General features: G+C 44.1%; 12 protein-coding genes and 1 long non-coding RNA gene across 56 annotated transcripts in view; 7 read left to right on the top strand and 6 right to left on the bottom strand.

The window, feature by feature from the left end:
* Positions 1-9806, top strand: part of LOC138743783 (solute carrier family 2, facilitated glucose transporter member 9-like) — a 27495-nt gene extending 17689 nt beyond the window's left edge. Inside the window, exons 7-9 of the mRNA XM_069899387.1 lie at positions 2092-2161; positions 5911-6038; positions 9536-9806. Of these exons, the coding sequence (XP_069755488.1) occupies positions 2092-2161; positions 5911-6038; positions 9536-9805 (468 nt within the window). The 3' untranslated portion in view covers position 9806. The remainder of the gene's footprint in view (positions 1-2091; positions 2162-5910; positions 6039-9535) is intronic.
* A 150305-nt stretch (positions 9807-160111) lies between these two features.
* On the top strand, positions 160112-183217 carry LOC138744356 (fibroblast growth factor 8-like). Of its 2 annotated transcripts, none has more exons than XM_069900385.1 (5): positions 160112-160873; positions 161016-161052; positions 162292-162436; positions 178195-178301; positions 181418-183217. In XM_069900385.1, the coding sequence occupies exons 1-5, from the start codon at positions 160842-160844 to the stop codon at positions 181697-181699; spliced, it is 603 nt and encodes a 200-aa protein (XP_069756486.1). In that variant the 5' UTR covers positions 160112-160841; the 3' UTR covers positions 181700-183217. The 2 variants fall into 2 exon arrangements, with proteins under 2 accessions (XP_069756486.1, XP_069756485.1); XM_069900384.1 differs by having other exon boundaries at positions 162259-162436.
* Positions 183218-232076: 48859 nt separating this feature from the next.
* fbxw4 (F-box and WD repeat domain containing 4) lies at positions 232077-350418 on the top strand. 2 transcript variants are annotated; one of them, XM_069900382.1, is made up of 9 exons: positions 232078-232358; positions 252307-252402; positions 253138-253323; positions 255445-255577; positions 262333-262427; positions 313800-313865; positions 345626-345766; positions 348464-348605; positions 350105-350418. In XM_069900382.1, the coding sequence occupies exons 1-9, from the start codon at positions 232165-232167 to the stop codon at positions 350270-350272; spliced, it is 1221 nt and encodes a 406-aa protein (XP_069756483.1). In that variant the 5' UTR covers positions 232078-232164; the 3' UTR covers positions 350273-350418. The 2 variants fall into 2 exon arrangements, with proteins under 2 accessions (XP_069756484.1, XP_069756483.1); XM_069900383.1 differs by lacking the exons at positions 255445-255577; positions 262333-262427 and having other exon boundaries at positions 232077-232358.
* A 318-nt stretch (positions 350419-350736) lies between these two features.
* On the bottom strand, positions 350737-366392 carry dpcd (deleted in primary ciliary dyskinesia homolog (mouse)). The gene is made up of 6 exons (XM_069900387.1): positions 366274-366392; positions 360351-360431; positions 355446-355570; positions 354600-354733; positions 351068-351170; positions 350737-350956 (listed from the first exon to the last, which is right to left on the bottom strand). The coding sequence occupies exons 1-6, from the start codon at positions 366335-366337 to the stop codon at positions 350852-350854; spliced, it is 612 nt and encodes a 203-aa protein (XP_069756488.1). The 5' UTR covers positions 366338-366392; the 3' UTR covers positions 350737-350851.
* Positions 366393-366538: 146 nt separating this feature from the next.
* On the top strand, positions 366539-392568 carry poll (polymerase (DNA directed), lambda). Of its 7 annotated transcripts, none has more exons than XR_011345450.1 (10): positions 366552-366588; positions 367994-368108; positions 368636-368778; positions 370664-371157; positions 372702-372986; positions 374799-374972; positions 382772-382900; positions 385303-385471; positions 388185-388692; positions 391828-391896. XR_011345450.1 is itself a non-coding variant. In XM_069900368.1 (10 exons), exons 2-10 carry the CDS (start codon positions 368068-368070, stop codon positions 391906-391908), a joined length of 1782 nt encoding a protein of 593 aa, XP_069756469.1. In that variant the 5' UTR covers positions 366552-366588; positions 367994-368067; the 3' UTR covers positions 391909-392568. The 7 variants fall into 7 exon arrangements, 5 of the variants coding, with proteins under 5 accessions (XP_069756470.1, XP_069756469.1, XP_069756467.1 ...); XR_011345451.1 differs by lacking the exon at positions 391828-391896 and adding an exon at positions 386891-387276 and having other exon boundaries at positions 388185-388242; XM_069900368.1 differs by having other exon boundaries at positions 388185-388450; positions 391828-392568.
* A 2383-nt stretch (positions 392569-394951) lies between these two features.
* Positions 394952-462713, bottom strand: oga (O-GlcNAcase). Of its 4 annotated transcripts, XM_069900362.1 has the most exons (17): positions 462122-462694; positions 443816-443867; positions 442211-442308; positions 438807-438937; positions 438479-438650; positions 437291-437389; positions 436379-436663; positions 434067-434225; positions 427693-428309; positions 424025-424199; positions 422268-422321; positions 418303-418388; positions 417249-417353; positions 406995-407083; positions 406015-406207; positions 398221-398380; positions 394952-395156 (listed from the first exon to the last, which is right to left on the bottom strand). In XM_069900362.1, exons 1-17 carry the CDS (start codon positions 462381-462383, stop codon positions 395020-395022), a joined length of 2874 nt encoding a protein of 957 aa, XP_069756463.1. In that variant the 5' UTR covers positions 462384-462694; the 3' UTR covers positions 394952-395019. The 4 variants fall into 4 exon arrangements, with proteins under 4 accessions (XP_069756463.1, XP_069756465.1, XP_069756464.1 ...); XM_069900364.1 differs by lacking the exon at positions 437291-437389 and having other exon boundaries at positions 462122-462695; XM_069900363.1 differs by lacking the exon at positions 422268-422321 and having other exon boundaries at positions 462122-462692.
* On the top strand, positions 462235-556875 carry LOC138744354 (LIM domain-binding protein 1). Of its 9 annotated transcripts, XM_069900378.1 has the most exons (15): positions 462235-462250; positions 463235-463321; positions 469320-469453; positions 471917-471996; positions 485378-485460; positions 531284-531386; positions 539030-539074; positions 542745-542820; positions 543731-543833; positions 545062-545234; positions 547091-547213; positions 550289-550372; positions 552440-552563; positions 553844-553992; positions 554661-556698. In XM_069900378.1, exons 6-15 carry the CDS (start codon positions 531367-531369, stop codon positions 554889-554891), a joined length of 1128 nt encoding a protein of 375 aa, XP_069756479.1. In that variant the 5' UTR covers positions 462235-462250; positions 463235-463321; positions 469320-469453; positions 471917-471996; positions 485378-485460; positions 531284-531366; the 3' UTR covers positions 554892-556698. The 9 variants fall into 9 exon arrangements, with proteins under 9 accessions (XP_069756479.1, XP_069756475.1, XP_069756476.1 ...); XM_069900374.1 differs by lacking the exons at positions 462235-462250; positions 463235-463321; positions 469320-469453; positions 471917-471996; positions 485378-485460 and adding an exon at positions 485491-485590; XM_069900375.1 differs by lacking the exons at positions 462235-462250; positions 463235-463321; positions 469320-469453; positions 471917-471996; positions 485378-485460 and adding an exon at positions 515631-515744.
* Positions 556876-572405: 15530 nt separating this feature from the next.
* On the bottom strand, positions 572406-641836 carry LOC138744351 (CREB3 regulatory factor-like). 9 transcript variants are annotated; one of them, XM_069900353.1, is made up of 11 exons: positions 641740-641836; positions 630080-630158; positions 600423-600501; positions 596263-596449; positions 594562-594687; positions 591920-592892; positions 589267-589458; positions 585636-585825; positions 582057-582130; positions 579676-579798; positions 572406-576961 (listed from the first exon to the last, which is right to left on the bottom strand). In XM_069900353.1, the coding sequence occupies exons 4-11, from the start codon at positions 596269-596271 to the stop codon at positions 576873-576875; spliced, it is 1776 nt and encodes a 591-aa protein (XP_069756454.1). In that variant the 5' UTR covers positions 596272-596449; positions 600423-600501; positions 630080-630158; positions 641740-641836; the 3' UTR covers positions 572406-576872. The 9 variants fall into 9 exon arrangements, with proteins under 9 accessions (XP_069756454.1, XP_069756453.1, XP_069756459.1 ...); XM_069900352.1 differs by lacking the exon at positions 600423-600501; XM_069900358.1 differs by lacking the exon at positions 600423-600501 and having other exon boundaries at positions 589303-589458.
* A 10542-nt stretch (positions 641837-652378) lies between these two features.
* On the bottom strand, positions 652379-666594 carry LOC138744350 (V-type proton ATPase subunit e 2-like). 4 transcript variants are annotated; one of them, XR_011345449.1, is made up of 5 exons: positions 666438-666594; positions 664066-664113; positions 661904-661998; positions 656567-656637; positions 652379-653289 (listed from the first exon to the last, which is right to left on the bottom strand). XR_011345449.1 is itself a non-coding variant. In XM_069900351.1 (4 exons), the coding sequence occupies exons 1-3, from the start codon at positions 666539-666541 to the stop codon at positions 661905-661907; spliced, it is 246 nt and encodes an 81-aa protein (XP_069756452.1). In that variant the 5' UTR covers positions 666542-666594; the 3' UTR covers positions 656102-656637; position 661904. The 4 variants fall into 4 exon arrangements, 3 of the variants coding, with proteins under 3 accessions (XP_069756452.1, XP_069756451.1, XP_069756450.1); XM_069900351.1 differs by lacking the exon at positions 652379-653289 and having other exon boundaries at positions 656102-656637; XM_069900350.1 differs by lacking the exons at positions 652379-653289; positions 656567-656637 and adding an exon at positions 657709-658898.
* A 3358-nt stretch (positions 666595-669952) lies between these two features.
* Positions 669953-708316, top strand: pyroxd2 (pyridine nucleotide-disulphide oxidoreductase domain 2). 2 transcript variants are annotated; one of them, XM_069900347.1, is made up of 16 exons: positions 669953-670019; positions 674987-675006; positions 676881-676974; positions 681493-681566; positions 682378-682533; positions 684948-685101; positions 685865-685926; positions 687257-687354; positions 687674-687815; positions 688489-688623; positions 693142-693214; positions 695980-696136; positions 699650-699804; positions 702292-702398; positions 706409-706529; positions 707591-708083. In XM_069900347.1, the coding sequence occupies exons 3-16, from the start codon at positions 676896-676898 to the stop codon at positions 707773-707775; spliced, it is 1698 nt and encodes a 565-aa protein (XP_069756448.1). In that variant the 5' UTR covers positions 669953-670019; positions 674987-675006; positions 676881-676895; the 3' UTR covers positions 707776-708083. The 2 variants fall into 2 exon arrangements, with proteins under 2 accessions (XP_069756448.1, XP_069756447.1); XM_069900346.1 differs by having other exon boundaries at positions 670004-670139; positions 707991-708316.
* Positions 708317-708603: 287 nt separating this feature from the next.
* Positions 708604-796852, top strand: loxl4 (lysyl oxidase-like 4). The gene is made up of 18 exons (XM_069900331.1): positions 708604-708673; positions 712557-712700; positions 716756-716963; positions 717873-718050; positions 721678-721998; positions 723476-723654; positions 732517-732725; positions 750577-750615; positions 751661-751874; positions 754303-754486; positions 767193-767344; positions 770168-770335; positions 771880-772045; positions 772816-773059; positions 785882-785997; positions 789792-789928; positions 791455-791566; positions 794377-796852. Exons 5-18 carry the CDS (start codon positions 721698-721700, stop codon positions 794445-794447), a joined length of 2292 nt encoding a protein of 763 aa, XP_069756432.1. The 5' UTR covers positions 708604-708673; positions 712557-712700; positions 716756-716963; positions 717873-718050; positions 721678-721697; the 3' UTR covers positions 794448-796852.
* Positions 792825-1063831, bottom strand: r3hcc1l (R3H domain and coiled-coil containing 1-like). 13 transcript variants are annotated; one of them, XM_069900333.1, is made up of 9 exons: positions 1063746-1063831; positions 1050680-1050752; positions 981510-981555; positions 930640-932295; positions 913323-913498; positions 897099-897169; positions 862654-862749; positions 853098-853238; positions 792843-794391 (listed from the first exon to the last, which is right to left on the bottom strand). In XM_069900333.1, exons 4-9 carry the CDS (start codon positions 931993-931995, stop codon positions 794084-794086), a joined length of 2148 nt encoding a protein of 715 aa, XP_069756434.1. In that variant the 5' UTR covers positions 931996-932295; positions 981510-981555; positions 1050680-1050752; positions 1063746-1063831; the 3' UTR covers positions 792843-794083. The 13 variants fall into 13 exon arrangements, with proteins under 13 accessions (XP_069756445.1, XP_069756446.1, XP_069756434.1 ...); XM_069900344.1 differs by lacking the exons at positions 930640-932295; positions 981510-981555 and adding an exon at positions 1060630-1060735 and having other exon boundaries at positions 792825-794391; positions 1063746-1063793; XM_069900332.1 differs by lacking the exon at positions 981510-981555.
* A 32875-nt stretch (positions 1063832-1096706) lies between these two features.
* On the bottom strand, positions 1096707-1111679 carry LOC138743919 (uncharacterized). The gene is made up of 3 exons (XR_011345115.1): positions 1111560-1111679; positions 1101767-1101900; positions 1096707-1099119 (listed from the first exon to the last, which is right to left on the bottom strand). It is a non-coding gene; the product is annotated as an uncharacterized lncRNA (long non-coding RNA).
* Positions 1111680-1117454: the final 5775 nt, after the last annotated feature.

Here is a 1117454-nt window from a genome sequence, read left to right as displayed (position 1 = left end):
TGTCAATGACCTCTATAGAAACCTAGGAAAAAAATAACCAGGGTGACTAAATTACAAAAAAGGAAAGAACTAAAAACAAAACTAAAAAAGCACGTCATCTGCCTCAAGTTCTCCTTCCTTAATCCCACTCATTTCCCTGTGGAGACTACCCATAATTTGAAGGGGGCCTAGTCAAATCTGCATACCGATGTATTTCAAATAGGGTTGCCACACTCTAACGAATGTTTCCTCCTTAGATTGTACGTGATTTTCTCCAGGGGAATGAAACTCTGCATTTCCATATTCCATTATGTGGTATTTAGTTGGGAGTCAGACCTCCACAAAATCGCTGTACACTTCCTGGCTACCGATAAGGTGACCTTCACGAACTGAATTTGGTATTTGGGGAGCCTAAAATTCCCTGAAGGTACAATTCCAGGTCCTGTGGAAAATCCACTTTTTAAATTTTTTTCAGAATGTCCTCCAGGTCCTCCCAGAAGGATTTCACCCTTGTACATAGACAGATGGAGTAGACAAGGTTTCCAATCTCCACGCCACACCTAAAACATTTTTCTGAAATTTCTGGCTGTAATTTATATAATTTTTGCAGTGTCTATTTTAGGCTTCTACCGTGCTGTAAATAAAATGTGGGGGGAAAATTATGAGCAGGAGTTGGTCTTTCAGCCTGTCAAGTCTGCTCCACCATTCAGTGCGATCGTGGACTTATCTCCACTTACCCGCCTGTTCCTCACAGCCTTCCATTCTACAACGAGACAAAAATCTCAGAGCAGGGTCTTAAATATGTTGTAATGTTAAAATTGTGCCTGCATCCCCTTAAACTTTTTCCCTTTCACTCTTAACCCATGACCTCTGGTTTGTATCTCACCTACTCTCAGTGAAAAGAGTTTACTATATTTACTTTGTCTCGACCCCCCATAATTTTAAATAATCTATCAAATCTCTCCTCATTCTTCTATGCTCCAGGTAATAAAGTCCTAACCTGTTCAACCTTTCCCTGTAACTCAGTTCCTGAAGTCCAGGCAACATCCTAGTAAATCTTCTCTGCCCTCTTTCAATCTTATTGATATCTTTCCTGTAGTTAGGTGTCCAAAACAGCACACAATACTCCAAATTTGGCCTCACCAATGTCTTAAACAACTTTACCATAACATCCAACTCCTATATTCAATACTTTGATTTATGAAGGCCAATATGCCAAAAGCTCTCTTTACAACCCTATCTACCTGTGACGCCACTTTCAGGGAATTATGTATCTGTATTTCGAGATCCCTCTGTTCGACCGCACTCCTCACCATGTATGTCCTTTCTTGGTTTGTCCTTCCAAAAAGCAACACCTCGTACTTGTCTGCATTAGATTCATTGTGCCATTTTCAGTCCATTTTTCCAGCTGGTTCAGATCTCTCTCCAAGTTTTGAAAACCTCCTTTACTGTCCACAATGCATCCAACCTTTGTGTCATTTGGAAGATTTTCTCCAGAGCGCCATAGACCTAATGGAATTATAAAATTATGAGAGGTAGAATCTTTTTCCCCAGGGTAACAAGTTCATTTACGAGAGGATTTATGTTTAAATTGAGAGGGAAAAATATGTGGGGCACGATATTTTTACCCAGAGGGAGGTGGGTCCCTGGAACAGGCTGTCAATGCTAATGGTGGAAGCAGATAGATAGTTGTGCTCAAGAGGCTTCTAGATCAGCTGGGGAGGAGGAAATGCATCAGATGCAGGCAGACCATGTTCAACATAGGCTTATGGGCTGAAATGCCTGTTCCTATGTTGTGCTACACTGTGTGCTGAGACCCCTGGGTGCTGTGTGAGTGGGGAGAGAGTGCCCCAGGGTGAGCAGGCCAGAGTGGTAGATGTTAGACTCAAGGAAGAGAGCTATGCAAGTGTCTGAATCGCAGGTCAGAGATGAGATTCAGTCCCAAGGTCATGGGGAGCTTGGATGCACTGAGACCACTGTATTCACACAACCCCAGGAGTGGCTACCCAAAACATTCCCTCCAACCATGTTGACCAGCAACTCTGCTCATGTTCATCTTGCCAGTGGGATTGCACCAGTGACTGACCCTCTTCTCCCCGCCTGTGGTTCCAGGGACAATGGATGCAGTACGGCAGCGTGGCCTGTGTGCTGGGAATCATCGCCGGCTTCTGCATTGGACCAGGTAGGTACCCCAGGGGCAAGAAAGGGACCTCCAGTAGGGATACATCCCCACCCGACCTCATCCCCTAACCCACCCTCAGTCTCTCACCCAAACCCTATCCCCCTCCATCCCCACTCCCAGGGGCAGGAGAGGGATCTCCAGTATGGATATGTCTCACCCCCTGACCCACCTTTGGTCCATCACCCAAACCACCCCCAGGGACAGGAAAGGGACCTCCATAAGGGTACATCCTCACCCGACCTTACCCCCTGACCCACCCTCAGTCTCTCATCCAAACCCTAACCCCCGTCCCCCCTCCCAGGGCAGGAGAGGGTTCTCTAGTATGAATATATCCTCATCCACTGACCCACTCTCAGTCCATCACCCAAACCTCCCCCCAAGGGGCAGGAGGGAGACCTCTGTCATAGAAACGACCCCTTCCCACAGACCCCACCCTCTGCTGCAGAACACAGCCCTGCCCATCCATGGACCTATCCATCTCACCCCCTCCCCCAGAGCCACCCCTCCCCTACCCCATCCACTACAGAAACCAGCCCCATGCACCAAACTAACACATCCCAACATTCCCCCCGCTCCCTCCCACCACCTCAAGCCTGTATCTAATGCCTCCCCTCTATTCTTGGCATCGGGTCCTTTTCCACATCGAAGGACCTGGGTCACCTCCACCACCCCTCCTCCTCCCACCACCTCCCATGCTCTCCGACCTTAACACTGAATGAGCATGGTTTTTGTTTAATGTAAACACCTTCCTGCTTAAATCAGGACTATTAAACCAAGGGAGCCTGTTTTCCTGCTGAGTCAGCCTGAGGAACTGCTACCTCACAGCCCTAGAGAGCCCAGTTCTGTCCTGACCTCTGGCGCTGTCTGTGTGGAGTTTGCACACTCTCCGTGACCCCACAAAGATTTCCCCCATGTGCCACAGATGCACAGAGCAAACAGCATTAGTGGGAGGATGTGTGGGTCAGTGGGTTCATTACCTGCGATAACCTGCCCCTCGTGTTAGTAAGTGGCATGAGGGATGTTGATAAGATTGCTCTGAGCCAGAAAATGATGATGGGCTGAAGGGTGGATTTACGTGTATGGAGATAGGCAGTCGTGCCAACCTTGCATCATACTGCAGTCTTAAACTCCACAGTCCGTAATCTGCTGGGGGGATCAACCAGTCAGCCAGCATCCATGGGGAGAAATGGTCAATCAACTTTGTGTTGGGACCTTCATCCAGACTTTTAGACCCTCTCCAGATCTTCCCCTCCCTTTTAATATCACTCCATTCCAACTTTAGTCTCAACAAAGGTCGCCATGTAGGTTGATAGGATAGTTAAGAAGGCCTATAGGATGCTGGGCTTTCTGAGTCAGGGGATTGAGTTCAGGAATTGAGAGGTCATGTTGCAACTCTACAAATCTCTGGTGACACTGAATATTGTGTTCAATTATGATCACCTCATTATAGGAAGGATGTGGAAGTTATGGAGAGGGTGCAGAGCAGATTTACCAGGATATTGTCTGGATCGGAAAATAAGTTTTATTATTTTTTTCTGCTAATAAGATTAGCAGAGCTGAATTTTTTCTCTCTGGAGCATAGAAGGATGAGAGATGACTTGATGATCTACAAGATTCTCATAGATAGGGTGGATAACCAGCACCTGTTTCGCAGGACAGGAGGTGCAAACACGAGAGGACATGTTCAAAATGAAGGGAGAGAAGTTTAGGGGAGACATCAAAGAGTAGTGGGTGCCTGGAATGCATTGCCAGGGGTGGTGGGCCATTTAAGAGACTCTTGATAACCACATGGATGGAGGAAAACTAGGGGGTTACGGCGTAGGGAGGGTTTTGTTTTTGGTGAGAATATATAGGTCGGCACAAGGGCCTGTACTGAGCTTCGTGCCTTGTATTCTATGTTCTAAAGGATCCCATATGGAAAAATTGACCCTCTCTCCCCACGGATGCTGTCTGACCTGCTGAGTATCCCCAAGGTTCCAACACCCACAGCTTTAATGTTTCTTTATGACAATGGCAGATGGGCCAGGCACCAGTAAATTCAGGCTGAAAATAAATACCAGTCAATCAGACAGCCAGTCCTTCAAAGTGTGCTGTGATTGAAATCTCCAGGGCAGGCACCAAGGTGGGGAGGTGTGACTGTGACCATGGATCTGATGATAGATCTGACATTCTCACTGACACGTTGGCCCATTGCATTCCTGCTCTGACCCACCTCTTACTTCCCCAAACACACACCGGTACAACGCTAAAAGAGGGCACAATGAAGGAGTCATTGTTGCAGTTCAACCGAGGAGTTTCCTCCTCTGGTTGTGGGAGAAGGAACTTCCAGAGTTTGGAAACTCTGGAATTTCAGAGGAGATGGCGGCCAAGACAGTGATTGAAATCTCATTGAGTGACAGAGCCTTCCATTGTCTGAAGGTGCTCCCTCATCGGAGCTTCAGTAAAAGGCCACTGGTGTCTGTGCTGGCATTGACTCCACTCAACCTCCCCTCCCCTCCATGTTTCCCCATCACCATTGTGACTCTCTGTTCCCTCTCTTGACTGTCCAACCTCTCCCTCAACCTATCAATTACATTCAAGCCCCATATCACAGTCTCACCACTCTCTGGGGATAGGAGTTTCTCCAGAATTCCCTGCAGGATTTCTTGCTGACTCTCTGACGGCCATCAGAACCACTCCCTCTGCCTTTTTGCATCTCCCTTCCCCTCCTCCCATTCCCGGACTTCCCGCCCTCCTGTCTCCACCTCTCTCACCCTCTGCTCCCCTTTGCCCTTTCTCTGCAAGAGAAAATCTCAGTTTGTCATTGTGTTTGCACTGAGTGGGGAGAAGGGCTATGGCTGATTTGCAGGCAGTGGATGGGGAAAGCCATTGATTCTGCCACACGAACACTGTTCACCTCACTACTCCCGGCTGGTCTGGAACTTGGAGGCTTGGGAGCAACAGCAAATGCAGTGCAGCAGGGGAAGCTCCGAATGATAAATGTGGATGTTGGCATTTTAGGGAGTTGATGTATTGGTGTTGTCCATGAAGAATATATTACATTTACAATTGAGAATGTATTCAGTGTAATTACATATTTAATTGGCCCTTTTCATGCATCATTGTTTATCAACAATGATAAATATAATCTTCTCTTTTATTCTTAATGAACAATAGCGTTCAGCACTGGGTTCAGATCCATTCTATCACATTAAGTTCTGCCATGCTATTATGCAAAAATGATGCAAATTCGGACTAAATTGTTGCTAAACTCATCCTCTGAGTATTAGATGAGATTGCTGTCTCCATCTCGATTTCAGTAAATGGGGGGTTGAGCCAAGCAATGGAACGCTCTGTTGCAGATGACATTCCAACAGTCGCCACTGTTTGGCTGGCAGCTTGGATGGGACTGAGTGGAGGGGGATTGGGCATGGTGGGAACCCTAATCATTAAAATGAATGCCTTCTCCAATCCCTCCCTTCCCTCCAACATCTTCCCATGAGCATTGCGCTGGGAGAAACTGGTAACGGGATAGTCGGGCACAAAGCATGTTGTATGTGGGTGGGTAGCATATGACAAACCCGAGTGGGCCTGTGTGTGGGGGAGTGGAAACACTGATGGACCTAACCCGAGTGGTCCTGTGTGTGTGGGGGGGGGGAGAGTGGGAACACTGACAGACCTAACCCCTCTCCCCCTACCATTCCCCGCTATCTTCCCCCTCTTCCTCCCTCCCCCTTTCTCTGCCCTTCTCTCTGGTGCTTGCCTTCCAGCGGGGGTTCCCTTCCTTTTGACAGCTGAGCTCTTCACACAGTCACACCGCCCAGCTGCATACATCATCGGAGGCTCTCTCAACTGGCTCTCCAACTTCACTGTGGGATTTGCCTTCCCGTTCCTGCAGGTCAGTACCACAGCACCAACTAACATGGACCATTAGTTGTTTTATACAGGTGCATTGGTTTTTGTTCCTCTTGGAGTAGATATCTGGTAACATGTAATATATTGCTAAATCATATACAAGTCTCAATATATGGTCCTAACAAAAATGCTGACAGTCCATCTCTCCCCAAGGATGCTGCCCAACCCATTGAGTCCCTCCAACGACTCAAGATTCGACCCTCTGCAGCTCTTCTGTTTCCCTGTTTTTAAATCATGTCCTGCACCCAGTAACATGCATCTTCTGATCTATAAAGAATGCTTTAAGCCTATAACACTGCTATATTGGGTTCTGTGATATTGTGTGAAGTTGTGGTCACTCGATTACAGAAAGGAGGTGGAGGTGAAGGGGACAGAAGAGATTCACCAGGATGTTGCTTTGATTAGTGGATACAAGTTATGGGAAGATGTTGGGCAAACCTGAGTTGTTTTCTCTGGAGTGTTGGTGGCTGAGGGGAGAGGCATCGACAGGCAGTCAGAATCTTTATCGCAGGGTAAAAGAGTCCCAGACAAGAGGGCATAGTATTAAGTGATAGGTAAAAGTTTAAAGGAGATGTGTGGACAAGTTTTTGATGCAGAGAGCGGTGGGTGCCTGGAACGAGCTGCCAGGAGTAGTGATGGAAACCAGCACAATAGTCATGTTTAAGACATAGTCATGAATGTGCAGGAGATGGAGGAAGGCGGATCATGTGCAGGGATTTAGTTTGATTTGGACATCCTGTTCGACACATGGGCTGAAGGGCCTGTTCCTGTGCTGTACTGTTCTGTGTATGGTGTATAATTTGGCAAAAGGTGTCATAATTAAACCTAAGGGGTGTATTACGAGGTCCCACCCTGTCCCCATGGACCAAACTAGTCTGCATTTAGCCCATATCTCACCAAAGGTTTCCTATCTGGAGTATTTCCAGGTGGCATGAGGGAGCCCTAACCCCAGCACCAATCACTGTGAGAGCCCTATGGTGACTCCGGCACCATTGCAACATCATCAGCCTGCCCCTAAGCAACCGCCTTCAACAGCATTGCCCTTATGGAGTGACTTATGGAGGTGGAGTGACTCGCTTCACCTATGAGACTAACCCCCTATTGGATTGGAGTCCACATCCAGTATTCGCTGTTGGTGTTTTTATAAAGCAATGTATCTGCCTTTACATTCACTTTATTTTCACTCCTAAACATGATCCACATCCCTTCATCTTCATGCCTCACATATACTCTAAACTTTTACCCTTCTCCTTCCATGTCCTCTGGTGTGTGACATTTTTACCCTGGGATAAAGATTCTGACTACCCATACTATCAATCCCTCTCAATTTTATAAAGCCCCCATCAGGTCTCCCCTCAGCCTCTGACACTCCAGAGAAGCATCCCAGGTAAAAACACTTTGCTGGAGAAGTTCAGCAGGTCAAATAGTGTCCTTTATATAGCAAAGATGAAGATACAGAACCAACGTTTCGGGCTTCAATCCCTTATCAAGGTATGAGCAAAATGTAGGCATGTGCCCAAACAAAATGATGGGGGGGAGGGGTAGGGGGAGAAGCACAGACCCACAGGCAGGAGGTAATAGGTGGGTAAAGGAGGGAGGGCACAGCAGCAAACGGGGAGGAGAGATGGCAATGTGAGTGGAGAGGGAAGGGGGTGGAGGAAGGAAAGGGAAGGAAGGGAGAATGGAGAATAGGTGTGCCCTCCTTCCCTTATCCACCTATTACCTCCCGCCTGTGGGTTTGTGCCCCTCCCCCCACCCTTTTATTCAGACGCCTGCCAACATTTTGCTTGTACGTTGATGAAGGGCTCAAGCCCAAAACGCTGATTATGTGTCTTTATCGTTGCTTCATAAACTACACTGTTTGATCTGCTGAGTTTCCTACCTGAATACCAACATCTTCCAATCTCTTACCATGTAAAAGAACTAACCACCTCTCTATTTCCAGTGTAAATGTCTGGACTTCTGCCCATAACAAACTCTGTTTTCCATGGCTGTCTCTGTTCACGTCATTCCTAGCTGGGAGTAATCCCCCTGTATTGCTTTAGTCATTGTGCACCTCTGGACATTTCACTTTAGGTGTTTTTATGGAGTGATGCCACATTGGGGGGGAGAAAAGTGGACTTAACTTCTTATGGCCTATAAGACTGCTTCAGCATTGTTTTTATAGAGAGCAGTGTCAGGAGCCATCCTTGGGAGCTGAGGGAGGCGGGGTGAGTGGTGCAGCAGCATCGCCCATCGCTGTGAGGTCTAACATACGCACCGAGCAAAGGCTGTCTTTGTTACCCATAATCCCCCATGCAGCTTGAAACCTCTCTGGGAAATGCAGAACAGTTCCAGCTGCGTGAGGGTTTATGGGTAATGAAGACAGCCATTAATCCTTCTTCCAGCTCTTCTGCCTGGTGCTGCCCCTCCGGCATGCTGAACACTACTTTTCTCTCCCTTCTTTTGTCCATTGGACTGCCCGGCTCTTCTTCTCTGTCTCCACCCCTAAGCCTCTCTCCTCCTTCCTGGGCCATGGAGCTCAGCACCCGGATCCCTTCACCCTCTGGCTCTGGAAGCTTGGCGAGCTCCGACCCTCATTGCTCCCCCAGGACCAGACTCCCTCCATTTCCACTCTCTCTAGCTCCTCGCTGCCCTCTTGCTCCTCGATCTTGGCGGCCTTGGTGAAAGAGAGCGGGGCAGAAGGGAACAGGAAGAGGACATTTCCAGGTGGCATGAGGGAGCCCTAACCCCAGCACCAATCACTGTGAGAGCCCTATGGTGACTCCGGCACCATTGCAACATCATCAGCCTGCCCCTAAGCAACCGCCTTCAACAGCATTGCCCTTATGGAGTGACTTATGGAGGTGGAGTGACTCGCTTCACCTATGAGACTAACCCCCTATTGGATTGGAGTCCACATCCAGTATTCGCTGTTGGTGTTTTTATAAAGCGATGTATCTGCCTTTACATTCACTTTATTTTCACTCCTAAACATGATCCACATCCCTTCATCTTCATGCCTCACATATACTCTAAACTTTTACCCTTCTCCTTCCATGTCCTCTGGTGTGTGACATTTTTACCCTGGGATAAAGATTCTGACTACCCATACTATCAATCCCTCTCAATTTTATAAAGCCCCCATCAGGTCTCCCCTCAGCCTCTGACACTCCAGAGAAGCATCCCAGGTTTGTCCAGCCTCTCCCCATAACTCATGCCCTCTAACCCAGGCAACATCCTGGTAAAAATTAAACGCGAAAGTCTGAAGACACTGTCATTGTAGTCAAAACACAGAATTGATGGAGGAACTCTTCAGGTCTCAAGGTGTCCATGGGAGGTAAAGATATATAACTGACATTTCAGGCCTGAGCCCTTCCTGGTAAACCTTTTTCTGTCCCCTTTCCAAAGCCTCCACCGTTCCTCTCATGGGGTGACCAGAATTGTACACAGTACCTTGCATAGCAGCTGGATGTGACCCTGGCCCCCTCTCTGTTCCAGATGTCTGCTGGTGCCTACTGCTACCTGGTCTTTTGCGGTGTTTGCTGTCTTATCTGCATCTACGTCCACATCGTCATTCCTGAAACTAAGAACAAGAGCTTCACGGAGATCAGCCAGATGTTCTCCCACAAGCGCCCCATGGGCTTGCACCTCTCACCCAATGAAGTCCCGCTGACACGGTTCAGCATCTATGGGACCTTGCAGTCAAGATCTTCACTTGTTGAGAGTTCCACGTTTTTCGAAGAAGCAGTGTTAACGGGCAGACTTTGAATCCGGTGTTTTTGGTGGGGGGGGGGGGGGGGGGGAGGAGGTTAAACTGAGATGTCCCACCATAGTTTCTGTTTGATGTTGTTCAGGTTTTCAATCATGAGAATGTCCCTCCCCTTTCCCACCACCCTCAACTGTCCCAGAGCATCTGCTGGGTCACACCACTGTGTTCTTCATGTGATGTTTGCCCTCCTCATCCTCTACTCAATCTTCACCCTTGATCTCTCCTCCCTCCTCACCTCTCCCTCTTGGCTTGTCTCATCCTCCCTCCTCACCCCCTCAGCCTTCACCCCCCCTCCTTGTGCCCTCCTCTCCCCTCCTTGATACCTCCCTTCTCACCTCTCCCTCTTGGCTTGTCTCAACCTGCCCCCTCTTGCCCCTTCACTCCCTCAGCCTTCACCCTTTCCTCTCCCCACCTCACCTGTCTCTCTTGCCTTGTCTTGACCTCTCCCCTCCTGGTTCCCTCAGCCTTCATCCCCTTCCCACCCCCTCCCTCCTCTCCTCTCCCTCAGCTTCTCTGAGCCTCCCTCCCCTCCTCACCCCCTCACACCCTCTGCCTTCCCATCCTCGCCCCCACTTGGCTCCTCATCCCCTTTCCTCTCCTCACCCCCTCCTTGTGTCACTCCCTCAGCTCCTTGCCCCCTCCCTCAGCTTTTCTCCCTCTGCTCCTTGATTCCTCCCTCCCTCTTTGCCTCCTTCCTCTCTTCCTTGCTGCCTTCTTCTCTTGAAATACTTCTATAGGAGTCATCCCAGATTTGTCTTGGTCACCTGGGGTCACAAAGCAATTTGCCAGACCCTCTCTGGACCAAATGGAACCAGCATGGAATGCCAATTGGGTGAGCAGGAGCTAGTTGGGGTGAAGGGCCTTTTCAGTGCTGTATGACTCTGACTGAATACCCTGTTCTTGTGCTGTTGGAAAGAGTGCGGGAGCGGGGTTTGGAGTTGATCTCCTTATTACAGGGCTGGGAGAGTTCATAGGGGCATTTGTGCAGAGACGATTTATTCGGATGTTGCCGGGATTTGAGGAACTAAGTTACCGGGAGAGGTTGAACAGGTTAGGACCTTATTCCATGAAGTGTCAAAGGATGAAGGGAGATTTGATAGAGGATAGAGTAAATGCAAGCAGGCTTTTTCCACTGAGGTTGGGTGAGACAAGAACAAGGGAACATGGGTTAAGGATGAAAGATGGGATGTTTAAGGGGCACATTAAGGGGAACTTCCTCACTCATAGGGTGGAGGAATGTGGAATGAGCTTCCAGCTGAAGAAATGGATGTGGGTTCATTATCAACATTTAAGTACAGGGATGGGAAGGGAATGGTCTGGGGACAGGCCAATGAACTAAGGCAGAGGAACAGCTCACCATGGACAAGATGAGCCGAAAGGTCTATTTCTGTATTATAGTTCTAAATATCTAAGAACATGCTTGATCAAGATAAAGGGGAAAGCCCACTTCCAGTGGGATGGGAGCTGGTGAGCCAGGGCAGGCTGACAGAGTGGCAGATTGTATAGAAACTCACAGCACTGTTTAAGCAAAGATATCTGGAGCTGAGGGGGTGGAGAACTGGCATAAATCTGTAGAGAAGAGGGTGAGAGCACCAAGTTCCCTTAACTAGTGACCTGTTGTAGATACACGTCTCCTCGTTTGTCAGGAATCTGTCATCCTTCTACAGGAGCTTTATCAAGAATGTCCAGGCCAGCTGCATCACCGTGAGGTACGGTTGCTGCAGAGAAATGGATCGGAGGTCAATCCACGGGACCATAAAAATGGAAAAGAGGATCACTGGAGTCTCCCTTCCCTTATCAACATGATCTATCGTGATTGTTGTCTGAAGAGCATGTGTAAAATCATCCTGCTGCTCCCATCTGTGAAGAGATCCAGGAGTATCAGAGCCAGCACCACCAGGCTGAGGAACAGCTTCTTCCCACGGGCAGTAAGAACACTGAACGACCAAAGGAACCGCTCATACTAACCATCCAAGACTCTCATAATCACGAAACAATATTTATTTCTTTATTTATATTGATGAATACTTGTCCTGCAAATTGGGATTGTACTCGCTGGAGTTTAGAAGATTGAGAGGGGATCTCATAGAGACCTATACAATTCTGGCAGGACTGGACAGAATGGATGCAGATGGGATGTTTCCAATGGTGGGAAAATCCAGAACCCGGGGCCATGGTTTGAGGATAATAGGCAAACCATTTAGGACCGAGATGAGGAGGAATTTCTATACCCAGAGGGTGGTGAATCTGTGGAATTCATTGCCACAGAGGGCAGTGGAGGCAGGTTCATTAAATATATTTAAGAGGGAATTAGATGTATTTCTTCAGTATAAGGGTATTAAAGGTTACGGAGAGAAGGCGGCGACGGGGTACTGAACTTTAAGATCAGCCATGATCTCGTTGAATGGCGGAGCAGCCTCGAAGGGTCGAATGACCTACTCCTCCTCCTATCATCTATGTTTCTATATGTATTGTTTGTCTTTATGTGTGTCTGTGTGTTTTGCACTGAGGACCGGACAGTGCTTTTTGTCCAGTTGTACTTGTGCAATCTGATGACAATAAACTTGACATGAGGTTGATGTCTGGGGCTGAGGGGATGGTGGGAACATGAAATGGATAACTGGGACACGTCAGTGTCTGGGCCTGAGGGGACAGATTTGGATGGAGAACTGGGACAGTGACATTTAGCTGAATGCTGGCAAAGCCAGATATTCCTTCCACATGCTTTAGCCCTGCTCTGTTTCAAGGTTTTCCTCCTCATTTTCCAATTCCTCTGTAGTGCCCATCCCTGTGTCCCAGTTCCGCACCCCTTACTTCTCCACACACCCTGATCATTGCTCCTCCAAAGGTGGGCAGAAAACATCAAGGATGTACGAAGCCTCCTTGGGGAAAAGCTCATATCCCCTAGAAATGCTAGACCGTGGTCATTCCAAGTGGAGAAAGGGCATTGGGAAGTTACAGAAGACCTCAAGGCATAGGGAACCAGGATCCATGAGGGTGCTGATGACCAGCAAGCCTTCCAAATTGTCTCAGGTGCTGAAAGCTCCCTGATTGTATCGGACGTCAGGAGCCATGGACCAAGGAGGACTTGAATGGCTGGAGCTCGAGGCCATTTGAACCGGGTAGGAGGCTACAGGAGGTGCAAGAGGCATTTGGAGGAGGTGATGCAATCCACGGGCACTTGATGTGTCAGGAAGTACTCTCTCTGCTCCCTATCTTGGTGGAGACACTGTTCTAGGGGCACCTCCTTGTGCGACTTTACAGCGCAAGCAAAACAAATGTGTTTTGTGAACATGACAACAAATCAAATCTCAAGAGACATAAATCCTTGCCAGATGGCCTTTGACAAGCTGTTAGTGCCTGAGATGGAGGTTGTGATGCTGGGACATGTGTTAAACTAGACTGGTATCACACACAAATCAGAGAGGGAGAGTAAGTTGGGGAGGCCGAGAGAGGCCCAGGACATCACAGGCAAAACCTTCCCTACAATTGAGAACATCTACAGGGAACTCTGCCATCAGAGAGTAGCAGCAATGATCAAGAATCCATACCATCTAGCACATGGTCTCTTCTTTCTGCTGCCATCAGGAAAGAGGTATAGGTGCCAGAAGCCTGCACCACTAGAATAAGGAACAGCTGCTACTCTTCCACCATCAGACTCCTCAATGACAAATTAGGGACCATTTAAGATCTCTTGCTTTGTGCATTATTTATTATTAAATATTTATTTTCTGCATTGCACAGTTTGTTTGCTCTTCAATTCAAGTCAAGTTTATTGTCATTTATTGTACAACCCGACGAAACTGTTCTCTGGTCCTCGGTGCAAAAACATGCAGACACACAACTAGACATAACACACATACAGACAAATAATACATATGTAGGACAAGTATTCATCTAAATAAATAAATATTGTTTCGTGAATACAAGAGTCTCGGGTGGTTAGTGTGAGCAGTTCTTTCGGTTGTTCAGCATTCTCTCTGTCTGTGGGAAGAAGCTGCTCCTCAGCCTGGTGGTGCTGGCTCTGATACTCCTGTATCTCATCCCTGATGGGAGCAGCTGGAAGATGCTGGGTGCAGGATGGAAGCAGTCCTCAATGATTTTGTGTTCCCTCTTCAGACAACAATCCTGGTAGATCACATCGATTGAGGGGGAGGGAGACTCCAGTGATCCTCTCTGCCACTCTTGGGGTCCTGTGGATTGGCCTCCAATCCATTTCTCTGCAGCAACCGTACCACACTGTGATGCAGCCGGCCAGAACACTCTCGAAGGAAACCCTATAGCAGGTTGACATAATGGTGGCCGGTAGCCTTACCCGCTTCAGTCTTCTCAGGAAGTGGTGTTTCTGTTTGTGGTGAATCTCTGCTAAGCTGTCTGTCTTCCCTTCCCTAGAGCCTTGCTGTACTAACATTGGCTGTGTATTATCTCTACCATTAAAGACACTCCCCTTGGGTATAACTGTGTATGTACCCATTGTCTTTCATTATTGTACCGTTAGTTTCTGCTAATAAAATTGAAGTGCCAGTTGATGAAGTAGACAAAGACGATGTGATCAAACAATAATCATGGCTAGAGTGACTGCCCGGTTTTAGGTTAAGGGCTCCTTCTCCAGCAGCCTCTGACGGATGTAACGAGCCAAAACACTGAGAAGTGCTATGCAGTCCAGTGAAATGCTAGAAACCGAAAGGGGAACATCCTGGAGTGCTGGAACCCCGAAGGAAAGAAAAGGGCGAACGCCTGGCAAATGCTACTTCTGTGGTAACAACTGGCACTTCAATTTTATTAGTAGAGATGGATGCAGCCCTCAAGCCAGAGCGGCTGATAATCGACCCGTCTGCCCCTCGGGGCAGAGAAATTTTCAACCACTGGATTGCTTGTTTTGATTACTAGATGGCTCGAAACAACATGGTCGATGAGGCGATACAGTGGGGCCACCTGAATTCCCTGCTGGGTGAGGTCCCTTTTGCCGTAATACAAGGAGCTACCACTCTGGCTATAGCCTGGCAATGTCTGACTGCTTACTACACGGCGCCACGGAACGTGGTGCTTGCTCGACACCAGTGGCTGACTTGATGCCAGAAACCCGGGGAAAGTTTTGCTGCCTATGCACTGGCTCTCGACTCACTGGCAAATGAATGTGAAGCTGGATGCTTTTGTCAACAGAATCGACTCCAGTTACATCTGTCAGAGGTTGCTGGAGATGGAGCCCTTAACCTACGACCGGGCAGTCACTCTAGCCATGATTATTGTTTGACCACATCGTTTTTGTCTACTTCATCAACTGGCACTTCAATGTTGCACCTTCCTGACAAGTGAGTGTTCACGATAGGTCACTAGTTAAGTGAACTCCAATTAACTTGGCCTCTCCACTCTCTCCACTACAAAGTTGTTGATGAGTTCTGGTTCTCATGAAGTCCGCGACCATCTCCTTCATCTTGTCCACGTCGAGTCTCAGATTGTTACTCTTGCATCATTTCACGAGATTTCCCACCTCTTCTCTGCAGTGCGACTCATCATTGTTGCTGATGAGGCCAACGACTGTCATTTGCAAATGATGACACTGTTGGAGCTGGATCTGGCACTGCAGCCAAGGGTCTATAGTGTGAACAGTAGTGGGCTGAACACACACCCCTGAGGTGCACCAGTGCTCAGTGCAAGGTGCTCGACATTCTGCTACTGACCCAGACAGACTCAGTCCAGGATCCAGTTACAGAGAGGGGTGTTGAGTCCCAGCAAGGACAGCTCCTCCACCAGCCTCTGGGGAATGATCGCTTTAAATGCCGAGCTGAAGTCAATGAACAGCAGCTTGGCGTTTGAGGTGTCATTGTCCAGGTGGATCAGGGCACAGTGGCAAAGGCAGATGAAAGATGGAGAAAAAACAGAGGAGACCGCAGCAATGAGGGGGAGAAGGGACGGCTGGGTGGGTGGATGAACTGGAAAGAGGAAAAGGGGGATGGGAAAGAAAAGGTGAGCAGGTTTTAATGGAAAGCAGTAAAGTTAATGTTAATGCCATCTGGCTGGAGAGTGACCAGAAGGAAAATAAGGTGTTGTTCCTCCAATCTATAGGTGGGATAGTGCACAAGGCCATGGACAGATGTGAGCTCGGGACTGTGATTCAGAATTGAAATGGTTGGCCACTGGGAGGTCGTTGTGGTTACAAATAGAGAGAAGGTGCTGAGTGAAGTGATCTCCGAATCTGCAACCAGTCTCTCCGATGTAGTGAATGCCACAAAGGGTGCATTGGATGCAGTAAATAAGTCCTCTGGATGTACAAGATGTACACTTGAAAGGCCTGTTTGGGGCTCCGGACCATGGTGAAGGAGGAGGCGTGGACCCAAGTGTTGCACCTTCTGTGGACAAACAAGAAAGTGCCAGGGGTGCAATGGGTGGGGAGGGATGCGTGCACAAGGGAATCACGAGGGAGTGGTCCCTATGGAAGGCTGAGGGGAGGAGAAGGAAAAATATGTCTATGGTGGGGTCCTGTAGTAAGTGCCGGAAATTCTGGCGGATAATGTGTTGGATGCAGAAGCTGGTGGGGTGGTTGGTGAGGATGAGGGGGATCTTATGTTTTTTGTGTCGGGGGCACCAGAGGGGCCAGGGCAGATGAACGGGAGATATGGGTGACAGCTGAGTTGATAGTGGTGGAAGGGAAGCCATGTTTGTGGAAGAAGGCAGATATTTTGAAAGATCTAGAAGACCTCATCTTAGGAACATACAATGCTGGAGAAACTCAGCAGGGCAAACAGTGTCCTTTATGTAGCCAAGTTAAAGATACATAACCAATGTTTCAGGCTTGAGCCCTTTATCAAGGTATGAAAACATTGCAGGCAGGCATCTGCACAAAATGGTTGGGGGGGGGGGGGAAGGAGGGAAAGGGGAGGAGCACAGTCCCAAAGGCATCCTCCCTGTCCATATCCTTGAGGAATGATGTAAAGGACATCTGGACAGGTGCATGGAGAGGAAATGTTCAGAGGAATGTGGCTGAAATGCAGACAAACGGGACTAACTGAGCATAGATGAGTGGGGCTGAAGGGCCTGTCTGTACGCCGTATCACCCTGCGAAGTTCATTCAGCGTCGGCAGACAGAGTTGGATCGTGCCAAGCAACCTCGCCTGCTCATTGGGAGCAGAATTGTTGGTGTGATCTAATTTGCAATCTGCTTCCAGCACAGGCATTTTAACGTGGCCTGCAAACCCTCCCTTCCTCTGGGCTCCAGTGTGTGTGTTGTGTCCTATTATATGGGCAGTTGAATTTAATGGGAATTGAAAGTGAAACTCCATTTAAAGACTCTGATTTTATTTTTGCAAAGCCAACAGTATATTCTCACAGTAAATTAAAAAAATGAATCACCGGCGCACTCAGTTCTCCCAAACCACTCATGTTGTCAGACTCTCTGTTCTCTTCATTTGTATCACCTTAATTTAGTGTTAATTATGTTCCTCATTTGCAGAGAACACGCATTAGCAGCTCGTCAAGGGAATTAGCAGCAAACAGAACTTATACCAGGAGACAACCAGCCCCATTAGTAAACACAGCGCAAAGGGTCGGAGGCAGATATAGCATTAAACAGGTAGTTCAGAGCAAGATAACCACGTTGTACAATACGGTGTCTTATGGGTAAAGCCATGAAGGCTTGTCCAGCCCCTCCTCCACCAACACCGGCGAGCGAGGCAGAGAGTCCATCTGCAATCTGTGGCATGCTGCTAAATAATGTGAAGATGAGCAAGGGGGTGGATAATTACTGCCAGTGTATTTTTCCTATTTTGGATAAAGCTGACGGAGCAGATTAGGCATCACTGGTGGCCCCCTCTCCATCAAGACCTGGAATTGAGAAAGGTTTTGTTTCAGGAAGCAGCCAGTCCATAAAACCAGGTGGCAACAGGGGTTGAAATTAACACACAATTCACTGATGCCCAGAGGAAAGGCGGTAGATGAACAACATCGGCCGAAATGGAATGGTTTGTTCATCGACCGCTGCATTCACATAAACGCCTTTCATATATTGAAAGGCATGTCAAGTGCTTCACAGAAGCACCCTGGCATAAAAATTGGCCTTGAGCTGCAGAAAGAAGGATGAAGCCGGGGGTCCGGGAGCTCACTCTGACACAGACTTTCGGAGGCATCTCATGTTCAGAGGGAGGGGCAGGGAGGTTGGAGCAAGGGAATTCCAGAGGTCAGGGCAGAGGCGGCTGCAGGCACCGATATCAGCTGCAGAATTCAGGGGGGAGCAAGAGGGCAGAGCTGGAGGAGCACATTGATCTCGGAGGGTTCGGGGACCATGGGAGGACAGGGAAAAGTTTGACCTGTCAAAGGATGGGTTGCGAGAAAGGAGTGACAGACACAAAAGTGATAGGTGTGGTCATCTCTGGGAAGTTGTGAGTAACGGACAATTGGACGCGACAGGCCAGGGAAGGTCAGTGTCAATGCTCCGTAAATTGTGGCAAGCCCCGTACACAAGGCTAGAACTGGAAGCAGGGGCAGGCCATTCAAATCTACTTACACAAGTACAGTACCACCTGACTGCAAAACGTGCAAACATACAACCAGACATAACACACATAGAGACAAGCAATACATATGCAGGACAAGTATTCATGTATATAAATAAATAAATACATATTGTTTTGTGAATATGAGAGTCTCGGATAGTTAGTGTGAGCAGTTCCTTTGGTCGTTCAGCATTCTCACTGCTTGTGGGAAGAAGCCGTTCCTCAGCCTGGTGGTGCTGGCTCTGATCCTCCTGTATCTCATCCCTGATGGGAGCATCTGAAAGATGCTGTGTGCAGGACAGAAGGAGTCCTCAATAATTTTGTGTGCTCTCTTCAGACAACGATCCCAGTAAATCACATCGATGGGGGAGGGAGAGAGAGAGAGAAGGGTGTCCTGTCACCCCCACGATTCATTATGTTCATGGCAGATCTCAGTCCTGCAATAATCCAAATCCTTCATCCCCCAGAAAAGATACAAAAGGGGAATAAAACTCGATAAAACTCTTGTCACCTTAACAGCACGGTGTGCAGCTGTAGGTGTCAGTCATCATCACTCCTCCCGCTGACATCCAACTCCAGTCCATGGGTCTGTCCCAACTCTCAGATGATCACACAGATGTCCCTGCCAAGCAACAAACCCTACAAGGTTAGCGAGATGAGTAAAACAATGGTCTCCCCATCCATCTGGACCTCAATGTTCCCTCTCACCATCACTCAGAGCTGAAGAGCCTATCCTGGCCCACATATTTCACCTTCAACAACTTTCCACCCCAATGAATTGGAAAACTATAAATAGAGTTCACAAAACAAACTGCTGATGTTTTCACACCAAATGTCCCTGTACTTCATCTTCCACGAGACTTCCTGGCAACTCTTAACTGTTTCCATAAAAGCATGAGATGTGGATGGTGAGGCACAGATGGAAACAACACATGACAGATAATACAAGGAATGACCCTACTCAGGATTCAGTCAGCTGGGCCTGTAGAAGGGGCAGTACTGAGGGGATGGGGGTCACACTGCAGGCAAGGTAGTACAGAGGGAGTTGCTCCTCAAGTTCTGGCTGCATTTCAGACCCATGCTCCTGATCTTTGGACACCTGGTATGGAGGGGGGGGGTGGAGTTGGTCAAGGGACATCCCGGTACTGGACCTGGCCAAGATGGCCATCCATGGGTCCAGGCAGTGGGCAGTCGAGGGTTCAGCTCGGCTGACTGCCTTCCCCTCTTCTGAGGACACCTGTGTGCCCATGTGTCCCTGGAGAAGGAGCACTTAGTTGGGAGGGTATCAGCAAACAGTTGGCCCAAGGGTTTGATGGCATTGACAGAAATAATCATGTTTCAATTTATAATATATGTTTTGTGTGAATAGCCTGAATTGTCGACGAATGTAGTCCTTGTAATTTTTGGATTAAGAATAATAAAGGGGCTGTATTAATTTACCACCAAAAGTGCAAGAAAAAATGGGCAGTCCTGAGGGAGCACTGCACTTAAGTCATTGTGATCAAGGATCCCAACTCAGGACATCACTGCATTGTCCTGGGACCTTCAATAGTTCCACTCACAACCTTCTCACTATGAAGTTAGGGGTGTTCTCGGTGAGGTTGCAGTGTTCATGATGAATTTGGAGTGCTCATGGTGATGTTGGGATGTTCATGGTGAGTTTGGGGTACTCATGGTGAGGTTGGGGTGCTCACAGTGAGGTTAGGGTGGTCATGGTGAGGTTGGAATGCTCACGGTGAGGTTAGGGGGTCATGGTGAGGTTGGGATGCTTACGGTGAGGTTGGGTTGGTCAGGGTGAGGTTGGGGTGCTCACGGTAAATTTGGGGTTGTCACAGTGAGGTTAGGGTGGTCATGGTGAGGTTGGGGTGCTCACAATGAGGATGGGTTGGTCATGGTGAGGTTGGAGTGGTCATGGTGAAGTTAAAGTGCTTGTGGAGAGGATGGGGTGCTCATGGTGATGTTGGGATCCTCATGGTGAGTTTGGGGTGTTCATGATGAAGTTAGGGTACTCACAGTGAGGTTGAGGAGTTCACAATGAGGCTGGGGTGCTCACGGTGAAGTTGGGTTGGTCATGTTGAGGTTGGAGTGCTCACGGTGAGGTTAGGGTGGTCATGCTGAGGTTGGGTTGGTCATGTTGAGGTTGGGGTGCTCATGGTGAGGATGGGATGGTCATGGTGATGTTGGGGTGGTCATGGTGAGGTTGGGGTGGTCATGGTGAGGTTAGGTTGGTCATGGTGAGGTTAAGGTGCTCAGGGATAGGTTGGGGTGCTCACAGTGAAGTTGAAGTGCTCATGGTGAAGTTAATGTGCTCATGGTGAGGTTGGGGTGTTCATGGTAAGGTTAAGGTGCTCACGGTGATTTGGGGGTTCATGGTGAGGTTAATGTGCTCACGGTGAAGTTGGGGGTTCATGGTGAGGTTAATGTGCTCACGGTGATTTGGGGGTTCATGGTGAGGTTAATGTGCTCACGGTGAAGTTGGGGGTTCATGGTGAGGTTAAGGTGCTCACGGTGAAGTTGGAGTGTTCGCAGTGATTACACAACGGGCAGCTCCATTTACAAATACTCAACCTGTCCTAGTCCGCCCACAGCAAAGCCTGAACCACCATTAGACACTGTTAGCTCCACTAGCAGCAACTCCCTCCAACACCCTGATCTTCAGTGACCTTGCCAACACCCAGTCTCACCAGCATCATCCTGGGGTCTCCAGTGACCAGAGACTCTACTGGACAAGTCCTTATGCAGGGTTCCAACTGGAAATGTCGACCAGCCTCACCTTTCATAGCTGCCGGCTATCTCGCTGTCTTCCTCCAGCAGTTTGTTTGCTGCCCCACTGGATGTGGCCTGGGGTTCTGGTGGTGAATGGTATCTCCTGATACCATAAGATAAAAGATCCTGGTCAGGAGTGTGATGCAACACTCTATACCTGCCTAGATGAGCGTAGCTCCAACCATCTCTAGCTGCCTGACCCCATTCAGACCAGCTGCCTGATGCTCCCTCACCACCTGAAGCACTTTTTTTAACATACAAACTTTATTTAAAACTATATTATAAGACACAAAACACACAGAGCTACAGCTAAGATCAATTAACATGTGGCAAAAAACCTCGAGAAGCAGTAATCATGACCGCCTTTCTATTACACACATCAAATTAAAATGTGATTTTCATCATTAACCACACACACTGGCAGTTGAAAACAGAACAAGTTTCAAGAATGAGAAATGCAATTAAATTAGAGTTGAATGCAACTACCTGTAAACCTCAAGAAATTCATGAAGATTTTAAGCAATTTTATTCTAAGTTATATAACTTGGAGTCGCAGAGAAATGATAACAAACTAGAAGATTTTTTAAATTACAAATAAGTCTACCAAGGTTAAGTTTACAAGAGCAAACAGAGCCAGATGCCCCTTTCACTCCAATGGAGGTGAGGGAAGCATTGAGCTCATTACAAAGTAATATATCTCTGGGAGAAGATGGTTTCCCACTTGAATTTTATAAAGAATTTAAAGATTTGCTGATTCCTCCTTTTATGGAAGCATTAGGTCAGGTGGAGGTAACACACATTCTCCTGAAATCTTTTTCTACTGTGATAAAAACAGTAATACCAAAAAAAGACAAAGATCCTTTAAAGCCATTGTCTTGCAGATCTATTTCACTGTTAAATGTAGATTATAAGATAATTGCAAAAAATGTTAGATAATAGATCAGTGGTTCTCATCCTTTTTCTTTCCACTTTAAGTATTCCCTATGCCATAGGTGCTCTGTGATTAGTAAGGGCGATATGGTGGTATGTGGGTGGAAAGAAAATGGTTGAAAACCACTGTTTTAATTGTCCCTAATTGACTCATTATGTGCAGGGTTTCATAACTCCAAAGGAAATGGGCCAATTATAATTTTTCTCAAGCAAAATATTTCAGTAACAAGTGGGTCTAGAGCAATGGCTCTCAACCTTCCCTCCCCACTCACATACTGCCTTAAGCAATCCCTTACTAATCACAGAGCACTTATGGCATAGGGATTACTTAAAGTGGTGTATGAGTGGAAAGAAAAAGGTTGAGAACCACTGTAATAGATCAACGAAATTCTTACCAAAATTGAAAAATATGGACCAGACAGGGTTTGTTAAAAAGAGGAAATCTATGGATAATTTAACTAGATTACTTAGTATAGTATATCTAGCATAAAATAGGAGAGATTTAAGTGTGGCAGCGGCTTTTGATGCAAAAAAAACATTTGATAGATTAGAATGGGACTTTTTGTTTAAGGTGTTTGAAAGATTTGGGATGGGACAAGTATTTGCAAATTGGATTAGATATAATGAATCTAAAGTCATTAAAAATGGGCAGGTTTCAGCACTGTTTTAGTAGACCAGATCTAGTAGACAAGGATGCCCATTATCATCTGCTCTATTCATTTTAGCAATTGAACCACCTGCAGAATTGATTCAATCTGATCCTGATATTAAAGGATTTAAAATTAATCAAGAGGAATATAAAATTAATTTATTTGCTGACAATATTTTGATCTACTTGACAGAACAGTAGGTTCACTATGTAAATTATATTCAAGGCTGGAGGAATATGGGGAAGTATCGGGTTATAGGGATAAAAGTGAAATGATGCCCCTTACTACAGGGGATTACACTCAGTGTCAACAAAATATCCAATTTAAATTGTCAATGAATGGAATAAAATATTTAGGCATACAGGTAGGTAATAAATTAGGTAATGTATATAAATTGAATTTACTTAAGAAAATTGCAGAAGATTTGAATAAGTGGAAGATACCGCCAATAACATTATTGGGTAGGGTTAACTGTGTTAAAATAAATATATTTCCTAGAGTACAATATTTATTTCAAACACTACCAATAATGATACCACAAAGTTTTTTCAAGAATTAAATAAATACATCAGAAATTTTCTTTGGAAGGGTAAAATGTCGGTAGTTTCTTTAGATAAATTGACATGGAAGTTTGTGTTAGGAGTTACAAAATTTTAAAAATTATTATAACATGGCTCAAATGAGACTTTTGGCTTCATTTTTTTGATGAGGGAGAAAAAAACAGCCTGGATTAAAATAGAAATCGATGGAATAGGAGAGAGGATATCGGAAGACTTCATATATAAATGGGAATCAAAATTAATATCTGAAAGCACCCTTGTTGAAGCATTTGATGAATATTTGGAATAAGGTAAATAACAAAATTGGAATGAGGGGGGCTGTCCTGCCTAAAATGCCTTTGATACAGAATCGACTCATTTCATACTCAATGGATAATCAATTTTTAAATATTTGGTCTCTGAAAGGAATTAGATATATAGAAAATTGTTATGAAGGAATAAATTTAATGTGATTTGAACAATTAAAAAAACAAATATGGGATGCAAAATAACACTTTTATGTTACTATCAATTATGGGCTTATTCTTGAGTCCAACAATGTTATTACTGAAATGTGGTGACGTGGAAATGTTGATACGTAGAAGACATTTTTATTTCAGTTTGCTGCACCTTATTGCAAACAGGGGATACATAAGTTCAGACAGTGATAGGAGACGGAGCTAAATATTAACAATGATAAACAAAATTGGTCAGATTTATGCTGATACTATTTATGACAAATACTATAAATGTTGGATACAGATTACTTCAATATAATTTTTTACATCAATTATACCTCATTGCACAGAAGCTAAATAGTTTGAAATCAGACTTATCAGACCAGTGTTTTAGATGTGGCCAGGAGATGGGTACCTTTTTACACTCTACTTGGTCCTGTCCTAAAGTAAGATCTTTTTGGTTAAAATTGGCAATTTTTTTACAGCAGGTTACAGGAATTAAATTCCCATAAAAACCTAATGCTATTTTCATTAGGTAATATTGAAGAGATAAGGCCAAAATTGAAATTATCGATATATCAAAAAGAATTTGTAAAGATTGCCTTGGCAGTAGCAAGAAAATGTCCAAGCAGTAACATAGGAATTGGGTTCCCAGCTGGGTATGGAGCGATGGAACGCAGAAATGTACAGTTGCGTTCCTCTTGAGAAGATCACATAAACTGAGAAATAAATTTAATGTATTATTGAAATAAAGACTCGAATGTTCGAATGCGGTTCATAGACTTCAGCTCAGGATGCCACACAATCACACTGCAGCACCTGGTTAGGAAGTTGAACCTGTTGGGCCTTAACACCTTTCTCTGTAACTGGTACCTTGATTTCCTGACTGGAAGACTTCAGGCAGTCCGGATCGGAAACAGCTCTGAGCCCGGGGGCCCCCCAGGGCCACTGCTATTTACCCTGCTGATTCACAACTGTGCAGCGAGATACATTTCTAATCACATCATCAAGTGGAGCTCATAAGCAGTAACGATAAGTCAGCTTATAGAGAGGATGGGCAAACAGTAACAGACTGGTGCAGAGACAACAACCTACATCTGAATGTCAACAAAACAAAGGAGATGGTGGTGGACTTCAAGAGAGCTCAGTGGGATCTCCCTCCACTGACCGTCATTGGCTCCATCATCGAGGTAGTCGAGCACCAAATTCCTTTCCGTGCACCTGGAGGAGGATCTCTCCTGTGAATTTCCAGCTTGGCCAGCCCCAACAGCAACCCCCCACAAGGAGATCCTTCGAATGCTCGACCCCTCTCCGCACCAGATGACTGTAGATCAGGAGAGGGGGCCCCACTGTCGCCCATCCGGACAGGTCTAACCTCTGGATCCCACGGCATAGGTAACTCACAGATGGAACCGCCACCAGCCATTGACGTGTTCAAGTGGCCTCTGTCCAGATGGATGGCATGTAAACCGGGGACAGCATGTCATTATTAGCTTGATGATATCCTGCTCATAGCTCTCCCCGTTGTCCTCTGCTTAATCCCCGTGAATGATCTGATTGGCTTTGTAAAGAATTATATGCTCTCTACAAATCGGTCTGGGCCGACATTGATGAATGTTTCATTAATACTATCAGCCATTGCATTCTCAGCCTTTTTGCTGCTGCTGCAGTGGTTTAACTGATCTGCAGTTAGTTGCCTTTACAGATTGTCCATTCTCAGACATGCCTCAGAAAATCAGTCCATGCCATCCTTACCCCCGCGCTCTCCCCACAGACCTGTAGCTTGTCCTCTCTCCAAGCCATTCCAATTCCCTTCTGAAGGCCCCAATATCATATCCTGAAATTGTGCCAGACCACCACTAGTGCCAGACCACCACTAGTGCCAGACCACCACTGTTCTATGTCCTGTGTACCATCCTAAAGCAGAGTCTATTGAGATCCAGCATCCACTTTTGAGGTACTATGTACCTGTATTCCGACAACACTCTCTCAGATCCCTACCATTCACTATGTAGGTCCTACCTATGTTAGACCTCCCAAAATCCAACACCTCACATTTCTCTGCATTAAATTCCATCAACTATTCCTCTGTCCACCTCCTCAACCAATCAAGATCCTGCTGTGACCTACAATACCTGACACTTTAGTGTCATCTGTGAACTTATTGATCATGCCATGTACATTTTCATCTAAATCATTGATCTAGATGACAAACAGCAATGGGCCCAGCACCAAACCCTGTGGCACTCCACTAGTCACAGGCCTCCTGTCCAAAAAAAAATCCTTCCACCATCCCCCTCTGCTTTCTATCAAGAAGCCAATTTTTAAATCTATTTTCTGCTATTTCACTTTGGATCCTATGCGATCTACCCTTCCAGAACAGCCTAAAGTGCAGAACCATATATACAACATTTACAACTCCACCCTTGTCAATCTTCTTGGTCACAGCTTCAAAAAACTCAGATTTGTGGGACATGGCTTCCCAGTTACAAAATCGTGCTGACCATCCCTAATCAGCCCTTGTCCATCCAGGTGCATGTACATCTTCTCCCTCACAATACTCTCCAGTAACAGACACTACGGATGTGAGGGTCACTGGCTGGTAGTTCCCAGGCTTTTCCCTGCAGCCCTTGTTGAATAAAGACACATTTGCCATCCTCCAGGCCAGTATGCTGTTACATGGTGTCCCAACCAATGAATAAAAACCTGCTAATCGCCTTATTTCCTACACAAAAGTGTGGAAGGAACTGGGCCCATTGATGTTTGTCATATATATTAATGATCTGGATGATAGTGTGGTAAATTGGATTAGTAAGTATGCAGATGATACTAAGATTGGTGGTGTTGTGGACAGCGAGGAAGGTTTTCAAAGCTTGCAGTGGGATATAGGCCGGTTAGAAGAGTGGGCTGAAAGATGGCAGATGGAGCTTAATACTGATAAGTGTGAGGTGCTACATTTTGGTAGGAATAATCAACAATGGTAAATGGTAGAACAAAGGGGATTAGGAATTCTGGTACATAATTCCCCGAAAGTGGAGTCATGTGTAGATAGGGTGGTGAAGAAAGCTTTTGATATGTTGGCCTTCATAAATCAGAGCATTGAATACAGGAGTTGGGATGTCATGTTGAAATTGTATAAGGAATTGGTAAGGCCAAATTTGGAATATTGTGTGCAGTTTTGGTCGCCAAATTATAGGAAGAATATAAACAAAAAGGAGAGAGTACAAAGAAGATTTACAAGAATGCTGCCTGGGTTTCAGGGAAAGGTTAAACAGGCTAGGACTTTACTCTCTGGAGAGTAGAAGATTGAGGGGTGATTTGATTGAAGTATTTAAAATTATGAGGGGGGGGACAGATAGAATAAATGTAGATAAGTTTTTTCCATTGAGAGTGGGGGAGATTCAATCAAGAGGACACGGATTGAGATTGAAGGGGGAAAAGTATAGGGGGAACATGAGGGGGAAAATTTCTTCATTCAGAGGGTGGTGAGATTGTGGAATGAGCTTCCTGCCGAAGTGGTAGATGAGGGCTCGATTTTAATATTTAAGGAAAAGTTAGATAGGTATATGGACAAAAAGAGTATGGAAGGTTATGGGCTGAGTGCAGGTCAAGGGACTAGGTGGGAGAAGGTGTTCGGCATGGTCTAGAAGGGCCGAACTGACCTGTTTCTGTGCTCTAATTGTTATATGGTTATATAGCAGGTCATGTAGTGTTCTTTATGGGGCAAAGATATGTAACCAATGTTTTGGGCCAGAGCCCTTCATCAAGGTATGAGCAAAGGGAGACACCTGAATAAAATGGTGGTGGAAGGGGCAAGGGGAGGAGTACAGGCCCACAGGCTTGAGATACTTCCCCAAGTTAAATTTCATCTGGCATTCTTTTGCCCATTTTTGTTGTATCCTTCAATAACCGTATACGGAGTCACGGAGTCCCACAGTATGGGAGCAGGCCCACAGGCCCAGTCTGTCCGCACCTGACCACATGCACTTCTGCTTTAGCCCCACCTGCCCACATTAGGCCCACCATCTTCCCATCTCTCTCCCCACCCCACCCATCCTTAGAATAATCCAAGGTTTTCTTAAAGGAAGCTAACATCCCTGCCTCCGCCACATTGACCAGCAACTTGTTCCATGTGTCTAGCACCCTCTGAGTGAAGAACTGTCCCCACGTCTCTTCTAAATCCCACCCCCTCACCTTATTGTTATGCCCTTTCATCTTAGATTCTCCCACTCGAGGATACAGGCTGTCACTGTTCACCTTATCAATGTCCTCTCAACCTCCTATGCTCTTAAGTAAACAGGTCTAGTTTCTCCAGTCTCTCACAATAACTCAACTTCCCTAATCCTGGTATCAATTTTGTAAACCTCTTCTGAACTCTTTCCAACTTTATAATGTCCTTCCTGCACTTCAGAGACCAAACACTGTGCACAATATTCCAAGTGTGTCCTCACCAGGATCATGTACAACTTCTACATGACATTCCCACTCTTGAACTCAATTCCCCATCCAATGAAGGCAAGTTTCCCATACGCTCCCTTCCCTGCTCTGTCTACCTGTACTCCCGTCTTCAAAGAGCTGTGTACCTGTCTCCCTGTGGAGAGAGAAAAACAAATTTCATGTCAACAATCCTTCATCAGTTCTCTATTTAATTCAGTTTCTTTTTCCACAGATGAAGCCTCACCTCTGAGTATTTCCAGCATTTTCCTATTTAATTTCTATTTTTCAGTGTCTGCAGTATTGCTGTATTTAAATTGACTTTATGGGTGACCTGTGACCTGTCTCTACAAGGATGCCAGGTAAGTGAAGAACTGCTGGTTGAAGGTACAAATCCAACAGAGGATGGTGTAGGAGAGGTGTGTGCCAAGGGGTGGTGTCCGATTTCCACATGCTCCCTTACCCACCCTAACCCCAAGACCCTCAATATTGACATTGGGTGTAAAAGTGACCAAGGACTTGATATCTGTTACCACAATGGAGAGAGTCCCAAGTTTCCTGTACCCACAGGGGATAGAAGTATGCCTACACTTCCCTCCTGAAATCTGTGCCCCACTCAATCCCAAATTCTCTGAGTCTTCCTTCAAATATGTTGTTAATTCCCCCCAGTACCTTACAAAGTAATCACATCGCTGTTTTATCTTTCAAGCTCCAGGGAATACAGCTCCAGTCTGTACGATCTCTCTCAAAGCTGCAACCTTGGAATTCAGGTGTTCTCTTGTAAGTCCCTACTTCATAGGGCTCAGAATCAGTGGACTGTGGGGAGGGGTGTGTGACCCACCATGTGTCCCACTCTGCTCTAGCCAGAGGTTGTGCGCAGCTGTGGATCCAGCACACAGTATCTTCAACCCACCACCATCAAGAAGGAGGTACAGGAGCATCCAAACCAGGATTACAAGCTGGGAAATAGCTTCTTCCTACAGGCTGTGAGATTGATGAACAGTATCCTGTAACCATGACAATCATCTCAAATATTTGTTGGTCTTCAGGCTTCTGTACCCTTTGCCCAAAGGGAGCAGAGAGAAGAGGTTGTAACCAAGGTAATGGGGGGGGGGGGTCCTTTTGATTGAGAATATTACAGAGTCAGTGCCTTTAGAGAGGGGAGAGGTTGGAGAGAGTGATCGGCCTTCTTGTTCAACACGTGAAGGGACTGAGTGAGAAGGAAGAAGGCCATTCCACTTCCTCCAGCCCCCGAGGAGTGAGTGGGGGTCTCCTCACACTACTCGGAGATGAGGAAGCTGTCTTACAAGGAGGCACAGGAGCATCAAAATCAGAACTGCCAGGCTTGGAAATAACCTGTGAGATTGATGAATGGTGTCCTGTGACCGAGTAAATCATCGCAAACTATTTACATGCATTTATTTTAAATTGTATTGCTATGTATATGTGTGATTATTATGTACTGTGTATGTGAGGGCATCGTGGACCTGAGAAACACTGCTTCATCTATCTGGTGATTCAAGATTCTTTTATTGTCATGCAATAAAAGGAAAATGTAATATTACATGAAATTCCCTTTAGTCTGCCATAAGGCATACAAGGAGTTCCCATTAGTATCATTCAGTGCCCCTTACAGTCAGAGAAAGAGAAGACGGGGGGGGGGATCATTCTATGCATCTCATGTCTCTGCATTCAATGATCTGCCCTCCTGCCTGGATGAAGAAACCCAGTGCAGGAGTGCAAGGCTTTTTTTTATTCAATCAATGTATTAAAAACAAGATATTAATTCACCAACCCAACAAAAACTCTGTCCTCCCAAACCACAATGTCACATTTTCAGACCATGAGGAGCAGCGTGTATTATGGGGGTGGGGGTTGGTGGGGGGAGGTGTATTTCAGCACAGAGCCTCTTCATCAAGTTATCCCATGATCCAGCTACAGTGGCCACAGTGAAGAAAGTCCCCATCTCTCCCTCCTCTGGGTGAAAAAGTGGTTTAACACCCTGCCTCAGAACCCAGGGACTCTGGCCCACACCTGATCCCTGACCCTGGCAGGTCTGATCCGTTGTTTGTCCCCTGCACTGCCCTGACTCGCACTGACCTCTTCCCTCAGGTCTGGTCCTACAAGGGAGGGAGCTTTCTGAAGGAGCATCTCAAGCCCCAAATCCTGGTTCATGGTCTTCATTCTGACCCCCAAACTTTCTTTGCCAGAGTCATGGAGTCCATCAGCGTTTAGAGAGGCGCAGTCTTCATGGATTTATTAAAGGGCATCCTGATTGGCATCTGCACAATTTTAGCTTAAGTCACATGGCTGTTAATTGCCAAAGCAAATAAAACCTTGAGTAAAAGATTAAGCCCCACTTGAGTGTTACAGCTTTTATGTGGTACAGGCTGTTCAGCGGATGTCTTGTACTTTGAGTTGGAGTTTGTATAAATGAGGCTCCTTTCAGTAGCTAGATAAGTAGGCCAGAGCTCTGATGGTTGTATATATTTTACCATGAATTGCTCTTCCTCCGGGAATTAGCCTTAGAGCAGTCAGAGTAAAGCAGCGTCCCTCTCTTTCATAACTGAAGACTGGAGCCCTTCCCATTATCCTCTTTAATGTCCCCTTGCTTTGATGAATTATTCTCTCTCTCTCTCTCTCTCTCTTTCTGTCTGTCCCCTCTCCCTCTTCCTCTCCCCCTCCCTCCCTCCCTCTCTCTCTCTCTCTCTCTCACACACACACACACACACACACACACACACACACACACACACACACACACACACACACACACACACACACACACACACACACACACACACACACACACACACACTTTAATTAATGGCAACAGATTTCCCCCTCATAAGGTCTTTAATGTGCATTTATTGCTGTCTTCTCCCTGTAGTTTTAGAAATATTATGTTGACTGATATATTCCGTCCTTGCCTCTCCCTTGATGGAGCCAGCTGTCAGACCCTGGATGATGACATTAACAGAGAGAGAATGGGATGACAAATTCCAGTTATCAGCGAACAAGGCCAGTGACAAATCGGATTTCAACTTGTGAGAAGGCCCATTACACTGTAATAAAAAAAGATGGATGATCTCCCTGTTGGGGCCCGTCTTAATGCGATTTCAGTGGTCTCACCGGGTTCCAATTAAGCCAGAACAGAGGGAGAGAACTGCAAAAACAGCAATGCATGCTGCACTAATTGTCCCTGCACAGCCAAAGGCACAATCCCCTCCCCTCAGCTGTTCCTCTCACTGTTGTTCTCTCTGCACAGAGTGTCATGGCAATAAAAAAAGATTCCTTCTAATCAACCCAGTCCACAGGAAAATCTGTTGAATAATTGATAAAATTAGCCAAATCTGCGGTTACACAAATAATGCAATCCCCCTGGCTTCGATTATGTTCATTGAGATGTCTCTCATCTGTCTCCTGTTCCCTCTCCGTGAACCCGGCCAACCTTCCATCACTCTCACCTGCCCAGCACTTCCCAGGTTTGTCTGTCCCCACACCCATCTTTCTGCCTTTCCTACCACTGACACTCGGTGTTACCCACCCACCATAAATCCCTCGGCATTACTTGCACCCGGTCTCCCAAGGAGCGCAGCCGCTAATGGCATGAGTATTTCACAGTGTCGGAAAGGCATCTGAAGGCTGAGTAGTGGGTCAGAGCAGGAGAACTATTCACAGAGTAAAGCTACAGCTGAGATTTATGGTATTTATTTGTCCATCAATCATTGGGCTCTATCTTGCCATCAATCTCTCCGTCACTCTGTCCATCCTCTGGATGCCTATTAGTCCTGTCTTGTATCTATCCATTCTAGTTATCAATGCGGGATTCATCCCTCTATCTGTCTATTAATCTGTTCATCTGAAAAACCCTCTCCTCTCTCACCATCCTTCGACCAATCCCTTTGTTCCAGGAAATGACGTTGAGATATCAATAGATCCAATAATTAAGGGTACCACTGTGTCAGTGGAGAACCTCTGCCACATATTGGGCTCCTATCACTCATTTTTGCTTCTCTCTTTCTGTCACAGCCCAGGAATGATCTTCTCCCACCCCCACCTCCTCTTTTCCTCACTTACTCTCATTCTCTCTCTCTCTCTCTCTCTCTCTCATTCCCTCCCATCCCTCTCAGTCGCTCACTCTAACTGATGCCACACTCTTTGCAATGAACAATGCATCACCGTGAGACATTATCTTTGTCAGACATAATCTTGATATGATTACTTCCTAAGAAGAGAAAAGGGGTGTTGACCCACAACAAACCACTGAACCTCCAGACCAGCTCCCTTCTCAAGTTCATCCTCGTTTATTATCACATGTTTCAAGATTGCAGTGCTAGAGGTTATTTTGTGAGCAGACCAGTGGACATCTCATGCATAATACAACAGTAAATCACTGTACAAAGTGCAGAGTTACAAAGAGAGATCAGTTGGGATGGAACAAATCCAGTACCATTTTACTATCTTGGGGATCATTCAGGAGCCTGATAACAGTGGGAAAGAAACTGTCCTTGAATCTGGGGTTGCGTGATCTCACCCTCAAATCTTCTACTTGATGGGAGGGAGGTGAAGAGGGTGTGGCCAGGGTAGGGTGGGCCTTTTAATGTGTTGGCTGCTTTTCCAAAGCAGTGGGAGTTACAGATAGAGTCAATGTAGGGGAGGGGGATATGCGATGGAGGGGAGGGAAGGTGGTGTTGTGTGAGGATCTGAGCCTTGCAGTTTCTTGTGGTCTTGGGCGGAACAGTTCCTGTCCCACGCAGTGAAGCACCCCGACAGGATGCTTTCAGTGGTGCACCTGTGGAGGTTGTTAAGGGACGTGGGTGACATGCCAAATTTCCTCAGATGACTCTGATGTTTTCCCCTCCAAGCTGGCATCCATCGTGGAGAGCACCAAGGATGCAGTAGATTTACAGAGACGGGTGCCTAACTGGCTCATGGTTCTTTCACTCTCCCTGCGGAATCCGGAATTGTACCTACTTTGTGGCATCTTGGTGTCACTGGACAACATTTACTATCCATCTTGGGGGGGGGTGGGGGGGGTGCCAAGCTACCTTCCTAAACCTCTGTTGTCCTTCAGTACGCGGGAGGGAGTTCCAGGATTGAAACTGGGTCAAATTCTAGTTGCCCAGCTGTTGGAAGAGTAACAAGAAATCAGAAGGAGTACAGAGGAGATTCACCGGGAAGTTGCTGGAACCAGAGGGAGAGGGTGGGGAGGCTGGGGTGCAGGAGGCTGAGGGGGGACCTTACCAAGGTTTATAAAATCATGAGGGGTAAAGATAAACTAAATGCTCAGTCTGTTTCCCAGGATAGATGATTCTAGAACTCGAAGGTGTAGGTTTAAGGTGAGAAGGGAGCAACTGAAGAGGGACCTTTTCATCCCAAGGGTGGTCTATATCTCGAATGAGCTGCAAGGAAGCTAAAGAAAAGTGGGTGCCATAACAATGCTCAAGGCACTTGGACAGATTTATGGATTGAAAGTGTTTCAAAGGACATGCACCAAATGTAAGCAAATGGGAACCACCCAGAATGCCAACTCATGGGTGATTTTTAAATGCTTTGTTAATTTAGACATACAGCACGGTAACAGGCCTTCTGGCCCACAAGCCCGTGTCACCCAAATATCCCAATTAACCTATGACCCCGAATCATTTTGGAGGAAACTGGAGCACCAAAAGGAAACCCCCACAAAAAGCACAATTTACAGAGTGTGGGAAGATCAATTAGCACCAAGCAAGGGCAGTATGAGAGCACTGTGGTGGGGTTCATTCAGGAGCCTGATGGCTATGGGGAAGAAACTGTCTTTAAACCTGTTGGTGGACATTTTCACAGTCCTCTCCCTGACGGGAGGAGGGAGAAGAGTGTGTCCAGGGTGTGATGGGTCTTTCGGCGTGTCAGCTGCCTTTCCCAGGCAGTGCGAGATGTAGACGGGGTCCATGGTGGGGGATGGGGAGGGGGGAAGTTTGCGTGATGTTCTGAGCTGCATTCACCACTTTCTGCAGCTTCTACTGACCTTGAGCAGAGCAGCTCCCGGCCCACACTCTGATGCACCAGCGGGTCTGCTATCAATGGTGCCCCTGTAGAAGCTGTTGAATTATCCATCCCTCTCTGAATCTTCAAACCAACTTGTTTTTTCTGAGTAAAACATGAAAGTCTGCAGACACTGTGGTTGAAGTAAAAACTCAACACTGGAGAAACTCAGCTGGTCAAACAATGTACTTTATAGAGCAAAGACAAAGATACAGAACTGATGCTTTAAGGCTTGAGCCCTTCATCAAGGTGTGGACAAAATGTGGGCAGGCGCCTGAACAGTGTGTGTGTTTATATAAACACACTCATGTGTATATATATATATATATATATATATATACATATATATACTATGTGTGTGTATATAACACACACTCACACACACACACACACACACTATATTTACACATAAACTGTAGGCCATCTCGACATCGGAGACACTGAACGTAGACTGGGAGATCAGTTCGTTGAGCACCTTCGCTCTGTCTGTATCAGTGACAGGGATCTCTCAGTGGCCAACCATTTCAATTCTGTGCCCCCCTCCTGCGCTGACATATCTGTCCATGGCCTCATGTACGAACAAACCAAGGCTTCCTGTAAATTGGAGGAGGAACACCTAATATTCCATCTGGGCACCTCCAACCAGATGCACCCAGCTGGCCCACTCCCTGTTCTCCCTCTTTTCTCCATCCCTCTGTCTCCTTTCCTCCAGCTCTCAACCCCCTCCCCTCTCCATTCACAGAGCCATCCCTCCTGTTTTCTGCTTTGTCCTCCCTTCCTTAACCTCCCTATTACCTCCTGCCTGTGGGACCATGCTCCTCCCTCTGCCTCTGCCTCCCACCATTTTGTTCAGACAACTGCCTACATATTACTCGTAACTTGATGAAGGGCTCAAGCCCGAAACGTTGGTTATGTATCTTTATCTTTGCTATATAAAGTGAACTGATCTGAGTTTCCCCAGCTTTGTGTTTTGGCTAGTTTCTCTGAGATCTAAGGAAGGGTCTTAATCTGAAATGTTAACTCTGTTCCTCTCCTAGCAGATGGTGCTTTCCCTGTTAAGTTTCTCCAGCATTTTCTGATTTTACTTCAAATTTGCAGATGTGGACTTGCAGCCTTCAACCAGAAGCTGATCATTGTTTTGCCTGTCAGAGGATTTGAGAGTTTTGTGTTGAGTCCACTTAATTGCAAAATCGTGGCAAAAGCCAGGCACATCGCACTCAGAGGGAGAGTGTGGAAAGGCAGAATGGCCTCTCCTATCCCATCTTTGTGCCTCACACATAGAATGGTGCAGGACTAAACCAGGCCCTTCGGCCCACTGTGTCCGTGCTAGCCTTGCTGCTAATCTGCCTGCACACTCTCCATCTCCCTCTACCCTTGTCTGAATGCCTCTTAAATGCTGTTGCCGCCTGTGTCTCCGCCACCTCCCCAGCACCCACCACTCTGCGTAAAAAACCCTGCCCTGTAAATCTCTGCACACCCTCTCCCTGAACCAGTGCCCTCTGGTATTTAACATTTCCTTGGGAAAAGACTTCATCTACCAGCTGAAGTGGTGAATGCGACCTCTTCAAAATTTAAGAAAGATTTGGACAGGGACATGGATGGGAGAGGTATGGACAGAAAAGGTCCAGTTGTAGGTCCGTGGGACTGGGCAGAAAAACAGTTTGGCATAGACTAGAAGGGCCAAAAGGCCTGTTTTCTGTGCTGTAATGTTCTATGGTTCGATGGTACATTTCATCAATTTATAGAAATTTATATGAGCCATTAAGCCCTTCAAATCAATACTGTCCCTTTACAGAAAAATCATGTTCTTCCATTCTGATTCTTCATTCCCTGTGGTTGTAAAATATTTATCCAGTTCCCTATTGAATGTCAGAACTGCAGCCGGACCTGATGTGGTTTTGGGATGATTATGGCCAGGAACTTTCTCCACCCAGATCCTTGGATCTTCCACCAATCACTTTAACCAGCATCTGCGCTGACCATGTCAGAGACTTCTCCGGCTTTGCCTATTGCCCCTCAGCTCCACCACTGCATTCCCCATTGCTGCTTGTATTACAGCAATGAATGGATTCACTCCAAGTGGAGCCGGTTTGGAACTCGGAGCGAAGTAAGAAAATTAGAGAGAGGCAGTCTCTGGTCACCTCCCCCACCCACTCCTGCCTGCACAGCAGTGGTCCAGTCATTAGTTCATACAGCTGAGAGGGAGTGCAAGGTCAACATGTTCCACATTGCCCATAAATAACTGGAAACTGCTTTATTAAACTGGGAACTAATAGGGAAGCCCAGTTCCAACATAGCGCCACAGCAGGCAGGCTGGGCAAGGGCTTCCCAGGAGCTGTGGGGAGATTCTTGGGTAGAGGCGGTTGGCGTAGTGGTTAGTGCAACGCTGTTACAATGCTATCAGTCGGGAGCAGGGTTGGAATCCCCACATTGTCTGTAAAGAGGTTGTACTTTTCCCCGTGTCTGCATGGGTTTTCCCCAGGGGCTTTGGTTTCCTCCCATCGTTCAAAACATACTGGGGATTGTAGGTCATTTGGGTGTAATTGAGCAGCACGGGCTCGCGGCCCGAAAGGGCCTGTTACTGTGCTGCTTATCTAAATTTAAATTTAAATAAGATGGAGGACTTTCTGTATGTGGACATCTGTGTCTGTAAACATTTCCTTCTGTGTCTGAACATGTGTGTGTAAATCTGCATTCATGTGTGTGCATGTGCCTGTGTATGTGTGTGTGTGTGTGTGTGTGTGTGTGTGTGTGTGTGTGTGTGTGTTATGTGCTGTGCGCCAGTCCTGAGATCCTTGCCCTTGACTTGACATTGGGAAGATGCGGGATGTCTGCCCCCCTGTGAGGGCCCTTCTCCCTGCACTGCAGGTGTTCCAGAGAGGTTCTGGAGACTGATGGATGGATAATGTCGTCACCTCGTGCCTGGGCACGGACAACTTGCCAGTGGCCACCCCATCCACCTGCTCAGCTGTGCCGACACACTGCTCCCTGAGAGGCTTTTCACCCTCAAGTCAAACTCCTTCTTGCTTCAATAATATCAATTAAACGCTCAGCTCGGAGGCTGGCAATGTTCTTGGAGGCGATTGTGCCTCAGCCAACCAATGGTGGTTAACCCTTGCCTATCTGCTCTGCCGTGGTGTCAGACTCTCGTGTGGCTGATCTAATCATCTGTTGTGTCTCCAACCTACTCTAGTGTTCTCCACTCTGCTGGGTTCCACTGGGGGATCGGGGTCAGATTCCAGCCCTGGCACCTCAGAACAGAGGGTCTCCATCTCTACAAACTCCAGGTCAACACTTGCCCTGTCGATGCCAAGGCTATCCCGCCGTGGGATGGGCTGTTCTGAGGGGGGTATCGCACTGGGAGGAGCAGTATTTCTGGCCTCTACCGACATAAAGTTTTAAACCATCTCCTGCAGCTTCTCCACTATCACATCCTGACTTGGAAATGTATCACCATCCCTTCATCCTCCATTTAAATCCTGGGGCGATTGGCGAGTGTAACGCTATTACAGCGCTAACGACCCGGGTTCAAATCTGCTACTGTCTGTAAGGACTTTGTACGTTCTCCCTGTGTCTGAAGAGGTTTCCTCCCGGTGCTCCAATTTCCTCCCACCCTTCAAAATGTACCAGGGTTGTAGGTTAATTGGGTGTATTTGGGTAACGCGGGCTCATGGGCCAGAAGCGCCTGCTACCGTGCTATATATCTAAATTAAATCTACCAAGCAACGTGATGGTCAACGTTCAAACCAGAACATTTATAAAGCAAAGTGATCAACAAAACTTGGTGATGGTTCAGAGCAAGGAAAAGTGTTGCAACATTAAATGATATGCACGGGCATGCATTTATTAACATCTTTGGCTTGGCTTCACAGACGAAGATTTATGGAGAGGTAACGTCCCCGTCAGCTGCAGGCTCGTTTGTGGTTGACAAGTCCGATGCGGGACAGGCAGACACGGTTGCAGCGGTTGCAAGGGAAAATTGGTTGGTTGGGGTTGGGTGTTGGGTTTTTCCTCCTTTGTCTTTTGTCAGTGAGGTGGGCTCTGCGGTCTTCTTCAAAGGAGGTTGCTGCCTGCCGAACTGTGAGGCGCCAAGATGCATGGTTTGAGGCGATATCAGCCCATTGGTGGTGGTCAATGTGGCAGGCACCAAGAGATTTCTTTAGGCAGTCCTTGTACCTCTTCTTTGGTGCACCTCTGTCTCGGTGGCCAGTGGAGAGCTCGCCATATAACACGATCTTGGGAAGGCGATGGTCCTCCATTCTGGAGACGTGTACAATGTACATGGGCCCCAAAATTATGCAGCCAGACAGGTTCTTCATTTAAACAAAGAGCCTTTATGGTGTTGGAATGGTCCCTGATCAGTGTAACAAGAGGAGATTCCAGGTGTGAGAGCTGTTTGATAAAAACCTCTTGAACCTAGAAGTAAAAACACACCGAAATGCTGGAGGAACTCAGCTGGTCTTGCAGCATCCTTAGGAGATAGAGCCATAGAACATGACAGCACAGAAAACAGGCCATTTGGCCCTTCTAGTCTGTGCCGAAACACCATTCTGCTAGAAATATATATTTTTGGCACTTTGGCATGAGCCCTTCTTCCAGAGTCGGTGCCAAGAGGGGGGGGCGGCACTGGCAGGCATTGCCACCCCAAACGAGGTGCTGTGCCCCTCCCCATATGGACACAGCCTTCGCTGGCCAGCAGACCCACCCCACTCCCTCCCGCGTCAGTGGCGTCTAGGTTGTCGCACACTAGTGACTCTCCACCCGCCCCCGGCTGTGTCACTAACATGCGTCAAATGTCAGTAGTGTCTAGTGACGCCCAACACAATAAAAGGAGCCACACGTTGGAGGGGTGGATGGTATTAACGACAGGTAGGTTCCACCCAGCACTCACCCACACATCCCACCATCAAGTCGACAGGTCCCTGCCAGTACCCTCACCCCCCGCTAAAAGAGCTCCCCTCAAAATCGCTAATGCCTCCCCTTCTAACATACGTTCTGGTGCCAACCCTGCCTTCTTCAAGGAATAGGCAAAGACTGAGTTCCTACAGCATTTTGGTGTGTTTCTACTACAATCACCCCTTCTGAACCGAGAGGTGCAGGTCCTCAAGCTTCTGTACCTTCTGCCTGAAAGGAGCAGTGAGAAGAGGTTGTGACCAGGGTGATGGCGGTCCTTCATGATGTTGGCTGCCTTCTTGACTCAAATTCTCAGACTAGGCTATGATGCAATTGCCAGTACACATTCCACAGAGCAGCTGTGGAAGTTTGGATTCAACAGCATGCCAAATCTCAGACTCCTTAGAAATTAAGGATTGATGTGCCTTCTTCATGGTGGCCTTGATAAGCTGACTCCAGGAAAGGTATCCTGAAATGCAGATTCCCAGGAACTCAGTTCTGACCCTCTCCACCTCTGTCCCAGCGATGCAGTCAGGTGAGTGGAATATACTTTGGTTGAGCACTGATAATCTCTCTGGAAGTCTTCAACTGTTTCTCAAAGGTCCGACCACACAGCTCATTTTCTCAGTCTATGCCACCCAACTCTTCCCTCCATCCATTGTTGCCTCCCTCGTTTAGATTGGAATCACTGGTTTTAGATCAAATAATTGCACTGTATGAGAAATTCAATTGGACTCAGAATCATAATTTATTGAATTTTGTGGCATGTACATGACAATAAATTCTGATTCTGAAATTGAATTGAAAAGTAATGACTCTTTCCAAGAAGATACCCAACTACAGGATAGTTCATTTTACTTGTCTTGTTTTCCGGACCAGATCTAAGATCACTGGTTCCTGTCAGTTCAGTAAGGTGCTGGTCAAGAAAACCAACATAGAACACTACAGCGCAGAAACAGGCACTCTGGCCCTTCTAGTCTCTATCAAACTATTATTCTGCCTGATCCCACTGTCTCAAAATTCAAAGTTCAGATATTTTGTCAGAGTGGAATGTTACAGAACAGAAATGGGCCCCGTCGGCCCTTCTTGTCAAGCCAAAACATTATTCTCCCTAGTCCCACTGACCTGCTCCCAGTCCATAGCCCTCCACACACCTCTCATCCTGTCCAAATTCTTCTTAAATATTAAAATTGAGCCCCCATTCACCACTCACTGTGTGAAGAAGTTCCCTCTAAACCTTCTCCCATCACCCTGAACCCATGTCCACTGGTTTGTATAACAGTGGAAGAAGCCTACCTACATTTACTCTGTCTATCCCCCTCAGAGTTTTTAATATCTCTATCACATCTCACCTCATTCTGCTTGGATGCATCCTATGAACCCACAGCTGCCCATTGCAGCAAATTCCAGGGGTTTGCCCCTCTCTGGCTAAAGAAATTCCTCCACATCTCTGTTTTAAATAGACGCCCTTCAATCCTGAAGTTGTGCCCTCTTGTCCTTGACTCCCCTACACTGAGAAACAATTTCACCACATCTACTCTGTCCAGGCCTTTCAAAATGCTTCTATGAGATCTCCCCTGATTTTTATGAACCCCAAGGAGTATAGTCCAAGAGCCATCAAATGTTCCTCATATGCTAACCCTTTATTCAAGGAATCATCTCTGAACCCTCTCCAATGACAGCACATATAACCATATAACCATATAACCGTTGACAGCACGGAAACAGGCCATGTCGGCCCTTCAAGTCCGTAACCAGTTCACTTGAACAACTCCACTAGCTCATCCGCAAACTCCTGAGGAATTAGAGGCTTTCTTCATGATGCCATTGGTGTGTCATAAAGATAAAAAAATGAAAAATGGAAAAAGCTATGCTCCGGAACTATGAGAAATACAATAAGCACGAGGTTACGCATGATACAATACAATTGGCTACACAGGCTATACATCACACCCCAAAAGCTCCTATGTGAAATATAGAGCCCCATACTCCAAGTGAAGCTTCACCAGTGCCTGCCCATCCTTCCGAATTACACCAGCAGCTATATTTCATTAGAAGTTTAAGGAGATTTGGTATGTGACCAAAGACTCTTGCAAATTACAGGTGTCGCGTGGAGAGCATTCTGACTGGTTGCGTCACTGTCTGGTATAGACAGGACAAGTAGAGGCTACAGAGAGTTGTGAACTCAGCCAGTGCCATCACAGGCACCAGTCTTCACTCCATTAAGGACACCTATGAGAGGCGGTGTCTCAGGAGAGCAGCCTCTATTATCAAGGACCCCCACCACCCAGCCCATGCCCTCTTCACTCTGCTACCATCAGGAAGAAGGTGCAGGAGCCTGAAGACAAATTCCTAACAGTACAAAAACAGCTTCTTTCCCTCCACCATCAGATTTCTGAATAGACAATGAACCTCACTTTTTTCTCTTTTTGCATGAATTATACTCTTTAAATTTTGCATTTAAGGAATTGTAATTTATGGCAATTTGGCACCTGTAATGCTCAATGCTGTTGGAGCAGAGCATCAAATTTTGTGACACGTTCATGACAATAAACCTGACTCAGATTCTGATATCCTTAGATATTTAATTCTCAGTCATCTCCATCCTGTAACCACGTTTCTGTCCTGGCCACTTTGCACTGATCCTTGTTTCAAATACTGCAGGCTGACCTCACATTCAATGACCTCAGTAAAATCACATCTGAATCTCCCACCACTACTTTCCCACCCAGGACAAGTCACTCTGCCCAAAATTCATCTGCCGTCATGCCCTAGATATTCACATCAGCAAACTTACACCCTACTGACTCTTCAAGGGGAAACTATGAATTGGAGTGAAAGGAGAGGGGGCCATTTCCCCACCCTCCATTGGTGTGGGCTGGAGAGACTCAATGGGGGGTCAGGCAGCATCCGTGGAGAGTCATGGTCAGTCAACATTTCCATTTGGGTACCCTCTTTCAAGTAGGAAGGGGTGATAGCAAGGACGGGCAAACAAAGAAGGGGAGAAGGATTTGGGAGGGGGTGAGAGATGATAGAGCATTGGGCAGAAGGTGGGAGAAGTGGAGAGACAGAGATGGGGAGAGAGCCCTGGGAGGTCAACAGCTTAGACAGAAATGTAAGGACACCTTCTAAAGCTTCTGCCCCCCTCCCATTCTCACTCTCCCTTCTTGTCTCTCTCTACCCCTGCCACCCCTTTCTAATACTCTAACACCTCCTAACACCCCCACTCAGATTCTCCCCACATCTCTTTTTTCCCCTCCATGATATACTTATCTCCCCCCCCCCGCATCTCGATAAAGGGTCTTGACCCGAAGCATTGACTGACCCTCCCTCTCCACAGATGCTGCCCGACCTGTTGAGTCTCTCCAGCACCTCTCTGTTCATGCCATGTCCCAGTGTCTGCCATCTCGGTGCTTTTCTGGAAGTAGGTCTGTGCTGGGCACAGACGCTGGTTAAATCACCTGCCCAACTGAGCACATCGCGGCATGATGGTGACTGAAACAGTGCTCGTGCCGTTCCCCCTGGACCAGAGGGGCAGCATCCAGAGGAAAATCAATGGGACATGACAGAAAAACCAGAGAGTGAAGAGGAGAGAGGGGGAGAGAAAGACAGAGAGAGGGGGAGGGAGAGAGAGAGTGGGAAATAGAGAAGAAAATACAGAAAAAGAGAGAGGGAGAGAAGGAAAGGGGAGAGAGAGAGAGGGAGGGGAGAGAGGGGAGAGGGAGGGAGAGAGAAAGGGAGTGAGAGGGAAGAGAATTGAGAAAGTGAGGGGGAAAGAGGGAAAGGGGAGACAGGGAAGGAGGGAGGCAAAGACAAAGGGAGAGAAAAAATGGGAGGGGGAGAAGGAGGGAAGGAGAAAATCAAAACAAGGGTACATTAAAGTAAATAATGCCAAACAGGATCCAGTCTTCAGAAGAGCAGTACTCGCAGTTCCTCTGACTACTGATTACATAGACTTTATTCTGTGTGAGAGGGAAAAGAGAGGAAGAGAGTGAAAGAGTGAGGGGGAGAGAGAGGGTTCAACAGAACAGAAAGAGGAAGATGAACAAAATAAATAATTAAAATTCAGCAGTATGGTCTGGTCCCTGAGTGCACCCCTCCCTCCCAGAGTTCCAGGGGAGAGGTGTCAGGTATCTGATTGGACTTGATAGGTGTCAAACACAATGAAGAGAGAGTCAGTGAGATTCTATCAGTGTGGGCCTCAGAGCATTAATCACACAGCAGATGACAGTAATTTAAATGACATTACATTTCCATCTTTATCCAGTTAGCACAGATCTCCTTTCCTTGCATTCAGCTGGGAGCTGGGAATCTGCAGGCACCAGCCATCGCCTTTCCACCGTGGCCAGCAGAGTTGGTTGGCTCAGTATTTCCCTGGCTCCCAGACTTCTTCAGAACTGCTCAGCCAAAGACCCTCAGCTTCTGAACTTGCTGCAGATTCCACAGTCTGGAACCGACATCCTTCAGGGAAAGATCCTCAGCGCCTGAGCTTGCTCCATTCTCCCCCCCCCCCACCCCCCCAAGTCTGTGACCGACATCCTTCCAGGTGAGAGGTTCCTGCGTCCCTCCCTGCTTCTCTATGAACTAGTTTGTTGCCTGTTGTCCTTCTGCTGCCCCTATTCCTTCTCCATATATTTCCTCTTCAGTTGTAGTCACAGCATGCTGACTGCCCATCTACACTCACCCTGCCTGCCTATATCAGGACCATATCCTTCTCCGCCTTGCAGAGAACAGAGATGGTAGCATTACTGAAGCTGCTGCAACATCAGTGCTGCTGCTGGACCCGGGGAGAGCAGGGAGCCAAGTCACAGCCCTGCATTGAATGGTTCAACCCCCCCCCCCAGTCCTGATGCCAGAGGCTCTGGACAGGCATTAAACAACCTGTTAAAGGAGCCATTGTTGTTTTTACACTAAACTCCCGCAACTATGGGTCCAACCAAGGAAGCAGCGGTTGCGCTCAGTGGTGGCCACGAAGGATTGCAGACTCTGGGGAGCAGCGGAACACTGCAGGGTACCAGAAACGGGGAGAACAACCCCACTGAGAAACAGAGATGACCCCACAGGACGTTGAAAACGGTGACAGGCCAGCGAAGGCCTCAATGGCTAAGGGACCCACACAGGCTGCGGGCGACTTGCAGTCCAGGGGACCCGCACAAGCTGTGGGCTACTGGAGAGTGGCTAATGGTATCTGAGCCGGGATTTGTGAGGGTGCTGAGGGCAAGAAGGTGTCCCTTAGGGCCTTGGGCGCTGAAGGCTTCCTGATCGTGTCGGAGGGTTGGATCTGGAGCTCGGGTTGTCAATGGATCGAGCAGGAGTTTGTGCTGCTGCAGAGGCTGCGGGTGCACTGGAGGCTCTGAAGGGACTCCCATTTGCTTCTCTTCCGGTTGTACTGTAAGGGGCGCTGGGCCGCATTAGTGGTGTGTGAAAAATAAAAAAATTAAAAAATTTTTTTTTTAAAAATGGTGAGACTTTGCCTTCCTTACAGCAGGGAGAGGCAGTTTTGTGTAATATTACATGTTCTGTACTATTACATGACAGAAAGGAATTTTGAACCTTAAGGGTCTGAGAAGCATGCACCTGCTTCATGCAGACATGGTGGGCCAGCCCTTAAGCTGAGATGCCACAGTCATGCCACAACACAACCTTCCTGGACTTTATCCTTGACCTATCACTCCGGTAGAATCTTCTATCTTTGCCTGTTCTGAGCCCACAGTCTCCTCAAAATCATCATTTCCAAAATTAAAATACCGCTAGTTGCCAGAAATCCTGACCATGCTGGGAATATCGTAAAATCCTCTTTGCTTTGAATCTTAGCAATCTTTCACCTGATCCTAGATGAGATTGGAAAGGTGGGATGAATGGGATTGTGTTGATCTCCCACCTATAGTGTCTCCATGTTTCCCTGCTCCTGCCAATGAATTCAGCATCATGGAGGCCCCACTGTGTTGGGCCTGGAGCGATGCAGCCTGAAAACAAGCCCTTTGGCCCTTAGAGACTCTACTGACCCAAAGGGAGTCATGGAACGATGCAGCCCGAAAACAAGCCCTTTGGCTCTTAGAGACTCTACTGACCCAAACGGAGTCATGGAGCGATACAGACTGAAAACAGGTCTTCAGCTCACAGAAACTGTACCGACTCCAACCTGGAGTCATATAAAGATACAGCATGAAAGGCCCTTCAATCCTCAGAAACTGTACTGAGCCCTACCTAATCATGGAGAGATAAAGCCAGGAAACAGAGCCTTTGCCCTGCGGAGACGGTGCTGACTTGCCATTTGCAATGATCCTACATTAATCCTGTTTTATATTCTCTCCATTACCACCCCAAAATCTACCTCTCACGCACACGCACTGGGGGCAATTTACAATGGTTAATTACCCCACTGACCCCCGTGTCCATGGGATGTGGGAAGCCCCGGGGAAAACCCACACAGTCACAGGGAGAATGCAAAGATGGTGGCAGAGGTCAAGATCGAGCCTGGGTCTCGGGCACTGTGAGGCAATGGCTCTACCTGCTGCCCAGAATCAGAATATCTAGGTGATCCACAGCTGAGTGAAGAGCAGTGATTATTGCATCTACTCTTTAACAAATGTGACGGTAGGTGAATTGCAGTATGTCCTTTACTGAGGTACATGTTAATCCTGGCCATGACTAAAATTTCAAAGCCTTTCATTACTGTAGATGTTAGTGCCACTGGGCGATAGTTGTTGAGGTAACTCACTCTGCCCTTCTGGGCCAATGGGCTGAGTGATGCCCTTTTGAAGCAGGTGGGTACCTCCGACTGCAGCAGTGAGAAGACCATGAGGCCAAGTCTGTGAGTTGTCAGGGAGGACATGAAAACGCCACAGACAGCACCCGAGGTCAAGGTTGAACCTCTGCCACTGGCACTGTGAGCAATAACTCTACTATCTCTGAAGTTAGTGTACTGGGACCTGTTTACAAACTCAGTCCCTGCCACATTAGGTCCATGTGGCTCTCTTATCAAGGGAGCAAGGTGGTAGTCAACACCCTCACATCCTGACACCCAAAATAGTGACGTGTCCACTGTTCAAAAAGGATACTTTATTGATAAATAGTTCCACTTGGAATCAGTGAGTAATTGAGAAAGCTTAACATGGAATTTGAGTAAATATTGAGAACGGATAGGTTTGTATTTGAGAAAGCTTCAGCCAATTGAGCAAAATGTGTCTTTAACATTGTTGTCTGGAGTTAAATGTGCTTTCTATTATTTTGGTAGTAATCATTGATTGTCAGTGAGGAGGAGGAGACATTGCTTCTGATTCATACTGACTGATATCTTCCGATGAGGAGATCAAGGATCCCGTTGCAGTAGAGAGGGTGGGTGGGGGGGGGGGGGGGGAGGTGTGGAGGCCCAGGATTTGAAGCTTCTTGACCAGTACTAAGGGAATGATGGTGTTGACTGCTGAGCTGCAGTCAGTGAAGAGTAGCCATATGTACAAGTGGTTGTTGTTTAGATGATCCGGAGCTGAGTGGAGAGCCAGTGATATTACATCTGCTGTGCAGTGATTGTGATGGTGGGCGAATTGCAACAGGCCCAGTCCTTGACTTAGGGTCATGTTAATTCTGGTCTGTGGAGAACGAATAGGCTCTTTCCCTCAATGAACCACAAAAACATAAACATGAGTAGAAGGACGTTTAAGGTGAGAGGGGAAGATGTCCGAGGGACCTAAGGGGGTGGGGGGAAGTTAACACAGAGGGTAGTGAGCAATGGAATGAGCTGCCAGAGACATTGGAAGAGTCAGGGAGAATTGTGACATTTGAAAGACCTTTCAATAAATGGGAAAATTTAGAACATCTTGCTAAAGAGTCCCGATCCAAATTGTTGACTGACTATTTCTGCCCCGAGATGTTGCCCAACCTGCTGAGTTCCTTCAGTAATTCTTTGTCTGAGTCTTGATATTAGGGTGAGGGGCCAGAGGATTGGAGGTTAGCTCACATTATAACCATGTAACCGTTGACAGCACGGAAACAGGCCATGTCGGCCCTTCAAGTCCGTACCGGTTCACTTGAACAACTCCACTAGCTCATCCGCAAACTCCTGAGGAATTAGAGGCTTTCTTCATGATGCCATTGGTGTGTCGTAAAGATAAAAAAATGAAAAATGGGAAAAGCTATGCTCCGGAACTATGAGAAATACAATAAGCACGAGGTTACGCATGATACAATACAATTGGCTACACAGGCTATACATCACACCCCAAAAGCTAAATAAATGGGACCCAACAGTATCTAATTATATAATTCTTTAACAGTATTCAATCTCTTGATCTACCAGCTTAGACTTCTCAATATTCATTGTATATGAATGCTGTTTAATAGGTTTCGCATATCCAACAAACTAAGTTGTTCTAAAAAAAAGGCTCCAAAATAATCCAGGATATTGTATTCCAGTGAGCCTGATGCCAGCCGTAGGTAAATTATTGGAAAATGTTCTGAGATCAGATGTACAAGTATTTGGACAGACAGGGACTGATTAAGGGATAGTTAACATGGCTTTGTGCGTGATGGGTCGTGGTTAACCAATCTTGGAGTTTTTTGAGGAGGTTACCTTGAAAGTTGACGAAGAAAAGACTGTGGATGTTGTCTTCATGGACTTTGAGAGGTTAGTCAGGAAGGTTCAGACGCTCTGTATTCATGGTAAGGTAGGGAAACGGCTGAACAGGAGAAGCCAGTGAATGGTGGATGATTGCTTCTCAAACTGGAGGCTTGTGATTAGTGGTGTGCCTCAGGGATTGGTGCTGGGACCATTGTTGTTTGTCATCGACATCAATGATCTGGATGATAATGTGGTAAATTGGATCTGCAAGTTTGCAGATGACACTAAGATTTGAAGCATTGTGGACAGTGAGGAAGGCTTTCAAAGCTTGCAGAAATCTGGACCAGCTGGAAAAATGGGCTGCAAAATGGCAGATGGAATTTAATGCAGACGAGTGTGAGGGTGTTGTATTTTAGAAGGACAAACCAAGAAAGGACATACATGTGAATAGTAGGGCACTGAGGAGTGCAATTGAACAGAGGGAACTGGGAGTACAGATACATTATTCTCTGAAAGTGGCGTCACAGGTGGATAGGGTTGTAAAAAGATCTTTTGACATATTGGCCTTCATAAATCAAAGTGTTGAGTATTGGAGTTGGGATGTTATGGTAATGTTGTATAAGACATTGGTGAGGTCAAATTTGAAGAATTGTATGCAGTTTTGGTCACCTAAATACAGGAAAAATATCAATAAGCTAGAAAGAATGCAGAGAAGATTTACTAGGATGTTGCCCGGACTTGAGTAACCTAGTTACAGGGAAAGCTAAACAGGTTAGGACTTTATTCCCTCGAGTGTAGAAAAATAAGGGGAGATTTGATAGAGGTATTTAAAATTATGGGGGATAGAGTAAATGTAAGTAGGCTTTTTCCACTGAGGGTGGGTGTGATGCAAACCAGGGTGAAAAGGGAAAAGTTTAGGGGGAACTTCTTCACACAGAAAGTGCCAGGAGTATGGACTTGGCTGCCAGTTGAAGTGGTGAATGCAGGCTCAATTTTAACATTTAAGAAAAATTTGGTCACATGCATGGGTGGGAAGCGTATAGCAGGATATGGACTAGAACATAGAACATTACAGCACAGTACAGGCCCTTTGGCCCACGATGTTGTGCCAAGCCATATATGCCTACTAATTTTAAAAAAACAAAGCCATTCCTACCTCATAACCCTCTATTTTTCTTTCATCTAGGTGCCTGACTAAGAATCTCTTTTAAAAAAATGCCCCTATTGTACCAGCCACCACCACCACCTCTGGCAATGCATTCCTGGAACCTACCACTCCTTGTGTAAAAATCTTACCCCTGACATCTCCTCTAAATCTCCCTCCCTTCACTTTGTACAGATGTCCTCTAGTGTTTGCTTCTCTCACTCCAGGTGCAGATCAGTGTGAACAGGCAGAATAATAGTTCAGCACAGACTAGAAGGGCCAAAGGACCTGCTTTCTGTGCTGTAACATTCTATGGTTCCATGGTCTGCAACTTCTGTTTTGAAGGAGATGGGCCAAAGGCCTGCAAATGGACCTGCTCAGGTAGGCAATTTGGTCAGCAGGGATGAGTTGGGCTGAAGGGTCTATGTGTATAAGTATTCAGCCCTTCAGCGTGTTCCGACACCGATCAGAATGATGGCTGATCTGACTCTAGTATCATTTCCTTGCCCTATCTTCACATTATTCAATTCCCTAAATGTCCAGACATCTGTCCCTCTTTTGAGACAGCCTCCAGGGTAGAGATTCCCACACGACCATCACCCACTGAGCAGCAAAATTCCACCCCCCCCATCTAAAATGGCCTGACCCATGTTCGCACACAATGCTCTCAGCCCTCAGTTCCTTGGCAGAAACATCCTCCCTCCCTCCAGCCTTTTGTTCAGGAAGAGCCTTAAGTTTTGACAAGACCACCTCAAGAGAAAGTGAAATGGTCCCAGTCAACTCCGTCTCTCCTAAAGGTTAAACCTGCCATCCCAGGAGCCTCAACACAATGCTGGAGAAACTCAGCAGGTCAAACACCAACTTTATTTAGCAAAGATAAAGGTATATGACCATTTTGTGATATGATATGTCCAAAATGTAGGCAAGCGGCCAAATCCAAAGGAAAAATTCTTTAGGGTAGGCATCCCTCAAAGAGTATTCACAGAGATTTACAGTAGACAGGAGTAAAACACGAAAGTCTGCAGACACTGTGAATGAAGTGAAAACACAATGGTGGAGAAACTCAGCAGGTCAGACAGTGTCCTTTATATAGCAAAGGTAAAGGTGCATAACCAACATTTCAGACTTGACCCTTCATCAAGGTATTTCAAAATGCAGGCAGGCATCCAAACAAAATGGTGGGGGGGAGGGCAGGGGAGGAGCTCAGTGTCAAAGGCAGGAGGTACCCTCCCTGTCCATGTCCTCAAGGTCTGGGTTGTTTTGCTGGACTGCAAAAGCTGGAGGTCGATTGGAGAGCGCGAGGAGGAAGATGAGGTGTTGTTCCTCCAATTAGTGGATGGTCTCAATGCAGCAGTGCATGAGACCATGGACAAATATGTTGGCAAGAGAATGGGGTGGGGAATTGGAATGGGTGACCACTGGGAGATCCACACTATTGGCCGAGGTGATCAAAAAAGCAACCTCCTAGTCTGCGTCCAGTCTCTCTGATGTCGAGGAGACCTGATGCAGTAGATGACCCCTGCCGATTCATAAGTAAAATGTTGCTTCACTTGGAAGAACTGCTTAGGGTCCAGAATGGTGGTGAAGGAGGAGGTGTGGGCACTTGTTCTGCCATCCATTTGCAGACACTTGAAGGGGCACCACTAAACCAAACAGGGTTATGATGAAAGATAGCTCAATGGCCACTATATTGGAGGCTCATTCCAGGTTAATTTACATTTCCAGCAGCTGTGCTGGGATTTGGACCTAAATCCTCAGATGAGTCACCCAGGCGACACATGAGAGACTGCAGATGTTACCTGAAATTGGAAAATTCTATGTTCACCCCACTGGGCTGATGGAACATGATGTCGTTCCTCTAGTTTACCTTGGGCCTCACTCTGGCAGTAGAGAAGGCCCAGGGCAGACAGGTCAGTCGAGGTGGGAATGGGAAGGGGAGATGAAATAGCTGCGACAGGGAGCTCAGGATGGTCACTGTGGACAAGAAGCGCCAATGCTCTGTGAAGTGGTCCCCAAGTCTGCTCTTGGTCTTGCTGACATAGAGGCCACATCAGGAGCACCGAATGCAGTCGGTGAGGTTGGAGGAGGTGCACGGTTCAGGTTGATGGTCTCAGCAGATGGACAGCAGATGGGCAACTGACCTGCACTTCCTGCTTTTATTTCAGATTTCCAGTATTTCTTCTTCTTTCTTCTCTGCTCACCAAAAAACGTTATGCTCTCCACTTTCTTCACGACGGAACTGTTGATGTGCGGTGGAGGATGGTCAACCTTCATCTCCTTTATCTTGGTCCACGTTGAGACTCTCTTCATTGTTGCTGATGAGGCCCCAACTACTGTTGCATCATCTGAAAATCCTGATGATTCTGTTGCTGCCAAAGCTGGTGGTGCAGGTCACGACTCAGCAGCGTGAACAGTAGCGGGGCTGAGCAGGCAGCCCTGAGGTGCATGATGGGGCTTGAGGTTTTACTTCCAACTTGGACGGGCTGTGGTCTTTCCATCAAGAAGTCTAGAATCCAGTTGTGGGGCCCATTCAGGAGCCTGATAATGACGGGGAAGGAACTGTCTTTAATCCTGCTGGTGCATAATTTCACACTCATGAGCCTTCTCCCTGATGGGAGGAGGGAGAAGAGGGCATGTCCGGGGAGTGATGGGTCCTTCAGTGTGTCAGCTGCCTTTCCCAGGCAATGGGAGATGTAGGTGGAGTCCATGGAGGGAAGGGAAGTTTGAGCAATGTTCTGGGACTGCAGTCTTGATCTTCAACCATCTTTGCCTCAGCTGTCTGTGCCGAGGACAAACTGTGGAGCTGCCTGGAGTGGGACAGCTGTGTGAGTGAGTGCAGGCAACTGAACTCAGAGAACAATTGTTGGCTGCTTCCCTATAGTCAGGAGTTTGCCCTGAAGTACACTTGTGACTTCAGTTAAATCTATGCTAAAAATAAATTGGTTGCAAAATTAAAATATATTAAATTATCTTTTGATCATTTAGTGCATTGGTTCCAAGGGAGGCTGGTCTCATGTTGATCTGCATTCCTCCAATCTTTGTTTGTTACAAATTACCAGTTATAATTTTGAATGTTGATAGCCATGCCTTCAACTTCCCAGGATCAAACCTCCGGAACTCATTCTACAAACCCCCCACCGTCAAAATGTCCCTTCTTCAATCGGGCCTGAGGTCGCTGGAGTCGAAGTCCCTCAGGAGTCCCTCAGCGGAGAGTCACACATGGATATGGAAAACTCTGACTGGACCATGCGCGTTGATGCAGGAAGACTGCTCCCCATGTTGGGGAAGTCCAGGACAACTGGTCACAGTCTGATGAGAAGAGGGGGGCCATTTAGGGAGAGATGCGCCTTCCTCAGACAGTTTTAAACTTGTGCAACTCCCAGTCACAGGGAGTTGTTGAGGCCGGTTCATCAGATGTTTTGAGAATTGGATGTGGCCCTAGAGGGTAAAAGGATCAACAGATGTGGAGAGAACTGGAATAGGGTACTGAGGTCACATGATCAGCCATGATCGTGCTGAATGGTCAAGTAGGCTCGAAGATCTGAATGAGCTTCTCCTACTCCTATTTGCAATGAACATCTGAATATTTATTATCTATCTATCTTTTAGGACATAGAAATCTGCAGCACAGTTCAGGGCCTTTGGCCCACAATGTTATACTGACCTAATAACCTAAAATGGCCCAGAATTTCCCCACTGCATAACCCTCCAGTTCCATGTATGTAGCTCACAGTCTTTTCAAAGATCCCATTGTTCCTGCCCCACCTGTACCTTTTTAATTCAATCATATATACTATTTTAGTTGTTTTGTTGCCAAGTACCTGTGTGGCTGCAGCATCTGTACATTGTACAATGTGTATGACGATAAACATGTGATCATTATCTGAGTATTGATGGTGTGTAAATGGAAAGCCCTTTATGGTGGAGAAGGTACGTGAACATGAAGCTGGAGTAAGTGGGTTCGTGTCAGGCTGGAGGGATGTAGCCAGCTGAGGGGTCATTTTCTTTGCCCTCATTTCCACGAATGGTTGGGAAGAGGGAACCAGTGTGAGGTCTCCAAATTTCCGATGGTGATCGACTTCTCCCCATAGTCTTTGATACCCTGACTATTCAGATACCTATCCATCTCTTCCTTAAATACCCCAATGACCCGGCCTCCACAGCCGCCCGTGGTAGCAAATTCTAGAGGTTCACAGCTCTCTGGCTGAAGAAATTCTTCCACATTTATTTTAAATGGGTGCCCTTCAATCCTGAAGTTGTGCCCTCTTCTTCTTGACTCCCTACACTGGGAAACAACTTCGCCACATCTACTCTGTCCAGGCCTTTCAACATTCAAAATGCTTCTATGAGGCCCCTCTCATTCTTCTGAACTCCAAGTACAGTCCAAAAGCCGTCAAACCTTCCTTATACGTTAACCTTCTTCATTCCAGGAATCATTCTTGAGAATCTTCTCTGAACCCTCTCCAATACCAGCACAGTCCCAACACAACCGTCAGCACAGTCCCAGCACAGTCAAGGAACAGTCCCAATACAGACCCCAACACAGTCCCAGCACAGTCAAGGAACAGTCCCAACGCAGACCCAACACAGTCCCAGCAGCATTGGGGCAGCCTGTACAGACACAGAGCATGGAAGGACAGGAGCTGAAGAATGGGATTTCAGTGTAGAACTGGGATTTTAATCCAGTCCTCCAGACTTTCCCAGGTGATGAAGTTGATTCCAGATTCAAACTTCCTGTCTCCATATGAGCCAGTGGGATTCGGACTCCTCTCTCAGTATGAGCCGGTGGGATTCAGACCACCATCTTTGAGTGAACCTGTGGGATTCAGACCCCCCTCTTTAAGAAAGCTGGTGGGATTCGAATTGCCTCTCTGTGTGAGCCAGTAACTTGGATACCTCACCCCCACCTCATGTGAGCCGGTGGGATTTGGGCCCCCCTCAATATGAGCTGGTGGGATTCAGACCCACTGGTGGGATTTGGGCCGCTCTCTGTGTGAGCCGGTGGGATTCTGACCCCCTCCTTCTTTGTGTGAGCCAGTGGGATTCGAATCCCCCACCCCCCCAATGAACTGGTGGGATTCAAACCCTCTCTGTGAGTGAGTTGTTACAGGAGCCCTGCCAGCCTCACCGACTGCCAGCAGCATATTCACCAGTGGTCACCTGCTGCCCTCTGCTGGTCGCCACCACATCAGCAGATCAAACTCTAGCAGAAGGAATTTGTTGTGGAAGGAATTAAGATTCAAGGTTCAATTTATTATCATGGTAATAAAACAGCATCATTTTACATGAAATTTCTCTTTGCCTGCTGCAAGGCAGACAGATTTGCCACAGACAGGAATTGCCTAAGCACCTCTTACAGTCAGAGAGAGAGAGAGAAGCAAGAAAGAGTCCCCCCAGAATCACCGAGTGTATGTAGATTTGCCTCCAGTGCTTCCGCAGCCCCCACAGCCCCCGCATCCCCTGCAGCCTCTGCAGCCACAGAGTCCAGTTCAAACCATTGGCAACCCAAGCTCCAGATCTGATCTTCTGACATAGTCAGGAACTCTTCAGCACTTCCTCGTATCCTGGTTCCGATACTTGGTACCCCTCGAGCCAGTCTCCAGAGTCCGCCGCCTGGCTTGAGTCTCCCGACAGCAATCTCCAGCAGCCCCCAGCTTCCATGAGTTCCTTGCCTCAAGCTGCCAGCAGCCCGTCGTATGCACTGATCCCTCAGCCACAGAGCCCCGGCACTGGTCTGTCACCATGGTCACCATTCCTGTGGGTCGTCTCCTCTGCTTCTCCTTCTCAGATGGGGGGGATTGATCTTCTCATCCTCTGGTGCCCTGCCCCAGTCCTCCGCTCCCCCGGAATATGCTGCCCCTTGAGCCTGCTGCCGATCATAAGCGCCGCCATCTTGAGCACAGACCCGCGGTCGTGGGATTTTGACTTAAACCACTGTCGGCACCCTCAATGGGCCGTTCAAAGCCCGTCGGAGCCAACGGCAGTCGACTGGGCAGCTGAACACTGCGGGAATGATGCATCTCTGCTCCCCACGGGTCCACACCAGCAGCAGAGCTGCCACTACAGTGGCTCTGGCAGCACCGCCATCTTCACGTGATGAGATGAGAGTTTACTGTCATATACAGAAGTACAGTGAACAGTGGCACTGAAACTTGGTAACAAAACAACTAGAATTAAAAAGGAAGGTACAGAATCAGAATCAGAATTTGTTGTTTTGTGACAGCAAAACAGTGCAAAAAAAAGCTGCAAATTACATTTTATAAAATAAATGACTTAGTGCAGAAGAAGAGAGAAAGTGAGGTCGTGTCTGTGGTTCATTGTCCGTTCAGAAATCTGATGGCAGAGGGGAAGAAGCTGTATTTGTGTCGTTGGGTCTTTGTCTTCCGGCTCCTGCACCTCCTTCCTGATGGTAGTGGTGAGAAGAGGGCATGGCCTGGGTGTTGGGACCTTGAGGATAAGGGCTGCTTTCTTGAGATGCTGCCTGTTGCAGATGTCCTTAATGAGTGAAGACTGAAGCCCATGATGGTACTGGCCATGTTAATAACCCTCTCTAGCCTTTTCCTGTCCTGTGCACTGGCGCCTCCATACCAGACAGTGATGTGACCTGTCAGAATGCTCTCTGTAGAAATTTGCAAGGGTCTTTGGTGACATACCAAATCTTCTCAAACTCCTCATGAAGAATAGCCACTGGTGAGCCTTCTTCGTGATGGCATCGACATGGTGACCCTGAGACAGGTCATCGCTGACACCCAGGAATACGAAGCTCTTTACCCTTTCCACTGCTGACCCTCCAATGAAGACTGGGTTGTGTTCTCCTGGTTTCCCCCCTCCTGAAGTCCACAAGCAACTCCTTGATTTTGCTAACATTGAGTGTAAGGTTGTCGTGACACCATTCAGCCAGCAGATCTATCTCACATCAACAATAGAATAAATTATCACAATAAGCCGACAAAGAGATAATAAATATAAAAATAGAGAAGTAAATATTTACAGTTGCAGTGAGTGCAAGAAACAAAGTGGTTTCCATCGTGTAGGCAGATGGTTTGTTGGTCCTGGAGAAGCTCATGGTTGGCATTAGGGTAGTACAAGGAGGTTCAGGAGCCTGATAGCTGCTGAATAGAAACTGCTTCTGAACCTAGAGGTGCCGGTCTTCAGGCTTCATAATTCAGATTTCAGATTTATTCCCAGAATAGAGAGGCACGATTGGGGTTGCCATTACAGCACCAGCGATCAGGCCCTGTGATTCGAATCCCACGCTGTCTATAAGGAGTTTGTAAGTTCTCCCCATGCCCGCGTGGGATTTCCCGATGGGCTCCAGTTTCCTGGATTGGGAGACACGGACTCGTGGGCCCGAAAGTGCCTGTTACCGTGCTGTATGTCTATATTTAAAATAAATTTTTAAATCACATACAACCCTGCAATTCTTTTTCCTGCGGGTGAGGGAGAATTACTACTTATTGGTAGTGCAGAGAAAAACTGTATACTTGTAAATAAATAAAGAAATGTAAACAAATTGTCTGTGCAACGCAGAGAGAAAAAAAATCAATAAAGTGCACAAGTGAGAGTACTGAAATGATTGAAGTTGTTGTTGAGGAGACTGAGGGTGGAGGGGGAGCAGCTGTTCCTGGACCTGGTGGTGCGAGTCTTGGGGTCCTGAGACCTCTTGATGATGGCAGCAGCGAGAACAGAGCGTGCGCTGGGTGGTGTGGATCCATGATTGCTGCTGCTCTCTGACGGTAGAGTTCCCTGTAAATGTACTCAATAGTGGAGAAGGTTTTGCCTGTGATGTCCTGGGCTGCATCCACTACCTTTTGCCGGCTTCTGTACCTTCTGCCCAGAGGTAGCAGTGAGGAGAGGTTGTGATCAGGGTGATGGGGATCCTTTAGGATGATGGCTGCCTTCTTGAGGCAGCATGTCTGCAGTGGATGGGAGGTCAATGCCTGTGATGGACTGGGCTGGGTTTGTCACTTTCTGAGGCCCACTGCATTCCTGGGCACTCGAGTTCCCAAATCAGGCTGTGGAAGGAATTGTGGGGCAGGCCATTTGGCCCCTCAACACTGTTCTGCCCTTTAATACAATCGTAGCTGATTGCACTCCAGGACCAATGACTATCCCTCTCAATGAGCAGTCAGAGAGAAGCCATATTGCGGGGTGGGGGGGGTGCAATTCCAACATCAGCTGTTAATGCTCCCTCAGCCACTAAGTGGGTTTTCTGCCACATCCCGAGGACCTGCAGACTGGAAGAGGGTTGGTGGCTATGAATTGCCCCTTGTGTGCATCTGAGGGGGGGGGGGGGGTTGAATCTAGGGGAGTTGTGAGAATGTGGAGAGAACAAGATGCATAAAAATGAGTGGGGAACGGGATTGCACTGTGAGCCAGCACAGAGTCAATGGGTCAAATGGCCATCTTCTATGTCACAAGGAAACATGGAAAAGGTATAGATGCTATCATTTGATGGGAGATGAGGTGTCACAGCATGGAACAGGCCATTCAGCCCAATATATGTGCTGACCCAGACAGCATTCTGGGCTAGTCCCATTTGCCTGCATTTGTTTTTTATCCTCAACCCTCCCTGTTTGCACATCTGTCCAAATGTCCAAATGTCCAAATGTCTTTGAACAGGAGGCTGCGGGAACGCTGGAGGCGAATCCCCGGACACTCAGTGACTCTGAAGGGACTCTCATTTGCTTCGTGCCTCTCTATTCTGGCAGGCTGAAGGTAATTTTGTGTAATATTAAAGGAATTTTAATCATGCCTGCAACACAGTTTCCGCTAGCAGCTCGTTCCTCAGCATGAAAGGGCACCCCTCAGGTTGGTCTTAAATCTCTTTGCCTCCCACCTTCAACCTGCGCCACTCCTGACCACAAGGACAACACTGTGACCATTCACCTTGTCTATGGCTCCCATGAGTCATAAGCTGTGAGGTCAGTGGTGAATTTGGGCAGAGCATGATCCCTCAAATAATGCATGCCCTGCTCTGTTTAGCATGGTGACGACAGCAGAGAGATAGACACAGGCCAGTGGATAGCAGGGAGACCACTTCCCTCTTTCCCAAAAGGCACTGGAATCATTGCCGAGAGAGGACGGTGCAGTGGCTCAGCTGGTAGCTGGTGGCGCTGCCTTGGGAGTGTCTGCCCAGAACACGGATGGAAGTGGACGTGGCTTCCCGACTTTGGTGGAGCTCATCAAACCCAACACTTTGACGGTGCTTAGGTGGAGAGAGTCGAAGTTCAGAGGTGAACATTTCCACTCATCTGTCCTGATCAACCCTCCTTGATGCCTCGGCCACGACACCGCACCAGCCCTTAGAAGGCCGAGGAAATCCATCCCTCAACAACCTCCACAGGTGTCCCACTGAAAGCATCCTGTCCAGGGTGCGTCACTGTGTGGGATGGGACCTGCTCCTCCTGAGACCACGAGAAATGGCAGAGGGTTGTGAACGTGGCTCAGACCCAAACACAATCCCCCTCCCCTCCATCACACACCCCCCTCCCCATCATACACCCCCTCCCCTCCATTATACATCCCTTCCCTTCCGTCACACATCCCCTCCCTTCCATCATACACCCCCCTCCCCTCCATCGCACACCCCCCTGCCCACCATCACACACCCTCTCCCCTCCGTCACACACCCCCTCCACTCCATTGGCTCCATCCATAACACCCACTGCCTTGGAATAACAGCCAACCATATTAAAAGACTCTCTCACCCCAGCTACACTCTCTTCACCCCCTCCCATCATGAAGAAGGTTCACGAGTGTGAGATCACGCACCCCAGATTCAAGAACAGTTATCAGACTCCTGAATGAACCCCACACTGGTAAATTTCTGCTGCCTTTGCTCCACCCCAACTGTCCGTCTCTCCATCTCTCTCTCTCTCTCTCTCTCTGAAACTCTGTGCTGGGTCTGACTGGCATGCTTACTATGTACGAGACGTCCACTAGACTGCTCACGAAACAACCTCTACGTTGCATGCAGCCACACTTGACAATAAACTTGAGCAGACTAAATGTGCTTTGTGCTTCCTCACAGCAGGATCTACTACACAGAAAGATCCCATGAAGGATTTCTAAGGATGACTGCTTTAGGAGAGATTCAATCACTATCCCGACCTTTGGAGCTCATGTGGACAAAGGGCAATGAGGCAGTATGGTGGAATGTTCCAGTCAGCTCCAGCCCATCAGCTTCTACCAGCTCATAGTCACCCAGCTTGTCCTCCCTGTTTCATGACCACTGTTTCACGAACTATCTTTAACACATCTTTAGCGACAAATTAATCCACTGACCCTCACACTTTCAGGATGTGAGAGCTCCCAGGGGAAAACATGTGAACGCCACACAGAGAGCACCAGAGATGGGGATCGAACCCAGTCCATGGTGCCTTGAGGCAGAAGATTTACCCTCTTCCCCACTGTATTGCCCAACCCTGTGGGATGTGGTCAATGTGGAAGGCTTGTAGGATGGTGGGCTCTTCCCAAGATCTCCTGGAATCCCTGAGGTTCTCACTCCCAACCAAGGCGCCCGTGGGACAGAGATTCCCAGCAGATAGAGGGGATGCAGCACTTCCTCAGGGAAGCTCTAAGCTCGACCTTGAACCTTCACCTCTCCACCGATCACCTGGACCCATGGCTGTGCTGTGACAGACACAGACAGGTGAGGGCTGAGGCCGGACCACCACAGACCACTCGGACACTGGGCTTGGGAGAGGGATTGGATCGCTCATCCTGCTCTCCGCCACATGGGGGCAGGCACGCTGCACAGAGCAAAGCCCAGGTGATGATGGAGAGGGAAAAGTGTCAGCCTCAATTCGGAAACCCCTCACCTCCTGTCCCCTTGGTTCCAATGCACTCACCCTTCCAGTCCCTGCTCTCTGACCCTTTGCCAGTGGGCAAAGCTTGCTCCCTCCATCTATTTCCCTCCACTCCCTCTCCCAAACTCTCTTCTTCTCTCTCTCCCTCCCTCTCCCCCTCTCCCTGTCCCTCTCCAAAACTCTCCCCGTCTCCCTCTCTCTCTCTCCCTTTCCCTGTCTAAAACTCATCCCATCTCCCAACCCTCCCTCCCTCTCCCTCCTTCCCTCTCTCTCTACCCCTCCCTCTCTCCCTCACCCTCTCCAAACCTCATCTCCCTCTCCCTCCCTCTCCTTGTCCCTCTCCAAAATTCACCCCATCTCCCTCTCCCTCCCTCCCTCCCTCTCTCTCTACCCCTCCTTCTCTCCCTCTCTGTCCTGTCCCTGTCTAAAACTCACCCCATCTCCCTCTCCCTCCTTCCCTCTCTCTCTACCCGTCCCTCTCTGCCTCACCCTCTCCAAACCTCATCTCCCTCTCCCTCCCTCCCTCTCCTTGTCCCTCTCCAAAACTCACCCCATCTCCCTCTCCCTCCCTCCCTCCCTCTCTCTCTACCCCTCCTTCTCTCCCTCTCCGTCCTGCCCCTCTCAAAAACTCACCCCATCTCCCTCTCCCTCCCTCCCTCACTATCTTTCTCTCCCCTCTCCCTTTCTCTCTTCCTCTCTCCCCATCTCCCTCCTCAATCTTCCTCTCTACCCCACTCTCTCTGCTCACCCTCCATCTCTCCTCTCCCTCTCTCTTTTTTCCTCTCCCTCTCTCTTTTTTCCTCTCCCTCTTTCCATCTCCCTCCTCATTCCTCTCTACCCCACTCTCTCTCTCTCTCTACCCCTCACTCTCTCTCTCTTCTCACCCACCATCTCTCCTCTCTCTCTCACTTCTCCTTTCTTAGGAGACTGAGGAAGTTTGGCCTGTCCCCCCGTCCTTTAACAACTTCTACACAGCAGATTTGCTGGGTGCATCACAATGTGGGATGGGAGCTGCTCTGCTCAAGATCAGAAGAACCTGCAGAAGGTGGTGAAGGCAGCTCAGAACATCGTACAAACCTCCCTTCCCTCCTCAGACCCCGTCTACATCTCCCGCTACCTGGGAAGGGCAGCCGACACTCTGAAGGACCCATCACACCTGACACAGTCTCTTCTCCCTCCTCCCATCATGGAGAAGGCTCTGGAGTGTGAAAGCTCCCATCAACAGGATTAAAGACGGTTTCTTCCCCGCAGCCATCAGGCTCCTGAATGAACCCCACCAGGTGCTCTCACGCTACCCTTGCTTGGTGCTAATTGATCTTTTCATTATCATCCCACACTCTGTAAATTGTGCTCTTTACACGGCTGTATGAATGTTAAAGATAACATGTTAGACTGCTCGCAGAAGAACCCTTCTCACTGCACTGGGTATTTTGCAACAAGTTTACAAATCAGTAACTTTGTAAACACGAGCTCTGGGCAGCAGGGTTAGTGCAGAGGATGCAGAGGCTGCGGAGAGCTGGAGGCAAATCCATGGGCACTCAGTGACTGAAGGGACTCTCTTTTGCTTCTTTTTCTCTCGTACTGTAAGGGGTGCCGGGCCACACTTACAGCAGGTAGAAGGCAATTCTGTGCAATATTATATGTTCTCTACTATTACATGGCTAAAGGAATCTTAAATCTTGAATCTAAATGCATCTTAGACACAGCAATGGCATCTGACCCCACCACCTCTGGTAGTGAGTTCCCGATATCAACCACTCTGTTTAAAAACAAACCTTGAAAATACCAGAATTGAATCCAGGGACAAAAGTCCCAGCCTATCCAGCCCCTCTCCTTATCACTCAAGCCCTTCATTCCTGGTGAATCTTTCTGTGCCCATTATAGCTCGATGACATCCTTCCTGAAGCTGAGAGAGCAGAACTGTACCCCACACTTCGAGTGTTCCACAGCTGCAAGTATTTTCTATTGTAACTTGTTCCCGCCCCATTCCCCTGGATTCTACCCCTCTCCTACACACTGGGGGAAATTCACTGTGGCCAAAATACCCCACTGACTCGGCCGTCTTTCGGACATGAGAGGAATCCAGTTTAACCGCTGCCGATGCATTTCCCATCAGCACACTCCCACAGAGCCATGTTCTGATCCATAAAGAATGTGGGAGATGAAACTCGCCCAGGTGGGCAGGGATGTTACCCATTCCAAGGTATCAGGGCTGCTGTCATGAAGGAATGATTATACTGGACAACAAAGCTTTTGCTTCCTGAACACTTTTGGGTGTATTTTATGGATTTTGGGCTGCTAATGTCAAAAATCATCTCAAAATTTTCCTATCATGTACTGTTTTTTAGATAATCCAATTTTTGTGATTTCCTGTCATATTTTAAGTCAAGTCAACTTCAAGCATACAAAACCATGTCATTGAAAATACATTTTCTACATTGGCAAGTGGACGTCTTCCCTGCTGATCTTGGTGCAGTCCATGACGAACATAGTGAAAGGTTTGACCAGGACATTGTGACGACGGAAAAGCAGTATCAGGGCAACTGGAATCCATCAGTGCTGGCTGACCATTGTTGGACACTGATACGAGAGGCATCAGATGATGAGAACAAACGAAAATCAGCGGCAAAACATTTTTAGGTCAGTTAAACTAACGCAATGTGTCAGGATCATTATGCGATTAAACATGCTAAATTCAATAAAATTTTGTTTAATGTTTCTTGAACTTCCTACATGATACAACACATCTGAAATTACCTTTGCATTCAGCTTGAAGTTGACTGCCATAATCCCCAATTTATTTTCAGGAAGTAAACCTTTTGAAGAAATTTGCTGTCCAGTCTAATCTGTGCCCCATTAACCATGTCCCAGGAGATCACTGACTGACCACTACAGTCCCAGGAGGATTGACCAATACAGTCCCAGCTGCACTGACCCCTTACAATCCCAGAAGATCTGACTCCTACAGTCTCAGCAGGACTGCCTTCTGCTATCCCAGCAGGACTGACCCGAGTCCCAGCAGGGATGACCACTACAGTCCTAGCAGGCAGTACCCTGGCAACGAGCTGCACCTGGGTTCAAGCTGACATATGTCACTACCTCAGTGGCCTGACCAGTATTAACCCCTCAACATCTGTTCCTCTGAGCCCTCCCACCTTGAACTCTGCCCAGGAGCATCCGTTGTGGAAGTTAACTACACATGTCCGTAGCTAGATGTTCTGATGAAAGGATGTCAAGCTGAGGCATTGACTCTTATTTCACCCTCCACAGATGCTGCCTGACCTGCTGACTACTTATGCGTTTTATTCTGGAAATCTTCGCCATCAGCTGTGAAGTTTGAGGATGTGGCAGGTGCTTTAGAAATGCAGGTTTTCCTTTCTTTCATGATCTCCCCACCTCCACTATGAGGAGGTGAGTGGTTGACATAACGATACGGACAAGAGCTTGTTCAGAGGGTTGAAGGCACAGAGAGAGGCGGGGAAGCCTTGGGCTGGTCAGCAATGGGGAAAAGTGAACTGGGGGCTAATCAGGAGGCTGCATCTCGTAGATGCAGTGGGAGATCCCCGGAATGGAGTGATGGGATTTGAAACCAAAGGGGAGATCATTTAAATGGATGGCTAGCCTCCACAGGTAGCGTATGCAACAGGAGGGAAATAGATCAGCTCGTTATGTGGTGTCACGCCACAACCTTGTGCTTAACGTTAGCGAAACAAGAAGATGATTGTGGACTTCAGGAAGGAGTCAGGGGAACATGACCCAGTCCTCATCGAGGGCTCATTAGTGGAGAGGGTCAAGAATTTCAAATTCCTGGGTGTCAACATCTCTGAGGATCTGTCCTGGAGCTTCCAATATTGATGCAATCACAAAAAAAGGCTCGCCAGTGGCTATACTTTGTGAGGTGTTTGAGGTGGTTCGGTATGTCACTGAAGACTCTCGAAAACCTCTACAGGGGTATCGTGGAGGACATTCTGGCTGGTTGCATCTCTGCCTAGTATGGAGGTGCCAATGCTCAGGACAAGAATAAACTCCAGAGGGTTGTTAACTCAGCCAGCGACATCACAGGCACCATCGAAGACATCTGCAAAAGATGGTGTCTTAAGAAAGCAGCCTCTATCCTCAAAGGACCCACCACCACCCAGGCCATGCCCTCTTCATTCTGCTATTCATCAGGAAGGAGGTACAGGAGCCTGAAGACGAGCACTCAGCAGCTCAGGGACAGCTTCTTCCCCTCGCCCATCAGATTCCTGAATAGCAATGAACCACCGACACTGCCTTACGTTGACTTTTCACGCACTATTTTTGATTTGTTTGTAAGGTGATTTACATGAATGTTTTCATTGTGAGACTGCTGTGAAACAACAAATTTTGTGACTTGTTCATGACAATAAATTCTGATTCTGGAACAGGAGGATTCACTGGGAAGTTTGCCTTTGAGACAGTGGAATCTACCTGTGGACACCCTCTCAGCCTGCTGGGGTGTAGGAGAGAGAGGGGTGGGCTATGATGGCCTCCGAAGTGTGTGACCAGGTACGCAGTGGGAGAAAACTTCAACAAGCAGCATTTTATGGCTTGTACGCTCCCAGCAGATGTGAGAGGTACTGAACTTGTTCCGCTGAAGTGGGTTTTACGAGTGTATCCCCCTAGGGATTGGTGACAACTGCAGGCAGGGCCAACACATATGGTGCCGGGGCCCAGGTGGGGTGATGCTAGTCATCAGGCCGGACACCCGGTCGAGCGTGTGTCCTGGCATCCTGACCCCCGCCCAAGGGGCCGACAGCCTGACAAGGTCAGCGGGCTGTGTTTGGAGAAGCAGCAACTGCACATTTCCATGGAAACATATATAGCACACACAGGACTACATAAACGCAAGCAAAGACTGCATCCAGAAGCTTGCATTGTACTAGTTCACCGCCTTTCACCAAGAGTGCAGCACGTGTGTGTGAATACGCACGTATGTGTGTTTGCAAGTGTGTGGGTGTGTGTTTGTGTGAGTGTGTGGATGTTTGTGTGCCTGTGCTTGTGCATGCGTGTGTGTGAGAGTGTATGTATGTGCGTTTGTGTGTTTGCGAATGTGCATGTGTGTGTTTGAGTGTGTGTATGAGAGGGAGTGTATGTGTGCATGTGCGCACGTGTGAATGTGTGTGTGTAAGTGCATGAGTGAGGGTGTGTGTGTATGTATGTGTGCGTGTGCATGTGAGTGTATGTGCATGTAGGGGATGTGTGTGTGCATGTGTGTGTATGAGTTTGTGTGTGTGAATGTGTATGAGTGTGTAGGTGTGAATGTGTGTGTGGGTGTGAGTGTTGGTGTATATGGTTGTGAGTGTGTGTGTGTGTATGTATGAGGGTGCGGACGTATTTGCATGTGTGTGTGTGTGTGTGTGTGTGTGTGTGAGTGTGCGAGTGAGATCAGGGTCAGGGGAAGTTCTGTCCCACCAAATAATTTGTGTCCAACTTCATGAACTGAGCCACAAATATCAGGAATAACTTTCCACTGTCAGACCAGTACCTGTCCCTCAGTAACCCTCCCCCCCCACCACCTCAGTACTGCCCCTCCCTCAGTACTGCCCTAGTTAGTACTATTCCTCCTTTGGTGCTGCCCCTCCTTCATTGTTCAGTGCCGCCCTCCCACAGAACTGCTCCTCCCTCAGTACCACCTCTCCCTCAGTGGATCCACCCCTCTCCTGTATTGGAGTGCAGACACTCCTGAGGGAGAAGCAGAGACCCCCAGTGTCCATTGGAGTTGGTGCCCAGATGCCCTCCCCACTCACTGCCATTGGGATCAGATGCCAGGCCCCTGATTCATGTGACCGCCCAGCGGTCTGGCCCTGGCTGTGTTCTGGGGGAGACAACTCCTCAACAATTCACAGCCTTTCAGCTACAAAGATCTTCATTATATATGTGGAGGTGTGGGGACTGAAGGCAGGGCGTTAGGTCATGGTGCCTCAGGCTGAGCCCCCTTCCCAGCTCTGTCTCAACCCCTCAGACAGATTGCTTCATCAACTGAAGAATGATTTGTGTCCTGTTCAAAAATAGCAGCCCATGTGGTGTTCTGACCCCCCTCTCAGTTCAGACAGGCATGCTGTGAGGAATTTGCTTATCAGTATTGCTTGTTTGAGCCTATTTCTGGTGGGGTGGAAAGTCTGCACCTCCCACGATGGGTTGCAGGAATGGAGAGCAATTCACCGTGGGCTGTCAGCGGACAGACCTGCCGAGGTACGTACAGTGTTCCTGGTGCGTGTCCCCTCTCCTGTTGGATGGGTTTTGTCTCACACATGGATATGGAATGACAAGTTTCCATGAATCCTTGTCCACCCCATCCCACCACACCTTCCTCAAAACTGCTGTCAGTTATTCCACCCCAACCGCTCACCTGGGACAGCCCATCACCCAACCGCTCACCTGGGACAGCCCAGCCTGAGAACAGCCCCTTCAGCCCATCATGTCTGCACTGACCATGATGTCATATAACCATATAACCATTTACGGAGCGGAAACAGGCCATGTTGGCCTTTCGAGTCCGCACCAGTTCACTGATTTTGTGCGCCCTCTTCAGGCATTGGTCCCAGTAGATCTTCATTCAATAACGATGGGCGAATTCAATGCAGCTGGAATCTTATTGAAATTGAAAGCAAGATTGTTGTCCTGGCACCCCACAACCAGATTCTTGATCTCCATCCTGCTTTCTGACTCATGCATTAGCTCTGTAGCGCTTGTATTGTCATAGAAAATTACAACACAGAAACAGGCCCTTCAGCCCTTCTAGTCTGTGCCAAACTAATATTCTGCCCAGTCTCACTGGCCTGCACCCAATCTACAGGCCTCCATCCCCTCCCCTCCATGTACCTGTCCAAATTTTTCTTATGCTAAAATCGAGCCCACATTTACCACTTCAGCTCATTCCACATTCCCACCACTCTCTGTGTGAAGAAGTTCCACCTAATGTTATCCCTAAATGTTTCCCCTTTCACTCTTAACCCATATTCTCTGGTTTGTATCTCACCTACCCTCAGTGGAAAAAGCCCATCAACATTTACTCTGCCTATCCCCCTCATAATTTTAAATACCTCTATCAAATCTCCCCTCATTCTTCTGCACTCCAGGGAATAAAGTCCTAACCTGTTTAACCTTTTCCCGATAACTCAGTTCCTGGAGTCCAGGCAACATCCTAGTAAATCTTCTCTGCACTCTTATTGATATCTTTCCTGTTGTTAGGTAACTAAAGTTGCACATGAAATTGAGAGGGGTGTAGGGATGGAGGGGGTTATAGATGTGGGGAGTAGTGTAAGGATGGAGGGGGGTTACAGAGGTGGGGAGTGGGATGTGGTGAGGAGGGGTGTAGTGATGGAGGGGTCAAGGAGGTTAGGAAGGGTGTATGGATGGAGGGGACACTGAGGTATGGGGGCTGTAGAGATGGAAGGGATGTGGAGATGGGGAGGGGTGTAAGGATGGAGGGGTGTAGGGATGGAGGTGTGGAGGAGATAAGGAAGAAATGTGTAGAGGCAGAATGAGAGCAGAGTGGGTTGAAATCAAGGGTTGGATTGTCTCATTGTTCACCTGGTCTAAATGCATCTAAACCTTCCAGCACAGTATAAGCCCTTCAGCCCAGGATGTTGTGCCAACCTATGTAAACCTACTCCACATTCTAACCCTTCTCTTCTTCACACCCATAATCCTCTATTGTTCATACATCCATGTGCCGGTTTCAGAGTCTTTTGAATATCCCTATTGTATCAGCCCCCACCATCCCCGGCAGTGCAGTCCAGGCAATCTAACCTACCTCTGACATCGCTCCTAAATTTACCTCATCTCACCTTAAACAGATGTCCTCTGGTATTTGCTATTGTTGCCCTGGTAAAAAGGTGCCCTTCTTGCCCTTCATAATCTTATACACCTTTATAAAGTCACCTCTCATCCTTCATCACTCCAAAGAGAAAAGCCCTAGTCTAGCTCTGTTAACCTTGCTCTATGAGGAACGTTCTCCAATCTAGGCAACATCCTCTGCATCATCTCAAAAGCATCAACATCCTCCCTGTAATGAGGCAACCAGAAATGAACACAACACTTCAACTATGGTCTAACCAGAGTTTTATAGAGCTGCAACATTACGTTGGGGCTCTTGAACTCAATCCCATGACTAATGAAGGCCAACACACCACATGCCTTGTCCACCCTAGGTCCCTCTGTTCTTCCACACTGTTAAGAATCCTGCCATTAACCATATGCTCCACTTTCAAGTTCGACCTTCCAAAATGCATCACTTCACATGTATCTGAATTGAACTCAATCTGCCACTTCTCTGCCCAACTCTGCATAACCTATGACAACTTTCAACACTATTCACAACACCTCAACCTCCGTACCATTTGCAAACTTACTGACCCACCCCTCCACTTCTTCAACCAAGTCATTTATAAAGATCATAAGGAGCAGAGGGTCCCAGAACAGATCCCCGCGGAACTCCACTAGTCATTGACCTCCAGACAGAATACGTTCCATCCACGACTACCCTTTGCTTTCTGCAGGCAAGCCGATTCTGAATCCACACAACCAAGGTTCCATGGATCCCATGCCTCATGACTTCCTGAATCAATCTGCCATGGGGGACCTTGTCAAACCCTTTACTGAATCTATATACACCACATCCACTCCCATACTTTCTTTAATTTCTTTTGTTACCTCCTCAAAAAACTCAGTTAGGCTCGTGAGGGATGGCCTGGCCCTCACAAACCCATGCTGACAATCCCTGAGAAAAATGCTTCTCTAAATGCTCGTAAAACCTGTCCCTAAGAATCCTTTCAAATAGTTTCTTCACCACTGATGTAAGATTCACTGGTCTATAATTCCCAGGATTCTCCCTATTACCTTTCCTGAACAAGTTTAAGAACTTCCTTAAAGTCCAGCAGAGAGGATAGGAAGGGAAAGACTGGGTTATTGAGAGTTGGGCAAGGAAAGCCTCGGCAAATGCCTGGAGTCAGATGAAAAATCTGTGTGTGTGTGTGTGTGTGTGTGTGTGTGTGTGTGTGTGTGTGTGTGTGTGTGTGTGTGTGTGTGTGTGTGTGTGTGTGTGTGTGTGTGTGTGTGTGTGTGTGTGTGTAGGTGTGTGTTTGTGTGGGAGTGGTGTAGGGATGTGTTTTTGTGTGTGCATCTGTGTGAACGTGTGTATCTGTGTGTGTGTGTATGAGCACGTATCTGTATGAGTGTATGCCTGTTTTTATATATGTATTTGTGTGTGCACACACACACGTGTGTGTATCTGTGTAATTGTGTATGCATCTTGTGTATGTGTGTGTATTTGTGTATGTGTGTGTTAGTGTGTGTATGTTTGTGTGCGTATCTGTCTGAGTGTATGTATGTGTATATCTGTGTGTGTGTGTGTGTGTGTCTGTGTATGTGTGTGTGTGTCTGTGTCTGTGTGTGTATTTGTGGTGACAAAGTTAGCGGGATAATCGGACATCATTTCACTAGAATTGAATAGTTTGCAGGGTATCTGTTGGAGTGTTGTGGGAATGTGATAGCTACTGATATCTAATACCTTGCAGAACATGTTTGCTTGTGAGTCTGATTTTAATTTACAATGTGATCCTATTTGTGTACACCTCCATGTTTACTAAGCACCTGTTGGTTTATTTCCTGATTAGTTTGATGGGCGCGTTGTGTATCTTCCGTTTACACAAAAGCAATGTCAAACCACACAAAGTGGATGTGACAAGAATCAATTATCTGTCTGCATTGCTTGCAGACATTTACCGCCCTTCCCCCTGCCCTACCCCTCACTCCAACACATCACTGCACCATTACCTGGCTTGTGAGGAGGGAGAAGGGGCCTCGGCACTGGCCCGTGGAAGGAGGGTCTCCATCTCCTGGGTGACTTGAAGTTGTCCTGTTCCAATAGCAGCCTCTTTGACACAGTAAGGGTGTAAGTGTGTGTGTGCATGTTCCCTGACTGTAATGCTGTACAATTAAGTCGAAATTTGGCCTAGCCTGCAGGGAAAAGAATCTCAGAGTTATATATGATGCCTTTTACGTACTCTGAAAATAAATCTAAACTTTGTACTTCATTGAGTTAGAAATGCCTTTCAATTTCCACACTGCCTTCCCACAATGTTCAAGGATGTAGCTGGTCTGGGTCCGAGATTTTTAGAACAGAGAACATTTCAGCACAGTGTACAGCCACTTCGGCCCACGATATAAATCTTCTAAAAAAACTCCTTCCCCACCACATAACCGTCTATTTTGCTTTTAAATGTCCCCATTGTACCAGCCTCTATCACCACCATTGGCAATGTTTCCAGGAGCCCTCTACTCTCTGTGCAACAAAAACTTTACCCTGACGTCTCCCCTGAACTTTCCTCCCCGCACCTTGTACAGATATCCTCTGTCCCAGGAACAAGGTGCTGTCTGTTCACTCTGTCTATGCCTCTCATAATCTTATCAACTTCTATTAAGAAACCTTTCATCCTTATTGGCTCAAAAGACGAAGCCCTAGCCCCAGCTAACCTTGCTTCATAAGACAAACTCCATCCTGGAGCATGCCTTTTGCTGTGGACTCAGGCACCACAGACGTTTCCATTCGAGGCTGGGAGCAGATGCTGGGTGTCCACGGATTTAGCTGAGAGGAGCAGGAGATGTTTGGAGGGGAAGGTAGGGGTTAGTCTGTGAGGCATGGCTCTCACCAAGTCACAGAGCCCAGACCCAGGCCCTTCAGCCCAACTTGTTCCTGCCAAACAACTCAGCATTCTGGGTTCATCCCACTTACCTGCATTTGGCCCATATCCTTCTCAAACTCTTCCTGCCCATAAATCTGTCCACATGTCTTTTCAGCGGTGTGCCAATGCCTTCTGCAACAGTTCCTCTGGTAGTTGATCCAGAGACACTTTCCAAGGTCTCATCACAGAGCTTTTGTGTCTAGGAGTTTAGGAGAGATGATACTTCAGGAGGCAAAATGTCACAAGCTGAGCAAAGCAACATGGTAGTAAAAACAATGTACTTTACGTAACAAAGATAAAGATACATAGCCAGTGTGTAGGCAGGCGCCCAAGTGAAATGGTGGGGGAAAGGGGCAGGTGGAAGAGCACAGTCCCACAGGCAGGAGGTAATAGGAGATGGCACACCAGCAAGCAGGGGGAAGAGAGATAGTTCTGTGAATGGCAAGGGGAGGGGGGTGGAGAGCTGTAGGAAAGAAGACAGAGGGATGGGGAAGAGAGGGAGAATGGGGAGTGGGCCAGCAGAAACCGGAGAAGTCAGTGTTAATGCCAATTTATGGGTGGCCTTGGTTTGGCAGCTCACAAGGCCAGGGACAGACATGTCAGTGCGGGAATGTAGCACAGAATTGAAATGGTTGGCCACTGGGAAGATCCCTGTCGTTGTTGCAGACAGAGCGAAGGTGCTCAGCCTGCTTTCTGTCTCTCCGATGTACAGAAAGCCACAAGGGGAGCATCAGATGCAGTAGATGCCTCCTGCAGATTCACAAGTGAAATGTTGTTTCACTTGGAAGGACTGTTTGGGGCCCCGAACGGTGGCGAGGGAGGAGGTGTGGCACAAGTGGAGCATCTCCTGCAGCCACAGGGGAAGGTGCAAAGGGGAGATTAATAGGAAGGGATGAGTAGACGTGGGAGTCACGAAGGGAGCGGTCCCTGTGGAGAGGGGAGGAGCGGGGAAGATGCATCTAGTGATGGCATCATGTTGTAGGTGATGATACAAGATGGTAACATGTAGGTTGGGCCTGGCCAGGGTGATCCAAAATAAAAGTCTGAGTTACCAGACACAAGACCATGAAATGGTCAGCTCTCTCTACTGACCTGGTGGCACCGTTCAGGGGACAATCTGGTGGGCATGGCAGAGATTGGGGGGGGGTGCAAAGCTGAGGACTGAATTTTCCTGGTCTTTGGCATTTCCAGAGGAATAACTGAAACGGGATCTGTTACTAAAGTTCAAGGTTGCTGCAGTGGGGAAGAGTGCCCCATGTGCTTTGTGGCTCAATCTGTTTGTAGAGATAAGAAACAGTGGTGGGGGGGGGGGGGTTAGACTTGTATAAAGACTTCCATCGGACAGGGATTTATCAAGGAATAGTTGGGTACATTTAAAAAGGTTCAATAATAATCACTGACAATTTTAATCATCAAATGGATTGGGCAAGGGAAGCCTTGAGGATGAGTTAGTTCGCGATGGATTTGGGGTATTTTCTTGAGGAGCATAGAACAGGTTAGTTCACAACTGATCTGAGTGAAACACGAAAGTCTGCAGATGCTGTGATTGTAGCAAGAACACACAGAAATGCTGGAGAAGCTACCTTCAAATTGGAGGAACAACACCTCATCTTCCGACTGGGCATCCGCCAATGTTTTCGTTAACCTCACCACCCCACCCCCACCTTTTCCTCCCTCACCTTCCCCCAGCTTTGCCTCTCTCTTTTCCCTGCCTCCTTTCGCACAGACCTAATAAATTCACACCTCTCCCCTTATCATATCCAATTAGCGCCTTTTGTTGGTCTGGACCCCTCCCCCAGCCGGCAACGGCTGTATTCTGAGACTTCCAGCTTCTTCCTCATTCCTTGAAGAAGGGCTCAGGCCTGAAACGTCGGCAATATACTTTTGTCTCCTATGGACGCTGAGAGACTAGCTGAGTTCCTCCAGCATTTTGATGTGGTTTTTACTAGTTCACAACTGATGCTGGGCATTCAGATGGATTAATTACTGTAGACGACCCCAAGGAGAGTGACGTCACCAAGTTCAGTCTGAGGGTGAGGAACCTGGCTCTAAAACTAGTGTCAAATTAACGCAAGGCAAACGTCAGAGCCGGCTTCAGTGGACAAAGTAAAAGGATTAAAGGCTGAGACCATTTGTCAGTAGCAGCAGATGGTTCAGAAATTGCTATGAAAAGCTTTGAATTGTGTGCTATCCAGATTAGTCAATCGTGCAATAATATAACAATGTAGTGTGCGGGGTGTTACAGTGGGGCATGCAGCAAGGGGGAGCATTAGACAGAAAAGGTGCAGGAGGCAGCGAGAAGCACAGATAAATAGTGCAAGGGCAGCATCTTTTTCGAATGAGAGTTCTATTTAAGAGTCGGCTAACAGCAGGAGAGAAGCTGCACCTCAATCTGGAGGTTCACGTTATCAGGCTCGCGTAGTCAGTCCTGGGGAGAGTTGTGGAACAGAATCAGAATCAGGGTTATTGCCATGAACGTGGTCACGAAATTTGTTGTTTGCAGGCAGCAGGATGGTGCAAATATTGCTCGAAAGTACATTTAAAAATTAATGAATTCGCACAAAAGAAGAGAAAGTAAGGTCGTGTCTGTGGATCACTGTCCATTCAGAAATCTGATGGTGGAAGGGAAGAACCTGTTTTTGTACAGGAATTTGGATAGGTTCATTGATGGGAGGGGTATGGAAGGCTATAGACTAGGTGCAGGTCAGTGGGACTAGGCAAAAAAAAATGGTTCATCACAGACTAAAAGGGCCGAAGAGGACTGTTTCAGTGCTGTAAAGTTCTATGGTTTTTTTTCTATGGGTGTTTGGCTTCAGGGTCCTAGACTTCCTTCCTGATGGTAGTGGTGAGAAGAGGATGATGAGGGTCCTTGAGGATAGAGGCTGCTTTTTGGAGATGTCCTGAATGGAACAAAGACTAATGCCCATGATGGCATTGACTGAGTTCACAACCCTCTGTAGTCTGTTCCTGTCAATGTGCATTGGCCCCTCCATTATCTCTAGTGATGCAACCAGTCAGAATGCTCTCCACGCTACACCTATAGAAATTTGCAAGAATGGTCACATACACGGGTATACAGTCCCATGAAAGTGGGATCATAGGTGGACAGGGTGGTTAGCTCGCTTGCTATCATTAGTCAGGGCACTGAGTACAATAGCGGGGATATCATATTACAGTTATACAAGCCATTAGTGAAAGCTTGGAATATTTCACACAGTTCTTAATTTAATTTAAAGATACAGCACAGTAACCGACCCTTTCGGCCCACGAGCCGGTGCCACCCAATTACACCCAAATTAACCTACAACTTATATACATTTTTGAAACAGTGAAGTAAACTGGAACACCCAGAGGAAAACCACAGAGCACGGGGAGAATGTACAAACTCTTTACAAAAAGTGCAGGAGTGCTACAGTAACCACCATACTAACCCCAGGGACAATCACCCCTACAGGGACGGTACCCCAGGGAGAGTCACCCCCTCAGGGAATGTACCCAGGAGAGAGTAATCACCTCAGGGACTGAACCCCAGGGAGAGTTCCCCCCCCCGGGACTGTACCCCGGGGAGAGTTACCCCCTCAGGAACTGTACCCTGGGGAGAGTCACCCCGTTAGGTTAACTCACTGACCAGTGTACCCACACAGTTAACTCACTGACCAACATACCCACACGGTTAACTCATTGACCAAAATAACCACACGGTTAACTCACTGACCAACATATCCACACAGTTAACTTAATGACCAAAATACCCACATGGTTAACTCAGACCAACATACCCGCATAGTTAACTCACCGTCCAATGTACCCACATGGTTAACTCACTGAGCCACATACCTACACAATTAACTCAGACCAACGTAGCTACACGATTAACTCAGACCAATGTGCCCACACAGTTAACTCACTGACCGATGTACCCACACGGTTAAGTCACTGACCGATGTACTCACATGGTTAACTCAGACCCACATACCCACATAGTTAACTCACTGTCCAATGTACCCTCACGGTTAACTCAGACCAACGTACTGACTGCTCGTGCGGTCAGATTGCAGCAATGGAGATTTCATTGCTCACCTCTGCAAACAGGACAATGACCCACAGAATCCACTGACGATAAGGAGGCCAGTAACCATCCCACAAATGCAGATGCTGTGACAGAGGAATTCCAAGTGTGTGAATCTCCGCCACAGATAATGGCCCCGCAAATGTCTCGCACACTCTCCATCAGCTCACAGTTCAGCAACAAACTTTATTTTGATCTTTCTTTTCTCTTGATTCTTGCTTGACTATTGCAAAACACTTCTCTACACCCCAGTACCCTCCCACCCCAGTACCCACCCATCCTCACACCCTAGTACACTCTCACACACCCTAGTACCCCCCCCACACACCCTAGTACCCTCCCACCCTCAAACCTCAGTACCTTTCACACCCTCGCACCCTCATCACCCTTACACCATCCCCACCCTTATATCCCACTCATCCTCCCACCTACAAAACACCCATTTACACACAGCCCACTTCCCCATCATACCCATGTGTACTCCACCCACTCTGCCCACCACACCCACACTGCCCACCACACCCACACTGCCCTTCTCACCCACTCTGCCCACCACACCCCTCCACACCCGCCACATTCTTTACACCTTCCGACACCCCATTACAACCCACCAGCTCCCTATATCTCATCATAACCCACTAAATGCCTCCATGGCTCAACATGACTGGCTCCAACTCTCAACCTTCTCAACACAGCACCCCTCAACAATCCTCCACAACTTCAACTCTCAGCCCATCCCCTCCCCATTCTCCCATCCCACGTCCTCAACTCAATAAGCCTCAATGTCAACTTCCTATTCCCCAGCTGCACTCACTCCCCACAATCTCCCTCACTCCTCTCATTAGCCACTTCTCTTACCTCATTCTCCTGCATACCTCTCTCCTCCCTTCCCTCCCCTCCCACAGGGACAGTGCTGAGTTGTTGGGTCAATATTCCCTTGGGCAAAGATTAGACATGGCAAGCCATTCCTTGGTAATGGTGTCTATGACTCCTACAACAACACCACAGCCCTGAATTCAGCAAACTGCCCCATGGTGGGAAGGAGCTCCTTCATAAAGATGTTCCCCTGAGACACCCCTTGCACCTCCATCATGTGTGTCCACCAATTATTCTCACACAATGGCAACTAAGTAGCATCCAGCCATTGCCTCAGCCACAGGGGTCTTCTCTTACCAATACTCATCCCACTTTTGAAAATGGAAGCTAAGAACCAGAATCAGAATTTATTGTCATGAACACATCATGAAATCCATTGCTTTGCGACAGCATCAAAGTGCAAAATTGATATAAATTACATTTTTTAAATAAACAAATAAATTAGTGCAAAAGAAGAGAAAGTGAGGCAGTGTCTGTGGTTCATGGCTCAATTTGGAATCTGATGTCGGAGGGGAAGAAGCTGCCCGTGTGCTGCTGGGTATTCGTCTTCAGGCTCCTGTCCCTACTTCCTGATGGTAGCAGAGTGACGAGGACATGGTCTGGGTGGCGGGGGTCCTTGAGGATAGAGGCTGCTTTCTTGAGATGCTGCCTCTTGTAAATATCCTTATGGAATAAAGACTGGGGCCTGTGATGGCGCCGGCCAAGTTCACAACTCCCTGTAGCCTGTTCCTGTACTGTGCATTGGCACTTCCACACCAGACAGTGATGCAACCAGTCAGAAAGTTGTTCACAGTATACCTGTAGAAATTTGCAAATGTCTTTGGTAACATAACAAATCTCCTCACGAAATATAGCCACTGGTGAGCCTTCTTCATGACTGCATCAACATGGAGACCCCAGTGATCCTCAGAGATGTTGACACCCAGGAATTTGAATTTCTTAACACTTTCCACTACTAACCTCTCAATGAGGTCTGGTTTGTGTTCTGATTTCCCCCTCCTGAAGTCCACAATTGGTTTTGCTAATGTTAAGTGCAAAATTGTTGCTGTGACACCATCAACACCGTGTGTTATTATACCCACCCTAACCATCAGATAAACGTCTATTTGGACCTTGGGGTCCAATTCCATACATCCCTCAAGGTTACTGCGCAGGTTGATAGAATAGTTAAGAAAGCCTGTGGGATGTTTGGCTTTATTAGTAAGAGGATTGAGTTCAAGAGCTGAGAGGTCATGTTGCAAATCTTTGGTAAGACCACACTTGGAATATTGTGTCTGTTCTGGTTACCTCATTACAGGAAGGATGTGGAAGCTACGGAGAGGGTGCAGAGGAGATTTACCAAGATGTTGCCTGGATTGGGAAATAAGTCTTATGTGGCAAGATTAGCAGAGCTGGGACTTTTCCCTTTGGAATGAAGAAGGATGAGAGGAAACTTAATAAAAGTCTACAAAATTATGAGAGGCATAGATCGGGTGGACAACCAACACCTTTTTCCTAGGGTAGGATCAGAAAACATCAGAGGATAAATGTACAAAGTGAAAGGAGGAAAGTTTAGGGGAGTCACTGGTGTAAGATTTTTGTGCAGTTGTGGGGGCCTGGAGTGCCTTCCCAGGGATGGTGGTGGAGGTTGGAACATTAGGGGCATTTAAGAGACTCTTAGATAGGCACGGATGGAAGAAAAATAGAGGGTTACGGGGTAGGGAGGGTTTAGTACTTATTTTTAAGGAATATATGGTTCAGCACAATATCTATGACAGAAGAGCCATTCTAAACTCATTTCAGAGCAGTGGATCTAAAACCTCTCTGCCTTGGCATTGAAGTGCACCTCCAGATAGTTCGCAAATGATGAGAGAGTCTCTTCCTCTAGCAATCTGTTCCAGATCCTAACCCCTCTGGAGGAAAAATCTCCTCCGATCCCCTCAAAATCCTCTCACCTGCTTACCCTGAGTCCATGGCCCCTCGGGTTTTTACTGCAGCAAGAATAAAATGAAATTTGGATAAATAAAGAGGGCAAGCAGAAGGCATTTAAAAAAAACACTGAAAGGCGTTGAGAAAAGGTTCTTCAGCACTACCTCGTTCTGAGGTTGATGAGGCTGATGCTGCTCCTTGCCAGCATCCCAGAACCCCAAGGTCACACCCATACTCATTTGGTTCCAGTGGGAAGGCCATGTCATTCATTTGGACAACACTAAACTCCTAAAACTGACACTGACCTCTGGCCTCCAATATGGAGGAAAGTGGAAACATCTCACCAGATCTCCTTGAGAAAGTGTGAAGTCCCCACTGACACATAACCACAGTGTGGTACGGTTGCTGCAGAGAAATGGTTCGGAGGTCAATCCACAGGACCATAAGAGTGGCAGAGAGGATCACTAGTGTCTCCCCACCCCCCCACCCCCAACCCTCCAATGATCTACAGGGATCATTATTTGAAGAGGGTGTGCAAAATCATTGAGGACCCCTTCCACCCTGGACACAGCATCTTTCAGCTGCTCCTGTCAGGCAAGAGATACAGGAGTATCAGAGCCAGCACCACCAGGCTGAGGAACAGCTTCTTCCCATGGGCAATGAGAATGCTGAACGATCAAAGGAACTGCTTACACTAACCGTCCGAGACTCTCATATTCATGAAACAATATTTATTTGTATATATGAATAATTGTCCTGCATATGAATTATTTGTCTCCATGTGTGTTGTGTGGTTGTGTTTTGCATCGAGGAGCGGAGAACACTGTTTTATTGGGTTGTACTTGTACAATCAGGTGACAATCATGAGAGGTGAACACTCAGAGCCATTTGCCCACAATTGGTAACCAGAGGACACAGGTTTAAGGTGAGGTGGAAGGGAGAGATTTACCAGCAACCTGAGGAGGAACTGTTTTAAACAGAGGATGGTGGGTATGTGGAATGGACTGCCAAAGAAGGTGGTTGAGGCAGGTACTATTAGAATGTTTGAGCAACAATTGGACAGATACAAAGATAGGAGGGTTTATAGGGATATGGGCAGGTGGGACAAGTGTGGGTGGGACATTTTGGTTGGCATGGGCAGATTGGGCCAAAGAGTCTGTATTCACGCTGTATGACACTGTGACCCTATGTGTATAACAATAAACTTGCATCTCATCTCTGCTTATCACGTCATTATCTATTTCAAAAGGAAGATAATTAGCCATGTGTTAAGCTGCATTAAACGGAGAAAGACCAATTTCAAGGAAGTGAGAAAGGATCTAGAAAGCGTGGATTGGGCGAGATTGTTTTCTGGCAAATGTGCTCGGAAAGTGGAAGGCCTTCAGAGGTGAAATTTTGAGAGAACAGAGTTTGTATGTTCCTGTAAGAATTAAAGACAAAGTCAACAGGCATCAGGAACCTTGTATTTCGAGGGATATTGGGGATCGAGTTAAGAAAAGGGAGGAGGTATCAAGTTAAGCAAGTATAGGCAACATGGAGCAAATGAGGTACTTGAGGAGTTTAAAAAAACGAGGCAAATCAGAAAGACTAAAAGAAGACAATGTGATGGGAAATTCTAAGGGTTTCTACAGATCTATTAAAAGGAAAAGAATAGTAAGGGACAAAATTTGTCTTCGAAGATCAGAGTTGTTGGCTATATATAGAGCCAGAAGAGTTAGGGGAGATCTTAAATGGGTTTTTTGCATGTGTATTTACTCAGGAAACTGGATGATTGTCTCTTTGACTGGAAGACTGTGGCTAGTGGTGTGCCTCATGGATCGGTGCTGGGACATTGTTGTTTGTTGATCTATAATCAATGATCTGGATGATAATGTGGTCAATGGATCAGCAAATTTGTAGATGACACAAAGATTGGAGGCATTGTGGACAGTGAAGTAGGTTTTCAAAACTTGCAAAGAGATCTGGACCAACTGGAAAAATGGGACAGAAAATGGCAGATGGAATTTAATGCAGACAAGTGTGAGGTATATTTTGGAAGGAAAAATGAAGGTAGGACATAGTAAATGGTAGGGCACTGAGGAGTGTGGTAGAACAGAGGGATTAGGGAGTACAGATACATAATTTCCTGAAAATGGTGTCACAGGTAGATAGGGTCGTAAAGAGAACTTTTGGCATATTGGCCTTCATAAATCAAAGTATTGAGTATAAGAGTTGGGATGTTATGGTAAAGTTGTATAGGACATTGGTGAGGCCAAATTTGGATTATCATTTTGGTCATCTAACTACAGGAAACATATCAAGTGCAGAGAAGATTTACTAAGATGTTGCAGGGACTTCAAGAACTGAGTTACAGGGAAAGGTTAAACAGGTTAGGACTTTATTCCCTGGAGAACAGAAGAATGAGGGGAGATTTGATAGAGGTATTTAAAATTATGAGGGGGATAGACAGAGTCAGCTTTTTTCACTGAGGGTAGGTGAGATATCAACCAGAGGTCATAGGTTAAGGGTGAAAGGAGAAAAGTTTAGGTGAAACATTAGCAGGAACTTCACACAGAAAGTGGTGGGGGTGTGCATTCAGCTGCCAACTGAAGTGTGAATGTGGGCTCAATTTTAACATTTAAAAATAATTTTGACAGGTACACAGATGGGAAGGGTATGGACTGGGGTGCAGGTCAATGGAACTAGCCAGAATAATAGTTCAGCACAGTCTAGAAGAACTGAACAGCCTGTTTTCTGTGCTATAATGTTTTATGGCTCTATTTAATGAGCTTACTGTGTGCCAGTTGGCTGTGCCATTGTCTGCATTCAGTGACAGGGACTTTCTTTTTAAAGGGAATGTATTGGTTGGGGAGAATGACAGGATGCATTGAAAGGCAAGTGCCTTTCATTCAACCTGGTGGCCCTCCCTCCACCCCTCTCATGTATACAAACCAGAGTCCGGCAGAGGATTGAGCACCACAGTTCTGCTTGAGGTAGTCCCAACCTCCACAACCTAGCCACAGCAGAGGACAACTCCATCCCACCACCAACCCTTTGCCTCCAGCCTCTTCTTAAGTGGCTGGTACTAAAACTTCCTTCTCATTTTGTTCCCATTTTATTACAGCATCTAATTACCACTTTGGATAATTAGAAAACCAAGATAAATAATCACATAAATTACCTTTTCCATTGGTGCCCTGCAGAGGAATCTCATTAAAAATGATGTACTACCCACTATCTAACTGCATGGAAAAGAGAGCAGTAAATCTTCAGGCAACAGTCTACAGATAAATTAGATGCAGACACTTTGAAGTGCCTCTCTCTTCTGTAACCCGATATCAAACACTTTAATTAGCCGAGAATTTGCTTTTAAATAAATCTTCATTCAGGGATGAAGGGAATCACCGTACTTTTTGTTGTTTTTTAAGAAAATAGGTTTGATTGTGTTGGTGTGTAGAGGAGGTGTCCTGAGTGGTGGATTTATTCAGGACTCTGAAATACATCAAACAGACTAGGGCAAGAAACCCAAGGCCATTAAGTTTTCCCAATGGAACAGCCACGTGAACGTCTCTGCTCTCTACCTCAGCTCCCTTCCACAACTCCGAGCGGGGAGAGGGAATAACGCCCAGCTTTTTGTCTGTGGAAGGTACAGTAACCAATCAAAATCCTCCATCGTGGTAATGTAACGTCAGTATCTGAAAAGTGTGAGCAGTCTCCCAAAATCCTTCAGCAGAATTTTATGAGACAAATTTTGTCAACTGAAAGTTCTTTTAGATTTTAGATTTATTGTCAGAGAGCATACATGGCATCACATACAATCCGGAGATTCTTCTTCCTGCAGATGAGGCAGAATTACCACTTATTGGTAGTGCAAAATGAACTGTACATTATGTATATATGTAAACAAATAAACAAATGTAAACAAACAATCTGACTTCTAGCAGATTCCCAAAAGTTTGGGCAGATAAGGATGTCATGTCAGAATCAGAACTTACTCTCATAAACATGTTACAAAATTCATTGTTTTGTGGCAGCATCACAGATGCAAGTATTCCTATAAGTAAATTAGTGCATAAATTAAAAAAATGATGGTGGATCACTGTCCGTTCGGAAATCTGATGGTGGAGGGGAAGAAGCTTGTTTGTGTGCCGCTGAGTGTTTGTCTTCAGGCTCCTTTACCTCCTTCCTGGTGGTAGCTGCTCTACAAACCTTTGGTTTGTCCGCACGGAACAGTGTCCAGTTCTGCTCACCCAATTACAGGATGTGGAGGCTTTGGAAAGGGACAGAAGAGGATCACCAGGATGTTGCCTGGATTAGAGGGCCTGAACTCCAGGGAGAGGTTGGACAAACATGGGTTGTTTTCTCTGGAGCGTCAGAGGCCAGAGACCTCAGAATCAGAATTTAATGACATGAACAAGTCACGAAATTTGTGTTTTGCAACAGCATTCATATAAATCACCTTACAACAATAAATCAAAATTGTGCGTGAAACGTCAAAGTGAGGCAGCGTCTGCGGTTCATTGTTCATTCAGGAATCTGATGGCAGAGGGGAAGAAGCTGTTCTTGTGAAACTGAGTGTTCGTCTTCAGGCTCCTGTACCCTTTACCTGATGTGAAGAGGGCATGGCCTGGGTGGTGGGGGTCCTTGTGGATGGAGGCTGCTTTCTTAAGGCACCACCTCTTGTATATGTCCTCGATGGAGTGATGTCTGTGATGTCACAGGCCAGGATAACAACCCTGTGGAGTTTTTCCTGTCCTAAGCGTTGGCACCTCCATATCAGGCAGTGATGCAACCAGTCAGAATGCTCTCCATGGTGTTTTCGAGAGTTTTTGGTGACATACCAAATCTCCTCAAACACCTCACAAAGTATAACTGCTGGTGAACCTGATAGCAGTTAATAAAATTGAGAGGTGGACAGTCATAATCTATTTCCCAGGGTAAAGGTAATCACAAAAGAAAGGACATGTGTTTAAAGCTAGGGGGAAAAGTTTAATGGAGATGTGAGGACAAGGTTTACACGTAGAATGGTGGGTGGCTGGAATGGAGCTGTGAGGGCCACACATGGAACATTGTGTCCAATTCTGGTTGCTTCATTATAGTAAGAATGTAGGGGATTGGGGAGGGGGAAAGAAGAGATTTACTAGGATGTTGCCTGGATTTGAAGGTATGAGTTATGGAGAGAGGTTGGACAAACCTGGGTTGTTTTCACCAGAGCGTCGGACAGAGGCTGAGGGGGAACCCCGAAGGAGGTTTTTTAAAATTAAGAGAGGCATTGGTTGGGTAGACAATTAGAACCTTTTTCACAGGGTAACAATGTCACCTACTAGGGATGTGCATTTAACGTAATTGGGCGAGGTTTCATGGAGTTGTGCATGTTAAGTTTTTTTCACGGAGAGTGGTGGGTGCCTGGAACAGGAGTAGTGGAGCAGATACAATGGTAGTGTATAAGAGGCTTCTAGGTAGATGCTGAGTTTATCATCTATCAGTCACCAGGTATCTGACCCTTCTATATGAAGAAGCTGGAAGGATATATATCATGTGGAAGCAGCAAAATTATAGCTTAAATTGTGCATTGTGTTTGGCATAGGGCCTGTTCCGGTGTTAGACTGTTCAATGTTCTGTGTTCCAAAACTCTGAAGCAGGAGAGAGCATTGGAGAGTGGATTCTAGAGCTCAAGGCCTGGGCAGCTTCGAATGTTCTATAGCAAATGCTCAATACACTGGCAGGGATGTATGCTAATGAGACTGTCGACTGTGCCTTTGGAGGCACCGTAGAGGAGGAGAGAGGGGCGGAGAGGTTTGGGAGGGGATTTGGGCACTCAGGGCTCTGGCAGCTGAAGGCCCAGTCACCAGATGGGAAACAGTTCAGTTCATTCATGAACAGGGTCAGAAATGAAAAATGAGAAAAAAAGTTTCAATAAAAGTTCGGTGTAGGAAAAATGGCAGCATGACTGGAGCTGCTGTAACAGCAGCACTGTCGCAGGTGAAGGTCCAGAAGAGCAGGGAGTGGAGGCACTGCGTAGGGTCTTACTGCCCAGTCATGATGCTGACAGCTCCGTTCCGCTTTCAACAGCCTGTTAAAGGAGGCAACAGAGTTTTTTTTAATCCTTGGGGTCAGTATCCAAGATGGTGGTGCCTGTGCTAGGCAGCGTACCACGAGGGGTTGCAGACTCCAGGGAAGGAGTGTGCCAGCACGGGGCCCCAGAAATGGGGAGAATATTCCTTCTCTTGAGAAAGAAGCAGAGGAGATGACACTGCAGGATAGTGGCCATGGTAGCAGATCAGCGAGGGGCTCAGTGGCTGAAAGACCAGCACAGGCTGCAGTCTGTTCGTGACTTGTGGTCGAAGGGCTCACAAAGACTGTGGGCTGCTGGAGACTGGCTCATGGGGTCTCTCTGCAAGCTTTGAAAACCTTCTTCACTGTCCACAATGCCTCCAAACTTAGTGTCATCTACAAACTTGCTGATCCAATTTACCACATTAACATCCAGATCATTGATTTAGATTTCAAACAACAATGGTCCCAGCACCAATCCCTGAGGCACACCACAGTCAAAGGCCTCCAGTCAAAAAGGCAATCATCCACTACCACTCCCCAAGAACCAATGTCAAATCCAATTCACTACCTCACCATGAATACTGAATGAATAAACCTTCCCGACTAACCTCCTTTCTGGGACCTTGTCAATGGCCTTACTAAAGTCCATGTAGACTATCCACAGCCTTTCCTTTGTCAACTTTCCTGATAACCACTTCGAGAAATTCTTTAAGATTTGTTGTACATGACCTACCACGCACAAAGCCACGTTGACTATCCCTAACCAGTCCCTAACAATCCAAATCTAAGAGCACATTCCACTACTGAGATAGGCTCACCGATCTATAATTTCCAGGGTTATTTTTGGAGCATTTCTTGAACAACAGAACAACGTGAGATATCCTCCAATTCTCTGACACCCCACCCGTAGCTAAGGACATTTTAAATATTTCTGTCAGAATCCCTGCAATTTCTACGCTAGCCTCCTTCAAGGCCCAAGGAAATATCTTAACAGGCCCTAGGGATTTATCCACCTTTATTTGCTTTAAGACAGCAGGACCTCCTCCTCTTTAATCTGTATAGGTTCCATGATCTTGCCACTTGTTTTCCTTACTTCCCTCGACTCTGTCCCAGTTTCCTGAGTAAATACACATGCAAAGAACCCATATCCCTAAACTTCTGGTTCCATACATGGCCGACATCTATGATCTTCGAAGACAAATTTTGTTCCTTACTATTCTTTTGCTTTTAATAGATCTGTAGAAACCCTTAGAATTTCCCATCACATTGTCTTCTTTTAATCTTCCAGATTTGCCTCAATTTTTAAAAAAACTCCTCAAGTACCTTATTTACTGCATGTTCCCTATACCTGCTTAACTTGATACCTCCTCCCTTTTCTTAACTCGATCCCCAATATCCCTCAAAATACAAGGTTCCTGATGCCTGTGACTTTGTCTTTAATTCTTACAGGAACATACAAACTCTGTTCTCTCAAAATTTCACCTCTGAAGGCCTTCCACTTTCCGAGCACATTTGCCAGAAAACAATCTCGCCCAATCCACACTTTCAAGATAGATCCTTTCTCACTTCCTCAAAATTGGTCTTTCTCCAGTTTAATGCAGCTTAACACATGGCTAATTATCTTCCTTTTGAAATAGATAATGACGTGATAAGCAGAGATGAGATGCAAGTTTATTGTTATACACATAGAGTCACAGTGTCACATAGCGTGGATACAGGCTCTTTGGCCCAACCTGCCCACGCCAACCAAAATGTCCCACCCATACTCATTCCACCTGCCTGCTTTTGGCCCATATCCCTATAAACCCTCCTATCTATGTATCTGTCCAATTGTTGCTCAAACATTCTAATAGTATCTGCCTCAACCACCTTCTTTGGCAGCCCATTCCACATACCCACCACCCTCTGTTTAAAACAGTTCTCCCTCAGGTTGCTGGTAAATCTCTCCCTTCCACCTCACCTTTAACCTGTATCTCCTGTTTACCGATTCTCCTACTCTGTGGGCAAATGGCTCTGAGTGTTCACCCAATATATTCCTCTCATGATTTTTGACACCTCTGTGAAATCGCCCCTCATCCTCCTGCACTCCACAGAATAAAGCCCCAGCCTGCTCAACCTCTCCTTGTAGCTCAGGCCCCACAAGTCCTGGCAACATCCTCATAAACCTTCTCTGTACCCTCTCCTTCTTAACAACATCTTTCCTGTAACACGGTGGCCAAAACTGAACACACTACTCCAAATCGGGCATCACCAATGTCTTGAACAACTGTCACATGACCTCCCAACTTCTATATGCAATGCAAATGCACTGACATTCTTCCTACTGGCTGCAACTACGCAGGTGTGTAAAATTCACTCAATCATCTATAAGTATAAATTAAATTAGCAACAAGACAATAAATATACAAAGGAAGGTGCTTTGATATCATGCACCACTTCTACACTGGCCCAAATGCTCCTTCTCCACTCTGAGTCAAGACAAATTTATTGTCACCTGATTTCACGAGTGTTCTCCGCTCCTCGATGCAAAACACAACCACACAACACACATGGAGACAAACAACTCATATGCAGGACAAGTATTCATATATACAAATAAATAAATATTGTTTTGTACACATGAGTCTCAGATGGTTAGTGTGAGCCGTTCCTTTGGTCGTCAGCAATCTCACTGCCCGTGGGAAGAAGCTGTTCCTCAGCCTGGTGGTGCTGGCTCTGATACTCCTCTATCTCCTTCCTGACAGGAGCAGCTGAAAGATGCTGTGTGCAGGGTTGAAGGGGTCCTCAATGATTTTGTGCAGCCTCTTCAGACAGCAATCCCAGTAGATCACATGAATGTGGTGGGGGTAGGGGCAGGGGGAGATTCTAGAGCTCCTCTCTGCCACTTTCATGATCCTATGGATTGACCTCTGATCCATTTCTCTGCAGCAACCATACCACACTGTGATGTAGCCAGCCAGGATGCTCTCAATAGAGCTCCTGTAGAAGGTTGACATAATGGTGGCTGGTAGCCCTCCACGCTTCAGTCTTTTCAGGAAGTGCAGTCGCTGGTGCACCTTCCTGACAAGGGAGGAGATGTTGAGTGTCCACGGTAAGTCACTAGTTAAGTGAACTCCAAGGAACTTGGTGCTCTCCATCTCTCCACTGCACAGTTGTTGATGTGTAGTGGAGGGTGGTCATTCCTGGTCCTCCTGAAGTGCTGAACTGGTAAATTAAGGAACATTCGAATCCCACCCTGGTAACTGGGAATTTAAGCTCAGTTAATTAACCATAGACTGACTCGGTGCTGGAAGGAAATCTACTGCCCTTTGCCAAGGAGCTGGAGATGTGGGTCGGACCCAGGTTTGAGAGGAAGGCAGAACCATGAGCTGCAGAGACAGAAGTGGGAGAACATGTAACCTCAGCATGGCTGGAACTGCAGTTGGATCTCCAACCCTAAGGGGTGAGTAAAGTGGAGTAGAATCCTCAGGGAGACTGCTCCAGGCTCCTGCCGGATTTCATAGTTGGAGTGAGTGGAGATAAAACAGAGAGTAGAATCAAGCCTACGTGGGTACTCCATTAGCACGGCACTCCCTTATTTACCTTGTTTCGGCTGTGGGGTCCACATGAAAGGGATTGTCAGGGATGGTGTCAGGTGTGAGGCATTCTCAGGAAAAGCTGCTTAACCGGGTCAGATTCAGGACGCTGCTTCTCTGCTTGTTTATTGAGGGTATTAGCCGGGCTCTCCGCCTAAATACAAAACACAAACACCAACAGCCTGTGACTCAGAGGCCCAGGGTGATGGACATCTGTCACAGCAGGCTTGGGACTATGTCCATTTTGATGCCAGCATTCAAAGAACACGATGGGAGGGGGATGTGGGGGGAAAAGATATCCTGGCTTTCTCCACCTTCAATGCCCACCACCCTGCAAATGACGGTGCATCATCTCCTCTTACCTGCAGGAAGAAGGTCAGTCATGGTTATGGGTGGCACAGTGGCCTCTTGGGACCCCGGTTTGATCCCAACTTTGGCTGCTGCCTCTGTGGAGTTTACATGCTCTCCCTGGGACCACGAGGGATCCCCACCCCCCCCCCCCCCCCAGTGCTCTGGTTTCCTATCACATCCTGAAGCTTAATTGGCCTGAGTAAATTATCCCTTTATGTAGAGAGGTGGCAGAAATGAAGGCATTGGCCTATGAGGAGAGATTGAGTCGTCTGAGACTGTGCGCGCTGGAATTTAGAAGAATGAGAAGGGATCTTATAGAAACATATACAATTATGAAAGATAGAGGTTGGTAAGTTGTTTCCATTAGTGGGGAGACTAGAACTAGGGGACGTAGTCTCAAGATCTAGGGTGGTAGATTTAGGACGAAGATGAGGAGGAACTGCTTTTCCCAGAGGGTGGTGAATCTGTGGAATGCACTGCCCATTGAAGCAGCGGAGGTGACCTCAGTAAATATATTTAAGATTGAATGGATCTTTTCATATTAAGAGAATTAAGGGATATGGAGGAAAAGGCAGGAAGGTGGAGGTGAGCCGATCATCAGATCCATAAAAAAATTAAAGGTTAAATTTAAAGTGGTGACAGAGGTAGGTAGACAGAGGTGAAGAAGACGTGTAGCCTTCATTGGACAAGGCATTGAGTATCTGAAGATTTGTCCTGGAGTCTCCATGTTGATTTAATCATGAAGGCTCACCAGTGGCTGTACTTCGTGAGGAGTTTGAGGATATTTGATATGTCACCAAAGGCTCTTGCAAATTTCTACAACTGGACCATGGAGAGCATTCTGACAGTTGCATCACTGTCTGGTATGGAGGTACCAATGCACAGGACAGGAAAAAACTCCAGAGCCAACACATGCACCAGTCTTCACTCCATCAAGGACATCTACAAGAGGTAGTGTCTTAAGAAAGCAGCCTATATCCTCAAGGACCCCCACCACCCAGGCCATGCCCTCTTCACTCTGCCACCATCAGGAAGGAGGCACAGGAGCAAAAACAGCTTCTTCCCCTCGGCCATCAGATTTCTGAATCGACAATGAACTGCAGGCTCAACCTCACTTTACCCTGGGTTTTTTTTTGGCACTATTTATTTCTTTTAAAATGTAATTTCTAGCAATATTTTCACTATGATGCAGCCACAAAAAAAACTTTATGACGTGTTCATGATAATAAATTCTGATTCTGATTGAGTTAGAGGAGTTGTGAGGTCATATTTGAACTGTGGAAGATGTTGGTGAGACCACACTGGGTGTGTTGTGCACAGACCCACTTGCCCAGCTCTGGTAAGAAGACATTAGGCTGGAAAGGGGTTCAGAAAAGATCATGAGAAGATCTACAGTGTGGGCACTGAGACAGCGTGGGGATGATGACAGTGTGGGCACTGTGACAATGTGGGCACTCTGTTAGCACCACTCCGGTGTCAGCCGGTGTCCTTGGGACTTTTTAAAAATATTTTATTTAACATTTTCCAAACATGTATGATAATATTCAACATTTTCAATATATAGCCCCCCCACCCAAAAGTCCCTCTGCCCCAAATCCCCCCCAACCCTCAAAATAATCAGTATGAGAATAAAATATAGTTATATAAAAGGAAAAAAAAGAAGAGACTTTCAAGTTTGCACAGAGGAATCTCTTCCAACATACGTCCTTTGGACTTAAACCTTGTCTGGTTCAGAGGTGAGAGATACATTCATTGTGATAGGGTGTGGGAACTAACGGGAGGGCTATGGTTCAGCTCAACCTGATGTCCTCCTTTTGACAGTATGAACACACATGGCTGAATGGCCTCATTGTGTGCTGCCAACATCTCCCATCCTCTCTCCTGGGCCCTGTCCAATTGCTGGCTTCAGTCAAGTGGATCGAGCGACATTCCACGGCGGATTGTTTGCCTGTTAGTTGCTGGTCCTAGCTGTCAGGGTGGACAAAGAGGGAGGTGGAGCAAGGGTGTGTGAACAAGGTTACCCACCTGTGATGAGGCACAACAGAAGGCTATTACCCGATCATCTTCAAAGGGCCGGTTAGCTGTGCGCATAGAACCGCTTCCCGTTGACACTCTACCTGGCAGCTTGAGTGCCTCCTCACCATTCCATTCAAGTGTCACATTACCTCCTGACCTGCCTTCGACCTCTGCATCCACTGAAGGAGGGAGCTTTTAAAGACTTTGCTCTGCCTGTGTGGGTACCCTCCGCAATCTCCATCAGTACCTGAGCACCACAGAGCTGCGCTCTGAGGCCCCTGCTCTACACGCTGTATATCTATGTGTCTTGGTATGACAACACCATCTACAAATTCGCTGACGATGCCACAGTAGAGGCTTGTATGAAAAGGGGATGATTGTTGACTTCAAGAAGGGAAAGCCAGAGGTGTGCAATCCAGTGATCATTGGGGGATCAGAGGTGGAGAGGATGTGCAAATTTAAGTTCTTGGGGGTTGCTATCTTGGATGATCTTTCCTGGACCCAATACACTAATGGCATCATGAAGAGAGCATGTCAGTGCCTCTACTTCCTCAAGAGTCTGCCAAGGTTTGGTATGACACCAGAAACCCTGGCAAATTTCTACAGATGTGTGGTGGAAAATGTGCTGACTAACTGCATCACGGTCTGGTATAGGGACACCAATATCCCTAAGCATAAATCCCTCCAAAAGGTAGTGGACACAGTCCAGGTCATTAGGGGTAAAACCCTCCCCATCATCGAGAACATCTACAGGGAAGGCTGCCTTCGGAGAGCAGCAGCTATCATCAAGGACACAGACAACCCAGCACACCCTTTGTTCTTGCTGCTGCCATCAGGAAAGAGGTATACATGCCACAAGTCTCACACCACCAGGTTCAGGAACAGCTGCTCCCCCTCCACCATCAGACTCCTCAACAACAAACTCAATCAGGGACTCATTTATGGACTCTTACTTTGCAATTTATTTGATTTTTTTTTTCTCTGCATATAACCATATAACCATAACATCATAACTAACTGGTTCATCAGAGAGTCAGCCCAGAGAACCAATGTCAGTAAAACTATACTCCCAGAGAGGGTCACAGCGTGAGCCCCTTCCCCCAGTGAGAGTCAGTGTGTGAGGAATTCTTCCACCAGTGAGGGTTCAGTATGTATGGGACCCATCCCCCAGTGAGGGACAGCATATGTGGGTCCTGTCCCTCAGTGCTGGTCGGTGTGTGTGGGGCCCTTCCCCAGTGAGGATCAGTGTGTGTGAGACCTGCCTTCTAGTGAGGGTGTTGTGTGTGTGGGACCCATCCCTCAGTGAGGGTCAGTGTGTGTGGGACCTGTTTCCTAGTGTTTTATTTAACACAGAGATAGATAGGTAACTGAATATTCAGGGTATCAAAGGTTATGGGGTGAAAGCCAGGCCAGGCAGTGCGAAAATGGATCAGCTCACGACGGAATGGCAAAACGAACTAGACACACAAAGATGAAGGGATGGAGTGATATGAACCAAATGCATACAGCAGAGTTTGAGTTTGATTTGGACATCATGTTCAGCACAGACATGTGGGATGAAGGCTTGTGCCTGCATTGGACTGTTCTATGTGCTGTCTGGGAGCTAATACCTGTTCCTGAACTCAGAGCAGGGCCACAGAGTGTGGATTGCCTGCAGTTTGTGGTAGCGCGCTGTGCCATAATGGCGCTGGTGCCTTCCTGCATACCGCCTCAGCTAATCGTCACTGTGTGAGGCTGCCTTAGGATGTCATGACAATGAATCCTCATGTATCTTGCTCTCCTTCTCACTTCCAAGTGTGAGCACTTTATCTCCTGCACCAGCGTCAGCGTCAGAACAAATCTAATGGGGGGTTAACTGCAGGGTACGGGGGGGGGGGGGGGGGTACAAACTGCCATTCGCTGTGAGTTGTGCTTGCTGAATCTGGACTGTGGGTCATTGCCCGTGAATGACCCCCCCCATGACGCTAACCTGCACCCCGTCACAACAGGAGGTGGCATGAAGACACACAGACCATCCTGAGCATGAAGGAGACTCCAACACTGGAGGAGGGGTCTCTATAGAGGAGGAAATTAAAACATCAGGGAATTGAGGGGATGGCCTGTGACCTAGGGGCAGATTGGCCATGACCGTGTCGAATAACACGAGGATGGCCGCGCTGCTGGAGCTGCTGTAGCAGCAGCGCTGTCGCTAGTGTGGACCCGCAGGGAGCGAGGGAGCGGAGATGCAGCACTCCTGCGGGGTCTAGTGACTGCCATCGACTCCGCATGGGATTTGAACGGCTGGTTGAGAGAGCCGATGGTGGCACCTATTAATTGGCAGCAGCCATGAGGGGCTGCAGACTCCAGGGAAACAGAGGACAGGAGCAGAGCACCAGAAAACGGGAAGAACAATTCCCGTCTGAGAAGGAGAAGCAGAAGAGATGGCCTATGGGCCTCTGACCACGGAGGTGGACCAGTGAGGGCGGTCTGCGGGGGTTGCTGGTGACTCGAGGTGAGGAACCCAGGGAAGCCGGAGATTGGCGTTGGGAGACTCATGCTGGGCTACGGACTGCTGGAGACTGACTTGAACTAGCTGGAGGGGTACCAGGTCTCAGAACCAGAATGCAAGAAGATGCCAAGTGTGCCGAAGGATCCCCGAGTGTGTTGGAGGTTCAGATCTGAAGCTCGGGTTGCCAATGGTTTGGACCGGACTCTGTGTGGCTGTGGAGGCTGCAGAAGTGCTGGAAGCAAATCTATGGTCACTCGGTGACTCGGGAGGGACTCTCTTCTGCTTCTCTTTCTCTGACTGTAAGAGGCACCTAGGCGATTTCTGCTGGTGCCGAATCTGTCTGCCTTGCAGCAGGCATAAGGGAATTTCATGTAATAGGACACTGTTTTATTACTATGACAATAAATTAAATCTTGAATGCTGGGACAAACTTGATGAACAAACTTGATGGTCTGCTCCTGTGTCCCTGAGCTCACACTCACAAGAAAAGGGCCTCATTTGAAAAGTCGCAGCTCGCGGAAAGTGGCACTCCCTCAGGACTGCGCTCAGTATATCAGCTGGAATCATGGGCAACTACCAATGAACTGGGATTGGATTTGAAGATAAGAGAGCAAAGACCCTGCCGCACCTCAGGCGTCAAGGGTGGGAAGAGGTGTGGTGGACTGTGGGGCGGGGTAAACAGGACAGGACAAACGTCGATCCAGCTTTGTGATGGACCTCGAAGTGTAGCTGATGGCAGGGAACACAAACAGAGCAGGGGGTGGTTATCAGTCTCTAAATAAATGGGCTGTCACCACAGCAGTGTTGATTAACACTGTGATGGGTTTGCAGACCGTCCTGGGAAATGGCAGAGATAAAGAGAGTGTGAAAGGACAGAGAGAGAGGGCGAGGAGCGAGGAATGCACTTCACCATCTCTGCAAAGCTTAAGGAATGTCTCTGAGAATTCCAAAGTAAATTCCACTTCAGTTCCACAAATGTCATTCCCATTAAGCACCCCCGCCCCCTTCTCAGTTCTGCTTCCAATAGTTAAAACCCGCTGGGGTGAGGATCCACAAGTCCTGCAGCTTCCTCCATCCCTCTCCTCCCCGCTGACTTCGTCCTTACCCTGAACATGTCCACTGGCAGCCGGATTTCAGTTTTTCATGGGCGTTCTGTGGAGGACATTTCATTCCCCCATCTCCTCACTCACTCACACCACCCCCGGTTCGTTGTGCCCCCGAGGTTACAATTCCTCATCTTTGTTCAACACCTTCGACTCCTTGCCCACCCTGTCTCCCGCATTCCAGGAAAGGCAGCATCCCATCCGGACACGCTCTCCAACCTCCTCCCTTCAGGGAGAGGACTCAAGTGGAAAATCCTGCAGTAGTCTGACACTAAATAACAATTGTTATATAGCCTCAGGCCCTTGACCCCCCCCCCCCCCCCCCCCACCCTCCCGTCACCATGAACTACTCCGGGAGCACCAAATGATCTGTCTGCACAAATGAAACATTTTTTTGTCTTGCACAAACTGCAACTGTGAATATTTATTCATCTTTTAGTTTTCTCTGTCTCTTTTTCTGTCTTGCATTTATAGTGATTTAAATATTTTGAATTATACTTGATATACCTTATGTACCTGTGTGGCTGTAGTAAGTAAGAATGTCAACACATCTGTTCGTTGTACTTGTGTCTGTGACAACAAATTTTCATTGAAGGACAGTTTCTTCCCTCCAGTCATCAGGCTCCTGAATGAACCCCACCACGTTGCCCTTGCTTTGTACCAAACTCATATTTTATTTCATCGTAACTCTATATTTTGTAAATTGTTTTCTTCTTTATTTGGCTGTATGAATGTTAGAGATAACCTGTTTGACTACTCAGAGAAGAGCTAAATATGATGTGACAAAAAAACTTCTGTTTAAACTTGAGCTCTGTGACTGCCTGCAGCCGTGCACCCCTTGGAGTTCCTCCAATGCTGGCCTTTCAGCTCATCCATAATGTTAGTCACTTCACTAGAACTCTCTCGTTATTTCTCCTCTCTCCACTTCCGCAAGATGCTTCTCAGTCACTTCCCCACCACCAAGCTTACAGTCCCTGCCAAAATATATCCTTGGCCATTTACTGTCACCCACGGAAAGCACTGTGGGATGAGTGAGAGTCAAACTTGGGGAAAGACACACCACTTGTGAGCCTGCCCTGGTTCACATCATAGAACCTTAGACTATTACAGAAAACAGGCTATTTGGCCCTTCTAATCTGTGCTAAATTGTCATTCTGCCTAGTCCCACTGACCTAAGCCCAGTCCATACCTCTCCCATCCATGTACCTGTCCAAATTTCATTTACATATTGCTCTGGAGACCGCAATCACCACTTCAGCTGGCAGTTCAATCCACACTCCTATCACTCTCTGTGTGAAGAAGTTCCCCCTAAACTTCTCCACTTTCACCCTTAACCCATGTCCTCTGGTTTGTATCTCACTTACCCTCAGTGGAAAAAGTCTATTGACATTTACTCTGTCTATCCCCCTCATAATTTTAAATACCTCTATCAAATTTCCCCCCATTCTTCTACGCAACTTTTCCCTGTAACTCAGTTCCTGAAGTCCATGCAACATCCTGGTAAATCTCTGCACTCTTTCAATCTTTCCTGTGGTTAGGTGACCAAAACTACAAATTTTGCTTCGCCATGTCTTAAACAACTTTACCAAAGCATCCCAGCTCCTGTACTCAAAACTTTGATTTACGGAGGCCAATGTGCCCAAAGCTCTCTTTACCACCCTATTTACCTGTGACGCCGCTTTCAGGGAATTATGTATCTGCCGATGGAAACCATTCATCTGTGCACCAAGGTTGTTCTGCAATTCTGCCCGCAGTGCATGAGACAGATTCCAGCCCTCACCTCACCTCCATCATCTCATTGGACAGCAGTCAAACCCAAAGCAAAACACGACAGGCTGTGCGAATCTCACGTGAATCAAGAAGTTCTGGAACTGCTCAACAGGTGGAGCAGTGTCCTGGCGAGACAACCTGTGTTGACATGTCATGGATCACCTGATGAAGAGTCATTGGCTTTAACATTGGACTGTTTCCCACCACAGAGACTAACAAACCTTGATTCTGCCAGTCCTGATAACCAGCTACGCTCGAGGACCTATTTGGGGTCGCAGACCCCAAGGATGGGACTTTCAAATCAGCTGGCATGAGGGAGGGTCACACTGTGGGAGGGGCGATAGTGAGGGAGGGTCGCTGTGGGAGGGGCAGTGTAGAATTCACAGTCTGCACCACTGGGAAGATGGAGAAAGATAAATGATTTAAACAGCAGAAATGGGATTTGAATCAAAAGGTTTGTGTGTGTGGTGTGGGAGTATCGGGCAGGCGTCTTGTTGTAGAGAAGAAGTCTGCTGCTTGTGAGTAAAGCTCTGCTGTCACCAACTACACTGTTCCAGCAATTAGCTGGCAGTTTGCCCGGGTTGATTTACTCCTCCGCAGAACTACCATCTTTCGACTCATTTTCTTGTTAAATGTTTATTATCTGTGACCCCACCACCAGTTCATCATCGGCGGTCGGTTATTGATGACTTTTTGACAGTCTCTTGAAGGCCTGAGAGCCCCAGCCTCACCTTCGAGAAGTTCGGGAGGCTTTGGCGGATTGCCAGGGAGCCAGTTTGCGAAGCAACTGGTGAATTCTGTTCATTGCTCTGCTATCTCATTGTACAGATAAAGGACTCACATCTATACTCTCATTTTGACTTGGGGAATATGGGATGGTGAGCTCTGAGGCGGAATGAATTAGCATGACTTAAATCAACATGAGCCTGCTCTCTCCTGTTGTGGACTATTGTTTTATACAGTGGTCTAGTTTGTTTATTTTACATAAATATGCTGGGCCCAACTTCTGAAAGGCCTGGTCCTACAGGAGTCAAGCTGGGCCAGCAACTTCAACGACCCCTGTGGCCAGGAATTCTCTCACATCACTGGAAGATGAGAATGCGGTCATGATACTTGTCCCCAACTAACACAGTTGGAAAACGAACAAAGGCAATGGTGGGGAGCGATGTCACCTCATCCATTACAGCGAGTGTGAAAATGGAAAGGAATCCGTTTTGTCCCAATGAAACATGAAGGCAGTGAGTCTAGTCAGGAGTTGTGTTGATTAATAGACTCACCAACCATCTGAAACTTCAGTGGCTTGGTTGAGATCATGTTTCATGGAGATATGGAGTGTGCAGACCCTGCTCGCGTGCTTGAAGGGGTTGCTCCTCAGGTTCTGGCTGCATTTCAGCCCCTCACTCCTGATCTTTGGGCAGCCGGTACAGAGGAAGGAGGGTCGATCGAGGGTTTTCCTCATCAGTCTGGTACTGGGCCTGGCCAAGATACCGTTCATGGGTCCAGGGAGCGGGCAGTCAAGGGTTCAGCTCACACTGACTGCCCACTCCTCTTCTGAGGACACCTGTGTGCCTGTGTGTCCCTGGAGGAGCACTCAGTGCTCAAGGGCAGTTGAGACGGTCTCTGGGAATGGTTGGCCCCTCAAGGGTTTGATGGTATCAACAGAGATAATCATGTTTCAATTTGCAACTTATGTTTTGTGTCAATAGCCTGAATGTAGCCGACTAATGTAGACTAATGTAGGACGATGAATAATAAATTGATTTACTGCCAAAAAGGCAAAAATAAAAGGGACAGTACTGAGGAAGGGAGTAGTACTGAAGGAGTGGCAGTACTGAAGGAGGGGTGGTACTGAGGGAGGGAGCAGTACTAGGCTGCAACCTCTGGTGCTCAAGGTTAGATATTAAATTGAATTTAACGGAGGCATTGCCTGCAGCCACTCCTGTGCCTACACACCTGGCCTTAAACCACATTGAGTATCAGCAGCGAGGAACCTGCACCACATCTCATGGACGTGGTCTATTCCTAAACCTGTGTCCTTCCTCATAAATTTCCCCTCTCCTTACTCCCCAGATAAACACCCCCTTATGACTTCACTTCATTCAGAGCTCCATTCCCTCCAAATTGGGCACAACCCCACTTCCAACCCTGCCACCCCTCTATCCCGACCTCAGCATTGCCTTGGAACCACCATGCAATGAATCCAGAGTCACCAATGCATTTGACAAGTAGCATGGGAGTTCCAGGACAGTGGAGGGACTTGCCCAGGATCAGTGCAGTGGTAATGCTTCCAACAGCTGTCCCACTCGATCTGACAGTGTTGCTGCTATGAGTTCAGTCCAGATATCCCTTATCTCACACAGTACAGTCAATCAACATCTGCCTGCAGCCATAGGCGTATAGGGACTCTTTGGTTAAGGTGGGGTAGGGGGGTTGATTTGTTCAAAATTTTACATGGGGCATGCACTGCGCCCGAGGACCAGGAAGGGGGAGAAGGTGGGGACTGGGGGGGGGGAGAGGAAATGGGGGTCGGGAAGGGGGTGGAAGTGGGGACCGAGGAGGGAGGGGGGGAATGGGGAGGGACAGAATGACAGAGGAGGGAGAAATGGGGACCGGGAAGGTTGAAACGAGGACTGGGTGAGAGAAACAGGGAAACAGGGACTAGAGCAGACTAGGTGCTATGTCTCTCGAGTTACTTTGGAAGTTCTTAAATAACTTAGAAATGGGAGATTTCATGAACAGAAAAGACTTTACTTACTTATGGCTTCCACCATCTAAGGAAAACTGTTCACACATATATACATATGCCACACCATGGTGCACTACAGTTACTACAGTGATAAGGGTGTATTCTTACACTGTTAAAATAGTTCACATTGTCCTGACTATATAACAACCCCACTTCTCAAGATAAAGAAAAATTTAGTGAACTCTATCACTTTCTTTCCAGTGCAATTTAAGTAACTGAACTTATACAATAGTTCTGGCAATGTTTGTTATAATGCTGGCATCCTTCTTCTTGCATGTCAGCCAGTCTTCTTCTGGTTTCCTCCTGGTCTTCTGGAGGGTGTATTTTGCTTGGCAGAGTTGTTTTATATCTCCTGCCATTTAGAAGTTCTGCCGGGGACTTCATGTCAGCCCTTAGAGGTGTTGCTTGTAATGATAGAAGAGCTAGGCCTGGGTCTTATTTTCTTTCATGACCCTTAACTAGAGTGCGTTTCACAGTTTGCACTTGGCTTTCAATGAAAGCATGACCTTTGGGGTGTACGGGGATGATGTAGTGATAACAAACCCATACTTTGCAGCCAGCTTTCTGAATTCTTGTGATGTGAACTGTGTTCCATTGTCAAATATTACTTGTTCGAGTATTCCTTGTTCAGCAGGGAGCATTCTCATTTCTGAGATGATAGTTGATGCTTTCAGGTCTTCCACCAATCTGACGAATGAAGAGTTAAGAGTAGAAACAGGCTACTATTAAATACTATTCTTGATTCTCAGTGAACAAGTCTGCTCCCACCGTGTGCCATGGCCTGGCAGATACTTCTGTGGAAATCATTTCCTCTTTTTGCTGTGTGTTTCTGTTGATCCTTTTGGATATCTTCTTCGTCTGGATCTCATAATTGACAGAGATCAACTGCAATTTCTGACAGCTTACAGACTTAGAACTGCTGGTCCGTATCATCTACCATGTAGAACGTACAGAGGATGTTCTTTCTCTTATGGCAACCATTGTTCTTAGCCCTCCCTAGCTGCTTGGTCCACCATAGGCTGTTAATGTGACATTTGCTGTTTCCAGTGCACCATTTTTTGTATACCCTTTTATTATGTCATCTGAGAACATCTGGCAGTAGAGTCTGAGTGGAAGGACATTGCCCTGTGATCCAGTATCCAGCTTTACCTTTAGGTTAAATATCGTAGGTTTGTTCTGGATTGTCCTCTGTATTTGGATCCTTGTGTGCAACTTGCTTCCTTCTTTCATCTCACCCACGTCTCATGTTCAGTATCTGGGTGTCGGAGTCCTTATTGTGGTTTCCTTTAATGTAGTGGATCTTCTTCTTATCTTCTTTCTTCACTGTTATTGCTGTTGTCTTCATACCTGACTTGCACATCTTCGCCCAGTGGTTTGCTTCACCACAGGCTCTACATTCAGAACTGTATGCATGGCATTTGTTTCGGTCATCAAAGGGATGTTGTCTGCTGCACCTCCTGCAGGTCTTGGGGGCTTTGCACTCTTCTGATTGGGTTCTTTATAGCATCAACCCTTCCTTCTCTTTGCTGTGGGTGGGTCTGCATAGATAGGGATTTCATTTGCATCCTTGTGACTTTGAAGGCTCTGGCTGTGTCTATAGCATTGGCCAGCTTCAAGCTCTCCTTCCCTATAAGAGATTTTTGCACTTCAGGATGGGCACTCCCCAATATTAGTTGATCAACTAATCTTTCCTCAATAGCTGAAAATCTGCATTTTGCAACAACACTTTTAGTCTATAGTGAGGAAGTTATCAACAGTTTCATCAATCTCTTGCATTAAGCCTTGAAATGCATAACTTTTAATTCAATGATTAGTTCTGGGTTCAAGGTGAGATGCAAACATCTGCTCTGGATCATTTTTCTCCACCTCTGTAAGCTCCCAGCTATTCAATAAGTCAAGGACCTGTTCCCCCATCCAGAGAAGTATATAACCGACATTCTCCTCTGCTGTTGTGTTTTTAAAATAGCTTTTGAATGCTAAATTGCACTTCTGCTGAAACTTTTTAAATCATTCAGCAATGTCTTCAGCCTCCCCGTCCATCACTGGGTGAACTGTTGCTCAAGTCATTTTTTTTCATACACTCTCCTATACATATACATACGCCACACAGTGGTGCACTACAGTTACTACAGTGTGAAGGGTGTATTCTTATGTGGTTACAAAATAGTTCACACTATCCTGTCTATATAACAGCAGTGACCAAGGAGAGGGGAATGGGGACTGTGGAGGGGGGAGCAGGGACCAGAGAGGAGGAAACAGAGCAGAGACCAAGGGGAGAGGCAGGGAGAGAGGGAGGGATGCACTAGCACCTAGCAACTCAGCACTGAGCCAATGTAGTCAGGACAGAACGAGGGGATTTGCATCAACAAGCTCCCTCCCTTGGGGAGCCACTATCCCAGTACCCACACTGAGCCCCTTACTCATCACCCAGCGCCTCCCCACAAAATTTAAAGCATTACCTGATCAACACATTCTGGTCGGGACACTCAGTGAGCAAGTAGCTGTCCTTGTCTGTCCCCGACTGTGCCCGAAAGTGGTCTGCACCCTAGGTGGCTGCCGAGTCCGCAAAATGGTAGCTCCAGCCCTGAGCACAACTAAGAAAGTCAGTCATTCCACAAGAAATCAGAATTACCTGACGATAGTCTGGAGTGAGTCACGTACAACAACAGATTTCAATAAATCCCCTGGAGAAAATCAGCTGCTTCCTGGTCCGATTATTTTTCTTCTTGCTTTGCAAAAACATTCCTGAATGTTCTGACCAAGCTTGAGAGGACAGTTGACCACCCCACCCAACCACTGGCATAGACAACACACTCTGCAGCTTTCAATGCAGGGTCAAGTTATCAGGGTCAGTGTGTAGGGGTTAGTTATCAGTGTCTGTTTGTGGGGGTTAGTTTTCTGTGTCTGTGTGTAGGGGCGGTTAGTTATCAGTGTCGTTCATCAGTGACTGTGTGGTGGGGTTAGTTATCAGTGTCTGGGTGAGAAGGTTAGTTATCAAAATCAGTGTGGTGGGGTTAGTTGTCAGTGTCTGTGTGTGGGGGGTTTAGATATCAATGTTTGAGTGTGGGGGTTAGTTATTAATGTAGGTGTTATCAGAGTCTGTGTGTGGGGTTTAGATGTCAGTGTCTGTTTGTGGGGGTTAGTTATCAGTGTCTGTGTGTGGGGTTTAGCTACCAGTGTCGTGTTATCAGTGCCTGTGTGAGGAAGTTAGTTAACAGTGTCTGTGTGAAGGGGTTAGTTATCAGTGTCTGTGTGTGGGGTTTAGCTGCCAGTGTCGTGTTATCAGTGTCTGTGTGAGGAAGTTAGTTATCAGTGTCTGTGTGTGGGGTTTAGCTACCACTGTCGTGTTATCAGTGTCTGTGAGTGGAAGTTAGTTAACAGTGTCTGTGTGAAGGGGTTAGTTATCAGTGTCTGTGTGTGGGGTTTAGCTACCAGTGTCGTGTTATCAGTGTCTGTGTGTGGAAGTTAGTTAACAGTGTCTGTGTGAAGGGGTTAGTTATCAGTGTCTGTGTGTGGGGTTTAGCTACCACTGTCGTGTTATCAGTGTCTGTGTGAAGGGGTTAGTTATCAGTGTCTGTGTGTGGGGTTTCACTACCAGTGTCGTGTTATCAGTGTCTGTGTGTGGAAGTTAGTTAACAGTGTCTGTGTGAAGGGGTTAGTTATCAGTGTCTGTGTGTGGGGTTTAGCTACCAGTGTTGTGTTATCAGTGTCTGTGTGTGGAAGTTAGTTAACAGTGTCTGTATGAAGGGGTTAGTTATCAGTGTCTGTGTGTGGGGGGGTTAGTTATCTGTGTCTGTGTGTGTGGGGGTTAGTTATCAGTGTCTGTGTGGGGGTTAGTTATCATTGTCTGTGTGTGGGGGGTTAGTTATTGTGTCTGTGTAGGGAGTTAGTTATCTGTGTCTGTATGTGCAGGTTAGTTATCTGTGTCTGTGTGGGGGTTAGTTATCAGTGTCTGTGTGTGGGGGGGGTTAGTTATTGTGTCTGTGTTAGGGAGTTAATTATCTGTGTCTGTGTGTGCAGGTTAGTTATCTGTGTCTGTGTGGGGGTTAGTTATCAGTATCTGTGTGTGGGGGGGTTTAGTTATTGTGTCTGTGTTAGGGAGTTAGTTATCAGTGTCTGTGTGTGCAGGTTAGTTATCTGTGTCTGCGTGTGGGGATTAGTTATCAGTTTCTGTTTATGGTAGGGCGGGCGTTAATTGTCATTGCCTCTGCCTTGAGTTAGATTTCATTCTCAGAAATTTGGAAGCCTACCGATTCTCACTGGCTCGGTTTTGTTCTCTGTACTGTTAGCTGTAATGATGCATGAGTGCCCACAGTTTTCCCAACTGAAACCTTCCTTGCAGATTGGTGACTCTTGTTTGTGTGAGATCTGAACATCCAGCAGATCGTGTGGGAGTGATATTCTCGGACGATTCCAGTGATTCAGCTCCTGTGTTATTGTGCACAACTATGCTGTTCTCGCGATATTTTTCTGTCATGCAAGATAATCAGGGGTTCAGAGAAGGGAGAGAGAGAATCTGTCTACGCTGGTGCATTGTTACGTTCTCGAGTCAGGAATTGAACGTTTTGGCAAAGGTAGTGAGGGGATTGAGGAAGATATTATACACCTCATGTTGTTAACTGCCTGCAGCATCAGATGTAATCAGGACTTTCAAAGGGATTTGGATCATTTCTGAGAGTGTGAGTGAACATCTGTCTTGTAACAATTATCTAGTTTGTAAACAACAGCTTCCGTTACAATTCCTGCTTCAGCACCGTAGGAACATCAGATCAGACAATGTTTACTGTCATGTCATAAAACTGAATCAGAACCTGAATTTATTGTCATGAACAAGTCATGAAATTCAGTGTTTTGGGGCTGCTTCATTGAGCAAATGTTCATATTATAATCATCTTACAACATTACTATAAAAAAAATTAAAATAATAGAGCACAAAATCTTTCCAAGAAACTTAGTTCCTGAAGCCCCAGCCACATCATAGTAAATCTTCTCTGCACTCTTTCAATCTTATTGCTCTCCTTCCTGTAGTTAGATTACCAGAACTTCACACAATACTCCGCATTTGGCCTCACTAACGTCTTGTTCAATTTTGCCATAACATCCGGACTCCTATACTCAATAATTTGATTTATGATGGCCTTTGACCTATGTGCCTTCTCAGCTGTCTCCTTCACTTTCGACGTTCTCTCCCCTTCCCCTATTTTAAATTTAAATTCTTTAATAGATTTAGACCTACAGAATGATAACAGGCCCTTTCGACCCACGAGCCCGTGTCGCCTGATTACACCCAATCAACCTACAACTTCCAGTACATTTTGAAGGGTGGGAGGAAACCAGAGCACCCGGAGGAAACCCACGCAGACACGGGAAGAACGTACAAACTCCTTACAGACGGCGCTGGTCCTGATCACTGGCACTGTAACAGCGCTGCGCTAACTGCTATGCCAACCCTGCTGCCATCTTGCACTATTTACATCTCCTTCAGTTATCAGCCTCTGCACCCTACCTCAGGTAGCACTATCTCATGGTCTCCACATGCCACAGACATTCTCTGTGTTCTCTCACCCCTTCTGTAACTTACGATCCACTGCCACCCCTCCCTCCTCTTCATCTAATTCTGATGAAAGATTGTCCACCTTAATCAGTTACTCTCTTTCCTTCACCACAGATACGGGCAGATCAGTAGGTTATTTCACCAATAAAAATCAAAACAACTACCAGCACTTGAAACATGAAATAAAATCACTATATGTCAGATTATGGAGGGAGAAAGAGTCCATGTTTCAGGACATCACCCTTTCATCAGGACATTTTTCAATGATATGTTATGAAGAGTATGATTATGGTTAGCCAGTGATGGTCTGTGGTGGATAAAAGGCCTGAGTTTAGAAGCACAAAATAAATTTGGCACATCTTCAATGTCTCTCGAGTGCCAAAGAGAAAGTCTCCTGTCAGGGTGCATCACTGCTTGGAATGGGAATTGCTCCACCCAAGACCACAAGAAACTGCATTCGCAATCACTGCTGAGACAATCACATCACCTCCACCTCCCCATCAACTCCATCGATCCCATCTGCTATCTCAGAAAAGCTCCAAATATTTAAAGGAGGCCCACCCTGATTACATTCTTTTCTCCCCCTTGGGCAGAATGTACATGAGTTTGAAAGTGCCTCCCTCCAGACTCTTTCCTGCTGTTATCAGACTCTTGAATGAGGACACAGATATCCCTGAGCATAAAGCCCTGAAAAAGGTAGTGGACACTGCTCAGACCACAGGCATAACCCTCTCCACCATCAAGAACATCTACAGGGGAATGACAACATTGTCTGACTGGCTTAATGCAACCTAAATTGTATACCTAAAATGGATGAGAGGGGGGGGTGGGGGGGTGGCTTGGGAGGAGGGGGGGGGGGGAGAAAAAGTCACTGTATATGTGTGAAAAAGAAATAGTGTATATCATGGCTAATGTGATTTATGGTGTGAAAAATAAAAAATTTAAAAAAAAAGAACATCTACAGGGAACGCTGCTGTCGGGGAGCAGCAGCAATCATCAAGGATCCACACCACCTAACACATGCTCCGTTCTCGCTGTTGCCATCAGGAAAGAGGTACAGATGCCACAAGTCTTGCACCACCAGGTTCAAGAGCAGCTGCTACCCCTCCACCATCAGACTCCTTAACAACAACTCAATCAGGGACTTTGAAGGACTCTTACTTTTGCACTTCGTTGTTTTTTTTAAAATTCTTTCGCTCTCTCTATTGCTATCTGTTTGCATTTCTTTATTTGTTTACATATATACAGTGAGTCAGGGTTTTTTTCACACTGCCAATAACTGGTAATTCTGCCTGTCCCACAGGAAAAAGAATCTCAGGGTTGTATGTGATGTAATGTATGTTCTCTGGCAATGAATCTGAAATCTGACCAATTCCCCTACCTCCACAGATGCTGCCTGACCCACTGAGTTCTTCCAACTGTTTGTTTTTGATTCCAGCATCTTCAGTCTCTTTTCTTTCCCTTGTATTTGGATGGACTAGTTCCGGATTTAACCCAGCCAGCAAGGAACGTTGGCAACAGAGGCAGGGTGAGGTGGTTTCACAGAGTGCAGGAGTCCTACAACACATAATGACACATTCAGTTAAAGTTATCTATAACCCTGCCACCGATAATGCAGCACAAACAAGATTTCCTGTCCACATGTGGCTCACTGATCCATGCATGTGCTTGGTGATGCAACACCTCCTTTTAAAATCCCCACCATTGCTTATTAGATTCAGAAGTTTGCAATCTGGAATAGATTTCTCTAAAGGTATCATTTATTTTAAAATGATCAGTAGTCTCCATACCATTTCCCATAAGAATCTTATTAATTTGGTTTTTAGCAGCCATTCCTTTCAGTTGGCTCACCAAAATCTTACCAGGCTTTTCACCTCTTACTCCTCAAAAGATAAGTAGAAAAAAGATCAAATTTAGTTTTAAATTCAACTCTCCTTTTATATAAATCAGGATTTTTATCTTGAGCGTATTGTAAATTAATTTGTTTAATCTGATTAATTAATTCCAATCTTTCCTTATTGTCTTCTTCTTTATATTAGCTGTCTAAGAAATCATTTGCCTTCTCAGATATGCTTTCATAGTATCCCATACAATCGGAGTAGAAATAGTTGGAGAAGAATTTGTAGTGAAGAAAAACTGGATTTGTTTTTCCATAAAATTCAAAACAATCTATATCAGAGAGTAAGGTAGAATTAAAGCACCAATCGCTTTTTGTGAAAGGAATGTTGGGAAAATTCAAAGACAAGATAACAAGAGCATGATCAGATATTACTATTCCTTGATTTTCACATGACTTGGTCAATGAAATCGATTGATTATCTATTAGAAAATAATCAGTTCTGGAATAGGAATGACGTACATTTGAAAAAGAAAGATTCTTTGTTATTAGGATTTTTAAAAATGCCAAAATCTGAAATGCCAAAATTTGTTTAAAAAGAATGGATTGCAGCTGCAGATTTACTTAGAATAGCCAGTCCAGAGGAAGAATGACCTAGACAGTATTCAGCCAACAATTAAAGTCCCCTCCCAAAATCAGTGAGTATTGACTTAAATCAGGTAGGGCTGAAGAAAATCTTTTAAAGAATTATGGCTCATTGGTGTTCAGGTCGTATATATTAGCCAACACCACCATTTTATTATATAATTTACCTGTATCGTATATATTAGCCAACACCATCATTTTATTATATAATTTACCTGTATCGTATATATTAGCCAACACCACCATTTTATTATATAATTTACCTGTATCGTATATATTAGCCAACACCACCATTTTATTATATAATTTACCTGTATCGTATATATTAGCCAACACCACCATTTTATTATATAATTTACCTGTATCGTATATATTAGCCAACACCACCATTTTATTATATAATTTACCTGTATCGTATATATTAGCCAACACCACCATTTTATTATATAATTTACCTGTATCGTATATAATAGCCAACACCACCATTTTATTATATAATTTACCTATAAGAATAATACAATGACCTTGTTTGTCTGATATAGAGTTATGAAATACAAATGGAATATTTTGATTAATGAAAATGGAAAGTCCTCGGATTTTTAGAATCAGAAGAAGAATGAAGACATTGTTCCTTCCATTTGGACATAAGCCTATCTTTATTAGAAGATAAGTTTCTTGAAAAAAAGAAATATCAGCCTTGAAATGCCTAGCATGAGCAAATACCCTATGATGTTTAATTGTCCCATTCATACCTTTAATATTCCATGATATAAATCTAATAGGGTTAATTGTGAGTCTTAATTATTATTAATTAATGCTATGAAACTGCTCCAGCTGCATCTGTCACCATTCCATGCTGAAACAGAACCTATGTAGTCCATGAAATACAAATAACCTTGCAAATCCCATAAAAAACCCCAACAAAAACCTTCCCTTCCCAACCTCTGAGCTCTGAAGAGTGCCAAACAAAGTTGCAACCAGCTCATGAAAATACATTGTAACCCCACTCACTTCTGCTGAAGATCTTATTATAGCTCTTTATGTTAAAAAAAACTGAATGATTAATAATTTTTTCCCAAACAAAGACAAATTCTACTAAGAAGAAATTTAACCAGTGATGCACAGTAGAGTCAACATGTGCAGCTGCATTCACATCAGCAAAACTTTAATCCTTAAACTTTCTTAATAACATCTACTCATTAAAAATTAAAAAGAAAGTTCCTTAAACTATAAAAACCCACATTTAATTTTCCAAACTCAGTTACATAAACACTAGCCCTTATATTTGATTATTATAACATTTTTTCAGACTTAAAATAAGTTAAACACGTATATGTTATTTCAATGCTGACCGTATTTACCCACGGTCATATAATAATCTAACTGCTCAAGCCAACTTTCCCACGATCGAACAATACACTACCTAAATCACTTGCCATGTAGTCAAAAGAGACAAAAACTATCAAAGTTACTGAGATAAAATTAATACCAAGAATAAACAAAATAAACTAAATTAAAATTTTAAAAAAACATAATTGTTAGATCAATTAACAAAAAGAAGGAAAAAAACATCAGATTTCCCCCACTAGAGAGAAAGAAAAATCCTCTAGAATAAAGAACTCTTCAGACACAGAGTATTAATTCATACTGGACTTGAAGTTCAAACGGAGTCAGCCAGAACTTTGCGAGCATCCTCCACTGAGTCTAAGAATTTCTTGCGGCCATTTTCCATAGTGATCCTCAGATGAGCTGGGTACAGCAGAGCAGGTCTGAGTCCTTTGTTGTATAGTGCAGCCATAACATCTCTGTACGTTTTCTGCATCTCCAGGGCAGAAATCTTCAATGAATCTAATTTGTTGATCCAGATAGTTCACTAATTCTGCTGCGACAGGCTTCACGGACAACACGCTCCTTTTCTTGGAAGTAATGAAAATGAGGAATTACCAGACGTGGACGATTTTCTGAGGTAGGCTTTGGAATCATTGACCAGTGTGCTCTATCAAGCACGGGCTCAGTAACAAAAAAACTCATTTTCTAAACACTTCCATAAGAAATATGGAGAAAAAGTCAGTTAACTGGCCTTTCTCAGAATCTTCCTTTAAGCCCAAAATTCGAATGTTTTGACATCTGCTCCTGCTCTCCAAGTCAATCACCTTTGAAGTTAACTTGAAATTGCTTGCAGCTATTTTTTCACAATGGGTTTCTAACTTCTCAATTCAGTTATTAACAAATACCAAATCAAGCTCCACAGTATCCAAACGATCATCATTTGCTAAAATTGATTATAGTGTGGTGGCTCACCACAAGGCAGGTGAACCAGCCCCGCTTGTAAGCCATGCGGCAGGGCAGCTGGCCAAAATGGGGCCGTCAGGGGGTTTCCCTTCTTTCCTGCATGGGGCTCAGAAACCCGCACTGAGGGACAACTTGATGCCCAAGTGACGTCAGCATCCTCCAGTGCGGTTCTCAGCCAGGAGTATAATGGCTGGTGTATAAGTGCAGCCCAGCAGCCTGCAATAAACTAGTTTGCTCACCAAGCTCAACACGTCTGGTTGTGTGTGTTATTGCAAGAGCAGAGTAGCTGCCATTACAATTAGTGACCCCAAATGGTTCAAACATCTTTGAACCCATCATGAGGGAGCCTGGGATCAGCGCTATAGCCGTGAAACTGCCTGAATTCTGGGTTCAGGAGCCGGAAACCTGGTTCGGCCATGCGGAGGCCCAGTTTCACCTCCACCAGATTTCGTCCGACACGACCAAATTCTACCATGTGGTCGCTACCCTGGACCAGGCCACCGCCAGACGTGTGCTGCACCTTGTTCAGCACCCACCCGCCGAGGACAAATACAAGACCACCAAGTGAGTGCTTACCAGGTCCCTCGGACTATCCAGACACCAGCGTGCTGCTCGGGTGCTGCACCTCGAGCATCTCATCCATCAGTTCCAACCCCCATTGCTGCCCAGGCATGGTACCCGCCTGTCTCACGTTCCTGGCGAACTGCTTTTCGTGGAGTACATTTTCATTCGGCGAGGCCTAACTGCATGACCTCTACAGCAACAGTACGAGGGGCCATACAGGATTCAACAGTGTTCCGGCTCGACGTTCAAGCTGGGCATGGGTGGCAGGCAGGAGCTGTTTACCATGGACAGACTGAAGCCAGCGCACCTCGATCCCACCAAGCCCGTGGTCGTTGCCCAGCCGAAGAAGTGAGGCCGCTCAGCTAAAAAGGACATTGGCGCTGGTTCTGGGGGGGGGGGGGTGCTGTGTGGTGGCCTGTTTATAAGCCACGCAGTGGGGCAGCCGGCAAAAATGGTGCCATCGGGGGGGGGGGGGGGGGGGGTTTCCCTTCTTTCCAGCATGGGGCTCAGAAACCTGTGCTGGGGACCACGTGATGCCCAGTTGACAGTTCTCAGCCAGGTTGGGCTGGGAGTATAAGTGCAGCCCAGCAGCCTGCAATAAACTAGTCTGCTCACTGAGCTCAATCCATCTGGTTGTGTGTGTTATTGCAAGAGCAGTGTAGCCACCGCTACAGTAGAACCTTTTCGAGTTTGGAATCAATCTCTTGTTGACATTCTTTCATCATTATTTCTTGTTTTTTCATAATTTCTGAGATCTGATGTCAGAGGGGCTGTTTCTTCTTTACCATTTATCATTGCCTTGGCACCTCTAGGAGCCGTCTTTTTCAGAAACAATGATATTAAATATTGAAGGAACAAAGTTTAAGCCACTTTGGTTAAATAAATAAAGTTGAATGTGTGGGAAACATTTGAAAGCTGGCAGGAGCTCTCGATTACTGCCCCCACACCACGTAGTCACCAGCCGGAAGCCAGTAAGAGCCTTAAAATGAGTATCTGATTGAGTTTGTTGTTGAGGATTCTGATGGTGGAGGGGTAGCAGCTGTTCCTGTACCTGGTGGTGTGAGTCTCGTAGCATCTATACCTCTTTTCTGATGGTAGCAGCGAGAATAGAGTGTATGCTGGGTCATGTGGGTCTTCGAGATTCAAGATTCAATTTATTGTCATGTAATAAAACAGTGTCATATTACACAAAATTGCTTTTGTCTGCTGTAAGGCAGACAGATTCACCATCGGCAAAAATTACCTGAAACACCTCTTATAGACAGAGAAGCAAAAAAGAGTCCCCCCAGAGTTATCGTGTGTTCGTGGATTCGCCTCCAGTGGTTCCACAGCCTCCACAGCCACACGGAGTCCAGTCCAAACCTTTGGCAACCCAAGCTCCAGATCCGAACCTCCGACACGGTCAGGAACCCTTCACACCCCTGTGGATCCCAATTCAGATATCTGGCACCCCTTCAGCCAGTGATAAGCAGCAGTCCGCAGCCCAACATGCGTCCACACCAGAGGCAGCGCTGCTGTTACAGCGGTCCTGGCAGTGTTACCTTTTTCATTTTTTGATGATTGCTGCTGTTCTCTGACAGCAGTGTTCCCTGTAGATGTACTTAATAATGGGGAAGGTTTTACTTGTAATGTCCTGGGCGTGTGCACTACCTTTTGGAGGGCTTTACGCTCAGGGGTATTGGTGTTCCCAGACCAGACCATGATGCAGCCAGTCAGCACTCTTTCCACCACACCTCTGAGGAAATTTGCCAGGTTTTCTGATGGCATACCAAACCTCCGCAAACTCCTGAGGAAGCAGAATGCCCAAACATTATGGTGTGCTGTCATTTCTACAGTGAAACCAAAATGTGTACAAATAACCTTGCATAAAATCTGGAAGGTGCATTTTAATCATGTGAATTGTTCAATTACAAATTTTAAAATGTGGAGCACAGGGTTAAATAAAGGTTTAAAAAAAGTGTCTTTGCCCCAAACATTATGGAAGGCACTGTATATTCCATCTTGGGTGTCTCCAACCAGACAAATTCAATCTCCATTAACCCCCTTCTCTGTGTCTCTTTCATTCCTTCTCTCTCTGTCTCCTGCCCTTTTATCAGGGAGCTACCCTCTCCCCCATCACTTCTCAGCTTCTACCCTCCCACGGATATCCTTCTATGACCTCTTATCTTTTGACCTATTCTCCTCCCACTGCCCCCTCTTCCCTCCTCATCTCTCCTCCTCCTCCCCCACTTGCCTGATTTTGTTTATACCTGACGAAGAGCCCAGGCCTGAAATGTTGGTGACCCTTTACTTTCTGTGAATACTATATGACCTGCTGAGTTTCTCCAGCATGCTTGTGTGTTCCATATAAATGAAAGGGTTATGAGATGGGGAAGGATTCGTTTACTGTGTTGGGAAAAAGGCCTGTACTGTACTGCAATGTTCTATGTTCCATGAAAGCTATTGACATCCTCACCAATTGTGAAGAAAAGGCAGGGGGTAAAAAGGAGTAAGTAAAGAAGAGGTATTCAAGTCAAGTTCATTGTCATTTGATTGTACAAGTAAAACCTGACGAAACAGCATTCTCTAGTCCTCGGTGCAAAATGTACAGACACACAACCAGACATAACACACATATAGGCAAACAATATATTTGAAGATCAAATATTCATATATACAAATAAATAAATAAATATTGTTTCATGAATATGAGTCTCGAAAGGTTCGTGTGAGCTGTTCCTATGGTCGTTCAACATTCTCACTGGATCGCTTTCTCGACGGGAATAGCTGGAAGATGCTGTGTGCGGGTCGGAGTAGTGGTGGGGTAGTTACTAGCTGAGGGGATTAGTTTCAGAGCTTCACAGAAGCAATCCTGCTCAGTAGCGTTTGCAATTAAAACATTACACAATTCTAGGCAGCGCACTGACATATGGATTATAAAATTTAATAGCTCCATCCATCCAAGTTCAATTAGTGCTGTCTGTGCAGGGTTTGCACATTCTCCCTGTCACAGTGTGGACTTCCCCCAGGTGTTCCTATTTCCTCACACATCCCCTAGTATATTAACTGCTGGAAGTTACCCCTCGGCTGGGTGTATGACATGAAAATAGCCGGGAGGGGATGGTTAGTCGACTTCACCCAAGGGGGCGACAAAATGGGATGCGTGTAGTCAGCAACTTGATGGTCAATGAGGAGGTGATGGGCCAAAGGGCCTATTTTCTATCTCGAACTTCAAATGTGCTTTTTGAGATACATTCGTTTGTAGCTCTGTAACACCCCCCACACACCCCCCAAAAAAAATCATCTGAGATCTCCCTGCTCTCTTACACCACCAACCTTCCCTCATTCCACTGGGAACCTTGCATTCAGTTCCCTAGTCCTAAAGCTTGAAAATATCCCCCTTCCTGCCCCTCCACCCCACCCTCTCCCTTTCCTTCCTTATTCCATTTAAGGTGCTCCTTGAAACCCACTGTGCTGGTTAAATCAGCTGTCCTAATGTCTAATAACAGTGTGACATATCTCTGTGCTGAAGGTGTTATCCAAATATAAGTAGTTGTTGTTCTAGCCCAGGGACATAGCCGCCACACCACACTAGATCCCCATACCCTCCTTACTCTAATCTGGATAAAAGCACTTAGCGACCCAGATTGATTCTTTAAAGAGAACTCTGATGGAGAGATTCCCTCTTTAAAAACCAGCAAAATAAACACTGACAATTTGCAAACACACAGCCCCCGAAAAGTTTAAAAGACAGATGTCTGTTAATGTTGTGTATGTGTGGTTTGGCAGTGAGAGATGGGGGATGGGGGAGGGGGAGGCAGGGCAGGAGGGGAGCATTATTTGAGCCCTCTATAACAGTGGCCTTGTTACAATATTGAATGGAAAAACAATTAAATGTCTTTGAGGGCAGGACAAACACACACAGCAGACAGCAATCTGTGTCCTGCTCTCTCTCTCTCTCTCTCTCTCTGTCTTTCTCCCACTCTGTCTGCTTCTCTCTCTCCCTCTCTCTCTCTCTCTCCCTCTCTCTATCTTTCTCCCACTCTGTCTGCCTCTCCCTCTCTCTCTCTCTCTCTCTCCCACTCTGTCTGCCTCTCTCTCTCTCTCTCTCTATCTTTCTCCCACTGTCTGCCTCTCCCTCTCTCTCTCTCTCCCCCTCTCTCTATCTTTCTCCCACTCTGTCTGCCTCTCTCTCTCTTTCTCCCACTCTGTCTGCCTCTCCCCCCTCTCTCTCTCCCCCTCTCTCTATCTTTCTCCCACTCTGTCTGCCTCTCTCTCTCCCTCTCTCTCTCTTTCTTTATCTCTTTCTCCTACTCTCTGTCTCTGCCTCTCTCTCGCTATCTCTTTATCTATCTCTATCTCTATCTTTCTCCCACTCTGTCTGCCTCTCTCTCTCTCCCTCTCTTTCTCTATCTCTCTTTCTCCTACTCTCCGTCTCTGCCTCTCTCTCTCTCTCCCTCCCCCTTGCTCTCCCTCTTTCCGCAATCTCTCTTTATCCTGTGTACGCTTCCACCTCCCCCAGCCCCATCTCCTCCACAGCTCTGGAACTGAACCCACTACTCCAATTCTTGTTCACGCCTCAGTTTACTCACCCTGGCAAATATTCCTTCAGCTGTCTGAGCTGCAAGCTCCAGAATTCCTTCTTCATCTCTCAGCCTCCTCCTCACTCCCAAACTCCCTCCCTCCAACTCACTCTCTTCTGCAAGCTCCCTCACTCCCTCCCTCCCTTTCTCTTCCACTCTCTCTCCTCCACAATATCTGTCTGTTTGGCCAAGTTTGAGGCTCCTAAATGGCCATAACTGAAATGTTGTTACTTCTGTGGAGATTCTTGGGCCTCTACCAATTTAAGGTTATACGTAGATGGTGATTAACATTGTCTTTCACCACATCTCACTCTTCAACTTATTCTCTTCCACATTCTGCTTCTCTTTCACATTCCTCAATCTCACACTCCATCCTCACTTCATCCCATTCCCCTTCTACCTCCCTGTTTCATTTTTACCAACTCTTCAATTTTTCCTTGTTTCAAACAATCTTGCTTAACACAGAACAATACAGCACAGGAACAGACCATTCAGCCCATCATATCTGCACTGACCATGATGCCATTCCAACTACCATACATAATTGTGTAATAATCAATCCTGGGTAAAAGTCGACCCTTCCCTATTTTAGCCCTGACCGCCTCCCCATCTGAGCTTCAGACCTTTGCTCCAACTGGCCGGCCATCCAAGTTCCCAACCACCCGCCAATCTGAGTTCCCAACGACCCAACCGTGGATCCTCGTCCCAGCTAGCCATCCATCCAAACTCTTGATAACCCGATTGCAGACCCTCACCCCAGCTGCCCTTCCATCCAAACTCCTGACACCCCGACCACAGATCCTCACCTTGACTGCCCACCCATCAAGCCCCCGATGTCCCAACCATGAATCCTCTCCCCAGCCACCTGCCCGCCAGAGCTCCCGATGCCCAGCCAGAGACTCTCTCCAAGTCCCAACTGCCCATCCATACAAGCTCCCAATGCCCGACCGTGGACTTACCACCTGGTCCTGTCCATCCAAGCTCCCGATGCCTTGAACAATGCTGGTACTTATTGCTGTCAAAAGTATGATCCGTGAAAAAAATTGACTGCCCCCAAAATTTGACCTGAAAAATTGCTCCAAAAAATTTTACTATAACACAAGTATTTATGGTAATCTCATCTGCCATAGTCCATCTCCCTCTATTCCCTGTTCCATCGTGGGAGCTTCTATTGCATTGTGCAGAGGGAATTGGGAGTGATCGTAGCATGGGTAGAGCATTGACTGATCGACAGGAAATAGAGTGGGAATAAAGGGATCTTATTCTGATTGGCTACCCATTACCAGTGGTGTTTCATAGGAGTCAGTGTTGGGGCCACTTCCATCGATGTTGTACGTTAATGATTTGGATTGCAGAATAAATGGCTTTGTGGCTAAGCTTGCAGATGATACAAAGATGGGTTGAGGGGCAGGTAGTGAAGAGAAAACAGAGAGGCTGCAGAGATACTTAGATGAGAAGAATGGGCAGTGTACGGAAAGTGTACGGGCATCCATTATGTTAGAAGGAATAAAAGGGCAGACGATTATTTGGATGGAGAGACAATTCAATATTCGGAGGTGCAAAGGGACTTGGAAGTCCTCGAGCAGGATACCCAGAAGGTTAACCTCCAGGATGAGTCAGTGGTGAAGACGTGAATGCAATGTTGGCATTCATATCTAGAGGAATAGGATACAAAAACAGGGATGTGATGTTGAGGCTTTATAAGGCACTGGTGAGGCCTCACTTGGAGTACAGGGTACAGTTTTGAGCTCCTTATTTAAGAAAGGATGTGCTGGCATTGGCGAGGGTACATTGAATTCACAAGAATGATTCCTGGAATGAAAGGATTAGCATATGTGGAATATTTGACGGCTCTTGGCCTGTACTCCTTGGAGTTCAGAAGGATACCAGAGACTTCACAGAAACATTTTGAATGTTGAAAAACCTGGACAGAGTAGATGTGGCAAAGTTGTTTCCCAGTGTAGGGGAGTCAAGGACAAGAGGGCACAACTTCAGGATTGAAGAGGACCCATTTAAAACAGAAATACAGAGGAATTTCTTTAGCCAGAGAATGGTGAACCTCTGGAATTTGCTACCACAGACGACTGTGGAGGCCAGGTTATTGGGTGTATTTAAGGCAGAGATTGATAGGTATCTGAAAAGTCAGGATATTAAAGGTTTTGGGAGAAGGCTGGGGAGTGGGGCTGAGTAGGAAACGGATCAACTCATGATGGAATGGTGGAGTGGACTCGACAGAGCTGAATGGCCTACTTCTACTCCTATATCTTGTGGACTCATGAACAGAAAAGCATTGGTTTGCAGTTGCAGCAGGTAATCAAGGAGGCAAATGGGATGTTGTCCTTCATTGCTGGAGGGAGTGATCTTAGGAGCAGGGACTTTCTGCTGCAACTGTACAGGGTACTGGGAAGGCTGGTGCAGTTCCAGTCTCCTTACATGAGAAAAGGTAAACTAGCTTTGAAGGCAGTGCAGAGGAAGTTCACCAGTTTGGTTCCAGAGTTGAGGGGTTTGGCCTGTGAGGAGAGATTCAGAAGAATGAGAGGGGATGTCATAAAATTATATAAAACTATGTAAGGGTTGATAAGATAGAGGCAGGAAAGTTGTTTCCACTGGCAGGTGGGACTAGAACCAGGGGACAAAGCCTCGATATATAGAGCTTAGTACATAGAACATTACAGCACAGTGCAGGCCATCCAGCCTCAATGTTGTGCCATCCTACAGTATATACACCTATTCAACAATCTAACCCTTCCCTACCTCATACCCAAATCTCTATTTTTCTTACTTCCATGTGCCTAAATAAGAGTTTTTTTTTAATGTCCCCATTGTTTCAGCCTCCACCACCACCCCTGGCAATGCATTCCAGGCACCCATCACTCTCTGTGTAAAAAATGTACCCCTGGCGTCTTCCCGAAACTTTCCTCCCCTCACCTTGTACAGATGTCCTCTGGTCTTTGCTGTTCCACCCTGGGAAACAGGCACTGGCTGTCCACCCTATCCATGTCTCTCATAATCTTGTAGACCTCTATAAAGTCACCTCCTATCTTTCTTCACTCCAATGAGTATTAAAATTGTGCTGACCAACTTAACAACGTATTCACGGACATCTTCAACATCTCACTCCAGCAGGGCATGGTACGCACCTGAAACAAGTGTCAATCATACTGATATCCAAGAAGAGTGTAGTAACCTGCCTTAATGACAATCGACCAGTGGCACTCACATCAACAGTGATGAAGTGTTTTGAAGGGTGGTGATGAAGCATTTCAGCTCCTGTCCAAACAGTTACATGGATCAGTTCCAATTCACCTATTGTAACAACAGGTCTTTGGTGGATGTCATCTCACTTGCTCTACACAAAGCCCTGGAACACCTGGACAGCAAAGATTCATACATCAGGATGCTCTTTATTGACCACAGTTCAGCATTTAACACAATCATCCCCTCAAAACTGATCAACAAACTCCAAGACCTGGGAGTTAACATTCCACTGTGTAATTGCATCCTGGATTTCCTCATCTCTAGACCACAATCAGTGAAGATTGGGAAGAACATCTCCTCCACAATCTCCATCAGTACCAGAGCCTCACAGGGCAGTGTTCTTTTCCACCTGCTCTACTCACTTTACACCTATACCTGTGTACCTCGGTACGACAACAAAACCATCTATAAATTTACTGAGAGATATTCAAGAAATATTCAAGAGAAAAAATATCTGTATGTATTTTGGTCAGTATGGTTTATAGTGTGAAAAATAAAAAAATTTAAAATAAAATTTTTTTTACTGACGATACTATGGAAGTGGGTAATGTTCCCATGAAGACATTCCCCCTAAACTTTTCCCCTTTCATCCTTAATCCATGACCTCTGGTTTGTATCTTACATACCCTCAGTGGAAAAAATCTACTTGCATTTACTGCCTACATTCATCATAATTTTGTATACCTCTATCAAACCTCCCCTCATTCTTCCACGTTCCAGGAAATAAAGTCCTAACCTGTTTAACCTCTCCCTGTAAACTAAGTTCCTCAAGTCCAAACAGCATTCTAATAAATCTTCTCTGCACTCTTTCTATCTTATTGATATCTTTCCCATAGTTAGGTGACTAAAACTAAATTCAATACTCCAAATTTAGACTCACCGATGTCTCATACAACTTTAACATAACATCCCAAATCCTGTACTCAAATACTCTGATTTATAAAGGCCAATATGCCAAAAATTTTCTTTACAACCCTATCCACCTGTGACACCACTTTCAGGGAATTATGTATTTGTATTCCCAGATCCCTCTGTTCTACCTCCCTACCATTTACCGTGTACGTCATTTATTGATTTGTCCTTCCGAAATGCAACACCTCACACTTGTCTGCATTAAATCCATTTGCCATTTTTCAGCTCATTTTTCCAGCTGGTCCAGATCCCTCTGCAAGCTTTGAAAACCTTCTTCATTGTCCACAATGCTTCAAATCTTAGTGTCATCTGAAAATTTCACCAAAACCAAGGAGCTCATTGTAGACTTCAGGAAGGGAAAGCCAGAGGTGTATGATCCAGTTATCATTTGGATGAGAGGTGGAGAGGGTGAGTGAATTTAAGTCCTTGAGACTCACTATCTCAGAGGATCTTTCCACACACTAATGGCATCGTGAAGAAAGCACGTCAGCGCCTCTATTTTCTCAGGAGTTTGTGGAGGTTTGGTATGACATCGGAAACCCTGAAAAATTTCTACAGATGTGTGATGAAATGTGTGCTGACCAACTGCATCACAGACTGGTATGGGGATACAAATACCCCTGAGCATAAAGCCCTGCAAAAGGCAGTGGACACAGCCCAAGACATCACAGACAAAACTGAAAATATCTACAGGGGACACTGCCGTTGGAGAACAGCACCAATGATCAAGGATCCACACCACCCAGCACACGATCTGTTCTTACTGTTGCTATCAGGAAAGAGGTATAGATGCCACAAGACTCACACCACCAGGTTCAGGAATAGCTGCTACCCCTCCACCATCAGATTCCTCAACAACAAACTCAATCAGGGACTCATTAAAGGACTTTTACTTTTGCACTTTATTGTTTGTTTGTTTTTCTCCTCTCTGTATTGCACAGTCAGTTTGTTTACATTTGTTTATTTGTTTACATGTGTACATTGTCTGCATTTTTTTTGCACCAATAAATTATAATTCTGCCTCGCCCTCAGGGGAAAAAAATCTCAGGGTTGTATGTGATGTCATGTATGTACTCTGGCAATAAATCTGAAATCTGTAAACCTTGCCTCATAAAACACATTCTCCAATCCAGGCAACATCCTGGTCAATCTCCTCTGCACCTCTCCATAGTTTCCACGTCCTTCCTGTAATGAGGCCACCAGATCTGAACACAATATTCTAAGTATGAGGGAGTGAATTTGGGATGTAATGCAGAGGAACAGCTTCTCCCTGAATACACTTAAAGCGTGGATAGAATTTTGTAAAGTAGGGTTATGGAGAAAAGCCAGGTAGGTGGAGTCCACCGTCAATCAGCCACTCCGGATCCTCTGTTCTTAAAACATAGAACATTACAACACAGTGCAGGCCCTTTGGCCCACAATGTTGTGTTGACCTATATATATCTACCAAAAAAATATCCTCCCTACCTCATAACCCTTTATTTTTCTTTCATCCATGTGCCTGTCTAAGAGTCTCTTAAATGCCCCTAATGTGCCAGCCTCCACCTCCAACCCCAGCAATGCAATCCAGGCACCCACAACTCTCTGTAAAAAAATGAACTCCTAACACCTCCTCTAAACTATCCGCACTTCATTTTGTACAGATCTTATGTCACACCATTAGCTCTGGCAGCCCTTGCCGATCACCTTCCACTGTCTGTGTAAAGAACTTGCCTCACACAGCAACTTTGAACTGCCCCATTCTCACCTTAAACCCATGTCCATATGTATTTGCCACTTCCACCCAGAGCAACAATTCTATCCTCCCTTTCCTCCCACACTCTCCTATCCCTTTGTTTTTTTCCCTCACCTCCTTTCTCCTACTCTTACCCTTCCTTTCACTTTCTTATTCACCCCATCTCTGCTCCCTGCCCCCTCACTCATTCAATCTCCATCTTTTCACCTCTTAGACTTTCTCTCTCTCCCTCTCTCTCCCCCTGCTATTTTGTTTCAAGCCTCTATTCCCTCCCCCTCTTTGGATTCCATCCAGACCCTTCAGACGCCTCAATTATTATTTTCTTCTGTTATTCTACTTTCTTCTGCGTTTGAATTCCAGATTTGGGCTGTGATGTCTGAACAGTTACAGAGGAGTCACTCAGCATTAGTTCAAAGCCAACGGCGCTATTCCCTGTAGGTTCCTGGCTTTAAGCGTTTTACCTTACTGCTAACTTCAGATTTTTTTAAAAACTTACTTTTATAATTTTTGAATGAGACAAATAGTCCAACCACGACCTATAACAAACCCCCCCCCCAAACAAATGTAACAAAGGCAGAACATGCAAATTGATATTAAAATGTGGGCTATTGTTCCCCTGAATCTACAGGGGTCATCTACTGCATCTGGTGTTCCCAATGTGGCCTCCTCTACGTTGGAGAGACTGGACACTGATTGGGAGATCATTCCATTGAGCACTTTTGCTCTGTCCGCTGCAATAGCAAGGACCTCCCAATGGCCAAGCACTTCAATTCCACATCCCATTGCTACACCGACATGTCTGTTCATGGCCTCGTGCTGCCAAGTTGTAGCCACCTGGAGGAACAACACCTTGTCTTCTGTTTCGGCAGTCTCCAACCAGACAGCATCAATATCGACCTCCAATTTCTGTTAACCCCCCCTCCCCTTTCCCTCATCTCTCTGGCTCCCTTTCTCCAGTTCCCCACCTCCTTTGTTTCTCCTACCTTTGTCCATCCTGTGTCCTCTTACCCCTCTCACTTCTCAGCTTTTCTCTTCTCTCCTCCCACCTGTTACCTGTAACCCTGTGTTCCACCACTTTCTCCTCCCCATTCACCCTCCCCTACTTTTTTTTTATTAAGGCCTGATTTTTGGCACTACTGAAGAAGGGCTCAGGCCCAAAACATTGACTGCCTCTGGCCTTTTGTGGATGCTGTATAACCTGTCAGCTTCTCCAGCACTTTTGTGTACTGCATTAGACCCCGGCAGATCTAGATCTTCCTCCCCTGCATGCCTGTCATTAATTTTTTTTTAGACATACAGCAAGGTAACGGGCCTTTCCAGCCCATGAGCTCATGCCAACCAATTTGCACCAAATTGACCTACAACCCCTGGTACGTATTGAAGGGTTGGAGGACACCGGAGCACCCAGGGAAAACCCATGCAGGCATGGGGAGAATGTACAAATTCCTTACAGACAGCATGGGATTTGAACACAGAAAGTATATCATGCACATTACATTTTTAATATAACCTGACAATAAAAGGAACCTTGAATCTTAGTGATATCTCACGGTGTGATCTTGGTTAGAGGACACACTGGATTTCAGTCTGAACAAACTGCCAAAGAAAGTGGCAGAGGCAGGAGCAAATGGCCACTGTGAACAGACATTTCGTGGACAGGAAAGGTTAAAAGGGATGTGGCTCAGGAAGGAGCCTTCCACAAGCTGGGCTGAGGGCCTGACTTCATGTTGTATAACTCCATGACTTTATGGCCCCACTATGCGTTCAGTGGCTCGTGTCTCTCCAAATCTTGTCGCTTTCTTTATCTAACACAAACTGGAACAGTGAATATTTATTTATATATTCTCCCCTATTTATTATCTCTCTTTCTATCTTGTGGTGTTTTAAATTTTTACCATTACAGCTGGTGTGTTTTACCAACCCGTGAGGCTGCACCAAGGGAAGAATTTTGGCATCTGTACATTGTCTGTGTGTAGATGACAACAAACTTGCATCGCACTTTGATAGAGTCACCCAAGGCTGGTGACACACATCAAACCCGATTCAAAATAGGGTAAAGGGGAATAGGGATGAGCAGCTTGAAAGGCCAGCATGAGTGTCTATCCTTATCCTATGATAACTCCATAGACCAGCATCTGTGAAGGCCCCTGTGAGTGTTCTTTGACCAAAGGATTCAGATAAATTAGGAACACAAAAGCTGCAGGTGATGCAAACCTGATAGAATGATGAATCGCTGGACTGAGGGAGGGACAGTACTGAGGGAGGGGTGGTAGTGAAGGAGGGGCAGGATAGAGGGAGGAGGTTGGACAGAGGGAGGGGCAGTACTGAGAGAGGGGAAGGACTGAGGGAGGGGGCAGGACAGAAGGAGGAGCAGTACTGAGGGGGGGAGGAACTGAGGGAGGGGTTGATACTGAGGGAGGGGCAGTACTGAGGGTGGGGCAGTATTGAGGGGAGGGTCACACTGCCAACGGTGAGTGAGTATACTTGGTGTACTTACACTTTGATGGGATGTCCTACATGGAAGATGGAAGGAGTTAAACCGAGACCTGCCTGTCTCACTTTGGGAATGAGCGATTGCATTGCCTTGTGCTACCCAGCAGTAAAAGATTGTCCACGTGATGGGGAAGCCTGCTCTGCACACCATGTGCTCTGCTGGATTTCCTCGGTCGCCGCATAAGTTCCGGCTGGTTTGGAATGATTTGGAGCATACTTCTTTCCCATGGTCTCTCCACCCTCCCTGTCGGAACATGTAGTCAACGCTCAGTGTTTCAGGTGATCCAAGAACCAGGGTAGATGAGTGGTCTGATACAAGACACTGGGCTGGCAGATCAGGAAGACTGGTTGGAGATGGCCCTAGGGTGCAAGAGCAGAATGAGGGTTTGTTACCTGTGCATGATTGCCTACCTTGTGCCAGCAGCCAGGAACAACTTGCTGACCCTCTTCTCCTGGATGCACGCGTGGCCCGCAATGAGCAGAGCTAACAGGCACGTCCCTGGAACTAGTGATCATTTAGAAGTCAGCGGAAGTCAGCAGTTTAAACAAGAGCCAGGCTCGGAGAGTGGGGGTTAAGGGGTGGGGCAAGTTGATTCAGGCTTTCCTCTCTTCCCCGGGGACTCTGACCACAGGCGAGCTGGCCCTGCCGAAAGTATTCTGTCAAGTTTATACCGGAGTGTGTCGGGTATTGCAGGGTCAGACGACAGCTGGCCAGGGAGAAGGTCGGCCTCAACCAGAGCCTGACTAAACGCAGTTGTCTCCACTGACCTGACCCTTCACACCCCCCTTCACCCTCACTACAGCTGCCATGGAGCTGCCATCAGTGGTGCAAGGAGGGGGCTGGGTGGATAAACAGCGTAGGCAGCTTCACCAAGAAGGCCACTCTTGTTTGCAGTCTGATTGCCTGCCAATCATGGCCACGTTGTGATGTCACCAGGAAGCAATGCTGGTACCCATCAGCAACAGTCCTCATGGTTACCACCCTAGCCAGTCGGTGACTCTCGCTGAAGTGAGGGATAGAAGGTGCAGAACTGAAGCCACTCGTTCAACCAATAGTTGGGAGGCCCCTTAAAGAGGGAGCAACCTTACATTTATATGTCAACTTTCATGACCTCAGGAGTCCCAAAATGATACTCACATTTGAAATGTGGTCACAACTGGAAGATCTAGATGATGGAATAAGAATATTGCATAAAAACTAGGAGCAGGAGTGGCTGCCTGTCCATTGAGCCTGGTCCGCCATTCAATGAGATCACAGCTGATAAGGCCATGGACTCAGCTCCATCTAACAACCTTTTCTCTAGAACCTTTTCATTCTCCTACTAAGCAAAGATCTATCTATCTGTGTCTTAATCCACGCATGCTCAGCAGAATCTCACATCAGGTAACCAATTAGGCAATGAACTGCTAATCTCTCTGGTAACATTAATGGTTGGAGGAATATTAGTTCAGGCCCCATGAAGAAGTTTGGGTAAGAATGGTTTCTCCTGGCTTTTCCCCCCACCCCTCACATCCCATGCCTCCCCTTTGGAATGAGGATGAGATGCAAGGAGCGAGTACTCCAGATTATGGACTGCTACATTTCTCACTGTCTCTCAGCAGTGAATGGGAAATCCATATGTAATGCGGGTCAAAAGAACCAAAGACTTGTTGATCCAAACCAAGGCTTTTATTAACTAAAAGACTGGAGCATATCACAAGTAGATCGACCAGTCCAGAATGACCTGGTCTGGCTAGGAGCAATCCTTTAAGACCTGCCAGTAGGTGTGGCTACACTCTCAGCCAATCACAGTCATCCTACACTACCATATATACATTGATGATAGAATCTGTACTATCACACCATACAACATCACAGGACAGAAAACAGGACCTTCAGCCCTTCTAGTCTGTGCTGACTATTATTCTGCCCATACCACTGACCTGCACCCAGTCCATAGCCCTCCATCCCCTACAATCCATATACCTGTCCAACTTTTTTTCTTAAATGTTAAAATTGAGCCTGCATTCACCACCTCAGCTCATTCCACATTCCCTCCACTCTCTGTGTGAAGAAGTTCCCTCAGATGTTCCCCTTAAACTTTTCCACTTTCACTCTTAACCCATGTCCTCTGGTTTATATCTCACTTACCCTCAGTGGAAAAAGCCTACTTGCATTTACTCTGTCTAGACCCCTCATAATTTTGTACACCTCTACCAAATCTCCCCTCATTCTTCTACACTCCAGAGAATACAGTCTAAACCTTTTTAAACTTTCCCTATAACTCAGTTCCTCAAGTCCTTGTAAATCTTCTCTGCACTCTTTCAATCTAAATGATGCACTGTTGTAAAAACACTTTGGGGGTTGTGAAAGGGTGCGTATACACAAGAGGAGAAAGTGAGTGTCAGTAGAATAATCAGTGAGGCCATTGCTACACAAGCCAGGAGTTGCCGCATTTACAAACACATGCTCATTGCATATCGACCCACATGTACACCACAATTAGGATCACACACACACACTCACATCCAGAAGGATTCACATGCACAGTCAGGCTCACACATAGGATCATTCTTCCAGAAGGACATGCACATGTACTCAACTTCAATCCTAATTCAAGTTCAAGTTTATCATCTGATTGCACAAGTACAACCCGATGAATCAGCATTCTCTGGTTCTCTGTGCAAAACATGTAGACACACAACTAGACATAACACATATATAGTTCATTTCGAGTATGGGTCGCTGGACAGCATCAATGAACCACTGAATCCCAATTCTCTCAGCTCACCCAACAGGCAGGTACCTGATAGGAGTGTATCACAAGGTTTATTCAGTATAACACAGGTTTATTCACTGGATCTATCCCAGAGGGTGTGAATCACGGTCGCACTGTCACAACATTTGTGCTTTTTCCACACGAAACCGATCCTAAAGTGTGTTGAAGTGTGTGAACCTCTGCCAATAAGTCAGCCCTGAGTTGTATGTGAACAATTTGTATTATGGAATGAATAGCTTTGTGGCCAAGTTTGTAGATGATATGAAAATAGATAGAGGAGAAGGTAGTGTTGAGGAAACAGGAAGGCTGCAGAAGGACTTAAATGAGGAGATTGGGCAGAGAAGTGGCAAATGAAATACAGTGTCAGAAAGTGGATGGTCATGCATTTTGGTAGCAAAAAAATAAATGGGCAGACTTTTTTTTAAATGGGGAAAATTGAAAATACCCTGATGCAAAGGGACCTGGGAGTCTTTGTGCAGGATCACCTGAAGGTAAACTTGAGACATGTTGAGATGGTGGGGAAGAAAGCAAATACAAGAGGAATAGAATATAAAAGCAGAGAGGTGATGCTGAGGCTTTATAAGACACTGGTGAGACCCCACTTGGAGTATGGTGTAGAGTTTTGGGCTCCTCTTTTGAGAAAGGGTGTCCTGACGTTTTGAGTGGATTCAATAGCAGTTCACAAAGATGATTTCGAGAATGGAAGGGTTATCATATGAGGAGTGTTGGACAGCTCTTGTCCTGTACTCGTTGCAGTGGAGAATGGGGGCGGGGCGGGGGAGGATCTCATTGAAATGTTGAAAGGCATGGAAAGAGTAGATGCAGAGAGGTCTGGAAGGCAAGAGGGCACAACTTCAGGATTGAAGGGCGTGTATCAATTTATATTTCGATGGAATGTAAATTTGTTGAGGGAATATGCTGATATTAAAACATCTATTAAAGGTATGGACTAAAAAAAATAAGATTTTAGGATCAAAAGGTAAATTGTCAATTTTAACTCCACTATAAACAATCAGCTTATTTCTTTTTCAATGTTTAATAGTCATTTAAAGAGTTGGGATTCTAAGGGTATAAAAACGTTTCAGGATTGTTTTGTAGAAGGACAGTTTCTTTCTTTTAATCATTTGAAAGAGTGTTTTGATATTGCTGAAAATTCTTTATTTGTTTATTATCAACTTCGAGTTTTGGTGAAAAATATGTATGGTAGAGAGATGATTTTACCTGCATTGACGAAATTAGAGTCTTTGATTTCTTCTATACCAATAAAGGGTTATATTTCTGTTATGTACCAAGTATTACAATACAATATGGATAAACTGGAATGGGAGAAGTCTAAACTTAAATGGGAAAATGATTTAGCTTTTGTTTTTCCTGAAGAATATTGGGCAGATATGTGTTACTAAATTAATGAATGCGCAGTATGGAATGGCTAATTATAACTTTCTACATCAGTTGTACTTAACCCCAGAAAAATTGAAAAATTATGGCTTTAGTAATTTGGACTCTTGTTTTAGATGTGGTGTATGAATTGGAACTTTTTTACATGCTGTTTGGTCTTTTGTGATTGTACAACCATTCTGGGAAGAAATTATGTTAATTTTGGAAAAATTATATAACTAAGTTACCATTAGATCCATCTAATTTTTTAATGGATTATATGATTCCTTTAAAGAGATTAGGGTTAGATAAATTTCAAATTGCATTTGTATATTTAGCATTGTCTGTAGCTCGAAAATGTGTAACAAGTACATGAAAAGATAACATAGTGATTAATGTAATGCGGTGGCATAATGAATTGAAAGCTTGTATTGTTATGGAAAAAATTACATATAACTTGCATGATAATAATTTTTTTGTTAATAAGTGGTTACTATATTTGGAATATATGCATTTAGATGTATTTTGATTTATTATATATTCTTAGTTTCTGTTTATATATTTTTGGCTCTCCTTAAGAGAGTTGGCTGATGGGGTGGGAGGGTGGGTGGGGATTTAATTTTTGTTAATTTTTTTTCTTACTTTTTTTATATATATACTCATATAAAATTCTTTTTATGGAATGTATTCTGTATTACTAGTAATCATCTTTCAAATAAATAAAGTTTTTTAAAAAAGGATTGAAGGGCATCCACTTAGAACAGAAATACAGAGCAATTTCTTCAGCCAGAGTGTGGTAAATCTGTGGAATTTGTTGCCACAGGTTGTTTTGGAGGCCAGGACATTGGGTGTATTTTAGGCAGAGATTGATAGGTTCTTGATTAGCCAGGGGACCAAAGATTATGGGGAGAAGGCTGGGCAGTGGGACTGAGAGGGAAAATGGATCAGTTCCATGATTAAATGGTGGGGCAGACTCGATGGGCTAGATCAGGGGTCTCAAACTCAAATTCACAGAGGGCCAAAATTAAAAACTTGAACTAAGTCATGGGCCAAACTAAATATTTATTGAAAATTTCCAACAACATCTGCATGTTTTCTCTTCTTTCAACATATGTAATGTTAAACTTTTTCTTATTCAAATAAATGTTTAATAATAGTTTTGGTTAAACTCTTTCCAGAAGAAGCATTAACAAATGAGAAATAAAATATTCAATAAATAATATTTCTCTATAGCCTTTAAGCTCCTTTTAAATGTATTTATTTTCACAAGCCAACAAGTCAAAAAAATAACAACTTGCTTCAATGACAAACAGGTTTGTCTTTTAAAATGATGAACATAGAGTCTGCCTCCCACCTATCTTGAAAGGTCCTGTTTTCTGTCTTTCATTTGGCCATTTTTCGTAAGGGGTTTATTACGTGTGAGTTGGGTGACAGGTCGCAGATGCTGATGAAAGTAAAGAGAGGAGGTGGGGGCGATTAGCGGGCTGACAGGCCGGCACCAACCCGTTTGCAAAGCATTCTGGGATTTGTAGTATTAGCTGTGCATGCGCTATACTGGCGCGGCGGCCAGTGGGCCAGCTCTAATTCATTAATTCATATTTGATATGATCTTGCAGGCCAAATATAATTATATCACGGGCCAAATTTGGCCCACGGGTCCTGAGTTTGACATGTGTGGGCTAGATAGTCTATTTCTGCTCCTATGTCTTATGGTCTGGTGTGTGTGAACCTTAGCTATTGAGTCAGCCCAGAGTTCTATGAATCTGCTTCACGTTGGATTGATCTCCCAACAGTCAATCCTTGTCCAGCACTGGACATCAAAGATTTTTTTTTCTGAATACTTTTGGATGTATTTTATGGATTTTGGGCAGCTGAAATCACCTTAAAATGTTCCTATCACTTACCATTTTTTAGATATTACCCATTTTTGTGATTTCCTGACATATTTTAAGTCAGCTTCAAGCATACAAAGCCATGAAGTGCAACATGTCATTGAAAAATTCATTTTCTGCGTTCACACGTGGACTTCTTCCCTACTGATCTTGGTGCAGTCAGCCATGAACACAGTGAAATGTTTCACCTGGAGATTGTGACCATGGAAAAGTGGTATAAGGCCAACTGAAATCCATCAATGCTGGTCTACTATTGTTGGACACTGACATGAGAGGCATCAGATGCTAAGTCCAAATGAAAATCAGTTGCAAAACATTTTTAGGTCAGTAGAACTAACGCAATGTGTCAGCATCATTATGCAATTAAACAAGCTAAATTTAATAAAAGTTCATTTAATTTTTCTCTAACTTCCTACATGATACAGCAGATCTGAAATTATCTTCATTTTCAGCTTGAAGTTGTCTATCATAAACCCCAATTTGTTTTTCAGGAAGCAAACTTTTAGAGAAAAATTTATTGTCCAGTATTACCTGAGTAGTTCCTGTTTTTTTTTGGATCATTATCGTAGTGAACCGTGTAATGCAACCCCTTTCACAGAGCAGATCCTGGGGAGTGTGTACCCCTGTCAGTCCACATCCCATGAAAGTGTCTTTCCCGGGAAGTCGTCACTCCTGCCAGTGGCTCATGGGGAGAGGCTGAATGGGGAAATGGAAAAGGCCTCTTCCTCACAGATGATTAGAAAGAAAAACAAGTTCTGTGCATCAAAGCAAAGGAAGACTCCTGGTGGGGAATCGGAGGGTAGGACATCGCCCGTGGAACATGAAGTCAGCTCCTCGGGGGTCACAGCATAGGCAAAAACATTATTGAATGAGCATGAATGGGGAACAGCGGTAATTCTCCAGGATATAGACAGTGAACACCACAACGAGCGGCTGTAGTTGTAATGAATTGCCCAGATGTTTGATGTTAAAGGAAGCTGAGGATAGTTGAAGTGGTTGGGACCACTGGGGGAGGGAGACGGATGCTAACCTCATTTCTTCTCAGATCTACTTCCCAGGGACTTCCCATTCTAAGGAATGCTTGCAACAGTCTTGCAGTATCCCATGTGGGAGTGGGATGTGACTCAAATCAAACTTCAAACAGTCCCCAGTAATGGGCTGCCCCTTCACCCCCTTCCGCAGTATCCATGGATAATTATCTGGTCTCAAAACCAAATATTTCTTCCTCCAGCAAGAGGGATTTACCTGGCCTCCTGTTCTCAGAGTGGAGGATTCGACCTCTGACATCACTGTTGGCTTCCATGGGAATGGGCAATGCGAGGACAATCCAGGAAGGCATTGCCTAACCTCCCCCCCCCCCACCACCACCTCCTCGCCAACTCCCACCCCCTCCCCTCTCCCCCAAACTACCCCAGCAGTATTTTGTAACAGGATAATTACTTCGCTGATAGGTTCATGCTTGTTGATTGGGACCGTTCATGGGGAACAGGGTCAGAGTTCGCTCCTCCCTCCTCAGATCTAAGGAGAAGCCATTTCCCTCCACCCTCCCTTTGCTCACTCAAAGTTCCAGCCTCTACAGTTTTTTATGCTTTTTTTCCAGAAATAGACGTTATTCACAATAAATTACTTACAAAAAAGGTAACTGTTTAAAGTCTTTTCACACCCACAATGTCAGCCATACCTATTCATTCCCAACAATGTATATTGTTACATTTGTTCTCTCAATGCCTTGTTACCACAACTGTGGCACCTTGTCACTTCTCTCCCCTCTGCTGGTTGAGGGGCTTCCCCTTGGTCTCAGCCCCTCAATGCCCAGTGATGGGAGAACTGTGGTTCTTTCCCATAGCACCCTCATATTGACTGCACGAAGCCTCAGTGCGTCCCTCAGCATGTATTCCTGAAGCCTGGAATGTGCCAGTCAGCAGCATTCCTTCACTGATATCTCTATGCTGAAAGACCAACAGGTTTCAGGCAGACCAACGTTTGCCTTTCACTGAGTTGATGGTCTTCCAGTTATTCAGGATATTTAATTCTGTGTGCGTCCCCGGGAATAGCCCATGGATCAGAGAACCCTCTGTCACTCTGCTGCTGGGGATGAATCATAACCAGAACCCTTGCAACTTTCTCCGCACACTCTTAGGAAATCTGCATTCTGCAAAGAGGTGGTCGACCGTCTCTTCTCCACCGCAGTCATCTGGAGGACAAAGTGCAGATCCATCAGGTACACTGTAACTGCTGCCCATAATGCTGCTCCTGACCCAAAGCCTCAGGGTTCACCCTCAAACTCACCCAGCTAATATATCCCATTACAGTCCAACAAACCATCAGGCCTTCAAAGAAATCCCATTGAAGTCTGTCCCAATGAAGAGAGACAAATCATCAAACCCTCCCCCCTTCCTACCAACCAAGTCCTTTCACTACCTTCCATAGTTTCCAACCCTATTGCTTTCCCTGACTCTCCACTCCCACTCCTTCCTTTTCCCTCTGTTACACCCACAATTGCACCTCCAGCCACACCTCACCTCAACGTCAGTTGCACAATCCATTCCCCAGCCACACCCAGATCACCAACAACCAGCCATATCTATTCATTCCCATCAATGGACATTATTACATTTGTTCTCTCAATGCCCCAATACCACCACTGTGGCACCTTGTTGTTTCTCTCCCCTCTGTTGCTTGAGGGGCTTCCCCTCAGTTTCAGCCCCTCAATGCCCGGTGATGGGAGAACAGTGGTCCTTTCCTATAGCACCCTCATATTAACTGCATCAAGCCTCAGTGCATCCCTCAGCACCCAATCCCCACACAATACTCTCCCAGCATGTCCCAGAGGGCATGTGTATGAGATGAGGACAGGAAAGTTTAGGGGAGGCATCAGGGGTAAATATTTTTATTCAGAGAGTGGTGGGTGCTGGGAATATATTGCTTTGGGTATTGGTGGAGGCTGGTACAATAGGGACTTTCAAAAAACTTAAACAGCCACATGAATGTAAGAAAAATAGAGGGTTATGAGGTTTGGATGGCTTGGATTGTTGAGTAGGTTTATATACAGTAGGACAACACAACATGGTGGGCTGATGGCCCTGTACCATGTATCCATGCTCCTAACCCACACCATCTTCTGAGTTTACCTCCCCTTCACACCCAAACTACTGACACAAAGATTCGAAAACTAGAGGGGTATTTGTATTGAGATATTTAACTTGTTGGCATGCAGTGCATAAATGTGCTGGAGCAACTCAGCAGGTCACACAGCATCCATAGGAAGTGAAAGGCAGTCAAAGTTTCAGGCCGGAACCTTTCTTCAGGTTCTGAAAATCAGGCAGACATCTGGGAGGTGGTGGACGGGGTAGGGGTAGGAGGAGTTGCACGGGCGACAGGTGGGAGGGTGAGGAAGAGAAAGGAGCTGAGGAGATGGGGAAAGGGCAGAGGGTAGCTCTCTGATAGGGGAAGGAAGGGAAGGCGGTGGGCAGCTGGAGGAAAGGTGACAGAGTGAAGAGGGAAAGAGAGAGACTGGGGGAGGGGGTTAAGGTAAATTAAAGGTTGATATTGATGCTGAGTGGGTGGAGGCTGCCGAGATGGAGGTGCAAGAGGCTATAAGCAGACATGTCAGTGGGAGAATGGAGAGTGGAATTGAAATGGTTGGCCACTGAGAGGTCCCCGTCATTGCTGCAGACAATCTCCCAGTCTGCATCCAGTCTTTCCGATATTGAGGAAGCCACAGCGGGAGCACCAGATACAGTAGATGACCACTGCAGGTTCACAGGTGAAGTGTTCCTTCACTTGGAAGGACTGTTTGGGTCCCCAAATGGTGGTGGTTGGGGAGGGGGAGGGTGTGAAAGTGTGGGCACAAGTGTAGCCTTCCTGTGGTTAAAGCGATGATTAGTAGGGAGGGATGAGTGGATGAGGGATTTCCGAAGGGAGCAATCCCTGCGGAAAACAAAAAGGAGAGGGGAGGAGAAGATCATCTAATGGAGGAATCCTGTTGTAGGTGGCAGAAATTGCAGAGACTCAGAGGTCGGTGGGGTGGTCAGTGAGGACAAGGGCAATCCTGTCTTGTTGCATCTTGGGCAGAGGAGGCCAGGGCATATGTGGAGGAAAGTGAGGAGATGCGGGTGAGGGCCGGGTTGATGGCAGCAGAGTTTGTTTTCTAAAAGTGTTCAGGAAGCAAAATCTTCATTGTCCAGTGTAATCTAACGGTTGGTGTATAGGTGGGTCTCAGAATCTTGGCTTGGCGTATTGGTGTGCGGCTCTTGGCTTCTCTGGAACATTCCCGAGTAAACATTTGACTCACCTTCTCTGGAATGTTGGCTCTGTTTTGTCTCATGAACCAAAATATAAAAAAACATTTCCAGAGGTTTTGAAAAGGGGATATTTTGGCCACCCACAGGCTGGGTTCAAGTCATGCACCTGCACAGGCTGGTCTGTGGTCAAACATCCCATCTGCCTCTGACTTCATCTGCCTTCCTTCTCTGACAACCATTTATATCAGCGATTCTGCTTCTCGCGTTCAATGTCCAGCAACAACGCAGCGCATTCAATGTAAAGAGGTGAAACACGAAAGTCTGCAGACACCTTGGATGAAGTAAAAACACAATGCTGGAGAATCTCAGCAGGTCACACAGGGTCCAGTACTTTATACTGTAAAGCAAAAATAGAGATGTATAACCAAAGTTTTGGGCTTGAGCCCTTCATCAGGGTATGAGCAGAATGTAGACAAGTGCCTGAACCTATGGACAAAATGTGTGATATATCTTTACCTTTGCTATATAAAGGACCCAGTTTGACCTGCTGAGTTTCTCCAGCATTGTGTTTTTATTTTTTAGTACAAGGTAGAGATAGTTGGCTTCATTGAGGCATGGGGTGAACTAGGCACTGCTCTAGAGGAGGGTTTTACCAAAACCTGCTCCTGGCAGAGGGGGTAGTATAAAGGGGCTTGGGGGAGGTGCTGAGTGTGGAGACCATGGCATTGGAGAGACATATCCAGGCAAGGAAATCAAAATGCACAAGTATGTGGTAATAGAGACCCCTTGATCTGTGGTCTGCGGTCTGGGTACTGGCAGGTACTCAACAATGGATGGAAGCACCTTTTGGCACACTCATATTCACACACACACAAACATACACACACACCCCCATGCGCACACACGAACACCCAACACACACCCTCACATTCACATGTATACCCACACACTCACACTCATGCTTGCACACTCACTCACACCCATGTGCACAGTTTCACTCACACACACACCCTCACTCACTCATGCACATTCACATTCTACGCACACCCACACCCCAAACACATTCTCACACTCACACACACTCTCATGCAATCACACACTCACTCTTGCACACACTCACACACATGCAGACATACCATCACACTCTCACATATTCATTCACACCCACACACTCAAATTCACACACACATTCCAAAACTCACACACAGAGTAACTAACACACTCACATATTCACTTACACACACCCAAACTCAATAACAAATACACACCCTCATGCACACATATACCCACACAACACACAAACTCTCTCCCTCACACACAAACACCACACACTTACACGCTCATACTAACACACTTACACACTCATACACATACAATCCCATGCTCACACACATGTATACACACACATGTACACACACACATACTTTCATACATTAACTCACAGACAAATGTATGCACACACACACACACACACATGCACTCAGACACAAATATATACAGATGCATAAGTATGAATATCTGCATATTCAGATGCACATGTACACACATTGACACACAAGCACACATACAAACACACTCACATACAAGCGAGTGCGCACATACATTCCTCTCTCTCTCTCTCTCACACACACACACACACACACACACACACACACACACACACACACACACACACACAACAGCACGGGTTACTGGATTATGTTTATTTGTCACAAAATACCGAATACAGTGACAAGCATGTCTGTTTGTGTGTGTATTGCACCTGTGCCAGGATATGATTATGTTCATTTTGTGAACAGGGTACATGTAGGAATGGGAACTCCAACGATATCCCTGCTCTCTAACTCAGTTTCAGTAGCCTACTCTCTCCTCCCACACCCCCAACCCCACTCCCCTCACCCCACATCTGTCCAGGATCTCACTGCCCTGTGCAACTCAGATCCACTCTGGGAAGGAATCCAACCCACAAAGATTGACATTTTGGTAATTTTCTGAAGGTTCTAAGCTCAGTCGTAACTCACAGCTGGAATATAAAGGGACCATTGAGAGCGGGGAACAGAACATCATTTAACGAGCAATTGTCTGCTCTGCCCGGTCCGAGATGGGAATACACCGGCAGGAACATCAGTTAATTTTTGCAAACTCTGCATTTTATTTTGCTGGAAAGAAATGAGAAGCGGTGGCATGGACACAAAGTCCAAGCTGTCTTTTAGAGACCGAAGGAACATTTATTACAGCCACAGCGCTGACTCCTCAATGACCTCTCCCTCTCAGGGGACAACTTTACTGTCATCAAGGGCAGTGCTAAAGTATTCCACAGCTCACACGCTCCCACTCACGGCAACTATCGGGGCGACCTCGGAGGGAGCAGCCAGTCGATAATAAATGTGCGCCTCTGTGCGTGTGTGAATGTCCATTTGAGTGTGTTTGTGTGCGGACATGTGTGTGTAGGTGCTCATGTGTATATGCATGCGTTTGGATATATGTGTGTGCATGTGTATAGGCGTGTGCTTGTGAGCGTGCGTGTGTCTGCATGTGTGCAAATGTGTATGCATGTGTGTTCGCATGAGCGTGTGCGCGCGTGTTTGCACAAATGCACTGTATACGTGTGTGTTTGCTTGAGTGTGTATGTGTGAATTGAGGTTGTTTCACATCGACATCAGGCACGCTCCCCTCACCCTGACAATTTGTATATCAGAATACCATCCAGTTCCTGTGGCAGCAATCACACCTGTGGGACGAGGGACTGTGGGGATTAGAATAGAAGGAGACAAGGCCGTAGGAAGACATTAAACGGGGCTCCCGGATGCCCTCCCGGGGAGGATTTGATGAAGAGAGGAGGGGTCCTGTCCCAGTGACATGAGGCAGCCCACGGTCCTGAACCTACCTGTGTCAGCACACCAGCCTTGGTCCTGTTTTGTGTTAGTACTGTTGTGGGATCTTTCTGTGCTCAAACTGCAGAACACTTTTCCCACACGCAGTAAAACTGTGCCTGGAAATGCGCTGCAGGGAGGCTGATCATCACCTGGGGGTCCCTCACTGCCCCACGCATCACCTGGGGACTCTCACTGCCCCACGCATCACCTAGGCACCCTCACTGCCCTACGGATCATCTGGGGAACCCTCACTGCCCGACGCATCACCTGAAGATTCTACATTTTTGCTTCCCTGCGGAGTCCGGATAAACTTACTCCCCTCCCCCGGAGAGCGGTGGGAACGCGGAGCTGACAATCGCAGGGAGAGGAGGGGAGGGAGGTGGTATCGGTGGTACGAGGAAGGACCATCGGAGCGGGGAGCAAGGCCGAGGGAGGGAATGACAGAAGGAAGATTCCCGCGACGCGTAAACAGCAGCCCGTAGTGGCGCGGCCGAGTGGCCTGCGGCTCGCGGCAGTCCGGGGCTTGCCTTGGAGGATGAGCCGCCCCGGAGGTGTGCAAGCGCCTGCCACATGCAGCCAGACACCATGGGACACCAAGGCTGGCGGACCGCTGGACACTGTTAAATGGGCCATTAACACAAGGGGAGGATCTTCGCGGTTTAAAAAAAATAATTTGCAAGAGAGAAAACAAACAAACGAGGGTAGTAACAAGATCAAAAGAAGCTGGTGAATCACTTAGAAAGCCCAACAAGCAGAGAGCCCAGGTTTCTGGAGGCTGAGGGAAAACAATATTTACAGAATTATATTTCTTAACGCTCGTTCCCCCAAATGGCCAAGGTTTGCTTAATGTTCCCACATAAGTTTGAAGGCCCAGCGATACTTAAACTGTTTGCTGAGGCGTCTCTTTTATCTGGGTTTTCCAGGCAAGTGGTGACCACCCAGCTTCTGGGCAGGGACAGCCTCAAGAATTTGAACAATTCAAATGCCTTTTAAACGATTCTATTTGACTCCTGTGCTGCCCTGCACCACAAGAGCTGATGTAACAGCTAATAGCCCAGCTGTGCGCTGCGCTTACAAACATTTAGCACATTCGCCTGAAATGTCTGCTATGTTATCCAAGACATTGCCTCATTTATCTATAAACAGCCCGACCTCTCTGGCTCAAACTAATATCAGTCTCAGGTGTTTGTGCGCCGAGATCACAGAGCAAGAGATCAAAGAAGTATTATTCCTATTTTTAAAAAATCCTCCTATTTATTTTTCCTCTGCCCCTGCCACGTGCTGTTGTTTGAGCCCGGCAAACATCGCCCATGCAGCCTCCAGCGCAGACAGCGATCATGAAAGCATTTTCGAGCGTCCAAGTCCTTAGCCAGTGTTGCATAGAGCCACTTTTCATCTGCGGACAGGTGCCGGGAGCTCTGGCAGGGACCTGCTCAGCACTGTCTGGCTCGGTCGAGTCAAGAAGCAACCTGGACGGGTCCCGGCATTGGCATAACAGTAATCATTTGCAATCCATGGGGTTGATGAACACAGGGGGGGGATTGTGAGTAGCTTTGAATGAATAAGGAGTGATGGAGAGTGAGCAACGGAGTTAATGGCAATAACGAAGGGGCATGTGGCCGGCCAAGCAGATAACACTGCCTTGAGTGGGCAGAACTGGTCATTTTGAGTCAGGCTGGTGCTATCAATATTGCATTGAATTGGGTAGAACTGGAGTACAATGGATGGGTAGAACTGGTAGTGGAGAATGTGCTCCATCTGCCAGGCCCTTGCCCATTCACTGAACCTATCTATATCTCTCTGCAGGCTCTCCACGTTCGGCACAATTTGCTTAGATGTGCTGCACTTGCTCCAGGAAGTCGTTAATGTACATTGTGAACAGTTGCGGGCCCAGCCTCAACCCCTGTGGCACCCCGCTCACCACTGACTGCCAACCAGAAGAACATTCATTTATCCCAACTCTCTGCCTCCTATTGATTGGTTAACCAATCCTCTATCTGTGCTAAATCATTACCCCGATCACCTGCACCATTATCTTATGAAGCACCATTATGAAGCACCTTATAGAACGTTGCATGGAAATAGTATACAACATCCACCTGTTCTCCTCTAAATCATTTCTCCCTCAAAGAACTCCAGTAAATTTGACAAATAGAACCTGCCCTTCCTGAATCCATCTGCCTAATAGAACAATTTCTATCCAGATCTCTCGCTATTCCTCCCTTAATGCAAGCTTCATGCATTTTCCCAATTACAGGCGTTAAGCTAACTGATTCATCACTACCTGCCTTTTGCCAACATTATTTTTTAAACAGCAGTATGACATTCACTGCCTTCCAATCCACAGGGAACTTCCCCAAATCCATAGAATTTGTCACTTTATCACCAGCGCCTCTACTATTAATTTTTGCTATTTCTTTCAGTACCCTAGGATGCACTCTATCTACACCAGGGGACTTATCGACCTTTGGACCTACTAGTTTGCTCAGCCCCACCTCTTTAGTATTAGCTATTGTCCTCAGCTTCCATCACATCCTTAACGTCGCGTTTTCCACTGTGAAGACAGAGACAATATAGCCATTCAATTCCTCAGCTATTCATACCCTATATTCATTTCCACATCTTCCAGGGCACCTACATTCACTTTAGCCACCCTTTTCCACTTTATATAATTTTTTTTAAATTACTATCTGTTTTTATATTTTGTGGCTGTTTATTTTCATATCCATCTTCCCTTTTTTATTACTCGTTTGGTGGTTCTTTATTGCTTTTGCAAAGTTTTCCCAATATTCCAATTTCCCCACTACTTTTGGTGACTGAATGCATGAGCTTTTAGTTTGATGCTTTCCTTTATTTCCTTAGTTACAAAGAGCATTCCATCACAGTACAGGCCTTTCTGCCCACGATGTTGTGCTGACCAATATAAACCTACTCAATAATCTAATCCTTCCATTATAAAATAAATTGAGATTAAAGTGAAATTATGCCGCTTACAAATGGGGACTATAGTCAATCTCAAAGAAAGGCTCAATTTAAATGGCCACTAAATGGGATAAAATATTTAGGGATCAAAATAGATAACTTACAGAACTTATATAAATTAAATGATCTCCCCTTACTTAAAAAGGTTGAAGATAATTTGAACAGGTAGATGACTCTTGCCAATAACATTAGTTAGTAGAGTGAATTGTGTAAAAATGAATATTTCCAAGAGTACAATTCTTCTTTCCTGTACCATTGCCTCAGAAGTTTTTTAAGGAACTAAATAAATACGTCAGAACATTTCTTTGGAAAGGTAAGATGACTAGAGTCTCCATAGAAAAATTAACATGGAAATATGAGTTGGGAGGATTACCACTCCAAAACTTTTAAAATGATTATTGGGCAGCCCAGACTAAATTTCTTATCTTCCTATTTGAAGGAGGAGGTATGTCTTCATGGGTAAAAATAGAAATGTATAAAGTAGGAGAGAAGACAGCAGAAGATTTTATATATAAATGAGACTCAAATTAATATCTGGTGAGAAAGAAGCCCCCTTGTTAAAAAGATATAATTAATATTTGGAGTAAAATAAATGATCAAATGGGGTATAAGGGGGTACTATCTCCAAAAACACCCCTGACTCAGAATAGATATACCCTTAACAATGGGTAATAAGATTTTAGATACCTGGTCCCGAAAAACGATCAGGCTCATTGAGGACTGTTATGAGCAGGGGAAACTTATGTCATTTGAACAATTAAAAAACAAGTTTGGTATTCCTAACAATACAATATTCTGCTACTTTCAGTTAAGAGCATACTTAAGGGATAAACTGGGCGCAACAATGACTCTATGAAAGTGCACTGACGAGGAGACGCTGATTCAAAAGGGAAACACAAAGAAATTTACTTCAGCGACATATTTCTTACTTCAAATGGGACCCCCCCCCCCCCAAACAGGGAGGTACATAGGTCTAGGCAGAGATGGGAATCAGACTTAAATAGGTGATCAAAGCTGGTCCGATTTATGTTGGGACTGTGTGATAAACACAACAAATGTATGATATAAAATGGTGCAATATAATTATTTGCACCAGTTATATCTCACACAGAAAAATTTAAATAAATTAAAATCAGACATTTCTGATCAATGCTTTAGGTGTGGTGAGGAGATAGGAACTTTTTTACATTCAACTTGGGCACGTTCAAGGTAAGACCCTTTGGGGTAGATCTGGGGGAAACTCCCAAATCAAATTATAGGAATTCAATTTCCACAGAACCCAGAACTATTCTTACAGGGGAATGTTGCCGGTGTAAAACCTAAAATGAGATTGTCCCAACATCAAACGATATTTGTCAAGATCGCATTGGGAATGGCCCGAAAATGTACAGTGATTACTTGGAAGGCTGAGTCCCATCTAAGTATAGCTCGTTGAAATGCGGAAATGCATAGTTGTGTCGCCATATATAACCATATAACCATATAACCGTTTACAGCACGGAAACAGGCCATGTCGGCCCTTCAAGTCCGTCCTGGTTAACTTGAACAACTCCACTAGCTCCTCCGCAAACTCCTGAGGAAGTAGAGGCTTTCTTCACGATGCCATTGGTGTGTTGGTTCCAGGAAAGATCTTCCGAGATAGTGACTCTTAATAAAGATATTTTAAAAATCTATAACCTAAGAAATAAGTGCCCCATCATACCCAAGAGACCCACGCTGTCGTCTCCTGGAGATATCGGAAAATCTTGGAAATTTGAAATCTGGGGTGTAGACAACAGATCTCCGATAATCCCTATTTCTTTTTTACTCTTTTCCTCTCTTTTCTTGACCTCCCTCTTTGAACTTTTCTTTTTTCACTCTTCACAGGAGGGTCGGGGGGGTGAGTGGGGTGGTGGGGGGGGTGGTTATAGTCATCATGTATCATAGATTATGAATTTTACTCTGTATTCAATTTTTTGTGTTTTTGTTGATTGGATGTTTGGCTTTAAATATTAAAATATTCAAAAAAACAATCCAATCTTTCCCGACCTCACACCCATAACCCTAAGAGCCTTTTAAATATCCCTATTGTTCCAGCATCCACCACCACCCTGGCAATGAATTCCAGGCACCCACCACTCTCTGTGTAAAAAACTTACCCCTGACAGCTTCCCTTAACTTTCTTTCCCTCATTTTAAACTGATGCCCTCTGGTATTTGCTCTTTTCATCCACTGATGGATCTCAGCACCCTCACTGTCCGGAATATACATTTGTTGACCACAATGACAGATCTTCATGGCCATCTTCCATTGTCCTTCAGGAGTACCACCATAGAGCCTATGCTCCCATTTGACACCATCCAACTGCTCCCTCATCCTGTTGATGAGAGCACCTTCAAATTATAAGATTTGGTCATTAGAGGTTTGGACAATGAGGACAGGTGGTGACAAGATGCTGAGGATGTACAATGAGCTGTAATATCACAGGCTATGTGACTAAACCCCCAGGATTCATGGAATAAAGTGCAATCACACTGTCCACATAACCAACAGTGGGGACTGGAAGTAAAACAGAACATCCTGGAAATACTCATCAGCATCTAGAAAGAGAGAAACAGACTAATTTCTACCAAGTCCAAAATGTATTGATAAGTCAAAATACAGAACAGAGATGGAGACCTTGGTTGGGTGCTAGTGACCCGGGTTGGAATCTGCCACTGTCTGTAAGGAGTTTGTATGTTCTCCCCATGTATACGTGAGTTTCCTCTGAGTGCTTCAAAAAATGTAGGGGGGGGTGTTGTAAGTTAATTGGTGTATTTGGGGGCACAGGTTCATGGCCTGGAAGAGCCTGTTCCCATGCTGAATATCTAAATTTTAAAATGTCAATCTCTGTGCCCATTGAGACTAATCCCATTTCCTTGTATGTGGGCTGCAGCCTTCTCTACCTTGGTGATTTCAGTGCTCTTCTCGATATATTTGTCGTGAAAGTGTCTGACCCCTACACCTCCTCAGACAGTGTGCTCCCAATTCCAACCAACTCGTTCCATTCAACCTGACCAATCACTTGCTGCAGAAATTCACCCTAAGCCTGTGTGCCCTGGTTTCTCACTCTCCATCCTAGTCATGCCCCTCATAGTATTGAATATCCCCTCAACTTCTCCTCCATATCTTTTCTTTCCTCCTCCAAACATTCAGTCACAATGATTGCAGGACCCCAACGTGCTGGAGAACCTCAACAGGTCAGGTAGCATTCACCAGATGGAACAGGAAGTCGACATTCTCTCAATCACAATAGTTAAATGGGTTCTCCACTGACTATCTTTGACTAATCTCTACCTTTCCAAAGGGAGATGACTCCTGGCCCCTAATAATTTCCTTTCCACTAACAGACACAAGCCTGTAATTACCTGACTTTTCTCTGCTGCCCACCTCGAATAAGAAGACCACGTCTGTACTCTGATGTCTTAACAGACCAGTAAAGATGCCAGGGCCTCAGGCATCTCCTCCATTGGCTCCCAGATCAGCTGAGAAACTCATCGGGCACTGAGGACCCTTTAACCCCACTGAAAGATCACATACCACCTATTAGTGGAAACATTCATGATTATCACGGCCTCTCCCTGAAGTCTCCACATTGCCCTTCTCAGTGAAGTGAGATGAACAATATTTTGCTGGAATTGCACATCCTGGGACAAGCACGTTGGCATCACAAGATCACAAGGGTCTGCTCTGCCATTTAATCATGAGCTGATCCTTATCATTCACCCCCATTCCCTGGTACTCTCCCCGTAACCTTTGATGCCCTGACTAGTCTAATACCTGTCAATCTCTGCTTTAAATACGCCCAATGATCTCACACCCACAGCCACCTGTGGCAATGTTCCACAGTCTCACGACTCTCCGGCTAAAGATATTTCTCCACATCTCTGTTATAAATTGATGCTCTTTTATCTTGAAGTTGCGTCCTCTTGTCCTAGGTTCCCCTACTATGGCAAACAACTTTGTCACATCTGCTCTGTCCAGGCCTTGCAGCATTCAAAATGCCTCTATGAGATGCCCCCTCATCCTTCTGTACTCCAATGAGTACAGTCCAAAAGCCGACAATCATGTTGGTCATGACAGGGTAAAGAAAGTTCCCCAACACTTCTTTTTTCTTTTATTTCTGTTCTACTTTCTCAGAAGACTGAGAAAGCTAGGCATGCACCTCCCCCCGCCCCCCACCATCCATCAACAACTTCTTTTAGGGCACTCTCAGGAGCAGACCTACTGGGTGCATCACAGCGTGGGTCAGGAGCTGCTCTGTTCAACTGGAAGCTGCAGAAGGTGATGAATGCAGCTCAAAACATCACGCAAATTTCCCTCCCCTTCGCAGACCCTGTCTACATCTCCCTCTGCCTGGGAAAGGCAACCAACACACTGAAAGTCCCATCACACCCCGGGCACACTCTCTTCTCCCTCCTCCCATCGAGGAGAAGGCTCATGAGTCTGAAAGCTCACACCAACAGGTTTAAAGAGAGTTTCTTCCCTACAGCCATCAGTTCCCTGAATGAACCCCACACAGTGCTCTCGCGCTGCACTTGCTTGGTGTTAATCAATCTTCCTTTTCATTGTAATCCCACACTCTGTAAATTGAGCTCTTTATACAGCAATATGAATGTTAGAGATAACCTGTTAGACTGCTTGCAGAAGAACCTTTCTCACTGTAGTTGCTGGAATTAATCCAGCTTACCCTAGGAGCTAGTGGAGGAGGGCTAGAGTTAGGTCATACTCAGTTTGACCTGCTGAGTTTCTCTAGCATTGTGTTTTTACTTCAATCACAGCTTCTGGAAACCTTTGTGTTTTTCCTTTTACATCAGGATCTGCTAGGATTGATCCAGGTTTACACCAGGAGGTGCTGACAGTTTGGGTCAGGGTGCCCAAATGATCCATGCCCCATGGTCTCTCCAATCCTTCTGCTGGAAGGGGCAGGAGTTGGCATGGTCTGGTCACACATGATCCATTAGTCAACCGTCGTAGAGTAGGGACGAGATAATATTGTAAAGGTGGCGCATGTTGGGATGGAAAGGCAGGAACGTCATCTAGGACTTTGCCTGTTGCTGCTCTGAGCTGTGACACATCTGCCAAGTTGCCAGACCAGATGCCAGTGCTGCTCTTTGCCAGAGCTCGGTGCCGCCCTCGTGTGGACACTGCAACCTCTGCTTCTCTCCCAATCCCTCACAGTTCTTACACAAAGCTTCTCCCAGCAAAAATCCCCAAACTATTTTCATGGCACTTGAAATGAGGAAAACCCTGGAGAAAAAAATAGACATTGGATGCTCATGAAATGAAGTTTACCTGTTCCAGAATCTGACCAGCTCAAAACATCCAGTTGCCAAGCAGAAAGTTTACAATATCCTTGCTCAAGGCTTCGAGTTAGTACCGGGGAAGAGAATTCTAGAGCATTCTTTTGGAACCTGGTTCTTTCTCCTCAGTTAACACTTTGTGTGGGGGTCAGATATAAAGCAGCAGTCACGGAGGAGAATGCTGCTTGGGCCAGTGACACTGCTTTCGACAAGACCCACTTGGACACAGAACCAACACTGGAGTTTGGGAGGCTGATTAAGGGGAACTGATATAGGAAATGTTGGAAAGTGGAGAGAATGCTACAGCAGTGAAGACAGCTGAGTAGACATGAGTAAAAGGCAGGAGAATATTGGATAAAGAGTTTCAGGTCAATAGATACATTACATCGAACATTCTTTCTCTCCCACAGACGCCGCTTGACCTCCTGAGTTCATCCACCAGTGTGTGTTTGGCTGTAGCTTCCAGTGCCTGCAGGCTCCTGTGTGTCTGGAGCATTGTGGAGTTTAGAAGAATTATCAGGGATCTCAAAGAAACAAAATTATGAAAGGAAAAATTAGATAGCAGCAGGGAGGTTGGTTCCACTGGGTGGTGAGACCAGAACTAGGGGACATGGCTTCAAGATTCAGGGAAGTGGCTTTAAAGCATTGCTGAGAACTGCTTCTTGTCCAATGAGGCTGTATCATCAAATGAATTGAGGACATAGAGTTCTGGAATAGTAGGAGAATTAAGGGTGAAAGTCAAAACACAATGCTGGAGAAACTCAGCAGGTCAAACAGTGTGGATTACAGATGGGGAACAGTGAGAGAAAATCCCACAGAACTCCCTTCAGAGAGCAAAGGAGAACTTCTTCAGGGTAGACCTCCCTCAAAGAGATTTCATGGAGTTGTGCAGTAGTCAGAAATAAAACATGAAAGTCTGTAGACCCCGTGGTTGAAGTAAAAACATAATGCTGGAGAAACTCAGCAGGTCAAACAGGGGAATTAAGAGTAATGGGGAACAGGCGGATAAGTGAAGCTGAATCCACGGCCGGATTAGCCATGATCTTATTGAATGGCTGGATGGGCCGGATGGATGACTCCTGCTCCTGTTCCTTGTGTCCCTATGTACAGGTCACAGGGAACTGCTGGTGATTCCTACCGTCTCTTGTGTGACATAATATTCCTAAAGCTTTCTTGGGCAACATTGTCTTCATCAGGGTCTGAGTGGATTCCCTTCAATATTTTGTTTTACAGGAGAGGGCAATATACATGTATTTTCCCCACCGTTATTCCGAGGTCGGTGGGGAGGGGGGGGATCCCTTCCCTGAAGGTGTCTGCTTTTACAGAAGAGCGTAAAGAATATCTGCAGTAGTCACTGGGGCTCCTGGATCCGAGAATTGTTCATTGTAACCCTCCCCTGACAGTCCCAAGATCTGCAGATTATCCTTCACCTTCCATGGATCTCAGGGGCACAGAATTCCATAGATTCTCTGCTCTCCAAGCGAAGAAATTCCTCCTCATCTCTGTCTTACACGGGGAACCTTTATTCCCTGCCTGCAGATTCAGATTCCTCCACAAAGAGAAACATCCTTTCAGAATCCACTGCCCTCAAAATAATTGGACTGAGGGGCCATCTGTGAATGTACTGGAAGCTTCTATGGGAACTGACCCCATTGCTAAACTAACAATCAATAGTAATTAAAATCACAATTTTATAGTTTCCACACTAACCTTGTCCCAATTGTGCAAATCGAAGCCAAAGTGCATCATTAACAATTTTAATAAAGTCAAGTTAAGTTTATTGTCATCTAATTGTTCACGTACAACTTGATGAAACAGCATTCTCCGGTCCTCAGTGCATAACCGAAAGACATGTAAGCAGTCATAACACATGTACGGATAAACAATACCTATGCAGGACAAGTATTTCATCTATACAAATATATATACAAGTATTGTTTTGTACATATGAGGGCCTCGGATGGTTAGTGTGAGCAGTTCCTTTGGTTGTTCAGCATTCTCACTGCCCATGGGAAGAAGCAGTTTCTCAGCCTGGTGGTGTTGGCTCTGATGCTCCTGTATCTCTTCCCCGATGGGAGCAGCTGGAAGATGCTGTGTGCAGGGTGGAAGGGTGTTCTCAATGATTTTGCATGTCCTCTTCAGACAATGATTCCGGTAGATCATGTCGATGGGGGGAGGGAGACTCCAGTGATCCTCTCTGCTAATCTTATGGTCCTGTGGATTGACCTCCAATCCATTTCACTGCAGCAACCATACCGCACTGTGATGCAGCCAGCCAGGATACTCTCAATAGAGCTCCAATCAAAGGTTGACACAATGGTGGCCTGTAGCCTTGCCCACTTCAATCTTACCAGGAAGTACAGTCGCTGTTGCACCTTCCTGCCAAGTGAGTAGATGTTGAGTGTCCATGAAAGGTCACTAGTTAAGTGATCTCCAAGGAACTTCGTGCTCTCTACACTCGCTACCATAGGGTTGTTGACGTGTAGTGGAGGGTGGTCATTTCAGGTCCCAAAAGGGTCCCAACTCGTAATGTTGTCTGAACATTACTCTCCCCGGATACTGCCTGACCTGCTGAATCCCTTCAGCAACAGATGCCTTGTTCAAAGACACGGAACTTGCAGTATGTATTTTTCTTTCTCACAGTTCCGCTGTCACGTGCCATAAAGTTGTGACTATTCTGAATCTTTGTTGGTAGTGTTCTCATCTCAGAATGAAGCCATCAGTTTCAACCCACTCCACAGATTTGACCCCACAATCCAGGATAATCCTTGTGTACCTATAACCTGGGTGTCAGCATCTCTGAAGCTCTGTCCTGGGGCCTCCATGTCATGAAGGAGGCTCGCCAGCGTCAGAGAGCAGCAGCAACCATCAAGGATCCACACCACCCAGCATACGCTCTGTTCTCGCTGCTGCCATCAGGAAAGAGGTACAGGTGCCACTAGACTCGCACCACCAGGCTCAGGAACAGCTGCTACCCCTCCACCATCAGACTCCTCAACAACAAACTCAATCAGGGACTCATTTAAACACTCTTACTTGTGCACTATATTGTTTGATTTTTTTTCTCCTCTCTGTATTGCACAGTTTGCTTACATTTCTTTATTTGTTTACATGTACATTGTGTAGTTTTATTTTGCACTTCTAATAAGTGGTAATTCTGTGGCCCACAGGAAAAAGAATCTCAGGGTTGTATGTGATGTCATGTATGTAGTCTAACAATAAATCTGAAATCTGACTTAGTGGGGAGTTTGAGGAGATTTGGAATATCACAAAAATCTCTCGAAAATTTCTACAGGTGGACCGTGGAGAGGATTCTGAATGGTTGCATCACTGCCTGGTATGGAGGTGCCAATGCACAGGACAATAAGACTACAGAGAGTTGTAAGCTCGGCCAGCAACATCACAGGCACCAGTCTTTACTCCATTAAGGATATCTACAAGAGGCAGTGTCTTAACAAAACAGCCTCTATCCTCAAGGACCCCCACCACCCTGGCCATGCCCTCTTCACACTGCTACCATCAGGAAGGAGGTACAGGGGCCTGAAGATGAGCACCCAATAGTACAAAACAGCTTCTTCTCCTCCGCCATCAGATTTCTGAATGGACAATGAACCACAGACACAACCACACTTTCTCCTATTTTTTTCCACTATTTGTTTATTTTGAAATGTAATTTATAGGAATATTTGCCCTGTTGAAGCTGCTGCAAAACAACAAATTTTATGACATGTTCGTGACAATAAATTCTGATCCCGATGTTCCCTGAACCTGCATTTCTCAGACATCATTGGGTCAAACTTTGCATTTGTCTGTCTGAACACGTACTTGACTATACATACTTGGGTATGATTGTGTCCGTTTAAGTTTGTGCTGACTATATATTTATATGCATGCACACAAAACAAAAGTCTAAATTTGAAACCGCAAGCCAGTTAGCAACTGTGGGAAGAGAAAGAGGGTTAAACATTTCAATAGCAAACTGTTGTTAGACCATTGACCTTAAATGTTAACTGTTTCTCGCTTTACAGAAGCTACCTGTCCCCCTGAGTACATCAGATTTTCCGTTTTAACCCAATTGTTAAATACATTGAGTACAAAAGAGTGCAACAGCGCACACCTACAGACATAAAGACATCTTCTTCCCTGCAACCATCAGGTTCCTGAATGAACCTCACAAAGGCTGTTGTAAATTTATATTTATCATTCTCACCCCCCTCCCAGACTCCAACCTTCAGATATCCCCATCCTAAATGCCATAACCTCCCAATCTCCCTCTCCTAATCTCCCCCTCCCAATCTCCATTTCCTTTCAATCTCCCCCTCCCCCTCCCAATCTCCATATCCTTTCATTCTCCCCTCCCAATCTCATATCCTTTCAATCTCCCCCTCCCAATCTCCTTATCCTTTCAATCTCCCCCTCCCAATCTCCCCATCCCAAACTCCCTCTCCCAATCATCATATCCATCAATTTCTTCCATCCCAATCTCCATAACCTCCCAATCTCCATAACTTCCCAATCTCCCTCTCCCAATCATCATATACATCAATTTCTTCCATCCCAATCTCCATAACCTCCCAATCTCCATAACTTCCCAATCTCCCTCTCCCAATCTCCCCATCCCAAACTCCCTCTCCCAATCTCCATAACCTCCCAATCTCCATAACTTCCCAATCTCCCTCTCCTAATCACCATATCCATCAATTTCTTCCATCCCAATCTCCATAACCTCACAATCTCACTCCCACCCTGGTCCCAGTCAGGTTTAGGTTCTTTCCAAATAATCATTAACTCTGCCAGATCATATTGCGATTTTCTATGAGCTCCTGTTACTTCCGTCAGCATTTTGCCAAGTGTACGTGGGCTTCTGATTCCTGGCATGATATTTTCCATTTTCCAATCTACGGAATTTGAGGCATTGTGAAAGATCAAAATTAATGCATCCATTATCTCCTCAGCTACTTCTGCGAGGATGCTGGCATGCAGGTCCCCCAATCCAGAGGACTATTTTAAAATTCAAATTTAAACAAACAGCGCAGTAACAGGCCATTTCGGCCCATGAGCCTGTGCCTCCCAATTGCACTTGGTTGACCTACAACCCCAGTATGTTTGAATGATCGGAGAGAACCGGAGCCCCCAGGGAAAACCCACATAGATATAGGAAGAATGTACAAACTCCTAACAGACAGCGTGGGATTCGCATCTTGATCCTGATGCTGTTACAGCCTTACGCTAACCGCTACACCAACCATGCCACCCTTCTGCACTTCTGTGCCTTTAATGCAATGGATGAGGGAGGAAATGCTAGAAAGCTCTTCAATTGAGGGCAAGTGGACAGAGTTTAGAAACCAAACAAAGGGCATTGGTGGGATGTACAAGAGATCTTCCCAATATAGTCAGGAATTTGAGCTGGTATGTAGGAAATCCCACTGCACAACTGGCAGTTCTGCATTGAATCTAAGAAAACATAGATGGGAAAATGATTGGGATGTCAGGGCGAGACAATAACTCAGTATGTTACAAGGTAGTTATAGCAAGGAATGTGCAGGTTATGGTTATAAGTCGGGACAGGTCATTTGCAGTATCATAAGGCAAGGATCTGTGCAAGGTAGATTTGGAGCAGCTACCACAGGTGGGTCCACAGTGACAAGTAGAAGCTTATTAGAAGTGAGGTCAATATGCATCCAGAAGGAGCTCATATCTACATTAGTCAGGGGATCAAGTTCAAGAGCTGTGAGGTAGTGTAGTTCTATAAAACTCTGTTAGACCACACTTGGAGTATTGCATTCAGTTCTGGTCACCTCATTACTGAAAGGATGTAGGAGCTTTAGCCAGAGTACAAAGAAGATTTACCACCATCTTGCCTGGATTGAAGAACGTGGCTTATGAAGTAAGGTGGACCAGTAAGAGGTTCTGCGGCTTAAGAACACACGGGCTGCGGGGCGACTCAATATGAGGAACCCATCGCATGCTGCAGGGTGCCAATGACTCAGTCAAAGGGCTCATACCAGGCTGTAGATTTTTGGAGACTGGCTGAAGGATACTAAGTATTGGAAATGGGATGCAAGAAGGAGCTGAGGCCACTAAAACCTTCCTGATCACATCAGAGGTTTGGATCTGGAGCTCGGGTTGCCAATGGTTTGGACTGAAGTCTGTGTGGCTGCGGAGGCTGTGGGAGCGCTGGAGGTGAATTCACGGACACTCAGTGACTCTGGGGGGTACTCTCTTTCTGACTGTAAGGAGTGACGGTCCATTTCTCCTGATGGCAAATCTTTGTCTTAGAGCAGACTAATTGCAGTTTTGTGTAATATTACCACTTTTTTTTAACATGACAATAAAATAATCTTGAATCTTGAACCTTGAAAATGAAGATCAGGATTGATGGTTCAACATTGCAGTATTTTCTTAGGAGATAGTTAGAAGAATTGAAAAGAAAGGGTAGGTGGTGTATTTATTAGAGAAAGATTACTGCTAGGAGAAGGGGCAATGTGCTGCAATAATCAATAAAGGAGTTCAAGTGAGTTGAATCGAGAAAGAAAAAAATGAACAAACTCAGTACTGAAGGGAAACTGTGAGACCCAAGTGGTGAGAGGGGAGAGATAAGGAAATGTCAACCAACTTCCAGGAAAGGTGAAAACCACAAGAACAAAGGCATGAAAATAAAATCAAGTAAAGGGAAATTTAGCCTTCTCAACAATAACAGGGTTACTGTAAAAACACAATGCTGGAGAAACTCAGCAGCGTACATTATATAGCATGGTTGGCATAGCAGTTAGCACAACACTGTTACGGCACCAGGGTTCGAATCCCACACTGTCTGTAAGGAGCTTCTGCGTTCTCCCCGTGTCTGCATGGGTTTTACCCGAGGGCCCCAGTTTCCTCCCACTGTTTGAAATGTACCAGGGGTGTAGGTCAATTGGGTTTAATTGGGCGGCACGGACTTGTGGGCCAAAATGGCCTGTAACTGTAACCCTTCATCAGTGTGTGAGCAAAATGTAGGCATTTGCCCTATCAAAGTGGTGGGGGGAGGGACAGGAGGAGGAGCACAGACTCACAGGCAGGAGGTAATAGTTGAATAAGGAAGGGAGAGCACACCAGCAAACAGGGGGAGGGGGAATGGCTCTGGGAATGGAGAGGGAAGGGGGTGAAGAGCTGAAGGAAAGAAGACAGAGGGATGGCGAAGAGAGGGAGAAATGTCAGGCACAATCTTTCATGCCGCTCTTCACCTCATTGTAATTGTTTCTGTCTTTGTCTCTGAGGATATCTTCTCTGAGGACAATGTCAGAGTATCATTCAAGAGGGTAAACCCTCTCAAGGTGTCAGGCCCTGATGGTGTACCTGACAAGGTACTTTAAATCTATGCCAACCAACTTGCCAGATTGTTCACAAAAATTTTCAACCTCTCATGGCTGCATTCAGAGGTTTCCACCTGCTTCAAAAGAGCATCAATCATCTAGGTACCCAAGAGGAATAGTGTGAGCTGCCTCAATGATTATCGCCCAGTGGCACTAACTTCTACTGTGATGAAATGCTTTGAGAGGCTGGTCATGACCAGAATTAACATGTACCTAATCAAATATCTGGACCCACTGCAATTCACCTATTGTCACAATCGCTCCACAGCAGATGCAAATATCGCTGGGTCTCCACTCAACTCTGGATCACCTCGTAAATAGCAATTCATACATAGGGCTGCTCTTCACTGACTACTGCTCAGCCTTCAATAGCATTATTCCTTCAGTGCTGGTCAAGAAGCTACAAACTCTAGGCCTCTGTACCCACCTCTGTAACTGGATCCTTGACTTTCTCATTGGAAGACCACAGTTAGTACAAATTGGAAATGTCTCCTCCTTACTGATCATCAACATAGGTGCACCCCAAGGATATGTGCTTAGCCCACTGCTCTATGCATTATACATCCATGCCTGTGTGGTTAGGCACAATTCCAATGGTATCAACAAATTCGCCGATAACACCATAGATGTCAGTAGAATCACAAACGGCAATGAGAAAGCATACAGGAGGGCGATAGATCAGCTCTTTGAGTGGTGTCACACCAACAACCATGGGCTCAACGTTAGCAAAACGAAGGAGATAATTGTGGACTTCAGAAAGAAGTCAAGTGAGCACAACCCAGTCCTCTTCGAGGGCTCAGTAGTGGAGAGGGTCAAGATCTTCAAATTCCTGGGTGTCAACATCTCTGAGGATCTGTCCTGGAGCTTCCATGTGGATGTAATCACAAAGAAGGCTCACCAGCGGCTGCACTTTTTTGAGGTGTCTGAGAAGATTCGGTATGACTCCGAAGACTCTCTAAAACTTCTACAGGTGGAGAGTATTCTGGTTGGTTGCATCACTGTCTGGTCTGGAGGCACCAACTCTCAGGGTAAGAATAAACACCAGAGGGTTATTAACTTGGCCTGTGACATCACAGGCTCCAGAATTCACCTCATCGAGGACACCTACATGAGGCAGTGTCTTAAAAAAGCAGCCTCTATCCTCAAAGACCCCCACCACCCAGGCCATGCCTTCTTCACTCTGCTACCATCGGGAAAAAGGTACAGGAGCCTAAAGACGAGCACTCAGTGACACAAGGACAGCTTCATCCCACTGTCATCAGATTCCTGAATGACCAAAGAACCAAAGACGCTGCCTTACTTTACCTGCACAATTATTTTAATTTTTTAAATATTGATGCCGCCACAAAACACCAAATTTCGTGACTTGTTCATGACAATAAATTCTGATTCTAATTCTGCTCCCTGTAATTTTGCTCTTTACATGACTGTATGACTATTAGACATATCCTGTTGTTCTGCTTGCTGAAGAACTGTACCCAGTATTTTGTGACAATAATTTAAACTTATTTAAATTTGCTTCAAGAGAATGCAATATAAAGCGTTGGTTACTGAGAAAGTTCAGGGAACAGACAGATCTAGAAGTACAGTTCCAAACAAGACTGATAGATAAGTTGCTTGAAAAATAGGACTGTTAAGCTTTCTTTGGCCAAAGACTTCTGTATAAGGCAAGGATGAAGAGAGTTGGGGATAACGTATTAACATGGATAAAGTGAGACACAATAGTCCGCAGATGCTATGATTGTACTAAAAACACACCAAAATGCTAGAAGAACTCAGCCGGTCTTGCACCGTCCATAGGAGGTAAAGATATGTACTGTTGTTTCGAGCCCAGTTGTATATCTTTACTTCCTTTGGACACTGAAAGAACTGCTTAGCTCCTCCTGAATTTCTGTGTTTTCATGGCATGGATAAAGGACTGGTTAACCAATAGATGACAGAGAGTTGGAATAAATGGTTCTTTCTTGAGCAGGCAATCGGTTATTAGTGGAGTGTCACGGGGATGAGTACTGGCCCCACAAATGTTCACAATATACATCAATAATTTGGAGGAAAGGACCGAGTGTAGTGTATCTAAGTTTGCTGATGAACAATATTGAGTTAAAAATTGAATTGTACAGGGGATTCAGAGAATCTGTAGAGAGATATGGATAGGTTATGTGAGTAGACAAGGGCAGATGGAGCACAACATCAGTAACTTTGGGAAGAAAAATAGTAGATCAAACAATTATTTAAATGGTGAAAGTTTGCAGCATGTTGTTGTGAAGAAGGATTGGGAGCACTTTTGCATGAATTAACAAAGGTTGATTTGCAGGTGCAGCGGGTAATCAAGATTGCAAATGGATTGTTGGCCTTCATTAGCCCTTTTATCACTGGCACCTCAGTTAATTGGCCATTCAGTGTCCCAGTTAAAGAAGTTGTTTTTGCTGTTCTCACTGGGCCACTTACAAATGTCAACCTTGGAGATAAGAAAGTCTACCTTCAACAATTGTCCTGGGATGCAACTTGTCCTTTTTCACTGGTTTAATCAGTGTGACGGTCGGTGTCAGCTGATGCCAGGGATGTGAGTGGGGATCGAGCCTGTCAATCCCCGGTGGGATTTTGCGTGATTTGATGCCGGCATGCCAATTGATTTGCTTTTCCATTGGATGCTTAACCAGTAAATTGCCCATCAATTCCTGGGACAAGAGGGATTGAATTTAAGAGCAAGGAGTTAATGCTGCAACTGTGCAAGGTATTGGTGAGGCCATATCTGGGGTACTTGAAAAAGGATGTACTGGCTTTGGAGATTGTGCATGGGAGGTTCGCTAGGTTGATTCCAGAGATGAGGGGGTTAATTTGTGAGGAGAGATTGAGTTGTCTGCCACCGTACTTATTGGAGTTTAAAAGAATGAAAGGGGATCTTATGAAGACATAAAATTAAGAAAGAAACCGAAACAGATAAGATATAAGTAAAAAGTTATTTTCATTGGCAAATAGATTTAGGATGATAACTACTTTTCACAGACATCAGTGAATCCGTGGAATTGTCTACCCAAGGAAGCAGTAGATGTTGCTTCATTGGTTGTATTTAAGACACAGTTGGATAGATTTTTGCTTAGTAAGGAGTTAAATAGTAAAGGCAGGTAAGTGGAGCTGAGACCACAGCCAGATCTACAGAATGGCAGAGCAGGCTTGATGGGCTGAATGGCCAACTCCTGTTCCTAGTTATTATGTTCTGATGTTCTAAAGGATGGAGAACAAGAGCACAGTGGCCCTGCTAGATCCACTTAAACATGAATTAGGCCAGAGCTGATCATCAGAGCATACAGGAAAGAAGGTTGCATTGGAGATTTCTGAGAGACACGAGAGGCTGCAGATGCTGGAATTTGGAGCGAAAACCAAACTGCTGGAGGAATTCAGTGAGTTAAGCCGCATCTGTGAAGGTAGAGGGACAGTTGACCCTTCAGGTCGAGACTGAAACAAGGTGAAGTGGAGATAGCCAGCATAAAGAGTGAGAGTGAGAGGTGAGGCAGGGTCTGGTGGGCAATAGGTGAGGAGGGGGATGATGGGTAATGGAATTCGGTGGGGTGAGGGAAGATAGCGACAGAGCCTGGGAGGTGATAAGTGGAAACAACAAAGGACTGCGGAGATGGTCTGATCAGAATGGAAGGTGATAAGGATAACCAAATATGGGATGGATGGTGTGTGGGTGAGAACAGTAACAGGAGGCGATAGGGGAACCAATGGAAGTGGCGTATGAGAGTGATGAGCAGATGGAAACAGGGAAAGTGGAAAGAAACTGGGTGACAGGAGCTAAGTTTGGAAAGAAGGAGAGATAAGAGAACTTGCGTGGATGAGATTTCTGAGGATGTCTTTGGAATTGGAGGAATGGCTTGGCTGGGTTTTCTTTAGATGTCATTAGGATGTGTAAAATTATACAGACTCTGGATGGGGTGGATAATGAGGGCATATTTTCCTTTGCAGAGAGCTCAATTACATTGGACGACTATTTTTTTTCAAAAGGTTTGCTTCCGGAAAAAAATTTTGAGATTATGATAGACAACTTCAAGCTGAACAAAGATAATTTCAGATTTGCTGTATCAGTAGGAAATTGGAGAAAGATTAAATTAACTTATTGAATTTAGCATGTTTAATCCCATAGTGATGCTGACACGTTGCATTAGTTCAACGAACCTAAAATATTTTGCCACTGATTTTCACTTGTACTCAGTATCTGATGCCTCTCGTGTCAGTATCCAACAATAGACGGCCAGCATTGATGCATTCCAATTGCCCTTATACTGGTTTTCCATGGTTGCAATCAATGTTCCCTCTAATTTTTAGAAGTCAGTGTGCCCAAAAAATTTTATGATGTGCAATTTTTTTTTCCTGTGACAAAAGCACTGAATGCTTGTGCAAATCTAAACTTGAAATTGTTTCAAGATTATTTTGGCACAGCCTATCTCTCATGGCTAATAAAACTGTATTGACATGTTTTAATATAATACAAGTATGATTAACTACTTGTTTAACCGACTAACTAGTTAGCAGAAACAGTTAACTAAGAGATTATTTTCAATATGTATAATTATTAATTACTACATTATTTTAGCTAACCAACCTTTTGTCCGCACGTTCATTTCCTTTGTGTGGTGGTTGCAAAATGTGTCTGCGCGCACAGTTTAGTGGTTGCAATGCCATGGTGAAACCTTTCACCGTGTTAATTATTGCCTGTGCCAAGATCAGCAGGGAAGAACCCCAAGTGCGAATGCATAAAATGAATTTTCAATGACATGTTGCATTTCATTGTTGAGTGTGCCTGAAGCACGTTGTCAATCAGCTGAATGTAGTTTGGTAAATAGGTTGTATGTGATCGAAGAATCTTGAGGTGATTTCCAACATCAGCCCATAATCCATAAAATACTCCCAAAAGTGTTCAGGAAGCAAAATATTTGTGGTCCAGAAGGACAGGTAATTATTATTAAAAAAAACTAACTTTCTAAACAAATCCTGGAGGCTGCAATGATCACCGCACTAAAAAAAATATTTGGAAATGCATTTTAAGTTAAATTTATTTTAAAATTTAAATTTGAAGAAATATGAACTATAGATCAGGTATTAATAAGTTGGATTAGTCTACTCTAGATAGGTCTTTGTCAGTTGGCATGAGCAAGATATAAAGAATGATTTCAATGTACCACCTCTATGGTGAAGAAACCTCTCCCACACACTGTACATGGACAATATTTCACTCTAAAAATCACAGTGAAGATGCCATGCAGTGAAATATGTAGCAAATATACCACTCAAAAGACAGTAAATGTACCTTCACATAAAATGTACCGGGAGCTCAACTTTCACATGGATTGTAATCAATTACAGCTTCCCATAATTTGTACAGTGAATATTGTATCTTGTGAAATATATGGTCAATATGTCATCCCATTAAAGAGGCAGAACACTCTTCCTGTGAAATAGAACCATGGAACTATAGAAAATTACAGCACAAAAAACAGGCCCTTTTAGTCAATGCTAAATTATTGTTCTGTTCTGTCCCACTGACATGCATCCATTCCATAGCACTCTATACCCCTCCAATCTTTGTACTGTACTTGTCTAAATGTTTCTTAAATGTTAAAATTGAGCCCGCATTCACCACTTCAGCTGGAAGCTTGTTCCACACCTCCACCACTCTCTGTGTAAAGAAATTCCCCCAATGTACCCCCTAAATACCTCTCCTTCCACCCTTAGCCCATGTCCTCTGGTTTGCATCTCACCTACCCTCAGTGGAAAAGCCTGTTACATTTACTCAATCTATCTTCTTCTTTCTTCTCTTTGACTTGGCTTCACGGATGAAGATTTATGGAGGGGTAATTTCCACGTCAGCTGCAGGCTCATTTGTGGCTGACAAGTCTGATGCGGGACAGGCAGACAGGGTTGCAGCGGTTGCAAGGGAAAATTGGTTGGTTGGGTTGGGTGTTGGGTTTTTCCTCCTTTGTCTTTTGTCAGTGAGGTGGGCTCTGTGGTCTTCTTCAAAGGAGGTTGCTGCCCGCCGAACTGTGAGGCGCCAAGATGCACGGTTTGAGGCGAATCAGCCCACTGGCGGTGGTCAATGTGGCAGGCACCAAGAGATTTCTTTAGGCAGTCCTTGTACCTCTTCTTTGGTGCACCTCTCGGTGGCCAGTGTATCTATACCCATCAGAATTTTCTCAAAGCTCACCTCCCCCTTCTATGGTCCAGGAAATAAAGTCCCAATATGTTTATCCTTTCCTTGATGTCAAAAATTATGAGTTATTGATAAAAACAAAAGTTGCACAAAACCTGGATTTGCAGTTGGAACATAGTGCATAGAACACTACACCATATACAGACCCTTCAGTCCTCGATGTTGTGCCGACCCATATATCCTTTTAAAAAAGTATTAAACCCACCCTACCCCATGATCCTCTATTTTTCCTTCACCCATGTGCCTAGTCTAAGAGTCTCTTAAATGCCCCTAATGTTTCAGCTTCCACCACCATCCCATGCAAGGCATTCGAAGCACCCACCACTCTTTGTGTAAAAAAACTTACCCCTGATGTCCCCTAAACCTCTCTCCCTTCACATTGTACAGATGTCCTCTGGTGTTTGCTGATCCTGCCCTGGGAAACAGGAGCTGGCTGCCCACCTTATCTATGCCTCTCATAATCTTGTAGACCTCTAATAAGTCTCCTCTCATCCTTCTCCACTCCAAAGAGAAAAGTCCCAACTCTGAGTGAAGTGGCATTAGAATATATTATTTAATAGGATGTGGAGCACAAGAGTAAGAAAGACTTCCTACAATTGTACAGTGAGACTGATCCCAGAGCTCCAGCGACAATTTTGGACTTTGTACCTAAGGAAGGATACATTTGCCTTTGACGATATGAGTCCTAGATTGAAAGGCCTTCAGAGAGGTGAGGTGGAGTTAGATGGATCTATTTTCTCTGGTGTTTTTGATTGAGAAGTTCTGTGGGGGATTGGCTGGCAGGATAGATATACAGAGATCCCTCCTCAAATTGGAGAGACTGGAACCAGGAGCGAGGAGTTGGCCATTTAAGATTAGAATGCAGATCTAACAGAGTGATGAGTCCCTGGAAATTTCTCATAGGAACATAGGAACATAGGAAGTAGGAACAGGAGTAGGCCAAAAATGGCCCATCGAGCCTGCTCCGCCATTCAATACGATCATGGCTGATCTAATTTATGACCTAACTCCACCTACCTGCCTTCTCCCCATATCCCCTAATTCCTCTCCCTATTCATTGAACATGTATGAAATTAATTGATGGATTGAAGCTTATGGGTTTTTTGGACTCTGGAGAGATTTGGGGGACGTGAGTTGGAAGATTGGACCTGACACACAATATTGGGCAATACTCCACAGGGACATATGAGCTACATGTAGAGTCACAGTCTTACAGTTACATGGCATGGAAATAGGCCTTTTGGCACAACCCATCCATGTTGACCAAGTTGTCTATCCGAGCTGATTCCCATTTGACTGTTTCACCCATATCCACCTAAACCTTCTCTAACACCTATCTATTGATGTCTTTTAAATGTTGTAATTGTATCAACCTCTATCACTTCCTCTGGCAACTGGTTCCACACACTCACCATCCTCTGCATGGCAAAGGTGCCCTTCAGTCCCCTTTTCAACTGTTCCCCTCTCACCTTAAACCTGTGGCTTCCCTAGCCCTGCAGAGAACACTATGATTATTCTGATACCCTCTTGATTTTATAAATCCCAATAAGGTCCCTCCTACATGCAAGTAAAAGGTCACTGTGTATTCAGGCTCTCCTTGTAACTGAGATCCTTCAGTCCCCATAACATCTTGTGAATCTTTTCCAATTTAAAGGAGTCTATCCAATCAGTGGGAGACCAGGGCTGTGCACAATGTTCTCTAACACCTTGTACAGTAGTAAAACATGAACATCTGCAGACACCGTGGTTGAAGTAAAAATTCAATGCTAGAGAAACAGCTGGATAAGTGTACCTTATGTAGCAAAGATAAAGACACATAAATAACATTTTGAGCTTGAGCCCTTCATCAAGATATGAATAAAATGTAGGTCAGAATTAAATGGTGGAGAGAGGGGCAGGGGGAGGAACACAGATCCATGGGCAGTAGGTAATAGATGGGTAAGGGAGGGAGGGCACACCAGCAAACAGGAGGAGATGGGATGGATCTGAATGGAGAGGGAAGGGGTGGAGACTGGAGGAAAGAAGACAGAGGGAGGGAGGGAGAACGGAAAATAGGCAGGCAGAAACTGGTGGATCTTAATGCCAGCTGGCTAGAGAGTGCCCAGATGGAATTGTTCCTCCAATTTACAGGTGGTCTTGGCCATGGACAGACGTGAACAAGGGAGATCCCAATCACTGATGTAGACAGAGCCAAGGTGCTCGGTTCATTTGTAACAGGATGCCTTTCTATAATCAAGGCTCTAACTGATGAAGGCAAGTGCGTCAAACTCATCACCTTGACTACCAGAGTCGCCGCTTTCAAAGCCTTTGTTTCTGCCCTAAAATAATACCGCAAAAAAAATGTACCGTGGGTAGATTTGAACTGTGATATGTTTGCCGCATCCGTGAAATGCGTCCTGTGAACCGTGCAATGAGTATACCTTAGTTAAACAAAAGCCGCAGGAATCTTGAGTAAAGAAAATTGCTGGAGGAACTCACCAGGTCGGACAGCGACGACGGTACAAACGGACATTCAACATTTCCCGATATCTTGATAAAGGGTTCAGACCCGAAATGTTCCCCCGCGGCCCACGATGCTGAGTTTCTCCAGCTATTCATTACTTGCAGCGAATATACTTTGCCCGAAACCTCTGCGAACTGTGCGTCCAGTGGTTCTCCAGTTTCGTGTTAGAAATTGCGACTATTTCGCCACTAGTTTCAATTAATTAGAGTTCAAAATCTGATGTCAATTCATTGGCAAAGTGTTCTCATCCATCTAATCTGAATGATACTATTAATCGTCGCTGTAAAAAACAGCACAATATTATGCGGTTGATGTTATGCTCCCTTGCTTCACCCAACTTCCATTTCTTTTCCATTTCAGTTTTATTAATAGAATATATTTTCAATAACCTTACAACTTTCTTAATAATCCGTTGACAAAGTTCCTTTCTGGAGTGAATTCTAGGGAGGGAAAGGAGTTGAAGGGAGTGTGTCCGAGGGGCACACAGCTCAACACAGTCTCACCAACATGTTACACAAGCTGACCAAGGTACATGCCTTGAGGCAGGAATACACACACACACACATATACTCTCTCTCACACACACATCCTCACAATGACACTCATGCGCACACACACACGCTTACACACACACACACACACAACCTAACACATACATACCCAGACACACTCACACTCATTCGCAGACACACATGCATACAGAGACACACATGCATACACAGACACACACACACAAACATACTCAAACACACGCACATACTCGTACACACACACTGCTGCATGCGTTCACCTCCACGACACATACACGTGCCCGGATTTAAAAAAAAACATTTCTCACGAACATACACTTCACATGCACGCTTGCATTATGTAGACACTCACATAAACATGCCCTTGTATGGCCATATTTGAGCTTGCTCGCTCACCTAGTCATTGATGGATGAAGGAGTCATTTCCACCACAGATCACGCGAAGACACCATTACACGCGCGCTCACAGTTACAAGCAGGCACTTGGATGCTTTCACTCTCACGCCCGCATACTCGCCGGCACTAACACAAATACTCGCTCGTGTGCGCATTGAAACCTTCTATAAACACCCATGCCGTTCACCCACAAGATAGTGTGCATTCTCACACAGTATGACACACTCGTGTACATGTCTCCATTCGTTCATGTGTATGCAGAACACTCCGGCTCATTCACAGACACGCCAGGTATCCGCCCAGGTGTGACACAGGCGTACACACCAACACTCCATTCACACCTCTCTCAGATGTCTCCAATTCTAAAAAAAAAGACCAGTGATATCCCAGTCGTTTTCATCCGACTGGTGTTCAATGCACATCTGGTCACATCACTGGTAATCTGGAAACATGCTGTGCGGTGTGTACTCTCCTGCCTGAGTTTGATCGAGTGTAAAGTTAGTCCTTCAATCAAATCCCAGCTCATCGCCTGTGTATAAATCGCTCAGAGTTGCTGAAACCTTTCTAGTTATTAAACAGCTCACGGTCTCTACATTCTCCTCCCCTCTCAACCTCACCCCGCCCCATTTTGTCGTCGTACACGGGGCTAACAGACAGGTGTGCGCGGTCTATTTAAACCATTGTTCGGGGAGGAGTGGGCAGGTCCGGTTCGCCCGTGTTTTAGCCCGAGGTTCATCGCCGTCAGTTCACAGCCAATTCGGCTACGGAGAGAGGGAGGGAGAGAGAGAGAGAGAGAGAGAGAGAAGGCTGAATGTGCAAGTCGAAGATTTCTGTTCCGCTTTACGGATGGAAATCTGGCTCGGGAGAACTGCCGAGTGAGTTGCCGGGGAAATCTGGACCAGTTCGACCACAGATTTGGGGAGAAATCGGACCATTGAGAGCTGACTGGGTGCAAGGCGAATTGAATAAAGTGAGGGGCGTGCGAGATCTGTCTCCTGCTCGCCGATAGAAACCTCTGCAAATTAACGCCACTCCGCGCTCTCCCAACGGGATACTGCGTAAATCTGTCCAGTCAATCGTCGATAGTTCACCCTCTTCGGAGTGAGATAATGAGAGCAGAGAGTGCGGAGAACATTTGGTGAATGTGGACCGAGCCGTTGGAACAGTCCCCACTCGAGCAGTATTCCACACCAGTTCTACCCCGAGCTCTCCCCGCGTTAAAACAACACCAGGATCTCGGGACACTCCGGGAGCGGGCATTCCTCTTTCCCCCGTCACGCTATCGCCCGCTGGATTAAGTCGGTTGTCGGGTGACATCTCGCAGATTACAGGAATACAACCCGCAGTTCCCTTCTGTCCATTTGCGGTCCGCAAAATCGTGCAACACACGCAAAATCCAGGATGCGTCTCCCGTCCACGCGACTGAGCTACCTGTGAGTCCAACAGTGGGTGGTTTCGTTTTTCTTCATTGTTTTATTGTTGAGTTAATAGTTTTCGGTCGTTGCTTCGTCTGCAGAAGTGTTGGTGTGGTAGAACGGCTCAGTGCGCCTCGTTAACCGTGTTTTCCCCTTACAGGTGTCTGCAGTTGTTGGCCCTCTGCTTTCAAGCGCAGGTTAGTACCAAATGTTTGTTTTTTTTTTCATAAATTTGATTGGTCATTTTGCTGTGTGAATTGTGTGTGTGTGTTTTTTTAAACCATTAAGCAAATGCCTCTCAAAGAACTGGGAACAAAACGGAATTCTCTGGGTTGAAGGTGGTGGCCGAGAGTGTCCCTATACGTTCGGATATCAGAGTTATTTGGGAAGGGGAACAGGCAGGTTTAGGGTCAGGACTGCAGACTACAGAACCCCCTGAGACGAGGTAAAGCAAAAAAAATACTGGAGGAACTCAGCCAGTCTTGCAGCGTCCATAGGAGGGAAAGATATGTGGGCGCTGAGTTCCTCCAGTATTTTGGTGTGTGTTTTAATGCAATCACAGCGTCTGCAGACTTTCGTGTTTCACCACCCCCACCCCGAGACGAAGGCTGCGAGAGGGGGAAAAGGGAGAGCAGATTGAGAGATAGAGTATTTGTATGAGGAAGAGAGAAGAAAAACAGAAGTAGATTGAGAGGGATAGGCAGTCCTATAACTGGGAGTAAAGGAATCAGATGTGGCGCTGAGAAGCGGCGGGGCGGACGGGTTTAGTGAGAGGAGCCGACAGACAGATGCGAGCAAAGCTGCCTGCCTTGTCCACACCCGGCCCCCCTCCCGCACGTGTTTATCTCATTAGCGGCCCGCGGTTGAAACTGCTGGCACTGTGCGAGGTTTTGGAAGCAGGCCGGCGGTCATTGAAGGGACGGAGTTGTCAGGACGCCCCAAAACAGGCTCCGCCTGCCGTGTCCGGGGACCAGCCTCCTCCCGCCGCCGTCCCGGGACATGCAGCTACTCCTATACATCCAGAGAGAGCAAATAAACCGCAGCAGGAGACTGGCTGGAGAGAGAAAATTTTCGGGAAATGGATCATTGAGAAATAAATGGGGGGGGGGAGGGGGAGAGGAGAGGAGGAACTAAGCTCAGGGAAACCGTCAGAGATAAGCCAGTGGGAAAGAAAGAGGGAATAGATTAGGGGGAACTGGCTGGTAAAAATGTCGCCGGGGATTCACTAGGGTTTCCTTCAATACCCAGTCTTCCCAGAAATTAAACCACTGAGGCTTCTGTTAATTGATTAAACTTTTTTTTGAAATAAACATTATGCAGGCGGTGCCTCGATCTCAAGGCGACTGTCTGTATGTGTCATCGTTTAATGTATATGTGTATTGTATATTGTATTTTCTTTAAAGGTAACCTATCAGTCACCGCCTAATTTTACACAGCACGTCAGGGAACAAACCAGGCAAACGGACCGACTCAGCAGGAAGCTAATCCGGATTTACCAACTCTACAGCCGGACCAGTGGGAAACATGTGCAGGTTCTGGGCAAGAAGATCAACGCCAAGGCAGAGGACGGGGACAAGTACGGTGAGTGAAGGAGCGGCAGAGAAGGCGGTGTGACTGAGGAGGGAATGAGAAGGTGGGTTGAGGGAGCGGGAGGCACGGCAGATTGAACCCGCTGTAGAGAGGGCCGGAGAGATTGTAAGGAGGGCGAGGGGCATGGGGGGGGGGGGCAGTGGCGGGAAGAGGGTGACCGTGAAGAGAGGGTGAAGGAGAGAGAGACTAGGTTGAGGGAGACGGGGGGGTGGGGGGGGGTTCGAGATTCTCTCTGAAGAGAGGGAAGGGGACAGAGGTAGAGACATTGGGGGCGGGGAAAGGGGTAGGTTGGAGGGAAGGAAGGAGATACTGACGGAAGGGAAAGGAAAGGGGATAAGGAAGAGAGCGAGAAGGAGAAACACTGTGAACGGGGAGGGGCTGCGGATGGGGTTTGAGCTAATCAAAGGACACAAAACAGAATGATTTGGGAAAATGCGGAAGGTGCGAAAGTGGAAAATAAAGGAGAGGTTTGATTAAACAAAGAGGCAACTGTGAAACGAGTGGGGATGAATGGGAGCCAGTGGCCTGACGGCTCTCCCCAACTCCGCCGGATTCCACTAACTTCCAGTTCACGTCGGCCTTAACCGTTAAGGGGAGGGTAAGGGAAAGAATTAAAATCTTCAGAAATCAAACAAAGGCCTCGCGTTGGGGCAGGAGTGGGGGCAGGAGGGCCGCGGTTGGCGGGGACGCCTTTGCGGGAAAGTTTGGCAGAAAGAGGTTCTCTCTCGTTAAACTCTAATCCCAACATTCATCTTCCACTGCGACGGCCGGAGGGTGGTGTAGTTTACATTATTAGATGTGCCCTTACTACACTGGACGGGACTTTAGCGCAGCGAAGCAACTATTCCTTTGAGACCCCAATCGCTGATCTGCCTGTAACCTTCTCCATCCTCATTTCCCTCCTCCTGTGACCACTCTGTGTATCCGCTAAATCAATACGCAAAGCCCTTTGCTGGCGAGCGAATCGATTGAGTTCGCCCCTCCCATGAATTCTCACTTTGTTTAATTAAAAGGGAATGGTTAGGTCCCCACCAACACCACCCCCACCCCCCCACCCCCGACCGCCGCTTTGGCGGAATTGATCAGTAGTTTTCATTGATCTTTCTTGTGGTGGTTTTGCTGAAGGATTGCTGTTTTGAACCATTGTTTTGAATTCCATTGGTGAGGCCAAATTTGGAGTATTGTGTGCAGTTTTAGTCACCTAACTTCAGGAAACGTATCACTAAAATGGAAAGAGTGCAGAGAAGATTTGCCAGAACTTTAGTCCCTGGTTTAGGAGACATTAGTCCCTGGTTTAGGAGACATTAGTCCCTGGTTTAGGAGACATTAGTCCCTGGTTTAGGAGACATTAGTCCCTGGTTTAGGAGACATTAGTCCCTGGTTTAGGAGACATTAGTCCCTGGTTTAGGAGACATTAGTCCCTGGTTTAGGAGACATTAGTCCCTGGTTTAGGAGACATTAGTCCCTGGTTTAGGAGACATTAGTCCCTGGTTTAGGAGACATTAGTCCCTGGTTTAGGAGACATTAGTCCCTGGTTTAGGAGACATTAGTCCCTGGTTTAGGAGACATTAGTCCCTGGTTTAGGAGACATTAGTCCCTGGTTTAGGAGACATTAGTCCCTGGTTTAGGAGACATTAGTCCCTGGTTTAGGAGACATTAGTCCCTGGTTTAGGAGACATTAGTCCCTGGTTTAGGAGACATTAGTCCCTGGTTTAGGAGACATTAGTCCCTGGTTTAGGAGACTTTAGTCCCTGGTTTAGGAGACATTAGTCCCTGGTTTAGGAGACTTTAGTCCCTGGTTTAGGAGACTTTAGTCCCTGGTTTAGGAGACTTTAGTCCCTGGTTTAGGAGACTTTAGTCCCTGGTTTAGGAGACTTTAGTCCCTGGTTTAGGAGACTTTAGTCCCTGGTTTAGGAGACTTTAGTCCCTGGTTTAGGAGACTTTAGTCCCTGGTTTAGGAGACTTTAGTCCCTGGTTTAGGAGACTTTAGTCCCTGGTTTAGGAGACTTTAGTCCCTGGTTTAGGAGACTTTAGTCCCTGGTTTAGGAGACTTTAGTCCCTGGTTTAGGAGACTTTAGTCCCTGGTTTAGGAGACTTTAGTCCCTGGTTTAGGAGACTTTAGTCCCTGGTTTAGGAGACTTTAGTCCCTGGTTTAGGAGACTTTAGTCCCTGGTTTAGGAGACTTTAGTCCCTGGTTTAGGAGACTTTAGTCCCTGGTTTAGGAGACTTTAGTCCCTGGTTTAAGAGACTTTAGTCCCTGGTTTAGGAGACTTTAGTCCCTGGTTTAGGAGACTTTAGTCCCTGGTTTAGGAGACTTTAGTCCCTGGTTTAGGAGACTTTAGTCCCTGGTTTAGGAGACTTTAGTCCCTGGTTTAGGAGACTTTAGTCCCTGGTTTAGGAGACTTTAGTCCCTGGTTTAGGAGACTTTAGTCCCTGGTTTAGGAGACTTTAGTCCCTGGTTTAGGAGACTTTAGTCCCTGGTTTAGGAGACTTTAGTCCCTGGTTTAGGAGACTTTAGTCCCTGGTTTAGGAGACTTTAGTCCCTGGTTTAGGAGACTTTAGTCCCTGGTTTAGGAGACTTTAGTCCCTGGTTTAGGAGACTTTAGTCCCTGGTTTAGGAGACTTTAGTCCCTGGTTTAGGAGACTTTAGTCCCTGGTTTAGGAGACTTTAGTCCCTGGTTTAGGAGACTTTAGTCCCTGGTTTAGGAGACTTTAGTCCCTGGTTTAGGAGACTTTAGTCCCTGGTTTAGGAGACTTTAGTCCCTGGTTTAGGAGACTTTAGTCCCTGGTTTAGGAGACTTTAGTCCCTGGTTTAGGAGACTTTAGTCCCTGGTTTAGGAGACTTTAGTCCCTGGTTTAGGAGACTTTAGTCCCTGGTTTAGGAGACTTTAGTCCCTGGTTTAGGAGACTTTAGTCCCTGGTTTAGGAGACTTTAGTCCCTGGTTTAGGAGACTTTAGTCCCTGGTTTAGGAGACTTTAGTCCCTGGTTTAGGAGACTTTAGTCCCTGGTTTAGGAGACTTTAGTCCCTGGTTTAGGAGACTTTAGTCCCTGGTTTAGGAGACTTTAGTCCCTGGTTTAGGAGACTTTAGTCCCTGGTTTAGGAGACTTTAGTCCCTGGTTTAGGAGACTTTAGTCCCTGGTTTAGGAGACTTTAGTCCCTGGTTTAGGAGACTTTAGTCCCTGGTTTAGGAGACTTTAGTCCCTGGTTTAGGAGACTTTAGTCCCTGGTTTAGGAGACTTTAGTCCCTGGTTTAGGAGACTTTAGTCCCTGGTTTAGGAGACTTTAGTCCCTGGTTTAGGAGACTTTAGTCCCTGGTTTAGGAGACTTTAGTCCCTGGTTTAGGAGACTTTAGTCCCTGGTTTAGGAGACTTTAGTCCCTGGTTTAGGAGACTTTAGTCCCTGGTTTAGGAGACTTTAGTCCCTGGTTTAGGAGACTTTAGTCCCTGGTTTAGGAGACTTTAGTCCCTGGTTTAGGAGACTTTAGTCCCTGGTTTAGGAGACTTTAGTCCCTGGTTTAGGAGACTTTAGTCCCTGGTTTAGGAGACTTTAGTCCCTGGTTATCAAATCTGGGAGATTTGATAGAAGTATACCAAATTTTCCACTGGGGGTAGGTGAAATACAACCAGAGGACATAGTTAAGAGTGAAAGGGGACTAGTTTGGGGGAACTACTTCACACACAGAGTGATGGGGGTGTGGAACTAGCTGCCAGCTGAAGTGGTGAATGTAAGCTCAATATTAACATTTAAGAATTTTGGATGGGAGAGGTATGGAGGGCTATTGGCTATTGGTGCAAATCAGTGGGACGAGGCAAACAAAATGATTTGGCACAAACTAGAAGTGCCAAAGAGGCCTATTTCTGCCTGCTCTGCAGTTGTCCTACCCTGAGCTCTGCTTTCCTGCTTGCGTCCATTGCCATCTGTGATCCAGCATCTCAGCCCTGAGTATTGTTCAATGACCTCTCTGGGTAGAGGATTCTAATGTTTAACCACCTTATCTACATGTTCATCTGAAACAGGCATTATCTCATAGAGTTGGGGTTCACAAAGCACTGGGATGCTTGCACCTGAATTTCTTGCTATAATTGGCTTTTGAGTGGGTTCCAGTTGCTGCTGCAGTGATTGACGGTGATGAATAGGTGGCACCATTGGTTGATTTCAGGTATTTGGCTTTTTCCCCCAGAGAAAGGATCTTGGGTCCAAAAAATAAATATCAAGACCTTGAGTCAGTTTGGGTGAAGGAAATGGCAGAAAAGTTTGGTCAAGATTGCTGATATTCCCCTCCCCCCCCCCCCCCCCCACTGCCTGTGCTCCCCAACAAAAATGTGGTGGTAATGTGGGCATAGTATAAGAGTGAGGAATTACACGTATTCAGCAAACCAAATCACCAGAAAAGTAATTCTTGAAATATTCAAGGAATGGTTTCTGGATCAGCATGCTGAGGGTGGAATGGGGGATAGAGCGAGCACCAGGTTAATTAATAAGGGGTCTTTAGAGAGGATTGATTCACGATAATGGTGGAATTTTATCTAAAGGTTAAAAGAGATTTAGCTCCATTTCTAACCTGCACCAAGGATGAAGGGACTGGGGTGCTGCAGCAAAAGTTCTGATCGTATCTCATTTCAGCGGTCCATTGTAGTTAACAAAATGAGTTAAACATTCATATTAGATTCAACCCTAATAATGCTGCCAAAATGAACAGTTGGCCTGAAGATCAGGAAAATTTCAACAAAGGTAGGCCAAAAAAATTGACTTAAGGGGTGGAAAAATAGAATATGAGGAAAAACAACTAAGAAATATTGAAAACAAATAAAAGCATCTAAAGAGTTGTGGGGAAAAGCATAATGCTTGTCCCTGACAGACTATGATAGGAAAATTTATATTGGGGACTAAAGACATAATGGAGAACTAAACAAATATACTGTCTCCACCAGTGTGGAAAAACAACCTCTCCAGAAATAGAGAAACAATGGTCTAGCACAGGAGAAAGAAGATGGCATCTGCAAGAGTGAAATTGAAAGCTTATAATTTCTGATGAGGTGCATCCTAAGGTAATGGGTACACAAGTTATCATCTTACAAACATTCCATAGATTCTGGAATGATTCTGAAAGAGAGGAAATGTAACCCAACTACGCAGGAGGGAAGGATTAACTGAAGATTTGCAGACCAGTTAGCTAACATCAGTAGCAGAGAACGTGCTAATATCTATCAAGGTGAATCGGCATTTGAAAAGAAAAGAAAAGAATTGGGCCATCAACATGGATTTATAAATGGAAATTGTTTGACAAACTTATTTGGTTTTTTTCTAACCAGCTGAATCGATAAAATAGAGCTGGTGGATGTGGATTATTTGGAATTTCAGATGGCATTGGATAAAGTGTCATGCAAAAGATTGGCAGACAAAATTAGGACATGTGGATTTGAAGTAACATACTGGCATGTATTGGGAATTGTGTAACTGAGCATAGAAAGCAGTTTGCCTTTGGGTTGGGTAGTTGTGACCAGTAGGGCGCCACACAGATCAGATCTGAGGTGTGAATGTTAAGGAGAGTGGGTTAGTATGGACTAGGCAGTGATAGAAATGCAGAGGGGCTTCAAGGGAATATAACTAGGGTAAATGAATGGATGACAAAATGGCAGGTGGAATGTAGTGTAGAAAAATCTGATTTTTAAATGGTGAGAGATTGTAAAAATTTTGGTGCTGTGAGAGAGAGAGAGAGATGCACAAATTGATTTGAAAACAAGACATTTGAGTTTGAGTTCTGTGGGGCTCTAGTAAGACTGACCCTGGAATATTGCAGAGAGGTCTGGACATGAAATTGATAATCTCAACAAACAGCAGACAATAAAGGTTCACCAGATTGATTCCTTCATTTGGAGTTTTGTTCTATAAAAAGGGATGAAGCAGATTGGAGCAGTCTGCACTTGAGTTTAAGAAAATGAGGAATGGACTCAGTAAAACATAATATATTGCAGTGAGAATTGATAGGATAGATGCAGGGATGATGGGTGTTTTCACATTGCGGACACAGGATAATGAGTCAGTTATTCTGGAATGAGCTGAGAAGGAAAAAAAAGTTCAAAGTTCAGATTTATTGTTAGAGTACATACATGATATCACGTACAATCTTGACTTGCATTTTCCTGCAGGCCAGGCAAATTTTGGTGGTGCAAAAATCTGTATTCAAGAAAAGATGCATGAACAAGAGAGAGAAATGTAAGCAATGAAAGAAGTGCAAACATACTGACTGTGTAATATAGGAAAAAAATATCCAATAATAAATAATGTGCAGAGTCCTTTAAATGAGTTCCTGATTGAGTTTGTTGTTGAGGAGTCTGATGGTTCCTGAACCTGGTCGTGTGAATCTTGTGGCACCTACACCTCTTTCCTGATGGTAGCAGTGAGAACAGAGCACGTGTTGGGTGCTGCGGATCTGCGATGATTGCTGCTGCTCTCTGACAGCTGCATTCGCTGTTGATGTTCTCAATGGTGGGGAGAGTTTTGCCTATGATGCCCTGGGCTGTGTCCACTAACTTTTGTCGAGCTTTTCTTTGAGGTTTTGGTGCACCCATCTCAGGCAGTGATGCAGCCAGTCTGCATACTTCCCACCACACATCTGTAGACATTTGCTATACCAGACCTTGTCAAACTCCTGAGAAAGTAGACACCAATGTGCTTTCTTCAAGGTGTCATTCCAGGAAGAGTCCTCTAAAATAGTGATTCCTAGGAAGTTGAATTTGTTCACCCTCTCCACCTCTGATTTCCCAATGATCACTGGATCGGTACACCTCTGGTTTCCTGTTCCTGAAGACCACAATCAGCTCCTTGGGTTGGTGACATAGAGTGCAAGGTGTTGTTGATGTTTCATTCAGCTAAGTTTTCATTCTCCCTCCTGTATGCTGACTCAATAGTCATGTGGCTACTGAGCCTCATCCAAACTCCATCATCCAATGAGCCTCATTCATCAGGCCCTCCTCTACCCTTGCTTCCCTAAAGAGCCCAAAAATCGATAGATCCCATACATGCTCAATAACAATACCCACCAACCTCTGGGGTAGAGAACCTTGGAGTCCCACCACCCCCTGAATGGAGAAATGTCTCCTTTCAGTTCAAAATGCAAAACCTGCTTTCTAAGTATGGCTGTGGTTCTGGACTCCTCTGTCAGGGTAAACAGTCTCTCAGCAGCCACTCTGTCATTAAATTAAATCGTCAAAGTATTTTCTATGTCTGGCTGAACTCACCTCTTAAGCTTAAACTCTTTGGTCTCTCACCATTTAACAATAACATCTTTTCACATCACAATCCATTGTCCATTCACTTAGCCTGTTTGTATCCCTATGAAGCCTTCCTGTATTTACTTCACACCCTATCTGCCATCTAGCATTGTATCATGAGCAGACTTGGGCCATCCATCCAAATAGATAACTGATCAGATTGAGAACAGCTGTACCACCCCCCTGGTCACTGCCACCCAACCCAAAGACACCCCTTTACTCCAACTCTCTGAATCTTGGCCCATTCTTTATGTTCTCCTTGTCCCAGGAATAAAGGAACCTTTGTTATGCCATTATTAAGGCAAATATCTCCTTTCTTAGATAAGGTCACCAAAACGGGAACACAGTATTCCAGGTGTGATTTCACCAAAGCACTATATAATTACAGCAAGCCTTCTTTACTGATGTCTTCCAACCCCCTTGTTATAAAGGCTAACATACCATTTGCTTTCTTAATTGCCTTCTGCAGCTACATGTTATCTTTCTGTGATCCTTGTACAAGGACACTTGTATCCTCAAAAATAACAACATTAAGTGCTCTCTCCTCCTTAATTTTGCTATTCTTCATACCAAAGTGAATAATTGCTCACTTCCTCCCACTGCCCCCACCTCAGTCAATCATTTAACTGGTTCATTGACAGCACTTTGTATCATCAAACGTTCTTTTTCTTGCATAATTGATTGTGTTGAGTGGCCTTGTTGATGAATTTGATTAATGTAGTCCCAGCAATTGGTACTCGACTGGTTGGAGCCCTTAATTGTCTGGAAGAGTTTCCAAATGTGCAACTAGATCTCCGAACTAATGCAGAATCCAAAATGAAGGGAGGGTTATAGAAAAATGAGTTGCTTGTTACTATGTGATTAATTTAAGTAGATTTCAAAACTGTAAAGTATTTTCTGTAAAGTAAGTTTAGTGGCCAAAACCTATTAAAGCTGCAGTGTTTCTGTGAGTATTCAAACCAAAATGTAATGTGTGGAAGGAAGCTGATTGTCTAGTCAATATCATGCTACCACCATATAATGTGAGGGTGGTTAGATTTATTGCACATCTATGGTTGGTGTGAGTCAGTGGCACTCTTCAGAGAGCATAGGATTGGGGGTCACCCAAGGCTGAGAGTTCGGATATGAGGGGTGATTGGTGAAGTAAGTGGGATTGAAGCAACTATTATGTGATTATTTTCTAGTTTAACTCTACAACTAGTGAAATGCCATGAAGGCATTTGAATACATTTCCTCAGAATTATTGGTCAGCGGGATCAGTTCCTAGTGCTAGGTTTTCAATTCAAACGGGATGCTATTAGGTGTTGACATCGAGGTAGCCATTAACATGTGCCAGTAGATAGTAAAATGAAGAACAGCACTTCTACCATAACTCTAGTATGGAATAAATCCAATTCCCTCCACACTATCAGAGTAAATACAGCTGTTGTTCCTGAGCTGATAACTGAGTGAAAAGGGGTGACATTGTCATTTTCCATTACTGCAGCCACAGCGACAATACAACTTCAACGTTTTCAAATGTAAGAAGACTCTCAAAGTTGATTTTGCAATAGCTGCAGTTTAATTTCAGGTTGGTGTAAAGTGTTCAGCTGAAAGAATGCACCAAATTTTGTTAACGATGGGAACTTTCTAACGTTATTGAAGGAAATGTGTAACTGATAACAAAAGCTGAAATTTCAGGAATACAGTGTGACATATGCAGTAATGGTTACAATAGAGTTCACCATCTTTACTCACTGTTGACTAAACTCTCATTTCCATCTTCTGGGTGATCACTGTGGATAAAGTTAACAAGCTCATATCGTGGGTGCAGGAGGCAGCATCAATGTAGTCATTAATGTAACAGCCCTTTGTTACTTCTGTAAAAGACTATTGCAATACTCTCACTAACTAGCCAGCCCCTTGTAACTCTGCTATCTGGGTCCTAATTCAGAAAATCCCATTTTACAATAATGAATGATCAAATTTGCATGTTTCCTTTTGAATCCTTCATTGACTAATGCCTCCCTCCCCATCATTTTCCCTAACTTTGTTGTAATCTTCCAAGGTATCTGTGTTCTCTCAGTTACCTCTTGAGCATCCCATTAGTGGTGCAATGTCTTGACCTGACAAAGTGACATTCACCAAAAACACCCTCTGGCCCCACTACTCACCACTTCTCCCTGACCATTCAAACCTCTACATGCCTCTACTTCCTTTTTACTGGCATTTAAAAATCTGTTTTTTTCAACTAAATTTTGTTCATCTCTTGTGGCTACGCATTCAATTTGATAACAGCCCAAGTACATTGGGACACTTCTGTTGCAAGAGAGTAAGCAGGCAGGAGGTGTGGGTTTTAGCAAGTCTGTTACATTTATCTCTCCATGTGTGGAAGGATCATCTGTATTACTGTGCCCTGGCTACACAAAAGTACTAATATATGTAAGAATGTGTATGGGTTTACTTATGTAGGAAATTGAATAGATAGGTCAATATATTTACATTGTGTGCTTATGTGTGAACCACAAGATTGCAAGTAACTTAAGATGAAGGAATTAAAACAGTACATTTTTAAATCATCCCAACACAATTTTAAAAATTACCTTTTAAATCACCTCAATTCTATAATTCCCCTGCTGTTCAGGAAGTTCATACCATTGGGTTGTAGACCACCTAGGCAGAATATGAGGTGTTGTTAGACCATAAGACATATGAGCAGAAATAGGTCATTCAGCCCATCAAGTCTGCCTTGCCATTTAATCATGAGCTGATCCATTTTCCCACTTAGCCCTACTGCACTGCATTCTCCCCATAACCTTTGATGCCCTGGCTAATCAAAAACCTATCAGTCTCTGCCTTAAATATACCCAATGACCTCGCCTCCACAACTGCCCGTGGCAATAAATTTACCACCCTCCGGCTAAAGAAATTCCTCTGCATCTCAGTCCGAAGCTGACGCCCTTCAATCCTGAAGTTGTCCTTTTGTCCTAGACTCTCACGTCATGGGAAACGATCTTTCTTCATCTACTCTGTCCATGCTTTTCAACATTCAAAATGTTTCAATGAGATCACCCCTCATTCTCCTAAATTCCAACAAGTACAGGCCAAGAGCTGTCAAATGTTCCTCATGTGACAACCCTTTCATTCCCTGAATCATCCTTGCATTGTGCCTTTCTCTGGCAGTGGAGAAAGCTCAGGACAGATGCAGGTGGGTGTGGAAATGGAATGTTACAGGTTGGATGCTTACTGTGTTCTCTCAGCTGGTGGTGTATCTGATAGATTTCACTTGATGTTATTGGGGTGAAGGGCCTATCAATATTTAGTGTTTCTGTCTTCGAGCATGTGTACAGATGTCAGGTGGTGAGCAGAATGGACTTGATGGAGATATCCAGAGCCAAACAAGAAAAAAAGGCTATTTGGTAGAGGTACCTGAAGAATAAACACTCCTGCCAGGGTCTGTAGTGAAAAACCAGGAGGCCGGAGAAACAAGTCAGGCAGTGCTTCCCCCTCCCACCACTTTCCCTTTCCCAAGAAACTCCCACATATGAATCCTAATTACTCATGTGGAGTAGACACCTGGATCCTGCCCCAATATCCACAGGTGTATCTTTTGGAACTATGCACGCCTCGATCTTATCTGGACTTTGATCGTTAACAAGAGCCTCTGTTCCCTCAACATACAAAGGGATTGCCAGTTCTTGTGAATAAGCAGATGTAGTGTTTGTTTCCAATAACCTATATAAATGCTAATATATTCTGTAACATACACAGTAACTGTGATAGGACAGTAATCTAACAGCAGCTTTTATCTGCAGTAATAAACACAAAGGCTTCTTTGCTAATAATATGAATTGACATATAATCCAGGATAATTTTTCTAAATTGATCATATTTCTTAATTCGGTTATGCTTCATTTGAAATTAGCCAGAAGAAAGAAATTGCATTCCTCAGGCCCTTTGGCTTTCTGAAGTATACAATGAAGTCGAGCATAGCTGCCAAAATCCTCATATTGTATGTGAGCCCCTACATACTGATAGATTAGTTTGAAGACATTGGTTATTGTGATTTAAATTTTTTTAATTTAAATTTAACATTTTTAATAGGTCATTCAGCCCATAAGTCTAAATTTACACCCAATTAACCTACACCACCCCACCCAGTACATTTCATACGGAGGAAACCGGAACCCCAGGGGAAAACCCATGCAGACATGGGGAGAACGTACAAACTCCTTACAGACAGTGCGGGATTCAAATCCCGATCACTGGCGGTGTAACAGCTTTGCGCTAACCGTTACACTAACCTGTAAGCTGAAAGACAAATATTGGCTGGGAATCGGTGACAAACTCTCCTGCTCTTACCTGCTCATTTCACATCACCCTGATAGGCCAGAAACAGAAATTTGGTTTAACACCCCTTGGGAAAGGCGACATCTTCTGCTGTGGAGCACTCCCCTCAGGGCAGTACTGGCATCTCAGCCTAGTCACATTGACTCAATCTCTTGACGGCACAGGAGAGAATCCCCAGCCAGAGAATGCTGAGCTGACTGGTGTGAGATGCACAATGTAAGGCGTACCTGTAACTAAAGCTATATGAAACTTAATTTGGGCCATGCTCGGAACAGCATGTGCAATTCTGGTTGCTTTATTATAATTAGAATGTAGAGGATTTGGGAGGAGTACAGAAGAAATATTCCAGGATTTTGAGGGTATGAGCTATGGGGAGAAACCTGGATTGTTTTCTCTGGAACTGAATAGGCTGAGGGGAGACCTGATAGAGATGAAATTATGATAGGCATAGATAGATCAACAGAATCTTTCTCCCAGGGTAAAATGATCACACACTAGGGGCATTAAAGCATAGAAAATTACAGCACAGAAACAGGCCATTCAGCCTATCTAGTCTGTACCAAACTAATTTTCTGCCTAGTCCCACTGAAGGTAGGTGAGATGCATATCAGAGGACAGGAGTTGAGGGTGAAGGAGGAAAAGAGAGGGAACTTCTTCACATAGAGAGTGGTGGGAGTGTGGAACAAGCTGCCAGCTGAAGTAGTGAATGTGAGCTCAATTTTAACATTTAAGAATAGTTTAGACAGGTACATGGATGGGAGAGTTATGGAGGACTATGGACTGGCTGCAGATCAGTGGGACTGTGTTTCTGGTGAGACAATGTATGATTGGTTTTTTTGCACAGAGTGCCTGGATCAGGCTGCCTGGGGTAGTGGTGGAAGCAGACACAATAGTAGTGCTTAAGAAGGTTCGAGATGGACACATGTATGCAGGAAATTGTGGGTTATGGATCATATGCAGGCAACAGAGTTTTTCAATTTGGGCAGCACTTTCAGTGCAGACATGGTGGGGGCTGAAGGGCCTGTTCCTGTGTGTGCTGTTCTAGTGAAGACCGGTCCAATCCTGGTAGTGTCACCCTTCAGTGTCAAATAGGTGGCCATAAATCAAACCCAATTTGCAAAGAGCAAGTGCCACCCATGATGTCACAACAGGGCAAACAACTACTTTAGAAGAAGGGAAAGAGCAGAGTTTTGCTGTCATTGAAAGCTCAACTTGTTGATTGGCTGCACATGAAACATTTAACCTTGGATGGTATGTAGATCAAGGACATAGTCACAACTGATAAACTGCTGAAGCCTTGCCCATAAGTGCCCTGGCCAATGTTTATCCCTCAACCTGCTTACTTGGCCACTATCTAACTGCAATTGTTGGACCTGGCTAAGCACGAATACGGCCGCCAACTTCCCCGTTCTTAGACTGTATCAGCACCCCAAAAATAGGTTATTCATTTAACATTATGGACACTGAAAGAATGTTTCCACTTCTAGTGCAACGCTATTACAGCACCAGCGACTCGGGTTTAGATCTGCTGCTATCTGTAAGAAGTTTGTTAATTCTTCCCATGTCTGCGTGGGTTTCGTCCAGCTGCTCTGGTTTCCTCCTACCCTCTAAAAAATTTATAGCGTATGTAGGTTAATTGATGTATTTGGGCAGCATAGGCTCATGGGCCAGAAGGGGCTGTTACCATACAATATATCTAAAAAAATTTTCAAGTGAAAATTAAAAAATCCTAACTGGGGGTTATTTTAGTAAAGTACAAGGACTCAATGAGGAATCTAGCAGAATCCTCTTCACCCAAAGAGCAGTGAGAATATGGAGCTTGCTTCAAGAAGGTGCATTCAAGGCAAATAATATAAATGTCTCTTTTTAAAGTCCACTTTTAGTTGTGGGGAGAAAAAAGAGAATAAAGACTCCCAGTGACAGATTTTGATGAGAAGATTCAGGAGGTGCGGGTGGCATATAAATACTGCCCTGGGTCCTGGCCATTGCTGGAGTGTGCATTCTTCAGATTCCTCTATCACTTTTCTTGCCTGATTGTGTTCACCCTGTAAACATCGCAACCAAACCCAATCCACTCATCTCCTCACATCTGCACACATGCCTGTTACAACAGGAAACACTCAAGCACTTGGTCTTGTTCTGATGCACTACATAAAGACAGGATCTCCCTTTCTTTGTTTTACATTTAATAGCTTCATGCTGTACTGCAGGTCAGCACTTTGCCTGGTGTAGTGTTGCTTATACAGACAGCACCATTTGGGCTCTTAAGGTAGGGCTTAATATTAATAATTTTCCCTTGCAACTGAGCCTGCCTGTCCCCCATCGGACTTGTCAGTCACCAACGAGCCTGCAGCAGACGTGGACATACCCCTCCATAAATCTTTGTCCGCTAAGCTAAGCCAAAGAAAAAAGAATATTGCTAGGTGGTGGAAAATTCCAAGTGGACAATTCTTCCTGCGTCCTCCACTCCGCTCTCTGCCTTTAAACTGTAGATTCAGCAGTCGGACCTGACTCTTCATGTGGCCCACAAAGTGGACATAACTTGCCTTGTCTATTTATTTCTTCTTTACTGCCTAACTTGGTTAAAGGCTTGTTTTGTTTTCCTTTTGTTTTCATACTGACAACAGCTTGGGATTCACAGGGCTAAAGAGGAATAACAACTTGATAGGTGTCCCATAAAGATAAGGATTTAGTGTGTTGAAGTATGTTGGAGAAGTCAAAAAAATTAAACCGAAATCCCTTGTAATACACAGAATGAGAACCTGAATTTGCAGAGAGTGCCGTTTTTGGGACTTGGATCTGTGATGACTTTCTACTCAAAAATGTTAACAATAAACATAGATAATTGTAAATGTAGCAAATCATCCAAATTTGTTTCAGAGAAGCATTACTAGAAAACTTTGAATGAGGCTTAAAAGGAAAAGTTAAGTTAAATAACCACATGTTTGGCCAAAGAGATGGCCATTAAGGAGCACACTAAAAGAAGATGAGGAAGGAACTCTAGTGAAAAGGGGCTTGGTTAAAGATATGATCCCAAGTAATGCAGCAATTAAAGTAGGGATAGCCAAGAAGACAAATCTGGAGGACCACAGACACTGAAGAGTCGTCGGGTTAACGACTGGTCCAAATGTACAAGACTATTGAGACATTTGAAAACAAGGATGAGAATTTTTAAATCAAGGGTTTACTTTGAGTCGATGCAGTTTTAACAAGCATTGAGAGAAAGTGAGGAGAACATTGTATATTAGGATAAAAGATGAATATTTGGATGACTTCAGGTTTACTAAGGACAGAACAATGGACAGGCTTGCAGTCAAGGCTGGAGGCAGCATGGATGAAAATTTTAGCAGCCGGTGAGCTGGAGCAGAGTGGAGTCAGGGCACATATTACAAGGTCCAAAACACACTCATTCAAGGTTGGGAACATTTTGGATCCAGTTCTGACTTGCCCGGAAGAGAGATGGAGCTCGTAGTGAGGAGATGTAACTTGGGACAGGAACTTAAGTCAACAGCTTCTGTCTTAGTTCACTGGAGTGTATGGTGGGTATATAGAGCTTTACACTACATCAAATAGAACATAGAACAGCACAGTATGGACCCCTCAGCCCATGATGTTATGCTAACCTAGATACAACTACTCCATCATAAATGTAAGCCTCCCCAATCTCACAGCCCATAACCATTTTTCTTAATTCCATGATCCTATTTAAGAGTCTTAAATGTTCCTATTATACCAGCCTCCACCACCACTCTCAGGAATGCATTCCAATCACCCACCACTCTCTGTCTAAAACCAAACTTCACCAAAGTCGATTCCTTCTGGGTGTTACAATGGGAGAGAGTGTGGCCACCTCCAGTTAGTTGCTGCTGCTCAGAAGCAATGCCATTATATTTTCAACCATATGGCAGGTTCAATCCTGTTACTATTGCAGTGACATTAGGGTTTTTAATCAAACACAGCCTTTGGCATCTAACTTTTTTTTTCAGTAAGTCCAGTGCTCTTCTTGCCCCAGGAATGTGTGATGGGACAGTGTAGAGAGAGTTTCATTCTGTGTCTGATCCATGCTGACAGTGTTTGAGGATATTTCAGCAGTATTTCAATACAATAGATCTCAAATGGTCACTCAGTGTCCTGTTTCTTGCAGCTAAACTGATTGTAGAGACGGACACTTTCGGAAGCAGAGTCCGCATCAAGGGAGCCGAGTCTGGATTTTACATCTGCATGAACAAGCGAGGGAAGCTGATCGGAAAGGTAAGGGTTGGTGGGAGTGTCGAGAGACTAAGGAGGAACAGAGGAAAAAATGCGAAAAGGTGGTGGAGAGAGCAAAATGGGGAGAAAATAACCCAATTTTCATTAACGCTTGCAGGTGGAATTTCTGTATCAACTGGAATAATTATGAACTGCTAATAACAATCAGACCAACACCAGCTAGTTTATACTGTTCAGTGTGATTGCAGAGCTGGAAAACAAGGAGCAGAGAGAATAGAAGTGGTGAGGGCAGATATATTGAGTACAAGAAATAGATGCAGTAGGTGTGGCACATAGCAGCAGGATAAAGCAGGAATCTAACCAGAACACAGCCATCTTCCCAAATGATATCAACAATGAGTTAAAGACCATAATTCCATAGGAGCAGAAATAGGCCATTCAGCCCATTGAGTCTACCCCATCATTTATCCTTGAGCTGATCCTCTCAGCCCCACTGCCCAGCCTTCTCCCCATAACTTTTGCCCTGGCATTTTACTGATACCTGACCAAAATTCTCACTTACTGCAGCCAAACAGGTACATTCAAGATTATTGTCATGTAACAAACTCTATTCAATATTGCACAGAATTTGCTTTTGTGTGCCGTAAAGCAAACAAATTTGCCATCAGCAGAAATTGCCTGAAGCTGCCTCTTACAGAAAGAAACAAAAGAGAGTCCTCTGAGTCACCATGTATCCATGGATTCGCCTCCAGCGCTGCTGCAGCCAGAATCCAATATTACTGGGAGCAGAAAATGATTAGAAGGTGCTAACGTAATGGGCAAAAGTAAAAGACAGCGTGAGGTGGAGAAACAGGGAGAGGAATAAACGGCAGAATGCGAGGAAACTAGACTTGGTGGAGGGGCACGAGGCAGGTTCACGGTGATGGATAGGTGGGGAAACAATGACAAATTGCGATTGGGGCGGAGAATTAAACTTGTTGCTCTCTCACCAGCTCCGCCCAATGAGCAGAGAGCCAGCACTTGCATTTCTGTCCATCTCCCATGTGAAACTCCAGACTTGTTTGTTCACTTGGGGTGGGCTGGGGCTGAGGAGTCGGGAAAGTACGTTGAAAATGCTGATGACAAAGCAGCCACTGCCCCCAGCTCCCCAAGCTTCAACACTACACCGATCCTCTGCCTGTTCCCCCTTCCATCCTTCAGGTGTAGACCTCACTCCGGACTAAGTGGTCAATGGAAAATGCAAGTATCCCACCTCCTGTCACAGTGCTGCCCCCGGTCCCAAGCTTTAAAATGTTGCTCTGACAGTTGCCTCACCCTCTTCTCCTCCCAACAAATATATACAATCTGTGTTAAAACAGGCGGAGATGGTGTCCCACTCACTGCATGCCACTCCTCTGTTCCCCTCTTCACCCTCCTATTCTAAACCTGACCCAGATTAAATGATCAGTGTAAACTGCCAGAATCCATTAGGACTCTAAGATTTGAAACAGCAATCTGAGCCAATAGCCTGTGGGAAAATCCCCAAGACATCCTCACCAGCTCATACCATAACTCGTGGCGTCCAAGTGTCTGACTCAAAGCTGATTGGACTTCATCTACATAGACGAGTCTCCCTGAGATCTTGATGAAAGTTACTTGTGGAGGGGAGTAAAAACACAATGGTGGGGGGAAAAAAACTCAGCAGGTCAAACAGTGCACTTTATATAGCAAAGATAAAGATACATAACCAACATTTCAAGCTTGAGCCCTTCATCAAATTCTGACACCTGCCTACATTTTGCTCATACCTTGATGAAGGGCTCAAGCCTGAAACGTTGGTTATGTATTTTTATCTTTCCTACATAAAGTGCACTGTTTGACCTGCTGAGTTTCTCCACCATTGTGTTTTTACTTCAACCACGGTGTCTGTAGACTTTCATTGTTTTTACAACTTGTGGAGGAGAGTTGTGAGGAGTACCTTTTCTATAATGCATAGTTTGGAACTGTCAGTGGAGTTGGTGGACATAATCGGTGAAAGGACATAACTCTCAAGGCTACAGGGAATGGGGCAACTAGATCTGATAGCTTGGTTCCATTGGCCCAGGTTCTCCCGTGCCACATTCTAATAAATCTTGAAATTTAGGAATGCACAGGCATCACATGACAGAAAATAATAATAGTACACATTCTATATTGCAAAAAACAGACCTGCTGAAGAAACTCAGCAGGTCACGCAACATCCTCAGGAAGTAAAAAGCAGTCAACGTTTCAGACCCGAACCTTTCGTCATCCCTAAGGACTCAGACAAACCTGGTTTTCTCTAGGGTGTCGAAGGCTGATGGGGGGGAGGGGGGATGGGATGGGGGACACCTGATAGAAGATGATAAAACTGGGAGAGGTTTTGATGGGGTGGACAGTCAGAATCATTTTCCAGGTTAAAAATGTTATGCATTTAAGATGAGGATGGGGGGGTGTGCATGGTTGGGTTTAAAGGGTATGTGTGGGGCAAGTTTTTTTTTTTTTTTTTTTTACACAGAGTGGTGGGTACCTGGAATGGGCTGCCAAGGGTAGTGGTGGAAGCAGAAACAATAGTAGCATTTGAGAGGCTTAGTGGTAAACCCATGCATATAAGAGGGATGGAAGAATATAGGGATGTGAATCATGTGAAAGTGAGAAAGTTTTGTTTAACTTGGGCATCATGTTTAGTACGGATTAGTGGGCCACTATATGTTTAATATAAATGACCCTTTAAGTAGGCTAATGGCAAAAGGAATTGGGGTAATAGGGGCAGGCATGAACACGATGGCATGAATAGCCCTTTTCTACGTCATTATCTGGATAATATGGTCATTGCTATCAATTGTCTGTAGTCAGAAACATTTCCTTAAAAATATCAATGGAAAGACTAGATGCTGGAATACTCAAATTAAAATGCTGGAAACACTCAGTGGGCCAGGCAGCTGCCGTGGAGAGAGAAACAGTTAACATTTCAAGTCTTCAGGTCGAAGACTCTTAGTCAGTTCTGACAAAGAGTCTTCAATTTGAAACATTAATTCTCTTGCTCCTTCCACAGATGAAGCCTGACCTGTTGAGTTTTGTTCAGCATATTCTGCTTACCATTTAAAGATGATGTACCACTGTTGGCTAATCCAAGGCTTACTATTCTCCTCCTTTTGCAGCGAAGTGGGAAGAGCAAGGACTGTGTCTTCACAGAGATTGTCCTGGAGAATAACTACACTGCACTGCAGAATGCCAAGTATGAAGGGTGGTTCATGGGCTTCACCCGCAAAGGAAGACCCAGGAAAGGATCAAAGACCAGGCAGCACCAGAGGGAGGTGCATTTTATGAAGAGGTTACCCAAGGGTCACCTTTCCACGCTGGATCATCACAGACACTTTGAGTTTATCAACTATCCTTTCTCTACCAGGACTAAACGCACCAGGCACTCCAGGCCTCGATAGAGACAGCCACCACCTCAACTGTAACCTCTCTCCAATAACGTCAACCAGCAATACCTGACTATCCCCGCTTTTTTTGAGAGAAATAAATGAGAGGCTCTATTTTTCTACACAATGTAACTGAACCATCTGGTGTTTGGCAAAAGAATTCAGCAAGTTATGCATTTGAAAGAGAGAAGGTACACGTGGATTCTGAGAGAGGAAAAGGAAACCATTCAGACTCCATCAGCCCAAGCTGCTCCCCACTCATGAATTAGGAATAATGGTGTATGTATATAATGAGCTAGTTCGACTTTTGAGGAAGGAGAGCAAAAGAGAAATGCTCACACTCTCTTGAAATGCTGCTTTAGGAACTTGTTCACTTGAGATTGACATCCAGGAGAGTAAAAGACCAAGGAACTTACCAAAATGTAGGTGCCTTCTATCCAGCAGCAGGATATTCCAGCTAACCCTCCCCCTGGATGCTGCTATTAGCCATTCACTGTCCAACTGCATTGATTGAAACTCATAAGAGACCTGGGCCAGCTACCTCGCCTCTGACTGTCTTTTCAATGCCTTCTTCAATTGCTTCATGACCTATTTTAGTAAAACACTGTACCATTGCCAAGAAACTGGCATAATTTTTATATCTTTTTTTCAGATTTGTGTAAGATATTTTTAATGGTGAGATATTTATTTAATAACTGTATTAAATTTGTATTAGATTACAGAAAGGAAATTCTGCGTGATATCCACTCCAACGAGGGGCATGTTAGGTACAAGTGGTTGTTCAGCAAATGACAGGCCCATTCCAATAGTTACTGAGTAACTAAGGGAAGACCGAGGGAGAGCGAGAAAATAATGTAGAGGGGCAGAGAGCAAAAAAGAAAATAAACCAAAGAAATGGGAAGGAGGAAAAAGGAGAGTTGAAGAAAGTTAAGGATAGATATATATCCAAAGCCACTCCTTTCAATACATTAACACCCATCGTGGAATCTTATTGCATTTGAAAAAAACCCTCCTGTATTTTAACCTTGGTTTCCTTATGAGGGGTTGTTACAGTTATCACATAATACATGTTCTAAATTCACTCTTTTATAAAAAAAGTAAGGAAGAGTGACAGATACACAGGAATTTTTTTTTTTAAAGTAGATTAAGGTGTATAAAGATAACTGCTACTATCTGAAGGGGTGGGTGAATAGATAGGTAGACAGATAGGCAGGCAGTTAGAAACTGAGACAGGTGAATAGATACTTAAACACTAGAAATCTAGTTTAAAAAGTTGGGAAATATTTCCTTTTCTCTTTGGGATAATCATAAACCATGTTATACTCAAATTTATATTTCCACACAAAATTGAAGAGTTGAAATTTTCCTCCCTATGGTTGCACATATCAATGGGTATTGAATCAGAAAGATATTATTCCAGAGAATTAAAACTGCAGCTAATTTGAATATACTTCTAACTGGTGACTTTGACCATGACAGCTGATCAGTGTTATCTCCGCCAGGCACTGTGTATAAATCCTACACTTTACAACACTGTTTGAGGTTGCCTTCTTTTTGTTGTACCCATCTTGGACACTTCCTTCAACACACAGGGATTATATGTGGCATTTTGCAACAACCTTGCAATGAACCACTGACAGTGGTTCTCAACTTTTTTTTCCACTCACATACCTCTTTAAGTAATCCCTTATTAACCACAGAGAACCTATGGTATCCTATGCCATAGTGTTTAGTGGCTAACGGGATTGCTTAAGGTGGTATGTGAGTGGGGGTAGAAAAAGTTTGAGATCTACTTCACTATGACACCAAATAAAAGTGGCTTTGAAATTTTACTGAATACATTTTTTTTAATTTAAATTACATTTTTTTAAAATTTAGACGTACAGCATGGTAATAGGCCGTTTCGGCCCACAAGTCCGTGCCGCCCAATTTACACCCTGGAAAAAACCTATGCAGACATCACTGGATTCGAACCCGGTCCGTTCCCAATCACTAGGACCGTAAAGGTATTGCACGAACCGCTATGCCATCCGTGCCACCAGAGAAAAAATTATCAATGTTGGGAAAATCCAGTAGTTCTCAGCATTTCTCTTTCCACTCACATGCTGCCTTAAGTAATCCCTTACTAATCACAGAGCATCTATGGCATAGGATACCTATGGTGCTCTGTGGTTAGTAAAGGATTACTTTGTGATCTGTAAGTGGAAAGAGAAAGGTTGAGAACCACTGATCTAACCCATTACGTTCCTGCCCTGGGAGTATTTGATGGGACTGTGTAGAGAGAGATTTACACTTTATTAGTTCTTGCTATCTTTTCTTGGGAGTGACTGTTAAGGGAATGTAGAGGGAATTTTACTCTGTATCAAATCCATGTTGGCTGGGATTGTTTGATGAGGCAGTGCAAAGGGAGCTTTGCTCTACTCCAGCCATTCTCAACCTTTTTGTTCGGCTATGGCCCTCCCAGGACTCTGCTTGAAGTATATGAGCCGCATTCCCTGTGAAGCAGACAAGGTTTGGTTTCTTCCGTATGTCTCCCCTACCAACTATATTAAAAAAACATTTTAAAGATGTTACCTGAGGTGAAAACAAAGCTTTTACTTAAATGTGCTTTGCCTTCCATTGAGAATGGCTGCTCTACACTTAACTAAGGTATGTGAGCAGAGACACTGATCCACCTAACGTCTCCTATCACTCCTTCCTCAATACTCGGGAGTGTTTTGTTCCTCACATTTCTTTGTTATTGCTCTTAAAAGTTCTGTCTCAGATGGAAAATCTGTTTTAAGTTTTAAATTTTTAAGTTGAAGTTTATTGGTCACATTATTCCTAGCACAGTGAGAATGGTTCTTCCGCGAACAGTCTAACATGTTATCTCTAACAATCATACAGCCGTGTAAAGAGCACAATTTAGAGTGAGGGGTGACAATGAAAAGAAAGATCAATTAGCACCAAACAAGGGCAGTGTGAGAGCACTGTTGTGGGGTTTATTCAGGAGCCTGATAGCTGCAGGGAAGGAAGTGTCTTTAAGCCTGATAGTGCGTGATTTCCACTCCTCTCCCTAATGGGAGCAGGAAGAAGAGTGTGTCCAGGGTGTGATGAGACCTTCAGAATATTGGCAGCAGGAGATGTAGATGGGGGCCATGGAGGGGAGGGAAATTGTTATGTCCTGAGGTGCATCCACTGCTTTCTGTAACATCACAATCACAATTGTTCGCGAGTAGTGAATGTCTTGTGGAAATAATGTAAAACACAATAGCCTACAGACACATCATGTACTTTATATAGCAAAGATCAAGATACATAGTCAATGTACGTTGAAGTACGAGCAAAATGTAGGCAGGTCTCCAAATTAGGCTGAGTTTCTCCAGCACTGTTTTTAAATGAAAACTTTTTTTTGTACATGACTATAAAGGAATCTTGTCACTTGATAGGAAGCTATCTTGGAGGGGTGAGTTAATTGGAAAATCACTTTTCAATCAGACAACTAGCAGTAACAGGCAGGTAGGATCATTTTAATTCAGCATTACGTCAAGTGCAGATGTTGTGGGCTGTTTTGTTTTCTCTTCTAGGCCTCAGCAGGCATTGAGGGCACCAGGTTCTGTGGAAAATCTGTAGATCGTTGAGACAAAAGTTAAAATGAGACTGAGTTGATAGTCAAAGGGGACAGGAAACCATGGACCATATGTGTAATAGGATGGTCATTGCAGCCTCCATCACTCTAAGCATTGCCACACAATATTGGAAATGCTTTAATGACCTTATGAGGGGAGCTAAGGTTAGGCAATGCATACTTCCCTGTGAGCTCACTCACAATCTTCATCATCATGTTCCTCTCTCAAGTGACTGAATATCAGGAAGGTTTCCAGTTCAGTGAACAGAAATCTCTGTTGTACACAAACACTTCTATTCATGTCCCTCATGCCACATTCAACCCATCACAAGGAAACAGCAAGACTTTCAGAATATCTTGGTCAAAGGAAAATTGCATCTCTTACTATCATGGGTGAAAAAATGCTGTCATTTTTGTGAAAATGCCCATTCCACGATTTAGCTTTATCAGAAAAGGAACTCATCTGTCCCAACCCATCACACAAAGAGGAAGTTCCCCAGAAACAGCCTAAGAGACATAAAGCTGTGAACGGGTCAACAAAGTGTTATTATGCTTATTTAGGATGCTTCTTTGCAAAAATGGGGAAAGTACACGTTAGACCAGATCTAATTTGGCTACGCTAATTCACTCTTGGTGCCCTTTGGAATCATGAGTATCTTGAAACAAATTTATTTTGAATACTTTTTGAACTGTAATCAGTGTTGTACCATAGGAAGCAAAAGAGTCAATTTACCAGCAAGGTCCCACAAGTACTGCAGTGAAAGCAACCACACCAGTGGCTTATTCTTAAAATGTGGTGATGGATGAAAGGTAGCTGGAACTTTGGACTGTGTTTCCTTCCAAGGAATGGTGTGGAATCTTTTATGCCCAATTTCATTGATGGATGGGTGTCATTTGAGCCATGGCAATGGTGGGAGATCAATGCTCCATTCTTACTGCACTGGGAACATCAGCATGGATCATGTACTCAGGCCTTGCAATGTGACTTAAATCCACAATATAGTCAGTCAGGAAGAAGAATGCTTCCCAGCTAGTGGTATTTGTTTATAAAGCAATCAAAATCATTAAAAGGCCACCAATTTAATCTGATTTGTTTTTCTGCCCATGATGTGCATCGGCCTGAATCTTATCTATTCCAGCCAGCACCTTATGCACACTAATGAATGATCAGCTGGCTAATTTTCCGATGGCTAAGAGAAAATGTGAACAGAGTGCCAGGAGAGCTACCTGCTCTTCAAATAGGGAAATTAAATCTTAAGGTCTGTAACATCCAGTCAGAGTCACCTTAAAGAAGGGCTCAGGCCTGAAATGTCAGTTATATATCTTTACCTCCTGTGGATGCTGCAAGACCTGCTGAGCTCCTCCAGCATTTCTGTGCTTTTACAACAGCCAGTCAGAGTCAGGTCTTATCAACTCAACTGAAGAATAGCACATTCCCTCAGGTCTGCACTCCACTGTCTCCTAGTATCACAGGCCCAACATTTCTGTGTGACAAACGCTGCCCATACAGTTTGCAACTCCATACTTTTAGTTCTTCAAATCAAATTTGAAATCATGAATCACAATATAACAAGTGTTTCTACAGTGCCTCTAAGGTAGTAAAATACTGCAAGCTGTAATATGGGAGTGTGAACAGAGAATTTTTTTCACTATTTCACATTAAATGATATTGATTGGAGCTTGGTGAAAGATGTAGTAGGCTTTAAGGAGTCTTAAATGAGGAGAAGGGAGGTGCAGAGGCAGAGAGCTTGAGGGAATGAAACTGGGAGTTTCACACCCAGGCAGCTGAAGGTATAGCAGATATGGTCATCATCAGTTGTAGTGAATCTTGCACCTCTGGGGATGGATTACTACGAGCAATCATCTGCTATATCTGAAGATGTGATCATCAAAGAACTGGAGACTTCACAATACACTGCAGTGAATAAGCTAGCAATGTTTAAATTGCAATCTGCAATGGGAAATTATTTAATTTACATCAACCCTCCATAACCAGGTTGCTCCAACTTTAGTCATCAGGCTGCCAGTACGCTGGTGGTACTCAAACACACACAGGTGCTGGAGGAACTTAGCCGGTCTCGCAGCTTCCATGAAAGGTAAACATACGTAACTATTGATTAGGGCCTGAGCTCTTCTTCAAGAAATGAGCAAAAAGCAGACAGGCACCTAAATAAAAAGGTTAGGGGAGTAGGGAAGCAAGTGTAGAGGGAGGAGCACAGGCCAACAGGCAAAAGCTGATAATTGGACATGGACAGGAGAGCAGGAGACATTTGTGTTTCGATACACTGATGATGATTACATATCCACATGATTGGAGGGTGGGCTCCAAGTCATTCTTGACCCATTAACTTCAGCCAATGAGAAAGAGGGTCATCAGCAAAACAGTAACAATCTGGCCCTGGCACAACATCACCCATAACAATAGAGGTTATTTGACAAGAAAACATAGGCTGCTATCCATTTCTTTCATCTCTCAACATTGATAATCAAATGTATCATTGACTTCAGTGCAAGAACTATTCATCAGGAACATGCACATCCAACACAAATAGCAAGGTGAACAAAACACTTGCCAACATCCCACCTGCATCAAGGACTTCTGGCCTCAAATTGGCCTCACCAGCCATAAAAATAGAATGGAATATACTCACCCCCAACCCCGAGATTGAAATATTGACATTCCTCCTCTCAACAATAGTCATTCTAACGTTTCTCCGCAACATCATCAGGGTGAGCGTGAAGTAGAAATGTCGCAATAATTCTGTTTTGGATTCTGAGGCTGTAGGTATGAAACATAGTTGAACAAAGGTAGGTTCTTCTTTGAATTCAGGGTACAAATGACAATAAAAACACAATGCTGGAGAAACTCAGCAGGTCAAACAGTGTACATCACAAACATTTTGGGCATGAGCTCTTCAGATTTTCGTGTTTTACTTTACAACTGACAATAAAGTGTTTCAGGTCTTAATGAAGAGTAGCCATTCTCACTGGGGAGCCATACATCCTTCCTGGGCCACAACAGCACATTTAAGGGAGTGAAATCATTTAAAAAAAATTATTATTTTTATGTGGTCAGTAGGAGAGAAGTATGGAACAAACCAACTAAAACTGCTTCACAGGGGAGGCAGCCCATAAACTTGGAGCCCCCATAAGGAATCAGAATAAAAATTTATCATCATGAAATACGTGGTTTGGTGGCAGCATCACAGGTGCATTTTTACATTTTTTAAATTACATTTTTAAAATATAAATAAATCAGTGCATAAAGAAGAGAAAACGAGGTAGTGTCTGTGGCTCATTGTCCATTCAGAAATCTGATGGCAAAGAGGAAGAAGTTGTTTTTGTGCCATTGAGTCTTCAGGCTCCTGTGTCTGCTTCCTAAAGGTGAAGGGGGCCATAGCCAAAAAAAAGTTGGGACTGTCTGGTCTAAAGGAAGATTTAACCTGTACTATCCCTGTACAGGAGGGTTTTGATTTGAATAGGATTGAGGATATCTAGCCCAAGATCTGGAGAGTGTTAGACGGGACAATTTGGAAGGGGATTCAGCAGTAATATTGTTGCTGATTTTGACATGTTGCTGACTGCAATCTCCATTGCCTGCATTTCCACACAGGCTATATGTCAAAATCATTTCATTTTCTACAAAATACTTTGGGGTGTTCTGAAATTTAAATTAAATTAACAGGCCATTTTGGCCCATGAGTCCATGCCACCCAATTAACCGACACTCCCAGTACGTTTTGAATGGTGGGAGGAAACCGGAGCCCCCGGGGAGAACCCACGCAGACACGGGGATAACGTACAAACTCCTTACAGACAGCACGGGATTTGAACCCCAGTCACTGAAAAGGTGTTGCGCTAACCACGACGCCAACCATGCCGGTTGTGAAAGGCAATATTTAAAAAAATTCAGGGTCCTTCTTTGACTTTGCATTGAGCTAAATCTGACTCTCGCTCATTAAATCCAATTCAGAAGTCAGAGGTCTGAATGCAAAAGTGGTGCACCTGAGAAATGGGTGGATTACACCAAAACCAAAACTGCTGGAAACAATCAGAGCCTCCAGTAGAATCTATGTTAATGTTTTTATCTGAAGACCTTTTGTTCCAACTCAGTCAGTGTTAGGGTGGTGCTAGAGTATTGGAGGTGTTGTATTTGAATGAGATTTAAAACAGAGGTCCTAATTGCTCTCACAGGCAGTTGCTAAAGATCACTATTTCAAAAGAAAAGGAGGTTGGCATCACTGGTCTCCTTGAGGAAATTTATGCCTTAATCGAATACTTATAAAACAAATTAATCATACACATTGGTTTGTTTGTGACAGCTTCTTGTGCCCTGCTTACATAGTACTGCTCCCAAGTTGTTACAGTGGCTACACTTCAGATCACTTAATTGTCAGGAAAGCGTAGATAAAAATCTACCCATTCCAGAATGTTCCTCATGAAGGGTAGGCCAACTCAACGTGGACACAAGACAGACAGGGGAGAAGGAAAAGCCAGTGATGGTACTTGGTTAATGATGTACCATCAATAATCACAAAAGACTGAAATTTTGAAATTGATAGGCTTTTATTAACTATAGACTGGAATAGCCATCAACTTCATTGATTGGAAAGGGGAGCAATGCAAAGGGCTATGGGTAGGATTGGTCTCGGGAGCCATGCCCAGCCAGCAGCAGCCAATCACAGCATAACAGTGGTTTACCACAGTCAGGCTGTGGGGACAAAATGTAAAAGAGTATTCAATCTATTGTGAGTGTAGAATTCCGATACAAATCTCAAGACATGCAAATTCTGATTCTGATGATTGAATAATACAATAAAGCTCACTAAGATTTAAGAATTGAGAGGTTAACAGTCAGGAAATATACCTCTGTTCTTGGTGTGAAACTGCATTGAAAACACTGCACTGGTATGCTCTGTGGAGCAAGAAACCCGCCACCTGTATCTGGGCTAGGTTTAAAAGGAGGGTGAAAAATGGGATACAAGTATACCTTTTATGTCAGAGTGATGGTAGACCAACATCTATCCTGCCCAAAAGGTGAAGCAAAAATCTATTTGTTGGAAGAATTCAACAAGTCAAACATTTCACATTTCAGATTTATTATCAGAGTGCATACATGACACCAAATACAACTTTGAGATTCTTTTTTCTGTGGGCAAGGCGGAATTACCACATACTGCTTGTGCAAAAAAGAACTGTACTCAACGTACACTTGTAAACAAATAAAGAAATGTAAACAAACAGTGCAATACGGAGAGGAAGAAAATCAATAAAGTGCAAAAGTAAATGTCTTTGAATGTGTCCCTGATTGAGTTTGCTGTTGAAAAGTCTGATGGTTGAGGGGTAGCAGCTGTTCCTGAACCTGGTGGTGTGAGTGTTGTGGCCCTATACCTCTTTCCTAATGGCAGCAGCGAGCATAGAGTGTGTGCTTGTGTGGTGTGGATCCTTTTCTTTAAATTTTTTATTTTTCACACTATGAACCATACTAACCAAAATACACACAAACATTTCCCTCTTGAATATACAGTATCATTTTCTCCCCCTTTCCCCCCCTCCCTTCCCTCCCTCCTTCACCACCCCCCTCCCCACCCACTCAGCGTTCATCCTATATGATACAGGATCCTTGATGATTGCTGCTGTTCTCTGATGGCAGTGTTACCTGTAGATGTTCTCGATGGTGGGGAAGGCTTTGCCTGTGATATCCTGGGACTGTTTTGTTGGGCTTTACACTCAGGATACTGGTGTTCCCATACCAGACCATTTTCACCACACACCTATAGAAATTTTCCAGTGTTTCCAATGTCATACCAAGTATACATGTATGATTTTGATGAGGCAGGGTAGCAGTTCTCATGAGATGTTATTATTTATTCATATTCATAATGTGAACATTGCCGGTAACTGTGAATAAGAAGATGTTAGTGAGCTGTCTTCAGGAACCACTCCAGTCTCTACAGTGAAGATGCTCACACAGTGCATTTGGGTAAGGAGTTTTAGGATTTAGACCCAACGATCATGGAGCACTGGTGATATATTTCCAATTCAAAGGTGTATGTGCCCAGAGGATGTTTTGTACTCATGTTCCCACTTCCTTGTTGGTAAACGTCATCAGTTAAGAGCTACAGTTGGAATAGCTAGGTATTCTGACTGCAGTTGTGATAGTAGGAGATTTTAATTTTCCATATATTGACTGGGATCCCTGTACTGTAAAAGGTCTGGATGGCTTGGAATTTGTCAAATGTGTTCAGGAAAGTTTCTAAATTAATCTGTAGAGGTACCAACTAGAGAGAGCGCAATACTAGATCTCCTTTTAGGGAACGAGACAGAACAGATGAAAAAAGGCTCCAAAAGTAACCCTGGAAATTATAGGTTGGTGAGCCTGACATCAGTAAAAGGTAAATTATTGGAAAGAATTCTAAGAGATCAGATATACAATTATTTGGATAGCCAGACACTGATTAGGGATAGCCAACATGGCTTTGTGCATGGTAGGTCATGTTTGACCAATCTTTTTGAGTTTTTCAAGGAGGTTACCAGTAAAGTTGATGATGGAAAGGCTGTGGATGTTGCCTACATGGATTTTAGTAAGGCTTTTGACAAGGTCCTACATGGGAGGTTAGTCAGGAAGATTCAGATGCTAGGTATTCATGGTGTAGTAATGAACTGGATTTGACAATGGCTGGATGGGAGAAGCCAGAGAGTAGTGGTGGATGATTGCTTCTCAGACTGGAGGCCTGTGACTAGAGGTGAGAGGTGTGCCTCAGGGATCAGTGCTGGGACCATTGTAGTTTGTCATCTCTATCAATGATTTAGATGATAATGTGGTAGATTGGATCAGCAAGGTTGGAGATGACACTAAGATCGGAAGCATTGTGGAAGCGAAGGAGATTTTCAAAGCCTGCAGAGGTATCTGGACCAGCTGGAAAAATAGGCTGAAAAATGGCAGATGGAATGTAATGCAGACAAGTGTGAGGTACTGCATTTTGGAAGGACAAACCAAGAAAGGTAAATGGTAAATAGTAGGGCACTGAGAAGTGTGGTAGAAGAGAGAGATCAGGGAATATAGATACATAATTCCCTGAAAGTGGTATCATAAATGAATAAGGTTGTAAAGAGAGCTTTTGGCATATTGACGTATAAATGAAAGTATTGAGAACAGGAGTTGGAATGTTATGGTAAAGATATTTAAAACATTGGTGAGCCCAAATCTGAAGTACTGTGTGCCATTTTGGTCATCTAACTATAAGATAGAAATAGTGCAGAGAAGATTTATTAGGATGTTGCTTGGACTTGAGGAACTGAGTTACAGGGGAAGGTTAAACAGGTTATGACTTTATTCCCTGGAGAATAGAAGAATGAGGGGAGATTTGATAGAGTTATTTAAAACTATGAGGGGGATAGACAGAGTAAATGTAGATAGTGTAGCAGTCTGCACTGATCCACAAGCAAACCGGGTCATGGAGATGCAAGTTCACACTGGGCTGATATCACAATGGTCCCGGTAGAGGTGGGGGTGGGGCGCAAAGGATCAAAGGAAGTCATGGTGATAAGCTCTCGGAGAGTTCCAGTAAAGTCAGTTGGTTGATTCAACTCACTCACAGCTTCCATGTGGTTTTCTTCTTTCGTTCGCTGCATGGCACACCGACAACAATAGGCTTTTTCTACTGAGGGTAGGTGACATACAAGCCAGAAACATCGGTTAAGAGTGAAAGGGGAAAAGTTTAGGGGAAGCATAAGTGGGAACTTCTTCACGCACACAGTGGTGGGAGTGTGGAACAAGCTGCCAGCTGAAGTGGTAAATGCAGGCTCAATTTTAATAGTTAAAAAGAATTTGGACAGGTGCATGGATGGGAGAGGTATGGAGGCCTATGGATTGAGTGCAGGTCCGTGGGACTAGGCAAAAAAAATGGTTTAGCACAGTCTAGAAGGGCCAAAGAGGCCTATTTCTGAGCTATAACGTTCATTCATTCTATATCCCTCCCATCCATGTACCTATCTAAATGTTTCTTAAATGTTAAAATTGAGCCTGTTCCTGCACTGTAATGTTTTTTGGTTCCATGGTATTTTGTATGAAGTGCAATGTATTTTGTATGAAGTGCACACTACAGGCTAAGTGGTTAAAAGGAGTCAATATTTAACATGTGAGATGCAATTCCAGACAAGATACAGAAATAATATTAGAACCAAACTCTTGGGCATTAATTTGGCGTGTATGGAAAATTAGGGTCAATTTTCTCAGAACCTCTGCTAACCAGACAAAATATGTTGGCAGCACTGACATGAAAAAGAACTTGTAAAAATAATTATTTTTGTATATTCTAAAGCAATGCAGTCAACAAATAGCATTCCTCTTAAACCTTAATTAATTCCAGTTAAAAAAAAAGCCCTTGGTGCTGCAAAAGATGGGATAGCAGCCACCTGTGGGAAATGTCACACTCACAGCTTGCACCCACTCACCAGCTTCAACTCTCATGTAAATGGAAGGTGTTAAACCCCACCCCCACCTCAACACCCCCACCAGCCCTTTCATCTCCCTCAGAAACACCATTGCTTTGCTATTAAACACTGCAATCTCATTTGATTGCATGCAATTCATCTCAGGATAGTGTGATCACCAAGTGTCATCCCATGAACACAGCAATTAGTCTTTTTTTACTGAAGGGAGCTTGGGACAGGGTGAGAAACAAACAGTAGGCCAGCAGTAAACTTTGCTCCTTTGCACCTGAAGGGCTACAGTGGGGTCTGCAAAAAGGCTGTAAACCTCAGCCGAAGGTTCCTGCAAATGTTGAAATCAGATGTTTCAGTAAAAGCTGGCTGTTTTTAACAGGACCAAAAAAAAGGAAAATGTAGTCATCCTAATTATCCCAATAATCCCAATTGTCATGAAGGAAGATGGAAGATGGGTTGTCACTTTCTTCGGGACCACTTCAAACTTAGTGGGATTGTGAAGTAAATGAGTTAGATCTACTGTTCCTGGGCATCAGAGGTCAAACAATAGCTACTGCTGGGCTTCCGCACCATTGTACAAGGTAATAGCATTCTTGCCTCAAAATGGGAAGTTTTAAGTTTTGGCTCTACCAAACTTTGGAGTCTACTTGCATCATGTCAGGCCAGGTAAAAGAGCCAACAACTCCCAATGCAGGAATGGGGAGTGTGGCATGTGGGCCACTCTAAGTTTTTGATGAAACATTACCCAAGGCTCCAGTTAGTCAGGAATGATCAAAGTCAGTAGTTCTCAACCTTTTTCTTCCACTCGCGTACCATGTTATGTAATCCCCTACTAGCCACAGAGCACCTATGGGTTACTTAAGGTGGTATGTGAGTAGCGGGAAAGAAAATGTTGAAAATCACTGATCTAAGCCAAAGAGGAGCAGAGTGTGATTTCTTGTCTTCCTGGTTACATTACTCCCTTAAACATTATTAAATAGTCAACTCATTCTTTTGATCTTGATGTGTAAATGAATAGTTTTAATAATACATGAACTTAAGAAAAGGAACCCCCTGTGCCTGCTCCATCATTCAGTAAGATCATGACTGATCTTTTACCTCATTGCCAGTTTTGTGCACGAATTTCATTTCTCTTGATTCCCTCAGTATCCTAACATGTCAATTTTTATCTTGAATATCTTCAGCAATGGACCCTCCATAGCCCTTTTGCATAAAATATTCCCAAGGTTCACTATCCTTCAGGTTAAAAAAAACCCTTCTCCTCTCTGTCCATAACCTTTACTTAAGTCTGTAACTCATGTTTCTGGATAGCCCAGTCAGGGGAAACATCATCTCTACATTTACCCTGTCAAGTCCATAAAAACTTTAAATGGTTCAAAGAGATTCTCCTAAATTTTAGTGTATAGGCCCAGATTGTTTCGTCTCTCCTCATAAAACTAACCCATCATCCCAGAAATTAATCTAGTAACTTTTTGCGGCACTCCTCCTACCACAAATATTCTTTTCTTGGGGAAAATTTCCAGAATTGCACACAAAACTCTCAATGTGGGCTCAGTTGAACTTGGTGTATTTGGAGTAAAAACACAAGGCTGGAGAAGCTCAGCAGGTTAAACAGAGTACTTTATCTAGCAAAGATAAAGATGCACAATTGACATTTTGGGCTCAAGCCCTTCATCAAGGTATGAATGTTTTACTGTTATATGATTTACTTGGTAAATTTGGAGCAATATGTCTCTGCTTTTTGCTCAAACACTTTCACAATAAAAGCCAAGAAACCATTTGCATTCATCATACACTCTGCAGCTGCATCTTATGTCCCCCTGAACATGAACACTTCTGTGTCTGTCACCCTTTGAAATGTTCTCAATTTTTCTATCAAATTGGCTGACAAAATTTTTCCACATTACATTTCATTTGCCATGCTTCCATACATTCTCTTAACCCAGTAGTTTTCAACTTTTTCCCCCACTCACATACTCACATAGCTGCTCTGTGGTTAGTAAGGGATTACTTAAGGTAATATGTGAATGGAAAAAAAGGCTGAAAATCACTTACTTAACCTGTGCAAAGCCCCCATCCCAACCTCCCCCCCTCCCCCCGAACTCTCTACACATTTTTTTTAAGAGTCCACATTGCCAGTCAACATTATAAACTTGGACACAATAATTACTGCGGTACTCCACAAGGCCAAAACTGTTCACATTTCTATTCTGTATTCTGTATGGTAACTAAGTGATAGATTAAGAAATTAGGTAAAGAAGTGACAAATGAAATACAGTGTTGGAAAGTGTATGGTCATGCACTTAGAAGGAACAAAAGGGCAAAATATTATTTGGATGGGGAGAAAAATTCAGAATTTGGAGGTGCAAATGGACGGGAGTCCTCATGCAGGATATCCTATAAGTTAATAACCAGGTTGAGTTGGTGGTGAAGAATGTGAATGCAATGTTGGCATTCATATCTAGATGAATAGGATACAAAAGCAGGGATGTTATGTTGAGGTTTCATAAGGTACTGGTGAGGCCTCACTTGGAGTATGGGATCCTTATTTTGAGATCCTTATTTAAGAAAGGTTGTGCTGGCAATGGAGAAGGCTCAGAGAAGATTCAAAAGAATGATTCCTGCTAGTTGAGTGGTATCACACAACAACCTTCCATTCAATGTTAGCAAAACCAAGGAGCTGATTGTGGACTTCAGGAGGAAGTCAGGAGAACATGAACCAGTCCTCATCGAGGGATCAGCAGTGGAAAGAGTTAAGAACTTCAAGTTTCTGGGTGTCAACATCTCTGAGGATGTCCTGTAGCCTCCATGTTGATGCAATCATGAAGAAGGCTCGCCATAGCTATACTACATGAGGAGTTTGGAGAGATTTAATATGTCACCAAAGACTCTTGCAAGTTTCTACAGGTGACTGTGGAGTGCATTCTGACTGGTTGCATCACTGACTGGTATGGAGGACAGGAAAAGACTAGAGAGAGTTGTGAACTCAGCTAGTGCCATCATGGGCACCAGTCTTCACTCCATCAAGGACATCTATAAGAGGTGGTGTCTTAAGAAAGCAGACTCTGTCATCAAGGACCTTCATCACCCAGGCCATGCCCTCTTCACATTACTACCATCAGGAAGGAGCCTGAAGACACAAAATAATGAATTTCATGACATGTCCATGACAATAAATTCTGATTCTGGAATTAAGGAATTAGCATATGATGGCTCTTGGACTGTACTCCTTGGAGTTCAGGAGAATGAAGGAGGATCTCAAAGAAGCATTTTGAATGTTGAAAGGCCTGGACAAAGTAGGTGTGGCAAAGTTGTTTCCCATAGTAGGGAGTCTAGGACAAGAGGGCACAACTTCAGGATTGAAGGGCACCCATTTAAAACAGAGATATGGAGAGATTAGTCAAAGGGTGGTGATTCTCTGGAATTTGCTACCACAGGCAGCTGTGGAAGCCAAATCATTGGTGGTATTTAAGGCAGAGATTGATAGGTATCTGAATAGTCAGGGCATCAAAGGTTATGGGGAAAATGCAGGGGAATGGGGCTGAGTGGGAGACTGGATCAGCTCATGATGGAATGGCGGAGCAAGCTCGATGGGCTGAAAGGCCTTCCTCTGCTCCTATGTCTTATGATCTAATCGTGAATCCATCCCACGATATTATCACTAGTACTGTGTGCTCCTCTTTCTTGTATGGACCTTCAGAAAAACTAATATCGAACATCATCTGTGAGTTATAATCTCAAACACCTCCAACAGATTTGTAAGGCATAATTTTCCTTTCATTAATGTTATTATTGTTTACTAATTGCCTTGTTATTACTTGCTTAATAATAGATTGCCAAATTTTCCCAATGCTGATGCTAGGCTATTTGGACATAGAAAGATATGGATCAAATGTGGTGAATGGAACTTGTATAGATAAGTGCAATAGTTGGAAGGAATATGGTGAGGTGAAGGATTTGTTTTCTGTGCTGCATTATTCTATGAGTCTATAACTCAATGAGATAACAGACCGTGGGGCTTACTGCTTTGGGATCTGGAAACTTCAAAGGTTCATTTAAATAGGCTTTGGATAAAACTAAAGATTTGGATTTTTTTTTAGCACTCAGCCACTAAAATAAGATAATAAAATTTTGCAAAAGTATCTGTCCCATTTAGCAGCTTGTGGGACTGAAATTCCACACACCAGCCTGAGTCATGATTTGAATAGCATTTTGTTTAGATATACCCTCCTGAATATATTAGATTTCAGATTTATTCTCAGAATACACGCACAACCATGAGATTCTTTTTCCTGCGGGTGAGGCAGAATTACCACTTATTGCAATGCAAAAAACTGTACTCAACATACACAAGTAAACAAATAAAGAATTATAAACAAACTGTGCAATACAAAGAGAGAAAAAAAATCAATGAAGTGCAGAAGAGTCCTTAAATGAGTCCCTGATTGAGTTTATTGTTGAAGAGTCTGATGGTGGAGGGGGAGCAGCTGTTCCTGAACCTGGTGGTCATATAATAATAGTGGGCACCATCACAGAAATTGTATGATTACAGAGGAGGAGGACCTTGCTGTCTTGAGGCAAATAAGGCCGGATAAATCCCCAGAATCTGACAAGATCCATTGCACCTTGAGGGAGGTTAGTACAATGCAGGAGCACTAGCAAAGGTATTTCACATGTCCTTAACCACGGGTGAGATGCCGGAGGATTGGAGGATAGCGAATGATGTCCCTTTGTTAAAGAAAGGCTCGAAGAATAATCTGGGAAATTATAGGCCAATGAACCTGACATCAGTAGTGAGTAAATTACTGAAAGCATCCTAAGGGACAAATATAAAAAGGTAAAGGTAAAGTCTATTATTATCATGTAAGTACTTGGATAGACAAGGACTGATTAGGGATAGTCTACTTGCCATTGGACATGGTAGGTAAAGTCTAATCAATGTTAGAGAGTGTTTCAAGGAGATTACCGAGAAAGATGATGAAGGAAAGGCAGTGGATGTCATTTACGTGGACTTTGGTAAAGCCTTTGACAAGGTCCTGCATGGGAGTTTGGCTCAAGGTTCACTTGCTTGGAATCCAGGATGAGGAAATAAATTGGATTAGACATTGACTTTGTGGGAGAGAGTGGTGTGCCTCAGGACTTGGTGCTGGGTCTACTCTTGTTTGCCATCTACATCAACAATCTGGATGATAATGTAGACAGCGAGGAAGGATCTCAGAGCTTGCTGTGGGATATGTACCTGCTGGAAAAATGGGCAATGAGTTTATTGTTATGCATGTATAAATACACTGTGTGCGGAAGCACTACAATATTTACTTGCTGCAGCTAAACACCAGCTACAATAGTATGCATTAACTTAGCCCATTATGGAAAGAAATAATAAATATAAAGGATAGATAGATCGATAAATAAATATTCACAGTTACAGTAGGGTATTTAAATCTAGATTGAGGCAGCATGAGAGAAGCATTAGCTAAGTGAAACATGAAAGTCTGCAGAGGTTGTGATTGTAGTAAAAATGCACAGAAATGCTGGAGGAACTCGACCGGTCTTGCAGCATCCATGGAAGGTAAGGATTTATTACTGATGTTTCAGGCTTCAGCCCTTCTTCAAGAAATAAGCAGAGAAGCATTAGCACCTAGCTACAGGCAGTTACATGGGCAGTAAGAGCCTTGATGCCAGCAAACATGTGACAGTGTAACAGCCAGATCACCCAGGGATCGCTCTGACCTTTAGGAGTACTTCATTGGCTGTGAAGAGACCCAGGCCATCCTGTGGTCATGAAAGATGCTACAGTTGACTCTCAATTATCCAGCAGCTGGATACCAGTTTGTGGGTTAACTGCACCATGGAAGAAATCACCACACTTACAGGCATAAAAACTGCCTTCACAAAATAAAACACTGTGCTTGAGAGTACTGTGAAAGCACAGAAAGAGTTTGGAAATCTTTCAAGCTTATTCAGGCTTTTCAGATTTTGGAATGTATAAATAATTAAAAGAATTATAAGTGCAGTACAGATTGTCTGAGAATGGTTCTTGATGTGATGGAAGATATATCCAGGAGAGTGATTGCATAATATTCCGGGGCTTGTAGGTCAATTGGTTGTAATTGGGTGGCACAGGCTCGTGGGCCAAAAGGGCCTGTTACTGAGCTGTATGTCTAAATTTGAATTTTAAAAAATTAGAATGCAAACATTTTAAATTTAAAAGTGTTAAAAGGGCTTGTAGATCTGTTACAAAATGTTGTTACTGAAGGTAATGATTTGGAACTCTTTTTCAATATCCTCATGGTTCTGGGTGCGATGGGACCAGAGCACAGTAAAGCCAATCGCACTGATCAGATCAAAATCATTCCAGAGGTGAGAAAATGATCATAATAAAAGCCCAGAAGATTGTTCAGCAACAGAGCTGATGCTGGAGGTGACAATGTTGATGCTGAGAACATTGAGGGTTGGCTATGTGTTAATTTTCACGAACCTGGTAGTGACTTGCTTCTGAGAGTGAGATTGTACAGTTGTACAAAATCCATGTTTTATGCAATCCCTTCTAGTAAGGAGTCACTGGATACAAAATGTTCTTCGAGTGCCTGTGGTCAATGTGGCATAACCTCACAGATGAGCTCCTCACGTCCGTCGAGGGGCTGATATTAGCACCTCAATTACCAGCAGCCTAAAGGTTTTCCCACGATTTCTGCATCATGACTCCATGTATCAGTAGCCAGTGCCTATGATAGAAAATAAGCTGCACACTTGTATAAACATTCACTGGAGCAATGGTCAAGCTCATTTTGATAGCAAGCCTCTTACAGAAATATTAAGCCAAATTAAAATCTGATCAGTTATGTTGTAAAGAGAATCTTAATGGAAGAGTGAATGGTGGAGAAGTTTAGGAAGACATATTGAGCAGTTAAAAGTAATTAATGGTGCAGGATAGACAAGAGTTTGGAGTGGATGTAGTTGAGAGATGTCAACGTGGGTGGGGGAGGTTCAGAAATAGAAAGGTGGGGAGTTCAATTTGATTATTTAAAGAGAAGAAATTTAAATTGTACAGAGTGTAATATTGGGGCAGGGGTTCCAGATTCAACCTGCCCTGTGTTGCTTTATTGGATTTTAGCTGGGATGATTGATTAGGTCAGGAGTTGACAATTACTGTTTGTGGTGATACAACCACTGGACTGTCAGTGATTGCCTGGGCCTGTCCCTACTGCAGGGGAAACCCATTGTACCTGCAGGGAGGTAACCTGGGAGACTGGCCTCACCTACTCCCAGCCAGTCACCAGCCCCATCAAAAGGCTCACGCCAGCTATAAAGGATAGAGAACCGTATGTGCAAGTTTTAAGCTAATTAAAGGCTGTAGTGCAGCCTTTCGTTGTTTGTGCTTGTTTGTTCACACTGCAGCGTACCACACGATTCCTTTTTGTTTGTAAAATATATCTCTGTAGACCTTGGTTAGAACCAGAGAACACTGGAGCATAAAAATAGGCCTTTTATTTCATCTAGTCCATGCCAAACTATTATTCCGCCTTGTTCCATCGATCTGCTTCCAGACCATCGCCCTCCATACCCCTCCCATCCTATCCAAATTTCTCTTAAATGTTGAAATTGAACCTGCATCCATCACTCCCGTGGCAACTCATCCCATCCTCAGAGGGAAGAGATTCACCTGAATGTTTTGCCTTTCACCCTTCACCTGTCCTCTCATTCTTGTCTCAACTTGCTTGCATTTTCCCCATCCATACCCTCATAATTTTGTACACCTCTATCAAATCTCCCCTCTTCTCTAATACTCCAGAGCCTCACCTCCCTTGGCCATTAACCAGTGGATCAATGACTCAACTCAAACACAGTGCAACAAGCTGAAATGGATGAAGCAATGAATTAATTAGCAGGGCTGAATGTGTGAGCTATGGGATTCATGTCCAGGAACATGGACAAATAATTAGATTAGAGTTATATTAGATTTCAGATTTATTGTCAGAATACATATATGACATCACATACAACCCTGAGATTCCTTTTTCCTGTGGGTGAGGCAGAAATGCCACTTCGTGGTCATGCAAAACAAAGCTGTACTCAACAGACTGTAATACAGAAAATTAAATAAGTCCCTGATTGAGTTTATTGTTGAGTCTGATGGTGGAGGAGTAGCAGCTGTTCCCGAACCAGTTGGTGAGAGTCTTGTGGCACCTCTTTCCTGATGATAGCAGCAAGAACAGAATGTGTGCTGAGTGGTGTGGATTTTGATGATTGTTGCTGCTCTCTGACAGCAGCATTCCCTGTAGATGTTTTGATGGTGGAAGCGTTTTGCCTGTGATGTCCTAGACTGTGTCCACTATCTTTTGCATGGCTTTACGCCCAGGGGTATTGGTGCCTCCATATCTGACCACGATACAGCCGGTTGGTACACTTTCCACCACATATTTGTAGAAATTTGTCAGGGCTTCCAAAGTCATACCAAAACCCACAGACTCCTGAGGAAGTAGAGGCGCTGGCATGCTTTCTTCACGATGCCATTAGTGCGTTGGAAAGTGACTCCCAAGAACTTAAATTTGCTCACCCTCTCCAAAATAGTGTAATAATAATGGGGTTACAAGCATGATAAAAACCAACTAAAAAGCTGCAAAACTACAAATCTCTGGATTATTTTTAGTTGAGCATAATACATCACAAGGATACTACCGTTACTGTATATACAGACAGTAAATATTCTAGTTTCTAATCCACTGTAATACACATTTATTTTTTAATATATCTAGGTGAGAAGAGATTGAGACCCTCAGAAACTTCTTAATGGCTCTGTCAACTAGTGGCTGCAGAATTAAGAGCTCAAGAATGAGTTCACACTTCTAGTAGAGCAATGAAACAAACAGCACAAAATAACTTTCATCACCAAACCAAATCACAACTTCCCCACAGATTTAATGACATGAAAATGAAGGGATTCTCTCTGTTGAACTACACATTTTGAGAATTTATTTGCTAAATCATTTTCACAGCTAGTGCCATGCTGGCCTTAATTAGCACCCTTTATATTCTGTTCCCACTTTTACCATTGATTCCAAAGTTTGTTTCTGTTGCCTTTAACTGATTGAAGCACTGATGTGGATTGAGTTTGTGTATATTACAGACACCCTAACAATGGGGAAGTAAGTACAGTAATGAAGAAATCAAGCTCACAGTACAGCTGTCACGCTTCACCACACTGAGCAGCAAAATTCAGATGGCATGGCAGCACAGAACTGAAGGAGCTAAAAGTGCCATCTTACAAATGAGATGTTAAACTGAGGCCCAATTTGCTCAGGCAGGTGGGTGCACAACTTGCTTTTAGAGAAGAGTGGGGTTTACTGGCCAATATTTATCCCTCACCCAATCTACAGGGAACACTGTCATCGGAGAGCAGCAGCAATCATCAAGGATCCACACCACCCAGCACACGCTCTGTTCTTGCTGCTACCATCAGGAAAGAGGTCTAGGTGCCACAAGACTCACACCACCAAGTGCAGGAACAACTGCTACCCCTCCACCATCAGACTCCACGACAACAAACTCAATCAGGGACTAATTTAAGCCCTCTTACTTTTCCACTTTATTTATTTTTCTCTCTCTGTATTGCACAGTCTATTTGTTTACATTTCTTTATTTGTCTACATGTGTATGTTGAGTACAGTTTTTTTTGTACTGCCAATAAGTGGAAATTTAATCCCGTCTGCAGAAAAAAGAATCTCAGGATTGCTTGTGATGTCATGTATGTACTCTGACAATAAAATTTGAATCTGAATATTACTAAAAACAAATCATTTTGTTATTACAATATTTTTGTTAGTGCACGCATGCTACATGCAAATCGGTGGTTGTGCTTCCTTCGTTGCAACAGTGAGTACAATTCAAAAGCGTCACTGGCAGGAAAGCACTCTGGAACATCACAAAAGATGTAATAGAAATGCAAGGTTCTTTTTCTTGTGACCAATAAGTACAGTATTTAAGAGAAGCATCTTAAGTGAACAAGATTTTTTTTGTGAGGGTTGTAAGTTGCGGTCTAGCATTTGACTGTAATCCACCCACTCCAGAAATTAAAGCACAAGATCTGGGCTGAAGGTTCACTGCAATACCAAATGACTGCTGGTTGGCAGGTGTTGGTGTGGGGAGTGATCGGATCCATGAGGAGTTCAGAAGAACGAGAGATCCAGTTGAAACATACAATAGGTTTTGAAAGACTGAGAGCAAGGAGGATGCATCACCTGGCAGAGAGGCTTTCTGGAACCAGCAGTCACAGTTTCAGGACATGGGGCAAAAAGTCTGAGACTGAGATGAAGAGAATTTTCAGCATTCAGACAATGGTGAAGCCATGATGTCCAAGTTAATGAATGTCAGTCAAGATTGTGGCCTTGATTAAAAAAAACTGGGGCATAAATGCAAAATCTACTGATTCAGACATCTGGGCCAAGCCACAATCCCTTCTTATTGATACACTTCTTATTTATGGAATCTATTTATTCCCATCATATAGTTTGTTAATTCAGCCTAAATTTATGGATCTCATTCCAAAATATCATGTTAATTTCAATGAATTTTGAATAGTCCAGCTTTGCAACAGATATCTTTCAAAACAGAAAGGTGGTAACCTAATACTGCAACCCAACATCTAAAAAGTGAAGTAATGGTCTGGCTTTAGCTAGTTTGTCATGAAAGGGCTGGGTAGAGTGTAGAAGTTGTTTCCAGCTGAGGGAGAGTCTAGGACCAGATGGCACAGGCTCAAAAACAAAGATGAGGAGAAATTTCTTCAGCCAAAGGGTGGGGAATTCATTGCCACAGACGGCTGTGAAGTCAATGTGTAGATTTAAAGTGGAGGTTGTAGATTCTTAATTAGTAAGGATGTCAAATGTTAAGGGGTGAAGGCTGGTGAATGGGGTTGAGAAGAAAAATACGTCAACCATGATTCAAATGCCAGAGCAAAATCGATGGGCTGAATGGCCTAATTCTGTTCCTATGTCTCATGGTCATATGGACCCCCCCCACATCTCCATCGGGCACACAAAACTCAAAACGGTCAACCAGTTTACCTATCTCGGCTGCACCATTTCATCAGATGCAAGGATCGACAATGAGATAGACAACAGACTCGCCAAGGCAAATAGCGCCTTTGGAAGACTACACAAAAGAGTCTGGAAAAACAACCAAATGAAAAACCTCACAAAGATAAGCGTATACAGAGCCGTTGTCATACCCACACTCCTGTTCGGCTCCGAATCATGGGTACTTTACCGACACCACCTACGGCTCCTAGAACGCTTCCACCAGGTTTGTCTCCGCTCCATCCTCAACATCCATTGGAGCGCTCACACCCCTAACGTCGAGGTACTCGAGATGGCAGAGGTCGACAGCATCGAGTCCACGCTGCTGAAGATCCAGCTGCGCTGGATGGGTCACGTCTCCAGAATGGAGGACCATCGCCTTCCCAAGATCGTATTATATGGCGAGCTCTCCACTCGCCACCGTGACAGAGGTGCACCAAAGAAAAGGTACAAGGACTGCCTAAAGAAATCTCTTGGTGCCTGCCACATTGACCACCGCCAGTGGGCTGATAACGCCTCAAACCGTGCATCTTGGCGCCTCACAGTTTGGCGGGCAGCAGCCTCCTTTGAAGAAGACCGCAGAGCCCACCTCACTGACAAAAGGCAAAGGAGGAAAAACCCAACACCCAACCCCAACCAACCAATTTTCCCTTGCAACCGCTGCAATCGTGTCTGCCTGTCCCGCATCGGACTGGTCAGCCACAAACGAGCCTGCAGCTGACGTGGACTTTTTACCCCCTCCATAAATCTTCGTCCGCGAAGCCAAGCCAAAGTAAAGTAAAGTAATATGGACAGTGAACATCCAGCCTGATTACTCAGATCCTCTTTTTGTTTTTGGAGTCAGTCACAACACAGACTAGCCTTCCACTTGGCCTGGCTGGTTTCTCTTCGCCAGCAGGGTGAGAATGGTGGACCATGGCTCTGAATGTTGCCCATTCCCACTTCTCAGTAGGTATCACCGAAGAGGGTGATCTAAAACAGAAAGGTGCAAACAATTCCTCGAAAAGTGTGGGCTAACTCTTGGAAAGAACTCTCTAATTGTTCCCACCAAGACCACAGCACACTAAAAAGAAAATATTTCATAGAAAAATAGCTGTATATTGTTCATACAAACACAGGTAATGGTTTACCTATTTAGATTCATGGAATTATACAACATGGAAAGAAACCTTTCTGCCCAGCTCATGCTTGCTGACCAAGATGCTAACTTTTATTTGCATTTGGCCCTTATCCCTCTCAAATATTCTGTACAAATATCTTTTAAATGTTTAATTGTACCTACTACCTTTATCACTGCCTCTAGCAACTCTATACCCACCACTATGTGAATAACTTGCTTCTCAGGTCCCCTTTAAAACTTTCCCTCTCACTCTAAACCAGTGGTTTTCAAACTTTTTCTTTTCACTCGCATACCACCTTAAATAATCCCTATGCCATAGGTGCTCTGATTAGTAAGGGATTACTTAAGGTAGTATGGGAGCAGAAAGAAAATGTTTGAAAAACACTGTTTAAATCGTACCTAATTGACTCATTATGTGCAGAGTTTCATAACTCTAAAAAAAAATGGGCCAATGACAATTTTTCTCAAGCAAAATATTTCATTAACAATTGGCTCTAGAGCAGAGGTTCTCAACCTTTGTTTCCCCACTCACATACTGCCTTAAGTAATCTCTTACTAATCACAGAGCACCTATGGCATAGGGATTACTTAAGGTGGCATGTGAGTTAAAGAAAAAGTTTGAAAACCACTGTTCTAAACCAATGTACTCAGAGTTTTAGACTCTCCTACCCTGGGTGAGAGACTGACCATTCTTTAAGGTCACACCTCAGCCTCAATGTGTGGGATGCTTGGGCTCAGCTGGCAGCATATATTCCTGGATCTTGTGGATGCAAGTTAGCAGCAATTAGTCCTGAGTGGCTCCTGCTTCCACAAAGCACTCAGCCTTCCATCAGCAATAGGTAAAAACATGACGCTGGAGAACCTTGGGAGGTCAATCTGTGCACTTTCTGTAGCAAAGATAACAATACATAAACTAACATTTCGGGCTTGAGCCCTTCATCAAGGTGTGAGCAAAATGTGGGCAGGCGCTGGTCTGTCCTTTCAAGTAAAGCAACACAATGGACAATCATTTCAATTCTGCGCCCCACTCCCATGCTGACATGTCTGTCCATGGCCTCATGTACTGACAAACCAAGAAAATTTGTAAATTGGAGGAGCAACACTGAATTTTCTGTCTGGGCACTCTCCAACTGGATGGAATTAACATTGACCTCTGATTTCTATTAGCCTACCTTCCATTCTCCCTCCTTTCCCTTTTTTTTCTTTCTTCCAGCTCTCTACCCCTTCCCTCTCTATTCACAGAGCCTTCCCCTCCCCCCCCCCACCCCTCTCCTTGTTTGCTGGTGTGTTCTCCCTTCCTTATCCACCTATTACCTCCTGCCTTTGGGACCGTTCCTCTTTCTGCCCCTCCCACCCACAATTTTGTTTGGCCACCTGCCCACATTTTGTCCATACCTTGATGAAGGGCTCAAGCCTAAAATGTTGGTTATGCATCTTTATCTTTGCTACATAAAGGCCACTGTTTGACCTCCCAAGTTTCTCCAGCATTATGTTTTTACTTCGACCACCGAGTCTGCGGACCTTCGTGTTTTATTCCAACTGCAATAGGTGCCTGTTACAGGTAACAGACTGGTGTTAATGAACTGCAGGAAATGAAGGGAGAGAGAATAATGTTTCAACCCAAAAGGTCAACATTTTCTTTTCCCCACAAATGCTGCTCAACCTGCTGAGTTCCTCCAGCCGTTGTATTTCTCTACAGAAAATAATACATGCCACTCCCAATCGCCCTTCAATGGGCCATTTCAGGACAGAATCATGAAGTGGACACCCCAGAATAATATTAATTGCACTATTTCTAATATTTTTTCTTTCACTAACTGTGAATATTTACTTATCTATCTTTTATATTTATTTTCTCTTTTTCTGTTTCAGCATATTGTGTACATTAATGTGTACAATTGTCGATGGTGTATCTGTGTTGCTGCAGCAATTAAGAATTTTGGTATTATGTATATGACGGTAAACTCTCATCTCATTTTATCTCTTGCTGTACAGCCATTAAGGCCAAGGGTTGTGCCCTAACAGTCATCCCAAATGCCAAGAGGTTCCTCAACTCACACGAGAAAAATAACATCCCAGAAACAACAGAACTCCAGATGCTGGAATCTTGAGCAACCCATGAGCTCCCAGAGGGATCTAGCCGATTAGACAGCATTTGTGGGTAGAAATGGTCAGTCAGCATTTCAGGTTGGGGCTCTATATTGAGACTAAAGTGAAAGGGGGATGATATTATGCTTGTGAAATCAAGAATTCCAGTGCATCTGTACATTGTACTCCTGTATATGACAATTAACTCACATTGAACATATGAAGGCAGAAAGAAGTTTTTCCTCTCCACCCCAAATGGTCTCTCCTTTCCTGCCCCATCAATGTGATCTCCAGGATCATTGTCTGAAGAGGACATGCAAAATCATTAAGGACTCCTTCCATCTGAGTGACACACAGCATCTTTCAGCAGCTCCGTCGGGGAAGAGATACAAGAGTATCAGGGCCAGCACCACCAGGCTGAGAAATAGCTTCTTCCCATGGGCAGTGAGAATGTTGAACGAGCAAAGGAACTGCTCACCTCACCATCCAAGACTCTCATATTCACAAAACAATATTTATTTATATAGATGAAATACTTGTCCCGCATATGTACTGTTTGTCTGTGCATGAGTTATTTCTGGTTGTATGTCTGAGTGTTTTGCACCGAGGATCAGAGAATGCTGTTTGGTCGGGTTGTACTTGTACAATCAGATGACAATAAACTTGACTTTACCTGTTTCTCTACCTCTCCCACCTTCTATCCAATACTCTGCCACTTCTTGCCTGCTCCCCCACAGCTTCTTTCATCCTTTATATATATAATATCACCTCTTTTTACTTTATTAAAGGGTCCCCACCCAAAATGTTGACTGACCATTTCTAAGCATGGATGCATTCTGACCCAATGAGTTCCTCCACCAACTCATTGTTTGCTATATAAAAAACACCTGACCAGTATCCATGAAAATAACACTTAATTTGAAGTTGTTGTACGTCAGTGAGATGTAGGTTACTGGGAAGAGATGAAAGGAGATGAAGGGAGGAGACATCCCTTTAAACAGGCATGGACAGTGTTTGTGTGTGTGTGAGAGAGAGAGTGACACACGGACAGCTGTGTGTGCTCAGTGAGTTATAAAGGGGGTGTGCCGATGTTGTCAGTGAGACCACTTTGAGTGCTCTCCTGAATGGCGTAGGGTCAAAGCCCCGCTCACAAGACAATCTGTGCACCAGTGAGCGGCATTTTCTCCCCATTCAGCGAGCATACGGCGTGATCAAACGCTGCTTTTGTAGCACTAATATAAACCGTGTTATACAATGTCCAAGTGGTACAATAACACAGAGAGAGGCTAGCATCAAAACGGCGAGTTGTCACAAAAATGAAAGAGCCGGCTTTCGCTTGGGAAGAAGAGACGGGAAAGAGATGAAGGAATGGAAAAGAATCCCGGGGGAGAGAGAATGGTTGGGAAGGGATTGAGGCAGGGAAGGAAGCACAGAGAAAATGAATTAAAAGCATAGACAGCAGAATATTCAGATGTTGTTAAAGGAATACAGACAACTAGAGGAAGAGTGGGAAAAGGTGAATGGAGAATAAAGAGATAGAGGGAGAGCAGACGTGAGAATGGAGAGGAGAGAGGGAACAAAGTTCAGAACCACTCCATTAGAGGAGCGACGGGTTGAGCAGCATCAGCGGGAGAAGAACCTTCCTGGTCTTGATGAAGGTTCAGAACTAAGTGTAGAGTTCATTGTGAGGAGACGAGAGATGCGGGCTGCATTTGGCCAGATTTGCTGCCGCTACGTTGGCGCTGGTGTGTTGGAGTGCGACCTCTCTGATCAGGTGCTCTCTCCCAGGCTGTTTGATGCACTGGCTGGGATAAAATTTCACCTCGGGAGCTCAAACATCATCAGCTCCTCTGCCCAACCCAAGCAGGGTGCAGACTGGCCGCCCCACCAAACTCTCCGGGTTAAATCCGGCTGTTCTGCAAGATAGGTTTCCAAAGACAGGGCAAATACATGTGGATGAGAATGGGAGGAAAGGGGGAGCATTGGTGTGAAGCTTCAAGAAGAAATGGAGAGAGGAAAATGCATTCAGAGAACGCACGAAATAAACCTGACACTAATTCCATGCTTATTGTTGGGGTCTGAAGGAAAATCTAGATGTGGCTCACTTATTTTTATTTCTCAAAGCATTTGGGGAATGATTGACATAATTGTGTTAAAGAAGGGAGAGTGAGCAGCCTTCTTGAGCCACACAGTCCTGATGGTGCTTCCACTGTGCCACCTGGGGGGGTTTAACAATAACACATCCCTACAGATGCACCAACATTCTTGCTGCAGTCAGTTGGTTGTGAACCACATACAGAAAAATATAAGGAATCATGGGCCAAACAATATTAAGTTGCACAATACAGTTACACTGTAAGAAAAACGGTGTTTTTAGTCCATAAAACATCTGTGCCATCGAACATGAATTTTCTATCAAAAAAATGTCAGGACACCACAGAACAGTTTAACTGTTGACATTACAGTAATTTATTAATGTGCTCACATATAGTAAGCATTTTTGTATCTGCTGCTCTTTAATTTAAAGGAATACAATAAAACTTTCAAATTCTCATTTGAAAAGGTCAAAATAATAAGCTGAGTGCAAAATCAGAATGGGAGAAAAGATCAAGAGAGGGACAAGGCAGTGTCCAACATTCTATAGTTCATGGGCCAAGTGTCCGCCTTAATGATTATGATCCAATGTGTAAATCTGCAGGTAGGCTATTAAAGTTAACAGATTCCTTGCAAATCAAACAAATACACTTCCCCTTGACTTCTGTGAAAAAGTATTCATTTTCCTCCCACGTCTGAAATTTTCGCTATTCCCTTGCTATTTTCCGTTTTTTCAGTTCCACCATGTGTAATCAACTGAGACACAGATGGTCCCAGAGTTATGATGGTCCGACACGATTCTTCTAAGTTAGGATGGTTCAAATCCATATTTTTGATTTTGAGTTCCCATGTGTCCCCGCACTTGTGATATGTGGTACGCTACTCTCTCGCGATGGCGACTCAATCACGCTCGCAGTTTCTGTATTCAACATTCAATATGGTGTATTCACTAAGGCACTGTACAATTACAATAAACCTTCTTTAGTTCTGTAATCATACCATTTTCCTTACTAATTGCTCATTGTATCTACACATTGGTATTCAATGATTTGTGTACAAAATACAGTGAAGTCCCTTGGGACATCAGACTCCTGAATAAACCACAATTACGTTGCTTTTGCCTCCTACAAACCGATCTCTCTCTGTAACTGCGTTTTTGTGACAGTGTCTTGCCGTTTATGAGATGTCCAGCATGACTGCTCGCAAAACAAACGCCATCACCGTATCTTGGTATGTGACAAGAAACTTGAACCTCAGCACTCCCAATGTCTCACAATTAGACACATTTTCAACGTTACTGTGATGTACATCCAAGAATGGAACAATTTCCATCATGACACCACTGTTGTCTATACTTTGTAGCACTTTGCTGATGGTTGAGATATGTTGCTGCTCAAACAGAATTTACATTTCCGAAGGATTAATATAGTAACAATTAATACATACAGATATGTTTACTAACACATTTCCCCAGATAACTGAACATTTCTCATAAATATGGAACATTTTCCAAATAAGATGGACTCACAGTTTCACACAAAATAACACACACACACAAAACCATAAAAGCATAGAACATTACACATAGAAACAGACCCTTTGGCCTCTCTAGTCTGTGCCAAACTATTATTCTGCCAAGTCTCACTGATCTGCTCCCAGTCCACATCCCTCCATACCTCTCATGTTACAGGAGAGACTGCAGATGATGGAACAACACTCTGATGAAGGAATTCAGCAGGTCGAGCTACCACAATGGGGGAGTAAAAGAATCCTCAACGTTTCAGGTCAGAACCCTTCATCAGGATAAGGTTATATCTAGACTCTGTTAGCGGAATGAATGCTTCAGAATCAGATCTCTACTAAATCTTAAAAAAAAAGAAAGCGATGGAAATCTTCAGTGAGTCAGGATCTGCGCATCTATGCATCACTGTTTTAATTTCAAATTTACAGAATCTGCAACTGTTTGCTTTTATAATTCTGATCTGTATCTTTCATGATTTCACAGAAGTTCCCCCTCTGATATTTAATTCATCTTTAATATGATACCTAATTTCCTCTAAGCTTAGATATGACATTACATCATGTAACCACTGTGCATGAGTCGGTGAGAGTTCATTCTTCCATTTCATTAAAACTGCTCGTCTGGCTATTAACGTGTTTAATTCAAATATCATGATTGTTTGATATATAAAAATAGACACAAAAAAAAACAAAAATATCTGAACAATTCATGGAATAAATTACTTGTCAGAATTTGTTTTATAGCCCTTATATGTGTTTTAAAAAGTTGACTTTGGATCCAAAAATAGACTTTATTTTACACAAAGAAAGCAAGGTTAGGAGAGATCAATGGGAATACAGAAGTCTTCACAGGTATTCAAAGGAGTGAACAGCCTCCTGTTCTACTATTTCAACAGTTATGTGTTTGTCCGAAAAAGCTGACTCTTTTACGATCTCATCTGATATCTGAAAAATGTTAATTGTGCCATTTTCTATCTTGGTAGGTGTGTTTAATCTTTAATAATAATAAGTTACATATATTTTTAAATAGTTTACAGAGAAAACAGGGAAGTCAGTAGAGTGGTTGGAGGAAGTGGTTCTGTACTTGGTGTTAAGGATGGACCATTGATGATCTTTCAAACCGTTATGACTTCCTAATCACCATTTAAAGCATTGAAAATCTACTTTGAAAGAGAGAACTTGGTTCAATAGTTGTTTGTGTGTGTCGGGGGTGGGGGGGGGGGGGGTGTGGAGTGGAGTGGATCTAATTGTAAAATCTTAGCTGTTTAACACAGAGATAAAAGACACCAGGAACATGAGAGAAAAAGAGAGAGAGAGAGAGAGACAGAGAAAGAAAAAACCTCAATTGCTTTTTAGCATGTTCAGGTCTGTTTGTAAAGCATAATAGGCTGAAAGTTTGCTGAACTCCAGAACTCCTCAATCCGCCTTTTCCCAGGCCACAGGATGCAGATCCATAGAGAGTAAGGGAGAGAAAAAAATGAGCAAACATCAAGGATACAAAAGATTTAAAGATTGCAAGGCTTCTCCTGGTCTGGTTATATTACAAGGAGATTGCTGTATCCATTCAAAGGGAAAGGTGAACACAAAGCTTTTAAGTGTTCTTACATTTAGAAGTGTCAGGACAGGTAAAACAGATATACACAGATGCATGTACCATGACTGGCCAGTCAACATCTCTGTTCACATCCTGGCACTCCATCCTTTTTATCCTTGATCTATAAAACAACAAATGTTGAGAATATACAAAGAAACCACACTATCAATAAATTGCAAAATCAAACTATACACTCCAACCCAACTCTTCCCCAGCCACCCATTCACACCAATTTCCTACATTATTATGAGTTCTACATCATAAAAGAACTTCATTGGCTGCAAGGTTTATCAGGAAGCAGAATGGGACAAAAAAAAAACACGCCTTATTTCATTTCAAACATCTTTTCTGTGGCAAGAGGGGATAAAAGGCAATTCAACTGTGGGCAGCTTCACTGTCAAACCTGGTCTTGACTTCATACAGCTGGCAATTTCTAGCAGAGATCAGCAAGTGTTCCCTGCTGAAGGAAATACCAAGGTCATTTACTGCCACCTGCCTGACATCAACTGACTGAGCTCTGAGTTGAACATAAACCCAAGACTTGGTAACTGTCTTATGGAAAGAAAAAGGTGCAATTTAGCCTCTTAAGATTCAAGATTCCTTTATTGTCATGTAATAAGGTCAGTGCAATATTATATGGAATTTACTTTTATCTGCCTTAAGGCAGACAAATTCACCATTGGCAGAAATTGCCTGAAGCGCCTCTTACAGAGAAAGAGAAGCAAAAGAGAGTACCTGAGTGTTCGCGGATTCACCTCTAGCGCTGCTTGAGCCCCCGCAGCCACACAGAGTCCAGTCCAAACCATTGGCAACCTGAGCTCCGGATGTGAACCTCTGACGTGATTAGGAAACCTTCAGCACCCTGTCGCATCGCAGTTTCCAATACCTGGCATGTCTTCAGCCAGTCTTCAGCTGTCCTCTGCTTTGTGTGAATCCCTCGTCTGCAGCTACCAGCAGCCCACAGCCTGCGTGGGTTCCTCGCCTAGGGCAGTCAACAGCCAGTGTGTTCTTCAGCTGCAGAACCCCTCACTGGTCTACCACTGTGGTCACTGTCCCGTGTGTCACCTCCTCTGCTTCTCCTTCTCAAATGAGGGGTGTTCTCCCCATTTTCTAGTGCCATGCATTAGTCCTCTGCTTCCCCGGTGTCTATAACCCTCTCATGGCTGCTGCCGATCATGAGCATCACCATCTTGGGTCCAGACCCCATGGTTTCAGAATTTTTAAATAAAATTCAATAATGTCATGGCTCACCTGTGATTGAATTCTTTACTCCGTCCTGTTCCCATATCTCTAACTACTCATTCTCAGCTATCAATCAAAGATTTGATAATCCACACTGATGCTCCCAATGTAGTTCTGAGACTTTTGCAACATCAATGATACGTAAAACAAGGGTTTGACAGTTTCCCTGGCCATTCTTTCAAATCAGAATCAAAATCAGAATTTATTGTCATAAACATGTGTCACAACAAATGTGTTGTTTTGTGGCAGCATTATTGTGCATTTCAGGTAAAAAATTGCTATAAATTACATTTACGAAAATAAAGTGTTTAAAAAAAACGAGTGCAAAAGAAGAGAAAAAGTGAGGTAGTGTCCGTGGTTCATTGCCCATTGTTATGGCCAATGAGATTACCACATTACCAACAACACAGTGAAGTATTTTAAAGGGTTATTGTTTCTTATTTATTCAGAGACTGTGAACGTTGCCAACATTTATTGACTCCTCTAATTTCCCCCCCCCCCCCCCCGAACTAAGTTGTTTGCCAGGCTATTTCAGGGGTGATTGGGTCAACCAGTCAGCAGGTACACATAGGCCAGACGCCATAAGCATCCTAAGTTTCCATTTTTGGAGGATATTTGAGAAGTAGGCAGGTTTTTAATGACAGACCACTGATTCTATAGTCACCTTTACTGAGACTAGTTTCTCATGCCAGATTTGAGAAGTTAATTTGTTCAGCTGCCATGATAGGGACTGGCTGGTCCCCTTGTCCCTCAACTGTGTCAAAGGGGGGGAGGAGTAGTGGCCAGTCGGGTAAAACCAGCCCTCTCCAGAAAAAAAGTTAGGAAAAGACAAAGCTCAACAAAAATAAAATATAAGAAATAGAAGATAAAGTTACAGAGAAGAGAAAGAAGATGGCACCCAAGAAGGAGAAAGTAAAAACAACCAATAAAAAAAGAAGAAAAGTCACCGGAGAAGAAAGAAGAAGGCCTTACCTGCACGAAGGAACAGGGAGCTGTGGTGGCAAGGTGCGCCCGATTGCCAAGGTTGGTGCCTGCCCTGTGGAGTCGCAACCTCCCAACCGGTGGACATCAAATTGGCTCTCGGAGCCAAACAAAAGTGCGCAATCAAAGGAAAAAGAGGAGACCGACGGGAGGGGGGCTCAGCAGAGGAGCGGGCAGCCACAGCACGACCAGCTGAGGGATACCCGACACCAGGGCGCTCAGCTGGAGGGTGAGGATGGCGGCAGAGGAGGAAGCAAGGAAACAGACAACAGAGAAAGACGCAGGGGTGACCGACAAGAGGATCAATGGCAGGAGGCCCGTCAGACAGGCAGCCCAGGAGGGGAGGACCAACAGCAAGAGGCCCGACAACGAGATATAAGCAGCTCATCAGGAAAAACAGAAGAGACACAGACACAAAGAAGAGAAGAAGAAGACCAAGATCTTTACAGAGAAATAGAAGGTAAAACTGATGGACAGAATATAAATAAAGCCTTTTTTGAAGAACAAATGAGATCACTAAAGAAAGGTTATCATTAGAATTTAGTGCAATTAAAAGAAAAATGAAAAGAGCAGAAGATAAAATGCAAAGTTTAGAAATGGTCATGACAGAAATAGGGAAAAGAGTAGAGAATGTGGAAGAGCGGGAAATGGCTGTAGAAATGGAAGTAAATGACTTAAGAGAAAAATTGGAAGAAAGTGACAAAATAATTAAAGAGTCACAAGAGTTGTTATCTCAAAAAATTATATGGTGGAAAATTATAGTAGGTGAAACAACATAAAAATAGTGGGCCTGAAGGAGGGTGAAGAAGGCACAGACATGAAGGAATTTATAAAAGGATTGATCCCGAAGGTCCTGGGAATGACAGAAATGCAGGAAGAAATGGAAATAGAAAGGGCACACAGAGAATTAGCTCCAAAACCACAGACATATCAAAAATCAAGATCCATCTTAGTAAAATTTTTGAGATATACGACAAGATAAAATATACTGGAGCGGGCAAGGAATAAAGTTAGAGAAGATAATAAGCTATTGGAATACAAGGGTCAAAAAATATTTTTTTTTTACCCAGACATAAGTTTTGAACTTGTAAAGAAGAGGAAGGAGTTTAATACAGCGAAAACGATTTTATGGAAAAAAGGTTATAAATTCATGTTAAGACATCCAGCTGTGCTTAAAATATTTATACCCGGGGGGCAAAACAGACTGTTCTCGAATCCGAAGGAAGCACAAGAATTCGCAGAACGTTAGCAGGACAGAAGAAGAGATGAAGAGATATAACAAGAATGAGGAACAGCGATAAAGTATATATAAAGATGTAAAAACAATGTATATGTAAAGAACTAAAGAGGGAAAAGAGAAGGGAAGAAAGTAAGGGGGTAAAAAGAGAGAGCTTTGTTATATATGTAAAAAAAAAGTGTTTTCTGGGGGGGGAAAGAATAACCGTCACTGCAAAATCAGTTGATGCTTGCAAGCAGGATTGCAATCCAAATGAAAAGGGGAGTTGTGGTTGCCCAGCAATGAATAAGGGGAACTCAGAGAGAGGGGGAGCATTTGGGGTTAAGGTATTATTGGGTGTGGGAATTGTTGGAGTATTTTATGTTTTAAATATGTTGTCGTACATTGAGTTTAATAAGGGAAAACTAAGAGATGAAAATGGGAAAAGGGGGGATGGAGGTGGCGAGGAAGTGAAAAGAGGTGTAAGCAAGATATAAGATGGCCATGTTGAACTATATGACTATAAACATTAATGGAATACATAACCAAATTAAAAGAAAGTGGCTACTAAATTTACCGAAGAAAAAAATAAATTATAGCATTTGTGCAGGAAATGCATCAAACTGAAGTGGAACATAACAAATTAAAGAGAGACTGGGTAGGACACGTAGCGGCAGCATCATATAATTCAAAAGCTAGAGGTGTAGCCATATTAGTTAACAAAAATGTACCAATCAAAATAGAGGAGGAAATAATAGATCCAGCAGGGAGGTATATACTGATAAAGTGTCAGATATATTCAGAATTTTGGAATTTGTTCAATATATATGCACCTAATGAGGAGGATCAAAAGCTTATGCAGGATATTTTTTTGAAGATTGCAGACACACAAGGAAATGTATTGATAGGAGGGGATTTTAACCTTAATTTGGATCCAATGTTGGATAAAATTGGACAAAAGACAAGCAAAAAGAATAAAGTAGCCAAATTTATGGTTAAATCAATGCAGGAAATGAAACTTATGGATATGTGGAGGAGGCAACACCCAAGAGAGAAAGAATATTCATATTATTCGAGTAGGCATAAAACATACTCAAGGATTGATATGTTTTTGTTGTCGGCCCATATTCAAGGGAGAATTAGGAAAAGTGAGTATAAAGCTATCAGATCATTCACCCCTGTTATTAGCAATAGAACTGGAGAACATCCCACCAAGAACATATAGATGGAGGTTAAACTCCACGCTACTTAAAAGGCAGGAATTTAGAGAGTTTATTGAATGCCAAATTAAAACATATTTTGAAATAAACACAGAATCAGTGAAAGACAAATTTATATTATGGGACACAATGAAAGCCTTCATTAGAGGACAGATAATAAGTTATGTAATTAAGATGAAAAAGAATTACAATCGGGAAATAGAGCAGTTGGAAAGGGAGATAGTCAGTACAGAAAAGGAAAAAGGGATGATATAACAAAAAAGAGAGAATCGGCGGACAAAAAATAAAATACGAAACATTACAAACGTATAAGGTGGAGAAAAACATAATGAAAACAAAGCAAAAGCATTACAAATTGGGAGAAAAAACACATAAAATATTAGCCTGGCAACTTAAAACAGAACTGTATTGGCATCAAGGAAAAAGGACAAACAAATTGCATATAACCCAACAAAGATTAATGAAAAATTTAAGGAATTTTATGAACAATTATACTAAATTGAGAATGAGGGGAAAGATGATAAAATAGAGGAGTTTTTAGCTAAAATTGAACTGCCAAAATTGCAAGAGGAACAAAACAAACTAATAAAACCATTTGAAATAGAGGAAGTACATGATATATTAAAAAAAGCTGCGGAACAATAAAACACCAGGAGAGGATGGATTTCCAAAAGAATTTTATAAAACATTTAAAGAGTTATTAATTCCTCCTCTCCTGGAAGTAATGAATCAGATAGAAGAAACACAAAACTTGCCAGATTCATGTAAGACAGCAATAATTACAGTAATACCAAAGACGGGGAAGGATCCATTAACATCAGCACCATATAGACCAATATCTCCACTTAACTCAGACTATAAGATAATAGCAAAATTATTAGCAAACAGATTGGCCGATTGTGTTCCAAAAATAGTAAAACAAGATCAAACTGGATTTATTAAGAAAAGACGAACAGTGGATAATGTCTGTAAACTTATTAATCTAATTCATGCAGTTCAAGGAAATAAGAAACCAATAGTGGCTGTTGCTTTAGATGCAGAAAAAGCCTTTGACAGAGTAGAGTGGAACTACTTATTTAAAGTATTACAGAAGTTCAATCTACCAGAAAAATATATTAATTGGATTTCTTTCTTTGGCTTGGCTTCACGGATGAAGATTTATGGAGGGGGTAAAAGTCCACGTCAGCTGCAGGCTCGTTTGTGGCTGACAAGTCCGATGCGGTTCAGGCAGACACGGTTGCAGCGGCTGCAGGGGAAAATTGGTTGGTTGGGGTTGGGTGTTGGGTTTTTCCTCCTTTGCCTTTTGTCAGTGAGGTGGGCTCTGTGGTCTTCTTCAAAGGAGGTTGCTGCCCGCCAAACTGTGAGGCGCCAAGATGCACGGTTTGAGGCGATATCAGCCCACTGGCGGTGGTCTATATGGCAGGCACCAAGAGATTTCTTTAGGCAGTCCTTGTACCTTTTCTTTGGTGCACCTCTGTCACGGTGGCCAGTGGAGAGCTCGCCATATAACACGATCTTGGGAAGGCGATGGTCCTCCATTCTGGAGACGTGACCCATCCAGCGCAGCTGTATCTTCAGCAGCGTGGACTCGATGCTGTCGACCTCTGCCATCTCGAGGATTAAAGCATTGTATAATGGACCATTGTTGAAAGTAGCAGTAAATAGATATGTTTCGAACCAATTTAAATTAAGTACGTCAACTAGACAGGGATGTCCATTATTCCCCCTCAAAGAAAAGTGAAGTGATGCCAATGAATAATGCAGATTATACAGAATTTTAAAAAGAATCACCATTTAAATGGCAAGCACAAGCAATCCGATACCTAGGTATCAGGTTAGATAATAACTTAAGCCACTTGAACAAACTAAATTATCAGCCACTAATAAAGAAATTGCAGGAAGACTTAGAACATTGGAAAGAATTACCGCTAACGTTGATAAGGAGGGTAAACTGCATTAAAATGAACATATTCCCAAGGATACAATACTTATTTCAAACGTTACCAATTCCCTTAACAGAAAAATTCTTTAATGAACTAAAGAGAATAATAAGGAAATTCTTGTGAAAAGGGAGGAAACCGAGGGTAGCATTAGATAAATTAACAGAGAGGTATAACCAAGGTGGTTTGCAGTTACCAAACTTTAGAAATTATTATAGAGCTGCACAACTAAGGTATTTATCAGATTTTTACCAGACATACCAGTCATACCCACACTCCTGTTCGGCTCCGAATCATGGGTCCTCTACCGGCACCACCTACGGCTCATAGAACGCTTCCACCAGCGTTGTCTCCGCTCCATCCTCAACATCCATTGGAGCGCTTACACCCCTAACGTCGAAGTACTCGAGATGGCAGAGGTCGACAGCATTGAGTCCACGCTGCTGAAGATACAGCTGCGCTGGATGGGTCACATCTCCAGAATGGAGGACCATCGCCTTCCCAAGATCGTGTTATATGGCGAGCTCTCCACTGGCCACCGTGACAGAGGTGCACCAAAGAAAAGGTACAAGGACTGCCTAAAGAAATCTCTTGGTGCCTGCCACATTGACCACCGCCAGTGGGCTGATAACGCCTCAAACCGTGCATCTTGGCGCCTCACAGTTTGGCGGGCAGCAACCTCCTTTGAAGAAGACCGCAGAGCCCACCTCACTGACAAAAGGCAAAGGAGGAAAAACCCAACACCCAACCCCAACCAACCAATTTTCCCTTGCAACCGCTGCAATCGTGTCTGCCTGTCCCGCATCGGACTTGTCAGCCACAAACGAGCCTGCAGCTGACGTGGACTTTTTACCCCCTCCATAAATCTTCGTCCGCGAAGCCAAGCCAAAGAAAAGACCAGACAAGAGAAAAACCAGACTGGACTAAGATAGAACTAGATAAAATAGGGGAAAACATATACTTTATAAGTGGGATGAAAAGCTGGTGCAATATAAAAACTCACCAGTACTGCATCATTTACTATAATACATGGAAGAAGATCCACTGAGAAAGGAAAAAAAACAAATGATCAAATACCAAAATTACTATTGACGCAAAATCCGCTAATCCCTTTTACAATAGACAACCTTTCCTTGAGAGAATGGGAGAGAAAAGGAATCAAAAGAATAGAAAATTTTTTTTGGGAAATAATTTATTAACATTTGAACAGTTGAAGCATAAATATGGAATAACTCATGGTACAATGTTTGCATATCATCAACTGAAAGCTTATTTAAAGGATAAATTGAAAAACAGATTGAGATTACCAGAAGGAAGCAGCTTTGAATATGTGATTACAGACAGAATGATAATTAAAAGATTTATAACGAACATGTACATTAAACTGCAAGATAAGGAAAATGATGAAATAAACTATAAACCTAAACAAAAGTGAGAAAAGGATTTAAACATAAAGATAAAAAATGAAGCATGGGAAAAGTTATGTTCTGGAACTATGAAGAATACAATAAACACAAGGTTACGCATGATACAATATAATTGGTTACACAGGGTATATATTACTCCTCAAAAATTAAAAGAATGGGATCCAACATTATCAGATAGATGTTTTCGCTGTAAAATGAAATGGGAACAACAATACATGCAATTTGGGCATGTACGAAAGTGAATACATTATCAGGTACATCAGGTATTAAATAAAATCACAAAAAATAACATACCAAAAAATCCAGAAATCGTTCTTTTAAGTAACATAAGTAAAGTATTAGGCCTCAAACTGGATGAAGCACAAAAAAGATTTATTATGATAGCCTTAGCGATAGCAAAAAAATGTATGTCAACTTGGAAATCAGAAGAGAGCCTGAGAGTACAGCAATGGTACATGGAAATGATTAAATGTATTCCATTGGAAAAAATAACATATAATTTAAAAAATAAAGTCACATTGTTTGAACAAATTTGGGAACCAAACATGAAACATAACAGAGAGAGCTTGCCTCGGACCTCCACCCCCTAAAATGATAAGAAGACAAAACGATTTGATTCAGTGTGTAACAAATAGATGACGCATTTTTCTTGTTTATTTTCCTTTGTGTGAAGATATTGTTTTATGGTTTTATTGTATTGTACATGTTGAATATTTATGGGTTTTGGAGGGGGGTGGGAAGAGGGGAGGGAGGGAAAGGGGGAAAAAGGGAGAAAATGTCACTGTGTATATTTAATGAGAAACGTTTGTACATATTTTGGTTGATATGGTTCATTGTGAAAAATAAAAAATTATATATAAAAAAACAGTGTCAAAGTGCCGCCATCGAAAGCAGATTTGATGGAAGAATCACTGTGTGGGACGGGAGCTGCTCTGCTCAAGATTGGAAGAAGCTCCAGAAGGTGGTGAATCCAGCTCAGAGCATCACGCAAACTTCCCTCCCCTCCATCAAACTGCTGCCTTGGAAATACAGCCAACGTACTGATGGACCCACTCTGGATGTGCTTTCTTCTCCCTCCAATTAGGATTAAGGCTCATAAGTGTGAAATTGCACACCCACAGATTTAAAGGCAGTTTCTTCCCTGCAGCCATCAGGGTCCTGAATGAATCTCACAACAGTGACCTCATGCTGCTATTGTTTTGCAGTAATTGATCTTTTTTCTATTGCAACTCTATAATGCATAATTGTGCTCTTGTTCTTCAACTTTATGTGACTTCATGAGTTAATCTATTAGACTGCTCGCACAAGAACTCTTTTCACTGTACCAGGTGTAATATAGCAAATAAACGTGTATCCAAATCACGTCAAGTCAAGTATATTGTTATCTAACTACATGAGTAAAACCTGATGAAACAGTGTTCTCTGGTCCTCATTGCAAAACACGCAGACACATAACCAGACATAACACTCATACAGACAAACAATACATATGCAGGACAAATTATTCATATATACAAATACAAATAAATAGATAAATATTGTTTCATGAATATGAGTCTTGGATGGTTAGAGTAAGCAGCTCCTTTGGTCGTTCAGCATTCTCACTGCCTTGGGAAGAAGCTGTTCCTCAGCCTTGTGGTACTGGCTCTGATACTCCTGTATCTCCTCCTCAACAGGAACAGCTGAAAGATGCTGTGTGGGGTGGAAAGGGTACTCAATGATTTTGTGCACCCTCTTCAGACAATGATCTCGACAGATCACATCACTGGGGAGGAGAGAGACTCCAGTGATCCTCTCTCCCGCTTTTATGATCCTGTGGATTGACTTCCGATTTATTTCCCTGCAGCTACCATACCACACTCTGATGTAGCTGACCAGGATGCTCTCAAATTGACCTCCTATTGACATAATGGTGGCCAGAAGCCTTGCCCTCTTCAGCCTTCTCAGCAAGTGCAGTCACTGTTGCTCCTTCCTGACAAATCAATTGCGCAGGCCCCTGGACATTCGTCCAGTTACCACACCATTGTGCTAATACCCATTGTGGTTATACAGATAATATGCAAAATTAAAGTTCTCTCCTCCATAACCATTCCTGCATTAGGAACACAAAGAAAGATGAAAAGAGAATAGCAGTTACAAGTGAATAGCCCATCACCTCAGTCAAGTGCAATTCTTTCTGAGGACTATCATGTTCATAAAACTAAAAAAATACACAAAATGCTGGAGAAGCTCAGCAGGTCAAACAGTCTCCTTTATGTAGCAAAGGCAAAGATACATCACTATAATTTCGGACTTGAGCCCTTCAAAGTATGGGAAAATGACGGCAGGCATCCGAAGATTGGGGGGAGGGGGTTGGCAAAGGCAGATGATTGCTCCTGTCCCTTCCTTTCTTTCTCCACCTATCATCTCCTGCCTTTGCAATCCCCCCGTCCCCCCCACCCCCCCCCCCCCCATCTTTGCATGCCTGCCATCATTTTCCCATGCATTGAAGGGCTCACAGGGAAGAGGGATAACTGGGTTCAGCACCTCCACTCTATTTGCCACCACAGCAACCTCCCAGTGGCCAATCATTTCAATTCCGGGTCACACTCCTGCGCTCACATGTCTGTCCACGGCCTAGTGCACTATCCCACCCTGCAGATTGGAGGAACAACACCTTATTTTCCATCTGGGAGCACTCCAGCCAAATGGCATTAACATTGACTTTACTGCCTTCCACTAAACCTGCTGACCTTTTCTTTCCCCTCCCCCTTTTCCTGGCTTTCCAGTTCTCCTACCCACCCAGTCATTCCCTCCTTCCCCTTATTGCTGCTGTTCCCTCACTCCTTTCTCCACCTATCATCTCCTGCCTTTGCCACCCCCCTCCCCCAACTCTTTTGTTCGGGTGCTTGCTGGCATTTTCTCATTCTTTGATGAAGGGCTCAAGCCCGAAATATCAGTTATGTATCTTTACCTTTGCTACATAAAGGACACTGTTTGACCTGCTGAGCTTCCCCAGCATTTTGAGTGTGTTTTTATTCCAACCACAGTGACTACAGAATTTTGTGATTTACATTCACAAAACTATGTACCTGTGCATCTCTGTTAAAAAGAAACTTTGTCAACTTATCTACGTGCCAATTGTTTTTACAAATTTTACTGCCTCTTGTCAACTTACTTAATTTAAGGCAGTGGTTCTCAACCTTTTTTGATCCACTCACATTCCACCTTAAGTAATCATTTACTAACCACAGAGCACCATTGGCATCCTATGCCATAGGTGCTCTGTGGTTAGTAAGGGTTTACTTAAGGTGGAATGTGGGTAGAAAAAGAAAGGTTGAGAATGACTGAATTAAGGGATATGGTTAACCTCAGCACATTGTCCATCCCTAATTAACCCATGAACTGAGTGCCTTGCTGAGGCATTTCATATGGCTGTTGTCAATCAAATTGATAATTCTGGAGTCACGTGTAGACCAGACTAGGTAAGGAGGCAAATTTTCACCTCTGAGGACCATAAATGATTTAGATATGTATTTGACTTCCTTCCTGCATGTTTATCTGGTGACATTTATAGTAGATCCTTCCTATATAAAGAGGGGTTAGTGGGCAAATTCGTATCAATCTTGAAATAGACCCTAATGCTGTAAGATTGAAATTCTGAAAAAATTGATTTTGCAAGTCCAGTTTCAAGACTCTACATGTTTTCAGAGTTACAGGCCTTCCTAATCCCAAAAGTGGATAATAAGACAGTACATTCAAATCTGTCAAATGGAAAAGGTTGAAGACTGATTCATTGTGGCTGTCATTTCTCAATTCTACAAATCTTATGAATAACTGTTGTTGTGTTCGCTAGAGATGACGACCAGACGGCTTTAGTATGAACCCATTTCCTTACAACAACTTTTATTTTTATGATTGCATTTAACATAATAAATCATCTTAAATATGCTTCACAAAAGCAGGTTCACCAGATTGATTCCAGAGATGAGAGGGTTGCCTATGAGGAGAGATTGAGTCGTCTGGGACTGTACTCGCTGGAATTTAGAAGAATATCAGGGGATGTAATGGGAATGTATAAAATTATGAAAGGCATAGCTAAGATAGAGGGTAGGTAAATTGCTTCCTTTGGTGAGGAAGGCTAGAGCTAGGGGACATAGCTTGAAGATTCAGGGTAGTAGAATTAGATCAGAGATGAGGAGGAACTGAATCTATGGAATTCATTGCCCATTGAAGCAGTGGAGGTGACCTCGGTAAATATATTTAAGACAAGGTTAGATAGATTTTTACCTAGTAAGGGAATTAAGGGATATGGGGAAAAGGCAGGTAGGTGGAGATGAGCCTATCATCAGATCAGCCATGATCTCGATGAATGGCAGAGCAGGCTCAATAGGTCGAATGGCTGACTCCTGCTCCTATTTCTTATGTTCTTAAAATCAGACAACAAACACTGGAAAAATTCAAAAGCACCAGAGGCTGGAATACTGAAAAAAACAAAGAATTGGTGGAGGAACTCAGCAGGCCAGACAACATCTGTGTTAAAAATGGTCTGGGCCTTTTTATCAAGACTAAAATTTGAAAAAAGGTGAAAACTCACATAAAGGGAAAAGAAGTTGGGGAGGAGCCCTGAGGTGATAGGGTATATGGGACCATAACTGGAGGGACAGGAAGAGGAAGAGACTATTAAGAAGGGAGGAGATTTAGAGAGAATAGAAAATAGTAATTACAGTAGTAGGTAAAGAAGAGATAGAAACAGTGGAACCAGATGGGGGTTATGTAATATCGATGTTCATGCCATTAGGTTTAAGGCTGCCCAGGCAGAAGCATGATGTACTATTCCTCAAGTTTACATTTGGCCTCACAATGGATGAAGATAGACATGTCATAGGAATGGTTGGGGAGTTGACTTTGTCCATATGATAGTCACGGTGCCATTGTTCCATGTAAAGGATAGAAATTCAAACATTTTCTCATCCACTTTTGTCCTTGATGGAAGGAAAAACAAAGTCATGGTCAAACCTGGAATGTTCCAGATCGGAATTCCTCCAATTCTGACATCTTTCCTTTGATGACAGGACAGAACCCCTACGCTCTGTAGGTCTAAACCTGAGCTTCCAGTAGCCAACCTTTTCAACTCCCTCAACCATTCCTATGACATGTCTAACTTCACCCTTATCCATTGTGAGGCCAAATGTAAACTTGAGGAACAGCAAGCAAATCATGTTTCCTCGTGGGTAGCCTTAAACCTAATGGCATGAACATCAATTTGACTAATATTACATATCCCCACTCCCCATCTGATTCCATTGTTTCCATCTTTTCTTTATCTACTTCTGTAATTACTATTTTCTCTTCTCTCTAACTCTCCTCCCTTCTTAATAGTCTCTTCCTCTACCTGCCTTTCTAACCCACTCGATCTATACACGAGACACTTCAATGCCACTGACCATTGACTGCTTTTATCGGTTCAGTCAGGGATGTCAATGAATGTCATCATTCTGTCTGCAAAACAGGAACTGTCACAGGAAGATGTGCATGCAGATTGGTCACCTCAAAGATCTTCTGGGGCAGAATATGCACTGAACAACTACAGCAAGGCTCACTTCTACAACAGCTTCCTTGAGTCATCATTTATGTTTTTTACACAGCTGCTGCGTTCCAGGAAATTATTCCCAATTTCCCAGAATGCAATCTGTGTAAAAAGATTGGAACGGGAATAAGGACTCATTCCCATTCTGACATTTTACCTCCTTGATCCCTAGTTATTTTCACAGATTGCCTACGGCCTAAATTGAACTGCAGGCGATCCATGAATAACAGGCAAATGAATAGGATGTCCAACCTCCTTAAATACCGCAATTCAGGTATTCTGTCTATACTCGTGATGTGATATGGATATTTGGAGTTTTGGTTGTCCTATGTGAATGGCCACTCCCAGAAGGTACGGAGACACTTCAGAATGGAAAAATTATTTAAGTTCTATGTAAAAAACATTAATGATTCCTGTGGAACTACATCCAAACACAAGTCTGCAGCTGGGGGCGGGGATGCAATGGAGTTAAGGGATAATGTTCGTTAGAAGTGTGTTCCTTTCTTCTTCTGTTGCCCTGAATGGAGATCACAGCACTTCACATTTATGTTTTGTTTTTCTCTTTCTCCTTTCTATTTTCTGCTTTGTCGCTCACAAAAACTCAATTACCTCAGTGGGTCCAGTCTAATCCACAAATCGCCTCCTATAGTAAAACATTTTTAATGATACAGTAACATGTAATTTTACTAACTATTTTCCAGCTGTCACTTTGGTGCAGCCACAATTGCAATAGATGCCGGCACCTTTGATCATGAACAAATAGAATAAAGTTAAAAAAACACATTTGCTAGTTCTCCCCCTCCCTCTCAAATGGGAAGCACTTTAGTTTATTGAGGTGTGAGTTCTGCAACATTCCTTGCATCTAATCCTTTCACTGATGAACACACAGAGGGTTGTTCAATAGCCAGGCCCCATTCAACAGTGTAATACATTAAATTACAGGCATTGCTGAGATATACTTGTATACTGTTACACAGCACCTGGGATTAGGCTCAAAACTAGCCCCCCATTCACATGAAAAGACCTCTTCTCGTATGACCTATCTTTAAATTAGTTGCACTTAAAAATAAAATGAAGTGCAGGTTTTACAGTAGAACCGATTGAAGTATAAAACTGGCATGTCTGTAATTGTGTTAAGCTGCAATTCAAAACACAAACTATTTCCTATCCCCAGCTATTGATTTCTGCTCCCTGTGACTGAACTGAAAAATTCTGTCATTTTGTTACACCAATTGCTCAAGTACAAATTCACTCATACAGGTCTTGTGAAGATGTTTCAACCTTCCAATGTTGGATGTACTGACCCTGTGATTGTACAGCCCTGTGTTTGAGTGATGGACTGGTGCTGTGTGATTATGTGATGCGATGCAGTAAGACTCTGTGTCTGAGGTGTGAACTGTAGGTCCTTTTGGCTATTTGATCAAAATTATAGAGGCACACCCCTTGGCTGTGAAAATGACTGATCTTTTGTAGTGATTCACTGTTGCTGTGCCACAATGGAAAAAGTCAGAAACTTTGCACAAATAATGATCTATTCTGTCAATATTTTATTTAAAAAAACTCAGAAAGAGATGATTTTTAAAATCAATTCATTGTCTTCTTGGGCAGTCTGTCGGAATTGAACTTGGTCTGACTCTACTCTGATCAGTGGACAACTGAAGTGAGCACAGAGGCCAACGTAAGAGCCGGAGATTTCACCGCAGAGCAGAGATGTTTGATGGGATGGGCAGGTGAACAGTTGGTGAGGTGGTGCACTCCTTCTGCTGATTATGCTGACCTTTCATTTGCTCCTAATGCATGGACTCAAGATTCACATCTCCAATGCTCTTTTTTGCACAGTCGTGGGCCAGTGATTTCCTGGAATCAGTGGGAAAATGGCATTTTTTCAAGAAGGCTTTCAGAAATTCTCTTTTTTTGGTGCATCAGCCTGATAATCTCTTTCTGTGACAGAGTTTGGAAAAGAGTGTCTGTTTGGCAAATTTGCAATTGGACATCCAAATAGTGTAGCTAGCTCAACAGAACTGAGTGTAGTTAGGCCCTATTGCTAGAGATGTTAGCCTGGAAGAAGACACTAACATTGATTGATTATTCTGCCAGTTGATTCGAAGAATTGTGCTGAGACAACATTGATAGTAGATCACCAATGCCTTGATGTTTCTGGCTGTATGTATTTCGTCTCAAAAGTACTTAGGAGGGTGGGGATTGTTGCTGCGTAGTGGACCATGAATTTTGCACCAGTCTTGAGATCTTGATTTTCAAATACCCTTTGTTTCAGATGGTCAATAGCTGTGCTGGTCCACTGAAAGCAATAGTGAGTTTCATCGCCAAGAGCTGAATATCAAGATATTGAAAATGGTCGTCCTTTTCAAAGATTGAGTCATGAATGTTTATTGCTGGAAGGTAGAGTTGTAAATGCAATCTCAAAGAAGGCTCACCAGAGGCTACACTTTGTGAGGAGTTTGAGGAGATTGGGTATGTCACTGCAGACTCTCGAAAACTTCTACAGGAGAGCATTCTGGCTGGTTGCATCACTTGTCTGGTACAGAGGTGCCAACACTCAAGACAGAAAAAAACTTCAGAGGGTTGTTAACTCAGCCTGCAGCATCACGGGCTCCATTGAGGACATCTACAGGAGGCGGTGTCTTAAGAAAACAGCCTCTATTCTCAAGGGCCCCTATCACCCAGGCCATGCCCTCTTCACACTGCTATCATCAGGAAGGAGGTACAGGGGCCTGAAGACAAGCAATCAATGCCACAAAGACAGTTTCTTTCCCTCTGCCATCAGATTCCTAAGTGAACAATGAATCAAAAGCACTGCCTGACTGATATTTTTCTTGCACTATATTTTTAAATTTGATTTTGTGTTTATAGAAATGTTTGCACTATTGAAGCTGCTGCAAAACAACAAATTTTATGACATGTTTAGGATAATAAATTGATTCTCAAGGATTGGTGGTTTGAAAGAGGGCTTTTACCTTGTGGATATTAATTATACAACAGATCCTCACATGTTTCAGTGAACAAGTCAAGGATAACTTGAAGTTCCACCTCCAAACACATGAAAGCATTGTACATGTACAGCAATTCGACTACTGAGGTTTGGGTGACCTTGATTCTGGATAAGAGGCAATACAAGTTGAACAGTTTCCATTTATTCCAACAGGATAGTTTCACTCCAGCAGGAAGTTCGTGGGGAATGTAGGGTAATGGCACTTTATCATTGAACGCTGGGAAGATTCTGACATTAAACATTTTTTCATATAAATAATCTCTAGTCATCCTTAGAAAGTGAAAATTATTTCTCATTGGCATGATATATATAAAATCACAACCATTTTAGTTTAATAGAACAGGCTGCTGGTGACCTGAAGTTGAAGGACCCACGCAGGCTGTGGGCTGCTGAAGAGTGGCTCATGGGAACCAGATATGGGAACTGGGATTTGAGAGAGTGCTACGTCAAGAAGGGCTCCTGAAGGGCCTTGGGCGCTGAAGATTTCCTGATTGTATTGGAGATTTAGATCTGAAGCTCAGGTTACCAACTGATAGAACAGGAGCCTGTGCGGCTGCAGATGCAGCAGGAGCACTGGAGGTGAATCCATGGACACTCAAAGTGATGCTGAAGGGACTCTCTTTTGCTTCTCTTTCTCTTACTGTAAAGGGCACCAGGCAATACTAACAGCGATACTTTGCCTTACGGCAGGCTAAAGGAAATTTTGTGTAATTGTTATATTTTGTGTTTTATTGAATGACAATGAAATTAAAGGCCATTCATCCCACTGCATCAATACGGGGCCAAAATGGAACCAAATGGATTGCTTCCATTTCCCAGCTCCTTAATAATAATTCAGTCATTCATCAAAATTGTTCTCACCTCCCTTCTAATTCAACAAGAATCTGAGTACTGACAAATGAAAGTTCAGTCCCTGTAACATACAGTGCCCTCCATAATATTTTGGACAAAGAAACTTTTCCTTTATTTGCCCCTGTGCTCCACAGTTTTAAATTTGCAATCAAACATTGCACATGCAATTAAAGTGCACATTCCAGATTTTATTCAAGGTTGGTGAGCTCAGTAATTGCAAAGGAACTGGTTTTCCAAGACCTCCATTGCTGATGACAGAATTCTCATAATGAAGAAAAATCCCCAAACATTTGTCCTACAGATCAGAAACACTCTTCAGGAGGCAGCTGTGGATATGACAAAATGACTACTGTCTACAGAAGACTTCATGAACAGAAATACAGAGGCGACACTGCAAGATGCAAACTACTTTCTGTTAGCCACAAAAAGGATGGCCAGATTACATTTTGCCACGAAGTATTTAAAAGTGCCTGCAGAGTTTTGCAAAAAAGGTCTTGTGGACAATTGAGACCAAGATTACCTTGTATCCAAATGATAGCAAGAACAAAGTGTGAAGGCACAAAGGAACTGCCCAAGATCCAGAACATACCACCTTTGCCATGGTTTGCATCTTGCAGTGTAGCCTCTGTATTTCTGAAGAGTGTTTCTGATCTGTTGGACATATGTTTGAGATTTACTGATCTCACCAGTACTCTTTCTTCTTAATAATGTTACAAGCTGTTGATTTTGGTAATCCTAAGGTTTGGGCAATGTCCCTTTCTGTTTTTTTTTCCAGCCTCATAATGGCTTATTTGACTTTCAATGGCACAACTCTGGTCCTCATGGCAACTACATACTGCAAAGGTGATCAAAAACTTAGAAGGAAGCCCAACTCTCTTACACCTGCACCAATGAAGCAATTAAACATACCCGAGTACTCACAGCCAAATGTCCCAAGCATTACGGTGCCCTGAATTGAGGGGTGCTATCTATAAAAAGTGCTGCAAATTCTACATGGTCAAATCAAAATGTATACAAATAACCTTGAATAAAATCTGGAATGTGCACTTTAATTACATGTGAATTGTTTGATTACAAATTTAGAACAGGGGCAAATAAAGGGGAAAAAAAGTGCCTGTCCCAAACCTTATGGAGGGCACTGTATAACCATCCCAATAAATAGAACATTATGGTATTAATAGAAAATAATGCACTGTACAGTTGCTTTCATCCCTTGATCAAGTTCAGTCTATGCTTACACGTGTCGTACTTAATAAATAAAGCAGCAATGCATTTTAAAAGCCATATCAATAATACACATGCTACAGGAACTCGTGGCTTGCACCACAGGGGAAGGTTCAGTCCCTGCCTGCTCTGTGGCTTGTGTGTGCGCGGCTGGCGGGTCGCAGAGGGAGGGGAAGAATGGGGGGGAGAGAGGGAGAAGGGGTGTGAGTTGCCGAGCTGCCGTGCCAGGCCGGCCTGCCCTGCCCAGGGAGGGCGATGCTGGCTCTGCTGCTGCCCCAGCTCCCCGACGACATCCTGCTGCTGCTCTTCTCCTACGCCGATGCCCAGGCCCTCGGCCGCCTGTCGCAGGTCTGCAGGAGGTTCCAGCGCCTCATCAGCAGGGACACGGTGTGGAGGAGCATCGCCAAACTCTCCCTCAACACCGGCCTCACCCGCCATGGCAGAGACGCGTGAGTGAATCGACAAACAGTCGCTGTTTCATAACCCGATTCCCTCGCAGAAAATGGAGGCGCGGCCTACCTGGGTCCGGGGCTCCCGGCGACCCGACCACCAGTCTCCATGGTTACCGCCCGTCACTAACCGTGGCTTTCAACTGACAAAATAATTAAACCCCTCCAATGCCTCAGAACGGATTTTAATAGATCGCTGCTTAATTTTTAATGTGCACTTTACTTTCAGTTTAGTCGCTCCGACTGGACCTTTTTTCGCTCTTCTCTGCAGAGAAGCTCGAGCCATTTGCTTTTGTGCTTTGATCTGTCACCTTGTGAGGTTGACTTTGAACATTTAAATCCCTTATTTAAACTTCACTTTTTGGTTCTTGGTTGGAATTTTCTGGACTCGGAGGGTGCATTTAGGCAATAAGTGCTGTGGTGTCCAGGGAAATTACAGTCTGGCAAAAATATTGGGTGGCGATATGTTCTCTCCGTTGTCTATAGTTATTGAAGGCTACTGTAAATATATATACATGTATGGAGGTGACCCGCCCACAGATGACTCTTTCCCCCCCCCCCCCCCCCAATCCTGGTCCATAAAGGTGGAGCCGCCTCTCCCTTCCCTCCACTCCTATACCTGGATCCGTCCTCGCCAGGTTCTTCTGTGTATTAAAGCCTCGCGTTCCCTCAGCCTAGTCTTGGTGGTTACTGGTAGTGCACGACCAGTTTGAAACTTGAGGAAAAGTATAATACTGTTTTAAAGAGAAATGAGGCGGGCCTTTGATGACAAACCATACCTGGGGAGCTGTGGTTTTAATGATCTTTTAATTCTGGTCTCTCTGGGAAAAATTGCTTTGTTTTTATTGATGAGAGTGGACCCTTGGGATTGTCCTCTTGCATTGAGACCTTGGAGAGGGCCAGTTTGGACATTTTGCTCTTCATCAAGTGAGCTCATTTATGCTGGAAATGCAAGGTCAACCAGACCATTGCATTCCCCTCTGCTGTAATAGTGCAGATCTCCCAGTGGTCACCTATTTTAATTCCCCATTCCATTCTCTTGCTGATGTGTCTGTCCATGGACTCCTTCACTGAGACCACCCGCAAAATGTTTCTCCAACAATACCTTGTACTCCGTCCAGATGCCCTCCAACTGAATGGCATTGACATCGACTTCTCTGACTTTAGTTAAAGCACTCCCCACCCACCCCTTTTTCTTGTCGCCTTTCCCCAGCTCTGTCGGGCTGTCTCTCCTTTTCCCTCCGTCCCCTTTCACAGAGCCAAAATCAATTCTCACCTCTCCTCCTATCATATCCAGTTAACAACTTTTGTTGGTCTGGACTCCTCTCCCAACTAGCTCTGTCTTTATTCAGAGTTGACTTGTTCTGTGCTTATTCTTTGTTTATTCCTTAAAGAAGGGCTCAGAGTACATGCATGACATCACATACAATCTTGAGATTCCTTTTGCTGCAGGCCAGACAGAATTACCACTTATTGGTAGTGCAAAAAAAAATTGTACATTTCACCTCCTTGCATCCTATGGAATTTGTGAGACCAGCTGAGTTCCTCCAGCATTTCCAAGTGTTTTTACTACAGACTTTCATGTTTCACCAGTATTATGTGAACTGGTTACAGAGGGCCAGGATTTGCCAGCTTTCACTAGCAGTAGAAAGATTTGAGTCCCTATTTGTGCAAATTATTAAAAGATCGGAAGGCAAGTGGAAGTTTAAAGTGAATAATATGGTGGAAACTGTATCAACATCTTCAGTTATATTAAAAAAAATGAAATAACTAGTAAAAGTTCATCTGGCTCTCCTTTTCAATGATACAGGAGAAATTATTTCAGGGAGAAATTAAACTATTTTTATTGTGCCAGTCATCGCCAAGGATGACAAAAATATTTCTGCGCATGGGGATAATAACTCCTCTCAAACAAATAAGTCATAGAGTTAAAAACAATCCGCTGGAGAACATCAGCGTTGAGCAGCATTAGTTGAGGAAAGAATTGTCACTGTTCGGGTTAAGGGTTTCCACCTGAAATGTCAACAGTTCTTTTCCCTTCCACTGATGCTGTTCAACCTGCTGAGTTCCTCCTGCAGGTTGTTCTTTTGCTACAAATTCCAGCAGAGCAAGGATTTGGGTGGGGTGTTCTTCTCATGCACCAATATAATAAGTTGGTTAAGTCATAGCAAGCCACCATAAGATTATACAAGTTAGAAAAATTGCCTTGTTTGGAGAGTTGTGTAGTATCTGTGCATTTTCCATGTGGTGCGTCTCGACCAGCACATGTGCTTTATGCATCCTGAAAGATATAGTGAACACACTGGGAAATGCCCAAATGTGGGAAGCAAACAATGTAATTGATTAACATTTGCTGGAGGCTTTGTTCACTTAACCTGGTGACTGATGTGTGTATTTATGGTCATGTGTTTTAACATGATGACATTTGTATGGCAAGGACTAAATTCTGGACAATGTTTAAGTTTCTGGGTGAGTGTATAGTGATCTGGGCATTGACCAGTGTGCCTGTTTATGTGGAGGCATGCACCTAATGGCTTAAATCCAAGACACTGTCAATTTGTCATGTATTAATTTTCCTGAAAGTCTCCCACCACAGAAGTTAAATTGACTGGTCCATAGTTCCTAGGCTTATCCTTGTTTCTTTTTTTTAAATGGAGGATATTTAAGGAATGACGAAAACGGATCTTGTGTCAGAAACTACAGCAATGTCTCCCAGTAAAAGCAGGGGTAATTTCTACAGGGTAAATGAAGTAAGCAGTGATTGTGGCATACAAAGTATACACACAAGATCACTCTTGGTCTTTTGTAGCAGGGCTGTGCTATATACTTTGGCTTGGATGTCAAGAACCAGATGGGCAATGCTTGGTATTCAGGAGTGGACTATTACAATATGGTACTACACCTCATTGGTGGCAAGCCATAGGAACTGTGAGCACAATGGATAGTACATCAGTTATACCCCATGAGCTGTCATAACAAATTCTCTACCTACTCTATGTTAATGATTTATCTGGTAAAGTTAATCCAGTAAAGCAGTAATAATGTTGGGTTTAATGGTGTTGTTTATTCCTTGTGGTTTGCTGGCATCGCTGAGTGTTGCATTGTAGTGTTCCCATAACTCTGAAGTAACATCCCCTTCATGTTCATAGAACAGATGGTTATTTATAAAAGCAGTGATTTATATTCAACCACAATTCTGGATACCCAGAATTTGGTTACAGCTTTGAAAGTAGGGTCGCAAGTTATTCTCATGTGAGAGAGACTTTATATCTTGATATGTACCATTATTTAAGTTTGGAACTGAACGTGCTCAGGTGAAAGTTAGAAAAATTAGCTTGCCCCACCTGATCTGCTATGCTTGTCAACCTGCTTTTCATTTTACAATTTCCCCCATTCTTTTGTCTAATTTCTTTTGAATTGAATAAACTTGCCGCATGTGAAAAAAAAAAGTTGTTTTGTGTGCAGTCAAGGTAGATCAACATGTACTTAAAGCACAACAGGTTATGCAAAACAAAAATGTTGAGTATAGTATTATTGTGAAAATGTTTGGTTACAACAGTGCAATGGCAGCATCATTTTACTAATGAGCAGTCCATTCAAAAGTCTGATAATGGTAGCCAACAAAACTCTCCTTGAGTCTTGAGGGTTGTTTTATTGAACTCCTCTATGTTCTGCTGGATGGGAGGGAGAGGAGAGTGTAACTGGGGTTAGATGAATCTTTTAACATGTTGGCTGCCTTCCTGAGGCATCATGAAATATAAAACTGAGTCAGTGGAGGGAAGATTGGTTTGCATAATGCCTGACCTATGTTTGCAACTCTTTGCAGGTTCTTGCTGTCTTTGGCAGAGCATTTCCCATACCAAGCTGTGATGCATCTGGACAGGATACCTTTTAAGGTACATCTATAAAAATTAGTAAAAGACATTGGCGGCATGCTGAATTTCCTCGTGCTTCTGAAGGTGTTGGGGTGCTTTATTGGTTATAACATCAAAGTGTTTGGACCAGGACAAACACATTGGCATGGTGGTCAAGAAAGTGCACCAACACCTCTACTTTCTTAGAAGGCTAAGGAAGTTTGTCATGTCCCCCTTAACCCTTCTACAGATCCACCAGCGAAAGTCTGGTAAAACACGAAAGTCTGCAGGCACCATGGCTGAAGTAAAAACACAATGCTGGAGAAACTCAGCAGGTCACACAATGTCCTTTATATAGCAAAGATAACAATACATAGCCTACATTTTGGGCTTGAGCCCTTCATCAAAGTATGAATAAATGTCAGGAGGCATCTAAATAAAAGGGTAAGGGGGAGGTGTGTTTGCAAAGGCAGGAGGTAATAGTGGAGAAGGGAGGGAGACCACAGCAGAGTGATGGCAAGATGAATAGAGAAGAAAAGGTGCAGAGAGCTGACTGGGAAGGGAAGGGAGGGGGGGGAAAAGGAGAGGAGGTTGGCAGAAATCGAAAACAGACTTGCTCGGTCAGTGGTTCTCAACCTTTTTCTTTCCACTCACACACCACATTAAGTAATCCCTATGTCATAAATGCTATGTGGTAAAGGATTGCAACAGTGTTATGTGAGGGGAAAAAGGTTGAGAACCACTGTGCTAAGTGAATCACAGTGTGAGGCAGGAGCTGCTCTGCTCAAGATTGGATGAAGTTACAGAAATTAATGAATGTAGCTCAGAACATCATGCTAAATTCCTTCCCCTCTATGGACTCCATCTACATTTCCTGCTGTGCAGGAAAGGCAGCCAGCACACTGAAGGGCCCATTGGACCTGGGCACACACTCTTCTCTATCCTTTTGGGGTGAAGGTTCAAGGGTGTGAAACCACACACCAACAATCTTAAATACAGTTTCTTCCTGAAACCATAAGGCTTCTGAATGAGCACCTCATCTTGCTGCCCTTGATTTGTACTAATAGATCTTTTTTCACTGTAACTCTATCCTCTGTAATTGAGCTCTTGTTCTTCTACTTAATATGGTGATATGAAATGTTAGAGTTGACCTGTTAGACTGCTTGTGGAAGAACCCTTCTCACTGTATCAGGAATAATGTGAAATAAACAGATAATGGATTAAATTGTTGGAGATGTTTATAGTTTAAAAATTAATGATCTTAGCACAGTTGATACAGACAGGGATATGTGTTTCAGCTCTTTTCCTGAAGATGATGACCAGCTCCTTCATTTTGCTGACATTGAGGAAGAGGTTGTTGTCCTGGTCCCTTGCCACTTTATTCTATCTTTCCGTAGTCCATCTTCTCATTGTTTGAGATGTGGCCTACAACTGTGGTATCATTTGCAAACTTGTAGATTGGGTTAGAGCAGAATTGGGCCACATAACCATGTGTGTGGAGAGTATGGTAAGGGTCTGAATATGCAGCCTTGTGAGGCACAGGTGTTAAACATTATTATTGGAAGAGTTGAAGACCCAGTTGAAATGGGGAGGGGGGTGCTGAAGCCTAAGTACAGGAGTTTAGAGATGGCTTTGTTTCGGGCAAAGGTGTAGAAGGTGGAAATTTAGTCAATAAATAAATGTCTTCTTTGGCACAACAATCCACGAGTGTTGCAGGACAGATCTGTATCTGGATAGCATGACAGGTGTTATTAATCCCAGGTACAGGTTGGTGCAATACAACTTCATGCATCACCTGTATCTCACACCATAAAAATTACATAATCCAAACCAGAAATCTCAGAAATGTGCTTTAGGTATGATGTGGAGATTGGAACTTTTAGCTGCTGCTGGGAAAGAACTGTGACCAAGACCCTTTCATCCTTCTTCACACACTCTTTGCAAATTTGCATTCAGCAAAGAGCTGGGTGACCGTCTCCACTCCACCACAGTCATCTCGAGGGCAATGTGTGTGATGTTCTGATTGTACAGGAGGGATCTGACTGGGAGGTCTCCCCTCACTGCCAGCCAGGCCAAGTCCTGGTACATGTTTGTGAACCATGGCGATGAAGCATTCTGCCAGATGAGCTGGACGGTCTGCTCGGGGAACTATCCCACCGGGTCCATTGAGTCCAGTAAACATAAAATAATCTTGTAAAATGAGTAGGTAAGCTCATTTATGTCTTCACCTTTGTTTATCCATTATTACAGGTTTTTGGTCATTATCAATTTTATATTTAATTAATCTTGCTATATGCAAATTGGCTGTGATGTTTTCTGCATTACAACAGAGACTTCTTTAGGTGTAAAACTGAAAGGGAACAGACACAAGACTTTTTTGTTCTTTGAGAGAGGACTAACTGCTATTTCAGAAAATTGCTTTGCCTTTCAAGCGACAAGCTCGTGATTCCATCCCCTTCCCCAACCTGAATCAGTAGACCCTGTGAAAGCAAATCATTTTCTCGCCTGGCTTTGATGATCACAAGAGCAAAGATGTGGAATGGGTGACTTTAAGTCAGATGTCTAGGAATGCAATCACACTAAAAAGAAAGTGTCAAAAGATATACAGGGCTCGGGGCAGGTGGAGGGTGGAGAGAAAGAGAAAAGAGAAGTGCCCGAGGCTATGGCAAGAGGATGGGAAAATGGAACACCGAGGCATTCTGTGTGCGAAGCGGCCACTGTAACGTGTGTTAACAGCTATGTGAGATGATTATTTACTGCCTGAATCATTTTTAAGTGGCCTCGGGGAACAATGGCATGAAACAAAAGCTGATGGGAATGTGGTTTGAAGAAGAAATGGAAGGGGAAGGGGGGGTTGGTGGTAGTGGGGTGGGGGTTTAGTGGAGGTGAGAAGCATTGAACTGTTTTATTAAGTCGAGAGGTGTATGCTGCGATATTGTCAAATTCTAGCAAATGTCATTAAGTGTAGGATGGCCCCCACCCCCCCCCAGTCAAAGATCTGTTTATCACATCCCCACCCCTGACCGACCGACCCCTCCATAAAGAGAATGTTTAAATTAAGATCTGAAACTATGTTTGTTGACTTTTTTTTGTCTGGTGGATTTTTTATTTGGCACTGGCTGGCCCCTCTGTTGACAATGCTGTTGCTATCATGCTTACCATCCCTACAACTCTGTAATTGAGAGCACCAAGTTCCTTGGAGCTCACTCAACTAGTGACCTATCATGGACACATATCTCACTTGTCAGGAAGAGGCAACACCAACTGCACTTCTGAGAAAACTGAACCAGGCAAGGCTACCAGCTACCATTATGTCAACTATCTAAAGCGGCTCTATCAAGAGTGACTTGGCTGGCTGCATCACAGTGTGGTATGGTTGCTGCAGAGAAATGGATTCAATGTCAATCCACAGGACTATAAGAGTGGCAGAGAGGATCATTGGAGTCCCCCTCCTCACCCCACCCCCCCCCCCCCCCGCCCCCGGCCCGATGTGATCTACTGGGATCGTTGTCTGAAGAGGGCACGCAAAATCATTGATGACCCCCTTCCACCCTGCACATAGCATCTTTTAGCTGCTCTCGTCGGGAAAGAGATACAGGAGTATCCGAGCCAGCACCACCAAGCTGAGGAACAACTTCCCACAGGCAGTAAGAATGCTGAATGACCAAAGGAACTGTTCGCACTAACCATCTGAGACTCTCCTGTTCACTAAACAATATTTATTGAATACTTGTTCTGTATGTGTATTGTGTGGTTGTGTGTCTTTGAGTTTTGTACTGAGGACCAGAAAACGCTGTTTCGTCAGGTTGTATTTGTGCAATCAGATGACAATAAACTTGACTTGAACACCCAACGGTATATAAACAGCTTCTTCCCCTCTGCCATCAGATTTCTGAATGGACAATGAACCATGGATGCTACCTCACTTTCCCTTCTTTTCCACAATTTTTAAAAAAAGGACTTAGAAAATTTGCACCTGTGATGCTGCTGGAAAAAAAAACAAATTTCATGAGAATAAATTCTGATTCTAATTCTGGTTAAGATGTGGTTTGATGGTGCTTTGATGATGCATCCCTGCAATCCAGTCTGGCTCAAACATGCCAATCAACTCCCTCTTGATCATTTTTTATTAACTTGCATTCATTGATCATTTTCAGCAGTTAATTAAATTATTGGTACAGTTTTTGGATATGGGATGAAACTGGAGCACCCAGAGGAACCCGTACAGTCAAGGAGAGAACAATCAAATTCCACACACACACAGCATCTGGGGCTAGGGGTCAAACCTGGGAATCTGGAGCAGTGAGGCAGCTGCACTAATTGCTTTTCAACTGTACCACCCGAAAAGGATTTCCTCCTGTCCGACTGTTCATTTGGTACTTAATTCAACTTGATGATCACAGTCAAACTCCAAGGTTTTCATCATCACGACCACTGATTTCCTTTCATTAACATGGCCCAATTCTACGGAGCTTTTGCCTTCTCAGTCCACTCTGATTTCCCAGCTTGCTGTTCTTTTCAAGGCCGTTTTGCATTGATCACGTCCTGATCCCAACAAAGGACTGTTATTCCCATCTCCAATACCAACACATGTCCTGTCAATGCCTTGAACTGATTTCCTACATTGCAGCAATGGCCACACTTCAAAGTACACATCTTCCCTGCTTCATGTACTATCCCACTAAGACCACCTGTAAATTGGAGGAACAACAGTTGGTTTTCAGTCTAGGCATTCTCCAGCCGGATGGCATTAACATTGATGTCTCTGGTTTCTGCTAGCTTACTCTCTGTTCTCCCTCCCAACCCTTTCCCTTTGTCTTCTTTTCTGTAGCTCTCCACCCCTTCCCTCTCTTTTCACAGAGCCATCCCTCCTCCCTCTTGTTGTTGTGCCCTGCTTTCTTCATCCACATACAGATAGACCCGACGTGATATTTCAAAGTTACAATTATATGATTCCATTTTGAATAAAGGTAAGTTGGGGTCTACCTGTATCATGCTTTGACGGACCCCATGCAGTTTAAAAAAAAAAGTGATTTGGAACACATGCGCAGATTGCCGTCGCTAGAGAGGGAGAGAGATTGAACACGGAGAGGAGAGAGAGCGACGGCAATCTGTGCATGTGTCCCAAATCACATTGTACGCTGCTGCCCCTAGTTACCTGGCTCCACCTTGGGCTCCCAGCAGGAGCAGAGGCGTTGGCCTCATCCCGGGACGGCAGCAGCGGGGACATCAGCCTCCCAGCAGGGACAAGGTAGAATTCTACTAATATAGGTAGCCCCAACATGATAATTTCACCTCAGGATTCAAGTCCCAGAACAAACCCCATCGTAAGTTGACCTCTATTACCTCCTGCTTTGGGTCTGTGCTCCCCACCTCCCACCATTTTGCTCATACCTTGATGAAGTGCTCAAACTGAAAACGTTGGTTATATATCTTCACTATATAAAGTATGCTGTTCGACCAGCTGAGTTTCTCCAGCATTTTGTTTTTATTTAAGTCACGGTGTCTGCAGAATTTTGTTTTACTTCAAAAGTATTTCATTGACTGCAAAATGCTTTGGACCTGTACAAAAAAGGCGCTGTACAAATCAACTCTTTTTGTTTATCTTATGTCAATGATAATCCAGCGTTCTCCTTGCCAGTTGTTAAAATAATTCATTACTAAGTAACTTGTTCAGGAAACAATGGCATGTTATGCACAAAACCTCACTTCACGAGCACCATCACTGATCTGCACCAGTTCCATCCCCCATCTACTGCACATCCCTGGTTAGGTTTGTGCATCCCAATCACCAACCCCTCCTCCTGGCTCTCTGCAACTGTGCCCCACATTATATTCATCCTGTTCTTGGACACTGGCCTTTGTCACTCATTCTCCTAGTACTCTGACAACAGTGGCAACCGTTCGCTGTCTCAACTCTTAGATCTGTACTCAAGAACTCCTTTTGTAACTCTTTCCTTTCTTCTCCCCATTCCTTGACTTTTTGTCTTGAATCTTTTTTATCTGTCCTGATATCACTGGATTTGCTTCCCGACCACTTTTGGATGTATTCTATGGGTTTTGGGCTGCTGATCATGAAAACTTTCTTATCACCTTGCTGTTTTTAAGATCTAACCTACTTTTGTGATTTCCTGCCTTATTTTAAGTCTACTTCAAGCAGACAAAACCATGAAGTGCACCATATCATTGAAAACTCATTTTCTGCACTCGCACGGACTTCCCTGCTGATCTTGGTGCAGTCAGTGACGAACATGGTGAAAGGTTTCACCTGGACATTGCAGTATCAGAGCAACTGGAATCCATTGATGCTGGCCGACTATTGTTGGACGCTGACACGAGAGGCATCAGACGCTGAGTCCAAATGAAATTTAGGAGCAAAACATTTTTAGGTCCATTGACTTTTAATGTGTCAGTCATTATGCAATTAAACATGATAAATTCAATAAAAGCTAATGTTTTCCAACTTCCTGTGTAATACAGTTCATCTTGAAGTTGTCTATCATAATTCCCATTTTTTTTCTTTCAGGAAGCAAACTTTTTGGGGAATAAATGTTGTCCAGTGTACAATATGTACTGTATTTCTTACTTGCACTTCTCTTCTTGTGCTCTTTCCTTTCCTCTGCCTTGCTTAGCTGACTGTTGCTCTTTCCTCCTTACTCTGATCTGTGTGGGACAATTTGTTGGCAATTGTGACAGGCTGCAAGCCAGAATTTTAAGATGCAAAAAAAAGTGGGCTTCTAAACATAAGCAAGCATGGGTTTGTGGTAGTACTTGAATGTTGTATAGCCTTCCAAATTGTTGCAATCTTATCCGGAGCTCCTTTTTTTAAAATCCTAATTGGCTCTTTGACACTGCTACAGTATCAAAGCAGCCCTGATCTAGCTAATTATAAAAAAAGAGAGTCCACACTTCCTACTTTGCAATATTTGACCCTGTGGCCATGTTGATTTCCTCTACCTCTTCTCCGTGGGTCAAACTATACTGGATTCTATCTGTTTATAGTTAGAGAATCACAGCAATGGGTAGTTCTGTAGTTATAAGGAGAAACTGGATAGGCTGGGTTTAATTTCTTTGGGATGTAGGTGGCTGAGGTGACCATATAGCATTTTATAAAATTATGAGGGGCATAGATAGGATAGATAGAATATTTGTCCCATGACAGGGAAGTCCAGAACTAGAGGGCATAATTTTAAAGTAAGAGAGAAGAAATTTAAAAGAGATCTGAGATGGTTGTGGATATATGGTACAAACTGCAGAGGAGGTGATAAAGGCAGTTACAACATTAAAAAATAATTTTGACAGCTTCTTAGATAGAAGGATATGTGGTTAATGCAGGCAAATGGCAGCATAGATAGTCGTGGGGAAGATAGGCTGAAAGAGCCAGTTTCTGTGCTGTACAACTCTATGATATAGATATATGTTCTGCTCTCTCACCATTTCAGAGAGTGGATGCATGTTTGGCTTCCCATTACTTCTCAACTTCTTCAGCAATATTGTCCTATCTCTTTGTTGTCAAGCTGTTGTTCATGGAATTTTGAATGAGAGGTAATGTTTTCGGCTAAATATTGGAACAGTTAGCCCAATAATTTCAGTTCCTGGGACAAATACTGGTCACAGACACCATCTTGCTTCCTGGGATCTGAGCAGACTGAAACAGAATTTTTTTTTCAATCATCTTTTAATTTCATATTTCACTGCATGGACATGGCTCAAAACCTATATTGATTTATTTATTTATGCATTAATTTAATAAATTTTAATTTATTTATTAAAAAATGCAACTTCAAATGCTACATTTTTTCCTTGGACTTCTTATAGCTGTCACTCTATTCATCAGTCTATCTCCCTTTTATATTTAACATACTATTGGGTGGCAAGGGTTTCAATGGCTAGAATTCGCTTCTACCGTGTGGTAAATAAAAAATAAAATATTTTTTAAAAATTTAACAAAGGTACCTGTTAGCTCTAGCATAAGAATTTTGGTGCAAATGTTCATTGTACTTGAGTGACGATAAACTCATTATGATTCTCTGGTCATGAGCCTCCCTTCCATAATATTGTTATCTGCACTGTTCTATCTCTCTTGGTCATTTCCAGTTGGCAGCTTCCTTAACCAAAAGCATTGGAATTCTTTCCCTAAATCTTTGTCTCATTCCAACTCTTAAGAAACTTCATAAAAACTTAACCCTTTAATTGAAACATTTTGGTCATTTTCCCCAACATCTTGTATCACTGATGTTCAGATACAGGTATTTGTTTTGAAATGTTTCTGTGGAGAGTTTTGGTTATTTTTTTCATGTTAAATTCATCTTATGAATGATCTTGTGGCATTTCCATTTTAGAAAAGAAAGTAAGGTTATTTATTTCCAGAATGCTGTACATGCCTCCCAAGAAGTTGATTTTCAAACCAGAGTGGATCAGGTGACACATGAGGAGCACATGCAGATTGCCAACTGCATGTCATTTTTGGAATGTAGCCAATGCAAAGGAAGAATTATGCAAGTTCAGGTTCCACACCAGATGCTTGAGCACTTGATCTAGGTTAACTCCACCAATACTGAAATGAGGAAATGTGGGTATCATCTCCCTGATAAGATGTTAAGAGGAGGCCCTGTTTAATCTCTACAAATGCCTCTGGAGAAGAGCAAGAGGATACTCCCTGGTTGCTAGCTAATGTTAATCTTTCAAGCAACATTACTAATTACTGTCTATGTTGCCATACATTGCTCTCCTATCCATCTGCCATGGAACAAGAATTATGTACGAAGATCAATGTATTAAGTAAAAGCCATCATCCAGAGCTCAGTGATGCTCTTCATCATCACTAGCCAAAAGACCCATGCACTTAATTTTGAAGGTGGCCTGGACAGAATAGTTGCAGCAAGGATGTTTCCCATGGTAGGGGATTTTAGGACAAGAGGGCATAACTTTCTTTAGTCAGAGAGTTGTAAGTCTGTCGGACTAGTTACCACAGGCAGCTGTGGAAGCAGAGTCATTGGATGTATTTAAGGCAGAGATTGACAGGTATTTGATTAGTCAGGGCATCAAGGGTTATGGGGGGTGGGTCTAAGTGGGTGAATGATTTGGGTCATGATTATGGCAGAGCAGACTTGATAGGCCAACTTCTGTTCCTATATCTTGTGAAGGCGATTCAACCAAGAAATTAGAAACATTTCAGGATGAAGCCAATGTAGAAGACTTTGACTTGCAATGTTCATGAGCATAAAAGTATGTCTGCTTGAACCATGGGAGATGTGGATGCTTGAAGCTCAGATGTGGATTAGTTGTGGTTCACATTGGAAAGAGATTGGAAGTGTTCTGACCATCGGTTGAATACTTGTCCTGCATATGTATTGTTTGTCTGTACGTGTGTTATGTCTGGTTATGTGTCTGCGTTGAAGACCAAAGAACGCTGTTTCGTTGGGTTGTACTTGTGTAATCAGATATCAATAAACTTGACTTGATGCTTTCTGTGGTAATTTGAAAGAGGATTTCTGAAATCTGATGGAGGTTCTGGGAAAGGAGAGTTGGGTAATGGGAGGTGAAAAGGAGGGATTATTTGCTTTGAAAACGTAATGGAGAACAGGGCATAAGTACAGCATGATGTGTGAAATGTGACAGCAAGATTGCCTGAGGAGGGTGTGGAACTCCTGCTCCACTGCAAACGCACTGATGATTTACAGTCTGCTCTCTGTGTGTGCATGCGTGTGTGAGATGAAGATCTATTGTTGGTGAACATATGTGTCTCACATTTGTTTCTTCAGAACAGCAAATGGCAACTGCTTAAAATAAGTGAGCTGCTTTCTGACCTTTGCACTTTGACCCAAATAGGTGTTTTATATTGGGGTTGGATGCTTTGGGGGAAGGGGTCTCAGATTACCAAAGATGTAACCTTGTATATTTTCTTTACAATCTTCCTTTTCTGTGCTCAAGCCATTGAGGGCATGCTTCTGCTCAGACAGCAGTTATTCTGTTTGCGTCTTCTCCCAAAGGGCCATGGACTGTGACTGTTGGCAAGTTACTCAACCACAACATGCTTCACAGTAGGCCCTATCTTCCACATCAATCTTTGAGACAATTTCTACCATCACTATGTGTTGTTATTTGGCTGTACTTTCCAGCGTAGCTCTGTGGACGGCACTCTTGACTTTGAATCAGAAGATTGTGGGTTCAAATCTAATTGCAGGCATGTTTATAGAACCATAGCGGATGTCCTCAAAGCCATGCTGAGAGTATTTGAGGAGATGAGACACTAAAGTAAGGTAATGTCTGCCTCCACAGATGGAGGTGAAAAGTTCTGTCATCACTTCAAAATTGACTCTTGGAGTTCTCATTGATATCTTAGCTAATACTTAATGCTAAGCCAACATCATCAGGACAGCACTTTGCTCTTTATGAGATCTTGCTCTGCAAAATTGAGAAGCAAGGGCCAGCCATCTGCCCCGAGGAACCAGCTCCACTATTCAATAAGATCATGGCTGATCTGGTCATGGATTAAGCTCCATTCCCCATTACCTTTAATTCCCCCTCAAGACTCAAAACTTTATACGTGTACCTAAAATCTAATAAGCCAGCCTCTACTGCTTGGGCAGAAAATACCACAAATTCACCACTTTCTGGGGGAATCTGTTCCTCCTCATGTTAAATGTGTTTCTCCTCATCTTAAGTCTACTTCCCTGAATCTTGAGGCTGTGTCCAGTGAAAACAACCTCTCTGCTTCTATTTTATCTGTTCCATTCATAATTTTATAATTTGTCAGCTTTGCCTCTTGTGTTATCAAAATTGACTCTGTTGGATATAAGGTGTGAGGGAATTCATGAAATCTTGAAATGCACTTTGGAAACTCAATTTTTTTTAGTCAACATGTCAATCTGAAGTTTGCTGTAAAAATTGATGACTCTGTGAATGAGAAAAGCTCTTAGCCATCTTACTTGGAAGGCATGCTGTGAGCAAACTCACAAAGCTCTGGCTGACGGATCCTAGTTGCTCCCTCTGGGGATAGCCCACAATTGCTGCTCCATGTTCTTTCCCTGCCCCCATCCACCTCCCACTATCACCAACGCATCCCTGCTACCACCGGCCCCATTCCCATTGTGATATTCTGCTACTAATAATATGATTCAGAAGTTTTTTTGCCTTCACACTCTTGGCTCGCTCTTAAGCAGCAGTTCTTATTATTGCCTTTTATGGTTTTTAAACACTTGCTTCCCTGCCTTGTCCACGAATCTGGATGTGTGTTGCCCCTATGAACTCTGACACGACACATTCCCGATCTCAGCTGAGTTGCTTTGAGGAGGGAGTGGGAGATGGTGCGTGGAAGACTGAGACCTCATACCAAGGAAGCAAGAATGATGACAGCAGGTGTTGCCCATGAATGCCCACTGCTCTCTTGAACTCTTTCAGACTTTTTCTTTTGCAGTGCTCATGTGCACCTTAGCCTACTCCAATGCACAAGCACTCTGCTTGTATGAATCGGCTCCAGGTATTTACAAAGCTTAGCAGGGTGGTCACAGCACTGCTGACAGGTCAGGTGACCCATAAGACATACTTCTCCACACCAGTTGATCAGTTTACAACTGCTAATGTTGTTGAATGTGTGACAAAGAAAAGTTTGAGTTTTTGTAACACCCCACTGCACATATCAATGCACTTACTATCCAGTCTATTACTTTTGAAGAGCTGTCACAATTGTAGACAATGTGGACTCTCCATAGATGCAAAGTGAACGATTACTTCATGGCAGTGTGATTGAGGAGCAAGTATTGACCAAAAAGCTCCAAGTCTTTGCTGCACATTTGCAATAAGGTCCATTTATTGTAGTAAAATGTACCAAGGTACTTCAGAATAGTAATCAAGAATTAATTGACTCTGAACCAAAAGAGATATAAAAACAAAAGAAATAGGGTCAAGAGGTGACCATATAAACTTGCTCTATCATTCTCGGCCCTAACTCTTGTTTCCTACCTGATTTCCACAATCCTTCATTTTTGCAAAGCCTAAAGACCTCTCTAGTTCAGGATACTTAATTGTTTCTCAGTATCCTCATCTCACTGGGATGGAAAATTCTAATAATTCATTACATTAGACAGCAATTTTTTTCCAAAGGTTTTCTTCCTGGGAAAAAAAAATTGGAATTATGATAGACAACTTCAAGCTGAACACAAAAATCATTTTGGGAAGGAGGGAGGGGGGAAAAAGGGGAGAAAATGACACTGTGTATATTCAAGAGGGAAATGTTTGTGTGTATTTTGGTTAATATGGTTCATAGTGTGAAAAATAAAAAAATTAAAAAAAAAAAAATACAAATCATTTCAGATTTGCTGTATCACGCAAGAAGTTGGAGAAACATTAAATTAAACATGCTCTAATCAATAAAAGTTAATCGCATAATGATGCTGATACACTGCATTAGTTTAACTGAACTATAAATGTGCTCAGCATCTGATGCCTTTCATGTCAGCATCCAACAATAGTTGGCCAAGCATTGATAGATTCCAGTTGCCCTGATACTGCTTTTTCATGGCCACAATGCACAATGTCCTGATGAAACCTATCACCATGTTCATCACTGACTGCACCAAGATCAGCGGGGAAGATGTCCAAGTGCAGATCCCAAAAATGAATTTTCAATAACATGTTGCACTTCCTGGTTTTGGACACTTGAAGCACGTTGTCAATCAGCTGGATGTAGATTAATGCCATTCAAGCATACCCAAGCTAAGACAACATTTACATAGCACCTGCACTGTGGGCATGGCTTGGCATGCTTGGACTGACCAAAACAGCATGCACTGTGAGAAGTAGACTTAAAATATGACAGGATATCCCAAAAAAATAGGTTGCATCTAAAAAAAATGGTATGTTATAGGAAAAATTTAAGGTGATTTTTATGATCAACAGCCCAAAATGCATAAAATACACCCACAAGTGTTCAGGAAGCAAAATCTTCATTGTTATCATCTGAAAGGAGACTTTATTTTTTAAATATTTTTATTGAGTTTAACATATAAATTTGTATATAAAATTTTAAGGAAAACTCAAGTCATCTCAAATACAAAAAAAATCTATGGAACTGTGGCGGCATGCCACTAGGCAGGCAAACTGGCCCCGTTTGTAATCCACGTGGCGGGGCAGCTGGCCAAAATGGTGCAGTTGGGGGTTTCCCCTTCTTCTCAGCACTGGGCTCAGAAGGCCGCGCTGGGGGACCACGTGATGCCCGAGTGATGTTGGCACCCCACCTAGCGTGGTTCTCAGCCAGGTCTGGGCTGGGAGTATAAGTCCAGCCCGGCAGCCAGCAATAAACCAGTTTTCTGCTCACTGAGCTCAACCCGTCTGGTTGTGTGTTCTTTCAGTAGCAGTGTAGCTGCTGCTATGGAACTACATTAGACAGTTCCTTGATCTACATGAGAAACAATTAATCTATGATAACCATGCTAACCCCATATTTACCAAGTTAATCAAAATAAAAATTGATAAAAAGAAAAAAAGCTTAAAAACTCAATCTAATGTACCCCCCTCCCTGTAATCAAGGGAGATGAGGAATTTTATTGAAATGGAAAGATGATTCTTTACCTACCCATACACAGTAGTTACATGATGTAATGTCCTATTTACTCTTGGAGAAAAATAAATACAACATTAAAGATAGAAAGTTTCAATTTGTAAAGACGTGGGGCCCATTCATAGAATACTATCACAATTGGAAGAATTAAGAATTTTGATGTTCTGGAGATTCTCTGTCTGGAGGATGCTATCTGATCCACAATTTTCCTATTTTTTTAAACAAAAGGACACTTTCTAATTATAAATATGTGATTCTTAATCTCCAACATTACCCAGTTGCGGATTCCACCATAAGCAAAACAACATGTCAGCATCAACTGTGTCACACCACCTCAGAATTTTATGTTTCAATTAGATTATCTTGTGGTGTTATGAACCCCAAGGAGGATAGGCCTACCTGCTTAATTTTGCATCACATGACATTGTGATTTGTCAAATGGTGCAAGAACAGGAACAATACAAAGGAGATAATCGTGGGCTTCAGGCGACTAAAGGTTGACCACTCTCCATGATGCATCAATGTCTCTGTTATGGAGAGTTGAGAGCTCAAAGTTCTGTGGTATGCATATAACGGATGACCTATATTGGACTCTCAACACCTCCTCATTAGTCAGGGATGTACAGCAGCACCTACACTTCCTAAGCAGGTTGAGGAGGGCAAGGCTGCTGGCCCCCATCTTGATGACATTTTGCAGGAGCACAGTCTGGCTGCATTATTGTGTGGGACGGTACCTGCAAAGCATCAGACTGGAAGTCAATACAGAGGATCATCAAAACAAAGATCATTGGGTTCTCCCTTTCCTCAATTGATGACATTTACTGGGAGCATTGCTTAAGTAGGTGTAAAGAATTATTGAGGATCCCTACCATCCATTACATAGGATTTTGACCTACTACCATCAGGAAGGAGCATCAAAATCAGGACATCCAGGGTGAGAAATAGCTCCTTCTAACAGGCTATGAAATTGATGAATGGTATCCTGTCAACGTGGGACTCTTATAAATGAAGCTAAGTAAATTATTTTAGAATATTTGTACATATATACTGTATGTGATTACTCTGTGAGAAATTTTTTTTAAATATTTTTTTATTTTTCACACTGAACCATATCAACCAAAATATGTACAAATGTTTCTCGTTAAATATACGCAGTGGCATTTTCTCCCTTTTTTCCCCCTTTCCCTCCCTCCCCTCTTCACACCCCCCTCCAAAACCCATAAATATTCAACATATACAATACAATAAAACTATAAAACAATATCTTCACACAAAGGAAAATAAACAAGAAAAATGCATCATCAATTTGTTACACACTGAATCAAATCGTTTTGTCTTCTTATCATTTTAGGGGGTGGAGGTCCAAGGCAAGTTCTCTCTGTTATGTTCCATGTATGGTTCCCAAATTTGTTCAAACAATGTGACTTTATTTTTTAAATTATATGTTTTTTTTTCCAATGGAATACATTTATTCATTTCCATGTACCATTGCTGTACTCTCAGGCTCTCTTCCATTTTCCAAGTTGACGTTATACATTTCTCTGTGAGAAATATTTAATGGAAAAAATGCCGTTGCTCTGATTGTATATATACAATTAGATGATAGTTATGTTGAATTTTAATTTGTTATAGTATCAAAAAAGCAAACTCAAAAAATGAACCTATATAAGGGCTCATGCCTGAAATGTTAGTTACATATCTTTACCTCCTTTTGATGCTGGGGGACCTGCTGGAGCACTTTTGTGTTTTCAATACAATCATAGTATCTGCAGACTTTTGTCCCTGTCTGAATCACCACTACTTGTAATGTGTCATCTGGAATCTTGTGTCTCCAAAAGTGCAGTTCTACTTTTATACTATAACTGACATCAGGGATAATTCTTTACTCAGAGCATGGTGAAAGTATGGAATGAACTGCCAGTGGAGGCAGTAGATGCAGGTTCAATTTCGGGATGATTGGCTAGGTACTTGGCTGGGAGGGGGCTGTGGTCTGGATGCAGGTCGATGGGATGAGTTCTGCATAGACGAGATAAGCTGAAGGGCCTGTTTCTGTGCTGTCATGTTCTATGATTCTATCTTCATCCCACATTGCTGCTAGGTTAATTTTTCTCTATTATAAGGAGTAAGTTGGAAAAGCGAATTGATCCTGTCAGTGTGGAATGGGTTAGAGTTCAACTCTGAGTGAAGTGTAAGCAAACCAGCTGCTAAGCCATATTACATTCTGCACAAATTCCTCTGACGTGGAACCCTCTGACCCTGTTCTCTTCAGAGTTGCCTCGGCTAGTTCCAAAAGATGATTGGATAGTGCAGGAAATTAAATCACCTCACACTGCTACACAAAATTGGCAGCCTTTGCTATGCTCTGTATGATATTTTCTATTCTTTTTAAAGTCGGAAAAGAAAAAAATTGGGCAGAATGTAAAACAAATTTATTGTTGACTGTTTTAGCAATACTGCCAAAACTGATTTCAATCTGTGTCACTGACACGACTGCAGTAGGTCCTCATTTCTTTTCTGCATTGTACTGTTCCAGGTTTCGCCAAATCGCTCTAAAAGAGCGTGTGAAGGTCTCTCAGAACTGGAAACACGGGAGGTGTCGTCAAGAGGTTACACTGAGATGGAAGTGCAAGTAAGTGGCAACTTGATATTTCCTTTTTTGTGGTACCATTTATTCCCAATATGATATATGCTGGGTACTAATTCAAAGGTATTGGCTTCCACTTGATTTGACACTCTGGGAGCCATTTACCAGATTCAAGATTCTTTTATTGTCATGTAATAAAACAAATGTGATATTTTATGAAGTTGCCCTTAGTCTGCTGTAAGACAAAGATTCACTATGAGCAGAAATTGCTCAGTGTCCCTTACAGTCAGAGAAAGAGAAGCAAAACAGAGTCCCTCAGAGTCACTGAGAGCCCGTAGATTTACCACCAGTGCTGCCACACCCTCTGCGATCGCATAGACTTCAGTCCAAACCATTGGCAACCTGAGCTCCAGATCCAAACCTCCAACTTGATGAGGAAGCCCTCCACATCCTTGGCACTCTCTCACATTCAGATTCTGATACCGGGATGCCAACAGAGTAATGACCCTGAGCATTACCTCATCAATGTTCCTAGGGCAGAAACAGTACAGGTAAAAGAGTAATGTTGCTTTTTTTAGGGGATGTAGCCTCATACTATCTACACATAGATCTGAGCAGCATTGTGGATTGATTACAATGCCCAAATCCGATTCCCATCTCTCCCTCGATCTATGTAGGCAAGATTTTGGGCATATATATTGGAGATAAATTTGGTTGCATCCCAGTTGTGCTGCCTTTTCATCCAGAGTTGATCGAATCAGCATTCTGATTTCTCTTTAGTTTGCTACCTTGGTTACAATTGGACAAGCAATGGCTCTACATCTCCCAAGCATCTGATATCCGAGCCTATCCACTGAGTTGCAGTAGTGTTGGTCTGCGGCGGCACCCTATCAATGTGTACACTGGTCATCAGGATGATGTATGCCGGTTTGTCGTCAACGAATCACATGTTGTCAGTGGTGGAGGGTAAGTGTTTAGACCATATTTTGGGGTTGAAAATTATATATTTTCACTCTAGTTTTGTAGATCTGCAAATTTTCCTACAGGTCGGCAGGTGATGCTTGAAGGGTTGAGTGGGTAGGTTGTGTGAGTATTTTGCATTTATCCTTTGTTCTTGACCAGGAATTTCATGGATGTTACTTTTTTTAAAGAAATCTTTGAGAACATCTCTGAAGCATTTACTCTGGTTTCCTGAAAATCATTTTTCTGGGAATCTAGTATCAGGCAGGTAGATGATGCACCCATGTTTTGAAGCTGCTTGAATGTTATCTACATTGACTTGGGATGATAATTTTGGTTAGCTTATCCTGCCAAAGCATGCTAGTACATTTCCAATACTTCTGTATGCCTGCTGTAGGTAGCCTGTGCCTTGAGGTGGGTAAAGATCACTGCTGTCTTGTAGACCATGAGTTTAGTGTTGGTGTTAAGATCTTGATCTTTGAACGTGAACATTTTTCTTTGCATAGCTAGCTGGTGCAGTAAAGGGAGACATGTGTTACCATCTCAGTCTGTCCATCCTGAGAGGTAGCTCCTGGAATGTGGAAAGAAATCTAGATTTTCCTGGTTCTTGAAGACGTTTTATGGTCTGAGGGTAGTGTTCAGTGGAGATTTGTGGAAGAAATTTATCTTGTAGATGCTTCAGGGAATTATCGTTAGTTCCCTGCAGCTCATCTCCAAGTATTTATAAGTGTCATCTACATGATGTCTGATTCTCACTGTGCAGGTAGAACGGTCTTCCATTTGTCAACCAGAGAGCTTTAGAAGGGAGATATCATTTTATGGTAAAGAAGATGGAGAACAAACCCTGATATATGTTTCACATCTTTGTTGTGATTGTCTTCAAGGTTGTGTGTAACTATGATTAGTTAAGATGTTAAGTGTTAAATGTTGAGGAACTCTGTAGAAAACTTTGCATAAAATTGATTATTGTAAATTGTAGTCAATATTGATACTGTTAACACTGACTTTGATGGATTTAGTTTAAGTTTGGAAAATCATAAATAAAATATTCCAAAAAAAAAAGATGGAGAGCAGATTGAAATGATGATCAGGGTTTGTTTGACCCCTATCTGCACTGGGATTGATTTGTTTGGATCATGGCTGCATGTCATCTTCTAGTTGACCTCGAACAGAACTTCTGAATTTGAGAAGGGTAATCCACAAATCCGCTTAGTTGACAGAATGAAAGAGTTTTGTGAGGACAGGGAAGACTGGTGGCTGATGCTGTTCCCTGGATTTTTCTTTTGAGCTAATAGGCTATGAAGATTATGCCCATCCTGTCTTCATGCAATCCGCTCTGCATCTTGACAGTTATGTGAGCAGTTCTTCGGTCTCCAGGATGGGGCAATTGAGAATTTCTTGCATGGACTTGCCCAATAGGGGACAGCAGAGGCTGTAACTACCATGAGATTTTTTGATCTCAAATGTCCTCTGTTATGCTCTAGTATTTCCAAATGGGGCAAGTGAGACTGTGAAATTTTGCCACAAGGACCAATGACTAATTCCAGTTCAGTGTCTTGCACTTGTTGACCCTTTCTTAGTTGTGTGGATATTATGCAGACATATTGAAGTGGTTACAATTCTCATGATGCTAGAAGGCTTATTTGCATCTTGGCATTAGTTATTATATTTCCATAGTATGGGTCAGATAAAAAGAAGCATTTCATTTTATTTTGGTTTTGGATTTTTGTTCAAAAGCTTATGCACATCTGCTCCCTCACTATGCCTGTCCCTGCTTGGCCCCTCTCCACCTCCCACTCAATCCACTCTCTCTCTCCTTGTGTGCAATGTGCTCTTACTGGTTTTCAGCTCTAAGGCTCCTTGTCCTTGCTCACCCACTCTGCCTCTCAGTTGTGTCCCAATTTTCTCTTTATCCAAGTCCAGTAATGATGGAGCATGGGAAAAAAATTACATTAAAGTCCTTTTTTTTTCTTTCTTTGTTGCGCACCATTAATTCAGAAAGTTTTCTTTCTCTTGTCTGAAATATTGCATGAGGCACATTCAGAACTATGTGTGTATATCGCTATACTAAGCTTAGTAACAATTCGGGTGTGCATTGCTAAGAGCATATGTTAAACCCCTTGGCAGGGATGGAAAGATCATTGTCCATGACTGTGGCAACTCGTTTTGTGCAAAGTACTCAGCACATAATCAAGAGGTCAACTGCATCGACAGCCGAGGACATGTCATCGTTAGTGGCTCAAGAGACAAGACAGCACGGGTAGGTGTGGAGAAGCAGCCTGGTGTTAAGATCAGCTTGGCAGTTAATCTAATTCCTATGAGAAGTGGAATTTGCACTATCTGAGAGGGGGGGAAGAGTATTTTTAACTCACTCTAAGGAGAAGATGAGGTCTTGGAATGCCAGCAATGAATCTTTGTTTTTACCATCAGCTTCAAGAACTGACTAAGGCTAGCAAAGAATTTGATTAATGTATAGAAAAGGGCAAATTGCACATTGGGCTGGGGGAATGGGTTATATAATCTTTATTAAAGAAATGTATGGTGTAGATGCAGGTCATTCAACCCATGACACTAATGTTGGCTCTGAAAAATTATCCCAATATTTTCACTCTGTACTCTTTCTGTCGTAGTGCGCAATAATAGTGTGTACTTGTTTTTTTTTTTAAATTACTCTTAAACCTGCTTCCAGCTTCCTTACATGTAGATACCTTATATCACAATAGGTTGTTTTTTAAAAATTCCTCTTTTCCTTGTCCTTTCTTACCAATTATCATAAATCTATGTTTTCTGGTTACTTAACGTTCTCTTGGTATGTGGAGTTTCCAATCTCTTCTAAAATGCAGGAAAAATCACCTCATTATTTGGAGCAGCCCTTTCAAATTGCCTTCTTCATCTTCTGTCCTCCATTTTTAGGATTCAAGATTCTTGCATTGTCATGTAATAAAACAGATGTAATATTACACAAAATTGCATGTAGTTTGGCGTAAGCCAGACAAAGAATCGCCATCAGCAGAAATGACCCCTTACTGTCAGAGAAAAAGAAGCAATAACTATTTCTTTCTTTTGTAACTTGAATTGGAAATTGATTTTGTAAATACCATCTTCTGGAAGAGAAAGCTCAATCTCTAGTCTGTGCTGAGTTACATGGAGAGTTTATTGGATGCAATACTGGACTAAGGAGGAGCAGTATAAAAGAGGAAATCATGTTAACACACGTTTATTGTTATCTGATTACACGAGTACAACCCAATGAAACAATGTTCTCTGGTCCTCAGTGCAAAACAGGCAGCCACATAACCAGATGTAGTATACGCAAATACAGTCAGACAATGCATGCATAGGACAAGTGTTCATAAATACAAATAAATAAATGGTGTTTCATGAATATGAGTCTTGGATGGTTAGTGTGAGCAGTTCCTTTGGTTGTTCAGCATTCTCACTGCCCGTCGGAAGAAGCTGTTCCTCAGCCTGGTGGTGCTGGCTCTGATCCTCCTGTATCTCTTGCCTGACAGGAGCAGCTGAAAGATGACGTGTGCAAGGTGGAAGAGGTCCTCAATGATTTTGCATACCCTCTTCAGGCAATGATCACCATAGATCATGTCGATGGGGGAGAAGGGAGACTCTAGTGATTCTCTCTGCCACTCTTATGGTCCTGTGGATTGACCTCCAATCCATTTCTCTGCAGCAACTGTACCACACTGTGATGCAGCCGGCCAGTAGCCTTACCTACTTCAGTCTTTTCAGAAAGTGAACTCCAAGGAACTTCGTGCTCTCCACTGGATAATTGCTTTTCAATGCAGATAACCCCATTGTTGCACCATATCATACCGTACTCCATTCTGTGACTTGAGTAATTTTGATCAAGAATTTAAGCTGATTCCAGGTCAATCTTACACACTGTGTCCCTTCTCACCAACAACATGGTACAATTCACCACAAAATTTCTTCATGGAGGGATTGTGATTCCCCCAGATAAAAGAGCTTTTGATCAAAATCTGGATTTGAGGTTTGATTATGAAGTTGAAGGGCAGTATTGTGCCACCCTTCCACATACTGAGTGTATTTTGTTTTTATTGTTCATGAATGATTAAGACGATTGCAGCAACCAGTCATGAATTCTGCTGAACTCTTGTCCTCCATGGTATTGCAGAAACTTGCATTGTTTAATCCAACAGGATGAGGAGGTGATGGCTCATACTATGCAAAGAAAATACAAATCAATCCAGAAACAAAAATCAATGGAAGCACTTGGGATAAAGATTCATCTGTGGAGAAAGAAGAAGTGAATGGTCATAAACCGAGCATTAACTCTTTCTCTCTCCACATACACTGCCTGACCTGCTGAGTATTTCTGGTATAACTTTTCCATTTTTCTTTGTAGTTGACTAAATTCAGAAACCACATATCTGTTTCCAAAGCATTGGATTATTGAAGCTAATCATAGCTCAAAACAGAGATTAGCAAACTCTTTAGTGTGTATATGGAATGTGGGTCCTCCCCTTGCATGTCTTCTTTGGCTTGGCTTCGCGGACGAAGATTTATGGAGGGGGTAAAAGTCCACGTCAGCTGCAGGCTCGATTGTGGCTGACAAGTCCGATGCGGGACAGGCATGTAAAGTAATCTGGAGAATAAAATAGACCTTAAGTAAAACTTGTACTTTTTGTTTTGGGAAGAACAAATGCTCCTTTAGTTCTTGAACGGTTCTGCTGCTACTGTAACCCAGAAATGTAATACTGACATAAAGCAGACTGCAGTCTGACCTCGAAGCTGCCAGAATGTACAGATACAGAATGATTTGAGTCTCAGTCTTATGGATAATAAAGCAGTACAATGACAGGATGGACACTACTTGGCCTCAAGATTAAAATTTAACACTTTGAGAACTGGGCCACAATGAAATGATGTTCTTGAATTTGCTTTTATCCCAGGAATGTAGCTCCATCAGCTTTTCCTCAAGTTGTGTGTATTCTCTTTCAAATGAAAAAGAAACAAGTACATTACAAACCTAATAGTTAAACCTGAAAATCACCAACTAATTCATTCTGGTTGATCCCCCCCTTGTTTGTGTGCTTTTATCACAGCGTGGAAATTACCATTGGCCAGTTGAGTATCCATACCAGCTCTATGGAAGAGCAATCCAACCAGTACTCCCTGCCCTCTTCCCACAACCTTACAAATTCTTTCTTTTCAGGTACTTATCCACATTCCCTTTGAACACGACAATTGATTCAACCTCTCAGTAGTGCATTCCAGACCCAAACCATTTGCTGTGTAAAATTATTTTTTTCTCTTGCTCTTTTTGGTAATCATCTAATTCTTGACCTCTCCAATGAGAACAATTTGTCACTGTTTACTAAATCTATGTTCTTTATGACTTGGAATACCTATATCAGATTTCTTTACAAGCTACCAGGTTCCAGTCTATTGACATTATTAAAGTCTGTCATTCCTGAAATCATTTTAATATTCTGTTTCTGGAGCCTCACCAAAGCCTTTACACCTCTTCTAAATTGTGGCACCTAGAACTAGACCCAATACTCCAGTCCTAGTGATGAATGTTTTTACATATGTTTATTGTGGCTTCATTTTTCTTGCACTCTTTTAATATTACTTAATTAGAGCTGTAGAGTCATACAACATGGAAACAGGCCATTCAGCCCACCACATCAATGCTGATAGGTGGATGCCCATCTCCCTGCACTTGGCCCACAGCCTTCATTGCTTGATTGATTCAAAGGCTCGTCTAGCGAGCCATTCTCAATTTTATTTTGGCTATGGGCCTCTTTTAACTCTGTTCAAAGTTTATGGCCTCCTTCCCCATGAAGCAGTCAAGTTTAGGTGGTTTCTTCAGTACTTCTGTCCTTCTGACTACATGTAAAACATTTTGTGACTTCAGTTCGGCCTCCCATCTTAAATGTATTGTGACACCGGTTGGTGGGGGGGGGGGGGAGATGGCCCCCACTGAGAATGGCTCCCACTGAGAATGGCTAGTCTCGAACCTCTTAAATTCTTTTAGTGATTCTGCTTTAACCATTCTTACCAGCAGTCAGCCACACTCTGGATGTACAAGATCCCCATAAATCTCTTTCCCATTGCCCTAAGTTTATGTCCTCTAGATTTATTCAGCTTTGATCAAAGGATTCACCCCATCCTATCTATACCCATTATCATTTTGTATACATCCAATCATATCCCCTCTGAACCTCCTCTGCTTCAGGCAGTCTCTCTTCATAACTTAAAATCTCCATCCCAGACAATATTTTGCACTCAGTCCACTGCTATCAATTTTGTGCTGTCATGTGATGATCAGAATTGTAAACAGTATTCCAGCTATAAAGTTGGAGCATCCCCATCCCCATTTTTGTATTCAGTTCCCAGAATAATGAAGGCCAACTTCCCATTATCCCTTCTAAATCATGTTAGCTACCTGCACTGTCATCTTCAAGGATATTTGGATGCCAAGGTCCCTTTTAATACTCTCAAGGATCTTGTAATTTTAGCATCATTAGTACTTCTAAAATTTGTCACCTCACATTGATCAGGATTAAACTCCATCTGACATTTCTCAGCCCATTTCATAAATGCATCGATATCACCTGTAGCCTGAGACTACCCTCCTCTCTGTTAGCAACTCCACCAAAATGCAGGTCATCGGCAAACTTGGTGATCATACCATCCATATTTATTTCCAAATTATTCACATATATTGCAGACAGCCAGGGTCCCCACATTGATCCCTGTGGAGCATCATGAATGATAGGCATTCAATTTATGAAAAAAAGCAATTCTCTATCACCAGCTTCTGCTTTATCTGGATCTAATTAGCCAACTTGTCCCATCTCCCTTTTGGACTAATCTCTCATGTGAGATCTAGATATAGCACTTACTGAAGTCCATGTAAACCACATGTACTCCATTGCTCTTGTCAATATGCTTTGTTAGCTCCCTGTAAATTCCGTCATTTTGGTCAGTTAATGACTATTTCTGATTAGTTCCAAGTAACTTTAATCAGTTTTCCAATAACTTTCCTATACTGAGGTTAGGCTCACAGGTCTGTAATTTCCAGGATTTTCACTGTTGCCTTCCTTAAAAAGTTGGTTAGACCATATTTGGAGCCTTATGTACAATTCTGTTTGCCATGTTATAAGGAAGAGAAGGTTCAGAAAAGGTTCACAGGGACATTGCCAGGACTGAAGGAATGAGTTATGAGGTGAGATTGGAAAGGCTGCGACTGATGGGGCAAAGGAGGCTAAGTGTAACTTTGTAGTGAATTATAAAATCTTGGGTGGAATAGATAAGGTCAATTTTTTTTTACCAGGATAGAGTCTAAAATGAGAGGGTATAGGACAGTGGTTCTCAACCTTTTTTTTTCCCCACTCACATACCATTTTAAGTAATTCCTTACTTACCACTAAGTATGGTTAGTAAGGGATTACTTAAGGTGGTATGTGAGTGGGGGGAAAAAAAAGTTGAGAACGATTGGTATCGAATTAAGATAAAAGGGAAAAGATTGAAAGTGGATCTGAGGGGAAACTTTTTCCACACTGAGAGTGGTGGGTACATGGAACGGATTGCTGGAAGAAGTGATAAAACTAGGTACAATTACAACACTTAAAAGACATTTGTACAGGTTCATGGATAGGAAAGATTTAGATCAGTAGTTTTCAACCTTTTCCCCACTTACGTACCACCTTAAATAATCCCTTACTAACCACAGAACACCTATGGCATCCTAAGCCATAGGTGCTCTGTGATTCTTAAGATATTTCTTGAGATGGTATGTGCATGGGGAGAAAAACGGTTCAGAACCAATGTTTTAGAGGGATATGAGCCAAATACAGGCAAAAATACAGGTTAAATCAGCATCTTGGTTGATATGGACAAAGAATCAGAATTTAATGAACATGTCACAAAATTTGTTGTTTTGCAGTGGCATCACAGAGCAAACATTTACAGTATATAAATAACCTTACAAAATAAATAAAAATAGTGCAACAAAAAGAAAAAAAATCAAAGTAAGGTAGTGTCTATGGTTCAAGCTGTCCTTGTGCGGTTGAGTGCTCATCTTTAGGCTCCTGTACCTTGGCCTGGATAGTGGGGGTCCTTGAGAATAGAGGCTGCTTTCTTAAGACACCACCAGTTGTAGATGTTCTCGATAGAATGAAGACTGAAGCCCGTGATGTCACAGGCTGAGTTAACCACCTTCTGGAGTTTTTCCTTGTCCTGACCATTGGCACCTCTGTACCACACAGTGATGCAACCAGCCAGAATGCTCTCCAAAGTACTCCAAAGTAGAAGTTTTCAAGTATTCGTTAACATAAATATAAGACACACAAGAGCCTGTTTACATGCCATTTAACCATACAACTCTATTTTCAGTTACAGTTTTCCAGTCGTTGGTTACCTCACTTGTGGACACAAGCATGTAAAAATCTCCTCTGGAGCATCAACAGTCTCTGCCCTTTTGTCCCTTACCATCTTGTGATAAACCTCATCTGATCCTGGGGGTGTATTGATCTTTGAGCCCATGAAAGGCATCAAATACCTCCTCTTTATTTGTGGAGACTTATACTAAAATTTCACCTTTCCCTTCACTGAGTTCTCCAACTGCAAATTCTATTTCCTTTGTGAATACTGATGAAAAGTGTTCATTTAGACATTTTGGCTCTACACAGGTTCCCCATGTCCTTTAAAGACCTTTATTCTTTCCATGGTTATTCTTTTGTCTTTAATACACATAAAATACCTTGGATTTACCTTGACTCTATCTACCCTTATTATTTTGTGTTCTTTGCCTTTTTATGGTGTTGTCAGCCCTTCCCATCTTTAGTTCTCTATACCTGCTATATATTTTTATCTCGTCATTCAATCTTCGATATCCCTTGACATCTATGGTCCTGTACTTGGGAAATGAGGAGTTTTATGTCAATGATCTGAAAACTGGAAGCAGATTTTAAAAAAATCCTTTCTACATTTTATAAATTCTTTAGAATAAACCCTCTCTTCAACTCTTAGATTTGGTCGCTGCGTTCGAATAGCTTGGGAGAATGCTTACACACAATAAGGACAGAAGATCGAGTTTGGTCAATCGCCATTAACCCTGCACTGAGGTACGCTGAAGTTCTCCTTTAATTATGTCCAGTCCTGTTGTGGCAGGAGTGTTCATTTCTGGAACAGTCAGGATAATTTGTGTAATGTTATCTTGCATATCTCCATCATACTAAAATTCTTCTATTGGGTTGTCTTGTGAGGAAAGGACGTGGATAAAAGGGAATGTGGAGATCTGGTTATCATCTGATCGACCCGATCTTACTAAATACTAAGTACTCTCGAGGGTCTGAGTAGCCTACACCTGCTCCTCATTTGTGGTTTAATAAATTTTATCACTTCTTCTTGACTGTTTTGACTCCCTTATTGTGACATTTCTGTCAACATCTTAGTAATCCATTTTATTGAATGCAATTTTCCCCTTTAATTAAAATAATGAATTTTATTCAGGCCATTGCATATGGAAATTTTGTAGTAGTTTGAACAAAATTCAAAATTTTAATAACTTCATTTTTTCCCAAAAGCTTGGGCAAAACCTGATATTTTGCCCAGAGTCTGTGAGCTGTTTAAACAGTAAAATTGTGTATATGCCAAGAAGCATATTTTTCATCCCTCCTCAGTACCTTTCTATGACTTGCAGAAAGAGAAAGACGTCGTCATAGGTGTAAGTATGTTGTGATGTTTCTATAACTAAAGTGCTTTATATTGTAAGCAGCATTTATAATAAATTCTATAAATAAGATCGTATTTCTAGATTACAGAAATTAATTGGATAGAAAATTTCTGTTTTGCCAATCCCTGTGGATTCATCTCCTCTTGTTATCTCCCTTTCTGCCAAAGGAATGAACCATGGAACAATTCAGCACAGAAAGCAGACCCTTCAGCCCTTCTAGTCTGTGCCAAACTATTATTCTGCCTAGTCCCACTGACCTGCACCCAGTCCATACCCTTCCCATCAATGTACCTGTCCAAATTTTACTTAAATGTTAAAATTGAGCCCACATTCACCACTTCAGCTGGCAGTTGAATGCTTCTCCTCTGTCTTCTTTTATAAGCCATGATAATTTAAACCAGGGGTGGCCAACCTTTTTAATTTTTAATTTAGACATACAGCATGGTAACAGGCCATTTCAGTCCATGAGAATGTACCAGGATTGTAGGTTAGTTGGTCAGCACAAAATTTGTGGAGTCAGGCAGGGTTTCTCTCGCTCGTGTCTTGTTTGTGTGCTGCATAGAGTTTAGAATTCAGAATCAGAATTTATTGTCACAAACACGATACAAAATTTGTTGTTTTATGCCAGATTACAGTACAAATGTTGCTATAAACTAAATAATTAGTGCAAAAGAAGAGAAAGTGAAGTACACTCTGTGGTTCGTTGTCCATTCTGAAATCTGATGGCAGAGGCAAAGAAGCTGTTTTTATGCCACTGGGTGTTCAACTTCAGGAACTTGTACCTCTTTCCTAATGGTAGCACTGTGAAGAGGACATGGCCTGGGTGATGGGGGTCATTGAGGATAGAGGCTGCTTTCTTAAGACTCTGTCACTTATAAGTCCTTGATGGAATGAAGACTGATGCCCATGATGGCAGTGGCTGAGTTCACAACTCTCAGTAGTTTTTTTTTCCTGTCCTATCCTGTGCAACCAGTCAGAATGCTCTCCACGGTACACCTGTAGAAATTTTCAAGTGCCTTTGGTGACATACCAAATCTCCTCACGAAGTATAGCCACTGGCGAGCCTTCTTTGTGAATGCATCGACTTGGAGGCCTCAAGACAGATCTCTAGAGACATTGACAACCAGGAATTTGAAGTTATTAATCCTTTCCACTGCTGACCGATGAGGACTGGTTCGTGTTCTCCTGATTTTCCCCCTCTTGAAGCCCACAATCAGCTCCATAATTTTGGTAACACTGAGTACAAAGTTGTTTTTCTGGCACAACTCAACTAGCTGATCCTCAACTAGCTGATCCATCTCCCTCCTTGTATGCTTCCTCATTGCCATCTGTGATTCTGCCGACAACCATGGTGACATCTGCAAATTTATAGATACGATTTGAATTATACCTAGCCACACAAACATGGGCAGAGAGCAACTAGAGCAATGGGCTAAGCACCGTGCACACAAAACTTTGCCTCTTGCAGAAGAGCTATTTAGGATCCTGGATTGGTAGAGGGAGGAGCTGCAAGACCTCACATTCAAACTTGGTACCCTGTTCCCTCTGTCTCCCAATATCCTTTGATCTCTCTGGCCATTAGAACATCTAATCCCTTGGCAAAAAAAGTTTAACTGATACTAATGCTCTCCTTGGGCAGCTCTATTCTGTGAGAAGAGTTTAAAACCTATCTTTCTGCTTATCTCTTGACCCAGTGGATAGTTGAATACAAAATAACAATATGTTTGGGTGCTTTGTAAGAGGATCTTACCAGTTACATTGGTCTGGTTAACTGATAATGTTCCTCTCCACTAACTGCACTTCAATTTCAGGAGATTAAGCTCTTAATCTAAAATTATATTTTGGCGTGACAATGCAGAAATACTACATTGTTGGAGTTAAATCAAGACCTTACCTCTTTGCTGGATTCTGAAGAGCCATAGCAGTATTCCAGCCTTAACCAGCTGCCCCTTCTGATGATGCTGTTTGTGGGATATTGCTGTGCATTAGAACAGCTTTTGCTCTTGATTTTGCTCTTGATAATTTCATTTTCTGTCAAGAGTTTTGGAATATTTGCAAGAGGCGAGAATAAATGGAAGTTTTTAATAAGGATTTTGGATTAATATTGGACACAATGCATTCAAGATGGCATCTGAGTCAGGGAGAATGAGGAACATGCTGTGAATTCATGCTGTCGGTGGATTAAGGAAAACAGTTAAAATTTCAGGTGTGAATGCTGCATCTAAGTGGTTCACCTTCTCTCTCCATGGACCTGTCTAACCATCTTATGTGCTTCTCTCACCTTCTGGTCTTATTTTGGACATTGAGCACCATAAAGGGTGCTTTGCTTTCCACTTGCCTGAAACATGTATGCTGCTGTGCTGTGACTAAGGTTGCAAAGCAAGTAAATCCAAAATAAATTTTTTAAACTACCCTTTGTTCATTGAATTAATGCCTGAGGTGAGGATTACAAAACATTTTGAGAGGTGCTTTGGTACAATTGTCTTTTGAAAGTACTAATTTCTTCAAACATATCACTGAATTTACTTTTGTTATTAATTTGAATGTGGAAACATCTGAAGGACAGAGTTAAATAATGTTATTGCTGGATTTGTATGCTCAATACTTGCTGCTGATCTGATCGTTTGTTCTATACCTTTTTAATGAACAGCAGATGAAAGGTGGCTGACACACGTACTCGATCAGCCATGTTAAGGAGTGTCCCAAATGGGATTGTGTGCAAAGATAACAGCACACGCTTGACAGCAGTAAATCTGGGTTTCTCCAGCACCCTGCTCTGATCATCTGCATCACTGCCTTATGCAGGCAGTAACCCACTCTGTCCATATTCTCCTTCTAAGAAGTTGCACCTCGGGGTGGGGAAGGAGAGTGGTGATGGTGATGAGACAAGAAGAATAGAAAAGAGGAGAGAAAGAGAAGGAGAAGTAGGTTGAGGGGGATAGGCAGTAGGGAGTAAAGGAATCAGATGTGGCAATGAGAACTGGTAGACAGGTTGAGTGAGAGGAACCATCAGACAGATGTGAGCAAAGCTGTCTGCCTTCTCCACACCTGACCTGACCTCCCTCCCGCATTTGGAGGTGTGTGTGTGTGTGTGTGTGTGTGTGTGTGAGTGTGAGTGTGTGTGTGTGTGTGTGTGTGTGTGTGTGTGTGTGTGTGTGAGTGAGTGAGCACAACTGTGAGTTCACTAGACTAGAGAGATCCACAAGAACCTAATAATCTCCAAGCTAAAGATGCCTACTTCATCTCCTGCTTGACTTTTCCGTTACCCACCACCCCACCCCATCATCGCCACACAGTGGCTAAATATTATATTTTCTGTAGCAATTTGCTAAGTCATCTTTAACTGCATTTTCTAAACAAGCACCAGTTATAAGACCATAAGAATGAGAAGCTGAAATAGGCCATTCAGCCCATCAAATCTATTCCACAATTTAATCATGAGCTGATTCATTTTTCCACTCAGCCCCACTGCTCAGCATTCTCTCCATAAACTGATGTCCTGGCTAATCAAGAACCTATCAACCTCTGCCTTAAATACACCCAATGACCTGGGCTCCACAACCACTCATGGCAACATATTCCACAGGTTTATCCCTTCTACTGAAGAAATTCCTCCACATCTCTGTTCTAAGCAGATGCCCTTTAATCCTAAAGTTGTGCCCTCTTGTCCTAGACTCTCCACATGGGAAACAACCTTTCTACATCTACTCTGTCCTCACCTTTCAACATTGAAAATGTTCCAATGAGATTTCTCCCTCATTCTCCTACACTCTCCTAAACTCCAATGAGTATATGCCAAGAGCTGTCAAATGTTCCTCATATGATGACCCTTTCATTCCTGGAATCATCCCTTGTGAATCTCCTCTGAACCCTCTCCAACGTCAGCACATCCTTTCTTAAATAAGGATTTAAACTGCTCGTAATACTCCAAGTGGAGGTCTCACCAGTGCCTTATAAACCCTTAAGATCACATTATGATCTGCAGGAACAGGAACGGCAGGTTTATAGAATCACCAGTTCCTCCAAACAGAGCCTTTTGTTTCCCTTTTCTCTGCCAGCATCCCAACATTAATTATTGACCCTTAATTGTCCATGGTTCAAAATGCAGAAACTTTACCTCATGTATTCAATGGTTTGAGAAGGCAGTCCTAAGCAACCTCTTATGGAACAATTAGGGATTGAGCAATAAATTGTTTTATTTTCATCCTGATTCCCCTTTTCTGTGTGAATTCATAGCAATCCAGAGATGATGCAGTATTCATCTCCTGTAGAGGGACAGTGAGATTGTTGATCCATGCTGCATCTTTCCCAGGAGTTTGATTGCACATTCTAAAGGGAGATTTACTCTATATCTAACCCATAGGGGTGTGAGCAACAGAATAGTGTAATTATTATTCATTAAAAAAATGTAAACCACCTACTTAGAAGCCTAATAGCCAGAATATGCTTGAGATTGTCTGATCTTGGAAGCTAAGCGGGCTCAGGCCTGGTCAGTACTTGGAGGGGAGAATGCCTAGGAACACCAGGTGCTGTAGGTTTCTGTGAGGGGTGCCGGACAAAATGGCAACTCTGTCTGCCTTAAGATAGACAAAAGTTGAAGAATTTCATGTATGTTACATTCTAAATGTAGTATTATGTGACAGCAGTGGAACCATTTTCCACAGAAGCATGTCATTTCATTACTGATCTGTGATATCTTATCGTATGATGCATCACTGGACACTTCTGGTTTTCTTGATGCTTGCTTTCTTTCCAGTTCTGTGGATTCTGAGAGGCTTGATGAGGCCAATGTAGAACCTACAGACATTGCCATAGCTGGAACAGGCAGTGCTTTACAGGGTGTTGGAAAAGGTGGATAGTTTGGGAAGTTCTACCATTTATACCTGCTCTCCATATTTTCCCACAATAGAGACCACAAGAGCCTGGTGTCTTTTTGAATGTTCTTTATTGACTGAAGCAATCATAGGCCATGGAATACTATGTATTGGTGAGGGTGTGACTTTTATCCAAGGATATTTCAGAATGTCCTTGAAGAGTTTTTCTTATCCTTGTGGAAATTTTTTGCCATACCAAAGATGAGAGAAAAATGTCTTCTTGTGGTGTGATGACCCAGCCACCGGAGTAGATTGAGCACGATGAGAGCCACATTTCTGGGGGAATAGCTCTAGGAGAAGCCACTCATGTTGGTGATATCATTTGAAAAATTTTGGCACTTCTCCAGTGCTTGGACATGCCTGCTGCAACCTGTCCACATTTCTAAAGCATGCATTATGGAGAAGATCACAGCTGCTTGTCTTCAGTTTGCAGCCCTAATGTTTCCGATGATGCGTAGGAAACAAAGTAAATCAGCTGGGAAGGTGGACCCAGGAGTGACAAATGAAATTTAACTCGGACAAGGGCGAGATGCTTCACTTCAGTAAGTCAAACCAGTAAATGGCAGGGCCCTGAAGAGTGGTCCTAGGGGTACAGTTGCATGAAATGCTGCTGTCCATTTCACTCCATGGATGCTGCTTGATCTACTGAGTCCCTCCAGATTCTATTGGTTTAATGAAGATTCCAGCATCTGCAGTTTCTTGAGTTTCTCTATCCTTCTCCTGTTTCTTTGTCTTATGGTGATATGTAGAAAGGGAAGGTTTACAAAGCAGGAAAAAATATTTAGATGGATCAGTCAGATGGAAAAGAAGTATTAAATGACCAAGAGAACTGTGCAAGGTACTTTGCTTGGAAAAACTTAACAAAGCAGGGGAAGAACGAATGGGTGTTGATTAACATGAAGAAATATGGGCTCCTTGGAGTGCATATCCACCCTTTTTGAGAAGTAGAAGATGAGGCGGCACAGTTGGCGTCGTGGTTAGCACACCTTTAGAGCACCAGCAATCAGGACGGGACTGGGGTTCGAATCCTGTGCTGTCTGTAAAGAGTTTGTATGTTCTCCCCATGTCTGTGTGGGTTTTCTCCGGGGCTCCGGTTTCCTCCCTCCGTTTAAAGCATACTTGGGGTGTAGGTTAATGGGGTGTAAATTGGGCGGCATGGACGCGTGGGCCAAAATGGCCTTTTACCATGCTTTATGTCTACATTTAAAATTTAATTTAAATTTAAAATCAATGAGGTTATTAAAAAGGCATTTGGAAAATTTCCTTATTAACCGAAGGACAGATATGAGAACAAAGAGATTATACGAGAATAGACAAATAAAATACTGCAGATACTGGAAATATTCTGAAGGTCAAACAGCATCTGGAAGAGTTAACATTTCAGGTTGGTGACATTTCATCAGAACGGTTATTTATCTGAAATATTAACTGTTTCCTTCACGATAGACATTGCTCAGCTACTAACTATTTCCAGCAGTTTCTGTATTTATTTGAGGTTTTGATGGGAGGTAGATGCAATGCCAGTGAGTACAGCTTGAGTGTTACATACATTTCTAGTCACAACATTACAAGAAAGATCTGATTGCACTGGAGAAGGGCAGAGGAATTTTATGGGGATGTTGTCAGGCAAAGTTGGATAAAATTAGGCTTATCTTTTGTTTATGTGGGAAATCTAAAATAAAAACAGAAAATGCACATAATACTCAGGCCATATCTACTGTTTCACATTGAAGACAGTTTGTCAGAACTGAGCTGAGGTGTATAAAGTTATAAAAACTCCCAACAGAATAAATAGGAAGGTTGTGTTTCCCTTAGTTGGGCCTTCAATGTAAAGTAATTGCTGGAAGTATCTGAGAGGAGGGAGAGAAACTGCTTTCACTCAAGGGGTTGTGGTGAGCTGGAATTTACTGCTTGAAAGGTGATAAAACATAAGATGTCACAGAATTTGAAGTATTTGAATGTGTTGCTGAAGAGCAATGACTACAAGGCTGTGGACCCAGTGCTGGAACAAGGGATTAGAAATGGGCAAGGATACATTGGGCCAAAGGACTTCAAAATGATTCTATAGCCTTTGATTGCTTCACTAACTTGGTAACGGAGCATGTTTCAATAAATCTTATTTGGTTCCTTGGCCCACTTTCCAAGTTCATCTCGATCCTGTTGTAATCTTGGATAACCTGATTTAGACACAGTAGCAGTTACAATCAACATTGAGATAATGAAGGTGATCAGTCAATCAGGCATTTAGTTTTTTGTTTGAGTGATACATATCACCCAGGATATCAAATAGAACGTCTGTTCTCTTTGGAATAGTGCCAAAAGATCTTTTACAACTGCCTGAGAGAACAGACTGGGCTTCAGCTTAGTATCTCTTCTGAAAAGCACCACTCCTTCAGTACTGCACTGGATTGTCAACCTAGATCTTGTTCTCAAGACTCTTAAGGATGAATCTTTTAGAAGCAAAGGGTGATGTGATGCCTTAATTTGTCAGAGCATTGAGTACAGGAGCAGTGACACCATATGGTAACTGTGTAAGATGATAACGAGACCACACTTGGACCGTTGCATACAGTTTTGGTCACCCTGCTTCAGATAACCTAACTTGTATAGATATTTGAAGTTGGTGATAATACAGGTATTTAAGCAGATATTAAAAGAGCAAAATGTATCTTCCTCTGGAAAGGGCCAAGCATGAGCCTAATATGGTAATTAAGTGTGAAGTTAAAAAGAAAATCAGAGTTATTGCATTTTCATTGTTGATTATCCTTTAATTCTTCTGGTCTGAGCATTAAAGGGATAGTAAGTGAGCAGACTGCCAACAGGAGAGCATTGACCATCACAAATTCACGTGGTCCATTTCCAGCAACACTCTCCCTTTTCTCAGTCTCTCTGTCTGCATCTCAAGAGTCATACTCTCTATATACATCTTCTGCAAACCCACCAGCTCCCACAGTTTCCTTGACTGCATCTCTTCACATCAACCCCTGTAAGGGTTCCATTCCTTTTTCCTCATTTCCTTTGTTTTCATCACATCTGCTCCCAGGATAAAGTCTTCATTCCAGAACATCTGAGATATCCTCCTTCAAAAAACCTCTACGGCCATCAACTTGGCCCTTACCCATATCTGTCCTAGCCCCTCTGCCCCTAGATGCCAAAGGACAGGATTTCCCTGTCCACTCTTAACACCACACCAGCCTTCGCATCCAACATATTATCCACTGCAATTTCTGTTAGCTACAACATTATCCCACCACCATATCTTCCCCTCTCCTCTCCGCAAAGCCACTGCCTCTGTGACTCCTTCACCCTTCCCACTAATCAGTCCCTCAGCACCTATCCCTGTGACTGCAGGAAATGCTACAATTGCACCCACATTTCCTCCCTCACAACCATTTGGGGTCACAAATAGTTTTTTTCCAAGTGAAGCAACATTTCATATGAATCTGCAGGAGTCATTTCCTGCATCCAGTGTTCCTGTGGTGGTCACCTCTACTGCGGAGAGACTAGACGCAGACTCTGAGATCGTTTCGTTAAACACCTTCTCTCTGCCTGCTGCAATAGCGAAGACCTTCTAGCGGCCACCGTGCCTCATTCACACATCAACACGTCTGTCCATGGTCATATGCACTGCTAAATCGAGGCCCATTAGACCCCTCCCCATCTCTCCCTCTTACCCTATCCCTCTTCTCCTTTGTCTCCTTCCCTCCAACTCCCCACCCCTTCCCTCTCCTACCACACCCCTCCCTCTATCACCTCAGCCTTTTTCTCTTCTGCCCTCCCACCATTAACCACCTATGACCTCTTTCCTGTTGGCCTGTGTTCATCCCCCTGCCCCTGTCCTCCAGCCCCTATCATTTTATTCAAAGGCCTGTCTGCTTTCTGCTCATTCCTTGACAAAGGGTTCATGTGAGGTAAAGGTAAATATTCCATTATTCTCACATAGTACTACATTTAGAATGTAACATGCATGAAATTCTTTAACATTTGTCTACCATAGTATCCCTTTGCTTCCTATAGATGCTGCGTTACCTGCTGAAGTTCTCCAGCCCTTTCTTGTATTGCCTCTCATGCCTTCTATCTTTCTTTTCTTAATCTGTTCAATGCTTTATTTGTCTAGCTGCTGTTATTTCCTTTCACATCTTTCTCTCTCCTGTTTTCTCTTGGTTCCCTTTTCCTCCTCCTCTCATTTTTCTCCCTCATTCCTTTTATTTCTCAATCCTTTTTGTCTCCCATTCCCTTCTCTTTCTGTTCCCTTTCCTGCTTCCCATTTCTTGGAGCCTTAGTTCTCCTCTCTCCATATTTTCTCTACATGATATTAATCTTTGTATCCCCCTCTCTTTATTGTGGCTTCCATGTCTCTATCTCCATTTTTTAAAATCTCCCTCCCTTAGTTCTGTCTTCATTTACCCTTTCAATTCCTTGTTCTTTTTACTCTGTAGTGTATATTTACCATGCTATCCCCCATTATACTCTATTTCCTTTCCCCTATTTGCACTTTTCTTCACATTGGCCTTCGCTTTTGTTTCTTTGTCTCTGTGCTTTTCAGAACCTTTGTCTTTCAGCCCCTCTTCCCTTCCGCATTCTGAAGCTGAACATTTTATTCCTTCCACACTTATTTTGTCAAAATATTGTACCATTTGCTATTTCCCCTTTTTTGCCATTTCCAAGAGGGTGAGGGGGATCTTTTTGATGTGCACTGCCACCCAGCTGGCTGCTTTGAAGCAGTCACCCATTTTATTAGGTACGGCGCCACTTTATGTCTTTCTGATCTTTCTCTCTTTGGCTCAACTTCTCTTCATTGCAGAGCCGGTATCAGAAGCGATTAAACAGCTCGTTAATTCTTCAATATGATGGTTGATATATTAGAGCAGAACAAAGCCAGACCTGTCAGATAACAGACACCTTTACACATTACAGTGGTGCCGTGGGTTAATTGAAGTTTTCCCTGGATAATGGTGTCAAGATGTAGGTTAAGAGATTTTTTTTTAAAATGAAAATGCCCATTCTTGTGTGAATATATCCATTAGTTTGATCTTTCAGAAAGGCGGGAATAAGAATATTAGCTGCTATTGATGTGATGACAGTGTCTTTACAGGTGTCATTGGGCACTGGTGAATTTTGGAAGATTTTCATACATGGTTGAAGCAGAGAGAATAACCAGCAGTAGCTGAAATATCGCTCGAGTTCTCCCGATAGATCTTTTACACACTGGCTATGTACTGTATGTGTTCCTGGGCTTGATACCCTCTGTAGTTCAATAGACTGTTAAGAATCATTATCACTCGCATAAACATGGCACTTTGACAAGGTGTCCAATGGCTGAAGACATTGCTCTTCTTTAGCACAAACCAACGAGCGAAAGCCCAGGACATTATGGGTAAAACTCTCCCCGTCATCGAAAACATCTACAGGGAACTCTTGATTGCAGCAACAATCAAGAAACTGGGTAGTGACCCATCAGATGCTCTGCTCAATGCTACCATCAGGAAAGAGGTATAGGTCCCACAAGATTTGTGCCATAAGGTTCAAGAACAGCTGCTCCCCCTCCACCATCAGACTCCTCAACAACAAACTCAATCAGGGACTCATTTAAGGACTCTTGTGCACTTTTTTTGATTTTTTTTTTCCTCCCTGTATTGCACAGTTTGTTTACATTCATTTATCTGTTTACATGTGTGCATTGAGTCTTTTTTTTGCACTGCCAATAAATGGTAATTCTGCCTCACCTGCAAGAAAAATAATCTCAGGGTTATATGTGATGTTCTGTATGTACTCTCACAATAAATCTGAATCTGAGAGTGCAATGGCTGCAGGAGCAAAGAAGAGAAAGCTGGGGTATCACTGATGTGTTGGCTGGACAGTTTTTCCTTCCTCCCTCTCATTGATCTGCAACATTGAGAAGGAGAGGTTCACCTGGACTTCAGCAATTCTAATCAACCTCTTGCTGGAATTCTGGATGCTGAAATGAGTAGCTTGGGAGTGACCACACCTCTGACAGATAATGTGGTTGGTCAAATACGTGGATCTTCTTTCTGGTGCCAAAGGTGAAGTTGGGAGATGGGTGGTTTGCAGTTATAGTTGGTAGAAAGAGGTGAGTGAGGAGGGAAAGAATGACTCTGTGATTACATCCAAGTTTCTCAAGGTTAGAAGGGGAAACATATGGATGTTGACGTGTGTGGCTGCTCCTTTAAGAATCGCCCGAGTAATGCACAAAAGCAAGAGTTCAAAGATAACTTCACAGTGGTGCAAGCTGCGTGCCGCCGTGGCAGCTTTTCAATGGAGACAATGGGGCAGTGACGGGTTAAGAGGGAAATTAGAGGGTTTGGAAGGTTTTTTCCAGGGAGGGGGTGAAAGGTTAAAAAACGGCCCTTTGTTCCAGCTCTAATTCTGAGGAACATGCTCTCCAAACAAATCATACAGGTCGGATGCTTTTGTTACCACTTTTACTGATTGATCTTTTACAAGTTTACTTTTCTGTTTAATGCATGTCTTTTGAAATTCTATGCAGTCTTGTTATGTAAGGTGTCTGCCTATTGACTGAGTCTGTGGGCAGTAAGGCTGTGCACCCAGCTTCAGGCATGAGGTGTAAGAGACTGATTTTTGTTTTCCTCAATTCTCTCCTGCTGAATGCACTGATGCCTGGCTGGAGCACATTCCAGTTATTTCCCACTCTTTCTTATCCCGATTTGATATTCCTGCACCTCTACTTCATCAGGAAGAGCACAGGCTTTCACTGTCACTCTGTGGTGATCTGGAAATGTTCCTGTTTCAAGATCCAAAATTCCTTTATTATCATGCATTAAAAACCCTGCACTATTACACAGAATTTGCTTTCGTCTGCCGTAAGGCAGACAGATTTGCTGTTGGCAGAAATTGACTGAAGTGCCTCTTTGTCAGAGAAAGAGAAGTAAAAGAGAGTCGCATCAGAATCACTGAGTATCTATGGATTCACCTCAACACCCCTAACACCTGCCTAAATTAATAGTACTGGGAGTGTAGGAGGCTCTGACCTCTGTCGTATCATGTGGGTAGTTGTTACTTCAGTCACAGCCCGTAAAATAAAGGGTAGTGGTGTTGGACTATGTTATTACATCACCTATTGGATGGGGGGAATTTTTCTTGTTCTTGTATAGTTACAAGTATATAAGTATATTCTGAATCAATATTTTCACTTGTTTTCTTTTGCCGGAGGAGAGGTGTTTAAGCATCCTGCGTCTTTTATGATAAAATTAAGGGAGGAAGATTTACAGGCAGAGGCGGAAGTAATATTAAAATAGGAATATGGGTAATATGGTTAATTTTTTTGGTTTAAGTGAGACCATGAAGAGGAAAAAGGTATTTTCATACCTACAAAAAAAGATGGGTGTAGATATAGCTTCTTGTAAGAAACTCATTTAACACAAAGAATATTTGAAATTAAAGAGAGACTGGGTTGGATGCATAGCAGCTTCCTTTTTCAATTCTAATGCAAGAGGAGTGGCTATTTTGGTTAAAAAGAATATACCAATTAAAATACACATACAGTGATGGATCCTGCTGGAAGGTATGCAATCATACATTGTCAAATATTTTCAGAATTATGGATACTTCTTAATCTTTATGCACCAAATGTAGATAATGAGAGATTTATTCAAGAGATTTTTTTTGAACTCAGAAGAAGAGCATGATAATATTGTAATAGGAGGAGATTTTAATTTTTGCTTAGATCCAATTCTAGATAAAACTGCAAGAGGAACAATAAGAACAAAAGCAGCAAAAGCGACATTGGTTCTAAGGAGAGGTTTGAATTTGATAGATGGTTGGAGAAGAATTCATCCTAGAGAAAGGGACTATTCTTTTTATTTGTACAGACATGATTCTTATTCCAGAATGGACTTATTTTTAATATCTGCTCAGTTACAAGTAGGATACTGGATATGGAATATAAAACGGGAATACTGACAGACTCGAAAAATCGGTATATAGATGGAGATTAAATTCAACATTATTAAAAAGGAAAGATTTTTGTGATTTTTTTTATTAGAAAACAAATTCAGTTGTTTTGTGATACAAATTTAAATTCAGTTGAGAATAAATTTATAATATGGGATACTTTAAAAGCGTATTTGAGAGGATAAATTATAAATTTCACAACTAAAATTAAGAAGGACAATATGCGCTGGGTGGGTCACGTCTCCAGAATGGAGGACCATCGCCTTCCCAAGATCGTGTTATATGGCGAGCTCTCCACTGGCCACCGTGACAGAGGTGCACCAAAGAAAAGGTACAAGGACTGCCTAAAGAAATCTATGGGTGCCTGCCACATTGACCACCGCCAGTGGGCTGATCTCGCCTCAAACCGTGCATCTTGGCGCCTCACAGTTCGGCGGGCAGCAACCTCCTTTGAAGAAGACCGCAGAACCCACCTCACTGACAAAAGGCAAAGGAGGAAAAACCCAACACCCAACCCCAACCAACCAATTTTCCCCTGCAGCCGCTGCAACCGTGTCTGCCTGTCCCGCATCGGACTTGTCAGCCACAAACGAGCCTGCAGCTGACGTGGACTTTTTACCCCCTCCATAAATCTTCGTCCGCGAAGCCAAGCCAAAGAAAAGAAAAGAAAAATAAAAGAATGAAAGAATGGTTGGAGCAAGAGATAACAATACTGGTAAAAGATCTTCAGAAACCCACTTCTGCAGATAAGCAAGATAGGCAATTAATTAATTTAAAAAACTTCAATATAACATATTACAAACTCCTAGAACTGAAAAAATGATTACAAGAACTAAACAAAGCTATTATGAATTGGGAGGATGTGCACATAAAGTACTTGCATGGCAATTGAAATATGAACAGGCTTCAAGAACAATTAATGCATTTAAAAATGATTAAAATATTGTCACCTATAAACCCCGAGAAATAAATGAAACCTTTAAGAACTTTAAGAACTGTATAGTTCAGACTCTTTAAAAGTTGATGATAAAATAGAAAGATATTTATCAAATATAAATTTGCCTACACTAAATTTAGAAGAGCAGACACAAGTGAATGCACGATTTATGCAACTAGAGGTAAGTCAAGCAGTAAGTTCATTACAAAGCAATAAATTGCTGGGGAAAGATGGTTTTCCATCTGAATTTTATAAACAATTTAAAGATGAAATGATCCCTATTTTTATGGAAATGCTGGATCAAGCATCGAGGACTCATACTTTACCAGATTCATTTTCAACAGTGATAATTATTGTGATATCGAAAAAAGATAGAGATCCCTTAAAACCTTTTTATAGGCCAATATCATTGTTGAATGCAGACTATAAAATATGGATAAAGATTTGGCAAACAGAGTTACTAATTTATTGCCTAAATTAATAAATATGGACCAGCCAGGATTTGTTGAGCAGAGGCTGTCAGCAGTGGCTTTAGATGCTGAAAAAATATTTTGATAGATTACAATGGGATTTTTTGATGAGACAAATTTGAGTTTGGTCAAATTTTTATAAATTGGATTAAGGCATTATATAATAGACCCAAAGTGAAAGTATTAACTAATGAACAAATGTCTAATCCTTTTTGTTTGGCAAGATCTAGTAAACAAGGTTGTCCTTTATCCCCAGCTTTGTCTATTTTAGCTATAGAGCAATTGGCTGAGGCAATTAGGAGTGATGTAGAAATAAAGGGGTTTAAGGTTGGTCAAAAGGAGTATAAGTCCATTTGCAGATGATGTCTTGATTTATTTGACTGAACCGGAGACCTCATTATGTAAATTGCATTTAAATCAGGAAGATATGGGAAGATTAAAGGTTATAAGGTAAACTGGGATAAAGGTGAATTTATGCCCCTTACACAAGGAGATTACTCTCTTTATCAAAGGAATACTCAATTTAAATGGCCAAAAGAGGCGATAAAATATTTGGGAATCCAGATAGATAATAATTTAAATAATTTGTAAAAATTTAATTATTTACCATTGCTTAAAAAAGTAGAAGAGTATTTAAAAAATTGGATTACCTTGCCAGTAACATTATATAGGTAGGGTAAATTGCGTTAAGATGAATATTTTTCCGCAGATATAATATCTTTTTCAAACTTTACCAATATTGTTACCAATAAAGCTTTTTCAAGAAATATTAGAAAATTTCTTTGGAAAGGAAAAATGTCAAGAGTATCTATGGAAAAACTAATGAGGAAATATGAATTTGGAGGTCTGCAATGCCCTAAATTTAAGAATTACTAACAGGTGGCTCAATTGAGATTTCTTACTTCTTTATTTGAGGGACTAAGAAAACTGGCATGGGTTAAAATAGAATTGGATAAAATTGGAGAGAATTTAGCAGAATAACATTTATAAATGAGATCCAAAATTAATAACTGGTGCGAAGGAGGCACTTTTGCTTAAACATATGATTAATATTTTGAATAAGCTAAATAATGAATTTGGAATAAAGGATAGTATCTCGCCCAAAATTCCTCTGTTTCAAAATAATCTTATACCTTTTACTAAAGATAATCAATTTATGAACATTTGGTTTCACAATGGTATTAAAGCTGTAGAGGATTGTTTTGAACAAGGTCAATTGATGTCATTTCAACAACTAAGAAATAAATATGGAACTTTGGGAATACACTTCTTTGCAATTTACTGTTGAGAGGATATTTGTAGGAAAAAGTAGGTCCAACTATTCATTTACTGGCTTGTGTGAATTGGAGGTTATAATTAGGAAAGATTATACTAAAGTTTATTTCTGCAATGTATCTTTTACTACAAGCAGGTACTATTTTTTTTAAAAGTTCATAAATCAAAACAGAAATGGCGGGTTGATTTCAATATTATGATTGGTGGGAAAAGATAGGCAGAACTTATGACTGTATGACATATTACAATTGTTGGGTATAGTCCAGTTCAATATAATTATTTACATCAATTGTATTTGATACCTCAAAAACTGCATAAAATGAAATCAGATTTATTAGATAAATGTTTTAGATGTGGTGATGAAATAGAAACCTGCTTACATTCTACTTGGTCATGTTCTAAAATTAGAACTTTTTGGGAAGATTTAGGAACATTTCTAGGACAGATCACTGACACTGCTTTTCCACAAAATCCAGATATATATTTGCTGGGAAATATAGAAGGAACTGGACTGAAATTAAACGTATTATTCCATCAAGTGAAATTTACTAAAATTGCTTTAGCAGTGGCAAGAAAGTATATTGCATTGACCTTGAAATCAGATGTGTATTTAGGTATGGTAAGGTGGCATTCAGAAATTCAGAGCTGTATTCCTTTGGAGAAAATTACTTTTAATTTGAAAATTAAATATATACTTTTTGCACAAATTTGGAGCCTGTATATGCAAAGGTTAGAGATAAATATGTAAAAATATACTTCCAGCCTCAGTAATAATCTTCTTCCCTACAAGTCATCATACATATAAATATTGTAAGATCCCAGCTAATTCACTGTGTGATTCAGAATAATATTATTCTTTCTATATTTCTGCTTTATCTTTATTGTATTTTTTCATATAACTATATTTTCTATCTATTATATAGATATAACTTTTATAGTGGAGGTTAAGGAGGGGAGGGAAGGGTGTCTTAATACTGTGTAATCATTGTATTCTTTAATTAAGCACTGCTTATTTAAAATGTATAATTACATGGTTGAAAATTTAAAATAAAATATTCAAAAAAGGGTTCAGAGGATGGCTACAATTGCTTTCCTCATCTAAAGATCTATAAATGCTACAATAGTTTTTGATTAATAACAAACCCAGTCTGCTGGAGCACCGCAGTAGGTGGATCAGCGTTTGTGTGTGGAAGAGGAGTTATTGACGTTACTAGCTGAAACCTTTCCTTAAGACCAATGCAGAGTTTTGAACTGAAATGTTAATTCTTCCACACACAGATGATGCTTAACCCAGAGTTTCTCCAGTCAATTGTATTTTTGGTCCAGGTTTCAGCATCTGCAGTCTCTTGTATTTCCATTACACTTAGACATTGGTGCGATTTACTTTAGCAAAGCATATTATTCTCAGTAATTTGAGTCAAGTCACTCGTCTTGAGTGCTACTGGTACCACATAACCAATACTACCTGTTGGCGGGGTTGGCGACTAATCTGGCTCCCCAACCAAGCTTGCCTGGTGAGGAGGGTGGCTAGACACCCTGCAGGATGAAAAACAAGTCCTGTCAAAGTGGAATTCATTATCTCAGAGGATCTTTCCTGGACCCAATACACCAATGACATAATGAAGAAAGCATGTCAGCACCTCTACTTCCTCAAGAGTTTGCCAAGGTTTGGTATGACACCAGAAACCCTGGAAAATTTCTAGAGGTGTGGTGGAAAGTGTGTTGACTGGCTGCATCATGGTCTGGTGTGGGAATACCAATAACCCTGAGTATAAATCCCTCCATAATGTAGTGGACATAGCCCAGGACATCACAGGCAAAATCCTCCCCACCATTGAGTACAACTACAGGGAACACTGCTGTCAGAGGGCACCAGCAATTATCAAAGACCCACACAGTCCAGTAAGCGCTCGGTTCTCACTGCTGCCATCAAGAAAGAAATATAGATACCACAAGTCTCGCACCACCAGGTTCAGGAACAGTTGCTACCCCTCCACCATCAGACTCATCAAAGACAAACTCCATCAGAGACTCTTTTAAGGATGCTTACTTGTGTAACTTTATTGATTTTCTTTTTTTCTTTCTGTATTGCACAGTTTGTTTTCATTCGTTATCTGTTTACAGTTCTTTTATTTGTATACAGGTTTACACTGAGTATTACCAATTAGTGGTAATTCTGCCATGCCTGCAGGAAAAAGGAATCTCAGGATAGTGTGATGTCATGTATGTACTCTGACAATAAATATGAATGTGTGTACTGAATTTTGTTGTTTTGCACCACCAGTATTGTGTAGAACAAGGTGCAAAATTATTATAAATTACAATTCTGTAAATAAAAGATTTTTTTTAAATTAGTGCAAAGAGAAGAAAAAATGAGGTACTGTCTAAAGGGTCATTATCTGTTCAGAGATCTGATGGTGGAGGGGATGAAGCTGTTTTTTGTAATATTGAGATGTTTAATGTAATGTCTTCAGGCTTCTATATCTCCTTCCTGATGGTAGCACTGAGAAGAGGACATGGCTGGGTGGTGAGGGTCCTTGACAGCTGCTTTCTTGAGGCCCTGTCTCTTAAAGATGTTGTTAACGGAATGAAGACTAATGCCCATGATGGTGCTGGCTGAGTTTACAACCCTCCGTAGTCTGTCCCTGACCTATGCATTGGCAACTCCATATCAGATGGTGATGCAACCAGAAAGAATACTCTCCAGTAGAAATTTGCAAGTCTTTGGTGACATCTCAATTTCCTTAAACACCTAATAAAATATAGATCTTCAGAAAAGTTCACACCCATGAATCTGAAGTTCTTTACCCTCTCCACTGCTGACCTCTCAATGTGGACAGCTTTGTATTCTGGTCTCCTGTTCCTGAAGCCCACAATCAATTCCTTAGTTTTGCTAACGTTGAGAAACAGCTCCAGTTGGACAGTGACACTGGTAAGTAGTAAAACATTACATGCACCTCGCATCAATAGAAACATTAGCAGGACTAAGAAAGAGTGAGGGAGTTGGACTAATTGGATGGCTTTTGCACAGTGATGAAGGCGCCAGTACAGGAATGGTCTCTGCTGGACAAGTCACATTCACAAATAAGGCTTGTTGCTCGGTCGACTCCAGGTGAGGGAGTGCAAGCAATGGTTCTGGTGACATTTAATTCCTTTAGATTTTGGAATTGGAAACTGCAGTCTCTGATAATAATGAGCAGAATGAAAAGGATGGGTACAATGGCTTTGTACAGATTGTTGTGACCTGAAAATATGTATGTATGTCATGCAAAATTTGGAGGAGGTTACTGAGAAAATTGATGAAAGCAAGGCAGTAGATAAGCTATACATGATTGTTAGCATAGCTTCTAACAACATCCCACTCTGTTGATCCAGACAAATTAGGATCCATGGCATTTGGCGAATGACACAGTCAGCCAAGGAGGCAGGGAGTAGTGGTGGAGGGTTGTTTTACTGGCTGGAGCGTGGTGATTTTTTTTTTACCAGCTGCTCCTAGTGGATTCTTACCTTGCATTCATTCTAACTTTTCTCTTGAGTGATGGAGAGGTTGTCTTGACTGGTGCACAAAGCAAAGTTTTTCATCGTATCTCAGTACTTGACAATAAACAATTCAATTTTCAAAACCAGTGCAGGGGCAGGTGCTGGGACTTTGTTGTTTGTTATATGTGTAAATGACTTGAATGAGAATGTCTATGGTCTGATAAGAAAGTTTATTGACCACAAGAGGATTGGTGGGGTTGTAGGAATCAAGGATTGTTGCCTAAGGATATAGAACATAGGTCAGCTGTAAAATTGAATAGAATCGTGGGTGATAGAATTTAATTCAGAGAAATTAAGTTCTAAATGGATCATCTAATACAATCAGAACATATAAAGTAAGCATCAAGAACCTTTAAGGTGTTGGTGCACAGAGGGCCTTTAGGTGCACGTCATTGCTCTGTAAACCTTTTGACACGTGGTAGTGAAGAAGATGTTTAGCTTGCTTGCCTTCATTGTCAGGCATATTGAGTAGAAATGTTAGGGTGCAAGTTAAAAAGTATGATCTCCAAGGATCTGATCTCTCGATGACTCCCAGTGCTACCTGCCAGTGAGAGTGGAATAGGAGGTCAGAGTGCATGAGCATGTGGCTGAGCAGTGTGAGGGAGAGTTTCAGATTTACGAACAATTGGGATCTCTTCTAGGGCAGAGGTTACCTGTACAAGAGACTGGTTGCACCTGGAGCGCATTGGATGCCCCGCAAAGATCCTCAACATGATTATCCAACTGCGCGAAAACCAACAAGGTCGGGTCAGATACAGCAATGTACTCTCTGAACCCTTCTCCATTAACAATGGCGTGAAGCAAGGCTGTGTTCTCGCACCAACCCTCTTTTCAATCTTCTTCAGTATGATGCTGAACCAAGCCATGAAAGACCTCAACAATGAAGACGCTGTTTACATCCGGTACCGCACGGATGGCAATCTCTTCAATCTGAGGCGCCTGCAAGCTCACACCAAGACACAAGAGCAACTTGTCCGTGAACTACTCTTTGCAGACGATGCCGCTTTAGTTGCCCATTCAGAGCCAGCTCTTCAGCGCTTGACGTCCTGTTTTGCGGAAACTGCCAAAATGTTTGGCCTGGAAGTCAGCCTGAAGAAAACTGAGGTCCTCCATCAGCCAGCTCCCCACCATGACTACCAGCCCCCCCCACATCTCCATCGGGCATACAAAACTCAAAACGGTCAACCAGTTTACCTATCTCGGCTGCACCATTTCATCAGATGCAAGGATCGACAACGAGATAGACAACAGACTCGGCAAGGCAAATAGCGCCTTTGGAAGACTACACAAAAGAGTCTGGAAAAACAACCAACTGAAAAACCTCACAAAGATAAGTGTATACAGAGCTGTTGTCATACCCACACTCCTGTTCAGCTCCGAATCATGGGTCCTCTACCGGCATCACCTACGGCTCCTAGAACGTTTCCACCAGCGTTGTCTCCGCTTCATCCTCAACATTCATTGGAGCGCCTTCATCCCTAACGTCGAAGTACTCGAGATGGCAGAGGCCGACAGCATCGAGTCCACGCTGCTGAAGATCCAGCTGCGCTGGGTGGGTCACGTCTCCAGAATGGAGGACCATCGCCTTCCCAAGATCGTGTTATATGGTGAGCTCTCCACTGGCCACCGTGACAGAGGTGCACCAAAGAAGAGGTACAAGGACTGCCTAAAGAAATCTCTTGGTGCCTGCCACATTGACCACCGCCAGTGGGCTGATATCGCCTCAAACCGTGCATCTTGGCGCCTCACAGTTCGGCGGGCAGCAACCTCCTTTGAAGAAGACCGCAGAGCCCACCTCACTGACAAAAGACAAAGGAGGAAAAACCCAACACCCAACCCCAACCCACCAATTTTCCCCTGCAACCGCTGCAACTGTGTCTGCCTGTCCCGCATCGGACTTGTCAGCCACAAACGAGCCTGCAGCTGATGTGGACATTTACCCCCTCCATAAATCTTCGTCCGTGAAGCCAGGCCAAAGGTAGCATTGAACCAGCCAACTCTACTATCCTAGTCTTCTTTGCCTGTGGTCTTTTTGATAGCTTCCCCCCACCCCGATTCTCTCCCTCGTGTTTTTCCACATTCCCACAGAAATATCTATGCCAGTCATTCAACCTATCCATTTCATTTATCCTACATCATTTAGACACTCTGGGACTTGAGTTACAACATCAGCACTTATATAAATGGCTTTATCAGCCATGTGCTGAAAGGTTTTGAGTTGCTCTTAACCTAATTTATTTTCCCCTAGACGCTTAGGGCAATTGTAGTTCCCTCCTGCACGGAGTTGTTGTCCCAGCTGATGAAGGTGTACTTGGTGCAAAAGCCGGAGCTCCCTTGCTGTGTGTGGCTCGGAGGAGCAATGCAGCATATTTACCAATGAGCCACAGTGAAAGTGCTAGGTTAACAGATGAGAGACCTTCTAGTCCATACAGTGCAGAGTCAAACACCAATCACTCTTCAGACAGGCTCAGCCATTTAATAACACAATGGACAATCTGATTGCAAGCTCAATCTACCCTCCATCTGCTTGGTGAAAATTTTCACACCCTTGGTTATTAAGTATTTATATATCCAATGCAAAAATATTCAAAGACTCTGATGCCACCATCATGAAAGGTAGATAATTCCAAAGACTCCTTTTACTGTGAGGAAAAATTATCACTTCATCATCACCTTAACTAGGCTTCCCTCTTCATTCACAGAGCCATCCTCCCCACCCCCTACCCCCCTTTCCCCCCCCCCCCCCCCATCTTTTGCTGGTGTACCCTCCCTCCTATATCCACTTATTACCTTCTGCCTTTGGGACTGTGCTTCTCTCCTTGCCCCTCCCCTCACCATTTGTACAGGCACCTGCCTACATCTTTTCATACCTTGACGAAAGGCTCAAGCCTGAATCATTGGTTCTGTTTCTTTATCTTTGCTATTATAAAGTGCACTGTTTGACCTGCTGAGTTTCTCCAGCATTGTGCTTTTACTTATTTTTTCACTTTGGCCCCTGGTTGAAAATTGCCAGATAAGAGGAACTATCCTCTCCAATGCCCCTCAGAATGTTGTATTTTGCATTCTCATCCTCCCTCTTCTAAACATTGGCAGATTCAAGTCCAGCCTGTCCAACCTTTGCTCATAACAACTCATCCATTCCTTCTCTGAAGTTGCTTCTGACACATTAACCTCCTTATTTCCTAAAATAAGGAAATCGATATTGCATGCAGCACTTTAGATGTGGCCTTCCCAATACCTTCTATATTGGAATTATAACTTCCTTACTTTTGCATCAATTTCCTTTTGCATTCTGGAGTTAAACAAGAAAGTCTACAGATGCGGGGATCTTGTGCAATACACAAAACTGCTGAGGTCACGCATCATCCATAGAAAGTAAAAGGCGGACATTGTTTTGGGCCTTAGCCCTTCTTTGGGAATCTGGAAAAACAGGTAAACGCCTGAATGAAATGGTGCAGGAAGGATTGATTTGAAATCCTTGCCCCAACCAACTCTCTATTAATAACTGATTCCAGCTGTCATCATTCCTTGTTGAAGTGGCTTCCAGACTTCTCACTCAGTTCATAGAAGCATTGGGTGGTAGACCAACTTTCTGCCAGAATATTTCCAACTCTTCCTTTGTAGTTGCAATTTTTTTCACATTATTCATTTATCCTACTCACTCTGAAGGCCCCATTGGAAACATTCCTCCACCATATTTGCAGGTTGTGCATTGCAGATTCCATCCAAGAACTCCTATTCCTCTTCAGTGACTTCTGGTGTTCGACCACAGAGCCTCCTGTTCTGTGCATTCAGTACCAGAATACCAGAAAATAGAATCCCAGCCCTCCAATCTATCTTAGTAACTGTCGACCTTCATCCAAGGAACCATTTTCTTAAATCTCATTGTGACCTTTTCCATTGCTTCCAAATTCCTTCTGTAAAAGGTGAACATAATTGAATATACTATTTTCAGTTGATAGAGCCCAGAATAATGCCTTGTCAAACCTCTTAATCAACCTGGCCATTACTTTCAATGACTTGTGCACCTTTACCTCCGGGGCTCTCCACTCCTTCACCACATTTAGAACAGCATCTTTCTTATTGCCTCTCTTTATTCTTCCTACCAAATTGCATTTCCTCATCTTCCTCTGCATTAAACTTCATCTGCCATTTGTCTGTTTATTCTACCAGCCTCTTTATATCCTGCCACAATTTATCACTATCCTTTTGCAGTTGACATTAGTGAGAGTTTTTGTGTCATTGTGTTGTGGCTTCCATTCCCAAGTCTATTTCATTAATATAGATTTTATTTTAAAGTAATGGCCCTAACAACAATCCTATTATCCTCCCACCTCAGGTCGAAAAATTATTATTTATTCATCACTCACAGTTGAGAACTTTGTATCATTCTATAAATGACCTTTTCTGCCATGTACATCAACTTTTTCAATGTTTCCAATACTATACATTTTTAACACACTTAGTGACTGAACCAGCTCTTCCTTCATTATTCTTATTGAGGCACCCTCTTATATAGGAGAGACAGATGCAAAATACAAAGTTCCTGCCTTAACTATGCCCACAGCATCCATGGGCACATTGCAATTTTTATGCTTTATAAGCCCTGCTCCTCCATGTACTATTGTGTAGCTGTGCACTACTCGAAAGAAGACATACACACGTAATGTAGTCAGGTTAACCTCTGAGTTTTATTAGGGCTCAGGCCCGACTTTTATACTTGTACTGTTCCCGCCATGGCCTCCCTTGGCTGATGTCACAACATGCATAACAAAAGCAGGTACTTTCCTGCATAACAGTGCCCTTCTTCCCCGCGTCCTGAACCTGTCTGTTGATGTGCAGCAAGGCCAGGGCCATTTTGGGGTTTCTGGACTTTTAAGTTGCCCTTGCCATTCACCTGCCGGATCACTTGTTTGGGCCAGTGCGTGCTGCTGGCCTTTGGTTACACTCACCACCCAGAGTGCCGGCTCAATCGCCACAGCGGCAGGCCACTACATGACACCTCCCCCCCTAGAACCGACGGTATTGTCCTTGGTGCCTGGAAGCAAAGACTCTGCAGCCTTCGGTTGCCTGCCTCTTCGGCATGGTGCTGGTGTCTCAACTGGGCACGCCGGGTTCAGGCGTGCTGGCTTCCTGCCTCTGACCTCCAGCTTGAACGTGGTCCTGTTGTTGCGGATGACCCGAAACGGACCCTCATATGGCCTCTAGAGTGCCTGGAAGGTGGAATCGGGGGCCAGGTTGCCGACTCTTTTCCTTAGCCTGCTGAGGAATGCTGCAGAGTCATCCTGCTGTCCGCCTGGGGATGGTACAAATTCTCCTGGGACCACCAGTGGAGTTCTGTAGACAAGTTTGGCTGAAGAGATGTTAAGGTCCTCTTTGGGTGCCGTACCAATGCCCAACAGCACCTCTGGTAGCTCGTCTACTCAGTTGGGTCTTTGGAGTCTGGTCATGAGTATGGTTTTGAGTTGCCTGTGGAAGTGCTCTACCAACCCATTGGACTGTGGGTGGTAAGCTTCTGTGTGATGCAGCTGGGCACCCCACAGGCTGGCGAGATCAGACCACAGACTGGAGGTGAACTGGGTCTCTCTGTTGGATGTGATGTGGGATGGTACGCTGAACCATGTCACCCAGGACGAGATGAAGGTCCTGGTGCACAAGGTTATGAATGTTTTTGCCAGCGAGACTGCTTCTGGCCACCTGGTGAAGCGGTCGACCATTCTGAACATATAGCAGAAACACTGGGATACTGGCAAGGGTCCTACTACGTCCACATAGATGTGGTTGAACCTTTGTTCTGTGGGCTCAAAGTGCTGAGGTGGAGTCTTGGTGTGCTGCTGTGTCTTGGTTGTTTGGCACTGCATGCCAGCCTCGCCCACCCTCTGACCTGTTTCCACAATCCATGCCACAGTTGCTCCAGGAATGTCTGCTCAAACACGATGCAGGGCTTGTGTTTGCCCAGGAGGGCCAGCATCTTGTTCATGAGGATTGACGGGGGCTTGTCCCCAGTCTGTCCAGGTGGAGCAGGTGTACTGCTCTCTCATGCCGTGAGAGTCCAAAGGTCTCTATCAGCAAATCCTTGAAGGCAGTATACAAACCTCCTGATGGGGGCTCCTGGATGAAGTTGGCCACCTGGCCTGCTGTGTCCTTATCCAGTGTGTGTGTGGAGGTACTGGGTGGATTCTACTGTGATCTGCCAGATCTGAAACTGTGCCTCAGCCTGGTAAAACCACATGCGTGGTTGATTCATCCAGAAGGTCGGCAGCTTGAGAGCAACCGCGTTGACTGCTGCTTGTTAGCTTATCGCTGGGTTTAAATGCTGTCTAAATCACCAGGGTCAACCATTGTAGCCGTGTGCTACTTGAAAGAAGTCACACACACATACTTTTATAAGGGATCAGGTCCAACTTTTATACTTGCACTGTTCCCACTGAGACCCCTCTTGGCTGACGTCACAACATGCATAACAAAAGCGGGTTTCCCACATGCAGGTATTTTCCTGCATAACAATGCCCTTCTTCCCTGCGCGCTGTCCCAGTCTGTTGGTTGTGCAGCAAGGCCAGTGCCATTTTGGGGTCACTGGCCTTTTAAGCTGCCCTTGCCATTCACCCGCTGGTTCACTTGTTGGGCCCAGTGTTGCTGCATGGGCTGCTAGCCTTTGGTTGCGCTCACTGCCTGGAGTGCCGGCTCGATCACCACCATAGCGGGCAGCTGCAATTGTTTAATTATTTGTCTTTAAAATACTTCTGAATTCCATTTATGTTAGCAGCTCATTTTTTTCTCATTTCTCTTTGTGCTTCTCTTTTATAATTTTCGCTTTCCTTCTGACTCTTCTGCAATCAGCCTATTTCCCACTAGATTCTTATCATAAGCTGTCTTGTTTTGCTTTGTCATCTTCTATATCTCTCTTTCCATCGAGAAAACTTTGTATTTGTTTATTCTTCCTTTCCTCTTAATACATCTCCACTAAATAACCATCTCTTACTTAAAGGCAGCCCACTGGTGTGGTACAGTTCAGCTTGTTAACTTTTGCGTTCAATTTTTCTGGGCAAGGTCTACTTTCATCCCATTAAAATTTGTCTTCCTTCAATTAATTATTTTTTACTTTGGATTGCTGTTTCTCCTTTTCTATTGCTAAACTAAATAAAGATGGGATTTGACTGACTAAAATGGAACATCCAGGAAGTGAGAACTTATGTATAAATATGGCCTTCCCATTTGTCAGAGCATCCCAGAGACAGAGTTGCCTAGTGAATTTCTCCAAAGTGTGAAGACTCTTTTCATGGCAGTACAAGCAGCTGTGAGATGGACAGCCAATTCATTAGTAATTTTTGTTTCTTTCTTACTGGTTCTGGGAGAAATGGTGGGTGATACGGACATTTGAAGAATGCTGACAGGTGAATACTAGTTAGAACACTGATCAGAAGCAGAATTTATTGTCACAAACAGGCTTCAGCGAGAACAGGTAAGAGATGTGGAATAGTCAGAGTGAAATTCGAGGAACAAAGAGGGTTCAGCAGGTAGGAACAGGTAAAGGCAGGTTTTTGGATATCATATATTTTGTTCAATCTAGTCATTCCCCAGCCAAGCCAGGGGAATGCTTCTCTTGCAAAATGTGGGTCGCCAAGGAAGTCTGCAGTATCCCTGACAATTTCATCTGCGAGAAGTGCATCCAGCTGCAGCTCCTGACAAGCTGAGTTAAGGAATTGGAGCTGGGGTTCGATGAACTCCACCTCATTCAGGAGGCAGATGGGGTGATGGGCAGGAGTTACAGGGACACTATCATACCTAAGAGGCAGGAGGAGGGTAGATGGGTGACGGTCAGGAGAGGGAAAGGGAACAGACAGGCAGTGCCAGGGCACCCCTGTGGCCATCCCCCTCAATAACAAGTATACCTTTTTGGATACTGTTGGGGGCAGGGGGAATAACCCATCAGGGAGATCAGGTCTCTGGCACAGAGTCAGGTTCTGTGGCTAAGAAGGAAAGGGGAGAAGAAGAGGCAAGATGTAAGATAGGGTATGCCATGGTTAGGGCGACAGATAAGAGGTTCAGTGGAAGAGATTGAATATCCCAGATGGAATGTTGCCTCCCTGGTGCCAGATTCCAATATATCTCACATCAAGTTCATGGCATTCTCAGGAGGGAGAGTGAGCAGCCAAATGTCGTGGCCCAGGTAGGGACCAAAAACATGGGTAGGAAGGGTGAGGAGATCCTGCAAGGAGAGTTCAGGGAGTTGGGTGCTCGGTTGAAGGACGGGACCTCCAGGGTTGTGATCTTAGGATTGCTACCCGTGCCACATGCTAGTGAGGTTAGAAATATGAGGATAATGCAGTTTAACATGTGGCTAAAGACATGGTGTAGGAGGGAGAGCTTCAGGTTTCTGAATCATTCCAGGGAAGGTGGAACCGGTTGTGACAGGACAATTTGCATCTGAACTGGAAGAGGACTAATAACCTTGTGGGACTAATAACCTTGAGTATAAAAAATGCAAGAGAAACCTCAAGAAAAAAATCAGGAAGGCTGAAAGAAGACATGACATTGCTTTTGCAAACAATATGAAGGAAAATCCTAAGGGTTTCTACAGGTATATTAAGACCAAAAGGATAGTAAGTGATAAAATTGGTCCTCTTGAAGATCAAAGTGGTCAGCTTTGTATGCAGCCAAAAGAGATGGGAGAGGTCTTAAATTTTTTTTTCATTAGTATTCACTCAGAGACAGGGCACAGAGTCGTGGGGAGTAAGGAAAACAAGCAGTGAGGTCATGGAACCTATACAAATTTAAGAGGAGGAAGTGCTTGCTGTCTTAAATCAAAAATGGTGGATAAATCTTCAGGGCTTGACAAAATATTCCCTCGGACCTTGAGGGAAGCTAGTGTAGAAATTGCAGGGGCTCTGGCAGAAATATTTAAAATGTCTTTAGCTATGGGTGTGGTGCCAGAGGATTGGAGGATAGCTCACGTTGTTCCATTGTTTAAAAAAGGCTCCAAAAGTAACCCTGGAAATTATAAGCTAGTCAGTAGTAAGTAAAGGCTGTGGATGTTGTCTACATGGACTTTAGTAAGGCCTTTGACAAAGTCCCACATGGGAGGTTCGTCGGGAAGGTTCAGACGCTAGGTATTCATGGTGAATTTGTGAACTGAATTCGACAATGGCTGGAGGGTGATGTGAGAGAGAAGTGGTGGATGATAACTTCTCAGACTGGAGGCCTGTGACTAGTGGTGTGCCTCAGGGCTCAGTGCTGGGACCATTGTTGTTTGTTATATGCATCAATGATCTGGATCATAATGTGCTAAATTGGATCTGCATGTTTGCAGATGATACTAAGATTGGAAGTGTGTAGCTAAGAAGGTTTTCAAAGCTTGAAGAGAGATCTGGCCCTGCTGGAAAATTGGCTAAAAAATGACAGATGGAATTTAATGCAGACATGTGTGAAATGTTGCATTTTGGAAGGACAAACCAAGAAAGGACATACATGGTAAATGGTAGGGCACTGAGAAATGCGGTAGAACAGAGGGATCTGGGATTATAGATACATAATTCCTTAAAAGTGGCATCACAGGTAGATAGGGTTGTAAAGAGAGCTTTAGGCAATTTGGCCTTCATAAATCAAAGTACTGAATTGAGTACAGGAGATGGGATATTATGTTAAAGTGTATTAGACATTGGTGAGGCACATTTGGAGTATTGTGTGCAGTTTTGGTTCCCTAACTACAGGACAGCTATCAATAAAATAGAAAGAGTGCAGAGAAGATTTACTATGATGTTGCCAGGACTTCAGGTATTTAAAATTATGAGGGGTACAGACAGAGTAAATGGACATAGGCTTTTTCCACTGAGGGTTGGTGAGATACAAACCAGAGGACATGGGTTAAGAATGAAAGAGGAAAGGTTCAGGGGGAATATTAGGGGGAAATTCTACACACAAAGAGTGGTGAAGGTGTGGAACGAGCTTCCAGCTGAAGTGGTGAATGCGGGCTCAATTTTAACATTGAAGTGGAATTGGGACAGGTACACAGATAGGAGAGGTATGGAAATCTATGGACTGTGTGCAGGTCAGTAGGAATAGGCAAAAAAAATTGTTCGACACAGACTAGAAAGGCCGAGAAGGCCTGTTTCTGTGCTGTAATGTTCTATGATTCTATGGTTCTAAGTCACGAAAGTCACGAAATTCGTTGTTTTTTTGGCAGCATCACAGTGCAAGCATTCATATAAACCACCTTACAACATAAATAAAAGCAGTGCATGAAAAGTCAAAGTTAAGACAGTGTCTTTGGTCCATTGATCATTGAGGAATTTCATGGCAGTGGGGAAGAAGTTGTCCTTGTGCTCGTCTTCAGGCTCCTGTACCTTTTTCCTAATGGTAGCAGAATGAAAGGAGCATGGCCTGGGTGGTGGGGGTCCTTGAGGATAGAGGCTGCTTTCTTAAGACACTGCATCTTGTAGATGTCATCTATGGAATGAAGAGTGGTGCCCATGATGTTACAAGCCGAGTTAACAACCCTCTGGAGTTTTTTTTTGTCCTGAGCGTTAGCACCTCCGTATGAGACAGTGATGCAACCAGCCAGAACGATGAGCTGCTGTGTGACAAATGAAAGCTATCCAGCTGATTGTAAAACACTAATGCAGGCAGATGGTGAAATGCTACTCGCTCAACAATTAATGTTAGAACTATCTCCTGTCAAGCATTTGTCCATCAAACAATATCCTATCACAAGGCAGCAGAACTGAAAGAGAAATTATATTTAAGGCAGCAATTGATGGTGGGACACTGGGTAAGTACCTCCCAACCTTAGAACCATTGAACATTACAGCACAGAAAACAGGGCCTTTGGCCCTTTTAGTCTGTGCCGAACTATTATTCTGCCTAGCCCCATTGACCTGCTCAGTTCATAGCCTTCCATACGCCTCCCATCCATGTACATGTCCAAATTTTTATATGTGATAATTGAGCCCACATTCACCACTTCAGCTGGCAGCTTGTTCCACGCTCCCACCACTCTCTGTGTGAAGATGTTCCACTATACTTTTCCCCTTTCACCCTTAACCCATGTCCTGTGGTATGCATCTCACCTAACCTTTAGTGTAAAAAGCCTATTTGTATTTACTGTGTCGATACCCCATTCATAATTTTGTATACCTCTATCAAATTTCCTCTCATTCTTCTACACTCCAGGGAATAAAGTCCTAATCTATTTAACCTTTCCCTGTAACTCAGTTCCTGAAGTCTGGCAACATCCAAGTAAATCTTGGCTGCACTTTTTCAATCTTATTGTTATCTTTAACTTTGTCCAGCCAGTGAATAGAAAGGGGGTAAAATTGCCATGGAACCTGACAGAAACAGAAAATACTGGAAGTACCGAGGCAAAGGTTCTGTGAAATGTGAATTCTGATTCTCTTTCCACAGATGCTCTCTAACCTAAAGTAAACATGAAAGTCTGCAGACACCATGGTTGAGGTGAAAACACAATGCTGGAGAAACTCGGCAGGTCAAACAGTGTACTTTATATTGCAAAAATAAAGATGATAACCGACGTTTCGGGCTTTATCCCTTCATCAAGGAATGGAAAAATGTTGGCAGGCAGAATGTTGGTTATTATCTTTATTTTTGCAATATAAAGTACACTGTTTGACTTGCTGAGTTTCTCTCGCATTGTTTTTGCTCTCTAACCCGTTCAGTGTTTCCAGTATTTTGTTTATTTTAATTTAAAATTTCCAGCATCTACAGTTTTATTTTACTCTTCCATATCACCTATAGTGAATTAAACTCTACCAAGAGGCAGTTCACAGAGCATAAGTTCACACAGTTCACATAGTAATTAATCAAGTCAAGTTTATTGTCATTTGATTGCACAAGTACAACCCAGTGAAACACGCAGACACACAACCAGACATAACACACAGACAGATAGTACATATGCAGGACAAGTATTCATGTATATAAATACATAAATAAAGCTTTTTAAGTATGAGAGTCTCAGATAGTTAGTGTGAGCAGTTCCTTTGGTCCTTCAGCATTCTCACTGCCCGTGGAAAGAAGCTGTTCCTCTGCTTGGTGATACTGGCTCCGATACTCCTGTATCTCTTTCCCAACAGGAGCAGCTGAAAGATGTGTGCAGGGTAGAAGGGATCCTCAATGATTTTGCGTGTCCTCTTCAGTCAACGATGCCAGTAGATCATGTTGATGTGGGGGAGAGAGACTTAAATATCTTGAAGCACTGTGGTTTATTGGATAGTAAACTGTTATCTTCTCTCTGGATGAACAAGGAAGTTCTTTCTGATGCCTTGGTTGATATTTATCATTTCTCCAAATCACTAAAACTGATTTATCGTGTTAATCATTCTTTACATTACAGAATTGACTATTCTTGTGATGTCAAGTGGTGTGGGATATTCCAAAAGGCACTTATGAAATGCCTAGGAAAGAGCAGTGGTGGGTGGGAGAAGAGAGATGCTGTTTAGTTGTCGGTGGGCTGGAAAGAAAATAAGATGAGGGTCTCAGAGATGAGGTGAAACTTGAAGCACTGGCCAGGATGAAAATGGGAAGAGACCAAGGAAGAATGCAAAATTGTAAAGGGAGAAGGGGGCATGGTTGGGAAGGTTAGAGATAGAATGGGGGACAGAAAAATAGCTATCCTCTGAGAAAGTAAACTTTACAGCTTCAGAGGACAGTAATAAGGTATTCCCCCCCACCCCCCAACCAGCCCCTGTATGGAGTTGGGGGTTGCTGTGAAGCTGATGAAAAATGACCAAAAAGGAGTCTCCCTGCTGGGATATTATGCCAGGGAAAGCTCACGTTGTGGGACAGTGGCAGTCAAGTGTTGAACCTTTTCATCGAGTGGATGGATAAAGGCAGTGACACTTCAGACTGAATGTCTCATTGTTTCGTCACTGAGAAAGCAGTTGTTTTTTCCCTATCCAGGGGCCTGCCTTGTAGTTACTTTCACTCTGCGCAGCTCTGGCCCTTTGTTTTTTGCCCTCCTTTGATCATGGCCCTGCCAATAGATAATTTGGCAATGGCATCTCCCAAATTGGAAGCGTGGAATTAATGTAAAACAGCTTCTCTTTACACTGGTTCACTGGTTGCCAAAGCGAAGCTAGGACCAGTCATAAATTTTCACCCAGGAGCTGATTAATTCTGAGGAGAATGAGAGACATGGACTGTAAAATGCTCACCTCCTCATCAAAAGACGACACAAATTGGGTGGACTTTTATTATTAACCCATTCTACTTATAATGTTTTTTGAGTATAGAATAGTCCCAGATTGCATTCCTGGTCTGCATGGATGTGATGGGTCAGAGCGTAATAATTTGGCCAGAACTGCGACCATTAATTATCATCTTCAGCTGTTTCGGGCTAGCTCTGGAATTTTCTTCCTAACTCTTTTAAAACCAACATTTTTCACACCAGTGAAAAATGTGTGACTCAGAATGGATCAGCTCAAGATGGAATGGAGGACTCAACAGGCCAAATGGCCTACTTCTGCTCCTATATCTTATGGCCTTACGGATTCAATGTAAACTTTAGATACTGATGTTGTGAATGATGCAGCTTTGTATGACTGAGAATGGCTATTGTAGACCCATTGGGTAACAGAAGGTTTTGCGTCCCTTCATGGAGAAAATAGGAGAAGAGTTAAATGTGGGGAGGATGCTTTGAAATCAAAAGCTGTGGTGAAGTTGAAAAAGATCTTTACTATAGTGCTGGCCTCTGCGTTTTTCTTGGAGTTGTTGCATGCCGAAGATCAATGTGAAACTGAACTGCTGCATTTAAGGTGTTGCTCTGCAGCCACTTGAAGAAATAGGTTCAGAAGAACCTTGACATTGTCTTTCCTGTGGCATAGACTCCTCTGTAGTTACTACCATTGGATTTGTCTTCGTTCTTTGACTGTTAATACATGCTCTTTTGTTGTAAAGCAAAATTAGACTCAGACTGGCACTTAACTGTTAAGGGTGTGATCTTCTAACCAAACTATTTGAACACACGTTTTGAATCCTTAATTGTAAGGATACAGAAAGAGATTTGTAATGAGGTTATGTGAAAGCATTTGAAATACATAAATGGTCATTTATACTCTGATAGACATTGGATTCAACCATGGAGTCACTCACAGCCAACTTGAGTTTGTTCTCCCTTCTTGTCCAGATTGCACATTTCTTCTAGTGGGGAATCTCTGAAAAGGTAGGTAAAACACCAAAATCTGTAGATATCATAGTTGAAGTAAAAACAGGATGCTGAAGAAACTTAGCAGGTCAAACAGTGCACTTTATATAGCAAAGATAGATACATAACCAATGTTTCAGGCTTGAGCCCTTCATCAAAGTATGGAAAAATGTCAGCACGCATCTGAACAAAAAGATCGGGGAGAGGGATGGGGGAGGAACACAGTCTCAAAAGCAGGAGGTAATAGGTGGATAGGGGAGGGAGGGCACAGCAACCATCTCTGAAAAGGGACTGGAAACTGCATGAATTCCCTTAGCTTTTCCTGGCTTTTTTCAGACACTATATCACATGTTCATTACTCAGCACAAGATCTTAAAAAAATCCAATTTGTGTTTATATAATGGATTAATTTGCTGAAAACACCCCAAAATACATCACTGGAAATAGTTTATATTGAGCATAGTCACTGTTCCAAAGTGGGAGCTAATTGATGCATGGCAAGGTGGCACAATGACTCTAGAGGGAGTCTAAAGGAGAAATGCAAGTTGCTAGGCTCTCGAATGACAGTTATGAAAAGTTGAGACTGATATGTTTTCTTCAAACAGAAGAGACCAAGGGGAGATTTAACTGAGTGGCATAAAATTAAGTGGCCAGGGAAAGAGAAGGAAAGGAACAGTTTTCCCTTGTGAAGAGATCCGCAACTAGAAGGCATAGATTTAAGTTAATTGGTAGAAGGATTAGAGGGGTGCTGAGAAAATATTCTCTCTTTCAACAAGCGATCGAGGCCTGGAATTCAATGCCTGAGAGGATAGAGAAGACAAACTCAGCCCACAATTAGAAAGTGCCTGGATAAGCACCTGAAGAGTCATAAACTGGAGATTGATGGACCTAAAGCTGGGAAGAGGAATTATTTGTTGGCATGGACGTTGTAGACCAAATAACCTCCATCTGTGCTTTAAATTTGTACATTTCTTTGAAGGTCTCTTGCCCACATTTTGATATTGACCAATGATGTTGAGGGAGAAATATTGACCAGCACGAGGAATAAATCCTCTGCACATGGGAATCGTAGGTGCCATGTCACCTGTATACACTGTACAAGATGATGGTGTTTGCATTGGTGCAGCATCTTGTGTCACTTATGCATTGCAAGTGTCAGCCTGCATCATCTGCTTAATCTTCACCCTGTTGATGGAGGAGACAACTGACTCACCGCTGGCATTTCTTTGCATCCACTGCCATTGTGAATGCAGCTGGCATTGAAAAATGGGATAAATTTTCCCAATGTTTTATGTAATTACATGCTATTCAGATAAGCCATAGCAGTGAAGACTTCAGAGAGTTTCTTTTACATGGTCTTTCAGATTGGGACCAGTAGAGGTTAATGTGATGGTTAACCAAAGTGAGCTAGTCTCTGTATGTTTCCTTCCTTTTGTACCGGGATGTTTTTTGAAACAGTTTGAATTCAATAGTAATTATTTGAAAGATGCCGAATCTGTTAGCAACTCCCGCGATGGCACTTGGCTGAGGGAATCTGAAATGCAGCCCAGCAGCTCTGACTTGTAAGGAGAAAGGGCTGTGAAATACAAAGGGCTCTGCAGTGGGAGGGGACGTCCCTTGGCCACTACAGCGATGGGAGGGTACAGAAAGCACTGGAGAGAGAAGTGTTCAAATGTGGAGGGAGGGGGGTCAAAGGAGATAAAACAGAAGAGAAGAAGCCTATTTTCTTGTGTGGATCCTGTCAAGCAAATCTACAGAATCGCTGCAGCCAAGTTTTCAAAGGCAACTGATCGTTTGATAAAACCCGCTCTGACTCACCGCTTTCTCACAAGTGAGGGGACGTGACCTTTGACCCTACATCACTTTGCTCTTCAAAAAAAATAATTCCTTCTCTCAACAATATTTTAACTTGTGCAAACCCATCACTCTCTCTCCAATCTGCACTCGTTTTGCAGCTCGTCTCTGCGTCCCATTCGCTCACTTGCCGTCAGAGACTGCGGGCTGTAATGAAGGTAGGCGCAGTCTCACAGTGTCTGTCCATAGCAATTGCCCCACATGTTCCCATCATTTGCATATCTTGGGAGAACAGCACAAATACCGTTGAAACAGGTGCCAGGAGTTGTGAAGCTCCAGCCAGAGACAGTTGGAGTATTGAGCAGGCAAGAGACAGATTCCTGAGAGGGGTTTCATTAGCAAATAGTTTTTTAAAGTCTTTGTAAATGTTTCTACGGTCTGTGAGTTTGTTATGCATGGGCGGACAGTGCCTTCTCTTCCCCACACTGCCCCCCCCCACCCACATTTCTCCTTTTCTTAAAAAAAGAATGCTGGCTTGACCTCTCTGTGTCAATTCTATTAAAGACCCGATGAGTCTAATTTTTTTAAAGTCATGGAAGTTGTATTAATGTTGCTAAGGACATGTTGCTAGGACTTGATGTTTCAAGGCCTGGAATGAGCAGAGCACCCGTTTACACTGAAGATGGAAGGAGGAAGGTGAGGTGGGTGGGGGGTGCGTGTTGAAGACTTCCATATGCATTTCCATGCATGCCCTGGCTAACAATGATGTGACCCTCTAGTCTGTTCATGAGCACAAGTACAAAGTCCTGGCTGTTAGACCCAATGCAGTGCTGACTGAGGTCCTCTCTGAAGGGGTGGCATATTTCATAACCAAAGTTAAATCAGTTTGTTCATTTCATGGGTGAATGAAACAATTCATTCCTTCGAAGAAAGCCCAATAAGTTCTTAATTTTTACCCTTTAGACAAAAAGACTTATTTAAAGTGATTAACTATTCATGATGGTACTGATTACAAGTACAAATTGGATGTTCCTTTGAAACTGCAATAACTGCTTCATTTATATAATGCCTTAAGAATTACCACATGCGAATGAAAGTTTGGTCAAACAAATTGGTTTTGAGAAGCATCTTGGAATAGGAGAGAGGTTAATAAGAAATTTCAGAGCTTGGTGATGTGAATGATCATGTCATATATTTCAAATGCTCTAGGACATCCCAATGACATGAATAACTAAATAGAAATACAAGCAATTTTTTTTTTCTTTATTTATTTTGATTAAAAAGAGAGAACGTTGAGTTTACATAATGACCACTTGGAAACATTATTGGTTTCTCCAATTAACTTCTGTAGTACTGTTGGAATAGCCTACGGGTGATGCGGGATGTTAATTTAAACTCAAATTGTAGATGATCGTGTGTGCTGCATTTCTCTATGACTATATGGACCTTGTATTAAGCAAATGTTTTACTTTAGGTAGTTCAACATTTGAAGAGGAGCTGTGGACATGCTTTCTTTCTGTCTTGGTACATTAGACCAGGAGGGTTTCTGTCTCAAGCCATGTAGCCTGATCAGCAAGTGGGTAACCAAAGTTGGTAGTGGCTTCAACCCTCCAGTGGAATGATGTAATAATCTGGGCTTCTTTGTGAGTGACCAGTAAGAGGCAAACTATCAAGTTCAAGGTCTTGTATATTGAAAATGCAGCGGTTGAGGTTGTTTTATGGGCAAACCAGTAGACATCTCATACATAGTACAAGAAGTAAGACACAGTACAAAAGTGCAGAGTTGCAGAGAGAGATCAGTTGGTACAAAACAAAAGTAACATAATTGTACTATTGCATGGTTCATTCAGGAGTCTGACTATGGCAGGAAAAAACTTGTCCTTGAGTCTGGAAGTGCATGGTCTCACATTGCTGAATTTATTTCCTAACGGGAGAGGGCTGAAGAGAATGTCCAGGGTGTGTGGACTGGGGAATGACCTTAGCCCCTCCTCTGCAAGTCTCTAACCAGCCCTTTCGTCTTGCTGAGGGAGAGATTCTTGTCCTGGAACCAAGCTTCTAATCAATCTTAAGTTCAAGTTTCAGAGTACATTCATGACATCAGATACAACCCTGAGATTTTTTTTCCTGTGGGTGAGGCTGTATTACCACTTATTGGTTGTGCAAAAAAACTGTACTCAATGTATACATGTAAACAAATAAATGTATTTAACCGACTGTGCCATATGGAGAGGAAAAAAAATCAATAAATTGAAAATGAAGGAGTCCTTTAAATAAGTCTCTGCTTTTTTTAGGAGACTGATGGTGGAGGGGATAGCAGCTATTCCTGAACGTGGTGGCATGAGTCTTGTGGCTCCTATACCTCTTTCCTGATGGTAGCAGCGAGAATATAGTGTGTGCTGGTTGATATGGATCCTTGATGATTACTGCTTCTCTCTTCTGTATTCTATTTTGTCGTTGGAGATCCTGCCTGTAATGGTGGTGTCATCTGCAGATTTATTGGGGTTGGAGCAGTTTGGCCACACAGTCCTGGATGTACAGGGAATGCACCTGGAGCTGTAAAAGTTATCTATCTTTAGAGTAATGGGGGAAAGGCAGGAAGACCGATTTTTCAACTGGGAAGAAGAAAAAAGGTTTGAGGGATCACGACTGGCTCTGCTTACTTGTGATACAGATTCAGCTCTCTGTGGAGTGTGTAAGAAAATAACTGGAATCAAGGCGATGCAATCTGGTTTAAATGTTTTTTTCTAAAAGTGCCTTCAGTAAATATTTTGATTTACAACAAGTACTGTGCCTTTCCCAGCCATGAAGTACTCATGAGGCATAGATAAGATACAGCGCCTTTTTCCCAGGGCAGGAATAGTAAACACCAGGGGACATCTCTTCAAAGTGAATGGAGGAAAGTTTAGGGGAGACATCAGGGGTAAGTTTTTTTTTAACACAGAGTTTTGGGTTCCTGGAATGCCTTGCTCGAGGTGGTGATGGAGGCTGAAACATTAGGGGATTTAAGAGACACAGGCATGGATGGAAGAAAAATAGAGGACTATGAGGTCGGGTGGGTTTAATACTTTTTTTTGGTTGGAATATATAAGTTGGCACAACATTGAGTCCAAAGGGCCTGTTAACTATGCTGTAATACCTGAAGTCTACTAGATCATTGATCTTTGATACATATTTAACATTAGGTTTGAAAGGGTTAACTAACTAGCGACGACTCCTCCTCCTCAGATATTACATTACGGTAGAACCGGTGGTGTCTGCAGACACAGGCGGCTAATGGAGAGAGGAAGTCCATTTCCTCTGATACACCAAGCCTGGGGCAGTTGACGGATTGCCCTGAAGATTTATAGGAGTATGGAACCTCTGTGCCCTGACACCTTGTTTCCATTTAGAAAAACGTATGCTGAGGATAGGAAGCAATTAGGGAGGCATGAGGAGAAGACAGAGAGGGGTCTGTGATGTTCCGCAGTGTATTACAGTGCAGTAGCTCACAGCCCAAGCTCTGACTGGGTTACTGGCTCAAGACGGGCGTTGATGGGTGATGGATCAGATGTATCATCCTGTGTGCTGATTGTTGTGGGTTTGAATGTGTTTGGAGAATGATTTTTGTCCTCATTCTTGTTTTCTCCTCTCTTCACCCCTTTCTTTCCCCCCCCCCCCCCCACCTTGCCCCATACAGTGATTGAATGGAAATTAATCAAAGATTTTAGATGCTCTATACAGCATCATATGCCAAAATCTAATTGAGGGTTTCAAGTGGTTAGGATCAAGGGGATTGGATGTAAGACAGCAAATCGTGCCTGAGACTCAATTTATATTGGTACTTGATTTATACAATTGATTATTACCGAAGCATTATATCATGCAAAACATAGATGCTATCTATCCAGCAGATGCCTGCTAGTATAACCACACACATAAAAAAAATGACAAAATTGTGGAGAATGAGTGTCCCCTTGGAGCTCCCCTCATCTACCCTTCTTGCGTCACTGAGTAACACGTTGGAATATATCAAAGGTGCAGAGTACCCTCATTGGCCATGGTGGTAACAGCCTTGTGTTTTCATCTCCACGGACAGGAGAGATTGGTATCGAGTGTTACTTGTAATGTAACCAGTTAAAGAGCAATTCGGCACTGGAAATGCTGCCCGCACATCACTTAGTTATGAGGGTGCTGCCTTTTAGGCACTTGAAGTGTCTTCACCCATAAAGTTTAAAAAGCAGAGAGGCTACAGTATCAGTCTGAATTGTGCCCTCAGGACCAGTTGAGTTTTTTTTGAAGATTTTAGTGATTTAGATGCAGGTATTTAACATTTCAGGGCAGCTTGATGTTGAACTTTATTTGCGATTGCTTTTGTGTTTTTAATCATTTCTATCTTGACGAAATATATCAGATTATCCAATGACCCCATTTACACAGTCTCTTTTAGTAACCTTCCATGAGAACAAATTATATAACTTTTTTAAAAAAGGTAATCGCAACATTTTTTTTGACCCTCATGTTTAAAATTCTCACTTCATCTTCTTGTTTAAGGCTCTCCACTCTTTAACTTCCTCCAGCAGTAAAATACTCAGAATTCTCAACTATCCTCCAGCCCATCTTTTGTGGATCACCAATTGTTTTCTTTCTATTCTGCCTTGCTTATCTTTCCATCTCCTTCTTGGAATACAACTCTTCGACTAGCCTCTTCACCTTTTAAACCAGTCATTTTCAATGGGGACCATATACCCCTTTCTTCCCCCCCCCCCCCACTCCCCCCGCTAGGGCGGCCACAGCACATTTAAGGGGGAACTACGGACTGAAGTCATAAATTGTTTTTTGATGTTGTCAGGAGTTAGGAAAATACCAACTAAACTTAACTGCTGCACAAAGAAGGGAGCCCATAAACTTCGAGCAGAGTCATCAGGAGGCAATAACCAACAAAAGGTTGAAAATGGCTGATCTGAATCATTATTTCTTTATATAGCTCAGGGGAAAATGGAGTGTTTTAGAGCATTTAGGCTGCTAAATAAATGCAAGCTGTTGTCATTTATGAAGGTGAAAAGGCTTAAAACAACTTTTTTTTTCCATTTCCAATTTTTTTTCATGTTAATTTTTACAGAGGTATCAGAAATTGTTTGGAGGTCAGGAGAGCTGATTAGGTTGCCAATGCAGCAAAGTCAGAAAGAAATAAGAAAGGAATGTCAGATGATATTTTAAAATGCTTAATGCCTCAGGGGTTGGTTCTGGGTCATTCATATCAATGATCTGGATGATAATGTGGTAAATTGGATCAGTAAATTTGCAGATACATGGAGTGTTGGGCAGCGAGGAAGGCCTTCAAAGCTTGCAGCAGGACCTGGACCAGCTAGAAAAATGGTCTGTAAAATGGCAGATGGAATTTAATGTGGACAGGTGTGAAGTACTACACTTTGGAAGGACAAACTAAGACAGAATATGCACAGTAAACGGTAAAGAAATGTGGAGTATGGCAGAACAGGAATCTGGGAATACAGACACATAATTCCTTGAAGTGGTGTCACACGAATATAGGGTTATAAAGAAAGCTTTTGACCTATTAGACTTTATAAATCAAAGTGTTGAATACAAGAGTTGGAATGTTAAATTGAATTTGTACAAGACATTGGTGAGGCCAAATTGTGTGGATTTTTGGTCACCTACCTACAGAAAAGTTATAGATAGGGTGAACAACCAGCACCTTTTTCCCAGGATGACAGTAGCAAATACTAGAGGACATTCTATAAGGTGAGTGAGGAAAGTTTAGGGGACACGTCAGGGGTACATTTTTTTACATTGAGAACAGTAGGTGCCTGGAATGCATTGCCAGGGGTGGTGATTGGTACAAAAGGAACATTTAAAAGACTCTTAGGCAGGCACATAGATACAAGGAAAATAGAGGGTTATGGGTGTGAGTTAGGACTCTGCTTGAAGTTTATGGGCCCACTTCCCAGTGAGCAGTCAAGTTTTGATTTCTTCCTAACTTCTCTCCTACTGACTACATAGAAAACGTTAAAAAAAATTTAAGTTGCATGATGTGAAAAGAAAACATGGCTTTTACTTAAATGTGTTATGGCCACCAGAGAGGGAGGGGTAGGCATAGGGCCCCCATTGAGAATGGCTGGTTTAGATTTTATAGTAGGTTTATATAGATTGTTACAACATCGTGGCCCTCATTGTGCTGGAATGCTCTATGTTCTATCAATGTTTGAAACAGTGCAGAGATGATTTACACGAATGTTGCCAGAGTGCAAAGAGCTGAGTTATAGGTATTGAATAGGTTAGGACTTTATTGCCTAGGCCCTCGGAGAATGAGGGAAGACTTGACAGAGGTATTCAAAATTAAGAGGGGTTAGATAGAGTAAATGCAAGAAGGTTTTTCCACTTAGGTTTGAAACAAGAACTAGAGGACATGGGTGAAAGGTGAAGAATTTAAAGGAAGCATTAGGAGTAACTTCTTTACTCCAGGGTGGTGAGAATGTGGAATTAACTGCCAGTGGAGGTGGTGGATGCAGGTTCAATATCTACCTTTAAGAGTAAAATGGATAGTTACATGGGTGGGAGTATTATAGAGGGGTATAGTCTAGGAGCAAATCAATGGAACTAGATGGAATAAATATTTTGGTGTAGGCCTGTTTCTGTGATGAAGTGTTCTATGGTTCTAAATAAGGCTCAGTTAGCTTTATTATTAATTGATGTGTCCTGGACATCAGTGATGATCTCCTTCATTAAATTGTTAACTTTAGGAATGAATGTTAGTGTTAGTGAATCTAGTGTTTCAAGGAAATATCCAGCTCAGTTCTTTTTCTCATCAGCTGTGTTCCAGGTATGCCTATTGTCAATTAACCAAGATGGTTGAGGTTGCTCTTGGTTTGCATATCTCCCATTTTGTTCTGCATTCTTTTTTATCTCTTGCCAGAGCGCTTCTTCAGCCCCAGCCCCAGCCCACACAAAGAGTCGTCTGGAGAGATAGACATTTTCTATTGATTGTAGTTTATAGCAAAGTTAGTGTCTGTAATGAGCAATTTTGGCAAAGACTGCAGAAGCAGATTGCACTGTAAATGGGATCGAGTTACAGTTTGCGAGTATGATTGGTCGATTAAAGTCTAGCAGGGCATTCACCTGCACCACCTGCTGATCACTGTCTTGTTTCTGTGCTGTTGCCTGCAGGTTTACCTTCTAAGGGGATCCCCTTCATAGGGGTGGCATTGTTCAATAAGGTTAGCGCAAACTTCACTCCCACAGCAACAGAACGAAATGAAATCAGCAGTGTTGTACTCATTAACTGGTTCACTCTAACAGCATACTCTGCAAGGTTTATGCTAATTTGTTCCGGGTCCACGTGGAACTTGAACCAAATTTTGTACAGAGTGATGCAGAGAGGAGCAGAGGTTGAGTGTTAGATACAGGGCGCAACAAACATAGGAACACAAGAAAGGGGAGCAGGAGGAGGCCATCTGGCCCATCATTTCCACTCTGTCATTCATTAAGGACATGGCTGATATGGCCGTAGACTCGGCTCTACTTGCCCACCTGTTGCTCGTAACCCTTGGGGAACAGAATGGTTTTATATATGTCCATTGTCACTGAATGGTGATATAAATGTACTTTTGTGAGCTCCATGTTCTTGAATAATATACAAGGTGTAGTCTTTGAAGCTGATAATGTTTAGGGAATGAAGCACGGAAGTCTGTAGATAGTGTGAACTCAGCAGGTCTTATAGTGTCCATAGGAGGTAAAAACATATTACTGACATTTTGAGCCTGACCCCTTCTTCAAGGAATAAGCAAAGAACAGGAAGGCATAAGAATAAAGACTGAAGACTGGACAGGGGAGGAGTCCAGACCAACAAAAGGTGTTAATTTGATATGAAAAGAGAGGGGAGAATTGATTATGGCTCTGTAAAAAAGACAGAGAGAAAAAGGGAGAGAAAGACAGAACTGGAGGAAAGGCAACCGGGAATAAAGCTGTAATTCTCAACTTTTTTCCCACTCACATACCACCTTAAGTTTTCCCTTACTACCACAGAGCACCTTTGGCATAGGATGCCATAGGTGCTCTGTGCTTAGTAATGGATTACTGTACTTGTGGTAGTATGTGAGTGGAAGCAAAATGGTTGAGAACCACTAGGTTAAAGGAATGCTGCTGTACCACATCTATGGATGGGCAGTGATACATAATGGCTTGTGTTGCACTGAGGCCTTGGTCCTTGTTATCTATTGGTTTTGTTAAGGTGTCCAGGCACAAATGAAGATGTAAGCTACCAGTTGTATTTACCTGCTGATATTTTAGCTTCATCAAAATCATTGTCACCTGATGTTGGTGGACACTCAGAATTTCTCCTCCAAATCTCCTCTGTTGTTTGGTCTGCAGATGTGGGAAGATGTATGCAGTGAAAGGGAAAAGAATGGGAAAGGAAGAGTGAGACGGGGATGGGTGCAGGGAAACGGAGAACCTTTGATTGGTGGGAGCCCGTTAACTTGGAAACGGCGAGCTGAATTTGATCCTAACAATGTTGGTACTGTGGCCGATGCTGTCCTGCTAGGAATGGCTTTGTATTTGTGTGACCCCTGGCAATAATTCCATGCCTCTGAGATACCTCAAATAATGATGTCAAATGATTAGGTTACCAAAAATGTGAACAGTGGCAATAGGACATGACATGTTCTAATGACTGCCGGGCACACTGGCAGATTCGATGTACCTGTGCTGATCTAACCTTTGCCACTATAATATCACTGGTTCACAAAGTGCCTCCTTGCACGTAAAACCCTTTTCCTCCTTCAAAAGCTGACTTAATTGCATTTTTTTTCTCCTCTCCATGTGGGGATCAGTGGGCTATAAATAATTTGAGTAATCGAGAGTAATAGGGTTGAGGGGGAGGAGAGGGGGGCAGGTTTGGGGAGGAGGGCGAGGATGAACTTTTCCTCTTTTGTATCCTGTGTCAGCAAGGGTCGGAGGTCAGGAGGCTTGCATATTCTATTAGGGCGAGTCGTAATTATTGGAACAAATGAGTTTACCCAACAGTGATTAAAGTGCCAGGGAAACTCGGCAAGGGTGAATGTGTTTGACAAGCTCTCTGGTGAACGATTTGACAGGCCTCTGAGCCTGTTCTTGCCAAATTGCTGTCGCTCTACGAGGATACGTGAAAATAAAATAAACTGGGCGAGTTATCCGTTAGCCTGCATGCTCCCAGTGATGCAACAACATGCAAATGAACTGCTTCTCTATACATGTTTTAAATGTACAATCTGTTTGTTTGTTGCCCAAGATCAGGCATTTGATGAAAGAAACCATCAAAAATCCCACCTGATCCTGCACTCAATGTTGATCACGTCTGTCACTCTCCAGAAAATTGCCACTCAGCTTCTAAATGCCAAGTGAGAGTGAAGATACTTTTATCACTTACCTACTCCTACAGTTCAGGCACAACCAAGAGTATAGGGCTACCACTGATAGAAAAAATGATAGCACCTTGGACAACGTCAGGACATACAACTATTGAACTCTTTGTGAAGTGAAATCCCTGTAAAATCGAGCTATCAATTTGCGCACAGTACGCTCTCACCAACAACTAGGCAGTGATGACCAGATAATTATCAGTGTTTGAGTTGTTGTTTGTAAGATGAGTAATGGCCAGAAGATCAGAAAGAATTTTTATGCTCCTCTTCAAGTGGGTTTTTGTCATCCATTTCAGAGCTGGACAGGACATGGTTTATCCAGTGTCCTTTTAGATATTGTGTTCAATTCTCTGGTCTTTTCAATTTGCAAAGAATCATGCAGCCTTTCAGATTATTTTGGCTGCTGCCTGGGCAATTTCCTTTTGGAATCCTGATCGATTCTGTTTCCAACACATTGCCCATCATTTAAATGCGCTAAATTTGTGAAGTCAGTGGACAAGAAGTTAATAGATTGAAGATCGCATGGGAAAATGAGAGGTTGTCCCCTGTGGAAGGAAGGGATGATAAAACTGTAGTTAATAGGGTCACTGCTTCACAGCACCAGAGAACTGGATTCAAACCTGCATTGGTGCTGTGCGGAGTTTGCAATTTCTCCCTGTGACTACATGGGCTTAATCTGGGTGCTCTAGTTTCTTCCCAAAGACGCGTGGATTGGTATGTTAATTGATTGCAATAAATTGCCCGTAGTGTGTGGAAGAATGGTCAAATCTGTTCAGAATTAATGAGAATGAGGGGATAATAACAGAAAATAGGATTAATGTAGAATTAGTGTAAATGGATGGTTAGTCCATCTATTTAAACAGAGCTAGGCAATAAAATGTGGAGGGTCACAGAGTATGAAACATAATTAGGTAGTTTCAAGATGGAGCAATTAATTAGAAAGATGTGGAATATTGGCCTTTATGGCAAAGGATACAAAGTTTAAAACAAGAAGTAGGGACATTTTGATGCCCCTCTACAGGGCACGGGTGAATCCACACTTGGAGTGCTTGATATGGTTTTGGTTTGTATATTTAAAGTTGGATGTGCTTGCTTAGGAGGCAATGCAGAGAAAGCTGAAGGGGTTGACACGAGGAAAGGTATAGGTTTATTTAATGGAATATAGAAAAATGAGAGGTGATTTTATCAAAACATATGAAAAATTGAATGGGGTTGACAGGGTGGATACCAAAAGGATTTTTCCCTGGTGGAGATATTTAGAACTAGGGACCCCACTGCTCTACTCTCTGTACACCCATGACTGTGTGGCCAGGCACAATTTAAATGCCATCTACAAATTTGCCGATGACACCACAGTCGTTGGCAGAATCACAGATGGCAATGAGGAAGCGTACAGGAGGGAGATCGATCAGCTGGTTGATGATGTCACATCAACACCTTGTACTCAATGTTAGCAAAACTAAGGAACTGACTGGACTTCAGGAGGGGAAAATCAGGAGTATACAAAACAATCCTCATCGAAGGGTCAGTAGTGGAGAGGGTAAAGAACTTAAAATTCAACATTTTGTTGATGCAATTGTGAAGAAAGCTCACCAGTGACTATATTTCATTAGGAGTTTGTGGAGATTTGTAATGTCATCAAAAACTTGAAAATTTCTACATATATACTGTGTAGAGCATTCTGACTGGTTGTATCACTGTCTGGTATGGATGTGCCAATGCTTAGGACAGGAAAAGTAAATTCAACCAGCGCCATCATGGGCATCAGTTTTCACTCCAGTAAAGACATCTTTAAGAGGCAATATTTCAAGAATGCAGCCTCCATCATCAAGGACCCTCACCACCCAGGCCATGCCCTCTTCTCACTACTACAATCAGAAAGGAGATACAGGAGCCTGAGGATGAAAACCCAATGGTGCAAACACAGCTTCTTCCCCTCCGCCATCCGCACTAATTATTTATTTTTAAATATTGTGTTTATAGAACCATAATTTTTTACAATTTTTCACCTGTAATGCACAATTCTGCTGTTGCAAAACAATGCATTTTGTGACACGTTTATGACAATAAATTTGATTCTGATTTTTCAGACAAACAGGTTATCCATTTTTGACAGCGATAAGGAGGTATTTCTTCTCAAAGGGGAATTTATGTATCTCTACCCAAACAGTGGTTGAGGCAGTGTCATTGAATAATTTCATGGTGGACTTTGACAGCTATTTAAATGAGTTGATGAATTTTGTGAGAGAACAGGAAAGTGGTTTTGTGCTCAGATTAGATCAGCCAGGATCTAAGTGAATGCTGAAATTCTGAATGCTCCTTCAATCTCAGTAGTCATATTGAATGAACTTCTGTCTATTTTCTTTGGATCAGTGGTGGCCTAACCAATGTCTTATAAAGGTTCAACAAAGCCTTCCTATTTTTGTTCTCTACCTCTAATTATGAAGCTTAGAAACCCATAGACTTTATCAACTACTTTCTCAGCCTGTGATTGTGCTTGCAAATCAAGACAGTATTGTACCATATCACTACATTGGTTGTTGACAGGCCAACCTGAAGGTCCTCACTGTCTATGGAATCTGAGGTGCACCGCAGGAAATTTTGAAACCAGGGCTCATTCTGCAGTCGAGGCCTGTAGGTTTCCCTGCCCCATCTTCTCATGGGTATGGCTGCCATATTGCTGGCTACCTTTATAATCGTGAAGATAAAGGAAAATAATGCTGCAAAGACAGTTATACAGTCACACAGCATGAAAACAGACACTTCAGGCCAACTTGCCCACGTCAACAAAAATGTCCTTCCCACACTCATCCCATCAATGTTTAGCCCATATTCCACTGAACCCATCTTATCCATGTGTCTGTCCAAATATTTCTTAAATGTTGCAGTAGTACCCGCTTCAACGCCCTCCTTCAGCAGTTTATTCCATGCACCCACCCTGTGTGTGTGTGTGGTGGGGTGGGGGGGGGGGGGGGGGGGGGGGAATGTTATCCCTCAGTTCCTATTGAATATTTCCCCACCTTAAACCTATGTTGATTGGTTCTTGACTTCCAATGTTCATGTAAAGTTTATTATCATCTGATTGCACAAGTACAACCTGATGAAACAGCATTCTCCGATCCTTGGTGCAAAACACGCAGACACACAATCCGACATTACACAAATACAGACAAACAATACACATACAAGACAAGTATTCAGACATGTAAATATTGTTGTGTGAATATGAAAGTAAAATGCAAAATGGTGTCACTGCCACTGATGTGGACCTGCAGATTGTGAGGAGCGGAGACACAGCACTCCCCTGCGGGGTCCAATCACCCACTCTGACTGCCATCTGCTCTGTACAAGCTCTAAATGGTCTAGTTATGGAGCTGACAGTGGCTTTAAAAATTTATATGACTACGGGATCTGCACCCAAGATGGTGGCGCCTATGATTGGCAACAGACACACGGGGATGCAAACTCCAGGAAGCAGAGGATTGGAGTAGAGTACCAGAAAATGGGGAGAGTACCCCCTTCCCATTTGAGAACTAGAAACAGAGGAGATGACCCACCAGACGGCGACTATGGAGGCAGATCAATGCTCTACGTGAAGGAAATTCAGGTGGTGGGCTGTTGGTAAGTTCGATTGAGGGATTCACACCAGGCAGCGGACTGCTGGAGACTGGCTGAAGGTATTGGAACACGGATGTGAGAGAGTGCCGAGGGAGCTGAAGGGTCCTGATTGTATCAGAGGTTGGATCTAGAGCTTGGGCTGCTGATGGTTTGGACTCTATTTGGCAGTAGGAGCTGCAGCAGTGCTCGAGGTGAATCCACAGTCACTCAAAGACTCTGAGGGGACTCCCTTTTGCTTGTCTTTCTCTGACTTTGTGGGACTTCAGGCAATTTCTGCTGATTGTGAATATGTCTGCCTTAGCAAATTCTGTGTAATATTGCACTGTTTTTATTACTTGACAATAAAGGAATCTTGAGTATTTCATTTGTGTGTTTGGTTAGGTTATGTCCAAACTGTATTAGTTGTGGAGACTGCCGTTGAAGGTTTAAAAATAAAGCAAAGGGAAAGATCAGCGAGGACGAGAAGCAACAACTCATTCTAGATATGTGGATAGAAAGTGTGGGATGACATGATTGGAAGACAGATGGTCAGAAATGGGGAAAGGCAATCCTGGTCTTGGTGAAAAAGAAGTCCCTGCAATCCTTGTGCTTGATGAGGTACAGTATAGCACAGGTACAGGCCCATCGGTCCACATGCCTGCACCCATCGTGATGCCCAAGTTAAACTAAAACCCTACTGCTTGCACATGATCCATTTCCTTCTATTCACTCCATATTCATGGGTCTTTCTCTTGTGTCTACTTTTGCCATTACTCATGGCAGCCTGTTCCCATTGTATTTTTAAAAAACTTGCCTCCCACATCTCCTTTCAACCCCCCTCCCCAATCTAATTGCATGTCCTTTAGCACATGACCTTTGTTCCCTGAAGAAAAATAGTCTGACTCTCTACCCTATCTACAACTCTCATAATTTTATCAGGTCAACCTTCAACCTCAGATGCTCCAGAGAAAACAACCTAAGACAGTCCCCTGGGTTCCAGGGGCACTGCTGGCACTTCATTTCTGTGAGGTTTGAAGCAGGTGAAATGTGAGACCTGCTGACACGACCACAATAAGGGGGGCATGTTTGACAGAAGATTGGTTGGGTTTGGAAGCTGGTATTCTGTTTGCTTCCAATGAAGAGGCCCAAGTTTATTACTGTCATCCTGAATGCTCCTCCAATCTAAGCAGTCATGTTGAATAAACTGTGACTGTCATTTTTTTTAAAACATCCATATTGAGTAAACCTTATCCTAAAACAACAATGACTCTCTGCAGTTACACAGGGGGTGATTCTTATGAATAAACGGTTACACAATGAGTGACTTGTACTTTGAACAAAGAGCGATGCTCTACAGTTACAGTGACCCATTTCAAACTGTAATGCTATGCAATTCCATAAAGCAACTTTGGATAAACAAACTCTATAGAGTGATGCAGTGAATCACCTTCAAAACTGAAAGAGCAAATCTGTAAACTTCCACAGAAAAACTATTAACCTGTTAAATAACCTTTGTGAAATTGCATAACATTCACTATGGAACACCCTTTTTTGTCTATTTTAAAAGCAGTTAGAATATTTCAGATATTAGTTCATGTGCCACTATTTGTGCCTCCACTTGGTGAATTGTTCTATTTGCAATCAGAAAATGGAGCTGATAAAGGAACCCATGGATATCTCTGCCCAGTTATCAAAGGTAGGGGTGTTCAACTGATCAAAAATTGTGTAGAATTTGGTCTTTAAGTACTAAAACAAATTTCTGAAATTGAAAATTAGCCTTTGTATGAGGCTTGAGGTAAGGAACTGCAGCGAGAGGAATAACCCCTTGTTGTGAAAGGTTTGGGATGGGGAGGGCTCAGTGTTGGTGGTCTGCTGGCCAATTTTAGCGTGGCAGGTTTTGTATGAATGGAAACTAAAAGCTATTAGTGTGTACATGAGTGTGATGGTCCCCCAGGGGCAGAGTGAAAGAAGCTAGGTGGTGGGAACACAGCAGGTTGTGGCTGGAAATGGGGAGGGGGTCTTTCAGGTGATCCACAGCCTGTGTGGGATTGTGCAAACTGCTCCACCCCTGTATTGTGTTGTGTAATAAATGATTCTGGGCTTCTGCAGCCTGCTAAAGAGCAGTGTACCAACTGTAGAACAGCTAATTCCAATTTCTTTGCCACATGCACCCCCCCCCAATCCCAGAGCCCCTCCATTGCATTCCCCTGCTCTTAACCATGGATCCAGGCCCTTGATTGGGATTAACCCATTCTTTGATTAAACCGGTGTGCATTAAACTTGTGTGCATAGTAGACCTGATCTTGTTTTTATTTTCCATTAGAACTTTAGAACTGACAATTCAATGAATCCCAAAATGCAGCTTGTTTCACAGAAAATATCTACTTCACCTGTGATCACCCCTTCTCTCCCCCCCCCCCCCCTCTGATGGCATATCATTTCAAACAAGGAGGATCTGGGCTGCTGGCAGCGGATAAGGTGAGATTTGATAAAGCTGGCCAATGTCACTGGGTCGATTACAATATCCCTCGGAACTTTGTTTTAAAGAGAATATTTGTTTTTCACTTCCCTTGCTATCCACAAGCCTCTATTCAGTTGGGTATATCAAGGGGCTGAATATCCTCCATGTGCAACAGCTCCTATTTCCAATTGTTTCTGGGGTAAAGTGAGGATGAGAGATCTACACAATCCCTCTCCACATACGTCCACTCTACGAGAATAGAATGCAGAAAGTGAAAAAGGCACTTTGTTTTGATCAGTTTTTTGTGTTTGTACTTTCTCTTTTCCAGCTCTGTCTTAACTGGGACTGCTTGCTGCGGCCATGCCTCACCATTACGTGTTTGGGACCTTCAGAGGTAAGGAAACCAGCCCCATGAATCACACAGCACAGCTGCTGTTCCGGTACACCACTAGAGATTGCTGGAGTCCTCTCCTTTTTAGAGGGAGGAAAGAATTTGCATTTGTTTACTTTATTTCACAACCTCCAGATGTTCTCACGTGCATCACAACCAATCACCATATATACTCATGTAAAAGTCAATAATGTGTAAAAGCTGACCCACCGCCGCGCCCCCCCCAAATTTTGCCAAATATTCTGGTATTTTCCATGTATTGTGTGTAAAACTCGACCCCCCCCCTCCCAATTTTTGGCCTTGGACTCTCACCTTGGCCCCAACCACCTGCCTATTGAAGATTCAAACACCTCGACTGCGAACTCTCACCTCGGCTGCTTGCTGATCAGACCTCCCAACGCCATGAACATAGACTTACTGCCCAGATCCAGCCAACTGCCCATTCATCGGAGCTCCAAACACCTTGATTGATGCAGGTACTTACTGCGGTCAAAAGTAGTGACCATGTAATCATCGACCCCATAAATTTAACATTTAAAAAATAGTCTACAAAATGTGACTTTTACACGAGTATATACAACAAATATTTTTAAAGCATGGAGACCATAATGTAGGAAACATAATGCCACTATTGAAGCTGATGAAGGACTGTATAACCCATTGCTGTGATAATAACTATGTCACCTGTTATTAGAGTTTAAGATATAATTATTGCTCACAACACTTGGAAAACTTCTCTTGCTACTTTCCATGGGCCTATAAGGTTCATCTCAGGGAAAAGCACATCCTTCAGTTAAATATCTCACCTCAAAGACAAGAGTGCAGCATTATTTTATTTTTGCACTGGAGCATCAAGCCAGATTTCCTGTTCAATTCATAGAGCCACACAGGCCAGAAATAGATCCTTAATCACACCCCATCCATGCCAAGTATTATACCCAGCTATACTAATCCCATTTTCCATCACTTGACCTTTGATTTTTTTTTTACCCTGACAATTTTTGCTTATTTAGGTGCTTTTTTAATTGTGAGAATGTCTGCCTCTATCACCCCTTTAGGCACATTCCAAAAAATCCTCTGAGTGAAAATAAATTTTTCCTCATATCTTCTCTCGATCTCCTACTCCTTACCTTAAATCTATGCTCTTTGATTTCAGACATCTAAGATATTTCTGTTGTGGGGATATGTGCCATACCATCTACACCATCTATGGCATTCATAATTTGTATACCTCAATCAGATCGCCCCTCCCATTCCCCCACCCCCCCCTCCCCCCCCACCCCAGCCTTCTCCACTCAAAATAAAGCAATCCTCATAAATGAAACATGCCTGGTGAATCTCCTCTCCATTGCAATCATGTGCTTTTTGTGCAGTGACCAGAATTGTACTTCGTGCTCTACTAATGTTTTATAAAATTGTAAAACTAACCTATCTTCTCTTAATGGAAGTGAATATTCCAGATGTCTTCTTCAACACTTTATCTGTCTGTGCTGCCAGCTTTAGTGATCCTTGGACTTGGATCCCTCTGTATCTCAGTTCTCCCTAGAGGCCTACCATTAGTGCTCCCTTGCATTTACCAGGATTGAGGTCCATATGCTATGTTATGCTTTTCTGATCAATAGTATGTTCACGCCTACCCTCCTTACTAACAACAAAACCAATTTTTTGCCATCAGTAAACTTTCTAATCGTATTAGTAATCGGGTTGCGTGATAAGCGATGTGGTTAATGCAACACTGATACAGCACCAGTGATCTGGGTTTGAATCCAGTGCAGTCCGTAAGGAGTTTGTATGTTCACTCCATGTCTACGGGAATTCCTTCCACCCTTCAAAATCTATAGAGCTTGAAGGTCAATTGGGTGTAATTGAGCAGCATGGACTCCTGGGCTGGAAAGGCCTGTTACTGTGCTGTATGTCTAAATTTAAATTTTACATTTTAAATTAAAATTTCTCCTATTCCAATCCAAATCATTAATTTAGAAAATGAGCATTAAGTGTCCCAACACTGACCTTGTGATATGCATCTGGTCACAGGTTTACAATATTTAAACCCTCAGCATCCTGAAGGGTGTGACTCACTTAGCTACCGTTAAAAAACCCTTGGAAGATTAAAGGAATGGAGTGATTCAGCATTATTTTCAAGGTGTTGAGGAAGAATGAGCAAACAATGTTGGTAATCAATCTGGATATCACCACACTGAGGAAGAGTATGCAGGGAGTTTTGGTAAAGAGGGAGATTGGCCTGTAATCATGTATCAGATGCAGGTAATAATCTGAAACTACCCACTTGAGGGGTGAGTAAGCACTGCCTGAGATCTTCAACCTTAAAAAAAAATTATTGGCCTGTTTTCATTGCAGTGAAAGATAGCTCAAGTTTGCAGCTGGGGAGCCAGAGTCTGCTTGAGTAACGAAGCTGTATTAGTCAGGATTAGGAATACGGATAGACAGGGTTTGAGTTTATCTAGTGAAGAGGCAAGCACAGGCGATTGAAGGAGATTAGTCTTGTCTAGTAGTTTAATTTCTCTTTTAACTGGCAATTGCTCTTCATTTGACTGGCAGGTTATGCAAGTGGTTTAGTGTCAAGCCTGCTGAGAAGGGCAAGTAACAGATCTATTTGTAATAGACAGGCGTTAAGTTTAGGTGTGTGAAGCTGGTCAAAAGCTTGGACAAATGATGTGTCCTTTTTCTCTTTCTTTAGTTTGGCTTTTTGTGCCCTCCCACATTCTATCCATGTTACTTGTCTCTCTTCCTTCTTTTCATGCTCTCTGTGAATGTATACTGCTCCTTAGTTCCATGTTTCTATATAATATTTTTTCTCACAGCATTATTTTCAAGGTGTTGAGGAAGAATGAGCAAACAATGTTGGTAATCAATCTGGATATCACCACACTGAGGAAGAGTATGCAGGGAGTTTTGGTAAAAACTTGTATTTGACTCTCTTTTCACAATTTGCTTCATATTTTTCTTTATTCTTTTTTCTTAATATTTCATTCTCTTTCATCCTCTGTCTCCATTTACTTTCTTGCCTGTCTGCCACTATTATGGAACTGTGACATCACATCATGGTTGGGGTTGCTTTCTTTCAGATGAGCTCAGGTAAACCATGCTGGCTGTGGGTCAGTGAGATGCCCTAGTTCCTACGATTGTGGGTTTGAGTCTCACTCCAGAGACTATCCCATTGTAGAAACTGAAGCATCCTGTGCCATGCTATGGTAAGGCTTGACTGTATAATCATAAAGTAGATGTAAAAGATTCATTGGAACTGTACTCTCTTGAAGAAGAATGAGAGAGTTCTCTCAGGTTTCCTGGTCAAGATTTATCCTTCATTATATGTTCAAGTTTATTACCATCTGACTAGATATACAACCAGACAAAACAGTGTATCTCCCTCGTGTGCTCGCGCACACAGACACGTACATAATCACATGGTTACATAAAGATATAATTTAAAATAAATCAAAATAAATATTTTGGAATGATTCATTTGGTTACAGGATACTGTTCATTAATCTCACAGCCCCCAGACAGAAGATTTTCCAGCATGGTAGTCCTGATTTTGATGTTCCTCTAACTCCTTGATAGTTGTGGGTCAAAGATACTGTGTGCTAGATGGAAAGGTCCTCTTTTATTTTTTGAGCCCCTTTGAGCAATGTTCATGGTGTCATCATTAGAGGGATAGGGAGACCTCAGTGACTTTCTTGGCCGTTTTGATGACAGTCTGTATTGACTTCCGGTCCAATGCTTTGCATCTACCATCCCATGCAATGATGCAAGCAGACAGAACACTCTCAATTGTGCTCTTATATAAAGTTGTCAAGATGGAGGCCAGTAGCCTTGCCTTTCTCAACCTCCTTAGGAAGTGTAGGTGCTGATGCATCTTCCTGACTAATGAGGAGGTGTGGTGAGTCCAAGATAGATCGTCCTTTATAGAAAGATCACTGGGCTATCCCTATCCTCTATTGGTGACATTTATCCACTTAAGCTTAAAAGGGCTCAAAGAATAATAGAGGACCTTTTTATAAGGAACTTTTTTCTCTCTACTTTCTCCACCATTGATGTTTAATGGAGTCCTCTTGAAGTGCTAAATGTGGGACCTTGCTGTGCAAAGATGGTTTGCCATCTTTTCTTCATTGAAACAATGGGTGCACTTTTAAACAAAATCACTTTATTAACTGTAAATTATAATTGGTCATCCTGAAAGGATTGTAAAAGGAGCTACGGAAATTTATTTAAAGGCTGAATTGCAAGCCTCTCTCTCCTACTGTATCGAGTGGGTAAGTGAGAAATGGATGGGAGCTGTGTGGAGGAAATGAACAGCAGTAGACTAACCATTCTCTTGAAGCTGCCCCATTTACCTCAAATCCATTTTCCTATTTAACCTCCAATTTTATTTCAAGGCTTTCAGAATGATGTGAATGAAGAAATGTCTCCCTATCTCATTCTGGCTAACTATTGAAACTATGCCCCCTTCTTAGAAACTTCCCATCAGAGACAGCCAATCAAAGCATATTCTTTTAATTCTTCCAAGATTTGTTTACTTTTCATTGAAATCACTCATTCTTTTAAAGTCAAGAAAGTACGTTTTGGAAAATTCAAGGCTCTACTTGGTGAAAACATATATTCTGATCATGGTGGCATATTTACAATGAGAGTTTGAAGTGAGCAACTCCATCACCAGCTATTGCTGTGTAATGTAAATGCAATGGTCAAGATTTATCCTTCATTATATGTTCAAGTTTATTATCATCTGACTAGATATACTATGCTTATTATGACTTGCTCATATTGTTTTCAACTAATATGTACCACACTTGCATATGGGTTATAATCCAGACTTGGCTATTGAAAAGAAATAATAATTATCAATAAATTATGTATGGTTGAAACCACAATTTAATCTGGAAAAGGGATTGTTATCTAAACAGGGTTATCAAATGATTTTTGTATTTGAATTAATACATATCTGGGAGTTAGTTTGTCTGGAATCTCAACTGAATTACAGGTACTTAAAATCTACGTTGTTGCTGTTCATAGTTTGGTCAGTGAAGATAATATAAGAATCTGGAAGTTTGGATTTATCTTTTCTTCCTCGTGGGGGCCAGATGGACTGCTGTGAAACAGATGTTTTGCTTTCATCCTTTTATCTTCTGTGTGTGTAATCATGTATGTTTTGTCAAAGTACAAAGTAGCCCTGGTACAGGTTTACCTTTGTAAGCCATTGTGATGGCAAATGTCTTGTGTGTGATTGTGTGTGTTTTCTCCCACATATAGGGGCCACCGGGGCCTCCCCTTTTTTTTTGTATCTTCCATTATCTGAAGCTTTTTCTCTGCGTGTCATGCTATTGAAGATCATGCCCAGGCTTGCGGTGCAGGTTCCCACCATTCAAGACAAATCGTCAGGTGTTCGGAAAGGGGAGAGCTCTTTGATGTAAACCGCTTAAGTCAGGAACAATCAAGACATAAACACAAGCTGCATTGAGAGGCAACAGAATTTGCCTTGGTGTGCAACAGCTGGACTTGTCTGCAATCTAATAAAAGTTGAGGAGAGAAAGAATCATTTTTATTTCTCTTGCTCCTTTTCTCTTCCAACCTCCCCATGTTGTTGGTGTTTGCCAGTTTGACCAATTGTCCAGCTGTGTGTATCATTGCTGAGTATAGATGGTGAATGTCGATCTTCACCTGACCCTGCCCTCATCTGGCAACACTGTACTTCCGTGGTCTTCACAGCTTTTTACTGACGGCAGCTAGTCTAACTGGATGCTACATGGGCTCACTATTGAAGACTGGATCTACCTATAGGCTCAGTGTAGTATTAAACTATTGACCCTATATACAGCTATTTATTGATAAACATTATGTTAGGTATGGTGATTTAAAAATACACCAAACATAATGAATGCACCTTTACATTTTACCTGCTGGGTTGTTTAACACTGGAAGAATGGACACCTGGTAATGTGTTATATTCAAGATGTTTGGGCTCTTTATATGTGGAATCGAGGTTACCTGAGTGCGAGTTACAGGGCAGAATGTAATTGAAGGGTTCAGAAGCTTCAATTATTGAATAACAAACCTGGAAGTGAATTATAGGATAGAATCTAATAGAAGGACTCAGGTAGTTTCTGTGTTGAGAAACAGACTGAAATCGGGCCTGGTCACCTATATCCATTTCTAAGAAAGGTTATGCATGTTCAAGCAGCCTCAGTTGGAGAAAAAGAATGGTCAATGTTTTGGGCCGTAACCTTTCATCAAGACTCCCTCAGGTTTCTGACCCAAAACGCCAGCCATTCCCCCCACCCCGTATAGATGCTGCTCGACCTGCTGAGTTCATCCAGCAGATTTTCTTTGCTCCAGATTCCCACTTCTGCAGTCTCTCATGTTTCCAAAAATCATACATGCCCTGGGATTATTTAGTGGGATTCTGAAGTTGTGCTGCAAGGAAAGATCAAGTAAGACTGGGCTTGTAAACTCTGTAGTTCAAAAAGAGAAATGATCCAACAAAAGATTCTGGGAGGCATTGCTAGAATAGAACGTGTCCTCTCATGGTGTCCAGGATGAAGGGAAATGGTGTCAGGAAAAGGATTAGCCATTTAGGTTTGAGATATGAGGAATTTTTTCTTTTCTGCAGAATATTGTAAAACTGTAGAATTCACTATTCCTGATAGCTGGATGCTTAATTTTTCCATATGAATTCTACCTGAATTTTTGGAAACTATGGGATTTAAGGAAAATGAACTTGGATGTAAGATCATCCAAGATATTACTGATTGGCCGAGCAGGCCTACTCCCACTATTATATTCTCTTCTAAGGGGTACAGGAATTATTATTTTGAATATCATATACCAGCAGTGAATATAAAGGTGGAATCTAATCAAGGAGTTTGAAGAAACAGGGTACTGAAGACTATGATCAGCTATGATCGTATTGAATGGTGGTTCAGGCTCAGGACTGAATGGCCTTTTCCTGCACCTGTTTTCTATATTCTGTGAATGTTTTATGAATAAGTATATATCCAGGAACAAGCTAAATGTGGTATGATGTGTTTGTTTGTTGGGCTGGTTTATTTCATTTCCCTTGCTGGGGGATTTTTTTTTAATGCTCTGCCATGTTCTCATATGAAATAGATCAATAGATTGTGGTGTGACCGAGGCTCCTTGATGTTGCATGGCCTCCAAGGTAGGATCTTTTGATGTGATTTCACCCTCATCCTTGGTGAACAAAACTGGAAGTTTGCCTTCTCTTTATCTCTGAAACCTTTGTAGAAATGAGATGGGTTACCACATCAAAGACATCTCGTTAATGACCGCAAAGATTCGGAAGTGCACAGATCCATTTGGCTAGAATCCAAAGTTTAGTGGATGCTAGGTGCTGTGGTTTCTGACAACACTGACCTTTCAAACGCCACTCTGACTGGACTTCAATCAGTCCAAGCAGATGAGCTTTCCTCTTAAAACCACCTGGACTTTAGCAAGGTCCTGCATGGAAGGTCGGTCCGAAAGATTAGAACACATTGGATCCAGGATGGAACCAAATTGAATAAAATATTAATTTGGTGGTAGGAGTCATACAGTGGTAGTGGAGGGTTTTTCAACATTGGGGGCCTGAGACCAGTGGAGACCTTTTGGAACTGCAGTCACATGGCATCAAGGCAATCAATTTGCCACAGGAAACTCCAAGAAGAGCAGCAAGTTTAAATGACACAAATCCAATCAAATACAGACATGCAAAAAACAGAAGATGCTGGAATCTGGAACAGTACAATCACCTGGAGGAGCTCAGCAGATCGAGCAGCATCAGTGGAAGAAAAAGAGCAGTCAACACTTGGACCATTCTTTTCCTTTACCCACTGAGTTCCTCCAGCAGGTTGTATTTAGCTTCAGATTCCAGCATCTGCAGTCTCCCGTTTGTCTCTAGTGCCTTACGATTTGATACATCAAACTGAATGGCAAGGCTGAGTTTAATGTCTCATCGTATAGATGACATCTCATAGTGCAACACTCCATAGTTGTTCTAGTTCTGTCAGTTGAGGTTGTGTGTTCAATTCTGTGGGTTTGAATTTAAATCCACAACCTCCTATCTTGTGTTTGAGAAAGTGCTACCCACAGCTGATGCCAGTTAGAATATTTAAAAAAAAAGGAAATCTAACCATAGTTTCTGAATAGTCTGTGTGAACATGAGGTTTGTGTAAGTTTAGCTTCAAAGGGCAGCTGGGGCTCAAGAGGGTAAGGAGTATATTTGTTGAAAGTATGACTTTGACATCTAAACATTCTTTGATGTGTTTTTGTTCTATTTTTGTAACTGTTGATTTCTTCAGATGAAATGAAGAAGAGTGAAAATCTTCCTGTAGTTTCACACTCCAGACTTTGTTTCCGGTTATTTTTTTGGACCTAATTTGGAATTCTTACTTGTACAAAACCCTAACAGGTGGTGCATTTTGACATGTGACTATCTTCTCTTATTACCTCTTTTTAAAAAATAGTTGCTGGAGTATCGATAGATATTTTCCATACTTAGATTGATAAACATATTAGGATATTAGGAAAAATAAATTAAGCTATGTTGTTAATGAAGTGCAAATTAAATTCAAGACTATAATAAGACCATAAATAGAATTGGGCCATTCAGCCCATCGAGTCCTCTCTGCCATTCAATTCATGGCAATGTATTTTTCTTCTCAACCTCATTCTCCTGTCTGCTCTCCATAACCTTTGACACCATTACTAATCGAGAACCTATCAACCTTTGCTTTAAATCTACTCACTGACGGCCTCCTCAGCTGACTGTGGCAACAAATTCCACAGATTCTGAAGATGGTCCTAATAATCTCAAAGCAAAAAATGTTTTCTGTTCTCTTATCACCTCAAGATGAACAAATGCACTTTACAGCCAGTGAAATACTTTTGTAGGCAAGATTGTGTTGCAAGTTAGGAAACTAAAGCAGAAATTGTGTAGAAAGTTCTACAAACAACACGTGATAACTTAAGAACATCTGTTTTAGTAATATTGATTGAGAGATCTGTAAGAACAGCAGAGGACTATATTCTTGTAGGACTGAGTTGCTCATACATTCCCCCACCGCCCCCCCCCCCAACCATGGGTATCAGATCACAGTAACCATGCTGTTATTTACCTTTTCAGCTTCCTCTTCTATTGTCTTTTTCCTACCTACATGTAGTTTCTTCTCTCTTTGCCTTTCTGGCATTGAGAGAATACTACTGTTGATACCATTACTTCTAGGTGGATTGTCACCTTATTGTGGTGGAGAAGCTTGTGTGGTCCTGAGATCCCGAGAGCTATCTTCTCTTATTACCTCTGATCTGGAGCTGTGCTCATGGTAAGGCCACCCATGGTGATGAGTTCGAGGGTGAGGTCCCTGACAAAGAACAATCCAACCAAGTCCTCAACGGTGGAACAGGCGGAAAAAGTTACTTCAAACTCAGCGGCTGTAAAGGCGGACGAAGGGTGCAACAAATCCATCATCTCCAATCATTGTGGTTTCCTTGCCATTGGAATTAGTTGATTAATTTGTGAAGATTTGTGTCCTTCTTGGAGTGCAACATTAAGAACATGTTAAACAAATACATGTACAGGCATCTTCGCTCTGTGGAAAATGTAATGAAGTCCATCATCCTCAACCTCGAGGGAGAGCCACAACTGACCGATGACTTCTAGGTGGGATATGAAACTGAGTGTCCATCTGGTTAGCCATGTAGAGACTACTGCAAAAGTGGCAGAAAGTGCTCTCAGGTAACTTGGTCAGTCTTCTCTCCATCATTATGTAATTTCTCCCTCTCCCCTACTCCTTCCTCATTCCCCTTCCCCCCCCCCCCCAACTCCCCCTGCTCTCCCCCCCCTCTCTCAAAAACAGAGGATTTGCATCCAATTTTTTGGGATTCTTGTGAAAAAGGATGGGGTCAAAATGTTCCTGGAGTATATTTGGGATGATTTTGGCAATTCTTCAATTTTCTCACATCGCCCGGTGTGTGTTTTTGTAATTTCTCTCCCATCCCATGCTTTCTTTCTCCTTTTGTGCTGCTAATTCATCTGCTGCCTTGGATTTTCTCAATTATTCTCATGCCTTCCTGGCACCCTGCATGTTATATAAATGTTCTCCCTTTAAATTTTCCAACAGATGATACCTGTGACATTCTTGTGCTGCCTTTAGCTTCCCTTCCCACCAACACCTGCCACCCCGATCTTAATGAGTTTAAACTTCACTCTTCTTTCCCTTTAACACAGCAGAGTCTGCCTCTGATCAGGCACAACGATGTGACCAAAGCTGTGTTGCTATGCAGCCATCAATGAAAAGAAGGCACCATTGAAAAAGCTAAACACAGCCTTATTGCACTTCCAATATGCCTCATCTTCCTCCAGCCCTGTCGCATTGTGTGTTTCTGAAGGATCGGAGCAGTGCACAGGGGAGCTTTAGGGTCTCTTGCTTGTAACAAGGGGGTTGGGGAGGCAGCTTTTGCTTTAGTGGTGGGTGGCCTGATGCAAGGCAGGCTGCTTTGTGCTTTGGCACATTGCAGCCACTGGTAGCAACAGATGGTCAATAAGGAGAGGGTACAGTGCCATCTCTGTTTGTTTTTGCGAGAGTGACAGGGGTTGCAGGTCGTTGTCCTTTCTCCACGTCAGCCCCAGTTGCGAGGGGGGGGTGCTGTTTCTCATAGCTGTGCAACATGACCGTTTACACACACAAACTTAACCTTTACAAGAGGGGTTAAAATAAAAGAGAGAAAAGGCACAGCAGTACCCAGTGGCTGTGGAGAGGAGAGTAGAGGAATCTGGGCTTTGTAAAGGAAGGTATTGCTTTTACTGAATGCAAGGACTCTGCAGCTAAAAGAAATCCTGATACGCTACAGGCAGCTCCAGTCAAGTGAATATTTCTAAAATGAAAAGCAAGTAAAATTCCCCTCCTCCATGTATTCTACCCAGACACATTGTGCTTGTTCCAGTTGATTGAATATTTGGTTTAAAACTTTTATTTTTAAGCTCAGCAAACTTTTTTTTCTAAATCGCTAGTTTCATCTTTTCAGATGATTTCCTCTACCCTGAAGTGTGGTGCACTCGGTAGATCTAATTCCTGACCGTAATAAGACAGTTTGCTTTTCCCTCGAATACCTATCCAAGAACTCTGAGCCTTGGTGCAAGATTCTGGACAATACAAACATAAGAGACACCTGAATCTGAATCCCGAAGCACTCATTCATACATTCTCACACTCAGACTTGCACAGGTGTGTCTTGCACTTAGATAGTCTCTCACTAACCCACACATACACAACTGAGCCAGTGATTAACTATATTTTTTTAATCTCCACCATCCATTCATACCACAGGATGGGAAACCATTTCTAAAATGCCTGCTGCTTTTCTAGATACTGTTTTGAATATTGCTTAATCTAAGACTGTTTTATGTATCATCCAACCTGAGGCCGTTTTAAATATCCTTCAATCTTGGACTGTTTAAAATGTTCTTCACTTTTAGGTGGCCTGTTTTACCATTCTTGATAGCACATTGTCATCCAGCTATATGACTCCTTTTAATCCGTTAATGTACAAAATTGTGGTAAGCACAGAACGTGGAGTTAACCTTTTAATCAGCAGGTCAAATTGCTTCCTAATTCTGCAAATACCCCACAACAGAAACTGTCTGACAACTTCCCAAACACATTGTACTAAGAGGTCTGCAATTAAAGGATGGTTTCCAATTTCAGTCTGGTCCTGCCACATTATCATGTTCTGTATGAACAGGCGTAAACCATTCAGCCCCTCAAGCCAGCTCCTCCCTGCAGAGATCATCACTGTTCTGCACTTGGACATCCCTTTCCATTTTGTGTGAGTTCTAAACTTCTAATACATTTTATGTCATCCAATTCACTCTTGATTGAACTGGCTCCGATTTTAAAGTTGCATCCCCTTGTCCTAGATGTGGTGGTAGTATGATGGTCATGTAACTGGGTTAATATCTTAAGGATTGGAGAAACTAATGCAAATTTAAGTTTGTCACTGAATGTATATAGTGAGAAAGGTTCTTCTCAAACAGACCAACAAATTATCTCCAACATCTGTGTAAAGAGCACAATCGCATGGTATAGGATTGCAATGGAAAGAAAGATTGATTAGCATCAAGCAAGGGAAGCATGAAAGCACTAGGACAGGGTTCATTCTGATGGGTGCATGTAGGACACTTCCTTCATGCACAATCTCACACTTGAGCCTTCTCCACATCCGAGGTGTGATGGGTCCTTCAGTGTGTTGGCTTCCTTTTCTAGGCATTGGGAAATGTAGACGAAGTCCATGGAGGGGAAGGTAGTTTGCATGATGTTCTGAGCTGCATTCACTGCCTTGTGCAGCTTCTGATCTTGACCAGAGCCGCTCCTGTACCATGCTGTGATTCACCCAGCAAGTCTGCATTCAATGGTCCACCTGTAGTTGTTGAGAGACAAGGGGGACTTGCCGAACATCCTTAGTGGTCTAAGAAAGTAGAGGCATTGGTGCACTTTCTTGACTGTTGCATCATACTCTTGTCCTAGGTCAAGTAATTGGAGTTGTTTATTCTAAAGAACTTGAAGCAATCTATTCTTCTGACTTCTCAGCTTTCAATGTGAACAGGGGTGTGGGCACCACCCCCTCTCCTGAAGTCAGTAATCATCACCTTCATCTTATTGAAGTTGAGAGAGATGTTATCTTGGCACCATGCCACTGGACTTTCATTATCTTTCCTGTGTTCAATTCCGTGATACACTACTGTGGAGTTATCGGCAATCCCCACTAGGTAATTAAATAAAGGTGATAATGTAGGAAAGTTGTTAAAAAATGGTTGTTGGGCATGAGAAAGAACAAGTTGTAGATCAACAGAAGAATAAGGAGGGAGGGATGGGTGCTGATGGGTTTGCTATGCCGCTTGTAATAAGTGAGCCAGTTACTAATTTATTGCTCAGTTGTAGTAAGTGAATAACTGTATAAAAAAACACAAGTAATTATGAATCTGCTGGGTTGCCATAAAATCTGTTGCCCTTACCTCGTCATCCTTCAAGAGGCAATTAGAATCAGATAATAAATTTATTTAAATTTTTTACATTAAATTTAAAAATTTTAATTTAGATATACAGCACAGAAACAGGCCCTTTCAGCCCATGTCACCCAATTACACTCAATCGACCTACAACCCTGGTAGGTTTTGAAGGGTAGGGGGAAATTGGGGCACCTGGAGGAAACCCATGCAGACACAGGGAGAACGTATAAATTTCTTTCAGACAGCACTGGATTTGAACCCCAGTCCTGGAGCTGTAACAGTATTACCCTATCCATCACACCCACTGTACCGCCTTGTGAATGGATAAGAAAATTTCCATTCACTTTATGTTTCAAAGTTCTCACCTTTCCACTGGTCACTTCCACATTTCCTACTGTATTGCTGAACGCAATTAACTTCTGACCATGATGAAAAAGTTTGTGATGTCTGTGTATATAGATTGCCCTTGTAAATTGGCTCAGGACAGGAAGATTATTAGAAAAAGAATGTTATCAAAGGAAAATAGGGATATATCTCAGGAGGCTGAAGCATCAGATAGTAAGTGAGGTTGGTTAGAAAAAATTAAACCATTGACTAAGGTCGTAGCTATAGTGCCGCAAGCTGAGGCTTTCATTGATGATGTTACAAGCCCCCCTTCCATACCTCCTGGGCTCTGTCTGATTGTGACATTCCCATAACAGATCCCCAGCTTCCAGAGAAGAGATGGAGATGCATTTCTCAGTGTGTCAAACACAGGACATTCCAAACCATTCTGCAACAAATTAAATCCTCAGGGGGAAAGTTAGGCAAACATCAATGAAATGATCTGCTCTGGTAACTAACGGACTAGATAGAGCTTCAGTTTACATCTCACCTGAAAGAGCCATGTGCAGAACTAAATCCTCACCCATCCAAAACACTAGAACGATGATGAGAGAAAGATACTGATTTTTAAACGATTTTTACTCATACATCACCGTTACAAGTAGGATTGTACACAAATTCCTGAATGTTTGCAAATTGAATCATTGCCATTGATTGCAGTTGACAGGGACAAAAAGGTTTAGATTCAAATATACGTTTGCAGTAAGCAGAATTTAATGATGAACTGAAACTTCTGCATGACCAGCCCTAGCTGGGTGAAAGGGTTAAACAATGTGACTCTTTGTTCTGGTCTGAGTTGGCATGTGAATTTTTCCATTGTAAATGAGAAAGAATCCTCCCCCTCCCACCAATTATGATTCATTGATTGCAAGTCCACTGGACTGATTCTGAAAGTGAGCTTCTTTGCCAATGAATCTTGGGAACTCTTGAGAGGAGAACAAGCAATGTGTATAAAGAAAGTATACTTCATCATCCTCAACAGTAACTTACCAGTCAGCTTTGGGGTATACCAAAGCTGACTGGGGAGTCCCATCCATCTCTCTTCTCTCCTCCAGCTCTTCACCCCTTTCTTCTCCATTCACAGAACTATCCCCCTCCCCCTGTTTGCTGGTGTGCCTTCCCTCCCTCCCTCCATTATCCACCTATTATCTCCTGCCTGTGGGACTGTGCTTCTCCCCCTGCCCCTTACCCCCACCATTTTGTTCAGGTGCTCACACTTTGACAAAGGGCTCAAGCCTGGAACGCTGGTTATGTATCTTTATCTTTACTATATAAAGTACATTGTTTGACCAGCAGACTTTCTTGAGCATTGCATTTTTACTTTGGGGTAGACCCTTCCTTTTTGCTTTCATGGGTTTATCCCACTTTGTTCAATGCTCCATAGAGAACCCAGGACCCATCCTTCCATCTTACAGGCCAGCTTCAGGCATTCATGTCCTGAAGCCCTTTAATTGCCTTGTGGATTTTGCAGTTGAAAGAAATGTCACATGTTCAGTCTTTTCATCCCCCTTCCCTCTGCTAAAGTTGCAGGATTTCACTCAGATATTGGTTTCTCAGACACTGGTCACTGAGCTATGTTTGGATCTGGGCTGGGTGGAATATTTCACCACTGAGTGCATCACAAAGCCTCCCTCAGTCTTGTCCTCTCCAATGACTGCATACAATTAATCTGCAGTAACACCTTTTGGAAAATAATGATCAGCTTTCTGTGTGTTTCTAGCGCTGGAGTGCTGATCAAGGATCATTTCTTTTCTGCCATTATCAGACTCTTGATTGAACCTCACAACAGTAAAGTTATATTGCCTTTGCTCTGTACCAACAGATCTGTCTGTTACTTTGTATTGTGTCTTATTTGATGTACTATGTATGAGATGTCCAGTTAGACTGCTCACCGAATAAACTTTATCACTGCATCTTGATGCATGTGACAACAAACTTCAATGAAATTGAACTTGAAATTATGCAGTTAAGAGTTAGCAGGGAGTCTCGAGGAAGATGACATTCAGGTACATTTGTGTGAAACATCATCATTTTGATGTTTTATCATACCTTGATGAAGGGATCAAGCCCAAAACATTGGTTATGTGTCTTTATCTTCATTTGACCTGCTGAGTTTCTCCAGCATTGTGTTTTTGCTTCAACTATGGTGTCTGCAGACTTTCATGTTTTACTAACATCGCCAGTTTTTTTTTGTGAACTCTATTTATAGTTTTCCATTTCATTGGGGTGGAAAGTTGTTGAAGGTGAAATGTGTGGGTCAGGATGGGTTCGTCAGCTCTGAGTGATGGTGAGAGGGAGCATTGAGGTTCAGATGGATGGGGAGACCATTGTTTTACTCATCTCACTGACCTTGTAGGGTTGGTGCTTGGCAGGGACATCTGTGCGATCATCTGGGAGTTGGGACAGACCCATGGACTGGAGTTGGATGTCAGCAGGATGACTGACACATAAAACTGCACAGCGTACATTTAAGGATTACAAGAGTTTTATTCCACGTTTTGTATCTTTCCTGGGGGATGAAGGATTTAGATTATCACAGAAGTGAGATCTGCCATGAACATAGTGAATCATGGGCTGACAGGACACCCTGAATGGCCCGCTCCTGCTTCCAGTTCTAACCTTGTGTAAGGGGCCTGCCGCAACTTCCAGAGCACTGACACTGACCTTCCCCAGCCTGTTCTTCTCGGTGTCTGCACCTGGCTGCTCTTTGTCTTTATCCCGGTAGCTTCATTCAGGTAGTCATGAGATTAACGTCATGTCCAGCCTCGCCGACTAGTTTAAAAATGGGTTATGTCCTCCTCCTCCCCTTTGCCCCCCCCATCCTCCCCTTTTCCCCCCATCCTCCCCTTTGCCCCCATCCTCCCCTTTGCCCCCGTCCTCCCCTTTGCCCCCGTCCTCCCCTTTGCCCCCGTCCTCCCTTTGCCCCCATCCTCCTCTTTGCCCCATCCCCTTTGCCCCACGTCCTCCCCTTTGCCCCCCCTGTCCTCCCCTTTGCCCCCGCTGTCCTCCCCTTAGCTCCCCTGTCCTCCCCTTTGCCCCCCTGTCCTCCCCTTTGCCCCCCATCCTCCCCTTTGCCCCCCCTGTCCTCCCCTTTGCCGTCTGTCCTCCCCTTTGCCATTTGTCCTCCCCTTTGCCCCCGTTCTCCCCTTTGCCCTACCCTCCTCTTCAATCCCCCATCCTCTCCCTCTTCCCCTGTTCTCCTCCCCCTCTTCTCCTCCTCCTCCTTTCCCCTCCATCCTCCTCCTCTCCCCTCCATCCTCCCTCCCTGTCTTTCTCCCTCCCCATCTTGCTCCCTCCCTCCCCCACCTCCTCTCCTCTCCCCCTTCTCCACCCCCCAACATCATCCCACTTAAATGATCTTGGTTGTGATTCCCTTGTCTGAGCTAAACCTTGATCCTCTGAGCCCACCCAATAGAATGGTCTACACTCTAACCCTCTAGCCACTGCCTACGAGCAGTGTGATACCTTGTGACTGCATGTGTACGCACACCGGAGGAAACTGGAGATGGCCTCAGACAGACAGCAGATTGTTTTGAAAGGTGCGTGTGTGGTATAAAGCATTTGGAACATTGTTGCTGAGGACAAAAAACAGCTTTGCAAAAATGAAAAGAGATCCTCACAGTGAGAGTGTTTTGTTGAAGTTGTTAAGGTATCAAGTTCTTCCCTCCCATGGACTTTCTCTCTCGCAATTTTTATTTTTCAATAAATATTGAACACCAATGAAATGAATGGATGCACTTGATTGCTGGTGTTACCAGGACAAGAGGGCACCCCACAGTGAGGATAGTGGGGAGCACCTGGCCAGCCTTGTGTCTTCTCTCATTCTTTCCCTCAACCACGATGTTTTGCCGACCTATATAAACTTACTGAAAAAATCTAAACCTTCCCTACCTCACAATGCTCTATTTTTCTTTCATCCAAGTGCCTGTTTAAGAACCTTTTGAATGTCTCTGTTGTACCAGTCTTCATTGCCACCCCTGGCAATGCATTCCAGGTACCCACCACTCTGGTTTTTTTTAAATCTTACTTCTGCCATCTTCCTAAACTACCTCACCTTAAATAAATGTCGTCTGGTGTTTGCTGTTGTTGCCCTGGGAAAAGGTGCTGGCTGTCCACCCTATCTATGCCTTTCGTAATCTTGATGGCCTCTATTGTCTCCTCTCATCCTTCTTCGCTCTAAAGAGAAGAGCCCTAGCTCTGTTAACCTTGTCTTTTAAGACATATTCTCTAATCCAGGCAACATCCTGGTAAATATCCTCTGCACGGTGCAGAGAATATAAAATATAAAAATATAAAGCAGTATGTTATCATCTATGTAGCATCACATGATAAAAAATAAAGTATTGTGTTATTAAATCAGAATTGTGGATCTAGAAACAGGCTCTTCAACCCCTCTGTCAATTCTGAATATCATGCCTATCTATACCACAATAATTCCATATCCCTCCATACCCTCTTATTTAAGTACCTGTCTGGATTCTCAACTGTTCCTGCTTCTGGCAGCTTATTCCATATTTTTTGTGGGGACAATTTACCCCTCTGATCTCCTTTAAACCTCATGTTAAACCAATGCCCTCTAGTTTTAGACTCCCTTACTGTGCTAAACAGACTGAATATCTGTCCTGTCCATGCCTCTCATAATTTTATATACCTCCTTTATGTTAGGTCTCAGCCGCCTTCACTCTGGAAAACAGACCAGCCTATCCAGTATTTCCTTATAACTTAAGCTCTCCAATCCAGTTACAGTATCGTTAGAACCAATAATACACTGTGTTTCAATGGAACAAAAGATCAATTAGCACCAAACAAGGGTAGAATGGGAGGGCTGTTGTGGGGTTCATTCAGGAGCTTGATGGCTGTGGGGATGAAACTGTCTTAAAGCCAGTGGTGTTTATTTTCACACTCTTGAGAAGAGAGTGTGTCTGGGGTATGATGGGACTTTTAGTGTATTGGCTGTCTTTCCCAGACAGTGGAGATGTAGATAGAGTCCATGGAGGGGAGGGAAATTTGTGTGATGCATTCACCACCTCCTATAACTTCTTCTGATCTTGAGCAGAGCAGCTCCCATCCCACACTGTCATGCACCCAGCAAGTCTGCTCTCGCTGGTGCCCCTGTAGAAGTTGTTGAGGGACGGGGGCACATCCCAAACCTCTGAGAAAGTAGAAGTATTGGTGCACCTTCTTGACTGTCACGTCAACATGCTTGTCCCTAGTCAAGTCATTGCAAATAATTATTCCTAACTTAGAGCTATCGACTCTTTCCACTTCAGTGCCATTAATGTGGACAGGGGTATGGACTTCCCCCTTTTCCTGAAGTCATTGATCATCTTATTGATGTTGAGAAAGAGGTTGTTATCTTGGCACCATGCCACTAGACTTTCATTCTCTTTCCTATATTCAGTCTCATTGTTATTTGATATCTGGCCCACAACTGTGGTGTGGAATTAGAAGATGGAGTTGGAATGGTATTTAGCTGTATAGTTGTGGGTGTGGAGGGAGTGTAGTTGGGGACTGAGTCCACATTTTTGAGCACTGGTGTGAAATGTGATCATGAGATGACATTTCCCAACTTCACTGATTGCAGTCTGTTAGACAGGAAGTCAAGGGTGTCGTTTCAGGGAAGCACTGAGGCCTAGATCTCAAAGTTTGGGGATGAATTTGCTGGGGTTGTGGTATTGAAGACAGAACTGTTGTCTGACATGCATGCCCTTATGGTTCAGGTCCAAGGGGAGAGCCAGGGAAATGGTGTCTGCCATGGAGGAAGTTCATGTGTTTAAAAAAAATCTTGAGTCTCTGGAATTCATTGTCAGAGTTGTGGTTAAGAAAAGTTTTGGGTTGGTGCACGGGTCAAACACAGGGTGTATAAAAGGGATGAGAACCGATTGATTGCATGTGTCAGGGAGAGGCGACCTGGGCCAAATTGGCTGTCTCTGTGTTTCTGTGTCCCTGAGCACATGCAGCAGGTTTTCATTTCACATAAAGCATGGGATGAGATCGACCAGGAAATATTAACTCAGGTGTTAAAACTTGGATTGTTTTCTGTGGAACATCATGAAAAGGAAGATTTTAAGCACCATCTTACAGGTGATGGGGTAGAGAGACAGAGACATTTAAGGAGGAAATTCTTGTGTGTTGGATCGTGCAGATGGCAGATGATTAATCTTGAGGGGAATGAAGAAGCAGTATTGGTGGAGTGCTGAAATCTTGAACAATTATTGTCTGGGGGAGGAAAGTCTCCCCACGCTCGCTGACTACGTACATTCTCCTTTTCAGCCCTGCCTCCCACTCTCCCCACCTCTTTGCTTTTCCGTTTTTAGCTCTTCATGAAGTGATGGAGAAAGACCGTGCATCGATGGCCCAAGGCATTTGTTGCCATCCCGCCTGTTTGTGTGTTTAATCACAGCATACGTTCTCTAAGTAATGCTGGTTCTGGGTTTTTTTTTTGATGTTCAAAGTGTTGACTGAGGATTCTTTCCCTTTGAATCTCTTTTATCGTGTTCCATCTCGTTTTGCACTCTTGAGTGACGTAATGAGGGATCGGCCTTTGCTCTGTTGCCCCAGTAGAGTGCTGCAGAGCAGTGCCCTGGCACAAGCCTAGAGACTGCGGCATGCTCACTCACAATATGTAAAACTATGGTCAAGCACTTGGAATAAAGTGTGCAGTTCTAGTTGCCCCATTCCAGGAAGGATGTGGAGGCTCTGTAAAGGGTTCAGAAGAGATTTACCAGGATGTTGCGTGGATCACAGTGTATGAAATTATGGGGAGAGGCTGGACAAACTTGGGTTGTTTTCTCTGGAGCGTCGTAGGCAGAGGGGAAACCCTGATGAGGGTTTATAAAATTTCGAGTGTCATTGATAGGGTGGACAGTCAGAATCTTTTCACGCACAAGAGGACATGCATATGAGGAGAGGGGGAGGAAGGTTTAAGGGAGATATGAGCAAATATTTTTTATCAGAGAGTGGTGGGTGCCTGGTATGGGCTACCTCATGTATACAATAGTAGTATTTAAGAGGCTTCTAGATGTATTCATGAATATGCAGGGAATGGATGGATATGGATCATATGCAGGCAGCAGAATTTTAGTTTCATGCAGACACGTGTGCTGAAGGGACTGTATCTGTTGTGTACTGTTCTCTGTTTTAACCTGGCACTCATCCTTCTGAGACCTGGTTTTAAGCATCGAATTATTCAGGTCAAGTCTCTCCTTCAGTCCTGTGAGAAATGGGTTTGCACCTCCTTCAATCCAGTGGATTAGATAGATAAGGCTACCACTTCTTAAGTCATTCTGCTCATTGAAGGCAGCTGACATCATAAAGGACCCCCGTCACCGTGGTCACAACCTCTTCTCACTGCCCCCTTCGAGCAGAAGGTACAGAAGCCTGAAGACCAGAACGTCTAGTTTCAAGAACAGTTTCTTTCAAGTGGCTATCAGGCTCTTGAAAACGTACTACCTTAAGTATAAACTACACAAAAAGACTTGTCTGCACTATTGGCCAGCACAGGGCCGTAGGCTGAAAGGGGCGGTTATTGTGCTGTATGTCCAAAATATATTTTTTTTTTAAATAATCAATGCTGGGGTAACTTAATGTATACTATGGGAGTTGGGTTTTTTTTACAAAGTGTGTGGCTGCAAGAATTTTAGTAGATGTATACACTGTTCAATGTGTGTGACAATAAACTCGTAATCTTTATCGCTGATCAATCTGCCCGGTTCATTCTGGTCATGAACTGCTGAGCTTACATTCCACAACAACAGTACCCAGCCCATCTTATATAATGTCTTCATCCCCGAAACATTCTAAAAGTAGCTGGGGAAAGACATGAAAGACGAGGGAATTTTCTCAATGAGAGCAGTCTCAGCCCCAAGGATTTGGGTGCATACCCTTCAGCAGACTAGAACTGAGGCATAATTTGGACTGTAGAGAATCGAGGATTATTGGAAACACACAGGGAGGTGGAGATTAGAACAGCCATCAGCATTGACTGGCAGAGTAGGTTTGAGGGACCATGACCAATTCCTGCCCATATTTTTGTCCTCGGCAAAATTTCCATGGCACCCCATCCGTGGCTGTGCTTTAAGATGTATGGTCCTGATCTCTGCAACTCCCTCTACACCTCTCCACTCCTTTCTCCTATCCCAAAGCCATCTCTGAGCAAACTCCTGATGTGGCTGCCCTTCCCTCTGAGCAAAGCAGGGCAGGAAGGGTTAAAATCTTGACTCCAGTGGGTTTTGGGTCACCTCCAACGTTGAGAATCTGCAACACAATAACACTCCACTCCAGGTTAATGTCAAGGATTAGTTGAACTACTTGACGATAAAGCTTGTCGAAGGATGCTTACAAGAGACTGTCGCTAGGGTCAGCACGCTGCTTTAGCTGGTTGCTAGGGGCAAGGTATCGAGGTGCAATGTAGTCATGCACAGTCATGGCCAAGGGGAGAATTGAAAATTGACAAAGAATTTGTTACTCTAAATAATCTTCCTTTTGGAAAGCGAGTGAGGTGCAGGCCTAACGCAGTGTGTGACCAGCTGTGATCAGAGAGTGTCGTTAGTCTCTGCACGGCCTGAGCTGGAGCGCTCCCTCAGATCTCTACCACGTCACTTCAACTAATAAGCAGCTTTTGCAAGCCATTCCCCTGGACAAAGGTGTTTATTTATTTTTTAACATTGCCTGGCCTTTTTTCTCTGCTCTACTCCAGCTTTTGGTGTGGTCTTCATCTTAATAAAGTCTGACCCTGCTGGATATGCTGGGTCAGTCAAATTAAATAGTCACCATTTTCTTTCTGCTGGTGTGCAGAGGGCTTGCTCTTGAGAATGTTTGCAAACTTTTGTCAGCTTTATTCAGTGTCACCCTGTGACTGTGTCTTCCCTCAACGTCGGGTGGAGTTTCACAATGATATTTAGAGCAATCAAAAAGCATTGCTTTACAGATATAGAACGCAGCCTTCCTCCCCACACTCCTGTCTACGCAGTCCCTTCCCTTTGCTCCATGGACATTTGTGATGCATTTCATTTCAGGCCATGGCTAGGTCTCCACTGGAGTATTACATGAGTGGGTTTAAACTACATCGGCAGGAGGGTAGGATCATATGTAGGACGGAGGCAGGTGAGAGGTTGGAAGTTGGTTAGGAACGACCAAAGGAACTGCTCATACTAACCATCTGAGACTCCTATTCACAAACCAAATTTTATTTATTTATTTATTTGTACATATGAATATAGGTCCTGCATGTGTACTGTTTGTATGGGTGTTATGTCTGGTTGTGTGTCTGCATATTTTGTTTCGTAGGGTTGCACTTGTGGAATCAGATGGCAATAAAAGTGCAGGAGAATGGGGAGTGATCTCCCAGTGGTGTTCAAAATTATGGGAGGAATAGAATACAGAGAATCCTTTGCCTAGAGTAGGGAATCAGTAACCTGAGGGGTAACTTATGCAGAAGGTGTTGTGTGGAACAGACTAATGGAGGAAGTAGTTGAGGTAGCTACTATTGCAATGTAGGGACGAGGGTGGCCTGCTTTGAATGATATCGATGCACACTGAGCACTGTTTCCATAAGTCTCAGAGCTTGATGTATAATCAAAATCATCCCAATTTCTCTTCTGAATGAAGTTACTTGGGGAATGCTGGGAACTTATTATCTCCTTCCAGTTCAAAAAGATCCCATTTATTCCACTTCTGATTTCTATGAGACAGCCAATTTTGAATCCATTCTGACATGACAGGCTTTTAATTTATTCATCAGCCTCTTCAGTTGTACCTTTACAAATGCCTTTTTGAAATCTAAATGCACCTCTATCAATGTTCGTTGTCACATCATCAGAGATTGATTTGTCGAACATACCTTTCATAAAACTGTTTTAATTATGTTCAGCTTTTCTAATTGATTTATTATTTCCATTTTGATCATTGACCCTGGCATTTTGCCAATTATAGCTGTTAAACTAACTGACTGTACTTCTGCCTTTCTTCTTTTTTGAACAAGATAGTCACATCCCCTTTCACACTGCTGATTACATGTGAGTTAACCCTCCAATTTGGTGGGTCAAATTGCAGTTTGAAATGACATAACCGGGGCAGGGTGAGTCAATTTCAACTGAGCTCTGATACATGGTGGGGGTGTGTATCAGAGCCCAGCCGAGTAAACTCACCAATTGGCTTCTGGCGGTGTGAATGGTCTACTTGACTTACCAGGTACCATTAATAACGTGCTTGAGTCAGTCTGACAGGTAAATTTCACAGCACAGCTGGCTGTGCTCTTATTTTTAATATTTTATTTACAAATTGTAAATCACAAATACAATTATTAATAATGAATTGTAAAAAAAAATACATGTGCTGTATATATATTTAGCCCTAATCGCTCCCTCCAAAAGGAGATTGTCAAAATACATACACAACTTCAAATCAAGAAATGTGAAGCTGAAAATCACCATTGGGATGGGTTATTGAGAGTTCTAAATCTTCAAACCAACATATCTTAAATATAGGCTCCATATTTCAAAAATAAATGATATTCATTACGTAAACTACAAGTTATTTTGTTCAAGTGGAATACAAGATCGTAACTCCGTATGCCATCTTTGCATTTCTAAATCATATCTGATTTACAAGTAATGGCTACACACTTCTTAGAAATAGTTAAAGCTAATCAAAAAAGTTCAATTTTATACATAGTTAATCTTAATTTAAAACCAACCGTTTTAATATTACCTGATTAAAAATAACATTGGATCAAGCGGGAGTTTTCCAAAAATATTTTCACTTGTATCCAAAAAGGTTTAACCTTAGTACATTGCCAGGTAGAATGAAAAAATGAACCTATCTCTCAACCATATCTAAAACATAAATCCGATAATGTTAATTTTTAAAAATATTTTTGAGGAGTTAACTATAATTGATGTAGAAAATTATATGGAACCAATCTTTATCTTACATTAATAATTTTCATCATATTATCTTTACATAACTGTCTTCAGTCATTCTCATCTATCTTCCTATCCAGGCTGGCTGCACTCTTGACAACCCTGGCAGCCATGCTCTGACAGCCATCCGCCCCACTGCCTGACAGCACCTCCCCACCCCGCTGTCTGACATCCCCCTCTCTGCTTTCTGAGCCCCGCTGACTGACAGCCCTCCCACCCCGCTCCCTTCCTCCTCCTTTCCCCTCCCTCCCCACTCCCTCCTCCTCTCTTCCATTCCCCCTTCCTCTTGCCCCATCCCCCCCCATTAGCCCCACACCGACCCCACTTCCCTGCACCATCCTGACAGCCCCATCGCCTACTGCGCTGTTCTTCACAAAAACCTTGTTATTCCTGATGCCAGCATAATACAAGCCACAAGAGGGCCCAGAAGCAAAATTAATGCATAGATCAATCTAGTTACTGTAAAATTCTTGGAATTGGGGCAACAGCTGCCATAGCAAGGTGCACTGTTGCACAGATATGACATCAGGCTGTCAAGGGAACACATGGTTCAAACGGCACCCAAATTCCCACACTATCCAAGCATAAACTGAGCTCCCCTCCGTGGCCACCACTTCCTCTTTGAATAACAATCATGTTACCCAGGGAAGTGGCGTGAGACTTTCCCCTCCAGAATGTTCTCCTATCACAGGAACACACTGGATGTGCAGGTATCAAACAGACACCTCCTGAGCCGCCCCAGCAGGGGAAAGTGCGGATTGTCCATTGCCTACAAGTAGCTGGGGCTTCTTGGCTACTCTCTCTGCTCTAGACAAAATACACTCACCCCTTTTGTACCTTTTCAGGCTGAACTGAACACGGAATCAGTTTCAAAATGAAATAGACCATTCTCTTAGAATGGTCCCTGCTGCAGCAAAGTTGGGTAACTCTGAAAGATTGTTTCTTCCCATTGAAAAATGATAAGTGAGCAAGTTGAGCCAAAAACAAGATAACTGGTTCTAACTCAGCACAATTATGTGCAATTGAAAAAAACAATGTCGTCAATCTAATTATGGAAGCTGAATTACACCAATCCGAAGCAGATACAAAGGCTAATTATGTTATGGCAACACGTTAGCAAAATAAACGTGAATGTTCTCACTGGAGAGGGAATAGAAGGAGTGTTTTTCGTTTTATACCAGGGAAGGAGATTTTCACTTACAGCTGATTTGGTGTGTATGAAAAAAATTATTGGCCATGAATCAATTGGCAGGATGGACAGCTGTGAAATGTAACTGTGCTGCCAGCTGGGCTGTCAGAGAGCTGTACGTAATATGTCACTTGTGATGTCACCGCTGGATGCAGGACCCCCCCCCCCCCCACCACCTTAAATTCCTGAGTTGCAGAGTTACCGGAAAATAATGCTGCAGTGTGAAAGGCTCCCAGGCTCAGCTTGCCCTGCAATTTTTCCAGTTTCCCGGAGGGTCGGCAGTGTGAAAGGGGCTATTGGATCTTTTCTATTCTTGTACCCTCCTGGAATTCAGTGAGTTACAAAAATTTCACTCTCCCTGCAGCCACTCCCTTTAAAATCCTCATGTGCAGTCCATCAGGTCCTGGTGACTTATCCACCTCTTGTCCACAGTTTCTCCAATAATCTATCCCTTGTATTTAGAAATTTTAAGTTCTATTGTATGACTTTGAATTGGACTTTAGATTTTAGTCAAAAGTTTGACAAGGTCTCACATTGTAGATTGATGTGGAAGGTTAAGGCACAAGAAATAGGAGACCAGCTAGACAATTGGCTTAGAGATTGGAGTCAGAAAGTGGTTGCAGAGGGTGGCTTTCAGCCTTAAGGCTTTCAGCCTTACTACTAAGACCTTTGTAACCTACGCAAATAATTTGGACAAAGATGTTTGTGGCAAGATAATTTTCCTGCTGACATGAAAATATGTGATACAGTGGGCAGTGGGGACACCCAAGTTTACAATGGGATCGAGATCAGACAGGGAACTGGATGAAGGAATGGCAGATGTGGTTGAATTCTGAAAAGTGAGAGGTATAAATTGAAGTAGGGCAAGTCTTTTAAAGTTTAAATGTAAAAATTTAAATGGTAACAGGCCCTTCCAGCCCACAAGCCCATGCTGTCCAATTACACCCAATTAACCTCCAACCTCTGGTACATTTTTGAAGCGTAGGTGGAAACCAAAGCACCCGGAGGAAACCCACACAGACATGGGGAGAACATAAGCGGGATTTGAACCTCTATCCCGATCACTGGTGCTGTAACAGCGTTGCGCTTAACCATTATGGTAACCAAGGCTTGCTGTGTAAACACAAGGTTCTGAAGAGCATCATGGAGCAGAGGGACCAAGGGGTGCAGATACACAGCTCTTTGAAGATGGCAGCACAGGTAGAGAGAGCAGTGAAGAGAGCGTTTGGGACGCTCGTCTTCATCAGCTGGGGCATTGAATACGAGTGTGGGGATGTCATGTTGAAAATGTACAAGATGGTGGAGAGGCCACACTTGGAATATCGTGTACAGTTTTGGTCGCTGAGCTGTAAGAAGGATCTTATAAAGTTGGAAAGGGTGCAGAAAAGGTTCACCAAGTTGTTGCCAGATTACGGGTTATCGTGAGAACGTGGAAAAACTAGACCAGTTTACTTCAAAATAGGAGGTTGAGAGGGAGGTTTAGTGAGGTGTATAAAATCATGATTGATAAGGTGAACTTCCTAGAGAAAAGGAATTTAAGATGAGAGGATATAATGTGAGGGGGCGGTGGGATTTAGAAGGGATGTGGGGACAGTTCTTTACTCAGAGGGTGGTGAGCACATGGAATAAGCTGCCCAACAATGCGGTGAAGGCTGGGACATTAGCTCCCTTTAATGAACCCTCAGATAATTCCATGGGTGGGGGGAGGTGGTGGTGGGACAAAAATAGGATGGCACGTTGCTGGGTGTGGACAAGTTGGGGCTATGGGCCTTTTCCCGTGCTCTGTGACACAAACCAACCTTTTTTTGGCTATGTGATCATCCCCCCCCCCCCCCCCACCTCACCCCCAGAACTCTGCTCAAAGTTTAGGGGCCCTTTCTCTGTGAAGCAGTCAAGTCTTGATTTCTTCCGTACTTCTCTCCTACCGACTACATAAAAAAAACATTTTAAAGTATTTATGTTACGCGAGGTGGAAAGAAAACAAGACTTTTACATAAATGTGCTGTGGCTCCGGGGGGTGGGGTGGGGGGGGGTGGGGGGCGGGCACACGTAGGGCCCTGTTGAGAATGGCTGCTTAGACTCCTGTCATGGGGATATTTGCAGAATCTTCCATGGTGGAGACTGATGAAAAAGATTTATTCAACAAATTTCCTCTTCCTATTTTTATATGACATAAGTTTTCTTTCAAAATTAATTTCCTCTCTTATGAGCATTTCAGTCTTCTGCTGGAGGCTCCTAGAAATGTCCCACTCCTCTGGCCTACCACCAGTCCTTGCCTCTTTGGGATACGCTACTTGTCAATGTTTCTCACGCAGTCCTGCTCTTTAATTGGGATAAACGTGCTGAGCATTAGCGACCAGCTGTTTGAAGATCTGCCACTGTCCTTACAGACAGCTAGTGTGCCCAATCCACCTGGACAACTCGTTCAAGCCATTATAATTGCCTGTATTTAAACTGAAGGCGCTGCCTATGGAACTGTGGTGTTTATCTTCAATCTGCACTTGCAATTATTTCACACTGTGATTATGCCTCCCTCACAGATCTTTAACCACAAGGCCCTTCATTAATTCTTCCTCAAGACACAAGACCAGATCTAAAGTAGCCTATTCCCAAGTGGAATCCACGGTGTACTGTTCTAAAAAGCAATCCCTAATGCCTTCCACACATACTTTTTTTGCATTGCATGAAAGAGTTATAAATCATTGGTTGGCCCTCAGTTTTGTGCCTGGTTGTGGGCCCCTGCCACAGCAAGGATGTCAGTTAGGGCTTTGGGGAGGGAGCAGAGGAGATCCCATCATTGAGGTCCTTCAGTTGCTTAGAGAGACTGGAGCAACTGGTTGACTCCAAGATTTCCTAAAAATGTTGAAAATCATCAAAGTTCTTGCCAGAGTAAAGAGGAAAAGAGGGTTTCCAGTGGTGGAGGAGAGGGAAGAGGGAGAACGAGAATCCTAATGAGAAAATGAGGCAGAAACATGATGTGGAGATCTGGAAGGCACTGCATGAGAGGATGGTGGCAGCAGATTTGATCGCGATTTTCAAAGGAGAATTGGATAAATACTTGAAAATTTTGCAAAAGGGCAGAGGAGTGTGAATAGCTAGGATGGAATTGCAAGGTTGTAATCATTACAGAGACTTGGTGCAAGGGGACAAGTTGGCAGCTGAATATTTCTTAGTTTGGTTGTTTTAGATGGGAGAGGGAGGTAAAAGTGGTGAGGAGTTGCACCTGCCAATGAAGGAGAGTGTCAGAGGAGATGTAAAGGTGGGCTTATCTCCTAAGGTAGTGTAAGTAGAGATGAGAAATAAATGATGCAAATTTGGTGGAGTTGTGGATAGTGTAGATGTCTATCATAGATCTTGAAAGTGGCTACACAAGTAGAGAATGTTCAAGAAGACTTGTGGTGTTCATCGGGTGGGGCATTGAGTACAAAAATAAGGAAGTCATGTTTGCAGCTATATAAAAACATCGGTTAGGCTACATTTGGAGTATTGGGTGCAACCCCTATTATAGGAAGAATGTGGAGGTTTGGAAATGGGATAGAAGAGATTTACCAAGATGTTGTCTGGATGAGAGGGTATGAGCTATGGGGAAAGATTGGCCAAACCTGGGTTGTTGACTCTGGAATGCAGGAGGGTGAGGGTAGATATATATAATCATGAGAGACCTTGACAGCGTGAGCTTAGTGTCTCCAGGGTATAAAGGTCACACCCTAGAGGGTATGCATTTACAGTGAGGGGGGGGAGTTTAAAAGGAGCTGTGGGGCAAACTGTTTACACCCAGTGTGGTGGGTGCCTGGAACAGGCTGGCAGATTTGGAGGTGGAAGCAGATACAATAGTGGTGTTTAAGAGGTTCTAGACAGACACATAAACATGAAAGAGATGGAAGGATATGGATCATGGGCCAGTAGCAGAGTTTCAGTTTAATATGGGATCGTGTTTGGCATAGACAAGTGGGCTGAAGGGACTGTTCCTCTGCTGGACTGGTCTCTGCTTTACCCACCAGCTTCAGCTGTGATTCAGTTAGTCTTTAAATCATTGTCAAACACCAGGGTGCAGTAATAAAGTTGTTTTTTGAGCAGCCCAGCTAAACATCTTAAACATAGTACAACATGTAAGACCCAGTACAAAAGTTCCAGTTAGGACGGAGCAAAGGCAGCATAATTTTATTGGTGTCAAGTTCATCCAGGAGTCTGATTACGGCAGGAAAAGAACTGTCCTTAAAGCTAGGGTGCGTGATCTCACACTTGATGAACCTTTTCTTCCTGATGTGAGGGAATGAAAAGAGAGTGACTGTGGAGACAGAGTCATTTCAGAGGATGGGGTGTAATGGAAGGGAGAAAAGGGGTGTGCGCGTGACGGAGGGGTGTGCGCGTGACGGAGGGGTGTGCGCGTGACGGAGGGGTGTGCGCGTGACGGAGGGGTGTGCGCGTGACAGAGGGGTGTGCGCGTGACGGAGGGGTGTGCGCGTGACGGAGGGGTGTGCGCGTGACGGAGGGGTGTGCGCGTGACGGAGGGGAGGGAGGGATTGCATGACAGAGGGAAGTGAGCTTGGTAATGCAGGGAGAGGGGTGTGTGAGGGTCTAAGCCATGTTCACGACCCTCTGCAGTTTCATGTGGTCTCGGATGGAGCAGTTCCTGTCCCACACAGTGACGCATTCTGACAGGATTCTTTCTATGGTGCACCTGTAGAAGTTGTTAGCTCTCATCAGCAAGGTATTGCAATTAATTCCCACTCTTATCCTGGGAGCCTATGGTACAGAGGGAATCACCTCAGGCCATAGTAACCGAGGAACTGACTCTTACATGGAGCGAAACACAAAAGTGCAGCCACTGTGGTTGTAGTAGAAACACACAGAAATCCAGTGGAACTCAGCAGGTCTCGCAGCATTCATAGGATGTAAAGATGTATATCCAATATTTGAATTTCAAGATATGAAGAAGAGATCAGGCTCAAAACACAAGACCATAAGATGTGAGCAGTAGCCCCACAGCCCAACCTTCTCCCCATAACCTTTGATGCCCTGGCTAATCAAGAACTTGCCTCATTGGTTATCTATCTCTATCCCAATGGACACTATGAGACCTGCTGAGTTCCTCCAGCATCACTATGTTTTCACTGACCCTGTATTGAAACGTTACACAGATGCTCCCCAGCCCTCTTGGCTGCCATGATCCCACAGCAACTGTTGTGAGGAGACCAAACCAACTCTTGCCACTGTCCATGCCTTTGTTTGTCCCTCAACTCACATCATAGAAACGAGAGTCAGTGAGAAATGGAGTTGGCGTGACAGATCGATCATTTTTCATCAAATCCACAAGAGGATCAGGTTTTTTTGGTGGTGTTAGTGGGCACAAATTAACTCATGGTTCCGACATTTCCAGTGTTGACTGTTCTCAGAAACCCTTCCCCTGCCATTAAATACTCTTCCACAAAATCTTGTGCAGCATGCCTCACTTCGAGGCTTGTGTGAAATTTTGGTTCCCCACTTACAGGAAGGATGTGGAGGCTTTGGAAAGGCTATACATGAGGTTTACCAGTATGTTGCCTGGATTAGAGGGTATGAGCTATGGGGAGAGGTGGTTAAACCTGGGTTATTTTCTCCGAAGTGACAAAGGCTGAGAGGAAACCTGATCAAGTTTTATAAGGGGCATAGATACAGTAGACCATTAGAATCTTTTTCCCAGGATAAAAATTTCACATTCTAGAGGAGGTGCATTTAAAGTGAGGAGGGGCTCTCTTATTACGCAGAAAGTGGTGGGTGCCTGGAACAGGCTGCCAGGAGTAGTGGTGGAAGCAGATACTTGTACAGTCGTAATGTTTAAGAGATTTCGAGACAGACTCATGAATATGAAGGGAAAAGTAAAATGCTGGAGAAACGCCCACGTCTGTTGACCTTTTGTCCATTCCTCAATGAAGGGCTCAAGCCTGAAACATTGGTTGTGTATCTTTATCTTTGCTCTATAAAGTACACTGTTTGACCTGCTGAGTTTCTCCAGCATTATGTTTTTACTTCAACTGCGGTGTCTGCAGATTTTGGTGTTTTACTTATGAATATGGAGGGATATGGATCAGAGTTTTAATGTGGGCATTGTGTTCAGCACAGACACATACATGGGCCAAAGGGCTGTGTGCTGGACTGTTCTCTGTAAATCAACTGGGGCATCCCAAGGCCACCAAAATGTGTGAATTTCTTGGTAGGAGTCAAAACTCTTCCTCAACACAAAAATCAATACGTCTGTGATTGCTTTCAGTGGACGGCTGGTGTCCAGCCTGGGGTTGGACTTTCGAAGAGGAGCTGGGGTCCTGGACATCCTGTATGAGAGTCCCTCTGTCGTGCTGACCTGTGGCTATGATGCCTATATAAGGCAGTGGGATGTACGAGCCAGCACAAGGTAAGTCGGGCTTTCTGTGTCCCTAATCTCCCTGCTCCTCCCCATCTGCACCCACTCATCCATGTGCTTCCTGGCCACAGGATCCTCAACGCCATTCTACAGCAGGAGTAAGTTGTTGTATCCAGGAAACGGCGCTCAAGTAGGCAGAGCAAGCTGGCACACACAGCAGGAGGGAGAGTGTGTATGATGGGGGCAGTGGTGGGGTAAGGAATGTGATGTGGGGCAGTGAGGAGCATTTTAGTAATCTGTTTAAACTGGAAGAGAAGACTTTGTCACTCAGATTACAGGTTCTCAAACATTTTTATGCATCTCGCTGACCAGAGAGAAAGGAACTGTAAACAGTGAAAGATGTCAGAATTCACTTGGAGATGAGTTCACCTTCACACCTGTGCAGACCAGTAAGGGGCTCGGTGGCTGAAGGACTCACGCATTGCTGGTGACCTGCAGTGGAAGGATTCACACGGGCTACTGGAGACTGACTCATGGGAACCAGGTATCGGATTCGGGATTCCAGAGTGTACTGAAGGATTTCCGATCGTGTCAGAGGTTTGGATCTGGAGCTTGGGTTGCCAATGGATCAAACAGAAGTCTATGCGGCTGCGGAGCTGCAGGAGCACTGAAGACGAATCCATGGACACTCAGCGTCTCTGATGGGACTCTCTTTCTCCTATTGTTAGGGGTGCTGGGCAATTCTCATGGCAACTCTTTGTTTGCCTTATAGCAGACAAAAGTTAAAGAACATGAAGTATGTTACATTTTTCATGTATTATTACGTGACAATAAAAGGAACATTGTCGTCGCTTTGGGGAACACAGGTTGTAACGGGAGACTAGTGCTGAATGATTGTCCTGTGGGGCACTGCTGCCATCTGGTGGTAGTGCAGGAACAGAGGGAAAGTCATTCATTGAGGTCATGCATGTACCTTGTGTGAGGGCAGGATTAGATGAAGGCTGAAGAGTAAACTACTTGCCTTGGAACACAGAAGCTTGCAAAAAGTGGCAACTCTAGCCTAGTCCATCTTAGGTACTAACCTCCCATCCATTAAAGACATCTACGCTGCCTCAAGAAGAGAGCCAATATCACAAAGGAGCCCCATCACCTTGGTCACAACTTATTGTTACTGCTCCCTTCAGGCAGAAGGTTCAGAAGATTGGCATGAAAGCTAACATGCAGGGGCTTCAGGCAGTGATCAAGGCCAATGCTGCCAGCCTCTGCTGCAAGAGGACTTGACTTCAAGGGCACAGATGTCTTACTGTGGTAACGTCGTACCCTGCTGAAGCCACACCTGGAACACTACCGAATGGCGTGTTTACTACAGGATGACAGTAGCAGAGATTCACTGAGCTGCTTCCTGCAATACAGGCAGATGGAGCAAACCGAGCAAACTCCTGATCTCTGGAGTTCAGAAGGAAAATTGATATTGAAAAATAACAAAATACTTTGAGGGCGTGGAGGAGAGATGCGGAGAGGATATTTCATTTGGCTCGAGAGTCTACAGGGAGTTAGTCTCAAAATAAGAAATAGACTAAAGTTTTTTCACAGAACAGGTGTCTCAAAGGAATCATCTCACTGGGAGGCCTGTGGGGTTTCAGTCACTGGGTGTATTCCAGAAAGTTGATGAATTTTTAGACATTCAGGACATCAGAAAATATTGGGCTAGTGCAGGAAAGGGGCACAGAGATGAAAGATGAGGCATGATCTTATTGAATGAGAGACCAGACATGATGGCTGAATGGCCTTCCCCGGTGTTTTGTCTACACTTGAGGGGGTGCTGTGCCTTTTGGATGAGACTTGAAACTCAATCCCCATCCACTCCCTCAGGTGGATGCAGACACTTTTTGGAGGGTTCTTCCTGGCCTGACGACCAGCATTCTTTCACTCAGTATCTGCTCATTGTCACGGTTCCCCTCAATGCAATCTCGTGAAAGACGGTTGACTGCAATATCCTGCATGTTGACTACATTTCAGAATTGTCTTAACTGCTAGATGTTGAGAAGGATACTTTATTTTTGGATAAAATTGCAAAATTTCCCACCATCTCAATATCCCTTGGTGCCTATTTCCTATCCTTTCAGAGGGAGAAGGGTGAAAATCCTCCTGATTTCCAGGATGAAAGTGTTGCCTTATGAGGGAAGGTTAAGATGGTTTGACCAATACCCTTCAAAATTTAGAAGAATGAGAGATAACCTTCTTTTAACATTATCAAATTCTGCAGGAAGATGACGGTGGGTGTGGGAGTCAAGGAGCTTCTCTTCAGAATAAGGGGCCAGCTATGAGAACTTTCTGCTTTGACCATCATGACCCTGGAAATCTCTACCCAGGAAGCAGAGTATTTAAAGTTGACGAAAAAACATTTTTGTGTTTTGGGGGGGGGGTGGGGGTGGGGATCCAGGGCAAGATCAGACAGAAAGTGGAGTTGATCAAATCAGTCGCTACTTGGCAAGGGGGCTCAAGGGGTTAAACTTCCAACTCCTGCTCTTGTCTCACTGTGAATATTCCCCAAACCCAGTCTCTGATCTTCATCTTCCTCCCCCATTTACTTTCCTATTTTACTCCCAATCCCTGCTGTTGTCATTCTTGCTGAAAGTGATGGCTGTTTATGTGGTCTCATGCAGCCAATAGTATTGATGCCACCAGCACTCCTGTTAATGCTAGATGAGATGCTGTTTCTGCTCTAACCTGCCTCGTGTAATTCAGGCACTGTGTGTTGGAATGGGAGGAACCACATGACAGCGCACTCTACTGCTTGCAGACTGACGGAAACTTCATGATCGCCAGTGGCTCCTCACACTATGGTGTTGTCCGTCTCTGGGACAAGAGGCAGTTAAAGAGTCTGCAGGTAAGACGGGTGAGGCATCTCACCTGAAGTCCCATACTCCTGATGCCAGGGTGCACAGATGGCTATTGCTCTTACCTCAGTCTGAAGGTTAAGGGCTCAAATCTAGAAACTCAAACACATAATCTAGATGGAGGCTCCAATCTCCAGCTAGTGCCCTTCAACTAAATCAGTGGTTCCCAACCTTTTTCTTTCCACTCACATACCACTTTAAGTAAACCCAATGCTATCGGTGCTCTGTGATTAGTAAGGGATTGCTTAAGGTGGTATGTGAGTGGGAAGGGAAGGTTGAGAAGCACTGCTCTAGACTCGATTGTTACTGAAATATTTTGCTCAAGACAAATTGTCATTGGCCCATTTCCTTTGGAGTTGTGAAACCGTGCACATAACGAGTCAATTACGTACGATTAAAACAGTGGTTTTCATACTTTTTCTTTCCACCCACATACCACTTTAAGCAATCCCTTACTAATCACAGAGCACCTATGGCATAGGGAATACTTAAAGTGGTATGTGAGTGGAAAGAAAAAAGGATGGAAACCACATTAAGGCAAGGTGCACATGAATGGACATTCTGGGACAAGGAAATGCAGGGTCTCCTATCTTGGCTAATTACACTAGACAATGAAGATTTTTGGGTTTATTTTATGGATTTTGAGCTGCTGATCACAAAAATCACCTTAAAATGTTTTTATCACGTACCTTTAATTTAAGATATAATCTATTTTGTGATTTCCTGTCATATTTTAAGTCTACTGGTACATTTCCCACAGAGCAAGCTGCTTTGGTCAATCCAAGCATGTCTGGGCATGCACTTGGTGCTCTGCAAATATTGTCTTAGGCCTGGGCATGCTTAGTCAGGATAGATGCAGACAGGCTACAAAAGCAGCTCACATATACAGATGCTGTGCATTACATTAATATAAATTGAACTCACATTGATGCTCATATTCTTCAGGCAATAACAGTGAGTGTACTTAACAATAGCATTTATTGTCTTCAGGAAGATTCAATACAGCAGAAATATCTCGTAAAGTCGCAACATTCTGTTACATTTGTGGCGAGTATATGTTTAAGGCTCAAAGACACAGCATGACTTTTCTCTTATTCAGAAAGCCTGAGCTCTACTTTGGTTATAAAATTGGTGACCAAGACAAACCCTGGGCTCCTCACATTTGTTGTGCAACATGTGCAGTCAACCTGAGAGCTTGGCTCAGAGGTCCTCAGAAGTCAATCTCACTTTCTAAATGCTAAATTCAATAAAAGTTAATTTAATGTTTCTCTAAATTCCAACATGATATAGCAAATCTGAAATTATCTTTGTGTTCAGCATGAGGTGGTCTATCATAATCTCCAATTTTTTTTTCAGGAAGCAAACGTTTTGAAAAAAATTTGTTATCCAATGTTATTTAGTCCAAATTTGTTCTATTGCCCTACTGTTAAAACCAGCAACTACGTAGTGAAACACAAGTTAACTGGCATTCTGCATCCTCTTCCTCCAGATGTTCTTCCTCTCCTCCCCCAGTAGCAGCCCTGTGTACTGCCTCCGATTTACTACCTCGCACCTCTATGCTGCCTTAGCCCATGCACTTTATGCACTGGATTTTACGTCCTCGGAACATGAACTGCACTTGGCACAAAATGAGACCTCTCCAGGACTGCACCGCTGATGTCAGAAGCTGTCCAGCACATTCACAGATGAAGCATTTGTGACCTTCCAGCTCTGTACTCACTGAAAAAAAGTTTGTGGCTTTTTTTTTTAAAATGTAGAAAGTTCTTTATTTGCAATAAATTTTTTATGACATGTGACTAAGTATTGTCCAGTCGCTGAAAGTGTCATCTGTAACTTGATGTGTGCACACAGAAGCTACTGCAGTTATATCAATGTCCAGATATTGGGAAGCAGTTTTTCTAATGTAAAATGTCTTGCATTTCCAACGAACACTCTCTTGTCTCTCAGACAATCCCACACAATGATTGGCCATTGTAATGCAAACAAAATCAACATCAAGATCCAAGGTGTACTACCTAGGCATGGTATTCCAGCAGACAATCAGTCTGAAGTTGGGTAGCGCTGTGAGGCCTCAGGAATGGTTAGTCATGACATTATCTAAAAAAATAAAGGTGCTCTGCATTAGAAAATTACCAGACATTTAATTGCATTTGTAAATACAGTGAAAGGTGGGTTTGTGGAGCAGATGCAACCAGAAGTATGCTGTCCCCTCCACGTCGATGCCATACGTGGCCTCTCACTGTGTTTTACACTCCACATCGCCCTCCTCCGTCATCTTCAACTTCTTCAGTTCCTCCATCACCTCCTGCTCCAGCTGCAGGATTGCTGAAGGCTTCTGATACTGATGGGAGAAAAGGGGAAAAAAATACCATTGAGGCCTCACCTGCGAATGAATGAATACTACCAGCCCACTCCCAACCCCAGAGCAGCTTGACAAGTAGATAATGCTCACTGTGATGATGAGGGTGTTGTTGGCATGTGTGAAACTGAGCGCAGAGCTGTCCAGAGGGAGCTGGCATCGATCCATATCAGGAATGGTAAACCTCTTGAAATATCTGGATCCACAAAGAACTTGGGTCACTCTCAACAACAAAGGCTGGCATTTATGTAAGTGTTAACATACATAGAAACAGCTTCCATCTTCATAGTCTCTAGGATGTCTCAATACATTTGAAAGAAATTGCTTCTGAAGTCTCATCACTTAGAGAGAAACAGGCCCTTTGGCCCAACCTGCCCTAAATGTCCCATCCACACTGTTCCCACCTACCAGTGTTTGACCCATATCCATTTAAACCTGTCCTATCCATGGATTCATCCAATTTTTTCTTAAAGATTGCAATAGTACCTGCCTCAACCATGTCCTCTGGCAGCCTGTTCCGCACACCCACCACTGGGTGAAACAGTTCCCCCTCCCCAACTCCCCTCATCTTATACCTGCATCCTCTGCTTACTGACTCCCCTACTCTGGACATTCACCTGATCCATTGCTCATAATTTTGTATTCTATGCTTCCTCTATATCACCCCTCATCCTCCTGCTCTCCAAACAAAAAAGCCCCAGCTGCTCAACCTCTCCCTATAGCTCAGGACCTGACAACATCCCGTAAATCGTCTCTGATTAATATTTTAATTTTTTTTTCATGATTCAAGGTTATTTTGTCATGTAATAAAACAGAAAATATATTACACAAAATATCCATCAGTCTACTGTAAGGCAGACAAAGATTCTCCATCAGCAGAAATTGCCCAGCGCCCCTGACCGCCAAAGAGAATCCCCCAGAGCCACTGAGTGTCCGTGGCTTCACTTCCAACATTCCAGCAGTCGCACAGCCTTCAGTCCGAAACCTTAGCAACCCAAGCTCCAGATGTACACTTCTGACATAACCAGAAGTCTTCAGCGCCCTCTCACATCCTGGTTCCAATACCTGGTGCTCCAGCAGTCCGCAGCCTGGTGTGAGTTCTTTGACCACAGTCACCAGCAGCCTCGCCTTGAGTCACCAACAATCTGCTGCCTGTATGTTCTTTAGCCCCAGAGCCCCTCACTGATCTGCTTCTGTGGTCACTGCCCCATCTTGATGTCACTCTCACCTCACGTCTGGAACCAAGGATTCTTGTTTGGACGAAGAATGAAATGAACTCTGGTCAGATTCCCAACCTGGGCAATGGTGACCACATTAATGGGTAGAAAGTGCCAATCTGTGGCTGGTACCTTTTTGTGACTGGATTCTGCCCGAGCAGTTTTTCACATTGTCAGGTAGATGGCAGTGTTGTACCTGTACAGGAACCACTAGTCAAGAACCACAGACTTCAGGAACACAGGCCTGTGGGATTGTAGTCAGTGATGCAACATGTGAACAGTTCCTCTAAGTCCATGCAGACCACCAACTACCAGTTTACACTAATTCAGCAACTTTCAGGCCCAAAACATTGGCTATATATATCTTTACCTCCTATGGACGCTGCAAGACCTGCTGAGTTCCTCCATCATCTGTGCTTTTATTACAACCACATTCTGCAGACATTCATGTTTCATTTACCCACATTCTCCTCAACTCTTTTCAGATTCTACCACAAACACACACACACACAATCTCGGGCTCACGTGAACACACACACACACACACTGCAACTAACCTGCCAACCTTACATCTTTGGTCTGTTGGAGGGAAGGCAGAGCACTCAGGAACAACCTAATCACAGGGAGAACTTGCAAACAACACAAAGGCAGCTCTGATCAGCCTTGTCTTTAGCACCTGCATACTTGGACACCACCATCCCAGAGGATGGGGATGTTCTTGGGGCCCCCTTCCATTGGCTGTTTAATAATTCATTGAGTCATGTGTGAGATCACTGTGCTCCACCTCATTGGTGGGTCTGGTGTCACAGAGGCCAAACCACACAAGGATATCTTCCCAAAAGAATGTTATATTTTGAATCAGATGAGCTTTTACAACAGTCGGGTAGTTTCTTGTGATGTCAGAGAATCGGCTGATCTGGTGATGGGATTGTAGCTCACCACGGGGTCTTCCAGTCAGTTCCCTTCAGTCTAAGAAGGCATTTATGTAAGTGTTAACATACATAGAAACAGCTTCCATCTTCATAGTCTCTAGGATGTCTCAATACATTTGAAAGAAATTGCTTCTGAAGTCTCATCACTTAGAGAGAAACAGGCCCTTTGGCCCAACCTGCCCTTGTAACCTAAATGTCTAAGTACTACAGCTCAAAGATCTTTGTTTTGGCTGTTCCATTAAAGCAAGTAGCTTGGTGTGTGGCCAGAAGCTGGTCACAATGCATCACCTCTGTGAATTATGACTGGAGCACAGGATTCACACTCCAGAACACATAGATGAAATATTACAGCCCACATTGTTGTGCTGACCTTTACAAACCTACTCCACAACAATCTAATACAATCATATTCAAAATTATGATGGGTATCGATAAAGTAAATGTAAGTAGACTTTTTCCACTGAGGTTAGGCGAGATACAAACCAGATGACGTGGGTTAAATTTAGGGGGAACTTCTTAAACAGAGTGGTAGGAGTGTGGAACGAGCTGCCAGCTGAAGTGAATGCAGGCTCAATTTTCACATTTAAGAAAAATATAGACAGGTACATAGATGTGAGGAATATAGGGAGTTAGGGACTGGGTGCAAGTTATTGGGACAAGGCAGAATAATAGTTTGGCACAGACTAGAAAGGCCAAAGGGCCTGTTTTCTATGCTGTAATGTTCTGTGGTTTTAATCTAATTCTTCCCTCCATCACACCCATAACCCTCTATTGTATTAACATCCTTGAGTCTTTGAATGCCCTTATTGTACCAGCCTCCACTACTACTCTGGCAATGGATTCCAGGCACTCACCACTCTGTGTTACAAAGCTATCTTTCGCATCTCCCCCAAACTTTCCTCCACTACATTAAACAGACATCCTCTGGTATTTTCTACTCTTGCCCTGAGAAAAAGGTGTAGTCTGTCCACCCATGTCTGCCTCTTATAATCTTATACTGTACCTCTGTTGTTACCACTCATCCGTCATCACCAAAGAGAAGTCACCTTGCTTCATAAGACAAAATTCCAATGCTGGCAGCATTCTGGTAAATCTCCTCTGCAACCTCTCCAAAGCTTCTACATCCTTTCTGTAATGAGACAACCAGAACTGAAAACATTCCTCGAAATGTGAATTTTATAGAGCTGCAACATACTAACTTCATTCGGTGCTTCTCCGGTGCTGGTCCACATCCAATTCTGCCTTGCCACATTCCTCCCTGTCTGACCCTGAGTTAGTGTTCAGTTGTCTGCTACTAACACTATCCACGTCCACCAAGCCAAACCCCACACAAGTGCTCCCCACACGAGATACCGCTCACATCAGCAATGGGAGACCAAATGAGGAGGAGGATCCTGGGCACAGAACCATCAGAGAACTGTAACAGCACAGAAAGAAGCCATTGGCTCTTTCAATTTACACCAGAGCCATAATTACTTTTTGTTGGAGGTCCTCACAATACAGCATCGCTGGCCAGGGTCGACGGTAACACTGAAGACCTTTTTGGGGTATGGTAGGTTTCGGATCCTCCACTGGAAGCAGGTCTTGGTGTCCTTTCTTGTAAATATGGGCTGCAGGGTTTTCAAAATATACAAGTTTGGTTTAGAAAATAATGATGGACTTAGCTCTCAGAAATATAAAAAGATGAGAGGTGAAGTTGCAAAAACATACAAGATTCTGAGAAGAGTTTAACAGGGAAGATGAGAGGTTGGTTAACCTGTGCTCTTCCCCCCTGCCCCTTCCTCCCTCCTCTTCTTCCACCCCATCTTTTTATTCGAATGCCTGCCTGTTGTTAACTCACCTTGACGAAGGGCTCAAGCCAGAAATGGTTATCCCTTTATTTCCCATAGACACTGAATTTCTCTAGCACATTTGTGTATTGCAAGATATAGATTCCTTGAGGCTATCCACAATCAAGGGATTTGGGTTCAGGATAAAGGGTCAACCACAAGACCAACTCAAAGAGGCCCTCTCAAGGAGCTGTGGATTTTAGAAATTTTCTGGCTTAGAGTTGTGGATGTCACTAAGGTTTCTGGACCACCACGAAATTCAGGGGTATAGGGAGTTGGAGGAACATGGAGTTGAGCCCATGAATGGTGGAGCAAGCTCAAGGAACCTTTTTTACTGCAGCTTTATTTTTAAGTTAATGGTTGAAGTTACCAACAGCCCAAACTCAGGTGCTTTCTGTTAAGTTCAGAAGGGTGTGTGACCTCCTTACACCACAGGGCTACTCTCACCAATGAATCCAGAGTCATTCACATCCCATGTGTTAAGTGCACTTACACTACTGACACTCTCCTGTATCTGCTGTTGCTCCAGGGTGTCCACAGCTCCAGATCTTGCTTCCCCCACCTCAAACACCCACTGCCCAGGCGATCCCAGTGCAGTCTTCTGCTTCCACTTCCTAACTGAAAGCAAAGGAGTCAACACAAATGAAAATGCATCATTCTGAGGAAACCATTCGAAAATTTATAGTAAAATATAAAATAGGCATTGCCTGGTGTCGTGCAGAAGTGAGTTTCTGGTGTTCACACAGCAGGATGACTATTCAGAGTTAGATTTTGGCTCCGGCTTCCCTCCTATACTGAAATATTGCTGAAAAGCCAGGAACAAGAGGTGAATACTGAGACAGGAACAGGCTGCGTGGCGTTGCTCCAATACCACAACAACACTTAATAAAAAGTGGAGCCACATCCCTGAGGCCTGCAGGGGACAGCAGTTGTGATACCCCCGGCCAATGCGGAATTCAATTAACCGAAGACACTCCTAACTTGGCAGAGTTTAATGGGACAGTGCAGAGGAAGCCTTGCACCAGTACCTGGGAATACTTGGTACTCACACTGATATCCAAGCCCAAATATAAATTTGTAAAAATGCTTGTCAAATTTTACATTGCAGAGCTGAGCATCAGACAATCCACAGAATCAGCATGGTTAGTGCCAAGCTGTTACAGTACCAGTGACCCAGGATCGAACCCTGCACTGTCTATAAGGAGTTTGCACATTCTTCCCGTGTCTTCATGGGTTTCCTCCAGGTGCTCCGGTTTCTTCCCACCCTCCAAAACATACGGAGATTGTGGGTTAATTTGGGTGTAATTGGACAGCATAGGTTTAAATGGCCAGAATCAGCTTCTACCATGCTATAAAATTTTTAAATTTATTTTAAAATTTTAAATGTTTCCAATGTATTTGCATCCCTATTTGTGTTTAGTGGCCATCCCCTTTGACCCAGAGTGGCAATGAGCCAACCTTTTGAATGACTCCTTCTTTATGTCAACAGTGGTGAGAGCAGGTCCAGATCATCAACGCAGGGAAGTAAAGAAACACTTCCTAAATGTCACCCTCAGACACCGTTTGAAGGGGGTGCTCAAATTTATCGTTACCTGTACCAAGGTGCAGTGATAATATTTGCTGTGGCTTCCCCCACAAGGTCATATAGTCCTTGTGGATAGAGACATTTATGTTTTAAAGTGGTTTTAAACAATCTTTCCCTCAAACTGTGGGCCAGGTCAGACCACACCACAGATGGAATATTAAACTAAAGTTAGTACTATTCACATTGAGGGCAAAATCATACATAGGTAATGCTCATGAGTAACTCACACAAGTATTACCTCAGGTGGTAGCCATTCAGGCCATCTCCCTTCTCAGCCCTTATAGTGCCAGAATATCAGGACTGCTGCTCACCTGTGATAAAAACAAGTGCCAGTTTTTACAGGAGGGAATAGCTGCCCTGCAGCACGGAGACCCTGGGCAACAGGGATTTCTTCCCATGAATGAGATTATTTGTGAGATGATTTATTATAAAATCCCATGACCACAGGGTCTGGCCCATGATGGTGTTGCCTATGATCAGCAGAGACCACAAAGGGTTGCAGACTCTAGGGAAGTGGAGGACTGGTGCAGGGAAGAAGAAGCAGAGCAGGCAACCCACAGGCCGGTATCTGCGGTGGTGGATCAATAAGGGGCTCTGAGGCTGAAGAACCCACAGGCAGCAGGCTGTTGGCAACTCGAGGTGAGGAATCCATGCAGGCTGTAGGCTGCTAGTGACTGCGGTCAAGGGACTCACACCAGGCTACACAGACTGCTGGAGACTGCTGAAGTGGTACCAGGTATCGGAACTGATATGTGAGAGGGTGATGGAGGCTTCCTGATTGTGTCAGAGATTTGCATCTGGACCTCGGATTTCCAATGGTTTTAACTAAAGGCTGTGTGGCTGTGCGAGCGCTGGAGGCAAAGCTATGGACATTTAGTGACTGGGTGGATTCTCTTTTTGTTCTTTTCTCAGACTGTAAAGGGTGCTGGACAATTTTTACTGATGGCAAATTTTTGTCTGCCTTATGGTAGAAGGAAATTTTGTGTAATATCACATTTTCTGTTTTACTACATGACAATAAAAATTTAAAAATAATCTTGAATGAATAGTTAGCATAAAAGAGATGGTCAGATGTTCAGTCTCTGAGCATCTCTCCCGGCCTCACTGCTCCTTCGTGGATGGCGGTCCATCCATCAGAGGTGGCAGGAATAAGGAAACTTCCTGATGTTCAGCTCCTTTCTCTGAAAAAAAGTTTGTGCCATCCCACAAAAACATTTAGATGTGGGCATTAAATACGGTGTGTATGTGCGAGAAGTGATCATCTCCAACAGGAAGATGGCCCACCATATCTCTGCTGGTCCTGATGACAATCTAAACCAAATCACCTGTCTACACATGCTCCCTATCCCTCCATTCTTTTGATGTTCATATGTCTCTAAATGCCTTCAACGTTGCTATTGTATCTGCTTTGAACATCTCGTCTGGAAGCACAATTCAGGAAACTACCATTCTTGGAAAAAAATAAATTTGCCTTGTACATCTTTAAACCATCCCCCTTGCACCTTGAATCTATGACCTTTACTACTGGACTTTTCCATTCTGGGAAAAAGACCCCCTTATCTACTCCTCTCATAATTTTATAAACCAATCAGGTCACCCCTCACCTCCAGAGAAAATGACCCAAGTTTGTCTAAGCTCTTCTTATAGCTAATACACTCCAATCCAGGCAACATCCTGTGAACCTTTTCTGCATCCTCTCCAACACCACCATATCCTCGCTGTAACATGGGAATCAGAACCACACACATTACTCCAAATGTGGCCTAAACAAAATTTCATACAGCTGCAATACACAAAAGTGTTGGGGAGCCGGTGCAATACACCAAAATGCTTTTGGAGGAACTCAGCAGGTCTTGCAGCGTCTAATATTGCATGACCTGGTGGTCTTCCAGCACTTTGGTATATTGTATTTGCTCCCCAGCATTTGCAGACTCCTTGTTTACCTTGTAAAGCTGCAACATGACTTCTCGACTTTTGTACCCAGACTCATAATCTGTGGAATTTGTTGCCACATGCAGTTGTAGAGGCCAAGACATTGGGTATATTTAAAACAGATATTGATGGGCTCTTCATTAGCCAGGGCGTCAAAGGTTATGGGGAGTAGGCCAGGCAGGGGGGCCGAGTGGGGAAATGGATCAGCTCAAGTTTAAATGGTGGGGCAGACTCAATGGGCTGAATAGCCTATTTCTGCTCCTATGTCTTATAAAGTTAACAATTTAATTTATTAAAGTTTAACAATTTATTTACCAACCTATCTACTTGTGTTGCCATTCTAAGAAAAGCATGGATGTGCACCCCATGATACCTCGTACATCAATGCTCCTACAGGTCCTGACATTTACTGTATACTTTCCATTTATATTTCACTTCCTAATAGCTCATTTGTCATGATTAAACGGCATCTGCCATTTCTTCACCCACATCTAATAAGTTGCTGTATTCTTTGCCAATCTTCCTCACAGTGCACAATTCCACCATGAGCAGATCCCCTTAACAGTTCCCATTCCTGCTGCCTAGATCCCAGCGCTGGTAGTGTTACTTTCCTGCTTATCACCCTCTACCTTCACCCTCTTCTCCTGGTTCCATCTGTCCATCACCTTGCACCTCTCCTTGATGTACCCCTTGCTCTATCTCACCCTACCACTCCCTTTATGCCAGCTATCTTTCCTCTCCACTCAATGAAAGATCTCAACTAAAAACGCCAACAATTCCATTACCCCCATACATGCAGCTCGACTTGCTGAACCCCTCCTGCAGTTTGGGTTTTTTTTGCTTCAGATTCGAAAGTTTGTGGTCTCTTTATATTTTTAAAAAACTTTAGATAAACAATGCTGTAACAGGCCCTTCCAGTACACAAGCCCATGCCACCCATAAACCCCAACTGACCTACAATACCTATACGTTTTGAAGGGTGAACGGAAACTGGAGCCACCGGAGGAAACCCATGCAGGCACAGGGAGAATGTACAAACTCCTTAACATTGACTTCTCCGGTGTCTGCTAACCTTCTCACCATTCTCCCTCCTTTCCCTTCCCCTTGACTTCTTTCCCTCAGCTCTCCACCCCCCCTCCCTACCTAGCCATCCCTGTGCTTGCTGCTGTGCCCTCCCTCCCTTCTCCACCTATTACTTCCTGCCTTTGGGACCATATTCCCCTCCTACCCCCCCCCTTTACCTTTTTGTTTGGAAACCTGCCAACATTTTTCCATACCTTGAAGAAGGGCTCAAGCCCAAAACGTTGGTTATGTATCTTTATTATATAAAGTACACGGTTTGACCTGGTGCATTGCTCCAGCACTTTTTACTTCAATTTTCTTAATTTAAGCATACAGCACTATAACAGGCCAATTGGCCGTACTGTCCAATTTACACCTCATTAGCCTACAGCCCAGTACGTTTTTGAAGAGTGGGAGGAAACTGGAACCCCCAGGGAAACCCACACAGACACAGGGAGATAGTGTGGGATTTGAACCAAGGTCCAGTCCCGATCGTTGGCGCTATAAAGGTGTTACGCTAATTGCTACACCAACCGTGCCGCCAACCACAGTGTCTGCATACTTCCAAGATTTACTTCCTTACAGATTCAGGGTTTGAATCCTGGCACTAATAGCTTTGCACTAACTATACATCTCATAAACCATGTCTCATAATCATGTGGCTGGCCCCATTGAGATCCTTATGGCACTCTAAGGAATGGTAATGCCAATGAATGTGGAAGGTAGTTGGGTGAACTCTCTGTTGGTGCTCTTCCATGGAACAAATACACTTAATATGCAGGTTACCAGGGAAATCAATGATTAGCTTGTAATACTCACCCTGGAGTTGGTCACTGCAAACCTCATACTCTTCCACCATCTCCGCACCATCAGAAAACATGCAATGAATCTTCCTCTTACCTAGGGTTTGCAGAGGACAGGGAGGAACAGAGTTAGCACTCTCTCTAATTATCAGCATAAATGGCATACATGATTCATTGAAAGGTTGAGCAAGCTAGGGCTTTCCTCTTTGAAGCAACTTAGGATGAGCAGTGACTTGATGGAGGAGTATAACATTACGAGAGGCATAGTGGAGTGGTTGTTTAGACCAGCAATTTTCAACCTTTTCAGTTTCTTCCATACTTCTCTCCTACTGACTACATTTTAAAATTTTTTTAATATTTTATGATTCCAGTCCGTGGCCCTGCTTAAATGTGCTGTGGCTCTCATTGAAAATGGCTAGTTCAGACTGCAGACAATAGCAGAAATCAAAAGGTTGAACATGGTGGGAATGATAATCTGAGTTGCATCAGTTTCGAAGCAAGAAGTATTGTCATAAAGGCAGGTGAGCATGGGGAATTATGACATTGTGGCCAATAGTGATGGGCAGGACTGGCACCTCAGTGTTCTGGGATGGCATTGCTTGTCAGGGAGAATGTCACAGCAGTGCTCAGATAGGACAGATGAGAGGGCTCGTCTACGCTGGTACAGAGCTATGAGAAAGAGATGACCATATTAATGGGATTATATTATACAGCACCCATTCCGATCACTTAATTATGGGAAGCGTATTGAAGCTTTAGAGAGGATACAGAGATTTACGAAGATGTTGCCTGGATTGGAGAACATGGTCTATGATGTAATTTGACAAAGTTAGGGCTTTCCTCTTTTTAACAACAAAGGAAGAGAGGTGACTCAGGAAGGATAATGAGAGGCAAAGAAAGGGTGGACAGCCAGTACCTTTTTCCCAGGAAAATACCAGATGACATTTGTTTAAGGTTTGAGTGGAGGAAAGCTCAGGGGAGAAGTGAGAGGTACTTTTTTTTTGACAGCAAGAGTGATGGATGCCTGAAATGCATTGCTTAGGGTGGTGTTGGGAGACTGATTCAAGAGGAACATTTAAAGGACTCTCAGATAGGACAATGGATGCAAAACAAGTAGAAGGTTATGGGTGTGAGGTAGGGAAGGATTAGGTTGTTTTGGGGTAGGTTTCTATAGGTTGGCACATCCTGGGCCAAAGGGCCTGTACGATGCTGTACTATAATGTTCTATGTTCATCTTGTTGATGGTGGAAATTTGTAGAGAGAGCAAACAGTGGCAAAAAACAAGGTTGTGATAGCAGGTGATTATAACAATTGACTGAGACTCATACTGTAGAAGGGCTGCATAGGTGAGAGTTAAAACAAGGAAGTCTGCAGATACTGGGCCAAGTGCAATGCTCAACATGCTAGATAAACTCAGCAGGTCACATTCGCATTGGGTTTAGTAAATGTGTTCAGGAAAGTTTCCTTAATCAAAATAGAGAGGACCCAAAAAAAGAGAGGGTAATATTGAATCTTCTAGTACAGAATTAGACAGGACAATATGTTTAAGAGAACACTTTGGATCTATTGATCGTGAAGGCATTAGCTTCAAGATAATTATGGAAAAGGATAGCTCTGGTTCTCAGGTTGAGTTGCTAAACTGAAGAAAGGCCAATTTTGATGGAATCAGAATGGAGCTGGCAAGGGTGGATTGGGGCATGTTGTTTTCTGGCAACAGTGTATTTGTTAAGAGGGACACTTCCAAGGTGACATTTCAAGAATACAGTTTGTATGTTCCTGTCAGGATTAAAGTTAACAGGCATAAGGAACCTTGGTTTTTGATGCATATCAATAATCTGTTTAAGAAGGAATACACAGCAGGTATAGGCAACAAGGAGCAAATGAGGTAAAGGAAGAAATGAGGTGGCTCTGGCGGACAAGGTGAAGGAAAATCCCATCGTCTTCTACAGATACCACAAAAAGATAGCAAGGGACAAAATTAGTCCTCTTGAAGATCAGAGTGCTCATCAATGTATTGAGCCGAAAGAGATGGAGAGATATTAAATGGACTTTTTGCATCTATATTTACTTGGAAACAGATACATATTCTATAGAAGTGAGGCAAAATAGCAGTGAGGTCATGGACCCCATACAGATTACAGAGGAGGAGGTGGGTGCTGTCTTGAGACAAAAAAAAGGCATGAAGAGGCTTTGGCTGACAGAGTAAAAATAAATCCAAAGGGTTTCTATAAGTACATTAAAAGTAAAAGATTAGTGAGAAATAAAATTGGACCCCTTGTAGATAGCGAGGGTAGGCTGAGTGAGAAGTCTGAGGAAATGGGGGAAATTTTGAATGATTTCTTTGCCTCGGTATTCACTAGGGAAAAAAATGTTGAACCAGTTAAGTAAAGAAAAATAGTGGGGAGGTCATGAAGCATACAAGGATAACCGAGGAGATAGTGATGGCTGTGTTAAAAAAGATAAAGGTGGATAAATCTCCCGGACCGGACAAAATATTCCCTAGGACACTCAGGGAGGCTAGTGGACAGTTAGTGGGGCCATTAACAGAGATATTTAGGATGTCACTGGCCACGGGGGTGGTGCCAAAGGATTGGAGGGTGGCGCATGTGGTTCCTCTGTTTAAGAAAGGGTCCAAATGCAAACCTGGGAATTATAGGCCTGTAAGTCTGACGTCTGTGGTGGGCAAGTTGATGGAAAATGTTCTGAGGGATGCTATTTACAAATTTTTGGAGGTACAGGGATTGATAGGGAGTAATCAGCATGGTTTTGTCAGGGGTAGATCATGCTTGACAAACCTGATTGAGTTCTTCGAGGGGGTTACAAAAAAGGTTGATGAAGGGAAAGCTGTGGATGTTATATATATGGACTTTAGCAAAGCTTTTGACAAAGTTCCCCACAGGAGGTTAGGAAAAAAGGTGGAGGCATTAGGTATAAATAAAGAGGTAGTGAAATTGATTCAGCAGTGGTTGGATGGGAGGTGTCAGAGAGTAGTGGTAGAAAATTGTTTGTCCAATTGGAGGCCGGTGACTAGTGGAGTTCCTCAGGGTTCGGTCCTGGGTCCACTATTATTTGTTATATATATTAATGATCTGGATGTAGGGGTGGAGAATTGGATAAGCAAGTTTGCAGATGACTCAAAGATTGGTGGTGTTGTGGACAGTGAGGTAGATTACTGTAGATTAAAAGGTGATTTAGGAAGGCTGGAGGTGTGGGCTGAGAAATGGCTGATGGAATTTAATACAGATAAATGTGAGGTGCTACATTTTGGAAAGGTAAATTTAAATAGGTCATATATATTGAATGGTAGACAATTGAGGAGTGCAGAGCAACAAAGGGATTTAGGAGTTATGGTAAATAGTACCCTCAAGGCTGATACTCAGGTAGATGGTGTGGTGAAGAAGGCATTTGGAATGTTGGCCTTCATAAATCGGAGTATTGAATTCAAGAGTAGGGAGGTTATGATGAAATTGTACAAGGCATTGGTGAGGCCAAATTTGGAGTACTGTGTACAGTTTTGGTCACCAAATTATAGGAAAGATATAAACAAAATAGAGAGAGTGCAGAGAAGGTTCACGAGAATGTTGACAGGATTTCAGGGTCTGAGTTACAGGGAAAGGTTGTGCAGACTGGGGCTTTTTTCTCTGGAGCGTAGAAGATTGAGGGGGGACTTAATAGAGGTGTTTAAGATTTTAAAAGGGACAGACAGAGTAAATGTGGATAGGCTTTTTCAATTAAGAAAGGGGGAGATTCAAACTAGAGGACATGGTTTAGATTGAAGGGGGAAAATTATAAGGGGAACATGAGGGGAAATTTCTTTACGCAGAGGGTGGTGGGGATGTGGAATGAGCTTCCGGCAGACGTGGTCGAGGCGGGATCATTGGTTACATTTAAGGGAAGACTGGATCGTTACATGGATAGGAGGGGACTAGAGGGGTATGGACCGGGTGCTGGTCAGTGGGACTAGGAGGGTGGGGATTTGCTACGGCATGGACTAGTAGGGCCGAACTGGCCTGTTCTGTGCTGTAAGTGGTTATATGGTTATAAGTAAGGGTGGTTAAATTACCAATGTCTGACAAGATATTCCCTTGGACCTTGACGGAATTTTGCATAGAAATTGCAGGGGTCAAAGCAAAGGTTTTTAAAATGTCCACAGGCAAGGTGCTGGAGGATTGGAGGGTAACTCATGTTATTTATTTGTTTCAGAAAGAGCCTGACATCAGTAATTGGTAAGTTATTTAACTGTGTTCTAAGAGAAAGGATTTATGAATATTTGCATAGTCAGGGACTGATTAGGGATAGTCATCATGGCTTTGTGTGTTATGTTATGTCTAACCAATTTTATAAAGCTTTTTGAGAAGGTTACTAGGAAAGTTGATGAAGGAAAGGCTGTGAATGTTGTCTGTGTGGATTTTTGACAAGGTCCCACATGGGTGGTTTCAGGAAGGTTCAGTGGCTTGGTAATTCAGGATGAGATAGTAAATTCAATTAGACATTGGCTTTGTGGAAGAAGCCAGAGTGGTGGTAGGTGATTGCCTCTCTTGATTGGAGGCCTGTGACTACTGGTGTGCCTCAGGAATCAATGCTGGGACCATTGTTGTTTGTCATCAATATCCACGACCTTGATGATAATGTGGTAAATTGGGTCAGCAAGTTTGCAGATGACACTAAGATTCAGGAAATGGTGGAGAGTGAGGAAGGCTTTCAAAGCTTGCAGCAGGATCTGAACCCTGTTTGGTCTGGTTGTACATGTACAGTCAGATGATAATAAACTTGAAACTGATAAACTGAAAATCTGGTAAGTAAAGAGAGCTTTTGGCCTTTTGCCCTTCATAAATCAAAGTATTGAGTACAGGAATTGGGATGTTATGGTAAAGTTGTACAAGACATTGGTGAGACCAAATTTGTAGTAGTGTGTGCAGTTTTGGTCACCTAACTACAGGAAAGATATCAATAAGATTGAAAGAGTCCAAAGATTTACAAGGATGTTGCCGAGACTTGAGGAACTGATTACAGGGAAAGTTAAACAGGTTAGGACTTTATTTCCTATATTGCAGAAGAATGGGGGAGATTTAAGAGGCCAAAGCAGGGCACTCCCAGGCCCACAGCCCCCCACCTCCCTCCGCCCTCCCAGGCCCACAGCCCCCCACCCCCCGCGCCCTCCCAGGCCCACAACACCCCCCAAACGCCCTCCCAGGCCCACAACACCCCCCAAACGCCCTCCCAGGCCCACAACACCCCCCCCCAACCTCACCCCCTGCACCCCCGGGCTCACCCCCTGCACCCCCGGGCTCACCCCCTGCACCCCCGGGCTCACCCCCTGCACCCCCGGGCTCACCCCCTGCACCCCCGGGCTCACCCCCTGCACCCCCGGGCTCACCCCCTGCACCCCCGGGCTCACCCCCTGCACCCCCGGGCTCACCCCCTGCACCCCCGGGCTCACCCCCTGCACCCCCGGGCTCACCCCCTGCACCCCCGGGCTCACCCCCTGCACCCCCGGGCTCACCCCCTGCACCCCCGGGCTCACCCCCTGCACCCCCGGGCTCACCCCCTGCACCCCCGGGCTCACCCCCTGCACCCCCGGGCTCACCCCCTGCACCCCCGGGCTCACCCCCTGCACCCCCGGGCTCACCCCCTGCACCCCCGGGCTCACCCCCTGCACCCCCGGGCTCACCCCCTGCACCCCCGGGCTCACCCCCTGCACCCCCGGGCTCACCCCCTGCACCCCCGGGCTCACCCCCTGCACCCCCGGGCTCACCCCCTGCACCCCCGGGCTCACCCCCTGCACCCCCCCCGCCCCTCTTCACCCTCGAGCTCACCTCCTCCGCTCCTCTGTACGCTTGGGCTCACCCCCCCCCCCCCCCCCGCCCGCCCGCCCCTCTGCACCCTTGGGCTCACCAACACCCCCTTTCCCCGGCGCTCTTGCACCGCCTGGCCCTCACCTTCTTGCACCACGCCGGTTTTCCTCGCCTCCCGCAGCCGTGCCATCCAGTCCATCGCCGCCATCTCGTCTCTATGGCAACACCGTCCGCCCTGACCCCTGACCCCTGACCCGCTGCACAGATTGTTCACCGCGGCCACCCCTCGCTCCCCTCCGCTGTCGTCAACCCCCCCGGGCGCTTCTTCGCTTCCATTCCTTGCACTGTTTATGAATTTAATGATCAATTAAATTATTGCGTGGTTGAGGACCTGGCCACGCCGGAAGTGGGTTTGATGCCAACGGACATTTCCGGTGAGCTGAGCTGAGCTGCGGTGAGGTGAGGCGAGAGCGGCAACGAGACCGGAATGGGGATCCTCCAAAATATTCCGTGGGGATAAGGATGGGGCCGAGATCGGCACCGATCAGGCGGGCGCTAGGGGCTTTGACCCCAGCTCTCGGAGTCTGGCCCCACATCCTGCTCTGATTGGCTCCCTCCTACTCGGCTATTGGTCAGTGTGGGCACCAATGGCGTTGGCGGGGACTGAAGAGCAGGTGCTGATGGACTGGAGTGTTGGGCCGCCTGGATTCGGGGCGGGGAAGGGGCAAGGAATCTGGTTCCCCCTGTTCACACTTGACTTGTGAATCTACAGGGGTCACCGACTGCATCCGGAGCTCCTACAGTGGTCTCCTCTCCGTCGGAGAGACTTGGGGAGATCGCTTCGTTGAGCACCTCGGCTCTGTCCGCCGCAATAGCGTGGATCACCCATTTCAGTTCCCCACCCCATTATCTTGCCGACATGTCAGTCTATTAGTCTCATGGAACACTACCGCACAGCACAGGCTCTTTGGCTCTCATTGTTGTGCCAACCTATATATTCCTTTTTAAAAAAGAACCAAACCCTCCCTACCTCATCACCCTCTATTTTTTCTTCCATCCATGTGTCTGTCTAAGAGTCTTGTAAATGCCCCTAATGTTTCAGCCTCCACCACTCCTGGCAAGACATTCCCATAACTCTGTGTAAAAAAAAAACCTTACCCCTGATGTCTCCCCTAAATTTTCTTCCCTTCACATTGTACATACATCCTTTGGTGTTTGCTATTCCTGCCCTGGGAAAAAGGCACTGACTGTCCACCGTATCTATCTCATAATCTTGTAGACCTCTATTAAGTCTCCTCTCATCCTTCTTCACTTCAAAGAGAACCGTCCCAGCTCTGCTAATCTTGCCTCATAAGAGTTGTTTTCCAATTCAGGCAGCATCCTGGTAAATCTCTGCACCCTCTCCATAGCTTCCACATCAAATGTCTCATGCACTACCAGACTGAGACCACCCACAATTTGGAGGAACAACACCTCATTTTCCAACTGGACACCCTCTAAACGGTTGACATTAACATCGACTTCTCACCACCCTCAACCCCCACTTCTTCCCCCTGCTGCCTTTCCCCTAGCTCTATGAGTACATGTGTGTGTGTTTCCTCTCTCTCTTTCCTCTGTTTCAAAGCCAAAATCAGTCACCTTTCTCTTTATCATATCTGATTAACACCTTTTGTCTGTTGGGGACTCCTCCCCCTTTCTCTCTCCAGTCTTTATTGTGGTGCCTTCCTGTTATTCCTTGACAAAGGAACATCAGTTATATATCTTTACTTCCTATGGACACTGCGACACCGTCTGAGTTCCTCCAGCATTTTTGTGTGTTTTTACTACAATCACTTCATCTGCAGACTTTTCTCATTCACCCCAGGGTGCAGAGGTTTTGGAAAGACTACAGAAGAAGATTGAAACACTAAAGCCTGCAGATGCTTCCATTGTAGGGAAATGCTGGAGGAACTCAGCAGGTCTTGCAGCGTCCATAGGAGGTAAAGATATATAGCCAATGTTTCACGCCTCTGAACCTTCTTGACTAACCTCCCAAATGTAGACAACATTCACAGCCTTTCCTTCATCAATGTTGCTGGTAACCTCCCCAAAAAACTAATTGTTAAACATGATGAACCACACGCAAAGCAATGTTCACCATCCCAAATCAATCCCTGACTATCTGATCTCATAGAGCACCTGTTGATTTGATCATTTTCCATTGGAGTCTCACACATTGGGCTAACTGTTAATGCACCATTGTTCATTAATTCCTACAAGGGGTACGAGGATATTTGGGTGGGGGGGGTGGAGGTCATTTTCAAGCTTGGACAGGGTTGCTGCAGGAATTGAATAATCAATCAGTGATTGTTCTCTGGGTTCATGGAATCCAAACCACCTCATGGCTGAGTTATTGCAGTGCCAACACATCCTCTGGCAAAAACCCCCAAGAAGTTCAGCAACTTTGGGGAGGAAATAGAGAACAGATGATGACTCAAGTGTGTTTTCCTTGTGAATTGTTGACTAGGTGGATTACCTGCTTGCCCCGACATCCATCTGACATGTCTAAGGGGATCGTGAAAGCATTTCGAAAGGTGAAGCGAGCCCAGGAGATCCAGGCGGCCACAGCTGAGGTGACCCAGAAGAAGGCAAAGCCAGAGGAAGTTAAAGGTAGAACTGGCCATGGTCTTCACCACTGTATACAGTGCGGGGTTTGAAACTGAAAACAAACTTGAGATTAGTGTGGGTTTATATCAAACTTCATGTTATCACAATGCTGTTTACAGGAACTTTCAGTGCACTATTGACTGCTGTGTTACACTTTGCTATGGAGTAACTTATTTCAGCTTATCTTCCCAGAGTTGCAAAGACTTTTACACTTAGAACCATAGAACATTACAGCATAGAAACATGCCCTTCGGCCCTTCTAGTCTGTGTCAAACTATTTTCCTCCCTAGTCCCACTGACCTGCACCCAGTCCATAGCCTTCCATACCCCACTCATCCATGTACCTGGCCAAATTCTTCCTAAATGTTAAAATCGAGCCCGCATTCACCGCTTCAGCTGGCATCTCATTCCACATTCCCACCCCTGTGTGAGTGAAGCAGTTCCCCCTCCCCCAAACTTTTCCCCTTTCACCCTTAACACATGTCCTCTGATTTGAATCTCACCTACCTTCTGAAAAAGCCTATCTACATTTACTCTGTCTATCTCCCTCATCATTTAAAAAACCTCTATCAAATCTTCTCCTTCTACATTCCAGGGATTAAAGTCTTAACCTGTTTAACCTTTCTCAATTCCTGAAGTCCTTATCACAAATATTATAAAAGTTGGAAGGCATGACAACAATGTGTTTGTTGTTGGCATGGAGTTATGTAAAGAGTTTAGAGGACAGCACTTTAAAAGAGGGAAAGAGGAAGTTTGGACAGAAACTCCAGAGCTGAGGGCCCAGATTGTTGAAGAGATGACTCCAGAGATAAAGTGATAGAAGTTGGGGGTGAGTAAGAAGCCAGAACTGGGGAAATGCAGGTTTCCCAAAGGACTAAAGAGAACATCAATTTTCGGGAGGGGCAAGAACATGTGGGTAGAGCTTTGTTAAAGTTAGGTGCCATGGGCCTAATGGAACTTGCAACAGCTTTGGAGCCGGGAGCAGAGTTTGGGATGGCTTAAACCTTTTGGAGTGTAGAACAAAGGTAGGCAGCGAGGACCATCAAGTCTCGGTTTCCAGCAGCTGGTGAGCCTGGAGTTGGGTGATGCAAAGGTGGTCTTGCCATGGTACAGATGCTTCCTCTGGAGCTGGAAATTGGGTGGCATGTGCCAGTTCGTGATTATCCAGGTGCAGCTTCAGGAGTGACGCACACCTCAGATCCCACGTAGCTGCTACACTGGAATAGCTGTGGTCTGTGGGATTTGAACCGATTCCTGATCACTAGTCCCCAGCCTGTGGATTAGTCACCCTGTAACTGGAATTCATTGCTGTGATCATCTGATTCCACCATCTTTTTGGATGGTTAGGTCAGATGGTGACAGCTCTAGGTGTGGGAAAAAGGGATGAGATGATATTTCTCTTCCAGTTTTTTGAAGACAGTGATCTCTAATTACTGATGCAGTTGCTTCAAGATCCCATTATTGTCATGTAATAGTATAGAATATGTAATATTACACAAAATTGCATTCTGCTTTTCCACAGTATGAGAGGAAGAAAAATTTAGACACACAGTACAGTAACAGGCCCTATCAGTCCATGAGCCCATGCCACTCAATTAACCTACAACCCCCCCCGTACTTTTTGAATGGTGGGAGGAAACCGGAGTCCTGGAGGAAATCCATGCAGACATGGGGAGAATGTACATACTCCTTAGGATTTGGACCTGAGTCACTGGTGCTGTAACAGTGTTGCACTAATCGCTACGCTAACCGTGCCACCCTTGTTGCTCCCCCCAATTCAATTTTGCCATGATCACATCATGCAGCCAAGCCCTGGTGACTTCCGCTTACCGCAGATATTGGTGGCAGCATCATTTTAATATTCTCATCCTTGCCTTCCTTCCCGCAGAACTGTGGTTGAGTGGAGTGACAGCACACATCATTCAGGCAGGCATCGGAAAGACCCGGACTGAGATCTTTCAGAAGCAGATTGCACAGAATGGTGGCAAGGTCAGCCTTGCCTTCAGCCCAGCTGTTACCCATGTGATTGTGGACGACGCGATGGGCTGTGACCGTGCTTTGCGCCTCCTGAAGCTGCAGAGACTACCTCCCAATGTCCAGCTGGTGCACTCCGCTTGGCTGAGTTTGTGTATCTCAGAGAGAAGACTTTTGAGCACCGCAGGCCACAGCATCTACATTCCGGACAGCTGTCTTCAACCTGAGCAGCGTATCTGTGCTCATAAGTCAGGCAATGAGAGCCAGCAGGGAAACCCATATCCTGAAGACAACAGACAATCGGTATTGTCATCACATGCTGGTTTGAACTCTCCAAAGCCAGAGGAGAATATCATTGAGCCCCCACCAGACACCACAGCAGAAACATTTCACATCTCTGCAGATAAGGTAGGGTAATCCTGCCCACTCATCTCAAACCTCTTCCAGCACTATAATCCTTGGACTTCTTAGTTCTAGTCACAGTTCCCTTTTTCAATCCGGCACTGCAGGTCTTCCCCAGAGCTCCAAGGGTTGAAACTCTGCAATTCCCTCACTAATAAATTCTCTCTCCCTTCAAAACAACCACTGTGGCCAAAAGGGCTATTTTAATAGGTCTTTGTGTGGCTGTAAATAATACTTATTTTCATAATGCTCCCATGGGATATTCTCTGTGCTCAATTCTTAAATGTTTATTGTTTGTCTCGGTTTTGGTACACTGACCAGTTCAATGTTTATATACTGTAATAGTCGAGTTGTTTTGTGCCAGTTTTTCAGGTCAAATTTAGGAGTGGGGGAGGCGGGCTTAGGGGTCAACTTTTACTTGGATCCTACTTTTGACTGTGTTAAGTACCTGCATCGTTCAAGGCGTCGGGAGTTCAGATGGCTGGGACTGGTGGTAATTCTGCGTTCGGGGCTTCGGGAGCTCGGATGAGTGGGTGGTTGGGGAATCGGGAGCTCAGATGGATGGGCAGCCGAGGCCCTGGAGAGAGTGTGCCCAGGGCGTCGGGAGATTGGATGGGTGGGCAGTTGGGGAGTCAGGAGCTCGGACAGGCAGGCAGCTGGGGCCGAGGAGGGAGACAGTGGCTGAGGCGGCTAGAGATTGAATGGGTGGGCGGTTGGGGTGTCGGGAGCTCGGACAGGTGAGCAGCTGAGGCCTAGGAGAGAGACAGTGGCCAAGTCATTGGGAGCTCTAGTGGGCAGGAGGCTAGGGCGAGAGTCCATGATCAGGGCATCGGGAGCTAGATGGGCCAAATATAAAAGGGTCAACTTTTACACTGGATCAACTATTACATGAGCGTTGCCCATCCCTTATTGCAGTTCAGAAAGGAGTAATGAGCATCCTCATTGAATCACTACAGTCCTGGGCTGTGGTTTGTTGAGAGTTTAAACCCAGCAATATTGATGGTGTGTGAATTGCAGAAAAACCAGCTGAATGGGGTGGTGGGGGGACTGGGTGGGAAGGAAATTCCTGTCCTTTTCACAGAGATTACAGTTTGGGAGATGCTGTCAGAGTCGCTTGCAATCCAATGCTGTTTACAAATGCTACACCATGTAGCCTCTGAAGAGCCTGTTCCTGTGCTGTATTGGTTATGTTCAATGTTAAATTTAAATTTAGACACATAGCACCATAACAGGCCCTTCCAGCCCACCAGCCCATTCCGCCCAAATACACCAATTGACCTACAACTCCCCATGTGTTTTGAATGGTGGGAGGAAACCAGTGCACCCAGAGGAAACCCATGCAGACATGGGGAGAACATATAAACTCTTTACAGACAGCGCCAGATTAGAACCCAGGTCACTGGTGCTGTAATAGTGTTACACTGACCATTAAATGCAAGCCTTTCTTGTATATTTACCAACTGATCCAATTGGGAGTGTCAGGGTTGAACAGAGAGTAGTGTATTGAAGTGTTTGACTCACACTGAAGCCACTGTGCAATGTCTTTCCAGTTATCCCATGCTGATAGCAGCAGCGACTCTGAAGATGATAACGTTTCCCAGCACGACCTACAAGCATTGATCTCAGGGGGCCGGCGTCCTACTTTTGACCACAACAAGTGGGTGTGTGCCCGATCATCAGAGAGTAAGCAAAAGAACCAAAACAAGGCCATCACAGACAAGCTGAAGGCTTTGGAGACTGCATATACTCACCAGGGTGACAAATGGAGGGCACTGGGATACAGCAAAGCCATCAATGCACTGAGCAGTTACCATAAGCCGATCTCCTCGTATGAGGTACAGCAATTTCACCTTTTCCAAAATGAAGGAAGATTCTATTTAGGGATAACAGTATTCTGACCAACCAAGTCAATGTAACTGATGAGATCCTAGAAAGAAGGGAGAAAGTCCTGCAGTTGCCAGAAACCTGAAATAAAAACCAAAACCACTTGCAAACCTCAGCAGGTCAGGCAGCAGAGAACCATGGAACACTACAACACAGAAACAGGCCCTTCGGCCTATCCAGTCTGTACCAAACTATTATACTGCCTAGTATAATAGGTGCAGATGCACCTGGACCATATCCTTCTACATTCCTCCCTATTAAAATTGAGCCCACATTCACCACTTCAGCTGACAGCTTATTCCACACACCCACCACTCTCTGTGAAGTTCCTCCTAATGTTCCCTTTAAATATTTCATCCTGAACCCATGTGTTCTAGTCCTTGTCTCACCCAACCGCATCAGAAAAAGCCTGTTTGTATTTACTCTATCTATCCATCATAATTTTGTATACCTCCATCAAATCTTCTTGGATATAAAGTCCTAACCAGTTTAACCTTTCCCTGTCACTAAGTTCCTCAAGTCCCAGCAACATTCTGGTAAATTTCTGCACTCTTTCTATCTTTTTGATATAATTCTTGTAGTTAGGTGAACAAAATTGCACACATTAGCCTCACCAATTTTAGCCTCCTCAGTTCCAGGGAGTAAAGTCCCAGCTTTTGCTTATAATTCAAGCCGACCAGTCCAGGAACATTCTTGTCAATCTTTTCTGTACCTTTCCATCTCAATGATAGCTGGGTGATTAAAACTGTGCACAATCAGTGTGGTTTCACCAACATCCTTGTGATGTGACATTCCTGCTCCTGTACTCAATGCCCTGACCAATGAAGGCAGATTTCTAGCATTTCCCTTGTCCTCACCTACCACCCCGCCAGCTTCCACATCCAACACATCCCCTGCCATTTCCAAAACCTACTATGTGATCAAACTACCAGTCAAAACTCCCTCTCCTCCTTCCGCAGGAACCGCTCCCTCCAGAACTCCCTCGTCCATTCTTCCCACCAGTCGCCCCCTTGGCGCCTACCCATGTGAGCACAGGAGATGCTTCACTTGCACCCACACCTCCATTCCCAAACACACCTTGCAAGTGAAGCAACACGTGTATGAAGGGATCATCTACTGCATCCTTGGCTCCCAGTCTCTATATCCAGTTTCTATATCGGAAAGACTGGACACAGATTGGGAGATCGCTTCGTTCAGCACTTCAGCTCTGTCTTCCGCAATAGTAGGGTTTTCCCATTTCAGTTCCCTGCCCCATTCCCATGCTGACACCTCTGTCCATGGTCTCATGCACTGCTAAATTGGAGGAGTTAACATCTAATATTCTGTCTGGGGCACCCTCCAATTGGATGGTATGAACATCGACATCTCCGGTTTCTGTCTTCTCCACATCCCTGTCCTTGCCTCTTAATAATCTCTCTGTCTCCCCCCCCCCCCCCTCACTGATCCTGTCCTCCTATCTGTTTCCAATTATATTCTTTGTCCTTTGGTCTGCATTCCTCCTCCTGCCCTTTCTTTCCTTCTTTTAATTCATGCGCCTGTCTGCTTTCTACTCATACCTTGAAGAAGATCTCAGGCCCATACATCGGTAATATAAAATTACCTCCTATGGACGATGCAAGACCAGCTGAATTTCCCCCAGCATTTCTGTATTTTTACTACAATCACAGCGTCTGCTTTCATGTTTCACTCCTTCCAGCATTTGTATTTTTTTCATGTCAAGGATTTGTGCAGTTCTGAGTCAGCCCCCTCTTCCCTTTCTGCAGGAAGCCTGTCAGATTCACGGCATCAGCAAGCGAATGGCCGAGAAGATTTGGGAAATCCTGGAAACTGGACACCTGCGCAAGCTGGACTATATCTGCGAGAGTGTCTCGGTTTTGGAGGCATTTGCAAACATCTGGGGGGCTGGAATGAAGACAGCCCAGATATGGTACCATCAGGTGCTTTTTCAGGGTTGGGGACTCTACGCAGTTGGTACATTTGCTGTAGCTATCTTCACATCCCCCTCCATGCCTGTATTGGCCAGAATCTCTATTGAGAGCCATGGTTAACGTAGCAGTTAGTGCAACGCTTTTACAGCACCAATGATTGGGACCGGGGTTCGAATCCCTCGCTATCTCTTAAGTGTTTGTATGTTCTCCCCATGTCTGGATGGTTTTTCCAGGGGGCTCTGATTTCCTCCCACCATTGTAAGTTAATCAAGTTTAATTGGGTGGCACAGGCTCTTGAGCCAAAATGACCTGTTACCATGCTGAATATCTAAATTTAAATTGCAATGTTGCAGCTATATAAAATTTTGGATGGGTTGTATCACATGCAATTCTGGTTTCCCCTTTACAGGAAGGATGTGGATGATTTGGAAAGGGGACAGAAGAGGTTTACTTGGATAATGCCAAGATTAGATGGTATGTGCTGTGGGGAGGGGTGGACAAACCTGGATTGTTTTCTCCAGAGCGTCAAAGGCTGAGGGGATACTTGAGAGAAATTCATAAAATAATGAGAGGCATTGACAGTGTAGATGGTCAGAATTTTTTTCCCAGGGTTAAAGCATCGCACACAGGAGGGCACATGTTTAAAGTCAGGGGTTGAATAAAGGAGGTGTGTGGGCAAGGTTTTTTTTACACAGAGAGTGGTGGGTAGCAGGGGAAGCAGTTACAATTGTGTCTAACAGGTTTACAGAAAGAAATTAATGTGCAAGGATTAGAAGGTTATGTGTAAGCAACAGTGTTTTACTTTTGCTTGGGCATCATGATCGTCACAGACTAGAAAGGCCGAAGGGCCTGTTTTCTGTGCTGCAAGGTTCTATGGTTATGTTCAGCACAAACTAGAAAGGCCCGTTTCTCTGCTGCAAAAGAGAAAGAGACCCTAAGTTTTGTGTACCTAAGCACAGATATACCACAGCAGAGATTATTTTGAAGCATTTAGCAATCTGTGGAGGAGTCACGTGATGGAGTTGTGGCCGGTCGGGAAAACCAGCCCTCTCCAGGAAAATAAGAAAAAAGTTAGGAAAAAGCAAAGCATAACAAAAATAGAGTACAAGAAATAGAAGATAAAGATACAGAGAAGAAAAAGAAAATGGCTTCCAAGAAGGAGAATGTAAGAACAACTGGAAAAAAAAAAGTTTAAAAGTCACTGGAGAAGAAAGAAAAAGGCGTTACCTGCAGGAAGGAACAGGACGCTGTGGTGATGAGGAGCACCCAACCCTCGAGATCAGTGCCTGCGCGCAATCAAAGGAGAAAGAGGACACCGGCGAGAGGGAGGCTCAGCAGAGGAACGGGCTGTCACAGATCGAGGGACCCCCGACACTAGGGCTCTCAGCTGGAAGATAAGGAAGACAGCAGAAGAGGGAGTGATGAAACAGATGTGGAAGACAGACAGAGGGAAGATCAACAAGAAGACCAATGTCAGGAAGCACAACAGATGAGCAGCCCAGGAGGGGAGGAACAGCAACAAGAGGCCCAGCAAGAAGAGTCCCGACAAAGAGATACAAGCAGCTCATCAGAAAAAACAGAAGAGACACAGACACAAAGAAGAGAAGGTACAGACACAGAAGAAGAGGAAGAAGACCATGATCTTCACAGAGAAGTAGAAGGTAAAACTGATGGACAAAGAAAAATAAAAGGTAAAACTGATGAACCGAATATAGATAAAGTCTTTTTTGAAGAACAAATGAGATCACTAAATGAATGGTTATCATTAGACTTTAATGCAATTAAAAGGAAAATGAAAAGAACAGAAGATAAAATGCAAAGGTTAGAACTGGTAATGAGAGAAATAGGGAAAAGAGTAGAGAATGTGGAAGAGTGGGAAACAGCTGTAGAAATGGAAGCGAATGACTTAAGAGAAAAATTGGAAGAAAGTGACAAAAAAGTTAGAGACACAAGAGTTCTTATCTCAGAAAATTGATATGTTGGAAAATTATAGTAGACGAAACAACATAAAAATAGTGGGCCTGAAGGAGGGTGAAGAAGGCACGGACATGAAGGAATTTATAAAAGGATGGATCCCGAAGGTCCTGGAAGAATGCAGGAAGAAATGGAAATAGAAAGGGCACACAGAACACTAGCTCCAAAACCACAGACACATCAAAAACCAAGATCCATCTTAGTAACATTTTTGAGATACATGACAAGAGAAAATATACTGGAAGGGGCAAGGAATAAAATTAGAGAAGATAATAAACCATTGAAACACAAGGGTCAAAAAATATTTTTTTACCCAGACATAAGTTTTGAACTCTTAAAGAGGAGGAAGGAGTTCGATTTTAAGGAAAAAAGGTAACAAATTCATATTAAAACATCCAGCAGTGCTGTTCTTGGATCCAGAGAAAGCGCAAGAATTTGCAGAACGTTTGCAGGACAGGAGAAGAGATGTAACAAGAATGAAGAACGGTGATAAAGTATATATAAAGATGTAAAAACAATGTATGTGTAAAGAACTAAAGAGGGAAGGAAGGGAGAAAGGGTAAAAAGAGAGAGAGCTTTGTTACATGGGTTAAAAAAAAGTGTTTTCTGGAGAGGGCTAGGTGGAGGGGGAATAACCGTCACTGCAAAATCAGTTGACACTGCGAACAAGATCTCAATCCAAATGAAAAGGGGAGTTGTGGTTGCCCGGCAAGAGATATGGGGAAACTCAGAGAGGGGGGTAACTTTTAGGGTTAAGGTATTAGTGGATGTGGGAACTGCGGGGGTACTTTATTTCTTAAATGTGTTGTCGTACATTAAGTGTAATAAGAGAAAACTAAGAGATGAAAAGGGGGATGGAGGTGGTGAAGAGGTGCATGCAAGATATAAGATGGCCATGTTGAACTATATGACTATAAACATTAATGGAATACATAACTAAATTAAAAGGAAGAGGCTACTAAATTTATTGAAGAAGGAAAAAATAGATATAGCATTTGTGCAGGAAATGCATCTAACTGAAGCGGAACATAACAAACTAAAGAGAGACTGGGTAGGACACGTAATGGCAACATCCTATTATTCAAAAGCTAGAGATGTAGCCATACTAGTCAAAAAAAATGTACCAATCAAAATAGAGGAGGAAATAATAGATCCGGCAGGGAGGTATGCAAATGATAAAGTGTCAGATATACTCAGAATTTTGGAATTTGCTCAATATATACACACCTAACGAGGAGGATCAAAGTTTATGCAGGATATTTTTTTGAAGATTGCAGACACACAAGGAAATATATTGATAGGAGGGGATTTTAACCTTAATTTGGACCCAATGTTGGATAAAACTGGACAAAAGACAAGTAAAAAGAATAAAGTAGCCAAATATATGGTTAAATCAATGCAGGAAATGAAACTTATGGATATATGGAGGAGGCAACACCCAAGAAAGAAGGAATTTTCATATTATTCAAGTAGGCACAAAATTTACTCAAGGATTGATATGTTTTTGTTGTCAGCCCATATTCAAGGGAGAGTTAGGAAAACTGAGTATAAAGCTAGACTACTATCAGATCATTCACCCCTATTATTAGCAATAGAACTGGAGGACATCCCACTGAGAACAAGGGGAAAGATGATAAAATAGAGGAATTTTTAGCTAAAATTGAACTGCCGAAATTGCAAGAAGAGGAACAAAACAAACTAATAAAACCATATGAAATAGAGGAAGTACAGGATATATTAAAAAAGCTGCCGAACAATAAAACACCAGGAGAGGATGGATTTCCAATAGAATTTTATAAAACATTTAAAGAGTTATTAATTCCTCCTCTTCTGGAAGTAATGAATTAGATAGAAGAAACACAAAATTTGCCAGATTCATGTAAGACAGCAATAATTACAGTAATACCAAAGACGGGGAAGGATCATTAACACCAGCATCATATAGACCAATATCTCTACTTAACTCAGACTATAAGATAATAGCAAAATTATTAGCAAACAGATTGGCCGATTGTGTACCTAAAATAGTAAAACAAGATCAAACTGGATTTATTAAGAAAAGAAACAGCGGACAATGTCTGGAAACTTATTAATCTAATCCACGCAGTTCAAGGAAATAAGAAACCAACAGTGGCTGTTGCTCTAAACGTAGAAAAAGCCTTTGACAGAGTAGAGTGGAATTACTTATTTAAAGTATTACAGAAGTTCAATCTACCAGAAAAATATATAAATTGGATTAAAGCATTGTATAATGGACCGTTGGCAAAGGTAACAGTAAATGGATATGTATCGAGTCACTTTAAATTAAGTAGGTCAACTAGGCAGGGATGGCCACTATCCCCCTCATTGTTCGCCTTAGCAATAGAAACTTTGGCAGAACTGATATGAATAGAAAATAAAATAAAAGGGATAAAAATAAAAGAGAAGGAGTATAAAATCAGCTTATTTGCAGATGACATCATAGTATACCTAACAGAACCAGAGGTATCAGTAAAAGAATTGTGTAAGAAATTGAAGGAATATGGAGAAATATCGGGGTACAAGATCAACGCAAATAAAAGTGAAGTGATGCCAATGAGTAACGCAGACTATACAGTATTTAAAAAAGAATCACCATTCAAATGGCAAGCACAAGCAATCCGATACCTAGGGATCAGGTTACATAATAACTTAAGCCACTTGTACAAACTAAATTATCAGCCACTAATAAAGAAATTGCAGGAAGATTTAGAACATTGGAAAGAATTACCGCTAACGTTGATAGGGAGGGTAAAATGCATTAAAATGAACGTGTTCCCAAGGATACAATACTTATTTCAAACATTACCAATTCCTTTAACAGAAAAATTCTTTAATGAACTAAAGAGAATAAGGAAATTCTTGTGGGAAGGGAGGAATCCAAGGGTAGCGTTAGATAAATTAGCAGAGAGGTATAATCAAGGTGGTTTACAGTTACCAAATTTTGGAAATTATTATAGAGCTGCACAATTAAGGTATTTATCAGATTTTTATCAGACAAGGGAAAAACCAGACTGGACTAAGATAGAACTAGATAAAATAGGGGAAAACATATACTTTATAAGTGGGATGAAAAGCTGGTACAATATAAAAACTCACCAGTACTACATCATTTACTTAATACATGGAAGAAGATCCATTTAGAAAGGAAAAAAACGAATACCAATATCAAATACCAAAATTACTATTGACGCAAAATCTGCTAATCCCTTTTACAATAGACAACCTTTCCTTTAGAGAATGGGAGAGAAAAGGAATCAAAAGAATAGAAAACTTTTTTGGGAAATAATTTATTAACATTTGAACAGTTGAAGTACAAATATGGAATAACTCATGGTACAATGTTTGCATATCATCAATTGTAAGCTTATTTAAAGGATAAATTGGGAAACAGCTTGAGATTACCTGAAGGAAGCACTTTTGAATACATGATTACAGACAGAATGATAATCAAAGGATTTATAATCAACATGTACATTAAGCTGCAAGATAAGGAAAATGAAATAAACTAAACCTAAGCAGAAGTGGGAAAAGGATGTAAACATAAAGATAAAAAATGAAGCATGGGAAAAGTTACGTTCTGGAACTGTGAAGAATACAATAAACACAAGGTTACACATGTTACAATATAATTGGTTACACAGGCTCCTCAAAAATTAAAAGAATGGGATTCAACATTATCGGATAGATGTTTTCGCTGTAAGAAGGAAATGGGAACAACATTACATGCAACTTAGGCACGTACGAAAGTGAATACGTTTTGGGAAGAATTAAATCAGATACTAAATAAAATTACAAAAAATAACACCAAAAAAACCAGATATTTCTTTTAAGTAACATAAGTAGAGAATTAGGCCTCAAATTGGATAAAGTGCAAAAAAAATTCATTATGATAGCCTTAGCGATAGCAAAAAAATGTATAATGTCACCTTGGAAAATGGAAAAGAGCATGAGAATACAGCAATGGTACATGGGAATGAATAAATGTATTCCATTGGAAAAAATAACATAATTTAAAAAATAAAGCCATAATGTTTGAACAAATTTGGGAACCATACATGGAACATAACAGAGAGAGCTTGCCTACGACCTCCATCCCCTAAAATGAGAATGAAAATGATAAGAAGACAAAACAACTAGATTCAGTGTGTAATTAATAGATGACGCATTTTTCTTGTTTATTTTCCTTTGTGTGAAAATATTGTTTTATGGTTTTATTGTATTGTATATGTTGAATATTTATGGGTTTTGGAGGGAGGGAAAGGGGATGGGGGAAGGAGAAAAGACCACTATGTAAATTTAATGAGATACATTTGTACATATTTTGGTTGATATGGTTCACCGTGTGAAAAATAAAAAAAATTATTTAAAAAAAGCATTTAGCAATCTGCCTTGGAGGCATCAATTTGAGGATTGACAGGCAGAAATGTCTCATCACCCCGGCTGGGTATTTGAAAATTAAAAATTTGAAATATACAAAAATAGAAAATGCTGGAAACACTCCCCAAGTCTGACAGCACCTGTGGAGAGAAAGCAGAATTGGTTCATGGGAGAAGTTGGCAGGAAAGAACGTGGGGAGATCATTTTTGTATTTCATTGACTATGTAGCTCTTGTGAGAGGTTCTATTGAAGTCCCAAGAAAGTAGGGAGCATTCCATCTTCCCAGCTAACCCATTCACTTTCCTTTCAAACAAGCCTGTAACCTATCTGAACAAACTGAGCAGCTGGAGAGGCTCAGCAGGTCAGGCAGCATCAATAGGTAGAAATGGTCAGTCAATGTTTCGGGTCGGAACACTTTCTCCCTTTCTAGAAGGTAGGAGACTCAACTGGGGTAGGAACATTAGAGTAGATAAAGAAGAGATGGTACAGTTGGACGAGACAGAGGTGGAAGTTATCTAAAATAAGAAAAATCAATCTTCATGCAGTTAGGTTAAAAGCTGTCTATTATATTATCTATTATTTATAGCACATTAGAAACAGATTCTGGCCATTTAAACCCGTGTTGCCCAATTTCATCCAAATTAACCTACAACCCCCATATCTTTTGGAACATAGGAGGAAACCCATGCAGACAAACACCTTACAGACAGTGGCGGATTCAAACCCGGTTCTCTGGCGCTGTGAAGTGTTGCGCTAACCGCTATGCTAACTGGATCACCTTTAGGAATATAATGTGTTCTTCCTCAAATTCACACTTGGCCTTACACTAACAATGGATGAGGCCAAGAACAGACATACAGTATCTCCCTCCACCTGTCCTTCCACCTCCTGTCCAGTACCCTTATCACCTTAGTTCCTCCCAATATTCTTCCCCCGTTATATCACCTTCATTTCGCATTAGTTTCAATAAAGTGTGCTGACCCAAAGCGTTGATCTCACGGCCACTACTTGACCTGCTGATACTTCCAGCAGGTCATTTCATTTGCTCAATATTCCAGAATCTGCAACTTTTATTTTTCTCTTGAATCCTGCTCGCTGATCTGGCACTTCCTCAAAGGACAAGGAGTAGAACCAGATGTCCATTGAACCTGTTCTACTAGTCAGTAAATGGTTTGCTGTGGTGCCACTTTCCAGTACTAGCCCCACGTCCCTTGATGCTCTTAACATCTAAAAATCAATTGATAACTCTCTTGAATGTAATCATTAACTGTGGCTTTACAACTCCAAATATTCACCACTCTCTGGGTGATGTAATCTCTTCTCCTCTATGACCTTAAAACTGCATCTTTACTTTTGAACTACAACCTATTAGGGGTGTTCTCCTTGACTTCACTTGCAGAATTAATTGAAGAACTGTGGTACTTTGTGTTTTTTAGGGATTCCGAAATTTAGAGGACATAAAGACAAAAGCCAGTCTCAACAGGCAACAGGCTATCGGCCTCAAGCACTACCATGATTTTCTGGATCGTATGTCCAGGGAGGAGGCTGCTGAGATTGAGAGAACTGTAAGTGCTTCTGCTTTCCAGCTTGCAACTCAAGTTCAAGTTTATTATCACTTGTGCCGAGGTACAGTGAAAACATTTGTTCTATGTGCACTCGAGCTAGTTAACTTAAACATAGTGCAGCAATGAAAACAGTGCAGTGTTAAAGAGAGAGACCTGTTAGAACAGAGCAAGAACAACCTTATTTTACTGGAGTGAGGGTCCTTCAGGAGTCTAATAACAGTAGGGAAGAAATTGTCCTTGTATCAGTGGTTTCAGGGCACAGAAGCCATCCTGTGGAGGAGAGAAGTTGGGGCCATAGTTGTACTGCTACCTGAAGAGTTTCATTCCTCTGTCCTGTGACCACCCTCCAAAGGGCCTCTCCCAATAAATAGATCCATGATCAGCCCCTCTGCTATCCCAAACTCCTCATGTGGGAATGGCAGGACATCTGGGGTGCAGTACAGTCTCATACAAAAGGCAGCAGCCAGTGGAACTCTCCCTGGACACTGCACCGAGATTGGCTCTCCTCCACTTCTGATTTTGTTCGATCACATTCCAGCTGAGACCTTAATGAATGCAACTTGTGTCCTATTCAGCCTGAAGACTATTGAGCACTCCATCTCCCCTAGCTTGATGCCATTCCAATGTCCATGTGTTATCGTGGTTTTCTTTCCATCCTCCACTTCTACCTCTGGGGTCCTGGGCCGCATGGTCCATGATACCATGTCCTCAGCCTTCTTCTGCTGTTCAATATGGATCATAGAACATACAGCACAGTCCTGAGCCCTTCTTCAAGGTAAGCTGAAATAATTCAGGTCGAACAGCAGCTGTGGAGGCAAAGGGGGGTGTCAAAGGGCTCTCTTCCTCCATCTCCCCTCAGGAAGGTTCTGCTGAGTAGGTCTATCATTACACAACTTATCATGGGAAGAGCTACCAGCTCTCTGTTGTTCTTTCATCATGGAGTATTGTGCCCATCACTCCATCAGGTGTGGGTGTGTGTGTCACGTGCACCAAGGTTCAAGGTCTGGCCTACTCACCCCACCAGGGCAGGACTTAAAAGGCAATAAGGAGGTCTAGCCATTGTCAATCTGAGCAGTTCTGAGCCTGTTGATCAGTGATAGGATTACTCTAGCGGCAGCAGGCAGCCCATTGATGTCTTGGAGATCTGTAAAAGGAATTAACAGGATTAAACTGTCTGTCACACGGATTAGGGAGATTTGAATGAAATTGTCAAGATTCTTTTCCAACTTGTTGGAATCTAGGGGTTAAATTAAAGCCAGAGTCCAACAAACTGCATGCTGAAACCCTGCTGCTCATTGGGGTGGGGGTTAACTGAGCTGTCTCAGAGCAGCATGGGAGAAGGCATCTTGTTTACCAGCACAGGAAAGCTCGTGGAGCAGGGACTGGAACAGCAAACAGGAGGGAAGAGAGGAGCAAAATGATGCTGGAGCAGTGACCGAGGGTATCATTCTAGAATATTCTTAACTCTATCCCAACAAAGGGCTTTGGCCTGAAAGATTGACAGCCTTTTACTTCTGGATGCTGCATAACTTGCTGAGTTTCCCCAGCATGTTTGGGTATTGCATTCATCTGATGTGGAGAACAAGTTCAGACAAGTCTGAACAGAATCTAATCACAAATTAGGATCTTTGTTGACACACAGGAAGTCACAACAGGGATCACACACATACAGACATAAACACAACACACTCAAATCATGTGGTGATGCTGGTTAATCACTGATAATCACAATTTCCAATTGTGAAACAAGGGTTAAACAGTACCCAGCACCCACAGACTCAGTATCCCACTTAATTAAATGAAGGTTAAATAAAGAGTACCTGACTCCCATAGGCACAACAGTCCTTTCTAGGTATCCACCACAATAGCCCCCACCCCACCTTGTATCTGCACACTCGTTACAATTGACTCTCCAGCGTCGCCCACAGCATGCAACCTGGAGTGGAGCTAGAGTTTGTTTTCAGGGAGAAAAAAGAGAGCCGCTCCACGTGATGTGCTTTATACTTTAGCCAGCTGGAAGGGCCAGCTCAGGTATGCCCAAAATAGGGAAGGTGATTAATGGAGTCAGTGGCGCGATGTGCCTACCTTCAAATGAGCCAATAGCAAGGTGTGCACCTACCTGTGGGCAGGCTAACCTTGACTGACAGGGGGGAAATGATTTTTGACCTTTCTGGTCAGATGACCTTCCACAGATTAATCTTTGAAGTAGTTTCATGACCGACCTGCTGTATAATCCTCCGGATAACAATTTGACCAGAGTATGTGCAGACTTTGTTGCTTAACTCCATTCTTCCCTGTGTTGCCCAGGTTGTGCTCATATCCTTCCCAATGTTGCCCAGGTCTGTGCTCATATTCTTCCCTGTGTTGCCCAGGTGTATGCTCACATTCTTCCTGTTGTCTAGGTGTGTGACGCTGCTCGATCCGTCAATCCAGGTTTGACTGGTCTAGCCTGTGGCTCCTACCGACGTGGGAAGTCTACATGTGGGGACGTGGACGTGCTCATCACACATCCTGATGGAAAGTCCCACAGAGGTGTCTTAAGTAAAATCCTCAACAACCTGAAAGAGAAAGGTGAGTGCTTTGATTCAAAAGAAACAATCCTAGGGCATAAATAATTTGCTGGAGGAACTCAGTAGGTCAAGCAGCATCAATGGGAGAGAAGCAATGGTCAACCTTTTGAGCCGGAGCCTTTTATCAGACTGAGAGTGTAGAGGGCAGATAGCCAGTGTAATATGTGGTATTACATGCTAAATAGTAGGGCAATGAGGAGTGCAGTGGAACAGAGGGATCTTGGAATACAGATATATAATTTCTTGAAAGTGGCATCACAGAGTCGTAAAGACAGCTTTTGGTACATTGGTCTTCATAAATCAAAGTATTAAGTATTGGAGTTGGGATGTTATGCTGATGTTGTATAAGACATTGGTGAGGCCAATTTTGGAGTACAGGTAGTCCTCGACTTTCAACCTACACGAGTTACGTCCACCTGCACATATGACCACATCGGCAGCCCGAGGTCCCTGTTCCCTGACTTACGACCAACCCGAGTACAACCAAACCTTCGGTCCCCACTACGGTCATAAGTCAGGGACTACCTGTATTGTGTGCAATTTTGGTCCTCTAACTACAGGAAAGATGTCAATAACATTGAAAGAGTAGAGTCTTGAGGAACTGACTAACAAGGAAAAAGCTGAAAAGTTAAGGTCTTTATTCCCTGGAGCACTGAAGAATGAGGGGAGATTTGATAGAGGTATACAAAATTATGATGGGTATAGAGTAAATCAAGTAGGCTTTTCCCACTGAGGTTGGGTGACAGGGGAAACATCTTCACACAGAGAGTGGTGGGAGTGTGGAATGAGCTGGCAGCTGAAGTGGTGAATGCGGCTCAATTTTAACATTTAAGACAAGTACATGGGTGGGAGGCTGTGTGGAGAGCTACGTATTGGGTGCAGATCAATGGGATTAGGAAGAATAATAGTTCTGCACAGTCAAGAAAGGCTGAAGGGCCTGTTTATGTGCTGCAGTTCCAATGAGGACAGGGTTAGAGGGGTCGGACAGGGGCCAGGAGTGGATTGATGAACAAGGGAAGAGATGAAGGATGATGGACAGATGGGGAGGCCAAGGCAATTAAGCGGCATATGTCAAACAAAGGGGGAGAGAGTTAAGAGGGAGGGGATCAGGTGGAGGAAGATGATTCATTCTAGGGAAGAACGGAAGTAGTTCAGGAGAAAATTCATACTGTGGACTGCACAGGTGGAGGTGTTTTTCCTCCAGGTTGTATTGGTCCTCACGTGGCAGTGGGCAAGTCCAAGTATGGTCAGGTTAGTGTGCAAATGGGATAGTGTAGAGGGAGCTTCACTTTGTGTCTGACCCTTTTTTTAAACAATGTTTTTATTCATCAAAAACAAACTACAGTTACGACTACATTTTCAGTCCAACTATGCACATTACATCATGTCAAATTAAAATATTATCCTCTCATGTCCTCAGCACCATCAGGTCCTTATGGAACCCACTGTTTCTGGAAACCCTCCAAAGTGCCCATGAGGACCATGAGCTTCTCCAAGGTCACTCGGGCACACAGGTACCCTTGGAAGAGGGGCAGGCAGTCAGCCTGGGCTGAACCCTCGACTGCCCGTTGCCTGGACCCATGATGGCCATCTTGGCCAGGTCCAGAACCAGACCGATGAGGACATCTCTCAGCCGACCTTTTCCCCCCTCTGGACTGGGTGCCCAAATCAGAAGTGAAAGGCTGAAATCCAGCCAAAACCTAAGGAGCAACCCCTTCAAGTACGCGAACAGGGGCTGCAACCTTACACACTCCATATTTACGTGAAACACAGTCTTATCCAAGCCACAGCAAGGACAGGCTACTGGTGAGTCCGTGAATCAACTCAAAAACCAATTACAAATTACAGCTTTAGGTAAAATCCAATGTAAAGGGGGAGGACTCCTGTATATAAAGTCCTTCAGCAGGGACTCTCCTCACTGCCAAGGGGTAGGACAGACAAAGACGAGGAAGTGAATGGTGTGTGTAGGAGCTGTCAGTCTATATCCCACCTGCCCACATCCCGGAATGACACAAGACAACTCATGTGGTGTGGGGCCTTCAGTGATAACTCTGAGCAGTTCACGAGCAAATTAGGCAAAAAACTGGTGTTTTGTGGTGGAGGAGGTCCACCCTGGTAGGCTGCCAGACAATTACATGATCCACGTCGTTGGAAAAGCAGGGTTAAACTCCCAAAAAAGCTAATTTCTTCACGAAAAATCATTCAGAGCACTCCCACAACACTAACACTCCTTCTGTCTCTGTGACTTTTGCAACAGGAGCGATTCTCTATCTTCCAAATTCCTTCCCAGTGATGCAGACTGTGGCTTCGCTCTGTGTCTGGCCCTGGGTGTGTGTGATGAGACGGTGTGGATGGAGCTTCACTCTGTGTCTGAATGGTGTAAAGGGAGCGTTACTGTGTCTGGCACTGGGGAATGTGTGATCCAATGGTATGTGGAGGGGGGATTTCACTCTTGTCTGACCTTGGGAGTGTGATGGGATAGTGATGAGGGAGCTTCATTCTGTGTCTGACCCTGTGTTTGTAATGGGACAGTGTGGAGAGATCTTCACTTTGTGTCTGACCCTGGGACTGTGAGATGGGACAGTGTGGAGGGAGTGTGTCTCTGGCTCTAACTCGCGCTGTCCCTTTGTTTAGATTTAAGTCCCTGAGATTTCTGCCTGTCAAGAACATGGAGTGTTTTGCAGTTTGATGACATTTGACTTTTCTGTTGAAAGGATTCATCACTGATGACTTGGTCAGTCAGGAAGAGAACAGGAACCAGGTGAAATATCTGGGTGTTTGCCTCCTTCCCGGGCCCCATCACCGTTACCGACGGCTCGACATCATCGTGGTGCCGAATGCAGAGTTTGCCTGTGCCCTTTTGTACTTCACCGGATCTGCACACTTAAACCGCTCCATGCGAGCCTTGGCCAAAGCCAAGCAAATGAGCCTGTCGGAGCACTCACTGAACTGCCAGGTCCTGAGGAAGGGGAACATCAAGGTCAGTAAGGGAATTGCCATCCCCACACCAACCGAGAGAACCATCTTCGAGAAGCTGGGCCTAATGTACAGGGAACCGCATGAGAGGGACTGGTGAAGCTCAGTGTAAGCAGAGGGCTCCCTCCTTCCCTCCCACCTACTTGCTGTGGGAGCGTGGCACTGCTGCTGAGATGTTCAGTTGGAGCTTATTGTCACATTGTACCTGGTGCACTGAGAAGGGTTATTCTGCAAGCAATCTACCAGGTAATCTCTGACATTCATTCAGCAGTATCTAGAACAACCATTCTCAATCTTTTTTCAGCAATTTCACTCCACCCCCCACCCCTCAGGACTGTGCTCAAAGTTTATGGGCCTCCTTCCCTGTCAAGCAGTCACATTCTGGTTTCTTGCATACTTTTCTCCTATCAACTACATTTAAAAAAGTTATGTTACATGAGGTGAAAAAGCTTTCACTTCAATGTGCTGTGGTCCCCGTTGAGAATGGCTGTTCTAGAGCACAGTTCCCAGGGACAATTAAAAGGGAGAGAAGCTAAAGAGGTGCGGCGGATGAGTGAGTGGCTCAGGGTAGGAGTGAGGTTTTGGCTCCAGAGGCTTTGGTGATCTGAGGAAGAGCTTGCTCCCAGTGAGGTAAGGCTGGTAAGTTTTTTTAATTAATTTAATTAACTTGGGAGTAGATAATGGGGGCAATAGTTAGGGCAGTCAAGTGCTCTGAGTGTAGGATGTGGGAAGTCAGGGACTGCACATTTGTTCCTCATGACTACACGTGCAAAAGGTGCATTAAGCTGCAGCGCCTGACAAACCGCGTTGGGGAACTGGAGCTGGATGAATTTCAAATTTTGAAGAGGCAGAGTTAATGATAGACAGGAGCTTCAGAGAGGCGGTCACCCCAAAAAGTCAGGAGACAGGTAACTGGGTGATTGTTGGGAGAGGGAAGGGGAAGAGGCAGAAAGAGCAGAGACTCCTGTGGCTGTTCCCCTCAACAAGTACCCCGTCCCCCCTGGCTCAGAAGGGGAGGGGAGAGAGAAGAGGAAAACTAAGAGAGCAGGTAGGAGGTTCTGTGAACAAGATCAAGGCTCCCAGATGGTATGTTGCCTCCCATGTGCCAGGGTCAAGGACAAGTTGAGTTCATAGCATTCTGGAGGGGGGGAGGCGAGCAGCCAGATGTTGTGGACCACATGGGGACCAATGACATAAGCCCCTTTCACACTGACACCTTATCCGAGTAATTAACAGCCAATATACCTGTTAAGGGGCCAGTGTGAACACTCCTGAATCAGCAAGCAGGTGTCAAATCATTCCAGGGTGGACTGACTAGGTAGGGTGTATCATCCCTGACATCATCTGATGTCTGCATACCAGTTTATCCAGAGTGAAGGGGACATGGACTATCCAAGGACAAATTAATGAGGATAGGTGCCCCTTTCTCTGGGTTGCCTGGTGGTGAGTGTGAAAGGACACAGAGAACAGATTAATAGTGGTCCAGTGTGAACAGCAAAAATGGCTTCTTTAACCATTTCGTTGAATGGCCAATTTACTGGTTAGCCAGTGTGAAAAGAACTAGAGATAAGAGTAGGGATGAAGTCCTGAAGAGGGAATATAGGGAGTTAGGAAAAGTTAAAAAGCAGGACCTCCAGAGTGCTAATCTCAGGATTGCTGCCTGTACCACGTGCCAGAGAGGGTAGGAACAGGAAGTTGTGACAGATGAATGCATGGCTGAACAGTTGGTGCAGGGGACAGGGGTTCAGATTTCTGGATCATTGGGATCTCTCCAGGGGAAGGTCTGACCTATACAAAAAGTATGGGCTGTATCTGAACAGGAGGGGGACCACATTGTGGCAGCAGGTTTACTAGAGCTGTTAGGGAGGGTTTAAGCTCGTGTGGGAGGTGTGAATCAGAATGTGAGTGCAGAAAGACAAAAGCATAATGACGTGTTCTGAGTTGGAGAGGAAGGACAAGCACGGGACAAAATAAAGGTAGCCAGTTAGAAGGGTTGAAGTGTGTCTATTTCAACACTAGGTTTATTAGGAATAAAGGGCATGAACTTAAAGCATGGATCACTACGTGGAACTACAATGTTGTGGCCATTACTGAAACTTTGCTGGAGGAAGGGCAAGATTGGCTGATGTTAAGTACTTGGGTTTAGGTGTTTTAAAAAGAATAGGATGGAAGGTAGAAAAGTTGGGGGGGGGGGCGCATTACTGCTCAGGGATACTATCATGTCTATAGAGAGTAAGGACACTGCAGAGGGAATGTCCACTGAGTCGGCGTGGGTGGAAGTCAGAAATAGGAAGGGAGCAATCACTGTGCTGGGAGTAGCCAAAAGGCCCCAAAATAGCCATCAGGACACCAAGGAGCAGATAAGCAGGCAGATTTTGGATTTGTGTGGGAAATACAGGGTTGTAGTTTGAACTTCCCTAATATTGGCCGGCACCTACTGATTGCGGGAGGGATAGATGAGGCTGAATTTGTCAGGTGTGTACAAGGATTCCTTACACAGTATGTGGACTGGCCACCGAGAAATAGATCTAGTTCTGGGTAATGAGCTGGTGGACCTCTCAATGGGGGGAGTATTTTGGGGAGTGTGACCACAATCCCCTTAGCTTCAACATAGCTATGGAAAAGGATTAAAAAAACAGTCAAACTGGGGAAGGGCTAATTATGAAGGGATGAGGCAGGAACTAGTAAAAATAAATTGGAAACAGATGATTATGGGTGAAAGCACAGAAGTAAGGTGGAAGGAGTTTAGGGACCACTTGTGCAGGATTCAAGGGAGATATTAAAGGAAGGTTTTTTTACCCAGAGAATGGTTGGTGTGTGGGATGGTTGGGTCAGTTGTGAAGGCAGGTACATTGGCAAAATTCAAGAGACTACTGGACAATCATATGGAGGAATTTAATGAGGAGGGTTATGTGGGAGGGAGGATCCAAAGGTCAGCACAACATTGTGGGCCGAGGGGCCTGTACTGTTCTATGAACTGCTTTTCCCAGAGGGTGGTGAATCTGGAATTCTCTGCCCAAGCAGTGAACATATTTAAGGTGCACAGATTTCTGCATCATGGGGGAATTAAGGGGTGTGAAGAAAAGGTGGGTGGAGCTGTCCACTCCCATTCATGATCTTGTTGACTGGCAAAGAAAATGGATGGTTCAAATGGTTTGTTTTCAATGTTCCATGGGTGCTGCCCAACCAAGAGTCCCTCCAGCTGGTCTTTGTTCACTTACAGGCGATTTGTCTCCATCTTGTGGTCAGGAATCAATGTCCCCTGTTCAGCTTAAGCCCTTTTCACACTTTGTATCCCAGTAAATCAGCCATTCAGTGTCCCAGGATAGGAATGGGGATTTGGCCTTTCGACCACGCCTAACGTCTGTTCTATCTTCATAGGAAGTGCCTATAATGCAATTGCCCATTTCACACTTGCCTGACCTCAACACCGGCACCTGCAGACGCCAGGGATTGTACTAGGAATCGAGGCCGGCGATCCCTGGAATTAGATGATGTCGTCTGACGCCAGTGATGAGATTTTGCTTTCACACTTGCCACTTTAAAAGCCGATTGGTGTTCGATTCCTGGGATTACTGGCAAGTGTGAAAGGGGCTTTAGACAAAGCAAATGTTGAATCAGGCCCCATGGCCCTCTGCATCTACACCCATCTGCCCCAAATCTGTTATTCTGCACTTATAGCCATCAATTCCCAGATTCTACCCCTCACACACCCCAGGGGCAAGTCACAGAGCAAACAAAGGGAAACAATTGCATCGGACAATAAATTGCGTTTTGGATTATGGTGGCCAGTTATGGGATGTGAGCAGGTACTGGAACAGTCATGGAGAGCAGGCAAACTCCACATATAGCACCCAGTCAGACCCAAGGGCAGATGGTATCTTCCCTGATTGCTGAAGGGTGTTGGAATCCCATGTGATGCCACCCCAGGAGCCGTTATCACACAGAGTGGGCAATGGAGAAGAGCGACGTGTGTTTTAGTCCTGAAATCTGTAAATGGGCACAGAAGAAATGTGATTTACACAGTTCCTCAGCCAACAATGACAATGTTCAAGACATTTGTGCTGCAACCTTTGAGTCTGTAACCTATCGTTTAATAAATGAGAACAAGGTTGTCATCTGCACAGGTCTCAGTTTTATGCTGCCTGATGGTTTCTACATTTCATGAGGCTATTTCGTCCCATCAAGTCTATGCTGGATTTCATACACAGCAATGATCTCTCACAAGCTGCTTGGCACTTCTTCCCAATTCAGCTTACACCGGGATGAGGTAGTAACCAGGCTTCAGATGTGGGACAAAACCTGGTGAGGATCTGAAACCAAATGAAAAAGGGTAATGGGCGACTTCAGCCTGTCCACACAACACTGGGGCTCACCAACCTGTAGTTCTGTGCAGGAACTAGGCAGGACCATTATGTTCCGATGGGAGAAAGGCCGCTGCCCCTCACATTAAAATGTCAGTCCAGCTCCCAGGAGATGATTTTTAAGATGGGATTTCAGTGAAGTACTGAGAGTGCAGCATTTTTGGAGGAGCTGTTTGCAGATGAGTAGACAGCTATAAGCCTGGGGTCCTGGAAAATACAACCAATGTCCTCCATGACCCAGCTGTAGGCTTCATAGTGTTTTGCAAATTATTTATCCTTTTATACTAGCTTTCTCTCTTGGCATATTGTGGTAATTTTCCTATTGTAGCATCTTGCATACCTGTGATTACAGCAAGAATTTCATTGCATCTGTACATATGACAAACTGATTCAACTTGGCTGCCATTTCTCCACATTACGAAGAGGATGACCTCTCAGAATCACCTCATTGCCAGGCACACTGGAAGGAACACAGAAATGCATAAACAAATTTGAGGGACATCATATTAAAATGATGCCACGGTGGGAGTGAAATCCGGAGGCACTTCCTTTTATAAAGGGAGAGAAACATGAAAGTCTGCAGGCATGGTGATTGTCGTAAAAACACTGAAATGCTGGAGGACCTCAGCTGGAGATAAAAGATACAGTTCCTCCAGGATTTCAGTGTTTTTTTTTTTACATGTACAAAGGGAATCTGGAACCCACTTCCAAGAATATTCCTGCTGGGGAGTATTTGTGCCTTCAGATCTGGGAGCAATGAGTAGGGACATTGGAGTCGAGATGAGAACTGTTCAAACAAAACATCGACAGCCAGCCAGTCAGTGCTGGGTTAGAGTTGCTCAATCAGGCTATGTAATTCGACAGGCCAGTCATCAATTGTGAGTTTTTGCACAAATTTACATCAAAACATCAACATTCCAAAACATCACACAAGTCGACAGTTATGTTGGTGGGCAGTTTGTAAGGTGTATTGTAACCAGGCTTAAACCATACCTACAGCATTCAGGAGCAGGCAACACCAGTCGATTTCCAAGGTGAAGCTTTATCACTTTCATATCAGAGGGTCTAGGGTAAGCCACATCTATATATGGAGAGTTACATGGTAATTGGTAGGTTGGATTCAAATAGGTTTGACCAGAGAAGACAGAAGGTCATGGTGGAGGGTGTTTCACTGACTGCAGGTCTGTGTCGTCATGTTCCATTGCAATCAATGCTGGGACATGTGTTGTTTGTGATTTTTATATACAAATGATTTGGACTCTTAAGTGCAGATGATAAAGGTTTCATCGGGAAATATGGATGGAGAAAGGCAGGTGAAGATGAATCCAGACAAGTGGGAAATGATGCAAGTCCATACCTCAGTGAAGGATCCGATACAGGGGCTGGTAAAGGTATCCATCAGTCACGGTGTTGAGTCATAAAATCATGTGGTACAAATCATTGGGGAGGCCACAGTAATGTTTTAAATTTTCAGTGCAGACATGTGGGCTGAAGGACCCGTTCTTGTGATTCTCAAGCTGGATTTAACCACCAGGGGATCCACATAGCACGTGGTTGACTGCCTGCGAGCCTTAACTTTGAGATGAAGTAGATTTTAAAAACATGAATTGACAACAGCTTTTACACTAATTGCATTTGCATCTTTCAGCTTAGCAACATTCACCAAACTCCAATAACAGTTCAAAGTTGGTGCCTTTTACTTCCTGCTTTGCTGGCAGGAGTTCTTCAGCGGTAGGCTTTCCAACCAGCCTGATGATGGCGGGTGGGCTCCCCTCAAACTGACAGGTGGCTTCAGATGTTAGGCAAGTCTCACCGCTGCACGGTATATCAGTTCCTGCACACAGCCCACATAATGAGTGGGAAAGGATGGCAGTGGGTTGAGGACTGCTGATGGCAAATACAGGTCAATCCAGTTCATGAGTGCTGGTGTGTTGACAAGCAATTCTCCCATCACTCGCTGGGATCACATGCTGATGCTCCCAAATATTAGCCCTTCTTGGTCATCTCTTAAAAAGCTCAACCAATTTCCCTTGCACAAAACCAGTCGAGGTTTGCCCATTTTAAAGCACCATCATGAGTTCAATTTGTGTATTGCAATTTAAAAAGATAAAATACAAAATATTAAACACAGGTTGTTCAGCTTAAGGCTAAATTTAGATACATTTAATTATACACATCCTTTAGTTACACTACGTTGAAGGGCTGTCTGTTACAAATTCCTTCCCAGCACCAACATCTCTTTCGGGAATCCCTCCATCTTGGCCAACTCCAGGAAGCCCAGTTTGCTGTAGAACTCTAAACCTCGCCTGTCACTGGGTTTTACTTCACAGAATGCTCCACGAGATCCTAAAAAGGAAACATTGGTTGAGTTCTCAGGATTGGCAGTGAAAACGAGCATTCCTTGCAACAAGAGAGCTGTAATAACCACCTCTCGCAGCTGTTGTCCTCAGGAGACTCAAGTGACCTATATTTCCCCACAGGTGGCTGGACACTAAATTTTTTTTAATGGAATGGCAACCCATGAGGTGTTGATATATTAAACGCGCTAAATAATGCAATGCTGAAGTCCAGGTGCATCCTTGCTTCTTTCTTCTGCTTCTCTAGTGAATAGGGGGAGCAGCAATAGAACCAAACTCTCTTCCCCAGACACACACAAGGCTCACTAATTTATAAACCCTAACCACTGAGGGGCTATGGGCAATCTTTGCTGAAATGTGATCAGAATTTATTATCATGAAATGCGTTGTTTTGTGGAAACATCACACAGTGCAAATATTTCTATAAACCACATACAAAATAAATAAAAATAGTGCAAGAAAAAGTCAAAGAAAGGCAGTGTCTGGTTCATTGTTCATTCATAAATCTGATGGGAGAGGGGAAGAAACTGTCCTTGTGCCACTTCAGGCTCCTGTACCTTTTCCCCAATGATAGGAGAGTGAAGAGGGTATGGCCTGGGTGTTTGGGGTCAGTTTTTAATGAGTTAAAGGTTATGTAAATCATAAGGTTACAAAACAGACTTATCCATAAAAATAGAAACAAACATGGCAGCAAAAACTATCAATTATAACTGTGTGTCTATTTGGACCTCTAACAACAGAAAAAACTGCTGTTCATTAATATGGTACTGCATCGTTCATCACTATTTTCCCCACTTGGAAACCGAGCTATTGGCCCCATTTTGTGTATAAGTGTCCAATTTATCAAACTGAGACTTCCGTTCAAACGCTGCTACTTTGTCCATTTCTGAGGCCCACTCCTGAAATAATGGTCGCGCCAAACTTTTCCAACCTCTCGGTATAATTTGTCTTCCTGCCATTAGTAGGAATCCAATTTTGAGAATATTTATCCCCAAATAAACACATGGGTCTTCCAAGATCAAGAGACTGGAGAAAAAAGGGATTTCATGAATCATAATTCAAAATTCTTGAATTCTGGGACAAGACCAAAGCACATGAACCAAGTCCCCTATATCCACCTCACAGTGCCAGCATTCAGGGGTATTTTTCAACCCTAATCTATAACCTTGCTGAAGTCCAATAAAAATGGTGCAGAATCTTAAACTGAATTAGGTGCTCGGTCTCTTAACATTTTTACAAATTTTGTCCCATTCTTCTGTCTCAAAGACCACACATTTCCCATGCTCTTTGAAGATCCAACAGAAGTTTATCGCCTGAGATTTGTTGCGGCTGAATAATAAAATGAGGCTTCATGACCTTTACTACATGCAGCAGTAGCAACTTGAGAACCAAAAGTTGTGTAGCACCTGACACAGTTCAAGATAAATTGGGTCCTGGAGATGTACTGTTGGATTAATGGATTAAAGGATTTTAAACGGTCACCATTTATAATTGTACCTTTCCCTTGCCATTCCCTCCAGAAAAAAAAAGGGTCTTATCAATACACAACTTTGGATTCATCCGAATACTCAAGGCTTCATTTGAATAAGAATTAAATTTAAATAATCTCTCTATTTATTCCAGAACAAATGTACATGTGATATGATTGGATGGGATCTTGCCTCAGGAGGCAACTTGATAGACAAACATTTTAATGGAGGGATATGGGGAAGAGCAGGCTCTAATGATAGCAAGGAGGTGCTCCCTCTGGAGGGAGAGACTAAAGTGGCAAATGCTGAAGAGTAAAAGCATAATAGTACATTGACTTTGGAAAACCTAAGCCCCCCCCCCCCCCAAACTGGCAATTGTAATTTATTAAGTTAGTTTCAAGCATGGGCATCTACCAATCCAAATAAAAGCCTTAATTATTTTAGTACATTCCTTAAATTATGTTAATAGGATTTGCACTGGTACAATTGGAATAGGTGATTAATCTTTGGAATACTATTCTTCAAAGCATTTACTTTTCCCAACATTGACAAGTATAATGAACACAACTAGCACCCTTCAAAATCGGTATCATTGTCTGAGGCAAAGGTGGTGACAAGCACATCCAAGTTCTCACTGTATAAACCGTCAACATTATGGATTCCAGTCTGTCGTCAGTGTTCCACAATAAATCATCTTCCGTGCCATCAATTGCACAGGAGATACTGCACGTTTTAAATGATTTTGTCATAGTCTCTAACTTTGTCCCAAGCCTTGAGCACAAAGCCACACAGCACATCAAGTGATGCAACACACATTACCCCACCTTTTGTAGATGACTTTACTGCACTGAACATCTGTGTATTCTATTCCTCGTGCACATGGTCTTTGAATGGCTTGTTCAAATAGACATTGAGAAGTTGCAATATAGATGTCAAACCACCCGGGATAACTGTAAGTATTATGTAGTGCTAATCTACTTTTAGTGTTCTTAGTTAAGTGGCGATGAAACATATCCCAGACCAGCAAACTCTGTTCTTTGTGTAAACCATGAGCTTTGGGGATTGACGGGGCACCTCAGGCAGCTAAAAAATGAAGCTTGACTTGTACGCCGGCTGAAAAAGGTGGGTCGACTTATATGCCAAAATATATGGTAGGTAAAAAAATATGGTTTTCAATTGGCACACCTCGCTGTTCATTCACTAACCACATGCACGCAATCTCAAGCAACCAGAAAATTCACGTATCCAGCATTTACAAATCCACATAGGTTCCAGATACCAGGGATTTTACGGTATCTGCCTGCAGGAAGTAAGAATTACGGACACGTGTACATTGTACAATGTGTACAGAAATAAACAGTGTTTTTCAGCTTCTAGGCTGCCTGAAAATGTAGGTACGGTATTGAAAGCCAACAGGTTCTAACAATGTTTACAATCTCCTGCTTCTTTAATTCTGTTTGTGAATTATTGAATAACTATTAGGAATTTATCTGCAAGGTGCAGGAATCGAAGGTTTACTCAACATGATCAACATAACGCCCACAAGCAGATATAGGCGAAATACTTGGATACAGGGGTCCTTACCGTTAGCTTTTAGGGAAGAAAGCAAACACCCCATCATACTTTTAGCCACACTAGGATCCGTTACTTTTGAATGCACATCAACTTTGATTAGCGAGGGAAAGGTGGCGAGGAAGTTTTCTGGCAAGCCTTGGTGCTCTTCATGGAAGCTCAGCATCATTTTCTGTGGATACAAAAACAAAGCTCGATATTGTGGCCTCACCAACTTTCTGATTAACTGCAACATGACTTCCTGACCCTTCATCCTGACTGAAGGACACCTTCTTTACCACCCCATCCAATGTGTGGCCACTTCCACCGAGATATGGACTTGTATCACCTTCCACTTCTCTGGATTAATCTTCACCTGTCTCTTTCCATCCACATTTCCTACTGAATGCTCTATCATCTGCCCACTTACTCATCAGCCAATTTACATTTTAGTCTAAATCATTTCTATACAAATTTCATAAACAGCACAGGTCCCAGAGCCGGTCAAGGTGGAATACCAGCAGACATAGACCTCCAGTCACCAAAACACCCCTCCACCACCACCTTCTATCTTCTATGGTCAAACCCATTCAAATCCAATCCCCTTGCCAGCTCGTCATATAATTTTTTTTTTAAATTTAGACATTCAGCACAGTAACAGGCCATTTGGGCCCACAAGCCTAGGGTACCCAATTAACCTACATCCGTGGAATGTTTTGAACAGTGGGAGGAAAACAGAGCCCCCGGGGAAAACCCACACAGACCAAGGGAGAGCATACAAGCTCCTTACAGACAGTGCAGGATTTGAACCCCAGTCCCAATCCCTGGCGCTGAAGAGGCATTGCACCTACTGCCAAACCAACCATTTGGTAAGCATGTGGCTCACCCCAAACCCTCTGCTATGAAAATGATGAAGAAGCTTCACCTTAGAAACCAGCTGGCGTTGCCCATTTCAGAATCCTGTAGGTATGGTTTGAGCTCAGGTCACAATAAATCTCTCGAGGTCACCACGCAAGTTGATAGGGTAGTTACGAATGCTGGCCTTCATTAGTCAGAAGATCAAGTTCAAGAGCTATGAGGTAATACTGCAGCTCTTTAAAACTCTGATGAGACCATGCTTGGAATATTCTGCTCAGTTCTGACCCCCTTACTACAGGAAGGACGTGGAAGCTATGGAGTGGGTGCAGAATAACGTTGCCTGGATTAAAGAATGTGTTATATGAGGCAAAATTAAGAGAGCTATGGCTTTTCTCTTTGGAGCAAAGGAGGACAAGAGGTGACATGATTATGAGAGGCATACATAAGGTGGGTTGCAGGCACAATTTTCCCAGAGTAACAAATACCATGACATCTGTACAAGTTTAGGGGAGGAAGGTTTAGGGCAGTCGTCATGGGGGACTTTAACTTCCACAGATTGGGAAAATCAAGTTGGTCGTGGGAGTCTGGAAAAGGACTTCATAGAATGCATCCGCGATAGCTTTCTTGAGCAGCATGTTAAGGAACCCACAAGAGAAAATGCTCTCCTGGATCTAGTGTTGTGCAATGAGATAGGTCGAGTAAATGATGTAATAGTCAGAGACCATCTGGGAAATAGCGATCATAGTATGATTGAATTTCTCATTCAGATGGAAGGGGAAAGAGTTAGATCTAAAACTAATATATTATGCTTAAACAGGGGTGACTACCATAGGATGAGGGAGGAATTGGGCGGAGTGGACTGGGAGCACAGGCTAATTGATGAAACAGTTGAGGAACAGTGGAAGATTTTCAAAGAAATATTTTGTAATGCTCAACAAAAATATATTCCGGTCAGGAAAAAGGGCAGAAAGGGAGGGAAAAATCAACCGTGGTTAACAAAAGAGAGTATAAAATTGAAGGCGCAGGTGTACAAAGCTGCAAAGACCAGTGGGAAACTGGAAGATTGGGATAACTTTAAGAGACAACAAGGGGTTACAAAGCAGGTAATAAGAAACGGGAAAAAGGATTATGAAAGTAAATTGGCACAAAATATAAAAACAGAAAGCAAAAAATTTTATAAATATATAAAATGGAAGAGGGTGGCCAGAGTTAACATAGGACCCTTGGAGGATGAGAAAGGAAAACTGGTAGCAAAAAATGAGGAAATGGCCGAGGTACTGAACAAATATTTTGTGTCAGTCTTCACGGTGGAAGACACGTCCAGCATGCCCAAGTGCGGAGTTAAGGATGCGAATGTTGGGGAAAGCCTTGATAAAATAGTTGTACAAAGGAAGAAGTGATGGAGAAACTAATGGGACTAAAGCCAGACAAATCACCTGGTCCTGATGATATGCATCCAAGGGTTCTGAAGGAAATGGCAGAAGTTATAGTCGATGCATTGGTGGTCATATACCAAAATTCCTTGGATTCTGGGCAGGTCCCGGCAGACTGGAAGACAGCAAGTGTCATGCCACTTTTTAAGAAGGGATGTAGGCAGAAGACTGGAAATTATCGGCCAATTAGCTTGACGTCTGTAGTTGGAAAAATGCTTGAAGCCGTCATTAAAGATGAAATAGTGAAACTTTTGGAACGTAAGTGTTCAAGCAGGCAGACGCAGCATGGTTTTAGAAAGGGAAGATCTTGTTTGACAAACTTGTTAGGATTCTTTGAGGATATAATGGGTGTGGTGGATAGAGGGGAACAGGTTGATGTTGTATATTTGGATTTCCAGAAAGCGTTTGATAAGGTGCCGCACAAGAGATTTATCAGTAAGTTACAGGAAAGTGGAGTCCGGGGAAGTACACAGACATGGATAGAAAATTGGTTGTCTGACAGGAGGCAGAGAGTCGGGATAAGTGGGAGTTTTTCAGGTTGGCAGAGAGCGGTAAGTGGGGTGCCGCAAGGGTTGGTGCCAGGCCCACAACTGTTCATCATTTACATTGATGACTTGGAGGAGGGGACAAAATGTGGTGTAGCCAAGTTTGCGGATGACACCAAATTGAGTGGAAGAGCAAATTGTAATGAGGATGTGGAGAGCCTGCAGAGGGATTTAGTTAAGCTGGATGAGTGGGCAAAGGTCTGGCAGATGGAGTACAATGTTATTAGTAAGTGTGAGGTTATCCACTTTGGCAAGAAAAATAAAAGAGCTGAATATTATTTAAATGGTGAAAAACTACAGCATCCGGTTGTGCAGAGGGACTTGGGAGTGCTTGTGCATGAATCGCAAACAGTTCGGTTGCAGATGGAGCAGGTTATTCAGAAGGCAAATGGAATGTTGGCCTTCATCGCTAGAGGAATTGAATTCAGGAGTAGGGAGGTAATGTTGCAACTGTATAAGGTACTGGTGAGACCGCACCTGGAGTACTGTGTCCAGTTCTGATCTCCATATTTGAGGAAGGATATACTGGCTTTGGAGAAGGTCCAGAGGAGGTTTACTAGGTTGATCCCTGGGATGAGGGGGTTGACTTATGATGAAAGATTAAATCATCTAGGATTGTATTCGCTCGAGTTCAGAAGAATGAGAGGAGATCTTATAGAAACATATAGAATTATGAAGGGTATGGATAGGATAGATGTAGGAAGGTTTTTTGAGCTGGCCGGGGAAACTAAAACGAGAGGACACAGTCTCAAGATTCGGGGGAGTAGATTTAGGATAGAGATGAGGAAAAATAGTTTTTCCCAGAGAGTAGTGAATGTTTGGAATTCTCTATCCAGGGAAGTGGTTGAGGCTGCTTCATTAAACATATTTAAAATTCGGTTGGATAAATTTTTACATGACAGAGGAATTAGGGGATATGGGGAGAAGGCAGGTAGGTGGAGTTAGGTCATAAATTAGATCAGCCTTGATCCTATTGAATGGTGGAGCAGGCTCGATGGCCCATTTTTGGCCTACTCCTGTTCCTACTTCCTATGTTCCTATGTCAGGGGTAAATTTTTAGAACATAGATCAGTACAACATCATGGGCTGAAGGGCCTATACTGTTCTGCTTTGTACACTGGCCAATGACCAAGAATAACATGAAATGGAGGGCTTGGAGGCAATGAAACCCATGAAGGGCTGCTAAATACACATAGGCTGTACCCTCTCAAACACCAAAGCAGGCAGAGAAACCAGAATTGATTACAAAAGGTCAATTAGTGGGAAGCAAAGACAAAAGGAAAAACAGCCAACAGTAGAAAAGAAAGATATTTGCAATGTCCTTTTAGTCACAAGGCAAGGCCATGGCTGTTTGCACAACACCAGAGTTGATGCAAAGCCATCCTGGGTGAAGCCTGGTGCCAAGATAATAACCTCCCTCTCAGCATAAGACCGATTACCGACTTTGAAGGGAGGGGAAGCAGAGCCCACACCCCTACCCACATCAATGGTACTGAAGAGGAGAGAGCAAACAGCTTCAAGCTCTTGAGAGTGAACATTTCCAATGACCTGACCTGGACCAACCACATTGTCAAGTACCATTCCTCCTTAGGATGATGAGCAAGTTTGGCATTTCCTCCAATGACCCTCAAGTTCTACAAGAACATCATCAAAAGCATCCAGTCTGAGTGCATCATTGTGACCCAACAGGTTCAAACAATTTGTTGCACACAGCCGTCAAACTCCAAAATGAACCTTGCTATGTACCAACTGATCTTCCATGATAACATCATCACTAATGTGCTCTTACTTTACTTTGGCAGTAAAAGGTCAGAGTTGCTCATCTGCTCGCAAAATGAACCTTTTTCACTGTCACCAGGTATACGTGTCAATCAACTTGCAACTCACTGGAAAGAAATCTTTGCATCTGGCAAGTGAGCTTGGCCTCATGTATATAGTTCAAATTAAAGCAAGTTTCTGGTAAAACATTCCAAAGATGAGGCGGAATGCTGTGACGCTGAAGGAGGATAGATCAAGGAAAGGAAGAGGATCAATTGCACCTGGATCTATCAACAGATCATTTGCCAGATTAGAAGAAATCTGCAGGGAAATTGCCAATGGAACCTTTTAGTGATAAGGCCAGGCTCCAAGTTTCATAGTCCGCGCTTGAGACAAAGGCAGCAAAGGACAAGTAAATGTTCACATCCCCAAGCAAATTAGAGCTCAAGTTACTGTTTTGGCTAAAAACTAAAAGGGGAAATGGTAAAAGAAAAAAATCAGTCAAAGCAACAAAGTTGAACAAAATATATCCTGGACTGAAGGAGAAAGAATCAACCCACAGAGGAGCTGGGAATGATCTTCCAATTCTGCTCAAGCACTTGCAGTATTTGGGCACCACCAACACAAGGCTAGTCAGTTCAAGCTTATTGGGAAGATGTGGAGAGACAATGACCATAGAACATTGCAGCACAGAAAAAAGGGCCCTTCTTGTCTGTCCCAAACTTTATTCTGCCTAGTACCACTGACCTCCACTTATTCCGAATCTCTCCATGCCCCTCCTTATCTACGTACCTGCCCAATTTTTTTCATTGTTAAAATTGAGCCCACTTCAGCTGGCAGCTCATTCCACACTCCCACCACACTGTGTGAAGAAATTCCCACATGTTCCCCCTAAAATTTTCCCCTTTCACCCTTAACCCATGTCCTCTGGTTTGTATCTCACCTACCCTCAGTGGAAAAAATCTACTTGCATTTACTGCCAACGTCCATCATAATTTTGTATACCTCTATCAAACCTCCCCTCGTTCTTCTATACTCCAGGGAATAAAAACCTAACCTGTTTAACCTTTCCTTGCAACTCAGTTCAAGTCCTGGCAGCATTGTAGTAAATCTTAGTCATCTAGATTCATGTTTTTTTTTCCAGGAATGTTTGACACATTTGTGATGGTTTAAGTTTTGACTGAAGAAACCAGGCTTTGTAGAGGATAAGTTTGTGAATAAGACTTTCAGAAGATCATTGTTATGTCACCAAACCATCAATTGAAGCCCACAATTTTAATAAAGGGTAGTGATCTATTGATAAGAAAACACTTCTGTAGTTTACAGTCATGGTGAATTACTGCATTTCAGATTGGAGAAGGGTGCATGGTAGGCGCACACACAGCTACAATTCCTGGAAACACGGTAAACTACAAGTCAGGCAATAATAAGCAGGATTGAGCAATCTGGTGAAATAGCTGCATGAACAATGAAGTTCAGTGCAGTGATGCGTTTTGGTTGGAAAATTGGGGATATCCATTTTGAATGGCAAAGTTCTAAAGGGGGTTCAAGGTCAAAGTTCTAAAGGGGGTTCAAGGTCAAAGTTCTAAAGGGGGTTCAAGGTCAAAGTTCTAAAGGGGGTTCAAGGTCACAGTGCTCAAGTTAATACAACATTTATTTAATCATAGCTGGAGTACTGCATCCAAAACATGGGCAGTGGTCCAAGGCATTAATGAGAAGGGTTTTCAGAGAGTAGAAAAATGATTTGTGGAATACCCAGGCTGAGGAACTTCATAGTCACACAGCATGGAAAACAGGCCCTTTGGCCCAAATTGCCCACACTAGCTCCACCTGCTGGCATTTGGCCCATTTCCCTCAAAACCCATCCTATCCATGTATCTGTCCAATTATTTCTCAAACATTGAATTAGTAACTCTCTCAAATCACTTCCTCTGGCAGCCCCTTCTAAACACTCCCCACCTCACCTTAAACGCATGCCACCTGGTTACCAATTCCCCTACTCTGGGCAAAAGATTCCGTGCATTCACCTGATCTTTTCCTCTCGTGATTTTATACCACTCTATGAGATCACCTCTTATTGTCCTGTGCTCCAAGGAATAAAGCCCCAGCCTGTTCAACCTCTCCCTTTCGCTCAAGCCCGTGAGTCCTGGCAACATCCTTGTAAATCTTCTCTGCACCCTCTCCAGCTTGACAACGTCTTTTTTGTATTACGGTGACCAGAATACCCCAAATGGGCCCTCACCAATGACTTGTCCAACTGCATCATGACCTCCCACCTTCTGTACTCTATACTCTTGACTGATGAAGGGCAATGTTCCGAAAGCCCTTTTGACCACCCTATCTACCCATGTCATCATTTTAAAGGTACTATGTACCTGTATTCCTTGATCCCTGTACTCTACAACACTCCCCAGATCTCTACCATTCCAAGTGTAGGTCCTATCCATGTTTGACCTCTCAAAATACAACACCTCACTTTTTCTTGTATTAAATTCCATCAACCATTCTTCTGCCCACCTGATCAAGATCTTACTGCAATCTTTGGCAGCCGCTTTACTCTCTACATTACCAAACACTCTAGTGTCATCTGTGAACTTGTTCATCATTCCATGCATGTTTTCATCTAAACCAAATGATTTAGATGACAAATAGCAAAGGCTCAGCACAAAACCTCATGGCATAACCCTCATCACAGGCTTCCAGTCTGATAAACACCCTCTGCTTTTTTCCATGAAGCCAATTTTTTATCCATTCTGCTATCTCACCTTTGATCCCACACGACCCAACCTTTCAGAGAATCCTACTATGCAGAACTTTATTGAACACCTTGCTGAAATCCATATATACATCTACCCTCATCAATCTTATTGGTCACATCTTCAAAAATAAATTTCAGATTTGAGACTTTTTTTTAATTAAAAAGACATTAGACATGCAGCACAGTTACAGGCTTTTTCATCCCATGAGCCCATGTTGTCCTAATACACCAATCTACAAACCCATACAGATTCTTTTTCCAGGGTTAGAGGAAACTGGAGGTCAGCGGTGATGAGAATGTGGCGAGAATAAAAAATTGAATTAATGTAAATGCGTGGTTGGTGCAGATTAGTTGGGCTGATGGGTATATTTTAGTGTTGCACCTGACTGCAAGAACCCAACGTCTTTCCTTGCAGCGGTTTCCTCTGTAAAAAACACATTTAAAGCAAGTAAACCTCATTATTCCAATAAAATACCTGTTCTTCTGAGAGTTCCTTATTAGCTTCTGGTTTAATGTATTTCTCCCGCATGGCAGGTATCCAAGAAACTTTGCACTTTCGAGCATATGGTTTCACGTCCACAGTTCCAAGGGCATAACCACATACACTGCCCTCATCTTCCAACACAAAGCAATAATCTGGGCTCAGCGTCAGAAGTCCACCCACCAAACTGCAACACAGCAAGAGCAGGACCATATACATCACATCTAAGTAACATTTTCCTTCACCATTAAAAGCAAAGACTTTTTTTTTTAAATACTCTCTCCAGTAGATGCCACCTCTGACTGGGATATGCTTACTCAGGGTGTGACAATGCATCTCTGGTATTTTGTGTCTCAACAATGAGCATCAAAAAGGGCTAAGTGGGGTTGAACGGGACAAAATTCCCCCTGGCTGACTGAAATGTTGCCTCAGGATACTCCTATTACATCAAGGAGATGGTAGATTATTCATTCATAATTCAGAACACGAGCTCTTCCAGTAAACTGGCAGCCAGTGTCTTACATCCAGACGATTGCTGAGGGAACATCAGCCTGCAGAAGGATGAGGTACTTGACTTGAATGTGAGACAAAAATGTGGAAAACATTCCATTCCCCGTGATTAAGTCAGCTTCAGATGTAACCAGTGAAAATTAATTATCAGTACAATTAAAGGAAAAATCAAGGGTCAGCCAAATGTCCAACTCAGAATGTGATATCGATCGGTCTGGTCATTGATAGAAGGGGCTGCTTGCTTCAATTAGAGGCGAGCACCATTCAGCATTTAATGGGTAATCTACATGAATAAGACAGAAGACGTGACACCTCGCTTTCTTGAAGAAAAATGACCAACTGGGTAACTTTCATCAGCATGATTCTATGCGTGGAACTGGATGCCAAGCAGACATTACAGAGCAAGTGAAATTCAGGTACAATTATACTCTCTCCCCACCCCACACACACAAACCTCCACTTACCTATCACCAATGATATCTGGTTGATCAGACATTGTGTCACCATCCATTTCATCATCATACATTTCCTTACAGATCTTGTACACCGAGGCCTGCAGATAAAAGCAAATCTGGTTAATAAATAATCCTGGATGAAGATTAAACATACTGATAAAAATACAGAGGGCTGTATACATTTCATCTTTTCAAATATCACAGCATCCAGAGTCATCACTTGCTCATGGAAATAATCCATGGCAGTCACATAGACTATGGGACTGATGTCAACTTTGCAGGCTTTCACTGAGCTAAATTAAATCCTACTGGTACTTCAAACATTAGATTGAGTAATTTATCTCCCTAAATTCCTAAATAAAATGTACAAATCTATGTATACTTCAATGTTTAAAAAAATAACTGCAATGACAAACAGATCTATTAAAGAGATATACCAGAATTTTGTCTGCACACCAACTTATCCAGTCCCATTCACTTGCCACCCAGGCTTAGCGAATTACATCGACTCCCTGGTTAGGCAATTTAAAATTTTTTCTTGCTTTCCTACTGAAATACCACTGCCAATTTCCAATCCTCTTCAGCCCCAAACCTCAACCATTCTGCAACTCTTTCACTTCTCACTTTTTCATTGTTCTCAAACAGATTTCGATACAATGAGGGTTATGTTTTCAGCTAAAAGGAACACACTCTCCCAAACTACCCTCTCCAAACCTCATCTCAGTCCTGTAAACTTACCTTGCTCACATGGCTGTGTCAAATTTAGCAGAAACCTCCAGTGGAGCACCAGATTTCTGCTACTCTAAAGACATAGAGTAACTGTTGACTAGATCAGACAATTCACTAATACGTTACAATAGCACAGGTATTGCTATTATGAGAAGCAACAGCCTCTGGGTCAGGGGACAAAGTATTTGGTGTACCTGCAAGGGTAGCACAAGCTTGAGCTGAAGCACTGGGGTCTGAGACCTCCCCTACTGTCCATATTACTGGCAAATGTCCATCACTGGAGAATAAAATTGATGACCTGAGGGCAAGGCTACTTTATCAGAGACAGGTGAGACAGATCTCAGTTGTTTGCAGCACTGAGACCTGGCTAACAGAGAACCCATCTGACACATTGACTGGATCGGAACTCAAAATTTTGAAAAAGGGACAGGAGGCAGTGTGTGCTTTTTCGTTAATATTGGGTGGTGCACAGACACTTCCTGCTCTACTGCCTTAGAGAAAATCTCAATTAAATGCAGCCCCTTCTATCTACCTGGAGAGTTCTCATCAGTGATCCACACCGGAATTTACATCCCTCCCAATCATGATTACAAGCAGGCATTTGCAGAGCTGCATGATATGGTCAGTAAACAAGAGACAGCCCAGCCTGATGCACTACAAATCTTAGCCAACAATTTTAACCAGGCCAGTATCAAGAAAACCCTGCCTAACAACCACCAGCATGTAACCTGCTGTACCAGAGATCCCAACACACTTGATCACTGCTACACAGAGATCTGGCTCCAGATGATGGCGGTGCAGCAGTGGCTTTTCTGAACCTGATGCTACCGCAGTGGTTAAGAAGGGCGCCGTGCAACGATTCTTAATTGATGAACATTGAATGGTAGAGTCCCGTGGAAATGTGTGAACCACGAAGATACAGACCTACGGAAGAAAGCTGCAGGGCTGCACAGTCTGGTCTGCTGTGGGTTTTGGGCCTCCAGACTTCGACATCGTTTGCTGCCAGTGGCCAAGGTGGCGTGCCGGAACAGACTGCATCATGGCTAGGAGGATCTGGAAGTCTGTGTGTTCTGTGGTGAAAGTATCGAGGAGCCTGAAACAGCCGCGTCGAGTGCCGGCTTGAATGTTCTGAAGGCTGTGCCGTCTTGGAAATGGGGCCCTGTAGCAGATGGTGGGATTGGTGACATTGGGTCTCTCTATCGCTATTGTGCGGAAGTTTGCGGGCCCATATGGATGTGTGAACTGTGTGGCAGTTCTTTACTTCAAGCTACTAATTTTTTTTAAACTCCGTCTACAAAAATGTAACTCGTCTCCGCTGTGACTTCTATCTAGTTTTTCATCTTTTACTGTATTGTTTGCCCTTTTTTTTAAATTCACTATGAAGCTCTGTGTAGGTGTGTTTCAGACTTGTGTAGTTTCTTTATTCTTTTGTTTAGTCTGGTGTAGGAATGTCATAGTCTTGTGTTTTCTATGTTGTTTTTGTGTAATCTCGTGAAGTGTAGGTAGTATTATGGTTTGGAGGAACGTTATTTCATTTATTACTATGTACTGTTTTACAGTCTGGTCTTAAATAATAATAAAAGCGTCATATCGTATAAAGAAGGCCTACTGTTCTTTCCCAAGAACACACTTTAGCAAGTCTGATCACCCGGCTGTGTTCCTTCTGCCCTCATACTGACAGAGCCTAAAAAGGGAGGCCCAAGGTCAGGACAGCTAGAAGATGGTCACAGGAGGCTGAAGAACAGTTACAGACAGGACTTCCTCGAGTCAGCGGATTGGGCGGTTTTCAAGGACTCAGCTGAGAATCTGAACCAGTACACCAAAACTGCCACTTTGGGTTTTCCCCAACCAGAAGCCCTGGATGAACAATGAAATCAGGAACCTGCTGAGAGCCAGATCACAGGCATTGAAGTTGGAGTTACAAATCAGTGTAGCACGATCAGGTAAGACCTGCGGAAAGCCATCTCCCGGGCAAAGTGAAGATTCCAGATGAAAATGGAAACCCAACAGCTGTGGCAAGGCCTAAATGCCATAACCTGTTACAAAACCAAATCTGGTAAAGTAGCAGACAGCAAAACTTCTCTCATAGAGGAACTCAACGCCTTCTATGCCCAATTTGACGACAGTAACAGCGCACCCCCACGAGCCCCTTATATTCCCATCCCATTCATATCTAAGGATGACGAGCGTCCCACCTTCAGGAGAGTTAATCCGAGGCAAGCAAAATTTGCTAATCATGAGTGGTTTTAACTTGTGTTAGTCTTGTTTACACAAAACAACAATGTCACACGATCTTTGCATTATTTCAACACCTCGTGTCAATGGACATCATCTTTGCTAGACAGTGCGCGGTCTGGGATCATCTTGTAGCAGAGGCCTGTTTTGTCACAGTTGTACACTTCTTCTTCGACGTAGCCACCTTATTCTATAGAAGTTTTTAAGTTCTGCCAGATATTCACTGGCGGTGGCACTATCTGCTGAGCGAGTTTCTCCAGACACTTACATTTGAGAAATCCCTTGACGGCATTTAAACTGTTCTAGCATCCATTGCTAGCTCTGAACTGTGAGGTTTCTCCATTGATCAGCTGGTCAAACATCTCGGCTTGAGCTTTGAGAATAGGCCTGGAAATTGGAAGGCCTTCTGAGCGTGTTTGAACAAACTTGTACAGGAAGTCAGCAAGGCTGATATCTTTGGCTGTCTTCATGCATTTGGCCTTTAGTCCCGCCTCTTCCTCAGCTTTCCAAAGTGACATAGATAATTTGTCTTCCTGAGATTTCCAGCCATGAAGTTTTGATTCAGGTATGCAGAGGTCGCGTGCAACTGGGTTCGACTTTTACTCTTGACTGCGTCAAGTGTATGAAGCTTATCTTTCACTGAAAAACATATTAGTCTTCTAACAGTGCATTCCATTTCAATTCCAGAAGGGGGGGGAGGGTCCACCGGGTGATCACGTTATATATTTGGGTTTGCATTAAATTGGGTAGCATTAAAATCTGAGTTCCACTGTAATTCTGCTGCACCTGCAGGTAAAACATCTAAGGGTTGTATGTGATGTCATGTATGTACTCTGACAATAAATCTGAAATAAATAAATACATGCATTTAAGACATCTTAAATGGCAGCCAGTGATCCATGTGATTAGCTGAGGAATGACAGCTCAAGAGGATGCTATTAAAATGAAATGTTACACAAGAATGGTGCTGACTGCTGAGGTATGGGAGATAAATTTACATTGCTGCAAATCTCCAAAAGTAGTGACAGTGTTTATCTTTTGCAGAAATAAGGAGAGACCCTCATGTCACCTGTATATTTAAGGCAATAATTGTATCAGTTATGTACTCATTTGCAATGTCTGCCATTTTCCAGGAACTATTCCCCCAGAAAAGACAAGCATGGAGCAGAAAGGTCCTCAGGGGCTTTTCCATATTCTCAACTAAAGATGGTTGGTGGTGAGACTCCAATCCAGCTATGCCTAATTGGCAATGAGGACAGAAAAATAACTCTGCCATGTCTTCCCTTCATGGTCAACCTGGTGGGCAGCCAGATTGAGCAATCAGTCAAGCTTTGCTGTGGTACCAGAATTTTCCAATGATTCAATCACAAGTCATGACAAACATCACATGGGACTCCATAATAAATGAGCTGGATCAATGTTTTCCACACAAACACGTTTGATGAGAAGGGGGAAAGAAGAGTGCAGTCTTACTACCATCTCAGAGGTAAAACCTACAAGGAAACCAGGACTAATTCAGCACAAAAAAGCAACTATTACTACCAGCTCAGATTAGATTTGACGAGATTGATTTTCTCCACACTGCAAAACAAAATTTCTACAATAAAAGGAAACTATCTTACACTGAATGTGTGAAATGCTCAGGCCCACAAGGATCTGGATATTGAGCAAACAGAGAGTTACTTACAATAACTTACATCAAGCCTGGGCCCAGGCTCCAACCTGCAATACCAGGACACTTATATTGCATCCAGTATCGATGCTGAGTAATTGCTCAACAAAAGAAGGTGTAAGGCACTCCTTCTGTCTGTTAGCCTACATGTCACCAATGGGTAAGGTGTAGTACCTGTTTAGCTTCCCAATGAGGGTTACGTGAAGCTATGGATTGCAGATGGTGGATGTTTTTTTTCAAGCAGATTCTACAAATTGGAATTTATGGTTGTAAAACTAAAAACACTGGGCAGATGAATCTGTTGATCATTAGCCAGGGTTACCCATCCAGTATGGATACTGTAACTGAAGGCGGCAACAGGAAACCACTTCAGTATTTTTTCCCTTGTATAATCATGAACTCAACATCGACTATGGTCTCAGCTCAAAGATGGAGCCTTCACTGAAGGAGAACAGGGAAGGCAACAATGACAACTCAGAGGGTTAGAGATCATGACTCATGACAAAACATTATCACCCATGCCAAACAGCAAGGCACTTGAATTATGTTTTATTGCACAGGACAGGCCATTCAGCCAATGAATTTAGCATTCTGATCTTATCCCATTTGCGTGAATTGATCTACATCCTCAGAGCCTCTTCTGACTATAAATCTGTCCAAATGTCTTTTGAATGTTATTGTGCCGGTTTGTGCAGCTTCCTCTGGCAGCTCTTTTCAGACACTGACCTCCTTCTGAGTAAAAATGTTGGCATTCGGCTCCTTCCCAAATTTTTCCATCTCACCTTGAACTTGCACTAAAAGACAAGAACAGTTAGCAGGAGGCCATCTGGTCTGCCATTCAACAAGATCTGGCTATGGGCTCCAAACAGCAGCTACCTTTGTTGTTCCAAGAACCTCAATTTCCCCAACTAAGCAAAAATCTAACTATGCCTTAAATATATTTAAAGAGACAGCTTCCACTACTTCCCTGAGCAGAGAATTCTAGATTCTACACTCTGGAAAAACCATTTCCACCTCTACTCCTCCAAATCTTGAGGCAATGTCCCATCTACCAGCGGAAACATGTTTCTTCAAGATCCCCTCTCATTCTTCTGAATTTCAGCATGGTCTAAGGTGATTTAATCTCTCACCAGTAGCTTGTACAGTCATGGCAGAACCTCCCTGCTTTTAAACCTAACCCTTCCAGCAATGAAGATCAACATCTTCTACCTGTCTTCCACCTGTCGCATCAGCAAACCAAACTTTTGCAATTCCTGCACCAAACACTCCCGTCCCTCTTCACAGCAGCATGCTTTCACCAATTTTTTTCTTCTAAAGTGGATGACCTCACAGTTATTAACATTGTACTCCATCTGCCAAACCCTCACCCACTCACTCAATTTATCTCTGCATCCTCTGCACACTTTTCCCCCACAGTCAGTATTCACTTTATCCACACTCCTCATGTTTTTTTTATATAAACTTTTTATATGATCATCCCTCGGCCTCTTTTGCTTCGGGGACAAAGACCCAGCCTATCTAAGCTCTCCTTATAACTCACTCCTCCTGTTCCAGCAACATTGTGGTGAATCTCTTTAGTTCCCCTTCCAATTTATGGATGTCCTTCTATAGCTGAGTGAGCAGAGCTGCATATTATACTCTAAATTTGGTCTAACCAATACCTTGTACAGCTGACTCACGAGTTCCTTACCTTCATATTCTCTACCTTGTCCAATGAAAGCAAGTTCTACTCCTTAAACCCATCTACTCAACTGATCAAAATCCTGTTGTAAACTTGAATATCTTCCTTCTCTGCTCACTATGCCACCAATTTTGGTGTCATCCACATTTTTAATAATCAAGTGAACTAAATGCCATCCAAATTGCGAACAGATGACAAACAGCAGCAGATCCAGTACAGATCCCTGCGGCATACCACTGGACAAAGACTCCAATCAGTAAAAACATTCTTCCAGTGCGACCCTCTGCCTTCCTTCCACCAAGTCAGATTTGAATCCAGTGGGCCTACTCACCTTGGATTCTACATGATACCTGGTCCACTGCTCTGCCTCATCATCCTTCAGTCACTTCTTCAAACAAACCAACCAACAGATTCGTGAGACAGGATCTTTCACGTGAATCCATGCTGACTACATCCACTCAGTCCTTGCATACCTAAATGCCAGTTGATCCTGTCCCTCAGAATCCACTCCAGCAAATTCTGAACAACTTACATCAAGCTCACTGGCTTGTAGTTGCCTGGATTGTCCCTGCTGCCTTTTTAATACATTTGCCACCCTCCCATCTTCTGGCACTTCACCCAAGGCCAACAATGATGCAAACATCTCAGCAAGGGGCTCTGCGACTTCTTCCCCAGTTTCCCATAAGGTGCAAGGATTCACTTCATCAGGCCCCAAAGGATGGCCCACGTTAATCTGCTCCAAGGCTGCCAAGACCTCCTCCCTGATAGTTCTAATATGGTTCCACACCTTGCCACTTGTTTCCACCAATTGCTTGGTTTCACAGCAAGGACTGATGAGAAGCATTGATTGAAAATCCCACCCATCTCCTGCAGCTTCTCATAAAGGCATCTTTAATGAGACCAATTCTCTCTCTCTTTACCCTTTAACAAACCTGTAGGATCTTGGAATTCTCTACTGCCCAACAACTCTATTCACACTTTCCTGATTTCATTCTTAAGCTTGCACTTGTACTCAAGGGATTTCTTTGATTTGGACTCAATTCCGATGCAAGCTCTTTTTTTCCGGACCACATCCTCAATAGCTCTCATCAACCAGAGTTTCTTAAACTAACCACCTTTGCCCTTCACCTAAACAAGAACATGCAGTGCCTGAACTCTTGCTATCTCACCTTTTAAAACATCCCACTTTCCCTTTGTCCCCTGGCCTGCAACATCCCCCTGGCCTGCAAGCTCCAAAGTCATTGCCCCAATTTAAGACTTGCAGGCCAGTCCCATTTTTTTCCATTAAAATTTTAAAACTAAGGGAGTTACGGTCACTAGACCCAAAGTGCACCCCCTACTGAGACTCCAGTATTTTTCCCCTATCTTGCAGAATTAGGGCCTTCAATGTATTGGTTAAGGAAGTTCTCCTGGACACACCATCCAAGCCCTTTGTACTATGGATGCCCCAGTAAATATCCCGCAAGTTCAAGTCTCTCAGTAATACTACTCTTATTCTTAAAGCTATCTGCAATTTTCCTTAACAGTTTTGTTCAAATAGTGCTCGGGTGTTAAGGAGCTTGAAATAATTGAAGCCAGAATTTTAAGCAAATTAAAAACCATCACTATCCTACTCCCAATTCAGGAACTAAATTTATTAGTAAAAGAGCACGAGATGATTTTCAGATGACAATAAAAAAACAATGACACAATTCTAAGTAGAAGCATCTCAAAATAATGATGAGGATGTCCAATTCAGTGGCTTGACAAATAAAGATATCTTGTCCTTCAACAGTCAATTAGCGTTATGGATTAATGATTAACTAGGGACCAGTAGATCAGACCAAGCAATGGGGTTCAGATGTGCATACCTGTGCATGAGGTCCTCCACCCAGGGCCACAAACAGACCTTCTAGGCGAGGCAGAGCTTTACATACACATCATTCAACCTAATCCACTGCATTTGGTGTACCTAGTGTGGCATACTCTATGTCGCTGAGACCAAACACAGGTTGGGTGACCACTTCACCTCATACTCATGCTCTCTCGGTGGTCCAGGCTTGAACTTCCAGTATCCAAGCATTTGAACTCCCTCAACCATTCCCTCACAGTTCTTAGCCTCATCCTTTTCAGGGCGACTCCAAATGTCAACTTGTGGAGTAATGCATCAAATTCCTTCTGGACTGCCTCAAATGTAGGCATGAATATTGATTTTTCTAAAATTTTAGGTAACCTTCACTTTGATGTTTCCACTGCTTAGGTTTTTTTCCCCAATTTAAATGAAAATTTTATTTACAGCATGGTAGAAGCCAATTCCAGCCATTTAAACTCATACCGTCCAATTACACCCAAATGAACCTTTAACCCCATGTTTTTGAAGGATGGGAAGAAACCCATGCAGACACGGGTAGAACATACAAACCCCTTACAGGCAGCGCCAGATTCGAACCTGGGTTACTTGCGTTATAATAGCATTGCGCTAATTGCGCCCTCCACTTCTTCCCTTTCTTCTTTGCACCCCGCACACCATGGTCTCTCCCTCTTCCCATTTCCCCACCTCTCCCACCTTCTATCCAACACCCAATCACTTTTTGGCCCCTCCCAGCTCCTTTCCCCCTTCGAATACAAAATATCACCCCCTTCTTACTTTTGTCTCGATACAAGGTCCTGACCGGAAACGTTGACTGACCATTGCTACCCACGGATACTGCCTGATCCTCTGAGTTCCTCCAGTAGTTCACTGTTTGCTCAAGATTCCAGCATCAGCAGATTTTGTGTTCCTTCAGTTCAAAGGGTGACTGGCCAATCTGATATTGAACTTACCAAGTAAATTCATATCAATGGTGATTTCTGCCTGTACGAGGACAAATCCATCATAAAGCATTCCAGTTTCCCCAGATTCTTTTACCTGTAAAGAGTAGGTTAATCACTATTCTATGCAGATTAACCAAGCACTGGAGGCAAGGAAGCAGTCGAATGATCCAGTTGGTTTCAATAGGTAGAGTGCGAAGTCCTGCCAAAGGGAGCCATTCAATTTTGCTTCTTCCCAAAATGGGAGCCAAGAATAGACATTAATTTACTTCTTTCTGATATTTGCAGAACACAAGGATGAGCCTGCAGGGTTGTAATTAAGAGTGCTGGATATTTTGGATATAGAGACTGCAACCCAGTCACCAATGCATCTGTTCCCTTGTTGAACAACAATCTCATTAACAAGTGATAGCAGGTCCGAAACTTGTCCAATAATGGCTCCAACCTCTGGGCCAAGACCATGTCAAATTTGATTCAGACCATATCATTGCAAAAACACGAAATGAATCCACACTGTTTAATATAACTGCTCCAAAGCTCAAGGAGAAGCCCAAAAGTAATACCACTTTCCTCTCACCTCCAACCTGCATCTCATTCAGCTTTGAACGTGTAGTCGAAACAAGGTGACAATGCTTCTTGCAGAGAAAGGGTGCCACTAAATATGCCACTTTGACTCCGGATTCAGAAACAGAGTGCATCTAGACTTTGAGATCACAAGATATGACAAGTTCCACTGTAGTAAGATGGTCAGGAGGAAATTTAAGAACAACTTCTAATAGTATGAAGATATTTGATTACAACTATTATATATACAATTTCTGAGTTAGAATGGCCAGAAATACCTTCTTCCCATGACTGCAAAACTAAAGAGATTAAAATCATCAGTAAGATTGAGAGAAAATGCTGCTGAGAAATTATTTTTGAAACAGGTGCCATAACTATTGCTACAAGACCAACCGAATAAATAAAGGTTCTAATTTCAAAGGCTTTTTCTGTACAGACAGCAAAGACACATGCAAATAACCCCGCTGCAACAAACTTCTACGGTTAAATAGTAGGGGAACGCGGAGAGATGTGTTTACATTCATGTGAACACGAGCTGGGGGTTAAAATTAGGAGCATTTCAATTGCATCTCGAAAATGAAATAACACTCACCTCATCTTTTGGAAAATATGGCCTGATTGCATAGACTTTTGACGTCGGCATAGGCGGCGGTGGCTGGTAGAAGAGATCATTTGCCCCCTCAATGGGCAACAAACGCTGCGAAGGACAAAGAGCTTCGTCAGTACAGCTCGGGGTCAGCATTTGGACAATAGTATCTGCTCCACACAACATACCTTCCAATCTCAAACTCATTTGCTACTGAAGGTACCGTGTGAAGCATCATCTGTGTAATAAGCAGATGGAATCAATTCCACTCATTTCAAATAATAAACTAAATGTTGAAGTCTAACTAGTATCAACAGCAGCAAAACAAGTAGAGGGGGATGTACAAATTACTGCACTTACTATGCATCTTTTTAAAAAAGCCAAATGACCTCTTTTGAAGGGTGGGGGCAAGAAATTTTTTGGGGAAGAGGTTTGGTCTGGAGAGGGTTAACTGGCTGTCGAAGCCGTGCATCCAGAGCTTCTTCGCAAGCGCGGTTTCGCAGGCTGCGCGCAAAAGCACCTGTAGGGGAGAAATGAAAAACAGCGCAGCGAAACTCCATGAACCTTTGTGCAAAACCAAGATTCAGCAGCAGGCAGTCTGAAACATACTTCTCTGTCAACCCTCCCATTTGAGTCCATTAGGCACTAATGGCAAGGCGAGACAAGTTTTACTTTTGCATCGGTCAGACAAGCTCGTGTATTCTTTCCCCACTCTGATTTTAGAGGCTGCATATTATTCACTTTATTACTTGGTCACCTTTGTTCATGGAACTTCGAGATCAAAGCAAGCTGCGACAGCGCAGAATAAACAGTGCGCAACCTGCAAAGGAATATTTTTGTCAACGATACATGAACTAAAATTTGCAGCGCACGCAGGCGCAGTGGGATTCCAACAACTCCTTCCAACTGAAAAGAAAGCAAATTAGTGCCAGTACCAAATGTACCAAATTCTGTCAAGGAAACCAGCTAGCCATCAACAGACCAATCCTTTCTTTTTGTACAATGTTTCTCTTTCAAAATGAAGAAAAAACAAATCAGTCAGTGGGAATTCGTAGAATACCTGAAACTCTCCTGCTAGACCACCTCTAAAGGCCCAGGGTTCTTGGTCGCCACTCAAGAACTGTGCTGAAGATTGACTACGACACCCTGTTGATCAGATCCAAGCGGAGAATGTTACGTGGGGGCTTCCTGTGGTCTTACTTTTCCGCAAAAGCAAAACACCACCTTCTCAACAGAAAGAAAAAGTGCGCAGCAAGAAATGCCCTATCTGACCTAGACTACCCTTTTACAACATTTAGGGCTGTAATGATTCACATCACCATGATTTTGGAAAAGCTTTTATGTGAGGCGGTCATCTATTAACCCATTAAGCACCACCACAAATTGAGAAAAGTTTGTACAGTGGTTCTTTACAAAATAATTGAGAAGTGTGTACAGAATAATTCCAAGTTTTTCCACCATTCTCTTTTGGGTACCTTGGATAAAACTCAAATATTGTAACGATGCCCCAGAAGTCCCATTGCAGCCCTAAGCAATACCTTCAATTAAATGAAGTCACATTTTGGTGCTCCTCTTGTCAGATGACATTTGGTACTAGGATTTGTTTAAACAGAAAAAACTTGACCTCTGCTGGTTAAAGACCTAAGTATCAGTAAAAAAAAATAAAAGTGCTGGAAGCACTCCAGCAATGATGGAGAGATGAGGTTTCATTCCCACAAATGCTGCTTGAAGCTGTTGAGTGTTTTAAACGGTTTTTAATTTGAGATTTCCAGCTTGCATAGTTCTGTCTTTCATGTGTCGATTCACAGAATGAGGCTCTCAGCAAAATTATTGGAAACTTGATCACATCAACCTCAGCATTGCTGACTGAGTATAATCAGGAAGATCCAATGATAAAAGCTTTCATATATCCAACAAACTGAAGTTGGTCGCTCGCAGGCTACAGCGCCTGTTATTAATTAGACATGGATTCACAAGCTCATCCATGCTCGGCAAAGGATTACAAGGAGCTTGGGTCTTGTACATACATCAAGAATTTTTTTCTGTTCAGCTTGATTCTTCCAAAGAAGATAACATTTCCTATGAGGTCTTCCCTTCAAAGAAGTTCATATAATTTCCCCCCCCACAAAAAAAAGAGGCAATCATTCAAAACAGGCTCCAGAATAACGTTGAGCTAGGACATTATCCTAGCTTCAGTAACTTGCAAAACAAATTCAATTCTGTGTTCCATATTCTCTTCCCACAACCACATTAAATGATCCTTCCTATTCTAGCTTGTATTTATCCAGGTTAAATTGGTGCAATTACATTAATAACTCAAATACAAAGCTGGACTCTAGATGGGCACGCTAAAATTCTTAATTTTTATCTTCAGTTGTGATTAATTTTGTACCTATTCTAGGTCTGTTCTGAAAAATGAAGTTGATGTATCTTTGCATACCAGTTGAAGGTCTGGAGCCTGGCCATGCTCTCTCTCATCACAAGCAATAACAAGGTTTATGTAGTGCCTTTTGCAACCATGGGCCATTCCAAAGCATTTTAAAGCTCAAGAATGTATGGTGTAGTCACCAGTAAAGGAATCACATTGATTACTTTCTTTCTTGATCATAAATTTTTTTTTTGGGTGGGGGGGGTGGAAAAGAAGGGAACAAAGAAATACTCAATTTGTAGAATCTGTTGCAGCATCCCTTAAAATTCTAGTCAACAATCTAGAATCACTGGTAACTAAGGAATTAAAATTGGATGTGTACGGCACCAATCAAAATCTAACCAGGAGCATGCTGGAGTGGCAAAGAGGTTAGGAAGAGTGAAAACACAGCAACTGAACAGGAGCAACACTAAAGAGAGTAATATTAAGTGAATTTGTAGCAACTAAGCTGTCATTGTAGCAAGAGATTTTCTAAGAGAGTCGAGCAGCATTGAAACAGGCCCTTCAGCCCAAATCCTTTCCAAACATCTTCAGTGTTGCAATTGTATCCATCTCTACCACTTCCTCCTGCAGCTTTTTTCCATACATCCACCACCCTTCTTCAGCTTTCTGGCCTCAACGTTCCTGTTCAAACTACAGCTGAATACAGTCACAGGGTTAGATAACTACGAATAGTTTCAACGCGAGGGGTGGAGGAAATTAGACAAAAAAAGCAATTGGAATTTGACTGTTAATTCAGAGAAATCCAAAGGGAAGAGATTCAAAATGACATTGTTTCACATACATAGCATACCATTTCATTAACAAGCCTGGTTAACATGGTCAGAGCCGAGATCATGTTGAAATGATGAGCCTGGAAACTTCTGCTTAACTAGGTAAATACTCTCCCCATTTTAAGGTTTTGAATAGATACTGAACTATAACAAACATTTGATGGTGATGAAAAGGCAAGTTCACCAGACACAAAAATAACCATTTGGGAAGTTACTGAAGAAGACATTTTAAAAGGAAAAGGGGAGATTTTTAATCAATAGCACTGCATAGAATTGACTTTGCCGCTTCAAATATTTACATGTTTTTCATTGTCCTTCAAAATTGGATGGTCCTCATTTGTATCAGTGGCACTCTTCACTGCAGACTGTCTTGGATAAACCGCAGGTTCCCGACAAATAACAGTGGACAATTTGTTTTTTAATTGTCATATGATCCATTCCATGGAGTTGAAAGCTTCAGAGAGCATCTTTAACCAAAGGTATGCTTCAGTAGTGTAAAGTACAGCACAGTTCATGAAGGATCCAAACTTTTGGGCAGATGAATGAACTCTCACTGCTAAGGGGCTGGGGGACGGGGGGGGACAGGGGGGGGGGCGTGGGGGGGGAAAAAGAGTGGTAGATAGACTGAGAAACACCAAGGTCTTAAAGGATCAAGAGGTTGCACTATTTCAGCAGAAATGTCAGAAATATTATTTAATCGGGCTGATTAAGGAGCCCGTGTGTGCTGTCAGAAATACTAAAATCCAAAGTCAACCAGAAAAGTTAAAAGTAGTTCAATATTTGTGATGAAGAGTTGATTTAGAAAGTAAATGTTTGACTTAAAAGTTCCAGGTTGGAACATTGATATTTCCACACCCTCCCCTCCGACCTGATGAATTCCTCCAGCGGGTTATTCCAGCACACCAGCAGTCTAGCATCTCAGATAAATGTTTGTATTCCCATCCGTCTTCCTTCCAACAAGAAATCAAAGCATCAAGTATTTCACTCCTGTGCAAAGAAACCAGCTCAGGAAGTTCTTCAAGAACAAGGGAAGGATCAGATGCATTGACGCCATCCTTTCACAGTTAAAAAGACAATTCTTCCAGTAGGTCTTTTTTTTTTATTTAAAAAAACTGTCAGCAATACTGTAAAACTTTGTTCTCTTTCTCTTATCAGTCCAAATAAGTGAACAGAAATGATCACGAGTGTGCAGTCCATACCATTCCAGTCATCTGACAAGATCAGCTTAGCAGCACAAGAGGGAAAGCTTCAATTTCTGGGCCTTGCTCGTTTTAATAAATCAATGTAAAACGAGTCTGAAACCTGGCGAGGAACAAGGAAGCCTTCCTCTCATTTCACTAGTGAGATACAGTCCTGAGCAGTACCCAAGTTACATGCCATTCTGGATGGAAAATGTACACTTCCTAAAAATGAAGTACATGGAATGTGGTAGGAAGACACTTTGCTGAACCTTCAATTTTTTTTTAGGGGAAGGGAATGGAAAGATTGCAAAACTCTTTATGCTGCAACTGACTTTCATATACAAAATGAGTCAGCTTAGAAAACTGTACCCATTTCTAGAAATTAACTGCAGCTTCAGTTTTTCATGCATTACAACAGATCACAACAAAACATTTCATAAAGCTTGTAACGGGTACTTGGGGACAGTAGCACAACTAGCTTTGATTTCAAAGATAATCTACTGTTCTATGAAAAAAAATGTTAAAGCATTTCTTATAATAGTTGGCTGCACAAATGTGACTTCAAAAACCTTTCCTCAAAACATTTTAAAAAGCCTCACTGCCTATCACTAAACTTAATGAATGATCGCGCCACGCTTCGTACATCTGGTGTTGTCGATCCCACAGCTGTAGTAACTTGTGCTGAGGATTCTTCCATCTGTACACAATGAGGGAAGAAGACAAGACAATAGAAGAGGCCGTTAGTAACCCTTCACATCACAGCATCATACTCAGGTTACGACAGGCTGCAAACTGCATCACTAAGCACTAGGACTGTCTCAGAAAAATACCAGAATTCCAAATCTTTTCAAAGAAACATGATGGGCTTCCTTTCTCACAACTTTTGGTCCCCAATCTTCAATGACCTAATACTGAAGTTGCCAACTGATTCGATAGAAGTATTGCTGCTCGTATAACCTGCCACTGAAGTTTGGCCATAATTCTCCTACATTGAAATCTAATGTTTGTAACCCATCAAATCGCCCTCTACTGTTGATTACCAGAATGAAACCAAGCTTCTACTCAAGTTCAATAGTGGCTCAAGAGTTTTTGTTTGCACCCCACCTGTCTAGGACATTTATTCATCACTTGAGCTATCTGCCATTTCAGATTCAATCTCTCCAGGCCCACTTCCTCCCATTACCAGATTGAAAACTAGCATCTTCCATTCACTGCAGCACTTTGATAAGAGTTTGATCATCCTTACCCCAGCATGTTTTTCAGAAACTACGTACCCCATGCTTTGCTCTTGGAATGGGGACCTAGCCGCTAAGGATAAAGGATCCCTATCCCTGTTTTTCAAAAGACAACCCTAATCCTAGCTGTGATCACAGTGCCAGTCGAGCTGCCTGCTGCATTGTATTTAAAAGTCTGCATCCACGTCATATTCCCTGTCATCTGCGTAGAACCTGTGAATAAAATTTGGTTACATGCTGTAACCCAGACCATGCTGGTGCCTGTGACAGTCTGCACTCCCCCATCTTAATCAAAATGCACATCAAAAACATAACTTTAACAGTTGCTTCATTCCATAACTGTATTCTTATTGCTTTTGCAAAAGGAGGTGGAGTCTCCAGTTTTGAAACAGCTCCCCATCCTGTTTTTAGATGGAATTGGTGGCACTGTTGAAGTACTGACTGAACCAGCAGACACCAGAATAGCCTTGCGCGTTTTATAAAGCTCGCATGCGCTTTGGCCTGGAGATTGCGCTCCAAGCCTTCGGATGGCTGCATCTGCTGGCCTGCCACTCTTCTGTTGGAAACAGTAATGTTACAAGTACACAGCAAGCAGCTCCCAACAGCAGCTTGTGATCTCGGCATAGTTCATTCTTTGGGGGCTGGGGGGGGGGGGAATTATTATTCTGGAAGGCACTCCTCAGTTTTCATATATTTAGTTAGTTCTAGTGACGTGATGCAGTCTACAGTCAGTTCTAGAAAAAACACAAAAATATAACACAATGGGTTGTTTCTTCAAAAAAATAAAAATGCAATCTACCAGTAGACTTAAAATAGTTACAAGGAACAATTACATCAGCCTCTGGAAAATAGAGCCACCAGATAAAGGTTTTTACAATTGGTTTACAAATCAGTAACCCTCGTGTTGGTTTCAAATGCCAGACTGGAAAGAAGACGTCACTTGCTAATGTCACTGTACAAGTGACTAGGGGGAAAATTTTAAGAAACTAATTGGAAAGGATAAAATCAATAGTAGAATTGAAGAACAAGATTTTTTTTTGCTACCTCCAGATAAATTTAGTATTGCAACAAACTTTGGTGCAACGCCGTTTTCAAGGGCTGACCCAATTGTAGGATCTTAAACCAAGGGCATATGGGATCAAAACCAGACTGTACTGTTACCTACCTAACCACTGGACAAAAGATTTCACCATGGACACAACTCCCTTTATATCCCAGACGTATGGGTAGAGATCATAAAGAATAGATCGATTTTCACAGTTAGCAAGTCGAGTAAACATCTGCATTACACTGCAACACATTTCTTCAAACTTGGTGGCCCTGAAATGCCATTTCTCAATCTGGAATAGAAAATAATCACCATCATCTGAAAACATACTAATAGATTAAAAAAATACAACTCAACACAATAAAAATGTTTCCTTTTGCATATTCTCCAGGGAAAGACCTCATATTTAAACCATTTTACACTTGAGATGTTAAGAGCCAGAATATTCCTTTTTATAGGGACTCATTAATTGCTCCACTTGTAACAGGCAATGTAAATCAATCACAATCTAACTCCATTTAATGGCTCACCAAAATGTACTCAAAATTGTTAACAGGAACAGATTACTCCAATTCCAGAATAAAATAAGATTCTTGGAAAAGATCAAAATATAGCAGCTGAGAAAAAAAGTCAAAGCACAAGATGCACTTAATTCCAAGAGTAGGTTGACAACTCATCATGAGGACATGGTCAACTAATAAATTGACTGGTATTGCCTCGGACTTTACTGGCAATATGTCAACAAACCACAGGTTAATACACATATGAAACTATTACAAGATTAGCCAAGGAACAGTGCAGCAACCCACAAAGTTCCTTTTCCCCACACATTTCATGTAAAAAGTGTGCCAAAAATCTCAGCTTGCAAGTAATTACTTCAGCAAATACTTCAAGGCAATAATACCTGGAAAGATTTCATAATGCATGCAGCAAAGACAAGATCACCAATCCTCAGATCCCTAGCCAACTATGTCATTTATGTAATAATTTGGAACAGTCACTACAGATCTTCAGCTAATTTTTCAGCTCTGTAGGAGAGTCCAACAGTGAGGAAATCAAAACACAACTGGAAAAATGTAGACGCTGTCCTCAAAACTCACAATAGAATAAAAGAGCAAAAATTCACAAGAATGTTGCCCACAGTAGGCTGCATTAGTTTTCCTTGGCATAGAGGATGCTGAAGGATAACCTAATGTTAATATGCAAGATGAATTGCAAAGACAGGATAGATTGAGAGAATGGAACAGGCTTACGGTGACTATTAAGTTAAAGGATAGGATTTTTTTTTCAATTAGAGTGATTGCAGTCTGGTACCCACTGCCTAAGAAGGAGAAGCATATGCTCTTACATTGTCTAAAAGTGTTTGGACGAGCATTTTAACCACTGAGAACAGGTTACAAGGTACTGATAAACAGTATCCATGACAATGATCAATCTTCCATCTTCACAAAAGAAAAGCTTGCTTATTTATTTAATAATATCAAGGAGAAAACAAGTAGATTCTAAAATACATAACTAACATTTCAGGCCAGAGGCCTTCATTAAAAGGTCAATGGCAAAAGCAGATTGGGAGCAGCTGCAAAACAGTAAAATGTGATACATGGGCAGCTTTTGAAAGAATAGTAAGAATTCAGGGCTACAGTGTCCCCATAGGGGAAAGGAGCAAAGACGACAAATAATGGGACCTTTGTCAAAGGAAATTGAAGCATTGGAGGGGGGCACATTTAGCATAGCAAGTAGCACGATGCTATTAAACCACCAGCAACCCAGGTTAGAATACAGAGTTGTCTGTAAGGAGTTTGTACATTCTCCGTATCTGCATGGGTTTCCTCCAGGTGCTCCAGTTTCCTCCAACCTTTCAAAATGTATAGGAGCTTTTAGGTTATTTGGGCGGCACAGAATCGTGGTCCAGAAGGGCCAGTTACCGCAATGTATCTCTAAAAAAAAAAAAATTTTTTTTTTTAAAATGAAAAAGGAAAAGTATATAAGCTATAGGAAAGATATTAGACAACAATTAGGAAGGTATAAAGGAACAAAGTGGCCTGAAACAGAATTAAAGAGAATTCCAAAACATTTTATGAATCTGTTAAAATCAAAATATCAGCCAGGAAAGTGGTAGGTCCTGTCAAGGAGCACAGGGAAGCCTTTGTGTGGAGCAACAGGATATGTATGTACCCTAAACGAATACTTCATGGCAGTATTATTCACAAGTAAGAAGGATTAGGAGGATGAAGAGTTAAGGGAAGTTGACGCAAAGACTTTGGAGTGTGCATCAGGAAAGAGGAAGTGTTATAAATATCAACAACATTAAGGTGGACAAATCCTCAAGCCCAGATGACTGAGACATGAGCAGAATAAAGCCATTTGGCCCATCAAGTCTGCTCTGCCATTCGAATGGTAAGTTTCCTCTTTGCCCCATTCTCCTGCCTTCTTCCCCTAACCTTTGACACCCTTACTAATCTTTCTTGCATACATTTTCTTAATTACTGTTGTAATTTAAACCTTGCTGGTGTTTGGAGGCCTGCAGACAACTCCTATCAGTCTTTTTACCCAGGCAGTTTCTCAACTCCACCCACAAAGATTCTACATCCCCTGATCCTATGTCCCTTCTTGCTAAGGATTTGATTTCCTAACCAAAAACACCACACCCCTACTGCCCTCTTGCCTGTCTTTTCGATTGGTTCCTTGGCTCCCAGCTGAGATCCTCCTTCAGCCCACAACATTGTACCAGCCAATTTCTAACTGCACTTTAAGCTCATCTACCTTGTTTTAAATGCTACGTGAATTCAAATACAACACCTTAAGTCCTCCATTTACCACCCTTCTCACTTTCGCCTGTGTTGCCAGAGGTTAAGTTCTTATTCCTTTCTAAACTTACTCTTTTTTAAATGACCTCTCCTATGCTTTCATTCCCTTTAGCTTTAGTCCTATTTTCCTATCTGTTGAATTTTACCCCCCCCCCCCAATAATATTTAGTTTAAAGCGCTATCCAGATGTTAATGGAAGATAGAAGACTGCTGGGGGTCTGACAGATTATTGCATTGTCTGTAGCCACGATTGAGGCACTGGAAGAGTGGAGGGTAGATAATGTTCATGTTCAAGGACAGTGAGGATAAGCCATGAAACTACAGGTCAGTTAGCTTTATGTCAGTGGTAGAGACACTTGTGGAAAAATCTTGGGGTGGGATTAATGTACAAAACAATGATTGGGGCAAACTTGGAAGAAGTTCTGCTAACTACATGAAAGAAAGGATATGGCAGCTCTGTTAAGAGTGCAGCAGATATTCGTCAAGATGTTGCCTGGAACAGAGGGCTGATGTTATAAGGACAGATTGAATAGGCTGGGATTGTCCTCACTGGAGCATGTGGCCTAGGGGGACAGGAGGTAGGTGACATCTTTTACCAAGTACAGTGGAATCTAAAGCTAGAGGACTCTTTAAGGTGAGACAGAAAATATTTAAATAAAAACCGAGGGTCTCATTTTTCCCCATACAGTACTGAACATCTAGAACAAGTTGTCAGAGAAAGTGGTAGAAACAGATACAGTCACTGCATTTAAAAGTTTTTGCATATACATGGCTCGGAAGAGTGCAATGGGTGAAATGCAGGAAGAGGCTTCTTAGTCAGTGAGGACATCTCAATCCAAAGGGCCTGTTTCCATGCTCTATGATAATGTCAGACATTGATTGGCCTTTTCAAGCTCCACTTCTCCTCAATATACAAATGCATTCCATACCAGAACACTGATAAAGTAGACCTGAGAATATATACAAAGTGTATTATACCTTCTCAGCATCTTTCCCTTTACAGTTCACACTAACGACACTACTGTTCGCTCGAAGCCACTGGAATTCCCTCAGCATTTGAACAGCTTTGGGTCCATGCTCATAAGGCAGATAGAACATCTCAGCCAGGAGGTTTAAGTCTTCCAAAGTCACAGCCTCAGCAGTATACAGTGGCTTCTCATTGGGACCTGGGACATACTGCTCTTTGTTCATCTGCTCATCTGTCTGCATTGGTGCTATATCACTTCCCGAATCTTCCTGCATAAAGATCTCAGGAGACTTGGATTCAGCAGTGCTGTCTTTGTCCATCTCCATGGGTTTGAGATCCTCAGACATTTTGGCTTTGACAATGTCTGTAAGGATCTGATTTACATTTTTGGCTTCTTGCTCATCTGGTTTTTCCACTGCCGTTTCCATTGGCTCTTCGTCAGACTGTTGTTTCTTTTCCTCCTCTTCCTTGGCCAACAAGACTGGCTCGCCACCCAATGAATTTCCCTGACTCATGATGGGCTGCTGGTAGACTGTGGTCACTGTGGTCGAGGAGTTCAGGCATGGTGAATCAATCCCCCCCACATCGATGGAATTAGTCTTTGCACCACTATGAGGAGTTGTTCGGCCTGGAAGAAAAGACATGTTCTTTAAACAAAACACAAACTAAAATTAGAGCACAAGGAAGAGGAGGAAGTCACCTGGCCTGTGGAGTCTGCTCCACCATTTAATAAGATCATTGCTGATACAAGCATGAACTACAGTTCCACTTATCCATCTGTTCCCCAAACTTTTAAATCAAAAACCTGTCACTACTGTTTCACTGGTCAGAGAATTCTCTCTGGGAGAGTAGATCCTCCTCATCCAGCTCAAATCTACTCCCCAAGGCTTGAAGCCATATCCTCCAACTCGAGTCACACCTGTCAGTGGAAACTACCTCCCTGCTTCCTATCTATTCCTTTCATAATTCTGTTTTGAGAAGATCCCCCAATCCTAAACTCCACTGAATAGACATAGAACACTTAGTTTAAAGCGCTATCCAGATGTTAATGGAAGATAGAAGACTGCTGGGGGTCTGACAGATTATTGCATTGTCTGTAGCCACGATTGAGGCACTGGAAGAGTGGAGGGTAGATAATGTTCATGTTCAAGGACAGTGAGGATAAGCCATGAAACTACAGGTCAGTTAGCTTTATGTCAGTGGTAGAGACACTTGTGGAAAAATCTTGGGGTGGGATTAATGTTGCAGCTTCATGTGTCTGCATTGACTAGGATTCCCAAGATGATCTAAAACTCTGCTCCTTGGACATAATCATATCCCTTTATTCTTTGCATATGCATACATCTGCCTCAAAGTTTCTTAAGAACAACTACTATATGCAAACAAATTTCCAGTCATAATACACACACAAACAGGTACAGGTGCAGCAGGCTGTCTAGAAGGCAAATGGATTGTTGGCCTTCATTGCTAGAGGGATTGAATGCAAGAGCAGGGAGGTCACTGTGCAAATGTACATAGTGCTGGTAAGGCCACATCTGGGGTACTGCGTGCAGTTCTGATCTCCTTGAAGGATGGACTACCTTTGGAGATGGTGCAGAGGTTCACCAGGTTGATTCCAGAGGTAAGGGGATTGGCCTCTAAGGAGAGATTGAGTCATCCAGGACTGTACTTGCTGGAATTTAGAAGAATGAGAGGGGATCTTATAGAAACAGAAGATGATGAAGGGCATAGATTGAGGTAAGTAAGATGTTTCCATTGGTAGGGGAGACCAGAACCAAGGAACACAGCCACAAGATTCAATGTAGTAGATTTAGGACAGATGAGGAGGAACTGCTTTTCCCAGAGGGTGGTTAATCTGAGGAATTCAAGTTTGGATGGATTTCTACATAGTAAGGGAATTAAGGATTATGGGGAAAAGGCAGACAGGTGGAGATGAGCCCATCATCAGATCAACCATGATCAGACGGAATGATGGCCACTCCTGCTCTTCTTCATGTTCATGTGTTCAAACGATACACATGCAGAACATTTATACATAAAAATATAGCCTAAAAGGAATTCAAGCAACCAACATCCTCAAGTAATGGGCAAAAAAACCCAGGAAAATACATTTTTAAAATTTAAAATAAATAAGAATAAAATAATAGGTTAAAAAAAAAGTGGAAGTTTAAAAATGCAGAAGTAAACGTTTTCTGAAGTTACACAAAACTTTGGTAAAGATGGGAGGAAATATTCAGCCTTTGGAGTGCCTTGGTTATGCTTTGCTCGTAGCAGCTATTTGAATAAAGTTGTGTGAAACAGCAATGGCGTCACCAAGGATGAAGAGCTGGTTGATGTTGCTCACCGTCGGGGTGACTCTCTTATGTCTCCTTATCCCTGCTTAGTGATAAGCACTAAGGGGAGGGTTTAATTATCTATATTGTCATTGTTCGTCTTTCGGGCTCCATGGTAGCGGAGGAACCCATAGATGCAGCGACAGCTGAATGTTTTCAAAGAATGTGACTGAATTTTTTTTTAATACTTTAAAGTTTATATATTCATGCAAGTAAAGTTTGTTCAGTGTAAGTACAGTATTTTTGTCCTTTAAACTGCCTATTCTTAATGAAGGCATTACAAAAGTCTCAAGCGACTGGAAAATACACTTATTAGTACACTTATCTACTAATCCCCATAGGTGTTGGATACCAGGGGTTTTACTGCAGTAGTCTTGGGAGAGTTTGATTGAGCAGTTCATTCAGCAGTCTCATTGCCTGTGGGAGGAAGCTATTTCTCAGTCTGGTGGTACTGGCTCAGATACTCCTGTATCTCTTTCCCAAAAGGAGTACCAGAAAGATGCTGTGTGCAGGGGTCCTCAATGATTTTGAGTTCTCTTCAAATAACAATCTTGGCAGATCATGTCAATGGGGTGGGGGGGGGGGTGGGAGATGGAAGGGGGGGGGGGAGAAAGAGAGATCTCAATGATCTTCTCTGCCGCTCTTATGGTCTCGTGGATTGACCTTCGATCTGATGCTCTACAGCAACTGTACCACACTGTGATGCAGCCATCCAGAATGCTCTCTAAAGAGCTCCTGTAGAAAGATGACAGGATGGTGGCCAATAGCATTTCCTGTCTCAATCTTATTAGGAACTGCTGCCCACTTTGCCTTGACAAAGCATAGCATTAGTAGGAGAACACCAGCCCTCTCCAGAGAAGAAGAAATAAAGTGAAGAAAATACAAAGTTCAAGAAACACAAAACATAACAAATAAAAGATAAAGTTTTGGAGAAAAGAAAGAAAATGGCACCCAAGAAGGAAAAAGTAAAAACGGGAAAAAAAGAAAAGACACCGGAAGAGAAAGGAGAAGGTCTTACCTGCATGAAAAACGGAGCCGTCATGGAGAAAAGAGCCCGTTCCCCAAGGTTGGCGACTACCCTGCAGAGTCGCAACCTCCCGACAGCTGGACTGCAAAAATGGCTCTCTGAGCCAAACAAAAGCGCGCAACTGCGCATACGCGAGGAGTTGCGCATGCGCAGAATAAGGAAAAAAAGAACACCGACGGGATGGGAGCCCAGCTGAGGAGCGAGCAAACACAGCGTGACCAGCTGAGGGATGCCCGACACCAGGGCTCTCATCTGGAAGAAGAGGAAAGCGACAGGAAAGGGAGTGATAGGAAAGAAGAACAGCAACAGGAGGCCCAGCAGATGACTAGCCCAGAAGAAGAGGACCAACAGCAAGAAGCCAAGCAAGAAAAAGATTTAAACATCAAGATAAAAAATGAAACATGGGAAAAGTTATGCTCTGGAACTATGAAGAATATAATAAACACAAGGTAACGCATGATACAGTATAATTGGTTACACAGGTTATATATCACAACCCAAAAGTTTTTTAAAAATGGGATCCAACGTCATCAGATAGATGTTTTCACTGTAAGAAGGAAATGGGAACAACAGTACATGCAGTTTGAGCATGTGAGAAAGTGAAAAGATTTTGGGAAGATCTAAATAAAATCACAAAAAGCAACATACCAAAAAATCCAGAGATCTTTCTTCTAAGTAATACAAGAAGTAAAGAATTAGGCCTCAAACTGGATGAAACGCAAAAATATTTATTATGATAGCCTTAGCTGTAACAAAAAAATGTATAATGTCAACTTGGAAATCAGAAGAGAGCCCGAGAGTACACCAATGGTACATGGAAATGAATAAATGTATTCCATTGGAAAAAAATAACATATAATTTAAAAAATAAAGTCACATTATTCGAACAAATTTGGGAACCGTACATGGAACACAACAGAGAAGGCTTGCCTCGGACCTCCACCCCCTAAATTGATAAGACGACAAAATGACTTAATCCAGTGAGTAAAAGTAAATGACACAATTTTCTTGTTTATTTTCATTGTGTGATGACATTGTTTAAAGGTTTTATTGTATATGTTGAACGTTAAATGGGTTTGGAGGGGGGTGGGAGGTAGTGGGTAAAAAAGGGGAGAAAATGCCACTGTGTATATTTAAGAGGGAAATGTTTGTATGTATTTTGATTGATATGGTTCACCGTGTGAAAAATTAAAAGAACAAAGCATGGCATTAATATCACCATCCCACATCCACCCCTCCCACCCCAACCACCCAGGAGGGTTAGTAACCAGCAGTCAATTGATCATACACTAAATAGTGGTTATAACACCTTTTTAGAGGCAAAGTAGCCTGCACTTCCTGATTAACATAGAACATAAAACTGTACAGCACAGAGGCAGGCCCTTCAGCCCATGATGTCTGTGCCAAACATTATGCCAAATTAAAGTAAATATCTTTGCCTGCAAATAATCCATATCCCTCTAGTTTGCAGATTCAGGTGTCTGTCAAGAAGTCTCAAACGCTACCACAATGTTGCATCTTCCACCACTCCAAGCAGCCTGCTCCAGGCACCTACCACTATATTTTAAAACTTACCTTGCACATCTTTAAAGCTTTCCCCTCTCACTCTAATGCATGCTCCCTAGTATCTGACATTTCCACCCTGAGAAATAGACTTCCTACGCCTCTTATCATGTTATAAACCTATCAGGTCCTTCCTCCAGCCTCCAATGTGCCAGAGAAAACAATCCAAGTTTTGTTTGAACGAACTTTCCTTGCAGCTCATCTCTCTAATCCAGGCAACATCCTCATAAATCTGTTCTGTACCATTTCCGCATACGATGTGATGGGTATGCATGATACTCCAAGCATGGCCTAACCACATTTTTTTTTTTTTAAAAACATAGCTGAGACCCTACTTCCTTGTTTTTACACAATGTCCCACCCAATGAAGGCAACCATGCCACACACTTATTTATATTTCTATCTACTTGCGAGGCCAATTTCAGGGAGATTTTCCAATGCCATGTCAGGAGCATCAGAAGGTCCATTTGCCTAGGCAAATACAGCTCCAACTCCAGGCAAGCTGGATATCATCCAGGACAAAGTCACCCACTTGAAAGGCATCCATGCTCAACAATCATTCCCACCAGTGACTGTACCATGCCCAAAATACTTCAATAACCTCTCAAAGTCACAGCTATCATAAGTTAGCAAAAAGAGGACAGCATCCACAGATTCCCCGCCATGTCCCACAACATCCCACATGTAAATATATTGCTGGTTCATCATCGCAGGGTTGATGCTGGAATAGGTTTATATATGTGGCCCAAAGGGCCTGGACTGTGCTGTACTGTTCTATGTTCTAAATGCTCATCTTGCCAGTAATATCCATCTCCCAAAAATGGACAATAATTGGCAGCACAGACATTGTCTAACAAATCTTGAAGTTGATAGATAACAAGTTCCATTGTACCAAAGCTTTCACTGCATACACTCACTTCTTTATTCTGAAGGCCATTCTATAATAGTAAAACTTGTACAGTGTATAGCAAGATCAAATTTAGCTTAGTAGAGAGATCAGTATGGGGGGGGGGGGGGGAGGGGGTCTCAGACAAATTAATTTGTAGTAATAGGGGGAAGTTGAGGAATTATTGTGTTAGTGCTCTGGAACCAATTTAATTTAAGAGTGGTGCAGGCAGAAGCCCTCAACATATATGACTCATGACCCTACAAAGAAATAGATCAAAAGCTGGAAAGTGGGATTAACCTTCGGCCAGTATGGGTAGAATGGCTAAATGTTATCGTTCTGTAACAGCATCCACATTTGCTTGTGACTCTCCCAAACTGTGCTCAGTTGGGATGTACCTAACAACATTGAATAGAAACCGAAAAAGGAATCTGCAAACTGATCAGCAGTATGGAAGAAGTGGGTGCTCTGAGAATGGTCTTGCCTGGACACAAATTAAAAGAACTAGGTAGACAGATGTTTTGGAGTATCCACCTTTGAAGATTACTGACAGGCAAACAGAGGTCAAACACTTACAGTTATATTGATGTGGGACTCCAAATTCCTGCATCCACTCTGATATGGCCATCTTCAAGGCCATTTGAGGACTGTAGAGGACATCCATTTCTATCTCCTCATCACTGCCTTCATTTTCAAGTTTGATCTGAATCGAAACTGTACTCTCTTCTGTGTCAGCTAGAGGAAATAAAAATGTCAAGTTCATTCTCTGACTACGTACATCATTGGACAAAACAGCGTTTCTCCAGACCATGGTGCACACAGAGAAAATATACACCAAACAGAGGATGGCTTTACTGCATAACTAACAATCAAATTAGCATTAGCATCACAAATAAAAGCGGAGGACAGAGCAGCAAAGACAGGATAGCAAATGTTTTTTGTCTTCACTATCTGGTGACTTTGCACAGTAATCACAACAGAAATTGGGACCTACACAGCTCACTAATCAATCAACACTTCATCTGTATATACCTCAAGGAAAATGAACACAACAATTTCCACTGGTGCAAACTGTATGCATCTTCAACCCTACTGTCTGATTAGGACAACTGGTCTGAGGCCAAGGGATTACATTTTCAGTGGCGGGGAGGCACAATTCAAATGCCATCTACAAATTTGCTAATGACATCAGTTATCGGCTAGGCACAGTTCAAATGCCGCGGTCGTTGGCAGAATCACAGACTGCAATGATGAAGAGTATAGGAGGTCAGCTGGCCAAGTGGGGTCACAACAACTTTCCACTCAACATCAGCAAAACTAAGGAACTCACCGAGGGTTCAGCAGTGAAAAGGGTCAAGGACTTCAAATGCCTGGTGTCAACATCTCTGAAGATCTTTCCCAGGGAGTCCATGTCCTTGCCATCACCAAGGCTTACCAGTGGCTATACTTCATGAGTTTGAGGAGATTTGGTATGTCATCGAAGACGCTTGCAAATTTCTACAGGTGTACCGTAGAAAGCATGCTGACAGGTTGTATCACTGTCTGATACGGACCTGCTAATCCACAGGACAGGAAAAAAAGCTACAGAGTTGTGAGCTTGGCCAGTGCCATTATGGGCATCAGTCTTCACACAATCAGGACATCTACAAGAACCAGAGTCTAAAGAAAGCTGCCTCTATACATGCAATTAATTAATTATATGAAACAATAAGAAATTTAAGAGCATTTGCATGATGGTTATAATCCCTCTCCCCTTCCCTCCCTTCCTAAACCCTCCACCCCCAAAGAATTTTACATATACAAGGATATATAGTAACATAAAGCAAAGGAATGTATCTATCCAATTTATTCTTAAAACACAAGATCGAGCCTGCATTCACCACATCAGATGGCAGCTCATTCCACAATCCCACCACTCTGAGTGAAGAACCTATCTTTAATGTTCTCCTAAACCTTTCCCCTTTCATCTTAAAACTATGGCTTCTCTTTATTATCTCCACAATCTAAGTGGAAAAAGCCTACTTGTATCCACTCTGTTTATACCTCTCATAATCATGTAAACCTATCAAATCTCCCCTCATTCTTCTTCACTCCAAGGAATAAAGTCCTAACCTGTTTAATCTTTCCCTGTTACACAACTCCTAAAGACCCAACATCATCCTAGTAAATTTTCTCTGCACTTTTTCAATCTTGACATCCTGTAGTTAGGCAAACAGAAATGCGCACAATTTTCCAAATTTGGCCTCACCAATGTCTAAACATCCCAACTCCTCTACTCAGTACTGTGATTTATAAAAGCTAAGATGCCAAAAGCTTTCTTTACAACCCTGTTCACTTGCAACACCACCTTCAGGGAACAATGTATCTCTGTTCTCAGATCTCTCTGCTTCCTGCACTCCTCAGTGCTCTATGATTTACTGTGTATGTCCTATCTTGGTTTGCCCTTCTAAAATACATCACCTCACACTTGTTTGCATTAAACGCCATCTGCCATTTTTTGGCCCATTCTCCCAGTTGGTCCAGATCCCTCTGCAAGCTTTGAAAATCTTCCTCACTGTCCACAATACCTCCTTTCAGCAAACTTGCAGATCCAATTTACCACATTATCATCCAGATCATCGATGTAGACAACAAACAACAATGGTCCCAACACGGATCCCTGAGGCTTTACTATCAAGTCCATAGAGCAAGTCCAATTTTTGCACTTTATTCTGCACAACGCTGCTGCTGTAAAACAACAAATTTCAAGATACATGTTCACAACAATAAAACTAATTCTGAAATAACTGAATATGTTTATAAACACTAAGTTTGCTTCTTGTTGCCTCAGTTGGAAAAGATTTTACAAGTTAGCGCTTCAGATTTCGGCAGAAAAGTCTCACACTTACTCATTACAACGTCCTTCCTCACACCATTCATGTTGGATTTGTACCACGTAGCTAGCGTGTGAATTGCGACAAAATTCCCTTCAAATTCACAGTTCGGGTTTGTCAATACTCCTTTCAGCCGTGGAATGAGTTCCGTTGACCGTCCTTTGTAAGGTCCAAGGAAGAGGCGCTTTTGATCATAATCATTGGCATGTAGATTGTCCCAGATGAGGGGAGACCTCTTCAATATTTTAGTTACTTCCTCAATGGATTCCACAGAGATATCTTTGGACACTACTTTTGGACCTACAGATCAAGGAAAGCTTAATTTCACATGTATTTTACCCTATTGATAAATTGACTTCAAGGAATTTTACCAACATCTCAATGTCCAAAATGTTATTAAAATAGATTCATCTTATAACTAAAGAAGTTTATAAAGACAAACACCAAAGCAACAAAGTAGGAAATGAGTTAAAAGTGGCTTAATTTTTCTCAGCCAAGAAAGTGTGGAATCCTGACTGTCCTCAAACTCAAAACCATGCTTCAATTTCAGAGAATACCTTGTATAAAATATTCTTCCCTACAAAACATTTCATCACAGGATTAGAGCACATACATGATGAAATGTTGGATAGAATACAAGTACAAAATGCATCGTCATGAATAGGCATACATCCTACAAGAGAGGAACGGTAAAACTAGACAGGTAAATCAAACTTTTCCCAAAATTTGATTTAAGGGCAAATGGAAAAAAGATAAGATACATGAGCCTGGCTTTGGAATGATTAAATGAGTAAATAGGTTAATAGCATACATTAGGAACAGAGACAATTCCACATAGGGCCATTTGAAAACCCATTCTATCGCAGAGAAGTCACAAATAAGAAAACACATGACAATGATTATGAGAAACCAAATGTACAAGCTCACCTGTCCACAACACATCAATGCCAGGAAGAAGTTTTTCTCCAACAGTCCTGAGATACGGGGAATGGGCAACATTGGGGTAGCAAAACGTTCCACAGTATTCTGTACAAAATTTTTAAAAAGTAAATTCCACCACTAATGCTCTCAAGTGTGCACAAGATGATGTGCTCAACAAACATCAAAAGGACATGCTCATATCAGGATAAAAGATGCAAAGTCTTGCCTGTTGGATGCCAACCCAATTTGCTTTGGACATTTATCTAAACAAATGAAGTCTCATTTGGGGTCTCAATAAAGTGTACAGCTAGACCCTGATTTGCAACGCCCTGACTTGCGATATTTCGCAATTATCATGGTCATAATCCAGGACTTCCAGTTTCAAGATACAATGTTTCCCTGCACTTGCGATACACAGTGCATAGACGCAATTATGGTACTCTCTCCTAATGTAGGGCAATTGCAGCACTGCATGAGAGTAGTGATCAGCATACGCTAGCAGGCACGAGTACATTGTATAGCCAGCCATCATGTAAAATTCAGCATCTAAGTAAAATTTAAATTTAATAACAGTAGTGTGCTTTGCAGTAATTTTTTTTTTACAGTTTAAATTATGTTGTAATAAAAATTTTCAGCATTTAAATTAAACTTAAATAAAAAAGGTAGAGTGCAGTATTGTTTCAACTTAAGATTTCAACTTACGACAAGGGGTCCTATTGTAAGTTGGGGTCTACCTGTACTGTATACTGAATTTACTTGTAATCTCTTATCTACACAGACTCCAATCATTAAAAAGGAATTATAGACCAACTCATTTGAGATTTGAGCCCTAAAATCTCTTGTGGCATTTTTGAGCATACAGAGCCCAAAATAAATTGTGAAAAATACTGAGAAATATTTTCTTCACAATACATTTAGACATGACTAAATAAATCTTACAAGTGTTGCTGTCCGTTAATAGGAACAGCCTTCTGAATCTTTGCTATCCTTTAAGTCATAGAAAATGAACAGATGTAAAATTCAAAGAATGAATCTGGCATTTCCTCAGCTGGATCCCTGGGAGTTAATTCTGCACCTTCAGAATGACTGGTTTTGTGCTCGAGTCAATCACACTTTTGTAACTACCAGATGCAAGAGGCACGATAACATTAGCAGCAGGCTGCATTATGGTATGACCTAGTGCTGCATGCTCACCCGTTGGACAGAATAAAAAGTGTTCTGGCTCTTCCAAATACTGATAGATCTCATTGGTAACAGAGAGCTGTGCGTGTGCAAATGAACTGAAGACCTCTTTATCTGCTGGGCACATATTGTGATCAATGTCATCAAATAACAGGGCAAAAGATTTGCAACCAAACTGGGACACCTGTAAAATAGGAAGGAAAAGTTCAGTACTACAGGTTAAAAATCGTTTTCAAATACACCCACCCTCAGCTGAACAAAAGGCATGCACGTACAGGGAAGATAGCTTTACTTAATATTATTTAAAGATTCTGACAGAAAATGTCATGAAAATACCCACCTGATCCAATTTGCGTTTAAGAGTTGCAACCTCCTTTTGATTTGAAAAAGTGATGTCCAGTCCAGGCGATATGGCATAAACAAACTCAATACTGTGCTCTTTTGCAGCAGAAATTAGTTGCATCAGTTGCTCTGAAACAGGAAAAGTCAATAAAAGGTTTGGAATGGAATATGGTAAAGAAAATCACCCAAAAAAACCACAAAAGTAGCCAATCCTCAAAGCAGGCAAATTGGGCAGGATGTACATACTGATAGCAAAATGAAACACTGAGACAAAGTGCTCTTCACTCCACCACTTCTCGGGACAGAAGAGCAAAATTTATTGTCTTGGTAATGAAAGCAACTTCCCCCAAATAATGAAAGGGTAAGTTACATTTTCCTTCCAGGCTTTAGACGAATAGTCTTACAGAGTACCCAATTTGCATTTGTGTTTGGCAATGTCACTAAAATCCAATAGCATCTTATTAAAAGAACATCCTTCTGCCAATGGATCCTAATCCTCCTGTTGAATACACTTGGAGTTTTGATCCAATGTAGGTTTTAATCGGTGGTCTCCAAGCCTTGGCACTCAATGAGGTAGTCCAAACTGTGATCTTCATCTCCAAATTAGTGAACAACTTTCAAGTGAACAATAGCTTCACTCTTATACTAATGCATACAGTACAACTGATTACAACCATTATCAACACCAACTTGGTCAACATGGATCAAGGTGAGGTGAAGGGCCTATTCCATGTTCCACCGAAAAGGCCCGTCATTGCTCTGAATTCCACAAAAATGGCCGGCCACAAGAGCTGCTTCAAAAAGCTGTTTTCTCTTCAGCCGTCAGCATGGTTCTCCCTTGCAAAATCACAATGTCTTTGCAAATGTATCAAATTTGGAACAGTCTATTACAAGCCTTCCCTCAGTTCTTCCAACATATCGAATTATCGCTGGGCTGCGACTTGTCTTTTCTATCCTGTATTGGGAAGGGCTGTGGCTGTCATGTGACAGCACTGCCCCCTACCTAGTCGAAGGTCACACCAGCTACCAATCAAGGTTTGGTTCCACCCCACCCATTAGTGCACACCTTGGTGTTGGCCACATGTCAATTACCTGGACTCCACTCTCCAGCCTGTCTGTACTTGGCCTTGACCCATTGGCTGTCGTAATTAGATTAACCCCTCCTGCCACGGAGCTATTGGCCCCCAGTAAATGATGTGGGCTTGTCTCTCCAGCACTAAAAAGGTGCCATGTGCTCTTTGTTCTCTCTCTTTTGCCAGCTTGGGACCACCCTGCTTCACTCCAGGCCTAGAAATGTGGAAGGGTGCTGGAGAAACTGTTGGTAAGATGTGCACTGTTAAAAGGGTTGGGAGCATTTAATTAGTGTCCCTTGTAACATAGAGCCATGTCTGCACTGAGTCGAGGGGTGGTGGGCCATCGTAGTGATTTTTCCCTGATCGTTGTATATTCCAGTTCATTGTGTGTGTTGGGTGTGTGCGTTCTGCATCAGTTGCCTTCTGTAAATAAAATCCTTCCCTTCATCAAAACTGTGTTCAGAGTCTTTGCCTTTGAGGAAACCCATTTCCTCACTCAACATATCCCTTTCAGATATAATCCCATTTTACTAAAACAGGAGCTTGTAATAGCATGACTAGGACTAACATTAGAGGACACATTCTAATAGTCATACTTGCCTTCCGAAGCCTGAAAAGTAATTGGTCACACTAGGCTAACAATGTGTTTTTAAATATCAAGGGTAATTTTGTTTTTAAGAAAACAAATAATTTTTGGAGGAAGTCAGCAGGTCAGACATCACCCATGGGTAGAAATAGTCCGTTGTTTTATGTCTGGCCCACTTATCGAGACCAAGATACAATAGGTAAAATTATGTAGAAAAGCACACACATGAGCGCACAAGTATACGAGAAAGAAGTTGGTGAGAGGCCAAGAGTATATGACAGAAGGATGTGGAGAAAAAGAGAATTTTACTAAAACAGGAGCTTGTAATAGCATGACTAGGACTAACATTAGAGGACACATTCTAATAGTCATACTTGCCTTCCGAAGCCTGAAAAGTAATTGGTCACACTAGGCTAACAATGTGTTTTTAAATATCAAGGGTAATTTTGTTTTTAAGAAAACAAATAATTTTTGGAGGAAGTCAGCAGGTCAGACATCACCCATGGGTAGAAATAGTCCGTTGTTTTATGTCTGGCCCACTTATCGAGACCAAGATACAATAGGTAAAATTATGTAGAAAAGCACACACATGAGCGCACAAGTATACGAGAAAGAAGTTGGTGAGAGGCCAAGAGTATATGACAGAAGGATGTGGAGAAAAAGAGAAACCATTTGGAAGAGGTGAATTAAAAAAAGAGGCAGAGGGAGTAGGTGGAAGCAGAGGAATTAGACAAGGGTGGGGTGTTACCCAAAATAAGAAAAATCAATGCTTAAGCCATTAGGTTAAAGGCTGTTCAGAAGGAATGTGTTGTTCTTCATGTTTGTGTTAACCTGACAAAGAGCAAGGCCAAGGACCTACATGTCACTGTTGGAAAAGGATTGGGGGGGGAAAAAGTTAAAATGGTTGGCTACAGGAGACTCAAGCTTAGACCCACACTCAGCAGTGTTAGTAGTTGACTGCTCAAGATTCTAGTATGTGCAGCTTTCATGTTTCTCCATTGCATTTGAGAAACTGTCACATTCACAACCCATAGCAGCAACAGCCAAAACATAAAATATAAATAAACACTAATCAAAGTCCACACATCAAAGTCCAACATCTTTCTGAAATAGAATATAAATTGTTGGAAATACTCATGTTAGGCAGCAACTGTGGAAAAGGGAATAACACTTGCAAACAATTATACTTTCATAAAACTAGGAAAAAGGGCTCCCAAGACCTGATGAAATGTTGTTGACCAGAATGCTATTCTCTCCATAGTTACCAGGGTCAGACTATTTCCATCATTTTTCGTTTAAGATTTCAGCATTCACACGACTTGGCTTGTGGATTTTAAAAATCAAATGCAGGAAGTTTTCTGCCAAAATGCTGAACAGCAAATGGCAATAAAATTCAGTGGACACACAAGAGACTTTTAATGCTGGAACCTGGAGCAAAAAAAATCTTCTGGAGATCGAGGGAGAAAAATGTCAATATCTCAGACCAGAACCCTTCAAATTCAGGACTGAGCCAAATAGATTTAAGGACAAAAGGAAATCAAAGAATATGGGAATCGAGTGAAGATAGTAGAGTGGAAGGAGAAGACAGTCAGGACAATGGCAGCACACACAATCCACTGCCTGGCAGATTTGTTTCCAATATTTGGGCTCATGCTCAACTTGTGATGAGGCTCCATCAGTATAGAATTCCATGTGCCAAGATCAACTGTACAACTGGAAGAGAGAATTATGACAAATGCTCACCTGCTTCTTCAACAGAATACATCTCCCGCCAGAACATTCTGTGCTTATAATCATCCTTTGGTGCATATAGGTAAGTGTTCAACCCCCACTTGCGCATTCTGTTGAAGAATGGAATGACAAAGATGCAAATTAAGCCCCCTCACAAAATGCATCTAAAATGCTTGATACACAAAGCAAAACCAACACAAACAAGTTCAAATGGAGAAAGAGGAAGATCAGCCTAAATGGAGGCAGTTTGGAACAGATCACAGGTAATCATTTAAAATCAGTTATTAAATAATAGTGGAAGTCCAAGAATCCAGATTTGTCAAACTTTTTAAATTTCGGAGGCTTTTATGTGAGTGCCACTGATGCACAGAAGTCACAGAAACGAACAAAGTTTATCTGTTGTTTTGTTCTTTGTATTTTATATGAAAAAAATTATTTATTAATAAAAACTCAAAATTTACCAGCTCATCTCTATACACCATTCTCCTTAAATTTGAATTTTAAAAGTACTGTCCAAGAATCCGAAATGACCCAATCCTCAAGTAGTCCAGATTTAAGGACTTTTACTGCAATGGTCTTATTGTCTTACATATTGTACAATTACAAATGCACCAAGATTATTTACTTTCTGCAACTGAACTTTGGAATAATACACTACAAAAACTAAAAACAGCAATAATATACCTACCACAAATAGTAAAAAAAATAAAAGGAATAAATCTATAACATTATAGGCTAAATAAAGCACAAAAAAAACCAAAGAAACAAATGCAAGTCTCAGATTAAGATCATTACAGAAAAGCCAATATTAGGAATTTACAAAGTAGGTTGGAGCCAACAAAAGCCCTAAACCTTCAATCTGATCTACAGGTGAACATTGTTATTTCTCAATACACAGCCAAAGATGAGTCGAGAGAGCCCATGAACTTGGTCAAAAAAAAAGCATCTATAAGATTAAAAAAAAGGCATCTATAAGATAAGGAAGCTATGATCAGAAAAATCCTGGAGGAATATAAATATTGCAGGAAAGCATCAGGAAGGACAAAATGAACAAGTAGGATTCAAGAAAATCCCATGGCATTTTATAAATAGGATGACGAGAGAGGAAATAAGTTAAACTATGGAATGCATGATGGTATTGAATGAACAGCCTGTTCCTATGGTTCAGGTGATCTAACAGAGTGCACGGCCAGCGAGATGGCATCTGCCTTTGATTGACCTGTTGTGAAGGTGAGCAAACTGAAGTGAGTTTGGGTCCTTCCTGAGATAAGAGCCAATTCATTTCAGAACCAAGTGGTGGAAGCAGATAAGAACATTAAAGAGGCTTTCTAGACAGACACGAATATGAAGGGATAACTATCAAATGCAAGCAGCAGAGTTTTAGTTTGATTTGGAATCATGCTTGCCGTAGACACATGGGCCAAGAGGCACGTCCTTGAGCTATATTATCCTATGTTCTAAAAGTATTTTCCCTCAATCAGTGGCAAATCACACTGCAACACTTTCTTTGTGGGAGAGGCTAATGCTTTGTGTAGAACCTTAAATACATTCAAGGGGTTGCTAATTCAGTTTAGAGACAGATTCAAAGTACAACTGTAATAAGATAATGAAACTCACCTTCTGAACAGCTCCTTTCTCTGTTCCATACTCCATGGTCGTCCATAAAATCCTAGGAAATTAGGATTGCCAAAAAAAGTTGGTATCCAAAACAAATACTTCAAAAAGCACAGATTTCATTTTGTTGCTTAAATATATAATGACATGCAAATAGTTTAACATGCTATTAAACAGGAAATAAAAGTAAAACTGCCATTTAATATTTCTAATCATGTATGTGAGCCAGGTTCAAACTGGCTAGGCCAACATTTGTTGCCTGCTCTTTGTTGAGGGGATTACTAAACCATTCAAAAGTCACTCATAAAGGCCGGGCAAAATAAGGATGGTAATCAGAATTTATGAACATGTCACAAAATTTGTTGTTTTGTGGCAACACAGCTATAAATTATATTTAAAAAAATAAATTAGTGCAAAAGAGAAAGTGAGGTAATGTCTGTGATTCATTGCCCATTCAAAAATCTGTTTTTTGTATCATTGGGTGTCTTCAGGCTCCTGATGGTAGCAGTATGAAGAGGGCGTGAGCCAGGTGGAGAGGATCCTTGAGGATAGAGACGGCTTTCTCTTGTACCACTAATGGGGCAGCACAGTTGGCATAGCAGTTAGCACAACACTGTTACAATGCAGCCATCAGGACATGGGTTCGAATCCCGTGCTGTCTGTAAGGAATTTATATTCTCCCCGTGTCTACATAAGGTTATCCCCAGGGGCTCTGGTTTCCTCCCAACTTTCAAAACGTACCCAAGGATTGTAGGTTAATTGGATGCAATTGGGGCAGCACAGGCGCGTGGGCCAAAATGACCTGTTACTGTGCTGTCTAAATTTTTTTTTAATTAATTTAATGCAGTGAAGACTAATGCCCATGATAGCGCTGGCCAAGTTTATAACTCTCTGTAGTCTTTTCTTATCCTATGTATTGGTACCTCCATGCCAGTCAGTGATGCAATCAGTCAGAATGCTCTCCAGGGTACACCCGTAGAAATTTACAAGAGTCTTTAGTTGCCAACAAAGTGATGAATGCAGGCTTAATTTAAACATTAAAGAAGAATTTGGAGTTACATGGATGGAAGAGGTATAGAGGGTTATCGCCTGGGTGTAGGTTAGTGGTACTAGGCAAAAAAAAATGGTTCAGCACAGACTAGAATGGCCAAAGGGGCCTGTTTCTGTGCTGCAATGTTTTTTTGGTTCTATGGATTGCAAGACAATACTGAAATGAACATGTAAATCTAGATTTTCATTCAAGAATTAAATACCTTTCAAACATAGTTGGATAGAAGAATTTAATATTCAATTTAATTTCTAACATATCTATTAAGTCTATATCCAAAAGACTCATAGCCACTAGGCTGGTTTGAACAGACTGTGGCCCAGTTTTAGGTCAGGAAAATCACTGCAGACTCCACAAAATATAACTATATGGTCAGTTCGCTTGACCAGGAGACTGTCGGACAAATGATCAAATTCTTACATCAGCCGTCAGCAGGAATGAGGCAATTTTTTTTTTTTTTTTTTCACACCATAAACTACATTGACCAAGATACATACATTTTCCTTTTCAAATATATAGTGTCATTTTCTCCCCACCTCCTCCCATCCCACCCTCCCTACCTCCCCCCCATTCATTTAAAGTACAAAATCTAAGATACATTAAACCAGTCAAACAATGTTGTCATTCAATAAAAATAAACAAGAAATTCCACTGAGTCAATTCTTTTAATTTCCTTCTCCTTTCGTTATTTTAGGTGGTAGATGTCCCCGGTAGGTTTTCTCTATTGTGTTTCATGTATGGCTCACATATTTGTTCAAATATTTCAATATTATTTCTTAAATTATGTTATTTTTTTCTAATGGAATACATTTATTCATTTCTATATACCATTGTTTTATTCTCAAATTATCTTCTAATTTCCAGGTTGACATAATACATTTTTTTGCTACGGCTAGAGCTATCTTAACAAATCTTTTTTGTGCACCATCCAAATGAAGTCCAAATTCTTTGTTTTTTATGTTACTTAGGAGGAAGATCTCTGGGTTTTTTGGTATATTGTTTTCTGTAATTTTATTTAATATCTGGTTTAGATCTTCCCAAAATTTTTCTACTTTCTCACATGTCCAGATTGCATGAATTGTTTTTCCCATTTCTTTTTTACAATGAAAACATCTGTCAGATACTGTTGGGTCCCATTTATTTAACTTTTGAGGTGTAATGTATAGCCTGTGTATCCAGTTATATTGTATCATACGTAACCTCGTGTTTCCTTCTTTATCTTTATATTTAAATCTTGTTCCCATTTTTGTTTAGTTTTACCATTTGTTTCCTCATTCTCCTTTTCTTGCAGTTTAATATACATATTTGTTATAAATTTTTTGATTATCATTGTATCTGTAATCACATATTCAAAATTACTTCCCTCTGGTAACCTCAGACTGCTTCCTAATTTGTCCTTCAAGTAGGATCTCAGTTGGTAGTATGCCAACACTGTATCTTAAGTTATATTAAATTTATCCTTCATTTGTTCAAAGGATAATAATCTATTTCCTGAAAAACAATTTTCTATTCTTTTGATCCATTTTTTCTCCCATTCTCTAAAGGAAAGGTTATCTATTGTAAAAGGGAGTAACTGATTTTGCGTCAGTATTAGTTTTGGTAATTGGTAATTTGTTTTATTCCTTTCTACATGAATCTTCTTCCAAATATTGAGCAGATGATGTAATACTGGAGAACTCCTACGTTGTACCAATTTTTCATCCCATTTATATAATATATGTTCAGGTATCTTCTCCCCTATTTTATCTAGTTCTAATCTAGTCCAATCTGGCTTTTCCCTTGTTTGATAAAAATCTGATAGGTATCTTAAATGAGACAATTGAGGCACTCCTCATCCACACCTTTAGCCTTTCCCGCCGCGAATGAACGGCACAGCTCGAGTACTTCGATGTTGGTGCTAATCTATACCTCACCTACTTTACGGAACTTACAAAATGTCAGATGAGGAATAAGTGTTGAAAGTAATTACCAAAACTCCTATCTCTTAATTCATACCATAACCAGTTCAGTGATTGACCATTGCACTTGTGAGGAACTTTTATGCACAAAAGTCGCGTTGTCACCTGCTCAAGATTTTTTTTTTTAAAAAAGGTGAATTTTCCTTTTATGCAGAGGATGGAAAAGGCGGATCACACAGTCCTTTTATGTAGCCCAGAGCAGCGCATCAGTTTCCCAGGACAAAAGGGTGCGGGATGTGTAGGACAGGAGCAGCCGCCCTGCGACCTCCCTGTTGCCTGACAGCCCACCACTGCCCACTCCCTTCCTCTCCTTCCCACCCCCCTCCCATCTCCCTCTATCAGCTCCATCCCGACAGCCCCATCGCTCTGGCGCGAGGGACGACAGCTCCATAGGCCACTCTATGACAGCGCAATGTCAATCATCTTACCTTTCTTTTTGGAGCTGCTTTCTCAGCGGCAATCCTTTTACACAGGACATGAAGTGACTTCGCTTCACCTCTGACACTACAACCTTCTGTAGAAGGAATCTGGAGCTAGTTGGACCATCCAATCCTCTTTTGGACCTTTTATGCAGGTAAGTGAAGCGTGTTAAAGGCAGAGGAACCGTGCCTTTACAGATTGCTAATTTTCACTATAAAAGGGCCTGTTAAATCACACTGGTACCCAGCTGGGAAAAAAAATCATCTCATCCTTGCTTTCTAATCACTCCGTGATCTATCACTACAATCCTGTGCTCAATGATTATCTGAGATTGTCTGATCTCGGAAGCTAAGCAGGCTCAGGACTGGTCAATACTTCAAGGGGAGACTACCTAGGAACACCAGATGCTGCAGGTTTTTTTGAGGGGAGCTGGACAAAATGGCAACTCTCTATCTGCCTTATGGGAGTCAATGGTTAAAAGAATTTCATGTATATTACATTCTAAATGTAGTATCACATGACAATAATGGACTTTTGTAGACTTTTGCAATGATCCACAAGCGAACTGGGTCACGAAGGTGCAAGCTCGCACTTGCTGACATCACAATGGTCCCGGTGGAAAGGTGAGGTGGGGTGTGAGGTGGGGGTGGTCCACAAAGGATCGTGGGGTTGTGCTGATAAACTCTCAGAGAGTTCCAGTAAAATCATTTGGTTGGTTCAGCTCACTTACAGCTTCTGTGTGGTTTTTCTTTCATTTGCTGCACAGTGCACAGACCACAGTGATGACGCCAAAGGTCCAAAATGCCATTTTGGACCCCACAATGAACAACACGAGCCCACAGAATGCAGTCTCGCTGAAGCTACCGACCTTTAGGACCTCACAGCCACTAGTCTGGTTTGAACAGACTGTGGCCCAGTTTTAGGTCAGGAAAGTCTCTGCAGACTCCACAAAATATTACTACTGCAGACTCCACAAAATATAACTACATGGTCAGTTCACTTGACCAGGAGACTGTCAGACAAATGATCAAATTCTTACATCAGCCGCCAGCAGGAATGAGGCAATTGAGGCACTCCTCATCCACATCTTTAGCCTTTCCCGCCGCGAATGAACGGCACAGCTCAAGTACTTCGATGATGGTGATGAAGACATTCCAATGAATGTTGAGGATGGAGCGGAGACAGCGCTGATGGAAGCGTTCTAGGAGCCGTAGGTGATGCCGGTAGAGGACCCATGATTCGGAGCCGAACAGGAGCGTGGGTATGACAATGGCTCTGTATACGCTGATCTTTGTGTGTTTCTTCAGGTGGTTGTTTTTCCAGACTCTTTTGTGTAGTCTTCCAAAGGCGCTATTTGCCTTGGCGAGTCTGTTGTCTATCTCGTTGTCAATCCTTGCATCAGATGAAATGGTGCAGACGAGGAAGGTAAACTGGTTGACCGTTTTGAGTTTTGTGTGCCCGATGGTGATGTGGGGGGGCTGGTAGTCATGGTGGGGAGCTGACTGATGGAGGACCTCAGTTTTCTTCAGGCTGACTTCCAGGCCAAACATTTTGGCAGTTTCCGCAAAACAGGATGTCATGTGCTGGAGAGCTGGCTCTGAATGGGCAACTAAAGCGGCATCGTCTGCAAAGAGTAGTTCACGGACAAGATGCTCTTGTGTCTTGGTGTGAGCTTGCAGGAGCCTCAGATTGAAGAGAAGCTGGCAGAGTCCACAAGCATCAAATCCATGCTGCTGAAGATCCAACTGCGCTGGGTGGGTCACGTCTCCAGAATGGAGGACCATCGCCTTCCCAAGATCGTGTTATATGGCGAGCTCTCCACTGGCCACCGAGACAGAGGCGCACCAAAGAAGAGGTACAAGGACTGCTTAAAGAAATCTCTTGGTGCCTGCCACATTGACCACAGCCAGTGGGCTGATATCGCCTCCAACCGTGCATCTTGGTGCCTCACAGTTCGTCGGACTGCAACCTCCTTTGAAGAAGACCGCAGAGCCCACCTCACTGACAAAAGACAAAGGAGGAAAAACCCAACACCCAACCCCAACCAACCAATTTTCCCTTGCAACCGCTGCAACCGTGCCTGCCTGTCCCACATCGGACTTGTCAGTCACCAACGAGCCTGCAGCAGACGTGGACATACCCCTCCATAAATCTTCGTCCGCGAAGCCAAGCCAAAGAAGAAGAACGGCACAGCTGTTCAACATGGACAGCCTGGGCGACCGCACACCATCCAACCTTTAGAATGATATGTTGGCATTAATGGATGGCCACAAGCCCTGCTTGCAGTTTGAGCAGATATTTCTTGAACAGATACCGGAAGATGACTTCAGTGACCCACACAGGTTAGCAGCCCGTGCAAATGTCCGCTCATATCAGAGTACATGACAGCTATCAAGCACATTTCCAGCAAGAACAACCTCATGGCTGTCGCTCTACCCTATACGTCCCTCTGTCCCCGTCTGTGCACTTCCTCCCCCAGAATAAACTATACAGCGCTTGCAGCAGCAGGATGGCAAGATACCAGCCCTCCGCACTGCAGTCTCAAGGATCCAGCTGGAAGACGTGCATTTCGGGCCATCGAAGCAACACTTCTCATTGACGTGTCTACCAGCCGACCTAGGCCCATCGTTCCCACCACGTGGAGGTGTCACATCTTCAATGCACTACATGGGTTGGTCCACCCATCCATCCGGGTGACAGCTCAACTGGTTGCACACAAATTCATGTGGCATGGCATGCGCAAACAGGTTGGCCACTGGGCCAGAACTTGCTGTACAGTCAAACATCCAAGGTGCAGAGGCACATGAAAGTCCCTCTGTTATCCTTCCCACTGATAGACGATCTGACCACGTCTACGTGGACATTGTCATGTAGCTGCTGGTTTCCAGAGGTGCCATATAACTGTTCACGACGGTGAAGAGGTTCACTAGATGGCCAGAAGCTGTCCCACTCTCGGACACTTCCACAACATCTTGCACCAAGCCCTTCATTGACAACTGGATAGCCCCTGTCAGCCTTCCTTCCAATATCACGTCAGACAGGGGAGTACAGTTCATTTCCGGCCTATGGATACTGCTCCTAAGGACCCAGTTACATAACACCACGACCTACCACCACAGTCTAATGGCCTGAAGAAGGCCTTCATGTGCAGCTCCAAGGCCTGGATTAGATGGAGGAGCTGTCCTGGGTGCACCTTGGCATCTGCACTGCGCTGAAGGAGGATTTGGCCACATCCTCTACTGAGTTCATCTATGGGGCCCTGCTGACAGTCCTGGGAGAGTTTGTGCCAGCAGCTCGCGACCAGGAGGAAACACATATGGAGTTGCTACCGTGACTTTGCGAGAAGGTGGGCAGCCTGGCCCCCATTCCAACCTCACAATCCAGTTCCTTCTTGCGTCCTAACGGATAACAAAGACTGCGAATATATCTTCATTAGGAGAGGTGGACACTGGATGTCCCTTCAGCACCCATACAAGGTGTTACAACACAACGGGACTATGTGCCTTTTGGACATTGGGGGTAGGCAGGAAACGTTCATGGTCAACTGCCTCAAACCGGCACACCTTGACCAACCAGTATCTGTTCCCGTGGTGGAGAGATCAACCTCCTGAATGTATGAACTGTTTGCGAACATCCGAACACCAGTTCTTGGGGGTGGGTGTCATGTAGCAGGTTGCACTGATCTGCAAGCAAACCGGGTCATGGATGTGCAAACTCGCCGATGTCACAGTGGTACCGGTGGAGGCTGCAAAGGATCATGGGGGTCATGTTGATAACCTCTCGTAGAGTTCCAGTTAATTCAGTTGGTTGATTCAGCTCACTCACAGCTTCTGTGTGGTTTTTCTTTCGTTCGCTGCACAGTCCACCTACCACACCTTTTCGTTAAAATGCTCCCATTGGATTGGCTACGCTTTCAGCAACACTCAGAAATCCAGTTTTCAGGAATGCTCTGTGGACATCACACTACTGCTTTAAAATCCAGTCACACTCCTGGTTTAAAGACAAACAGCTGCTCTTGAATTATTTGATGCAGAACAACTGTTGCCCTGGCAACCCAGAACTAATGATCTCATAGCAAAACTGCCACATCACCAAACAGCAATCCACCAGTTATCAATCTTTAGGACAAAACATTTTGGTTTTGACCTGGATCAGAAATAAGAAAATGGTCACAATTAAGGACCCATCACCAAGTATCCCATAAATTATTCCACGCAACCATCACATTAGATTTGATTAGACGATCAAGTGATAAAAATCTGTTAATAGAATCTTGCTGAAATAATTTCTATCACTGTTTGCCATTGCAGAGATATTTCAGAAATATTTTGATTGGAGACATCCACTGAAAAGATAAATCGCATCATAATGATTTGGCACGATACAAGTCAAGAACACTTTTTTTTTAAAATATGCCAAATGAGATCTCTTTGGATTGTAAAGCTTGAATGCCAGAAGCTGAACAGTTGGTTTGCTAATTAGCAATCTCAGAACCAAGTACATTACATACAACAGATTCCTTTACTCACTATCAAAATTACTTCCACATCACACTATATAACTGACAAGTTTACAAATGGGTGCCAACATCATCAAAGGACCCCACCACCCTGGTCACAACAACTTACTGCTGCCTTCTGGTAGTTGTAGTAAAACCAGCACCTATAGTTGAAGAATAGTTTCCTTCTGATTGCTATCAGGTTCTTGAAGTTCCTCATGTTACACCATTAATGCCCTACTTTGATACCACAAAAGGACAGTTTGCACTACTCCAGTTACTTTTTTTTTTAAAGTGATAACTGTGAATATTTATTATATCTTTTGTATATATTTCCTCTTTAGTTCAATTATATTTACTATTGTATTTTCCCAAAAAAACCCAATCAGCTGCAGCAAATAAGATTCTTGGTGCATATGTACATTGGACAATGTACAGGACAATAAACTCATTATCAAGGAAAGTCAAAACAGAAAGTCAAAACATGGCCAACTTCAAAGAGCAAGGAACTTTGAATCAATCAGCCTGTGACAGATGTCTGCTGTTTAAGCTCACATTTCTGGTCACAATCTAAATTTAAAAACAGTGCTGCTCTAACTGCATGACAGGAGTCAAGTCAGACTATTTCAGTAAGAAAATAGTGAAATAGTATTTGCAGCGATCTGATGGGAATTTGCCAATCTCAAAGAGTTACCCAATTAACTTTACTTTTGCTACATTTTGTTTGGATCAATTTTTCCCCTGTCCCAAACCACCCTTGCAAATGGCAAACAGAAAGCAAAGTCTGCCATGCTTATATTCCAATCTCAATCATAATACCATGAAACATTTCCCACAGATGCTCCAAAGTATGAAGCAGTAGTAGGAAAAAGCCCCAAGTTATCAGCTGCCACACAGCACAAATGTGAAATGAGAATGTGCACAATATTCACTGACAATGTTCCTTAACCATCTTAAGATTGGCTGCTTTAAATATTGGGCATCTGGAGGAGTCACGTGATGGAGTAGTGGCCGGACGGTGAACTCCAGCCCTCTCCAGAAAAGTCGGGAAAAACAAAGGAAAACACAAAGGCACAGAAATAAAAGTTACAGAAAAGTGAGTATAAAGGTGGAAAGAAGATGGCGACAAAAAAAGAAAAATCGAAAGCAACGGTAAGAAGAGAGGAAGAGAAGACAAAGGAGAAAAAAGGTGAAGGCCTTACCTGTCCGAAGAGGCCCGCTGTGGAGAGAGAAACCCGCTCCCTCAGGTCGGTAAATAATGGACTACAAAAATGGCTCGCTGAGCTGAGTAAAAGTGCGCAACCGCGCATGCGCGATGCGAATGAAAAAAAAACACACCGACGGGAGGGGGGACCAGCTGGGGAGTCGATCTCCACAGCCGGCAACGACAGCTGCAGAACACCTGCAGCAAGAAGAGACCACAAAAGACAATAGAAACAAGAAAGAAGAGAAGGAAAGGGCAACAAAGAAACAACAGATGGCCAACCCAGAGGAAGAAGAAGAGGAAGAGTACAGTGAAATAGAAGAAGAAAAGAAAGGCAAGATAAAAAAGGTACTTTCTCTTATTAAAGGATACATGGAGTCATTTAAAGAATGGCAAACACAGGAATTTAAGGATTTAAGAAAAAGAATAAACAACACAGAAGAGAAAATGAATAAAATAGAGATGACCTTAACAGAAATGGGAAAGAAAATGGACAAGATGGAAGAGCGGGCAGTAGCAGCAGAAATGGAGGTAGAAGACTTAAAAAAGAAATTGGAGGAATCTAATAAAAAAACTAAAGAGACACAAGAACTACTAGCTCAAAAAATAGATACAATGGAAAATTATAACAGAAGAAATAACATAAAGATAGTGGGCCTTAAGGAAGATGAAGAAGGCAAGAATATGAGGGAGTTTATAAAAGAGTAGATCCCTAAGACCCTAGGATGTCCAGAACTACAGCAAGAAATGGAAATAGAAAGGGCACATAGAGTATTGGCCTCTAAAGCACAACCACAACAAAAACCAAGATCTATTGTAGTAAAATTCCTAAGATATACTACAAGAGAAAAGGTACTGGAGAAGACAATGGAAAAAGTAAGAGAGGGCAACAAACCACTGGAGTATAAAGGGCAAAAAATCTTCATTTATCCAGATATAAGTTTTGAACTCCTAAAGAAGAGAAAAGAGTTCAATACAGCAAAGGCGATTTTATGGAAGAAAGGGTATAAATTTATACTAAAGCATCCAGCGGTATTGAAAATATTTATTCCAGGACAACAAAACAGACTATTCTCGGATCCAGAAGAAGCACGAAAATTTGCAGAACAATTACAAAAATAGACTGAGGGAGGAAGACGGGTAATGATAGTAAAAATGATCACGATTGATATGTATGTGGGTAAAGACAAAAATAGACTGAGGGATGAAGACGGGTAATGAGAGTAAAAATGATCACGATTGATATGTATGCGGGTAAAGAGGTATAAGAGTGAATAGAGACAATGTGCATACGTGAATGTATCTGTACTTAGAGGAAAATATAGATAGTATAGACAAGAATTAATAAGGGAAGGTAATGGAATAGAGAGAATAAGGAGGGAATTAAAAGAGTGACCTTTGTGACATATGAAAAGTGAAATCTTTTCTGGGGGGGGGCGGGGTGGGGGGAAATAGCGGTCACTGCAAAATCAGTTGACGCTTGCGAGTGGATTCGCAAATCCAAATGGAGAGGGGAGATGTGGTTGTCCGATAAGGGATAAAGGACAACTCAGGAGGGGAAGGGGAGATTGGGGATAAATAAGATAGAAATAGGAGAATAAGGAAAATGTTGGATGTTATAGGAATGTTGTCTTATAAAGAGTTGAAAATAAGAAAACAGAAATGGAAAAGGAGGAAAGGTAATGGTGGAAAAACGGAAAGAGAAGATAAACAAAATATAAAAGGGCTACGCTGAACTATATGACTTTAAATATTAATGGAATACATAACCAAATTAAAAGGAAGAAACTACTAAATTTAAATGAATAAATGTATTCCATTAGAAAAAATAACATATAGGTTAAGAAATAATATTGAAATATTCGAACAAGTATAGGAGCCTTACATTAAATACAATAGCGAAAACCTACCGGGGACAAACATTACCCAAGTTGATGGAAGGAGAAGGAAAGAAAAGAATGGACTCAGTAGAATTTCTGGTGTATTTTTGTTGAATGACAACATTGTCTGACTGGCTTAATGCAACCTAGATTGTATACCTAAAATGGATGAGAGGGGGGTGGGGGGGTGGCTTGGGAGGAGGGGGGGGGGGAGAAAAAGTCACTGTATATGTGTGAAAAAGAAATAGTGTATATCATGGCTAATGTGATTTATGGTGTGAAAAATAAAAAATTTAAAAAAAATAAAAATAAAAAAATATTGGGCATCTTACACTTTCTCCTACTCCATCACACTGAGACCACAGATAAAATACAGGGGCGACATGATTAGTGCAACACTGTTACAGTCCCAGCAGTTCAGACCAGGGTTCAAATCCCATACTGCCTGTAAGGAGTTTGTACGTTCTCCCTGTGTCTGCCTGGGTTATCCCTGGGGTCTCCAGTTTCCTCCCACCCTTCAAGATGCATCAGGGTAGTAGTTCAACTGGGTGTAATTGAGCTGCACAGGCTTGTGGGCTGAAAGGGCCTGTTACCGTGCTGCAAATTTATTTAAAAAAGAGGAAAGGGTCTGAAAATCAAGTCCATGATGCCAAGATAACAACCCCTCTCTCTTTCTATCTCTCTCTCTCTCTCTCTCTCAACATTAACAAGATACAGGATATGATCATTGACTTCAGGAGTGAGGGAACTGTCCATATCAATGACACTGATAAGGAAAAAGTAGAAAGCTTCTGTGCTATCATGCTGCCCTTGTTTAGTACCAATTAATCTTTATTTTCATGCCACTCGGTAAACTGGGCCATTTACACAACTGTACGAATGTTGGAGATAACCTATTCGACTGTTCGCAGAAGAATTCTCACTGTACCAGTTATGTGACAGATAAGCAAGTAACATCAGAAGCACAGAACTGTTTACCGCAATAAGAAATAGAAGACCTGTGACTGTAAAGTGACACCCCAATAAAAATAATGACGAGACTAATTTGACAACCAACTGTACTTTGTGCAACCACACAGAAAACAGCTCACCATGTGAATGCAAGGGAGACAAAAGGAATAAATCTTCTTTCTATGTTTAAAGTGAAAAAGGAATGTGGCAGTGAACCAACAGCAGGCTGTCAGCTGTTGCAGTAAGCCATAATGGGTTAAGCAGATTTCACTGGTATGATAATACTGTATCAGCAAGTTTAATTCACCAACTCTTCGGCAGAGGAAGAGAAAAGGCAGTGGTATTCCTCACATTGTGCAAATGATTAAGCCTTAAGCTTAATTTTACACAAAGGCTTTAAAATAATTGAGTAAAATGGATAGTATCAGGAGACCTGGTGAAAGTGGCTTGGTGTGATGAGTATTTTAGCATCAGGATTAGATCACATTAGGCAAAATGGCCAGATGGAGAATCATTCTGTTACAGCCTGTTAACATCTGAATTACGAACACCATTCCCCAACAGAAGAAAATTTAATGGGATTTAATAACTCTTACACATTTAAGAGCACAGTGTATAGTTAGCAGTTAATGAGATTAAAGGTTTGTTATCAACCCCTTTGCATTCTTAGTTAAAACAGCATTGTACCACAAAATTCAGAGAATTTATTTCGCTAAATAAGTTACATTATCAATGTTAAATTTTTAAACTCATTTTATGAACAATGACCATCATTCTTACACGGATGTAGCAGTTGTACAACAGGATTTGGTTTTTTGGAGTTTGGAAATACTGTAGTTGAAGTTGATTTCAATCAACTCAAATCAAATCCTAACTTGCACTGCAATGCTGACACTAGATTAAACTTCCCCATTAAATATCCATCAATCTACAAGGTACCACTCTTCTCATAGTAGATACTGACAAAGTTTTGCAGGCAGACTTAATTTGCCAGTCACATTTCAACTTATGGAGAAATTGGAGTAAATTTATCCAGTACTCTTCTGTAGTACAAAGAAGCAACATTATGTGTATTTCTGCCACAAGTGGAAAATGAATCTACTTATTTCAAATCACGAATAAACAATCCAGAAGTGAAGATAACAAAAAGGACAACATGGATTCAAGGCAACAAGAAAGGAGTCCCCAAGAAATTGGGCCAAATATCCTACAAGTTGAATTTTCATTTTTAAAATTTAGACACAACAGGACAGTAACAGGCCAGTTTGGCCCACAAGCCCACATCACCCAGTTACACCCAAATGACATACAAACCCCAGTACGTTTTGAAGGGTGGGAGGAAACTGGAGCACCCTGAGGAAACCCACGTGGATGTGGGGAGAACATACAAACTCTTTACAAACAGCACAGGATTCAAACTCTGGTTCTGATCACTGTCACTGTAATACGGTTGTACTAACCACTACACGAATTGTGCCATCCAATTTTAAACCTACAGAGGGCATTCAAACTCTTTTTAGACAGCGCCAGATTAAAACTCAGTCACTGGTGCTGTTATAGTGCTGTACTAACTGTGCCGCCCCTATTGCATTGTTAATTGTCATGTGTACTAAGATACAGTTTTAAAACTTTGGTTTAGTGCCATCCAGGAAAGTCAACCTATGTAGCACAATTGTTAAGGAAAGAATAAAAACAAGTGCAGGGTCTAATTGTATATTAAAACAAAAGTGCAGGGTATAATGTTAAAGAGAAAGGTACAGTTAAACTCATTTAACCTGCCCAAAGGGAGGGGAGAAAATATGTTTTGAAGAGACCAGAAGCCAAAAAGAAACAAAACTGGACAGCATTGAGGATGCAAATTTTCTCATTTTTTGTAAATATTGTCACACATCACAAGTCACCACTGCAGGTCTGAAAGGATATAAAGTGGATAATTGCACCCAAAAATCAGCAGAAAGAGCAGTGAATATACATCAAGCATTTAAAAATCCTATTGGTTTACAGTGTCCAGTCTCACGCAAGTCTCATTCAGTCCCACTTGTTTTCCCACTTACAACTTATAGAACAAGATCTTTCTGTGTTATTCTTTTTTTCACTTCAATAAATCTCTGAGATTCCCTGTCCCAGAGGGTGTCAGAAGCTAGACTGTTGAATATATTGAAGATACAATTAAAACAAAGTCAGCTGACACCGTGAGTGAAGTAAAAGCCCAATGGTGGAAAAGCTCAGCAAGTCAAACAGGGAACTTTATACAGCAAAGATACATAACATTTCAGGCTTGAGCTCTTTCGAAAGATATTTTGTTCAGATCTTGAATATACCAGTTTTTGTTTCTTTTACATTAGAACCATCTCTTAATTAGGTTGGGGGGGGGGGGGGTGTTGAAGTAAATCTCAGAGTTAATACAACAAGATTAGGTTTTTCTGGCAACCAAAAGCTGCAAAGCAAGCATACAAGGCTTACAATTCAACTAGCAGCTTTCAACAATCTAGCCTCATATAAACTACTCAGCAAAAGGATGCAAATAGATATTTAACTGAACACGTGCTATAATTAACCACTTTTCTGATAAAAGCATCTGAAAAAAAGAGATGTTCAGATTGCAAAGCACATCAGCATGCCAGCCATGCGAGTTTGAGCAATTCAAAAACCTTTGGGTTAAGAAACTTCAGGGCAGGCATTTTGTCTCCTCAGTTTTAGACATGAATGGATCAGAACTTCAAGTTTTCAGATCAAGAACTTCAAACAAAATGTCTGCCTAAGCTGTCAAAAAAACTGAAGTGGTCAGCAAAGGCAAAACTCAATTTCTTACAAACATCCATGTTTCATAAATAGCCAAATTCTCAAGGTTCCCCCCCCCCCATCAACTTGATCCAAAATATTAAAGCATTTTTTTTTACATCTCCAGTTACTCATATGCTTTATAACCAAACATTTTTTCATGCTGGAATTATGGAACCAAGCAATCAATGCATGTATTCTGCAAACTGCCAAACTTAACCTCCAGTTAATTGGATGTACCTCACATTCATTGAATCCTCTGCTACAAGAATTTGGGATTTATTAAAGATGGCCATCATCCTTTTGATGAGATATTACCATCAGAAGACACTTACCAAATATTAAGTTAGCACAATGTTTTTTTAATTAATTAAAAACTTCCTGCCCAACTAACTCAGGAATGCAAAAGATACATTTCTGACATGACTAATCTGACAATTTATCTGTGGAATTCTCTGACCAGATAAATCATAGAGGCTGCGTTTTTAAACATATTTAAGACACAGTTGAATATATTTTTGCATCATAGGGAAATTCAGGAACATGGGAAACATAGGACCATCTACTGTATCCAATGCTCCCATTGTGGTTTCCTCCACATCAGAGACTGGGCACAGACTGGGAGATCATTTCCTCAATCAACTCTAACACAATAGCAGATATCCCAGTGGCCACCCATTTCAATTCCATGTCTCACTCCAGCACTGACATGCCTGTTCGAGGCCTCATGCCCTGCCAAACCAGAGCCACCCAAAAGTTGAAGGAGCAATACCCAATATCCTCTCTGCATACTCTCCAACCAGATGACATTAACATCAACCTCTCCAGTTTCCATTAGGTCACTCCCTTGTCTTCCTCATCCCTTTCCTCCAGCTCCCTACCCCTTCCCTCTTCATTCAGAGAGCTATCACCTCTCCCCATCACTTCTAAGCTTTTTTTCTTGCTTTCCCACCCAGATCCACCTATAACCTATTGCCCATAACCCTGTGCTCCTCCCCTGCCATTTTACTGGGATGCCTATATGCAGTCTTGACCATGGTCTCATGCAGTCAGAGTGAAACCACCACAAATTGGAACAACATTCCATCTAGTCACCCTCCAACCAGATGGCATTAATATCAACCCAGTTTCTGTTTGACCCCACCATCTTTTCTTATGTCTCCTTTCCTATAGCTCCATCTCTCTCTCTCTCCTTTTCCCTCTTTCACAAAGCCAAAAACAGCCCCCTCCCCCAATCAATTCTTACCTTTCCTCTCTCTTGTCCTCTTGCCATATCCATTGAACATCTTTTAACATTGCTGATGGAGGTGTGACCTGCGGAATTCCTCCAACATGTTTGTGGTCTTACTTCTTCCAGCAGTTTGTTTTTGGCTTGAAAAAGCAAAAGCCTGTTCTCTTCTGTACACATTCTTATCCTGAGTCAGGAATACACCTTTCCTCATGCTACAACCTTCACTCCCTTTAGTAGCTTCCACCTGCTGAGAGGAGTGCAACCTGCTGAGTTCCTCTAGAATTTCTGTTTTTACACAGCCTTATCCTCAATTCAGTCTCTACCACCCACACCTCCCTCCATAAATATTGGAAGCCTTTCAAAAGTCACTAACACGAAGATAGACGTTAAATGTAATCAATCTAGAATCGGAATTGGGTAAAATGACTCAAAGGCTTGGAGTCTTTTGATCTGCAAGAATTTTACCAAATAACAGTGGTGAGGAAAGTCTTTTAAGTCAATGAAAAGACAAAGCAATCAGGCCAATCCCAGTTGACAGAGACCCAATTTTCAGCTCTCTCTGTAAAGGTTAGCATTTATTGTTCATTCTTAATTTCACCCACCACATCCGTCAATGGAAATTGTTTTTTGGGAGATTACAAATACTTCCCCAAAAGTGGCCTCATAACCAAAGATTTTAACATTACTATTGCCATTAATGGCTTTTATTTCTGAACACAATTGAAAAGCAAGTCAACAGGACATCCACTTAAGCCAGCCCCATCATTCAATCATAATCAGAACTTATTGTCACGAACATGTCATGAAATTTGTGGCTTTGCTATAAATTACATTTTTAAATAAATTAAAGCAAAAGAGAAAGTGAAGTGGGTCAGTGGTTCATTGTCCGTTCATAAATCTAATGGCAGAGCGAAAGAAGCTATCCTTGTGCTGCTGGGTGTTTGTCTTCAGGCTCCTGAATCTCCTTCCAGATGGTTGCAATGAGGTCATCACCTGGGTGGTGAGGTTCCTTGAGCAGAGACTGCATGATGGCACTGAACAAAGTTCACATTTTTCTGTAGCCTTTTCCTGTCATTGACACCTCCATACCAGACAGTGATGTAACCAGTTCCCCTTTTTCTACCTGTTCCCCATGATCCTTGATTCAGTTTCCAAATTAGCGAAATCAAAAAAAAACCTACAGCCCTCAGAAAAATCTTTACCTCATTCTTAAAAAGACAACATGAATTTTAAAATCTCTAGTCTGATCCCTCCAGATCAAAGCATACAAATGGCAATGCAATTAATACAGGAGAGGCACTTCAGGCAATTTCTGCCAATGGTAAATGTGTCTGTCTTAAATTCCATGCAATATTGCACTGTCTTTATTACAACGGCAATAAATTGAACCTTGAATTTTCCTAACAACCACCCAAAAAATAATTTTGATGAAATGACAAAGCATCCCAGTAAAATATACTATCCTGACCCCAGCCCCCTACTCTCACCTCATTAAAAAAATACCTTGAAGGGCTCAAGCCCGAATCATTGGTTATATACCTTTAACTGAGCAAAATGCCCTCCAAAAGATAGTAGATGCTGCCCTGGATATCAAAGGCAAAACCTTCCCCACCTTAAGAACATCTGGAAGGAACACTGACAAGGGAGAGCATCAGCAATCATCAAGGATCCACATCACTTAGCACCCGCTCTGTTCTCGCTGCTACCATCAGGATATAGGAGTAGGTGCCACAAGACTCACACCACCCGACTCAGTAACATCTACTACCCCTTCACCATCAGAATCTTCAACAAACTCAATCAGGGACTCATTTAAAGACTTTACTTTTGCACTTTATTAAAACCATAGAAAATAGCCCGTTCGGCCCTTCTATTGTTTATCACTGTATAGCAGTCAATTGTTTGCATTTCTTTATTTGTTTACATGTGTGCATTGCGGTTTTTTTTTGCACTGTCATTAACTGGTAATTCTGTCTCGCCCTCAGGAAAAAGAATCTCAGGGATGTATGTGATGTCATGCATGAACTGTGGTAATAAATCTGCTTTATCTTTGCTAGAATCATGATACTTCCTCCAGCATAGTTTTTATTTTATCCACTGTGTCTATAGACTTTCGTACTTTACTTCCTTTTCCTTATTAAACTTGTTGGTATGGACAAGTGGGACAGAGAGACAGTATTTAAAGATATTATGACATCACAGGTAACAGGCCTCACACCCACCAGCAAGGAGTAAGACAAAAATAAAAGACGTAATTTCGTTAAAATTAAATAAATTGACATATTTGGAGAGTGGGATATTTACAACCTGAATGTCACAATTTCCAGCCACTCTTTACCTTCCACGACGCCGCAAAGAAACTTCTTCTTGCTGCCGGCACCCTCAGGCTGCGAGGAGGACTGCTGAGCGTCGAGACCGCCGTTGGCGACGGCCGGGTCGGGGGAAGCGACGCCAGGCTCTGTCGGGGGTGCGGGGGGCTGGTTGGGCGGCGCGGGGTCGGCAGCGGGCACGAGGGTGGAGGAGGACTGGGCAGGCGGGGCGTTGTCGCCGCTGCCGCCGCTCTCTGACGGTCCGCCGGGCACCTTGTCCGTCTGCACCATGGCGACCGGGGGGGGGGGGGGGGGGGGGAGTAAAGAAAGCGGACTCCGCCGCACGTCCGCCGCCGCCCGAAACACTATAGCCTGGTCTCCAACACCGACGGCTCTTCGACCCTCCCGACGCGAAACCACCGCCTGGAAAATATCTTTTGACAAAATGACGATTATGTATTTTTTTCTCCTCAGAAAAGCCAGCGATCTTTCGCTTCCGTCCCTTGTTGTCCAGCAAAGCACTCTGGGATAGCCTGTCTGCTACTCCGCATGCGCAGTGCCACCCTCCGCCCGTTCCTCCTTCCCTCGCGCTTGCGCGCCGTCATTCCTTCATCCCTCCAACCGCATGAGCTCTGTACTCCTTCGGTTCCCAATAACCTGATCCGCATGCGCCCTGCCGTCCTTTCCCCCCCTCCACCAAGTCCGCATGCGCCCTGCCGTCCTTTCCTCCCCCTCCACCAAGTTCGCATGCGCAGTTTTCACGGCGCCGGCATTGCGCAGCGGCCTTCTCCACTTTCACCCCCTAGATAGTTGTGCATGCGCAGCGTTGGGTGGGGGGGGGGTCTACGGGTCCACCCTACCCAACCCAACCCACGACAGTTCACATGCGCAATAGCAACCTCTGCGACAAACCCTAAATATTTTTTCATTCTAAACTCATTCTTCCAGTTATCATCAATAATTTCATGAATGCACACAACAATTTGTATTTTTTTTTACTGACAAGAGTTGACGGCAAAACTCGCGCGCGTGCGTAGTCACAGGGACTGGGACTACAAATTTCCAATTTTTAAAAATGTAAGCATATATTATTACATGTGCGTTTCCATTGAAAAATTGATGTTTATTTACTGTTATTATAGGCAACTAAATAAAAATTGTGCTGCGGTTAGGAGTCGGCGTCTCTCCATTGCGCAGGTGCGGAAACTGCCCGAAACCAGTGTCAACCGGTTTGTGCAAACGCCCATCTTTATTCGTTAAATAGTAACTTTCTTTCAACGCTATGTTCTTTTGATTAACGGCTGTTTTTTTGTTGAAAGAAATATCCTTTGTGAAAGGCCTTCTGTATAATTTGAAGATCGTTTCGGTCATTTCTTAGTCCCCTTATAAAATGTATTCGCGCTACTGACCCACCATGCACATGCGTGGCGACGGGGTTGGGGAAATAGTGCCGGTGCTTGGTGCTGCGCATGCGTGGCGACGGGGTTGGGGAAATAGTGCCGGTGTTTGGTGCTGCGCATGCGCCAAGGGTTATAATCGCTTATTACCGTCCTTTCTTGAGAAAGGGGTTCAGACCCGAAACGTTAACGGGCTATTCCTCTTCTCTTTCTTCCCCCCCCCCCCAAAAATAGATGCCGTCTGATCCACTGAGATCCTCCGGCAACTCTTTGTGGGCTTTTGTTGTCTGTTTAGCGTAAATCTGGGAATTTAACTGTGCGCATGCGCTCTGCTCAGCCCAATGGCTTAAATTCATGAAGCAATGGGAGGGAGGAACAATTCGCTTCGTTATTATTTAACTATTCTTTCAGCAATTTCCATAGCAACTGACCTCGTGATTTTTAAGCTCCAATCATTCATTTGCTGTGTTTTGCCTGGCGTTGTGGTCAGGGAAACAGTCTTCCATTTAAAGGGCAATTACTGGGGGGAGAGAGAAATACTCACCAACTCAGTCGTATCTTGTTGCTTTTGTATCAGATTTTTCAAAAAGAAATCACTTTGGAGCTTTTCATCTAAAATGAACCAAGTGTCCCTTTTCTTTTGAGTTCTTTGTACATTTCACAGGCTATTTGCTGCCAAAGATAAATCTCTGCCGAATATCGTTCAAGATTATCGTCATGTTACAAAATGGAGCGATAAACTTTATTTTGTGAGCAGATCAGTAAGCCATCTCATGCATAGTACAGCAACTAAGATGCAAAATCCAAGATTCCTTTTATTGTCACATAATAATACATTAAAATATTTCATGTACCAACTTTTGTCTGTCATATTCATGAAACAATTTATTTTTTGAATACTTGTCCTCCATATGTATTGTTTGCCTATATATGTTTTATGTGTGGTTGTGTTTTGTCAGGTTGTACTTGTGCAATCGGATGACATTAAACTTGGCTCAACCATGAGCAAAAAAGAGTCCCTTAGCTGTTTTAGATTCACCCCCACATTCCATTCACAGGTTCCAATTCAAACCATTGGCAGCCCGAGCTCCCCAACCTCCAACATGATCAGCACCTGAGGCCCTTTTTGCCCTCAGCACCCTGTTCTGATATCTGATTCCCAGGACCCAGTCTCCAGCAGCCCACAGCATGGATGTGGGCCCTTTGACCACAAGACACCCACAGCCTGTGTGGCCCACAGAACAGGAGTGTGGAATTCCAGAGATCAGTTGGTGCAGGGTGAATGCAATGTAATTTTTCCCTTTCATTTGGGAGGTTGGTTGTTCCTGGGGATTTTGCAAGATTGCAAACTCTGAAAGAAAATTTAAGAGAGTAGGGTGAGTAGAGCTTGAAAGGAGAAAAATCTGCCGGGGACCACCTTGCAAAATGTCATCATGCTTCATTTGTGACAATCAGTGCAAATTTGCTTGGTGAATTGGAACTTAAAAATCTCTTTCATGTTGAGGAATAAGTTCACAACTTCCTTCTGCTTCCCGTGATTGGCAGGCAAATTCAATGTACACGGAAGACCATTCAGGCATAAAAACTAGGTCCTTGCAGAGGAATGGAGCTCTGCCCAGAGTGTGCAGAAAGCAGCAACTTGTGGTCATCAGCAATAGTCCTAACAAACCAATCGAGATACTGAGGTAATATCACCAGAAAAGGCTTTATGTCATAGAATTGCATGGCACTTCTATAGATATGTGGTGGAAAGTGTGCTACCGGCTGCATCACTGTCTGTTATAGGGATCCCAATGCCCCCAAGCGGAAATCCCTGCAAAAGGTAGTGAACTCAGCCCAGGACGTCACACGCAAAACTCTCCTCACCATTGAGAACATCTACAGAGAATGCTGCTGTCGGAGAACAGCAGCAATCATCAAGGATCCAGCTGTTCTCGCAGCTACCATCAGGAAAGAGGTGTAGATGCCACAAGATTCGCACCACCAGGTTCAGGAACAGCTGCTCCCCCTCCACCTTCAGACTTCTCAACAACAAACTCAATCAGGGACTCATTTAAGGACTTAATTTTGCACTTTGTTGTTTGTTTTTCTCCTCTATTGCACAGTTTGTTTACATTTCTTTATTTGTTAACATGTATGTTGAGTGCAGTTTTTTTTTGCATTACCAATTCTGCCTCGCCTTCAGGAAAAAGAATCTCAGGGTTGTATGTGGTGTCATGTACGTACTCTGGGAGTAAATATGAAATCTGATTGGAATCTAATGAAGACTGTTTCCCAGAAATCTAGAGCAAGAAAAAGATTATAAAGCAAGAAATGATAGTACAAAATGTGATGTGTGTATCTGTTGGGGGACACTGCATGAAATGCCCCAGGGCTCTGCAATAGGACTGTCCTTTCCCATGAAGGTAATCCAACTCAGCATATCCAGATATTACAGAATGAAATGAGCGGAGCTCGGATTTGAATATTGAATTGTTTCAAGTCATGTCTACTTCTATCATCTCTGCCTCGACTACTGTTGATCCGGACATGGAATTGTGCTTCACCCTGCTTCCTTTGTTTTGCTGACATTGCCACTTGACTTTTTATTTCCTTCCTGTACTTGGTCTCATCGTTGTTTGAGATCCAACCGACATCAATGCAGTCATCTACAAACTTAAATATAAAGAAGAATTTGGCCACACAGCAAGTTGGTAGTAATCGAAGATTATAAACAGAATGGAATATTAATTTAAATAAAACATCAAAAAAAAACTAATTGATATCAGATGTGGTCCCTAATATTAGTCGGTTCTTTTTTTCAGAGAGAAGTAAAACATAAAAATCTGCAGACACCGTGGTTGAAGTAAAAACACAACGCTGGAGAAACTCAGCAGGTGAAATAGTGTCCTACATAGCAAAGATAAAAATACTGATGTTTCGGGCTTGAGCCCTTCATCGAGGTATGGAAAAATATTGGCAGGCATCTGAACCAAAGAGTAGGGGTGGAGGGGGATGATCACAAGGCAGGAGGTGATAGGTGGAGAAGGAAGGAAGGTGACAGAAGCAGTCAAGGGGAGGAGGGATGGCTAGGTGAAGGGAGGGGGAAGGGAAGGAAGAGAGAAGATCTGGGAAGGGGAAGGGGGGAGGGGGAAGATGGGAGCAGGTTAGCAGAAACCAGAAAAGTCGATATTAATGCCATCTGGCTGGAGTGTGCCCAGACAGAAAATCAGGTGGTCCTCCAATATGCAGATGGTCTTGATGGGACTGTACATAAGGCTGTGGACAGACATGAGAGTGTGCACAGAACTGAAATGGTTGGCTACTGGGAGGTCTCTGGTGGTCAGTGAAGTAATCTCCCAATTTACGCTCAGTCTCTCCAATGTAGAGAAGATCATAAAGGGAGTACCAAATGCAGTAAATCAGTCCTGCTTCACTTGAAAGACCAGTTTGGAGCCCAGACCGAGGTGAGGGAGGAGGTGTGGGTGTAAGTATGGCATCTTCTGCAACTACAGGGGAAGGTGCTGAGGATAGGGGGAGGTGCGATTGAGGGGGGGAAGAGGAGGAATGAGTGGACGAAAGAGTGATGGAGGTAGAGAGGGGAAGACGAGTGGGATCCTGTTGTAAGTGCCGGCAATTCCAGAATATAATATGTTGGATGAAGAGGCCGGTGGGGTGGTACGTGAGGATAAGGGGGAATTCTATGTTTGGGGGCAGAGGGGACCAGGGCAGATGAGCAGGAAATGGAGGAAATGCGGGTGAGGTCTGAATTGATGGAGGTGGAGGGGAAGCCTCGTTTGTGGAAGAAGGCAGACAATTCAGAAGATTTGGATTGGAAGACTTCATCTTGGGAACAGATGTGGCAGACCTGGAAAAACTGAGAGAAGGTGATAGAATCCTTGCAGGGGACAGGGTGTGAGGAAGTGTAGTCAAGGTAGATTTGGGAGATAGTGGGTTTGTAATGTATGTTACAAACCCTCCCCCCCCCCCCATCTCTTTTGTTCAGATGCCTGATGACATTTTCCCATACCTTGATGAAGGGCTCTTGGCCAAAACGTCGGTTATGTATTTCTACCTTTGCTATATAAAAGACACTGCTTGACCTGCTGAATTTCTCCAACTTTGTGTTTTTACTTTTTTTAGAGCTCTACCAGCATGGGACGTGCAGGTGTGAAGATGAAAGCACTGATTTAATTTCAGAAACAGGTGCAATTGCATCGAGTGGCAGCAAAACTCAAGCCCCATCACACTGAGCACTGGTGCACCTCAGGGCTGTGTTCTCAGTCCAGTGCTGTTCACACTGCTGACTCACGCATGTACCACCAGCTTCACCTTCAACAGAATCATCAAATTTGCAGATGACACAACAGTACTTGGCCTCATTAGCAACAATGATGTGTCGGCTTACAGGGAGGAAGTTGAAAGGCTTCTATAGTGGTGCAAGAGCAACAACCTGAGTCCCAATGTGGACAAGACAAGACAAAAGAGATGACTGTGGACTTCAGGAGGATGAAGGACCACTTCCCACGTATCAGTGACTCCATCATAGAGTGGGGAGCACAAAGGTTCTTGGCATCCATTTAAATGATGATCTATCCTGGACCCACACCATCTCCTCAATAGTTAGGAAGGGACAGCACTGGGGTCTCCCTTCACTCTATCAACGACATCTACAGCAACCGGTACTTAAAGGAGGCTCAGAGAATTAATGAGGACCCTTCCCACCCAGTCTGCAGTATCTTTGAGACACTACCTTCAAGTATGAGGTACAGAACATAAAAGCCTGGACTGCCAGGTTGGGAAACAGCTTCTTCCTACAGGTGGTGAGACTGTTGACCAATTCTAGAAAGCCATATGTTTTTATATATTTATTTGGGATCACTATGTTCAGTATATATGTTTGTGTGTAGGATGTACTGTGTGTGCGCGTACTATGGTCTGGAGATGTGCTGCTGGGCTGTACAATCAGCTGACAATATACTCGAATATGAAGTATCCAGACCCTTGGGCAGATGAATTAAGACAATCTAAATTTTCTTTTTCTTCCTTTTTACTTGGGAGCAGGGGTCTCTGAGAACTCAAGTGAATACACTATCCTGCAGTCATTCTTGCACCTTCTCTATGCTTCTCTCTCTGATAAACACATTTTGCCCAGTTTATTTTATAGAACTTCCAATCAGAAACGTACACCTCAAAGCTCTTCCTTCACTCCTTTAATATTAATCTTCAAAACCCATGGTTGATGTCATTAGCCATTATCTTTAATTTAATTTCTTTGGCTTGGCTTCGCGGACGAAGATTTATGGAGGGGTAAATGTCCACGTCAGCTGCAGGCTCATTTGTGGCTGAAAAGTCCGATGCGGGACAGGCAGACACGGTTGCAGCGGTTGCAGGGGAAAATTGGTGGGTTGGGGTTGGGTGTTGGGTTTTTCCTCCTTTGTCTTTTGTCAGTGAGGTGGGCTCTGTGGTCTTCTTCAAAGGAGGATGCTGCCCGCCGAACTGTGAGGCGCCAATATGCACGGTTTGAGGCGAGATCGGCCCACTGGCGGTGATAATTTACAGCACGGTAACAGGCCATTTCGGCCCACGAGTCCGTTCTGCCTAATTTACACCCAATTAACCTACATCCCCCAGTACATTTCAAATGATGGGAGGAAACTGGAGCCCCCGGAGAAAACTTATGTAGGCATGGGGATAACATACAAACTCCTTTCAGACAGCACAGGATTCAAATTCTGGTCCCAATCGCTGGCGCTATAAAGGCATTGCGCTGACCGCTAAGCCAACCATGTCACTTTTGTTAATAAATCATTTTAAACTTTCTGATTATCATTTGATTCTTTTTTTAAAGGGGAATGAATGTTAGAGACCACCTGCTGGGCTGCTCATAGAAGAATCTCACATAAACCAGAATTATCAGACCAATGCTGCAGATGCGGCATTGAGACAGGAACCTTTGTGCACTCAACCTGGACATGTACCAAGGTAAGGCCCTTTTGGGTGGAATTAGGACAAGTCCTAGGAAAAATTAGAGCAAAAAATTCTTGCAGGATCCAGAGTTGTTCCTCTTGGAAAACATAATGGACATAAGACTTACAATGAATCTGTCCAAATTCCAAATCCAATTCATAATGATCGCATTGGCAGTGGCCAGGAAGTGCATAGTGGTTACCTGGACATCCAACTCCTGCCTGAGCATTGTGCGCTGAAACACAGAAATGCGAAGTTGTGTTCACCTGGTCAAAATTACTTACAACTTAAGAAAAAAAAATGAAACTTTAAAAAAAATTTGGCAAACATACTTAAATTCCATAGAAGCACGACTATAGTATGGACCATTGTGCCTTGCCGCCCTACCTTCCCTGTCCATCCCTCAATCGGTGGGTGGGGGTAAATCCATCAAAAAAATAAAGCACCCTGAGCACTGGCCGCCGTGACATGACAAACCCATAAACCCATGATGTATGTTTCATACCTTTGTTGTGAGTGCCTTCAATGTCGTGTGTAACTGATTAGTTAAGTGTTAAATGTTGAGGGTGTGGGGTGGGGGGGATAGGAGGGAGGGGGATAGAAAGAGCTTAAACTTTGTATAGAATTGATGATTGTAAATTGTAGTCAATGCTGATACTGTTAACATTGACGCTGATCATGTTGATAACTGAGTTTAAGTTTGGAAAATCAAATAAAATATTTTTTTAAACTTTTCTCAAATCTACAACATGACAAACTTAAAATTGAGAACCACTCTCAGATGTGTGATTTGAGAGGCTGCTGAGGACGAGAAGTGCTCCCGAAGGGCATTGAGTGCTGAAGGCTTCCTGATCATATCGGAGGTTGGGACCTGGAGCTCGGGTTCCCAATGAATCAAACAGAAGTCTGCGGCTGCGGGAGAGCTGGAGGAGAATCCACAGACACTGTGCATCTGAAGGGACTCTCTTTTGCTTTCTTTCTCTCATACTGTAAGAGGTGTTGGGCAATACTAATGGCAACTCTTTGCCTTACGGCAGGCAAAGGTTAATGCATGTCATGTATGTTACATTTTTAATGTATTATTATGTGACAATAAAAGGAACCTTGGAACCACAATGGTGGAATAGACAATGGGAAGTACTTGTTTAAAAGTAAGACACTTTCTGCTGAGTCAGTAGGAGAAAGAATGGTTAACGTTTTGGGGGAAGAAAACCCTTCAACGAAACTTGGTTAGTGGCTGTGTCCAGGGCAGAGGGGCCAAGGGTTGGAGCAAGATTGTGGATTGGACATGGAGGTGGAGAGGGTGGGAAAAGATTTAGCGATAAGAGTTGGAGGGTTTACAGTGTCCTACAATTATAGACGCTGCCTGATCCGTTGTCTCTGGTGTCTCATTGTTTGCTCAAGACACTAGCATCTGCAGTTCTCCTGTTCCTGATTAGCTTAAGTTGAGTTTGCAGTACTGGCCTGGAAAAATTTAGATTTTTAGATTGCAGGATTGCAGGACCTTTAGATTGCAGGAAGACGGGCTGCACAGACATATCAATATCCTACTTGTTCACAATCCAGTTTATTTATCATTTGATTGTAACAGTACAACCCATCAAAACAACATTCTCCCCTGGTTCCATGCTGCAAAAACAGTGCAAACAGATAAACGATACATGTACACCGATTCACAGAACCTGCTGCCTTAAGAAATCTCTGGGTGCCTGCCACATTGACCACCGCCAGTGGGCTGATATCGCCTCAAACCGTGCATCTTGGCGCCTCACAGTTCGGCGGGCAGCAACCTCCTTTGAAGAAGACCGCAGAGCCCACCTCACTGACAAAAGACAAAGGAGGAAAAACCCAACACCCAACCCCAACCAACCAATTTTCCCTTGCAACCGCTGCAACCGTGTCTGCCTGTCCCACATCGGACTTGTCAGCCACAAACGAGTCTGAGCTGACGTGGACATTACCCAGTCATTCACCATTCTCACTGCCTGTGGGAAGAAGCTGTTCCTCAGCCTGATGGTGCTCGCTCTGATCCTCCTGTATCTCTTTCCCAACTGGAGTAGCTGGAAGATGCTGTGTGCTGGGTGGTAGGGGCCCTCAGTGATTTTGTGAGCTCTCTTTAAACAACGATCCAGGTAAATCACATTTGTTGGGTAGTTGGAGGGGGGGATTAAGGAGTGAGACCTCAGTAATGGTGTGAATGGGTGATGTTATTGAGTGTTTTCAGGAAGGGTAGAGTTGTGGTCAGGATACTTGTGGGAAACTGTGACTAGAACTGGATTTTGGAATGGTCTGAATGAATCTATTTTTAGAGACCTGAATGATTCGTAGGAATTGTCTCTGATATCCTCTTCAACGTTGATCCCTAATTGGCATTGCTAAGTAAAATCTGCTGAGACTAGATTCTATTGTTATTGTCAGCTTGTTGGATGCAGCTGTACTTTTACACTGAATTAATGAATACCCTTCCAACATTTCCAGATTCTGCAAGCAACAAGCACAGGAACAAAGGTTGCATCAGGAAGCTCCTGCAAAGAGAGAAAAAGTCCTAAAACATTATGGTACAGTTGCTGTAGAGAAGTGGATGGGAGGTCAATCCACAAGACTATAAGAGTGGCAGAGAGGATCACGGGGTCTCCCTCCCCCCACCACCCATCAGCGTGATCTTCCGGGATTGTTGTCTGAAGAGAGCACACAAAATCAGTGAGGACTCCTTCCACCCGACATGCAGCATCTTTCAGCTGCTCCTGTCAGGTAAGAGATACAGGAGGATCAGAGCCAGCACCTCCAGGCTAAGGAACAGCTTCTTCCCACAGGCGGTGAGACTGCTGAGCAACCAAACGAACTGCTCACACTAACCATTCGAGACTCTACTATTTATTTAACAATATTTTTTTATTTTTATATATGTATATTTGTTCTGCATATGTGTTGCTTGTCTGTACGTGCGTTAGGTCTGGTTGTGTGCACCGAGGACTGGAGAACGCTGTTTCATTGGGTTGTACTTGTACAAGCAGATGATAAATAATCTTGATCATCAACATTATTTATGATAATGTGCCATAAACATTGTACAAATGCCCCAAAATTTTTACTGCTGCAGTTGGATGGGCACTTGTAAAGATAAACTAGCATAGCAAACTAATTGAATTAAATTAAAAGACAATAAATATCCACAGTAATAATGGTTTTCTTAATATTGAAGAGATTATGAAAAAGGGTGCTATTGAAATGCAAACTCTTTCTCTAAGTCTGGGGGTTCCTGGAATTCCACCATAAGACAGTGCAAAGTCCTGAGACTTGAGGTGATCACGCCTGCAGGAGCATAGCAGAACCTCTTTGCCTCTGTTTATGTGGGATCTCCTCTGTCCTAGCAGAGAATTGCACTTGTAGTTCTCTGCCTCTTCCCCCTATCAGCTTCTTTCTCTTCTATCCTCCTACCTGGATCCACCTATGACCTCCGGAGTGAATCAAGAGTCTGCAGATGCTGTGATTGTAGTTAAAACACACAAGTGCTGGAGAAACGCGGCCCCGTGGGAGGTCAAGATATGCCTTGACAAAGGGCTCAGGCCTGAAATGCTGCATAACTTGCTGAATTTCTCCACCACCTTTGTGTATTAACTACCTATTACCTCTTGTGTGTTAGCTGCACTCTTCCCTCTGCCCCTTCCGCACTCTCCCCCTACCTTTTTGTTTAGGCTTCTATCTGTTTCCTTATTCCTGATGAAAGGTTCAGGCTTGTAACGTTGCTTACCTTTTACTTCTTGTGGTTTCTGCATGACCTCCAGCACTTTTCCATATTACACATCTACAGATGTTTTAGTTTAACCTCTTTGGATTGAGAGACTAGTACACATATCACTGTATGGTGAATGTTATATTTCCTACTCCTCACGCACTAGCAGGCTTATACAGTCCAGATTCAAGATTTCTTTATTGGCAAATTGCCATTGCTTGCCATAAGGCAGACAAAATTCTAGACCAGCCATTCTCAACTATCTTTTGCTACACCCGCTGTGGTGCGCTGTTAGCCAGAATCAGACACACACAAGGTGAAGACTGTACAACAGGCTTTAATCCACAAAGACTTCCACAGAGCCAGGCTGGCTGTGGCTGCAGCTCTGAGTGAGACATCGGGAGGGTGGCGCAGGCTTATATCCCGGAGGGTGATTGACTCCTGACCTGGTGGGGCTTGATCCATTCAGGCTGACTGACAGCCGGCCAGGTGTTGTCCTGTCCCCTTACACTCCTGCAGGTACAGAGGTTGCCCCCTGCAGTAGGCCAGTGGTGTACCACCACACCCCCCCCCCCCAACCTTAGGAGGCTGCTCAAAGTTTATGGACCCCCTTCCCAGTGAAGCAAAGTTTAGTTGGTTTCTTCCATACTTCTCTCCTACCGACTACATAAAAAAACATTTTATAATTTCAGTTAGTTGACCTCCGATGAGAATGGGTGCTCGAGAACAAAGCCCCCACTACACTATCTTATCAAACACCCCCAGGCTCGCACATAGAGAAAGAATGAGTGGGATACAGAATAAAGCCTCCAACACAGTCCTCTGGTCACGTATGGACAGAGTAAACACAGTGACTTTGTCCAATGCTCTGCAGACTGAGGCAGTTTAGACTGAAAACACAGTGACTCTCCAAAAACACAACAGCCATTATTTGCTTTGAGCTTGTTCAATTAACCCAAGGCTGAACTTTAGTTTTCTGAACCTCAGGCCTTGCTTAATGAAGATTCATAAGAGAGAACTTGAGTTAACGTTTTAGATGAATGATTCTACATCTCTCTGCACAGATGCTGTCTCACCCAGCACTTTCTATATTTCAGATTTCTATTATTTGCAGATTTTTAAAAATAAAAATTAAATGATCCAACAATCACAGAGTTCTCTCTGCTATGACAAAGCTCTCTGGGGAGATGGCCTGATGTTTACATTTTGCTTTTCAAAGGGTGAAGAAGCCCTTTGAATTCAGACCTAACAAATCCAAAAGCAGCAGTCAGAATTTTGCTCCAGGTTCCAGCGTCTAGAATCTTTTGGCCCTCGACCTAAAGTCCACAACCCGATCAACAAATACACTCCCACAGGAATATAAAATGTCGATGCACCTTTCACTTATCACTGGATAATTGTGGCAGTATCAGTCCCCATGTATGAAATTAAGCACTGGGAGCAGGAGACAGCCAATTACTCCTTACTCTGTAAGATTGTGGCTCATCTGACTATAACCTCAACTTCACATTCCCATTCTTCTTTTAGGAGAATGAAGGGGGATCTCACTGAAACATTTCAAATGTTGAAAGGCATGGGCAGAGCAGATCTAGAAAGTTTGTTTCCCATGGTGGGAGAGACTGGGATAAGAGGGCACAACTTCAGGGCTGAACGACATCCACTTAGAACAGAGACACAGAGGAATTCCTTCAACTAGAGCGTGGAGAATCTATGGAATTTGTCGCCACAGGCATTTGCGGAGGCCAGATCATTGAGTGTATTAAGGCAGAGATTGATAGGTTCTTGATTAGCCAGGGCACCAAAGATTATAGGGAAAAGACTAGGCAGTGGGGCTGAGAGGAAAATGGATCAGTTCATGATTGAATGACGGGGTAGACTCAATGGGCTGAATGGCCTATTTCCACTCCTATGTCTTACTTAATCCTTCACCCACTTTCTTATCAAGTATCTCTCTGCCTCTTTTTCTCTGAGAAGATTATTCTAAAGATCATAGGTTTAAGGTGAGAGGGGAAAGATTTGAGAGACCTGAGGGGCAGCTTTTTCACTCAGAGTGTGATCTGTATTTGGAACAGGATGTTTGATGAAACTGTACAATTTCAGCATCCAAAGTTCAGGTTTATTGTCTGAATACATATGTGACATCAACTCTGAGATTCTGTTTCCTGCAAGCCAGGCAGAATTACCACTTATTGGTTGTGCAAGAAACTGTACTCAAGAAAAGATGTGTATACAGATGAGAAAAATGTAAACAAGGAAAGAAATGTAAATAAACTGCAATACTGGAATTAAATAAAGTAAGAGTCCTTAAATGAGACTCTGATTGAGTGTGATGGTGGAGGGGTAGCAACTGTTCCTGAACCTGGTGGCATGCATCTTTGTGGCACCTATACCTCTTGTATCAAAAGATTTTTGGAGATATATGTGGATAGGAAGGTTTAGGATGATATGGGCCAAATGCAGACAAATTCGACCAGCCCAGAATGCCTAATTGGTCAGCATAGATGAGTTGGGCTGAAGGGCCTGTTCTGTGCCATATGACTCTGTGGCTCTGCTTTAAAAATATTCAGACTCTGCCACCATTGCCCTTTTAGGAAGAGAGTTTGAAAGACTCGTGATTTTTGAGAGAAAGGAAAATGGCCTCCTCTCTTTCGGACAGGAGAAATCATCGGCACAGCGGAGCACTAAATAATGGAAACCATTTGAGACATTTAATGCTGTCCATCTCCTGCATTTCAAATACTGAAAGGCCTAGACAGAGTAGATGTGGCAAGGTTCATTCCCATGGCAGGGGAATCTAGGACAAAAGGACAACTTCAGGATAACAGGGCATCAATATAGAACAGAGATGCGGGGAAATCATGCACGTCTGAAGCAGAGTGAAGTCATGAGCGCACCTGAAGCAGAGTGAGGTCATGTGCACTCCTGAAGCAGAGTGAGGTCACATGCACTCCTGAAGTAGAGTGAGGTCACGTGCACACCTGAAGCAGAGTGAGGTCACGTGCACTCCTGAAGCAGAGTGAGGTCACATGCACTCCTGAAGTAGAGTGAGATCACGTGCACACCTGAAGCAGAGTGAGGTCACGTGCACTCCTGAAGTAGAGTAAGGTCACGTGCACACCTGAAACAGAGTGTTATCACGTGCACGTTTAAAGCAGGCGAAGTCTCTGGCATAATTCTGATCCGTGACTTGCCTGGTTAAATGTACAGAGTGTAAACAATCAAAATCCTGATCCACTCCAACAAAAGTCAATTTCATCTCAAGCAGTGCTGTAAACAAATCCATGTGATGCAATCTGGCTCTACTCTGCTAAATTTAGACATGGTGACGTTCTTGGAAAAGGCACAGAAAAGATTTCTTGGAATAGGTCCAGGAATAAAGGATTTCAGCTACAAGGTTAGAGTGGAGAATCTGGAATGGTTCTTCATGGAGCAAAGGTGCAATTCTGATGAAGGGTCATCATTTTGAAATTTAATTCTTTTTCTCTCTCCACTGATGCTGCCTGACCTAAATGCTTCTGGCATTTTGTAGAACATAGAACCTTCTAACACAGTACAGGTCCTTCTGCCTATGATGTTGCGCTGATCCACGTAAACTCACTAACCCTTCCCTACCTCACACCCATGGCCCTCTATTTTTCTTACATTCACGTGCCTGTTTAAACCTCCACCATTTCCCCCAGCAATACATTCCAAGCACCCACCAGTCTGCGTGTAAAAATAAAACTTAGCTCTCCCCTAAACTTTCCTCCACTCACCTTAAATGGGACATTGCCACCCTGGGAAAAAGGTCCTGGCTGTCCACCCTTAACCTTTCCCCTCATAATCTTATATATCTCTATTAAGTCACCTTTCATGCTCAGTCACTCCAAAGAGATAAGCCTGAGCTCTGCTCAATCTTGCTTCATAACACAGGTTCTCCAATCCTGGCAACATCCAAGTAAATCCCCTCCACATCCTCTCCAAAGTATCTACAAGAAAACCTGCAAACACTGGGGTCAAGTGAAGTACTCAAACATGCTGGAGAAATTCAGCTGGTCATGTAGAGTCCAAAGCATGTAAAGAGGTACTAATAATTCAAGCCTGGGCCCTTTGTCAGGTACAAGCAAAAACAGACAGGCATTTGAATAAAAAAGATGGAAGGGGGCAGAACCTAACAGGTAAGAGGTCATAGGTGGACACAGGTGGGAGGTTAGAATCTGAGAAGTGATGAGGAGGGGGTGGCTCTCTGATAGAAGGGGGAAAGGGTGGGGAGCTGGAGGAAAGGAGACAGAGGAAAAGAGATTCAAGGGAAGGGGGTTAACAGAAATTGGAGATCAATCCTCCAATTCCCCATCTTCTTCCCTACCTCCTAACAGCTTATTTCTCTTCTATTCTCCTACCTATTGCCCATAAGCTTGTGCTCCTCTGCTGTCCACCTCCGCCTCTCCCCCAAATTTTCTCATTCAGACTCCTGCCTGTTTTTTTCTTGAACCTGACTAGGCCCATGCCCAAAACATTGGTTTCCCTCAACTTCCTATTGACGCTTCATGACCTGCTGAATTTCTCCAAATGTGTTGTTTTCAAGAAGTCATTTTCATCAACCTATTCAGTAATAGATTGGTCCAAGCAACAGGGGGTCCAAGTTAAAATTTTGTAGAGTTGCAAGGAGAAACTTGATGCAGAGAGCATTTCTGACCTGGGAATTTTTCCCCCTTTATTTCTCCCCTTCCCACTTTAGTCTCTGGTGCTTGAACCATCCACTAATGAATAGCCTTTTTTTTCTATTAGGACCTTGTAATACTGCATGTGAGTATGGTGGAAACAGAATGGAATGGACAATTGAGAGTGATTTGCAGAACCGTCAGCAAAATGTAATGATTGGGGCCGATGAGATTGTTCAACTCAGAGATAGCATTAACTCAATGAGCTATGACAGTTCTCTGATACAATGAAAGCATTGAATCATGGCAAAGAGCTGAGTGCTACATATTCGGAGTGAAATACGAAAGTTTGCAGGCGCTGTGATTGTAGTGAGAGCACAGAAATACTGGGGGAGCTCAGCAGGTCTCACAGTGTCCAAAGGAGCTGGAGCTATATAATCAACATTTCACACTTGAGTCTGCTTTTCATTCGCTCCTTAAGGGAGGGCTCAGGCCTGAAATGTTGGTCATAGATCTTAACTTCCTATGGACACTGTGAGACCTGCTGAGTTCCTCCAGTATTTCTGTATTTTCACTACCTATTTGGACAAGAAAGGCCTGTGCTCATTTAAGGAACAGGAATGGTAGGATCCTTATCACAAGGCCCCATTGTCTTTGGTTCCGGTGAGTGCTGTGATAAACTGCTGTCTAGGTCATCAGCTTTGAGCATCCTGTGCAAGTTGCCTTCTGGGTCTCTGCTGTCCCAGATAGCAGAGTACTGGTGATGTTCAGGGGTCGAGAGTCAGGAACTGATCCCTCTATTTTACTACAGCTGGCACCCTCATTCTACAAAGCCTATATGGACAGAGCTTCCCAGTGATGCATTCAGTAAAGGCAACTCTCTCTGCAGTATGCTGACAGTTTACAGAGCTCCCAACTTGATGTACATTCAGTATGCACAAGGATCCAGTGCAACATCATGTCAGTGCTTACACATCGAATCCAACACACTGCCTATGTGCGCAGGTCCAGTGCAACACACTGTCTGAATGCTCAAGACCAGTTCAACACACAGTTTGTATGCTCAGGTCCAGTTCAACACACTCTGTGTGCGCAGGTCCAGTGCAACACACTGTCTGAGTGCTCAAGACCAGTTCAACACACAGTTTGTATGCTCAGGTCCAGTTCAACACACTCTCTGTGTGCGCAGGTCCAGTGTGACATGTTCAGGTACAGTGCAACGAGGCATCAATACACTTGGATCCAGTGCCACGTGCCGCCGTTAGTGTGCATGGATCAACTGCTGCACGCTGTCAGCATATGCAGACCCAGTGCAAAACACCATTGGTGTGCACATATCTAGTGCCACATGCCATTGGTGTGCACGGATCTAGTGCCACACGTAGTCACTGTGCACGGATCCACTGACGCACGTGGTCAGTGTGTGTGGATCCAGTGCCAGATGCTGTTGGTGTGCATGGACTTAGTGCCACACGCTATCGCTGTCCCCAGCTCCTTCTGTAATTCAGCCTCCTCCACCAGCATCTCCCAATGTGGTGAAGTCTCTGTGACCTCTGGATGTTTCTCCTGTGTATTAGGTCATGGCTGGTCTGCGGCAGGGCCCCTTGCTGGTCTGATGCTGTTCTGGACCTTTGCCCAAAGAAATCAACTGCAACAGAGCCTTCCTTGTGACTGTGAACACAATTACTTCAAGGTTGTTTATCCTCAGGAATGTCTGGTGTGGAATTGGACTGGCCTTGAGAAAAAAAATGCCACAACTCGTGGCAAGGAGGGAAGGCTATAAGTTATTAACCTATGCTGTAGAGTTGTTACTGAGGTGACACACTGCCTTCTTCGACATGCTGTCTGCGCTGCTCCTTCCTGCATTCACTTTCAGTTGTAGCTTGCCCCTTTGTCTTTGAGGTATTCAAGTCAAGTTTATTGTCATCTGATTGCACAAGTACAACTTGACGAAATGGTGTTCTCCAGTCCTTGGTGCAAAACACGCAGCCACATAACCAGACATTAAACACATGCAGGCAAACAGTACATATGCAGGATAAGTATTCATTTTTTCAAATAAATAAATATTTTTCATTAATATGAGAGTCTCGGATGGTTAGTGTGAGCAGTTCCTTTGCTTGTTCAGCATTCTCACTGCCTGTGGGAAGAAACTGTTCCTCAGCCTGGTGGTGCTGGCTCTGATCCTCCAGTATCTCTTCCCTGACGGGAGCAACTGAAAGATGCTGTGTGAGGTGGAAGGGATCCTCAATGATTTTGCGGCCCTCTGCAGGCAATGATCCTGATAGACCACGTCAATGGGGGAGAGGAGCAAGGAGACCACAGTGATCCTCTGTGTCATGTGAAAGTTATGTGCTCTTCAAATAATGTGACCCCTCTCTCTTCTTTCAAGCTATCTGTTTTCTCCTCCACCCACTCTCATCTCCCTCTCTCTCTTTACCTACGCCACTTCTGACCAGATCCGTTCCCCACCTCCACTGGTTCTACCTTGACTCATTATCTCACCAGTGTCACCCTCTGATCTCAGATTCCAGCTACATCAGCCCCTCCTCCGCCCTGAGCGACTCCTCTTCTTCCTCCTCCTCACCCCTTTGTTTCTCTTCCTTATCTCACCAGTGTCACCCTCTGATCTCAGATTCCAGCTACATCAGCCCCTCCTCCGCCCTGAGCGACTCCTCTTCTTCCTCCTCCTCACCCCTTTGTTTCTCTTCCTCTCCCCTCCCCCCATGTCATGCACCTGCCAATCAACTGTCTGTCTACCATCCTTTACCCCTTCCTGATTCACCAATCCCCCATTGACCCCTGTTCAACCCCTCCCACCTTGTCCTCATTTTAACGCCCATCTCCATGCGCGGCAAGATCAGCGTGATGCTATTACAAGGCCAGGGTTCAAATCTGATGCTCACTGTAAGGAGTTTGTACGTTGTCCCCATGTCTGCATGGGTTTTCTCCAGGTGCTCCAGTTCCCTCCCATCCTTCAAAACATTAGGTTAATTGGGCAGCATGGGCTCATGGGCTGGAATGGCCTGTTACCCTGCTGATTGTCTATATTTAAATTTAATCTCCCTTCTGCACTCAGCCTTGATGAAAGATTCCGGCCCAAAACGTTAACCATTCTTTTTCCTCCCACGGATGCTGAGTTCCTCCAGCAAATTGTTTGTTGCTCCAGATTCTAGCATCTGCAGTCTCTTTTTTTTTAAATAATGCATCTGCAGTCTCTCATGCAGCCCCAACTTGTGTTCAAGCCTCCTCCAATTCACAGAAGTACTTGATTCAGACTGACGTTATGTAGTCAGCTGCGAGGAAGTGCTGCACTGCAGCGGACTGGTGCTGGGGGGTGTGCTGTGGTGTTGAAGTGGGGCACTGAGGATCCCCTTCCTCAGAAGGAAACTGGACTGAGACCATACTTGGATTGGTATTGAAGATCCTGAGGCATTTGGGAAGTTCAACCAATTTATTCCTGGTTAACAAAATTCAATCAGAGACTCATTTAAGGACTTATTTTGAACATTACACTCAACAACAAATTCTTTCAAAAGGTTTGCGTCCTGAAAAAAAAATTGAGGATCATGATAGACAACTTCAAGCTGAACACCAAGATTATTTCCATTTTGCTCATAATGTAGGACATTGTAGAACCATGAAAATGAACTTTTATTGAATTTAGTATGTTTAATCACATAATGATACTGACACATTGCAGTAGTTTAACTGATATAAAAATGTTTTGCCGCTAACTTTTGTTTGTACTCAGCATCTGATGCCTCTTGTGTCAGTGTCCAACAACAGTCAGCCAGCATTGATGGATTCCAATTGGCCTGATACCGTTTTTCCATGGTCACAATCTCCTGGTAAAACCTTTCACCGTGTTCATCATTAACTGCATCAAGACCAGCAGGGAAGAAGTCCAAGTGCAAATGCAGAATATGAATTTTTAATGTCTTGCTGCACTTCGTCGTTTTGTCTGCTTCAAGTCAACTTAAAATATAACAGGAAATCACAAAAATAAGTTATATCTAAAAAAATGATACATGATAGAAAGTTTTTAAGATGAACTTTATGATCACCAGCCCAAGATCCATAAAATACACCCAAAAGCGTTCAGGAAGTAAAATCTTCATTGTCCAGTGTTATTTATTGCACTTTTTTGTTATATATCGCACAGTCAGTTTGTTTACATTTCCCTCTTTTGTGTACATATGTTTTCTTGACTACAGCTAAGTAGAAATTCTGTCTTGCCTGCAGAAAAAAGAATCTCAGGGATGTATGTGATGTCATGCATGTACTCTGACAATAAATCTGAATTTTGAACTTCAGTTAAAGTCAGTAAAAGGTGGCAGTGGATAGCGCAACACTGTTACAGTGCCAGCGATTAGGACCGGAGTTTGAATCCCACGTTGTCAGTAGAGTTTGTATGTTCTTCCCATGTCTGTGAGGGTTTTCTAATGGGGCTCCTTCCACTGTTCCAAATATACCAGGGTTGTGGGTTAATTGGATGGCATGGGCTCATGGTCCAATAGAGCCTGTTACCTTACAGTATGTCTAAATTTAAAATTTAAAACAAAGTGTGCAAGTTATTTGACTTCCAGTCTTGTACTAAATGGGTGCCAAAGTGTGCTGTGTTTCACTTCTGACATTCAGTCCCATAACCTTCCATCTGTCTCAGCTACAGCATGGCACGTTTACCACTTCTGACGGAGGAAATGTTTTTGTTTCTTTATCTGCTCATTTGTTTACAAGGTAGGATGTAAAGCAGAGAAACAGGCCATTCAGCCCAACCAGTCCATTTTGGCAGTTGTGTCTGTGGGAGTCTCCTAATGTTTCTGTCTCTCAGTGTGACCCTCCTCTCCCTCCTGTTTCTCTGACCACCCCTTAAACCCATTAATCACATCCTTCCCCACCACTCCCTATGCAGATGCAAGGCCCACATTCTCACCAGATATAGAGGGGGGGGGGGGAGGGGGTGGAATCGTTTTTCCCAATTCCCTGCAGAATTTCTTACTCACTCTCTGACACTGTCAACCCTCTTCCCCTACTGTCAAAAACATTCCCTCTGCATCCACTCCAATAAATGCCCCCAGATATTTGAAGGCCACAGTGATATAATGCCTCGTTCCCCTTTCTCTAAAATGTTGCTCCTTCTTTACAGAGGTCATGTTGCAGTTGTATAAGACATTGGTGAGGCCCCATTTGGAGTATTGCGTTCAGTTTTGGTCACCGCGCTGCAGGAAGGATGTTGTCAAGCTGGAGAGGGTGCAGAGAAGATTTACGAGGGTATTGCCAGGACTGGGGGCCTGAGTTACAGGGAAAGGTTGAGCAGGCTGGGGAGTGCAGGAGGATGATAGGTGATCTCACAGAGGTGTTCAAAGTCATGAGAGCCATCAGGTGAATGCAGAGTCTTTAGCCAAGAGCTATGGAATTGGTAACCAGAAGACATGGGTTTAAAGTTGGGGGGTGGGGGTGGGGGAGAGATTTAACAGGAACCCAAAGGTAACTGCTTTACACAGTGTGTGGAACAGACTACAAGAGGAGGTGCTTAAGGAAAGACTATTGCAACTTTTAAGAAACATTTGAGCAGATACGGATTTTATGGGTTCTCAACCTTTTTCAGTCTAAGGCCCACCTGGCTTCTGACAATGACAGAGCAATATTTTCAAATCAAAGGCAGCTCTGTAAGAAAAACATCTTTATCTAATTTTAAATATTTTATTTAACATTTTAAAGAACAAAAAACACTGCAAGCCTACACTGAACATAAAAACTCCAATCAAAATCAAAGTTCAAGCCACCTTAATGAGACCCTTGTTCCTGATCTTTCTTCACCAGTTTCCACATCCTTGGTTCTGTTGTAGATAATGCACACATGAGATCTGCCTCCACTTGTAACATATACTACAGTCACACAAACCTGTCCAGGGTAAATCTTCAATGCAAATTTTTACAAAAATAATTTATATCCGATTTTAGAGGAGAAATATACATGTGTCTTATCTTATAAACCTCTTGAGTATTGACTGAAGTGAGTACAACAAGCAGTAAGATGACAGAAAACACACACTTCTGAATCTGCCTTGTGTGAAGGTCGAATAGGAACTGTGACTGAGTGGTGAGCACCAAGCTGCTTGTGAGTCGGCCAGATGACCTCAGTGACAGATTGTTTGCCACCCCACCTAATCTCACCCAGGAGGATTGAGGCATGACCTCAGACCCACCCTGACTTCAGTGGGTTGGGAAGTCTCTGTGACTCACATGGATACACGCTGTGGCCCACTGGTTGGGAACACCGAGATAGATGGATAAGGGCCAAGTGCAGACAGGTGGAACAAGTGGGACAATTTGGTCAGGATGGCCCAAATGGCCTGTTTCCTCACTGTGTGACTCATTAAATCTCCATAGAGTGTAGAGGATGTAGATTCAACACAGAGGCCACCCTCAAATGATAGGAGTAACATCTCATATTCCGTCTGGGTATGGCATTAACATTGACTTCTCCGGTTTCTGCTAGACCATTCTCTGTTCTCCTCCATCCCTCTGTGTCCTTTCCTCCATCCCTCTGTGTCCTTTCCTCCATCCCTCTGTGTCCTTTCCTCCATCCCCTCCCCTTTCCAGTTTCAGAGCTCTTCTCCTTCCCCCTGTGCTTTGTTTTGCCCTCCCTCATTTACCATCCAGCCTGTGGGTCCGTGCTCCTCTCCCTGCCCCCACGGGCGCCTGCCTCCATTGTGCTGATCCCTTGATGAAGGGCCCAAGCCCGAAACGTTGGGTGTGCACCTTCATCTTTGCTGTATGAAGTACACTGTTTGAATCTGCTGAGTTCCCCCAGCCTTGTGTCTTTACTTTAAAACGCCACTGCGGGCAGCGGAGACTCCTGTTTCTTGGGAATCTCGCGGGGTGGGGGTGGGGGTCCGGAGACCGAGCCCCAGGAGAGGAGATGGAGCAGATCTTCCCTGCCTGGCAACGTGGGCTAGGTCGGTCCAAGACGGGCCGAACGGCCTTCCGCGCCCAGAAGCAAGGGAAGCTTCAGCTTGCTTGCTTCGGGCGATCTCCCGACTTGGTCGCAAAAGTGTTTGTTCGACCGCAACCGGGCAAAGGGTTAAAACATCGGAGACTCCCGGATCCGGGCGGGGGGGGGGGGGGAGGGAGAGGAAGAGGAAAGCAGAGAGGCAGGGAGGGAGAGAGAGAGAGAGAGAGAGAGGGAGAGAGGGAGAGAGAGAGAGAAAGGCTGATAAACAAGGTCAGGCTGACCAGCCGGAGGAGCGCCCACGGGAATGAATACCAGGGGAGGTTTCAGTGAGCAAAGCAGCCTTTGAGAGAGAGAGAGAGAGAGAGAGAGAGAGAGGGAGGGAGGGAGGGAAGGAGGGAGAGAGAGAGAGAGAGAGAATCTGGGTCACATGCTGGCTGAGGCATTGCCATCCCGTTTCCTGGGTTACACTGCCAGACACACTCTCCACCCACTGAATTCGGCATTTGCATATTAATGAGTGGAGATATTCTGCCTTTGAGGGAATGAATAATTTCTGCTTCCTGTTTGTCTGACGGACCCCTCTGTCTTTCTTCTCTCTCTCTCAGAGATTTCGGTTCGTGACATCAACACACGCAGGACACCATGAAGTAGAGGGAGGCTGTGTTGTCTTCGCTTCTCGAAACCAGAGGTGGTGGTGGTGGTTGTGTTGGGGGGGGCGGGGGGGGGGACAAGGATTTAAAAGGAAGCGTATTTCTACACGCACACAGAGGAAGGGAGTTCAGAGATGTGAAAAATGTCAGGAGGTTGCTCGTGTCCTGGTGAGTACAGTATACCCCAGTCGCTAATGGGTAACCAATTAACTTTATTAATGTGGAAATGTGTGGTTTATGGGGAACTGGTATTTAGGCCTGTGGCTTTACCTTCTGCCTGCGCTGTGGAAGGAGAGAGGGGAAAAAAAAGCCTTCATGTGGATTTTTTTTGCAGTTGAACCATTTTAGATTTGATTGTCGAGGCTTTTTCTCCTTCATGCATGCTTAGTGTTCAACAAAATGATGTTTGATGAATGCTTTATTTTATATTTCTGTGCATACATACGCACTCACGCAAACACACATGCATGTACACACGTGTGCATGCACACCAAACCTTCCTCTCTACACAGACGCACACACCTACGTCAACATGTTTGTGCACATCACTGACTCACACAGACCCACACACATACATACCAAGCAACACACACACATGCACACCAAGCAACACACACACATGCACACCAAGCAACACGCACACATGCACACCAAGCAACACACACACATGCACACCAAGCAGCACGCACGCACACCAAGCAACACGCACGCACGCACACCAAGCAACACGCACGCACGCACGCACACCAAGCAGCACGCACGCACGCACACCAAGCAACACGCACGCACGCACACCAAGCAACACGCACGCACGCACACCAAGCAACACGCACGCACGCACACCAAGCAACACGCACGCACGCACACCAAGCAACACGCACGCACGCACACCAAGCAACACGCACGCACGCACACCAAGCAGCACGCACGCACACCAAGCAGCACGCACGCACACCAAGCAACACGCACGCACGCACACCAAGCAACACGCACGCACACCAAGCAACACGCACGCACGCACACCAAGCTACACGCACACCAAGCAACACGCACGCACGCACACCAAGCAGCACGCACGCACGCACACCAAGCAGCACGCACGCACACACACCAAGCAGCACGCACGCACGCACACCAAGCAGCACGCACGCCCGCACGCCAAGCAGCACGCACGCCCGCGCGCCAAGCAACACGCGCACGCCCGCGCGCCAAGCAACACGCGCACGCCCGCGCGCCAAGCAACACGCGCACGCCCGCGCGCCAAGCAACACGCGCACGCCCGCGCGCCAAGCAACACGCGCACGCCCGCGCGCCAAGCAACACGCGCACGCCCGCGCGCCAAGCGCCGCGCGCACCAAGCGACATACACACACACAAAGCTGTGAGTGTGCAGGGTTTGAAGTCATTCCAACAGACACGTCATCTGTAAACTTTTACATTTCCCTTCCCACCAGTGCATGACTTGCTGATAATTGGGTCTGCTACAACAAGTGCGGTGTCCCATCCATGTTTCATGGATAATGTGGGTTACATTTTATACAAAGCGGTGGCCTGGATGAGAGGCCAGGGCTGCTTCTTCTGGATCTATGAACCACGGATGTTAGGGGCTATGATGTCTGGTGTCTTGATTTTGATTCCGGGTCGACCATCAGTCTCCCGGCTACCGCTGTGGGTATTGACAACCCCTGCATCTTTCCTCTCCTTCAATACTGGGGTCTCAGGCATCTCCCCACTATTGGCAGCCACAGCAGGAAGATGACGCAGTGGATAAGTTAATGGATCGTAAACACAGAGGCCCGGGCCAACAAGCCAGAGAGTTCAAACCCCACCGCAGCAGAGTTTAAATTTGGTTAATAACCTGGAAATTTGAGAAAAGGTCCTTGTGATGACAGCTGGATTGTTGTAAAAGCTCTCCTGCAGAGGAGAAAATCTGCGTTACTGTAACTATGACATGGCTGTAGCAAAATCACTATAGTAAAACAGAAGAAAATAAAACTTGGCAGTCCATCTCTATGTTGACCAAAGCACTGATTTCACACACAGCCAATTGACCTTGCAGAGTTCTCATCCTGAACACCCAGTGACTGTTGTATCTCCACCATTGGAAAATCGACACAGGAACGCCATCACTGTCTGGTTCCCCGCCCGTTGACACGGGAACGCCATCACTGTCTGGTTACCTGCCCGTCGACACTGAAACGCCACCACTGTCTGGTTCCCCACCCGTCGACACGGGAGCGCCACTACTGTCTGGGTTCCCTACTATTGACACAGGAGTGCCACCACTGTCTGTCTTTCCTCCTTAGACAAATGCCATTCTGATTTGGGAATTAGTCTACTCCATCTGCCACCCTGAACCATTGCTCACTCTCTATCAAAGGTGGCTAGCGTATGCCTGCTATTGAAATTCTGGCTGCCACTCTCCCAGCCCACTCCAGTGGTATCTGAGAAATACCAGGGGAGCTGGCATGAACATAATCAAGTGACTCCTGGAAATGTGTCTCCATTCCATCAACATCACTGAATCCAGACGACCAGAGAGCACCATGGTACAGAAACAGGCCATTCAGCCCATCCAGTCCATGTCCTGTCCCATTGACCCTCCAATCTTCTCGTGTTGAATTTGGACCCACAACCACCACATCCATTGCCATTTCATTCCACACTCCCCATCAAAGGAAAGCAGCTCCCCTCCATCTTCATTGTTGGTACACAGGGGAGCTGGAACCTGAAGCCACACACAATCTGCTGGGGGAAACTCAGATTGATCAATGTTCTTTTCTTTTTTAAAAAAAAAATAAAATCAACCATTAATTCCCTCACACTGATTTGCACAATCATTGAGGTTATCCCACTGAGGGTGGGTGAAACCAGAAGTAGAGGTCATGGGTTCATGGTGAAAGGTGAAATGTGTAAGGGGAACATGAGGGGGAAACCTCCTCACACAGAGAATGGTGGGATTATGGAATGGGCTGCCAACAGAAGTGCTAAATATGCGCTCAATTTTGATATTTAAAAGAAGAATGGATCAGTACATGGATGGGTATGGAGGGATATGGTCTGGGTGCAGGTCAGTGTCAGTGGGACATGGTAGAGTAACAGTTTGACATTGACTAGATGGGCTGAGGGGCCTGTTTCTGTGCTGTAGTATTCAATGGTACTTAACCTGTTGAGTTCCTGGTGTTATTAGAAGCTGTCAGATACTCCACATCAAAGGTGACTGCCTTCTGCAGTGGGTGACAGAAATGGTGGGATTCCCACTGGAAACCTCTCTGCATTCCTGCTATCTGCCCAATGTTCCCTCTGATCTGTGCTTCTGCGTGAGGCATCAGGGAGGACAACCAAAGCTCTCCAAAAATTCAGATCACATACTGTTTATTGCCTTGTAATAAAACAGAAATGTAAAATTACACAAATTAAACCAGAACTTGAAAATTAATTCTGTGCAGGATGGCTATGGAGGAGTAACATTTAATTTGGGTAGAGAGAATTCCTGAGAGCATCCCTGCCTCGTCCTTCACCAGCTCAATGCATCTGAGAGCAAATTAAGTACACTTGGGGTTTCTTCTCCAGAAAAGAGAAGGCAGATTATGACTGGATAAAAGAAGCAAAAGATTTTCAACAGTTTCTGACATATTTTGATACAGAAGTAGGCTCTTTGGCCCACCAAGTCTCTGCTGGTTCCCTGCAGAGCAATTTCCCATTGCTCCTGATTCCCCCATCCCCACTACTATTTCCCTGAATTCCTGCAACTTACTATCTCGCACGTCTTCCCCTCCCCTCTCTTCAGCTTCCACCACTCACCCACACTCACAGCAACCAATTAATAACCCCCTCCCCCACAATGTGCATGTCACTGGGATGGGGGAGAAAACCCACGGGGTCACAGAGAGCTGGATTACTGCCAGACCTGCAGTGTTGTGAGGTAGTGGTGCTGACTGCTATACCACCATGCTACTTGCTTATGCTAGTATAAAGGACTTGGGAGTCCTCGTGCAGGATACCCTGAAAGATTGAGTTGGTGGTGAAGAAGACGAATGCAATTTCTTTTGCCAGAAAATGGTGAAGCTCTGGAATTTACTACCTTGGTCGGCTGTGGAGGCCAGGTTGTTGGCTGTATTTAAGGCAGTGATTGAATAACTCAGGGTATCAAAAGTTATGGGGAGAAGGCAGGGGTGTGGGGCTGAGTGGGAGAATGGATCAGCTCATGATGGAATGGCAGAGGGAGTCAATGGGCCAATTTGCCCAAGTCTATTCAAAAATCTTTTGACGTGTTAGCCATGGGAGAGGTACATTGCTTGTGTCGAACCTCAGTCAGCTTGATCCTTGTGGACTTGCTCGTGGATATCTGACCATCAATGCAACTTCCAGTTTTGGAATATTGACACAGGGGTGGGTTTGGCAGTGCTGGAAGCAGCAGATGTGTAGATGTTTGGGCTTTAGACCTACAGGCGTCAGCAAGAGATGGAGCAGTACTGAGGAAGACCATCACTCACCATTCGACTGAAGGGCAAAGCTGGTTCCAAGGGCAGAATGGTCTTGCTTTCTGTGCGTGAGAACGATATAGGGGCTTTTGCTGTGATGTCTAAGTGAAAGGTCCAGCAGTTGAAAGGGTTGGATTGATGTTCAAATCTCACCAAGGCCATGGGGGGAATTTAAATTTTGCCAATATAATAAATCTGGAACATTAAGAAAAATCTGCTGGTGATCGTCAGAATAGAAACTATTCTAAAAGTTCAACAATGGCGAAGGAAGTTGCTGTCCTTGTCAGTTTGCTTCTGTGACTCCAGGCCTACAATTCTGACTCTAAACTGCCTCTGGAATGGCTCGCAAACACTTGGAAATGGGCAATAAATTCTGGTCCTTTCTTTTTATGTTGTATATCAATGATTTAGACCAGCCATTCTCAATCTTTTTACAGCTATGTTCCCCCCACCCCACCCCAGGACTCTCCTCACAGTATATGGGGCCCCCTTACCTGTGAAGCAGTCAATTTTTGGTTTCTTCTGTACTTCTCTTTTATCATGTAAATGTAAATTTTTTTCATTTAAAAAATGTATCTTTTGTGAGGTGAAATGAAAACAAGACTTTTACTTAAATGTGCTGTGGAAAATAGCTGATTTAGATTATGGAATGAATGGCTTTGTGGCCAAGTTTGCAGATGATATGAAGGTTGTGGAGGAGCAGATAGTGTTGAGGAAACACAGAGGCCGCAGAAGGACTTAAACAGATTAGGAGGAGAAATGGCAAATAAAATACAATGTTGGAAAGTGTACGGTCATGCACTTTGGTAGAAGAAATAAATGGAGAGAAGATTGAAAGTTCCCAGATGCATAGAGACCTCTGAGTCCTTGTGCAAAATAGCCTAAAGGTAACCTTGCAGGTTGAGTCAGTGATGAAGAAGGCAAATGCAATGGAACCATTGGTTTAGAGCAGTGGTTTTCCAACTTCCCCTTTAAACTCTCATTCTGCACAGCCCTTACAGCGTGGGAAAGTTGGTAGCAGTATTGTGCACAATATATAAATACCGTGGGTGGGGGGGGAAGCAATAGTGGACCTGCCCTCCCAGAGTTCCTTGTGGCAGAGAAAGCGCTGTATGCATGGCTACAAGCATGGTTTTCTCCTCTGCTGTACGGCATTCTGGGAAGTCAGGTCTGCCCGCTTTTTCCTACTGTCTTTATAAATTGTGCGCCATGGCGCTACCAACTTTCCCACACTGTTTAAAAATTGTCCACTACTGCTATTCATTTCCTCTCTCTCTTTCTCCCGCTGTGACTTTCACATGGCAGTTTATACCTTCATTTTAATAATTTCTTCCTTCACGTTCCTGCACTCATGTAAAAACTTGGGTCATTTCTGTCCCAGAATGCAGTTACCCATTCTACACTTACCTGATTGCAACGCCGACATCTGCAGATGCTGGGAATTGTATTAGGGATGATGTCATCTCACAACACCATTGAGAAGATTTTCATTTCACTCTAGACCCTTTTTAGACTGATTGGCCTTTAATTCCTGGACCACTAACAAGTGTGAAGGGGACTTAGGACAAGAGGTCACAACTTCAGGATTGAAGGGCATCTGCTTAGGTCAGAGATATGTAGGAATTTCTTCAGCCAGAGGGTGGTGAATCTGTGGAATTTGTTGCCACAGGCGGTTGTGGAGGACAGATCATTGTGTGTATTTAAGGCAGATATTGATAGGTTCTTGATTAGCCATGGCATCAAAGGTTATGAGGAGGAGGCTGGGCAGTGGGGCTGAGTGGGAAAATGGATCAGCTAATGATTGAATAGTGGGGTAGACTTGATGGGCTGAATGGCCTATTTATACTGCTATGTCTTATGGTTATCCCGCAGTGGATATTGCTATAACTGGTGACTTGGTTACTGCTGCATGTGGGATTTATCTCTATTCCGTGGCCAGAATGACTGCACTTCAAAGTATCCCAATGATTATGTTGTGGTTTGTGACACTTGAAAGGTGCTATATAAATGCAAGCTTTATTTTGTTGTCTTCTCATGGCAACTTTCTTGGGTGGGCAACATGGTTAATATAGCAATTAGCGAAACACGATAACAGCGCCATTGACCTGTGTTAAAATCCAGCACTCTCTTTAAGGAATTTGTACAATCTCCCTGTAAATTTTCTCTGGGTGTTCCAGTTTCATCCCACCTTTGAAAACGAACAGGACTGGTAGGTTAATTGAATGTAATTGGGCAGCAGGGGTTTCATGGACTGGAAGGGCCTTTGATAGTGCTGTATTGTTAAAAACATTATTCTTCAACTGTTGCCATTGCTGGTGGTAATTCTCCCTTTTTTTAATTAAACGCTTTCTTCAGTGATAATGGATAAGAATAGGTGGAGTGTTCTGCATCAGAAGCAATCTCTGCTAATTCTGGTCACAATGATGAGCTCAGGAATTTGCAGAGTGTATTGAAAACACAAGAGTATATATTAAAAAAAATCTACTCAGGAAATGTGAGTGAATTTTAGTTACAAGCGTTAAAGAGAATAGTTGCAATTTTACTGAACCAATTTGTTGATTTATGAACTGTTTGTACCAAGTCCTTGTGAGCTACATGTTGATGACATCCTTGTAAGAGGGGAAAAATCAATGCCAGGCATTGTGTAGTCCATCTCTATCTGCCGACTGTGTTTGCAAGTGGACGTGTGCCCTTGTCTGTTTGCATGTGGCGTAAGTATTTGTGTGTGTGTTTGCACATTGTGCATGCTTACATAAGCTCGTGCGTCTTCGCACGTGTGGGTGCATTTATTTACAGGTATGAATGTGTGTATTTGCCTGTGGCCCCTTGTCTGGATGTGTCAAGTGAAGGACCCCCTTCAACCGGCAAAGCTGTGGGAAGGGAGCAACTTAACTGTACAGACAGGACAGACTGTGGTATAGCATTGTGTCCTCTTGCATGTGTTATGGTTTAATATTCACATAAGGTTTGAGATAGACCTGCAGTGACCACTTTGATGAGAGACCACTTTTCACCTGACTCTCCTCAGAATTGGGTTTATTGTCATGAACATGTGTCACCAAATTTGTTGTTTTGCGGCAGCGTTATTGTGCATTACAGGTGCAAAATTGCTATAAATTATATTTGTGTAAATATACTATTTAAAAAAATAATTAGAGTAAAAGAAGAGGAAATCTAATGGCAGAGGGCAAGAAACTGTCCTTGTGCCACTGGGTGTTCATCTTCAGGCTCCTGTACCTGATGGTAGCAAAGTGAAGAGGGCATGGCCTGGGTGATGCGAGTCTTTGAGGATAATGGCTGATTTCTTAAGACGCCGCCCTTTGTATATGACATTACTGGAGTGAAAACTGTTGCCCGTGATGGCGCTGGCTGAGTTCACAACTTTCTGTAGCCTGTTTTTGTCCATACTAGACAGTGATGCAACAATCAAAATGCTCTTCACGGTACACCTATAGAAATTTGCAAGAGTCTTTGGTGACATACCAAATCTCAAATTCCTCCCAAAGTATAGCCACTGGCGAGCTTTCATTGTTGGGAAATACATGATGAGGAGGCTACTACAGGGCATCGGGGGTTCTGTTCATGGACTATTACTCAGGAAGGAAGAGTTCAAACTGAGAGTTATAATCCTATGTCAAAAGACCAGGAATAAAGAAACTGATCTCATTAAAAATGACCTTGGGGCTTGTGTATTTTTGTTAAGAGTCCAGTGGTTCACTGGTGACTTAGGGAGTGAGATCTAGCATTTGAACTTGAAGATATAGTACCTGGTTAATGGCAGGATTCTTAACAGGAACAGAGAGACCTTGGGGTCCAGGTCCATAGATCCCTCAAGGTTGCTGTGCTAATGGATAGGATGGTTAAGAAGGCCCAAAACATTGGTTGTATATGTTTGGCTCCTCAGGACGGTGCGGGACCTGCTGAGTTTTTTCAGCACTTTTGTGTATTAACTACAATCACAGATTCTGCAAACTTTCTTGTTTCACTCAAGGCATATGGTGTGCTGGCCTTTATTAGTCAGGGGATTGAGTTCGATAGTCATGAGGGAATGTTGCAGCTCTATAAAACTCTGGTTAGACCACACTTGGAATGTTGTGTTCGTTTCTGGTCATCTCATTACAGGAAGGATGCAGAGATTTAAAAGGATGCTTCCTGGATTGGAGAATGTGTCTTATGAGGCAAGGTTAGCAGAGCTGGGGCTTTTCTAGTTGGAGTGAAGAAGGATGAGAAGTGACAATAGAAGTCTACAAGATTTTGAGCGGCATAGATAGGGTGGACAGCCAGCACCTTTTTCCCAAGGAGAGAGTAGCAAACACAAAAGGACCTCAAGGTGAGGGAAGAAAAGTTTAGGGGTGATGTCAGGGTTAAGTTTTTTTTGCACAGAGTGTAGTGGGTGCCTGGAACGCATTGCGAGGGGTGGTGGTGGAGGCTGGAAAATTAGGGGTTTTTTAAAGATCTTAGACAGACACATGGATACAAGAAAAATTGAGGCTTTTGGGTGTGAGGTAGAATCAGGTTAGATTGTTGAGTTTGTTTATATAGGTTGGCACAACATCATGGGCCGAAGGGCCTGCATTGTGCTGTAATGTAATTTGGCCCTGGTATGTTATCCCATCCTACAGCAGAGTGACAATCCAAATCTTCCCGTGCAAATCAGCGGGACACTTATTTGTGTCAAATTGTCCCCACACTGTCGGTGAGGCAGGCCCACAAACCAGGAACAAATGGGGAATCAGCCCCACACATTCCTCACTTTTTGGGACACCTTCTGATGTCATTGTTGTTTCTGCACCAGACCTTGCATATCCCATTTAACAAAGGTACCCTGTTTCAAGAGTCGCAGATTCTACAGCATGGAAACAGGCCCTTCAACCCATCTTGTTCACACTGACTAAGCCAGTCTCATTTGCCAGCGTTCAGCTCCCATCTCTCGAAGTGTTTCCTATCCATGTACCTGATCAAACATCTTCAGCCCCACCCCTTGTGGAGTTCCCTCTCCATCACCTGTGGCAGTCCCTCTCCATCTCTCTGTGATGTCCATCCTCGCCTTCCCCACCGCCCCCATGGATCCTCTGCACAATCCAACTCCTCGCACCTAACAGTAGCTTTTGAACTACCGGAGGCCTGATGAAGGGTTCCAGCCTGAAATGTTGACCATTCTCTTTCTCCCATGGATGCTACTTGATCTGTGAGTTCCCCCAGTAGATTGCGCTTTGCTCCAGGTGCCAGCATCTGTGATCTCTCATCGGACATTGAACAGTATAGCACACATATCCATGCTGAACATGATGCCTAATTTAAACTTAAACTGTCTGAAAGTTTGTTTCTAAGATAAAACCCTCAGATCACTCTGCACATTAATGGTTTTGAGAGCCGTGCCATAATCTATCTATGTTCAACTCCTCCCATTTGTCTGGATTAAACTCCATTTTTCTGTCCAAATCTATAACTGATCTGTATCCTGCTGTATTCTTTAATTACCCTTTATTCCACCAATCTTTGTATCATTGGCCAACCCATCACTTTTTCATCCAAGTCATTCATACACAGGGTCACAACACGGATTAAAGTAAAACACAAAAGTCTGCAGACACCGTGGGTTGAAGTAAAAACACAAAGCTGGAGAAACTCAGCAGGTCAAGCAGTGTCCTTTATTCTTCTTTGGCTTGGCTTCGCGGACGAAGATTTATGGAGGGGTATGTCCACGTCTGCTGAAAGCTCGTTGGTGACTGACAAGTCCGATGCGGGACAGGCAGACATGGTTGCAAGGGAAAATTGGTTGGTTGGGGTTGGGTGTTGGGTTTTTCCTCCTTTGTCTTTTGTCAGTGAGGTGGGCTCTGCGGGCTTCTTCAAAGGAGGTTGCTGCCCGCCGAACTGTGAGGCGCCAAGATGTACGGTCGGAGGCGAGATCATCCCACTGGCGGTGGTCAATGTGGCAGGCACCAAGAGATTTCTTTAAGCAGTCCTTGTACCTCTTCTTTGATGCACCTCTGTCTCGGTGGCCAGTGGAGAGCTCGCCATGGAACACGATCTTGGGAAGGCGATGGTCCTCCATTCTGGAGACGTGACCCACCCAGCGCAGTTGGGTCTTCAGCAGCGTGGATTCGATGCTTGCGGACTCTGCCAGCTCGAGTACTTCGATGTTGGTGATGAAGTTGCTCCAATGAATGTTGAGGATGGAGCGGAGACAACGCTGGTGGAAGCGTTCTAGGAGCTGTAGGTGATGCCGGTAGAGGACCCATGATTCGGAGCTGAACAGGAGTGTGGGTATGACAACGGCTCTGTATACGCTAATCTTTGTGAGGTTTTTCAGTTGGTTGTTTTTCCAGACTCTTTTGTGTAGTCTTCCAAAGGCGCTATTTGCCTTGGCGAGTCTGTTGTCTATCTCGATGTCGATCCTTGCATCTGATGAAATGGTGCAGCCGAGATAGGTAAACTGGTTGACCGTTTTGAGTTCTGTGTGCCCGATGGAGATGTGGGGGGCTGGTAGTCATTGTGGGGAGCTGGCTGATGGAGGACTTAGTTTTCTTCAGGCTGACCTTCAGGCCAAACATTTTGGCAGTTTCCGCAAAACAGGACGTCATGCGCTGGAGAACTGGCTCTGAATGGGCAACTAAAGCAGCATCGTCTGCAAAGAGTAGTTCACAGACAAGTTGCTCTTGTGTCTTGGTGTGAGCTTGCAGGCGCCTCAGATTGAAGAGACTGCCATCCGTGCGGTACCAGATGTAAACAGCGTCTTCATTGTTGAGGTCTTTCATGGCTTGTTTCAGCATCATGCTGAAGAAGATAGTAAAGAGGGTGGTGCGAGGACACAGCCTTGCTTCACGCCGTTGTCAATGGAGAAGGGTTCAGAGAGCTCATAGCTATATCTGACCCGACCTTGTTGGTTTTCGTGCAGTTGGATAACCATGTTATCCTTTATCTAACCATATCCTTTATATAGCAACGGTAAAGATACATAACTGATGTTTCGAGCTTGAGCCCTTCATCAAGGAATGGAAAAATGTCGGCTGGAATCCGAACAAATGATAAGGGGGGGGTGAGGTGGCTGCAAAGGGAGGAGGTGATAGGTGGAGAAGGGATTCCAGGGCCCAGACCCAAGTGGGAACAATGTGCAAATTGGAGGGGAGCCAGTGGGTGTTTTCATGTGCCTGCTCCGGGTGGACAAGATTACAGGTTGAAGAGGTTCCCTGGGCCAGGAACTGCAGTGCACACTAGCCACACTGTGCCGGCATTGGAACCTATCCACCAGCTGCTCTGTCCTGGTGTAATGTGAGGTTTGAGGAATATTGGAACAGAAGCCATCCAGTGCTCCATCGCTCTTCCAACCCACGCCCAGTGTATGTATTAATGTATTGCAGGGCCTGTAGCTTAAAAGGGTCCTAAATAGTGCCGGCTGGCACATTCACAGTCTTAAATAGTGCCGGCTGGTTCATGCACAATGAGGGCAAAGTGTGATGCCAGCACCCCCGCTCCCCACCGAGAGAGTTTCTGACGCTGACCCTGCATGTCCGTCTTGGTAAGTTTGAAATAGTCATAATTTTTCTTTTTTTAAAATATTTTATTTTTGTAGTCTTAATTATTCTTAACAAATTGTGCAGCTATGAGATACCACACCCCCATAGTCTGTGTTAATAACCCAGATTAAAGGTGATAATTGGCTAAAATCACTAACCTTAAATTTAATTGGGGTTATTAACACAAACTATGGGAGTGCGGTATCTCATAGTTGCTGCACAAAGATGAAAATGTTCAAGTTAAACACCTAGACAATCATTCATAATTCATAGTACATAAACATGGGACCCCTTGAAAATGCAGGGCCCGTAGCATTTGAGACTTTCGCTACTACATTAATCTGGCCCTGCCTCTGCCTCCACCCAGTCATGAGGAAGAGCTAGCCCTACATTCCCAAGTTAGGGCAGTGGATAGCTCGGAGGGGAACGTGCGAGTGGTGGTGTTCCCATTGGTTGGGGAGGTCTGAAAAATCAAACCTGAAATACAGGAAAAAGTGATGTTGGACCTTTAAGCAGGAATTGAGGGAGATGGGGATAGCAGAGGAAAGAGGCGCTGAGGTGGAGAGTCAGCCATGATATAGGAGGCATGAGGGGCCAAATGGCCTCTCCTGTATGTTATGTTTTTATGTTCTGAATTCCATGGGTTTTGTTTTCTCTCTTCACCCATAGACCATAAGAGTCCAACTTGGTGAATGTAGTTTTACCCACAAGTATATTTGCCAGGTTAGAACCATAGAATGCTACAGCACAGAAAACAGGGCATTCGGCCCTTCTAGTCTGTATCGTACCTCTAGTCCCATTGACCTGCACCCATTCCATAACCCTCCAGACCGTTCCCATCAATGTATCTACTCAATTTATTTTTAAAACAAGAGTGAGCACGAGGGCGAGGGTGATCTGGCTCTGACATCTGTCACCCCATTGTTCGCAAGGGATGATTTGGCTGATCTGGCTGGCTAGGTAGGTGTCACCCCTCCTTCATAGCTCCATGAAGCTCAGCGATTGGTCGTAGAGGACGGCCCCCTAGAAGAGGATTGCTCTGCCATCGAAGTTACTCCCCTGCTAGTCTAAACCTCAACGAGTGAGCCCACATTTACCATGTCAGATAGCAACTCGTTCCACACTTCCACCATTCTCTGAGTGAAAAGGTTCCCCCTAAACCTTTCCCCTTTCACCCTAAGGCTATGTCCTCTAGTATTTATGTCTCCTAATCTAAGTGGAAAGAGCCTACTCACATTTACTCTGCTATACCTTGAAATTGTGTCTAATAACCTTGAAATTGCCTTTTCCCCCATTCAGAACCTGAAATTTCCAGACAATCTTTGCCCTTTTCCAGAATTACCTTGAAACTCAGGGTCACGGTCACCAGATTCCAATAATGTTTGCTTTGCTTCATTTCCAAGGACTAGCACTGCCCTATCCCTCACAAGACTCTGCCAGCATTCCTGTCCTGCTCTCTTCAACCCCACTCCTTCCCCATTGCATCTCATGCGCTCTGTCCAACTTCCTCCTGCCACGTTTCCCACAAAGCATTTTCTCTAGTTTCCTCTGCATTCCCCTCCTCTTCACTTTTCCTAATCCTCCAACTCTCAACTTTCCTGTGGCACCTAATGTTCTTCCCCTTCCCCATTGCTCACCTCACCACTTTCTCATGACCCTTCTTCAAAACTCTTACACCTTCTCTCCATTGACTTGCGTCATGTAAGCTCAACTCTCCAGGACAATTGAACTCAGGAGAGATTGTGACCAACCCCTCCCCAACCCCACCACACCAACCCTTAAATAGTTGAGGAGAAACAGGATTTTTATTAGTTTATTACCTTGTTTGTAAAAGTATAATTTTATGGACCAATTTTTAAGGTTAAATTCAGGGGGTTGGCTGTTTCATGGATACTACTTTTGACTGCGGTAAGTATTTGTGTCATTGGAGGCATTGGGACCTCTAATGGATGGGAACGGGTGGGAAGTCCATGGTCGATGCATGGGGAGTTCCAATGGACAGTTGGCTGAGACTGGGTAGAAGTCCGCAATCAAGGCGCCGGGACCTCCATTGGACGAATGGCCAGGAATGGGTGGGAAGTCTGCGGTCGAGGCATCAGGAGGTCTAATATACGGCATGAGTTCATGACTGAGGTATAGGGTTGACTTTTACACGTGATATATGGAAAGTACCAAATTTCTAGGCCAAAAATAGGCTGGGGGGGAGGGTCAACATTTACATAGTATCGACTTTTACACTAGTATATATGATACTTTTCTGGATGAGGACAGTATCTAACTGCCTCAAGGAGGCTGGCGAAATCCCTCCTTGAGGAGAGAAGGTGTAAGTCACCATTATGGGACCCAATCTGAAACATTTCCTGACCTGCTGAGTCCCTCTAGTTGGGCTGGATGGGATTTCAGAGAGAGGCATTATGAAGGGATTTGAAAGCAAGGCTGGCAGTGTTAAAATCTACCATGTAAAGGGGACAGGATTGCTGATTAATGCAAGCAGAGAATTGACATCCCCACCCTGTTGCTTTCCCAAGCACAGGGCTGATTAAGGGAGCATTTCTGCCCTTGAGACAGGAAGGGAGAGCAGTGGGAAGATGAGCTCAGCCATCAATGAGTGTCCACATCAGTGCCAGCTGAGGGAATGTGGTTCTTATAGCCAAGCTTCAATCCCACAATGTCCCCACCATAATGTGTCCCACCCACACATTGTCTGCCTCAACATGTCCCACCACAGCAGTCCCCACCCCATGTTCCTCCCCCACAGTGTCCCTGCTCCACCATGTCCCACCCCCACATTGTCTCCACTCCACCCCCACAGTCCCCGCGCCCTGTCCCACCCTCACCCCACCTCACCACCGCTGGCTCACAAAGCATAAGTAATACCTCAGTTTTAAAACTCCTTTATTTTATTCATTCACAGAATTTCCATGTCACTGCAAAGCTGCTGTTAATTATCAATTGTATCTTGAACAAACGTAAACCTTATCAATAAAATGCTGCAGTTATTAGAGTGCAGGACATCGCCCTCACCTATCCAGTACTGCAGCAGAGAGTGCTGCTACTTCAGAACTCCAATGACCTGGGTTCAGTCCTGACCTCTGGTGCTATCTCTGTGGAATTTGCACGCTCTCCCTGTGACTGTGTGGGCTTCTCCTCCAGATGCTCTGATTTCCTTTCATATCTCAAACACGTGGGGGTTGGTGGAACTGTAAGTTGATCAACGATCCAACCTAAGCCCATTAGCCAGCGATTGGCCTATGTCCATTGGAACCTATCCTATCTATGAACCTGTGCAAATGTCCTTTAAACATAATTGTACCTGCATCCAGCAACTCATTCCATATCCTCTGAAACATTTTAAATCTTTCCCCTCTCACCTTAAGGCACACATGTCAAACTCTGGCCCGTGGGCCAAATTTGGCCCGCGATATAATTATATTTGGCCCGCAAGATCATTTCAAAAATGTATTAGAGGTGGCCCACCCTGCAGCGAGAGCCGATGCTGTTTTTTGGTAATGTCACCCCCACCATCCTCCCCCTTCATTGCACATCCTTCCCCATTGTACCACGAGAAATTGTAACACGAGAAGTCTGTCGATGTCATCAGCCGGCAAGCCAGTTGGAAGGCTCCCCGCACGACCAGTCACTTCTCCCACTTGTCGAGCGGTGCGGCGGATGGGCGAGCGCCTGTGATTTCCTGTCGGCGCGACGGGCATGGCAGGCTGCGCACGGCCCCCGGGCAGCGCGAGCCCTGCGCGACTGGCACCAGACGGCCCTTCCACAGCGCGAGCGCACTTCTCCCGGTCGCCACGGCCTTCAGCGCTTGCACCCGCGCGGACCCCAGGGATGGCTGGTTCGGCCCTGCACGTGAAGAGAGAGATGGTGGCTGTCCGCAAAAGCTGATCGTCAGCGCGCTGGGCCTGAGTGGGTGGGTAAGCAGGGGTGGGCAGAGGGTGTAGGTGAGGAGTAATGGGCAGGGGAAGTTATGGTGGTGCGAGGGGCAGTTAGAGGGAGGGATGAGTAGAAGGAGGGGTGGATAGGGAAGAGGTAAAAGGGGAGGGGCAGGGCGAGTAGGGGAGGGGTGATTAGAGGGTGAGAGACGGGTAGAGGGAGGAACAGGTTGAGGGGAGAGGCAGTAGAGGGGCGTGTATAGGATGGGGTGGGTAGAGGCAGAGCGAGTGGAGTGAGGGGTGAGTAGAGGTTGAGTAAAGGACTGGTAAGGTAGAGGGATGGTGGGTCGAGGGTGAATAGAGGCCTAGAGCCTGAGGAGTGAGCAGGAAATGCTGAGTCCTGATGCAGGCCAAAATGGACACAGCCTGTGAATGTTGACTACATCTCCACAGGGACCAAATATGTTTCCCTCAGGTCAAGCAAAGGGTGAACTTGAGCTACCTACTCCTGACCTGTAACATTATCCTCCTAAAGTTATATCCTAAAGTTTAACATTACATATGTTGAAAGAAGAGAAAACATGCAGATGTTGTTGAAAATTTTCAATAAATATTTAGTTCGGCCCTCGACTTAGTCCAAGTTTTTAATTTTGGCCCTCCGTGAATTTGAGTTTGACACCCCTGCCTTAAGGGAAAAAGACTGTGACCCTTTGCAGTGTCCTTCCTGATTTATAAACCTCTCAGGTTTCCTCTCAGCCTCTTTCACTCCTTGAAAAATGTTCCCAGCCTCTCCCCTTCTAAATCAAGTAAATCCTCCAGTCCCTGTAACATCCCTGTGAATCTTTTATGCAACCTCTCTAGCTTAGTAACATCCTTCTGTAGCTGGGTGACCATTACTGCACACATGGCTGCAAGTGTGGACTCACCAATGTCTGGTACAGTTGTAACATGACGCCGCAACTCTTGTACTCAATGCCCAGACCGATGAAGGCAAGCAGACCATAACATCATAAGACATAGGAGCAGAAATAGGCCTTTTAGCCCATCAAGTCTGCCCTACCATTCAATCATGAGCCGATCAATTTTACCCCTCAGCCTGGCCTTCTCCCTTTGAGATCCTATCTATCTCTGCCTTAAATACACCCAATGACTTGGCCTCCACACCTGCCTGTGGCAACAAATTCCCCAGATTCACCAGCCTCTGGCAGAAGAAATTCCTCCGCATCTCTGTTCTAAGCAGACACCCTCAATCCTAAAGTTGTGCCTTCCTGTCCAAGAGCTAGTGATTCTCAACCAGGACCATAGAGTGTTTCCAAGTGGGTCTTTAAAAATGTGAAATAAAATACTTTAAATGAGATAAAGACGTGCCTCTTACAGAGCTGCCTTTGACTTGAAAACATTGCTCAGTCATTGCCACTAATGAGCCATGGCATGTTAGGCCAGAAGCCAGGTGGACCTTAGACCGAAAAAGGTTGAGAGGACCTATACTCTCCCACTCTGGGAAATAACCTTTCTACATCTACTCTGTCCCTGCCTTTCAACATTCAACATGTTTCAGTGAGATCCCCCACGTTTTGCTAAACATCTCTCACAGCACCTTGGTATATGTAGCAATAAACTTGAACTATCTGCGTGAAAGAAACTCCTTGAATGTGGAGGTTGGTGTATGCATTATCTTTCACCAAACCAACTGCGTTTGTTGTTGCTAAGTGGAGTGAGGAGCTGAGTGACTGGGTGTTGTCGAGTTTTTTTAAAATCAAGTTCAAGTTTATTGTCATCTGATTGCAATGCGATGAAACAGTATTCTCCGGTCCTCAGTGCGAAACACACAGACACACAAGCAGACATTACACACACATGTAGAACAAGAATACATATATTTAGGGAACAGTAGCATCTTGGATTGTTAGTGTGAGCAGTTCATTCAGTTGTTCTGCATTCTCATTGGCCGTGGGAATAAACTATTCCTCAGCCTGGTGGTGCTGGGTCTGATACTCCTGTATCTCTCTCCCAATGGGACCAGTTAAAAAATGCTGTGTGCAGGGGGGGTGCAGTGATTTTTTTTTTTCACGCTGTATTCAGACAATGATCCCATTAGAACATCATTGGGGGAGGGAGACTCCAGTGATCTTCTCTACCACCCTTATGGTCCTGTGGATTGACCGCTGATCCTTTTCTCTGCAGCCACTGTACCATTCTGTGATGCTGCCGGCCAGGGAGCTCTCAGAGCACCTATAGAAGGTTGACATATGGTGGCCAGTATCCTTACCCACTTGGAGGTGGGCTTGATGAGGGAAGGGTGGGATATGGGTCAGTGAGTTTGATGAGCCAAGGGACAAGTGGGATAGGAAGTGATGAGAGGGATAAATTCTGGAACAGGGAGGGTCTGCAGGAATGATGTCTGTGGTGGGATGGAAGGATATGGCAGGAAGGAGCTGTGGACGATTCTCGACCATTTCGAGACAGGCAGCTTGGCTGAGAGCAGGAATGTGAGGAAGCCAATTCTCTGAAATTATTTTTCAAAGATAGGATCTCTGAGTTGGAGATTTAGGGCAGAGATTAATTGCCAAATCGGCTACAGCTGCACTGTTGAGCCTCAGTTACCATGGAAATGAACGTGCTGGTGTTCATTGAGATGAACTCCATTTCCTCTGTGAGATTCTGATCTGTCCTCCCTCTCTCAGTTATTTATTGCATCTCTCCCCTCTGCACCAACTTGGAAAGACAACAGCCAGCTTCAGGGAGGGTGGAAGGCTGTCGGTCTCCTTGTGAGCAGGCTGTGGAAAGCCTCACTCTCCTTATTTCAGAGCCTGATCCAGGAGATTGCTACCTTGGAGGGTGAGACCCTCCCAGAGTGGTGGAGAAGAGCCTGAGGTCACACCCTCTCGCACACAGAGGAGCGGAGTAGAGAGCTGGCCAATCGATCATCCCATACCACTTGCGTCTGTACACAAGGCCATTCAGCCAGCAGGTCTTTGCTAGATCAGACTTTGTCCCACCTGCAAATCATTTTCATTTAATTGTTCAGTTTTGACAGCCATTTTGTTTGTGTTCTCACTCCACCTCCCCCACAGCCCGACTCCACTGTCTAATTGAGATTTACCTTGCAACCTGCTCTGTCTTTTGCCCCAAAGGTATAAACTGGTTCTGAACCTCCATCTATACTCTCTAAACCATCATCTCACGTAGCTCCAACAGTCAGAGAAATGGAGGACAGAAACAGGCCCTTCAGACATCTATCCGTTCAGAAGCACACAGCATAGAAACAGGCCCTTTGGTCCAACCTGCCCATGCCAACTAAAATGTCTCACCCACACCGGTCCCACCTGCCTGCATTTAGTCCATATCCCTCTAAACCCATACTATCTGTGTATCTGTCCAATTGCTTCCTAAAAACTGCAATAGTACCTGCCTCAGCCACCACCTCTGGCAGCCCATTCCATGCACTCACCACCCTCTGTGTAAAACAGTTCTCCCTCAGGTTCCTGTTAAATCTCCCCCTCATCTTAAACCCACATCCTCTGATTACCAATTCCCCTACTCTGGGCAAAAGATTGTGTCCATCTGATCTATTCCCCTCATGATTTTTGATAGACACCTCTGTGAGATCACCCCTCATCCTCCTGCACTCCAAGGAATAAATTCCCAGCCTGCTCAACCTCTCCCAGTAGCTCAGGCCCCAAGTCCTGATAACATACTCATCCATCTTCTCTGCACTCTCTCCATCTTCCCTGAAGCATGGTGACCAACACTGAACACAGTACTCTAAATGGAAGCTCATCAATGTCTTGAACAACTGCAACAGGATCTCCTAACTTCTATATTGAGTACTGGAGGGGAAGCAATATCCTGCTGAGAAATTTGTAATGCTGTTGGGGGGTGGGGGGGGCTGGGAGTTTAAACTAGATTCACAGTGGGTAGGAACCGGTGAAGAGGAAGAGGCGGTTGGTGCATAAATAGGCAACAGCTGGTAGTGGGTTTGTATGGAAATACAGGCAGATGGGACAGAATTGCAGCCGGTGGGATGAGATTCAAGGCAACAGGGACCAAGAGCCAAAATAAATAACAAATACAGGGCTAAAGGTTTTGTATTCAAATGTATGCAACATAAGAAATGAACCAGATAACCTAGTACAGCTACACATTGGCAAGTCTGATGAGGTTGCCATCAACGTTGTGGCTAAAGGATGAATGTCATTGGGAGCTGAATGTCCAAGGATACACAGAGTATTGAAAGAATAGGCAGGTTAGCAGAGGGGGTGGTGTGGATCAGGTGGAAAGGAATAACATTAAATTATTAGAAAGAAGTGGCAGAAGATCAGAAGATATCATATCATTGTGGGTTGAGTTAAGAAATAGCGAGGGTAAAAGGACACACTTCACCGTTATATACAGACCTCCAAAAGGTCTTCAGAATGTGGACAAAAAATTACAACAGCAAATAGAAAAGGTGTTCCAGAAGGGCAATGCTATAGTAGTCATGGGGGATTTTAACATGCAAGTTTAATGGGAAAACCAAGTTGGGACTGGATCTCGAGAGAGAGATTTTGTAGACTTTTTCGAGCAGCTTGCTGATGAGCTCACTAGGGGCTGTACCGGATTCGGTGTTCTGTAATGCACCAGAGGTGAATAGAGAGCTTAAGGTAAAAGAGCCATTATGGCACAGTGTTAACAATATGATTGAGTTCAATTTGAGATTTAACAAGGAGAAACTAAAGTCAGATGTGTCGGTATTTCAGTGGAGTAAAGGGAATTACAGTGGCAAGAGAGAGGAACTGGCCAAAGTAGATTGGAAGGAAGCACTGGTAGGGAGGATGTCAGAGCAGAAATGAATAGAGTTTCAACAAGAATTGAGGAAGGTACAGGATAAATACATAGCAAAAAGAGGCAATATTTAAATGGAAAAATGTCACAACTTTGGCTGACTGGGGAAATCAAAGCCAACGCAAAAAAAATTAGTGGGAAGATAAATTGGGGAGTTTTTAAAAACTTGCAGAAAGAAGGTAACTAAAAAAAGTCATCTGGAAGGAAAAGATGAAGTAAGTCAGCAAATTATATCAAAGAAGATACATAAAGCTCAAAGGTGTGAGTAGATATAGGACCACAGAAAATGAAGCTAGAAAAATAATAATGGGAAACAAGGAGAGAACAGAGGAACTAAATGAGTATTTTGCCTCAGCCTTCTCTTTGGCAGACACTAGCAGTGTCAGATGTCGAAGGGTGTTAGGGAAGGGAAGTCGTTGGAGTTACTATTTCAAGGGAGAAGGTGCTCAGAAAGCTGAATGGTCTCAGGGTGGATAAGTCTCCCACACCAGATGGCTTGCTCCCTCAAGTTCTGAAAGAAGTAACTGTAGAAATTGTGGGAGGCATTAGTAATGATCTTTCAGGAATCAATAGATTCTGGCATGGTCCCAGAAGAGTGGAAAATCGCAAATGTCACCCACTATTCAGGAAGGCAGGGAGGCAGCAGAAAGGAAATTATAGCCTGACATCAGTGGTTGGGAAGATGTTGGCATCATTGTCAAGGATGAGGAGTATTTGGAGGCACATGACAGGATAGAACAAAGCCAGCATGGTTTCCCAAAAGGGGGAGGTTCCCCTCCCCCTGCAAATCTAGGTTAAACCCACCAGAGCAGCACTAGCAAACTCCCCACAAGGATATTAGTCCCCTTCCAGTTCAGATGCAAAATGTCGTGTCAGAACAGGTTCCAGCCCATTGATCCAGGAACCAGAAGCCCTCCCTCTTACACCATGTCTTTAGCCACATGTTAAGCTGCATTATCCTCCTATTTCTAACCTCACCAGTATGTGGCATTGGTAGCAATTCTGAGATCACTACCCTGGAAGTCCTGTCCTTCAACCTAGTGCCTAACTCCCTGAACTCTCCTTGCAGGACCTCCTCATCCTTCCTACCCATGTTATTGGTCCCTACATGGACCACAACATCTGGCTGCTCACCCTCCATCCTAAGAATGCTGTGAACTCGATCTGAGATATCTCAGACTCTGGCACCAGGGAGACAACATACCATCCGGGATTTTCGATTTCTTCCACTGAACCTCTTAGGTGACCCCCTAACTATGGAATCCCCTATCACTATAGCTCACCTCTTCTTCCTTCCCTTCTTAGCCACAGGACTAGACTCCATGCCAGAGACCTGATCTCTGTTTCCATCCCCGCCAATCCCCCAACAACAGTTCCACAATGGTATTGAGGGGGATGACCATCGGAGTGCCCTGCACTGCCTGTTTGTTCCCTTTCCCTTTCCCTGTCCTGACTGTCACTCATCTACCCTCCTCTTGCCTTCTAGATGTGATAGTGTTCCTGGAACTCCTGTCTATCATCCCTCTTCCTCCCGAAAGAACCGGATTTCATCCAACTCCAGCTCCAATTCCTTAATTCGGCTTGTCATGAGCTGCAGCTGGATGCACTTCTCACACTGGTGGCTTCCCTAATGATCCACATTCTGGAAGAGGACCATTCCCCTGCCTTGGCTGGCATTCCCATTGTCTATGTATGATATTTTAAAAACCTCTCCTTACCTGTGTCTACCTGCTGAATCCTTTTCATTCCTCAAATAAGGAGGCTCTTTCTAACTTCAACTCCAACTATTGCTTGGTTCTTACATGTTCTCATCAAAGCCTGTTGACCCAAAGCCTTACCACTCTGACTCAGCCCCCTCTGATGTTGACCGCTCCTCCCTTTTGTCTTCAACTGTTGAACTCGATTGCCCAATCAACTGCTGTCTGCTAAGTCTCTCCTTTTTGAACCCTTTTGTCTTCAACTGTTGAACTCAATTTCTCTCGCTGGATGCTGACTGGTCCACTGAGACCCTCCAGTACCTTGTGTTTGCTTCATGGGGCACAGGTCAGGCATGATAAGCTGAGGCTGCCTGTGTGCCAGTAGACACCGTGCCGCTCACTCCTCTCAGTCCTTGACTTGATGCTCCCTCCCACTTAAATATCTCGGGTTGTCTATTTCCATTACCTTTAAATATCTAGCCTGTTTATTTGCCACAAAACATTGAGCATAGTGAGAAGGATTCTCACTTGCATTCATACAGGCATGTAAAGAGTAATTTACAGGGGTGCAAGTTCACAATCGAGCCTTCTCCCAATGGGGGGGGTGGGGGGGAGAAGAGAATGTGTCTATGTTGAAGTGGGTCCTTCAGTGTGTCAGTTGCCTTTCCCAAGCAGTGGGAGATGTAGCTGGAGTCCGTAGAGGAGAGGGAGGTTTGTGTGATGCTCTGAGCTGCATTCACCACCTTCTGCAGCTTCTTCCGAGCTTGAGCAGAGCAGCTCCCATCCCATCTGGTGATGCGCACCCAGCTAGTCTGCTCTCGATGGTGCCCCTGTAGAAGTTGTTGAGGGACAGGCGGATCCTGCCAAACTTCCTCAGTCTTCTGACAAAGTAGAGGCATTGACATACTTTCTTGACTGTCACTACAACATGATTGGACAAGGTCATTTCACTGGAGATGTTTATTCTCAAGAATTTGAAGCTATCAACCCTTCCCACTCCAGTGCCATTAATGTGGACAAAGGTGTGGACTCTGGCCCCTCTCCTGAAGTCAATGATCACCTCCATCTTATTGAGAATGAGAGAGAGGTGGTTACCTTGGCACCATGCCGCTAGACTTTCAGTCTCTTTCCTGTATTCCATCTCATCGTTATTTGATACCCAGCCCATGATTGATGTCATCTGTGAATTTGAAGATTAAGTTGTAACAGTATTTAGAAGCACATGGTGGGTGCAGTGGGAATGGAGACTGGAACTGTATTCACATCATTGAGTTTATGGAGGAGATATAATCCTTGTCTCTCGCAGATGCCAAAATGTAATTGCAATAGAATTAGTGAACATGTCTTCATCTTTAAAGGCTGCAAGCTCTGGAATTCTCTCCCTCTCCCTCCTCCTTCAAACCACTCTTTAAACCCCATCCCAAGGACGACCTTGGGATCATTCAATGGCCTGCCTAAAATCTCTGTGTGGAACTTGGTGACAATTTTCCTGTGATGTGGCTATGGATCCTGGGATAATAAAAATGAATGCAGACACTGTTTAGTTAAAATAAAGGATCTCTTTTGGTAAAACTGTTTGGGCATGTCCTTGGTATTATTTTTAAAGTTGGCTGTTCTCTCCCACTGGGTTTTTCAAGAAAGACTCAACTCAACATCCCAGTGCTAGTCAAAGGCAAGTTCATAAGTTAAAGGAGCAGAAGCAGGCCATTAGACCCATTGAGTGAGTCTGTTCTGTGAATCGACACTAAGCTGAATTATGATCATACCTTGTACCAATTTCCAGCCTTTCCCATATCCCTTACTAATGAGATACTTATCCATTTCCTGTTTAAATACTCCCAGTGCTCTGACCTCCACTGCTTTGTGTGGCAGTGAGTTCCACAGATGGACGATCCTCTGACTAAAGAAGTGCTTCCTCCTCTCCTAATCGGACAACTTCTAATTTTAAGACTATGACCCCTTATCCGCATTCACTCTATCAAAACCTTTCAATATTCAAAACTGGTGTATTTGTTGTAGAAATCTGTTATGGGAGTGTGAATTGAAAGAAGGATGGGTGGCGAAGTGGGGAGTAAGGATGATAGAGGGGGTTGGTGGATAAATTGGAGATTATGGAGAGGGATGGGAGGATTGTAGATATAGCAAGGGATGGGGATGAGCATGGATGTTGTTATGGAAGAAATTTGGAGAGTAATTAATTGGTTTGTGCCCAGTACTGATTACAATAGATATGGAGAAAATAGAGCTGAGATATTGATAATGATAATGTTGATAATGAGCTTATTATCATACATAATTGTACATTGTACGTATGCTCTGAAATTCTTACTTCTTGCAGCCAAACAGGTACTTCTGTAAAAAAAACCTCCAGTACTGTATATTAAATTACCATAGTACAGAAATAGATAAGAAATATTTACTGCAGATGGATAATAAATATTAACAAGTGCAATAAAAAATAAGTGGTGCTTCAATAATGAAGACAAATCATTTGGTGGACCCAGAGAGTACTTAATGGTTAAGGGTAGGGTAGAGGTTCAAGAACCTGATAGTTATTGAATTAAAAACTTACCTTCTGCCTGAAGGTAGCAGTGAGAAGATGTTGTGACCAGGGTGATGGGGGTCCTTTGTGATGTCGGCTGCCTTCTTGAAGCAGCATCTCACGTAGATGTCTGCAATGGATGGTAGATCAGTGCCCATGATGGACTTGGCTTGGTTTGCTACCTTCTGCAGCCTTTAACAGATATCAATCTGGTACTAGGCCTTGATCTATCTGAATCCAGGTTGAGGTGTTAAATGGCCTGTCTGCATTCCTGTGTTTGATTCTTCCAAGCTATTGCTTGTCGCATTGATGAGAGTATCCTCTGGACCAAGAGATATGATCAGAACACAGGCCCAGCATTCTTGGACAGCAGCCTTGTCCCCCCCCCCGCTTGACGCCAGCTCTTAGAAGCTTGAGAACATACCGTTTATTTCTCATTCATGCTCCGAATCTAGACATTGCCAGGCAAGAACAGCATTTATTTGCCCTTGAGATGTGAATATGGACCACATCCCTATATGACTGTATTGCTTCTAGTGAGGGCTACCATTGTGGAGGGAGTTCCAGGATTTAGACCCGATGATTTTTTTTTTGTCAAGAGGCTGTGTGACCTGGAAGGGGAACCTGCAGGTGGTGGTGTCCTCTTTCTCCTCAGTGGGAAAGGTCACAGTTGAGGGGGCACCAGCAGCTGTGATTACATTGGACAACAACATTTTTCAAAGGTTTGCTTCCTGAAATTAAATTGTGGATTATGATAGACAACTTCAAGCTGAACATAAAGATAATTTCAGATTTGCAGTATCATGTAGGAAATTCTATAAACATTAAATTAATGTTAATTGAATTTAGCATGTTTAATCGCATAATGATGCTGACACATTGCGCTATTTCAACTGACATAAAAATGTTTTTCCTGTAGCGGCAGCTACACTGCTACTGAAAGAGCACACAACCAGACAGGTTGAGCTCAGTGAGCAGAACTGATTTATTGCAGGCTGCTGGGCTGGACTTGTACTCCCAGCCTGGACCTGGCTGAGAACCGCGCTGGGGGGTGCTGACGTCACCCAGGCGTCACGTGGTTCCCCCAGCACGGGCTTTTGAAGGGGAACCCCCCCCCTCCCCCGATGGCACCATTTTGGCCGGCTGCCCCGCCGTGTGGATTACAAGTGGGGCCGGTTTGCCTGCGCCACACAGCCTTCCCCCCCCCCCTCCCTCCCCCCCCAGAACTGGCGCCAAAGTCCTTTTTAGCTGGGCAGCCTTGCTTCTTGGGCTGGGCCACAATCACTGGTTCGGTAGGGTCGAGGTGTGCTGGATTCAGCCTGTCCACAGTAAACAGTTTCTGCCTGCCGCCGATGTCCAACGTGAATGTAGACTGAACTCTGGGCAACCTTGTACGGCCCCTCATACGGTCTCTGCGTAGGGCCTCGCTGAATAAAAACTTACTCTGCGGAAAGCAGTTCGCTGGGATGTGAGATGGCCGTGTGCCATGTCTGGGCGGCGGTGGGGATGCAGAGTCCAAGTGGGCCCGGAGGTGGGGAAGCAGCTCGTGCGGCGACCGCTGGGGGTTGTGAGGCGCTTTGATGAACTCAGCAGGAAGTGCCAGCGGTGCCTGTGATGGCAATCCTGAAGGCTCGCATCTCCTTGTCAGACTTCTGGTCCCAGGAGAGCTGGTCGAAGTCTAGGCCGGGCGTCAGCGCACAGATGGCCGGTTGCGAGAGTGCATTGGTGACCACATTGACCTTTCCCACCTTGTGCCGAATGTCGGTGGTAAACTATGACACGAAGGAGAGGTGACGCTGCTGGCGGGCCGACCAGGGATCGTTCGCCATCGCCAGTGCCTGGGTGAGGGGTTTGTGGTCAGTGAAGATGGTAAAAGTCCTCCCCTCCAAGAAATAGCGGAAATGCCGCACCACCAGGTACATGCCCAGTAACTCACGGTCAAAAGCGCTATACTTGCGCTCTGGTGGGTGGAGAACCCGGTTGAAGAATGCCAGCGGCTTCCATTGTCCATTCACCTGCTGCTCCAGGATGGCGCCGACGGCTGTGGCAGAGGCATCGACGGAGAGCGCCATATGCAGGTTGGTGTGCGGGTGGGCAAGCATGGTAGCTTTCGCGAGGGCATCCTTGGTGGCCTCGAATGCACTGCAGGGCTCTGGTGAGCGTTTTGTGCTTGGCTGCGATGAGGGCAAATAGTGGCTGCATAATGCGCGCAGCTTCCGGGATGAATTGGTTGTAGAAGTTGACCATACCCTTGAGCTCCTGCAGCCCCTTGAGATTGTCCAGACGTGGGAACTCCTTGATAGCAGCGACCTTCGTAGCGGCGGGCGTGGCTCCCTCAGCCATGACGGTATGGCCCAGGAACTGCATGGACTCTTTCCCAAACTGGCATTTGGCTGGGTTGATGGTGAGGCCGTAATCGGGCAGCTGGGAGAAGAGGGTGCGCAGGTGGGCCTTGTGTTGCGCCCGATCCCTGCTGGCAACAAGGATGTCGTCTAAGTAAATGAAGATGAAATCCAGGTCCCTGTCCATTAGGCGCTAGAAGGTCTGAGCAGTGTTCTTGAGCCCGAACGGCATGCGAAGGAATTCGAACAAGCCAAAGTGGGTGATGATGGCTGTCTTGGGTATGTCCTCAGGGTGCACCAGGATTTGGTGATACCCACGCACTAGGTCAACCTTGGAGAAAACCCTTGCACCTTGCAGGTTGGCCGTAAATTTCTGGATGTGAGGGATGGGGTAACGGTCAGGAACTGTTGCCTTGTTGAGCCGTTGATAGTCTCCGCAGGGGTGCCAGCCGCCAGAGGCTTTTGGGACTAGGTGGACCGGTGAGGCCCACAGGCTGTCGGACTGTCGAATGATCCCCAGCTCCAACAGATGCGAAAACTCCTCCTTCACCACCTGAAGCTTGTCAGGCGGGAGCTGGCATGCCTTGGTATGAACCAGTGGGCCCTGGGTGGGGATGTGGTGGAACACCCCGTGGTGTGGTGAGGCAGTGGAGAACTGTGGCTTGAGGAGGGTTGTAAACTCGTCCAGGATTCGCTGGAACTCCCTTCTAGGCATGCTGATCGTGGTCACCTGTGGCTGCTCTGTGCGGGAGGCATCAAGGCAAAAGGCCTAGAAAGTACGGGCGTCCTCCAGGCGCCTACCCCGAATGTCCACCAGAAGCCCGTGAACAAGGAGGAAGATAGCACCCAGGATGGTGGTCGGAAGGGACGAGACGGTGAACCTCCACGAGAACTTTTGTCGGCCGATCTGGAAGTGGACTGTCTTCTCTCCATATGTCCGGATCTCTGTTGCATTGGCTCCACAGAGGGGAGGTCCTCGACATCGGTTCCTGGTCTAGATGGCCGTGGCCGGGATGACACTGATCTGGGCCCCAGTGTCGACAAGGAAGCGCCGGCCGCTGACTGAATCCCGCAGGTATAGGAGGCTGTGTCCTTGGCCAGCCGCCGCAACCATTAACAGTGGCCGGCCTAGTTTCCCTGGAACGAGCAGGGCTGACGACACTTCCTAGCCTTGGCTCCCCAGTGCTGGTGGAAGAAGCAGAGGCCTAGAGCGGATGCCGTGCCCCTGGTTATACTCTTGATGGACCCTGCAAGGGCCGGATGCTCTACCGCAGCGCTAGGGGTAGGCTTGGTGTGGTCATACCCGTGCCTCATGACCTGCTGGACTGCCAAGCCCTCCGGGAATCGCTCGAGCCATAGTTCTTGGGCTTTCTGAGCAACCTTCCTCGGATCGGTAAAGCTCTCTTGGGCCAGTAATGGCCGGATGTCCTTGGGCAGATGGTCGAGGATAATCTGCTCGAAGAGTGGGCAGTTGGTGTGATCACCCATGAGTGCGAGCATCTCGTCCATCGGGGCCCTGACGCCTAGGGCGTCGAGGTGCAGCATCCAAGCGGCACGCTGGCGCCTGGATAGTCTGAGGGTTCCAGTGAGCACTCACTTGATGGTCTCGTATTTGTTTTCGGTGGGTGGGTGCTGAACAAGATGCAGCACGCATTTGGCGGTGGCCTGATCCAGGGCGTTGATCACGTGGTAGAATTTGGTCGTGTCGGATGAAATCTGGTGAAGGTGAAACTGAGCCTTCACGTGGCCGAACCAGGTCTCCGGCTCCTGAACCCAGAATTCAGGGAGCTTGACAGCTATAGCTCTGATCCCAGGTTCGCTCATGATAGGTTCAAAGACATTTGAACCAGTCGGGGTCACCAATTGTAGCGGGCAGCTACATTGCTACTGAAAGAACACACAACCAGATGGGTTGAGCTCAGTGAGCAGAACTGATTTATTGCAGGCTGCTGAGCTGGACTTGTACTCCCAGCCCGGACCTGGCTGAGAACCGCGTTGGGGGGCGCTGACGTCACCAAGGCGTCACGTGGTCCCCCAGCGCGGGCTTCTAAGCCTTGTGCTGAGAAGAAGGGGAAACCCCCGACGGCGCCATTTTGGCCGGCTGTCCCGCCGCGTGGATTACAAGCGGGGCCGGTTCGCCTGCCTAGTGGCATGCCTCCACATTCCTCTGACTTTTGTTTGGATTCAGCATCTGATGCCTCTCAGTAGTTAGCCAGCATTGATGGATTCCATTTGCCCTTTTACCACTTTTCCATGGTAACAATGTCCTGGTGAAACCTTTCACTCTGTTCATCACTGACTGCACCAAAATCACCAGGGAAGAAGTCCAAGTGCAAATGCAGAAAGTGAATTATCAATGACAGATTGCACCATAGTTTTGTATGCTTGAAGCATTTAAAAACTATAACAGGAAATCATAAATATATTAAATCTAAAAAACAGTACATGAAAGAAAAACTTTACAGTGATTTTCATGATCAGCGGCTCAAAATACACCCAGAAGTGTTCAGGAAGGAAAATCTTCATTGTCCAGTGTAAATAGTTTGAAACTAAATTGCAAACTGTGCCTCATGCATACACTAAAACCATCCAAAGCCACCAGTTACTTGTCTCTGTACACGCAAGGCTGGGAGATCTAATCCTGCTGTTATCAGACACACACCAGGCCTTGCGGTTTTCCTGAGCACAACCTAGGAGGAGCGGTGCCTGAGGGAGAGGCTCCCTCCATTCCTGCTTACTCACCCTGCCTCAGTGGCAGCCAGGCTGATCTGAATATCACCTCTTCCTCCCAAGGCCATTCATCCAATGTGCAGAGACACTCAGGCACCCCTCCCCTTCACGGTCCACCCATCCTACTCTCCGTAGCCCAGAGCACAACACAGCGCCAGGAAGAAGTATTTTGCATATGTTTCTTCCCAACTTGGTGTTGATCTGGACAAGCCAACACCACGTCCTTCCACTCCTGAAATTCTATCTGTAGTTGTTATAAAGGAAAACCTGTGAAGTGATGGAAGAACAATATGGCACTCAAGGTACGTAACCTATCCAGAAACCCCCAACTTCCCCTCCATTGTCTTCTCTGTATGGCTTATCCTGAACACCAAGGTCTGGTTTCAGACCTCATGATCGGGCTGCCTCACTCTTGCACACAATATGGCGTGGTAAAACATGCCAACCATGGATTCATAGTCTAGGGTCCTGATGACTGAGTGAACTGTATCATCAGTTGTTGAGGATTTTGAGTTGTTAGTGAAATAGTCCAGGATTTCAGAAGGCTTGGTAGAGTCAAGATGACTGTGCAACTAATGAACTGTTGTAAAACCACGTGGTTCCACAATGTCCGTCATAGAAAGGAGTTATGCTCCATCCAGTCTGACCACAGTCCCTTTTCTTTAACTGTTCCCTGGCATGATCTTCAAGCCAAGCAGCGTATCGAGACATCTGCTTGTCCTTGGAGGATCACAGCACATCAACAAGGTTTACCCCCAATGCCCCACCCCATGTCTCCTTTCCTGTAGTTCTCTCTTCCCTTTTCCCTCTGTCTCCTTTCCCCCAGCTCTGCATTCACAGAGGCACTATCCCCCCCCCTCCCCCCCCCTCCCCCCCCCCTCCCCCCCTCCCCTCCCCACCCCTCCCCCCCCCCTCCCCCCCCCCCCCTCCCCGCCCCCTCCCGTCCCTATCAATTCTCACCTTTCCTCTCTCCTGGCCTCTCTCCATTTTCAATCAACACCTTTGATCTGTTGGTTTGTACTCCTCCCCCTGCCTTTTCTTTTAATTAAGGGGCTTGCCTGCTTTTTGCTTATATCTTGAAGAAGGGCTTAGTCCCGAAACATCGGTTATATATCTTTACTTCCTGTAGATGCTGCAAGACCTGGTGAGATCCTCCAGCATTTCTGTGTTTTTACTACATCTCACAGCGTCTGCAGACTTTTGTGTTTCATTCCTGTCTTGGATCCTCCAAACTGCCCTCTGGAACACACAATGAGCAGGGGAGGCATTGCTTGAGGGTGAGAGGGAAATGGTTTAAAAAGAACCTGGGGGGGGAGCAACTTCCCCACACAGTGGGTAAATGGATTGAGCTGCCAGAGGAAGTGGCAGAATCGGGGACAGTTGAACTATTCAAAAGTTATTTAGTTATATATATGGATAGAAAAGGTTTAAAGTGATTATGGGCAAATGTAGGCAAAGAGAGTAGCATGTTTGGCATGGAAAGGATGGGCAGAAGAGCCTGATTGGTGCTGTAAAACTCTACAACAGTCTGTGATGTTGTTTAAACAGTCATAGAATGTGCTAAGGTACCTTGATTTAGACCGAAGACATAGGACAAGAAATAGGCTATTCAGTCCATCGAGTATGCCCCATTATTTTCCCCACTCAGACCACTAGCCGCCTTCCCATAACATTTGATGCTCTGGCTAATTGAGAACCTATTGATCTCTGCCTTAAATATACCCGTTCACCTGACCTCCACAACTGCCTACATTTCCACAGATTTACCACTCTCAGGGTGAAGAAATTCCTCTGCCCTTCAATCCTAAACTGGTTTCTCATTTTCATGGTTCAGATGAAGGGTTTCTTTCCCCGCAGAGGCTGCCTGACCCGCTGAGTGTCTCCAGCTTTTTTTGAATTTATTTAATGCACTGGATCACACCCTGTTCATACTGACCCACATTTAACCTGCCTTCAGCAATACTAGTTCTGAAACTCTCTCCTCCTTTACACAGCCGTATTCCTCTGGTCTGAACACCTCTCTCTCCCCCCCCCCCAACACACACAATTTAATTGTACTGCTAGTAATGCCTGTGTCTTTAGCTGCCTGGTCCTGAATTCTAGAATTCCCCTCCTTACCCCCTCTCTCCCTTTTAAGTATCTCTCACCTCTGTTGGTCAGCAACTGTGACTTTTTCACATGGTTCTGCTACCTCACTCTCGTGAACACGTTTACAGCACTGAAGGTTGTTGAGGACCAGTTCTTCCGAAACTGTGGGTTGACTACAAATCTTGAGGTCAAGATGTATTGCAGAAAATTAGAAGACACTCTTGAATGTCAGCAGAGAGAGAATAATTGGGCTTCATTGATGGCCGACTCAGTGACAATTGATTGGGAAGAGGTGATCGTGGTTGGGGAGTGGAACTTATTAGGGATTCTCATTCTCATTTCCCACCCTAACCCCCACAGATGGAAATGTAGAAGGTTGGGTTGAGGGGTGGGTTGATATTGATAGTAGGATGCTGATTGGTCAGGGAGGGAGATGGATAAAACCCTATTACTTTTCTAAGGCCACACACTGAACCTGATGAAGGAACATCGTAAGATAAAATGTCAGTGGAGTAGATTGGTTTATTTTTCATGGCAAGTGACAAATGAGAAAAATATGAACAAATTTGCATCTCTGAAAACATCATTGCCATTTTAATTTCTTTTAGTTGCAGGTTAGATGCTGAACTTCAGCACTCTTCTGAAGACAATACAGTTTACGTTGAATTTCTAACCTTTTTTGCCATGTAACAAACATTTGGGAGAGTTCAAAAGTTTGAAACACTCCTGAGGTTTAAATGAAAGTAGTTTGGACCCAGGCAGATTGGCAGAAATCTGTGACCCCCATCTCTGCCCCATCCACAGGTGCTAACCATTGACTCAGGTGAGAGGATGTTATTACAAAGTCTGGTCCCACCGTCTTGCAAAACACAACTGAAAAGGAACTCCCTTCCAGTTAACATAGTGAAACACGAAAGTCTGCAGATGCTGTTATTGTAGTAAAGTGCATCAAAATGCTGGAGGAATTCAGCAGGTCTTGGAGCATATAGAGGAGACAGATATATTGCTGATGTTTTGGGGCTGAGCCCTTCTTCAAGAAATAGGCAAAGAATAATCAAAAACCAGGAAATCTCAGAATATAGACAGTGCTGGCTGTGGGAGGATTCCAGACCAACAAAAGATGTTAATTGGATATGATAAGGAAAAGGTGAAAATTGATTGTGTAAAAGGAGACAGGGAAAAGGGACCATGGTCAGACATGTCAGCAAGGGAATGGGATGAGGAATTGAAGTAGGTCCACACTATTGCAGTGGACAGAGCCAAGGTGCTCAACAAAGTGATCACCCAGTCTGCGCCCAGTCTCTGCGATGCAGAAGAGATCACAACAGGAGCACTGAATGCAGTAGATGACTCCTGCAGATTCACAAGTGAAATGTTGCTTCACTTGGAAGGACTGTTTGGGGCCTCCGAATGGTGGTGAAGGAGGAGGTGTGGGCACAAGTGGAGCATCTCCTACGGTCACAGGGGTAGGTACCAAGGGGTCGATTGATGGAGAGGAGTGGACAAGGGAGTCACAGAGGGAGTGGTCCCGGCAGAGAGGAGAGGGGAGGAGAGGAGAATATGTGTCTAGTGGTAGGATCACTTAGTAGATGGCAGAAATGGTGGAGGAGGATGCTGAGGCTGGCCGAGTGGTAGGGGAGGACGAGGAATCCTGTCCTTGTTTCGCGAGGGGGTGGAGGGGGCCAGGGCAGATGTGCAGGTAATGGAGGATATGTGGGTGAGGGCCAAGTTGATGAAGTTTGTGTGAAGAAGGACATTTCTGATCTGGCATGGAAGTCCTTCTCCTGTGACGGAGATGGAGGAATAGAGAGAATGAAATGGAATCCTTATGGGGACAGGGTGTGAAGTGGTGTAATTGAGGTAGCTGTGGGAGTTGGTGGGTTTTTTTTAGATGTCTGTAGTTAACCTAGGAAAACATCTCCAAATTTCTTCAGTGGAATTTGACAGCACGACTTGGTATTACAGCAGGTGATCAAAACTTGGGTCACTGGTAGGTTTAAGCGTCTAAAGGTGAGGAGGGAGTGGTGAAGAGGGATTGCCAGAGCTTGGCTAAACGTTAAGGGGACATTAGGTAGGAGGGAGAGGAGAGTGTAGGAGAGAGACAGAGGGAGAGGAAGGGGGGGGAGACAGAGGGAGAGGAAGGGGGGGAGACAGAGGGAGAGGAAGGGGGGGAGACAGAGGGAGAGGAAGGGGGGGAGACAGAGGGAGAGGAAGGGGGGGGAGACAGAGGGAGAGGAAGGGGGGGAGACAGAGGGAGAGGAAGGGGGGGAGACAGAGGGAGAGGAAGGGGGGAGACAGAGGGAGAGGAAGGGGGGGAGACAGAGGGAGAGGAAGGGGGGGGAGACAGAGGGAGAGGGAAGGGGGGGGAGACAGAGGGAGAGGAAAGGGGGGGAGACAGAGGGAGAGGAAGGGGGGGAGACAGAGGGAGAGGAAGGGGGGAGACAGAGGGAGAGGAAGGGGGAGACAGAGGGAGAGGAAGGGGGGGAGACAGAGGGAGAGGAAGGGGGGGAGACAGAGGGAGAGGAAGGGGGGGAGACAGAGGTCGAGGAAGGGGGGGAGACAGAGGTCGAGGAAGGGGGGAGACAGAGGTCGAGGAAGGGGGGAGACAGAGGGAGAGGAAGGGGGGGACGACAGAGGGAGAGGGAAGGGGGGGAGACAGAGAGGAAGGGGGGGAGACAGAGAGGAAGGTGGGGAGGACAGAGAGGAAGGGGGGGGAGACAGAGGGAGAGGAAGGGGGGGGAGACAGAGGGAGAGGAAGGGGGGGAGACAGAGGGAGAGGAAGGGGGGGAGACAGAGAGAGAGGAAGGGGGGAGACAGAGGGAGAGGAAGGGGGGAGACAGAGGGAGAGGAAGGGGGGGAGACAGAGGGAGAGGAAGGGGGGAGACAGAGGGAGAGGAAGGGGTGGAGACAGAGGGAGAGGAACGGGGAGAGACAGGGAGAGGAAGGGGGTGAGACAGGGAGAGGAGGGGGAGACAGGGAGAGGAAGGGGAGGCAGAGGGAGGCGAGGGAGGGAGACAGAGGGAAGGGGAGAGGGTAGGAGGGAGACAAAGGGAGAGGACGGGGTAGGAGGGAGATAGGGAAGGGGGAGAGGGTAGGAGGGAGACAGAGGGGAGGGGGCAGAGAGTAGAGGGACCTTTTGCTTGTGCAGGGTGTGTGGGGGGTCCTCATCCCCAGGAGCGGCGCGCTGGCGGCCCGGAGCCCCAACGATGCTGAGGGACCTGCGCTGAGCAGCGGCTCCGTGTGTCCGTCCCCGCCGCTCTTTGTGTCTGCCAGCCGGGGTGAGAGGTAAGGCTGGCGGTCGGGAGGGGGTGAACCCCACGCGTTCACCCCCCGTGGTGTCTGGCCCGGCCCCGGGGAGACGAGCAGTCCCCGGGCTCCCCCATTGTTTATCCCGGGGAGTGGGGGGGGGGGGTACTCCGGCGCGGGGTGGAAAGGATGACTCCTCCCCGGGTTTCTCTTCCCCCCCCCCCCCATAGTGTGCCCCGGGTTGGGGTGTGCACTCCCGGACCCCAGGATTGTTTGGGGGTGGGGGAGTCCCGGCCGTTGAGCGCGAGCCCCCGAACAGGGCGCGCGCCATTGTTGTCCGCCCCGCTCCCCCCCCCACCCCGCCGTCCCGTCGCCGCTCGGCCGGCCGGAGTGCGAGGCGGCCCGCCGCTGGGTCTGGCCGTGACCGCGGCCTCAGGCGGGGGAAGCCCCGGAGCCGCCGCCGCTGAGGTAAACCCGGCCCGCTTTGCCCCAGCCCAAGCCTCAGGCCCCGTGGTGGTGGACGCTGCCGGTGTGGGCCCGGACCAGGCTAGGGGGAAACGGTCTGTGGGGTGGGGTGGGGGGGGGGGGGGGTAGGCCCGGCCTTGCTATTGCGGGGAGGGTGGGGAGTGTGGGAAGGCCGTGGGGTGGAGAGTGGGGGGGGGGGGGTGCCCGGCTCGGGTATGAGGTGAGGTGAGGGGAGGCCGGCTTGGCCAAAACCGGCTGTAGGGGTAGGCCCGGCCTAGATTTGTTATGGGGGGTGTAGGCGACGTTGGGTAACCCACACCCCCCCCCCCCCCCTTGACTTACAGACTGGGTCTGGGGTGGCAGCTTTGATCTTTTTTTAAATTGCAAAACAAACTTTTAACAATGAAATCCCCCCACTGTGGAGGGGCTACCCCTGGTGTCACATTTGTGCGTACACAAAGGAGAGTCGTGCAGACTGGACACAGGCAATGTTGAATTGGTATGAACATTGTTGCATCTTGCAGCATTAACTGTTGACAGCCCCTCCCCACAAGTCTCTGCCCCTTAAAGTCCCCCAGTGGAAGCATATGAGGCTGGGGGTCCTTGAACATTTGTCATGAAGGCAAGAAGGGTGAAGAAAGCTGCCCCACCAGTGACAGACGTGGTATAGGCAGGGAGAGGGGCTGCAAATTTCCCCCCCCCCCCCCATTACTGACACATGGTATCAGAATATACTGTCATGAACATGTCATGAAATTCATTGTTTTGCGGCAGCATCACGGTGCAAACATTTATATAAACCACCTTATAAAAATAGTGCAAGGTAAAGAAAAAGTGAGGTGCTGCCTGTGGTTCATGTATGTCCCCTGGCTAAAGGGAAGAAGCTGTTTTAGTACCATTGGGGTTTTGTCTTCAGGCTCCTCTACCTCCTTCCTAATGGTAGCAGAGTGAATAGGGTATGGCGTGGGAGGTCCTTGAGGATAGAAGCTGCTTTCTTAAGACACCGCCTCTTGTAGATGTCCTTGTTGGAGTGAAGTCTGGTACCCATCATTTCGCAGGTTGCATTAACAACCCTCTGAAGTTTTTTTTCCTGTCCTGAGCGTTGACACCTCCAGACCAGACAGTGAAGTAACCAGCCAGAATGCTCTCCATGGTGTGCTAAAAGCTTTCTCTAGAAATGAACATGGTTCTGGGCACTACCAGTGTTATCTATGCCTTTACTTGGGTTGGTGACTACTCGGACTGCACTGCTCTCTGGTCAGTTTGAGCTTGGCTCTTTTTGATTCGCTTTTAAAAAGATATTAATGCTTAAACTACCTCGGCTGATTTGTGAGATTTGTCTGATGTGGGGCTACTGTTGCTTTGCGAGTTGAATTGAGCCTGGGAGCAGTGTGTTTCTTCTTGTTATTGGACGGTGGGAAGTCTTGAAGATATTTCTTTAAAACTGATTTTTATGGCATCTTCACTTAATTCTTTCTTTATAACAGTGGTTCTCAACCTTTTATTTCCTATGCCACAGGTGCTCTGTGGTTAGTAAGGGATTACTTATATTGGTATGAGTGGGAAAAAAAGTTGAGAACCACTGCTTAGAAACCCTAATGAATTTTATAGAATAATGTACATTTAGAAATGTTAGTTTATGTACAGTAAGATGTTATGAGGTGCAACATGCAATGAGCAAATAATGAGTGTTGATTGGACCAGATTCTGGAAAAACTATTTCTTGAAATACTGCTGCGGATCTTCAGGCTTCTGCACGAGTAGCCTTTTATATTTTATATTCTTCTGATGGTGTTTGAGATCAACCACACCCTTGTGTTCATTTTTTTAATTTTAAATTTAGCCATGAAGTATGGTAAGACGCCATTTCGGCCCATGAATCAGTGCCATCCAATTTACGTTTCGAATTGGGAAGAAACTGGAGCCCCTGGGAAAAATACACAAAAATGTACAAACTCTTTACGGATGCATGGGATTTGAACCCTGGCCCCAATCGCTGGCACTGTAAAGGTGTTGCACTACCTTGCTGCCCTAAACTCACTGCATTTTAAGAGAGTGGTTGTGCCAAGGTTATGGTTAGTGGAGACACTCCTCCAGCCTCCAACGACCCAGGTTCAATCCTGACCTCTGGTACGGTCTTTGAGGAGATTACATGTTCTCCCTATGACACTCTGGGTTTCCTCCCACATCCATAAAAAGTGTGGGTTGTCAGGTTAACTCTTGTGAGGTTACTTACTGGTTGTATCAGGGCAAGTTGGTGGACAGGTGGGGAAAATTATATGGGATCAGTGCGGTATCAATGGATGATGGATAGTTGGCATACTTGGTGGACTGAAGGGCCATTTTTGTGCAGTGCACCACAATGATGATTGTGGGTATGTAATTGTAATTGTAGCAGTTAGCCCCAGGTTTGAATCTGGTGCTGTCTGTAAGGAGTTCTACGTTCTCCTTGTGTCTGCATGGATTTCCTCCATCTGCTCTGGTTTCTTCCCACATTACAAAGAAGTACAGGGTTGGTAGGTTAATTGGGTGGCATGGGGTTCTATCTTATTGTAAATAAATTTTTTTAGCACACTTCATTGACGTGACCTGTACTGCGGGAGGTTCTGAAAAGGACAAGAAAGATGCAAATAGAAATTCGAGTCTTTCATTTCAGCTACCTCCTCCTCCCCCTACCCCCCCCCCCCCCCACCCAGTCACCTCCTCCATTTGTTACTTGCCCACAGAGGTCTCTTTCTCCTGGTCTCTTAATGTTAATTGCTCTACCACTGACAGCCACTACTGCCTTGGTTCCGTGCTAGCCAACCTGTCCCTGCCCTCCCCTATCTCATTCTCTCCACCTTCGTCCCAGCTGCCACATCACCCGAAGCCTGAGGTTTCGGCCCATAACCTGGGGCTTCCCACCACCCTGGCAGGAATGTTGCACTTTCTTGAAGGCCTGATGTGTACTGGTTATGATTTAATGCACGTGACTTGTCTCGTGGGAAAGGTGCCCCACATGGCTGTTTGGGCACCTCCTACTGCCATAAACTGCGCTCCAATGCCAATTTCCTGAACCTCCCTCAACCTCCCTCAAGCTTGGTATCACAGGAGTCCTCTGTTCAATCCTGACCTCCAGCGCAGTCTGTGTGGAGTTTCCTTGTTCTCCCTATGAATATGTGGGTTCCAGCTTCCTTCTACTTCCAAAAGGTGCACAAGTTTGTGGGTTAATTGGCTGCTGTTAATTGCCTCCTAGTGTGTGGACGAGGGGTAGATCTGGGGGTGTTGATGGGAATATGGGATGGATACAGGATTCGTTCAAATGGATGGTAGATAGTCAGTGCAGGCTCAGTGGGCCGAAGGGTCTTCTCGCTGTATGTGTCTATGACTCTGAAATAGAATATCTAGACTTATCTCTACTGCTTCCAGGATATGCCTATGAACTGGTATCGATGTCCTATGCCTATCTGTTGAGTATAAAATGTTCCTGCCCCAATGGAGTTGACAGGAGGAGCTATTTCCTGCAGCACAGGGTCAAACCAGCCTTTTTTCAAATCAGTCGAGGGAATAGAGAGATGAGGGGAAGGTGGTGGGGATCTGGAACTCACTCCCTGGTAGGATGGGAGTGGTAGGGACCCTCCCTAAGGTTAGACAGGACTATGGATTTGGGATGTGGATTTGAAGAGGTGTCACCTGCAGGGTTATGGAAGTGGGGATAGGCTGGGCAGATGTCATCAGCATGATGGGCAGATTGGGCTACTGTGTTGCAACTGTTCCATGATTAGGTGCATGTATTTAATTAGCCACGAGAGAAATGCAAACATGCTCAGAAGCATCTCGAGCTTGTAGCACAGCCCATTTAACCAATCCTGTCCAGGGGCTGATCAATGACCATAGACTAATCACATTCTTCAGCCTCCCCCCACCAAACCTTGCAGACTTTAGTCCTGGACGACACTGCCCTTTTGGTAATGGGGAAAGTTCCAGCATCCAGCACCCTTGTTGGCAGTTAGTTCCTGTCCCCCACCACTCACTGTGAAAATGTTCTCCCAACTTGACAAGCTGAGTTAAGGAATTGAAACTGGAGTTGGATGATCTACAGATCATTTGATAGACTGGAAGCATGAGGAGAGTAGATAGGTGACAGGAGGGAAAGGGAACAGGCAGGCCGTGCAGGGCACCCCTGTGGATGTAACCCTCAATAATACCATTTTGGATACTGTTGGAGGGGGGGGAACCTACTAAGCACAAGCCATGGAGATAAGGTCTCTGGCAAGGAGTCTGGTCCTGTGGCTAAGAAGGGAAGAAGAGGAGAGCAGTAGTGATAGGGAATTCCATAGTTAGAGGGACAGATAAGAGGTTCTGTGGATGAGTTAGAGTATCCCAGACGGTATGTTGCCTCCCTGGTGCCAGGGCCTTAGATATCAAATCGGGTTCAGAGCATTCTCAGGAGAGGGAGAGCAGCCACATGTCGTGGTCCATGTAGGGATCAATGATGTGGGTAGGAAAGGTGAGGAGCTCCTGCAAGGAGAGTTCAGGAGGTTAGGTTAAAGGAAAGGACTTCCAGGGCTGTGATCTCAGGATTGCTAACCCGTGCCACGTGCTAGTGAGGTGAGAAATGGGAGGGTGATGCAGCTTAACCCTTGACTAAAGTCATGGTGCAGGAGGGAGGGCTTCAGTTTCTGGATCATTGGGGTCTTTTCCAGGGAAGGTGGGACCTGTTCCAAATGAATGGTTTGCATCTGGACTGGAGAGGAACTAATATCCTTGTGGGAAAGTTTGCAAGTGCTGCACTGGTGGGTTGAAACTAGATTTGCAGGATAAGAACCAGAGTGCTAGAGCAGATAGAGTGGAAGAGGAAAAAGATTATGTGAAAATTGCATGCACTGTTAGAACTCAATGGGCTGTGTGTGGTGGAAATTTTCCAAAGTGCATCTATTTCAATGTAAGGGGTATTGTAAGAAAGGCAGACAAGCTTGGATCTTAGAGGGCGGATCTTAGAGGGCGGATCGGCACGTGGAATTATGACATTGTGGCCGTTAGTGAAACTTGGATGCTGGAAGGGGCAGGATTGGCAGCTCAATGTTCCGGGCTTCTATTGCTTTAGATGCAATAGAACTGGGGTGGGGGCGTGGTGGCATTACTCATCAGGGAAATTATCACAGCTGTGCTCAAGCTAGACAGACCAGAGGGCTATATGGGTGGAGCTGAGGAATGGGAAAGGTATGACCTAGCTCATAGCATTGTATTATAGATCACCCCATAGTCAACGAGAATTGGAGGAGCAAATCTGTAGAGAGATAGCAGACAGCTGCAGGAAACATAAGGCTGTGATAGTAGGGGATTTTAATTTTTCACATATTGACTGGGACTCCCATACTGTAAAAGGGCTGAATGGCTTGGAGTTTGTTAAATGTGTTCAGTAAAGTTTTCTAAATCAATATATAGAGGTATTAACTAGAGAGAGTGCAATACTCGATCTCCTTTTAGGGAATGAGACAGTTTAGGTAACAGAAGTATGTGTCAGGGAACATTTTGGGTCCAGTGATCATAATGTCATTATTTTCATTAATTATGGAGAAGAATAGGTGAGGGCCTTGGGTTGAGATTCTAAATTGGAGAAAGGCTAATTTTGAGGAAATGATGAAGGATCTAGAATGCGTGGATTGGGATAAGTTGTTTTCAGGCAAGGATGTGCGAGGTAAATGGAGGACATTCAAAGGTGAAATTTTGAGAGTATTGTATAGAGTTAGTATGTTCCTGTCAGGATTAAAGCAAGATTAGAATATGGAATCTTGGTTTTAAAGGGATATTGTGGATCTGTTCAGAAGAAGAGAGCTGTATAACAGGTATAGGCAACATGGAGCAACTGAGGTACTTGAGGAGTATAACAAATGCAAGAAAAACCTCAAAAAATAAATCATTAAGGCAAAAAAAAAGACAATGTGAAGGAAAATCCTAAGTATTTCTATAGGTCATTAAGAGCAGAAGGATAATAACGGACAAAATTGGTCCCCTTGAAGATCAGAGTGGTCAGCTTTGTATGGAGCCAAAAGAGATGGGAAAGATATTGAATGTTTTTTTTTTCATCCGTATTCACTCAGGAAAAGGAAAGTTTGCAAATGCTGCACTGGTGGGTTGAAACTAGATTTGCAGGATAAGAAATCAAGCAGTGAGGTCATGGAACCTATACAAATTAAAGAGGAGGAAGTGCTTGCTGTCTTAAAGCAAATAAGGGTGGATAAATCCCCAGGACCTGACAAGATATTCCCTCGAGCCTTGAGGAAGGCTAGTGTAGAAATATCTAAAATATCCTTAGCCATGGGTGTGCTTCCAGAGGATTGGAGGGTAGCTCATGTTGTTTAAAAAAGCCTCCAAAAGTAACCCTGAAAATTTTAGGGCAGTGAGCCTAATGTCAGTAGTAGGTAAATTATTGGAAGGTGTTCTAAGAGACTGGATATACAATTATTTGGATAACCATGGACTGATTAGGGATAGTCAATATGGCTTTGTGTGTGGTAGGCCGTATTTAACCAATCGTATAGACGAAGAGTGTTTTGAGGAGGTTACCAGGAAAGTTGACAAAGGAAAGGCTGTGGATGCTGTCTACATGGACTTTAGTAAGGCCTTTGACAAAGTACCACATGGAAGTTTAGTCAGGAAGGTTCATGTACCTGGTATTGATGGTGAAGTAGTGAATTGGATTTGACAATGGCTGGACGGGAGAAGCCAGAGAGTGGTGGTGGATGATTGGAGGCCTGTGACTAGTGGTGTACCTCAGGGATCAGGGCTGGGACCATTGTTGTTTGTCATCTATATCAATAATCTGGATGATAATGTGGTAAATTGGATCAATAAGTGTGCTGTGGACAGTGAAGAAGGTTTTCAAAGCTTGCAGAGGGATCTGAACTTGCTGAAAAATGGCAGATGGAATTTAATGCAGACAAGTGTGAGGTGTTGTATTTTGGAAGGACTGGGGGTAGTTGAGATACAAACCAGGGGACATGTGTTAAGAGTGAAAGAGGAAAGGTTTAGGGGGAACTTGAGGGAGAGCTTCCTCACATAGAGAGTGATGGGAGTGTGGAACGAGCTGCCACTGAGGTGGTGAATGTGGGCTCAATTTTAACATTTAAGAAGAATTTGGACAGGTACTGATAGGAGAGGCATGGAGGACTATCGGCTGGGTGTAACTCAGTGAGACTAGGCAAAATAAAATGGTTTGGCATGGGCTAAAAGGGCTGAAGGGGCCTGTTTCTGTACTGTGATGTTCTATGGTTCTAACTTCAGCCAATTACCCTGCTGGTCACTGACAAGGGAGATGGGTCTCCTTTTCCATGTCAAGGCCTCCCATGGTTGCCTGTATATTGAGTAGATTTCCTCATTACCTCCTGTTTTGCAAGGGAAATAGCCCTAACATAGTTAGTGTCACTCATAATAACTCTCAACGTTGGTCAGTGATTTCCAAACTCTCCAGAGCTGCTGTACATATCTGTGAACATCCACATCGGTCTTTCTTTTAAATTGGTCTGGTCAAATTTACCTGGGTTATTTTGGTCAGGACTGTCAGTAATATTGGGCAGATGCCAGAAGTGTGACAGGGTTGTTGTTGGATTTGTATCATCTACTGTCTAGGTAACAGTGTAAAATCAACTGAAAGTCATCCCTGGATTACAGGTTGGCATTCGGCAGTAGCTCCCACAGTCTCTGTCTGTCCACATTCACAGAGTGTCACCAATCCAAAAGTGGGCAGCTTCCTTGGATAGGTCAGGATGGATAAATACAGAATGGTCTGTCAAAGTAACCGTTATGCAGGAATATTCACCCTGCGTCCAACCTATGACTTGGGAATGTGACAGCAATAGTGCAGAGAAAGCTTTTCCCTGTATCTAACCCAACCTGCCCTGGCATTAGGGGTGAGTGATGGTGTCCTGAAGTCAGTGTCCCTGACAGAAGAATTGTTGTGTTCCTATCCTGGTACAGTGCAGAGGGAGCCCTACCTTGAATTGTCTGAGAGTTGGAAGGGAAATATAAAGTATGAAGAATGGTTTGTGGAGATACCTTATGGTTATTCCCACAAGGTGAGATTAAGGCTTTTCTCTTTGGAGTGAAGGATGAGAGTGACCTTATAGAAGTCTACAAAATTATGGAGGCATAGATAAGTTGAACACCTAGCATCTTTTACCTGGGGTGGCAAAAACAAATACCAGAGGACATCTGCATAAGATGAGGGGAGATGTCAGGGGTACATTTTGTTTACCCAGAGTAGTGGGTGCCTGGAACTCTCATTGCCAGGGTTTATGGTGGAGGCTGGAGCAATAGGGGCATTTGCAAAATGTAGGCACATGGGTAAGAAAAATAAAGGGTTATGGATGTGAGGTAGGGAAGGTTTAGATTGTTGAGTAGGTTTATATAGGTTGGCACAACATCATGGGCCGAAGGGCCTGTACTGTATTGTTGCATATACTTTTTGAGATTCTAGGTATTCACTAGGCTCATTATTTATCTTGTGCTAGATGATGAGACAAAGACATGACAAGTGGTGTCTGAGTGCAGGAGCTGCGATACTGGGAGCCTGCTCCACTCATGGTCTGAAGGTGATCACTGGTTCTGTGGTCAGCAGCCTTGCAAACTGAAGGCCCTTCCAGGAAGGTGTTTGTTGAGGCTCAAAATCAGCCATCCTTAATCAGAGATAAGCTAATTAGAGGCAACCTTGCAACATATAAATGAAGACACACAGAGTCTGCAAACACTGGGATGTGAAGCCATGCACAACCTACAGGAGGAACTCAGCAGTTCGAGCAGCATTTGTGAGAGAAAGAGGATGGTCGACAATTGGAGTGCAAAGGAATGAGTTTCTCCAGCAGTTGGTGTTTAGCTCCCTCTAAACCCTTCCTTTTCTTGTACTGGTCTAAGTGTCTTTTATACTGTGTGATTGTAGAATTACTATAATGCTGAATGAGTCCATTTGACCTATGGAGTCTGTACTAGCTCCTGGAAGATCAATCCATCAGTCCCATTGGATTCCGTCAACAAAGCCTGTGGATTTTGCTCTCAGATTTGCTCCAGTTCCATTCTGAAATCCCTGATGCTCTGCTCTGATTCTCCAGGCAGTGAGTACACTGCACAACAGAAAGCTTCTCTTGAACTATTGACCCTGTTTGATCTTCCCTGTTAAAGATCTTGTCTTAATTTGGCATCATGGGTGGCACAGACTTTGAGGGCTGAAGGGCCTATTCCTGTGTTCTCCTGTTCTACATAATCCTTCATCTCGACCTTGTCTGTTCCAAGATGAACACAGCCGGTGACTAAACCTGGAGCTAAAGACCCTCATCACTGGAATTGTTCTAGCAAATCTGGGCCACATCCTCTCTGTAATCTTTACTGTCTGGTTACAAAATGAGATACAACACCATTGTTTTGCACTTGTTCAAAGTAACTTCCCAAGTCTTATGGTCCGTGCCTCTGTTGACAAGATGTCTTTGAAAGGTCGAAGGACAGGAAAGGTTAAGAGGGATATGGATAAACACAGTCAAATGGGATTAGTGCAGGTGATCACTTTATCTGCTATGGGGAGAGGTTGGACAGATGTGGGTTGTTTTCTCTGGAGTGTCGGAGGCTGAGGGGAGAATTGATGGAGATTCATACATTTGTGAGAGGCATTTATAGTGTGGGTAGACAGAATCTTTTTCCCAGGGTAAAAATGTCAATACTAGAAGACGTGTCTAAAGTAAAAGGTGGGGTGGGGGGGGAGTTTTTTTTTTAACACATAGAGTGGTGGGTGCCTGGAATGGGCTGCCAGGGGTAGTGGTGGAAACTGATACAATATTAGTGTTTAAGGGGCTTCGAGGTAGACCCAGGGATATGCATGGGATATGTATTATGTGCAGGGAGTAGGTTTAGTTTGGCCATCATGTTTGGCATAGACATTGTGGGCCAAAGGGCCCGTTCCTCTGATCTGTGCTTATCCCTCTACTTTATGCATTACAGTTTTAAAATTTTTACACACACACACAGCCTGCAGTTCACCTGCACTGGGTCTGACCTTCGCCTCCTCTCATTGCAGGGTGCTCGTCCAAGACTTTCAAGCTGTACTCGCCAAAGGAACCCCTGAACGGCAACGCATTCCCTCCCTACCACCCAGGAAGCATGCTGGATCGCGATGTCGGGTAAGAACCCCCTCTCCCCATGCTCGCAGTCCCTCTCTACCACCCAGGAAGCATGCTGGATCGCAATATCGAGTAAGAACCCCCTCTCCCCACTGTCACAGGCAGTTCCAGTCCTCCTGCACCAAAGGTGAGGAGCACAACCGACAGATACCCTGACATCTCGATTCCCATCCTAAGTACCACTCCAGGGGCATTGAATAGATCCACTAATTCAGTGTAGAGTTGTCCCAACCAGGCAAAGTCTGCATGGCAATGCACACTGACTCTCAGTTTGTGTTCTTCCTCTCCTCTCTCAAAACATTTTTCTCATGTGATATTTGGGGACAGACATCTTCCAGATGTGAACCACAGGGGTCGTTGAAGTTGCTGGCCCAGTGTGACTCCTGTCGGGCCCAGCTCTTTCCAAAGAGCGGTTCTTATATATTTATGAAAAACAAACAAACTGGTCCACTGTGTGAACAAGTCAGTAAATTACTTGAACTGCAAGGTTGGACACAGCAGAGCTTTACTCACAAACAGCAGACTTCTTCTGAACAAAAAGTCTGCCCAAGTACTCCCATACCACACACACCAAACCTCCTTTTGATCCATATCCATTTCTGCCATTTAAATAATTTATCTTTCTCTGTCTTCTTGGCAGTGCAGACCGTGAATTCTGCACTGTTGCTCCCACAGTATGACACTACTGCCCCTCCCTCAACTTTGCACCTTTCCTATTAAGCCCCCTCATCTCTGTCCTTCTCCAACTCAGGCCACGTCGCTCCTGGGAGTCCCTCCGTCTGCTCCGTCCCGAGTCTTGATGAAGGGGTTCAATCTTGAACATCAGCTAATCTTTTTCTTTGTCTTATCCTGAGTTCCTCCAGTAGAGTGTGATGACAATTCCTTGGATGATATAAAGGCATGAATTGGCTGGTTTCCATGTCTGCTGTGCAAGCCCATTCCAATAGAACAGTTCAGAGGAACCAAGGGGTGTTCAGCTGTAGTCCTAAAAGTGACCAGAGGGCGGAGCTCCAGTGTGATGCAGTACCCCATGCTGCCGCACAATGGTGCTCCAGATGCAGTATGCTGCCACTGGCTGGCAGGATCAGGTACTGCAGTGGTTAAGCAGCAGCACAATCTGGTTTGTTGAAGGGTGACAGGTCCTTTGGCCCAACATGTCCATGTGGACCAAGATGGCACTGGCTGCATATGGTCCGCATCTTTGTAAACCCATTCTATCCATCTATCTGTCCAAATGTACTTTAAATGTTGTAATTGTGCCCACTTGCTACAGTTTCCTCTGGCAGCTTGTTTCAGATACTTAACTCCCTGAGTGAAAGAGTCATCCTCAAGATCCATCTTAAATCTCTCCCCTCTCACAGTGTGGAAACATTGGGCTCTATTCCCTCTGAGCCAGCCATTCTCAACCTTTTTTTGGCTGGTAGGAGTCACATGATGGAGTAGTGGCCGGACGGTGAACTCCAGCCCTCTCCAGAAAAGTCGAAAAAAACAAAGGAAAACACAAAGGCACAAAAATAAAAATTAAAGTAAAGTGAGTATAAAGGTGGAAAGAAGATGGCGACGAAAAAAGAAAAATCGAAACCAACGGTAAGAAGAGAGGAAGAGAAGACAACGGAAGAAGAAGGAGAAGGCCTTACCTGTTCGAAGAGGCCCGCGGTGGAGAGAGAAACCCGCTCCCTCAGGTCGGTAGAAAGTGGACTACAAAAATGGCTCGCTGAGCCGAGTAAAAGTGCACAACCGCGCATGCAAAAAAACACACCGACGGGAGGGGTGACCAGCTGGGGAGTCGATCTCCACAGCCGGCAATGACAGCTGCAGAACAGCTGCAGCAAGAGGAGAATATAGAAGACAACGAAAACAAGAAAGAAGAGAAGAAAAGGACAACAAAGAAACAGCAGATGGCCAACCCAGAGGAAGAGGAAGAGTACAGTGAAATAGAAGAAGAAGGGAAAGGCAAGACAAAGGATATACTTTCTCTTATTAAAGAATACATGGAGTCATTTAAAGAATGGCAAGCGCAAGAATTTAATGATTTAAGAAGAAGAATAAACAATACAGAAGAGAAAATGAATAAAATAGATATGACCTTATCAGAAATGGGAAAAAGAATGGACAAGGTGGAAGAACGAGAAGCAGCAGTAGAAATGGAGGTAGAGGACTTAAAAAAGAAATTAGAGGAATCTAATAAAAAAGTTAAAGAGACACAAGAACTGTTAGCTCAGAAAATAGATATAATGGAAAATTATAACAGAAGAAATAACATAAAGATAGTGGGCCTTAAGGAAGATGAAGAAGGCAAGAATATGAGAGAGTTTATAAAAGATTGGATCCCTAGGATCCTAGGATGTCCAGAACTACAGCAAGAAATGGAAATAGAAAGGGCACATAGAGCAGTGGCCTTTAAACCACAACCACAACAAAAGCCAAGATCTATTTTAGTAAAATTCCTAAGATATACTACAAGAGAAAAGGTACTGGAGAAAACAATGGAAAAAGTAAGAGAGGGCAACAAGCCACTGGAGTACAAAGGGCAAAAAATCTTCATTTATCCAGATATAAGTTTTGAACTCCTGAAGAAGAGAAAGGAGTTCAATACAGCAAAGGCGATTTTATGGAAGAAAGAGTATAAATTTATACTAAAGCATCCAGCGGTATTGAAAATATTTATTCCAGGACAGCAAAACAGACTATTCTCGGATCCAGAGGAAGCACGAAATTTTGCAGAACAATTACAAAATAGACTGAGAGATGAAGATGTGTAACGAGAGTACAAAAGACTGCGAACTAAAAAGACACATAAGTTTTGAACTCCTGAAGAAGAGGAAGGAGTTCAATACATCGAAAACGATCTTATGGAAAAAAACTATTCTCGGATCCAGAGGAAGCAAGGAAATTTGCAGAACAACTACAAAACAAACAGAGAGATGAAGACATGTAATAAGAGTAAAAATGACCACGATTTATATGTATGTGGGTAAAGAGGTATATGTGTGTATATGTACAATGTGCATACATGAATGTATCTGTATTTAGAGGAAAATATAGATAATATAGACAAGAATTAATAAGGGAAGGAAATGGAATAGAGGGAATAAGGAGGGAATTAAAAGAGTGACCTTTGTTACATATGAAAAGTGAAATCTTTTCTGGGGGGGGCTGGGTGGGGAGGAGTTACGGTCACTGCAAAATCAGCTGACGCTTGCGAGTGAATTCGCAAATCCAAATGGAGAGGGGAGATGTGGTTGTCCGACAAGGGATAAAGGACAACTCAGGAGGGGAAGGGGAGATTGGGGCTAAAGAAGTTTTAAATAGGAGAATAAGGAAAATGTTTGATGTTTTAGGAATGTTGTCTTATAAGGGGTTCAAAACAAGAAAACAGAAATGGATAAGAAGGAAAGGTAATGATGGAGAAATGGAAAGGGAAGATAATCAAAGTATAAAATGGCTACATTGAACTATATGACATTAAATATTAATGGAATACATAACCAAATTAAAAGGAAGAAACTGCTAAATTTACTGAAAAAAGAAAAAATTGATATAGCATTTGTGCAAGAAACACATTTAACTGAATTGGAGCACAAGAAATTAAAGAGAGATTGGGTAGGACACGTAACAGCAGCCTCGTATAATTCAAAAGCAAGAGGAGTAGCTATATTAATTAGTAAAAATGTGCCATTTAAAATAGAAGAGGAAATAATAGATCCAGCAGGGAGATATGTAATGATAAAATGTCAGATATATTCGGAGTTTTGGAATCTACTCAATGTATATTCACCTAACGAAGAAGATCAAAAGTTTATGCAAGATATCTTTTTGAAGATAGCAGATACGCAAGGGAACATATTAATAGGAGGGGATTTCAAATATGGACAAAACTGGGAAAAAAATTAACAGAAAGAACAAAGTAACCAAATTTATAATTAAATCGATGGAAGAAATGCAACTTTTGGATATATGGAGGAAACAACACCCAAAGGAAAAGGAATATTCATATTACTCGGCTAGACATAAAACATACTCAAGAATAGACCTATTTTTGTTATCAGCTCGTATGCAAGATAGAGTAAGAAAAACAGAATATAAAGCTAGAATACTATCGGACCATTCACCCTTAATATTGACAGTAAAGTTAGAGGACATCCCTCCAAGAATGTATAGATGGAGATTAAACCCCATGTTACTTAAAAGGCAGGATTTTAGAGAATTTATTGAAAAACAAATTAAAATGTATTTTGAAATAAATACGAAATCAGTGAAAGATAAGTTTATACTATGGGATGCAATGAAAGCATTCATTAGAGGGCAAATAATAAGTTATGTAACCAAGATGAAGAAGGACTATAATAAGGAAACAGAGCAGTTGGAAAGGGAAATAGTAAATATAGAAAAAGAATTAGCAATGAAGGAAGATACAACTAAAAGAAGAGAATTGGCAGATAAAAAAATAAAATATGAAACACTACAAACATATAAGGTGGAGAAGAATATAATGAAGACAAAACAGAAATATTATGAACTAGGTGAAAAAACGCACAAAATCCTAGCATGGCAGCTTAAGACAGAACAAGCTAAGAAAATGGTATTGGCATCAAGGAAAAAAGACAAACAAATTACATATAATCCAAAACAAATTAAGGAAAACTTTAGAGAATTCTATGAACAATTATACCAAACTGAAAACGAAGGGAAAGAAGGGAAAATAGATGAATTTCTAACTAAAATTGAACTACCAAAACTACAAATAGAGGAACAAAATAAATTAAGAGAGCCATTTGGAATAGTAGAAATACAAGAGATAATAAAAAAATTACCAAATAATAAGACACCAGGAGAGGATGGATTCCCAATAGAATTCTATAAAACATTTAAAGACTTATTAATTCTGCCCCTCCTGGAAGTAATCAACCAGATTGATAAAACTCAAAGCTTACCAGATTCATGTAAAACAGCAATAATTACAGTAATACTAAAGCAAGGGAAAGATCCACTCACACCAGCGTCATATAGACCAATATCTTTACTTAACACAGATTATAAGATAATAGCTAAACTATTAGCAAACAGATTAGCAGAGTATGTACCGAAAATGGTAAATCTAGACCAAACTGGATTTATCAAAAAAAGACGCACAACAGACAATATTTGTAAATTTATTAACTTAATTCATGCAGTAGAAGGGAATAAAGCACCAACAGTAGCAGTTGCTTTAGACGCAGAGAAGGCCTTTGACAGAGTAGAATGGAATTACTTGTTCAAAGTATTGCAAAAATTCAGTTTACCGGAGAAGTATATTAATTGGATTAAAGCATTATATAAGGGACCATTAGCGAAAGTGACAGTAAATGGACATGTATCAAAGCAATTTAACTTAAGCAGGTCAACACGGCAGGGATGCCCACTATCACCTTTATTGTTTGCGTTAGCTATAGAACCACTAGCAGAATTGATAAGAACAGAAAATAATATAAATGGGATAAAAATAAAAGACAAGGAATATAAAATCAGTTTATTTGCGGATGATGTTATAGTATACTTAACAGAACCAGAACTATCAATAAAAGAATTATATAAGAAATTAAAGGAATATGGAGAAGTGTCGGGTTACAAGATTAACGTAAATAAAAGTGAAGCAATGCCTATGAATAATGCGGATTTCTCAAAATTTAAGAAGGAATCACCATTTAGATGGCAAATGCAAGCAATAAGATACCTAGGTGTAGAAATAAACAAAAATCTTGGCCAACTATATAAACTCAATTATTATCCACTAATGAAAAAATTACAGGACGATTTAGAGCATTGGAAAGATTTACCACTAACACTAATAGGAAGGATAAACTGTATTAAAATGAACATTTTTCCAAGGATATTATACCTATTTCAGGCATTGCCAATACAACTGACAGAGAAATTCTTCAAGGAGTTAAAGAAAATAATAAGGAAATTTTTATGGAAAGGGGGGAAACCGAGGATAGCACTAGATAAATTAACAGAATGGTATAAACAAGGAGGCTTACAACTGCCAAACTTTAAAAATTATTATAGAGCCGCACAATTAAGATACCTATCAGATTTTTATCAAACAAGGGAAAAGCCAGATTGAACTAGATTAGAATTAGATAAAATAGGGGAAAAGATACCTGAACACATATTATATAAATGGGATGAAAAATTGGTACAACATAGAAGTTCTCCAATATTACATCATCTACTTAATATTTGGAAGAAGATTCATGTAGAAAGAAATAAAACCTTTTTTTGGCTGTGGCCCCCTCAAGAACTCTGCTCAAAGTTTATGGACCCCATTCCCTGTTTTGCAGTTAAGCTTAGTTGGTTTCTTCTGTACTTCTAATGACGATATAAATAAAACAGATTAAAATATTTTATGATTTCAGTTTGTGCCCCTCCCCTTAAATGTGCTGTGGCCCCTGTCCAAATGTTTCTTTAAAGTAGTTGTGGTTTTAGTTGTAGAATTATCTACCCTGGAGAAAAAAAAGACTTTGAGCATTCACTTTATGGAATTTTTAAATTACTAAGATCACCCCTTGGCCTCCTTCACTCCAGGGCCTGCCAAATTGCCCAATCTCTCACCATAACTCAAGCCCTCCAGTCGCTGTAACAGCCTGGTGAATCTCTTCTGCACCCTTTCTGATTTAACAATGTCCTATATCTGGAAACCAGAATCTCACACACTCTCCAGGTGTGGACTCACCTACTCCTTTTACAGTTGAATCACAAGGTCCCAACTTTTGTACTCTATACCTGCCCAATGAAGTCAGCATGCCAAACACCTTCTACACCAGCCGTTCTCAAAGGGGACCATACGGAACCCCCCACCCAGGGGCCACGGATGAAATATTTTTTATGAAGTGGTCAGAGAGAAGTATAGAAGAAGTGGGACAAAGGACCTGTTTCTGTGCTGAATTCTACAACTCGTAAACAAAATAAATAATGCCTGCATCAGCATTGGTGCCCGGGCCTGTCAAATTGCCTCACACTTGAGAATCACCCCCAACATACCTGGAGCTTGGTATGGGTGCAGTCCTTGATCTATCAATAGATCACAGATCCCATCTGGAGGATCATTGGCTTCATATCCTGGAGTTGGTGGTTCAGAACTGTTTCACCGGGTTCCCATGGACATTTAGGGATGAGGTGTTAATGCTGGCCTGAAACACAAAAAGTCTGCAGATTCTGTGATTGTCGTAACACACAAAAATGCTGGAGGAACTCAGCAGGCCTCATGGTGTCCATTCGAGGTAAAGAGATATAACCAATGTTCCGGGCCTGAGCCCTTCTTCAAAAGCAGTAAAAAGCAGACAGGCCCCTTAATTAAAAGAAAGGGCAGGGGAAGGAGTACAGACCAAGAAACAAAAGGAGTTAATTGACGGAGAGGAGAGGAAAGGTGAGAATTCATTGGGGTAGGGGGTTGGATCTGTGAATGCAGAGCTGGGGAAAAGGAGACGGGGGGAAAAGAGACATAGGGATAGATTGGGGAGTGGGGGGGGGGGGTGATGGAAGCCGGAGAAGTCAATGCTGGCCTTGCCACTGATGTCCAACAGAATGAATGGAACATTATATAGATGAAGTGTGACTATTCCTGAGTTTTAAAATATTCTGTTTTCTCTTGCTCCTTGTAGTCCAACGCCAATGTACCCTCCAACGTACCTGGAACCTGGTATAGGGTAAGTGCCTGATGCTCTGTGGTCTGGGCTATTGGACATGGAGACTCCAACTTTGAATGAGTCTGTGCAGACGCAGCACTCCACAAATCATCTCAGATCAACGCCGCTGCATTCCTAAAAGCCGCAGTGCCGATGATGTCAGTGGGGAATGGGGTGTGGTCCTGCAATATAATGTAGGGAGTTGGGATGCATTTTAAAAAGTCAGGTGGTGATCTCTGGATTACTGCCAGTGCCATGTACTAGTGAGAGAGGGAAGAGGCAGATAGGGCACATGAACATGTGGTGCAGGAGGGAGGAAGGAAATTGTTGAGGCCTTTTCAGGCATTTTTAAACTCTTCACTGAGGACAGAAGTAGTTCCGAGGGACTAGAGGGTGGCCAATACGGTGCAGTTGTTTAAAAACAGGCTGTAGGAATAATCCAGCTAAGTACAGACCTGTCATTATGATGTCAGAGATGGGGGGAAATTGCTGGAGGGATAGAATCTATCAACATTTGGATGGCCAAGAGGAGCCAGCATGGATTTATGCGTGAGAAATTGTGTAAAATTTTGAATTTTTTGAAGAGGTGACAAAGTGGATAGATGAGGGCACAACATTTGTTATTTACGTGGATTTTAGTATAGCGTTTGATCAGGTTCCACATGGTAGGCCACACAGGATAGGAGCCCATCCAGCCAACTGAATAAAACATTGACTCGATGAAAGGAGTTAGAGAGTAGTTGGAGAGGGTAGTTGCTCACAGAGGACTCTGATCAATGGAGTTCCTCGGTTCGGTACGAGGACCCTTGCTTATTGTAATCTACAGAAATGATAATGGAGTTCCTCGGTTTGGTACAAGGACCCTTGCTTATTGTAATCTACAGAAATGATAATGGAGTTCCTCGATGCGGTACGAGGACCCTTGCTTATTGTAATCTACAGAAATGATAATGGAGTTCCTCGGTTTGGTACGAGGACCCTTGCTTATTGTAATCTACAGAAATGATAATGGAGTTCCTCGGTTTGGTACGAGGACCCTTGCTTATTGTAATCTACAGAAATGATAATGGAGTTCCTCAGTTCGGTACGAGGACCCTTGCTTATTGTAATCTACAGAAATGATTTGGACAAGAATGTTTGGCAAGGTGAGTTTGCTGATGACACAAAAAGATGAGCTCCAGTGGACAATGAAACAACGGGATCGAGATCAAACGAGAAACTAGGCGGAGGAATAGCAGGTGCAGTTCAACAAGGAGAAGAGCAAGGTGCTGCTTTTGGGTAATCAAAGCAGGGCAGGACATACTCTGTTAACGCAGGGCTCAAAAGAGCGTTATGGAGCAAAGGGGTGCTGATACACAACTCTTTAAAGATGGCAGCACAGCTGGACAGAGTAGGGAAGAGAGCGTTTGGGGTGCTTGTTTTCATCAGTCGGGGCAATGAATACAAGTGTGGGGATGTCAATTTAATCTGCTTTGGACTAATGGAGAAAGGCTACACTTGGAATATTGTGTACAGTTTTGGTCACTGTGCTGTCGGATGGATATTATGAAGTTGGAAAGAGTGCAGAAAAAGTTGACAAGTTGTTGCCAGGATTAGGGAAGTTGAGTTATTGTGAGAGGCTGGAGAAACTAGACCTGTTAGTGTGTAGGAGGTTGAGAGGAAGAGGTCTTAATGAGGTGTATAAAACCATGAGGACTTGATAAGTTAAATAGTGACAGTCTGTGTCCAAGTGTGGGAGAATCTAAGATGGGAGGGCCTATTTATGCTCCTATGTCTTACAGTCTTAGTTAAATTTTTCTGAATGAGTGAAACATTCAAAGAGTTCTGAGAACTATTCTTTCTTTCTTCTTCTTTGGCTTGGCTTCGCGGACGAAGATTTATGGAGGGGGTAAAAAGTCCACGTCAGCTGCAGGCTCGTTTGTGGCTGACAAGTCCGATGCGGGACAGGCAGACACGATTGCAGCGGTTGCAGGGGAAAATTGGTTGGTTGGGGTTGGGTGTTGGGTTTTTCCTCCTTTGCCTTTTGTCAGTGAGGTGGGCTCTGCGGTCTTCTTCAAAGGAGGTTGCTGCCCGCCAAACTGTGAGGCGCCAAGATGCACGGTTTGAGGCGTTATCAGCCCACTGGCGGTGGTCAATGTGGCAGGCACCAAGAGATTTCTTTAGGCAGTCCTTGTACCTTTTCTTTGGTGCACCTCTGTCACGGTGGCCAGTGGAGAGCTCGCCATATAACACGATCTTGGGAAGGCGATGGTCCTCCATTCTGGAGACGTGACCCATCCAGCGCAGCTGGATCTTCAGCAGCGTGGACTCGATGCTGTCGACCTCTGCCATCTCGAGTACTTCGACGTTAGGGATGTAAGTGCTCCAATGGATGTTGAGGATGGAGCGGAGACAACGCTGGTGGAAGCGTTCTAGGAGCCGTAGGTGGTGCCGGTAGAGGACCCATGATTCGGAGCCGAACAGGAGTGTGGGTATGACAACGGCTCTGTATACGCTTATCTTTGTGAGGTTTTTCAGTTGGTTGTTTTTCCAGACTCTTTTGTGTAGTCTTCCAAAGGCGCTATTTGCCTTGGCGAGTCTGTTGTCTATCTCATTGTCGATCCTTGCATCTGATGAAATGGTGCAGCCGAGATAGGTAAACTGGTTGACCGTTTTGAGTTTTGTGTGCCCGATGGAGATGTGGGGGGGCTGGTAATCATGGTGGGGAGCTGGCTGATGGAGGACCTCAGTTTTCTTCAGGCTGACTTCCAGGCCAAACATTTTGGCAGTTTCCGCAAAGCAGCAGGCAAAATCTTCGCTAGGATTCTACTAAATAGAATAATACCTAGTGTCGCCGAGAATATTCTTCCAGAATCACAGTGCGGCTTTCGCGCAAACAGAGGAACTACTGACATGGTCTTTGCCCTCAGACAGCTCCAAGAAAAGTGCAGAGAACAAAACAAAGGACTCTACATCACCTTTGTTGACCTCACCAAAGCCTTCGACACCGTGAGCAGGAAAGGGCTTTGGCAAATACTAGAGCGCATCGGATGTCCCCCAAAGTTCCTCAACATGATTATCCAAATGCACGAAAACCAACAAGGTCGGGTCAGATACAGCAATGAGCTCTCTGAACCCTTCTCCATTAACAATGGCGTGAAGCAAGGCTGTGTTCTCGCACCAACCCTCTTTTCAATCTTCTTCAGCATGATGCTGAACCAAGCCATGAAAGACCCCAACAATGAAGACGCTGTTTACATCCGGTACCGCACGGATGGCAGTCTCTTCAATCTGAGGCGCCTGCAAGCTCACACCAAGACACATGAGAACTATTAACAATGAAGTAAATGCTATACAAATGATTATTGCAATAGATCTTGTGTGCCCCTCCAGTCAGTGAGTTGCGTGGTAGGCCTGAGCTGGTGCAGGATCTGAGAGGGTTTCTTGCAGAGTGTCCGGCATCCCTGACCAGCTCCGGCTTCATTGGCTGGACTCCTATGTCGTCCAGCATTCCCTATCATCCAGCGACCTTGCGACCGCTGTTTTACTTTGCAATTGCTGCTCCCCCATTAGTCCAAATGGCTGCAGATTACATTGGGAAGCTGCTTCTAGGAGTATCCACTGGTCGGCATTTCATCAGAGGGAATTGGTCAGTCATTGAGACTTGGGTGTGAGAGCTGCAAGCTAAAGTGGATGCTCTGTTCTGACACAGGAGACACACACCCTACATGAACCAGACTGACTACAGGATATTTGAACTGAACAAACGATTACAGAACTGGGCGGAGGTAATACTTTCAACTGTGTGTTTGTTATTGTCTGATCATGAACAAGAAAAATTTAGGCACAGGGGAACTCTAATTGACTGCAAGCACTTGCAGTGCAGGAAAAGCATGGGTCAGACCCAGAGTGAAGCTCCCTCTACACCGTCCCATCACACACTCCCGGGCTCAGACAAAGAATGAAGCTCCCTCTACACAGTCCCATCACACACTCTAGGGGTCATACACAGAGTGAAGCTTCTATACTGCCTATCACTCACTCCCAGATTCAGACACAGAGTGAAGCTTTCTTTACAGTCCCATCACACACTTCCAAGGTCAGGCACAGAGTGAAGATGTCTCTACAGTCCCATCACATATCCAGAGTCAGAACCAGAGTGAAGTTCCCACTACACCATCTTATCACAAACTCCCAGGGTTAGATACAAAGTGAAGTTCCCACTACACCATCCTATCACACACTCCCAGGGTTAGATACAAAGTGAAGTTCCCACTACACCATCCTATCACAAACTCCCAGGGTTAGATACAAAGTGAAGTTCCCACTACACCATCCTATCACACACTCCCAGAGTTAGATACAAAGTGAAGTTCCCTCTACACTTCCAACTCACACTCCCAGTTTCAAGATCCAGATTGAAGTTCCCTCTACACAGTCCTGCTATTCCGTTTTTGTATTTGTATATGTTACAGGAGGGGATTTCTCAGGATGCTCCCTTCTCACCCCTCACTCGATGTTCCTTCCTGAATCTGGATATCCCTTTGATTATTCATGCTCCTTCTTTTCCCCCCTCCCCACCAAGATCTCTCTGACTCCCAGCCTTTTCCCTGCCTCCCTCCTCTTGTTGCAGTATTTTTAATTCTCCCTTTACCATGCTCGTGGATCCAGTCTCTTATTGACCCTTTAACTTTCCAGGAATGTGACAATCTCTGGTGGGATGCCTTCACCACGGAGTTCTTCGAGGATGACGCCATGCTCACCATCACCTTCTGTTTGGAAGATGGCCCCAAGCGATACAGTGAGTTCCTTTCTCAGTCCAGTCACATTCTGTCTCCTCTCAATGATGCCAGCTCCCAGCGCTAACTGCATCTGCCCGGCACCCATGTGAGATTCCCAGCTATGGACTGAAAGCTCCTTCTCGTTCCCTTGGAAAAAGAAGCCCTACCTCCAAAGCCCCAGATTGACAGCTGCCAATGCCACTGAGTGCCTACCCTACACTGGGGATCACAACAGAACCTAAGTGAAGGAAGGTTGGGGTTGGGTGTGACGCTGTGAGGTGTTCAGGAATCTGGTTCCAGTGAGAATTGCAATGATCAAAGTTCTAGTGTTTCCATTATTGTAGTCATTTTTAGTGTGTTTTTGATTGTTTATTTGTAAATTCATTTTTTATTGGTAAGTTTTGTCTTACACATGATCCAAATGTATTTGTATAGTTTATCAGATTTTTTTCATCGTCAGAGACTATATAAATAGATAAATGGCCTTTGACCAGCGGACAGGGCTTGAGAACCCTGTGCCTCTTGGGAGGGGCTGGGATCAGCTCGTTTGCCAGTTGGTGACAGGGTGACAGGGGGAGGGGATCATGGGTGGCAGGTCACTCCAAGAGCCCTGTGTCCCCGAGAAAGGGGCAATCCCCACCCCAGGGTTTGGTTCCTAAAAACTAATTGATTGAAAGGTGATCACCCTGAAAGTTTTATTCCTGATGTCCATCGCATGACTCCTATGGGAACGTGTGGGATTTTGGGGACAATAGAGGCCTTAGCGAGACTGTACCCAGAAGTTTGTAGGTTCAAACTCCACTCCGAGGCTTCAATACTGTGTCAGGACTGCCTTAGTTCAAGCAAAGGTCTCCGTGCAGAGTCAGGGTGGATATAAATGAAACCAGGCAGCTGTCTTGGAGCAGAACTGGAGAGTTCACCAAAGGTCCTGGTCCACGTTTATTCCCCATTTCCCCCATCCACTATCTGGTCATTATCATGCTACTGTTCCCAGGATCTTGCTATGCACAGATTTGTCAGCAACTGAAGACCAGAGTGATGTGTTGACTGCACAGGGCTTAGATAACCCAAGGATGTGAAAAGTGCTACAGAAATTCTTCCCAGATGATCTGCTGATACTTGTTTCCCAAACCCTAACTGAGAACAGACAGGACTGCTGGAGAAAGTCACTTGCCATCAAGCAATCGGTGGCAGTAAGGATCAGTTTTATTAACCCGATAATCTGCCATTTCTTTCCCCCACCTGCAGCCATTGGCCGGACGTTGATCCCTCGCTATTTCCGCAGTATCTTCGAAGGCGGAGCGACCGATCTGTATTATGTTCTCAAGCACCCAAAGGAATCATTCCACAACAACTTTGTGTCGTTGGACTGTGACCAATGTACAATGGTGACCCAGCATGGCAAGCCCATGTTCACCAAGGTAGGGTAGGGCACTGTTCCATGGGGCAGGAAACAGTGGGAGCCTGAGGACGAACTGAAGGATGACTCGCAGAAGTATGGGGAACTTTGGAATGTGTTAGTCAGACATAGAGTGAAACTCCCTCCACATGGTCCCGTCACACACTCCCAGGGTCAAACAGAGTGAAAATCCCTCCGCACCATCCCATCACACACTCCCAGGGTCAGACACAGAGTGCTGCTCCCTCTACGCTGTCCCATCACATACTCTCAGGTCAGGGACAGCATGGATTAGATAAAGAGTGAAGATCCCTTTATACCATCCCATTACACACTCCTAGGGTAGACACTGAGTGAAACCCCCCCCCCCTCCACTGTCCTGCTCAAAGTTCAAATTTATTATCAGAGAATATACAACCCTGAGATTCTTTCTCTTTGTTCAAGAATGGATAGAATCTGAGAACACATGAGCAGGAGAAGGCCATTCAGTCCTTCAAGCCTGTTCCACCATTCAATATGATCATGGCTGATCATGTGACCTCAAACACTATTCTTGTTTTCTCTCCATACCCCTTAATTCCTTGGTCCCTTTAGCCGCAAGGGCTGCATCCAACTCCCTTCTGAATTTATCTAATGATCATGCCTTAATAATTTCCCGTTGTAAGGATTTCCGCAAGTTCACAACTTTCTTAACTTGTTTCTCCTCAGCTCAGTCCTAAATGGATTCCCCCTTCTCCTCAGACTTTGTGTGACCCCTTGTTCTGCACTTCCCCACTTCCTTCTAACCTGTCAGAATTTCATATGTCTCGACAAGATCCCTTCCATTCTTATAAATTCCAATGTCTATCCATTCCCTGGTCTATCCAGCCTTTCCTCATACATTGATCCTGCTGACCCAGAAATCCGTCTGGTGAATCAGCACTGCTCTCCCTCATTGGTAGAGATTGGATAATTTTGTGTTGAAGAGAGTTCAGAGAAGGTTTACTGGGCTAGTTTGTAGTTGGAACAGTTTATTGCAGGAACAGGCCCTTCAGCCCTCCAAGTCTGTACTGGCCACGATCCCCTCTCTCAGCACATGGTCTGTAGCTTGCCTGTACATGTGCATGTCTAAACATTGTTATCATGTATGCTTCCACCACCTCCTCTCCCTGCTTTGGAAGTGTGTTCCTGCTACCTCATGTTGTGTCCATTAAAAAAAAATCTTGGCTTGTAAATTTCTTTAGAGCTGCCCCCCCCCCCCCTTCTTCTCAAACCAATGCCATCTAGGGGCACCCTGGAAAGAGATTCTGGCTGCTCACCCTATCATTGCCCCTCAGTTTTGTCTGCCCTCAGCCTCCAACGCTCCAGGAAAAAGAACCTAAGTTCCTCCAACCTCTCCTTACAACTGGAGAATGGAATACTGTTTGAGGTGAAGATGACTAACGATTGGTCTAGAGGGGAACAGATGGGAGATTGGAGCTGAGGGCAAGGTCATATCAGCCGTGATCTGGATGAACAGGCTGGCTGAATGCTTGACTACTGCACCTCCTTTCACGCCTGATGTAAACAATGGTGTTACACTCAAAGAATCATTGCTTTGGGTCCTCCCTGGGACTGAGGCCTAATTCCAATCAGTTTCCTGTTGTGGAACTCCAGTGAGATCTACTAGATTCCTTCTCCAGGAGTCCTACTGTTAATTTTCACCTCTGTAAAGTTTAATTTCCTGGCCTCCATCTTGAGAGAGTAAATCTGTAGGGATGTTACAAGAATCCATGGCATTCCACACCTGTGTGAACGTGAAATAGGGATGCTTGAGAGGTTGGGAGGGTTTGGTGCTTCAAAACCTCTGCTCCGTTCAAGCCTGTTGGGCCATCACTAATGGTGCACTCTACGTTTTAGGTGTGTGTGGAGGGACGGTTGTACCTGGAGTTCATGTTCGACGACATGATGAGGATTAAAACTTGGCATTTCAACATTCGGCAACATCGGGAGCTGATCCCACGCAGCATTCTCGCCATGAATGTGAGTCTTCCTTCCACCGCTTTCTTCATCCTGCAGTCCCCCACTGGGTTAGGCTCAAGATGCTGTTTTTTGTCACGTATGCAAAGGTCTTCCCTGTCCAAATGCTATCTCTGGGGGGGTTGAGAGAGCAAGTTGCCCTCCACTCCCCTCCCACCCCAAGAATATCAAGTTAACTGAGGTACCATACGCTAGAGTTCAGGTGCAGGAAATCTTAAAGAGAAACAGAAAACTTCAGAAATACTCAACAGATCAGGGGGATCTCATTGGAACATTTCAAATGTTGAAAGGCACCGACAGTAGATGTAGAAAATTTGTTTCCCATGGTAGGGAATTCTAGGACAACAGGGTACAACTTCAGGATTGAAGGGCATCCACTGAAAACAGACGTGGAGGAATTTCTTCAGCCAGAGGGTGGTAAATCTGTAGACTTTGTTGCCACAGGTAGTGTGGAGGCCAATCATTGGTTGTATTTAAAGGAGAGATTGATGGTTTTTTTTATTAGCCAGGGCAGACTTGATGGGCTGAATAGCCTATTTCTGCTCCTATGTCTTACTTGTGGAGAAAGAGTTTATTTGATCTGAAACATTAACTCTGTTCCTCTTTCCATTGAAAATGTTGTGGACATACATGGAATATCAAAAACCTAATGAAATCCAGAGAAGTTTTGTTTATTCATCGGGACAGGCACCAGAGGACTCCACCAGCGCAGACGATGGGACAGTTATAGGGAGAGTGGCAGAAGAGATTTAAGGCTGAGTGTGTGAAGAGTTGCACTGTGGAGCAGAGGGCACAGTTCGGAAGGGGACAAGTACGGAGAGATCTGGCATTGTATGAGCTCTGTCCATTGAAAGTGGCAGGCAAGGTTGAAGCAAATGGAATGATGACGACGAGAGTTTATTATCATTATTCACAAGTACAACGTACAAATGCATCAACATTCTTACTTGCTGCAGTCAGCAGATATACCAAACAAAATTAAATATCCACAAATACAGAAAAAGTAATAAATACAAAAGGATGGATAAATGACAGTTGCAGTTATTGCGTGTGTGTGTAAAATAAATAAATTGAATTTAAAAACAATGGTATTTTGGTAGTGCAGACAAATCATTTGGTTGTCCCAGGGTAATTTTGGGTTAGGGTAGTACAGGGAAGTTCAAGATCCTGATAGCTGTTGGTTTTTAAAAAAAAGTCCTCAAGCCTAGAGGTGCTGGCTTCTGTACCTTCTACCTGAAGGGAGCAGTGAGAAGAGGTTGTGACCAGGGTGATTCAGTTCCTTTATCACATTGACTGCTTTCTTGAGGTAGCGTCTCATTCAGATGTCTTCAATGCATGGGAGGTCAGTGCCCGTGATGGATTTCCTTTTTAATTTGTAGTGAACTCTGACTGGACTGTTTAATTGCAAGGTTTGCTTGAAATCCTTTTTCAAAGAATACTTGGCCCAGAGACAAAATAACAACCTGGGTCTTTGATCCTATCAATTTCTCAGCTAGGATTTTATAATTTTTTAAAAATGTTTCAGTAATGAACTCCTTTTCAAAGTATATTTTCTGTGTTGCTGTATTAAAAAAATACTTCCTCCTGTTTTGTCCTCACTCCACATTTGAATTTTAATTTGGCATATAGTATGGTAACAGGCCCTCCTGTTGCATGAACTGGTGCCCCCCCCCCCCCCCCCAACATTTTGAAAGAGGAGGAAACCCACGCAGACATAGGGAAGACGTACAACTTAAAGACAGCGCTGGATTCAAACCCAAGTTGCTGGCGCTGTAATAGTGTTGCGCTAACCACTACACTATCCTTGCCACCTCACTTGTAAATCAGTCTTTATTCAAATAATACATAATTTCTTCCTTTGAGATGACATTAATTTTGTCAAAAGCTGAGTAAAAGAATTCACAGCTTTGGGATTTACCCCCTTCCCTTCAAACTTGAAAATAATTAATACATGCTGGAACATTTACAGGAAAGGTTTGTAAGTAATAAACAAAATGCCTATACTAATGGGTACTGGGTTTCTGAATATGTGGTTATAATTTTGAGGTTTAATGAGTTGTTTTGTTCTTTTTTTGGCAGTTAGCTGTGTAACCACCAAACAAAACATCACTATACAGGAAGAGATTTGAACTTGCAGAATGTCTGATGTATATCTGTCTACAAACTGATCTTCACAGCTTACAGATGTACTCCTGAAAACAAAATAATCCAATCTCACAGCATAGAGTAGGCCCTTCCACCCACTCATCCCTGCTGACCCAGCTGTCCAAATGCCTTTAGAATGTCAGAATTATAACTGCTCTACAGCTTCCTCTGGTAGCTCATTCTAGATTTGAACAATCCTCTGAGCGAAAAGATTGCTACGCAGGTGCCTCTTGAGTCTTTCTCCCCCCCCCCCCCACCCCCACCTCAAACCTATGCCCTCGAGTACTAGAAGCATCTACCCTGGAGGAATGACTGAGCATTTGCTTTATCCTTGACCCTCATGGTTTACCAAACCTCTAAAGCAGCAGCATCTGCTCAATGCTTCCCAAATTTCATTTCATTAATGTTTGGCAATGGATTTTTGAATTGGAGGCTTGGTTTCAAGTTCACAGTTATTGTCACACATACTGCAGAGCAGGAAGGTTAGTTTATGAGCAGTTTGGTTAGACCACTCATACACAGTACAGTCAGTAAAACACTGCACAGAGTGTAGAGTTAGAGAGGAGTTAATGCAGAACATGGGCTATGTAATTTTTAGTGGTGTGAGGTTCATTCAGGAGTCTGATAACAATGGGGAAAAATCTGTCCTTGAATCTGGTGATGCATGATCTCACACTCAAGAATTATCTTGCCCACAGGAAGGGTGTGAAGAGAGGGTGGCCGGGGTGGGAAGAGTCTTTTTAGTATCTTGGTTGCTCTTCCAAAGCTGTGGAAGTGTTGACGGAAGGAAGGGTGGAGAATGACGGTCTGTGTTGCTTCCAACCAGATGGTTAACCCAGCTGGGCCCAGGCCAGAACTGCAGAGTTAATGTTGTGTTAATGCAGCTAAGCTGCACCTCTCGTCTCACTGATTCATGTTGTGTACCTCCTACAGTCCCAGGACCCACAGATGTTGGACCAGCTGTCAAAGAACATCTCACGCTGTGGCCTGTCGAACTCTACCTTGAACTACCTCCGGGTAAGAGCGCCTTGCATAACTGTTTAAAACCTCCCAGTAAAAAAAGTAAGGTGGTTGATGAGAAATGTGGGACAGTACTGAGGGAGGATCACACTTGGATGATATGAAGGTTGGAGGAGTTGTGGATCATGCTGAAGGTTGTTGAAAGTTACAAAAGGATTATAGACAAGATGCAAAATTGAGTGGAAAAGTTGTAGATGGAGTTCAATCTGGATAAGTGTGAGATGATGCATTTTGGAAGACCAAATCAGAAAGCTGAGCACAGGATTAATGGACAGATACTTAACAGTCTGGAGGAAGAGAGGGATCTTGGGGTCCAAATTGATGCATCTCTCAGATGCTGCACAGGTTGATAGGATTGTTAAGAAAGGCTTCGTTAATAGGGGGATTGCATTCGAGAGGTCATTTGCAACTCCCTGAATCTCTGGTGACACTACATTTAGCATATTGTGTTCAGTTCTGGTCACCTCATTATAATAAGCATATGGAAGCTATGGAGAGGAGATTTACCAGGATGTTGCCTGGATTGGAAGATAAGGCAAGGTTATTAGAGCTGGGACTTTTTGGGGTGCAAAAGGATGAGAGGAGACTTAATAGAACTCTATATAAGATTCTAAGAGGCATAGATAAGGTGGAAAGCCAGCACTTTTTTTTTTCCAGAGCAGGAATAGCAAACACCAGGGGACATATCTGGGATAGTTTTTTAAAAAAAAACAGTTTGGGTGCCTGGAATGTCTTGCCAGTGATGGTGGAGGAGGCTGAAACATTAGAGGCTTTTAAGGCTCATGAATAAAAGAAAAAATAGAGGGTTACAAGGTGGGAAGGGTTTATACTTTCTTTTGGTAGGAATATATAGGTTGGCACAACATTGTGGGCCAAAAGGCCTGTACTGTGCTGTAATGCTCAGTGTTCTATAAAATGGGAGCAGGAGCCCACTCAAACCAGCCCTGACAGCAAGACCACAGTGGTCTGGTCATGGCTCAGTTCCACTTTCCTGCCTGTTCCCCCAAACTCCCAACTCCTTCAGCAACCACATATCTGTCTATCCCACTTTCATATAGATTCAGTGACCACCATCTCAGCTCCTGGGTGGATATGTCCCTCCAAGAGAAGGCATCCCTCCACCTCTCTTGTTTTAAATGGCTTACACTGATCTGATTTGTAGCTCTTGGTTTTACATTCTCTCGCAAGGGGAAAGACCCCCTTGTATCCATCAAGCCTCTCAGAACCTTTTTATTTCAAGAAATCTATCTCTCATTCTTTTAAACTTCAAAGGGTTTAGGCTGAATTTGTGTTCCTCAGAGAACCGTTCATCTCAGGACTGAACCCAGACAACTTTCCCTCCACTGCCAGCCATAGCACCACCTCAAAGTTTATAGGCCACCTTCCCTGTGAAGCAGTCAAGTTTAGTTGGTTTCTTCTGTACTTCTCTCCTACCAACTACATAAAAACTTTGATTTTGGTCCACGGCCCCCCCTTAAATATTACTGTAGCCCCTGTTGAGAATGGCTGGTTTAAAGGAGTAGGAGTGATAATGATTGTTGCTAAATGCTCCCATCGATCATGAGATCAGAGTGTCATACACCATGGAAAGAGGCTTTTCAGCCCAACTTTTCCATGCCGACCAAAATGTCCCTCCCACACTCTTCTCATCTACTTGCATCTGGCCTATAATCCCTCCTACCAATATATCCATCCAAATGTTTCTTAAATGTTGCAGTAGTACCTGCCTCAACTACCTCCAGTAGCCCATTCCATTATACCCTGTGTGTGTGTATAAAAAAAGTTACCTCTCGGGTTTCTGTTAAATCTCTATTCCCCTGCCTCCCCAACTCACCGTAAATCTAGTCGCCAACTCTGGGCAAAAGACTGTGTATTCACCTGATTATTTTCTCTCAGGTTATGTGCAAATACCTGTGCACTTGGATATGTAACTGGCATTTCTCTTTGTGTCTCCCTATCCTCTCTTGTCCCAATCCTGTTCCTTCCCCATGTACACCTCCCTTCTTTCTCTCCCTTGCTGCCCCCTCTCCACCCCTTCCCCCCACACCCCCCCCTCCCAACCAGCTCTGTGTTATTCTGGAGCCGATGCAGGAGCTAATGTCCAGGCACAAAACCTACAGCCTGAGCCCCAGGGACTGCCTCAAGACGTGCCTGTTCCAGAAGTGGCAACGGATGGTGGCTCCGCCAGGTACGTGCACTCTGGCCTTACCTGTGATTGCATGCATAGGTGTGGTAATAGTCTCCCTGCATGGTATGGGCAGGGGATAGGGGAAGGCTATTCAGCTACTTGAGCCTGCCCCACAATTCATCAAGATCATGTTGTTCTGATCTTGGCCTCAGTTTCACATTCCTGCTGGTCAGGTAGCATCTTTGGAAGGAGATGACAGATGGTCAGAGCAAAGTTATTAATACTGTTCCTCTTGCTTGGACTCTACCTGGGCTCCAGAGTGGTTCTGCACGTCACCAACATAAACAATCTGGAAGAGAGGACAGAGTGTAGTGTATCCAAGTTAACTGATGACACTAAATTGAGTGGAAAAGCAAATTGTGCAAAGTTTATGAAGGAGTCTGCAGAGATCTAGATAAGTTAAGTGAGTGGGCAAGGGTCTGGCAGATGGAGTACAATGTTGGTAAATATGAAGTTGTCCTCTTGGGAAGAAAACAAATGGAAGATCACATTATTATTGAAATGGCAGGCACGCTGACAAGCAGAAGGACTTGTAAATGCTTGTGCAGGAATTGCAAAAGATTGGTTTGCAGACAAATTTGCAAGACAAATGGAATGTTGGGCTTTATTGCTAGAGCAAATGAATTTAAGAGCCGAGAGGTTATGCTGCAACTGTACAGGGTCCTGGTGATGCCACATCTGGAATACTGCGTGCACTTCTGATCTCCTTTCTTGACGAAGGATGTACAGGCTTCAGAGGTGGTGCAGAGGAGGTTCACCAGGTGGATTCCAGAGATGAAGGGGAGTTATCTATGACTTTACTCGCTGGAATTTAGAAACGTGTAAAACTAGGAAAGATACAATAGAGGTAGGTAAGTATACATTGGTAGGGGAGACCAGAACTAGGGGACATAGCCTCAAGATTCAGGGGAGTAGATATAGGATGGAGATGAGGAAGGTTTCTAGAGGGTGATGAATCTGTAGAATTTGCTGTGCTTTGAAGCCTCACTGAATATATTTAAGACCAGGTTGGATAGATTTTTACTGAGGGATATGGGGAAAAGGCCATCATCAAATCAGCTCCTGAATAGTGGAACAGATCCGATGGGCCGTATGGCCGACTCCTAGTTCTTTATGGGTAGTCGCTCTGATGCTGTAAACAGGATCTCACTGCGCAAGTTGTGTCAAGAGCTCTGGGATGGCCCAAGGGCTAGAGGGGGCAAGGGTCCAACTCCAGTGTCCAGGGGAGGGATCTCCGGAGCTGGCAGACACGGCTCACAGCCAGTCACTTTCCTCCCTAGCCGAGCCAGCCCGGCAGGCGCCGAGCAAACGCAGGAAGCGGAAGATGTCGGGAGGTAGCACCATCAGCAGCGGAACAAACTCCAATGCCAACAGCAATAGCAAGAAGAAGAGCCCAGCCAGCAGTTTCGCCCTGTCCAGTCAGGTACCTGTAAGCATCCCCGCTTCTTCCATCTTCAATCAGACAATGTTCAGGGAGGGCTGGGGAGACGGGTTGGCGTGGGGTAAGCCTCGTGATCCAGGACCGTCCTCCTCGCCCAGTGGCACCAGTGCAGTGTCAGTGCATCCACATTGCAGCGGCGCCATCACATCCACGTAACGGGAGGTTTCATGCATCTGCTCTAATGCCATGCCGCCATGTAAAGGATAGGATGACCATTCAGCCCCTTGAAACAGATCCTGTGGTGCAAGCTCGTGGCTGACCTTGGCCTCATCTGCACTTTCCATCCTGCCCCACAGAGAAGCAAGGACACAGTGAGGGTGGGGACGTCTGTGTGGGTGTATAGCCTCCCTCTTCCCCCCCTCCACCTCCATTCCCCTTTCTCCCCTTCCATCTCCTTCATTTCCCTCCCTCCCAATCCTGCTCCTTTCCCCACCCCCTTTACCCCTTCCTCTCCCCTGCTTTCCCCATCCCCTCCCCTTTAACCCCTACACCCTTCCCCCCCTCCCCTATTACTCTCTTCGATCTACTGTGACCCCCCCCCCCCCCCATCAGTGAGCTGATCCTGCTCCTTGTTGCACAATGTGATGGAGGGGAGCCTTCCCTCCCCCCGCTGTGACTTCCCCCGTGGGTGAGCTGATCGCTGCTCCCTGTTGCAGGATGTGATGGTGGTGGGAGAGCCCACCCTGATGGGGGGGGAGTTTGGAGACGAGGATGAGCGGCTGATCACCCGCCTGGAGAACACGCAGTATGACGCCACCAATGGCATCGACGACGAGGACAGCTTCAACAACTCGCCAGCCCTCGGGGCGAACAGCCCCTGGAACAGCAAGCCGCCATCCAGCCAGGAGAGCAAGTCGGAGAACCCAACCTCACAGGCTTCCCAGTGAAGGTGGACAGCACATTCCAGATCCCCTGATGAACCGACCTGTCAGCGTGCCGGTCTGGAGGTACCAGCAGGGTGTGACTGGGGTCCATTACCCTGGCGCTTTTCCCCCATTCCCAATCTCACACGGCCTTCACTGTGGATATTATACACACTTCTGTTTCCCTTCTACTTACATCTCCATTACAAAAAATGTTTAAAATAGAGGTGAGTTGCATCTGAGAAGGTTTGCATCTGCTCTTCCCTCTCCACCACCAATCCTGTTACTGGCATCGTGGAGGGAGAAAGGGCTTGCAGTTCTAGAAGTTTCTGTGCTGAGGAAGAGGGTGGCCCCAGAATTCCAGAGGGCTGGGGTCCTGAGAACCACTGCTCTAGGACAAGCAATGAACAGCTGCAAGGTGCTAGATAAAGCTCGCTCTCGTGCCACCTGTCTTGTTGACCTGGCTACCTCACCCAGGGCACTGTTTATTCAGGTTTTGGGGAGGAAATATGGGGGAGACGCCTTCTGAATCATCATTACCCATCCTGTGCAGAGACACACGTGTGCCTCCTCTGTACCTCTGTAGTTGGACAATGAAGGAGAGGGTCTACCGTTACTGATGGAACTGCTCCAAACTTCCTTTCTTTATTCCCAGCTTGACCCTTCTGCTCTGTACTTTTAAGAAATCAACCCCTGCTGCCTTGTGCCCTGAACCTCTCATCCATTTTACTTGATGGCCTCACATTAACCAAAGTCCTTTTTAAATCCCCTTCTCTGCCCCCCCCCCCCCCTTTTTAGGGTTTGTTCATCCTCAGACCCATATAGGTAGCCCAAGGTTCATGCTAACCTTCCCCCAACTGTGCCTTGTCATCGTCCCCAAGTTTCGTGGCCCCATTATTGATGGCTGTGTCCTCCCCATCCTGAGCTCTCCTTAAAACGTACCAAATTTGGCCATCTGCTGGGGTTGTCTCCTGTGAAGAATGTCAGGATCTTGGACAACAGTAGGGACACCATTATAATCACAGGATTATGGGAGTAAGGTAGGAAGCGGCTGTATTACAGGGGTGCCCAATGGATGGTTCGGGAGAGTCCAATGAATTAACATTGCAGATGGTTCTATGGGTCTGAAATGGCTCTGCCCAGACTGCTTCAGAAGAAATCACAGGATTTCAGACTCAAAAAAAACAGCCAGAAAGTTTCAAGAAAAAAAATTCAGTGAAACACAAAAGTCTGCAGATGCTGTGATTGGAGGAACTCAAGAGGTCTCACAACATCCATAGGAGGTAAAGATACATTTCAAGCCTGAGCCCTTCTTCAAGGTACGAGTTAAAAAAAAGACAAGCGTCTGAGTAAAGGCTGGGGGAAGAAAGGGAGGGGGGAGGTGTACCTTTACCTTCTATGGACAATATGACACCAGCTGAGTTCCTCCAGCATTTCTGTGTTTTGACTGAAAAAAATCCACACCAGCCACAAGCTTTTTATTTCATTTTAAAAAACTAATGTGTTTTGATCCCATGCCTACCAGGCAAATACAAAGTCCCTGTGCATAAAGTCAGCACATGGGATTACCTCCTTGATCTGCTATTTAACTTTGTCTCTCTACTATCACCTTTACAAAACTTGCTTTTTAATTAACTTCCTCATCTAACCCCTGGTACCTCTGAACAGACTGCGTGAGATGGAGGGCAACGATTTCTTTGCTGCATCTCACGATTTTCTAATTTGCTGTAAATCTGCAGAGAGAGAGAGAGAGGCGGGAAGAATATAAGATGCACCATGTCATGTTTTATACATCAAAAGAAATCCGGAAAAAAAAATGAATTAAGAAGATGGAATGCTGAACAATCCCCTCGGAATTGTTTGTAATGTTTTTTAATGTTATCTTGTGTAGGGGAACTGTGTTTTATTTTGGTTTTGAAGCCTTGTTCTGTGTATCTCTGCTTGTATATTGATCGCTAGTACTTACCAATCTGTATTGCTGTCATTAAACATATGGTAAACCTTACAACTAATGCTCTTTGTGCCTCCTTTATTGGAGAGATTAGAACAAGCGCAGCTTGTGAGGGTAATCTAAAACTGAGTTGGAAATTGGTAGGAATTGGTGAAATCTGAGCAGAAAACTTTGGAAACAGTAAGTCAGGCAGCAGCAGTGGAGAGAGCAACTGAGCCAAGGTTTCGGGTCAGTAACCTTTGACCTTTTGTTTAAGATGCAAAGAAATGGAGTAGAGAAGAGAACCAAAAGGAAGACTGGAATGGGTTGGTTTCATTGGGCAAGAATGGAATGACACCAGGATGATTGACGCAAAACATTACAGCACAGAAACAGGCCCTTCAAATCTATTATTCTGTCTGGTCCCATTGACCTGCTGCACCCAGCCCTCCATACCCATCCCATCCATGTACCTGTCCAAATTCTTAAGTGTTAAAATTGAGCTCGCATTCACCAGCTGACAGCTTGTTCCAGATGCCCACCACACTTTGTGTGGAAGAAGTTCCCCTTCATGTCCTCTGGTTTATATTTAAAAAAAGCCTACTTGCACTTACTCTATCATTAACCCTCATAAATTTGTACACCTCTATCAAATCTCTCCTCATTTAGGCTCCAGGGAATAAAGCCCTAACCAGTGTAGCCTTTCACTGCAACTCAGTTCCTCAAGTCCCAGCAACATCTTTGGTAAATTGACTAAAGTCTAAATCTGAAATGAGCAAGGGAATCTGGACAGATTGCTCGAATCTGGAGTTAAAGTCTGAACCTAGCCCACATTTCTGTGAGACTAACTCCAGATTCCCTTGCTCAGTTAGTTGAGGATTCTACAGGTCAGGGGCCTGGATTGGGATGGGAGATCAGCAGTGTTTCATCGCCTGTGCTGGAGTTCTACACAGTAGAGGAAACCAAATCCAGTTAACCAGTTTGGGTGAGATGCAGTGTGCTGCTGGATGTTGGGAAAGGAAGAGACAAACAGATAGACTGAATGGGGAAAGTCCTGAGACTTTGTGAGGTGAAGTGGTTGTATCTGTGGTGATGCCATGTTGGAAGTTGTGGAGGAGGGTTAAATGGTGATTTGAGTGAGTGAATCAGTTCCTCACCTCCCTATTGGAGAAAGAGATGGAAAATCCTGCATCCTCACTAACAAATAGACAAACCAAAACTACTTGCATTTGTACAACATAATTAAAGTAACCTCCCTGAAAGGGTTTGGAAGAAGCAACAGCTGACTAGTTGTGAAACCGCAGAAAACATCATTGAGCAAAACAATAGTCTGCAGATGTGATTGTAGTAAAAACACAAATGCTGGAGGCACTCAGATGGTCTTTTCAGCATCCATAAAAAAAAGCTGGTCCATGCTGTCCTCAACTTTTTGTACCAGTTCCCCCATGACCCTCAACTCCTCAAGTTTCAAACATCAACTCCACTTTAAATACAATTGATGACCCAGCCTCTACTTCCCTCAGGGGCAGAGAATTACAGAGATTCACTTCCCTCCGGGAGAAGACACCTCTACACAGCTCCATTTTAAATGATAGGCCCTTGTTTTGTGACCGTCACCTTGTGCGTGACTTTCCCAACAGTGAAAAGAACCCCACATCCAACTTATCAAAGCCTCTTACAGTCTTGTGTGTCTTCCAAACTCCAAGGAACAAAAATTCAAACAGTCCAGCCTCTCTTTCTCAAACAGCCCTCATCCCAGGAATTAGCCCACTGAGTCTCCTTAGCCTACCTCCAGTTCTGCACAGTTCCAGGCATGGCCTCATCAGCACCCTGACAGATACCCAAGTTACAAGGAGGTCGAGTGCAAGGAGAGAGGGCAGGAAACAGGCGGTGCGGCCTGGACTCAATCTGCTGTTAATGACAGCGCGGGTCTGATTGCCTGGAGTTCTTGCAGCCTCTGGTGTGTTATTCAATGCAGTGCACAAACGTGCTGGAGAAACTCAGCAGGTCACGTAGCACTATCGGTAGTAAAAGGCAGTTGAGGTTTCCGGCCTTTGTCAGGAATCTGGGAATCCAGTGGGCAGGAGAACACAGAAACAATTAGGATTGTGGAACTTGGATAGGAGGTAGAACTGGACAGGGAAACACTGAGGATAGAGCAGCTGTTCTCAGCAAGGCCCCTGGGAGCCACAGCACATTTAAGTAAAAGCCTTTTTTAAAAAAAAACCTCGTGCAACATAAATAATTTTTATGTAGTCTGTTGGAGAGAAGTATGGAAGAAACCAAAGCTTGACTGCTTCATGAGGAAGGGCTTTGAGCAGAGTCCTGTGGGGGGGGGGGGGGGGGGGGGGGGCGGGTGGTGGAAGGGGGTGAGAGACATAGGCAAAAAAAAGGTTGAGAATGGCTGGATGGCAGCTTGATGTTTCTCAGTGAGGTCCTGATTGAGGGGAAAGGGTTCAAAGAAGATTTACAAGATTCCTGGAATGAAGGGATTAGCACATGAGGAACATTTGACAGGTATTGGACCATATGTCTTGGAGCTCAGAAGAAGGAGGGATTGTTGAAAGGCCTGGAATAGAATAGATGTGGCAAAGGTGTTACCCATGAGGAGTGAGGGACAAGAGGACAGAACTTCAGGATTGAAGGACTCCCATTTAAAACAGAGGTCATTTGGAGGGGCAAGGGCATTAGGAGCCAATTTCAATGACACTCCTGAGATCCTGCAATGTGGAAGTACAGCACAGAAACAGGCCCTTAGTCCCATCACTTCTATGCTAATCTCGCCATGCCCTGTTCATTTGAGTTCCCAGCCAGATGTCTCTTGTGGCTGCTCCTTTCTCCACCATCTCATTTGGCAGCTCATTCCTGATCTCAGCAACTGTGTGTGAAACATACCCCTCCCATCCCCTTAAACCATTTTCCTCTCCTCTGAATTCTATACTCTCTAGTTGTAGACACTCCTGGTTATGACCCCAACATTTTACACAAAGGGTTGTGGGTGTAGTGAACAAGCTGCTGGTGGAGGTCGTTGATGGCTACATGGATAGAATGGGTTACATAAGAAATAATAGCAGGAGTCGGCCATCCAGCCCATCAAGCCTGCTCCGCCATTCAGTGTGATCATGAATGATAGGTTTATCTCCACCTACCTGCCTTTTTTCCCCCCCATCTCTTAATTCTCTTACTATGTAAAAAAAAATCTATCCAAAGTTGTCTTAAATATATTTACTAAGGTCACCTCCACTGCTTCAATGGGCAACAAATTCCACAGATTCACCTCCTTTTGGGAAAAGCAGTTCCTCCTCATCTGTCCTAAATTTAAAACCCTGGATCTTGAGGCTATGTCCCCTAGTTCTGGTTTCCCCCCCCCCCCACCAATGGAAACATCTTACCTACCTCAATCTTATCTATCCTTTTCATAATTTTACAGATTTCTATAAGATCCCCTCTCACTTTTCTAAATTCCAGTGAATACAGTCCTAGACTATTCAATCCATTCATCCCTGGAATCAACCTGGGGAAGCTCCTCTTCATCACCTCCCAAAGTCAGTGCATCCTTCCTCAAGTAAGGAGGCCAGAACTGCACGCAGTACTCTAAATATGGTCTCGCCATTACTTTGTACAGTTGCAGCACAACCTCCCTGCTCCTAAATTCAATCCCTCTAGCAATGAAGTCCAACATTCCATTTGCCCTCTTGACAGCCTGCTGCACCTGCAAACCAACCTTTTGCAATTCATGTACAAGCACTCCCACATCCTTCTGCACATCAGTACACTCCAATCACTTGCTATTTAAATATTCTAATCTTCCATTCTGCCTTCCAAAATGGATAACCTCACATTTGCTAACACTGTACAATTTGTTTTTAATAACCATATAACAATTTATGGTATGGAAACAGGCCACTTCGGCCCTTCTAGTCCACACCGATTTACGTGAAACTCCATTAGTTCCACCTACCCCACTCCCTTGCCCATATCCCTCCAATTCCCTCATCAGCAAACTTCCCCTCTTCCAGATTTGTGAACATTTGTGGGCCCAACACTGATCTCTGTGGCACCCCACTCACCACTGATTGCCAGCCAGAATAACACCCCTGCAGCCAAATCTCTGCTTTCTATTGGTTAACCTTCCTCTATCCATGCTAATATATCACCCCAATTCCATGCATCCTTTTGGATATGCCTTATATGGAAATCCAGGTAAACAATGTCCACCTGCTCCCCTCTATTTACCACGCTTGTTATATCCTCAAAGAGCTCCAGTAAGTTAGTTAAACAGGACCTACCTTTGCTGAATCCACAGCTGCATCTGTCTGATGGACCCATTTCACTCTTGATGTCTCACTATTTCTTCTTTAATGATGGATTCAAGCATTCTTTTCAACTAACTGGCCTATAGTTCCCTGCCTTTTGCCTACATCCTTTTTTGAATAGCAACATGACATTTGCCATCTTTGAATCCACCAGGACCTGTCCAGAGACCAGAGAATTTTGGTAAATAATCACCAAAGCCTTAACTATAACTTCTGCCATTTCCTTCAGTACCCTGAGAAGCATTCCATCAGGACCAGGGGACTTACTATCTTTAGACCCTCAAGTTTTCTTAGTACAACCTCTTTAGTGATAGATATGCAGTTCCCCAGGATCCAGGCCCCATTGCTGATGGAGTCAGTCCCTTTTGAACTGTTTCTTCCTTCCCCAATATTGGTGCTAATGTCCCATAAATTGGAACCTACCTCCAACATCAATCCTTGTGACATGCATTTAATGCTAACCTTCAGTCCCTGAGCTTTTTGATAAGGACCCTAGTTCCTCAAATTCCCTGAGCAGAACCTCTTTCCTGGTTGTACCTATGTCACTGGTTCCTACATAGACTATTTCAACTGGATATTTCCCCTCCCAATGCAAATTACTCTGCAGGTCAGATAAGATGTCCCGAACGTGGGCACCAGGCAGGCAACACTGCCTACGGGCACTATCCCTGCGACAGAGAACTTTGTTTATTCCCCTAACTATACTGTCCCTGATTACCTTCTCTCCTCCACCTCTTGAATAGCTTCCTGAACTACAGCACCACAATTAGGTTGCTCATCCTTCTTACAGCCCCCATTCTTATCCACACAAGGAGTAAGAATCTTGAATTTGAGACAAGATCAAGGGCTGATGCTCCTCCAGCACAATCTCTTGGATCCCATTATTTGCCTCACTCACAGTCACACCCTCTTCTCCATGACCACAGGCCAAATTTGAGGTAATTATTCCAATGGGTGTGACTGCCTCCTGAAACAAAGTGTCCAGGTATTTCTCCCCCTCCCTGATGTTTGAGGCCGATTCCAGGTCATCAGTTTTGAACCTGAATTCTTTCAACAAACACTTGCTGCACATGTAGAACCATTTAACACTACACCACAGAAACAGGCCCCTTCAGCCCTTCATGTCTGCGCCAAATCATTTTTTTGCCCTGTCCCCTCCCTGTCCCCTCCCTGTCCCCTCCCTGTCCCCTCCCTGTCCCCTCCCTGTCCCCTCCCTGTCCCCTCCCTGTCCCCTCCCTGTCCCCTCCCTGTCCCCTCCCTGTCCCCTCCCTGTCCCCTCCCTGTCCCCTCCCTGTCCCCTCCCTGTCCCCTCCCTGTCCCCTCCCTGTCCCCTCCCTGTCCCCTCCCTGTCCCCTCCCTGTCCCCTCCCTGTCCCCTCCCTGTCCCCTCCCTGTCCCCTCCCTGTCCCCTCCCTGTCCCCTCCCTGTCCCCTCCCTGTCCCCTCCCTGTCCCCTCCCTGTCCCCTCCCTGTCCCCTCCCTGTCCCCTCCCTGTCCCCTCCCTGTCCCCTCCCTGTCCCCTCCCTGTCCCCTCCCTGTCCCCTCCCTGTCCCCTCCCTGTCCCCTCCCTGTCCCCTCCCTGTCCCCTCCCTGTCCCCTCCCTGTCCCCTCCCTGTCCCCTCCCTGTACCTGTCTCTCACCTACCCTCAGTGGAAAAAGCCTACCTACATTTATTCTGTCCATCCCCCTCATAAATACCTCATCAAATCTCCCCTCATTCTTTTATGCTCCAGGGAATGAAGTCCTAACCTGTTTAACCTTTCCCTGTAACTCAATTCCTGAACTCCAGGCAACATCCTAGTAAATCTTCTTGATTCTTTCTATCTTATTGATATCTTTCCTGTAATTAGGTGTCCAAAACTCCACACAATACTCCAAATTTGGCCTCACCAATGTCTTATACAACTTTACCATAACATCCCAACTCCTGTACTCAATACTTTGATTTATGAAGGCCAATGTGCCAAAAATAAAAACACAATGATGGAGAAACTCAGCAGGCCAAACAGTGTACTTTATATAGCAAAGATAAAAATACATAACTAATGTTTCGGACTTGAGCCCTTCATTGTGCTTTTACTTCAACCATGTTGTCTGCAAACTTTCGTGCTTTACTTCCAATTTGCCAAAACCTCTCCTTACAACCCTGTCCACCTGTGACACCACTTTCAGGAAATTATTATCTGTATTCCTAGATCCCTCTGTTCTACCTCACTCCTCAGTGCCCTACCATTTACTATGGTAATCCTTTCTTGATTTGTCCTTCCAAAATGCAACACTTCTCACTTGTCTGCATTAAATTCCATTTGCCATTTTTCAGCCAATTTTTCCAGCTGGTCCAGATCCCTCTGCAAGCTCTGAAAACCTTCGTTGTGGTCCACAGTAACTCCAATCTTAGCATCATCTGTAAACTTGCTGATCCAATCTACCACATTATCATCCAGATCATTGATGTAGATGACAAATAATAATGGTCCCAGCACAGATACCTGAGGCACACCACTAATCACAAGCCTCCAGACTGAGAAGCAATCATCCATCACTACTCTCTGACTTCTCCCATTCAGCCATTGTTGAATCCAGTTCACTATTTCACTATGAATACTGAGTGTCTGAACTTCCTGACTAACCTCCCATGTGGAACATTGTCTACGTGGACTTTAGTAAGGCCTTTGACAACATCCAGAGCCTTTCCTTCAACAACTTTCCTGGTAACCTCCTCAAAAAACTCTTAAATACGACCTACTACCTATAAAGCCTTAATCAGTTCCTGGTTATCTAAATAATTGTATATTTTATCTCTTAGAACACTTTCCAATAATTTACCTACTACTGATGTCAGGCTCACCAGCCTACAATTTCCAGGGTTACTTTTGGAATTTTTTTTTAAAAAGAGCAGAACAACATTTTAAACATTTCACACTAGCCTCCCTCAAGGTCTGAGGGAACATCTTGTCAGACCAGAGACCTGCTCTTCATGGCTTGTCCCTGGTAGGTCCCCACCCCACCAAACAGTATCCAAAATGGTATACATTATTGATAGGGACTGCCACAAGGGTGTCCTGCACTGCTTGCCAGTTCCTTTCCTTCTTCCGTCAACCAGCTATCCTCCTATCTCCTAGTGTCCCTGTAACTCCTGTCTATCACCCCTCCGGAATGATTCAGAGTTCCTCCAGCTCCAATTCTTTAACTCAGCTCGTCAGGGACTGTACCTGAATGCACTTCTCACAGATGAAGTAGTCAGGGATACTGCTGGCATTTTGCAAGAGTATTCCCTGCCTTGGCTGCCATTCCTAGTGTTTATGACTAGATGAACAAAATATATGGTATATAAAATCTACTCCTACCTGTGCCTATCTTCTGAGTCCTGTTTTCCTTGAATAGAGAGGCTCTTTCAGCCTCTCCTTGCCAAAGCCTTTCCACTCTGAAGATGGCCACTCCCCATTGTCATCAGGATCCTCAACAGGGTCCACCTGTTCCTGCATGCCTCCTTTATTTAATTACATCCTCGTTGACTTTTATTTAACCACTGCAGAAGTTGGCCTCCCCACCCAATCCTCTCGAGCCAAGTCCAACTACACCACTCATTTTGAGCCACCCCTCCTTTTTTATTGACTACAGCTAATTAGCCAATAGAGAAGTTAAATGGACACCTCCCTTTCCTGGTACTTTTTAAAGCCTTCTGAGCTTTAGAGGGATCTGGACTGAAGACAGGCAAGGTGGATTTTGGGCTGGGGCTTAGAGTTAAATATCTGGGCAACAGATACCTCCCACTGAGGGTGGGGTGAACTGGAACTCACTGGCTTAAGGGGACAAGGGAACAGGCCTTCACAGGGAGCTAAATTAGATCAGACAGAATGGTTGGCTGGGCTGTGGAAATCCAAAACACTTCAGAGGCAGGAAAGGTGCTTCCCAAAATCCTGGGAACACTCGGCTGGTGAGGCAGAGTCTGTGGAGGAAGTAACAGGATTAATGTTTCAGATGTGGCTCCTGTTATGTACTGAGAGAGGGATATACATTGGTTTTCAGCAAGAGATCAAATGAGGAAGGGTCATACATGGTAAATGATTTTTATTATACACATAAATATGATGTACTAAAATTCTTTCTTGCTGTAGCCAAACAGGTGCTTTTGTATAAAAAAATGTACATCAGTGGTTTTCAAAACTTTTTTTCTTTCCCTTGCTAATCACAGAGTAGCTATGGCAAAGGGATTACTTAAGGTGCTCTGGAGTCTGCAACCCCTTGTGGCCACTGCTGAGCCCAGGCGCTGCCATATTGGGCATGGACACTGCTATTGCAGGGATATGTTGTGACCAGGTTGATGGGGGCCTGATATAGGATGTATAAAGGGAATGTCTGCAATAGGATTAATTGGGGCAGCATATGAAACCTCTGGACTGCTTTAGTAGTTGTCAACAGTGAGGTAACTGGACAGCCTCATTCATGTAGGATAAGGACTATAAACTGAAGATTGAAAATGCTGGAAACACTAGGTTGGGCAACATAGGTGGAGAGACAATCCATTAGGTTTCAGGTGAGGGTCATCTCTGCAATTACTGGAATCTGGAGCAAAAAAAAGCAGCCTGCCGGAGGAACTCTGAGTCGAGCAGCATCCGCGATTGATGTTTGAGGCCGGAGCCCTTCATCAGGTCTGAGCGTGCAGAGGGGAGATCGGCAGGTTGGACGAGGGCCAGCAGTGCAGAAATAGCAGCAATCGGTGAAGAATCGAATGGGAAAGGTTGAGGCAGGACAAACTCTATGAAATGAATGGCATTCTCCTGCACAAAAGTAAAACACCAAAGTCTGCATACACCATGGTTGAAGTAAAAACACCATTTGAGAAACTCAGGAGGTCAGTGTCCTTCATATAGCAAAGATAAAGATACATAACCAAGGTTTCAGCCTTGAGGTGCCTGCCTACATTTTGCTCATGCTTTGACGAAGGGCTCAAGCCTGAAACGTTGCAGTATACACTGTTTAGCTGCTGAGTTTCTGTGGTGATACGACCACCAGTCTACTTACTGCAGGGAGTGATCTCTGTACCTGCAGGAAGGTCTCCTAAGGGGCTGACTGTCAGCTGACCTGAATATAAACCTGAGCCGGCCCTGACTGAACCAGTCACATGGGAGCCACCAAGGCTTGAACTAGTGTTCAGAGTTTTACTGAAATAAAGCCAGTTGTACAGTCTTTTGAGTTTTGTGCTTGCTTGCTGCTACCTCAGTGCACCACAGCTTCTCCAGCATTGTGTTTTTCCAGTCGAGTTCCCTCCCCCACCTGAATCCTCCCACTGCTACTGCCTGTCTCTGAGGCATTCTCCTGCTGCTGCTTTGCTTGTGATGTTGACAGCCCAATGCAGGCCTGGTTTCCTGCCCAGACACTAGTCTGGAAACCTGTCCACGAGCCAGATCTCAAACCCTGGCTGGATCCCTACTTCCAAGGCCCAGTTGCCTCTCAGGATGAGGTCAGCATTTTTCGTTGAAGGGTCAAGGCTGATGTTCTCTTGAACCCACTGAAAACACATAATATGCTCACTCCCGAGGTTCAGGGACCGTTCAGTCTCACAAAGTTCTGATTGTTTAAAATCCAGCCCAGAGGTTGCCTTGGAGTCGAGATTGATTGCCGACAACAGCTGATGTCAGCAAAAGCTCAAATTCAGGATTAAATCACTGCAAAATTATTAAAATGTAGTCTGCAGTTGGGACCAGGGAGAGCAAGTTCTTTACAAACTGCCATATATTTCTGTTTTGCTACCACACAGGAAAACAGTTCAGTGAATCAAGACTGATTTTAAATGTAAAATGGGTCAACTCAGATTAACCATATCCTGGACTCAGCCTGTTGGAATTACTGGGTCCTAGAGGTAGCCTGCTTCGTGTCCAGTTGCTGTGAGGAGGTGGTGCAGGAGCCTGAACATGAACACCCAGCAGTACAGAAACAGCTTCTTCCCTCCACCATCAGCTTTCTGAACAGACACATCCTCACTTTCTCTATTTATACTGTTATTACTGCTGCAAAACAACCAATTTCATAACATGTTCATGTCTTTAAATTCTGATTCTGAAACAGGCCCTTCAGCCCAACATGCCCATGCCAACCAAAATCTCCCACCTGCCTGTGTTTGGCTCATTGGGGAACAGAGGAGAAGCTGTCACAACCACTGAAGGAAATTATTCTTTTTATTGACAGTTTCAAACAAAATTTAAAAAAAGTTACACATCCAAGAAACAATAGACATTTGTCCTTAAATAGCAAAACTCAAATGAGAGCTCTAACAAATTTCAGAGTCTTTGACTGTTTCAAACTACAATTAAATAAAATCTTAAAAATAAAGATGCCAAGCGACATTTGTTTGAACATGGAAATAAACAGAATCAACAATCTTGAAGCTTGCGATGGGAGTGAACTTCACAGCCAGACATCCCACCATCCCAACAGGTTTTGATCCCGAGTTGGCCAGGAACTATCTCTGTGATGTTCTGCCTGATTCTCAATCAGGGTTGGAAATGGTGTGGTTTACTAGAAGAAAACCACCTCCTCTGACGGGAGCGCTCTCATGGTCACCTGCTCCGACCTGTTACCCTTCTCCATCATGGCTCACGTGGAAGTGTGCCAGAGAGAATCGAGGCTGGAATCTGTCCTCGTTCACAGGGGATGTTTGTCAGTACTACGGTCGCTGATGCGACGGGTGGAGAAGAGGAAGAGAGCGAAACAGAGGACCAATTCTCCGATAACAATTCTATCCCCCCCACCCCGAACTAGACACATAGCCATCTCCAGCCAACGCTGGTCTGCAGAGATGAGGAGTTAGAAACAACCCATGGTCTTGTTTTAAAGGATTTCCTTGAGCAAGACCTGGAGATGGGCTCCTTAAATAATAAAAAGCCTCAGCTGCAATTAGATCATCTAGTCACACGAGGAGGGAAGTTTCTTCTTTAAAGTTCCCTCCTGGCCAGTCAGGACTCGTCAGAGAGATGGAAGGAAGGCCCTGGCAATGGTGAAAGCATGAAGGGTCTGTATGACAGAGAGGGTGGGGGTTGGACACTGCCCACTTCCCTGCACCTGTACCACCCCCCCCCCCCCCCCCCATGGTAACATATGGGTTCCCACTAAAGACAACAGGAAGCCAATCCTGTTGCTGTAGGTCCCCAGGGGCTAGTGTAGGTGGAGCCCAAACAATGCTCTGGGTATGGATCAACCTCCCCCCCCCCCCCCCACAAACCATCATCACCAACTGTGCACTGGGCCATGTCCCCTCACCCAACTCCTCAGTAAACATGACACCTCAGTGACATCCCTCTGGTCTCAGCTGCATGGGTTACAGCTGGCCTCAATAATAAGGTGTAGGAATCCAGGGGGGATCATCAGGGGCCTGGTCTATGTCGCCAAGGAGGGAACCATCCAGGGCCGTCTGTGTCACCGAGGGGGGGGAAACCATCCAGGGCCCCATCCATGTCACTGAGGGCAGAGTGAGGAGACTGTGCCCTCACCAAAGGTGGGCAGTCTCCAAGGGGCAGGAACACAAGAGCTGGGTATCTGGAGCTGGCACCACTCTCATGTGTATCCATGTACTTCATCACTGGCACTGGGGAAGGCACAAGGGCTCAACCAGCTCTCATCCTGTGACTTGCAGAAAGTGAGGGATCTGGCAACATCACCCCACCAGATGGAGGTCAGATTCCTCACTCTTCCCTGCAGGCAACGCAAGAAAGCCTGGTCTTGTCCAGAGGAGCAAATGAACATGCAGAGGCTCAAATTTCCAGACAAGCAGGGATCACCAGGGTGAATTATCGCGAGAAGGTGAGGGACAGAGAGCCAAGCACAGACCAGGGCTGACCTTGAGGGTTGTGGGTCATGGAGGAACACAAAACAAACCAGAGCTCCTGATAAATCCAACCTTCATTCAGGAGATTCAGCTGCGGCTCCTTGGAGTCCTGGAGGAGAGCTCTGTACCAGGATTATGGACCAAACGTCCTTCAGGCAGAACCCTGCAGAAATGGGGTGTACTGAGCAAGCTGGGGTTTATGGTTGGGCACAGAAGCCCAGGTCGGGGGGGGGGGGGGGAGAGAGGACCCATCCCACTCAGGCAATCGTTCCCTCCTGATCAGCGGGGATGGTGGCAGCCAAACAGGGGTGGTCTGTGGGATCTGGCCACCACATCACATCAGTTCGTACTCCAACCCAATGAGGAAACAGCATCATCGACATATAATGGCATCAGAGCTCCCTACACCCCAGAACATAAGCACGACGTGCAAAGCTCAGGAGAAAGAGCCGTTCCTGGCTGACCAGGAGGGAGGAAGGGTTGGGCACAGAGACAGGATTAAACCCGCTAACAATACAGTCCCTGGCTCCAGTGGAGACTTCGCCATGACTCACCCAAGTCGTCACAAGTCAGATGGTGGGGGCCCCATGAGCTCATCCATCAGTGTGAGAGTGTCACTAAAAGAAAAGCTGGTGCGGAGGGTGGGAATGGGGAAGGAAATGATTCAGGGATGGATCGAGAAGGAAAGGGCATCAGTCAAAGGACATAACCTGGGAAGGTACGTGACCATTGGAAGGGAAAGGGCGGGGGGTGGGTGGAGACACTCAGGTGGAAGTTCACATTAAAATACAAAATAACCTCTAAAAGTTGGGTCTTGCTTCAAGAGAATCCTTTCTGCACTTCCAAAAGTTAGCAGCGCCTCCACCCAGTGAAACCACCAAAAATCAACCCTGCCAGAACTGGTGCTTTACACAGAGAATGTACACACAATTTCAAATTTCTGATCAAAACCCAGACCAGACTTATCCAGACATCCAAAATGTACTCTTAACAATAGATTTACTGCACATTCAAAGAAGTTTACAGTACTTATTAGCCAGAGACGAGAGAGACAACCTCTGAATATACATATGTAACTTGCATAACAAGCAGAGAACAGTGTAGCAGCTTTCAATAATAATGGCCAACTTGCCTGGACTGCAGTGGTTCCTGTTATCTGTCGGCAGGGTGACAGTCTGACCAGTGGTTCTCAACCTTTATTTTCCCATTCACCTTCCACCTTAAGTAATCCCTGACTAACATCCTATGACATCTTATGCCATAGGTGATCTGTTGTTAGTCAGGGATTACTTAAGGAGGTAGGTGAATGGGGTGGAAAAAGGTTGAGAACCACTGGTCTGGATGATCTGGGCTTCTCAATCAGTGCCATTTGTCCAACAAGAAGTCTCTCGCCCCCATGGTCTTGCATCTCATCACAGCACTGCTCCGACAACTTAGGGGACCGCTCCAGGCACCACCTTGTCTCTGTTCTTGGTGAGCTCTGGCATCCACTAACCCTTCAACCCCCTCCCCTCCCCCCCAACAAACCTTAGAGAACCCTCCCAACTGTTCTTAATTGCACGTGCAAGGCAAATGTTGATGCGACCCCTTACCCCCCCTCCCCCCACTTATCCATAGGGTTAGTGGGAGTTCCCTACTTGGCCCAGTTACACCAAATTGTTGAGAGACTCCACGGGGAAAGTGACACATTCCCAGACTCTGAGGATGGCCCGGACACTGGTCTGCCATCGAAGGACTGGCCTCCACGCTCCTCAATAAACAAGGCGCCCATTGATGAGGAACCTTGCCAAGTTCCTGATACTCAATGGGGCCAATTACAATTCAGCCTGCAAATCTCAAGGGTATGTTCGATGAACAGTCACTAACTTCACGCGTCAGGACTCAACCAAATATTGGGGTGATGCTTCCAGTGGCTCTCAACCTTTCTTTTCCACATAGATGCTCTGTGGAGAGTAAAGGATTACTTAAGGTGGAATGAGAGTGGAAAAAATAGTTGAGAACTTTAGACTCTCACTTTGGCTGCTGGATCAGGTTGTGGACGAGCAGGGTGAGACTTGCATTGGACAACTGGAGGCATCAGTGCTCCGACCTCTGGCCCGGTCGGAAGTTTGCCTGCGCAGTGAAAGACTTTCCTTGTCTCCTTATTCAGCCATTGCCTCAACGCAGCCAAGACTCCTGGCCTGTGAGGACCGGTGCATTTGGCAGCAGGCTTGACATTGCACACAGAGTGGAATTGGTGCAGAGGCAGATACCATAAACGCACTGACTGATCGTCACATGTGGCTACTGAACAAAGCCAGGAGGCCCAGGGAATGGGGGTGCAGTTTCAACTCTTTGTGCACGTTGATCAGGAGAAAGTTTACGACAGGAACCCCCCCACCCCAGGACTCACTGGGACCACGGGAGCTGTCTTCTCCCGCTCTGCAAGGTACAGTTCTGAACAAGAGCCCCATTCACCCTCGTCAGCTCAAACTGGGAGGCTTTGCAAAGCCCAGGAAAGTTGCCCATTGACACTTTAATGAAACCATACACACCAGGACTGAGTTACTCAAGGATAGAGCCAGCTTTAGAACCACGACTTCAAGTATTACATTCTGTTCTCAGCCTGCAGCTCCCCTTCCATCAGAAGGCATACCTTGTGTGTTCATAGATACGAATATAAATTTATATATATTAGAATATATCAAAGACAAGCCTATGAACTGAAGGCATCGACTATCTCTAAGCTCTGCATGAACTATAATAATTTGCTTAATAAAGTGCTCAGTTCTACAACGGTACAATATGAGATGCTAGATACATTCTTTTCCATTGAGAATTCTGATTATCCAAATGCTTTGGCCCCAGTCGATTATAAAACACATCAGCCTGGTTAAAACCCAAGCCGGTCCCTCTCCAGTGTAGGAAGCAGTGACCATCTCTACCAGACGCCCCTTCATTGCTGGTGGGGAGTCGGCTGCCATTCCAGACCCCTCTGCTTGCCTCATTCCCTCCCAACAAAAGGGCGTCTGTACAAGATAACAGGCAAAGCAGCTGGCGTTCACTCCGGGACCCGTGCAGTAGACACCGTTCAATCAGATCTAGTCACTCTGGCCCGCAAACTCGGTTCCCCTTCAGTAATATAGTCACCAGAACAACGCCTTGTTCCGCAGACAATGCAAGTCTAACAATAATTCAGTGATACTCTCAAAGGGGAACAGTTTGGGTTCGACCAGAGTAAACCAACACTCAGGGGACGGTGAATGCTGGAACTTGGAGCAACACGCACTCTGCTGGAGAAACTCAGCAGGTCAAGGAGCATCCATGGGAGAGAAGCATGGACATGGATCATTCATTCTCCCACAGATGCTGCTTGAGTTCCTCCATCAGGCTGCTGAAGTGAGGAGCGCAGCCCCCCCTACCCACCCTCCCCTCCACCCTGCCGCTCCTCACTGGCCACCTTCCCCCCCCCCCCTCCCCACACCCTTAAACATTGGTGCTGCAGCCCTTTGGCCCAAGAGAACCAGGTTTGATCCTGATCTCTGGCACCATCTGTGTGGAGTCTACACGTTCACCCTGTGCGTCCCCTCACCACCCAAAGACTGGTTACTATCGAGTGCTCCTACTGGAGGTGCGGTGACAGGATAGGGCTGGGAAACTGATGCAAGATCGAGGACAGGGAAGAATAACTGGGGGAATGGGGCAGATGGGATTGCACCCACAGCCAGCACAGATTTAATGGGCCAAAAGGTCTCTGCCTGCAGCCCTGGAGACACATGTATTGCATCAGACCTCAGTGGGCTGCCTGAGCCTCATGGGGGATGGTCAGTGGGGTGAATATGGAACTGGGGTACAAAGAAGGGAGGCTGTTGGGTTGGGGAGGAAAGTGCATGTGTGCTTTGAAAGGCCTCACAAGAGAACCTCACCTCAGTTCACACAGAAAACAGCTCAAAGTGGCTTCCTGAACTCTGCAAAAAAAAAGTTTAAAAGAGCTGTCCCAGCTTATTTAAAAACAAAAGGACAAATCCCATTTCAAAATAAAACTACAGCTGAAAACAGGCAGAACTGACCTTGCTGCCTGTGGGAGCCAGAGTTCACTCCCTGGCAGACAATTTCTGCAGAACATTCCCAGCCACGAATGGGATAAACCATCACTTCCCCAAAGAAATCTCCAGTCCCACTCTCTCAGCAGATGCAAGACACCCTGGTAAACCACCCTCTGATTACTCTGACGGTTTGGGGAGGGGGGGGGGAGGGGGCATAGGAGGTCCATGCTTCGAGCTGGTGTGTCACCGTCCTCTCCTCCACATCTCCTTCTCCATAAGAGGTTCCATCTCGAAACAGAAGGTGGTGTAGTTAAGGCAGAAATTGGTCGGTATCTGAATGGTCAGGGTATCAAAGGTTATGGGGAGAAGGCAGGGGATTGGGGCTGAGTGGGAGTGGATCAGCTCATGATGGAATGGCGGGGTGGATTTGATGGGCTGATTGGCATCCTTCTGTTCCCGAGGTTGTCATTCCTTCTCTCACTGAGGCTGCTTGGCCCACTGATTGCCTCCAGCAGAGAGTGTTAGGAGTCGAATCACACAGTGTTGTTCCCTCTGGAAGAAAACGAGGGAAAAGTTGGGGGAAGAATCTAGCCTTTCCCCATCCACTTCCAAAGTTTTGACCACGGGGTTGTACGTTGAAAATCAATGGTTGCCTGGAGTCATGGAATCTGTTAAAACTGGTACCTCTGCATCAGGTAGAAAAGGACAACTGAACACTGCTGGATCTCCAAAACGAATGCTGGAGGTGATCAAGGTGAGTTAGCGTCCGTGGAGAGAGGAACAGTTAGTTTCGTGTCAGTGACCCATGACCCTGCCTTCCACATCAACACTCGCTTTGCATGGATGTTGCCCGATTATCCCAGCATTTTCCGCCCCGCCTCCTTACCCCAATCCTGTTGAGATCTTCAGACAGGATCCTCCGGTGGAAATCTCTTCATTACTGGGGCATTGGCAAGAGAGAGTTGGAAGCGATCAAGGTTTGGTTCGGTCAGAACTTGGATACAGATGGCAGAAAGAACATTTTAGTTTTTGCTGGCGACTGAAGAATGAGGTGGTGATCATGGACCATGATCACATGGGACGTGGAATATGGAGAGAACAGACACAAGCCACTGGCCCATCTCAGTACAGATATCCCTGGAATGTCTGGTGGTTCTAAAGTAGAGAACAGGGTGGGTCTATTAACTGGAGGACAAGTTAGTCTCGACCCATCTACCATTGCTGGCAATGGAAAAGGATATCAGGATGGGGGAGCCCAGATCTGCAACTTCCCCCCCCCCACAAGTAGTGACCAATGGGAAAGCAGTAACAATATCCCTTTTCCATTGGCACCCTGGGAATTAACTGGGAAGGTCCAGAGGAAAAGGAAGATTGTCTAAATTCTGCTGTCAAATGATATCATTTCACACAGGGGATTAACTGCCTCTGCCCCTACTCATATCCCCAGCGTCAGCTGATAAAACCAGTGGAAAAAGGACAGCAAAAAGTTATATGTTTCCGTTTCTGATCCCTGGGGATGAGTTGTGTTTAGTGGAAAAGCAATTAGTGTCCCAGTTAAGGGTGGCCCAGTGGAACTGGCACAAAGGGCTTCCTATCCTGGGACACTGCACAACCAATTAACTGGGATGCCAGTGGAAAAGGGGCTAATGATTCAGAACCATCCAAGGTGACAGTCCCTCATCTCCTCCTGACACGAGCAGGTTGCTTGTCCACCTCAGGCAAGAACTTGGAAGGGAAATCCTCGCAGCACCTCCCAAATGTTGGAGGTTTCCAGCCAAATGCAACAGGCCATCCAGTGAAGTCACAGGTACCCACCCGATCCTAGAATTGGAGGTGCAGACACAGTCAAGCCCTGGCAAGGTGCCAGGAATCAGCCACCAGTAGAGATGGAAGGGCTACAGGTGAGGAGGTTGATCAGGGTTTCAACGTGTTGATGTTCATGGTAAACCAAATTCCACCAAGCCAGATAGAGGCAAACAAGAAAGCCTGCAGGTGCTGGGGTCTAGTGTAATGCACAAAGTTGATGGAGAAACCCAGCAGATTTTGCAGCATCCGTGGGAAGGAAAGGGTCACCAATATTTGGGTCAGAAACATTGACGGCCTTTAACTTCCCATGGATGGTATGTGAGGCTTTGTAATAATCATTTCACCTCCACATCAGGCTGCCTTGCTCTAACACATCACTGCATAAAGTATGACCCACCACCCCAGAGCTTCGAGCAATCCAGGACTGCACGTCCTCTAAAGGTTCATCTCCCACGTTTCCCCCATCCCATTTCCAGTGTTCCCTCAACACCACACGGTGTCCATACCCCAGGGATTTGACCCCTCGCAAGGTGCCCCAATCATCCCCACAGTGTCAGCAGTGGTTCCTCTCTCAGCGGCAGCCCCAGATGCTGGGAAATGTGGCAGGAACAACGCACATACCTGCCCCAAGTCCCAACCTCTCGAACATAAAGATCTGAACGGGTGGAACCATACTCTCCGCTCCCCTTGACCAACTGACCAGGAACCAAGTAAAGAGAGGGCAACACCCTTCCCACTTGGTTCTGGCAAAGGTGGTGGGGATGGGAGGGTGGGGGAGGCGGAGAGAGGGCCATGGAAAACAGGGACAGGCCGTACACACAACTCATGGAACCCAAGACAAGGACATCTTTGGTTACTCAACATCTGACCACCACCGTAGTCAGCATCGCACGCTGCAGGAAAATATCAAACACTGTGTAAAAACATCGCTGGAGAAACTCAGAAGGTCAAACCGTGTCCTTTATGTAGCAAAGATAAAGATATATAACCAATATTTCTGGCTTGAGCCCTTCATCAAGATACGAGCATCATTTTGTATGACATTTTGCTCATACCTTGATGAAAATTGATGAAGGGCTCAAGCCCGAAATGTTGGTTACTACATAAAGGACACGGTTTAACCTGCTGAGTTTCTCCAGCGTTGTGTATTTTCTTCAACCACGGTGTCTGCAGAATTTTGTGTTTTACGAACATCATGTAACTGCCTGAGGTTATCAAAGGTTGCCTGACCCCTCCCCACTTTAGAACCCCTTTCTACTTACAGTTCATTAGCAATTATCAGTCTCATTCCACCAAAAACAAAAATATCGTCAGTCGCCAAACACCTGTAACAAGTGATGTCTTTGTCTAGAAAATTAAAGTGCTCAGATACAAAATAGTAACTCGGAGGGACCAGAGCTTCACAGCGTTCCCCAATTCCCAGTATCCACTGAGTAAATCCCACTCTTCGGAATCTGCAGTCTGGCTTCTCCCGGCAGTGAATCACTGGGCTGGATCGCAGCCCACAGTCAGCATCTGCCACAAATCTGGACCCTCCCTTCTCGAAGTTCCACTCCGGGAACGTTCAGCTCCCCTGCCATTCCACTTCTAGCAAGAGCAACAGGAAATATAGTGGAGATGAATCCGGGGGCAGAGGCGGGAAACACACTTCGTGGAGGGTTTACTGTTGTGAGTTTGTCAGTAGAAACAGCATCCAATGGAAAATTCTTCGACGTGTGAACATTCGATGTCATGTTATTCCAAGAAAACATGTTAAAGCAGCTGGTTGCGTTGATGGATCATATCAGCAACTTCGCTCTTGCGTCCTATTCTGGTGGATGTTAAATTGTCCCCACAGGCATCCTGGGGTCTCTCTTCTGAAGACGCTGCCTCCTTGACAGATTCTCCTGGAGATACCAAGAGTACAGGGAGGGGGTTGGGAAAAGTTGGGGATGAATGCCAATCAAACTCAGAAACACCCCCACCCTCCTGACCCAAAAGAAAAGAGGTTGTCGGGCGTTGAGTCACTGGGTGGTGGGGGTGGGGGGAGGAGGGGGGAATCTTCTCCAACCCCCTGCTGCTGTTCACTTCTATCCTTTTCTCAAGGTGGAGGTTCCCGGCTGTGGTCAGCTCAGGGAGGTCATGGGCTCTCCTGCTGATGCCTTCTCCAGGACCTCGTTCACAAATTCGGACGTCTGCCCGGCCACGAACTGTCCTGTAAGATGAAATGAGAGGGCTCATAGACACCTGCAGCACCTTTCTCAGGAGACGAGAGGAAGCAGGGGATTCCGAAACACAGAGAGGAGAAGGCCATACAGCTCTTCGGGCCTGCTCTTCCACTCAATACATCAGGCTGATTGCGTGGCATCAATCCCCAAATCCCAGCATTCTCCCCACACTCCTTGACCCCTTTAGCCAAAAAGACAACATCTTGGAAATATCTAATGAACCAGCCAGGCAGGATAGCCTGAAGGTAAATTTGCAGGTTGAGAATACAAGAGCCAGGATGTGATATGGAGGCTTTGCACTGGTGAGACCTCACTTGGAGTACGTGAGCAGTTTTGGGCTCCTCAGTTAAGAAAGGATGTGCTCACGTTGGAGGGGGTTCAGAGGACGTTCACAAAGATGATTCTGGGAATGAAAGGGTCATCATATGAGGAGTGTTTGACAGTTCTTGGCCTGTACTCATTGGAATTTAGGAGAATGAGGGGGGATATCACTGAAATATTTTGAAAGGCATGGAGAGAGTAAATGTAGAAAGGTAGTTTCCCATGGAGAGAGTAGAGGACAAAAGGGCGCAACTTCAGGATTGAAGTATGTCCGCTTAGAGCAGAGAAGCAGAGGAATTTTTCAGCCAGAGGGTGGTAAATCTGTGGAATTTGTTGCCACAGGTGGTTGTGGAGGCCAGGTCATTGGGTGTATTTAAGGCAGAGATTGATCGGTTCTTGATTAGCCAGGGCATTAAAGGTTATGGGGAGAAGGCCGGGCAATGGGCAAATGGATCAGCTCATGATTAAATGGCAGGGCAGATTTAATGGGCTAAATTTCCTATTTCTGCTCCCACGTCTTATGGTCTTAACAATGTTCTGTGGTCAGGAGCTCCACAACTTCACAACTCTGAGTGAAAAAGTTTCTCCTCAACTCTTACAAGACTTCTTCCTTCTGCTTAGACTGTGACCCTTGTTCTGGATTTCCCTAACATCAGGAACAGTCTGCCATCAGGGTGCAGGGATATAGAGAGTAGTCTCCACATCACTAGAGTTTAGAATCTGACGGGGTGGCAGTGGTTTTGAGAAACATAAAATTATGAAAAGGGTAGATAGAGTCAGGAAAGTAGGTTCCACTGGTAGGTGAGACAAGAACAAGAGGACAGATCAACAAGATTCGGGAATAGATTTAGGATGGAGATGAGGAGGAATGGCTTCTTCCAGAAAGTGGTGACTCGGTGGAACTCCCTGCCCAAGGAAGAAGTGGAGGCTGCCTCACTGAATGTATTTAAGACACAGATGGATTTTTATATTGTTGGGGTATTGAGGTTTATGGGGAACAGGTGGGTAAGTGGAGCTGGGTCCACAGGCAGATCAGCCGTGACCTTATTGTATGGAGGAGCAGCTCAACAGGCTGGATGGCCAACTCCTCTCCGGTTCTGATGAGGATGGGAAACTGGATTCAGTCCTCCAGCTGCTCCCCCATTAACCAAGTTTTTACTTGACCCAATTTAGGGGCAGCAGAGGTGCATCAGGACGAGCTGCTGCTTCACAGCTTCAGAGACCTGGGTTCTATCCCCCACCTCTGGCGCTGTTTGAGTGGAGTTTTCATGTTCTCCCCATGACCCCCCCCCCCCCCCCCCGAGCTTCCCAAAGGCGTGCAGATTGGTAGGTGAATTGGCAAGCACAAGCTGTGGGCTGCTGAAGACTGGTTCTTGGGAATCAGGTATCAGAGTCAGGATTCGAGAGGGTGTGGAGGGCAAGAAGGGCTTCCGAAGGGCCTTGGGCGCTGAAAGCTTCCTGACTGTGTCAGAGGTTTGTTTGTGGAGCTCAGGTTGTCAGTGGATTGAACAGGAATCTATGCAGCTGCAGAGGCTGGGGGAATGCTGGAGGGGAATCCACAGACTCTCTTTTGCTTCTCTTTCTATTGTACTGTAAGGAGCACCAGGTGACACTAATGGTGAATTTTTGTTTGCCTTACAGCAGGCAGAAGGCAATTTTGTGTAATATTACATGTTCTGTGCTATTACACGACAATAAGGGTATTTTGAATCTTGAAGTTGACCCTCGTATGTTGGTGAGGAGTGGAATCTGGTAGAGTTGATAGGAATTTAATTTAATTTAGACATACAGCATGGTAACAGGCCCTTCTGGTCCACGAGGGCGTACCACCCAATGAACTTACTAACCCCATACATTTTGGAGGGTGGGAAAAAACCGGGGCACCCAGGGGAGAACGTACCAACATTCCTTACAAACAGCGCCGCATTCGAACCTGGGCTGTTGTTCCTCCAATAGCATTGCACTAACCGCTACCCTAACCGTGCCACCCTAAGACAGGGCTGGTGTAAATGGGCACTTGAGCTTGGCACGGCATATGGACCAAGGGGTTTTGTGCCAGTTAATGAGCTGTTTCCAAGATTCACTCTTTCCCCTCCTCTCCCTGGGGTTAGTCTCTCAGCTGTTTCCTGACACCCTCCCCCAGGCCTACAACCCCCCAGCCCCTCCAATGGGACCACTCCACTTCAGCTAATCACACACTTGTCTTTCTGTCATCTTCATGCCTGACTTACATTTTCCAATGTTCTGCTGAACACGTCAGCTCTGTTCCTCTACCCGCAGATGCTGTCCGGCCTGCTCCCAAGCTCCAGTTTTCTGTGTTTGGTTTTCACATCTGGAATCCACACACCCCCTCCCGAACATCCCAGCCCCCAGAACTCACCGACATTTCCCTTTAGCAGTCTCTGCAGCGCCTCGGTCATACTCTCCTCCTTCGTCCCATCACCCTTCTCCACCCGTTGCATGATCTGCTGTTTGATCGCTCCTATGACTTGCAGCAAATTATCTGCGAGGAGGAAAACAAGAGTTGAAAAGAAAAAAAATCATTTCCACACACATTGCTGCTTCTTTATACGCAGCAAAATCTGCCAAATATTCCTGACAAGGGAAGATAAATCCATCTTTTTGGTTATCACGGAGGTCCCCCTCCCCTCCCATCAAGGTGAGAGCATTCTGGTCGGCTGCATCACAGTGTGGTACGGTTGCTGCAGAGAAATGGATCGGAGGTCAATTCACAAGACCATAAGAGTGGCAGAGAGGAGCACTGGAGTCTTCCCCTCCTCCCCCCATTGACATGATCTACCAGGATCATTGTCTGAAGAGGGTGGGCAAAATCACTGAAATTCCACCCCCCACGCAGCATCTACCAACTGCTCCAATTGGAGATGAGATACAGGAGTTACAGAGCCAGCACGGCCAGGCTGAGGAACAGCTTCTTCCCACAGGCAGTGAGAATGGTGAATGACCAAGGAACTGCTCACACTAACTACCCAAGACACTCTATTTATTTACCAATATTTATTTTTATATATGTATATTCATACTGCATATGTATTGTTTGTCTCTATGTGTGTAATGTCTGGTTGTGTGTCCATGCGTTTTGCACTAAGGACCAGAGAACACTGTTTCGTCGGGTTGGACTTGGGCAATCGGATGATAAATAAACAAACTTAAAATTGATCGAGAAGATTCAGCTCTAGGACTTTAAACATTGACCTTGCAGATGAAACACACCAGATGCAATACCCTCAGTGTGGGATGGACGTGTTCAGACCCTGGAAAACAAGCCCAAGGGATCCTCAACTCAAAAAAAGCATTATCCAATTGGAACTGACAATACCTCATAGAATGGTGTTAATGAGTTCAGTATTCAATCTAATCTTTACAAATCTTTCCTCCACATCATTCATTGTCCATATCTGATTGTTCTAGGACTGAGAGGTAGTGAACCGTTGACCACTCCAGAGTCACAGAGATCAAATTGGGTAAAGATCATAGATGTCCTCTCCTAGATGGGTTGTCTCAACAGTTCTGTGGTTTCACAATCACTGTTGCTGGGATTGACTTTAACTCAAGAATTTATTTGAAAGCACAGCTGCCAGGTTGGGACTGAACCTGAAACTCTAGCTCTGGCTGTGCCCATGACACAGCCCTGAGAGTGATGGACGCAGAGCAGATGTTGGGTGACTGGACAGAGGGGGCTTTTTCCTGCCAAAGATCTCAAAACATCTGGCTCTTGGCCCAGTCCTGTTTGGGTCCAGGACAGGAAGCTCATTGGTGAACTGCTGCCAGACTTTTTAAAACTGTGACATGGCCAACCACCCTCAATGGGGTCCCTACAGCACCCCTCCTCCCCCTCCGCCCTGCGGGGGGGGGGGGGAGCATGGCACATAAATAAAGCCTCATTTTCCTTTCACCTCCCACAACACAAATATTTTTTATATAGCCAGTAGGAGAGAAGTACAGAAGAAACCAAAACTTGACCCTTCAAAAACATACCAGGGGTTGTAGGGTTTCAATTGGGTAGCTGAGCATGTGGAGTGAAAGGGCCTGTTACCTCACTGCAAGTTTAAATTAAAAAAAATAATCAGGGACTGTCCAACTTAACAAAAGGACAGTCTGCACTACTGTAACATCACTTATTTTGCTCTGTGAACTTTATTACCTATTTAAATTTATCATTTTTTAAATTTCATGCACACAATTGCCGTTGGTACAAGGTTGGGCTGCAGCAAGTAGGAATCTTGAAGCGTGTACACTGTACAATGTGTATGACAATAAACTTGTTATCATTAACATCAGCTGACGGAACAGACGTCTGGAATTGTCTCTCTGACTCAATCTGCGTTACAGCAAGAGTGCGCTGGAGTTGGACCTGATCCCCTCCCCAACCCTCCATCTCAGAGGGAGGGTATCATCCATTAAAGCAGCAGATTCACCTCAACCCTCTCTGTAAGACCAGAACCCACCTCCAGCCATTTCTTTCCTTCTGGGAAGCTCTGGACCAGGACTGACCTCGGGCTATAGTTTGTGGAGTGGTGACTGGCAATGAGGGCAGGGCTGAGGGGAGGTGGGAGGTTCTGGGGAACCAGACAGATAGTAGTCAGAGGGTGAGATCAGATCAACCCTTTTCTGAACGAGGAAGCAAGCTCAAGGACCTGAGAGGCCAGGCTCCAGTTGCAAGCACATGGCTCCCATGGACCAGACGATCTCTCCCGCCACTCTGTCACCCTCCCACCCATCAGACCTGGAATAGGCATTTACCATGCTCGGCGTTCAGACCCCACAGCTTGATCTTGTTGGCCTCATGCTGTGCTTTTTTCTTTAATCGGCAAGCTCTGAGGAGAAAGCAGAAAGGCCCATCAGAGAGAGCAGACACACCACCCACAAACCAAGTGGATGGCTGCAGAGGCAGGCAATAACCATATAACCATTTACAGCACGGAAACAGGCCATGTCGGCCCTTCAAGTCCGTACCGGCTCACTTGAACCACTCCACTAGCTCCTCCGCAAACTCCTCAACTCTCAAGTATTCAATGGTCAGGAGTACATAGAGGACAGTTAATCCCACCCACTGAGTACGATAGCTTTAAAATGTGCAATCTCACACAAGTTATGAAAATACACAAATTCAATACCATCCAATCAAATATCCACTAAATCACCCAATAGATTAAGTATGACTGCATCGGATGTACATTGGAGAATTAAAATTAATATACATGTACTATTGATTATGCAGCAGGATATGTACAAGTCATGCGCTGCATAAGTTCTGACTGGGCAATGTCTGACCACGTATACGCCCGTGGCCCCATGAGGTTATAATAGAGTTCAGAAATCCAGATCACAGAACAGGACGTAGCAGCTTCCTGCACGCAACATATGTATCTCATCTCTCTTGTATACAGAGCGATTGCGCTGCCAGGTGTATAATGGTACAGTACATATATAACCTGTAATACATATGTCTTAGTAGTCATAATAAACAACCATGTTACTATAAGATGGTGTCCAAATTGCATAATGTCCTATTTCACAGAGCGCCGTGGACATTAAGTAACACATGACTGTACATGAAATGATGTATTATAGATTTTTTTAATTTTTTTATTTTTTTATTTTTCACACTATGAACCATACTGACCAAAATACACACAAACATTTCCCTCTTGATTATACACAGTGTCATTTTCTCCCCTTTTCCCCCCCTCCCTTCCCTCCCTCCTTCACCCCCCCACCCCACCCACTCAACGTTCAACATGTGTATTATAGATTTGAAGCATTAATGTACATGATTTGATATCTGCATGGCTTTAGAAAATATGAAAGGCAGCCTCAAAGGAAAGAATTTGTCACTGAGCCAAACATAAATTCATTCATTGTTCTCTCCACAGCTTTTATTTCAGACTTTCAGCATCTGCAGGATCTTTGCCTCTGTGCAGGAGGAACAGAGGGTGTGGCCGGTGCCGAGGCCCCAGAGCATGTCGGGAGGCCCTTGACAGGGGTGGCAGGATGGGCTTCTGCTCACTATGGATGGGGTGCAGCCCCCATTCCCCCCCTACCCAGACAGAAGCAGGCACCTGCTGCAGGCCTTGATCCCTCTGCTTGCTGTCGCAGCTTTTCCCCACACCAAGGGAGGTGGTGTGAGGAATGAGCCTCCAGATGAAGTGGAAGAGCTGGGGACAACTACAATGTTTGGACGGATGCATGGAAAGGAAGGGTTTGGAGGGAAATGGGCCAAATTCAGGCCACTGGGACTAACTCAGACAGACAACAGTTAGCATACAGTGGCTGGACTGAAGGACCTGTTTCTGTGCTGTAAAACTCGAGTTTATATCAATGTTTGGGCCAATGTTAGGCCTCCCTCTCCGGCTTTGCGTTCCTACAGATAAAGGATTTCCCCTCTCACTAGGATGGGTTAAAAGCCAAACATCCCCAAATCTCTACTGCACCTTAGCATGCTGGGCAAAACTGCCTTCTTTGTGCAGAGATCCCACTGAGGTTAACTGGAAGATGGAGGGGAGGTGACCGTCATCAGCAGGAGCCAGCCCTTGTTTGGGGGAAGCTTCTCATCAGTTCACTGAGTTTTGGATTCCACCAGGAACCCTTGGGGAAGGAAAGTTAGCTCTGATAGAGCAACCTGAACAAAATATTGCACATGCCAATTTTTAAAAAAATGGATTTCTGAACTCTATTATTGACATATCCAGCGACATGTCAGTTTGCCTCAGAGAACACAGGCATGTCTGAATGCTCGTGTTTGGATCTCAGAAGTCTCTGCGTGACCCAATATGTTGACTGACCATCTGTCCCCATAGATGCTGCCTGACTCATTGAGTCCTTCCAGCAGCTCACTGTTTCCTCAGGATTGCTATGTCTGCAACTCCTGTATTCCATTTCCCCCTATGCCCCCCCCTCCCTCAAAATTAATTCTCCCATCCTAATGGTTTGTTCCTCCACCTTCCTCCCCCTCTCATCCCTGGGCCCTTCCCTCAGTATCTTTTCCCTTTCTAGATGTAATTTTTATCTTGGAATTGAGAAAGGGTTTTTAACCCAAAACATTGACTGGCCATATCTACCCATGGATCCTGCCTGGCCCAGTTGAGATACCGCCCTTTGCAGCATTTGTGTTTCTGGTGAGCAGACAACCTGTTGTGGTGACATTGGTGAGGGATATGGATTGGCTGGGAAGCTGTTGGCAACGACTGTCATCGCAGGAGAAAGCAGGCAGCATTAGCATCTCATCTAAACAAGGGCACCCATCGGTGCTGCACCCCTGAAGAATTAGCCTGGGTTTCTGAGTCTCTGGGGTGGGAACTTGAATCAGAGGTGGAACATGCCACGGTGTTGAGTTTGTATCTCAACAGGAAGAGATGTGGTTGAACAAGACAGTCTCCAAACACTGGGATTGTGTGTACACTCACAGGACACACGTCATCCATCAGAAGTAATGGGTAACCAACGTTTTGGGCCTGAGCCCTTCGTCAGAAAGAGATGTGACAAGTCTCTATTGACTGATTTGGGTCAGCAATTAATGCGGACATAGTCAGGGGCAATGGTTGGACTTCCAGAAAATTAACTATCAGTATGATTCACTGATGAACTGCTCTTACAATCTCTTCAAGACCCTACTATTTATTTAACAATATTTATTTTTGTACATGCACTGCGGGCTATGTCTATACATGTGTTTGTGTGTTTTTACACTGAGGACTGAAGAACGCAGTTTTGTCCATTTGTACTTCTACAGTTGTATATAATAATAAACTTGAACAGAGGGGGGAGAAAACAACTGCAGCAGCTTCTCCTGACAATAGCAGGAGAAAGTCTCCAGAATTGTGGAGAGTGGATGCCAGTCACGGAGATTATGCGTTGAGATTCATTTGCTGGAATTACCCAAATCACTGCAGAACCAATGAGGCAGAGCTGGGGGCTTTTCTCTTTGGAGCGAAGAGGATGAGAGGGGACTTAATAGAGGTCTACAAGATTATTAGAGAAGGTGGACAGCCAGCACCTTTTTCCCAGGCAGGAATAGCAAACAAGAAAAATAGAGGGTTGTGGATGTGAAGTAGGGAAAGTTCAGATTGTTGAGTAGATTTATAGATGTCGGTGCAACACTGTGGGCCAAATGGCCTGTACTGTGCTGGAATGTAGTTGAGACTGCACCACAAACCAAACTTCACTTGCATTTAAAAAGAATGTCAGCGAAAATCATTCAGAAGGACGAGAGGAAAAGTGTTTACAGAAAGAAAGCAGGAGTAGTCGGGGAGCATAAAGCAGGTGCCCAAGATACAACAATTTCCCGCGTCGCTTGTCTGATTTGCCGGCTGGTTTATTTACCTAGAGGCCAGTTTATTTTTCTCCTTTCGGGATCGTGGCCTGGCGTTCATCGGCAGTTCACTCACTGGCCTTAGGTCATCAATTACCTTGTTCAGCTTCTTCAGTTCACCACCGATATGGAGCAGCCTGCGTGGGTTCGGAGTCAGGTCATCCACGTTGGTACGGCGAGACTTCCTCACCGTTCTCCGCCCTGCATCGCAAAGGACAAAACAGAGGCCGCGTGGGAAAGAGGAAGGGGAAAACGCGGAGAGTTTGCTGAGGCACGAGGAACTGCCCTTGATCGTCTCAGAGGCTGCCGAACAGGAGCGGGGGGGTGGGGGGGAGCAGGGCACAAAGAGGGAGCAAAACTTGGAGGACTGAAAAAATGTGAAACTGTCCACTTCGGCTGGAAAAGTAAAAAAAGCTCACCATCTTAATCGTGATGCATTAGATTCAAGGGAAATGGGCATTCTGATTCACTGAAGGCTAGCAGGCCGGTTCAACAAGTAATTAGCCAAGCTATAGATGTAAGGAAGTCACATTGCAGCTGTACAACCACTCTCGAAATTCTCTATGCCGTTACAAGAAGGTTGTGACGGCTTTGGAAAGGGTACGCATTGGTCAAACGCAGCAAAGCTGGCGACACAGTAAGCGTAACGCTAATACAGCACCAGCAATCAGGACCGGGGTTTGAGTCCCACACTGTCTGTAAGGAGTTCACACATTATTCCTGTGTCTGTGTGGGTTTTCCCTGGGGGCTCTGGTTTCCTCCCACCATTCAAAACATTCTGGGGGGTTGCAGGTTAATTGGGTGGCAAGCGATCGTGAGCCGAAATGGGCTGTTACTGGGCTGTATTTAACACTATTACAGCACCAGTGACCTGGGCTTGAATCGGCGGTGCCTGAAAGAAGTATGTACATTCTCTCCATGTCTCCGGTTTATTTCCGTCGTTCAAAACGTACAGGGGGTGGAGGTTAATTTGGGTGGCACAGGCTCCTACACCAGAAGGGCCTGTAACCATGCTGTACGTTTAAATAACTTCTTGATGCCAGTAATCTCCACATATAGGAGCAGAAATAGGCCATTCAGCCCATTGAGTCTGCCCCACCATTTAATCATGAGCTGATCCATTTTCCCACTCAGCCTCACTGCCCAGCCTTTCTCCCCGTAACCGTTGATGCCCTGGTTAATCAAGAACCTATCAATCTCTGCCTTGAATACACCCAATGACCTGGCCTCCACAGCCACCTGTGGCAACAAATCCCAAAGATTCACCACCCTCTAGCTGAAGAAATTTCTCCACATCTCTGTTCTCAGCAGATGCCCTTCAATCCTGAAGTTGTGCCCTCTTGTCCTAGACTCTCCACAATGGAAACAACCTTTCTACATCTACCCTGTCCATGCCTTTCAACATTCAAAATGTTCCAATGAGATCCCCTCTCATTCTCAATTCCATCTCATATTTGCTTATCCTTGTTCTATTTTATTTGAATGAGTAAAAATAAAACATTATTAATGGAACAAATAAAAATTTGAATTTTTCTTGCCATTATTAAGTAATAACTTGAGGGGAAAACTGCACTATTGTAACAACACATTTTTGGGAAAAATCTGCAGCTATGAATATTTACCCTTGTTTGGTGATAGTTTAATTACAGAGCATTGTTTGTTGCTGTGTTTTATTTATCTGTACAGCTACAGCAAGCAAGAATTTAATACATCCGTACAATGTACTGATGTTTATGACATCGCTCAATGTCACCAAAACCAAGGAGCTGATTGTTGACTTCAGGGAAGGAAAGCCAGAAGTGTATGACCCAGTCAGTGATCATTGGGGGATCAGAGCGGGAGAGGGTAAGGAAATTTAAGTTTTAGGGAGTCACTATCTTGGAGGATCTTTCCTGGCCTGAACACACTAATGGCATCATGAAGAAACCATGTCGGCACCTCTACTTCCTCAGGAGTTTGCAGAGGTTTGGTATGACACCAGAAACCCTGGCCAATTTCTACAGAGGTGTGGTGGAAGTGTGCTGACTGGCTGCATCACGATCTGGTATGGGGACATCAATAGCCCCCGAGTGTAAAGCCCTGCAAAAGGTAGTGGACACAGCCCAGGGCATCACAGGCAAAACCCTCCCCACTACTGAGTACATCTACAGGGAGAACGCTGCCATTGGAGAACAGCAGCAATCATCAAACACCCACACCACCCAGCACACGCTCTGTTCTCACTGCTGCCATCAGGAAAGAGGTTATAGGTGCCACAAGACTCGCACCATCAGATTCAGGAACAGCTGCTGCCCCTCCACCATCAGACTCAACAATAAACTGTGGTGAAACCACTGTACAGCTGTTAGCGCTGTCTGTATGAATGTACTGTATGGGCTGGCCCGCCCCTGTACCCAGGACTTCTCCCCTCTGAATCCCATAAAGGCTGTTACACCCAAACCCCTCCATCAGTACCTGCCTTGGAACCAGGCCAGCAGCATGGGAGATGTTTTATGGTGATTAAAGCCAATTAATCACAACTCTCAGTCTAATGTGGTTAATCGATAGCGCTACATAAACTCAATCAGGGACTCATTTAAGGACTCTTACTTTTACACTCTATTTTTTTCCTCCTCTCTGTATTGCAGAGTTATTTACATTTGTTTATTTGTTTACATGTTCAAGCTATATAGTTTTTTTCCACCTCTGATAAATGGTAATTCTACCTCGACCACAGGGGAAAGAAGCCCAGAGTTGTATGTGATGTCATGCATGACAATAAATCTGAGATCTAAACTCTCATCTCATCCGAAAGTCACAAGATACCTTCTTGGTCTCCAATGAGAAGGAGTGACCTTTGAACACTGGATTTTATGGCACCTTGACAAGGTGCTTCACAAGTCACTGAGATGCAGACTTTGGAACAAAACATCCCTGCACTGTGAAGGAGTGTTGTTCTGGAGACCACATCTTGCTGACCTGAGGGGGGTGGGGGGAAATCTCATTGGAACATTTTGAATGTTGAAAGGCATGGACAGAATAGATGTAGAAAGGTTGTTTCCCACGGTGGGAGAGTCTAGGACAAGAGGGCACAACTTCAGGATTGAAGAGCGTCTGCTTAGAACAGAGATGTGGAGGAATTCCTTCAGCCAGAGGGTGGTGGATCTGTGGAATTTGTTGCCTGGTTGTGGAGGCCAAGTCATTGGGTGTATTTAAAGCAAAGATTGATAGGTTCTTTGCCAGAGCATCAAAGGTTATGGGGAGAAGGCCAGGCAGTGGGGGCGAATGGGAATTTAAAAACACTTTTTTTAGACTTACAGGCAGCATCGGCCCACAAGTTCATGCTACCCAATTGATTTAAAATCTGATATGTTTTGAATGGTGGTGGGGGGGGGGGGGGGGAACAGGAACACCCAGAGGAAACCCACACAAACACAAGGAGAATGACAAACTCCTTACAGACAGCATAGGATTCGAACCCTAGTCACTGCTTCTCTAATAACATTGCGATAACCTCAGCGCTAACCATGCCACCCTCATTATTAAATGGCAGGGCAGACTCAATAGGCTGAATAGCCTAGATTCTGCTCCCTATGTCTTATGGTCTTTAAATCCGCTGAGTAAGGTAACTGGTGCCACAGTCTGATCACCACTTGCTTTTACCTTGCCCCACCCCGTTCTCTTTCTGATAGACATTACTGGGCAACGTGGAGGAATCCCACTCTGATGGCTGCAGGATACGTTCCTGTTTACTGGGCGTGGTGTGGCTGTCGCTGTACTCCCAGAAATAACGGCGTTTCAGTCTCCTGACTCCCAGCTCAAAGGCCACGTCAGCAGAAACCTCGTGTTCGTTTCCTGGAAAAGATTTGACAGCGAATTCTCAAATGGGGTAATTGACGACAGAGCAAAGAATGAGAGGCTGGAGAGAATCAATGGGACAGGCAGCATCCACAAGGGAGAGATGGCCAATCAACGTTTCAGCTTGGGACCTTTTGTCAGGACTGAAGTGGAAAGGAGATGCTAGAGTTCTCCCCCTGCTGCTTTACCCTTGATAAACAATCCCGGTCCCGACCTGAAACATTGACTTCTCTTCACTCTTCGCGGATTCTACCCTGCGTTTTGTTCATCCAGCACCTTATGTTCCCCTCAGTTTGCTCATTTAACCCACGTTTATTCCTTCTGCCTTTCCAACGCTTCCACCTCAACGTCCAACACTCCAGGAACCTGGGGGGAGGGCAGGGGATATCAAACTGAACCAAATGGCCTTTTTTCTGAACTGTAGCATTCTATGGTTCTAAATTTAGTGCTGATCCCAAGAACCAAATCAACAAACCAGAGGAATAACCGGACTGCACCAATTGCCCCTTGAGAGAGACCCAGATCACGTAGCCTAGAACTAGGGAGGTGAGACTAGAACTAGGGAACAGAGAATCAAGGTTCAGGGGAGTGGATTTACAACAGAGATGAGGAGGAACTGCTTCTCCCAGAGAGTAGTAAATCTGTGGAATTCTCTGCCAAGGAAACAGTGGAGGCTGCCTCATTGCAGAGAAACAGATTTTGAATAATAGGGGAATTGAGGGTTAGAGGTACATGAGCTGAGTCCATGACCAGATCAGCCATGATCTCATTGAATGGTGGAGTGACACACGAAAGTCTGTAGACGCTGTGATTGTTGTAAAAATACACAGAAATGCTGGAGGAACTGATGGGCGGGGTGGGAGATACAGACTGTGTATTTAGATGGATGTTGGAAAGATTGAACTGTTTGTGGAATTCTGTGAGTCTTTATAAAAATCAAAAAGAAAATATAAAAACACAGAAATGCTGGAGGAACTCAGCCGGTCTCACTGCGTCCATAGGAGGTAAAGACCAACGTTTCAGGCCTGAATCTTTCTTCAAGGAATAAACAAAGTACAGGAAGGTGTCAGAGTAAAGGTGTTAATCGGATATAAGAGGTGAGGTGAGAATTGATTTTGGCTCTGTGAAAAGGGCCACGGGCAGCGGGGGGCCACGGGCAGCGGGGGGCCACGGGCAGCGGGGGGCCACGGGCAGCGGGGGGCCACGGGCAGCGGGGGGCCACGGGCAGCGGGGGGCCACGGGCAGCGGGGGGCCACGGGCAGCGGGGGGCCACGGGCAGCGGGGGGCCACGGGCAGCGGGGGGCCACGGGCAGCGGGGGGCCACGGGCAGCGGGGGGCCACGGGCAGCGGGGGGCCACGGGCAGCGGGGGGCCACGGGCAGCGGGGGGCCACGGGCAGCGGGGGGCCACGGGCAGCGGGGGGCCACGGGCAGCGGGGGGCCACGGGCAGCGGGGGGCCACGGGCAGCGGGGGGCCACGGGCAGCGGGGGGCCACGGGCAGCGGGGGGCCACGGGCAGCGGGGGGCCACGGGCAGCGGGGGGCCACGGGCAGCGGGGGGCCACGGGCAGCGGGGGGCCACGGGCAGCGGGGGGCCACGGGCAGCGGGGGGCCACGGGCAGCGGGGGGCCACGGGCAGCGGGGGGCCACGGGCAGCGGGGGGCCACGGGCAGCGGGGGGCCACGGGCAGCGGGGGGCCACGGGCAGCGGGGGGCCACGGGCAGCGGGGGGCCACGGGCAGCGGGGGGCCACGGGCAGCGGGGGGCCACGGGCAGCGGGGGGCCACGGGCAGCGGGGGGCCACGGGCAGCGGGGGGCCACGGGCAGCGGGGGGCCACGGGCAGCGGGGGGCCACGGGCAGCGGGGGGCCACGGGCAGCGGGGGGCCACGGGCAGCGGGGGGCCACGGGCAGCGGGGGGCCACGGGCAGCGGGGGGCCACGGGCAGCGGGGGGCCACGGGCAGCGGGGGGCCACGGGCAGCGGGGGGCCACGGGCAGCGGGGGGCCACGGGCAGCGGGGGGCCACGGGCAGCGGGGGGCCACGGGCAGCGGGGGGGGGGGAGGGGGAATGGTGGGTGGGGGGGTTTAACAGAAACCAGGGAAATCAATGTTAATGCCATCTGGTTGGAGGGTGCAATCTGGCAGTGCATGAGACCATGGAAAGTGATGTCGGCAAGGGAATGGGATGGGGAATTGAAATGGGTAGCCACTGGGAGATCCATCCAATTGTGACAAGACAGAGCTAAGATGCTCAATGAAGCGATTTCCCAGTCTGCGCCAAGTCTCTCCGAGGTAGAGAAGACCACAGCATGAGCGCAGGATGTAGTAGATGAGTCCTGTAGATTCACAAGTGAAATATTGCTTCACTTGAAAGGACATTGAATGGTGGAGCAGGCTTAATGCGCAAATGGCCTGTTCCTTACATCGTGATCCAAGTAAAAAGCAACAACATTCCTGGTATACCTGCTTCAGAAAGATAGTCGCTGTAGTCGTCCTTATCGTCATCATCATCTTCCTCCTCCTCATCTTCATTCTCACTGTCTTCCTGCTCTGTGTCCGAGGCCTCCCCCGACTCTGGCCTGTTGTCACTTGGATGCACACCCAGAGACTCAGCACTGAACAGGGAGTAGTTGTGCTCATTGTACTTTAGTTCGGTTGCCGCTTCTGATGCATGCTTGATGCTGGCACATCCACCTTCCTCACGGACGCTGGCATTCTCTGCCCTAACGGCTCCCGGCTCTGTGGCAGCCAGACGCCTGGCAGGCTTCCAGGAGATCTGCCCAGTTTGGTCATGAGTGGCTCCTTCTACCGTGCCGGACACAGAGTCTGCTGGTGCCCCAGGACGGGACGGTTGGTCCAGGAGGGCACGGTTACCAGATCTGGGGGACACTGCAGTGCGTCCAGGGTGCGTCGTCTCACCGGCCGCCGTGTCCTTCACCTGGCTTAGCTGATCCTCCTTTTTCTGCACAAACACCACGCCATCTGACCAGAAACCAGAATCCACCAGCGGATCCAGCCAATGGGCTTTTTTGGAAGCCTCCGTACTTCGACCAGCAGCATCTGACCTGCCAGAGAAGGGGGATACCTCCTTTCCCAACCGGAAGAGGCACCAAGAGTCAGCCACCTGCTGGGGGTCATCTGCATTAAGATCAGCCAGCGTGGGTGATTGAGAAACTCTGGCCTCATTCTGATAAGGACTTGTGGTCTCCTCCAAGCCCAACAAGTCCAACTCCTTGTTGGTCCAGAGGTCAGCTTTGATGTATTTGGCGAAGTCTTCCAAGGCAGAGACATCCCAGCGCTCACATCGTGCGCTGACCGATGGCTCATCATCAACCAGATCACTTAGAAGCTCGATGTTCTCCTTCACAGGGCTCCTGTACAAGTTCAAGCTCAGCAGATCATTTCTGGAGCTGTTGGTGTACGCCAACTGCCGCTCCTATGATTGACAAAACAAAAAATGATTAATATTTTCCATTCATACATTCTCCTCACTCTCCCTGGCATTTAGTGTAATGAGCAGTAATAAAGCAGGCCATTCAGCCCAACTAACTTGTGGTGCCATTTATGCCTCAGCCATCTCGATTCAGCAGTGTGACCTTCTCTTCCCCCATTAACTCCATCCATCCCCACCTTTCCCCATGGTAGCGAATGCCACATTCCCACCACCTCAGGACAGGAGGATTGCTTGCTGACACAAGGATCAGGCGGCCTTTGTCCCCACAGTGGGAACCTTCCCAGCATACTCTCCACCTAACCATGTGATTCCCAACCAGTGGGGCCATAGCGTGTATCCATGTGGGCTATGGAGACTTCCCAACCCACCGAGGTCATATCTCGGTCCTCCCGGGCAATCTTGGCGAGCAATCTGCCACCGTCTCTCAATATAAGTGGCTTGGCACTCAGCACTCAGTCATGGTTCCTATCAGACCTCCACACAAGGCAGATTCAGAAATGAGTGTTTTCTGTCTTCTTGCTGCTTGTTGTACTCATTTCAATTAAAACTCAAGAGGCTCCAGTTTATAAGGTAAGACATGTCTTACTTCTAAAATTGGAGACAAATTTTCATCGAAGATTGCATGACTGTAGGATATGTTAGAAGTTTACGTGGCTATTGTGAGCAAATGAATAACCTTTAACATTCAAGGAAACATCCTGACACTATCAAACTAAACACAGACCAAGGATATGCAAACTGATGAAGAAACATCAGTTTCTTACAGTGGCTCGAGCTTTGATTTTGATTGGAGTTTTTAATGTTCAGTGTAGGCTTGCAGTGTTTCTTTTTTGGTTCTTTAAAGACATTAAATAAAATAGCTTAAATGAGATAAAGATGTGTTTTTTACAGAGCTGCCTTTGACTTGAAAATATTGCTCTGTCATTGCCACTAGTGGGCCACAGCACCTTAGGCTGGAGGCCAGGTGGGCCTTAAACTGATAAAGGTTGAGAACCGCTGATTCTAAACCTTTTGGCATTTTAGATAGCAGTGTTTGGTCTCCTCTCAGCCACCTTCTCCCGGGAGGAAGGAGATGTGGTCAGTACACCCTGCCCTGAAACGCAGATCCTCGTTTTTTGTGATCACCTCCGAAAACTCCTCTGCACCCCTCTCTAATATCTCTATTTCCTTCACTATTACGTACTTGTATTCAGACCAAGATTTTATATATAAACAGTGTGCAGAAAGAAGGTCCAGCTCTCCTTGATGGGGGGGGGGGGGGGGGGGGTGCGGGGGGGGAGGATCATGAATAATACTGAGGGGTTGGCTGGGGAAGTACGTTGGTCCCCTCCGATAGCACAGTTAGTGAACATTCCGATACATTCTCACCCGAGGTGGCTGAAAGGAAACCTTTAGAGAATGGTGCAATAAAAGTGAAATGCTTGGGCAGAGAGGAGGACAGATTGAATACAGACCATCAGGGACAATCTGCAGGGCTCAGAGAGGGTTTGGAACAGGAAAGGTGGGCCAAATGGCCTCCTTGTGCATTGTAATTCAGCTGGCTGCTTGTGGACCGATGCCTGGTTTGCATCTGCCCTGCCCACTCACTGATGGCCCCAACCCAGCTCCTGCCTCGCGTTACAGGACACGGCAGCAGTGTGGCTCCCTGTACCTGTTCACACAGAAATCCAGAGTCCGGGCGGCTGTCTGGGCTTGCAACAGTTTGATCAGAGGAGGAGCATGTGCAGAAGCTTCTAAAAGCATCCCCAAATGCAGGTTCCATCCCACATGCATTGGGCTGAAAAATAAATCAAAGTTAGTCCAGATCACAACACCACTCATGTTCTGTGCTATTACATGACAACAAAGGAACCTTGAAGAAGGGCTCAGGCCTGAAGTGTCGGTTATATTATCTTTCCCTCCTGTGGACGCTGTGAGACTTGCTTGAAGAAGGGCTCAGGCCTGAAGTGTCGGTTATATTATCTTTCCCTCCTGTGGACGCTGTGAGACTTGCTGAGTTCCTCCAGCATTTCTGTGGTTCTACCAGTACAGAAAAAGGGGACTTTGTAATAGTGCAGACAGTACTTTTGTGGTATCAGAGCAGCACCTGATCAGTGTAACAAAGGGAGGTTGAAGAGCCTGAGAGCTGTTGGATAAAGACTGTTCTTGAACCTAGAGGTGCTGGTCTTCAGGCTTCTGTACCTTCTGTGACCAGGGTCCTTCATGATGTTCTCTGAACAACATTAGTGAACCAGCGGAAACAATCTGCTGGTTTCACTCACAACATGATTTTTTATTCAAGATTCTATTTAACAACTTGTACTCTGGATCTGAGCCACCACAGTGGGATTTGAAACCATAAATCAATGGTCGCAGCCTCCAAATAACAGTCCAGTAGCTTAACCACGATCCTTTATTTTCCAAGTGAAACACCAAGCCTGCATATGCTGTGATCCTTATCAAACACACACAAAAATGGTGGGGCAGATTTGATGGGCAGAACAGCCCATTTCTGCTTCTATGTCTCACCATGTGACCTCTGTCCCCTATTCCTGCTTTCACTTCTTTAGCCAATAACACCACATCCAACTCCCTTCTGGATGAACCGTCCTCAACAACTCTGTTGGGAGGGAGTTCCACATTCACAACTCTCTGAGTGAAGACGTTTGTCCTCACCCCCGTCCTAATTGGCCTCCCCCTTCTCCTCAGACTGTGACCTTCTTGCTCCGCTGTGAAACCAATGTCCATGGAAACTTCCTGCTCCTCCATTGCTGCGACACCCCAGATGAATCGATTGTCCAACAGGATCACAACGTACCCACGTACAAAATTACACACACAGGAGGACGAGTTTAAGGTGAGGAGGAGTGAAACATGAAAGTCTGCAGATGCTGCGATTGTGGTAAAAACACAGAAATGCTGGAGGTACCCAGCCGGTCTTGCTGCGATCACGGGGAGGGAAAGATAATATAACCGACGTTTCAGGCCTGAGCCCTTCTTCAAGATGTGGTTGGATACGGTACTCCAAGTCGGGGGCTGGGGTGATAGTGTTGGCAAGGTAGCATTTATTGCCCATCTTTGACGATCCTTGAGCAAGAGGAGGGGTGCTGTCCTGAATGTGCCACTGCAGTGCTGTGGAGAGTGATATGAAGGACTCATGTACAACATATTAGAAGGAGCCCAAACTTCTCAAGAGGGAGGCTGCAAGAGTGGCTGAGTTCCTCCAGCATTCACTGTGCATTTTTACTTTCTTTCCCAAGAACGCCAGACGCTTCTGAGGGTGGAGGCAGGTACAACACAGACACGTATGGTCACCCCTACCCTCACTGAGGGCAGGAACACCCTGGGCAGTGGGAGGAGGAGTGTTTCGTACCTGTGGCATGACCAGGCCGTGAGATGTTGCCACCAATCAAGGACAAAGTGGTGGTAGGTCCCCAGGTCACTTGTCAGTAAATCTCTCCAAATGTCAACGGCTGGGCAATGATTTCCTCCCAAGGACAGGAAGATGGCGGTAATTACAGTAACTACCAAAACTCAGGTCGGTTCCAATGTCTTCAGCCCTGAGGGTGGAGGAACAAGGAGAGAAAAAGAAAGAGAATATTATAGGGAGGTGATTCAGGTGTGCACAAGTCACTAGCCCAGTTGACTGTGGATGAAATCAAACAATTCAAACACCAAACCCCCAAACAAAGCTCTCCATCACAATGGGAAGATGTGTAACAAACTCCTTCCTGTTTCAGGGAAAGTCAATGTGGAAGGTCTAAATCTATCCCCCTCCCTCCCAAAAACAAAAACAAAAAAAAAATCACAGGAGAATGCAGCTGAGAGGCAAAATGCATCAGTCATGATTTGAATGGCACAGCAGACTTGATGGGTGAATGGCCTGGTCTTGGTCCATTATGCAAGATATAGGAGCAGAAAGTGGCCATCTGGCCCATCGAGTCTGTTCCGCACTCTAGCATGAGTTGATTCATTCTCCCACTCCCCTGCCTTCTCCCCATAACCTTTGCTACCCTGACGATTCAGATACCTATCAATCTCTGCCTTAAATACATCCAATGACCTGGCCTCCACAGCCACCCGTGGCAGCAAATTCCGGAGGTCCGCCACTCTCTGGATAAAGATATTCCAGTTGAATCTTTGTTGAAAATGATCCTACATTTTATATACACTAATGACAGGAGTAGAATTGAATCGGAAAATAATAAAGGGAGGGATGTGACATTGAGGCTTTATAAAACACTGGTGAGACCTCATTTGGAGCATTGTGATCAGTTTTGAGCTTCTCATTTAACATAGGATGTGCTGACGTTAGAGAGAGTTCAGAGGAGTTCACAAAGATGATTCAAGGAATGAAAGGATTATCATATCAGGAGTGTATGACAACTCTTGGCCTGTACTCGTTGGTATTTAGGAGAACGAGGGAGGATCTCATTGAAACATTTTCACTGTTGAAAGGCGTGGACAGAGTAGATGTAGAAAGGTTGTTTCCCATGTTGGGAGAGTCTAGGACAAGAGGGCACAACTTCAGGATTGAAGGGCATCTACAGAACAGACATGTAGAAGAATTTCTTAAGCCAGAGGGTGGTGAATCTGTGAAATTTAGCGGTTGTGTAGGTTAGATCATTGGGTGTATTTAAGACAAAGATTGATAGGTTTTTACATTTTTTTTATTTTTCACACTATGAACCATATTAATCAAAATACACACAAACATTTCCCTCTTGAATACACAGTGTCATTTTCTCTCCTTTTTTCCCCCTCCCTTCCCTCCCTTCTTCCCACCCCCCTCCCTACCCACTAAACATTCAACATATACAATACAATTAACCCATTAAACAATGTCATCACACAATGAAAATAAACAAGAAAATTGTGTCATCTACTTTTACACACTGGATCAGCTCATTTCGTCTTTTCTCATTCTATAATTTTAGGGGATGGAGGTCCACGGAAGGCCCTCTCTGTTGTGTTTCATGTACGGTTCCCAAATTTGTTCAATAATGTGACTTTATTTTTTAAATTATATGTTATTTTTTCCAATGGAATACATTTATTCATTTCTATGTGCCATTGCTGTACTCTCAGGCTTTCCTCTGATTTCCAAGTTGACATTATACATTTTTTTGCTACAGCTAAGGCTATCATAATAAATCTTTTTTGTGCTTCATCCAGTATGAGGCCTAATTCTTTACTTCTTATATCACTTAGAAGATCGATCTCTGGATTTTTTGGTATGTTGCTTTTTGTGATTTTATTTAATACCTGATTTAGATCTTCCCAAAACTTTTTCACTTTCTCACATGCCCCAATTGCATGTACTGTTGTTCCCGTTTCCTTCTTACAGCAAAAATATCTATCTGATACTGTTGGATCCCATTTATTTAACTTTTGGGGCGTGGTATATAGCCTGTGTAACCAATTATATTGTATCATGTGTAACCTCGTATTTATTATATTTCTCATAGTTCTGGAGCATAACTTTTCCCATATTTCATTTTTTATCTTTATGTTTAGATCTTTTTCCCACTTTTGTTTGGGTTTATAGCTTATTTCATCATTTTCGTTCTCTTGCAGCTTGATGTACATGTTCGTTATAAATCTTTTAATTATCATTGTGTCTGTAATCACATATTCAAAGCTGCTTCCTTCTGGTAATCTCAGTCTGTTTCCCAATTTGTCCTTTAAGTAGGTTTTTAATTGGTGGTATGCAAACATTGTACCATGAGTTATTCCATATTTGGATTGATAGGTTCTTGATTAGCCAGGGCATCAAAGGTTATGGGGAGAAGGTCAGGCAGTGGGACTGAGTGGGAAAATTGATCACGTCATGATTAAATGGTGGGACAGACTCGATGGGCTGAATAGCCTATTTCTGTTCCTGTGACTAGGACACAGCTGAATAAAGATCAACACTTTCTAAAGCAATAAAACAAGCTATTTGACACATTAGGAAAATTGCTTCACACTAGATTACTATTTAAGGGTAAACATTGTTAAAAATGTACAAGGAAAAGAGACATTCTCCCTTCCTGCTGAGCAAACTGCATGATTTGGGGATTCACCACATTAGGATCCCTGATATTGGTCATTATGGATAAATCGTTCTCCTTATTAATCTTCAAATGAGTCCCAATGCAAGGAAATTCCCAGCCTCTGCAACAGTTTGATCTGAGTGATATGTTAAGTCACTCTTAACTGGAGCTTAACCCATGTGTGGAGATTTTTATTACTTCTCTCATCCAACCACAGTGTGTGCACTGCATCAGGAGCCTCCCATCCAATCTCACTCTCTGTGCCCTGCATCAGGGGCTTTTGGACCAATCACAGTCTGTGCCCTGCATCAGGGGCTTTTGGACCAATCACAGTCTGTGCCCTGCATCAGGGGCTTTTGGACCAATCACAGTCTGTGCCCTGCATCAGGGGCTTTTGGACCAATCACAGTCTGTGCCCTGCATCAGGGGCTTTTGGACTAATCACAGTCTGTGCCCTGCATCAGGGGCTTTTGGACCAATCACAGTCTGTGCCCTGCATCAGGGGCTTTTGGACCAATCACAGTCTGTGCCCTGTATCAGGGGCTTTTGGACCAATCACAGTCTGTGCCCTATAATCAGGGACTTTTGGACCAACCACAGTCTGTGCCCTCTATCAGGGGCTTTTGGACCAATCACAGTCTGTGACCTTCATCAGACACCTCCTGTTCAAACACAGTGCAAGCCCTGCATCAGATGTCTCCCGTCCAATCACAGTGCATGCCCTGCATCAGATGCCTCCCGTCCAATCACAGTGCATGCCCTGCATCAGATGCCTCCCGTCCAATCACAGTGCATGCCCTGCATCAGATGCCTCCCGTCCAATCACAGTGCATGCCCTGCATCAGATGCCTCCCGTCCAATCACAGTGCATGCCCTGCATCAGATGCCTCCCATGCAATCTCAGTCTGTGCACCGCAACAGTAACTTTCTGACCAATCACAGCCTGCGCACCACATCAGGAGTTTTCTGACCAATCACAGCCTGTGCACCACATCAGGAGCTTTCTGATCAATCACAGCCTTTGCACCACATCAGAAGCTTTCTGACCAATCACAGCCTGCGCACCACATCAGGAGTTTTCTGACCAATCACAGCCTGTGCACCACATCAGGAGCGTTCTGACCAATCACAGTCTATGCCCTGCATCAGGAGTTTTCTGACCAATCCCAGTCTATGCCCTGCATCAGGAGCTTTCTGACCAATCACAATAAATTTTATACTGTATCCAGCAACAAAATGAAAAATATCATGGTTTAAATGCAAAAACAAAACTAAAAATATATAGGGTTTGTATATTAATTGGGTAGCATGGGCTTGTGGGACAGAAGGGCCTGTTACTGTTAAAGTTAAAAGCTCACAGCTTAATGAAGTGATTTAAACAAACCCCTCTCACACCTATTGCCTGGAGTTGGATGCTTGTGGAAGGGGTTGGAGGTAGTTTGCTGGCTAATGAATCAGGGGAAAGATGGAGGTACAAGTGCTGAGGTGGAAGACTAACCTTCTCACTGGGATGGACTGCAAAGGCCTTTCTTTCTTCCATCCATCAGGGAAGCAAGACTGGCCATGGTCCATGTTAGCTGAAGAAACCCAAACAAGTCATCAGCTCCGTGAGATTCTCGTTCACAGCTGGAGAGTGGAGTCCATAAGATATAGGAGCAGAAGTAGGCTATTCTGCCCCACCATTCCATCATGAGCTGTTCCATTCTCCCATTCAGTCCCATTCCCCTCTTGTCTCCCCATAACCCTCGACACCCAGACTATTCAAATACCTATCAATCTCTGCTTTAAATACACCCAATCGCCTGGCCTCCACAGCCGCCCGTGGTAGCAAGTTCCAGAGGTTCACCACTCTCTGGCGAAAGAAAATTTCCACATCTACATTGTAGATTTGAGGTAGAGTTTGGTGGGGGGTGGGGGGGAAGATATTGACGACAAGGAGGAAAAAATACAAATGAGGAAAGGACTAGTGGGGTTAGTGTGGAGTTCATGGGCTGAATAGCCTGCTTCCATGTCATATCACCTGATGTATTGCACACCTTCTCAGAATTCCTTCCAAGCTACACTGCTCTCTCATACTGCTTGGATTGGACAGGCAATGTCTTGAAGCCTGCCAATTTAAAAGGCAATTGGATCATTAAATGGATAGGAAAGGGTTAAATGGATGAGGGTCAAATGCTGGCAAATGGGACCTGCATAGGTGGGCATGGTGGTATGAACAAGGTGGGTCGAAGGACCCGTTTCTGTGCTCTAAATTACCTCTTGATCCATCATTTCCATCAGGGAGGTTGTGCTTGGTGCCACGTCTACTGCAGCGAGACAGTTGTCTAAAAGATGCAGGGCTCCCAGGAGCACAGTGGGCAATCAGCCGAATCCCCAGGTGTTCCATCAGCCCGCTGATACTTTGGGGAATTTGGCAATACCAAGACCTAGCTCAAAATGGCCTCTTCAGGTTAGGGTATTCACCAGCCCCTTGTAATGCTGGAGTGGGTGATAGCGCAGTCTCAGTTTGTCCTGCCCAGGAACGTTGGACCACTGCAGAATGTGACAGGTCAGACAGATCCAGCCTTCGATGTCTCCTCCGTGATGCAATCCAGCACTTCCTTCCAAAACAAAGCCCCCTCTCCACAACAGATCCAAATAATCTCCACACGGATGATTTTAGCTAACAACCTTGGACGTTTCTTGGTGCCCCATTGTTTTTTACAGCACGGTACAGGCCCTTCGGTCCACAATGTTGTGCCAACCTATATAAACCTACTCAACAAACTGAACCTTTCCTACCTCACACCCTCCATTTTTCTTGCATTCTTGTGTCTGTCCCAGAGATTTTAAAATGGCACCATTGTACCAGCCTCCACCACCACCCCTGGCAATGCATTTGAGATGCCCACTATTTTCCATGCAAAAACACCTTACCCCTGATGTCTCCCCTATCTCCCTTCACTGTGTACAGATGTCCTCTGGTGTTTGATACTCTTTCTCCAGGAAAAAAAAAGTGCTGGCTGTCCACCCTATTGATGCCTCTCAGAATCTGATGACCTCTATTAAATCGCTTTTCACCCTTCTTCGCTTCAAAGAGAAAAACCACTGGTGCTGTTAATTTTACTTTATAAAGACATGTTCTCCAGTTCAGCTGACATCCTAGTAAATCTCCCCTGTACCCTTCCCACAGCTTCCATATCCTTCCTGAAATGAAGGAACAGGAACTGAACACAATATTCCATGAATGATCTAACCAGAGTTCAACACTTGAACTCAATCCTCCGACTAATGAAGGCCAGCTTATCCTAAACCTTTTTAACTACCCTATCAACCTGCACAGCAACCTTGAGAGATCTAAGGATTAGGATGCCAAGGTCCCACATTGATAAGAATCCTGCCATTAACCGGGTACTCTTCCTTTGAGTACATCCATAAGGTATCCCTTCGCACTTATCTGGATTGAGCTCCATCTGCCACTTTGCCCAAACTCTGCATCTCATCTCTATCCTCTTGCAACCTACAACAACCTTCTACACTATCCACAACATTGCCAACCTTGTGTCATCTGCAACTGAGGCAAAATTGCAGGAGCCTTCGATTGAGAAGCTTTTCTTTCCACCACTCACCCCAGCAGTTACATAAGGAGCGGGAGCAGGAGTCTGCCATCCGGCCTGTTGAGCTGTTCAGCTCTTTTTCCCCGTCACCCTCAATTTCCCCTATTCTTCAAAAATCTAAATACATTCTCTGAGGCAGCCTCTACTGCTTTCTTGGGCAGAGAATTCCAAAAATTCACTGTTATCTAGGAGAAGCCATTCTTCTCTGATTTCAACCTACGTACTGCCTGAATCTGAAGGCTAATTCCGTCTACTAGTGGAAACAACTTTCCTGCCTCTATCTTATCTATCCCTTTCAGAGGTTTATGTTTCTATAAAAATCACCTCTCATTTTTAAAAAAAAATTTAATAAAAAATTTAAATTTAAAAAAATTAAATTTAGTACAGTAACGGCCCATTTTGGCCCATGATGCCCAATTAACCTATACCCCCAGTTTTGAAGGTGGGAGGAAACGGAGCCCCCTGGAGGAAACGCACACAGACCACAAGGAGAACGTACAAACTCCATAGCGTGGAATTCGAACCCTGGTCCCAATTGCTGGCGCTGTAACAGTGTTGCGCGAACCGCTACTCTAATAATGCCATCCCTGCATTCTTCTGATGCAGTCCCAGATGACTTAATCTCTCCTCATAGACTAACCCCCTCATCTCTAGAATCAACCTGGTGAATCTACGCTGCACTAACTCCAACCCCAGTCTATCCGTTCTCAAGTACGGAGACAGAACTGCACGCAGTACTCCAGGTGCAGCCTCCCCAGTACCATGGACAGTTGCAACATGACCTCTCTGTTCCTAAATTCAATCCCTCCAGCAATGAAGGCCAACATCCAATTTGAATTCTTAGTTACCTGCTGCACCTGTAAACCAACCTTTGGCGATTCATTCACAAGCACTCTCAGGTCATTCTGAACAATAGCATGCTAAATCTTTCACCAATTAAATAATAATCTGATCTATATTTTTCTTCTAAAGTGGATGACCTAAGATTGTACTTCATCTGCCAGACCCTTGCCCACTCACTTAGCCTTTCTGTAGCCCCTTTCACACTTGCAACTCATCCCAAGAATTAACAGCCAATCAGCCTTTAAAGTGTTTAGTGTGAAAGGAAAATCTTCTTAATGCCAGGATCAGATGACGTCATCTCATGCTGGGGCTTGATGGCCTTGACCCCGAATACAATCCACAGCATCTGCAGATGTCGATGTTGCAATCAGGCAAGTGTAGAATTGGCAATAGCATTGTGGGATTGAAATGACCCAAGTTTTTGTGTGTGTGCAGGAACATGAAGGAAGAAAAGATTAAAATGAAGGTATAAACTTTGCTGTGGGACAGTTGCAGTAGGAGAGATAGAGAGAGATGAATAGCAATAGCAGACAATTTTTAAACATTGTGGTAAAGTTGGGAGCGCTGTTTTATAATTTATAATAGCACACAATTTATAAAGAGTGTGGGAAAAATCAATGATGGACCTGACTTTCCAGAATGCCATGTGGTAGAGAAACCTCTCCATGAATGTTCCGTGCATGCAGCCGTCCATACAGCTCTTTCTCTGCTGCATGGCATTCTGGGAGAACAGGTCCACCATTGCTTCCCCCCCCCACTATATTTCTATAATGTGCATGACAGCACTACCAACTTTCCTATGCTGTATAAATTTATTACTCGACCTTTTCCACGGTCCCTTATAAAGGTTTATATAGGTTGGGACAACAACAGGGGCTGAAGGGGTCATACTTTGCTGTACATAATGCTCAATTATGTTATAACTAGGCATGATTAATTTTGTTCAAATATAATATCATAATACATTGATCAGGATTTAGGGGAGGTCCACATCGCTCAATGTGTCATGATGACACCAGTAGAAGGTAGAACAGTCTTAACTCCGGGGATGGCTCCTTGCAACGTGAAAGTGTTCAGTGTCCCAGTTAGGAGTGGTCAAGTGTGAAAAGTCAAACCCCTCCATTCCTATCCCAGGACACTGAATGGCCGATTTAGTGGGACGCAAGTGTGAAAGGGGCTCGTACTTCTCTAGACACCTCACATCCTCTGCACAATTTGCTTCTTCACTCAATTTGACGATACTCCGTTCTCTCTGAGATATCTGCTACAGTATGGAGCAAACACTACTTAACTACGTAGCCCAATGTGCTTCTACGTATCCATTTAAAACACAAAACTGAACTTGTGCAAGTCAAGTATTTTGTTCTGGGGATGCCTGCAGATCTCAAATGAATTTAATCTCCTCTGCTCCTTTGAAGATATTCATTCTTTCTCAACCTTCTGCTCCCCCCTCCATAACCTCTCAGCTCCTTTCTCTTCTCCCCCCTTCCCACCTGTTTCCACCTCTCACCTGCCAGCTTGTGCTCATCCCCCTCCCATGCCCCCCCCCTTTTATTGGGCTGTCTCCCCACTTTTTGCTATCCAGGATGAAGGGTTCTTGACTTGAAACGTCGATTGTTTTCCACGGATACTGCCTGACCCGCTAAGTTCTTCCTGCAATTTGTGTGTTGCTTTCTTGAAGTACAAGGCAGTGCGATCACGCTGCTTTTTTAAAAAACCAGAACATCCAAGCTTTAGCAGCACCTAAGAACAGCAAGAAATGTGTGGCACTTCAATGAACCCTGGTGGCACTTCAATGAACCCTGGTAGCATTTATTTAACAAAGGAATTTCTTGAGAAATTAGAGGGGGAATTGAGAGCGTGGGATTCAGGGAGAGGAAGGCACCGCATTTAGTGACACAGCAGCATTCTCCCCAATTCCCTCTGGTCAGTGCCCGAGGTTCAAAATTCTCTCCCCCTCGGCACCTTTACACAAGCGCCTTCAGATGGCTCTTTCTACCAGTTCCCTCTGGGGTCCCACATCTTATCCACTTCTACTTAAAGCAAGGGAGCCTTCCCACAACTGAGGCAAGGAAAACTAAAAGGTGTTGGAAGCATTCAGGTCGGACAGCATCTGGACAGGGAGAAATAGTGCTACTGTTTCAGGAGGATGGGCTTTTATTTCACAATGAAAAATTCAGGGAATCGGACGAGAGGTTACCGACCTGAAATTTAAACCCCCCTTTCTCTCTCCAGAGATGCTGCTTGACTTCCTGACTAATCTTAGCACTGAGCCTTCGTTTCTGGATTTTTGGTATCTGCAGGCTTTTTTTTGTCAAAGTCCTGTACATGGAGTCAGGAGAATGTGATCCAGTCCTCATCGAGTGGTAGAGAGGGTCAAGGACTTCAAATTCCTGGGTGTCAACATCTCCAAGGATCTGACCTGGAGCCTCCACATCGATACAATCATGAAGAAGGCTCAGCAGTGGCTATACTTCATGAGGAGTTTGAGGAGACTCTTGGAAACCTCAACAGGTGTACCGTGGAGAGCATCCTGGACAGTTGCTTCACTGTCTGGTACTCCATAGAGTTGTTAACTTGGCCTGCGCCATCATGGGCACCATCTGCGAGAGGTGGTGTCTTAAGAAAGTAGCCTTTATCCTCGGACGCCCCACCACCCAGGCCATGCTTTCTTCACTCTGCTACTATCATGAAGGAGGTACAGGAGCCTGAAGGCGAGTACCCAGTGGTACAAAGACAGCTTCTTGCCCTCCGCCGTCAGATTTCTGAAAGGACAATAAACTGAAGGCACAGCCTCACTTTGAGTTTTTGTATGCTATTTTCATGGTCCAATAGGGTTATAATGGAGTTCAGTCAGAAATCCCAGTCGGAGAATCAAAAAAAGGTGGTTTTTATGAATATTTGCTCTGTGATGCTGCCACAAAACAACAAATTTCATGACTTGTTCATGACAAGAAATTCTGATTCTGAGTACGGCTGGGATAATAGGGAAAAAAAACCCTCATTGCATAGAGCTCTCAGGAAAGCAGGGCTCATAGGCTGGGATGCAAGGGCAGAGAGGTATTCGGGATAGAGGCAGAGCTTGAGAGGCTGGGACATGAGGGAGACTTGGAAGGGTATCGTGAACAAGAAAGGTGACAGGGAACACCATCTGCACCGGAGGCTTCATTACAGAGGGGGTGTTGTATGTGGATGGCAGAGGATCACGAGACCTCCCTGACTGAAACCGATTCAGAAGTCGCATCACCTGCCAATCAAGTTTGGATTCCAGCCACTCATTAGTGCACACTTTACTGTTGGCTCATTTAAATGATTCAGTGTCATTATTGGCTAGACGCCCAGCTCAGAACAGTATAAAACATCGATGCATACCACATTTCTTTCTCTCTGCCTCTTGGTCCAAGTCCTGGACATCGCTCCTCGCCACGTCACTACTGTGGACATCACTAGAGGAGTCCCTGGTAAGGTGTGCACTACACTGAGTTGAACCGGAGTACTGCAATAGATCAGTGTTTGCAGAGACCCGCACCCGTTGGTATGGAGAACCGGGAGTGTGCGTTTAAGTCCCTGTCTTGTTAGTGTTAGCAACCATATATTATTTAACACTGAGCAGAACACCAAGGTACAGGGATCAGGAGTGTTATCTGAAGTCCCTGTCTGTGAGTGTGTACACGTGCAGAAGATTGCAGTTGGGGTAAGCAGCCACCGGTACCAGAGTAGTTTGTGTCCAATGTGCCTGCTTTTTTAAAATCGTGTACAGTGTAGAACAAGGGTGGGTCACCAACAGCCCATAGGCCTGATCTGGCCCACAATCTAAATTCATCCGACCCACAACCCAGTGCAAAAGTACCATATGCACGTGGCCCGCCGATACAAGTGCAGGTGTGTGCCATCAACGTCCAACTACATATACGTCCATGGTCCAATAGGGTTATAATGGAGTTCAGTCAGAAATCCCAATCGGAGAATCAAAAACAGGACGCAGCAGACGTAACCAGGCGATGGAAGAACTCTTTGCTGTGATTTCTGAGGATCTAACAAATGAAGAGTTCAGCAAATAGCTGGAGAAGAGGCAAGGGGAAAGGAAACTGCAGAAGGAGAAGAACAGGTGTAGAAGAGGTTCACTGTTAAGGGGTTAGCCATATTCTTTGCAGACCTTAACAGTTGCTGAAGAGATGGACCCAAACACAGAACGCTTTTCACTGAGAGAGAGGGATGCTCATGCGGTGCTTGCTGCAGATAAAGAAATTTAGGAAGAAAAAACAAACTCGGCAAACAGCACCGGACATATTCCTGAAGTAGCCAACTCCTCCCCCAAGAAGAGCCTCAGCCAGGTCCTTCAGACATCAGAGAGACAGTTCATCAATGGAGGTTATTTGAGCAGAAACTCCTCCAGTAGAAGACTACGAGGAAGTTAAGAACAGTGATGTGGATGATCCCAATCCTCTGTCAAAATGCATGGTTCTTTTAAAAAAAATGGTGTCATTTTAATGACTAACTCGTGATTTTTGGTGCACTTCCAAATTTGAAGCTGCCTTCAAATACATTTTTGTAGTTTTTTTGGAAGGACTATAGTTGGTCTTGTTGCTTGAACTTTTCCTGTGCATGGTTTTTTTGATAAATTATCATCAGTTATGTTCATACATTGTATATTACATTCTTCAAGAAGAGACAATCAAAAACTTCAATTACATAATATCTGCGTTTCAGTATTTATTTCATTTATGGTAGCATCAGTGCGGCCTACCGTTCAAACACTGACGCACCATCCGGCCCATGCATGGTATAAGGCTGCCCGTCCCTGGTGTAGAAGATACACTGGTATTGGAGTCCAACCTGTGTCCATTGTGAATGTCTATATAGCTATTAAGCAGTAGAGTAATGAAGTATCATTTGACGTCTTCCCCTGTTTGTCTCCCACATGTTCAATAAAAATAACCTTTGATTGTAACACTTGGACTGGTCTCTCTGAACCCACCAAATATTTTCCAAACACAATAGGGGGTGATGTTCCAGGCTGGGCCTTTCCCTCCTTAAGAAAGGGCTGAGACGCAAGAAGAGACCACAGAAGACAACAGAAACAAGATAGAAGAGGAGGAAAGGGCAACAAAGAAACAACAGATGGCCAACCCAGAGGAAGAAGAAGAGGAAGAGTATGGTGAAATAGAAGAAGAAAAGAGAGGCAAGGTAAAGGATATACTTGCTCTTATTAGAGGATACATGGAATCATTTAAAGAATGGCAAACACAGGAATTTAAGGATTTAAGAAAAAGAATAAACAACACAGAAGAGAAAATAAATAAAATGGAGATGACCTTAACAGAAATGGGAAAGAAAATGGACAAGATGGAAGAGCGGGCAGTAGCAGCAGAAATGGAGGTAGAAGACTTAAAAAAGAAATTGGAGAAATCTAATAAAAAAACTAAAGAGACACAAGAACTACTAGCTCAAAAAATAGATACAATGGAAAACCATAACAGAAGAAATAACATAAAGATAGTGGGCCTTAAGGAAGATGAAGAAGGCAAGAATATGAGGGAGTTTATAAAAGAGTGGATCCCTAAGACCCTAGGATGTCCAGAACTACAACAAGAATTGGAAATAGAAAGGGCACATAGAGTATTGGCCTCTAAACCACAACCACAACAAAAACCAAGATCGATTGTAGTAAAATTCCTAAGATATACTACAAGAGAAAAGGTACTGGAGAAGACAATGGAAAAAGTAAGAGAGGGCAACAAACCACTGGAGTATAAAGGGCAAAAAATCTTCATTTATCCAGATATAAGTTTTGAACTCCTAAAGAAGAGAAAAGAGTTCAATACAGCAAAGGCGATTTTATGGAAGAAAGGGTATAAATTCATACTAAAGCATCCAGCGGTATTGAAAATATTTATTCCAGGACAACAAAACAGACTATTCTCGGATCCAGAAGAAGCACGAAAATTTGCAGAACAATTACAAAAATAGACTGAGGGAGGAAGACGGGTAATGAGAGTTAAGATGATCACAATTGATATGTATGTGGGTAAAGACAAAAATAGACTGAGGGATGAAGACGGGTAATGAGAGTAAAAATGATCACGATTGATATGTATGCGGGTAAAGAGGTATAAGAGTGAATAGAGACAAGGAGCATGCGTGAATGTATCTGTACTTAGAGGAAAATATAGATAGTATAGACAAGAATTAATAAGGGAAGGTAATGGAATAGAGAGAATAAGGAGGGAATTAAAAGAGTGACCTTTGTGACATATGAAAAGTGAAATCTTTTCTGGGGGAGGCGGGGTGGGGGGAAATAGCGGTCACTGCAAAATCAGTTGACGCTTGCGAGTGGATTCGCAAATCCAAATGGAGAGGGGAGATGTGGTTGTCCGACAAGGGATAAAGGACAACTCAGGAGGTGAATGGGAGATTGGGAATAAATAAGATAGAAATAGGAGAATAAGGAAAATGTTGGATGTTGTAGGAATGTTGTCTTATAAAGAGTTGAAAATAAGAAAACAGAAATGGAAAAGGAGGAAAGGTAATGATGGAAAAACGGAAAGAGAAGATAAACAAAATATAAAAGGGCTACGCTGAACTATATGTCTTTAAATATTAATGGAATACATAACCAAATTAAAAGGAATAAACTACCAAATTTAAATGAATAAATGTATTCCATTAGAAAAAATAACATATTGGTTAAGAAATAATATTGAAATATTCGAACAAGTATAGGAGCCTTACATTAAATACAATAGCGAAAACCTACCGGGGACAAACATTACCTAAGTTGATGGAAGGAGAAGGAAAGAAAAGAATGGACTCAGTAGAATTTCTGGTGTAATTTTGTTGAATGACAACATTGTCTGACTGGATTAATGCAACCTAGATTGTATACCTAAAATGGATGAGAGGGGGGGTGGGGGGGTGGTTTGGGAGGAAAGGGGGGGGGGAGAAAAAGTCACTGTATATGTGTGAAAAAGAAATTGTGTATATCATGGCTAATGTGATTTATGGTGTGAAAAATAAAAAAAATTTAAAAAAAAAAAAAAAAAGAAAGGGCTGAGACAGAGAAGGGGAATAGTCAGTGGATGACAGCATTTTTCTCCAGGGTGGGAAAATCTAAAAATGGAGGGCATAGATTTAAGGTGAGAGGACAAGATTTAAAAAGGAACATCTTTTTCACATAGAGGTGATGGGTATATATAATGAGCCCCAGAGGAAGTGATAGAGGAAATGTTTAAAAGGTATTTGGACAGGTTGACAGACAGGGGTTTCGGGCCAAACACAGGCAAATGGGACTACATGGGTTGACTTGGACAAGTTGGGCTGAAGGCCCTGTTCCATGATGCACTGACTATCTGGTCTTGAATGCCCCTCCTGAGATAGGATGATGTGAGGAGGAGGTGTAAATCAACCCTGCGTTTATTAGGCGCAGGATAATCTGTGACACACATTAGGTTATGGTCTGAGAGATGGACCCTGGGTTAATGGACCTAGATTGGTATGACAGGGCCCAGCTGAAAGATTTTCTGGGACATAATCCTGGAATGAAAGGGTTATATGAGGAGGAGTTTGATAACTCTTATCCTGTGCTGAACAGGAATGGTACTAAAGGTACAAAAAACACTTACATCTTACTTCTACACTCAGTTTGTTCTCCTGTTCGTTCCCAACTTATTCAAAGGCCGAAGCCAAATACAACATGGCGGCCACTAAGGACCACTCACGAGAGGTTGGCCACCACTATATTCAGTTGATCCACCTCTGCTTTCCACTATTAAAGTCCAATCAACTCTCACCCCCGCCCCCCTACCCCACGTTATTGACCCCCTTTCAACCCTCTGACATTTATCGATCCCTTAGATAATCCCATCAACATCCAGGGTTAATATCGATCATTTTGGAGACCTCTAGTCTAGGACAAGACAGCATAACTTCAGGATTGAAGGGCGCCTATTTAGAACAGAGGTGTGGAGGGATTTCTTTAGCCCATTGGTTTTTATTTCTGCTCACATACCTCTAAGTAATCCCTGTACCATCAGTGCTCTGTGATTAGTAAGGGATTGCTTAAGGTGGTATGAATGAGTGGGAAATCACTGCTCGAGACCCAATTGTTAATGAAATATTTTGCTTGAGAAAAATTGTCATTGGTCTATTTCCTTTGGGGTTATGAACCCGTCCACATAACAAGTCAATTAGGTACAATTAAAACAGTGGTTTTTAAATTTTTTCTTCCCACTCACATACTACCTTAAGCAATCCCTTACTAATTACAGAGCACCAACGGCAGAGGGAATACTTAAGGTGAAATGAGTGAGTGGAAAGAAAAAGTTTGAAAACCACTGCTTCATCCAGAGGGTGGTGAATCTGTGGGATTTGTTGTCACAGGTGATTGTGAAGACCAGGTCATTGGGTGTATTGATTAGCCAGGGTATTAAAGGAGGGGCAGTGGGAAAATGGATCAGCTTATGATAAAATGGTGGGGTGGACTCAATAGGCTGAATGGCCTATTTCTGCTCCTATGTCTTCATGTAATTTATCTAAAATATCCTCTCTGTATGGAGGTCAAATAAACTTGGTAAATATTCAAAATTAACACTGAATTGTATGCTCAAAATTAACCTGAAGATTCAAATGCTTCTCTCGAGATATCCATCCACAAATGTGGCATTCTGTTCTGTCAGCAAAGCAGGGTCAAAGTAGAAAGGGTTACTGCCAACCAAGCTCTGCCCTAGTAAAACCCTGGTTAGTACATGTATCAGTGTCATCTCTAGCCCACATTCAAGGCCTCTGGTTCAAAGTTCTTAGATTAAGCAATGGATCAAAAAAGTTAATGGCTGTAATAAAAAGTACTCGAGTCACATGCTCCAGATGCTGTGCGTATGTGTAGACAACATTCGCCTCCCTCTGGGCTTGCGTGAGCTGGTTGTGTGGCTTGGCCTTGCTGCTGGGTAAACATAAATAATCTCTGGGCCATTCACCACAGGCTTGATCAGCTCTGTGACCTCCGGGGGCTGCTAGGAGCAGCCAGCTGCATGGAGGTGAGATCCTGCAAAGCCCCTCACAGGGCCCATGATTACACCCAGCGCCGGTTCACTCTCCGCTGAAGCATACTTGGTGGGGGCTGCATCACTGTGCTTGTTCCTTGTATTCTTTGCCCTTCCAGTGGGGTTAGAAAAACACGCTGTAAAACCTGTCGAACACTGCAGCACTTATCACAAGGTGGAGGTCAGAGGCAAGGTGTGGGGCGGCCAGCGGCGGAGCGTGCCCGCGAGGGGCGTGGCGGCCAGCGGCGGAGCGTGCCCGCGAGGGGCGTGGCGGCCAGCGGCGGAGCGTGCCCGCGAGGGGCGTGGCGGCCAGCGGCGGAGCGTGCCCGCGAGGGGCGTGGCGGCCAGCGGCGGAGCGTGCCCGCGAGGGGCGTGGCGGCCAGCGGCGGAGCGTGCCCGCGAGGGGCGTGGCGGCCAGCGGCGGAGCGTGCCCGCGAGGGGCGTGGCGGCCAGCGGCGGAGCGTGCCCGCGAGGGGCGTGGCGGCCAGCGGCGGAGCGTGCCCGCGAGGGGCGTGGCGGCCAGCGGCGGAGCGTGCCCGCGAGGGGCGTGGCGGCCAGCGGCGGAGCGTGCCCGCGAGGGGCGTGGCGGCCAGCGGCGGAGCGTGCCCGCGAGGGGCGTGGCGGCCAGCGGCGGAGCGTGCCCGCGAGGGGCGTGGCGGCCAGCGGCGGAGCGTGCCCGCGAGGGGCGTGGCGGCCAGCGGCGGAGCGTGCCCGCGAGGGGCGTGGCGGCCAGCGGCGGAGCGTGCCCGCGAGGGGCGTGGCGGCCAGCGGCGGAGCGTGCCCGCGAGGGGCGTGGAGGCCAGCGGCGGAGCGTGCCCGCGAGGGGCGTGGAGGCCAGCGGCGGAGCGTGCCCGCGAGGGGCGTGGAGGCCAGCGGCGGAGCGTGCCCGCGAGGGGCGTGGAGGCCAGCGAGGAGCGTGCCCGCGAGGGGCGTGGAGGCCAGCGACAGTGGCTATGCTTCATGAGGAGTTTCAGGAGATTTGGTATGTTACCAAGGACTCTTGCAAATTTCTACAGGTGTACTGTGGAGAGCGTTCTGACTGGTTGCATCTCTGTCTGGTATAGAGATGCCGATGCACAGGACAGGAAAAGGCTGTGAACTCAGCCTGGACAACATGGGCATTAGCCCTCACTCCATCGAGGATATCTACAAGAGGCGGTGTCTCAAGAAAGCAGTCTCTATTCTCAAGGACCCTCTCCACCCAGTCCATTTCCTATTCACTCTGCTACCATCAGGTAGGAGATACAGGAGCCTGAAGACAAACACCCAATGGTACAGAAACAGCTTCTTCCCCTCGACCATCAGGTTTCTGAACAATGGACAACAGACACTACTTCACTTTCTCTTCTTCTGCACTAATTATTTATTTTAAAATGTAATTTATAGCAATATTTTCCCCTTTAACTCTGCTGCAAAACCAAAAATTTTGTGACGTTCATGGCAATAAATCCTGATTCTCTGTAGCAGAGTTTCTTTGCTGCACTTGCATGTGGGTGGCCTTGCTAAAATGCACACAATTCAACCCTTTTCTCTGTAGCTCAGTACACAGGACAAAAACTGAATTGGTGATGAGAATGGCCACCTAATCTGTGAATGGGTTAACCCCTAATCTGTGAATGGGTTAACCCCTAATCTGTGAATGGGTTAACCCCTAATCTGTGAATGGGTTAACCCCTAATCTGTGAATGGGTTAAGCAAACATCTCCTCTCCATCCAATGGGCTTCTCCCTCAGTTACTGCTGTCCCAGAGGAAGCCCCAGTTTACTGCCCCTCTCTGGGTCAGCACAGGGGCACAGAGTCGAGCTAATGCCTTGCAGCTCCAATGATCTAGTTTCAATCCTGACTCAGATGCTGTCTGTGTGGAGTTTGCAACACTCTTCCTGTGACAATGTAGGCTTCCTCTGGAGCTTTAGATTCTTACCAACCTGCGCATCTTTGGGAAGTGGGAAGTCAATTAGTTACTGCGAATTACCCTGAGTGGGGGGAATGGGGGTGGAAGCGGAAGTCTAGGGAGAGTTGATGGGAAATGTGCGGAGAGTTCATGAGATGAGTTTGTGGTGATTGATGATTGGCACAGAGTTGGTTCGTGCACTCACTTTTATCAGGTCGCCCTTCCTTGGTCCAAAGTAAACAGGTCCAATTCCTCTCCATAATGAGAGTGAGTTTATTGTCAGACACATTGTACAATGTACAGATGCACCAAAATCCTAACTTTCTACAGCTGAAATAGTATTTCATGGGGAAAAAACCCAGTCAACATTAAGTTAAAAAAAAATTAAATAACAGAAATGATAGGTAGATATTAAATATTCTATAACTATTGTCCCTTTGTGGTGACAGATCAGTCCCTGATCAACAGACGGTTAAAGTCCTCCAATCCAGGCAACATGCTGGTGACTCTCTCCAGAACAATCATGTCAGTACCAAGGTTAGGTGACCAGAACTGCACACAATATGACCAGTAAGGCACAACCACCCCAAGCTTCTTTCCAACTGTTACCAGTCTCTTGAACCTCTCCTTACTACCCTCAACGCCTGCCCCTGTGCTGGGCGTGTACCACGAGGGTTTGCAGATTCTGGAGGAAGCAACGGTCTGGTACAGGGCATCAGAAATGGGGAGGACATCCTCCTGTTGTGAAGGAGAAGCCGAGGAGAGGACCCTTCAGGAAGATGACTGCAGCTGAAGGACCCACACAGGCTGCGGGCGACTTGCAGTTGAAAGACTCACACGGTCTGTGGGAGACTGGATCATGGGAACCAAGCACCGGAATCAGGATTCGAGAGGGTATTGAGGGTAAGGGCTCCCAAATGGCCTCAGGTGCTGAGGACTTCCTGATCGTGTCGAAGGTTTGGAGCTTGGGTTGGCGATGGATCAAACAGGAGTCTGCAGGAGCACTGGAGGCTAATTCATGGACCCCAGTGACTCTGAAGGGACTCTCTTTTGCTTCACTTCCTCCTGTTGTTAGGGGCGCCGGACAATGCTCATGGAAATTCTTTGTCGGCCTTTTGTCAGGCAAAAGAAAATTTTGCGTATATTACATTTTTTGTGTCATTACATGGCAATAACCAGGAACATTGAACCATTACTCCAGCACCACAGACACCTGCCTGCACTCTTCAAACACCACTTTTTAAAAAAATTTCATGCACTGTGGTACAGTACAAATCCGATTATCTAAAATCAATTTCTCCAAAATCCTCATTTATCCAAATTTTGCCGGGGACCTCGAGCTCGCGGTGCTGTCAGCAGCAGACCTCAAGTTCCCAAGCAGGAGCAGAACTCTTGGGCTCCCAGCTTGAGCGAGGACTCGGTGGGAAGGTGTCAGTGATTGGCAGTGGACAGCATTTTTTTTTGGTGAGAATTAAACATTATTTTAATGCTTAAAAAGCCTTCCCTTGTTACTATTCAAACACTGTTACAAGTGATTTGCTGTTGCTACTGGGCTGATTTTTTTTAAAAAAAGACTAATTCTCCGAAGAAGCCCATTTATCCAAAATGGCCCCGAGCCCCACCATTTCAGATAATCAGAGTTTTACTGTAACTGTGAATATTTATTACCTATTTGTATTTGCATTTATTACCTCTTTTCAATTTCATGTATACAGTGGTAATTGTTTTTATTTCCCACAAAGAACCTGTTTGGCTGCAGCAAGAATTTGACACTTATGTACATTGTACAATGTATACAACACAAGGTCATCATCAACATTCTGACTCTTCCGTGACCAAAGGAGGCAACCGCACCATACGCCTTCTTCACCACCCTACCTGGCAAATACCATCTTAGACCCCCTAGGCCTTGCTCTTCTTTTACATTCCTTGGTGTCCTACCACTAACTGTAGATCTGAAAGCCCAATTGACTTTTGAGTTTAAAATTCAAGTGGCGGTGAATGCAGCTCAGAACATCACAAAAACTTCCCTCCCCTCCATGGACTCCGTCTACATCTCTTGCTTCCTGGGAAAGGCAGCCGACACACTGAAGGACCCGTCACACCCCGGGGATAAGGCTCAAGAGTGTGAAAATACGGCCCAACAAACTTGAAGACAGTTTCTTCTCTGCAGCCATCAGGCTCCTGAATGAACCCCAAACGGTGCTAATTGATCTTCATTTTAATTGTAACCCCACAGGCTGTAAATCATTCTCTTTACATGGTTGTAAAAATGTTAGAGATTACATTCGCAGAAGAACCCTTCTCACGATACTGAGTATTTTGTAACAAATAAATAAATAAATAAGCAGAATTGGCCTACAAAATAAGAACAGAGCACAGACTGCATTCAGAAACCAAGAGAGCAGTTTTGGAAGCACAAATGTTTTAGACCTTTAATTGTGTTATTGCTTTCAATTTGATTATTTAGCACAATCAAATGAGTTTTAAAAAATTGAAAGCAACATCATTTTAAAGAACCATAGAACATTACAGCATAGAAAATGGACTTCGGCCCTTCTAGTGTGGAAAACTATTCTGCCTAGTCCCACTGGCCTGCACCCAGACCCTATCCCTCCATACCTCTCCCTTCCATGTACCTGTCCAAATTCTTCTTAAATGTTAAAATTGAGCCCGCATTCACCACTTCAGCTGAAAGCTCATTCCACATCCCCACCACTCTCTGTGTGAAGAAGTCCCCCCTTAACCCATGTCCTTTGGTTGGTATCTCACCTACCCTCAGTGAAAAGAGCCTATCTACATTTAAATCTGTCTATTGCCCTCATAATTACCTCTATCAAATCTCCCCTCATTCTTCTGAACTCCAGGGAATAAAGTCCTTAGCTGTTTAACTCGGTCCCAGCAACATCCTAGTAAATCTTTTCTGCACACTTTCAATTTTATTGATATCTTTCCATAGTTAGGTGACCATAACTGCACACAATCCTCCAAATTTGGCCTCACCAATGTCTTGTACAACATTACCAGTTCCTATACTCAATGCTTTGATTTATGAAGCCCAATATGCCAAAACTCTCTTTACAACCCTATCCACCTGTGATGTCACTTTCAGGGAATTATATATCTGTATTCCCAGATCCCTCTGTTCTACCACACTCCTCAGTGCCCCACCATTCACTGTTTATGTCCTATCTTGGTTTGTCCTTCAGTCTCTGCAGTTGAATTGAATCAAGGGACAGACTGAAGGAGTGCTAGCCTCCCACCTCCAGAGACCCAGGTTCAATGCTGACCTCTGGTGTGGTTTGTGCATTCTCCCTCAGAGCATCCAGAGGGTCCTCAATTGCCTCCCACATCCCAGAGAGGAGCTGGTGGGTTAATTTGCTGCTGCAAACGACACCAACTACAGCCGAATGGCAAAAGTATCAAAAGTGAGGTTGACGGACACACAAGACAGGCACAGAACCAAGAGAGTGGGATGAACAGGACTGCTCCCTAGGACCTGGAATGAACTCGATGGGTCAGTATCTCCTTCTGCATTGCTGCAAGAAAATGGGGAGGGGGTAGGGAGCCATCTACAGCAGAACCTCAGTGGGAGGTGGAATTGATCTGGTGACGTAGGACCAACTTTACAGAGATGAAATTGGAGGTTCATTTCCATAGCACCTTTGGACAATCAAGGGCATCCCACAGTACTTTATGGTCAATCAACTTGTTGTGAAGCTCAGTCAATGTTTTTGGTTAGAAGCGCAGCAGCCAAGATGTGCAGATGGTGGAGGCTGGTTCAATAGGGACATTCAAAAGACTTCTCGATAGGCACATGGATGTAAGAAAAATAGAGGGTTATGGGTGTGAGGTTGGGCAAAATTAGAATGTTGTGGAAGTTTAGCCCCTCCATGGTCAGCACAACATTGTGGGCTGAAAAGCCTGTACTGCACTGGAATGTTCTTCACCTGGAAGGGATGCAACAGATGCTCAAAACAGCCAAAACCACAGATCTATGAGTATTTCCTGCAACTTACGCTAATCCTGGTCCAGATCTGGGTCCAACTCTCATATTGGCAAATCCAAGATCACCACAGGGTAGGACAGATTGCAGTGGGGGTGGAGCTAGCCAAGCTGATCCCACCATGCGTTAACAGCAGCTATACATAGCTCAGTGTGCATCTGCGTGGAGTGGGCCAGAGCCACTCCAAGAGCAGAACCAAAGGACACCTGATCAAATCACACTCAGAACACCACAGCGAGAGAGCGAGAGACCCAAGGCAATCCAGAGAATGAGGCAGGGCACCAGATCAACAGGCAGGAGGGAGAACTGGTCCTCCCAGGAGCTAAGCCTGCGTCAAGCAGAGAAAACATCTAGAGCCCTACACCCTTCAGATCCAGGAACGCTGGGTGTTAAGAGGGAAAGGCTTCACTCTCGATCAGCGGCAAAGCAGCTCTGGAACACGGACGAGTCGGGAATGGGTTAATTGACCAGTGGCCAAGCTCAGTCAGTCAGGAACGGTGCCAGACACCAACTCAGCAGCCAGTGACTCATTATTCTGCCAGCTCCGCTCAGTATTCCTCTGTCTGGACCAGGCTTCGCCCTTGAGGCTGTTCAGCCCTACTAACCAATGCTTGGCATTTCTGATCCACCACCTTCTCCATTTCCCCCCTCCTGATAACTCAGCTTCCCCGAAACCATCTCTGCTGCTGCCCTCAATCCTTGCTCACGGATCAAGCTCCCTGTTCTCGACATTCCTTGGACAGGGAAGATTCTCCAAAACTGGGAGAGTCTCAGACAAGAGGATTGAAGGGTATCTGCTTAGAGCAGAGAAATTTCTTTAGCCAGAGGGTGGTAAATCTATGAAATTTGTTGCCAGAGGTGGTCGTGGATGCCAGGTTTTTGGGTGTATTTAAGGCAGAGATTGATAGGTTCTTGATTAGCCACTGCATCAAAGGTTATGGAGAGAAGGCCGGGCAGGGGGAAAATACATCAGCTCATAATTAAATGGCAGGGAAGACTGGATGGGCTGAATGGCCTATTTCTGCTCCTATGTCTTTTTTTTAAATTTTTTATTTTTCACACCATAAATCACATTAGCCATGATATACACTATTTCTTTTTCACACATATACAGTGACTTTTTCTCCCCCCCCTCCCTCCTCCCAAGCCACCCCCGCACCCCCCCCCTCATCCATTTTAGGTATACAATCTAGGTTGCATTAAGCCAGTCAGACAATGTTGTCATTCAACAAAAATACACCAGAAATTCTACTGAGTCCATTCTTTTCTTTCCTTCTCCTTCCATCAACTTAGGTAATGTTTGTCCCCGGTAGGTTTTCGCTATTGTATTTAATGTAAGGCTCCCATACTTGTTCGAATATTTCAATATTATTTCTTAACCTATATGTTATTTTTTCCAATGGAATCCATTTATTCATTTAAATTTAGTAGTTTCTTCCTTTTAATTTGGTTATGTATTCCATTAATATTTAAAGTCATATAGTTCAGCGTAGCCCTTTTATATTTTGTTTATCTTCTCTTTCCGTTTTTCCATCATTACCTTTCCTCCTTTTCCATTTCTGTTTTCTTATTTTCAACTCTTTATAAGACAACATTCCTACAACATCCAACATTTTCCTTATTCTCCTATTTCTATCTTATTTATCCCCAATCTTCCCTTCCCCTCCTGAGTTGTCCTTTATCCCTTGTCGGACAACCACATCTCCCCTCTCCATTTGGATTTGCGAATCCACTCGCAAGCGTCAACTGATTTTGCAGTGACCGCTATTTCCCCCCACCCCGCCCCCCCCAGAAAAGATTTCACTTTTCATATGTCACAAAGGTCACTCTTTTAATTCCCTCCTTATTCTCTCTATTCCATTACCTTCCCTTATTAATTCTTGTCTATACTATCTATATTTTCCTCTAAGTACAGATACATTCACGTATGCACATTGTCTCTATTCACTCTTATACCTCTTTACCCGCATACATATCAATCGTGATAATTTTTACTCTCATTACCCGTCTTCATCCCTCAGTCTATTTTTGTCTTTACCCACATACATATCAATCGTGATCATTTTTACTCTCATTACCCGTCTTCCTCCCTCAGTCTATTTTTGTAATTGTTCTGCAAATTTTCGTGCTTCTTCTGGATCCGAGAATAGTCTGTTTTGTTGTCCTGGAATAAATATTTTCAATACCGCTGGATGCTTTAGTATAAATTTATACCCTTTCTTCCATAAAATCGCCTTTGCTGTATTGAACTCTTTTCTCTTCTTTAGGAGTTCAAAACTTATATCTGGATAAATAAAGATTTTTTGCCCTTTATACTCCAGTGGTTTGTTGCCCTCTCTTACTTTTTCCATTGTCTTCTCCAGTACCTTTTCTCTTGTAGTATATCTTAGGAATTTTACTACAATAGATCTTGGTTTTTGTTGTGGTTGTGGTTTAGAGGCCAATACTCTATGTGCCCTTTCTATTTCCATTTCTTGCTGTAGTTCTGGACATCCTAGGGTCTTAGGGATCCAATCTTTTATAAACTCCTTCATATTCTTGCCTTCTTCATCTTCCTTAAGGCCCACTATCTTTATGTTATTTCTTCTGTTATAATTTTCCATTGTATCTATTTTTTTGAGCTAGTAGTTCTTGTGTCTCTTTAGTTTTTTTTATTAGATTCCTCCAATTTCTTTTTTAAGTCTTCTACCTCCATTTCTGCGGCTACTGCCCGCTCTTCCATCTTGTCCATTTTCTTTCCCATTTCTGTTAAGGTCATCTCTATTTTATTCATTTTCTCTTCTGTGTTGTTTATTCTTTTTCTTAAATCATTAAATTCCTGTGTTTGCCATTCTTTAAATGACTCCATGTATCCTTTAATAAGAGAAAGTACCTTCTTTATCTTGCCTTTCTTTTCTTCTTCTATTTCACTGTACTCTTCCTCTTCTTCTTCCTCTGGGTTGGCCATCTGTTGTTTCTTTGTTGCCCTTTCCTTCTCTTCTTTCTTGTTTCTATTGTCTTTTGTGGTCTCTTCTTGCTGCAGGTGTTCTGCAGCTGTCGTTGCCGGCTGTGGAGATCGACTCCCCATCTGGTCCCCCCTCCCGTCGGTGTGTTTTTTTTCATGCGCGGTTGTGCACTTTTACTCGGCTCAGCGAGCCATTTTTGTAGTCCATTATTTACCGACCTGAGGGAGCGGGTTTCTCTCTCCGCAGCGGGCCTCTTCGGACAGGTAAGGCCTTCACCTTTTTCCTCCTTTGTCTTCTCTTCCTCTCTTCTTACCGTTGCTTTCGATTTTTCTTTTTTTGTCGCCATCTTCTTTCCACCTTTATACTCACTTTTCTGTAACTTTTATTTCCGTGCCTTTGTGTTTTCCTTTGTTTTTCCCGACTTTTCTGGAGAGGGCTGGAGTTCACCGTCCGGCCACTACTCCATCACGTGACTCCCTCCTTTCTGCTCCTATGTCTTATGGTCTTAAAACCTCAACTGGATTGAGTATTGCTGAACTGAAACTGATGGCCTCTAGTTTCTGGCTCCTCTTTCTTTCAAACTGCGACCAAATTGGGTGCAGTCAGTTGGTGGCTTTTTTTCTCCTCTTGGTGACCATCCCTAACCCAGCCTCTTCCTACTATTCCCAGACCATTTACCGTGTACCCACCCCTCCCCAAAGAATCTTCTCACAACCATGTGTAAACCAGAAGGTATCTCATCATTTTCCCTAACCTCACCCAAGAACCCCTATCACATGAGCGGATCACAGAGGGAATAGTCTAGAGACTGGACCGGAGGTCAGATAGAACATCAAGGACCTTCGCCAGGATGTTAGTGGGAGTGGAGGGGTCAAGTTATTGGGAGGGGCTGGATAGGCTGGGTCATTAATGGAGTAAAGGAGGGGGACCTAAAAGGTTTATAGGCATGGATGACGTAAATGTTCACATCTTTTTCCCTGGGGTAGGTGATTATAGATTAAGGACTTTGTTTTAATTCAATGGGGTGGGGTGGGGAAGAGAGATTCAAGAGGGACCTAAGGGGAAATTTTCACCACTCAGAGGGTGGTCTAAATCTGGAACAAGCTGTCAGTGGAAGCTGTAGAAACAGGTACAATTACACATTCAGAAGACATTTGGACAGATTTATGGATAGGAAGGGCTTGGAAGGATACAGACAAATGTAAGCAAATGGGTCTAGCCCAGAGCGACATCTTGGTTGGCAAGGACCAGTTGGGCTGAAGGGCCTGTTCCCTATGACTATACCTCTTGGCAGCTGTCAGATCTATTCTGGTCACCGAGGCTGTCACGTGACCAATCAGCATGCAGGAGAGCGGAGGGAGGAAAGGAAAGGGAACATGGGGAAGAGGAGGCACAGAAATCCACAGTGTGCAGAAACCTGCTTTGATTCAACTTCTGCCTCATCCCTCGCTCAGCTTACAGACACTAAATGATCAGAGTCAGTTCTGTGCGCTCCTCTCCCACGTGGGAGGTTGAGACCCATGCCAGAGACCCCAACACCCAAATCCAGGTTCTCACATGGATCCATCAGCGTAGAGCTGAGTGAGTGCACCAGGGTCAACGGCCCCCATTTCCAGATGAAACATTAACTCCAGACCCCATTCTGTTCTCATCTGGAAGGGGATCCTCACTGATGTCCAGGCCAAACACTTACTCCCTCTAAATCAGTGAGTTTCAAACTTTTTCTTTCCATTCACATACTATTTTAAGTAATCCTTTACTAATCACAGAGCACCTCTGGCGTAGAGATTACTTAAGGTGGTATGCGAGTGGAAAGAAAAAGGTTGAAACCCTGTTGCAAATGATTGAGTCACAGGCACTCTACTGGCTGTGGGATCTTCCCACGAACAAAGTCTGGCTGCCATGTTCCCTGAATCACAACAGTGACTACTCTTCGAAGAACGGCTAATCCCTCCTTCAATCCTGAAAAGATATTTTGACAGATACGTGGTCAGGAATGATGTAGAATACTGGTTCTCAACCTTTTTCTTTCCACTCACATACCAACTTAAGAAATCCCTTACTAATCACAGAGCACCGATGGCATAGGGATTACTTAAAGTGGTGTAAGAGATAAGAAAAAATGTTGAGAACCACTGATGTAGAAGAATGTGGACCAAATGTATCAGAGGGGACTAGCCCAGAATGCCTATTTGGTCAGCATGAACAAGTTGGGACAAAGGGCCTCTTGCAAGCTGTGCAGTTCCAAAAGCATCACTGAGCTGCATTTAAACCAGTCCAATAGCATTACTGGGACTTGCTGGGTTAGCTCAAGAACCCAAGAAATGGCACCGATAATCCTGCTCCACCATTTAATACCAGGGCAGCTCGTCTGATCTGCACCTACATTCCAGTCCACTGCCTCCTCCAAACCCACGTTTAGTCTAAGCAGTGCTTGGATATATTCAGTGACTCTGACACAGGTCCGCAGGAAGAGAATTCCAAAGTGTCATCACAGAAGAACTTGAGGCTCATCTTCACCTTTAGTGGACTATCCCTTAGTCTAATGAGTTTTACGCAATAAACCCACTTTGATGTCTTCAAGCATTTGGTCAAAATCTCTGGAGTGAACTGCATCACATACAAGATTCCTTAAAAAAAATGAATATTTTGGGAAGCTTGGTTAGCACATCACCATTACAGCGCCAGTTATCGGGTCTGGGATTTGAATCCCGCGCTGTATGCAAGAAGTTTGTATGTTCTCCTCATGACTGTGTGGGTTTTCCCCAAGGGGGGAGGGTGTTCTGCTTTCCTCCCACCATTCAAAACATACCAGGGGTTGTAGGTTGATTGGGTGGCACGGGCTCATGGGAACTTCCTAATTTTTGATCATTAACCAAAGGTAATATCCCAATTTGTCTCTGCCAAATGTTACTTCTCACTGGCAATTTTGAGCTATAAATATGTATATTTTCTCATAGCAAGGAGGCCATTTCTGCCCTTCAGGTCTATGCCAGCCCATTACCTCACCAATTAGCTCTCTAACTTTTTCTCCCCACATTCCCATCAACTCTCCATTGAACCTACTCCTTGCTAATATACTAGGGTGATTTACAGCAGCCAATTCACCCTCTGACCTGCATGCCATTGGAACCTGGGAATAGAATCATAGAACATTACAGCACAGAAAACAGGCCCTTCAGCCCTTCTAGTCTGTGCCAAACTATTATTCTGCCTAGTCCCACTGACCTGCACCCAGTCCACATCCCTCCCATCTATGTACCTGTCCAAATTTTTCTTAAATGTTAAAATTGAGCCTGCATTCGCCACTTCAGCTGGCAGCTCGTTTCATACTCCCACCACTGTTTAGTCCCATTCACACTGGCAGTTTAACCCAGTAATTAACCACCAATCTACCAGTTAACGTGCCAGTGTGAACGCTTGTGAATCGGCATGAGGGTGTCAGATTGCCCCAAGAGATTAACCTTCTAGGGAGGGTGTATCATCGCCAATTCGTTTTGAATCGGCGTACCGGTTATCCCAGTATGAAAGGGACAGGGGGTATGCAGGACATCACCGCTGGAGGTTAGGCACCCCGTTGATCTAGGATGCTGAGTGGTGAGGGTGAAAGGGCGCAGAGAACTGGTTAACATTGGTCCAGTGTGAACGGCAAAAACAGAACCACCAATTTACCGGTTAGCCAATGTGAAAAGGGCTTCTGTGTGAAGAAGTTCCCCCTAAACTTTTCCCCTTTCAGCCTTAACCCATGTCCTCTGGTTTGTATCTCACCTACCTTCAGTGGAAAAAGCCTACCAACATTTACTCTGTCTATCCCCCTCACAATTTTAAATATCTCGATCATATCTCTCCTCATTCTCCTGAGCACTGGGGTAGGGAAAGACATACAAATGCCACACAGGCAGAGCTGGAGGCTGGGACCAACCCCAGGTTGCTGAAGAAGGCCCTTTTATTTGCCTTCCAAATCACAACTCCAACATTAATCATTCCCCATTATTCTCAATCTTCCCACTAGTTCTCTTATTTCGGAGAACCCACAGATACACAGAATTATGAGGGGGATCATGGGGTAAATGCAAGCAGGCTTTTTTCACTGATTCAGATTCATTGTGAGAGTACGTACATGACATCACATACAACACGGAGATTCTTTTTCTGCCGGCAAAGCAGAATTACCACTTAATGGCAGTGCAAAAATAAAACTGTACACAGCGATAACATGTAAATAAATAAAGAATTGTAAACAAACTGATTGCGATATAGAGAGAATTTTTAAAAAAATCAATAAGAGTGCACAAATAGGAGTCCTTAAATGAGTCCCAGATTGAGGTTGGATGAGACAAGAACTAGAGGCCATGGGTTAAGGGTGAAAGGGGAACATTAGGGGGAACTTCTTCCCTCAGCTGCCAGCTGAATGCCATCTTGATTTAAGAGAAGATTGGAAAGGACCATGAATGGGAGAGGTATGGTTGGTTCAGGTACTGGGTGATTGGACTAGGTGAAATAAATGGTTCAGCATGGTCTAGAAGGGCAGAAAGGCCTGACACCGTGCTATAGTGTTTTATGGTTCCATTTCAAATAGATGATACCTTAACAATCCAGCTAACATGAAAACAAATCTCCACTGGATGGGTCATCAGAAGACTAAGGTTATGGGGAGAAGGCAGGAGAGTGGGAGAATGGATCAGCTCATGATGAATGGCAGAACAGACTTGATGGGCTGAACAGCCTCCTCTGCTCCTATAATTTTATACATTCAGCATGCCACCCATGTCCCTCAACAACTTCCACACAGGCACCATCGAAAGCAGACTTGCTGGGTGCATCACAGGGTGGGACAGGAATTGCTTTGCTCAAGGACAAAAGCAGCTGCAGAAGGTGGTGAACGCAGCTCAGAGCGTCACACAAGCCTCCCTCCCCTCCTCGGGCTGCATCTACATTTCCGTCTTTGGGTGAACTTGGAGAGGGTTAGAAAATCGCGAGGGGCATGTATAAAGTGAATAGTCACTGTCAGATTGAAGAGGCAACTGAGGGGCAAGCTTTTCGCCCAGAGATTGGTCCACACCTTCAAGGAGCTGCCAGGGGATGTGGGATTAATATTGACATTTGATTGGACGGATATATGGGGAGGAAGGGCAGAGCAGGATATGGATCAAATGCAGGCAAATGGGACTAGCCCTGAATGCCAACGTGGTCAGCATGGATGAGTTGGTCCGAAGGGTCTGTTCTGTGCTACATGATTTTAGAAATACCCTTTCTCAAATCTTAGCAGAAATCATTCCTGTGTTGTGTTTTTAACATAATGTTAACATTTTCATATATGAGACTTAGGGCTGAGGGACCCGCACAGGCTGCTGGAGACTGCCTCATGGGAACCAAGTATTGGAGCCAGGATTCGAGAGGGTGCTGAGCGCAAGAAGGGCTCTTGACGGGCCTCGGGTGCCAAAGGCTTCCTGATTGTGTTTGAAGGTTGGATCTGGAGTTCAGGTTGCCGATGGATTCGACAGGAGTCTGTGCGGCTGCGGGAGCGCTGGAGGTGAATCCACGGACACTCAGTGACTCTGAAGGGTCTCTCTTTTACTTCCCTTTCTCTCGTGCTGTAAGGGCCACCATGCGACACTAATAGTGAATCTTTGTCTGCCTTAGGGCAGGCAGAAGGAAATGAATCTTGAATATAAACAATTCATGGGGGGAACTTCTCACTCACACAACAGATAATTCCCCAACCCCCCCAAAAAAGGGAATTCCCAGTGCTTAGGAAAGCCCTTGGCAATCCTTGCATCAGTCATGCCCAAAGCACTGTTGAAATGCAAGTATACAATCCAATCTTCACACAGCAAGATCCCACAACAGAAGGGTTAAGAGTGTGAAAGCATGCACCACAAAAGGCTTAAAGACAGTTTCTCCCCACAGCCATCAGGCTCCTGAATGAACCCCTCAACAGTGCTTTTACGCTGCCCTTGCTTGGTACTGATCAATCTTCCTTTTCATTGTAACCCTTCACTTTGTAAATTATACTCTTTACACGGCTGTAAGAACATTAGAGTTAACATGTTAGACTGCTCGCGGAAGAACCCTTCTCACGGTACCAAGGGGTTTTGTGCCAATTAAACTAATGAGCCACATTCTCTGATTTTCTTTATTTAAGGGATGGGTATTGAACCCAGGATTTTGGGAAGAAGCCTCTTGAACTTGTTGCCATTCTCCCAAGAGTTGGCTGGTTTTAACACCTCATCCAATATTCTGCATGCCACCCCATCAACTCTTTTGGTTTTTAAATCCAGAGTGCACCATGCTAACCCTGAGGCAGCTACCTCCCAGCACCTCAGCAGAACACAAACACCTCCTGTGCCCCACTTGGACCCAACAACACCTCTCTCAGAGGGTATTCTTGCTCACCATTTTCAAAATCAGAACTCCAAGGCCTCACTCGATGAGAAGGCCCCTCCCTACCTTTCAAACCACAGAAGGCATTTGTGTTGGAGTTGGAAGAGGCAGCGTGGATCTTGTATTCAGAGACCTGGGTAACTGAAGGCAGCCCAATGTCCTCACCTGCTTTAGTTAGGCCCACTTTTACAAAAAAACATCCACAGACCTTGGTCTCTCTTGCCTGAACATATGCCCTTGATTGAAGACCTTGGATTGAATAACCCCTTGCTCGTTTTACTTAACAAGGGACACATGCCATGACACACAATGGCTCCAAATGTCTGCCTTCATCCACTCCCCAAGGTCCTAGTGCCCAGAAACCCAATCAAATCATACCTGTTATTTAGGTTCAATTCAAGGCAAAGCAGCACAGCAAAGTTGCATTTGTGTAGCACCCAAGTCACCACAAGGTGCTACCTGGCCAATATATTTTTAATTCAATCATTTATTAAGACATACACAAGCCCTAGCTCACCCAGATACAGTTACAGAACCTCCTGATCTTTGGTTGTTTGAATATTGACAGCCAAAGAACTCCTTAAACATGGCATTTGCATTGGATAATCTCACACAAGACTCAGGAGAATAAATAGGCTATGCAGCCCATCAAGTCTGTCCTGCCATTTAATCTGAGCTGATCAATTTTCCCGCTCAGCCCCACTCCCAAGTCTTCTCCCCATATGTGTTTCTCAATCTTTTGCTTTCCACTCACATACCAGCTTCACTAATCCTTTAATAAGTTCAGAGCACCAATGGGATCCTATGCCATAGATGCTCTGCAGTTAGTAAGGAATTCTGTAAGGTGAGTGGAAAAAGGTTGAGAACCACTGCTTTATGCCCTAGCTAATCAAGAACCTATCAATATCTGCCTTAAATATATGAACAGGTGATGATGTTGTTACATGCTCTGACCAGATAATGCTTGGATAGGCATCCATGGAAAGGCCATCACATCCTGCCTCCCTCAAGTGCCCTCAAGCCTGTGGACCTCTTCGGAAGCAATCACGAGTCTATGCACATTTGTGTGCCCTTGTCAGTCCTCACTCCAGGATGTTGGTGAATCCAATGGTTATCTGCCCATCTATTCATTAAAACTAGCTGCCTCTTCCCCCACCCCCAGGACCAGAGGGAACAGGCTCAGAATAAAAGGACGTCCCTTTAGGACAGAGATGAGGAAAAGTTTCTATAGCCAGAGGGTGGTGAATCTGTGGAACTCATTACCATAGACAGCTTTTTCCCAGCCATGTAAATGGGAAAGGATGTCAAAGCGGGAGCTCTCTCTCCTGAGCCTGCTTCCCCCATTCATCTGAGGAACAGAGTTACAGGGAAAAGTTAAACAGGTTAGGACTTTATTCCCTGGAGCGTAGAAGAATGAGGGGAGATTTAATAGAGGTATTTAAAATTATGAGGCGTATAGACAGAGTATATGCAAGCAGGCTTTTTCCACTGAAATTGGGTGAGAGTAGAGGCTATGGGTTAAGGGTGAGAGTAGAGGCTAAGTCACCAGAACCTGCCACCCTGTCCCAAATCAGCATCGCACTTCTGGAGCCTCTGGCCCAAAATAAAAGGATCTTCCTTTAAACTGAAGACAAGCAGGAGGCTGCAGACGCTGGAATCTGAAACCAAACACAACCTGCTGGAGGAACTCAGTTGGGTCAAGCAGCAACTATGGGAGAGAAAGAACGGTCAATATTGTTTCTCCCCACCAGATGCTGCTCGACCTGCCAAGTTCCTCCAGCAGGTTGTGTGTTCAGCTCCTTCAACCTCTATCAGGAAAAAAACTTAAAACTGATCCTGAATAAACTAATTTAAGGGAGAGATTGATAGGTTCTTGATTAGCCAGGGCTTCAAAGGTTATGGGGAGAAGGCCGAGTAGTGGGGCTGAGTGGGAAAATAGATCCGCTCATGATTAAATGGTGGGGCAGACTCGACGGGCTGAATGGCATATTTCTACTCCTATGTCTTATAGTCTAAACAAGAGCCCTTACAATAGCTAAGTCCATTTTTTTTAATATACACACAACAAAACATCCGGAGGGTTGGCCAATTAACTCACACTAAACACAGTCAAACAGGGGCAAGGTTTGGGATGGAGAGTGGGACAGGGAAGAGAGAAGGGGTAGAAGGGTTTGGGGGGAAGAACCTGGAGGCCAGGCAGAGCATTGATATGATTAACCTTTCGCCAAGAATTGGAGAAGCAGAGTGATCTCCAAGGCTTATGGCGCTGGTGGAGATGACAGAGATGTTGGAGGGATGTGAAAACAACCGCAAACTGTTCTCTCTCCCCACAGCATTGCCTTAAATAGCCTTGCATATTAAAGCTGAAACACCAAGGCCACCATCTAAAAGCAGAAAACATTACACAAGCATAAAAACCCCACCATATGACACAGTCGCACAGATCACTCACCATCGTCTCCACCATCTCCAGCTGAATGATTTCACCAACAGTGGTTCTGTTGCCAGTTATCTCCCATTTACTGAAGGACCTGTGGAAACACAGGCTCAGATTTAACAAGCACATTAAAAAAAAAGCCGAGCTCCTGCAAAACTGAAAGTTCAATACACTTAGCTTTGTTTCTTCCTGCTTCAAAAATGGGTCTCCCCACTCTGCATGCAAAACCCAGCTCCAAAAATATACTTTGCAGATAGTACAGAGGTCAGCTCATTTCTCCAGAGTGCATAAAAAAAAGTTCTGAATTATTAGATTGATTTTAGGTATCAACTCTTCACCAGAACCTGCCATCCTGCCCCAAATCAGTATCGCCCGTCCGGACCCTCTGGCCCCCATGAAAGGATCTTCCTTTAAACAGCAGGAAGCTGCAGAGGCTGGAATCTGAAGCCAAATGCAACCTGCTGGAGGAACAGAGTGGGGTTGTGGGAAAGAAAGAACGGCCGACATTGTTTCTCCCCGACAGATGCTGCTCGACCTGCCGAGTTCCTCCAGCAGGTTGTGTGTTCAGCTCTTTCAACCTCTATTAGGTAACAAACTTAAAACTGATCCTGAATAAACTAATTTCATTATTACATTACAATTCCAAATAGTGTCAATTTACAACTCCTCTCAACGTGTAGGCATTAAGGAGCATCTTGAAAAATATGAACACAGTCGATCAGATATCTTAAACCTTAAAATTAAGATAAACAACACACAGGTCTAGCCTGCAGCAGGATCATCATATATTTTTTTAAATTAAAATTTGTGGGCACATCTCAGATGGAAGGAGAGGGACAATGCATTGAAAAGAGCTGCATGTTATTTCAGGTTTTATCCTATCATTGATCAATGTTACATTTCTGCAGTGCAATGATTTTCGCCACTGACAGTATTCGACAAAATTTTCGTTCCCACCCCACAATTAACACTGCTTGCACATCTCATTGTCCATTGATTAATGACATTATGAGACAAGATCTTTCTTCCCCCACCATCTCTTGTCCAAAATAACTTTCCACTGAATTTGAATGGTGGCTCAGCAGTTAGTGCAACGCTACTACAGCACCAGTAACCCGAGTTAGAATCTGGCGTTGTCTGTAAGGAGTTTGTACCTTTTCCCCATGTTTGTGACGGGTTTCTTCTGGAAGCTCTGATTTCCTTCCATCTTTCGAAACGTACGGGGTTGGTAGGTTAATTGGGGCATTTAGGGACATGAGTTAGTGGCTGGAAGGGTCTGTTATCATGTTGTACCGGATGTCTCAATTGAAAAGAAAATGTAAGATTGAATGTGCACCTATTAGAAGGGTCCACAGTACTTCTTATCTCCAAATTCACCAAGTCACAAGAAAGCAAGAAGCCTGCTGATCCCAGAGCGACCCACAGGCTGGAGGAGCTCAGCAGGTCAGGCAGCCTCTGCGGAAGGCAGTAGGCGTTACGGAATGAGACCCATCATCAGGAATGGGAAGGCCAAGTTGGAGTGGTGGGGGGGGGGGGGGGGGAGAAGGACCACAGGCCAGTAGGTGAACAGAGGCGAGAGGGGGAAGAAAGGAGCTGAGAGGTGATGGGGGAGAAAGAGGAGAGGGGTGGGAGGTAAGGCTGCATTCGAGGTTAAGGTGCCCTTCCTGACGCTGCATCACCTGCTGAGAATTTCCAGAATTTTGCCTTTGTTTCAGATTTCCAGTTTAAAAAAAATCTCCCTCAGCAAGCCATCTGTATAAACTTCAACGTTAAACTCTATTAGAGCCTCCATGAAAAATCAAGATCTTAAGCAACAGAATCCAGGATGGATTTGAATAAACTACTGCAGATTACATGAGTCAAACTAGCAAATATATACTATTCAAAGCATCAGCTGCGCTTCCTGGTGTGTTCAAGGAACTGTCTCCAAACAACTCCCATTCATACACTCCAAGAAGGAACTCAAGCATCCCTTGAACAAAGATGAAATAAGTCTGCAGACACTGTGATCGTAGGCTCTGAGAGTCAGGACACTCGTCTGAGTGCTACCGGTACCTTGCAACCTAGCACTACCCGTCGCATGGTCGGAACTAAATAGGTTCCCCCACCAGGCTTACCTGGTATGGAGGGTGACTAGACACCCTGCAGGATGAAAAACAAGACCCATCAAAGGGCGGATGAACCCTCTCGTAGGGTAAAAGCCGCCTAGCAAACACGTGCTGTGAATTGCGGAAAGGGCATCCGTTGCATCGAAGCTCGGTCTGGCCATTCACTGCAACGGAACCTCCCCCAGCCGTCTTGGACCTGACCAAGCCACTGGATCAGGAGGGAAAGTCGAGAGGGAGGGTCTGGATCTGTGCAACCCCATCTCACCTAAATCTATTCAAGCACCCGCTGTTCCTTTGAGGAGTGGGGTATCCTCATATCAAACTCCACAAACTGACTGAAAGGAACCATCATCCTCCTATGGGATGGAGAGCAAGAAAAGAGGCTCTTTAGTGGGGGTGGGGTAGGGGAGAGAAAAGAGAGAAGGGGGGGCCAGAAAAGTTGACATTAATGCCATTCGGTTGGAGGGTGTCCAGACAGAAGATGAGGTGTTGTTCCTTTAAATTGCGGGTGGTCTCAGTCTGGCAGTACATAAGACCATGGACAGACATGTCAGCAAGGGAATGGAATGGGGAATTGAGATGAGTGGCTACTGGGAGATCCACGCTATTGCGGCAGATAGAGCCGAGGTGCTCAACAAAGCGATCTCCCGCTCTGTGTCCAGACTCTCTGATGTCTAGACGAAAATCAACAATGATGAAATCAAACTATAGGAGGACAAGCCATCGTACCACTGCCAATTTCTCTCTGGGGTCACACCACGAGATTGAATTTATGCTTTCCGGTCTTGCTGTGACTTAGACACACTCCCTGACTGGTGAGCTGTTTGTGATGGGTGGGGATTGGAAGAGACTTACACAGCTTGAGATGGACAAATAACAGAGAGCCCAGCACAGCTGCAACAGTACAGAGCTGGAGAGAGGACACAAGGTCAGACAGAGAGGAAATTAAACACTCCCCCCCCCCAACTACATGACACAGCCTGCAATCTGCTTCATTGGTTTTTCCAGGAATTATGATCTGCCTGTCACCATTTCACTTTCGTTTCAAGTTGCCTCTTTCCAAAGGAGCCTGGCACACCTCCTCTCACACAAACCCTGCTCACATGATGTCAGCTGGTCACAGGAGCCCACACACCTGGGATACGGGGTGCATCCCATCCAAACCCACCATCCCACTGCAGGGCTGCACTGTCGAAGGCACCAGGGCACAATGATAGAGTTTGTTTTACGAGCAAGCCAGTCAGGCATCTCATCAGCCCTTCTGGTCTGTGCCAAACTATTGTTCTCACTGACCTACACCCAGTCCATAGCCCTCCATATCGCTCCCATCCATGTACCTGTCCACATTCTTCTTAAATGTTAAAAACTGAGCCCACATTCACAACTCCAGCTGGAAGCTCGTTCCACACTCCCACCACTCTCTGTGTGAAGAAATTCCCCCTCATGTTCGCCCTAAACTTTTCCCCTTTCACCCTTAATCCATGTCCTCTGGTTTGTACCTCACCTACCCTCAGTGGAAAAAGCCCATCTAGAGTCCAGTGGTTCTCAACTTTTTTCTTTCCACTCACATTCCACTTTAAGCAATCCCTATGCCATCGGTGCTCTGTGATTAGTAAGGGATTGCTTAAGGTGGTATATGAGTGGGAAGGTGGAGAATCACTGCTCTAGACCCAATTGTTACTGAAATATTTTGGTTGAGAAAAATTGTCATTGGCCCATTTCCTTTGGAGTTCTGAAACCGTGCACATAACAAGTCAATTAGGTACGATTAAAACAGTGTTTTTAAAACTTTTTCTTTCTACCTACATCCCACCTTAAGCAATCCTTACTAATCACAGAGCATCTATGGCATAGGGATTACTTAAAGTGGTATGTGAGTGGAAAGAAAAAGGTTGAGAACTACTGGTCTAGATCCTTCAAAATTTTAAATACCTCTATCAAATCTCCTCTCATTATTCTGCCCTACAGGGAATAAAGTCCTAACCTGTTTAACCTTTTCCTGTAACTCAGTTCCTGAAGTCTGGGCAACATCCTAGTAAATCTTCTCTGCATTCTTTATATTTCATTGCTATCTTTCCTGTAGTTAGGTGACCAAAATACACACAATGCTCCAAATTTGGCCTCACCAATGTCTTATACAACTTTACCATTACATCCCAATTCCTGTACTCAATTCTTTGATTTATTAAGCCAAATGCTGGTATAGCTGGTAAGACATGGTTGAGAAGCACAGAGTTAAAGAGGGTGCTCAAAAGGGCGGCACAGTTAGTGCCACACTGTTACAGTGCTAGGGAATTGGGTTCAAATCCGGCGCTGTCTGCAAGGGGTTTGTACATTATCCCCGTGTCTATGTGGGTTTCCTCCGGATTCTCCAGTTTCTACCCACATTCCAAAACCTCTTGGGGTTGTAGGACATTTGGAATATTTGGGTGGCCCTCGCTTGTTGGCCAGAAAGGCCTGTTCCTGTGCTGTTATGTCTGAATTTAAAATGGTACAGAGCAAAGGGTGAATCGTTTTACTAGAGCCACATACCAATGTGTTGGAGGAACACAGCAAGTCACCCAGCATCCACAGGAAGTAAAGGTTTCAGGCCTGGGCCCTTCATCAGGAATAAGTACAGCCAGGTGCCTGAATAAAAAAGTTGGGGGAAGGAAAGGGATGGGGGTGGAGCATGGGCTAATAGGTGGATGTCGGTGGGAGGGTAGAAGAGGAAAAAAAAGCTGAGAAATGTTGAGGGAAGGGGCAGAGGGTATTTAAGCACCAAGCCACCATTAGGGGCAGGAGAGGTGGAAATCCCACCTGCTTTCAAAGTGGATGCAACAGATGTCAGGGCATGATCGAATCCACAAGCAGCATTACCACAACATGGATGGCATGGTTGGCATAGCAATTAGCGCAGTGATCAGGACCGGACCAGTTTTCGAATCCTGCGCTCTCTGTAAGGAGTTTGTACATTCTTCCCGTGTCAGTGTGGGTTTTCCCCAGTGTCTCCAGTTTCCTCCCACCATTCAAAACATACTGGAGTTGTAGGTTAATGAGCTGTAAATTTGGCGGCATGGACTTGTGGGCTGAAATGGCCTGTTACCGTGCTGTATGTCTAAATTTTTTTTAAAATTACAACCTTGCCTCTTGTGGCAGTTTTCTGGGTACAAGCTACTGCTATGTCAGGACAGGGAATTCACTTCAAAACATGTCTCGCTGGCTAAAATGAAAATCAAAAGCACAGATGATAGAAGTCTGAACTAAAAACTGAAAATGCAGAAATACACAACAGGTTGGGCAGCAGCTGTGGAGAGAAGAAGAGACTCCATAAATGGGGATCTTCATAATTTGAATGTTGACATTTTCCTCTTTCAAATGTTGCCAGAGCTGCCAGCGCCATTTCCTGCTTTAATTTATTGATTAAATTGCCCTTTGAAATATTTTCACTCATTCTGGACAAGTACCATTCGTCTGCCCAGTACAGAGTCTTGGACACCTGACCTCTCTCTTCACCCAACACCATCGAGGCAAGGAACTTCACTGACACGTCACGAATCCGAGTTCTTCACCAGCTAATCAGTGGTGTTAGGACAAGTGACTGGAATCTCAGTGAGGAATCCTTGAGGTGGGAGAGTGGGTGGGGGGTGTTGTCCTAGCCAGGGCGAGGACAATATACAAAAACAACTCGGAATGGGAGAGGGGCCAGAAACCTGGAGCAAAACTGGGCAGATTGTAGAGCTGGGAGAGGTTTAAGAGACAAGGGAAGCGAGACCAAGGAAGGAATCAGGAATGTATAAAAAAATGAGGAAGTCAAACAGTAACCCCCCCCACCCCCCCCCACAACTCCATTTCAGTGAGCGAGACCACCAAGGGAGAATGTTTGGGGGATCGAGTTCAATAGCCATGAGCTCACAAAACTCTGATTAGACCACACTTGGAATATTGCGATTAGTTCTGGTCACCTCATTACAGGAAGGTTGAGAAGTTTTGAAGAGATTACCTGGATTGGAGAATCTGTCACATGAAGCAAGTGACGAAGGATGAGACGTGATAGAGTATAGAGGATTATGAGGGGCACAGATAGGGTGGGCAGCCAGCACCTTTTCTCCTGGGGTGACAGTAGCAAATACCAGAGAACATTTGTTTAAGGTGAGTGGAGGAAAGTTTAGGGAGCCGTCATAGATAAGTTTTTATAAATATGCAGAGAGTGGTGGGTGCCTGGTATAATGGGGGCATCCAAAACAGTTTTAGATAGGCACATGGTTGCAAGAAAAATAGAGGGAGGGAAGGTTTAGATTGTTGAGTAGGTTTATATAGGTTGGCACAACATCATGGGCTGAAGGGCCTGTACTGTGCTAGAACATTCTATCTTCCATCCTTCTACTTTGGAGCTGCTATTCCCCCATCCTGCTGCCTGTTTTCGTATCTTAGTTCATCCACCCGGAATCATCAGTCTCTCCCAGTAACCACACGGATCTCTCCATGTTTACAGTACCTACTCCCTCGCCCTTTCACCCAGACACTACCCACACCGGTTCCACAGGGGTTCTGCAGACACTGCTGCTCCCCTGCAGAACCCTCCACCACCAGTCCCAAGCCCACCAAGAAGAGCAGAGTGAGCTGCCACAATCACTATATCCCAGTAGCACTCCCATCTATTGCGATGAAATGCTTTGAGAGATTGGTCGTGGCCAGAATTAACTCATACCTAACCAAAAATCTGCTGCATTGCAATTTGCCTACTGCCACAATCTCTCCTCAGCAAATGTAATCTCACTGGTTCTCCCCTCAGCCCTAGATCACCTAGACAACAGCCACACATAAATCAGGCTGCTTATCAGCGATTACAGCTCAGCTTTCAACACCATCATCCCCTCAGTACTGGTCAGCAAGCTTCAAAACCTGGGCCTCTATGCCTCCCTCTGGAAATAGACCCTTGACTTCTTTATTGGAAGACCTCAGTCAGTGCAGATCAGTAACAATGTCTCCTCCTCACTGACAATCAACACATGCCCATCTCAAGGATGCATGCTTAGCCCACCGCTCTACTCTCTCTACATCCATGACTGTGTGGCTAGGCACAATTCAAATGCCATCTACAAATTTGCCTACACCACAGATGGCAATGAGGAAGTTGTACAGGAGTGAGATGGATCAGCTGGTTGAGTGGTGTCACAGCAACAACCTTGCACCCAACACTAACAAAATTGAAGAACTGATTGTGGACTTCAGAAAGGGCAAACCAGAAGAACACGAACCAGTCCTCATCAAGGGCTCAGCAGTGGAGAGGGCAAAGAACTTCACATTCCTGGGAGTCACAGCTCTGAAGACCAATCCTGGGGCCCTCCACGTTGATGCAATCATGATGAAGGCTCGTCAGCAGGAGATTTGGTACTTCACCAAAGACTCTTGCAAATTTCTACAGGTGTACCGTGGAGAGCATTCTGATCAGTTGCATCACTGTCTGGTATGGAGGTGCCAATGCACAGGACAGGAAAAGGCTACAGAGAGTTGTGAACTCGGCCAGTCCCATCATGGGCATCACTCTTCAGTCCATCTATAGGACATCTTAAAGACATCTACAAGAGGCAGTCTCTCAAGAAAGCAGCCTCTATCCTCAAGGACCCCCACCACCCAGGGCTCTGCCCTCTCCACACTGCTACCATCAAGGAGGTACAGGAGCCTGAAGACGAACACCCAATAGCACAAAAACAGCCTCTTCCCCTCTACCATCAGATTTCTGAATGGACAATGAACACAGACATGACCTCACTTTTTTTCTCTTTTGCACCAATTATTTATTTTTCAATAGTTTATTTATAGAAATGCAATTTAGAGCAATTTTGAATCTCTCATGCCCAAAAAGCTGCTGCCACAAAGCAGCTAATTTTGTAACACCTACTTGTGACAATAAACTTGATTCTGATCTGACCTCCTCAGCCTGACAAACACGAGAATTGAATCAGAGGTCAGACTCAGCCAAGCTGGTGCCCAGAGGCATCAAACCAGTAATTAAGGATCACCTCTGCTGAAGCTGCCCCTTACGGTCCTGAACCAACCACTCTCTCCCTGCAAGACCAAAACCCCCACCAGCTCCTCTGTTACGAAGGCCAAAACTTGACAGTCTGTGAAATTTTTTAAAACTGCAGATGAAGGAAATCTGAAATAAAGCCAAAATAAAATACTGAAAACGATCAGCAGGACTGGCAACATCTGTGGAGAGAGAATTGAAGGCCCTTCATTGGAGCTGGGAAAGACACGAGGTTGTGGGACATTTCAGAAGGACGCAGTTCTATCCTGGGCTGTTCTATCTCTCTTTCCCCCCCCCCCCCGCCCCCACCCCAGACCTTATCCTATCAGTTTTCCATCCACCCCGGACAATATCTTATTGGCTGCTGAGCCCCATCTCCCCACCACCACCAGGAGTAGTAAAACGGGGCAGTTTACTAAACCACTCCACAGACTTCAGGTCACGAAGACAAAGCCTTGGAAGATCCCAGTTTCTGTAGGCGGAACAATGCCAACATTTGTATCATGAGGACTACTCACTCTGCCACAAGTTCCGTCTCCTCCTCCCCACTCCCACCCCGCCCCCTCTCCCGGCCAGTGTCTCAGTGCAAGGCAGACTACAGAAAGAACAGCTTCTGACAGGAGGCCACACTGAACACCAAACCCCACAGAAAACTTCACCACTGCCCCACTCACAGAGCCCTTGGCATTGGTCATCTACCACCGAAACTTCTTGCATACCGTCATCAACCCAGGCACTCTGCATCCTGCCCGCTGCTCGCCAGAGGTGCCGTTGAGACCAGCTCACTGCGCACCACTAATCCTGGTGTTCATCCACTCTCTACCTTCCAGTCACTTCCTGCATCTCCCTTACTTTCCAATGATTCCCTATTTCCCAGGCATTCCCTTCCACAGTCCCAAACTCTTCCAAATTTTCCTGACCATTCCCATGACACATTTCTCCCACCTTTAAATTCAGTATCCAAAGTATACTTTGTTCCCTCAACGGTCCCACATTTTTTTCCCCAGTCATGACCTCGCCTTCCCTTCCCCACCCCCCAACTCCGCCCCCTTCCCACCTATTCACTGGCATTATCCAGTTAATTTTGTCTCTTTCCATCACTGTATTACATACCATCTTTCTACCTCCGCCACAATGTGTATCCTAGACTGTTTCAGAGAGATTGCGGATTGACCAGTCTCCATTCTGACTGATCTCTTGTTCTCTCCTCAGTGGTTTCATCATCCACTCAAAACAAACCCCAATATCTCACCACTCACAACATTGCCTCTGCAATTGATGAATTAAGTTTCAAACAAATACAGCAGCAGCAGAACTCTCTGAAGCAAGTCTACACTGGTACAGTAAAAACACGACACTGGAGAAAGTCAGCGTACTTTATGCAGGAAAGATAAAGATACAAAACCAATGTTTTGGGTTTGAGCCCTTCATCTACACTAGTGCAGGGAGTTTCCAGCATCCTGTGTTGTTCCTGAAACCAGGAATCTCCAGAGAGGAGAAGGAGTCACTGGCCCTCAAAGCCCACTCTGCCAGTCACCATACCATGGTTAATCCTTGAAGCAAGATCCCGATCCATTGATGCCTCTCACCCCAAGAGCATGTGTAACTTTTTGAGTGCATTTAATGACCTGGCTATGATGGTGTTCTGCAGGACTCAATTCCACAGGTTCACCATCTTCTAGCTGTAGAAATGTTCCAAATGGCTTTCTCATTATCCCTAGAGTGTGATCCCTGCTTCAGAACTCACTGACCATCTAGGTCATTAATTCCAGTTCCAACCTGTTGGAATAATTAAGCTCAAGTGATCCTGTCTGGCTCACAGGAAAAAGAATCTCAGGTTTGTATGTGACTCGGAGAATTAATCTGAACTTTGAATTCCTTGCTCTGGTAAATAGCAGCCTCATGGATGCAATTTCTCTTCGTACACCAAGGAATTTTCAAACTCAAAAAGAACCATATTTTGTATTTATCTCTAAGTTAATGTGTACAATTGTAGTTTCCTCATCCCCCCATGAAGTACCTGTCCAGCTGCAGAAATGAAGAATTTCAGTGTTAAATAAACAATGTAGATGACAATAAATTCATTAAGAAAATACAGAACACTACTGTACAGTTCAGGCCCTTCAGCCCTCAATGTGCTGACCCATATATTCCTACAAAAAAACCCTCCCCACCGTGTAATCCTCTATTTTTCTGTAATCCACGTGTCTAAGAGTCTCTTAAATGCCCCCAATGTTTCAGCCACCACCACCATACCTGACAAGGCATTCCAGGCACCCACCTTGCTCTGTGTAAAAAAAAACACCCCTAGCATCTCCCCCAAACTTTCACTTTGTACAGATGTCCTGTGGTATTTGCTATCACTGGCTGGGGGGGGGGGGGGGGTGGGAAGAAGGTGCCTGTCAGAAGTCAGAATCTTATAGACCTCGAAGTCTCCTCTGATCCTTCTGTGCTCCAAATAGAAAAGTCCCAGCATCTCATAGGCCTTCTCAACTATCCTATCACTTTAAAAGCAAAAACTGAAAGATAATGCAACCTTCCCAGCTCTTAAAGGGGCCTCACTTCCCTCCCTTGTCCCTAGAATCCCATGGTATTGTTTTAAACTGAGGGACACACTAACTTTCCACAAGTTAAACCGTGTAGTCGAGCCGTTTGCTTTCGACTCCTGCTCTGTACCAATAACAGGGAATTTCCCACAAGGTCGGGTTACAGATCGAGGAGGTGGAGCTATGAGCAAGTCTCACATAAACATGCCCCTCCCAAGTTTGGGAGAGGGACAACTCTGAACGTTTTTACAGAAACTTTACCCCCTCAACCCCCAAATACGGAGAAGTTAGAGGGTTTAAAGAAGGGATTGCCTGTGGGAGGAATTGAAAGAGAGTCATTGCAATGTCGAGAGGGGGTAGAAACCGCCCTCTCTGAATGTTGTTCCTTGAAGGAACGGCCTTGCTGACCTTTACATGATGTACTGCCCCTTTAAAAGGCAGCGACCTGGCACCTTAGCCAAGCGCCTGTTTCTCCCTCGAAGCTTTCAGCGGTGACAGACTCCCCTCTATACAATGTATCAGTTTATTGTATAAAAATACTGTACAATGTATCCACTTGTTGCAACAAAATAGCTTCCTTCCCCGTCCCTCAGGTTTACAAGGTGCAGCGTTAGAGCCCGGGGGTGGTGGTGATGGGGTGGGAGGGGGAGAGAAGGGAGCCAGCGAAAGCCTGAGTCCCGAGGTGCCCAGAGTGACGGAGAAGGTCCCGAGTGACGGTAAGGGGGGAGGGGGGGCCGGGGAAGAGAAAGAATGTAATGTTCCGGAATGACGGTGGGGTCCCGGGGTTACTGGAGTGACGGGGTGGGGGTGGGGGGTGGTCCTGGAGTGATGGGGGTCCCGGGGTGACAGCGGCCCGGAGTGACAGGGACAGGCGGAGAGGTGTGCACTCAGGACAGCTGATGCACCCGGGCCGAGCGTCAGGCGGGGCGAGGCGGCAGGGGCTCCCGGGAGCAGCGGCAACACAGCGGTTGGGGGGGGGGAGAAGAGAAACGGGACACCTCAACTTACTCTGCAGCAGGTGCCCAGCGCTCCAGCAGCGGCTGAACCACGGGCAGAGCTCTCCTTCTCCCCAGCAGCACAGTTTGTTTTGATTCCGTGGAGCTGATCATCTGACCGAGTGCTCAAACCCTGCCCCCTTCTTTCCCCTGTCACATGCTCCCCTGTCACCAGCACAGTTAAAGCGGCGATGTCTGTTCTGTGCTCAGAACCATTCCCCTCCTGCAGGGCAACAACGAGCTGAGTTTGGAAAGGGCATTATCTTTCAGTTTGTTTTCTTCTCTATTTCCCACGATCTCCAAAAACTTCAATTGGGTTAAAACAATGCTGGAGAAACTCAGCTGAACAGTGTACAGGTGTTCCTCAACTTACGATGGGACTGCGTCCCGATAACCCCTTCTTATGTCCAAAAAGACTACAGGTATACCTTGAATAACACCGACTGCGCTGAATCAGTGCCCACACTGATTCCACTGCCCCGCTGTCTCCCAACAGCGCTGTATCAGTCCCTGCAAACTTTCCGACTGAACTAAAAGTGATTGACCAAGGAGGCTACAAATAATTCACCTGAGAGAAATTATCAACGTTTACTGGAAAAATACATGATGCTTGCGATTTCCTTATTTAATGTATTATATGTAAGTAAATAACAAGTCAACACAGTAACTTTGAACAATCGTAAGTCAGACCACAGTAAGTAGAGAAGCACCTGGTACTTTACATATCAAAGATAAAGATACATGACCAATGTTTGGGGCTTAACCCTTGGTCAAGGTGTGAGCAAAATAGAGGCAGGCACCTGGAAGCGTGTCTACATTTTGCTCTTACCTTGATGAAGAATTCAAGCCCCAAACATTGTTATGTATCTTTATCTTTGCTCGATAAAAGACACTGTTTGGCCTGCTGAGTTTCTCCAATATTATTTTTACTTCATGGTGTCTGCAGACTTTCGAGCCTTACTCCTAACTTAATAGTGAATTCAGTTTTGTTAAAAAAAGAATCAGAGGGAAGGCAAACTCGAACAGCAAGGAAATAGGCCAACGTACCTAGGTTAGTTCCCCAGAGCTGAATGAATGCAAAGAGCAGAGGGGTTGGTTGTGACATTCCCATGGATTGTGGACTTCGGCGCAGGTAGCGGGGACAACAGCAGGCAGCTAGAGTGGAACTAGGCAAAGAACTGGTTCAGCCACAAGTGGAGGGAGGGAGGGCATGGAGAGAGGAAGTGGAGAGAGAGTAGGAGGTGAAGAGAAGGGGGTGGGAAGAGTTGGGGTGGAGAGAAAGGGGGTTGGAGAGAGGGAGCATGGAGAGAGAGGGGGTGGAGTGAGGGGGCTGGAGAGAGGGGATTGGAAAGAAAGGAGGTAGAGAGAGGGAGGTGAAGGGAGAAGGGGGTGGAGAAAGAGAGAGGGAGATGGATCTCAGTTTCTCTCTCCTTCCTTAAACCTTTGTCTCCCTTCCTCCAGCTCCCCACCCCTTCCCTTCCTTCATACAATTTATGAGCAGGAAAAGTCCATTCAGCCCTTTGGGCCTGTACTGCCATTCACTACTATCATTGCCGACCATGCAACCTCAGTCCCGTTTTCTCTCCATATGCATTGAACACTTTAACCATGACTTGGACTATAAGAGTGGCAAGAGTCTCCCTTTCTCCTTCCACACCCCCTGCTTCATTGACATGATCTATTGGGATTATTGTCTGAAGAGGGCGTGCAAAATTATTGAGGACCCATACCACCCTGCACATATAACCACTTACAGCACAGAACAGGCCAGTTCAGCCCTACTAGTCCATGCCGTAGCAAATCCCCACCCTCCTAGTCCCACTGACCAGCACCCGGTCCATACCCCTCTAGTCCCCTCCTATCCATGTAACGATCCAGTCTTTCCTTAAATGTAACCAATGATCCCGCCTCGACCACGTCTGCCGGAAGCTCATTCCACATCCCCACCACCCTCTGCGTAAAGAAATTTCCCCTCATGTTCCCCTTATAATTTTCCCCCTTCAATCTTAAACCATGTCCTCTAGTTTGAATCTTAATTGAAAAAGCCTATCCACATTTACTCTGTCTGGCATCTTTCAGCTGCTCCCATCAGTATTAGAGCCAGTGCCACCAGGCTGAGGAACAGCTTCTTCCCACGGGCAGTGAGAACGATGAATGACCAAAGGAACTGCTCTCAATAACTATCCGCGACTCTCAGATGTACAAAAGAGTATTTATTTATTTGTGTATATAAATACTTTTCCTGCATATGTATTGTTTGTCTGTATCTGTGTGTTACCAGAATGTCTGGTTGTGTGTCTGCATGTTTTGCAATGAGGACTGGAGAAAGCTGCTTTATTGAGCGACAATAAACTTGACTTGCCTTTAGCCAAAAAGGCCACATCCAGCTCCCTTCTGAATATATCCAACAGCTTCTAGACTGTCCTGTGGCAGAGAGTTTCAAAAGTTCACAACTCTCTGAGTGAAGACGTTTCTCCTCATCTCAGTCTTAAATGACTTCTCCTTCTCAGTCTGTGACCCCTTGTCTTGGACTTCCCCAACATGGAGAATATTCTTCCAGCATCAACCTGCCTTACCTCAATGAGATCCCCTCTCATTCTTTCAAATTCCAGTGAGTACAACCCTGGTCTATCCAGTCTGTCAATGTGGCAGGGCCCTGTCCTGTTCCAAAGGTGAAGGATTGATGAGCTCATGTTCATGGATGGTACCAGGAATTTGATTCCAAAAGAGAATGATATTCAGAGATTTGAGTATGCGTGGCAAACTCACTTGCTGTCACTTGGGCCATAGTTTCAATGGCAATTGTGGTTCGCACTGCACATTTGTTTTAGATTCCCTCTACACATCTCCCTCTGTTTTTAACCAATAATAGACTTTATTCACAATAAATTATTTACAAAAGGAAAACCATTCAAAGTCCCTTCTCACCCCTAGTGTCATGTCCATACGTTTCCGTCATTGAGTGTACATTGTTAAAAACCCTCTCTATTTACATCGTTGGCACCACTTTGATGCCTTGTCTGTGGTTTGAGGGGCTTCCCTTTGGTCTCAGCCCCTCAATACCCAGAAACTGAGGACTCTACACCAGCCATTCTCAATGGGGGCCCTGCGGTTACCCCTAGGGGCCACAGCACATTTAAGTAAAATGTACTTAGACGTTTGTTTCCCTCAAATGTTAGAATAACCAAGGAGATGATTGTGGATTTCAGGAGGAACTCAGGAGAACACAAACTAGTCCTCATCGAGGGGTCAGTAGTGGAGAACAAATTCCTGGGTGTCAACGTGTCCGAGGAAAAGTGAAGCAATGCCAATGAATAATGTGGATTTCACAAAGTTTAAGAAAGAATCGCCATTTAGATGGCAAACACAAGCAATGTGATACCTAGGTATACAGCTAAATAAAAACCTCGACCATCTATATAAACTAAATTACCATCCATTAATGAAAAAATTACAAGACGACTTAGAGCATTCGAAAGACTTACCACTAACACTGATAGGAAGGATAAACTGTATTTAAATGAACATTTTCCCAAGGATACAATACCTATTTCAGTCATTACCATACTCCTAACAGAGAAATTCTTCAAGGAGTTAAAGAAAATAATAAGGAAATTCTTATGGAAAGGGGGGAAACCGAGGATACCACTAGATAAATTAACAGAATGGTACAAACAAGGAGGCTTACAACTACCAAACTTTAAGAATTATTATAGAGCCGCACAATTAAGATACCTATCAGATTTTTATCAAACAAGGGAAAAACCAGATTGGACCAGATTAGAACTAGATAAAATAGGGGAGAAGATACCTGAACATATACTATATAAATGGGATGAAAAATTGGTGCAACGTAGGAATTCACCGGTATTGCATCATCTGCTCAACATTTGGAAGAAGATTCATGTAGAAAGGAATAAAACAAATTACCAACTACCAAAACTAATATTGACGCAAAATCAACTAATCCCTTTCACAATAGATAACCTTTCCTTTAGAGAATGGGAGAGAAAAGGGATCAAAAGAATCGAAAATTGTTTTTCGGGAAATAAATTATTATCTTTTGAACAATTGAAGGATAAACATAATATAACTCATGATACAATGTTTGAATACTACCAACTGAAAACCTACTTGAAGGACAAATTGGGAAACAGTCTGAGGTTACCAGAAGGAAGAAATTTTGAATATGTGATTACAGACACAATGATAATTAAAAAATTTGTAACAAACATGTACATCAAACTGCAAGAAAAGGAGAACGAGGAAACAAACGGTAAACCTAAACAAAAATGGGAACAAGATCGAAACATAAAGATAAAGAATGAAACATGGGAGAAGCTATGCTCCGGAACTATGAGAAATACAATAAACACGAGGTTATGCATGATACAATATAACTGGATACACAGGCTATACATCACACCTCAAAAGTTAAATAAATAGGACCCAACAGTATCAGACAGATGTTTTCGCTGTAAAAAGGAAATGGGAACATCAATTCATGCAATTTGGACATGTGAGAAAGTGGAAAAATTTTGGGAAGATCTAAACCAGATATTAAATAAAATCACAAAAAGCAATATACCAAAAAACCCAGAGATCTTCCTCCTAAGTAATATAAGAAACAAAGAATTTGGACTCGATTTGAATGGAGCACAAAAAAGATTTGTTATGATAGCCCTAGCTGTAGCAAAAAAATGTATTATGTCAACCTGGAAATTAGAAGACAACTTGAGAATACAACAATGGTACATAGAAATGAATAAATGTATTCCATTAGAAAAAATAACATGTAATTTAAGAAATAACATTACAATATTCGAACAAATATGGGAGCCTTACATGAAATACAATAGAGAAATCCTACCATGGACCTCCTAAAATGACAGAAGGAGAAGATAACGAAAAGAACTGACTCAGTAAAATTTCTTGTTTATTTTTATTAAATGACAACATTGTTTAACGGGTTTAATGTATCTTATAGATTGAACTTCAAATAAATGGGGAAGGGGGTGAGGGAGGGAGGGGGGAAAACAACACTATATATTTAAGAAGAAAAATGTCTGTTAGTATCTTGGTCAATATGGTTTACAGTGTGAAAAATAAAAATTTAAAAAAAACCTTGCCAGGTGAGTTTGTGAATCCAAGTCCAAGTGCAACGCTCTATGATCCAGGTAGTTTATGATGACCGTCTTCGGGAAAACATGAGATTAGTCCAACCTACACCTACGCGGCATGGGTCACCAGCAGGGTATGTGCTGAATGATTTCCAATGCTGTACTCATGTGTTCCTCTGGCATGAGCTATTCATAAATCACTTCAGCCCATTTACAATGGTCCTTAACAGGTCTTACGATACCACCCGAAGACTTTTGTGATCGACAGGAATGGGAAAAACTGATATAATTTCCATTGACAGGTTGAAGCCGGCGTATATTGACGGTCCATGTTCGGTGTTATAGCCACAGTCAGAGGACCAGACACACCCTTGCAGTTGGACCATGCATTGCCTGTCTTGCACAACTGTACGAGGTCGGGCCAAACTGTCAGCCCTCCAGACTGTTGTGTTGTGGGACAGTTCCAGTCGCCTCCTTGCATGGCCCGAAGGCTGGGGCGGTGGGGGGGGGGGGGGCTGTTGCGGTCATGTACTTACTTTCATTGGGAGCGGTGCTGACTGCCACTGATGATGCAAGCAATGCACCGCGGTGGGGGTAACAGCATACATGCACGGGTTTATTAAGTGTCAGGATATGGGTGATGAATCCCAGATGCTGGAGGAGGAGTGTGAGAGTGCCAGGATCACTGTGTGGCAGTGAGCCAATGGGATGGTCAGAAGAGTCTAACTGGGGAGTGTTTGGGGAGCTAAAGAATGTAATGTGTCTAGTGAATAATAAAAGAAAGTCGACTGCATGCTGTGCTGAAAGAAGCGAGTGAGTGTATTCTTTATTTGTTTATAACCTGTGTTAAATCAGTGCCATTACAAGGGCACGAGAAGGAGGGTATTGGGGGACCGAACTTGGGTGGGGCGGGGGGACGACGAATGGGAACTGCTCTGCCCAAGACTCCAGGAAATGGCAGAGAGCTGTGAACGCAGTTCAGACCATCACACACACATTGATGCTGCTTGACCCACTGAGTTCCTCCAGCAGGTGGGGTTTAGCTTCAGATTCAAGTCTCTTGTGTGTCTCCAGTTTACTATGCCCTTCATTGACTCCATCCCACCCCTCTGTCGACCCCGTCCATCTCTGTCGACCCCATCCGTCCCTCAATCAACTCCATCTGCCCCCTTCATCGACCCCTCTATTGACTCCATCCACCCCTCCATCTCCATCCTCCATCGACTCCATTTACCCTCCCATCTGCCCCCTCCATCACCATGCACCACATCTGTTGGCTCCATCTGCCCCTCCATCACTCCATTCACCCCTCCTGCTGCCTTGTGAAAGCCCTCTACATATCAAAGAGCCCATCCTACCCCCAAATGCGCCCTTTTCTTGTAGCCCCACACCCCCTCCATCAGACAGATACACTAACTCAAAAACATGAACCTCCTAACTCCTCCCTTTAACGTATGCCATCCTAAGTGATCAGAAACTTTTCTGATTTACTAATCAAAAAGATGATGTATTGCCCTCTTAACTGAATTTAGTCCCTGCACATGTAACATCACATGTTGCACTGCTGTCGTGTGACCTGCTGTACTTGGGCTGATTTGCCTGGACGGTGTGCAAAACAGCTTCTCACTACATTTCAGTATATGTGGCACTTAGCAATTAAAAACAATAAAGCCGGAGAGACCATGGGAAGAGAGCATGGGTCTGGGGGTGGGACTGAGAAAGGGAGTACCACTGGAACAGAAAATGTGTAGACGTGTTGGCTACTGTTGGTGAACCAGTTAGAAAATAAATCTTTCCACATAGAGTGAACCCTGTGACACTGGAACCTGTGGGAGGGTTCCCTTTATGAACAGATACTGCATTCGTCTATACCTTCCGTGTCCCAACAGGTGAGAGAGCAAACCCACCCACCGAGCCAGGCGGTGGCTCCTCTGTGCACTGGTTAAACTAAAGGGGCAGGTACGGGGACACTACCTCACTGAATCTATGAAGCATGTGGACCCTCTTGTAAAGTGGCAAATTTTTTTGTACAAACTGCAGCTATGAAGATTTACTCCTTTTATTTGATTCTGTGCTTGAGTATCACCCACAATCATATCGAATAGCAGAAGAGGTCAGAAGGACTGAATAGCCTTCTGTTTATTTTTCTATGTTGCCTGAGCTGCAACAGGCAGCATGATTCAGTGCTTTATTTCACAACAAGAATTTATTGTCCGCTGTTTTGCGGCAGGATTACAGGTGCAAATATTGGTATAAATTACATTAAAAATTAGTACAAATATAAGAGAAAGTGAAGTAGTGTCTGTGGTTCACTGTCCATTCAGAAATCTGATGGTGGAGGGGAAGAAGCAGTCCTTGTGCCGCTGGATGCTTGTCTTCAGACTCCTGAACCTTTCTCCCGATGGTAGCAGTGTGAAGAAGGCATGGCCTGGGTGGAGGAGGTCCTTGATGATGGAGGCTGCTTTCTTGAGACGCCGTCTATTGCAGATGTCCTCGACAGAGCTCATGACGGTACTGGCCGAGATGGCGCCTCCATACCAGAGAGTGATGCAACCAGTCAGAATGCGCTCCACGGTACACCATAGGGTCCCCATTGAGAATGGCTGGTGTAGAGTCCTTCATTTTCCAGGTATTGAGGGGCTGAGACCAAGGGGAAGCCCCTCAAACCACAGACAAGGCACCAAAGTGGTGCCCAATGATGTAAATAGAGAGGGTTTGTAACAATGTACACTCAATGACGGAAACATATGGACCCGACACTAGGGGTGGGAAGGGACTTAGAACAGTTTTCCTTTTGTAAATAATTTATTGTGAATAAAGTCTATTATTGGTTAAAAACAGAGGGAGAAGTGTAGAGGGAATCTAAAACAAACGTGCAGTGCGAACCACAATTGCCATTGAAACTGTGGCCCAAGTGACAGCAAGCGAGTTGGCCACGCGTACTCAATCCCTGAATATCATCCTCTTTTGGAATCAAATTCCCGGCACCATCCATGAACGTGAGCTCATCGATCCTTCACATTTGGAACAGGACAGGGCTCTGCCACATTGACAGACCAAATCTCAAACTCCTCACGTAGTATAACCGCCGGTGAGCCTTCTTCGTGATTGATTCCCAGGTTTGATTCTGGCTGATGTTGTGCACAGGGCCGGCACTATCATAAGGCCAACTAGGCAGCTGCCTAGGATGCAGATCTCAGGGGGCCACTGTTGAAGAGAGCAAATTGTGGCTCACAGTTCAGGTAGGCCGAGAGAAAGGTTTGGAGTGCGTGCCTGTAAGCTGACTACCAAGGCAAGGGTTCGGCCTTTGGAATTGGGCATCAGGAGCTCAGGACAGGTACTAGCTGGTTTCTAATAGTAGAATAACTAACAATATTCATAGATGAGAAATAAAAATATACAAATTCTTAAAAAGAAATTAACTCGGCAATTAATCCATGCTATTTTGGTCTTTATATTAATGATTTTGTTTATCCTAGTTGTCAAAGTTCATAAAACATGAGAACTTCAAAAGGCAGACTAACAGAAAACTATTCTTGAATTTCCATGTGTAGAGCCATGCTAAAATTATAGTTACATTTTGCTCAGGGTTCTCTATCAGGAAAGTACTCTCCTTCCAGGCAGTTCTTAAAGAGGCATGTAATCAACTTTATTATTGCTAGAGTTGATGCTATCTCTCAGAAGTACATTAATAGAGCTACTACCTCACAACCCCAGCAATCTTGCTTTGCCTTGAATCTGGCACTTTGCACATTCTCCCTGTGACCACGTGAGTTTCCTCTGGATGCTTCCATTTCCTCTCGAATCTCAAAGATGAGGGCAGGTCGATTATTGTGTAAGTGAATTGTAGAATCTGGGAGGAAATGATAGAAATGTGGGAAAATGAAAAAAAAGGACAGCATAGATTTGTAAAAATGGTTACAGGAAAGTCAGAGCAAACTTGATGGGCCAAAAGGGCATTTTCAATCTGCATTGTTCTCGTGGGAAGAAAACAGACACTGGAAGGTATATAGACTTAAATGGGTGTGAAGTAAAAGGTTTTAATGCTATGCTGCCCTTGGCAGAAGGATGCATTCTTCCAAGTGCCCTTTAGTTCAAAATGATTTGTGTGCCAAAATATTTTCTTTTATATTTGAGAAAATCAATCAAAGATTGATGTGTAATTAAAATAACTTTAGCAGTTTCAGGTTTTTTATTTTTTCTACAAAACATCTGTATTTTGACATCGAAGTTGGCAACTTTTTTTGGGAAGGGTGCAAGTAGTTGGACTTGCCTAGAGCACAAAATAGTCTGTTAGCGGCCCTGGTTGTGCAGATGAATTACTGTTCCTGGGACAGTGGGAGATTGGTGATTGGAACCTTGGGTGTAACCAGCACAGTGTTTCCTTTATGAAGCAAGAAATTCACAAAGATGCGATTTTTTGGTCCCACGGATCAAAGTGAAACCATGGCAACCATTGTCGACTGTGTCATAGTCGATTGTTCAGAGAGGAGGTAACACTGGTGTTTGGTCACCAGAGAGCAGGGCCCCAGTGTGACAATCTGCCTGCGTTCTTCTCCGGTGTAGCTTAGGGTCTCTCAAGGAATGTGCCCCTATTTCCTGAGCCTGAATGGTAGCTGTGTACAGAGAGGGTGTTTCAAACTGCGGTGGGGGAAAACACTAATGGGACAGAAGGCAGGGGTCCTGTCAAAGGAGATGAGGAGCACATTCTTTGATCAGGAGGTTGTGGCTCGTGGGAGTTCACTCTGCAGAAGAGCAGTGGAGGCGGAGGCTAGTGGGAGTTGGAAGAGAGTGGGGAAATGGTTTTGAGAGCAAGATTAGTCAGTCAGGATCTCACATTGTTTATTATCATGGGGACTGTAATGTGGTGAGAGTCTTTATTTGGAGAGCTATAGATAGAAGTTTTTTCCACTGATGTTAGGGGAGACAGGGCATAGGTTAAGGGTGAAGGAGAGAGGAGTGAGCTGAAGTGGTCTCAATTTTGCCCATTCTTGTTCATGCTACTGACCCATGACTGGAACAGCAGATCCATCTCCAAGTGCCATCAGGTTTTCAGATGACACAACAGTAGTTGGCCTCATCAGCAACAACGATGAATCACACCTGAGAGAAGAGGTAGAAAATGAAATGGTGCGAGAGGGCTAGAAATGACCACCCATTTCTAGAGGGCTAGAAATTGGCAAATTTCTACAGAGGTGTGGTGGAAAGTGTGCTGACTGGCTGCATCATGGTCTGGTAATGGAAATACTGATATCTCTGAATGCAAAGCCCTCCAAAAAGTAGTGGACACAGCCCAGGACATTACAAGTGAAACCCTTCTCACTCTTGAGGACATCTACCGGGAACACTGCTGTCAGAGGACAGCAGCAATCATCAAAGACCCTCACCACCCCGCACACACCCTGTTCTCAATGCTGACATCAGGAAAGAGGTATCGGTGCCACAAGACTCGCACCACCAGGTTCAGGAACAGCTGCTACCCCTCCACCATCAGACTCCTCAACAATAAACTCAATCAGGGACTCATTAAAGGACTCTTACTTATGCACTTTATTGATTTTCTTTGTTCTCTCTGCATTGCACTTTGTTTACATTCATTATGTTTGCAGTTCTTATTTCTTTACATGTTTACGCTGTGTACAGTTTAATTTTGTACTATCTATTAGTGGTGATTCTGCTGCACCCACAGGAAAAGAATTTCAGGGTTGTATGGTGATGACATATATGCAACTCTGACAATACATCTGAATCTGAAGACTTTTGTGTTTCACTATTATACTGTCTAGTCCCACTAATCTACACACATTCCACATCTCTCCATACCCTTCCCAATCATGTACCAGTCAAAATTTTTCTTAAATGTTATAATCAAGTCCACATTCAGTATACCCCCCAGAGGCGCTAGATCCATTTCAATTCACCTGCAGAAGACACCATTCCACAGACGATGCTATAGCCTTGTTGCTTCACTCCGACCTGGGCCACATATTCCAGGCTGCTGTTCATTGACTTCAGCTCGGCGTTTAATACAATCATTCCCGAGGCTAGTGGAGAAGATGTCCTTGCAGGGGCTCAACACCTCTCTCTGTAACTGGATTCTGGACTTCCTAACAGAAAGACCACAGTTTGTCCGGGACAATAGCCGAATGTCGAGCACTGTCACGCTGAACACTGGTTCACCTCAGGGGTGTGTGCTTCTGTTTACGCTACTGACCCACGACTGCATCGCCAGCTCCAGCTCCAACAGTGTCATCAAGTTTGCAGATGACGTAACAGTCGCCGGCCTCATCAGCAACAACGATGAGTTGCACCTCAGGGAAGAGGTGGAAAACCTTGTGAAAGGTGCAAGAGTAACAACCTGAGTCTCAGGATGGACAAAATGAAGATAATCGTGGACTTTTGATGGACCAGGAACAACCACCCTCCACTGCACATCAACAACTCTGTAGTAGAGAGAGGGGAGAGCACCAAGTTCGTTGGAGTTCACTTAACTAGTGACCTATCATGGTCACACAACATTTAATCACTTGTCAGGAAGGTACAACAGGGACTGCACTTCCTGAGAAGACTGAAGTGGGCAAGGCTGCCGGCCACCATTATGTCAAACTTCTATAGGAGCTCTATTGAAAGTGCCCTGGCCGGTTGCATCACAGTGTGGTTTGGTTGCTGCAGAGAAATGGATCGAAGGTCAATCCACAGGATCCCAAGAGCGGCAGAGAGGAGCACTGGAGTCTCCCTCCACCCATCAACGTGATCTACCAGGATCATTGAAGAGGGCAAAATCATTGAGCACCCCTTCCACCCTGCACACAGCATCTTTCAATTGCTCTTGTTGGGGAAGAGATACAGGAGGATCAGAGCCAGCACCACCAGGATGAGGAGCAGCCCTCATGCCCAACTCATTAGCAGTTTGGTGACTCAGAAGTTAAGAGGCCTGACTGAATGGTGCCTCTTGGACAGGTGGTAAAGGCCAACTCATTAATGCTGACTGGGATCACACAGTCAAAGTACAGTTGGGGGGGTGGGGGGAGAATGGAACTAGATGGAATCCCCTTGAACGAGGCCAGTATAAAATAAATGGGCAAAACATTTTCCTTCCATTGGACAGGAGCCTCACAGCTCCAGTGACCCTGGTTCAGACCCGGCACATCCCAGAGACGTGCAGGTTCAGTGGGTTAATTGGTTGCTGAACTGACTGCAGGGAAATTGATGGGAACGTGGGCTGGATAAAATGGGATTAGTGCAGGATTAGTGTGGGTGGGTCAGCATAGACCAAAGGGCTTGTTCCCTGCTATATCTTTCCACTCCACAGTTTGGGTCAGACTTGCCAGCCACAACCTCCAAATAAAGCATTACCTGGGACCCGATTCCAATAACCCTGCGGGAGGCATCAGTCTCTCAGCATCTGCACTGCCATGTTTAAATGTTCAGAGCAGACTCATTTCTAGGATGGTTCAGAAGGTGTATGAGGGATTGTGTTCAAGAGCCTTAAGTTTATGTGGCAGCTGTATATAAACTCTGGTTAGACTGCATTTGGGAGTATTGCGTTCAGTTCTGGTTGGCTCATGACAGGAAGGATGTGGAAGCAATGGAGAGGGTGCAGAGATTTACCAGGATCTTGTCTGGATTGGAGAGAGTGTCTCATGAGGCAAGGTTAACAGAGCTGAGGCTTTTCTCTTTGGAGGAGCGAAGGAGGATGAGAGGTGACAAGGGAGTTCTACAAGATTATGAGTGGCTGAGATAGGGTGGAAAGCAAGCACCTTTTTCCCAGGGTGAGAGTACCAAACACATCTATTCAAAGTGAGGAGAGGAAAGTTTAGGGGAGAGATCACAGTAGTGGGTACCTGGATCGCTTTGCCAGGGATGGTGTGGATGGTACAATAGGGACATTTAAAAGACTCTTAGACAGGCACATATGTGCAAGAAAACTAGAGGGTTATGTGTGCAAGGTAGGAAAGGGTTAGACTGTTGAGTATGTTTATATAGGTCAGCACAACATGGAGGACCAGAAAACTTTCCCTGTCCTGATAAAGGGATCTGGCCCAAAATATAGACCACACTTTTTCTCTCACAGATGCTGCTCAACATGCTGATTGTCTCCAGCAGTGTGTTTGGACTCAGCAGTACCCCTCACTGGGCGAATACTGCTCAAGGTCCATTTGCTTCCCCAAAACAATGCATGATGTCCTTTGCTGGTTTGAGACAAGAGCTGGTCTCCCTGGTAACAATATTTACCTCTCAACCACTAATAAATGGACCACAATTTTTTTTCTCTCCACAAGGTTTGCTTCTTAAAAAAAATTGGGAATTATGATAAACAACTTCAAGCTGAACACAAAGATAATTTCAGATTTTCTCTATCATGTAGGAAGTTGGAGAAACATTAAACATGCTAAATTCAATAAAAGTTAATTTAATCACATAACATACCTCTGAGCCAAGTTCTCAGGTCAACTGCACGTTGCACAACAAATGTAAGGAGCCCAGGGTGTGTCTTGGTCACCAATTTTACAACCAAATTAGAGCTCATAGGCTTTCTGAATAAGTTCAGTCATGCTGCATCTGAGCCTTAAGCGTATACTTGCCACAAATGTTACAATGTATCATAGCTTTTGCAACATTAACGAGACATTTCAGCTGTATTGAATCTTTTTGAAGACAATAAACGCTATTGTCTGAAGAACGTGTATCAACATGCGTTCAATCAATGTAATGCACAGCATCTGTATATGTGAGCTGCTCTTATAGCCTGTCTGCATCTACCCTGACTAAGCATGCCCAGGCCCAAAACCAGGTTGCACTTTCTGGTTTTGTATGCTTGAAGGATGTTGTCAATTAGCTGGATGTAATTTGGTGCTCTGTAGTTGCCAAGAAAATTCTCAATATTTAAAAATTAAATTTAAATGCCTTCTAAGCATGCCTAGACCGAAGACAACATTTGCATAGCACCTGCACTGACTGCATGCCCACACATACTTGGACTGACCAAAACAGCTTGCTTTATGGGCAATATATTAGAATACTTAAATACAACAGTAAATCACGAAATATTGAATTTGTGGTAATGACAAAGGCATAAAATATTTTTAAGACTGCTACACAGAAGGAACTCATGTCTTTCAATCAACTAAAACATAAATATGGAATGGCCAATGGGACCTTCTATTGTTTTCTCCAGCTAAGATCATTCCTAAGTGAAAGATGGGGACCAACGTTGACCGACCTGAAACTAGTGAAATGGAATGAATGGTATCGGTGGGAAATACACCCAAATTTATTACCAAAATGTACTATGCTCTCCAAAGTGAAAGTACAAAACCAGGTTTACAGAGATCAAGGGAAAGACAGGAGTCAGACTTAGGTGTAATCTCAGAAAGAAGCTGGTCAGATTGGTGTAGACAGTAGGGCATCAATTATTAATACAAGATATGGACTAGTTCAGTATATAATTTTCTGCACCAATTATATCTTACTCCACAGAAGTTACATAGATCAAAAGCAGAAATTTCAGATGTGGGACTGAAATAGGAACTTTTTAACATGCCACATGGTCGTACATAAAGGTGAGATCATTTTGGCAAGGTATCGCAGAAAAATTAACCAGGATAACTGGAGTCGCCTTCATGGGTAACCCAGAGCTATATCTAATAGGCAATTTTATTGACTAAATAGCAAATATTATTTATAAAAATAGCACTGGCAGTAGCAAAAAAAAAGTACCGCGATCACTTGGAAGTCCAACTCCCTTCTACTCATAGCACGATGGACTGCAGAAATGAACAGCTGTAAACCTATGGGGAAAAAAAAAATCAGATACAACTTAAAGAATAAATATGACACCAAATATCTGGCAGCCATACCTGGACCATATAGGGGCTCAAATACAATAACAGAAAGGAGTATAAAGGTTGACATTATACATACCCTAATGTACTCTACATATTTAAAATATATGCAAGCTTTGGTGGTGTGGATCTGAATGTATAGAAGGGGGGGGGGGGGGGGGGAAGGGAGGGAATGTTTTGTTTTTGTTGTAAGGAAAGTTTAATATATTGTGTTATTGAAGATTACGTATATTTTTGAAAAAAAAAATCAAAAGTATTCAAATAAATGGACCCAGAAGTGTTCAGGATGCAAAATTTTAATTGTCCAGTGTAACTAATGATATTATGTTGCTGGTTCTGTGAGAACATTAAAGAGTACAGCACAGGAACAGGCCCTTCGGCCCACGTGTCAATTTAGACTAAATCCCATCTGCCTGTACCCAGAACATATCCCTCTATTCCCTGCACAGTCAGGTGTCTAGAAGGCTCTTAAACACTACAATTGTACCTGCTTCCACCTCTACACCTGGCAGCCTGTTCCAGGTACCCGTCACTGTGAAACAAAACCTGTCCCACACTTCTCCTTTAAACCTCCATGCTACCCCTCATCTTAAATGCATATATTCTAATATTTGACACCCCCTCCCTGGGGGGAGAGATTTTGACATTCTCCACTCTTCCCCCACCCCCCCCCCAAACAACGCCTCTCATGATTTTATACACCTCCATCAGGTCTCCCTCAACCTGACGCTCCATGGAAAACAACCCAGGTTTGTCCAACTCTCCCCGTAGCCGATTGTATACTAACGCTAATAAACGTGACAGCACTCTGCAGCCTTGTAGAGCTAGCAATGGAGTCACTGGGCCAAATGGCCTTCTTCCCTGCCATAACAATCTGCCTCTATTCCCATTTAAGTCAGCAGATTGCAAGATAGAGCAAAGCCTTTTTTTCATTTTGCTTCTTCAGCAAAGAATCACTGGGTGGGAGACGGGAGTGTTTGTGAAGGTACCAGGGAGAGGAATAAAAATCAATTAAAGTTGGAACACATCCTGATTTTATTGCACTGATCCAACAGTATTTTACTTTTAGCACTCAATAGTTGACAAAATAAATAATATTTTACAGATTTAAGTACATGTTTTATCACAACAACACAATTTGAATTAAACAAGAAAGTCTACAGATACTGGCGTCAAGAGCAACACACAAACGTGCTGGAGAAACTCAGCAGGTCACGGAGCAGCCAGAGGAAGTAAAGGATGACCAACGTTTCCAGCTTGGGCCCATCGTCAGGAATAAGAAAATAAATATTTTTGTTACAGCTGACGAAGGGCCCAGGCTGGAAACGTTGGTCACCCTTCCCTTCCCATAGATGATGCGTAACCTGCTGAGTTTCTCCAGCACCTGTGTGCACTGCACACAAAACCAATAATTTTATTTTAAATTAAGTCTTTCGATTTGGATCGAGGAGAGGCCTTCAAATTAAACAAAGCATCAATTCAAGCTTCATGACAGGAAAACATTATTGGACTAAAATCTCCTCAAAATTCTTAACTCCTAAATTTAAGGGGGCCACGATCTTCATTTCCAGGAGAAATTGAAACCCCAGACACTCTGGAGCGCAGAGAAGCCAGAGAGACTCAGCAGGTCAGGCAGCATCCATGGGGACAGAAGGATAGTCAACGTTTCTGGCCAGAACTTTGACATCGTGTCTTTGAGGATAGTTATTAACAGATCCTCTCTCTCTCTCTCCACGGACGCTGCCTGGCCAATGGAGCCTCTCTAGCTCCTCAGCGGTTACTTCCCCATTGCAGACTGGGATAAAGAAAATCTGGGAGTTTACTGGAGAACCTCATGAGGGAGGAAGAACAATCTCAGAATTGCAGTAGGTTTGCGAGGGTGCAGAGCGATGACAGGAAACTCCCCCCCCAGAAAAACTTGGCCAGTCAGCATCTGTGGAGGGAGAAATTCACACGTCAGTAAGGAATGTGAAACAAGAAACGGGGAAGAAATTTGGCACCAGAAAGCCGAAGGCGATACTGAGACATTCCCAGAGGTTGCTCTTCCTGTCAGCAGTGACCAATGGTAGCAGGTTAGGGAGCTGGTTACCCACGCACGGATAAATCTCTTCACTGAGAGCACTGCAAATCTTTGGAATTTTTTTTCCCCTCCAGATGATTGTTCATGCTTTGTCCTCAAGTGTTTGCAAAACATGGCACTCAGAAATCTGAGAAGATAAGGATGGGGTTTTTAAATTTAGACATACAGCACAATAACAGGCCTTTCCAGGCCATGCTGCCCAATTACACCCAATTGACTTACACCCCCGGTACGTTTCGAGTGATGGGAAGCACCTGGAAGAAACGTACATAGACACAAGGAGAATGTACAAACTCCTTACAGACAGAACCAGATTCAAACCTGAGTCGCTGGCACTATAACAGCATTGCACTAACGCTAACCATGCTGCCCATGGTGAAGGTGAGCCAAGTTGTTAGATCTCCTTGTCGTAAAACCATATTCAAGAACAATAGGCCATTAGGCCCATAGAGTCTGCTCTCACCATTCCATCACGAGCTGATCCATTCCCACTGAGCACCACTCCCCTGCCTTCGCCCCATAACCTTTGATACTCTTGACTGTTCAGATATCCATCCCAATTTCTGCCTTAAATACACCAAACTTGGCTTCCACAGACACCCATGGCAGCAAATTTCAGAAATTCCTCCTCATCTGTTTTAATTAGGTGCCCTTCAATCCTGCAGTTGTTCCCTCTGGACTCCTCTACCATGTCACCACCACAGAGCACCCAAGACATCATCTTCCAAACCCACTACCTCTACCAGCTTGAAGGACAAGAGCAGCTCCCATTTAAAAGTTGTCCCCCAAGCCCCACCCCAACCTGATTCGGGAATTGCCCTCCCTTCACCATCGCTCAGTCAAATCCTTCCCAAACCCATTGTAGCTGAAGCCTCCCCTCAAGCCATGATTCATGAGGACAATTCACCACCACCCTCCAAAGGGCAACTAGGGATGGACAATTGAATTCTGGCTCAATTTATGAACCCTACATTCCATAAGCCATAGAACACTACAGCTTAGAAACAGGTCCTTCAGCCCATCTATTATTCAGCCCATCAATCTATTATTCTGCCTGGTTCCACTGACCTGGACTGACCACATCCCTCCCATCCATGCACCTGACCAAATATTTTCTTCAATGTCAATATTGTCCCTGCATTCACCACTTCAACTCCCACCAATGCCTGTGTGAGAAGAAGTCCCTATTAGACATGTCCCCCCTTTCAACCTTAACCCATGTCATCTAGTTCTTATCTCATCCAACCTTAGTGGATAAAGCCTGCTTGCATTTACTCAACTCCCATATTAATTTTGTACACTATTTTTCACTGAAAACACACTCCAGGCCCTGCACCATTTATCGCTCACCCCCCTTCAATCACTGCAGAACCTACCCCTTGTAGTGTTGAATGCTTTCGAATGTAAACGCTTTCTGCAAGGTCCTCACCCAACCCATTTGTCATTTTAAAGACCTCTCAAACCAACATCAAATCATCAAATGAGAAAAACAACCTCAACCTGTTGAACTTCCTTTGATAACTACAATCCTTCTGATCCAAGGCCATCCTTATCAATCCTACTGGATGTTTTCTCCTGTGTTGTTGAGGGCATGTAGGGTCATTCCAATTCAAGTTTTAAATATTGAGATTCTTGGGATGGTGCATGGAAATGACACCGATCTTACAGACCATAGAACAGAAGAGCAAAGGAACAGGGCCTCTGGCCAGCGATTGGGACCAGACCTGGGTTCAAATCCTGCGCTGTCTATAAGGAGTTTTTACATTCTCTCCATGTCTACATGGGTTCCCCTGGGGGCTCCAGTGTCCTCTCACCCTTCAAAAACAGTTGTAGGATAATGGGGTGTAAATTGGGCACCACGGACTCGTAGGGCCGAATTGGCCTGTTACCATGCTGGTGAACATGTCCAAATCAAACTAAAGTTATGCTGCCTGCATGTGACCCAGATCCCTCCACAACTTTGCCCATATAGAGGCCCCTTAAACACCACAATTGTATCTACTTCCACCACTACCCTTACTGGCCTGTCCCAGCATCCAGCACTCTAAAATATTTGCCCCTGGGATAAAGACTAGCTACTGTATCTCCCTATTCATGGCTCTCAATTTTATAAACCTCCATCTGGTCTCCCCTCAGCCTCTGTTTGTTCAACCTTTCTGCATGTCTCATCACCTCTGAACCTCTTCTGTATCCCTTTCAAAGCCTCCACAATTTTCAATATGTATGCACATGCAGTCAGGAGAAAGGCTTTTTCTTTATACTCCTCCAGCCATGGCAAAAAAAAGGTAATTATAAGGAGTTTGATCGAAATTAACCAGCTGATGAGGGAAGTCTTGTGTCCAATCCACTGGACAAAGGCAGCCGCAATGTTGGTCCCTCACATCGAGTGGCGCTGACATATCCCCACACTGCCATCCGGTGGCAGCAGGCTCAGCTTTTCACCATCTCTCCTCCAGGTCTCTCTCTCACACACAGTCTCCAGCTCTCTTCCATCTCCTCCAACCGCCCCCCTCCCCCATCAATTTTAAATTTAGACATACAGCATTATGACAGTACATTTCAAATGGTGGAACGAAACCAGAGCCCTAAGGAAAACCCACGTAGGCATAGGGAGAACAAAACTCCTTACAATGCTGGATTTGAACCACAGTCCCAATTGCTGGTGCTGCGCTAAATGCTCTGCTAACCATGTCACTCCAACTTTCCTCTCTCCTGTCCTCCTATCCATGTCCAATTAACCTTTTGTCTGTTGGTCTGTACTCCTCCCCCTGCTTTTTTCCTTCCTCCCAGCCTTTTAATTCGGGCATCTGTCTCCTTTTTACTTGCACCTTAAGGGCAGCTCAGGCCTGAAACATTGGCTTTACCTCCTAAGACCTGCTGTGCTCCTCCAACATTTCTGTGTTTTTAACCCCAATCACAGCACCTGCACACTTTTGTGTTTCACTCAACTTTTCAATTCCAAGCCAAGTTTCCCTCTGAACACAGGTTCCCAGCTCGCACCTCTCAAACTATGTCCAGGAAAACAGAGTGGACAGAGTGGAGAGAGTGGGCATTCTACCCCACCACCCCCCCCCACACCTGCACTACAGGGGCACAGTTCATTCTACCAACAGCAGTCCCGCAAGGTCCTACCTCATTCCCAGAAGTAGCGGAGGTACCAGATGGTTTCGTTTTTGAGCTGGGGTCCAAAGAGAGGGTTCATCTGAGCCAGGATAGCAATAAGCCAGCTGCGGAACAGAAGGTGTGGGGTGTTAACATGACCAGAAGGCCAACATCTGATGCCCACCTCCACCAACTAATCCCAGAATAACCCGAAGTCTGACACAGGTTAAGTAGGTAATTTCTTTCAATGTGTTAAAATATATTGAATTATTGTACATTGATTTATCCCAAGCTAGGCCCAATTAGCAGTGATTAGCTGCACTCTGACACCAACACTACACAAAAGTGGTGGCTGCATTGTGTAACAGAAGTAAACAAGAAGCCAGCAGATGCTGGGGTCTAGTGCAGTACACAGACACACCAGAGAAACTCAGCAGGTCATGCAACATCAATGTCAAAAGGCAGTTCACATTCAGTCAGGAGTGTTGAAAATCAGCAGATGTCCAAATGCAACGGTTACGGGGGAGGACAGAGAGAAATGGGAAGGACTCAGCATTCAGACAACATCCATGGAGACAGATGGTCAACCAACGTTCAGGTTGGGATCTTTAATAAGACAAAGCAAGAAGGGGGCATGTCAAATAAATAAAAGGAGGAGGGAAAGAGGTGATAGGGAGGATAAGAAAGATGAAGAGGAGCGGGTAAAGGAGGGAAATAGTGGAATGAGAAGGAGGTGGGGGTCACTGAATATTTGAAAGTTCAATGCACGTGTCCAGGGGTTTAAGACTGCCAAGGAGGTATACGATGTGTTGTTCCTTGATTTCATGTCTGGCCTCTACCTGAGATTGGATGAAGCCAAGGAGAGACACATCCATGTGGGAAGTGTTGGTTGGGGGGGTGGGGGAGTTCAGTGAAGCAGGCACACAACCCACGCTTGGCCTCACCAAAGGAGAGGGAGCCTTACCTTGCCCACCGGAAGCAGATCGGGTCTGACAACAGGCATGTGAAACTGTCTCACCTTTCAGTGACCCTGGATTCGGGTGGCATGGGCACAAGTTTCACACTTTCTAGTTACAGCACCCGGTGGGTGAAGTCCACCTCTGAACTTTGACTCTGTATTTCAAATACCATATATGCCAGCGAATAAGACAACTCTGAATTTCCACCTACAGTTAGGTTTTGAGCTAAACTGCTGTTTAAGACTAGCCAAGTCAGGGACTTACCGCTGAGCAGAGGAGTGATCTGCTAGGCACATTTAATACACTAACTCAATATTTTAAAAGCAAATTACCCAGTAAAGGTTTACATTTTATTAGCACATTTTAAAACAAACCACCATCAGCTCCTTTAACAGGCCATTTAACAGGCAGTGGTTCTCAAACCTTTTTCTTTCCATTTACATCCCACTTTAAGTAATCCCTATCCCATAAGTGCTCTGTGATTAGTAAAGGATTGCTCTACACCCAATTGTTATTAAAACATTTTGCTTGAGAAAATTTGTTGTTGGTCCATTTCATTTGGAGTTATGAAACCAGGCACTTATCGAGACAATTAGATACGATTAAAACAGTGGTTTTCAAACTTTCTCTTTCTCCCACAACCCACCTTAAGCAATCTCTTACTAAATCACAGAGCACTTATGGCATAGGAATTACTTAAAGTGGTATGTGAGTGGAAATAAAAAGGTTGAGAACCACTGACGCAATGGCAGTCGGACTGGGCAGATAGACCCCACGGGGTAGTGCTGAGACTTTGCTGTTAAGGTTCAGATTTTATACATGGCTCGGGACAGCTGAGATTTCACTGTTTAGGTTTGTATTTTCTATTTGGCATACAAAACAACCCCTGGTTTTAGGGCAACATTTATAACATTCAAGGACTGCCCTGTACGCCAGCAGATACCTGCAGGTCTTGTGTTTTTAAAAAAAATGTTCATTCTGCCACTCACCCAGCCCTGTGTTCCAGTCCTCTCACCCCAGCAGGTCACTCATTGCCTCACACCCTCTCCTTCACCTCCACAGAGGATTTAAGTGTGCACCAGCCTCCAAGCTCACAGTTGAGGTTTGTCTGGGTTTTGGGGAAAGACTGTAATTCCCAGCCCATTGTCCTCCACTAACCCTCCCCCTCATTATCATTTCATAGAGATGTGCAGGGAACTACTCCTTGGTTAGTGAGAGTAACGTGGCACTTACAAGACGTAGCAGCAGACGGCTGTAGTCACGATCATGGTGATGGTCACCCTGCCGAACAAAGATCACGCTTCAATTAGCGACACTTCTTCAGAACATACAGCAAGGCCCTTCAGCCCACATAGGAAAAGGCCCTTCAGCCCACATAGGAAAAGGCCCTTCAGCCCACATAGGAAAAGGCCCTTCAGCCCACATAGGAAAAGGCCCTTCAGCCCACATAGGAAAAGGCCCTACAGCCCACATAGGAAAAGGCCCTTCAGCCCACATAGGAAAAGGCCCTTCAGCCCACATAGGAAAAGGCCCTTCAGCCCACATAGGAAAAGGCCCTTCAGCCCACATAGGAAAAGGCCCTTCAGCCCACATAGGAAAAGGCCCTTCAGCCCACATAGGAAAAGGCCCTTCAGCCCACATAGGAAAAGGCCCTTCAGCCCACATAGGAAAAGGCCCTTCAGCCCACATAGGAAAAGGCCCTTCAGCCCACATAGGAAAAGGCCCTTCAGCCCACATAGGACAAGGCCCTTCAGCCCACATAGGACAAGGCCCTTCAGCCCACATAGGACAAGGCCCTTCAGCCCACATAGGACAAGGCCCTTCAGCCCACATAGGACAAGGCCCTTCAGCCCACATAGGACAAGGCCCTTCAGCCCACATAGGACAAGGCCCTTCAGCCCACATAGGACAAGGCCCTTCAGCCCACATAGGACAAGGCCCTTCAGCCCACATAGGACAAGGCCCTTCAGCCCACATAGGACAAGGCCCTTCAGCCCACATAGGAAAAGGCCCTTCAGCCCACATAGGAAAAGGCCCTTCAGCCCACATAGGAAAAGGCCCTTCAGCCCACATAGGAAAAGGCCCTTCAGCCCACATAGGAAAAGGCCCTTCAGCCCACATAGGAAAAGGCCCTTCAGCCCACATAGGAAAAGGCCCTTCAGCCCACATAGGAAAAGGCCCTTCAGCCCACATAGGAAAAGGCCCTTCAGCCCACATAGGAAAAGGCCCTTCAGCCCACATAGGAAAAGGCCCTTCAGCCCACATAGGAAAAGGCCCTACATCTCTCAACTTCCCACTCCATGACACAAAATTTACAGCACAGGAGAAGCCGATTCTGACCATTTACACCCAAATTAAACGACACCCAAATTAAACGACACCCAAATTAAACTACACCCAAATTAAACTACACCCAAATTAAACTACACCCCATACGGTTTGAACATTGGGAGGAAACAAGAACACCTGGAGGAAATTCATGCTGACACGGGGAAAACATACAAATTCGTTACGGATGGTGCAGATTGGAATCTGGATCACTGGCGCTGCAATAGTGTTGTGCTAACCACGGCAAACCTTGAACACACGTCCTGTAGTGTGTGACATTTTACCCTGGGGAAGAGATTCTGACTGTCTACCCTATCAACACGTCTCATGGTTGATAATCCTCCATCTGTCCTCAGCCTCTGACGTTCCAGAAAAAAAACAACCCAAGTTTGTTCAACCTTCCCCATAGCTCATACCCTCTAACCCAAGCCATGTTCTGCTGAACCTCTTCTGCACCCTTTCTAAAGCCTCCACATACTGGTCACCCCAATTGCACACAGTGTTCAAAGTGCAATCGATCCAGTTTTATATCTCTGCAAAATGCTTTTGTACTCAAATGTCCCACCCAATGAAGTCACATGCCTTCATTACCACCATTTGTGTGGGTTCTTGGGCCTGGTGGCAAACAGCCTGGTCTCACAGTGGGAACAGATGGTCAGTCATGAGAGTAGACCAGTGAGGGGCTCAGTGGCTGAGGGACCTACACAGGCTGCTGGAGACTGGCTCATGGGACCAAGGGATCAGAACTGGGATTCAAGAGAGTGCTGAGGGCAAGAAGGGTTCCCAAAGGCCTCGAAAACTGGAGTCAAACAAGAGTCTGTGTGGATACAGAGGCTGTGGGAGTTCTGGAGGTGAATCCATGGACAACCAGTCTCTGAAGGGACTCTCCTTTGCTTCTCTTTCATACTGTTGGGGGCAATATTAAACTGTTTTATGGCAGGAAGAAGGCAATCTTGTGCAAGATTACATGTTCTATACTATTATACTCCCCTACCCCCCTCCCCTCCTCCTCTCCCTCTCTCCTCCCGCCCCCTCTCCTATCCACCCTCTCCTTCTCCCATCCACCCCTCATCCACTCTTTCTCCCCACCCCTCATTCCCCTCTCCTCCTCCCCTCACCTCCAATCTACCCACCCCCCATCCCTCGCCCCCACTGCCATCTCTCGCGTGTCATTCCCATTCTTCATCTCGCCCCCACTTCTATCCCACAATTCCAATCCCCCCCCCATCCCTTCAATTCCATCTCTCATCCCCACCCTTTTTTCCCCCCTACCTCACCCTCTGTTCGGGCCCTTGGGCACAAACCACGGGAGGATGCAGCCAATCAGCCCCCACAAAACCGTGAAGCAGATGACAGGCACAGTGACCGAACCCCCCGCCATTCCGTACACTCCCAACCCGACCCGCGGCTTGAGTGTCCGCTCGATACTCAGTGATCACGTGATCCGCACTAGTCCCGCCTCGTACTTTTCTATTGGTGGTCAATGACCACACTCACTCGAGCAGAATTCAACTGACCATTCAATTGGTTGTCGCACCCAGCAATCATTAGCAACTCCTGGTATCATTGGTTGTTTATTTATCACTAGCGTGTTTATTCCCCTTCGCTCCTGGGCTTCCCTGCACATCAAACATTATGATGTATAAATTTAAAAAATAACATTTTATACAAAATATATTCTCCAGCTGATCTAAAGGCAACCATTGGGTGATTGTGGAGACAACTATTCCTTTACAAAATGTGATTGGTTGCTTCACACCCACTGCTGAATTTCTGATTGGAGAAAATGCGTGTCACTCATGGGGAGGGAGGCGGGACTACCAAGGTTGGCAACATTGGGATACAGTTCAGCGGTAACAATAGGAGCTTTCAAACTGCCTTCTAAAATGGGGTTAACCAGGCAATTTGCCCGGTTAGCACCCCACTCACAAGGCAGCTTGAAAGGATCTGATCCGGTCAGCGGGCTCCAAAATCAACCGGATCCCTGCCCTATCTGTCAGGGAACCCGGTTAAACTTATCTAGGTAAGGAAAAAGTCAAGGCAATGTCTATAATTCATTATCCTTTCAGAAATCTGACGGCAGAGGGATAGAAGCTGTCCTTGTGCCATTGGGTGTTTGTCATTTGAACAACTTCCTACCAAATATAATTTACCATACACACATTTTTTTAGATATCTACAGATTAGAAATGTCCTGAATACGATAATGTCTAATTATCTATCGTTACAACAACCAGATTTACTTGACACTTTGTTCCAATTAAACCCCTTATTTTAAATTTGAGATCAGTCCCCATGGACAAAATTCGACAAACATGGGAATCGGAATTTCAACTAACATTATCTCCTGAGACATGGGGAAGAATTACTAGTTTTACGAGCCCAGAGGACCCCAAAACCCAACAGCAATAGATATTCACCAAGACAAATGGTTACTTAAAAATTTGCTTTTAATTATTTTTAAACATGAAAACAGAAGTACACTTTAACTTATTTACTTAACCTAACTTAACCCCCTTCTAATTCTAAGCACACATGTGTGTAATGTGTGTGTAAGTTCAGAAAAGTTCTTTGGTTCACAGTCCAATCTCACTTCTCATTCCTCCAAGTTTACTGGTTGCAGGCAATTCTTATACTGTGCACAGAATTTAACATTTATAAAGTTCACCAGGCTTTGGTGCTTGAAAGGTAAATGATTACTGCTCAGGAAGGTTGTTGTCGGTTTTCAGAGAGAGATTTGTTGTACATTTACTTCCATCAGCCACTTCAGTGTCTTTCTATTTAAGTAAAATGGCTCTTCTAGCTAAAAGTGTAGAAAAAGTTTTAATTGATTTGCAGAAATAGGTAAATGACCTACATCCGCAATTCCAAAAAGAGCAGTTAGGTTGTAACTGAATAACCAGTATCATTGATAGAGTTTTAAAAATACCTTTCCAAAATGTTTCTAGCATGGGACATGACCAAAACATATGAGTCAATGAAGCCACATCAATATTGCATTTATCACAAGTAGAGTTCGGATTAGGAAAGGTGCAAACTCGTTTATCTTGAGACATATAAGCTCCATGAGCTATTTTCAACTGTATTAAAGAATGATGTGCACCAAGTGAGTAAGTATGAACTAGTCTAGAGTGACAGAATATAGATAAGTTTTTGGGAGATAAATTGGGCCAGGGTTTGTTAGTGTAGGTCACATACAAACACTTTAAAACAGATCTTATTTAAAATGCCGAAGAAACACCCCCCTCAGGGTTCTCCAGATGATAACCCCTTTCTTTCAGGTCACCACAGAGTGCCTTTTTGTTTCTTTTATTCCAAGTGAAACATTAGATAGGCAATTTCTCTCCTCTTGCAGGAACCACAATGACTTTGACCAGGCTGAACTAAGCACTCACAACCCATCTTCCAAATGGTGTTTTCCAGTTCCAGTTCTAGTTGTTTCTGACATAAAACACTGTAGAACTGATCTCTGCCTCTCTCTTAGAGAGAAAGCCTGTTTGATTCTCTCTTCTTGCAGAACCACATAACCCTTTTAGAATAGCAAGTCCCCCCCCCCTCACCCCCAGACAGAATGCGGCTCCAACAAGCTAACAACAATCCATTAATGAAGTCTCTTGGGCACTCTCCAAATCTTTTGCAAAGGCAATGAGGCCCCAACATGTCTAGCTTTAGCAGAGTTCCAGAATTTTAAATAAGATCTGTTTTAAAGTGTTTGTATGTGACCTACACTAACAAATCCTGCCCCAATTTATCTGCCAAAAAGTTATCTATATTCTGTCACACTAGACTAGTTCATACTTATTCACTTGGTGCATGTAATTCTTTAATACAGTTTAAAATATCTTATAGAGCTTATATGTCACACACACTGATCTCACTGCTGCCATCAGGAAAGAGGTATAGGTGCCACAAGACTCACACAACCAGGTTCAGGAACAGTTGTTACCCCTCCACCCCTCAATTAGAGACTCCTTTTAGGATTCTTACTTTTCTGTATTTAACAGTCAGTTTGTTTACATGTGCTGACTAACTTACCAATGTATTCTGATATCTTCAATGTTTCACTCCAGCAGGGCATGGTACCCACCTGTGCCCATATGGGAACAAACTCAATCAGAGACTCATTTAAGGACTCTTGTGCACGATTAATTTTCTTTTTGTTCTCTCTCTGTATTGCACGGTTTGTTTACATTCATTTTAAGTTTACAGTTCTTTATTTGTTTACATTTTCTTTTTGCACTACCAATAAGTGGTAATTCTGCCTTGCCACAGGAAAAAGAATCTCAGGGTCATAAGTGATGTCATTTATGTGCTCTGAAAATAAATTCTGATTCTAGGTATGAAAACCACAGCAGCAAGATTCATTTCTATAATATTTATTATGCTATTGTTCCATTCCGGCTGAGGGAACTGCTGTCAGCCTGGTTTGGACCCAGAGGCAATGAGCCCGGTCCCGTTACCTTGTTATCGCTGAACTGTATCCCAATGTTACCATTCGTGCCTCGTCCTAAGTGCTTTCTCAAAAGTAGCATTTTCTTCAGTCCATCCTATCAAGATCCTTCGGGAACGTTGCAGGGTATAAGGAGGGAATAATGGGTAATGATAATTTATTTTCATATACATGAGTACATGGTACAGATGCACTGACATTCCTACTTGCTACAGCCACTCAGATAGGTAAAATACGTCAACTGGATGATCTTTCAGGCGAGACTTTACGTCTGTTACGCCTTGCTCCTACATTGACTAGTAGGCATGCGACGGACCAAATGAAAGCTGCGGGAGTCCAGTGTCCTGGTGATGCAGAGGGGAGGTCGGTCACAGTTGAACGGCATTGGGAGGAGCCGTTCCCGTTGCAGGTATGGCGACCAGTTGGGGCAGAGCTCGCCTCTGCGGAACCCTCCTGCGACTTCCCGGGACCCGGAACAGCGCTGGGACCGGGCTGCGGCCACAGTACGACGCCGTGGTCATCGGGGGAGGTGAGCGGCAGGCGTTCGTCAAACGACGTGACCCAGCGTTCGGAGGAAGGGGAGAGAGGGGACCCCGAGTTCCGACCGCTGGAGAGACTCCGCTGTGAACGCACTTTGTGGGGCAAGAGCCCTCTCACTGGCTCCTCTAGCGCACCTTCGTTTGTATGTGTGAGAGAGAGCATATGTGTGGAAGGGAGGGAGAATTTAGATGGAGTGAAACATGAAAGTCTGCAGATGCTGTCATTGTAGGACAGAAATGCTGGAGGAACTCAGCCGGGCTCGCAATGTCCATAGGAGGTCAAGCTATGCCGGGCTCGCAATGTCCATAGGAGGTCAAGATACATTACTAACGTTTTGGGCCTGGGTCCTTCTCAAGTGTAAGAAAATAACAAGCTAACGCCTGAATAAAATAGAGTGTGTGGAGGGAGGATGGGGAATTAGTGGAACACCTTGTATTCCACTTGGCAGTCTCCAACAAGACAGCATTAACTTCTCCAATTTCTGTTAACCTCCCGCCCTCGTGTTTCTCTCCTTCCCTACCCCTCTGTCCCCTTTCCTCCAGCTTCCCACCCCCTTCCCCTCCTGAAGCCACCTTTCTTAGCACTCTGCCCTCTCCAACCCAACAAGTCTGCTTTCAATGGCGCCCCTGTAGAGGCTGTTGAGGGATAGAGCGAACATTCTGAAGTTCCTCAGCCTTCTGAGAATGTACAGGCATTGGTGCTTTCTTGACCATCACATTAATGTGTTTGTTCTGGGTCAGGTCACTGGAGATATTTATTCCTGAGAATAAGTTATTGACTCTTTCCACTTCAGTGCCATTAATGTGGACGGGGATGTGGACTCTGCCCCTTCTCCTGAAGTCAGTGATCAGTGAGAGAGAGAGGCTGTTATCTTGGCATCATGTCTATTACTCTTTTGTCCTTCATCTCGTAATTATTTGACAACCCAGCCCACTCCTGTGCTGTTATCTGTGAATTTGAAGATGGAGTGGAATGGTATTTAGCTGTACTGTCATGGGTTTAGAGGGAATGAAGTTGGGGACTTCACTGGTGCTGTGCCAAGGAGATGTGCACTCTGTAACTCATTTCTCTGAGTGTGTGAGAATGAGCTTCCAACAGAGAGATAATGTGCCAGGGAGAAAGAGGGAGGGAGTGTGTGTGTTCCCGAGTGCATGTGAGCATGCATGCAAGTGTGTGAGTGAGATAGTGTTTATGTAAGACAATGTGGGGCACTGTTAGCCAGAATCAGACACACACAAGGTAAAGACTGTACAACAGGCTTTAATCCACAAAAGCCTCCACAGAGCCAGACTGGCTGTGGCTGCAGCAACTCTGAGTGAGGCCTCGGGAGGCCAGCACAGGCTTATATCCCGGAGGGTGATTGACCCCCGACCGGATGGGGCTTGATCCATTCAGGCTGACTGATTGACAGCCGTCCAAGTGTTGTCCTGTCCTCTTACACTCCTGCAGGTACAGAGGTTGCCCCCTGCAGTAGGCCGGTGGTGTACCACCACAGACAGCGAGTGTGTGGAAGTGTTAGGAGAGGTATGTGTGAGAGTGAGGTATGAGGGAGAAAAATGGATTCTGTATTGGGAGAGATGGTGTGTGTGGGGAGAGACTGCCTGGGGCAGAGGGTGTGATGAGAGAGGTGGTGTGTGTGGGGAGAGATGGTGTGCGCAGGGAGATGTGTATGCAGGGTAGAGATGGTCTGTGGAAGAATATAGTATGTGGGGAGAGAGAGGGCCTGTGGAGGAGATGTTATGTAGGGAGGGAGGTAAGGCGTTTTGGTGAGTGTGCTCTATCACTTTGTAACTGAACACAGAGCCTGAATTAATAATAAGAGAAACAGGATATGGCCGCAGATGCTGTGATTGTAGTAAAAACACCAAAATGCTGGAGGAACTCAGCTGGTTTATGTAGCATTTAGGATCTTTTTGACAAAAATATATTGCTGACATTTCGGGCCTGAGCCCTTCTTCAAGGGAAAAGGCAGATGCAGGATATAACAGAGTCTCAGAATTCAAACAATGGGGAGGATTCCAAAGCAAGGGGGAGGGGGGAATTTTTATCACAAGCAGAGAAATCTATATTAATGCCATCTGGTTGGAGGGTGCTCAGACTGAAGATGAAGTGTTGTTCCTCCAATTTATGGGTGTTCTCAGTCTGGCAGAACATGAGACCATAGACAGACATGTCAGCAAGGGATTGGGGTGGAGAATTGAAATGGGTGGCCACTGGGAGATCCAATTTATTATAACGGACAGAGTGGAGGTGCTCAACAAAGTGATCTCCCAGTCTGCGTCTAGTCTGCATGAGTTGATAGCTTTCACATCTCCCTGTAATGAGGCGAACAGAACTGAACATATTTCCAAGTGTAGTCTAAATAGAGTTTTATAGAGCTGCAATATTGCCTCATGATTCTTGAACTCAATCTGCAAGAGTCATCTATTGTGCCTGTTGGTCCCAGTATGCCTCCTCTACATCAGAGAAACTGGAGCAGACTGGGAGATTACTTCGCTGAGCATCTTTGGTGTATCCACATCAGTGACAGAGATTTCCCAGTGGCCAACTATTTCAATTCTGCGCCACACTCCCATGCTGACATGTCTGTCCCTGGCCTGGTGTACAATTCCCGATTTTCATGTCATCCAATAACTTATTAATCATTCCTCCTACATTCAAATCCAAGACATTAATATATTCCAAAAACAAGCACTGACCAGTGACCACTACTGGTCACAACATCCCCATGAGACCTTCCACACTTTGCCTTCTGTCACCAATTCGATTTTGGATCCAATTATCCAGCTCACCTTGTCCTTCTGAACTAGACTGCCATGTAGGATCTTATCAAATGCCTTGTTAAAGTCTGTATGAACAATGTTTACACCCTACCTTCATCAATGTTACCTCCTCCAATAACTCAGAGAGACAGGAATTCCCTCACACAAAACCTTGTGACTAGCGTTGATCAATTCTACCTTTTCAAATGGGAAGAACCTACTTTGCTTAGTGGAGGTGTCAAAATATCTTCAGGGGAAGGGATTTACAGCAATGTGCAGAAGTGTTGGTGAGATGATGAACCGTGCTTTTCCCTGGAGAGAGATGAGGTCTAGAACTGCCTGCAAAGGGGTGGGAGGAAGGTAGCAATTCTTTCTCCCCCCTCCCCCAACACAGTTAAACTGGGACGTGAACTAGAAGAGCTGAAACCTGTAGGACTACACACTCAGTCCATGAAGTGGCGGTGAGCTGGGGAGCCCTTTGTTGAACTCCACTAACATGATGGGCCAAATGGCCTTCTTCATTATATATTTTTATTGACTATATTTTCTATAACTATATTTTTCATGCCCAACTGGTAGGATCTGTCAGCCATGAGTTGAATAAATGTATCATTCATAGAACCACAAAACACTACATTACACAAACAGGCCCTTTGGCCCATCTAGTCTGTGCTGAACTATTATTCTACTTATTCACATTACCCTAGACCCTATCCATCCATACGCCTCCCATTTCTATTATCTGTCCAAATCTTGTCAAAATTGAGCCCACATTCATCGTTTCAGCAGGCAGCTTGTTTCTCACACCCACCACACTGTGAGGAAGTTTCCCCCCCCACCCCGCCACCAATGTTCACTTTAAACAACTTGCCTTTCACCCTTAACCCATGTCCTCTATTCTTGTCTCACCCAATCTCAGTGGAAAAAAGCCTGCCACCATAAATACAGATGCAATGAAAATCTTACGTGCTTCAGGCTCCCAGGTGCAGACAACCCACAAGAAGAGAGGAAAAAAATACAAGGATGATAATAAAAAATAAAGTAATCACAGTTGGAAATAAATGGAAGTATAAAATATACTGAATCAGTAGTGCAGATATATCCTTAGACTATAAAACCATAAGATTTTGGAGCAGAAGTTGGCCATTCAGCCCATCAAATCATGATCTGATCCATTCTCCCATCCAGGTCCACTCCTCTGCCTTCTCCCTATAACTTTTGATACTTGACTATTTAGATACTTATCAATCTCTGCCTTAAATACATTCAACAGCCACCTGTGCTAGCAAATTCCAGAGGTTAACTGCTCTCTAGCTAAAGAAATTCCTCCACATCTCTTTTAAATGGGCACCCTTCAATCCTGAAGTTGTTCCCTCTTGTCCCAGACTCCCCTATACTGGGGATCTACTCTGTCCAAACCTTTCAGCATTAGAATTGCTTCTATGAAATCCTTGGTGGTCCTAGGTTTGGTGAGGGTGGTATGGATGGGTTCAAGAGCCTGTGAGGAAAAAAACTATTCTTGAACTTCGAGGTACTGATCTTCTGTCCAAAGGTAGCAGTGAGAGGAGGTTTTGACTATGATGATGGGGATCCTCTACGGTAATGGCTCTCTTATCGAGGAAGAGTCTTGCACGGATGTTTTAAATTTAGATATACAGCACAGCCCTTTCAAACCATGACTCGTCCTGCCCAATTACACCCAATTGACCTACAATCCCTGGTATGGTTTTGAACAGTGGGAGGAAACTGAAGCACCCAGAGGAAACCTACGAAGACACAGGGAGAACGTACAAATTCCTTATAGACAGCACTGGATTCAAACCCCAGTCGCTGGCTCTGTAACAACAAGGTGCTTGTGTTTTCATAAGGAGATGGTCTGGGCTGAATCTACATCTTTCCAGGACACTTGAGTTTCCGCCCTGGGCTGTGATGCAAGTAGACAAAATCATGCCCCTACCTATGATTGCAGGCGCTATATAAATGTATTTATTCGATGAAGCCATCAACTTTGCTCACACTGTGTTAACTCTGTGTAAGAATGACACGCTGACACTTTCTTTTCTTTCTTCTGCAGGACACAACGGGCTTATAGCTGTAGGTACACTTTTATTGACTTTCATTCTAATTGAGGTAATGTTCCTGCTTGAATCTGGGGAATAATTAACGTCAGAGTATGCTCCACTGAGCAAGGGTCACAGCCCCTTGCTTGCACTTCCACAGTGCATGGTGCCTCAGAGGTTGGTGGGAAGGGTGGTGGGGTGGGGTGGGGGGGGGGGGGGGGAAGGAGGGAGGCTGACTCTCTGGTTCCTGCTGGTCAGTCGGGAATTCCTGTCATCAAAGGCTGCAGACTTGGGCAGCAGGAAAAGAATGGCAGAGAAGTGTAATTGGGTAGCACAGGCACATGGGTCAAAAGGCCCTGTTGCCATCTAAACAACTATCAGGCTCTTGAACCTCACAGACTGCATTATGGCAAGTCATTGTTTTTGCATTAGGATTTGTGTGAATATTTATGTATTTATTGTCACCTTTTAGTTTTCTATTATAAGATGTCCAGTAGCAGCAAGTAAGAATTTCAGTGCATGTGTACATTGCACAATGTGTATGACAATAAATTCATTATCTATGTCAGTAAGGTCATGGGTGATCTGCTTGTAATCTCTCTCTCTGCATTCTGTTCTATCCCTGATAAATTGTTAACCTCTTGCTTAGCAAGTATTTATTTATCACAGGTGTAAAAAATTATTTTAAAAAAATTAAATTAGATGTACAGCACAGTTACAGGCCGTTTCCGGCCTACGAGACCGTGCCACTAAATACCCCAATTAATCTATAACCCCAGTGCGTTTTTGAAGAGTGGGAGGAAACTGGAGCCCCTGAAGGAAACCCTTGCAGACAAAGGAGAATATACAAACTCCTTACAGACAGCACCAGATTCAAACCCAGGTCACTGGTGGTGTAACAGCGTTGCATTAACCGTGCACAAAATGTTCAAGAACTATTCTTCCACTGCTGTTTGAGGCATAGTTGTTGAGCAGGGAAGGCTGCATTGTGCTCAGTCACAGGATGATGTCTGATCCCTGGAACAGTGACCGACCAGTCTGAGAAGGGAGTGGAATGGAGAATTAAAGGAACAGGTGTCTGGAAGCCACACCCTCAGAATCAGAATTTATTGTCATGAACATGTCACAAAATTCATTGTTTCGCAACAGCATTGCGGTACAAATATTGCTATAAAATTACATTTAAAAATAAATACATTAGTGCAAACATAACAGAAAGTGAAGTAGTGTCTGTGGTTCATTGTCCACTCAGAAATCTGATGGCAGAGGGGAAGAAGCTGTTTCTGTACTGTGGGGTCTTCCCTCTTCAGGCTCCTGTACCTCCTTCCTGATGATAGCAGTGAGAAGAGGGCATGGAATGGGTGGTGGGGTTCCTTGAGGATAGAGGCTGCTTTCTTAAGACACCGCCTCTTGTAAATATCCTCGATGGAGTGAAGACTGGTGCCCATGATGCCACTGGTCAAGTTCACAACTCTTTGAAGTCTTTTCCTGTCCTGTGCATTGGCACCTCCATACCAGACAATGTTGCAACCAGTCAGAAAGCTCTCTACGGTACACCTGTAGAAATTTGCAAGAGTCTTTGGTAACATACCAAATCTCATCAAACTCCTCTTGAAGTACAGCCGCTAGTGAGCCTTCTTTGTGATTGTATCCACAGGGAAGATCCTCAGATTAATCTTCATTGATGCACTCCCCCATCCCCACTTGCCCCTTGAACCCAAAGGAGGGAAAAATACTTGGGTCATCACTGGGAATTCCCTTATTTTTAAACAATAACGCCTAGTTCTGGATTCTCTGACAAGATGAGACATCCTCTCCGCATCCATCCTGTTAAGAGTCCCTCAGGATCTTTCTTCTGTCCTTCAGAGGTACCCCTTTTGCTCTTCTAATCAGTGGTGTCTTTTGCAGGCTGCATACCTACAGATGTCTGGAGTGAACACGGCCGTGTTAGAGAGACGGCACGTCATTGGTGGGGCAGCTGTCACCGAGGAGCTCATTCCAGGTGGGTCTGGCTGCCTATCTCCCTGCTATGTTGAAAAGGGGTTCTTCTGCTTCTATCAGAGAGAAACACGGTGAAGGCTAAAATCCTTAGCAAGTCAGGCAGTGCCCATGGAGACGGAAATCAAAGTGGCATTTCAGATCGATGGCCTCTCATCAGATCTAGGTGAGGTTAAATATGAAATCTATTTTAAGATGCAGAGAGGAGATTGAAATGAGTAGAGAGAACAGAAGGGGTCATCTGAGATTTTGTTGGAGGAATGGATGTGCAGGGGAAGGTTGTTGATGGAGCAAGAAGGAAAGATCCTGACTGCTGACCCTATGTCTCTCATGATTTTATAAACCCCCATCCAGTCTCCCCTCAGCCTCCAACACTTCAGAGATAACAACCAAAGTTTGTTGAACCTCTCTCCATAACTCGTACCCTCTAACCCAGGCAACATCCTGGTGAACCTCTTCTGTCTCCTTTCCAAAGCCTCCACATCTTTGGAATGGGATGACCAGATCTGCACATAATTCCCTTGCTCCTCATGGTAGAAATAAGATCATTTACATCTATTCTGGGGAGTGGGAGTCAAGATGTGTAGGGCAGCTTTTTATACAGACTGGTGGGTGCCTGGAATGGGCTGCCGGGGGAGTTGTGGAAGCAGGTACAATAGTTTTTTGTCCCCTTCAAAACTTGGCAGCTCCCACATCTTGTCACTGGCTAGTGTTCCACCCTCTGAACTGTGGCCAGAGTCTGTTGCAGCAGAGTGCCCTGATTCTGTTCACAGGACAGGAGTCGAACTGGGGCCACAGTGATACACTGCTCCAAGGACCCGGGTTCGTTCCTGATCTCCGGCATTGCCTGTATGGAGTTTGCATGTACTTCCTGCGACCCTGTGGGCTTTCCTGGGTACTCCGGATTCCTCCCATATCCCAAAGAAGTGTGGGTTAGTTAAAGGTTCTGACCTGAAACATGAACCCTTCTCTCTCCTAGCTTTATATTCTGTTTTTCTTACTCTATCCTGCATACTAGCTGATAACAAAAATAGGTCTATTCTTGAGTATGTTTTATGTCTAGCCGAGTAATATGAATATTCCTTTTCTTTTGGGTGTTGTTTCCTCCATATATCCAAAAGTTGCATTTCTTCCATTGATTTAATTATAAATTTGGTTACTTTGTTCTTTCTGTTAATTTTTTTCCCAGTTTTATCCATATTTGAATCCAAATTCAGGTTGAAATCCCCTCCTATTAATATGTTCCCTTGCGTATTTGCTACCTTCAAAAAGATATCTTGCATAAACTTTTGATCTTCTTCGTTAGGTGAATATACATTGAGTAGATTCCAAAACTCCGAATATATCTGACATTTTATCATTACATATTTCCCTGCTGGATCTATTATTTCCTCTTCTATTTTAAATGGCACATTTTTACTAATTAATATAGCCACTCCTCTTGCTTTTGAATTATACGATGCTGCTGTTACATGTCCTACCCAATCTCTCTTTAATTTCTTGTGCTCCAATTCAGTTAAGTGTGTTTCTTGCACAAATGCTATATCAATTTTTTCTTTTTTCAGTAAATTTAGCAGTTTCTTCCTTTTAATTTGGTTATGTATTCCATTAATATTCAAAGTCATATAGTTCAACGTAGCCATTTTATACTTTGTTTATCTTCCCTTTCCGTTTTTCCATCACTACATTTCCTCCTTTTCCATTTCTGTTTTCTTATTTTAAACCCTTTATAAGACAACATTCCTAAAACATCAAACATTTTCCTTATTCTCCTATTTAAAACTTCTTTAGCCCCAATCTCCCCTTCCCCTCCTGAGTTGTCCTTTATCCCTTGTCGGACAACAACATCTCCCCTCTCCATTTGGGTTTGCGAATTCACTCGCAAGCGTCAGCTGATTTTGCAGTGACCGTAACTCCTCCCCACCCAGCCCCCCCCAGAAAAGATTTCACTTTTCATATGTAACAAAGGTCACTCTTTTAGTTCCCTCCTTATTCCCTCTATTCCATTTCCTTCCCTTATTAATTCTTATCTATACTATCTATATTTTCCTCTAAATACGGATACATTCATGTATGCACATTATACATATACACACTTATACCTCTTTACCCACATACATATAAATCGTAGTCATTTTTACTCTTATTACACGTCTTCATCCCTCAGTCTATTTTGTAATTGTTCTGCAAATTTTCGTGCTTCTTCTGGATCCGAGAATAGTCTGTTTTGTTGTCCTGGAATAAATATTTTCAATACAGCTGGATGCTTTAGTATAAATTTATACCCTTTCTTCCATAAAATCGCCTTTGCTGTATTGAACTCCTTTCTCTTCTTTAGGAGTTCAAAACTTATATCTGGATAAATGAAGATTTTTTGTCCTTTGTACTTTCTTGTTGCCCTCTCTTACTTTTTCCATTGTCTTCTCCAGTACCTTTTCTCTTGTAGTATATCTTAGGAATTTTACTAAAATAGATCTTGGTCTTTGTTGTGGTTGTGGTTTAAAGGCCAATGCTCTATGTGCCCTTTCTATTTCCATTTCTTGCTGTAGTTCTGGACATCCTAGGATCCTAGGGATCCAATCTTTTATAAACTCTCTCATATTCTTGCCTTCTTCATCTTCCTTAAGGCCGACTATCTTTATGTTATTTCTTCTGTTATAATTTTCCATTATATCTATTTTCTGAGCTAACAGTTCTTGTGTCTCTTTAACTTTTTTATTAGATTCCTCTAATTTCTTTTTTAAGTCCTCTACCTCCATTTCTACTGCTGCTTCTCGTTCCTGCACTTTGTCCATTCTTTTTCCCATTTCTGATAAGGTCATATCTATTTTATTCATTTTCTCTTCTGTATTGTTTATTCTTCTTCTTAAATCATCAAATTCCTGCGCTTGCCATTCTTTAAATGACTCCATGTATTCTTTAATAAGAGAAAGTAAATCCTTTATCTTGCCTTTCCCTTCTTCTTCTATTTCACTGTACTCTTCCTCTTCCTCTTCTTCTTCCTCTGGGTTGGCCATCTGCTGTTTCTTTGTTGCCCTTCTCTTCTCTTCTTTCTTGTTTTCATTGTCTTCTGTGTTCTCTTGCTGCAGGTGTTCTGCAGCTGTCGTTGCCGGCTGTGGAGATCGACTCCCCAGCTGGTCACCCCTCCCGTCGGTGTGTTTTTTTGCATGCGCGGTTGCGCACTTTTACTCGGCTCAGCGAGCCATTTTTGTAGTCCACTTTCTACCGACCTGAGGGAGCGGGTTTCTCTCTCCACTGCGGGCCTCTTCGAGCAGGTAAGGCCTTTTCCTTCATCTTCCGTTGTCTTCTCTTCCTCTCTTCTTACCGTTGGTTTCGACTTTTCTTTTTTCGTCGCCATCTTCTTTGCACCTTTATACTCACTTTTCTTTAACTTTTATTTTTGTGCCTTTGTGTTTTCCTTTGTTTTTTTCCGACTTTTCTGGAGAGGGCTGGAGTTCACCGTCTGGCCACTACTCCATCACGTGACTCCCCCAACCCTTCTCTCTCCCACGGAGTGAAACGTGAAAGTCTGAAGATGCATTGATTTAAGTAAAAACACAATGCTGGAGAAACTCAGCAGGTCAAACAATGCACTTTATACAGCAAAGATGAAGATACATAACCAATGTTTTCAGCCTGAGCCCTTCATCAAGGTATGAGCAAAATGTCGGTAGGCTACATAAAGTATGCTGTGTGACTGCCCTGTTGAGTTTCTCCAAGATTTTGTTTTTACTTTTTCTCCCACGGATGATGCCTGAACTGTTGAGTTCCTCCAGCAGATTGTTCCTGGCTCCACATTCCAGCATCTGCAGTCTCCGGCATGTCTTACACAATTTTACCAGTTTGAGGTTCATTCAGAAGTCTGAGAACAGCAGGAATGGAACTGTCCTTGAATCTGGTGGTGTGTGATCATACACTCTTGAATCCTCTACCCCATGGGAGGGGTTAAGAGAGTGTGGCCGGAATGGGAGATCTCTGAGTATGTTGGTTGTTTTTCCAGGAAATATAGAGGGAGTCGATGGAGGGAGGGGGTGGGGCTTATGGGACAGTCAGAGCAGGGAGATTGACCATGAAATTAGAAAGGCCACATGATTAGCAGGGGTTGTGGTCTTTGGAATGAAAAGGGAGAGGGGAAATCTAACAGTGAAGTCTGACACAATGAAACACTGAATGAGGGAGCACAGGAAGGACCTCCTCTCCTTCATTGGGATGCAGGTTTAATAACTAGGACGTGAGGAAAAGGCACTGCCTTCCACACAGTGAGACTCAGCCTGAGATGGTTAAACAGTTTCTAAAGAGACCACCAAGAGCCATAAACCAGACTGGGAAAGAGGGATAAACAGATTTAATTTCTAATTGCTGTGAAAATACTGAATGCAGGGTACCTTGATGAAGGACTCAAGCCTGAAAAGTTGGCTATGTATCTCTATCTTTGCTATATAAAGTACACTGTTTAACCTGCTGAGTTTCTCCAGCATTGTGTTTTTACTTCTCTGCATTTGGTTCTGTCCTTCTGTTGCAGGTTTCAAGTTTTCACGAGCATCGTACATCCTCAGTTTGCTGAGGCCACAGGTCTACAAAGAGCTGGATCTGAGGGTGAGTTCATAGGTACAAATGTGGTAGGTCAACTTGGCACAGTTGGTGACTGGTGAAGAGGCAAATCATTCACTTTCAGGAACCCGCCTCCATCCCATGGCTGGTGGCTTACCCCACTGTGACCATGTCCATCAGTGACTCTTCCCCCTTATGGACATCCTATTGGTACCCTGTCCCCTCAAGGACACCCACTGGGACCATGTCCCCAGGGAAACCCCTCTGGGACCCTACCTTGCAGGACTCACCCCTCTAGGACTCTGCCCCCCAGCAACTTACCCCATTGTGACTGTTCCCAGGGCCTTACCCCACTGAGACCCTGTTACCAAGGATTGGCCCCTCTGGGATCCTGTCACCTCAGGGACATTTCTGCATGGACTCTGTCCCCTCAGGGACATCTCACCTGGACCCTGTCCCCTCAGGGTCACCCCGCCCAGACCCTGTCCCCAGGGACATCCCTCTATCACCCTGTCCCCCCAGGGCCTTTCCTCACTGTGACTCAGTGGCACCCTATCTGGACCCTGTCCATCACCTCCATTTCAGTTCAGGAAGAATCTGTGGAGAGTGAAAACCAATGGTATCACCTCAGGTCCTAGATCCTTCATCAGAAGCCGAAGGCCATCTCTGCCTCTCTCTGCACAGACCTGAGTTTTCCAGCATTTTTATTTTGCATTTTCAGCCTGTATCCTATATTTGGGTAATTTATTTTTACACCTCAGTACTCCTGTATCCGAGGAGTCTCTGCTTCTGCTCCCTTGTGAAATGCCATGTGCAGGATAGTTTTGAAGGATGAACTTGTGTTCTTGTGTGGCAGAAACAGGGGCTGAGGGTGTATGTTCGGGACCCGTCCTCCTTCACCCCAATGCTGGAGGACAGGGTGGCAGGAAAGCCTCCACGATCCCTCTTGATGGGTAGTGAGCTGGAGGACACCCAGAAACAGATCGCGCAGTTCTCACTGGAAGATGCCCGGGTAAGTGAAATAAGGCCATGAGGTGTAGGAGCAGAATTAGACCATTTGGACTATTGAGTACAGCCTGATCTAGTGTTGTATTCTCCTGCTTCCTCCCTATAACCTTTGACACCCTTGCTAATCAAGAACCTATCAATCTCTGCTTTAAGTCTACACATTAACAAGGATAGCGCTAGATAAATTAACAGAATGGTACAAACAAGGGGGCTTACAGCTACTAAATTTTAAAAATTATTATAGAGCAGCTCAATTAAGATACCTATCAGATTTTTATCAAACAAGGGAAAAACCAGATTGGACCAGGTTAGAACTAGATAAAAGAGGGGAGAAGGTACTAGAACATATACTTTATAAGTGGGATGAAAAACTGGTGCAACATGGAAGTTCACCAGTACTGCACCATCTGCTCAACATTTGGAAGAAGATTCACATAGAAAGGAAAAAAAATTACCAACTTCCAAAATTATTATTGACGCAAAATCAACTAATCCCTTTCACAATAGTTAACCTTTCCTTGAGAGAATGGGAGAGAAAAGGGATCAAAAGAATATAAAACTATTTTTTTGGGAAATAATTTATTATCTTTTGAACAAATGAAGTACAAATGTGGAATAACTCATGGTACAATGTTTGCATACCACCAACTGAAAACCTACTTAAAAGACAAATTGGGAAGCAGGCTGAGGTTACCAGAAGGAAGCAGCTTTGAATATGTGATTACAGACACAATGATAATTAAAAGATTTTTAACAAACATGTACATCAAGGTGCAAGAGAAAGAGAATGATGAAATAAGCTGTAAACCCAAACAAAAGTGGGAACAAGATCTAAACATAAAGATAAAAAATGAAAAATGGGAAAAGATATGCTCCGGAACTATGAGAAATACAATAAACACGAGGTTACGCATGATACAATATAATTGGTTACACAGGCTATATACCACACCCCAAAAGTTAAATAAATGGGACCCAACAGTATCAGATAGATGTTTTCGCTGTAAGAAGGAAACGGGCACAACAATACATGCAATTTGGGCATGTGAGAAAGTGGAAAAGTTTTGGGAAGATCTAAATCTAAATAAAATCACAAAAAGCAACATACCAAAAAATCCAGAGATCTTTCTTCTAAGTAATATAAGAACTAGGCCTCAAATTGGATGAAGCACAAAAAAGATTTATTATGATAGTCTTAGCTGTAGCAAAAAAAATGTATGTCAACCTGGAAATCAGAAGAGAGCCTGAGAGTACAGCAATGGTACATAGAAATGAATAAATGTATTCCATTGGAAAAAATAACATATAATTAAAAAAATAAAGTCACAGTATTCGAACAAATTTGGGAACCGTACATGGACACAACACAGAGGGCCTACCGCGGACCTCCACCCCCTATAATGATCGAATGAGAAGAAGACGAAATGAACTGACCCAGTGTGTAAAAGTAGATGACACAATTTTCTTGTTTATTTTTATTGTGTGATGACATTGTTTAATGGGTTTATTGTTTTGTATATGTTGGACGTTTAGTGGGTAGGGAGGGGGGTGGGAAGGAGGGAGGGAAAGGAGGGGGGGAAAATGACACTGTGTATATTCAAGAGGGAAATGTTTGTGTGTATTTTGGTTAATATGGTTCATAGTGTGTGAACAAAATTTAAAAAAAGTCTACACATTAACCTGGCCTCCACAGCTGTCTGTGGCAACGAACTTAACAGATTCAACATCCTCTGGCTGAAGAAATTCCTCCACATCTCTGTTCTAAAGGGTCGTCCTTTTATTTTGAGACCGTGCCCTCTGGTCCTGCATTCTTCCACAGCTAGAAATATTCTTCTCCACGTTCCCCCTCTCCAGCCCTTTCAATTTTGGATCATCAGTCAAAGGAGTTGATTTACAAGTTGTTGTTGGGCCTGGGGAAACAGACTCTTCATGTGTTGTGGTGGCGGGAAGTTGAGGGGGTGGGGTGACTGAGCTGACCGCCTGCCCCTCTTTTGGGGTTATGTCCGGGACTGCGTGGTGTTGGAGCAGGAGGATGCGATGTCTGAGGGGACGGTTGCTTGAGTTCTGGGAACGGTGGGCCCCCAAAGGAATCGTGTATATGGCTGATGATGAAAATCGTGTTTTAATTTGATGTGTAATACTGTGTAATAGAGAGGCAGTCGTGATTACTGCTTCTTACGGTTTTATTTTGCCACATGTTAATAGTGGTTTTTTAGCTGTAGCTCACTGTGTTTTGTGTCTTATGTTGTAATTGAAGTTTTGAATAAAATTTGTATTTAAAAAAAGATCAGATTTAGGCCAGTCATCCCATCGAGTCCACCCCAGGGAGTGCGAAGGTTTGTGAGAGGGCTCTGTGTGATGGGGAGGAACTAAATGGGTTTATTTCAGCCTTTCCACAGTCTGCCTTGTGCTTTGCAGGCATATGCCGGGTATAATGCCTTGATCAGTCGCTGTGCTGCGGCTATCCAACCTCTGCTTGATACAGCACCAGTGGACATCCCATCGCTGACATACGGACCCCTGAAACAGAGGCTCCGATCGCTGCCTACTGTGAGAGCTCTGGTTGAGACAGGTAGGAGGAGGAGGTCAGACCTCAGTTCATGTCTGGGGCTGAAGGCCCCCATACTCCCCAAAGGACCTCTGGGTTTCTCCCGGCTGATAGATTATCCCTGACGGGTGGTTGCTACCATTCAGAAGTGTGGCCAATCTACTGCTCCCACACCACCCCCTGGACACTTTCCTTGTCCTGAATGGTGGCCAGCCCCTGTCGTGGTTCGTGGGGTTCTAATCATATCTCCTCATTATCCATCATCCCCTGCCTCTCAGTCCCACTCCACCAGCTTCCGCACTCACTTATATCCTCGCTAATTCCTATCACCGTTAGTGAGATTTCAGCACCGTGCCCCTGCAATGGGCACACCTACCCCACCCCACCTATCTCCACTCGCAACCCCCCACCCACCCCACCCCTACACCACCTCCCACTCCCAAACCACACCTATGTACACCCCCACCCTACCTGTCCCTCCCCATTCCACCTACCCTAGCACTTTCCCACCACAGAATGCAACCAGTCAGAATGCTCTCCACAGTACACCTATAGAAATTTGCAAGAGTCTTTGGCGACATATCAAATCTCCTTAAACTCCTAACAACAACAACAGACAGCTTTGTACACAGCAAGATCCCATAAAGAGGATTGTGATCATGAGCAGATTCCACAGGCAGACTCCCTTGAACTTTCACTGAAAATCCAACACAGTGCCGTCGCTCTCCTCTGTCAATCATTTCGACATGCTCTACACAATGTCTGCACTTGTGTTAATGTCTTGCAGGTCTGAAACTGGGCAAGGACATCCCGCAATTCTATGAGCTACTGACCGCTCCAATATCCAGGGTAAGGTCCTTTGGCATCTTTCTCTCTCAAAGCCACACAACTGACTCACCAACCTGACTAGAACAGTTTGTTGGCATTTGGCAGGAATACCTCACTGTCCTATGGCACCTCCAGAACCCAGCAAGCCACCTGACGCCAACAGGAGGAAGGGTGGCTCGAATCCCCGTGGTCCTACGGCATGGAGCAGGACATTCAGCCCAACATGTCCATGCTGACCGAGGCACTCAGTGGTAATCTCATTTCCCTGCCTTTGATCAATATTCCTACCAAACTCTTCCTGTCGATAAATCTGTCCAAATGTACCCACTTCTGCCAGCTCATTCCGATATGGACCACTCTCTGAGTTAAATAGCTGCCCCTCACGCCCCTCTTCAATCCCCTCCCCCTTACCTTAAACCTCTGGGCAACAGAATGAGAGTATTCACTTTATTTGTGGCTCTTCATGATTTTGTATCCTCTATACAATCACCCCTCAGCCTCCTACACTTCCATGGAAAAAAGTCATAGCTTGTCCAACCTCTCCCTATAACTCAACCGCTCTAGTCACGGCCACATCCTGGTAAAACTTTGCTTCACCTCTTCCAGCTTAATGACATCCTGAAGGTGGCACTGAACATCCAGCTGCTGTTTCTCAGTGGAAATTTAGATGCAGCACAGTAACAGGTCCTTCTACCCACGAACCCATGCCGCCCAAATACCACAATTAACCTACAACCCTGGTAGGTTTTGAAGGGTGGGAGGAAACTGGAACACCCAGAGGAAATCCCCGCAGACACGAGGAGTATGTACAAACACCTCACAGGCAGCACTGGATTCTAATCTGGGTTGCTGGTCCTGTAATAATGTTATGGTAATTTCTATGCTAACCGTGTCACCCTGACACCCCATCGTTGGTTATCCCTTACTTCCTGTGAATGCAGCTGAGTATTTCCAGCATGTTTGTGCATTGCACTCAACGCCAATGTCTACAGACTTTCCTATTTAAAACCATCTCTGATGAGAAGCCTGGTTAGATTTCTAGTTCTGCAGTTTGACTCCATGAGATGTGACCAATTAACCTACATCTTTAGAACATGGGAGGGAACTGGAGCACCCAGAGGAAACCCATGGGATCACGGGGAGAACATACAAACTCTTTGCAGACAGTGGAAGAAATGAACCCTGGTTGCTGGTGTTGTAATAGTGTTGGGTTAACAGAACTACCCCTGACTTGGAAAGGTCTGCCTATAGTGTCCCGTGGGACTGAATGTGTGGGGAATGGATTGTGCTGAACCCCTGATGTTTCTGCATTGCCAGATCATGGTCAATCCCTCCGTTGTATTCCTGGCAGATTCTACATCGGTGGTTTGAATCTGAACCTCTGAAGGCGACGCTAGCTACAGATGGGATCATTGGAGCGATGGTCAGCCCACAGTCTCCAGGGACCGGGTAGGGCACTCAACATCACTCCGACTACTGTCTGCTAGTGAACAGCTTCAGCCCTGCGCAGGAGAACAGGCAAGGCCATTCGGCCCCTCGAGTCTGCCCTCCTCCCCTTCAACCGAAGTCATCCATTCCCTTTCTCCCACTGATGCTTCTCGACCCACTGAGATTCCCCAGCAGAGAGTGCATTGCTCAAGGTTCTGGTAAACCCTCCAGCAATATTGAAAGTGTTGTATTTAGAGTAAACTGGGGCAGAGCCCCCTACCCCCAGGATTTGAGGAGAGGATAACTCATCAGATGAACTGTTGTCTCTTTCCGAGTGCAGGTATGTCCTACTCCATCATGTGATGGGGGAACTGGAGGGAATTAAGGGAGCCTGGGGTTACGTGGAAGGTGGGATGGGCATCCTCTCCAACACCATCGCCAGTGTGGCCACAGCTCACGGTGCCTCCATCTTCACGGAAAAGGTAGGAGCCTCCGCTTCCCTTCAATGGGGTCTGCTCACCGTCTTTTGGATTGGGAGCTTTGTAGTGGGATGGGGCGGGGGCTAATATTTCCAGTGACATGGGGGTGGGGAGGTCAGGGACATAGGCTTGAAAATTCAACCAAAGAAGCTGAGGGACACAGGTTGGCACAATGTTGGGGGTTGAAGGGCTGTAATGTTCTAGACTATCTATACACAGCATGATGCTGTAATCCAGGAAGCGGTGGTGGATGCAGTTGACAGGAACTTCCAACTGGGAGCTGGATAAATGTCAGGGGTTTGCAGGGAATTGACTGGCCAAAGAGCTAGGAGAGGGACAATGGGCCAAAGCCTCTGTGCTGTTGCAATTTGCAGCTAATGCAGCAGGAGGCAGGGTACATCTTGGTACAGTCAGTCCCAACACCCTGACACAAGTGCTCTCCCCATTCTATCTGGTCTGCTGTATTCTTGTGGTGTTGGAGACTCATCTGCTGACAAGGTATTGGTAGCTTGACTCTGTGCATTTGAGGATCAGTAGAGTAAGGGAATTGAGAGATTGGTGCAGAAAGTGGCACTGTGATGAGCGATCAGCTATGATCTGATTGAATGATGGGACAGGTTAGAGGGGCTCAACAGCCTTCAATGACATTCTCTCTCTTTCTCTCTCGGGTAATTAGCCAGTGCAGGCTATCCTGGTGGATGAGAGTGGGACCACTCGGGGCGTTGTCCTAAAGGATGGAACTGAGATCAGAAGCAAAGTAGTTGTATCCAACGCCACTCCTGACGTGACCTTCCTACAGCTGACTCCAGAGGTGAGAGAGGAGGATGTGCGGCATGGTAGGCACAATGTTATTTCAGTGCCAATGACATTCAGCGCTGTCGATAAGGAGTATGTACATTCTCCCTGTGACTGCTTGGGTTTCCTCCAGGCGCTCTGGGTTCATCCCACATTCTGCATCTCAAACTTAAATTAATTTTAAAAATGTCTCTTACACCTCAAGGCCACACCAATAAGATGATCCACACTCTGGCAGAGGTGGGGAGGAGGTGGTTCTGAGTACTCTGTGGGAAAATCCCATTGACAAATGGTAATTAGAATTTTCTATTCTGTCTCAGCATTAGGGCAGAGAAGTGGCAGATAGAATTCAATCCGGATAAGTGATGCATTTGGGAGGGTTGACCTTGAAGGTGGAGTTCATGGTTATTGGCAGGATTCTTTACAATATGGGACCTTGGTATCCTAATCTATGGACCTCTCAAGGTTGCCAGGGAGATTGATAGGGTAGTTACGAAGCCTTAAGGTATTTTGGCCTTCATTAAAATAGATGGCCGATTAAAAATTAAAATTATATTAAAATTAAATGGCCATAAAAATAGGTTATGGGGTAGGGTGGGTTTAGTAACTTTTTTTAAGGATATATGGGTCAGCACAACATCGAGGGCCAAAGGGCTTGTACCGTGCTGTAGTGTCTATTCTATATTCGATGTTCTATATTCATTAGTCAGGGGATTGAGTTCAAGAGCCATGAAGTGATGTTGCAGCTCTAGAAAACCATACTTGGAATATTACATTCAGTTCTAGTCACCTCATTACAGGAAGGATATGGAAGCTTCAGGGAGGGTGCAGAGGAGATTTACCAGAATGTTGTCTGGATTGGAGACCGTGTCTTATGATGCAAGGTTGACAGAGCGAGGCCTTTTCTCTTTGGAGTGAAGAAAGAGGAGAGGTGACTTAATAGAGGTCTACAAGATTGTGAGAGGCATAGGTAGAGTGGACAGCCAGCACCTTTTTCCCAGGATGACAGTAACAAACACTAGAGGACCATGGTATGGTTACTTTTAAGCTGCAATTAGAAAGGGAAATGGAAAGTAAGTCGGAAGCATCTGTACTTCAGTTAAATAAAGGGAATTTTGCAGCTATGAGGGAGGAGCTATCCAAAATAAAATGGGAAGATACACTAGCTGGGAGGACAACTGGGTAAAAATGGCAGGTTTTTATGGACATTTTTCACAGGATTCAGGACAAATTTATTCCAAAGTGGAGGAAAGGCTCTAGGAGATGCAAATGGCAGCCCTGGCTAACTAAGGAAATCAAGTGCATTATCAAGTCCAAAGGGAGTAATTATAAGATAGCGAAGCGGAGTGGGAAATTAGAGGATTGGGAAACCTTCAAAGAACATCAGAGGGTAACTAAGAAAGTCATAAGAGACGGGAAAATGAAGTACGAGAGGAAATTAGCAGATAATATTGCGGAGGATAGCAAAAGCTTTTTTAAGTATGTGAAGAGGAAGAAATTGGTTCGGTCTAAAATTGGCCCTTTGAAAATGGGCAAGGGTGAAATTATTATCGGAAACAAGGAGATGGCAGAGGGATTTAACAAATACTTTGCAACTGTCTTCACCAAGGAGGATATAGGTTATAGTCAGTTAGGGGGTAGTGGTCATGCGGTACCAAGAGACTTGGGGAACTTTACTGGGGAGGTAGGGGATCTAATGGATATCCGGATCCAGAAGCAGGAGGTTATGAGTAAATTGTTGGGACTGAGGGCTGATAAATCCCCAGGGCCTGATGGGCTGCATCCTAGGGTGCTTAAAGAGGTGGCTATGGAAATTGTGGAGGCACTGGTCGACATTTTCCAAAGTTCCATAGATTCCGGGGAGGTCCCTGAGGATTGGAGAGTGGCTGATGTGGTGCCGCTTTTTAAGAAAGGAGGGAGGGAGAAAACGGGAAATTATAGACTGGTTAGCCTGACATCAGTGGTGGGGAAGATATTGGAGTCCATCATAAAAGGAGAAATAGCAGAACACTTAGTCAGTAATAATAGTATAAGGGCTAGTCAGCATGGATTCCTTAAGGGTAAGTCATGCTTGACTAACCTTCTGGAATTTTTTGAGGATGTGACAAAGAGGGTGGACTCGGGAGAGCCAGTGGATGTGGTGTATCTGGACTTCCAGAAGGCCTTTGATAAGGTACCGCACGGGAGTCTAGTGGGCAAGATCAGGGAGCATGGTATTGGAGGTAAGGTGCTGACATGGATAGGAAATTGGTTAAGAGATAGGAAACAAAGGGTTGGAGTGAATGGGTCTTTTTCAGAATGGCAGGATGTGACGAGTGGAGTGCCTCAGGGATCGGTGTTGGGTCTTCAGTTGTTTGTAGTTTATGTTGATAATTTGGATGAGGGGATTGTGAATAACGAGCAAATTTGCAGATGACACTAAACTGGGTGGCGGTGTGGGGTGTGAGGAGGATGTAAGGAAAATGCAGAGGGACTTGGACAGGCTGGAGGAGTGGGCGGCTAAATGGAAGATGAATTTCAATGTGAACAAATGTGAGGTTATTCATTTTGGGGGAAGTAATAGGAAAGCTGAGTATTATTTAAATGGAGACAAGCTAGGGAGTGGGGAAGTGCAAATGGATCTGGGTGTACTTGTTCACCGGTCACTGAAGGCTAGCATGCAGGTTCAGAAAGCTGTGAAGAAGGCAAATGGAATGTTGGCTTTCATAAAGAGGGGATTGGAGTATAGGAACAGAGACGCCCTTCTGCAGTTATACAGGGCCCTGGTGAGACCCCACCTGGAGTATTGCATCCAGTTCTGGTCTCCAAACTTGAGGAAGGACATACTAGCTATAGAGGGTGTGCAGCGCAGATTTATAAGGTTACTTCCAGGGATGGCAGGGTTGTCATATGCAGCAAGGCTAGAAAAACTGGACTTGTATCCATTAGAGTTTAGAAGGATGAGGGGGGACATGATTGAGGTATATAAAATCATCAGGGGGATAGACAAGGTGAAGTCTGATTACTTGTTCCCAATGATGGGGGAGACGAGGACTAGAGGGCATAGTTTAAGAATACAGGGTAGGCCCTTTAGGACGGAGATGAGAAAGCATTTTTTTACCCAGAGAAGTGTGAATCTGTGGAATGCTCTGCCACAGAGGGTGGTAGAGGCGGATTCGCTGACTATGTTCAAAAGAGAGTTAGATAAGACTCTTGTGGGTAACGGAGTTAAGGGTTATGGGGATAAGGCTGGAAAGGGGTACTGATGGTAATGATCAGCCATGATCTAAAATGGCGGTGCTGGCCCGACGGGCCAAATGGCCTACTCCAGCTCCTATTGTCTATTGTCTATAGAGGACATTTGTTTAAGGTGAGGGGAGGAATGTTTAGGGGAGACGGTCAGCACACTTTTCACTACACACCTGCAGAAATTTATTCCTTTAACTGCATTCATAATATCACCATTTTGTCACCTCCCCAGCTTATCAGTCTTTTCTTTTCTTATTCTTTCTCTTTTCTTCTTTATTCTTGTTTCTGGGGTGGGTGGGAGGGTTCCTCTTACTTGTTATTTTTTCTCTCTATGATCTTTCTATTCTCTCCTTCCCCCTTTTGGTTCAACGTGGACATTGAATTTCCATTTTTGTAGTATTATTCTAATTTTTCTTTGTAATCATTGAATCCCATGTTGACTCTTTATTCTCACTTTCTTTAATATCAACATTTGTATTATTTTGTTAATATTATGGACGTTGATGTTTTTCTTTTTGGACTGCATGTTGATTGAAAATCCTCAAAATAAAATATTTATAAAAAGAACATATCTATCCAAGTCTTAAATATCCCCGATGACATCCTCCACAGCCACCAGTGGCACCGAATTCCACAGATTCACCCCACTCCCCCCACCCGGGTAAAGAAATTCCTCCTCATCTCTGTTCTAAAAGGATGCTTTTGTATTGTGAGGCTGTGTCCTCTGGCCCCAGCTCCCCCACCACAGGAGACATCATCTCCACGTCCATTCTATCCAGGCCTTTCAGTATTCATTCTGTTAAACTCCAGTGAGTACAGACCGAGAGCCATAAAACCCTCTTCATATGACAACCCATTTCAGAATCAGAGCTGATTGTCATGAACATGTCACGCAATTCATTGTTTTGTGGCAACATCACTGTGCAAATATTTATATAAACCACAATGCAAAATAAATAAAAAGTGTAAGAAAAAGGACAAAAACAAAGTGAGGCAGATTCTTTGGTTCATTGTTAATTCAGGAATCTGATGGCAGTGGGAAAGAAGATGGCCTTGTGCTGGTGAGTGCTTGTCTTCAGCCTCCTGTACCTTTTCCCAATGGTAGCAGAGTGAAGAGGGCATGGCCTGGATGGTGTTGGTCCTTGAGTCTCTAGGCTGCTTTCTTAATACACTGCCTTTCACTCCGGGGATTATCCTTGTAAACCTCCTCTGGACTTTCTCCAATACCAACATTTGCAGTTTTTATTATAGTTTTTTTTTATTCAGGTCAAGTCTTTAATCTGGAATTGTTTTCTGCTTGTATCAGGAGTCGCTGCCCAAAGAATTCATCCAGGAAATTTCATCCATTGACTACACGTCGCCTGTCACGAAGATCAATGGTAAACTCCGAGGTGGCGTTAAGAGTTAGATCCAAGTGAAGTGACCTCTGCAGGCCCCTTCCCATCCTTGCAAAAGATGACCCATTGTCAAGGGATGGCAAGATTTGGGGAATGGGGTGGGGAGAATTCCAGGGCTCAGGGGAACAGAAGTGGAAGGATGGGAATTAGATGGGTCAGAATTGGGAGATGTGGATGGCTGGTTGGACTGATTGAAGTTACAGGAGGGAGTGAGTGGGGCTGTGGAGGGAGGATGATACACACATTCAGATGTGGAGCTGATAATGACTACTAGTTCCCCCCCAGCTCACAAATCACAGTGTAGCAGAGGGTAGAGTCTACTCAGCCCATTTGTCTATGATGGTCAGTGAGGGGTTCCCCAACCTAACTCCACATAACCATACTGGGTCCATTATGATGGCTCTTCAAATCAACATCCCAGTCCTGCCTAACCATGGAGACAGTCTTTGCTTTTCCCACCCTCTCAGACAGTGAGCTCCTGACCCCACCACCCTTTGATGCATCTTCCCTCACCCCCTCTATGTTTAGGTTTATATAGAACATTACAGCACAGAAACAGGACCTTCAGCCCTTCTAGTCTGTGCTGACTATTATTCTGCCCAGTCCCACTGACCTACACCCAGTCCATATCCCTCCTATCCATGTACCTGTTCCAAAATTTTCTTAAATATCAAAATTGAGCCTGCATTCACCACTTCAGGATGGTTCATTAGATATAGCCAGGATGTGGCCCTATTGGCCAAAGGGATTCAGACAGGTGTTCATTCCACACCCCCACCACTCTCTATGCAAAGATACCCCTAATGATCCTTTAACATTTTCCCTTTCACCCTTAATCATGTCCTTGAGCTCTTGTCTCACCCAGTCTCAGGGGAAAAGCCTGTTTGCATTTAATCTGTCTATCCCCCTCATAATTTTGTATTATCAAATCGCTCCTCATTCTCTGACTCTGATTAACCTTTCCCTGTAACTCAGTTCCTCAAGTCTGAGTATCCTTGTAAATCTCCTCTGCACCCTTTATTTGTCACATTGTACCTAATACAGTGAGAAAGATTCTCCCACATGCAGTCTAACAGGTCAACTCTAACATACAGCTGTTTGAAGTGAAAAACAAGAGCACAATGACAGTATTTAGCAGGGGAACCTTAATAGCACTGTTGTGGGGGTTCATTCAGGACCCTGATGCCTGCAGGATAGAAATGATTGTAAAGCCTGTTGGTGCATGATTTCACAGCTGGTTTCTTCCTGGCAACCATCAGCCTCCTGATGGGAGGAGGGAGAAAAGAGTGTTTCTGGGGTGTGATTGGTCCTTCAGCATGTTGGCTGCCTTTCCCAGACAGCAGGAGGTGTAGATAGAGTCCATGGAGGGGAGGGAGGTTTGCGTGATGTTCTGAGCTGCATTCATTACCCTCTGGTATGGTTGGCATAGTGGTTAGTGCAATACCTTTACTGTGCCAATGACCGGGACTAGACTTGGGTTGGAATCCCATTCTGTCTATAAGGAGTTTTTGTGTTCTCCCCGAGTCTGCACGGGTTTTATCTGGGGGCTCCGGTTTCCTCCTACACTTCAAAAAAAAAACTTAACTGGGAGTTGGTTAATGGACTGTAAATTGGGCAGCATGGACTCAAAGGTCCGAATTGGCCTGTTACAGTGCTGTATGTCTAAATTTTAAAAAAAAGTAAACTTAATTAAAAAAAATTCTGTAGCTTCTTTTGACCTTGAGCAGACTAGCTCCCACCCCACGCTGAGATGCACCCAGAAAGTCTGCTAGGTGCCCTGGAAACATTGTTGAGGGACCAGGGTGGATATGATGAACTTTCTTCATCTTCTGAGGAAAAAAAAGAGGTGTTTGTGTAACTTATAAGGGGGAAGCCATTTAGGACTGAAATGAGGAGAAAATTCTTTACTCAGAGAGTTGTGGCCTTGTGAACTCCCGACCACAATAAGTTGTTGAGGATGGTTCATTGGATATAGCCAGGATGGGCCCTATTGGCCAAAGGGATTCAGACATGTGGAGATAAAGCAGGAATAGGGGATGGAAGTCACATCATCAGCATGATTGTATTGAATGGTGGTGCAGACTTGAAGGGCTGAATGGCCTTCTCTTCCACCTTTATTCTTTGATTGTATGATGAACAATCTAATGATTTAAATATCACTCCTCTGCACAGTGAACTAGTTCATTTCTATTTTCTTAAGGCACCTCATAATTTTAAGTATTCTCTCAGAAACCATCACTGCGTGGGATGGGAACTGCTCCGCCCTTGACCTCAAGAATCTGCAGAGGGTTGTGAATGTGGCTCAGACCTTCACACACCTCCCCCTCCCCTCCATCAACTCCATCTATACCCTGCGCTGTCTTGGAAAAGCAACCAATGTATTAAAAGTCTCATCCCACCCCTGGCTGCACTCTCTTCATCCTGTTCCTGTCAGGAGTGTGATATCACACACCGCAAGGTTCAAGGACAGTTTATTTCCTGCTGTTATCAGACTCCTGAATGAGCCTCATGCCAGTAAGATGATGATTTCTTTGATCTGTCCCAGCTGGTCTCTCTCAGTAACTACACTGATCTTCCTCTAGTACTATGTATGGGTTGACCAACTGGACTGCACCTGAAATGAACTCTCTCGCTGCTCCTTTGCATATGACGATAAATGTGAACCATTTGTAAGTGCCACCACAAAGTGCTGAGTAGCTGCCAGAGAGCAGAAAGCAGGAAGGCTAACCTTTCCCTCCTGTTGCCAGTTGCCGTGGATCGGTTGCCCAGCTTCCTGGCTGTGCCCAAGGCAGAGGAGATGCCCCCAGCCAGCTACATGGCTGGCACCATTCATTTAAACTGCGAGGACATGGCCCACATAACCCAGGCGTACGAAGATGCTAGCCGAGGAATTCCATCCACCAGGTGGGTCCCAGAGAACTGGGTTTGTGGGGTCAAGGGTCTCCCTCATGGCCCTCTGCATTCACTGATGCCCCAGATCGACCACAGCAATGTGCATTTATGTAATGCATTTGTCACACCATTTCGTTACCAGGCAAAAATTGACAGATGGCCTCACAGCAATATGTCTCAACGAGGATTTTTATTGATAGGAAGGCTGCAGAGGTTCCAGGGATGAATTTTAGAGATAAGACATGGATGTGCCTGGAGTGAGGATTACATTCAGGGATGCTCAAGTCCAAGTTGGAGGAGGGTAGAGATTCAAGAGGCCAGGACGATGGAGGATGTGACAGATAGTGAGGGGCGAGATCTGGAGATGTGGAAGTTGGTTTGTTGCTTAAGTGGAGCAGGCAGGGCCAAGCAGTAGAGTCTGCCTCTGGACCTCAGGGGAGAGGGGCTCTCATCCTGGAGATCATGCAAGTACAGGTTCTTGTGTAAAATTTAAATTTTTAAATTTAAGTTTCATTTACAGCATGGTAGAAGCTGATTTTGGCCATTTAAACCTGTGCCACCCAATTAACCTACAAACCCCATATATTTTGAAGGGAGGTCACTGGAGCACCTATGCAGACACGGGGAGAAAGTACAAACTTCTTTCAGACAGCGGGGGATTTGAACTCTGGCCCTGATCGCTGGCACTGTAAAGGTGTTGCACTAACTGCTATGCTAACTGTGCTGCCCAAATATGTTACTAGCAAATATAATAATAAAATACAATACTACAAATCTAATAATACTAGCCCTGTACATCTACCACAAACTTCCCCTCCCCCAACTTTAAACACACGTCCTCTAGGGAATGATGCTTTACCCTGAAGAGAAGGTTCTGATTGTTCACCCGATCAATAGGCTCTTTCAGGTGGCCAGAATACCCCAATGTAAGGCCGCATATTCTACCCCTATGCGGCTATCGGGGTACCCACCTGAAAGAGCAGGAGGCACCTCCGAGGTGGACTTTCTAACTCTCTTCCGGGAGAGATGGTCGCTGGAGCACTGAAGCCCCCCCTAGGCACTTGAATGCAGCCACCTGAAAGCGGCTGCTAAGGGGAGGGCTGATGGTAATCACCCGGCAACCTAACTCCCCGCTGCCTGACAGCCCCCTCCCCGCTGCCCCCCAGCGCAGGATGTCAGGGCTGGAGTGGCTGGTGTGGGACTTCGGGGCAGGGGCAGCTGATGGTGGACATCAGGGCAGGGGCAGCTGGGGCGTCCAAAAAGAACGGGAGCTGGAGGTTCTGAGGCGCCTCTCCTGCAGTTGTCCTTTTCAGGTGGACAGCGCTGCCACCTGAACGACCATTCCACAGGTCTGCATCCGCTTCTGCAGGTGCATTCTTGGTGGAGAATGCACCTGAAAGCAGCTAATGTCTCATGATTTTATAAACCCCCAGCAGATTTCCCCTCAGCCACCGACACTCCAGAAGAAACAACCCAGGTTTGTTCAACCTCTGCCCATAACTCATACCCTCCAACCCAGGCAACGTCTGGGTAAATCTCTCCTGTCCTCCCTTTCCAAAGCCCCTGTAAAATTGTGGTTATGAAGAAGGGCTGGGATTATTTCCATGATATTTGCACCAAAGCCTTGCTCAATCAGGCAAAGAATTGGATGGTTTGGAAACAGTGGATAGTTAAAGTGAGGTTCACTCTGCACGTTTTGTGGCACCTTGCTGTGAAGGAACAATGTCTGCCCTTCATCAAAAGACATTAACCATATAACCACTTACAGCACAGAACAGGCCAGTTCGGCCCTACTAGTCCATGCAGTAACAAATCCCCACCCTCCTAGTTCCACTGACCAGCACCCGGTCCATACCCCTCCAGTCCTCTCCTATCCATGTAACTATCCAGTCTTTCCTTAAATGTAACCAATGATCCCGCCTCAACCACGTCTGCCGGAAGCTCATTCCACATCCCTACCACCCTTTGCTAAACTCCTTTATAAAAGGAAAATTCAGAAGAGTATGTACGTGGAGGAAATCTGAAATAAAACAGAAAATGCTTATGACAGCAGGCCAGGCAGCATCTGTGGTGAAAAAACACAAGAACTAGGAGCAGGAGTCGTCCATCTGGCCTGTCATGGCTGATCTGGCCGTGGAATCATCTCAATCCACTTGCCTGTTCCTCACAGCCCTTAATTCTCCATGATCCAAAATATACCCGTGTCTCAAAATCATACAATGAGGTTTCCACTGCTTCAATGGGCAGTGAATTCCACAGATTCACCATTCTCTGAGAGAAGCAGTTCCTCATCTCTGCCCTAAAGCTATTCGCATGAATCAAGTCTATGTGCTTCAGTTCTAGTCTCATCTACCACTGGAAACAACTTTTCTGCCTCTCTTCTCTTTCGTATTTTTATGTTTCTGTAAGATCTGCCACATCCAAACAACAGTGAGTATATTCTCAAGTGACTCTATCTCTCCTCATCAGCTAAACCCTTCATTCCCAAAATAAACCTGGTGAACCTCCTCTGTGTGAAGCGATGCATTTTGGAAGATTGAACTTGAAGTCAGAGTAATGGCAAGATTCTTAACAGTATGGAAGAACAGAGGGTCCTTGAGGTTCAAATCTCTCGATTGCCCAAGGTTGTCACGCAGTTTGATAGGGTAGTTGAAAAGATTTATGGATGGATGGCCTTCATTAGTTAGGGGATTGAGTTCAAGAGCTCTATAAAACCTTGGTTTGACCACAGTTGGAATATTGTGTTCCATTCTAGTCACCTCATGACAGAAAGGATGTGGAAGCCATGGAGAGGCTGCAGTAATTTACTAGGATGTTGCCTGGATTGGAGAACATGTCTCATTAGGCAAGGTTAACAATGCTCGGGCTTTTCTCTTTGGAGGGAAGAAGGATGAAAGGGACTTTAAACAGAGGTCTACAAGATTATGAGAGGCATAGATAGGGTGGACAGCCAGCACCTTATTCCAGGGGTGACAGTAACAAACACCAGAGAACATCTGTTCAAGATAAGGGGAGGAAAGTTTAGGGGAGACATCATGGGTAAATTTTTTTTAAACACACAAGAGTGGTGGGTGCCTGGAATGCATTAGCGAGGGTGATGTTGGAGGCTGGTACAATAGGGGCATTTAAAATACTCTGAGACAGGAATCTGGATGTAAGAAAAATAGAGGGTTATGTGTGAGGTAGGGAAGGTTTAGATTGTTGAATAGGTTTCTATAGGTCAGCACAACATCGAAGGCCAAATGGTTTGTACTGTGCTATAATGTTCAGTGCTCCACCACCTAGAAAGTCAGTCTATCCTTTCTCTAGTAAGGAGACCAGAACTGCCTGCAATACTTCAGGTACAGCCTTGCCAGTAGAACCCTCCTGCTCTTAAGATTAATCCCTCCAGTGATAAAGGGCCAACGTCCCATTTGCAGAAACAGAAATGGTGCCTGGCTTGTTGAGTTTTCTAATTTTACTTCAGCTTTCCTCCATCTGCAGGGTTTTTTGATTTCTGGTTTTTTTTTGCTTTTTAACCTACAGACCGATGATCGAAATGTGTATCCCTTCCATTCTGGATCCAACCCTTGCTCCACCAAACTGCCATGTAGTCTCCATCTTCACCCAATATACTCCCTACTATCTGAGAGGAGGAAAGGAGTGGGATGAGGAGGAGAGAAACTACTATGCTGATCGAGGTACATTACCAACCCCAACTGAAAGGATTGGGAACTCACAAAATGGTGATGTTGTAAAGTGTGTGTTGAATATCCATCCTGAAGCTTGGCACAACTGACTTTAATTGAACCAAACTTCAAGAGATAAATGAGAGTTTATTGTATATACACAAATACAATATACAAATGCACTGAAATTCTTACCACCTGCAGGCACATCACTACTGTAGTTTAAATTAAATTGCCACAAAATGTTGAGAAAGAGATCATGAATAGAACCAAAAGACTACAGAACATTACAGCACAGAAAACTGTGCCGTACTATTATTCTGCCTAGTCCCACTGACTTACAACCATTCCATAGCCCTCCATACCAATCCCATCTGTAAACATGTCTAATTTTTTTCTTAGATGTTAAAATTGAGCCTGCATTCACCACCTCAGCTGGCAGCTTGTTCCACGCTGCCACCACTCTCAGTGAGAAGAAATTTCCCCCTCATGTTCGCCCTAAACTTTTCCCCTTTCACTCTTAACCCATGTCCTCTGGTTTGTATCTCACCTACCCTCAGTGCAAAAAGCTGACTCTGTCTACACCCATCATAATTTTGTATATCTCTATCAAATCTCCCATCACGCTTCTACGCTCCAGGGAATAAAGTTCAAATCAATTTAACCTTTCCCTGTAACTCAGTTCCTCAAGTTCGGGAACATTCTAGTAAATTTTCACTGCATACTTTCATTTTTATTGATATTTTTCCTGTCGTTAGGTGAGCAACTTCTGCATCAGGAATATTATCCAGGACGTATTTAATTGGGAAACATCTGGCCGTACAATTGGCATAATGCGGATTGGGATTAGAATCCTGCACTGCAAGAAGTTTGTACGTTCTCCCTGTGTCTGCATGCATTTCCTCCAGGTGCCCCAGTTTCCTCCCACCTTACCAAACATACAGGGTTGATAAATTAATTGGATGCACTGTAATTGGTTGGCACGGGTTTCAATAGCTGGAATGAGCTTCTATTGTGCTATATCGTTAAAAACAATCTGAAGCACACTCCAGAGATGGGATTAGGTCAACTGTGATCCTTCCTTGAATGGCCATCCAACAATTCCATGGACAGTAGTGGGTGGCCAAAAGAAAGAACTGGTACATTATGAAGAATGGGCAAACTTTGAGGACAGTGGAAGTACTCTGGAAACAATTCAGCCCATCGAGTCTGCCCACCATTCAATCATGAGCTGATCTATTTTCCCACTCAGCCCCACTGCCTGGCCTTCTCCCCATAACTTTGATGCTCTGGATGATCAAGAAACTATCCATCTCTGCCTTAAATACGTCCAATAGCCTGGCCTCCACAACTGCTTGTGGCAACATATTCCACAGATTCACCTCCCTTTGGCTGAAGATTTTAAAATATTTAAATTTGGACATACAGCATGGTAACAAGTCTTCCAGCACATGAGCCCATGCCGCCCAAATACCTCATTTAACCTACAACCTCGTATGTTTTGAAGGATGGGAGGAAACTGGAGTTCCTACAGAAAACCCACACAGACACGGGGAGAATGTACAAAGTCCTTACAGACAGGACCAGATTTGAACCCAGGTTACTGGCACTGTAATAGCATTGCACTAACATCCATGCTAATGGTACTACTCTGTATCTCTGTCTCAGTGGATGCCCTTCAATCTTGAAGTTGTAAAAACACAGAAATGCTGAAGGAACTCAACCAGTCTTGCAGGATCCACCCGATGTAGAGATATATTACCAATGATTTAGCCTGAGCCCTTTTTCAAGCACCCGGAGCTCCCACAGTGGTCTCCTCTCCATCAGAGAGAATGGGCACAGACTGGGAGATCGCTTTGTTGAGCACCTCAGCTCTGTTTGCTGCAAAAGCTTGGATCTCCCAGTAGCCACCCATTTCAATTTCCCAATCCATTCCCTTGCTGACATGTCTGTCCATGGTTTCATGCAGTGCCAGACTGAGACCACCTGCAAATTGGAGGAACACCACCTCATATTCTATCTGGGTACCCTCCAACTGGATGGCATCAACATTGACTTCTCTGGTATCCATGAACCCCCTCCACCTTCTTCCCCCCTGGAGCCTTTCCCCCCAGCTCCCTTGCTCTCTCCCTCCCCCTTTCTCTCTCTTCCCTTTTCCATCTATCTCCTTTCACAGAGCCAAAATGGATTCTCTTATCCAAGTAACACCTTTTGAAGGTCTGGACCCCTCCCCTGGCCAGTGTTCTGTCTTTATTTTGACAGCTTCTTGGTTTTTAACTCATACCATGAAGAAGGGCCAAGCCTGAAATGTCAGTAATACTGTATATATTTACCTCCTATGGGTGCTGTAGGACTGGCTAAGTTCCTCTAGCATTTTTTTTTTGCTTTAATCACAATCTCTGCACACTTCTGTGTTTCAATCTAGAAGTTGTGCCCCCTTTTCCGAATCTAACTGTTTTGCTTTTAGATGTAAATGACTTGCAGTCCTCTCTTTTCCAGTGTTTGACTGTATTGAGCAGTATGCTCCAGGTTTTAAGAGCTCAGTAATTGGACGTGATATCCTGACCCCTCCAGATCTCGAAAAGGTTTTTGGTTTGACTGGTGGGGTGAGTATTGATTGATTCTGTGACCAGCTTTGCTCAAAATCACAAATCCAGTGCAGATCCTCATTCTCTAATGATGTCACAATGTTGGAGGGTGCAAGTCCAGATTTCTCCTCAATTTTTTCATATCCATGTGCCTGTTTAAGAGGCTTTTAAATGTTCCCATTATACCAGCCTCTTCCACCACCCCTGGCAATGCATTTCAGGCACCCACAACTCGCTGTGCAAAAAATGACTTCACCCTGATAAACTCCCCTAAACTTGTATACTTTGTGCAGTTGAACTCTTGACTAAACAATGAGAAGTCAGGTCTACTCACTGGAGTTTAGAGTGAGGAATATCACAATTCAAATGTATCAGTGCATTTTGCAGTTCTTGTTGTTAATTTTGGATTTTTTTAACCCACCGAGTGTGGAGTTAGAGTCATTGAATGCATTCCAGGTAGGGACAGGTGAATGTTTGGACTCGAGGGGAATTAAGGGTAATTGGGAACAAACAGTGAAGTTGAGCTGAAGCCAAGATCAGATCAGTCCAGTGTCTGACCCTCAATTCAATCATGAGCTGATCCTTTTCCAACTCTGGCCCCACTGCCCAGCCTTCTCCCCATAACCTTTGATACCTTGGCTATCAATTTCTGCCATAAATACACCCAATGCTAGGCCTCCACAACCGCCCGTGGCAACAAATTCCACAGGTTAACCAACTTCTGGCTGAAGAAATTCCTCTGAATCTCTGTTCCACGCGGATGCCATTCAATCCAGAAGTTGTGCCCTCTTGTCCTTGACTCCACTACCATGCAAAACAATCTTTCTCCATCTACTCTGTCCACATCTTTCAACATTCAAAATGTTTCAAAGAGATCCCCTTTCATTCTCCTAAATACCAATGAATACAGGCCAAGAGCTGTCAAACGTTCCTCATATGATAACCCTTTCATTCCCGGAATCATCCTTGTGAACCTCATTGAATGGTGTAGCAGGTGCATCCAAAGGGGCTGAATGGCTAACTCTTGCTCAGACTATCTGTATTTTTAAATGTTTTTTGTCACCCCCAAGGCTGTTTTCTACAAGCCTCTCCTTGAGTCTGCATGTCACTGCCTGAAACAGTATCATTTCTCTCCCACATTTCACTAATTTCCTCCCTTGTGGTTTTACCACAGAACTCCAAAGATTCAGCTCATTCCCCAAACAGCAGATTTCAGATTTATTGTCAAGTTATACACGACATCACATACAACCCTGAGATTCTTTTACCTGTGGGCGTGCAAGAATTGATAGTGCAAAAAAAACTGTACACAGAGTAAATACAAAGAACTGTAAACAGATAGCAAATGTAAACAAACTGACTGTGCAAGACAAGAGAATAAAAAAGAAAACCAATAAAATGCACAAGTAAGAGTCCTTAAATTAGGCTTTGATTGAGTTTGTTGTTGAGGAATCTAATGTTGGAGGTGTAGCAGCTGTTCCTGAACCTAGTGGTGTGAGTCTTGTGGCACCTATATCTCTTTCTTGATGGCAGCAGTGAGAACAGTGTGTGTGCTGGGTGGTGTGGATCCTTGCCAATTGCTGCTGCTCTCCGACAGCAGCATTCTCCGTAAATGTTTTCAATAGTAGGGACGGTTTTGTCTGTGATGTCCCAGGTTGTGTCCACTACCTTTTGGAGGATTTTATGCTCAGGAGTACTAGTGTTCCCATACCAGACCACGTTGCAGCAAGGTACTTAACTTGGCTTTGAATTGGTTTTGATTTAGTTTATTGGTGAGTGGAGGTAGGGAGAAGTATTTGGGAACAGAGTCCTGTAGCCAGGAATGTAAATATGCATCCAAACCCATTCAGTAATGCCTCACCTGATGCATGTAATGTTTTAAGTTAAACATTATAATCTGAACAGGAACAAAGTCTATGAGCAGAAGCAGGCTGTTCATCCTTCATGCCTTCACTGTCCTTTTATAAATTATACCTGATCTTTTACCACAGCATCTCTATCCTGCACCAAACCCTTGATTTCCTCAATATCTGAAAATGTACTAATATTTGTCTTGAATATACTTGGTAACTTAAATTGTCACTTTAGATAATTCCAAAGATTCTCAGGCTGAAGTCATTTCTTCTCAACTCCATTCTGAATAGCAGAACTTTTATTTTCAGACTGTGACCCTTGGTTCTTGGGATTTAAGCCAGCGAGAACATCATTCCCACCCGATTGTCAATCTGGGGTAAAAATTCTGTATTTTTCAAGATCACCTCTCATTCTAACCCCAACCCCAATGTAGAAACATAAAACACTACAGGTGTTCTACATAATAAGACACTGATGAGACCTCACTAAAGTATTGTGAGCAGTTTTGGGCTCCTCATTTAAGAAAAGATGTGCTGACATGGTCACAGCCAAGGATGGGAGGGGGGGGGCATCCATGTGCATCATCCCCCCCCCCCCCGTGAGGTGCTGTGCTTCCCCCATTCAGTCACGGCCATTGCCCGCTGTCAGACCCGCCCCCACCCCCTCCGGCATCACTAGTGGCTAATGGCACTTGACGCCATAAAAGCAGCACTCTCAGTACCTAACAGCACCCTCCCTCCTTCTTTCATTGTCCCCCCCCCTTTAACATTTGCTCTGGCACCGACACTGTGTGCTGGTGTTGGAGAGGGTTTACAAGGATAACTTTGGAATGAAAGGGCTATCATAGAGGACCATTTGACAGCATATGGCCTGTATTTGTTGGAATTTAGGAGAATGGGTGGGGTGGGGGGGAAGAATCTCATTGAAATATTTTTGATGTTGAAAGGCATGGAGAGAGTAGATGAAGAAAGGTTGTTTGCTATGGTGGGAGTCTAGAGCAAGAGGGGACAACTTCAGGACTGAAGTGCATCTGTTTAGAACAGAAACATGTAGGAATTTCTTCAGCCAGGTGATGAATATGTAGAATCTGTTGCCACAGGAGGTCAGGTCATTGGGTGTATTTAAGGCAGAGATTGATAGGTTCTTGATTATCCAGGGCATCGAAGGTTATAAGAATGCTGGGCAGTGACGCTGAGTGGGAAAATGGATCAGCTCATGATTAAATGGTGGGACAGACTCAATGGGCTGAATGGCCTACTTCTGCTTCTATATTTTATGGTCATATAGCCTTTCTAGTCTGTGCTGAATTATTATTCTGCCTAGTCCCACTGACCAGACTATATGCTTCCATACTTCTCCCTCCAGTCTCCGTAATCTCATATTACAATCACCTTCCTCCCAGGAATCAGTGTGATGAACCTACACCACAGTCAGTATAAGCCTTCCGAGGTAGGGAGGCCAGAGTTGTTAATGCTATCTCAGGCACCCTCTCACCAGCCCCTATCCAATTGTAGTAAGTCATGGCTGGCCCTGTAGATCCTTGTGTAATTAAGGCCACAGTCATTTGCCTTCCTGATTTCTCTTTCTTCTGTATCTCCACATTAACTTTAAGAGATCTGTGTGGAAGTTCACCAGGATCCTTCTGAACATCATCCTCACTGATACCTGCAAATGGCTACTATGCTAATGAGTGGGGACTCTAAGCTAGGAGGCTTGGACTAGGGGTGTGCTCACTCAGATCTGAATGGGATAATTGCCAGAAACTCTGACCCAGAATTTTGGGCTTGTACTTCAGGATCCCAACATTCAGGCCCAGAAAAGGATCCCGAGGAGACACATCAGAAATATTTCTCTAAAACAGTAACAATACATCATCCTCACTTTGCTACATTTTACCACATTTCTTGATGCAAGCATTTTCCGCACCTCTCCGCATTCCCTGTACCTCTGTGCACCTTGTCACATTCTTTGCACTTTGATGCATTTCCCGTACTTCGTCACATTCCCTGCACCTCCCTGCATCTTGTTAAATTCCCAGTATCTTGTTAATTTCTCTGTACCTCGCCGCATTCCCTGCACCATATCACGTTCTCTGCACCTTGACAAATTCCCTGAACCTCATTGCATTCTCATCTGGAGGCATTGCTGACAATTTATCAATTGATTCTTTACAGAACATTTTTCATGGTGCCATGTCACTCGATCGCCTGTACTTGGCAAGACCTTCAGCCTTGTGTTCAGGCTACAGGTCACCTGTCAAAGGCCTGTACTTGTGCGGGAGCGGAGCTCACCCAGGTAAGGGCTGTTCAAGGAGAATGGACTCTGTTCAAGGTCACATTTATTGTTAGAGTCCATACATGTTATCACATACACCTCGAGATTCTTTATCCTCTGTAGTTCCCTGCGGACTCCCTGGGCAGGACACCTTATCAAGGCGTGAGAGTAATGGAGGGAGAAGGTGTGTTAAGAGAGGGAGGAATGAGTGATGGCAGAGAGAAGGGACAATGGAGGGAGGGATGTTATACAGCACCAAAACAGATAATTCAGCTCAGCCATCCCATCCAAACACCAATTTTACATTAATCCCATTTTATTTTCCCCAACAAAAAGATGTGTGAAGACCAGCACCTCCAGGTTCAACAGTTTCTTTCCAACAGCTATCATGTCCTTGAACCTCCCCTTGTTACACTTATCAGGGACTGCTCCAACAGCACAAAAGGATGTTCTACACCAGTGGTTTTCAACATGCCTCCCCAAACTCACACTCCACCTTAAGTAATCCCTATACCATAGGTGCTCTGTGATTGCTTAAGGTGGTATGAGTGGGAAAAAGTTTGAAAACCATTGTTTTAATTGTACCTAATTGACTCGTTATGTGCACAGTTTCACAACTCCAAAGGAAATGTGCCAATGACAATTTTTCTCAAGCAAAATATTTCAGTAACAATTGGGTCTAGAGCAGTGGTACTCAACTTTTTTTTTTCCATATGGTGGAATGTGAGTTTAGGGGGGCAGTTTGAAAATTATTGTAAACAAACAGTGCAATTATAGAGATGATGAAAAAATAAAGTGCAAAAGAGTCCTTAAACGAGACCTTGATTTAGTTTGTTGTTGAGGATTCTGATGGTGGAGGGGGTAGCAACTGTTCCTGAACCTGGTGGTGCAAGTCTGGCAGAACCTATTATTCTTTCCTGGTGGCAGCAGCGAGAACAGAGCCTGTGCTGGGTGACTTGATTGCTGTCGCTCTCCGACAACAGCATTCCATGTAGATTTTCTCGATGGTGGGGAGAGTTTTACCCGTGATGTCCTGGGCTATTCGCCCATTCAAACAGCCCTGGGGATCACTCTTTCTCCAGGACATCCAGTTTGCCAAGGGAACTTCTCTGTCTGGGAGCTGAAAATGGGATCGACTATGGGATCCGCTTTAGAAATACTTTCCTTCCTATTATATCGAACCGTGGCGGGACGGATATTGAACGTGTACATTAAATCCGAGGTAAGTTGCTGGTTAGAGGTTATAATATTCGCTCGCACGCCTTGATCCTCACGCCCTCTTCTTCATTCCGTCCTCGCGGGATTTAGCCCGCGCTGAAGTCGCAATGGCGGCGACACCATCCCACAATGCAATGCGGTCGGGGGCTGGGGAGAACCCCGCCTGCCAACTGCGGCGAGAGCACGGCCGCGAACGACACGAGGGTCGGGGCGTCAGGCTCTTCGCCCACGGGTCACGGCGCCATCTTTCTTCTGTGTCCTCAGGCGGCGGGGTCCTCGGCTCGCCAGGTCGGAACGCTGCTCGCGTAGTCATAGGCGACCTGCGAAGGCCTCAGCGGCGCCGTTGACGCCCACGGGCCCAGGCCCTTCATAAGGAAAGCACTATCCGATCAGAGCCATCGAATCAGCGGCAGCTCTTTCGAATAAATCCGCGTAGGCCCCGAGAGCTCCGGCCCCTCCTGTGAGGGACCGATCTTCAAGCGCCCGTCCGGAGCTCTCGGGGCCTACGCGGGCTGTCCCGTCCGACGGTGTTTCTTCAAGACAAATTGTTTTGCCGCCCTTATTAAAAATCAATATTATAACTCCAAAATAAAGCTAGAAAACTTGCTCTTGGTACCTGCGTCTTTTTTTCGTCGAGGGCCACGCCTATTTATCGAGGCTACGCTTTCCATGCGGACCGGCAGCCGACGCACAGGCCCCGCCAGCCCGAGCGGACCCATGGAACCGCCAAATGGCGGATGGGGAGCAGACGCCGCGTGCAGCGGGCGGCGCTGCTCGAGCCCGCGTCGCCGTGATTGGTCGAGGCGGCCGGGAGCCCGCGTCGCCGTGATTGGACGAGACGGCGCGCGAGAGAGGAGGAGGGGAGGGGTCGGTCGCTCAGTCTGGCCTCCGCCTTCACCATGAGGTGAAACCGTGGCGTGAGCGGGACGGACATCGGGCTCGCACAGGTTTTTGGCTATAATATTCACTTCGGCACGCCATGATCCTTAGAGAAATCCTACCCCCCCTCATTATTTTCTTGTTTATTTTAATTTTCATAGACTCGTCAAACATTATAATTTTTTTAACATTCGTCTCGCAGAGTCCGTATTATATCCCACCACCCACTCTCTTTATCATCAATTAAATTACCTCGATTACAAAATGAAAAACAACCCCTCCTCTTTTCCCCCCTCCCAGTTTATCTTCCCCCCTCCCAGTTTATCTTCCCCCTCCCAGTTTATCTTTCCCCCTCCCAGTTTATCTTTTCCCCCCTCCCAGTTTGTCTTTTCCCCCTCCCAGTTTATCTTCCCCCCTCCCAGTTTATTTTCCCCCTCCCAGTTTATCTTTTCCCCCCTCCCAGTTTATCTTTTCCCCCCTCCCAGTTTATCTTTTCCCCCCTCCCAGTTTATCTTTCCCCCTCCCAGTTTATCTTTTCCCCCCTCCCAGTTTATCTTTTCCCCCTCCCAGTTTATCTTCCCCCCCCCCCCCCCCACAGTGAGATAGAGTGTATTGCAGGAGCTTGTGAAATGGGAGGTGAAAAATAGTTCAAATTCAAGTTTATTGTCATGTGTACCAAAATACAGTGTGCATTCTAGCTTGTTAACCCATACATAGTATAGCAGTTAAAAACACAGAGTTACAGAGAGATCAGCTGGAACAGGGCAAAGACAACATTATTCTACCTGTGGGGTTCATTCAGGAGTCTGATAACAGTGGGAAAGAACTTGTCCCTGAAAGTTGTGGTGCATGATCTCACACTCGTGAATTATTATTGACAGGAGGGGGGCGTGTGGCCAGGGCATGGGCTGGACTACCCTCCACTTGATTTGCAAGTACCAGCCAGAATCAATTCTCACCTCTTCTCTAATCATATCCAATTAACACCTTTTGTTGGCTGGACCCTGCCCCCTGGCCAGTCTTCAGTCTTTATTCTGATGCCTTCTTCTTTACTTATTCCTTGAAGAAAGGCTCAGGGCTGAAACATTGGTTATATATCTTTACCTTCTATGCATGCTGTAAGACCGGCTGAGTTCCTCCAGCATTTCTGTGTGTGTGTTTTACTACAATCACTGTGCCTGCAGAACTTCTTGTTTCACTGAGAATGCCCCTGAGAGCTGGCATATACCTTATTGGCTGAATAGCTTCCTTCTGTCTGTGCTTTATAAAGGAAGGATGCTGCTACGGTTTGTGAGCTCAACAGGTAGCATGCAATGCTCAACAAATACAGCAGAGGGAGGCGGTGTGTCAGAAAATGTGGCAGTTCACCTGGATCAAAGAAAGGGCAACCTTGACTTCAATAAGGTTCATCCTATCAATTTAACCCCACGGTTGGTTTATGTTTTGGATGTTATTTTACATCCTGTGAAACATTGCACGGGAGGGCCACGTTGCTGGTTATACCACTGGTGAGTGGACCCCGAGCAAGCAATGAGAGACTCAGTGGGTCAGGATCGTCTATGGGTGCAAATGATCAATCAGCTTTTCAGGTCGGGACTCTTTGTTGAGACTAAATTAAGGAGTGGTGAATGAATGTGTGCAGTTCTAGCCATCCTATTCCAGGGAACAATGAGGAGGCTGTGAAATGTGTGTATAAGAGGTTTATCAGGATGTTGCCTGGCTTAGGTTATGGTGAGAGGTTGGAGAAACTTGGGTCATTTTTTTATGGAGCATGGGAGGCTGAGGGGAGACCTGATGGAGGTTCATAAAATCAGGAGTGGTGTTGGTTGGGCCAACAGTCAGAATCTTTTCCCCTGGGTAAAAGTGTCACACACCAGAGGACAATGATGCTCTACTGAAGACATCGATGTGAGGCACTGCCTCAAGAAGGCAGCCAACACTATAAAGCATCCTGGTCACATCCTCTTTTCACTGCTCCCTTCAGAAGACCAGCACCTGTAGGCTCAACAAAAGTTCAAGAACCATTCACTATAATGCCTTGGTTTGATGTATCAAGTGCAATACTTCACACTTGTCCGAGTTAAAATTTCATTTGCCACTCTTTGGCCCACCTTCCCAGCAGTGCGAGTCTTGACCCAACAAAGTGCTCGACACTGAACTGCCCTCTACAGTTCGGGGAAATTAGGAATGGACAATAATAGGTGGCACAGTTACAGTGCCAGTGACCGGGGTTCGAATCCGGTGCTGTCTGAGGAGTTTGTATGTTCTACATGGGTTTCCTCCAGGGACTCCAGTTTCCTCTGGGGTTGTTGGTCACTTGGGTGTAATGACTCATGGGCCAATAGGGCCTGTTACCATGCTGCATATTTAAATTTAAATTTCTTTACCTCCTATAGATGCTGTGAGGTCAGCTGAGTTTCTCCAGCATTTCTGTGTGTTTTACTACAATCACAGCGTGTGCAGACTTCTGTGTTTAACCCCTCACTTCTCTAAGTTAAGTTCCTTGGCATCCTTTCCCAGTTGTGTGAGCCCTGATCAAATAAAGTGTTTGATACTGAACTGCCCTCCTCAGTTCAGGGGTAATTAGGAATGGGTAATAAATGCTGGTGATGCTTGTGATATCATAGTCTGTGAATATATGAGGTGTCTTATCTGGGATACGTCCTCTGTTACAATTGTTTCTCTCTCTAATTTTCCTCTACATTCTCCCTTTCAGTTGCTCCTTGCTCCTCTGCTGACCTCCTCCCCCACTGCCCCCTTTCTCCTGACCTCCCTCCCCCGTGTTTATTCAAGGAAGACTGGAATTCCGACACAAGGCTAGAATGAATCATTGCATTCTCTAGATGACACATGTGAGAACTGAGTTAAGTGTGGATTAGTCAGTCGTGGTTTTGTGAAATTCCGTGCAGGAATATTCCAGATGATGCTGGGGAGACTGGGATCCTTTGGAGGAGACGGTAAATGAGCCTCTGTCTGTGCTCCTGGGCGGAGGCTGCCTTGAATGAAAGCAGATGCTCTCCTGGATGTCCAGGACCAAGAATCCCTCAATCAGAAGCAAAAAGATAGCTCTTCTTTACCTGTCTCCCTTCTCATGTTCCCTCTGACTCCTCAACCTCCTTCCAGCCATCTCCCCCTTACCTGTCTTTCTCCATCTCCACTAACCTGTTGCTTCCTCTCCAGCCCCCTCCCTCTTCCTCCCCTTGTATATATTCAGAACATAGAATACTACAGCATAGTGCACGCCCCATGGCCCTCGATGTTGTGCCGACCAATATATTCCTTTAAAAAAGTACTAAACCCTCCCTACCCTGTAACCCTCTATTTTTCTTCTATCATGTGCCTGTCTAAGTCTCTTAAATGCCCCTATTGTTCCAGCCTACACCACCATCCCTGGCAAAGCATTCCAGGCACCCACAACACACCGCATTAAAAAAAACTTACCTCTGATGTCTCCCCTAAACTTCCATCCCTTCACTTTGTTCACATGTCCTCTGTATTTGATATTAAAATGAAACACGAAGGTCTACAGATTCTGTGATTGTAGTTAAAAACACACAGAGATATGGGAGGAACTCAGCTGGTCTCGCAGCATCCATAGGAGGTAAGGATATATACCAATGTTTTGGGCCTGGGCCATATTTTCAAAGTATGTAAAAATCAGGAAGGTGTCTTATCATTTCCGATGAACATTCTTTGACTATTGGTTTGCCATTCTTCAGACTTTATTCAGATGCTTTCCTCTTTTTAACTCATACCTTGAAGAAGGGTTCAGGCTGGAAACATTGGTAATATATCTTTATGTCCTACGGACTCGGTGAGATCTCCATCATCTATGTATATTTTTATATTTGCTCTCTCCCCTTTCTACCTTTGCCTGGACTGAAACACTGACCTCCTTCTCCACGGATGACCTGCTGTGCCCCTCCTGCTTTTCCATGTTCACTGAAATAGCTGAGGGAGTACCACAGCATCTGCATCACTCAGAGGGATGGGTCTGGAGTCGCACGAAGGCCAGGCCGGGATCGGACTTCATTCCCGGAGGGACATCTGTGACCCAAATGGGTTTTGAATGAATGAGAGATTATCATCATAGATGTGAGTACCCTGCACAGATGCACTGAAAATCTTAGCTTCAGCCACACAGTATATAAGATACTCCAACCTCTACTTCCTCAGAAGACTGAGGAAATTCATCATGTCACCAGTGTCCCTTAATAATTTGACAGGTGCTCCATAGAAACTATCCTGTCAGGATGCATCATTGTGGGACGGGAGGGAACTGCTCTCCCTAAGACTGCAAGGAACTGCAGAGGGTTGTGAACGTGGCTCAGACCATCACACACCCCTTCCTAACTCTCTATTACTTACCATTGATCACATTGCCAACATCCCTTACACATTCATGGGTCTATCTCAGTGGTCTCAACCTTTTTCTTTCCACTCACATACCACTTTAAGCAATCTCTATGCCATAAGTGCTCTGTGATTAGTAAAGGATTGCTTAAGATAGTGTGTGAGTGGGAAGGTTGAGAACCACTGCCCTAGACCCAATTGTACTGAAATATTTTGCTTGAGAAAAATTGTCATTGGCCTATTTCCTTTGTAGTTATGAAACTGCACATAACGAGTCAATTAGGTACGATTAAAATAGTGGTTTTCAAACTTTTTCTTTCCACCTACATACCACCTTAAGCAATCCCTTACTAATCACAGAGCACCTATGGCACAGGGAATACTTAAAGTGGTATGTGAGTGGAAAGAAAAAGGCCGAGAACCACTGGTCTGAAGGCCTCTTAAATGCTATTGTCATGTCTACTTCCACCACTATTCAGAGAGTGGTAGGTGCCTGGAATGTATTGCCTGGTGTGTTGGAGGAGGCTTGAACTATATGGACATTTAAAGATGGGTGTGAGGGAGAAAATGGTTAGATTGTTGTGAGCCGAAGGGCCTGGACTGTGCCAGAATGTGTCATCAGCAATGCTGATAAGCAGCACTAAGAAGGCCTATGGGACGCTGGGCTTCATTAATAGGGGGATTGAGTTCAAGAGTAGAGAGGCCATGTTGAAAGTGTGAGACCACACTTAGAGTATTGTATTTAATTCTGGTCATTTCATTGCAGAAGGATGTGGAAATTATGGAGGAGTTGCAGAGGAAATGTTAACAGGATGTTATCTGGATTGGAAAATAAATCTTGAGGCATGATTAGCAGAGTTGGTACTTTCCTCTTTGGAGTGCAGAATAATGAGAGGAGACTTTATAGAAGTCTACAAGATTCAGAGAGGCACATGTAGGTAGAGAGCCAATGCTTGTTTCCCAGGGCGAGAATAGAAAAGTCCAGAGGACATCTGTACCAAATGAAGGGAGGGACGTATAAGGGAGACATCAGGGGTAAGTTTTTTATGCAGAGAGTTGTGGGTGCGTGGAGTGCCTTGCCAGGGATGGTGGTGGAAGATGAAACATTAGGGGCATTTAAGAGTCTCTGAGACAGGCACATGGTTGAAAGGAAAATAGAAGGTTATGGGATCGGGAGGGTTTAGTATTTTTTAAAAGAAATATATGGATCAGCACAATGTCAAGGGGCATAGGGCCTGTTCTCTGCTGTGGTGTTCTATGTTCACTCACCTGCGGCTAGGTGGACTTTGACTAGTAGCACTTGGCTCCATACCTCATCACCACCTTGTAGCTGAGATCCAGAGGTAGGACAAGATGGCCTATCACTTGTTCTCACCACAAGCAGGACATTATGGTTGTCTGAAGTCTAGGGCATCAGGAGGAAAGAACACCAAAAGGCTGGAGTCGCACCCATTGCAAAGTAAGATGGAGGTGGCTGTTGGAGGTTGATCTCCATTTTTGGTCAAGGAATCATAGAAAATAGGCCATTGAGTCCTTCAAACCTGCTCTACCACTCAACATGATCATGGCTGATCATGTGACCTCAGTCCCCTATCCCTGCTTTCTCTCCGTACCCCTTGACCCCTTTATCCACAAGGACCACATCCGACTCCCTTCTGGATATATCTAATGAACTGGACTTAACTTTCTGTGGCAGGGAGTTCCACACATTCATAAATCTCTGAGTAAAGAAGTTTCTCCTCATCTCAGTCATAAATGGCCTCCTCTTTCACCTCAGCCTGTGAGCCTTTGTTCTGGACTTCCCCAACAGCGAGAACATTTTTTCTTCATCAACCTGTCCAATCCTGTCAAATTTTTATACGTCACAATAAGATCTTCTTTCATTCTTCTAAATTCCATTGATTATCAGGTTCAAGTTTATTGTCATCTGGTTATACAAGTACAACCTGATGAAACAATGTTCTTTGGTCCTTGGTGTGATACACTGGAAACACACATACAAATGAATCATATGCAGTACGTGTATAAATAGATAAAAATAAATAAATATTGTTAAATAAATAGTCGAGTCTTGGATGGTTTGTATGAATTCAGCATTCTCACTGCCTGTGGGATGTAGCTGTTCCTCAGCCTGGTGGTTCTGGTTCTGATATTCCTGTATCTCTTTCCTGATGGGAGCAGATGAAAGATGCTGTGTGAGGTCTGGAAGGAGTCCTCAGCAATTTTTCACACACTCTTCAGACAACAATCCCGGTAGATCACATTGATGGAGGGGAGGGAGTCACCTGTGATCCTCTCTGCCGCTCTTATGGTCCTGTGGATTGACCTCCGATCCAATGCTCTACCACACTGTGATGCAGCTGGCTAGGATGCTCTCGATAGAGCCTGGGTTGCTGTCTGGGTGGAGTTTGTCCACTCTCCATTGATCTCCCCAGGCTCTCCAGTTTTCCCTCACCCCCCAAATGCAGACGGGTTGGTAAGGTAATCAGCTGTTGTTAACAGGGGTAGAATCTGGAGGTTGTTGATAGGAATGTGGCTAGAATAAAATGGGATTAGTGTAAATGAGTGGTTGTAAATAGGTCAGTATTGATTCAGTGGGCTGAAGGGCCTGGTTTCATGCTTTCTGATCCACTGACTCTATGCTGTCAGTCAAACAGGTTGGGCATTACCTGATCCCAAAGCAGAGATCTTTATGGTTTTTAGTCTGCAATGTTGGGAAAATCTCAGAAAAAATTAACATAATTACTGCCTGTGTGGTCGTTCACACTAGACGCCTTTTTAGACTGCGAATACCCGCATGCAACAGTCCCAGTGGTTGGACATACAGTAGAGTGGATGACCATTAACAAATTTTTCCGGTATGATTTACACTGCAGGCATCCTCCAAAAAGTTGTAGGGCTCCAGTAGGATAAATTACGGTGCAGGAATGGACTCAAAATTCCTGCACATTCCTTTTTAAACTGCCCGTGTTGCAGCGAAATTTCTTGATTGTGCCATTACATGCCTCAGTCTAAAAAACATACATTTCTCTCTCTCTCTTTCCTTTTCCTCCTTTTTCAGAGCCAAAAATGAACCCCTCCCCCAATCAGTTCTCACCTTTCCACTCCTGACTCCTTTCAATATCCAATAACCACCTATTGTCACAATTGTATCCAATTAACACTTCCATACCTTGATGAAGGGCTCAGGCTCAAAACATTGGTTATGTACTTACTGTATCTTTATCTTTGCTATATAAGGTATGCTGTTTGACTTGCGGAGTTTCTCCAGCATTGTGTTTTTACTAACACCTTTTGTCCATTGGTCTGTACTCCTCCCCTTGCCCATTCTTCCCTTCTCCCCAGCCTTTTAATTCAGGCACCTGCCTGCTTTTTACTCGTACTTTTAAGAAGGGCTCAGGCCCAAAATGTCGGTTATTGGAGACTGGCTGAGTTCCTCCAGCATTTCATAAGAAGTAAAACGCAGAAGTTTGCAGACACCATGGTTGAAATAAAAACACAATAGTGGAGAAACTCAGCAGGTCAGTCAGTGTCCTTTATGTAGCAAAGATTAAGATACATAACTGACGTTTTGGGATTGAGCCCTTCATATGGAAAAATGTAGGCAGGTGCCTGAACAAAATGGTAGGGGGAGGGTAGGAGGAGGAGCACAATCCCAAGGGCAGGAGGTAGATAAATACAATCTTCAGATGTTTGTGTTTTACTTCAGAGGATGGAATTATTCAAGGTGAGCACCTCGGATGGTCAGGGCCATTGCACAATCTTCAATTCCACTTGCCATCATTAACCCCTTTCAGGTGCTCGGACGCGACTGGGGGAGTGCAGCTGGGACGTTCAGGTAGCAGGGGAGAAGATGCCTTTCTGTCACCTGAACATGCCGCTGAAGGAGAGCCGCATCCGAGTGAACGCCGGCTCCTGTAGACTGTGGCCGTAGTCCCACTGCTGCTTTCAGGTGCAACAAGGGATTCTCCGAGGCGGAGAATATACCTACAGGAGGAGGGTTAGGTAAGTGCACCTCCTGGCCGGATTCTCCACTTTCAGATGGCCACCCAACAGCCGCATTGGGGTAGAATAGCCGGCTTTACAGTCGGGTATTCTGGCCATCTGAAAGCCCGGGTCTGCCTGCACCACTTGGATACGGCTGACAGAAATGCCAGGCAATGACTGTCCCCAACAAAACAAGATCCCACCATCTCCCCCAGATGATGCAATGACATTCCCATCAATATCTTGGGGTCAACCACTGACCAGAACCTCAACCAGACCACTCTCATCAGAAAAAGGGGTCCCTGGACCAAGTGACTCTCACCGTGTCCACCACAGACCACGCCTCAGGAATGTGACAGAAGACTCTCCACTTGCCTGGCTTAGTTCAGCTCCATTACTTCTCACAGAGCTGGCATCTCTCGGACAAAGCCACAGTCCAGACTGGCTCCCCATTCTCTCCACACCACTGCCCACTGTGTTTGTAGTGTCCACTTCATGGCCCAGGGGGCCAAACCAACTGCATCTCCTGAACACAGGACCCTTGACCCCCAAACAGGGCAATGGAACATGACCAGCCACAGAGTCCACTCCGGCTCTCTGCCAAGCTGATGTGGAAATTTGATCCATGGTCGCTAGGAAGAACCTGTCTCTCCCCCACACTCACTCCCTGACACATGGGATGGAACCTGTCTACCACACTCACCCTCTCCCACACTCACTCCCTCACACATGGGATGGAATCTCCCTCTCCTTCATACACTCTCGCTCCCACATAGGGTAGAACCTCTCTCCTCTGCACTTCCCCTCCCCCCCCGTTCTTTATCCCCTCTCACACACTCACTCCTCTTATATATCGTTCTCTTTGTCTCTGACATACTCATTCGCACGTACACACACACACACACTTTTCTCCGTTCGTCATTGCAGTGGGAAGGCCATGGGAAGGTGGAGAGGGGAGGACGATACGTGCTGCTCATATAAAGTCCAGGCAGCGGCGGAAGGTCAGAACAGCGGGGAAGTTGACTGGGACGGTCCTGCATCTGTCACCGACCCCCTGAAGCCACTGATCGGATCCCGAGCCCAAACTTGCTCGGGTTCACTTGCGGTAAGTCCCGCTAACACAGAAGCTCTCTTTTCAGTCGAGATCTCGCTGTGACCCACACTTTGCACCGGCTCACAGTTCCAACGGTCCGGGGTAAGGGGCAGGGAGATTACAGGCTCTAATGTATGTGTGCGTGTGAGAGAGAGCGTGTTTGTCCCTGTGAGTGTGAGCGAGTGTAAATGTGTGCTTGTGTGTTTGAGTGTGCGTGTGTTCGGGCTGCGGGCTACCACTCTCCCGGCACAGGTTTTTAGACTCAGTCCCATTTGCAGTCTATGTGAATCGCGTGTCCGTTGATTTCTCGGGAACCGAGCTCAGTCAGACCTTTCCCACCTGCCCGGTTCCCCGCAGGTTGCTGCCCGCCCCCGGTCTCCGCACACCTGAGTGGTTCCCGCTCTCACTTGCTGCCCGCAGGTCTCCCCCATTCCTTCGCCTTCTTTCTGCCTCGTCTCTTTCCACTTTCATGTCTAACGCTGCTCCGCCTCCACCCTCATCTCTATCCTCACCTGCAGGACAGCCCGCTGTCTCCTCCCATCACCTCCCCTTGTTCCATCTCAGAACAGGGGATCGAGTTTGTCCACGGGAGTCGGAAGGGTGAAGAGAACAGTTTAACAGGGGGATGCAGTTCAGAAGGCAAACGGTAGACCCATTCTGTCACAATCGGGCTCCTTCTGTGTCAAAGCATAAGGAACAGCAGCAGGAGGGCTTTTGACCCCTCAAGCCTGTTCCTTCAATCATTGATCTCAAGTTCACAAGGAGCAGAAGTTGGCCAACTGGCCTATAGAGTCTGCCCTGCCATTTTATCATGAGCTGATCCATCCTTGCACCTCACTCCCTGGCTTTCTCCCTGTAACTCTTAATGCTCTGACTAATGAAATACCTGTTAATCTCTGACTTAAATACACCCATCAGCCTCGCTTCCACAGCCACCTGTGGCAACAAGTTCCACAGACTCATGACTCTGTCTAAAGAAATTTCTCCACATCTCTTTTAAATTGACACCCCAATCCTGAAGTTGTGCCCGCTAGTCTTGGACTCCTCTACCATGAGGAACAACCTTTGCCATATATACTTCAGCACCATGTTCCTGTTCTACCCCCAAAATGTTTAGAAGAACCCTAGAACACTGCAGCACAGAAAATGGCCCTTTTTGCCCATCTGATCTGTGCCAAACTATTATTCTCCCTAGTCCCACTTACCTGCACCTGGACCATATCCCTCCATACCACTCCCATTCATGTACCTGTCCAAATTTTTCTTAAATGTTAAACCATTCACCACTTTGAATATATTCTGTCACTGAGCCTCCAAAAGAAGAAATTTGCCTCCTCTTTCTCCTGTGGCCTGCGAACTGATTCTAGACTCCACAGTTGGGCAAAATATCCTCTCATCTCATCTGCACAGGCCTGGATGAGTTTTGTCTACTTCAATGAGATTACCTCTCATTCTTATAAACTCAAGGGAACACAGCCTAGCCTTCTTAATTTCTCCTCAAATGACAGCCTCCCCCTCCATCCCAGAAACCAGACTGGTGAACTTGAGCTGCACTCCCTCTACTGCGTATTAAATGTCCTGCCTGCTCCAATCTATCACACTGACTCTTCAGTATGTAGCTGAGGCTTTTGAGCAGATCCAGACTGATTTCCTCATGTGGATCTGAGGGAGAACTTCCACATCAGAGGCAGTGACTTCTGGAAGAGATGTTGGCACAAACCTTCAGAGAGTTGGATTAAGCACAAGAGGAGACTGTAGAAAAGGAGGATTGTCATTGTATTTCATTGGCTGGTTTACTGGTACAATCAGCATCGACCAGAAATTAAAAAATAGTGCTGAATACATTACAATAAAATGACAGCACAATTCTACAACGAACTGTCAAAAAATACTGATTTTACAATGTGAGTGCAGTATCACTCAGCGCGTAGCTCAGTGTTCAACATAGTCACAGATTCGTTTAAAAAAAAAAAAGTTCTTCTTGATCAAAGGCTCCTGTAGCATCTTCCCAATGGGAGAAGAGTGAATAGTTAGTGATTCGGGTGTGATGCATCTTTGATAATGTTTCTCGTCCTGCCCAGACATTGTTCCCAATAGATGTTTTCAATGGGAGGCAATTGGATTCCAATAATCCGTTAGGCAGTTTTTACTACCTGTTGGAGAGCTTTGTGATCTTGTGCAATACAATTCCCGTACCACGCTGAATTACCAAATGCTAACACACTCTCAATTGTGCATCTATAGAATTCCAACAGTATCCTGGGACAGGGGTGGATCTTTCTCATGCTCCTCAAAAACTAAAATGGCTGTTGTGCCTTTTTAATCGGAATTGAAGAGTTCAAGGACCAAGCGAGATCTTCAGAGAGATGGACGCCAAAGAATTTAAAGCTTCACCGCCACTCCATTGATCTAAATCAGGACATGAGTGTGGCTTATGGCACACCTGAAGTTCACGATGATTTCCTTGGTCTTCTGAGTGTTGTATCAAGTTGATATCGGCACACTACAAGGCCTGGTGGTGAACCTCATCCCCCTTTAATCAGGCCTATCACCATGGTGTCATCTGAGAACTTGATTATTAAATTTGTACCAAATATAGGAACACAGTTGGAGGTAAAGAGGGAATACAAAAGGATGCTCAGCACACAACCCAGAGTCACGCCAGGGTTAAACATCAGAACTGTGCTGGTGCTGAGTGAGGGAGAATATTTTGCAGACTAAATGAGAGAGCCGCGACTCTGTACCCAGGGAAGCTGCCCACTCTAGCCCGAAGGTATCTCCAGACCGATGGAGTCCATTTGAATGGTGCCATATAGCACTGCCCACCTCACCTCATCCATGAATCCCATGGCTCATGACTTTGAATGGACTACCATGGTTGTCCTTGACAAAGGCCTAACTAAAATCCATGTGCACCCATCCATCACCTGATCTTCATTAGTTTCTTTTGTCACTTCCTCAAAAAATCTTAATTAGGCTCATGACGCATGACCTACCCATCACAATGTCATCCTAACTGTCCCTGAGAAGGCGGTGCTCCAAATGCTCATAAATCCTGTTCTTAAGTATCCTCTCCAATTGTTTGTCCACCACTTAGGTAAGACTTGCTGGTTTATAATTCCCAGGAATCTCTCCCTTACCTTTGTTAAACAAGGGGACCACATTTACCATTCTCCAATCCTCTGGTATCTCTCCTGTGGCCAAGGAGTATGTAAAGATCATTGCCAATGCCCCAGCAATCTCTTTCTTCACTTCCTATAGTAAGCTGATGTATATCTCATTCGGTCTAGGGACTATCCAAATATTTTTAAGAAGATGCAACACTTCTTCTTTCTTAATCTCAACGTGCTCCAGCACATAAGCCTGTTCTACACTGACCTCACATTGACCAGTGTCCTTCCCCTTGGTGAACACTAAAGCATTTAGAATCTCCCCTACCTCCTCTGCCTCCAGGCACATATTCCCCCTTTTATCCCTCATTGGTTCTACCTTCACTTTAGTCATCCTTCCATCCTTCTGTGTCACGTACTTGTAGAATGCTTTAGGGTTTCTAGGATCCTGGGCTGCCACCTTTTCATCCTGAGGTGACATTCAGTTGGACCTTTCATGGAGTGATGGTTCCCTGTGTCCGTGTTCCAGGTTGGAAGCCTTTCCCTGCGATGGAAGCCGCTCTGCAGAGCCTGCTCCTGGCAGTCGCCCTGCTCCTGTGCAGTTCTCCCACCCCCTGCAGCGGCAGGTCTACATCGGGACAAGCCGATGGGCCAGAGCAGATCTTGATCCGCCTGGCCGGAGAGAAGCGGACTCACCATGAGGGGAGGGTGGAGATCTTCTACCAGGGCGAGTGGGGCACCGTGTGTGACGATGATTTCAACATCCATGCTGCAGCAGTCGTCTGCCGTCAACTGGGCTACGAGGGTGCACTGAACTGGGCCCACAGTGCGAAGTACGGACAAGGCACAGGTAACACCCAGCATTAAGAAATGGTGTATTGTCATATACAGAAATACACCATACAAGAAAGTCCGACCTGCTGAGATTATGAAGTTCTTGGAGGCACATGACAAGATAGGCCAAAGCCAGCATGGTTTGCTTGATGAACCTGTTGGATTTCTTTGAGAAAGTAACAAGCAGGCTGGATAAGGGAGATGCTGTGGATGTTGTGTATTTGGATTTTCAGATGGCCTTTGACATGGTGCCACACATGAGGCTACTTAATAAGATAAGAGCCCATGGTGTAACAGGAAACATATTAGTGTGGGTTGAGGTTTGGTTGATTGGCAGAAAGCAGAGAGTCGGAATACAGGGATCATATTTTGGTTGGCTGCCAATTGCTAGTGGTGTTCCACAGGGGTCGGTGTTGAGGCGGTTTCTTTTTATGATTTAGATTATGGACTGAATGGCTTTCTGTCCAAGTTTTAGATGATATGAATGCAGATGGAGGAACATGTTGTGTAGAGGAAACACAGAGGCTGCAGAAGGATTTAGACAGGAGAATGGGCAGAGAGATGGCAAATGAAATACAACATCAGAAAGTGTATGGGCAGGCAGTTTGGTAGAAAAAACAAACGTGCAGACTATTTTCTAAATGGGGAAAAAATTGAAAATTCCTAGATGCAAAGAGACCCGGGAGTCCTCGTGCTGGATCGCCTGAAGGTAAACTTGCAGGTTGAGTCAGTGGTGAAGAAGGCAAATGCAATGTTGGCATTCATTTCAAGATGAATAGAATGTAAGAGCAAGGATGTGATGTCGAGGCTTTATAAGGAATTGATGAAACCTCACTTGGAGTTTTGTGAGCAATTTTGGACAACTCATTTAAGAAAGGATGTGCTGACTTTGGAGAGGATTCAGAGGAAGTTCAAAAGGATGATTCCAGGAATGAAAGGGTTATCATATGAGGAGCGTTTGACAGCTCTTGGCCTGTACTCGTTGGAAATTTGGAGAATGTGGGGGGGGCGGGTGGTGGGAGGATCTCATTGAAAAATATCAAATGTTGAAAGACGTGGACAGAGTAAATGTAGAAAAGTTGTTTCCCCTGGTGAGAGAGTCTAGGCCAAGAGGGCACAACTTCAGGATTGAAGGGTGTCTACTTAGAACACAGATGCAAAGGAATTTCTTCTGCCATTGGGTGGTGAATCTGTGGAACTTGTTGCCACAGGTGATTCTGGAAGTCAGGTTATTGGGTGTAGTTAAGCAGATATTGATAGGTTCTTGATTAGCCAGGGTACCAAAGGTTATAGGAAGAAGGCTGGACACAGGCCTCATCACCAATGGTTGTGCAGGCCACAGTCATTGACCAGAGCTGTCATGTGGTGAGGTGACCCACATCTGATTGGTGCCAGTTTCTGGGAGTTCTTTCGCACCCTGGTGTGGGAAGGATGGGCTGGGCATAATGCTGGTGCTGCTTCCATCACTTGTGACTCTCCATTTCCCTCCCCAGGTCCCATCTTGCTGGACAACGTGAACTGCCGTGGTGAGGAGACCACCGTGGCTGCTTGTGGCTCCAATGGCTGGGGGGTTAATGATTGTCGGCACACTGAGGATGTCGGAGTGGTCTGCTCAGAGAAGAGACGAGCTGGCTTTGAGAACAAAGAAGCCTTCCAGGATTCGGATCTTGAGGTGGGTTGCAAACCCAAACCCCTCCCCTGCACCATGATCCCACCCCTTCCACTCCTGACTCACTAGTACCCTTCAGGATGGCTTCACCTGACAGATGGCCACTGACCTGACCAGGTCCCATCAGGTTAGCATAACAGTGGCAGTGTTCTGGACCGGACTTCGAATCCCGCATTGTATGTTCTCCACGTGACTGTGTGGATTTCCTCCTACCCTTCAAAAATATTTGGGTTTGTAAGTCAATGGGTGTAATTGGGGTGAAAGGGCCTGTTACTATGCTGCATGTCTAAATTTAACATTTAATTTAAATTTAAGTTTATATTTAAATATAACATTTAAAATGTAACATTTGTCAGAGTGTGGTTGGATGACTTTGTCACATGACCTGTGTTGTGAACTATAGAGTGGATGGTTGATTTCCCCTGCCATGGGATATTGCTCGGACAGGACAGAGAATGTGAAACTTTCCACAAATGGTGGAGGATGATGGCCATTGGGTGGGGCAGGAACGATGTGAGGACTAGTTCCCACAGTGGCTGTGGAACTTACCCTAACCTGACAAGGCCATTTCAAGCCAGGACTTGGCATTGCTGAAATCCCCAGAGCATCTTTAGGCTGAAGGAACATCTGGCGATCCTGCCGGGACACTTTAAAGACTCTTAGACAGGCACATGGATGCAAGAAAAGTATGTGTGTTGAGTAGGTTTATTTAGGTGGGCACTACGTTGTGTGCTGAAGGTCCTGTACTGGGCTGGAGTGTTCTTTGCAAGGCATACAAGAGTTGCCATGACTTTGCTGCTGCACCCAACTACAACAGTACACATTAAATCACTGCAATGGGCCAAGACAGAAGAAGAAGCATCAAGGATAAATAAATAAATGTTCACAGTTACCATCAGTCCAAGAAAAATAGAAGGGTTTCAATAATGCAGTTAGAACGTTCATAGCAGTTTATGGTCGGGGTGAGGTAGTACAGAGTGATTCAGGAGCTGTTGGATAGAAAGTGTTCCTGAACCTAGAGGTGCTGGTCTTCAGGCTTCTATACCTTCTGCGGTGAGAAGAGGGTGATGAGGGTCCTTATGGTAAAAACTTTGGTACATCTGTACATTGTATTTGTATATATGACAGTAAACTCGTGATGTGCGCCTGAACTTCATCTCTTCAGTCAGTGTTGACTTAGAAGATCATGGGTTCAGGTCCTGCTCCAGAGAGTTAAGCACAAATATCCAGAGTGAAGAGCCCCTTTTCCACTGGCATCCCAGTTAAATGGCTGTGCTGTGTCCTGGGATAGGAAACCTTTTGTGCTGTTTCCACTGGGCCAGCCTTAATTGGGGCACTAATTGCTTTTCCACTGAACACACTCATTTCCGGGCATTGGAGTGTTCTACCTTCAACTGAAAATGGGTGATTTTCTGCTGTCCCTTTTCCACTGGTTTTATCAGCAAACACCGGGGATGTGAGTAGGGGTAGAGGTGGTTAATCCCTGGCGTGAAGTTATGTCATTTGACGCTGGCGTTCAGACAGTGTTCCTTTTACACTGGTTCCTGTCCCAGTTAACTCCTGGGACAGGGTATCAGTGGAACAGAGGAAGGTCTAAAGCAGCCACTCAACCTCCTACCGACTGCATAAAAAAATAATGATTGTCAGTCATAGCTTAAATGTACTGTGGCCCTCCTGCCCAGGAGGGCTGAATGGCTCCTGTTGAGAATGGCTGCTATAGAGGGAGAGTTCCTCTATTGGAGTGCTGTCTTTTGGATGAGATGCTCAAGAAATAAGATAGAAAGAGTGCAGAGAAGATTTACCAGGATGTTGCCCAGATTTCAGGAACTGAGTTACAGGGAAAGGTTAAATAGGATAGTACTTTATTTCCTGGAGTGTAGAAGAATGAGGGGAGATTTGACAGAGGTATACAAAATTATGAGGCAGATAGACAGTAAATGCAAGTAGGCTTTTTCCACTGAGGGTTGGTGAAATTCAAACCAGAGGGCATGGGTTAAGGGTGAAAGGGAAAAAGATTAGGGGGAACATGAGGGAGAATTTCTTCACACAGAGTGGTGGGAGGGTGAAACAAGCTTTCAGCTTAGGTGATGAATGCAGGCTCAATTTTCACATTTAAAAATAATTTGGACAGGTACCTGGTTGGGAGAGGTATGGAGGGCTATTAACAGGGTGCAGGAGAAGGCAGTATAATAGTTAGGCACAGACTAGAAGGGCCAAAGGGCCTGTTTTCTGGACTGTAATGTTCTATGGTTCTCAAGGAACAGAAAAAAAACCCCAGCTTTTGAATTTATGGACATCCAGTGGGTAGAGAAACTCCTTCACACCATCAGAGACATGGGCTGGATCCCGGTCTGTGTGGAGTTTGCACGTTTGCCCTGTGTCCCCCAAGGGTTTCCCTTGGATGCTTTAGTTTACTCCCATGTTCCAAACATGGCCGGGTTGGCAGATTAATCACCAGTTGCAAGTGACCCCAGTGTGTGGTTGAGGGTTAGAATATGGAGGGGGGGGGAAGGGGGCTTCACTAAATGTGTCCTGAAGCCAGAAATACATTTTTAAAGAATAGGGGAATTAAGGGTTATGAGGAAAGGGCGGGTAAGTGGAGTCGAGTCCATGGTTAGATCAGCCATGAATGACAGAACAGGCTAGATGGGCCAACTCCTACTCCCAAGTTTTTATGTTCTTAGATCATGGTTGTGCTTATGTTAAGTGAGTGGCTGTGTTGTTCTAAGGGCCAGTAGAGATTCGAAAGGAAGAATATCTTCAGAGAACGTGATATGATGGCTTCAGGATCCAAACAAGGGGCCCTTCCAGGAACACGGTTTGTGCTAACTTATCTCACTTGAATTGGCTGCTATTTTCCATTTGGGAACCAAGGCTGTACACTGGCTGCAGGGAACACCGGAGGCATGGTGTAACTGTGTGTGGGAACAGCAGCTAGCAAGGAGAAAGCACGGTTCTGACCCTGTACAGAGAATGCGGAGAGTGATTGCTTCCTGCAGCTCTGGAACCCGGGATATGGTTCCCAGCTATGAGTTTTTGACCCACAATCAATCCTGTGCCTTCGCTAGTATTTCTGAAGGGCAGCACTTCACCCTGTTCCTCATGCGAAAAAGGATGTGTTGATGTTGGAGAGGGTTCAGAGGAGGTTCCCAAGGATGATTCCAGGAATGAAAAAATGATCATATGAAGAGCATTTGACAGCTCTTAGCCTGTACTCTTTGGAATTTAGAAGAATGAGGGGGGGATCTCATTGAAACATTTTGAATGTTGAAAGGAGTGGACAGAGTAGATGTAGAAAGGTCGTCTCCCATAGTGGGAGAGTCTAGGACAAGAGGGCACAACTTCAGGATTGAAGGGCATCCAGTTAGAACAGAGATACAAAGGAATTTCTTCAGCCAGATGGTGGTGCATCTGTGGAATTTGTTGCCCGAGGTGGTTGTGGAGGCCTGGTCATTGGGTGTATTAAGGCAAAGATTGATAGGTTTTTGATTAGCCAGGGCATCAGCGGTTATGGGGAGAAGGCCGGGCAGTGGGGCTGAGTGGGAGAGCAGACTGGATGAGCTGAATGGCCTATTTCTACTTCTATGTCTTATGGACTCGTGCAAGCACAAGAACAACCAGACATTTGAATGCCTCTGAGTATTTTGAGATGGGCACCAAATGAACTACAGTACCCTTACTGGAGAGGACCATTCTGCCTATCAGTTTCCTGCTGGCTATTGTTTCTGGACCATTCTGCTGCCAAGTCCTTGTGGCAAATTATTCCCTCTCAAGTGGAATGGGCAGTTGTTTTATGAGGGAAGATTTGACAGGCTAGAGTTTAGAAGAATGAGACGGGAGGGTTGACATCTGTATAGGTGAGATGATGGTGATGGGATGAGTCGCAGAGGACATTGTAGATGACCAAATGAACTGCTCACACTTATCATCTGAGCCCCTCATTTGCACAAAACAACATTTATTTATTTTTATAGATAAAATTTTTGTCCTGTGTATGCATTTATTGTATGTGTGTGTGTTATGTCTAGTTATGTGACTGAATGTTTTGCACTGAGGACCAGAGAACGCTTTTTCGTCGGGTTGTACTTGTACAATCGGATGACAGTGAACTTGACGTGAGACTCTGGAGTTCGAAGCTTAGCACGGTCTGCTGGAGGAACTCAGCAGGTTGAACGGCGTTTGTGGAGGCAAAGGACAGATGGCAATTCTGGCCGGAGTCCTTTATTGAGTGGGTAAATGTAGAAGAGAAGCAAGTGTAAAGAGGAGAAGGTGGGAGGGCAGGAGAGGGGCCCACGAGGGATTGGTGAATGATGCAGAGGTAAAATATGATGGACAGAGACAGGGAAGGGGCAGATGTCAGAGAGAGGGGCAAGTGAAACCAGGTGGAGGGAGAGGAGTCATTCAGGGTGATTCCTCCACTGGAGCCCCTGGTTTCTCTTGCCTCTCTGTCGGGGATCTACCTTTGCTCTGCCTCTGTCTGTCATATTTCACCTCTTTTTGTTTCACCAAGTCCACAAGGCCCCTGTCCCAATCCTCAGACCCTCATCTCCTTACACCAGCTTCTCTCTACATGTCCCCTGTCTTGATCAATGATTCCAGATCGAGACATGAAGCATTCTACTTCTCCCATGGACGCTGCTTGACCTGCTGGGTTCCTCCAGCAGGTAGTGTTTAACTAATGATGAGATAAGAGTTTACTGTCATGTACATAAGTATCATATATAGACACACTGAAATTCTTGCTTGCTGCAGCCACACAGGAACATAAAACACAAGTAAACAAGTTTGCAGACGCTAGGGTTGAGTGAAGAAAACAAATGTGCTGGAGAAACTCAGCAGGTCACGTAGCATTTATAAGAAGAAGGGCTCAGGCCCGAAATGTTGACTGCCTCTTACAGCTGAGTTTCTCCAGATGTTTGTCTACTACATACCACACAGGCTGGCATGGAGAGGATACAAGATTCCAGATTCCTTTATTGTCATGTAATAGTACAGAACATGTCATATTATACAAAATAGCTTTCTGTTTGCCATAAGGCAAAGAGTTGCCATAGTGTCACTGTTGATGCGAGCTTTCACGCTCTTGGGCTGTCTCTTGGACGCAGCAATCCTTGGCTCTCTCCTATGGGCCACAGTGTCTGGGTATCCCATCCTTTGATCCGACCTCTCGTCATCGCTCTCCTTCAGCCCCCCCATTTGAATCCCTCCTCAAACATTGGTTGACAGAGCCAGCGCTCTTAAACCAAATGATCAAAGAAGGGTTTGATCTCAACCATCGGCTTATAAGAAACAAAAGGGGCGTGCTGCATTCGGAAGGGATACAGAGAACTTCCTTGGGAAGTTGGGGATAAAGCAGGAATGAACACACTCAGCCAGAGTGTGAGCAAAGCCTTGTGGCTCCATTTGGTTGTTTCCATGACAATCTCTTCCAATTGTTTGACCGCAATGTTGACATAAACTTTGAAGTTTCAGTCTATAATGTAAATTGAAAATTAGTGGTAGACCACTGTTTAGTGTCCCTGTATCACAGCTGCCTTGGTGCAAGATTTTGTTGCCTCTGGATACTTTAGGGTCCAAGTTCTTTTGTTTTATTTACAGCACAGTAGAAGCTGATTCCAGCCATTTAAACCCAATTAACCTACAACCCCGTATGTTTTGAAGTGTGGGAGGAAACTGGAGAACCCAGAGGAAACGAACACAAACACGGAGAGAGCGTACAAACTCCTTACAGACAGCAGTGGATTTGAACCCGGGTCACTGGAGCTGTAACTGCCTTGTGCTAGCCCCTTCGCTCACCGTGCTGCTCTCAGGGAAATGGTGAGTTGCCTGTGATTCTGCATCAGGCAGTGAGGTGAATAACTCCCATTCCACGGTCTTTATCCCAGGGTGCACTGGGAGAGCTCACACTGCTTCTATGATTGGTTTTTTTTTTCTGGGTCCACCAGAAAGAGATTTTGGATTTGAATCACTTGCTGAAAATATTATTTTGTGAATTTTTAGTATAAACAATGGATGAAAGCATTGAAAATTAAAAGAAAGTTCAGAGAAAGAATTCTGCTCTCTGCAGCAGCTTCAGTTACCTTATGATGTTCTGAAGCATTTTACAAGATAACCTTTGAAGTAGAGTATTACAATGGACCCCACAAACAGTAATGTCAAGGATTCACACAGCGTGGAAATCTGCGTATGCTGACTAAATTGTCCCACCCGCACTCACCCCTCCTGCCTGTGTTTGGCCATATCCCTCTAAACCCGTCCTGCCCATGGTTCCGTCCAAATGTTTCTTAAACATTGCAATAGTACCTGCCTCAGCCACCTCCTCTGGCAGTCTGTTCCACACACCCACCATCCTTTGTGTAAAACAGTTACCCTTCAGATTCTTGTTAAATCGCTCCTCTCTCCCATCCCCATCCCCTCCCCCCACAGCTTAAACCTATGTCCTTTTGTTACTGACTCCATGCTCCGGACAAAAGAGTCTGCATTTAGCCGATTTGTTCCTCTTGTGATATTGGGGATGATTGCACTGCACCAGGTAAGACCCTCACTTCCCTGTGTGAGGTAGAGTGGGGTGATAATTACAGAGGCCACAGGCATCCCACATCCAGCAGGAAGAGGTTTGGATAGGTAATTATTAACGTCATGCTCATGCCGCACACAACCAGGCCCTTCAGCCCGTCTTGTCTATGCCAACCCTCCGTGTACATCCACACCATAGGTACATTGTTAAATAAATAAATACATTGGCTGCTGTACAAGTTGATAGAGTGGTAAAGAAGGTTTATGGTTTGCTGGCCTTCATTAGTCGGGGGATTGAGTTCAAGAGCCGTGAGGTAATGTTGCATCTCTATAAAACTGGTTGGACCATACTTTGAGTATTGGATTCAGTCCTACCTTGAATAAAGGCTCAGGCCCGAAATGTTGGTAATATAGTATATCTTTACCTCCTAAGGACGCTGCAAGTCCGGCTGAGTTCATCCAGCATTTCTGTGTTTTTAACTACAATCACAGTATATGCTGACTTTAGTGTTTTACTTGTGTTCAGTTTTGGTTGCCTCATTACAGGAAGGGTGTAAAAGCTATGGAGAGCCAACTGCACTGGGTAGGTCATGTCTCCAGAATGGAAGGCCAACGCCTTCCCAAGATCGTGTTCTATGGCGAGCTCTCCACTGGCCACCGTGACAGAGGTGCACCAAAGAAGAGGTACAAGGACTGCCTAAAGAAATCTCTTGGTGCCTGCCACATTGACCACCGCCAGTGGGCTGATCTCGCCTCAAACCGTGCATCTTGGCGCCTCACAGTTCGGTGGGCAGCAACCTACTTTGAAGAAGACCGCAGAGCCCACCTCACTGACAAAAGACAAAGGAGACAAATGTCTGAATCTGGCTCCAATGTCCCCAACACCCAACACCAACCCACCAATTTTCCCTTGCAACCGCTGCAACCGTGTCTGCCTGTCCCACATCGGACTTGTCAGCCACAAACGAGCCTGCAGCTGACGTGGACATTACCCCTCCATAAATCTTCGTCCGCGAAGCCAAGCCAAAGAAGAAGATATAAGATACTGAGAGGCATAGATGGAGTGGACAGCCTGCACCTTTTTCCAAGGGCATGAGTAGCAAACACCAAAGGACATCTATACAATGTGAAGGGAGGGAAATTTAAATTAGACATCAGGGGTAAGTTTTTTTTTACACAGAGAATTGTCTTGCCAGGGGAGATAGTGGAGGCTGAAATAATAGGCGCATTAAAAAAAATTATTAGGCAGACACATGGATGAAAGAAAAATAGAGGGTTATGAGTGTGAGGTAGGGAAAATGGTTCTCAACCTTTTTTTCCACTCACACACCACTTTAAGTAATCCCTTACTATGCCATAGGTGCTCTGTGTCAAGTCAAGTTTTTTGTCATCTGATTGCACAAATACAACCCAACAAAACAGCGTTCTCCAGTCCTTGGTGCTAAACACTCAGAAAACACATGCAGGCAAACAATAAATATTCAGTACAAGTATTTTATTTATACCAATAAATAAATAAATAAATGCATTTTGTTTTGTACATATGAGAGTCTCGGATGGTTAGTGTGAGCAGTTCCTTTGGTCGTTCACCATTCTCATTGAAAGAAGCTGTTCCCAAATATGGGAGCCTTACATTAAATACAATAGCGAAAACCTACCGGGGACAATCATTACCTAAGTTAACGGAAGGAAAAAGAAATGAAAAGAATGGACTCAGTAGAATTTCTGGTGTATTTTTATTGAATGACAACATTGTCTGACTGGTTTAATGTATCCTAGATTGTATACCTTAAATGGACGGGAGGGGGGGAGGTAGGGAAGGTGGGATGGGAGGAGGGGGGGGGGGGGGAGAAAATGGCACTGTATATGTGTGAAAAGGAAAAAGTGTGTACCATGGTTAATGTGATTTATGGTGTGAAAAATAAAAAATTAAAAAAAAAAGAAAGAAGCTGTTCCTCAGCCTGGTGGCGCTGGCTCTGATCCTCCTGTATCACTTCCCCAAGGGGGTGCAGCTGAAACATGCTGTGTGTGGGGAGGAAGAGGTCCTCAATGATTTTGTAACAATGATCTTCAGACAATTATCCCATTCTGTGGTTAGTAAGGCATTACTTAAGGTGGTATGTGAGTGGAAAAAAAAGGATTGAAAACCACGGGCTTAGATTGTTAAGGTGGTTATTATAGGTTGGCACAATATTGTGGGCCGAATGGCCTGTACTGTTCTGTAGTGTTCTATGTTCTCTTTTCAAAGAAAGAAACTGGATGGCAGAGTGGCCTGTGGCTGCCCTGCCCTGGTCTGTGGCTTCAGCATGGAGATTGGCTCCATACTCATGCCCCTCTGCTTTGTTTCAGCGACGGAGCGCAGTGGATGAGATCCGGCTACGGCCAGTTCTGGCTTCTGCCAGGAGACGGGACCCGGTGACGGAGGGTGTGATCGAGGTGAGGTACCAGGGCAGGTGGAGGCAGGTGTGTGACGTGGACTGGAACCTCAACAACAGCAGGGTGGTATGCGGAATGCTGGGATTCCCGGGAGAGGTCCCCGCCAACGTCAGGATCTACAGGTAGGCGATGGTTTCAGTCACCTTCAGCACACACATCTCATGGGTCTCTCACCCAAATAAAACAGGAACATTCAGCCCTTTGAACCTACCCTGCAGTACATCAGGATATTTTACCACAGGTGTTCCAATTTAATGGTAGTTGAGGGTTCCTTAATTGTCATGTAATAGTGCAAAACATGCAATATTACACAGAATTGCCTGCTGTAAGGCAGACAAAGAATTGCCTTTAGTGTCACCTGATGCCCCAACAGTAAGAGAAAAACAGATGAAAAAGAGAGTCCCTTCAGAGTCACTGAGTGTCTGTAGATTTGTCCACTCCCTCTACAGCCATACTATCTGTTCTATCAAGCCTGAGCCCTTCTTCAAGGTAGAGGCAAAAAACAGGCAGACATCTGAATTAAAAGGTCAGGGAGAAGGAGAGAAAGGGCGGAGGGAGGTGCTCCTCTATAAATCTCTTTATCTCCTTTCCTCCAGTTCTGTCTCCCTCTCTCTTTCCCTTTCCCGGCCTCTTTTTCCCCAGATCTGCATTCATAGCCACCCCTCTCCCCCAATCAATTCTTACCTTTCCTCTTTGGTCTTCCCATCCATGTCCAATTATCACCTTTTGTCTGTTGGTAAAACACAGGATTCTATTGACACCATGGTTAAGAGAAAATAATACACAAATGCTGGAGAAACTCAGCAGGTCAAAAGTGCCTTTATGTAGCAAAGGTAAAGATACATCACCAACATTTCGGGCTTAAAGCTTTGCTACATAAAGGCACTGTTTGACCTGCTGAGTTTCTCCAGCATTTGTGTGTTTTTACCTTTTGTCTGTTGGTTTGTGCTCCTCCAGGAGGGATGGATTGGACAGGGAGGGGCAAGGGTGGGGGGGCAGGAGAGATGGATTGGACAGGGAGGGTGAGGGTTGAGGCAAGAGGGATGGTTTGGACAGGGAGGGGCGAGGGTAGGGGCAGAAGGGACAAATTGAACAGGATGGGGTGAGGGTGTGGGCAAGAGGGATGGATTGGACAGGGAGCGGTGAGGGTGGGGACGGAAGGGACGGATTGGACTGGGAGGGGCAGGAGGAGAGGAGCATGTTTCCTTTTTGACTTCCCACTGAATTCGGACTAATTTGCTGCTAATGTCTGAATCTGGCTCCAATGTCCCCGGCTGGGAAGATCAAGGAAACACTCCCTCCCGCCCCCCCCTCCCCCAGCCCTGTTGCATGGATCCTGGTGACAAAATGTCACAACCAACACCTGAACCAACTCAGGACTCTACCACATTCATCTTACCTCCAGCCACTGGTTGGGTCCAGGGTATCGCCCAATGTACTGAGGCTGACGTGCAGTGTTTAAGCAAGGGGTGAACTTTTGTCTGCTCTATAAATAAGCCTGAGCTTCTTGCCTGTTGTTTGTTCAGCTCTGACAACTGACATGAAGACCATTACATTTTAAGCACTGAGTCATTCCATAGATATTCTATTCTCTCCAGGATTTGTTGAACAGTGGCTCCTTATGTTCTTAGCAGCCAATTCCTTTTGGAATGCAGTTTGGAGAATGTGGTGTTTTGGATGTATCCAGTCTGTTGGCAAGTTCTGAGAAGTCGTAAGTTAAACACAAGGACAGTTCTGTCTCCACTCTATGGTGGGCCATATTTTAGTCTTTCTGGAGGTGTTTATTTTCCTGTGTGTGAGACAACACTGGTGGCAAACTTTCTCTCGCCCCTCCTCTATTGAAACACATTTAGGCAACAAGGTTTTGCTGATGGTTTATATTGAAAACTTCTTGACTGTTTCCCTTCTGAGATGAGAATATCAATTTGGACCAGAAATAGTCTTGATTGCAGGGGAATCTCCCTGTCCTTTGAGGGAGTGCAGCCCTGCCTGAGATGCCACCTTGTCATTGTCGTGCTGTGAACCAAGATTGTGTCAGAGATCCCATAGGGAGTTCTGGGGCCAAACTGACAATGCTGTATGAGGGATCTTCATGTGTACGTCTAAGTAGCCACCACTAATTAGAAGTATTGCATCAGAACTTTGAGATGTGCACTTTTTGTTATTGTAAGCAGATTATGGCCGTTCACCTTTGTAAAAGCCATTTCAAATTCAATCCTTGCTTTGAGTGCTGCCTGTGTGGAGTTTGCATACTTCCCCCATGATGTGTGGGCTTCCCCCATGCGTTTTACTGTTTCCTCCCATGTCCCAAAGACGTGTGGGTTGGTAGGTTGATTGCGGCTGTTAGTTTCTCCTGGTGAATGGGGAGGGGTACAAATTGGGGCTGTGGATGGGAATGAGGGGAGATGATGTGTGTGCCCACTGCCCTTGCTCACACATAGACTGGGTGGAGGCTGGAGGAAGTAATAGTGGTGAGGATATTTGTAACAGTTAAATACCATTTAGACTGGTACACAGAAAGGAAAGGTTTAGAGGGATATGGGCTGAATGCAGGTGTGGGACTAGCTTGGATAGACATCTTGGTTAGGTTTGGCCGAAGGTCCTGTATATGCACAAACTCAGTGGGCTGAAGGGCCTGCATGCATGCTGCCTAGCTGTGACTCTAATGTAATGAGCGTTATGTGAATGAGTGGTTCATGGTAAGCACAAACTCAGTGGGCTGAAGGGCCTGCATGCATGCTGCCTAGCTGTGACTCTAATGTAAAGAGCGTTATGTGAATGAGTGGTTCATGGTAAGCATGAACTCAGTGGGATGAAGGAGCTCCATAATATGAACTTGGATGTGAAGACATCGGTTGGAGGTTTAGAATGTGGCCAAAGATTTGGACTTTGCAGAGAGAGTGGCAGAGAGCCTAAGGCAGCAGATATCGAGATGCGGGCTCCAGGCAGCTGAAGGCATAACCACCACTGGCGAGGTGTTGAGAGTCAGGGGGTGGGCTACACTACATCGTGGGGTACAGGGAAATAGCGGAGGCAATGATGGGAGCTGGCATGGGGTCAGTGGCCCGAATGGACTCCTTATGTGTGGTTACAGGAGGAGATGAATGGCTGTTTATTCTGTTCCTATTTCTTTGTACTAGTTTTGTGCATCTGACAAAGCAGAACCCTCCCTCCATCCACTTCCGTTGAATGTGGACAATCTGACCAGACTACTGTAATAACATTCTTGAGAAGCGTTTCATGGTTCTTGGCCTGTACTCATTGGAATTTAAGATGGGGTGGGGGTGTGGAAATCTCATTGAATCATTTCCAATGTTGAAAGGCATGGATAGAATAGATATAGAAAGGTTGTTTGCCATGGTGGGAGAGTCTAAGACAAGAAGGCACAACTTCAGGATTGCAGGACGACCATTTAAAATTCAAAAAATTCAAAGTTCAGATTTATTGTCAGACTACATACACAGCATCACATACAATCCTGAGATTCTTTATCCTACGGACCAGGCAGAATTTCTACTTATCATTAGTGCAAACAATTGTATTCAAGAAAAGATTAGGGGACAAAAAAGAGAAGTGTAAGCTAAGAAAGAAATGTGGACAAACTGACTGTACAATACAAAAAATAAATATTCAATGATAAATAATGTTCAAAGTAAGAATCCTTAAATGAGTCCCTAATTGAGTTTGTTGTACAGGAGTCTGATGGCAGAGGGGTAGCAGCTGTTCCTGGACTTGGATCAGAGATGTGGAGGAATTTCTTTGCAAGAGGGCGGTGAATCTGTGGAATTTGTTGCCACAGGTGGTTGTGGAGACCAGATCACTGATGTATTCAAGACAGAGATTGATAAGTTCTTGATTAGCCAGGGCATCAAAGGTTATGGGGAGAAGGCGAGCAGTGGGGCTGAGTGGGAAAATGGATCAGATCATGATTAAATGGTGGGGCAGACTCAATGGGCTGAATGGCCTCTTTCAGCTCCTTTGTCTTATAATACTATCAAGGTCAGCTCCAGTTCACCCCCCCCCCCCCCCCCCCCATTTAGCCTAGCTGTAAACCCATGCATTTGAAGGTAGATGTTTGAATTGAATGCCTGTGGTGTCACCATAGACCATTATATCCTGGTAATGAAGGCTTCACTCCCATAATTATTTTCTGTCTTTGCTTCCTGACTGTGGTGAGTGAAGTGAAAGTGGTAGCTCCTGCCTTGCCCAAGGGAAATGTCTAAATTGCTTCCATTTCCCACTAGGTGCAGCTCAGCTCTGAGCCCCATGTTCTTTGGAACTTAGCTCAGAATCAGCATTTGTTGTCATGAACATGTCACGAAATTTGTTGTTTTGTAACAGCGTTATATTGCTATAAATTACTTTTCATAAATAAATAAATAGTTCAAGCAAATAGGAGAAAATGAAGTAGTGTCTGTGGATCATTGTCTGTTCAGAAGTCTCACGACAGCTGTTTTTGAGCCGCTGGGTGTACGTCTTCAGGCTCCTGTAGCTCCTTACTGATGGTAGCAGTGTGAAGTGGACATGGCCTGGGTGGTGAGGGTCCTTGATGATAGAGGCTGCTTTTTTGAGACACTGCCTTTTGTAGATGCACTGAATGGAGTGAAGACATAGTTGAATGTCTTTTGTCCAGGTTACGTCCTGCAAGTGGGGACGCAAATCGATTTGGCCGTAAGTCATTCATTACAGGTGAAATATACTGTACAATATAAGATACCATGACATGTACATATTTAATTACCTAAACCTTTATATTGTACCTACATGTCTAGATACCATAGTGTAATAAAATGTAAATACTATACCTATAAAAATATACATCTACAGGTAATAATAATAATATTAATCCCTTATGGTGAACTCGGTCATATTTGCGATCAGACGTTACTCGATTGGGTGTAAATCGAAGTATGGCTGCATGTCTGGTCCCGAGGGGGCTTGGGTAGATGTCAAGGAGTTCCTGCAACTGAGGAGAGTTTCAAACAAGGTATCATCAAGCACAGAAACAGGCCCTTTGGCCCATCTAGTCTGTGCCAAACATAGAAAGGAATGATCACTCATAACTGCAGGAATTTTTTTCCCGTGGAAGTTTCGCAAAATATTGGGATTCTCTACCTCGGAGGGTTGCAGAGGTGGGATTATTTGAGATAGTTGAAGAGAGGTCAATAAGGTTTTAAGAGATGGGGGACTTGAGGGCTGTGGGGAACTAGTTTTGGAGAGGTGAGGCCCGGGGCAGTTCAGCCACAATTGTATTGAATGGCAGGGCCCAATCGTCTTACCCTGTTCTCCAGGTCCCTCCAATACCCCCACACTACATGCTCAACTCCTGAGCTCGAAAATGAGCATCAGGATTTCACAATCAAGAAATATTGAACTTGTTTACTCAATGTAGTGTCTTTGGAATGCTTGGAATCTTTTCCCAATGATCGGATGCTTGATGTGTTTGCTGTGGGGATAGGAGAAACATTTTGTACCCAGTAGGATCCAGGGATCTGCTGTCAGGATTAAAGGGAAGGCCTTTCTCTCCCAGACTGTGAGTTTGGCCCCTGTCCTAGAACACCAGACCCTGATCAAACTGTTCTATGAGGAATTGAGAAGAGGAAGGTGAATCTTGACCTAGGCAGAACATTTTGGTCTTCTTAAGGTATCCGGTGCATTGATAAAATCAACAAACAAGTGAAGTTATGGTGCCCCTGAGGTATGATGTCACTCACTGCTGCAATCCGGAAGACTTCTGCCTCTGTTTAGAAACAGGCTTCTTGCTAGTGCCTGTTATGTACAGAATGTTGTAGGGCATTCTGCCCATTAAACTATGCCAGGCTTCTGAACAGGCTTTCCGATCAACCCCAGATGTCTGCCTCGCCTGGTTGTTTGGTCATTAAATTTAAAATGTTTAAGTTTAGACATACAGCACAGTAGCAGGCCCTTCTGGCCCATGAGCTCATTGCCAGCCAAATACGCAAATTGGCCTTCAACCCTGGTGCATTTTTGGAGGCTGGGAGGAAACTGGAGACATGGAGGAAACCCACGCAGACACGAGGAGAACGTACAAACTCCTTACAATCAGTGGCAGATTCGAATCTGGGTTGCTGCTATTGTGATAGGCTATTGGGTCCTTGCCTGTTATCTTGTGGAAAGTTCCTGAAGAACCTCCACCCTTCCTGTTCTCCCTGTGTGAAGAGCTCTCTCCATCTCCCATTGGTCAGAATCACAATTTATTGTCACGAACATGTCCTGAAATTTGTTGTTTTGCAGCAGCTTCAACACTGATGCGAAAAATTACTATAAATTACATTTTAAAAGTAAATAAATTAGTGCAAATGAAGAGTAAGAGTGAGGCAGTGTTATATTCATTATTCGTTCAGAAATCTGATGGCGGAGGGGAAGAAGCTGTTTTTGTACCATTGGGTGTTTGTCTTCAGGCTCCTGTACCTCCTTCTTGATGGTAGCAGAGTGAAGAGGGCATGGCCTGGGTAGTGAGGGTCCTTGAGGATAGAGGCTGCTTTCTTGAGGCACTGCCTCCTGTAGATGTCCTTAATGGAGTGGAGACTGATGCCCATGATGGTGCTGGCTGGGTTCACAACTCTTTGTAGCCTGTTCCTATCCTGTGCTTTGGCACCTCCATACCAGACAGTGATGCAACCGGTCAGAATGCTCTCCACAGTACAATTATAGAAATTTGCAAGAGTCTTTGGTGACTCTTTGATACCAAATCTCCTGAAACTCCCAATGAAGTACAGCTGCTGGCGAGTCTTCTTCATGATTGCATCGACATTTTAAATAAAATAATTTAAATATTCATCACGGTAGCAGGCCATTTCGGCCCACGAACCCGTGCTGCCCATATTACACCCAATTAACTTATACCCCTGATATAGTTTTTGAACAGTGGGAGGAAATTGGAGCCCCTGGGGAAAATCCACACAGACACAGGGGGAACATACCAACTCCTTACAGACAGCGTGGGATTCAAATCCTGGTCCCAATCGTTGGCGCGGTAAGGCATTGCTCTAACCACTACGCCAACTGTGAGCCCATTGTCATGTCTGAATGATCACATGGTTGTAGAGATTGAGAGTGGCAGGCATAACAAAGGGAGAGCAGACGAAGCCCCTTCTCACCATGTCTGTGTGGGTTTCCTCCGGGCACTCCGGTTTCCTCACACCCTCCAAAAATGTACCAAGGTTGTAGGTTAATTGGGGTATTTGACCGGAGGGGCCTATTACTGTGCTGTATGTCTAAATTTAAAAATGTAAAATTGTAATGACCAAACAATTAGGCGAGGCAGACATCTGGGGTTGATCGGAAAGCCTGTTCAGAGGCCTGGCATAGTTTAATGGGCAGAATGCCCTACAACATTCTGTACATAACGGCACTAGCAAGAAGTCTAGTTTCCTAAATAGAGGCCGGAGTCTTCCGGATTGCAGCAATTAACGACATCATACCTAAAGGGAGGAGGATAATTTTATCAATGCCCCATAGAAGAGATACCTGACGAAGGGCCTAGGTCACTCTTCTACGGATTCTGTGTGACCTGCTGAGTTTCTCCAGCATGTTTGTGTGTTCTGCCTGACCCTGGCTGCTGCAGGTTTTCTCATTTAGCTGCTCAACTCAATCTCCCCTTAACTTTCTCCTTGAAGAGGGGAACTCTACCAGCTTCCTGTGTTCCTCATCCTGGGAACTCCTCCCTCCCCACAGTTTTTAATCCCTTCTGCAAAAGTAGTTTGTAGAATTGGACACAATTATCCAATTGGCCAATTTGATGAATGTTTGATGCAACGATGTAGTTGATCTCTGTGTCTGAGTGCAGGAATCACAGGAAGTTAGTAGGTGGGCCCAACAGTTAAGAAGGCAAATAGCCTTTGCCTTTTTGTTGAGAAGTGGTTAGCATTTAAAAATAGGGAGGTTTTGTCCCAGTTGTGCAGTGTGTTGGTGAGGCTGCACCTGGAATACAGTGCTCTGTTTTGTCCCTTTACCCTAAGGATACAGGAACACCAAAGCAGACCCATCAGGCTAATTTCTGGGAAGAGAGGACTGATTCAGCATGCACTGGAGAATGGACAGTGACCTTATTCTAGTGCACACTGTGGGCTCATCAGAGTAGATGTAGAGATGTTTCTATGAGTGGGAAAATTGTATACAAGGGGACATTACTACTGGGGATTGCAGAAGGTTTTTCTTCGTGAAGAATCTAAAGAGTTCTCTGCCCTTGAGGGTGGGGGACACTGGATCCTTGGATATATTTAAGGTGGAGTTAAATAGGTATTTGAAAGTTTGAGGAATGGAGGGTTATGGAGAAATGACCCAGGAGGAGATAGTCCAGGTAGATCATCCATGATCATGTTGAGTTAGGGGACAGGCTCCTTATGCTGCTACTTTAAGCCAGTTCTGTGCTTCTCGTTATAAACCATGAGGCCGTATACATTCTAACAGCATTTTACTATGTGTCCTATGAGCAAGAATATTCTTACTCTCATTTTGTCATCGTCGTGGCTATCCCTCGAGGTCGAAGATGATGGCCTTCGCTCCATTTTCCACAGAGCGAAGAAGCCAGTGTGTGTATTTGTACTTGATGTTGCACCCCAAGAAGGACACGATACTTCACAAATCAACCAATTCCAATGGCATGAAAACCACAATGATTGGAGATGATGGATTTGTTGCAGCCTTCGTCCACCTTCACAGCCATTGAGTTCTGAGTGACTTGGTCTGCCTATTGAGGACTTGGTTGGATTGTTCTTTGACAAGGACCTCACCCTTAACCTTACTGTCATGGGTGGCCCTACCAGGAGCACAGCTCCAGACAGCATCAATCTCGAGATCTCAGGACCACACAAGTTTCTCCACCACGACAAAGTGACAATTCACGGAGAAAACTCTTATTGACTGACTAGGTAACCAATGAGTGTTGACAACTGGGTCAGGGGAGCTCTTTGAGTGTGTTCCAAGCAGTTAAGGATCTTCCCGAGGAAGCAAGGAGGCTTCTCCCATGGAGCCAAACCAACAAAAAGAGGAAATTAAAAAGAAAACAGAAAACTGTGAGAACACTTCATTGGTCCAGAGAGAGAGAAACTATTAACAGTTCAGATCAAAAACCCTCAGCAGAACTGAGAAAGAGAGAAAATTAAGTTAGAGTTATGGAGATAGTGGGGGATGGATGAGACAAAGGGAATAAATCTGATTGGGTGAGGCCAGGGTTGCTGTGGGGATAAGTTATAGAAGTTGATGCTCATTGGGTTAATGGGAGCAGTTAAGAGAAAGAAAAGGTGAGAGGTGAGGTAGTTAGAGAGTGAGAATGCAGCTGAAGGTGAGATGAAGGAGGTGGGTACCTGGAATGCATTGCCAGGGGTGGTGGTGGATGGATTATGGAATGTGAGGGAGGAAGGAGTTAGATGGATGTGAAATAGGAATATATAGGTCAGTATAACATTGTGGGCCTGAGGGCCTGTATTGTGCTGGAATGTCCTATGTTCTATGGAAAGGTTCAAAGCTATCGGGCAGTGGCATGAGCTCAATTGTCCAGGCTGTAGTAATCGAGAGAGGAAGGAATTGAGAGAGAGAGAAAAAGGAAGGAACCTTGCCTACTGTGGAATGTTCCACAGATGGTTTTGAGTGTTATTTTCTAATTCCTGTCAGGACAAAACATGCTGTACTATTTTGAAAGCCTGTTTCTCTTGTGGGAGAATGGTATTGGATTATTATTGGATGTGGCCTCTCAGCGATTCAGTTGCTGTGCTTGTAATCCGGTGGTTGAGAGGAATAATCCAGAGTTGCAATTTACATTGGCTTGGATAAATGAATCAGTAATGTTGGTCACAACACCATCTGACGGTGCCTTCACAAAGGAACCTGCCAGTGGCATGGTCGGGGTAACAGTTAGCACAATGCTATTACAGTGCCAGTGACCCGGGTTCAAATCCAATACTGACTGTAAGGAGTTCTCCTCGTGTCTATGTGGGTTACCTCCATGTCCTCCAGTTTCCTCCCACCATTCAAAAACATACAGGGGTATTTATAGGCAGCATGGGTTTGTAGGCTGGAAGGGCCTGTTATGGTGCTATACATCTAATTAAAAAAAAACTGGAGAACCAAAGGTCAAGGGAAAATGGGGATCTTGTACAGTTAGATGTGTAGAAATTATGCCAGGTCCTCAGGAAAAGGAATCTCAGGGTTTTATTTCATGTCATGTATGTACTCTGACAATAAATTTGAACTTTGATGGAAATAATTAGACATGAAAAGGAATAACTGCCAAGGACCTGAAGATCGAGGTTCCAGAGTTTTGAAAGAGGTGGCTTTCAAGATAATGGACTCTCTGATTGTTATCTTCCAGGGTTTGAGCAATCCTGGGATTGTGTCTGTGCTAGGGAGAGTAATGAATGTGACTTCATTGATGAAGAAAGAAGCGAGTGAGATAACAGGGAAATACAGATATTCATCCTGTCACTGCTAAATGCTGCAATTTATAATGAAGGATGAAACACTGAACATCTTAAAATAAAATGGAATTGAGTAGATTCAGCATAGATTTAGGAAGGGAAAGTCAGGTTTAACTAATTATTGAGGTGGAACCAGTAGAATAGATCGGGGACAAGCGTACATCTGGTGCTCCTGTTGTAGCTTGCACTCCATTGGAGAGACTGGATGGAGACTGGGAGATGGCTTTGCTGAGCACCTTCACTCTGTCTGCAGCAATGGCGGGCTTCCCTTAGTGGTCAACCATTTCAATTCCGCGCATCACTCCCGTGCTGACATGTCTGTTCATGGCATCATGCACTGGAAAATTGAGGCCACCCACAAATTGGAGGAGCAACACCCAATATTCTGTCTGGGCACCCTCTAACTAGATGGCATTAACATCGACTCCTCCAGTTTCTGCTAGACCACTCCCCATCCTCCCTCTCTTCCCCATCCTGTCTCCTTTCCTCCAGCTCTCCAGCCCTTCCCCTCTCCATTCAGAGTCATCCCCTCCCCATCACTTCCCAACTTTTTTCTCTTATGCCCTCCCAACCATATCCAAATATTTGAATCTTTGATAGGTTTTCAATAGGTTCCCACACAAGTTCCCACATTGGTCAACAAGGCTTGAGGGGACAGAGTTGGGCATAATATGGGATTGGAAATTGGTGATTGGATGAAAAGGAAAGAGTGAGAACAAATACAGTATTTCGGTGCTGGCGACAGGAGTTCGAATCCTGTGCTGTCTGTAAGGAGATTGTACATTCTTCCCATTTCTGTGTGGGTTTTCCCCAGGTTCTCTGGTTTCCTCCCACTCCAAAACATACAGTGGGTGTCGGTCCATTGGAAATAATTGGGCAGGTTTGGTTTTAATGGTCAGAATCGGCTTGAACCATGTTGTAAATAAAATTTTAAAAATTAAAATAATTCTCAAGTTTTAATTTTTTAGTTTTTAATGAAGACATACAGCATGGTAACAGGCCCTTCTGGCCCACAAGCCTGTGCTGCTCATATACCCAATCAATTAACTTACAACCCCCTCCCTCATACGTTTTGAAGGGTGGGAGGAAACTGGAGCACTCGAAGGAAACCCACGCAGACACGGGAAGAACATACAAACTCCTTACAGACAGCACAGGGTTCGAACTCCTGTTGCTAGCACCAAAATAGTGTATTTGTTCTCACTCTTTCCTTTTCATTCAATCACCAATTTCCAATCCCATATTATGCCTAACTCTCCTCAAGCCTTGTTGACCAATGTGGGAACTAGTGTGGGAACCTATTGAAAACCTATCAAAGATTCAAATATTTGGATATGGATGGGAGGGCGCTGATTTTGAACCCAGGTCGCTGGTGCTGTAATAGCGCTGTGCTAACTGCTACTTTAACCGTGTTCCCTAAGTTGCCGGACTGTGAATGTTGGAGCACTGCTTCAATTCCAGATCTCTGACTAGAACTTGGTTATGTTCCCATGTTTGCCGACAATATTGAATGAAACAGGATTGCGAGTACAGAAGTGGGTGTAAAGAGGTTGTGGGTCTGTGGACCAGCTGAGTGAACAAGGATGCAGCGGATGAAACATAAAGTGGGAAAATATGGGGTTGTCCACTTCAGGGGAGAAAGTGGAGCAGCAGAATACGTGTTAACTGAGGGTCCATGGACTCCCCTCCAGCACTCTCGTGTCCTCTGCAGCCGCACGGAACTCCAGATCCAAACCCTCCAACACGATCACGAAGCCCTCAGAGACTGGGGCCCCTTTGAGAGCCCTTCTTGCCCTCAACATCCTCTCAAATCTCGGCTCCAGACCTCAAGTTGTCACGCCCTGGAATACACTGCCCTGAGCAGCTTTGGAAGGAGGTGCAGCATGCACCCAGAAGGGATCTCGGCAGGGTTGGGAACCTCTGGTCTGAGAAGGAGCAGTCTGTGGGGATGTGGGATATTAGTTCTGTACTTCCTTCCTAGAACCGAGGTTGACATCAACAGAAGTAGGGGCAGCTCTGCTGAACACATCTCTTGCTCAACAGAATGTTTTGATACTTTTTAAACTAGCAGTTCAGAAATACCACCTTCCAATTTCCCGTCCAAAAGCAAACAGGGTGTATTTTGGAGCCTTGCTTCATTTTGGGCTCACTCCCTTATTTGCCTTCCTTGTATTTACGATGTAAACATAATGATATTTTGAGTGATATACTCAAGGGTAGGGAGGGGGAGTGGTTAGATGTGGTTTCCCTCTCACTTTTTATAGCTCCTGGTGTTTTCTTTCCAAGCAGAGAGGACGAGCAACATGGACATCTCATTGCCCAGGAAAACATGTTACTGTGGCAGGGATTGGGTGGGTGGGAAGTGGACATTCACCCTGACTGCTTTTGGTCAAGGGTGGAGAGAACCTCTCCTTGACCCGCATTGCTGAAGGGAATATTTTGAGGGTGTCACAGAACTGGCCCTTCAGCCCAATGCATCCAGTCGGCATTCTGGGCTGGTCCCATTTGCCTGCATTTGGCCCGTATCCTTCTCAGCCCTTGCTCTCCATTCATCTGTCCAAATATCTTAAGAACTTAAAGTTATCTCCTCTTTCGCCTTTCAGGACCATTGATGTGGTCAGGGCTGTGGACTCTGTCCTCTCCTGACGTCACTGATCACCTCCTTCCTGACACTGGCATTGAGGGTACTTGTGACACTGCAAATGAGGTGACCAGACCTGCAGCTCTGATCAAACAGGTGTTGGTTTTCATTCAGGTGTTAAAAAAACACAGAAAATGCTGGAGGAATTCAGCCGGTTTCATAGCATCTGTAGGAGGAAAAGTTATGTTATTGAGGACCAAAATATTGGTAATATATCTTTACCTCCTATGGATGCCGTGAGCCCAGCTGAGTTCCTCCAGCATTTATTGAACACTTTTTCTATAATCACAGCATCTGCAGACTTTTGTGTTTCACTACCGTAGTTCAAGTTGTCTCTGCTTTTGTGATGGAGCCAGAGCAGCCAGGTGCGTTTCGAAGTACCATTGTCATAGAGTCATGGCATCTCCCTCCCCTTCAACTCTCAATGCCCCCCTCTCTGATTGTACACACTCCCCGGTGCATCATCTCACGCTGCCCTCGGTTACACTCCACTGGCCGCAATTCTGCCCAGTGGACCATTCCATCCATGCCCGCCAGGTTCGAGGATCCCCCTTGCCCCTTCCCTGGGTGAATCCCTTAGCAGACTCTGGGCCATATCCTCCCACTCCACAGCAGGCAGATGAGGAATTACTGGAGTCTCCTGGTCATGAATTCCTGCTGTGTGGACCAAACTCGGATTCTGGTCCCCAATGTTGTTCTTAGTGTTGAGCCTGGGAGATGAGGCTCCAAACCCTGGTCAGCAAGGGCTTTACCCTGTTTCCTGGCTCCACACATGCTCTTCATTTCTCTCTCTCTCTCTCTCTCTCTCTCTCTCTCTCTCCCCCACACCTCTCCTTCTTCTTCCCTTCTCTCCCTCCACCCCTCCCTCTCTATCTTTCTCTCTCTCTCCTCCTTCCCTTACATTTGAACTGGAAAATTTTGAAACCTTTAGAGGTAAAACTATTTTCACTCTGAACACCCCATCTTCCATCAGGATTTCTCCCCACCTCTTTTTGAAGAATTCAACCCTCTTTAAACCTTTCTAATGACTACAGCCTCCCAGTCCTGGTCTGGTTTTAGGTGTGTCTTGTTTAGATGTAAATCCCCAATTCCCACATCCTATGAGTTTAGTGCTCTGGGGGTGGGGGGGGGGGGGGTGGGAGGCAGTGGCGGTGTGTGTGTGTGTGTGTGTGTGTGTGTGTATACATGTGCATGTGTGTGTACATACATGTATGTGTATACAGGTGTGTGTATACATGTGTATGTGCACGAGCGTGTATATGTGTGCATGTGTGGTGTATATGTGCATGTGTGTAATGCTCTCTGCAGCTCGATGAGACACAGGGCAGTGGTCCAGAACCAGCAGACTGGGCAGACAGGAACGTGTCTCAGGCATGACCTGCAATAAGAACAGGAGCCAAGGGGTTGATTAAGGTCAGGAGCATGGCTGCAGACAAGGCAGATGTTGTAATGGAAGGCATGCCATGGAGGACAGAAACTGTGTGTTAACTGGATAGGGGATACAACTCTGAAAAGTTGCCCAAAGTAACTGCCCTTGAGAAGGCGAAGTTAGCTTTCTTCTAGAACCACAAAGGACAGTTATTCCATAGTGGTGCTGGGCGAGTTCCAGGACTCGATACACTCATGACAAAGGAGTGGCGAGAGATTCCCATGTGTGGGACCTACTGGTGGTGGTGGTTGTCCTCATGGTGAAAGAACTCACAGATTTAGGGTCACGGGGTGCTATAACACTGAAACATGCCCCTCCGCCCATCTTACCCATACCAGCCAAGCTCATCCATCTTGCCAACATTCAGCCAATATCTCTCCAAACCTTTACTGTTCATGTACCTGTGGCAATTCCCTGTTTCTACCACTTCCTCTGGTAGCTCATTCCACACACTCTCCACCTTCTCTGTGAAGAAGGTGCCCCTCAGTTCCCTTTTAAATCTTAAACCTTTGCCCTTTATTTTAAATTCAACTACCATGGGGAAAAAAGTCTCTGACTATTGATCTTCTCCATGGCCCTTGTGATTTTATAAATTGTAAGGACCCCTCTCAGTCTCCTACACTAGAGGGAAAAAAGTCCAATCCTACTCTTTCTCCCCTTATAATTAATCCCAGCCTTTGCACGGTGTAATGATATCCTTCCTATAGCTGTGAGACCAAAACTACACACAATACTCCAAGTAAATATATAATGCTGGAGAAACTCAGCAGGTCAGTGTACTTTATATAGCAAAGATAAAGATACATAACCAACATTTCGGGCTTGGCCCTTCATCAAGGTAAGAGCAAAATGTAGGCAGGCGTCCGAACAGAATGGTGGGGGGAGGAGCACGGTTCCACAGGCAGGAGGTGATAAGTGGAAAACAGAGGGAGGGCACACCAGCAAGCAGGGGAAGGGGGGGAGGGTGGCTCTGAATGGAGAGGGAAGGGGGTGGAGAGATGGAGGAATGGAGAGAATGGGGAGTGGACAAGCAGGAACCAGAGATGTCGATGTTAATGCCATCAGGTTGGAGTGCGCCTGGACAAAATTCATCTCCTGCTTGTGGGACTGTGCTCCTTCCCCTCTCCCTCCACCACCCCCCCCCACCCCACCATTATGTTTGGACACCTGCCTACATTTACTCATACCTTGATCAAGCCTGAAACGTTGAATATGTATCTTTATCTTTGCAACATACACGATATGACCTGTTGAGTTTCTCCAGCATTGTGCTTTTACTTCAATCACAGTGTTTTCAGACTATTGGTACACACAATACTCCAAGTGCAATCTCACCAATGTCTTGTACAGTTGTCACGTGGTGTCCCGGCTCCTTCACTCATTGTCCTGACCGATGAAAAGAAGTGAGCCAATTGCTTCCACCACCCCGTCTACATATGTCCATCCTTTATGGAATCCCGCACAGGTATCACCAAGTCCCTCTGATTTTCAACATTCCCTAGAGCCCTGCCATTCGCCTACCAGTTCAACTCACTGAAATGCAACACTTGTGCCAATTAAACTCCACCAGCCATTCCTTAGTCCATTTTCCAAGTTCACCCGTTGTGGTGTTAGACGACATCCTTCACTGTTTGAGGCGAGGTGCTGTGGGAGTGGGCAGGGTGAGCAACTGCACCCACTGTGTGCTGGTGATTGGTGGGGTGGGGGGAGGGGTGGTGGTGAATATTTAGGGTGGTGGAACTCAAATGGGCTGTGTTTCCATGGGTAGTGTTGAACTCCTTGAGAGCTGATCTCTTCCAGGCAAGTGGAAAGGGATTCGTCACACTCCTGACGTGTCCCACAGACGGTGGGGTGGGAATTAGGCTATGAGCTGCAGAATAAATGAGTCTTGTTCCAACTCGCCAGTTACAAATTCCTGCCTTTTCCATTCAAAACCACCAGTCAGTCCCCATTCCAGCTGGTCAATAGATCATGTCGCACAAAGTGTGTTGAAAGCTGAGACTTTTTTGGACGATTGGAAGGATGGGGATTATTCCTGTGCTCCGCTCCTCTCTCTACAGATCTCAGAGTATCCCCTTTTGTTCCTTTTAAGACTTTGTATTGAATTCATAAATTGGAGCAGGAGGAGGCTATTTGGCCACTCGATGCACTCCATTCATTAACATCACAAAGGATTAAATGTTTATTTGTTACTTGCGCCTGCGATCCAGGCAAGTCGCACTGTAGAGAGTGCAATTGTAACAGAAAATAAACCAGCAGTGCATGGAAGTGGTGCAAATGGTACATCATATAGGGTTGAGTATAGGCCCGGCATTACAATGTGACATAGTTGTTCTTCAGTACGAATACATCAAAAGCACTTATTACCAATGAGAGATTTCATAGAACATTATCAGAAATGAGAGCAGTGATTCCTGGTAATTTTTAATGTTGGCAGCTGAGATGATTGGAATCCAATAAATACTGAGTAAATGAAATAAGGCTAGGAGTTTTGTTGTCAGAGAAAAGCAGGGGTGATTTTGATTGTGTTGCAAGGATTCACATTGATAGAGTGTTTTATATTCATTTAAAGATTAAAACCATAACTTGCATTGAGATAAATCACACCCCTGCTCTCTACAATTACTATAGCAATGTTTAAGAAACATCTGGATCCATGGATAGGATGAGTGTAGAGGGATATGGGCCAAACACGGGTGGGTGGGTCCATTGTGGGTGGGACGTATTTGGTTAGTATGGGCCTGTTTCCATGCTGTGTGACTCCTTATTTGTCTGTGTATGAAAGTCCCAAGGAGATCTCTTAAGTCAATGTAGCTTAATGTGTGGAAGGTAACATAAATGATTGGTTTGTGGATTGGTGGGGTGGGGGGGGGGGAGGTCTGAGTGTAGTAGAGAAGGGTTTTCTTTTTTTTGATATGTCCAATTGGGGGCTCACAGGCAGAGCCAGCATTTAATTGTCCTTGAGAAGGTGGTGGGGAGCTGCCTTCTTGAACCACTGCAATTCTCGAGGTATGGATGGACCTGCAATGCTATTCAGGAGGGAGATCCAAGACTTGTCGGTTAATGAACGGAGATATACTTCCAAGTCAGACCGGGGTGTGGCTTGTGAGCAAATTCCAGGGAGCGGGTGTCCTTTCAGCTGGTAGAAGTGGCGGGTTTGGAAGGTGCTGGCTTCTTGGAGAAAGAAGTTTGGTCAGGTTGAGCCTGTACTGAACCAGAGTGTAGAAGGTTGAGATGTACAGTACAAGATTCTCAGCAGTTTTGACAGTGTTATTTCCTGAGAAGATAATTCCTCCCTTGGGAGAGATTATGACAAGATTTTATTGTCATGTACTTAAGTAAACTGTACAGATAGACTGACATTCTTGTTTGCTGCAGCCATACAGATAGGTATAATACACCAACTACATTAAATGATCAGAGGTGCCAACTCCATATTAATCTCTTCCATTCTATTGTTGCAGGAAGCAATGGGACCAAAAGATGAAGAATCCTAAAGCCAGGTAGCAAGCAGTTTTACCCTGAGTAATTCATCATTTATCTTCCCTCAGAATCACGGCTGGCCTGCATGTACTTTCTGTGAGCCTTTCACATGCTGTTCCACTTAAATTGAAGCTAGAAAGGAGGTTTGCATGAACTGAGATCTAAATATGTAGGGAGCAAGGGAGGGAGAGATACAGAGAGAGAGGGAGAGAAGTGAGAGAAAGAGGGAAAGAAAATGATGGAGAGAGAGAGAGAGTGAGAGTAAGGGAGAGGAAAAGAGAGGTGGAGAAAGGGTGAGAGAGGGAGATGGAGAGAAAAAGAAGAGGAGAGAGGTGATAGAGGGAAAGGAAAATAGTGAGAGGGTATAAGAGAGGGAGAAAAAGAGAGGGAGGGAGAGTGAGGGAGAGATGGTGTGTGATGGGGAGATGGAGAGAGGGTGAGTGTGAGAGAAAGAGAAGGGGAGAGAGAGAGGAGTTTGTAGTGTGACGTTATTTTCCCCAAATGGGGCAATGACAATGATAACTCACTGCAGTGGCCGTCCATGAATTGCAAGCTGTGGGAGGCTCTCTGCATCTCAGGACACTGGTTCTCCTCATGGGTCATCTTCTTTCTGAGGATTCCAGGATCCTTCATGATGTCACCCCTGCCCACTGAGCCTAGCAGTGGTTTATCAGTGCTGCTGTCTTCAAGGCAACCTACCTGCAGAGAGGAAGGGCCTTCCTTAAACTCTGAGCCACATCCAAATTTCTGATTTGAAGCCAAATGTAAGAAGATAACATAAGTGAGAATAGTAGCCTCGCAACAATAATTAGGAGAGCACAGGACGTTGTGAAGCCAACTAGTGTCCCTTTGGTGGATAAAATCTGATACCTTTACCTGGTCTGGACTGCATGTGACTTCATTCTTCACAACCTCTATAGATCGGGGACAGTTAGGGGTGGACAATAAATGCTAAGGTGGCCACATCAACGAGTGAGGGAAGCAGTTAATGGAAGGGGGAGGAGGGATGTTGGACATGGAATAGGCGGCACTGCACATCACTTTGCCTTTCTCTTGCACTGACAGGTTGTACTCGGCCACCAGAAAGAAGAGCTTTTGGATCCACAAGGTGATGTGCAGCGGGAGTGAGCCACACCTCTCGGAGTGCAGGGTCCAGGTCTCGGCAGGGAAGAAACTGCACCCCTGTGAAAAGGGGATGCACGCGGTGGTTAGCTGCGTGGCAGGGCCTGCGTTCACACAGGCCAGCGCCAGTCGATTCAGGAAGGCTTACCGAGCTGAGGTGAGGAGGAGGGGAGGTGGGTGGGTGGGGGAGTCTGTCTGTATTGTCTAGCCTCATGATCATTGCTTAAGCGAGGAGCCTGTGCGTCCCCGCGATCTCCCAGGGGAGGTTGGGCTTGACTTGCAGGATGGTCCATCTTCATGTAACCCAATATCGCAGTTGCCATCATTACAATGATCAGCTGTGAACTGTGCCTTTCCCTACAAGACCTTGTGTTAGATTCACTGCATCATTGTTGATTCATCCCACTTTCACACAGAGCATAGACTTTCCATCTGTCTACCCCACAAAACCAGGATCAGGATTCTGTCCATGTTCACACACATACCTTCATCCACTCAGCTGACAATGTCCTCCAGAAACCCAGCTCTTTCTCTGCCTTGAGTAAAATACAAAAGACTGCAGTCACTAAGATTGAAGTAAAAACAATGCTGGAGAAGTGTACTTTATAGAGCATATGTTTCAGGGCTGAGCCCTTCATCGAGGTTATAAGCAAAATGTAGGGAGATGTATGAATATCTTCATCTCTCTCTCTCTCCCCCTCTCCCTCTCCTCTCTCTTGTACAAACCTACTCCACATCAATGTAACCCTCGATTTTATATCTATGTGCCTCTCTTTTGAACATTTCTACCAGCCTCTACCACCACCCCCAGCAATGCATTCCAGGCGCCCACCACTCTCTAAGTGAAAAACATATCTCTGACATCTCTCGTAAACATTTCTCCACTCACCATAAAACAGATGTCCTCTGGTATTTGCTACTGTCACTCTGGAAAAAGATGCTGTCTGTCTACCCTATCTAAGGTCTTATATACTCTATTGTTAGCTTTCAACTTTTACCACTCCAAAGAGAAAAGTTTTGGCTCTGTCAACCTTGCTTCATATGACGTTCTCCAATCCAGGGAACATCCTAGTAAATCTCTTCTCCAAAGCATCTACATCCTTCCTGCAATGAGGCATTCAGAACAGAACACAATATTGCACATTTGGTCTAACCAGAGTTTTATAGAGCAGCAGCATTACCTCATGGATCTTGAACACAATCCCCTAACTAAAGAAGGCCAGTGTACCATACACCTTCTTAACTACCCTATCAACTTGTGTGACAATGTTGAGGGATCTATGGACCTGGACCCCAAACACTGTTAAGAGTCCTGCCATTAACCCTGTACCTGTACTCCACCTTCAAGTTTGATCTTGCTAACTGCATCACCTCTCACTTATCCAGATTGGAACATAGAACAGTACAGGCCCATTGGCCTTCAATGTTGTGCTGACCCATATATTCCTTAAATAAAGTACTAAACCCTCCCTATCCCGTAATCCATGTGCCTGACTAAGAGTCTCTTAAAAGATCCTAATGTTTGAGCCTCCACCACCATCCCTGGCAAGGCATTCCAGGCACTCGCAACTCTGCGTTTTTTTTTAAAAGTCCCCCTGATGTCTCCCCTAACTTCCCTCCCTTCACTTTTTACTTATATCCTCTGGTGTTTACTATTCCCACACTGAGAAAGAGACACTGGCTGTCCACCCTATTTATGCCTCTCATAATCTTGTAGACCTCTATTAAGTCTCCTCTCATCCTTCTATGCTCCAAAGTTAAAAGTCCCAGCTCTGCTCTTGCCTCATAAGACTTATTTTCCAATCTAGGTTATATCCTGGTAAATCTACTCAGTACCCTCTCCATAGTTTTCACATCCTTCCTGTAATAGGGTGACCAGAACTGAACACAATACTTTAAGTGTGGTCTCACTAGAGATTTTTAGAATTCTATCAATCTGTGCAGCAACCTTGAGGGATGTATGAATTTGAACCCCAAGGTCCCTCTGTTCATCCACACTCTTAAGTAACTGACCATTGACCTGTACTCAGCCTTCTGGTTTGTCCTTCCAAAATGCCTCACACTTATCTAGATTGAACTCCATCTGCCACTTTTCTGCCCAATCTCCATCCTGTCTATATCATCAGTACCCCAGGTCTGTCGGGAACCTTTCTTGCCCTCAGCACCCTCACAAATCCCAGTTCCGATACCTGGTTCCCATGAGCCAGTCTCCAATAGCCCACAACCTGCGCGGGTCTTTCACCCACTGAGACCCTCACGGGTTCACTATCATGGTCACCATCCTGTAGGGTTGTATCCTCTGCTTCTCCTTTGCAAATGGGGATGTCGTCTCCCTGTTTTCTGATGCCCTGTCACAATCCGCTGCTCCTCAGAGTCTGTAATTTCTCATGGCCACAGATGCAGCAGGTGCCGCCATCTTGGGCTGATCTAATATGATTGATCCCAGTGCCTACTTTGCTACTAAGCTGTGTGTCAACTCTGAAGTGTGGTCATTGGCATAGTGATGTGGCATCTTGTGGGCTTGACCAAGGCGTCACCCAGGCAGTGTTCGAGCAATGGCCAACATGTGGTTTCTCTCTCTGCAGCAACCCCTGGTGCGGCTGAAGGCCGGAGCACAGACCGGCGAGGGAAGAGTGGAGGTACTGAAGAATGGCAAGTGGGGGACCATATGTGACGACCGCTGGAACCTCTTGTCCGCCAGCGTGGTGTGCCGTGAGCTGGGCTATGGTAGTGCCAGGGAGGCACTCACTGGAGCTCGGCTGGGGCAAGGTCAGTGATGAGCAGGTTGGGAGAAGGTCAGTGATGGGGGTGGAGGGGGGAGTTGGAGAAATTCAGTGATGAGGGGTGGGCCAAGTCAGTGGGAGAAAGGCAGTGATGAGGGTGGGGGGAGAGTGGGAGGTCCGTGGTGGAGGATGGTGGAGGTAAAGTGGGTCAGTGATGGGGTGAGGATTAATGGGGGAGAGTGGGAGGTCATTGATGGGGGTGGGATGGAGAGTGGGAGGGTCAGTGATGGGGGTGGGGTGGAGAATGGGAGGTCAGTGATGGGGTGGGGAGTAGAGAGTGGGAAGTCAGCGATGGGGTGGGGGGTGGAGAGTGGGAGGTCAGTGATGGAATAGGGATGGTGGGGGTTAATGGTGTGCGAGGGGGAATGTTGTAAGGGTGTGGGAATATAAGGGGAAGGAGAACTATAACTAGGGGACACAGCCTCAAGATTTGGGGGAATAGATTTATGGCAGAGATTAGGAGGAATTGCTTCTTCCAGAGAGTGGTGAATCTGTGGAATCCTCTGCCCATGGAAGCAGAAGAGGCTGCCTCACTAAATGTGTTTAAGACACAGATAGATTTTGCATTGAAGTGGTATGAAAGGTTCTGGGGAAAAGGCATGTAGGTGGAGCTGAATCCACAGCTGTAGTCTCGTTGAATGATGGAGCAGGCTGAAAAGGCTGAATAGCCAACTCCTGCTCCTATTGTTCTGTTCTGATGTAATGGGATTGCACCTACCAAGATGGGTCTTGTGGGCTGAATGGCTCCTAGTGTGTCAGAAGAACCCCTCCTGGCTTCAATGCACCCTCAGCAGTTTGCCACGAGGATAGGTCTCTCCTTGCATCTGTCTCACACACGTGCACAGCTTGCAAGGATCACTGACAGATTGATTCCAAAGCAAATAATGTTGGGATATGTCCAAACATCTGAGTGTTGAGGCAGGAAGTTGTGGAATAATTGTTGCTTCCAATAGGATTATGGGTTGGCTTCAGCAAGGCCTTGCGATAGCATTGAGAAATAGGGAGCAGGCCGACCATTTGTCCCCTCATTCCTCCATGCCATTGATCTGACCTTGGCCTGCCACTCCCCTCACTTGCCCATTCCCCAGAGCTTTTCCCTCCCTTCAGAACCAAAGAACTGTCCCTCTCCAACTTGAACAGATCCAGTCATCCATCTCCTCAGCTCCCTGTGGAGAGAGTTCCAAAGATCCACCGTCCTTGGGGCGAGGACATTGGGAAAGGCCTCAATTATAGAATTAGATCTTGCCAAACTAAATAATCCTCACCGAAGATGCATGGAGCCTGAAATAACCCTGAAGAATTTTGACATTGATTGCTGCTCATTCTGCCAAACTCCAGCAACCCCACCCACGTAAACTTTCATAACAAGGTAACCCCCTCACCTCAGGAATGAACCTTACATTGCCCTCCAACACAAGTGCACCCCTCCCCAAATAGGGACACCAAAGCTGTCCACAATTATCCTGTGAAATATTTCAATTAATATTAGGGTAAAAAGGTCACATTAGAGAACATATGCTTAAGATGAGGGAGGGAGGGTGTTTAAAGGAGATGTGTGGGGAAAATTTTGTTTCTACACAGAGAGGTAGGTGCCTGAAATGAGTTGCTGGGAGTAGTGGTGGAAGCAGATACAATCGTGGCATTTACGAGGCTTGTGAATGTGAAAGGGGTGGAGGGATATGGATCGGGGCAGGCAGCAGAGTTTTAGTTTAATTTGGACATCATGTTCTGCACGGACGCACAGATTGAAGGGCCTGTTCCTGTACTGGACTGTCTTTGTCATACCCAATTCCAGTAACAGATGGGTGTCTTAGTTTTTCTCCACATTCCATGTGAACAAGCTTCTTTTAGAGGGAGAAATCTCTTGGTGCCTTACCCATACCACAGACAGTAACTCAATCCTTTATTGACTGAACTGTGGACGAGAGATGCCTGGATGATGTTGTAGAGAAGTAACTTCAATCCCAACCAAGACCGCTGTGATATGCAATTCGGTTAACTGAATAGATCTGGAATAAGATGTAATATGACTACTGGACTGTATTACAATCTCATCTGATTCACTCATAGACCATAAAAACAAAATGTTGGTCAAACAGTGTCCTTTATATCGCAAAGATAAAGCTACATAATCAATCTTTCGGGCTTCAGCCCTTCATCAAAGCATGCTAAAAAATATATACCAATGCAGACGACTGCCTATATTTTGTATATACCTTGATCAAGGTCTCAAGCCCGAAACATTGGTCTTGTATCTTTATCTTTGCTACAGTATATAAAGGACAATGTTTGACCTGCTGAGTTTTCCATCAATGTGTTTTTGCTTCAATCACAGAGTTTGCAGACTTTCCTGTTTTACTTCACTTGTAGAGAGACCTGGTCTGTCTGTGACTCCAGACCTATAGCAATGAGGTTGTGATTAACTCCCCATAATCCCTGGACCTCCCCAGGGATTGTCCAAGCAACTTCACTAGAACTTAACCCTCTGGCTGAAGAAATACCTCCACATCTCTGTCTACACCGTTCAACATTTGAAATGTTTCAATGAGATCCCCTCATTCTCCAAAATTCCAACCAAAAGCTGTCAAAAGCTCTTCATATCATAACCCTTTCATTCCCAGAATTGTTCTTGTGACCTCCTTTGAACCCTCTCCAACTTCAGCACACCCTTTCTTAAATGCAGAGCCCAATGAGGAAACATGGGATGGGAAAGCTGCCTTGGTTTAGAGAGGTGGCTCACCCCCTCCAACCTCTCAGGGGAAATTAGGGCTGTCCTTGTAAACCTGGGTTAGAATGTAGATTTGTCCTTTCCTCGTGAGACTCCACAAGTTCTGACACCACCCAGATTCCTTCCAGCATCTGTCAATGAGCAAAGAGGCTAAACACATTCCCACTGCCAAGGGATAGAGTTGCAGAGTTGCACTGCAGGGTCCAACCTTGGCTCCACTTAGCTCAAGGCCATCACTCTTCCCACCCCTTACCCCTCCACACCCCGGCCGATTCAGAGAGACCCAGAGCTGCTGCATGCATAGTCAGTAAGTGACTGAATCAGGTTTCAGAGGTCTGGTCTGTTTGTCTCGACACAAGTTCAAATCCTGTCATAGGAGCCGGAAAATTTTAAATGAAGCGCATCAAATGAATGATGAACACAAATCCTGCCTCTGTAGTGGTGCCTGTGGATTGTCATTTTATCCACATCCAATATCGTCAGTGGAAAGATGTTGTCCTCAGCTAGGACTGCACACATTCCAATGTGGCAGCCTCTTGTAGTCTCCTTCCTTTCAACCATAAGCCTATAAGATATAAGAGTAGAAATGTGCGATTCAGCCCATCGAGTCTGCCCCACTCAGCCCCACTGCCCAGCCTTCTCCCCTTCCAGGCCACGAGTCCCAGCTCACAGCAGCTCTCCATCTCAGCAGCACCCATTGGAGAGAGGTTCCCATCACCAGATCACTTTCTTCACACCACTTTTCAAGTTACTCCAACACCTCAACTGAGAAATAAAACCTCAGAGCTGAACGCTGTAATCTGAGGATAATTAGGCCCTCTCTGAACATGAGCATGCCTACGTACTTCCATCTAATGATTGTTTATCCTCCAAGTTCCTAATTGCTGTGTTGATACTGTCCCAGTGTAATCACTGTTGGTATGCAGAAGCCCAGTGTCTCGATGAGTGGCATTAAAAGCACACAGAAATGCTGGAGGAACTCGACCAGTTTCGCAGCATCTGTAGGAGGTAAAAATATATTACAGCCCGAGCCCTTCTTCAAGGTACAAGTAAAGAACAGGAAGGAATCTGGATAAAGGCTGGACAGAAAAAGGGGGAGAATGGAAGGGGCAGGGGGAGGAGTCTTGACCAAAAGCCAAAAGGCGTTGATTGGATATGGTAAGCAAAAAACAGGAAGGCGTCTGGTTAAAGTCTGGACCCTGCGAGACCAGTTGAGCTCCTCCAGCATTTCTGTGTTTTCACTACAATCACAGCATTTGCAGACTTTAGTGTTTCACTCTTGAAGAGCGTTTATCAGAGGGTTTGTTTACACGAAGGCACAGGTATTGCGATCAGGAGGGCCTGCATTAGCTCAGACTGGGAAAATGAGAGAATGGGGATGCTGGAAAACTGGGCACTTTATGTGTTGCCCTGGACAAATTGGGGCTATTTTCCCCGGAGTGCAGGAGCCTGAGGGGTGGCCTTATAGAGGTTCATCAAACCATGAGGGGGATAGCAAGGGTAATCTTTACCCCAGGGCAGGGGTGTCTAAAACTAGAGATGATAGGGGAGAGATGTAAAGGGGACTCGAGGGCCAAATTTCTCACACAGAGGGTGGTGGGTGTGTGGAACGAGCTACAAGAAAAAGTGGTAGAGGAGGGACATTTATCCTGTAAAAAATATTTGGATGGGTCGATGAATAGGAAAGGTTGAGGGCAATATGTGCCAAATGCAGGCAATTCAGGCCACCTCAAGCCTATTCATGCTGAAAATATCTGTGTTTATGATTGTTATGAGTATTTAATCCCACCAGCTGCTGCTTCAACATATTATCTTCTGCAATTTCCATCATCTACAAAGTGATCCCACCACTTGACACATCTTCCCCTCTCTGCAAGGACCACTTCCTCTGTGACTTCCTTGTCCACTCCTCCCTTTCCACCAAACACTCCCTCCCTCCCCCACTGGCACCTATCCCTATGAGTGCAGGAGATGCTACACTTGCGCCCATACCTCTTACCTCACCACCATTTGGGGTCCCAAACAGTCATTTCAAGTGAAGCAATGCTTGCAAATCTGCAGGGGTCTTCTCCTGCATCTGATGTTCCCCACATGGTCTCATGTTCATCAGAAATGCTGGATGCAGACTGGGAAATCACTTTGATGAGTACCTTCGCTCTGTCCGCTGCAATAGCAGGGACCTGCCAGTGGCCAGCTTTTTAAATTCTGCATTTCATTCCCACTCTGACATGTCCATGACCTCATGCACTGCCAGCCCATGACCACCCACAAATTGGAGGAACAATAGATAATAAATATCCTTCTGGGCTCCCTTCAAATGGATGGCATTAACACTGACTTCTCTGGTTTCTGTTAGCCCACTTCACTGTCTCTCTCTCTTCCCAATCCCCCTGTCTCCTTTCCTCCAGCTCTCTACCCCTTCATTCAGAGAGACATCCCCTTCATTCAGAGAGACATCCCCTCCCCCTATCGCTTCCCAGCTTTTTTTTAATCTTCTGCTCTCCCACTGTATCCACCTGTGACCTGGTACTCCACCATTTTATTCAGACACCTGCCTGCTTTTTGCTCACACCTTGATGAAGGGCTCGAAACATTGGTTATGGTTCTTTACCTTTGTCATATAAAAAAACAGTCTGATCTGCTGAGTTTCTCCAGCATTTTGTGTAAACTAAAATCAGTGTCTGCAGACTTTCTTGTTTAACTCCCTACTTCAGTAGACTTGTAGGTACGTCCAACTGCCCCCCACCCCCCCCCACACCCCATCATTCATGCAGGATAAATCAGTCTGCAAAATTGGCACTTCATCCACCATCACAAGCACCCCTCCCTCCGACAGTGGTGTATAGCAGTTGCAGTGTATGTTACCGACAGAATGCTTGCCATTTACCCACCCATGTTACCTTGACATCACCTCCCAAACCCAGAATCTCAACTGCCAAGAGGGCAAAGCTGCACCACTGCATGGACCACTCTCAGTCCAACACCATTCCAACTTGGAAAACGCATCACTGGGTCCAAATCTCAGAACTCCCTCCCCACCAGCACCATGGGAGAACCTTCTCCAGATGGATCGAGGTGGGTGAAGAAGCTGGCTCTCCCTACTTTATCAGGGGCATTTAGGTATGGGCAATAAATGCTGGCCTTGGGATCCAATCTCTTATCACATCACTGAATAAAACCTGTGAACTTTGTGATCCTGAGGACAAACGTGCTCTCATTAATACAGTGTTTAAGAAAAGTGTCTGCCCAGATTCTGAGTCAGGAGATAAGGCTTTTTTCAACCTAGCTTTTGTCAGGTGGTGAGAACAACTGAACACTCGGTTAGGGGAATTATATTTTTGATCTTTGATTCATCTTATAGTCGGCCTCAGAACTGAATCAACCTTAACGCAGGTAAACGTTGGACCAACGAACAAAATGGCGGAGGAACTCTGCAGATCAGGCAATATTCCCACTGAAGGGTTTCAGTCTGAATTGTCCACAGGTGCTGCCTGACCCGCTGAGTTCCTCCAGCATTTTGGGTTTGGCTCTAGTTTTCCAGCATCTGGAGTTTCTCCTGTTGATCACAGATAATTTGTTTAAATTTAGTTTAATGATACAGCATTATAGAAACCTGTGCAGCCCAACTACACCCAATTAACCCTACCAACCACCTATGCTTTTGGTATGTGGGAGGAAACCAGAGCATTCGGGGAAAACCGACCCAGACACGAAGAATGTGTAAACTCTTTACAGACAGCACCTGATTTGAACCTGGGTCGCTGGCGCTGTAGAGGATTGTAATAACTGCCATGGTAACTGTGCCGTCCTATGTTGAGTGCACATCCTTTCTCCCACCCCGGCTGTGGCTAAAGTTTGGCCTGTTACATCAGTGACACACTCTGTGAATCATCCACATCCAGATAGGGTCAGAGACGTGTGCTGCATATTGACTAGAAATTTCATAGAAAATAGAACATTCCAGCACAGTCCAGGCCCTTCTGCCTACGATGCTTTGCTGACTAATGTAAACCTACTCCACAGCCATCTACCCTTCCCTCCCTCACACCCATAACCCTCTATTTTTCTTGCATCCATACATGAATGCCACTATTGACTCATCCTCCACCACCACCCGTGGCAATGGATTTCAGGGACCCATTACTCGAAGTATAAAACATCTAGTCTAAACTTTCATCTTCTCACCTTGCACAGATTAATGCCCCAGAAAAAAGATGTTGCTGTCCACACATCAAAGCCCTTCATAATCTTATCCACTCTACAAAGATACCCTCATTCTTTTCTACCCTTGCTCTGTTAACTTTGGTTCATATGATCTGTTCTCCAATTCAGGCAACATCCTGGTAAATCTCTCCAAAGCATCTACATTTTTCCTGTAATTTTTTTTAGACATACTGCATAGTAACAGGCCATTTTGGCCTATGAGTCCCAATTTACACCCAATTAACCGACATCCCTGGTACGTTTTGAACGGTGGGAGGAAACCGGAGCCCCTGGAGAAAACCCACGCAGACACGGGGAGAATGTACAAACTCCTTACAGACAGAATGGGATTTGAACCCCATTCCCGATTGCTGGCGCTGTAAAGGGTTTGCGTTAACTACTATGCCAACCGTGCCACCCAGAACTGAATCCAATACACCAAGTGTTGTCTAACCAGAGTATTATAGAGCTGCAACATTAGTTCACAGGTTTTGAACTTTATCCCCCAACTAATGAAGGCTAGTGCACTATACAGCTTCTTAACTATCCTATCAACATGCATGGGGTTCCAGCCTTGATCTATGATGGTTGGTGGCTGCTGGCTGAACACTGGGATTGGAAAGGTGCTGGGGGTCACGACCCTGAACCACTGCAGTCCCTCTGGCGAAGGGGTGCCCAGAGAGCTGGTGGGGAGGGGGATTCAGGGTTCGGACCCAATGACGATGAAGGAATGGGGATAGATTTCCAAGTCAGGATGGTGCGGGATGTGCAGAAGATGGTATTTTGTCTTCACCCCTCGAAGAGAGGGGGTTAGTTCAGGAGGAACAGTCGGAGTAGCCCGAGTGAATGACTGCAGTGCATTCTGTAGGTACCACTGACTGCAGCCTCTGCATGACGATAGGGGAGGGGGTGGAGAGCTAATCAGATGAAATTACTTCTTTGTGAGTTTCCATGTGGTGACACTAACAACTGCCTTCATAAGGGAGCCATGGCTAAAATATTAATACAAAAACAACACAGGAGAAGGGAAGGGAGAGAAAAATAATTAATTCTGCTTTCTGAGATACTTTTTTTTGGAAGAAACATTGGGACTAATTGGAATGGTCTGGGGACGCACTAATTAAAACCCAGAGATGACAGGACTGGAGGTTGTTCAACATTCATCAACCTAAACAAAATCTCCAAATGAACTTGTCTGAAATAAGCGTCAGGAGACAAGACCTTGGGTGGGAATTAAATTACATCAAGCATGGCACTTCTGGGTAAGTTAGTGGGCTCTCACATTTCAGCAAACCATGAACCCTCGGTACTTCATCATCCACATTCCTCACCGTTGTCTTCCTCTTTGTCTTTCCCCTCCCTTTCTCTCTAATTTCCCCATCTCTCAATCTCCTCATCTCCTTCTCTGCATCTGTCTCTCCCTCTCCCCATCTAAATCCTCACTGTCTCCCCTTTCTCTTTCTCTCACTCCTTCCCTCCCTCTCTCCCTAGCTCCTTAGTTCCCTCTCTCTCCCCTCACTCCATCTCTTTCTCTTTCCACCTCTCTTTCTCCCTCACTCCATCTCTTTCTCTCTCCACCTCTCTTTCTCCCTCACTCCATCTCTTTCTCTCTCCACCTCTCTCTCCCCTCACTCCATCTCTTTCTCTCTCCACCTCTCTTTCTCCCTCACTCCATCTCTTTCTCTCTCCACCTCTCTTTCTCCCTCACTCCATCTCTTTCTCTCTCCACCTCTCTTTCTCCCTCACTCCATCTCTTTCTCTCTCCACCTCTCTTTCTCCCTCACTCCATCTCTTTCTCTCTCCCCTCACTCCATCTCTTTCTCTCTCCACCTCTCTTTCTCCCTCACTCCATCTCTTTCTCTCTCCACCTCTCTTTCTCCCTCACTCCATCTCTTTCTCTCTCCACCTCTCTTTCTCCCTCACTCCATCTCTTTCTCTCTCCACCTCTCTCTCCCCTCACTCCATCTCTTTCTCTCTCCACCTCTCTTTCTCCCTCCCTCCATCTCTTTCTCTCTCCACCTCTCTTTCTCCCTCACTCCATCTCTTTCTCTCTCCACCTCTCTTTCTCCCTCACTCCATCTCTTTCTCTCTCCACCTCTCTTTCTCCCTCACTCCATCTCTTTCTCTCTCCACCTCTCTTTCTCCCTCACTCCATCTCTTTCTCTCTCCACCTCTCTTTCTCCCTCACTCCATCTCTTTCTCTCTCCACCTCTCTTTCTCCCTCACTCCATCTCTTTCTCTCTCCACCTCTCTTTCTCCCTCACTCCATCTCTTTCTCTCTCTACCTCTCTTTCTCCCTCACTCCATCTCTTTTCTCTCCCCCTCTCTCTTTCTCACCCCTCTCTCTCCCTCTTCTCTCTCTCTCTCTCTCCACCCCTGCATTCTTCTCTGGTTGACTGATCAGACAGCTGCAGAAATGCAGAAATCTGAGGACTGGTGGAGAGAGAGAAAAAAAGCCTTGTTTTATTCCCCTCTGATCTCTACGCTTTGAGTTTTTAAAATTACGTGTCTGTTACTGTAATCACAATCAAGTGAATCTGCTTGGATGGAGTTATGTGGAGCACTCATGTGTACTAGACATAGCGTCATGTAATATTTTCCCAGAGAGATCCCAGTGAACATAAGCTGGCAGACAGTGTGTAGCTCCTCTCATTGGTGTGTGGGTGAGTCAGAAATCGCCAGCAAAGCTCAGTGACATTTCCTGGTCTACACTCGAGAAGAAACTCCTGCCCCCTTCCCCCCCCCCCAATAGTTCCATATAGGCCATACGACATAGTGTCGCAGTTGCGTTCTGCTGTTAAGGGAGATTTTGGATGTTCAGCAGGAATACACCATTCAGCCCATCGTCTACCCCAGCTTTCAATCATGAACTGATCCACTTTCTCACTCAGGTCCAATGCCTGACCTTCTCCCATATCCTTTGAATATCTGGCTAATCACTAATCTATCAATCTCTGCCTTAAAAACACAACATCCTGTCTCCATAACCACCTTTGGCAACAAATTTCACAGATTCACCACCCTCTGGCTGAAGAAATTCCTCACATCTCTGTTCTAAGTGGACGGAGCACAGCAAGATCTTTTGGTGGCCAGTCTTGCCCATGAAGGTTCAACATTTATCTTGAAACTGTGAAGTATGTCCTGCTCCCGTCAGATTATTGCTTCTCGTCTGCAGAGAGAGAAGGTGGAGACTTGGTTTTGTGTCTCATCCTTCCAAGCAGATTCTCCAAGAGTGTGACTCTCCTTCTCCTTTGTCCTCGTCCCCAATTTCTCCCCCCACCCTCACCTCACCCTCGGACAGCTTTACCAAAGTAGCCTCTTCCCCTCCCCCATCAGATTTCTGAACGGACAATGAACCCTAGATGCTATCTCACCTTTTCTCTTTGTCGCACTAATCACTTTTTAAAAATAGTTTATTTGCGATATTGTAATTCGTAATAATTTTGCACCTTGAAATGCACAATACTGCTGCCTCAAAACAATAAAATTTGTGACATGTTAGTGACCATAATCCTGTTTCTGATTCTGAACAGTTCCACTTGTTTCTCTCTGAAAGTTCATGTCACGTTTGCAATGTCCAATTAAGTTAGACCGCTGCCATCACTAAGGAAGACGGGAAGTCTCCACTTTGTCAAACTCCTCTCATAGAAATGAGGCTTTAGTGAGGAACGAACTGCAACCCCTGGTTTACAAGGCCAGTGCCCTAACCACTAAGCAATCCTAGTCAGGAAATTGGATGGGAAACTTTAAGGAGTGAATCATAATTTCTCTGAAGGGAAAAATATTCTCCAATTTTGTTCTAGAATACCAAACCCTCGAGTGCAGGGCTGGATTTTCCAAGTGCTCTGCTGGAAGGAATGTTGCTCAGACATTCCAGTGTGAGACGGTGTCCTCTGGAACATTGTCTTCCTTACAGTCCATAGATCTTGACTTGCTTTCCAGGACTTTGAAAGGAATTTAGATCCAAAACTTCAGAGGATGAGCTCATTGACTTTGTCAAACAGCATAAACTTTTCATTGGGGTGTGTGGAATGATGAATATAACATTTCCATGTGGAGTAATTATTTCGTTGGGTTGCACGGGAAGTTAAACCAAGTTTATTGTCATCTGATTGCACAAGTACAACCCGACGAACAACGTTCTCTGGTCCTCAGTGTAAAAACACACAGACACACAACCAGAGAGAATACACATACAGACAAACGACACATGTGCAAGACAAATATTTATCTAAACACAAATAAATAAATATTTTTTCTTGAATATGAGAGACTCGGAAGGTTCATCCGATTAGTTCCTTTGGTCGTTCAACATTCTCACTGCCTGTGGGATGAAGCTGTTCCTCAGCCTGGTGGCGCTGGCTCTGATACTCCTGTATCTCTTCCCCGATGGGAGCAGCTGAAAGATGCTGTGTGCAGGGCGGAAGGGATCCTCAATGATTTTGCGTGCCCTCTTCATACAACGATCATGGTAAATCATGTCAAGGGGGGAGGGTGGTGGAGGGAGACGCCAGTGATCCTCTCTCAATGTGACTCTCTGTTCCCTTCCCCCAATTGCCCAACCTTTCCTTTAACCCACTGATACCACAGACATCTCCGCCCCTCCCTGAGGGAGTGAGCCCCACCTTCACACCTCTTTGTGGCCTCAAGATTCAGGCTAGTAGATTTAGGACCGAGATGAAGAGAAATTGCTTTTCCCAGAGAGTGGTGAATCTGTGGAATTCGCTGCCCATCGAGGAAGTGGAGGTGACCTCAGTAAATATATTTAAGACAAAGTTGGATAGATTTTTACATAGTTGGGTAATTAAGGAATATGGGGAAAAGGCAGGTCAGTGGAGATGAGCCAATCATCAGATCAGCCATGATCTCATTAAATGGTGGAGCAGACTTGATGGGCTAGATGGCCAACTCCTGAACCTATTTCTTATGGTTTTAAACCTCTATCAATTACAATGATAATGATAATTTAATGAGTTTATTGTCATACACATTGTACATTGTACAGATGTGTACTTGCTGCAGTCGAATAGTGGACAAGACTAGGCAGAGATAAATAAAGTGCAGATGCTGGGGTCTAATGCAGTGCACAAACATGCTGGAGAAACTCAGCAGGATGTGCGGCATCCACGAGAAGCAAAAGGCAGTCTAGTTTCAGGCCTGAGCCCTTCATCAGGGGTGTTGAAAATCAGGCAGATGCCTGAACAGAAAGGTGGTGGTGAGGGGGAGGGAGAGGCAGGGACAGGAGCACAGGCTGGCAGGTGGGAGGTGCATACAGGGTGGAGGGTGGAAGCTGAGAAGTGAGGGGGGAGAGGGAAGTGGGAAGCTCTCTGGTAGGAAGGGAGACAGAGGGATGGGAAAAGAGGGAGGGGGTTAACGCAAATTGAAGGAATTGATATTGACACCGACTGTTTGGAGGCTGCTGAGACAGAACTTGAAATGTTGTTCCTATGAATGATTGACCTCTCTGGTTGGAACCTTCCATTGAGACTGAGAGAGGGGAGATGGTCAGTGTAATGAGGACAGGGTGGAAAGTGTTGGATCTGGTCCAGGAGGCGATTGGTGGATCAGGGAGGGGAGAAGGATGACGAACAGATGGGGGAAACAGAGGCAGTTGATCAGCAAATGTCAGGCAGAGAGGCAAGAGGGAATTAAAGAGCTGTCAGGTGAAGGAAGATGAGTTGTGCAGGCTGGGTGTGATTAGTGAACACAAAGTCTGATGCTCAAGGAAGGTGATGTAATGTTCTTCCATGATGTTTGACAGGAATGGGTCCCATCCACATGAACAAGGTCACCTGCAGCGGCTTTGAGCAGTCGGTGACAGACTGCACCTTCCGGGAAGTGAGGGACAACTGCAAACACGAGGAAGATGCAGCTGTCCGATGCAACATCCCCCTCATGAGCTTCCAGAAAAAGGTAAATGTTCCCAGGTGCTACCCTGTCCATCATTCAGGGCCTAGGGAAGAAGCTGAGCCCAGGCCTGAGGTCTGATTCCAGGCTTTGAACTCTGTTAATATCCAAAATGGAGGACGTCTCTCTAAGCTGTGCACGTGTGCACAGGTGGAAGTGCTGTGTGCACATGTACGCGCACACACTGAGCATTTGTGCGAGTGCGTGCATGTATATAAAACGTGCACAGTTTAGAGGGAACACAGCGTCAAAAAGCTCAGAACAAAAAAGTCAACTTCTCTCTCCAACTCTCCACACCTCCACTGTCTACTGCAAGTTTAAAAAAAATGATCTTTTAATGAAGGTTGAACAAACATTTCCATAAGATGTATCTAAGATGTAATACATATATATCATATATTTATATTTGCAAAGATTTTCCACATAATATTTATCTGAGGTAAACCCTTATAGAGAGAAAAAGATAGTACAAGAAAAAGAAGAAAACTATATACAAGTAGGGAGTGATTTTTTTTTTAAACATAATCATTGATTTGTAAGAATAAGGTCAGGCCTATGAAGTATTATGCAGTTAAACCATTTTTCCCCCAGTATGAATCAAATTGTTCCAATTTATAATTAACGGATGCTGTTATTTTCTCCATTTTATAAATGTCCATTATAATTTCCTGTTGGGCTCTCCTGTAGGATGTAATAAAGTATCTTATCAGGTTTTCCCACCCAAACTCCCTCTATTTCGGTGACCTGATCACTTCCATTGACGCCTCCATATTATTTTCCATTCTTCCTCATATATAGTTCTCCCTCCTTCCTTTTCCCATTTTGTTTTAAATTATGAAGTCGAATATATTTTAACATTTGACAGACCTTTATGTACACAACCCATACAGCTGAAGTGATTTTACTGCCATTATCTGAATTATATGCTTCGAACAAACAGTAGTATCAAACATGCACTTGCTTTGGTTACATTTTTAACTCTCCTATTAACATAATTCGCAGGATCTGCAAATACCAATTAAAAGTTGTTTTTTTAAATGTTCCTCTTTCCGCATTTCAAAAGTTTTGAAATGCTTAAAGAGAAACTTTTTATTAAAAAATTTAAATTTAAAAAAAAATTGAATCAAAACTGAGTTACTTACCCTCCTTCAAAGATCATAGTCCACGCTCCACTTGACGTCGTTGTCATTTGTGCCACCCAGCGCTGTATGTTCCCAACCCAAATCCCCCCTTCGTCTGTGCGCCGGTTGGCCCCGGTACTCAAATCCACTGCGCATGCCTGCAAGAAGAAACATGCCCGCACACGGTCTTCAGACTCTGGGACGCCCTAAATTGACAGGTAAGTACTGTGTCCCTTTCCCTTTTGATGATTCTGCCCCTTAATTTGTCCTCCATTTGGAGGTGTATGGCCTACACTCCCAAATGGAAGAGAAGTTAATGTCCAGCGAAATTGGTGCTGGAAGGAAGACAAAGTCCTCATAAGCCAGACTGATTGGCTTAAATCCGGACATCTGGCCACCTTAACTCTGAAACTAGGCCCAGGCCTGAGGCCTAATTCTAGGCCCTGAACACTGCTATCCCATTTCTGATCAATAAAAACATATATTTTCTGAAGTAAATGTTCAGATGCCACCAAATGCTAAAATTAAAAGACAAATTCCATTGTTGGTAATTTAAAACCCTCCACATCGCTGTGACTCATTAATATTCATCTGGTTTCCCAGGCAACCCACAGATTTAACATGCAAACTTGTAACCAACCCTTGAATGCTTTAATAATTTTTATTACCTTTTTGGTTATTATTTTTTGCTCTATTGATGTGGAGGTAGCTGGCAGCTTGGAAAGAGGCAGTGCTATTAACACAGCCCCAGAGACACTGGTTTTGATCCCGACCTTAACTGCTGTCTGTGTGGAGTTTGCACGCTCTCTCTGTGACCGCATGGATTTTCCCCTGGGTGCTCTGGTTCCCTCCAACATCCCAAAACAGTCCCAGTCAGTAGACAGTTATAAACTGATCCTAGCATGTGGGGGATAGTTTATGGGAGTGCAGGGAAGGGATTCAATGGGATAAGGCTATGATTAGTGTAATTAGGTGTGAGAGGGTCAGCACAGACTCGATGGGCCGAAGGGCCAGTTTACGTGCTGCATGACTCTAGGACTGTCATCCTCTATACTTGCTGATCTATTCCCACTCCAGCCACTTCCCTTTCTCATCCCCCTGGTCTTATCTCCTTCCTCACCCACTACCATCCAGCACCCCTCCATTCACATCCCCCTCCCCCCTCTGGTTACATCCACGTTTACTCCAATGGATTTTTCCCTTCTCCCCTCTGCCATGCCCCCATCCCACTCCATTCCACCTGGTTTCTCATAAGACCATAACACATTGAGTTCGCCCACCATTCCATCATGAACTGATTCATTCTCCCAATCAGTCCCAGTCCCTGGCCTTCTCCCCATAATCTTCGATACCCTGACTATTCAGATAATTATCAATCTCTGCCTTAAACACATCACGATTGGCATGGTTAGCACAACTCCTTTACAGTGGCAGTGAGCAGGACCGGTACTCGAATCCCACTCTGTCTGTAAGAAGTTTGCACGTTCTCTCCTATGTCTTTGTGGGTTTTCCTAGAGGGCTCTGGTTTCCTCCCACCGTTCAACACCCTCCCACCCTGTCCTCATTACACCGACCATTTCCCCTCCTGGGAAGGGGCAAGAGACTAGGATCAGAGATGGAGGTGGGTTATGGGGTGAGATGAGCAGGTGACCGACTGTGAACTCTCTAGGGAATGCTGATGTGACTGTTCTCCCGGTCTGGGTTATAGATCCGACTGAGAGGGGGCCGTAACTCCCACGAAGGGCGTGTGGAGATCCTGGTGGAGGTTAACGGCACAGCCAAGTGGGGCAGTGTGTGCGGCATGAACTGGAGACTGACCGAGGCCATGGTGGTGTGTCGGCAGCTGGGCCTTGGCTTCGCGGACCACGCCCTACAGGTAGGTGTTGGGCAAACAGGATGAGCTTCCCCTATGCTAGTATCAGACCTTCCTGCTCAGAGTTCATCAATGCCTCAGGTTGGGATAAGTGCTTCAGGGCTCAACCAAAATCTTCAGGGGGAGACCTCTAATCTCCCCTGTCCTTAGAACATTCCAACAGTGCAAGCCCTTCACCCCACAATGATGTGCCGATCCCTAAACACCTAATCAACAAACTAACCCTTCCTTACCTCACACCCATAACCCTCTATTTTTCTTGTATCCATGTGCTTGTCTGAGAGTCTTTTGAATGTCCCTATTGTTCCACCCTCACCACCATCCTTAACAATGCATTTCAGCAGGTCTCTGTGTGGAAAAAAAACTACCTCTGACATCTAGTCTAAACTTTCCTCCACTCACCAGGAACAGATGTCCTTTGGTACGTTTGGCATAGTGCTGTTACAGCGCAAGCGATAAGGACTTGGGTTTGATTCCCACGCTGTCTGTAAGAAGTTTGTATGTTCTCCCCATGTCTTTGTGACTTTTCCCAGGGAGCTCCAGCTTCCACCCACCATTTCAAATGTACCGGCGGTGGAGGTGGGGGGGGGGGGGGTGTTGTAGGTTAATTGGGTGTATTTGGGCGGCACAGGCCCATGGGCTGAAAGGGCCTGTTACTGTGCTATATGTCTATATAAAAAATTGTTACTATTGCCCTGGGAAAAAAGGTGCTGGCTGTCCCTCATAATCGTATACATCACTATTAAGTCACCTCTCATCCTTCATTTTCCCAAAGAGAAAAGCCATAGCTCTGTCAAACATGTTTCACAAGACACATTCTCAAATTTAGGCAACATTTTGGTAAATCTCTGCACCCTCTCCATAGCTTCTACATCCTTTCTGTATTGAGAACTGAATGCTACATTTGTGTGAAATTGTCCCTCCCTGTATCACTTTTGGTGAGGTGAGATGGCTGATGAGAGGTTTGACCACAAGACATAGGAGCAGAAATAGGCCATTAGCCCATCTAGTCTGCCCTGCCATTTAATCATGAGCTGATCCATTTTCTCACTCGGCCCCACTGCCCAGCCTTCTCCTATAGCCTTTGATGCCCTGGCTAATCTAGAACCTATCAATTTCTTCCTTAAATATACCCAATGACTTGGCCTCCACAACCGCCAGTGGTAACAAATTCCACAGATTCACCACCCTCCGGCTGAAGAAATTTCTCCACTTCTCTGTTCTCAGTGGACGTTCTTCAATCCTGAAGTTGTGCCCTCTTGACCTAGTCTCTCTCATCATGGGAAACAACCTTTCTACATCTACTCTGTACATGCATTCAATGTTCAATATGTTTGGGTCCAGTGTTGAATCTCTCTGGTATGAATCCATCATTTCCTCAGACAGCAGGAACAGAAGATGGGCTGAAGGACCTGTTTCTATGCTGCCTCTCTTGACCTGGCCTCCCCACTTTGCTTCTGTGGTGGGTGAAATGGAGTGGGGTGAAGGAGAGGGGTACTGTCTGCAGGGTTTTGGTGTGACTATGAGTTCTGCCATTTTGCTCGAAGGAAACGTGGTTCTGGCAGGGAGAGGACACCACAGAGGAGGTGTTCCTCAGCGGGACGTCCTGCTCTGGGACTGAGCTCTCCATCCTTCAGTGCTCACACCACGGGGACCAGGTGGTGTGTCCAAAAGGCGGGGGCCGCTTCGCTGCTGGAGTTATCTGCACAGAGAGTGAGTGACGTTGTGGGGGCAGGGATGGACGCGGAGCAGGGTAGACTCCTCATTATCCTCTATGCCCAGCTCATCTCACGTACCCAAATACCCCATGGATCTGATGTCAGCATTAAAATTAAAAACATGGGAAGCAGGACCCTGTCCAACCCTGTCCCACCATTCAATCTTCAGGATGTGCCCCATTTTCCAGTCCCATCCCCATGTCCTTCCATTCCCCTATGACCTACCTCAGTGCGCTGCTCGCACTTTTCACCACAGGATTCAAGAATTTTTTCTTGTAATGTACATTCTACACAAAAATTTGATAATGTTTGCCTGCCACAAAGGCACACGAAGAGGTACCTCTTGCCTGGTGCTCTCACCAATGAGAGAAAGAGAAGTAAATGACAGTCCTCGCATAGACACTGAGTGTCCGTTGATTTGCCTCGTGCCCCACCGTAACCTATGTAGCCGCATGGCCTCCTGCCCAGTCCAGCAGTGACCCTGAGCTTCAGGCTTCTGAATCTCTCTCCTTGGTGACTGGTTCCCTACCCCCGATACAATCATGGAGCTGTCAGCACCCGAGGCCATTTGGGGACTAGTCTGACCCACAACAGGAGCGGCTGCACAACTGCAAGTCACTATTTTGCACAAATTGGGTCCTTTATGATGGTGGCTGTGCTCCACACAGGTGCCCATAATGGACAGGAGGTGGTTGGGTAATGATGTGAGGATGCCAGTACTCACTGTCCTCTCTTTCTCTCTCTCTCTCTCTCCAATGTTGCCAGTAACCCCTGACCTTGTCCTGGATGCCCAGCTAGCCCAGGAGTCTGCCTACCTGGAGGACCGGCCCCTACAGATGTTGTACTGTGCCCATGAGGAGGGCTGCCTGGCCAAGTCAGCGAATGCCATGAACTGGCCCCATGGACACAGGCGGCTTCTGCGCTTCTCCTCCCGCATCCACAACATTGGCAGGACCGACTTTCGCCCACGAGCTGGTCGCCATGCCTGGGTCTGGCACAGCTGCCACGGGTAAGTTCATAGTTCCGTCCAGCAACTGGATTGCACGTCCACTGGATGGTCAGCCCACTGGCTGGTCCTTTCACTGGCTTGTAGATCCACTGGCTGGATGGCTCACTGGCTGGTACACCCACTGGCTGGTCAGCCCACTGTATGGAATGTCAACTGGATGATCCATCCACTGGCTGGACAGATCACTGGTTGATATGTCCACTGGATGGTCAGCCCACTGGCTGGTCAGTGCATTGACTGGTCTGTCCATTGGATGATGTGTTCACTGGATGGCCATTGCACTGACTGGTCATCCCACTGGCTGGTGTGTCCACTGGATGGCCTGTCCACTGGTTGATTAACATTTCATTGGCTGGGAAATCTTTCATTGGTTAATTAATGTTTCATTGATTGGTTAGCAATATTTTAATGATAATTTAATTCATGAATAAACATTATGTTGGTGAGAATCAGAAAATTTATAAAACAGATTTGAAATCACCAGTTTCTGTGAGAATATTTATGGTGGAAGGAGCCCATTTGGCCCATTGTGTCTGTGCTAGTTTAATACCCACCCACCTTCCCACACTGGCGGCTGGTGACAGGCTCCTCGTCTACACCCCAGGCCTGTCCCACCTTGGGGTGGGTCCCTGCCTCCCCCACCCTCTCTGATAGTGTTTCAGGCCCCACCCCCTCTATGGGGGAACAATTTTCCTCATCTCCCCCCATTCTCTTCATCAGGTACTTCTCTGTTCTCTGCTGTTTGACCCTTAGCATAATGTTCAACATAAAATCTGCAAATGCTGGAATCTTGAGCAAAACAATGAGAAGCTGGAGGAGCTCAGCAGGTTGGGCAGCATCCGTGGAGAGAAATGGTTGGCCAACATTTTGGGGTCTGGACCCCTTATTGAGTCTTGATAAAGGATCCCGACTTGAAACATTGACTGACCATTTCTCACCACGGACATTGCTCCACCCGCTGTGTTTCTCCAGCATTTGCCTGCTCCACATTCCAACTTCTGCTCTCACCTGTATCTCCCCCACATCGCAGTGAATGGCTCCAGGGCACTGAATGTGGGATATCTCCCTCCTCTCTTCAATGGCAATTTTAATTATATCAAGTTTACTGTCATGCACATTGCATGATGTACAGATGTATCGAAGCTCAGCTGAACAGGCACTTATAAAGAAGACTTTCTTTGGCTTGGCTTCGCGGACGAAGATTTATGGAGGGGGTAAATGTCCACGTCAGCTGCAGGCTCGTTTGTGGCTGACAAGTCCGATGCGGGACAGGCAGACACGGTTGCAGCGGTTGCAGGGGAAAATTGGTTGGTTGGGGTTGGGTGTTGGGTTTTTCCTCCTTTGTCTTTTGTCAGTGAGGTGGGCTCTGCGGTCTTCTTCAAAGGAGGTTGCTGCCCGCCGAACTGTGAGGCGCCAAGATGCACGGTTTGAGGCGATATCAGCCCACTGGCGGTGGTCAATGTGGCAGGCACCAAGAGATTTCTTTAGGCAGTCCTTGTACCTCTTCTTTGGTGCACCTCTGTCACGGTGGCCAGTGGAGAGCTCGCCATATAACACAATCTTGGGAAGGTGATGGTCCTCCATTCTGGAGACGTAACCTACCCAGCGCAGTTGGATCTTCAGCAGCGTGGATTCGATGCTGTCGGCCTCTGCCATCTCGAGTACTTCGATGTTAGGGATAAGTCGCTCCAATGAATGTTGAGGATGGAGCGGAGACAACGCTGGTGGAAGCGTTCTAGGAGCCGTAGGTGATGCCGGTAGAGGACCCATGATTCGGAGCCGAACAGGAGTGTGGGTATGACAACGGCTCTGTATACGCTTATCTTTGTGAGGTTTTTCAGTTGGTTGTTTTTCCAGATTCTTTTGTGTAGTCTTCCAAAGGCGCTATTTGCCTTGGCGAGTCTGTTGTCTATCTCATTGTCGATCCTTGCATCTGCTGAAATGGTGCAGCCGAGATAGGTAAACTGGTTGACCGTTTTGAGTTTTGTGTGCCCGATGGAGATGTGAGGGGGCTGGTAGTCATGGTGAGGAGCTGGCTGATGGAGGACCTCAGTTTTCTTCAGGTTGCCTTCCAGGCCAAACATTTTGGCAGTTTCCGCAAAACAGGACGTCAAGCGCTGAAGACCTGGCTCTGAATGGGCAACTAAAGCGGCATCGTCTGCAAAGAGTAGTTCATGGACAAGTTGCTCTTGTGTCTTGGTGTGAGCTTGCAGGCGCCTCAGATTGAAGGGACTGCCATCCGTGCGGTACCTGATGTAAACAGCGTCTTCATTGTTGAGGTCTTTCATGGCTTGGTTCAGCATCATGCTGAAGAAGATTGAAAAGAGGGTTGGTGCGAGAACGCAGCCTTGCTTCACGCCATTGTTAATGGAGAAGGGTTCAGAGAGCTTATTGCTGTATCTGACCCGACCTTGTTGGTTTTCGTGCAGTTGGATAACCATGTTGAGGAACTTTGGGGGGCATCCGATGCGCTCTAGTATTTGCCAAAGCCCTTTCCTGCTCACGGTGTCGAAGGCTTTGGTGAGGTCAACAAAGGTGATGTAGAGTCCTTTGTTTTGTTCTCTGCACTTTTCTTGGAGCTGTCTGAGGGCAAAGACCATGTCAGTAGTTCCTCTGTTTGCGCGAAAGCCGCACTGTGATTCTGGGAGAACATTCTCGGCGACACTAGGTATTATTCTATTTAGGAGAATCCTAGCGAAGATTTTGCCTGCAATGGAGAGCAGCGTGATTCCCCTGTAGTTTGAGCAGTCTGATTTCTCGCCTTTGTTTTTGTACAGGGTGATGATGATGGCATCACGAAGGTCCTGAGGCAGTTTTCCTTGGTCCCAACAAAGCTTGAAAAACTCATGCAGTTTGACATGCAGAGTTTTGCCGCCTGCCTTCCAGACCTCTGGGGGGATTCCATCCATCCATGCTTTGCCACTTTTCAGTTGTTCAATTGCCTTATATGTCTCTTCCCGGGCGAGGACCTCATCCACCTCTAGCCTTAGGGGCTGTTGAGGGAGCTGGAGCAGGGCGGAATCTTGGACTGAGCGGTTGGCACTGAAAAGAGATTGGAAGTATTCTGACCATCGGTTGAGGATGGAGATCTTGTCGCTGAGGAGGACTTTGCCGTCTGAGCTGCGCAGCGGGCTTTGGACTTGGGGTGAGGGGCTGTACACAGCCTTTAGAGCCTCGTAAAAACCCCTGAAGTCGCCAATGTCCGCACTGAGCTGGGTTCGCTTGGCGAGGCTAGTCCACCACTCATTTTGGATCTCCCGGAGTTTGCGCTGAAGATGGCTGCATGCGCGATGAAAGGCTTGTTTCTTCTCTGGCCAGGATGGCTTTGTAAGGTGAGCCTGGTGGGCAGCTTGCTTCTTTGCCAGCAGCTCCTGGATTTCCTGGCTGTTTTCGTCGAACCAGTCCTTGTTTTTCCTGGAGGAGAAGCCCAGTACCTCTTCAGCGGATTGCAGTATGGTAGTCTTCAGCTGATCCCAGAGGGTTTCAGGGGACGAGTCCGTGAGGCGGATTGCATCCTCGAGCTTTGCTTTGAGGTTTTCCTGGAAGTTTCCTCTCACTTTGTCTGACTGCAGGTTTCCAACATTGAACCTCTTTCTGGGGGCTTTACTGTTCCTGGGCTTTGGCTTGAAGTGAAGATTGAGCTTGCAGCGAACCAGCCGGTGGTCAGTGTGGCATTCCGCGCTGGGCATGACCCTGGTGTTGAGCACATCTCGTTTGTCTCTTTCTCGCACCAGGACGTAGTCCAGGAGGTGCCAGTGTTTGGATCGGGGATGCATCCAGGTAGTCTTCAGGCTGTCCCTCTGCTGAAAAAGGGTGTTTGTAATGACAAGCCGCTGTTCTGCGCAGAGCTCCAACAGGAGGCGCCCATTATCGTAGTACTTGCCGACACCATGCTTGCCCAGGTTTCCTGGCCAGGAATCGAAGCTCAGCTGAACAGGCACTTGTAAAGAAGACTTTAATAGTAAAGTAATTGAATTACAGTAAGTGACAATAAATACATAAGATATCTATCTATCTCTCTATTATATATATATATATATATATATATATAAAACACACATACACACACACACATATATATAATGTATATGTGTGTGTGTGTATGTATGAATATGCTTGTGTATATACCTGTATATATTTTGCTACTATGTAAGGGGCGCCGGGCGACTCTAATGGCAACTCTTTGCCTTATTGGAAGGCATAAGGCAATTTTGTGTAATATTACATGTTCTGTACTATTACATGATAATAAAGGAATCTTGAATATACACTTGGAGTCATCCCAGGGCAAAAACATGACTTTGTGAAGACAGTCCTATTGTGACATTGGATCAGTCCCTGGTACCTGTTGGAAAGGAACTGTCCTTGAACCTAGAGATGTTGGACTTCAGGTTTCTGTACTTCTGCCTGAAGGGAGCAGTGAGAAGAGATTGTGACCAGGGTGATGAAGGTCCTTCATGATGTTGGCTGCCTTCTTGGGAAATTTGGAATTTTGTGAGATCAACTCATTCTCTGTAGCTTCGACTTCTCTCTGACCATCTTCCACCTATCTCCTGCCAGCTCCTGCCTCACCTCTTCAAACCAGGTTTCTCCCCCTACATGCTCAGATCTGATACATGGTCTTGGCCCAAAGCACTGACATCCCTTTGCATCTACTGATGCTGCTTGACCCACAGAGTTCCTCCAGTAGTGCATTATCTTGCTCCCAACCAGAGCCTATTCCATGCCTTAAAACATTGTCTGAGAGCCATTCCATTGTCTGAGAGCTGTGCCATTGACTAGGAGCCGTGCCATTAACTAGGAGTCGTGCCATTGTCTAGGAGCTGTGTCATTGGTCAGGAGTTGCTTCTTTGGCCAGGAGGCATTTATTCACCACCAGAGCTCTATAGCTGGTCAAATGTCATTGGCTAGTAATCATTCCACTGCTTAATTGGGAACTGTTTTCAATCTTAAGTAAACATTTCAGTGGTTGGAAAATGTACGATTTGTGGTAACCAGTTAATCTTAACAAGACTACAGCAGACACTTCAGAGAAAAAGAATTGTGTATAACTCCCTCCCTCCTGGGATGGCAGGACAGATGTATGCTTGGACCAGGGTTGTACTCACTGCAGATGAGGAGAGTGAGAAGGGATCTCATCGAGACGAACAAAATTTTGACAGTTGATGCAGGAAGAATGTTTCTCATGCTGGGGAAGTCCAGGACAAGGGGTCACAGTCTGAGGAGGAATCCATTTAGGACTGTGATGAGGAGAAACCTCTTCATTCAGAGAGTTGTGAACTTATGGAACTCCCTGCCACAAAAAGTTGTTGAGGCTGGTTCAGAAGGGAGTTGGATGTGATCTTGATGGGATCAAGGGGGTGGAAAGAGAACTGGGATAGGGTACTGAGGTCACATGGTCAGCCATGACTGTGCTGAATGGTGGAACTGGCTCAAAGGACTGAATGGCCTTCACTCTCTCCTATTTTCTATGAAATTCTTTTATTCTTGATGTAAACCTCCTAAATTCCCAGATTAGATCCCAGCCTGTACTGGACTCCCTTCTGATGATCAGTTTTTCCAAACCCTATATTTAGAATCCAATCCATAGCCCATTCTTATGTCTGTTATTCTTAATATAGACCCCTCAAACTCCACAATTAATTTACAAATTCAAGAACAGTTTTCTTCCTGTTGTTATTAATCTCTTAAATAATCTCTCACTGACAAAAGTTCACACCGGTCTATCTCACCATTCTTCTCCCTCCCCTTGTATTTCGATGTATTGTAACACTGCTCCCTGCACTTATAAAACATTCCAGCACAGTACAGTCCCTTCAGTCCACAATGTTGTGACAACCTATATAAACCTACTCAACAATCTAACCCTTCCCTACCTCACACCCATAACCCTCTATTTTTCTTGCATCCATGTGCTTGTCTCAGAGTCTTTTAAACGTCATTATTCTACCAGATTCCACCACTGCCCCTGGCAATGGGTTCCAGGCACCCATTACTCTCTCTGTAAAATAAAACCTATCCCTGACGAGTCCCTTAAACTTTCCTCCCTTCACCTTGTACGGATGTCCTCTAGCATTTGCTACTCTCGCCCCAGCTGTCCACTCTAACTATGCCTTGGAGACCTCTATTAAGTCATCTCTCATCCTTCTTCACTCCAAAAAGAAAAGCCCCAGCTCGGTTAACCTTGCCTCATAAAACACTTTCTCCAATCCAGGCAACATCCTCGTAAATCTCCCCTGCACCTTCGCCATAGCTTCCACATTCTTCCTGTAATGAGGTGACCAAAACTTAATACAAAATTCTAAGTGTAGTCTAACATTGAATTCAATCCCCTAAGTAATGAAGGCCAGCCCACCATAAGCCTTCTTAACCACCTTATCAACCTGCATGGCAACTTTGAGAGAGCTATGGATTTGGAGTCCATGGTCCCTCTGTTCTTCCACACTATTAAGAATCCAGCCATTAACCAAACATATGCACGTGTACACAAGTACCAACTATGCACAGACAAGAAATACATACGTCTTCCTTTCCTCTCTGAGCCTGCCCCCACCACACACACACACACTCACATATTCACATACACATGCACAAACTCATAGATTCTCACACGTACACACTCACACAAAATATACACACTAATACACGCTCACACTCATAATTCACACACACGTGCTCACAGATTCTCACACACACACATTCACATAGACTCATACAGGTACACAGACACGCATACTCGCGCGCGTGCCCACACACACACACACACACACACACACACACACACACACACACACACACACACACACACACACACACACACACACACACACACACACACAGGCTGTGCCCTCTCAACCTGAACCCCACTTGAGGCAGAACCCCCCACCCACCCTCAGTCTGAACCTTTGCTGCTCCTCAGGCCTGCAAGGCTGGAAACATTAGGCTCACACATCCACCCCCAGTGTGGTGGGAGGCCAGAGGCTGGGCCAGGCCCACAACTCAGCATTGTCGATGCTCCCTGTGCTCGTGCTCCATCTGACCTTAGAGGTCGGCTCTATGCCAGCAACATGCAGGAGGGCTCCAGAACACAGACGTCACTAGCAGAGAGTGACAACTTGGGAATGCTCCACTAGCTGGAACTCTCGAATCTTCCAGGAATAAACAGAAGCTTCAAGCCAGTTATTAATTCCCAATTGATTGCATATCTGCTTTCTGTTAGTTTTCTTTCTTCGGCTTCATACACAAGGACACCCCTCTTCACTCCCACAGCTTTCTCTGTTGTCACCTGCTCTCTGAGAAACATTTTAAAAATGCATGAAACATTCTTCATGTCAACTGTGAAAAGAACCTTGTGAGGGTGATTCCTGGGTTACTGTTCCATGGGGCAGGAGATCTAATAGATGTCAAGAAGATATTGGCAATTTTAGAGAGGAGCAAGAGTGCTGTTCCCATCAGAGAAGACATTTAAATTTCTGGGAAATGAATTTGGATGATGTGAGGCTAATTATTTTGACAGAGAGTGAGGATGTCCTGAAGTCACCACCTGAAGGGGAGGGAGAAATCAGGACTTTCAGAAGGCCATTGAGGGACGAGGGTTTACAACGAATGATGCGATTGATGTCCAAAATACTGCCAGTGACCTGATGGGCCAAATGGCCTTCTCCTTTCCCTCTTGGTCAAATCTGCGACAAGCAGTTCTGGTCTCCCAGCATGTAAAGGACCAATATAAATTGGAAGGGGTGCAGAGGAGATTCACCAGGATGTCGCCAGGACTGGAGGGGTTGGGTTATAGGGAGAGGATGGACAAGTTGGGTCTTTATTCCCTGGAGTGTAGGAGGGTAAGGGAGGTCCTTAGGTAGGTTTATAACATCATGAGAGGCATAAAGTCACAGAGCCACAGTGAGAAAACAGGCCCATCGGCCCAACTTGCCCATGCCGACCCAAAACATCCCACCGACATTCATCCCACCTGCTTCCCTTTAAACCTGTCATATTCACGGATCCGACCAAATGTTTCTTAAATGTTGCAATAGTACCTGCCTCAGCCACCTCCTCCAGCAGCCTGTTCCAAACACCCACCACCTTCTGTGTTAAACAGTCACCCCTCAGGTTCTTGTTAAATCTCTTCCTCCCACCCCACCTTAAACCCATGTCCTTTGGTGACCGATTTCCCCTACCTTGGGCAAAAGACTCTCTACATTCTATTTTCTCATATTTTTTACACCCCTATGAGATCACCCCTCATCCTCCTGCGCTCCAAGGAATAAAGCCCCAGCCTGCTCAACCTCTACCCTGTAGCTCAGACCCCTGAGTCCTGGCAACATCCTTGTAAATCTTCTCTGCATTCTCTCCAGCTTGACATCTTTCCTTTAGCGCAATGACCAAAACTGAACACAATACTCCAAATGGAGCCTCACTCGTTCAAGTCAAGTGTACTGTCATCTGATTGTACAAGTACAACCTGACAAAACAGTGTTCTCAGGTCCTCAGTAAAAAACACGCAGACACACAGCCAGACATAACACATATACAAACAATACATGTGCAGGACAAGTATTTCATCTATGCAAATAAATATTTACTTATATTGTTTCATGAATATGAGAGTATCGGATGGTTAGGGCGAGCAGTTCCTTTGGTTGTTCCGCATTCTCACTGCCCGTGGGAAGAAGCTGTTCCTCAGCCTGGTGGTGCTAGCTCTGGTCCTCCTGCATTGCTTTCTCGATGGGGTCCTCAATGAATATGTGCACCCTCTTCAGACAATGATCCCAATAGATCACGTCAATTGGGGGGAGAGGAGGAGGGAGGGAGACTCCAGTGATCTTCTCTGCCACACTTATGGTTCTATCATGGATAATGTGAATGCTCACAGCCTTTTCTCTGGGGTAGATGATTCTAGAATGAAAGGCTTAAGGTGAGAGGAGAGTGAGTTAAGAGGGACCTGAGGGGCAACTTTTTCACTCAGAGGGTGGTTGGTTTCTGGAACGAGCTGCTGAAGGAAGCCGGAGAAATGGGTACAATTACAATTATGAAGGGGTCGCGAAGGGACTGCAGATGGTGGCGAAGGTGATTAAAGGGGCCGATGGTCAGGTGTGCATTCATGGTTGGACAGAGTTCAACCTTGATTGGCTGGTGATGCGACTTCCGACTAGCTTCCAAATGAAAAGGTCACATAATCCTCCACAATTCACACGAGAGCCACAGCAAAATCAAGTCTGGGAATAGGGTTCTAAAGGGATATGTGAAAATGCAGGGGATTTGGAAGCATAATTTTAGTTTAATTTGTACATCATGTTCAGCACAGACATGCAGGCTGAAAGGCCTATTTCTGTGCTGGACTATTCAATGTACTATCAAATAGAACAAGTAATTAATTATGTGAAGATAGTTTTCTTCTTGGAACAGAGAAGCTTCTGGAACTACTCATTGGGTGTGGATGTCATGGCTGACGTCAGCACATTTATTATTCCTCTCTATTCACCCCTGATTTACTTTTTAATCTTATTTAATTTAAAAAAAAATTTGGATATATAGCATGGTTACTGCCCCTTCCAGTCCACGAGTCTGTGCCACCCAATTGACCTGCAACCCCGGTATGTTTTGAAGGATGGGAGGAATCTGAAACTTCCGGGGAAACCCATGCAGACACGGGTAGAACATACAAAACTCCTCACAGACAGCGCGGGATTCGAACCCTGGTCCCGATCGCTGGTGCTGAAACAGTGTGGCATTAACCACTACCCTAACCGCTGAGGAAGCAGATTGGAGTCAGCTACATTGGTAGGTCAGGATTCACACACACAGGATGCCAAGCGAGGACTGCAGATTCTCTCCCTTCCTTGAAGGTCATTGGTGACCCAGAGGACCTGGCACAATAATGAAATGCAGCTGGCTTTATAAATCCAGCTTCATTCTATTTAAATTTGCCTGATATGGGAGTCGAACTCACACCTCTGGATCAATGGTTCAATCCTCTGGGGCACTGGTTCAGTAACTTAGTCACGATGCCGAGGCACACTCATCACATAACCAGGCCCAGCCTCTCCTTCCTTTCAGTGTGAACCAATGATCTATGACCTAACTCTGTGTACCCTTGAACCCCATCTCCTATCAATTGCCTGCTGATCTCCGACTTACAATGAGCAATCGATCTGGCATCAACAGCTGTGGTGGTGGAGAATTTTAAATGTCTCCTTATATTGAACAGGCTTCTTGACAGATGCATGGCTATGCAAGGGATCGAGTGGTATAGATCTGGTGCAAGTGACAGAGAGTTATTTTAACTTGGTATCATGTTCAGTACAGACATCGTGGGCCAAAGGGCCAGTTCCAGTTGAACAGGAACATCTGCAGGTGCAGGGGTCAAGTACAACACATAAACATGCTGGAGAAATTCAGCAGGTCATGCAGGAAGTAAAGGGGAACCAATGTTTCGGGCCTGGACCTTTCATCAGGAATAAGGGAAAACAGGCAGGCTCCTGAATAAGGTGGGAGATGGGGGGAGAAAAGGCAAGGGAGGAGGAGCGCAGGCCAACAGGAAAGAGCTAATACCGTGGGCAGGTAGAAGAGAAAGGATCCAGGACATCAAAGGTTATGGAAGAAGGCTGTGCAGTGGGGCTGAGTGGGAAAATGGATCAGCTCAAGATTAAATTGATGGACTGAATGGCCTATTTTTGCTCCTATATCTTATGGACTTGGTCTTAAGTGACAGTTGCTCCCAGTTCACTCCCCTGCTCCTGTGTAATCCTGTCAAAATCCCCCACCCCTCTCCAATTTAGTCAAAGTTTATCCTTGTCCATAACTAATTTGGCAGTAAGGAAGAGTGGTCATTATTCCCTCCATGTTCCCCCACTGATTTGCATCTCCTTCCTGTCGAGTCCGTCCTTATAAATTTGACACCAAGACGCTGGGTCTTGCTACTTCATGTTTATTGTCACTACCATAACGTTTCTGAGTTTCCTCCGACATCGGGTAATTTTAGACAATCCCTGGATGGAGGACTTGAAGCACTCCATGGGGGAGGAACCATTTACACCTCTTTTGTCACTTGTACTGAAGTGCTTTGTTTTTGTGTGCTAAGTCAACCCATACATAGTTCAGCTGTAAGAGCAGAGTTCATAGTTGCAGAGGGGGATCAATTAGGAACACGATTTCATTGGTGTTGCCCATCTAGGCAGTCACACCCAATGGATACTCCACACCATAACTTGTTGGTGCTTGAAGGACTTCATATCTTGGAATTAACGTGCATCATTGAGGCCAACTTTGTAACCCTCCTCCAGGAGGGATAATAGCTGGAGCACTGAGGTCCCCCCGGCACATGAATGCAGCCACCTGAAAGCGGCTGCTAAGGAGATGACATCCCCCTGGCATCCCCCCTCCCAGCTGCCCTGGCCCACCGGCGCGGGCTGTCCCCATACTGATCCCGCTGCCCCGCTCTCTCCCCACAGCCCTATATCAGTCCCCACACTGTGGGGCAGTTGGCGAGGACTGTCAGCATTCCTAGTGGGGACTGATATAGGGCTGTAGGGAGAGAGTGGGGCAGCGGGATCAGCAATGCAGACTCCCCAAGCCAGCACACACAAGAGGGATAACAGGGACACCCTAACTCAGACCCCACCTTACCCTAACCCCCCAAATAACCCAAACAAGAATCCCACACAAGTCCTTAAATCCCAGCATAACAGACCCAGGCACTCGGCAATGCAGACTCCCCAAGCCAGCACATACAAGAGGGATCACAGAGACACCCTAACCCAGACCCAACCTTACCCTAACCCCCCAAAAAACCCAAGCAGGAATCCCACAAAACTGTAAAACCCCACAGCAGACCCAGGCAGACACTGGATGATGCAGAAACCCACTGGAGGAGAAGAAACAAGGCCCAGTAGGAGCTAGAAACAGACACAGTGTAATGAAAACATGGGCCAGCCCAAAGTGGCAGTTCAGAGTGGGGAAACCGGTGAACACAATGTGAATGATTATCCTGTTGCCTGCATATTTACAGTGCTGACAGCCTGCGCCAGCCACCCCACGGTGTGGGGACTGATAGGGTGGTGGAGAGAGAGTGGGACAGCGGGATCAGTGTGGGGACATCCTGCACGAGACATCCCCACGCTGACAGCCCGCGCCAGCTGTCCCAGCTCTGACAGCCAGCCATCCATCCCAGCCCTGACAGCCCGAAGGGACAGGAGCCGGAGATGCCTCCCGTGAAGCTGATGCTTTCAGATGGCCAGCGCTGCACTTTCAGCGCTGCCACCTGAATGACCATTCCACAGGTCTGAATCTGCTTCTGCAGGTGCAAACTTGGCAGAGAATGCACCTGAAGAAGCCTACAGTTTCACACTGGCTGTTCTGGCTCCCTCCCACATGCCAGAGACTGTATGTTTGGTTGAACGGTCACTGTTTAGTTTCAGCAAGGGAAGAGGGATCAAAGGGGAGATGGGCTGGTCGGAGAAGGGAGCAGGTTTCAGGGCAATAAAGATGATAGTACCACCTCTTTTCCTTGGATCTAATGGCCTAAATGTCCCCCCCCCCCCCCCCCACCGGTCTTTTTACTTGATTCCAAACTCATTGAAAGACACACTTTATAGAAATAGGCCTTTTGGTCCATGAAGTCCATGTGTACCAATCAAGCATCTGTTTTACATCAATCCAACACTCATCTGAGGCAGGAAGGTTGTGCTGTGGCCATTCAAAGGGCAAGGTGCAATTCCTCCAAGTTCTGTTCAGCGTCACGGAATGAAGTGTGGCTTCAGGGAGTGTTGGCATCTGTTTGTCCTCCCTTGGAACTCATATCCCTACTCTGCTCTTCTATCACAGCCACTACCACAGCATGGAGGTCTTCACACACTACGACCTCCTCACTCTCAACGGCAGCAAGGTGGCGGAGGGTCACAAAGCAAGCTTCTGCCTGGAAGATTCGGACTGTGAAAGAGGTGGGTTTGGAGGCGGAGAGGGAATGGGGTGTCTGTGCGAGGAGAGAGGGCGGTGATGAGGGGCAAAGGTCTTGCTATGTAGTAGAACTAATGAATCATATTATCAATGAGAGAACACTGACATGAAGCAAGAGAGGAGATTGCTGGGACACAGCTGATGATCTTTGCATCCTCCTTGAACACAGGAGAGCTACCAGAGGTTTGGAGAATGGCAACTTTAAAAATTTATAAAATTGTATTTATTTTAGAAGCTGATTCCAGCCATTAAGACCCATTCCACCCATTTACAGCTAATTAATTTATAATCCCGTGTGCTTGAAGAGTGGAAGGAAACAGGATAACTCGGGGAAAGCCCATGCAGACACTGGGAGAACGTACAAACTCCTTATAGACAGCACGGGATTTGAACCCAGGTCGCTGGCACTGTAATGCTAAGCTAGCTGTGCTGCCCAAATGTAGTTCCCTTGTGTAATAGGGAAAATCCTGGGAATTATAGACCAGCAAGTCTTATGTTACCACTGGGCAAACTATTGGAGAGAATTTGTAGGGACAGGATTTACAAGCATTTAGAGAAGTATAGTATTCTCAGGGAGAGTCAGCATGGCTTTGTGAAGGGCAGGTCATGCCTCATGAGCCTTTCAAAAGAAATTGCTGAAGGTAAGGCATGGATGTGGTGTGTATGGATGTTAGTAAGGCTTTCGACAAGGACCCCTGTGGTAAACTCATTCGGAAAGTCATGAGACATGGGATCTGTGGAATCTTGGCTCTGTGGATTCTGAATTGGCTTGCCTGCAGAAAGCAGGGAGTAGTAGTGGAAGGAAAGTATTCTGCTTGGAGGTTAGTGACTAGTGGAGTTCTGCAGGGATCTGTTCAGGCACCCCTGTTCTCTGTGGTTTATAAATGTCCTGGACAAAGAAATGGAGAAGTGGGTCAGTATGTTTGCTGACGTTACAAAGGTTGGAGGTATTGTAGAAGGTTGTTGAAGGTGACTACAGGAAATAGACAGGGTGCAGGATTGGACAGAAACGTGGCAGATGGAATTCAATCCAGAGAAGTGAGAGGTGATGCATTTTGGAAAGTCAAACTTGAAGGTGGGGTCTGTGGTTAATGGCAGGATTCTCAACTGTGTGGGAGGAACAGAGAGATTGGGGTCAGACTCCTTAGATCCCTCAAGGTGACCACACAAGTTGGTAGGGTGGTTAAGTTGTATGGTGTGTCAGGGAATGTTAGTCAGGGGATTATGTTCAAGAGCCGTGAGATATTGCAGCTCTGTAAAACTTTGGTTAAACCACACACAATATTGTATTCAGTTCTGGTCACCTCATTACAGGAAGGATGTGAAAGGTATGGAGAGGGTGCAGAGGACATTTACCAGGATGCTGCCTGGATTGGAGAACATGTCATATGAAGCAAGGTTGTCAGATCTAGGGCTTTTCGCTTTGGAGCACAGAAGGAAGAGAGGTGACTTAGCAGATTATGAAGGGCTTAGATCGAGTGGACAGCAGCACCTTTTTCCATAGGTGACAATAACCAACACCAGAGGGCCCCTCTTTAAGGTGAGTGGAGGCAAGTTTAGGGGAGATGTGCAGAGCTAATTTTTTTACACAGAGAGTGGCAGCTGCCAGACAGGAGTATAGGTGGAAGCAGATTCAATAAAAGTGTTTACAAGTGTTCCAGGAAGACACGTGAATATATGGGAATGTGTAATAAGGGTAATGTGCAGGCAGCTGAGCTTTATTGATTTGGCATCAGGTTTGACACGACCTGTTCTGCACGGTCCTATTCCATGTTCTGTGTATACCTAGTGGCCTCTATTACTCTGGCTATCTCAACCCTCATGCAGTCTATGGCTACCTGATCTTGGCCCAGGAGGATGAGCAGACCTCTGAACTGGACCACGCAATTCATCGTCACATCCTTGGAAAAGAATAACATTGGAAAAAGTGGAGCAGCTGTGTCCATGGCAACGAGTGTCTCGGGGGGAGATTGTGGTTTACGATGTTATTAGAGCCGATTGTAAGTCCAGATGTGTCTGGGAGTTGGCTGGTGAACATGAGCAATCATTCAGACAGTGATAGCGGCGGAGGGTCAGGGGTGATTGCTGGAAAGATAATTTCATGGAGTGGAGACAGCTTCCTGCTAAGAGAACCGGAAACCAAGAGATAAATTCACTCGAATCCCAAACTGAGTAAAGCTAACCTTTCACAGACACAGCAGAGCTTCCTGGCATTTGATGGAATCCTCATCCTGTCTCCAGGGGCCTTTCAGTGGAAGGCATTCATCTTCTGCCATTTCATTTCAATACAGTGGTAGTGTTGTAATCAATCTAGTTGGAGCAGTAATACTCTGAAGGTGGTTCTGCTTGGAGAGCGAGGAAGGATTTGACACAATTGTACACCCCCTTTCAGCATCCTTTACTGAAGAGGTTTCTCTGGAGGACCATGTGGGGATATACCCCACTCCTGCTCCCTGTGCCTGAACGCATCGCCGGGGGTGGGAGTGGAGGCTGGTACAATAGGAGGATTCAAAAGATTAAATTAAACTAAAATTTTTAAAATGTAGACATACAGTGGGGTTACAGGCGCTTCTGGCCCATGAGGCCATGCTGCCCAATTGACCTACAACCCCTGTACATTTTGTAGGATGGGAGGAAACCAGAGCGTCCGGAGGAAACCTGCACAGACATGGGGAGAATGTGCAATCTGTTTACAGATTTGAACCCGGGTCGCCGGCGCTGTAATGGCATCACTCCGCTAACTGCTAACACGAATGTATGAAAATTAGAGGGTTCTGGGTGTGAGGCAGGGAAGGGTCAGTTCACTGTGGAGTAGGTTTCCATAGGTCAGCACAACATCATGGACTGAAGGGCCTGGACTGTGCTGTAATGTTCTGTGTTCCATGCACACACGAGGGACTGCAGATGCTGGCATCTGGAGCAACACGCCATCTGTCCGAGGAATTCTGCAGGTGAAATAGCATCATGGAAGCCACTGGAGCTGCTCAACCTGCAAATTGCTTCTGCTCACCGGAGTGCTTTCTCTTTTGGAAGAACAAAGGCCCTATTTGTAAACAGAGTGCACTCCACGAACAGCAGGATGGTCCGAGCCAGGGAGTCCATTTTAGGTTCTGGTTGCACATCAAGGTAACTGTACAAAAGGCACACCGAATCCTTCACTTCCGAAGGAGTTTGAAGAGATTTGGCGTATTGGTGAAAGTACACTGACGGGTTGCATCACAGCCTGGTTTGGAAACTCGAATGGCCAGGAATGCAGAGGGCTGCAGAAAGAGGCAAAGCTCGCCCAGTCCATCACAGACATTGACCTCCCATCCATTGCAGATATCTACTTCAGGTGCTGCCTCAGAAAGGCACCCAACATCAGAAAGGTCCCCCATCACCCTGGTCACAACCTCTTCTCACGGCTCCCTTCGGCAGAAGGTACAGAAGCCCGAAGACCAGCACCTCTAGGTGCAAGAACAGTTTTTTCTAACAGCCTTCAGACTCTTGAACTTCGTCCTATTACTTAGAATATATGGGCAAAAAGCACGCAAACGTGGTTGGGACATTTTGGTCGGCATGGGCAGGTTGGGCCGAAGGGCCTGTTTCCTCGCTGTTAGCAATGAAGCCTGTACTCACAGTCTCCCTTCTCCTCTCATTCCCCCTCACCCTCTTCCTCTCTCTTTCTCCATCTCCCCCCCTCTCCCTCCCCCTCTTCCTCTCCCCTCCCTCCCTCTCCCTGTCTCTCTCCCCCTTTCCCTGTCTCTCTCTCTCCCCCCACCCACTCTCTCTTTCTCAGGAATTTACAAGCATTATGCATGTGCCAATTTTGGGGAGCAGGGCATCAGCGTTGGTTGCTGGGACCTCTATCGACATGACATCGACTGCCAATGGATTGATATCACAGATGTCAAACCAGGAAATTACATCTTTCAGGTACGGAGAGCTGCCAGTCTCTCATTCTCCCACCACCAGGATGTTGTCAGGCTGTGGCCGAGTCACCCAGCAAGGAAACAGGCCCTTCGGCCCACCATGCCCATGCCAACCAAAATGTCCCACCCACTCTAGTCCCACCTGTTTGGCCCATATCCCTCTAAACTTGTCCTATCTGTCCAACCACCTCCTCTGGTATCCTGTTCCACATACCCACCACCTTCTGTGTAAAACAGTTCCCCCTCAGATTCCTGATAATTCCTTCCCTCCCCCCCCCCCCCCCACCTCACCTTAAACCTGGGTCCTCTGGTTACTGATTCCCCTACTCTGGATTCCCCTGATCTGTTCCCTTCATGATTTTAGTCACATTATTGGTGCCTTTTACATGAATATTTGAATGTCAGGAATAGGAACATGAAGTGACCTTCAGTTCCCAAACCACAAAGATCATGGTGAATCATCTCCCTCAACTCCACTGTCCCCCATGTCCTGTGGTTCTTTTATAATCCACATGTCCATCAACCCCAGTGGCACCGCATCCATTACCTCTCTTCTCAAAGATTCCCCTCCCCCCCCTCCAGTGGAGACACTTCAGCACATCCCAGCCTGAAGCTGTCTCCATTTTAAACCCCTCCAACCTCTGCTCTTGAGCATCCAAATCTCCCGGAAAGTGGAGACTGTTAAAAGTCCTCAGAAATGTGAACTTTTGTATTTGTGTGTTGTTTCTGGGATGTGTGTGTTACTGGCAAGGGCAGCATTTCTTTCCCATCTCTTGTTGTCCCTTGGGCGAGGTGCCATCCAGCAGCTGCAGTGGTTCTGAAGCCTGGTGGGGAGGGAGGTCCAGGGTTTGGACTCAGTGATGGTGCAGTGATTGAGGTGGAAGGGGCTCCCACAGTGCTGATGGGGAGGGATGTCTGGGGTTTAGACTCGGTGGTGATGAAGGATCGATCAAATTGACGTGGGGTTTCGAGGGGAGCCTGTGAGTGGTGGTCATCCGCTGCCCTTGTTCTTGGTGGGAGAGGAGGTGGGTTTGGAAGGTTATGTTAGAGTAGCCTGGGTCATAGCTTCAGTGCAGTTTTAAGACTGTGTACACTGGTGGTGGGAGGGGTGTTCGGGGTGGAGAGAGGGGGTGTTTGGGGGAGGGAGGGAGGAGGGGTTTAGGGTTTTGGGCAGGGAAGGGATGTTTAGGGGAGGGAGGGGGATTTAGGGGATGAATGAGGTACCAGTATGATGACCTCATTGTCCCAGATGGTGCTGGATTTCTCCAGGAACGTCCCGGCTACACTCACCTAGACATGGGGAGATTGTCCCATCACATCCTGATGAATCTTGTGGTGTCCTTACTGTAGGAGATCCAGTCTCTCACCTGCTTTTGACACCATGGTCCAGTTGAGTTTCTGGTCTTTGGTGATCCCATCCCTTATGCGAGCACAGCCTTTTCATGGGTGGGTGTTCTCATTCCCTCTTGTCAGGGGTTGCACACCCTGGTACATTTTTCCGCTCTCTTCATCTCTGAATTCTTCTCTTAGGTCCACATCAACCCCAATTACGAAGTGGGAGAGTCTGACTTCACAAACAACATGATGAAGTGCCGGTGTAGGTACGATGGTTTCCGGATCTGGGTGTATGGATGTCACACAGGTATGGATCTCTCCAGACTGGCTGTCCGATACATTTTCTGATCAGGGCTTGGCCACAAACTTTCCATTACAGCTGAGATAGGGTCCATAGGAAAACTGGACAGTACTTGTAGACTTTTTCGAGCAGTTACCAGGAAAGTTGATGAAGGAAAGGCTGTGGATATGGTCTTTGACAAGGTCCCATTTGGATGTTCGGCATTCATGGTGAGGTAGTAAATTGGATTCGACATTGGCTTTCAGGGAGAAGCCAGAGAGTGGTAGTGGATGATGCCTCTCTGACTGGAGACCTATGGCTAGTGGTGTGTCTCAAGAATTGATGTTGGCCCAAGTGTTGTTTGCAATCAATATCAATGTGGTAAATTGGATCAGCAAGTTTGCAGATGATACTAACATCGGAGGTGTTGTGGACAGTGAAGCAGAGGGATTTGGACCAACTGAAAAATGGGCTGAAAATTGGCAGATGAAATTTAATGCAGACAAGTCTGAGGTGTTGAATTTTGGAAGGACGAAGCAAGGTAGGACATACACAGTAAATAGTAGGGCCCTGAGGAGTGTGGTCGAACAGAGGGACTTGGGAATACAGATACATAATTCCCTGAAAGTGGTGACACGGGTAGATACGGTTCTAAAGAGACCTTTTGGCATATTGACCTTCATAAATCAAAGTATTTAGTACAGGAGTTGGGATGTTATGGGAAAGTTGTATGAGACATTGGTGAGGCCAGATTTGGAGTATTGTGTGCAGTTTTGGACACCTAACTACAGGAAAGATCAATAAGATAGAAAGAGGGCAGAGTACTTTCTCTCACACCTTCCTACTTTAGATCTGCCCCAAATCAGTGACTGACCATTTCTCTCCATGGATGCTACCTGACCCATGAATCTCTCCACAGCCACCTTGTCCCACAGATGCGTCATTTTAAGAGCTGCATCAAGATTCTTCTCTGGCTTCCAATGCCCAAAGAGAGAAAACTGTGTTAGCTCCATCTTCTCTGTATCAGCTTGGACGTTAAGTCCGTCTGAGCCTCTGGCCCATGTCTTCAGTAGCCAAGATGTGGAGATTACCACGGCACAAGGGGTCCTTGCTCAGCGGGACCTACACCGATAGAACATACTAGCACACCACAGGCCCTTCAGCCACAATATTGTGCTGAACCATATAAACACTCCACAAGATTCTCAGCCTTCACTTCTTCACACCCATAACCCTCTAATTTTCTTGCATCTATGTGCCTGTCTAAAAGTCTTTTAAATGTCCCTATTGTACCAACCTCCACCACCACCCCTGGCAATGCGTTCCAGGCACCCACTACTCTCTGTGTAAAAAAAAAAATACCTCTAACATCTCCCCTAAACTTTCCTCCCCTCACCTTTTACAGATGTCCTCTGGCGTTTGCTACTGTCTCCCCAGGAATAAGGTGCTGGCTATTCACCCTATCTAATTCCAAAGAGAAAACCTGTTAATCTTGTCTCATCAGACACATTCTCCAATCCAGGCAACATAACATCCTGGTAAATCTCCTCTGCACCCTTCTCCATAGCTTCCATATCTTTCCTGTAATGAGACAACCAGAATTCAATGCAATACTCCAAATATCTTCTCTACTTTTTAGTTCTTAAAGCCCCAATGTTGAAAGCCAGTGTTTTATAATGATTCACTAATGTGTGAGAGAACCTTCAGTGGTTTTCCATCTTAACAGCTGATCCAAAGTGTTTGGTGTGACGTCAGGTATAAACCATCCCAGGTACAAAGAACATGAAAGGGCTTCTAACTAAAAAAATAAATGGTTTAAACAAACTTCTGCTTCTATGGGTTATGGTGGGATTTTAACTCATGCCAACTCACTTTGTAGAAACCTAAGGAAACAGGTGCATAGTTCCATGAAAGTAGCAGCTCATGTGGAGAGGCTCCAGATCAATGACATCCTTCCTGCAGTTGGGTGACCAGAATTGTGCACAGTAATCCTAATGTGGTCTTCCCAACATCTTGTATGTAGGAACAGGATGTCCCTGCTCCTGTACTCAGGGCCTTGAACAATGAAGGCAAGCACGCCAAATGCCATCTTCGCCATGAATGGGTCACAGAGTTGTAACATTTTATATCACAAAATCGGGCCCTTTGGCCCAACATGTCCATGCTGACCAAGCCTGTCCCATTTGCCCAAATTTCTAAACCTTTTTTATCAGTAACTAGAAGACATGAGTTTAAGGTGAGCGGGGAGAGATTTAACAGGAACCTGAGGGGGAACTGTTTTACACAGAGGGTGGTGAGTATGTGGAATGGGCTGCCGGAGGAGGTGGTTGAGGCAGGTACTATTGTAACGTTTAAGAAACATTTGGAAGGATGCATGGATAAGATGGGTTTGGAGGGATATGAGCACAACACAGGCAAGTGGGACAAGTGTAGGTGGGACGTTTTTATCGGCAAGGGCAGGTTGGGTTGATGGGCCTGTTTTCTTGGTGTATCTTTTCCTTCCTAGAAGGAAGCCATTCAGGCCCTTTGAGCCTGGTCAAACATCTACCCCCATCCAATAGCCCCCAGCCTGACCCACACAATCAGTGAATTGAGGTTTTTTCCACACTGGGAGATCAAGAGGTCCATAAGAGGAGACATAATGATTGGGGAAGAATCAAGAGAATGTGGCAACATCCTCTCACTCCAGCCTCTTGCAGGGTTCCTGGCCAATCTGATTGTGGCATCCTCTTCTGCTCCGACTGCCGGAGTTACATGCTGTGGACGTGTTATGGTGCGTGGATTAATTCTCTTTCTGTGGGTCTGTGTTTCATGGCTCGCTCTCATTTTTGTCTCAGGAGATGCCTTCAGTGCTGCAATAGAGGACCAGTTTGAACATCAGCTGGCTTTGTCCAACAACATCTCCTAACCCAAGGCGACATCACTTGTGATACCACATGATACCTCTGACCTCCCACACCGGAACTCTGCTTGATCCCACTACCCACTGTGATGGATTTCCGCGGGAAGCGATGATGGCAGTGGGGTACGATCGATCTGGGCATTCAGAACTTGTCACGTCGGGCTGACAGAACCTCCTCATGGAGTCTGGTGGGGTAAAGCCAACATTTTACCACTGGGAGTGAAAGGTGCTCTACATTTCCCTCCTTTCACTGAAATGATCTCTCGTCAAGCAGGAATAATATCCAGACTGATTAATTCCACACTCCATTCCCACACAGACATGTTTGACTAAGGTCTCATGCGCTGCCAAACCGAGGTCACCCACAAATTGGAGGAAGAGTACCTCATTTTCCATCTGGGCACTCTCCAACTCAGACGGCATTAACATCGACTTCTCCAGTTTCTGTTTACCCCCAACTCAATCACAAGGAACAGAAGCAGGCCACTAGGCCCATCTAGTCTGTTCCGTAAATCTACACTAAGCTACTCTACACTAGTTCCAATTTCCAGCCTTTTCCCCATATCCCTGGTTTTTCTTGCCCTATTCCTCTGTCTCCCTTCTTCCAGCTCTTCACCTCTTTCCCTTCCTTCTATCAGAGACCTACCCTTCTTAGCCCTCTACCCCATCACTTCTCAACTTCCTTCTCTTCTACTCTCCTACCTGTATCCACCGATGACCTCTTACCTATTAGACTGTGCTCCACCCCCTGCTCCTTCCCCTCCACCACCACCACCCCCCAACATTCCTCCCACCATTTTTATTTAGGCGCCTGCCTGTCTTTGCTCATCCCTTAACGAAGGGTCCAGGCCCGAAAAGTTGGCTCCCTTTTCCTCCTCTGGGTACTTCATAACCTGCTGAGTTTCATTTATGTATTGCAGAGGAAGAATATCCCACAGCCCCCTAACTGCTACAGCAGCCCTCTCCCAGACTGTGTCCAACACTCATTGCCCAGATCCAGTGCCGTGATACCCTTCCTCCACAGCAGTTGCCCATTTTTGCACACCCCAGTGTTCATTTAACCACTCCCACCGTCCACTGTGTTTGTGGTTTTTATCTTATTTTTAAAAATCTTGTCCAAAGTGGCTGTAATAACCTCATTACCTGCACAATGAATTATTTGAGAATATTTTTTAAAAAGATCTATAAATATATATATGTATATAAATATGAAATATTAAACAAAAAGGAACATGTGTAGTGCTTAAATATATTTCTGTTTGAATAGGCCTTCATCATAGCCTTTGCTACAGTGAACTCTGTCAAGATTCCAGATTCTTTTATTGTCATGTAATAAAACAGATGTAATATTACATGAAATTGCATTTAGTCTGCCATAAAAACCCTTACAGTCAGAGAAAGAGAAGCAAAAGGGGGTCCCTTCAGAGTCACTGAGCATCCGTGGATTTGCCTCCAGCTCCCGCAGCCTCTGCAGCCACACAGACTCCTGTTTGATCCATCAGCAACCTGAGCTCCAGATCTAAACCTCCGACAAAATCAGCGCCCGAGGCCCTTCGGGAGCCCTTCTCAGCCTCGGCACCCTCTCAAATGCCAGTTCCAATATCTGACACCCTTCAGCCAGTCTCCAGCAGTCCCCAGCCTTGTGTGAGTACTATGACTACAAGTCTCCAGGAGCCCACTGCCTGAGTGGGATCCTCACCTGCAGAGCCCCTCACTGGTACGCTGTCATGGTAGGGTTGTCTCCTCTTAAAGGTCAGGTGGGACCTTTTAAAAGTTTCCTGGCTAACTTCAACAGAAGATGCAGAGTTTAATGTGTTTGCAGACCCCCACCCCACCTGTGCTTGGGCTGGGATGAGAGTCAAGAGTAACCCCCACATGCTGGAAATCGGAGACAGAAATGAAGAACTCTGGAAACTCTCAGCAAGTTGAGCAGCATGTATGGAGAGAGGAACTGAGTCAGTGATGTAGAAGCCTTCTCAGTTAGGGCTGCCTGACCTGCTGATTGTTTGAAGCCTTTTCTAGGTAAACACAAGAAAATCTGCAGATGCTGGGGCCTAGCGCAATACACAATGGTGCTAGAGAAATGATCCAGATCCCCTCCACCCTCTGTGTAGGAATGCAACCCCCCACCCCCCCAGAATCCCTTTTAAATCTTTCCCCTCTCACCTTAAACCTATGCCCTACCCCACCCTGAGAAAAAGACTATGACCATTCACCCTATCTGGTCACCCCTCCATCTTGTTGATGTCTCCTCCCTCCCTTCTCCACCTATCACCTCCTGCTTTTGGAACCACTTCTCCCCCGCACTCTTTTTATTTTGATGCCTGCCAACATAATTCCTTGATGAGGAGCTCAAGCCCAAAACGTTGGTTATGTATCTTTATCTTTGCAAAATAAAGTACCCTGTTTGATCTGCTGAGTTTCTCCAGCATTGTGTTTTTACTTCAACCATGGTGCCTGCAGACTTTCAGCTCAGTGACCAACCAGAAACACACACAGTATCCCAAATGTGATCTCACCAATGTCTCGTACAGTTATAGCGTGACATCCCAACTCCCAAGATCCGCTGCAGCCGCCACCGGGAGCCTGAGGTCCACTGCGGCCGCCGTCAAGAGCCTGAGGTCCACTGCTAGGAGCCCAAGGTTCGCTGCATCTGCCGGGAGCCCGAGGTCCCCAGTCAGTTTGGCTCCGAAAAAATTTCTGATAAATGAGGAATTCTGATTTATTTTGGATATCCTTGTTTATCTGAAATTATTTTAAATTTTGGACAACAAGAATTTGGAAAATCAGAGTTGTACTGTACATGTCTCCTTATCTCCTCAACTTTATCTCCTTATCTCCTCATCTCCTTTATCTGCTTATCTCATCTCCTCATCTCCTTATCTCCTTATGGACGTTGCAAGACCAGCATAATCATAGTGTCTGCAGACTTTCGTGTTTCACTCCATCCCAATTCCTATACTTAGTGCTAGACTGATGAAGAGAAGCCATGGAAACACCTTCCTCACCTTCCTCCTTATGTCGGCACTTTCAGGAAGTATGTACTTGTATCCCTAGATCGACAACACTGGACAGGGCCCGACCATTTACCATGCAAGTCCTGCCCTGGTTTAATTTACCAACATGCACCACCTCACACTTATTTGAGTTGAATTTCCTCTGCCATTTCTTGGCCCACAGTGCCAAAATTCTGTTGTAAATGTGGACAAGGTTCCCCACTGTCCACTGTACTACCAGTCTAGTGTGAAACTGTAATAACGGTAGTGCAATGCCTTTAGAGAGCCAGCGACTCGGTTCGAATCCTGCACTGTCTGTATTGAGTTGGTACATTCTCCCTGTGTCTACATGGCTTTTCCCCAGGGGCTCTGGTTTCCTCCCACCATTTGAAACGTTCTGGGGTTGTAGGCCAATCATGTGTAAGGGAGCGGCACATGCTTATGGGCCAGAAGTACTGTATGTCTAAATTTAAATGAGTCACTGATAAACCTCACTCTGACCTCCAACGGATGGGGAATCACAGACTGCCTCCTCTGAGAATTTCTTATTTCACATTTGGAATATAGAAGCAGATTGAATACTAACGATCTAAAGGACAATGAAATAAATCAAGAGGAAAGAGAAGATGGCAAGTACTCTGCAGAGAACTTGGGGAAGAACCAGACAGTTACATTTTAAATTTAGACAGACAGCATGGTAAAAGGCCCTTTCGGCCCACAAGCCCATGCTGCCCAATTACATCCAATGAATCTATAACTCTCCGAACGTTTTGGATGGTTTTAGGAATCCGGAGCACCCGGAGGAAACCCACGCAGACAGGGGGAGAATGCACAAACTCCTTCTGGCAAACATCTGACACAGATCCAACTCTTGCCTCATATCAAGCAAAGCTCTTCAGCAGCAGGAACAGGAAGCTCATGTCGAGGAAAAGGCAGGGTGGAATAAATCCATCTCAGTGCAATGACCTTCTCCCATTGGAATGTTTCACTGAAGGAACATAGGAATTTACTTCTAAAGACATCACTGTTTCTTTTTCTACAGTTGCTCAGCTTACAAATGCTCTTTGGAAAGCAGTTTGCCCACCAATAAGAGACTTGGCTTTTGATCACACGCAAGCTGAATGTTCCAGAACAGGGAGCAGCCTCTCCTTTCCGTTGGCCATCAATGGATCAGATTAGGTTAGCTGTGTAGCGGATGCTAGGAGCTGCAAGCAAGCCCTTTGAACCTGGGCCACCATGAAGAGGAATGCTTCACGCCTGTGAAGTTCCCGTCCAAGCCGGTCAAATGCTGATTATAGGTGAGCTTCCTTTCCGAGTTCGATGAAGGACCCCTGTGTCCTTCCCAATGCATGGTTAGAATCAGGATCCCACAGCAGAGGGAGGTTGTTCTGTCCGCTCTCCCTTCCTGGTTAGACACATTCCCTAACATCTAAAGTGTTTGTTCCCAATAACAGACCCATCTCTTACAGAGTAGATGTGGCAAAGTTGTTTCCCAGTGTAGGGGAGTCCAGGACAAGAGGGCACAACTTCAGGGTGGAAGGGGGCCCATTTAATACAGAGATGTGGAGGAATTTCTTTAGCCAGAGAGCTGTTAACTTCTGGAATTTGCTACCACGGGTGACTGTGGAGGCCAGGTTGTTGGGTGTATTTAAGGCAGAGATTGATAGGTATCAGAATAGTCAGGGTATCAAAGGTTATGGGGAGAAAGGAGGAGAGTGAGAGAATGGATCAGCTCATGAGGGAATGGTGGAGCGGACTCGATGAGCTGAACGGCTACTTCTGATCTTACCTCTCCCCTCCACCCTGCGACATAAACACAGCCTCTGGATGAGGAAGAGCTGAAGCTGCACCTTGTCCAAACTGATCTGCATTCCATCTACTCGGTGTGGCCTCCTCTGCATTGGTGAGACCAAATGCAGAGTGGATGACCACTTCACCGGGCACCTGCTCTTGGTCTGTGTGTCCAAGCAAGAACTTCCAGTAGACAACCATTTCAATTTCCTTCACCATTCCCACACAGGCATGTCTGTCCTCAGCCTCATCTCCCTTCCTCCAGCCCCCCACCCCCTCCCTTCCCCCTTCTATCAGAGAACTACCCTTCTTACCCTCTGCCCCGTCTCCCATCAGCTTCACCTGTATCCATCTTTAACCTTTTACCTGTTAGCTTGCACTTCCCCTTCCCTTATTTCCAGATGAGAGGCCCAGCCAGGCCTGAAATTTCAACAGCCTTGGGTGTGTTTAAGGCAGAGACTTAAAGGTTCTTCATTAGCCAGGGCGATGAAGATTATAGGGGGCAGGCTGAGCAGTGGGGAAATGGATCAGGTTATGATTGAATGGCAGGACAGACTCGATGGGCTGAATGGCCTATTTCTGCTCCTTATGGTCTTTTACTCCTTATAAATGCAGGTGGCTTGCTGAATTTCTCCAGCACATTTGTGCATTGCACTGGACCCCAGCATCTGCAGACTTACTTGTTCAACAACAACTTTATTTTCCTTTCCCACTCTTAATTACTCTCTTGCCTGTGACTTATTCCTCTCGCCTTCCTGTGGCTCTTTCAATGCCTTGATGATCTCATCTCTGGGTGCCTGCCAGCATTATTTACTGAAACACACAAAGGCACTCCTCTCTGAGGAATTCAACCTCAAGATGGGCTTTTATCTCATCACCTCACACAAAGGATTTCAATCTGTGACTACCCCAGCCTTCATTTTGATTGATATTATCAATCGGTTGAAAACATAATCTGCTGGAGGACCTCAGCAGGTCGAGAGCATCCGTGGGAGATAAAGAATGGGCAGTATTTTGGCCCAAAACGTTGACTATTCCACAGATGCTGTTCGACCGCTGAGTTCTTCCAGCAGAGCGTGTTTGGCCCCAAATTCCAGTCCCTCAAGTGTCTCCTTGTGAACGGGTTTGATCAATTTCCAGATCTTTTGTCAGGGTACATAATTCCGAATTGCAAGGATTCCTAGGAAATTCCCAGTGTTTGGCACTTACAGCAGTAAAAACACAGGAACGTTGGCGGAACTCGGCAGGTCTCACAGCGTCCATTGAAGGTAAAAATATCTCACTGATGTTTCGGGCCTGATCCCTTCTTCAAGATATGAGTGAAAAGCAGACAGGTTCCGGAATTAAAAGGGCAGCGGGAAGACAACAGAGCAACAGACAAAAGGTGTAAATTGGAGTCCACGTCAGTGATGAGGACCTCCCAGTGGCCAACCACTTCAATTCTGTGCCCCCCTCCCATGCTGACATGCTTGTCCTTGGCTTCCTGTACTGTCCCACCAAAATCACCTGTAAATTGGAGGCACAACACTTGATTTTCCATCGGGCACTCTCCAACTGGATGGCATTAACATCAACTTCTCCAGTTTTATAGTAGCCTACTCCCCGTTCTCCCACCCCTCCCTTCCCCTCTTTCCTCAGGTCTCCACCGCCTTCTCTCTCCATTCACATCCACCCCCCCCCCCCTCTGTATGCTGCTGTGCCCTCCACCCTTATCCACCTATTACCTCCTGCCTGCGGGACTGTGTTCCCCACCCCCCACCATTTTATTCAGGTGCCTGCCGACTTTTTGCTTGTACCTTGACGATGGGCTCAAGCCCGAAACGCCGGTTATTTATCTTTATCTTTGCTCCATAAAGGACACTGTTTGACCTGCTGAGTTTCTCCAGCCTTGTGTTTTTACTACGATCAGAGCACCAGCAGACTTCGGGGTTTCGTTCCACTCACAGCTGTTGTCTATGACTGTTGCAGAGTTACAGCCAACTTGTAACCGACACCACAGTTGTAATTCTCATTCCAGATGGCACATCTGGAAACCTGAGGTCCAAAAGTAGCCCCCATGTTTCTTTGCAACTCGTTAACGACAGCCAAGAACAGGCTGGTTGCTCTGAGATCATCGCTCACTCATGTGTAACACACGATCATCGTGAAACAACGTTAACGATGGCAGCAGAGTTTTATGATGCACACATAATTTAGAGGCTGCTTTTAAGCAGCATCAATTAAATATTTATAAACTCCCTAAAAGGAGTAGCCATGTCCTTATTCTTTTATCATCAATCAGAACTATTACAAGGTGGTAAAAATGTTCTTTAACTTAGTGAAAACACAACGCTGGAGAAACTCAGCAGGTCAAACAGTGTCCTTTATATAGCAAAGATAAAGATACATTACCAACGATTTGAGCTCAGCTCTTCTTCAAGGTACGAGCAAAATGTTGGCAGGGACCCAAACAAAATGGTAGGGGGGTGAGCACAGTTCCATAGGCAGGAGGTAATAGGTGGATCAGGTGGGGGGGGGGGGTGGCTCTGTGAATGGAGAGGGAAGGGGGTGGAGAACTGGAGGAAAGGAGAGAAAAAGGGAAGGAAGGGAGAACGGGGAGTGGGCTAGCAGAAACTGGAGAACTCAATTAATGCCATCTTATACAACTTCATTGGAGCGACTTCATCCCTAACATCGAAGTACTCGAGATGGCAGAGGCCGACAGCATCGAATCCACGCTGCTGAAGATCCAACTGCGCTGGGTAGGTCACGTCTCCAGAATGGAGGACCATTGCCTTCCCAAGATCGTGTTAAATGGCGAGCTCTCCACTGGCCACCATGACAGGTGCACCAAAGAAGAGGTACAAGGAGTGCCTAAAGAAATCATTGACCACCGCCAGTGAGCTGATCTCGCCTCAAACTGTGCATCTTGGCGCCTCACAGTTCGGCGGGCAGCAACCTCCTTCGAAGAAGACCACAGAGCCCACCTCACTGACAAAAGACAAAGGAGGAAAAACCCAACACCCAACCCCAACCAACCAATTTTCCCTTGCAACCGCTGCAACCGTGTCTGCCTGTCCCGCATCGGACTTGTCAGCCACAAACGAGCCTGCAGCTGACGTGGACATTACCCCTCCATAAATCTTCGTCCGCGAAGCCAAGCCAAAGAAGAAGAATACAACTTCACCATAGCTTCAAGTTCACAGGAATAAACATCTCCAACAACCTGACCTGAGGCAAGCACGATGATGTGACAGTCAAGAACGTGCATCAATCCTCAAGGACCCTCACCACCCAGGCCATTCCTTCTCACTGCTGCCATCAGGTGCCTGAAGACGAACACCCAATGGTACAAGAACAGCTTCCTCCCCTCCGCCATCAGATTTCTGAATAGACAATGAACCACAGATACGACTTCTCTCTTCTTTATCCACTAATTTATTTATTTTAAAAAATCTAATTTATCGGGTGGCCCAGTTAGCCCAGCGGTTAGTGCAACACCATCACAGCGCCAGCGATTGGGTCTGGGGTTGGAATTCTGCGCTGGCTGTAAGGAGTTTGTACGTTCTCCCTCTGCCTGCGTGGGTTTTCCCCGGGGTTCTGGTTTACTCCCACCCTCCAAAACGTACTGGGGATTATAGGTTAATTGGTTGTAATTGGGTGGCACGGGCTCATGGGCCAAAAGGGCCTGCTACTGCTCTGTATGTCTAATTTTTTTTTAAATTGCAATTTTTGTATCTGTAATGCTGCCACAAAACAATGAATTTTGTGACACTTCGTGATAATAAATTCTGATTCTGATACAGTAGTTGGTTGATGACTGTGGAAGGAGCGATACATGTCAGCTTGGCTGGCACAAGAGATTGAACAGGGAGTACCGACACTATGTCTGGTTTTACATACTTCCCCACTGCAGCTTTCCTGTCCATGACATTCGCATTCTGAGAAGTAATGGCTGAGCAAACCCGGTGTGGGTAGAGTAGCTGTTTGAACATTGTGTGCCACGGAACTCGCGGAAGGCCTTCTTCTCTCACAGTGATCCCAAACCAAAGGACACATTGGGAAGGGTGAGGAGCAGCTTCACATCTTCTCCTGAGTCGAGATTTACTGGTGTACTCCGAGCACATCACTCCTTGCAGATGTCTGCTGGTGTCTGACCACAACACAGCTTTCCAAGACTCTGCTTCAAGTATTCCTCGTGGAATGCTAGGTGTTGGAGTGGAACCAAAAGTGGGCAAGAAACTCTGGATAGGCATAAAGAATTTAAAGAAAATGGAATGATACAACATATTAGAAGGCCCTTCCAGTCATAACTGTGCTCCTCAATTAACCAACTAACCCTGTACATTTTTTTGAACGTGGGAGGAACTGGAGCACACGGAGAAAACTTACGTGGTCATGGGGAGAACATTCAAACTCCTTACCGACAGCAGTGGATTCGAACCTGGGTCTCTGGTGCTGTAATAGCGCAATGCTGACCGCTACTATAACCGTGCCTCTCTGATGACCTTACCGGGGAAAGAATAGAAATTATATCCAGAGCTGATGTGTCCTTCACGTACCTGCTACATCAGCGAAACAAAATGCAGACTGGGTGACCACTTCACCAAACACCCATGCTCTGTTTGTGGGTCTGAACATGACCTTCCTGTAACCAACCATTTCAAGACCCCCAACCATTCCCACAATAACAAAAGGGCATCAGACTACAAGGCTTCAGGGCTGAGCAGCTCCATGATGCCATTGGCCCAGAATATCCCATTGGGGCATAATGCCATCTCCTCAGTTTACCCAACCAAGGTTCTGCCCTTGTATCCACTTCTGCCCGATGACCAGGCCTAGCGGAAGACAGGCTCCGCAGGATCAGAGTTCCTCTGACTGGCCTGAGGGTGTGATTTGCTTAGAACAGAAATCAAAATCAGAAAAAGAATTTATTATGAACATGTGCCATGAAATGTGTTGCTTTGTAGCAGCAGGTATTGTGCATTACAGGGGAAGAAGCTGGTTTAGGACCACTGGGTGTTCGTCTTCAAGCTCCTGTACCTCCCTTCACACTCCTGTAGCAGTGTGAAGTGGGCATGGCCTGGGTGGTGGGGGTCTTGGAGGATAGAAGCTGCTTTCTTAAGACACCGCCTCTTATAGATGTCCTCGATGGAGTGGAGACTGATGCCCATGATGTTGCTGGCAGAGTTTACAACCCTCTGTAACCTTTTTCCTGTCCTGAGTGTTTACACCTCCATACCAGACAGTGATGCAACCAGTCAGAATGCTCTCCACGGTACCCCTGTAGAGATTTGCAAGAGTCTTTGGCGACAAACCGAATCTCCTCAAACTCCTCACAAGGTATAGCCACTGGCGAGCCTTCTTCATGATTGCATCGACATGGAGGCCCCAGGGCAGATCTTCAGAGACACCTTCTTGATCAGCGGGAATGAGGCCACAGACACCACCTCACTTCCTCCCATTTCACGCACGATTTATTGATTTATTCTTGAGATGTAATATACAGCAATATTTGCACCGCGACGCTGCTGCAAAACAAAGAATTTCATGACATGTTCATGACCACCAATTCTGATTCTGAAGTAGTATGGGAACCAGCAAGATGGCAGTTCTGAAGCACTCTGGATCTAACCTGTGCAGTATTCCTGCATAAGGGAGCAGTGCAACCAGCCAGGGGGCAGGGATGATTGTAATCCAGGCCCTCATCAAGAGGGGGGCTGCAGGATACATTGGAGAAGCTTATGTTTCTTTCGTGACCTTCACAACCACCGGGCATCCAGAGCTCTTTACAGGCAATTAAGTGTTTCTAAAGTTGCAACCAATGATTAGAGCACTCACCATGGGCTATCGACCAGGCAATCTGTCTCAGTGATGTTGAATGACAGCAGAATATTGGCCAATGCACTGGAGAAAACATCCTGCTCTTTGGAAGTTTCATTGTAGTCAGGAGGATTGGTGCCATCTTCACTGCCGCTCTGGGACCTCCTCCCGAGATTCCTGTGAAGTTTGTGATGAGGGTCTCGAACCCACATGCCTTTAAATATTGCTCTCTCTGGGATTCTATCGTCAACTCCTCCCTTCCTGCCAATCGTCTCCTTGTACTTCTGTGACCACAGGAGATGCCCTGCTTGCACACATACCCCTCGGGGCCCTAAATAGTCCTTCCTACTGAAGCAACACCTCACGTGTGAATCTGCATCTGGTGCTCTGGTTGTGGTCTCCCCTGCATCGGAGAGACTGGGAACAGACTGGGAGATTGATTCGCTGAGCACCTTCTCTCTCTGTCTGCTGCCACAGCAAGTTCTTCCCAGTTGCCAGCCTCTTCAATTCCACACCGTATATCCACACCGACATGTCTGTCCATGGTCTCACACACTGCCAAATTGAGGAATAACATTCGGTTGGCAGTCTCTAACCAGACAGCATCATTATTGACCTCCCCAATTTCTGTTTACCTTCTCCCTGGTCTCGCTCTTTCCCCATACCACTGTTTCCCTTCCTCTGACTCCACTCCTCCTTCCCTTCCCCTTCCTATCTCCCCTCTCCCCTCTCCCGATAAACGGGCAGATTACTTTTGAAACGGGGAGAAAATTGAAAATAGTCAGCTTGCAAAGGGTCCTGGGAGTCCTCATGCAGGATCGCCTGAAGGTAAACTTACAGGTTGACATGGTGGTGAAGGCAAATGCAATGCTGGCGTTCATTTCAAGAGGAATAGAACATAGAGCAGGGATGTGAAGTTGAAGTTCTATAAGGCCCTGGTGACATCTCACTTGGAGTGCAGTGAACAGTTTTGGGCTCCTCCTTTAAGAAGGATGTGCTGACATTGGAGAAGAGGTTCACAGGGATGATTCTGGGAGAAAGGGTGGTTTTGAGGAGTGTGTGATGACTCTTCGCCTGTACTCGCTGAAAATTTAGAACGGGGTGTAGCGGGGTCTCATTGAAACATTTCAGATGTTAAAAGGCATGGACAGAGTAGATGTAGAAAGGTTGTTTCCTATGGTGGGAGAATCGAAGTCAAGATTGAAGGGCGTCTGCTTAGAACAGAGACTGAGAACTCAGTCTCTTTGCTGGCACAATCCAAACCCCCCCCCCCTCCCAATGCTGCAGTTATGTTAAAAGCTCTTCCAAGCACACACTCATGCTTCAAGCTGCACACATTTCCCACTTATCATCTCTGCAAATTACTTCCACTGAAATACATTAATGTTTAAATCAGTGAAGTTGACTCCTGCCTCCTGCAATCATCATCTCCATTCCACTTGCTGAGGTGAAGGCTGCATCATTCTTCAGCGGCTGACAGTGCTGGGAGTGGGGCTTCCTGGCATTGTCGGGATCTCGGAGGCGGTGGTAACAGGAGTAGGAGCTGGTGTAACAAGACATGCTCAGAGGAGTTAGCTAGCAAAAAGTTGCCGCTGAGCCTAGTATACGGTGATCGCAGATGACATAAAGCTTGGTCAAAGAGCTAGAACCATAGAACATTACAGCACAGAAACGGGCCCTTCAACCCATCTAGTCTGTGCCAAAATTTAATTCTGCCTCATCCCACTGACCTGCATTCTCCATACCCCTCCCATCCATGTACTTTTTCTTGAATATCAAAATTGAGCCTGCATTCACCACTTCAGCTGGTGGCTCATTCCACACCCCCACCGTTCTCTGAGTGATTCCCCTCTAATGTTGCCAGTAAACATTTCCCCTTTCACCCTTAACCCATGTCCTCCAGTTCTTGTCTCACCTACGTTCAGAAGAACTCTGCTTGCATTTACCCTTCATAATTTTGTACACTTCTATCAAATCTCTCCTCATTCTTCTACGCTCCAGGGAATAAAGTCCTAACCTGTTTAATCTTTCTTCTAAGTTTGTTGCTCAAGTCTCAGCAACATCCTTGTAAATCTTCCTTGTACTCTTTCAATCTTATTGAAGTCGATATTAATGTCGTGCAGTTGGAGGGTACCCAGACGGAAGACAAGATGTTATTCCTCCCTTTGTGGGTGGTCTCAGTCTGGCACTGCATGAGACCAAGGACCAACAAGGAAATGGGATGGGGAATTGAAATGGGTGGCCACTGGGAGATCCACACTATTACACTGGATAGAGTTGAGGTCCTCAACAAAGCGATCTCCCAGTCTGTGTCCAGTCCATCCGATGTAGAGGAGATCACAACGGGAGCACCAAATGGTGTAGATGACCCCTGCAGATTCACATGAAATTTTACTTCACTTGGATGACTGATTAGGGCCCTGAATGGTGGTGAGGGAGGTGTTGGCCTGGACCCCTCCCCCAGCCAGCCTTGTCTTTATTCCGACATCTTCCTGTTCTTTGCTTATTCCTTGAAGAAGGCCTCAGGTCTGAAACGTGAGTAATATATCTTTATCTCCTATGGACTCTGCGAGACTGGCTGAGTTCTTCCAGTATTTCTGTGAGTTTTTACTACAATCACAGCGTCTGCAGACTTTTGTGTTTCTCAACTTGCATCACTGCGAAGTATAGGTGAGGTGCTGGAAGACGAGAGGGTGGCTAATCTTGTTTCTTCATTCATAAACAGCAAGCCAGGGAACTACATATGGTTGGTGAACACCATGCCAGTCATGTGTACATTACTGGAAGGGATTCAAAGACGAAAGATCTCCCTGCATTTGGTAAGGACCAATAGGTGTAGTCAGCATGGCTTTGCGCTGTAGATGTGACCAAGGAGATTGATGTGAGTAGGGCATTACATCAGCGATTGTCAATTTTTTTATGGCTACAGCAACCCCCCACCCCTCAGGATTCTGCTCAATGTTTATGGGCTTCCTTCCCTGTGAAGCAGTCAAGTTTTGGTTTCTTATGCACTTCTTTTCTACTGACTACATAAATATATTTATGCAAGGTGAGGTGAAAATAAAACAAGGCTTTTACTTAAAAGCCCTCCCCCTCCCCTCCCTGCCGGGAATCTACATGTCTGGTCAACATGGACTTTAGAAAGGCATTCAACAAGGTCCTGCATGGTCATTGTTCAGGAAGGTCAGATCACATGGGACCAATGGTGAGCTGGGGAAATGGATACAGAATTGGCTTGATGGTGGGAGAGGGTGGTGGTGGAGGAGTATAATTCAGATTGGAGGCCTGTGACCAGTGGGTCTCACAGGGATCTGTGCTGGGTCCACTGTTGTTTGTCATGTACCTTAATGACATGTAGTGAGCAAGGCTCATGGATGGTGCCAAAATCAGTGGTTTTGTGGACAGTTATGAAGGTTCTTTAAGATTACCACCAGATCTCAATGAAGTGCGAATGTAGGCCAAGGAATGGAAGATAGAACTTCAGTTGGGTCAGGTGGGAGGTGTTTGGGAGGTTAAACAAGGTTGAACTCACATGGCGAATGGTATGGCCCTGGAGAGAGTTGTAGAAGAGAGAGACTCAGGGTGTACAGGTACACTCTTCCATGAGAGTGATGCCACTGGTAAACAGGGTGGTGAAGGTGATGTTTGGCACACTTACTTTCATTAGTAAGGCCATTGAATACAGGAGCAGGGAGGTCATGTCATAAGATGTTGGTGAGGCCACACTTAGAGGATTGTGCCTTGTTTCTGGTCACCTAGCTATAGGAAAATTATCATTAAGATAGAAAGGGCTCAGAATAGATTCCCAAGAATGTTTTGAGAGGCTAGATAGGCTGGGATGGAGGAGGCTAAGCAGAGACCTTTTAGAAGTTTATAAAATCACAAAGGGCATAGATAAGGTAAATAGTCAAAGCCCTTTTCTCAGAGTAGGGGAATGTAAAACTAGAGGGAAAAGATTTAAAGGGGCACCTTCTTCACACAGAAGGTGATGGATATGAGAAACGAGCAGGCCAGGCAAAGTAGTGAATGAAGGGATAGTTGCTCAAGAGACAGTTGATTGGGAACATGGATAGGAAAGGTTTAGAAGGATATGGAGTGTGCAGGAAAATAGGACTAGTTTGGTCAGTATGAACAAGATGGGATGAAGGGACTGTTTGTGTGCTTTAAGTCTCTACGGCTGGCTGCATATCAGTGGAGGAGCTCACAGGCCAGTTTGGACACACATCAAAACCAAGCAAAGTCACCAATGTTCGCAACAGGTCCCAAAGGCTGGAGAACCGTAATAGCCATGTTTGTTTCGAATAAAAGCATATTTTTGAACAACCACATCCAGACGAACCAATAAATCTATTACTTAAACATATCCAGGGATGCCTGTAGTTTAGAGAAACTTGCTTTTATTTAAAAACCTAAAATTTGCAAAGTTAAAGACCCTTGACTGTACCTCCCCCATATCCAGAGACCGACCCCAATACAAACTGGCTTTATGTATTCTGCATCATGGACATGCTCCAATCCTTAAGGTCCTGGCACGGGCAATGGTGAGAAGAAGGCTTCTTTGGGGATCTTCCTGACACCAACTTTGGTAGCCTCTTGAAAGGACTGGTATTCATGTACCCCAAAACACTCAGTCGACCCTCACTGCATGGAAAAATCTCAGGCAGGTCCTGAACCAAAAGTCACGGTTGAGCCAATCAACAGGGCTGACCTGGCAGGGCAGTGGAGAAACCCTTCTCATCGAGCTTGCATCATTAAATCAAAGGCATTGTTTTATTTATTGTTTCACCTTTTGCTTTCCTTTGAAACGAGACAAAGAATTGACTGAGGCTTCATTTGACACTTAAAATAAATATATGGTTGACACATCTCTCCCATATTTCCGCTCCCTGTACCCATTTCCTGAAAGCCACCAGTGGCTCCAGAGTTGGTATCATGTTTGATTTTTTTTAAAAATTGCCAAGCTGGTCAAATTGCTCAGCAGGGCTTGCTGTGTGCCAAGTGGGCTCACATTTAAAAATATCAGGTGGGTCCAAGTGAGAGTCAATCAGAGAGACCATCTAACAAAGAACGGCGGTACAAGTTACCACAAGAGATCAAATGGATTCGAGAAGGCTTGGGACAGGTAGGAACCACAGCATTCTAAACGTCAGAATTTGCTTGCATTTCAGTGAGATGGAGCAGCCAGATTTTTCAAATCAGTGGCGGAGGATTTATCCGACAGATCAGCTACTGTGCACTGAGTTGGAGCTTTAAGGCTATAAATACAAACAGCGATTCTCCTTGGCTGCTCACACCTCCGACTGTTTAGGATTCGCTGAATGTGTGTGGAGCAACAGTCCATGACCCAGACTCTTGGCTTGCGGTAAAATGCAATGAAGCGCAGATGGAAGATGTTGAAGTAAAAGTTAAAAATCCACTTAACTTAGACTTCACTCAGTCACAAGAGACAAGCGATTGTGAGCATGTGCAAGAGGTTCCAGCAGGGTGCAATCCTGGTCCAGCAGGTTACTTCATTGGTTAAGGGGGACTACCTTGGATAGGACGACCTGCCTGGTAGTGTAGCCTGGAGCGATGAAGGTGTGGTTAGGCTAGCCAAGGAGCTCAGGGGAGACCAGTCAGCAGGGGTTTGACTTCCTCCCACAGTTCAACAGACTCGACGACAATCCCACCACATGCCATGGCAGCTCCGGACATTAACCCACAATTTAAAGGCCCTTGTTTGAAACAAACCTGAATAACTTCAGCCTTGACACATCCCTTCATCACAGGGCAGTGATGATAGGCTCCACATTTTCAGGTGGTCGAAGCAAGTTGGAGGAAGCAAACGCTGGTGATCCACTGTCTCATTCCTGTGCTCACCAAGAACGAATAGTGAGATGACATCTCAATTTGACTATTAACTAGTTTAAAGTAAATTTTTCCGTTAAAAAGTGCACAGGCACATCTGGAACATTCAGGGGAATTTGAGTGCGATGACTGGTTCCTGGGCTTTTAAACAAGGAATGAATTGTTGTAATTTCCAAAAGTACTTTGCACTTTACCCCTTCCAACATTCCCAGCGCTGAAGTAAAACACTGAGCTGCAGATAACAGACTATTTGCCAGGGATGATTTCAGAGACAGATTTTCTGAGCGTATTTATATGGCTTTCATGCTATGACAAACTAGCTTTGAGCCTTCAACAGCTGTCTGAAAGCCCATTAAAGAATGTTAGCAGTAGGAAGACTCAAAGGCAGTGATGATCAATGCAAGATCACCTGGAACAGAAAAGTGAAAAAAAAAAACCCGGCAAATGCTGCAAATCTAAAATCAAACGGAGAAAGCTTGAAAGGGAGTTAACGTTTCAGGTCGAAGACCTTTCCTCAGAAATGGGAAAGTTGGAAATGAAGTAAAAACACAATGCTGGAGAAACTCAGCAGGTCAAACAGTGTATGTTATATAGCAAAGATAAAGATACAGAACCAACGTTTCGGACTTGAGTTGGGCTTGAGCCTGAAACGTTGGTGATGTATCTTTATCTTTGTATATAAAGGACCCTGTTTGAACTGGTGACTTCCTCCATCATTGTGCTTTTATTTCAATCACAGGTCTGCAGACTTTTGTGTCTTACTCCTAGGGAGAGAAAGGAAGCTCGAAGAGGTGCAGGGAGGGTGAGAATTTCCACTAGGAGAGGAGGACTTGACCTGCTAGTCGCAGCTTCCTGCTCTGAATTTCAAAAGCTCCTCCATTCTCTAGTCTATGTTCTCACTAACTACTCCCATTCACTCAGCGATCAGATTGTCTTGATTACAGCTTCTCCTATGGTTTTACCCCATTGGAGTCACCCTTCCTTGCTCAATCTCCCTACAGCTCCACAAGCTTCCTTTGTCTCCTTTGCAGATCTTTTGAAGGGTCTCTGATCTGAAACGTTAACCCTGCTTCTCTTCCCATAGCTGAGGTTTCTCCCCACATTGTCTATTTTCCTTTTGCACCTCTGCCAGAAGCTCAGAGGGTGTGGTGAAAAAAAATCACACATTAGAGAAGCTGTGAGGAGAAATTAAAAATGGACAACACTAGTATTTGGAATCCCTGTGCGCCCCGCTTGTTGCACACACACTGCAGAGGCAAAAGTTACGGAGAGTACCGCACATACAGTGTTCCAGGATTATGAGGAGCAAGGCCATTTTGGAACCATCCATGCAGACTTCCAACTGGTCCGGCAATAATTCTGGTTCTCTAATTCAGAAACTTGCAACTCAGAGTAATTTCCATTTTAGGGCACACCAAAGGAGCTTTCTGTTAACATCCACAATTGCCACTGCATACATTACTCAAACAAAAACACCCCAGATTAATATGAACATTCAGCATGTGGCAGTTTAACCCCTGGACATTTTGTATAACACACCAGAGGTTCTTCTCACAAGTGTGTGTGGGTAAGACGAAGTGTGCACAATGCCATTATAACCCCCAGCCAACGGGACACTGGGACTCTGGAAGCAAGGGCTGGCTTTGCTCTTGACGTCAGGTTCTCCACCTACATCTGCTTGCAGGCTTCAGGGCAGCGGCCAAGTGTGCTTTCAGGCTAACGGCCTTCCCATGCAGCTTCCACTTGCTGTGCCGCCAGCAGCTTTTGCTCTGCAAATGAAGAGATTGGTTTAAGTCACTTTGTTCTGAATTGAGAAGCCATTCAGCCCATTGAACCTGGGCTGGCTCTTTGAAAGAGCAATGCAATCAGTTCCAGTCCCAGCTCTTTCCCTGCTGCATCAAAGGAAGCCAGCCAACCTCATAAGGGAATCCCATCACCCTCTTAAACATGTATTAAATTATATTATAATTATATAATTTTATAAAATTATGAAAGGCATAGATAAGATTGAGGTAAGTAAGTTGTTCCTATAGGTAGGGGTGACTAGAATTAGGGGATATTGCCTCAAGATTCATGGTATTGAAGCCCACTGAAGCAGTGGAGGTGACCTCAGGGAATATATTTGACAAGGTTGGATAGAGATTTTTATATAGTCGGGGAATTAAGGGATATGGGGAAAAGGCAAGCAGGTGGAGATGAGCCTATCATCAGATCAGCTATGATCACATTGAATAGCGGAGCAGGCGAGATGGGCAGGATGGCCAACTCCTGCTCCTATTTCTTATGTTCTCGCTTCTCCCTGCTACCTTCAGACAGGCTCGCAAAACAACCTCTATCACTACATCACTGGGGCCTCCCTTTCCTCTACTGACAACGTTCACTGGGAGTGATGCTTTAAGAGGGCTCAAAGAATTACTGAAGATCCCTACCATTCATGGCACAGTACCTTTAACCCACTACCATCAGGAAGGAGGTACAGGATCATCAGAATTGGGACTGCCAATCTGGGAAATAGCTTCTTCCCGCAGGCTGTGAGATTGGTGAATGGGTCTCTTATAAATGAGGTATTGTGACCTCTAAAACGCTAGTGGCCATTGCTCCCCCAAATGAGGTATTGTAAACTCCGCCCCTACCTGCAGCACTCGCGTCACTAGTGATCATCTCGTGTCACTAATCTCCAGTGGAGACCAGTGATGCTAGACAGTAGTGACGCTTGAGACTCTCCATGCAACATAAGCAGCACGTTTGTCTGCAACACTGGAAGGATGGAGGAGGTTCACAGTAGGCAGGTAGGCACCACCCCCCCAACTCCTGCTGAGTGTGTTTTCGAGCATCAAATTGTGCCCCTAATGTCCTCAGCTAAGGCTTGTTCTGGCATCACCCCTGACCAGTCCATCAGTGCCCAGATCTTTCAGACCTGATAGTTGTGGCCTTTTTATAAGGAAGGGCTTTCTCTGTCTAAGGCGATCTCATGGAGGAGGCTGGTACAATAACAATAGAAGACATTTAAAGAACTCTTAAGACAGCCATGTGGATGTAAGAAAAATGGAAGTTTATGGGTGTGAGGTAGGGAAGGGTTAGTTTGTTGAGTAGGTTTATAAAGGTTGGACAATATCGAGGGCCGAAGGACCTGTACTGTGCTGGAATGTTTTATGTTCTCTCATGCCAAAACTGCTATTTACAGAGCAGCTTCAATACTGTAAAACATCCGAACAGCATCAACAGCAATAAGAAGGGATATTGTGGGCAGGTGACCAAAAGCTCAGTTAAAGGGAAATCCAAGATTCTGTTCTTGTCATGTAATAAAACAGAAAATATAATACGATTCGAAATTTCCTTTAGTTGGCTGTAAGGCAGACAAAGAGTCACCATTATTATTGCCCGGCTCCTCTTAAAGTAAGGTGTGGCCGACTGCTGTGGTCATCGTTGGTGAAACAAGAAATTCTGTAGATGCTGTGTTTGTGGTAAACACACAGAAATGTTGGAGGATCTCAGCAGGTCTCGCAGCATCCAAAGGAGGTAAAGATATATAACTGATGTTTCGGGAAGGGCTCAGGACCTTCTTTACGCTTTAAGATGAAGAAACATTTGGAGTAGAAGATGGGGAAATCATATGATGGAATGATCAGTTATCCAGAATTAGCATGGTGTCGTTATCTCAGAGGGCTGGAGAAGGTTGCAGAGGCAGTGAAGGAGTTGGACACGCCATGCAAGAGTAGTGTCCAGGAATGCTTAAACAGAGAGCAGATCCTTGGTAAACAGCAATAGAACAGAACACTACAGCACAGTTCCGGCATTTCCGTCCTCGATATTGTGCCGACCCATATATTCTTTAAAAAAATACTAAATCCTCCCTACCCCATAACCCTCTATTTTGCTTCCATCTATGTGCCTGTCTAAGAGTCTCTTAAATGCCCCTAATGTTTCAGTCTGCATCACCACTCCTGGCAAGGCACTCCAGGCACCCACAACTCTCTGTAAAAAAAATCTACACCTGATGTCTCCCCTAAACTTCCCTCCCTTCACTTTGTACAGATGTCCTCTGGTGTTTGCTACTGGCTGCTGGCTGCCACCCTATCTATGCCTCTCAGAATCTTGTAGACCTCTATTAAGTCTCCTCTCATCCTTATTTGCTCCAAAGAGAAAAGTCCCAGTTCTACTAACTTGCCCTCATAAGACTTATTTCCTGAGAAATGATCAATGAGCTTCCAGTGATAAGTATGTGCTTCGAATATCAGAGAGACACTGCAGCTTAAGAAGGGAAATGCACGTGGTAGGCTTAAACAAACAGCTCAAGGAATGGCCTGCCTTAGAACCTTTCATGAAACTACTGAATTCTTTCTGGATGACTTCACTCTGTAAATATTAACACTCTCTGATCAAGGCAATCAACAACCACTGTGCAGCAGACTAAATGCAGGTGTTCAGACTTCACCCTCTTGGTTAAACAAGCCAGTTCAGTCTAAATGAAAGCCAGCAGGCTTGGATAAAAATCAGCCGTCACAAATCCAGTTCGCGTGTAAAGACCCTGGGGGCCGACAAGCCTGCCAGCATGGTCAGGCCCGCAGCCAACTTGCTGAATTGGGTTAGTTGTCAAACAACTCAACTCCGCAGCCACACCGATTCACAAGTCGGCCTTGAGAGACAGCAGCTTCCGCAGCACAAGGAGCTGTGGATAGGACGATGATGAGCCATGCCATAGAAGTGGGGAACCCAGATGACAGAGAGGGCTACTGAGACCTTATTGTCAGCTCAGCCTGTGCAGGCAACAATTTCCTGTGGTTCCCCAGGACACTGGAAGGAAACTGGAGTCCCCGGAGAAAACTCAGGGAGAATGTACAAACTCCTTACAGACAGCGTGGGATTCGAACCCCCATCCCAATGGCTGGCAATGTAACAGCATTGTGCTAACCATGCCACCCTATTTCCCCTGATTTCCCCCGATTACTGGAGGGAATGTTCCATACAGAGGATGAGATTTTCCAAACATCCTCCAGACGAGTGTGTGGATTTCTCACTGCCAGTGAGGAAGACTTTCCTTTCTATTCAGGGTAAGAGAGGCAAAGCAAACAGTTGGCCAACTCGTTACGTTCTTCAAAGTATAGACCAGCCATTCTCACCTTTTTTTGGATATGGCCTCGTTAAGACTCAGCTCGAAGTTTATGGGTGCCCTTCCCTGTGAAGTGTCAAGTTTAGTTGGTTTGTTTCGTACTTCTACTGACTACATAAAAAACATTTTTAAAAAATCATGCTTTCAGTTCATGGGCCTCCTCAAATATGCTGTGGCCCTCGGGGAAGGCAGGTGGATGCTGTATGGCCACTGTTGACACTGCTGGTATAGTGGATATTACATACTCCTTTGCAGTCAGGAGTGCGTTGGACTCCTCTCCATTGACCTAGTTGAATGTAGCTCCGATGTTCCTTAAGTTCATCACCATTAGGGACAATGCAAGCCCACACCCAACCCCCTCCACCACCCTAAACTTTTGATTCCTCCACTCCTGGCAGCGCTACTAGCTGCAGAACGTCCCATTCTAGTTCACCACCTTGGCCACTCTGGCAGCATTTCCCAACCCACAATCGCTAGCAGTAATGATGGCACACATCAGTCAAAGGGAACCATCACTACCTATAGATTTACACCCACCTGACCTGGAGATTATATAGTTACTTCCCATAATGTTTGGGACAGATACTTTCTCCTTCACAAATAACCTTGAATAAAATCTAGAATATGCACTTTAATGACATGCAAATTGTTGAATTACAAATTTATAACTGTGAAGCACAGGGGCAAATAAAGGAAAAAAAGTGTCTTCGTCCCAAATATTATGGAGGGTACGGTAGCAGTCATTACTAGAATCACATAGACCTCCCTTCCTTCCATCTACACCTCCTAATGCTTCGAAACGCAGCCAATGTATGGAAGGTCACATCCCAGCTGGCCACGTTCTCCATCCTCATCCCGATGGGGAGATTCACTGGTGTGAAAAGCATAGCTTGAATCTTGTGGAACTTGATCTCACAGCAACAAACATTGTCACTGTACCTCACTACATGTGAACTATAACCAACCTTGAGAACTTGAACCCTGCTGAGTCCAGATGCAAGAACTCGCTTCCCAGTCCAGTGTGGGGACACCATATGCTAGACCTGTGGACTGCCCTCTCACAGGCAATCAGAAAGGGGAAAGGAATAAAGAATGCAAAGTACTTGCCCATTGACCCATACAACTTGAGTTTTTCTTTTTCAGTTTTGAGACCATTAGGAGATTATATTTCAGATCTGATCAGATACAATTTATCGTCATGTAGTAAAATAGAAATGTAATATTACCTGTAGCCTGTCATAAGGCAGACAAAGATTCACCATTAACATTGCTCGGTGTCTCTTACAGTCAGAGAAAAAGAAGCAAAAGAGAGTCCTTTCAGTCACCGAGTGCCCGTGGATTCACATCCAACTCTCCCACAGCCTCTGTAGCCGGACAAATTCCTGTTTGATCCATCGGCAACCCAAGATCCAGAACCAAACCTCTGACACAATCAGGAAACCTGCAGCACCTGGGGCCCTTCGGAAGCCCTTCTTACCCTCAGCAATAGGCTTGAAAGCAAAATCTTGTACTTCTGATCTGAGTCTTGTCCTGACTTGTCCAATGTCATCCTGCATCAGTGTTAAACTGAGATTCATGTTAATGCAGCTCAGCCTTCAACTAATTTTACCCTCTTATTTCTCCAATGTCACATTAATCTCCTTTACTAGTATTAACTGGGAAATTGTGTTGAGAAGAGGAGGGGTTTGATTGCTCTCAATTCATTTCCCAACTTCAGGATGCGAGAGAATGCTTTATAGCTCATGAAATGCTTTTGAAATTTCATCATAGTTGCAAAGCAGGAAACATAGCAAAGGGTTAATGGCCAGATCATCTGCTTCAGGGATCTTGATCAAGGGATTAAATGCATTGCACACATTGCAACGAGCATGAGGGAAGTGGATGAAAAGATCAACCAGCTGCAATTAAACGATCTTGTGGATGCTGGAATTTAAAAGCCAGCAGGTTGTAGATGAAGGAAAGATCCTGCCATGTTAAAAATACCATTTATTACTAAATGACTATGTGAGGAGTTTGAAGAGATTTGATATGTCACCAAACACTCTTGCAAATTTCTACAGGTGCACCGTGGAGAGCATTCTGACCGGTTGCATCACTGTCTGGCATGGAGATGCCAATGCACATGGCAGGAACAAGCTACAGAGAGTTGTGAACTTGGCCAGTGCCATCAGTCTTCACTCCATCAAGGACATCTACAAGAAGCAGTGTCTCTAGAAAGCAGTCTCTATCCTCAAGGACCCGCTCCACCCAGCCCAAGCCATCTTCACTCTGGAAGGAAAGATGAACACCCAACAACACACAAACAGCTTCTTCCCCTCTGCCATTAGATTTCTGAATGGACAATGGACGACAGACACGACCTCACTTTCCCTTCTATGCACTAATTTATTTATTTTAAAAATATGTAATTTTACAGCAATATTTGCATAGTAATGCTACCACAAAACAACAAATGTGACATCTTCATGACAATAAATTTTGATGATTTTTAAAGTCTGCAAGTTTTGTAAGAGTTTGTAAATGGCTGTATGCACATTCACGTTGACTTGGTGGACTGCCTAAAGGAAGAACACTTCTGACAGTACGAGATATAGTGGGACAAAAAATTAACTTGAACTTTTCAATCTGACATTTTTACAGAAATGTTTTTGAAGAGGACATGTACATCTGAAGGTGACAGAACAGAGAGAGCGGCAGAGCAGGCAATTTAATCCTTTTCACTCTTCTTCACACTGAATTGCAACAGCATAGGTATTTTATCAGCAGATCATGGATTTAAACTGCAGAACTAGAAATCAAACTGGATTCCTCTTCTACATCAGCCATTCCAACCTTTTTTCAGTTATGGCTCCCCTAGGACTCTGCAGGCAAGTTTTGGTTTCGCCCGTACTTCTTTCCTACCAATGACATGAAAAACTTAAAAATTATTTATGTTACGTGAGGCGAAACAAGGCTTTTACTTAAATGTGCTGTAGCTCCTGGGGATGGGGGGGTGGGGGGGGGGGGTGTCGTAGGACATATTGGACGTAAACCCCCGTTGAGGGGCAGGCTTCTTATCAAAGTTGGTGAGAAACAGGAAAGTCTGCAGATGCTGGGGTCGAGTCCAATGCACAAATGTGCTGGAGAAACTCAGCAGGTCATGCAGCATCCATACAAAGTAAAGGGTAACCAACGATGAGGGGGTTTCTGATGGGCTGTTTGTGCGGCACGTTTAGCACAACTCTATTATAGCACCAGCGACCCGGGTTTGAATCTGTAAGGAGTTTGTACGTTCTTCCCGTGTCTGCGTGGATTTCCTCCCATCCTTCAAAATGTACAGGGATTATAGCAAAACTTGAAAGTTTGCAGACACCGTGGTTGAAATAAAAACACAACGCTGGAGAAACTCTGCAGGTCAAACAGTGTAGTTTATATAGCGAAGTTAATTGGTGTATTAGTGCAGCACGGGCTCATGGGCCGGAAGGGCCTGTTACTGTGCTGTATGTCTAAGATTAAAAAATTAAACATTTCAAGCCTGGGCGTCGACCTGAAGAAGGGCCCAGGACCGAAACATTGGTTACCCTTTACTTCCTATGGATTCTGCATGACCTGGTGAGTTTCTCCAGCGTGTTTGTATGTTGTCACCAGAGCCTGATCATTGAGGAGCAACTCCCAATGAAAGCAATCGTAATGCAAATCTTTGGACCAGGCATCCATTACGCAGACCAAAAGCACACTTTGGTTAGAAACTGAAAGGTTTCAAACTTAATTGCCTCCGGTTGGAAATTTGGCACATTCATCAAGATGACGAGAAAGATGAAATACTGGGAGAACGTGGGTCAGTCATTTGCCTTGAGTGGCAAACACACAAACCTTATTAATGTATTTTGGGAGATAATAACTTTGACATTGATATTTTTCACAGTTTAAATCTAAAAGTTACGCTACTCTGAAGCTGAAAAAATGGCGGCGGTGCCAGAGCTGCTGTCACGCCAGTGCTGTTGCTGGTATGGATGCAGAGCGCAGGGAGCAGAGACGCAGCACTGCTCTGAAGGGTTCAAGCACCCAGTCCTAATGCTGGCGGCTTGCTACAGACTTCAAACGGACTGTTAAAAGTGCCCAATGGTGTTTGTGAGGAAAATCCTGCAAATGCAAGGCCTGTGCCCAGATGGCGGAGCCTGTGCTCGACAGCGGACACAATGAGGTGAAGACTCCAGGAGAGCAGCAGAACAGTGCAGGGCACCGGAAATGGGTGAACAGGACCCCCTCCCATTATTGAGAAGGAGAAGCATGGGAGGTGACTCTACAGGATGGTGATCGTGTTGGGGGAGCCAATGAATGGCTCAGCGGCAGAAGGATTCCTATAGGGAAGGTGACCGCTGTGGTGGGCCAATGAGGGGATCAGTGTTTGAGGATACCACACGGGCTATAGGCAACTTAGTGTCAGTGGACCTGCATGGGCTGTGGGCTGCTGAGGACTGTCTCATGGGAACCAGGATTTGAGAGAGTATTGAGGGCAAGAAGAGCTCCTGAAGGGGTCAGATGCCAAAGGCTTCCTAATCGTGATGGATATTTGGTTGAGGAGCACGATTTGGCGATGGTTTGAACAGGAGTCACTGCGGCTGTAGAGGCTGCGAGAGCTGGAGGAGAATTCACGGACACTCATTGATTCTGAAGGGACTCTCATTTGTTTCTCTTTCTCCTATCGTTAGGGGCACTGTGCAATGCTCGTGGCAACTCTTTGTTACGGCAGACAAAAGTTAAAGTATATCATGTATGTTACATTTTTAATGTATTATTATGTGACAATAAAAGGAACCTTGAAAGACTAAAGACTGATTAACAGCAGTCAGGAGTGATTCAGAGGTGGCTGTCTTGCCTGTTCTGAAGCATCCCAGAATCAGAATCTATTATCATGAACAAATCACAAAATTCGTTGTTTTGCGACAGCATCACAGGGCCAACATTTCTATAAACCACCTTACAAAATAAATAAAAATAGTGTAGTCAAAGTCAGGCAGTGTATGTGGTTCATTGTTCATCGAGGAATCTGACGGGCGAGGGGAAGAAACTGTCCTTGAACAGTTCATCTTCAGGCTCTTGTACCTTTTTCTCAATGGTAATAGGGTGAAGAGGGCATGGCCTGGGTGGTGGGGGTCCTTGATAGAGGCTGCTTTCTTAAGACACTGCCTCTTGTAGATGTCCTCGATGGAGTGAAGATTGATTCCCGTGATGTTGCAAGCCGAGTTACAACCCTCTGGAGTTTTTTCTCATCCTGAAAGTTGGCACCTCTGTACCAATCCCATGGTCGACTCTACTGTGAGTTTTATCAAACAGGCCACGTATGGTTAAAATTGATCCTTTTAGAATTCAGGATCCAAAGTAAGATTGAGCTCTGATTCGGTCCCTTTTAGTCTGTGCGAGGTCAGTGGTAAGGCCAGGATGTGTTTCCCATCCCTAACTGCCCCGGGCCACTTACTGCCCTCTGAACATGATTCCTGTCTTTGGAGGTAGGTGATCCAAACTAAGTAGGATGAGAGAATGTATTTCCTGAAGAATGTCAGTGAGAACTGGTTATCAGTACTGATACTAGTTTTCCATATTTCTATGCGATATAGGAAATGTCTATTCCAGCTCCAAGAGCAATGCTATTCTCTCACATATCTTCCCTGTTACCTAAATTTCCAAGATGTATCACCCACTGATAATAGGGAGAAATTACAATGAATCTAGTAACTCACATGTCTTTGAGCTATGGGAGGAAACTGGAGCAACCAGGGGGAAACGGGGAAACTCCACCCACACAACACTGGAGGTCGGAATTGAACCCAGGTCGCTGCGGCTGTGAGGCAGCGGCTCAGCTGAATCAACGGCACCGCTGTGGTGGCCTAGATTATCTAATAATATAATCAAGCCAACAACTGATGGCCCAGTACTTGTCACTACATCACTCATTCAAATTGGGCGATGCAGTTAGACTAGTGGTTAGTGTATTGCTATTACAGAGCCAGCGACCTGGGCTCAAATCCAGCGCCGTCTGTACAGAGTTTGTTAGTTCTCCTTACATCTACATGGGTTTCCTACAAGTGCTCCGGTTTCCTCCCACCCTTCAAAACATATAGGGGTTGTAGGTTAATTGGTGTATTTGGGCAGCATGAGCTTGTGGGCCAGAAGGGCCTGTTACTCTGCTATATGGCTAAATTTAAGTCATAGAGAACAAGATTCAAGCCTATTGTCATATGAGGGAGTGAGGGAATACTGAAGCTTTTGTGTGAGCATATAGAATCTTTGCACAGGGGTCTTCAACAGTTTGTAAAAAAACTCTGTCCAACACAGAAAATGCTCACTGATTTAAGAACAGGGAAAATGGGAGGGGATTTAGGGTACACAGAGAGGAACCAGGAAGAGGATGTGAGGGGAAACAGGAGAGGGGCGATGGGAATGGTAAACTGGAGAGGGGTGGGGTAAAACGGCAAGTCCGGATGTTTACGGGAGGCTGGATTTTGGCAGATTAGGTTGGATCAGAATGTGAATGTGACTGTGTGAAAGGAAGGGCTGGGGAGAGAGTAAATGTAACTCATGAATTAAAACAGGATTCAGAAAGAAGCAAATTATTGATCAGTTTTGTGAATGACATGTCTTTCTTTGGCTTGGCTTCGCGGACGAAGATTTATGGAGGGGGTAAAAAGTCCACGTCAGCTGCAGGCTCGTTTGTGGCTGACCAGTCCGATGCGGGACAGGCAGACACGATTGCAGCGGTGGCAAGGGAAAATTGGTTGGTTGGGGTTGGGTGTTGGGTTTTTCCTCCTTTGCCTTTTGTCAGTGAGGTGGGCTCTGCGGTCTTCTTCAAAGGAGGCTGCTGCCCGCCAAACTGTGAGGCGCCAAGATGCACGGTTTGAGGCGTTATCAGCCCACTGGCGGTGGTCAATGTGGCAGGCACCAAGAGATTTCTTTAGGCAGTCCTTGTACCTTTTCTTTGGTGCACCTCTGTCACGGTGGCCAGTGGAGAGCTCGCCATATAATACGATCCTGGGAAGGCGATGGTCCTCCATTCTGGAGACGTGACCCATCCAGCGCAGCTGGATCTTCAGCAGCGTGGACTCGATGCTGTCGACCTCTGCCATCTCGAGTACCTCGACGTTAGGGGTGTGAGCGCTCCAATGGATGTTGAGGATGGAGCGGAGACAACGCTGGTGGAAGCGTTCTAGGAGCCGTAGGTGGTGCCGGTAGAGGACCCATGATTCGGAGCCGAACAGGAGTGTGGGTATGACAACGGCTCTGTATACGCTTATCTTTGTGAGGTTTTTCAGTTGGTTGTTTTTCCAGACTCTTTTGTGTAGTCTTCCAAAGGCGCTATTTGCCTTGGCGAGTCTGTTGTCTATCTCATTGTCGATCTTTGCATCTGATGAAATGGTGCAGCCGAGATAGGTAAACTGGTTGACCGTTTTGAGTTTTGTGTGCCCGATGGAGATGTGGGGTGAATGACATACTATTAAAGGTATTGCCATGGGGGGAGCATAGTTAGTGCAACACTCTTACAGCACCAGTAACCTGGGTTCGAATCTGTCACTGTCTCCCGTGTCTGCGTGGGTTTCCTTAGGGTGCACCAGTTCTTCCCAACCTCCAAAACATAGAGGATATGTAGGTTAATTGGGGTATTTTGCTGGCATGGGCTTGTGGGCCAGTAGGGCCAGTTACTGTGCAATATGTCCAAAATAAATCTCAATAAAGTCAACATAATGGATGAAATCTTGCTTGCTCAATTTATTGGATTACATACCTTGGATAAAGGGGAAACCAGTAGTTGTAGAATATTAAGATTTCAAAAAAAGATTTGTGCAGTTGGTGCAAAGTTGTTGGGGAAAATACATTATTCGTGTAGGAAGTTGGTGCAGATAGAAGATAGGCTGACAAACAGAGAGTAGACTTAAGGAATAGGAGCAGGATTCTACCTGCTTCACCATTCAATAAGATCACAGTTGATCTGGCTGTGGACTCAGTTCCACCCAGCTGCCCCTTTCCCATAACCCTTAATTCACCTATGATGCAAAAATCTACTTGGCCCTGTCTTCAATGCATTCAGTGAGGCAGCCTCGACTGCTTTCTTGGGCAGAGAATTCCCCACAAACACTGCTCTCTGGGAGAAGCAGTTCCTCCTCATCTCCATCCTAAATCCTCTCTCCTGAATCTTGAGGTTATGGATTGCATTGATTTTTAGACTCACCTACCAGTGGAAACAATTTTCTTGCCTCTACATTATCTATCCCTTTCATAAATTTATGTTTCTAAAAGATCTCCTCTCATTCTTCTGAATTCCAGCGAGCTAACCCCTTCATCTTTGGGATTAGCCAGAACCACCTCCAAAGGCCTTCAATTCAATTCCCCCAGCAATTAAGGCCAAAATTCCATTTTCCTTTTTGATTACCTGCTGCACCTGAAAACCAACCATTTGCAATTCATGCACAAGCACTTCCAGGTCTCTCTGCCCAACGGCACGCTGCATAAATTATTTACCATTCAAATAATAGTTTGCAAACACCATGGTTGATGTAAAAATACAATGCTGTAGAAACTCAACTTTATCTTTCTGTTACAAAGATACATAACCAATGTTTCAGGCTTGGGCCTTTGATAAAGGTCTACTTTTTTTTTCTGCAAAGTGAATCTCATGAACTGAATAAAACCAACGTTGTACTCCAACTTCCAGACCCTTGCCCACTCACTTAACCTATCTATATCTCTCTGCAGACTCTCCACATTCTCTGTAACATATAACGGTGGCACAGAGGTCAAAGCGAACTCCTTCGCGTGAAGAGAGGCAAGGAGAGGCCACAGAGATATGGATATGTTGGGTGAGTGGGTATAGATCTGGCAAATACAGTGGAATGTGGTGTAATGTGAAGTTGGACATCTACAACATCTCACTGCAGCAGTCCACTGTCCCCACAGGTTTTAAGGCAGTCACCATCATCCCGGTGCCCAAGAAGGCAATGAACTAAATGACTATTCCCCCCCCACCCCCCCCCCCCAGCAGCATTGACGTCTATCACCAGTCACTCAAAGCACACCTTCCAGCAACACTGGACCCATTCCAGTTTGCCTGCTGTCCAATCTGGTCAACAGATAATGTAGTAGCCTTGCCCCTCCATTTGTCCTGACCCACCTAGAGAACGATGCCTCATTTGCCAGACTGTTGTTCGTTGACTTCAGCTCAGCATTTAACATGATCACAGAGGCTGGTGGATAAACTGTCCTCACTGGGACTCAACTCCAATCTACAACTGGATTCTGGACTTCTTGATGGAAAGACCAGTCTGTCTGGTTGGGAGCAAAATGTCAAGCCCCCATCGCACTGAAGCATCTGCGCACCTCAGGGCTGCATGTTCAGCCCGCTACTGTTCACGCTGCTGACTCGTGACTGCATCACCAGGTTCAGCGGCAACAGAATCATCAGATTTGCAGATGATACAACAGTAGTTGGGCTCATCAGCAACAATGAAGAGACGGCTTACAGAGAGAAGATTCAAAGGCTCATAAAATGGTGAGAGAACAATAACCTGAATCTCAGTGTGGACAAGATAAAGGAGATGATTGTGGACGAAAGTCAACCATCCTCCACTACACATCAACAGTTCCGTCATGGAGAGAGTGGAGAGCATAAAGTTCCTTGGAGTGCAGAGAAGAGATGACCTATCCTGGACCCAGAACACCTCTTCATTAGTCAGGAAGGCACAGCAGCTGTTACGCTTCCTAACGAGGTTGAGAAGGACGAGGTTACCAGCCCCCATCCTGACAATATTTTATAGGAGCGCAATTGAGAGTGTCCTATCTGACTTCATTATTGTGTGGGATGTCAGCAGCTGAGCATTGGACCAGAAGTCAATAGAGGGTCATCAAAACAGCTGAGAGGATCACTGGGGTCTCCCTTTCCTCTATAGACAACATTTACAGGGACCATGGTCTAAATGGGGACAAAGGAATTATAGAGGACCTTTTCCCTCCAGTGCACAGTACCTTTGACCCACTAACATCAAGAAGGCGGTACAGGAGCATCAGACTCAGGACTGTCTGGCGAGGGAATAGGTTCTTCCCGCAGACTGTGAGATTGATGAACTGCATCTTGTAACCATGACAATCATCCCAAATATTTATATATATTTACTTTAATTATTTATGTGATCTTTATGTATTGCATACTGTGTGTTTTTGTGCACACATCAAAGTCTGGAGCAATGCGGTTTCGATGGTTTGTATATTACACAGAAGATAATAAACTTGCACTTGAAAATGCTGAAAATACTCAGGCTTGACTGTTTCCAGAATTTTTGTTACTGTGTTGGATGCAGTTTGAGAAAGTACGCAAGATATTGAGCAGTCCTGGCAGGATGGGAGGGTGCTCCGTGATGTGGCAGAATCTGGTCACTTTTTAAAATTAAGGAATCATCTATTTCAGAGAGGATTTTGCCCCTGAGGGTCGTGATCCCCCTTGGATCTCTTTTTCACGAAGGGCAGTGGAGCAGAGGATTTGAATATATTGTTATGATAAAGTTGGATAGATTCTTGATAAGCAAAACAGTTAAAGATTACTCTAGGCCCACAGGAATGTAGAGTTGGAGTTGGGAGAGGGCAGAGAGGGTTGAAGTCTGTGCCCAATTTATACAACATAGAACATTACAGCTCAGTATAGCCCTTCAGCCCATGATGTTGTGCCAATCTATAAACACCTACAGAAAGAAAACGGGACCCTCCCCACCTCATAATCTTCTATTTTTCTTTAATCCATGTGCTTGTCTAAGAGTTTCTTAAATGCCCCTACTGTTTCAGCCACCACTACCAATCCTGGCAAGGAAGTCCGGGCACCCACAATACTTTGTGTACAAAAATGTACCCCTGATGTCTCCCCTAAACTTTTCTTTGTACAGATGCCCTCTGGTGTTTGTTACAGCCATCCTGGGAAAAAGGTACTGGCTGTCCACTCTATCTATGCCTCTCATAATCTTGTAGACCTCTATTAAGTCACCTCTCATCTTTCTTCACTCCAAAGAGAAAAGCCCCAGCTCTGCTAATCTTGCCTCATAAGTCATATTTTCCAATATGTTACCATATTTTGAAATTCTAGTAACAGCCTGGTAAATCTTCTCTGCACTCTCAAACGGTGCACTTTATATAGCAAGTATAAAGATACATAACCAATGTTTCAGGCTTGAGTCCTTCATCAATGTATGGGCAAAATGTAGGCAGAAATGGGCGCTTGTCTACATTTTGCACATACCTTGAAGGGCACAAGCCCGATACATTGATTATGTATCTTTATCTTTGCTATATAAAATACACTGTTTGACCAGCTGAGTTTCTCTAGCATTATATTTTTACAGAGATCTATGGATGCTTCTTTGTGTTGTGGGAGAAGAAGAAAGAGAGGGGGTGGGAAAGATGGAGTGGGAGAGGGATGGAGGGTGAGACAGAAGGAGTCAGTGAGAAAGAGATCTCTCAAACAAGAAAGCATTGCCCAGGAGAAGAAAAAGAAAAATTCAGTGAACGAGGCCACAAGTGACACTTTAGTTTAACCCTTTATGGAATTACTTTGCAGGAAGCCTATAATATATTTTTTAAAATCCATGTGAGTCGATCTCTACACATTTGGATGGTCATGGGCTCTGTGAAATGCAGATTTAATTCAGTTCCTACTCTAAGGTTCAGTCCTCAATTTTCAACTTCAGCCACATTTGCACATCCACAGTTACAATGCAAACTTCTTATGTAAAATGTCATGTTGTATTTCACCTTTCTGACACTGGGGAAGTGTTCAGTTACAAAATGTCAAGCCTTTACTGGCAGATTGCAAAATGATGGCACTTCCAGAGCGGCTGTGTGGTTCTTGGAATTCACCATTAGAAAATTTAGCATGAGTGAAAATTTGAAAAAAAAAGAGAAAATATTGGAAATTCTCAGCAGGCCAGAACACATCAGTAAGTCAATCAATTTGCTGAGTATTCCTGGTATTTTCTGTTTCCGATTCAGAATTCCAGCATCCACAGATTTTTTTTAATGAACGCTATAGATAATATATTGACAGCAGGATACAACAAACGTGAAATAGAAATAAAATTGTGGCAAATGTAGACAAGCGTAGATGTGGAATGAACTAATTTCTAACATCGAGTTTTTCATTAAAGTAACATAAAGATTTATTTAACTCTACAAAAAGTAGACAGAAAGATAAATACCTTTCCCATTCAGTTATAAATAAATATAAAAAATAAATTATCTTCACAAGCTCCAAAGATTAATTTTGATTCGATTTTTTTCAGAGCTTGTGCAAGATTGGCTCAACATTCCCACTGCAGGTAAACCTTTCTGCACAGTTTCACCCAGAGGTGGAGCTGTAAATCAGGCTGCAGTTAGGAGAGAATAGGCTACATGCTCAGAGAGCCCAGAACATAGGGCAGAGTCTTGTGATTAGAGGTAAGATGCTGAGAATTAAATGAAAAATTTTTTTCACTTGGAGAAGGTGATTAATCTTTGGAATTCACTGCAACACAAGGCTTGGGCTTGCTGAGCCGATGACAGCATGTGAGATGTATAGATTGTGGTACACTTGGATATAGGGACTGAAAAGGAAAATGGACATTGTTTAAAATAAATGACTCGATCTGACTGAATGGCAAAGCAGGCTAAAGGGGATGGATCACCTTTCCTGCTTTTTCTTATGGAGGGAATGCAGGGAAGTGTGGAGTCATATCTCATTCAAGGCAGGAAAATCTGCTAATCCGGGAAGATCCAGAACCTTTCATCAAAATGGAGCCTACAATGGGCATTTGCTATATTATCCAGTTGATATAGAAACAGGGAGATAAAATCAGAGCCAAATTCTGCCTTGGTTTAGCTCCAAGGTTCAAGGTTCCTTTTATAGTCATGTAATCATGCATTAAAGATGTAGTACACATGATATACTTCAACGTTTCTCTGCCGTAACGTAGACACAGCAACCATGAGCATTGCTTGGTGCTCCTTTCAGTACGAGAGGAGAAGCAAAAGAGACTCCCTTCAGGAGTCACTGAGTGTCAGTGGATTTGCCTCCAGGGCTCCCGCAGCCTCTGAAGCCGCACATACTTCCTGTTCGATCCACCGGCAGCCTGAGTTCCAGATCCAAATCTATGACACCATCAAAAGCTTTCAGTACCCGAAGGCCTTTTGGAGCCCTTATTGCCCTCAGCATCTCTTTAATCCTTGTTCTGATACCCTGGTAGCTATGAACCAGTCTCCAGCAGCCCACAGCCTGTGTGGATCCTTCAATTGCAAGTTGCCAGCAGTCCATAGCCACTGAGCCCCTTGCTGGTCTGCTGCCATGGTCACCATACTGAAGAGTTAACTCCTGTGCTTCTCCTTCAATGGAGAAAGTGTGGGGGGGGGGGGGGGGGATGTTCTCCCCATTTCTGGTGGCCTGTGCCAGAGTACGCGACCCCTTGTGGTACACTGTTCAGCACAGGCGCCTCCATCTTGGTCACAGACCTGTGGTTTCAGGATTTAAAATAACACATGGTCAGCTCCTTCAGCAGGTTGTTTAAAGGCGGTGCAGAGCCATTAACATGAGAACTGGGCACTAGGACCCTGTGGTGGAGCCTGCTCTCCCGGGTCTGCACCAGTGGCAGTGCCACCATTTTGTTTTGAATGAATGAATAAATGAAGTTTGTGAACAAAGAATGCATAACTCACAAGAACATAAGAAACAGAGCAGGAGTTGGCCATTTGCATGTTAAACCTGCCGTGTCATTCAATCAGATCCTCGCTGTTCTGGCCGTGTATTCAGCTCCAATTAAATCCTGTATAATAATCCATCTGTCTGTGCCTTGAATACATTCAGTGAGGCAGCCTCCACTGCATCCTTGGACAAAGAATTCCACAGATTCACTCCTCTCTGGGAGAAGCATTTCCTCTTCATCGCTGTCTTAAATCTATCCTTCATCGCTGTCTTAAATCTATCCTCTCTGAATCTTGAGGTCATAGCTGCAGTTCGAATCTCATCTGCCAATGGAAACAACTTTCCTGCTTTTATCTTTTCTATTCCTTTCATCCTTTTGTATGTCTCTATAAATCCCATCCTCATCCTTCTACTTTAGCCTGTGGCTCAGGAATTATTTAGTTATTGCCAACTGTTTGTTGCAGTTTCCTGCTCATGCATTGGGTATAACCTTTCAAGTTCAAGTTGATCATCTGACTGTACAGATACAACCCAACGAAACAGTGTTTTTCCGGACCACGACGGTCACACATCATACACTCACAGTATGCACATAATAATCACATATATACACAAAGATATAATTAAAAACAAATATAAGTAAATATTTTGGGATAAGTTACTCAGTTATAAAATGCTGTTCATTGATCTCTCACAGCCTGCAGGAAGAAGCTATTTCCCAGATTGGCAGCCCTGATATTGATGCTCCTGTACCTCTTCCTTGAGGATAGTGGGTCGAAGATACCGTGTGCTAGATAGAAAGGGTCTTCAATAATTCTTTCAGCCCTATTTAAGCTACGCTCCCAGTGAATGTCATCATTAGGGGAAAGGAGACCCCCATCCCTTGAATACTTGTCTGATGCCTTGCAGGTACTGTCCCACACAATGAAGCAGCCAGTCAGGACGCTCTCAGGTTGCCAAGAAGGGCGTCAGGAGCCTTGCCCTCCTCACCCTCCTTAGGAAGTGTAGGCACTGCTGAGCCTTCCTGACTAATGAGGAGGTGCTGTGGGTCAGCATTACAACAGGGACTACAGTTTAGAAAGTACTCCACTGGCTGTGAAATGCAGGCAAGGTGCTGGGGTTGACAAATGAGCCAGAAAAATGGCAGTCCGGCAATTTTTTTCTTCCTACAATTAAAAGGTTTCTGCCTGTTCGTAGCATCATTACACAACAGTCTAGCAACACGAGGACAAAAGAGACTGGACGTGTATGATGAAATCTTTGGAGTTACTAGTCATCGAAGACTGGCGGCTGGAGACCAGAATGAATGACTGTCTCATTCCTGCACACCACAAGCAAGCACCAATTAGTGTAAAACACGGAAGGTGGAAGCAACAGGTTCCTACTTGAGTGCTACTCTCCTTAGTCTTCACACCAGTGTATGATATACTTTGCATCTTTTCATCTTTCTAATCTTTTTAAAAATATTTTTATCGGTTTCATCAAGTAAATGTTACATAGGTACATGATAATAAAGTTTTAACAAATCACATAATAATAAAAATGGGGTTAAGACTGATGTTACATTGAAAAAAAAAACTAAAAAACCCACTGCACTAATTGTCAACCCCCCTCCCTTCGGAGGCTACTGGCTCAACATAATAAAAAAAGGAAGGCAATTAATGGGGTCAAAAATATCAAAAGTAAACTAACCTTACAAATTTTGAAAATAATTAAGAGAACCCCATAAGGAAACAAAGTTAAGATTAATTTCAGCAGTGGAGCATCTAATTTTTTCCAAAGTCAGACCTGCATCATATCAGACAGCCATTGAGTAAGAGGTGGGAGGGACAGCATCTTTCCACCTCATTAATGCGGGGCTTCTAGCAATAGGGGAGGCGAGGGCAACTCCGTCTTCCTAAACTTTTGAAATGTAGAAAGCAACATATTTGTACAATTGCAGTAGACATTCCAAGTCCTGGTCAACAGAGAAACAGGTCATCCTGACCACCTGCTTTTGGGAAAATATTCCAATTAGTTCCATTTCTCTGCTGCCCCGTGAATCTCGCTTTTTAAAGTATGTCACCAATTCCCTTTTGTGAGTTACTTTGAATTGCTTTCCATCACTCTTTCAGACACCACATCCCATTTCTATGTTAATTACTCCACAAAGATAAATTCTCACCTCCCTTGAGCCTTTCGCCAATTGGAATAAATCCAATCCCTCTGGTTATTGACCCCAAAATTTTCAAGATTCCTTTATTGCTACGTGATAGTACAGAACATATATTACACATAATTGCCTTCTGCCTGGCCTCAGGCAGGCAGGAGACATTAGTGTCGCCCGGTGCCCCTTACAGTACAAGAGAAAGAGAAGCAAAAGAGAGTCCCTTCAGAGGCACCGTATCTGTGGATTTGCCTTCTGAGCTCCTACAGCCTCTGTTTGATTCATCGACAACCTGAGTTCCAGCTCCAAACCTCCAACACGATCAGGAAGTTTTCAGTGCCCGAGCCCCTTCGGGAGCCCTTCTTGCCCTCAGCACCCTCTCGAATCCTGGCATCAATACTTGGTTCCCAAGAGCCAGTCTCCAGCACCCCGCAGCCCATGAGGCTCCCTCAGCTACTGAGCCCCTCGCTGGTTTTCTGGTGTTGTCACCACCCTGTAGGGTCATCTTCTTTGCTTCTCCTTGTCAGCAGCAGGGTGTTCTCCCTCTTTCTGCTGCCCTGCGCTGGTCCGATGCTCCCCACAATCTGTAACCCCAAGTGGCTGCTGACATGCACGGGTTGCAGGATTTTACTTGCAAACACCTTCAGCTCCTTTAAAGCCTGTATGGACTCAGTGGCAGTAGGACTGGGCGGTTGACCCCTTCGGAGTGGGGCAGTGTCTCCTCTCTCAGGTCTCTCAGATCTGCATCAGTGGCAGCGCTGCCGTTACAGTAGCTCTGGCATTTCCGCCATTTTTGCAGACTTACATACATGTCAGCTATTAATATGTAGTGCTTAATGGTTGTATGTGATGTCATGTATGTACATTCTGACAATAAATCTGAACTTTGAACTTTCAATATCAAGCATTTGGAGAATGGGGAGAATCAAAGAAATGCCAGCTGGAACTGAGAAGTACTTCTGTCTCACTGGCTCAGTGATTTCGATTCATTTCTGACCACCAGTACCATGTGTTTTGCATGTTCTGCCTGTGACCTCGCACTTTCCTCCAGGTGCTCTGATTTCCTCTCACATCCAAAATGAGTGCTGATTGGCTGGTTAATCAGCTCTGGTAAATTATCCCAAGTGCGGGTAGGGGGTGCTGGCTTCAGTGGAGCATTGTAATGTGGATTGCGGAGGGTCAAATAACCCCTCTGTCGGGAACCTGATTGGAAGCCACCTGACATGCCAATCAAAGTCAAGCCTTGACCACAGGACAGTGCACACCTGGTCATTGATCCCTTTAATTGGATTATCGTTACCTGGCCAAGACCCTCTAGATGATGGCACTATAAAGCTCACCATGTGGGCCATCTTCCTCTTTCTCTTCTGGGACGAAATCAAACTCCACTCCAGGTTGGGAAGCATGGGCAACGCTGGAGGATCGTTGGAAAGGTGTGCGCAGATAAACGGTTGAGAGATGTAGTAGTGTGCCTAGTGTTTCTAGTTTAGTTAGATAAGAGCCAGGTTTGCCAGGGACGTCAAAGGGTGGTGGGTATCACTTGTCATAATTTGATTGTAAAGCCTTCTACGCGAGTGGTTGCGAGTGTATTGTTTAATCCAGTGTGTAATTGTGTCTTTTAACTCCTCTTGTGACTCCCCTACACATGTAAATAAAACGCCACTGTTCAATCACTGTTCAGACTCGTTAACCTTTTTTTCAAACAGACAGCATGGTAACTTTGGCCCACGAGTCTATGCCATCCAATTTACACCCAATTAACCTATATCTTGATACATTTTTAATGATGGGAGGAAACCGGAGCCCTAGGGGAAACCCATACAGACAAGGGGAGAATGTACAAACTCCTTATAGACACCACGGGATTTGAACCCTGGTCCTGATCACAGGCGCTGTAAAGGGGTGGCACTAACCACTATGCCAACTGTGCTGCCCTTGGGACCGATTGAACCAGTTTCACACACAGGCATCAGGGTGAAGCCTCTGGTTATATGAGAAGTTACAGGGGAAGAAAGTTGGGAAATAGGCCAGGCGGCACACGGCACGGAGCAGGCCCTTTGGCCCAACTCATCCATGAAGACCAAGACCCATTTTCCTTTGGGTCCCATACTCTTCTAAACCTTTCCTCTCTGCCCAAATGAATTTTGAACGATGAAACCGTACCCATTTCTATGATTACCTTTTGTACCTCGGTCTGGATACAGATTACTCTCTGAGTGATGGCTCAGTGAGCCAGCAGATTTAATAGGCCATATAACCTCCTTTGAGAGACGTGGCAATGTGAAACTGCAACTTCTGTCGGAAATAAGGCAGCTCAGTGATTAAAAGGAAAGGTTATATTTTTGTTTATGCAGATCCAAGCAATGGCATCATCCTCTGCTGTGCAAAAAAAAGCAAGAGAGCACAGATGGTGTCTTATCAACCTGCTACCAAGAATAAAATCCTTCTGCACTAATGACATTTTATTTAAGCAATGCAGCGCGAGTGCAGGCTCATTTCTAACTTTTAAAAAACATTTGGACAGGTACACGGAGGGGAGGCATATGGAATGATATGGACTGGGTGCAGAATAATGATTCTATCTGGTACAGAGGTGCCAATGCACAGGACAAGAGAAAAACTAAAAGGAGTTGTGACTTTGGCTAGTACCATCACGGGCACCACTCTTCACTCCATCGAGGATATCTGTAGAGGTGGCGTCTTAAGAACACAGTCTCTATCCTCAAGGACCCTCACCACCCAGGCCATGCCACCTTCACACTGCTACCATCAGGAAGGAAGCCTGAAGACGAACACCCAATGGTACAAAACAGCTTCTTCCCCTCCGCCATCAGATTTCCGCCACAGACACTACCTCACTTTCTCTTATTTTTGCACTAATTTATTTATTTTTAATTTTATAGCAATATTTGCCCTGTGACGCTGCTGCGAAACAATGAATTTCATGACATGCTCATGACGATAAATTCTCATTCTGAATTTGGCAAAATAGGGCCAAAGCTCCTATTTTCTGTGCTGTAATGTTCTATGGTTTTATTATGCCTCATGAATCGGAAGTGCTCATGGAGCATATTTTCTCAACACGTCATGGATTAATTGCCCATTATTGGAGGTCCTCGATTTCAACCCCCCCCCCCCCCTCTCTTTTCTGTAACTTATTTATTGCACATTGATTTCCTCTGCAGTTTGCTGCTTAAGTCTTCGTAGCAATCTTCGGCCATTGCTATTATCAAAGGCCAATTCATTGTAGCCCCTTTGTTTTCAGAGATTCAACAAAAACAAAGATGTGGAGATCAGCAGGCAGGTATATCAGATTTCCAAGGAAGCAAAGAGTTAACAGCGCTCTGGTTGTGGGTAATAACTGTGTTATGGCCTGCGATGTAACAAATGTCTTGAAGAGGAAGGTGATTGCATATGTCAAGCGGAAAAAGTCCCCTTTCCAATCAAACACTCAAGTAATGCTCCACTGTGCTTTCCCTGTAATGCCAGTGACAGCCATGCAAAATGAAGTTTATGCAGCATTATTGCTGGTTAAAAATAATCTGGTGACATTCATACTCCAGCCAACTGCCTCGATTCATACTCCAGCCAACTGCTCAATCACCTTCACTGCACTTTGCCTGCTCTTAACGAAAAAACCTTATCCATCAATCTCAATGAATTTTTCAATCACACGGTTCCCACTAATTTTTTTCCCCCTTATATCTTGGCAACAGCAGAAAATATCAACTATTTCAGTAAGCTTATGTAAAGCAGAGTCAATAGTCCAGGCATGGATTTACCCTGGGGCCATCATGTTGATGCAATCATGAAGGAGGCTCACCAGTGGCTACACTTTGTGAGGAGTTTGAGGAGATGTCATCAAAGACTCTTGCAAATTTCTACTCGTGGAGAGCATTTGGACTGGTGGCATCACTATCTGGTACGGAGGTGCCAATCCACAGAGCAGGGACAGGCTACAGAGAGATGTAAACTCGGCCATCGCATTTGTGGGCATCAGTCTCCACTCCATTAGGACATCTACAAGAGGCGGTGTCTCAAGAAAGCAGCCTCTATCATCAAGGACCTGCACCACCCAGGTCATGCCCTCTTCTCAAGGCTACCATCAGGAAGGTGGTACAGGAGCTTGAATGGCACAAAAACAGCTTCTTCCCCTCCATCATCAGATTTCTGAATGGACAATGAACGACAGACACTACTTCACTTTCTCTTCTATGCCCTAAATTTATCCAGTTTATTAAAAAAATGTAATTTATAGCAATATTTGCACCCATAATTCTACAGCAAAACAACAAACTTTGTGACACATGTTCATGGCAACAAATTTTGATTCTGAATTTTAAATCACAGCATTCTCATTCATTTTTCCTCCTAGCTCGTGGCTACAGGAGACAATGTTAAATATTTTGCAGTAAGCTTACTTAAAAGGCATGGATCTGACGGTGATGACACTTGAAATGATACTGAGGCACTCAATCCACCGTTCCTACCTGCTACTTATGCTGCCTCCTGTGGAACACCACTTCCTTTCACTTATCAAGTAAACAACCCCCCACCCCCTACCCCACCTACCCATGCACTTACGGATCCCTTGCTGCCCATTCTGCTATTCTCCTTGACATAACACTATGGAGAAACATGGAAATGCTGGAAGAACTCAGCAGGGTTCACAGTGTCCATAGGAGGTAAAGATACAAGTGCCACTCTGAAGGCTTTTTGGAAAGCCAAATATATTGCATCTGCTGCATGGCAACGCAATTTATCTTGTTATTCTTTTTAAAAAAAGATTTATCAAGCATGAAATCCGCACTCTAATCCACATTAACTGGCCGTTATTAGACATTTCTGTTCTCCAAACGATTTTTTATTACATCTCTAAGCAAGGCATCAATTATATTTCCCATAACTGGTGTTAAGCTAATAATTTTGAGGTTGCTGGGTTTATTCCACTTTGCTTTCTACATCCAGGAATCACTGCTTGTCAGCTCATCATTCGTATCCTAAAGAATTATAAATGCACCGTAGCACTTCTATATTATAATAGGCAAGAGTGCAACTTAGTGGGATGTGGGTTTTCATTTTGTCTAAACGACTTTTGTTTAGTAATTATTCTGCCGAGCCCAAACGTAAATCACCGTACATCATCTTGATCATGTCCAGAGGTCAGTGATGAGTGAAGTTACACAGAGATCTGTCTGGGACCTTTATGATTTTTATAAATGACCTGGATGCAGAAGTAGACGTAAAGATGCAATGCTGGAGAAACTCATGAGGTCAAACAGTGTATTTTATCTTCTTCTTTGGCTTGGCTTCGCGAACGAAGATTTATGGAGGGGTAATGTCCATGTCAGCTGCAGGCTCGTTTGTGGCTGACAAGTCCGATGCGGGACAGGCAGGCACGGTTGCAGCAGTTGCAGGGGAATATTGGTTGGTTGGGGTTGGGTGTTGGGTTTTTCCTCCTTTGCCTTTTGTCAGTGAGGTGGGCTCTGCAGTCTTCTTCAAAGGAGATTATACAGCAAAGATAAAGATACATAACCAATGCTTTGGACTGAGCCCTTCATCAAGGTATGAAAAAATGTTGGTAGGCACCCGAAGGAAATGGTGCAGGGGGACCGACAGTGGGCAGGAGCATTGTCCCACAGGCAGGAGTTAATAGGAGGATAAGGAAGGGAGGGCACTGCAGCATACAGAGGGATGGCTCTGTGAATGGAAAGAGAAGGGGGTGGAGAGCTGAAGTAAGAAGACAGATGGACGGGGAAGAGAGGGCGAACAGGGAGTAGGCTAATAGAAACCAGAGAAGTCAATGTTAATGTCATCCGATTGGAGAGTGCCCAGATGGAAAATCAAGTGTTTTTCCTCCAATTTATGGGTGGTCTTGGTGGAACAGTACATGAGGATGAATATTCTTGAGAAGCACAAATGGCAGATGCTAGAATCCTAAGCAAATTGGAGGGACTGAGTGGGACAGGGTGTGTCCATGGAAAGAAAAAAGGCAGTCCATGTTTTAGAGCATGACCCTTGCTCATTGGTGAATAATATTCTGTGCTTTACCAATTCAAAGATTCTAGACACCTCTTCCTCAGCATTTCATAGCAATACTCACCTTCTTCTTTCTACCCACCTCAAAATCCTCTCCCCAGGGACCCTTAACTGGATGGATATTTTCTCATCTCCTTTCATTTCTTTGCTTTCCCTGGGAATGAGACTTGTGAGCAAGGAAGTGGGGCACAAAAATGAAATGGTTTGCCTCTGGGAGATCCCTGTCACTGATGCGGACAGAGTGAAGAAAAAGAGGGATGGGTCCGTAAGTTTGCAGGTAACATGAAGGTTGGAGGTGTTGTGGAAAGTGTGGGTTGTCATAGGTTACAGTAGGATATAGACAGGATGCAGAGTTGGGCAGAGAAAAGGCAGATGGCGTTCAATCCGGACAAGTATAAAGTTAAGTCAAACGAAGGCAGAGTACATGATGAAGGGCCTTGATGAAGGGCTCAAGTCTGAAAAGTTGGTTATGTATCTTCATCTTTGTTTTACAAAGTACACTGACCAGCATTCTGCTTTTACTTCAACCACACTTTCGTGTTTTACTTCTGTGCTGCAATGTTCTATGTATTTTATGAGTCTGATGGTGTTGGTGAGTCCAGCATTTATTGCCCATCCTTAGCTGTCCTTGAGAAGGTAAAGGGGAGCAGTCCTTCTGAATATGCCAGCACAGCGCTGCTGGAGTTTCATGAAGAACTAAACGGAGTGACTGCTAGCAAACACCAATTCTCACCATTCCTCTCTCCCGTCCTCCTAAACCATATCCAATTAACACCTTTTGTCTGTTGGTCTCTACTCCTCCCTCTGCCTTTTTATTAAAAAAAAATCAATGCCTGCCTCCTTTTTACTCATACCTTGAAGAAGGGCACAAGCTCAAAACATTGGTTAGATAGCTTTTCCTCCACAGATGCTGCGAGGTCTGCTGGCTTCCTCCAGCATTTCTGCATCTTTAACCCCTCCCTCTCGCCGAGGAAGGGCATTGATCAAACAGCTGAAGGTGGATGGATCTAGGCCTCTGGCTTGAGGCACTCCTGCAGGAGAGGAGATTGTGATTGAGATCATTCAGCCTGTCTGGTAAATACCAAAGCAAAGTAATTATTACCTAATTCTGCCATCTTGCTATCACGACAAGATAGGTCATTACCTCTGTCCCTTGGTGTCTCTATCTCTTATTATTTATAGCTCTGCAAAATATTAATCTTATTCTTAATTTAAACTTTGCTCCTGATTACAATTTGGCTTTCTTTCTGGTTTTTCCTCCTGTATTCCCCTTTCTTTCTTTAATCATTGCCCATGTAATGCTTTTAAATATATTTTTACATTTCTTTTACCATTCATTGTGTTCTTATTTTTAGTGGAGTCTCAAACACTTTCATTGATGTCCTTATGCTAAATTTATCAGCTTTCTTCTCATTTAATTTCTCCCAAACTTCATCTACAAGTCTATGACAGGAATAGTTAGGGTAGACAACAGCACTATTTTCCCAGGGCAGGAGTACAAATACCAGAGGACATATGCATAAGGTGAGGGGAGGAAAGTTCAGGGGAGATGTCAGGTGTAAGTGTTTTACACAGAGAGTAGTGGGTTCCTGAGATGCATGGCCGGGGGGGTGGTGGTGGAGGCTGGCACAATAGGGACATTTAAAAGACTCTTGGTTAGGTACATGGAAAAAACAGAGGGTTATAGATATGATGAAGGGAAGATTTAGATTGTGGAGTAGGTTTATATCTGTTGAAAGGCCAGTACTGTGCTGTAATGTTCTGTGTTCTAACTTGCTCTCGTTTCCCTGAAACCAGCATTTGTCTAACACCTATCTTGCCCACAGTCCATCTGTCAACTTTATAAATTGCTTGCCATAGACTATATCACATTCATAGTTCTTACTGTAGAGAAACAGATTGTTCGGGCCAACTCGCCCATGGTGACTGAGTTATCTACCTGAGCTCTTCCCATTTCCCACATCCCTTGAAACCACTCCCAGTTGTCCTAACAACTTGTTTCACACACCCACTCCATCTATCGAGATAAAGGTGCCCTTCAAGTCCCATTTAAAGCTTTCCCTGCTCACCATTAGGCCCTTTTATAGATTTTCCTACCTTGGGAAAATAGACTCCCTTACCTATGTCTCTCATACCTCCTACCCTCAAAATAGAAAAGGCCCAGCCTGTCCAGCCTCTCATGACTCGAATCCCCCATCCTAGTGATGTTCTTGTGAATTGTTTGCCCTGTCAAATGCATCTGTGACTCGTAATTATCTTTTGTTGATCTCCAACAAATTTTAATGGATCATCCCACATATAGATTGCCAAGTTAACAAGTACACACTCGCAAGATCATTTCTTTAACCTTTCTCGAAGATTGGAATCTGTGACCATGACTCCCACTTCCAATGAGCTATGGACAAAAACGTCCTTCACACCATCCCATGTCTATGTTCTCATTTATTTAAGTACACTTGGGCATATTCCATCTTCTACTGCTTGCTTTGTTTTCAGCAAGGCATTTAATTCTTAAAAAAATGGTATTATTCACTGGAGTTCTCAGTTCTCTCAGTGGCCACCCATTTCAATTTCCTGCCCCATTTCCATGCCGACATGTTTGTCCATGGCCTTGTGCACTGCCAGACCTGCTGAGTTCCACCAGCATTTCTGTGCTTTCACTTTTTATTGCTGACTTCTGCTGTCTCCTTGGACAACACTGCTTTCATTATCAGGATAAGGTACTACAGCAGGAAAGTTACGAAAGTGGGAGAGCATGAGTTTTAAAGTTACAAAACATTCCATTGAACACTTCTGAGGGCTTGGATATAAATGAGCAAAGCACAATGTTGTTGATGTGTGGCACTGTTGTGAAAACACATACATACCATAGTGAATTTGAATTTAAAATTTGCAGTAGCCTTGTAAATAATCTTTTATATGCTTGCTTTTTTATATTTAGTTAAAAGGTTAAGTTAGCAAAGAAACTTTTAGGTTAAACTGCTTGTAACACAAGATAAGTGCTAGAATGGTGATTACAAGACAGTTGTCTCACAAGAGGGCTTTAGACTATGTAAAAAACAAACAATCAAGCTGTTCATTTCATTTATATAAACTGTAAGATAAAATTGTGGACAGTGTATTAGCTGAGAACAATTTCTTAGTATCTTGCCAACCCTGGGGGTGTCAAGACAGATGTTAGCGGCTCGAAACGTTTGCAGTTGATGAGTGAACATCTCTTCTGAGGGACTGAATCTCTGAATATTCCAAGTCGGAAGGAGGGCATTTGACCAATCTGGTTAGTTCGGGTTTGTTCAAATAACAACCCAATGAGTCCCACTCTTTTCCAATATCCTGATAATATTTTTTTCCTCTGTGGGGTATTTATCCAATTGCCAAATTGAAGGCAATCTCTTTCCATTATCTAATCTGTGGTTTATTCCAAATCATAACTATTTGTTCGATAAAATCATTTTTTCCTCAGGTGGCTTCTGATTCCTTTGCCAATCACCTCAAACCTGTTTTCCTTTGGCTATCCATTAGGCAGCTCACTGAAATGAGTTCACGGCACAATTTTAAACACATGGATCAATAAACAATGGAGTAGCAGCGCAGTATAAATCCAGTATTGGGAAAATGTGAGAACGAGATTTCCTTTAAACCTGCAGAAACTAATAGAAGGAGGGTCACTTGGATGAGCTATCAGCCATAAAGCTCAGGAAGATATGAATTTCAATTGTGATGTAATAGGACTATAAGACATAGGAGCAGAAATAGGCACCCCCCCTTCTCCACACAACCTTTGTTGCCCTGGTTAATCAAGAACCTATCAATCTCTCCCAATGACTTGACCTCCATAACTGCCTATGGCAACAGATTTACCATCCACTGGTTAAAGAAATTTCTTCATATCTCTGTTCTAAGTGGGCACCCTTCAATCCTGAAGTTGTCCTAGACTCTCCCACCTTAGGAAACAACCTTTCTCCATATACTCTGATCCCCCCCCCCCCCCCCAATTCTCCTAAATTCCAATGAGTACAGGCCCTGAGCTGTCAAATGCTCCTCATATAATAAACCTCTCATTCTCAGAATTATCCTCGAGAACCTGTGTGCTGAGTTAATTGATCCTGGCTAGGTCATTGGTGGGAGACTAGTTTATTTCAAAAAGGATGTGGAAAAAATGTACTTTCTCTTGGGAAAGGCTTCCATATTCAGCTCCAGCTACCCAGGTTTAATCCTGACCTTGGATGCTGTCGTGCAGAGTTTGCACAGTCTCTGTCACTACATGAGGTCCCCCCCCCCACCACCCGAGTGCTTTCTGGAATTTGCCTGCATCCCATAGATGGGTTGGTAATTGGATGGTGTAAACTGCCTCTTGGTATAATGGGGAGGCAGAGTTTTGGGTGGGAGCACACTGGGAGAATTGGTGGGCACGTGAGATAGAATAGATTAGGGACGAGGGGTGGATGTGCATGCTCTGTTAGCAGAACGGACTCAATGGGTCAAATATCCTATTGTCAGAAATATTAAAATAATAAAAATGGTAATCAGCACCACACCAAACTGCGACTTCAATGCAAACGACTAAAGACCTTTTAAATTAATGTTGAAAAGATGTAAAAGTGTTTGAATTTTCACTAATTATTCAACTCATCCTAATTAGCAGATAGCTAGCTTTGCTCTGATATAAAGAAATAATAATGTAAGGTGTCACTTCACAAGAACACAACAGGATCCGTTCCTTGAATTTGAGCGGGATGGTTAGTGTAGTGTTTAGAGCAACGCTGATACAGCGTCAGTGATCGGGGCTGGGGTTCGAATCCCACGTTTTCTGACATGTCTGCGTGGGTTTTCCCTGGGGGCTCTGGTTTCCTCCCCCCTCCCCTTCAAGATGCATTGGGGGGTTGTAGGTTAATTGGGTTGGCCAAAATAGCCTGTTACAATGCTGTACGTCAAAATTTAAATTTAAAATTTAAAACTTGACCTATCATTCAATATGGTCATGGAAGGGAAGCTTATAGACTTGCAGATGCTGGGACCTGAACAAACAACAAGCTGTTGGAGAGACTCAGTGGGTCAGGCAGCATCCATGGGGAGAGATGTCTTTCAACATTTTGGGGGTCAGGACCCTTCATTGAGACATTTATTTATTTTTCAATATTTAGTCATGATAAAGAGTCTCACTGTGAAACGATGACTGACGTCTCTCTCCATGGAAGATGTCAGACCCTCTGAGTTCAGATTCCGATTTATTATCAGAATACATCCATAATATCACGAACAACCCTGAGATTCTTTTTCTTGAGGGTGAGGCAGAATGACCTTACTGGCAGTGCAAAATAAATGGACCCAACAAACACATGTAAGCAAATGAATAAATGTAAACTAACTGTGCAAAACAGAGAAAAAATATCAATGAAGTGCAAAAGTAAGAGTCCTTTAATAGGTCTTTGATTGAGTTTGTCATTGAGGAGTCTGATGGTGGAGGGTAGCAGCTGTTCTTGAACCTGGTGGTGCGAGTCTTGTGGCACCTAGACCTCTTTCCTGATGGCAGCAGTGAGGACAGAGCATGTGCTGGGTGGTGTGGATCCTTGATGATGGCTGCTGCTCTCTGATGGCAGCATTCCCTGTAGATGCTTTTGATGGTGGGGAAGGTTTTATTTGTGATGTCCTGGGCTGAGTCCACTGCCTTTTGCAGAGCTTTTCATTCAGGGGTATTGGTGTCCCCATACCAGACCATAATGGAGAAAGAGAAACACATGTCTTTCTTTGACTATCACGACCTAACTTGATTAAATGTCATTTGTCTTTCATTGGTTTTGAAATGAGATAAGAGTTTATTGTCATAGATAGAAATACACTGTACAGATGCATATCGATCTGCCCACCATTTAATCATAGAACATAGAAAACCTACAGCACAATGGTCTGCACACTTTCCACCATACATCTGTAGAAATTTTCCAGGGTTTATGATGTCATACCAAACCTCTGCAAACTCCCGAGGAAGTAGAGGCACTGATGTGCTTTCTTCATGATGTCATTTGTGTGTTGGGTCCAGGAAAATTGGTTCCTCAGGACTTGGTTCCTCAGTCAGCTCACTGTATGATCATGGATGATCTACGCTGGCCTCTTCTGTGTCAGTTCCCCACAGTCCTCAAAATATTTCTCAATGACCACTCTAAATACTTCTGTTATCTAGCTTGCACTTCTCCTCCCCCTCCCTCCGCCCTTTGTCAGTATCCACAAAACATTTCATAAAGTTGTAGACAAAAGTGAAACTTGGAAACAAAGATCTTCTAGAAAAATGATGACATCCCAGCTAATTTAAATAATTATCAGTTAGAAGGCAGGAAGCTGTCAATCAAATATATATTTGACTAACTCTCATGAAGCTTGTATTTGATTTGAAGAGATGGGCTTGACCTCTTTCTCAGTTGGCAGCAAAGCTAATCAATCATCTTTAAAGTGGGTATGCAGACTGTTGTCTCCAGAGCTTCTCAGCCAATGCACAACCATGTGAATGGAGCAACAATTATGGAGGCAAACATGAGGTCTAATATCTGCACAGGAAGATCTGGCAATGAAAACCTGAGTGTCCAGGAATGCAGGAGACTGCAGAAAGTGAGAAACTTGGCCATCACCCATACACTGAAAATATCTATGTGAGGCGCTGCCTCAAGAAGGCAGCCAACACCATAAAGGACCCCCATCACCCTGGTCACAACCTCTTCTCGTTGCTCCTTACTGGTAGAAGGTACAGAAGCCTAAAGACCAGTACCTCTAGGAGTTATCAAGCTCTTGAAAGTTTCTAGTACCACCCTATCTCTAAACATAAAATACTTCAGGATCACTAAAATATCTATCTGTACTTTTAAAGTTAGTTTTTTCTTGCACTAACTGCAATTTTGTATATTTATCTATAATTTTCTGTCATGGTGCAGGGTGGTAATCTAATGTGTACCTATTATAGTCAGTGTATCTTATATATGGCTGAAGCAAGCATGAATTTTGGTGCATCTGTACAGTGTATTTATATCTATGACAATAAATTCTTATCTCATTTCAAAACCAATGAAAGGCAAATGACATTTAATCAAGTTATGTCGTGATAGGCAAAGAAAGACATTTGTTTCTCTTTCTCCAGTGACATGGGTTGAATCTTCCAGACCAAAAGACACAGGAGCAGAAATAGGCTATTGAACATATCGATCTGCCCACCATTTAATCATAGAACACAGAAAACCTACAGCACAATACAGGCCCTTTGACCCACAAAGTTGTGCTGAACATGACCCTATCTTAGAAATTACTAGGCTTTCCCAAAGCCTATCTAAAAGACCTTAACGTATCCCCCTCCACTACTGTTGACAACAGCCCATTCCACGCACTCATCACTCTTGCTGTAAAAAACTTACCCCTGACGACAACTCTTCTGTACCTACTCCCCAGCATCTTAAACCTGTATCCACTTGTGGCAACCATTTCAGTCCTGGGAAAAAGCCTTTGTCTATCCACACGATCAATGCTTCTCATCATCTTAAACACCTCTCATCCTCTGCTGCTCCAAGGAGAAAAGGCCAAGTTCACTCAACCTGTTTTCATAAGGCATGCTTCCTAAACCAGGCAACACCCTTGTAAATCTCCTCTGCATGCTTTCTATGGCTTCCACATCCTTTTGGTAGTGAAGTGACCAGAACTGTGCATCAAGTGGGGTCTGACCAGGGTCTTACTTAGCTGCAACATTACCTCTCGGCTCCTAAATTCAATTCCACGATTAATGAAGGCCAATACACCACATGCCTTCTGAACCACAGAATCAACTTATTACTATATTCTGCTGTCATATTTGACCTACCAAAATTAACCACCTCACGCTTATCTGGGTTGAACTCCATCTGCCATTTCTCAGCCCAGTTTTGCATCCTATCAATGTCCCGCTGTAACCTCTGAGAGCCCTTTGCACTATCCACAACACCCCAACTTTTGTGTCATCAGCAAACTTACTAACCCATCCCTCCACTTCCTCATCCAGGTCATTTATACAAAATTACGAAGAGTAAGGCTCCTAGAACAGATCCCTGAGGAACACCACTGGTCACCGACCTCCATGCAGAATATGACCTTCTACAACCACTCTTTGCCTTCTGTGGGCAAGTGAATTCTGGTTCCACAAAGCCATGTCCCCTTGGATCCCCTGCCTCAATATGCATGGGGAACCTTATCAAATCCCTTGCTGAAATCCATATACACGACATCTACTGCTCTTCCTTCATCATGTAAAGCACGACCTGTCCTTGACAAAGCCGTGCTGACTATTCCTAATCATATTATACCTCTCCAAATGCATCTCAAGATCTTCTCCATCAACTTACCAACCACTGACTGATCTATAATTTCCTGGGGACATAGAGATTGCAAATCTGGAGCAAAGAGTAAACTATTGAAGGAACTCTGTGGGTCGAGCAGCATTTGTGGGGTTGGTAGAGGGGGAAGGAACTGTCAACAATTTTGGGTCGAAAATATGCACGAGGACTGAGAGGGCAGTGGGAAGATATAAAGAGGGAGAAGGCCAGTGGGTGAGTGAGGAATGGCAGATGGAGCCACATAGAGGAGGGGGAGATTGAAGGTGGAATTGGTTGCTGGAAGGTAATGTAAGGACACAAAGTCTACCAGTGCTGAATCTGATATGTCATGGGAACTGAAGGGAGAGATAAAGAGTAGAAGGAACCAGATGGGGGAAGAGGCTTGGTGGGTGAAATGCATGGGTAGTAGGTGACTGGAACCAGGAACAAGAGGGGACAAAAATGAGTGTTAGGGGAAGAGGGCACTTGCTGGGGTTATGGGACAGGGAAGAAATATTTTCCTTGTCTGCTTCTACCTATCACTCACCTGCCTCTGTCTCCTGAGTCCAAACTTCCCCCTCATGGCCCCATCTGCCTGTTATCCTTCCCCCCCTCCTCACTCACCCATAACCTTCCAACCTGTGCCTCACTTCTGCTCTTTACAATGGATCTTTTCTCTTTCCCGTCTTATTGCTGATGCAGGGTCTCAACCTCAAACATTGAGAGTTCCCCTCTCTCCACAGATGCTGCTCGACCTGCAGAAACCCTCTAGCTGGTTGTTTTCTGTAAAGAATCCCAATTTTTTTTTGGATAGAGTGGGAATGTGGAAATGCAGCAAAGCTGGGAACTGGCTTCCTGTCTCCCTAAGTTACGTGACACTACAACACATGAAGCCAAATAACTGGTCACTCCTGTTACAAGGAGCTGAACACTGTCATAAACACAATAGAGAAAACCTACCGGGGACATTCACCGCCTAAATTAACGAAAGGAGAAGGAAATGAAAAGAATTGACTCAGTGGAATTTCTTGTTTATTTTTATTGAATGACAACATTGTTTGACTGGTTTAATGTATCTTAGATTTTGTACTTTAAATGGATGGGGGGGAGGTATGGAGGGTGGGATGGGAGGAGGGGGGGGAGAAAATGACACTGTATATATTTGAAAAGAAAAATGTATGTATCATGGTCAATGTGGTTTATGGTGTGAAAAATAAAAAAATTTAAAAAAAAAGAGTTCTTCACAGTGGTCGATGCCTCAATGATGAAATGGGCAGTGGCTGCATGGCTAGAGTTGAGACGACTTCGAAGACAAGGCTGGCTGGTGACTTCGTCATCACCACCCATATGAGAATCTGCCTGCCAGAAGGGTGTGAGAACCAGCACATTCCCACCACCTCGCTCCACCATCAACATCCTCCTCCACCTGCATGCTCCCACCAACGCAATCCCCAACCAATGTGCCCCCACCAACATACTCCCCAACTAACAAGCTCCCACCAACACGCTTCCCAATCAATATGCCCCACCAACACACATCCCACCCTATACGCTCCCACCAACACGCTTCCCCACCTACACACTACCTCACCATCATGCTCCCATCAACACGTCCACACCAACACGCTCCCCCAACCAATATGCCCCACCAACACATTCCAACCAATATGCCCCACCAACATGCTTCCCCACCAACACACTCCCTCACCAACATGCTCCCATCAACACGTCCACACCAACACGCTCCCCCAACCAATACGCCCCACCAACACACATCCCAACCAATACGCCCCACCAACACGCCCCCACCAACACACTTCCCAACCTATACGCCCCCACCAACACACTTCCCAACCTATACGCTCCCACCAATATACCCCCAACCAACAAGTTCCCACCAACACACTCCTCCAACACGATGCCCCACCAACGCGATTCCACACGAACACGATCCTCCAAACATGCTCACTCCAGCATGCTCCCACCAACATGCTCCCCAATCAATATGCCCCCACCAATATGCTCCCACCAACGTGCTCCCCAACCAATTCGCTACCACTTACATACTCCTCCACCAACACACTCCCTTACCAGCACACATCCCCACCAACATGCTTCCACCAATATGCCCCCCAACCAACACATTCCCACCCACACACTCCCCCAACATGATCCCCCACAGACATGCTCCCACCAACATATTCCCCCACTAACACACACACAAGGCCAGTTGGGTCAACTCTTCCAAAGATCTGAAACAGCAGACCAGACTTCAGTTTCAGCTCTCATCCAAATGTCAAAACATGCAAAAGCAAAGTACGCCGTCATTATAACATTTATGTTGCATTGGACCTTGGTCAATAAGCCTGTTGTTTTCTGTAAGTGCTTCAATCCTCATGGATGCTAATTCAGTACATAAAACCGGTTGAAAAGTAAAGCTTATTAGCAGAAACAGAATCAGGATTTAATGTCATGAACAAATCGTAGTGTAAACGTACATATTATAGCCATCTTATGAGATTTGTATTGAAAAAATAATACAACAATACGAGTGCACAAAAAGTAAGGTTCATCGATGATTCAGGAATCTGATGGCAGCGGGAAGAAGCTGTCCTAACCGTTCCGATTTGTGCAATATTGCCCACTTTGAGCCTCGTGTAACTGGCAGCAGGCAACCAGCTGAACTGAGACATACGAGAGATATCACAATCTGATAATGAAATAAACATGATCGTCTGTATTATCTGGCAGTCTTCCTCCTAAGAACAATTTACCCATTTCCTGAACGTGTTAATCCATGAACTGAGAACGTTACAATGGATACTTTGCACCATCCAGGAACTCGTTCCCAAATCACCCTTCTTGGCCAAGGCTGGCCAATGAACCCTGGCTAGTTTTTTTTTAACCACAGGGGCTATTTGTGTTTCACTGAATTATACACACAGTAGTGCATTTTCCAACGAGACTCAGGAGCCATTAGCAGAAATGCTGGCTGATTCTCCCCTTCTGGCATCTGAACCAACTGTCAATGCCAATCCTCCGCTAACAGCAACTTGCATTTATGATGTGCCAAAAGTATTTTTTAAAAACTGAACTCAATGACTCACATCAGGTTTGCCACTGAAAGGATGAAGAATATGGCAGAGGTGTCATGCTTTATCTCTGTGATGTCGGGGTGACTGGGTGTACTCTCCCTACGTGCTTTCTACCACTTAATCCACAAGCATGAAGAGGCACCACCTCCAATTTCCCCCTCCCCTAGTCTCTCTCTTTCCCTATGCCACTCTCTCCCGTCCTCCAGCTCCCCAAGTCTTCCCCTTCCTCCAAGCAGAGAGCTATCCTTTGCAGCCCTCTTCACCAGTCTGCTTTTTCTTCTACCCTCTCTTTTGTATTCACCTGTTAGTCTGTGCTCTTCCCCCTTCCTCCCTCCTCCCTTCACTTTTTTATTCAGGCAACATTCCTGACAAAGGGCCCAGTCCTGAAATGTCGACTGCCTTTTAATTCCTATGGATACTGCGTGACCTGCTGAGATTCTCCATGCACTTTTGTGTGCTGTTGTTAACTCGTCAACCACTTAGGTTCTGATATATTGTTTATTCCAAGCTGAGTGATGAGCCAATGTCAGATGCCTTTGGAGCAGGCACACCAGTAGAACCTGCCTGCAGGTGCCACATGATGCTGAGAAGACTGCTCTAGATGATCAATGAGGCCAGAGCAGTAGAGAACAGCTGAGAGGGTTGCCCCTGGGCTTAGCAGATGTCAAAACTGTGACTCAGATTGAATAATTGTATGATTGGACTATACTCTTTGAGGTTCAAAAGAATGAAGGGCAGTGGCCTCGTAGAAACATTTAGAATGGTGAAAGGCCTGTACGGAGTAAAGTCGTTTCCCATGGTAGGGGAGTCAAGGACAAGAGGGCATAAATTCAGGATTGAAGGGCACCCATTTAAAACAGAAATGTGGAGAAATTTCTCACCAGAGAGCAGTGAATTTGCTACTATAATTGGCTGTAAAAGCCAGGTCGTTGGGTGTACTTAAGGCAGACATTGATAATTATCTGAATTGTCAGGGTATCAAAGGTTATAGGGAGAAGGGGCTGAGTGGGAGAATGGATCAGCTCATGATGGAATGGCAGAATGGTCTCAATGGGCTGAATGGCCTACTCTGCTGCCACATCTCATGGATTAAAAATAAACTATCAAGCATTTGAAGAAACCTAAAGAACAAAACATAATTGAAAACAATTAAATACATTTAAATCAACCCCATGTTGATGTAAGAAAGATACATTATCTGGAATTCAAGCAACCAGCAAAAAAAACCTAGGAAATAAATTTAAAAATAATAAAATAAATAAGAATAAATAAAGATCTAAATAAAATTTTTAAATTGTAAAAGTAAATGTTCTCCAAAGCAACACTCAAATCCATGGTAATGATGGGAGCAAGCATTCAGCCAGCAGAGCACCCTGGTCGTGCCCTGCCTGTAGCAGCAGATTGAATAAAGATTCAATAAAGTTGTATTTGAATAAAATGGCGGTGCCCAGAATGAAGAGTTGTGGCCGATAGTGCTCACTGCTTGGGCAACTCTCCCAAGGTGTCTCCCTGTCCCTGGCTAGTAATTGTCTATCTTTACTAGTATATTATTTGGCATATTAGTAAGGCTTTATCTGCAAACTTTGGGGAGGGCGGGTTAATTTCGATGCAGCACGGTTAGTACACACTAACGGTTAGTGCAATGGTGTATCATTGCCAGTGATCGGGGTTCCAATATAAACTTAAATTTGTATGTTACGGGAATTACCTGATTTAAGTGAACTTTACATAATTAAGGAGTACAATACTGATTTCTTTTTTCAAATTACTTTACAGTTTGCATTATCATTTGTCTTTCAAACTGTTTATTCCTAATCCAGGTGTATTAGTTAGGAATTGTGAAAGTGAGCCTTAGGCAATCTGAAAATTTGCATATTTGGCATCCACAATCCCCATAGATACTGGGGGTTTTACTGTATTACCCAGTACACACCCTTCTGTCCAGCACTGAAGTCAATGGGCTCACTGAACAAGGGCCAGTTAATGTGGCCCAGGTACCATAAGACACCCAGTACGGGGAACTGTGAGGATGTTTGTGCGCACCTACAGGGCTCTGTCAGAAGGTTATGACACAGCACAGGTGAGTCTGGGAGCACTGAAGAGCTGATACATTTGCACCTGGAAGCCTAAGGTCCCTCCACGTTTAGTTGGGAAAAGCTGGCAGTTCTGAGGGGCCATTGAACTGTTTCTTCTTCCAGTCTAATTTTGCTCTTGGCAGTATTCTGACAGCACTATTACAGGCCACTGACTTTGGTTGAGTATCTTTCTTTGAGCACTGGGAAGCTATTTGAAATTACAGATTCAAGATTCCTTTATTGTCATATAATAATACAGAAAATGTAATATCACATAAAATTTGCTTCTGCCTGCCATAAAGCAAATAGTCGCCATTAGTGAATGCCAAGCACCTCTTACAGTAAGAGTCACTGAGTGTCCGTGGATTCACCTCCAGTGCTCCTACAGCCTCTGCAGCCACACAGTTCTGTTCATCGGCAACACGAGCTCCAGATCCAAACCTCTGAGACGTGGTTAGGGAGCTTTCAGTGCCTGAAGCCCTTCAGGAGCTCTTTTTGCCTTCAGCACCTCCATGAATCCCCATTCCATGAGTCCTTCAACCGCAAGTTGCCAACAGCCTGAAGCCTGTGTGGGTCCTTCAGCTGCTGAGTCCCTCACTGGTCTGCTGCTATGGTCATCTTCCCTGTCCCTGCTTCTTCTTCTGAACAGGGGCTGCTGTCCCATTTCTGATGCCCTGCGTTGGTCCGCTGCTCGCCCTGTGGCCATTGTCAAAATTAGGTGCCACCATCTTGGACAGATTTCTGTGGTTGCAGGATTTTAATTAAAAACACCATCAACTCCTTTAATAGGCCGGTAAAATCCTGTACGGTGTTGCAGACGTTATGATTGGGTGGTTGGACCCCATGGAGCAGCGCTGTGTCTCCACTCCCCGCCCTCCCGGATCAAAATGAGCAACAGCTCTTCTGCTACAGCAGCTCTGGCAGTGCCACCATTTGCCATTTTTTTTGGACATGTGATGTGGGTTTTGCCCAGTAAGTAAAATGTAGTCTTTTTATGCAAGTGATAGAGTTTACGCTATATCATGGGCCATTTGTCATTGCATTCACAGCCTAGTAAGTCACAGACATCCACATAACAGTGACTTTGACCGCTCGACGGAGTTAGGCAGACACTCAAAGGATTCGTAGCCCATGGGGCTGAATACGACAATAGTGTGGGTTAGTTCATATGGCCAATGTAAATGACAGCAATGTCTTTACCCAAAATGTTTCACAATTCCTACCCATCCAACAACTGGTAGATAATCATCAAGATCTGATAGCCTGAGGAAATTTAGTGCATCACTTGGCATCCCTCAACAACTTCTACAGGTGCACCACTGAAAGCATCTTGTCAGGGTGCATCCCTGTGTGCCCAAGACCACAAGAAACTGTAGATGGTGGTGAAGGTTGCTCAGATCATCACACATCCCCTTCCCCTCCGTCGGCTCCATCTCTAACTCCTGTTGTCTTGGAAAAGCAGCCAATGTAGTAAGAATCATCCCACCCTCTTCACCCCCACCCCTCCTGTCAGAAAGAAGATTCACCAGTGTGAGCTCATGTATCTCCAGATTCAGGGACAGTTCCTTTCCCACCATTATCAGACTCCTGGAAAGTAAAACAACGTCAACTTTGCCCTGTTCCAACTGATCACTCTGTGTAACTCTGCTCTGTGTCTTACTTGTACTACGAGTGAGATATTTAACTGGTCTGTTCACAAAACAACTTCTGTCACCTCTGAAAGCCAAAAGACTGCAAATGTTCAACTTACCCCGAGCATCCTTCAGCTTCTTGTGCTCTGCCTCTCGCTCTGCCTTGGTCTGATTGCTCTTTACGCCCAGGGCTCCAATCACCAGCCTACGGGCAAGCATGGCACTTGTCTGAGGTCTTTCTTTTGCCGGAAGCAGAAATTCTGCAACAAGAGAGATGGGAAAAGGTATTTGGTGCCTTTTTAAAAAAAACAGAACCTATTGCACGTGTAGCACTGAGACCTCGCTCAACTGAATGGATCTCTTCCCCATCTGAGAAAAGTAGCAGAATATTGATGGAGAAAATAACAGTAACTCATAGATAATTGCTCGTTAAATACTATTGTACACATAGGTTATGACCACATTAAAACAATTATCTTCAATTTCAATTACTCGGATTTTGTAAATCGTACTATAAAAGCTGAAAGAGAATTGCTTCAGAAAATATGATCTTTATAATTTCATTGGAGCAATGTTTCACTGTTTAGAGGTCACTAAATTTGTAATATTAATGGCTTAAAATGCATATGGAAAAGGAAATTATTTCTGCCCTTTTTTTGCTGCATAACTTTGCATGCTTTACCCGATGTTTGGATCCAACCACTTGCTCTTGGCTGACTCATACAGATCTGCAAAACTTGGAAAATAAAAGTCTCCCAATATTCTTGAACCATTTAAATATTGGTCCTCTTTCTTTGATGGATTAAACATTTGTACAAATCTCTCTCCTCCCCCTGAGTAAGCACGTTTGTCATTCATTATTCAACTAACTGGTTACACACTGTCAGATCATTATCTGCCTCTCAGTGCCTGATTAAGGAAACAGTGAGGTACTTCCCAAGGACCCGCATCAATAACAGAGCGTTGGGGAAATTACCTGTGAACCCTTATAAATGTGGGCTCTCTAAGTGGGAAGTGGTGTGTGATTTTAAATTTAAGCTAAATCTAACAGCAGATTTAATGAGTCATTTTATCAACTGGAGATTGTTATGTTCTTGTCTGTGTTGTTCAGAGTCTATCCAATGTTAGCTGGTTGCTTTATCCATCAGTTGACTGACGTAGCAGTTGGTGTAGTGGTTAGTGCAATAATGCAATGCCTTTACAGCACCAGTGATCAGGACCAGGGTTCAAATCCTGCGCTGTCTGTAAAGAGTTTATACGTTCTTTCCGTGTCTGCGTGAATTTATACGTTCTCCCCGTGTCTGCGTGGGTTTTCCCCGGGGGCTCCGGTTTCCTCCTACTGTTTGAAATGTACCAGGGGTGTAAGTTAATTGGGTGTAAATTGGGCAGCATGAACTCGTGGGCTGAAATTACCTGTTGTGTGTCTAAGTTAAAAAAAATCATAACCGCAGAACATCACCAAGCCTGACTCAATATTCCTCAACCTCAGCCAACTAAGGAAGACCAATAGCCATTCTGGAGGGGTACAGCTTTGGGAAAGGTATCATTAAACTGGAAAGGGTGAAGGGAAGATTCTTCATGAGAATTTCACCAGTACTGGGGTAGGCTTGTATGAGAGAGGCTGGACAATTCTCCCTGGAGAGAAGGTAACTAAATTAGAGGTTTAAGATATATTGAAGATAAAAGTCCATTGTTTTTTAATTTTAAAATCCTTATGGAGGTTTATATGATCATGTGGGGAGATCTTTTTTTTATTACGCAGGGAAATCTAAAACTAGAGAATATTGTTTTAAGATAAGAAGGGAAAGAGTTCTACAGGTATTCTATGGTTGCATCACTGTCTGGTATGGAGTGGCGATGCACAGGATAGGAGCAGGCTACAGAGAGTTGCAAACTTGACCAGCACCATCATGGGCATCAGTCTTCACTACAAGAGTGAGTGTCTCAATTAAACAGCCTGCATCTTCAAAGACCCTCACCACCCAGGCCATGCCCTCTTCTCACTGCTACCATCAGGAAAGAGATAGGAGCCTGAAGATGAACACCCAACATTACAAAAACAGCTTCTTCCCCTCTGCCATCAGATTTTTGAATGGACAATGAACCTATGGACACTAACTCACTTTTTCCTTTTTTTTGTGCACTGGTTATTTTTTAACTCATATTTACAAAATTGTAATTTATAGTAATTTTGTACCTTGTTCTGCATCATACTGCTGCCACAAAACAACAAATTTCATGACCTATGTTCATGAGAATAAACCTGATTCTGATTTACAAATGATACGAAGGGCACATTCTTCACACAGACGGTGGGTGGATGTGTGGAATGAGCTGTTAGAGGAAGTGGTACAATTAAAGCCAATTGTAATGGTCAAAAGACATTTGGACAGGTACAGGGATAGGAAAGGCTCCGAAGGATGTTGTCTGAATGCTGGCAAATGGGACTAGCCTGGTTGACAAGGACAAGTTGGGCCGAAGGGTCTGTTTCTGTGCTGTAGGGCTCAATGACTGGTGAACCCTAAATCCCAGCCGTGAGAGAAGTAGACCTGCGTGGTTCGAAGTTCAGATTTATTGTCAAGACTACATACATGACATCACATATAATCCTGAGAGTCTTTTTGCTGTGGGCCAGGCAGAATTTATACTTATTGGTAGTGCAAAACAACCTGTGCTCAAGAAAGGATATGTATACAAAAGAGAGAAGTGTAAACAAGGAGGCAATGCAAACACACTGTGTGGTACAGAAAATAAATATTCAATAGCAATAAACGTGGAAAGTAATAGTCCTCAAATGAGCCCCTGATTGAGTTTGTTGTTGAGGAGTCTGATGGTGGAGGGGTAGCAGCTGTTCCTGAACCTGGTGGTGCGAGTCTTGTGGCGCCTACACCTCTTTCCTGATGGCAGCAGTGAGAACAGAACCTGTGCTGGGTGATGTGAATCCTTGATGATTGCTGCTGCTCTCTGACGGTAGCATTCCCTGTAGATGTTCTTGATGGTGGGGGGAACTTTGCCTGTCACGTTCTGGGCTGTGTCCACTCCCTTTTTCAGGTTCATTACTCCCCCTTACAAAGACGATGCCTGGGCTGCCAAGTGTGCAGCAGTTTGTGATAGGAGTGCAGATTTTCAATCAGCCCTCTGCGAACTGCCGGTGATGCTAATACCCCCAAGAAGTAATAAAACTTGCAGATGAAAATGAGTACCTATGCAGCAGCATGAAGCTAAAAGTCTATTGGTTTTTAATTATAAATTCCTTATCTTATTAATGCCCTGCACAAACGTGAACCGCTGATTTGGAAGCAGTGAAATTGGGGAGTGATAATTCAATACCACACACTGGGAAACCGTGTCTTTTGGGATAAACTCTTGCCTTGCAGTTCCAGCACACTGGAAATCTTAATGTGCCACTCAATGACTGGGTTATTGTAGCACAATCACTAGAATAGAATTGAGCAATCATTAATTTCAATGTAGCTTGAAAAATGTAGTTATGTCATTCATGAAACTATCCTTTCTGGCGGTTAATATATCGTTTCTTTAAAAGAAGTTGCAAAGTTAAAATTTCATGTACAGCATTGAGAGGCAGGGAGGAACAATAGAAGGTCCCTGCATGGTAATCTCGTTTGTCATCTCACCCATACCACATACTGAATTCACAAGACTTGGACCATTTGTTAAGCTTTAATACATTCAAGATTCAACATTCCTTTATTGTCATGTAATAAAAACAGATGTAATATTACATGAAATTGCATTTAGTCTGCCATAAGGCAGACAAAGATCCACCACCGGCAGAAATTGACCAGCGCCTCTTACAGTCAGAGTAAGAGAGATAAAAGAGTCGACCCAGAGTCAATGATTGTTCATGGATTTACCTCCAGTACTCCTGCAGCCACACAGATTTCGGTCCAAACCATCAGCAAACCATGCTCCAGATCCAAATCGCTGACTCAATCAGGAAGCCTTCAGTGCCCTCTGCACCCTCTTGCATCCCGGGTCCGATACCTGGTACCCCTTCAGCCAGACTCAAGCATTCCGCAGCCTAATCTGAGTCCTTTGACTGCAGTCACCAGCAGCCCACAACCTGTGTGGGTTCCTTGCCTTGAGTCACTAACATCCCGCCACCTGTGTGTTCTTCAGCTGCTGAGCCCCTCATTGGCCCGGCACTATGCTCATTATCCTGTAGGGTCGTCTCCTCTGCTTCTCCTTCTCAAACGAGGGACAGTCTCCACGTTTTCTGGTGCTCTGTATCAGACATTTGCTTCCCTGGAGTCTGCAACCCCTCAAGGCTGCTGCTGAACACAGGCATCGCCATCTTGGGCCCAGACCCCATGGTCATAGGATTTTAAAATAAACCACCATTGCTTCCTTCAACAGGCTGTTTAAAGCATTTATGAAGCTGTTGGTCGTTGGACTGGGCAGCAGAACCCTGGGGGGATCGCAGTGTCTCCTTTCCCCACACCAGTTGCAGTGTTGCCGTTAAATCAGCTCTGACAGCTCCGCCATTTTGTTTTACTGCTACCCCTGCTCTCATCTCCCATGAAAATCAAGCTGAAAATTAGCAGTATGTTTTATGATGGGCATTAACTATTTTGTGTTGTGCGCAGGTGTTTTTTGGGATGTGATGGCAGAGAATAATGATGCACTGCTGTATGGAGCTGTCCTGCTGGCCAGATTTAGCACCCTACACTACTTCAGTCTTGTACTACAAAGTGTCACTGTGCATAGCAACATCAGGAACTTAAAAATTGACAGTTTATGAAATCTAGAATAAAAATACAATATTCTGGTTATTTCACTTCTCTCTCATCAGCACCCTTTGTCGTCCTGAAGTTTACATATATAATAAAATGTCGGAGAGCAGCAGCAACCCTCAAGGATCCACACCACCCAACATGCTCTGTTCTCACCGCTGCCTTCAGGAAAGAGGTCTCAGTGGCACAAGACTCACACCACCAGCTTCAGGAATAGCTGCTCCCCTCCACCACCAGACTCATCAATGACAAAGTCAATCAGGGACTCATTTAAGGACTCTTAGTTTTGCATTTTATTGATTCTTATAATTCTCTCTGTATTGCACAGTCAGTTTGTTTACATTCATTATCTGTTTACAGTTCTTTATTTATTTACATGTACAGGCAGTCCCCAGGTTATGAACAAGTTCCATTGCCTGGGCCTGTCCATAAGCTGAATTGGTACGTAAGGTGGAACAACAGGTACTTACGGTTCTTATTTAGCGTTCGTGAGGTAACATTATGCACATTATGCGTGAATTGGGGAACAGACCATTCATAAATATGAGTTGTTCGTAACCTGGACGTTCATAACTCGGGGACTCCCTGTATAAGCTCTGTACAATTTTGTTTTGCACTACCAATCAGTGGTAATTCTGTCTCACCCACAGAAAAAGAATCTCAGGATGGTATGTGATATCATGTATATGCTCTGACAATAAATTTGAAATCTGAAATCATTGAGGACCCCTTCCATCTTGCACAGATCATCTTTCAGCTGCTCCCATGAGGAAATAGATCCAGGGGTATCAGAGCCAGCACCACCAGGCTGAGGAACAGCTTCTTCCCACGGGCAGTGAGAAGGCTGAACCACCAAAGGAACTGCTGACACTCACCGTAGGAGACTCTCATGTGTTCAAGACAATATTTATTTATTTGTATATCTGTCCTCCATATGTACTGAATGCATATTATGTCTGGTTGCATGTTGCGTGTTTTGCACCAAGAACTGGAGAACACTGTTTTGCCAGGTTATACTTGTACAATCAGATGACAATAAATTTGACTTGCTGCCGGTATCTCAAATTAATAGTGCATCTGATAACCTTGGAAGATAGAATTAGAATCAGGTTTATTGTCATGAACGTGTCACGAAAAGTGTTTTGCAGCAGCGGGATGGTGCAAAGTTACTCTAAATTATATTTCCTTAATACAGTTTTGAAAAATAAATAATTGGTGCAAATTAAGAGGAAAAAAGTGAACTAGTGCCTGTGGTTCAATGTTCATTCAGAATTCTGATGGCAGAGGGGAGGAAGCTGCTTTTATAACATTGGGTGTTGACACTACCCTTCAGGGACAGGCTTTTTGGCCAACATGTCTGCGTCCAAATCAAACTAAAACTCTACTGCTAGCACTTCTCTATTCCCTTCGTATTAATGTGTCAATCTAGAAGCTTCTTAGGCACAACTATTGTGCCTGCTCCTATCACTACTCCTGGCAGCTCGTTCCAGGCACCCACCACTCTGTAAAAAACAAATGGCCCCACAAATGTCCCTTACACCTCTTTCCCCTCACCTGAAACACATGTCCTCTGGTGTCTGACACTTAATCCTGGGTTTACTGTTGTACGTAAAAACATAATGTTGGAGGAACTTAGCAGGTCAAACAGCAAAGATAAAGATAGATAATTAACACTTCAAGCTTGAGACCTTCATCAAGGTATGAAAAACGTAGGAAGGCACCCGAAACGTTGGTTATGGACCTTTATCTTTGCTACATCATGTATGCCGTTTGACCTGCTGAGTTTCTCCAGCATTGTTTTTTTTTGCTTCAGTCACGATGTCTGCAGACTTTATGCTTACTGATGTTCACTGGCTCCCATGAAGCAAAGGAAACAATTAATTATATATATTTGTTCAGGATGCAGACCCCCACCCCCCTGGCAAATTTATTGCCCGTCTCTAATTATCCTTGAGGAGACTGCTATGTTCTTGAGCTGCTTCCAAGTGAAGAAGGCATGCACCTTCCAGGTGAAGTTGTTCACAGGTGAATCCAAAAAATAGGAGCAGGCATTGACCATCTGTCCCTTCGAGCCTGCTGCACCATTCCATAGGATCACAGGTGATCTGTATCTGTACAGTGTACAGTACTTATGTAGATGACAATAAATTCATATTACCATTATCAAAATAGACAATGAATGAAGAATGATTATTCAAAATTCCCACCACAGCCTTTGGAAGGAATGCTAGAAATTTAGATGTGTTGCAAATGTCTTCCATTGTCATTTGATAAACTGTAAAGAGGTTATTGGAAGGGTGAATCAACCTGGAAATGCATTTGACTGAGGATGGAAACTTTGTGGAAGGGCGATGAAGAAACAAAAGCGATCATGGGTGTTTCCAGCATTCTATTTCAGATTTTCAGCATTCCTCCCAAATCCCTACTGTGATTTCAGATAAGTGAGATATTTAAACTTGAAGATGACGCCATCTTGCACTGTCACCGTTTTATTACCTGGTATCAGTTCCATTTCCTCCACTTCATCTCTAAACCTGCAAATCTTTAAATATTCATTCGTGTGTGTTTTTCTTCAGAAAGGTATGAAATAAAACTGAGGAACGCTAGAACACTCAACAGTTCAGCAACTGTGGAAACATATTTTGCACTTTTAATATAGAAAGAAGTGGCTCCAACATCGACCCTGTGGAACTGGCAGCCAATCAGAATATGATCCCTGTATTCCAACTCTATGCTTCCTGCCAATCAGCCAAGGGATCTTATCTTATTAAGTAGTCTCATGTGCAACACCTTGTCAAATGTGTTATAGATAGAGAATTTGGGTTAAAAAGGGTTTAAGTTAAAATGTGATGATTAGTCATAAAAGGGGGTTAACCACTAGCTGGAAAATGTTACAACAGACTTGCAACAGATTTAACTACAGAGAGACATGCAGGAGCCAAAGATTGATAAAGAGTGAAAAACAGAATTTGGTGTGAGCAGAGGTCATGAATGATCGTGGTGTGCGTGACTAACAGTAATCAGGATGATTCTGCAAAAACTAACCAATTAAAGCAGTGTAGTGGAGATGCCGAAGGACAAGTAAATTGTATAAAAAACAACGCACTGTTTGTATCGGGGCTTGACTTGGCGAGAAGCCGGTTGAGTCCAACTCTGCAGACTTGTGAATAAAGCTTGTCGTGTCACCGATCTTAAAGAGACTCATTTGTGAGAATTTGTGTTTCTGACAAAATGCCTGAAAATCCAGATACACAACATCCACTCCATCTCCCTTATCCAGCCTGCTTGTCATTCCAATAGGGTTGTCTAGCAAGACTTTTCCTTAAGAAAACCATGTGGCGTTGGCATCCTGTAATGTGTCTCGAAGTACTCTGTAACCTCATCCTTTACAATCGACTCCAACATCTTCCCAACCACTGAGATCAGGCTAACCAGTCTATAATTTCCTTTTTACTGCCTTCTTGAATAGTGGGGTGGCATTTGCGATTTTCTAGTCCTCCAGGACCATGCCAGAACCTATTGATTCCTGAAAGATCATTACCAATGCCCCCTCAATCTCTACCGCTACTTCTTTCAGGACCCGAGGATGCAATCCATCTAGTCTTCTTTCTGAGCACCTTCTCCCTTGGGTGAGATTCAGAGGTACCCAAGTGCTCTTTGGAACAGAGTATAATTTGGGCTTACTAGTATCTGCACCGAGGTGGAGCAGCTGCACTGGTTAAAAATTTAAAAGAAACATAATTCAACGAACAACTGAAGAGGGTATTTGTAGGGAGGGCGAGCTGAGTCCATGTCTCTCAGCATGCATCCAAAATTATGACACATAGGTCCAAGCAGCTGAGGGGGTGGATGGGAATGGTCCACACAGTCAGATCATAGAAGATAAGAGCAGAAGGCCATTCTGCCCTTCAAGGCTGCACCACCATTCAATATGACTCTGGCTGATCATGTACCCTATTCATGGTTAGCGTAGCGGTTAGTGCAACACTGTTACAGCGCTAACGACTGGATTTCAAATCTGGTGCTGCCTGTAAGGAATTTGCATGTTCTCCCTGTATCTATGAGGATTTACTTCAGGTGCTCTAGCTTCCTCCCATTCTTCAAAGCATACAAGAGTTGTAGATCAATTGGATGTAATTGGGAGGCACGGGCTCAGTGGGCCAAAAGGCCCTGTTACTGTGCTGTATGTCTAAATTTAAAAATCTATCCCTGCTTTCTCTCCACATCCCTGGATCTCTTTAGCCACAAGGGCCATATCCAATTCCCTTTTGATAAACAATCTAACAAACTGACCTCAACAGTTTCTATGAGAGGGACTACCACATGTTAACAGTTCTCTGAAGTTATTTCTCCTCATCTCCATCCTAAATGGCTTCCTCCTTCTCCTTAGTCTGTGACCCCTTGTTTTGAACATTCTTCCTGCATTAACATGTCTGGTCCTTTCAGAATTTTGTACGTAATTCCAATGAGCAAAACCCTCGTCTATTCAGTCATCCACCAGTCCTTCCATCCCAGGGATCGGTCTGGTTAAAATTTGCTGCCCCTCACCCCCCTCAGTTGGAAAAATGTCCTCTCTCGGATGAGGGGACCAAAACTGCACATAAAACCCAAAGTGTTGCCTCACCAAGGCCCTGTACTGCTGCATGAAGCATGAGCTCCCTGCTTTTATCTTCAAAACCTTTTAATACTACCCCAAAGTATGTCAGCATCTAGCAAAACAAAAATCTCCCGCGAATTGCTTCAGTTCATCTATAACAACAGCCTGATGCAGGAGCCAAGAGGTATTACACCTGCAGAATACAAGCTACACTTTACATGCTTTCCTTTTGTGACAAATGTGGGTCAGATTATTAAATTGTCTCTTTAATCAGCAAACTGTGGAAGCCTTAATTGACTGCAATTATAGTCTTTTTTTTCTCACCTGCACAGCTTCTGGCCTTAACCTTCGATGATCTAGATGCTTGTGACAAAGGTCGAGTCTTCAACATGGGATGCTTGGTGCTGATTGCGTCCCGAGCTACACAGAAAACAGCCATGATTAATCGTCACTTGAGGGGGAGCAGTAAATACAGCTAAGCAAAGCCCTTCTATCCTAATTAACTCTATTGAGCTGCCAGAGCTGGGTAGATTCCCAAGGTCAGCAGGCACATGGTGAAAAATAACAGGTAAAAAGGGCAAACAATTTATTTTCTGGATATTGAGGCATGAGGACATCTCCAACTGTCACGGGGAATTTGAGACTGATGCTCCACAACATTGTTGCCCAAGAAAGTACTGTCTTTTTGAAATGAGATTAGAATACAAATGGGACATGAAAAAAATACTCTGCATTCTCAAGCAGTTTAAAACAGAGTGAGTACCAAGGGCATGAAACATTAATGTCTGCAGATGCTGCGACTATAGTAAAACAGAAATGCTGGAGGAACTCAGCAGGTCTCACAGTGTCCATAGGAGGGAAAGATAATATAAACCAAAGTTTCAGGCCTGAGCCCTTCTTCAAGGTATTAATAAAAAGCAGGCAGGCGGCTGAATTAAAAGCCTGAGAAGGAAAGGAAGAGCAGGGGGGGGGGAAACAGACCAACAGGCAAAGGGTGATAATTGGACATAAAAAGGACAGGAGAGGCCAACACCTCATATTCTGTCTGAGCATCATCTTGCCCCCGATCTATCCTTATTTCTCTTCTCACTCTGTCTCTCTCTTTCCTATTCCCTCTCTCCTTTGCATTCACAGAGCCATTCCCTCCCTTGATCAATTCTCACCTTTCCTCTCCTGACCTCCCACCCATGTCCAATTAACACCCTTTGACGGTTGGTCTGTATTCCTCCTCCTGCCTTTGCTTTCCTTCTCTCCAGCTTTTTAATTTAGGCACCTGCCTGCATTTTACTCACACCTGGAAGAAGGTCTCAGGCCTGAAGTGTCGATTATATATCCTTACCTCCTATGGACACTGTGAGACCAGCTGAGTTCCTTCAGCATTTGTGTTTTTATATTTAGTACCAAAGCAAGCATTTCTAAAAACAGTGAAGGAAAAGACAGGAGGGAGGAAATCCTGCAGATGAAAATTATTTTTTTTGTAATGCATGGGGGAGACTGGGGGTGGGGGTAAGGGAGAGGGGTGATACAAGTCATCAGGCAGTCAAAACAACCGTGAATTGACTAGACCTGAGCTGATTTTCTTTGATAATGATTGATTCAAGAGAAAATATAGATTTACGTCAATCAATAATTTCCCCAGAATTTTTTTGCACGAGGATACAATTGATAGAAGTAAAACTGAATTGAGTTCATAAAGAAACAAAAGTAGTTTTGCAGTGGTCTGCTTCAGACCTATCTGAGATAATTGCAGTCAGATAGTGAATCTGACATTATGTTGTTCAATGAGGGAGTTGTAAAGACAAAGTATTTTAAGGCAGGAAGATGATTCAATGCAGTAAGTTAGCAGAGACTGATACTGTGTTGAGGCAGCAAGTATTCCATCTGCTGTTTTACAGGTTGCAGGAGTTTATGCTTGTGTGAAAAGGAGTCAGATGGCAATGTGCGATGAGCATCTGGACACATAATATCAATGCATCAGTGGCAAATGACTCTAACAACAAAAGCATATCGAGCCAAGACCCTCCATGCTAGAACAAAAGTCCTGGGTAATGAATTACTAATATTCGAACAGTTTGAAGAGGATGTAGGTGACATTTGAGCAACAACCTCAGAGTTATTGAACCTGACACTGCAAATATTCAGAATTTACATCAGCAACAAGATTATTAACCTCTTTGTGCTATATCTTTCCCACGGTGGGAGAGCCTGGGACAAGAGGCCACAATTTCAGGATTGAAGGGGGTCCACTTAGAACACAGATGCAGAGGAATTTCTTTAGCCAGAGGGTAGCTAATCTGTGGGATTTATTGGTAGTCATTGGGTGTATTTAAGGGAGAGATTGATAGGTTCTTGATTAGCCAGGGCATCAAAGGTTATGGGGAGAAGGCTGGGTAGTGAGCTGAGTGGGAGAATGGATCAGCTCATGATGAAATGGTCTGACAGACTCGATGGGCTGAAAGGCCTAATTCTCCTCCTATGTCTTATGGACTGCATTGAAAATAGGAGAAGTTTTCAATTATTCCTGTGCCTTCCCTCTTTATAGTTTGGGCATAACGTCTATGGACAAGGAAGCAATTGTTTAGATTCTCTCAACATGACTAAGGCGTGCATCAGGTTCTATTTACTGGCACACAAGTCCTGGAGAAACTAGCCATCTTATCTTTTCAATATTTCCTGTGAGGAGGTGATGGTGGGCTGGGTATGGCCTCTGATGCTATAGCTCGAGAACAAGCATTACACAAAGGTTTGTACTGTAGCATAATTTATTAGTATGCTCTATCTGGCACCATTCTGCTGGCCTCTGCATGGTGACTTTTCTGTTGTAAATCATTTTTAAGACTGAATTAAACATGGATAATGAAACGCCCTTGCATTTGCACACTCAGCAAATGGGGTTGTCTCTCAGCCAGCAGCGGGTGATTGTTATCACCATCTGTGGCACACAACTGCTCGACAGTGCAGGTGATCAACATCTCAAAAGTCCTGACATCTACTGAAGGTTGAATCTCACCTCATTTGAAAGTACTCTAATAAAGGTGGAAAGGTAGCATCAATGGCCAGACCATTGGGTGTATTTAAGGCAGAGATTGACAGGTTCTTGATTAGCCAGGGCATCAAAGGTTATGGGGAGTGGGGCTGAGTGGGAAAATGCATCAGCTCATAATTGAATGGGGGGCAAACTCGAAGGGCTGAAAAGCCCATTTCTGCTCCTGTCTTATGGTCTTACTGTAAGATTCCATTCTATATCAATGTGGCAGTTACCCCAACACTGGGGAAGTTGTCAGTTTACTAATTATGTCTAAAACTACAGAGAGAGGTGAAACACTGATATTCTTTCTTGCTGCAGCCACACAAGATACACCAAATACAGTAGTATAAAATAAATGCCACAATATTGCCACGGCAAAGAGGTAATAAACTAGAGAAAATAAGAAATAATATTTATTTTAATACATGTGCATATGTACATTTGTCATTTGTCTGTATGGATGTATGCACTGTTCTGCATTGTGCACCAGAGAACACTGTTTCATCGGATTGCATTGATACAATTGGATGATAAATAAACTTCAACCTGAAATATAGTAGGATTGATAAATAAATAAATATTCACAGTTGCATTTTAGTGCAAGAAAATATATGACTTTCCAATTGCACGTTCCGTATAAGCCCGCCCTGCTGTACATCATGATGCCCAAGTCATGATGTCACCCCCCCCCAACATATATATTGCTCTACGTCAGTAGCCATGTTAGTATTAAAGAATGAGAAAAGCACTACGTCTCTGAGTCCTCATTGTGTAAGTGCATAGATGGTAGCACAGACATTTAAATTTTAAATGTAAACGATGGTAACAGGCTCTTTTGGTTTATGATCCCGTGCCACCCAATTGATCTACAACCCGGTATGTTTTGAAGGGTGGTTGGAAACTGGAGCACCCAGAGGAAACCACGCAAGGATGGGGGGGAAAACGTACAAACTCCTTACAGACGTCGTGGGATTCCAACCCCAGTCCTGATCCCTGGCGCTGCAACAGTGTTGCACTTACAGCTAGGCCAACCATGCTATCCCTTCAAAGTTCAAATTTATGATCAGATTATATGACATCACAAACAACCCTGAGATTCATTTTTTTTCCTGCGAGCTAGGCAGAATTTCTAATTATTTTGCAGAGTAGGTTAGGGTCAATCTTTAGCAAATGATGCCAAATCATATTGACCAGCCCAGAAAATGTATCCAGCTTGTTTGATGTTACTTGCATGAACTGCTTCATACAATACTATGTCCATCAAAGGCATCGACGTGAGATGCTGCCCCAAGAAGGCAGCCATGGACCCTCATCACCCTGGTCACACCCTCTTCCAGTCTGAGCCCCTGCCCACATTTTCTCCATAGCGCCAGCTTGATGAAGGGCTCAGGCCTAAATCGTTGGTGATGTATCTTTATCTTTGCTATATAAAGCACACTGTTTGACCTGCTGAATTTCTCCAGTATTGTGTTTATATTTCAACCATGGCGTCTGCAGACTTTTGTGTTTTACCAATAAAGAACAATTATATTGCTATTAATCCTGCTGACAGTTGCAGTACATAAAGCTGGCCAGGGTCATTAGTAGGAGGAGGAATTCAAATACAAAATGCAGCTTGAGTACTTGCATTTCTGGAAAAATGTAATGATAAATAGTTGGGTAATGGGCAGCATGGTTAGGGTAGCAGTTGTCTATAAGGAGTTTGTATGTTCTCCCCATGTCTACTTGGGTTTCCTCCGGGTGCTCTGCTTTTCCTCCCATCATTTAAAACATGTTGGGGGTTGTAGGTCAATGGGGTGCATGGGGTCTTGGGCTGAAAGGGCCTGTTACTGTCCTGTATGTCTACATTTAAATTTAAAAAAAATTAAATATGTTAAAAATTGGGCATGAAACCGTTTGGCATTTTACACAGGACCAAAGCTTTGTGACATTTGGATCCAGAACTCAGGGAGATGCTTCTCCTGGACCTTATTTTGCCATTCTTAATTAATTTACAAATTAAAGCCCATCAATATGTCTAGAGGAGATGGACATAAATTACCTCAAAATTTACATCATTTAGAGGTAAATGACTCCTATGGATTCACAGTTAAAGTGTAGCTTGGAAGGATTGCATGAGGCTCTGAATTGTGGTGAGGGAGGAGGCTTAACTCCTTGTGGAGGCCAAATTGTGAGGCCCAAAAACAGAGCTGGAAGTTACTTTGGTGCTAATCAATCTCTCTTTTTTGTCATCCTCTACACTGTAAATCATGTTCTTCAAGATCAAGATTCAATTTATTGTCATGCAATAAAGACAGTGCAATATTACACAAAGTTTGCTATAAAGTAGACAGATTCACCATCAGGAGAAATAGCCTGAAGCACCTCTTACAGTCAAAGGAAAGAGAAACAAAAGAAAGTCCCCTCAGAGTCACTGAGTGTCCGTGGATTCACCTCCAGTGCTCCCGCAACCCCTTCAGTTCCACAGAGACCAGTCCAAACCATCAGTTGCCCAAGCTCAAATCCAAGTTTCCTACATGATTAGGAAGCTTTCAGTGTCCTCAGCATCCTCTTGCATCCCGATTCCAAAAACTGGTACCCCTTCAGTCAGTCTTGAGCCAGTCTCCAGCAGTCGCAGCCTGGAGGGAATCCTTCGACCGCAGTTGCCAGCAGCCCACAGCCTGTGTGGATTTCTTGTGTCGAGTCTCCAACAGCCTGCCACCTGTGTGTTCTTCAGTCACAGAGCCCCTCACTGGACTGCCACCATGGTCACCATGCCATGGGTCATCTCCTCTGCTTCTCCTTCTCAAACTGGAAGGGGGGGGGGTGGTCTCCTCATTTTCTGTGCCCTGCACCAGTCCTCTGCTTCCCTGTAGTCTGTAACCCCTTGTGGCTACTGCCGATCATAGGTGCTGCTATCTTGAATGCAGACCCCACGGTTGCAGTACTTTTAAAGAAAACCAAAGGCAATCTATAATGTTAGAGATAATCTGTTGGTCTGTTCACAGTGGAACCCTTCTCACTGGACTAGGTATTTTGTGACAATGAACTTCAACTTTAACTTTAACATTAGCCTACACATAGGTTGGCCTGAAATGGGCTGAAGGGCTTGATCTGTGCTGCAATGCTCTATGATCTACCAACCACAGTTTCTTTCATATTACTGGAGAAAATCAACAGCTAAGAGGGGAGAGACGGGTTTCAGATACTCCATGTATTTTTTTAATTGGTAAGATTAATTGTTCCTGTGAGTTTTGTGGTGCAGTAAAACCTCAGTGACTGGCACCTATAGGGATTGGTAGATGCAGGATAAGTGAATTTTCCAATTGCTTGAGATTACTTGTTGCATGATTGGCAAACTGACTACTAGGGGGAGCCAATTTTAAACTTTCGTATACTTTCCATGAATTTTTTTTGCCGGTTGCTTGAGGGTGCTAGTTGCTTTAATTCCGGATAACAGGGATTTTATTGTATTTTATTTTTGCAGTTAAAATGTTTTAATATTTTTATGTGGTTACTTTTCTTACTGGTTTTTGAAAATTCTTGAATGACAACAGCTGGGATGTTGCAGCCTCCTCTACATCAGTGAGACTGGAAGCAGACTTTGTTGAACACCTTTGTTCTTACCACAGCAACAGTAAAGATCTCCCAATTGCCAACCATTTTAATTCCACACCCTATCACTGCAGCGACATGCATGTCCATGGCCTCCTGTATTACCAAGTACTCGAATTTGGAGGACACCACCTTACATTTCATCTCAGCAGTCTCCAACCAGGCGGCATCATTATCAACTTCCAATTTCCATTGGTTTCCATCAGCCTCTTCTCTTTCCCTCATCCATCTTTCTCCTTTCCTCTCTCTCCACCTCCCCTATCAGAGATGTGCCTCTGCCCTCTACCCCTATCACTTCTCAGCTTCCCTTTCCTATCTCATCTGAATCAACCTCTTACCTGCTTTCCTTCCCCGCCCCTACCTTTTTAATTTGGGAGTCTGCCTTCCTTGAGGAAAGGCTCAGGCCCAAAACGTCAACTGCCTTTTACTTCTTATAGACGTTGCATGACCTGATGAGTTTCTCCAGGAGTTTTGTGTCCTGCTCAATTAGCACCAAGCAAGCACAGCATGAAAGCACTGTTGTGGGGTTCATTCAGGAGCCTGACGGCTACAGGGAAGAAACTCTCATTAAGCCTGTTGGTGTGGGGTTTCATACACTTGAGCCTTCTCCCCAATGGGAAGAGGGAGAAGAGTGCTTCAGTGGTGTGATGGGTCCTTTAGTGCATTGGTTGCCTTTACCATGTAGCAGGAGATGTATGAGTCCGTGGAGAGAAGGAATTTGCATGACTTCTGCGCTGCATTCACCCCCTTCCTCAGTTTTGTGAAAAAATGTTAAATTTAGACATACAGCATGGTGACAGGCCCCTCCGGCCCATGCACCTGTGCCACCAAAATACACCAATTAATCTACAAACCCATGTGTTTTGTAGGATGGGAGGAAACAGGAGCACCTGGTGGAAACCCATGCAGGTAAGGAAAGAACGTACAAACACCTTACAGACACTGCCGAATTTGAACCTGGGTTGCTGGCACTGCAATAGTGTCACGCTAACCGCTACGTTAACCGAACTTTCCAATTCTTCTGACCTCGAGCAGAGCAGTTGCTGTCCCACACTGTGATGCACACAGCAAGTCTGCTCTTAATGGTGCCCCTGTCGAAGTGGTTGGGGGACCGGGAGGACATGCTGAAGTTCCTTAGTCTTCTGTGAAAGTAGAGATATTGGTGAACTTCCTTGACTGCTGCTTCAAAGTGCTTATCCCAGGTAAGGCCATTGGAGATGTTTATTCTGAAGAACTTGAATCTATTTACTCTCGAGTTCAGAGTTATTCACATGGAGAGGGCAGTGGACACTGCTCCCTCTCCTGAAGCCCATGATAAGTTACCTTTATTTATCGTTCGTACCATGCTTGCATGGTAAAGACGAGATAGCACTTCTCCAGGATCACCGGAGCACATTTACATAAATATAAGTTAGAATAAAAGTTAAACACATTAAAATATTAAGATGTATACAGTAAAAGTCCATGGTAACCTCCCTTGTCTCCTCAGTTGTTGAGGAGTCCACCACTGTGACATACTGGAAATCACTGGCAAGCACATTCACTTAGAAGTACGGTGGCCTCCATAATGTAGGGATCAAATACAGTATTTTTTCCTTTATTGGCTCCACAGTTTTAAAAATTTGTAATCAAACAATTCACATGTAATTAAAGTGCACATTCCAGATTTTATTCAAGGTTATATGTATACTCACTCTTTATTTTGGGGGGGGGGGGGGAGGGCTGGACTAATTTTAAGTTAGATTACTAATATTGTGTTACAATTAACGGGGGGGGGGGGTTATTTTGTGTAGTTTTCTGATGTAATATTGTAATCATACCATTTTAATTTTTTAAAATTATTTTTCTTTAAATGTAATTCTCCATTGTATTCATGTTATAAAATTTTAAATAAAGTCTTCAAAAAAAAAATTATATGTATACATTTTGGTTTGACCATGTCAAAATTATAGCACTTTTTATGCATGGCCCCCTTATTTCAGGGCACTGAAATGTGTGAGACATTTGGCTTCAAAGGTGTTTGTGAGTACTCTGGTATGTTTAAGTGATTCATCGGTACAGATACAAGAAATCTAGGCTTCCTTCTAAGTTTTTGATCAACACCTTTGGAGTCTGCAGCTGCCATTTTTCAACTCGAGGACCAGAGTTGTGCCAATGGAAGTCAAAGAAGCCATTATGAGGTTGAAAAGCTAGAATAAAGCCGTCAGACATCTCCCAACCCTTAGGATTACCAAAATCAACAGTTTGGAACATCATGAAGAAGAAAGCATACTGGTGAGCTCAGTGATCACAAAGGGGCTGGTAGGCCAAGGAAGATCTCCACTGCTGATGACAAAAGAATTCTTCTTATACTGAAGAAAAATCTCTAATTCCTGCTCAATAGATCAGAAACACACCAGGAGGCAGCTGTGGATATATCAATGACTACTGTTTCCAGAAGACTTTAATGAAAAGAAATACAGAAGTTACACTGCAAGATGCAAACCACTAGTTAGCTACAGAAAGGATGTCTAGATTACAGTTTGCCAAAAAAGTAATTAAAAGAGCCTGGAAAAGGGTCTTGTGGACAGATCAGACCAAGATGAACCTGTATCTGAGTGATGGCAAGAGCAAAATGTTGAGGTGTAAAGGAACTGATGAAGATCCAAACCATACCTCCTAGGCAAAAGTTCATGTATGTTACATCCTAAATGTAGTAACAATAATGGAATCTTTACCTTTTAACCTTTACCATGGTTGCATCTTGCAGTGTCGCCTCTGTATTTCTAGTCCTGAAGTCTTCTGAGGACAGTAGCCATTGGCTTATCCACAAATACACCACTGACCTGAAGAGTATTTGGGGATTTTCTTCATTATGATGAGAATTCTTCTGACATCAGCAGTGGAGGTCTTCCTTGGAATTCCAGTCCCTTTGTGATTACTGAGCTCACCAGTGCACTCTTTCTTCTCAATGATGTTCTAAACTGTTTCTAATCCTGAGGTTTTGGTGATGCTGCTTTCTGCTTTATTCTTGTTTTTCAGCCTCATAGTGGCTTCTTTGACTTTCAGCGGCACCACTCTGTGAAGCCAAATGTTCTGAAATAAGGGGACCATGTATAAAAAGTGCTGTAATTTTGACATGGTCAAACCAAAGGAATAAAATCTGGAAGGTGCACTTTAATTACATGTGAATTGTTTGATTACAGATTTAAAACTGTGGTGCTCAGGGATAAATAAAGGAAAAAAAGTGTCTTTGTCCCAAACATTATGGAGGGCATTGTACATTTCCATGGAAGCCCGAAACTTCATGTGGGCCCCAGGACGCATTACAAAAATTTAACTCGTGCATTTATTGGTGGTGTGTCTTAAGTACCCATGTGGCGGTGGAAAGTAAGAATTTAAGGCATTTGTACTATGTATATGACAATAAGCTCATATTATATCACATCACTGAGCTGGAGAGCAAAACCGGCAGCTGCATGGAGAAATGCCAGCATTTCTCAGGTTTGGTGAGAGTCAGCAATGGTCACTGCAGGGGACCAGAAAGGTAGCTGACATTACTACATTGGGCATAAGCAGTGCCCACCTATGCTCAGCAGTGGCTCTGATGGGTTGCAGACTCTGGGGGAACAGTGGACCAGCATAGGGCACCAGAAAAGGGGAAATACACTCCCCATTTACTGTTGAGAAGGAGAAGCAGAGGAGTCGACCACGGCAGCGGACCAGCTAGGGGCTCAGTGACTGAGGGTCCCAGAAAGGCTATAGGCGGTCAGCGACTTTTGGTCAAAGGACTCACCGAACCAGGATTCATGAGGGTGCTGAGGGCAAGAAGGGCTCCCGTAGGGCTTTGGCTGCTGAAGGTTTCCTGATCATGTAGGAGGTTTGGATCTGGAATTCAGGTTGTCCAATGGATTGAACAGGAGCTTGTGCAGCACTGGAGGTGAATCCATGGACATGCGGAAGGGACTGTCTTTTGCTAGTCTTTCTCTCTTACTCTAAGGGGTGCTGGACAATATGAATAGTGACTTTTTGTCTGCCTTACAACAGGTAGAATGAAATTTCATGCAATATTACATTTTCTATATTATTTGAGAAGCATGAATTTTCCTATTCCCCCCCTCCCCCCCAAAATGATGTGGTCTACCAGGATTGTTATCTGAAGAGGGTGCACAAAATCGCTGAGGATACCTATCACCTTGCACATCTTCCAACTGCTCTCGTTGGAGAAGAGATGCGGGAGTATCAGAGCCAGAACCACCAGGCTGAGGAACAGCTTCTTCCCATGGACAGTGAGAATGATTAACGGCCAAAGAGATTGCTCGCATTAACCATCTAGACTCTCATATGTATAAAACAATATTTAGTTATTTATTTGTACAGATGAAATACATGTCCTGCATATGTACTGTTTGTCTGTATGTATGCTATGTCTGGTTGTGTGTCTGTGTGTTTTGTACCGAGGGCTAGAAAACATTGTTTAATTGGGTTGTGCTTGTGCAATCGGATAACAATAAACATGAATCTTGAATCTAAAATTTGAAATAGTTTCCCAGTGTGTAAGCAAAGATCCTCAACCAAGGTCAGTGACCTGTATAAACACTGAATTTGTAAAATTCCATGGTGTCTGTGCCTGATTGCACCACCCAACGAAACAGCATTCTCTGATCCTCGGTGCAAAACACACAGCCATGCGACCAGACATAACACAAATACATATGCAGGTCAAGTATTCACAGATACAAATAAATACTGTTTCATGAATATGAGAGTCTTAGATGAATAGTGTGAGCAGCTCCTTTGGTCGATCAGCATTCTCACTGCCCATGGGGAAAAAGCTGGCTCTGATACTCCCATAACTCTTTCCTAATGAGAGCAGCTGAAAGATGCTATGTGCGGGCTGGAACGGGTCCTCAATGATTTTGCACACCCTCTTCAAGCAACGGTCCTGGTCGATCATGTTGATGGGGAGGGAGTCTCCAGTGATCCTCTCTGCCATTCTTATGGCCCTATGGATTGACTTCTGATCCATTTCTCAACACCAACCATACCACTCAGTGATGCAGCCAACCAAGATGTTCTTGATAGAGCTCCTGTAGAAAGTCACTAGTTAAGTGAACTCCAAGGAACTTGGTGCTCTCCACTCTTTCCACTACAGAGTTGTTAATGTGCAGTGGAGGTGGTCAATTCCAGGTCCTCCAGAAGTCCACGATTATCTCCTTCACCTTGTCCACATTGAGATTCAGATTGTTATTCTTGCACTGTATCACGAGATTTTCCACCTTTCCTCGCTAGTTTTTGTTAATGAGGTCAACTACTATTGTGTCATCTGCAAAACTGATGAACTGTTAGAGCTGGATCTGGCGATGCAGTCATGGGACAGTAGTGTGAACAGGAGTGGGCTGAGCACACAGCCTGAGGTGCGCTAGTGTTCAGCGGATGGCGTTTGACATTTTGCTACCGACATGGACAGACTGTGGCATTTCCGTTAGCAAGTCCAGAATCTAGTTACAGAGAGGGGTGTTAAGTCCCAATGAGGACAGCTTCTCCACCAGCCTCTGGGGAATGATTGTATTAAACGTTGAACAGGGCAGGGATAAGAAATGTATTCACACAGAGGATAACGAATCTTTGGAACTTAACCCATTAAAGACAGTGGACCACAGTCCATGGAGAATATTCAAAACAGACAGACCGGTTTTTTAGATATTAAGGAAAATGGAATGTGCAGGTATAAAAATTCAATCATCATATTGAACAGTGGCACAGGCATAAGGTGCTAAATATAAAGAAATGCTGGAGGATCTCAGCCAGTCTCACAGTACCCAAAGGAGGTAAAGATATATAACTGACATTTCGGGCCTGAGCCCCTCTTCAAGGTATAAGTAAAAGGCAGGCAAGCATCTTAATTAAAGACTAGAGATTAAGGGGGAAGAATGAAAGGGTGAGAAGTCCAGACCTAACAGCCAAAAGTTGTTAATTGGAAATGATAAGAGGACAGGCGATAAGGATTTTGGCTCTGTGAAGGGAGAAGAGGGAAAATGGAAGAGAGACAGAGCTGGGGGAAAGGTGACAGGGGGAAGAAGATGGGGGGGGGGGGGATGGTTTAACAGAAACCAGAGAAGTTGATGTTAATTCTATCCGATCGGAGGGTGCCCAGATGGAAGATGAGATGTTAAATGGCTCATCCTGCTCTCTTTATGTTAACTTTTTTTTTAAACTTGACCACCACAACGAAGTGGATGAGTAAACGGGGAAAATCTTTAAAAAGTAATGAGGAAAGATAGAAAATGACAAGCTCGTTTGGGGACAAAATGTTGGCAAGCACCGTGTGTGTGAATGGTCTCCCTCCCTTGGAGTTGAAATGCTCCTCAATTTGATAGGTTTCAGAACCTGGTGGGATGTCAGGCATGAATGATTCCTTTTGTTTATGCAACTACTTTGGATTATGTCCACTGATTTATTCATGTCGCTGCAGTGCTCGGGGACCGCAAATCTGCTCCTTCACCTGCCGGAGAGTGAGGATAAATAGCTACCCACCTTTTCAGAAAGATGTTTACCTGGCAGCAGCAGAATTTAGGCCTTTAATATTTCAGCGCAAAAAAAAGTGGACTGGAGGTCTGAGAACATTTGCAATTTCTAATGGTTTAAGCGATCGTGCACGTGGTGAGAGATTTACGCTGGGAGATGATCATCAAATCAAGGCACGTCCATTGCCAGTACAAAGAACTGGTTCAGCTTCATATGAAACTTATATCAATGCATTTACTGAGTCAAGCTCAACTATTGATTAGTAGATCACAGTTACTTACGTGAAATACAAGCTTCAAAACATTTTAAGCCCCTTTTCACCAAAATTATTGCCACTGCTGTGAATAGAATCTGGTTTGACCTTGACCACTGCTCATCACTGCATCTCTCAAGATGTAAGTGATCAAGATAAAGACGTATTTAACTAGGGAGAAGGGAGTTGAATGATACAATGATGAGGTGAAATGGAGAAAGGTAGGCTCGAGCGTATGTAGAGAATTAACATGGCATGGACTATTTGGGACAAATGGCCTGTTCAGCTGATGTAATTAGGTACAGCACGTTAGTCTAATCAGAAGCCTACGGGCCATATGCAGCACTTGGACCAGGGTAATGTGGCTCTCAAAACCAAGGATACTTACCATCCCATTTGCGCTCACCTCATTTCCCCTCTGCATTGTGCTATTTAGCCAAAGGCTAATACGGTGCTCGTTGATAGACAAATCATTCAATGAATGACTTGCAGACTTGCTAAAGCATTCATCCAATTCAAGATAGGGTGTGCGTTCCACTCAAACCATCTCCCAGCCTTCCTTGCTTTTCAGGAGAACATTTCAGTCACCTGTTTCCCCAAGTTCCCCACCCAATACATGTATATTCTCAGCACCAACTCCTTCGGGTCAGCCGTTTCCATGTTCTCATCACTCTTAGTAAATATGCTTTTGTTAATATAATTTAGAATTGCTCTGCTCCACACTGTTCACTAGATAAGGTTCAAAGGCTCTTTTTATTGTCACATAATAATATATTAAAGATGTAAGATACATGATATATTTTAACTTTTGTCTGCCATAACAATAGGAGAAACATAAGCAAAAAAAAGTGCCTCAGAGTCACCGAGTGTCCGTGAATTCATCTCCAGCACTCCCGCAGCCTTTGTAGCTGCACAGACTCCTGTTTGATCCATTGGCAACCCGAGCTCCAGGTCCAAACCTCCAACATGATCAGTGCCTGAGGCACTTTTGAAACTCTTGCCCTCAGCAACCTTCCAATCCCAGTTCTGTTACCTGGTTCCCATGAGCCAGTCTCCAGCAGCCTGTATCCTGTGTGGGTCCTTCTGCTATCTCACCAGCAGCCTTTGTGGGTCCTTTATGAATAACATCCTCTCATCATTTTAAAGATCTCTACTGGGTCTCACTTCTTGAAGAGAAGGAAAATCCAACCAGCTCATCCCTTGCTGAGAGGTTTAAGACCCCAGTTCCAGTATCACTCCTGTAAACCTTCTTTGTACTTTTCCTGTTTCTTTCCTATTCTTCCGTTAATAGTGCACAGTAGCTCAAGTACGGTTAAACCATGATCCAAATCCATTCTTCACACCCTCTTTTTTTCCCTATTTCAAAGGTGGTTTATTCAGTGATTACAAGAAATCAGATTGGTGTGAGCTTGCAGGCGCCTCAGATTGAAGAGACTGCCATCCGTGCGGTACCGGATGTAAACAGCGTCTTCATTGTTGGGGTCTTTCATGGCTTGGTTCAGCATCATGCTGAAGAAGATTGAAAAGAGGGTTGGTGCGAGAACACAGCCTTGCTTCACGCCATTGTTAATGGAGAAGGGTTCAGAGAGCTCATTGCTGTATCTGACCCAACCTTGTTGGTTTTCATGCAGTTGGATAATCATGTTGAGGAACTTTGGGGGACATCCGATGCGCTCTAGTATTTGCCAAAGCCCTTTCCTGCTCACGGTGTCGAAGGCTTTGGTGAGGTCAACAAAGGTGATGTAGAGTCCTTTGTTCTGTTCTCTGCACTTTTCTTGGAGCTGTCTGAGGGCAAAGACCATGTCAGTAGTTCCTCTGTTTGCGCGAAAGCCGCACTGTGATTCTGGGAGAATATTCTCGGCGACACTAGGTCGCTTCAATCTCTTCAATCTGAGGCGCCTGCAAGCTCACACCAAGACACAAGAGAAACTTGTCCGTGAATTACTCTTTGCAGACGATGCCGCTTTAGTTGCCCATTCAGAGCCAGCTCTTCAGCGCTTGACGTCCTGCTTTGCAGAAACTGCCAAAATGTTTGGCCTGGAAGTCAGCCTGAAGAAAACTGAGGTCCTCCATCAGCCAGCTCCCCACCATGACTACCAGCCCCCCCACATCTCAATCGGGCACACAAAACTCAAAACGGTCCACCAGTTTACCTATCTCGGCTGCACCATTTCATCAGATGCAAGGATCGACAATGAGATAGACAACAGACTCGCCAAGGCAAATAGCGCCTTTGGAAGACTACACAAAAGAGTCTGGAAAAACAACCAACTGAAAAACCTCACAAAGATAAGCGTATACAGAGCCGTTGTCATACCCACACTCCTGTTTGGCTCCGAATCATGGGTCCTCTACCGGCACCACCTACGGCTCCTAGAACGCTTCCACCAGCGTTGTCTCCGCTCCATCCTCAACATCCATTGGAGCGCTTTCATCCCTAACGTCGAAGTACTCAAGATGGCAGAGGTCGACAGCATCGAGTCCACGCTGCTGAAGATCCAGCTGCGCTGGATGGGTCACATCTCCAGAATGGAGGACCATCGCCTTCCCAAGATCGTGTTATATGGCGAGCTCTCCACTGGCCACCGTGACAGAGGTGCACCAAAGAAAAGGTACAAGGACTGCCTAAAGAAATCTCTTGGTGCCTGCCACATTGACCACCGCCAGTGGGCTGATAACGCCTCAAACCGTGCATCTTGGCACCTCACAGTTTGGCGGGCAGCAACCTCCTTTGAAGAAGACCGCAGAGCCCACCTCACTGACAAAAGGCAAAGGAGGAAAAACCCAACACCCAACCCCAACCAACCAATTTTCCCCTGCAACCGCTGCAACCGTGTCTGCCTGTCCCGCATCGGACTTGTCAGCCACAAACGAGTTTTTTAATCATTTTCCTGCAGCTGACGTGGACTTTTTACCCCCTCCATAAATCTTCGTCCGCGAAGCCAAGCCAAAGAAGACAAGAAATCACATTAACGTAACATTATAGTGTTTCAGTTACAAACTGCTTATACATTCAAATTATAATATGATCATCACTGTCCAGAATACACTCGAACCACTGTGCCACCCTTTGGTTCCGGAAATCCCCTATTGTACTTGTGGACATCACATTCTCCTTCTCCAGGGACACATGGCCATAACCGTTTGTTTTTGCTTTGGTTTTAGTGAGAAATGCTGGAACTTAAGGTGATGCATGTTTAAATTTCCAGATCACAATATTATATTACCAACTACACAAATAAATTCAAAGATCTGGACGTAGGGCCATAAAGGACCAACCCATGTAGGCAAAGAAACAGAAAACTTGATGATTCCTCCAGATATTGTCCAGAATGGATACCAAACTAAGCAATAAAAACAACAGACGGCAATGAGGAAGCGTCCAGGAGAGAGAGATAGGTCAGCTCGTTGGGTGGTGTCACAACAATAACCTTGCACTCTACGTAAGCCAAGGAGATGATTGTGGACTTCAGGAGGAAATCAGAACAAGAACCAGTCCTCATTGAGGGGTCAGCAGAGAAGAGGGTCAAGAACTTCAAATACCTGGGTGGACCTGTCCTGGAACCTCCATGTCGACGAAGGAGGCTCGTCAGCGGCTACACTTTGTGAGGAGTTTGAGGATAATGAACCACAGACACTGCCCTACCTTGACTTTCTCCTTTTTCTAATGCTATTTTTATGTGTTTTTTAAGGTGGTTTTTATATAAATGTTTTCATTGTGATGCCTGCTGCAAAACAACGAATTTGATGACTTCCTTTTGACAATAAATTCTGATTCTAATGTGTAGATGTGGTAGAGAGGAAGAAAATGCACTTCTTTGAGCAGAGAAAAGGTAAAGGTAAAGATTCCATTATAAGGGAAAATTTAATAGAGGTTTTAAAATTAAAAGGTTTCAAAAAAGCAAGTAATGAGAAAGTGTTTCCAGGAGGATTGGTGACTAGAGGACAGACTCGTTAATTGGCAAAAGAACCAAAGGGAAGACTTTTGGAGTGCAAGTTATAATCTGGAATAAGATGTCTGAAATGGATGCTGCAAGCTGATCAAATGTAATTTGAAGGGAATTAGATACAGGTATGTATAGGAATAATTTGCTGGGCTAAGGGGTGGGTTGGAAAAGTAGCAACTAACAGAGCTGTCGCAGAGTTTTGTATGGTGTGGTTCTGAAAAGTCGAGTCGTTCTTCTCAGTGTTATTCTCTTTCTTAGTTTATAAGGCATTATGTTGCTGTCACTGGGAGTTTCCAGTGTGCATGCAGGCCACCGCCTCTCTGACATTACAACAGTGACCATACTTTAACAGGTATTATGGTTTGGGACACCTGTGCCATCACATTTTACACCTTTCCCTTTGTGGAGGGAAGTCTGATGCTTTTGAGAAAAGAATACAAGATACAGCAGGCTCAGCTCTTCAAAACTGCTTTGTTACCGAGCAAGATCAAGGCAGTTCTGATCTTGGTCTCAAACACTATGAGATGACTGGACAACATTCAGGCTGCAGAAGCCAAGCATTCTTGTAGAACACAACTCATAGGAGGAAGTCATCTGGCCTTTTGAGTCTGCTCTGCCCTTCATTAAGATCTTTGCTGTACTATCCCAAATCCCACAATATCCAGAAATCTATGCATCTTTGTTACAAAAGAGTATCTGAGCCTTCAAGGCAGAGAGTTTGAAACAATTCACCAAACTCTGATTGAAGAAATGTTTTCTGATCTCTGTTCGAAACAGCCTTCCCCTTTTCAGAAACTGGGCCCCCGGTCATAGCTGCCTCAGCCAGAGAACACACCTTCCTTGCATCCAGTATCTTAAGCCTTTCAAGAATTTTGTACGTTTCAACATTTTCCTCTCATTCTTCTGAAGAGAATGTAGATATCTAGTCTCTCCCCCAATTGTGATCCCTCTACATTTTTCTCTAAACAGTCTTGAAAATATTGATCTTGAACATGCGTCTCAACCCACTGGAGGGGTTATAGATGGCCTGTGCTAATGCGGAGAAGAAAAATATAATTATATAATATGCAAGTAATAATGTAAAACAAGTTTGTAAGTTTGACACGAAAGAAAATTCTCCAAAGGTGTTCCTGTAGGTGATCTGAGAAGGGGTTTGAAATCACCAGCCACCTGGCAGTCTTTGCAAACTTCATAGAAGGTAAGCAAAGGAGTGTTTGTTTGGTCTGTTGGAGATAAAAGGTTGAGAACTACTGGTCTCCAAAGCATCTCATGAATTTCTTTTTCACCTTATTGCAGTAAATTTGATTTGCTTAATCAGGGTGTCAGTTAAAATCTTTCATGAATCACTTTACAGGGAGCAGGAGTGCTAGAGTAGAAACCTGACCCCCGCTTTCTACCATGAATGATTAATAGATCTGATATGGCACGTGAGCAGTTAATAGAGTAGGATGCAGTTCTCTGAGCTCCCGCAAACTTTTGTAAAGTAAAATTAAACGGCAAACTAAGTAATGTTCTACCGTTTGTTTATGTTGGGTGCATGTTGTAGTTTCGTGTAATGATTTTGAAGAGATGAGATGCCCAACAAGTAAGTAAAAAGTCACAACTCCATACAGAGGCCTACACCACTTACCCGGTCCTGTCTCACCAGGCAGTTTGGTGCAGAGCAGGAAGAACTGGACATCAATATCGAGGTGTTAAAAGCTAGAAGTGCGAGCGGCACTTTGTAAAGACATTGCAAAGACTATTAAAACTGAGATAAGGACATGCTTCGAAGAGGACCTGTCTGCAATCAGGTCAGGCTATAGGTTGTAAAAACACATCTCGCGACCAATAAAGTGTCCGTCAACACCAGATTGAAAAAAATTAAAGATTCTGTTGGGAAGATAGTGTTCACTGTCTGTGTGTACCGATGATATCTCTTCAATGCAAAAAATAGATCTGATACACATTCCACGCCTTGGTCAAAATCTGCACTGAACACTAGATACAATGTATGGCTCAAGGCAAGACATGGATTGATTGTGCAGATTCTAATGGAATGAGTGGATTGTACTCATATAACACCTTCTCAAGTCTCTTAACTTTTCAGAGCATTTTACAATCAATTTAGTGTGTCTGAAGAGTAGACCCTGTTGTAAAAATGGAAAAACACAGCAAGCTCCCACAACTAGTAATGCACTAATTACTAAATAATCTGTTCTAGTGGTGTTTGTCAAGGGATAAACGTAGGCTCGGGCAGCAATTAGTCTTCAGGAAACATCCTGCACATACAATGAACCTCCAGTTTAAATTCCATACAGAATATTTTGGAGGATCAAGAACCAAACACCAAGAACCAACTGAGTGGGTCAGGCAGCATCCATGGGTAAAAATAGTCAGTCAACATTTTGGGTCAGGACCTTTTATCGAGACTTAAGTAGGAAGGGTAGATTAAGAAGAAAAGAAACTGTGGAGGAAGTGAGGAGGTGATGATTGGATAACGGACAAAGATGGGGAGGTGGAGATACAGGTACAGGTAGAGGGAGAGGGCACTGGAATGGGGAAGAGATTAGAGAAAAATAAAAACGGGAGTAGGTAAAGATGGCAACAGTTGAACCAGATGGAAGAGGAGTTAGAAAAATTGATGTTCATGCTGTTGGGTTAAGGCTGTTCAGGAAGAATATTATGTGTTTTTTCTCAAAATTATGTTTACTCTTACTCTTTGAAATAGAGCAATAAAATACTTTATATTTACTTAGAGCAACATTCCCGTAAAACTGCACTGAGGTAAGAGCCCTGATATTTGCACTCCAGCCTCTGGTGTGAAATGAAGCCAAAGTCTCTCAACAGTAGCTCTTCACAGAGCCATAGCTCATACACTGATGAGGACCAAACCAACTTCAAAGTAGACCTCAGCGAGGCAAGGGGTGTTTTGCAGATTATACCTGCAGAAAGGGCAAGCAGACAATTTCGTAGCCAGATAGAAATATATTCTGCAGTCGGTGTTCAAGATTTTATATTCCATTGGCTAGAAAATACAAGAGCTTCAAGCGATTAATGCAACTTCATCTATAAATGATATTGCAATCTGACTCAGATCATGTTTTATCAGGAAATTTAGCAAACCATTACCTGTTTTATTATTTTTGAACCAGCAGTTGTATGTAAAATCTATTATTTGGATCTTCTGCTTCTGCTTATTTTCCCCCATAGTTAATAAACCTGCTTTAAGCATAACTCAGCTATTTTCTGTCTGGAGAATACAATATGCCTTATAACATTTCCAGTGAGAGAATTGTATCAACGGGACATAATTTCTCTTGTTTGACCTGGACAATATAACACCAAGAGTCCATAACAGCAAACATTCACTTATGGGAGTGATCTTCAGTGAAGAAGATGAGAAATATCTGACAACCCAAAAATCGCAGCATGTAATTCAACATTTCACCTGAGGAAAGGGTGCCTAACGATAAGCAGTGCAAAATTTCCACATCAACACAGTTCATTTAAAGTTAATATTCACTGCAAACTATTTAACTGCTGTGCTACATAAACAGAGTAGATGAGGAGCCAAGGCATAATTTTTTATCTTAACAGCTCAGATCATTATTCTCCCCCAGGTCATTCCATTTGTGGGATGATAAATCAAATATCTCTGCCAGGAACCTGCAATTTGTTCCCGAGCTTTCCACAATGTCTTAGTATACGCTTGATCAACCCCCAAGATTTATCTGTCCTGGAGGCTTGATGAAGGGCTCTTGCCCAAAATGTCATCCATTCTTTTTCTCCCACTGATGCTGCTTGACTCGACGAGTTCTTCCAACAGCATCTGTAGTCTCTTGCGTGTCCCAAAGATTTATACATTTTAAGACTCCAGCACCTTTTCTTCTGTATTGTGGACTCCAAGACATTACTATTAACTTTCCCCATCTTCCCCTAGCATTTGTAACAGTAAATATACTTATTTAGGAACTTGTCCATTTCCTGTGACTCCACACACATGCAATCTCTCATCTTTTATGGGCTCTCTTCTCTCCCTAGATACTATTTTGTTCTTAATAATACAGAATTTCTTTGGATTCTCCTTTATCTGCCAGAGCTCTCTCTCATATCCTCTCTTTGCCCTCCTGATTTCCTCTAAAGTAAGCTCCTACATTCCCTGCATTTCTCAATGCATCTCCCTTCATCCAATGTCTATGCCTCAACCTTTTTTCACTTGAGCACAGCCTCAATATCTCTGACCATTCATTGTTTCCCTAATCCTATCAGCCTTGCCCCTCAGTCTATCAGGAACATGGTACCCCTGAACTCTCTCCATCTCTCTTTTAAAAGCTCCCACTTGTCTGATATCTCTTTACCTGCAACCAGCCTCTCCCAATCAACCTTTGCAGATTCCTGTCTAATGCCATCAAAATTATCCTTGGTCCAATTCAGCCCTTTAACTTGTGGTCCAGTTCTATCTTTTTCCATGACTATTTTCAAACTTTGACCACTGGTCCCAAAATGTTCCTCTAATGACACATCAGTCAGTTGCCCTCAAGATTCCCAAAAGGAGGTCCAACATTGTATCCTCTCTAATACGGCTGTCCACATACTGTCTGGGAAAAACTTCCCTGGACACATTTAATAAATTCCGTATCATCGAAGCTCTTTGCACTGTGAGAGCTCCAGACAAGGAGGGTTAGGAAGCATGTGATTTATCTGTCCTGGATTGTGAGCTAGCCATTTGGATGCAAAATTGACTTGATGGTGGGAGACAAGAGGATGTTAGGTTGATTTTCCAGACCTGATGTGCATGACAAATGTTGTGCCACAGGGATTAGGGCTGGATTTGCTGTTTGTCATTTATAACTTTGCAGATGACACGAAAAAAGTGATAAAGTGGATGACAAGGCAGATCATCGAAGATTACAACAGGATTTTGATCAACTGAGTCAGTGACCCAACAAATTTAATATGGATACATTTGAGGCTGCATTTCGGTAAACCAAACCAGCTCAGGACTTGTACAGTAAAAGGTAGGGCCATGAGGACTGTTATACATTAGAGACACTGTGGGGTATAGGTACCTAGTTCCCCAAAAGTGGCGAGACAACTAGCCAGGTGGTGAAGAAGGGATTTGCCACCCTTGTCTTCATTGGTCAGGGCAATGAGTACTGGAGTTGGAATATCATGTACAGCTACACAAGATGTGAAAAGGCTGGGTGCAGTTCTGGTCACATTGCTATGGGAGGATGTCATTAAACTGGAAAGGGACCAAAAAGCATTCATGAGGATGTAACTGGAGCTGGAGGGTTTGAGTTATAAGGAAAGGCAGGAGGGGTGAGGATTTATTTTTTATCTGGAGCGTAGGAGGCTGACAGCTAACCTTACAGAAGTGGAGTGAAACACAGAAGTCTGCAAGCACTGTGACTGTAGTAAATGTGGGAGGAACTCAGATGGTCCCACAATGTTCATAGGAGTTAAAGATACATTACTGACATTTCGAGCCCGAGCCCTTCTTCAAGGTATAAGCAAAAAGCAGGCGGGTATCTCAATAAAGACTGAGAGAGAAAAGTGGAAGCATGGGAGGAGGGGAAGTACAGATTAACGAACACAAGATGTTAATTGGACCTTAAAGAAGTACATACAATCATGAGGGGCATAGACAAGGTTAATAGTCACGATCTTTTTCCCAGTGTAGGAAGGTCAAAAACTAGAAGCCAAAGACATAATGTGAAAGGGGAAAGGTTTAAAAGGGACCTGAGGGGCATCTCATTCTCACGGAGGCTGGGGAGTGTATGGGAAGAGTTATTTGAGGAAACTGAAGGCAGGTACAATTAAGAGATTTTAAAGATATTTTGACAGGTACACAGATAGAAAAGACATTGACCAAGCTAATGGGACCAGCTCTGATGGACAGCTCAGTTGGCATGGATGATCTGGATCAGAGGGCCTGTTTTTGTGCTCGATGACTCTAAATCCAGCCTCGTCCGTTCTCTGCACACCTCCAGTGCTCACAAAGTGGCTCAGTCCTGAATATTAGTCAGTGAACAAGAATTCTCAACTTCCAGGTGATGTAAATAACCCCCCTACCTTCCCCCAAAGAAACCATCTTGCTACTTGTTGCTGAAGGTCTGGGATTTAGGGTAAATATGGAACAGGTCGATCATATTCTTAACTGCAACAGATTTAGAGCTTGTTCTCCCTGTGACAATGTGAGCTTTTCCCCACATCCTATAGCCTGGAATTGTCTGTGAGGTGATTGACTGCTGTAAGTTGCCCAGAGTGTGTGGGTGAGGGGTGGAATCTGAGGAGAATAAAAAAAGGAGTTCTTTGTAGATCTCACAGACTCAGTGGGCTGAAGGGCCTATGACCGCTCTGTACTTCTCTCTACTTGGCCATTTGGCCCAACTAGACAGTGTTTATGTTGGTGTCCCTCACTGTCCCTCTGCCACAATCAATTACCACATCGTTCTATTCCCTTCCCACACAAATCCTTGCTAACTTCTCCTTGAACACACCTACGCTGTTTATCTCAACTGGGTGTGGAAAATTCCACACTGCAAGCATCTTTTGGCTAGGTTTCTCCTGAATTTCTCTTTCAATTAAAGATGTAACATCATGATGTACTTTAACTTCTGCCTGCCATAACACAAAGAGTCACCATTAGTATTTCCCAGCGCCCCTTACAGTTCAAGAGAAAGTGAAGCAAAAGAGAATCCCTTCAGAGTCACTGGGTGTCCATGGATTCGCCTCCAGCGCTCCCACAGCCTCTGCACAGACTCCTCTTTGATCCATTGGCAGCCCGAGCTCCACATCCAAATCTCTGACGCAAGAATCAAGAAGCTTTCAGTGCCTGAGGCCCTTTGGGAGCCCTTCTTGCCTCAGCACCCTCTCGAATCCCGGCTCTTATACCTACAGTGTCCAGCAGCCTATAGCCTGTAGTTTTCTGTTTCTCTATTCCAGAGAAAGAGCCTGTTTGGCTCTCTAATGGTTTTAGATCATTCAGAATTCACCCAGACTGACAAATCCCTCTCTCCTCTGCCAACTCTTCTGCTGTGCAGTTCCAGCATTCCCTGTTGTTCCTAATTTAAAACTGTTGTTTTTTTGGCTTTAATCTTGCTGCCATAATGCAATTGATTTCAGACAGGTGCCTTAGTGCATCTCCTTACTATTCTGACCATCCAGTGGGGAAGGAATGATGACCTGTCAGCCTATGATAAACCCTGCAGTCTGAATCTGTTAGTAAACTACTCAAACATATCATTGTCACAGTTTATGCCACATTGGGCCCACTCAATTGAATTATGGTTTTGAAGCTATCCCACAGTCATCCATTATCCCACATTCATAGGTCGACTGCTGCAAAATGGAGCAATGCTTGTTTTGAGGAAGGATGGGAGGGAGAGAGGGAGCGAGGGAGCATCAGTCCTGATGGTGGACTTTGCAACTAGCACAAGAATGAACATTCCTCCCTTCAGCCAATTCAATTAATCAGAAATTAATATGATAAAGATGGCTGACGTGGTATCAGATCTATTCAGAATTTTGGAATTTGCTCAATGTATATGCACCTAATGAAGAGGATCAAAAATTTATGCAAGATATCTATTCGAAGATTGCAGATACGCAGGGGAATATACTGATATGAGGGGACTTTAACCTTAATTTGGGCCCAAAGATGGATAAAACTGGACAAAAGACTAGCAGAAAGAACAAAGTAACCAAATTTATGGTTAAATCGATGCAGGAAATGCAACTTTTGGATATATGGAGGAGACAACACCCAAAGGAGAAGGAATACTCATATTATTCAGGTAGACATAAAACATCCTCAAGGATGGACCTGTTCCTGTTGTCAGCCCACATCCAAGGGAGAGTTAGAAAAATGAAATATAAAGCTAGATTGTTATCGGATCACTCACCCCTGTTATTAGCAATAGAGCTGGAGGACATCCCACCGAAAACGTATAAATGGAGATTAAACTCCATGCTACTTAAAAGATAGGATTTTACAGAATTCATTGAGCGACAAATTAAAATGTACTTTGAAATAAATACGGAATCAGTGAAAGATAAATTTATACTATGGGATGCAATGAAAGCGTTTATCAGAGGGCAGATAATAAGTTATGTAACTAAGATGAAGAAGGACTACAATCGGGAAATAGAACAGCTGGAAAGGGAAATAGCAAGTACAGAAAAAGAATTAGCCACAAGGGAAGATACAACAAAAAGAAGAGAATTGGCGGACAAAAAAATAAAATACGAAACACTACAAACGTACAAGGTGGAGAAGAACATGATGAAGACAAAACAGAAGTATTATGAGCTAGGAGAAAAAAGGCACAAAGTACTAGCTTGGCAGCTTAAAACAGAACAAACTAAAAGAATGGCATTGGCATCAAGGAAAAAGGACAAACAAATTACATATAACCCAACAGAGATCAATGAAAACTTCAAGGAATTCTACGAGTAATTATATCGAACTGAGAACGAAGGGAAAGAAGACAAAATAGATGAGTTTCTAGCTAAAATTGAACTACCAAAATTGCAAGAAGAGGAGCAAAACAAATTAATAAAATCATTTGAAATACATTAAAAAAACTACCGAACAATAAAACGCCGGGAGAGGACAGACTCCCAATAGAATTCTATAAAACATTTAAAGACTTATTAATTCCTCCTCTCCTGGAAATAATGAACCAGATTGAAGAAACACAAAACATGCCAGATTCATGCAAAACAGCAATAATTACAGTAATACCAAAGACGGGGAAAGATCCACTAACACCAGCATCGTATAGACCAATATCTCTACTTAACTCAGATGATAAGATAATAGCTAAACTATTAGCAAACAGATTGGCCGACTGTGTAGCAAAAATAGAAAAACTAGATCAAACTGGATTTATTAAGAAAAGACAAACAACGGACAATATCTGTAAGTTCACTAACTTAATCCATGCAGTACGAGGAAACAAGACGCCAACAGTGGCGATTGCCTTAGACGCAGAGAAAGCCTTTGACAGAGTAGAATGGAATTATTTATTCAAAGTACTACAGAGGTTCAACCTACCTGAGAAATATATTAATTGAATTAATTGCATTATATAAGGGACCATTGGCGAAGGTGACAGTAAATGGATATATATCAAACCAATTTAAATTAAGCAGGTCAACTTGGCAGGGATGTCAACTATCTCCCTCACTGTTAGCGTTAGCTATAGAACCATTGGCAGAACTGATAAGAACAGAAAATAAAATAAGAGGGATAAAAATAAAAGAGAAGGAATATAAAATCAGTCTATTTGCAGATGATGTCATAGTATACTTAACAGAACCAGAATTATCAATTAAAAAATTACATAAGCAATTGAAGGAATATGGAGAAGTATCGGGGTACAAGATCAACGCAAATAAAAGTGAAGCGATGCCAATGAATAATGCGGATTTCACAAAGTTTATGAAAGAATCACCATTTAAATGGCAAACACAAGCAATCCGATACCTAGGTATTCAACTAGATAATAATCTAGGCCATCTATACAAATTAAATTATCAGCCATTAATGAAGAAATTACAAGACGACTTAGAACATTGGAAAGATTTACCACTAACACTGATAGGAAGGGTAAACTGCATTAAAATAAATATCTTCCCAAGGATACAATACCTATTTCAATTGTTACCAATTCACCAAACAGAGAAATTCTTCAAGGAGCTAAAGAAAATAATAAGGAAATTCTTATGGAAAGGGTGGAAACCGAGGATAGCGCTAGATAAATTAACAGAGTGGTACAAACAAGGGGGCTTACAGCTACCAAACTTTAAGAATTATTATAGAGCCGCACAATTAAGATACCTATCAGATTTTTATCAAACAAGGGAAAAACCAGATTGGACCAGATTAGAGCTAGATAAAATAGGGGAGCAGGTACCTGAACATATACTATAAAAGCTGGTGCAACATGGAAATTCACCAGTACTGCACCATCTGCTCAACATTTGGAAGAAGATTCATGTAGAAAGGAAAAAACAAATTATCAACTACCAAAATTAATATTGACGCAAAATTGACTAATCCCCTTCACAATAGATAACCTTTCCTTGAGAGAATGGGAGAGAAAAGGGATCAAAAGAATAGAAAATTGTTTTTCGGGAAATAAATTATTATCTTTTGAACAAATGAAGTGCAAATATGGTATAACTCATGGTTCAATGTTTGCATACCACCAACTGAAAACCTACTTGAAGGAGAAATTGGGAAGCAGGCTGAGTTTACCAGAAGGAAGCAATTTTGAATATGTGATTACAGACACAATGATAATTAAAAGATTTATAACAAGCATGTACATCAAACTGAAAGAGAAAGAGAACGAGGAAATATGCTGTAAACCCAAACAAAAGTGGGAACAAGATCTAAACATAAAGATAAAGAATGAAACATGGGAAAAGCTATGCTCCGGAACTATGACAAATATAATAAACACGAGGTTACGCATGATACAATATAATTGGTTACACAGGTTATATATCGCGCCCCAAAAGTTAAATAAATGAGACCCAACATTATCAGATAGATGTTTTTGCTGTAAGAAGGAAACGGGAACAATAGTACATGCAATTTGGGCATGTGAGAAAGTGGAAAAGTTTTGGGAAGATCTAAATCAGGTATTAAATAAAATCACAAAAAGTAACATACCAAAAAAATCCAGAGATCTTTCTTCTAAGTAATATAAGAAGTAAAGAACTTGGACTTGATTTGGATGGAGCACGAAAAAGATTTATTATGATAGCCTTAGCTGTGGCAAAAAAATGTATTATGTCAACCTGGAAATCAGAAGATAGCCTGAGAATACAGCAATGGTACATAGAAATGAATAAATATATTCCATTGGAAAAAGTAACATATAATCTAAGAAATAACATTACAGTATTCGAACAAATTTGGGAACTGTACATGGAACACAACAGAGAAGTCCTACCGCAGACCTCCACCACCTAAAATGACAGAAGGAGAAGAAGATGAAATGAACTGACCCAGTGTGTAAAAGTAGATGACACAGTTTTCTTGTTTATTTTCATTGTGTGATGACATTGTTTAATGGGTTTAATGTATCATATATGTTGAACGTTGAGTGGATGGGGAGGGGGGGAAGGATGGAGGGAAGGGAGGGGGGAAATGGGAGAAAATGACACTGTGTATATTCAAGAGGGAAATGTTTATGTGTATTTTGGTCAATATGGTTCATAGTGTGAAAAATAAAAATTTTAAAAAAAAGTTGGCTGACATGGGAAATTTGTTGTAAACATTCATCACAAGAACACAAGAAAATAAGAAACAGGCCACAGCATCTCAAGTCTGTCCTGCCTTTCAATATGAACATGGCATCATCTCTTCTGTGCCACAACCCTCAGCTTAAAAGACCTCCAATGGTCCAGCCTCCACCACCCCTTGGGACAGAAAATTCTGAGATTTCCCATCCTTTGTGAGAATTTCCTGCACATCTCAATTTTAAATGTCCCTAAATATTGTAGCTTGTCCCCTAGTTCACGTTTTTCCCACCTTGGGAAAGTCTCAACAAACTACCCTGTCACGACCTCTTGGAATCTTGACTTTAAATGAGATTATCCCTTATCCTTCTAAAGCAGTGGTTCTCAACCAGTGGGTCAAAGGCCACTGGTATGCCAGGGCATGTATCCATGTGGGCCACGGAGACTTCCCAACCCACTGAGGTCAGGGTGGGTCTGAGTTCATGTCTTGAGCCTCCTGGGTGACCTTGGCTGCCACTGAGGCCGTCTCTCAATATAAGCAGCTTGGCACTCAGTCACAGTTCCTATTAGACCTTCACACAAGGCAGATTCAGAAGTGTGTTGTTTTCTGTCTTCTTATTGCTTATTGTTTTTCACTTCAGTCACTCAAGAGGTTCCTGTTTATAGGTAAGACGTAATACTGTATTTCTCCTCAAAAACTGTGAAGGAGTGTCCTCAGAAGATCCTCCCCTTCACGGCCACTTTGTAAATCAGGCTTTTCGACATTGCTGCAGTTGAAGACAAAGGCACAAAACCACTTGAAGTGGAAGCAGATCTCAGGTGTGCATCTCCACGACAGAACGAAGGATATGCAAACTGCTGAAGAAACATCAGGAACAGCCATTAATGTGGCTTGAACTTTGATTTTGATTGGAGTTTTTATGTTCAGTGGAGGCTTGCAGTGTTTTTTGTTCTTTAAAAATGTTAAATAACATAGTGTAAATGAGATAAAGATGTGTTTCTTACAGAACTGCCTTTGACTTGAAAATATTGCTCAGTCATTGCCACTAGTGGGCCATGACATGTTAGGCTGGAAGCCAGGTGGGCCTTAGACCGAAAAAAGTTGAAAACCACAGCTCTAAACTGAAAGAAAGATTGAATTTCATTAGTCACTTGTGATAGGACATGCCTCTTGTCCTAGGAATTAGCTTATTTGAATCTCTTCTGAACTGCTAGCCATGCCAGTATACCCTTCAATAAAGAGAGCACAACAGGGCACAGTACTTCAGGTGTGCCCTCATTAGTACCCTGGAAAACTGTAACAAATCTCTGTTTCTAAGCTCCAGCCCTCTTGCAGCAAAGACCAATATACCATTTGCCTTCCTGACAACTTTGCAATTCATGCACAAGAATACCGAGATCCCTCCATTCTATGCAACCATTCTCCAGTTGGGTCCTCATGTTGAGAGAGTACCAGAGCTTTGCTCAGAAATGTCCTGTAACCCTTCTGATAATGATGCCTATGATGAACAGAGAGATGTTGTGGCTATGGTCAGGAAAAAAGCTGTATGCATGAGTCCAGACCAAGTGAATCCCTCAGTGAGAACCAGGAGCACACATAAGGGGAAAACCAGAAGGATGTGAGATGGAGCTGGTGGCAACGATAGAGGAAAAGCCTGAGAGATTCTGCAGGCATGTTAAGAGTAACAGGATGGCTAAGGAGAGAATTGGTCCCATTAAAAATCAGCATGGCTATCTTTCTGTGGAGCTCCAGGAGATGGGTGAGATTTTAAACTAATATTTCTCATCAGTTTTTACTGTGGAGAAGTTCATGGAAGCCAAGGAATTGAAGCCAACAAGTTCCATGTTCTGCACCCCAGACAAAGTGCCAGGAGGAAGGTGTTGGAGGCCTCGGAGCACATTAATTTTAAATTTAATTTAAAAAATTAGACATACAGCATGGTAACAGGGCATTTCTTCCAATACCACCCAATTAAATTAAAACCCTTGGACTGGATCGTTACATGGATAGGAGGGGACTAGAGGGGTATGGACCGGGTGCTGGTCAGTGGGACTAGGAGGGTGGGGATTTGCTACGGCATGGACTAGTAGGGCCGAACTGGCCTGTTCTGTGCTGTAAGTGGTTATATGGTTATATGGTTATATGGTTTCGAAAGGTGGGAGGAAACTGGAGCCTCCAGAGAAAACCCACACAGACAAGGGAAGAATGTACCTACTGCATACAGACAGTGTGGAATTCGAACCCCAGTTCTGATCGCAGGCGCTGTAACAGTGTTGCACTAGCTGCTACACTAACCATGCTGCCCAGGTGGGCAAATCCCCAGGGCCTGGTCAAATTCATCAGACCTTGGCCTTGAATGAAGTGTCAGAAGACTGGACGGGGGCAGCCAGGATGAGCCAGGGAATGACAGACCAGTGAGCCTAGTAGTGGGAATTTGGTGGACAGGGTTGTGAGGGACAGGATCTATCAGCATTTCAATAGCCAGGGACTAATTAGAGGAAGTATTGCAAATTTGTTTGAGGTTTTTTGAAAACGTGTTCAAGAGAATTAATGAGGTTGAATATAATTGGAATTTAGGCCTTTGATGAAGCATGGGCAGGTTAGTGTGAAGGGTAAGTCACAAGGAATCCAAGATGAAGTGGCCAACTAGCTTAGTGGAAGGAGGCAAGAGGGTACCAGTGAAGGGTTGATTTTCTGATTGGAAGCCTGTGACTAGTATCAGGATATATTGCTTAACTCGAATGGTAACAAAATTCTAGATATTCCTCCTCCCACCCCAAGCACATCATCCCCAAAAGGTCAAAAGTGCTGAGGCCAGGGATCAACTGAACTTTGGGCAGCAGTGATCAGCAGTGGGGTTCGAATCCCATGCTGTCTGAAAGGAGTTAGCATGTTCTCCCCGTGTCTGTGTGGGTTTTACTCGGCGGTTTGGTTTTCTCCCACTCTTCAAAACATACCAGGGTTGTAGGTCAATTGGGTATAATAGGGAGAAATGGGCTCATGGGCCAAAGGAGCATGCTGCATGTCTAAATTTTTTTTAAAATTTTAAAATCTCAGACATGGTATCTCAAGGTTATTGGGAAATAATTTCATTTGGGATACAAAACCAAAGCAGGTAAATGGAGTTCAGATATAGATTATGTTCTAGCTGGATTGTGGAACTATGCAGTTAAATGATACCTTGCTTTAATATTCCTGTAACTATTTCTCAGTATAAAAATGGCCTGGGGCATCAAATTTAGAGAGCGATCCACATCTTCTTCATGTTGCTTCCCATTCTAATAAAGGCTGGAGACTTGATCCACTTTCTTCAAGGGAAGGTTTCCATAGTTTGGCTTTTAGGTTTATCTGCACTTCACAAGATCCAGAAAATGTGGGTGGGTGGTTGATGGGCTATTTATAATAATGAATGCTGTCAAATGAAGGAGCATTCTGCATCTGTTGTCTGTGACACTCCATCAATGCAAATCTACCTTCGACAAAAAAAAGTCCATTTTAATTTTTAGCACCAACATCGCTCAGCTTGATGAGTGTAAAGCAATTTTCTGAAAGAAGCATGATGAAGTGAACACTCGTTAGTCACTTTACACATGTTGCTTGCAAAAAGCCAGCAAAAATAAATGACAAGAAATGGGAGCATTTATTCAAATGCCAGGCACTTTTCGGTTATCTGTAGACAACAGCTGGTTGCACCCCAATGCAACATTTGAATAACCTCCCATGAAATAAGGCATGTTCCCAAATTAACATCAGACCTTCATGGGGATGGAGAGGTTCCTCCCACGCCACCTCACCACCCCCCCCCACTCTCCCAACTTCTGTTGTCTTTGTATCTGTATGAACACATGCACAGGACAAATAGAATGGGATGGAAACAAGGAGCAGAGTTTAAAGAAATTAACCCAAAAAGAAAAACCACTAAAAATAAATGAGACTTTGTCATAAGAATTTATGATTTTACAGAGTGTTTTCACCTTTGATTACTTTTTGGGAATGCTTTTTAAAAAATAAGTCCTTTAAGATGCAATGCCCGACCTCTGCATTTCCCTTCCCATAGGTTTGGAACACATTTTAGACCTCTACTTCCATTAACCCTACTCATTCCAAGTGGTTCTTAAACTCATAGATAGATACATCACCAACAACCTGTCCTGGTTCAATTATGCTGATGTTAAACCAAGGAATAACACCAGAGATTCTACATTCTCAAAAGCCTGAAGAAATTCGGCCTCAAGTTTTCTTACCAAGTTTTACGGATGCAATGCAGGTACTATCCTGCTCGGATACATCACATCTCATTTGTGTTATGGTTAGCGCAATGTTGTTACAGCGCCAGTGATCAGGATCAGAGTTCAAATCCTGTGCTATCTGTAAGGAGTTTGTACGTTCTCCCCATGTCTACATGGGTTTTCCCCAGGTTTCCTCTCACTGTTCAATACGTACTAGGGGTGTAGGTTAATTGTGTGTAAAATGGGCAGCATGGGCTCGTGGGTCAAAATGGCCTGTTACCGTGCTGTATGTCTAAATTTTAAAAATTGAAATCTTGTGATGGTAACTGCTCAGCATGAAGCTGCAGAGAGCTGCAATCTTGGCTCAGGTCCAGACAAATCAACCTTCCCTCCTTCTATTCCATCTAAACTTCCTGATGTTTCGGGAAACCTGCTGACACATATTATAGGGCCCGTCCCAATCTGGTCACACTCTCTTCTCCCCCACTTCAGAAACTTGAAAACATGAACCTCCAGATTCAAGAACTGTTCATTTCCTAATGTTGTCAGACTTAAATGGATCAGCAAAAGATGATGCCTTGGCAGTATTTTTTTTAAACTGCTCTTCGCTCTATTCTGTTTTCATTCCTTTCTCAATCACTGAACTATTTGACTTAGTTAAACACAACTCCCAACTTGTGTTTATATATTTGTTAGTCTTACACCATCTGCTTGCCTGGGTAGCGCACAAAACAAAGCTTTATACAGTACCTCTGAGGCAATGGTCTGCCCTGCAGGTATTAGGGGGGAGGTAAAATGGGTGAAAGAGCAAGGTTCATGCATTCATGCCAAGGAGCAGGAAGCAAAGACAAACCAATAGTACTTCCAGATAAGGCAGGCAAGATAACAGTTTAAAATCAAAATATCTTGAATACTGGAAATCTTGGAAATAACCCTCAGAAAATACAAGAAACATTAGAACAGGGCACTCATAGAGCAACAAAAATATTTCACAGCCATGCCATGGAATTCTAGTTTTATTCAGTTCTGAAGATGGATCACTGCTCTGAGACATTAACTTTGTCTATCTTGATAGCTGAATTACTAAGCACGCCCAGCAATGTGTTTACATTTCATCAATACTTAGCAGCAATGGTTTTCAACCCCCAAATCCTGAGGATCTGGAAGATTTGTGAACCTTCGGTTGAGTAAGGCTCTTGGATAGAATAGAAAGAACTTATCAAAATGTAAAATATGGTCAATGTGCCACTGATTCCACTTATAGCATTTGGAATTCTGAAGCAAACAAAGAATTTGCTGGTTGAATTCAGTAGGTCGAGCAGCATCGGTGGGACCCACATAGGCTGGAGGTGACTTGCGGTCGGGGTACCCACACACACATGCTGCGGGCTGCTGGAGACAAGCTTGTGGGAACCAGGTATTGGAGCTTGGATTCGAGAGGGTACTGAGAGCAGGAAGGGCGCCGAAGGGCCTCGGATGCTGAAGGCTTCCTGATTGTGTTGGAGGTTTGGATCTGGAGCTTGGGTGCCAATGGTTTGCAGTAGGGTCTGGGTGGCTGCAGGTGAATCCATGGACACTCAATGACTCTGAAAGGACTCCTTTTGCTTCTCTTACTCTCGTACTGTAAGGGACACAAGGTGACACTAATGGCGACTCTTTGCCTTATGGCAGCAGAAGGTAATTTAATGTATTATTACATATTCTGTACTATTACATCACAATAAAGAAATCTTGAATCTAGAAAATAAATGGCCCACTTTTCAAGTTGAACTCTTCATCAAACACTAACCATTCATTTTCTCCACTGCCCAACCTGTTGGAGTTCCTCCACCAGAGTTTGTTGCTTCAGATTCTGCCATCTGCAGAATGCCGCATGTCTGTTTTTAACTCTGAATTTTATTTTGTGCTGTACATTAAAATCCTTCCCGAAAAGTTTAATGATCAAATATAATTTAGAGTTGAAACATACCTGCAAATGCACTTGAAAATAAGCCCAATGCATGTGTGTCATCCACCCATTTGATATCGAATCCTCTTTTCCTACCAAAAGAGTATACAGAGTTACTAGAGTTCAAACATGTGCAAATATATAGCTATTAAAATCAAAACTGTTGAGCGATGGATAGTGAGAACAGCAAGGGCCAAAATTGGTCCCCTTGAAGATCAGAGTGGTCAGCTTTGTATGGAGCCAAAAGACATGGTAGAGATCTTAATTTTTTTTTAAACAGAATTCACTCTGAAAAGGGCACAGAGTCGTGGGAAGGAAAACAAGCAGTGAGGTCATGGAACCTATACAGATTAAAGAGGAGGAAGTAATTGCTGTCTTAAAGCAAATAAGAGTAGATATATCAGCAGAAACAGACAAGATATTTCCTCGGACCTTGAGGGAGGCTAGAGTAGAAATTGCAGGGGTTCTGACAGAAATATTTAAAATGTCCTTAGCCACAGGTGTGGTGCCAGAGGATTGGAGGGTAGCTCATGTTGTTCCATGGTTTAAAAACTCTAGATATTATTGGCTGGTGACCCTGATGTCAGTAGTATGTAAATTATTGGAAAGTGTTCTAAGAGAATGGATATACCATTAGCCATGGTCTGATTAGAGATAGTCAACATGGCTTTGTGTGTGGTAGGTCATATTTAATCAATCTTGTAGAGTTTTTCAAGGAGGTTACCAGGAAAGTTGATGAAAGAAAGGCTCTGGATGTTGTCTACATGGATTTTAGTAAGGCCTTTGAAAAGATCCCACATGGGAGGTTAGTCAGGAAGATTCAGATGCTAGGTGTTCATGGTGAAGAAGTGAACTGGATTCGACGATGGCTGGACTGGAGAAGCCAGAGTAGTGGTGGATGATTGGTTCTCAGACTGGAGGCCTCAGGGATCAGTGCTGGGACCACGATCTGGATGATAGTGTGGTAAATTGGATCAGAAAGTTTGCAGATGACACTAAGATTGGAGGTATTGTGGACAGAAAAGAAGGTTATCAAAGCTTGCAGAGGAATCTGGACCAGTTGGAAAAATGGAAGAGGGAATTTAATGCAGACAAGTATGTGGTGTTGCATTTTGGAAGAACAAACCAAGAAAGGAAATACACGGTACATAGTAGGGCACTGAGGAGTGCAGTAGAACACAGGGATCTGGGAAAACAGATACATAATTCCCTGAAAGTGGCATCACAGGTGGATAGGGTTATAAAGGGAGCATTTGGCAAATTGGCCTTCATAAATCAAAGTGTTGAGTACAGGAGTTGGAATGTTATAGTAAAGTTGTATAAGACTTTGGTGAGGCCAAATTTGGATTATTGCATGCAGTTTTGGTCACCTAATTACAGGAAAAATATCAAGAAGATATAACAAGTACAGAGAAGATTTACTAGCATGTTGCCTAGACTTCAGGAATTGAGTTACAGGGGAAAGGTTAAATAAGTTATGATTTATTGCCTGGAGGGTAGAAGAATGAGGGGAGATAGACAGAGGTATTTAAAATGATGATGGGATAGACAGAGTAAATGTAGGTAGGTTTTTTCCACTGAAAGTAGGTGAGATACAAACCAGAGGACATGAGTTAAGAGTGAAAGGGGAAAAGTTTCGGGGGAACATGAGAGGGAATGTTTTCACACAGAGAGTGGTGGGAGTGTGGAATGAGCTGCCAGCTGAAGTGATGAATGTGGGCTCAATTTTAATAGTTAAGAAATATTTGGATAGGTACATGGATTGGAAAGGTATGGAGGGCTATTGACTGTGTGCAGGTCAATGGGACTAGGCAAAACAAATGGTTCAGCACAGACTAGAAGGGGCAAAGAGGCCTGTTTCTGTGCTGTAATATACTATGGTTCTATGCAGAGACAAAAGTACAGAATCCCCAGTTCATGCCATCAGCATTTGACTTTGCCATGTTGATAAAAGGAAACGGCAAGATTTGGACTTGCTTTGCATTTATTTAGTTACCAAGCAAGCATTTAATCAGTCTTGAGGGTGATAAAGAGTAGAGTTAGAGTTTGGCATTTTGGTGAAGAGAGAACGTCAGCGCCTCTACTTTCTCAGGAGTTTGCGGGGGCTTTTGTATGACATTAGAAACCCTGACAAATTTCTACAGATGTGTGGTGGAAAGTGTGCTGACCGGCTGGATCACAGCCTGGTATGGGGACACCAATAACCCTGAGAATGAAGCCCTGCAAAAGGTAATGGACAGAGCGCAGGACATCAAAGGTAAAACCCTCCCAACTATCGCGAATGTCTGCAGGGATCACTGCCGTCGGAGAGCAGCAGCAATCGTCAAGGATCCACTCCACCCAGCACACGCTCTGTTCTTGCTGCTACCATCAGGAAAGAGGTCTAGGTGCCACAAGACTCGCACCACCAGGTCCCCCTCCACCATCAGACTCCTGAAGCACAAACTCAATCAGGGTCTCGTTTAAGAACTCTTACTTTAAAAAAAAATTCTCTGTATTACACAATCGATGTGTTTACATTAATTATCTGTTTACAGTTCTTTATTTGTTTACATGTGTACAGTTTTTTTTTGCACTGACAATAAGTGGTAAATTCTGCCTCACCTGCAGGAAAAAGAATCTCAGAATCAGAATTTATTGTCATGAACAAGTCAGGAAATTTGTGGTTCTGCAGCAGCCTCACAGTGGAAACATTCATATAAACCACCTTATAACAATATATAAAATATAAAATAAAATTTTTTTAAAAAGTGCACAAAAATCAAAATAAGGCTGGTTCCTGGATCATTCAGGGTGGTATGTGATGTCATGTATGTACTTTGACAAGAAATCAGAAATGCGAATACAGTATAACTCTCCATCTTCACAGATGCAGAAGTCAGGTGAGGGTGGTATTGGAAGATTCATGGAGAGTACCAGGTACTGTACTCATGCAGGGAGAAAACTGAGTGTTCTTCACATAGGGAAGGCAGTAGGGCTGAAGTCGTTTGTGAATTGCTCATCTAAACCCTGAGTGGTGTTAATCCAACCCCTATCCATCATAACAATCAATAATGTACTTGATAAGGAGACAAGATAAATATAACAGTGAGCGGCATAAATCATGTCCAATAAGGAACAAAGATGCAAAACTAAGTGATTATCATTTGAAAGGTACACTTCCAAGGAACTATGGAATCATCAAATCTGATTCCCATCCTAACACAAACATAGCACTGATACAGTGTTGGAGCAATGAATCTAATTACTAAACTAATGGCATAATTCCAAGGTGTTTAGGAATTTATTTTGCACAACTGAACACTGAACTTGTAATCCCTGATCATAATTATGGGGAGCACACAATATGGCTTGATTAGAAAGTCAGACTTGGCTTTATGTAGCACCTTATCAACACTCAAAGCTACTTCACACTGAATAACTTTGAAGGCATACTAGATTGTGGCAGCTGTTTCGTGTGTGGCAATATTTCATGGAGTGGCAACGAAACAAGACAACTATTTTTGATTTTGCTGGTGAGGGAAACATTCTGTTCAGGAGATTAAAAAAAATAATTATTTGCTCTGCTTTAAATGGTGCCTGGATTGCTATTCAGATTCAATAGAGAAAATGGGGTGATGAATGCCTCCTCTTCTTCTGAGAACTGGATCTTGGATAATGTTTATTTCCTTAGCTCAGCCATTCTTAGTGGGGGTCCTACACCCCCTCTCCTGGGGGGGGGGCACAGGACAATTCTTTTCACCTCACCTAACATAAATATATTTTAATTTTTTCTCATGCAGTCAGTAGGAGAGAAGTACAGAAGAAACTCAGTAGGAGAGAAGTACAGAAGAAACTAAAACTTAAGACCATAAGACATAGGAGCAGAAATAGGCCATTCAGCCCATCGAGCCTGCCCTGCTATTTTATCCGCCTCAAATACACCCAATGATCTGGTCTCCACAACCATCTGTGGCAACAAATTCCACAGATTCACCACCCTCTGGCAAAAGAAATTCCTCTGCATCTCTGTTCGAAGTAGACACCCTTCAATCCTGAAGTTGTGCTCTCTTGTCCTAGACTCTTCCATCATGGAAACAACCTTTCTCCATCTACATCCATGCCTTTCAACATTCAATATGCTTCACTGAGATCTCCCCTCATTCTGCTAAATTCTAACAACTACAGGCAAAGAGCCATCATATGTTCCTCACATAACCCTTTGAATCTTCTTTGAACCCTCTCCAATGTCAGCACTTCCTTTCTGAAATGAGAAGCCCAAAACTGTTCACATACTCCGTGAGGTCTCACGAGTGCCCCAACGTCACATCCCTGCTCTTACGTTCTATTCCTCCTGAAATGAATGCCAGCATTGCCTTTTTTCACCACCGACTCAACCTGCAAGTTTACCTTTAGGCTATCTTGCACGAGGACTCCCAGGTCCCTTTGCATCTGGGTATTTTCAGTTTTCTCCCCATTTAAAATATAGTCTGCCCATTTATTTTTTCTACTAAACTGTGCCTGCTTCACAGGAAGGGGATTCATAAAACTTTGAGCAGAATCCCTGATGAGGCCTAGCTGAAAAAAGGTTGAGAATGGCTGCCTTTGAACACTTGGGCAAGGTTGTGAATGCAGCAGTTTTCTTCTGGAAAAAAATCTTTTAAAGCACCAATCACCAAACTTGTGTGTAACGTTGCAAAGCTACTTAACAATCTCCATAGGTCATAAAGGTGAGAACTGATGAGGGGTGTCAATCCACTGATGTATGTCAGTTTGCACTGAAACTTGCGCTACCCTTCATCACTGCAACAAAGAAGCTTGATCGCTTTAGCCACAGGACTCAACCAGGCATTCTCGGTATTAATCACTATTTGTGCTTGCTGACATCAGTACTGTTGGCGTTTATGGGTTACCTTCATGTCTCCTTGTAATAAGTTTGTGGTTTAACTTGAAACAATGGCCTTGGATTAAATGTTAGACCTTACACATTGATTTTTCTTTCATGGCCTCTGCGGTTCCCAATTCTTGGAATTTTAAAACATATTTTTCCTGACCCATTTAATTCTATCTTTTACGTTATGAATGTGAGTAAAAACAAGGTTAGGGGACATGTTTAGGATGGAACTAGAACAAATGTTCTTAGCTACACTTTGTACCCCGTTATGGAACAGTGACCAATGTAATGAATAATGACACAGTGCATTTCTGGTCAAAGGAGTATCTAAGACCTGGTATGAATATTTACAGATAATTGTACAGGCGTAGAGAAAATCATTTAGTGAAATTGATGGACATCGGGAAAGCAGTGGAAAGGACACAATCTGGTTTTGAGTGCACTCTTCCACAAAGCAGCCCACAGTAATTGCTAGATTAACAAAAAATGCAACTTAGGACATAGAAAAAAAATCTCCAGTGACAATTTAATAAAGGAAGCTCTTTGACTCTGCATCTCACTTTGTTCAGCAGGCAGGGAGGCAAAAGGATATTGTAAAATAACCCAAAGTTCTGCACCCTCGGCAATTTAAACAAGATTTATAGATTATCTCCAAGTAATTAGATATTTTTTAGTCCAATATGTATGGTAATTTGAAGAATATTTAAGAAGTTCAGATGCATGAGGGTGTTTCAGAAAGGGAGGAAATTTGGTTATGAAGTAAAGTTAATTGCACTAAGTTAATCCATTTTTAAGTGGATTAACTGAAAACACAACAGGTTTTAAAGGAGTCTTTCAAAGGGATGCCCAACACCATTTCTCACAGCTGGACTCCAATCGCACATTGAGTCACGTACCCATCCTGAAAACAAATACAAGATGATCTATTTCAAAGCCTAAAACAATATGCTGGAGGAACTCAGCGGGCCAAACAGCATCAGTGCGAGAAAAAGAACGGTCGACATTTTGGGTTGGAACTCTTCATCAGGAGTGAGAGTACAGTGAAATGAGGACAGGGTGGAAGGGGTTGGGCCGGGACCAGGGAGGGGATTGATGGACCAGGGAGGGGTGAAGGACGACAGACAGACAGGGATGGATAGGCAGTTGATTGGCTATTTCAGACAAAGGGAGTGACCTGAAGGTTGACTATGCTTTCCCTCCCATTGATGCTGCTCGACCTGCTGAGTACCTCCAATAGATTGGCTTTTGCTCCAGATTCCAGTATATGCAGTCTCTTGTGTGAAGAGATTATCCATTGTTGCATTTATGTAGCACCATTCATGTTCCTTTGAAAATATTCCAAAAAGTTACTTCATAGCCAAGAAAATGTTACAATCATAGTACATTTCAGCACAAAAAATAGGCCTGCTTGGCCCTTCTAGTCTGTGCTGAACTATTTTTTTCGACCTAGTTCCACTGACCTGCACCCAGTCCACAGCCCTCCATTCCTCCCCCATCCATGTATCTGTTCAAATTCTTCTTAAAATTGAGCCCACATTCACCACTAGAGCTGCCAGCTCCTACTACTCCTGTGTGAAGTAGTTCCCCCAAACTTGTCCCCTTTCACTCTTAAGCCATGTCCTCTGGTTTGTATCTCACCTACTCTCAGTGGAAAAAGCCGATCTACATTTACTCTTTCTATCCTCCTCATAACTTTAAATACACCTTCTTTCTTTGGCTTGGCTTCGCGGACGAAGATTTATGGAGGGGGTAAAAAGTCCACGTCAGCTGCAGGCTCGTTTGTGGCTGACCAGTCCGATGCGGGACAGGCAGACACGATTGCAGCGGTTGCAAGGGAAAATTGGTTGGTTGGGGTTGGGTGTTGGGTTTTTCCTCCTTTGCCTTTTGTCAGAGAGGTGGGCTCTGCGGTCTTCTTCAAAGGAGGCTGCTGCCCGCCAAACTGTGAGGCGCCAAGATGCACGGTTTGAGGCGTTATCAGCCCACTGGCGGTGGTCAATGTGGCAGGCACCAAGAGATTTCTTTAGGCAGTCCTTGTACCTTTTCTTTGGTGCACCTCTGTCACGGTGGCCAGTGGAGAGCTCGCCATATAATACGATCTTGGGAAGGCGATGGTCCTCCATTCTGGAGACGTGACCCATCCAGCGCAGCTGGATCTTCAGCAGCGTGGACTCGATGCTGTCGACCTCTGCCATCTCGAGTACCTCGACGTTAGGGGTGTGAGCGCTCCAATGGATGTTGAGGATGGAGCGGAGACAACGCTGGTGGAAGCGTTCTAGGAGCCGTAGGTGTACTTCTAACAAATCTCCCCTATGCTCCAAGGAATAAAGTCCTAACCTGTTTAACCTTTCCCTGTAACTCAGTTCCTGAAGTCTGAGCAAAATCCTAGTAAATCTTCTCTGCACTCTTTCTATCTTATTAATATAATGTTGTAAGAACGGTGGTGGCCAATTCTTGCAAAGCATGTTTCCATGAATAATATACTAAAAATAACCAGATAATCTGTTTAAGAAGGGCTGACTGATTGATAAGGACTGTTCTGAAATAACTACATTACAGAGTTAACCAGCTCAGAAAGAAACCTTTCAATCCCAGCTGTTCTACGCTGATGATCAAGAATTTACTTATACTAACTCTATTGACCAGCACTTGGTCTGTAGCCTTCTAAGCTTTGGCAATTCAAGAGCAGGTCCAGGCATTTCTTATACAGTGCACTCCAGATTCTGGGTGAAAAAGATTCCCTCTAAATTTCTCATCTCATACCTGAAACCTATGCCTTTTATCTTCATACACTTCTTCCAAGGGAACGTTTCCTCCAATCTATCTTCCTATGCACTTCAAAATGTTGTGTACTCAATAGATCTTCTCCATTTCTAAGAAAATAAACCTAGCCCATCTTGCCTCCCCTCAAAACTGGCATTATTATGGTGAAGTTCTCCTGTACCTATTCAAAATTAGATCTTTTCCATTCACTCTATACAAGATACACAGACATAAATGTCAGTTAAGTCAGGTGAGGGAATTAATGGACATGGAGCCAAACTTGTCCTTGAAGACCAAGTTGACTGGCTGAGATAATCCCATTTTTCCTCCATTTGGTCCATATCCCTCTAAACCTTTCCTGTCCATGTACCTGTCAAAAATATCTTTGAAATGCTGATTTATAAACCATTATAAAGTCACCCCCTCAGCCGCCAATGCTTCAAAGAAAATAGTCCTAGCCTCTCCTCATAACTCAACGTCTCTAGTCCCTCTACCTTCCTTGTAAATCTTTCCTGCACCCTTTCCAGCTCAATGAGTGAGTTTCTGTTTTTAATTCAGGTGTCCACCTTATGTGCTGCTTTTAATATTGTCATCAATGTTTCTCTCTCCTTCTGAGGGCTCAGCATTGTGTTTACCATATTTTCACCATTCACAATATTGTTTCTCATCTTCTTCACCTACCAGTGGAAACAATCTCCCTGCTTCGATCTTATCTATTCCTTTCATAATCTTATGTCTCTATAAGATTCCCCCTCATCCTTCAAAACTCCAATGAGAATATTCCTGGATGTCTCATTTCTTTCTTAATATATTAACGCCTTCATCCTTCATTTTCAGAATCACCTGAACTGTCTCATTCTCCATTTGTTTTCCTAAAAACTTGTTTTTACCTCTGACCTTTTCTAGCTCTGAAACATCTGAAACATTAACCGTTCCCTCTCTTCTCAGAGGCTGCCTGACCTGACAAGTATTCCCAACATTTTCTGCTTTTCTGATCAGAAGCATGGGAGCAATTTTAACTAGAAACAATAATCTAAATCATCAGATATAGGAGCAGAAATGGGCAATTCAACCCATGAGTCTGCCCCGCCATTCAATCATGAGCTGATCTATCCTCATCCACAGCCCCACTGTCCGGCCTTCTCCCTATAACTTTTGGTGCCCTGGCTAATCAATCTTCCTTAAATACACCCAATGACCTGGCCTCCACAACCACCTGTGGCAACAAATTCCACAGATTTACCACCCTCTGGCTAAAGAAATTCCTCCACATCTCTATTCTAAGTGGACTCTCTTGTGCCCTCTTATTCTAGGTTCTCCCATCAGAGGAAACAACCTTTCTACATCTAAGGAAAATTACTGAAATGAGTGACTTTTTTGATTTATTAATTGCCAAAATCTTTCCGAAACTCATTCCCTTTGCTGATAAAAAAAATGTACACAACGTTAATGTAATGCACTGGCTGGTCTGATCAGAGTCTAATCTGTGACTTGTCAGGATTTCCAGAAATCAAGGCTTGAAAGGAAATAAATTAACAGAACTAACTACATCTAAGAGTTTTTTTTCAATATTATTACTTTGATAAATTCAAATAGACAAAAACATCAGATACATTATTAAGGAGAAATGGAAAGAAAAAATTGTGCCATTAGCTCGTGTGAACATACAGAATTAAATGAGCATTTTTGAACTTTCTAGCGTGTTAGTCTGAAGCAAGGTTCAGGGAAATAATCCTACTTTCATTATGAGTGATGCCAATAATTGATCAAGCAGTAGTCTTGATTCAAACCTGAACATGACGCCAGTAACTCCAAATTATCAAAGAGAAGAAAAGGAATATGGAAAAAAAAAGCTGCTTGTGGATTGAACAGCATCAGTGGGTGGAAAGGAAGACATCAATGTTTGGGGTCAAAACCCCAAATGTGTGGGAGGCAGCATCTTAAAAAATCAGCTTCTTTCAAGGACCCTCACCACCTAGGCCATGCCCTCTTCTCATTACTAACATCGGAAAGGAGGTACAGGAGCCTGAAGAGAAGCACCCAATGGTACAAAAGAGCTTCTTCTCCTCTGCCATCAGCTTTCTCTTCACTTTCTCTTCTTTTTCCACTAACTTATTTATTTTTAAATGTAGTGAGCAATATTTGCACCTGTGATGCTGCCGCAAAACAACAAATTTTGTGACGTTTATGATAATAAATAAATTGATTCTGAAATGAACGTTCAATTTTAATTTAAAAAAACGTTAACTAAGCTTTGTATACATCCATCCTGCTATCCTTGCTCAGTCTCCCTGCTCTCTCTGCTTTGACACATTTCTTCTGCCTGTTATATCAACTTGAAGTGAGGAGAGAAACCAATTTTCCAATGATTTTCTTCCAACTTGCTCCCACCATTGAAGAGGGGCTCAGGCATGGAACATCAGTTATCTCTCTTTACTCTATATGGATGGTGTGTGACCTGCTGAGTTCCTCCAGCATTTCTGTGTTTTCACCACCATTGTTACTGCTCCATCACCACAGAATGATTGTCTGCCCTATTTCTAAGTCACTTTTTAATACTGAGATAAATTGTGTATTTATTGTCCTTTAATTCAATTAAACAGGCATAGTGGTTACCGCAATGATTTGCAGTGCCAGCGACCTGGGTTTGAATCCCGCGCTGTCTGTTAGGAGTTTGTACGTTTTCCTTGTGTCTGCGTGGGTTTCCTCTGGGTGCTCCAGTTTCTTCCCATCCTTCAACACATATGGGGTTTGTATGTGAATTGGGTATAATTGGGTGGCACGGGCTTGTGGGCCAGAAGGGCCTGTTACTGTGCTGTATGTGTAAGCTTAATTTAAAAAAAAATTAAATATTTAGTACCTAGTTTTTTTTTGTATACAAAGTACCTATTGGGCCAGAGGCAAGGAAGAATTTTGGTGTGTATGCACATTGTACAACGTGTAAGACAATAAATTATTGCCGTTATTATTATTATCACCATAAATGTTGCCTGAAGTGCCTACATTGAGAGGTGCACTGAACCAAGCTGGAAGCATAAACCTAAATTCTCCCAAGGTCACAGCTGTGTCAGCATTCATGCTTTTCAATTACACCAATCAAAAGCAAACTCTGCTAGTTGAATGAATGAAAAGAAGGATAAATTTGCCTTTGACAAATCAATCCCTTTCAGGATAAAATGCAAAAGAATCTTGCTGAACATTCCAGTCACTTCCTTAATTGCCCTTACCTGGTCAGGCAAGGGTTAGAACTCCAACATATTGGTCAAAAATATTCATCATTCTGGATGCAAGATAAGTTAATGAGCCTAGCATTTCATATATTTTATCCACTCAGCAGCAAACCAGTCACACATGGAATAATAAATCATCTTCAGGAGATGAATAGTGGATTCATAGAGTCAATATCATTTCTTTTGTAAAATACTCTGTACCTAGACTTCCAAAAGTTAAGTTCAAGTCTAAAAATGTCAGACATTTAATGTCTGCTAAATTCTACATTAGGGCAGAATTGCAATGAGGAAGCTTTCCTGCAGGATCAATTACCTAGACCTACAAAAGAATCCATCTTCAAACCTGAACTGTATTCATTAAAACAATCCTGCACAAAGACCTGCCAACTATGCACTAACTAAAGTTTTCTTTTTGCCTGCTGGTCCTAAAGACTACAGACTAAGAGGAAATTAGATTCATAAAAAATATAGGTCTGGTGAAAATGACTACATAGACCACTGGATTATATTTTATGCAATGTCTAAACTGCATTTTGCATGTACCCCATTAAACTGTTAAGTGAGAAATTCACAAGCATTAAGGAAAAGTAAAATGCAACCTTTTAATTTTTCAAATTAGCGCAAGGTAGCAATGAAATAAATATCTGAACTTTCAAATCCCCATTGGATCAAACGCTGGATTAGGAGTGCATGAACCATAACAGTCGCACAACACCTCAGCTCAAAGCCTGAAAGAGTGCTTTTATGAAGGGGAGAAACCCTCCAGGCAGTGAGGTCCAGGGGAAATTAAATTGTGGAGAGAGAGATAAGAACATAAGAAATAGGATCAGGAGTCGGCCATCCGGCCCATCAAGCCTGCTCTGCCATTCAATGAGATCATGGCTGATCTGATGATAGGCTCATCTCTACTTACCTGCCTTTTCCCCATGTCCTTTAATTTCCTTATTGTGTAAGAATCTGTCCTGCAGAGAGAGAGAGAGAGAGAGAGAGAGAGAGAGAGAGAGAGAGAGAGAGAGAGAGAGAGAGAAAGGAGGGAGAGAGAGAGGAGGGAGAGATAGAGGAGGGAGAGAGAGAGATTCAAGAGCAAAAGAGAAATAAAGTTTGAGGGGGTATATGTGAAGTGTGTATGCGTGAGCTAAGTTGATTGACCCCCTCTGACATCTTCCTAGCCTATGCAGACCAGTTTTGCACCATTTTGGACTGATAAGACATTGAAAAGGCCATTTCATAACAAAGTCTTGGGAGCAGATGATATCCCCACTGAAGTTCTAAAATGAGGCAGTAAAGAGCTTCAATCGAAAACCAAGAGAAGGCTAAAGGACCTTCAAGATGACAATAATTGCAATCAAGAAAAGAGGTAAGTTTAATCATGGAATTTATGAGAGGAGTCTCCTGTTGTCTGCCACCAGGGCCCTCCTCAACTGTCTCCTCTCACTGGCAGAAGAGTGGCTCACTGAACCACAGTGGAGATTCCATGATCTTGAGGCAGAACAGACGATACACCTCCTCCAACCTCATCTGTTGCACTCAATGCCCACAATGTGGAGAGACCAAGGGTAGTCTAGTGGCTGTTTTGCAGAACATCTGTGCTCTGTGTGCATGGTCCTTCATACATTTGGGAACATGTCATGACAACTTCCATACTTATACATGTCAATCTGTCCTCGTCTTCTCCATTGCCACAATAAGGAAGTGGAAACTTGACGAACACCTCAAATGGAATTGTCTCCACCCCAATGGTATACACAATAAATTTTCTATTTTCAGGTTTCCATTCTTTATCCATCTTTTCCCACTCCCACCAGGGTCTTTCTCCCTTTGTTCACCTTTTTCACTCCCTCTCTTGTTATTGAGATATTACCCTACACCACCTGGTTCCACCTATCACAAAAGACTCTCCCTCTCCTCTTGTTCCTAGCCATCTTCCCTCTATGCTCTCACTCATGATGTAGAACAGAGGTTCCCAATCTTTTTGTTCCTCTGTACCCCTTGGACATTCTTAAAGATTCCCGTGTACCCCTAAAAATTAAGGATAAAAAAACACAACATTGTGCAATCTGACTGCAGATTACAACACCATGTATTGTACAGTAGTGGTTATTCTCTCAGACCCAATGTACCCCCTGAAAGGTGCAGATGTACCACTGGGGGGTACATGTACCCCAGGTTAGGAACCCCTGATGTAGGATCTTGACCCAAAGCCACTCTTCTCTCTTTTCCCTCTGTAGATGCCGCTCCATCCTCTGAACTCTTCTGTCAGTTTGACTCCAGCATCTGTAGTCTCATGAGTCTACGGCAGACACAATGTCCGTTGTGCGACAACTCTGGGAGAACTGCAGGATGCCACATAGCCTATATGTGGCCTTTCTCAACCTACTCGAGCCTTTGGCTTTATCAGTTGGAAGGGATTGGGGAGCACTCTACTCAAGTATGCCTACCCATAGCAACTCATCTCCAGTTCACTTCATCCTAGCATACAATCTTTGACCTTAATTAAGAATGAATAACAGAGCAATCTCAGTGAAGATCAGTGTCAAACAAGACCGTGTCATTCCCCCAACAATTTTTCCAATCTATTTCACCCCAATGCTGCACCAACCACCATACCTCCCACAGGAGAGGAGGTCATCTTCAGAACAAAATAGGAACTGATTAACCTCCAGTGACTGCACTCCAGAACCAAAGTTGCTCGACTTCCAGGTGCAGCACGCAAAATGCTTGCATTTGATTGGCTTCAGAAATTGAGCTCAAAAATATTGTTGATTCTTTTACACGAGCCTCATTCATTGTTATGTAATAATACAGAAATGTAATATTACATGAAATTGTCTTCTGTGTGCCATAAGGCAAAGAGACACCATTAGTGTCACCTGGCGCCCCTTCCAATAAGAGAGAAGGAGAAGCAAAAGAGACTCTCTTCAGAGACACTGATTGTCTGTGGCTTCACCTCCAGCCTCTGCAACTGCACAGTCCCCTGTTCAATCCATTGGCAACCTGAGCTCCAGATTCAAAGCTCCGACATGATCAGGAAGCTGTTCAGTGCCAGAGACTCTTTGGGAGCCCTTCTTGCCCTCAGCACCCTCTCGAATTCTGGTTCCACAAGCCCCTCAATCCCAAGTCGCTGAATGCCTGCAGCCTGCGTGGGTCCCTCAGCCGTCGAGCCTCTTGCTGGTCCACTGCCACTCTAAGTCTCCGGATGACACTAAATTGGAGGGGGGGGGGTGCAAACTGTGAGGAAGATTCCAAGAAGCTGCAGGATGACTTGGACAGATCAGGAGACTGGGCAAATGGATGGCAGATATGATATAATGCAGATAAATATAAGGTTATCTCTTTTGGGAGTGATAATAGGAAAGCAGATTATCTGAATGGTGAGAAATTAGAAGGGAAGGTACAATGCAATCTGGGGGTCATGGTGCATCAGTCACTGAAGAATGGAATGCAGGTACAGCAGGCAGTAAAGAAAGCAAACAGCACGTTGGCCTTTATTGCAAGAGGTTTTGAATATAGAAGCTAGAAGTCATAGTGCAGTTTTCGAGGACTTTGGTGAGGTCACACTTTAAGTTTTGGTCTCATAATCTGACAAAGGGCATTCTTGGCTGATCTCTGGGACGGCGGGAGTGATGTAAAAAGAAAGACTGGATAGACCACGGTTATACTGATCCAAATTTAGAATATTGTGAGGAGATTTCATTGAGACATGATCATTTCTGTTAGGACTGGAAAGATTCAATGCAGAGAGAATGTTGTGGATGTTGGGGAATCCCAGAACAAGGGTTCACAGTCTAAAAAGAAAGTGCCCATTTAGGACTGAGATGAGGAGAAACCTTTCACACAGAGAGTTGTAAACATTGGGAGCACCCTGTCACAGAAAGTTGTTGAGGCCTGTTCATTAGATATATTCAGAAGAGAGTTGGATGTGGCATTATGGGATCGGGGTGTGGAGAGAAAGTAGGAATAGGAGACTGAGGTCACAATTAGCCATGATCATGAATGATGAAAGAGAGAGAGAGCCAAGTGTGGGGGCAAACAGAAACCTCTCTGAATGGAGAGGAAAGGGGGTGGTGTCTCTCTTTCCCTATCCCTATCTCCTTTCCTTCAGCTCTCCACTCCCTTCCCTCTTCATTCAAAGAGCTATCCCCTCCCACATCACCTCAGCATTTTTTCTCTTCTGCCCTCCCACCTTTATCCACCTCCCTTTTGCCTGTTGTCCTGTGTTCCTTCCACTTCCCCTTCTTCCCTCTTCTCCACCTTTTTAATTCAGCTACCTGTCTGCTTTTTGCTCATACAGTACTTTGACAAAGGGTTCAGGCCCAAACCGTTGGTTATCTCTCTTTCTATGAACCCTGCATGACCTGCTGAGTTCCCCTAGCACTATTGTGTATTATACACAGAATTGGAGAAGTCATTATCGATCCAGAAAAAATATCGTTAAGTGGCAGTAAGAGAGATGGGAAGAGAGTTGGGTGGATCTGGGAAATAAGATAAACCATGTTCAGAAAAGCAAAACATGTACTTGAATAAGGAAAGATAACTGCAGAGATAGCATCAGTAAGAAAAGAAGATCTGAAGATTATGATGGGGACAGTACTCAATACAACAGAAAGATTCTATTACAAAGGATTTTATACCTTTCACATATATTTTGATGGGGAAATTTTTGGGGGGCATTGTAATAAAGTATGAATGATAATATAGTTCAATATTATTTTTTGAGTGGAACACAAAAATCTGCAGCTGCTGTGATTGTAGTAAAGTTCCTTGAAGAAGTGCTCGGGTGTGAAAAGTCAGATATATATCTTTACCTTCCAAGGATGCTGCAAAACCTGCTGAGTTCCTCCAGCATTTTGGTACAATTTTATTTTTTCTCCCACTTTTATCTCTACTTTCTTTTTATCCAAATTGTTAGCCTTGCCAAAAGGCAGTCTTGTTTGCTGAAGCAATCCTCCAGCATCTTATACATCAGCCAATCTTGTCGTGAAACTGCACCATGAGCATTCCGCACCCCCCCCCCCCCACCCAATGGAGATCGCAGTCAGAAGTTACCACATCCTTACTCACCTGTGTATACTTGATTCCCTTACCCAATTTTACTCTAGTGTCATCAGTGACACTGGCTGCTGCTCCTGTTCAAATCAGCTGGCTGACTTAGTTCCTAGAACCTCAGCATTAGATCTGATGCTTCTTTCAGCTAAACAAGCCAGTGTCACAGGGCACTGCAGCATATTCAGTCAACTGTGGGAGATGTGGAGCTGTTAATGTCTATGCAATGAAAGCATTAGTTAAATTAAGCAATTTAGTGGGGATTTTTGATTAACACGGCAGTCATCCTAAAAGCCCTAAACTATTTCCATCCCATTAACAATATGACTGGATACGTACTGATAATTTGAGAAAGCTCGCAGCAAATCTTCAGTCTTAAATCCTGAAGGAAAGTCGTAGATCTCAACAATGTGGGAGAATTCAGAATCATCTATTTCTTGCTCAGATGGTTGGTAGCTGTAGTAATTGAAGGGAGGATCTTGAATACTCTTCTTCGACTTGCTGTCAGCAGTTAACTGAAAGAGGAAAGACAAGAAGTTCAGGCTCAAATAACAGAAAGTTTGATTCAAACAAAAACCGATACTTCCCACAGCGAGAAATAGTAACAAATAACAGAGGTTACATGAGGAACAAGACCTCATATTCCATCTGGGCACCCTCCAACCGGACGGCATTAACATCAACTTCTCTGATTTCTGCTTGACCACTCCCCGTTCTCCCTCTCCTCCCCATACCTCGGTCTCCTTTCCTCCTGCTCTTCATCCCCTTTTCTCTCCATTCTGAGAGCTACTCTGTCACCTCAGCATTTTTCTCCTCTGCTCTCCCCCCCCCCCACCCCATACCCACCTATGACCTCTTGTCTGTGACCCAGTATCATTTTATTCAGGCTCCTGCCTGTGTTTTGCTCACGCCTTGATGAAGGACCCAAGCCTGAAACATTGGTTATGGATCTCTATCTTTGCTACATAAAGAATGGTGCATGACCTGCTGAGTTTCTCCAGTATTTCAGAATCAGATTTATTGGGAACATGACAATAATTTACATTTTTCTGCAGATTAAAATCTGCAGATATTTAAAAATTGAGGAGAAAGATAGCAAGTCCATTTCGAGTTTGTGCACAGGCTTTGCAGACAGACAGCTGCATCAAGACCTCGTCAACAGAACCAATAGATTATTCACCTAAGTGAAGCAAACTATAATTACAATAAATAAATGCACCGAGTCAATGTTGGGGAAGGAAGGGGAGTGTTTGCTTATTTTAAATACTGTGCTTCATCTCTGAAAAGACAACATTGTGGCATGTTAACACTCATGCTAATTGGATTTCTCTACTGAGTGTGTCACATTGAGGTGCTGCATTATCCTCCTGTCAAAAGAAACAAATAGGCACAGCATTTGAAGAAACATGATAATGCAGAATAATAGATGGATGGCAAGGTGCAGCAATCACTGCAATTCAAATCAACAAATCGGAGCTGTGAGCCGCTGAGGCAAAAAACTCGAGTGGCTTTTAGGGATTTAAATTCGACCTTAAAAATAAATTATGGCCCTCTGCTCATTTCCTATCATGGAATCTAATCATTATTATGGCCTCAATGAAAGGAAAATTGTAAAAAAGCTAAGCTGAAAGTATTTCAGTTATGGTAAGACGCTTGAAGGTCCTCCTCTATGACCAATTTGACAGTGATAGCCTTCACAGGAAAAACCTGCAAAGCTTTGGAAAAAGTTGTATTTTACGTATTTTAATGAATTTTGTTTAAAGTTACCAGTTTTGTGGAGGAACTTGAAAAGGTGGGCAATAGCTGTTTAGACTGCAAAATAGTTAGACGACTGACTAGACCAGTCATACTCAACAGGGGTCCTTGGCACCTCCCTGGGGGCCTCAGCACATTTAAGTAACATAAATACTTTTTTATTTAGTCGGTAGGAGAGTACTGAAGAAATCAAAATGACTGCTTCACAGGGAAAGGGGCCTATAAACTTTGAGCAGAAACCTACGAGGGACCCATCGCCAAAACAAAAAGGTTGAGAATGGCTGGACTAGACAGTTTAAAGACAGAATTTTGGTAGCTCATTGGAGCAGGCTGCAAATGGATGGGCTTTCCCTAAGCTAATAATGTGCATATCTGATACTAATGATGTCCCAGGGGATCAGGATAAGATCCATTGTATTTGATCTGCAGATGTTGGGGTGTGCTATTCAAGTTTGTAGATGATACCAAGCAAGTATTGTACAGGAGTACACTGCTGCTCCAAGTAAATGTTGATACCTTTCAGGGATGAGTGCTCATTTGGCAAATGATATTCAACTTGGAAAAGCCATGTTTTACAGTAATTAAAATTTACATTGTGCCACATCATTGTGCAAAACATAGGAGACATAAAAATTGAAAGTTGTCAAGAGAAAGAGAGAGGGAGAGAGGGAAAGAGAATTGTGAAGCACTGTCTAAAGATTCACCAATGGAGTGAAGATTCAATTACAAGTTCTGGGGTGTATTTACAGGACAATTACTACAACATAAAGACTCTATTTTGCCCTTGCATGAGCCTTTAGTCAGGATTTAGAAAACTGAACGATTTTAATTTCTCTCCCTGGAGACGTTTATTGAAACTTTGATAATGGTGCAGAGCATACTTGCTTGATTAAATCTCGATTTAAAACAGACCGCCTGCATATTTTCAGAAGGCAAAGACATAGTGTTGTTTTGATTGAGTTTTATAAAATGGGTGAAAATTCCAAGACTACTCAGAACCCAAATGAATGAGAGAACCAAGTTTTAAAATATTTGTTTGCACATGATGGGCATGAGAGAGAGAATAGATTACAAGGAAATAAGAGTGGGACAGGGTTAGGTAGGAAAACTTGGCTGAATGGTGCAGGAACAACAACCACCTTGTACTCAATGTCACCAAAATTATGGAGATGATTGTTGACTTCAGAAAAGGAAAGCCAGAGGTTTACAATCCAGTGATCAGTGGGGGATCAGAGATGGAGAGGGAGAGGGAGAGCAAATTTAAGTTTTTCACAGGATTTTCCCTAGACCCAACACACCAATGGCATCATGAAGAAAGCATGTCAGCACCTCTACTTCCTCAGGAATTTGTGGAGGTTTAGTATGACATCAGAAATCCTGGCAAATTTCTACAGAGGTGTGGTGGAAAGCGTACTCACTGGCTGCATCACGGTCTAGTATGGAAACACCAATATCCCTGAGTGTAAAGCCCTCCAAAAGATAGTGGACACAGCCCAGGACATCACAGGCAAAATCCTCCCCACAAATGAGTACATCGACAGGGAATGCAGCCGTCAGAGAGCAGCAGCAATCATCAAAGACCCACATCATCCAGCATACACTCTGTTCTCATTGCATTAATCAGGAAAGAGGTATAGGTCCTACAAGACTCTCACCATCAGTTTCAGGAACAGCTGCTACCCCTCCACCATCAGACTCCTCAACAACAAACTCAATCAAAGACTCATTTAAGGACTCTTACTTGTGCACTTTATTGATTTTCTTTTTGTTCTCTCTGTATTGCACAGTCAGTTTGTTTACATTTCTTTGCTTGTTTTATGCTGTGTACAGTTTATTTTTTGCACTACCAATTAGTGATAATTCTGCTGCGCCTGCAGGAAAAAGAATCTCAGGGTTGTAGGTGATGTCGTCTGTGAACTCTGACAATACATCTGAAATCTGTATCCGTCTTGAGGGTTGGCATGCATACAAGAGGAATATAAGAACAGGGATGTAATGTTAAGGCTTTATAAAGCATTGGTGAGACCTCACATAATATTGTGAGCAGTTTTGGGCTCCTCATTTAAGAAAGGATGTGCAGATGTTGGAGAAGATTCAAAGGTGGTTCACAAGGATGATCCCGGGAATGAAGGGGTATTAATATGAAGAACCTTTGATGGCTCTTGGTCTATACGGTGAATTTTAGGAGAATGGGGGTGGGAGGCCCACATTGAAACATTTTGAATTTTGAAGGGCATGTCAGAGCAGATGTAGAAAGGTGTTTCCCATGGTGGGAGAGGCCAGGACAAGAGGTCTATCACAACTTCAGGATTGACGGGCGTTTGTCCACTTTGAACAGAGATACAGAGGAATTTATTCAGCCAGAGGGTGATGAATTGGTAGAATCTGTTGCCACAGGTAGTTGTGGAGGCCAAGTCATTGTGTGTATTTAAGGAAGAGATTGATTGATTCTTGATTAGCCAGGGTATCAAAGATTATGGGGAGAAGGCCAGGCAGTGGGGGTGAGTGGGAAAATGGATTAGCCCATGATTAAATGGTGGGGCAGACTTGATGGGCCAAACAACCTATTTATGGTCCCATGGTCAATGGAACAAATGGGTGCCTCTTAATGCAAGAGAATACAAAACACAAAACATGAGACCTATTAAATAAAAGCATAATACTGGAGAAACTCAGCAGGTCAAACAGTGTACCTTATATAGCAAAGATAAAGATACATATGAACAAAATGTATGACCTCTAAAGCTGAGAGGCAGTGAGAGTTGTGAAGAGGTCGAAGAGGGTGCAAGAGCATACAGGCAGCCAAAGTGAGTGAATGACGATTTGCCGTTGGACTATATTGTTAAGATATTTGGAAACAATTCACTAGTGTTAAAACAGAAGAAAAATAAGATTTTTTTTATGTGTTGAGAAGATCAGCAATTTAAACAAGAAAGTGCAGATGCTGAATAAAGAATGAATAAAGTGCTGAATAAACTCAGCAGGTCATGCAACATCTATTGGAATCATTCCCATTGTTTGCCTATTACTTTCTATGGATGTTGCGTGACTTGCTGAGTTTCTCCAGCATGCTTTTGAGAGATCAACAAGTATTGCTCTTTAAATTGGTGTACATGCTTCATTGAAAATCAACAGGCATATTCAACAAAGAACTGACAGGTTAAATAGTATTTATTTTATTGCAGCAGGTTTTGATTGTGTCTTACTGCAACAATATAGGGCCTTGATGAGGCTACATCAAAAATACTGCATCATGGATGTGTCCCTCTATTGATGCCCAGGACGTCACAGGCAAAACCAAGCCCAACATCGAGAACATCTACAGGGAATGCTACCATTGGATAGCAGCAGCAATCATCGAGGATCCACACCACACAGCACATGTTCTGTTCTCGCTGCTGCCATCAGGAAAGAGATATAGGTGCCGCAAGACTCGCATCAGCAGGTTCAGGAATAGCTGCTACCCCTCCACCCTCAGACTCCTCAACAACAAACTCAATCAGGGTCTCATTTAAGGACTCTCACTTTTGCATTTATTGTTTGGTTTTATTCTCCCCTCTGTATTGCACAGTTGTTTACATTTGTTTACATGTGCACGTTGTGTACAGTTTTTTTTGCACTACTAATAAGTGGTAATTCTGCCTGGCCTGCAGGATAAAGAATCTCAGGGCTGTATGTGATGTCATGTATGGACACTGACAATAAATCTGAAATCTGAAGGGGACATCTTTGGTGGGCAGACTGCAACAAGAATACATCAGTTGCTTCCTAGGATGGGCTGGCAGCAGGGAAATTGTTCCATGAGGAGAAATTAAGCAGGTTGGGCAACAGACTTTACATGAGTGATCACACAGAAACCCAAAAGGTTGACCATTCCCTTTCTCCACTGAAGTAAAATATGAAAGATTACAGACAACATGGTTGAAGTAAAAACACAACGCTGGAGAAACTCAGCAGGTCAAACAGTGTACTTTATATAGCAAAGATAAAGATACATCACCAAAGTTATGTTGTTTGAGCCCTTCATCAAGGTAGGGCCTCAAGCCCAAAATGTTGGTAATGTATTTTTATCTTTGCTATATAAAGTACACTGTTTGACCTGCTGAGTTTCTCCAGCATGTTGTTTTTACTATTCTCCACTGATGCTTTTCGACCCAGAGTGTTCTTCCAGTAGATTATGGCTTTATCCAGATTTCAGCATCAGTAGTTTTTCTTGTACACAATTCTGAAGCAGCTCAACAAGGTCGATGCAGGGATGTTTACCCTGGATGGTAATTTTGAAACTGGATCAAGTCTCAGAAGAAATGGTCAGCCACTCAGGATATAGAGGAAAAGAATTTTCTTTACCCAGAGAAAAGCAACCCACTGTAGATGTGAAATTCACTACCTATGAGGGCTGTGGAGCCTTAGTTGCTGAGAATATCCCAGATAGATGAATTTGGTATGATAAGGGAGTCAAAGGATTTGGAATCAGTGGAGGAAAGTGGTATTGAGATAAAAAGATCAGCCATGATCTTACTGGACAGGGAGCAGAGGTTGAATTGGCTACTCTTGCTTCTAATTTTTCCTTGTGCCTCAGTTGTCAGCCTTAGCCCTTTGAAAAACATTCTCATTTATGTGGTAAAGATCATAGTTGAAGGTACAATCCAAGTCGATAGGAACATTTTGCAGTAATGAGGGAAGGTTGCATTGGTAGGAGGTTCTATCATTTGGATAAGATTCCGAACCACTGTCCAGTCTGACCTTTCAGGTGCATTTCTCATACGAACATATGGCCCCTCAAGCCTGCTCCACCATTCAATGGCTGATCTGATGGCAGGCTCATCACCTACCGACCTTTTCCTCGTATCCCTTTATTCCCCTACAATGTAAAAATCTATCGAAGTTTAAATATATCCACTGCTTCAATAGGCAGCAAATTCCACAGATTTACTAACCTCTGGGAAAAGCAATTCCTCCTCATCTCTGTCCTAAATCTATTGCCCTGAATCTTCAGGTCATACATTTAGAGGTCATACATTTTGTTCCCTAGTTCTGGTCTCCCCTACCAATGTAAACAATTTACCTACCTCTACATTTCATCATTTTAAATGTTTCTATAAATTCCCCTCTCATTCTTCTAAATTTCAGCGAGTTCAGTTCCCAAACAACTCATTCTCTCCTCATAGGCTAGCCCCCTCATCTTCGGAATCAATCGGGTGAACCTCCTCCGCAGAGCTTCCAAAGCTAGTGGTTCCTTTCTCAAGAAAGGAGACTGGAACTGCACGCGGTATCCAGATGTTGCCTCAACAGTACCCTTGTACAGTTGCAGCATTACCTCCCTGCTCCTAAACTCATTTCATTTGCCTACTTGATAACCTGCTGCTCTTGCAAACCAATCTTTTGCGATTCATGCACAAGCACTCCCAGGTCCTTCTGCACATCAGCATGCTACAATCACTTATCCTATCGATATCTCCCCGCAGACTCTCCATATCCTCTGAACAATTTGCTTTCTCACACAATTTAATGTCATCAGCAAAACTCTCAAAACAATCGAGTTCTCCAGGAATCCTGATGGAAGTTTTCCAAAGGTGAAATATTGCTGTTAAACATGAGATTCATTCAACAGTATCTACCATTACACGGCTGCAAAAGCCACATTCATTGCACCTCAAGCGTACCTCATTGGTCGTAGAGGGCTATTGGATGTTCTGGAGTCAGAGAAATCTCCATATAAATGAAAATTCTCTTCTACTTTTGCTTAATGGACTTACTTTAGAATCAGCACACAGAGTGCGTGAATTGCCCCAAAACTCTTATCTGATACCAAATTCTTTCATTGAAACATCTGTTCCCCAATTATGATCAGCCCAGTGAACATCACCAGTCTGCATTTTGAAGATAATAAAAAAACACTTCTTCATATGTATCTTTGAGAAGATATAATTACTCCACAAATTGCCTATGTGGTCATGAGTTTTCTGCTTATGTGTGTAGAACAAAAGTACATATTGTTGAATCTGATTGGAACCTTGCATTGGCTTCAAATCAGAAATACCTTAGAATGCTTTATGGTGCCGAGAAGAACAAAAAGCAAGCTTCCACATTTTACTATCAAGCTTTCATTTGTGCTTTGAACGTAAACACCAGAATGAACATTACAACCAGAAAATAAACTTGAAAGGAGCGCAGTAAAATGAATCTATCATTCTGACACACAGAACTGATGAAGCATTCCAGCTTAGTTAGAACATATGAATGAAAGTTGCTGATCAAGAATGTTACCAACATTACAAAAAAAGCATGATAAATAGGCAATCCAAAGCTGTCACTGCCACTGTCGCAGGGTGTGAGAGATGATTTTGTGTTGTGTACAGTGCCATCCTTCAGCTCTTGTACATCTGCTACCATTGGCAGCTGATCTTGCAGCCACCATGCTCTTATCCTCTCCCTCCAGCTTGTCCTCTCCTTAGCTGGTTCCAAAGCCACATTTCCAAAATCTGACAGATTTTATTTTCATGAGGCCTTCTTCTCACACCATCTCCAAGCACTGGGCATCCAATACGACTATCCTCATTGCTCTTGGGAAACAAACAAACTCTTCCCATTCTGACCACAAAACATGAGTGGAATTGGTCCATTTGGCCCATCAAGTGTGCCCACTATTTGATCATGGCTGATTTACTATCCTTTTCCTGCCTTCTCCTGGTACCCTTGACTCCCTTCCTTGTCGAGAACTTATCTACCCCCGTCTTGAATATATCCAATTGTGGTCTTCATAGCCATCTGTGGCAATGAATTCCACACATTCACCATCCCATGGGTAAAGAACTTCCTCCTTGTCTCTGTTCTAAACAGACATTTATGTATTCTAAGTCTGTGCCCTCTGGTCCCAGACCCCCCAATTCAGCTTGATGGTTACAGACTGAAAGAAGAATTTTATTTTTCCAAGCAATAAACAGGTCTTCAAAGATAATTAATAATTAACATACACAACTGTCTTGTGTTCTATATGCAAAGCAGTGCCTTCAAACTTAGCTTTCCAATCTGGGGGATTCCAGGACAAGTTTCGAGCCTTGAAACGTAACCATTTCACAGCTGTGAAGCAGTATTGCAAGATATTCGCCTCTATGCACAGTGTATCTTTATTCTTCAACACAAACCCATAGGATTTCACTTCATCAAAAGAATCAGTTTTGTTTTATCTTACTTATCTGCTTTAAAAACAATCTGTCTGCTCAATGTAGCCACATGGGGCGGAGAGAAGGGAACAGTTCATTAGATCAATTGAGCATTAAGAGCATTAAGGCTGAGCTCCTTCCACTTTGCTTTTGCAAAGACCTTTAATGTGGGCACTGGAAGATTATTTGAAAACTGTGGTCTTAAAATCTCAGCCAGATCACACAAGCAGATGTGGCTGTTATTGAAACTTGGCTGGAGGAAGGGTATAAGATTGGCTGATGCAAGTACCGGGGTTTAGGTGTTTTAAAAAGAATAGGATGGGGGGTTGGGGAAGAGTTGCGTTACCAGTCAAGGATGGTATCACAGCTATAGAAAGGGAGGACACTGCAGAGGTGTGAGTGGAAGTCAGAAGTAGGAAGGGAGCTAGCATTGTATTGGGAGTAGTCCATAGGGCCCCAGATAGTCCCGGGACACAGAGGAGCAGATAAGCAGGCAGATTTTGGAATGGAGCAGGAAATACAGGGTGGTTTGAACTTCCCTAATATTGACTGGAAGAGGGATAGATGGGGCTGCATTTGTCAGGTGTGTACAAGAAGGATTCCTGACACAGTATGTGGACCAGTCGACTAGAGGTGAGGCCACACTGGATCTGGTTCTGGGGAAGGAACCTGGTCAGGTGGAGGACCTCTCAGTGGGGGAGCATTTAGGTGAGAGTGACCACAACTCCCTTAGTTTCAACATAGTTATGGAAAAGGATATAAACAGTCAAACTGGGAAAGTACTTAATTGGGGAAGGGCTAATTATGAAGAGATGAGGCAGTAACAAGCGAAAATAAATTGGAAACAGATATTTAAGAGTGAAAACACAAAAGTAATGTGGAGGAAGTTTAGGGACCACTTGAGCAGGACAAGGAAAAGATGGTAGGAAAAGGGAACTGTGGTTGATAAAACAGGTCAGGCAACAAGTCAAGAGGAAGAAGGAAACATACATTAGGTATAGGAAGCAGGATACAGGAAAGGCTCATGAGAAGTATATGGCAGCCAGGAAAAAGCTTAGGAGAGATTGAAAGGAGCATGAGAAGGCCTTGGCATGTAGAGTTTAGGAGAACCCCAAGGCGTTCTATGTTTATGTGATGAATGGAAGGATGACGAGAATGAAGGTGGGGCCACTAAAGGTTAAGGAAGGCAACGTGTGCCTGGAGGTGGAGGAGGTTGGGAGGTCTTAATTGAATATTTTGCGTCAGTATTCATAAGAGAAAAGGACCTTGATCACAATGAGGACAAAATTGAACAGGCCTGTATGTTGGACAATATGGAGATTAAGGAAGTGGAAGTTTTGGATCTTCTTAAATACATCAAGATTGATAAGTCACTGGTGCTGGACAAGATAGACCCCAGGCTGCTGTGGGAAGTGGAAGAAGAGATAGATGGGGCAGTAGCTATGATCTTTGAATCCTCTTTGGCTGCAGGAAAGGTGCTGGAGGATTGGAGAATGGCTAATGTAGTCCCCTTCTTTAAGAAAGGTAATAGGGAGAATCCTGGGAATTATAGACTGGTGAGTCTTATGTCAATGGTGTGTAAACTAATGGAGAGGATTCTTAAGGATAGGATCTACGAGCATTTGGAGAAGTTCAGTCAACTCAAGGATAGTCAGCAAGGCTTTGTGAAGGGAAGGCCATGTCTCACGAGTCTATTTGAGTTTTTCAAGGAGGTAACAAAAGAAATTGATGAGGGTAGGGTGGTAGATGTGGTCTACATGGATTTTAGCAAGGCATTTGACAACGTCCCTCACAAGAGACTCATCCAGAAAGTCATGAGGCACGGGATCAGTGGAACTTTGGCAGTATGGATAAAAAATTGGCTTGTAGGAAGAAAGCAGAAAGTAGTAGTGGAAGGAAAGTATTCTGCCTGGAGGTCAGTGACTCAGGGAACTGTCTGGGATCCCTGGTCTTTGTGATTTTTATAAATGACCTGGATGAAGAGGCGGATGGATGGTTCAGTAAATTTGCAGATGACACGAAGATTGGAGGAGTAGTGGATCGAGTTGAAAGTTGTTGAAGGTTACAAGATGATATAGACAGGATGGAGATTGGGCACAAAAGTGGCAGATAGAGTTCAATCCGGATAAGTGTGAAGGCTGAGTACAGGGTTAATTGTCAGTTACTTAAGAGGGTGGATAAATAGAGGGAATTTGCGGTGCAAATCTATGCATCCCTCAAGGTCGCTGAACAGGTTGATAGGATAGTTAAGAAGGCCTATGGAATGCTGGGATTCGTTAATAGGGACATTGAATTCAGGAGTAGAGAGGTCATGTAACAACTCTATAAATCTTTAGTCAGACCACACTGGTCACCTCAATATAGGAAGGATATGGAAACTATGGAGAGGGTCCAGAGGAGATTACCAGGATGTTGCCTGGATTGGAAAATGTTTAATGAGGCAAGGTTAGCAGAGCTGGGACTTTTTTCTTTTGAGCATAGAAAGATGAGAGGAGAATTGTTAGAGGTCTACAAGATTATGAGAGACATGGATAGGGTGGACAGTCAGGACCTGTTTCCAATGGGAAGGATCAGCAAATACCAGAGGACATATGTACAAAGATAAGGGAGAGAAGTTTAGGGGAGATATCAGGGGTACTTTTTTTTACTTAGAGAATTGTGGGTGTCTGGAATGCCTTGCTGGGGATGGTGGTGGAAACTGAAACATTGGGCACATTTAAGAGACTCTTAGACAGACACATGGATGAAAGAAAAATAGAGGGTTATGGGGTAGGGAGGGTTTCATACTTTTTTTTTAGGAAGGGATATATGGATCAGTGCAACACTGAGGGCTGAAGGGTCTATAACCTGCTGTATTGTTCTATGACTGCTATCTATAAATCCTTCAATTAGTGCAACAAGTATTCGTGCAACAATAACATCATCTACAGTGGGTTGTGCATAAAAGGGGCAATGAGTCAGCATACAGGAGAGAGATTGAAAACTTGCCCAAATGGTGCACCAACAGCAAACTCGCACTTGATGTAGCCAAAAACAAGGAGCTGACTGTGGATTTTAGGAGGGGAAAATCGGCAGTGTATGATCCAGTGATCATTGGGGGGTCAGAGGTGGGGAGGGTGACCACTTTTAAATACCTGTGAGTCCCCTATCTTGGAGGATATTTGGGATATATGGGTGGCATGGGCTTGTGGGCCAGAAGGCCAGTTACTATGCTAAATGTTCAAAAATTTAAAAAAATTAAAAATTTAAATTTAAATAATATTAATTTAAATCAGTTATTATGGCCTGCTGTGCAAGGTTAGATGTGATGAAAAAAAAAATATTCTTCATGTCTCCATTTAACTAAAATTGAACCAAGACAGATTTCTTTATTGTCATGTAATTGTACAAATTTCAGATTTATTGTCAGAGAACACACATGACATTACATGCAACCCTGAGAATCTTTTTCCTGTGAATGAGGCAGAATTATCACTTATTGATAGTGCAAAAAAAAAACTGCACTCAAAGTACACATGTAAACAAATAAAGAAATCTAAATAACTGACTATTCAATACAGGGAGGGAAAAAAAATCAGTAAAGTGCCAAAGTAAGAGTCCTTTAAATGAGTCCCTGATTGAGTTTGTTATTGAGGAGTCTGATGGTGGAGGGGTAGCACCTGTTCCTGAACCTGGTAGTGTGAATCTTGTGGCACCTAGACCTCTTTCCTGATGGTAACAGCGAGAACTTATGATTGCTACCGAACATGTAATATTACATAAAATTGCCTTCTGCTTGCTGTGAGGGAGACAGAGTCACCATTAATGTCGTCTGGCGTCCCTTGCAGTAAGAGAAGCAAAAGAGAGTCTCTTCAGATTCACTGTCAGTGGATTCACCTCCAGCGCTCCCGCAGCCACACAGACTCTTGTTCGATTCATCAACAGTCTGAACTCAAGATCCAAACAAGTCAATTGGTGATGTAACATCAGATGGATCCTTTCCAGCATTTTTTATTTTATTTCAAATTTCAGGCACCTGCAGTTATTTTTTTATTCTCAGTACATATGGCATAGTTTGTGCTGGGGCACATAAAAGACTCCTACTTTAAGAAGAGTTTGCAAAGAATGCACGTTTGAGCAATTTATTCTCCATTCCAAGATTACATAGGCCTGTGTATAAAACTTAAGAGCGTGACGTAAAATGGCGATTTTCATCAGAATAGGTCATGCGCAAAATGGAGATGAGAAAAGTGACATGATTTTCGATGATGGAATATTTCGATGGGAATAATTAGATGGATTTTAATACATACTCAGCCTGTTTAACTACTGAGCCAAGAATACATTCCTCTCAAACCAGAAGCAAAATTAAGGGCAAAATTGATCTAAAATGGAGATCTCTGCCACAATGAGCACAGATGCTAAACTGTAGACGGATAGGTTACTTTGAGAGAAAATGTGCTAGCTAAATTTTTCATGCAGTTAGTCATTACAAAACGTGCATTTTGACTGTGTGCATTTTTAATTTTACCCTGTTATTTGAAGAGTCTATAGGAAAATGCAGCTTCATTTTCTACCATTCCACCTGCTAGGAATCTTTTAATTATTCCATTGCCCACTCCTTTATTGAAAAAATATTAGCCGTTTAAAGTTACTTATGCATTTTAGAATAAATTTTGCTTTCTATTTGCAAGATTTAACATTGCATTATGAGATGGGATATGGTGTGAAGACCCATGATTTATTCAAGATATTTTTATTGTCATATAATAAAATAGATGTAATATTACAAGAAATTGCCTTTAGTCTGCCATAAGGCAGATGATAGAGATTTGCCATCAGCAGAAATTGCTGCCCAGCGCTCCTTAGAATCAAAGAAAGAGAGAAGCAAAAGAGAGGCCCTTCAGAGTCACCGAGTGTCCGTGGATTTGGCTCCAGAGCTCCCGCAGCCTCTGCAACCACACAGTCTCCTGTTCGATCCATCGGCAACCCAAGCTCCACATCCAAATCTCCAACATAATCAGGATGCCTTCAGTGCCAGAGACCCCTCAGGGGCTTTTCTTGCCCTTGGTACTCTCTTCTATCATGATTCCATTATCTGGTTACCCCTTTAGCCAGTCTCAAGCAAGTTTCCAGCAGCCCGCAGCCTGTATGGGTTCATTTTTATCACTTTTAACCATGACTAATCTTTCTTCTAAAAGAGGCTGCAATTAGACCCCTGAGCCTCTCAAGGGAATTCCATGAGGGAGTCTGAAATGAAAAAAGAGTACACTTGTGCAAGAGATGCAGTGGATGAGACAACGGGTTCAAAGTATGTGAAAGTATACGACACCAGAAGTTCCTTGCAAAAGCTAACAAATTGAGTGTCTACTAAAGCCTTGGATTCGTTTATGGTGGTAATGGGTGTTCAGCTGGGAGCACTCATTCCTGACATATGAGTACTCCAGTGGAGTTCTACCTTACCGCAAGATTAGGAACTGTTGCTTTTGGGTGTGAGACATTAAACCTTCCTATTCTCTAGGGTGACTCAAAGAGTGCATTGTGAGTTGCCTCTATTTTCCCAGCCAAAAAAAAAATCCCTCCTTTATCATTTGGTCATCATTGTACTGCAGTTTCTGAAGGTTTGCTATGTGTAAATTAGCTGCCAGTTTCCTAAAACTCAACAGGATTTTGGGACTTGGTGGCATTGTAAAATGCAGTTATTAAACTTCTATCTGGATGCTGAAACAAGACACGTCAGGGAAAACTATTTGAACAAAATTCTGTGCTGATATCCATGATGCACTGAAATAGGCTTCTGAAACCCCAAACTTCAGAGGTGTGGTATACTTGTAAAGCTCCAACATTAGAGGTTTGGTATGACATCGAAAACCATGACAATTTTCTACAGATGTGTGGTGAAAAGTGTGCTGACTGGCTGCACGATAATAGTCTGGTATGGGGACACCAATACCCCTGAGTGGAAAGCCCTGCAAAAGGTAGTGGACACATCCCAGGACATCACAAGCAAAACCATCCCCATCATCGGGAACATCTATAGGGAACGGTGCCATCAGAGAGCAGCAGCAATCAACAAGGGTCGACACCATCCAGCACACCCTCTGTTCTCGCTGCTCCCATCAGGCAAGAGGTGTAGGTGCCACAAAACTCGCACCAGCGGGTTCAGGAACAGCTGCTCCCCCTTCACCATCAGACTCCTCGACGACAAACTCAATCAGGGACTTTGGCACTTTGTTGTTTTTTTCTATCTCTGTATTGTGCAGTTTGTTTACATTTCTTTATTTGTTTGTATGCGTACATTGAGGGGTTTTTTTGGCACTGCCAATAAATGGTAATTCTGCTCCACCTGCAGGATAAAGAAACTCAGGGTGGTACGTGATGTGATATGTACTTGGACAATAAATATGAAATCTTCGATCTATAAGAGCAAATATTCACAGGGCTCATGAAATTGAAGAAAGTACAACATAGAAAATGCCCTTCAGCCCAAGATATTGTGCTGACCTATTCCATACATCACCCTCTATTCTCCTTACATCTTTATAATTTATGGCAGCTAACACAGATCTGCAGAAGGAGATGGACAAAACCTGGGTTCAGCCTGCAAGCATCAGAATCATTTGGACCTCACGGATCTTAGTTGCTGACCGCCTTGAACTGGAAACAGCCCATTCAACATTCCCTGGCCTTTCAGTGGTATCATTACACAATTATTCAACCAATTAATAGTCCAGAGAGCCACCACTGATTAGAAGCTTAAACCTCAAAAGTTTGGCTGGTGGCTTAGAGGGAAGCAAGGTATCTTGCAATTCCTGGATCCCTCAAATCCTCTCCATCAGAAGTGAGCTGTGGGCTGCAGTCTCGCTGTCAGATTTCATACTCTTTCTGCCTTACTCTGCAGCAATCACCAAGATTACATCAACAACACCGGGCATTTCTGTTAGCCAGTACCATAACCCACTCACTGTCAAACCCACTGACCATCCATCATGGTCACCAAAACCCACTTACAAAAATACAACTGACAGAAGACCTGCAGCATCTGACCAAAACCAGTTGAAATAACTAGGGACAATGTATTTAAGGCAGAGCTCAATAGGTTCTTGATGAGCCAAGGCATCAAAGGTCATGGGGAGAAAGCCAGGCAGTGGGGCTGAATGGGAAAATGGATCAGCTCATAATTTAGTGGTGGGGCAGACTTGATGGGCTGAATAGCCTATGTCCTATGGATAAGAGTGGCCTTCCCATCTTTAGGCTCTTCCCAAGGACAAACATTTTTAAAAAATCAATTATTGATCAGGTTATCTGAAAATGCGCACAAAACCATCAGTCAAATTCTTACCAAAATAGAAAAATAGAATTATAGATTTCTTTTGCCATAGACGGGAGCTGATCAGCTCACCAATTCATGCTGGTTCATTCTGGAGCATTCCAGTTAGTCCCACTCCGACCTGAAACATTAACTGGTTTCTTTTACCACAGTACTCCTTAACTGGCAAATTATTTCCCCTACCAAATCTCTTTCTGAGAACCTGGCAGACTCCATTATCACCCAGAGAGATTCATCAACACTCTGAACAAAATGATTGTGGCCACATCTTCCCAATGGCTTTTCAATTAATTTAAGCACATTTCACCACCACCCCCCCCCCCCCCCACCCCCACCAGTTCAAGAGTATCTGCTCATTGGAATATGTCACATTAACTTTGTCTAAACCTGTATGAATTCTATTATATTTTGCCAGAATTTTGTTGATTGTTTTGTGTGCACTTCCAGATATTATCAAAATCTACTCTCAATCTTTCCCCATTCAGATCAAGCCCACCTTAGTGGAAGAGTCATGCAGCATTTCCTTGCTGACATACATATCCATGGTCTCATGTATTACCAGATTGACAACACCTCATATTCCATTTTGGCACCCTCCAACCAGATACCATTAACATAGACTTCTCCGGTTTCCATTAGCCACACCCCCTCCCACTCCTTCCCCACTATCTTTCTATATGTCTTTCCTCTCTCTCTCTCTCTCTCTCCCCACTTTCCCTCTGTTGCCTTAGAACCAAAATCAACACCCCCACCCCCAAACAATTCTCACCATTTATCTCTCCTGTCCTCTTCTCCAATCTAATTAACACCTTTTGTCTGTACTTCTCCCTCTTCCATTCTTCCCTTTTTCCCAGCCTTTTAATACAGGTGCCTGCATGCTTTTGTTTCATACCTTGGAGGAGGGCCCTGGCTCGAAATGTTGGTTATATATCTTTACCTCTTATGGACGCTGCAAGACCTGCTGAGTTCCTCCAGCATTTCTGTTTTTACTACAGTCACAGCGTCTGCAGACTTTCGTGTTTCACTTTCGTCCAAACTCACCCATGCCGAGCAATGTTGCCTTTCTGGGGTAGTCACATTTGCCTGCATTTGGACCATATCCTTCTAAACCTTGCCTACCCATAAATCTATCCAAATATCTCTGAACGTCTAATTGTACCCATTTCTATAATTTTCTCGCAGCCCATTCTCACTTGTCAAACTATGCGGTTGAAAGCCCCTTTCCCTTGAACCATTCTAATTAATCTTTTCTGTGCCCTCTCTAGAAATTTATACATTTTTGTGTCCTGAACTGGAAGCAATCATCTGGTTGTGGCCTAAACACTATAGAAGTATATTTTGATATAATCGCCTTGTTTTCATGCTCTATGTAGCACCGGACTATTTTATTACTGATCAAATTACAGGAAAAAAACCCATCTTGTTTTACCTTTTCCAGTAGATGAGGGTTCAAGCAGTCTCCTTCATCATTGAAAAGGGCATCCCAAGAGTCGTCCTCTGGCTCTTCGAGAAGGGGCTTTTCAATACACTCAGATTCTCCTGCATCAGTAGTTGTAATCTGGACCAGGTCTAGCGAGCTCGTGCTTACACTTTGCAAAGCAGCACCATTTTCAGCGTTCACCTCTGAATGGACAGGTTTGTTGCCTGTCAAGCCCATTACGATGCTGCTGCTGTCTGCCAAGGGCTCAGTCTCTTCTGCTCCTGGCCTGATTTCTCCTGCAGCTGACAAGCTCATCATTTTGGAACTTGGGGAATCTGAGCAAACCATATTTTCAAATGAAGCAGGCAGAGCTACGGTGCTCTCATTTAGAACTTGTGCAAAAGAGTCATTATCTGTCCTAGTTTCATGCTCTGTCGAACTGTTCACCTCAGCGAAGATTTTATAAGAACTATTTACTTCAGATGCTCCAGTGCATGCATATTGTCTACAGCTTCCTTCCATCTGCTGTGGCTCATTTACACCATTCGAGCAGTCTGATGTGGTATGTCGCTCAGCATCCGAGCATTCACAGCTGGCTAATTCTGAGGATACCAGTTCATTTAGCTGAGGAAAAGTGTCAGAATCACACCTTCTGTTCAAAGCAGAAGCAGCATCTGTAATCTCAAGCTCACTCACTGTTGAATTTAATGTATTTGGTGGGTTATCATTTCTCTGTTCATTGTTATATGTGTTTGGTACATGGGCATGGATTTCTGCATTAATGGATTTCATTACATCTCTATTGCTCTCAGCTATCGAACGAGTAACTTTAAGTAAACAGTTTGCTGCAGCATCAATATTACATTTATCTGATGCTGTCTCTTTCTCTCTACCGTGTACTTTACTACTGTTTGATCCTATCTTACTTTTCTGCTGGGTTGTTTTTTTCTCTTTTCGATGCTTTGATTCCACTCTGTGCCCTTCCCTTGATATTCTCTTTTGTACAGAGCTCCCTATTGGTCTTTCATCTAAATTCAACCGTCTTTCCAAACCCAAATCTTTGTTGTTGCACTCTCTCTTACCCTCTTCCTGCAGAGGCAAGTTGGCCTCTGTGGACATTTGCCCATGACACGTGCCCAAGTCAATGAAAGAGATTGCCTTTACACTCTCCCTCGTCTCATCCTTTCTGAATGCATCTGTCATGTTCGTGACAATCTTTCGATCAACAGGAGCACCTCGCTCTTTTCGTTCCGGAACACCATCGGATTGCGGTTCTGCTCTCAAATGCCGTCGAGCTCTGGGAACGTACAGAGCTTTATCTGGCCTCTTTGACCTTGGCTTGCTCTTATCATGTCCCTGCTCCATGGAGTTTTTTTCTTATCTGAAACACAATCAGATAAGAGACAAAAGCTCAAACTGCCTTTCCACCGTCCATTAACAACAATATACTGCGATGGGTAGAGTGTTGCGGGGGCAAAATTAATTTTCTGTTCTGTCAAGTTGAATACAAGAAGTAATTATTCCTCATGCAGTACTGTAGTTAAACATGGTAACGTTTTTCAATTCAGAAGTGGTTCTTTTCAGTAGTAGTTATTTCTTCTCATCTGTTCATGCTGCCTTTCTCAAGGACCATCATGTGCATTGGAACAACCTCAGCCTGAAAAACTGGCAAGTGTGGAGAAGTAATAATAATTATCAGGGTTGAAAAAATGATTAAACAAAATAAATTGCAGCAACTATCTCTTAATGTAGAATAATCAGATTGTATTTGGGAACTCGGAAAACAGAAATCACAATACATTTGTGAACAACCATCAATTGAACTGTAGAACACGTTAACGGAACATCCGAAGATCTGCTCTGCAAAAGCACTTCTTCACAGAGAAGCAAAGGTGGGTGCAGATCTTTTATTCGCAGTCAATGTGGTGGAAAGAATCAGGATGAATTAAAAGATATAAAAACTTTTACATGCTTTTCAAACACAAAAACAGAAGCAGGCTACATAGAAGACAAGTGTACAATACATCCATGGATGATCTTCCCACCAGATTCCAAAATGTCTCCATTCCCTTGATGTCCAAATTCCTTAGTGCTTGGTTATGAATGACTTTTTTCCTGCCCTTTCCCTCCCCAACCCACCTCCCAATAGTATTAATGAGCAAAATGCTGAATACAAGATCACAGCTTGATGTGGGCCTCACAGAAAATGGAATTAAAATGGATGTACTGATGATAGAGGTTTTGAGATGGCATGGTTAGCACAATGCTATTTCAGTGCCAAGGACGAAGGTTCGAATCTCGCACTGTCTGTAAGCAGTTTGTACGTTCTCCCCGTGTCTGCATGGCTTTTCTCTGGTTTCCTCCTACCCTTCAAAATGCACAAGGGTTGTGGCTTAATTGGATGCAATTGGGTGGCATGAGCTGGTGGGCTGGAAGGGCCTGTTATCATGCTGTAAGTCTAAATTAAAAATAAGTTCTTGGTCCTTGCAGAGGGGGCTTGTCATTTAACCCATTTACGATGATTACAAGGAATAAATATTTCTAGTTGCAAGGAGATATAGATTAGCACTAATAAATGAAATAAAAAATGTGAACAGATCTTCTTTGTCCACAGAATGGGATGAAGGTGAAACTTGCCACCAAATGTAGTTGGCCAGACCACCTGAACAAATATGGGCAAACTAAACAGCAGTTTGAGGGAGAAAGGCACACAAAGTAGCTTTTAGATTCAGGAAAATGACATGCCTATAGGGTGGGGAAGGGAGAAGTGGAAAAAGAAAGGTAGCGCTGCGAGCTACTGCTGGAAGAGTGGAGACACAGCACCTCTCTAAAGGGTTTAATCACCCAGTCCTAATGCCAGAAGCTCTGTACAGACATTAAACAGCCTGTGAAAGGAATTGACTGTGTTTGTAAAGTAAAATCCTGAAAACATAGAGGTGTATGCACACGTCAGCAGCACCTGTGCTCAGCACTGGCCACAAAGAGTTACAGACTCCGGGGAAGCAGCAGACCAGTGCAGGAGACCAGAAGCAGAAAGAACACCCTCACTCACATCCCTCATTGAGAAGGAGAAGCAGAGGAGATGACCCTACAGGATGGTGACCGCAGTGGTGGACTAGCAAGGGGGTCAGCAGTTGAGGAAGCCACACAGGTTACAGGTAAAGTGACGGGCCCAGAGGACCCCAAAATCCAGAAGTAATATACATTCACCAAGACAAATGGTTACTTAAACATTTTCTTTAAACATAAAACGAGATCAAACTTTAACTTATTACTATTAACTTAACCTAACTTAACCCCATTCTAATTCTAAGCGCACATGTATGTTCAGAAAAGTTCTTTGATTCACAGTCCAGTCTCACTTCTCACTCCTCCAAGTTCACAGGTACCAGGCAATTCTTATACTGTGCACAGAATTTAACATTGATCAATCTTCACCAGGCTTTGGTGCTTGAAAGGTAAATGGTTACCATTCAGGAAGATTCTTGTTGGTTTTCAAAGAGATTGGTGGCTTCAGCAATACTATTTCACCTGAGATTATTAGCCCTTAAGGTTAAAGGAGCCTTTATTGTCATGTAATAAAAACATTGCATTATTACATGGAATTTACTCTTATTGCAAAGAAAGGTAAATATCCTGTCGAGTGCTCTTCCTACAGGTCAATTTCTTTATTAAATGGTGATGTCAAAATTTCTGGTTAAAAGTTTCTGGCGATTGGAGAATATTTTACCATCAATTATATCCGAGGACCAAACTGGCATTATTAAAAATCATTACTCTTCTTTCAATATACATCCTGAATGTGTCCTTCCTTTAGATGCGGAGAAAGCATTTTTGACAGGGTGGAGTGGAGGTATTTATTTGTGATTTTACAAAAAAATTAATTTTGGTCCAAGTTTTATTACATGGATAAGATTACTGCACTTTGGGCCCTACTGCTTCAATTCTCATTAACTTTCAACAGTCACAAACTTTTAATCTCCAACGGGGAACCCATCAAGCATGTCCTCTAACTCCATTACTTTTTGATTTGGCAATAGAGCCATTACCAATTGCATTTTGAAGCTGCGAAGACATTGAGGGATTTGGAGGAAGGGAGTCCCACATAAAGTTTCCCTTTATGCAGATGATATTTTTGCTTTTCATATCAACCCCTGAAACCTCCCTACCTCCTATGTTATTGTTACTTACCCAATTTAGTTAGTTTTCAGGGTACAAACTAAATTTGCATCAAGCAAACTTTTCCCTGTGAATATACTTGCATCAGTGTATACTAACTTTCCTTTTAAAGTTGTGAAAGATCACTTTACTTACTTAGGCATTATAGTTACAAGAAAACACAAGTGTCTTTAAGGAAAATTTCCTCACCCTGTAAAACATATGAAATAGTGCTTAACAATGTGGCAACCCTTGTCCACATCTTTGGTGAGCCAAATTACTCTATCAAAATGAATATTTTATCTAAAATCTTGCATCTTTTTTAGACTATACCAAATTTTATTCCTAAATCTTTTTTTTTGACTTATTAGATTCTATTATATTATCCTATATATGGAAGCGTAAGTAACATCGATTAAATAAATTTCACCTTCAGAAATCTAAAAGAAATGGAGGAATGGCGCTGCCCAATTTTCGATTTTATTACTGGGTGGCTAATGTACACAATGTTATGTTTTGGATACACTTTCATAAATGACTTGGCTGTCCAACATGGGCAGCAATGGAATTGCATAGAGCTAAAAATCTCCATTCCAGTTTTTCTTGATCCTCATTTCCTTTTTCCTTAGATAAATCTATTGATAATCTGGCTGTTAGGATATGGGCCCAGTTCAGAAAATATTTTGGATTTTATGGTTTTTTTCTTTTAAGTCCTTTTCTATTCAATCATTTTTTCCAATCTTCTTACACAATTAAACATTTCAAGAATGGCATAGACTAGGTGTTAAGTATTTTAAAGATCTTTTTGTTGATAACTGCTTTGCATTATTTGAACAACTTTCTGAAAAATTCAACCTACCAAATACCCATTTTTTTCGGATATTTGCAAATCAGATGTTTCTCCACTCTCAGATACCTAACATTCCCGGTGTACCTGATATGAACATTGTTGACATGTTTTTTTAGTTCATAACCTACTCTTATTAAAGATTTAATATCTGTTATTTATGATATGATGGCAGATTTAAGATCTGCCCTTTTTGATAAAATTAAATGTGCCTGGGTACAGGATTTAAGCCTTTCATTGTTGGATGAGGTTTGGGATTCAATCTTTAAATTAGTTAACATCACACCCCTCTGTGCCCGCTATTGTTTACTGCAATTTAAAATTCTGCATAGTGCTCCATATGTCCAAAGCTAAATTATCCAGATGTAAATTCTTGTTGTGATAAATGTAAGAGAGATGAGGCCTCTCTTATTCATATGTTTTGAACGTGCCCCAGCTTTGAAAAATAGTGGGAGGGATGTTTTCCAAATCTTATTCTTAATCCTTAATTTAAATCTTGAACCTAACCCTCTGGTTGCCCTCTTTGGAACCACTGGAGAGGATGACGTTCATTTGACTCCAATTAAATCTCAGGTTCTGTCTTTTTCCTCTCTTTTGGCCAGATGTGTGAAATTACTAAGATGGAGGGATGCTCCCCTGCCCATCCATGCTCAGTGGTCCTGTTCAAATCTAGAAAAGATTTGCTATTCTGCTGGTAACTTAGACCACAAGGTTTCAAAACTTACGGGGACCTTTCCTGAACTACTTTCAGAACCTCTGGTTTTATTATAAAACCTGCCTTCCAACACTTTATTATATTACTCCAGATACAAGGTATTCTTTATTATAGATCTTAGGCTTGGTAACAGGGCTCAAGAGATGGGGAGAAAATGAAAACATAATATTGTAAGATGTTCTTTTACCTCATAGATGTACCCCATAAATTAGAAAACTTTGTTGATTTCTTTATATTTGGCATCTCTGTTGTATATTTGACATATTTTCTGTATAAGTCTGTTTACTTATGTAAAACCTAATTAAAATATTTAGAAAATAAATCAACTTACCACACTATACCAAGTCTGAAAATGAGATCACAAATATAAAGATATAGACAAATAAATATTCACAGTGTAGTTAATGGAAGAAAAAAGTGATGCTTCAGTTGTGCAGACAGATATTTTAGAGACCTCAGAGTAGTTGATGGTCAGGGTTAGGGTAGTACGGGGAGGTTCAAGAGCCTGATAGCTGTTGGATTTAAAAACTCTTCTTGAATCTAGAGGTGATGGTCTTCAGGCTCTGTTCTTTCTGCCCAAAGGTAGCAGTGAGAAGAGATTCTTACCAGGATGATGGGGGTCCTTGATGATGTCAGCTGCTTTCCTGAGGTAGCACCTCACATTGATATTTTTATATGATTGGGAGGTTGGTAAAGTTGATCACTTTTTGCAGCCCTTTGTGTTCCTAGGCATTTGAATTTCCAAACCAGGTTGCGATACAACCAGTCAGTTTACTTTCCACAGTGCACTGTTTAATAGAATATCTGGCCACATCCTCAGATCCCTGAGAAAGTAGTGGTGTTGGTGTGCCTCAAGGTCCTGGCTTCAGGGAAGGTCCTTTGATCCGTGGACATCCAGGAACGAAGATTCTGACTCTCTCCAGCTCTGTCCCATCAATCCACACAGGTGCGTGGTGTAGACAGGATAATTCTAGATTTGTTCAATACTTTGATAATAAGGACAATTCCTTTATCTCTTCTGAACTCAACCCTGACACTCATATTCTCCCTATCCACATCCTACAGGGAAATGCTCAATACTAATGTCCGATGGGATTCAAATACAATACTGCGTTACAATATCATTTAAACAATGACTAGACTATTAAACAGCACAGCCCCCTCAAGTAGAGTCCCTACAAAAGTATAACACCACACACTTGACTGGTCTGAAGAATGTAGCTTCAAGTTTTGGATGTCATAAATGCAGAAAATAATCCACTCAATACATGGGTTGACAGAAAAATGACTCTCCTTTGGCCCTTGGTTCATGTCATTGTAGTTCAAGTTCAAGTGCGATTTGCATCGATAGGATTTTGGAAAGGGAACTCGATTGCAGGAAAAAAAAACCCAGTAGATAATAATGTGGAGCTAAATATTGGTTTATAATGTTATCTTGAAAGTACTCTGTCCAACCTGTGCACAGGTCTAGCTTAGTGAAGAGAGTAATGGAGCGATGCAAATTCAATTCCTTAACTGGTTTTCACACACTTGCTTCTTAATTAATTTACCATTTATCGAAGTCACGCTTCTGATGGATCACTTAATTTAGGCTTTGCATGACTTTGCTCTCTCAAATCGCCTGTTCATGTACCATCCAAAAAGCTTTGCCCCTGCAGTGCTCGCTTCTTATATTTTTCTCTTATTTTAAAAGCTTTTTGAAACATCATTCCTGCCTTAGGGCTCAAGCCGCTGTCTTTTGAACAAGAGAATCATGGGTTCAAACCCCCATCCTGTAAAAAACACATTTATATATTAAATATTTATAAAACATTTATAAATTGAGTAACACGGGGATGTTAAATTTGAAGAGATGCTGCCTTTTATGGATTCAAAGCAACCACATGCCTGCTCACCCGCATGTAGAAGATTCCATAAAGAAACAGAGATGCTGGAGGATCTCAGCAGGTCTTGCAGCATCCATAGTAGGTAAAGATATATAACCAACATTTCGGGCCTAAGCAGTTCTTCAAGGTAAAGATTCCATGTTCATTTTTCTCTGAGTAGCAGACTCTAATAATTATTGACAAAAATAATAATTTAGTTCATACCACCAGGTGGTTGGACATCTCAATTGCTGTGAAATATTTATAGAAATACTGTCTGCACCTTGTGATGTAATAAATTAACTGAACTGCTTTGGAATGCTGAAGACCCACAGAGATTTCTATTGTAGGTTACAAAATCTTAAGAAACTCCAAAAAATTTGATGTCCAATTAACTACTTTTGAAATACGATTACCATTGTACTCTATGGAGAAAATGGCCGCTTGTGGTGGCCCCTCGCAGCCCCCTCGGGGTGCCTCAAAAAACGAAGGAGAAATCCAATGATCCAGGAGGCCCATAGCGCTGTCCTCCAATTGGCCACAACTAAAGGAGTCTAACTGACCCATCAAGGAAAGCGGATCGCAAATGCACCAATCAGTGCTGAGGGGGCTTTGGCCACGCCCCTCAGCTTGAGAATAAAAGCAGGGTTGTGAGCCCAATAAAGCTCAAGTGTTTACTACACTCAGCTGGGGTTTGCATTGTTCTTTCTGGGAACAGCGGGCTCTTTCTGAGCTAACCTGCACGCAGCTATGACAGCTCCTGAGCTATAGGCGCTGCAGAGCCATAGCTTGTAGCAGCCAGCTACAAGCCAATCTCAGCACAAGCAAGCTTGCACACGAAGTAATGTGGCAATGATCAGATAATACCTTTAAGTAATTGATGTAAGCCGTGAAAGCCAGGATAAGCTCCTCTGCTGTTCTTCAAAATCATGTTATGGGACTCAATGATTGATCAATCAGGGACTGGGTTTAATAGCAATAGACAAATATGCTGGAGGAACTCAGAAGATTATGCGGCATCCATGGGAAGTAAAGGGCAACCAATGTTTCAGGATGAAGCCCTTCAACAGGTATAAGGAAAAACAGGTAGGTCCCTGAATAAAAAGGAGAATGGAGTGAGGAGCAGGAAGAGTCGGGGAGAGGAACGCAGGTAAGAGAGCTTGTGAGCAGTAGCGATAACAGAGGGGGAAAAGTGAAGGAGCCTCCCATCGAAGACAGGAGGAGAACATATTCAGGGTCGGCCTTCCTTAAAGAGACCACAGTGAAGCAAGAAAGTCTGCCGTCCATGAAACCGTTGTCACCCAAACACCCAGCATATTTCCAGGACTGCCCATTTTGGACAAGCACATAAAGAGAAAGGATTCTGCAGACAGAGTCTACTTGCAACTGCTTCAACAAAAGACCACACTTCTACAAGAAGTGGATGTGTTTACTGCTGATTTCAATGCTCTGTTCCATTTCCAGCTTCTCAAATATAACAGTCCCTAACTCAAAGCTCTCAGACCTGAGCAAAGCACAGGTTGATAAGTGACAGCAATCAAATCACACAAGTGCTGAAAAATGACCATCTCCAAGAGCAAAAATGTTGTTTTCCTGAGCATAACCACCAGCCACCACTCCTGGATCAGTAGTCTGAGGGGCAGCAATGACTAGAAATCTGATGGCACTATCCCCAAATTCCAATCAGATACTAAGTACCCACTGCAACACACAGCCATGCTGGAGAAACTCAGCAGGTCACCCAGAATTCATAGGATGCAAGGGGTGATCAATATTTCAGGCCAGAGCCCTTTGTCAAGATAAGAGCCGTCTGAATAAAAAGGTGGAGGGAGGAAGGGAGAGGGGAGGAGCACAGGCTAACAGGCAAGAGCATAGGTGAATATGGGTGGGAGGGTAGAAGAAAAAGAGCTGATTGATAGGGGGAGGGTTAACTCTCTGAATAACTCTACTAAGGATCCTATGCTTTCTGACTAATCTCAAGATTACTCCCTTTTCGGTGGCCAAGTTAGAAGTCTGAAGGAAAACTTACCTGCTGAGTGGAGTTCCCACAAGCCTCAGGGCATTCATTTCACATCGTCAACAATGAAACAGCCTGCTTTCAAGGTTAAAGGTTTCTTTTATTGTCATGTAATGATGCATTAAAAATGTAACTGGGTTTTTTTCTCTTCTTTTAATTTTTTAATATAAGTAGAAGAGATTAGTCCACTTAGATAACCGACAATGACTATGCCATGATATTAGAATATGAGGTTAAGTTTTTATAAGATAATTTCTACTTTATTTGAGCATTGAACCAATGGGACCAAGATCTGCTGACCATTGATGGCTCTACCTATAAGGTCATCAAGAGTATCAAGTTTCTTGGAGTGTACTTGGCAGAGAATCTCACGTGGTCCCTTAACACCAGCTCCATTGCCAAGAAAGCCCAGCAGCACCTCTACTTCTTGCGAAGCCTGAGGAAAGTCCATCTCCCGCCCTCCATCCTCACTACATTCTACAGAGGGTGTATTGAGAGCATCCTGTGCAACTCCATCACCACCTGGTTTGGAAGCTGTACTTTCTCGGATCGCAAGACCCTGCAGAGGAGAGTGAAGTCAGCAGAAAAGATCACTGAGGCCTTTCTTCATATCATGAAAGACATGAACACTCGATGCAGGCGAAAGTCAATAAATATTGTGAAGGGCTCCACAACCCCTCATGTAACCTGTTTTCCCTCCTGCCATCTCCAGGAGGTATCATAGCACTAGGTAATTATGTCCAGACTGGTTAACAGTTTTCTCCCCCAAACCATCAGGGTCCTGAATTCCCAGAACATATGTGGATAGTGCACCGTGGATCTTTACTGTATATGTCTTAATATTTCAATTTGTTTAACTTCTATTCTAACTTATATTTATATAAATATGCTCCATGGCCCTGGAGAAACGCTGTCTTGTCTTTACCGTGCGAGCATGGTATGAACAATAAATAAAAGTGACGACTTGCCATTATATTCTGTATTGCATTATATAAAAGTTATGTAACTAATATGTAGACAATATATAACGTAATATTTCTCTCCACCAAGTCAATAAAAATATTTTAAAAAGAAAAGTAACATACATGATATACTTTAATTTTTGCCTGTTGTAAGGCAGACAAAGAGGTGGCATTAGTTTTGCCTGATAACCCTTGCAGTATGATAGAAAGAGAAGCAAAAAAAAGCCCCTTCAAAGTCACTGAATATCCATGGATTTGATTCCAGCAGTCCTGCAGCCTCTGCAGCCGCCCAGACTCCTGTTCGATCTGTCGGCAACTCAAGTTTTAGATCCAAACCTCCGACATAACCGGGAAGCTCTCAGCACCTGAGGCCCCTCGGGAGTCCTTCTTGCACTCAGTACCCTCTTGAATCCCAGCACTGATACCTGGCTTCTTGAGCCAGTGTCCAGCAGCCCCCATGGCCCCCAACTGCAAGTCATCAACAGCTGCAACCTGTATGGGTACCCCAGCCTCTGAGCCCTTCGCTGGTCTGCTGCCGTAGTCACCTTCCCTTTAGGGTACTTCAGCTGTTGAGCCCCTCATTAGTCCACTGATCCATTGTCACCTTCCCTTTAGGGTTAGGGTCATCTCCTATGCTTCTCCTTCTCAATGGGGTGTGTTGTGGTATCTGTGCCGGTCCACTGTTTCCCTGGAGTCTGCAATTCCTTGTGCCGGTGCCAAGCACAAGTGGCGTCATCTTGAGCTCAGCCATTTCTGCTGGCTGAGACAATGATTATGTTCAAAACAGCGATTGATGTACTTATGGACACAAGACATGGAGAAAGGGAGGAAGTTGAGGATGTGCGACGATCTTACCAAGGAGGTGGAGGTGCCTACTCCTGACCTACATCTGCTCATGTTCCACCAATTACTGTGGCACTGTGCTCCATCTAACCTGAGCCTTCTACTGTCTATCACAGGATACACAGCAGAGACTCAACAACACCATGAGTCCTCTTCCGTGTCACAAAGCATCAGGATTTGGAAATTAATCAATGTTCCCTCAGCATCACTGGTTCAAAGACCTTACAGCATTACAGGAGCACCTTCAGACTGCAAATGTTCAAGGAAGCAGTTGAACCACTTTCTCATAAGCATCTGGAGATTGTTATCAAATGTTAAGCTGTCCAATGACACCTGGTCCCATGAGAATAATAGGAGTACTACAGTAAAACCCGGTAATCTGAATTCAAGCAACTGGCAAAAAAAATATCTTAATCACGCATTTAAAATTGGCATGTCTCATTGTTGGTTCACTAATCTCACAATACGCAACCTCAAGCAACTGGAAAATTCACTTATCTGGTATCTACCCATAGATGCCGGATACCTATATTCCCTGCAAATCCACACTTTCCAACTGTCAAATAGATAAACAAAGAGGAAATAAGTTGGCCAAACTGAATATGAAGAAGCGCAAGTGAAAGAGTGGGAAAAGGGAGAGTTAATTTCCTTGGTTATTCTTCATGAGTCAGTGAGATAATGAGGGGACTAATCAACCATAGCCAAGGCTGACCCTGATGACATCAGTGTCAGAAATCTGTGTGGATTTGCTTCTTAGCTGTGGGCACTCTGTAGACATCAGGACAGCTGTGGCTGATTTTCCCCTTTCACTTACAGGCAGGGAATCAGACTTGATCCTTGGTGACACAGCTGAATGTGTAATTGGTGCCAGAGTATCTGAAATTCTATTTCTCTACACCTGTTCCCAATACACTAAACTTGTCACATAGAGAAGTACATCTCCTCCCACTCTTCATGAAACATTTGGGCTTGAAGCTTTAATGAACAATGCTAATGCATTCTTTGAACACTTGCAGACAGATTTGTATTCCCAGACCCTATGCTTCAATGAGCTTTTCAGCTTGATAAAATCTCAATAAAGAGTCCTGACCCGAGACGTTGACTGGCCATCTCTCTCCACGGATGCTGCCTCCAGCTTTACTTTGTATACCGGTGTCTACAGTGTTTTGTGTTTCTCAAGGAAATATCACTATCTGAGAGAATATAGCAGAATAAATCGATTGTGTAGGACTTTGTGGCAAATAAAATCATAGAAGAAATGAAAATGGTTTGGTTCTGTTCAACCACCGAGCTCAAGATGCTGAAACCAATTGAGCATGACCGGACCTGTTAATTCTGCCTTGTTAAAAAAAAGGGGATTAGATCAGGGCACTGCAAGCAGAAGGCTAGAGGATTATAATGGCCAGTTGAGTATCATGGCTAGTCATCTAAACATGACAATTGGGCAAACTTATTGCATAATAGATGCAAAATAATTTCAATATATATAAATTATGTACCGTACATACTTGTGTGATAGTTGAGTTTTGAGGACCAATTTTTCGGGTCAAATTTGGACAGGGGGTTGACTTTTACACAATTCTACTTTTGATTGCAGTAAGTACCTGCGTCCTTCAAGGCATTGGGAGCTCGGGTGGCTGGGACCAGGTGGTAAGTCCTCGCTTGGAAGTCAGGAGCTCGGATGGGTGCGAGACCGGGGTGAAGATCCACGGTCAGGGTGTTGGGAGTTCAGATGGATAGGGGGCCGGGGCCCAAAATTAGAGGGGGGGGGGTCAACTTTTACATGGGATATATGGAAAATACATGATTTTTGGGCTGAAAAGAGGGGGTGGGGGTCGACTTTTACACAGGATCGACTATTGCACGAGTATAATTGGTAGGTTTTTCTTTATGTTAAAATATATTATGCATCCATATTTGTGTTTAACTTGTTCATTGAATGGGGATGTGGATCTATCCCAGGCAATCTCAACCTCTTTCTGCCTATGGGCCTCTCTGGAACACTGCTCAAATTTGATAGTCCCTCTTCCTCGTGAAGCAGTCATGTTAGTTTCTTCCGCACATCTCTCCTACCAAGGACATAAAAAACAATAAAAATGTTCATGTTACATGAGGTGAAAAGAAAACAAGGCTTTTACTTAAATGTGCTGTGGACCCGGAAGGGGAGGGGGGAACTGTAGGGCCCCCGTGAGAATATCTACACTATCCCATAATATACCGTGAACTTGTGAAATCTCAAGGTGCCATCAGTAGAGCAGAATTTTATTTAGGTGGTAGAATTAGTTAAAAATAAAATATTATTCAATAAAAGTATCTTGACATTTTGCAATGTCGATGTTCCTATGATTTAACTAATCTACATATGCTTTATTATTCCGTTGTGTATGACTGAAATGATAATACAACCAGACCACTACCTTCATCACATCTTCCCCAGCATTAATAGTTGCTCTTTCATTGTTACAGTTTAAAAGAAACTGTATATTATGAGTAACCAAGCATTTGGCAGAAAACTTGAGGCACTTAAAGCTTCACGATTATTTATGGCTACAGAAACATCTGCCTGAATTATTACCCACTTTATGCTAGTTATCAGTTATCCTCAATTGCTCTATATTTACTAATGATAGCTCTGAAGGAGGTTACATTTTCCTCTAGACTACTTCTGATTAACTTTATTCATTCTATTCTAACTAATCTTTATGCCCCCTGTAATGCACACATCAAAACCGTGGATTTCATTAAATATTTAAAATTCAATATTGCATTTGTTCCATGACCCAGTCACAAATTTGTCTTTGATTATCTGGAACGTGGGTGATTAAGATGTGATTGAAATGCTTAAAATCTTTAAAGAATTTGGTGTAGCAGACATGAGAACATTTTTATTTCCTCCACAGTAAATCCTAAGAGAGGGGTTTGATCAAAATGAAAGCTGGGCTATTTGGTAGGAAAACGAGGATGATATTTTTTTAACCCCTCCGAAAGAAATGTGAAAATTTGGAACTCTCTTGCTCCAAAAAGATGTGAATGCTGGTTCAATTGAAGGCTTCATGATTGGTCTGAGTTGAGGAGAGCCAACATAGAACATTGGGTGAAGATGTGAATAGATAGTCAGAGCTAAACAATCTCTTTCCTTGCCTTGTTTTTAATATTTGTCATTTGGCAATAATTATATCATAACACTTCTTCTTTGGCTTGGCTTCGCGGACGAAGATTTATGGAGGGGGTAAAAAGTCCACGTCAGCTGCAGGCTCGTTTGTGGCTGACCAGTCCGATGCAGGACAGGCAGACACGATTGCAGCGGTTGCAAGGGAAAATTGGTTGGTTGGGGTTGGGTGTTGGGTTTTTCCTCCTTTGCCTTTTGTCAGTGAGGTGGGCTCTGCGGTCTTCTTCAAAGGAGGCTGCTGCCCGCCAAACTGTGAGGCGCCAAGATGCACGGTTTGAGGCGTTATCAGCCCACTGGCGGTGGTCAATGTGGCAGGCACCAAGAGATTTCTTTAGGCAGTCCTTGTACCTTTTCTTTGGTGCACCTCTGTCACGGTGGCCAGTGGAGAGCTCGCCATATAATACGATCTTGGGAAGGCGATGGTCCTCCATTCTGGAGACGTGACCCATCCAGCGCAGCTGGATCTTCAGCAGCGTGGACTCGATGCTGTCGACCTCTGCCATCTCGAGTACCTCGACGTTAGGGGTGTGAGCGCTCCAATGGATGTTGAGGATGGAGCGGAGACAACGCTGGTGGAAGCGTTCTAGGAGCCGTAGGTGGTGCCGGTAGAGGACCCATGATTCGGAGCCGAACAGGAGTGTGGGTATGACAACGGCTCTGTATACGCTTATCTTTGTGAGGTTTTTCAGTTGGTTGTTTTTCCAGACTCTTTTGTGTAGTCTTCCAAAGGCGCTATTTGCCTTGGCGAGTCTGTTGTCTATCTCATTGTCGATCCTTGCATCTGATGAAATGGTGCAGCCGAGATAGGTAAACTGGTTGACCGTTTTGAGTTTTGTGTGCCCGATGGAGATGTGGGGGGGCTGGTAGTCATGGTGGGGAGCTGGCTGATGGAGGACCTCAGTTTTCTTCAGGCTGACTTCCAGGCCAAACATTTTGGCAGTTTCCGCAAAGCAGGACGTCAAGCGCTGAAGAGCTGGCTCTGAATGGGCAACTAAAGCGGCATCATCTGCAAAGAGTAGTTCACGGACAAGTTTCTCTTGTGTCTTGGTGTGAGCTTGCAGGCGCCTCAGATTGAAGAGACTGCCATCCGTGCGGTACCGGATGTAAACAGCGTCTTCATTGTTGGGGTCTTTCATGGCTTGGTTCAGCATCATGCTGAAGAAGATTGAAAAGAGGGTTGGTGCGAGAACACAGCCTTGCTTCACGCCATTGTTAATGGAGAAGGGTTCAGAGAGCTCATTGCTGTATCTGACCCGACCTTGTTGGTTTTCGTGCAGTTGGATAATCATGTTGAGGAACTTTGGGGGACACCTGCAACACCAACCCATCATTTTGGCAGATTTCAGGTTTGCAGCATAGAAATTTTTCTTTTGCCGCCTCTACTTCCTCAGGTGTTTGCGGAAGTTTGGTATGACCTCAGAAACCCTGGCAAATTTCTACAGATGACTGGTGGAAAGTGCACTGACTGGCTGCATCACAGTCTGGTATGGGAACGCCAATATCTCGGAGTATAAAGCCCTGCAAAAGGTGGAGGACACAGCACAGGACATCACAGGCAAACCTCTTCCCACCATCGAGGACATCTACAGAGAACGTTGCTGTTGCACTGACAATAAATTGTAATTCTCCCACAGGAAAAAAAATTCTCAGGGTTGTATGTGATGCCATGTATATACTCTGACAATAAATCTGAATATGCTGTAACGTGACAATTCAGCTCAGGAGGGACCTGGCTAGGTCTCATGGTCATGGAACATAAAAGTCTGCAGGCACTGTGATTGTAGTAAAAATGCAGAAATGCTAGAGGAACTCAGCAGGTCTTGCAGTATTCATCGGAGCAAAAAATATATAACTGACCTTTCAGGCCTGAGGCCTTCTTCAAGGTAATGTAGGTTTAAAGAAGGGCTCAGGCCTGAAACATTCATTACATATCTTTATCTCCTAAGGACATTCAGATTTCAGTTTTTATATTTTTTTATTGTCAGAGTATATCACATACAACCCTGAGATTCTTTTTTTCCTGTGGGCGAGGCAGAATTACCACTTACTGGTAGTGCTAATAAATATGTATTCAACGAACATGTAAACAAATAAAGAACTATAAATGAACTGATTGCAATACAGGGGATAAAAATACAATAAAGTGCAAAAGTAAGAGTCCTTAAATGAGTTCCTGATTCAGTTTGTTGTTGAGGAGTCTGATGGTGGACGGGTAGCAGCTGTTCCTGAACCTGGTAGTGTGAGACTTGTGGCACCTAGACCTCTTTCCTGATGACAGCAGCAAGAACAGAGGGTGCGCTGGATAGCATGGATCCTTGATAATTGCCGCAAGACCTGCGATAATAATTGTGAGACCTGCTGAGATCTTCCAGCATTTCTGTGTTTACACTGGATCTCATGGTCATGAGGTGAGAGGTAGAGACAAATGTGTTACATATTCAGTAAAGGAACAGCATGAGCTACTGTGATTCATGTGATGAGACTTTGATACATGTGATACCCTGATGAAGGCCTCAAGGCCAAAATGTTGGTTATGAACCTTTAGCTTTGCTCTATAAACTGTTTGACCTGCTGAGTTTCTTCAGCATTATGTTGAGTAGCAAGAGCTACTGTACTTGTGCAAACCATATCGTCACTATAAAGCTAAACAAACTAGTCTGAAGACATGATGGGCGAGTGCAATGCACAAGCGTGTTGCAGCAGGTCAAGAAGTACAGGGAGTCCCTGGGTTACGAACATCCGATTTATGGACAACTCGTATTTATGAACAAATTGTGTTCCCAATTCACGCATGCGCATAACGCTACCTCACAAACACCCCTTCTGGTGTGCAAGACATAGATGGAACGAAACTAAGTATTAACTTTTAATCATGATTTTTTTTTCTCTATCTAAACGGTTTTAAAAACTGTTTAATTTTTTTTACACCACTAAAACAACCATTTGACTAATTGATGCTAAATAAGAACCGTATGCACCTGTTCCAACTTATCTACATATTCGACTTAAAGACAGACATAGGAACGGATCTCGTTCATAACCCAGGGACTCCCTGTAATGGGTAACCAATGTTTCAGGCTCGGAACGTTGGTTACTCTTTACTTGCTATGGATGCCGTTTGATGTGCTGAGTTTCCCCAACACGTTTCTTTGTCATAATAAATCTGTGGGATTTTTAACCAGACAAAGATGGATTTAAAAAAAATCTCTGCCATGCATCAATAAAAGGAGTCTGCACAGTTTTGTAAAAATGCAGAAAGAGTGGAGGAACTCAGCAGGTCCCGCAGCATCCATAGGAGGTAAAGATACACAACCGTCGTTTTGGGCCTGAGCCCTTCTTCAAGGTGTGAGTAGAAGGTAGGCAAGCAACTGAATTAAAAGGCTGGGGAGAAGAAAAGGAAAGACGGGGAGGAGGACAGATCCACTGACAAAAGGTGTTAATTGGTAGGGGAAGAGGGGTGGCTCTGTGAATGCAGAGCTGGAGGAAAGGAGACAGAGTGAAGAGAAGAGAGTGAGCTAAAGGAAAAGAGAAATAAGGAGAGAAGGCTGGGGGGGGGGCTAAGAGAAACCAATGCTAATGCCATCTGGTTGGAGGGTGAACAGATGGAATATGGTGTTGGTTGAACACCTTAAAATGGGAAACAACAACAGGTTTGATCTCCACTAGTTTTTTTAACTGCAGCGTACCGTTTTATTAAAAAATGATCAGTGTTCTCAACACATGCTCAACAAAGCTGAAGACAAGGCTTGCAAACTTTTCATTGCCTCTTCACTTCAAGTACCCTGGAGTACAATTAAACTTTATTTGTGTCCAGAGACAGCATTCTAAGCTCACATTAAGTTAAAGTTTGCAATGGGTCAGGCTCATGTGGTGCCAGCAATTGAGGCAATTAGAGATAATGAACTAAATGCACCACAAAAGGAGTGCACTGCATTTCAGCATTCACTGATTTCAAATTCATCTCTCCAAGATATTGGTAACAACAAACTAAACAAACTTGGCGATACTTGATGATACCTGGTCTATCTAAAATAGGTCGCTTGCTGTCAATATTCTGCTTGTCTCACCTACATTTCTGCAGTTGACAAGTTATAACATGGTGGTGAAGAACAAACTCCTTCTTCCTTCCCCACAAATGCCTATTTCTTCTGAGGACAATAGAAACTTCTGCAATCAGGAATCAAGTTCATTTATTTATTCATTTGCGCATCTCTCTCTTTGGCTTGGCTTCGCGGACGAAGATTTATGGAGGGGGTAAATGTCCACGTCAGCTGCAGGCTCGTTTGTGGCTGACAAGTCCGATGCGGGACAGGCAGACTTTCCCTGCATATGTATTGTTTATCTGTATGTGTGTTGTGTCTGCATGTTTTGCACCTAGGACCCAAGAACATTGAGTTGTACTTGTGCTATCAGGTGACAATAAACTTGATGTGACATTTTAAAAAATGGACTATTTTAAAGATTCGCCTGATTTGAGGAGAGAATCTGTTCTCTTCACCCAGTTTCGTCTATATATGAATTCAGACTTACCAAAGTGACCGATTCTCTGTCTCTTCTGTTAAGGACCAATGTCTACAACCTGTGAGTAAATTTTTAAAAAACTGTCAAAATTTGACTGGGATAAGTGATTGTTTCAAGAGGAGTTTAGTTTAGGCAAGTACACTGAAGTTTAGAGGTGTAGGAGGTGACCCTATTGCGATGTATAGTATGGAGACACAACAGGCTGACTGCAGTTGCTAAAATCTGGAGCAAAAGACAAGAATGAGATTGTTAAATTGGGGGACTGAACTAAGGAACATGGTCTGGTATGACTCTGAGTGTAAAGCCCTGTAAAAGGAAGTGGTCACAGTCCAGGAACATCACAGGTAAAATCCTCCCCACTGTTGAGAACATCTAAGGGGAAAGCTGCCATCGGAGAGCAGCAGCAATCATCAAGGATCTACACCACCCAGCAGCTCTGTTCTCGCTGCTACCATCAGGAAAGAGGTATAGGTGCTGCAAGACTCACACCACCAGATTCAGGAACAGCTGCTACCCCTCCACCATCAGACTCCTCAACATGCGGCCTTCGTTACTTGTTTAGGGTGAGCGTTTTCATTTGTATTAGCATTGATGGCCACATCATTTGAAACCATGGAAGATTCCGATTTCAGATTTGTTGTCAGAGTACACACATGACATCACATACAACCTCGAGATTCTTTTTCCTGTGAGGGAGGCAGAATTGCCATTTATTAGAAAAACTACAGAACGTACACGTGAGCAAATACAGAACTATAAACAGATAACAAAATGTAAACAAACTGTGCAACACAGAGAGAATAAAAGGAAAAATTGTCAATAAAGTGCAAGAGTCCTTAAATGAGTCTCTGACTACCTTTGTTGTTGAGGAATCTGATGGTGGAGGCATAGCAACTGTTCCTGAACCTGATGGTGCGAGTCTTGTGGCACCTAGACCTCTTTCCTGATGGTAGCAGCAAGAACAGAGCGTGTGCTGGGTAATGTGGATCCTTGATCATTGCTGCTGCTTTCCGATGGCAGCGTTCCCTGTAGATGTTCTCGGTGGAACGGGTTTTGCCTGTGATGTGTCCACTACTTTTTGTAGGCTTTATGCTCAGGGGCATTGGTGTCCTCAGACCAGACTCTGGTGCAGCCGGTCAGCACACTTTCCACCACACGTCTGTAGAAATTTGCCTTGTCAGGGTTTCTGATGTCATACTAATCCTCTGCAAACTCCTGAGGAAGTAGAGGCGCTGACGTGCTTTCTTCACGTTGCCATGAAGAATGTGCCAAATTAACCCTTTATTGGTATGTGATTGATGTGATTAGTTATCAGGATTGGCCATTTTCATTTGTCTCTTTGGAACAACCTTTAAAGGGATATGGTTGCGAAAATGTCTCTGGAATTAGCTGCCAATACCTGCAATGGATGAAGTCCCACGGCAATTATTTTACAAAAGGCTTGATGTGCTTCCATGAGTAGATGACATGTTACCGAAGCAGCCAAGTGAATTAAATTATTGTACTGGACTGCTTATTATATGCACTGAAATGCAGACAAAAATGTGCTATCCAGGCAAGTCAACTCATACCCAAATACAGCAACCAGTGCAATTATAAAACAAGAGTGCAGTAGGTTCACGGGAATTGAGGTACCAATCACTTCTGATATTTCCTTTTTCTTCAGGAAGATGCTGAAGCTAAGAGAGAGATGAATATCAGAGCTAAATTTTCTAGAATTATTTCACACACTCCCAAAATTATGTGACAAACCAACAGCCACAACAAAGTAAAATGGCATATGCTTGGTTATATAATTGCTCCTTCCATTTTATTTTAATTTATTCCATTTTTTGTCTTTACATTTTCAGCTGACTTTCCAATTTGTGGACCTCAGAACTTGTTAAAATTTTTTTTAATTTTTGTGTCAAGAACAGGAGATGCCTGAATACTCTGTGACTTTTTTTTAATGCCCAATTTTTCAATACAAAAATATTTCCAATTGCAGTTAGACTAAATTAAATTTAGCAATGACAGCTTCTGTTAAAAATCTATTATAATGCATGAGATACATAAATTTTGAGAGGTAGCAGATTTTGGAGATTTAATTAAATGTGACAGAAAAGGACCTGGGGACAAGAAGATAGGAGGGAGAAACAGGACCTTTCATCAGATAAGAACATAAGCAGTCGGAGCAGGAGTTGGCCATCTGGTCTGTCCAGCCTGCTCCACCATTCAACAAACTCACGGCTGATCCAATTGTGGACTCAACTCCACAGATCTGCCCTTTCCCCATTATCCTTAATTCCCCAACAAAGCAAAAATCCATTTCTTAAATATATTTAACGAGGCAGACTCCACTATGTCCTTGGGCAGAGAATTCCAAAGATTCTCTACTCCCTGGGAAGCAGCAGCTCCTCTTCATCTCTGTCTTTAATTTATTACCCCAAATCTTGAGTCCACCAACCAGTGGAAACAACCTCCCTACTTCCATCATATATTACTTTCAGAATTTTTTATCTGTTTTATATGCGTCTATCAGCATCCCCTCTAAATTCCAGTGAGTACAGTCCCAGGAGACCCATTCTCTCCTCATAGCCTAACACCTTCATCTCTGGAATCAACGAGGTGATATTTCTCTAAACTGCCTCTAACGCCAGTATACCTTCTATCAAATAAGGAGACCAGAACTGCACGCAGTACTACAGGAGTGGCCTCACCAGTACCTTATACAGTTACAGCAGATCTTCCCTGCTCTTAAATTCAATCCCTCTAGCAATGAAGGCCAACATCAATGTTCAGATTTATTGTGAGAGTACATACATGACATCACAAACAACCCCGAGATTCTTTTTCCTGCAGGCCAGGCATAATTTCTACAAAAAATATGTTCAAGAGAAGATGCATATACAAAAGAGAGAAATGTAAACAATTTTTAAAAAATTTAAACATTTAGACCATTTCGGCCCACGATTCCATGCCACCAAATTTACACCCAATTAACCTGCACCCCCGGCATGTTTTTTGAATGTGGGAGGAACTGGAGACCCTGAGGAAAACCCACACCAGCACGGGGGGAACATACAAACTCCTTACAGACAACGGGGGATTCAAACCCAAGTCTGGTCCTGATCATTGGCATTGCATTAGCCACTACACCAACCGGGTTGCTTCAAAGAAAGAAACACTGAAAAAAATATAATAATAAATAATATGCAAAGTTAAAAGTCCTTAAATGATCTCTGACTGAGTTTGTTGTTAAGGAGTAAGGGACAAAATTGGTCCCCTTGAAGATCAGAGTGGTTGGCTTTGTATGGAGCCAAAGGAGATGGGGAGAGATATTTATTTTTCATCAGTATTCACTCTGGAAATGGGCACAGAGTCGTGGGAAGTAAGGAAAATAAGCAGTGAGGTCATGAAACCTACACAGATTAAAAAGGAGGGAGTGCTTGCTGTCTTGAAGTAAATAAAGGTGGATAAATCCCCAGAGTTGGACAAGATATTTCCTCGGACCTTGAAGGAAGCAAGTGTAGAAATTGCAGGGGTCCTGGCAGAAATATTTAAAATATCCTTAGCCACAAGTGTGGTACTGGATGATTAGAGGGCAGCTCGCATTGTTCCATTGTTTAAAATAAAAGGCTCCTAAAGTAACCCTGGAAATTATGAGCCTGACATCAGTAGTAGGTAAATTATTGGAAGGTGTTCTATGAGATCAGATATACAGTTATTTGGATAGCCAAAAACTGATTATGGATAGACAACATGGCCTTGTGCATGGTCGGCCGTGTTTAACCAATTTTATTGAGTTTTCTGGGGAGGTTACCAGGAAAGTTGACAAAGGAAGAGCTGAGGATGTTGTCCACATGGACTTTAGTAAGGCCTTTGACAAGGTCCCACATAGAAGGTTAGTCAGGAAGGTTCAGATGCCAGAGGGTAGTGGTGGATGATTGCTTCTTAGACTGGAGGTCTGTGACTAGTGATGTGCCTCACGGATCAGTGCTGCAACCATTGTTGTTTGTCATCTATAAAAATGGTCTGGATGATAATGTGGTAAACTGGATCATCAAGTTTGTAGATGACACTAAGACTGGATGTGTTGAGGACAGCGAAGGTGGTGTTCAAACTTGCAGCGAGATCTGGACCAGCTGGAAAAGTGGGCTGAAAAATGGCAGATGAAATGTAATCAGACAAATGTGGTGTTGCATTTTTGAAGAACATACACGGTAAATGGTAGGGCACTGAGGAGTGCGGCAGAACGGAGGGATCTGAGAATACAAATATATAATTCCTTGAAAGTGGTGTCACAGGTGGATAGGGCTGTAAAAAGAACTTTTGGCCTATTTGCCTTCATAAATCAAAGTATTGAGTATAGGAGTTGGGATGTTATGGTAAAAAAAATGTTTTGGAATATTTTATTTATATTTTCACACAAGCTTGTACAGACATATATAGTGTCATGCCAACAATGGCAGCTCACATTCAAATATAAATACATTCACTTTCTTTGATTATACATACAAGCCCATGTCTCTACCAACTCCCTCCCCCCCCACACATAAAAAAATCCTACTCCCTCAAATTTCAACCAACAACAAAACTTTAATAGCAGGAAAATAAATAACAAGGGGCAAGGTTTGTCACAACTCAGTGTAAAATAGTATAGGACTTTGTTGAGGCCAAATTTGGAGAATTGTGCGCAGCTTTGGTCACCTAACTACAGGAAAGGTATCAATAAGATAGAAAGAGTAGAGGGAATATTTACTAGGATGTTGCCCCAGACTTCAGGAACTGAGTTTCAGGGAAACGTTAAATAGGTCAGGACTTTATTCCTTGGAGCTTAGAAGAATATAGAGGTATTTAAAATTATGAGGGGGACACACAGAGTAAAAGTAGATAGGCTTTTTCTACTGAGGGTTCAGCAAAGACTGGAAGGGACAAAAGGGCCTGTTTCTGTGCTGCAATGTTCTATGGTTTTATGGTTCTATGAGAGGTAGCAACTGTTCCTGAACCTGACACAAGTCTTGTGGCACCTAAAATCTCTTTTCTGATCACATTTGCCTTCTTGTTACTTGAGCACCTGCAAACCAACCTTTTGTGATTCATGCACAAATCTCCCAAGTTTCTTTGCTGCTATCATTTGCCATTTTAAGTAATAATCTGATTTACTATTTTCTTCTTCCAAAATGGATATTTGAATAAAAAGAGATGAGTTAGTATACAGGAGGGAGAATGAAAATTCGGCTGAATGATGTACAACCTCGCACCCAATGTCACCAAAACCAATGAGCTGATTGTTGACTTCAGGAAGGGAAAACTAGAGGTGTACAATTCAGTGATCATTGGGGGATTAGAGTTGGAGAGGGTGAGCAAATTAAAATTCTTAGGAGTCACTATCTCAGAGGATCTTTCTTAAACCCAACGGACAAATGGCACCACCACTTCCTCGAGAGTGTTTAATGGTCTGGTATGACATCGGAAACCTTAGCAAATTTCTACAGGGAAGAGTGCTGACCGACTGTATGGGGACAACAATACCTCGGAGTGGAAAGCCCTGCAAAAGGTAGTGCACACAGCCCAGGACATCACAGGCAAACTCCTTCCCACCATTGAGAACATCTACAGGGAACGCTGCTGTCAGAAATCAGGGACCCATGCTTTTCTCTCACAGCTGCCATCAAGAAGGAGGTATAGGTTCCACAGGACTCGCATCACCTGGTTCAGGAACAGGTGCTACTCTTCCACCATCAGACTCCTCAACAACACTCAATCAGAGACTCATTTCAGGACTCTTATTTTGGACTTTATGGATTTTTTTCTCTCTGTATTTCACAGTTTGTTTACATTTCTTATTTGTTTACATGTGTACATTGAGTACAGTTTTTTTGTACTACCAATAAGTGGCAATTCTGCCTTGCAGGAAAAAGAATCTCAGGGTTGTATGTGATGTCATGATGTACTCTGACAATAAATCTGAAATCTGATGTGTGATAATCACCATGACATCAGTCCAGAGCTGCCCGTCTCAGTGGCATTGAGGTAACTCAACAGAGGAGTACTCAGAAGTAGGAAATATATCTACACTTCCAATCCAAAAGACTAATGCTTGCCATGTTAAAGATCAATATATTTCAGGACATCTTCCTCAAATCAAGCACAAAAAAATATAGCCATTATAAAACCTTGTTCCAACACAAAAAAACAATGCCCTGGGATGCAAGGAATTAGCAGCTTACTGCACAATGCAGGTTGACTGTGCTATTGGAAGGGGAAATAAAAGATGACTCGATCGATGAGCCAGACTGGTGGATTAAAGGTTATCAATTGAGCCTGAGCTGCCCCAGGTGGACATGTCCTGTACCGCGATTAATGGGAGCCTGTGAATATGTGGGCTAGCTCTAGTCAGGGGTGGGGGCATGGTATTGAATTTAAAATGGGAATTGGCGTTAATGGAATCATAATTTGTACAGGTTTGAGTATGTAATTTCCTTACAGTTCCCACCTGCATCGGTGTGGAGGTGGAATGCTGAGAATCTCAAGCATGACCTCACCGCATGAAAGAACAGAAAACTGGCCAGGGTGTGTGATGTAAATCCTCCCACTCTCTATTTGTAAGAATGACCTTTTCTGCTCCTTTTCACCTTCTAAGAGCGACTATTCTTTGTATAAAGGAATTGACAACTTAAACAGGAAAGGAATTTTTTTTATTGAAATGGAGTTTTGTTCCATCACAGCCTTTTGTTCATTTCGGAACAGGGCACCAAGGAATGCAGAGAATTTAATTTTTTGTGAATTGTGATTTTTGAGCATTTTTTCTATTGAATGTTTGTGAAAAGGTTTGCTTTTTTAGAAGCAGTATTTTAAATGGACCTCTCGCTATTTAAAAAATTGGTAACATGCATCCTTTTAGTTATCAATTAAAATGCTTTCTTCGTATCTGGCCACCACACCCTAGTGCTGATTACTTTAAAAATTACGATTTAGTCTATGACAGACACGCTAACCTCTCCGAAAATATTCTCCTGCCCTACCTTTACAAATTAAGGTTTGTCATTTTCAAATATTTTATCCAACTGCCTTTTAAAAATTAAACATCATACCTTGAAGAAGGTTTCAGTCCAGAAACGTCAGATATACATCTTTACCTCCTATGGACACTGTGAGACCAGCTGAGGTCCTCCAGCATTTGTGTTTTTGCTATAATCACAGTGTCTGCACACTTTCATGTTTCACTTTAAAAATTATGCATTTGATTATCTCCATTCTAATTAGTGATCAGTGGAAATAGTTTATTATTTGTTTATGTGATTTGTTAAACTGCTCTAATTTAATGAAAAGAACTGTTTTCTCTGCCTATCAAAAACGATCTCTCATCCTTGATATCACATTATTGAATCTCAAAATCTTGATAGCCTTGACTACATTCTTAAAATAGACCACTCAAAACAGGCTTCATTATTCCAACTGTGAACCAAATCAATGATGTGTTGGTTTAGCATTACCTCCTTGCTTTTGCATTCAATCTCCTAATTTCAAATTTAGTATCCATTTTCAGTTGGGATCCTCTTGTCCAAGGTTTCTCAACCTTGTCCATCCCCTCCCACAGACCACCTTAAGTATTCCTTTACTTATTTTGGATTACCTATTAAAATAACTCATGGACCACCAATGGAGAAGAGGGGAATGGCAAATTCAAGCCCTTTTCCAGACCTCTGATGGGATTTTTGTTTTGTTCTAATGGGCCAATAGTTTGAGAATTATTTGGGGGTGGGGGGGATGGATGGTTTAGCCTTCAAATTTAGAACTTTTCTTTCGTATTACTCGTTTACTGTATCAGTAACATTTGTCTTCACTGCATCAGTGTGGGTCACCTCCAGTGACCCGCCTTCCACAGAGAAATAATGCTCATTATTTAAAGGTTCCAAACCAATGAAAGCTGTCACAATCCTTATGCTATCTCCCCTTTCCCACAATTTAATGTGGTAAATTTAATCAGCAAGTTTGCAGATTATGCTAAGATTGGATGTGTAGTGGTCAGTGACGAAGCTCTCAAAGCTTGCAATGGGATCTAGACCAGCTGGAAAAATGGGCAGCAAAATGGCAGATGGAATTTATTGCAGACAAGTGTAAGGTATTGCATTTTAGGAGGATGAACTAAAGTAGGACTTGTATGGTAAACAGTAGGCTCTGAGGAGTGGAGTAGAACAGAGGGATCTGGCAATACAGGTTCAGTATATAATTCCTTGAAAGTGATGTCATAGGTAGATAGGGTCGCAAAGACATTTTAGCACATAGGTCATCATAAATCAAAGTACTGAGTATGGGAGTTAAGATATTTTGTTGAAGTTGTACAAGACATTGGTAAGTTCAAACTTGGAGTCTTTTGGGCACCTAACTACAGGAAAAAATATCTGGGATTGAAGAGCTGAGTTGTAGAGAAAGGTTGAATAGGTTATTACTTATTGCCTGGAGCGTCGGAGAGTGAGGGGAGATTTGATAGAGGTATACCAAATTGTGAGGGGTATAGATTGGGTAAATGCAAGTAGGTTGAAGTTGGGTGAGATAAGAATGAGAGGACATGGGTTAAGGGTGAAAGGTGAGATGTTTAATGAGAATATTAGGGGGAACATCTTCATTTAGAGTGGGATGAGAGTGTGGAATGAGCTGTCAGAGGAGGTGGAGGATGCGGGTTTGATTTTGATGTTTAAGAGAAGATTGCCTTGGTACAGAGATGGGAAAGATATGGTGGGTGATGCTCCAGGTGCTGTTCAGTGGAACTAGGTGGAAAAATAGTTCAGCATGGACTAGATGGGCTGTAGAACCTGGTGCTCTAGTGTTCTATGGTTCCAATCTTCCAGCATGCCACTCTCCCAACTTGAATGTTAACAACTACCTTGTGGATGAGATCAACAATTGCTTCAAGCTGTATCCATTTATTTACCAAATACAGGCTTATTAGTCCAACACAACCCTGATGAGTTTTCCTCATTCTGCTCCCTGTAGAGTCAAGGCCCCACCTAAAATCACTGGCTGTGGCTCAACTCAACTACCCTTCTTCTTCACCCCTCTGTTTGATGGCTGATGCTCGCTTCAACTTAATCAATCACCTATTATGCTTGATCCTTTCCTTTGCTATTGTAGGAATCTCCTCAGCAGAGTTCTCTGTGTTTTCTGAATTATTTCATCCTTGATTTTTAATCACTCAACTAATTTTAAATTTAGACGTAGAGCATAGCAACAGGCCCTTTCGGTCCATGAGTCCAATTACACCCAATTGAACCTACAACCACCAGAACGCTTTGAAAGGTTGGAAGAAACCCACGCAGACACAGGGAGAACATACAAACTCCTTACTGACAGCACCAGAATCAAACCCAGATTGCTGGCATTGTAACAGCATTGTGCTAACCTTGCCGTCCATCACTAATGGCTCTTATCTCAGGAAATATTTCCCAAAGATTCCTGCCTTACTTTCCTCTAAAGATACCACTTAATACTTTGAATCATGCATAGTTTCTGTCACCAAGACCATTTCTTTTTTAACTTGGAGTTCAATTCATTTAATTCTCCTGTAAAACATCTTGGAATTAACTTATGACATTGCAAGTGCTTTCACTTTGTGTTGTGGTTCAAGCTCTAAGATTTCCTTCGGTTTCTGGCTTCTAAAATTTTGGTATTTAATATAAAGTGCCCTCCATAATGTTACATTTTTTTCCTTTATTTCCCGTGCTCCACTGTCAATGAAAGAAGAAATAGCCCCAAAAGTATGTCCGACAGATCAGAAACACTCTTCAGGAGGCAGGTGTGGATATGTGCTAGTGATGTGCCTCAGGGATCAGTGCTGGGACCATCATTGTTTGTCAATTATATCCATGATCTGGATGATAATGTGGTAAATTTGATCAGCAAGTATGCAAATAACACTAAGACTGGAGGCACTGTGGACAGTGAAGAAGGTTTTCAAAACTTGCAGAGGATCTGGACCAGCTGGAAAAGTGGGATGAAAAATGGCGGATGGAATTTAATGCAGACAAGCGTGAAGTGTTGCATTTTGGAAGAACAAAACAAGAAAGGACACTAAGGAGTGCAGTAAATCAGAGGGATCTAGGAATACAGATACATAATTCCTTAAAAGTGGAGTTAAAAAGTGGATAGAGCAGCAAAGAGAACTTTTGGCATATTGGCCTTTATAAATCAAAGTATTGAGTATAGGAGTTAGGATGTTATGGTAAAGTTGTATAAGACATTGGTGAGGCCAAATTTGGAGTATTGTGTGCAGTTTTGGTAACCTAACCTCAGGAAAGATATAAGATAGAAAGAATGCAGAGAAGATTTACTAGAATGTTGCCTTGACTTCAGTAACTGAGTTACAAGGAAAGGTTAAACAGGTTAGGACTTTATTCCCTGGAATGTAGATGAATGAGGGAAGATTTCACAGAGGAATTTAAAATTATGAGGCTTTTTTCCACTAAGGGTAGTTGAGATACAAACTGGAGTGAAAGGGGAAAAGTTTAGGGGGAACTTCTTCACACAGAGAGTGGTGGGAGTGTGGAACGAGCTGCCAGCTAAAGTGGCGATTGTGGGCTCAATTTTAACACTTAAGAATTTGGACAGATACATGATGGGAGAGGAATGGAGGGCTATGGACTGGGTGCAGGTCAGTGGAACGAGGCAAAAAAAAGGTTTGGCACAGACTAAAAGGGCTGAAGGGGCCTGTTTCTGCGCTGTAATGTTCTATACCAGTTCCTTTGCTATTACTGAGCTCCTCGGTATGCTCTTTCTTCTTAATAGAATACAGTACAGGCCCTTCAGCCCTCAATGTTATGCTGACCCATATATTCACTCCAAAAAAAGGTATTAAACCCTTCCTGCCTCGTAATCCTCTAATTTTCTTTTATCCATGTGCCTTTAACAGTCTCTTAAATGTTCCTAATGTTTCAGCCTCCACCACCATCCCTGGCAAGGCAATGATGTTCGAAACAGTTGATTTTGGTAATCCTAAGGTTTTGGTGATGTTGCTTACTGTTTTATTCTTGTCCTTTGGCCTCATAATGGCTTATTTGACTTTCTTTGGCATAACTCTGGTCCTCATGTAGAAAAATGGCAACTAAAAAAACTCCAAAGTTGTTCAGAAGCCTAGAAGAAAGCCCAGCTCTCTTAAACCTGCACCAATGAAGCAATCAAACATACTCGAGTACAAACAAACATCTGTGAAGCCAAATGTCCCAAACATTATGGTGCCCTGAAATGAGGGGACCACGGATAAAAAGGGCTCATTTCTACATGATCAAACCAAAATTATACATATAACCTTGAATAAAATCTGGAAGGTGCACTTATATGTGAATTGTTTGTTTACAAATTTTAAACTGTGGTGTCTCCTGAATCAAACTGACCTCACCTAAACTACTTTGTTCCTTCTTTGTACCCAGCCTCTCTCATTTCATATCAGTTATATAATCACATTTATTATGCTGGTTATTTCCCCACTTATTCATCCTTTAATCAACTCAATTTCACATTCAGTTGGAATAAACATTACTACTATAATGGTGTGAGACTTTGCAATTGCTGTTATATATTTCTTTATCTATGAACAGAGTTCTTCGTTTCTGTTTCTTCCTTCTGCCAATAAGCCAAAGAAAAGTTGGGTGCAATACCAATGGCAGCTAATTTTTCCTTAACTAAACAGCCAGAACCCATCATACATAATAATTGAGGCCATAAAAAAATTTGAGAAGAGGACGTGAATCAAAAGGTAGTAATTAGCTTCTGCAAGCCATAGGCTTGAAAAAGCAGAAGAATAAAAGAGAATGTAGTAAAAACATAGAAATGCTGGAGTAACTCAGCAGGAAAAAGGTACTGGCTGTCCATCCTATCTGCCTCTCATAATCTTGTGGACCTCTATTAAATTACCTCTCATCTTTCGTCACTCCAAAGGGAAAAGTCCTAGCTCTGATACCCTTGCCTCATGAGACATGTTCTCCAATCCAGCCAACCTACTAGTCAATCTCCTCTGCACCCTCTCCATAGCTTCCACATCCTTCTTATAATGAGGTGACCAGAACTAAGCACAATATTTGAAGTGTGGTCTAACCACAGTTTAATGGAGCTGCAACATTGTCTCTCAACTCTTGAACTCAATCCCCTTACTAATGAATACATGATTACCATAAACCTTCTAAACTATCCTATCAACCTACATGGCAACCTTCAGAGATCTATAAATTTGGACCACAAGGTTCCTCTGTTCTTCCACACTTTTAAGAATCCTGCCATTAACCATGTACTCTGCATCACTACACATATCCAGATTGAAATCCATCTGCCATTTTTCTACCCAACTCTGCATCTTGTCTTTCTCCTGTTGCAATCTCCGATGGCCTGCTACACTATCCACATCACCTCCAACCTCCGTGTTATCATATATCACCAACTGTTCGGCCCTGAGTCCTTCTTCTAGGCAAGGGCCTGAAACATTAGTTATATATCTTTACCTCATGTGAACATTGCATGACGTGCTGAGTTCCTCCAGCATTTTTGTGTTTTTACTACAGTCAGTGTCTGCAGATGTTGGTGTTTCACTCTAAAGCAGAATGTAAGAGAGTTCAGCAGTGTTATGGATTCTGGGAAAAACTAATCACAATTAGTAACATGTTAAGGAACTATAGATTACTTACTTCAGTCATTATCAATGCAATGCCAATACCAACCATTTATTTCATTTTACAATATATTAAACTCACATCTGTCCTCCCCATCAGAGAGGACATGTTGCAAGTAACTGAGCAGAAATGAATGGCTTGGCCTCGAAATGCTCACCAATTTTATTGCCTAATGACTTTGGGTGTGGATGTTGAACAAAGTAAAATAGCTTGCCATCAATATGACTGAATTAAAACAAAAATATAAAATGGGAAAAAAGCAAAGCATTTCGTCCTGGCAGATAAATCATCAATGATGTCGTCTCTTCTTTCTTAGGAGATTAATTACTTTATAACCAAGAAAACAAGAGCAAAGCAAGCCAATTCTTCTGCTTTATGCTTGCAGGAATTGTGCAGTAAGACATTTTTTAATAAACCTGCTGCAATCCAGGACAAATTCTTAACCACATTAGTACAAGGTCTATTAAGAGGATGATCACATTAAAAAGGTAATTCATTATTTTTTTTAAATGGCAAAACCCTATTGAAAACCACAAATCAACCCCCATCGCTGCCTCTGGAACTCAAAATAAGCCCAGATGAACATATGGGGTTCCATTTGGAGATTAAAATTCACCAAATTTATTGGAGCCAAATTGAAAATAAAGCTGATAGACTGGTTTAAAATAAAATGTATTTGACAGCTCAACCCAAGACCAGGCAGCCAAGTGGGGATTCCAAGACATAAGGGATGGGTTTTGTTTCTTTGCATTTTTTAAAATTTCAGTCCTATTGATGGTATTTTTTTAAATTCTGCTCAAAACCCTCACTGAGTCATAAAGCAATGAAACTGCAGGGTCAACCATACATTCTGTTGCTCGCAGCAGAGAGAGGATGTGGTTTTTGATTGAAGAGCCTTCATGTAATCCTTAAAAATTTCACGTTCCCTTTTGTGTAGCAATGATAATTGGGGCATTGGGGGCGCGATGGGGGTCGACAGCGGTGGGATCATTCTGATCTTTTACGCTGACGTTCAAGCAACCGTGAACACCGTGAGACGCTGAATAATCTTCAGACTGCTGTCGTGGATTTATAGATATCTTATACTGCATTTCTTCTGTGCCATATTTTATGACTGACTGGCAAAAATAAAAATTGTTCTTATTTACTCTTATTCTCATCCTGATTTATTATCCTCCATCCACATTAGCTTCTTTGTGTACCAAAGATTCCTCCACACGTGGACACCTCAATTGTTATCAATAATACATGGCCTTACAAAAGCTTACAAAATTCTAACACATGAAGCATTAAACAATATTAATTTGATCAACTATTTTTTAAAATATGCACATTTTGCCACTTTCCTGTTTCAGGAAAATTCATTAATTTCAAACATATCAATAGTTGGGAGGTTGGATCAGGGATACTGGCAGTACGTGAGCTTTTCCTCTCCTTATTCTGTACCCATTCTAATCCAAATTTGGGGGGACACTGAGGTGATGAACCAGCTTTCAGCATTTACCCTCAGTTTTCCTTTATCCCATCAAGAAATGAAGCAACAGATACACTCCCTCCAGGCAACCCAAAGTGGAAGGTTCCATATCCAAGGAGGAGGGCAGAGATAGAGAGAGAGAGAGAGAGAGAATGGGAGAAAGTGAGGAGTTGGGGAGGGGAGAGAGAGAGAGAGAGAGAGGAGAGAGAGAGAATGGGAGAAAGTGAGGAGTTGGGGAGAGAGAGAGAGAGAGAGAGAGAGAGAGAGAGAGAATTTAAGAGTGTACAAAGATTTCCACCATGACAACAGACAGAATGCACAAAAATCAGCAGAGTGGAGCTTCCCAGTGCTATTAGATATTGGAAGACAACCGATAGTATGTTGAAGTGCTGAATGTTATCAAAGCTTTGGTAATACAGCATTTAGAGCACTTGAAGGGAAGTGGCAGCCATGTACAGGTATACTATTATTACCTTGTCTATGCACTGGCATTTATGGGAGTCTGCAGTTAAGATTTTCTTGTGAAATTCGTACATTTAAGTTATTTCCTTCCTGCAAATAACCACTGTACTTCAGCTGTGGACCTAACATTGCAGCAGTGTTTTCTGTTTGTCTTATACCAACATAGGGCGGCACGGTTGGTGGAGCAGATAGCGCAACACTTTTACAGCGTCAGTGATCAAGACTGGACCTGGGCTCGAATCCCACACTATCTGTAAGGAGTTTGTACCTTCTCCCTGTGTCTGCATAGGTTTTCTCCAGGGTATCCTCCCACCACTTAAAAACTTACCAGGGTGCCGGTTCATGGGGTGTAAATTGGGCGGCACGGATTCATAGGGCCTTGTAACAGTGCTGAATGTTTAAATGTTAAAAAAAATGACGTGATGCCATACGACAAAGAAAACATCTTTAACCAGATTTTTGACTTGCTAATCAATTTTGAAGTCATTTCCAATGATTTCCAGTACAATTTAGACAGCAAGGGTAAAACAAGGTGCGACATTATATTTGCAGTTTCAGTCAAAGTCATTATCCATAATTGAAATAAGTTTCTCATCTAAAGAGATCCATCATGGTTCAACAAGTAAGATCCAAAGCTCAAGGTATTCCTCATGAGGAACATTTCTGTAACAAATTTTTAATGTTCACCTCACCTAAATGGCAGTAACTTGGAAATATTAATGTCCACAGCGCAGATCTGCGGCAGAAAGAGCTGAACAGTGTGAATAGAATCAGATCGGTGGTAAGTACGGAGGGTGATTAAAACTGCTGAGATCACTGGGTGTCCTTTCCCTCTATCGACAACATCTACAGGGAGTGGTGCTTAGAGAGGGCTCAGAGAATCGTTAAGGACCCTTATCATCCAACCCACAGAATCTTTTAGATACTATCTTCAAGGAAGAGGTACAGGAGCATAAAAACCAGGACTGACAGGCTGGGAAAAAGCTTCTTCCCTCAGGCGGTGAGACTGGTGAACAATCCTAGATATGTATTAATTATTTTTATATACATATATATGTTTAAAATGTTTAAATTTAAATTTAGACATAGAGCACTGTAACAGGCCCTAATGGCCCACAAGCCCATGCTGCCCAATTACATCCAATCAACCTACAAACCCACTGTGTTTTATGGAGTGTGGAGGAAACTGGAGCACCCAGAGGAAACCTATGCAGACACAGGGAGAACTTAAAAACACCTTACAGACTGTACCAGATTCGAACCTGGGTCGCTGGCACTGTTACAGCATTGAAATAACCTCTACGCTAATCGAACCACCTTATTTTGGATCGCTATGTATATATGTCGGTTGTGTGTAGGACCAGCGTTGTCTCCGCTCCATCCTCAACATTCATTGGAGCGCTTTCATCCCTAACGTCGAAGTACTCGAGACGGCAGAGGTCGACAGCATCGAGTCCACACTGCTGAAGATCCAGCTGCGCTGGGTGGGTCACGTCTCCAGAATGGAGGACCATCGTCTTCCCAAGATCGTATTATATGGCGAGCTCTCCACTGGCCACCGTAACAGAGGTGCACCAAAGAAAAGGTACAAGGACTGCCTAAAGAAATCTCTTGGTGCCTGCCACATTGACCACCGCCAGTGGGCTGATATCGCCTCAAACCGTGCATCTTGGCGCCTCACAGTTTGGCGGGCAGCAACCTCCTTTGAAGAAGACCGCAGAGCCCACCTCACTGACAAAGGAAAAAGGAGGAAAAACCCAACACCCAACCCCAACCAACCAATTTTCCCCTGCAACCGCTGCAACCGTGTCTGCCTGTCCCGCATCGGACTTGTCAGCCACAAACGAGCCTGCAGCTGACGTGGACTTTTTACCCCCTCCATAAATCTTCATCCGCGAAGCCAAGCCAAAGAAGAAATGTGTATTGACTTGCTAGCAGTTTATGTTAATTCCTATAGTCAAATAGCAATGCTTTAGTTTTGCAAATGGACCATTGTTCTCAGAGTTGCTGAATTTCTGAAAGTTAGGAAGGGGCTCCCTGGAGAGCATGGGCCATTTGTAATCATCCATGGGAAGGTACCAGTAAGTTGTGTCTCTAGTAATGATTCTTGAAAAGCAAGAGGGTCCCAGATGTAACAATATTAAGTAGAAAGAGATGATATCAAGTGTATCAAGGGAAAAGGGAGGGGTGGGTGAAGAAGCTGGGGAGAGGCTAAAAAGGTGATAAGGTTGGACAGAAGACAGGAGAGGCAGGTAGGAGGGAGAGGCTACTGTAAGGTGGACCTCCCTTGCCTCTCTAAATCTCCCATCTTTAGTCCATTGTTCTATATTAAAGCCATCCTCAATGGGGGCCAGAGCACATTTAAGGAGGGTGGGGAGACACTGACTGAAATCATAATTTTTTTTTAACCTAGTTGGTAGGAGAGAAGTATGGAAGAAACCAACTAAACTTGACTGCTTCACAGGGAGGGTTGCTCATAAACTTTGAGCAGAATCTAAGGGGGCCAGAGCAAAAAAAAAGGTTGAGAATGTCTGCTCTATCATCTCTTTGCCCCTCCTAAGTTTCTCCCCGCCCCAATGTATTTGGCATCCTCCCTTCTCACACTGGTCTCGATTAAGGATCCCAACCTGAAATGCTGACTGACAATTCCTACCCATAGATGCTGCCTGGCCTGTTGAAATCCTCCAGCGTCTCATTGTTTGCAGTCTTTGTGTTTCTGTATTGCAAAGCTTCCTTGCGAACACATTAATATTAGCAAATGGTCAGTTAATACTCGTCAGATATTCTTGGCAATGCACCCTTGGAGATAAACTTGGAGGCTATTTCAATACAAACTGCATATATGCATGACAAGAAATTACACAACACTGCAAACAAAACAGAATATATTGCACAGGGAGCTGCTGGAGAGACCCAGTGGGTCAGGCAGCATCCATGATCAGCCAACATTTCGGGATGAGACCCTTTATCAAGGGTAAGGCACAAAGTGGGTCATATTTGTACACAAAGGGGGAAAGAAGCTGGGGAGGGCCAAAAGGTGATAGGGTGTCGGACAGAAGTTTGAGAGACAGGTAGAGGGAATAGACAAAATATATTACCTGAATAGGAGAAAAATAGCAAATGTAAAGTTTAAAGAGAATTTGAATTAACCTAGAATAATTTTGATTAAAATTAGAAAGGTGGGCTGTAGAATGCTCCAATTTAGCCATTCAGGTGCAGGTTAAAGAGAATGTTTTGTGCAGATGCTCCATCTCAAACATGTGCAATGCTCAGCCACTGAATGAGTAGGATCAGTTGTGTTCCCATTGAATGATAGGGCAGGATGGAGGAGCTGGAATGCCTGCTCCTATTAAAGTGCGACCCTGGGCTGTAGTGCAGGCTTGTTTACAGACGTTCACCAGAGATGGGCTGCACCCAGCTCTGTTAACAATTCAATGTGAAGGATGGCATGTGGGACAAGGGCTACATCCAATAGAAGCTTAGGTTCCACCACCCCACAAACAGATCTAAGAAAAAAAGATTAAAAATCTGAAAATATTTACCACAAACCTACTGTTCCAGGATTCAGTAAATTTGTACTTTTGATTTATTTAAAAGCACAAGAAATAAAACTAGTATCACAGTTAACCACAGACATTGCTTGACAGCCATATTTATATACTACAAAACAATAATGATTATTGATTAAATGAGCAATGGATTCACTTTGTGTCGCTCACAACAAAACCTCATTTCATTTTTTTTCTGAAGCCTTGTTTCTTGTCAATGTACCGGAATTACATAGCTATAATTGGACAACAGGCAGAAAGTGTAACACTAGGAGCAACGATCAGACTTGATACATTGGCTGCCACAACCTTGCGAAACCAGTTATTGATCCAAGTTTCATTAGAGGGCAATACAGGAGGGGAAATATTTAAAAAAATCTTCCCATGGTGACAGTCTCAGATACCTGATTCCACAAAAACTATTTCTCATTGACACACTGCTAACAAAATATATTTGAGCTCTCTCCTAAGTAATACGTCACATCAGCAGTATTGAACAAGCTTTGCTCAAGTTTATTTTTCTTTGCATTAGTGAAGGGAATTGCAAAATTGGGATGGATTATTAAGTTGAAAGTTGAATGAATCACACAAAATCTAAAATATTACGTTGTTTTTTTTTTACCCAAAGTGCTCTTTAATGCTCTTTTTTTTTATTTTTTAAATTTTTTATTTTTCACACCATAAACCACATTAACCATGATACATACTTTTTCCTTTTCAAATATATACAGTGCCATTTTCTCCACCCCCCCCTCCTCCCATCCCACCCTCCCTACCTCCCCCCACCCCCGTCCATTTAAAGTACAAAATCTAGGTTACATTAAACCAGTCAAACAATGTTGTCATTCAATAAAAATAAACAAGAAATTCCACTGAGTCAATTCTTTTCATTTCCTTCTCCTTTCGTTAATAAATATTACGTTGTTTAAAGCATTTTCCAGGCAATTTTCTTTGAAGGCAGCTGGTCTTTATGAGAGCAATGGTGTTCAATGGATGCAGATGAATGGCAACATCTTTTTAATTGTTCAGGAAGTTTACACCACTGACAAGGCTAGCAGTTATTGCCCATCCCTTTCTCAAGCAATCTTAATGAGCCACCCCTTTGCTTGGCTGCAGTCCTTCGAATGAAGGAGTTACCATAATGTTAAGGCGTGGAGCTCTATGATAATAGGAGTAAGAATGAAGGAATAGCGACATACTTCCAAGACAAAATCTCTACAGGGCTGCGTACTTTGACCCCTTCTCTTTTCACTTTACATTTATGACTGTGTGTCTTGTGAGAACAACACCGACAAATTCGCTGACTATACCACGGTAGTGGGTTGCATAAAAAGGGGTGATGAGCATATAGGAGCTGATCGTGGACTATAGGAAGGAGAAACCAGAGATGTACGATCCGGTAATCATTGGAATCAGAGGTGGAGAGAGTGAGCAAATTTAAATACCTGAGAGTCTCTATCCTGAAGCCAACACACTAATATCATCGTGAACAACACACATCAGCACATCTACTTCCTCAGAAGCTTGTGGAGGTTTGGTATGAGACTGAAAATTTTGACAAATTTCTACAGATGTCTGATGGAAAGTGTGTTGACCAGCTGCATCGCAGCCTGATATGGGGGTATCAATACCCCTGAACAAAATGCACTGCAAAAGATATTGGAGACAGCCCAGACATCACAGGCAGAACTCTCCCACTATCAAGGAAATCTACATGGAACACTGCTGTCGGAGAGCTGCAGCAATCCTGAAGAATCCATACCACCCAGCACACACTCTGTTCTCATGCACCACCAGCTGGTACCTCTCACGATCAGACACCTAAACAACAAATTCAATTCGAGACTCATTTAAGGATGCTTGCTTTGCGCGTTATTTATTAATGATTTTTTTCTGTGTTGCAGTCAGTTTTTTTACATTTCTTTCTTTGTTACATTTCTCTTTTGTTTTTGTATCTTTTCTTGAATACTATACAGTTTTTTGCCCTACTACTTGTAATATGTAGAAATTCTGTCTTGCCCACAGGAAGAATCTCAGGATTGTATGTGATGTCATGTATATTTTTTTTCTTTGGCTTGGCTTCGCGGACGAAGATTTATGGAGGGGGTAAAAAGTCCTCGTCAGCTGCAGGCTCGTTTCTGGCTGACAAGTCCGATGCGGGACAGGCAGACACGGTTGCAGCGGTTGCAGGGGAAAATTGGTTGGTTGGGGTTGGGTGTTGGGTTTTTCCTCCTTTTTCCTTTGTCAGTGAGGTGGGCTCTGCGGTCTTCTTCAAAGGAGGTTGCTGCCCGCCAAACTGTGAGGCGCCAAGATGCACGGTTTGAGGCGTTATCAGCCCACTGGCGGTGGTCAATGTGGCAGGCACCAAGAGATTTCTTTAGGCAGTCCTTGTACCTTTTCTTTGGTGCACCTCTGTCACGGTGGCCAGTGGAGAGCTCGCCATATAACACGATCTTGGGAAGGCGATGGTCCTCCATTCTGGAGCAGTGACCCATCCAGCGCAGCTGGATCTTCAGCAGCGTGGACTCGATGCTGTATATACTCTGACAATAAATCTGAACTTTGAGAATGGTGGGAAACTCAGAGGAGAAACTGGAAGGTGGGGTTCCTGATGCCAGCTGCCCGGTTAGTAAACTTAGTGGGTTCAGGAAATGCTTTCAGAGTAGCTGTGGCATGGATTTTGTAAATGGCGCAAACCTTGCATTGGAGAAGTAACTGAAACTTAATGGTGGATTATTATGCAGATTATTATGGATGATGCTGAGATTTTTGAGCATTGTTGAGACTGCATCCATCCAGACAAGCTGCAGAGTATACATCCTTGGAGCCACAGTGTTTATGTAGCTGAACTGGTCAAGGTTTGGTTAATGGTAACCCTGGGATGGATTGACAAATTTTAATTGAAGGGTTTTGACCCAAACACAGTTCCTTCCCACTCCACCCCCCTCACAGAAGCTGCTCGACCCACTGAGTTCTTCCAGCAGATTGTCTTTTTTTGCTTTTCAGAAATTTAAACTGATTGAACACTAAATTCATCACCCAAAAGTTTCCTTCTGATCAGAGGGATAACCTCTGGTTGGGAGATGGTGAAGTTGGGTGCTGAGTGGGTGGGGAAAGAGGGAAGATGTACTGCTGCATGTTCATTATATAAGAGTTCATGTGGATGCAAAAAACCTCAAGCAACTGGCAAAAAAAAGGAAAATAAAATAAATTAAAATAAATAATAAAAATGCGCAAGTTTAAATTTGTAAAGGTAAATGTTCTCTCAAGAAATACATCAACCTTTGGTGAAGATGGGAGCAAATACTCAACCAGTGAAATGCCTTGGTCGTGCTTTGCTTGTAGAAGTTAGTTGAATAATGTTATGTAAAAAACAATGGTGTCACCAGGATGAAGAGCTGGTTGATGGCACTCTCCTTTGGATTGACTCTTTTAAAGTGTCTCCTTATCCCTGCTTCGTAAGAATTGCCCCGGTCAGAGGTATTATCTGTAAACTTTGGGTGTGGGGGGGGGGGTTAATTATCTATCTTGTTATGGTTCACCTTTCAGGCAGCTCTGTGGAACCTGCAGATGTGGCGACGGTTAAACATTTTCAAAGAATGGGACTGAAAATAAAGTAAAATACTATATATTCATCCAAGTGAAGTTTGTTCAGTGTAAGTACAGTGTAGTATTTTTGTCTTTTAAACCATTTATTCTTAATACAGGTGTATTAGTTAGGCATTGTATGAGTAAGTTTTAAGCAACAGGAAAACACATTTATCCAGCAGCTACCAATCCCCATAGGTGCTGGATACCAAGGGTTTTACTGTATTCAGTAAATGATTTAGAAGTTAATTCTTTGTCCTGAGAGGGGTGAGAATGCAGGACATTTTCCAAGCAGTTGAACTCAACTGTACAATTGTTAAAAAGGAAAGTTAGAACATAAGAAATAGAAGCAGCAGATGGCCATCTGGCCTGTCGAACCTGCTCTGCCATTCAACATATAATGGTTGATCTGGCCATGGATTTAGCTCCACATATCTGGTTCTTCCCCATAACCCTTAATTTCCCAACTGGGCAAAAATGTATCTGTCTCAATTCAAGATTCTAAGATTCAAAACCTCTACTGCTTCCTTGGGCAGAGGATTCCACAGATTCACCACTCTCTGGGAGAAGCAGTTCCTCCTCATCTCTGTCCTAATCTATTCCCCTGAATCATGAGGCCATGTTCCCTAGTTCTAGCCTCACCAGATGGAAATAATTTTCCTGCCTCTATATTATCTGTCCCTTATAAGATCCCCTTTCATTTTTCTGAATTTCAGCAAGTATAAGCCCAGTGACTCAATTGCTCACGAGGGAGAAAGGAATAAATTATGTTCTTCTCGTGAGAGGCACAAAGCCAGGAGAAGGCGAGTGTTGAGTACAAAGACCAGCCATAAAAATTGAAATAAGATAGCACTTGCACATTTCGTGGCTGTGCTGAAGGGGATGAAATGTCCACTGGATGTGGCAGAAGCAGGATCTCAGCCTATAGCTTAATGCAGAAGCGTAGTTCACACTGGATTCAAACAGTAATTATTGACACGTATATCAAGTAGCCTCAGCGGTGCAACGAATTACTCTGCTGTGGAACTTTATGGAGCTTTAAATCCAGTTGCGAGGGAACCATATAGTAGATCCAACAACTAGTTTGACCCATCAATATCCCATAAAAATCGGCATACTGAAGTTGAATGTACAGTTAATAAATATGATTACATTTATTTGTGACATTATACCTAGTAGTGATAAGGGTTGTTCTGTGAGCAGTCTAACAGGTATCACTAACATTCACACAACCATATAAAGAGCACAATTTAAAGAGTGCAGGATTACAATGAAAAGATCAATTAACCACAAGCAAGGACAACACGATTGTGGGGTTCATTCAGGAGCCTGATGGCTGCAGGGAAGGAAGTATCATTAAGCCATTTGGTGTGCACTTTTACTCTTAAGCCTTTTCCCTGATGGAAGGAGAGAGAAGAAAGTGTGTCTGGGGCATGATAGATCCTTCAGTGCGTAAGCTGCCTTTCTCGGGCAGCTGGAGGTGTGGACGGAGATCGTGGAGGGGAGGGAGATTTGCGTGAGCTACATTCACCACCTTCTTCCAATTTTTACATTATAACGCAAGTACAATTACATGGCATATTTGCTAAACCCAACTGAAATCCTGTTATTTCTCACTTGGTCATAGTCTTGTCTCAGAATATCGAAGATTCAAAGTCAACTCTAAAGATAAGGGTATAGAAGCTGTAACGATGTTCCAATGTAGTACTGAAGAAGTGCTCCACTGCCTGTGGTTACATCCTTTGAAACATTAAACAGGTGGGCACAGCTCCCCTGAGACTTACTACTACATGCCCTTAATTACAAAGGAATTAACATTCAGAAGTTTTCTCACAGGATGCAAAGCAGCCAGAACAAACCAAGGTTGTAAAGGGACTACAGAAAAACAAATCTTACTTTTTGTCTACAGGAGGATTTCCACTTGTTGGAGGAAATGTGCGCAAACAGGGATGGAGTCTGTGCAATAGTTAAAAAATAAATGTTCTGCTCAACAAAAGTGAACGAGGTCATGCAGAACTGCACCAATGAATTTACCCAGGGTTATGTCAACGCAAATTCCAAAAGCACTAAATCTTGGAAGATGAAGCGGCCAGCTCAATCCAGTGCTATGAACAATGCTGAACACAGGCTTGAGCACTTGAGATGAGTTTGGTTTCAAAGCAAGCAAGGCTTGAAAATTATAAGATGTTTGTACTCCCCACTCTGACCTCTTTTTTTTTAAAGATCACTCTATCAGGTCTGGAATTCTCTCCCTAATCTGCATCTCTTTCCCACTTCCCTGTTCCTTTCACATGCTTATTATAGCCTTGCTTTGCAAGCTTTTAATTGGCTATCCTCATTTTCTTATTTTTGTCTGATAACATTTTGGGATGCAGGAAAAACAACAAGGTCAAACATCGTCATGACTGGGCTAGGCTTTTAATCTTTGCATTAACATCCATGCCATTAAGTGTGGGAAAAATGCATCATCATCTCATCAGAAGTGTGGAGTCATGTTTAAAACGGTTTGAGACTTTATTTTATATAGCACCTTTCGAGCTAGCTGAAGAGTTCTTTTGCTCTCTGCATCCAAACCCTCCCCTCCATGGACTCCATTGCTGCCTGAGAAAGGAAGCCGATTATTTCTCTACAGATAGAATACAGAAGTATTGGTACATTATTGGGGTCATCAACAAAATAATTAGCTTTTGCATTTCCAAATCATCTAAGTAAAGGTAGTTGAGCACAGTGTTCTGTCCATACAAGCTTTTTCTCTTTACCTCTAAAAGGACACCTGCAAGAGGTGGCGTCTCAAGAAAGCAGCCTGCATCACCACCTCTTCTCACCTCTACCAAGAAGGAGGTTCAGGAACCTGAAGATGAACACACAACAGTACAAAAACAGTTTTTTCCCCCTGTACCATCAGATTTCTGAATGGAAAATGGACCACAGATTTTTTTTCTCTTCTGTTGCGCTAAATATTTTCCAAAATAGTGTACTTACCCAAATGTAATTTATAGCAATATTTGCGCCTTGTTCTGCACATTCCTGCTGCTGCAAAACAATGAATTTCAGGACACATGTTCATCACAATGGATTTGGATCTCAGCACCATACTGATAATATTCTTTATCATTAGCCTGGGTGCTGCACTGAAGCATCAGCATATATTCTGTAGTCAAATTTCTGGAACTCTTAACCTCCTGACTGGAGACCCTAGTTTTGTTTTCTTTTAAACTAGGTTCAGCAATTCTATTATTGCAATCAGGTTAATCAACTATATTTTAATTTCCCGAATGTTGATTTTTTTATTGGAAATGAATAGGTGTTGCAGCTGTTGGCCCTGCAGACTGGACCCGCTGCAACTTTGATTTAATGCCCCACTGAGCTTCATCGCTGAGCAATCGGTTGCGCCATTGAGACGACATGATGTATGTGGTCAATGATTAGCGTCTGAATCCAGTGTGAGCTGGATTTCTATACACTAAATAAATAATGTGTTCGGGTTGAGATCCTGCTGATGGTACACCAGGTTGAGTTCGCTTTGTGCTGAGGACTCGATTTACCAAGAACTTGATAATGAAATACTAATGAAAATGAAACAAATTGCTCCAGTATGGAAATTAGATTTTTATTCCCATGCCTGCAAATTAGTCCAATATTATAAATGCACTCTAAACCTCTTAGTTTAGCAAGATTGTGCCTATTCTTTATTGTCTTTCTTTGGCTTGGCTTCGCGGACGAAGATTTATGGAGGGGTAAATGTCCACGTCAGCTGCAGGCTCGTTTGTGGCTGACAAGTCCGATGCGGGACAGTTTTAAAAATCACAGATTTATTATCAAGCTATGCCAAATTCAAAAAGCTAAAATAAAGGTAGCTGCCGGAAAGGAGAGGGATGGGAATATTCAGGAGGTCAGGTAGCATCTGAAGAAAAAGAAACAGCATCAATGTTTTGGGCTAACAACCTTTCATAAGAACTGCAAACTCAAACTCTTATTTGAACTTTTTCTAGTTCAGATGCCAGGTCATCGACTTGACTTCTTTGAACACAGAAATTCAGAATTGTAGACCATTGGAAAAAATTACTTATGATTAAAGGAATCAACCTGAGAATTTTTATATGATTTGGAAACCATATAAGTCCATAATACCTACTCCTCCCAATTAATATGTACAGGATAGAATAATATGTTAGGAATATATTAATAGTGAATGATAAATAAATTCAGGTGTTTTTTTCTTTTATCTCTTTTCTTTTTTGGGGGGGAAGGGAAGGGAGGGGGGATAAAAAGAAAAAAATATTATTTTGCATCATTTTTATTACATTTGATGCAAGTGAAAAATTAAATTTTCAAAAAAAAACTTTTTTTTTTAAACACATGCTGCTTAACCTTGAGTACTTCCAGGATTTACTTTTTTTTTAAATTTTAGCTTTAAATTAATATTATTAGAGTGTTCCATCATATACTGCCTTCCACTTTGCAAGTAATGGTGTATTGGGAATAAATAGTAATCCTTTGACAAATATCACAAAACATTTTCTGGTATTGAATGCAGATATTTAAACAGATTGCCAGATTTTGCAGAACAATCACCTTCTGACAAAGTAATCGCTGCTCTTCCAAACTCCTTGTTCTTGCACCATTTCCTGACTTAAGATGACCTAATCCTCAACAGTCTGCAACTGAATGCTAAAACACACAAATTGAAAACAAAACTGATGCATTTACTGAGCAAATTTTGTATCCTCAGAATTTCCCAAACCACTTTACAATTGAATTGTAGATTTGTAATGCAGAAGGTTTAAAAAAAACCATAGCTCTTGTTATGTGATAATGACCAGCTAATGTTTGAATGACAGCTGATGGGACCTGGCAGATATGAGGTGGATGGGGCCTTCCATCCAAATTATGTACAGCACCTGCAGGGTGCCAGTCTGGACTTCTGCTCAAGTCCCTGAAATGGAGTGAAACACTAAAGTCTGCAGTAGGTATGATTGTCATTAAAAAAAAACTTCAGCAGGTCTCACAGCATCCATAGAAGGTAAAGATATTTCTCCAATATTTTGGGCCTGAATAAAAGGGCTGGGAAAGGAGGAGCACAGACCAACAGGCATTGGATGTGGAAAGGACGATAAGAGAGGGAAGGTGAGAACTGAGGGAAGAGAGACAGAGACAGCAAGAGAGAGAGAAAGAAAGAAGTAAGAGAGAGAGGGAGAGTGCCTTTTATTCAGACACGTGCCTACTTTTTACTCATACGAAGAAGGGCTCACGTCGAAAATATCAGTTATATATCTTCATCTCCTATGGACGCTGCGAGACCTGCTGAAATTTCCCCAACATTTCTGTGTTTTTACCGCAATCACATCGGCTGCAGACTTTCCTGTTTCACTTCGTACCTATTGTTTTCTGTTAGCTAACCAATCTACACCTCAATTTTTAATTTTGCCATTAACCTTTATTGCAGCACTTTATCAAATTCCTTACAGAAATCTTAGTACATCCCTTTTATCTACATGTTCCTTCTTCAAAGAGCTTCAATGCATTGGTCAAACATGATTTCCCTTTCACAAAGCCATATTGAGATTGTTGGATCACCTTGAATATTTTTTTTAATTAACCTGCTTCAATGTTTTTAACAGCAGCTTTGAACAGGAGCGAAATTTACTATTTTCTATTCTCATTCTCCATTCTCTAGCATCTAGCCAATTTATTCAAGACTCTTGGATGAATTCCATCAAGACCTAAAAACCCACTCTTCAACAATGTCCTCAGTACTTATTCACTGGGGATTCTAATTTTCCTGGAATAGAAGAGTTGGGCCACAGGACACAATTTCATGCTGTCACACAACGGAAGGAGAAAAGAAAACACACAAAAATCCCTGAGGAACTCAATAGCATTATCAAAGATATATAACTAATGTTTCGGGTCTTAGTCCTTCAAGCTACAAGTAAAAAGCAGACAGGCCGCTGAATAAAAAGGCTGGGGGGGGGGGGGAGAGAGGGGAAGAGAGAAGAAAGGGCAGGGGAAGAACACAGGCCAACAGGAAAAAGGTGATAATTTGGCATGGATAGGAGGACAGGAGAGAGGAAAGGTGAGAATTGATCGGAGAAGGAGGTGGCTCTGTGAATGCAGAGATGGAGGAAAGGAGATGTTGGGAAAGGGAAAGAGAGAGTGAGAGAGAGCTGGAGGAAATGGGACATAAGAATAGGGGGAAAGATGTGAGACAGGGCTGGGAGGGGGGTGGCATTTGGGCTAACGGATTATAGTTTTTACTACAATCACACGGGTGTAAAAACTACAATCCAACTTTTGTGCCGACTTTTGTGTTTCACTCCAAGGAGAAAAGAAAACTGATCTGCCAGGTTGAGTTGGTGCACTGGTCAGTGCATGTTTGAATACCAGTTAATGATCTCTACTGAAGCTTCAAACCAATAAGGTGCCTATTTGTGCAATAATTGGAGATGGTTGAATTTGTTGATGAGAAACAAGGCCGTGGTCAAATTAGCAATTAGAAAATTGCACAGGTGAATAGATGAAATATCAGAGTAAGTTATACAATTACAGCAATATAATCTGCAGGCTCTGATATTAGAATACACAGCTTTAAAAGGAGTAATATTTTCAAAGTGTATTAATGAGGGGAAAAACTACTTTACAAACCACAAAAATCCATATATTTTATTGGATTTCTTATAATGATAATGCATAATTCAAGGATAATTATTGCAAATTTGATACCAGCAGAGAAAAGATTTAATGCCTGTATTTACAATTATGAAAGTGGGTCAAGTTTTGAGGCAATATTTTGCAGGTTTCCAACAGAAATGGAATGATACTATCGCGTCAAAAACAACCTGTTCCAGGAGGAACTGTGACAATTACTCAGTGCTTTGAAGTAATACATTGCTTTGTATTTGTTTGAATGGTACCATTTCGAGTATTTTGGAAGTTTAGTTATTAACTATGCCAAAAGCAATTTTCCATCCTTTCAGATTTTATGAGCAATACAAGAGAGAGAAAACACCAGGAAAATTCAATCACATTCGATCAGATCTGGAGATATTAAAACAGGCTCACCTATTTGATCTATTAGATGACAAATCTCTAGTGCTTATTTTAAGGCCAAAAGAAGTTTCTACACATCTCGCTCAACCAACAATGCAGGAACAGCCAATCTTCCTGTTCATTATGAGATGATCCTGGCACAGATGGCCATGTGCTTGCCTCCACATTTGTTTCTTTACATTGATAATTCATAGTGAGTTTTAAAATAAACAGTAACACACAAGGAACAACAATTCAAATATATCTCCACCAATAGACGCTTGCCCAATTTAGCTTACCCATCTCGAGATGTGTCCAGAGGGTAAATGGAAAAGTCTACAGGATTCCTTTTTAAACAAAGCAAATTGTTTTGCTCTGCTAAGTATTGGTAGTAAACCTCTGTGGATGTAGAATAGTGTATTTCAAATAGTTTTTTTGAATGGCGGTGAGGTTAGCAGTGACCCGGGTTCAATTCGGTGCTGTCTGTAAGGAGTTTGTACGTTCTGGGTCTGCTTGAGTTTCCTTCAGATGCTCCAGTTTCTCCCACCCTTTAAAAACTTATGGGACTTAGAGGTTAATCGGTGTATTAGGGCAGCACGGGCTCATTGGCTGGAAGGGCCTGTTACTATCTCCAAAAAAAATGAGCAAGTATGATCATTTTCCAACACACCTGATTTTTTTTTAATAATCATGGTCTCTGGGACACCCTCCAAAAGAGGATAAGCAGCACCCAGGCAAGGGTGCTTTATGAAAAAGACAACAGTATGAAGAAAGACCGGAATAGAACAAAGTCTGTTACACAGATCTGAAAGTACATGATGAATATGGCTTAAATAACCATACTGAAATTTGCTGATACATTTGGTGTCCTGTGGTGATTCTGAATGGATTGATGTTTCCTCATGAAATGCCAGGCCATGACAATTAGACTGCACATGCAGAAACATTCCACTTCTCCCATTTGGGATACAGACAATCAAGCTGTAGACACCAACTCACTTCTAAACGGAGAATGAACTTGCAGACACTGCCTGCCTTTTTTCTATAGTTTGCACTAATTACATTGGACAATGAAGGTTCTGCGTCCTGAACACTTCTGGGTATATTTTATGGATTTTGGGCTGTTTTGTACTGTTTTTTAGATATAACCTATTTTTCTGATTTTCTGTCATATTTGTAACATGCTTCAAGCTTACAAAACCGTGAAGTGCAACATGTCATTGAAAATTCATTTTCTGAATTCATACTTGAACTTCTTCCCTGCTGATCTTGGTGCAGTCAGTGTTGAACATGGTAAAAGGTTTCACCTGGACATTGTGACCATGGAAAAGCAGTATCAGGGCAACGGGAATCCATCAATGCTGGACGTCAATTGTTGGTCACTGACGTGAGAGGCATCAGATACTGAGTACAAACTAAAATCAGTGGGAAAACATTTTTAGGTCAGTTGAACTAACGCAATGTGTCAGCGACATTATACGATTAAATGTGCTAATTTCAATATAAGTTAATTTAATGTTTCTCCAACTTTCTACATGATACATCCTACATGATAATCAAATTATTTTTGTATTCAGCTTGAAGTTGTCTATCATAATTCCTAAATTTTTTTTCAGGAAGCAAACCTTTGAAAAAATCTGTGGTCCAAATGTTTTATTTTTAAATCTTCTATTTACAGAATTGTACCTACAAATTTGCCGTTGACACCTCAGTTTTTGGCAGAATCACAAAGAGCAATGAGGAAGCGTACAGAAGGGTGAAAGAGTGTGTCATGCCAACAACCTTGTGCTCCAAGTTAGCAAAACCAAGGAGATTGTGGACTTCAGGAAGAAGTCAAGGAAACACAACCCAGTCCTCATCGAGGGCTCAGTAATGAAGAAGGTCAAGAACTTCAAATTCCTGGGTGTCAACATTTCTGAGGATCTGTCCTGGAGCCTCCATGTTGAGGCAATCATGAAGAAGGCTCACCAGCAGCTGTAATTTGTGAGGAGTTTGAAGAAATTCGGTATGCCACCGAAAACTCTCAAAAATCTCTACAGGTGTATCGTGAAGAGCATTCTGGTTGTTTGCAACATTGTCTGGTACGAAGGTGCCAATGCTCATGGCAAGAAAAAACACCAAAGGGTTGTTAACTTGGCCTTTGTCATCCCAGGCACCAGACTTCATTCTATCGAGGACATCTACAAGAGGCAGCGTCTTAAAAAAAGCAGCCTCTATCTTCCAGGCCATGCTACCATTGGGGAAAAGGTACAGGAGCCTAAAGATGAGCACTCAGCAACACCAGGACAGCGTCTTCCCTGCTGCCATCAGATTCCTGAATAATCAATGAACCAAAATCACTGCCTTACTTTTCATGCATTTTTAAAAAATTTATAGTTGTAAGGTGGTTTATATGAATGTTTGCACTACATAATGGTTCTGAATTTTGTGGCTTGTTTATGGCAATAAATTCAGTTTGTGATTCTGGTAAGTTATAGTAATTTTGCCCAATACTGATGCCACAAAACAACACTAACAAGAAGGTTCATGATAATAAACCTGATACTGATTCTGGAAAATTAAATGTGCAGACGCACACATTATTTGATAATTTCAATCCATACAACAATGGAAATTGTTGGTGGATGTTTCTTCCACGTCGTGGAATATCCCTGTTGTTTTGTTCAGTCTCTCTGGACAGCCTGTGTAAGCATTAAGTTCTAATTTTGGCAATATCCAAAGGTTTGCTACTAATTGAACTTCTGGAGACACAAGATTGTTTAGAGTCATAAATAATAAAGAAATGAATTGCAAACTGTGGGGAAATAGTTGTCACATCCTAGAGTTAAACATTGATTAAACTGATTGCTATTTGACGAGCATTCAATCAAGTGGTCCCTGTGACAGGAAAAGATGAGAAAGAAATTGCATCAGAATAGAACAAAATGTATTTCTGATTTATTTCCTGGGTTCATCAAAGGAGTCACAGATTTAACTGATTCCACACAACCTTAAACTCTGCATATTAAGGTCAACAGTTCTGGTAAGAACAGCAGCTTACCTGTAGATTGCATTTATTTTCAGGAGCTCGGATGGGGGAGAAACTCCTAGACGTGGATATGAAATAGATGAACATATGTGCATCAGAGAGAAAGAGAAAAGTAATTACAATTTTAAATTCTTCATCCAGATTTTCAATTTTCCATCAGCATCAGCAGTCATCCTTTAAATGAAGACTAAACTGTTCAGTGATAAATCAATATAATAATCAGTAGTGGCATTGATTAGACTAATAATCAAAAGAACTTCACTCTGCTTTAAAATCACAGGTAATAGTGCAGTCAGTCTAATTTATGAACACAACATCCAAGTTTTCACTGCACCTTATTCCACTTTAAGGCATCAGCAATACCAAGGATTCACTGCATCTCTTATTTTTTACATTTATCAAGAAATATGGAAGGTATTGTGCATTTCCTGCTGTTTATAACGTACAAAGCCAAGTTTCATGTGCTTTAGGAGTTGCAGAGCTTACTTTTATATTATGCAGAATATATTTTTTAATCTGTGAATATCTATAAAAGTAGCAACAGGTTTGTAGATAGTTTCTTCCCCACAGCCATTAGACTCCTGAATGAACCCCACTATGGTGCTCTCATTCTGCCCTTTCTTTTCATTAATTTTTTTTCATTGCACTTCTGTACCCTGTAATCATGTTCTTGTTCTTCTACTTTATAAATGTTGGGGCTCATCTATAAGACTGCTTGCAGAAGAATCCTTCTTGCTCTATCAGGTACAATGTAGAACATAGAACATTACAGCACAGCACAGGCCTTTCAGCCCATGAACTCCACCAACCTACATAAACCTATAATCTAATCCTTCCCTACCTCACACCCGTAACCATCTATTTTCCTTACATTCCTGTATCCATCTAAAAGTTTTTTGAACTTCCCCATGTACCAACCTCCACCACCACCTCAGGCAATGTATTCCAGGCACCCACCACTCTTTGTGTGAAATCTTCCCTGAAATTTCCTCCACTCACCTTAAACAGATGACTTCTGGTATTTGCTATTGTCCCCCCAAGGAAAAGGTTGCAGGCTGTCCACCCTATCTATGCCTCTCATTATCTTCTTTACCTCTTTTATAGTCACCTCTCATTGTTCGTCACTGCAAAATGAAAAATCCTAGCTTTGTCAATTTTACTTCATAAGACATATTCTCCATTCCAAGCAATATCCTTCCTGTAATGAGGCCACCAGAACTGAATGTGATACTCTAAGACACACATGTCAAACTCTGGCCCGCGGGCCAAATTTGGCCCACGATATAATTATATTTGGCCCGCAAGATCATTTCAAAAATATATTAGAGGTGGCCCGCCCTGCAGCGAGAGCCGATGCTGTTTTTTGGTAATGTCACCCCCACCATCCTCCCCCTTCATTGCACATCCTTCCCCACCCCCTAACTATCCCCTCCCCCCTAAAACCACCCACCTTAAAAGATGGCCAGAATATTCTCAAAAAGGAATCCAGAATGGTAAAGTTCCACAAACCTTCTGCTGGGAATCCTAACAACACCCGGGCATCAGATCCACAGGACGCGGAGGGAGCAAGAGTGTTGCAGGTTGACCTTGCAAACTTTGAGAACGGGGAAAACAAAATTGTAACACGAGAAGTCTGTCGATGTCATCAGCTGGCAAGCCAGTTGGAAGGCTCCCCGCACAACCAGTCACTTCTCCCACCTGTCGAGCGGTGCGGCGGATTGGCGAGCGCCTGTGATTTCCTGTCGGCGCGACAGACATGGCAGGCTACGCAAGGTCCCCGCTGTTCCGCAAAGGCTGATCGGCAGCGCGCTGGGCCTGAGTGGGTGGGTAAGCAGGGGTGGGCAGAGGGTATAGGTGAGGAGTAATGGGCAGGGGAAGTTATGGTGGTGTGAGGGGCAGTTAGAGGGAGGGATGAGTAGAAGGAGGGGTGGATAGGGAAGAAGTAAAAGGGGAGGGGCAGGGCGAGTAGGGGAGGGGTGATTAGAGGGTGAGAGACGGGTAGAGGGAGGAACAGGTTGAGGGGAGAGGCAGTAGAGGGGTGTGTATAGGATGGGGTGGGTAGAGGCAGAGCGAGTGGAGTGAGGGGTGAGTAGAGGTTGGGTAAAGGACTGGTCAGGTAGAGGGATGGTGGGTCGAGGGTGAATAGAGGCCTAGAGCCTGAGGAGTGAGCAGGAAATGCTGAGTCCTGATGCAAGCCAAAATGGACACAGCCTGTGAATGTTGACTACATCTCCACAGGGACCAAATAGGTTTCCCTCAGGTCAAGCAAAGGGTGAACTTGAGCTACCTACTCCTGACCTGTAACATTATCCTCCTAAAGTTATATCCTAAAGTTTAACACTACATATGTTGAAAGAAGAGAAGACATGCAGATGTTGTTGAAAACTTTCAATAAATATTTAGTTCGGCCCGCGACTTAGTCCAAGTTTTTAATTTTGGCCCTCCGTGAATTTGAGTCTGACACCCCTGCTCTAAGACTAGAGCTACATAGAGCTACAACATTACCTCAGAGCTCTTGAAGTAATTCTCCTGACTAATGAAGGCCAGTGCACCATACGCCTTCTTAACCACCCTATCAACTTGCACAGCAACCTTGAGGAACCTATGGACATGGACCCCAAACTTCTCTGTTCTTTCATCCTGCCATTAACCACGGACTTCACCTGAGGTTTGATGTTTCAAAATCCATCACTTTGCACTTATCTGGATTGAACTCCATCTGCCACTTCTCTGACCAATTCTGCATCCAGTCTACATCCTGTTGTAACCTATGGCAACATTCTACAATATTCACAACATCTCCAACCTTCAGATCATCAGCAGATTCCATTAACCCACCTCTCCACTTTTTCATCCAAGTCATTTATATATAATCAATCACTAAGAGCAGGGGTCCCAGAACAGATCCCTGCAGAATGCCTCTAGCCACTGTTCTCCAAGCAGAATGCATTCCATCTACTACCACACTCTGCTTTCTGCAGGCAAGCCAATTCCGAATCCACACAGCCAAGTTTTTGTGGATCCAATTCCTCGTGATTTTTTTTGAAGCACCTTATTAAAATCCATGCACACCACATGATATGTGCCTTCCTTCATCAAATTCTTTTGTCAACTCCTTGAAAAACTCAATCAGGCTCCTAAGGCTGACCAACCCCTCATATAAGCAGTGCTAACTATCTCTAAGAAGACTACTACTTTAAATACACATAAATTGCTTATAAGAAAGCATTTCAGTGCCTTTACTTCCTCAGGAATTTGTGAAGGTTTAATATGTCATGAGAAAACTTAGTAATCTTCTACAGATGTGTACAGGTAGTGGAATGTATGCTGACTGGCCACATCATGGCCTGGTAATAAGACCACCATTACTTCCTAGTGAAAAGCTCTGCAAAAGATAGTGGTTGCATCACAAGGAAAATTCTCCCCACAATGGAGAACATCTTCCAGAAAAATCATCAAGGATCCACATCACCTGGGACATGCTCTGTTCTTACTACTGCAAACAGGAAGGAGGTATAGGTGCAACAAGACTCATACCACCAAGAATAGCTGCTACCCTCAACCATCAGACACCAAAACAACAAACAATCAGAGACTCATTTCAGGACTCGTACTTGTTTATTAATGAATATTCCCATTTCTGTATTTGCACAGTTCATTTACATTTTTTCTTTTGTACACATTTTTTCTTCTTGAATATAGTTTACAGTTTCAGGTTATTAGAAATTCAACCAGGAAAAAGAATCTCAGGGCTGTATGTGATGTCATCTATGTATTCTGACAATAAATTTGAATGAACTTGAATCCAGTTCTCTATGAATCCTCTCCAATAGTTTGCCCACCTCTAACATAATTCTCAGGAATTCCCCTCTTAACTTTCTTAAACAAAGAGACTACATTTGCCATTCTCCATCTCTCCTGTGGCCACAGAAGACAGAAATATCCTAGCAAACTCTTCCTCCGCTTCCTGGAGTAACTTGGGGTATATCACGTCCAGAGTGAAACATGAAAGTCTGCAGACGCTGAGAATGAAATACTGGAGGAACTCAGCCGGACTAGCAGTATCCATAGGAGGTAAAGATATATTACCGGCATTTTGTTACCGAGTCCTTCTTCAAGGGATAAGCATAAAGCATGCAAGCATCTTAATTAAAGACTAAAGATTAAAGAATAAAGGGGGAAGAATGGAAGGGGAAGAAGTCCAGACCGAACAGACAAAAGGTTGGATATGATAAGAGGAAAGATGAAAATTGATTTTAAGTGAAACACCAAAGTCTTCAGACACTGTGATTGTATTAAAAACACACTGAAATGCTGGAGGAACTCAGCTGGTCTCTTCTGTGAATGTATTCAGAGAATTGATTTTGGTTCTCTGAAAGGAGACAGAGAAAAGGGAAGAGAGACCGAGCTGGGGAAAATGCGACAGGGGGAAGATGATGTGGAGTGGGGGGTGTTTAACGGAAACGGGAGATGTCGATATTAATGGCATCTGGTTGGAGGGTGCCCAGATGGAAGATGAGGTGTTGTTCCTCCAATTTGCGAGTGGTCTCAGTCTGGCAGTGCATGAGACCACGGGCAGACATGTCAGCAAGAGAATGGGACGGGGAATTGAAAAGGGTGACCACTGGGAGATGCATGCTATTGCAGCAGACAAACCCGTGGTGCTTAACAAAGCGATCTCCCAGTCTGCACCCAGTCTCTCCTATGTAGAGAAGACCACAATGGGAGCACCGGATGCAGTAGATGACCCCCGCAGATTCACAAGTAAAATGTTGCTTCACTTGGAAGGACTATTTGCCGTGGTGGCAAGGGAGGAGGTGTGGGTACAAGTGGAGCATCTCCTGTAGTCAAAGGGGGAGGTGCCAAGGGGACGATTGGTGGGGAGGGAGCAATGAACAGGGGAGTTACGGAGGGAGCAGTCTCAGTGGAAGGCACAGAGGGAAGAGAGAGGAATATGTCTGGTGATCGGATCATGTAGCAGGCCAGGGTAGATATTCGGGAAATAAAGGTTTAGCGGGTGAGGGCTGGGTTGATGGTATGAAGAAGGAAGACATCCTGAGTGCAGATCTAATGGAGTCGGAGGAATTGAGAGAAAAAAATGAAATACTTACGGGGACATGGTGTGAAGTGGTATAGTCAAGGTAGCTGTGGGAGTTGGTGGATTGTTGATGTCCGTTGAAAGTTTGTCTCTCAAGGTGGAGACAGAGACATCGAGAAAAGGGAGAGTGTTGCTAGCGTTGGACCAAGTGTTCGGTCCCAGGGATTTACCTATCCAAATGTTTTTCAGATCTAGCAATTCCTCTTTCTTGACCTCTATATGCTCCAGCACACATTAGCCTGTTCGATAGTGACCTCATATCCACTAAGTTCCCTCTCCTTGGTGAATACTGAAGCAAAGAATTCACCTGCAGGTACATGTTCCCCTCCCCCCCTCCACCATCCCTGTTTTATGCCTAATCCTACCCTCACTCTAGTCATCCATCTGTTCTTCACGTTTGTTTAGAACACCTTCAGGTCTTCCTTAATCCTACTTGTCAAGTCCTACTCATGCCCCCTTCCAGCCCTAAGTCCTTTCTTAAGTTCCTTCCCAGCAATCATAAAATTCTTCCTGACCTTCACTTCCTATGCCTAGTGTCTGCTTCCTTCTTCCTTTTGAACAGCCGTCCCACCTCTCTTGGTTAATTTATACAACCATCTTTTCATTGTCTCAGTGAGTCAAACCCCACACAAGTGGTAGCTGAACATCCTCCACATTTCCTGAAAACATCAGTTCCCAGTGTACTCTCCCCAGTTTCTGCCTAAGTCCATTGTAATTAGCCTTCCCCAATTAAACACTTTTTTTCCTATTTTTGTCCATAGCTATGCTATGTCTCAAAAATTTGAAAATTAAACTTAAACTAAACATGGATTTTGTGACTTTCACTGCCTATAAATTGACAAGCATTTCCCAAAATGCTGAAGTTAACATTGTGCTAAAAATGATACTTGCATGTGCAATGAGGCAATCATTTTTGTGAACAATATACCATAAATAAAATGATCAGGTAATAGTTTTTAAAAATTGATTTTAGGGTTGACCGAGAAATAATTATTAGCCGTGACACACAGAGACAACCTCAGAGAATCATACAACATTAAAGCACAAGAAGCAGGCCCTTCTAGTCTGTGCTAAACTGTTATTCTGCCTGGTCTGACTTACCTGCATCCAGTCCATATCCCTTCTATCCATGTACCTGTCCAAAATTTTCTTAAATGTTTAAAATTGAACCTGCATTCACCACTTCATGTGAAGAAGTTCCCCCTCATGTTCCTCCTAAACTTTTCCACTTTCAACTTTAACCCATGAACTTTGGTTGTTTCTCACCTACCCTCAGTGGAAAAAGCCCACCTACATTTACTCTATGCATACCCATCATAATTTTGTACACCTCTATCAAATCTCCCCTCATTCTTCTATGCTGCAGGGAATAAAGTCCTAACATGTAATAAAGTCCTGATGACCATGTGGGCAGGTACAAGTTTGCCGATGATACCACAGTTGTTGGCAGAATCACAAATGTCAATGAGGAAGTGTACAGGAGCGAGATAGATCAGCTCTTTGAGTGGTGTCACAACAACAACCTTGCGCTCAATGTTAACAAAACCAAAGAGATGATTGTGGATTTCAAGAGGGAGTCAGGGGAACAGGGCCCAGTCCTCATCGAGAGCTCAGTAGTAGAGAAATTCAAGAACTTCAAATTCCTGGGTGATTACATCTCTGAGGATCTGTCCTGAAGCCTCCACATTGACGCAATCACGAAGAAGGCTCACCAGCAGCTATATTTTGTGAGGTGTTTGAGGAGATTCGGTATGTCACCAAAGACTCTCGAAAACTTCTAAGGTGTTGCATCATTGCCTGTATGGAGGCGCCAACTCTCAAGACAATAAACTCCAGAGGGTGGTTAACTCGGCCTGCGACATCACAGGCACCAGACTTCACTCTATCTAGGACATCTACATGAGGCGATGTCTTAAAAAAGCAGCCTCTATCCTCAAAGATACCCACCACCCACGCCATGCCCCCTTCACTCTGCTACCATCGGGAAGGAGGAAAGATCCCCACCACCCAGGCCATGCCCCCTTCACTCTGCTACCATCGGGAAGGAAGTATAGGAACCTAAAGATAATCACTCAGCAGTATAAAGACAGCTTCTTCCCTGCTGCCATCAGATTCCTGAATGATCAATGGACCAAAGGCACTGCCTTTCTTTTCGTGCACTGTTATTTTTATTTTTTATATTATTGTTGGAAGATGGTTTATAATATCAATGTTTCCACTATGATTCTGCCTCAGAGCATCAAATTTCATGACTTGTTCATGACAATAAATTCTGAACATGTTTAACCTTTCCCGGTAACTCAGTTCCTGAAGCCCCATCAACATCCTAATAAATCTTCTCTGCACTCTTCCAATTTTGTTAATTCTTTCCTTAGGTGACTCCCTTTCTCTTCAAAAGAATGCATGAATCCCAGTTGAGAGAACAGCAGTTTTCTGTTAAATTTAACAACTCAAAGAAAAAGCCTCTGATTATACAGCGTCCTCTGAGTACAGCACTGATTTATGAACCTGGACTATTGTGCTCAATGCTCTGGAGTGGGACTTGAACTCACAATCACCTCCAAAGAAAGCAATATGAAGGTGGAACACAGTGACATGTGAAACATTCCTCTAGGATCAATATCCACAGTTTTGTGTGGTTTAGATGGACTCTCAACACCTCCTCACTTGTCAAGAAGGCACAACAGAGACCATACTTCCCGAGAAGACTGATGCAGGCAAGGTTACCGGCCACCATTATGTCAACCTTCAACAGGAGCACTACCGAGAGCATTATGGCCGGTTGCATCAGTGTGGTTCAGTTGCTGCACAGAAATGGATCAGAGGTCAATCCACAGGACCTTAAGAGGGGTAGAGAGGATCACTAGAGTCTCCCTTCCTCCCGTCGATATGATATACCAGGATCATTGACTGAAGAGAGCGCGCAAAATCATTGAGGTCCCCTTCCAACCTGCGCACGGCATCTTTCAGCTGCTGCCCTAGGGGAAGAGATACAGGAGGATCAGAAACAGCACCACCAGGCCGAGGTACAGCTTCTTCCCATGGGCAGTGAGGATGCTGAACAACCAAAGGATCTGCTCACACTAACCACCTGAGATCTCATATCCAGGAAACTATTTATTTATTTGTATACGTGAATACTTGCCCTGCATACGTGATGTTTGTCTGCATGTGTGTCATGTCTGGTTGTGCGTCTGCAAGTTTTGCACCAAGGACCTGGAGAACACTGTCAGGTTGTACTTGTGTGATTGGATGACAATAAACTTGACTTACTGCTGACTGCATCGCCAAGTGATTTGGACCAGAACAATTAAACCTTTGTCCTGATTGGTGAAGACAAGTGAATTAGAAACATTTCAGAGAACATTTAAAGATAACCATCATACTCTACACGAGCCTTTCTGCAAGAGGCAGGAGAAAATGAGAGGAAGAAAACATCAAGTAAAAATAGTATTGGTGTATGGGTAAGATAACCAAATGTGATAAACAGTTTCTGAATGGATCATTATATCAATTTGTCAGCATCATGGAAAAGTCAGTGTTCAATAACATAGATCATTTTCAGGTCATTCTTATGAACAATGATCAAATTAAATTGTGTTTTTAATTAAATTGGCATCAGAATTTTTAATCTATGCTTTTGGACTTAAGTAAATACTTCTCCTCTGTACTTACAGAGGAGAAGGTCATGAAAGCTAAGAAATTAAAGGAAATAAATACTGATATCTTGGAACACGCCCACATTACAGAAGAGATGATGGTGGTCTTAAAGTAAAATAAGATGGATTTGTCCTCCGAGCCTGACCAAGTGTATCCGAGGACATTACAAGAAACTAAGAAAGAAATTGCAGGATCCTTGGCTGAGCCATTTGCAACTTTAACCGTGGGTGAGGACCTGGAAGACTGGAGGATGGCTGATGTTGTGTCTTTATTTAAGAAGGGCTGCAAGTGTAGGCCATGGAAATATAACCCAGTGATCCTAACATCAGTGTTGGGAAAGTTGCTGCAGGAGATTCTGACAGACAGATTCTCCCAGCACAAGGAAAGGCGAGGAGTGATTTGGGATGGTCAATGTAACAGTGTGCATTGGAAATCGGACATCTCACAAAAAAAGGTCATCAAGACTATAGACGAGGGTAGGATGTGGGGCGTTGTCTACATAGACTTTAGCGATGTCTTTGACAAGTTCCCACATGGTAGGAATCATATGGGATCCAGGAGAGCTTACCGATTGGATACAAAATTGGCATGATGGTAAGAAGCAGAGGGTTGTGTGGATGAAGATTGGTTCTCATATTGGTAGCCTGTGACCTGCAGTAGTCAGTGCTGGGTCCACTTTGTACGCCATGTATATCACCAATTTAAATGAAAATATAGTTGAAATGGTTAGCAATTTGCAGATGATACTAAAATTAATAGTGGTATCTAAGAATACAACAGGATCTAGATCAAGAGGGAACAGAGCCAAGGAATGGGCGATGGAATTTAATTCTGAAAAGTGCCTTTGATTAAAACAGGACAGGACTTACACAAGGCCTTAGAGGTTGTTGTAGATCGGATAGACTTCTGAGCACTAGATCCCTGAAAGTGGTGACTTAGGTGGACAAGGTGCTGACGAAGGTATTTGACACACTTGCCTTCATCAGTCAGGACACTGAGTAGAGTACTGTAGTTGGTATCATGTTACAGCTGTACAAGACATTGGTGAAATTACACTTGGAATATTGTGCACAGTTCTAGTTGCCTCTCTATGGGAAGCTGGAAAAGGTACAGGACAAATTCACGGAGATGCTACCTGGAGTGGAGAGCTTTAATTATGGAGATAGATCAGATCGGCCTAGCTTGTTGTTCCTGTAGTGAACGTTGATAAGGGATGACCTTATGGATGTATATAAAATCATGAGATACATGGATAAGGTCACAGTCTCTTTTCTCAGGGTAGGAGAGTCTTAAACTTTAGGAGATAGTTTTAAGATGAGGGGGAAAGATTTTAAAAAGAGCAGAGGGGAAACTTTTTCCACAAAGGGTGATGGATGTGTAGAATGAGCTCCCAGAGGAAGCTGAAGAAGCATGTACAATTAAGATTCAAGATTCAATTTATTCAGGGGTTTCTACGAGGCTCTAAAGGCTGTGTACGGCCCCTCACCCCAAGTCCAAAGCCCGCTGCGCAGCTCAGACGGCAAAGTCCTCCTCAGCGACAAGATCTCCATCCTCAACCGATGGTCAGAACACTTCCAATCTCTTTTCAGTACCAACCGCTCAGTCCAAGATTCCGCCCTGCTCCAGCTCCCTCAACAGCCCCTAAGGCTAGAGCTGGATGAGGTTCCCACCCTGGATGAGACATATAAGGCAATCGAACAACTGAAAAGTGGCAAAGCAGCAGGTATGGATGGAATCCCCCCAGAAGTCTGGAAGGCTGGCGGCAAAACTCTGCATGCCAAACTGCATGAGTTTTTCAAGCTTTGTTGGGACCAAGGTAAACTGCCTCAGGATCTTCGTGATGCCACCATCATCACCCTGTACAAAAACAAAGGCGAGAAATCAGACTGCTCAAACTACAGGGGAATCACGTTGCTCTCCATTGCAGGCAAAATCTTCGCTAGGATTCTATTAAATAGAATAATACCTAGTGTCGCTGAGAATATTCTCCCAGAATCACAGTGCGGCTTTCGCGCAAACAGAGGAACCACTGACATGGTCTTTGCCCTCAGACAGCTCCAAGAAAAGTGCAGAGAACAAAACAAAGGACTCTACATCACCTTTGTTGACCTCACCAAAGCCTTCGACACCGTGAGCAGGAAAGGGCTTTGGCAAATACTAGAGCGCATCGGATGTCCCCCAAAGTTCCTCAACATGATTATCCAACTGCACGAAAACCAACAAGGTCGGGTCAGATACAGCAATGAGCTCTCTGAACCCTTCTCCATTAACAATGGCGTGAAGCAAGGCTGTGTTCTCGCACCAACCCTCTTTTCAATCTTCTTCAGCATGATGCTGAACCAAGCCATGAAAGACCCCAACAATGAAGACGCTGTTTACATCCGGTACCGCACGGATGGCAGTCTCTTCAATCTGAGGCGCCTGCAAGCTCACACCAAGACACAAGAGAAACTTGTCCGTGAACTACTCTTTGCAGATGATGCCGCTTTAGTTGCCCATTCAGAGCCAGCTCTTCAGCGCTTGACGTCCTGCTTTGCGGAAACTGCCAAAATGTTTGGCCTGGAAGTCAGCCTGAAGAAAACTGAGGTCCTCCATCAGCCAGCTCCCCACCATGACTACCAGCCCCCCCACATCTCCATCGGGCACACAAAACTCAAAACGGTCAACCAGTTTACCTATCTCGGCTGCACCATTTCATCAGATGCAAGGATCGACAATGAGATAGACAACAGACTCGCCAAGGCAAATAGCGCCTTTGGAAGACTACACAAAAGAGTCTGGAAAAACAACCAACTGAAAAACCTCACAAAGATAAGCGTATACAGAGCCGTTGTCATACCCACACTCCTGTTCGGCTCCGAATCATGGGTCCTCTACCGGCACCACCTACGGCTCCTAGAACGCTTCCACCAGCGTTGTCTCCGCTCCATCCTCAACATCCATTGGAGCGCTCACACCCCTAACGTCGAGGTACTCGAGATGGCAGAGGTCGACAGCATCGAGTCCACGCTGCTGAAGATCCAGCTGCGCTGGATGGGTCACGTCTCCAGAATGGAGGACCATCGCCTTCCCAAGATCGTATTATATGGCGAGCTCTCCACTGGCCACCGTGACAGAGGTGCACCAAAGAAAAGGTACAAGGACTGCCTAAAGAAATCTCTTGGTGCCTGCCACATTGACCACCGCCAGTGGGCTGATAACGCCTCAAACCGTGCATCTTGGCGCCTCACAGTTTGGCGGGCAGCAGCCTCCTTTGAAGAAGACCGCAGAGCCCACCTCACTGACAAAAGGCAAAGGAGGAAAAACCCAACACCCAACCCCAACCAACCAATTTTCCCTTGCAACCGCTGCAATCGTGTCTGCCTGTCCCGCATCGGACTGGTCAGCCACAAACGAGCCTGCAGCTGACGTGGACTTTTTACCCCCTCCATAAATCTTCGTCCGCGAAGCCAAGCCAAAGAAGAGAATAAAAAAAACAATGTCATATTACACAAAATTATTGTCTGCTGGAAGGCAGGCGCATTTGCCATCGGCAGAAATTGCCTGAAGTGCCTCAAAGTCAGAGAAAGAGAGTTCCCCCCAGAGTCACCAAGTGTCTGTGAATTCACCTCCAGCACTCCCACAGCCTCCGCAGCCACATGGAGTCCAGCCCAAACCATCGTCAACCCAAGCTCCAGATCCAAACTTCCAATACAATTAGGAACCCTTCAGCTTTAGGAATCCTTTCGCATCCCGGTTCTGATACCTGGTACCTCTTCAGCCAGCTCAGTCAGTCTCCAGCAATCTGCAGTCTGGTGCAAGTCCCTTGACTGCAGGCTCCAGCAATAGCAGCCTGCATGGGTTCCTTGCCTTGACTTACCAACAGCCTACCGCCTGCCAGCCGCAGAACCACTCACGGCTCCACTCCCGTGGTCACCGTCCCGTGGGTCGTCTCCTCTGCTTCTCTTTCTCTGATGTGGGGTGATCTCCCCTTTTTCTAGTGCCCTGCACCAGTCTTTTGCTTTCCTTGAGTCTGCAACCTCTTGTGACTGCTACTGACCATAGGCGTTGCCATCTTGGTCGCAGACCCTACGGTCACAGGGTTTTAAATTGAACTACTGTTGTCTCTGTCAACAGGCTATTCAAAACCTGTATGGAGCTGATGGCAGTCAGACTGGGTGTTTGGATCCCGCGGGAGTGCTTTGTTTCCACTTCCCACACTCCGTGGGTCTGCACCAGTGCCAGTGCTGCCGTTATAGCAGCTCCACAGAACAATCATTTTGCCTGGTTATAAGACATTTAGGCAAGTACATAGATTGGTATGATTTGGAATATGGGCCTTACACAGACAAATGAGATTACTTCAGGTTGAGAACTTGGTCGGCATTGACTTGTTGAACCAAAGGGCCTGGGCCTATGCCGTTAAATTCGATGAATTTATAACCTTCCTCGTCTTGACCAATTTTCATTTGAACTAAACTTTAATGATAATGGGATGGAATGAAAAAAATTCCATGTTTTCTATAAAATTACTAGCTATTTTTGAAGCATATATCACAATTAGAACATAAAACAGAAAATTACAGCACAGTACTCCCACCCACAATGTTGTGCCAACTGATAGAAACCTACTCAACATCCCAAATCTTACCCATCTCACACCTCTGTTTCTTGTACCCATGTGCTTGTCCAAGTCTTTTAAATGTCCCTAAGGTACCCTCCTCCACCACCGTCCTGTCAAGCTCCCAGCACGCTCTGTGTAAAACAAACTTACCCCTGACGTTTCCCCTAAGCTTTCCTCCCATCACCTTGTACAGACGTTCTCTGGCGTTTGATAGTCTTGCCCCGGGAAGAAGGTGCTGGCTGTCCACCCTGTCTATACCTCTCATTATCTTGTAGACCTCTATTAAGTCACCTCGCATCTTCTTCACTCCAAAAGAGATAAACCCTAGCTGTTAACCTTGCATCATCAGACACATTCTCCAACTGAGTCAACATCCTGATAATTCTCCTCTGCACCCTCTCCATAGCTTTCACGTCCTTCCTGTGAGGCAACCAGAATTGAATACCATATTCCAACTGTGGTCTAACCAGAGTTTTATAGAGCTGCCACGCTACCTCACGGCTTGAACTCAACTGCCCGACTAATGAAAGCCAGCAAACCATAGCCCTCTTAACTACCCTATCAACAAATTTATACGAAACTTATTTCACTGCCTTGGATGTTAAATTAACATTTTAAAATTTTTATTCCATTATGTCTGGAGGCTTCGAAAAAATTCTACTTCTAACTTTTATCTGAAGTTAATCACCTGCATCAGAAGATAAAACAACAAGAATCAATGTAGTGTACCATTAAAATAACTGTGGCGCTGCTGCAGGTCATTGAAAAAAAAGTTTATTGCCTCACAAGACAATAATGAAGTTGGATTTCAGAAATTCATTTCCAAATCTGCCTTATGTCCAGAAATGCATCATGACGGTTAGAATAGCAATGGTGAATGGAAAGCATTGACAAGGCAATTTACAATGCCAAAGGTCAACGTTAAAGTATACCTTTAAACTGTTATAACAAGGAGTGAAGTTTGCAGATAGAATTTTACACCCTTGAAAAGATGTTAATAAACAGATGGTCCGCTGGAAGAGGCAGACTTGAGTCAAATTAAACATCTGATCATTCGTTGTTCTTGACTTCCACCTCAGCAGCTCGTGGCAACTAACAACCTGCACTAATTTTGATTTTAATTTATGAGGCTAAAGCAATAAAACCAGTTGAAGTTGTCACTATTGGTGACAGTCGCAAACAGAGATAACTGAAGTGAAGATTTTGGAGGACAGCCTCAAGTTGTGTGATCAGAGAGCCTTCCAACACTTACTGTCATGTTGAGAGAGATTACTTGGCAAAATGTACACTCGAGAAGCCAGTCTACCATCTGTTCGTCCCCTCACCACAGGAAAGCAACGCGTGTGTTAGCAACAGTGGATAGTAATGCAGAAGTAAGGACCAACAATGCATTTTCAAATCCCACAATGACAATTTGAGGATTTGAATTCATTTTAAAGTCAGAAAAAAAGCTGCACAATAAAAATTAAATTGAAAGTTAATAAAATCCATTGATTCAGTAATGTCCTTTAGGGAGGGAAAACTGCTGTCCTGACTCGGTCTGTCTTACATGAGGCTTCAGCCCCACATCAATAGTCTGGGTCTTTTATTACCACCTTAAGTGTCCCAGCAAATCACCAAATTGTATCTTTGGCATTGTATGCCTGCATGACCAATTGGATCAAGTGAGTAAAAATAGTAGAGCATAAATTGACATATTAAAAAGAACTTTAAGTCAGCAAGAACCTTATCTTAAGATCACGGACATCTGAAACTCACGGTAGGATAACCAGCTTGCAATCAATCTGACCTATTTATTTACTTAAAGAAGCAGACAATTCCACTGCATTTTGCACCAGGTTCAATGATTTTTGACAAGGAACTTGTTTCAGAAATTTTACTAAATCTTTAATGTCACAATTATGTTCCAAGACCATCAGGGTTTGAACTGCTTTACAACTCTTAAATGCTACCACAGGCCTCAGTTCCCACTTGCTTTAAGATCATCAGACAAGTAGAGAACAAAAGCACTGCAGGTCAAAATGATTAGCGACTTGTAACTTTTATATCCACCATTGTGAAGTACCTTTAAGAGACCAGTCACAGCTCACATCAACTCTGGTCTAGCAGACATTTTGACGAACTTCAATTTGCCAGCTTTCCAAATAGATCCAAGGCAGAAACCATCTCAGAATCCAAATTTATTATCATGAACAAAAGTCATGAAATTCAGTGCTTTGAAGCAGCATTATACTGCAAACATTCATAATATAACCATCTTACTACATTCTTCTTTGGCTTGGCTTCGCGGACGAAGATTTATGGAGGGGGTAAAAAGTCCACGTCAGCTGCAGGCTCGTTTGTGGCTGACCAGTCCGATGCGGGACAGGCAGACACGATTGCAGCGGTTGCAAGGGAAAATTGGTTGGTTGGGGTTGGGTGTTGGGTTTTTCCTCCTTTGCCTTTTGTCAGTGAGGTGGGCTCTGCGGTCTTCTTCAAAGGAGGCTGCTGCCCGCCAAACTGTGAGGCGCCAAGATGCACGGTTTGAGGCGTTATCAGCCCACTGGCGGTGGTCAATGTGGCAGGCACCAAGAGATTTCTTTAGGCAGTCCTTGTACCTTTTCTTTGGTGCACCTCTGTCACGGTGGCCAGTGGAGAGCTCGCCATATAATACGATCTTGGGAAGGCGATGGTCCTCCATTCTGGAGACGTGACCCATCCAGCGCAGCTGGATCTTCAGCAGCGTGGACTCGATGCTGTCGACCTCTGCCATCTCGAGTACCTCGACGTTAGGGGTGTGAGCGCTCCAATGGATGTTGAGGATGGAGCGGAGACAACGCTGGTGGAAGCGTTCTAGGAGCCGTAGGTGGTGCCGGTAGAGGACCCATGATTCGGAGCCGAACAGGAGTGTGGGTATGACAACGGCTCTGTATACGCTTATCTTTGTGAGGTTTTTCAGTTGGTTGTTTTTCCAGACTCTTTTGTGTAGTCTTCCAAAGGCGCTATTTGCCTTGGCGAGTCTGTTGTCTATCTCATTGTCGATCCTTGCATCTGATGAAATGGTGCAGCCGAGATAGGTAAACTGGTTGACCGTTTTGAGTTTTGTGTGCCCGATGGAGATGTGGGGGGGCTGGTAGTCATGGTGGGGAGCTGGCTGATGGAGGACCTCAGTTTTCTTCAGGCTGACTTCCTTTTCAGTACCAAATATCTTTTCAGTACCAACCGCTCAGTCCAAGATTCCGCCCTGCTCCAGCTCCCTCAACAGCCCCTAAGGCTAGAGCTGGATGAGGTTCCCACCCTGGATGAGACATATAAGGCAATCGAACAACTGAAAAGTGGCAAAGCAGCAGGTATGGATGGAATCCCCCCAGAAGTCTGGAAGGCTGGCGGCAAAACTCTGCATGCCAAACTGCATGAGTTTTTCAAGCTTTGTTGGGACCAAGGTAAACTGCCTCAGGATCTTCATGATGCCACCATCATCACCCTGTACAAAAACAAAGGCGAGAAATCAGACTGCTCAAACTACAGGGGAATCACGTTGCTCTCCATTGCAGGCAAAATCTTCGCTAGGATTCTACTAAATAGAATAATACCTAGTGTCGCTGAGAATATTCTCCCAGAATCACAGTGCGGCTTTCGCGCTAACAGAGGAACCACTGACATGGTCTTTGCCCTCAGACAGCTCCAAGAAAAGTGTAGAGAACAAAACAAAGGACTCTACATCACCTTTGTTGACCTCACCAAAGCCTTCGACACCGTGAGCAGGAAAGGGCTTTGGCAAATACTAGAGCGCATCGGATGTCCCCCAAAGTTCCTCAACATGATTATCCAACTGCACGAAAACCAACAAGGTCGGGTCAGATACAGCAATGAGCTCTCTGAACCCTTCTCCATTAACAATGGCGTGAAGCAAGGCTGTGTTCTCGCACCAACCCTCTTTTCAATCTTCTTCAGCATGATGCTGAACCAAGCCATGAAAGACTCCAACAATGAAGACGCTGTTTACATCCGGTACCGCACGGATGGCAGTCTCTTCAATCTGAGGCGCCTGCAAGCTCACACCAAGACACAAGAGAAACTTGTCCGTGAACTACTCTTTGCAGATGATGCCGCTTTAGTTGCCCATTCAGAGCCAGCTCTTCAGCGCTTGACGTCCTGCTTTGCGGAAACTGCCAAAATGTTTGGCCTGGAAGTCAGCCTGAAGAAAACTTACTACATTACGATTAAAAAAATAACACACGGAAAGTTAGGCAGTGTCTTTGGTTCACTGATTATTCAGGAATCTGATGGCAGTGGGAAAGAAGCCATTGAGCGCTCTTCTTTGGATCCTGTACCTTTCTTCTGACGGTAGCAGAGTGAAGAGAACATGGCTGGGTGGTGGGCGTCTTTGAGGATAGAGGCTGCTTTCTTAAGACACCACCTCATGTAGTTGTCGTGTAGCCCCCCACTGTAGTTTGACCTGTAGCCCCCCACTGCGTCCACATGGTAGTTCCCGTGGTGTTTCAATAGTCCGTGCGCTGACCCTTTAAAGCGCCCGTGACGTTTAAACGTACTGAGTGTCTGCTGCTTGCGACTCTCCTGAAGTTTAAACGGCTCTATCACTGGCCCTTTAAAATTCCCACAGTGTTGTTGTTGTACTTTCCTGAGCGCCGGTCGTGTAAAGGTCCTGTAAAGAATCTGCCGATTCCGAGGTCAGCCACCAATCTTAGGATATCCATATTATCGGGCGATTTTATGTTTCTGGTTTTGTGTTTGTTTTTTTTTAAGTTCTGAATAGGAATATTTGATCATTCCCCTCAGAGCTTCTCACAAAGAGTTGCTGCTGTAAGGCGCCATCTTCAGTTTCCCTGGCCTTCTGAGATTAGCTGGGTGCCAAGGAAAACTGTATTAGACTACTGTTCATAAACTACAGCTCTGTCTTCGATACCACAATTCTAAGTGAACTCATTCCCAAACTTTGGAGACTCAACCACTGTGCTCCCTCTGCAACTGGATCCTGGACTTTCTAACAGACCACAATCAGTGAAGATGGGCAACGACCTTGCCTCCTCATTCCTCAAGGACGTGGGCTCAGTCCACTACAGCACTCTTTCTACAACCATGACTGCACAGCTAAATATCGTTCCAACTCCATTTTTTAATTTGGCAACACCGCCACAGTAGTGTGTGGGTATCAAATAACTAAGACAAGGAGGATATTGAAAACTTGTGGCATGGTGCCAAGATAACAACCTCTCTCTCTTAATGTTAATGAGATGAAAGAAATGACCATTGTCTTCAGGAGAGTGGATGGAGACCACATCCCTGTCCACATGACTGGTGCTGAAGTTCTGAGGAATAAACATTTACAGTGACCTGACCTGGGATAATCATAGAACCATAGAATACTGCAGCACAGAAAACAGGCCATTCAGCCCCTCTAGTTTGTGCTAACCACCATTTCACCAGTCCCTCTGACTTGCTCCCAATCTATAGCCCTCCAGTCCTCTCCTATCTATGTATCTATCCAATCTGTTCTTAAAACTCAAGATCGAGCCTGCATTCACATCAGATAGCAGCCCATTCTACACTCCCATCACTCTCTGAGTGAAGAACTTTCCCAAAATGTTCTGCCTAAACCTTTCCTCTTTCAGCTTAAAACTACGACACCTCGTATTTATCTCATCCCATCTAAGTGGAAAAAGCCTATTCGCATCCACTGTCTCATAATCTTGTAACCTCTATCAAATCTCCCCTCATTGCTCTTCATTCCAAGGAATAAAGTCCTAACCTGTTTAATCTTCCCTGGAACTCAATTCCTGAAGACCCAGCAACATCCTAGTAAATCTTCTCTGCACTCTCTCAATCTTATTGACATCCTTCCTGTAGTCAGGCGACCAGAACTGCACACAATATTCCAGATTTGGCCTCCCTAATATGTGACAAATAAATCTAAACTTAACACTCAAATTGCCCATCTTCAATTGGTAAGAGAGCAAAAAATAAGGCTCCACCATCAAACAGGACCTCCCAATGGAAAGTCTCGACCCTAAACATTAAACATTAAACGTCCAGCAGTTTATTTTTCCCAGATTCCAGCATCTTTAGTCTTTTACGTCAACAAAAGAGGGCTCCCTCTTTTGGCAGAGAGGACGTTTCCTATTTGTTACATGATAGGAAAGCAATGGCAGCAAACGCTAACACTGTTTAAAAGCTATTCTGATCACAAAGTTAAAATTCTTTGAAACTTGAATATTTTATCTGTATTTATCTAAAAATTGCATCCACGTAAGGGAGACATTAAGGCTGTTATCGGTCTCAGTTACAGCTACAGTCATACATTAGATGCTCTCTGGGGAGCCATACAGAAGCATGGTGTAGTTATCCAGCCTCTGTGTTGGACAAGGATCCATACCCAGAGATGTGCAGTCCAGACTGAGGAAATGCTGTGTACATTGCAGCTCAACTTTTAATTAAACCTTGCAGAAAGCTGGGAGCCACGCTATAAAGGAAAAAAGAGGTTCACATTTCAGTTGTTCTTGATGTATAATTTCCTTGAAACAGCCATGAGGTGTGTGTGCAAATTTGTATGAGTGTGCTCTTTATCGAGATTATTCAATTTACAGCAGCAAGGAAATCTGCCCAGATTCACCTCAGCAGTTGTTTTAATCTGTTCAAAATCGTGTGTCATTCACTATTTGAATTATAGACAATTTCAATAAGTAAACACAATGGGTGTTTCAATTTGAACAATTCCAAACTGAATTATCAGATCATTTGAATCACAGATCCTTTAACTAAACAAGTATGGTATTGTACTGCACATTAAAAAGAAATCTATTGTTAAGAAAATCAAAAAAATTGATGAGGGGATTTGAGAATAAATGGGCATTATTTTGATGTTTTAACAGTCATGTAGCTGTGCAGAAACAGACTGAGATTGCCTTTAGCAATTTAAGTTCTTAGGAGTCACTATTTTAGCAGATCTTTCCTGGACCCAACACAAAAATGGCATTGTGAAGAAATCAAGTCAGCGCCTCTACTTCCTCAGGACTATGTGGAGGTTTGGTATGACCCTGGTAAATTTCTACAGATAGAAAGTATGCTGACTGGCTGCATCACGGTTTGGTACGGGGACACCAATATACCTGAGTGTGAAGACCTCCAAAAGGTACTAGTCACAGCCCAGGACATCACAGGCTAAATCCCTCCCACTATCGAGAACATCTACAGGGAATGCTGCCATTGGAGAGCAGTAGCAATCATCAAAGATTTACACTGCCCAGCACATGCTCTGTTCTCGTTGCTGCCATCAAGAAAGTAGTATAGGTGTCACATGACTCGTACCACCAGGTTCAGGAACAGTGCTACCCCTCCACCATCATACTCCACAACAAAAAACTCACTCAAAAAACTTATTCAAGGACTCTTGCACTTTATTGAATTTTTTCCCTCTCTATTGCACAGTTTGTTTACATTTCTTTATTTTTTTGTTAACATGCATGAGTTGAGTCTTTTTTTTGCACTGCCATTAAGTGGTGATTCTGCCTCGCCTGCAGGAAAAAGAATCTCAGGTTTGTATGTGATGCCATGTATATACTCGACAATAAAACTGAATCTGACCGACCATTAAGCAAAACTGAATCTGACCGACCATTAAGCAAACATTAATCTCTCAGAATCTACTACTCACTTTCACATTGGAGACCAAATATCCTACCAGCTCACTATCTTTGGGTCTGCAAGACCACCCGAATACCTGTAGAATCCCTGAGGACAAGGAGAACGCATGCAAACCAGACACACAAGTACCAGAGAAGCACAAATACAACCAATGCTGGAATCTTAAGTGAACAATGAAATGCTTGAGGTCCTTAGTGGGTTACTGAGGTGAAAATGGTCAGTCAATGCTTGGGAACGGGTCCCTTTATTAAGACTACATACATAATGGGGAAAATATGCTGGGGAGGGGGGGCAGAAGTAATAGAAGAGGTGTGCGAGATGGAAGACAGGTAGAGGGAGAGACCACAGGTTAGGAATGAATTCAGGTAACTGGAGTGTGTGGTAGCAACTCTACTAGCTACTCGACTGTTGACATCAGTTCAAGAGCAGATGAGCAAAACCCTTCAGAAACAGGACAGGCATAATACCTCATACCAGCTCGTCGTGCTGAGAGAAACACATTGCTTCACGAAAGTGAACAATTATTTAAAAAAACAAAAGATGGAAGAAAGGCTTTGTCATTTATCAGTGTTTAATACTTCAAAGCAAAGATCTCAAGATGACAACATTGATAAGCATGGTTATCACTGACACACAGTATAACAAGGGCAGGAAAGCAGCTCAACTTTCCTCCTGACAGAATTTGCCCAATTTGAAAGAGTCAGAAAGGATAGAGCTTAAACAGGGTGCAAGTACATGAGGAAAATGCCTTTAAAAAAATCCCCAGTGAATGCATCAGGGCTGGGTGCTTTCATTGATTGTAAAGAAAAACAATTGCCTTTGCTATCTCCTCATGATATAGGATCATCCAACTGCTTTTGATTATTTGAAGATAGCGTAGGAATATTCAACTCATCTAAAAAGCTATTAATTAAACTGCTATCATTGGGAAATTCTGCAGTATACAAATTAGAATAAAATGTTCTAAATGCATCATTTATTTCTACAAGGTCAATCATGATATTACCATTGCTTTTTTGGATCTCTGTAATTTGCCGTTTCGCAGAAAACCTTTTTAACCAATTGGGCAAGTTTTCAGGATTTGTCTCCGTGTATATAAAATTGATTCTTACTTTTTAAGAGTCGACTACAATTGGATATGTCAATTGAAAATCAAATTTAGATATGAACTCAACATGCTTGTTATATAAATCAGAGTTTGTTTCAATTTGTTGGCTCATTCATTTTTTTTCCTTTTTAGCCTTTTTCTTAACATTTGCAATATACGATAGAATTTGGCCTCTGAGGTAAGTTTACAAAGTGTACCAGACAATCGGACTAAAAGATTCATCAGAGATATTAATTTCACAAAAAAAATTTGTTCCTCTAAAAATTTCAAAAAGTCTTTATCAGATAATAAGATTGAATTAAAATGCCAATGTCTATTAATTTGAGATGGACCAGGAAAATTTAATGATAATAACACAGGAGCATATCAGAAATTAATATGTTCTTGTATTCATAGGATCAAGTTAATGGAATCATTTGACTACCAATAAAAAAATAATCAATCTGTGAATAAGTATGATGGACATGAGAAAAAAAAGAATATTCCCTGTCCTTTGGATGCAAAATATCCCAAACATCTAAAATACCACATTTTAATAAAAAAGGAATGAATAAATAAAGCTGATTTGTTCAGACCGCTGGGTTGGAGGACAAGCAGTCCAAGATAGGGTCAAGCCAGCAATTAAAGTCTCCATCCAGCACAAGGGAATATACACTCAAATCAGGCAAAAAAGAGAACAAATGCTCAAAAAAAATCCCGGATCATTGATATGAGGAGAATAAACATTGGCAAAAATCACCATCTTATTGTATAATTTGCCTGACACAATCACAAAACTGTAGCGACTGCTACACAGATTGAAACACACCACAACCACGTTGGAGGTTTCAACAAACTGTTTATTCAAACTTCGCGCGCGTCCCTTTAAGGGTGGTGTGAGCTCTGCCCCTGCTTGCCCGAGACGTGCACCTTGCTCTATCCCATGCGGCATGGAGGTCCCCGGCGGTGCCATCTTCTCGCGGCTGCTCCACTAGCACAGTGGTACAAACAGGGCTGGTTCACAACGAGGATGTGGGCCGCCACACAATCCCCCCCCCCCCCCAGAACCGGCTTATGTGTTTCACCACCTGGGCGGCCGACCTCGTCATTTCGGCTGGGCCGTCACTACCGGCTGGCTAAGGTCCAGGTGTGCCGCTTTGAGTCAGTCGACTGTGAATAATTCCCCCTTGCCCCCAATGTCCAGGGTGAACGTCTTGCCTGAACGTTGTAGGGGTGCGGTGTGTGGTCCTTGCCGGATGAAAACAAAATCGGCTGTGGCCAGCTCCTTGGGGAAGCAGGATGGGCGGCTGTTGTGGTGGGTTGGTGGTGGCGGCACTCGTGAGGCGAGCTTACCCCGCAAGTCTGCCAGCAAGGTCCGACTCTCGATCGCGGAGCCGATGCTTGGACCAAAGAACTCCCTGGGTAGTGACAGTGGCGCGCCGTAGATCAACTCTGTGGATGATACCTGTAGGTCTTCATTCAGATCCGTTCTGATGCCGAGCAGGACCCAGGGCAATTCGTCTGTTCAGCTGGGACCGGTGAGGCAAGCCATGAGGGCCGACTTTAGGTGCCCGTGAAAGCGCTCCACTAAGCTGTTGGCTTGAGGATGGTATGCAGTGGTGTGGTGGAGCTTGATCCCCAAGAGGTTTGTCAGCTGTGACCAGAGGGAGGATGTGAACTGGGCACCCCTGTCGCTCGTCATGTACGCCAGGATCCAGAACTTGGCGATCCAGGGGGCGAGTAAGTTCCTGGCGCAGGTCTTGGTGAACGTGTCCCTCAGTGGGATGGCTTCTGGCCACCTCATCGCGCAGTCGTCCACTATCAACAAATAGCGGGCGTCCATGGATGCTGGCAGGGGGCCCATGATGTCGATGTGTATGTGCTCGAACTTCTTGGCCGTGGAGTCAAACTGCTGTACCAGGGTCTTTTCATGGCGCTGGACCTTGGACATCTAACACTGCATGCAGTTTCTCGCCATCTGGGCTACCTGCTTCTTAAGGCCGTGCCACATGAAATATTCCACTACTATGCGAACCGAGGTCTTGACCGAGGGGTGGGCCAAATAGTGGACCATGCTGAAGGCCTATGGCCTCCATTGTGGTGGGATACTGGGAGCGGCGAGCTGTTGGAGACGTTGCAGAGCACTGTGTCGGGGCTGTCTGGCAGCTTGAGGTCCTGGAGCTGGAGACCCGTGATGGCAGTGTGGAAAGCTTGTGTGTCTGTATCCTCCTTTTGCACCTGTGCTAGCTGGGTCCAGTCCAGGCCTGGGGCGAGGCTGTGGATGTTGGGCCTTGAGAGCGCGTCTGCCACGACTTTGTCCTTACCTTCTTGGAGTCGGATGTCGGTGGTGAACTCCGATATGTAGGACAGATACCGCTGCTGGTACACCGACCAGGGGCCCTTTGACATTGCGAGGGCCTGCGTGAGCGGTTTGTGGTCAGTGAACACGGTGAATAGCCTGCCCTCCAGGAAGTACCAAAAGTGTCTGATGGCCAGGTACAAGGCCAGGACTTCTCTGTCAAAGGCACCGTATTTCAGTTCCGGGGGGTGGAAGTGCCTGCTGAAGAAGGCAAGCGGGCACCACTAGCCATTGACTGAATGCTCCAGGATGCCCCTGATGGCCGTGGCTGACGCATCCACTGAGAGCGCGGTTTGGGCATCTGGCTGCGGGTGGGCTAGTAGGGTGGCGCTCATCAGGGCGGCGCTCATCAGGGCATCTTTCGTAGCAATAAAAGCGTTCTTGGCCTCTTCCGTCTATTCCAGGATTTTGTTCTTGGCGGTGATCAGTGCGAACATTGGCCGCATGATGAGAGCCGCCCCTGGGATGAACCGGTGGTAAAAGTTGACCATGCCGGTGAATTCCTGTAGGCTCTTGAGGGTGTCAGGCTTCAGGAATTGGCATACGGCTGCGACCTTCTCGGGTGCCGGGGCAGTTCCGTCCGTGGAGATGGTACGACCCAGGGACTGCAGGGATTGTTTGCCGAACTGGCACTTGGCCACGGTGACCGTAAGGCCGAACTCTGCCATGCAGGTGAATAGCGCACAGAGATAGACCTTGTGTTCGCCGTGGTCCCGACTGGCGATGAGGATGTTGATGAGATAAATAAACACGAAGTCTAAGTCTCTGCCCACTGCGTCCATCAGGCGTTGGAATGTCTGGGCCGCGTTTTTGAGGCCAAAGGGCATCCACAGGAACTCGAAGAGGCCGAACAGGATGACGATCACGGTCTTGCCGATGTCGTCGGGGTGGATCAGGATCTGGTGGTAACCCCGTACCAGGTCGACTTTCAAGAAAACCCAGGCACTGTGCAAGTTGGCTGCAAAGTCCTGTATGTGCGGGATGGCTTATCGATCTGCGTGGTCACACCATTGAAGCGACGGTAGTCCCCGCCTGGGAGCCAACCCCTGGAAGTCTTGGGGACCATTTGGGGGAGGGGGGGGAGGCCCAAGGGCTATCCGATCTGAGGATGATCCCCAGCTCCTGCAGTCGGGAGAAGTCCTCTTTTGCCAGTTGCAGCTTCTCGAGGGACAACCGCCTGGCTTTGGCATGGAGGGGGCCCTGGGTCGAGATGTGGTTGCAGACTCCATGTTGAAGCATGGCGAAAGTAAATTGCAGCTGCAGAATGGAGGGGAACTCGTCGAGCATGAGAAAATACTTGTCCTTGGGGGTGCTGATGGAAGCTATCCCCGGGCTGCATGCATCTGTTTCGTCAAGGCGGACGGATTGGAAGGTGCGGGCATTTACCAACTGCTTGTCTTTGATGTCCACCAACAGGCTGTGCGCCCGGAGGAAATCAGCTCACAACAGCGTTGTGCCCACAGAGGCCAGTACGAACTTCCAGCGAAACTTGTCCTTGCCGATCTGGATCTGTGTGCTGCGTGTGCCGAAGGTCTTGATGGAGGATCCGTTGGCCACTCTTAGGGTTGGGCCCCATGCGTAGGTGCGGGTCTCGTTGGCAGTCAGGGGGAGCATGCTCAGTTCAGCTCTGGTGTCAACCAGGAAACGTTGGCCACCAGACTTGTCGGTCACGGGGCGCTTGTGGCCGATTGGGCCCTGGGTGGGTGACCTGGCTGAGGGCAGCCTCGTTTTCTCGCTTGGTCCGCCAGAGGATGTCTGAACGGGCTGCAACTCGGCGTGGATCTGAGAAATCCTCACCTGCCTGCAGGGGTTGTATGTCCTCAGGCAGCTGTTCGAGGAAAATCTGTTCAAAAATGAAGCAGGGTCTGTGGCCCTCTGCTAGCGCCAGCATTTCATCCATGAGGGCAGATGGGGTTCTGTTGCCCAGACCATTCAGGTGTAGGAGCTTGGAGGCGCGTTGCCACGGGGAGAGGCCGAAGGTGCCGAGGAGGTTTTTGAGAGGGAGATATTTACCTTCCTCCGGTGGCTTGTGGATGAGGTCGTCCACCCTGGCTGCGGTTTCTTCATCGAGCACGCTCAAGACATGGTAGAACATCGTGGTGTCTGATGTGATGTGTCGGAGGCGAAACTGCCCTTCCGCCTGTCCGAACCAAGTGCGTGGGCGATGCGTCCAGAAGGCGGGTGGGGGGGGGGGGAATGTTTCACCGCGACAACATTGATTGCTGTGGAATCCATATTGGGAGGCCAGAAAACGGTCTGGACTCAGTGGAGTCATCAATGTAGTGACTGCTACACAAATTGAAACACACCACGACCACGTTGGAGGTTTCAACGAACTGTTTATTCAAACTTCAGGTGCGTCCCTTTAAGGGCGGCATGAGCTCCGCCCCATCGGCAGTGACGTCACCACGCTTGCCCAAGGCGTGCACCTTCCTCTAACCCACATGGCACAGAGGTCCCCCGACAGCACCATCTTCTCGCCACGAGGATGTGCCATCACAAAACGACCACTAGTATCAGACACAAAATATTATGTTGAATAAAGGGAAAGGTTGGATCCCTAAAGATCAACTAACTGAATTAACCCCCCCAATCTTCCTACTGGCGCAGCTCCAATTCTAATGTAATCTTGTTAGTACTTCCAGAGGAAACAAACACCTGCATCTTGCACCCAAAAAAAAAATCAAAGGGCAATTTATGCAATTTATGGCAATTTTGAAATTCTTTCACCAGAATAAAAAATACTGAACACTACCTAAATGTCCTTGTCCTAAATAAATTCTTACTACTTATATTATTATTGAAACAACAAAGAAAATAACATCTGAAATGACCTTACACATAAAAAAAACCTGCATTGATTTTAAAGGGAACTTTAAAAAAAGTTAACTGTTTCAGTGCAATTACTGCAGTCGAGAAGATTACAAAAAGTCTTCCAAATATTTCTGGGCTTCCTGAACTGAACATAGCCAATTCTTAGGCTTATCAGGAAATGCAAAGGGTACAGAAATGCAGGTTTACAGCCACATTTATGCAGTTTTGACATAACTTCTCTGCAAGCAGCACACTCCTTCAATACCTGAGGGGAGAAGTCTTTCACAATTCTGATGCATTGTGAAAGACTTCTCCCCTGAGGTACATCTACAAGCATTCCTCTACAATGAGATTCACATACAAGAAGAACTCTTAATTTGATAATGGTGCACTCTTAGAATAACCAAACGGGGTCCATACCCAGAAGCTGGTTTAGGTATTAAATATCTGTGTGCATGTCCAACTCTGGAGCAGACTGCAAAAACGCAGATCAAAAAGCTTCACAAAGTAAGTAAGCAAAGAACTTGGTGGTTTGCCCAATTTCAGTATCTTCCTTCAAGCCCAGGTTTTGTTGCCTCCTATTTCTTCTAAGTCTACGAGTTTCTGTGATAACTTCTTAATAGTATCAGTTAGTCCACCGCAGATATCATCCAGATCATCGACTCTCACATCAGCTGTTCCCACAGTTTTTTCAACAGCAGAGATCCGTTCCCATAATCATCCATTCTCTTTCTTAAATCATCCAGTTTTACATCAATTTGATCCAAAAAGCTTTTAAGAACAAAGACCTAATTGCACCTCTTAGAGGCCAATTTCTTTATTAAATGTAGATGTTAAAATTTTAGCCCAGTCATTCTCAACCATTTTCTTTCCACTCACATACCACTTTAAGTATTCCATATGCCATAGGATGAATAAATGCTCTGTAATTAGTAAGGGATTGCTTAAGGTGGTATGTGGGTGGAAAGAAAAAGTTTGAAAATCACTGTTTTAATCGTCCCAAATTGACTCGTTATATGCACAGTTTCATAACTCCAAAGGAAATGGACTAATGACAATTTTTATCAAGCAAAATATTTCACTAACAATTGGTTCTAGAGCAGTGATTCTCATCCTTCCCTTCCCACTCACATACCACCTTAAGCAATCCAGTATCGGTCTCCTCACCAAAATTCAAAACTTGCTTAATACAAGTGATTGGGCTCCTCCAGTATCCTGCAGGATTTAAACTGGCAATTGATTGGATCCTTCTTTAACCGAAATGAAACCTTCAGTCATGAATGAGAGCATAAAATTCGAAGGGGCCTTCTTGTGTTGCTTGCCGAGAGAGGAACAAAGGCTTGGTCTGGATCCTTCTGGCTGCCTTCGGAATGTTCATCCCTATTAAAATTCCCAACATTCTAAACTGCCTCCCAGACAATGACTCGTGCTTGGGCCTCCTTCCACTCCACAGCACACACAGAGGTGGTTTGTCTTCCAAGTTCAGAAATTTCTAGATCATCTCTGCACATGCCCAGTCCGTCTCCCACTTTCTCTCTCTCACTCTCAGCAGTCCACCTTCATCTTGGCTCTCAAAGGCAAACTGTCACTTTTTAATATAAAACCACACAACACATAGGTCAATACACAACACAGTACCAAACGTGTAATATTACACAAAAATGCCACAAGGGGTTTACAAACTGAGGCTGCTCGGGGCCCATGTTTCCTACCCGTATAGCAGGCCCTGCAGCCCCTTACACTCTGAGCTCTAAGTTGGCTAGTCAAAGGGCAACTGGCCAATTTAAGGGTGATCCTGCCCCTTTAATGAGCTGGGTGCTTGACACGTCATGTACCTGCCGGAAGTCAGTGCTATCCCCACTGGAAGTCGCTAAAACTGATCTATATTCACTTTATGGACACGTGCTGTTTATCATAGCAACCTAACCTGAGCTGCTCACTCTGCACACTCGAAACTCACACCAACATGTCACTGATGATGTGAGCACACACGCAAGCATCTTCCAACGGGGCAGCCATCTATCAGTTAAAAATTGAGCAGCATCAGCTACATGGTACATCTACATGGGTCGGCAATCCACCTCCGAGGTGGTTTGCCAACCCGTACAGTTTTTTAAGAATTCTACCCACCAATTAGCCTGCTAAATTGGCAGGTTAAACTCATGTGAAAATCCAATTTGTAAACCCTAACTATTAAAGTCGCTCAGCATCGCTTACAGTACGAGAGAAAGAGAGGCAAAGGAGAGTAGCTTCAGAGACACTGAGCGTCCGTGGACTCGCCTCCAGTGCTCCAACAGCCACTACAGCCACACAGACTCCTGTACAATCCATCGGCAACCCGAACCTCCAACACGATCAGCGCCCGAAGCCCTTCTCGTGCTCAGCATCCCCTCGAATCCCATATATCCCTGAGATTTTTTTTTCATGCAGGTCAGTTGGCCCTAAAATGGTTCATCATATTTAATTGTCCAAAGGAACTTTATAACTGGACAGCTCTGGGTATTGAAGTTGTGCAGGTTTCATTTATTGCATGTGATCAATGATTTATGCTCAAAAGCTGCCATGATTAAGAAATTAGAAAGTATAATTTTTTTTAAAAATCCTCATTGTTGATAGCAAAGGAGAAAATTCTAGGCTGCAGGAAGCAATCAGTGAGTAATTTCGGTGGGTAGTTCAGTAGCCTTCAAGTAAGAACTTGAGTTTTCACAACAATGGGGTGATCACATGGATGCCTTGCCTGTTTCATTGCACATATATCGAATCATCCAGCACAGAAATGGGCCCCTTTGTCTCACCTCATCCACGCTGACCTGCACTCTACTAATTTGTTCTAATTAGGCCCGTATGCTGTGACGCTTTTCCAGTCCAAGTACTTACAATAAAGTTAAATTTCCCCCATCACCCATTGTATTGAGGGATTTTAAATGCTTCTCCAGATCAATGATCCTCTGAATAGTAGTCCAGTACCTTAATCATTTTGTCACTGTACCTTGAAAGTAGTGGATATGGTGATTAAGAATATGCATGGGGTACTTGTCTCATTTGGCTGAGGCACAGAAACACCAGAACATTGTCATATCACCCATGATCTCCTTTCAAGTCACACGACAAAAAAAAAATAGCAGCGCTGCTATAACGGCAGATCCGTGAGAGGGGAGACACCAATTCCTCCATAGAGTCAACCATCCATTCCACACAAATGTTAAATGGCCTGTTAAAGGAGCCGACAGCGTTTTTAATTAAAATCCTGCAACCACGGAGGTCTGCGCCCAAGATGGCGATGCACGTGCTCGGCAGCGGCCAGAGGGATTGCAGACTACAAGATGGTGTCCACGGCAGTGGACCAGTGAAGGGAGTCAGCAACCTGTAGTTCAGGGGTTCACAGCATCGGGGTTCATGAGGGTGGTAAAGTCAAGGAGGGCTCCCAAAGGGCCTCAGGCACCAAAGGGTCCCTGATTATGTCAGTAGTATGGATCTGGAGCTCAGGGAGCCAATGAATTGTACAGGAGTCTTTGAGGCTGCAAAGGCTATGGGAGCACTGGAATCAAATCCACAAACACTCAGTGCCTCTGAAGGGACTCTCTTTTGCTTCTCTCTCCCGGGCAATGCTAATGGTGACTCTTTGCCTACGGCAGACAGAAGGAAATTTCATGTAATATTACATTTTCTGCATTATTAAAATGCAATAAAGGAACCTTGGACATCCTGTTTTGAAGATGTTTCACCTACTGGTCCGAAAATATTAAACTTCAGAACAAAAGCAGTCCAGGATAATGCCTCACGAGTGACTTCTCAGGGGTGATTATGGATGGACGACCAATCCTGATCTTGCTTCCTTAAAGGCTAAGGGCTTAATACAGGTAAAGTGGACTGCACATGGTTACCCAAAGGCCCTGTTTCTGTGTGATACATCTCTATGAACGACATTCCATATAATGAAAAACTTTTAATCAATAATAAGGCCACAACTAGAGTGGTCTAGCTGGTCACTGCATTATACAAAAGAAACTGACAAGTGCAGATAAAATTCATTAAGATTTTGTCATTTATCCGTTGGGGTTGTGTTTCCTTGGCACAATGAAGGCTAGAAGGGGAGATTAGATAGATATACAAACAATAAAAGACCATGAAACAGTAAAAAAGAACCATTTCAGAGAATACAGACCCTTCAGTCCATGATGTTGGGCCGACCTAGTGCACATCAATCTCATTTTTCCCCTACCTCACACCTATAACCCTCTATTCTTCCTAGCCTGTCTAAGAGCCTTTTAAATGTCCCTATTGTACCAGCTTCCATTCTCACCTCTGGCAATCCATTCCAGGCACCTACCACTCTCTGTGTAAAAGACACACCTCTGACAACTCCCCTGAACTTTCTTCCCTTCATGTTAAGCAGATGTCCTCTTGTACTTGTTACTGTCACCCTGGTAAAAGATGCTAGCTGTCCCCATATTATAGGTTCCTCCTAATTTCCCTTAGCAAGCAGTCAAAAAAAAAGATACACAGACAATGAAACCTATAGGATTAGTGGCGAATTAAAATGTTTTCACCCATCCCTTGTGGAATGAATGGTAGCGGTATTAATCCTCACTACATGTAAAAGTTACCTGGTGAGGTCTTTACGCAGTGATCTAGGCTAATGAACCGATTGTTGGGATAAGGAAATGGCCGAAATGGCTCTTCCTTTGCCTGGCATGGCAAGGGGGTTCTCGAGGATGTAAAATTTCAATGATTCCACATTGTTGATGGAGGAAGCAAAAGATGTGGGGAGGAAAGATCAATGAGAAGAACGTTAATCTACATCAGCAATCCAAAACTAGAGTGGGTCATTACTTCGTTTAATATCTCCATTCAATTCACAAGCAGATAAGCATGAATGAGCTTCCCATTGTGAACTGTTAATTCTCTGCCCTACTCCCACACTGTTCTCAACCTCCTACATTGTTGCAGTGGAGCCCAGGAGCATCACCTCAATGTTTAATCAGGCACTTTATGTTGAATACAGCATCCAAACAAAAAGCCACTGCTGATACCTTGAGAGTAGCCCATTCTCAATGGGGGCCACAGACTGAAATCATAATTTATTTTTGTGTTTTCTTTTTATATGGTTGGTAGGAGAGATATACAGAAGAACCCAACTAAATGTAACAGCTTCATAGGGAAGGAGGCCCATAAACTTTGAACAGAGTACAAAGGGGGCCATGAGAATGGCTGCTTTAAAGAGTTCAGCTATCTGGAAATGCATATCTTTTTATTCCATCAGCTCCTAACTTCACCTTGGTGTAGCATCAATATTTTTGAATGTAATTTTTCCCACTTTGCATCTATCCTTTGCTCCTTATCTCTCCAAGAACTAACATATTGTATGAAATAAGAACTAGAATTGGCCATGCAACCCTTCAGCCTGCTTCCCAATTCAATGACACCATGGATAATCTTGGCCTCAGCTCCGCTTTCCCGTCTGTACCCCTGAACTGTTGACAGAACTGCATTCTTAAAAGCTATCTTAACTCTTTCCAATTATGACAAAAGATCAGAATAGTTGCAAGTCCTTCATTCCCAGAATTACTGCTGAATTGACCAAACTTTATTTGGAGAGACTGGGCGCAGACTGGGATATCGCTTTGCTCAGCACCTTCGGTCTGTCCACATCACTGACAGGGACCTACCAGTGACCAATCATTTCAATTCTGTGCCCCACTCCCATGGTCATATGTCTGTCCATATGTACAATCCCACCAAACCCATAAATTGGAGGAACAACACTTAATTTTCTGTCTCGGCACTCTCCACTGGATGGCATTAATGTCGACTTTTCTGGTTTCTGCTAGTCTACTCCCCGTTCTTCCCCTCTGTCCAACCCTCTGTCTTCTTTCCTCCAGCTCTCACAAAGCCAATCCCTCCCTCCCCTTGTCTTCTGCTGGTGTGCCCTCCCTCCCTTATCCACCTATTACCTCCTGCCAGTAGGACTGTGCTCCTCCCCTGTCCCTGCCCACCTCCACCTTTTGTTTGGGCACCTGTCCTCATTTTGTCCATACCTTGATGAAGGGCTCAAGCCCAAAATATTGGTTCTGTATCTTTGCTATATAAAGTACACTGTTTGACCTGGTGAGCTTCTCAGCATTGTATTTTTTTTACTTCAACCAAAGTGTCTGCAGACTTGTGTGTTTTTACTTCTTTATTCTAAAATGAGGAAGAGTACTGATAAAATAAAAACAAGATAAAATAAATTCTCCCGCTTACCTTTCTTGTTTAAGAAAGGATTTACAAGCATTCAGAGAAGCATGATCTTCTAAGGTACAGTCAGCATGGCTTTATGAGGGGCAGGCCTTGGCTCATGATGAGTTTTTTGAGGAGGTGACAAAAGAAAATGACAAAGGTAGGGTGGTGGATGTGATTAATTTGGATTTTAGAAAGGCATCTGACATGATCCCCTATGGTAGGCTCATTCAGAAAGTCATGAGGCATGGGACCTTGGCTGCATAGATTTGGAATGGGATTGCCTGTAGAAAGTAGTGGTAGTGGACAAAACTTATATTTAGCCTGGACTTGTGGCATTCCGTAGGGATCTATTCGAGAAGCCCTGCTCTTGTAATTTTTATGTGCCTTGGATGAAGAAGTGGAGGGGTGGGTCAGCATGCTTGTAAGTTATACAAAGGTTGGAGTGTTGTGGATAGTGTAGAAGGCTGCAAATTACATACTTACCCTCTGCTTTCTGACAACCAACTCTCAATCTGAGCTTGTATCATATCCCCAAACCAGGTGGTCTAAACTTTGTACCCAACAGTACAAAAACAGCTTCTTTCCCTCTGCCATCAGATTTCTGAATGGACAATGAACCACATTACTCTCTCACTTTTTTCACTAATTATTTTTAAATAATGTCTTTAAGGAAATATAATTTATAGCAATTTTGCATTGGTAATACGCAATGCTGCAAAACAACAAATTTTGTGGCACATATTCAAGACAAACCTGATTTTGACCCAATTCTGATTTTGATTCAAAGTCTTCTAAAAATCCTAATATACCACATCCACTTTTCCCCTTTATCTGCTCTACTATTTACATCCTTAACTTCAATTGATTAGACAAATACAATTTCCTCTTCATAAATCCTGCTGACTCTGCTCAATTATTTTCTAAGTGTCTTAATATCACATTCTTCATAGATTCCTGCAATTTCCTTACTACTGTGAAAGTTTTTTCTTTCAGAACCTTGATAAAATCAGGTATTTTTCAATAAAATATGCAACATCTTGAAGTAATCAAAGTGAATTACACAATGAAGTGTGAATGTAACTGAATTGTTAGAATTATTGAATAAAGCAATTTTAAATTAAAATCTGTTCACTTCATTTGCTCTCAGTTGTCACAGCTTGCAGCCTGGAACAATCCTCATTTGGGCAGTGCTGAATAGTTGAATCAAAGTTCTCAAGACGAGAAAAAAATGATGACTTATAGAAATCGGCTGATAACCTGACTCAAGAAAGGTGCAGCTTTTGTTTTTGAATTTATCAGAGAGAATGGGGGAATTTGCAAACATTCTGCACACAAAAATAGACTTTAAAAGAGAATCCAACCATAGAAATAATGCCAAATTCAAGGCATCACAAAGAAACTGGACAAGAGTTGGCCCTCAAATTCTCGGCTGAGAATCCCTCACAGATGTGAAAGGAAATACTTTTATTTCCCCTCATTTACAAAAATTATTGGTGGTAGTCTGAGATACTACTGCTACATAGCACGAGAGAAAACTCAAGCAAGTTCAAAGAGCCTGCTATATTTGAGCAAGTAATACTTAGCATAATTTTATAATTTACTGCATGTGTAAAATTAAAAACACACGTGACGCATTTTGACGTTATATCATTCTCCTTCACTATTCCCAAAGTACCACTATTTCTTTAATTTGACTTATTATTGCTCCTTTGAAAGTTCCTCTTGTCTGAACTTAATATACACATCCTTCATTTATAGCTCCTGTTCTTGCATTACAAACAACCTTCATCACATTAGTCCCTCTTCCAAACTGTGCGATAGTTTGCCTCTCTTCTCTCTACCCTACTTCCCGATCTGTAATCTGCAGATTTGGTGCATGCCACTCTCAGAATTTCATCCAGTGAGATACCTTGCCATGTGTTGATCCCATACATCAGGTCTGCCACATGCTTTTGGATTATGCTGACAAAAAAAACCCTGCAATTACAACCCAAGTACTGCTAACTTTACGACTTATCTCACCTTTGTGATTTCTGGCACTATGTGACAGGACTTTGGTTTCATAATAACTAATGTGTTCTGAACTAAAAAAACAGCTTGCTCAACAATTATCACACGAGCTTAAATGCAAATACTCTGAAAATTGATATTAGTTGCTGAGAAAATGAAATTCCATTTACTTTTCTATCGCAGGAAAGCTGTGCGTTGCAAAGTGCTGCTGCCTGAAAGTGGGTTATAATATTTTAAAGGGGAGTATTCAATAAAATGCACAAAATCTTCCAACCAGGAGGATTTGCATTATTGGGTTTGCAGTTTATAGAAAAGGGATCATAAAAATCCTATCACATTAAGGTCCTGAATGATTATATAATTAAAACCATTCAGCTCTAAAAATTGCAGAGATTTTGCATTCCTTCTCACTGTCGCTACACAATTAATGTCATTGCTGGACATTTGTTACTGAATCATCTGACAAGCCTTGAGCCCTGATAGCACGCAAAAACTGCGGCCAATCTAGACTCAGCAAGTACTTCAATATATTCAATTTTATTTACTCAACAATTAGTATCATCCCTGGGGGTAAAATTCGACTGAGACAAGGTTCATGTGTTCACCTACACTGCATGTACCTTCCTTTGTAATGTCACCCAACTCTCCGCCCTTCTTTCAACTCATCAGCTGCTGGGACCTAGCTTTTATTGTTCTCATGTGCTTCTCCCCTGCCTCTGCTTCAACTCAGCAAAGAAACTGCCAAACTGCTGTGTGTCCAAGCTTTCACCATCCTGCACACTCACCAACCCTTAACCCAAACTGGCATTTGCTAAATGCTTCTGTAAAAATTTGCAATGGATTACCTTCTGATTAAAAAAAACACATCCACCTGAAATAGAACTGCTGCTCCCTTCCCGGATGTTACTTAACCTGCTGAGTCTTTCGAGAATTTTGCTTTTGGATTTAGGCATGTACGAAGATGTCTCAAACTGGAGTATTTTAGCTGACCTCAGCACTCTCAAATTAGGGAAGTGAAAATGAAGGGCATTCCTACTCTTGATCACCATTGGTGACTCCCATCGACATCGACTGAGGATAGCATACATTTCCAACAGATGCTGACAAGTGCTTCTGAAGATGCGTCCCAGCAATGACTCAGAGCATTTGGGAATGGTGTGGGGGGTGGAATTTGGCCAAAGAAGGATTTTTGCACAGTCCAAATAATATTTTATTCAAGGTTTGCTGCTGTTTAAGAAAGGTCACTACATCCAACTTTTGCATAATGCTCCACGTACATCATTTTCTTGACAAATTTCGTTTAATGTTGCAATACAATTTTTATGGGCTCATAAATAATTCCGACAGCCAAGTACTGCAGTCCTGATGCAGTTACCTGCCTCCAGCAAGCTTGCAGGAAATGGGAAAAGGCTGAATGAATGCTAACAACATTTGACAGTGCAAGGATTTAAGTTAGATTGTCTCATGCATTTGCAACCCTATATTTTAAATTTTGACCAGAAATGAGGAATAAAAACAGAGAAATCTTACCAAGTATTCAGCACAGTACCAGTAAAATAGTTTCCCACAAATAACTAGCTTCCTAGCATTCAGGAATAATTTTAGTTTCAAATGATTCCTTAAATTACATCTAATCTATTGCTCTATCAATAAAAATGAATTAACCTTGCACCTCAGAAAGTATGGCCACAGCAGATCAAGGCAAACATTTTTAAACTCCACTTACTGCATTGCTGGGACGTGGCCTCTGTCCTTGAACAAGTGAAATTCTAACACATCCTGGAACAAATGATGTAGCTTCCCATTAAAGAATGACTTTTGCATGAAGGACCGATTGGCATAAAGCCTTCAGATGACAACCGAAGCAATTTTAAGCAGGGTTGCCGGGAGGCATAATCAGCATAATAAGTGATGGTGGGGAGAAGCAATATTTTGCACATGCACTTTCATCAGCCATTTTTTACTAATCTTCTGGCCTTCAATACATGGCCCTTGTGCATCTCCAAAGCAAAAGAATAAACTTGCCTCGATCGCCAATACATAAGAACTTAAGAAAGAGGAGCACGAGTAGGCCACCAAGCCTGTCACGTGCGATCCGCCATTCATTGAGATCTGGGTGATCTTGTCAGTCTTGGTTCCTTTGACAGTGAGACATTCCCAACATCAGATGCTGACATCAGCATAGCAGATGGAAAGGTGCCACCAGATTCGAGGAGCTTGACCTCACAGAAACAGGTTCTTCGGCCCAACTTGACCCAAAGGCAACTTCCTGAATGGATCCCATTTGCCTTCATTTAACCTTTCCTATCCCTGTACCTGTCCAAATGTTGTTTAAACTCTGTAATTATCCCTGCCTCATTCTCTTCTTCCAGCAGCTGAGTCCACACATACACCACATGCTGTGCGTGAAAGATGCCTCTCAAGTCGAGTTAAAGTTTATTGTCATCTGATTGTTCAAGTTCAACCCAACGAAACAGCGTTCTCTGGTCCTCGGTGCAAAACACGCAGACACACAATCAGACATAACACACACAGGGATAAACAATACACATGCAGGACAAGTATTCATCTATATGAATAAATAAATAGTTTCATGAACATGAGAGTCTCGGATGGTTAGTGTGTGTGGCTCCTTTGGTTGATCATACATATAAAACCTGACGAAACAGCACATCATAGTGAACACACACACACACACACACACACACACACAGTACACCCTGCACACAAACAATATATATACATAGCAATCCAAAAAAAATATTATTTTTTAAAAATTCAGGGCCCTTTTAAATCTTTCCCCTCACACCTTAATCCTATGTCACCCCCACATTAGAAAAAAAGACTATCTCACATATCCATGCCCTGCCATGATTTTATAAACTACAATAAGGTTACCCCTCAGCCTCCTTTTGGATTCTCCTTATTACTCAAATCTTTCACTACTGGCAAGATCTTTATAATCTTTCCTGAACCCCTTCTAGATTAGGCACAACATTCCAAAAGCATGGGAACCAAAACTGCACACAAACTCCCAAGTGTGGCCTAACCAACATATTATACAGCTAAAACATGGCACCTCATCTCTTGCACTCAGTGCTCACTCCAATGGAGAAGAGTGTTCCATGAGCCTTCTTCATCACCTTGGGATGCTCTTTATCAATTCTTTCCAAATTGTGGTACAACCAGTCAATTACATCAAAGTTTTACTCTTGTTCTGAGCTCAGAGGAGCACAATATCAATTCTGAATGACCCAAGCTAAAATTTCCATCCAAACAATGGGGTGCAGTTTAAAAGATTGTGGCTACTGTAATCCACCAAGTAACAATACTAACAAGTTGGTTTGCGATGTCATGTTAACACTTCCCTCCAATGTCTTGACCTGAAGTTCCCGCTCCACACATTTCTGAGGAGACTTTGCCAAAACAAGCGGTTGCTTTACACAGAGTGATTTTCTTTTTAAACAGACCATGCAACCATGAAAATCAGAAGAATCAGTTTATTGTCATGAATGTATGTCACAAAATCTGTTATTTTGCGGCAGCAGTATGGTGCAGAAGATGCAAAATTACTATAATGTACAATTCCATTAAAAAATAAATAACTAGTGCAAAAAAGAGAAAAAAGTAAGGTAGTGCTGTGGTCCATTGTCCATTCAGAGGGGAAGAATCTGTGTTTGTTATATTGAGTGTGTGCCTTCAGGCTCCTGTATCTCCTTCCTGATGGTAGCAGTAAGAAAAGGGTATGGCCTGAGTGGTGAGGGTCCTTGATGCTATAAGATGCTTTCTTGAGGCGCCGCCTCTTAAAGATGTTAACAGAGTGAACACTGATGCCCATGATGGTGCTGGCCAAGTTTACAACCCTCTGTAGCCTGTTCTTGTCCTGTGCATTGGCACCTCCATACCATAGAGTGATGCAACCAATTGGAATACTCTCCACAGTACACCTGTGGAAGTTTTTTTAGAGTCTTTAGTGACATACCAAATATCTTCAAACTCTTATTGAAAAATATCTGATGCCGAGCCTTCTTCATGATTGCATTGACATGATGGCCCCAGGATAGGTCTTCAGAGATGTTGACACCCAGGAATTTTAAGTTTCTTACCCTCTCCTCTGCTGTCCCCTCAAAGTCTGGTTCTCCTGGCTTCCCCTTCCTGAAGACCCCAATCAATTCCTTAGCTTTGCTGATGTTGAGTGCAAAGTTGTTGTCGTGACACTACTCAACAAGCTGATCTATCTTACTCCATGCAAAGGTTCTTTCTATAGAAAACTCCCAGAGTCACTTGGATCGATAGAAGAAAGCAGAATTTGTTTTCAGCTCAAACCATCATCTCTCAGAGGTGTCTCCTTCTGGAAGTAAAGCATTACATTTATTTTGCCCTTTACAAACCTGTACTGAACTTCACAAAACTCTTTTCCTTCTTTATATTTCCTCCAAGCACTTTCTTCCACAGATCAAGCAACCAAACCAACCAGAGATCACACACCCACAAAAAAATCACTTGAGGACTTTGGTGCATTCTGTTAGTCAAGTGTGTGACTAGCATGGACAGGGAGATGGAATTATGACATGAATCATGACTTCACTGACTGGCTCAAGAGGGTTAATGTCTTCCCATTCCCACATCTTAATGTTCCAAAATCGGCAAAGAGTCTACATAGAGCTGCACGGTTGGCGTAGCAGTTAGTGCAACACCTTCACAGCATCAGCGATCATGGCCAGGGTTCAAATCCTGCGCTATCTGTAAGGAGTTTGAATGTTCTCCCTGTGTCTGCATGAGTTTTCACCAGGGCTCCGGTTTCCTCCCACCGTTCAAAATGACCCGGGGATGTAGGTTAATTGGGTGTAATTAAGCGGCACGGACTCGTGGGCCAAAATGGCCTGTTACCGTACTGTATGTCAACATATAATTTATAAAAATTAATTAAATTTAAAATAACTGATCCTACACAGTCTTTCCAAATATAAAATCTTATACTTCTATTGCTGGCTAAACATACAATTTGCATTCTGCAATTATCTCACTCTATCCACCCATCACATCCCGTATAATCTTTGGAGTTGAACTGAAACTCTTCACATTTTTAAAGGGAGATACTGTAGATTTAAATAGACAAATAAATAAGAATGATTAAATGGAATTGTGTAAAAATAATGACAAAAATTATAAATAGATATAGGTTAGTTCAATATAATTTTTTGCATCAGTTACATTCGACTCCATAAAAAGTAAATAGACTGAATCCTGCTATATCAGATTTATGTTTTAGGAGTGGACATGAGATTGGAACTTTTTTGCACTCTACTTGGCAGTGTCCTAAAGTTAGATATTTTTGGTTGGAAGTTGGTCATTTTTTGGGAACGGATTATGGGGGTCAAGTTCCCACAGTATTCAATGTTATTCTTATTAAGTAACATTAAAATTAACTATGTATCAAATTGAATTTGTACAAATTGCTTTAGTAGTTTCTACGAAATGCATAGCAATGTCATGGAAGTCAGATATAGATTTAGGTATGGAAAGATGGCACGCAGAACTTCATAGCTGTATACCATCAGAGATTACTTAGAGTTTATGAAATAAATACCATTTGTTTTGGAATATATGGCACCCATATTTACAAAATATGGGTTTGCATGCTTGATAAACTCTCTGAAGACTTCACTTGTTAACCTCCAATATTAGACTTTATGATATAAAAGCTTTATTCCCCTGACATTCTCCGATCCTTTTTCTGGGAATATTTTATTTTCATTTTTTTTTAATATACATAGTAACATTTTAAATATACAATATATTAAACATTTTCTCACAAACAAAACAAAACGGTCCCTCCCTCCCTCCTCACCTCCATACATACAGATATGTTCACTGTCAGACCTTACATATATTTTAAGTATATAGAGTACAGTTGGGGAAAATGTTTTTGTACATATAATAGTTACTTTTATATCCTTTTTTGGTTCCTTTTTATTACTGTATCTGGGTCTCTATGGCTGCCAGACCTTTACAAAAGTATCATATTTATTCTTTAAGTTATACGTGATTTTTTTTTCCATGGGTACACAGCTGTTCATCTCCGCAATCCATCATGCTACAAGTAGAGGGGAGTTGGACTTGCAAGCGATTGCGATATATTTTTTCGCTACCTCCAGTGCTATTTTTATAAATAAGATCTAATATTTGGTCAATTTGTCACTTATTCTCCAGTCCTTCTTTCTTTAATCTCTTTTTCTTATTTTTCTTTTTTCTTTCTAGAGGTTTTAGGGAGGGTTCATACACCACATGTATAACTTTTTGAAATGATTTTTGAATTTAATGAAATGTAATTATTATTGTGGTTTAAAATTTGTAAATAAAATATTCTAAAAAAATGGCAGATACTGAGTAATTTTACTGATTCACCAGAAGGTGAAAATCTGAAAAACAGCATTAAAAATCACTGTGAAAATAAATATCCTGCAAACTTCTAGTGGCATTAAATTTACTAAAAACGTCGCAAACAGCATACTCTTAATAATTCCATACTGCTGTCATGCAAGTATTTTCAGGTTGTTCATCTTTTGCCCATGTTCTAAATGGGACTGAATGCAGATATATAATTTCAGCATTTCTAGATGTACCTGGTTAAATAAAATACCTTTGGTTAAAGGTGAGATCTGATCAGCAGAACCTTCCTTAAAGGGTTATTCTAAGTCTTAAGAAGTGAAATTTCCTGATATTGACAAGTCGAATTCTATGTAAGGAAAGCTACCAAATTAGGCATCATGGCAGAGGTGCACACAGTTAGCAACAAAGTTATTTTTATTAGAATAGTGTTCAAGGAAAGCTTCATATTCAGTCCACAGGCTGAAACACTTCCACTCCCTCTTGATCAGGTGTCAAGAATTTAAGTCTTCGCCACTGACATTCTAGTTCAGCGAGGAAGGCACACTGCACATCTTGACATGCATCCTAAGGGAAAAACCATCAATCCAGGTCTTCTGACTAACTTGGGGAATGCAGGTAAAGCAAGTATTGTATACGAATAGCACCTTCGAATACTGCTACTGCAGAACAAGCGCCATGTTCTTCTTCATATCACCCCACACAAGCCAACAAGAAGTGTCCTAATGCATTTTAATATATGATGAAAAATAAATACCCTCAATCACTTCATAACCAATTTTTCAGAAGTTATATATTTTTTTGGATTATCAGGTAGCATCCATTGAAGCTCACCCGTATCTTATGAAACCATATGTTCTTTTTAAATTAAAATTGTGAATTTAGAGAACAATCTATTAGTGATCTATACAATCTTATAACTGAAAGTATATATTAAAAATAATGGGACTTTGTCTCAAACTAACAGTATTCAGAGAATACTACATGCCAGGACTCTACTTAAATCCAAGGCACAGGTCAATGAGATAAAGCAGATGTTTCAAACTGTGGGGAAAGCAGAGGACGGTGAGAATGAGAATATGGATCTCCACACAGAAGTTCAGTTCAGTTTGAATTTACAGAAATAGAAATGGTGGTGGCATAACAATTAGTTACCAGACCACTAATCTAGAAGCTCAGATGAGCCTTCCAGGGTCCCAAATCCCAGCACAGCAGCTATGAAATTTGTAAAAAAATAATTTCAGTAATTCAATCTTTTTTGGCAGTAAATCTGTCATTCTTGCCAATATGTGGCTACAGATCACAAAATTTCTCCTCACTTGTCAGGAAGGCACAACAGCAACTGAGAAGACTGAAGTGGACAGGGCTTCAAGTCACCATTATATCATCCTTCGAAAGGAGCTCTACCAAAACCATCCTGGCCATTTGCATCATAGTGTGGTACAGTTGATGAAGAGAAATGTCAATCCACAGGACCATAAGAGTGGCAGAGCGTATCATTGAGGTCTCCTTCTCTCCCCACCCCCCCCCCCCCCAATCAATGTGATCTATAGGATCGTTGCCTGAAGAGGGCGTGCAAAACCAGTGAGGACCCCTTCCACCCTGCACACAGCATCTTTCAGCTGCTCCCATTGGGAAAGAGATACAGGAGTATCAGAGCCAGCACCACTGGGCTGAGGAACAGCTTCTTCCCACGGGCAGTGAGAATGCTGAACAACCAAAGGAACTGCTCACACTAACCATTTGAGACTCTCAATTTAGGAAACAATATTTATCTATATATATATATGAAAACTTGTCCTGCATATGTATTGTTTGTCTGTATGTGTGTCATGTCTGGTTGTGTGTCTGCGTGTTTTGCTCTGAGGACCAGAGAACGCTGTTTCATTGGATTGTACTTGAAATAAACTTGACTTGAGAAACAACCAATTTGGATCATTCTTAACTGCTTTGAAAGCCACAGAGTATGTTCCTTACTGTATACTGAAACAAATTCACCAATAATCTGCTCACTCGTCCCAAATTTGGCTTTTTCCCCACTTTACCACCATTACAGCCTTGGCCCAAACATAGACTGAACAGTAGAATTCCATAGGGTGGCTGAATATGATTGTTTTGCATATTGTAAGGTAAAACATCATGAGATGGGAATGTGTAAGAGTTACCCTGTACAGGGCTGTAACAAGATGTGAATGCATCCTTGTACTTACAAGATAAGAGAGACATTGATGGATTGAGAGGCAGGAAGCTAGCAGGGAAAGGATAGCAACAGTTTTAGTCATTGGACAAGTAATGATATGATGATGTTCTAAGCATGTATCCAAGGGTATAAAAAATCACCATTTTGCTGATAACGGCAGAATGCATTCTCCGACTAACATTGTTAGTCGCAAGTGTTACAATCCGGTAATAAAGAACAAAGAACCCTGATTTCGACTCAGTCTGGTGTTTGTCTCACTCATTCATGAACAAAGCAGACCTAACAATATCAAGGTAGGAATTTAATTTAATTTTGTTTTAAATTTTATTTACAGCACAGTAGAAGCCTATTCCAGCCATTTAAGCCCGTGCCACTCAATTACACCAAAATTAACCAACAAATCTGTACATTTTTGGAAGGTGGCAGGATACTGGAGTACCTGTGGAAAATGCATGCAGACATGGGGAGAACGTATAAACTCTGAACAGACAGTGTCAGATTCATACCCAGGTCACTGGAGCAGTAATAGCGTCGCGCTAACCTCAATGGTTGACCAAGTGTGTCATTAAACAGGTCGGAAAAACTAAGCATCAATGCGAACACACTCCAATGCTGGAATACTATCTCGTATAAAGGAAATGGCTGTTATTATCAGATGTCAATCATCCCAACTCCAAAATATCACCAGGATCTTGGGACAGTGTACTATGGCAAACCATCTTTCACTGCTTCTTCAATGATATTCCTTCTATTCTTCTGTCAGAAATATTAATATTTACTAATGATTGTGCAATGTTAAATTCCATTTCACTCCTCTCCACCAAATCAACCAGATTATGATTGCGTGCAGAAGAACGCAAACACCATTCAAGTAAATGCTGATAAATGGCACAGAAGTGCCAGAAAATGGACATCTCTAACAAGAGAAACTCAATATCATTACTATTGTGGGGTCTCCCACATCAGCAGCTTCACCCTAACCAGGAACCTGCTGCAAAAATAGTGACTACAACAGCAGGTGGGTACCCAACAGTAGGTGATTCACCCTCTGACATCCCAAAGTCTTCTGTCGCCTGCACATGCAGTAAGTGTGATGACTCTTGTAAATTTCTACAGATGTACTGTGGAGAGCATTCCAACTGGTTACATCAAGGTCTGTATGGAGGTGCCAATGCACAGGACAGGAACAGGCTACAGAGAGTTGTGAACCTGACCAGTGCCATCATGAACATCAGTCTTCACTCCTTTATGGATATCTTTAAGAGACAATGCCTCAAAAAAGTAGCTTTTATCATCAAGGGTCCTCACCACCCAAGCCATGCCCTTCCCTCATTGCTACCATCAGGAAGGAGGTACAGAAGCCTGAAGACATACACTCAGTCACAAAGCCAGTTTCTTCCCCTCTGCCATAAGATTTTTGAATGGACAATGAACTTATGGATGCTATCTCACTTTTTCTCTTCTTTGCACTAGTTATTTATTTTTTTAAATCTTGTATTTTCTACCTCAAAATAACAAATTTCCTGACACGTTCATGACAGTAAGCTGATTCTGGAATGCACTCTGTCTGGATGAAAGCAGCTGCAACAACAATGAAGAACTCCAACATCAAGACAAAGCTTCCCAACAACTGGGACCTTCTCACCACCCTAAACATACATATTGACACCTCCTCCCCCTCCAATCACCACCACCTGTACATATTGCAAATGCATGACAGTCATTCAATTAGGCTACTCTAGCAGTACCTCGAACCTCTACCACAGAGGAGGACGAAGACTTCAAATGCATGGGAGCAACACCACCCGCATGCTGTCTTCTAAGCTGCACACCAATTTGGCTGGGAAATTAAAGAATATTCTTTCAAAGGCAGAAGAGATTTACTTTAATTTGGCATCATGTACTGCACAGACATCGAGGCCTCTTCCTTGCTGTACTGCTATCTATTCTAGTCACTAGATCCAATTCCTGGAAATACCCAATCAATAGCACAGCAAGTAGCATCTTCATTAGAATGACTCCAGCTTCTCAAAATGGTGACTCACCACCTCCTTTTCAAGGGCAATCTGGGATGGGCATAAATGCCGGCTTTGTCAGTCACATTCAGATCTCGAAAAATGGCTACCCTATTCTTGAAAAAACAAAGAAAGTGAAATCACCTTATAGCCAGTGGTGTTAAGAAGCAAAGATAATGAGCTAGGTCAGCTAGCAATGTTATCAAGCTTGTGCTTGTATATTACATTGTGATATTACACAGCTTCCACTTCACTTTTCACTCAGGTAAGGGCTGCGGTCACATTGCAAGTGACATTAATGTTCGCTATACAAAAGTTTACAATAGCTGGGATGATTTTAATGAGACTAGGACTGGAGAAGGTTAAGAGGTAACCAACAAAAGGATTTCCAAGACATGAAGTTTCAAAAGATGTTTTAATGTAACATTATTCAATAGTACAATGGAAAAAACACTGCAGCCTTTTGTCTGTGGGAAAATAACTTGACATCATAAATATAAATATTGGCGAAAAAATCCATAAGGGAGTCATGAAGGGAGTTTCGTTCTCTCAACAATCTCAGGATCTATCTGAAAAGTGGTGAAAGTGGATTTCATTTAAAAAAATCCAAAGAATTTAAACAAGAAAATCTACAGATGCTAGGGATTTAGTGCAATACATAAAAGTGCTGGAGAAACTCAACAGGTCACGTAGCATCCACAGGAAGCAAAAGGCAGTCAACATTTTGGGCCTAAGTCCTCCTTCAGGAGAGTGGAAAATCAGGCAAATGACTGATGAAAAAAAGTGGAGTGGGGAAGAGAGGGAAAGGGGAGGAACACAGGCCAACAGGTAATAATCCCAAACAAGTGGGAGGGTGAAGAGAAAGAAGCTGAGATGTGATAGGGCAAGAGGGCAGAGGCTGAGAAGTGCTCCAATAGGAGAAGAAAGGGAAGGGGGTGGGGGGTCTGGAGGAAGGGAGAAAAAGAGAGTGGGGTGGGGGGGGGGGAAAGAAACTGGAGGTTAATATTGATGTCAAAGTTGAGTTAACAGGAAGAGGAGGATGAGAGACCTGCAAAGTTACTGACAAAACCAAAGGGGATGACACAACATAACTGTGCTTACCTGAAATAATAAGGCACAGAACCAGGAACTTTGACCTATCAGGTCCATGCCAACCTTCAGAGGTTGCACCCATCTGACCAAATCCCATTTCCATAAAGGTGGAAAATGCCCTTGTCATCCTTTAGGGTTTTAATATTATTTTTCAATTTCATTGATAATTTCATAAATATAAGCAAAGTGAAAAAAATAATGTGAAATAGCAAATCTGACATCCTCAAAGTGCAATAAATCTCATGACATTAGAGCAGTCACAAACAGTTTTATTAAAATGCCATTACCAATAGTTTTTTTTTTACAAATGTTGTAAGATCCAACATCAATTGCAGATGGCAGAATCTCAAATATAGCAAGAGATTGGAATACCAGGAGGCCACTCTTCAGAAAATGGCATTTTACAAATCACTTGAACACACAGATGGTCACATTTCCTAACTCCGTTAAGCACTGTCCTCTCATTAATCGACCTCAAAAATTGATCCACACAGACCCATTTCAGCTACTGAATCTCGCATAAGAAAACACAACCAGGAGGTTGTGTTTGGCTATCAAAATAATGAGTTGTTATTCATTCAAAAACATTGCAGAAAGCTCTATTGAAGGGCTGATGCACATTTAATGCCAAAGATTACTGACCAAGTCATAATTTACTGTAATTGGAAGAAAGAATGATCGATATTTCGGGTTGGAACCCTTCAAGACTTTTCTCCTTTCTCACCATTCAGTCTCACCCCCACCCTCCACCCACCCCCACACTGATGTTACTTGACTTGCTGAGTTACTCCAACAGATTTTTGCTCCTGGACACACTCTCTTTTCCCTTCTCCCAACAGGGACAAAGCCTAAGAGTATGAAACATGCACCAATAGGTTTGAAGACGGTTTCTCCACTTCAGCATCAGGCTCCTGAATAAATCCCATAGCAGTGCTCTCATGCTGCCCTCGCTCGGTGCTAATTGATCTTCCTTTTCATTTGGAAGCTAATGAAGAGGGTGTAGAGGAGATTTATCAGGATGCTGCTTGGATTGGAGAATGTGTCTTATGCGGCAACACTGACAGAGCTAGAACTTTTCTCTTTGGAGAAGGATGAAAGGTGACTTAATAGAGGTCTACAAGATTATAAGAAGCATAGATAGTGTGACAGCCAGCAGTGTTTTCCAGGGCAAGAGTGACAAACGCCAGAGGACATCTGTACAAAGTGATGGGAGGAAAGTTTAAGGAAGATATCAGGGGCATTTTTTTTTTAAACACAGAGAATACTGGGTGCCTGGAATTCATGGCCAGGAGTGGTGGTGGAGACTGGTACAATAGGGACATTTAAAAGACTCTTTGGCACATGTATGTAAGAAAAATAGAAGCTTCTGTGTAAGGTAGGAAAGGTTTAGTTTGTGGGCCAAAGGGCCTGTACTATGCTGTAATGTTCAGTTAGCACAGCGCTGGTACGGTGCCAGTGATAGAAATCAGGGTTCAAATTCCATGCTATCTATAAGGAGTTTGTACATTCTCCCTGTGTCTGTGGGGTTTTTCCCATGGGGGCTTCGGTTTCCTCCCACCATTCAAAACATGCTGGGTTTGTAGGTTAATTGGGTGGCATGGACTCAAGGGCTGAAATGGCCTGTTACCGTGCCGCATAAATAAATAAATAAATGTAATCCTCTACTCTGTAAATGTTTCTCTTTATACAGCTGTATGTAATGTTAGAGATAACGTTTTGGTCTGTTCGTAGATGAACCCCTCTCTGTACTAGGTATTTTGTGACAAATAAAGTGAAAACATAACATCTTCTACCCCACGTCGCCAGGCTATCACTGGCCTTGTGAAGCCATTGCACTGCAATCTGCCTCAATGCCGACATTCACCAAGGGCCAGAGTTGGTGGATTTGTGGAATACATGCAAAACAAATCTGTAGCTGATATTTAGTGATAGTAATTACAGGTGCAAATACTCCTTTATTAATGTGTTAATTATTTACAATCGTTCTTCTGGCCCTGAAAATTAAATATTACAAGTATAGACTCTCAATCCTTCTGGTTGTGAGTTGTTTCGAGTTTCAGAACTATACTATAAACGAGTTTCATCATTGAATTCCATTTGTCTCCATACTGAAAACTTTAATTGAATTCAACTTTCTCCTGCTTTTATTCATTTTCCTTCAAAATCTGACGGTTGTTCTTAAAATAACTGCAGTAAAAAGGTAAAGGTAATATTACATTTAGAATGTAACAATGAAATTCTGTTACTTTGACTGCCACTTTGTCCAACGCCTGTCTCCTTTGTTCACTCAAGCCTCAGAGGCCCTGGTCCCACTGCTGTCCCATCAGCTTTCAGTTGTGGTCAAATTTCTTTTGAGCCAGTTAGGATCATAAGACATAGAAGCAGAAATAGGCTATTCAGTCCATCAAGTCTTCCCCAACATTCAAACATGAGTGGATCCATTTTCCCACAGCCCCACTACCTAGCCTTCTCTCCAGAAGTAAAACACAAAAGCCTGCAGACACCGTGGTTGAAATAAAAACGCAAAGATACCTTGATGAAGGGTTCAAACCCAAAACATTGGTTATGTACCTTTGGTCTTTGCTCTATAAAGTACAGTTTGGCCTGCTGAGTTTCTCCAGCATTGTTTTTACTTCCACCATAAGTTTCTATGCCCTGGCTACTCAAAACCTATTCCTTAAATATACCCAATGACCTGCCTCCACAACTGCCTGTGAAAACAAATTCTGCAGATTCACCACACTCTGGCCAAAGAAATTCCTCTATAACACTGTTTTAAGTGGACTCCCTTCAATCCTAGACTCTCCACCATGGGAATCAACCTTTCTACATAGTAAATGTTCTGTTCATACCTTTCAACATTTGAAACATTTCAATGAGATCCCCCCCTCATTCACCTAAATTCCAATGAGTACAGGCCAAGAGCCGTCAAAATTCTAAGTGAGGTCTCACCAGTTCCTATGGCAACAGATGTGATAAAATGCCCTACTTTAGCAAAACTTGTCTTGTTCTTTCACAACTATGTTCAAAAAACAAGACGCGCCCATTCTAAATGATGTACTCATTATGTACGTGGCAGGCCGAGGTAAAATGGTATTCTTCTGACTTTGTGTTTGCCAAGGTCTGGAGGTGGACCAGATAGTTTGGCTCCCTCACACCTCCAGTGACCTAGGTTTGATTATGGTCTCTGGTGCTGCCCACATGGAGTTTACAAAGGTTATCTTCAGGTTCTCTGGTTTCCTCCTTCACTTGGTTGGCAGATTAACAGTTATTGTAATTAAATTAAAGATTCCTATATTGTCATGTAATAAAAACAGTGCAATATTACACTGAATTTGACTTTTATGGCAGACAGATTCGCCATCGGCAGAAATTGCCTCAAGTGCCTCTTACAGTCAGGGAAAGAGAAGCAAAAGAGTCCCCTCGGAGTAATCGAGGGTCCATAGATTCACCTCCAGTGCTGCTGCAGCCACAGAGTCCAGTCAAAATCATCAGTAGCCTAAGATCAAGATCTGAACATCCGACCTGTTCAAGAAACCTTTAGCGCCCTTGGCACCATCTCACATCCAGATTCCAATATCTGGAACCCATTCAGTCAGTCTTCAACAGTCCGCAGCCTTGTGTGAATCCCTCAACGCAATTACCAGCAGCTTTCAGTCTACCTGGGTTCCTCACCTCGAGTCGCCAACAACCGCACCTCCTATGTGTATTTCAGCTGCAGAACCCCTCACTGGGCTGACACTGTAGTCACCATCACATAGGTCATCTCCTCTGCTTCTCCTTCTCAAACAGGGGGTGCTCTCTCTGTTTTCTGGTGCCCTGTGCCAGTCCTTTGCTCCCACAGAGTCTGCAACCCCTCGTGGTTGCTGCCAATCATAGGCGCTGTCACCGTTGGCACAGACCACACAGTCACAGAAGTTTTAAATAAAATCATCGTTAGCTCCATTAAAAGCACATATGGAGCTGACGGCAGTCAGATTGGGCCTTGGACCCCGCGGGAATGCTATGTCTCTCCAGGTCTGCACCCGCAGCAGGACTGCCATTACAGCAGCTCTGCCATTTTCAGGCCACCCTTTGTTATTGGTAATTGGTGAGGGGTACGAGGACCAGTGGAGAGTTAATGGGCTTGAGGGAGAGAAAACAAGTTGCAGAAAAATAAGCTGATGAATAGGATTGCTTTGAGAAATGGCATGGACTCGATTGTCAAAGAGCTTCCTTCCACATCATAAAGAAATATTGAAAGATGCAATACAATAGAGCTGTATGGGTATAAGGTGTGGCTGGATGATAGGGTGAACATTTTGCTCAAGGGTTATTGCATTTATCGGTGAGGAAGAAAGTGGAGGATCCATCCAAGCACAATTTTCAAATAAATAAAGATTCTGCAGAGGTTGGAAAACTGAAGCCACAGAAAATATTGAGGTGCTTAGGGCCAAAACACTTCATCAGGAATATTGTTTCTGATGGAGGGTTTTCGGCCTGAAACGTCAACTGTCTGTTGCTTCCCATGGATGCCACCTGACCTGCTGAGTTCCTCCAGCATTTTGTGTGTTGCTCCATTTTGATTGCTGTACCAAGTGTCACTCCACTTCCTATCTCTGGTACATGCTGTTCAACAAATGGTGCCCATCATTGTTTCACAAATTAGGATTTCAGATTTATTGTCAGAGTACATACATCACATCACATACAGCCCTGAGATTCTTTTCCCTGTGAGGCAAAATTACCAATAATTATTAGTGCAAAAGAAATTGTACACAATGTACACATGTAAATAAAGAAATGTAAACCAACTGACTGCAATACAGAGAGGAAAAAGTACAATAAAATGCAAAAGTAAGAGTCCTTAAATGAGTCCCTGATCTTTATCGTTGAGAAGTCTGATAGTGGAGGGGTAGCAGCTATTCTTAAACCTGGCGGTGTGAGTCTGGTGGAACCTACACCTCTTTCCTGATGGTAGCAGCAAGAACAGAGCGTGTGCTGGGTGACGTGGATTCTTGATGATTGCTGCTGCTCTCCACCAGCAACATTCCCTGTAGATGTTCTCGATGGTGGAGAGGATTTTGCCTGTGACGTCCTGGGCTGTGTCCACTACTTTTTGCAGGGCTTTACGCTCGAGGGTATTGGTGTCCCCATACCACACCATGATGCAGCCGTTCAGCACACTTTCCATCTCATATCGGTAGAAATTTGCCAGGGTTTCCAATGCCATACCAAACCTCCACAAATTCCTGAGGAAATAGATATGCTAAATACACTATTACTGACCTCACCGGTGGCAACTTTTAATTTCGTTATCACACCAGACTAGTGCGATAATGGGTCAACAAGATTGAACAGCATGGCCTAGCCTTACACTGGATGATAACAACTCTCACCACTGCCTGTTGCTACAAAGCTGTATCACAAAATGGCGGGGAATTACAGCATTATAATCAGAACTTGATAAATCTGTTCGATATCCCCAAAAGTATTTTCAGTTAAGTGAGTTAATATTACTTCAACAGAAAAGGTTAATTGAGGTGTTAGTTTAAAAAGAACAAGCAGTACATTAATCTTAGAGCAGCAATTTGGTTCCACAAAATTTCAAAATAATCAGGATGGTATTTTTAAGAAAGTTAAGTTTAATACCCAGTTACATTTTTAGAGGTCAAAATAGCAGTTATAGAATAAATAAATGAAAAGACCAATTCAAGATAAAGCTAATAACAGCTGAATGAATATGCCTGAGGGGTACAAGTGACAACTCTCAAAAATTCCAGTCCATCAAATATTTAAAGTATATATTTTTTAATATGTAAAGTTAATTTACCTTGAGTTCTACCTCGAAAGTGCATGGTTTCATAAATTTTAAACAAACTAAAGCAGTAGAACACATGACCAACATCCCCAAAAATAAAACAGGACTGATCCCCAAAAGGACAAACACCAAAAATCTGTGATTATTTTATTGTGCATAGTACAGTAACCAAATAACTCCAGTTTCATTGATGCTTCCAGGCATTTACCTCCCATTCCTATCTCTGCTACATCCCAACTGTCCACCATTAATCAGATGCCCTCAAGTGGATGACATTCACGTATAAAAAAGATATGCCCATAATACCAAAGGTTGAAGAGGTTCGTTCATTTTTTGTTTTCAGTAAAAGGAGGCTGTAGGGGTTGGCAAACAATACATGAAGCAGGTGGGTTTACAGAGATAGATGCCACCAATTACAAGACATGGGGCCAAAATACATAGATTGGAACAGATTGTGTGAAAAAGAATGGAGAGCTTTGAGAAAATATAAAGAACTTGGCAATGGAATAAAAAAATGCCCTGAAACAAGGGGTTGCCAAGTTCAACAAGAGCTTGTGCAGATACGAGTGCAGCAGTTCTAGATGACACTTTCCAGGTTCTAGTATTTCCTAATTTCAAAACATGTCATCTACAAGGAAAGGTGGGGACGATATTCTGAATTACTATCTTATTAATCCAATAAACCAAACTGTAGATGCAGCTTTAATTCGTTGATAAAATGGATAAACACTCTGCATAACTTCCCATTAAGATTTTCATAACAATGAATAAACAAAGATATAATGATATTCAACTTTAAAGAGATATAAAAGAAGAAATAAGATAAATTCAAAGAAAATTATCTTGACTTCACATCCCTTTCATAGTTCGTGAAGAATGAGATGCAAGCTTAGTCTGCATGGATATTATGACATATTACATCATAGTCACTATGGTAACACTACAAACAATAGTCTTTCTTAAAGAGTCAAATACAAAATTAACAAAGAACCAAAAACACTAGGTTTTAACCTTTACATTCTAGCCTCTAATTATTATAATAGACATTAATGGCTACTATTACAAATACAAAAGTAAATATGGTAAGGAAAGATTAGAAATCAAAACTTTCTGCTTCTTGTAAAAGACAGATTTTACAAATAGGTCTATTTAGGTAACCACTCTTGGTTTTAATCCACCCTTGCCTGAACAAAAACTTTCTTGTCCTGAACTATATCCACAATTTTCCCCAGCAACCAAGAATTTCTTGGTGCTGTATCGTCCATGATAATTACAATGTCTCCACATACAAAATTACATTTAGCTTTAGACCATTTTTGTCATTTTTTGTAATAATGAAAGATATTCTTCAATCCATCTTTTCCAAAATAAATATGCAATAAATTGCACTTGTTTCCATCAGCGAATTACATAAATATCTTCTTTCTGAAATTGACCTGGAGGCATTAAAGGTTTAGATTTAAGAAGTAAGAAATGATTTGGTGTAAGAGCCTCAATGTAATTTGAATCCACAGAAATTTTAGTTATTGGACGACTATTTAAAATAGCTTTGATTTTGCACAATACTGTCTGAAGATTGTCGTCATTAAGTATTTGACTATTCAAAATGGAATTATGAATGTTCTTGATTGATCTAATCATTCTTTTCCACACACCTCCATGATGTGATCCTGTGGGTGGGTTAAATATCCAACTAATTTCTTTCTGAAGTAATGTATCATAAATTTCAGCTCCTGTAAAATTAGATCCATTATCAGAACGTAATTCCTTCACTTGACCACGTCTGGCGATAAAACGTCGAAGAACATTGATAAACAAGTGATGAAGCTACTTCAATATGAATTGCTTTCGTAGTCAAACAGGTAAAAAATGGCTTCATATTATTTTTCAACACTTCTTCCTTATGAATCCATATAAGCTGGATTATCCACCGTTTTAACATACCTCCATTAATTAGCATGCAAAACCTTCTTGATCTCATTCATTGTTAGTCACAAATGTATGAAACCTCATGGTTTTGTAATTAATGTATTTAAGTACTGGTGTACTATCAGTCCAAAACAGAGTCAGCGAACTCCATCTATAATTCTCTTCTTAATAAAGCATCCATTTTGCTCTCCATAGTAGTGGCAGTCAATTCCATTTGAGGTATGGTGACAGGTTTTAATGGAGCCACTCTGGCTTTTCCCATTACAAATCAACAACGTACTCGCTCTTGATTATTTCACAGTACTAAATAACTGACAGTAGCAAAACCACCTTCGCTTGCATCAGGAAAGTGGTGTAACTGAGCAAATGTGGCATTTCCAAAGTCTTTAGGTTTAAAACATCTGTTGAGCTCAAAACTTTCTAACATTTTAAGACTCTCAATCCAATTCATCCTATCTTATGTGACGGAATCTGGTATAGTTTCATCCCATCCAAATTTCCTTGTGCACAATTCTTGCAGAATTTTCTTGGCTATTAATACTACCAGTTCCAATATTCCAAAGGATTGTGTATTGATCTTACAATCGAAAGAATACCTCTTCTTGTTAAAGGCTGTTATTTCAAAACAATTTTGAATTTGAAAACATCAGATTGAAAATACCATTGCACCCCCAGAATTCTTTCGACAAGTCAAACGTCACAATCCAAATCAAGATGTGTTATCTTCTTTGCTCTTTTTGCCTCAGGAATAACACCCAACACATCTCGACTGTTACTAATCCATTTCGTAAGGAAGAAACTTCCTTTATTACAGATTTCTTTTAACTCATGATAAAGATTTATTGCTTCTTTTTCTGAAACCACTGAAGTAAGACAATCATCAACATAGAAATTATTTCTGATGATGTTTACAGCTTGAGAACTAAATGCTCTTCATTATCTTCAGCACATTTCCTGAGAACAAAATTTGCACAATTCGGTGACGAAGTTGCTCCAAATAAATGAACTGTCTATCATTCTGTATTGAATCATATCTTTACTGTAATCGCCATTAGGCCACCATAACAATCGTAGCAAATTGCGATCTTCTGATGGTACTTTTACTTGATGAAACATCGCTTTAATATCTGCAGCAACTACAATAGGCCCTTAACAGGACCTTATCAGAACATCTATTAAAGTATTGGTTAAGTTTGGACTTTGTAAAAGTTGAGAATTCAATGAAACTCCTTGAAATGATGCTCCACAATCAAATACTATGTGTAGTTTTTCCTTTTGTAGATGTATAACTCCATGATGAGGTAAATACCATTTTCTACCATCTTTATATTCCAAAATATTTTCTGATACCTTTTCGACATAACCCTTGGTTATCATGTCCAACATGACATTTGTATATTTCAAATTAATTTCTCTTGAATTTTCTCTTCAAATTCAGCATACACTGTTCTGTAATTATTTTGTCATCTGGCATACAAATTTCTATTTTTTTCCAAAGGTAATGCTATAGAGTAATGACCATCAACATATTTAACAGAATTTGAAACTAAATCCAGAAACTGCTTGCCCTCCTTTGACGGTTCTTGAATATCTGTGAGACAGTCTTCAGTTTTAAACTGTTGTTCCCACAGATCATTAAGTTTGACAACTGAAATTTGGTTGACATTTACATTCAATGACTCCTGATCATTATTCATTTTTCCTCCTAATGGTTCATTAATTGTCCATCTCACGCCATAAGGTCTGTCATTTTGACTCCTTATTACTTCTAGAGGTTTGAGACCTTTGGAACCTCTAATCCAATTAGCATCTCAATTTTGACATCAATCTTGGGTAAGCAAACATCTTTTAGATGATCCCGCCATTTGATATCATCCTGATAGGGAATATTTGTCTTATTCACAGGCGTAGCAATCTGTAAACCTGAAACTATATTAGTTTCAATTATCTTTTCATCATTCATTGTCTTCAACAAGATCTGTGATTTTTTACCATGAAGTTTAAATTTATTCATTAATTCAACAGAACAAAATGATACAGTACTTCCTGGATTAAGAAATGCATAGGTCTTCAGTATGAAGCTCCCCTTTTTAGCTTTAACCTGTACAGGAACTATTGAGAGGGCTTTGTCACCAGTCCCAGTAAGGCTGTTTGTCTGAACCGAAGCTGAAGCATTCTCTTTGACTATCACATCAGTCTTGGATTCAGAATATTTTACATCCTTCTCAACTTTACTTCGTTGAGTATGCAGCAACTTGGGATGATTTAAACTGCATACCGCACAACTGAGTCGATTATTACAAGTTTTGCTGACATGTCTTTTACACAAGCAACCAAAGCATATTCCATTCTTCTTTAAAAAGGTTAATTTCTCATCATTTGACTTTTTCTCCAATTGTGAACATCTTTGCAATACAAACAGCTTGCCTGAAGTCTGATCTTCCTTTTCCTTTGTTTCCTTGTTCTTTCTTGTGCTTGAATCTGACGGCAGTACTTCTCTTTGGTTTCAGTTGAGACGATGATTTAGACTTCTTTACATCTTCAGGAACTATTGAAGTATCCTTAATATTCCCAAATACTGTTATGATGTCAACATGCACATTCATTCCAAAAACTGTACAACATCCTCAAAAGTGGCGTCCTTTCCGGGAAGTATCTTAAGCTCTGCAACTTTGGTGCTCCATAAATCCTTCAGCTTATAAGGCAGTTGGTTTACAATAATCGACAAATTAGCAAGCAAATTCAGCTCTTGCAAATGTACACTTCTTCCCATTGCATTACAACATCCTCTCAGAAAGAGTGCATATGCTTGTAAAGTCTTTGAGTCCTCTGATTTTATTGATGACCAAGAAAGAATCTTGTCTATGTGGCCCTTGGGATTTTACTTCATCGCCATAAAGATGATGCAATAATTCTTTTGCCCTATTAAAACCTTCTTCTGGGTTCATACTTTGGCAACTTTTGACCAACTCCTTCACCTGTCCTCCAGTATACAGTTGGTATGTACGTGATGGCATTGGTGGAGATCCTTGTCTTGTCGCTGGTTCTTCAGCAACACGTAGAGACATCAATGGTTGAGTAAGATCCACTCGCATGGTTGAACTTCCTTGAAATACTCTCCTTTCGGGAAGATTCATATATTGTGTGCTCTGAAGAGATTGAATGTCGCTAACTCTTTCCACAGGGTTGGTCATTGTCATTTGAGCACTAGCAGCCCCACCCGTGGCTCCTTGCTCACGTATACTCGTTTCCTGTGGCTGCGGTACCTATTGATCTGCTGGAATGTTAGGTGCTAGCCCTTTGGGTATTTCACTTTGAGTGATAAATCTTGCAGAAGCCTGAGCTAATGCTTTGACTTTGGTCATATTCATAGCACATTGTTCCTCAAGCTCTAGTCAATAATCTATTTTGTTCTTCCCTTGCCATTTGTAACCTTTTAAGTTGCTCTTCTTTCTCCAATTGTTGTTTCTTGATTTCGGCTTCTTGTTTCAGTTGCTGATTCTTCATTTCAGCTTCCATATCTTCTAAAACACATTTTTTCTCCAACCACTCACGTTCTGTATAGATAGTAGCCAAGTCTGCTTGCACCTTAGCATGCATAGCTGATATGCTTGAAGCACGCAGAGCTGTACTTGCTCAAGATGCCTTTGAAGACTTTGAAGATCTTCCTGTGCTCATAACCTTGGAAATAATCAGGATTCACATCTCAACTTTCAGATACCGTTGATTGAATCTCTATCTTCTTCATTTCGCTCGGTACAACACCAGTGGGACTTTGCAATGTACATTCAATTGTTTCAGTTCCACTAACCTTAAAGTCAGCTAATGAGGTCTGCAGTGCCTTGATGGTGTCCTCTTCTAGCTTGGTAGTTGAAGCCGCTTCTTCAATGGTGCCTGGCTCCAACCTCCTGCCAAGTGTTGTCAGTCTGCCTTGATAGCTCAACTCACAACCAAACAGTTCTTTGAGAGGAGCTGTTTGCACGAGGTCTTTAGCCATCTTGGGTTTTTCCGCATTGCAACCTGGATTCTCCTGGTTCCTGGGAACTGTAAACAAATTTGTATCTTGCGTGGTCCCTTTAAGAGAATTTCTCTGAATTGTCTTGAATATGCACATAAGCTTTCCTTATCTCTGGTTGTTTATAACTTTTAAAAACATGTTCTTCTGGGCTTCCTGCCAGACTCTAGAAACCAGAGCTGTATCTTATCTTTTTTAAGGTCACAGGTGTCTTCCCAGACTTAAGCTTGGTTTCAAACTGTACAATCCACAGACATGTTCCTGAAGACTTCTGGAATATTCTATTGTTGAAGTGAGAATATCTCTTTGCTTTTAACAAGTTGAGTTATTTCAGACAAATTTTATGAGCCTTTCTTCCAAATAAAGTTCACAATTATAATTTTTAAAAAATCAAAGTATAGACGACATTTTCCAAGTTCTAGTATTTCTGAATTTCAAAATGTGTCATCTTCAAGGACACGTGGGGACAATATTCCAAATTACTATCTCATTAATCTAATAATCCAATCTTTGTAGATGCAGCTTTATGTAGCTTTAATTCATTGATAAAACAGATAAATATTTTGCATAACTTCCCATTAAGATTTTCATAATGATAAATAAACTAAGCATAGACTCCATTTAAAGATTTAACGATATTCACCTTTAAAGATATATACAAGAAGAAATAAGATGAATGCAAAGAAAATGATCTCAAGCTCATGTCCCCTTCACAGTTCGTCAAAGCTCCTAGTCTGCATGGATATTATGACATATTACGTCATAGTCACTATAGTAACACTACAAACAATAGTCTTTCTTAAAGAGACAAGCACAAAATTAACTAAGAATCAAAAACACAAGGTTTTTACCTTTACAGCAGTGATCTCCCCGAGTTGATTTTGTGAAGGGTTCAGAATACTGGTGAGAAAGAAGAGCATCAAGAAAGCTAAACCTGATCAATGTTTCAGCAGACACTATGGATTTTGGAAGTGGAAGTCAATGCCTGTTATGCACTACTTATAAGATTCTGGCAATGGTTGTCTTAACACTGGGTGACATTTCAGTTGAATGGCTCTTATGACTGAAAGCTTTTAATTACTGAGGAAAGCCACTGAAAAAGAGAGAATAAAAATCATATGCTAAAAGTTGACCACTAAAACCAATTATACATTTATTTCCAGCAGCAATTGACAAATGGCAATCAGGAATCAATCCAAAAGCATGAAATTATGTTTCTTTATTTAGAGTGCTCAGTAACCATTAAAAAATGGTTGAAGAGCCTGTACTGTGCTGTAATGTTATATGTAAAAATCCTTCCATGTACATGACATTTATCTGCTAGATGTCATCCCAGGGTAAATGCCGTGAGGAGGTTCCTTCAGTGAAGGAGTCTAGAACAGTGGTTTTCAAACTATTTCTTTCCACTCACTTAACACCTTAAGTCATCTGTATCACTACTGCTCTTGACCCAAGTATTAGTGAAATATTTTGCTTGAGAAAAATTGTCATTGGCCCATTTCCTTTGGAGTTGTGAAACCGTGCACACAAGTCAATTAGGTATGATTAAAACAGTGGTTTTCAAATTTTTTTCTCCCCACTCACATACCACCTTAAGTTTTCCCTTAATAACCACAGAGCACTGATGGCATAGGGACTACTTAAGCTGGTATGTGAGTGGAAAGAAAAAAATTGAAAACTACTGGTCTAGAACTAGTAGCTGAGTGTCAGGATAAGAAACTCACAAGATGAAGATGAAGAACTTCTTACCCAACAGAGTTGGGAACCTCTGCAATTCTCTGCCTTGGATGCTTCGAACAAATTTCATGCCAGAGACTGATAGATTATTGGATGAGGAGAATCAAGAGGGTCAGCCATGAAAATGGAGTGGAGGCCAAAGGTACAGACACAAAATTAAACAGTAGTGCAGGTTTGAATGGTATATGACTCATGTCTGCTGTTAATATGCTCTTAGAGTTCACACTTTAAGGACAATTCATTATTTTTGAAGTCAATGTGTGCAGCAAATGTTCAGTAAGCTTATAAAGAGCAATTTCAGTGCATTTGTACTTGCATATATGACAATGGTGGGGAGCTGGCTGATGGAGGACCTCAGTTTTCTTCAGGCTGACTTCCAGGCCAAACATTTTGGCAGTTTCCGCAAAACAGGACGTCAAGCGCTGAAGAGCTGGCTCTGAATGGGCAACTAAAGCGGCATCGTCTGCAAAGAGTAGTTCACGGACAAGTTGCTCTTGTGTTTTGGTGTGAGCTTGCAGATTGAAGAGACTGCCATCCGTGCGGTACCAGATATAAACAGCGTCTTCATTGTTGAGGTCTTTCATGGCTTGTTTCAGCATCATGCTGAAGAAGATTGAAGAGGGTTGGTGCAAGAACGCAGCCTTGCTTCATGCCATTGTTAATGGAGAAGGGTTCAGAGAGCTCATTGCTGTATCCGACCGGACCTTGTTGGTTTTCGTGCAGTTGGATAACCATATTGAGGTCCTCCATCAGCTAGCTCCCCACCATGACTACCAGCCCCCCCACATCTCCATCAGGCACACAAAACTCAAAACGGTCAACCAGTTTACCTATCTCGGCTGCACCATTTCATCGGATGCAAGGATCGACAATGAGATAGACAACAGACTCGCCAAGGCAAATAGCACCTTTGGAAGATTACACAAAAGAGTCTGGAAAAACAACCAACTGAAAAACCTCACAAAGATTAGCGTATACAGAGTCGTTGTCATACCCACACTCCTGTTTGGCTCCGAATCATGGGTCCTCTACCGGCATCACCTACGGCTCCTAGAACGCTTCCACCAGCGCTGTCTCCGTTCCATCCTCAACATTCATTGGAGCGACTTCATCTCCAACATCGAAGTACTCGAGCTGGCAGAGGCCGACAGCATCGAAACCACGCTGCTGAAGATCCAACTGCGCTGGGTAGGTCAATTCTCCAGAATGGAGGACCATCGCTTTCCCAAGATCGTGTTATATGGCGAGCTCTCCACTGGCCACCGAGACAGAGGTGCACCAAAGAAGAGGTACAAGGACTGCCTAAAGAAATCTCTTGGTGCCTGCCACACTGACCACCGCCAGTGGGCTGATATCGCCTCAAACCGTGCATCTTGGCGCCTCACAGTTCGGCGGGCAGCAACCTCCTTTGAAGAAGGCTGCAGAGCCCACCTCACTGACAAAAGACAAAGGAGGAAAAACCCAACACCCAACCCCAACCCACCAATTTTCCCTTGCAACCGCTGCAACTGTGTCTGCCTGTCCCGCATTGGACTTGTCAGCCAAAACGAGCCTGCAGCTGACGTGGACATTACCCCTCCATAAATCTTCGTCCGCGAAGCCAAGCCAAAGAAAGAAGATATGACAATAAACTCACATCGGTGTGAATAGCACCTTTAATGTGATAAAGCACTTCAAGATTCTTAATACGAATTTTCCAAATAAGAAATCATAACAAAGGACAAAAAATATGGTTTCAAGCTTTAAGAACTATTTCAGAAGAGAGGTAAAGTCTGTTTATAATGGCAACTAAAAGCACCGGTAGCTTTGATGGAATGACTATAAAATATCAAAGGAGCAAGGGACAAGAATTGGAGCAGAGATCCGAAGGGTACGGATCATACATACATAAGAAATAGGAGCAGGATTCGGCCATCTGGTCCGTTGAGCCTGTTCCACCATTCAATGAGATCATAGCTGATCTGATGATATGATCATCTCCACCTACCTGCCTTTTCACCATATCCCTTAATTCCCCTACTATATGAAAAAATCTATCAACCTTGACTTAAATATATTTACTGAATTTGCATGAGAAAGGGCTAGGCTTGGAGGCGCTTGAAGAGCAGCTTTTTACCAATTAACTTACTTACTGACAAGCGGGCAAACTGAAATTCTGCTCTATACTCAGACATTTGGAAACAAATTAGTGCATCCCAGACTTGGTTACACATCATTTATCCCTTGCTCCTCACTGATCTTCATTTGTAAACAAATGACTGTGATCCAGAACTCCTAATCCAGCCGCTCATTGACATAAAGCTGTGTGGGGTCACTTTGTCATGCGCTGTTAACATTTCCAAGACTGACCATTTTCCTCTGAATTATGCAGAGCTAATTCCTATGGCAACAATGGGATCCAAATGTTTTGTGCTTCAGCTAGCCTGGATCATCAATCAGTAGAGCAAAGGTCTGTTGAGCACCTTTTATTAAAGACCCTATAAAGAGGTTCCATCTTTCTTTGCCTCTCTCACCCCAAATGATAAATGAGCTGCAGTTATTAGCATCTCATTTTAATGACAAGCTGCACCCAATATTAACTGTACTGGTCAGATATAAAATTAATTTTTAAATTACTGTAGCCTCTACCACAGAAATCTAGACTTAACAGCATAAAGGAATAATTATGCGTCATTTTTCCTCCCCACAAACTATTATTGGTGTGTAACACAAGGCTTACATCTTTAATGCTCAGAAACCATTCTCTAATATTTCTCACAAAATTCAGTATTTCAGTACTAATAATTCCAAGTATCAAATAACAAAATCAATTATCTGCTGTCAGCTGATTTTGAACAGTTCAAGTAAACGTCCACATTCACATTACCTTTCAAAAATATTACACCTAAATGTGGATGTCAGGTGGTTTAATTTGCACTAACGTACCAGGTGCTGAACACTGGCTCATGGGTACTGGGTTTCGGAGCTGGGATTCAAGAGAGTGCTGAGGGCAAAAAGGGGTCCTGAAGGGTATCGGGCACTGAAGGCTTCCTGATCGTCTCAGAAGTTTGGATCTGGAGCTCGGGTTGCCAACGGATTGAACAGGAATCTGTGCGGCTGTAGAGGCTGCGGGAGCGCTGGAGGCGAATCCACGGACATAGCATCTCTGAAGGGACACTCTCTTGGTTCTCTTTCTCTTTTTACTATAAGGGGCACCAGGCGACATTAATGGTGACTCTGTCTGTCTTACGGCAGACAGAAGGCGATTTTGAGTAATATATGTTCTGCACATGACAATAAAAGGATCTTGAATTTTAAAAATTATTTTATTTTGGATTTTCTAAAGACTCATGCAAATCCAATAACCAAAATATTACATTCTCTTTCCATGTAATATGATTTAGAGTCCTTATTTCTCCCTCCTTACATTCTCCCCTCCCTATCCCTTAAATTATACCAAAATATATAAATACAAAAGTAGAAACATACAAAAACCACCTATATACTGACAAAAAGGGATCTTGAATATTAATGTCTGTCCTGATCTACTTTAAGCCATTTCTGGCCCAATATTTTGATTCTCATTGTATAGTCCTCCAAATTTTCACTGAACATATTTTTTCTACCCCTTCCCTTACAAACATTTTCTGCACCCATGGTTTTCTTATAGTTTTAGTTGTTTGATTTGTACGTACCAAGTGCATATTTTATACACACATTTATCCACATTGGATTTGAGCATTAATAAACGCATTTTTCACAAAGCTCGTCATATCCTTTCTCAAACTGCCTCCAACACATGGAGGAATGCCACAAGCAGCCTGAGGGCCCGTGACTGCCAGCAGCCTGACGTCCCTGGTCAGTTAGGCTCCAAAAGAAATTTGGAGAAATGAAGATTTCGGAAAATCCGATTTCGGATAATCAGAGTTGTGCTGTATCTTAATAACAAATCTAACCAGTTACATCGGTAAAACACAGGATTCTGTTGACACCGTGGTTAAGTGAAAAACACACAGAAATGCTGGAGTAACTCAGGTTAAACAGTGCCTTTATATAAGAAAGGTAAAGATACAACACCAACGTTTCGGGCTTGAGCCCTTCATCAGGGTGTGGGAGAACCAGTTACATCACAATGAACTTCACAACTCTAATTCCCAGGTTCCAAGCAGACGCAATTGGATCTGTTATTCAAACGCACTGAAAAGTTGGTAATTTCTTTCAATCACCCAACATACAAACATATGAATTTGTAGCTCGAAAAGACCACTCTGTGCTTTTAGACTACTATTTAATATAATAGGAGCTCTGATGGCTACCTCAACTCCACATTCCAACTACCAGCAATAACCTTTCACTTCCTTGCTTATCAAGTAACTATCAGAATTTATTATCATGAAGACGTCATGAAATTCGGTGATTTACGGCAGTATCACAGTGCAAACGTTCATATTGTAACCATCTTACAACGTTACTATTAAAAAATAAAAATAGTGCACGAAAACTAAGGCAGTGTCTTTGGTTCACTGATTATTCAAGAATCTGATGGCAGCAGGGAAGAAGCTGTCCTTGTGCCATTGAGTGCTCGTCTTTAGGCTCCTGTACATGTCCTGGGTGGAGGGAGTCTTTGAGGATAAAGGCTGTTTTTTTAAGACACCACCTCATGTAGATGTCCTCAATGGAGTGGTCTGGTGCCTGTGATGTCACAAGCCGAGTTAACAACCCTCTGGAGTTTATTCTTGTCTTGAGAGTTGGTGCTTCCATCCCAGGCAGCGATGTAACCAGCCAGAATGCTCTCCAAGATACACCTGTAGATGTTTATGAAAGTCTTCAGTGACATACCAAATCTCCTCAGACACTTCACAAAGTATAGCCTCTGGCGAGCCTTTTTTGTGATTGCATCAACATGGAGGCTCCAGGATAGATCCTCAGAGATGTTGACACCCAGCAATTTGAAGTTCTTGACCCTCTCCACTACTGAGTCCACAATGAGGACTGGGTCACATTTCCCTGACTTCTTCCTGAAGTCCACAATCATCCTCTTGGCTTTGCTAACATTAAACACAAGGTTGTTGTCATTACATCATTCAACGAGCTGATCTATCTCCCTCCTGTACGCTAACTCATTGTCGTTTGTGATTCTGCCAACAACTGTGGTGTCATTGGCATTGGAATTGTGCCTGACTACACAGTCAAGGGTGTAGAATGAGAAGAGCAGTGGGCTAACCACGTATCCTTGGGGTGCACCTGCATTGACAATCAGTGAGGAGGAGGCGTTGTTTCCAATTCATGCTAACTATGGTCCTCCGATGAGAAAGTCAAGGATCCAGTTGCAGAGGTGGGTATAGAGGCCTAGAGTTTGTAGCTTCCTGACCAACACTGACGGAATAATGGTATTGAAGACTGAGCTGTAGTAATTGAAGAGCAACCGTATATATGAATTACTGTTTTCGAGGTGATCCAGAGCTGAGTGAAGACCCAGTGATATTGCATCTGCTGTGGAGCAATTATGATAACAGGCGAATTGCAGTGGGTTCAGATCTTTGCTTAGGTACGTGTTAATTCTGGCCATGACCAGCCTCTCAAACCATTTCATCACAGTAGAAGTTAGTGCTACTGGGTGGTCGTCATTGAGGCAGCTCACCCTGCTCTTCTTGGGCACCAGGATGGTTGATGCCTTTTGAAGCAGGTAGGAACCTCTAACTGCTGCAATGAGAAAATGTCCGTGAACACTCCAGCTAGTTGGTAGCGCAGATTTTCAGTACCGTGCCAGGTACGCCATCTTGAATGATGTTCTGACGTCGCTCTCAGAGACAGATATCACAGCCATTTTAGGAATCAACCGCAGTCTTAAAAAATAATATATTCAGCTTCCACTGAACCTCGAGGAAGAAAATTCCCAGGACTCGTGACTTCTTTTTGAATTTCACCAAACCTCCCTTGATTTGCCAGAGACACAAGAATGCAGTGAAACACGAAATTCTGAAGACGCTGTAATCGTAGTAAAAACACAGAAATGTGGAGGAACTCAGCAGGTCTTGCAGCATCCATAGGAAGTAAAGATTTATAACTGACGTTTTGGGCCTGAGCCCTTCTTCCAAGGTGTGAGTAAAAAGCAGCCAAGCAACTGAATTAAAAGGAAAGGGCAGGGGGAGGAATACAGACCAACACACAAAAGGTGTTAATTGGATATGATAAGAGAACAGGAGAGATGAAAGGTGAAAATTGATTGATGGGGGATTGGCTCTGTGAATGTAGAGATGAGGTAAAGGAGACAGAGGGAAAAGGGAAGGGGGAGAGAGAAAGAGGGAGAGGAATAGATTGTGGGGAGGAGGGAGGTGGAGAGCTAACTGAAACCAGAGAAGTCAAAGTTGATGCCATCCGGTTGGAGAGTGACCAAACAGGTGTCGTGCATCCAACTTGCAGGTGGTCGTAGTCTGGCAGTGCATGGGACCATGGACGGACATGTCAACAATGGAATCGAAATGGGTTCTCACTGGGACACAGGAGACTGCAGATACTAGATCTGAAGCAAAAAAAACCTTCTGCTAGAGGAACTCAATGTAAGCAGGAAGAGGGGAAAGGAAATGTCAACATTTTGAGGCAAATCCCTTCAAGAAGGCTGATCATTATGCAGGTTCTCCACGAATCTTAATGATCTTGATGCATCCATAAAGATATAACTAACATTTAGGGCCAGAGCCCTTCTTCGAGGTATCTCCAAGCATGAAGGGGAAAGGTAGTATTTGTGGGACAGTGGATGGCAATAGGAGAATAAGATGGGATTAATGGGACCTTGATGGTCAGCATGAACTTGATGGGCTGAAGGGCCTGTTTCTGAGTTGGATGCAAAACCACAGACATGCTGGAGGAACTCAGCAGGTTTCGCCGTGCTCATAAGAGGTGAAGACATTTAACCAACATTTCAGGCCTGAGCCCTTCGTCAAGGTACCTTGAAAAGTATACCATTTCTTGATGAAGGGCTTAGGCCCAAAACATTGGTTATATATCTTTACCTCTGATGGATACTGTGGGACCACCTGAGTGCCTCCAGCATTTCTGTGTCTTTACTACAATCACAGTGCCTGCAGACTTTTGTGTTTCATATACTGTAATGGTCTTGATGAAGGGTTTCAACCTAAAACAATTCCACCCACCCAAACACTCCACACATAGATGCTGGTTGATTATTTTGTACCACTTACTTTTGGATTCAATTCCAGAGCAATAAATGAAAACTCTGAAATCTGAACTGAGGAGTCTCAAAACATATCAAGAAGGCCCAACAATGCCTTTACTTCCTGCAGAGGTTGAGGAAGGTCCAGCTTCCACCCTCCATCCTCACTACATTCTACAGGGGATGCATTGAGAGTATCCCATGTAACTGCGTCACCACCTGGTTTGGAAACTGCACCATCCCAGAACGCAAGTCCCTGCAATGCTGAGGGGATTATTGGGGTCTCTCTCCCTGCCACAATAGACATTTATAATGGCCATTGTTTGCAGAAAGCCATAAACATTGTGAAGGAGTCGACATACCCCTCCCGCAATCTAGTCTCCCTCCTGCCATCTGGGAAGAGATACCGAAGCGTTCGGCCCTCATGACCAGATTGCGAAAGTTTTTTCCCCACAAGCTGTGAGGCTTTTGAACTCCAGGGACACAGAGCTAGCATACATAACATGATATTTACAAGTGATATGGTGGTATTTATAAAAAAAGTTTCTGATGTAATTAAGCCATGTAAATAACCAGCTCCACAGTCCGGAGAAACACTATCTCGTTTTCACTGTACGCTGCAATAGTTATGGTATGAATGACAGATAAGTGTAACTTGACTTGACCTTCAAAGATGCCAAATTTGTGCGACTTTCTTGTCTGAATTCCCTTGCTCCACTGAATTTCAGGCGTAATGTATGGTGAAAATTACATGTAAACAATAAAGCGCAGAGATAGGAAAAAGAGAGCTACATAATCAAAGAAAATCCTGGAAATACTCAGCAGGTCAGGCTGCATTGATGGGAAGAGAAACAATATTTCAAGTTGCTAACCCTTCGTCAGAATTAGGAAGGAGAGAAAATAAGTTGATTAAGTTGCAGAGAGTGTGGGTCAGGGGATGTCTCTGATAAAATCAGAATAATCATGGGGATAAGTTATAAACAAGGTCATCTGGTCCTTGAGTGAATGGAAGAAAGCAGAGAGTGAGAACAGAGACAATGAATGAAAGAGTTGAAAATGTTGAGCAGATGTAACTGAATAACAGGACAGGCCCAGCCTGTCCTCCATTTCAAGAGAGAGAGAGAGAGAGAGAGAGAGAGAGAGAGAAACACATGCAGAGCTAATAGTGACAGACATAAACTGAGAAAATAAGTTGCCTGAAGTGGTAGAATTCAATGTCTGGTCCAGAAGACCTGACTGACAGTATAGGATGCTGCAGACTGAAAGGTCAATGTGGTGTGGGATGGGGAGTTAACTGAAGCATCTGCTATGATCAGTTGCAGTTAGGAACAACAAAAAATATTACAAATCTACTTACACAGACTTGTGCTTCATCCAGTAGGGTAATATTCTGTATAAATTCTTCCTGACAAGACTTTGTAACTTCTGACCTAGAACAAGCAACAGAAGATCACCTAATATTTTGCTGATGGATTTTGAGATGCTGTGGGAAGTTCATTCATATAGATTGGCATAGAAAAGAGGCAGAGGGAAAAGATCATCCATGATCGTACTGAATGGCAGCACATGCACAGTTGGACAAATAGCACATGCCAGCTTTTTATGGCCTTAACTTTTTGAATGGCAAAAATCTTTAATTCCTTAACCACATAGTAAATTCATTAACCACCTTAATATTTTCATTTTAAATGGTACTGAGGCAAATGTATATATACATATTCAACCATCAGCAACTTTGCGACTTCCTTAAATAATTGTAAAATGCTTATTAGATACAGCTTCCTTCCATAAACAAATGTTAGCTTCCCATTATTGCTTTGCTCTGCCAAGTACTTCAGAATTTATAATGGTTTTTTTTTAGTATGTTCTGCCTCTATGCACATCAAACTAATACTATTCCAGCCCCCAAGCTTTTTTAATTTTATTAGAATATTAAATGTTTCATAGACTACAACACCACCCTACACCTAATGAGCTGTGAATAATTTCTGCCACTATCTTTAAACATATTGTTAGTATTTGTGCATAATGTTATAGAGTGATAAATGCAAGTAACTACAAGTGGAGTCTTGATGCAGTTAACCATTCTATTCTCTGCAAACAGTCGAGTGTGAATGGCTATGATCTGTTATTCTTATTCATTTAGTTGCATCCATAGTACCTGCTGATTGTCATCTCTTCTCAACCACAAATCACCACCTCCAGAGTCCTTGTGAGATCCGTCCTTCTCCCCACCTTATTTCTATCTATTATTTAATTTTCAACTGTACCTTCATTCTTTCTTAATCCCCATGCTGTCAGTCTGCTTGTTGAATAGTTTTTTTGAGTATTTTTATCTTGCCCTACCAAAGAGTAGAAATTCTGACTGATCCACAGGAAAAAGAATCTCAGGGTTGTATGCGATGTCATATAATGTACTCTGACAATAAATCTGATAAATTCAAATCTGTAACAATTTCTTACAAATAAACAGTGATGGTTTTTGACCAAAACATCAGAATCGATTGTCACGAACATGTCACGAAATTCATTGTTCACAATGCAAGCATTTATATAAACCACTTACAAAAATAAATAAAAATAGATGAAAAATAATGCAAGGAAAAGTCAAAGTAAATCTGTGGTTCATTGTTCATTCAGAAATTTGATGGCAGTGGGGAAGAAATGGTCCTTGAGCCACTGTGTGCTTGTCTTCAGGCTCCTGTACCTTTTTCCTGATGGTAGCAGGGTGAAGAGAACATGGCCTGGGTGGTGGGGGTCCTTGAGTTTAGAGGCTGCCTTCTTAAGACACCACCTCTTGTAAATGTCTCGATGGAGTGAAAACTGGTGCCTGTGATGTCACAGGTCAAGTTAACAACTCTGGAGTTTTTTTTCTTTTTTTTGAATATTTGATTTTGATTTTCATAGACTCGCAAAATTCAAACAGTATAATCTTTCAACATTCATACAATATACATAGTCTGTATTTATCCCCTCCCCACCCCACCTCCCCACAGCCCCCCTATCCTTCTTACCCTAGTGAAAAAAGTCAACTAAATTGTACAAATAGAAATTCCGGTGGGGTCATAGATCCCCAAGAGAAAAAAACCCACCATGATGGCTAAATAACAAAGGCTAAAGAGAAAAAAAATTAAAAGGAAAAAAACTCAAAACAAAGCTAAAAAAACACTTCGTCTTCACTTTCTTGGTGGGGTGGGGTGGAGGGGGGGGGGCTAATAAATCTGTATGCCAATATATTTGAAGTAAGGTTGCCACACTCTATCGAATGTGTCATGTTTCTTCCTTAGATTGTACGTGACTTTCTCCAGGGGAATACAATTCTGCATTTCCATATCCCATCATGTGGTATTTAGTTGGGAGTCAGACCTCCACAAAACTGCTGTACACTTCCTGGCTACCACCAAGGCAACCTCACGAACTAAATTGGATCTTTGATCAATCTAAAACTCACATCCCCAATATCTCCCAGAAGGTACAACTCCGGATCCAGTAGAAAATCTACTTTTGTAATGATTTTTAATATCCCCCAGGTCTTCCCAGAAGGGGCTCACTTTTGTATATAGCCAGGTGGAACGGACAAAAGTTCCAACTTCCACTCCACACCTAAAGCACATTTTTGAAATTTCAGGCTTTGATTTGTGTAATTTTTTGTGGTGTGAGGTACAAATGGTGCAAGAAATTGTACTGCACCAATCTGTATCTGGCATTGACGACCCCCGTCACACTGTCCAGACTGTCTTGTCACCACTCTTCATTGATTGCTGTGCTCAAGTCTGACTCCCATCTCTCCCTCGCCTGGTTTTGGGCCCTCACTTTGGAATATGTAATACATCTTAGAAATAAATTTACACACATTCCCCTTTCAAATTAGAATCTCCATGTCACTACATTCAGGTAGGGTCATAGATGGTCCCAATTTTTCCCTTAAGAAAGATCTTGTTTGCAGAAAGCAGAAGAATGTTCTGTTGGACAAATCATATTTGTTTATCAACTGCTCAAATAACATAAGATGCCCCCTCTTTTGTAACAATCCTCAATACACCTGATCCCTTTCTGGCACCAGTTTTCCAAGATTTAATTAACCAGTGTTAAGGGTATTAAATTATTCTGGGTCAAGAGCACTTTGGGGGCTATCCCCCCCCTTCCATCCAATATATTGTTTTACTCTTTTTCATGTCTGGAGTACGTGCTTTAGGATGGGGCTATCCGTTTTCTTTGAGAGTAATTTATCTACTTTAATCCCCAGATATTTAATGCCTTCTTGCAGCCATCTGAATCAACTTCCTCGTTGGTACTACACATAATTCCCATTTGTCAAAGGCATTATCTCACTTTTATCCAAATTTACCTTATACCCTGAAACCTTCCCATAATCCTCCAGTGTGGTCCTTAGTCTGGCCAATGACCCCTATCAAATATACTAATATGTTGTAGGCAAAAAGGTTGATTTTGTGTTCTACCTGATCTACCTTAAACCCCTTTATGTCTGGATCCCATGGCTCAGTGGCCAATATAAACAGCGCTGGGAACAATGGGCAACCTTGCCTACTTGATTGCCCTGAACATTGTCATCTCCATGCCAAATAGTAATCCACCCAGCCAGAATGCTACCTCAGAACAATTGTAGATGTTTTTTGATATTCATCGGTCACATACCGAATCTCCTCAAACACCTTATAAAGTACAGCTGCTGGCAAGCGTTCTTCGTGATTCCATCGACATGGAGGCTCCAGGACAGATCAAGTGGGGACATTGAAAAAGTGGAGAGAATATGGTCCAATTTTATTAAACCTTGGTCAGAGTTCAGCTGGAGTACTGCATGCATTTCTGGTCACCACACAATGGGAAAGATGTGATAGCACAGGAGAGGGTACAGAGATTTACCAGAACGTTGTCTGGGAAGCTGCAGTTCATTTATGGTCTGTTCTGCCTGGAGTGGATGAGGTTCAGAGAGGACTTGATTGAGGTATATAAAATTAAGGGGTTTAGATAGAGAACATTGCAGGGAACTTTTTCCCACATCAGAGATGAACAAAATTAGAGGACAGAGTCAAGTTTATTGTCATCTGATTGCATAAGTACAACCCAAAGGAAAAGCATTCTCTGGTCCTCAGTGCAAAAAAAAACATATATGCAACCAAACATACATATATGCTGGTTCTGATACTCCTGTATCTCTTGCGGGGTGGAAGAGGTCCTCAATGATTTTGTGCACCTTCGTCAGACAATGATCCCAGTAGATCACATTGATGGGGGGGGGGGGAGACTCAACTGATCCTCTCTGCCACTCTTATAGTCCTGTGGATTGAGCCATTTCTCTGCAGCAATTAAACCACTCTGTGATGTAGCCAGCCAGGACACTCTCTACAGCTCCTATAGGTTTGAAGAAAACAAGAAATCTGTCGTGGAGATTACCTCAGTCAATATATTTAAGACAAGGATGGATAGATATTTACATAGTAGGGGAATTAAGCAATATGAGAAAAAGACAAGTAGGTGATGATCAACCATGAGGCTTGATGGGCCAGATGGCCTACTCCTGCTCCTATTTCTTATGGAGAAGATAGGATTCTCATACAGTACACAAAAGGGTTGGAGAAATTCAGCAGATCACACAGCATCCATATGAAGTAAAGTATAACCAACATTTCAGGCCTGAGTCCTTCTTCAGAGATGCTGAAAATTAGGCAGGTGTCTAAATAAAAAAGTGAATGGGGGGTGGGGAGGAAGAGGGAGAAGTGGGAGCAACACATGTGAAGAAGGGAAAGAAGCTGAAATGTGGTGGGAAGAGGTAAGAATAGATTTACAGGTAAAATCTTGCTTCACTTGGAAGGACTATTTCAGTCCTTGAATGATAGTGAAGAAGGTGCAAGTGTAGCAATTGATGGGAAGGGATGAGTGGATGAAGGAGTCCCGGAGGCAGCAATCCCTAAGGAGAGGGGGAGAGGACATGCCTGGTGGTGGGATCCCATTGTAGATGGGGAAGTACAATGCAGTGGGGTGGTAGATAAGGACAAAAGGAACCCTGATCTTATTGCATCATTGGGGGGTGGGGGTGAGGAAGGGGCCAGGCAGATGTGCAGGAAATAGAAGAGATCTGGATAAGGGCTGAGGCAGCAGAGGGAAAGTTCAAGTTCAGATTTATTATCAGAGTACATACATGATTTCACATACAACCCTAACATTCTTTTTCTTACAAGCCAAGCAGAATTTTTACTTCTTGTACTCAATTGTACTCAAGAAATAGATATGTGTATATATATATTATATATATATATATATATATATACATACAGAGAAATGTAAAAAAAATAAACTTCCAATGTTCCATTTATATTTTAGATTTTTACTACAGTTTTGAACTTTTTTTATTAGTAAAATGCAACTGAAAAATAATTTGCAAAAACCCAAGGGATCAATAATAGTTTTGTTTGAGGATCTGATAACAGTCAAGAAGTGGAAGTAAGAATATCCGAGAAGAAACAACTTGTTAAATCGTTAAGTGGGCAAAAAAATGCTGGAGGTCCCTCTCCAACCTCAAGCAATACCCATGGGAATAGAAGTAATTTTCCAGGCCAATATCAGGCAGTATTTAGACAGCTGCATAAGCTAGCACTTAGGAATGAGATCACATCATTGGAAACATTATTCTATTAAGGACCCTTACCAGCCAGACCATGCCCTCTCATCAATGCTACCATCAGGAAGGAGGTACAGGAGCTTGAAGACACACACTCAATGGTACAAAACCAGCTTCTTCTCTGCCATCAGATTTCTGAATGGACAATGAACTTATGGACACTACCTCACTTTTTTTTCTTTTTGCACTATATTTATTTTTAAAATGTTGTATTTATTGAATTGTAATTCATAGTAATTTTGCACCAAGTTCCTCACAATGCTGCCACAAAAAGACAGATTTTGTGATACATGTTTATGACCTTAAACCAGATTCTGAACATGTCTCATGGTGAAAAGGATCTCAGAGAGGTTGATAGAAGAGAAATGAGACCATGGAAATCTTCAAGTACTTGAGATTTGTGAAAAACAACTCAAAGGTCTGATGCCAAAATTGCCCTCTTCCTGAGAAGAGGAGAGTAGTGGAAATTTGAAATAAATTATTTTAATCTCGTCTTCACACAGTAGGAATAGTAATGGTATTATTAAAACCTCTGTTGGAGTGTCAAGGTTAAGCACCCACAGGAGCAAAAGTACAGTAAAATGATAACAATAATAGAATCAATAACATTAAAAATGCTTTTCTTATCCTTGCCGAGGCAATGAGACCCAACCAAGAGTACCTCTTATCAACCAGACCCAGTGTGAACAGAGAAGGGGGGGGTGGGGGGAGGTGTGGAACTTCCATCACTCAATTCCACAGTGAACTCACCACCTGAACGAGGATGAAATACAGGGTCTGGAAGTTGAAACTGGTTTGACAGATGATACTTTCAACGACTGGTTACATTCTGGACTATTCTGTCATTGAATTAGCACATTAATTTCCACCCCACATGGTGCTTGAACAAATGCTGTGAACACTAAATAAAGTCAATCACCCGAAGACTTGACAAAAGGAAGCAACTCAACAATCAATGAAGACTTTTTTGACAAAGTCCTCAGTATTTGCAAATTAGACACCCAAGGCCATTATCAAATTATCTGAACCTAATGCAGCACATTATTCCCAAGGGTATGTGATCCCAAGCATTCTCATGGTGGAAAAATTGGCCCAAAGTGAAAGAGATGGATTAAAGAATTCTTCTTGGATATGACATGTGATAGGATGACAGCAGAATGACACTTTCTAAGTGTGTAAGTTGGAGCTTCATTTAGGTATTAGTTTAGATGGTGAAGTTGCAAGTTTTGCTGTGTCAGGAATCATTATTGGACGTTCAGCACTGCAACCCAAAAATAAGCAATTACAAAAAACACTAACTTCACATAAAACAAATTATTTAATGCAAAACCAAACTGCTGGACTGACTTGAGTTCTTCTAGCATTTTGTTTGAGCTGCAGATTCCAACATCTGCAGTCTCTGGTGTGACTAATTATATACGGCCTGCATTCCTCCCCATTCCCCCCAGCACTTTTTTTATTCAGACATCTGTCCGATTTTCAGCACTCCTGAACAAGGGCTCAGGTCCAAAACATTGTCTACCTTTTACTTTCTATGGTGGCTTAGCCACTTGGTGAGTTTCTCCTGGCATTTTTGTGTATTGAGCCAATGTGGGGTCTTCTGATCATCAGCCTGAAAGGTATTAGCAGCAACAATGGCAATCTGGACGACAAGAATTTAGTTCCGTATTTGCCCATAATTTCCAGCTGCCACTCAAAATATCAAGTTACCACATCATCAGCTTGGAATCAATTCCCATTCACTGAGATCCTTCCCAGAGGAAGCCTGCTATTATCGATGTGTGGAGTTGAAATAACATCTATATCAAACATAGAAGAGTACAGCACAGAACAGGCTCCACGGCCCACAATGTCCATGCTGAACCAGAGCCCAAATTAAATTAAAACTCAGCTGCTAACAGGTGATACCTATCCCTCCATCTCCGCGCATTCATGTGTCTATGTAGGAATCTCTTATCATATGTGTTCCCATCACTACTCCCGGCAGCCCATTTCAGGCACTTAACAGTCTGTATATAAAAAAGCTTACCTCAGGTCTCCTTTAAACTATCCCCCACCTAGTTTGTGACCTTTTTACTCCAGGAAAATGATTTGGCCGAACCTATCAAATATGCTAATAAATGTATTTATTATATTAGGTCTCCCCTCAGCCTCTGACGCTCCAGAGAAAACTCAAATTTGTCCAACCTCTCCTCGTAGCTCATGTCTCTGAACATCCAAGTAAATCTGAGCTCTTTCCAAAGATGCCGCATCCTTCCTATAATGGGGTGACTGGAATTCCACATAATACTCCAAGTATTTACTTAAACTAATCCTGAAAACTCTTTATTTTTTAAATTTAATTTTGATACAGTACGGTAACAGGCCCTCCTGGCCCACAAGTCCGAGCTGTCCAAATAACCCAATTAACCCTTACTTTTTGGAGGGTGGGAGGAAACCGGAGCAGACATAGGAAGAATGTATAAACTCCTTACAGACAGTGCTGGATTCGAACCTGAATCACTGGTGCTGTAATAGGGTTGCTCAACGCTATTGCCCAATCTCACCAAATGAAAAGATTTCTACAGAAAACAGCAGAAACCTCATTTGGTGAATGAGCTAAACACATTCACATTCATGAGAGATAAATAGACCATTTGACACAAGGCACTTTTTTTTTTTAAACAGGTGACTTGCACTCTGCAGTGTGGTCAACTCGCACATAATTCTGCACCTTTTGTACCATCCCACGTCTTTTGGCACTTTCTGTCAATACTGCGTTGCTCAATTCCAACTTTGGCCTGTTACTTCATTGATGGAAGTGGTCCAAATTTTAATTAACATGAAGATTGAACAAATACTGTTGTTTCAACCATAAATTTGTAAATAGAAGATGCACATGGACATTGAACATGAACAAAATGGTGCTTTAATATCATGTAATCATGTCTCTACACCTGATGATCAAAATTCAAATTTATTGTCAGACTGCATACACATCACCTACAACCCTGAGATTCTTTATTTTTGTGGCCAAGAAATATAAAATGCACTCAAGAAAAGATGCATATACAAAAGAGAGAAATGTAAACAATGAAAGAAAAGTAAACAAACTGACTGTAAATACAGAAAATAAATATTCAATAATAAATAATGTGCAAAGTCAGAATCCTCAAATGAGTCTGTGATTGAGTTTGTTGTTGAGGAGTCTGATGGTGGAGGGGGAGCAGCTGTTCTGTAACCTGGTGGTACGAGTCTGCTGGCACCTAGACCTCTTTCCTGGTGGCCAGTGAGAACAGAGCATGTGCTGGGTGGTGTGGATTGTTGATAATACTGCTGCACTCCTGCATTCCGACAGCAGTGTTCCATGTAATTATTCTCGAGGGGGTGGAGAGTTTTGCATGTGATGTACTGGGCTGTGTCCATTATACCTTTTGCATGGCTTTTCACTCAGAGGTACTGGTGCCCCCATTCCAGGCCATGATGCAGCAAGTCAGCACACTTTCCACAAACATGTGTAGAATTTTTACAAGATTTTTTGATGCCATACCAAACCTCCGTGAACTCCTGAGGAAGTGGAGACGCTGGCATGCTTTCTTCACAACATTAATATGTCGAGTCCAGGAAAGGTCTTCCAAAATAGTGACTCCCAGGAATTTAAATTTGCTCACCCTCTGATCTCCCAATGATCACTGGATCGTGCACCTCTGGTTTTCCCTTCCTGAAGTTCAGAGTCAGCTCCTTGATCTTGGTGACATTGAGTGTAAGGTTGTTGATACTGCAACATTCAGCCAAGTTTTCAAACTCCCTCCTCTTTGCTGATCATCACCCCCTTTTAGACACCCACCATCATGAATATAGTGGTTATGGATAAACTACCACCTGCTGTACCTGAATTCTAATCAGTTCTTCAAGCTCCTTCCAGAACTTAGCAGTTAGTAGAATAATCTAGCAAGTTGTTACACCAATAACAAGCATTACAAATTCAGAATTTGTATCGTTAGTGATGGGAACAGTGTTTATTACACATATACTCCAAGATAAATTTGTAGCACAGAAGCATCTTCCGTTTAACATGCACACAAAATGATTCCCACTTAGCAACAAATGGTAGTGCAATTTCAAAGTTAACTGCACCAGTGATCCAGATAAATTCCGACTATAAACCAATTATTGTTGCCGTGTGACTGCATCCTAAAATGGGAAATAATGGCCGGTCTGAATGCATCCCAAGGTAAGAAAGCAGCAGAAAAATTGTGGACAACAAGGGCATAAAGCCTCATTCATGAGGAAAGCTTCATGGCGCATTCATTGAAATGCCTTCTGTAAATGAAGTAGTTACAGTGCACTGCAAATTCATCTCAAGCAAAAGATGCCCTTTAAGATCCTAAAGTCCTCTAGTTATGAGGAAGGATCATTTAACTCCACTGGCCTTAATAACTGGTGTATTTAATCAGTCAATAACAGGCCGTTTTACATCACAAATGACCTGGAGGTGAGAAAACTGGGACAAAGTAAATTTGTGACACAATCTTCTCTCATTCAAGATAAACAGTGAGCTATTGTTTATGCATTTAAAATCAAAAAATAAGAAATAAAATTATATTAACATTACACTTGTATTTTGATTAATTATATCAGTTAGATCAGAACCGCAGTCTGCTTTCAATTATTATCGAGCACCCTACCAGGCTTTGAAGTCAGGTTTAATCTGTATTCTTTGCATAAATCATTCAAATTGCTCTCCCTGGTATTTCACTATAATAAAATGGTCTCTTCATACTCAACACCAGCCTGTGAAGATAAAATCTATGCATTGCTGGCTGTATTTTCACAAAATCTCCTCACACTCACAACTGAAACAACAAAGGGGATTAAAAAAAAACACAAGAAGACATAAAGTCACAAAATAGATAGAATGACCATCATACTGCAATAAATGTTATTGAGATTCTTCATCAGGTTCACAGAATACAATACATCTTTAAGCTGAGGACAGAAATTCTTAAGTAATTTTTATCCCAAACTGATAGCTTTGTCCTGCATAACCAAGTTCCCAATTATGACACAACTGAAAGAGATCACCTTTGTTCTGGAGCCAGTTCATTTTAATATCTACCCCACATCACTAGATTTATAGCACCACAATCTCTCTTGATTCATACATCTTCAGATTACACTGAATGTCATCCAATTCCCATCATCATCCCTTTACAGATCACAAGAACACAAAATAGCTAGAACCAGAAATAGGCTATTCAGCCCCTTTTGCCTACACCACCATTCCAGATCCTGGCATGGGATCACTTCCCTGCTCTAACTGCACATCCCTCAATTCCCATTCTCCAATTTACCCAAAGGCAGATCTGCACATAATTATTTCCCCATCCAAGACATTCCACTCCAACTGCTTTACATCAGCATTCCCGAGTCACTGACATCTCCCAGCCCAGAATTCTCAACCAGATCAGATCTTGATAGATAGAATTGAATCTCAATATGTGTGAGGAATGATTATCGTAGTGGTTGACCCAACGCTGTAACTGTGTGCAATTCACAACAAGAGATGGCTGCACTGGAGAGAGGGCAGAGGACATTCACCAGGATGTGGCCAAGATTGGTTAGACTGGGCTTGTTTTCCCAGAATGCAGTTGGCTCAGGAGTAATTTTATAATTTAAAATTATAAAAGGTAACAGAGAGTGTAGGTAGTCAGGATCCCTTTTCCATGATGGGATATCAAAAACAAGTGGGCAAGTTTTTGGTGAGAGAAAGGTGTTTTAAAGGAGACGAGTTTTTTTTAAACATACACAGTGTGGTTGATATCAGGAACATGCTGCCAGAGGAGGTGATGGAATCCAACAGCTTATGAGGCATGTAGATACCCCCTTAAATAGGTAAGACATGGACAGATACTAATAGAGGTAATGGGCTTTTGGTGTCAATAGGCAAAAGAGTCAGCATGAACACGTTGGACCAAAGGCCCTGTTTCTGTGCCTTACTTTATTCTACAACACCTTTCTCTTGGTAAGGTACCTCCACTTGTTTACTGGCATACCATAGCCTTAGGCCTATTCCTGACTCCTGTACCTCTGTTCCATCACCCAACACAGGCTCATATGACAGAACCTTTTACTTGTACCTGAACCCTCTGCCCCATGATGCCCTTACCAAGCAGTACCCACATCTGGCCCCACTACATCCACCATACTGTTTCCCTGGTGCTCTAACCTAGCTGCACCCACTACTGTACCCAAACATAATACTAACTTCAGTTCCCTTTGCCTTGATACCCCATTAAAACCAATTCTCCCTGCATACCCTTCAATAGCCTCCCTCCTATGGCAATGCCCCACCACACCCTCAACCCACACCTCCACCACTAGCCCTCAAAACATTTTGTGGGGCACTTTACCCTTCAGCCCAGAGCCATGAATGGTTACTACCCCCCACCTGTGCTCTGACCACTGCTGTCTCCAATCTTGGTACTCTCCCTGCCCTGCCTTCCCCTTTGCAGATGCCCTGCCCCACAATGACAGTCCTGCCCACCTTCTCACTATCCCTGTCCCCTCCCCACTTGCTGATCCCATTCCCTCCCCGACTCCCCTCACTGACCCCATCACCTCCCCCTCATTAACCCCATCTCTTCTCGCTGACCCCACCCCCTCACTGACCCTGCTCCCATCACAGACCCCGACTCCCCTCCCTGAACCTGACCCCCCCACTGACCACACCCCCTTGCTGACCACATCCCTTCCTAATTGACCCCCTTCCCTCCCCTCTAACCACTTCTCCTCCTTCACTGATCTTGTCCCCCCTCGCTGACCCTGTACCCATTCACTGACCTCTTCTCCTCCTCCCCCTCACTGTCCTTGTCCACCCTCCTTGCTGACCATCCCCTCCCCTCAATTATCCCATTTTCCCCCAGTAACCCCATCCCCCTCAATTATCCCAACAACCCCTTGTCCCCGCCTTGCAGACCCCATTCCCATCTTGCTGACCCTGATCCCCATAACTGACCCCATCCCTCCCTGACGCCATCCCCCTCATTGACCACTTCTTCTCCCCCTTGCTGTTCCTGTCCACCCTCTGCTGACACCACCCCCTCACTGACCCCATCCCCCCTGCCTCGCTAACACCATCACCCCCCCTTTGCTGAGCCCACCTCCCCCTCACTGACCCCATCCCCCCCACTGACCCTATCCCCTTGCTGACCACTTATTTTCCCCCCTCACTGACCACTTCTCTCTGACCACCCCACCACACATTGACCTCGCTATCCGTGTCCCCCCTTCCTGACCCCACCCCTCCCTTGCTAATCCCGTCCCCTCCCCCTTTGCTGACCCTATCCCTTCCCCCATCACTGATTACTTCTCCTTCTCTGTCCACCCTCCTTGCTGACCCTCTTCCACTTGCTGACCACTTCTCCCTCTCGCTGTCCCTGACGACCTTCCTTGATGACCCCGTCCCCCCCGTTGACCCCATTCACCCCTCGCTGACTCCATCCTCCCCAATAACCCCATTCCCCCCCTCGTTGACCCTGTTCCCCTTCGCTGACCCCATTCACCAATGATCCCATTCTCCCCTCGCTGACCCCATTCCCCATCCTTGCTGACTCCGAACCCCCATGACCCCATTCCCCCCTCGTTGACCCCGTTCACCCTTCGCTGACTCCGTTCCCTCCCACCTCGATGACCGGAACCTGGGGCCCCGGGCTCAGTCCTGGCGCTCCCGGGACATGCCGCTGTCAAGCGAGGCCCTATTCCCCCCCCCCCCCCCCCAAGAGACCCCCCAGCCCGACCTTACCTCCGGGTTCATGCGGCTCAGGCCACAGCCTTCCGTCTCCAAGCAGCAGCTCGCGATCAGTTCGACGACTGCACGCAAGGAACACATCACGACGTTCCCGACCGATGCATGCTGGGAATTGTAGTTCACAAGTTGGTCACTTGTAGAATTTGAATCAGAATCGGTTGTCATGAACAAATCAGGAAATTTTGCGGCAGCATCACAGTGAATACATTCATATAAACATTTATATAAGCCACCTTAGAAAAATCAATTAAAATAGTTTACAAAAAGTCAAAGTTCACTGATCATTCAGGAAGCTGATGGCTGCTTTGTGCTGCTGACCCCGTCCTCTCCCCCTCATCTTTGGGCTCTCCCAATGGTAACAGGTGGTGGCCTGGGTGGTGATGGTCCTTGAGGATAGAGGCTGTTTACTAAAGACACTGTCTCTTGTAGATATCATCGATGGAGTGAAGACTGGTGCCCGTGAAATCATAGGCCGAGTTAATGAGTTTTTTCTTGTCCTGAGCATTGGCACCTCCATTCCAGACAGTGATGCAACCAGCCAGAATGCTCTCCACAGTACACCTCACAAAGTATAGCCACTGGCGAGCCTTCTTCGTGATTACATCTTTATTACCAAAACCCACTACAGTGGATTCGTCAGAAAATTTGTAGATGGTGTTATGTCATACCAAGCCACACAAACATAGGTATAGAGTTACTAGGGCAGGGGGCTAAGAACACCCCTGTGGTGCTCCGGTACCGATGGAGATTGTGGAGGAGATGTTCTTGCCAATCCACACTGATTGTGATCTGGAGGTGAGGAAATCCAGGATCCAATTACATAGTGGGTGTTGAATCCAAGGTCTTGGAGTTTGCTGAACTGTTTTTAGGGGTTGATAGTTTTAAATGCTGATACATCTTTGCTGTCCAGGTGTTCCAGGGCTTTGTGTAGAGCCAGTGAGATGGCATCCGCCGTAGACCTGTTACAACGATAGGCGAACTGGATGTATCCATGTCACCGCTCAAACAGGAGCTGATCTGCTTCATCACCAGCCTTTCAAAACACTTCATCATTGGTGATGTAAGTGCTACTGGCCGATTAAAGGTAAAGGTAAAAGTTCCATTTTTGTCACGTAATACTACATTTAGAATGTAATATACATGAAATTCTTAAACTTTATCTACTGTAAGGAAGACAGAGAGTCAACATTAAGGCAGGTTAACTATATTCTGCTTGGGGACCAGTATGATTGATGCCTGTTTGAAACAGGTGGGTACTACATCCTGCTAGAGTGAAATATTGAAGATATCCGTGAATATATTGGTAAGATGGTCATCACATATTTTTAATGCACAGCCAGGTACTCTGTCTGGGCTGGATGCTCTCTTCAGATTCACTCTCCTAAATGCAGTATGCATGTCATCCTCCGAGACAGACAGGACCGGATTATCAGAGAACATGGATGTGCAGAGGGGTGGCTCTTCGCTGTTACTGTTGTCAAATCGGGTGTAGAAGGCATTGAGTTTATCTGGAAGTGAAGCTTTGCTGCCTGCTACTTCATCAGATTTGGTTTTGTAGCAGGTTATGGCATTTAGGCCCTTCCACAGCTGTCCATTTTCATCCAGAATCTCCACTTCACCTGGGAGATAGCTTCTCGTAGGTCATACCTGCTCCTTCTATATTGATCTGGATCTCCAGACTTAAATGACTGTGAGCAGCACTCAACTGGATTTTATTGTTAATTCAGGTCTTGTGGTTAGGTAAAACCCTGAATGATTTGGTGGGGATTCACTCATCCACAACTGATTGGTTAAAGTCTGTGACAACCCTTGTGTAATCATTCAGATTCTCAGCAGAGTCCTTGAACACTGCCCAGTCTACTGGCTCGAGGGAGGTCCTGTAACCGTTCTTCAGCCTCCTGAGACCACCTTCTAGCTGTCCTGACCTCCGGAGTCTCTCTCTGGAGATCAGGAATAGGATTAAAAATCCTTTGTTTTATTCCCCATCCCCATTCCCACCAACTCCCTCCACCTTGAATCTACCACCCACCTGCTCGCAACCAATTAACAACAAATCACATATCTTTAGGATAGAGTCACACCGCATGGAACAGACTCTTCGTCCCATCCTGTCCATGCTGACCAAGTTGGCACATCCCATTTGCTTGCATTTGGTCCATTTTCTTCTAAGTCCTTTCAATCCTAATAATTGTACCCTCTCCTACAGTTTCTTTTGGCAGCTCATTCCAGAATTGTCCACCCTCTGAGAGAAATAGCTGCCTCTCAGATCCTTCTTAGCCTCTCTCCTCTCACCTTAAACCCTTTAGTTCAGGGATCATCTACCCTGGGAAAAATTCTGTGAAAATTAATTTTATCCATGCCCCTCATGATTGTATAAACCTCTATTAAATCAACCTCAACATCTAACACTCCAGGAAATAAAGACCCAGACAAGTTCCACCCCTCCAGTCCCGGCAACATCCTGGTGAATCTCCTCTGCATACCATCCAATTTATTGATGTTCTTCCTATAGCTGGGCAACCAGAGTACTTCACGTGTGATCTCACCAACACCTTGACCAGCTGAATCTTGAGATCCCAACTCTTGTACTCAGTTCTTCACCCAATGAAGGCCAGTGGGCCAGGTGCTTTTTTCACTACCTTGCCCACCTGAGTTGCCACTTACAGGGAATTCTATACCTGTATCCTTTGGTCTCTCTGTTCCACCACACTCTCCAGGGCCCAATCATTCATTGTGTAAGTCCAACCTGAGCTTGACTTACCAAAATGCAGTACTTCATGCTTGTGAGAATTCAATTTTGCCACTCACTATTCCCTTCAGGCAGAAGGTATGAAAGCCCAAAGTGCAGCATCTCCAAGTTACCTCGGGCTCCCAATGAATCAAACAGGAGTCCATGTAGCTGCAGAGGTTGTGGAAGCATTGGAGGCAAAACCTTGAACACTTATCAACTCTGAAGGGATTCTGTTTTGTTTCTTTTTCTCTCATATGCATGGGGTATGGGCAAAATGAATGTGACTCTGATATCAGATATATTGTCAGAGTACATGCATGACACCACATACAACCCTGAGATTCCTTTTCCTGCGGGTGCAGCGGAATTACCACTAATTGGTAGTGCAAAAAATAAACTGTACACAGCATGTGCATGTAAACAAATAAAAGAACTGTAAATAGATCATGAACATAAACAAACTGACTGGGCAATACCGAGAGAACAAAAAAATCAATAAAGTGCACAAGTAAGAGTTCTTAAATGGGTCTCTGACTGAGTTTGTCATTGAGGATTCTGATGGTGGCGGGGTAGCAGCTGAACCTGGTGCATATATGACACCACATACAGCCCTGAGATTCTTTTCCTGCAGGTGAGGCAGCAGCTGTTCCTGAACCTGATGGTGCGAGTCTTATGGCACCTACACCTCTTTCCTGATGGCAGCAGCGAGAACAGAGCATGTGCTGGGTGGTGTGGATCCTTGATGATTGTTACTGCTCTCTGACGGCAGCGTTCCCATAGATGTTCTCCTTCTAAAATATTTTCATTGAGTTTTACATAATAATACAAGATATTAATAAAGCAAGGCAAAATAATAGCAGATACATAAAATTAATCACATAATATGACACATTTTAAATTCCATCCCTTATTATTAAATGTGATTATCTATTAATATAATTATACATAAAAATAAGTTAAATACTATTATAACAAATCGCATTATACCTTAATAAAATCTGGAAAAAAGGGATATTATCCAGGATAATCTTAATTAAACCCCATAAATCCATTTATCTAAAAGAAAAAAAGGAAAAATAAATCTAATACTAACCTAACCTCTCCCTCGAGTCAAGGTTACAAGAAAAATTCAAAGATGGATCAAGTCACGACCTCCAGAAGACAGACGGATCAGCATTAGAGCACCCAAACCATCTAAAACTACCAATTATGATAATATTCTATAAATGAGGCCCCAGATCGCTTCAAACTGTAACTTTTTATCTTTAATGTTATACCTAATTTTCTCTAAGCTTAGATATGTCATTACGTCATGTAATCACATGTGCATGAGTCGGTGAGAGTTCATCGATCCATTTCATTAATAGCTATCAATGTGCTAAAAGTTAAAATTTTCTCTTAAGATGTCAATAAAATTTATTCAGTTCGCATGTAAAACCAAACAGGGCAGTTAAAAGGCATGGATCTAATTTAATCTTAAATAATTTTTGAAACCTCACTGATTCATATGTTTTGAGAGTGTCCTAAATTAGGAAGATATTGGCAGAATATTTTTCATTCTTTGTCCCTTAGATGTTCTCAATAGCGGGGAGGATTTTGCCTGTGATGTCCTAGGCTGTGTCCATTACCTTTTGTAGGGTTTTATGCTCAGGGTTATTGATGTCCCCATACCATACATGGCTGCCGTGTATGATATTGACACGAGAGATATCCTATGCTTGGTGGGCCCTCCTTTAAGGGACAGTCGTTTAGCAGTATCGCGGTGAATAAAGCTTTCTGTACTCCTGCTATCAAATAAACAGTTGATATTGTGCCCATTTACCTGGATGTCCAACATGGATCTGGTGAGTTCGTGCATGGCCTCCTGGTTCAGGGTGATGGTGGCCAGTATGGATTCATTGTCCAAGTCTGATGGGTGCTCCTGTGCCCAAGATGGCTGCCCTCAGCCCCAAGATGGCTGGCCTCAACCTTTCGTAATATTGTATGCCTGGGAAGAGGGCATTTGGCATTCAGTCCAAAATGGCAGACCACGTGTTTCACACATGGAGTGCAGGGAAGATGGTACTGATCGCTCTGCCTAGAAGATGTTGATCTCAGGGTTGATGACCATGATGACCAGTACTGGACTAATTCCCTAACATCCTTCACAGAAGGTAGGTCCATCGGCCCATTGAGTCTGCTCTGCCATTCTAATCATGAGCTTACTCATCCTCCCACTCAGCCCCACTCCTTGGCTTCCTCCCAGTAACCCTTGATGCCCTGACCAATCAATCTCTGCCTTAAACACCCAATGACCTTGCTTCCATAGCCGTCTGTGGCAATAAGTTCCACAAACTCATGATCCTCTGACTGAAGAATTTTTTCCGCATCTCTGTTTCAATTGATGTCCTTTTATCCTGTAATTGTGCCCACTTGTCCCCAACTCCCCTACCATGGGAAACATCCTCACCACATCTACTCTGTACAGGCCTTTCAGCATTCAAAATGCCTCTATGAGGTCTCACCTCATCCTTCTGTACTCCAATGAGTACAGTCCAAGAGCCGACAATCGTTCATTATATACTAACCTTTTCATTCCTGGTGTCGTTCTAGTAAATATTCTCTAAACCCTCTCCAACATAAGCATGTCTTTTCTCAAATACAATGCCCAAAGCTGTTTACAATACTTCAAGTGAGGACTCATCAGTGCTTTATAGAGTCTCAACATCACATCCCTGCTCTTGTATGCTATCCCTCTAGATATGAATGCTAACATTGCATTCGCCTTCTTCACCACCAACTCAACCTGGAGTTTAACCTTTAGGGTATCCTGCACGAGGACTCCCAAATCCCTTTTCACCTTGAAATTTTGAATTTTCTCCCCATCTAAATAGTAGTCTATTCATCTATTTCTTCTACCAATCTGCTATCCCTTAGTTGGCCTGACCCACACATCACTCGCTCCTGTCACGACAACTGCCTCCTGAGTTCAGAGATAATAAGGGATGGACAATGAATGCTGGCATTCTCGATGATATGCACATCCAGTGAATGAAATGCAATGTCAGAAAGTCTATGGTCAAGCACTTTGGTAGAAAATAATAAACGGGCAGACATTTTTTTTTGAATGGGGAGAAAATTGAAAATAACTAGAAGCAAAGGGACCTGGGAGTTCTAGTATACTTGTGGAATGAAATTCATCTGTCTTCATTGATCCATAAGTTTGCAGGTGACACCAAAATTGGTGGCGCAGTGGGCATTGAAGAAGGTTATTCAGATCTGGATGAACTGGGAAAATGGACCAAGGGGTGGAAGATGGAGCTTAACTTGTACAAGGTGTTGTATGATGGTCATTTAAATTAGGGCAGGATTTACATGATGACTGAAGGGCCTTGGAGAGTGTTGTAGGACAGACAGACTTGGGGGTACAAGTACATAGTTCCATCAAAGTGGTGACACAGGTAGACAGTGGTGAAGTAGGCATATGACACACTTGGCTTCATCAGACAGGACACTGAGTACAGAAGCAGGGAGGTCATAGTGAGATTGCACTTGGAGTATGGTGTGCAGTTTTGTTCACCCAGCTAGAGGAAAGGTATCATTAAGTGAGGCAAGGTGGAAGGGTGCAAAAAGATTCATGAGAATGTTGCTCGAAATTAGGAGGGGGGTGTTGAATTACAAGGAATGACTGGATAGGCTGGAACTTTACTCCCTGGAGTGAAGGAGGCTGATGAGAAATGTCATAGAGGTGTATAAAATTATGAGGGGGCATAAATAAAACTGGAAAACAATTTTTTTTTCAAAAGGTTTGCTTCCTGAAAAAAAATGAGATTAAGATGGACAACTTCAAGCTGAATTAAAATATAATTTCAGATGTGCTGTATCACATAGGAAGTTGGAGAAACATTAAATTAACTTGTATTAAATTAAGCATGTTTAATTGCATAATGATGCTAAAAATGTTTTGCCACTGATTTTAGTTTGTACTCAGCATCTGATGCCTATCATGTCAGTGTCCAACAATAGACGTCCAGCATTGATGAATTCCAGTTGCCCTAAAACCACTTTTCCATGGTCACAATGTCCTGGTGAAACCTTTCACCGTGTTCGACACTGACTGCACCAAGACCAGCATGGGAGAAGTCCAAGTGTGAACTCAGAAAATGAATTTTCAATGACATGTTGCACTTCATGGTGTTGAATACTTGAAGTAAACTTAAAATATGACAGGAAAGCATGGAAATAGGTTATATCAAAAAAACAGTATGTGATAAAATAAAAATTTAGGTGAATTTTGTGATTGGCAGCCCAAAATCCATAAAATACACCCAAAAGTGTTCAGGAAGAAAAAATGTTTGTTGTCCAGTGGTATCATAGCCTTTTACCCAGAGCAGATGAATGAAAATGAAGAGGCAAGAGGTGAGAAGGGAGTGACCTTTCCACTCAGACGGTGGTGGGTGCGTGGAACCAACTGCCACAGCAAGCGGCAGACATGGGGATATCACTACTTTTAAACAACACTTGGAAAAGAAAGGTTGAGAGGGATATGGGTTGAACGCAGACAAATTGGACTAGCTTGGTTAGCATGGACAACTGGGGTGGCGTGGTTGGCATAGTTGGCATAGTGCTTAGCCCAACACCTTTACAGCGGCAGCGATCAGGACTGGGGTTTGAATCCCATGCTGTCTCTAAGGAGTTTGTACATTCTCCCCTTGTCTGCATGGGTTTTCCCCGGGGGCTCCAGTTTCCTCCCACTGTTCAAAACATACAGGAGATATAGTTTTATTGGGTGGCACTCACTTGTGAGCCAAAATGGCCTGTTACTGTGCTGTATGTCTAAATTTTTTTAAATTAAAAGATGGGCTGAAGGGCCTGTTTCCATGCTGTGCAATCCTTACAACTCGAATTTCATGCAAGTCAGCATGAGGGGAATTGTGATTGTGAGCTAGCGTGAGACACCTGAAAATGGGAAAGTCAAATGGAACAAAGACTGAGATAAAAAGCAGGCCCACAAGATCATGCAGATGGAAAAGTAAACAAGGACCCTTTTGAACTCTGCGGCCTGTATACCTGATGTAATTTTTTTTTTTAAAAACAAGCCTGGTGAATCATGAAGGGCAGAGAAAGAAAAGAAAATTGCAAATACTTGACATTCCAGTCAGCCCCTACGGAGTAAGGCTGGTGATCAGTTCTGACAAAGAGTTGGCCCTGTAACATTTTGCTTTCAGATGTCAACTGCCTTGGATATCAAAAAGAAACTGCAATCCTTGAAATAGTGAAGAGAAATCCCCCCCCAAGAGACAATTTGGAAATGCAAGCAAAAGGCGGTTATTTCAAAGGATTGCCAGCAGCCAACTCAACATCCACAGGGGAAAATCTCTGCTTTTGCAGACGATGTGAAATATTAACAGCAAAGATGGATAATTCAAAAGTACTTCTAAACATCTTTATACAAATTGAATAAGCAACACCTAGAACAAATTTTAAATGACTACTTTCCCAGGAGATAACGTTGTCTAAGTCTATCCCCGGGGTCAGTATCTTCTGAATATGAATCGGTATTACTCTGATAGAAGGTAGATCATTTGTGCCAGAATGCCTGAAAACTATGTATCTCTGCTTGACTCCAGTGAAACAAAGATGTTAATCAAAGTTTGAGATGATAGGAATGGAGCAGATCATTTTTTCCCTCAAGCTCAACTCAAATGTATCTATTTTGATCCCATATCCCTGGTATTCGCGTCTAACAGAAGTACTTAACTCAAATCTTGAAAATTTCAATTTAGTCTTTAACAACGTTTTTTTTGGGGAGAATTGACAGTCATAAATCTTTTGGTTCAATTCAGGAGTGCGAGAGAGATAAGAAGCTCCACATGTTGGAATCTGGAGTGAAAAACAATCTGCTGGAGGAACCCAGCGGGTCGAGTGGCATCCGTGGGGAAAGGGGAAGAATTGTTGATGTTTCAGGTTGAGACCCTGCTTCAAGAGAATATGGTCCACTTGCCTGGATAATTACAGCTCCAACAACAAACACGAAGCTTGATGCCATCCAGAACAAGGTGACCTGCTTGAGTCAAGTCCATGTAATCAAGACTTCAGAATGAACATACAACATACATCATAGAACACTACAGCACAGTACAGGCCATTCACCCCTCGATGTTGTGTTGACCTATATATTCAATCCAAAAAAAAACTTAAACCCTCCCTACATTATCTATTTTTCTTTCATCCGGGTGCCTGTCTAAGAGTCTCTTAAATGTCCCTATTGTTCCAGCCTCCATCATGATATCTGACAAGGCATTCCAGGCACCCACAACTCTCTGTGTAAAAAACCTACCCCCTGATGTCTTCCCTAAACTTTCCTCCATTCATTTTGTAGAGATGTCCTCTGGTGTTTGCTTCTCCCACCCTGAGAAAAAGGCTCTGTCTGTTCACCTTATCTATGCCTCCCAGAATCTTGTAGACCTCTATTAAATCACCTCTCATCCTTCTTCATTCCAAAGAGAAAAGTCCCAGCTCTGCTAACCTTGCCTCATAAGACTTATTTTCCAATTCAGTCAACATCCTGGTAAATCTCTGCACCCTCTCCATAGCTTCCATATCCTTCCTGTAACGAGGTGACCAGAACTGAACATAATACTCCAAGTGCGGACTCACCAGAGATTTGTAAGTTGAAACATGACCTCTCGACTCTTGAATTCATTTCCTCGGTAATGAAGCCCAGTATCTCATCGTCCTTCTTAACTATCCTATCAAACCGCACGGCTCACTCCAAGTTGCAAGGTTCCTTAATTGACATGCATATAAATACACAAAAGAGGTCACATAAAGAATCCCCTCTATCCCAAAGCTCCCACCGAGGTAGGAAAGAGAAGTAGAAGGGAGTCCCCTCATATACACCGAGTGTGCGTTCTCTGATGTCGCTGCCTCCTGTGCCACTGTAATGCCTGTAGCCATACGGCCTCCTGTCTAGTCCAGCAGTGAAATCAGGTCTCTCTTCCCTCTATCCATGACATATACAGGGAGTGGTGCTTAAAATGGCTCAGAGAATCGTTGTGGTTTGAGGCACTTCATGACTGCTTCGAGCATACTGACCAGAACATGTTCAAGGAAGCAACTAGTGGTGACTGCATCAATCTGGAGGAGTATATAGCATCAGTAACCAGCTACATTAGTAAGTATTATGACAACATCACTGTGCCCAAGACCATCAGTACTCGCTCTAATCAGAAGCCATGGATGACTGAGGAAGTGCATGTGCTGCTGAGGAGCAGAGACTCACCCTTCAGAGTGAGCAACAAGATACCCCTAGCTATTGTGAGAGCCAGGCTGACTAAGGCCATCAAGGAGGCAAAATGTGGACATGCCCAGCGAATTCATAGTCACTTTCAAGACAGTAAGGACACACGACGCATGTGGAAGGGCATCCAAGATATCACCAACCACAAGTCTACACCATCTGCCTGTACTGGTGCTGCCTCCTCCCAGATGCTCTGAACAACTATGTGCATTTTGAGGTAAAAAGCGATGTGGCGGCAAAGAAGACCATCTCTCCTCCAAATGATCAGGTGCTTGTGTCTTACAGTGGCCAATGTGAGGAGAGTGTTAGGCAAGGTCAACCCACGGAAAGCTGTTGGACCAGATAACATTCCCAGCAGAGTGCTCAGGAGATGTGTAGCTCAGCTGGCAGATGTTCTCACCAACATCTTTAACATCTCTGAGCAGCGCCATGGTCCCAATGTGCTTCAAATCCGCCACCATTGTCCCTGTGCTGAAGAAGTCATCAGTGTCCTGCCTCAATGACTATAGCCGTGTCACACTCATGTCCATCGTTGTGAAGTGCTTTGAGAGTCTTGTCATGGGGCACATCAAGATCCTGCTGCCCCCGTCACTGGATCCCCTGCAGTTCGCATATAGGTCCGATTGCTCTATGAACAATGCCATCACCACTGCCCTCCAACTAGCCCTCACCCACCTGGAAAACAAAGACTTCTTTGTTCGAATGCTCTTATTTTACTTCACCTCAGCATTCAACCCAACCATACCTCAGTACCTGATAGGGAAGTTGAGCCTGCTGGGTCTAAACACCTCCCTCTGCAACTGGATTCTTGACTTCCTGATGGAGAGACCTCAGGCAGTCTGGATTGGAAACATCACTTCTAAGACCATTAGACTGAGCATGAGGTTCCCCCGGGCTCTGTACTTAGTCTATTGCTGTTCACACCTTGAACCACATCATCAAGTTCACTGACAACACGACCGTGGTGGGCCTTATCAGCAAGAACAATGAGTCAGCATACAGAGATGAGGTGCAGTCACTAACGGACTGGTACACAATCAACAACCTGTATCTGAATGTTAATAAATCAAAAGAGATGGTTTTTGAATTCAGGAGGGCACAGGGAGATGAAAATCACTGTCCTCTGACCATTGACAGCTCTACTGTTGAGGTCGTCAAGAGAAGAGAGTTTCTTGGTATATATTTGGAGAAGAATCTTACCTGGTCTTTCAACACCAGCTCCATAGCCAAGAAAGCCCAGCAGTGCCTCTACTTCCTGTGATGGCTGAGTAAAGTTCATCTCCCACCCTCCATCCTCACTACATTCTACAGAGAATGTATCGAGAGCATCCTGTGCAACTGCATCACCGCCTGGTTTGGAAACTGTACCTCCTTGGACTGCAAGACCCTGCAGAGGATAGTGAAATCAATGGAGAAGATTATTGGGGTTTCTCTTCCTACCATGACAGACATCTACAACACACGATGCACACGGAAAGCAAATATCATTGTGAAGGATATCTCACACCCTTCTTTTTTGAATATTTTATTTTTGATTTTCAAAAACATATAAATTCAGGCAACAATACACTTTCTCACAACACTCATGTATAACATATAGAGTCCATTTTTCCCCTCCTTACTCCCTCCCCCCCCAATACAACCAAGAATAAAGTCATATAAAACAAGAGCCTGTCGTCTGCGTCACATTCCACTTCTTCAATCCCAATCATTTGTCGGGTTACTTCATTTCCTTTATTCCAATAGAGTGACAATTAAGTCTGTATACCTATAAGTTTCAAATAAGGTTTCCACACACTAACACATGAGTCATATTTTTTCCTTGAATCGTGTGTGGTTTTCTCCAGGGGAATGCAACTCTGCATTTCTATATTCCATCGTGTAATATTTAGTTAGGAGCCAGACTTCCACATGACTGAGTTTGAAAGGATGGAGGACATAGGTAATGTACAATGGTCCGATAGCTCCTGGGCCTCCCAGCTCCACATGGTACCCAAGGCCGTAGGCAGATGGAGACCCTGAGGTGATTACTGCAGGTTGAATGAAGTTAATGCACCGGATCGCTACCCAGTACAGCATTTACAGGACTTTGTGTCCAACCTGCAGGGAGCCAGCATCTTTTCCAAGGTGGACCTGGTCTGAGAGTGTCACCAGATCCTGGTCCACCCAGATGACACTCCAAAAACGGCTATTATTACACCCTCTGGCCTTTTTGAATTCAGAATTATGCCTTTTTGGCTCAGGAATGCCATGCAGGCTTTCCAACATTTAATGGACTGAATGGGATGCGATCTCGATTTTACCGACATACTAGCCGCAGTCGTCGGGAACATCTGGCCCACCTGTGCAAGCTTTTCACTCATTTGAATGAGTTTGGGCTGTCCATCAACCTGGCCAAGTATCAATTCGGGTTAATGACCATCGACTTTCTGGCCCATAGAATTGGCGAACATGGAGCAAAGCCACCACCGGCAAAGGTCGAGGCAATCCAGGCATTCGCTAGGCCCAGCATGTTAAAGGCCTCCAGGAGTTTGTTGGAATGGTGAACTTTTATCACCAGTTTTATCAGTGGCTCACATCATGCAGCCCCTCTTCACCCTGGTGTCAGGCAAGGCAAGGGATGTCACTTGGAATGAAGAATTGTTGGCACTGGCTGAGGCTGCACTGCTGGTCCACCCAAGAAAGGATGTCCTGACAGCCCTCACAGTGGATGCGTCCAGTATAGCAGTAGGAGGGGTGCTTGAACAGTACATCGATGGGTATTGGAAACCATTGGTTTTCTTTCGCAAGCACCTAAGGCCACCAGAACTCAAGTACAATGCTTCTGATCAAGAATCATTGACATTATACCTAGCTATCAGATATTTCAGGTACTTCCTAGAAGGCAGGCATTTCATGGCTTTTAAGACCTCAAGCCAGTTACATTGGCCTTCACTGAGGTATCAGGTCCATGGTTGGCTCATCAACAGAGACATTTATCATATATTTCTGAGTCCACGATGCCCATCGAGCACATCTCAGGAAAGGCCAATGTAGTGGCAGATGTGCTGTCTCACCTGGCCATTCAATCCATGCAGACTTTAACCCAAGGGGTGGACTATGTTGTGCTCACAAAAACGCAAGAGGCAGATGAAGAAATTCCATGTTACGGAACAGGAGACTCAAACCTGCTGCTGGAAGAAATTCCGATAGGCCAGGGGAGCTCAAACTCCTATGTGACATATCTACAGGCCGTCCTCACTCATTCATTCCGTGGCCTGGAGGCAGCAGGTATTTGACGCAGTACATGGGTTGGCACATCCATCGATCAGAATGACTGTCTCAATGGTAGCCAACAGATCTGTGTGGCATGGCCTTTGAAAACAGGTCAGCAATTGGGTGAAGACATGCCCTCGTTGCCAGACATCCAAAGTCCAGCAACACACTAAAAGCCCCAATACAATCTTTTGTGTCGACGTATCGGAGATTTGACCACATACACATGGATGTGGTAGGCCCCCTGCCGGTGTTACATGGTTCCTGTTTTCATCTCACTATAATGGATCGGACCACGTGGTGGCCAGAGGCGGTTCCACAGGCAGACATGACTACCAACTCCTGTGCCAAGGCGCTCATTTCCACCTGGATAGCATGTTTTGGTCTGCCAGCACACATCACGTCTGACGGGGGTGGGGGGGCCCAATTCACGTCAAGCCTGTGGTCAGCAATGGCCATCCTGCTGCAAGTTGCACCACACAATTGTGTACCACCCACAACCCAATGGATTAGTAGAAAGGTTCCACGGGCATTTGAAATTGGCCCTTATGGCACATCTGCAGGGACCTCATTGGGTTGATGAATTGCTATGGGTTCTCTTGGGCATACGAACAGCACCTAAGGACAATATAGGTGCATCATTGCCAGAGCTGGTCTATGGTGTGCCCTTGATGGTTCTAGGAGAATTTGTATCAGACTCAAAAGGACGGGAGCAGATGCCCACAGCGGTCCTAAGCAAGCTGTGCGAGAAGCTCGGTTCTTTAGCGCCCATACCAATATCTCAACATGGTCAGGTCAGGTCCTATATACCCCAGAACTTGTAGGACTGAAGTACGAGTTCGTGCCGAAAGGAGCACTCTGAGCACCATTCTGGTATCCGTATGAGGGTCCCTTCGAGATATTCAGACGCAATGGTTGAATGTACATTTTGGACATTGAGGGAAAGATTTTCCAATTGTCCGTCTCAAACCTGCCCATCTGGATCTGGATGGATCAGTTGTAGTTCAGGCACCTTGGCGCCCAAACAAAAAAAATGTACAGACTTTGGAGGTCCGCAGTGGGATTGCTGGTTCTGGGGAGAGGGGCAGTCATGAGGTGACCATTTACTATCAAGTGAACCGGTTCCCAAAATGGCAGATGTGCTGTGGAAAATGCAGAAAATTGATCTGCATCCAACACAGGTTTTTAATCTGGGCTGATGACATCACTTCCTGTCCATGTGACAGAAGCAATGATACATATAAGCCCAGCATGCAAGCCTGGAGGTGTCATTCTTGCACTAGACTCCACAGCATGTACATTAACTTCCCTATGTATACATCAACTCAACAACGTGTACAGTGATTCCACAATGGGTACACCGACATCTATAGTAGCTCAGTATAGAATACTTCGCTACAATACTATATTTATTTTGGACACTATGTTTATATATCATTAGGGTGTACTGTGTTGTCTGTGTGTGTGAACACTGGTCTGGAGATATGCTGTTTTGTGCAATCAAATAAACTTGAACCTGCACTATTTCTCTTGTCCTTATGTTACCAGAGACTTGCAAATTTCTACAGGTGTATCGTGGAGAGCATTCTCACTGTCTGGTACGGCCAATGCACAGGACAGGAAATGGCTACAGAGAGTTGAGAACTCAGCCAGCAACATCTTGGGCACCAATCTTCACTCCATCAAGGACATCTACAAGAGGTGGTGTCTCAAGAAAGCAGCCTCTATCCTCAGGGACCCCCACCACCCAGGCCATGCCCTCTTCACACTGCACCATCAAGAAGGAGGTACAGGATCCTGAAAACGAACACCTAATGATGCAAATCAGCTTCTTCCCCACCGCCATCAGATTTCTGAATGGGCAATGAACCACAGACATGACCTCACTTTCTTTTCTTTGCACTGATTTATTTCTTAAATGTAATTTATCGCAATATTTGCACCAGTAATACTGCTACAAAACAATGAATTTCATGACACATGTTCATGACAATAAATTCTGATTCAGATCCATTTAGAATTGGGTTGAAAGACGCAGGATCCTGCAACCTAGCAAGCACCAGACATCAGGAAACGTAGCATGAATAATTCAACACTGCATCCTAGCATCTGCACAAGAGTGATGAGGCTGCTGTTCTCTAGCTCAGAGAGTAAAGACAATAGGCGCCGGCTGCCGACTAACAGGTCTGGGAGCATCCTGCAGTGACCCATAAAGAGTAGCATGGTGACCAAAACGGAACAAAGTACTCCAAATGTGGCCTCACCAATGACTTGTACAACTGCAACATGACATTGCAACTTCTGTACTTTATACTCTGACAATGAAGGCCAATGTGTTGAAAGTCATTTGACCACCCTTTCTAGTTGTGACACTACTATCAAGGTACTATGTACCTGTTCTCTTTCATCCCCTCAGCTCTACAACACTCTCCAGGTCCCAACTACTCACTGTGTAGGTACTACCCATGTGCGATCTCTCAAAATGTAATACGTTTCTCTGAATTAAATTTCATCAACCAATCTGATCAAGATCCTACACAACCTTCGGCAACAGTCTTCACTCTCTATATCATCTGTAAATTTGTTCATCATATCCTTTACATTTTCATCTGAACTGTTCATATAGATGTCAAACAGCAATGGGCCCAGCAATGAGACACACCACTAGTTATAGGTCTCCCGTCTGATAAACAGCTTTCCTCCATCACCCTCTGCTTTCTTCCATGAAGCCAATTTTCTGTCTGTTCACCTTGGATCCCAAGCAATTTAACCTGCCAGAGCAGCTTACTGTGCAAAACCTTGGAACAGAACACTACAGCACAGTACAGGCCCTTCTGCCCTCGATATTGTGCCGACCCATATGTTCCTTAAAAAAAAACACAGAATACTCCCTACCCCATAACCCTCTATTTTCTTCCATCCATGTGCCTGTCTAAGAGTCTCTTAAATGCCCCTAATGTTTCAGCCTCTACCACCACCCTTGGCAAGGCATTCCAGACACCCACAACTCTCTGCATAAAAAACTTACCCCTGATGTCTCCCCTAAATTTCCCTCCCTTCACTTTGTACATATGTCCTCTGGTGTTTGCTATTTCTGCCCTGGGAAACAGGTGCTGGCTGTCCACCCTCAGAATCTTGTAGACCTCTATTAAATCTCCGCTCATCCTCTACGCTCCAAAGAGAAAAGTCCCATCTCTGCTAACTTTGCCTCATAAGACATTTTCCAATCCAGGCAACATCCTGGTAAATCTCCTCTGCACCCTGCACCCTCTCCAAACTTTCTACATTCTTCCTGTAATGAGGTGACCAGGACTGAACACAATACTCTAAGTGTGGCCTCACGAGAGATTTGTAAAGTTGAACATGACCTCTCAACTCTTGAACACAATCCCCCTATTAATGAAGTCCAGCATCCCATAAGCCTTCTTAACTATCCTATCAACCTGTGCGGTGACCTTCAGGGATGTATGGATTTGCACTCCAAGGTCCCTGTTAATCCACACTCTTAAGTAACCAACCATTGACCCTGTACTCAGCCTTCTGGTTAGTCCTTCCAAAATGCATCACCTCACACTTATCCAGATTGGACGCCATCTGCTACTTCTTTGCCCAACTCTGAATCCTGTCTTTTCCTCTTTTAACCTTCAACAACCTTCAGCTCCCTCCACAACTCGTCCAACTTCGTATCATCTCCAAACCTACTGACCCATCTTTCTGCCTCTTTACCAGGTCATTTATAAAAATCACAAAGAGCAGAGGTCCCAGAATGGATCCTTGCAGAACACCACCAGTCACTGATCTCCAGGCAGAATACTCTCCTTCCACTACTACTATCTGCTTTCTACATGAAAGCCAATTTTTATCCACACAGCTAAAGTTCCATGAATCTCATGCCTCATGACTTTCTGAACAAGTCTCTCATTAGGGACATTGTCAAAGCCATATAGACCACTTCTACCACCTTAACCTCAGCAATTTCTTTTGTTACCTCCTCACAAAACTCAATTAGGCTTGTGAGGCTTGACCTTCCCTTCACAAAGCCATGCTGACTATCCTTGAGTAGACTGTACATCTCCAAAATGCTCATAGATCCTATCCTTAAGAATTGTCTCCAATAGTTTGCACATCACAGATGTAAAACTCACTGGTCTATAATTACCAGGATTCTCCTTATTACCTTTTTTAAACAAAAGGACTAAATTTGCCATTCTCCAATACTTTGGCACCTACCCTGTGGACAAAGAGGACTCAAAGATCATAGCCACTGCCCCAGCTATCTCTTCTCTCACTTCCCACAGCAAGCTGGAGTATATCTCATCCAGCCCTGGGGACATCAATCTTGATGTGTTTAAGAAGATCCAACATTTCCTCTTCCTTAATCTCCACATTGTCCAGCACACAAGCCTGTTCTATTGCGACCTCACCCTGAACAAGGTCCTTTTCTCGCGAATACTGAAGCAAAGTATTTATTTAGGACCTCCCAACCTCCTCTGCCTCCAGGCACACGTTGCCTCCCTAACTTTTAGCAGCCCCATCTTGATTTTTGTCATCCTTCTATTTATAGAACACCTTGAGGTTCTCCTTAATCCTGCATGCCAAGGCCTTCTCATGCCCCCTTCGAGTTCTCTTAAGTCCTTACTTAAGGTCCTTCCTGGCCACCATATATTTCTCGAGCCCTTCCTGATTCCTGCTTTCTATATCTAATATATGCTTCCTTTTTCCTCTTGACTAGCTGCCTCACCTGCTTTGTCAACCATAGTTCTCTTTTCTACCATATTTTCCCTGTCCCAGTGGGACAAACCTATTTTGAATGCAACACGTTGTCCCTAAAATTCCTCCACATTCCTTCTGTGCTTTCACCCTTGAGCATCTATTTCCAATTTACTCTTGCTAGTTCCTGCCTCATCCCATCATAATTAGCTCTTCCCCAATTAAACAGTTTCCCATTTTGACTGAGTTGTGGTCACTCTCACCAAAATGCTCCCCCACTAAGAGGTCCAGAACTAGATCCGGCCTCTCATTGGCCGGTCCACATACTATGTCAGGAATCCTTCTTGTACACACCTGATAAATTCAGCCCCATTCATCCTTCTTGCAGTCATGAGGTGCCAGTCAATATTAGGGAAATTGAATCACCCATAACAACAACCCTATTATTTCCTTCACCATTCCAAAATCTGCCTGCTTCTCTGCTTCTCGGTATCCCAGGGCTATTTGGAGGCCTATAGACTACTCCCAGCACAGTGATTGCTCCCTTCCTATTTCTGACCATCTCAGTGGACATTCCGTCTGCGGCATCCTCCCTTTCTATAGCTGTGATATTATCCCAACACTTACCTCCCATCCTATTCCTTTTAGCACACCTAAACCCTGGTACCTGCATCAGCCAATCCTGCCCTTCCTCCAGCCAAATCTCTGTAACGGCCACACATCGTAGTTCCATGTACTAATTCATGCTCTAAGTTCATTCCCTTTATTCCTAATTCTCCTATCATTGAAATAGACACATTTCAACCCATCTAACTGGCTACGTTTATGCCTATCCTTCCTTACAAACTTAAAACACATGACATCATGCTTTTAACCTACCCTAATCTCTGCCCTCACATTCTGATTCCCACCCCTCTGCCAAACTAATTTAAACCCTCCCCAACAGCTCTAGCAAACCAGCCCACCAGGATATTGGTCCCTTTCCAGTTCAGGTGCAGCCCATCTTTTTGGTACAGGTGAGACCTTCCCCAGAAGAGATCCCAATGAAGCACAAATCTGTTCCCCTGCCCCTACACCTTCTCTTCAGCCATGCCACAACTCCCTGTTCCTACCCTCTCTGATGCATGGCATAGGCAACAATCCTGAGATTGCCACCCTTGAGGTCCTGCTTTTTAACTTCTTACCTAACTCCCTCTTCAGGGCCTCGTCCCTACACCTATCTATGCCATTGGTCCCCACTGGACTACGACATCTGGCTGTTAACCCTCCAGAATGCTGTGAACACAATCAGAGACACCTCTGAACCCTGGCACCTGGGAAGCCTCAATCTCACTCACTGAACTTTAACGAATGCTGAAATCCATGTATAGTAAAATCCCCGTTATCCAGAATTTGAACAATCAACAGCCTCAAGCAACTGGCAAAAACAATCATGGAAAATAAATAGGTACTGTATATGTGTGAAAAAGAAAAAGTGTATATCATGGCTAATGTGATTTATGGTGTGAAAAATAAAAATTTTTTTAAAAAAAGGTAAAAAATATGAACGTTTAAAATTGGCACCTCCCCCAGCGGTCAGTTCGCCAATCATGCAACACATAATCTTAAGCAACTGAAAAATTCACTTATCCGGCATCCACCAATTCCCAAAAGTGCTGGATATTTGGGTTTTACTGGTATACAACATCTACAGCTCTGCCTTCAACCTTTTTGGTCTTATGTTCGAAAATATCAATCAGATTTATGGGTCAGAGTTTTAGTTTGATTTGGACATCATGTTTAACACAGTGATATGAGCTGAAGGGCCTGTTGTTATGCTGTACTGTTTGATGTTCTCTCTACAGTCTCATATGTATCTCTACCTCCCCCACCAAGATGGAGGGGGGGGAGCCAATTCAAGGGAGCACCTCTACTTACAGGGTCCCCTCAACAATTGTACACCACCCTGACTGGGAAATAGTTAGCCTTCCTCCATTGTCACTGTGTCTGAATTCCACAGTTGTCTTCCCAACAGCACTACAGGAGTACCTTCACTAGAAACATCACATCCTCTTGCAAAGGCAGTTTGCCACCATCTTCTCCAGACCATTGGAGATACGCAGATCCTGCAAAATAATTGAAAATACTCTCAGGGAGAGATCGATCAAGCAAGATGCTCCATTTCTACACTGTGAATCATATGCCAGAAAGGCTCCTCCCAATCTTTTAGGTCACTGAATTCTGTGATGGTTACTTTTGAGTTTCACCCACACCTCCAAGGACCGGAGTAGGATTCTGAGTGAGATAATGGTACAGAGGTAGGTGGAGGAGAAGGTAGTGTTGAGGAAACAGAGAGAGTACAGAAGAGTTTAGACAGATTAGGAGGATGATCAGAGAAGTGGCAAATGAAATACACTTGGAAAGTTTCTAACTGGGAAGAAAATGAAAAATTCCTAGATGCAAAGAGACCTGGGAGTCCTCGTGAAGGAAAACTTGTAGGCTGAGTCGGTGGTGAAGGAAGTGAATGCAATGCTGACATTCATTTCAAGAAGAATTATAAGGCACTGGTGAGACCTCACTTGGAGCCTTGTGAGTTGTTTTGGGTTCCACTTTTAAGAAAGAATTTGTTGACATTACAGAGGATTCAGAGGAGGTTCACAAGGATGATTCCGGGCATGAAAGGGTTATCATATGAGGAACATTTGATAGCTCTTGGCCTGCACGTTGGAATTTAGGAGAATGAGGGGGGAATCTCAGTGAATCATTTTCAATGTTGAAAGGCATGGACCGAGTAGATATAGAAAGGTAGTTTCCCATGTTGGCAGAGTCTGGGACAAGAGGGTATAACTTCAGGATTGAAGGGTGTCCACTTTGAACAGAGGTGCAGAGGAATTTCTTCAGCCAATTTGAATTTGTGGAATTTGTTGCCATGAACACTTGTGGAGGCCAAGTCATTGGGTGCATTTAAGAGAGAGATTGATAGATTCTTAATTATCCAGGGCGTCAAAGATTATGGCAGTGGAGCTGAGTGGGAAAATGATTCAGCTCATGATTGAATGGTGGGAAAGACTCGATGGGCTGAATAGTCAATTTCTGCTATTCAGTCTTTATGATCTTTTACCCAGAGTAAAAATATCACTGACCAAAGGACATTGGAAGGGTAAGTTTAAGGGAGATGTGTGGGGCATGTTTTTTTTACATAGAGAGTGGTGGGCGCCTGGATCAGGCTGCCAGGGGTAGTGATGGAAGCAGATGCTATAGTGGTGTTAAAGAGGCTTCTAGACAGTTACATGGATGGGTAGGGAATGGAGGGGTCTGGATCATGTGAAAGCCGTAGCCCTAGCATACATGTTCAGTGCAGACACACAGACAAAAGGGCCTGTCCCTGCGCTGTACTGTTTCATGTTCCACAGAACACAAGCATTGATTCTATACACCAGCCAACAGTTGACAAATGAAGTTTAAACTTATTATCATCTGAGCCAACTCCCCCTCCCCCCCCATCACCTTTCCTCTCTCCTGTCCCATCCATGTCCAATTAACACCCTTTGTTTGTTGGTCTGCACTCCTCCCCCTGCTCTTCTTTCCTTCTCCCCACCCTTATAATACAGGCACGTGCCTGCTTTTTACTCATACCTTGAAGAAGGGCTCAGGCCCAGAACGCTGGTTATATATCAGTGAGGGAATGCTACCTACTGGCACATTCCAAGCTGCAGGAATACGTGCTGAAGGACGCACAGAGGTTTGCACCGCTGAAGGAAGGACCACAGTCTAGAGCCCTCGCATTACCCAGCATTAGGGGCTAAGACCGAGGGGAAGCCCCTCAAACAATGGGGGGGGGAGGAGGTGTGGGGTGGGAAATGACAAGATGCCACAGTGGTGGTAATGGGGTATTGAGAGAATAAATGTTACAGTGTAGATTGATGGGAATGTATAGATATGACTGAGATTATGGGTGTGAAAAGACTTTGAATGGTTTTCTTTCTTGTAAATAATTTACTGTGAAAACAGGATATTTGTGGAATTTTTTTTTAACCTCCCATGGACGCTACGAGACCTGCTGAGTTCCTCCAGCATTTCTGTGTTTTTACAGCAACTAAATGAAACAGCATTTCTCTGGACCAAAATTGTTCATTACAATGAGTTGTGCATTTGGACTTTCACTTCAAGTTTCCAGAGGGGAATTTGAACCCACAATTTTCTGACTTCGTTCGGAGTGCCACTTATTCAGCCGTGAAGAAAACAACTAATGAAAGATAATGTATGTGTGTGAGGAAAGATCGACCACTGGAAAGGTTAATTACCTGGGATTTAGTCTTTATTTAAGGAGAACATTGGATGGAATATTTCCCTCCCAAATAATTACTGGGACAACAGGATAATTAAAGAGTTCTCTGCAGTGGTTGGAGAGATTACCAGAATTCATTATTTCAATTAGGAGGATTTCTTAATTTCCTAATGAAGCAATCGCTCCCAGCTGTGATTAATTCCATCATGGTTTCATACAGCACTCATACACTCAAAGGAGGAAGGCAAAAGGTTCAAACTGTGACTCAAAACAGATGCAACAGTCATGTTGGATCTGAGATGACTTTTCAATCCGAATCAGGTTTATTGCCATGAAATAGGTTGTTTTGGCCAACGTATTGTGCAGAACAAGGGGAAAAAATTACAATTTTGTAAATACAACATATAAAAGAAATAAATAACTAGTGCAAAAATGAGAAGAGTGTCATGTCCATTCAGGAATCTGATGGCAGAGGGGAAGAAGCTGTTTTTGTAGGAGCCAAAGACGAACACCCAACAGCTTCTTCCCCTCTGCCATCAGATTTCTGGATGGACAATGAACCACAGACACGATCTTTCTTTTACACTAATTTATTTTTAATGTAATCTATAGCAATTTTGCGCCTGTAATGCCACTGCAAAATAATGAATTTCATGACATGTTCATGCCCCACATTATCTTATGTGTCTCCCATCCTTTGTCACTCCAGAGAAAAGCCCCATATCAGTCAACCTTGTTTCATAAGACATTCTCCAGACCAGGCAACCTCCTGGTAAATCTCCTCAGCACTCTCTCCCTTGCTTTTACATCCTTCCTCTAATGAGGTGACCAGAACGGAACCCAATGTTTCATGTTTGGTCTAACCTGTGTTTTATAGAGCTGCATCATTACCTCACGGCTTTTGAACTCAATTTCACGAGGCCTACACCTTTTTAACCACCCTATCAACTTGCATGGCTACCTTGAGGGATCTATGGACTTGGATTATTCGGTTAGATAAATTTTTACATGATAGAGGAATTAGGGGATATGGGGAGAAGGCAGGTAGGTGGAGTTAGGTCATATATTATATCAGCCATGATCTTATTGAATGGCAGAGCAGGCTCGATGGGCCATTTTTGGCCTACTCCTGTTCCTACTTCCTATGTTACCTATGTTACCTATCTCTCTGTTTCTCCACATTGTTTAGAATCAATCTATGATCTATCTATCTTTTGCATTTATTGTCCTCACTAAATTCAATTATATATATACGATTGTAGCTATTGATTAGTAACAAATTACCTGTTTGGCTGCAGCAAGTAAGAATTTTGGTGCACAAGTACATTGTACAATATGTATGACAGTAAACTCACTCTCATTATAATTAAGATATAATTTTCAAAGGCCCGTATTATCTTAATATTCATTCCAGCTTTACCCTTATCTCCTCTCTTGCTTTGACCATGGAAATTTCACACAGACAGTACTCAGGATAGGAATGAACCCAGCACACTGAGCTGTGAGACAGCAGCTCAATCTTCTGGGCTACCAGTCTACAATGTTCTTGTGATTCAGTGAAACATAAAAGCCTGCTGATTGTAGTAAAAACACAGAAATGCTGGAGGAACTCAGCAGGTCTCAGAGCGTCCATAGGAGGTAAAGATATATAACTGACATTTCGGGCCTGAGCCCTTTTTCAAGGTATGAGCAAAGAGCAGGCAGGTGCCTGAATAAAAAGACTGGGGGTGGGGGGGACGGGGGAGATGGTGGTGAATAAGAAAGGGCAGGGGAAGGGGAACAAACCAACAGACAAAAAGTGTTAATTGGAGAACAGGAGGAAAGGTGAGAATTGATCAGAGGAGGGGGTGGCTCTGTGAATGCAGAGATGGAGGAAAGGAGACAAGAGGGATAATGAAAGAGAGAGAGAAAGACTGCTAGAGAAAAGGACAGGGATGAAGGGTGACAGAAACTGGAGGTCAATGTTAATGCCATCCAGTTGGAGGGTGCTCAGACAGAATATTAGAATATTGGGTGTTGGCTCCTTCAATTTGCAGGTGGTCTCAATCTGGCCGAGTCAGTCCACAAAGTAGAAGTTGCTCTCTTTTAGTGTTTGGAGAATTAATGAGGGAAAAGGAAATGGAATGTTGAACCTGATTTCAGTGAAGATAATGCAAAAATATTCGGTAACTGAGACAGAGAAATTGAGTGTGAGACCAGACAATTGAGGACACTTGGGAAAGGATGCTGGGCAGACGAATATGTCTAATCCTAACAAGTCTTCTGGCTCCAATGGTCTGACTGATAAAGGAGATCATGAATTCATTTGTTACAATGTGCCATAATCTCCTCGATTATGGAGAGGTTCCAGAAATTGGAAAATTAAAAAAATGTAATACAACTCTTCAAGAAGGGAGTGAAGGAAGGAATAAGGAACTAGTGGGCAGTAAATGAAAGCCCGCAAATGCTGCGAATCTGAAATAAAACTCAAAACTGTTCGAAACACTCAGCACATCAGGCAGTGTCTGTGAGAGAGAAGCAGATTTGTGTCCTATTAAAATTTCATCCCCCTTTATCCCATCCCACCCCCACCTACATTTCTATCAACTCGCTCAGATTCTATCCCTCACTTGTGCACAGGAGTGATTCAGATTCAGAGGACATAGATGACATCACATTCAACCTCGAGATTCATTTTGCAAGCTAGGCAGAATTACCACTTATTACTAGTGCAAAAAACACTATACAACGTCCCAAGTAAACAAATAAAGAACTGTAAACAAATTGTGCAATACAGAGAGGAAAAAAAAATCAATGTGCAAATGTAAGAGTCGTTAGATGATCCTCTGATTGAGTTCGTTCTTGAAGAGTCTGATGATGAACCTGGTGGTGTGAGTCTTGTGACACCTACACCTCTTTCCTGATGGCAGCAGCAAGTACAGAGCATGTGCTGGGTGGTGTGGATTGTTGATAATACTGCTGCACTCCTGCATTCTGACAGCAGTGTTCCATGTAATTATTCTCGATGGTGTGGAGAGTTTTGCATGTGATGTTCTGGGCTGTGTCCACTACCTTTTGGAGCACTTTATGCTCATGGGTATTGGTGTCCCCATACCAGACTGTGATGCAGCCAGTCAGCACACTTTCCACCACACATCTGTAGAAATTTGCCAGGTTTCTGGTATCAAACCAAACCTCCACAGACTCCTGAGGAAGTAGAGGTCCTGACGTGCTCTCTTCACAAGACCATTATTGTGTTGGGTGCAGGAAAGATCATCCAAGATAGTGACTCCCAAGAACATAAATCTGCTCACCCTCTCCACCTCTGATCTCCTAATGATCACTGGATCGTACACCTCTGGTTTTCCCTTCCTGAAATCAACAATCAGCTCCTTGGTTTTGGTGACATTGAATGCGAGGTTGTTGTAGGTGCACCATTTGGCCAACCGCCAATTACCTTACTGACCCATGGGTCTTTGGGATGTGGCCAAGGATTGTCACAAGGTTTGTGATGAGTTTCCTTTCCCCAGTCTATGTTATTCAGGAGATCCAACTAGCAGCCTCACAACTCCAGGGACCCAGTTCGTTCCTGATCTCAGGTGGTGTCTGTGTGGAGTTTGCACATTCTTCCTACAACCATGTACCATTCCCCTCAGATGCTACAGTTTCTTCCTGGGTTTCAAAGATATATGGGTTGCTTAATATTCACAGCTGCAGTTAGTTCAAGAGAAAAGTGATGTTTCACTGATGCAGATAGCTCTTTTGTTAGTACAGGGAGGTTTAAGAGCCTGATAACCATTGGGAAAAATCTGTTCTTCATCCTAGAGGTGCTGGTCTTCAGGCTTCTTTAGCTTCTGCCTGAGGGTAGCAGTGAAAAGAGGTTGTGACTGGGGAATTGGGGGCACTTTTGATGTCCTTGAAGCAGCGCCTCACCTCAGCTGAGGATGGTGGATTATCCTTTCCTGAAGGATGTTAGGGAGCAGGATATGTTTTTGTGACAAGAGAACCATTACAGCCCAAAAACAGGCCATTTGGCCCTTCAAGTCTGTGCTGAACTATTATTCTTCCAAGTCCAGTGGTTGTCAACCTTTTTCTTTCCACTCACATACCACTTTAAGCAATCCCTATGCCATAGGTGCTCTGTGATTAGTAAGGGATTGCTTAAGGTGGTATGTGGGTGGAAAGAAAAAGGTTGAAAACCACTGTTTTAATCCTACCTAATTGACTCATTATGTGCATGGTTTCATAACTCCAAAAGAAATGGGCCAAAGATAATTTTTCTTAAGCAAAATATTTCAGTAACAATTGGGTCTAGAGCAGTGGTTCTCAACCTTCCCTTCTCAATGACGTACCATCTTAAGCAACCCCTTACTAATCACAGAGCACCGATGGCAGAGGGATTACTTAAAGTGGTACGTGAGTGGAAAGACAAAGGCTGAGAACCATTGGCCCAGTCCCACTGACCTGCACCCATTCCATATCCCTCCACACCCCTCCCATCTATGAAACTGTCCACATTTTTCTTAAATGTTAAAATTAAGCCACTACATCTGGCAGCTCGTAACATACTCCCACTACTTGACACAGCCTGGTTAGTGTAGTGATTTAGCAACCCAATTTCAAATCCCACACTGGCTGTAAAGAGTTTGTATGTTCTCCCTGTGTTTGCGTGGGTTTTCCCCAGTGGTTCCGGTTTCCTCCCACTGTTTGAAACATGCTGGGGGTGTACGTTAATTGGGTGTAAATTGGGTGGCACGGGCTCATGGGCAGGAAGGGCCAAAGTCTAGCAGGGAGTACAGTCCAAATGTTTCTCATATGCTAATCCCTTCATTCCAGGAATCACTCATGTAAATCTTTTCTGAACCCTCTCCAATGCCAGAACATCTTTCTTAAATGAGGAGCTCTAAACTGTACCTTGTACTCCAAGCGAAACCTCACCAGTGCCTTATAAAGCCTCAACATCACATCCCTGCTCTGATATCCCTATCCCTCTGGAAATGAATGTCAACATTACATTCTCCTTCTTCACCACCAACCTGGATGTCAGCCAGGTTACATTTCCAAATTTTGATACTTCTCCCCATCCAAATAGTCGTCTGCCCTTTTATTCCTTCTACCAAAGTGCTTGACCGTACACTTTCCAACATTGTATTTCGCTTGTCACTTCTTTACCCATTCTCCTAATTTATCGAGTCTCTCTGCAGCCTTTCCATTTCCTCCTCACTACCTGCCCCTCCACCTATCTTTGCATCGTTTGCAAACTTAGCCATTTATTCTGCAATCCATATCATTAACGTCCATCTTAAAAGAAGTGGCCCCAAGCGGAGGACCACTGGTAACCAGTAGACGACCAGAATAGGATTCCTTTCTTCCCACTCTCTGCTGATTCACAATGTTCTACCCATGCTAGATTCTTTCCCGTAATCCACGGGCTCTCATTTTGTGAAGCAGTCTCATGTGCAGCCTGAATGATTAAATCCTGCAGCTATTTCTTGCCGTGTCTGATACGAAGGAAGTAATTGTCATTTGGATATGTTTCAATCAGAATATTTTATTGTCAGTGAGCTGGAAGTGCACTCACATGAGCAGTGCTGTTGAAATTGTGTTGGTGCACAGTCTAAGTATTTCACTGCATGATTTCTGGTGTTCGAGAAATAGTCAGTGATCCTGCATCATAATTTAATTTAGAGATACAGCATGGTTACAGGCCCTTCTGGACCACAAGCCTGTGCCACCCAAATTCACCTGTGTGACCAATGAACCTATTAACCCCATGCATTTTGAAGGGTGGGAAGAAACTGGAGCACCCGGACGAAAGCCGCGCAGACACGGGGAGAATGTGCGAACTCGTGGCAGACAGTGATGGAGTTGAACCCGGGTCCTGGCGCTGTACTAGTGCTGCTTTAACCTCTTCTTTTCTCCTGAGTGTTTTCCTTTTCTCTGATAATGTGGTATTAATGTAAGATGACCCTCTCCCTCCACACAACATTAACTGTGGTGGAACAGGCAGCGTTTATCTGCAGTGCGAGTGTCAGCCTCATCATTGCCCATGAGCCCCATCAGACAGCAGGTTCAACTAAGCCCCAACATCTGTAGGTGCTGGAAATCTTGAGCAAACAATGAGCTGCTGGAGGGACTCAGCAGGACGGGAAGCATCTGTGGGGAAAAATGGACACTCCAAGTTTCCGGTCGGGACCATCTGGCAATAAAGGGTCACGACCAGAATTGTCCCCCTCTATCCACCGCACTCATAATATCCTCACAGAACTCCAGCAAATTTGTCAGCCATGACCTGCCCTTCCTGAATCCCTGCTGCGTCTGCCTGAGGGCGCAATCGCTATCCAGATGCCTCCCTATTTCTTCCTTAATGATTGCTTCGAGCAGCTTTTTGTCTACATCCTTTCTTTTTGAAACAGTGGCGGTCACTGAAACAATAGCTTTCTTCCCACCGCAAGGAGCTGCTCGGTGGCCGGAGGATTTGAGTATATGACCACAAGTGGCTCGACTGCAACATCCACCATTCAGCAAAAGCTCAACCTGTTGAGCTGCTCATTCATCTGCCCTGCAGACTTTCCCAGAGTTCAGGTAGTCACAGGCAAACAATCCAAACCTCAAAGATCCAATGCTGCACCAAGCATTTTACGTTTGGGCTGGTTTTGTGCCATTTTTAGACAGTCCCTCAGGGAAAGGCAGCGCATCAGAAATTGCAATTATGCTTATCTGTATGAAAATGAAAATTATAATGGTCAGGACTCATTTGCATACAAAAATGAGCTTAGTAGCAATTACAATTCCTCGACGAATTAAAAAAAGGAAGTGCGCTATTTACATTAATACCCAATCACACCAAAAATATAACACGACTTGCATTTAGGAATTAGAAGTTTCGGAGCTTCAAGCAGAAATTAATAAAGTGGAGGTTGTAAAAGCTGACAAGCCTGTTACATTCTGCATCCTCCAATAAAACCCCAGTTCGGAGTTGCCGTGGAAGTAAAGAGAATAAACTTCATTAATCTCATTTGAATTTAAAGTTAATAATCCCCGGCATCTCATCCAGAACAGCCTTCCATGACTCATCAATCAGCCAACAGGTTTGAGGCGGGAAAGTCACAGGTTTAGAAGGTGCTGACCGGAGAGTGGGTGTTGGGTGCAGTGGAGTGGACATCATGGTCCACAAATGATTGACAAACGTGAGTTCAAATCCCCAACAGGGAATTTAAGTAATTAATTGCAGATGATGGAGGGAAGACTGATGCCCATGATGGCACTGGCAGAGTTTACAACCTGTTCCTGTCCTGTACATTGGCACCTCCATACCAGGCAGTGATGCAACCAGTCAGAATGCTCTCCACGGTTCACCTGTAGAAATTTCCAAACTCTGTGTGTGATCTTGAGCTGCAAGTCACTATTTCCCATGGACAAGGTGGTAAAGAAGGCCTATGACAAACCTGCCTTCTTCGCTTGGGGCACTGAGTAATAACGTCAGGGAGTCATTATGAAGCAGTCGAAAAGTTTAGTTAGGCTGCATTTGGAATATTGTGTGAAGTTCTGGTCATCACACCACAGGAGGATGTGGTGGCTTTAGATAAGATGTAGAAGAGGTTCATGAGGATATTACCCAAATTGGCTATGGGGAGAGATTGGACAAACTTGGGCTGTTTTCTCTGGAATGTCAGAGGCTGAGGGGGGTCCTGATAGTGGTTTATAAAACTGTGAGAGTCATAGACAGGGTAGATAATCAGAATCTTTCTTCCAGGGTGGAAATGTAAATACTAAAGAGCACAGGTTTAAGGTGAGGGGTGAAGTTTTAAAAGGGATGTGCGGGGCAAGTTTTTACCCAGAGAGCAGTGGATGCCTGGGTGCCAGGGGAGGTGGCAGAAAAGGCCTAATAACTGTTAAAGGTATTTAGACAGACATAAAGTGAATGGAAGGGTATAGATCATGTGCAGGCAGCAAATTTGTGATTTAATTTGGGGATTGTGCTCAGCACAGACATGGCAGGCCAAAGGGTCTGTTCTGTTATCGTACAGTTCCATCTCTCCAAGTGTGCAGGTGAGTGGTAACATTTGTGGGGTAGTTGATGGGAATGGAAGAGAAATAAATGAAATTAATGGGAGCTTGATGGACTGCATGAACTTGATGGGCTAAAGGGAGTATTTCTAAGTTTAATGCAAAAACACAGAAACTCAGCAGATCTCTAGCACCCATAGGAAGTAAAGACATAGAACCAACAATTCGGGCCTGAGCCCTTCATCAAGGTACCAGATACTTCCTCAAAGTACCTTGACGAAGGGCTCAGGCCTGAAACATGGTTAAACATCTTTACCTCTGAAGGATGTTGCGGGACTTGCTGAGATCATCCAGCATTTCTGCATTTTTATTACAACCACAGTGTCTTCAGCCCTAAGTGTTTCACTCTTAGTTGAACATCTCCATGATCCATACACCATTTTGGAGAATAGATAAGGGTGGCTGGGAGGAAGACTGGAGTGGAAATTGATTCTACATATTTTCAACGTCGCTCGTGGGTAATTTTCTCATTAACAGTGTGTGAAGGGAAAGGGGTGGTAGGAAGGAGCATTCAGTGACCAGACTGAGGAATGGTGCTGAATTAAAATGCTCAGTCAGAGTACTGCGATTGCTCAGACACGCCTGGGGGTTAATAACTGCGTCACTGAGGATGCCAATACACTGTTTTGGTGCTTACCGTACATACCAGCATATAGGATGATGCAAAACTTTAAAATGTCACTTCCAAACCAGGGTCGTCTTATATGGGGAGTATAAAATCCGAACCTTGACAAGGAAGGCTCAGCGCTTGTGATGCACTGAGGTAGCAGCAAGCAAGCACAAGCTCAGAAAAGACTGAACAACTGATTTTATTCCAGTAGAAGTCTGAACACCAGTTCAAGCCTTGGTGGCTCCCTGTGTGACTGGCTCAGGAGGGGCCGGCTCAGGTATATATTCAGGTCGGCTGATTGACAGCCGGCCAGGTGCAGTCAGCCCCTTAGGTGGTCCCGACAGGTACAGACATCGCCCCCTGCAGTAGGCTGGTGGTCATATCACCACAGCACTCCCCTGCAGCAAGTATACAGTCTGAACCTTGACAGCAAAATCTCAGCAAACCAGTCCAAGTTGGATAGGGTTCTTGCACTATTTTATAAAATTTATTGTTGTAAACTGGTTTATATAATGCTACCACAGAACAACAGATTTTGTGACATGTCCATGACAATAAGTTCTGATTCTGATTTTGGCTGGATTCAGTGGAGGATTCTTGGGCCATTTTCCCAGAAAGTGCACCCTGAGGGTGATTCCGATGTTGTGGCACGTGGGTCCTGTGGACGCAAAAATCACCTGCATAGACAGGACGAGCTTGCATGATCACAGCATAGTTCCCAAACCCCATCTCTTATAAACTGAGCACTGGGATCAGCTGGTAAGTGCCAGACTTGAGGTAGTCTTATACAGCAAGTATAGCTCAAAACCTAAGTGGAAATTCTGCGAGTCGTTTGATACAGGATCGTCTTATACACCAGCATATACGGTATGTGTCTGCCTAGAGACATGAAGACAGCATGTCCTGCGTTGATCCAAGCCAAGGCAAGCAGCAGACGAAGCTTAGGCACGAGAGGAAGGACAAAATCAGTGGTGATGCCCCTCCATGGCTAAATAGTCCACCAGCCAGCATGAGCATTGGCAGACGAGAGACCTGGAAAGTTCCTCAGTTCTCTACCAATCATTTGATGATCCTACCATTGGCTGAGGGGACATGGGAAGGTATCCCATGGTGGCAGGATTTTAAAATAAATCACCATATGCTCCTTTAACAGGCCATTTATAGCCTGTACAGAGTTGATGGCAATCAGATTGGACGGTAGGACCTATGGAGCAGAGCTGTGTCTCTGCTCTCCCCTCGTCTGCACCAGTGGCATCAGTAGATCTGGCTGCACTACCATTTTATTTGAGCAAGCAAGATCCTGTGAAACTCTGACTCCAAACACTCTTCTTCCATCTTTGCAGATGCTGCCTGCCTTGCTAAGCGTTTGGGTGTCTGAAGTGAAGCATTCACGTACAATCTGCTGGAGGAAACCAGCAGGTGCCTCTGTCCATCATCCTGTGTAGGGGAGTATCTGGATGATGTTTGGGTCAGGCCTGTGTAGGGGAGAGTCTGGATGATGTTTGGGTCAGGCCTGTGGAGGGGAGAGTCTGGATGATGTTTGGGTCAGGCCTGTGTAGGGGAGAGTCTGGATGATGTTAGGGTCAGGCCAGTTTAGGAGAGAGTCTGGATGATGTTTGGGTCAGGCCTGTGGAGGGGAGAGTATGGATGATGTTTGGGTCAGGGCTGTATAGGGGAGAGTCTGGATGTTGTTTGAGTCTAGACCGGTTGTGGAGATAGAGTGATTTTTGCAAGTTAAAGGAATTGAGGGGTGTGGATTCCACAGGAATGTGAGAATGGGTAGAAGACCTCACTGAATCATATAGCACCTTACTGAATTGAGGGTGCTAATGGCCTCACCTCCCTCTGGTTCCTATGTGCATAAAACCAGGCAAGAATAATAGGACCTTCTCTTTTTTTTTAAAAATTTTTTATTTTTCACACCATAAATCACAATAGCCATGATATACACTTTTTCTTTTCCACACATTTACAGTGACTTTTTCTCCCTCCCCCCTCCCTCCTCCCAAGCCACCCCCCCACCCCCCCCCCCTCTGAATAATAGGACCTTCCAAGAAAAGATTTTTGATGCAGAGGAGGGATATCTGCCTAGAAATTCAACCACAGTCAATTAGCAACACAGTCACATCCAAGCACAGTCTGCTGTCTCTCATTCATCGCACTCCCTTCAAAGCATCTAAAATTCAAAGGCAGACTCCAATGGGGCTGTGATCTCTGCAGGTTGTTTGTGAGACCACACCTCGATTACACCGGGCCATTTTTGGGCTCCTCATTTAGGTGGGATTGAATTGAATTGTTTCTGGTATGGAGAAGCAGCGAAAGTAATGCTCTCTGGGCAACCTATCCTTGAGTACAACAGGTAGTGTAAAATTTTAAAAAAGCATGGAGCATTGCAGAGGAAAGGTTCCATTAAAACAGTGTAAGGGCAGCACCATTTGGGCTGTGAGAACAGTGGGGAAGAAACTGTCCTTGAACCTGGAGATGCTCAGCTATCTTCTGGGCATTGCAGACAGTTCAGAGAAGACTCACTGCATGGGCTTCAGGGATGAAGGGGTTGTCTAACGAAGAGAGGATAACAGCTTCACTGGAGTTCACAATAATTACACACTTGATTACACACTTCTCTGCACTTTTTAAAAGTTAATTTTAAACCAAATCCCTTAACTGCTTTATTTGGTATTGTGGGGGAGTGACATAGCGTTAACGACATCTCAGCTATACGTATCCGTTTTTATTTCTCTTATGGTGAGGCAGGCGGTGTTGCTCAGACGGGACATTTCCCCGCCTAATCACGCACAATGGCCATGAGACGTCACGTCAGGTTTAAACTTAGAGAAGATTAGAACTCAATTTCTAATATGAATGTAAACTTTCAAACACTGTGGGGACCCTTTTTGAGTTACTTTTACAATCTTTGATTTTTTACGATGGTAAAAGTGTTGACTAATGAGGTCATTTATCACTCTGAGAAGAATTCTGTCCTTTTTTTTGGCCAAACATTTTTCTTTCTTGGTAGTGAGTTTAGATTTCCCTTTTTTATATTATAAAATATCAATACAATACAACTGTTTGATTAAAATGTGGAGTACCTTGGATGAAATGATATGATTTAAGTGCAATGTATCTTTTTGAATTTTAACATCCAGATGTACTCAGCATTTTTGGATGTGAAATTTCAATGTTAATAAAAATATTGTAAAAGAAAGGTATAGAAAAACACAGCAACAGACTCTTAATCCAATGTGTCTGGAATACCCAAATGGAACTAAAACTCGGCTGCTTGCATTTGTTAGATATCCCTCCAACTCTTCATTTTCACCTGTCTGTCCAGAAGCCTCTGAAGTGTCACTATTGCATCTGATCCCACAACTATCCCTGGCAGCCCATTTCAGGCATCCACCACAAAGCAGTAGTGTTACCTTCTCTCTGTCCTAACCAATCTCTGTCTATGTACTGTGTTCTACTGCTGGATGGACTGGGCAGCTCCCAAAATGAGATTTCTCATTTTATGAAGAAGATTCATGAGTGTGAGATCATGCATATCGAGATTCAAGGACAGCTTCTCTCCCGCTGTTATCAGACTTCTGAATCTTCTTCCTGATGGGTGGGGCGGGGGGGGGTGAGAGTGTGTCCGGGGTGGGATGAAAATTTGCAGGTGATGGGGTCGATTGCTGGAGAAACTCAGCAGATCACGCGGCATCCATAGGAAGCAAAAGGGAGTTGACATTTCAGGCCTGGGCCCTTCATCGGGAATGTGGAAGAACACATAGGTGCCTGGATAAAAAGGTGGGGGGGAGGAAGGAAGAGGGGACGGAGCACAGGGGCTGACGGGTAAGAGGTGGATACGGGTGGGAGGATGAAGCTGAGAAGTGATGGGGAGAGGACAGATAGCTCTGGTAAGAGAAAGTAGGGAAGGGTGAGGAGCTGAGAAAGGGAGACAGGGATGATGAAAAGAGGGAGTGAGAGGGAGAGAGAGAGAGAGATTTTGATGCCAGATGGTTGGAGACTGTCCATACGAAATATAAAGTTGCGTTGGTGTCGGTTTGGCAGTGCATGAGGCCATGGACAGATATGTTGACGAAGAAATGGAGTGTGTGTCTGTACTGTTGCAGTGGATAATATTTCCTGGTCTTCAAGCAGCCTCCCCAGTTTAGAGGGAAGTGTGGGTTGATTGATGGTGAGAGGAAAGAGGAGGGGGGTGCAATGAACTGCATTCACAACCCTCTGCAGTATCTTCCTCAAGTACTGGCCAATGTGGAGAAATGTAACACATACTCCAGGGATTCAGTGTGCTTTAAAATGTCCTGTAGCTGAGGAATATTCTCCTTCTTCCTCACAGAGTGCCCTGGGGCACAGCCAACTTTCCTTTGATGTTGGGGATTCCGTTTCTCCCATGACTCAGTTGTCACACACTGCCCCTTCCCTCGCTTTGTCCGCAGCTTCGAAACAGTCGAACCACTAAAGCTGGAAAGATGCACAGTGAGGTCTTCAATAATTAACGGCTTTCAGAAAGATGTATGGCACAATTTGGGGGTTGTGAAATTACACTCCATCAAAAAGTTGCAGTGCAATTAATAAGTCTGATTGCTCCCGATTTTGGTGCCATTTGCCCTGCAGTAATGACATTCCATTAATTGAAATTCAAGAGGCTTTTACTGCCAGGGTTGAGGTGTTTCCTTTGCAGTAATAGGGACAAGGAGGGAACAAAACAGATGGAATTCAATGCAGACAAGTGTGAGGTGCTGCACTTTGGGAGGACTAATCAAGGTAGGACATACACTGTAGGGCACTGAGGAGTGAGTAGAACAGAAGGATCTGGGAATACAGACATAAAATTCCCTGAAAGTGGATAGGGTTGTAAAGAGATTCATAAATCAAATATTAAGTATTGAAGTTAGGATACTATGGTGAAGTTGTACAAGACATTGGCGAGGTCAAATTTGGAGAATTGTGTGCAGTTTTGGTCAACAAACTGCAGGAAATACATCAATAAGATAGACAGAGTGCAGAGAAGATTTACTGGGATGTTGCTGGGATTTGAGGAACCAAGTTACAGGGAAAGGTTAAACAGGTTAGGACTTTATTCCCTCGAGCATCAGAGAATGAGGGGAGATTTGATAGAGGTATACAAAATTATGAGGAGTATAGATAGGGTAAATGCAAGCAGTCTCTTTCTACTGAGGTTGGGTGAGACAAGAACTAGAGGATGTAGGTTCAGGGTGAAAGGGTAAATGTTTAAATGGAATATTAGAGGGAACTTCTTCACACAGAGAGCAGTGGGAGGGTAGAATAACCTGCCAGCTGAAGTGGTGAATGCGGGCTCAATCTTGACATTTAAGAAAAATTTGGACAGGTACGTGGAAGGGAGGGGCATGGAGGGATACGGACTGGGTGCAGGCCAGTGGAACCAGACAGAATAATAGTTCACCACAGACAAGATGGGCTGAGGGGCCTGTTTCTGTGCTGTATTGCTCAATGGTTTTATGTTTTAAATTGTAAGTTTGTGACACCAAGGTTCCTTCCTCACCTTCTTGAGTCACATTTTTGGGCAAGGAAACCTACACCTGGAGTCATCAGGCATTGTGGACAGAGGCAGGGCTGGACTCCGCCTCACTCCCAGGAAGATGGTCGTGATCATCAGAGGTTCGTTATCCCACCCCCAGGATTTCACAGCAGGGAGTTCCCTGGTGCTGAGAGCCAGGCCCAACTATCCATAGGGCTGAGAACAGGGCCCAACTCTCCCTGGGTGGTGAACTGGGCCCAACTATCCCTGGGTGGTGAACTGGGCCCAACTGTGCCTGGGTGGTGAACTGGGCCCAACTCTGCCTGGGTGGTGAACTGGGCCCAACTCTGCCTGGGTGGTGAACTGGGCCCAACTGTCCCTGGGTAGTGAACTGGGCCCAACTCTGCCTGGGTGGTGAACTGGGCCCAACTCTGCCTGGGTGGTGAACTGGGCCCAACTCTGCCTGGGTGGTGAACTGGGCCCAACTCTCCCTGCTCCTTCGATGGTTCAGATCGGCATCATTGCTGATGATGAATTGATTGTCCAACAGGATCATAATATACCCATGTACAAAAATACACGCAGGAGGACGAGTTTAAGATGAGGAGGAGTGAAATGCCAAGGTCTGCAGATGCTGTGATTGCAGTAAAAACACAGAAATACTGGAGGGATCCAGCAGGTCTCGCAGTGTCCACAGGAAGGAAAGATAGATAACCTAAACCTGACTAGATACAGACTGGGAGATCATTTCTCTGAGCACTTTCGCTCTGTCCACAGCAGTGACAGGGAGTTCCCAGTGGCCAATCATTTCAATTCCCAGTCCCATTCCCATGCTGACGTCCATGTCTTCATGTACTGACAAACAAAGGCCACCTGTAAATTGGAGGAGCAACATCTAATTTTCCATCTGGGCACTCTCTAACTGGATGGCATTAACATCAACTTCTCCCTCTCATCCCCATCCCTCTGCCTTCTTTCCTCCAGCCTCCACCCCCTTCCCTCTCCATTCACAGAGTATCTTTATCTTTGCTCTATAATGTGCACTATTTCACCAGCTCAGTTTCTCCAGCATCGTATTTTTACTTCAATCATGGTATCAGGAGACTTTTGTGCCTTACTCAAAGTTTGGGCCTGAGTTCCCCTTGAAGAAGGGCGCAGACTCAAAACATTGGTCGTATCTCTTGATCCCTTGAAGAAGGTTCTCAGGCCTGATATGTCGGTTATACCAATATATCTTTACCTCCTGTGGATGCTGCAAGACCTGCTGAGTTCCTCCAGCATTTCTGTGTAAAGGAGGAGGGAGATGTTTGGGGCAAATATTTTATACAGAGAGGAGTGGGTGCCTGTAATGGGCTACTGGGAGTAGTGGAGGAAGCAGTGGAGGTTTCCAAAGAGATCCATGATTATGATGAAGGGATATGTACTGGATCAGGTGCAGGCAGCGGAGTTCCAGTTATTGAGAATGAGAATTAGTTTATTTTCATACACACCAAAATTCTTGCTGCATTCAAACAGGTATATGTTAAAAAAATTAAAAATTCAATAAATACAGAAGATTGATAGAGAATATGTATTCACAATAATTCTAGAGCAAACAAAGTGACTTACAGTAGTGTAGAACAGCCATTCTTAGTGTTTTTTTTGGCGATGGCTCCCTTAGGACTCTGCTCAAAGTTTATTGGCCCCCTTCCCTGTGAAGCAGTCAAGTTTAGTTGGTTTCTTCCACACTTCTCTCCTACCAACTACATAAGAAACATAAAAATATCTGTTATGTGAGGTGAAAAGGAAATATCGCTTTTCGTCAAATGTGCTGTGCCCCCCCCACCCCCCAACCAGGGGTCCTCTGGCCCCTGTTGAGAATGGCTGGCACAGACAGTCCTGTTGTGGTGTCAGAGCGGTCCCTGGTTAGTGTAATGTGGGGAGGTTCAGGAGCCTGATGTTGGAAGGAAACTGTGGGTTTGATTTTGATATCATGTTTGGCGCAAACTCATGGGCCGAAAGGCTTGTTTCACACAGTTGGTTCAGCCCTTCTCTCCAGACTTTCCTACCCCCAAGTTTGTGCAACGTCTCCATCCCTAGAAGTGTCATGTGACAGAATAAACCATGTCCTGAAACACTCCACATCCTCTCAAAGGAAGATCGGTGGCTCCACTCCAGACCTGCGTTGGTATATCGGGCAGTATTCAATGGTCTCTCATCATTTTCCTATCTTTGCTGCTCCTTCCCATTCTTGGCAGTTCTGCATTGCCTTTGTTGTGTTATTGCCTTGTCAGGAAAACTGGAGGATTTCACATGTAAATAGTCATATGAAAGGAGAACATCTTGTGCATCCTCAGTGAGGCTGGTAGTAAACCTCGGCCAGGATTGCGTGGGAATGGAGTCAGCCTTTTGAACATGGCTGCAGATGTGCCCATACACAGGAACCTTTGCCTTGTGATAGTGACAACGGTCCAGACCAGCCTGAAAAACCAGGACTGAATCACTGGAGTGGCCCACTTCTCGAATTGTCATTGGGTGACTCAATGGCACTGGAGGCAGAGCTATTGCTTCCTAGCTCCAGTGACCAAAATTTCAGATTTCAGATTCAGTGTCAGAGTACGGGCATGACGCCACATACAACCCTGAGATTCTTTTTCCTGTGGGTGAAGCAGAATCACCACTTATTAGTAGTGTAAACAACAACTATACACAGCATATATTCCTGAACCTGGTGGTGTGAGTCTTGTGGCACCTATGCCTCTTTCCTGATGGCAGCAGCGAGAACAGAGCGGATGCTGAGTGGTGCAGATCCTTGATGATTGCTGCTGCTCTCAGACGGCAGTGATCCCTGCAGATGTTCTCGATAGCAGGGAGAGTTTTGCCTGTGATGTTCTGGGCTCTTGCAGGGCTTTATGCTCGAGGGTATAGATGTCTGCATGTCAGACCGTGATGCAGCCGATCAGCACACTTTCCACCACACATCTGCAGATATTTGCCAGGGTTTCTGGAATTTTACCAGACCTCTGCAAACTCCCAAGGAAGTGGAAGTGCTGATGTACTTTCTTCACGTGCTTGGTTCTGGTCTTACATACTATCTATGGTAAAGGAAATAATAATGAGTTTATTGAGTGCAATGCTTAGGTGCACCACAATTTATACTTGCTGCAGCCACACAGGTAGGTAGGAGCCCCCAACTACAGTGGTATACATTGTTACCCCAATACAGAAAGAGATAATAAATAAATATTCACAGCTACAGTTGGTGCAAGCGAAAAAATAGGTGAAATAATTCCTTCCAAGTGAAGCAATATTTCACTTGTGAGTCTGCAGGGGTCATCTACAGCATCTGGTGTTCTCGTTGTGGTCTCCTCTACACCGGCAAGACTGGGTGCAGACCAGGAGATCGCTTAGTTGAGCACCTCAGCTTTGTCTGCCTCAATAATGTGGATCTCCTAACAGCCACCCATTTCAATTCCCCACCCCACTCCTTTCCTGATACATCTGTCCATGGTCTCATGCACTGCCAGACTGAGACCACCCGCAAATTGGAAGAACATATTCCACCTGGGCCCCTTCCAACCGGATGGCATTAATATAGAATTCTCCGGTTTCCTTTTGCCTCCCCTCCCCACCAATCTTTCCCTACGTCTCCTCTCCCTTAGCATTTTCCTTTTCCCTCTGTCTTCAATACACCAGCTCTGCTTTCACAGGGCCCAAATCAACCCCCCTTCCCCAGTTAATTCTCACTTCTCCTCACTCCTGTGTGACATCCATATTCAATTAATGCCTCTTGTCCTTTGGCCTGTACTTCTCCCCCTGACTTTTCCTTCAATGCAGGCACCTGCCTGCTTTCCTTTTTTTGAATATTTTATTTGTTTCCATACATATTAATATCAAGGTTCAAAAAGTCATATAACCATATCAAATCCATTATACATGACTTATCAGATAACCTCCGAAAAAGCCCCAAAAACCCCCCTCCCACGGGAAAAAAAAGAGGAAAGAAAGAGAAAAGAAAGAAATTGTAATTACGAGGAAGAAAAGAAGAAGAAAGAAGCAAACCCGGTTACCAAAGTATCACCACCATTCACTCAATTTTATTTATTTATTTGTTTGTTTATTCCAAGGAATTAACGAGGTTTCGAGAAAACCTTTTATAAATTTATACCTACAATATGTAAACATGGGCACCAAATTTTCAGAGAGATCTCATATTTATTCCTTAAATGATATGTAATCTTCTCAAGAGGTATATAACTATGTATTTCCTTGAGGCCTCTTTCCATTCCTAAATGCACTCCTCTCTGTCAACTTTAAAACATTTAATATCAGAGTCAGATCGAATCAATTCTACTAATGGTTTCTATTGTTAAAATAAATAAAGCTGGAGATAATGGACACCCTTGTCTGTTAGATCTAGCTAAACGAAAAGATGCAAACATGTGCCCATCTGTTACAACTTTAGCTTTTGGACCATTATATAAACCAATGGTTCTCAACTTTTTTCTTTCCACTCACAAACCACTTTAAGTAATCCCTGTGCCACAGGTGCTCTGTTATTAATAAGGGATTGCTTAAGGTGGTATGTGGGTGGAAAGAAAAAGGTTGAAAACCAATTTTAATTGTACCCAATTGACTCGTTATGTGCACAATTTCACAGCTCCAAAGGTAATGGGCCAATGACAATTTTTCTCAAGCAAAATATTTCAGTAACAATTAGGTCTAGAGGAGCGATTCTCAACCTTCCCTTCCCACTCACATACCATCTTAAGCAATCCCTTACTAATCACAGAGCACCGATGGCAATAGGGATTACTTAAAATGGTACGTGAGTGGAAAGAAAAAGGTTGAGAACCACTGGTTTACAGCATCTGGTCTTTGCAAGTAAAGTTTGAGGGATCTTAAATTTTAAATTTAATATAAATGTGTAAATTTAGACATACAGCATGGTATTTTGGCCAATTACACCCAATTAACCTATATGTTTCAAACGGTGGGAGGAAACCGAAGCCCCAGGGAAAATCCATGCAGACACAGGGAGAATGTATAAACTCCTTACAGACGGCACTGGATTCAAACCCCGGTCCCAATGGCAGGCACTGTAACAGTATTGCTTTAACCGGTATGCCAACCGTGCTGCCCCGTGCTGTGCACAACATGTCTTCTGTGTTTCCCCAAATGACAACAATGACTGCGTCAGGGGAGCTTCAGCAGTGGTGAGAAGATTCCTGAAGGAACAACAGAAAATGGAGAGACAACATCTCAGGCTGAGACTCTCCATGATTTCGGGAGCCAGGAGGCAACTGGAGCTTGGGGTCACCTCTGGACCAGACAGGAGGCCATGCGGCTACTGAAGTAATGGGGTCACAGGAGGCAGGGACATCATGGGAGGCAGCTGAATCCATAGATACCCAGTGTCTCTGAGGGGACATCCTTTTGCTTCCCTTTCTCATCTTGACAGGGGTGCTGAACTAATGTCATCTCCTTGTGTGACTTTACAGCGCAAACAAAAATAAACTCATCCATTCGTAAAAGATTCCTGAATTTTGAATCTTGAATGGAAAAATGCATGCCTTTCCCTCTGAAGTCTCAGCAGGGGACATCATAAACAAGGCAAGAATATGTATGATCTGCTCATGTGAATGTTATTCAGCCGCTCAACAGGACTTGAGATAAAGAGAGATGAGTCACAGGGAACTGGATGGAATTTTATGATTAATGCATCGCACTTTCACTGTGGAGAAATAGAATTGGATTTCAGCCGATGGAGAGGTTTGAAAGCATCCTCCTCATAACAGATGTAAGGAGAGGAAGGGAAATAATTAGGCACTAATTGGTATTTAATTGGTAATCTCAATCAGAGAGAGAAGTGAAACTAGAGGGAGATGAGAGACTTAAGGACTGCTCTGGGATGCAATTAGAAGCTCCAAAGGCAGGGAACCGAACCTTTACTCTGAATCCAACCTACACTTTGTGAAAATTAACTGTCCCACTCTGACGGAGAAGATAGGTCTTGCCTGGACAGGAGGTTGAGAGATGGACAAGAATTCAACAGGAATTGAGGTTGAGAGATGGACAAGAATTCAACGGGGATTGGGGTGAGTGAGAGAAGGAGAGAGAATGACAGAATAAGAGAGAATGTGTGTGTGTGTGAGAGAGAGAGAGAATGAGAGAGAGAGAATGAGAGAGAGAGAAATCTGATAGAGATCAACTAAGAGATACTGAGCAAATGTGTGTGTAAGAGAGAGAGGAAGGGGAAGAGGAGAAGACTGAAAGAAAAAGGGGAGGGGAGAAAGCTAGAGAGAGAGAGAGAGAGTGTGTGTGTGTGTGTGTGTGTGTGTGTGTGTGTGTGTGTGTGTGAGAGAGAAGAAAAATAGAGAGTGAGGAAGAGGAACAGAAAAATAAAAGCCCTTTTTATGGTGCAATTGCATATTGAAGCCGACTCAATGAAAAAAAGATGAATTAACCTTTTATGGAGAAGGTCTATTCTATAAGCTGATCCAGCATTGCCTTCATACTGAGCAGCGTCAGGAGCCGTCTTCTCGAGCTGAGGGAGGCGGGGTGAGTGGTGCAGTAGCACCACCCATCACCGTGAAGTCAAACATCCACACCGAGAAGGGAAAGCGGGCTATATCCGAAATGGTGTCCGAAGAGCAGGTAAGAGTGCTGGTGGAAATCTGTTCAAGCAGCCTTGGGCAGATCTCCAACGCAATGTTTACTGCCGAGTGCACATACGGGATTTTAAAAATGGCGCTCCTGGGTCACAGGCTGATGACATCATCAACCCGCCCCTTTGCAGCCGCTTTCAGCGGCATTGCCTTTATGGAGGAGGTGGAGCAACCTCCCTCCACCTCTGAGGGAACCCTCCAGACGGATCGGAGTTCACCTGCTGAATCCGCCCTTGGAGCTTTTATGAAGGTAAATGAAGCGATGTAAAAAGGCCTAAAGAGAGAGAACTGGTTAGTGAGGCCAGAACTAGGGGACATAGCCTCAAGATCCAGGGTAGTAGATTTAGGTCGGAGATAAGGAGAAACCTCCTTCCCCAGAGGGTGGTGAATTGGTGGAATTCGCTGATCATTGAAGCAGTGGAGGTGACCTCAGTAAGGATATTTAAGACAGGTTGGATAGATTTTTACACAGTAGGGGAATTAAGGGATATAAGGAAAAGGCAGGTAGGTGGAGATGAGCCGATCATCAGATCAGCCGTGATCTCGATGAATGGTGGAGTAGGTTCGACGGGACGGATGGCTGACTCCCGTTTCTAGTTGCTATGTTCTGGAAAGTGAGAGTGGAGGTGTTACAGAGAATCATTGATAATAAGACATAATTGGACAACTCTTTTAAAGAACCAGCAGATAGAATGGATAGAGTGGCTGAATATCAGTGAAAAATGTGATCCAGTGCCACTTACAGGCAGGGCTCTCAGAGAGTGATGTATCCATCCAGTTATTCAGCTCACCTCCCTGGCATATAACCATATAACAATTACAATACAGAAACAGGCCATATCGGCACTAGTACCACCTACCTGCTCCCTGCCCATAACCCTCCAACCCCCTCACATCCATGTACTCATCCAACCTCCTCTTAAATGACAAAATTGACCCTGCTGTAAACACCTGTTCCGGAAGGTCATTCCACTTAGTCACCACTGTCTGAGTGAAGAAGGTTCCCCTCTTGTTACTTCTAAAGTTTTTCCCCCAACCCTTAAATTATGACCCCTCGTTCCAATCTCTCCTACTCTCAAGGGGGAGAGCCTATCTGATGCTTTGCTATCTATTCCCCTCATAATTTTATATACCTCTATCAAATCCCCCCTCAACCTTTTACGTTCCAATGAATAAAGACCCAGTCTACTCAATCGTTCTCTGTATTCTAGATACTGCAATCCAGGCAACATTTTAGTAAATCTTCTCTGTTCCCTCTCTACCTTATTGATATCCTTCCTATAATTTGGAGACCAGAACTGCACACAATATTCCACACTTGGCCCCACCAGTGCCTTGAACAATCTCAATATCACCTCCCAGCTCCTATATTCTATGCTATGATTTATAAAGGCCAGCATACCAAAGGCCTTCTTCACTACCCTATCTACATGAGAATCAATCCACTTTCAAAGAACACTGAACTATAATTCCAAGATCTCTCTGTTCCTCTGCATTCCTCAATGCCCTCCCCTTCACTGCATATGTCCTATTTTGATTATTCTTCCCAAAATGAAGCTCTTCACACTTATCTACATTAAACTCCATCTGCCACCTTTCATCCCACTCTTCTAAGCAGTCCAAATCCTTCTGATGTCCCAGAAAACCATCCTCACTCTCCGCAACTCCCCCTATTTTTGTATCATCCGCATGTTATCCGCAATGCACCCCACAGTCCCCTGGCAGTGTTACAGGTTCAGATACAAGTTTATAATCATCTGACTGTGCATATACTACCTGACAAAACAGCATTTCTCTGCACCACGGTGCACACATGGACACACAATACACACAACTGTCTCATGTACACATAAAGATATAATTTGAAATAAATAAATATATTCTGGAATGATTTACTCAGTTACAGTTACAGCCTGTGGGAAGAAGCTATTTCCCAGACTGGCATCCCCGATTTTGATGCTCCTGTACCTGCTTCCTGAGGGCAGTGGGTCAAAAATACTGTATGCTGATTGGAAAGGGCTCTCAATAATTCTTTCAGCCCTATTTAAGCAATGGTCCCAGTGACTGTTGTCAATAGAGGAATGAGAGACCCCAGTGATCTTTTCGGGCATTTTGATGAACCTCTGGATTGACTTCCAGTCTGGAGCTTTCCAGCTACCATCCCACACAATGATGCAGATGGACAGGAACTCTCAAATGTTGTCAAAATGGGGGCCTTATCCTCCTCCACCTCCTTCAGAAGCGTAGGCACTGCCATGCATGCCCAATTAATGAGGAGGTGTTGTTTGTCCAGGATAGGTCATCCTCTCACATAGATCCTCTCTGATCTCTGTCCCAGGCCAGTGCTACTGTGAGAGATCCTTGTGCAACTGCAGTCTGAGCAGCTGCCAGGCCTTCTGGGATTGGGTGTGAGCTCTGGGCTGACGCCCATGCTTGCTCCAGATATGCTCCGTCTGTCCAGGCACCTGCACTCCACATGCCAGGAGCCTGCATGCCTTCCTTCCTGGCCTCCCCCTCCTTAGTCCCTTGCTTCTCCCGTTCTGCCCAAAAGACAAGGAGAGAGGGAAGGCCAGATGTTGAAGGAGGAAATTGACACAAGCAACATCAAAGTACAGGATGGAGGAGAGTGGTAACAGATAATTAGCAGGCAGCAATGAATAATTAACCTAGGTAATTTCTTTAATGTGCAAAACAATGCCAGAAAAGAACCAAGTGTTTAATACAACAACAAATGAAGTATTTGAAGAACTAGCTCATGGGAATACCGCAGACAAAGAGAGGGAATTAGAATAACAGTGGGAGGCAGAAGTGGAAAGAAAGAATTATCTGGTGAATTGATAGATTATTCTACAATGTAATTCCCACACGAGACGCACTGGGAAACATTGATGTGCGATGTATATTCTGCAAGATAATGCTGTGGAAACTGCTGGAACGGACAAAAGATTCCACTGAGTTGAGCCCAGAAGTGGAGCAATGATGGCAAAACTGCTGCCTCAGCAGTTACAGAGACCCTGGCTCCATCCTGACCTCAGGTACTGCCTGTGTGGAGTTTGCAGGCTCCCCCATGAAGGTGTGGGTGCTCCGGTGTCTCTCCCACATCCCAGAGCTGAGGGTCAGTAGGTTCACTGGCTGGTGATAAATTACCTTGGTGTGTGGATGTGTAGCTAAAGAATTAGAATCAGGTTGATTGTCATGAACGTGTCAGGAAATTTGTGTTTTGTGGCAGAAGAGCTGTGCAAAACAAGATTAAAAAATTAATATAAATTACAATTCTGTAAATGCAAGATTTAAAAGATAAAAACTCGTGTATAAAAAGAGAAAGTGAGGTAGTGTCTGTGGTTCAATGTCCATTCAGAAATCTGATGGCCGAGGGGAAAGACCTGTTTTTGTACCGTTGAGTGTTTTTCTTCAGACTCCTGTACCTCCTTCCTGATGGTAGCAGAGTGAAGAGGACATGGCCTGGTGGTGAGGGTCCTTGGGGATAGAGGCTGCTTTCTTGAGGCACCATTTCTTGTAGACATCCTTAATGGAGTGAAGACTGGCACCCATGATGGTGCTGGCTGAGTTCCCCTAAAACTTCTGCTCAAAATTTATGGGCCCCCCTCCCTGAAGCAGTAAAGTTCGAGATCAAAATCAAGATTCAATTTATTTTCATGAAATAAAGACTGTGCAATATTACACAGAATTTGTTTACACCTGCTGCAAGGCAGATGGATTCACCATCAGCAGAAATTGCCTGAAGCTCCTCTTACAGTCAGAAAATAAGAAGCAAAAGAGAGTCCCCTCAGAGTCACTGAGTGACCGCCTCCTGCGCTGCCGCAGCCCCCACAGCCACAGAGAGTCCAGTCCAATACTTCGGCAGCCCAAGCTCCAGATCCAAACCTCCAACGTGCTCAGGAGCCCTTCAGCACCCTCGGCACCCTCTCGCATTCCTGTTCCGATACCTGCTAGTCTCCAGTAGCCCGCAGCCCGGTGCTAATCCCTTGACCACCATCGCCAGCAGCCCACCTCTCTTCAAGCCCCTAACGGTCCTCCGCCTGAGTGTGTCTTCAACCACACAGCCCTTCACTGGTCTGCCACCGTGGTCACCGTCCCATGATTCATCTCCTCTGCTTCTTCTTCTCAAACAGGGGGTGGTCTCCGTGTTTTTTGGGGCCCCGCACCAGTCCTCTGCTTCTGTAACCCCTCGTGCTGCTGACGATCATAGGTGCCATCATCTTGAAGAGTTGAAGAGACTTGGTGGAGATTACATTTGGAATACTGTGAATGGTGCTGGTCTCTTGATTTAATGATGGATATGAACACACTAGAAATAGTCAGAGACGAACACATACATGGAATAGATGGGTATCTGGACTGGAGTGAGTACTGAATTAGAACATAGAACAGCACAAGAGCAGCCCCTTCAGCCCACGATCTCTGCCCTAACCATGATTGCACATTAAACAAAATCTCTGCTGCCAGCAGATCCATATACCTCCACCTACCCACAATATTTTTGTGTCCATCTATAAGTCTCTTGAACACCACTATTGTATCTGCTTCCACCACTACCCCTGGCAGCTTGATCCAGGCACCCACCACTCTCCCTTAAACTTTCCACCCCACCTTAAACCAGCAGAAGTAAGTCAGTCTCCACCCTGTGGGACCATCTCAGGTGAAGAAGGTCTCTCCCTTCCTTGTTTCTGTAACTCTCCACCCCCCTCCAGCCCTATAACTCTCCCATCTATCTCATGATCCCAGTCACTCACCCTTGACCTATCGGCTCCCTGAACCTTTCTGCCTCTCTCTTCATTATACGAAGCACTTCAAAGCCTCCGAACCACATTATTGGTCACTGGTAAAATGCTGAAGTTGCTCCAGAGATTGGGCAATGCCTGCAGACAGAGAAAAACAATGTTAACACTGGGTTTGATGTCCTTCCACACCAAGTCACTGTCATGTTCCTGGCCTGCTGAACACCATTTAATTTTATTTTAGTTATGCACCATCTGCAGTATTTTGACTTCCCACCGGTGGGATCGATGTAAATCCTTGTTTGCTTTAGTTGTGGCAAAGCTGATTTTGACGGTTTTTACCATGGTTGAGGTGCTTTGATTTTTTTTTCATAAAACATTGCGACAGAAACCAGCCTCAACATTCACTGATTTCTGCTGCTGGGAGACATAAGGAGCTTCTCCACTTTAAATGATAAATCACCATGTTCAAAATCATTCTTGACAACTTCTCATAGATCAGTGATTCCCCTGCTTTCATGGGGCCTGGATCTGAAGAGTGATTGCTGGTTGTGTAAGTGAGGTGGTGATTCACCACAGAACACCAGCGTCTCGGTATGTAGAGGTAAGAATACTTTAAAAAAAACTGACCATCCAGTCATACAGCAGGGAAACAGGCCCTTTGGTTCCACATCCACACTGACCCAACTGACTATCTGAGCAAGTCCCATTTGCCTGCATTGGGTCCACATCCCTTTAAGCATTTCTTATTCATCCATCTGACCAAATGTCATTTGAATGCCGTAATTGTCCACACCTCTACCCCTTTCTCTGCCAAAACCACCGAAATGCTGGAGGAACTCAGCTGGTCTTTTCAGCAGCTATAGGAGACAAAGCCGCACTGTGATTCTGGGAGAATATTCTCGGCGACACTAGGTATTATTCTATTTAGTAGAATCCTAGCGAAGATTTTGCCTGCAATGGAGAGCAACGTGATTCCCCTGTAGTTTGAGCAGTCTGATTTCTCGCCTTTGTTTTTGTACAGGGTGATGATGGTGGCATCACGAAGATCCTGAGGCAGTTTACCTTGGTCCCAACAAAGCTTGAAAAACTCATGCAGTTTGAATGAGGAACTACTGACATGGTCTTTGCCCTCAGACAGCTCCAAGAAAAATGCAGAGAACGAAACAAAGGACTCTACATCACCTTTGTTGACCTCACCAAAGCCTTCGACACCGTGAGCAAATACTAGAGCGCATCGGATGTCCCCCAAAGTTCCTCAACATGATTATCCAACTGCACGAAAACCAACAAGGTCGGGTCAGATACAGCAATGAGCTCTCTGAACCCTTCTCCATTAACAATGGCATGAAGCAAGGCTGTGTTCTGGCACCAACCCTCTTTTCAATCTTCTTCAGCATGATGCTGAACCAAGCCATGAAAGACCCCAACAATGAAGACGCTGTTTACATCCGGTACCGCACGGATGGCAGTCTCTTCAATCTGAGGCGCCTGCAAGCTCACACCAAGACACAAGAGAAACCTGTCCGTGAACTACTCTTTGCAGACGATGCCGCTTTAGTTGCCCATTCAGAGCCAGCTCTTCAGCGCTTGACGTCCTGCTTTGCGGAAACTGCCAAATTGTTTGGCCTGGAAGTCAGCCTGAAGAAAACTGAGGTCCTCCATCAGCCAGCTCCCCACCATGATTACCAGCCCCCCCACATCTCCATCGGGCACACAAAACTCAAAACGGTCAACCAGTTTACCTATCTCGGCTGCACCATTTCATCAGATGCAAGGATCGACAATGAGATAGACAACAGACTCGCCAAGGCAAATAGCGCCTTTGGAAGACTACACAAAAGAGTCTGGAAAAACAACCAACTGAAAAACCTCACAAAGATAAGCGTATACAGAGCCGTTGTCATACCCACACTCCTGTTCGGCTCCGAATCATGGGTCCTCTACCGGCACCACCTACGGCTCCTAGAACGCTTCCACCAGCGTTGTCTCCGCTCCATCCTCAACATCCATTGGAGCGCTTACATCCCTAACGTCGAAGTACTCGAGATGGCAGAGGTCGACAGCATCGAGTCCACGCTGCTGAAGATCCAGCTGCGCTGGATGGGTCACGTCTCCAGAATGGAGGACCATCGCCTTCCCAAGATCGTGTTATATGGCGAGCTCTCCACTGGCCACCGTGACAGAGGTGCACCAAAGAAAAGGTACAAGGACTGCCTAAAGAAATCTCTTGGTGCCTGCCACATTGACCACCGCCAGTGGGCTGATATCGCCTCAAACCGTGCATCTTGGCGCCTCACAGTTTGGCGGGCAGCAACCTCCTTTGAAGAAGACCGCAGAGCCTACCTCACTGACAAAAGGCAAAGGAGGAAAAACCCAACACCCAACCCCAACCAACCAATTTTCCCCTGCAACCGCTGCAATCGTGTCTGCCTGTCCCGCATCGGACTTGTCAGCCACAAACGAGCCTGCAGCTGACGTGGACTTTTTACCCCCTCCATAAATCTTCGTACGCGAAGCCAAGCCAAAGAAGAAGGAGACAAAGATATATTCCTGACGCTTCGAGCCTGAGCCCTTCCTCAAGGAAAAATCAGAAAAGGCGGAAGCAAAATATAACAGGAAGTCTCAGAATTCAAACAACGGGGGAGGAATCCAGACCAACAAAAGGTGTTAATTGGATGTGATAAGGGACTAGGTAGGATGTATCATGCTCGGGCGAAAGGAGACAGGGAATGGAGAGAAGATGGGGGAATAAGTTGAGGGGGGGGTGAGTTTAATGAAAGCCAGATAGGTTGATATTAATGGCATCCAGTAGGAGGGTGCCCAGTTAGAATTAATTTTTTTTAAACATTTAGACAATCAACATGGTAACAGGCCATTTTAGCCCAAAAGTCCGTGCTGCCCAATTTACACCCAATTAACCCACAACCCCAGTACATTTTGAAGGGTTGGAAGAAACTGGAGCCCCCGGGGAGAATGTACAAACTCTTTACAGACAGCACAGGATTCAAACCCTGGTCCTGATCACTGGTGCTGTAACAGCATTCCGCAAACCACTACACCATCCATGCAAGATGAGGTGTTGTTCCTCCAATTAACACCTTTTGTTGGTCTGGATTCCTCCCTCGTTGTCTGAATTCTGAGACTTTCTGATATATCCTGCTTCCGCCATTTCTGATTTTTCCTTGAGGAAGGGCTCAGGCCCGAAATGTTGGGAATATATCTTTGTCTCCTATAGCTGCTGAAAAGACCAGCTGAGTTCCTCCAGCATTTCGGTGTGTTTACTAGACACTGTCTGCAGCCTATCGTGTTTCACCCCCTTCCTCTGGCAGTTCGTTCCGTATTCCCACCACCCTCTGTGTGAAGAAGGTGCCCCAGGTCTTCCCTCTCATCTTAAACCTGTGCCCTCTAATTTTAGACTCCCTTACCCTGGGAAAAAGACAGTGACTATCCACGTTATCCATATATTAGCCATTTGTTATGGTGGAGGGGTGGGGGGTGGTGGGGTGGGGAGGTCTCATCGAAACGTCCTGAATATCTGATGGGCTACACAGAGTGGATGCTTCCAGATGTGGAGCGTCTAGGACCAGAGGACACAGCCTTTAGAACAGAAACGTTCATTTATTATCATCTGAATGTACAGATACAATCCAAAGCAACAGCGTTTCTCCAGACCTCAGAGCACACACATACACACACATACACAGCACATAATAATCACACATCTACATAAAGATAAAATTTATAATATATAAAGATATTTTGGGATGATGACAAGATACATTCATTAATCTCACAGCCTGTGGGAAGAAGCTATTTCCCAGCCTGGCAGACCTGATTTTGATGCTCCTGTATCTCCTTCCTGCTGGTAGTGGATCAAAGATACTGTGTGGAAAGGATGGAAACGGTCTTCGATAATCGTTGGAGCCATATTTAAGCAACCTTCCCAGTGAATGATGTCATTAGAGGAAAGGGTGACTCCATTGATCTTCTCAGTCATTTTGATGATCTTCTGTTCAGACTTCTGGTCTGATGCTTTCCAGCTGCCATCCCACACAATGATGCAACCAGATAGGACACTCTCAATGAGAACCATAGAACCCTACAGCACAGAAACATGCTCCTTCGGCCTTTCTAGTCTGTGCTGAGCCATTTGTTTTGCCTAGTCCCACTGACCTGCACCCAGTCCATAGCCCTCCGTACCTCTCCCATCCATGTACCTGTCCTAATTTCTTCATAAATTGTGCTCCTATAAAATGCTGTACATTAACTCTGTCCATGTCTATCGGCATTCAAAATAGAGAATTAAGAAATGATTCTCTGAAGTTGGAGAGGTTTAGAGGAGATTCACAAGGATAATTCCAGAAATGAAAGGGTTATCTTATGAGGAGCGTTTGACAGCTCTTGGCCTGTACTCATTGGAATTTAGGAGAATGAGGGGAGATCCCATTGAAACATCTTGAATGTTGAAAGGTGTGGATGTAGAAAGGTTGCTTCCTGTGGTGAGAGAGGTTAGGCCAAGAGGGCGCAACTTCAGATTGAAGGGCGTCTGCTTAGAGATTTCTTCAGCCAGAGGGTGGTGAATCTGTGGAATTTGTTGCCACAGGCAGTTGTGGAGGCAGAGATTGATAGGTTCTTGATTAGCCAGGGCATCAAATGTTATGGGGAGAAGGCTAGGCAGTGCGGCTGAGTGGGGAAATGGATCAGCTCATGATTAAATGGTGGGGCAGATTGGATAAGCTGAATAGCCTATTTCTGCTCCAAAGTCTTACGGTCTTATGGTCTCTTCTTGTGGAGCAGGCAAGCTTGTTATCTCAGCCCTCCAGCGCAGACCCCAATCTCGCGGACAACCCTTCAATCAGCCCTGGAATACTACCTGCAACATGAGGCAGCACCACATGATAGAACCAAGCACAGATTTCGAGATTAGTGGTGGATCATTCCGATCACACTCACCGAAGTTAAAATCTCTGGATCTTTTAAACCAAATGCCACAAACACACCATCACTATGGCAACACACTTCCATCAGAACCCTGAGGAATACTCCAGTAAATGTGAAGAAGGGGAAATAAAAGGAATATTCCATCTTTGGAATCTGTAAAACATTTAATTTCTGAAGATGACTACTGTGATCAAAGCAGTTCACGGCATTTAAAGACTTCACAAGGCTTGGGGGAGCATGAATAGGGCTTGTAAATGATTTTGCTTCAATGTTAACAAATTGAACACCGGAAGTACATTTCACACTGTGGAAAAAAAATAACAGTACATCGTCAAAACTCAAGCAAGAGCACTGGTGAAGTGTCTCTTATTCTTGACTATTTCCACAAGTTATACTGAGGAATTTTTATTTTAGCTTTTCCTCTGTGTGAAAGCATCACACACTTAAAGTGAAGGGGAGGAATTTTAAGGGAGATGAGCGGGGCATGTTTTTTTACTCTGTGGGGGGGGGGTGGTGGGGGGGAGTGCCAAGATTAGTGGAGGAAGCAGATACAAAAGTAGTGTTCGAGAGGAGTCAAACATGAAAGTCTGCAGACGCTGCGATTGTAGTTAAAACACAGAGATGCTGGAGGAGTTCAGCAGGTCTTGCAGTGTCCGCAGAAGGTACTTACCCATCCCTCCTCGGGTAGGTGTATACTCCGCTTCCGAGTGCTCCCCCGGGCACCTGAAAGCAGGCAGGACTATAGCCACAGTCAACAGGAGCCGGCGTTTGGTCTAAGGAGTCTCTCCCCGCAGCCGGCTCCGGAGCCACATTCTCCCAGCTATTCCACCTGAAAGCTAAAGAGAGACAGATATTCTCTGTCTTTAAATCACTACACTTACCTTCATCAAAGGTCCGAAGGAGGATTGACTGGTCGAACTTGCTCCATCTTCCATCCGCCTGGGGGGTGGGGGGGGGGGGTAGTGT

This window comes from Narcine bancroftii, chromosome 10 (assembly GCF_036971445.1).
Source record: "Narcine bancroftii isolate sNarBan1 chromosome 10, sNarBan1.hap1, whole genome shotgun sequence".
Lineage (NCBI taxonomy): Eukaryota > Metazoa > Chordata > Chondrichthyes > Torpediniformes > Narcinidae > Narcine > Narcine bancroftii.
This window is presented reverse-complemented; position numbering and strand designations above follow the sequence as displayed.

What these genes read in the sequence shown, in the direction of transcription:
- LOC138744356 (XM_069900384.1), top strand. Translation starts at nt 160,842, where the DNA reads ATGCGTCTCCCGTCCACGCGACTGAGCTACCT. An exon ending in CCCTCTGCTTTCAAGCGCAG is followed by an intron (nt 161,053 to 162,258) that starts GTTAGTACCAAA and finishes TTTTCTTTAAAG; the next exon opens with GTAACCTATCAGTCACCGCC. An exon ending in GAGGGAAGCTGATCGGAAAG is followed by an intron (nt 178,302 to 181,417) that starts GTAAGGGTTGGT and finishes CTCCTTTTGCAG; the next exon opens with CGAAGTGGGAAGAGCAAGGA.
- fbxw4 (XM_069900382.1), top strand. Translation starts at nt 232,165, where the DNA reads ATGCTGGCTCTGCTGCTGCCCCAGCTCCCCGACGACATCCTGCTGCTG. An exon ending in GCCATTAACCCTGCACTGAG is followed by an intron (nt 262,428 to 313,799) that starts GTACGCTGAAGT and finishes TCTCTTTTCCAG; the next exon opens with CTCTGTCTTAACTGGGACTG. An exon ending in CGTGTTTGGGACCTTCAGAG is followed by an intron (nt 313,866 to 345,625) that starts GTAAGGAAACCA and finishes GATTGCTTTCAG; the next exon opens with TGGACGGCTGGTGTCCAGCC.
- dpcd (XM_069900387.1), bottom strand. Translation starts at nt 366,337, where the DNA reads ATGGCGGCGATGGACTGGATGGCACGGCTGCGGGAGGCGAGGAAAACC. An exon ending in AACCGGCGTGGTGCAAGAAG is followed by an intron (nt 360,432 to 366,273) that starts GTGAGGGCCAGG and finishes TGCAAACCCTAG; the next exon opens with GTAAGAGGAAGATTCATTGC. An exon ending in TTGCAGTGACCAACTCCAGG is followed by an intron (nt 355,571 to 360,350) that starts GTGAGTATTACA and finishes CTTTGCTTTCAG; the next exon opens with TTAGGAAGTGGAAGCAGAAG.
- poll (XM_069900366.1), top strand. Translation starts at nt 368,068, where the DNA reads ATGCTGGAGGAACTCAGCAGGTCTTGCAGCGTCCATAGGAG. An exon ending in TCTTGCAGCGTCCATAGGAG is followed by an intron (nt 368,109 to 368,635) that starts GTAAAGATATAT and finishes ATTGTTGACTAG; the next exon opens with GTGGATTACCTGCTTGCCCC. An exon ending in CTGCTGAGATTGAGAGAACT is followed by an intron (nt 382,901 to 385,302) that starts GTAAGTGCTTCT and finishes CCTGTTGTCTAG; the next exon opens with GTGTGTGACGCTGCTCGATC.
- oga (XM_069900362.1), bottom strand. Translation starts at nt 462,383, where the DNA reads ATGGTGCAGACGGACAAGGTGCCCGGCGGACCGTCAGAGAGCGGCGGC. An exon ending in AGAAAGGAGCTGTTCAGAAG is followed by an intron (nt 442,309 to 443,815) that starts GTGAGTTTCATT and finishes ATTCTTCAACAG; the next exon opens with AATGCGCAAGTGGGGGTTGA. An exon ending in CATTGATGTGTTGTGGACAG is followed by an intron (nt 436,664 to 437,290) that starts GTGAGCTTGTAC and finishes CTTGATCTGTAG; the next exon opens with GTCCAAAAGTAGTGTCCAAA.
- LOC138744354 (XM_069900372.1), top strand. Translation starts at nt 522,453, where the DNA reads ATGCCTTTACTTGGGTTGGTGACTACTCGGACTGCACTGCTCTCTG. An exon ending in ATGCTGGATCGCGATGTCGG is followed by an intron (nt 531,387 to 539,029) that starts GTAAGAACCCCC and finishes TGCTCCTTGTAG; the next exon opens with TCCAACGCCAATGTACCCTC. An exon ending in GCAGCATTCTCGCCATGAAT is followed by an intron (nt 547,214 to 550,288) that starts GTGAGTCTTCCT and finishes TACCTCCTACAG; the next exon opens with TCCCAGGACCCACAGATGTT.
- LOC138744351 (XM_069900353.1), bottom strand. An exon ending in CTGGATTTCTGTGTGAACAG is followed by an intron (nt 592,893 to 594,561) that starts GTACAGGGAGCC and finishes TGTCAATCATAG; the next exon opens with GAGCGGCAGTTGGCGTACAC. An exon ending in GGGTCTGAACGCCGAGCATG is followed by an intron (nt 579,799 to 582,056) that starts GTAAATGCCTAT and finishes TCCTCCTCGCAG; the next exon opens with ATAATTTGCTGCAAGTCATA.
- LOC138744350 (XM_069900351.1), bottom strand. Translation starts at nt 666,541, where the DNA reads ATGGCGGGGGGTTCGGTCACTGTGCCTGTCATCTGCTTCACGGTTTTG. An exon ending in CCCAAGGGCCCGAACAGAGG is followed by an intron (nt 664,114 to 666,437) that starts GTGAGGTAGGGG and finishes TTTGTTCGGCAG; the next exon opens with GGTGACCATCACCATGATCG. An exon ending in GCCGTCTGCTGCTACGTCTT is followed by an intron (nt 661,999 to 664,065) that starts GTAAGTGCCACG and finishes TCTGTTCCGCAG; the next exon opens with CTGGCTTATTGCTATCCTGG.
- pyroxd2 (XM_069900346.1), top strand. Translation starts at nt 670,022, where the DNA reads ATGGCGACCAGTTGGGGCAGAGCTCGCCTCTGCGGAACCCTCCTGCGA. An exon ending in TGACCGCTCCAATATCCAGG is followed by an intron (nt 685,927 to 687,256) that starts GTAAGGTCCTTT and finishes TATTCCTGGCAG; the next exon opens with ATTCTACATCGGTGGTTTGA. An exon ending in CGGGAGCGGAGCTCACCCAG is followed by an intron (nt 706,530 to 707,990) that starts GTAAGGGCTGTT and finishes CTGTGTCCTCAG; the next exon opens with GCGGCGGGGTCCTCGGCTCG.
- loxl4 (XM_069900331.1), top strand. Translation starts at nt 721,698, where the DNA reads ATGGAAGCCGCTCTGCAGAGCCTGCTCCTGGCAGTCGCCCTGCTCCTG. An exon ending in TCGCGGACCACGCCCTACAG is followed by an intron (nt 770,336 to 771,879) that starts GTAGGTGTTGGG and finishes TTTTGCTCGAAG; the next exon opens with GAAACGTGGTTCTGGCAGGG. An exon ending in CAGGAAATTACATCTTTCAG is followed by an intron (nt 789,929 to 791,454) that starts GTACGGAGAGCT and finishes TTCTTCTCTTAG; the next exon opens with GTCCACATCAACCCCAATTA.
- r3hcc1l (XM_069900333.1), bottom strand. Translation starts at nt 931,995, where the DNA reads ATGGAGCAGGGACATGATAAGAGCAAGCCAAGGTCAAAGAGGCCAGAT. An exon ending in CGAGCTTTCTCAAATTATCA is followed by an intron (nt 897,170 to 913,322) that starts GTACGTATCCAG and finishes CTCTTTTGGTAG; the next exon opens with GAAAAGAGGATTCGATATCA. An exon ending in ATTTTCAAGTGCATTTGCAG is followed by an intron (nt 862,750 to 897,098) that starts GTATGTTTCAAC and finishes TTTTCTGTGTAG; the next exon opens with CTCGGGACGCAATCAGCACC.